This window comes from Sporothrix schenckii, assembly GCF_000961545.1.
Source record: "Sporothrix schenckii 1099-18 chromosome Unknown Cont49, whole genome shotgun sequence".
Classification (NCBI taxonomy): domain Eukaryota; kingdom Fungi; phylum Ascomycota; class Sordariomycetes; order Ophiostomatales; family Ophiostomataceae; genus Sporothrix; species Sporothrix schenckii.
This window is the reverse complement of record NW_015971150.1, coordinates 1,790,104-2,655,878: the sequence shown is the minus strand read 5'-3', so window position 1 is coordinate 2,655,878 and position 865,775 is coordinate 1,790,104. Positions and strand designations below refer to the sequence as shown.

The 865,775-nt window shown below is 54.5% G+C and overlaps 266 protein-coding genes and 1 non-coding gene across 267 annotated transcripts; 134 read left to right on the top strand and 133 right to left on the bottom strand.

The window, feature by feature from the left end:
- Window positions 1–12,205: 12,205 nt before the first annotated feature.
- SPSK_04997 (uncharacterized protein) lies at window positions 12,206–14,574 on the top strand (the record flags this gene model as incomplete). The annotated part of the gene is made up of 2 exons (XM_016731754.1): window positions 12,206–13,824; window positions 13,902–14,574. 2 exons carry the CDS (start codon window positions 12,206–12,208, stop codon window positions 14,572–14,574), a joined length of 2,292 nt encoding a protein of 763 aa, XP_016583369.1.
- A 1,389-nt stretch (window positions 14,575–15,963) lies between these two features.
- On the top strand, window positions 15,964–16,629 carry SPSK_05576 (uncharacterized protein; the record flags this gene model as incomplete). The annotated part of the gene is made up of 1 exon (XM_016732319.1): window positions 15,964–16,629. The coding sequence occupies one exon, from the start codon at window positions 15,964–15,966 to the stop codon at window positions 16,627–16,629; it is 666 nt and encodes a 221-aa protein (XP_016583368.1).
- Window positions 16,630–17,949: 1,320 nt separating this feature from the next.
- On the top strand, window positions 17,950–19,494 carry SPSK_05225 (uncharacterized protein; the record flags this gene model as incomplete). The annotated part of the gene is made up of 2 exons (XM_016731975.1): window positions 17,950–18,316; window positions 18,389–19,494. 2 exons carry the CDS (start codon window positions 17,950–17,952, stop codon window positions 19,492–19,494), a joined length of 1,473 nt encoding a protein of 490 aa, XP_016583367.1.
- Window positions 19,495–19,910: 416 nt separating this feature from the next.
- On the bottom strand, window positions 19,911–20,153 carry SPSK_05756 (uncharacterized protein; the record flags this gene model as incomplete). The annotated part of the gene is made up of 1 exon (XM_016732492.1): window positions 19,911–20,153. One exon carries the CDS (start codon window positions 20,151–20,153, stop codon window positions 19,911–19,913), a length of 243 nt encoding a protein of 80 aa, XP_016583366.1.
- A 271-nt stretch (window positions 20,154–20,424) lies between these two features.
- SPSK_10674 (uncharacterized protein) lies at window positions 20,425–20,685 on the top strand (the record flags this gene model as incomplete). Its single annotated transcript, XM_016736996.1, has 1 exon — window positions 20,425–20,685. One exon carries the CDS (start codon window positions 20,425–20,427, stop codon window positions 20,683–20,685), a length of 261 nt encoding a protein of 86 aa, XP_016583365.1.
- A 4,567-nt stretch (window positions 20,686–25,252) lies between these two features.
- Window positions 25,253–27,042, top strand: SPSK_05136 (MFS sugar transporter; the record flags this gene model as incomplete). The annotated part of the gene is made up of 3 exons (XM_016731886.1): window positions 25,253–25,448; window positions 25,532–26,683; window positions 26,783–27,042. The coding sequence occupies 3 exons, from the start codon at window positions 25,253–25,255 to the stop codon at window positions 27,040–27,042; spliced, it is 1,608 nt and encodes a 535-aa protein (XP_016583364.1).
- Window positions 27,043–28,838: 1,796 nt separating this feature from the next.
- SPSK_05355 (uncharacterized protein) lies at window positions 28,839–30,042 on the top strand (the record flags this gene model as incomplete). The annotated part of the gene is made up of 2 exons (XM_016732104.1): window positions 28,839–28,918; window positions 28,998–30,042. The coding sequence occupies 2 exons, from the start codon at window positions 28,839–28,841 to the stop codon at window positions 30,040–30,042; spliced, it is 1,125 nt and encodes a 374-aa protein (XP_016583363.1).
- A 746-nt stretch (window positions 30,043–30,788) lies between these two features.
- Window positions 30,789–34,931, bottom strand: SPSK_04828 (phosphoribosylformylglycinamidine synthase; the record flags this gene model as incomplete). Its single annotated transcript, XM_016731591.1, has 1 exon — window positions 30,789–34,931. One exon carries the CDS (start codon window positions 34,929–34,931, stop codon window positions 30,789–30,791), a length of 4,143 nt encoding a protein of 1,380 aa, XP_016583362.1.
- A 763-nt stretch (window positions 34,932–35,694) lies between these two features.
- SPSK_05333 (mitogen-activated protein kinase organizer 1) lies at window positions 35,695–36,953 on the top strand (the record flags this gene model as incomplete). The annotated part of the gene is made up of 2 exons (XM_016732082.1): window positions 35,695–35,740; window positions 35,794–36,953. 2 exons carry the CDS (start codon window positions 35,695–35,697, stop codon window positions 36,951–36,953), a joined length of 1,206 nt encoding a protein of 401 aa, XP_016583361.1.
- A 385-nt stretch (window positions 36,954–37,338) lies between these two features.
- On the bottom strand, window positions 37,339–38,600 carry SPSK_05332 (mannosyltransferase; the record flags this gene model as incomplete). The annotated part of the gene is made up of 2 exons (XM_016732081.1): window positions 37,339–38,375; window positions 38,456–38,600. The coding sequence occupies 2 exons, from the start codon at window positions 38,598–38,600 to the stop codon at window positions 37,339–37,341; spliced, it is 1,182 nt and encodes a 393-aa protein (XP_016583360.1).
- Window positions 38,601–39,629: 1,029 nt separating this feature from the next.
- Window positions 39,630–42,710, top strand: SPSK_04907 (gamma-tubulin complex component; the record flags this gene model as incomplete). The annotated part of the gene is made up of 1 exon (XM_016731667.1): window positions 39,630–42,710. One exon carries the CDS (start codon window positions 39,630–39,632, stop codon window positions 42,708–42,710), a length of 3,081 nt encoding a protein of 1,026 aa, XP_016583359.1.
- Window positions 42,711–46,985: 4,275 nt separating this feature from the next.
- Window positions 46,986–47,558, top strand: SPSK_05602 (uncharacterized protein; the record flags this gene model as incomplete). The annotated part of the gene is made up of 1 exon (XM_016732345.1): window positions 46,986–47,558. One exon carries the CDS (start codon window positions 46,986–46,988, stop codon window positions 47,556–47,558), a length of 573 nt encoding a protein of 190 aa, XP_016583358.1.
- A 334-nt stretch (window positions 47,559–47,892) lies between these two features.
- SPSK_10970 (mRNA splicing protein Yju2) lies at window positions 47,893–48,930 on the bottom strand (the record flags this gene model as incomplete). Its single annotated transcript, XM_016737191.1, has 1 exon — window positions 47,893–48,930. The coding sequence occupies one exon, from the start codon at window positions 48,928–48,930 to the stop codon at window positions 47,893–47,895; it is 1,038 nt and encodes a 345-aa protein (XP_016583357.1).
- Window positions 48,931–49,459: 529 nt separating this feature from the next.
- SPSK_05053 (methylenetetrahydrofolate reductase (NADPH)) lies at window positions 49,460–51,580 on the bottom strand (the record flags this gene model as incomplete). The annotated part of the gene is made up of 1 exon (XM_016731806.1): window positions 49,460–51,580. The coding sequence occupies one exon, from the start codon at window positions 51,578–51,580 to the stop codon at window positions 49,460–49,462; it is 2,121 nt and encodes a 706-aa protein (XP_016583356.1).
- Window positions 51,581–53,853: 2,273 nt separating this feature from the next.
- On the top strand, window positions 53,854–55,285 carry SPSK_05268 (translation initiation factor 4E; the record flags this gene model as incomplete). Its single annotated transcript, XM_016732018.1, has 3 exons — window positions 53,854–53,882; window positions 53,958–54,842; window positions 54,931–55,285. 3 exons carry the CDS (start codon window positions 53,854–53,856, stop codon window positions 55,283–55,285), a joined length of 1,269 nt encoding a protein of 422 aa, XP_016583355.1.
- A 491-nt stretch (window positions 55,286–55,776) lies between these two features.
- SPSK_05017 (snRNP assembly protein) lies at window positions 55,777–58,047 on the bottom strand (the record flags this gene model as incomplete). The annotated part of the gene is made up of 1 exon (XM_016731771.1): window positions 55,777–58,047. The coding sequence occupies one exon, from the start codon at window positions 58,045–58,047 to the stop codon at window positions 55,777–55,779; it is 2,271 nt and encodes a 756-aa protein (XP_016583354.1).
- Window positions 58,048–58,993: 946 nt separating this feature from the next.
- On the bottom strand, window positions 58,994–62,019 carry SPSK_04912 (uncharacterized protein; the record flags this gene model as incomplete). The annotated part of the gene is made up of 2 exons (XM_016731672.1): window positions 58,994–61,784; window positions 61,847–62,019. 2 exons carry the CDS (start codon window positions 62,017–62,019, stop codon window positions 58,994–58,996), a joined length of 2,964 nt encoding a protein of 987 aa, XP_016583353.1.
- Window positions 62,020–66,103: 4,084 nt separating this feature from the next.
- On the top strand, window positions 66,104–67,750 carry SPSK_05186 (tRNA A64-2'-O-ribosylphosphate transferase; the record flags this gene model as incomplete). Its single annotated transcript, XM_016731936.1, has 1 exon — window positions 66,104–67,750. One exon carries the CDS (start codon window positions 66,104–66,106, stop codon window positions 67,748–67,750), a length of 1,647 nt encoding a protein of 548 aa, XP_016583352.1.
- A 257-nt stretch (window positions 67,751–68,007) lies between these two features.
- Window positions 68,008–68,742, bottom strand: SPSK_05554 (phosphoglycolate phosphatase; the record flags this gene model as incomplete). Its single annotated transcript, XM_016732297.1, has 1 exon — window positions 68,008–68,742. One exon carries the CDS (start codon window positions 68,740–68,742, stop codon window positions 68,008–68,010), a length of 735 nt encoding a protein of 244 aa, XP_016583351.1.
- Window positions 68,743–70,394: 1,652 nt separating this feature from the next.
- On the top strand, window positions 70,395–72,767 carry SPSK_04995 (uncharacterized protein; the record flags this gene model as incomplete). The annotated part of the gene is made up of 1 exon (XM_016731752.1): window positions 70,395–72,767. One exon carries the CDS (start codon window positions 70,395–70,397, stop codon window positions 72,765–72,767), a length of 2,373 nt encoding a protein of 790 aa, XP_016583350.1.
- A 525-nt stretch (window positions 72,768–73,292) lies between these two features.
- SPSK_04887 (ring finger ubiquitin ligase) lies at window positions 73,293–76,544 on the bottom strand (the record flags this gene model as incomplete). Its single annotated transcript, XM_016731647.1, has 1 exon — window positions 73,293–76,544. The coding sequence occupies one exon, from the start codon at window positions 76,542–76,544 to the stop codon at window positions 73,293–73,295; it is 3,252 nt and encodes a 1,083-aa protein (XP_016583349.1).
- A 1,017-nt stretch (window positions 76,545–77,561) lies between these two features.
- SPSK_05460 (oxidoreductase, short chain dehydrogenase/reductase family) lies at window positions 77,562–78,509 on the bottom strand (the record flags this gene model as incomplete). The annotated part of the gene is made up of 2 exons (XM_016732206.1): window positions 77,562–78,433; window positions 78,488–78,509. The coding sequence occupies 2 exons, from the start codon at window positions 78,507–78,509 to the stop codon at window positions 77,562–77,564; spliced, it is 894 nt and encodes a 297-aa protein (XP_016583348.1).
- An 831-nt stretch (window positions 78,510–79,340) lies between these two features.
- SPSK_10974 (uncharacterized protein) lies at window positions 79,341–79,766 on the top strand (the record flags this gene model as incomplete). Its single annotated transcript, XM_016737195.1, has 3 exons — window positions 79,341–79,376; window positions 79,503–79,605; window positions 79,696–79,766. 3 exons carry the CDS (start codon window positions 79,341–79,343, stop codon window positions 79,764–79,766), a joined length of 210 nt encoding a protein of 69 aa, XP_016583347.1.
- A 227-nt stretch (window positions 79,767–79,993) lies between these two features.
- On the bottom strand, window positions 79,994–81,419 carry SPSK_05269 (protein disulfide-isomerase A6; the record flags this gene model as incomplete). The annotated part of the gene is made up of 2 exons (XM_016732019.1): window positions 79,994–81,181; window positions 81,348–81,419. The coding sequence occupies 2 exons, from the start codon at window positions 81,417–81,419 to the stop codon at window positions 79,994–79,996; spliced, it is 1,260 nt and encodes a 419-aa protein (XP_016583346.1).
- Window positions 81,420–81,837: 418 nt separating this feature from the next.
- SPSK_05705 (uncharacterized protein) lies at window positions 81,838–82,171 on the top strand (the record flags this gene model as incomplete). Its single annotated transcript, XM_016732445.1, has 2 exons — window positions 81,838–82,098; window positions 82,124–82,171. 2 exons carry the CDS (start codon window positions 81,838–81,840, stop codon window positions 82,169–82,171), a joined length of 309 nt encoding a protein of 102 aa, XP_016583345.1.
- A 1,053-nt stretch (window positions 82,172–83,224) lies between these two features.
- On the bottom strand, window positions 83,225–84,568 carry SPSK_05297 (elongation factor Tu; the record flags this gene model as incomplete). Its single annotated transcript, XM_016732047.1, has 1 exon — window positions 83,225–84,568. One exon carries the CDS (start codon window positions 84,566–84,568, stop codon window positions 83,225–83,227), a length of 1,344 nt encoding a protein of 447 aa, XP_016583344.1.
- A 758-nt stretch (window positions 84,569–85,326) lies between these two features.
- Window positions 85,327–87,504, bottom strand: SPSK_05033 (uncharacterized protein; the record flags this gene model as incomplete). Its single annotated transcript, XM_016731786.1, has 1 exon — window positions 85,327–87,504. One exon carries the CDS (start codon window positions 87,502–87,504, stop codon window positions 85,327–85,329), a length of 2,178 nt encoding a protein of 725 aa, XP_016583343.1.
- Window positions 87,505–88,030: 526 nt separating this feature from the next.
- SPSK_05597 (uncharacterized protein) lies at window positions 88,031–88,611 on the top strand (the record flags this gene model as incomplete). Its single annotated transcript, XM_016732340.1, has 2 exons — window positions 88,031–88,150; window positions 88,213–88,611. The coding sequence occupies 2 exons, from the start codon at window positions 88,031–88,033 to the stop codon at window positions 88,609–88,611; spliced, it is 519 nt and encodes a 172-aa protein (XP_016583342.1).
- A 1,151-nt stretch (window positions 88,612–89,762) lies between these two features.
- Window positions 89,763–90,338, top strand: SPSK_05599 (uncharacterized protein; the record flags this gene model as incomplete). The annotated part of the gene is made up of 2 exons (XM_016732342.1): window positions 89,763–90,010; window positions 90,044–90,338. The coding sequence occupies 2 exons, from the start codon at window positions 89,763–89,765 to the stop codon at window positions 90,336–90,338; spliced, it is 543 nt and encodes a 180-aa protein (XP_016583341.1).
- A 554-nt stretch (window positions 90,339–90,892) lies between these two features.
- SPSK_05512 (phosphoglycerate mutase family protein) lies at window positions 90,893–91,723 on the bottom strand (the record flags this gene model as incomplete). The annotated part of the gene is made up of 1 exon (XM_016732257.1): window positions 90,893–91,723. The coding sequence occupies one exon, from the start codon at window positions 91,721–91,723 to the stop codon at window positions 90,893–90,895; it is 831 nt and encodes a 276-aa protein (XP_016583340.1).
- Window positions 91,724–92,575: 852 nt separating this feature from the next.
- SPSK_05560 (uncharacterized protein) lies at window positions 92,576–93,295 on the bottom strand (the record flags this gene model as incomplete). The annotated part of the gene is made up of 1 exon (XM_016732303.1): window positions 92,576–93,295. One exon carries the CDS (start codon window positions 93,293–93,295, stop codon window positions 92,576–92,578), a length of 720 nt encoding a protein of 239 aa, XP_016583339.1.
- Window positions 93,296–93,618: 323 nt separating this feature from the next.
- SPSK_05216 (extracellular rhamnogalacturonase) lies at window positions 93,619–95,187 on the bottom strand (the record flags this gene model as incomplete). Its single annotated transcript, XM_016731966.1, has 3 exons — window positions 93,619–94,247; window positions 94,325–94,360; window positions 94,422–95,187. The coding sequence occupies 3 exons, from the start codon at window positions 95,185–95,187 to the stop codon at window positions 93,619–93,621; spliced, it is 1,431 nt and encodes a 476-aa protein (XP_016583338.1).
- A 758-nt stretch (window positions 95,188–95,945) lies between these two features.
- On the bottom strand, window positions 95,946–98,683 carry SPSK_04942 (hepatocyte growth factor-regulated tyrosine kinase substrate; the record flags this gene model as incomplete). Its single annotated transcript, XM_016731701.1, has 3 exons — window positions 95,946–98,270; window positions 98,358–98,490; window positions 98,610–98,683. The coding sequence occupies 3 exons, from the start codon at window positions 98,681–98,683 to the stop codon at window positions 95,946–95,948; spliced, it is 2,532 nt and encodes an 843-aa protein (XP_016583337.1).
- A 1,384-nt stretch (window positions 98,684–100,067) lies between these two features.
- Window positions 100,068–103,786, top strand: SPSK_04845 (ubiquitin carboxyl-terminal hydrolase 8; the record flags this gene model as incomplete). Its single annotated transcript, XM_016731607.1, has 2 exons — window positions 100,068–102,749; window positions 102,836–103,786. 2 exons carry the CDS (start codon window positions 100,068–100,070, stop codon window positions 103,784–103,786), a joined length of 3,633 nt encoding a protein of 1,210 aa, XP_016583336.1.
- A 535-nt stretch (window positions 103,787–104,321) lies between these two features.
- Window positions 104,322–106,475, bottom strand: SPSK_05043 (long-chain acyl-CoA synthetase; the record flags this gene model as incomplete). Its single annotated transcript, XM_016731796.1, has 1 exon — window positions 104,322–106,475. The coding sequence occupies one exon, from the start codon at window positions 106,473–106,475 to the stop codon at window positions 104,322–104,324; it is 2,154 nt and encodes a 717-aa protein (XP_016583335.1).
- A 2,101-nt stretch (window positions 106,476–108,576) lies between these two features.
- On the top strand, window positions 108,577–110,937 carry SPSK_04999 (uncharacterized protein; the record flags this gene model as incomplete). The annotated part of the gene is made up of 5 exons (XM_016731756.1): window positions 108,577–108,597; window positions 108,660–108,897; window positions 108,958–110,135; window positions 110,196–110,324; window positions 110,407–110,937. The coding sequence occupies 5 exons, from the start codon at window positions 108,577–108,579 to the stop codon at window positions 110,935–110,937; spliced, it is 2,097 nt and encodes a 698-aa protein (XP_016583334.1).
- Window positions 110,938–111,673: 736 nt separating this feature from the next.
- On the top strand, window positions 111,674–114,271 carry SPSK_04961 (uncharacterized protein; the record flags this gene model as incomplete). The annotated part of the gene is made up of 2 exons (XM_016731719.1): window positions 111,674–112,721; window positions 113,067–114,271. 2 exons carry the CDS (start codon window positions 111,674–111,676, stop codon window positions 114,269–114,271), a joined length of 2,253 nt encoding a protein of 750 aa, XP_016583333.1.
- Window positions 114,272–117,534: 3,263 nt separating this feature from the next.
- SPSK_05516 (uncharacterized protein) lies at window positions 117,535–118,359 on the top strand (the record flags this gene model as incomplete). Its single annotated transcript, XM_016732261.1, has 1 exon — window positions 117,535–118,359. The coding sequence occupies one exon, from the start codon at window positions 117,535–117,537 to the stop codon at window positions 118,357–118,359; it is 825 nt and encodes a 274-aa protein (XP_016583332.1).
- A 333-nt stretch (window positions 118,360–118,692) lies between these two features.
- SPSK_05050 (glycerol:H+ symporter (Gup1)) lies at window positions 118,693–120,825 on the bottom strand (the record flags this gene model as incomplete). The annotated part of the gene is made up of 3 exons (XM_016731803.1): window positions 118,693–119,661; window positions 119,755–120,446; window positions 120,540–120,825. 3 exons carry the CDS (start codon window positions 120,823–120,825, stop codon window positions 118,693–118,695), a joined length of 1,947 nt encoding a protein of 648 aa, XP_016583331.1.
- Window positions 120,826–121,723: 898 nt separating this feature from the next.
- On the bottom strand, window positions 121,724–121,817 carry SPSK_11299. The gene has a single exon. It is a non-coding gene; the product is annotated as a tRNA-Ile (tRNA).
- A 189-nt stretch (window positions 121,818–122,006) lies between these two features.
- SPSK_05075 (F-box protein 9) lies at window positions 122,007–124,066 on the bottom strand (the record flags this gene model as incomplete). Its single annotated transcript, XM_016731828.1, has 2 exons — window positions 122,007–123,383; window positions 123,449–124,066. 2 exons carry the CDS (start codon window positions 124,064–124,066, stop codon window positions 122,007–122,009), a joined length of 1,995 nt encoding a protein of 664 aa, XP_016583330.1.
- Window positions 124,067–124,798: 732 nt separating this feature from the next.
- Window positions 124,799–126,358, bottom strand: SPSK_05221 (U4/U6 small nuclear ribonucleoprotein PRP3; the record flags this gene model as incomplete). The annotated part of the gene is made up of 1 exon (XM_016731971.1): window positions 124,799–126,358. One exon carries the CDS (start codon window positions 126,356–126,358, stop codon window positions 124,799–124,801), a length of 1,560 nt encoding a protein of 519 aa, XP_016583329.1.
- A 1,286-nt stretch (window positions 126,359–127,644) lies between these two features.
- SPSK_05248 (solute carrier family 25, member 39/40) lies at window positions 127,645–129,139 on the top strand (the record flags this gene model as incomplete). Its single annotated transcript, XM_016731998.1, has 2 exons — window positions 127,645–127,867; window positions 127,971–129,139. 2 exons carry the CDS (start codon window positions 127,645–127,647, stop codon window positions 129,137–129,139), a joined length of 1,392 nt encoding a protein of 463 aa, XP_016583328.1.
- A 1,513-nt stretch (window positions 129,140–130,652) lies between these two features.
- SPSK_05302 (uracil-DNA glucosyllase) lies at window positions 130,653–131,986 on the top strand (the record flags this gene model as incomplete). Its single annotated transcript, XM_016732052.1, has 2 exons — window positions 130,653–131,107; window positions 131,191–131,986. 2 exons carry the CDS (start codon window positions 130,653–130,655, stop codon window positions 131,984–131,986), a joined length of 1,251 nt encoding a protein of 416 aa, XP_016583327.1.
- A 2,278-nt stretch (window positions 131,987–134,264) lies between these two features.
- Window positions 134,265–136,237, bottom strand: SPSK_05092 (amidase; the record flags this gene model as incomplete). The annotated part of the gene is made up of 6 exons (XM_016731844.1): window positions 134,265–134,386; window positions 134,448–134,538; window positions 134,614–135,474; window positions 135,533–135,685; window positions 135,750–135,872; window positions 135,938–136,237. 6 exons carry the CDS (start codon window positions 136,235–136,237, stop codon window positions 134,265–134,267), a joined length of 1,650 nt encoding a protein of 549 aa, XP_016583326.1.
- Window positions 136,238–136,917: 680 nt separating this feature from the next.
- Window positions 136,918–137,217, top strand: SPSK_10668 (uncharacterized protein; the record flags this gene model as incomplete). Its single annotated transcript, XM_016736990.1, has 1 exon — window positions 136,918–137,217. The coding sequence occupies one exon, from the start codon at window positions 136,918–136,920 to the stop codon at window positions 137,215–137,217; it is 300 nt and encodes a 99-aa protein (XP_016583325.1).
- Window positions 137,218–137,935: 718 nt separating this feature from the next.
- SPSK_04853 (morphogenesis protein (Msb1)) lies at window positions 137,936–141,537 on the top strand (the record flags this gene model as incomplete). Its single annotated transcript, XM_016731615.1, has 4 exons — window positions 137,936–138,134; window positions 138,261–138,500; window positions 138,578–141,361; window positions 141,428–141,537. The coding sequence occupies 4 exons, from the start codon at window positions 137,936–137,938 to the stop codon at window positions 141,535–141,537; spliced, it is 3,333 nt and encodes a 1,110-aa protein (XP_016583324.1).
- A 972-nt stretch (window positions 141,538–142,509) lies between these two features.
- Window positions 142,510–144,604, bottom strand: SPSK_05062 (solute carrier family 30 (zinc transporter), member 1; the record flags this gene model as incomplete). Its single annotated transcript, XM_016731815.1, has 3 exons — window positions 142,510–144,228; window positions 144,299–144,382; window positions 144,476–144,604. 3 exons carry the CDS (start codon window positions 144,602–144,604, stop codon window positions 142,510–142,512), a joined length of 1,932 nt encoding a protein of 643 aa, XP_016583323.1.
- Window positions 144,605–152,294: 7,690 nt separating this feature from the next.
- Window positions 152,295–155,299, top strand: SPSK_04915 (beta-glucosidase; the record flags this gene model as incomplete). Its single annotated transcript, XM_016731675.1, has 4 exons — window positions 152,295–152,552; window positions 152,603–153,273; window positions 153,369–154,686; window positions 154,754–155,299. 4 exons carry the CDS (start codon window positions 152,295–152,297, stop codon window positions 155,297–155,299), a joined length of 2,793 nt encoding a protein of 930 aa, XP_016583322.1.
- A 959-nt stretch (window positions 155,300–156,258) lies between these two features.
- SPSK_04947 (frost protein, cell division control protein 1) lies at window positions 156,259–158,952 on the top strand (the record flags this gene model as incomplete). The annotated part of the gene is made up of 1 exon (XM_016731706.1): window positions 156,259–158,952. The coding sequence occupies one exon, from the start codon at window positions 156,259–156,261 to the stop codon at window positions 158,950–158,952; it is 2,694 nt and encodes an 897-aa protein (XP_016583321.1).
- Window positions 158,953–159,901: 949 nt separating this feature from the next.
- On the bottom strand, window positions 159,902–161,710 carry SPSK_05130 (uncharacterized protein; the record flags this gene model as incomplete). Its single annotated transcript, XM_016731880.1, has 1 exon — window positions 159,902–161,710. The coding sequence occupies one exon, from the start codon at window positions 161,708–161,710 to the stop codon at window positions 159,902–159,904; it is 1,809 nt and encodes a 602-aa protein (XP_016583320.1).
- Window positions 161,711–164,145: 2,435 nt separating this feature from the next.
- On the top strand, window positions 164,146–164,973 carry SPSK_05513 (uncharacterized protein; the record flags this gene model as incomplete). Its single annotated transcript, XM_016732258.1, has 1 exon — window positions 164,146–164,973. The coding sequence occupies one exon, from the start codon at window positions 164,146–164,148 to the stop codon at window positions 164,971–164,973; it is 828 nt and encodes a 275-aa protein (XP_016583319.1).
- A 2,076-nt stretch (window positions 164,974–167,049) lies between these two features.
- On the bottom strand, window positions 167,050–167,583 carry SPSK_05615 (prenylated Rab acceptor 1; the record flags this gene model as incomplete). Its single annotated transcript, XM_016732357.1, has 1 exon — window positions 167,050–167,583. One exon carries the CDS (start codon window positions 167,581–167,583, stop codon window positions 167,050–167,052), a length of 534 nt encoding a protein of 177 aa, XP_016583318.1.
- Window positions 167,584–169,350: 1,767 nt separating this feature from the next.
- On the top strand, window positions 169,351–170,908 carry SPSK_05223 (uncharacterized protein; the record flags this gene model as incomplete). The annotated part of the gene is made up of 3 exons (XM_016731973.1): window positions 169,351–169,423; window positions 169,489–170,441; window positions 170,519–170,908. The coding sequence occupies 3 exons, from the start codon at window positions 169,351–169,353 to the stop codon at window positions 170,906–170,908; spliced, it is 1,416 nt and encodes a 471-aa protein (XP_016583317.1).
- A 534-nt stretch (window positions 170,909–171,442) lies between these two features.
- SPSK_05402 (uncharacterized protein) lies at window positions 171,443–172,507 on the bottom strand (the record flags this gene model as incomplete). The annotated part of the gene is made up of 1 exon (XM_016732150.1): window positions 171,443–172,507. The coding sequence occupies one exon, from the start codon at window positions 172,505–172,507 to the stop codon at window positions 171,443–171,445; it is 1,065 nt and encodes a 354-aa protein (XP_016583316.1).
- Window positions 172,508–174,750: 2,243 nt separating this feature from the next.
- SPSK_05463 (uncharacterized protein) lies at window positions 174,751–175,685 on the top strand (the record flags this gene model as incomplete). Its single annotated transcript, XM_016732209.1, has 3 exons — window positions 174,751–174,781; window positions 174,872–174,932; window positions 175,016–175,685. 3 exons carry the CDS (start codon window positions 174,751–174,753, stop codon window positions 175,683–175,685), a joined length of 762 nt encoding a protein of 253 aa, XP_016583315.1.
- A 731-nt stretch (window positions 175,686–176,416) lies between these two features.
- SPSK_05376 (thioredoxin) lies at window positions 176,417–177,554 on the top strand (the record flags this gene model as incomplete). Its single annotated transcript, XM_016732124.1, has 3 exons — window positions 176,417–176,495; window positions 176,570–177,141; window positions 177,222–177,554. 3 exons carry the CDS (start codon window positions 176,417–176,419, stop codon window positions 177,552–177,554), a joined length of 984 nt encoding a protein of 327 aa, XP_016583314.1.
- Window positions 177,555–186,006: 8,452 nt separating this feature from the next.
- SPSK_05161 (uncharacterized protein) lies at window positions 186,007–187,719 on the top strand (the record flags this gene model as incomplete). Its single annotated transcript, XM_016731911.1, has 1 exon — window positions 186,007–187,719. The coding sequence occupies one exon, from the start codon at window positions 186,007–186,009 to the stop codon at window positions 187,717–187,719; it is 1,713 nt and encodes a 570-aa protein (XP_016583313.1).
- A 2,080-nt stretch (window positions 187,720–189,799) lies between these two features.
- On the top strand, window positions 189,800–190,253 carry SPSK_10973 (uncharacterized protein; the record flags this gene model as incomplete). Its single annotated transcript, XM_016737194.1, has 2 exons — window positions 189,800–189,809; window positions 189,898–190,253. 2 exons carry the CDS (start codon window positions 189,800–189,802, stop codon window positions 190,251–190,253), a joined length of 366 nt encoding a protein of 121 aa, XP_016583312.1.
- A 920-nt stretch (window positions 190,254–191,173) lies between these two features.
- SPSK_05209 (uncharacterized protein) lies at window positions 191,174–192,754 on the top strand (the record flags this gene model as incomplete). The annotated part of the gene is made up of 1 exon (XM_016731959.1): window positions 191,174–192,754. The coding sequence occupies one exon, from the start codon at window positions 191,174–191,176 to the stop codon at window positions 192,752–192,754; it is 1,581 nt and encodes a 526-aa protein (XP_016583311.1).
- Window positions 192,755–193,630: 876 nt separating this feature from the next.
- Window positions 193,631–194,609, top strand: SPSK_05438 (uncharacterized protein; the record flags this gene model as incomplete). The annotated part of the gene is made up of 3 exons (XM_016732184.1): window positions 193,631–193,644; window positions 193,702–193,847; window positions 193,936–194,609. 3 exons carry the CDS (start codon window positions 193,631–193,633, stop codon window positions 194,607–194,609), a joined length of 834 nt encoding a protein of 277 aa, XP_016583310.1.
- Window positions 194,610–202,650: 8,041 nt separating this feature from the next.
- Window positions 202,651–208,722, top strand: SPSK_04792 (RalA-binding protein 1; the record flags this gene model as incomplete). The annotated part of the gene is made up of 3 exons (XM_016731557.1): window positions 202,651–203,153; window positions 203,727–204,023; window positions 204,288–208,722. The coding sequence occupies 3 exons, from the start codon at window positions 202,651–202,653 to the stop codon at window positions 208,720–208,722; spliced, it is 5,235 nt and encodes a 1,744-aa protein (XP_016583309.1).
- Window positions 208,723–210,647: 1,925 nt separating this feature from the next.
- SPSK_04837 (c6 zinc finger domain containing protein) lies at window positions 210,648–214,419 on the top strand (the record flags this gene model as incomplete). Its single annotated transcript, XM_016731599.1, has 2 exons — window positions 210,648–212,952; window positions 213,029–214,419. 2 exons carry the CDS (start codon window positions 210,648–210,650, stop codon window positions 214,417–214,419), a joined length of 3,696 nt encoding a protein of 1,231 aa, XP_016583308.1.
- Window positions 214,420–215,614: 1,195 nt separating this feature from the next.
- On the bottom strand, window positions 215,615–216,796 carry SPSK_05362 (uncharacterized protein; the record flags this gene model as incomplete). The annotated part of the gene is made up of 1 exon (XM_016732111.1): window positions 215,615–216,796. The coding sequence occupies one exon, from the start codon at window positions 216,794–216,796 to the stop codon at window positions 215,615–215,617; it is 1,182 nt and encodes a 393-aa protein (XP_016583307.1).
- A 4,488-nt stretch (window positions 216,797–221,284) lies between these two features.
- Window positions 221,285–223,224, bottom strand: SPSK_05100 (concentrative nucleoside transporter, CNT family; the record flags this gene model as incomplete). Its single annotated transcript, XM_016731851.1, has 2 exons — window positions 221,285–222,743; window positions 222,791–223,224. 2 exons carry the CDS (start codon window positions 223,222–223,224, stop codon window positions 221,285–221,287), a joined length of 1,893 nt encoding a protein of 630 aa, XP_016583306.1.
- Window positions 223,225–224,863: 1,639 nt separating this feature from the next.
- On the top strand, window positions 224,864–226,480 carry SPSK_05195 (uncharacterized protein; the record flags this gene model as incomplete). The annotated part of the gene is made up of 2 exons (XM_016731945.1): window positions 224,864–225,249; window positions 225,313–226,480. The coding sequence occupies 2 exons, from the start codon at window positions 224,864–224,866 to the stop codon at window positions 226,478–226,480; spliced, it is 1,554 nt and encodes a 517-aa protein (XP_016583305.1).
- Window positions 226,481–226,682: 202 nt separating this feature from the next.
- Window positions 226,683–227,898, bottom strand: SPSK_05348 (Pin2-interacting protein X1; the record flags this gene model as incomplete). Its single annotated transcript, XM_016732097.1, has 2 exons — window positions 226,683–226,703; window positions 226,771–227,898. 2 exons carry the CDS (start codon window positions 227,896–227,898, stop codon window positions 226,683–226,685), a joined length of 1,149 nt encoding a protein of 382 aa, XP_016583304.1.
- A 724-nt stretch (window positions 227,899–228,622) lies between these two features.
- SPSK_05594 (uncharacterized protein) lies at window positions 228,623–229,212 on the top strand (the record flags this gene model as incomplete). The annotated part of the gene is made up of 3 exons (XM_016732337.1): window positions 228,623–228,769; window positions 228,828–228,940; window positions 228,996–229,212. 3 exons carry the CDS (start codon window positions 228,623–228,625, stop codon window positions 229,210–229,212), a joined length of 477 nt encoding a protein of 158 aa, XP_016583303.1.
- Window positions 229,213–229,578: 366 nt separating this feature from the next.
- On the bottom strand, window positions 229,579–229,975 carry SPSK_05675 (cytochrome c oxidase assembly protein subunit 17; the record flags this gene model as incomplete). The annotated part of the gene is made up of 3 exons (XM_016732416.1): window positions 229,579–229,719; window positions 229,807–229,865; window positions 229,945–229,975. 3 exons carry the CDS (start codon window positions 229,973–229,975, stop codon window positions 229,579–229,581), a joined length of 231 nt encoding a protein of 76 aa, XP_016583302.1.
- A 374-nt stretch (window positions 229,976–230,349) lies between these two features.
- SPSK_04884 (telomere length regulation protein) lies at window positions 230,350–233,619 on the bottom strand (the record flags this gene model as incomplete). The annotated part of the gene is made up of 3 exons (XM_016731644.1): window positions 230,350–232,163; window positions 232,228–232,662; window positions 232,731–233,619. The coding sequence occupies 3 exons, from the start codon at window positions 233,617–233,619 to the stop codon at window positions 230,350–230,352; spliced, it is 3,138 nt and encodes a 1,045-aa protein (XP_016583301.1).
- A 333-nt stretch (window positions 233,620–233,952) lies between these two features.
- On the top strand, window positions 233,953–235,377 carry SPSK_05272 (ubiquitin-activating enzyme E1 C; the record flags this gene model as incomplete). Its single annotated transcript, XM_016732022.1, has 2 exons — window positions 233,953–233,990; window positions 234,111–235,377. The coding sequence occupies 2 exons, from the start codon at window positions 233,953–233,955 to the stop codon at window positions 235,375–235,377; spliced, it is 1,305 nt and encodes a 434-aa protein (XP_016583300.1).
- A 337-nt stretch (window positions 235,378–235,714) lies between these two features.
- Window positions 235,715–236,918, bottom strand: SPSK_05354 (DNA-directed RNA polymerases I and III subunit RPAC1; the record flags this gene model as incomplete). Its single annotated transcript, XM_016732103.1, has 2 exons — window positions 235,715–236,797; window positions 236,871–236,918. 2 exons carry the CDS (start codon window positions 236,916–236,918, stop codon window positions 235,715–235,717), a joined length of 1,131 nt encoding a protein of 376 aa, XP_016583299.1.
- Window positions 236,919–237,537: 619 nt separating this feature from the next.
- SPSK_05185 (NADH dehydrogenase (ubiquinone) Fe-S protein 2) lies at window positions 237,538–239,190 on the top strand (the record flags this gene model as incomplete). Its single annotated transcript, XM_016731935.1, has 3 exons — window positions 237,538–238,251; window positions 238,355–239,096; window positions 239,174–239,190. The coding sequence occupies 3 exons, from the start codon at window positions 237,538–237,540 to the stop codon at window positions 239,188–239,190; spliced, it is 1,473 nt and encodes a 490-aa protein (XP_016583298.1).
- Window positions 239,191–239,727: 537 nt separating this feature from the next.
- On the bottom strand, window positions 239,728–241,053 carry SPSK_05305 (uncharacterized protein; the record flags this gene model as incomplete). Its single annotated transcript, XM_016732054.1, has 1 exon — window positions 239,728–241,053. The coding sequence occupies one exon, from the start codon at window positions 241,051–241,053 to the stop codon at window positions 239,728–239,730; it is 1,326 nt and encodes a 441-aa protein (XP_016583297.1).
- Window positions 241,054–242,705: 1,652 nt separating this feature from the next.
- On the top strand, window positions 242,706–243,803 carry SPSK_05387 (transcription elongation factor S-II; the record flags this gene model as incomplete). The annotated part of the gene is made up of 3 exons (XM_016732135.1): window positions 242,706–242,852; window positions 242,938–243,717; window positions 243,795–243,803. 3 exons carry the CDS (start codon window positions 242,706–242,708, stop codon window positions 243,801–243,803), a joined length of 936 nt encoding a protein of 311 aa, XP_016583296.1.
- A 527-nt stretch (window positions 243,804–244,330) lies between these two features.
- On the bottom strand, window positions 244,331–245,953 carry SPSK_05191 (cysteine synthase A; the record flags this gene model as incomplete). Its single annotated transcript, XM_016731941.1, has 1 exon — window positions 244,331–245,953. The coding sequence occupies one exon, from the start codon at window positions 245,951–245,953 to the stop codon at window positions 244,331–244,333; it is 1,623 nt and encodes a 540-aa protein (XP_016583295.1).
- A 426-nt stretch (window positions 245,954–246,379) lies between these two features.
- On the top strand, window positions 246,380–248,111 carry SPSK_05157 (uncharacterized protein; the record flags this gene model as incomplete). Its single annotated transcript, XM_016731907.1, has 2 exons — window positions 246,380–246,752; window positions 246,814–248,111. The coding sequence occupies 2 exons, from the start codon at window positions 246,380–246,382 to the stop codon at window positions 248,109–248,111; spliced, it is 1,671 nt and encodes a 556-aa protein (XP_016583294.1).
- Window positions 248,112–248,353: 242 nt separating this feature from the next.
- On the bottom strand, window positions 248,354–251,449 carry SPSK_04905 (alanyl-tRNA synthetase; the record flags this gene model as incomplete). Its single annotated transcript, XM_016731665.1, has 4 exons — window positions 248,354–248,539; window positions 248,614–251,082; window positions 251,153–251,298; window positions 251,368–251,449. The coding sequence occupies 4 exons, from the start codon at window positions 251,447–251,449 to the stop codon at window positions 248,354–248,356; spliced, it is 2,883 nt and encodes a 960-aa protein (XP_016583293.1).
- Window positions 251,450–252,921: 1,472 nt separating this feature from the next.
- SPSK_10971 (uncharacterized protein) lies at window positions 252,922–253,698 on the top strand (the record flags this gene model as incomplete). The annotated part of the gene is made up of 1 exon (XM_016737192.1): window positions 252,922–253,698. One exon carries the CDS (start codon window positions 252,922–252,924, stop codon window positions 253,696–253,698), a length of 777 nt encoding a protein of 258 aa, XP_016583292.1.
- An 860-nt stretch (window positions 253,699–254,558) lies between these two features.
- On the bottom strand, window positions 254,559–260,683 carry SPSK_04791 (uncharacterized protein; the record flags this gene model as incomplete). Its single annotated transcript, XM_016731556.1, has 2 exons — window positions 254,559–256,967; window positions 257,033–260,683. The coding sequence occupies 2 exons, from the start codon at window positions 260,681–260,683 to the stop codon at window positions 254,559–254,561; spliced, it is 6,060 nt and encodes a 2,019-aa protein (XP_016583291.1).
- A 2,783-nt stretch (window positions 260,684–263,466) lies between these two features.
- SPSK_05413 (uncharacterized protein) lies at window positions 263,467–264,510 on the bottom strand (the record flags this gene model as incomplete). Its single annotated transcript, XM_016732161.1, has 1 exon — window positions 263,467–264,510. One exon carries the CDS (start codon window positions 264,508–264,510, stop codon window positions 263,467–263,469), a length of 1,044 nt encoding a protein of 347 aa, XP_016583290.1.
- Window positions 264,511–269,176: 4,666 nt separating this feature from the next.
- SPSK_05770 (uncharacterized protein) lies at window positions 269,177–269,395 on the top strand (the record flags this gene model as incomplete). Its single annotated transcript, XM_016732505.1, has 1 exon — window positions 269,177–269,395. The coding sequence occupies one exon, from the start codon at window positions 269,177–269,179 to the stop codon at window positions 269,393–269,395; it is 219 nt and encodes a 72-aa protein (XP_016583289.1).
- Window positions 269,396–277,054: 7,659 nt separating this feature from the next.
- On the top strand, window positions 277,055–278,812 carry SPSK_05147 (uncharacterized protein; the record flags this gene model as incomplete). Its single annotated transcript, XM_016731897.1, has 1 exon — window positions 277,055–278,812. One exon carries the CDS (start codon window positions 277,055–277,057, stop codon window positions 278,810–278,812), a length of 1,758 nt encoding a protein of 585 aa, XP_016583288.1.
- Window positions 278,813–281,719: 2,907 nt separating this feature from the next.
- SPSK_05313 (uncharacterized protein) lies at window positions 281,720–283,024 on the top strand (the record flags this gene model as incomplete). Its single annotated transcript, XM_016732062.1, has 1 exon — window positions 281,720–283,024. The coding sequence occupies one exon, from the start codon at window positions 281,720–281,722 to the stop codon at window positions 283,022–283,024; it is 1,305 nt and encodes a 434-aa protein (XP_016583287.1).
- A 1,167-nt stretch (window positions 283,025–284,191) lies between these two features.
- SPSK_05459 (glutathione S-transferase) lies at window positions 284,192–285,140 on the top strand (the record flags this gene model as incomplete). The annotated part of the gene is made up of 4 exons (XM_016732205.1): window positions 284,192–284,512; window positions 284,578–284,635; window positions 284,697–284,864; window positions 284,917–285,140. 4 exons carry the CDS (start codon window positions 284,192–284,194, stop codon window positions 285,138–285,140), a joined length of 771 nt encoding a protein of 256 aa, XP_016583286.1.
- Window positions 285,141–285,800: 660 nt separating this feature from the next.
- On the top strand, window positions 285,801–288,399 carry SPSK_04959 (splicing factor 1; the record flags this gene model as incomplete). Its single annotated transcript, XM_016731717.1, has 4 exons — window positions 285,801–286,488; window positions 286,862–286,966; window positions 287,062–287,594; window positions 287,701–288,399. 4 exons carry the CDS (start codon window positions 285,801–285,803, stop codon window positions 288,397–288,399), a joined length of 2,025 nt encoding a protein of 674 aa, XP_016583285.1.
- Window positions 288,400–289,446: 1,047 nt separating this feature from the next.
- SPSK_04900 (Peptidase family M28 family) lies at window positions 289,447–292,592 on the top strand (the record flags this gene model as incomplete). Its single annotated transcript, XM_016731660.1, has 2 exons — window positions 289,447–290,912; window positions 290,972–292,592. The coding sequence occupies 2 exons, from the start codon at window positions 289,447–289,449 to the stop codon at window positions 292,590–292,592; spliced, it is 3,087 nt and encodes a 1,028-aa protein (XP_016583284.1).
- A 1,159-nt stretch (window positions 292,593–293,751) lies between these two features.
- SPSK_05038 (uncharacterized protein) lies at window positions 293,752–295,920 on the top strand (the record flags this gene model as incomplete). The annotated part of the gene is made up of 2 exons (XM_016731791.1): window positions 293,752–294,692; window positions 294,780–295,920. 2 exons carry the CDS (start codon window positions 293,752–293,754, stop codon window positions 295,918–295,920), a joined length of 2,082 nt encoding a protein of 693 aa, XP_016583283.1.
- Window positions 295,921–296,744: 824 nt separating this feature from the next.
- On the bottom strand, window positions 296,745–301,444 carry SPSK_04810 (uncharacterized protein; the record flags this gene model as incomplete). The annotated part of the gene is made up of 3 exons (XM_016731573.1): window positions 296,745–298,100; window positions 298,182–301,178; window positions 301,250–301,444. The coding sequence occupies 3 exons, from the start codon at window positions 301,442–301,444 to the stop codon at window positions 296,745–296,747; spliced, it is 4,548 nt and encodes a 1,515-aa protein (XP_016583282.1).
- Window positions 301,445–305,752: 4,308 nt separating this feature from the next.
- On the top strand, window positions 305,753–306,460 carry SPSK_05561 (splicing factor U2AF 35 kDa subunit; the record flags this gene model as incomplete). The annotated part of the gene is made up of 2 exons (XM_016732304.1): window positions 305,753–305,797; window positions 305,876–306,460. The coding sequence occupies 2 exons, from the start codon at window positions 305,753–305,755 to the stop codon at window positions 306,458–306,460; spliced, it is 630 nt and encodes a 209-aa protein (XP_016583281.1).
- Window positions 306,461–306,973: 513 nt separating this feature from the next.
- SPSK_05390 (uncharacterized protein) lies at window positions 306,974–308,062 on the bottom strand (the record flags this gene model as incomplete). Its single annotated transcript, XM_016732138.1, has 1 exon — window positions 306,974–308,062. One exon carries the CDS (start codon window positions 308,060–308,062, stop codon window positions 306,974–306,976), a length of 1,089 nt encoding a protein of 362 aa, XP_016583280.1.
- A 93-nt stretch (window positions 308,063–308,155) lies between these two features.
- SPSK_05411 (uncharacterized protein) lies at window positions 308,156–309,206 on the bottom strand (the record flags this gene model as incomplete). The annotated part of the gene is made up of 5 exons (XM_016732159.1): window positions 308,156–308,432; window positions 308,514–308,651; window positions 308,693–308,798; window positions 308,883–308,966; window positions 309,158–309,206. 5 exons carry the CDS (start codon window positions 309,204–309,206, stop codon window positions 308,156–308,158), a joined length of 654 nt encoding a protein of 217 aa, XP_016583279.1.
- Window positions 309,207–313,913: 4,707 nt separating this feature from the next.
- Window positions 313,914–317,567, top strand: SPSK_04851 (uncharacterized protein; the record flags this gene model as incomplete). The annotated part of the gene is made up of 1 exon (XM_016731613.1): window positions 313,914–317,567. One exon carries the CDS (start codon window positions 313,914–313,916, stop codon window positions 317,565–317,567), a length of 3,654 nt encoding a protein of 1,217 aa, XP_016583278.1.
- A 1,496-nt stretch (window positions 317,568–319,063) lies between these two features.
- Window positions 319,064–319,996, bottom strand: SPSK_05465 (tyrosine 3-monooxygenase/tryptophan 5-monooxygenase activation protein; the record flags this gene model as incomplete). Its single annotated transcript, XM_016732211.1, has 2 exons — window positions 319,064–319,517; window positions 319,614–319,996. The coding sequence occupies 2 exons, from the start codon at window positions 319,994–319,996 to the stop codon at window positions 319,064–319,066; spliced, it is 837 nt and encodes a 278-aa protein (XP_016583277.1).
- A 3,094-nt stretch (window positions 319,997–323,090) lies between these two features.
- SPSK_05311 (triacylglycerol lipase) lies at window positions 323,091–324,404 on the bottom strand (the record flags this gene model as incomplete). The annotated part of the gene is made up of 1 exon (XM_016732060.1): window positions 323,091–324,404. The coding sequence occupies one exon, from the start codon at window positions 324,402–324,404 to the stop codon at window positions 323,091–323,093; it is 1,314 nt and encodes a 437-aa protein (XP_016583276.1).
- Window positions 324,405–325,677: 1,273 nt separating this feature from the next.
- On the bottom strand, window positions 325,678–327,516 carry SPSK_05120 (uncharacterized protein; the record flags this gene model as incomplete). Its single annotated transcript, XM_016731870.1, has 2 exons — window positions 325,678–327,194; window positions 327,354–327,516. The coding sequence occupies 2 exons, from the start codon at window positions 327,514–327,516 to the stop codon at window positions 325,678–325,680; spliced, it is 1,680 nt and encodes a 559-aa protein (XP_016583275.1).
- A 315-nt stretch (window positions 327,517–327,831) lies between these two features.
- On the bottom strand, window positions 327,832–328,122 carry SPSK_05731 (uncharacterized protein; the record flags this gene model as incomplete). Its single annotated transcript, XM_016732469.1, has 2 exons — window positions 327,832–327,855; window positions 327,883–328,122. 2 exons carry the CDS (start codon window positions 328,120–328,122, stop codon window positions 327,832–327,834), a joined length of 264 nt encoding a protein of 87 aa, XP_016583274.1.
- A 5,268-nt stretch (window positions 328,123–333,390) lies between these two features.
- Window positions 333,391–334,284, bottom strand: SPSK_05483 (uncharacterized protein; the record flags this gene model as incomplete). Its single annotated transcript, XM_016732228.1, has 1 exon — window positions 333,391–334,284. The coding sequence occupies one exon, from the start codon at window positions 334,282–334,284 to the stop codon at window positions 333,391–333,393; it is 894 nt and encodes a 297-aa protein (XP_016583273.1).
- A 1,007-nt stretch (window positions 334,285–335,291) lies between these two features.
- Window positions 335,292–338,852, top strand: SPSK_04857 (uncharacterized protein; the record flags this gene model as incomplete). Its single annotated transcript, XM_016731619.1, has 1 exon — window positions 335,292–338,852. One exon carries the CDS (start codon window positions 335,292–335,294, stop codon window positions 338,850–338,852), a length of 3,561 nt encoding a protein of 1,186 aa, XP_016583272.1.
- A 1,394-nt stretch (window positions 338,853–340,246) lies between these two features.
- SPSK_05316 (protein phosphatase type 1 complex subunit hex2) lies at window positions 340,247–341,545 on the bottom strand (the record flags this gene model as incomplete). Its single annotated transcript, XM_016732065.1, has 1 exon — window positions 340,247–341,545. The coding sequence occupies one exon, from the start codon at window positions 341,543–341,545 to the stop codon at window positions 340,247–340,249; it is 1,299 nt and encodes a 432-aa protein (XP_016583271.1).
- Window positions 341,546–341,560: 15 nt separating this feature from the next.
- SPSK_05507 (uncharacterized protein) lies at window positions 341,561–342,406 on the bottom strand (the record flags this gene model as incomplete). Its single annotated transcript, XM_016732252.1, has 1 exon — window positions 341,561–342,406. One exon carries the CDS (start codon window positions 342,404–342,406, stop codon window positions 341,561–341,563), a length of 846 nt encoding a protein of 281 aa, XP_016583270.1.
- Window positions 342,407–342,938: 532 nt separating this feature from the next.
- SPSK_05640 (uncharacterized protein) lies at window positions 342,939–343,409 on the top strand (the record flags this gene model as incomplete). Its single annotated transcript, XM_016732382.1, has 1 exon — window positions 342,939–343,409. One exon carries the CDS (start codon window positions 342,939–342,941, stop codon window positions 343,407–343,409), a length of 471 nt encoding a protein of 156 aa, XP_016583269.1.
- A 9,411-nt stretch (window positions 343,410–352,820) lies between these two features.
- Window positions 352,821–354,500, bottom strand: SPSK_05175 (tRNA (guanine-N(1)-)-methyltransferase; the record flags this gene model as incomplete). The annotated part of the gene is made up of 1 exon (XM_016731925.1): window positions 352,821–354,500. The coding sequence occupies one exon, from the start codon at window positions 354,498–354,500 to the stop codon at window positions 352,821–352,823; it is 1,680 nt and encodes a 559-aa protein (XP_016583268.1).
- A 569-nt stretch (window positions 354,501–355,069) lies between these two features.
- SPSK_05260 (di-cis-decaprenylcistransferase) lies at window positions 355,070–356,527 on the bottom strand (the record flags this gene model as incomplete). The annotated part of the gene is made up of 3 exons (XM_016732010.1): window positions 355,070–355,566; window positions 355,631–356,111; window positions 356,432–356,527. 3 exons carry the CDS (start codon window positions 356,525–356,527, stop codon window positions 355,070–355,072), a joined length of 1,074 nt encoding a protein of 357 aa, XP_016583267.1.
- An 811-nt stretch (window positions 356,528–357,338) lies between these two features.
- Window positions 357,339–360,092, top strand: SPSK_04940 (exocyst subunit SEC10; the record flags this gene model as incomplete). The annotated part of the gene is made up of 2 exons (XM_016731699.1): window positions 357,339–357,540; window positions 357,643–360,092. The coding sequence occupies 2 exons, from the start codon at window positions 357,339–357,341 to the stop codon at window positions 360,090–360,092; spliced, it is 2,652 nt and encodes an 883-aa protein (XP_016583266.1).
- A 1,912-nt stretch (window positions 360,093–362,004) lies between these two features.
- On the top strand, window positions 362,005–365,091 carry SPSK_04906 (Ca2+ transporting ATPase, sarcoplasmic/endoplasmic reticulum; the record flags this gene model as incomplete). Its single annotated transcript, XM_016731666.1, has 2 exons — window positions 362,005–362,122; window positions 362,204–365,091. The coding sequence occupies 2 exons, from the start codon at window positions 362,005–362,007 to the stop codon at window positions 365,089–365,091; spliced, it is 3,006 nt and encodes a 1,001-aa protein (XP_016583265.1).
- Window positions 365,092–365,743: 652 nt separating this feature from the next.
- SPSK_05598 (20S proteasome subunit beta 3) lies at window positions 365,744–366,322 on the bottom strand (the record flags this gene model as incomplete). Its single annotated transcript, XM_016732341.1, has 1 exon — window positions 365,744–366,322. The coding sequence occupies one exon, from the start codon at window positions 366,320–366,322 to the stop codon at window positions 365,744–365,746; it is 579 nt and encodes a 192-aa protein (XP_016583264.1).
- Window positions 366,323–367,467: 1,145 nt separating this feature from the next.
- On the top strand, window positions 367,468–369,057 carry SPSK_05205 (tether containing UBX domain for GLUT4; the record flags this gene model as incomplete). Its single annotated transcript, XM_016731955.1, has 1 exon — window positions 367,468–369,057. The coding sequence occupies one exon, from the start codon at window positions 367,468–367,470 to the stop codon at window positions 369,055–369,057; it is 1,590 nt and encodes a 529-aa protein (XP_016583263.1).
- A 667-nt stretch (window positions 369,058–369,724) lies between these two features.
- SPSK_05546 (uncharacterized protein) lies at window positions 369,725–370,474 on the bottom strand (the record flags this gene model as incomplete). The annotated part of the gene is made up of 4 exons (XM_016732289.1): window positions 369,725–369,799; window positions 369,871–370,053; window positions 370,224–370,385; window positions 370,418–370,474. The coding sequence occupies 4 exons, from the start codon at window positions 370,472–370,474 to the stop codon at window positions 369,725–369,727; spliced, it is 477 nt and encodes a 158-aa protein (XP_016583262.1).
- Window positions 370,475–370,934: 460 nt separating this feature from the next.
- SPSK_05703 (uncharacterized protein) lies at window positions 370,935–371,270 on the top strand (the record flags this gene model as incomplete). Its single annotated transcript, XM_016732443.1, has 1 exon — window positions 370,935–371,270. One exon carries the CDS (start codon window positions 370,935–370,937, stop codon window positions 371,268–371,270), a length of 336 nt encoding a protein of 111 aa, XP_016583261.1.
- A 1,325-nt stretch (window positions 371,271–372,595) lies between these two features.
- Window positions 372,596–373,350, top strand: SPSK_05543 (uncharacterized protein; the record flags this gene model as incomplete). The annotated part of the gene is made up of 2 exons (XM_016732286.1): window positions 372,596–373,083; window positions 373,182–373,350. The coding sequence occupies 2 exons, from the start codon at window positions 372,596–372,598 to the stop codon at window positions 373,348–373,350; spliced, it is 657 nt and encodes a 218-aa protein (XP_016583260.1).
- A 582-nt stretch (window positions 373,351–373,932) lies between these two features.
- SPSK_04841 (chitin synthase) lies at window positions 373,933–377,678 on the bottom strand (the record flags this gene model as incomplete). The annotated part of the gene is made up of 2 exons (XM_016731603.1): window positions 373,933–374,399; window positions 374,471–377,678. The coding sequence occupies 2 exons, from the start codon at window positions 377,676–377,678 to the stop codon at window positions 373,933–373,935; spliced, it is 3,675 nt and encodes a 1,224-aa protein (XP_016583259.1).
- Window positions 377,679–379,644: 1,966 nt separating this feature from the next.
- SPSK_05662 (uncharacterized protein) lies at window positions 379,645–380,061 on the top strand (the record flags this gene model as incomplete). Its single annotated transcript, XM_016732403.1, has 1 exon — window positions 379,645–380,061. The coding sequence occupies one exon, from the start codon at window positions 379,645–379,647 to the stop codon at window positions 380,059–380,061; it is 417 nt and encodes a 138-aa protein (XP_016583258.1).
- Window positions 380,062–380,740: 679 nt separating this feature from the next.
- On the top strand, window positions 380,741–381,283 carry SPSK_05613 (uncharacterized protein; the record flags this gene model as incomplete). The annotated part of the gene is made up of 3 exons (XM_016732355.1): window positions 380,741–380,948; window positions 380,977–381,023; window positions 381,083–381,283. 3 exons carry the CDS (start codon window positions 380,741–380,743, stop codon window positions 381,281–381,283), a joined length of 456 nt encoding a protein of 151 aa, XP_016583257.1.
- Window positions 381,284–383,686: 2,403 nt separating this feature from the next.
- Window positions 383,687–383,905, top strand: SPSK_05769 (uncharacterized protein; the record flags this gene model as incomplete). The annotated part of the gene is made up of 1 exon (XM_016732504.1): window positions 383,687–383,905. The coding sequence occupies one exon, from the start codon at window positions 383,687–383,689 to the stop codon at window positions 383,903–383,905; it is 219 nt and encodes a 72-aa protein (XP_016583256.1).
- Window positions 383,906–385,883: 1,978 nt separating this feature from the next.
- Window positions 385,884–386,216, top strand: SPSK_05707 (uncharacterized protein; the record flags this gene model as incomplete). Its single annotated transcript, XM_016732447.1, has 1 exon — window positions 385,884–386,216. The coding sequence occupies one exon, from the start codon at window positions 385,884–385,886 to the stop codon at window positions 386,214–386,216; it is 333 nt and encodes a 110-aa protein (XP_016583255.1).
- Window positions 386,217–388,731: 2,515 nt separating this feature from the next.
- Window positions 388,732–391,187, top strand: SPSK_04982 (uncharacterized protein; the record flags this gene model as incomplete). Its single annotated transcript, XM_016731739.1, has 2 exons — window positions 388,732–390,880; window positions 390,934–391,187. 2 exons carry the CDS (start codon window positions 388,732–388,734, stop codon window positions 391,185–391,187), a joined length of 2,403 nt encoding a protein of 800 aa, XP_016583254.1.
- A 3,487-nt stretch (window positions 391,188–394,674) lies between these two features.
- SPSK_05726 (uncharacterized protein) lies at window positions 394,675–394,974 on the top strand (the record flags this gene model as incomplete). The annotated part of the gene is made up of 1 exon (XM_016732464.1): window positions 394,675–394,974. The coding sequence occupies one exon, from the start codon at window positions 394,675–394,677 to the stop codon at window positions 394,972–394,974; it is 300 nt and encodes a 99-aa protein (XP_016583253.1).
- Window positions 394,975–395,028: 54 nt separating this feature from the next.
- Window positions 395,029–397,653, top strand: SPSK_04955 (uncharacterized protein; the record flags this gene model as incomplete). The annotated part of the gene is made up of 2 exons (XM_016731713.1): window positions 395,029–396,360; window positions 396,436–397,653. 2 exons carry the CDS (start codon window positions 395,029–395,031, stop codon window positions 397,651–397,653), a joined length of 2,550 nt encoding a protein of 849 aa, XP_016583252.1.
- A 702-nt stretch (window positions 397,654–398,355) lies between these two features.
- Window positions 398,356–401,780, bottom strand: SPSK_04866 (serine/threonineeeee-protein kinase; the record flags this gene model as incomplete). The annotated part of the gene is made up of 2 exons (XM_016731628.1): window positions 398,356–401,382; window positions 401,457–401,780. The coding sequence occupies 2 exons, from the start codon at window positions 401,778–401,780 to the stop codon at window positions 398,356–398,358; spliced, it is 3,351 nt and encodes a 1,116-aa protein (XP_016583251.1).
- Window positions 401,781–402,789: 1,009 nt separating this feature from the next.
- SPSK_10626 (opa3 domain containing protein) lies at window positions 402,790–403,625 on the top strand (the record flags this gene model as incomplete). Its single annotated transcript, XM_016736963.1, has 2 exons — window positions 402,790–402,855; window positions 402,960–403,625. The coding sequence occupies 2 exons, from the start codon at window positions 402,790–402,792 to the stop codon at window positions 403,623–403,625; spliced, it is 732 nt and encodes a 243-aa protein (XP_016583250.1).
- Window positions 403,626–404,046: 421 nt separating this feature from the next.
- On the top strand, window positions 404,047–405,072 carry SPSK_10625 (uncharacterized protein; the record flags this gene model as incomplete). The annotated part of the gene is made up of 3 exons (XM_016736962.1): window positions 404,047–404,116; window positions 404,252–404,648; window positions 404,730–405,072. 3 exons carry the CDS (start codon window positions 404,047–404,049, stop codon window positions 405,070–405,072), a joined length of 810 nt encoding a protein of 269 aa, XP_016583249.1.
- A 3,349-nt stretch (window positions 405,073–408,421) lies between these two features.
- Window positions 408,422–408,798, top strand: SPSK_05686 (uncharacterized protein; the record flags this gene model as incomplete). The annotated part of the gene is made up of 2 exons (XM_016732427.1): window positions 408,422–408,438; window positions 408,495–408,798. 2 exons carry the CDS (start codon window positions 408,422–408,424, stop codon window positions 408,796–408,798), a joined length of 321 nt encoding a protein of 106 aa, XP_016583248.1.
- Window positions 408,799–411,905: 3,107 nt separating this feature from the next.
- Window positions 411,906–412,416, top strand: SPSK_05623 (PRO41 protein; the record flags this gene model as incomplete). The annotated part of the gene is made up of 2 exons (XM_016732365.1): window positions 411,906–411,963; window positions 412,040–412,416. The coding sequence occupies 2 exons, from the start codon at window positions 411,906–411,908 to the stop codon at window positions 412,414–412,416; spliced, it is 435 nt and encodes a 144-aa protein (XP_016583247.1).
- Window positions 412,417–413,858: 1,442 nt separating this feature from the next.
- Window positions 413,859–414,268, bottom strand: SPSK_05667 (RNA-binding protein; the record flags this gene model as incomplete). The annotated part of the gene is made up of 2 exons (XM_016732408.1): window positions 413,859–413,915; window positions 413,990–414,268. The coding sequence occupies 2 exons, from the start codon at window positions 414,266–414,268 to the stop codon at window positions 413,859–413,861; spliced, it is 336 nt and encodes a 111-aa protein (XP_016583246.1).
- A 1,155-nt stretch (window positions 414,269–415,423) lies between these two features.
- Window positions 415,424–416,362, bottom strand: SPSK_05461 (uncharacterized protein; the record flags this gene model as incomplete). The annotated part of the gene is made up of 1 exon (XM_016732207.1): window positions 415,424–416,362. The coding sequence occupies one exon, from the start codon at window positions 416,360–416,362 to the stop codon at window positions 415,424–415,426; it is 939 nt and encodes a 312-aa protein (XP_016583245.1).
- A 685-nt stretch (window positions 416,363–417,047) lies between these two features.
- Window positions 417,048–418,873, bottom strand: SPSK_05126 (uncharacterized protein; the record flags this gene model as incomplete). The annotated part of the gene is made up of 4 exons (XM_016731876.1): window positions 417,048–417,284; window positions 417,361–417,558; window positions 417,615–417,941; window positions 418,007–418,873. 4 exons carry the CDS (start codon window positions 418,871–418,873, stop codon window positions 417,048–417,050), a joined length of 1,629 nt encoding a protein of 542 aa, XP_016583244.1.
- Window positions 418,874–419,670: 797 nt separating this feature from the next.
- SPSK_05415 (26S proteasome non-ATPase regulatory subunit 9) lies at window positions 419,671–420,712 on the top strand (the record flags this gene model as incomplete). The annotated part of the gene is made up of 3 exons (XM_016732163.1): window positions 419,671–420,064; window positions 420,146–420,492; window positions 420,584–420,712. The coding sequence occupies 3 exons, from the start codon at window positions 419,671–419,673 to the stop codon at window positions 420,710–420,712; spliced, it is 870 nt and encodes a 289-aa protein (XP_016583243.1).
- A 930-nt stretch (window positions 420,713–421,642) lies between these two features.
- SPSK_05396 (GTP-binding protein nuclear protein Ran) lies at window positions 421,643–422,717 on the top strand (the record flags this gene model as incomplete). The annotated part of the gene is made up of 6 exons (XM_016732144.1): window positions 421,643–421,720; window positions 421,797–421,835; window positions 421,891–421,983; window positions 422,074–422,227; window positions 422,309–422,514; window positions 422,583–422,717. 6 exons carry the CDS (start codon window positions 421,643–421,645, stop codon window positions 422,715–422,717), a joined length of 705 nt encoding a protein of 234 aa, XP_016583242.1.
- Window positions 422,718–424,021: 1,304 nt separating this feature from the next.
- On the top strand, window positions 424,022–426,434 carry SPSK_04989 (carboxypeptidase D; the record flags this gene model as incomplete). Its single annotated transcript, XM_016731746.1, has 9 exons — window positions 424,022–424,415; window positions 424,472–424,765; window positions 424,851–424,978; window positions 425,055–425,109; window positions 425,193–425,286; window positions 425,328–425,446; window positions 425,523–425,823; window positions 425,954–425,989; window positions 426,062–426,434. 9 exons carry the CDS (start codon window positions 424,022–424,024, stop codon window positions 426,432–426,434), a joined length of 1,794 nt encoding a protein of 597 aa, XP_016583241.1.
- A 1,617-nt stretch (window positions 426,435–428,051) lies between these two features.
- SPSK_05011 (homeobox transcription factor) lies at window positions 428,052–430,345 on the top strand (the record flags this gene model as incomplete). The annotated part of the gene is made up of 3 exons (XM_016731766.1): window positions 428,052–428,251; window positions 428,420–428,531; window positions 428,633–430,345. 3 exons carry the CDS (start codon window positions 428,052–428,054, stop codon window positions 430,343–430,345), a joined length of 2,025 nt encoding a protein of 674 aa, XP_016583240.1.
- Window positions 430,346–431,615: 1,270 nt separating this feature from the next.
- On the bottom strand, window positions 431,616–433,647 carry SPSK_05080 (uncharacterized protein; the record flags this gene model as incomplete). Its single annotated transcript, XM_016731832.1, has 2 exons — window positions 431,616–432,103; window positions 432,186–433,647. 2 exons carry the CDS (start codon window positions 433,645–433,647, stop codon window positions 431,616–431,618), a joined length of 1,950 nt encoding a protein of 649 aa, XP_016583239.1.
- Window positions 433,648–438,090: 4,443 nt separating this feature from the next.
- SPSK_05418 (exosome complex component RRP46) lies at window positions 438,091–439,127 on the bottom strand (the record flags this gene model as incomplete). Its single annotated transcript, XM_016732166.1, has 3 exons — window positions 438,091–438,540; window positions 438,628–438,785; window positions 438,938–439,127. 3 exons carry the CDS (start codon window positions 439,125–439,127, stop codon window positions 438,091–438,093), a joined length of 798 nt encoding a protein of 265 aa, XP_016583238.1.
- A 634-nt stretch (window positions 439,128–439,761) lies between these two features.
- Window positions 439,762–441,357, top strand: SPSK_05201 (peptidylprolyl isomerase; the record flags this gene model as incomplete). The annotated part of the gene is made up of 1 exon (XM_016731951.1): window positions 439,762–441,357. One exon carries the CDS (start codon window positions 439,762–439,764, stop codon window positions 441,355–441,357), a length of 1,596 nt encoding a protein of 531 aa, XP_016583237.1.
- Window positions 441,358–441,970: 613 nt separating this feature from the next.
- SPSK_05327 (uncharacterized protein) lies at window positions 441,971–443,242 on the bottom strand (the record flags this gene model as incomplete). Its single annotated transcript, XM_016732076.1, has 1 exon — window positions 441,971–443,242. The coding sequence occupies one exon, from the start codon at window positions 443,240–443,242 to the stop codon at window positions 441,971–441,973; it is 1,272 nt and encodes a 423-aa protein (XP_016583236.1).
- Window positions 443,243–446,151: 2,909 nt separating this feature from the next.
- Window positions 446,152–446,397, bottom strand: SPSK_05753 (uncharacterized protein; the record flags this gene model as incomplete). Its single annotated transcript, XM_016732489.1, has 1 exon — window positions 446,152–446,397. The coding sequence occupies one exon, from the start codon at window positions 446,395–446,397 to the stop codon at window positions 446,152–446,154; it is 246 nt and encodes an 81-aa protein (XP_016583235.1).
- A 1,591-nt stretch (window positions 446,398–447,988) lies between these two features.
- On the top strand, window positions 447,989–449,068 carry SPSK_05393 ([acyl-carrier-protein] S-malonyltransferase; the record flags this gene model as incomplete). The annotated part of the gene is made up of 1 exon (XM_016732141.1): window positions 447,989–449,068. One exon carries the CDS (start codon window positions 447,989–447,991, stop codon window positions 449,066–449,068), a length of 1,080 nt encoding a protein of 359 aa, XP_016583234.1.
- A 599-nt stretch (window positions 449,069–449,667) lies between these two features.
- On the top strand, window positions 449,668–450,990 carry SPSK_05307 (nitric oxide synthase-interacting protein; the record flags this gene model as incomplete). The annotated part of the gene is made up of 2 exons (XM_016732056.1): window positions 449,668–449,677; window positions 449,759–450,990. The coding sequence occupies 2 exons, from the start codon at window positions 449,668–449,670 to the stop codon at window positions 450,988–450,990; spliced, it is 1,242 nt and encodes a 413-aa protein (XP_016583233.1).
- Window positions 450,991–451,189: 199 nt separating this feature from the next.
- SPSK_05275 (uncharacterized protein) lies at window positions 451,190–452,608 on the bottom strand (the record flags this gene model as incomplete). The annotated part of the gene is made up of 1 exon (XM_016732025.1): window positions 451,190–452,608. The coding sequence occupies one exon, from the start codon at window positions 452,606–452,608 to the stop codon at window positions 451,190–451,192; it is 1,419 nt and encodes a 472-aa protein (XP_016583232.1).
- Window positions 452,609–453,419: 811 nt separating this feature from the next.
- SPSK_05169 (SAGA-associated factor 73) lies at window positions 453,420–455,113 on the bottom strand (the record flags this gene model as incomplete). The annotated part of the gene is made up of 3 exons (XM_016731919.1): window positions 453,420–453,943; window positions 454,018–454,752; window positions 454,840–455,113. 3 exons carry the CDS (start codon window positions 455,111–455,113, stop codon window positions 453,420–453,422), a joined length of 1,533 nt encoding a protein of 510 aa, XP_016583231.1.
- A 670-nt stretch (window positions 455,114–455,783) lies between these two features.
- On the bottom strand, window positions 455,784–456,400 carry SPSK_05588 (DNA-directed RNA polymerase II subunit RPB11; the record flags this gene model as incomplete). Its single annotated transcript, XM_016732331.1, has 4 exons — window positions 455,784–455,983; window positions 456,040–456,150; window positions 456,225–456,283; window positions 456,366–456,400. The coding sequence occupies 4 exons, from the start codon at window positions 456,398–456,400 to the stop codon at window positions 455,784–455,786; spliced, it is 405 nt and encodes a 134-aa protein (XP_016583230.1).
- A 1,428-nt stretch (window positions 456,401–457,828) lies between these two features.
- On the bottom strand, window positions 457,829–460,312 carry SPSK_04976 (solute carrier family 36 (proton-coupled amino acid transporter); the record flags this gene model as incomplete). The annotated part of the gene is made up of 1 exon (XM_016731734.1): window positions 457,829–460,312. One exon carries the CDS (start codon window positions 460,310–460,312, stop codon window positions 457,829–457,831), a length of 2,484 nt encoding a protein of 827 aa, XP_016583229.1.
- A 1,878-nt stretch (window positions 460,313–462,190) lies between these two features.
- On the top strand, window positions 462,191–466,308 carry SPSK_04829 (solute carrier family 12 (potassium/chloride transporters), member 9; the record flags this gene model as incomplete). Its single annotated transcript, XM_016731592.1, has 4 exons — window positions 462,191–462,344; window positions 462,406–464,442; window positions 464,498–465,463; window positions 465,533–466,308. 4 exons carry the CDS (start codon window positions 462,191–462,193, stop codon window positions 466,306–466,308), a joined length of 3,933 nt encoding a protein of 1,310 aa, XP_016583228.1.
- A 475-nt stretch (window positions 466,309–466,783) lies between these two features.
- Window positions 466,784–469,177, top strand: SPSK_04993 (uncharacterized protein; the record flags this gene model as incomplete). The annotated part of the gene is made up of 3 exons (XM_016731750.1): window positions 466,784–467,122; window positions 467,284–467,426; window positions 467,536–469,177. 3 exons carry the CDS (start codon window positions 466,784–466,786, stop codon window positions 469,175–469,177), a joined length of 2,124 nt encoding a protein of 707 aa, XP_016583227.1.
- A 218-nt stretch (window positions 469,178–469,395) lies between these two features.
- On the bottom strand, window positions 469,396–470,625 carry SPSK_05344 (uncharacterized protein; the record flags this gene model as incomplete). The annotated part of the gene is made up of 1 exon (XM_016732093.1): window positions 469,396–470,625. The coding sequence occupies one exon, from the start codon at window positions 470,623–470,625 to the stop codon at window positions 469,396–469,398; it is 1,230 nt and encodes a 409-aa protein (XP_016583226.1).
- Window positions 470,626–471,498: 873 nt separating this feature from the next.
- On the bottom strand, window positions 471,499–472,524 carry SPSK_05421 (uncharacterized protein; the record flags this gene model as incomplete). The annotated part of the gene is made up of 1 exon (XM_016732169.1): window positions 471,499–472,524. The coding sequence occupies one exon, from the start codon at window positions 472,522–472,524 to the stop codon at window positions 471,499–471,501; it is 1,026 nt and encodes a 341-aa protein (XP_016583225.1).
- A 2,448-nt stretch (window positions 472,525–474,972) lies between these two features.
- Window positions 474,973–475,546, top strand: SPSK_05601 (protein FAM32A; the record flags this gene model as incomplete). Its single annotated transcript, XM_016732344.1, has 2 exons — window positions 474,973–475,314; window positions 475,397–475,546. 2 exons carry the CDS (start codon window positions 474,973–474,975, stop codon window positions 475,544–475,546), a joined length of 492 nt encoding a protein of 163 aa, XP_016583224.1.
- A 1,824-nt stretch (window positions 475,547–477,370) lies between these two features.
- On the bottom strand, window positions 477,371–478,279 carry SPSK_05473 (uncharacterized protein; the record flags this gene model as incomplete). The annotated part of the gene is made up of 1 exon (XM_016732219.1): window positions 477,371–478,279. The coding sequence occupies one exon, from the start codon at window positions 478,277–478,279 to the stop codon at window positions 477,371–477,373; it is 909 nt and encodes a 302-aa protein (XP_016583223.1).
- A 4,236-nt stretch (window positions 478,280–482,515) lies between these two features.
- SPSK_04855 (phosphatidate cytidylyltransferase) lies at window positions 482,516–486,088 on the top strand (the record flags this gene model as incomplete). Its single annotated transcript, XM_016731617.1, has 1 exon — window positions 482,516–486,088. The coding sequence occupies one exon, from the start codon at window positions 482,516–482,518 to the stop codon at window positions 486,086–486,088; it is 3,573 nt and encodes a 1,190-aa protein (XP_016583222.1).
- Window positions 486,089–486,366: 278 nt separating this feature from the next.
- On the bottom strand, window positions 486,367–488,853 carry SPSK_04975 (origin recognition complex subunit 2; the record flags this gene model as incomplete). The annotated part of the gene is made up of 2 exons (XM_016731733.1): window positions 486,367–486,481; window positions 486,548–488,853. 2 exons carry the CDS (start codon window positions 488,851–488,853, stop codon window positions 486,367–486,369), a joined length of 2,421 nt encoding a protein of 806 aa, XP_016583221.1.
- Window positions 488,854–489,292: 439 nt separating this feature from the next.
- SPSK_05508 (phosphatidylglycerophosphatase) lies at window positions 489,293–490,135 on the top strand (the record flags this gene model as incomplete). Its single annotated transcript, XM_016732253.1, has 3 exons — window positions 489,293–489,535; window positions 489,607–489,945; window positions 490,052–490,135. 3 exons carry the CDS (start codon window positions 489,293–489,295, stop codon window positions 490,133–490,135), a joined length of 666 nt encoding a protein of 221 aa, XP_016583220.1.
- An 853-nt stretch (window positions 490,136–490,988) lies between these two features.
- On the top strand, window positions 490,989–492,411 carry SPSK_05273 (uncharacterized protein; the record flags this gene model as incomplete). Its single annotated transcript, XM_016732023.1, has 3 exons — window positions 490,989–491,175; window positions 491,247–491,330; window positions 491,468–492,411. 3 exons carry the CDS (start codon window positions 490,989–490,991, stop codon window positions 492,409–492,411), a joined length of 1,215 nt encoding a protein of 404 aa, XP_016583219.1.
- A 697-nt stretch (window positions 492,412–493,108) lies between these two features.
- Window positions 493,109–493,993, top strand: SPSK_05490 (copper homeostasis protein; the record flags this gene model as incomplete). The annotated part of the gene is made up of 1 exon (XM_016732235.1): window positions 493,109–493,993. The coding sequence occupies one exon, from the start codon at window positions 493,109–493,111 to the stop codon at window positions 493,991–493,993; it is 885 nt and encodes a 294-aa protein (XP_016583218.1).
- A 227-nt stretch (window positions 493,994–494,220) lies between these two features.
- Window positions 494,221–494,781, bottom strand: SPSK_05606 (uncharacterized protein; the record flags this gene model as incomplete). The annotated part of the gene is made up of 1 exon (XM_016732349.1): window positions 494,221–494,781. One exon carries the CDS (start codon window positions 494,779–494,781, stop codon window positions 494,221–494,223), a length of 561 nt encoding a protein of 186 aa, XP_016583217.1.
- A 1,830-nt stretch (window positions 494,782–496,611) lies between these two features.
- On the bottom strand, window positions 496,612–497,568 carry SPSK_05451 (uncharacterized protein; the record flags this gene model as incomplete). Its single annotated transcript, XM_016732197.1, has 1 exon — window positions 496,612–497,568. The coding sequence occupies one exon, from the start codon at window positions 497,566–497,568 to the stop codon at window positions 496,612–496,614; it is 957 nt and encodes a 318-aa protein (XP_016583216.1).
- A 2,820-nt stretch (window positions 497,569–500,388) lies between these two features.
- On the bottom strand, window positions 500,389–500,877 carry SPSK_05636 (uncharacterized protein; the record flags this gene model as incomplete). The annotated part of the gene is made up of 2 exons (XM_016732378.1): window positions 500,389–500,775; window positions 500,818–500,877. The coding sequence occupies 2 exons, from the start codon at window positions 500,875–500,877 to the stop codon at window positions 500,389–500,391; spliced, it is 447 nt and encodes a 148-aa protein (XP_016583215.1).
- Window positions 500,878–501,466: 589 nt separating this feature from the next.
- On the bottom strand, window positions 501,467–501,745 carry SPSK_05736 (uncharacterized protein; the record flags this gene model as incomplete). The annotated part of the gene is made up of 1 exon (XM_016732474.1): window positions 501,467–501,745. One exon carries the CDS (start codon window positions 501,743–501,745, stop codon window positions 501,467–501,469), a length of 279 nt encoding a protein of 92 aa, XP_016583214.1.
- A 564-nt stretch (window positions 501,746–502,309) lies between these two features.
- SPSK_05680 (uncharacterized protein) lies at window positions 502,310–502,699 on the bottom strand (the record flags this gene model as incomplete). The annotated part of the gene is made up of 1 exon (XM_016732421.1): window positions 502,310–502,699. One exon carries the CDS (start codon window positions 502,697–502,699, stop codon window positions 502,310–502,312), a length of 390 nt encoding a protein of 129 aa, XP_016583213.1.
- A 1,412-nt stretch (window positions 502,700–504,111) lies between these two features.
- On the bottom strand, window positions 504,112–504,378 carry SPSK_05742 (uncharacterized protein; the record flags this gene model as incomplete). Its single annotated transcript, XM_016732479.1, has 1 exon — window positions 504,112–504,378. One exon carries the CDS (start codon window positions 504,376–504,378, stop codon window positions 504,112–504,114), a length of 267 nt encoding a protein of 88 aa, XP_016583212.1.
- Window positions 504,379–505,157: 779 nt separating this feature from the next.
- Window positions 505,158–508,112, top strand: SPSK_04920 (uncharacterized protein; the record flags this gene model as incomplete). The annotated part of the gene is made up of 1 exon (XM_016731680.1): window positions 505,158–508,112. One exon carries the CDS (start codon window positions 505,158–505,160, stop codon window positions 508,110–508,112), a length of 2,955 nt encoding a protein of 984 aa, XP_016583211.1.
- An 8,252-nt stretch (window positions 508,113–516,364) lies between these two features.
- Window positions 516,365–519,667, top strand: SPSK_04878 (uncharacterized protein; the record flags this gene model as incomplete). The annotated part of the gene is made up of 1 exon (XM_016731639.1): window positions 516,365–519,667. The coding sequence occupies one exon, from the start codon at window positions 516,365–516,367 to the stop codon at window positions 519,665–519,667; it is 3,303 nt and encodes a 1,100-aa protein (XP_016583210.1).
- A 1,056-nt stretch (window positions 519,668–520,723) lies between these two features.
- On the bottom strand, window positions 520,724–523,168 carry SPSK_04985 (uncharacterized protein; the record flags this gene model as incomplete). Its single annotated transcript, XM_016731742.1, has 1 exon — window positions 520,724–523,168. One exon carries the CDS (start codon window positions 523,166–523,168, stop codon window positions 520,724–520,726), a length of 2,445 nt encoding a protein of 814 aa, XP_016583209.1.
- A 463-nt stretch (window positions 523,169–523,631) lies between these two features.
- SPSK_05614 (uncharacterized protein) lies at window positions 523,632–524,165 on the top strand (the record flags this gene model as incomplete). Its single annotated transcript, XM_016732356.1, has 1 exon — window positions 523,632–524,165. The coding sequence occupies one exon, from the start codon at window positions 523,632–523,634 to the stop codon at window positions 524,163–524,165; it is 534 nt and encodes a 177-aa protein (XP_016583208.1).
- A 4,235-nt stretch (window positions 524,166–528,400) lies between these two features.
- On the bottom strand, window positions 528,401–531,670 carry SPSK_04883 (uncharacterized protein; the record flags this gene model as incomplete). Its single annotated transcript, XM_016731643.1, has 1 exon — window positions 528,401–531,670. The coding sequence occupies one exon, from the start codon at window positions 531,668–531,670 to the stop codon at window positions 528,401–528,403; it is 3,270 nt and encodes a 1,089-aa protein (XP_016583207.1).
- A 2,124-nt stretch (window positions 531,671–533,794) lies between these two features.
- On the bottom strand, window positions 533,795–535,333 carry SPSK_05229 (uncharacterized protein; the record flags this gene model as incomplete). The annotated part of the gene is made up of 2 exons (XM_016731979.1): window positions 533,795–535,204; window positions 535,310–535,333. 2 exons carry the CDS (start codon window positions 535,331–535,333, stop codon window positions 533,795–533,797), a joined length of 1,434 nt encoding a protein of 477 aa, XP_016583206.1.
- Window positions 535,334–537,394: 2,061 nt separating this feature from the next.
- SPSK_05049 (uncharacterized protein) lies at window positions 537,395–539,527 on the bottom strand (the record flags this gene model as incomplete). Its single annotated transcript, XM_016731802.1, has 1 exon — window positions 537,395–539,527. The coding sequence occupies one exon, from the start codon at window positions 539,525–539,527 to the stop codon at window positions 537,395–537,397; it is 2,133 nt and encodes a 710-aa protein (XP_016583205.1).
- A 674-nt stretch (window positions 539,528–540,201) lies between these two features.
- SPSK_05653 (small subunit ribosomal protein S13) lies at window positions 540,202–540,642 on the top strand (the record flags this gene model as incomplete). The annotated part of the gene is made up of 1 exon (XM_016732395.1): window positions 540,202–540,642. The coding sequence occupies one exon, from the start codon at window positions 540,202–540,204 to the stop codon at window positions 540,640–540,642; it is 441 nt and encodes a 146-aa protein (XP_016583204.1).
- Window positions 540,643–540,927: 285 nt separating this feature from the next.
- SPSK_05235 (membrane dipeptidase) lies at window positions 540,928–542,453 on the bottom strand (the record flags this gene model as incomplete). Its single annotated transcript, XM_016731985.1, has 2 exons — window positions 540,928–541,675; window positions 541,744–542,453. 2 exons carry the CDS (start codon window positions 542,451–542,453, stop codon window positions 540,928–540,930), a joined length of 1,458 nt encoding a protein of 485 aa, XP_016583203.1.
- A 1,608-nt stretch (window positions 542,454–544,061) lies between these two features.
- Window positions 544,062–546,974, top strand: SPSK_04923 (GTPase-activating protein RGD2; the record flags this gene model as incomplete). The annotated part of the gene is made up of 3 exons (XM_016731683.1): window positions 544,062–544,107; window positions 544,175–545,833; window positions 545,920–546,974. 3 exons carry the CDS (start codon window positions 544,062–544,064, stop codon window positions 546,972–546,974), a joined length of 2,760 nt encoding a protein of 919 aa, XP_016583202.1.
- Window positions 546,975–549,722: 2,748 nt separating this feature from the next.
- SPSK_05699 (uncharacterized protein) lies at window positions 549,723–550,076 on the top strand (the record flags this gene model as incomplete). The annotated part of the gene is made up of 1 exon (XM_016732439.1): window positions 549,723–550,076. One exon carries the CDS (start codon window positions 549,723–549,725, stop codon window positions 550,074–550,076), a length of 354 nt encoding a protein of 117 aa, XP_016583201.1.
- A 1,031-nt stretch (window positions 550,077–551,107) lies between these two features.
- On the top strand, window positions 551,108–551,794 carry SPSK_05569 (pali-domain-containing protein; the record flags this gene model as incomplete). Its single annotated transcript, XM_016732312.1, has 1 exon — window positions 551,108–551,794. One exon carries the CDS (start codon window positions 551,108–551,110, stop codon window positions 551,792–551,794), a length of 687 nt encoding a protein of 228 aa, XP_016583200.1.
- A 1,488-nt stretch (window positions 551,795–553,282) lies between these two features.
- On the top strand, window positions 553,283–554,674 carry SPSK_05279 (sulfate transporter; the record flags this gene model as incomplete). The annotated part of the gene is made up of 1 exon (XM_016732029.1): window positions 553,283–554,674. The coding sequence occupies one exon, from the start codon at window positions 553,283–553,285 to the stop codon at window positions 554,672–554,674; it is 1,392 nt and encodes a 463-aa protein (XP_016583199.1).
- Window positions 554,675–555,677: 1,003 nt separating this feature from the next.
- On the top strand, window positions 555,678–561,237 carry SPSK_04797 (uncharacterized protein; the record flags this gene model as incomplete). The annotated part of the gene is made up of 2 exons (XM_016731562.1): window positions 555,678–555,871; window positions 555,906–561,237. 2 exons carry the CDS (start codon window positions 555,678–555,680, stop codon window positions 561,235–561,237), a joined length of 5,526 nt encoding a protein of 1,841 aa, XP_016583198.1.
- Window positions 561,238–562,472: 1,235 nt separating this feature from the next.
- Window positions 562,473–562,795, bottom strand: SPSK_05713 (uncharacterized protein; the record flags this gene model as incomplete). Its single annotated transcript, XM_016732453.1, has 2 exons — window positions 562,473–562,630; window positions 562,699–562,795. 2 exons carry the CDS (start codon window positions 562,793–562,795, stop codon window positions 562,473–562,475), a joined length of 255 nt encoding a protein of 84 aa, XP_016583197.1.
- A 1,548-nt stretch (window positions 562,796–564,343) lies between these two features.
- Window positions 564,344–564,562, bottom strand: SPSK_05768 (uncharacterized protein; the record flags this gene model as incomplete). Its single annotated transcript, XM_016732503.1, has 1 exon — window positions 564,344–564,562. One exon carries the CDS (start codon window positions 564,560–564,562, stop codon window positions 564,344–564,346), a length of 219 nt encoding a protein of 72 aa, XP_016583196.1.
- A 2,864-nt stretch (window positions 564,563–567,426) lies between these two features.
- On the bottom strand, window positions 567,427–567,819 carry SPSK_05679 (uncharacterized protein; the record flags this gene model as incomplete). Its single annotated transcript, XM_016732420.1, has 1 exon — window positions 567,427–567,819. One exon carries the CDS (start codon window positions 567,817–567,819, stop codon window positions 567,427–567,429), a length of 393 nt encoding a protein of 130 aa, XP_016583195.1.
- Window positions 567,820–568,893: 1,074 nt separating this feature from the next.
- On the top strand, window positions 568,894–572,076 carry SPSK_04893 (uncharacterized protein; the record flags this gene model as incomplete). Its single annotated transcript, XM_016731653.1, has 1 exon — window positions 568,894–572,076. One exon carries the CDS (start codon window positions 568,894–568,896, stop codon window positions 572,074–572,076), a length of 3,183 nt encoding a protein of 1,060 aa, XP_016583194.1.
- A 944-nt stretch (window positions 572,077–573,020) lies between these two features.
- Window positions 573,021–573,768, bottom strand: SPSK_05547 (palmitoyltransferase YKT6; the record flags this gene model as incomplete). Its single annotated transcript, XM_016732290.1, has 3 exons — window positions 573,021–573,357; window positions 573,429–573,673; window positions 573,748–573,768. The coding sequence occupies 3 exons, from the start codon at window positions 573,766–573,768 to the stop codon at window positions 573,021–573,023; spliced, it is 603 nt and encodes a 200-aa protein (XP_016583193.1).
- Window positions 573,769–575,053: 1,285 nt separating this feature from the next.
- On the bottom strand, window positions 575,054–575,755 carry SPSK_05564 (INO80 complex subunit C; the record flags this gene model as incomplete). The annotated part of the gene is made up of 1 exon (XM_016732307.1): window positions 575,054–575,755. One exon carries the CDS (start codon window positions 575,753–575,755, stop codon window positions 575,054–575,056), a length of 702 nt encoding a protein of 233 aa, XP_016583192.1.
- Window positions 575,756–576,036: 281 nt separating this feature from the next.
- Window positions 576,037–578,324, top strand: SPSK_05013 (mitochondrial outer membrane protein (Sam35); the record flags this gene model as incomplete). Its single annotated transcript, XM_016731768.1, has 7 exons — window positions 576,037–576,039; window positions 576,115–576,231; window positions 576,275–576,319; window positions 576,406–576,490; window positions 576,649–576,712; window positions 576,988–577,345; window positions 577,425–578,324. 7 exons carry the CDS (start codon window positions 576,037–576,039, stop codon window positions 578,322–578,324), a joined length of 1,572 nt encoding a protein of 523 aa, XP_016583191.1.
- Window positions 578,325–578,971: 647 nt separating this feature from the next.
- Window positions 578,972–580,234, bottom strand: SPSK_05331 (uncharacterized protein; the record flags this gene model as incomplete). Its single annotated transcript, XM_016732080.1, has 3 exons — window positions 578,972–579,123; window positions 579,216–579,918; window positions 579,980–580,234. 3 exons carry the CDS (start codon window positions 580,232–580,234, stop codon window positions 578,972–578,974), a joined length of 1,110 nt encoding a protein of 369 aa, XP_016583190.1.
- Window positions 580,235–580,358: 124 nt separating this feature from the next.
- On the bottom strand, window positions 580,359–582,491 carry SPSK_05048 (uncharacterized protein; the record flags this gene model as incomplete). Its single annotated transcript, XM_016731801.1, has 3 exons — window positions 580,359–580,487; window positions 580,917–581,110; window positions 581,159–582,491. 3 exons carry the CDS (start codon window positions 582,489–582,491, stop codon window positions 580,359–580,361), a joined length of 1,656 nt encoding a protein of 551 aa, XP_016583189.1.
- Window positions 582,492–584,792: 2,301 nt separating this feature from the next.
- SPSK_05407 (uncharacterized protein) lies at window positions 584,793–585,848 on the bottom strand (the record flags this gene model as incomplete). The annotated part of the gene is made up of 2 exons (XM_016732155.1): window positions 584,793–585,270; window positions 585,322–585,848. 2 exons carry the CDS (start codon window positions 585,846–585,848, stop codon window positions 584,793–584,795), a joined length of 1,005 nt encoding a protein of 334 aa, XP_016583188.1.
- A 3,818-nt stretch (window positions 585,849–589,666) lies between these two features.
- Window positions 589,667–592,412, top strand: SPSK_10615 (uncharacterized protein; the record flags this gene model as incomplete). Its single annotated transcript, XM_016736955.1, has 3 exons — window positions 589,667–591,516; window positions 591,582–592,253; window positions 592,373–592,412. The coding sequence occupies 3 exons, from the start codon at window positions 589,667–589,669 to the stop codon at window positions 592,410–592,412; spliced, it is 2,562 nt and encodes an 853-aa protein (XP_016583187.1).
- Window positions 592,413–592,973: 561 nt separating this feature from the next.
- On the top strand, window positions 592,974–594,170 carry SPSK_05357 (NADH:flavin oxidoreductase/NADH oxidase family protein; the record flags this gene model as incomplete). Its single annotated transcript, XM_016732106.1, has 1 exon — window positions 592,974–594,170. The coding sequence occupies one exon, from the start codon at window positions 592,974–592,976 to the stop codon at window positions 594,168–594,170; it is 1,197 nt and encodes a 398-aa protein (XP_016583186.1).
- Window positions 594,171–594,412: 242 nt separating this feature from the next.
- On the top strand, window positions 594,413–595,300 carry SPSK_05486 (3-oxoadipate enol-lactonase; the record flags this gene model as incomplete). Its single annotated transcript, XM_016732231.1, has 1 exon — window positions 594,413–595,300. One exon carries the CDS (start codon window positions 594,413–594,415, stop codon window positions 595,298–595,300), a length of 888 nt encoding a protein of 295 aa, XP_016583185.1.
- Window positions 595,301–595,734: 434 nt separating this feature from the next.
- SPSK_05148 (cyclohexanone monooxygenase) lies at window positions 595,735–597,489 on the top strand (the record flags this gene model as incomplete). The annotated part of the gene is made up of 1 exon (XM_016731898.1): window positions 595,735–597,489. One exon carries the CDS (start codon window positions 595,735–595,737, stop codon window positions 597,487–597,489), a length of 1,755 nt encoding a protein of 584 aa, XP_016583184.1.
- A 121-nt stretch (window positions 597,490–597,610) lies between these two features.
- On the bottom strand, window positions 597,611–598,969 carry SPSK_05293 (salicylate hydroxylase; the record flags this gene model as incomplete). Its single annotated transcript, XM_016732043.1, has 1 exon — window positions 597,611–598,969. One exon carries the CDS (start codon window positions 598,967–598,969, stop codon window positions 597,611–597,613), a length of 1,359 nt encoding a protein of 452 aa, XP_016583183.1.
- A 324-nt stretch (window positions 598,970–599,293) lies between these two features.
- SPSK_05047 (uncharacterized protein) lies at window positions 599,294–601,434 on the bottom strand (the record flags this gene model as incomplete). Its single annotated transcript, XM_016731800.1, has 2 exons — window positions 599,294–600,302; window positions 600,416–601,434. 2 exons carry the CDS (start codon window positions 601,432–601,434, stop codon window positions 599,294–599,296), a joined length of 2,028 nt encoding a protein of 675 aa, XP_016583182.1.
- Window positions 601,435–601,734: 300 nt separating this feature from the next.
- On the bottom strand, window positions 601,735–602,700 carry SPSK_05445 (oxidoreductase, short chain dehydrogenase; the record flags this gene model as incomplete). The annotated part of the gene is made up of 1 exon (XM_016732191.1): window positions 601,735–602,700. One exon carries the CDS (start codon window positions 602,698–602,700, stop codon window positions 601,735–601,737), a length of 966 nt encoding a protein of 321 aa, XP_016583181.1.
- A 940-nt stretch (window positions 602,701–603,640) lies between these two features.
- On the top strand, window positions 603,641–605,323 carry SPSK_05174 (cycloheximide resistance protein; the record flags this gene model as incomplete). The annotated part of the gene is made up of 1 exon (XM_016731924.1): window positions 603,641–605,323. One exon carries the CDS (start codon window positions 603,641–603,643, stop codon window positions 605,321–605,323), a length of 1,683 nt encoding a protein of 560 aa, XP_016583180.1.
- A 331-nt stretch (window positions 605,324–605,654) lies between these two features.
- SPSK_10672 (uncharacterized protein) lies at window positions 605,655–605,948 on the top strand (the record flags this gene model as incomplete). Its single annotated transcript, XM_016736994.1, has 1 exon — window positions 605,655–605,948. The coding sequence occupies one exon, from the start codon at window positions 605,655–605,657 to the stop codon at window positions 605,946–605,948; it is 294 nt and encodes a 97-aa protein (XP_016583179.1).
- Window positions 605,949–606,548: 600 nt separating this feature from the next.
- On the top strand, window positions 606,549–608,078 carry SPSK_05234 (indoleamine 2,3-dioxygenase; the record flags this gene model as incomplete). Its single annotated transcript, XM_016731984.1, has 1 exon — window positions 606,549–608,078. One exon carries the CDS (start codon window positions 606,549–606,551, stop codon window positions 608,076–608,078), a length of 1,530 nt encoding a protein of 509 aa, XP_016583178.1.
- A 766-nt stretch (window positions 608,079–608,844) lies between these two features.
- SPSK_10657 (uncharacterized protein) lies at window positions 608,845–609,292 on the top strand (the record flags this gene model as incomplete). The annotated part of the gene is made up of 2 exons (XM_016736980.1): window positions 608,845–608,934; window positions 608,990–609,292. 2 exons carry the CDS (start codon window positions 608,845–608,847, stop codon window positions 609,290–609,292), a joined length of 393 nt encoding a protein of 130 aa, XP_016583177.1.
- Window positions 609,293–609,904: 612 nt separating this feature from the next.
- SPSK_05114 (uncharacterized protein) lies at window positions 609,905–611,770 on the top strand (the record flags this gene model as incomplete). The annotated part of the gene is made up of 1 exon (XM_016731865.1): window positions 609,905–611,770. One exon carries the CDS (start codon window positions 609,905–609,907, stop codon window positions 611,768–611,770), a length of 1,866 nt encoding a protein of 621 aa, XP_016583176.1.
- A 512-nt stretch (window positions 611,771–612,282) lies between these two features.
- SPSK_05442 (cell division control protein 14) lies at window positions 612,283–613,250 on the bottom strand (the record flags this gene model as incomplete). Its single annotated transcript, XM_016732188.1, has 2 exons — window positions 612,283–612,759; window positions 612,840–613,250. The coding sequence occupies 2 exons, from the start codon at window positions 613,248–613,250 to the stop codon at window positions 612,283–612,285; spliced, it is 888 nt and encodes a 295-aa protein (XP_016583175.1).
- Window positions 613,251–615,226: 1,976 nt separating this feature from the next.
- On the top strand, window positions 615,227–616,741 carry SPSK_05240 (geranylgeranyl diphosphate synthase, type III; the record flags this gene model as incomplete). Its single annotated transcript, XM_016731990.1, has 1 exon — window positions 615,227–616,741. The coding sequence occupies one exon, from the start codon at window positions 615,227–615,229 to the stop codon at window positions 616,739–616,741; it is 1,515 nt and encodes a 504-aa protein (XP_016583174.1).
- A 295-nt stretch (window positions 616,742–617,036) lies between these two features.
- SPSK_05107 (integral peroxisomal membrane peroxin) lies at window positions 617,037–618,969 on the bottom strand (the record flags this gene model as incomplete). The annotated part of the gene is made up of 2 exons (XM_016731858.1): window positions 617,037–618,599; window positions 618,667–618,969. The coding sequence occupies 2 exons, from the start codon at window positions 618,967–618,969 to the stop codon at window positions 617,037–617,039; spliced, it is 1,866 nt and encodes a 621-aa protein (XP_016583173.1).
- A 3,884-nt stretch (window positions 618,970–622,853) lies between these two features.
- SPSK_04801 (dual-specificity tyrosine-(Y)-phosphorylation regulated kinase) lies at window positions 622,854–628,050 on the top strand (the record flags this gene model as incomplete). Its single annotated transcript, XM_016731566.1, has 2 exons — window positions 622,854–626,771; window positions 626,833–628,050. The coding sequence occupies 2 exons, from the start codon at window positions 622,854–622,856 to the stop codon at window positions 628,048–628,050; spliced, it is 5,136 nt and encodes a 1,711-aa protein (XP_016583172.1).
- Window positions 628,051–632,399: 4,349 nt separating this feature from the next.
- On the bottom strand, window positions 632,400–632,684 carry SPSK_05735 (uncharacterized protein; the record flags this gene model as incomplete). The annotated part of the gene is made up of 1 exon (XM_016732473.1): window positions 632,400–632,684. The coding sequence occupies one exon, from the start codon at window positions 632,682–632,684 to the stop codon at window positions 632,400–632,402; it is 285 nt and encodes a 94-aa protein (XP_016583171.1).
- A 2,888-nt stretch (window positions 632,685–635,572) lies between these two features.
- Window positions 635,573–635,809, bottom strand: SPSK_05761 (uncharacterized protein; the record flags this gene model as incomplete). Its single annotated transcript, XM_016732496.1, has 1 exon — window positions 635,573–635,809. One exon carries the CDS (start codon window positions 635,807–635,809, stop codon window positions 635,573–635,575), a length of 237 nt encoding a protein of 78 aa, XP_016583170.1.
- A 2,036-nt stretch (window positions 635,810–637,845) lies between these two features.
- Window positions 637,846–638,088, top strand: SPSK_10676 (uncharacterized protein; the record flags this gene model as incomplete). Its single annotated transcript, XM_016736998.1, has 1 exon — window positions 637,846–638,088. The coding sequence occupies one exon, from the start codon at window positions 637,846–637,848 to the stop codon at window positions 638,086–638,088; it is 243 nt and encodes an 80-aa protein (XP_016583169.1).
- A 3,713-nt stretch (window positions 638,089–641,801) lies between these two features.
- SPSK_04827 (5-oxoprolinase (ATP-hydrolyzing)) lies at window positions 641,802–645,980 on the bottom strand (the record flags this gene model as incomplete). The annotated part of the gene is made up of 1 exon (XM_016731590.1): window positions 641,802–645,980. One exon carries the CDS (start codon window positions 645,978–645,980, stop codon window positions 641,802–641,804), a length of 4,179 nt encoding a protein of 1,392 aa, XP_016583168.1.
- A 1,388-nt stretch (window positions 645,981–647,368) lies between these two features.
- Window positions 647,369–649,258, top strand: SPSK_05110 (adenosine deaminase; the record flags this gene model as incomplete). Its single annotated transcript, XM_016731861.1, has 2 exons — window positions 647,369–647,498; window positions 647,586–649,258. The coding sequence occupies 2 exons, from the start codon at window positions 647,369–647,371 to the stop codon at window positions 649,256–649,258; spliced, it is 1,803 nt and encodes a 600-aa protein (XP_016583167.1).
- A 419-nt stretch (window positions 649,259–649,677) lies between these two features.
- On the bottom strand, window positions 649,678–650,241 carry SPSK_05604 (mismatched base pair and cruciform DNA recognition protein; the record flags this gene model as incomplete). Its single annotated transcript, XM_016732347.1, has 1 exon — window positions 649,678–650,241. One exon carries the CDS (start codon window positions 650,239–650,241, stop codon window positions 649,678–649,680), a length of 564 nt encoding a protein of 187 aa, XP_016583166.1.
- Window positions 650,242–651,484: 1,243 nt separating this feature from the next.
- Window positions 651,485–653,380, bottom strand: SPSK_05109 (cysteine desulfurase; the record flags this gene model as incomplete). The annotated part of the gene is made up of 2 exons (XM_016731860.1): window positions 651,485–651,907; window positions 652,214–653,380. The coding sequence occupies 2 exons, from the start codon at window positions 653,378–653,380 to the stop codon at window positions 651,485–651,487; spliced, it is 1,590 nt and encodes a 529-aa protein (XP_016583165.1).
- Window positions 653,381–655,117: 1,737 nt separating this feature from the next.
- Window positions 655,118–656,611, top strand: SPSK_05249 (Amphiphysin-like protein; the record flags this gene model as incomplete). The annotated part of the gene is made up of 3 exons (XM_016731999.1): window positions 655,118–655,153; window positions 655,213–656,521; window positions 656,586–656,611. The coding sequence occupies 3 exons, from the start codon at window positions 655,118–655,120 to the stop codon at window positions 656,609–656,611; spliced, it is 1,371 nt and encodes a 456-aa protein (XP_016583164.1).
- A 1,766-nt stretch (window positions 656,612–658,377) lies between these two features.
- On the bottom strand, window positions 658,378–660,972 carry SPSK_04962 (uncharacterized protein; the record flags this gene model as incomplete). Its single annotated transcript, XM_016731720.1, has 1 exon — window positions 658,378–660,972. One exon carries the CDS (start codon window positions 660,970–660,972, stop codon window positions 658,378–658,380), a length of 2,595 nt encoding a protein of 864 aa, XP_016583163.1.
- A 2,774-nt stretch (window positions 660,973–663,746) lies between these two features.
- SPSK_05074 (vanillate O-demethylase oxidoreductase) lies at window positions 663,747–665,806 on the top strand (the record flags this gene model as incomplete). The annotated part of the gene is made up of 2 exons (XM_016731827.1): window positions 663,747–664,021; window positions 664,117–665,806. The coding sequence occupies 2 exons, from the start codon at window positions 663,747–663,749 to the stop codon at window positions 665,804–665,806; spliced, it is 1,965 nt and encodes a 654-aa protein (XP_016583162.1).
- Window positions 665,807–666,229: 423 nt separating this feature from the next.
- SPSK_05182 (MFS transporter) lies at window positions 666,230–667,891 on the bottom strand (the record flags this gene model as incomplete). The annotated part of the gene is made up of 1 exon (XM_016731932.1): window positions 666,230–667,891. One exon carries the CDS (start codon window positions 667,889–667,891, stop codon window positions 666,230–666,232), a length of 1,662 nt encoding a protein of 553 aa, XP_016583161.1.
- A 1,280-nt stretch (window positions 667,892–669,171) lies between these two features.
- On the top strand, window positions 669,172–670,245 carry SPSK_05397 (ribosomal rRNA-processing protein 7; the record flags this gene model as incomplete). Its single annotated transcript, XM_016732145.1, has 1 exon — window positions 669,172–670,245. One exon carries the CDS (start codon window positions 669,172–669,174, stop codon window positions 670,243–670,245), a length of 1,074 nt encoding a protein of 357 aa, XP_016583160.1.
- Window positions 670,246–671,583: 1,338 nt separating this feature from the next.
- Window positions 671,584–674,830, top strand: SPSK_04888 (uncharacterized protein; the record flags this gene model as incomplete). The annotated part of the gene is made up of 2 exons (XM_016731648.1): window positions 671,584–671,826; window positions 671,882–674,830. The coding sequence occupies 2 exons, from the start codon at window positions 671,584–671,586 to the stop codon at window positions 674,828–674,830; spliced, it is 3,192 nt and encodes a 1,063-aa protein (XP_016583159.1).
- A 286-nt stretch (window positions 674,831–675,116) lies between these two features.
- SPSK_04941 (uncharacterized protein) lies at window positions 675,117–677,855 on the bottom strand (the record flags this gene model as incomplete). The annotated part of the gene is made up of 1 exon (XM_016731700.1): window positions 675,117–677,855. The coding sequence occupies one exon, from the start codon at window positions 677,853–677,855 to the stop codon at window positions 675,117–675,119; it is 2,739 nt and encodes a 912-aa protein (XP_016583158.1).
- Window positions 677,856–678,728: 873 nt separating this feature from the next.
- Window positions 678,729–679,364, top strand: SPSK_05583 (uncharacterized protein; the record flags this gene model as incomplete). The annotated part of the gene is made up of 1 exon (XM_016732326.1): window positions 678,729–679,364. One exon carries the CDS (start codon window positions 678,729–678,731, stop codon window positions 679,362–679,364), a length of 636 nt encoding a protein of 211 aa, XP_016583157.1.
- Window positions 679,365–680,390: 1,026 nt separating this feature from the next.
- Window positions 680,391–683,861, bottom strand: SPSK_04863 (uncharacterized protein; the record flags this gene model as incomplete). The annotated part of the gene is made up of 3 exons (XM_016731625.1): window positions 680,391–683,068; window positions 683,195–683,506; window positions 683,582–683,861. 3 exons carry the CDS (start codon window positions 683,859–683,861, stop codon window positions 680,391–680,393), a joined length of 3,270 nt encoding a protein of 1,089 aa, XP_016583156.1.
- Window positions 683,862–683,873: 12 nt separating this feature from the next.
- Window positions 683,874–684,734, bottom strand: SPSK_05502 (uncharacterized protein; the record flags this gene model as incomplete). Its single annotated transcript, XM_016732247.1, has 2 exons — window positions 683,874–684,083; window positions 684,129–684,734. 2 exons carry the CDS (start codon window positions 684,732–684,734, stop codon window positions 683,874–683,876), a joined length of 816 nt encoding a protein of 271 aa, XP_016583155.1.
- A 925-nt stretch (window positions 684,735–685,659) lies between these two features.
- SPSK_05724 (uncharacterized protein) lies at window positions 685,660–685,962 on the bottom strand (the record flags this gene model as incomplete). The annotated part of the gene is made up of 1 exon (XM_016732462.1): window positions 685,660–685,962. One exon carries the CDS (start codon window positions 685,960–685,962, stop codon window positions 685,660–685,662), a length of 303 nt encoding a protein of 100 aa, XP_016583154.1.
- A 771-nt stretch (window positions 685,963–686,733) lies between these two features.
- Window positions 686,734–691,495, bottom strand: SPSK_04808 (kinetochore protein Spc7/SPC105; the record flags this gene model as incomplete). Its single annotated transcript, XM_016731571.1, has 2 exons — window positions 686,734–691,179; window positions 691,256–691,495. 2 exons carry the CDS (start codon window positions 691,493–691,495, stop codon window positions 686,734–686,736), a joined length of 4,686 nt encoding a protein of 1,561 aa, XP_016583153.1.
- Window positions 691,496–692,401: 906 nt separating this feature from the next.
- SPSK_05254 (uncharacterized protein) lies at window positions 692,402–693,880 on the bottom strand (the record flags this gene model as incomplete). The annotated part of the gene is made up of 3 exons (XM_016732004.1): window positions 692,402–693,579; window positions 693,619–693,769; window positions 693,866–693,880. The coding sequence occupies 3 exons, from the start codon at window positions 693,878–693,880 to the stop codon at window positions 692,402–692,404; spliced, it is 1,344 nt and encodes a 447-aa protein (XP_016583152.1).
- Window positions 693,881–696,693: 2,813 nt separating this feature from the next.
- On the top strand, window positions 696,694–697,796 carry SPSK_10643 (mannosylphosphorylation protein; the record flags this gene model as incomplete). Its single annotated transcript, XM_016736969.1, has 4 exons — window positions 696,694–696,905; window positions 696,959–697,178; window positions 697,237–697,670; window positions 697,733–697,796. The coding sequence occupies 4 exons, from the start codon at window positions 696,694–696,696 to the stop codon at window positions 697,794–697,796; spliced, it is 930 nt and encodes a 309-aa protein (XP_016583151.1).
- Window positions 697,797–698,422: 626 nt separating this feature from the next.
- SPSK_04934 (uncharacterized protein) lies at window positions 698,423–701,204 on the top strand (the record flags this gene model as incomplete). The annotated part of the gene is made up of 2 exons (XM_016731694.1): window positions 698,423–698,543; window positions 698,599–701,204. The coding sequence occupies 2 exons, from the start codon at window positions 698,423–698,425 to the stop codon at window positions 701,202–701,204; spliced, it is 2,727 nt and encodes a 908-aa protein (XP_016583150.1).
- Window positions 701,205–701,538: 334 nt separating this feature from the next.
- On the bottom strand, window positions 701,539–702,625 carry SPSK_05392 (uncharacterized protein; the record flags this gene model as incomplete). The annotated part of the gene is made up of 2 exons (XM_016732140.1): window positions 701,539–702,033; window positions 702,092–702,625. The coding sequence occupies 2 exons, from the start codon at window positions 702,623–702,625 to the stop codon at window positions 701,539–701,541; spliced, it is 1,029 nt and encodes a 342-aa protein (XP_016583149.1).
- Window positions 702,626–703,511: 886 nt separating this feature from the next.
- SPSK_05416 (40S ribosomal protein s11) lies at window positions 703,512–704,550 on the bottom strand (the record flags this gene model as incomplete). The annotated part of the gene is made up of 4 exons (XM_016732164.1): window positions 703,512–703,819; window positions 703,871–704,212; window positions 704,272–704,332; window positions 704,434–704,550. The coding sequence occupies 4 exons, from the start codon at window positions 704,548–704,550 to the stop codon at window positions 703,512–703,514; spliced, it is 828 nt and encodes a 275-aa protein (XP_016583148.1).
- Window positions 704,551–705,143: 593 nt separating this feature from the next.
- On the bottom strand, window positions 705,144–707,114 carry SPSK_05094 (glucosyll hydrolase; the record flags this gene model as incomplete). Its single annotated transcript, XM_016731846.1, has 1 exon — window positions 705,144–707,114. One exon carries the CDS (start codon window positions 707,112–707,114, stop codon window positions 705,144–705,146), a length of 1,971 nt encoding a protein of 656 aa, XP_016583147.1.
- Window positions 707,115–708,593: 1,479 nt separating this feature from the next.
- SPSK_05299 (uncharacterized protein) lies at window positions 708,594–709,934 on the bottom strand (the record flags this gene model as incomplete). The annotated part of the gene is made up of 3 exons (XM_016732049.1): window positions 708,594–708,653; window positions 708,710–709,431; window positions 709,511–709,934. The coding sequence occupies 3 exons, from the start codon at window positions 709,932–709,934 to the stop codon at window positions 708,594–708,596; spliced, it is 1,206 nt and encodes a 401-aa protein (XP_016583146.1).
- A 365-nt stretch (window positions 709,935–710,299) lies between these two features.
- On the bottom strand, window positions 710,300–711,328 carry SPSK_05419 (short-chain dehydrogenase/reductase; the record flags this gene model as incomplete). Its single annotated transcript, XM_016732167.1, has 1 exon — window positions 710,300–711,328. One exon carries the CDS (start codon window positions 711,326–711,328, stop codon window positions 710,300–710,302), a length of 1,029 nt encoding a protein of 342 aa, XP_016583145.1.
- A 1,473-nt stretch (window positions 711,329–712,801) lies between these two features.
- SPSK_05456 (adenylate kinase) lies at window positions 712,802–713,754 on the bottom strand (the record flags this gene model as incomplete). Its single annotated transcript, XM_016732202.1, has 2 exons — window positions 712,802–713,511; window positions 713,598–713,754. The coding sequence occupies 2 exons, from the start codon at window positions 713,752–713,754 to the stop codon at window positions 712,802–712,804; spliced, it is 867 nt and encodes a 288-aa protein (XP_016583144.1).
- Window positions 713,755–714,433: 679 nt separating this feature from the next.
- Window positions 714,434–715,420, top strand: SPSK_05435 (uncharacterized protein; the record flags this gene model as incomplete). Its single annotated transcript, XM_016732182.1, has 1 exon — window positions 714,434–715,420. One exon carries the CDS (start codon window positions 714,434–714,436, stop codon window positions 715,418–715,420), a length of 987 nt encoding a protein of 328 aa, XP_016583143.1.
- A 263-nt stretch (window positions 715,421–715,683) lies between these two features.
- Window positions 715,684–717,683, bottom strand: SPSK_05087 (RNA-binding protein Musashi; the record flags this gene model as incomplete). Its single annotated transcript, XM_016731839.1, has 4 exons — window positions 715,684–716,961; window positions 717,045–717,208; window positions 717,280–717,320; window positions 717,499–717,683. The coding sequence occupies 4 exons, from the start codon at window positions 717,681–717,683 to the stop codon at window positions 715,684–715,686; spliced, it is 1,668 nt and encodes a 555-aa protein (XP_016583142.1).
- Window positions 717,684–718,377: 694 nt separating this feature from the next.
- SPSK_05774 (uncharacterized protein) lies at window positions 718,378–718,590 on the top strand (the record flags this gene model as incomplete). Its single annotated transcript, XM_016732509.1, has 1 exon — window positions 718,378–718,590. The coding sequence occupies one exon, from the start codon at window positions 718,378–718,380 to the stop codon at window positions 718,588–718,590; it is 213 nt and encodes a 70-aa protein (XP_016583141.1).
- Window positions 718,591–718,627: 37 nt separating this feature from the next.
- SPSK_05501 (uncharacterized protein) lies at window positions 718,628–719,488 on the bottom strand (the record flags this gene model as incomplete). Its single annotated transcript, XM_016732246.1, has 3 exons — window positions 718,628–718,763; window positions 718,932–719,330; window positions 719,445–719,488. The coding sequence occupies 3 exons, from the start codon at window positions 719,486–719,488 to the stop codon at window positions 718,628–718,630; spliced, it is 579 nt and encodes a 192-aa protein (XP_016583140.1).
- Window positions 719,489–719,945: 457 nt separating this feature from the next.
- Window positions 719,946–720,254, top strand: SPSK_05719 (uncharacterized protein; the record flags this gene model as incomplete). Its single annotated transcript, XM_016732457.1, has 1 exon — window positions 719,946–720,254. The coding sequence occupies one exon, from the start codon at window positions 719,946–719,948 to the stop codon at window positions 720,252–720,254; it is 309 nt and encodes a 102-aa protein (XP_016583139.1).
- A 117-nt stretch (window positions 720,255–720,371) lies between these two features.
- Window positions 720,372–722,812, top strand: SPSK_04986 (GTPase-activating protein GYP1; the record flags this gene model as incomplete). Its single annotated transcript, XM_016731743.1, has 5 exons — window positions 720,372–720,416; window positions 720,465–720,553; window positions 720,670–720,843; window positions 720,892–722,440; window positions 722,555–722,812. The coding sequence occupies 5 exons, from the start codon at window positions 720,372–720,374 to the stop codon at window positions 722,810–722,812; spliced, it is 2,115 nt and encodes a 704-aa protein (XP_016583138.1).
- Window positions 722,813–730,679: 7,867 nt separating this feature from the next.
- On the top strand, window positions 730,680–731,093 carry SPSK_10659 (uncharacterized protein; the record flags this gene model as incomplete). The annotated part of the gene is made up of 1 exon (XM_016736982.1): window positions 730,680–731,093. One exon carries the CDS (start codon window positions 730,680–730,682, stop codon window positions 731,091–731,093), a length of 414 nt encoding a protein of 137 aa, XP_016583137.1.
- Window positions 731,094–735,729: 4,636 nt separating this feature from the next.
- On the top strand, window positions 735,730–736,635 carry SPSK_05475 (uncharacterized protein; the record flags this gene model as incomplete). Its single annotated transcript, XM_016732220.1, has 1 exon — window positions 735,730–736,635. One exon carries the CDS (start codon window positions 735,730–735,732, stop codon window positions 736,633–736,635), a length of 906 nt encoding a protein of 301 aa, XP_016583136.1.
- A 1,045-nt stretch (window positions 736,636–737,680) lies between these two features.
- Window positions 737,681–740,227, top strand: SPSK_04965 (uncharacterized protein; the record flags this gene model as incomplete). Its single annotated transcript, XM_016731723.1, has 1 exon — window positions 737,681–740,227. One exon carries the CDS (start codon window positions 737,681–737,683, stop codon window positions 740,225–740,227), a length of 2,547 nt encoding a protein of 848 aa, XP_016583135.1.
- Window positions 740,228–742,995: 2,768 nt separating this feature from the next.
- SPSK_05072 (cytochrome p450 monooxygenase) lies at window positions 742,996–745,063 on the top strand (the record flags this gene model as incomplete). The annotated part of the gene is made up of 2 exons (XM_016731825.1): window positions 742,996–743,119; window positions 743,208–745,063. The coding sequence occupies 2 exons, from the start codon at window positions 742,996–742,998 to the stop codon at window positions 745,061–745,063; spliced, it is 1,980 nt and encodes a 659-aa protein (XP_016583134.1).
- Window positions 745,064–745,708: 645 nt separating this feature from the next.
- On the bottom strand, window positions 745,709–746,110 carry SPSK_05673 (uncharacterized protein; the record flags this gene model as incomplete). Its single annotated transcript, XM_016732414.1, has 1 exon — window positions 745,709–746,110. The coding sequence occupies one exon, from the start codon at window positions 746,108–746,110 to the stop codon at window positions 745,709–745,711; it is 402 nt and encodes a 133-aa protein (XP_016583133.1).
- Window positions 746,111–746,636: 526 nt separating this feature from the next.
- Window positions 746,637–748,006, top strand: SPSK_05289 (uncharacterized protein; the record flags this gene model as incomplete). The annotated part of the gene is made up of 2 exons (XM_016732039.1): window positions 746,637–746,707; window positions 747,061–748,006. 2 exons carry the CDS (start codon window positions 746,637–746,639, stop codon window positions 748,004–748,006), a joined length of 1,017 nt encoding a protein of 338 aa, XP_016583132.1.
- A 1,296-nt stretch (window positions 748,007–749,302) lies between these two features.
- On the top strand, window positions 749,303–750,394 carry SPSK_05389 (urease accessory protein; the record flags this gene model as incomplete). Its single annotated transcript, XM_016732137.1, has 1 exon — window positions 749,303–750,394. The coding sequence occupies one exon, from the start codon at window positions 749,303–749,305 to the stop codon at window positions 750,392–750,394; it is 1,092 nt and encodes a 363-aa protein (XP_016583131.1).
- Window positions 750,395–750,882: 488 nt separating this feature from the next.
- SPSK_05283 (GTP-binding protein 1) lies at window positions 750,883–752,263 on the top strand (the record flags this gene model as incomplete). Its single annotated transcript, XM_016732033.1, has 4 exons — window positions 750,883–750,911; window positions 751,003–751,031; window positions 751,118–751,157; window positions 751,246–752,263. 4 exons carry the CDS (start codon window positions 750,883–750,885, stop codon window positions 752,261–752,263), a joined length of 1,116 nt encoding a protein of 371 aa, XP_016583130.1.
- A 507-nt stretch (window positions 752,264–752,770) lies between these two features.
- On the bottom strand, window positions 752,771–753,170 carry SPSK_05674 (uncharacterized protein; the record flags this gene model as incomplete). The annotated part of the gene is made up of 2 exons (XM_016732415.1): window positions 752,771–752,951; window positions 753,013–753,170. The coding sequence occupies 2 exons, from the start codon at window positions 753,168–753,170 to the stop codon at window positions 752,771–752,773; spliced, it is 339 nt and encodes a 112-aa protein (XP_016583129.1).
- A 1,043-nt stretch (window positions 753,171–754,213) lies between these two features.
- On the bottom strand, window positions 754,214–755,757 carry SPSK_05227 (acyl-CoA dehydrogenase; the record flags this gene model as incomplete). The annotated part of the gene is made up of 2 exons (XM_016731977.1): window positions 754,214–755,482; window positions 755,566–755,757. The coding sequence occupies 2 exons, from the start codon at window positions 755,755–755,757 to the stop codon at window positions 754,214–754,216; spliced, it is 1,461 nt and encodes a 486-aa protein (XP_016583128.1).
- A 1,129-nt stretch (window positions 755,758–756,886) lies between these two features.
- Window positions 756,887–757,822, top strand: SPSK_05462 (uncharacterized protein; the record flags this gene model as incomplete). Its single annotated transcript, XM_016732208.1, has 2 exons — window positions 756,887–757,028; window positions 757,116–757,822. 2 exons carry the CDS (start codon window positions 756,887–756,889, stop codon window positions 757,820–757,822), a joined length of 849 nt encoding a protein of 282 aa, XP_016583127.1.
- Window positions 757,823–759,230: 1,408 nt separating this feature from the next.
- On the bottom strand, window positions 759,231–764,579 carry SPSK_04799 (uncharacterized protein; the record flags this gene model as incomplete). The annotated part of the gene is made up of 1 exon (XM_016731564.1): window positions 759,231–764,579. One exon carries the CDS (start codon window positions 764,577–764,579, stop codon window positions 759,231–759,233), a length of 5,349 nt encoding a protein of 1,782 aa, XP_016583126.1.
- Window positions 764,580–768,142: 3,563 nt separating this feature from the next.
- Window positions 768,143–768,403, bottom strand: SPSK_05746 (uncharacterized protein; the record flags this gene model as incomplete). Its single annotated transcript, XM_016732483.1, has 1 exon — window positions 768,143–768,403. The coding sequence occupies one exon, from the start codon at window positions 768,401–768,403 to the stop codon at window positions 768,143–768,145; it is 261 nt and encodes an 86-aa protein (XP_016583125.1).
- Window positions 768,404–773,409: 5,006 nt separating this feature from the next.
- SPSK_05154 (phosphoesterase) lies at window positions 773,410–775,144 on the top strand (the record flags this gene model as incomplete). Its single annotated transcript, XM_016731904.1, has 2 exons — window positions 773,410–773,424; window positions 773,507–775,144. The coding sequence occupies 2 exons, from the start codon at window positions 773,410–773,412 to the stop codon at window positions 775,142–775,144; spliced, it is 1,653 nt and encodes a 550-aa protein (XP_016583124.1).
- A 3,194-nt stretch (window positions 775,145–778,338) lies between these two features.
- On the top strand, window positions 778,339–780,014 carry SPSK_05176 (endosomal SPRY domain protein; the record flags this gene model as incomplete). The annotated part of the gene is made up of 3 exons (XM_016731926.1): window positions 778,339–778,603; window positions 778,692–778,988; window positions 779,074–780,014. 3 exons carry the CDS (start codon window positions 778,339–778,341, stop codon window positions 780,012–780,014), a joined length of 1,503 nt encoding a protein of 500 aa, XP_016583123.1.
- Window positions 780,015–781,656: 1,642 nt separating this feature from the next.
- Window positions 781,657–784,676, bottom strand: SPSK_04913 (importin beta-2 subunit; the record flags this gene model as incomplete). Its single annotated transcript, XM_016731673.1, has 3 exons — window positions 781,657–781,758; window positions 781,832–784,486; window positions 784,575–784,676. The coding sequence occupies 3 exons, from the start codon at window positions 784,674–784,676 to the stop codon at window positions 781,657–781,659; spliced, it is 2,859 nt and encodes a 952-aa protein (XP_016583122.1).
- A 2,156-nt stretch (window positions 784,677–786,832) lies between these two features.
- Window positions 786,833–787,332, bottom strand: SPSK_05631 (uncharacterized protein; the record flags this gene model as incomplete). The annotated part of the gene is made up of 2 exons (XM_016732373.1): window positions 786,833–787,075; window positions 787,141–787,332. The coding sequence occupies 2 exons, from the start codon at window positions 787,330–787,332 to the stop codon at window positions 786,833–786,835; spliced, it is 435 nt and encodes a 144-aa protein (XP_016583121.1).
- Window positions 787,333–788,071: 739 nt separating this feature from the next.
- Window positions 788,072–789,550, top strand: SPSK_05253 (methyltransferase family; the record flags this gene model as incomplete). The annotated part of the gene is made up of 2 exons (XM_016732003.1): window positions 788,072–788,184; window positions 788,251–789,550. The coding sequence occupies 2 exons, from the start codon at window positions 788,072–788,074 to the stop codon at window positions 789,548–789,550; spliced, it is 1,413 nt and encodes a 470-aa protein (XP_016583120.1).
- A 281-nt stretch (window positions 789,551–789,831) lies between these two features.
- On the bottom strand, window positions 789,832–790,795 carry SPSK_05447 (uncharacterized protein; the record flags this gene model as incomplete). Its single annotated transcript, XM_016732193.1, has 2 exons — window positions 789,832–790,594; window positions 790,686–790,795. The coding sequence occupies 2 exons, from the start codon at window positions 790,793–790,795 to the stop codon at window positions 789,832–789,834; spliced, it is 873 nt and encodes a 290-aa protein (XP_016583119.1).
- Window positions 790,796–791,519: 724 nt separating this feature from the next.
- Window positions 791,520–793,661, bottom strand: SPSK_05046 (uncharacterized protein; the record flags this gene model as incomplete). Its single annotated transcript, XM_016731799.1, has 2 exons — window positions 791,520–793,310; window positions 793,404–793,661. 2 exons carry the CDS (start codon window positions 793,659–793,661, stop codon window positions 791,520–791,522), a joined length of 2,049 nt encoding a protein of 682 aa, XP_016583118.1.
- Window positions 793,662–794,922: 1,261 nt separating this feature from the next.
- SPSK_05095 (phosphatidylserine decarboxylase) lies at window positions 794,923–796,891 on the top strand (the record flags this gene model as incomplete). The annotated part of the gene is made up of 3 exons (XM_016731847.1): window positions 794,923–795,383; window positions 795,496–795,627; window positions 795,730–796,891. 3 exons carry the CDS (start codon window positions 794,923–794,925, stop codon window positions 796,889–796,891), a joined length of 1,755 nt encoding a protein of 584 aa, XP_016583117.1.
- Window positions 796,892–797,750: 859 nt separating this feature from the next.
- Window positions 797,751–798,374, bottom strand: SPSK_05585 (uncharacterized protein; the record flags this gene model as incomplete). The annotated part of the gene is made up of 1 exon (XM_016732328.1): window positions 797,751–798,374. One exon carries the CDS (start codon window positions 798,372–798,374, stop codon window positions 797,751–797,753), a length of 624 nt encoding a protein of 207 aa, XP_016583116.1.
- A 2,262-nt stretch (window positions 798,375–800,636) lies between these two features.
- Window positions 800,637–802,757, bottom strand: SPSK_05052 (uncharacterized protein; the record flags this gene model as incomplete). Its single annotated transcript, XM_016731805.1, has 1 exon — window positions 800,637–802,757. The coding sequence occupies one exon, from the start codon at window positions 802,755–802,757 to the stop codon at window positions 800,637–800,639; it is 2,121 nt and encodes a 706-aa protein (XP_016583115.1).
- A 3,467-nt stretch (window positions 802,758–806,224) lies between these two features.
- On the top strand, window positions 806,225–808,195 carry SPSK_05093 (uncharacterized protein; the record flags this gene model as incomplete). Its single annotated transcript, XM_016731845.1, has 2 exons — window positions 806,225–807,427; window positions 807,500–808,195. The coding sequence occupies 2 exons, from the start codon at window positions 806,225–806,227 to the stop codon at window positions 808,193–808,195; spliced, it is 1,899 nt and encodes a 632-aa protein (XP_016583114.1).
- A 2,954-nt stretch (window positions 808,196–811,149) lies between these two features.
- On the bottom strand, window positions 811,150–813,660 carry SPSK_04971 (c6 zinc finger domain containing protein; the record flags this gene model as incomplete). The annotated part of the gene is made up of 6 exons (XM_016731729.1): window positions 811,150–811,402; window positions 811,573–812,651; window positions 812,728–812,764; window positions 812,835–813,062; window positions 813,160–813,459; window positions 813,551–813,660. The coding sequence occupies 6 exons, from the start codon at window positions 813,658–813,660 to the stop codon at window positions 811,150–811,152; spliced, it is 2,007 nt and encodes a 668-aa protein (XP_016583113.1).
- An 18,303-nt stretch (window positions 813,661–831,963) lies between these two features.
- Window positions 831,964–833,815, bottom strand: SPSK_05117 (cytochrome P450; the record flags this gene model as incomplete). The annotated part of the gene is made up of 3 exons (XM_016731868.1): window positions 831,964–832,448; window positions 832,538–833,426; window positions 833,504–833,815. The coding sequence occupies 3 exons, from the start codon at window positions 833,813–833,815 to the stop codon at window positions 831,964–831,966; spliced, it is 1,686 nt and encodes a 561-aa protein (XP_016583112.1).
- A 3,032-nt stretch (window positions 833,816–836,847) lies between these two features.
- On the bottom strand, window positions 836,848–838,710 carry SPSK_05115 (uncharacterized protein; the record flags this gene model as incomplete). The annotated part of the gene is made up of 1 exon (XM_016731866.1): window positions 836,848–838,710. One exon carries the CDS (start codon window positions 838,708–838,710, stop codon window positions 836,848–836,850), a length of 1,863 nt encoding a protein of 620 aa, XP_016583111.1.
- Window positions 838,711–840,667: 1,957 nt separating this feature from the next.
- Window positions 840,668–842,748, top strand: SPSK_05068 (uncharacterized protein; the record flags this gene model as incomplete). Its single annotated transcript, XM_016731821.1, has 6 exons — window positions 840,668–841,469; window positions 841,546–841,650; window positions 841,884–841,952; window positions 842,014–842,142; window positions 842,198–842,238; window positions 842,308–842,748. 6 exons carry the CDS (start codon window positions 840,668–840,670, stop codon window positions 842,746–842,748), a joined length of 1,587 nt encoding a protein of 528 aa, XP_016583110.1.
- Window positions 842,749–843,797: 1,049 nt separating this feature from the next.
- Window positions 843,798–844,523, bottom strand: SPSK_05559 (large subunit ribosomal protein L17e; the record flags this gene model as incomplete). Its single annotated transcript, XM_016732302.1, has 3 exons — window positions 843,798–843,953; window positions 844,033–844,434; window positions 844,506–844,523. 3 exons carry the CDS (start codon window positions 844,521–844,523, stop codon window positions 843,798–843,800), a joined length of 576 nt encoding a protein of 191 aa, XP_016583109.1.
- Window positions 844,524–845,726: 1,203 nt separating this feature from the next.
- SPSK_05361 (rRNA 2'-O-methyltransferase fibrillarin) lies at window positions 845,727–846,908 on the top strand (the record flags this gene model as incomplete). Its single annotated transcript, XM_016732110.1, has 3 exons — window positions 845,727–845,990; window positions 846,089–846,344; window positions 846,439–846,908. 3 exons carry the CDS (start codon window positions 845,727–845,729, stop codon window positions 846,906–846,908), a joined length of 990 nt encoding a protein of 329 aa, XP_016583108.1.
- Window positions 846,909–848,040: 1,132 nt separating this feature from the next.
- On the bottom strand, window positions 848,041–849,117 carry SPSK_05394 (uncharacterized protein; the record flags this gene model as incomplete). Its single annotated transcript, XM_016732142.1, has 1 exon — window positions 848,041–849,117. One exon carries the CDS (start codon window positions 849,115–849,117, stop codon window positions 848,041–848,043), a length of 1,077 nt encoding a protein of 358 aa, XP_016583107.1.
- A 746-nt stretch (window positions 849,118–849,863) lies between these two features.
- On the bottom strand, window positions 849,864–851,210 carry SPSK_05296 (C2H2 finger domain protein; the record flags this gene model as incomplete). The annotated part of the gene is made up of 1 exon (XM_016732046.1): window positions 849,864–851,210. The coding sequence occupies one exon, from the start codon at window positions 851,208–851,210 to the stop codon at window positions 849,864–849,866; it is 1,347 nt and encodes a 448-aa protein (XP_016583106.1).
- A 268-nt stretch (window positions 851,211–851,478) lies between these two features.
- Window positions 851,479–851,991, bottom strand: SPSK_05621 (uncharacterized protein; the record flags this gene model as incomplete). The annotated part of the gene is made up of 1 exon (XM_016732363.1): window positions 851,479–851,991. One exon carries the CDS (start codon window positions 851,989–851,991, stop codon window positions 851,479–851,481), a length of 513 nt encoding a protein of 170 aa, XP_016583105.1.
- Window positions 851,992–853,308: 1,317 nt separating this feature from the next.
- Window positions 853,309–853,734, bottom strand: SPSK_05658 (uncharacterized protein; the record flags this gene model as incomplete). The annotated part of the gene is made up of 1 exon (XM_016732400.1): window positions 853,309–853,734. One exon carries the CDS (start codon window positions 853,732–853,734, stop codon window positions 853,309–853,311), a length of 426 nt encoding a protein of 141 aa, XP_016583104.1.
- Window positions 853,735–865,775: the final 12,041 nt, after the last annotated feature.

The window sequence follows — 865,775 nt, the reverse complement described above, 5'->3', positions numbered from 1 at the left end:
AAAAGGAAGCCCACAGGTTTACATTTTTTTTTCTTGGGAGACAGAGAGAGACCCACGACTCATATTCGGCTTGAACACACTTCCACAACATTCAACACCTGCCTGTTTTGCTCCTGTTCGGCGACGTTTGTACGCTGTTCCTGGTCCACAGTGCGGACAGGACCCGGCACGACTTACGTCGAACACACACTCAGCCACCGCCAACGCCAGGTCCAACGCCAACGAGCTAAGGAAGATACGGCAGTCGCCTGTGCGCAAAATCAACATTGTCCGGCCACCTAGGATGTCGTCGCCATGTTCAGCTGGTGGCCTAGGTCGTGCCATTGTCGTTCTTGGACGTCAATATGCAAGTTCGTACTAAGTCCGTTGTATGGCGTTATTTTTGTGCGAGTGTCGCTTGTCCGAGCACGCTTTGTCTTGCCACTGGACAGGCTGCCAATTAAGCTCCGAACGGTCACACGACATACCCGCACGGAATAGCAACGGGGTGTATGTATGCCATGCGTTACTTGTACTACCAAGTCTATGAACACAAACTGTTCCGGGGACAATAAAAGACCTCGATGCGAAGAAAACGTATGAAACAGATCAACGGCTCTGCCTGCATAAAAAGGATCGCATCCCCGTCGGTACATAGAGCTTTGCTTTTGCATGTGTTGTGTTCGAGGAATTGCGAGTTTACGTATCTGTATGGCGCACATGTTGAGGGCAAATCAACAAATCAGCAAATTGGCATTGAGCAGGAGGCTGCACAAAATAGGGGAGCTGCTATCGACAAGGGATGTTGGACGCCGATGGCACACAAGGCCAAATAACATCCGAGACAATTACCTGCCAAACGTCGTTGTGCTTGTCTCTTCGTACTTTGGCGTTTCGTTTTTTGTCCACAAGAGCATACTCGTGCGAGATAATGCACTCTCCATAGTACAGCATAAATGTATATGTGTACGACATAATGCAAAGTATATTTCAACCACACCTTACTCCATCGAAGCACAATTTCTACAAAGTATGCGCGTGCTTATTGTGTGTCGATGTGTACGAGTTCCTGAGATACTATTCTCATTGTTATCTTTATTCTGATTTGTACGTCTATTATTCTCTTGTATCGAAAACAAATGAAATATACGTTGCAAGTACAATCTCGTTCCAACCGTATCTGACATTTTTCCTGACCTTCCTCTTTCATCATCGACAAAGTCTCACCATCGTCATGTTCTGTTCCTTTTTTTTCTTCTTTCTCTCTCTCTCTCTCTCTCTCTTCTACTGCTGGTCCAATGTATCCGAAACTGACAAACAATAGAGATTGACAAACATGGAGGGTTGCAAGGGTGCAGGTCGACAAGGGGGACAAAGAACAAGGCAAAACGGAAAAACGAAGAAAAAGAGGAGCTGTTCGATTTGTTGTGAGAGGGGAAAGAAACTCGAGAATGACGGACTGTTTCCCACCCTGGCGTGGACATGGGCCCCCCTGGGTGGAATTTCTGAATTTCTGATTTTCCCTGATGGGTCGCACCGATGTTTGTGACCTGTCTCATTTTTGACCATTATTTTTTTTTCTTCTCATTTCTGTCTGGTTACATCCCCTCCCTCTCCAACACCGGCTGTAACGGCCTCGACATGGGCGCCACGAGCCTGTTGGCGCCATTTTCGGGGTCGTCGTTGCTAGTGTCTTGCTCCGTGCACTCTGGCTCTGGTGCTTGCGGGCGTGCTCCCGTCATCCATATTCGTCCTTTGTGTATGCTTCCCTTCCTAAAACTTTTCAGTCAAGTGCTGTTGGTTCAATGCGGTAATATCTATCCCGTAATCGGATTGACAAAGCTGTTTTTCTTCTGGACCTTTTGTCGTTCTGCCATCTTGTCAACTTTTTATGGCTCTTCCTTCTTCTCGACGACCATCGCGGTTGCGTTTTTGTTTTGCGGTCCATATTTGGCCTCATGTTGTGTGCGCTCTAAATAACGCGAAGGTGAACATTGGGTGTCAAGGCAGGCTCAGCCTCCCGTCTCTTCATGCTTTTGTATTCGTTCCCCCAGACACGTCCTGGGCACGGTCGTTGTCGGTACAAAAATTGCTCTAGCGTGGGCCCAAATCGTTCTCTGTAGGTTACCTTTTGCAGGCTGGGACTGACTAGCGCGTGCTATTGGCGCCAGAATGTCTTAGTTGCGTGTTTGGTCCATGGCCCTTTTCATCCTTTAGTCCTTTTCTCTATTTCTGCCACCTTCTCTTTGCATGTTGGCGTCCGGGCATCAGCTCGGGCCCGTTCGAGTGCCGGTGGCTGAAGGCTGGTCCTTTTCAAGTGCCTAGCGTGGAACGTCTTCAGGCCAACGGTGGGCATACGTATGTTGTACGAAGTAGATAAATGTAGATCTCTTGGGTGTCGTCTTCGTCGCTTGTCCTCTTCATGCGAGAATGGTTGCTGGCTTCCGGAATGGTTGATGCCCTTCCCTTGTCCTGCCGTGCTCCATCCCCGATATCCATTCACCGAAGCTTTGGCAACTCTTGCAATTCTCGACGTGCCGTGCAGCACACGCCGCACGGCATAAGCAAAGGACGTGGGACAGGCTCGGGAGTTGCACAGGATATGCCGTCTGTGGTGGCCGGCGCGAGGGAACGTTGAAACGGGAACAGGAGGGAGGAAATATGACAGGTTTGGCTTCATGGGCTGGGTTGTTTCCAAGACCCGGTCAAATTCCTCGGGAAATTGTCAGCAAAAAAGGAAAATGGAAGAAAATGAACCAAGAAAAGAAACGCAAGGAATTGAATCAAATCAATATAGTCAACCTTGCTCGGTAGTACAGCGACTGCTGTTTTTTTGCTTGTGATGAGCTGCCAGCAAGAAAGGTTCCGTACAATGTTCCGTGCTGAGTGCGGCGGTTCCGTATGAGGTATTACTTCGTCCAGACGGGCATCCTCGTCAGTCTCTGTGGAATTTTCTGAGGGGAAGGATTCGATGCTAGACTTTTACTGGGTTAAACAGGTTAAATGGAGCCTCTCGGCCAACCGAAACAAGCAAGGACAAGTGAGCTGAAAGCAAGATGCAGAAATTCAACGGGGTGGGTGTCTGGAGGCATTATTGTTCAAGTGGAGTTGCCTAAACAAACCCGCAAACCTACCTGCAAGCATGCCTGCAAGCTTAGCCGTATCTTATCTGAAGAATTTAAAGGCCACTTTGGCCAAGGCTGTTCGAACACGGCACACACTCGTGTAGCTGCAGAGCCAAGGAAGATATTGTAAGATAGAGGTTGACCACGGTCGGTCGAGGAAAGGGAAACAAGGTAACTGGAAAATTAAGAAACGTCCCGCATGTACGAAGTACGTCGTAACATGTCGTACGTCGTCCTACCTGAGCTTCCTCTTTTCTTCCCCAACTTTTCCCTCTACAACTTCTCACACCCTACCCTTGAAAGGACAGGGGTCAAGAGACACCGGGGCCGGCCAAGAGGGCCGTCCGACGTATTTTTGGGCAAACCTCATGCACGAAACCATTTTCGGGAAGCAACAAGGGGATTGCGCGCCGGTGAGTGACCTCGACGAGCAGCAATGTAGCAGGCGGAGGCAAAGTGGCATAGTTGCATATTTTGGGGGCCGATGGGCTGACTACCAGTGAGAATAGAAACGCTTGGCTCAGAAAGAGGATAAATGAGCTTCTCGTACGTCGTATGCTGTATCTTATGTTGTTCGTCGTACGGAGGTACCTTACCTTGTGAACGTCGTATTTTGCTTTTCTGTATTCATTCATAGCGGATTGTCTCCTGCATGGTCCGTTACCCCTTGTGTTTGGAATCCCGGTCCAAAGCAGCCGGTAATTTCAGATCCTTGCTGTGCAGTTGTGTCCTGAGGGAAGAGGCGCACGATGCTGTCTGAGGCCCGCTAAAATGGCCATTGCTCACCCTTTCTCCCCTCTCCTTATCTGGTCGTCTCTCCCGATGCACAGAGCCCGAACCACATGTTGTTGATATCGGGGCCATACGTTTTCGGGGGCGGAGCATGGACCAGGCCTGGAATTGTCTTGGGGAAGGGGTTCTGCGACGCTGTGAGTCCTCGTTTTGTGTCGTGCAACTGCAGCAACGCACACATCCGTCTGAACGGAGAGCAACACCCGGCGAACAGCGAATTGTGGGCAGCGTGACGTGTGTTGCGTGTGCAACGCTGTGGCGTATTTTCCCCGGTGTGTGACAAGATTGAAACCCAGACAAGAGAGCAGGATCGGTGGGCAGTGCCTCGACGGGCAACTACCGTCCTCAGCACTCACAATTGTTGTTGACGTGCATGTCGACCGAGACCAAACCAAATTGAGGGCGGGAGGCAAAGTCGTTGGTTTGACCGAAACTGACAGCGCCCCCTGCCAGCTGATTGCAGTGACTGACAGCCTCGACCAGAGGAAAGCACAAAGAGTCCAGTCCGGAGTACTGCAGAAAGGCACTGTACTCAGTAAAAAGCAATAGACAAAAAAAAGAGGAGCCGGTCGGATGTCGGTGCTATGTCACCTGTTAGGCCTGCAAAAAAGCGCCTAGCCGCTTGCCCATCCGAAGAAGCGCCATAGACAGTGCCATGCCATGACCAGACCAATCCCAGCTGGGTAAATGTCCGGTGCCTCCCCCTCTTGAACACGAGGCAGACGAAAGGAGGAGAAGAGAAGCCGCGCAGAAGCGCCGGCAGAGAGCAACGTATTGGGCGATGGGGCCCGGCGAAACCGATAATGGGTGGGTGGGCGGGTGAGATGGATGGAGGGGAAAGGATACGCCAGCCAGCCTGCCAGCCTGCCAGCCTGTCAGCCGTTCGCTCTACCATGATCACCCTCTTGCCTGCCGATCCCTTACATGCATCGTGCTTGCCTCGAGACATCTTCAGTTGGTTGTTGGTGCCCCGGCAGACGTAAGGGCGACTGCGACTGCGACTGCGGTGTGCGGATAACAGACGGAGTACCTTCCTGTTGGTGCCATGTTGGCGAAGAGGAGACCATTCAAAGCGTTAAAGAAGGAAAGACAACAATCATTAAAAAGCAAGGAAAGAACGTCCCGTTAGCCCATGCACCGTAAAACGCGTGGGATTGCCAGACGGGAAGGTGCGTACGCAGAGCCGAAGAAGAGTATCATGGAAGGAGCCTGTGTGCAGGCGCAGCTTCCTTCTTTCCGCTAGCTTGCTTCTCCCAGCTCACTCCTACCATAAAGAAGCGAATCGTAGCTTGGACTCGCCACAGACCCGCATATGGGGCGGTTCCCTAACGGGTAAGGGCGGCCACTGTAACTTTACCTGTTGCCTCACAAACCTCACCAGCATCGCGGCGGATCGTCGGGCAGCAGCTGCTGGACAGGCCTTTTGCTCCTGCCTCGTTGGAAAAGGATGACATAAAGACACAAAAAATGTCCCCACCGTCTATCAATTGCCCGCTGTCCCTTTCAGCATCATCTCACATCTGCTCACATCCTCTCTCATCTCCTCTGCAAGATGGCACCCAACTGCAGCAGTCACAAAGTATTCCGTTCATCGCAAAGCTCGCCTCATCGCCTAACCAACTTTAGCACGGGATGAGCACGGCCTACTTCCCACACAGTCGCGAACTGGCAACCCGCCCTGTCCAAGCCATCCATCCACCCTCCTTTTTGACAATCCTTTCTCATCTCTCTGGTCTCTTCCCAGGGGCTTGGGATCGAAACTAGCGAAGTACATGCCGAGTCCGTTCCTTATTAGCCGCTGTTATTTGCTGGGGCTCCCGCGACCACTGACGCGAAATCCTTCCCTCCATGCAAGAGACACACGGCGCCCCTATCCTGCACCCCGAGCCACCCCTCCCTATTCTTTCGTTGCTGCATACTTTCCCTCTCTCGTTTTTGTCGTCCGAGCCAATCCTGGACCCTGCCCAAGCGCTATTCTTGTCCTGGCCTGGTGGCCCTGCAGGTATCACAAACCGGCGAATGATATCTCGAAAGCAGCCGTGGACACGGTGGTATTGATCAAGCCGACCCCATCATCGCTGCTGTCCCATTGTCTTTTATGCCATTTTGTGCTCCAACATGCCTTCGTCTCGATGTTTTGCCGACACGCTTTTTCTTCTCGCGACGCTCGTCCTATTGTCCCCACGAACTCCTCAGCACTCCGCCGACTCCACCCCTCCTGGTCTGTCTTTTTATTCTTATTTATTTAAACCAACCGACGACGGCTTGTTGGCAGACACATGGAGAAAGAGGAACAGTACGACAAGTAAGTGCATAGTACGCAAGTGCGGCATATTACGTTGTTCAACTTTAAAGTCACAAAAGTAACCAAATGTGATAGCATGAGGCAACGGGTGTGACCATCAAAGTGCAACTATTATGCGACCAAGACGAAATATTCCTGGGTATTATTAGAACTACAAGTCCCGCGCTCTCCAAACGCACACACATACGAAGTACAACATACATACAAACCCCATCACTGTTCAGGACGTAGAACTGTGCTACGTTACCGCCGCAGTGCAGATCACTTTTGGCCGTTTCGCCAGTGTCTTGCGAGCAACCAACAGCCTCGAGCTAGGTCGGGGTACTCGTACGGGCAGGGGCATATTGCCTGTCAGCAAGAGACAAAAAGAAAAAAAAAGGTGGGAACAGTCGAGAAAAACAAAAGAAAAGCCGATCTGAAGGCAAGATCTGTCTTGGAGAAACTGACCAAGCGCACCACGCTTGCAATCAACACGGCCGCAGCTACACCTTCCAAAATTCCGCTTATTGCTGAATCACAGCCATAATAGCGTACGACGCACTTTCTACTGTCGATGCCGCACGGTTAGCCATAGAGTGTTTGTTGGCTTTTCCGGGATACAAAACTGATAACGACCCATGAGGCTGTTGTTCAGGCACGGCGCATTGTTGGCACATTGAACACTGCCACCCCCGGGCGGTTCTTTTCAACCAGAGGCTAGAGTAGTACTACGAGTCAATGCCGTGCAAGGTCGGTTGCCGATATGCCGCGAATCAACAACAGAAACCCAAAATAAAACAACCATCGGACATGAAAGGACAACAAAAAGCTCCGATCTAGGTCAAAACAGGGAGCAAAAATGGGGCAAAAGGATCACATTTTTTGACCTAGAGCGTGGCCTGGCTGTTGAGAATCATCCATCAGCAGCCGGTTTGGCTTGGCTAAAACGTCTTTCTGCTAGAGTGGTCCTTGATCTCCTTGATCCACATCGCCATACCATTTCATCCAATCTTTAGTTCTGCTTTGCATTGCCGGCTGACAGCGGAAGGCGGTGGGAGTGGGCAGACGAAAATCTACAAGGATCTGAAAAGAGGAGGAGTGAAATATGGGGTATTAGCTTCTGGTTTGGCGACAAAGAGAGAAACCAGCGAGAGCTTGCGGACAAAAAGCTCAAACACTCTGACACTTTACAACGAAAGGCTTAATACTCGGACACCACCTTACGAGTGCTACGTTATATACAGTTCGGCACTGTGTTTGTACGGAGCAATATTGCGGGACAGGCGAGAACCGCAAGGTATCCCCCTTGGGCGGCAGGTCTGCGGCTAACTGAGAGTGATGGCCAGCAAGGTCCAATGTACGTTCTGTGCTGCGGTCCTTGTCCCTGTGTTCTGTATTTGATCCTCATCGTTTGACCAACAATTGACGACGTGTGGTCTGCCCCTGAAATTCTCTTGTTTCCGTCCGGTGTCTGTCGGTTTACAGAAGATGCACAGACACGGCAACAAACAGAACAAGAAAGGGAGCAGCAAAATCGGCGCAATGGCAGGATTGGGCAAAAACGAGGCAAGACAGTGGACACAACATCGAAAACACGAATCTTCGACTTTTTACCTTTCAATTGAGACATCTATTCTTGTCCGGTTGGCCTTTAGCACGTCGCGTATGCTCATACTATCTATCTACGACGTTCGATATACTCCCGCCCGGTACACACATGTCAACGTTATGCCGTGGGCGGGCTGCGTATCCGTCCAGTGTACGAAGTATATCCACGCCTCTAGCACAGGAACCGTTCCGCACCCCTGTTTCCGGCTAACCAAAGAAGGAAATTGCAAGGGTCAAAAGATGCAGGACACAAAGAGCACAGTCAAGACACAAGTCTACAAAAGGCGACTACAGGGTGTTTAGAGTCTTATCTCAAAGCCAGAGCGGTAAAAGCATGCCAGAAAAAAAGAGAAGAAAAAAAGCCAGAACGCACTTACACAGGAGAACAAGGTGCACGGGTGTCTTTGTCCAAGTCGCCTGTCGGGCCCGGAGCCTCGCGTATGGTGCGGCACGGATATCGAATGGGGAGACACGAGGAAGAGGCGCAAGCGCGGGCAACCAGAAGATGCGAATCAGAGACAACCACACAGAAAAACAAGAAAAGAAAAGAAAAGAAAACGAGGACGCTCAGGAAGCAACGGACAACGCAACAAGGTAATTGAAGAGCAAGGAACGTTGCCCTGCTTGCATATCCGCTTGCTCACTTGTCCGCCTCTGACCACGCATTGGTTGGCAAGCCGCCCGACAACCTTTTGTGTTAGCTGTTGATCCTCTGATCCAACAATCTCTCGCGCGGCCGGCTTCTGAACCACGGTTCGCGGACGTGCCACCAAGGCGCCGCGGTGGTGTGCCATACCAAATTCTTAAAGATGGACAATGGGTTTTTCGTCAAAAGACTAGTGAGATACCTTTGGGTGCAAGTAACAGAGCACTATCGCCAAGTCAAGGTCATGCATTGCTACAGAGTACGTCGTCCTTCACATACTGTTGCCACCATCTCACCCCCAAGACCCCCGCTGTCATGGGCTTCTGCCCATTGCAGTTGCTCGACCACCCCGGGAATCACGGCCAGGCTGAGCCGCCACTCGCTGTAGACTCTTTTGACAGTACAAATTCTCGCAAGCTTGAATGTCAAGGCACTTTGTTCACTTTAGCACAACGACGCTAATCTCACTCGGTGCTGGCCTCTCGCTTCGTCCCATCCGTCACGACCAATGGCGAAGTTGCGGCACTCCTCATTTCTTGGCAACGCTGGCAGAAGACAAACAGACTTGCTGGCACGCCTGAGGGCATGACGACACCAACAAGACGCAGCACAAAACGACGTGTTAAACGCTTTCTTGCCTGGCATTACTCTGTCCTGGCTGGTCGAGATACAAGATGCAGATGGGCAATGGGGGCTGTTTATCCTCAACTATTTTGCCTTATTTCGTCGGTGTGCCCGTCTGCGTTCGCCTTGCTTCCTTTTTCTTTAAGTCTCTCCCTAGCATTAGGAATGTACAACCTGCGTTATGGCATACTTGCACAGGTACCATGTGCAGAATGCTGTCGCTTGCCTGACCCTTTCCGACCCATTTGGCCTCATTGGGATGCCAATACGTTTCGGTGAACGTCAGCGCCATGCAACTTGCTCGACTGGTTCAGCCTGCCTTTTCCGCTCTAGCCCACACCCCCTTCCCAGATCCCTCATTTTGTCTTTTCACCCCCCCCCCCCCCCACTAACTTATTTTCCCACGAGGCCGTCTTTTACTCTTCAGCACGATTACACCCCTTGCTTTCCTCATATTTTGTTGCTTGTTTTCCATTCTTTCCCTACCAATGGCTTGTGTACTAAAAGCTAAGAGAGCACCCTTCCAAGGGATAGAAAACGGCATGGGTCTGGTGTTTGTGGATGGCCCTTGTGTTGTTACGAAGGCACAGAAGAGACAAATATTGTGAAGCAGGAAACGAAAATGCATTTAACCTGCCTGGCAGGCACCAAAGAAACCAGAGAGCATGTCCCTAGCAAAGTCCCTCGCCTCCGGATCTGCAAAGCACCTTGGCTGGCTCATTTTCAAGATCACTGAACGCACTTGACGTCCACCGACTGACGGATTTTGTCACAAAAATGTCAAAAAAGCAAAATGCAGTCATAAAGCAGGAGAAAAGCGAGGGCTTTGACGACGCGGCCGTTGCAAAATCTCCTGGCTGCATATGGTCTTTCTCTCTGTCTCTGAGAAGCATGCTTCCTCGAGGCCTTGTCACATTTCCAACACATACCTTCCCATGTTGCCGTTGGTCTCATCCCGTCACTCCCCTGCTCCATTGTTCATTTCTCATCTCATAAACCCACCACCACGACGCGACAACACCACTATCAACACCCTTGCCCGTTGTACTGTCCACGAGCATGAACCGTATCTGTTCACAATCAACTTTTTTCCTTTCATCCTCTGTGCACCTTGTGGCTCCCCGCCGCCCAAGACTGCACTGGTTCCTTCAACGATGCTCGGTCTAACGGAACCCACACTTACAATCACTAGCTGTTATTCAAGTGGTTACAGAAACGCCTGGTGTACGGTGATCTTAGATGCTGCTTGCCTTGGGGCAACGCCGCCGTGTGCTCCCGTTCTCCATACGACGTCCGATGCTCCGTATGAGCGCCGTGAGGTCTCTATTCGATGTTATTTTTATGTCCTGATCCTCATTTTGACTCGCACGTAGCTCATTTTACCTCTGTCGCAGCAAGGCGCAGACAGGTAACTGTAGCTGTATAACTTAAAGAGGCTCAATCTTCTACAGAAATCCTTTCTGCAAGTGCACATACATTAATCCAAAATAAACACAGCTTGCTCTCTTTCAACTCGAACTCAAACTAGAGTCCCAAGCTCAAATGACGCTCCAAACATCCACACCCCACCCCCTTCTTCATACACACCCCTCAGCTTTTTGCTCTCACCCAGTCCAACTACACCAACAAGCGCCCCTTGCCTGTGTTGTGCATTTCACTCTCTGGGTTGCAAGATTGTCTTTTCGGCGCATATGGCACAGCATACTTGGGCGGCACGACACTTCTACTCCACGTCTACGACACAGCCGACGACGCACAAAATAAAGTACCTCGAGCATCGAGCCGTATAACAAGCAACAGACAAATATTGTCTCCTTTAGCAACCAATCGATCGACACTCTGGCCGTCCGGTTCACGAACACCACACTTTTGCGACAAGACCATCGACAATCAACGACTCTTGTTGCTTTGGTCCTTGTCTTTTCGTGCCCTTGACATTATCCGGTGAACCTCACGACGCTTCTTTCTGGGCCGGAACGTCCTACCATTGTTGTTTTTGCTGTGCACCTCGACCTACTCTTCTTGTTCTTGTGTCAGATCAAGCACCTCATCTCGCAGACAGACCTGGGCGCACCGATACGAGTTGGTCTTTGCCAGTTGATTTCGTATTCATTCTCCATTTCCTTCTCTGCTGCTCCCTTCAGTTTTGCCGTTTCCTCTGCAGCCGTTTCTGATCCCGTCTTTCTCGCGGTGTCCACGGCCAGCTCTGCCTTGCGTTGGTCCGCGCGGATGAGTGCAAAACTGACGGCTTTTAGCTGTGGTTGATCATTCCACAGAAGCGAGAACCAGCGGGACGAAAGAAACGAAAACAGGACAGCCGGAAAGGAGAAGAATAGCAAAAAGTAAAAAGAATTAAAGGGAAAAAGCAAGCAGGCGAGACAGTAGCCACGACGTTCTGCAGCAGACAACAAGAGACATCCAAGAAGGTGGCGGGCAAAGCCCCTTTGAAGGATCAGAATATCCACCACATCGAACAACAAACACCACTAGTCTCACGTCTAACAGAAAGAAGACGAAGAAAAGAAGGAAACCCGGCATCTCTTTCCTTCGATTCCTGCAAGGAGAACAGAAAAGCAACAGCCACTGAGCAAATTCCTTGAGAGAAGAGCAAAAGACTAAACGACCTAAAAGGCCAGGACTGCGCCGCTCAACCTCCTTCTTTACCCGGCCGGATATCCCCCCCTTAGCGAAGGCCAACATCCACCTCCACCCATCTGCTTCCCACGCCCAGCCTGCACTTTCCCCATTGTTTTCTTTTACTTTTATTTATTGTATTTCTTTTTCGGGCTGGTGCCTTTTTTGTCGCCTCTTCTTATTAGTCCTTTGTCGTCTACACTGCCATCTTTTATCCTCCCTTTGACTTGTTCTCTTCCTCTCTTTTTTTCTATCCTCACATTTCCTTTTGCTATTTGCTTTCCTTTCATTTTCTACTCTCCCCTTTCCTCCCCGTGTCGTGTATCTTCTTTCCTTTTCTCTTTCTCTCTCACCCTCACTCTTTCCATTCTCGACGACAACCAGGTGTTCTACTGGTGATGTTGTAAAGGGGACGGACATCAACGATCGCCAGTCCTTTCTTCAATAACAACACCGCAAGGGGGACATGTTCCGGGCCTATTCGGAGCCTGTTCGCCATCACCAACGTTTCCAATGGGGTTTCTTTCGTACGCCGAACCGCACAACCGCCAGTCGCTTCCGCACACGCCGCCCGATCTTGTGAGCTTTGGTTGTTCCCCCTCGCCAAACGACACATCATCTCGTGGGCCGCCGCCCAAGGACCTCGCCTGGCCACACCCTAAGCCGCCCATCTCTCCGCCTATGTCCAGCCATGATCAGCCGCTGCCTCCGCCATCCGCGCGACGGTCACGCTCACCACCCCGGACGGCGTCTCCCAGTAGCATAGGCGGCGCTATGTCCATGTCCGCCACCGCAGCAGCGAGCTTGGCACGAGCATCTATTTCCGCCATTACGGACGCAGGAGCTGGGGCAAGAGCAGCCCCGACAACAATATCGACGACACCTTCGACAACAGGGCCGGCAGAGGACAATGCTGCACACAACCTCAACAACAACACTGCAGCCGAGACAAACACGGCCACGACGACATCATCAACAGCCGCGACGACTGCTACGACGACAACGATAACAACAACAACAACAACAACCGGCCTGTCCAGTAGCCCACGGCATGGGCTACCACAACTACCAGGAGCCGCACCGCCACAAGTCTCGAGCGGACCGCTCCCAGAGAGACTACCTTCGCTGACTAGCATCTTCGGTCCTCCGCCAACATCTGCTCAAAGTGGTGGTGGCCCGCTATCCGCCGGATCGACAAGCTCGTACAGTCAGCGTTCGTACATGACGTATGACCAGCATGGTAGGCCAACATCTCCTGGATTCCCCGCGGCGCAGGCTGCCTACTTGCCTCCACCACAGTCGGCAACATCGCAGCAAGGATCGCACGAGCCGTACCCTTCAGGCAACTACCAACATCAGCACTACCAACGCCGTGATCAGCGCTCCCCTCGCGCTGATGAACGGCAACCCGTTAGCCAACTGTACCAGCCGCCTTCGCCGCGCTCTCACGAGCATGAGCAGCAACCGCAGCAGCAGCAGCAGCAGCAGCATTCTCACCAGTGGCCCGACGCACGCTCTAACTACGTCGCCGTAGGCAAGTGGTCTTTGCAGGACGGGCAGCAGCCGTCCTCGCCAAGTTTCTATTACCGCCAGCAGCAACAGGCGCCAGCAGCACCCCCTGCACAGTCATACTCCAGCCACAGGACAGCGCCTCTGCCTCCGCCACCACCCACTCAGCAACAGCAGCGTAGCCCGGTGAGAGGGCCAGCTCATGATGCCGATAGACGGCCTTCGCCTGGATCGGGCAACAGCCTCCCGTCAACGCCTGCCAGTGGCGCATTCCCGGATGCTGGCGCTGGTGCTGGTGCTGGTGCGGGTGGCGTACCAAAGGAAGGCCTGGGCATGGGCCCCAAGATCTGGACCGGCGTGGATTTCTTGCCGCAATTCATGCACGCTTCGGAAGTGCCGGGTGAAGGCTTGTGCTACTTTTACGACGACGGCACGCATTGCAAGGCTGTCATTGATGGCGAGGCTGTCAATCCCTACTGGGGCGTGACGAAGGCGGGCAAACCGCGCAAGCGTCTAGCTATTGCATGTATAACGTGCCGCGAGAAGAAGATCAAGTGTGACCCAGAGTACCCGCGTTGTGTCCAGTGCGAGAAATTTGGCCGCGTCTGCCGCTTCAAGAATGCGTATGTGCACCCTTACCGGTACATTACCGGGAAATTACCGAATGTTAAGTTTGCTTGACGTCGTTCTAACTGTTTAGTCCCCGCGGTGGAAACAACAACTCGCCCGGTACGGCGTCGACCGAGCCGGACAATCACCGCAAGTTCGGCTCTGTGACCGCCATTCGCCCGCCGCCTGAGTCGCCATCATCTTCTGCTCTCAACGCAAACAACAAGCGCATGCGCTCCGACTACGACCACTACAAGGCATCTGGACGCGGCCGCTCACCACCGTTTAGCAACCGCTCGCCGACACTGTCCAGCTCATCATCGTCCGCCGATCCTTTGCGCCACAGCTCGACTAGTAGTGTTCTGCCGCCGCCTCACGTATGGGGCAGTGGTCAGCAGCCACAATCGTCGCCTCTACCGCCGCCGCCACCGCCATCGTACCCGCGTTCGACGCCGCAGCAACCGTACTCGCCCCATTCGCAATTCGCGCAACACGATCAGCTTTCTCCCCGCTCGCAGTACCCTCCGCACTCGCAGCTACTTTCGTCAGCGCACGACCATCACCGCAGTCACCCATATCCGGACCACCACTACTCGCACCACACGCACGACTCTTACGCCCAGCCGCGGTCACAGTCTGGTTCACCTTCACAGTCTGACCTGCCTCGGATGCTTCTTCCACCGCCTCGTTCCGCGCCCGATCTACCGCGTATCCACGACGATGTTCTGCGGCGGTCATGGCAGTCTGACCGCGGCCGTGTCTAACCACCATGCCCACGACAACGGCTACATCCCAGGCACCTTTTCTTTCGAATCTGTCCTATTTTCCCCAGGTTCATTGTTTTCTTGTCTCTGTTTGAATTATGTTTGCATTATAATGTCATCTTAAGATGAGGCTTCTCTGTATTAGTATACTCTGTTCTTCTTCTTTTTCATTTTTTGTTTTTGCATCTTTTCTGTTGTTATTTTGGAGGCACATCTCGGATGTCTGCTTGGATTTCTTTGCCATTTTTGCATATCTGCTTGGCGTTGGATGGCTGGCCACTTACATGTTTGTTACTGTCTACTTTCCGGCTTACTGGTTCTACCATTTTGTTCTTTCACCACTTGGGATTGCTTGACGAGACAGGATCTTTCTTGGTGGTATCCTGTTTGTCACTCTTTCCGTTCTGGTTTTGGCACTATTTTCTTGCTTATGTACTATCTTTCTCTGACCATGAGAAGGGAGAGCCAACGGCTCGACACCATATATACACCAGACAGCGTTACCTGGTATTTCTTTCTACGTTTCGTTTCGTTGTCCAAAATCCACTGCATCACCAACTGCTCCGTGTAAGTCGCGGAAGGTGGTTATGTCAGCTATTTGTCAAAAAGAGCCAATGGTAGCTCGATGTGTCCACATGCCGAGTTTGGCCCACTTTTCGATCAAGTCCGATTTTGCCAGATTCCCCCAGCTGGGGCGCGCTAATTGGCAAATACGTATCCTGAAATCCCAAATCAAGCTTTTCTGACCTTTTTAACTTTTGATGAATTGCTTCTTTTTTTTTTTTTGGCCCAGCGTCTCGTTTTCCGTTGCGTTCATCTGGATTCTTTTGCACTCGCTACAATTTCCGCACGGATCTCAGATCTTGTTATAAGCTGACGGCAACAAATTCGGAGTACGTCGTACGTCAGCTCCTTCCGTCGCCCTTTCCCATCCTTCCGCGCCGTCCCGGCGTCTCCGGCTCCCGCGGTGACACTTGGCAAGCGCGACCGCGACCGCGACCTCGACCCGAATCGAATCTCGACCACATTCCTTTCTTCTCGCGCGTTTTTTATTTCTTCTCAACCGTGCATAGCGCTGCACAGTCCCAGCAACACCCGACCTCGACCGCTTCTCACCTTTCTGACCCCTCTCGACCCCTCCCGTTCCCTTTGCCTCCCACCCCTCGATGGGCTTCTTCACAACGTTGGCCGGCTATGCCGCGCCACTGTTCCTGGTACTGTCGCCAATCTTCTCGTACGGCGACCAGGCGTTATCGATGAGCCGCAAGCGGTCGAGTGCAGGATTCTCGCTGGACATCCCACTGATTATGCTGGTGGCGTCGCTCCTGCGCATTTTTTTACTACCCGGGCGCACACTTTGACAAGGCGCTGCTGGTGCAGTCGATCTTAATGGTGGCGGTGCAGCTCGTGCTCCTCAAGATTGCGCTCGACAACCGGCCGCCGCCGTCGGGCAAGACGGGCGAGGCGCCGTTTGCGGGCCTGGACGGCCGGACGCGGTCGGTTTCGTTTTCGATGACGTCGGCCTCGAACTCGCCGACCGGCGGTGGCGGCCTCTTTGCCAACCGGCCGTACAACTTTTGGCAGTGGCGGTCGCCCAAGCCGTACTGGCAGTTCTTGCTGTACATGTTCTTGACGCTGCTCGCCTTGCAGGTGCTGCTGAGTCCCTTCCCGGACGTCTACGGCGCGTACTCGGTGCTGATCGGCTACGTTGGGCTGTCGGTGGAGGCGACGCTGCCGCTGCCGCAGATCCGGGCAAACATGCGCGCGCGGTCGTGCCGCGGGTTCCGGGTGTCGGTGCTGGCCAGCTGGCTGGCCGGTGACGCGATGAAAATGTTTTGGTTTTTCACGTCCACAACGGAGATTCCGTGGGCGTTCAAGCTGTGTGGTCTGTTCCAGGCGGTGTGCGACTCGATCCTGGGCATACAGTACTTTGTGTATGGCGACGGGACGAGTAGTGCACGTGACACGGACAGCGGCGGACCGGGCATCATGCTCAAGGAAAAGGAGGCGGCGTTCCGGTCGGCAGCGGCATCGATCCTGCCGAACGCGCGGTAACGGTTTTGGTAGGCGTGGGTGGTTGGAGATTGTTGAAATAAAAGGGACGGAGTGAATGAGGCTCATGAGGCTAAGAAATGGCTTCGGATCTATGCATATTGGAACTGATCCATTCCAAGTAAGAAAGGCAACGAGACCGGTTGTCTCAAGCATAATATTGTGCACATGGGTGCATGCATTCACGGTGTATTCACATTTACATTTATCGGTGGACTTTATTTTCTTGTAATTCGGGCCTTGGGAGCCACGACGAGGCGGCGGGGCCCCGGCCTGCCATTCTATTCATATAAATATGACATGCGACTTGTTCCTGTGTTTGGAGGCATCGAAGACCACTGGGCCTGTGCTGCAATTTGCCGTGAAAACTAAGATAAAAGTGATGCTCTGTGAAGAATTGCTTTTGGGCTGCTTGGCTCCACCGCTGGCTCCTTCCGTTGGCCTGTCCGAGACGGTGCAGCTCAAGCGTCGCTGTGGTTTAGCGGCGCGGGCCGTCATTTAGTGGGCGCATACTACTTTACGGCGGAAGGTAGTGAGGAGGGCAGGTTCAATGGGCAGTAGAGACGACGAGGCGAGGTTGTCGCAAAATTACGTTGCCCTTCTGTCGTTTACAAGTCACCCCTGACGTGATGATAAGGAGCAACATGGAAGGGAGCGAGGAGTTGTGTAACACGGAGTGAGCAACGAGAGCCAACGAAGTCGACGCGAAGCTTTGGCCACCATGTCGCGCCCAGAAAACGCGCGCGGGCGCGTTATAAAGTGTTAGATTGGTACTTAATAATACTAGTGCATTTGGTGCATCTGAAAGTACCCGCTAGCAGCTAGGCATGCATCGTCGCCAACACGCCGAGATGGCCCAGGTCTCCCAGCCACCGCATTTTTTCGACTCTTCTCGCTTTTCGCAGATGGGCCATCCCAGCAGCCCAGGACGTGGAGTGGCGCATTTGCTTCTTGTCTCTCTCTCGTTGCTTCGGTATTTGGTACCTTGCGCACGTCGTACCTCTCTCCTCTCACCTATGCCATTTTCAGTCGACTTTTGTCATTCGTTTTCCGTGTTGTTCTGTTTTCTTCTCATTGCTCTTCAGTCTTGTGATACTTCTCTTTTGCACGACCGTCGAGGCCGAGGGCCTCTGTGTGCCTGAAAAACGACCGGTACAATATACGCAACAGCTGACGGCATATCGAAGGGACATACACAATACATTCACTCGCCGAGGCCGTTTGCTTCTTGCAACGTCGCAACACCGCAGCATCTCACCATCGCCACATTGCATCAACAGCAAATTTAGTCTTTCCTTTACTTCCAACACACGCACCACAGCCATGCCGTCTGTGTTTCGCACGTACGAGGCACAGAGCCGTCTCCTGGCTGCCGTCATTGCGAGCCTTCCGACGGTTAAGCTCGACTATTCTGGTAGGTCCTTATACCACGTCTTGCCACGCATAGTTCATTCTTTTCTTATTTCGTCTCGTTTTTGTGTTGGCCTCTTCCCTCTGGCACTGTCGACTGCGTGGGCTGACTCGACTCGGCCACCAGCCATTGCCCTGCACTATGGCTCCGATGCAACCAGGTCCAGCGTTGAACACCGCTTCCGGCCCATCAAGCAGCAGGCGTCTCTGCTTCGCCAGGCCGTAGCGAGCAAGGAGGACGCCAAGGAGCTGGCCAGCATCTTTCTCCTGGGTGACAAGGGTATGCCCTGGGCTGCGAGAATGATGAGACGAGACAGGCACACTAAACGTTGTTCGTGACATACATTTCCAGTCCTCTTTGCTAATGGTTTAGAAATTGCAAAATACTATGGTGAATCCACTCGTCTGGGCATCGAGTTCCAGTTTCGGGCCATCAAGAAAGAGGCCAAGGCGATGCGTGACGGCACGTACAAAGAGCAGGCCAGCCCCTTGCCTGGCCGCAAAACCGCCGCCGCCGGCACAAGCATAGGCGCTGGTGCTGCAACACCAACCCGCAAGCGCAAGACACCCGCCACCCCGGCCACTCCTGTCACTCCGGCCAACGCTGGGGCTTCCACGAACACTGTGGACGCCAACGCAGGCGCTGGCTCTGGGCCTCCGGCTAAGCGTGCACGCTGTGTCGCCGAGGCCGTCTTTTCTAATGGCGAGGACGGCGATGGCTGCAGCACGCTGGCCAGCGAGGAGGTCGATTACGAACTGCTCGACCTGACACCTGCCTCGACGCCGTCGCACCGGATGGCCATGCCATCCAACACACCCTCACTCACCCTGGCGGTGTCGTCAGTTGGCCCAATTACGCCAACCACGACTGCGTCGACGTCTGGTGCTGCCACAACGACAGCGTTCCTGCCGGACAGCACGCCGGCCCTGAGTGCAGGGGTCTCGCCGCCCGACCAGGCATCGCCTGATCACCGCGACGTGGTCTTCCACACGGCCGTCCAGCACCAGCAGCAGCCCGTCTTCTACCCTCACTACGGCAATGGCGGCAGTGTTGGCAACAGCTTTACCATTGACGACAGCAACGCCAACGATAATCACCAAGGTCACATGAACGACGACGACGATGACGATGTTTTCATCATCGATACGCCGAGCCGGGCGCCCAAAGTGCCCAAAATGGAGCCGTCTGCGCCGCCATCCACGGCCACGCTGCACCACAATGTTGCAGACCATGGCTGGGAGAATAGCAGCCACACGCTGAGCCAGACTCAAGTTACTCAGACCTACAGCCAGCCCCAGCCTCAAAGCCAGAGCCAGAGCCAGGGCCAGTTCTCGTTCGACGCGAGCGGCTCGGCATCGTGGGCACCACTGGACTTATTCCCGGCCGGTGCAAACGACGTAGCCTCTATGTCTTTTGGCGAGTCAGGGTCCTTATTTGATACTGATGGCACCATATGAAGAGGATTTCCCCGCCGATGCTGTTTCATTTTCTTTTAGTTTTTAAAATTTCCACATTCTTCTCCCCATATTTCTCCCTTTTCCATTCTTCCTCTGTCCTTCACATTATATTTTATTTCACCTTTTCGCCTTCTTTGCTTTCTGCTGGTTTGTTTCTTTCCTTGTCGTGTATAGGTACAAAAAAAATACCCCAGTTCCTTGTCCTTCACAGCTTTCTGTTCACGTTCCATGTTCACTTCCATGTATATCTGAGGCCCGGTGAGGCACTGTTTGTACTGCTTTATATTTTTCATCCAACTTTGTTGTTGTCATTTTCGTTCCTATTCTGTACTTAGAGAATCACAACCACTTTGAGTTGTAATCATATAGAAGTGTGCTTACCGTTTATTGAAACATATTGCCGTCTATTACCATACTCACAACGTACACTCATGTCGGTGGTATCCGGTGACTTCCCGAAACCCAGGACCATAGCCCGGGCCGGGCCCATCCGGAGATGATGTAAAGGCGGCCAGGGGTGTTGTCGTGACATACGCGCTGACTACCCTGGTGTCCTCAACGGTCTTATACTGACCCTCGCTAACCGGCATGTGACGCTGCTTATCCGTGCCTTCGTCACGACGACACTCGAAAGACAGACGCAAGAGGTGCAGATGCATTTTGCCAGCAATCGATTCAGCTGGACATGGGCCCGGCGTGGCCAATTCGTCTCGATCAAGTCACTTGCCTTACGGGCCCTCCTCTTCGTCCTTCTGCCCGCCGCCGGTCTCGTCCTGGCGGAGCGGTGAACGCACGGTAGCGCGATCGGTGGTGTGTCCGTATCAACTGCGCCATCCTCACCGTTATGGCCCTCTCCATCGATTCCCCCCCCCCCCCCCCCCCGAACGCTGCCGCCATGCTCATCGACTTCGTCGAGCCCTGCCTTTGACGATGGCTGCAACGAGCTCCTTCGCAGCCCACTCGCCGACCTGGCCGTGCGTGCCCCCCCGAGCCACCCTCATCAACACCACCGGCCTGCTCGAAAACATCAGTACCGTTGACGCGGGTCCGTTTCTAGCTGCTGGATTTTGTACCGGCCTACGCCTTGGTGGCCTCAGGACTGGTGTCTGCCCTTTCTCGTCGCTCACGCTGTTCAGCACAACCATATCGGTGCTGGTGGCGGTGCGACCACCAAGAGGGTCGGTCGAGTGATGCCAGCTGCAGAAAGTGGTATTGGGATGTTTAGACGACGGTAATCACCTGACTTGAATGCAAAGAGAAATAAACACCCTTGCAACCATAGCACTTAATGAACGTCACGGGAATAAAAAGGGAGTGGGACAGTCGCACCTGCCTCTTGTTAGCGCTTCAATTGCTTACCGTATTAGGAAGTAACAAACAACACACGCTCGTCGCTCCTTCCAGCTTACATATCACTTTGTTTGTCATCACCTTTTCTTCATCGCCGTTTCGTTCTTACCTCTGTCCCATTTGTTTTCCTTCCTATAAACTCACTCTGCCTCCATCGCTTCTGTCGCCGACCGATGCCCCGTCGCCACCTCACAACTCCCGACAATGCCACACAATATTCGACAGCAATGCAGCGACATGCCGACTGAAAGCCAGGCTGCAGGTCGGTGTCGGTCGCAAACAAATCACCAACAGACACATCGAACAAGATGTCTGTAGAATGTGCCATCGGCAATGGTAAGATCAGAAAGGGCAGAGGAACAAAAGACCATCGAGATGGCACATTTAATATATTTGCCTTGTTTACTTGTTTCGTTTCTCATCTCCTGCGCCTCTTGCCTACCATGTTGTATCATCCCCCCTTTTCCGAGTCTAACATTTCCCTTTGTTCCAACAGATCAGCGACTAACACGGTAACATATAGAGAGATAACTTTCGTAATTTGCCACCTCTTGATTATGGCAAAATCGAACCGGGCGAACGAAATGCAACGGAGATGGCATTCACGGTCGACCGACGGCTACCTTGTACACTGTAACATGCATCTGCCCCAGCACTCAAGAATCGCACTCATCAACCGAGAAACAACCGAGAAACAACCGCAATGGTACATTAGGGCAATTCAAGAACAAGAAGAGAAGCTCTATTCCACCTCGTCCTTGCTCCAAAGGCAGAAGAAGCAAAAACGACGGTTGTCTGGATGGTGGATGCTGTTTGGCGGGCACAGTCTCTATTGGTCGCGTGTGTCGTCCGTTTGCCCGACTGTGCCTTTAAACTGTCCTCGAGGCAGGTTGTCCACCGTCTCCTCCCGCTGTTTGCATCTTGGCTCATCCTACCAAGGAGCCAAGCTGCGTTTGAGAGAATGCCACAAAGCTTGTCTGTGAGCCTCTCTGACCAGGTACTTCGTTCTTATGTCCCTTTTCGTCTCAGCCTGCCAACTGACACGGCATATTTTCTCCTGTACTGCAAAGTATTGATTTCTCCATTGACTGACTCGCTTTAAATTCGTCTGTACAGTACTTGGGACTCAACTATTCGTCGAGGGTTGTGTGCCAGGCCCAAGTCATGTTGTTGGCCAATATGCAACCACAACTGACTGATATCCTGCCCACAGACCTCTCATGATGAGAGGACCACCTTTTTGTCAAGGTCGACTCGGCACAATCGCTACCGAAGTTGCAGTGTGGGATGACTGGAGCGCACACGAGATACTACCTTAACTATCTCCCCTTCTTCATCTCGGCAGATTCTGGCGACGTGTCCGACGCTTGAGTCTGATCTTCACGAGAAAGGCCGATAGACCAACTGAAACAAAAACCAAGGCAGACAACGGACTAACACAAAAATCTGAAAGAATTGTCAAATTGAACTCTGGAGAACATCGATGCAATCGTTCTTTCTTCAGCACACTGGAGGAGAAAAACAGGCCAACGGAAAGGGATTCCGGCACGCTACCCTGTGTCGTCATCCAGGATGAACTAAGGATCAGTTTGGCCGACGGAATTTCACCGCGTGAAGCGCAATGTGAGGAATCCAGCAATGGATGGGCTAATGCGACCAAAGAGGGCACGACAGGTAAGACACACACTTACGACCTGCGGCATATCCTGACTCGAACACCTCAATGTGTGACAGAAACATGCTCCCACGCCAGCACAACGCAAGATTGGTAGGGTCGCAGCCGCCAAGAACCGGCCTGTGTTTAGCAAAATGACTGCCCGTAGCATTCAATACCCGTTGACGGAAAAAGTAACAAATCGGGCAAGAAGGGCCGCAAAATCCAAGAGGAGCTGGCTGGGGTAGGGGAAACAGGCACGAGCTCACCCTTCTAGGTAAAGTGGGAGCGCCTGACTGCTTATGCTCCCCCACAAAAAAATAACCTTGTTTTACTCCGTTCTTTGGAATGCTAAGCAAGGCAATTCGTTCGGCATTCGATGTACCCCATACGCTACGAACAATTGGAACACAATATTTTACGAAAAGAGGCATTTCAATACAAAGTTTTGTTTTGCAAAACCAGTTCCCATTTCAATTTCGGGGCCACCTGGTAAAGGAAACAAAGTCTCCCGACGACAAACAGCCGATCAGACAAACGGGAAGGACATGGAGGAAGAAGAAGAAGAAGATGGAAGAGGAAGAAGAGTACCAAAAAAAACGACTCTAGAACGGTCCCGACTCGATCGCCCAAGCAGCATAACGACTAGTGGCCACACTAGGACAAGCTTAAAAGACTGTCAGAACCAGCCAACAGACTCGTCATCTAACCAGATATACGACTTGCTGCCACGACGGTGGGTCAGTTCTCATCCAAAATTAGACCCTCGTTCTGACCTCGCTTGCCTGTCTGATTGGGTCTTGGCATACCGTCTTCGACAGGGTCTTACTTGCAACAAGTATCACCCTCACCACACACCCTCCTTAAGATGGTTCAGAGGTTCGTCCCTTTGCCTGACGCTATTACGATGTATGTTGCGTTTTTTGCCTTTTGCCGCAAGCGTGGGGAAGATTTACGCCTAGAATGAGGAGAAGAACAAAGGAAGGGAGGAAGAAAAAGATGCAAATGTCGACGAAGCGAACAGGGGTTTGAGGAATGGACACCTGCACTCTCAAATGCCAAGAGGTGAAAATCGGATACCAAGTGGGTGTCTTCATCTTGAGCCACGCGTCGTTGGTGATCTTGCTATGCGGGGAAGAGGAAACGAAGAAACAGAGAGGGACACTTGTTTGGCAGCAAGCGCTCAACCAAAATGGAGGCAATGTGTCTCGGTGACAAATTAGCAAGGTAATGAAGGGTAGTAGAAGAAGCAGCAGAAGAATATCGACGACGGCCACGTGTGGATTGCCACCACAGAAACAACTCCCACGGCTTGGTATGATAGCCTGCTACATGCGAACGGGAAGGTGACATAAGTCACCTACCACCGCCCTTGTCGATCCGGCTAAAGTCGACATGGGGAGAAAAAAAAGAAGAAGAAAAAAGATTAAAAATCACCAAAGGTAGAAAGAGGGGGGAGTGGTGATACGAAAAGGGGGGAATCAACAGAACCAATTGTCCAAGGCGCAGTTACACTCGGGGTGTGTACGGGCACGAGAAAGCAAGCAGCACCGGCGTGAATTGCCTGGCGTGGTCTGCAATGATCACCGAATATGAGATGGAGCCCACACAACAAACAAGAAACAAAAGTCAAAGAGCACGAATGAGAGAGAGAGACAAGATGGACGAAAGGGACTTTTCTCTCTGACGCGCTCCTTCTCTTTCCTCGGTTTTCTTCCTCCAGCCAAACAGATCAGCCCCTGTTCCATGGGTTTGTGGACGTCCGGAGACGACATCCAGCCGTGCCGCTTCTTGCCCCCACCGCATCATTCCCCATTGACCCATTCGCTCCCATCCTTCGCCCACCGTCTCTGGAGAAGAGCGGGCCGAATGGCCTTCACTATGGCCAATATAGATGCAATGGATACAAATTGCGGCTGGTGGCGACAGGCCAGAGATCCAGCGGAGGGCAAAGGCAGGCATCAAAGGCACAAAGGGACAAGGGAAGCCGAATGCCCATACCATTTGAGCCGCTATTTCGTCCCGGTTTACGCCTTGGCAGTTCCTTCTGCCTCATTTGGTGTATCACGCCCTCTCTCTTGCACATTTTATCCCTCTCCTTGCCTCGCTTCAAGGACAGCTGTCCGCTCCTATTCGATGCTCGGGCATACCCACCTGCTCGGGTCGATGCAGTTGTCAACGAGCTGGTTGACTCTCAACTGTGACCGTCTGAGGGTATCTTGGCACTGTTGCTCGCCAGGCACGAAGGATGAAGAAAATAGCCGAGAGAAGAAAGGGGATTGGAAGGCTTCTCGTCTTCCAGGCGGAGTTCTCCATCTCGTTCAGATTGTAGAACCTGTGTGCACGCTCTGCCTATATCTGTATTCAGGACTCTCCATATGCCATATATACGACGAGGCGAAAGCACAGAGGTGTGTCTGGGCCTGATCGTTTGCCATATTTTACTTTATTTCTCAGTTCAACTCGTATATCCTGGGTCTTGTTAATATATCTATTAACATCTGGTTGCCCAGTCCCTTTCCCCTTTCTCTTTTCCCTCTTCCCCTCTTCTTCTTTTTTATTCCTACCTCTCCCTTCTTTCCATTTGCTGAGTTTTCTTCCTTTTTGTCCTGTATCTCTTCCACACGCCTCACCAACCCGCATATCACAGGTTGGCGACACCGTCTGGTCCAGCGTGAGAACAGTTTGCTCATAACCCACAACTCAGAATCCACAACCAGGCATCTCGGCGTATTCCGAGACAACACCGCAGCCATGGTCGGCGCAAACAATGGGGAGATCAACGACCTCCATCGTATGGCGATGGAGGATCCCGTTTCGTGGTACCGAAAGCCGAACCTACGCACCTTGTACCTCTTGCTTTTCCCCTGTGTCATCGGTATCGAGATGACGTCCGGATTCGACTCGCAGATCATCAACGCCGTGCAGCTGGTGCCAGCATGGACCGCGTGTAAGTTCCTATTGATACTCAGAGAGGTGCAGGAGAATGCGGGGATCTGCAGGGAAGATCACGACTGACCCAGTTACATCCAGACTTCCATGATCCCAAAGGTGGCTACCAGGGTATCATGGCGTCGTCCCTCTCTCTGGGCGCCTGTGTCGGACTTCCGTTTATCCCCTATGTCAACGACGGCTTCGGACGTCGCTGGTGCATCATGTTTGGCTCCCTCCTGATGATCATCGGCTCGCTCATCCAGGGCTTTGCCATCAACGGCGTCATGTACATCTTGGCACGGTGCATTATCGGCTTTGGCCTGCCTTTTGCCATTGTCGCCGGCTCGTGTCTCATTGGCGAGCTGGGCTATCCCAAGGAGCGGCCCATCCTGACTGCCCTGTTCAACGCCTGCTACTTCATCGGCGCCATCATTGCGGCTGGCATTACGTTCGGCACCCAGCAGATCACGTCAAACTGGTCGTGGCGCATTCCTTCGCTCCTGCAGATGGCCCCGTCGGTGCTCCAAGTCGCGTTTGTGCTGTTCCTGCCAGAGAGCCCCCGTTGGCTGATTAGCCGCGACAAGCACGAAGAGGCCTTGGCGGTGCTCGTCAAGTACCACGGCGAGGGCAACCCGAACTCGGAGTTTGTGATTGCGGAAATGGCCGAGATCAAGACCACCCTCGCCATTGAGCTCGAGCATGCGCGCATGTCGTGGATGGACATGGTGCGCACGCGTGGCGCCCTTCGCCGTGTCGTCATTGGCAGCCTTCTGGGCCTGTTCACACAGCTCTCTGGCAATGTCGTTATCTCGTACTACCTCGGCGACGTCCTGACGATGCTTGGTTTCACCGACGCCGACTTCAAGGCAAAGTATAACCTGGGCAACCAGTGCTGGAGTTTGCTCTGCGGTGTCGGTGCTTCCCTCCTCATCATGCGCTTCCGCCGCCGCACCATGTACCTGACGGGCATCCTGTCCATCTTGGCCGTGTACATTGGCTGGACCGTGTGCTCGGCGATTTTCTCCGAAGCGAAAGCCAGAGGCCAGCACACGTCGTCGTCGGACATTGCAGCGAAGATGTCCCTCTTCTGGATTTACGCCTACAGTCCGGCGTACAACACGTGCTTCAACGCGCTGACGTACACATATCTGGTCGAGATCTTCCCCTATGCGCAGCGCGCCCGCGGTATTGCCATCTTCCAGTTCTTCGGCAAGGCCGCACAGTTCTTTGGCACCAACGTCAACCCAATTGGTAAGTATTGTCACACGATCCCGACAGGATCCGATCGGTCTCTGTTTCTTGGTTGTTTCTTTTTGGTTATTTTTCCGTCCTCACACTAACATGTGACAGGTCTGGGCAAAATCGGCTGGAAGTACTTGCTGGTCTACTCCTGCTGGATTGTCGTCGAGGCCGGCCTCATCTACTGGCTGTGGCCCGAGACGTCTGGTCGCACTCTGGAAGAACTTGCCTTCCTCTTCGAGGATGAACAGCAAGCCGAGCAGATTCGCAAGCAGGAGCTGGAGCAGAAGCAGCTGTCGGCCGGCCAGAATCTGGACTACTCCACGGCTCACAGTGACGAGAAGCGCCAGGCACAGGTCGAGCATGTGTAACCAAGTGCATGGCATGGAACCTCACCTAGAGGTCTCACACTAGTTGGAGATGGCTCACAAGGTTGCATTTCCTCTATTTCCCTGTCTCTGTTTGTCCTTGTTCGCTGTTGTGCGATTGTGAGTGACAAAATTATCCTGTCGCAGTGAGAGGACTGGAGGCAGACGTTCCAAAAGCGACAGAAAGAAACGAGACCAGGAGGTCAAACTGGGAAGCTGGGAAAGTGAAGAACCCCCCTCAAAAAATCGAAATGGGTCACAAGAAACACGAAAGCACTGAAAGACGAGATTCGGCCTCCATCGCCTCGTCCTATACCTGTTGTCCTAATCCGTTCGCTTATTTGCATATTTAAATTATGTTTACCTCCATTGGGGGCGTCAATCTACCCTTTCTTTGATATCAATTGTTTTCCGTATTATGATACTATGTTTTCTTTCCCTTAAAGCAAGAGGTCATGAATGCAGTCAACAAGAGGGTGTAAGTGCCGGTCGCCTCTAACCGGAAAATCGTTATGCATCTATCAGCTAGCAAGTCTCCGCTTTTGAACACACGACACAAGGACAATGACGTCGACCAAATGGTTCATCGCAAACACCTCGGTTTTCCCCTTGTCATCTCGCTGTTTATGTCGAATGACATGCAACCGTTGACATCTTTATGTACTGTAAAGTGATTGTAAAGTGAGGCTCGATCCAATCAGCCCGGCATACCTGCGAATTGATCTTGAGATACAATCTAAACCAGAGTATGCACATATCCGAACCGTGTCATAGGCATAAACGCGTCGAAGCTTCTCGCACCTACTATGACGGACCCACTAAAAGTGAAGACCCCGCCGCCAAAAGTGCACTCTGTCTGTGCCCGGAGTGGCTGCTTGGCCTCCCCGCCATTGCCCTCCTTGGCCGCCCATTGGCGCTATTTCCATCTACAGCGGGATGCGTTGAGCACCGCAACAGCCCCATCACTCCTGCCCATTTTGCTTCTTGCTTCTTTCTCCGTTCTTGCCCTGTCTGGGGCCTCCTGCCGTTTCTACATATTCTTTGTTCCTGCTCTTTTTCTTGTATTTATTTGCCTTCTACAGTAGAATCCTATCACCTCCTACTTCTTCCCTTTGCATCCCCCTCAAAACAGAATCACAGCCTCACGACACTCACAGAACGGCCTCCGTCCAGCTTCGGAAGCCCGCTCACCATCAGAGCTTCCCCATCAGCGATCTTCGAGGCGCTTCTAGTAGTGTTCGCTGTTCTTCGGCAGAGTCGCACCACTTTTGTATACATAGCAGCCCTCCCTTCTCTGCCTTTAGCTTCCGTCTCTTCTCTTCTTCCTTTACCTCTTTTCCGCTCTCTTTCCACATTGCACGTCAAAACAATCCACGACTTCCAACGTCGAGTTAATCCACTCGACCCTCTCCTCTCCGACGAGGCCTTCTCCAAATAGCAAAACGAGGTCTCTACAGGGAGTTTCCTCTCAACGAACTCCCAAGAACAACAGGCTTGCGACCAATTGCGAGCCACCGTTCCTGTTCCTTTCCTCCCCTCCTCATTGATTTTGCCCAGTTTTGCCACAACATACTCGCGACGTCTAGTCGGTTGCTTTTCACTGGGCACAAGCCGTGACACATTGGCCGCCATTCAGCACCCGGTCGCATTCTCCGGTCGCATTCTCACTACTCCTCGTCACCGCCCTTACAACCTGGCTGACGGTCGACCTTGATTTGCCTCCCTCTTTCTTTCTCTCATCATTTTCTTTTTGTCTCAACCTCCAACTTTAAACGACCCATATACCGTTTTTAGCCACAATGGTCAAGGAAACGAAGCTCTATGACCAGCTGGCCATCAAGCCAGATGCGTCACAAGATGAAATCAAAAAGGCCTATCGGTAAGCGCGCCACACGATGACTAACACCCGATACAATAGCACAAATTTTATTTCAACAATCGTACTAACATTCAACTAGAAAAATGGCCTTGAAATGGCATCCGGACAAGAACAAAAACAACGCCACCGCCTCGGAAAAGTTTAAAGAGTGTTCGCAAGCCTACGAGATTCTGTCCGACCCAGAGAAGCGGAAAACCTACGATACCTACGGTCTCGAATTCATCCTTCGCGGCGGCGTGCCATACGAAGGCGATGCGGACGCGGGCGGTGCCTTTGGTGGCGGCGGCATGCCCGGTGGCTTCTCCGGTATGAACTTTGGCGGCATGCCGGGCGGCGGTGGCGGCACACGCACATTCAACTTCTCCACGGGTGGCGGCCCAGGCGGTGGGTTCAAGTTCAACGCCCCCGACAGCACGTTTGCCGACTTCTTGCGCACAACTGGCGCAGAGGGTCTCGAGGACCTGCTCGGCGGAGGCCTTGGCGGAGGCAGTTTCGGCGGCGGCATGCCTCGCTCATCACGGTCGGGCGGCGGGTCCTTTGGCGGTGGAGGTGGCGATCCGTTTGGTCGCAGCGCACGGCACCACACGCCCGAAGTCAGCACCGTCGAACGGCCGCTGCCGGTGACACTCGAGGAAATGTTCAACGGCACAACCAAGCGTATGAAGATCAAGCGCAAGATGTACGACGAGAGCGGCAAGCGCACAACGACGGATACGGTCCTCGAGGTGCCTATCAAGGCCGGTCTCAAGAAGGGCAGCAAGATCCGCTTCAAGGGCGTGGGCGACCAGGAAGAGGGCGGTCAGCAAGACCTCGTCTTTATTGTGGAGGAGAAGAAGCACCCCATCTTCACACGCGACGGCGACGACATCGTGGCCCATGTTGACCTCAACCTCAAGGAGGCCCTGACGGGCTGGAAGCGCACAGTGTCGACGATTGACGGCAAGCAAATCAACCTCGACAAGTCGGGCCCCACACAACCCGGCTCAAACGACACATACCCGTCACTGGGCATGCCGATATCCAAGGAGCCAGGCCAGCGCGGCAAGTTTATCGTCAAGTACAACGTCAAGTTCCCAACGACCCTGACACCGGCCCAGAAGCAGAAGTTAAGAGAGATCCTGTAAGGGGGATTTTTTCTTCATCTCATTTCTCCTCGAAATTACCCTATTTCTTGGGAGCTATCGCCGGTGTCCTTTTAACATTTGTTGATATATTTATTATTTGGGAGGCGGTATTGCACATGCACGATGAGGAAGCTTTTTTTGGATGAAGAGAAACACAGCATGATGAGTTGATTGTGTTGGTTACGATGTTTATGATGGGCGGGGGAGCATGGATGATGTTGATTTCAGTGGGGATTAGAAAGCTTCGCCTTTGCTTCCTATTTCTTCACGATCTGCTTTGTTGTTTTGCTATTTTTCTTTTGCATGCGTTACATCGGGAGACTGGCGTTTGGGGACGTTCTGACAAAGAACATTTGTTTTATTCGGATCTGGGGTATGAGAAACGATAGTTTTGGAGTGCTTGTTTGAGAGCCTTTTCAATGGTTTAATTGTTGTCGCAATAAAGACACGATACTTTTATGCAATATTTAGAACTATTCTGTGCTGCAGCCAATGCGAATTTATATAATTTTATAGGGGTTTATGGTAGTAGCATCAGATCATCTTACGAATAAAATCATATGAATTGAAACTTTGATTTTATGAAATGTATTATGGAATAATAAAAACGCAAAACCGGAAAATGAAAAGCTATCAATGTACCCAACCAAAGCAAACACCGTAGATCAAAGGCCCAAATGAATATTAAAGTAACACAGCAAAGCAAAGTGAAGCCAAGCCCACGTAAACAGTATTCCCCGGCTTCTTCAGCCAACCCACTTGCGTGCACTCCGGAACAGGCGCACCCACGGGCCAAAGTTGCCCCATTCCTCGACCGAACCAGCGGGCAGGTAGCTGCCAACGCCGGCCACAATCGTACGCTCCGGGTGCGGCATCATGGCCAGCACACGGCCGTCCAAGCTGCGCACACCGGCCACACCACCAGGGCTGCCATTGGGATTGTACGGATACGCCTCGGTGACGTTCAGGCGGTTGTCGACGTAGCGGATGGGCGCGAGGCCACGCTTCTCAATGGCCTCTTGAGCGTGCGGCGACGAAAACAGGGCACGGCCCTCACCGTGCGACACAACGACCGGCAGCGACGAGCCGGCCATGCCGTGCAGGAAGACGGACGGGAGCACACCGTCGGTGCGCGACTCGTCCTCGGCAATGGTGACCATGGACACGCGGGCCTCGAACTGCTCGCTGGCGTTCTCGACAAACGTCGGCCAGTGGTCCGTTCCCGGGATCAGCTCCTGCAGACGCGACAGCATCTGGCAGCCGTTGCAGACACCCAGCGTGAAGGTGTCGGGCCGCTGGAAGAAGGCCTCGAACTCGCGGCGCGCGTTCTCCTTGTGCATCAGCACCGACGCGGCCCAGCCCATGCCCGCTGCGGGGACGTCACCGTACGAGAAGCCACCGCAGGCGGCCAGGCCCACAAAGTCGGCCAGCGAGCGGCCTTCGAGGATGTCGGTCATGTGCACGTCGACGGCGTCGAAGCCGGCGGCGCGGAACGCAAAAGCCATCTCGGCGTAGCCGTTGACGCCCTGCTCGCGGAGGATGGCGACGCGCGGCGTCTTGCCCAGCAGGCGCGAGATGGGCGCCGTCAGGGGCGACAGCGTGTCGGCCGGCTTGTAGGTCAGGCGGTACGAGATGCCCGGGTCGGTGTCGTCGGAAAGCGTGGCGAACTCGGCGTCGGCGCACGCCTGGTTGTCGCGCAGGCGCTGCATGGCGTGGGACGTCTTGGACCACCACTGCTGCAGCTCGCTGCGGTCCAGCTGGACCAGCGTGTCGTTGCCGTAGCGAACTGTCAGCGACTGGCGGGAGCGTGTCTTGACGACGCCAAACTTGCGGATCAGGCCGGCGGGCGGCCCGCAGGTCGAGAAGCCGGACTTGAACAGCATCTCGTCGCCCTTGCGGATCTGGAAGACAGCGCCCAGCTCCTCGTTGAACAGCGCCGGAATAACGTCCTCGAGCTTGCCCGAGCGGGCAATGTCGTCGAGCATCACGTCGACGCCGCAGCGGCCTGCAAACATCATCTCCACCAGCGTCGTTAGTAGACCACCGTCGGACCGGTCGTGGTATGCCAGCACAACGCCGCTCTCGTGCAGCTGGCGCAGGGCGTCAAAGTAGTCGGCAATGATGTTGTCGTTCTTGGTGAGATCGTCGCGCAGATCCGGCGCCTCGTGGCCGACGCGGCCCAGCGACTGCGCCAGAGCCGAGCCACCGAGCGCCTGGTGGCCGCGAGCCAGGTCGACGTACATGAGCACAGTGTCGCCGACCTCCTCCGGGCGGCGCAGCTGCGGCGTCCAGGTCTTGGTGATGTCACTGACCACAGAGAAGGCGGAGATGACGACGGACACAGGCGCCGTGACCGTCTTGACCTCGTCGTTGCCGTCCGTCCACGACGTCTTCATGGACGTCGAGTCCTTGCCGACGGGGATCTCGAGGCCCAGGCGCGGGCACAGCTCCTCGCCGATGGCGTGAACGGCCTCGTACAGGGCCGCGCCCTCGCCAGGGTGGTTGACGGCCGCCATCCAGTTGGCCGAGAGCTTCACGCGCTGGAGGCCGTCGCGCAGGTCGGCAGCGCCCAAGTTCATCAGACTCTCCACGACGGCCATCCGGGCCGACGCGGCGGGCGAGATGAGCGCCAGCGTCGGCTTTTCGCCCATGGCCATGGCCTCGCCCGAGCGGACGCGGCCGTCGACGTTGAAGCCACCAGCAGTCACAGCAACGTCCGCCACGGGCGTCTGCCATGGGCCGACCATCTGATCGCGAGCCACCAAGCCGCCGACAGTGCGGTCGCCGATCGTAATCAGAAACGACTTGGAGCCCACAGACGGCACCAGCAGCACTCGACGTATCGTCTCGGCGAGCAGCGCGCGGTCGTCCATGCCCTTGGCGTAGCCCTCCCGGATGCTCGCGAGAGGGTCGAAGACGGCGAGCGTCGGCTTGCGAGAGGCCACGACGCGCTCCAGACGGCGGTTCTTGGGGAAGAGGGTGGCCATGGGCAGGTCGATGGGGTTGGGGGCCGTGGTGTCGTCGCGGTCCGTGACGATCAGCTTGCTCTGGCCGTTGGAGTCCCTGGCGACAACGGTGCCGACGTCGGAGAAGCCGCAGCGCTCGCGGCTGCAGATGCTCATGAAGCGGTTGTAGCCCTCGGGGTTGACCAGCAGCACGTAGCGCTCCTGGGCCTCGTTGCACCAAATCTGCAGCGGGCTCATACTGTTGTCGGCGCTCTCGACCTGGCGCAGCTCAAACTTGCCGCCGAAGCCGGCGTCGTTGACCAGCTCGGGCAGGGCGTTGGACAGACCGCCGGCGCCAACGTCGTGGATCATGGCAATGGGATTCTCGTCGCCAAGCGCCACGCACGTGTTGATGACCATCTGCGCGCGGCGCTCAATCTCAGGGTTGCCGCGCTGCACGCTGTCAAAGTCGAGCGCCGCCGACGCCGCGCTGCCTGCATTGGCATTGCTCGACGCGGCGCCGCCGCCCAAGCCGATCAGCATGGCAGGGCCGCCCAGCACAATAACGTGCGCGCCATTCTGCACGTCGCGCGGGTTCTTGAGCGCGTGGCCGGGGCGCACGGTGCCCAGGCCACCGGCAATCAGGATGGGCTTGTGGAAGCCGCGGTACGCGTTCTTGACCGTCTCCTCGCCGTCGTTGGACAGCAGCGTGCGGAACACACCGGCCAGACACGGGCGGCCGAATTCGTTGTTGTAGCGAGCCGAGCCAATGGGCGCGTCCAGCATAATGTCGAGACTGCTGGTGTAGTGGCCTGGCTTGCCAATGTCGACGTCCCAGGGGGTGGGCAGCTCCGGGATGGACAGGTCTGAGACCCAGAAGCCGCACAGGCCGGCCTTGGGCGTGGAGCCGCGGCCCACGGCACCCTCATCACGGATCTCGCCGCCGGCACCGGTGGCCGCGCCCTGGAAGGCCGAAATGGCCGTCGGGTGGTTGTGGGTCTCGACCTTGGCCAGGAAGCACGACGGCTGCTCCTCCTTGGTCAGACGCCAGACGCGCGTCGAGTAGTCGGGGGCCCAGAACTGGGCGGGCTCGGCGTGAAAGACGGCGGCGTTGTCGCTGTAGGCGGAGACGGTGAACTGGCTGTTGCGCTCGTGGGTGTTGCGGATCATCTGGAAGAGTGACTTGGGCTTCTCGATGCCGTCAATGGTCCAGCGGGCGTTGAACTGCTTGTGGCGGCAGTGCTCGGAGTTGACCTGGGCGAAGCTGAAGAGCTCGACGTCGTTGGGGCTGCGGCCGAGCGCCTTGAACTCAGCCACGAGGTATGCCATCTCGTCCTCGTCCAGCGCGAGGCCCTTGGCCTCGTTGTACGCCCGCAGCACATTCACGGGATCCGTGCCGGGTTGGCCGAAGATATCAATCGTCTCCAGGGGGCGGCGGGCCTCCTGAGCAAACATGCGGGCCAGGTCCGGCTCGCTGCCGGCCGTCAGGGCCTCGGTCATGCGGTCGTGGATCAAGTCGCGGAAGGGCAGGTCGTCCGCCGAGCCCGCGTACGCCTCGGCAAACTCAATGGTCACGGCGCGGCTGCGCTCCATGCGCTCGACCTGGGCACCCATGCCGCACACAGCCGCAATGCTCGTCGCCTTGGAGCTCCAGGGCGAGATGTTGCGGGGGGCAATGGCATAGGTCTGGCGCAGACCGGGCGCGGCCGCCTCGGTGGCCGCACCGGCCGAGTCCGGGGTCTTGGGCAGCGGCAGCAGCTGTTCCAGACGGTCAATCACGTCGTTGGGGGCAGTGCCCGGCTTGAGGTTGACGTGGTACGTCCAGTGGCCGCTGATGGACGCGATCTGAAGCGAACCCGCGGCGTTGATGCGTTCCGTCAGCTTCTTCGCCTCCGACGGCGTGTAGCACGATTCTCCCGTCAGGGAGAAGAACACGGAGGCCATGGCGAGCGGCGGAAAGCGTCCGGGAGGGCGGGTGTGATCGTTGGTAGGACGTGGTGGTGCGGTGTTCAAGAGGTCAATGTGGCATTGTTGATGTGTTGTGTTTTTCGTCGAAACACTTTTTTTCCCTCTTTCCTAGTCTCGGGGCGAGAGACCAAGAGGAAGGAAAGAGGACCAGCCAGAGCAGTCGAAAACGGCAAGGGCGTGTAAGTGACTCGCTCCTGCCCCGCCGTAAATTTTTCTTCTTTTTATCACCCCGCTAGTCTCCGATATCGATATGCAGGAAAGCGAGAACATCAGCGACACAGGTGTAGTGATGCCACGTAAGTTCAAATGGTATGGTATTTCGTTTATTTTATTATTATCCTCACATTTCGAGACCCTTCACTCTCCCTTTACCTAGCTTGATTATTATTAAATGGATGTGTTCGCTTTGTGTCTCTTGACGTCTAGTAACTCGCGACCATTGATAATCGGTTATGCATTTATCCAGCTGCACTAGCTTCTCCAGCACTAGTTCCAGTGGAGTCTTAAAGGTTATAGTTATTGTCGACGTCAACACGCTCGGCCAATCTTCACTGCGCTTTTGTTCCTTGTCCACAGCCTTTTACTCAACTTTTCTTGCTGGCTGTTGTATACGTGCGGAAGACAGAATGATCTTGCGGTAGCACTTTATCCCGCTCAAGACGAGCCCCTCTTGTTGACTCGCCGTTGTTTCCTCGTTTCCCTGCACTCGTTTTTCGTTCACGCTCTCATCTCCTTCGCCATGTCCTTTCCGGACAAGCCTGTTGCCCAGCTTCTTGGCTCAAATGGTAAGTTTCCATGCTCTCGGGTGCACTGTTCATCGCCATTTGCTAACAAACAGGTCCTGTCCATGCTGTGACCTACTCGGCCGGCAGCGGCACGTACATCCTGACCGGCTCGTCTGATCGGTCGATTCGGCTCTACAACCCGCAGCCGACGACAGGCACGGCTGGCACACCGTCGCTGGTCAAGACCAAAGACGGTGGCTTCGTGACGAGTTTGTCAGCCGGCGCAGCGCCTCGTGCCACCCCCGTCCCCGAAGGCCGTCTAATTCAGACCTATGCCGAGCACGGCTACGAAGTGCTGTCGCTGGCCTGCGCTGCCGACAATGCGCGGTTCGTCTCGTCCGGTGGCGACCGGACGGTGTTTCTGTGGGATGTCACGACAGCCCAGACGCTGCGGCGGTTTGGCGGCGGAACGGGCGGCGGGCGCGTCAACTGCGTGTGCTTTGCGGGCGAGGGCGACAGTCTGGTCGTGAGCGGCGGCTTCGATACTGTGGTGCGCGTGTGGGACACACGCAGCGGCGGCAGCGGGCCCAATGTGAAGCCGATCCAGGCGTTATCGGAAGCGCGTGACGCGATCTCGGCGCTGGTTGTGCGTGGCGCCGAGATTGTGGCGGCCAGCGTCGACGGTCGCGTGCGGACGTACGATGTGCGGACAGGGCGGCAGACGATCGACGTGATCAGCGGCAGTGCGGGAGTCACGAGCCTGAGCCTGACGCGCGACGGGCGGTCGTTGCTGGTGGGCGCACTGGACAGCCGGCTGCGGCTGCTGGACCGCGAGAACGGCACCTGTCTGCGGACGTATTCATCCGGCGGCGAGGACAAGGAGTCGGCGACGGCAAAAGACGCTGGCCTTGTCTGGCGCAACGAGGAGTTGCGAGTGCAGTCGTTGATTGGCGGACGCGAGCGATTTGTGGTGGCCGGCGACGAGATGGGCCGCCCTCCCGGTGAAGCGGCTGCCCTCACGCCGTCTAAGAATACGACGCCGGACGGTCGCGTGTGGGCATGGGATCTCTTGACGGGCCGCGTGGCCGCGACGGTGACGGTGCCGTGGGGCCCACCGGGCGCCGCGACCAGTGGCCGGTCCATTGGTCGTGACGGCCGCGAGAAGGAGCGGCGCAACGTGACGAGCTGTCTGGCATGGCAAGACGGTGGATGGGGCGACCAGTTTTGCGTGGGCGGCACATCGGGCGTCGTAACGGTGTTTGGACCGCGGTGAGGTAGGCTCTTTGTCCTTTGCACGCTATGCCATGTGATGTCCTTTCATGTCGTATTTGTTTAGTGTAGTCTATAGATATCTGTCTCTTGCGTGTCCTTGGGATATATGTTGCAAGTTGAAGAGGTATTTTGTACAGCAAGAGAAAATTTACACAGAAAATAAACACGGCGGTCAACAAAATGACAAAAGAGTCATAGAAGAACAAAAGAAGACGGAGAAAAAAAGACAAAACGACAAAAAGAATCAAAGAAACAAAAGCAAACACAGAAAGCAACCCATTCGCCTTTTGTTGTACTCGTTGTGCACAATGCATTATGTTGCCGATTAACCTGAAAGACAGAAAGAGGAAATGTAACACAGCACATCATAATGGCCCATGGTGGTCTTAGCCCATACCAACATACTTGAACCAGTTGGGCCGGCAGTCCTCGCGATTGAGCCAGGCCTCGCCGTCGGTCAGGCGGCCGGTGACGCAGCCCTTGCACTTGGGCGAGTTGGGGCAGTTGAAGAAGGGGATGTGCTGGTAGCCAATGTCGCGGAACCAGTGGATGCGGCTCTTGTCCTCAAACAGGCCGAGGGCAATGCTGTGGACGGGAGCGTCGCCCCAGCGCTCGTAGAAGAAGCCGCCGGCGCGGTCGAGGTGGTTGAAGTAGTCCTCGTAGGCCTTGCTGCGCCAGAGGCTCAGGTCGGCAATCTCAAAGTTGGTCCAGAAGTGGCACGTCGAGTAGCCGTTGGCCTTGTTGTAATGGTCTGGGCGGCGCACGCGGTCGGTCAGCCAGTCCATGGCGTTGTTGGGATGGACATGCTCCGGGTGCTCGGCCAGGAACTTGATGGTCTCGGGCCAGAGGGTGGGGATGGACTGCGGCGCGTCGTACAGCGTAATGGTGAAGCCGTAGGTCTTGTTGTTGTCCTGCATGTAGCGGAAGACGTCGTAGTCGACGTCGCAGAAGAAGTGGACCTTGGGCTCGACGCGCCAGTAGAACTGCATGTGCTCGAGGGCCGGGTGGCGATAGAACATGCCGCTGTTCCAGCGGCACATCTGGTGGTACGACAGCTTGTCGGCGTACTGGATGTCGTTCTCCTTGAGGATCTTGACCGACTCCTGGAACAGGTCCTCGTTGATCCAGCCGGGTTTGGCCCAGTGCTCGTCGGGGATGACCTCGTAGTGGCACTCGGCCTTGGTGGCCGCGCTGGTGCGCCGCTTGAACTCGTCCGTGAAGGGCACGTCGTTGAAGAACGTCCAGGGGTAGTTGAACTTGTGGTTCCACGTCCGCTCGAGGTCGCCCATGGCCTGCAGCATGCCGTTGAGCTCTTCGTTGCGCACGAGCGCCAGCAGCGTCGCGTTGATGCGCTCGGTGCCCTCGGGGCCCGGCAGGTAGCCCTTGGACGTGCGTCGTAATATGCCCTCGGGTTCATGTGTGGCTGCAAGGAAGAGAGGAGGGTTAGACAAAAACGAAAGGTGGTGCGGGCATACTAGTAGGGTCCGGAGAAAGACAACGTACGATCTAAATTTGGGTCGCGCTCGTTGGAGTCGAGCTTGAAGACAGACGGCTTGCTGGGCGATGAGCCCGCAAAGTGCATAACAAGCAGGCAAATGCCAAACACAACGGCTACAATGAGCGCGCGTACCGGCCGTGCGATTGTCATCGTGGCGGTTGTGTGGGCGAGGAAGAAGGAAGAGAGTTCCAACGGGCGGTCGAGTTTGGTCGAGTCGAGTCAAACCCTCAGCCGGTCATCGAAGGGAGATGCCGGCCGGGATGAGCAAATCAAAACGTCGCTGGCGTATGGGATGATGCCAATGGTGGACGCCGTCGCCAAGGTCGTCGTCTCGTCTTATGTCGACCGTCTTCGTTTGTCTCTTCGACTCGTCACGTTATATTGTCGCTGTGATCTTCGACGTCGATGAGGACACCACTACCGTCGCGGGCGCGAACAATGGCACTGCAAGAACAGAAAGGGGGATAGGGCTGGAAGTGCGTACAGCAAAGGTCTGCTTTATCGTTGGTGCGGCCGATATCGTCGATGCAATGTGTCGTCGTTTTGGTGATGATCTCTTCGTTTATTGTTCTTTATTTGCATGGCAATCTCGGCAGGGGCGATGCTTTGCTCCGTTCTTCCCGTCAATTCGCCGAGTCGTATTGTCGTACGAACAGACAGAGCGTGGCGGGTGATGTTGGTTGCGAGAATAGGGACAGACAGAGTCGTCGTCCGTCAAACGTAGCTGTTTGCCTTTTTCGATTGCCTCGTGCTTTTCTTTTGCGCCGTTGTGGTAAGCTGGCCTTAGTTGCACTGGAAAACTGTGCTAACGTGCGAAATCTGCTGGGCCTTAGGGCCCCTATAGCGCCTATTCCACGCCCTAGACCGTCCTGCAGCGGCGTTGCTGACTGAAATAGGGGCGGATTGATGTCATTTAAACGCGTGGCAACTGTTGTGGCTGGAGCAAATACAGTGCCGGTACAGTTTTTGTACGCAGATTATGCACTGTATATTTATACGCGACGCGTAAAGCTGTTTTAGCGATTTCCACGTGCGAGGAAGGTGCAATGGAGGGCGAGTCAAGATAATTATATTGGAAAGAACGGGAGGGAAATTGGAAAACAAAAAAGTAAACAAAGCACAAAAGGCTCCAGCATAAAGACCTTCCTTTCCCAAGGACCGCGCCTCTCGCCGGCCGCCATGGCCTTCCTCGCGACACTGTCGGCGCAGACTGAGGAGCTGGTCGCAGCGGTGACGGCAGTGACGGCAACAACTGACTCGTCGACATTTGCAGCGCTGTGTGATGCAACACTGCGCGCATTGCGAAATCACAACAATCTTCGCACGAACCAGTTTGAGGTCGAGAGCCAGTTGGACGGTCTGGCCGAGCGGTTCGCCGTGGCCGGCCGCGATGCGCTGGCCGGTGCTCTGCGGGAACGGCGGACTGCGCTCACCAAACACGATCCCGCCGGGCAGCCATTGACGACGAAATGGACACCCGAAGTTTTGCACTTTTTATTGGAGCTATCGGATCGGCCGGCAACCCGAACAGGCCTCCTAGACGACCTGGATGCATTGATAGCGTCGCGGCATATGCCGGAACCGCCGCCGTTACGATGGGAGGACATCATGCGGGAGGACGGCTGGGTAAGCGAGGCAGACGTTGAGGAGGATGACTACGACGACGATGACGACTATGTCGACCGTTACGGCTACGACGACGATGAATCCGGCCACGACGACGACACCACCATGTCCAGCGTCGAGGCCGACGGCCACGGCCAAGCACGGACGTATCGTGACCTCATTGCAACAGACGGACACACACGGGGCGAACTGGCAACATTACTGACGTCCATCCGCGAGAGTCAATCTTGGCGAACAGCGCGTCCACCAAATGCTGCGCCCGGCGAGGACGCGCCAAATAACAGAGTCCTCGTGTCGGAGCTGCAGATTGTGCGGGACACTCTCTTCATGCTGCAGGGGCTGGACACTACTTTGTTTGGCCGCGACTGCGTGCTTGTCGACAGATACCGTCTCTCGGATGTGTCTGTGTCCATGCACACGTCGCTACTGGATTCTGTCGCGGACTGCGGCCGACGTCTTCTGCCACTACGGAAGCGTGCAGGGCTCGAACACTCACAAGGCCTGCAAAGGAACGACGCCGCGCCCTCCACTCCTTTGCTCCAAGTGTTCCAGGAAGCCATCCAACGGCGGCTCCACGCATTCGACCAGGAGGTGACCTCCGTTCAGGCTCGGTTTGTGACCATGCCGTCCGACGGCTGTATGGTTAGTCTCGTGGGCGTGCTCAACGAGCTGCAGCCATCGCTCAAAAACCTGTTTGCATTGTCGGGCGTGGTGGAGAAACTCGACGTAGCAGAACGCGGCAACGCCTATGCGTTCCGCTACCTCGAACTCCTGTTTGACGCCACGGCCATTGCACAGTACGAGGGCAGTGCTGATTTGTACGAATTTCTGGGCACGATCTTCTTCGACTGCTTCCAAGTGTACCTACGACCGATCCGGTCATGGATGGAGGAGGGCGTACTGGACCGGCTCGACAAGGCGTTTTTCGTATCCGGCGGCGGGCCGATAGATGCTTCCGTGCCACTGCACCAGATCTGGAACGGCCAGTACAAGCTGCTCCGTACGACGAGCGGTGTACTGCATGCACCGCGGTTCTTGCAGCCAGCAGCTTCCAAGATTTTCACCACGGGCAAAAGCATCGTCGTGCTGCGGCACCTGGGCAAAGACCCGCGGCGGGCCAGTACTGGTATCGACCATCGCCACACCACAGACACTGAACCGCGGCTGGATTTCGGTACTGTGTGTCCACCAGACGCGGCCATGGCGCCGTTTGCGCAGCTGTTTGGCGACGCATTTGACCACTGGATCCAGAGCAAGCACCACGCGGCCTCGGCCACCCTACAAGCGACGCTCGTGGGCGCATGTGGCCTGGGCGCTGCATTGGAGTCGTTACACCGCGTGTTCCTCATGGCCGACGGTGCGGCAGCTGACGCGTTTGCGTCGCGTGTCTTCCACAGCCTCGACACGCGCAACCCACGCTGGCTCGATCGGTACACAATGACAGAGATGATACGCGAGGCGTATGGTGAAAGCGGTGCGCTCTCTGTGGCCCTCGAAAAACAAGGACTGCACCCCGACAGTGACGACCCATTGGTGGCGCGGCGCTCCGTACGTGACGGCCTGGCTCGCATCCGGCCGACCTACCGATTAGCGTGGCCAGTACAGATTGTGATCCCAGCTGCGAGCCTTGCCGGCTACCAGTCGGTGTTTACCTTATTGCTGCAGATCCGGCGCGCCAGCGCCCTGCTGAGTCGGCACCGGTTGCTGGACGACGGTCAGGGTGAGCAGGGCGACGAGGACGATAATAACAACGGCAACGGAGGTGGCGGCCGTGGCCATGCCCTTCCGTCCGGCGACCGTGCACTCTACTTTTCATTACGCGTACGGCTGTTGTGGTTCTGTAATACGTTGCAGTCGTACCTGACGACGCTTGTTATTGCACCGCGTGTTGAGCAGTTGCGACAGCATCTACTTGGCCAGAACGGCGCGACCACGTTGGATGTGGACGACATGATTGCGGTGCATGCGCAATTTGTGCGGTCACTCGTGGATGAGGCGTTGCTGGGCGGTAAGCTGGAACCGCTGCATGCAGGCGTGCTGGATCTGCTGGACCTGGTGCTGCGGCTTGAGGATGCGCATCGAGCGAATGGAGCACGAGTGGCACGGGCGCTGCAGGAGACGTGGCGTCTGTCTGTGTTGTCGGCGTCGGTGTCGGCGACGCCCACATCACGGCAGTATCAGACACCGACGAAGCGGGGCGGTTGGACAGGTCCATCGCCTAGAACTGGAGCCGACTCGGTCCGCCGAACGCTGTTCTTGGCGTCGCCGCGGAGGCCGAGACGCCGAGACGTTCTGGGTGACGATAACGTCGACGGTGATGTCGATGACGACGACGACGATTATGATGACGACGGCTATGACGACGAGGCTGAGGGGCAGAACAACGATAATGACGAAAACGACGACAGTTACGAGACCAAAAACGCTACAAAGACCAACACGCAAGAAATGGACTACAGCAGCTCCCTTAGGGCCATTCGCTCTGACCTTGACAACACGTTGCGGTTTGTGACCAGCGGGTTACGCGGTGTGGCGCGGGCCAGCCGTGACGCAACAGCGGCGGCCAAGTGGGACATGCTGGCGGAAATGCTTGGCGACGACGGCAGCGGTCGATCCGAGCGCAGCCGTTGGTGAGAATCACGCCAGGTGACGTCCTCTGACGTTTTATGATACGGGACAGGTGGCTCTGGTGTTGAGTGTATGATGTCAAGGCGACAGCTTAGGTTCGGGAAAAGGTACTACGGAGGAAGATGTACAAGAAAATGCCGTCTAGCGCTGTCTTTTTTGGTGTTTTGATTCTTGTAGGTGCTCCTCATATGCACCGTTCTGGGAATGACACTGTTTTCCTAGGATCGCGAGGGGTGTGTAGCCTATGATGCACCGTTTATTGTGAGACATTGCACTGTTCACATGCATACAAAAAGGTTTGTACAACGAGGCACTGTGAGCAACTGTCCGATCGTCCCAGATCAAGAGTGTGCAACGATGGCGTCACGTGTGGCGACAAAAAGCTGGAGCCAGGAGGGAAGTGACGACAATGGGGAAAGAGCCAGCAGCTGCAACAGACAACACGGCAGAGGCAGGACGACCTCCAACTAGGCTGGTGTCTTCTTCCACTCGTTTCGGTGCATATTCGGGTATGTAATATGGGCGCAGGCTCATCTCCATGTGCACTGCTGGCCATGATCGTCAATGGACATGAAAGCTATATGGTGCTGTTCTTTTCATCAGAATCTTTGAATAGATTCCCGCCATTACGAACGTCCTTCGCTTCCAGCAGCTATCTACCAGCTACGCAACCTCCCCCTGGACAAAAAAAAGCGCACTCACAAGGCTATTTAGTGGAGTTCCCTACACTGTTAAGAGTGTTACAGTGAGGATTCCTTGCTCTGTTAAAGTGCTAAAACGGTTTGTGAGTGCGCTTTATTTTGTCATGCTGGAGGCAACAAACAATCTTTAAAAAGTGATCGACATAAAATTGACGTCGTTTGTCTGATCTAGACGTATGTCGTTGCACGAGTGGCCCCACTCAACCTTCTCGCCAGTCTCACGTTTTCTTGACCTCATTTTCGGATGCTGGCGAGCCGGCTTTCGTCCATTTCCTATTATGGCGATGAAGTGACCCAAAAGGGAATGCTCATGCAGGTATGTGCAGCATGGAACCAAGACGGCCAGGACCAACCCAGAATGAACCCTGTTTGTTCTTTGGTTTAGGTTTTTGTCCTACCTGGACACTTCTTTGACGGCGGCGCCATGCCTCCGTGCTCCGGGGTTATATGCAACCCCTCAGCCCCTCCACTACTTTTGATGTTCTGGGCCTGATCGGCGAGGTAACTACGGGCAATCTCGTGCGTGACCGTGTGTACCTATATGTGTACCCTGTACCGTTGCAGCACTGGCAGTGCCGCCAACTGCGACTGTACTCGGTATTATGGTTGTTACTGTCGGGGTACAAAATGTACTGGAAGCCATGCAGATGCCAACATTTTCCAACTTTTAGAGCATTCAGTCGGTGCTCCCTAGCAGGTTTAACGAACGTTGCACGAGTTGCATCGGCGAGTTGCATCAATTGACGCAGACTCCAGAGCAGAATGTAGCGGAGCCAAGTATCGTAGCAAGACTGAAGAAATCATTTATGAAGCAATCGAAAATACAGGCGAACAAAATGGCATTGACGTGATGAGCCGTCGCGACAAATCGCTCCTTCCCTCCATTGAGCCGTGGTATCTTGAGAAGCTATCTAGAGAAACTATGTCATCACTTGCGTTTGTCCTCTTTCCCTGCATGCCTTCCCCATGCCATCCCTATTACTTCTTAATGTTCGCCTGAACTTACCACGTCTTTCGTCTTTCATCGGAGCGTTTGGCTTTCTATTTACCTTGTTGACGTCGGTAGTGCGCTAGTGCCTTGGTAGAAGTGGGTCCGGCCAATGACATCATACCGCGCCGCCACCCGCAGCCGCCCGTTCACGCCGCCCGTTCGCCGCCAAGTACAATACACGACACGAAGAAAGAGCGGCCAAGTTACATATCAGTCTTTGAAAGCGAGGTACTCTCGTGGTTTAGTTGTAGGTTTTCCCCTGCTATTCAGGTGTTTTTACTTGGAGATCAAGTGCATTTAATGGCTTCACCGCACGTCCAGCGTTTTCCTACTATATTCGCGACGGTGGATGGCAGCATCTTATTTATTGATAACCATTTGAGACATGGCCAAAAAAATCTTCTCGTTCTTCTACTAACTTTCCTTAATAGAGTCTCCGTCTGTATGGTCTTAGCCCATGTCACTTTTGTCGGAATGTCCTAGTGTAGGGTGAACAAGGACAAGGAGATATGGACGCGCTCAGCGTACTGGACAGGCAGACAGGAAGACAAACTACCTGAGCAGGGGGGCCGAGCAGGCATGAACAAAGAAATGGGTGGGACGATCTGCAGGGTCTTTCTACATTCAACGGTAGCACGCATGCAAGTAGAAAGTGCCCAAAAGTGTCTTGGAAAGGTTGTTGTGGAGGGTGCCAGACCAGGACGGCGTTTTTACCATGCCGAATTGAGCTCTATCCCCTAAGACATAACCAGTGCCGACCCATTACGTCTGTGACCAGGCCCATGCTTGATTTAGTTCTTGTTTTGCGTCTGGGTCTGGTCTGGATTTGTCTGTCGTGGGGTTCTGATTATTCCTATTCTTTACTTGAAAGTTTCCGTTTTATTTTTTAGACCACCCTCTGTATATCTTCACCCATCTCCGTCTCCCCGGTTTTTGGATGGTCGACATCACAATCTCTAGGCAGAGAACCAAGTGCAGCTTGGGCTTGTTTAACATCTGAGGGGCTTCATGCAACGACTCGCGGCAAGCAATAGTGGATGGTCTCGAATGAATGTACTTTACAGTGTTTGTTCTTCGAACACACCTCAGCATGCCCCAACTCTTGTCGTCCAGCTGGTCAGCGACGAAAGTGCGCTCTCATATGCTCCACAGTTCGATGACAGTGCCATCATCGGACAGGCAGGGAAAGAGGTTGACAAATACGACAGAATACAGCAGGAGAGACCAATGGATACGGAATATGCAAGGTGGGCACAAGAAAGATAGAAAACTCGCAGAGAAAAACGTACAAGAACTGAAAGGATCCCCTGTCTGCTCCCACCCATGGCATTACACCACTTCCGGTAACTGTCGATCTGCACCTAGCCAGGCTGTTCCTGCAAACGGTACCTGCAATGTAGTGGCCTTGTAATTACGGCGCATTTGCAGGTGCAGGTGCGTTATTTTGTATTTTATTTGTATGTATATGTATACTTTTTCACAAGCACCATCGGTCTCTCCCTGGCGTCAACAGGCGAACCATGCAAAAGTAAGGACAAAATTGCCCAAACTTGGTCTTGAGTAGCAGAGTAATACATAGCTCTCCGGACATTCGTTCTCCTTTCTACGCCTAGTCTCTGGCCACATTGCGTAGAGACCAAACAAAAGTTCTCTGCCCCTTAGCCTCGGTACCCATCCACTCTGATATCATAGCATGGAATTGGCCACGGTGCTTTCTTGCTTGTTCGCCCCTGATGCCATACGGTCTCTGCCGTCATTTTTGTTGTCTTAGTTTCTTTGTCTCTGTCTATTTGCTACTGTTTGTTGATGTTATAAACCCAGATCTCGTCCCAACTTCTCCCTTGCATGCTTTACTTTACTTTACCATCAACCCTTCGAATCATCAACTACCGTCATTATCCAAGGATATTCCTGCACACTTTAGCTCCTCGCTTATTGCAACCTCGACTTGACTCCTGGCCTGCATGTAAACTTCCCTGATTTGGAGCCTTGTTTCTTATGCATTTCCTTTGAGTGCTTCACTTGTCTACGTCTTTTCTTACTTTTCTTTGCTTACTTTTTTATTCGTCTTGATCCCATTCTCCCCTATCGCTCCCACTAGCTCCTGCACAGCAAACAGGGACAGCTCCAAAACCCACACACCATCCCCATTTTATTTCCCCGTCGCCTTTGTTGCTGGTTTATCTCACCCATGTCGCCTAGACCAGCAACGTCAACGCAAACACTGGAGGACCCTTCTCGCATAGCCCAGGCAAAAGACAAAAAAGCCTCGTGCCACTGCCATCTCGCCCGCTTCGCCTTGCCGCAGGCTTCTTTTACCTTGTTGACTATAATATAACGTTTGTGTATAAGACCGGCCCGGCCGCCCGTTTGTTTCTCCCCATTCACATACTTCACTTACACCAAGTTTCTTTTCGTATTTACACTCTTCTCATATTTCCACTTCTCTTTGGTCTAATCCCTCTCATCCCCTCATTCTCTCTTATTGGCTGCCTTCTTTGTCAACCCCCAGCCTACTCCTGTTAAATCATCTTCCAGCGCTACAACAACCAAAACTATCATCACATACACATACTATACACATCCAACATGGACTCACACGGATCCATTGCCGCCATCGACATGGCTGCTGACCAGCCCAGCCGTCGCCAGGTTGCTGTCGACGTCCACCCCACCGACATCAGCACCGCCGAGCCTAACATCCGCGACCCGCAGCAGGACCAGCGTCAGCACGTTGCCGGCGGTCAGCCGTTGCCGCCCGATTCAGCACCAATGGCTCCCACCGACGAGGGGGCCAGTGCATCAACCACCCGTAGTGCTCGTACCTCAAGTTTGTCGAATCTGTCTGACTATGCACGCTCCATGCTGCTGCACACCAAGCAGCAGATGGATGCCACCTCCGGCTCGCCGCCTCCGGCACATCTACATGTTGCAGGTCCTGCCGGTGATGGCCCTCGGTACCGGAGCGGCAGCTTGACCATGTCCGAACGCAGCCAGGGCCACGACCGCGCCAGCAGCACCAACAACTCGAGTAGCTACAGCCTCAGTGCCAGCCAGAGCACAAGTCCTGGCCGCAGCCAGCACCACCACAACAACAGCCCGCACCACCATGCTCACCGGACAGCGTTGGCCAACAGCACGGCTTTGCCCAACGGTGTATAGTCTGCCTGGATGGGCGCTTGTATGGGCACAATCCGTCCGCTATCTTTCCTCTAGCTGGCGTGTCTTATTTTTATTGGCGTTGGATAATGGCGTTCGTTAGGGAGGCATATACTCTTTCTCGTTGTCACATACGACACATCGACAAAGCACATGGTATCGGTTCTGTTTAATGCATTTTTGGTTAAAGGCACAGGAGTTCTAGGCACGTACACAAGGGAATATCACATGTTGCATCTTTGAAAAATATCAAGTGAAATGAGTTTCAAATTGTGGGTATATGATAATGCTCCAAAGTATACTCCTATCTAACGTCCAAAAAAAAGTGTAACCCTATCTAAACCATGATTCGTGACGCCATAAATGCCATATCTTGAGCCAGTCCCAACACGCGCCGCTCACACCAGTGACGGCTTCTTCTTGATACCCAGAAGCGATGCGTGGTCCTTCTTTTTCTTAATCTGCCGCTTGAAGCTCGGCACCACCGCGACCTCCTCTGCAGCCACAACAGGCGGTGTTGCTGGCTTTGGTGTTGCACTGCTGCTGCTGCTGCTGCTGCCGCGTCGAGTGTCGTGGTCTTTGGTTTTGTCGACGACGTCTTGCTGACCCATGCCGGCTGGGTGTCAGAGTCATCGCTGTCGTCGTTCTTCTCCATCTCCTCTTCCTCGTTCTCCGCCTCAACGCCCTCTGCCGCGGCAGCAAACGCCGCTCGTGCTGCCGCCGCGTCTTCCAGGTCCTGCTGCCGCTGTCGCTCCTCCTCGTCTGCCGGCCGCGCCTGCAGCGCCACCGTCTCCAAGTGATCGCGGTGGTCGGCCCGCGCAATCCGAGCGTTTCGTGTTCGGATCTCGTCCAGGGCGTCCGCAACCTCCATCTCTCGCTTCGCCTCCAGTGTCTTGGCCTCCAGCTCCTCCATGCGGTTTTGCTCCGCCGCCGCCTCGCCGTTGGCCTCGGCCTCCTCGGCCTCGAGGCGGTCCAGGCGCTGCTCGTCCGTCTCTTCTTGCTCTTCTTGGGTCGCGTGCCGCCACGCCTCCACGTTGCGCTTGGCACCCGACACCAGCGAGTAGTCTTGGTTCTTGGGGTCCGTCTTGAAGATGATTTCACCGCTGCACCGCGTGCACCGAATGTAGAACCGGTAGATCTGGATTCCCAGGTACTTTTCGTCCAGCGGCGTTTCTTTCCGCGCGTTGAACTTGCGCCCCTTGTAGATGTACTCGCCGCACCGTGTGCATCGCATGCTCATCGGCGCCATCAGCCGCACCACCTGCACGGCCGGCCCAGACTGCTGGCCCTTTTTCGGCTTCTTGACACGCCGTGCGAGCGCGCTCGGGTCAAAGTCCGGCGGGTAGTACTTGGAGAGGACCTTGCGTTCCGACATGGTGGATGGTCCGCTGCTGGAGGTATATGTAATTTGACGGTCGGTCGGTGTCTGGGTTCAAAGCGTTCGACCAGAGGGGAGTTTGCGGGGTCGCGGGCTGCGGCGTTGGTGTGTCGACAGCGTTGGGGTTTATGTCGAGTTGAATGATGGAAAAGGATGAGGTTAAACTTTGGCGACCGGAAGCCTAGCATATCGCCACCAACGAGATCACGTGCTCATCTAATGGTTTTGAATTACAGTTTAGTTAGCCGAATAAAAAGCTAACCTTCACCAAAAATGGTAATAAATACCATGACAAAAGAAAAGAAAACATTGCAGGTGGTCCAAGGCCATGCCCCTCGTATCTTCTTGTTTTCTGTAACCAGTGTACCTTTCCAATGCCCGTTTCTTCCAATTTCTCGCCCACATCCCATGGAAACACCACAATGCAAATGGGCAAAATGAACACATAAAAAAAACTAAAGAAACAAAGTCATGAAAGATGACCGTAATGCTAATCGTCTACAGCGGCCTTCCGCTCTCTCTTTCCTCATGCAGACACTAGGTTCCACAGCGCGTCTTTTTCGATGTAGTTGTGGTGGATGATGTTGACCAGCCAGTAGTCGTTGCGCGTCTTCTCCAGCAAAATGTCTGTCGGCGAGCCCTTGGGGTACAGCGCCGCCCACTCCTTCCAGATCCCAAACGCCTCCTCGCTCCAGGCCCGGAAGCTGACCTCTTCCACAATTGTCGGCGTGACAATCTCCTTGCCCGGAAAGACGCCCCATGTCACGGCGTTCGTGCTGGCCTCCTCGGCGGCTTCCGCGCCGCTGCGGCTGTCTGTCACGCGCCCGCTCGCGTCCGATGAGACAAAGTCACCCGCCGCGTTGATTGCATAGAAGCAGACCTTGTCGCGTACCTCCGGGTCGGTGAGTCGGGTGCAAAGCGCTGTCCAATCGGCCGACGGAAGGAAGAACTCAACAAAGGCTTTTTGGAACACAAAGCCGTGCGTGGGGCCCCAGCCAAACGTCGCGTCCGTCGAAGGGATGCCGTTCACGGCCGGCTGCGATGCCACCGTCCACCATCCCTTGGCATTGAGCTGCACCAGCTGGTCGCGGATCGTCGCCGTTTCGGCGTTGAACTCCTCCTCGCTCCAGGGAATGGCGGCAAGCTCACCACCTAGGTAGCGGATGAAGATGGTGTTGATGTCCTCGGTCGTCGTCGGCCGGCCCCACAGCTTGAGCGCCTGGTTCACCGTCATGTGCAGGCTGACACCGTAGCCGTCAATCTCACCGTACGCCGGCGACCGCGCATCACCCCAGCGGCCGTTGGGGAAGTCATCCCATGTGGCCTCGCGGCCCAGCACGCCCTCACCCTCGGAGATGGCCAGCGTGTTGGACCGCGTGTTCACCGGCTCGGCCGGCACGCTGGCCTCGAGTGCCGTAGCTTCGTAGTCGGGATGTGACGCCGCGCGCCCGGATACTATCACACGGTTGCGCGGGTCGGACCCAATCGACGATTGGCGCCGCGCCGGATGGCCGTCCAGAGGCGGATGAACAGCGCCGCCAGTGCCCGTGCCCGTGCTGCCGTTAATGCGAATAGATGGCACGCCCAGCGAGCCACTCGTCGCCACGTCGTCCACAACGGCAACCTCCCCCGCTATGGCCTCCTCGTCCTCGTCCGGCGTGCCGGGCGGGATCAAATGCGTCCGCTCAAGGATAAACGACACGGCCTTTTCCAGATTCAGCGTGTAAAAGTGGAAGCCCTTGGGCCGGTCGGCGCGTGTCCGGTCCTTGATCTCCTTCACCTGTTCGACGAGTTCGCTGATAATGTCCACGCCCACGCTCTTGACCTTCTCGTCGTCCTTCTTGACCGCGTCGAGCCGCGCCATCAGCTCGTCGGGTATGCGTGCGTGGCTGAGCTTGGTCGTCCGCTTGATCATCTGGTAGTTTTGGATCGGCATCAAGCCAGGGATCAAGGGGATGTCCTTGAACGCGCCGCTCGGGTGCGCGAGCAGCACCGACTCAAAGTGTGCATACGCCGCGTGGTCAAAGAAAAGCTGCGTCATCACAAAGTCGGCACCAGCCTGCACCTTCTCCACCAGGTACGGCAGGTCGTGCTCGAGGCTCTGGCCCAGCGGATGACTCTCCTCGGCGTGGCCCTCGGGGTACGCCGCCACGCCAATGCAAAAGTAGTCGCCGTGCTGTTTCCGGATGTACCGCACCAGGTCGACGGCCCACGAAAACTCGAGCTCTCCGGAGGGCCCAGGTGCAATCCCGGCCGCCGCCGCATCCTTGTCGGTTTCGTCGCTGTACTCGGTCGGTCGTGGCGGGTCACCCCGCAGCGCCAGGATATTGCGGATGCCGAGAGCCTTGGCGTCTTCCAGTGCCTTGTCAATCAGCTCACGGCTCATGTTCGTGCACGTCAGGTGCAAGCACGTCGTCAGGCCGAGCTCGCGCTGGCAAATCTCGGCCAGCTCCAGTGACTTTTGCGCCGTCGAGCCGCCCGCACCCCACGTCACGTTGACGAACAGCGGGCGCAGCGCCCGCGCCATTCGGTCCAGCCGGCCCCGCAGGTTGGCAAAGCCCATAGACGTCTTGGGCGGGAAGAATTCGAGCGAGAAGTAGTACGACTCGGGCGACAATGCCGCGATCTTGTCTGTTATCTTGTCCATTGCGATAGGGTATCGCCGGTCGTCTCGACCGCCGGAGGGGATCGCGACGTGCGAAAGCGGTTGAGAGGCGAACAGTTACCGAGGCGAGCCGAAATAGCAGCAATTGGTTCGAAAGGTGCGTGATGTACGTTTGTCGGGAAAGGGAGAGCACCGTTGGAGCTGTGTCCGAAGTTCTGTTCACAGAAGTCGAAATCGGAACGAACCAAGCGGTCATATTCTCCAACAGATGGCACCTGCCCCGCAAAGGCTTACAGAAGAAAGCACTTGTCAGTTCCTGCCAGCACAGGACACAAGACTACACTGTCGCCCCACTGTGGCATTTGACTATGTTCCTTCCTTTATAGCGTGCGATAGCTCAGATGTAGGACCGGTGGCAATAGAACAACTTGGCGGGAAAGTGCGAACGAAAGACGAGTTGTCGGTGGCCTGCGGCGACACAGTATAGAAAGGACGACCCAATCGGGGTAGAAAAAGCAATAGAGAGGAAAGAAGGGCCTAGCTACTGCCGTTGCACAGAAACAGCGCAGCGCCTGCCGTGTTGTGCTCAGAAACAGTACGTATGGTATCACAAGGAAAGCGCTCAACGCCTGCCCTGTCACTCACAGGCGGTTAATCTGTTAGCCACACAAAGTATTAGAGCTAAGCTCTGGTAGAAATCTTTTGCACCGTGGTCGTGCCTTCCTGGCTCTAAAAAACTTCAAAGGCGCCAAAGGTGGAGAATGTCCGTATGAAGAGCCGTTGCAAAGTGGTGAGGCAAGCGCGCACAGTGCCGTCACAGGCAAAGTGCCCTGGCAAAACAATCACAGGGGAAAGTGCAGAAAGCTTCTCGATTTCCGTAGAAGGAGCTATGGACATAGAGTGGCACCAGCTATTGCCCTTGATAGGCAATTGCATTCTACAACGAGTCACTTCACGGCCACGTAATATCGGGCGCCATACCGCTGTCCTTTCTAAGAGCAAGAAGAAGCTGGATACTGCAAAGAGTAAAAGCGTGGAACTCCCTTTTCATTCCAATGAGAGCCGGGATGAATCATGCCGGCCCCAAGGAGCACAGTATGGAAATATGGAGACCGTCGTGGTTGCCAGCCCAAGGTTCTCAGGCACCACCAACGCTGGGCGCTCCTCCTTCTCTGCCACCCAATTCGCCGCCTTTCTCTTTCGCCAATCAATGCGTAGCTGCCTTTTTGGTGCCGTTTTATTGTTCTTGGGCCGTTTTAGCTCCAACCTGTTCATTCGCTCCTTCCAACCTCCACTCACCTTCACATTTTCAACCTCCACCTTTTTCCCTTTTTCCTCTAAGCCCGCCTTTCTTCACCTAATTTTTCTTCGTTCTTTCCTGATCTCCAATCTGCGCCTTCCGTCCATTTGCATTCCTGTGTCCAGTTTTCCCCCATTCTCTTTCCACCTTCTGTACTATCACCTGTTCTTTTTTTTGCCTCAACTCAACAACGGTCCGCCTTTTCGAAACGCCTCCACGACACACATACAGACACGTACAACAACTCGCATTCGCAACACCGCCCATCGAGCTCGTCGTTTTTTCTACGTCCGCCACCCCTGCCGCCACAAATTTGCACGCGCACGCATTGCTTCCCCGCGAACCGCCGCACTGGTAAACAAGTGCAAAACAACCTGATCACACGACTCGCACTTCAAGAGAAAGAAACGAACAAAGTTACTACGGTGGCCCGAGAAGGACGAGATCGGAAAATAGGACGCAACCAGGTCAGAGCCTGTCTCATTGAGCGACAGGTTGCCGCCGCCTACCGGTGCTCTGTCGCCGCCCTCCTCACGACCGTCTTCAACACATAGCCTCGACTGCAGCCTCTCTTTTCACCTCTCGATCGCAGAGCACACATCCGCCCTCGACGTTCTTGATCGCCCCGACCATCTCCTCTCATAGCGCTCGTTGCCTTTCTGCACATATGCCCTTTTTATGCACGCTGCACCTGCATTGACCTCTTTGACTTTGTTTTGAAACCTGGTCTCCGCTTCTTGCCAACATTGCCATTGCTACTTCTATTACTCTTTTGTTCGTTTTTAATTCCTTCGTTCTCTTCTACTGCTGCGCTCTTCGCCTACGGTCGTCGAAACTCGTCACACACATCCGTCATCGTGTTACCTTTGCCAACAAACACCGAACCGCTTCCACTGCTTTGACTGCGAATCTGTTACTCCTTTTGCCGTCCGATTTTTTGGGCACCGTTCCCTCGTCCCGCCCCGTGTACATTATCTCTCCCTCTTTAATCATTGCCCCCAAAACATCAGGCCCAATGGATAGTCTCTACGGCCGTCGTACCAAGTGAGTTGACCGTCTGTATCAAGTTTTCGTCATTTCCGACTTGCTTGCTAACCACGTATGTTCTTTCCGTCCCAGCTCCAACAAGCTCTCTCTCTCCACAAACACGAGCCCTTCCATCGGCAGCTTTGGCGACGCGCCTGCTGCCTCTCCTTCGACCACACGCAACACGACCCTCCCTCGACGATTCGGCGGTGACAGCTCGTCGCATGGAGGCAAGGCCAATCCCTTCAATACGGCCACCACGCCGGGTGGCAGCCGCATCATGAGCCCCGGCGGTCCTGCATCCAGTGCCTTTGGCCTGGGGTCGGGCGCATTCTCCAGTTTCGGCTCCTCGGCCAAGACGCCCAAATCACCAGGGAACCCCTTTGATGTGGGCTTCAAATCCGCAACGTCCGGCACGTCTGCACCTGCCGCAGCAGGCGAGAAATCGTCTGCTGCCACGCCGCGGCCGGCGGCTGTTGGCGGCGCAGCTGCTCCAGGAGCGGCGGGAGCTGCGGCAGCGGACGCGGCGCCACCAGCGGACAAGAACCAGCGGTACTTGCTACGCAACGAATGGGTGTTTTGGTTCCGACCGCCGATTAGCAAAGCCAATGGCTACATTGAGTACGAGAAGACCCTCCACCCGGTGGCCACCGTCAGCTCGGTGGAAGACTTTTTTGCTGTATACACGCACCTGAAGCGTCCGTCCACACTACCGTTGGTGGCGGACTACCACTTCTTCCGCAACGGCATCAGGCCGATTTGGGAAGACGCCGAGAACCGCAAGGGCGGCAAGTGGATTGTGCGGCTGAAGAAGGGCGTGGCGGATCGATACTGGGAGGATCTTTTGTTTGCCATTATCGGCGACCAGTTTGGAGATGCGTCGGACGAGGTGTGCGGTGCCGTTCTCAGTGTGCGCAACGGCGAGGACATTTTGAGTGTCTGGACGCGCACCGACGGCAGCCGCGTGTTGAAGATTCGGTACGTTTTGAGCCTCTCCGTCTCCCTCTCTCTCTCTCTCTCTAGCATGTCTGGTGTATCCACCCCGTATCCTAACAATCTGCTCTAGTGAAACCATGCGGAGAGCCCTCGGATTCCCGCTGGAGACGAAGATGGACTGGAAGAGCCACGATTCATCAATCCAGCAACGGTCGGCCATTGAAGAATCACGACGCGACAAGTCGAACCAACACCACAACAGCGGCGGCACCAACAACCAGCATCACAACACCCACCACAACAACCACCATCATAACAACCATCACAACCATAACCACAACAACTACAACCAGCATCAGCACCAACATCAAAACCACCAGTCCGACCGGCGCTCAGGAAAGCTTCCGTACTCTGCGCGCGCTTCAGCGACAACATCTGGCGGCGGCGGTGATGACCAGCAATTACACGCGCACGGCACGCCGTAGGAGGGTGATCACACGGCCGCAAGCGAATTTTTCCTGCAGAGGATGCTGCACCCACGCAAGTTTTTGTCCATGGCGCTTTATTGATGCTTTGGGGGGGGATTTATTTACCCTTGTTCAGTCTTGGATTTTTTTGGTGTGTGTGAGAATAGGCTAGGAAAGGAGGCGGATGGAGTCTATTAGGTGGCAGAACATATCAAAGGAGAGCAAAATTCAGAAAAGGAAATAAGCCTTTGTGTATATTACTACGACGACTGCTATTTTTACTCCCATTACCATCTTTGTTGACTGTTTTCTGGCCTTTTTTTTCTACCAGCAACCCGGCATTTCATGGCTTCCATTGACGTTGGCTTCGTTTCCCCATTTTCACCCATTTTGTTCAATATATATATTGATATTTTGTAAAGATTGCCATTTATCTTTCACGCCTATCTAGCCAGGCCGGAAAATGCTATTGTACATACTACATTGTCCATTCTCTTTTCCATTGCCTACTACGCTTTTGCTTTGCCCGCGCCATTTGTCGATGCCGTAGACGGCTTTGCCTTTGCCTTGCCTTTGCCAGCAGCAGCTACGCCGTTGCCGACACTACCTAGCTTCCGTCGCCGCTCCCAGATCTGAATGTACGACTCGGCCAGGTACAGCAGCTCGCCGGCAACCGGCTCGACAAACAGGTCCTGAGCGACGACCCACTTGTCTTCTCCATTGTCTGTGGGTGTGGCGGCAGTGCCGTTGCTGTTGGTGGCATTCACCGCCGTCGTGGCGCCCGATCGGTCGCGCAGCTGAACCTTCCATGTGCGTCGCTCCTCGGCCGAGTCGACAGCAACGTCATCGCCCCGCACACGCTCGGCCTCGTGTACGACATTGGCCACGAGGTCGTACAGATACGCATCGTCGTCCTCGCCGCCAGCAGCGCCCTCAACATATGGTCTCATGTCCAGGCCACGCGGGTCAAAAGTGACAATGGTCGGGTTGCGCTCTGTGATAAATTTGTTGACGGAGAAACGTTTCATGTGCAGGATGAGGTAAGGCGGGAGGGGACCCTGGAGCTGGAAGCGGCGCCGCACATCGGACTGGTCGATGCGGGTAGATTGAGCGGACTGGCCATCGTATTTGCCCAGTAGCGTGGTGAGTGCCACTTGTGGAATGATGTTGCGCTCTTGCTCGTCCTGGAACAGCGGTGCCGGGGGTAGGTCGAGGGTCAGCAGCAGGAAGCGGTTGATATCCACAGTCGGTCCTGGTGGGCCGGCAGGGGCGGAGGACACAGTGGTCGTCGATGGTGGTTGTGATGGTGCTGATGGTGGTGCTGGTGGTGGTAGGCCCTGGTCTTGCGGCTGCTGGCCAGAAAAGAGAGGCGGTGGGGGGAGTGAGCTGGGTGGTGGAGGAAGAGCGGAATGATGTCCTGTAGCCGGCACACCAGGCGGTGCCATTGGTGGTGGCGGCATGGACAATATGCCCGAACCTGAGGAGACACCCGGCGGCGGCGGTTGTCCAAACTGCCCCTGACCAGGTGCGCTCGTACCTGGCGGAGGCGGCTGATGGTGCAACGGGTGGGAGGCCAAGCCAGGCGGTGGTGGCGGCGCCATGGAGCCAGGCCTGACAGGAAGAGGTGCGTCGATCATCATGGCATCTGCAGATGGTACTGGAAGTTGCTGGAAGCCATCGGTCTCTGCATGTTTCGCCGCCGCCGCCGCCGCTGCCGCCGCCGCTGCTGCTGCTGCTGACGCACCGACGGCCTCGAGCTTCTCCGACTCGACACGCACCTTGCCCTGGAACACGCGCTGGACAATAGAAGAGCCGGGCCGCGTGCGGCTGCCGCCGAGGCCCAGATGCAAGTGGTTGAGGAACCAGGTGAGGAAATCAACGGGATCGGCCTGGGCGGTCAGAGTGAAGCGCCGGTTGGAACGCAGGGCCACCTCTTGCAGCAGCTCGTGAGGCGATACGTGGGCTTTGAACGCGCGCGGGTTCCATATCTTGCGTACGAGCAGACCAAAGCGCTTGACGAGCTCGGCGTTGGTGTGGCTCGCCGTGGTCGCAGGGAGCTCGTCGAGCAACAGGAAATTGCGCAGCGGAGGCACGTGGGCCAGTGCCTGGACAACAACGTTGAGGTAGTCGTTCTCTTTGATGTTGTTCATGCCTACAAAGCCCGGGGTATACGGCTTGCCTGCAAGCGTGTAGCAAATCTTGCTGCCCGCCGACCGCCGGTCAAGCTGGGCCACGTCGCTGCGCGTGTACCGAGGGTCGGCCACAAATTTGATGTCGTCGAGCGAGCGGCTCAGCACCTCGTAGCCCTCAGGCAAAACGTAGACGCGCTGGGTCTGCATATTGATGAAGACGTGGTGACCGTCGTCGAGCGCGTGGAAGTAGGCGTGCGACTTGGGCCCACGGCCCTGGTAGTAGCGGCCACACACGAGGCAGGCGTAGACGTTGATGTGTGACAGAGACACAGAGCACAGCTTCTCAAAGTCAAAGTCGAGCACGTGCCGGTCGATCGAGTCGAGGTAGAGATCGTCGTATCCGGCCGTTGGTGCCGCCTGGCGTAGCGGTCCGGCTACGCTCGTGTCATCCTCCTCGTCCGAGTCGTCTTCTTCTGTCCTTCCCTCTGTCCGTGTGCCGTCTTCGCTTGCGTCTTCTCCGGTCTGTTCGCCGCGCGCTATGCCTCTGTTGAGCCGCTCGTCGCGGCCGTCGTTCCTCTGCTTCTTGGGTGCCGGCGACGTCACACCCTCCATCGCGTCGAGGTCTTCGGCCGCGCGCCGTTTCGCCATACTGTAACGGGGCGCTAAAAGGGAGTGCGGGGACTGGCGAGAAATGTCGTGATGTTGCGTGGCGAAGCGCAAAGAATCACAATCGCGGTGCGTCTCTGTCAAAGGGTGAGGCTGCAGGCGTTGGCGTCAGAATTCGCGCACCGACTATTCAAGGTTGGCGAGACTCGAGCCCGGGACGTGTGGTGTCGTGATCGAAAAAAGACAGTGCCCAAAATTGATTGCCGTTGTCGAAATAGTGGAATGCTGGAAGTTGACGTCGGACTGTTTTGCCTTGCTCAAAGCTTTTGGTTTGAAGTTGCCTGCTGCTGTGTCGTTCCTGCTTTTTTCCCTTCCTCGCTAGCGCCGCGCGCCTCGCGCCTGCCAGTTGCTCTATGCCCGCATACAAAGTCAGAAAGTGCTATCAAACGGCCCCACCTTTGTTGGTGCAGCCACAGCTTTGGGTAGCTTCCTCCACTGCACTTGCGAGATTTGACTTGTTTTCCAGGCAAGAGTAGAAAGTCGTTGAATGTGTGTCAGATTTGTCAAATAAAAAAGACATAAAATAAAACGGAAGTAGAGGTCAATTGTTTAAGTGTGGATTTTATAACGTACGCTATTTACGACGAGTCCAAAAGGGATTTTTTGCGAGAATTTTTTTTTTGAAATTAAATAAAAATTAATTTAAGAGAAAAAGACGTAACACTTATACAATGATGTAGCTACATAGCGACCTAAAACAATAATGAGAAAATGAGAGTGTAAACTGACAAATCTTCATTCTGTACACTGCCGTCTGGCAATCTTGTAAATTGCTTTCCCAAAATTGACATCCTGTGGGTATATAAAATCCAAATTGGCACAACCGTACGCCGCTCACGAAAAACCCAAAGCAAAACGTGTCCACTCCAAAAAATTAAAGGAAACGAAAACACGATGGAAGCTGTCGTCTTATTTTCGCCGAGAATCATCACCACTTGAACTCGGTCTGGCGGGTCTTGGTGTCTAACACGCCGGCTGCAAGACCGCGCGTCCCGCACGTGAGCGTTGCCGTGCGCTCGCGCAGGTCAAACTCGCAGGTTTTCACAAGAATGCGCTTCTCGGCTGGGATAGGGTGTTGGGTCTGCATATAGTACGGTATGTTGGGGTCGAGTGGCGCCGTGATGTGGGAAAACGCCGACGTGGGAAGGGGCGGTGACAATTGCTGCGGCGTTGCGAGCGGCGTTGACAGGGGCAGAGACGTCAAGTCTTGTGGTGAGGTGATTGGAATCGAACTACTCATGCCGCTCTTCGTGTGCAAGACGGACGCCTGGCTCGCTCGGCGCATATCCCAGCGCGCATTGCCGCCGGGTCCGAGTGGCACGCTACCAAACTCTACTGAACTGCTCCTGGACGTCGATGTTTGTTGCGAATTCTGTGACTGTAGAGGCGGCGGCTGTGGTAGAAAAGAGGCCGGCGACATCGGGCTGCCGCGACCGGTACTGCCGCTTCGCATGGCACTGCTTGTATCTGGGCCGAGTCCTGGGCCTGGACCCGGATCCATACCAAATCCGAGATCTAAACCCATACCGATTTCCACGCCCATACCCAGATGGGCATCATGGTGGTTGTAGTGCTGCAGGGCCTCGTAGAACTCAGCTTCTTCGCCTTCTTCCTCAATATTTACTACCCACATGGCAATGCGGGCCGCCAGCTCGCTGTCCCACATGCCCTCGCGGCGCGCGCTGCTGCGCAGCAACTGAATGGCCTGGCGGCGCAGCACCCGGTCGCGCGACTTAGTGGCGACAACGTACAGAGGCGGCACAATGCCCAGATCAGCGCTGAAGCTGGCCTTGATATGGCTGGTGTGGAAATGGAATCCGTGGCAGGTGTCGTAGTTGCCACTACTACCGGGACCCGCGGAGTTCGGGTCTTGGGGGTGGGTGGTGTGGTAGTGGTGGACACACCGCGTCGGGTCAGGACAGCGGTTCGAGGCGGCGCGGCGCTCCTCGTCGCCGACGACTTCGCTTGCCAGATCGACAATTTTCTGGAACTGCTGCTGGTAGGCATCAAACATCATCTCGGAGTCGCTAAAGGTCATCACGTAGAGGATCACGCCCATGACCTGGAACATCTTGAGGACCGCGATGGCGGCCTTTTCCTGGCTGCTGACACCTGGGTGGGAGCGGCTGATAAGCAGAGGCTCAAAGGCATTGGACCAGGATTCCATGTACATCATGAAGAGTGCGCCGTGGCTCTTCATCGACGCTGGAAGCAAGTTGGGTGGCCCCTTGGCGTACTGCAGCATCATTTCCATGTAGCGAAAGATGTGCTCCAGCAACATGTCCCATGACTGCCGCGCCTCGCGAAGGGACGTAAATTGGTCCGGAATGGCTTTTTGGTGTGTGGACGTCGGTAGAGCGGCTTCGGCTGTATTTGCGTTGGATGGCGCGGTTGGGGAGCCAGTCGAAGGCGGCGAGTGTGCCGTGTCCGACAACGCGGAGGCGCCCGCCACCGAGGGTTCCGTGTTGCCGGGTGTCACGGGTGAAGGTGTCATGGTATTGCCGCTGGTGTTGTCGCTTGTGTTTCTCAGGGTATTGCTGGTGGTACTGCCAGGGGACAAGAGTTGGACAACATACGGCTGGGGGAAGTGGAAAGCCATGTCATATGACTTGGCCTGGATGGCGAGGCGGGTAAACATTTGAGTCAGCTCGTTCTCGACAGGCTCCGAGGCGGTGTTCGACGCGGTTCCAACGTCAGTGAGTGAGGTGCGGCGCTCGACACGCAGGCGGTGGAGTAGGCCGAGACCGGTCTGGATCTGGATGATGGCATGCCTATGGTGGCCAATGAACGAGTCGAAGCAAGCCAGCAGGACGCTGGCCATGAGGCGGGTGCGCTGGGCGCGCTCGTCGTCGTTGTCAATAATCCGCAGCTCGTGACAGGCGTCCGAGTACTGTCTGAGGGCGACTTGCCAGTGGACGCGGGCATTGTCGTTTCGATCGACGTCGGTATCCGCGGGCGACGTGGGCGGAGATTCCGTGGTGGCCTCGAGAGTTTTATAGAGAGCTCCGAGGGCGACAACGGCATGGCGAATGGCTGCCTCGGAGTAACACTCAACCAGCACGAGACGGGACCAAAAGACGTCGTCAAAAAAGCCCGACAGCTCGCTGGCGGTCTGCATGCGAAAGAGTTGAAAGTAGAGACCTTCCTGCTGCGTGAAGGGGAGGTTGATGGATGGGTGGTATATGATGGTGTACCCGGAGGCTGCGGCGATAGCAGCGATGGGGATATCAGGCGGCGCATTGCGGCGCTGTTGCAACTTCTGGGCCCGACGCAGCGTGATTTGCCGCGTACGGGATGCCGCCTGCGCTTGCTTGGGTAGGGCAGCAGAAGAAGGCTGCGATTGCGATGGTGACGGCGCTTGCGACTCCGACTGCAACTGAGCGTCGGCGACAAGCCGCGGCTGTACCATTTGTAGAGGCTGAGACGGCTGTTGCTGCGTTTGGTGATATGCTTGCACGTACGTCGGTTCCGTTGGGAAGCGGCTCTGCGACAACGGATAGGGTTTGGGGGCAGCGCCAGCGACAGCGGGGACCACTGGTGCTACCGGCGCCACGGCCACCGGAGGAGCGGCGGCCAACAGAGTCGGGCGAGGTGCAATGAGAACCTCCTCAAAAGGCCGCGAGCCGCGGGGCGGCGGCGGGTAGCCGGCGCATACTTTTTTGGAGCGCACGCACTGTGTGCATGCAGGCCGCTTCTCGTCGCATTTGATTCTTCGTGCTCTGTCAAAGTTAGAGACCTGTGAGCACACGCACGGGCACGCGCATAGCGAGGATAAACGTACTTGCAGTTGCTGCAGCCAGTCTTGACTTTCGGGCGGCTTGAGCGTACCCGCTTTGTTGTGTCGGCGGGCGTGTTTTGGTTAGAAGGGCCGTTGGAAGGACCGGCTGTTGCGGAGGAAGGGGAGACGGGGGAGGTGGAGGAGGCGGAGGAGTCGTTGGACGGGATCGGTGTCATAGCTGTCCGGGACCACCCGGTGGTGGTGCAACAGCGGGTGTGGACGGGACGTGGATGTGTGACAGAATCGGCGGGACGGCCATGGGATGACGTGCAGCATGTGCGCCCAACTTTGAGTGGCGAACCAAAGGGGTGGACAAGAGAAGAAGTCTGGACAGGGACTCTGTCCCTTGTCCCTTCGCGATCGACTCTAGATACAGGCCGCGCGTTGATCTCCTGCCGACTCCGGTCCTTTCGAGAACGTGTTGCCGGTGGTCGCGTCCGGTGGTTGCGCACAGGGTAGTGAACTGAATGTTGAATCAGATGTTGTTGCAGGGGGAGAAAAGATGAGGAGGTCTGAGGAGGTGTGAGCAAGAAAGTGTACAGTGACTCGGGGGTGCATCAGGAAGGTGCGGTGGATTGTTCTTTCCGACGAGAATTAACAATCTGACGATTTTTGTGGCGAAACAACCCGATACAGAAGGAGTGCGAAAGTCGAGAACGAGAGCCGCAAGAGGCTACAGAGGGAAAGAGACAACGAGGCGTAGTATGCGACGTTAGCAGTTAAACTTACAAGTTCTCTCGCTAGAGTAAAAGGAAACTAGTCGCAATCGCGAACGGATTGTGGGGAACGGCGTGCGTCAATGAATAGCTGCATCGTTCCCTTCTAGCAGTTTTGCTCGTGCCTGATTTTCCCGTCTCTGTTGTATTCTCGTCTCTCCCACCGTTCTGCACTGTTTCTCTGAGAGGCAATGGCCCCGATTGTTGGAGCTGCCAAAGTGGAGATGATGGAGATTTTTGCATGGAAGGTGGGATTGAGGGCGTCCGTCGAACAGTTTCCGTGTCTGCGTCCTCGTTTATTCGATTCGATGAGGGGAAGGATCGAAGGCCAAGCCTGTACTTCTGTGAGGGCAGGCAGCGGAAGAAGGAATGGCAATCCGAAAGGAAGTGGGAAGGAAAGTGTGAAATCTTATGCCCCGTACCAACTTGCTTTCGTTTGACGCGCTTACGGCCTGCTTACCCTTGTCATTCTTTTTTCCAATTTTTACCCCTTTTCTTTTCTTCTTTTCCCACTGTCTCTTGAAATTAGGGAGTCATCTCCTTCTTTACCAGCGGCCTTTTAAGAGACTTCACGGAGCAAGCAGATTGGACAGACGGACATGCAGGTGAAGACGCAACCCAACGTACTCTTCGTGTGAAGTAAATGTAGTGCTAGGATAAGATTGAAGGGTGAGCGTGCAGGGACCGTGCAAGACGCTGTGAGATGGAGTGGATGGTTACGGACGAATGATTTGTGCCTGGTTGTGGAGGTGAGGGCGTGAGACGGCGAAGTGGCCGAACGAGACGGAAGTGTAGAAGGGCCGTAAAGGCAGAGCGTGGGGGGTAAGCGAGGAAGGAAGCGAAGAAAGACACGGTGAAACTGACGAAGCTGCTTCCATGTAGCTAGAGTGGGGAGATATCAGAGCTGCCAACAGTGTCTCAAGGAGGTTAACGTGTCTGGCCTCTCTTTCGAAAGCTTAAGACCGGTGAATTGCTGCAAGACGGAGATTGCGACAGACGCAACGCTGGGTAAGGGTAAGGGGGGCGCTGCTCGTGATGCTGTTTCGACTGCTGTCTTGGGTGGTGTTCTGCTTCTTGTTGTTAGATTACTTTCATCGCTTCTCTCCTTTTCGTCTCTGCGGCCTTCGGCCTGCCCTTGCAGACGTGTCTCGCTTTGTCGCTGTGTGGGAAAGGCTAGTTTCATTTTATTTTGTCTTTCTCTCTTTCCTTCTTGTACTTAGGGAAGACTAATAGGACAAGTCCGTCGAACAACAAGGCCAAGGTGAGGCACCAGGACTGATGAGTTGTCACTGCCAACAGGCGACGAAAAGCGCCCCAAAGACGTTCCAATCGGAGAAGCAGCCCAGGGAGAAAGCAGTGCGAGAAAGCATCGGTGCTCCTATATAAAAAGGAAAACTTACTTTAGGAGATCCTAGGCGGGTGGCACCATGACCGGTACGGCTGCTTTGAGACGAGAGTAGAGGAGGCGAACAGGGGGCAAAGAACGTTCTTGGAACAGCTGCGAAATGAACTCCAATGAGCCGAAGGAGCAGAGGAAAGGATAAGTAGAAATAGAAACAACATTAGAAACAAAAACAAAGACAAGCAGAAATGCGCCCAGAGACGACGCACACGAGGGACACCGTAATATTGATGTACGAAAGGACAGGGGAGAAAGAGAAGGCGTGAAATGTAGGACACAAAGACGAAAGAGACAGACAGCGTTGTGCGAGTTGACAGGATTCGACAGGAGCCGAGATGTGTCTTTTTATAATCCTGTTGTGCTGTCCTGTCTTAGTCCACTCCTTTCTCTTCGCATACGATTCGGCATACGATCGCACAAGACTGCAAGTGAGGGGAGTTGGTTGCTTGGTTGCTTGGTTGGGTCTGGTCTTGTCTTCGGAAACCCACCGTGGGATACGTGCCACTGTTGTGGGCACACAGCTCATTGTGCCACACGCGAGCGACCGTTGCAGCAAGCTAAGTCGTTGTGGTGATGAGGAGATGTACGTCCGACTGCGCCCGCATCTAGTGGGCGCACCAGCACGACTTCATGTCACGTTGCACAAAGAGCGGCAGTGTCCTTTCGCAGCGCAGATCTCTAGGACAGGAAAATCGAGGCACAGGACGATCCAGTCTTTGCCTCTGTTTTTCTTATTCTCCTCTTTTTCTGTCCTGCAGTGTTTATTTAGGTGTGCGTTGGTGGAACAAAACCGTCGAGGGACGACAGGACCCGTCTTGCATGCTCCTTTATTTTCGCGTGTGCTGGCTTGTTTTCAGGGTTCGTTTTCAGTTTCGCAAGGGTGCTTCGATTTGGCTGCAGCAGACGATGGCTGTGCCACCCACTTCATCGTTTGCACTTGTGCATTTCTGCTCTGTGATGGAAGAGGAGGAGAGGTAGTCGTCTGGTTCGTCAATCGTTCAAGGGTGACGGAACAGTGGACCCTCCCACCATTTCAGCCCTACGGCAGGAATAAAACTGGGTAACAAAACTGGAACCCTTGCCGATTGACCACAATTGCTCCTCGTTTGAACTCTTGCAGTCCGATGCGCTATTGTTGATCGAAGTATTGGGTCGTGCGTAAAGGAAGACCAGAGCGAGCATCGTGAGAGAAGGGCAATGAAGAATTGTAGGGTTAAAGAGAGTGCAAAGAGCTGGCAGGCATCATGACGCCGGGCAGGAGCAATCGACCCCAATCGGCAGTATCAACCGAAGTTTACAACTGCAGTCGCATCTTGGCGTGCCGATAATATGCAAAGTGAGGGTCTGCCATTGGCCAGCCCTACGAGGAAGCAGCGACCAGAAGCAGGAATGGAAAACGGAAGGAGCCCGTCTTTCCACTTGCCTGTTCTGACGAATAGGAGAAGCACAGGAAACCCTCTTGCCGGAGACCTTGCGAGTGGGTAACGAGACATCGTCACCTCACAGACGAGAGGGACAAGCATCAACTGAGTACGACGTCGTATGGCACACCGCAACATCCAGCACGGCACTGAAGCATGAGCTTCAGTCTTCGATGTCCAGGACACCCAGCACCGCCATGAACTGTGCAGCACACGCTCCAACTAGTTCTATGCCTCTGCCAGTTTTCCCTAGCTGTCGACCACCACAATTTATGACTGCCCACATCCTCCGGGCCGCCGTGTGAAATCAAGAGAGCTCGATACTATGTCCGCGATGTCCCAGTGTATACGGCGGTTCTGTCTACTCCTTTGCACCAATGTCGATCACATGCAAAGAAACGTAAGCATGGCCAGTCCAGAGTCTGGCGCGCCAGCTGGAATCTTCATTGCAGCGGAATCCCGAGGTGGCTATGCTGGAAACGATTTGAATGCATGCAGACTTGTGGTGGCGATGATACGATGACAGAGTAAAAGGTAAGCTAGAACCGTATTCGACGGAGCAGAAATTGTTCTGTTGACAAACAGAGGTCGTTCTCAAAGAACAACCGAAACGCTGAGTGCCGTGGAGTTGACAATTAAGCACGACATTCGGCCAGGCCCTACCACTATTAACAGCTTTAGTGGACCGCACATGCTGTAGAGTACCCGCAAAGGCACTAAAATGAACTGTGGCGGGGATGGACATCACGACAGTGGCAGTTTCACACGCGAGAAAGAAAATTTGTTCACTTCATTCCACTTCACCTTGAGCTCCTTACCGCCCGCCGGATCGCTGTGCCCTTCCCCACGCCGCAGCGACGGACCTCGCATGACCATGCCCGATGATGCGACGGCAGGCTTGATTTTTGCCTCGGACCAGGCCAACCACAATTTTGCACGCGTTCTCGGCGACCTCCGCCGGTCTCACCTGTCCATCACCCACCGCTTGCACTCCATCTGCCGCGATGCCGCCTTTGTGGCGGATGTGGCTGCGCGCTACCCTGATTTTTCCGTGGTCGCCAACGAGCGCTGCGGCAGCTGGTATATTCCGGTGTTTTCCAAGGCCGGCTCGGCCTACTTCAAGTCCACGGATGGCCACACAGGCCAGTGGAAGTTTAGCACGCGCCGCCTCAACTTGCACATACTGCCACTGCTTTGCAGAGACTCCCCCGAGAAAGGCGGCGGCTGCATACTAGTCGATTCCACCCGCCGGGGAAAACGCATGCCCGATGCGCTAAGCAAGACGGTTCCGCTGTGGTGCTGTGTGCTGAATCGAGCGCTCTTCCCTGCACATGTGCCAGAGGGCCGGAACGAGGCAGAACAGACGGACGCTCAAGCTCTCTACACACCACCTGGTGTCGTCTCGGCCTCCGAGCACAGCCAGATGCTCGCACGCGTGCCCGCATTTGTCGATGCTCTGGGTGGACTCGGTGTGTTCCGACTCGGGGAGGAGACGGACGCGGACCCCATTGCGTGGCGCCGGCAGAATCTGCCCAACGACAAACCCCTGCGCCCTGTTTGGGTGACGCCCGACATGCCGTGGCCTAATGTCGACCACCTGCGCGACCGCTTTAATGTAGTCCTGTGCTGCACCTCGTCACGCGTTCCACCAACTGGCGAGGACGTTGAAGATGGAGTGGACGCTGACTACATACAAGGCGCTGCTGACGATACCGAGAATTGGGCGCATGGCTTGACTCCGGAACTGTTCTGGGCGAATTGCGAGAAGCTCCTCGACACACCCGAGGCTGATCTGCCGGAAATGATCGCAGCGATTGTCAAGGCCGGCAGCGAAAGCGCAGTCTCCCAGGGTGGCGCAACGTTTTCTGCGACTGTCATCACACCGCACCTCTCCGTCGGGCAGTGGACGGGTCCATCTCCACCAACAGCACCGGAAGAGTCCTCGGGAGTCTGTCAAATTGCCTTTGTTCGCCAGACGACCGAGCCTGTGACGTGGGTGCGGTCACCCACCAGTCTTGAGGTCGGACTTGGCAAGCAAGATAAGATTGCTGGGCGGACGCTGCGGCATGCGCTCTCCCAAATCTGCGAGTTTGTCGCAGACTTCTTGATGAAGGACAACGGGTGCTCATCCATAAAGAGCGTGCGCATACTGTGCCCGACTGGACGGGACATCTCTGTAGGCACGGCCTTGGCCCTTCTCTGTTACTGTTTCGACGAGTCGGGCAAAACACGGACAGCTACTTCGCATGCTACCATTGTCAACAAAGACGTCATTCGCGTGCGGCTGGCCCGCATCATGACAGCCATGCCTCACGCGAATCCCAGCCGGACCACCCTGCAGAGCGTCAACAGCTTCCTGATAGACTGATCTGAAGGGGCTGGGGTACGCTGGCACCACTCGAACGAGATTAAAGAACATCGCGAAATACCATTCGCTTCCAAGTAGCAATGACAACGATATGATGCCCGACTTTCTATACTCTGAGAACAAGAAAAGCAATGCTCTAGACGTTATAGTCTTTCTGTATCGATTGTATATAGGATCGCCTCCTTCGTCTAGCTCGTCTCGTACGCCGCCGATATGCCATCTGCCTGCCCTTGCTCGCGTATGATTTCGTCCAGCCTCTACAGTTTGGAAATCTCCTCCAGCTTCGCCGGGAACTCGTCCCAGCTCTGCATAATCACCTGCGCACCCGCGTCGCGCAGAACCTTCTCCATCTCCGCCCGCTTGTCCACCGCGTAGGGGCCCACGTAGCCAATCGTCGGAATCTTTGCCCGCGTCGCGCTCAGCGTGCCGCTGCGGCTGTCTTCGACGGCCACGGCCTCGCTGGCCGTCTTGCCCAGCTCCTTGAGTGCATGCAGGTAGATGGCCGGATCCGGCTTGCTCGTCGGTGTCGGCAGGCTCGTTGCCGCCGAGTACACGTGGTCGGGCGCAAAGAAGCGGTCAAATTTCACAACCTCGAGACTCGCCTTGACGCGCCGCAGCGCCGACGACGAGACAACCGCCAGCAGCTGTTTGTTCTCCGCCTTGAGCGCCTCCAGCTGCGCCTCCACGCCGACGCACGGCTTCAGAGCCTGGCGCAGCTTGGCAATCACAACCTCCTCTTCGCGCAGCACATACGAGTTGGTCTCGTCAGCCGTCAGCGGGAATCCGTAGCGCGACTGCAGCGACGTGAGCATGCCGCGGAAGTTTTGGCCGACAAACTCGGTGATGAGCGTCGGGCCCGTAAAGTTGGGCAATGGCGACACGCCCTTTGCCTCGCAGATCTCGTTGAGCAAGTCGGCGCAGCCCTCGAACGCAAGCTCCTCGGAGAGGACGAGCGTGTTGTCGCAGTCGAACAGGATAGTGTTGATAGCCATTGCGGCGGTGGTGGGGGACGAGACAGGTGTGGAGAGTGTGAAATAGAGACGACAAGGTTGTCTGGTTGTGAATGAAGGAAAAAGCGGAAAAGTGGAAAAGTGGGAAAGTGGATGTAGAGTAGAGACGGTTTGTAGATCGTTGTTGAAAAGGAAAGTTGAACAAAGGAACTGCAACAGATGGGAACGCGAGAGATTTAAACTCAGAAACGGCCGCCGGTGGCTCCTTCTCAATAAGGGACATTGAGGGAAACGGAAACCGCAAACCACTGTTAAAAAGTGGAGATCCGTCGAAACCAAATCAAGGGGAAAGAGAAGAACGAGGCACAAAACGAATATTACTTGCAGGCTCTCTGCATCAAAAGTGGGAATGGCCTCGCCCGCGTTCTTTTCTTGTTTCAATTCACAAGCCGTCCATTGTACTACACGACGTCTGCATTCTGCTACAATTCTCGCTTCTTTTCATCTTGAAGTCTTCATCCTGTTCATCGTTGTCGCCTCAGGCTGCATTGTTTGCTCTTTCCCTGTTTTTGGTTTTGACCCTCTCCTTGAGTGTGCTCTGGCTCATTCTTCCACGCCGTTCGTTGTTTCCTTGCCCGAACCGTTTCTTGGCTAGGATAGCCCGTGTGAAGTCTCTGACGTGCATTGCATGCCGTCGTATTTCCCTCTGTTCCTTCCGCCACCACGCCACAACTTGTTCCTTCTTAATTGGCCATTGGCATCCTGCATGCTCTTCTTTCCTCTTTCAACCCCTTTCCCATCCGGTCCTTCTATTTTCGGCCGGAAAGTGATGAAGAAAGGGAAGTCAGCTCTGTTGTCTCTTTCTGTTTCGCGACAAGCTTCAACCCCACCAGTGTCGTCATAGGGTGGGGCCTCCTCCGATGTAGCTACAGCTTAGCTTACTTCAAGCGCACGACCTTCCCCTTTGCCCGAAAATTCGCAAACACGTGATAGTTCACGTTGAACGTTGAGGCAGAAGCAAGGGGAATGGGACGAGAACACAACAAGCTGCCTTCTATATGACTTTCGTCACCTGTTTTCTTCCTCTTCCAAACCCTTTTTCTGCATCTTCCAAACAATATCCCGCGTACTTGACACTATGTCTTGCTTCGATGCACCGGTTATCGCTGCGACCGGTTCGACAGCCATGTCTCCACACGGCCACCGACGCGGCCAGTGTCGCAACGTCAACAAAAACGAATCGAATCAATTGAAGCCAATTGGTTGACTGCTGGACCGTTTCAAACCTATTTCGACGAAGAATGGCTCCAAAACGTGTACGCCATGTGGCGTCTGTGGCATTTGGGGGCTCGCCTCGTTGACAATAATACATCGATAACTTGTCAGGCAGATCAGGGGGACCCAAAAAAAGTTAAATTACGAGTTTTGTCCCTGGTCCAAATTTCGCTTTGGCTGTACCTGCTCGAGCCGTGCGCAAGCAACCAACGTAAAGTCTGATCAAAACGTTTGTTTTGTTTTGTTTTGTTTTTGTACATTTACTTTTCACGGATACCTAACGTCTTTTGACGTCCATTTTACCAATTTGGCCACCACGCATAACTTCATATATGGCCCGAATGCCACCGACATACTCCACGCAAATGCCCTGACGGGCCGCACGGCCAATTTTCTGCTCTCATACCCTACCCTAGACGATGCCTTCTGTCCATGACGAGGGGGCTGAATGGCGCGCCCAAGGCCGTTATGCCCTATCGGACTACCTTTACATCCGACCCTACGATGTCAATAATCTCGAGGAGTTTTTGGACGGCCTCGAAAGGCGATATGATGTCGTTCGGGCATTAGCAGGCGAGCAGAACGACACCGTTCGGATATGGCACTGCTTGAACATGCTGGAGGACGCAGATCCGCACTGGGAGAACCGGCTGCATGCTTTCAGGTCCAAGCGTATGCCCAAAACGAAGAAGAAGAAGAAGAAGCTTGAGAAAATCGAGTGGGAGTTGATCCAAAATTGGGATGATTTTGTGCGGCTGATGATATACAGGGGCGGCAAGATGCAGTTTCGGCCGCCTGCTGACGACGAGGAAGTAGGACTGAATGCGACAGCAAGGACGGAGCATTCGGGGAATAACTCGGCTGTGAATCCAACACCCGTTGACAAGCAACCTCTCGACAAGCAAGTTGTCGAAAAGCAACTACCTCTCAGGTTAGCTGCAGAAGCGGCAAAACCACTTGTTGCGGAAAATAACACGGCCGAAACGGCCGATGCGCTCGGCAACTATCGCAACCCCATGTCCAAAGCATCTGCAGAGGCCAAAGGCACAACAACCAAGGATAAACCAGACTTGATCGAAGCATCAAAACTCGACAGCCAACAGACAGTTGGCGACACTGCGAAGCAAGGCCGTTCTGTCGGAAAAGAAGACACACTTAGGACCAGCGTCACACAGCCCTATGAGACGACCGCCACGAGCTACAAACTTGAAGGAGACGACGAAGACTACGACGACTGCGGTGACCACGATGGGCCAGACAGCGGCTATGCTGACGACGTGAACTACGAAGATGTTGATGTCGACGAGCCCGGCGACAGAAATGAGGAGGACATTGTACTCATCAACGGTGAGATCCGGTACCAGATCCCAGGTTATGCATTACGCAAAAAGCCACGACACACTCTCATTTCCGCGCCTCGCTTTGTCATAAAGAGTTTCTTCCGCTCAAAGTTCCCCGGCTGTCCTCGGTGTCCCGAGTGCCGTTGTCAGCACCCTACCAAACACTATATGCTCTGCTCGTTCTGCGACTTTTGCCACGTGGGAGGCGACGCGGAATGTTACCATCAGCACCCCGAGCTGCGTGGCACACGGCCTGCCAAGGACAAGTACCGGCAGGCCTCGTCACCAGTGTCCGACACCGAGCCCCAGAATGAGCCATTTTCGGAGTCTGATGTGGACACCGTCAAAGGCGTCAATGACAGCTATAAACAAATCCGTTCGGCGGACAGCATGGAAGATTTGGCCTGCAGTCTGGATGCCTATGTCATTATTGAGAAGGACACAGTTCATCAAGACAGTGCCAACAAACAGTTTGTGTTCACAGACGGAGCTGCAACCTCGACAAGTGGGAAGCCGTCTGCCACTGCCAAAGTCAACTATACTGTCGACCTGCCTGTCCGAACGAAAACAAACGAGGGACACAACATTGCACTGGGCATAGCCAAGCCACCAGCAACGAAGCAAGCTGGCCAGGCAGTACAGAGCCAAGATGCGACAAACGATATTTCCCAGCGGACAAAGAGACTGGAAACAGCATCGACATCGGTGCCGGAGTCAGCTTTTCTGCCGACACCAGTGTCCGCCATGACGGCCCCAGTCGCAGTTGAGCAAGCGCCTGCGCCAGCGTTGCCCGCGCCTAAGACAGCTGCCCCCACAACGAGTAATGGCGATGAAGGCGGGGCCCGTCTCAATCCAGAGAACCTGTCACGGGTACCTCACGACCAAACACACCGTCGGTGGGCCTCTATGTCGTCCTTGACTACGTCGTCTTCCGGGACCTCGTTGGTTGCTTTCCGGCGCCACCGAACCGACCAAGCCAAGAAGAAGGCTGCTGTAAGCAAGGCTGCTGCAAAGGAGGCAGCAGCCGCAAAAGCCATTGTGGCAAATCTCGTAACAAAGACAGCCGCTGTAAATAAGGCCGTCGCTGAGAACCGTATAGCCACAGACACATTGCTGTTTGACTCGGACGCTTGGAGGACGAATGGAGGACTGCCAGTGCAAGATAACACTGCACGGCTTGCCCTGCTCGTGCCTGAACAACGGAAACAAGAGGCAGAATTTGCAGCACGAATCGCCGAGAGACAGTTACGAAACGCGCAACACAAGGCGACTGACGAAGCGCAGCGTCTGGCCCGAGAAGAACAGCGCATCATCAACAAAAAAACCAAGGCCGCTCAAAAGCGAGAGCGGCAGCGGGAGCAGAGGCGAGAGAGACAGGAGGAAAAACAGAGGGAACAGAAAATGATTGGAAATGGAACAACAGGAGCAGGAACAGGAACAGAGCGATCTTAGAGAAGCAGAAGAGGCTGATGGGAAAAAAGATTGATAAGTGTACTCGAAAGGGCCATGGACCTCATGCGCCCCGAAGACGGCGACAAGGAGAAGGTAGAAGAAAGGTCACGAATGACGGATATTGGTGTCCAGTCACTTACCGGGAATGGAGGCCTGGATAGCTTCGAGGGTTCGACGTCATTTTCTCGCTATGCACTTAAGACTTCTCCAAAGAGGACGCGATACCATAGAAGCGGCCATTGTATAACAGGACAAGCGACAAAATATGTACAATACAATATAGAATACACAGAGTTATGCATTGCTTTTTGAGCTGTTGGCGCTCGTTGGCAAACCCAATCAGTATGTAGAGAAGCAATGGAGGAGGACAAGGTAGAGAGCCACGTTGAGCCAAATGCATTATATCGCAAACCTCGGAACGCCGACAATAAGCATAATAATCCAGCCACCTATGCGTCGCAAAACAAAATATAAAGCAAAACAACAAAACATCAAAATAAAACCGGCAAATCAGACGCCGGAGGACTACAGCGGCGGCAGTTCTTCACGGCAGATGGGACACTGCAGGCGGAAGCGCAGCCAGCCCTCGAGGCACTTGGTATGGAAGATGTGGCGGCAGGGCGTGACCATATACTGGCGACGAGCCAATACGCCCGAGACGCTGCTCGCCACAGACGACACACCAGCTTCATCGGCGCCTGCGCGCACGACGGGCACATCCAAGGCCTCGCAGCAGATGGCGCAGTCCATGGTCCAGATGTTGGTGTTGGCAGCGATGCTGTTGCTGGCCAACGTGGAGGGCGTTGGATTCGAAGGTCGCCGCTTGGCCGCGCCAGCAGGCCCCTCGTCGGGGCTGGTTGCGGGTGCCTCGGCCGTCGACACGAGGCCGATAGGCAAGCCGCCAGCCTCGACGTTGTCCTCGCGCAGCACGGGGTGATATTCCCAGGCCTCGGGGACCCAGCTACTGGGAATGCCGAAACGCGGGCCGAGCTCGTGCTGGGCAGCCAGGATCCACAGCTGGACCCAGACCCAGGCGACGAGCGCGGTAAACGCGCGCCAGTCGGTCTGGGCGAACAGAATGTTGTCGGTTCGCAGGTAAAAGTAGGCAATGGGCAGCAGGCGCAGGAGAGACTGTCCGAGGATGAAGCGCCAGGCAAAGGCGCGGCGACTGTTGCGCTCGATGTTGCGGGCAATCTGAGGCAGCCACATCGACAGGTAGATGAAGCACAATATGTTGGCATAGGTGGCACGCAGCGAGGCCCACCAGGTCGACGCGGCGAGACTGAGGAACATGATGACGATGCCGATCATGAGCATGCGGCCGGCCATGTTTGAGAAGGGCGCCGAAGGCGGTAAGATGGGCGTGGTTGCCGTCGTGGCAGGAGCATCTCCTGTTGCTGCTGTAGCGCCGCCAGGACCTGGAGCCGTCGCGGGTGCCGGTAAGAGAGGAGTCGCAGCAGCGCGGGCGTTGTCGGCAATCTCGGCGTCTATGTCTTGGTCAGACGGCACGATAATCGGCGGCGATGATGCCCTTGCTGTCACTGGTGGAGCAGGTCGAGCAGGTGGCGCCGGTGTTGCTGCAGGTGGTGTTGCTGCGGTTGCTCCAAGTCCCGTCGCGGTGTTAGCCGTGTTTGTGGAGGCCGCCGCGCGGATTCTGGCAATGTTGGCATAGTGCTCGCGCAGTCGCTCGCGGATCTCCATCTGTCGCTGCTGGATTTGCTGCAGCTCTTGGCGGTCACGTCGTCTGCGCTCGGGCTCCTGGGCCGTGTAAATTTCGGACAAAAAGTAGCCGCCAATGGTCATGGACGTAAAGGAGGAAAAGGTGACGACGAGCGACGGCAAGAAGCTCGCAGACGCCGTTAGGGCCCAGGTCGCAGCAGCGCCAAAGACGAGACCGTCGGCGAGCACCATGGCGGCCATCGTCGTAAAGCTAATGCGGCCCAGCGTGGACGGCGTGTATGTTTCGCGAACCTGACCCAAGAACAGCTTGACCTGGCCAAAAAGTACGGCAGAAAACGCGAGCATCAACAAGCGGGCGTCGTAAACAATGGCCTCAGACTTCTTGCCGCGCAGGTGCACCAGAGGCTGTTTCTCCTGTCCAAAAAGACCACCTGCTTGGCCTTCGGTGCCAGCACCGGCGGCATAATGCGGCGGACCCTTGGTCTCGATAAAGTAGGCACAGTCGGGCGAGTAGAGCACGGCAGACATTTGCATGTCCGGGACGCCGCGACGGCCAAAGATGGGCGCGCCAGTCGGGAACCGAATCTCGTGCTCGATGCCCATCATGAGGCGCGTCATGTCCTCCTGGCTGTAGCCAAACTCGTCAGGAACGCTGCGAGTCTCAAGAGTCTCAAGAGCCTCGCGCGTCTCAAACGTCTGGACCGGCATGCTGGCGTTGCCAGAGACATCTCTCGTGCCCAGCGGTCCCTTGTGACTGTGCTTCGTCGGCAGAAACTGTGTCGCGTCCAGCGGGTGAATCTGCACGTACATGACGTATTCGCAGCGCGGTAGCGGTGTCAAGCCCTCGGGCGCGCCGTCGACGTTGGACGACCACAGCGGCGCTGACAAGGCCGGGTCGGGCGGGCCAAAGATGCGCGTGGATTCGCGCTTTGCAAGTGCCGCGTCGAGTGTGCGGTTGAGGAGTCGTTTGCTGGAATCGAAAAATGGGCGGCCGGGCGCCAGGTGTGGCAGTCCAAAAATGCCGGCAAACTTCTCGCTGGTCGTCGTCAGCAGCAGGGCGCCCTGCCGCGGCCAGTGCACGCCGTAGAGGCGCATGTCGTACGAACTGCCAGTGCCCTCAATGTCCTCGAGCGTGACCGTGGCCGTGGTCGTGCGCACAAGGCCGCCAGTGGGCGGCTCGTCGGCGAAGCGGTCGGTTTCGTCCGCATATTCAGCCTCGTCGTCCTGGTCCGTGACGCGCAACACCATGCGTCCGTTGAAGCCCGTGATATTGCGACCCCACTCCATAGCTTGCAAGGGAAAGGGCCGTGGTCGAAGAGGGTGCTGGTCGTGCTGGTCGGGCTGGTTGGGTTTGGCATCTGCCTTGGTGTCTGCGTTTGCGTCTGCGTTTGATGACGCAGGCTGTGCTCCATTGCCTTCCACGGCACTCCGTCGGCCTAACAAGCCGCCCGCAGCAGCAAGGGCCATTGCAGTCACGTTCTTGCCGCCTGTCACGGCGTCTGTATTGTTTGCGGGGGGTGCGCCGACCGAAGTCCGAGGCCCGCTGCCAAAGAAACCAGTGCCGCGCCCGGCCACATCGTTGGCCGCGCCCAAGTCATAGGCCTGCGCCGTGATCGCCGACAGGTTGTAGCTCGACATGTGCCGCTCGACAGACCCCGGCCGGCGCACCCACTCGCCGGCCACGAAGCTGGTGGCGTTCTGCCAGGTAAGCATAGTCTCGCCGCGGTCCCATAGACTGACGCCATTCACCATGGGATAGGCGTTGCGGCTCCATTCGAGGCAGCGCGCGCGGAAGCGGTCCAGATCGTCCCACGCGAGGTTGTCTTCGCGACGAAAGCCTGTCAAGTTGAGCCAGCCGGCCATGTCCTCCGTAGTCCCGTTGGCTTTCGTATCGGGTGGAGGAGACGTTGTGTTCGGCGCAAAGTCGCCCCACTGTGTCGGCTGGATTGCCTCAAAGGCGGCGCGCTGGCGGCCGACACGGGCCATGATCAGCGACGGCGCCGACAGGATGCCGGCCGTGGCGTCGTTGCTAGTGTTGATCCACAAGATCATCATCACGAGGAGGATGAACCTCGCGTTATCCTGCGGTTGAGGCATGGCCGCGGGTGTGAGGAGGGAGGGAGGAAAAGGAGAATCGACTCCGGTCGTGTGGGACCCGACTACCGAGGGCGGAGGTTGGAGGGCATCATTTGGGAGGAGGCGGGGTGGAGGGAGGGCGTGAGGCGGTCGAGAATGTTGAATGTGGTGATGTCGTCACGCGATTAGATGCCAATGTCGAGATGATCGTCAGGCGGGGTGTCGATGCGAGGAACGATGCTGCCTATGTACATGCGATGGCTGGATGTCGATTTCTCATTTGTATTACGTCTGTGTTCGTAGTAGACGACGGACGTCGTGATGCAGCGTCGTCGAATGTGGAGTGGTGATGTCGAATGATGACAAAAAGGAGGTACTTTTGGTCAAGCTGTCTGTTGGTGGCTTTGGCAGGAGTGTCTCGTGATCCGGCGCGGACGGGAAGGCGCAGAAGGTCGGTCCACTTTGGAGCATTAATTATATGGGGTATTACGTTGTATTAGCGATTTAGCGCTGTCTTAACAGTTGGCGTTCCGTTGGAAAGTCGAGAAGGTGCTACCCTCCATGCTTGCCGCAATTTACAGTCTGAATTCTGCTAGAGTCGCTATGACCGCCATGAATGGAAGGAGCCGGACCTCTGCTTGTTCTTGTCATGAAACCAAAGCTTCTCAATCTAAACTCTTCAGCAATACAGTGAATTGCCCCTTCTCCTAACCAAACGTCACACGGCAACGACAAAGTCTCAGTGGCTGTTGCAAAAATGTATTTTCATAGTCCGTCAAGTCCAGCATCGACACAGCGACCTTGGTATTGACCACAGAGTCGTCGGCAGCGATCAAAACGTTACGGATGTACATCATTTGCGTAAGGCGTGCAGAGCATTGTTTGAATGTCGACGGGTCTTGCTCGCGGAGAGACCATGTATCTGTCCCATCACTCCCGCCGATCGATAGAGGATTTGTACAAGGTTGTACAAACAAAACACACAAAATCGAATGAATTTATAACTTGAATAGACATAGAGAAAGCTGCTTTCCGCCCTTACACAACCATGCGCACTTTGAGCTTGTCGCCCTTGACGATTTCGTCTTCCTTACTCAGCAGCTCTTCGACGTCCCACGTTGCCGACAGGTACCGCGCCGCCAGCCACAACCGCCGCTTCTCGGTCAGGTACACAATCACGTCCGCCGCTAACTTTGGCGTCTCGGTCAGGTAAGACTGCCGTTCCAGGGGCAGCCGCCGGCCCATGTCGGTCAACACGCCGCCCGGGTGGATGGCAAACGTCAGAATGCCCTCGGGTGTGTTCAGGCCGTGGTCGACATCCAGAAACTCGGTGAACCGCTGCAGCGCCAGCTTGCTCGTTTGGTACGCGGAGCCGCCCGGGGAGAGTAGGTGGGCGGCAATGCTGCTGACGTTGACAATCGTGCCGCCGCCGTCTTTGGGCGACGTGATTTGCGACAAAAAGGCCCGCGTCACCAAGTACGGCCCGCGCACATTGACGTTGAAGGTCTTCCACCACTCGGCCGGGTCGCTGTCGCCAATCTTGGCGCGCTTCTCGAGGAAGCCGGCGTTGTTGACGAGCACGTCGATGCGCGGAAACGTCTTAGCCACCGTGGCGGCAGCCGCAGCGACACTGTCCTCGTCTGTGACGTCCAGCGTCACGGCCACAACCTGCGGCGGCGCTTTTCCAGCGGCCTTCGCTGCGGCCGCAAGAGGCTCTAGCAGGTCTTCAAGGCCCGAGCGCGCACCGATGCAAATGCCGGCGGCACCAGCGCTGGCAAACGACAGAGCCGTCTCGCGGCCGATGCCCTTGGAGGCACCCGTGATAAACACATAGCGGCCGGAGAAGTCCCGCTTGCTCGGGTCGACCGTCGGATAGGTGTCCTTGTGACGCTCGTTGACAAAGTGGGAGCCTGTCTTGTCAGAAGGCGTTCGACGCACGCTGTTGGCAGAGAGATTTGACTTACCTGTATGGGGTTCGTGGCTCATTTTGGTCGGCTTTCAGTCGGCGTTTTTGAAGCAGTAGAGAGTCAGTTGGTGATGAGCAACGCGAGGCAAAGAGAAACAGCGGGCGAGCAGTGCACGGCGACACATGTGAATGCAGTCAAATGACAAAAGCCGAAAGACAGTCGGATACTCAAGATACAAGAACAGAACGTAAAATAAAAATCCGTGACAGCTTTGTCGTGTCTCAAGTCAAGGAAAAGCCCCGCTATATCCGATGGTGCAATCCATATGCTGCTGCATGTGCGTTATTAAGCGTTGCTGGCAGAGGCCGGTCAGTGCGAGCACTGTACCCGGACCGGAGTCTTTGCCCACACCCATCTCCGGGTGGCGGGCAGATTATGCGTATCGCGGGATAAGGATGTTCCAATAGACTCTTTGGATGCAGGCAAGGTAGCCACGACGGCAAGACCAATTGCTACTTGCACGGCAGGAAGGGGCTTGCAAATCGGCGTGATGTTTTACAAGGAAGGAGCGAGGCATGCAAGGACGACCCGTATGGTCGATTTGGAAGGTGGAAGACCGTCTTGGTGGCCTAGCCGTTCGGCGGAATACAGAGGGCATGACCATACGACGTCAACCACGAATACGGAAAGTAGCTGTTGGTGGGCCAGTGGGGCTTCCCAGCTTTTCTTACCTAAGCAGTCAATTACAGGGATTACAGGGGGCTGCCGTTACAGGGAAGCGACCAAATGCTTCAACCGCATCAAATCATCACGGTGCCACACCGCAGACGTGACAACTTGAGCCGCTGCCTGTTCTACTCTGTTTACGTACTGATATACGGGGCATTCGTGCTAAACAAGAGCCTTCATCATGTCCTCCAACAACAACGACTCAAGCCAGACGACAGTAAGTTGACAATACACTTTAAAGCACTGAATGTCCCCATGCTGGCTTCAGGCTTCCTCCTTGCTAGACGGATCTCGCTGATGCTCTTCGTTGTCTCCCTTCTTGGTCAACTAACAAGCCACTCAGTCGTCCGACGATGCCCGTGCCGACCTGACGGCGCAGCTTGATGATCTCCTCAACTCGGTGTCTAACAAGTTTGCCGGCGTTTCGAGCGAGATTTTTGCTAAGAGTACGTGTGGCGGTTTTTGTTTTGATTTTGTTCTTACATTTTATAACGATATTCTACCTCCTCATAACGTCAAATATCTAACACATGCAGTGGACGAAATGTCGCGTCGGTTGGACAACCTAGAGGCAGCTCTGAAGAACAAGGAGGACGGATCGAAATAATAGCGAAAACCAATGGCCGACTTGATCACAGGAAGGATAAAAAACACACATATCACCAATAACCGGACGTAGCATACAATTCAAATACATAACGATACTTTCAATTTATTCGAGCCCATTATTGACAGCTTTATTTTGTCCCCCCTAGTTAGACATTTCCTTTCACAACGTAGTTGCCGTTCAATGTACCTTTCTAGGAGATAAGTGCAAAGGAGAGGAGAGGCCGTTTACAGCTCGTCCTTGGCGGCGTCGTCGGCGTTCTTCTCCGCCGTCGGCTTCTCAGTGAACTTGCGCAGGATGTTGGACTTGCTTGTCAGCTCGTCAATCTTGGTCGGTGCCAGGCCGCCCTTGCCCAGGATGCTCTCCAGGCGTGCCAGCTCCTTGGCCACAAAGCCGTCGTTGGCGCTCAGCTTATCAAAGACGCGCACGTAGTACTCGGCAAACTTGCCGCCCACCTGGCCCTGCAGCGCATTGGCCGCCTTCTTGACGTCCTTGGCCGCCTCTGTCAGCGTCGCGCGGCCCGCCGCAAACTTGGCCACCAGCTCGTCCAGTGCCTCGATCGTGCCCGCGGCAGCGTCCAGGCCGCCGCCGACCGTCCGGTGCGTGCCAGCCTTCTCGTTGATGAACTTGACAAAGTCAGCCTCGCTGCGTCCGCCGGCGTACAACTCGGGCTCCTTGCTGCCGCGCGGGAAGAACTTGATGGTCGGGTACGAGGAGACGCCCTGGTCCTTGGCGACCTGCTTGCTATTCTCGGCCTCGGCGTCCACCTTGGCAATCACGACACTGCTCTCGGCCGCAAAGTCGGTCGCCAGCTTCTCCCACGTGGGCGCCAGCGACTTGCAATGGCCGCACCACGGCGCCGTGAACGCCACGAGCACGTTTTGCTCGGCGCCAATGGTTTTGCCAAAAGTCGACTCCGTCAGCATCACAACGTCGCTGGGGGCCGCCGCCTTCTTGCGGGGCTTGATGCCCGTCTTGTCCGAGATAAAAGACGTCAGGCTGTCGAGGTCGCGGCCGCCCTGGTAGTCGACAGGATCGCTGCCGGTGCCGTCAAAGAACTTGAGCGTGGGGAAGCCCTGCACACCGAACCGCTTGCCCAGCGACTTCTCGGCATCGGCATCAACCTTGGCAATCTGGACCTTATCGCTGAAGGAATATGCCTGAGCGAGGTCCTCGTAGACGGGGGCCAGGTTCTTGCAGTGGCCGCACCACGGCGCAAAGAACTCGACGAGCGTGGGCTTGCCAGAGTTGATCACCACCTTGTCAAAGTTGGACGGGATGAGGTCCAGCACGGCCGAGCCCGCGGCTGCGAGACTGGCCAGGCCCAAGAGGGCGAAAAGGGACAGACGCATGGTGTGGAAGGTGATGTTCTTGATAGGTTGATGGAACTGTTTGTCGATAAGAGGTGTCTGAGCCTGTAGCTGCAGTGTTAGAAGGTTGTGGGACAGGTGGACGAGATGGAAAACACAGCAGCAATGAATCGCATTTGCACAAAACTGTACAGATACGAGCTCACAAAGTACGTACCAAAAACAAAAAACCTAGAAATACTGGGTGAACATGAAAGTGGCCGGCACTCACAGGATGGCCGTTGGCTTTGAAATCAGAGCTCGACCGAAGAAGATGCCACTTTGCAGCTTCCCGCACTGCCATAAGGCGGCCTATAATAGTCAGGGGAGGCTGTTGCTCAGCGCCTAGGTGTTGGCAGGGGGCCAGATAAATATGGGTCCTTGTTATCGATAACCAACCTTTCTTTCCCCCTTCACGTGAAGGTTACCCACCAGCCACAATGCGCCACATCTCCGGACTCGTCTTGGACCCACAATAACTGTGGCAGACGCACAAATCCACAGCAGAGCTGCGAAATTCGAAAAAATTGCCTACGCCTGCGGGAAAAAAAAATCCCACCTGAGCCCCAGAGGGAAGGTTCGCTAGTGTAGCACTTATCCGCCATTTTCGCTTTCCCTTTCCTCTCGCCTATTTTTCGTTCCCCTTCCACCCTCACCACAACCACGCAACTTTCGCTCCCCGAGAAAAGCAAACCGTCCTTTTCGACCTCAAAACCGCAATCATGTCTCACGAGTCTGTTTGGAACTCCCGCCCGCGGTCGTACGGCAAGGGCGCCCGCCAGTGGTACGCAACCCCGATTCGAAAAGAAGAGATGGAGATCGACGTCGATGTGGACGAGAAACACGGAGAGGAAGAGATGGAAGAGATGAAAGACACTGTATCGGCGAACAAACGACATGGTAGAGGGGTGATGAAGGAACAGAAAACAAATGCTAACATTCTGCAGCCGCGTCTGCGCTCACCGCGCTGGTCTGATCCGCAAGTACGGCCTCGACATCTGCCGTCAGTGCTTCCGTGAGAAGGCCAACGACATTGGCTTCGTCAAGCACCGTTAAGCGATTTCCCCCTCCTGGGACCGGAACTCAACAGCCAAAAAATCACGATCCATTAAATTACTACAAAAAATAACGATACGGCCGTCCCTTTTCTATCTTTGTCGCCACAGGAACTTGAACCAACACAAAACGAACCTCTTTTGGAACGGAATGGAACGACGAACGTGAACCGACGAGAGGAGGAGGACGTGCTGCATGAATGAGGAGGAGGGGAACAAAATCCACTGTACGACAAGCGAGGTGTCGACGAAGACCGCGACCTCACCCACCCGACCGGATTCTCTCGGCATTTGCAGCACAACAGTACTGTACCTACCGCCAACTGAATGAGGGCCAGTATCGTGGACCAGGGGATGAAATGAGATGTATATGGGCCAAGAACAGAGGCCAAAAGAAGAGGAGGGAACGTTTTCTTTTGTGCCTTTTATTTCAGCCAAACGGGAGCATGACGGGCGGGAAAATAAAGGGGGCACACTCTTGGGATAGTTTCGCTGTCCTGTTCCCCCGAACTGTTTTGTTATTTGCTTTTTTTTCTACAGAATAAATGGAAATAATTCTGGCAACGAAGTGGCGCAATTCTGTGTGAAGCAGACACGTACACCCGACTTACACGTAACTGTTTGTCGCCATATGACGAACTTGGAACTTAAACCTTTATTTTCTAATGTACACAGTGTAGCCAGCTACCAAGGGGAAATCTTGCCGAGAGGAGATGTAGGAGATTGTTTGTCAACGATAGATACATGACGCCATGTCCGAGTCAAGAGTAAACTCGGCTCTGGCCGGTGAGGACGGGCTTGAAGTTCGCATGGCAAAGAAAATATGAAGCAGAGTAAAGCCAAAAAGAATAATAAAAAGAAAAACATGCCTTGGGTAGTCGAATCTTTGTCTTTTTATAGGTTGCCTTTCCGTTTCTTATACCTCCAGCCAGAACCGGTAGTCCGTCTCCCTGGATCTTTTGTCCAAGCTGTATATCATATCAACATTTTGTATTTTTCTTCCCTAGTATTTTGTTTCGTTAAATTCTTGTCCAAGTCACCCACACACTGTCATCTATTTGAGAATGCGGGTGACAATGCCCGTGGCCACGGTGCGGCCACCCTCACGCACGTTGATGCGCTGGCCGTTGTCGACCGCGAGGGGGTGCTGCAGGGTCACGACCATCTCGACGTTGTCGCCGGGCATGACCATCTTGGAGTGCTTGTCCTCGGTGCCTTCTGGGAAGGTCAGCGAGCAGGCCTCGTCGGCCGTGCGCAGGAAGATCTGCGGGCGGTAGTTCTCGCGGAAACCAGTGTGACGGCCACCCTCCTCCTTGCTCAGGACGTAGAGCGACACCAAGAACTGCGTATGGGGGGTGATAGAGCCGGGCTTGCAGATGACCATACCGCGGCGGACATCCTCGCGACGCACACCACGCAGCAGCAGACCCGAGTTGTCGCCGGCACGCGCCTCGTCGCACGACTTGTTGAACGTCTCAATGTCGGTGACCTTGGTCTTGATGATCTCCATGCCCTTGCCAACGAGCTCAACCTCCGAGTCCTTCTTAAGCGTACCACGCTCGACACGGCCCGACGACACGGTACCGCGGCCCGAGATGGAGAACACGTCCTCAACAGACATCAGGAAGGGCTTGTCCAGGTCGCGCTGGGGGGTAGGGATCCAAGAGTCGACAGCGGCCATCAGCTCGTCAATCTTCTGTTCGCCAATGTCGGGGCGCTTGCCGTCGAGGGCACAAAGGGCCGAGCCCATGATGACGGGGGTTTCGTCGCCCTCGAAGCCGTACGTGGTCAACAGTTCGCGCATCTCCATCTCGACAAGCTCCAGCATCTCGGGATCCTCAATGACGTCGATCTTGTTGACGAAGACGACAATCTTCTGCACACCGACCTGGCGGGCCAGCAGCAGATGCTCACGGGTCTGGGGCATCTGGCCGTCCGACGCAGCCACGACGATAATGGCACCGTCCATGTTGGCGGCGCCGGTGATCATGTTCTTGATGTAATCGGCGTGACCCGGGCAGTCGACGTGAGAGTAGTGGCGGTTTTCGGTAGAGTACTCAATGTGGGCAGTCGAAATGGTAATACCACGCTTGCGCTCCTCGGGGGCCTTGTCGATGGAGCCATAATCGAGGAAGTTGGCCATGCCTCGGTCGGCCTGGCGCTTCGTGATGGCAGCGGACAGCGTCGTCTTGCCGTGGTCGACGTGGCCAATCGTGCCAATGTTCACGTGGGGCTTGGTGCGCTCGTACACAGCGTAGCTGCGGCAGAAGCTCAGGACCGGCGACGGCTTGGCGACGCTACGCTGCAGAGCGGCCAACGGGCTCGTGCTGGGCGACCGCAGGACGACGCGGGCCGACCGCACGAACGGCGCCAGCGTCCGGAAGATGGTCGCGACCATTGTGAAGGATGTGCAAAAAGAAAACGAAAAAATAGACAGAGAGAAGAGATGACGGTGCCCTAAAATAAAAAGGCCGCGTTGGTAGAGAAGAGGGAGAGGGGAAAAGAGGAGGGAGGAGGGAAGAGGAAGGAGAAAAGAGAGGCCCAAAATAGTTTGATTTTCTCGCAGCCGCAAATTTTCGACAGCGATGGCAAGCACTCGGGCTACAGTACCACTGGGCAAGAACAAAAATTTTGGAGCTTCCAAGTGCCTCACATCCATTGGGAAGGTGCGGCCTGGGGGTAATGTGAGTCATGTGCACGTGATGTATTTTACGTTGGAGGTGTTCGAGGTGGGGAAGCTTGAGTGTTTCGTAGCAAACGATTGGCCAATTCTTCCACTATTGACATTCAGCAGTTCTGTGTAAGTGAGCCCACTGCCGTGTCAAATCAGGGCACTTACAGGGCACACAGGGCAATTGAGCTTACGCTGTTCAGCGCTTTACGCGGAATAAAGTCGTACACCATGGAGTATATCATCAACACGGCCATGATGTTAATTCGAGCCGGCTGCAAGCTCATGCAATCCGTGTAACTATTTTTGGAATAAGAAATATGAAATATGCCAAGGTAGATGGTAAATAGACATGAGGAAATAAGACGGAGAGTAAATGGTTGGGTGTAAGGACAATTCGCTTATGTTAATGATCAAGAGATCAAAGAGCATCAAGAAACCATATGAAGACATGAAAGATAGAAAGAGAGACGCTCAGGGCACGCTTAAGACCGCCAACGCTGTGACTCAACATCGCTGTTCCACGCATTGCTGCCACCAGTGCTGTTGCCATAGCTTGGCCGTCTGGGGGGCGCAACACCGCCGCCCACGCCGACACCGGCACCCCGCCGACTCGACGCTGTCGTGGGACGCTCATTGAAGTACGAGCTGTACGAACTCTCTTCGGAAATCTGGCGGCCGTGGCCGTAGCCGAAGTTGCTGCTGGGGCCATTCTGAGCAACGGGCGTGCCTTGGCCCATCTGCGGCATGGGCGCCGTCATGTTGCGCTGAGGCGGACCGCCACCGTACGTCCGTGGTGACACCGGGTATGGGTTGGTGGCGCTGCGCAGGGGCGAGCTAAGGCCAGGACCAGCAGGACCTCCACCAGGCGCCGTTGGGCCAGGGCCGTAGGAGCGAGCAGACGGTGCAGGGCTGACGCGGCCCATGTTACCACCCTCGTCGGGACGGTAAGCAACATAGCGAGGACCTCCGTTGCCCGACAGCGAGTTGTTTCGGCCGGCGTTGACATTGTTGTAGCCGAAATCTTGCGAACCCGACTGGCTATTGCTGCGACTATTGGCATATGGAAGATCCGTGGACGGCATGTCGTTGATACTGCTGCTGCTGTTGTTGTGGTTGTAGCCATAACCTGCGGGCGACCGGGCAGGGGGTGGCATCTGAGGCATCGAACCCTGGCCAGGATACATACCCTGGTTGTTGGAGATGGACGAGAAGCTGCCGTTGCGGCTGTTGCTGCGCATGTTGCCGTACGGCATGGAGCCGCCCGTGTTAGTCCGATTGAGCTGACCCGGACCCGGGCCCGGGCCCTGACCATATGGCATTGGAGGACGTCCGCTGGGTAGACCACTAGGTAGACCGTCTCCTAGTTCCGGTAGTGACGGCGTAGGTGAAGACGAGCGGCCCGGTTCGGCGGCGTAGCCAAGCAAAGGCGCGCGGGTCGAAAATTTTGTGCCATTGGTTGGCGTAGATGCAGCCATGGTGGACATGGAGGCCATCGTGTCGGCGCGCGAAGGTGGCATCTTGGGCCGTGGCTTCTGGTCTAGGGCATTGAGCTCAAAGGTGCTGCTGTTGGTGGGAGCTTTGCCGCCAAACCCACCGGTGGCGGTACCGGGCCGGGAAGTGTACGGCGGCAGCGTAGCCATACTCGCCATCGTCTCGCTGCGCTGCAGCTGTGGCATCATCGGCAACTTGTTGTCGTCGCCAACGTTGGGAATGGTGGCGGTCAGCTCGGTGGGTGGCTGCACGCCGTTCTTGATGGCGGCCTTGAGCTCGGCTTTCTTGCGGCGACGCTCCTCCTCGGCAAGGGCCGTATTGACCTTTTTGGCAACAATCTTCATGAGCCGCTTGTTAATCTTGCGCGAGCAGTAGCCCGACAGGCCGCCATCGGAGCGCGGGATGTAGCTCCAGAGGAAAAAGACGAAAAAGAGGAATGCGAGCAGCAGCGACAGGAAGGAAAAGACCCAAATGATCAGCGTGAAGAGCATGCCAGACAGGATGACGGCCTCGCGGTAGTCGCCCTCGGCCAGTGTGCGGATCTTGTCGAAGAAGTCGAGGATGGTGTTGCCCACATTGTCGCCCGACGCAGATAGTTGCGCGTTGTACACAGAAAGCAGAGTCAAGGCATTGACGACTTGGCGCGGGCCCGAGCACAGCAGCACACGGATCCAGCTCTGGAAGCTGAAGTAGGTGAAGAGCGCAATGTACTCGGCGCCCTTTTTGCTCTTGGTGAGCTCGGCGAACACTAGGAAACGCTTCCAACCTTGGCCCTTGCCCCAGCGCACACTCTCCAGGCGCACAGCCAGGCTGTCGAGGTAGCACTCGGCGACACTGCCGCGGCGCATGATGCGCATGGCACGGATGTGCTCGTACGCGAGATTGACGACGGACAGAATGATACAAATCGAAAATATCCACTTAGAGGCCGTGAAGGAGATGAGCTGCGTGGGTGTGATCTCGGACGACCAACGGTCGAAGACGAGCAGGTTGACGGCGGTAAACGTATCGACGGCGTACACAGCGATGGATAGGCCGAGCGAGAAGTAGAGATAGGCGTAGGCGAGGGGCGTGAAGCAGGAGGACGACTTGAAGTCGTTGAGGCCGATGTAGTCCCATTTCTGCTCGGGCCGGACATCGGCCTTGTTTCCGTGGCTTAAGAAGCCCATTGCGTGGCGATGTGAAGGAAACGAGAGGATGAGCTAAAGAGACTCGACGTATGGCGAGGTAGGGGACAAGACGTAGCTGCTATATCGCGAGCATGCCGGGTGATCGGTGTCGATGCGGTATGTAATGGTATATAGAGAGCGTATATATCCCCTGATGTAATAAAGACTGGCAGAGTTGGACTCGTCTCAACTCAGTTGAACATACGAAGCCAAGGTGGGTATCCAAAAAGAGGGAATATCGAAAGAGAACGGACGGAGAAGAAACACAGTTTCTGTCGCAAAAAAAAAAAGGTTGATAAATGTCGACTGTCGAAGCCAAAGTCGATATCGATGTCGATGTGAGAAAACAAGAGAAACTCGGACCGGCCGTCAAACAATTACACTCAAAAAGGAGTGAAACAACAAAACAACACAAAAATCGAAATCAGAGCGGAGGTAGCGAAAGGAGGGTGTCTCCTCGTCTTTGCAAAGACTCAGGACAAAGACGTCGTTGACACAACGAAGCAATGTGAAGGTCGAAGCGACGATGCGTGGAGAAAAGAAAGTGAGGAAAGTGAGTGAGAGGGAAGTGGTTGAAAGAAGAGAGGAGTGGGCACAGGGCGAAAGAGCGTGCACACACAGTGAGAGAGAGGAGAAAGTGGTCCTGGTCAGGGCCGAGGTGGCCAGGGGGTTTAGACGCAGAAACGCCAAGACTTGAGCCAGGTGTAGGGCGATACCAGACCCCCGTCAGTGTCAGAGGATGCGGAGGGGGGTACAGAAGTACAAAAAGCAAATGATGAAGACGAAGGAAAGGCAAACGACCAGCGTTCACAATCCGTGGTCCAGGGCAAGTTGCAGTCCGAAAGACAGGCGATCAACAGTGGACCTCTGGGTCGGTCTGAAGCTGGAAGCCCGGTCACTGAGCCAAATGCAGCATGCAAAACGAAAATGCGTAATGCAAGCGGGGACTCAATGCAGACGCGGACGCAAAATATGAGACGGACCAAGGAACGTGGGAACGGCCATGCAAAGGGAAGAATACAGCTAGTGTGTAGAGGAGAGAGGGTCGTCCGTTTTGTTGATAATAATGGACAGTTTTGCGGACTGTTGGACGAGGATGTGCAGTAGATCACGGTGGCGGGCGTGTGATCGACAGAAGGGAGGAAGGGAGGAATTACGTCGCCGACAGTACTGCGAATTGAGAGCCAGGGAGAGGAACGGGACGCGAGACTGCCGCTGAGGCAAAGCGAGTTTTCGGAATCGAGGGTGACTGTGAGTGTGCGCAAAGTAATAATAAATAAGAATAGAGTGCAGAGGACGAGCCTTAAGAACGCTTTATGACTGTCGACGATGCTTGTTTTCTTTAAGTCGTCCCAGACAATTGTTGACAAGCGCCGGATCGACAGGAGAAAAGAAGTTCAGAGAAACAAAGATAGCTCCGAACGAGAGACAGGGCAGGCACAAGAAAGTGAATGGCTCTCCGTGCTCGGATTTGAAGACAGCCGGCCATAGATGAAAATTCAAAGACGAGTTGGAGGCCGATATGGTAACAATGGGCGTTTACCGTCGACTCCGGACGAAAGCGGCCACGCTCAGAGAGGCCACAGCGGTATTTGGTTGGATGTGAGACGTTGAGAGGACGGAGACAAAAAGGGAATGCCCGGAGGGAAGACGTGAGCCGCAAGAGACGCCGGAAATGACCAGCGACAGATGAACAATGGCGCAACACAACCGGGACGACACACGCTGACAGGATCGCAGACAAAGAGCCAGAGGAGACAAGCAAAAGAGACAGGATGAGGTATTCTGTACAGGACCCAACAGATTGCCTGTTGTCCTCTCCATGGTGGGTTTGGAGCAGGGATTAACAGGGGTATAAAGAGGGCGGGACGCATGCAGGAACGGATCAAGATACATAATACGTCGTGTACTCCGTATGTCGTACAACACACGGATGTATGAAGTACACAAGCAACTGATAGACACAAGGAGATGAAGAACAGGCCACAGACGGATCACTGGCATTCAAGAGACGTCTCGTTCTACAGCACGGAGTAAAGACACAGAGCACATAACGAGACCTCAAAGCAAGAAAATCTGTCAAACCAATTCGCAAAACTCGATGCAAGCAACTCAAGGATCGGGGCCAAGCTCAGGACCCGCGAACCATTGACCACGGTCCCGACGGCGCCAATTGTCCTGCGATGGCGGCGAAGAGAACGAGAGAAGTACCTCCGTAGACGTGGAAGAGGGCCTTGCGGCCTCAGACAACTGCCAAGATGGGCAAGTGGGTTGTGCGAATTGTGCGTGGGCGGGATGGACAAACGAAGAAACGAGTTGAAGAACAGGAAGAAAGAAAGGAGAAACGGATAAAAGAGGCCGGCGTCTCAATTCCTGCGGCCTGCAGCGAAGCGCAGGTGTCAGGGGTGGAATGGAAGAAAAGAGGAGAAGAAGAGAGGGTTCGTGAAGAAGGCCGTTTGTTGTTGTCTGCAAAAGAGAGGAGGGACGTGACGCTAGTCCTGTTTTGGTAATCTGCGACTGGTTGAAACATCCAATGCAGGTTGCTGATTGGCCAGCGCCTGGTCCCTGAGAAGAAGGAAGGAGGGACCGGGGAGTGGGCCCTGGCGGGAGATTTGGCAGCCGCTCTATTTATTGGAGTGAGAGGAAAAGGGGGGCCACACCGCGACCAGGGACGAAACAGTGTGGGTGAGCACTGGCAGGCCAGTCAGGGCCGGAGAACGGCAAAGAGCGACCTTCGGCAACGGGAGACTCGACTGAAGACCATACGACACAAGCAAACCTGCAAAATCTTGGAGAAGCCAGAGCAAGGCCCGGCGTCGCGCCTGCCGTCTTGAAACACACGAAGGAAAACTAAAAAAGGAAAGATGGAGGGGACAACACAGACCAATGAGGAAGTCGTGGTAAGTGATAGGAATATTGAATAAAACGAAACGAACGTCAAGAGAAAGCATTCGATCGGCTACACGGACATACCAGCCGTACGAAGTAAATAAATGCAAACGTCGCCCTGGCAGAAGCCAGACCCAAAATAGACAGCCAATACCACTCTCAGTTACAGGCCAAACTGCATTAGTCGACGACGACGGAGCACGGCAAATTTGTCGTATTTTGTGATATTGAGCTCCAGGAAAATAACATGGGCAATGGCACGGCGAAGCAGGTGAACTCTGAAAGACCAAAGCAAGGCTCGGAAACGTTTTATTTATTTTCTACTTGTTCTATTGTCGCCGAACGCCATATGTCAAAGGGCCGTCTCTGTTCTATTGTACAAATCTCCCCATTTGACGACGTCGCTGTGGACTCCCAGCCGATCCTCAAAGAACGTCGTATCGCAAGTCCTTCAAGCACCTCGAGTTGGTGTCGGCGCTTGTACCCTAGTCCCCCGCGTCTATGCAGCCACGTCCACCTCCTGCGGTTCACTCAACGCCGTCTCGTAGTCCCGAATGTCCTCGGGGCGCGGCTTCGGCCAGTGGGCCTGCTCCGACGCCAGGAACCCGTGGTACACGGCCGCCAGTTCAATCTGTTCCTGTGTCGTTAGGCCTGCCTCCGAGCCCGCCCGCCGCTTGACGCTCTCGGCCGTCTCCTTGAGCGACACGTTGTCGTCCTCCTCACTCACAAACTCGTACGACCGCCACTCTGTGTTCTTCCAGGCCGTGCCCCGGCCCGGGTCCACGCCCTCGTAGTCCTCTGTGAGAAAATGCAGGAACCCGCCATGCGTCACCACCACGACGCGGTCGTCGGCGCCCAGGTCCTTGGTCAGGTCCCGCAGAATCCGCCGTGCCGACTTGGCCCGCGCCGCCAGCACCGGCAGCGCAAACGCATACGGGCTGCCGGGACCCTTGTTCGTCCAGCCAACGTGCAGCCGCGACAGGTCGACCCTGTCAGCAGAGAACAGGTCGGTCTGCTTCTCAAGCACCGCGCGCGGTGAGCCGACGTCCGAGGGCATGGCCGACACCTCCTGGAGCTCGGGCACCGCCAGCACACGGACGCCACGCTGCGACACGGGCGCAAACGACAGCAGCGTCGTCTGCAGCGTGCGGCGCAGTGGCGAAGACACCAGCAAACGCACCTTGGCGTGGTTGTCGGCGCCGTAGACCTGCTGCAGCGTGGCACACTGCTCCTCGCCGAGCGACGTCAGCAGCGGGTCGGGCATCTTCAGGTTGTCCGAGCACAGGTTGTGGTAGCCCTGCGCATGGCGCACAAAGTCAATGACAACCATGGTGGGAGTTTGAGGTAACGGCGGGTGAAGTCTGGTGACGTGTGGGGTAGTGTAGAATTTTTCCGGGGGACGCTGAGGTGGATGTCACGGTGACGCGGAGGCTTCGTCACGAAAATTGTCGTGGTTGCGGTTTGGGAGGTATTGCGTCGCAGTTAGGAGGAAATTCGAGATCGTGGGACAGAAGACCAAACCGGAAGGAAGGAAGGAAATAAGAAAATAACAAGAATGGAAACAGTGAGAGCCAATGCGGGCGAGCATTCGCCTTTCGGGTAGGAAAGACCGACACCTCCGAACGACGGCCGTAAAACACCGCTCAGGCTGGTCAGGAAGGTGCGAATGTATGCGCGAAAGGCACAGCCGCCTAATTGCCTCCGGACACGGCGTCGTTACGGTCACCCACGTGCAAAAGTGAGTCAATTGCAGCTTGCCAATTGGCAGCAGAATGGCAAACAACACGTAAAAGCATACTATTTTCGGCCGGTCGGGGCCTAGAGACTAACGGAAAATTCCACCGTTCAGGAACGGGCAGCGCAGCCAAAATTAATACTGTAAGTCGTAGTTGCCCTTTTGGGTCAGTCCGCCGTCTCTCGCCATCCACTTGCACTTTCACTTGTGTCACCTGCGAAACACATCTGCACCTTCTTCAAAGAATGATGTCCATCGTTATGTCGGCAGGTACGCCCTGGGACTCTGTTGTTCGCCGCCCCTATTTCAAAATCGTCTTCAAGCCTTCAAACATGTACTCCAAAATGCCCTCACCCGACAACGGCGCGACACCGCATTCCATGCTTCGATATCGGCTGCACCACCTGAAACAGTGTCCGGTTGCTTCCGACCTGTCGGCCATCCCAGTCACTTGCCGCGCGCAATACTTTCCGCCGGCTGTCGAAGCAAATACTCAGCGAGCTTTCGCTGCAGACGTGCGTTTCGTTTGTTGGTCTGGGTGGTCGAACGCCTCGTGGCTACACCGCTTCGACGACTCGTGACAGGCCGCGGCACCCGGGCCGTGCTGATAGTGTCCGGAAGCACGCCGATGCATGCGGTTCCTGTGTCGGCACGGTGGCGAGGTGCGATCGATGTTCTCGCGGCCGGTGCCCGATGAAGAGACAACGCGTCGTCCTCGCCCGGCCGCACTCGCCTTCTTTGATACACACAAGTGTTGACGCCGCCGTCGAGACCCCCTACCAGCGTCTGGGGTGGGGGCTTGACGTACCCAAATTTCACGCGCCGTGCCCGGTCCAGCAGCACCATCTTGTGGCCTGTGGGCAGATCCGGCGCGTTTGGGTCATTGGCGTGGATGCGGCGCACATTGTCAAGCAGCCGGGTGATGTCGCGGTTTTCGTTGGCGAGGTACCGTCCGTCATCGCGAAAGCGGTCGCCAATGTCGTCGTCTTCGTCCTCATCGTCGGCACCGTCCCGCGAGATACCGCCTCTCTCGGTCCAGCGTTCGAGAAACCGGCGAGTCGCTCTCTCTTCGGCAGCGGCCGCCCGCGTCGCAGCCGTGACCTGTGGCACATACGTGTAGTCCAGCTGGTCGTCGAGAACGACATCAAACGACGGCTCTTTTCCCATTTTATGCGAGGGCGATAGTTGGTGAGTTGCTTCAAATGGTGGAATTCAAAATATAACGAATATGTGCGATACTTATGTCGTTGACTGTCTTGTTTTTGATTTCAACAAAATATCTGGGTCAATCACAAACGTAAAAAAATGCGTTTACATCCAATTTATTCTTATAATTTACAATAAAAAACTACTGCATTCGGTATTGAAGAGCTAACAAAAAAGAGGTCGTGTTCGTTGATGCACCAAGAGTGCCCAATCCGGATGTTCTTTGTCTAGAGGACAACCAACGGAATATTGACAAAAACAAGACCAACCAACCACAAAATGCATCACTGCCGGTCTTTTGCTGCTGCTGCAGATGCAGCAGCACCGCCCGTCAACTTGCTGTAAGGCGTCTCACCAGGAAAAAAGCTGGTCGGCACCGCCGGAATCGGAATACTACTAGACAAGCCCAGAGTCGTGAGATCGGCTGCCATGGTCGGCGCATTCCAGCCCGACGGTGCCGATGCCACCGTCATGGTCGTCACAGCGTAGCCAGCCAGCGATCCCCCACCTGCAGCTGCACCTCCTTTCAGGCATGCGCCCTCGCCATATGCATTTGCGCATTTGTACAATTCGCGCGATCCTGTCTCCGTCCACACCGCAAAATCGCTCACCCGGATTCCAAAGCAAGGCTTTGCGTCCGGACACACAATATTGACAGGCGCACGCCGATTTCCGTCACTGCACGAACCGTGCCAGCCAGTGAAGTTGAGGTCGCGGAAGAGAACGCCGTCGCCCGCTGCCTTCTTGAGCTGCGACCAGTTGGCATCGATGTCGAGCGTATAGGCGTTGTGACGCCCGACAAAATTGCTAAACGAACAGTCGCGCACGGTGCCGCCGCCGCCGTGGGACTTGATCATGAACATCTGATTGCAGTTGGCTGAGTAGACTTTGTCAAAGCGAATGTCATGAATGTCTACGTTTCGAGTTACATGTTAATCATCATCATCTACCCGACTGGGATATGACACTGAGTGATGCGGATAGTCTTACCGATAGCGCTTCCGCCGAGACTCCCCATGGCACATCCTGGACATTGTCAGCTACCACAGAAAAGAAGTATCGATCAGCACATCACCGTCAGGCTCACCGCCTGACCAGTTGCAGTATATGTTCTCAATGAGCATGTGCTGTGACGGGTCCTTGATTGTCACACACTCGTCACGGTTCGACACCTCGATGTCGTGCAGCCACACGTTGGAACCGGACACGTCGATGCCGTCTAGTCCGCCTTTGCTACCGCCCCGAATGATCATGTTGTATATCTCTCCGTTGGTCACCGTGTCCATAAACAGGTGGAACAGCGGCGAGTCCACGAGCGCAATATCGTGGACCGAAAAGTCCTGCATGTGCGCCAGGCGCAGGATCCGGCAGCCGTTCTTGTTGTCCTTGTGGTACTCGAAACCGTTGCCTTGGATGGCACCCTGTGACGTGCTGCTATAAATCTCGACATCCTTGCCCTTCTCGATGTAGATCATGTTGCCGCCGGCGGTGCCCGTTCGGTAGATAATGCCGTCCAGCTGCAGTGCCCAGCCCTGGCCACCACTGAGGCTCACCCACGTCGACATGCCATACTCACCGGGCGGTACATAGATTGTGCCGCCTGTTTTGCAAGCAGCAAATGCCGCGACGAGTGCGGGACCAATGTCGGACGACTTGCTAGCAGTGGCGCCGTGGTCGAGAACGCTGCAAACTTTGGCTGCGCGCTTGGCGGCTGTTGATGTCGTCGGTCCAACACGGCCCAGCAACTGCGCGTGGACGGAATGGGGCGCAACGAAGAGGTTGAGTGCAACAAGAAGTGTGAAGGTAAAGGCCAACCTGGCCAGTGGCCAGTGAGGCAAGCTGTACCGCAGCATCTCTGCAAATGCGATTCGAGAACAGGTGTCAAATTCGAGATCGGTCTGCAGGCTTCAAAACGAAGGCAACATCTCAGGATTGACTACCACGACTGCCACATAAAATGTAGATGTCAGAAAGGATCGAGCCGAATAGTGCGAGTCAGTCGTACAACAAGTCGATTCGGGGCCGTCGCCTACAGTCACCCATGGTCCAAGCCGTGCCTTCCATAGCTGTGGGTCTTGAAGATGCGGAGAGGCCTTGCTAATTAAATCTTTATGTCTACTTTATCGCAATGGAGATCCCTATGGCTTGGGTGCGGGATATAAACGTCACTCTTATATCCACGGAAGGGGAATTTATATTTGCAGTGACTTTTCCCGGTGGAAACGACACCCGGGACGAGGGCTGACTCCAAGGTGGGCCGAGAAGGGACCCAAAAAGGTATTTTCGAGCAATATTTCAACGTATTGAGATAACCCTCGTGAACTTAAATATTGAGCAATAAAAACGTATTGTATTGGGACTGGGGTATGTATAAAGAAGTTGGATGAGCTCAAAAGAGAGAGAGGGCGAGAGAGAGAGAGAGACAGAGCGAAACGCACATCAAAGAGACTGGAAACGACTACCATTACAAGCAGAAATCGCATAAAAGCAAGACAGATACAAGAATAGTGTAGAAAACGTAACAACAAGAGAGAGGCAGAGAGGCAAAAGCCCCAATAAAGCAGGCATCAACTAGCCCTAGCACACGTCGCACTCTACCACGCCACTCCCCTCATAGTTCAATCAGAGCCTCCTCAACCACAGGCTGCTGTGGCACATGCTGCGGTGCCGACGGAAAGCTCTCCTGCGTACCAAAGTTGTTGTAGCCATTGTTGGGCACCTGCGGCCAGGAGGCTTGGGGGGGTTGCTGTTGAAGAGGTTGCGGCGGGCCAGAGGTAAACTGCTGCGGCACCTGCTGGTGCTGCGACGCTGGGTGAGACCAGTATGGTGCGGTCGGTGCCTGGTGCTGCTGCTGCTGCTGCTGTTGCTGAGGTGACTGTTGCTGCCGAGGTGGCTGTTGCTGTTGAGTGGGGGCCTGCTGCTGCTGGACTGGAACCGAAGCAGTCGTGGCCGGTGTTTGAGGGACGGAGGCCAGGTACGCGGACGGCTGTCGCAAAGTCGGGTAGGGCGATGTTGCGGCAGGATCGGACGGTACGCTGGCCGGGCCGGTTTGCTGCGGCTGTATGGGCTGTGTGGGCTGGGAAGGCTGGGAAGGCTGGGAAGGCTGGGAAGGCTGGGCCTGTTGCTGCTGAGGGGGCACCTGGCCAGGTGTGGCGTTGGCGTTGCTAAAGTAGTACGAGGCGTTCGGGTCGGCAGAGGGGGTCGAGGCAAGCGGATCAGGTGGTGCACTCGGTACGCCGGGAGCCGATGGGTCGTTGCTGAGATACCCTTGTGGTGCCTGGGGCTGCTGTTGCGATGGTTGCTGCTGGGGTTGGGGGTACCCCTGGGGCACTTGGCCGGGCGCGACTGAGTTCCGCCAGCTGTCGGATCTCTGCGGTTGGCCAGGGTATGGGTTGGCAGCAGATGGCCCCGAGATCGACCCGTGCTTGTCATACCCGCTATACTGCGGTTGGAGGGCCTGCGGGCCGCCATAGCCACCGGGCTGAGCCATCTGTCGTGCATAGTCGGGTATCGCAGCGGCTTCACCAGTGTAAAAGTTTTCGGCAGGACCGCCAGCACGCATCGGTGGTGCCGAGGACTGGAGCGACGGGTAGGGCATAGATGGTGGTTGTTGCTGCTGCTGCCGAGGGCCGGGAATATTGTAGCCGCCGAGGCTGTGCTGGTTATAGGCCTTGGAGAGGCGCTCCTCGAGCATGCGGTCGTAGTAGCGGACGACGGTTGACAGCTTCGCGTGTAGGTCCAGGAGGGTGTCGTGCTTGCTCATTGTCTCGCCGTACGTCCGTGCGAGCTTGGGTCGCAGCGTGCCGATGCTATCGTAGAGCTCCTGGATCTGGGGTTCGCGAAGAATGGTGCCAGGCGGTTGCGTCTGCAGGCGGTCGACGAGCGTGGAGAACAGGTTGATGTTTTCGGCTTCGACGGGCGTGAGCTCATAGTCGTTCTTCGGCAGCACAAAGGGCGCGGATGTCGACACGCTGCCGTTGCTGCCGCTCTCGGTCTGTTGGCGGAAGGCCGCCGCATGCTTTTTCTTCTGCTCCTCCATGTCAGCGAGGGACGCCGCGATCGCGGCCTTCAAGTCCTCGTCTTCCTCCTCCGCAGAGCCACCAGAGGTTGTCTGTTGGTGCGCGTTTGTCGTGGACGTAGACACGGTGGCCGTCGTTGCTTTTGGCACGGCTCCGTATGCCGAAGAGGTAGACTTGCTATTGGACGTCTTCGAAGCGCTGTTGTAGTTGCTGCTGCTGGGAGCCGCCGCCTGGCTGTTAAATGTCCGCGAGTGGCTCTGGACCTCTTCCAGGCTCATGGCCAGGGCCCGCTTCAGGTCCTCGTCAAAGCTGTCCTCAACCCGTGCGTCGCGCGGCTGCATCGCCGACTGTGTCTTAGGCGGCGGGTGCGACGAAAAGCCAACGGACGTGTTGCCTGCACCGCCGCCGCCGCCACCGCTGCCACCAGGGCCCGTCTTGTCCGTCAGCTTGGCGTAGCAGCCATCGTCGACACGCACGGGTTGCAGGATGCCGAGGTGGGGGAGTGGCAGCGACTTGGTCGAGCACTGCTGGTCGAAACAGTTGCCGCAGTTGCGGCAGTGGTGCTTGCGGTTCGTGAAGGTGAAGGCGGTGCGGCATCGCATGCAGACGTCCGAGTCGACCCACTCGGGCGGTGCGCTGCTATCAATCATGCTGCTGGCCACAGTCGTGCGCGGCGGAAACTGGAAGCCCTCGCGCTGCAGTTTTCTGTAGACCTCACCGATGTAGCCGAGTTCGTGGCGGCCCTCGGTGGCCGACGCCCAGGACTGGATGAGCTCGAGGATCTTGTTGCGGACCTCTTGGTTGATAGCGGCGGGCCCGGCTGCGTTGAGCAGCGATGTCAGGTTGTCCATGAACTCGCGGGAAGCGATCTCGGTGAGGAAGTGCGTGCCGCCATTCTTCACGCAGGTGTCTGTGAGCTGCGAGGCAGGAGGGTTTTGCGTTAGTCTGCGAATAAACGGGAGAAGAGGATACAAGTCATGGCAGGGCGAGATGTCCGGTCATACATTCAGACAGCTGAGCTGTGTGTTCGGGTTCTTGTTGTCGATACGCTTCTTCAACGAGCGCATAGCCTCCTTGGGCTGCACTGTCTTGGACCGGATGATGTCGGAGATCTCGAGATTGAGGGCAATGTCCTCGCTGTGGAAGGTTGCGGTCAGTGCTTGGGAATTCAATGGCAGTGCCGGGATTGCAGAGCCATACTATGGAATGCAAGAATCAACAATAAAAAACGGGGGACGCGTGTGGAAATGGCGTACAGGCTGCTGCTGGTCGCCTTCTCGATCTGCTCATCCAGGGCTGTGTTGGCCCCGGAAGACCACCAGGACATCATGGTGACGCCGGGAACAAAGAATGCCGCGCGTCAGGGGACAGCAGCACTGATCGGTGCACAGGGGATGTGCGTCGGAGAGGATGGAGGTCGAGAGAAAGTGAAGCTATTCGCAGATCCAGGTGACTGGCGTATCTTACGTGCGACAGACAACTTGTTTGGTGAGACGTGCACGAAATGCGAGCCGAGGACGCAGCGTATGTTGTCGATGGAGAGAAAGCTAGCAACCGCTCGCTCGATGGACAAAACAATGGGATGGTGTCGGGAGGCGAAGGATGCAAAAGGTTCGAGTGAGGTTCGGAGTGTTGGTGATGGCAGATTCCAAATTGGCAGTTGCTGGTTGCTTGCCACCTTCCTCCGCCATGCTGCAGCGTGCCTTCCTCAGCTCTGGAGTCTGCCTGCGGAGTGGATGCTGAGTACTTGGCCTCCCGTAGCGCCTGCCGTTGCCAGCACCGTAAGCTGAGCTCTGTGATTGGCTCGAGCTTGGTTGGGCCCTCGAATCTCGCTGCCTGGGCCTTAGCAGAGGGGGCGTTTGACCCGCTAGAATGACGACGCCGTGGCGTTCCTGGCGGCCGGACCTTTATGTCGAATTACTTGTTTCGTGGTGGCGGGCGCTGTAATGGTAGAGTGCCCTGTGACAGGGCCCGCATCAGTGCACGCCAGTAACGCTTAGGTGCATCCACAGGCCGTTCGATTTGAGAATATGGCCCAAAGCGAGTGGCGTGGCGCACCGTTCCTTCCTTCCCAAACGGCCCTCCAAACTGCCCCCGCCTTCTATTTCTGGGGTGGCACCAGGGCGCATTAGCACGCCCGATGGCCGTGGCTCGTTCCTTCTTTCAGATGGAATCTCTGTCAAAACTGCATCTGTCGTCAGCAGCGCTTCACTACTCATAAACACCGGCAAAACAGCCTCTTTCTTTGACGCCTCGCAATCGATCGTCCACCTCCCAATCGAACATCTGACACTGCCCACTCCTCGCGTCGATGTGCTTCAAGATCGCAGCAGTCTATACGGGATACTTTACGCAGACTCATCCTCCGTACTTGCACAACCCGCTGCGTCACACCATCACAGGCCAACTTTGCCGAGGCATGCGAGCCGCCTAACCTGACCCTTCCATCCGTCGACTCGTTGACTTCCTTGCCATTGGGTTGCTTTGGACACGAAATGTACCTGTCGTGAGACGGCCCTGGCATCCCCCCCACGCCTCCAACCGCGCATACTCCACCGCATCAGTCCCCGGCAGTGAAACGAGGGAGGGCCCCGGATCACGGCACTCACCACCTCGTCTGTCTCGACGACGGTGGTGCAGCGACGAATCACCATCACCGATACCGACACGAGCCACACGCATTACTGGCCCTGAAAACCTCTGCCCCGGCCGCCATGACGGACAGCTACAGGCCTGGCCCGGCGGCTGCGAATGGCACCGGCGCCAATGGGCCGTCGACGGGAAAGGTCCACAATTACATGCACTTTGACGACATCAAGCATGCCACGCTGGGCGTCGACTCACTGACGCCCGTCGAGACGGTGCTGGGATACGCCGAGTCATGTATTAAGCAGGCCGACTTCATGAAGGACTTTGGCCGTCTGGACCTGGCCCTCAAGGAGTACATATTGGCCAGCATCGCCCTTCTCGAAGTGCTACCGAGCAACAGCGCGTGGATGTCTGTCATGACCGACCAAAAGGGCGCTCGCACGCGCTACAATGCACTCATGGCCCGCATCAGTGCCAGCAGTGCCACATACGAGGAGATCAAGGCCAAGGTGAAGGAGGACAATGTGCGGTCGGGTGTCCAGCCAAAGTCTGCAGCTAAAGCAGCATCCCAGACGCGGCAGAATGAGCAGGTCAACGGACATGGCCGTGTCACCAACGGGCACCGCGCGACTGGCTCGCTCGGACTACTCAATGGCGACGGGCCGGTGCCGCCACGGCCGAGCGGACCTCCCCCGGCAGTGCCGGTAACGGCGACCAAGACGAAACCCGCGGTCCACCCGAAACCGCAAGCTCTCCACGGCAACGTAATCAACAAGTCGGCCCCGGCGGCTGCTGCGAGTGCCAATGGACGCGGCAAGACGGCCCAAGAATTGGCCGAGCGGTTTGCCAATCTGCGGACGGCCAGCTCCCCGACCAAAGAGCCCGTGCAAGATCCCCGGATACGCACACAGCCGATCAACCATCCGAGCTTTCACCATCTCCAGATCATGCAGAAGCAGCAATCTCCGACCCCGTCTCCCTCGCAAAGCCAGTCCTCGCTCCCAACACTACCTCAGTCCCAGTCCCTACCCCACCTACAGACGCAGATGCAGACACAGACGCAGACTCCGACCCCGACCCAGAACCAACAAAATATCTACAACCAGTTCCAGAACTTCCAGCTCCCCTTGAAAGGCTTTGAGCCCATACCTTCGACCATGAGCCGATCCAACAATCCGGCCTTGGTGCACGCACTGCCCGACCTGCCGAAGCTCCCAGAAGCCATCTACAGCCCGGCCCGTGGCAGCGTGTCCAGCCAGCCGACCCCAATGCCCACCACGACTCCGAGAGGAACGACCACGCCCCGTAACGGCCTGTACAGCAGGTCGAACTCCTTATCCTCGTTCTCAGGAACAGGCCCGGGTGCGACGGGTGTGGGTACGGGCAAAGCAGGTGCATCGACCGCAGAGGACTACTTCTCGTCTCCCTACACCCACTCGCGCCAGTCCTCACGGCCAAGCCTCGACTCTGTGCCGCCGAGACGTCCCCGTATTGCCATCCCCGACGGCGACACGATCGACGCGGAGGACCTGCTCAAACTGATCCAGGCTGGTGCTAAGGACGTCCAGCTGCTTCTTGTCGACATTCGCAGCCGCGAAGAATTTGATGAGGGCCACATCATGTCGCAGGCCACAATATGCGTCGAATCTGACGTGCTGCAGCGCGAGGACATCTCCGCCAGCCAGATCGCCGACAGCATGGTACTGGCCCCTGTGTCAGAGAAGCGGCAATTCGACCGGCGCAGCGACGCCGATCTAATCGTCTTCTACGACAACGACTCGGAGGCCATCGTCCGCAATGGCAAGCCGTCGTCGGAAGTCGACCGCGCCGTCTCGGGGTTCTTCGACGCTCTGGCCTACTACGACTACCAATCCGACAGCGACAGCAGCGTCCAACCGAAACTACTCAAGGGCGGCATCGAGGCCTGGATCTCACTACTGGGGCCGAACTCGCTGCAGACGTCTTCGACCTCAGCGGAGACAGCTGGTGTAGTTAGCCGTGCAGCCGCACTCCGGGCGGCGAGGGCAGCCCAGCGGCCCAGACAGAATACGTTCACGCGGCCGCAGTCCAAGTACATGGCCAAGCCGATCCAAGACGCGGATGAGGCCAAGCGCTGGGAGGAGAGTCTGAAGAGCATGGACAAGTCGGCAGGTCTTGTTCGGACCACCGATGACTTTCTGCGGCGGTTCCCTCCGGTGTCGGCCATCCAGGAGTCGATGACAACGCCGCCAGCCACAACACAAGATGACAGCGAGATCGGCTTCCACACACCCACCGCCACCGACAAGGCGTTTACCATCACGCCGCTGCAAGACCGCCCATCGTCGCGTGCCACCGTCGGATCCAATCTCGAGTACAAGGGTGCCCCGGTCCAGTCGTCCCCGGCGGCTGCAGCCGCGGCAGCTGCAACGCTCTACTCTACCCTCCCTGCGCCACCGACGCGCCCACCACCCACAGTACCCCGGCAGACACATAACGATGTGGCAGAAGCGGACGATGAGGACCACTACATGCGCACAAAACTGGCCAAGGCTGGTGTGACGGGGGGCGGCCGCATCCGGCGGCAAAAGGTCGGCCTCTACAACCCGGGCAACTGGTGCTATGGAAACAGCTCGTTCCAGTCCATGTTTGCGTCGGGGCCCTTTGCCGAGGAGCTCACAACGAGCGAGTGGCTGAGCAACTGGAAGGTGCCTATGAAGGCCGATGAGAAGATTAGCCACCCGCAGTTGCTGGCCAAGATCCTCGCCAACTCGTTCCACTGGATGCAGTACGGCAAGTTTGAGGCCATGAAAGCCAAGACACTGATGGTATGTGCCTCCTTGTGCTTTTGCTATCCGTCGTGCGGCGCATATTTCGCAGTTGGCCCCCTTTTCAACATTTACTGATCATATAGGATTACTGTTACCACATACACTCGCGCGATTTCGACGGCAGCATCAAGACCGACCGAAGCATGATCTTCGGCGGGCCCTACCAGCAGGACGCACAAGAGTTCATCTCGTTCCTGCTCGAGAACCTGCACGACGAAACGAACCGGCTGCGTGACCACACAGGCGAGGTGCAGCAGCCTCCCCTCGGCCCGCGCAGTACGGCGTTGGGCAACGCGCTGCTGTACTGGAACGAGTACCGCAAGTACAACGACAGCCTGGTCGACAAGTACTGGCGCGGTGTCGAGGTCACCGACCGCCGCTGCCGCGCCTGTGGCCACCCGTCGCTGACGTACGAGCATTTTGACGCCATCCACCTGCCCATCCCACCCAATGCCGCGTCCACCGCCACCACCATGGCCGACCTGCTGGCCCAGTACTGTAGCGCCGATTTGTTGGACGAGTACAAGTGCGACCAGTGCCGGCGCATCGACACGACCGAGAAGCGCGTACGTCTTGTGCGCCTCCCCGACATCCTGTGCGTCTCCTTCCGCCGCTTCCAGGGCAACGAGCACTACGGCTTCCGCAAGAACAACACGGCCGTGGTCTTCCCCATCAACGGCCTCGACATGACGCCGTACACCATGCAGGGGATCACGGCGCCCGAAGACCAGGCGGCCGACGGCATTTTCGTGGACGGCCCCAGCCGCACCGAGCAGCAGTTCTGCGCGCCCTTTATCTACGACTGCTACGCCGTCATCGTGCACAGCGGTACTCTCAAGTCAGGCCACTACCGCTCGTTCATCAAGGACGAGGGCGCGGCCGACGCAAACCAGTGGCACCACTTTGACGATGCGCGCATCGAGCCCGTCATTATCGGCAGCAACGACAGCCGCGACATGGCACGGCGCCTCTACCGGGACAACCAGAGCGGTGGCGCAAGCGCCTACATGGTGTTCTACAAGAGGAGGGTATAGTCGAGCATTATGATGCGTGGTGGAGTTTTCACTGTCGACCTTTGCCTGTTTTCCTATTTCTCTTCTTTTTTTGCCTTCTTCTGTTCTACCTTGTTCACATATATGTTGCATCCCTCACGATACCATGAGCGAAATGAAGCGAGTGTCTTTGCTTTTAAAACAGACGATTTATCTTGGGATTTCATACCTTGTTTCTGCCTACTATTGGCGCATTTTGTCTCCCGTGCGTCTTGACTTGGGTCTTTGTCGCCCTTGAATTTGTACTTGTAAAACTATCATTGTAGAGCCGAGTGGTCATCTGTCAACGACCACGCAGCTCGTCTCTAAAGCCACCTTACAAAACGCTGAAAACTCATTGGCAAAACACGAACCATGGACATTATTTGACCGAAATGATCGGCGAGTTGATCGCGCAAAGAAAACTTCAAAGAAAAAGGAAAGAGGAAGAAAATTGACGCAAGGCTCATAATAATCATAATACAATCTCCAATTAAAATCCAGCAGCAAGCCTATGCCGACATTCTTATTTGCCCTCCTACTTGCCAGCAAAGGCCTTGCTGATCTCGTCCTTGTACGTCTCCGTGATCTTGCGCCGGTTCACCTTTTGCGTGGCGGTGACCAAGCCGCTGGCAGGTGTCCACTCTTCGTCGACCAGTGCGACGCCCTGCACCGTCTCTATCGGCGACAGACCGGCCGCCTTGCCCACGCCCAGCAGCTCCTTAAGCACCAGGTCGCGCACCTTGGGGTTGTGGTGCAGCGCCATCGCGTTCCCGCCCCCACCGATCGTAATGCCGTTTTTCTTGGCCAGCGCCTCGAGGCCTTTCTCATTCACGCAAATAACGGCCACAGGCCGCGAGTGCTCTGAATCGCCGTAGATCATAACGTTCTGCACGGCCGTCGCGCCGCGGTAGATGGCTTCGAGCTTCTCAAGCGCAATGTACTCGCCGCCCTGCATCTTGATCAGATTCTTGAGGCGGTCGACAATGCGCAGATGACCGTGGCGGTCGAAAGCACCAATGTCGCCCGTGCGGAACCAGCCGTCCGCCGTGATGGCCTTGGCCGTCTCCGCCGGGTTGTTGTAGTACTCGGACGCCACGGCCTTGCCGCGAATCCACACCTCACCGTGCGGGTCCTCGCCGCTGTCCGGGGTGGGGTTGGCGTTGTAGCCCAGCTCAGGCTGACCCACGAGTTTGACCTCGATGGCGGACGGGACGTTACCACCAGTGGGGGTCTCGGTCCATTGCAGCGGCGAGCCTAGAGCGCCGTTGCCACAGGTCTCCGTGAGGCCGTAACCGTCCATCATGGGGGCGACAACCAGCGATAGGAATAGTCTGGTATCACTGGAGATGCCGCTTGCACCATTGACAACGAACCGCAGGTTGCCACCAGTAGATGTGCGCACGCGTCCAAAGACGACGTTGTCAATTTTTTCGACAACGGATGCAACGGGTCCAAAGAGCAGACCGCGCTGCATAAGAACCTTCTTTAAGGTCAGATGGCCCCAGAACAAGGACTTGGCAACTATGCTCGCGTTATCGACGCCCGCGGCTACGCCCTTGCGAACCGTCTCCCATACCTGTGGCACGCCCACCAAGATCGTGGGGCGGAAGGCCCGCAGGTCACCTACGCAACCCGTCTTCATGGATGTGTCTGTAAGCGTGAGTGCAGAGCCGTAGCCCAGCGTGCCGCCGATAAAGAAGACAAGGTTCTCCAACACCAGCTCGAAGATATGCGCCAGCGGTAGGTACGCTAGCACACGATCCCGATGAGAAACAAATTCTTCGACGACCGAGTAGAGGCCAGAAACGGCCGCCACAAGACCAGCATGGGTCACAGGCACACCCTTGGGAAGGCCTGTACTGCCCGACGTGTACATGATGCAAAATGTATCATCGGGCGATGGGACATCTGGAGCCAAGGCGGGCTTGCCGTCCGCATCGGTGCCGAGTTCGATAAGATCGTCAAAGCTCAAAACGCGCACCTTGGGATGCTTCCGACGAAAGTTATCGATCTGGTCGGGGTGCACAGGCCGGTGGCTGAGATTGTTGTAGATAACGTAGCGGACAGTCTCGGAAGCCGCTTCGATGGGGCCAGAAGCCGTGTCGAGAAGATGGGGGTCAACGAACATTGCGACAGCACCCGTCTGAGTCAGCGAGTGCTGCACGCCCGACTCTCCCAGCGAGTCATACGCAGTCACGATGGCCAACGACTGCGAAGCACAACCGTGCGCTAGCGTCATCCATTGGAGACTGGTGGAGGCGAAGATATGCAGCTTGTCCTGACGATCGAGGCCAAGACGGCGCAGGCCACTACCTGCTTTTAGGAGCTGCTGGAAGTAATCACCGTAGGTCTGGTAAGAGTAGTCGGAGAGCTCAAAAAACGACCACTCCTTGTCGACTTGGCGCACCTCGCCATCGACAACCTTGGGAACCTTCTTGACCTCCTTGTGGATATGGATGAAACTGCGGCTGCCAACTGCGGGCTCATTTGTGTACTTGTTGACCGAGCGGCGGATGAGAGAGAAGACGTTGTCGACGTCGGGAGCTGGGCGTTCAACCAGGCCGTCACGGGCCTTGGGATGACGGCGGGGGATTGTCTCGCCAGGGACTGGCTGCGCACCCGGCACATCGATGGAGTATGGTGGTTTCTGAACCACATAGAGGGGAGAAATTCCCGTGGTGTATGACATCGTGAAAGAGTAGGGCCTGCGTGCCAGACTTTGCTTGAGGAGGGAGGGATGTGTTCGAAGGAAGAGCACGCAACAGTGGAAGTTAACTGAGCGAGGATCGGCTGAAGAGCGTTTAAAGCTCCGAGCTTCACTGGGGCCAACGGCTTGCGATGTCAAAAAGAGAACGTATAGAAAGGAATGGTTCTTTCCAGGAGGAGGGACGTTAACAAGTTTCGATGCCGTGAGCAAAAGCACACTGGGCTCTGGCGTAGGTCGGGTTGCGTATATATGGTAAACGGCCTGCGAACGCAAGAGGTCTGTCTCGGTCCGGCTTGGCGATCGGCTGCGCTGGAGACTGTGGAGCTGAGGACACAGGGGTTGGTGCCGTGAGACTGTGTCAGCTAATTTTAGTGATTGCGCAGATGGTAAGATATGTCACTTGTTGGGGCATGTCTGTTGGGGATGGCACTACGTCAGCGCAAGTAAGGAGGAAAATATGTATTCTAGACACCAGAGGCCCGAGGGCCCGTTCCATTAGCTTTCTACACAGAGGAAATCAAGCAGCCATTATGCCATTCTTTTCGTACCTGAAGTGACGTCTCATTACACTCCTACGACCACTTCTTCATTCGTCGTTCTATTGATGTTTGTTTGTTTGATTTCTCCACCAGGACTCTTCACAGAGAAAGCAAAAGCCGCTGGACAACGTCTCTCAGCGGCCGTTTTCAGGGGGCAACTCTGCGGGTTTTCTTCCGCACGACGGTAGACCACAAATCTTACTCTTCGGCCAATTTTCCCCGTTACTGTCTCTGAGACGCGGCACTTTATATAAAGCACAATTGGGTATTGTCGTACACTGGGCCGTTACCAACTCCGCTCAAGAAAGTTGGCAACGAGGTGGCACTGATACTGTTGGCTTGCGTACTTGGATTCAAAAACCTAGGATAATTGATGCCGTGCCTCGGCTTGTGATGGCGTTGATTGATTCTCTTGTTCTGTTGTTAGTAGCTGAGTACAGAATACAGAGCACTATTTTACTCGAGGACAAATCAGAAACTCATATGGCAAGTGACCAACGATGGTGGCAACGACGAAGGCCAAGGCCCCGAAAGACCCATTGACGTCAAGCATGGTATTCGTACATTACCTCTTGCTCGTAGGCGAGGCCGAGCAGAGCTTTTTGGCCTCCAATTTTGGTTCTCCTTTGCTCGGTCTCGATTGGAGGTAATGCCGAGGCTCGCTTTTGCCGTTTTCAAATGGGCAGTCTGCAAACTTCAAGTTTTGTGTTCCACTAACGGACGCAAATCTTGGGGCTCCGAGGCTCCATTCTTGGGGCGCCTTGTTTTCCTGAGGCTTTGATTGCGGAGTATCATTCGGCGCAAGCCTAGCAGCTGAATGCGGGGTGGACGGAACAGAGGACAGAGAAGTACGGAGTAGGATGGTTCGATCAAGGACGGAGATGGACGAGAAGAGGAAGAAAGGAGTCAAATGTGATACAACGAATTGGATGCCATGAGAAAAGGGGGAGTAAACAAAGAAAGGGCATACATAAGAAACAGGAAGGGGCAGTGAAAGGGTAGACAGGAAGGAGCCATGCAACGTTTTAGCATCGAGGAAAGCACGACCGCGCGACTTGTAGTCAAAGTGCGCATTTGACACTCCAGCTGAAATCAGCAAGAGCAACTCGTTGTCCAAATATACTTCGTAGACGGCAAGCATGTGGAGCGTGCCTATGTAGGCCAGCTAGGGACTCGAGGACCTCGCGTGTAAGTTGGGGCCCGCAAAATATCCATATACTAAAAATATGTCCACAGTGGGTTTGCTTTTACGTTTCCTGCATCCTAACCGGGTCTAAGCATAACATGCAAGCAAATCAAGGGCATCTGGCGGTAAACAGCGCGTGTTCCTGGCCTGTTGTGCCTTGCTCAGCCCTATTTCGATGTCACTTGCATGGACACCGTGGATCGCGGGCTTTCTGCATCGGATCTTGCACTGAAAAAGCACCATTCATGTCCACGACACACGGCGTCACTGTTTTCTTCCATATGATGGACAGCAAGCCTTGGTCTCACGGATGTACGGAGAATAAATCACGTGATATTCGGGTCCACTGCGCAGTCCAATGAGGAGCCAGGGCAAGAAGGTGCGTCCCAACAACAAGATGATGGCAGATGATTTCCCTATTTGGAAATTTGTATGACAAAGCGGTTACATCGGCCGCCGACCACCGGCTGGGCTCCTCCTGATTCTTACGCGACCTCACTCCGTGCAACTATCTTCTCACGCGCGAGGTTGGGTGTCGTTTTGTCCTACGATTTCATTCCTCATTTCATTCAACTCTCATTGACAATGGCGTCGGAAATGGATTCAGACACGGTCCTTGCTACCAACATGGCGCCCAGCCTGTATTTCTGCCCGGTTTGTGGTAAACCATCCACGCAAGGTATGTATAGCCAAAGCCGGCGTGACCTTTGTCCAGTCCCAACATGCTGACGGTTTCCAGAATCCTCGTTTACCCGCCATGTGCAGTACTGCCGGCGACGGGCCGCCACCAAGCGGACAACACGGCCGCGGGCGTGCCGGCACTGCAGGGCGACCAAGAGCAAATGCGACACGCAGTGGCCTTGCAGCCGGTGTACAAGCAAGCACAAAGAGTGCGTCTACGACAAGCCGTGGCATGTGGCAGATGCTGCGAGCGATTCAACCGCTGCGAAGGCCTCTAAGCCGACTCGAGCGGCAGAGTGCGATGCCCAGCAAACCTCAAGCGGTGCCGGTGTTGGGACCTTGGTGACGTCCGGTTCCAGCTCCAGTTCCGATACGGCTGCTGGCTCAAACTCCAACAGCCCGGCCGCCAGCGACGACATGACCCTCAATAGACCGTCAGGCAGACCGTCTTCCGGACAAGAAGCGGGGAAGGACGGTCAATCAGCGACCGAAGTGACGGTCGCCATGTCCTCTGCAGTTTCAGCAGCTCTTCCCGTGACACTGTCCGTTGCAGAAGCAGCCACGGAAAGGCTGACCTCGCCGAGTCTTGGTACCGGCAATGGAAACATGCCTAGTTTTCTGCTTCCTCAGGCTATGAACATGTTTGGGCTCAACGGCTTCGGCAACTTTGGAACCGACGGCGCTGCGTCCTCATCGTTGGGCTTTCCTATGGTGCAACCGTCGTCTGTGTCCGGGGTGAATATGCCTTCGCCTTTGTCGCTGCACTTGCCGTATGCACCGCCCCCGAACCCCATCTTGGAAGTATCGGAGCGATCCTCGCCGTCGCCCATATCTGCAGATCTTCGCCGCCTCATCGTCTCCATGGTTCGCACGTTCCCGCACATGATGACACGACCCGGAAACATGCCGCCGTTCATCCATCGCGTCGGGTGCGGTTTGCACTACGATAATGTGGAAGTGGAGAAACCCTTCTCGTCTGAAGTGACAGATGGAATGTCGTCATCTTCATCGTCATCGTCAGCTTTGCTTTCTTCTTCTGTATATGGCCGGAGTGGTGTCCTCGACGCTCCTGACGGCACCGTATCAACGTCCTCACCCCAAATGGCGCTGTTTACTCCACTCCCGATCATGGCCGCATGTGTCGGTATTTCTCATGCTTTTGTTACAAGAAGCGCCCATTCCGACGAGTTTTTATGGCGATCTATCGACAAAGAGCACCAAAACATTGTGAATAGAGTAAGTGTCCGTTTCCGAACTCCTTTAGTCGCTGCGGTATCTAATATCTTTTTTTGTTAGTTGCGATCACTGTCGTTCGGCGAGATATTTGTTTCGATCCAGGCGCTGGCCATTTACACCATGATGCGCTTAATTGTCTATGGCCGCGAATACTTTTGCTCCGATATGTCTCTCTTGGACACAATGGGTGTAAGTATCCATTTTTGTTTTCATTGCCCTCGTTCCTGCCACAACGAGATAGGGTTTCTAACATACATGCTCTCGAACCCAGAAACTCTCGGACCGCTTTCATGAGCTTTGGCATGGGCCGTTCACCCCCACTCACTACGAGGACAGCGACCTGATCCGCACTGAGAGGCCCAAGTGGGAAAACTGGATCTTTGATGAGACGCGCCGACGCATCGTCACCTTGTGTTGGCTTATGTCCCTCGCGGTCAACTCGCGGTCCCACACCTATAAGCTTTCACAACCAGAGAAGTTCCCCTTACCCAGCAGCCGTCGCCTCTGGGAGGCAGACAGCCAATCGGCATGGGAACGCGAATACGACAACCACCGGTTTGAGAAGCACATCCTTTTCCAGAGTGCCATGCACAGCAACCCAATCAGCAACGGGCCCAGGTTCAAGCTGACTACTGTTGGTGATCTCAGCCGGGCCATCGACCGAGCGGTCGCCGACGAGGGAAGTTTTGGCTTACCGAGCAACAAAGCACTCTACGAGGACGATCTCCTGGCTTACTGGCACGCGGGCGTGGACAGCCTGGGTATGATGGTGACCGCAGCTGCAGCAGAACACGCCTTTTAGCCTTAGTGTGCCATCAGCAATGCGACCATTGTACCTTTCTGACAAATCTTGTTTCGACTGATCATCGTTCTCGGGCAAGCGCCGGCCAACTTGGCCGGCTGCCACTGTTCTCCCTGGATTCGGGGGTAATTATGGGGCTTCCTGGTGGAGAAACTTCAATTACACTGAAGCGGACTTTAAAGCATCCAATCACGACGACGCCCGCTATTAACTCCAACTTGAATGGGTTCTCGGGCTTAATACCACACCAACCTTGATCTTTGTCATCGACACTCGTCCCTCTGCTGCTGGAAAGAATAAGGCTGCCAACGACTACGACTACGGTAGCCTCAACTTCTCCAACGAAACCACAGTGACATGTGTTCGGCCAAATTAGCCCCTCTTTCTCTTTCGGGCCCTCGAAGCTTCCAAAAAAAAGAAAAGAAAAGAAAGAGAGACAGAGAGAGAGAGTGAAGGCAATTGCGCCAGAGCCCATGACTAGGATGTGGTTGGTCAATTGGCTGTTCACCAACGGCTCGGAGTGAGTCGTTAATGGAAATCCGGAATCCGGATATGCAGAGTTGGGGATGTCGACACGAGAGTCAATGGCCGTATTTAAAGTCGCTGAATGGCTTTCAGGATTTTGAGTCTGGAGATCTCTCCATGTTCACCAGCATTCTCAATCATTTTCTCAACCCCGGTTTGACACTTTACACCTACTATCCACAACCACCGCAAATCACACTCTATTCCCACAATGGCGGATCAAACAAACAACGCCGTCATTCTGCCGGCTATCGGAAAGGATTTCGAGCTCACAACGCGTCCCGTGCCTGTGCCGGGCCCTGATGATGTCCTCGTTCGCACCAACTTCGCGGCCGTCAATTCAGTTGACCGCATTCGCCAGTTGTATGGTTTCCAGGTGCCGACCACTCCCAAGGTTATCGGCAACGACACCACGGGAACGGTTGTGAGCGTTGGCGCCAACGCGGTCAGCACATACAAGGTCGGCGACCGTGTCATTGCCGCCGCCGACGGGGTCGCCACCGGCGACGACGACCACGAGTCCTACCAGAATTTTGTTGCGGTGCCCACGCTTACCACGGCGAAGCTGCCCGAGAACCTGACGCTTTTGCAGGGATCAACGGTTGCCACGATTGCACTGACGGCGAGCCATATTCTCTTTGACGGCCTCAAGTTTTCCATCCCGGGCGCCAAGGAGCAGACGAAGCCCCTTCCGGCAGCTGGGTCGAAGCCCATCCTGGTTGTCTGGGGCGGCGCCTCGAGCGTTGGTTCGCTGACGGTCCAGCTGGCCCATAAGCAGGGCTTCGCTGTCTTCGCAGTTGCCAGCCCGCGCCACCACGAGAGGCTGCAGAAGTTTGGCGCCGAGGTCACCGTCGATTACAGCGACCCGGAAGCGACGGTCGAGAAGCTTCTGGCAGCCGCGGGCCAGCGCACGATTTCATACGCCGCCGATACCGCCACCGATCCGTCAAAGACCCTCCCGCATCTCGAGAACCTCCTGCTGAAGTCAGCTGCCGCGACGTCCTCGACCGCAGTGCCCGAACTTGCTTACGTCAACTTTGCACCCGAGCACAAGTGGAAGGAAGGCATCACCTCCGGTTTCGTCAACATTGTCACCGCCTGGTCCGACCGCAAGGACATTTCGGAGTGGCTGTTTGTCTCGGGCAACCTGACGAGCTGGCTGGCTGACGGAACCATTGTGCCGCCGACCGCCCGCGTTATTCCTGGTGGCCTGGGCGGTCTGAAGGCCGCGCTGACCGAATCCCAGGGCGGACTCAGCGGTGAGAGACTGGTTTTGGAGGTTGCACAATAGAATGCCGGTTTGACCTGTGTTTCTTTACGCATGCTTTGATAGATAGTTTGTTATAAATTCTACAGTTGTTTTACCCATCTGTGCGTTTTAGTTGTACGCCTTGACACCTCCATTCGCCTGCGATTTGATCTTGATCTCTGTAGTATGCGGCGGTTACATCGTATTCGTATATCTCTGGTAGTGCTAAATTTGAAATATAATACAACTCATAAAGGAAGAACAAAATTGTCGTTACATTGTTACGGACCTTACAGGAAATCCTTTCCTCCATTATGTACACCCTGAGAATGTGAATTGTTCCACACGCATCTAGAAGTAGCTCGCTTACGCGTGGCCGACAAGGCCCGTCTGGGGAGCGTTGTCGGGGTTGGTGTTGGTGCCGCCGAAACCCAGCAGAGTGTTCCACGTCTCGGCAGTGGTGACATCGCGTTTGCCGGTGGCGACCACCTGGGCCAGGGCGGAAGCCGCAGCGTCCTTGGCGGCCTGGTTGGCACCGCAAACGTTGGTCAGCTGGTCGTGGATGCGGTTCATGATGATCTGGGGGTTCAGGGCCTCCTGCTGGCCAGCGTTGACAAGCGGGTCGATGGCCTGGAAAGTACTTTCGCTCGTCGAGCGGCCATTCAGGCCAGCCTCGAACTTCATGGTTGGCACACAGAGACCAAAATCAAGGCCCGCCACAGTGGACGCGACGAAGCCGTCAAACGTGCCCTTCACGGGGTCGGAGACCGCACCGAAGCCAGTGGAGGGACTGGTGCCAGAGGTCTTAGCGCCGGCGGAGGCCACAACGGTCGTGGCAGCGGCGGCATCAGTAGCAGCGGCAGTGGCAGCGCCAGCAGTCACGGTAATGAACGTAGTGGCAACACCGCCGCAGTTTTTGGCCGACGAGGCAACAGCCGCAACAGCAGAAGCGGACGAGCTGCCGGCAACATTGGCAGCACTGCCGGAGACCGAGGTGCCAAGGCTAGAGGCGTCCGCCTTGGTGCCATCAGCAGAAACGGCTGTGAAGTTGGAAAAGCCCCGGGCGACCATGACCTGGGCAACACTGAGACCGGTAGCGTCAAAGGGCGTGGACTTGGACTTTGCGGCGTTGGCGTTCTCCAAGTTGGAGCCGCCAACAGCAGGGTCGATCAGGGGAATGACACCACGCAGCTCAGGGCTGACGGGGAGTGTCGGGTCAGAGCAGATGGAGGGAACGCTAACGACGAAGGGGTTGAAGTTCTGCTCAGCGGCAACAAGGCCACGGGCAGCAACCACAGCGGCATCGCTGGTGCCGAGCTCAGACAGGATGAGATCAGCCTGGGTCAGCTTGCCGCAGGGGTTGGCGGCGGCCAGCAGGAACTGGATGGAGGAACCGGCCAAAGTGGCGGCCTGGCCGGGTTGGCCAAGATCAGTGAGTGCGCCGATGGCAGCAATAGCTCCGTTGCCCTCTTCCTGGCCGAAGCGGGCCTGGACAGCCGAAGCAAAGATCAGAGCCGGCACGAAGCGAGACATCATTTTGAAGCTGGGTGTTGTTTATGAGGTTGGAAAGGGCTAACGGATAATGGTATACAAAACAAATGATAATGCGTTCTTTTCTCAAAAGCCAAAGTAAAAGTTTGTTTGCAAAGGCAGTAACAGAAAGAGTCAAAATCAAAAATGTTCTCAGAACAGGTAGTGAAAGTGGTGTGTAGATGGCCGTTTATAGCAAGGAGCGTATATGAATCAGAAAAAACGAATGGGCGAGTTCACAGAACTGCAACGAAAGAATGGAGAGAGAGAAGAAGAAAAAAAAAACGAAGGTAGCAAGAGCCAGAAGTCAAACCCGAAGTGAATGTCGGTTGGTGAGGAAATCAGACGAAAAGAAGGGCATGTTGAGGGCGAGGCAAGCCTGCATTATATATCGTCGAGGGGTGGAGTGGCAGCATCGTGAGAACCAGAGTGAACAGCTCACAAAATGGGACGAAAGGCCCAGGGGCAGGGCCGTCCTCGCCATCATGCCTCGAGGCAGAGTCAGTGGAGACAGCAAGCAGTGCATATGGAATGCCAGGGGCCATGCCCAGGGGCATCGTGTCACATGGGCTGTCGCGCTCTCGCCAGCCGCCAGCCAAGCGAGATGCACCCTTCTTTTTCCACCATCAGACTTGCAAGAAGTCGAGACGAGACCGCAAAGACATGCACTACTCAGGCTTGGCATCGTGCTCCGTAGGGCGAGGCCAGACCACCCAAGGATCTCGTTGATGGAGACACTGTGACGAGCCTCCATGACGACAGAGACAGTATTGATGGCTGATGGGACCAGGCGTCTGGCAGGGGCCGCAAACACCGTCGTCGTGTCTCGTGGGTGCGGCTCTTGGGGCAAGGGGTGGTCCGGCCATTGCCGCCAAGGCGGACCCTGGTTTCTGGGACGCGCTGGCCTCTCTCTCTATCAAAACCCCATGTCGTCCTGCAGCGCGCCACGATCGCAGCAGATGTCAAGCATGCATAAATCGCAGGGACCCGGGGGTGGGGGTCCAGAGACAGAGGATTGTCTGGGTGATAAGCGATGTCAACGTGAGGGAAAAGGAGCTGCGAGAGGGAGAGCAACCAAGCCTCTTAGGATTTCCAAGATCTTCTCTTATGATTTTCAGCAGTGGAGACTAACGGACAGACAGGTCCAAAGGACAATGAGCATGGGTTGAAAGTAAACAAAAACGAGCCACGGCATAAATGATGGGTGCACCGCCTCTGATGCGTCCATGGAGAGGACGGGGGAGAGTTGGGATAGAGTCAGGTGAAGCCAGGTGAAGTTGGGGGAAAATGTGTTCTGTTGATGTGCGAAATACGGAGCAAAAGGGCGGAAAAGTTGAGTGCGAGATGACAAAGGGGGCGGAAGTGCAGATGCTGGGAAGGCACTATCCACTATCCATCGTAGATGGGTGGGTTATAGACGGAAACTACGACCGGACGCCCGTCCACTGACAGGGAAGGTGCGAGGTGAGGTCACGAAAAGGAAGGAAGCAGATTCGGTGGGAGGCGCCTTCCGCACTGGAGGACACGGGGCAAGTGTGTTGAACCCGGCTCGAGTTTCTGGGATATCAGATTTCTGGGAATATGTGGCTTTTCTGCGCATTCTTAAGAGCATATTAGTACGGGTCCGACTTTAAGGTTCCATGCAGGCGTGTGTGGATGTGTTTGGCGTTTTTGAAACCTGGACTAAACACACAACGACGGAAGGGAAGGGGCCACTGGGCGTCCTACGCATTTCCTGCATTGCAACGACTTTACAACTCATTTATTGTATTTTTAGTTTTGTTTTCTTATTTCTATCTTTCTCGCTCTCGGTGGCCTGTTTGATTCTGTTTAGCGCTTTCGTCTCATCTTTTGTTAGCGGCGTCGAATTACGCGCTTTCTACTGCCAGGACTGAACTAGCCCTGGCCATTATGAAACTGTGACATGAAATCGTCTCAAAACTGCCTGGACATTTATGAAGGTCGTTCTTTTGATCCAATGATGGCATCCTCGGCAGGGCCATGAGCGAGCCTGGCCATTTTCCGCCATCACCATAACCATGCGTCACCACCACAAATGGACGTCCTCCCGATCGTTGAGCACACGCCTATTCAAACGCCAGAACCGGGTCGACCAACGGAGTGCCAGAGCCATGCCAGTCAATAATGGATGATGGGGTCCCGGTCATTGGTTCGCTTTGGCCCAAGACGCGGAGGTCTCCACACAAGACGATGAAGACGATCAAACTGCTGAAACCAAGAACTAGCAAACCAGGCTGCCACATAACGCCGCTCTCGCCGCCACTCTGCATGCGGTCCAAATGACAAAAAGACCAAATGAAAACAACGCCTCTCGCTTTATGACATGATACGGATGACTGCATACCTGTCAGAAGATCGGTTTGGAACAACCGACCGTCCTCGCTCAAGAGGCATGCGTGAACCAGCCAGTATAAATATAAGTTCTATCCAAATATTATCTCTAAAAAAATAAGAGCTCTTATTCCCATTGAACGTTCCCTCGCTTCGTATTAAGGATGACGAGCATTGCATGACGTGTAATCCGTGCACTATCTCATGGTGCACTCATGGCAGGAGGGCGGTGCGTGCCGAGACACATTGCCGAATCAGGAAGGAAGTCCTCTCGCAGAGTTGCGATAACGAATATGCAACAAAAGGTGCCAAATTGTGTGTCGTCATGGGGGAAACGACGCCTCGTATATGAAATGGCAATGGCTAGCTTCTTGTGTGTGCTTTTCCGAGTCAGACCATCCTGGCTGGTACTCGACTGATGCCGTTGCTTATATCAGTTCAAGCGGCCACCAACTGACTTGCAATTTGATAGCGATACAAACCAATGGTGATGACATAAGTAACCTTGTGGTTCGTCCTCGTGTCGATTTTTTATACTTTGACGTATGTCGATCATTATTACTCCTGCTCGACGCACCTTTTTTCCGTTGCACAACACGTTGCTCGATCGGCCTTCGTATTCTCAAAATACGACGTTCGACCGGGGCATTAAAAACGCACAGAACACTAACAACACGACGCGCGACACGGGACACTGTTTGCCTGGTTTTCATTTTCTACTGTTCGCCGGTCCCTGGTCGTGCCCTCCACACTTTTGTCTTTCTTGCTGTCGAGTTCCATCGAGCTATTGTTTGTCGCTCCTTCCTCGACAATTTCGTCAATGAATCACCGCGACTGCCTGTTTTGGCAAAAGGCGCCTGTCTCTGTCTCTCCTCTCAGCCTCTCGCACATCCCTCTCCCATCCTCTCGTATCAACTTTATCTCGACCTCACGCAGAAAACATGTTGCGCAATCCGTTTGCATCGACCGATGAGCCCTGGGACCCCTCTCATCGCTTCGTGACCTCGTGGCTGCTCCCGCCGGCCGTTCTCGCCGTCCTGCGCGGCCTCTTCAGCCTTTACATTTTCGTCACCCTTCTCTTCGTCATCGCCTGGGAGTGTCGCCATGTCGGCCTCGGCGGTTGCGCGGCAGCCGGCGACGAGTTTTCGTACTTTACCGTGCTCACCTTCTGGGGCCTGGCGTTTTACTTTGCCGTCGCCGCCGTCCACACAGCAACCTATGCGCGCAGCGGCTCGGCGCTGCTCGACCGGTTTCCTCGTGCGCTTCAACAGGCCCACGGCCTGTTCTACTCGACCATTGCCGTATTCCCGTTTATCGTGACGGCCGTCTACTGGGGCAAGCTGTACGCGGGTGCCGGGTTCCCGCTGCCGTTTGACGCCTGGCGCAATGTGTCGCAGCACGCCATGAACTCGGGGTTTGCGCTCTTTGAAGTGGTGTTTGCACGTACGGCGCCGCAGCCATGGCTCCACGTGGTCGGCCTGATCGCTCTGCTGGCGCTGTACCTGGCGTTGGCCTACATTACGCGGGCCACCAAAGGCTTCTATGTATACAGCTTCCTGGACCCGGCGCAGAAGGGTGGTTCGGGTCTCATCGCAGCGTATGTGTTTGGCATCGCTATTGGGTGCCTTGTGGTGTTTGCCGTGGTCCAGGGTGCTCTGTGGGTGCGGCGGTGGGCGACGGAGACGAAGCTAGGCATGACGGGCAAGTTTGCTCGTAACGACCGGCAGGCCGTTGACATGGAGATGGCGCGGCCGAACAAGACCTAAGCGGCTTGGAGAGTCGTATTAGTGGACATTTTGCATGTGCAATTTCTTCATTGTTTTACAGTTGCACTTGGAGTGTGCTCTGCATCTGTGTTATCTCATTGGCGCGATTATACCCTGAGACGAGAATGAGAAGCGAAAAGCGGTGTGTTTCCGTTAATGTCTAATTTTTTTTCCCGCAAAATATCAAACTACATATGATAAAAACAAACCGAATGCTCCCAATAACGTATGCTTTAATTTACCATAGCTGACGAAGAAAACAGAACCGATAAATGAGAAAAGCCATCGTCATACAAAGGTGGCAACCACGTGCATTCCCTTCGCACCTCCGCACTAACACTTTAGCAAAATGCCGCGGCGCATCTCAGACTGGCGGATCTCAAACATGACCTGCACGCCGACAAAGAGAGCGCTGCATGCCGTGATCAGGAAAAGAAAGCCCGACCAATCGTGGACGATACCGTGCACGATGCTCTGCAGGCCGTCGAGGCCGACGGCAAAGCCGACGAGGTTGGCGCTCATCATCATGAGAATGTTGACGACGGCGCCGGCGCAGCAGAGCATGCGGTAGGCCGTGGGGCGGGCGGCCCAGCGGCGGCGGGGAAAGAGGAACGAGGCCAGGACTTCGGGAACAAAGAAAAGCACGACCAGCCAGCCCCAGATGAGCAGACGCAGCTGGATGTCGTGCCAGAGGGCGACAAACGTGAAGACGAGCATGTAGGTGAGCAGGGAGCGCGCGGCACCGAGCCACGACTTGAAGTTGGAGCCGCCCAGCGGGATCCAGATGTAGCGAACAAGCCAGCGGTTGTAGGAGCGGTGCCAGGCGCGCCAGAAGGACAGGGTGCTGTAGTTGTTGCTGACGCAGCGCAGCATGTTCTCCGGGGGGTCGACGCCGTCGAGTAGGGCCCAGAGGCGGAAGAGGCGCCAGGGAAGCAGCAGCTTGAGCCAGATGAGGTGCAGGTTGAAAAAGGACAGCAGGGACAGCTGGGCCGGGGTGTACGAGCCCCAGTGGGGGCCGGACTGGGAGATGGCGCCGACGTAGTCGTAGTGCAAAACCAGCTCCATGGCGAGCAGGCACAGGACGAAGCGCACGCCGTAGCGCAGGGTGCGGCGGCCCTCGATCGTGGCCGGGCGGTAGCGGGCCTGGTGGATAAAGTCGTTGAAGGAGACGATGGGGCCGGTCAGGTAGAGCGGGGCGTAGATAGCGTAGGCGACGTAGTTCCGGAAGGAGTAGTCCTGCGGGGGCGCGGAGATGGTAACGCGATCCCGCTCCGAGAGGTTGGCGGGATCGAGCTGCTTCTTCTGGGGATGTTAGCGAATGTACATAAAGTCAAAGGCATGGTACCAGGGTAAATGACAAAAAGGCATGGCATAAAGGCCGGCAACAAAACGTACCTCCAGCGGGCTTGAGCCGCGGCCGCCGTGGCTCCAGTAGTAGTCGAGGTTGAAGCTGATCAGACGCAGCACGGTGATGTTGAACAGGATCTCCCAGCGCGGCATGATGCCACAAAAACCGTCGAGCCAGGAGCCCCACTGCACGAGGGCGGTGGCCGTCTCGTGGCCCTCGACGGTCGCGCGGAAGATGGGCTCCCACGAGCCGTCGCTCACGAGTGAGGCCACATTTACGAGGTGGTAGCCGCCCGCCAGCTCGTTGGCAAAAAGCGTGCCAATGTTAAAGACCCAGGTGGCCACGGGGACGTACTGACGCGGCAAGGCGGTGGCGAGGTTGTAGTTGATGCAGAGGATCAGCAGGACCTTGGCGGCGGAGATGCCGTGCAGGGCGACGAGGAAGACAAAGGCAAAGACGTAGTCGAAGGAGAGACGCTGCTCCTTGCGGGCATTGGCCTGGTCGGGGGTGAGTGCGCGAGAAGGAGACGATGTCGAGGAGGAGGAGGAGGAGGCAGTCGAGGTGGGATAGACGGCGTTCCATGCTTTGCGCAGGAGGGGATGGAAGAGGAGAAGAAGGGCCATGTACGGCAGGTTGGAGCGGAATGTGTGGTACTGGGCATCGGACGTGTCAATTTTGCGTCCCGGGATCCAGCCAGGCGCCAGTTTGCTCTCGAATTGAGGATAACGCGGATCAGAAGCTAGATGGGAGAGAAAGTTAGAAGTCGGCGATTACAGAGTCGCCGGTCACAGAACAGCGCCTGTCTTGGGAGCCCGCGGGGCGGAGCACATACGCCGCGATACGTCGTAGGCCACCCAGAACATGTAGGGCACGACGGTCAGGAAGATGAAGTAGTAGACAAAGAACTCGGGCGAGCGCCATTTCGACGGCTCGGCGCGCTTGGCGATGTCGGCGGCCGCGTCGCGGCGACTGTCAGTGTGGTCGAGCGTGCCATTGCTACGGCCGGCGGCGTTGGACGACGGTGTGTCCGGCTTGTAGGGTACCGTCGACGGCGTGGTGAAGCGGGTGTCGAGAGTGTCGACGTCGTAGATGCTGCGGAGGAACGAAAAGAGCGACATGCTGGGCGAAGTCTCACGAGAGGGCGTCGGGACGCCAAGGGCAGGAAAGGGCAAAACGACTGGGCAGAAGCGAGAGGATCAGACCATGGCGAGTCTGTGGTGCAGAGAGTCGAGGTGAGAGCGCTGTCGGCGTGGTGTGGGCAAATTGAGACGAAAGGCAAAAGTGAAGCCTTGGGAAGACGTCACGCGTCACTTGAAGAAGCCACGAGATACGATGCTCATAAACTGCGGCACGCTAACGACGTAAAGTGGAAAGAGCGCCCCGCCAATCAGCAAGGACAGCTTGAAATGGCAGGGCCTGTTTCCCCTGAAACCGAGTGGGGCAGAGCACATGCCGCGCTTGGACTGGACACCTGAGCGCCCCCTATGAGCGCGGCTAGTGCTATCGCCACAGGCATTCCAGCGCCCTGCCGCGGTGTCACTGTACTGTGCACCGCCTCGTCGCAATCTAGACGCAGAAGCTTATCTAGCCAAATGGTCTTGTAGCCTAACACTGTTGGGCTCTGCAGAGGTGCCGTTGCTGCCTGTAAGTCTGCAATTGCCTGTTCGGGCTAGCGTGTCACTACTGTTCAGCGGGACGGGCCAGCAAGAAAAAAGGACGGTGGTGACAATAGATATTAGATACGAATTTATATTCACTACGGCGTAATATCAAAGGGAAATAGTACGGCCTTTCCAGGTATAGGGTGGTTAGTCGTGGATAGGACAGGACTCGAACCGCTGTACTTCTGTGGACGATGCTGTTGTTCCTCCTACCTGATTTCGTCGATTTGAAACTAAAAGTCAAGGAAGAAAAAATCCAAACAAACAAACAAAAGTAAAGCAGCAGCCGGTTGGTCGACCAAACCTTGACAAAAAAGACCGGGAAGACCGTCCGATTCAAAGAACCGGATTGATATGGTCCCGGAGGGGCTCGAACCCTCGACTTTCGCATGGTATTCTCGGATGAGAGGATATTAGTACGATGCGCTAACCAACTGCACCACGGAACCAGTCAGGACGATTAGATGGCTGCTCCGCCGAGAAGTCGACGATATATGGGGCTGACCCTTTGTGAGTAGCGATGGTGGCCGATCCCCTTGTCGACCAAATATCAACATAAAGTAAATTCATAACACATGTCTATTGTTCTTGTAGATGCATATGATGGCTGCGGTATCTCCTACCATCAGATCCAACGCCTACTCTCCAACGCCGTAGCTGCGCACGCGGCTGAAGAAAAACGGACGGTAGTTTTTGAGTCCGAACTCGCCCCAGTCGTCCGTCAACCGGTCATAGCTGTAGAACCCGCGCCAGTTGAGCTTGTTGTTGCGCGTGCCCTTGCCCGCCGACCGGAACGCCAACTCCATCCGGTAGTAGTACTTGCCCACGCCTTCCGTCTCCACCACCACGTCGCTCTCCGCATCCGAGGCCGCCGCCAGCGACGAAAAAGGGGAAACGAGCGTGCTCTCGGTAGCGTCTGCTGAAACGCCGTTCTTCTTTGGCACCCGTGCATCGCCTTCCACTACCTCATCACGGCTGCGCAGCTCGTCCTCCGAGCTGCCGGCACCGCCCTCCCCGTCCTCCTCATCGGCAATTCCCGACATCCGCCAGCGCCCTCTCAGCGCGTTTTGCATCACAATCGACGGCAGGTGCGCCATGGCCCCGCCCTGGTGCAGCGTCAAAAGGTCTTTGGTCAGGTGGTGGATCACATCCGGCGGCTCCGACGTCGTCAAAAGGCTGATCACCGTGCCGTCGCGGAAGAACCGGAGGTACCGGAAGTACGTCACAATGTGCACCGGGTTGCCCCATACCACCAGGCTCGCCGTCGGCTGGCCAGGCCGGATGTAGTTGACTGTGCTGATGTAGCAACCGTTGAACCGGATGCGCGGCCGCAGTCGGAACATGCGCTGCCACGACGGATATGCCGGAGGGATCGAGGTGACCTGCGCGCCGTCCGTACCGGGCACCTTGATGCCCTTCCGCAGCTTCATAGTCGTTGCCAGGCTGCTGGCCTGTCGCTGCCGCCGCCGCTCGTCTTGGGCGGCCTCGGCAGACACCACCATGCCATCGCCGACAGCAAACTCGTCGTCTTTGTTGTCGTCCTCAAGCGGGCCCCATGCGATTGTCCGTTCCCACGCGCGGTACATATCGGCAAAGCCAAACTCGGGGCCCACGCACACGCGCCGCCAGATGCGGTCCTCTGTCGCCACGAGGAACGCCAACTTGCGGCAGACTTGTGCCAGCCGCACAAAATCGCCGACATCGTCCAGGGCTACATCCCGTAGGATGTGCACTAGCAACTCGTCAGGAAGCTCTGCCAAGGGGCACGGTGGCGCGGGCATTCCCTCGATTGGCGGTGGTGCGCCTTCGATGGTAAGCCCGGCAAACGAGGAGATGAGTTCCTTGAGGGTTGGTGGTGGTTCCTGGCGGACAGGTTTCGCCGGGGCCGTGGAAGCTGCACCGCCGCCAGCACCTTCTGGCTGCTTTCCGTCTCGTGACGAAGACGACCCCGCGGCCGCCGGGGGCGGCGCGGGGTAGTGCTTTTTCTTGTATGCCTTGTCCACATTGCTGTCCATCTGCATCAATAGGAGGTATGTTAGCACGGCATATTCGATGTGAAGAGGTCGGGGATCTGACATACGCGGAAAGCTGTACGGTAGTGCCGCAGGCTGTCGCCGAGACTGCCCAGAGCTTCCTTTTCGACCGCTCTTTCGTAGTGCTCCAGTGCCGACTCGGGCTCTTTCTTGGCCTTTGGTTTCTGTTCCTGGTGGGCTGAAGGCGAAACCAGTTTGTGAACCGAGCTGCTGCCTTCATCCAAAGCCGGTGCGGCTGCCGACGACACACTCGCACCTTGTACTGTCCGGGGCTCGTGGGTCACATCGTCGAATGCTCGCGGCGGTGCATATTCGTCGTCGGTTTCCTGCGCGATCGGCTTTTTTCCGGATGATAGTAGCTTTAGTGGTGTCTGCGGTCCACCCGCGCTGCTCCCACGCCGCCGCGGCCCGGCTGGCCGCTGCGGAGCCTGGGGCGGCCGGTGGTGGTGTGGTGCTGTTGCTGGAGACTCAGAATCTGGTGCTGTGGCCGTCTTCGTCACCGCCTTGTTTTTCAACGAGGTAGACGCCGCACTGCTGCTCCCAGTGGCTGCAGCTCCGGATGGAGCGACTTTGGCCTCGACCTCGGCTCTCCATTGTTGCCGGAACGACTCGAGTTCGGAACTGATGTCACCGGAGCCGTCGCCGGAGGGCGGTGGCTGTGACATGCTGGTCGTGGAGATGGGGCAAGGAAAGAAAGTGGCCGAAAAGAGGAAAACAGGAGCTCTGGGGTTCTGGAGATAAAGATGACAAATGCCGGGGAAGGCGCAATCGAGTGCTTAACTGCCCTGTATTTGTAGCAGTAAACACACGGTAGCACTTTCCTCGAACTACACTCCAAAGTCAGCTCTTGCTCTCTGCGTCAGTGACAGGGACGTTCCGTGCCAAAAAATGCGTTCTCAGTCGAGGCAATATCATGGAGCCGTGACAGAGGATTAGGCAGGGCGAGAACAGCGTATTCCACTGCTGTCATGCAGTCATGCAGTCAGACATGCAGTCAGAAGGCGAGCTTACCCGGCGTGTGACTGTTCGCGGCGGCCAATGGACGGTGATTGGTGGGGCACATCACCTAGCGCGATCGCTTGGTGCACTTGCAAGGCTGGAAGCCTCGCACGCCCTGGTGCGCCGGAAGGCGCAATCCACCACCCATTTTCACCATCTCGTGTTTTGATCCTTATTTTGTACAATAAACAGATTTGCTTCTACTTGGGCAGAGAGACACGCTATGGCACATTTTTCTATTAAACGCGATGTACCTGTTAAATGCTTAGTTATTTGATATCATGTTTACTTGCCACAACGCAGAGACCCGACAACGCTATGCTTGAAAAATATATGCGATGCAAAAATACAACAGTGAACCTTTGTGTGTAGACAGACACAGTCCTTTTCGTCCCTCGCTAAGAGCCTGCCCGTGCCTGTGTCCAGAAGCTCTCCAGCTTCGTCCGCGCCAGAAAGTCAAAGGCCTCCCGGTCTGTGTCGCAGATCTTGCTGGACCATTTGTGAAACACGCGGCCCTTGGTCTCGCCGTCGAACAGCAACAGAATCTGGTTGTTTGGCAACGACTCGCTCTCGCTGGCCAGCCACTCGCGCGACGGTCCCTTGCTCTGGCCCGGCACATTCGGGATGCGACCCACGGCCGACGGCGTTGGTGTCGGGATCGTTGTGGGGATGTTCTGCGTCCAGTCGATGCGATTCATCATCAGCTTGCGGTACTTGTTGATGCTGTACTCGCCGCCCTCAACCACAACCAGGCTCGCCTTGGGATGCATCACGCACACGCCCGTCAGCGCCAGCTGCTCGGCGTTCTTCCAGATCTTGTACCGGTGCTGCCCGTTGGCCAGCGTCGTGATGCGGAAGATGAGCATGTGGATGCCCTTGGCCGCGTCCTTTTCCTGGTTCGCTGCTAGCTTCTCGTGCCGCTGCTCTTTCGTAAGCCGCCGTGACTCGTTGGCCTCCATGTGCTTGTCAAAACGCCCCGCAATCTCGCGATTGACACGCGCCTCCACCGCTGTCGGGTCCTGCACGGCCTCCTCGCCCAGCACGCGCATTAGGTTGGATCGCTTGACTTTGGGCGGCGGCGCCGGCATGAGACCCAGCCGGATCTTGGCCTGGTTCTCTTTAAGCTCCGCCATGCGCCGCTGCCGTCGCAGCTTCTTCTGTTCCTGCTTCGTCAGGTACATGGGCTTGGCTTCTGGAACCAGCTTGTCCTGTGGCGGCTCAATCGGGATCGGGTGCGACACGAGGTCTGTGATGATGCTCTCCTCGCCCTCGTCGCCCGGTGTCTCGCCCGCCACCTTGGGCTTTGTCACCACCAGGCAGTCGGGCATGTCGAGGTCGTCGTATGTCTTGCCCTCGGCAAAGTAGGCCTGGTCGATCCACTCAATGTCTGGTGGCGCCTCGACCACAAAGTTCTTGTCGCTGGGGATCTCGTCCATGCCGGCCTTGCGCGCCTGCTCCGCAATCCGCCGTTTCATCGCCTCGAGTGCCGCCTGCCGCCGCAGCGCATTGCCCTGCTGGATGTACTTTCCCTGTTCGTTGAACAGGAGCTGCCGTGAGTGACGTGCGCGTGCAGCCGGTGCCGGTGCAGCCGCAGCTGCTTCGACGATTGCGTCGCCTTCGGCTGTGGCCACGGTCGCTGGGCCCGCGTCGAGATAGGGGTTAGGGCGGGTCTTGCGGTTGTCGCGCTTGCCGCCGCGACCAAATGGTTTGGAGGTCGACGAGGAGGAGAAAGTTGCGTTGAGGTTCTCGAGCGCCGGATGGAGCGGCACATTGAGACCGCCCGACGGCGGCAAACCGCTTGTTCGTCCGCCGGAATCATCGTTGCCAAATGTGCTACCGCTTCCCTCGTTTCGTCGTGTGCTGCTACTTCCGCTTGCGCCATCTTCCGTCTTGGGCCCCGAAACGGCCGCCGCCACGCGTGCCTTCAGGGCGGCCAGCCGCTCTGCTGCCGAGGACATTGTGCCGTTTGTCGAGTCGGTCGCGAGCTCACGTCAGTTGCGTTGGCAACACGACGGCAACTGGTATCGCCGGCTGTAACCTGGCGGGGCTGGCGTTGGCTTGAACACGTATCCGAGACGCTAGAAAGGACGTACTTTGTCGTGCGGTATCCAAGGCTCGCTGACTGGGCTATGAATCGTTGTGCGTCGAGGTGTTGTTGATTTCGGGTGAGGTTGAATTCTTGGCCGCCTAGCTTTTCGCATCTTCCCCATAATTTTCGCCAAGCCTGTCCTGGACACCCGTGGCTAGAATGCTCCAGAGCTGCACGTGACCGCGTGTCAGTATGTGTCGGAGCAACCTAATGTCACCGACGCCGATAGCGGCCATTTTCGTATATGTGATGCTGGCTACCAAACCCACTTGAACAATTGTAAGAAAGAAGCTTTGCTTGCCAGTGACTTGCTGGACATCAACGCCAATAATGTTGTCCGCTCCTTTGGCCGGCACATGATACTTGTCGCTATTGAAGAGGGTCGCTCCTTCCTCAAGCACATCGTCTTTGCTTCTTATGCTCTTGGTGCTTTAATTGTCCCTGCTCCTGCCATGTTTGACATGCAGCACAACGTAATTACTGTGTACGGCATTGGTGCTGGCTTTATGGAGTCCAGTTGCACACTCGCTGGTATCGACTTGTATTATCCGGCCTGCGGGATGTCCAGCGCTTGAGTTCCTGAATGTCTGTTCTGTTTTTTTTTTCTTCTTTAATTAGTAGTTCTTTCGATCGGTGCTGGCAAAGTGTGAATAGTGAATCGCTCTTGCCGTTGGGGGCGTACCAAAGATTGATAAGTGGTTGATTTTCAGTGCGTCATTGTTGGCGCCAATAGCTCCTGCCATTGGAAAACGACGGGCACTTGTGGAAAGCAGCGGCTGAAGTAGCTCGGCTAGATCTAGCCCAATGAAATTTTCGCCCCCCGAACTAAACCGTTGACCGCATTCGCAGGACATGGACATACGAAAAAAAAGTGCAGTCATACATTTTATCTCCGCAGCCGTTTCCGTTCTTCTACCACAGGTCTCCTTTGTACTCTGATTCATACAACACACGTCACGACGAACAACGAAGTCAATTGCTTCTTTAGAATCGATTTGAACGGCATTTAAATGGAAACGTGCGGAAAAAGGGACTGACTCATTGTTTCTGCAGAGGGCTCCTTGCGAGTCGCTCACTTCTTGCCAGCCTCCTCCTCATCCACCTGAACCGCTTCGATCCTCAATCGCCACATTTGGCGATACTCTCTCCCTCACAATGAGGCACACGATGCCGCACGACGCCGACGTGCAGGACCACGACAGATTACCCTTGCAGCAGCAGGCCGAGGGCCCAGAGACACTGCCGTACACGCCACCGGTCATGGCCGAGATGAAGGCTCGTGCGGCCGACCCGGTTGACCCGGTTGACCCGCCGGAGATCACAGTGCTGCAGAGGATGCTGTCTGCAACGACTGGTAGTTTGTTGACAGCGCTGTTGGGTGAGTGCACATTGTCTTCTGAATGTGTTTTTCACTATTTTGTCCATTGCATCCTGCACGGCCTGGATCTCGACTTTTATACTGACCATGTGCCAACTTGTAGTCACCCCCCTCGATGTCGTCCGTGTCCGCCTACAGTCCCAAAACGTGTCCCGCCCCCGCGTCGACTTTGCAAAGCTGCCCGCCAACTTCCAGAAGATCGTGGCCTCATCGCCAACCGCTGTTCGTCCTACGGACCTCGGCGTGACTGCCTGTTGCCGTGAGGTGTTTTTCGTGAATGCCAACTCCGAGGTGTGTCTCGCCGGCCCAAAGGCCGCACAAGCCGAGACGGCGGCCGCGGCCGCAGTACCGGACTGTGCTGTTGAGCAGCACCAGAAGAAGACGATTAACTCGACCGTGGACGGCCTCCGCAAGATTGCTCGCAATGAGGGCATTTCCACGCTGTGGCGTGGCCTGTCTCCCACGCTGCTCATGTCCATTCCAGCCAACGTCATCTATTTCACCGGCTACGAGTGGCTGCGTTTCAACCCCGAGAGCCCAATTCACCGCGCTACGCCCGACCAGTACGCCCCGCTTGTGGCGGGCGCATTTGCTCGAGTTCTGGCCGCCACTGCCGTGGGCCCCATCGAACTATTCCGCACGCGGCTGCAAGCGGCGCAGGGCCAGTCGGCTGCCGGCCCCCTGCGGGACACGTTCCAAGGCTTGCGGCGCATGGTGCAGACGCACGGCATCCACTCGCTCTGGCGTGGTCTGACCCTGACTCTTTGGCGTGACGCGCCCTTTTCGGCCATGTACTGGTGGGGCTACGAGACGGTGCGTAGCCAGCTGACCGAGGCACGCGAGCGGCGCCGTGGCCGCGACCTGCTGGACCTGGACGGGTCGCGGCGGGTCCGCGAGCGCCGGCGGTCGCAGAGCCGCGAGAACCACCGAGCCACGTTCTTCGACAGCTTTGCAGCGGGCTCCCTGTCCGGCGCGGCGGCGTCCATTGCAACGATGCCATTTGATGTGGGCAAGACCCGCACGCAGGTGTACCGGGAAGCGGCCCAGGCGGGCGTGCCCACCGCCGCCGTGGCGGAAGAGCAGACAATGGGCCGGCTGCTGTGGCACATCTTCCGCACCGAGGGTGTTGCCGGCCTGTTCAAAGGCTGGATCCCCCGCACGCTCAAGGTGGCCCCAGCTTGTGCGATCATGATCAGCAGCTACGAGGTGGGCAAGAAGGTGTTTCGCGGCATGAATGAACGTGCACGAGAGCGAAAGATGAACGGAGCGTGACGTTCCGTTCCTTTTCTCTTTTGCAGTTTTTATCACGATGCTTGTATCAACAACATGGGCGGCTGATTTGTTTTCGACTATTGCATTGTTCTGTTTGGCGTTTTATTGGTCAGCATGGCGGTCTCTAGATTCTCTACGATTTCACACTTCCCTCTGTTACGTGATGTGTTTGCTTTACATCTCTTCATTATTGTTCTGGCTCGTTTGGGGAACGCAACTCAAAAAAAGGAACCCATGTACTTTACTCCCGTCCCAAGACGTAGCAATACAAAACTGTTGGACAGACTGCCCTTGTCAACAGATGCTTGACTGCGCTCAACCCCCTCAAAGCCCACAAATCCTGTTGGCTTATGGCTGCCTCAGTCCTGTTTGTCTGACTCTGACTCTTTTGCGGACAGCAAACGATCTTGACCGAAAGTCGCCAAGAGACTTGTCAGGATCGCATCGGACGCCTTGAGCCAATGCACAGCTTTGCAAATCTCGTTCTCTGTACGGCGTAGTCTTTCTACTTTGTATGCCTCTCAAGGCAGCAGTCAGGCTGTTGTCGAATGGACAGAACACTCGCATGCTGCGATGCCACCAAAATACCAACTGAGCCCGTTTCTCCGCACACTAGCACCAGAGCGAACAAGCTGGAGGATCAGACGGACCCACTGCTAGGCTCATCCGTTGTCATGAACGCCTTCATTGGCTCGCAGGGGAGACGAGAGCCTGGAAGTAACCGTCTGGGCAGAGCAAAAACGCGAAAATTCACGGCCCTCCACGTCTGACCCGCGTCGCACTTTAACTCAGCTACGCGCTATTGCATTTTGGACGGTGAACATACCACACAATACGAATTACGGAGTACCCGCGACCTCTCGCTCCTGCCTCCGTTCAACGCCCCTGCATGCACTTTCCCATTGCAGCCGAATCCACCACAGCCCCTGCCCCCATTGTCCGCTGAATGGTGGTGGCAGGTGCTAGCCTCTCCAGGTGCTTTCCACAACGAACCGCCTTTAATCTTAACCAGAGAAGCACGTCGTATTATTTCGTACTCCCGTACGCTCTTTCTTTGTAGAAACGGTTGGCGAACAGGAAGGCAAGACCCAGCATCTTTCACAGACATTGGGTCGTTGCGTTCCTTCCCCAAACCCTTGTAATATACTCCCACCGGACGACATATTGGAACGCCCAATTCTTTTTTCCCTTCTCCAGCTCACTTTTCCATAGCAACCCCTGTTCTTCTGTTTGAGCAGAACGAGAGAGATACAACCCCAGCAAGCAGAACCAGTGTCCCCTTTCCTCGAAAACGGCTACGACTTCAACGGGCTTTTGCTTTCAAAGGCCATATCATTGCCTCTTTTACCGCGTCTTTACAAGTCACTTCAACACGGCGCGATTTGGTCAACTGTCTGCACGGTCGACCGGCCTCGCCAACGATCTTCTCCACGCGCACCGGCGAGCCGCTGTCCATCGTCGTCTGTGGTTGCCTTTCATCCACCAGCGGCCCTCATCCAGCCTTCTTGCAAACATGGCTTCTCTCAAACGCAAAGCAGGTGCTGACCTGGCTACCTCGGCCGATCCCAAGAAGGCCAAGCAGCAGCCGGGACAGCAGAGCTCGCTCATGTCCTTCTTTGGGGCCCCCAAGGGAGCGCCATCGGCGGCAGCATCCACGCGTAACGCAAGCACAAACGGAAACGGCGTAAGCGGCAAGGTGAGCGGCGCTGCGAAGCCAGGCCTGGCGCCGGCCACACCAGAGTTCTTTCACTCACAGCCCAAGTTCGACAAGGCCAAGTGGGTGGCCAAGCTCACCAAGGAGGAGCAGCAGCTACTTAAACTGGAGATCGACACCCTCGGCGAGAGCTGGCTTGCCGTCCTCAAGGACGACCTTGTCACGGCGTCGTTTCTGGAACTGAAGCGCTTCTTGAGCCGCGACCACGCGGCCGGCTGCAAGATCTTCCCACCACCCCAGGACGTCTATTCTTGGTAGGCTCTGCCATACTCTCACGTCCCTTTTTTGCGTGCACCCCCACCCCTCCACCCTGCTGACCTTGCCTGTACTTGTTCAGGTCTCGATACACATCCTTCAGCGACGTCAAGGTGGTCATTCTTGGCCAGGACCCGTACCACAATGATGGACAGGCGCACGGCCTCGCCTTTTCGGTGAAGCCGCCCATCAAGCCGCCCCCATCGCTCAAGAACATCTACTGTGCGCTTAAAAGGGACTATCCCAACGCGTTCCAGCCGCCGCCGCCGCAGCAGGGTGGCCTGTTGACGCCGTGGGCCGAGCGCGGCGTGCTCCTGCTCAACACGTGCCTGACGGTGCGCGCCCACGAGGCCAACTCGCACTCGTTGCACGGCTGGGAGCGCTTTACGCAGCGGATCATTGACCTGGTGGCCCAGCGGCGCCCGCGCGGTGTCGTATTTTTGGCCTGGGGCTCGCCGGCGGCCAAACGCGTGGCCAAGATCGACGAGACGCGCCACTTGGTGCTGCGCAGCGCGCACCCGAGCCCATTGAGCGCCCACCGCGGCTTTTTCAACTGTGGCCACTTCCGTGCGGCCAACGCGTGGCTGATGAAGCGGTACGGCGCCGAGGGTGAGATCGACTGGAGCTTGTTGCCGGGCACGACGACGATCGAGGGTCTGCCGGAGAAAACGGTGGCGGCCCCAGTAGGGGACGTAAAGGTAGAAGAGAAGGCGAACGAGGCGGGGGTAAAGCAGGAAGAGAAGGCGACGACTGGGGAGACAAAGCACGCAGGGACGGCGGCCGACTCGGCCGAGAAGACAGCTGACACTGAGGGCGCTGCAGCCGTGGACGCCGACGACGAGAAGGTGAACGTCAAGGTCGAGGCAAAGGATGCCTAGGCGGTGTCAACAGCAGCCGATGCCGAGCCGGGAACGACCAGCACGGTCTACGGTGTCTCCGAAGCGATCCTCAGACGCTTCAGGACGACAGACGAGCCCTTCTTATATGATTGAAGACATTCATTCATTCTCATAATTTTGTGCATCCTGTGCACCCTTTCGCCGTTTCCCTTTCTCTACGTTTTATATGTCACATCATATCTGATCACTACTGATCTGCCGCTGCCCTTTTCTGTCTTCATACGGCCCTCATATTAAGTAACGTGTCTGCGTTTTCGCAATGTTGCAGCGTTCTATGCGCGCTCTTTTATTTCTATTTGTCTATTGTGTCTATTGTGTCTAGTTTATCTACTTCCTTTATCACGTTGCAGAATGCAATCCCGTCCAAAGACAAAGGCTGTCCGATGATGTCGTCGTCGCGTATGTTGGCCAGCGAATTATTGGTGTCAAGCCCCATTCACCGTGCACTGCATCGTGTCGTCTGTGCTTTGCGTGGATCGTCGCTCTACCCACGCTTCGTCATATACGCAGGTACTCCGCCATGTACCATATTCCGTGTTGTCGGAGTACACAGTCCCTTATCATGGCCAAGTTCTGCGAAGTATTCCGGACGCAAAGTAGTACACCGTGTGACATGGTCCATGAAAACCGTCACACAAACTGGACTGTGCTTTTGGCGGACGAAAAGGCTGCCTGTATGGACCAAGGTTGGCAATGAACTGGAACCAGCGCACGCCCCCGTCCATCTTTCTCTGCATTGCCTGGTTTTTTTACAGGGCGTAACCCTTTGTCTGTTTTTGTGGTTTTTGCTCATCTGTCCCGCAAGTCAAATCGTCCTGCATAAGCAGCGAATCAGCCGGCGCAAAAGGTGTTTCGGAATCCTCGCGGCGCGGGATGTTCTTTTTTCTTTGCTCTTATTATCGTGCTTTTTCTGGACATCCGTTTTGTTTTCAATTACAGAGGCACAAGCGAAAAGCCACATCAAGTCGGAGCCTTTTCAAGCCTCTTTGCGCATATTGACATCCTAATCGTTTTCACCCCACGTCTCGGGTAATACGACATGTACATTATCGTTTTTGCTCTTGCACGGGCCTGAGGTTAGTCGGGCATCAATCTACTTTGGTATTAATTTGTTTCTTCGACCCAGAGGCCCGGGATCCATGCATATTAACATCATCAGAATCCTTCGGACAGCACATCGCCGACCCTTTCTGCGCATCAGTCGGGGGACTGTCTGCAAAGCATACCGTGTACTAATCGGGCCTTGCCGGCACAATTCTGTGGCTCACATCGTATTATCGGGTACAAAAAAGACATGCGGCCATCAAGTCCTCGAGAGCAATATTTTCCGTCGGTGTAAATATGTGCGACACTCCAAACAAGGGATCATGATCGGAACGAAGCCATAATGAATGAAGAGAAAATGCAGCATGTAGAAGATGGCTCGCCTCTTACGTTCGTACTGCATAATAAAAATGGCATCCTATCGATTGTCACTGTGGCTTGCCCAATAAGCGAGGGATGCACGAGCGCGACATCGTCGACTGCCAGCTCATAGTTTTGCTGCGTTGGCACGGAGCTAGCTCGGGCTAGACTTACCCGTGCCCGGGCTATGCCATGCTGGCAAATCATCCCCCTGTCGCCCATCCAGGAGAAACGTAGCTACCCTTTCTCCTTCCATCCCGTCCCGGTAGTGGTGTAAACATGTTGGCCGCGGCGAGAAGCCAGGTCGGAAGCAAACCAGGGCGCGCAAAAGGAAGCAGAAAACGACGAAAAGGACAAAGGAAAGGAGGAGCTGGAAACACGGTGAGCCGGCTCAGCTGCACTGCTCGGCAGCTGGCAAGGCTAGTGATGCATGCTCGTACAAGCTGCGTCTGCCAACAGCTTCGGATATGCGGCGTGGGCTGAAGCAGACACAAAGGTAGGGGTTTTGTGAGACAAATACGGCACTCGATAATTTCTTGTCAATCCATTGGTCTTCGTACAACGCTGGTGTTGTTTTGGTGCCTCTGCCATGGCTGACTCTGGCCTCGCCCATGGGACAACCACAGTGCCTGTGACCATTCAAGACATCCACAACTACATTGACTTGCAGCCTATTCTGCGCCTCCTCCGGCAGCTGCACGAAAGCGTGATCCACCCTAAGCCGGCAATTAGCCAAACTATTGCCTTGTGAGTTTTGCAAGTTGATTGTGCTTGAGAATTCGGCACTCTGTAGGTCTACAGGACAACGACCTCTTGAGCGTTGGTTGATGAATATAGCTCTTTATGAGCCGGCTCATTGCCTTTTGTGGAGGATCGAATCGATAATCTTCGACGCAGCCAAGCATTTCTCATCGTGGAAGCGAGGAGCGATAATTTGCACAGCGCAGGGCATCCCGTCGAGGGCCTCTGGGTCGTCTATAAGGAGAAGAACGGTTAACGGCTGTAAGCGCGCGAGGTTGGTGTCGGCCATACATACACGCTGGGCCCCTGGCTGGGGCTTCAAATGCTACTGGGCTCGGGTCGAGGATTTTGGAAACTTGCGAGAATGGAATGACGGCAGCGGGATACTACGTAGCGAGTCGGCAACGGTTAGGAGCGCCATCGGTCACGATATGTGCCAGGACAGGAAATTTTTGACATACATCAAGAAGATTCCACATGACCGTGTATGGGAAGAGGCCATATGTATCATGCGGCACGGCCGTGTTCTGCGCTGAGGGGGCCAGGACAATATCTAGTTCCAGGTCTGACAAAAGCCGGCGCCACGAATTACCGTACTGAACCCGTTTCAAATCTAGGGCGGCGAGATCCTGGATCGAATAAGGGGGCTTGTCGGTTGGCGGATTATCCAGACCCAGGACTTTCAGCGAGTTTATTGCAGGTTCGCCGCTTTCGTTCACATAACGAATTGACGTCTGGCTGGTATCGAGGGACAAGTACTCGAGAGACAGGTCGAGGCCTGTCCCTGCCGCTGTAGAAGGGTCCTGTGAGAGCGGAACGATTGTGTGTCCGGCACTTTGGAGGAGGTCAGCAGCGTCGCGGATGGCACGTCGGACGGGCGGGTGCAGCGGCCATTTCGGGTCTTCAGCCAAGACGCCAATTCTCAAAGGCAGAGATGTGACGTCAGTGGTCTGCCACGGCACCGCATGTGTGGTCGAGTCGTATCTCCAGGGCTCGGCGTCAAGCACAGCTGTAAGGAACAGCTCTGTGTCCTCAAGCGACGTGGTTAACGGTCCAGCCGTAGCTAGGATTCCTGGGTGGCCCGGGAGGCCGTGCCATGTGACGCCCCCATAAGGCACCCGGCCGGACGTTGGCCGGAAGCCGTAGATGCCACAGCATAATGCGGGGATGCGAATCGAGCCGGCAATGTCCGTAGCTACTCCGATCAGGGAACCTCGCAACGCAACAAGCGCTCCTTCACCGCCAGACGAGCCACCAGCCGTAAGCGACGTACGATGGGGGTTTAGAGTACGTCCGAAGATATTGTTATCGGAATCAGCGACCTGAACACGTGTGAGTATTAAGACCAAATCATGGGTACGAAATGAGACAATCAGTTACCATCATCGTCTGCGGGATGTTGGTCTTAACGTAGAGGACGGCCCCAAGCTTGAGGAGCATATCCACGACAACCGAGTTTTCCGCCGCCGGCTCACGATCAAGGAAAGACACGTAGCCAATAGTGCTCTGCACACCCTTGATGTTGTAGCTATCCTGGTGGGATGAGAAAGAGGGGGTTAGTTAACGGCTCGTCTACCGACGTAGAGCGCCACCATACCTTAATGCTGATGGGAAGGCCATGAAGAGGTCCTATCACCTTCCCTTCCTTGCGAAGGTACTCGTCTAGGAACCGCGCTCTCTCTATTGCTTGGTCGAAGAATGTCTCGGTGAGACACGACGTCTGTACATGCTTCGTAAGAACTGTGTCATCGGACATGTTATGCTATTATGATGATGTCTTCTCACCAGTTGTTGGGCAATAGCAGCCCGTTTCGAGAACGCCAGAGTAACATCCTCCGCAGAAACGAAACCAGAAGCAAGTTTGTCCACGAGCGCCTTGGCGGAATAGCTCTCGGTGAGGTCGATCTCACGCGAGGATAAGATGCCGCTTTGGCGGATCGCATCAGACGCGAAGAGGTCAGTCGGCTCATGTTCGGAAGCGTTGATCTTCTCGAGGAAGCTCGTCGACAACCGCCATTCCGGGGGAATCTTGTCTCTCGCAGCTTGCTGTTTTGCAGCTGCCCGTTCCTGCCACGAGCGAGCCATTTTCGAAGAGACACCGAGTTACGAGGTTACAGACATGACAACTCATCGTGAATGTAGGCGATGTAGTTCTAAGTGGTTATATACAGCAGACTTAGATCCGTGATCCTCGGTTATGGACCTCCGTACGTGCGTGCTTATTATTTGTAAGTTCCCTATTTGTAAGTTTCCCATTTGTAATGCAGTCATAGGCTGGGCGAGGTAAGATCGTGAATGTCTCCGCCAAGCTCTGGATTCTCTTTGAGAAAACCAATGTCAGAAAATAGTACAAACGAGGGTCAGAGGGAGCAGCCAACAAGGCACAAAAACGTGGACTCAGGGTCATGGGCGAACCTTTGCTTCTCCCATTCAATTCACCGCCGTTTCTCGTCGCTCCCCGCTCTGAGCTTCGTTCTTAACGTCTACGCGGCTATCCGACGACGTTTCGCGCCGGCTCTGTTTTCTTGTTGTATCCCGCAAGCCTGGCCTATTTTCCGTGGCCCGTTATCCAATTGTGATCGGCTTTCGTCTGTCGTCGCATTTTGCCAATCGACTCTTAGTGCGCATTCTCTCTGTGTGGCAATCGGTGGAGGGTAGAGAAACTGAAACGGGCCAAGTGAGTACCGACAGACCAGCCCGTTGGAGCTAGCAATGGACTGCAAAGCTGCCAATTGATATGGCGTCGCGCGGTGGGAGCTTTATCGATGGCGTTCCGTAAGATGGACGACCGACGTCAAATGCTACGAAACGAGGCTGTCCATGCGGCACTCCAAATCAGACCATCGCGCTCTCGAGCCGCGAGCACTTTCCTGCTTGCAAGAGCTTTCCTGCTGTCAGGCACAGTTTGGGTGCGCCTTCCTCCAGTGCTGGTCGCACCTGCCAAGGCCGGAACCAAACCCAACACAGCAAGTTCTTTACTGGAAATCACTACATCGTATGGTTTGGGGCAGGATGGACCCCAACGACGCCCACTTGCGCACTCATTTGCGCTCAAACACATCTGATTTGCACCTTCCGTTACTGCGTGCACACCCCTGCCCCTTTAATTTTTCCTCCTTTGGACAACTGGCTGGTGGTGGGTATTATTCCCTCCATTTGCTCTTTCCCTCTTTTGCTGTGTTCCTCTTTTTACCCCCATGTCTCGCCCACCCAATGCAAGGCCCGAGAAAGGTCGACCCTTGCCCATCACCCCTTCCCCATTTGGCGCTCCCCCTGAACGAAAACACGCAGCTAGTAAGGTAGAGTGGCAGCACAAGAAAAAGGGAAAGAGCGAGTCGACAAACGTAAAACGAGCCTCGCTCTTTCCCATCGTCTCTTATCCCGTCGCTCCTACCCTGTCCGTTACGCTTCTAATGTCCCGTCCCTTCCTTTTTTGCCTATCCCACCCCTTTTTTCTCCTCTCTTCGTTTTGAGCCTGCATTTCTGCCTCACTTCACCACTCTTTCTTCCCTCTTCCACCTTTATTGTTTGCTATTGAGCTTCACGCGTCTGTCGGTCCACCCCTTATGTCGACCAAGTATTGCTGCTACTTTGGCTTTTCAATTCTCTCCCACTTGTGAAACCCGATATAGCCGTCGTTGTGACGCTGCCTTCGCCGCTTCCCACTGTTCAGCCCTACCTTTGACCTCTTCCGTTTGCGACGTTCCGACTTACTTCGCATTGACCCGGGGGTAACGACAAACACTAAACGGGCACGGCGACAAGCACCGCAGGCACGGAAAGATGCCCAGCATATTTTCGCGCCTCAAGGGCAAGGACGGCCCCACCAAAGTCAAGTCCAAGAAGAACGGCGCCGGCCAGGAGTCCGCCAGCCAGGTGCCGGCTAAGCCCCGTTGGGAGGATGCCTACACCCGGAAGACTGTCGAGCCCGAGGAGATACATGAGCTAGTCCGGCTCTGTGTGGACGAGTTGAAGGCCAGAGGTTCGTTTGCCCTTGCTTCTAACCAACCTACAGCGCCTGCTTGGGTGTAATTGTTCTTTGTCTATGCGAATTACATGATTTGGTGTTTACTCTAATGCTGACACCCATCCGTTTGCCTCACTCTAGCACTCGACATCCCATTCCTTCTGCTACCTTTCCGGCCCACATCCGACCCAAGTGCTGTGCGCACCTTCATACGCCACTTTTTCGACCAACAGGCGCCTCTCTCGGGCGAGTTGCTGCTCCAGGAGCTGCGCATGACCGAACCAATGGTCATTTCTGGTGTTGTTAAGTGGTGCTGGAGCCGTCTGCAGGGCGGTATTGTTGGCTGGGATGCCTACGAGCTTTTCAAAATCGGCGAGCAAGGTACGCTGTCCCAAAAGACCCTGCAACTCTTACGACCCCTTTGCCCCGCTACTGACACTGAGGCTTTCGCTCTATAGATTCTCACGGAGCGCATAGCTCTTTCACAACATTTATACCCCTGAGCGTGGACAATCATGCTCGTTCTAGCATTATTTTCAGCTTTTTCGACCTCATGTCGGCCATTGCCGCGCATGGCAAAGTCAATGGTTTCGGTGGTCGCAAGCTCTCGCGCATGGCATCGTGGTGGGCATTTGAGAACAATGACACAGGCAATGGGTTCGAGGGCGGGTACAAGGAATGGCTAAAGGCTGCAGATGCCACCAGTCACCTTTTCTTTGCATACCTGCGGTCGCTGTCGCCACAGCAGGGCGTCGGCAGCTTTGCCATTCTCCCCATGTCCCTCCAGAAGCTTCTGCAGGAAACCGAGTACCCTCCCCAACGGCCGAGTTTGCTCCAGTCGTCCACGAACAAGGTCATCATGATTGTCGACACAGTGTCTCCCACGCCTTTCGCACTTCTCCGCCGTGGTAACCATTTCCAGTACCGCGAAGAGGATCGCGCGCTGCGTGAATTCTCCAACTATGATGACCCCGTCCAGGCCTTGACAGACGAGTGCCGCAGAGTTCTTAAGGCTGTCTCGGCGGCCAACCAAACGCAGGCCGTCTCGAGTTCCAAGCACTCCACTTCGCTGCGCGATGCGTCCTGGTCGCGCTTCGAGGACATTGGCTTTGGTAGCGTTTTGGAAGAGGAGGACGACGAGGACGAAAGCGCGAAAGACCTTGTGAGCCGGCGCAACCGTGGTCTGCGGACCACACCCGCCTCGGGAGGAGACGGACTCGCGCGACCGACGACTCCGTCTTGGGCTGATTTCCTCTCGTCCGGCTTTGTTGATGACGGCCCGAACAGCCCGACAAATATGCTTCTTCCTCCGGACAAAGTTCTCCCCCCCATCGACGCACAAATTCGCCAGAAAAGTTCCCAGTCGCACCGCCCTCGCCTGGAGACGGAGCGTACCCTCGAGCCCGGTGAGCTTGCCAGCATCAGCCGCTTCGATCTGGACGACTCCTTCTGGTGGGTATGGATGACAAGTTTGGCGCCTGAAGAGACGCCAGAGCGGAAGTCGACGTTTGGACGATGTGCTGTCATTGAGACCCGCATTCGCTCGGGCCGTTGGCTGGTAATGGAGGAGATCGTGAAGGGAGCGGCTGCTGAACCCGACCCGGGCGCATACATTGCTGAGAAAAAGGGCTTTTTCAGCTGGACACGCCGGAACAAGGGCATCTCTCGCAGCAAGTCTACTGGCAAGCAGGCGCTTGACCGGGGCCAAAACGGCCTCCTTGCGCCTGGCAACACTCTTGGTGTTAGCAAAACCAGCGTTGCTCCTGACCAACAGGCCAAGATCCAGGCGGCGGCACAGAGACTGCACGAGCGCCAAAGAAGGGAAGAGAGAGAGCAGGCTGGGTCTGCTCTGACAAAGCGCGGGCGTGTCGAAAATTCTTCAACTGAAAAGACGACCAGTGTTCTGACAATCCAACCCGTTATCGCCTCTGAAGCCTCTTCCGCCATGAAGTGGGCTAGCAAGTACGACAAGGAGGCAATCCGGGATGCGTACCTGTCCAATGCCAATGCTGGCCGAGGCACCCCGGCATCCATGTCTACACCGGCCGTGCACCTCAATGGTATTCAATCTTCGACGAATGGCCACGAAAAGTCCAACGCCGCTACCGAAGGTACACGGAAGCCCCTTGCATCTCCAGCGGCCGCATCCCAGCCGACTGCAGCGCCAGCTCCGGAACAGGCACCGGTGGTGGCTGCTGCTTCGCCGAAACCATCGGCGAGCCTCACTATCCTGCCAGCACCGGCCCGCAACGAAGACTCTCTGGATCTATCAGAGAAGGCAGTCAGAGTGGCCGACTCTCCTACAAGCATCCACCCTGCTGAGCGCCAGGAGGAGTCTGGCCGCACGTCGCCCCCGGTCCCTCCCAAGGACAACCAGGATAGCCTGGACGCTACGCGCCCTGCCGTTGTCCCCCCTGCGCCTGCGGTTCAATCTAGCCCTGAAAGCAAGAAGACGGGAAAGAAGCTCCACAAGGACGGCAAGGAAGAGAAGACGTCGCTACCTCCTTCTTCTGGCGGTCTGCGGAAGCTCTTCGGCCGCAAGAATCGTCAATCCAAGTTGCCCGATAACGCCGCGGCTGGTGTGAACGCCTTGCTTGCTGCTGATGCTAACAAGGGAGCAGCTCCCAAGGCTGCGCCGGCGCCAGCGGCTCCTGTCCAGAAACCGGCGTCGATCGCGTCCACTGCTCTCCCGGCCGCTGCCCCGGCCGCTGCCCCGGCCGCTCCTGCTGCACCGGAGGCTGCTGTCACCCCCGCGGTTGCCGCTGCTCCAGCAGTTTCTCCTGCCCCGGTTACAGCACCTGCCCCTCCTGTTCAGAATGAGCAGCCGGTGGATCCCCCGAGAACCCCGACAGTTCCCGAGCCGGTCTACGCGCCATCTAATGATTCGCTCTCGCGCGTCGGTACCGCTGAAGCCCAGGACGCCGCTAAAGAGTTCTCTCGGTTCGACCAGGGTCCATTGACAGACCAGCCGGCCTTTGTCCCAGACGACTCTGACAATGATGCTGACGAGGCCGTTCCTCCGCCTATCGCCCGCCAACGGTCACCCGTGTCGCCTGAGCCTGTTACCCCCGTCCCCACCAAGGAAGCGTCGCCGCCTCCCGCGGTCCCCGCCATTGACCGTTGGGCGCAGATCCGGAAGAATGCTGCTGACCGCGCTGCCCAGCGCCAGGTAGAGGAGGTGCCACGGAAAGAATACACCAGCAAGCCTTCTGATGCCGATGGCGACACCAGTGGTGAAGAGAGTAAGTTGACAACAGCAGTATACTTTTAAAAGTGATTGGAGTTTGCATGCTAACATTGCCTCCTAGCTATTGAATCGCGTGTTGCTCGTATCAAGGCTCGCGTGGCTGAGCTGACTGGCAACATGGAGGGCGTTTCGCCTCCTGGCGCCCGCGCTCCACCTCCCATCCGTCGCTAATCTTACCTCAGACCTAGCATCTGAAAACGATGGAGCTTGCATTCTTACATATCCAACCAAGTTGGAATTCTTGCATCCTATCTAGCGTGCGAGCGAATCCTTTTTGGCTCTGATTCGAACTTTTTTGAATTTTCTTTTTGAAGAAAATCGTACGCCCGCCTCGTTCTTTGGGCGTTCGATTTCATTTATATCATGCAAATCTTCTGGCTTTTTTATGTTTTCCATTTGTTTGATGCTTTTATTATTGATTTAACATTTGATTTCTTTCTTTTGGACAATTTGTTGTCGAATTTTGAGGTTCTCGGAACCTCCCTCTGGCATTTCTTGTTTCTCTTTAATTTTCTTGAGAACCCACCCTACAGATTTATACCCCCCCAAAAATGATACCACTAGAGGGAGGTTCCGGCGTCTTTCTCTTTTGTTTGTTTTGTGTCTTTTATCAATCACACAAAAACAGCTTGATGAAGTCAGAAGTGAGCGAGTTGTTTTTCCAGTTTACTTTAAAAGAGTTAATTTAAATCCATTATATGCTATCGTCACACATGCACATATCTGTCACGCTCTCTTCTAGATTATGTACACGAGCCAGACGGCGCCGAGAGCCCAAAGACAAACCTCGGATCGCAAGCTACTAAATACCCAAAAGTCACGAAAAACGTAAAGCAGAAATTAAAAACTGAATAGGTGCCATCTCTATGAGATCGGCCTGCACCATCAGATAAAAACAGAAGCGCCGTACCTATTCAAACGCCGAGTACATAATGTAGGTTGGATTACCAATGAGACAAAAGAAAGACGTGCCATGGTGTGGGGATTCAAGTGCGTGTAGCGCAGTGGCTGCACAGTATGATTGATGTGATTTTACAAAGGAAAGGGAAAAAAAGACAAAAAAAAGAAAATGTATTAAGCAACAAGAAGCAGGACAAAAGAATAAACGTGTGCGGTACCGGCAGGCGAGGGTATATATATGGATTAGTGAGTGTGGGCGTGACCACCGTGCTCGCTGTTCGCACTGCTGCCAGGTGGTGAGCCCGTCCGGGAACCGGTGCGTGACGCGACCGAACAGCAGCCCTGTGCTTCACAATCGTCGACGCAGTCTAGCAAGCAGCTGGGGCCACCGGCGGCAACATCGCTGCCGGCCGCCTTGGCCGTGGACGTGGTTGCGGTGGCAGGCGTCGTGAAGGTCGTCGCGTGCGCGGGCGCTGACGTGGGTAGGCGGTCGCCAAAAACAGCGTGGTCGCCAGCGTGGTCGCCGCCGAGGCCGACTCGGAACTCGGGCTGGATGGTGGCGCTGTGGATGCCATAGCCGTGCAGACACTTACGCACACGACGGGCTAGGCCCATGTAGCGCTCACCGCCGTTGTCGGTGATGGGGAAGGCGACCTCAATGTGCAGCGAGGCGACAATCTGGGTATCGGACAGCTGCCAGACGTGGATGTGGTGGCAGCTGAGAATGTCGTCAAGGTCCTGGATATCTTCGCGAATGTCGTTGACGTTGATGTGGTCGGGCGTGGCTTGCAGGAGAATCTTGGACGTGGCCTTGGTCAGGGGGATGGCGGACTTGAGGATGATGAGCGTGATGAAGAGCGAAACGACAGGGTCCGCGTACATGCGGTAGGTCCAAGTGGTCTTCCAGATGATGAGAGCGGTGACAATAACGCCAATGTTGCCCAGAGCGTCGCCGATAACGTGGAGCACCATGGCGTTCATGCCCATGTCGCCGTGACTGTGGCCGCCGGCCTTGCTCGGGTCGCGCGGCTCGTTATGGTGGTGGCCACCGTGCGAATCGCGGCGACGACCGTGGTGGTAAGGATGAGCGTGGTTGTCGTTGTGGCCGTGGGCGCCGTCTTGATCGTGGCTGTGGGCCAGATCGTGATTTTCGTCTTGGCCGTCGCCCGGCACAGCAGCACCGCCGTACTTGCCAGAACCAGCTGAGCTCTTCTTGCTGAAGAAGCTGTTGCTCTCGTCTCCTCCAATAAGAGGCGTGCGCTCCGTGGCCTTGGTGCCCCTGGAGCCCTTGGAGGAGCTGCTCGTGTTGGCGGGGGTGTTGTCTCCGACTGTTGTGGTGTCGTCCGAGTAGATTTCGTCGTCGTCGACGTTGCGGGACCGGCTCGCAGCAATGATTTCGCGGATGTCGTTGCGGAAGCTGGCGGGGTGGATGCTGATGTCGTTGATGGTGGTCTTGATGCGGCGGCCACTGTTGGCGCGGCCGCGCACGCCACCGGTGCCTCGCGAACGAGCCGAGCCGCGGCTGTCGGAGCGTTCATGAGCGTGGTGGAGGGCGGAGAAGGCGATGCGGCGCGTGTCGGGGCTCAGGGGCGATGTCTCCGCATTGGCCTCTTCATCCTCGTCGGGGCAGCTGTCGACATCATCATCGACAGCAGCAACGCCGTCCTCCTGGCCCTGCTCGTCGTGCACGTGGTTGTGTTCGCTGTGGCCATGACCGTGCTCGTGATCGTGGCCAGCCTCCAGGTCGCCGCCAGGGCCGTGCGAGTGGCCGTGGCCGCCCAGCACCCAGAAGCCAACGAGGTTGGAGACGAGGCCGAAGCAGCCGACAATAAGCACGATCTCGGGGCTGCTGATGTCGGGAGGGTCGAAGAAGCGTTGGATGGCCTCGAGGACAATGGTGACGCACAGGCCGATGAGGAAAGTCGCGTTGAAGAAGGCACCGAGAATCTCAGCGCGAAGCCACTGCAGGGCGTGTCAGGGCGGGCCAAACAAGTCGTGGCGGAAGGCGGCACGGAGGAGGAACAGAACTTACGCCATAGGAGTAGCGGTCGTTTGACTCTTTCCGGGCGAGAGTAACGGCCCAGAGACCGACTGCGAGGGAGATGATGTCGTTGAGCTGCATCCAGATTAGCATGCGACCATAGCGAAAACGGGATCTAAGCACGTAACCGCCATTCCGAAAACTCCACGGGAGACAGCAAGTGCATACCATGTGGAAGGCGTCTGCAATCAGAGCCAAACTGGAGACGTAGTACCCGACGCCGAGCTCGATGACGAGAAAGACGGTGTCGAGCGCCATCATGACGCCGATGCGCGTCGTCTTCGACCAGCCTTTCATTTTGGCAGTGGGTGGCAACAAAGCCAGCACAAAAGGACGGGCGTGCAACACGAAGCAGACAAGAAAAGTCGCACGGCAACGGGGGCGCAGGCGACGAGATGGCGACGATGCGCCGGCTGCACAGGATGGCGATTGCGAGCGAGGTTGCGTCTCGACTGGCGTTTTGGTTGAGATGACGTTGTTTTCCTCGCCAAAAGAAAAAATAAAATAAAAATAAAAAATAAAAAACCGGGTAATTCTGGTTGGGTGGTCTGAGCCTCTAGCAGGGTGATCCGGGCACGCGGCGGCGTGAAATCACGACGGCACACTGGATGAGGAGATTCGTCTGGCAATCATGAGGAAACGCGAGATAGCAGCGTCGGTTGTCGAAAGGAACGTTGGCGACGTTCACAAGAGTTGTAGGAAACTCGAGTGAAGGATGCAAGATGTTATGGAAGGCAAGAGGCAAAAAGTCTAATCACGTCAACGGCGCCAACAAAAGTGGAGGAAGGGAGGAATGAGGTAACTCGGGAATGGACATTGGGGGCAGGAACGACCTGTTGACTAGAGGACGCACCTGCTGTTCAGAATGCGCCCATTCAAACACAGAAGGTGCGCACGTCACCAAAAAAGGACCAAACGCGAAAATCAGGTCAACATAATCGATGGGATTTTGTCCTGTGAAAAAAGGAAAATATAATATAAAACCTTCTCAAAAATGAAGACAAGAGCTCATTCGAGGTACATTTTTCACGAAATGTCCATTGTGGCCTTTGACTTTGACCTCCGCAATTGAAAGTATGCTCGGCAGGAAGTAGCTACCGGCCGCACCAAACCGCTTTTTCCTTTTGTTGTAAAGGGGCCAAGGAGACCTTTAGGGGCGAATAGTGGGGGCCAACGGCGACTAGAACGCCCCGCAAGGCACCTGATGGGCAAAAATAGTCGTAATATGCTGCTAGGCCGGCGTGGCAACTTTTGCTACCTTCCATTTTGGCGCGGAGCCGAGCGCCTTCCAGAAATTAGTTGCCACTTTGTCGCAAGTCAACGGAGATATGCTTTTGGGATAAATTGGCAGGAGCATGCTTGCTCTTACCCTTATCTATAAAACAATCAATGGCTATCAAACGCCCTGAAGAGGGCAGGAGCAATATAAAGATTTTGCGGCGAGGAACTGCTCGTTTCCTTTTGTGAATACGACATCTTCTTTCTCTTCTCCTCCTACTCTGTCTGTTTTTCAACATGCGTCGCGCATACAAAGCTGTGTACTCCGTTCGTTCTCTTGGCCAGCCAATACGCGTCCCTGAAGGTTCTGCCAGGCACCATTGAAGAGCAAACCTTGGTCGGCGGGAGTTGCAAACGGGAAATACCGAAATTAAAAGAGGAGATGGATCCCAAGAAACGTCTAAACACGATTCTCTTGTGAGGGCGAGACATGAGAACCTTCTTTCAGGTACGACGTACCGACTTATACACTGTGGCGGTCGACTTCAAAAGCCGTGGGAAAGTCCCTTTGGACAACGACCGCCGCAACTGGGAAGAAGAGGACAAAGAAACGAACACAGATCCTGACGAACGAAGGACGGCGGTGAATTGATTCGCTCTTGTGTTTGTCTGCGAGTTTTTTCTGGTGCGTGAATCCACTCGGTCGAGCGATATCAGATTTCCATTGGCCTTGCAACCGGCCTTCGTACCTACCTACATGTCCACAAAGCATGGCTTAAGAGTACATATTGTAACGCGTCTTGCATAAGGCGGTCGTTGGGTTGAGCTCGACTATCCCCACTTAAGGGCTGCGTATCGTGACGCAATACCACTCCTCCGGAATCTACCCGAACCGGCACGGACGACACGGACGACACGGAGAATGCCTAGGAATGCCAGATATGAACAGGAGACTTGACTTGAAATGTGACCGTCCGATATTTGAGACGACGCCGAAATGTATCCTTTCTTTTTCTGTTTCCCCCTTAATGTAGGGGACAATGTATATGCCACTGCATATAAGTATAGGCAGGTCCTGTCTTTTTTATTATTATCGGATGTCGGGACATATATTAGGTATCACGACATGTACGACGTGTGAGGTCACGATTTCCACGTCGCTCTCTTGCAGTGGCTTTTAATACAAAGTACAAAGAAGCAGTTCCCTCTCGCTCGCTCTGGTGAACATACACAACCAAGTGGCTGAGACGCGCAAGGTTCCACGTGGTAAGCAGTTTCGGATCTGGTGATACCGTCAGCATCTCTCTCTTGTGTACGACTGGTCGATAAACTACACAGGCCGACAGCAACTGCCGTCGACCTGCCGTCGGTGTGTCTTGCCTTATGCATGAGCATCTCTTACGTGCTTTTGCATCACCTCCAGGATTAAGTCACCGTCCCATAGCACAACGAGGGGAAGCACAGGAAGCGAGATAAAAGGGAGTTACATTTGCTTCTGCCCGCCCTCGATGCCAGATTATATTGCTCTCCAACAGCCGGCCGTCTTTGGCGTCTCAAATTAAACATTAATTTATCACTCGCCAAATGCACTGTGATATTGGCTTCCCATGGACGTTGCGCACGTGGGGCCTGCTTTATGTTAAATGAATATCCCTGTCTGTTAGTGTCTCAGAGCATGGAAAGAGGTCATATATGACCTGCACCTACGTCTAGTAGCTGACAAAGGTGTCGTCCAACTCGATCCCTGGCCGTATTCTCTGACCGCTCTTCATCAGCGTTTTCTGCACCATCCTTTTGTTCTTATATATGACGTGCAGCAAGTGCCCAGAACACAAGGCCATGTTGGACGGTTCAACGTGAGACGCAACACATTCACGCGCCGCTTGGCCGGGAAACTGTGTAAAAGAAAAGATTAAAGTAGACGCCCCGTCGTCTCCAACGTCTGCATTGCACGCAACTTGCTCTCCCGGGAACGGTTGATAATGACGGGACCGAAATGCTCATGCATGCTTCCCAGGTTGGACACATGCCTACCGGGCACGCCTGTCTTGTGGCAGCCTGCCTTTGGTGCCAGGTGAGTGTGTGTCGTAAACCGGTGTCCCAAGCCTTATGAAGAGCATAGTACTTGCCCTACATGACGTGATGTTTGTAGAGCCAAGTGTATGGTGCTTGGTTGCTTTTAATCAGATTTCTGGGCTCGATCTGATTGTGAATGGCGCGAGTAGCGAGCGACGGCATAAAAGAATCCATTCTTAGTCACAACAGGTCACAATGCCCATCGATCGAGATCTCTCTGACGTTCAGTCTTTTTGGTCGACACATCATTTGAAAGAAAGGGCGAACCAAGAGATCTTATATACGATCTAAGGGCAGCCTTGTCTCACAGCGACTGGCACGACGTTGACCGGCACGGCACAAGACCTCATGACCGCGGGCTCCACAACATACTTTTGGTGGGAGCCGGACCGGCTTTCAGAACGAAAGCGGTCTTTGTGCGTCTACGTATAAATGACACTGCTGAGTCTAGGCAAACCACATGAGACGTTCGGAAGTCCGCCCCGCCGGCACTGCTGGCGTCTTAGTCCGGGCGAGCGCCATCGAACGGGGCGTGACCTCCACCACATCTACCTGCTTGACCAGTTGCTTACCAGCCAATTCTGGGCTCTCGGCTCTGACAGCCCTGTACTCGAGCTCCGCCAACTAAACCAGCTTGGGCCGGATAGCAGGACCGGCGATCGACCTTCAGTGTTGCACTCTAACATGGGCGTGTGCCTCGTGCACGTTTTCGTGAGACGTTGCCTACCCCTAGCCTAGCATCCGCCGACGGGCAAACCCGGCAGAGTCCCGGCCAGACAAGGACAAGGTAGATGTCGAGGCTTTTTTATTGTTTCCATGTGATCGAATATGACTTGACAAGATGCGAGGAGGTTGTCGTCGGACATATAATGAGGTGAAATGAGGACCGCTGCGCCGCCGAAACCTGTATCGTATCGTCCTGCATGTACCGTGGCTCGCTAGGGAATGTCGGTATTGCTGCAAAAGCACGATTTCTCGGAGACTTTATATTATACATGATGGTTGTCCACGACCAAAAGGAGGGGGGGCGAAACCTTTTCAAGGAGTGTCTTCGTAGTCGGAATAGGAAAGCATGTTGTTTGTTGACGCTCGAATGGTTCCTTCTGTAGCAAGTGAAGGTGCCTTCCTATTTGTAAAATGTATTATTGTCTATTTTGGCTTTGGGAAGGAGCGAACTGTAGACGCCAGAGTAGGAGGAGGTGCAGAGGGCTCTATCCTCGTATGGGCACAAGTCTACAAGTCACTGCATCGCACCCTCAATTCTCCTCAAAACATCTTTGTTTTTCATTATCCAAACTGCAATTTGAGATGTGTTTGTCATGTCTGGCTGGATATGGCGTCTCTCCTTGTCAAAAAACCACCTGGGGTAAGTCCTCCTCGTACAATTCCCATCCTGTTTATTTGCACCACGTCGCGCTACTGTTGGCTCTCATGAAGTATCAAGATAAACCGAACGACACTCGTGGCGCTGGAACTTGCACCTCCAGCTGCATGAGATAGAACGATGGCTCGTGTGCTACTTTACACTTTTGAATTTGAGCAGGATGTGAGAAGCGAGATACGAGATTGAGTGGAACTAAGCTGCGAATACATCCAAATGATCTTACAGAATTCACACATGCATATCTGCAGATTCTCTCGACACGCCTTTCCCACGAGGCTGACCGGCGAAGATCGATTATCGCGTTTCATCGGCGCCAGAGTGGCGAAAAGAACACATGGAAACCCTGCTGCAGCTCCTATCTAGCTGGGTCAGCAACTGTTTATGCGAGAAACAAAGAGCCGGTTTGCCTTGAATCGATGTCTGTGCCAGATGCGGTAAGGCCGGCCCTGGAAGATGACGGAGCAGTATTTTTGGTTGCAGCATTCCGATGTATATCACTGCTATTCTCTGTGGCCTCAAATATCGATTAAAACGACAGCGGAATACTCGGATACAGGCGAGGCAGTGAGGCTAACGGTTTGCAGCGTGCAGCGACACGACATGAGACTCTAAAAGTTAACTGCGAATGGTGCAGCAAAAGGGCAACGAGCGCGCAGCCACTCCACTTCTGTTTGTCCAGACCAAACGTCAGGCTCGCTTCATTCAACGCCTGAGCCTTGCCACCACTGCTGGGCCACCCGAAGACGTGGGGACGAATCCGCCCTGCTTTGTTGTGCTTTCTTCATGTGCTTTGCGCCTTCAATCTAAACTGGCAAAGAATTGGCTCGGGGCTATTACAGCCAGCCGAGCCAATAACCCGTTGGCGGGCCGCGTTTGTTGCAGGGATCCCGGCCCGTCAAACCGTCTGAATACGCTCCAAGAAACAAGACTCGGACACTTTAGCACGCATTTCCCACGTTTTCACTAGTATTTCGATCGGGCTGACGACAAAATATTATGGAGAACGGTTTCGTTTCCCTTTCTGGTGACACTTGCCCCGGGTTTCTCTCGAAGTAAGTATTACGGAGTAATTAGCAGGATCCCCAAGCGACCCCATTACTATGGGTGACGTGAACTCCAAATTTAATGCGAAGAGCCTCCGCTTTTCTTTGGCAAAAACGGAGACTGTCTTCACCAGGTGTTCCACGGAAGCTGTTTGAGCAATTGACGCCCCCACAGCCTCATGGGCACCCTCGTTCGTTTGTCAGTCTAGCGTCCTACGGGATCCGAGCCTGAGAAGGCAGTATGTAACTCGTTAACAATTCGGGGATTTCGAATTTTTTCATCTCCTCAAGGTGGCCAGCTGAAGCGGTTGGGAGAGCGCCGGTGGTCGGCACGGGCTGTGCAGTTGTGCGTATCACTGCATCTGCCGGCTGGTCTTCACCGTCTTTGCATCTCTCACGCGGCTCATGAATAGGTGTTTCCAAGAAACAGAGACGGCTTTTCCGTGTCTCATGCAGATATTATCAGTCCACATTCCTGGCTATACGTCGATTCACTCGTGAAAGCGAGAGCTGCAGGATTCATGTTTTATCTAGCTCTACAATTGAAAGTTGAACTTGCATAGTCCCAGTTCTCCACGCTCATGCACGCGGAAGCCAAACCGTGCTCCGACCAAACCGACTTATTCTCACTCTCGCTTCCCCAATCTCTTGGGCTCAGAAACAACCCCACTGTTGACCCTGGCGCTTTCCCACGTTTGTGGAGTATTTGCTTCTATTTCCGACGTACGAATTCGATTTTGATCAACTTTTCATGGCAGATCCGCTCGCGACGGACGGGCCACACTATGCCCGCGAAGGATTGAACCCTGTCCTCGCCTAATACTGTGGTGGGCTTCCAACCTTTGTCTCGCCGTGTGTTCACATAACATATGAGTACGAAAGCAACACTAAGACGACAGTGGCGTACGACGTCCGTCGTTCAACTAGACTGTAAGTCATAAGTTTGCTCGACAACTTTGACTACGTTCTCTTCCCCCCACCACCCGAGCTAAATTGCCTTGTTCTTAGCTTACATTTTTGCTGATATGCCAGCCCGTCATGAGCAATGCCAAAAGGTTTTGACGCTCAAACGGTCCGTCCCTACCGGCTGGGCTCGCCTGGACAGTGTCAAGCGCACACAGGTACCCAGGTGCCGTTTCTGCCCAGGAAAAGTGCTTACTGGAAACTGGAAAAGAGAAACAATCCCTGACAGCAGTTGACAGCGTAGCACTGGATCCAGGAAAGAGCCTTGAGGCCTCTATGTCGTGCTCAGCTGCTTGCCGGTAAGTACACTGGTTAGTACATGGTAAGAAATGCCACTGTTCTTCACCACCCCTTTTGCCAGTGTATTATTTATAACGACATTGTCTTCAATTTGACTAGGTTTGTTTTTGTACCACTTGAAGTCCACGTTTAGGATCTTGTTTATTCCTGCTTGATTTATTGCTCGAGTCTATTTATTTCTATTTCTACTTCATTCGCGTCCGTTTCAGCTTATTCCATGACACCACCCTTGGACCTGACCTTTCCTAGAAACATACACAGTATTCTGCCAGGGCGGCGCCTTGATCCGGACTTACACACGCCGTCTGTCTTAGCATCGATATCCGGAAAAGACCCAACTCTGCGGACTACATTGCTTGTTTTCTTGTGTGCCTCGCCTGGCCCATTTTGCAGCATTTAGTCGCACAAAGACCGGCGGATCAGTGTCCCACTTCCCCTTTCTCCCTGTTGCAAACGGGTAAATGTCGGCCGGTACAGGTTCCAGAAACGTTGTGATTTCTCCGTCGATATTTTAAGACATTCGGCTTGGAAACAAAGTTATAAGAGACGGCCGACACCTTTTATTTTATCTACTTTATTTTCTTGACGGACCAAGAACCAACAAGCAAGGTTGGCAAGAAACAATCAATAACACTTCGTGTGCTCATCCTGCAGCCATCCCGATCCGGTCCCAACCCGAGTCTTCACTACACCACACGCCATCCTACTGTTGGCGACTCGTCCTGCGGCTCAGGCGTGCCGTGTCTTGTGTCTTGCACTTGTCTTGTCTCGCCATAGCTCGTCGTCTTAGAGGATACCTTATAAGAAACAGGCCGTCTCTTACCTTCGACTCTGCGGCCTTTCCCGTTTTAGTACTCGATATATTTCTGTCTCTATTTTTCAAACTTGAATTTCAAACTACCTCGTGCTCGGCGAAGTTTTCAAGATTGGTTAATACACCTTGTCCGTTCAGCAATTTGTCGAATTTGTCAAGGTCTTCCGCCACATTACACACTCCTACATCATGCCTGCCATGCAGCCACCTATCGCTGGGGAGATCGATTCCGAGAGCATCATCGAGTCCATCACTTCGCCCATGACCAGTGGCGGTCCCAGTATTACGCCAGATACAGAGATCTCGCCGCCAAATAGTCCCTTCACGCCCAGCGGGCACCTGAACAATGCTCGTCAAACAGCCCGGAAGAAGCTGGAAACCCTGACGTTGGACGAGAAGGCATGCAACCCCCAACAAAATATTTTTGATTTTATTTTCCATTATTTTGTTCCAAAAGCCTAAACAAAACATTCAGTAGCTAACATGTATTCCTACAGGTATCTCTTCTCACTGCTGCTGACTTTTGGCGTACAAAGTCGATCCCAGCCAAGGGAATCCCCTCTGCCAAGACCACGGATGGCCCGAACGGCGCCCGTGGCGGCATTTTCGTCGGCGGGACCAAGGCTGCTCTGTTCCCATGCGGCATTTCACTGGCAGCAACGTGGAACAAGGACATTTTGTACAGAGTTGGCCAGCACCTGGGTGACGAGACAAAGGCTAGATCCGCCAACATCTTGCTGGCGCCGACCGTGTGTCTGCATCGTCACCCCCTCGGTGGCCGAAATTTCGAATCGTTCTCCGAGGATCCGTTGTTGACGGGAAAGCTGGCTTCCCAGTACATTCGCGGCCTGCAGCAAAGAGGAGTGGCCGCTGCCATCAAGCGTAGGTTGCACTCGAACGAACCGGTCGTGAGTATTTTAACTTACACTGCTAACTTTGTGCAAACAGACTTTGTCGCCAATGAGCAGGAAACGGAGCGCAACAATGTCAATTCTGTGGTGTCGGAGCGTGCTCTGCGTGAGCTCTACCTTCGTCCCTTTGAGATTGCGGTTCGCGAGGCCTCACCTTGGGCTGTCATGTCTTCATACAACTTAATTAATGGTGCTCATGCTGATATGAACCGTCACACTTTGGGTGATATTCTTCGCGGCGAATGGGGATTTGACGGGTAAGGCTCCCCTACTTTTATGCGGATTACTTTGTCTCCGTTTCTGTCTCCGTTTCTGTCTCTATTTTCTGTTTCCATTTTCTGACAACGTCTAGGACGGTAATCTCCGATTGGGATGGCGTGAACTCCACTGCCGAGTCCATCAAGGCCGGCTGCGACATCGAGTTCCCGTTCTCAATCAAGTGGCGTTTTCAAAAGGTGCTTAAGGCGATTGAGGACGGCAGTCTCACTGTTGCCGACGTAGACCGGGCCGCCGAAAATGCACTTACTCTTATCACCCGCGTCAAGGGCGACGATATGTCGGAGGAAGCCCCCGAACGGGAAGATGATCGCGCAGAGACGCGCGAGCTAATTCGCGAAGCCGGTGTGCAGGGCCTTACACTGCTCAAGAACGAGACGTCGATTTTGCCCATTGATCAGCGTACCACCAAGCTGGCCGTCATCGGGCCCAACGCCAACCGAGCCATCGCTGGTGGTGGCGGCAGCGCCAGCCTCAACCCCTACTACACGACCATCCCGCTCGAGAGCATCCGCCGTGCCGTGAAGGAGGCTGGGGGCCAAAACGAGGTGGCATATGCTGTCGGGTGTCACACGAACAAGTGGCTGCCGGTAGCCTCGCCGTTCTGCAGCAACCGCGATGGATCGCAGGGCGTCACCATCGACTGGTTCAGCGGCGACAAATTCGAAGGCAGCCCCGTGGTGACTGAAAAGCGCAAAAATACCGACCTGTTCCTTTGGGATTCGGCGCCCGTGTCCCGTGTCGGCCCACATTGGTCGGCCATTGCGACGACGTATCTGACGCCGATATCGACGGGCAAACACACCATTAGCTTCATGAGTGTCGGACCCGGTCGACTCTACGTGGACGGAAAGGAAGTGATGGACCTGTGGGACTGGACCGAGGAGGGCGAGGCCATGTTCGACGGTTCGATCGACTACCTTGTCGATGTGGACATGCAGGCTGGCCAGGCTGTGGAGCTGAAGGTCCGGATGACCAACGAGCTGCGGCCGATCAGCAAACAGAAGAAAACCGGCGCCACGCACAAATACGGCGGCTGCCGCATCGGCTTCAAGGAGCAGGACCAGGTTGACTACGTACAAGAAGCCGTGGACGCGGCCCGTGCCGCCGATGTTGCTGTCGTCATTGTTGGCATTGATGCCGAGTGGGAGTCGGAAGGTTATGACCGGCAGACGATGGACCTCCCCGTCGACCGCAACCAAGACCGGCTCATTGAGGCTGTGCTCGCCGCCAACCCCAATACCGTTGTAGTCAACCAGTCCGGCTCGCCGGTGGCGATGCCGTGGGCTGACAAGGTCCCGACAATCTTGCAGGCCTGGTACCAAGGACAGGAAGCCAGCAATGCGCTGGCAGATGTTCTCTTTGGCAAGAAGAATCCCAGCGGAAAGCTGCCGGTACGTTTTGGCTGGACGAGTGCAGGCCCGCATTGTCTCGAAACTCTTTGCTAACAACACCACACAGTGCACATTCCCGCGGAAGCTGGAAGACGCCCCGGCGTACCACAACTGGCCCGGTGAGAACCTCGAGGTCATCTACGGCGAGGGCCTGTACATTGGCTACCGCCACTACGAGCGTGCCAAGATCGCACCGCTCTTCCCTTTTGGCCACGGCCTGTCATACACCCAGTTCGAGTACGGCCGTCCGTCGATCAACAAGAAGGTGCTGTCTCCCGAGTCCGGCAGCACGGTCGAGATCACCCTCGCCATCAGCAACATTGGCGACGTCGAGGGTGCTGAGACTGTCCAGGTGTACGTGCACGACGAGAAGTCGCGCCTCGCGCGGCCTGAGAAGGAGCTCGTGGCTTTTGAGAAGGTGTCCCTGGAGCCCGGCGAGACCCAACACATTACCCTGTCTCTGGACAAGCACGCCGTGGGCTACTACGACACGGCGATCGGTCAGTGGATTGCCGAGGAGGGCCGTTTCAACGTGCTCATCGGCGCGTCGTCGGCGGACATCCGGCGCAGCATCTCGTTTTCTGTGGAGGAGTCGTTCACGTGGGTGTTCTAGGCTGAGGCTGCCTGGTCCTAAGATACGATCTCCCTGTTTATCGGCCTTTTTGGCCTTTATTCTGCATCTGTATGTCTTTTACTTCTTTACTTTTTTTTTCTTTTTCTCCGGATGTCTTCTCCCTACTTTCCGACAAAGCATTAGTTAGACGCGACCGAGTCGCAGTATTTTTGTTACAGTTTTTGTGACCAATTTTGAATTCGTCCATTCTATTAAGTTGATTACCATCTGTTTCCCTGGTTATATCCATTATGTGCGTTGACGTGAAATGTTCGTGGTAAGGTGGCTTGAATCTTGTAAGAGTATTGGTCCCACGCGGCATCCACAAGCCGCCCCTTTATGCATGTCGTTAGCAGTTGCCCGATCTGGGGCAGAGCAATCTGCGGTGCATTTAGGCTTGCTTCCAGCCACATGTCTAGGCCCTGAGGCCCTGTTTTCGAGGGGGTGGCGCCTCCTGCCAGAGTGCGCTAGTCCCTACTCGGCCAGTACGACCGCAGTTGGTTGGCACCTTCCCAGTCTTCGTGTTCTTCTGCTTTTCAAGCCGTCAAAAAACAGCAACTGCGACGTGCATAAGCTCCCTGGCTCTTCCCCTATTGGAACAAGCTACGTAGTCCGTTAGCGTCTTTCCAACGGAAACCCACGACTCGACCAAACGGCGTGGCAATACATTCGTACGAACCTCCACAAACAGGAACACAAACGGACATCTCGTTTGAGCATCCCCAAAAAGCGTCAACGAAACAAAGGGGCTTGTATCGCGCAGCAACAACTCCTCCACCTGGCGACCCTCACCGTCTCTCCGACAGTTTTCCTCCCTCCCTCGCCGTTCTCCATCGAAAGGGAGAAAATCGACCTCGCTCACAAGCTCTCTTGTCCCCAATTCTTCCTCGCGTCAGACGAACTGGGAATCAACCACGACAAATCAGGCACAGGCAAGAAGGTGATGGCTGCCGCATGCCATGGCGACGCCTTATAGCAACGGCTACATGCCATCATCCGGGCCGAGACGCGGGCCCGGGAACCGCCACTCTGACTTCGACCCCAACGCCTCCGATGACGACCTCGGCGCCCTCGTCCTCAACGTCCTACGGTTGCTCTGGAACTACAGCATCCGCCGCATTTTCGGTGCCGCTGTCAGCATAGGCAGCGTGCTGCTTACAGGCACGCGCGCCAGCACTCTCTTGCGGGACAGCCGGCGACGGCGACCACGCCCACAACCGCTCGCCATCATAGCAGCGGAGACGTTACTCCGGCTGGTGCGGCACAGCTTGGCGCCGCAGCGCATCTTCAGCGTGCCGCACTTTCTCGTTGCCTTTTGGGTGCTTGTGCTGCTCTGGGGCGAGCGTGGCAACTTCCACGCCAAGGTGATGCATTGCCATTGGGACCACTGGGAGAAGTGGCCCGCCGGCGCCGAGCCGCATCACATGGTCTTCGTCGCCGATCCCCAGCTCATCGACGCCCACACCTACCCGGGCCGCCCATGGCCGCTGAGCTCACTGACGGTGATGCTTACGGACAACTACATGCGGCGGTCGTATCGCGAGCTGCAGGAGCAGCTGCAGCCCGACACCGTGTTCTTTTTGGGCGACCTTTTCGACGGAGGCCGCGAGTGGCGGCCGGCGCACGGCAGCTTCCAAGACCCGTCCTGGACCAGCCGGCCGGACCGCGAGAAGGGCTACGCTAAAACGTGGCGCAAAAAGTACGACGAGGACTACTGGCTGAAGGAGTATGCCCGTTTCGGCGACATATTCCTGGATCCGTGGACGCTGGGGGGCACCGACCCGGGTCCGGGCCAGCGCGGCCGTCGCGTGATCGCCAGCTTACCGGGCAACCACGACCTCGGCTTTGGGTCGGAGGTGCAGCTCTCTGTGCGGAACCGTTTTCAGAGCTACTTTGGCGAGGGCAACCGCGTCGATGTCATTGGCAACCACACCTTTGTATCAGTCGACACCGTCTCGCTCAGTGCCGACACGTCGGACCGCGCAGGCGAGAGCGACGTGCAGTCCATCTACAAGCCGATTGAGGAGTTCTTGAGCAACGTGGCTTGGGAGAAGACGCGGGCTGTGTCCCGTGAGCTGCGGTTCCAGCGCGGCACCGGCGAGGAGGTGTCGTACCCGCATCGCGTCGAGGACCTGAACGCGGCCGAGTTCGACACGGCCGCTCTCGCCAAGGCGCAGGGTGCAGGCGACGCGCTGCAGGCCGACCTGCCGACGGTTTTGCTCACACATGTGCCGCTCTACCGGCCGCCCGGCACACCGTGCGGCCCGCATCGTGAGCACTGGCCCGTTACCAAGCCGCCCGCCGACGACCCGAACACGCCTGTGTTCCCGGATCACCGCAACGCCATACCGGTGTCGCGTGGATACCAGTACCAAAATGTGCTGAGCGAGAGCGACTCTTTCAAACTCATCAAGTCCATTGGCAATGTCAAACACGCTTTTTCTGGCGACGACCACGACTACTGCGAGGTTGTGCACGACGATGTGCAGGAGAAAGTAAAGGAGATCACGGTCAAGTCTTTCAGCATGGCCATGGGCGTGCCGACGCCCGGCTTTCTCATGCTTAGTCTGTACAACCCGATCGATGCCAAGGGCAACCCACTGGCTACGGTCGGCGCGCCACCAGGCGAGGTTGCGCCGCCCACGATGCAGACCCATCTGTGCCTGCTGCCCAACCAATTGAGCACTTTTGCGCGCTACGGCGGCATGGCTGTCGTATCCATCGTGCTGCTCGCCATCTACGCCGTGCTGATCCAGGTCCTCCACCTGCCCGTGTTTGCCTTTGACCCGCTGGCGCAGGATGCGAATTCAACCTCGTCCAACATGCCGTCGTCGGTGCTGCCAATGTTTAGCAAGGCCAAGGTCGAGGACGACGAGTACGGCCGCAGCCGTGGTGGTGGCGCCGGCGCCGCGGCTGCGGCTGGCGGCAGTGGTTACGGGGCCGATGCCGTGAGCACCAACAGCCAAAAGGGCGCCAGTGACTCATCCAGCTTCGTCTCGTTCCGCGCCGTGCCGGCCACCTACTCGCGGGGACGCAGCTACTCGAACCAGTACCCGAACCAGCAACAAGGCCAGCCCGCTAGTCATGGCCGCCACCAAAAGGGCCGGCGCAACGGCCACGCCGCCAAGACGTCCTCGCCCGCCAACAACTACGATATGCGCGGCGGACCCAAGATCCAGATCGCCCGTGACACCGACGACTCCTCGTCCGACGACTCTGCGTACAACAACGATCTGCTAACTGACGACTACATGGTCGACGTGAACCTCGGCGGCGGCAGCAGCCGTTGGCAGCCGGCCGCCCGTCGCGGCGTGTTTGGCCTGAGCATGGCCGCCGTCTCGGGCGTCCGACGGTTTGTCGTGGGCACGCTGGGCCTGCGAAGTGGTGGTGGCTTGGGCGGTGGTCGGCGACGGCGCGGCGGTGGGGGTGTCGGTGGCAGTCTGAGCAGTCTCCTGGGACTCGGTGGCGGCGTCCTCGGGCGCAGCGGCAGTGGTGCCAGCAGCAGTTCGGCCGCGGCCGCACGGCGACGCCGCAGTGGCCGCTCATCCCAGCAGCGGCTTTTGCAGCTCGCTGGCTGGGAGTTTTATGCCATGGCCTTCCGAGTCGCCTGGATGGTACTTGCTTACTGGGCCTGGCTTAACCACAAGGGGTAGACAGAGGGCGTGTCTTCCTCCTTGCTGTACATTTTTGGTATTATATATATTTTGGCATTGACGACAAAAGCACGGCGCCGATGCTTTCTCGACCGCGTACCGAGAAAGCATGACATGCCACTGGCCCATGAGATACACAGCGGCAAGCATGACCCTAGACGCTGCATTGGACACACAAAATAGTGTATATCTGTAATGTCCCGGGAACGGGTTTTGTTTTTGCATTTTTTTTTGCTTGTGGCACTATCAAACCACTTTTTCTCTCGTCCAAACGTATCTTTTTTTGCTACTCAAAATAATATACAGGGTCTAAGGATTACCTATTTCTCGACGATGCCACTTTTTATCTGTTGTTTATTGCATCGCGTTGCCTTAGGATTCCCGCAGTCGCTCATTTTGCTCCGTACGTCTCCGTTTTATTTCTAATTTATTTACTCGTATAGGTATCTGCAAGTCTGTCTTACCCGGCATGCTTTCGATAATACTCCGATGATGGACACGCTGTTTCCCACATCTCCACCAAGCTTCAGTATTCGCATCCGGACGTCATTTCATGATCAGTGCCAATGATGAGCGGCGGACGTTTCGTCGCCTAGGTCCAGTCGAGGCAACCCGCTCTAGGCCCATTGACCACGATGTTCCGTGTTAATGGTATGCTGCGCTTCACATGACTGCGTCTATTGTAGCGCCCTTGGGGTGGTTCCTGTTTTTCCATGGTGGGTTTGTCATGTTAGATCGTAAAGCGAAGTTGGCGGTTTCTCTTTTCTTTTTTTCCTTTTCTTTTCTTTCTTCTTTGTTTTTTCAAACAATAATGATAAAAAGGGGCCTGGGTATAGAATATAAAACAATTCAAAGGCTGAAATCGACATAAATTACATAACAACAAACATGGCGTATGTGAGCGTGACGAATGAGCAACGATTCTGACCAAACACAACGAGGACACAGCCTACACTTGCTGACCGTCCAAAATGCCATGAAAAATGGCATAGTTGGTCGTCTTTGGTTGCGTGCCCAGGTCCATCTGCCCGCTCTGGGAGAGCTGGCCGTCGTATACGGCAAAGACAATGTCCTGCCACCAGTGACCAGCGTCGGTAAATTCCGGTTCCCGCAGAACCTCGAGCCAGAATTGTGCGACCTCCTCGGGCGGGTTGGCGTAGACGCCGCAGCCAAGAGCGCCGAGAACGAGCTGGCGGTGCCTGGCTTGGGCTGCAGCGCGCAAGATCAGACGCATCTTGAGCTTGGTGAGGAAGCGGTCGGTTTCGTAGGCAAAGAGAGTCTTCTCACCACCCGGCTCCTGGCGGGGCGGTGGTCTCGGTGGCGAAGAGCGTGTCTCGGGGCGTGTCGACGCCTGTGTGACGGTTCCCGCCGCGTTTGCATAAGAAACAATTTCGTCGCCCCTGGGGCTTGAGTGTTCACCGTCCGATCTATCGAGGTCCGCAGATTGTGAACGCAGCTGTTGCGCCTGTGACTGAGATGACGCCTTTGGTGATGAGGGTTGTGATGCGTACTCTGATAGTGGGCCGGTGGGTACAGAGGCGCCCTGGGACGGCGACCACGATATTGTAGAATCGCCAGAAATAGATGATGGGGGGCTTGATGCCGGTACCACTGCAAGAGATGGGCTAGGACCTGAGCTCTGCGTGGTCCAGGCCGACCAGTCGTCTGTGCCTTGGGAGCCACCACTTCCGCCGTCTCCAGGACGGCTGCCGTCGGCAGGGACATTGCGCAGTGCTGGTTGTTTCAGTGCGGCCACGGAGACAACACTCATGATGGGGAGTTCTCTTGGCCGCGTTTCCGGCACCATCACTTTGTGTCCTGATGCCCGGTCACCGCGCATGATGAGCACGTACGGGCTGTATAGAATGTCTTCACGTCCCAGCGGGTACAGACCACGATCGAGGCTGAGAGATAGTGAACTGCGGTAGCACAGAGCCTCCTCCTGTGCCAGCGCGCCGTTGCGCCAGCCACCGCCAGGCGAGTGGTGGCTGGCAAAGTTGACAACCAGCGGTGGGCGCAGGGGCGTTGGCGTTGCTGTTACGAGTTTGTCGGACAGGAGTTGGGCGTGTGTAAACCGCTGCAGACCGAGCGCAGCGTTGATCGTATCGCTGTTCAGCACGCGAATGGTGGCTGGCCGGGCAAGCCGCGGGCACAAGCTTGGGTTCAGAGGGTGCAGCGACCACGGGTCATACTTGACCACGGCGGAAGCTCTAGCGGAGGTTCCCAGAGCCTCGAGGATGGTGGGCAAGATGCGAAGCGTCTCCTTGGCATCTTCGCGAAGTTTCTCGCGCTGGCCGGGTGGATAGGTTGCCCGAGGCACAGTGTTATGAGAGCGTCGCCCGTCCCGGTCTGGGCCACGGCCATCATGCCTGCCACGCCTGTTGTGCCTGTGGCTGTCACGACTGCGGCCGCCGTCTCGGAAGCCCCGATGGCCCTGGTCTCGGTTGCCACTGTTTCCCCTACTGCCACGATAGTCCATGGTAAGCTGTGATGCCGTGGGTGTGGAAGCCGTGGCTGGTCTTAAGGGTGACGCTAGGCCTGAAGCTCGGTTGGAAGGTTCGACACTGACCCGTTGCGTGACAGGTCGGAAAAAGTGCGTTATGTTTTCGCTACGACCGCCACGGCGGATCTCTTGCCGAGAGTCGTATTGGAGATATCGAGCTGGTGGTGACTGTGAGCGTCTTGAGCGCTGTGTACTGCGTCTGCCGTCGTCTTGGCTGTCTCCTCCGTGCGTGTGTTCTGGCGTGGATGAATACATGGTGAAAGAAAGAAGGAGGGTATATGTGCCTCTACAGGGATAAAGCTGTACAATAAATACAAAACAAAGAATGCGACAAGGCAGGACAAGAATATGCGCAGCCTTCGTCGATCTCCACAGCCTTTGTTTTTTCGACCGTTGCTAGCTGGCCGGGTTTTGTCAGTGCCCGCTACTTGATAACGGTCGTGTTTCCGGTCGACTCCTTTGCCGTATGAGTCTACCCACGTTTCTCCAGTCGTTCAGTTGGCTGGGACATGAGCGCTCGAGAGAATACGGGGTAGCTGTAGACCGAGCGCCGGCGATGAGTATGTGCGGCGACCTCGAGGCCGTGTCCGACTGGATTCGCCTTGTGCGTCCTCGTCGGCCAGAGCGTGGGTTGCTGTACGTGCGGACGTCATATGAGGCTGAGACACCGTTGTCTTGTGTAGGTCAAATTCACAATCATCGTGTGAGGACAGGTTGTAATGTTTACCAAAGCATTAGGGCCACGATCGCTCCTGCTGAAATTACTGTGTTGGTCACTCGGGGAGGAAGTCGCGATAGTGCACTTTCCTGTCCGTTAGGCTGCCTGGCCCGTCTAGGCGTGGCCAAGGCGTAAAAGGCAGGAGATGTACAGTACAAATACAGTGTTAGTACTGTAAAGAGACTTTCTTTCAAGGAACTGCGATGAAATATCACAACTTCCAAACTACCAAGACACATCCTGTCGTACTTCCTGTTGCGACATATTCGCAGGGCAGTCGGCGTACGTGTTGTCCATAATTTATTACTGTTGCTTTATAAGGTAAAACACAAATCGAATCATAACGTAAATCGTTATTCAGAAAGATCTGTCGGAGAGAACGAAGCATAGGGAAACCTAATGGAGAGCATCCTGATATGCCACGAAACTTGGATCCATAATTTTCACAGGAAAACAAATAGAGATAAAGAAACTAGTCGATACCAGAGAGCACCGGCAAAACTGGCAGAATACAATGCCAATCGAGGCCATGTCTGGTACTGGTGATGTTTGGGGACGTGAGGTCGATTGGGGCTGGGCGAGAGGGCGACACACGACGTTGTAAAGCACGACGGGAAGCGCAGCCTCTAGCCCTCGAAAGAGACTGTCGTGTACGTCGTATATCGCACCCTGAGACATAATTCTTCCACGTGCCATCACCATATATTTCCAGCAGTGGTGGCTTCGTCTGCTCGAACTCTCCTAGTGTCAGAAAAGTATTTTGCGGGTGTAAGAGCATGACTCTTTTCCGTCACAATTTGTGATGAGGATAGACTGTTGTCGCTTTTGAAGGTGTCTTGGGAGGTTCGTTGTGAATTTATGCCGCCATGCCATTCACGTCCGTGTTCTTGTCAGCTTCGTTACATAGCCTGAGACTCTTTACGCCGGACGTTCACTGAGTCAAACCATAACAACACATGAGTACATAGAGCGCAGGTCGTTTACATCATGCTGTACTCTATATTGTCGCCAGTTTTCTTCCATACATCGTGGTCCTCTCATTGACACATTTGTCGTCCTTTGCACGTGATGAAATTTGCTGTTGGACTGTGTAAGTGCGGCTCATCCCTAACAGCGCTAATCCCAAAATGGCGTATGCTGTAATGACGCCCAGGACCATGCCCCAATTTGTCCTGCATTTTCGTTGGCGTTTTCCTCGCACGGTAAAAGCCGAACGGTTACTTAAAACAGGGGTCCGTTCCTGCGCCAGTGCCTGGGAACACGACTGGAGCTCCCCGCCGCCAGCTTTTCGTTCCCCAGCCCTCCCATTAACGAGCTTACAGCAGACTAAAGAGGGATCGCGCAGCACAACAGCCGCCGCGCTGAAGAGGGCATCCAATGTAAACAAAGGGAACGGAAGGTGCAATGCAAGACAAACCAAACAGACAACAAGATGGTGTTCGTAAACTTTGTCAAAAAGAAGGAAGGACCGAAACTCTACCAGACAGTATTGCACACTTCCTTTGTCAGGAGGCGGTGAGCGGCAGGAGCGAACATTGCGACCCCTGCCGCAAATATATATATAAAAAAACGTTAAAAAAAGAGGCTGGGCTACTCTTCCCAGGGTCTTCTCTTACTCCTGCTCCTATTTGCCCCTCTTCCCAACCAATCAGTTCCTAAAAGACATGCCGTTCCCCGACTCCTTTCTCTCTCTTTTTCTTTGCCGTGAACTTCTCATTACTATCGTCCTATTTTTGTGTTCAATTTTTCTCGTTCTTTCGACTCTCGTCGTTTCCATTCTGTCCACCGCGTCAACGCCTTCTCCGCGACAGTCTCCGAGCGTCCTTCTTTTTGCGGTGCACCTGCATTCCAGTTACGAGGCTGCGATCCTTCATGAGGACGGGTTTGGCCTAAAAGCGACAGCCGCATTCCTCCGCCTCGTCTTCGCTTCCTCGTCTCTCCCCACACAACACCTTCTTCGCCCACCGCCAGCATGGGCTTCTTCGACGTGGAGGGTGGCTCGACCATTACGGGCGTCTCCCGTAAGAGCTCGCGCCATTCCTCCTCCAAGCACCACAGCAGCGGCCACCATGAACGGGAGCGCGAGCGCGAGCGCGGCTACGAGAGAAAGCGCAGCCGCAGCCGCAGCGGCACCCGGTCCGTCAACATCTCCGCGCGCAGCTTCTTTGGTCTCGATGACGGCAAGAAGCACCACGGCAGCAGCAGCCATCACCACCAAAGCGGCAACCGGTCGACCGGCAGCTTCTTCAGCCTGCCCAATGTCAGCAGCCGCTCCATCTTTGGCTCCTTTGGCCGCAACGGCCTCGGCGGCTCCTCGTCGTCCTACTATCGCCGCTCGCCGCGGTCCAACTTCATGCAGCGCGCCTACAAGAAGCTCAAGCGCCTCCTCCGCGACCTCATCTACTACGCCAAGAAGCACCCGATGCGCGTCTTTATGCTTGCCATCATGCCCCTCATTACCGGCGGCGCTCTGACGGCACTGCTCGCCCGCTTCGGCCTGCGCATGCCGCAGTCGCTCGAGCGCATGCTCGGCGTCGGAGCGCGCGCCATGTCCGGCGACTCGGCGGGCCTGGTCGGCGAGGCCATGCGCATGGCGGCCGTGGCTGGCACCGGGACCGCTGGGGCCAGGGCCATGGCCACGAGCCTCGAGCGTGGCCGGCACGGCAACATGCAGTGGGAGCGCCGGAGCGTGGAGCGGGATTACTTTGGTGGTGGTGGCAGCCTCGGCGGCCGCAGCCATAGCGACAGTGGCAGCGGCTGGGGTGGCAGTCTGGCAGGCATCGCGAAAATGTTCTCATAGGCAAGTTGATGCCGAGGAAGAGGTTTGGTTTTGTTACGCTTTCTTGGGTCACATACTATTTCATTTGGGTTCTCGGGCATTTTTCTCTATTTTCTCTTTCTTTGATATTTTCTCATATCCGACTATGTTTCGTGTCGTGAAAGGCATAGCATTTACGTCACTTCTGTTTCTCATTTCGTTTCTCTTCGTCTTCGTCTTCTTCCATTTTGCCGATCAAGATTTGGATTTCTTGTGTCGTTGCCGTTATTAAAATAGCACATCTTTGCAAAGGTTTAAATTACACATACAAATTACCAAACAAAAAGTAATTCCTATTAAGCCTACCAAAGTTCTGCTCTTGCTCCAATTCCTGGTCAACTATTTTTGAACCGGTTCACCCAAAAAATACAAAGCCCAGTGTTCTTGTCTTTGACCCGTTTTGACACCATTTTCCAGTTCTAATCTTGGGGTATGAGGAAAGTAGGGGTAAGTGGGGATATAAACGTGAACGATAAAATAAACAATGAAACACACATGGCAGGTCAAGAGACATATGCGTGGCACGACAAGTGTGAAAAGCAGGCGGGATTAAAGATATTCATAAGAAGACAGCATATGAAGAAGTGAAGAAGAAGAAGCAAAGAAGCGAAGGGGACGAACAAAGAATTCGTGGTCGAGGGAGACAGAAAGAGCGGTGTACCTATTTCCTCTTTCGCTGACGGCTTGTGTGTAAGCTGGGCGCACTGCTGCTGCTAGGTCCAGTCGACTTGCGTCTAGGATTGGCAGACGACGAGCTGCGGGAAGGCTTCTTGGACTTGGACGACCGCGACCGGTCCGGTCGCGGCTCTGGGTCAGGCTCGGCTTCTGGTTCAGACTCGGAGTCGACTTCGACAACAATCTCGCTGTGTCTCCGGGATTGGCTGGATTCGCCACTTTGCTTAGCGCGAGATCGTGTGTTGTGAACCGGAGGACGGCGGCCGTTGTCCGTCTCCTCTTCGTCCTCGTCACTCGCCGTGCTGTCGTCGTCGTCCTCCTCCTCCTCGCTTGACTCGGTATCGTGCCTCGCCGGCCCCTTGCGGCTCCTGGCTGCAGCAGGGCCTGCCGTTGATCCACGAGGGTATGCTCCTCGCTCAGCCACGGCCGCAGCGCCAGCAGTATACGTAGGCGCTCGCGGACCCGCAGTCATGTATTGAAAGGGATCAACGTGATTCGCAGTTGTGGCCGGGTCCGATACGTGGCGGGCCGAAGATGGTCCACGCAGGTACGAATAGGTAAATGGCGAGTCGCTGCGGTTGTGGTCTGCTCCGCTCCTGCTGTTGCTGCCGAGTACTGGCTGTGAGCTGGAAGAAGGCAGAGCCCGAGACGATGCGCTTGGCGGCGGGAAATAGCCGATTGGAGGGTAGCCTTGGCGATCCTCCAACTGGAACGAGCCAGGCACCCGCTGCGGTGAGGTGTTGTCGTCCCCCGAATTTCCGGGTGTCGGTAGCTTGGTGAGGCTGCGCGACATGGATTCCAGGTGCTCGATTGGCACCGCCACTCTGTCTGTGCGTTCTTTTCGTCGTTGACGGCGCGCCAGCGCCCGTGCTTCTCTCTCTCTGTGTCGACCAAGGGCAGCAAGCTCGACCCTGCTCAGTTTGACTTGCGCTTTGTCTTTAGCCTGCGCACGCCGTATCCGAGACAGGGCCGAATCCAAAACTGCTCTCTCTTCCTCCCCTGGTTCGCTCACGCCGTCCTCCGAGTCATCACCCGACGACGAATCGGTAGCCGAATCCTGGTCGTCGGAGTCCTCGTCGTCAGCACTCGAACGAATATATCTCCTGCGAGGCTGCAACGCGCCGGCCTCGCCTCCTAAATCCCGGGCCGTCCCACCCCAAGACGAGCTCGAAGCACCATAACGGCGCAAATACTCCGCATCTGCACCACTCCCCCCACTACCGCTGCTCTCCAATTCTTCGACAACCCGACTGCCTCCACCGCCGACAGCCAAGTTCCACGCATCTTGCCCCCTGACCCTGCCTGACCGGGCGCCTCGTTGCTTGCCACTGGTTGATGATCTTCCCCAGGAGGGGCTGTGTTTGGGAGCACGTGGCCGACCATCTAGACCACCTCCCCAGAAAAAGCCTCATCGATGGGCTTGTCCATCATCGACGCGTGGCCAATGATGACAACACCGCTGGCACCGACGAGCCAGGCGATGGTAGTAAAGGGCGACGAGATGAGACCGACAGGGATGGCAATGATGTAGAGACCGGTGTACAGCTGCGAGGTGGTGGCGCGCATGGTGCCAATCTCGAGATCGCGGCCGTCGAGCTTGCCAATGAGGAACATGCCGGCGGCAACAAAGATAATGTCGAACAGCAGCCACCAGTTGGTGAGCAAGGTGTAGATGCAGAGCATGACAAAAACGACAGCGTAGTTGCTGGAGAAGTAGCCTAGGTTGTAGTTGACGCGGGACTGCATGTCGGCAAAGTTCTGAGGCTTCGACAGGCGCTTGACATCGAAGAATTCAGAGAGCGGACGCAGGTTCGAGAAGCGCGTGGCCAGCGACGTCGACCGCACGCTGTTGAAGCGGTCTCCAAGCTGGAGCCGCGACGTCAGCATTTCGATCGGGATCTGGATGCGGGAGGCCATTGTGGCGGCTGAGTGACAAAAAGGAGAACAAGAAAAGGAAAAAATAAGACAGAAGGACGAGGAGAAAAGTGGAAGAGGCTGATCGAAGGGTTTTTATTCGGGCCTCGTCGGAAGTAGCGGTGACGATGCGGATGCAGGTTCGGACGCAGGTGCAAGTGCAGATGCAAGCGTGCTTTCGTTCGCTGGGCGAGTGGATGGGGATGGTCGATTTTCGGCAAAGGGGAGCAAAAGGGAGCAAAAAGAGGGAGACCCGCGGATATTGAAGACGCTGATTATCGGAAAGGAAGAGTGAGGCGAATGAGTGACCACAGTGGGAAACGAGGGCGATAAGAAATCAAAGGACAGGAATGGATCGAAAAGGGCAAAAACGAGAACGCGCAAAGATGAATATTGGCAGATTGATTGAAGTGATCAGGCAAAAAAGTCGGAATCAAAGAAGGGGGTGGAAAAAATGAAGCCAGGGGGCGGAACTGGGAGTCGAGCGAAAATAGTTTGCAGCGTGGGGCTTAATAAATGGGGCGAACGTGCCAGGGGAGAAATAGGAGCGTGTAATTCAAACGAAGTAGGCTCGGCAGGGAAACAGCGCGTGTGTGCTGGTGTCGGCGTGTGGCAAGTGCAAACGACAGATTGAGATTGGGTTGGGCAGCACCTTCCAAGCCTTGGTAATGAACAGTGGAGGAACTGGATGTACGTGACGCGCTGGCGAAGAAACTTTGGAAAGTGCGAGCGATCCTCAATGTGCTATGGAGTGAGCGTGTGAGTACATTCGTAATGTAAACCTTTAATACTTTCAGAAGCCAGAGGTTGTGCCTTCCGCGTTCCTAGCAGTCTGCAGCATATGAAAGGAGAAAGGCGCTAAAAGCCAAATTGGCAGAACGACACGTAGCTTCTTGCCCTTAAACAGCCGTGTTCGTCATAGGCATCACAGGGCTGGGCTTAGGCACCGATCATTAAGCCTGGTAACGCTGAGCCGAGTAGGTATTCAAACTCCACCAACATTGATTTAAATAAGCACTACGTGGGATGCAAGGGCCCTGTCTTTGACGGCGTCTTTGAAAGAATATATTTTATCGTGGAGATGCGGAACCAAATCACTTCCTGGCAATGGCAACAGGCACCAGTTGGGAAAGAGCATCCTGCAAGACAACTTTATAACAGGCATGGCAAGTGCGGAAGTGTTACTATAACGAACCGGCGGCCGCAGAGGCTAGTCGTTGTAGCCCATTTATCTTACTTCTGCGTCCCAGTTCGACTGGCGCTTTTGACATCTTGATATTCATTTTTGTTGCAATTCTCTTGCCTGGCCCTGTTTTCATGCTCTGGTGAAGCTGAGGACTGAGGACTGAGGACTGTGGACTGAAACATCGAAGAGGAAGGCTCTAGTTTCAGGGGCCTGCCTTCCTGCTGAACGACTGCCGGCTAGCGCTTTTTGCGAAAGCACGACCCATTGGTCTGTGACAATGTCACGCAAATAGGCCGTCCTGCAGGAAAGCTCCCCTACTGCAAGGTGAATCGTTCTGGCCACAGACCCCAGTGAATATTCCCCGTAGCCTCCAACACGTCTGCAGCCAAAAAGAGAGCCTTATCACCCAATAAAAAAATTGCTGTTTCGGACACGACACCTTTACGTTCTGCAAACCTGGTCCATCTGCAGTACGACTTGGTTCTCCTGCGGACGCTGGTCTTCTTCGTTTGCTTTCTGTTTAGCTTGCTTCCTTCGCCTTCAATTGCCTCCAATTGCCATCTCGTCCACCAAGCAATGCAACAATGAGATTCTCGACTTTGACCGTCGGCCTGTTGGCCGCCCTTGCGCCCATGGCAGCCGCCTGGACCAAGGAGGGTGCGTCTTGGCCTGTCTGCTTTTCTTTGTGTGTCCGCCTTTTGCTAACCGCCGGGACACCACAGACCGCGAGATCTTCCGTGTGCGCGACGAGCTCGCCGCCGCTCTTGGCCCCGAAATCACCTTCTACGACTTTGTTGGCGTCCCGCCCTCGGCCTCTCTCGACGACATCAACAAGGCGTACCGCAAGAAGACCCGCCAGCTTCACCCGGACAAGGTGAAGCAGCAGCTCGCAGCCGACCGTGCCAAGGCCGCCAAGAAGGAGGGCAGCGGCAAGACGAAGCCCGGCGTCAATGTCGCCAAGGGTCCTTCGCCTGGCGAGGTCCGCGCGGCTGTCAAGCGCGCCTCGGAAATGCAGGCTCGTCTCAGCATCGTGACCAACGTCCTGCGCGGACCCGAGCGCGACCGCTACGACCACTTCCTCGCCAACGGCTTCCCCGTCTGGAAGGGAACCGAGTATTACTACAACCGCTACCGCCCGGGCTTCGGCACCGTCTTGTTCGGCCTCTTTGTCTTTGTCGGCGGAGGCGCGCACTACATTGCCTTGTACATGAGCTGGAAGCGCCAGCGCGAGTTTGTCGATCGCTACATTCGCTACGCGCGCCAAGCGGCCTGGGGCAACCAGTTTGGCGGCGTCGACCTCGGCGGCGACATTGGTGCGGATCCGTCCATGGGCGGCGGCGCTGCGGTCGACACGGGCGCCGCCGACGATGAGCCCCAGCCGAACGTGGCCATGAACCGCAAGCAGCGCCGCATGCAGGAGCGCGACGCCAAGCGCGACGCCACCCGCGAGGGTGCTGGTAGCCGCCGTGCTGCGCGTCGCGGCCTTGGTACCAACACCAGCGGAGCTGGCAGCAGCGGGACGGCTACCCCCACGGCGCAACCTGGTGCCGGCCCGACTGGCGCCAAGAAGCGTGTGGTGGCCGAGAACGGCAAGATTTTGGTTGTCGACTCGCTCGGTGATGTCTATCTCGAGCAGGTCGACGAGGAGGGCAAAGTGGAGGAGCTCCTTCTTGACGTATGTCCCCGCGTGCCACCCCTGGCCTGTTGTGACTTTGTGAACCTTGGAAACTACCTACTAACTGTCGTCTTTAGATCAACGAGGTGGCTCGCCCCACGTTCAAGGACACGGCCGTCTACCGGCTGCCTGTCTGGCTCTTCGGCCTGACTGCGGGTCGTCTGCTGGGCGGCAAGACCGGCGCTGACGAGGCGAACATTGAAGAGGAACAGGTCGACCGCGAAGACACCCCGCTGCCGCGGAAGCAGGCCAAGGCCACGCGCAAGGCGAAGCCAGCAAGACCAGCCCCGGCCGCAGCCGCCGTTAGCGATGTCGACGACAGCGAGTCTTCCCCGGGCAAGGCCACGCCCAGCACCGACTCACAGGAGGACTTTGAGCTGCTGGAGGCATCCACTGGCTCGCTCAAGGCCACAGGCAGCAGTCACAATAAGGTCAAGGCAAACAAACGCAAGGGCAAGAAGAAATGAGTGGTCATGAAGGAGGGGGGCACACTTGGGCAGGGATGCATTTGCTTTGGGTGTCGGTAGTTTAGTTTTTTTTTTAAACTCATCCTGGCAAAAAAAGAGCTTTCTTAGGATATAGATTTGGAGTATACGGATTCACAAAAAAAATGAATAGCACAGGGGTGCTCTTGTTTCAAGCGAACGAGCAGCCGGGAGCATCGATACGGTAAAGCAAATATTCTTTTCTGACATAATTAAGAGCCTTGTCAAACCCGAAGACAAATAAAGCGAAAACGTTGCGAATTCGAACAACAGCAGCAATGAGGGGCATGCAAGATGTGAGACGTGCTGTGATATATGCATGTACCGTTATTCGTGACCGTTGAGAATCCAACCTGGATATGATGAGTAAGATATAAATAGCAAGGACGAGCGTCGTTGAGATGTGCCAAAGAGAGAAGATGGGACGAAGTATCTCGCATGAAAATGCAGAATGCGCAAAAAAAAAAAAAAAAAGGTAGAATGCAGAGACGGGGAGAAACAATTCCATAGTTCCATCTACATGTCCATCTCACAGCCGTCGCGCATGGCCATCAGCGCGCCGTATTGGTGTTCCATCTCCATGGCTGCCTGGTGCGGCTGGGGCCAGGAGGCCCGGCTAGGTGCTGGCATGGACGGCGCTGGCTGTGTTGACGACGTCAGACGGTTGGCGTAGACTGGGTCGGTGGCATGGGAGAATCTCAAATGCACTCCGGCATACCCATTCGGGTTGGCGTTGTCGGGCACATGCTCGGTGCGCGGGATGCTGGCGGCATCGTCACCACCACGGCCTGAGAAGCCGGTCGCCGGTGCCGGCGGTGGCGAGTTGGACGCCATGTATTCGCGGCGTGCCAGCTGTTCGTACCCAGACGCCATGTACGGTTCCATGTAGGACTGGGGCGTTTCCTGCAGCCACCGACCGTCGGCCGACTGGTGCGTCGATTTGTTCGCTGCCGGGACTGCCGCTTCGCTGGGCCGAAAGGACTGCTCGTGCTGCTGAAAAAACTGCTGGCTCTGCTGGCTCTGCTGGCTCTGCTGGCTCTGCTGGCTCCGCTGGCTCTGCTGGCTCTGCTGCACCCGCAAGGTGGAAGATGTAATCTCCTTTTCCATCTCAGCCTCCATAGTATCCCAGGCAGCCCCTACAGCGACGGCGTTGTAATCGGCGGCAGTCCGAGTCGGTGGGCAGATGCGCCACAGCTGGAGCAGGTAGTCACGGCGGTCCGGAGCGGACATTTGGAAAAGGGCAAACTGAACAGGCGTGAGCGCAGTCGGGTCGATGCCGTTCTGCACCAGGATCTGCTCGACCGTTTGGCGCTGCTGCTGCTGCTGCTGATGCTCTTCTTGCATTTGTACATCTTGCTGTCGGGCCTGCTCAACCGCAGGCTGTAGCTTGATGGTGTGGGCGGAATGGTGGTAGTGCTGGGAGATGGAGTAGACAATCTTGGACTGCTCGACGGGGGCGGGCACGGGGACCTCTGGAGTCGGCACAGCGATCGGAATCGAGCTGAGAGTCAGGTTCCGGGCCAAAAGCGCCGCGAGGTCGTCCTGCGCCTGCATGGTCGCCGTCGTTGAGTGTGTGGCCATCATAACTGTTGGACCTGACTGTTGGTCCTGCACATATACGTTAGAGAAATGATTCTCCAAAGTCATACCGAGCCCTCTCCACTGCTGTGTATATACCGGTAGACTTTGTCAGGCTGTGGGGACAACTCGGTATCCTTTTGTCCGTCCTGGTGTGATAAATTTGAACAGTGTTAGAGAGGAGGGATACGCGAGCGCAGTCAGTAGGTCCAGTCAATGGATGCTGGTCTTGGGATTTCTTGAAGGATTGTGGTCCTTGGAGAAACTGGTTTCTGCTTGGGAAAATGGATGCTTTATATTCTCTCGCTATGCTATATGAACGAGTTCCTGGCGAACTCGATGTTGACGATACGTTTTGAGGAAGGGTGGAAACAGAGCCAGCCAGACACGGCTGCAAGAGATGCAATAGACTAGGAAAGAGACAAAGGAGGGAGCGAGAAGGGAACATACAAGAAACATAAAACAAGCAATGAAAGACACAAGGCGGCTTTCTTGAATATAAAGGGGAAGGGGAAAAAAAAGCTGGGGCAGAATGATGGACAGGCCGTGAATGACGGAGGCAAAATGGGGTTTTAAAAGCAACAGTGAGAGGTAGGGTCCCGTGCAGAAACCGACGAGTGGGGTGAGCAGGATAGGCCACACGAGGTCGAAAATAGGGCCGGACTCGGACAAGGGGGAAAGGAGGAGGGGGAATGTCTGAGTTGGCAAGTGCATCTACTTTTTTTTGTTGAGGAAAGAGGTCTCTGTGGTGAACTGGAGGGACGTCCAAGGAAGGCAGGATAGCATGAGCGGAAGAAGAGCCTGTGGTAATTGCCTTGTTTACACTTGTTTGACATGCAACGGACGACGTGGGAAGGCAACCAACAAACATATCGCAAAATGAAAGAGGAAGGTGTTCCTGGTCGAAATGCACAAAGGTGCAGAACTTTTTCCGAAAACAGTAGTTTACACGACCAGAAAGGAAAGAACAGATACAGAGGGTACGCAGAGCGGGGCAGTGACGAGGATCGAACTTTCCGGGTCGTGGGCCGAGTACGAAGAAGGCAGCGCCACAAAGGAGATTTGGGTAATTTCGGGAGGTAAGACCGTCTACCAAGTGCAGTCCTTTCTCCTTTCTGATGAGATTCCCTTGGCTCTCGCCCTTTTGCTGTTTCCTTTATCTCGACTGCCTTTTGTCTTTATCCTCTCGTTCTTTCCATCCTTGAGTCCTTCTTTTTGCGACGGCCTGGACGCTTGTAGAAGGAGCACACTGACCTCAAAGTCACGCACATCCCCCCCCCCCCCACCTCCCTTCCCTCCCGAATTGGGCTCCAACGGCCAGCAGCTTCTGCAGGAAGAAGCACATTGTCACACAGATCTGACTGCCAGCACATGTTTTTGGGCACCGTTCGTCTGGGTCCCGCCATGCATCCACTCGCCAGCCCACTCTTAGCCGTTCTTGCCCGTTTCAGCCAGTTCAGCCCACAGCGTCTCTAAGTTGTCACGGCACATTTCACGGCCGTGCAGTTTTACAATTATGCGACCTCCGGTATTCGGGCAGCGTTGGGCATGCCGGCATAACCAAAATGTGACTTGTCTATCCAGATGTATCTTGGTGAAAGTCTTTATCTGTGTTGGAGACAGCCCGAGAACGTGAGGTCTCGAGGCTGCAGCAAGCCGCCAGACTGAGAGTGATAACTGTATGTGGAGGTGAACTGTGCAGATTATTTAATGTCGCGTGAAAAGCGTTTTTGTTCTTCCACTCTACATCGGTGTGGCTAGCCTCGCTCGGAGTTGCATGCACGTAAACCCCAGATCACGCATATTGAGATGTGGTTTTCCGATGTTAGATTTAGCGATTCAAATTCATTGGCGGGGCATTCGTTCCTTCCCAGACAAAACAGACAGGGCCAGATCGCTTGGGAACGGCCCTTAGGTGTGCTAAGCCGTGCGCCACACGCTAACAAGAGCAACCGCGGCACTCTTACCAGTACAACATATGTTGAATGACGTTGTTGCAGAGTGGCAAAACGTCACAAGGCAACGGCAGCCATGGAGGCCGCTCCCTTGTCTTGTTCCTGCCTTTTCTGGACCTAGCCTTGATTGGACTCTACCTCATCGCATTTCGACATAGATGTTCCTAACATTTTCTCTCCTTTTACCTTCTCTTTCATTCACATCTTCGCAAAACTATCGTCGCGCGCTCTCCCTGACCACGCTGCCGCGACTGATTTTGGTGCCGCATTCGACATTCTGCCCCCACCAACATGGCCAACGACGCACCGCCCCCGAACTACTGTACGACTCTCCATCAAACGGTCTTGCAACAGCTCACGTGTTGGTCATTTTGTATTATCAGGCTTTACTAACCGCCTCCCCGTTTTACAGATGCCATCCTCGAAATTCCCGAGACTGCTACCGCCCAGCAGGTCCGTGATGCCTACAAACGGTACGTCCCCTTCGGCACATCCAACTAGCTTCCGATTGATCCCTTGCACAACACTGACTGGTCTCTCGTGTCTTTTGTCACAGTGCTGCCCTGAAAAACCATCCCGATCGTGTGCCCCAGGACAGCCCCGAGCGCACGACGCGCACGCGCAAGTTCCAGCTCGTCAACGATGCCTACTACACACTGTCCGACACCAACCGCCGGCGCGAATACGATGCGCAGCGGCGTCTCTTCAACCGGCGTGGTTACAGCTTCCCCGACGAGGCGGACGAGGATGGTGAAGATAGCGAAGACTACCCGTCGACGGGGGCGGGGGCGGGCTCCCACGCCGGAACGGGCGCCGCTTCGTGGGCATGGAACTTCTTTTCCAATGCAGCGAGCGGCGGTGGAAGCAGCCACGGCCACGGCCAAGCCAATACGGAGGAGGCACGCCAGCAGGCCGAAGATGCGCAGTTTGCCGACGTCTTTGAAGAGATGCTGCGCGAGGAGGGCATGGCCGAGCCAGGGTCTGGCCGGCCCACGGGCAAGTTCTGGGGCTTGCTGGGCGGCCTGAGTGGCGGCGCGCTGGGCTTCATTGTGGCCAACGTGCCGGGCATGGTTGCCGGCGCGGTTGCAGGCAACCGCCTGGGAGCAATCCGCGATACCAAAGGCAAGAGTGTCTACGCTGTGTACCAGGAGCTGCCCGCTGACGACCGGTCACGTCTGCTTGGCCAGCTGGCGGTGCGTGTGTTTAGCCATGCCGTCGGCGTCTAGATACTCTTGGGAGGCGATGGGCAGCCGGATACTGGAACAATTGGGGCGGATCATGTTTTTGTTTGGTGCAGCTACCGATACCTCGTGTGATTTGCTGTTTGGTTTTTTTTTCTTCTTTTTCCTTCTTGTCTTTTCGTGTTTGAGGCGATGTCTGGAGGCTTCATTTACACGCCAGTCTTTCCATTATGTAGAATAGTATGTAGTCCTTGGATTACAATGCACGAAAGTACAAAACCCGACTTATAAAACAAACCCAAGCAAGGAAAACTCGACGTCATGGTTACTTGCGACAATGCACACTTGTTTCCCAGTCCCTATATCCGCACGTGACTCCAAGTCAAAAGAAACGGTAAGGTGTAGTGGTTGAATGTGTCTTGCAGCAGCACATCGCCAAAGGCGGTGGAGCACTGCGGGGCCGCTCAGCGGTGCTCGCGGCCCTAGTCCAGCCTGCCATCGCTATTCGTAATACTAATTGACCCAGCTGGTGGCGTCACAAGGAAGAGCTGTGCTCGCCTTCCCTTGCTTTCTTCCGATTTCACAAAGCTCTTTTGCAACAGCAACGTTCGTTTTCAATTACGACGACACGACGACACGACAGGACGACGGCACGACCTTACGAGTGGTTTGAGATCAGCCGACGACGAAAAAGACAAAAAAGACAACACAACCGCAGCGGGCGAGAAACAGAAAATATTCTCTTGTTGAGCAGCAGCAAAGCAGACATAGAAACGATGTCGAAAGTCACCCACATCTCGTCGGCGGCGCAGTTCGCCGGCCTGCTCAAGTCGTCCAAAGTGGTCATTGCCGACTGTACGTGATCGGAACGTCGTTATCCAAAGTGCGAACTGTTCTGCTAACATTGGCTTCCTTGCCTTCCATCCCAGTCTTTGCCACGTGGTGCGGCCCCTGCGTGACGATCGCGCCCGTTTACGAGAAGATTGCTGCACAGCTCGGCCGGGAGAACGCCGTGACATTTGTCAAGATCGACACCGACGTGCAAAAAGACATTGCCGCCAAGTACCGCATCACTGCCATGCCGACCTTCCTACTGTTCCGCGACGGAAACGAGATTGAGCGCGTGCAGGGCGCCGACCCCCGGAAGCTCGAGTCACTGGTCAACAAGCTGGTCAGAGAGGCCGGCAGCGCAGGAGGCGCGTCGAGCAATGGCAGCGGAGGCGAGGGCTCGAGCGGTGACGCCGGCGGCTGGTGGAGCGGCGCCAGTGTGCCCCGCGGCTATGCCGACATCACGAACCACGTCGAGGTGCAGCGGACGGAGCTGCTCAACGTGGACGACGCCGCGGCGGGCAACGTGCGCGTGCTGTTTGGCGGGGGCAAACCAAGCGGGAAGAGCGAGGCGTTGTCGGCAAGCAGCGCAGATTGGGTCGAGAGCGACACGGACGAGCAGTTGATGCTGTTCATCCCGCTGCAGTCAAATGCCAAGTTGCACACTCTGCAGGTGAGTTATCCTTTAGGCCCGCTGTTGTCTTGTGTGTGTGTGTGTGTGTGTGTGTGTGTGCATCTATTAACCAGGCGTAGATTACCTCGCACCCAACGGACGACGCGGCACGGCCGGAGCTGCTCAAGCTGTATAGCAACAGCCCGCACAACCTGGGTTTCGACGAGGCGGAAGACACACTGGCAACGCAGGAGGTCACGATCAAGCCGACGGACTGGAACGAGCAGGGCACCGCCTCGATCCCACTCAAGTTTGTCAAGTTCCAGAACATTACCAGCCTGGTCGTGTTTGTGGTGTCGGCCCAGGACGGCGCAGAGAAGGTGCGGCTGGACCGGGTGCGACTGATTGGTGAGGCCGGCGAGAAGCGGGAGATGGGCAAGCTGGAGAAGATTGGTGACGAGCAGGGCGAGTAGACAAAGTCGTGCACGAACATGGCAAAACCCCTGTCTTTTTCTCACCGTCTTTTCTCTCCTTTTTTACGAGCAAAGAAGCGCGTTCGCGAACCGCAAAGGCTATTTTGACTTCGCTTTCTAGAACCTGTTACGGCATATGGAGCACAGGTCATGCATATGAGAGACCAACATGGAATACCAAGAAAAGACACGATAGACTCAAAAATGAGAAGCCAAGCACCCCCGGCATGAACCGGCCATAACAATACGTCGACCCTCGGGGCGTTAATTAAGAAGAGTTAAGAGTTTTCTACTTTCAGCGCACTCGTATTACTCACTATGCTCCCTATCTTCTCTCCGTCGTATCGTCTGCGCTGCTTCGCCTCTCGTTTTGACCCTTTTCGGCTTCATTTGCCTTATTGCGAGTTCGTCTGTTTGTGTGTGGGCGTTCATTTGGTTTCCGGGATGGGAGGCACTCTGCTAGGCGAGATGCACAGGAGAAACGCCGTGAAACGACTGTGGGCAATGAGGTCATGGTACGGAGTAAGAGACAAAGCAATATAGAAATATATATCCACCTTCCACTCTCTTGCCTATTCGCCCCCATAGCGCATGGATCTGCCAAAACGGGTAGGTGCTGGCGGGTCAGTAAGAGAGTTAAAGTGCTTTGCGGCGGCGAAGCCAGGACGAAGCAAAGACGTGGAAACGGGAAGAATAGGAGAGGCCAGGCAAAATAGCCGCCATATAGCCAAGACAAGAGCAGAGAACAAGCCGACAGTAGGTTCGAAACGGATCTGAGGGCGGAGTCGTCTGTGCGGACTTCGTAAAGTCCTGAAAGTATTCATTTCTGGGTTCTTGGTAAAGATAAAAATAAACATCAGGATGCAGCAAATACATAAACAAATGACCAAATAAAAAGATAGATGGCCTTTCTACACTGGATATTTCATGTGATTTGTTTTCTTTTCATCCATAGTTCATTTTCATATTCGGTCAGCTGGTTTCCACAAACCACTCCTAACAAATGAACAAAAATGAAACACCCACGACAAATTGAGGCAACAAGCAACAGCCAACAGGCAACAATAACAAGTCGGTGATCCTTTCCTGGTCAACCACGGCCAATTTTCGGATGTAGTGCCTCATCAGCAATGTCTATAATGTCTATGGAATCTATGCTTTGCCTCCTTATTACTCTTTTGTTGCTTTCCCGGTAGAAGAGGGTATGTTTCGCCAACGGGTAAAATATGTCAAAAGAAACACGAAGAAACAGGAAGGGGATCATTTGCGTGAAGTCTGGTTTGATCGTTTTTCGTGTTTATGTATCTAGCGTTTGACTTTTCCAACACCTCGCCGGGACCCGGCTTGCCAGGATACAACGGCGGCTGAAAACGACACCAGATGACGATCGCAGATTACCTCGCACTATGCATGCAGACTGGAAACAAGCAAACAAACAAAAAAAAAAGACAAGAAAGGAACGCGTTCATCATTGTCCAACAGCCTTCCCCTTGCGGTTGCGGCACAGGTCACAATTCAGCGAGGCATAACCACAATGTGACCGGCAGAAACAAAATTTACTGGGATCACAAGCTGAGACGACAAAGCATTGAGAAAGCAACCATCCTTCTTTGGAAAGTCACGTCCGCGTCGCAGCCGCGGCGCACCCTCTTCTGTGCACCATGCAAGGGCAGGGTCACGCTGGACATCGATACATCGATCGGCATACTCTGGGTAGGACCTTCGATCCAAGTTCCAGAAAAAAACCCAAGGCACTTAGGGACAGAAGTTCACTAGGCTCGAGGCTCGAGGCTCGAAGCTCGATGCTGGATGAACGCAACGCAGCGATGGTCACCTGGCATTTCTGGAATACAATGACACTTGACAGCCAACAGCCAAACCCCTTGTCACGTCACGTCACGACATCACGACCCATGTATTGTCAAAAAAGAAAGAAAAAATACACTTGTAATGTTGTGGTCTCTGAGCGGCACAGATTCCCAAGGCAACATCATCTAATCCCCCGACCTCCCCACAGCTCTTGCACAAAGCCGTCTTCCTTAGTTGGTTGTTTTTGTTCGTCCCCCCACTGTCGCCTGCCCGGTAGCTTATAGAAAGCCGAGCAACACAGTCCAGTGGGAGAGTCGATGTGCAATTCCGTTCTTCTGTGGCACGACTGACGCTGCGAATGGCGACCCGAAGGGCAAGCCTCACCTTCCGAAGAAAGTAATGCTAAACCCAAGTCCCAGGCCTCCTCAATTGAAAATGATCTCGAGCAACACGGAGATGTAAAATTTTGGTCGTACCGCCGCACGAAGAAGAAAAAAGAAGAGAAGAAGGGAAGAAAACAAGCAAAGAAGGATGAGAAAAATTTCGGCGCTGAAATAGAAGCTTATTTGTGGGGCGTACGTAGCCGTGGGGGCTGTGATTGGCCGTATGTTTATGGATTCGAAAAGACTTGAAGACGGGCTTTCCAAGCACTGCACGTGAGAGTCGCTTCATTGTCACGTGCAACTGGATCCAACTCTTCCGTTCCAAATTTACACTCTCCGCTGTCAAACATGACGACCTTTTCATCAACGGATACAAACGCAGATCAAGCAGGCCGATCCAGTCCCTGAATCCTGGGAACGAGTGTCACACGAGAGAAGAACGGGAAGGGAAGGTAAAGGTTAATATGATTTGCACAGGTTCTTTTCCCGGAAGCGACTTCGGCTATCGGCCCTCTCTTGTCTCGAAATTGTCCCTTTCATTTTCTGTGTCGTATCACATCATATTCACATCTCTCCCTCCCACGCATGGACGTTTGGATTCCTTGTGTCTAATTATAAATACACTTATCCACCATTTTTGCGCATGTGAGTGGCTTTCGGTAGAGGCTCCCAGCACGGGAGCAGAAGTCGTTCCCAATCAAACACGTCGCAGTGCCGATGATGCTATGAGGCTGAGACAGGGTGCCTTTCGCAATTTGGACTGTAAAGCGTTGGCTGGCTTTGAGGGATGCTGCTCTCTAACAATGACGTCGTCTCGGCCGTCTTCTTCTGCTGTTAATTCTTCTCTTCCTTTTTCTTCTTTCCTGGTACAGCTAGCAACTCGGCCACTCGGATCCAGAGCCTGCATCCGATTCGCAGCAATATATCGAACAGGTGGCGGCTTGCAATGCATTGAGCATTGACTCACCGTTTGCACATCCCTCCCATCAATGTTTTAGTCGGTGATGCTGGCTCGCCTAGAGTTTGATCGATGTGCCGCTGTAGAAGTGACGGTGCCCTGGATCAACTCGGACGTGGACGCGTATGCAAATCGAAACGACGAGCCACCGGGGGGGGGGGGGGGAGGGACATTACAGAGGAAATGAAAGTAAGACGACGTCAGTCACGAGGGTTAATTGGGAGCAGTGAGATATACGAAGAAGGCGAAGAAAACCAACAAAACTCAATCGATCTCATTTCCCAAGAAGACAATCTAATGGTTTAGAGAAACAACGCGACTTCAAATTTCTAACAATAGAACGACACAGAAATTACAATAATAAGGTGGGGGAAAAGGAAAAGGAAAAGAAAACGTAAAGAAAATATACGACCAGCCAAGACGACAAAACGACGGTCTTCGGGTCAAGGTGGTTTGAGCGGTCAAGGGGTCAATGGGATCCGGCCGCCGACATAATGAGATTGAGAGCGACGCCAGCGACAATGGTGACAAGGGCGAATAAAAGTGGTTGCGGCATAGTCGGCCGTTCTGCAACCAGGATGAAGCACCTTGGGTGAGAAATAAGAAGGTAAAGAAGAAACAAAACCTAGAAACTCTACCGAATGGAAACGACCGAATAATATCAAAGTAGAAAGTAGTAAAAAAAGACCACGCAAGCGTTTTAATCAATATAGTGGAGATCGTGGAGGCTGTAGCAAACCAGCAACCAGGGAAGAGGGACGAAAAAAGAGGCCGAAGGATGTTGAACGATGGTTACGGAGTACGCCTTACTTAGCTGAGAAACCAGTCTACGACGTAAAGGGCGTGCTGTGTATTATTGTTTTGTTGCCAAGTGAGGGGGGGTGAGGCAGAGAGTCGGATTTTAATCTATTTAACCTGCAAGCCAACCGTGGATTTGTCTTTTGTTGCTTCCAATTTTTATTTAAAATAGGATGGGAAACCTGCGCGGGCAGTAGCCACAGCATAAAGTCCCTACGTACGCAGTACGACTACCCAATATATGTCGTATGTATCCATCCATCGTTTTGTGGTTTTGCACGGGTCATATGTAATAACAGAGGAATACTAAGAGTTGTTAGCACGGAACGGTGTATGCATCTCACAACCCATGACACGACACAGGACCGGGTGCTGGTGATGGCTGTGGTGGTGGTGAAGACGGTGTAAATGGCCCGGCGGGTGGCTGTGGGCTCGAAGGCAATACACTCGTACCAGCTGGTCCCAACCGTCGACCAACCGCCGACCAGTCCTCCCGTGGCATAATACGGACGTGCTATTTTTTGCCGTCCTCTGCTCTTTTCTTCTTGTTTTGGCCTCTGTCTGGCGGGGATTTGTTTTAGGGTCCTCGACAAATACGGTGACAAGTCCGTTGTAACCCGCCTCGTCACCTCCCTTGTCTCGTTAGTTTTCCTATGCCGTCTGGTCCCCGGTCCCGTCCAGGGTGACCCTGGGGCTGGTACTCGGTTGGGCAGGATGGGACGCAGACGAGACAGAAGGTTGTGCGCGGCAGTGGCGGAGGGACAGAGGCAGTCGGATTCGTTTGGGACTTACCCGGGACGTATCGAGAAGTAGTGATGAAGAGTAGCTGTAAGGACGTAAGGAGTATGCACTCTCATTAACCCGCGACAGGACTCACCATCGACGTCACGAATCGCATTGCAGAAACGCCTTGTCAGCTCGTCGGTGCTCAGGATTTTGCAATGCGCTTTCTTTCTTAGAGCACAGCCCACGCATTGCGTCGTTTTCGCTACAGTGAATGTAGCCATGTTGCCGTCTTGTCATCTTGTCATCTTTTCAACTCGTCATCTCGTCCTGTTATTTACTCGAGTCCAATTCCGTAGAGTGCCCTCCCCCCCCCCCCCCCCCCCGGTACGCATAGGCACCTCCTGAATGTGCTCAGTCATTGCTCTTAATGAGGGCACGGACAACGCAATCGTTTCTTGTACGGAACGCTACCAAAGAAACAGAGAGGGAGGGAACAGGGAAGAAGTCAAGAAGAAGAAAAAAAATTGAAAACCAGCAAGACAGAACACGACAACATAGACCACCCAAACCCTTGCATGCGCCCCTCATCTACACAAAGTGACTTAAAACCACCAGACGTTACAGCGCACGTCCAATGTCCTCTAGTCCTTCATCTATTCTGCACATTCGAGCCAGACGACAAGCCTGGACTCGATCTTATTCGCTCTGTTGCCTTCCTCATCAGAGCATCATCCTACTTGTCTCTGCATCTTTCCATCGCTCAGTCGGTGCCCGTGTTTCGTAAATCGGTCTCGTCCAAGGGAGACAAACAAAACATTTCCGTTTCGTTGCTCTTGGTTGTCTTCCCATTGGCATATGCTCCCGTTCAGATTGGCGTCCTCAGCTGTCCCGTTCTCACTCACACTTTTGTCACCACCAACATATCACTGTCTCAAAATTGCATTTCGTCTCTTCGTCTAGATCCCCTCCCATTGTCTTTAGTGTACTCCTTAGTCTGGCTTACATTGCATGTATTCGCACATGTTGCATATTCGTCGTGTTGAAACCCGGGATGCTTCCAACACCATACAAACGGCGGTCTAACATGTCTAGCCTCGTTTAACCTGGCAGCACCCTGCTGTTGGCAATGGTTCCTCCCTTGTTTCCCTCCCGTTTCCTGTTGCGGGAACTCTTGCCTCATCCATCACCTGTCTCATGTCCCTATTTATTCTGTCTTTCCCGTGCATCGCCAACCTTCTCACCCTCCTAAAGACAACTCGCGGCTCCCATCGTCGCTCCCCTGCGCCATTCCTTTTCCGCTGTTGCACCGTTCCACCCAACCCGCAGTCCGCGATTCGCCATCCGCCATCGGCCGCTCTCCTTCTGCGCGCCCCCGTCCTTGCCTCGATCGCCCATCTTGTGTTGCGTAGGTTTGTAACAAACTCAAAATAAAGAACGCGGTACTCCGTATGCCAGGACACAAAAATGCATAACAAAATAAATATGCGTCGTATTTACGTCGTACTTTCAATGGTAAAAATGCAAACGCACTCCAGCCTCTGTCCCCTTGGTTCTTTTCACCCACGACGCAGTTCATACCCTGTGCCTCTCCGTCTTGGAGCGTCACTGTCCTTCACACATCACGTAAGATACGCATTCTGATCCAGACTCTTCCTGGCACTGCTCCGTACAAACCATGAAATCTTTCAGCTACTGCCTACTTTGATTACACCTTCGCTCCATTCACTCTCTGTCTGCGCCGGCCCCATCTCCACACACACCATCACCTATTTGATCTCTGGACCAACTGTGACTGTGCTTTTGCGCAAGACTATGCCAGGACGGCCGACGCACAGCAGAATGCGACGATCTGCTACAAAGTTCAAGGCTAGTGCTGCTTTCGACATGGCATCTCGCACGGGATGCACTAACATCTGACTACTGCATTGCGCAGCCGCGCCTTCCATGTCCAGACAAAACGGGCCAAAATGGACCAAAAAAGAAGCCCAACATAGCTTGCTTGACAAACAATACGACCACCACGGGCCTAAAACGATGACGGTGTATTCCTTAGCGGAAACGACGTCGCTCAACATTCATCTTGTGACTCCCGTGTTTTCTGCTCTTGTCTGGCTAGCATGCCGTCTATTGGCATGTTACTCGTTCCTTCCCTTTTCCGTCCGACTTCCTTCCGAAGCAGCCAGCGTGTTAGTCGCCGTTTCCCCTTTCGTTCTTTCCATCGTCTCGCTTGGCGCCTTCCAATCCTCTCACAGACGTCCCTTCCATCCTCTGTTGTCCCCATCTTTCCTTCTCTACTAGTTTTACCTGCTGCTCCCTCTTCCACAAAAAAACAAATATCTCCATTTCCCAATAGCCTCCCATTTCAAACTTTCCATCTCAAACCAAACACCACCCTCGCACCACCTCTCGCCTATCCGCCCGGCGCCTCGCCTCACCGCCTGGCTCCCCTTACACAATTGACACAAACAAGCGCAATAGACAACGCGGCGCTGCATCTTCCAGTCCAGCCCAGCTCAGCCCAGCCCAGCCAGGAAAATAAAGCACTGATCTCCTACATCACTCCTGCAGACCCAACCAAAAACGACTCATATCAATACCAGTCGGATCGTTGCAGAACGAACGTCTTTCTCTTATTACCCAGTTGATCCATCCAGTCAACCCTGTCGGCCACCAATCTCAAAACAGCAATCCATAAGGAATTAACCATCTGGCTGCCCACCAACCCATTTAAACTGTTAAATTTTAACCTGTTCACCCGTCAGCCTGTCAACCTCCCATTTCGGTTTCTTGGTTAGCACTGCGGTCTTCCTCTCTGAAAGTAACAAAAGGGGGGGGCAGACAAGCAAACAAACGAAACCCGCGATCGACGACGCGGCCCCTTTTTATTTTCTTCTCCCTTGGGTCTTGCAATACGCCGGTTAGCCTTCCTGCAATGCACATCAGTGATTTACAAACACTTGGCCGAATGCAAACTGCATAGGACACCTGCAGCTATAACCGCATCCACAACCATAAAGCAGCGGTAGCTGGAGCCATATCAAAGCCGCAGCCGCAAGTATCCACGCTCTGTGAGGTTGGTCCGGGTATTTTCGAGCCGCAACCTCTGCAAATAAGAGAAACAGAAACAACAAAATATCAATATAGCACAAAAATCCACTGGGGACGATCTACGGGCCAGATTTCCCAGCCCAACACCTTACCACTCACCACCCTCCATCCACCATCTGCCATCCATTCCCCAGCGCAGAGTACGACCCGGCTTTGCCCACCACCCACCTCCCCAGCACTTTACGGCCACAGCCGCGCCTCCTAGGGCATCCTTAAAAATAGGATCCCTTCATACAGTAATAATACGCCGTCACACGTTTGCACCCTCTCCCAAGTCACTCCCCACGTAACATACTCGCTCACTCTCACACGCCCTCCCGAAAAAGGAAAGAGGCAGACACGACCCTCCCAAGGGCACGCGGCCTGGGTTCAGGATATAATATCTCGACCTTGTGTCCGTCCCATTTGCTCATTTTATATCTCCTTCTCGTTTCCCTCCTTTCTCTCTCTCCCCTTCCTTTTCTTTTATTTTTTCTCTCCTCCCTCTCTCTTCCTTTCCTTCTTCATCATGTTACTTCAACAATACCAACAGCACACCCAACAATATCTTCAACAAACTCAGCCTTCTTCCTTCTCACCCTTCTCGCCATTTTCTCCCACAGATCTGCCGTCCAAGTCTCGTTCTTCCTTGCCGTCCTCTTCTTTGCGTCGTCCCTTATCAACCGCCACCATGTCTCAGGAATTTCACAGCTTCTTATTGCTGCCCCCAGAAATACGCACCATGGTCTGGGAGTATGCTTTGCCCGAACCCCGTGTCTACGAGGTCATGGATGTGCCTCATGCCAAACAAAAAATGAACGCGGCCGACGGCCTCATGTTTGCAAACGTCCACCATGAGCCGCCACCTCCGCTCGCCGCCGTTTGCCGTGAGTCGCGCGGCTTTGTCCTCCACCACTACCGGCCACTGACTCTCGGCCGCACCACAAAATATGTTGACCTATCTCGGGACTTGCTGCTGCTCGAGCCTTACCTACTGCTCAAGCGCTTACACCGCACTCTGCACTTTATGAGCCGCATCCCTCTCATCCGAGACCACCTAGCCGGATTGGCCCTCGGCACAAGTTACGGCGTCTACACAGGCATCTGCCATCCAGTCCTCAGTTGGAAGGTCTCCAAAAGCAACATGGGCAAGTTATTGACGGGCCTTGCCAAATTTCCAAAGCTCAAGGCGCTGCTATTTGTCGTCCACCAGGAGTTCCAGTTTGAATTTGACTACTGTTGTGCACCGGCCCCAGGCCTGCCAGCCTCAAGACCAACGCCTCCACCCCAACCTTTTTCGTCTCACCTGCCCCCTCCTCCGCATGCACTACCGGGACCGGGCATCTACTCGTCACATTCTCTTCCCACAGGCCTGGAGGGCACCCATCAAGCACCACTACAGCAGAACGCATCACCGCACTCGTCCCCAAGCTCTCGCTCCTCTATCTCGCCATCACCATTACCCTCTCCCATGGTGGCGCATCTCCACTACCCACCAGTCGTCTCAGGATCCTTCCAGCAGCTACCGCCGCCGACACAACCACCACCGATGCAACTTCCCCTGCCACCCGTTCCACCAATGCGCTCGGTACCAGCACCACAGTCAGCTCCGTCTCGGCCACTTCACACGCCTTCCACCACTCAAATAAACGACTCGCCATCTTCTCCTCCACTCATTCACCAGGCGCAGGCCATTCCAGCTCCTCAGCCGGCTGCACCCCAGGCACTCCGTCCTCAAGTTGTCCATCAGGCATACCGCTTCAAGTTCGATATTGAAGGCAACATCAACCGCCATCCGCGCCGGCCGCACCTCAACCAGCTGCTTTTCTACCCGCTCGAAGACAAGAGTGAGGTGGACGAAAAGGACGACTGGGAGGCGCTCCTCAACGCCAAGAGCAGCAACAACCCTGGCGATCTCGATGAAGAGGATCCCTATGGCGAGTTTTTCGATCCCTGGCCGAGCAATGAGGACTGGCGTCGCTTCCGTCAACGCTTCCGCCGACAGGTTGTCGCTACGCTCCAGGCCGGCCTGGCGACGGGCGACGGTCAGAATGCATTCTGTGTCGACGCTGATATCAACGAGGCCGCTTCGTCATCTGGTCGGGCCGTCTGCGGAGCTAGTGTCCACCGCAGCAGTGGCAACGGTCTTTCCTCGCCGTCGGACAAGAAGTACCAGCAGTACTTACATCAAACACAGAAAAAGTGTGACGGTGACGACTACGATGATGGCTACTCTGGGCCGCACAACTACAACAGCCTCTACAGCCTACACGGCAGCAGCAACTATGCCGGTGTACAGAAAAAAGGCGGCCCCAACGGCCACCGTCGACGCTACTCGCTCAAGCATAAGCTACCTGCCATCAAAGGTGCCAGTCTCCTTTGGCGCTACACGCGAGGAGAGTGAAGAGCCGGTCTTTTTTCTTTTCTGTTTTCTTTCGTTTGCCGACTTTAGCGTATTTGTGCTGTTTACTGTTCTTTCTGTATTGCCCGGCGTTTTGATATACATACAGCCTTTTGATATCTCACGAACGTATGAACCATAAACGATACCAGACTCATTATATCTACTTTTTTGCGACTTTTTGATTTTGAGGCATTATTAGATAGGCGACAACTTTATTTGTTTTATATCTCCTCTACTTTTATATATCGTATCACCGCTCTCACTTTTGTCTACTACTTGAGGTCGTTTTAAAGATGGCCTGCCAGCGGCGGTCAGCGGCGCGATGCAACTAGAAGTGGTTTGCAAAGTAAACAAACCGCAATTGCATACCCCGTATATGCCTCTCATCGTATTAAATACGGCTAATTTCAGTATTCCAGCATATGACACGATGCACACCCCCTGGGCGTCTGAGTGCGTCTTCTTGCCAAAGACAAAAACCAGGTCCACTGAATTTAACCGGCGAGCGCATAAAAGTCCAGCCACCTCCGCTTACCGCCAACCGCCAAAGATTGGCGCCGTCTCGATCTACTTCAACCTCTTCGGTGTCTTCAACGTCTATTCAACCTCTTTTGTTCAGCCTCGTTTGACAGCCCCGTGGCCAATACGCACTTCTCTCTATGTCATGATATTCAGATCGGGAGGCAGTCAGCGCACAAAGAAAGCTCAGGATTTAACTACTCCACTTTTGATATTATGCACACAATGATGCAAGGACCGGGAGATATTGCTTGCGGTTCAAGCATAACCAAGTGGCTTACGTGCTCTTTCTTTGCGCGGCCGGAAACAGCGGACTTTGTTTGCTCCACTCAGCAACCGTGGATGGCAGGCAGTTTCGTTCTTCTGCGACGTCCGTATAGAAGACATGCAACTACCGAGATGGTCAAAGGGGCGTGCATCCTTTAGCTTTTGCTTGTCCGGCAAGCAGCAGCGCGGTCAGAGTCTAACTATTTTGTACCCACCTCTGGTCGCCCTCGACATGCCCTTCGCCGCTTTTACCAAGCCCCCCGGCCATCCGCGAAAGGTCCTATGATGTGGCAATGGTGAGCGAATGCGCGAAGAGAGGAGGGGGTGGGTGCAAGTGTTCGAGGAGCGACCTTCCATACGCCGGCGAAACCGCACCAGGCTTATCAAGACGAGGGGTCAGGGAGGGATTGTTCCGGCATTCTGTCGTGTCCAAGTGGCAGCCGCTCCGTCACCAAGGAAGCGCAAGCCCTTGCTCCCTAGCTCATTTTTGTTCCCGTCTCTCACGCTATTCGTTCTCATGTCCTCATGTCCCCCATTTGCTGCCCGTTCCCACCGGACTAATGAACCAACTGTCGAAAGCGAGCGTTACATCAGGGGACCGGGGCAGCGAGACGCCTGCGGGATGTGGGAGCGCCAATACAACGACAAGTCAGCGACAGTAACCATTGGCGGGACGGGATGCGTACGAGGTGGATGGCACGCCGCGCCAGGAGAGCGGCACATGGGCGTTCTCAACTCGGACACCAAGGACCCTTTTTTTTAGTCGTGGAGCCGGGGTTGCAGAATTTTAACTTGCTGGACATACATCGAGCTAGATGCAGGATTTAATTAAACGGCGAAGTCCTCGAGCCTGCCCTTTCGCATCTCTTATTCAATCCATGGTATAGGACTGTTCCCTTACAGAGGACTGCTCTGCCCGAGGCAGTTCATTTGTCCGATTTGTCTTACGTCATGTGCGCATTTGACGTTTCAAAATTTGGCACTCAGTCATTGCACCATAATCGAAGACCAGAGAGTTAAGTAAACTTTTTGTGTATATCATTACTCGATTATACATGTGTGGCAAAGCCCGTCTTGTAAAGGCTACAGTGTTTGGCATATCTCTTGGTATTAGTTGGTGTTGAGCAACTCAAAGGTGATTTGAATTAAGCAACCTTTTTTTTAAACCCCAAATAAAACCAAAAAAGCACACTAATTAATTAATTATTTTCCGGCGCACCGTCTTCCCCGTCACATACCACACCTCCTACCGGCCGCCGGCACTCCCACCTCCACCTCCACCTAAGGAGGCGGAATGGGCCACCGTACGCCAACGGTGGAGGGCCCGATGGCAACAAGCCATAGATAAAAGTAACGCCGGTATCACAGCCAACCAAACACCATGCTGGACAGCCTCGGCCGTCCGGCGCAGACACTTCGGCCTCACCAAAGCCGAAAGTAGCTTACTAACGCAGATCCGCTCCGGCCACATCGGCCTCAAGGCATACCTCTTCCGGAAGGAAACAGTGGACTCCCCGGAGTGCCACTGCGGCGGGGGAGAAGAGACCGCGGCCCATGTACTCCTAGACTGCACCGACGTGCCACCACGACCCCCTGACTGGCCCAGCACTATTAACGAATTACAACAAACGCTACACACCGGCCGGACGGCCAGACCACTCCTCCGGTGGCTCCTTCGGAGCGAGAGGCTGCCGGAATACCGCCTCGCCCGGGAGCTCGAGCAGTCACCTGCCCCGGGCTTACCGTAGTCATTCCCCTCTTTCTTGCTATATCTCCTTTGTTTTGATTTGTTAGATTTTATCTTTTGTTTCGATTCTAATTTTCGATCTGGATTTGCTTTGTTTTATTTACTTTCCTTATTTGCAACACCTACGTCAAGGCTGCTGCGCGTTACCGCTACATAGACATATTTGTGTATAGCACTGTGGTAGTTTTTTCCCCATGAGGGTTCTGCCTAGCCAGACGCCAATAGCCAGGATTGGCTGAGAAAGGCGGATAATAATAATAATAATAATTAACTATTTTGTTGAATTTCACCCTGACCATAAATAAAATAAAAATAAAAGACAGACTGCATGACTAACCCCCAAACTTTCATAAAACAAACAGTTCATTATTTACACACTCTGGAGACTTGCAGCCCATCTCGCAGAAGAAACCCAATGCGGTCCATATTGTTGCCAGTATATGCATCCAAAAAGCTTCATTACCTGTAAATCAGCAAACTGTGAGACCCTGACCAACATACCCCTGAGACTACGAGCCCAAACATAAAAATATGGGATTTATTTCCCAGCGCTGAGAATCGGCCGTATTTCTCTCTTCTATTTCGTACGGAATGAAGTTTTCAGAAGACAGTTTCGTGATCGAGGTGAGATTTATTAGTTGGCCAATCAGAGGCCAAGGATCCAACGAAATCAGTCCCCACAAATCCTCCTTCCTTTCGCATCAGCAATCATCAGCTGTGCCTGCCATTTCTGAATCCTTGCCGGCACCCTCCGTTTTATATATTTTTATATCGCGCACTTTCCTGGGTTTGGTTTGTTTCCTTTTTGAACCTCTGGCAGAACAAATAGAGGCGACGACATATCTGCGAGAGACGTGATAGAGCGGATTGGAGCGACTCAAAGTGCACTCGCGACGCACATCACACCGCACACAAAACCCGATGTCGCGCACCTCGTCGGCCGTGAAGGCGGTGGCAGCGGCCGAAACGACTCCCCTGCTGCAAGACGCGGCAGGACAAGGAGACGGAAATGGACTTGTCGGAGGAAACATAGACGCCGGCGTGGCGACGGCGGCCATGATCGTGCCCGCGTCCGCCGACGAGGACCGGCCAATGGCCACGACGCAGGTGGCGCTGCTCTGCTTTGCGCGGCTGCTCGAGCCGATTGCGTTCTTCTCCGTGTTCCCGTACATCAACCAGATGGTGCAGGACAACGGCGGCGTGGCATCGTCCGACGTGGGCTTCTACAGCGGGCTGATTGAGTCGCTCTTTTCGCTGACGCAGGCGCTGGTGATGATGGGCTGGGGCCGGGCGGCCGACCGCGTGGGCCGCAAGCCCGTGCTGGTGCTTTCGCTGGTCGGCATGGCGAGCGCGACGGCACTGTTTGGCACGGCGCGCACGCTGGTGCAGATGGTTGCGTTCCGCTGCCTGGCGGGCGTGTTTGCGGGCACAATTGTGACGATCCGGACGATGCTGGCCGAGCTGAGCACGCCCAAGACACAGGCGCGGGTGTTCAGCTGGTTTGCGTTCAGCGGCAACCTGGGCTTGTTTGTGGGCCCGCTGATGGGTGGCGCGCTGGCGACGCCGCTGGGCCGGCCCAACCCAGACGACCCGACCGACAACGTCCCCTTCTTGGTCGCCTACCCGTATGCGCTGCCCGGATTTGTCGTGGCTGGTCTCGGGTACCTGGCAGCGCTTCTGTGCGCGCTGTTTGTCGAGGAAACGCTGGTGGTGAAAAAGAAGAAGACGTCGTCGACGCCGACGACGACGACGACGACGACAACGACAGTCACAGCATCGATTGCCAATGACGACGAGCCCGCGGCGCCGCCGCCGTCCATTGGCGATCTGTTCCGGGCACCCGGTGTCAAGATGGTGCTCTTGATCTACGCGCAACTTATGCTGCTCGCGTTCTCGTACACGGCGCTCGTACCTGTGTTTTGGTTTACGCCCGTCGACCTCGGCGGCTTCGGCTTCACGCCCGTGCAAATCTCCGCCATGATGGGCCTTGTAGGCGCTAGCCAGTCCCTGTGGCTGCTTGCGTTCCCGCCGCTGCACCGCCGCATCGGCACCAACGCGGTGATTCGCGCGTGCGCCATTGCCTACCCGTGCTTTATGAGCGGGGTTCCTTTTATGAGCCTGATCTTGCGCGTCTGGAACGCGCGCACCTTGTTTTGGATCGTCGTGCCTCCCACGCTGGCGATTGGCAGCGGCGTCAGCCTGAGCTTCACGGCCATCCAGCTAGCTGTCAATGACACGGCCCCCTCGCCGCAGTTGCTGGGCACACTCAACGCACTGGCCCTGACGGGTGTGAGCATGATCCGCGCCTTCACGCCTGCGCTCTTCACGGCCTTGTATGCCATCAGCGTGCGCAATCAGCTGTTGTGGGGCTATGGCATCTGGGTATTGATGGTCCTTATATCGTTGGGTTTTACCCTGTCAGCGCAGTATCTGCCCGACTACGATGAGCTGAAGAAGGCGCGGACCGAGGCCGAGGCAGAGCCCAACGAGGCCAGAGAGTAATGGGTGGGCAGCAACACGGCCGGAACCGCCAGTTCTCAGTTCCCACCATCGAGCTAGGACAGCAGGCCAGGCCGACGATGGGTGTGACAGACGGTGTGATACACGGTGAGGAAGCGGGGGTAGTGACAGTACAAGGTCAACATTTCTGGAAGGGAGTCTAGGCCGAACCCCAAGACACATGTTGTGCATGTGGAGTGCATCTGGCTGCATCTGACCGTCCCTGGCGAACATGGCTGTATCAGCACATAGTCTTTGGTTATCATCTTGGACACAGGTGGCCAAAATCCTTCAAAGTGGAGGACGTTGGGCTCGGATGTGCACAGTTGGACAGGGTCTAGACTTCGTCTACGCGTTTATCCATTTTTTTTGCATCGGCGTTTTCGGCTGTATTAGAAACTTCTTTACTTATGTCCCCTTCTCCACCCCTTGATCTGTTGGAATATTTTCATTAGACTTTGATCTGCTTTAAATACCTCTATACCTATGTTACCTCTATGTATTCTTGAGCTCGTCGTGGACTCCCATTGGGCATCCATTTCGGAGTCCAGAATCCGAAGAATGAGCGCTGTGTGCATTTGCCAACTTTCTCAACAGATCCAATGACGTCATCCCACCACTTCCCGCTCTGTCGTTTTCTCTCTTTTCATTTCGCTCTTCCCTCTCCTTTCGGTCCTCTGTCCAGTTCGTCTATTTCTGTCTTTTGTACCACCGATGATGACGATTATTTGCAGGTTATCGGACATGCCTTAGTCTTGGCCCAGGCAAAATCAAACCCTACGTCCCACGCCCGCCCGAACTCCAGACCTGAAGCCGTGCACTACATGCATTGTTGAAGACCACGCGTGGCCAAGCCCCCAGTCGTCTCTCCGTGCGACGATGCTCCTCCACCCGTCCATATAAGTCCACGACGCCTTCCGTCCTCCTCTTCCGGTCCATATATTCTTCAGAGACTCTGCACGAACACAAACGAACACAAACGAACCCATTGCGGCTGCTGGGCTTGTCTCACGAACCATCCAGTCTGTCGTGGACATACTGCAGAACTTCCAGTCTCCAGTCCCCCCTTTCTCCACTGTCAAGAACAGCATCACAAGTGAGTGATCCTTGTCGTCTAGCCCCATTCCCTCTGCAACCGTCCATTGCCACATTGTAGATCTTCCAGTGTTGACCGCAACTCGCAGTGCCTCGTCACCGTCACGGCAAAAAGTACCTCTATCTGGAGCCGCCCATCCACGGTTCCAAGACTGTCCGCACTCGCGTCACCACCATCGTACCGCCGCCTCGGGAGCCAGCACCACCCCCGCCGCCGCCGCCTTCACTGCAGCTGCCCCCGATCATCATCCAAGCACCGCCACCACCTCCACCTGTCCTTCTCCCCCCACCGCCATCGCCATCGCCGCCACCGCCGCCGGTGGTGGAGCCCGACGAAGAAGAGGACGACACCATTGACGTTATTGCGGTCGACGTCGAGCCGGAAGAGGTGAAACCCAAGAAGAAGAAGAAGAAGCCTAAGAAGGATATTGAGCGCGAGACCGTCTATGTGGAGCGTGAGCGTATTGTGCCTGTCCATGTCCCCGTGCCCATGCCCATGACTGTCCAGATGCGTCGTCGCAAGCCGTCTCCACCGCCTGCGTCGCCTGCTCCTCCACCACCACCACCGCCACCGCCACCAGCACGGACGCCTGAGTACGAAACTTTTCGGTACGTTGACGCGCCGCGGCGGATGATGCCCTCACCGCCACCGCTACCGCCTCCGTCGCCGCCACGCACCGAACAATGGGAGACGCACGACCGGATTGTTATCCGCGAGCGTGAGCGTGAGGGGCGTCGGCCCCGAGATTACTACCGGTATTAGGCGTGAAGGGGTATGAAGGCGTGATGATGAATTGTGGTGAATCGTGGTGAATGAATCTATGATATAATTAGCGTTGTTTCTCTTTTGTCTTGTCATCTCATGAACCTTTTTCTTCTTGTCTGCTTGTCTTCTTTTATTCTTCCCATTATGTTTTTTTCGATTTCTCGTCTTTCCTAATGTTAGGGCTTGGTGTTTGTATAATTTTGGGTTTCGTCATCAGTAAAGGTCTGCGTGAAGACTACCAAAACAGTGAGTCAAAATACAGCAGAATAAAATCAAAAGAAGAATCTATACTCTCAACATACCGACTGCTGTGCAATGCGTCTCGAATGGCTCGAATAGGAAATAACAAAACAGCGCTCGTTGGTATGACGCGTAATATCACTTTTAACGTGATGTCTTGGGCGCTTCCGCTTGTAGACTGACTGAGCCATCGTGTATGCGGAGACACTGTGCGTACAATGCGGCCTGCGGACCTGAAACAATGGAATCAATACGTTGTGCTCGTGACCGCCTCGATGGGGGCCAGGAAGTGGCAGCAGGGATCTGTGAGCGGCAAAAGAAAGACGCCCGAAGGTCTGTCAGGCCAGGGTGACTGGAACCGGGGTGCATTGGCTCTCGTGACTCCTTCCGGTTGTAAGGTGTGGACTCTCTATCTTTTTTTCTTTTAGACGTGCGTTTTCTTTCTCTCGTTTCTTCTTCTTTACCCGCCTGAAGCGATCTCATGGCTTGGCCCTTGTTGCACCCAAAAATAAAAACACTGGAAACAATCGAAAGAGGCTTTTCCCACGACGAGAACGAGAGGCCTCTCCGTCCTGAAACCGATTCGAGACTTTTTCGATGTCGGACAGCCACAATGACAGCCGCTTCCCACCGCTAATTATTATACTTCCTCTGATCGTTTTTTTTTCTTTTTTTTTTTTTGGTATCCGCTTTCGCCGTGTATTCAGTTAAAGCTCGGCTATGCTTGGTGCCGTCGATATTGATTTGGCTTCTTAAAGATCTTGTGTGCCTCACCGGCGACCAGACTGGCCAAAAGACGTCTCAAGTGACCACACTTTCTTGCACAACATTCCATTGTTTCAGCAAGTGGGCTCTGGCCTAAATTTTGATCGTGGCATGCCACCCTTCTTTGGTAAATGTCCATATCGGGAAATGTTTCGTTCGCAAACATGGACTAGATTTGGTGTTTCCAGCGCTGGGAGTATCCATCCTTGCTCGCTCTTCCTTTGTCTGCATCCTGTTCTGCGGCATTTGTCGATTCTCTCCTCATGAGCACATCCTCTCACCCCCGACACTTGCATGTTTGTTGTGCATATTGCTGGGGATGTGGCGTCTGGAGAGCGTCTTCGAGCAGGGGCACTTTGCAGGGAAGGGCAACGAAGAAAACAATAAAGAAAAAACAAGAAATGGGATCGAAGAGCAAACGGTCAGGTAACGATGAACATGTCTAATCGGAGAACAAAGTATAAGCAAAAGAAAACGTCAACACCTTGTTGAGTTGTGTATGCAAGCACCATTCTGTCCCCAGACATATTTGTGAGTAGTCTTGATATCGTTGTAAAAGACGGGCTCATCGATTTATCGACCTCTCCTGGTGCTATTTGCGGAAGATCCAGCCTTCGATGTGTTGACGAAACCAACTCCTGCGAGCCACTGCGCAACTGTGATGGACGTGATGAACTGCTGGTTATTTTTTGCATCTATTTTTATGATAGTAACACGTGCTCTGAACATGCAGACTGCGAGGCCATGCGGGTTCTATTTCGAGGTCTTTTGTTCTTGGCCTTGGTCTTGCCGTGTGTAGTTCATTATCCGGTGCATCAGTCGGAATGGCAGTCCTTATAGATCGACTTTAATTTGCATCCCCCTTCTAATCATGTTGTTTGTTCGATCCTGTCTGTTGTCGGCTGTCTGTTTGTGCTGGAGGCTCCTGGACGTTCCGTAGTCGTCAGCGCCGATCGTGCCCCTTCATTTTGGATATATCCACGATGTATCTTGAGACTCCTATCCCATATCATCATTTTCATATGTGATATATGGGCACTAATTCTGCGTATATTGCAGCCGGACCCGTCTCATATTGTCCATTTGCGCAAACGACCCCCACACACTGCTTTCTGTGTAGTTTGTAGTAAGTAATTCCTTTGCGTACCGAACTTTGTACTTTGTACGACGTCTTCATGCTGTGGCAACTTTTGTCCGCTTACCAGAACTGGGGCACAGTCTTCTCGCTTCGCCTCAAATAGAGTGCAGGATATGAGCTTCTGATCTGCAAAAGCCAAGACCAAGGCGAAATAGAAATCGCCATCTGCCAATATCGATGCCGGTCGACTCCCTGGGGCGCAGGTGGTCCGGAGAACATCGTACTCGCATGTTAACAAGCTCGCCCCTGACAAGCCACTCGACACGACACGTCGAGCAATTGTTTGTTTTGCGGCTTGCAACAGGGTAGCCTTCCATGTGCACGCAAAAGGCAAAGTCAGCAAATGTGAAAGCCGTAATACGGGATAAAGAGCATTGGCCTTCCCGACCCCTCTTGCTTTTATCCCGTTTTGGAAACTCGCATTGTCATCCCCGTGTTTCACATCTCTTGACAGCAAGGCGCCGCAAAACAAAAAGATGAGACGAAAAAAAAAAAAAGGTGGTATTGTTACCCGAGTGTCTCCTAGTACGACGATAGAAAGCACAGTGGGACAGAATCTGGAAATTGAAAAAAGGGGATGAAATAAACAAACCATGATGGGGAAAAGGTGTGCCTCTTTGCCAACACTAATGTCGGGGGCCGACACGTTTTCCAAGCAGAAGCGGTCATACCTCGCCTCGCTTTGACCAGGTTGTCTGCTGTGCCATCGTCGCAAAAGCAAAAGAACGGAGCTCGGAATGGTGCAGCAGTCGAGGCAAATCCCCCCTTTCAGTGGTACAGAATTTAAGCTTCTTCTAGGATTCGAGAGCTCGGTTCTCTCTTTGCGCATGTGTCTGTCTCTCCCGCCTTTGGTGCGGAACCAATTGACACATCTTTGCGAAGAAGCAATGCCTGAGATTTATTTGACGCCGTCGGGTCCTGACTGGTTCCTCAGTCTGTGTGAAGCGGTGCATGCATACTTCGCCCAGCCTGCTAGGCAAGCCCCCAGTGCATATTTTAGAGCGCAATGGTAAGATGCTCATTGTATTGTCGTCGATACTTTGCGAGTTTGAGGCTAGAGCCGTCGTTCTTCCCCAGACAGACCGTGTTTTCTTTCATGTCATGCAGTCTTCGCCTGCTGGCCCTTTCAAAGTGGAGGTCTCCGGCCAGTAGTCGTCGTGTGTGCTGGCTCCAATGCGTGGGATTGTTTTCGACGTAGCCTGGCCAAGAGTTAAATTACGTGCAGCAAGACCCGCCCTTGTCTGCTGGATATCACGACTGTGGCCCAGGCTTCGTCTCTGTTTGGCTGCCCTTGGCCGGAACATGCTAGCAGCGTTGACGGTGCTGGCACCACTAGGGGGCACAAGTGGTCAGAGGTGTGCCACGATACTCAAATGGGACCGTTGTTGCGGGTTGTGTGGCACACCATCCTGTAATTCGCCGGAGGTATTTATTCTCGCACGGCTCCCAAAACTAATTGCCATCCCCAATTCATGTGGCCAGCGGGTCATGCTGGCTTTGGCCTGGGCCTGGGCCTCACTAAACATCCCCTTTTCTCGATCGATTAAGGTTGGAGCTGTCACACCGCTTCCCAGAACTAACGACGCCAAACAATATGTCAGGGGACAGTGGATGATTGGCCAGCACAGCTTTCACCTCTAGAACCGCCTTCGCCCGCATTTGCCTAAGGCGGGCGTGTACTTGTATTCCGTACTCAGCACGCCGTATATGAAAGCAAAAAGTCAAAAATGGGCGCGGCGATGGAGTCTCGATTGATGGATAGAGAATCCACGAGCCGAGATGGTCTTCCACGTTTGAGATGAAGTTCCCGAATCAGCCCGGAAGGGCTGGCTGGTGAGCCAGGATTGCCCGGCGGGTAGGTGTTGCCCCTGAATCTTTCGATGCGGCCATCTGCTTCCTCAGGCCCACGTATATTTGGGGATGCTCAAACGAATCGGCGCTGTCGCGTGCGGAAAACGCCGTGAGGTGTGCCGTTTCCCGCCTCCGCTTCCTCTCTTCTCATTCGGTTTTTCTGACCCTTCTCCTCGGTTGCTTTCATGTATCACTTCGTATGGAGTCCCTAACGATGCCCTGCAGGAGTCTGTCGTACTTGTAAATGAGGAGCCTGCAGCATTGTCCTAGCTTGTGCCCTTTGCAGATCGAAATTGGGTCTGTGGCGATTGCGAAATCGCTCCAGATGCTTCACATGATCGAATGCAAGCCCGTGAACTCAGAGTGTGTTCTTTGGCAACGGAACGGCAGGGATCCGCCAGGGGTGGAGGGGACAGGGGCTGGCGCTGGAGAAGAGCAGGGGTTGGATAGTGGACGTGCTGGCATGCCAGATGATTGGATAAAATCCCTGGGCTAAATCGAGTCGTGCTCAATGGAGTATTGGACTATGTCCTATTGCCGCTTCGAGTCGTTCTTGGTTCACGTTTATGTCTCTTTCCCCGTCAACCGTTGACGTTTCCTCAATACGAATAAAGCAGCAATCAAGGACTGGGGCTAATGCCACTTACAACGTAAGGGACGTAAGAATCTTTGCATATCCTCACTTCTCACTTGGGCAGATGGAGTACGCTGGTGATTAGCTTGTTGCGTAACTTCCGTCAGAGCTGTCCGAATGCCGCTTGTCGCCGCCCTGTTTCCTTTTCCAGCAAGCTTGTCTTAGGCTGGTATGGAGTGACCAGGACACTGTACGTGCAAGGAGAAATGGAGGGAGAGAACCTTTGACCCGTAGTCAAGTCGCTTAACAAGAATTGGCGAGATGGAACGGGGGAGCGCCTCAGAAGGCAAAGAACGGCGGCAGACGACGTCAGGGGTTGGCTGGAAAAGCTGGCAGTGCGATCCGCGCCACTGTATTTGCGTTTTTGTCAGCCTGCGAGATCGCGATGGACACAAAAGGATCACACACATGAAAGATCGATTCCAGGCTCCCTGAGGCCCAGTTAAAATCAGGACCGCCAGTGCAAGCACGGCATGTGGACTTAAGAGCCTATGTCGGTCGACCTGGTTTGTCGACTTGTACAGTTGTACCAGCGCAAAGCTGTTGGATACGAGCGTTTGCGCCAGTCGGTTTAGCGGTGCGCTTGTCAAACTATAGTATGAACATCTGGAGGCTGGTGGAAGAATAAGCTTCTTTGGGGAGGTTGGGTCCGCTGTCTGTTGTTTTTCTTACTTGATGTTCGCTGCCAAGGAATCGAAATTGCGGTGCATCGACTTTCGTTTTTGGAGCACTCGCCTATGTGTCTTTCGTACATGTAAACTTGTGAAAAACAGGAAGCGACGCTTCACATCTTGCGGTGTCCCTGAACATCATACATTCCTGCGATGGCAGCTGCATCCCCCGCCTATATGGACCGTGCGAATTTGCTGCCCGCTGAACTTGGGTTGCCGTTGGCCGTTCTGTGTTCTTCTACTTTTGAGGTCGGCTCTTATTGACACGTGCTGTTTCAGAGGGGTAGCGAAATGAGTGTGCTGTTAAAGGGGGCACTCTCCACAGCTCTACCGACAAGCGGACTGCAATAGACGTTATCTGCGGAGCGTTTCTAGTCCTGAGCAGGGGCTCTGTTGCTTGTCCCAGGCCGACGTCGTAGTCCTAATCACCGTGTGCTTCAACCAGGGTGACTGGATGTGAGAAGCCAGCCAGCCACAATGGGAAATCGCTGCCAAAGGGTTCCTCCATTTTGAAACCTGGCGCTCGCTTCTCATTCCAGTAGCAGGCTCCACCAGAGCCACTGTCAGTGCCTATCCATAATACAGGCCCTGACTTTTGATGAACCAAGCTCCTGTGCATCCGTATGTCGTAGTGGAGGTCGCAGACCTGGCAGTGCAACATCGAGGTGAACTTTTGTTTTGCTCGGACGAGTGCAACACAGGCGGTGTTCGTACTCCATCTCAGACTCTGTACGAAGTACAAGTAATAGAATAGGTAGAGACGATCCGCGACTGGGACAATGTCTTGCTCCCAAGATAACGTGAGAGTCTCAGATCACGACCGGTTGCTAGCAATGGTCGACTGGCCAAGTCTGCAGAATAGGCCAGCTCTCCGGCTTATTTCGAGGCTCTTCCAGAGCTTGTTGTAAGATAACTCACCTTTTGAAAAGCACCATCCCCGTGTCACCGTCTCTGGCAGCCAGTTCAGGGGTCATGTTTTCCTGCTGCAAGTACGTCGTAAATACGTCTTTTTGAGTCGTGCTGTGTTGCAGTATGATTTATGGTGGTGTCCAAATCCCGAAGAGGAAAGGTAAATAGGGGCAAACTGCCCGGGTCCTCTTCTCAAATCGGGCGAACCCTGTTGCGCACGGCACTGGACTCCGTAAGAAGCCTAGTCCACCCGCCTGCGACGTCAGGAGGGTCGTACTTGCGGGTCCTCAGAGTGATACAGGCCACACGCAGGTGTAAGATATCTCACGCGCTGTCTGGGGTATTCGACCGTTGTCGATATGGCAGTATTAATACGGCTGGCAGCGCGTTTTGCGAGTTTTGGGGGCCAGCACCACACTAACAACAGTGCCGTTCTGTCGAAACATTCATGGCAGTTGGTATTTGAGGTGTCTATGGTGTCGTATGGGTGGCGGCGAGCCGTGAGATACGTGTCGGGGAGTGCTGCTCCAAAATACATGTCGACTTGAACAGATCCCCCCCCCCCCCTTTGACTACACGCGAGCTTGTTTATGTATCTCGGTTGCTCTTACTGGTTATTGCTTAGAATGCACTGTTCAAGACAGGGAGCGACGCCAGCGTATACCAGTTCCTGCCATGTTTGTCGTATCTTCCAAAGTCCACCAGCACATTCAGCTGTGAGCTAAAAGGAAGTCGCTGCCAAACCGTTTCCCGTTCAGGTAATCGCGACTAGGCCCGGCCGTACTTTGCATGACGGTGTCTCTGCTTGGGGGCGCGCCAGTGCTCGTAATTTCCTTTTTTTTTTGTTCTGGCTTGTCAGCAGGTTGGAAGGTGGGTATCTGTTACTCTCTCCAGTCTTTGCTCCGGTGTCCACCTTCCCAACCTTGCCACTTGGGCCGAACACTCCCTCCTCTGGGATACTTCGAAATACGTGTATTTTGACGTCTGCCTTTTCAGCCTCCTGATGCCTCAAATCTCTTCTCTGCCACATCACGACCAGCCCTAATTACCACGCAGCGGCCACACTCTGGTGTCGTCCATATACCAACGCACGACACTCCCCCGTACTACCGCCTGGTCATCGATTCTTTTGCTTGGCTGGCGCGAAGTGGCCAATAGCCAATACCCCAGCCGAGCCAATCCGGCAGTCTGTAAGCCGGCGGTTCCACGTCCTTTGACCAATTTTGGGAGGCGATTTTTCTTAACCTGATCTGGCCTGCCTTGTTGTCTGTCCAGCCAATTTGTCAATTGCTCCGACTCAAAAACTTTATGTTCTTGTCACTTGACCCGCTTGCACGGCCTTACCGTTCACAAGAATCCTCACGCCGCATCCCCCCCCCGTCAATTATTGCAGTAATACGAATTATCTTCGCTGCTACCGCCTGCCGTCCCGCTGCAACTGAGTATATGCGACGTCAATCAGGGTTATCCAGGCATCTCGAAACCTCCTGTGAGGCTGCCCTGTGGTTCGCCGAGCTCAGACCCTCGCTGGGTCCACGATTGTCGCCCACTGCCTTGGCTTTGTTTCTTGTCTCGCACAGTGGCTACCCTGTTGCTCCTCACATCCCGTCCTCCTCTTGTCCTTCGTCCTCTTTCTCTCTCGTCGTTTCGCCCATTGGCTGTCACTCGACGTCTCCCGCTCGCTTCCATCCCAACCCGACCTTTCCCTCCCACTCCTCCCACACCTCCCGCCGCGTGGTGACGACACCCCTTCCAGCCTCCAGTCTCTGACTGGGTTGTTCTCCTGCATCGTCTCAGGCCGCCTCTCTGCCCGCGTGCGCTTTGCAAACCATGTCGCAGTTTCCACTCGACAATGGCCCTGGGCCGATAGGTTCTGCAGACTACTACAAGCACCAGTACGAGTATCAACAACGGCAGCCACAGCAGCCGTCACTCCAACAGCAGAAGCAACACCAATATCAGCGCCAGCATCAACAGCCGTCGCACATATTGCCTACCCTCCAGTCTCCAATCCAGCGACAGGATCGTTCATACTATCCGCAACATCAACATCAACAGCACTACGGCAGCCTGCCCGCCTCACCCTCCTCACCGACGCTCTCTTCCTCCTCGTCGTTCCCTGTCTCTGCGTCCCCTTCTCCGTCGCCCTCTTTTACATCCTCGCCCACGTCCTACTCGCGACCTTCCTCGGATAACAACAACACCAGCAGCAGCTACACCAACAGCTCACCTGGCTCGAGTAGAGCGCAGACACAACGTCCCTCCTCTTCCGGTGCCGGGCGTTCAGCTCTCCTTCAGACGAGCGTCAACGCCAACTCGTCTATCTCGTCACGGTAAGTTGGTTCACACATTCTGGTTTCCCGCCCCTGCCCTTTCTCCTCCCTTCACTCTGCCCCCCTTTTTCTCCTCCTGTCGCCGGCACAACCCTGTCCGTGTCTGCGTATTATGTGACTGGTTTGCTATTTCGGTTCTGCTTTACCTTTGCTTCTGCGACAGGCCTGTGCTCTCTGTTGTTTCTGTGGATGGCACAAATCTTCCGCTCGCGTGCCCTTGATACCTCTCCGCCTCTTCTGCCCGCGTGCCTCAACCACTCGAAGGACTCTTTAGGCACTGCTTGATGCTTGCTACTTTGTGATTGGGAATTGTTCTCGAAGGAAGATAAGTCTGGCGGCCCATATGCTTCTCTGTGCGGAAGGCTGTACAACCCCAAGCGCAACGTCTCACAGAGAAACCATTGGAGAGCCCTGGCACTGTTTCCACCACCCCCTGCCCATTTCTCTACGTTTCTGGCCAGGCCATCCTGCCGCGGCCGCCCCCATCTGCCACACTGTAGCACCACTGGACAACTCAATTGCTAATTAATCATCCATCTCCTCTTTCTTGTTCCTCTTTTCCATCGAATACAGGTCTCAAAGAAAACCAGCTCCAAGCCCGCTCCATACGAGCACTGCTATATCGCCCCCGATCACGTCGACGCCGTCGGGCTTCAGCTTTCCTTTCCCCGATTCACAGCAGCCGAACGGCAACCCGCGAGACACCACCACTACCAGCTCACAAGAGCCCCTCGACATTCCTCAGATCGTGACTACCGGCCCAGAATCGCCTCAACTTCAACGTGATCAGAGTTTGGGTGCCGAGAAGACGTATTTCAACAGCGACTCCTCAGGAGCGTCTACGCCCGTGGAAGAGATATCAAATCCCATGTTCGTACAGTGCACATTCGAGTTGCTCCCCTTCGTTCTTTCCCTCTACATCTCTTCATTTTTACCTTGCGAAAATAAACCATATGCATTTGCTCCTTAACTTGGACCAATGAGACGAACTGCCATATAGATGTTGTGCTCACGTTGGGCAATCAGTCTGCCAGTCTCTCGTCGTCTCTGTGCTGCTCTTTTGGTCTTTGTTTTGTTCTTATAATTACAAGCGTTTTCTTCTTCGTTTCCAATTTCTAACAGCCATACTTCTAGACCTGCGGTTTCTCCCCGTTTCCCGAATGACAATCGAAGCGTTTCCGACTCCGCTGTGACCCCCAAGCCTCTCGCAGGCGGAACAATCTCATCACGGGCAGTCATGGCAGGCCCTTCCACAGCGACCCGTGCCGAGGCACATGGAGCTCCCCGAAACGCTTCAATCGACTCCGGCGTGTCAGCCTTATCGACTGGTTCGTCCGCAAGGAAAAACTCAACCGACAGCGTCACGACACACGACATTCCTTCCATCATCAAGGCTGCTGGCAGCGCAGAGGCTGTGATTGAGCACCTACTTAAAGAGAAGCAAGCCCAGTCTCAGCAGAATGCACAGCTATGGCGTCTGGTCGATAAACAGCGGGCTATGATTCTTGGCCTCAACAAGGATCTGGAGCGAGCACTCAAGGACAAGGAAAAGTACCGAAAGAAAGTCAAAGAGATTTTGCCAGATCATGGCCGCCCGCCAGTTCTCTCTGCCCCGGAAAACTCTTCATCTAAGCAGCCGCAGCAGCAGCAGCAGAACAACAGGCAGGATGGTAGCGCACCGACTGCAACCCTCCCCGCGTTGAGTGCCGGGGCAATCAATAGAGTAACCTCGGAAGATGTCCCCTCATCGCCCGTGAGCGTCAAGGACTCGCCGCTGCAATCTCCTCTGCACTCGCCCGTGGACATGGCCTTGGCTCCCTACCCAATAACACCACCAGCTGACCAGCCATCCGTCGCGGCTGCGTCTGTTGTCGGTGACATTTTGGACCCCGTTGAGTCGATGCCCCGGCCGCAAGATCATGCATTGGACAATTACGACCACGATGCTGAGGAGCGGGCAGCCGATAATGCCCGTCACACGGCCAATGCTGCCAACGACATTCCCATCAACCTCTCTATTCCGCCATCGCGTAGCCTACCTAGCAAACCGCCACAAGTTCCACCTCCTCAAATTCCTGCTGCCTCGTCCGACGAAGGCGTCTCGCAGTTCCCACCGCCGCCGGCGCCACCACCGCGCAAGCCTCCACCGGCTCCATTAATGCTACGGGACCCCCGCCCGAACCCGACCATTCCCATCGACGACGAGGTCCTCGAGTCGGACTCTGACTACGACTCGCTGCTGGAAGTGACCGAGACGTCCGAGAAGGAGAAGAGAGGTCGGCGGAGAACTAGAGAGGAAGATGATCGTGAGCGGGAGATTCTTGCAATTCAAGAGGCTGAGATGCGGAGTTTGTCCAAGAAGAGCAAAAAGAGCAACAGCGCTCACAACACACCCAAGTCGGCTGGTCAACCGACTGCTGCCCCTGATACTGTACCGCCAAGCTTGATGCTCTCCCAGGCCGCCCTCCAGCAGCCAAACTCTCTGGATGGCATGTTGAGCGATGATGGCGACATCACCAACAATATCGTCACTGTGCAGCGAAGCTTAGCAGCTCCTTTGCTCAGCCCCGGTTTGCCGTCGAGCCCCCGGCCTATGGCGGGCAACGCCATACCCCGCTCGCCAATGCATTCCCCTCCTCTTTCGCCGAGAATGGTTGGTAATTTTGGTACGGCTGCTGGCGCAGCTCCGTTATCGCCCCGTCCTCCTCGTCAGCCGATCCCTCTGCCGCCGAACACTCCACTTCAGACGCCCTCCCCTGCGCCCGGAGAACCTTTGACGCTTTCGTCCCCGAAACCTCTCAATATCATTAAGAAGTCGAGTGACACTGCATCTTCAGGAGCACCGTCGAGCCCGTCAGTCAAGTCGGTCAATAGCCATGAGGGCCCGACAGAGCGTACTCGTATCTTCAAGGGTTTTGTGACGGAGCAATTCCCCGATTTGCTGCTCCCGCCAAACGCTCTGCCTTCGATCGATATCAAGGTGGCCTCGTCCCGTATGAAGCCGTCTCGGGCTAGCCTGATTTCGCTCACACAGCTGGAGGAAGACCCGGTCTTCACCTTGGCCGTCTTCTCTCGCGCAGACGGTGGAGAGCTATGGCGTGTTGAAAAGGACTCTGCTTCCCTTGCAAAGCTGGACCAACGCCTAAAGCAGTGCCCAGCTTTCACAGCTAGAACACCGGACCGCTCTCTCTTCAGTGGCCATGCGCCAGCTAAGCTCGACGCCCGTCGTCAAGCGCTGGACAACTACCTGGACGAGCTTCTCAACACTCAGCTGGACAACAGCACGGCAATGGATCTTTGCCGCTACTTGTCAACCAATACGCTACCTCCCAACGCAGATGAGACAGGCTCGACATCGGCTGAGGTCCGGAAGGAGGCACAAGCTAACAAGGCCAAGATCAAATTTGGTGATCGGCCGATCAAGACCGGCTATCTGACGAAGCGGGGCAAGAACTTTGGCGGCTGGAAGGCGCGTTTCTTTGTCCTTGACGGCCCGCATCTGAAGTACTACGAGACACCCGGTGGCGCCCACTTGGGTACCATCAAGCTGCAGAACGCACAGATTGGAAAGCAATCCCAACACGGCGACACCTCATCACCTGCTCGTGGCGGTGTGAGCAGTAATGCTTCCGACGAACTCGACAACCAGTACCGCCATGCCTTTTTGATCCTGGAACCCAAGAAGAAGGACCCTACAGCTCTCACGAAGCACGTTCTTTGCGCCGAAAGTGACCACGAGCGTGATATATGGGTGGACTCTCTTCTTCGTTGGATCGACTATCGCGATGACGGCGATGAGGACGATGCACCGTCTGTCTCAGGCGTCCCTGGTACTCTTGACCCGGACCGGCCACAATCCTCCAACGACTCAAGCCGGCCGAATGGCTCATCCGCGACGAAGAAAAAGCTTACCCAGAACAAGAAGCAGCTGCAAAAGCAGCAGCAAGCGTCGGCTCAGCAGTCACAACCACAGCAATCCTTTGGAAAAGATGGTCTTATCGGTGTCAGTTACGACGCGACGCAAGCGGGCGAGATTCCCCACGGCGTGCCCGGCGGTCGGCAGCGGCGCAATTCGCAAGACTCGGACGCTCCTCAGACCATGTCGTCCCAGTCTCCGTACGCAATCTCTGCACCTCGGGACCCCCAGGTCATTTCGGACTCATCTGCTTGGGTTGGCCGCTCGATGCTCGGCATGGGCCTGGTGCCACCGACTGTGGACGAGAAGAAAGCGAGAAAGCGGAGTTTCTTCGGGTTTGGAGCGAAGAACCGGACATCTACTGACGGACCATCTGACTCTCTCTTCGGCGACAGCAACTCTGGCGGTCCTGCAGGTTCTGGTAGCGGTGGCGGCAACAGCCCCCACCGCCAGGTCTTCGGTGCTCCGTTGGCGGAGGCTGTTCGCTACAATTCACCTGTCGATGTCAATGTGCCCCTTCCTGCTGTTGTGTACCGCTGCATTCAGTACTTGGAGGCTCGCAATGCAGTGTACGAGGAGGGTATCTTCCGTCTCAGCGGATCGAACGTGCTGATCAAGCAGCTTCGCGAACGGTTCAACAATGAAAGCGACGTTGACTTGCTCAACGACAAGACCTACCACGACATCCACGCTGTTGCTTCGCTGCTGAAGATGTATCTACGTGAACTGCCGACGACCATCTTGACGCGGGACCTGCACATGCAGTTCTTGTCTGTGACAGAAATGCCCAACCATGAAGAGAAGCTTTCGGCTCTGGCCGAGCTTGCCAAGCATTTGCCACAGCCCAATGCCACGCTTCTCAAGTATCTCATTGCTTTCTTGATCCGGATCATCAACAACTCGGACCGCAACAAGATGACGGTGCGCAATGTGGGCATTGTCTTCTCCCCGACGCTGAACATCCCCGCGCCCGTCTTTGCTTTACTACTGCAGAACTACGAGGCTGTTTTCGGCATCGAACCCGAGGAATACGAGTTGCCATCGCCTGTATCGGATGAGCCCCACGACCGGCGCCCGTCTCTGTCATCAATGTCAACTGGGGCAACGATTGACCCGCTCCCCCAGCGACCGTCGACCTCTCATGCCGGTGAATCTCCCCATCGACAGCGTCTGCTGGATGCCATTAAAAACGGCGGCAACGGCGGCCGGAACACGCAAACGCCGCCTCCAGTCTTGATGAGCTCCGCTGGATCACAGGTGCAGTTGCGGTCGACGCCCACGCCACCGCCGATGCAGCCACCTCCGAGTTTTCCGCTTCCAAAACCGGCCCAACAGCAGCAGCAGCGCATGACAACCTACGAGCCCCAGTACCTGTCTCAGCAACAGGGCAACTCTCAAGTGTCTCTTAGGCCGGCGTACGAAAGTGGCTTTGTGGTACCGGCTGGGTATGACCCGATGCAAGTTCCGGCGCCCAACCCAGTTCGCAACAATCCTGGTTACGACCGTCCGCTGTATGAAGGGAGTAACAATGGTGGACTAGCTGCGTATGAGCGGAACACCCGGCGTGAGAGTGCGATCCTTCCCAGCAGTCCGGCGATAAACCTCAACCAGCAGCAGGGTACCAGACGCCCTGGGCCAGGCAACCGGTATTAGAGATACTGGCCTTCGGCATTGCGACCCAGCTACACGACCCCTCGCTTTTGACAAGCCAAACCTGATACTTCATTGTGTTGCACAAATGCCAGCCATTTGCACCTACCGAGCCTACTCCACCCCACCAATGCAATGATACCAAGCGTGGGTATGGGAGTGTGTGCATGTGTGCATGAATCGCCGGGCCTGCCCTAACTGTTTTGCTGCCGGGATACCCCTGGGCGGCCCGGCGCATGTTTGCTTTTTCTGTTTTTTATTTTTTATTCTCTCTTTTTTGTCGTGTTGCATTTTACGTTCTCATTTTTGTGTTTCTTCTATTTCTTTTGGGGCTCTATACCGGATTGATTTTGTACTCCTACGCCATTCAGTTGCGGAAAAGAGTCACGTTTTTGCAACTCGTATCAAAGTGTATATTATCTAATATGACGAGTGGGCGAGAGAGTTCGGCATGGCGCGGCCAGGTGGACGGGCAGCATCACCCATCTTTTTCAGCATGGCGTTAAACGGAACGACCGAGTTCACATTTGGGTGGCAGAAGATGTGTTTGCGATTTCTTTATCTCTTTGTTTTGTATTTCGAAGTCGCCCATACAGATTGGACACGATGAGGTGGCATGGCGCCTTTGAAGCAGATGCATATAACCAACAAAAGATGATTGACAGATGATTGACCCGAATTTGAGAAGAAACTCAAGTATCCTAGAATCGATGGCCGTGAGTGAGGATAATGGAGCACCCTAGGGCGTGAAAGCGAGAGCCATTAGAGTATTCTGTACTCTGTGCCCTTATGGATGGAGCGTCGTACATTACGAATACTCTGCCCGTCGTACCTCGTGGTCAAAGAGTGGCACTTTCCATAAGTCGTATTAATGACTGTTTCTCACATGACCTTGTTCTCCGTTGGAGGCATTCCAGGGAAAGCGCGCTTGGCCTTATCCGTTTTCATTCTTGCCGGCTCTTGCCTACGGATGTAGCTGCCATGCTGGAAAGTTCCGTTCAGGCCTAACAGGCAGACACTGCCCTGTTCCACTTGCAAAAAATAACCAATCACGATCACATGGCAAGACTGTTCGCTGTAAACCTGACTCTTAGTGGACTTGCACATTGCCCGAAAAGTCAGCTAGTCCTCTTCTGGGCCTAGGTCCTTCCTGGACTTCTCTTCTGGGTCCGCCCTTTCCATTCGTAAGATACTTGTACATTTTGGCCCAGCGCCGCCGGCCAATTTGGCATTCCTGGTCGCTCTTTCTCCGTCCTATGTTCCTCGCGCAAAAAAAGGTCCTTCCCTCTGTAATACACACAACAGGGGACAATTTGGAAAGTGCGCCCAGCGTTACCTTCCGTAGTCCTCCACGCTGACCCATCTCTCCACCCGCATAATACATCGGCACTTCGGACGCTGTCACCTCCGCCAAAACACCATCGCAAGTCGAGGGAGATTATGCTACACGATTCCAACCCACTTTGAACCTCACACAAACGTTACTGACACCACACCTTTATGATGACCTACCTCTGAACCCGACGACATTACGCAGCAAGGCACGTGTGACAGCATCCCTTGACGACACATTTTGTTTTGCGCATGCGCGTCTGCCCGCGGCTGGGAACCCCTTAATTCGACCCAATTTGAGCTTAATTTGTGTGTCGGGGCGACTTGCGTACATACCGTCCTCGCTGCTCAGGCTGCCACGAGGCGACCAGTTCACTGGGCCTCTTTCCGATCTTCGCGTTGCTTGGTAGTGGGCAGCCGTTGCTCGTCCAGGGCGGTCCTCGCTTTACCCATTTTTGCCGACGAACACCTCGTCTGTTTTCGACATCTTGCTTTTGATTAACGAACTTCCCGCGGCGACAGGACTCGTCGTATTCGACTAGCTCTCTCGACTCTCTTCCGCATCTTCCCTCCCCCCCTCCTGCTTTTGATCCCGTATGGTGGGTGGCGCCGCCTCCGCCCTGGGCAGTCTCCGGCCACAGGCGCCGGGTGCATCAACAACCTCGCCAACAACAGGCAACAACAACAGCCAAGCCAGCCCCTCCTCAACCTCCACCTCAATCCTCCCTCCTTTGTCTTCGATGGATTCATCGGCAGCGGCAGCGGCGCCAAGCACGGCGTCACGACTGCAGCAACCCTCGTATCCGAATCCGGCCGAGGGCTACTCTCCCGCGACAACCGATTCACCAAGCCTGTCGCCCTCCGATGAGGACGGAGAGGATGGTGATGGCGAAGGCGACGGCGACGAAGATGCCGATGCGCAGGCAGAAGGGGACCGCAATGCCAACGGCAGCGGTGGTACACAGGCTGCCAGAGGGACCTCGCACTTGCCCGCCGTCTCCCGCCCTGGTAATGCACAGCAGAGCCAAAGCCATGCTGCTGGTACTAGTGCCGGCGGTGCTGGCGGCGGCAATGCAGCCGATGCCAAGAAACCCCGTGCCTGTGAAGCTTGCCGCGGCCTCAAGGTCCGCTGCGATATGGACCCGAACGCTCCGCCCGAGACACCGTGTCGCCGGTGCGCGAAGGCGGGTCGCCAATGCATTGTAACGCAACCGACACGTCGACGACAAAAGAAGACAGACAGCCGTGTTGCAGAGCTGGAGAAGAAGATTGACGCGTTGACCGCCAGTCTGCAGATGACAAGGCAGACAGGTCCTGGACCGGCCGGGACCGGCACCTCTGGATCTGGCCGTGACGATGGCGGCAACAGCGGCAACGGCCGGATGTCGATCAGCACCAGCGGTGGCAACGGCATCCTGCGCGAATGGCCACCGCACCTGGACCCTCCACAACTACCGCCAGTCGGCCCACGAAGCACGTCGACGACATCGATCGGAGGTGTCAGCGGCCGCGACCTGCCACCTATACATGGGCTGTCAGGGCCAGCACCACCCCACAGCCCCTATTCGACGAGCACAGTGGGACGGAGTCCGTTCTCCAACGGACCACCTCCCATGGTGATGGCCGGGCAGAAGCGCAAGTTCTCCGAGATCCGCGAGGCGACTGGTGTTGTTGGTGCCGGCGGCAATGGCCCGGGTTCGCGGGGCGGCTCGGGCTCTCGAGCAGGATCAACCGCCAGCGATGAGTCGCCGTCGATGCGCGAGAATCCCTACCAGAGCTACCACACCCACCACAGCCTCGGCCACAACCCGCCGCACGGCCACGCATCCCAGCATGCGCCGCCATCCCAACGGCATAACGTGCAGGAACCTCGACACCCGCCGCCACAGCCACAGACCTCGCCAGCATATGGCATGGCACGCAGCCCGGCTGGTGGCGTGGGCGGCACATCCCGGTTTGGCACCGAGTACGCGGACATCATCGACCGCGGCCTGCTGACGATGGAAAAGGCGGTGGAGCTGTTCCAGCGGTATACCGATCAGATGGCACGTCATATGCCAGCCGTTGTATTTCCGCCCGGCACGACCGCCGCCGACATTCGCAAAACAAAGCCCGTCCTGTTCCTATCCATCATGGCCGCGTCGACAACCGAGATGTCGGACATCCAGCGCGCCATTGTCAAGGAGCTGATGCAGATCTTTGCCGAGAAGGTTTTCGTCGTGGGCGAGAAGAGCCTGGAACTCGTACAGGCGCTGCAGGTGGCCGTCATCTGGTACTGGCCCCCTGAACACTTTGAAGAGCTCAAGTTCTACCAGCTGGTCCACACTGCCGCCGTCATGGCCATCGAAATTGGCCTCGGCAAGCGGCGACCGGGAAACGGGCCAGGCAGTGCTGGTGGCGGGCGTGGCGCGGGGGGCGGCGTCGTGGGTGGCGGCCCTGGCTCGGGGTTCGCCAGCGCGAGCATACTTCGCAACGGCTTTCGTTCCGCGCCAGGTCCACGTATTGGCCCTCCTTTTGGTGGCTGGCGCGACCACCCGTTCAAAAAGTACCCGCTGCCCGACCCGTGCAGCATCGAAGGCCGGCGGACGTGGCTGGCGTGCTACTTTATGACATCCAACACGGCCATGGCTCTGCACCGACCAAACCTGGTCCGCTGGACCTCGTTTATGACCGAGTGCGTCGAAGTGCTCGAGTCGTCGCCCGACGCCGCCCCGTCGGACAAGTACCTGTGCCACCTCGTCTGGACACACCGCATGGCCGAAGAGGTAGGACAGCAGTTTTCCATGGACGACCCGGCCACCGTGATCAATATTGCGGATCCACGAACACAGTACGCCTTGCGTGGCTTTGAGCGCGAGCTGGAGCGGTACAAATCGACCATCCCGCGCAACCTGCTACAACGTACGTCGAGCGAATTCACTGCGCTCATATTCTTTGTGGTCTGTCTGTAATGCCCACTGCTAACGTTTGACTCTAGCCTCCCTGCGACTGAGTTTTGAGGTGCTGAGCCTCTACATGCATGAAATTGCACTTCAGACCGAGAACGGCAACGACGACTTCAAGACGCCGTACACGGCCGAGTCGACGAAAGAGGCGCTCATTGGCGATGCAACGCTGACGCCTGCGCACATCCGTGCGCTGACGGCATGTCTCCTTGCTATTGACGGCATCTTTGACGCTTTTCTTGGCATGGACATCCAGTCCCTGCGGTGCATCCCCATCTTCAATTTTGTGCGCGTGGCCTACGCCACCGTCGTCATGATCAAGCTCTATCTCTTTGCATCCTCCCCCAACTCGGAGCTCGGCAAGGTGATCAACAAGGAGCACATGAAGGTCGAGCAGCACCTCAATGCTTTGCTTGACAAGTTCCGCGCGACAGCCGCCGGCAACCGGTCGCGGCCAGCGGGCAAGTTTATGATTGTTCTGGCTATGATCCGGTCGTGGTTCCTCAAGCAGCAGGCCCACAATCCCTTTGAGGCTCGTGAAGGCGGCGCCGGCCAGCAGGAGAACGGCGAGTCCTCGAGCAGCCAAGGCGCAGCGGACCAGGAGCAGTCTCAACCGCCACCGCAGCCGCAGCAAGACCATGTTGCTTCACCCGCTGCGGCCGGGACGCCAGGCGGTTCTGCGTCGCAATCCTATATGCCCTCGTCGGCGTTCTTGTCGACCATTAATAATAACACGAACAGCAGCACGGGTACCTCCAATGGAAACCACCTTCGAGCAGCCTCCACATCATCGGCAACAGCCACGCCTTCCCCGTCAGTGACGTCGGGCACCACCCCCAATGCGAACAACATCGGTATCAACAATAACAATAACAGCAGCCAGGTCCAGCAACAACCGCAGCCGCAACCGCAGACCCAGCACCAGATGCAGGCCCCATCGGGCATGTACTCTTCGGCGAACACGCCACTCCAGCTACTTTCCGAGATTGCCGCCAACGACTACGCCGCCAATGCAGCGACAACAGCAGCTGCGTCAGGCATGTCGCAGCAGCAACAGCAAGGTGCTGGCCCCGCTGCCGCCGTCAACACCATCCCGCCCTGGCCGCCATTCTATAGCAGTCTCAGCAATGGCGCCCACAACGGCAACGCTGCTACCACCGGCGCCGGTACTGGCAACAGCGGCCAGACGTCCGATCCACAGCAGCAGCAACAACAAGTGTCCTCACTCATGCCGCCACCGCCGTCCACGGCCGACTACATGGCCCAGTACCCGGACCTCAATCTGGGTGACAACTTCGAGTACGCCGTGGACCTGACGCTCGTGGGCCTGTCCGACGGCGCCGACAACATGAACTTGAGTGATGGCCTCAACTACATTCTGGCCGACCCGTGGTTTGGTGGCGGCGAAGCCTTTCAATTTTAGTCCCGGATAAGCCGAATGTTGGCTTCTGCATACGCCCTTTTTATGACGCTATTTGCTGGGTTTTTGATTTTATTTGTTTTGACACAATACCCTGGTGTTTATTGTATTATTGGCTTATTTACGACATTAGCGGACTGCTTGGGTCGATATCTAATGACAGGCTTCACAACTCTACATCGAACGGTCCAGTGACATCATGTTGTCACAGTTTTATACGTTGTAGAAAATACTGTGCCAAAAGGTCAACAAAGCTATTAATAGGGACAAGCCTCACTTGGTCCATTTGTTATCATACAATGAGCCTTCGGTGCATAAACCCTAGTCTTCCATCCTGTACATGGTTCCAATTTGGTGCCGCTGCCGTCCATTCCATCTCTTGAAACAAGGGAAATCAAATGACATAAAAGGCAAGAAAAAAAATGCAAAACCGAGCACCTCGTTTTCCGTCTGCTATTTTTGGCATTTTCTTTCCAGCTCGAACGCCACAGCGGGGGACAACCCAGGAAAACGATACATAACAATTTGCGTCAAAGTTGAATACACGGCGGAGAAGTCGTGCCCCAGAAAAATAGAATGAAAGTTTGAAACAAGCCAAAAAAAGAAATAAAAAGTCAACAAGAAGGCACCTCGAGACATTCCGCGATAAGAAACAATGAAGAAAACGACACATGGTTTCCTGCCAGGGCTACTTTGCCCAGGACCAAATATAAGAGTTCATTTAAAATGAGACAGGTTGCAGAAGTGAAAAGCAGAGAAACAACGAAAAAAAAAAAAAAAAATAAACGCCGTGCAACGAAATAAAAATCATCCTATGTGGTCCACACATTTCTCATCGTTTCGTTTGATGCGTTGCATCCCATGTCCTCGTCGCCGCGCCAGCTACACAACTCTTGAATGTTCCTTGAGGAGCGTGTAAGCTTGACTAAACGCCTGGTGAGTTATAAACGCCCAAAAAATCCGTTCTCGCATAACTTGAAATTTGGGTTGAGCCCGAAAATTCGACAGGAAAAAATGAAACAAAGTCGAAAATAATAGGAGTAAAAACTCAGGCGCCATATAAGTCATATATCCCGCGCTGCCGCTCAGTCGGCGTTGGATTTCTCGTTCGGTTGTGATGCAGTTAGTCGTAACAATAAAAACAAAAACAGGTAAAAAGAGTCGTGAAAGAGAGGGATAGAGATCGCTGCTCCCTTGTCTAATCCATATAGAAGTCACCCTTGAGGATTCTCTCTTGGAAGTGATCTGGCTTCGGCCGAGCCTGGCGGGGTTGCTGCGGAGCAGGACGCTGTGCGGGTGCCGGCGTGGGTATGTCCGATACAGACTTGGCACGGTCGTGGCGCAGGCCGACACCGCCGCCGCTGCCGACACCTCCGCTGATACCACCCGGAAGACCAGAGCTGCCACCTGGGCCATAGCTCGACATAGAGCCAAAGCCGCTTCCGCGCGGCGGGGAATTGCCCATTCCCGAGGCAAAGGAGAACGAGGGCCGGGCGCCGGACGCCACACTGCTCTCGGCACGAGACCTAAGCTGCTCAGGCCAGTTGTATCCTTGGTCTGCACGAGCAGCGGGAAAAAACATTTTGTCAGAAGCAGTTCTAGGACTGAGTACTGGTGCATGGGAACTTGCTTGGCTCGCCGCCGTATAGGAAAAAGAAGCCCCTCGGGATGCATTCCGTTGTGTTGGTATCGTAATGGGAGGACGGGGTGAGACATAAGAAGAGGACAATGAAGGGGAGCGAGGTGAGGAAGAACCAGGCGAGAGCGAACCAGAGGCAGAGGATTGCTGCTGCTGCTGCTGCTGCTGTGATTGCCTCCCTCCACCAGATGCAGCAGTAGTAGCGGTGCTGGAAAAGTTGGAGCGCAGCCTACCGTTAGAGGAGGCGCCGCCCGGACTGGTACCACCGGGGCCACGGAGGTTACGCATGGCCTGGGCACCAAAACTCATGCGGCGTGCAAAGGGTGAATTGGGCGAGTTGCGCGACCCGCTACCCGGAGGCGCGTCGTCGTCTTCAATGGCGTTCTCGTCAAAGGCCGTGTCCGATGTCGACGAGTTGGTGGACATGCTTGCCCGGCGCGCAGCAAACGATGACGCACCAATCCCGCCGTTGGGGCCCGCACTGACGCTACCGCTGCCTGCTGTAGCGCCGGATAGGCCAAGGGCGGCCGTTGTGGACACAGAGAGGCGCCGCCGCCGTGTCTGGTCAAGGGCAGCCGAGGCAACGGGGCCTGGGAAGGCAGGGGTGCCATTGTTGGCGCTCGAGGTCGAGTTGCTGCGAAAGATGCTGGAGAGGGCCGCCGAGGTGACGGAGCTACGTCGGTTACGAGACGTGTTGTCGGTCGAGTTTGGTGGGTAGTTGGTGTCGTTATTTGAGGCCATTGTGAAAGGAAAAGCAGGGCAGAAAGAGGCCCCCGATATAAACAGCGCCAAGGGAAAACCGGGACTATAGGAAACGAAAGATCGAGATGGAGATGTGTCGGAAACTGAGGGCCGAAATGTCGTAGATGGTTGAGCAACAGGGGTGCTGTGACGGGTTCGAGAGCAAACAAAAACGAAGAGGGCGTGGCTCGTGAGCTATCTCGGTCGGAGTGGTGCAAAAAAAGTAGTTCGAGGCGGAAGCTGGCTATGCACGGGAATGATGTATGATGCTGCTTGGGTTTCGAAACTCTTGAGACGGTGGCCTGCAGAACGAGTCTGCAGCCGGATCGAAATGGGAGATTTCTTTGCCCAGGCTGCGAGACAGAGACACCGGAAGCTGAGGGTTGAATGGCCTGAAAGTGGTATGTGTTCTTATCTGTGTTTTGTGACAGGAAGAGAGTAGAAGCGATCAGGGTGTGACAGAAATGAGGCAAGGGATGGCAGAGGGCGGCGACAAAGGAGGATATATAATAGGCCAGGTTCCTGGGTCAGGCCAGCGAAACAGCCAGCACAGGGTGTCAGAAAGTAAACGGATTTGGAAGACAGGGAGGACAAGGAAGCGGGGAGTGAAAGGAGAGCTGGTTCTCTCTTCGTCTTGCCACTGCGTTTGCAATGACAGGGCCAGAAGGCCAAAGAGAAGAGGGCAGAGAGGGGACGCGAGGAGGTGAGCTGGTGAGGTCGTTTCTGGGACTAATTTAGTGTTGCCGATCCAAGGGAAAGGCCCTTGTAATGAAATGCTGTTCATTCGTATGTACGCTGAGCTGGTCTATTCTGTGGGGTGCTAGCGCTGCATAAGATCAGGCAATTGGAGTCCAAGTCCACAAGGATAATTTGGGGGCCGGTGCTATCGGAGAGACGGTACGGAGTACAGTGTGACACTATGCGCAGCGTTTGTGTTTTGAGGAGATGAATGTGTTTCTGGTGATATGAAGCAATTGTACGGTTGATTTGAGGGCAGTGACGTCGTTTTTTGTCAGATGCGGTGGCGAAACAGGGGCCTCAGGGGAAAGAGCTGGTAGCCTGGGGATCAGGTCAGGCCAAGAATGCAACTACGTGCTATTGCAAAACGGTCAACAGCCGCAGAGCCGGTACAGGAAAGAACGAAGGGTCTTTGAAGGCAAGCGATAAAAGGAAAGAGCGAGGTCGATGTCCACAAAGAAGACTCGCCATCGGGCCATCTGAGGAAGGAAACGGCGACCCGTAGTACGAATCCCGTATCTTACTAGTATCTCTACGGCGGGGAATCGCCTGCTGTATCACGCCGACTGTGCTACTTGCGGATGTTGGATGCGGCCGTGGGACAGCTGCGGACTCCAGACAGGGTGCGAAGGTCGCCACCTGGCAAAAGGACTCGGGATACATTCACAACCCTGTGTCGGTGGTGATTTTGGGGGACAATCCCCAGCAAACTCTGGCGCTAGCTAAAATACTCGCTCGAGATTCCACTGGCATCGACGATGGTGGAAGGAGCGAATGAACGTGGCTCTCCAGCATATGGCCTCCCCTTTCCCTAGAACTCAGTAGCACCATTTGTATTAGTGTCAGACACCAGTGCATCGCAGGAAACAAATGAAAGAAACCAACAGGACGAGAAAAAGAAAGGACAGACTTGACAAGAGCCAGTAGGAGAAGAGACCGGTACATCCTGGTCAAGCATGCTCGAAGCTTCACTGGGGGGCTATTGCGGGTGCTGCTCCTTCCAGGGCAAGGCCACAGAGGGAGGTGCGCGGCGCTGATGGTGGGTGGGGGTTGCTGTTCCGTGTCGGGGACGGGGGCCATTTCCACAAGGTTCAAAGGGGAAAGCGCGGCGCGAAAGCCAAAGAGGAGGCAAGTAGGCAAGAGGCAAGCTCGCAAGGTCTTGACTGGGTGGAAGAACCGCGAGAAAGACACAAGGACAAAACTTCGCCACATTGGTTCTTTCCCCATTTTGTCGCTGTCTCGACAGGAAACGGCGCTAGCATGGGCTTGCCGACGTCACCGGCGACAGGGTTGCAGAATTGCACATGCCCAGCAAGCCCAGTAAGTCTCCACCTCGACGCGATCAACCAGTTAGGCGGTTTGCGGGGTAAATATTGCTGATTGACATGGGCCTGGCCTGGCCAGGCCTGCCTGGTTCAACCAGCGGCAGAGCGGGAGGTTTCTTTTATCGTGGGCCTTGGTTTGCATGTAGAGCTTGGCTGCACCTTCCCTGTCTCACTACGCATATTCCAACTCTGTTTTTCATTGTTTTGCATCAGTCGTGTTCGCTCTTTCCCTGTGAACGACATGATTGCGATGTAGCCGTCGGGGTTTTTGTACAGGGTAGGAGCGTTGTACTCTCCTAGATGCTCCTGCCTTTGATCTCAGCACGCTCATCAGCATCCGACGAGGTCAAACCATGAAATGCCGTTTCAAAATGTATCGCTACCCTGGTCGGACCTCGCTCTCGCCATCCCCTCCGTCTGCATCGTCAACGCACCATAGGAAATGCGCACTGGAGAGTCCTCGATTTGCTCCGTACCCAACAGCGGGTTTCGACGCAACGTTTTCGCTTCATTTGGTCCTTCGTCCTCGGCTCCTTTCATTTCCTTTGATGTCGCTTTGATGCCCCTTTTCACGCGTGCCCTCTTCCTCTTCTCCTCTTTTCACCCTCCATTACAAGCACACCGCGTGCCGTTAACTCTGTGGTACTTCATTGATGTCCTCATTGCCATTGGCTGGCCATCTCTTGCCATCTCGTCAATATACACCCAACCATCCAGAAGAGTGCTGAAGCATGCGACTGGCCTGCAGTTGTAATGCAACTCGAATGCAGCTTAAATGCAGCTTCCCTGCACTTGCTGCATGCTGACCGCGCACTCATTGTTTCGACTAGACAGAAACACCGTTGTGAGCTGTGGCAGCCACGAAGATACGACCAGATGGCCTGTTCCATGACCAGAGCATGCAATGCGACGCGGATAATCCTCATTGCGTGCCCGCTGCCCGCTAAGGACGGAGATTGGCGAGATAAGAAGTGCCTTTTATCCCCAGCCTTTCTCAGATCCCAAAGGGAGCGGATCTTGGCCCAAAAGCCTATATATTGCTCAACCGCTTTTGTTGTCAATACCTTCCTGCCATATACACTAGAGACGCGAATTAACATGCACAGATGGTGTATTGGCGATGGAGGGGGGATACAAGCAACGCAGAAGCGACACATCTGGGGAAGTCTACTTTGAAGATGGGTTGTTGACAACTCATTCTTGCAGTATCCCCTCTCCCTCAATAGTCTTTTCCCCTCCCCACGTAACCCAGTGTGTGAGGGTAGGAAACGGTATCTTTATCTAGTCATCGTCTTACTTGAGCAACGAGAGACGGACTGAGCTCGAGACTTAGTTGACTTTCAACTTCCTGGCCACCTTCCCCAGACACTTAAGAAAACTAGCGCCAACACCCATCGCAACATGTGTCTTTGAACCTGTTCGGACTAGATGGTCGATAAATTATGTGCCGTGCGCCGAGCTTTCTTGCCCAGGGATAAGACCAGGGTACAAAGAGGAGAAAGTGAGTAAATACGAAGCAAAGTGCCTGCTCCCCCGCAGTTTCGAAAGTTTGCGCTGCCGGCTTTGGATGGTCCCGTTTTGTGACCCCCAACAGCATTCCCCCAAAAAAGTATCCAAAAGAAATACCAGCTTGAACGCCGTCGTCCACTGGCACCACCAAAGACGGCATGTGGCCAGGGCGCTGACTTGGGGCATCGCAGAAGAAAGTCCGACTTTTCATGGGCTTTAACGGCCGGAATTCGCCTCCACGTCCGCACGTCGAAGGCCTAGCTCCAGGGACTTACCCCAGATTGCCCAGATCCACTCAGTTTAAGCCCACTCTTCGGTCCTTGTGGATCACGAGTACATCGTTTTATGTTTAGTCCAAGAGTCGTTATACTCTAAAACTTATCGACACCGGGGTGGGCACGCCATGGTGTCATTGCCATGGCGGGCCATTAGAAGGCCAAGATCTTCATCGCAGAGATAAACTCAAGTGATGGATGAGGTAGAAGCTCACGGTTTCTACGTTCTCCGTATGCCTTTGTGATCGACCAGTCGGTTTTCTAATCTGCGGGCAAGCATGACAAGCCACGACTTGAAGGGGCATCATAGATAACCCAACCTTGTTCCCACAGCAGCAATTCTTCATATCTGCGCTATCAAGAGAGTGCCTTATCCAACGAGATTCGTATCAAAGCCGTTAATCAGAAGACAGCCCATGGTTCTGATCGACATTGCGCAATGGCCAATCGTATGGTCTTTTTAACTTTCGTTTTGGCCAGTATCTGCTCCCGCACAAGGTCTACTGTCTGGATTGTTTGCTCATATGACTACTCAACAAAGAATGATAACCTTCGGTTTAGAGAAGACCGAAAGATAACGCTTGTCTCGCGATTTTATATATGTTCTTTATCCCTCATCTCACATATCGAAGCTCCGGTTATCACACACCCCTGCCATCCATGAGCATGCCCGCAATGTTGGCACTGGTCAGGGTGGCGACGATGCCCGTGATAAGCGCAGATAGGGCTACACGTGCCACATCGCCAGATCGACTCGGCGCAAGCTGCGTCAAGGCACCAATCTGGATGCCCACAGCGCTGAAGTTGCCAAAGCCACACAGCGCATACATGGCGATGATGCGCGACCGCAACGACAGCGTGCTGTACTGCGGGTCCGACGTCAGGTCGCCGTAGGCGACAAACTCGTTGGCCACAATCTTGATGCCCAGCAACTCGGCGACTTTGCGCAGGTCGCTGCCGCCATCATTGTTGCGGTCAACACCGAGCAGGAATGCCACAGGATACAGCACATAGCCCAAGATGAGCTGGATGCTCAGCTGTGGAACGTTGACGTAGCTTCCCCACCAGCCGAGCAGACCATCGGCAAGACCGATCAGTGCCATAATGCAGAGCACACTGGCAACGATCATGCCCGCGATTTTGAGTCCCAGCCAAGAGCCACGGCCGACAGCATGCAGTGAATTGTAGGTCCGCTCTTCCTCGACAACCTGCTCCCCTGCATAAGAGCCCTCCCGTTGACGGAACTCTGGGTGTCCTTCCTCCATATTGACCTGTACTTGTTCGTCGTGGGCCTCATTTCGCGACGGTGCCTGTCCCCGTGTGACAGGCTCTTCCGTCTCCGGATAGCGTAGCTTTGACAGTGCAATCGATGCAGGGATGCTCATGACGCAGGACGACACAATTGCCACAGGACTGATGCCCATCTGCATGTAGGCTGACATGACGCTGCCGGCAATTGTGGCGAATCCAGAGGTCATGATCTGGTGGAGCTCGGCGTCCGTCAGGCGCGGCATAAATTGGCGGATCAGGACGGCAGACTCGCCTTGGCCGATAAATGGCGAAGCGGCTGCCACGACAGCCTCTACTCCCGAGATGCCAAGCAGGTAGGTAAATACCGTGGCAAAATGACCGACCAGCCAACCAATCCAGCCCCAGTACTGCAGGAGCTGTACAAAGGCCACGAAGAAGATGACTGCGGGCGCGACGGCGACCAAGAAGCAGCCCGCCGACAAGACCGACTTGCTTGTCAAGAAGACGGTACCTTCTGCCGAGTATCCCAGCAGCTTCTTGGCCATCTCTCCAATAAAGTCAAAGACATCGTACCCGGCCTTTGTCTTTAAAACCAGTAGACCAAGGATAAACTGCGCTGCTACGCCACCAAATACGGCGAGGTAGTTGATCTCTCCACGGTTCCGCGATGTGACATAGAATGCACCGAGGAACACAATCATTCCCAATAAGCTAATGGTCCTGTCAGCACGCGTATTGTTGTCCGATGCGGCTGGCACATAGGTGCCGAGAATAACAATGGCCCCCGTTGCAATGGCAAGTGGGACGTTCGGGTATTGTGTGAGAATTGCCGGATGCGTTCCGGCTCGGCTTTGTGTACAACAGATTGGCATGCGGATAACTTTGATCCCATATACTGGAACATCGCTGACACGCGTCGACCTGTCCCATGATACAAGGCAACTATTCGTGAGACGATTGCAAGCCACACCAAGAATGGGACCACCCATCCGAGATCGTGGCGGTGGAGAATCAGGCCAGCAATCCACCAGCCGGTCATGACAAGGACAACAGTGACAAGTACGAAAACCCGGATGACCTCGGGGCTGCAGTAAACTCGCCATGACCAGCGTTTGTTCTCGTCTTCCGTCGGTGGGTCGGCCGCCGACGGCAGCATCGCGGCCTCGCATGTGGTATTGACTCCCACCTCTCGAAACTGCTTCGCTTCGCTTGCAGTCGATGGCACTCCAGTAGCACTGCAGTCTTGAGATCGGGCTCGTGTTTCTATGACCGATGTGTCCTTCGCATATCTGTTTTCTGAATCGTCCGACGATGCCGTGTTTGAGCCCATTTCGGGGCATGCCGTGACTTTGTCCATTGATTGTTCGAGGGTGGATATATTGGATGGACGGCGAACTTGAGATTTTTCTGGTTATCTTGTAACGTTGATGTCGATATTGCCGTGGATGCCGAGGAGGAAGAGCAACAGTGCCCGATGGATGAAAATAAAGACTGTGAAGACGAGAAGCCTGCGAAAACTGCATACCAGAACACCGTTATGTGCGTTATCGTACAAGACACTGCCACTTAAGACACAGAAAATAGCATCCAGCAGAAAGCAGCACGTCCACATCTTTTACCGCTTTTTGAAGGCTCATTTCTGTGTGCGAATGGCTGTAGGCCAATAGTAATGTGTAACCGGGCCTGTGGATGGTTGCTGGCCGCTCGTCTCGCTCATCGATACGTGTACATTGATACTTGGGATGAGTATACTGTGTGGCCTATTTTAGGCGTTGTTGATGGGCTATCTACTAGTTTTCGCTAGTCGTACGAGGTATTTCGAGTACGTACGTTGTTCCCTCGCCGTCGTCACGCGTATCGTGTCTTAGGTAATTACCCGATTTGGCAGTTTCCTGTACAACCTCACGACCAGGGCAGCCGCTGACTAACCAGGTCGCAGTCGGCATCAAGAAAGAAGAGAAAAACAGCCCTTAGTTACTGCCTCTTTTATTCGCCCGGTCGCTATCGTCGCCACTATAAGAGGGCTTGGTGTCGTACACAGAGGCCCAGAGCGTGGTAATTGATGACCGCATGTGCGACGCCTTGTCCAACAAGTAAAAACCTAACTGTCCTATTGAATTTTCCAATTGCCTGTACTGTCTTATCTAGACGTAATAAAAAGGGCGCTGTGATGGCCCCATTCATATTGTGTCTTGTATCGGTCACTCCTGGAAGGTGAGGCAAGCACGTGGGTCATGACAATAATAGGCAGGAGCAAATATACCTCGTTACACCATCGCAGTTTCCCTTGGTAGCAAGTAAATTTTAACAATTGTAAAAGGAAGGAGCTCTGTATGCCTGGTGAGGCAACTGCGATACAGAGAAGGCTGTTGCGACTGCAGACGTCACATTGTGTCATCTCTAGATTCGGCCGAGTACATCAATCTTCACAATGGCACAAGAGTGCCATCTATAGATGCCAGCTATTTTGATGATACTATACATGTCATTTCAGGTCAGTGTACTTCAACATGCCGCTGTTGTTGACTGACGTTGACTGACGTCGCTGTTTGATACGTGAATACACATATACGTGGGTTGCCACATCCTCCAGCCAGTAAAACGAAACAAACAGCCACTACAATCACCGTCTCTCAACAACTGTGAATATGTCGACTACTCGGATAAGAATGCATGCCTCTCAGAGCAACACGCCCTGTGGGTGAGCTGCAACAACAAACGGGGTCGGTCATCCATCCATCCACTGCCTCCGTTTTTACTGCAGGTCTGGTTGTGAAAGGAGAGTCAGAGGAAAGTGAAATCAGAGAACACTGGACCGAAAAAGCCAACAAGTGAACTACCAGACACATTCAGACACGAAAAATAGATGGCCCGCTTTGCCCTTCACTTCAAGCCTTTACAAACGCACGATGCACAAAAGTGGCAGCTACAAGTCGGCATAGCGACGACGGCTCTCACCGATATGGGAAATGCAGGAAATTACAAGCAGAGGCTCGAGAAAAGGACCTTCCGGTCGCAACTTTTGGAACTCACGAGGACGAGGCCGAAAATCCAACACTTGGCGGGAGGCACAAGGCGATGGTGATGCTGTAACGAGTGTCACGAGCGACCCGATCAAGGTTGACAAGGCCAACGATGAATGGACACCGAACCCGAATATTTCTCCATTGCGGCAACCTCAGCCAGTCCAACAACAACCTGACGCGCAAGCTGTGGATTCAGAGTTTGAGTCAACTGAAGGAGTGCTCGCCAATAACGATCAAAGTCGAAAGCGGTCCGCTGACGACGAAAGGACACAAGCAGGCACTCAACTCGCGTACCATGAAATGCGACGCAACGAAAAGTTGAATCACCGGTAAGTACAATTTCGTCTCGCGGTCACCCCTGGGAAAGTCGCGCGGACTGATAAAACGTCAAGACGTCATTACACAACCGAGGGCTGGAACGTCAAGATTGTCTGCAACTCAGTCGAGTGGTACCTCCACAAATATATCCTGCGAAAGTGCCATTACTTCTCAGCTTTTCTTCCCGTTTCGGAGCTGGACGACGGCTCGGTGAGCGTGATAGAGCTGCACAATCATTGTGCGGGCCAGCTAGCCAACGTTCTTCGATTCATGTACTTTTTTGAATACCCCGGCGCCGAATACGATCCCCGCCAACCACTCTATGCGGATAGTCTCCTTACCAACACGGCCATGTACGTGGCTGGTGCGTCAGTCGGTCACCGGGGAATGATGCAGTACGCCAAAAAGCACATTATAAAGTGGTCCAATGCGGTTCTTCCGGGCTCAACGTCGATGGACGAGTCAGATGGAGATAACCGCATGTCCGCTTCCATACCCAGCCGGTCGGAGTCGCCTTTGGGATTGGCTGTTCGAAGCTCAGGCCAGATGGACTACGCCATCCTACGCCTGGCTGACCCGCTACTCCGCTCGCTGACAATTGTCTACGAGCAGCCTCTGACAGTCCGCGCAGGCCACCTGTATAACCTCCGCTTAGTCCTCGTTCGCTTTGTTGCGGCTGCTTTGTCGTTTCTCGCCATTAACGAAGCGTTCCGGGCGCACTTTCGAAACGAATGGGAGCGGCCACTGTCCCTGCCACCATCAGACGATCGGCCCCAGGGAAGGACGGTCATCGACGACATCGTTGCGGATTATGCCATGTTTTCTGATCTAGGCCGGATCGGTTGGCAGAAAGTCACCCTAGGAGGTGGTGTGACTGCCCACGTGAAGAAACGATGGCAGCCTTCTCTGCCTCGAACGTTTGCCCTCCTCAAGAGGCTATCTAGGAATGAGAGATCGTGGACGAACAATGGCCTAGGCTCCTACAAGGATAACGTTGATGACGATGACGACGATAACGATGGCGACGATAGCAACGACGACAGTAAGCCGGAAGAGCAGACCGTTATGCCTGAAACGGATACAAAAGCAGAGTCTGGATCCGAACTGTGGTGCGAGTCCGAGGCCCTTCAAAAAGGCCAGGAAAAGTACTTGGAGGCGAGTGTGCTAGACCACGAAAAAACCATGCAAGAGCTCTTACAGGGGCTCGACAGTCTTCTGGCAAGTGAAATGTTCACATCATGAGGTGAGGTAGAGGAGGTCCATCTAGTGTTTGATCCAATGCCATGTCAGTGATATGCCGGCAATACATGCGCCATTGGCAGGTGCTAAAACTTTGCAATATACCGTCCAAAAATTAAACCAAAAGAAGCCATGCTAAATTGCCAGAGAAAAATGAAAGAAAAGATATGCCAGTAAACGCCGTTTTCCTATCGCTTGTATCCGTTTATGCTTTTATCATAAAAATCTAGAGACACGTTAGTTTCCTGTCCTCGGATCCCTGTCCATAGAGCATGGTGTAATGGTTTGCTTACCTGCTTCAGTGCTTGGGGGTCTGCCACGGCTGCCCGCTTCTGGTTGATGTACCGCCTCCGTGCAAGGTTACGGCTAGACACCGTAAATGTTGATGGCACACCGCCAGCCGTTTTCTCCGACTCAGACGGCGTGGCAGTGTCGGTGTCCATCTCCTCGCCCGTCTCCGTCGTAGCCGGGGTTGAATCACCACACTCCTCGCCGCGCCTCCCCTTCTTTTCCTTCTTCTCCTTCGTATCACTCTTATCCTTCTTTACCTTCTTCTCTTTCTTCTCCTTTTTCTCCTTTTTCGCCTTCTTTTCTTTCTTCTCCTTCTTGGTCTTCTTCGTCTTCGCGGCTTTCTCGTCCTCATCGACGTCATCCTTGCTCCGCCTCCGTTTCTTGTCCTTCCGGTCACTGTCGTCTGCCTTAAGTGTCTGATCGCTTCTGTCGGCCTCATCAGAATTGCTGGTCACTTTCCATTTTCGTGACTTTTCCTTCTTCTCCTCTTTGCGCCCCGTCTTTGCCTTTCTCCGCGCCTCCTTGGAATCATCGGTATCAGCCTCGGATTCGGACGAGGAAGGAGTTGCTTCGGACGTGGCAGCGGCCTCTTCTGTCGCAGCTGCTGGCTCTTTTTTGTTTTCGGATGTTTCGTCGTCACCGATCAAAAAGCCGCCGCGCACGAACCGCATCGGGCCAAACCGGCGCTCAATGTAGAGCGTCATCTTGACGTTCTCGCGCGCCTGGCGCTGCTGTTCAATCGCAGCCTCTGATTTTCCGTTGAGTCGCCCCAGGAGGTCTTTGAAGATGTCGAGACCCGTACATTCGTTGGCCGTGTTCGCACCAGGGCCGGATGCGCCGATGCCCAAGTTGTCTTCACGCAGAATGGCCCGGATGTGCGATGAGCTGGCAGCAGTGTACGACATGGTATGCGCGGCATCCTTCTGGCCGAGGTATTGGCCCGGCTCCCATCCATGCGAACGCAGGATCTTATGGCCATAGTTTTGGGTGTTGCGAGCCCATTTCGTGTTGTTCGGATCGTCGCCAATCTTGCGTTTGCTGCAAAGATAAGAGAAAATGTCAGTCATGTTGGGGCAAAGATTAATCAATAGTACCCATACAACCCACTTCTTTACTCCTGCGAGCCCCATGGTGACTGTGCGGATCAGAGAGCGAGGTCCCTGGTTGTCCCGGTCGGTGTTGATAAGTATGTTGACAGAGGCCGAGTACAAAGAGGGTCGAGAAATTCGAACAAAGCCGCCCTATTGAACTTTTTTTTGCCTGAGATAATTTTAAGTGGGGCCTTATCAGAACTTTAGAACGCTTATAAGTCGCAACCTCAGACCGGTTCCATAGACGTGACTTATCACGTGATAATCATAATAAATGCTTGAACGTTGGTACATATTTCGTGATGTATTCCATTCAGGAATCATTCATGCGATGGTGCTTAGGAACTGTGCCGTCAAATATGGCAGCGTCTAAATGGTTGGTGCTGATGATTGACATAGAACGGAATTCATCATGTTTGGCTTATACTGAGGCGAAGGCAACCGAATTTAAGTAACTGATTCACAATTGCATAGAACCAAAACAAAATCATTGTGACTTACAAAATAGGAAGGTCAGATAAGAATTGCTTGGAAATGCGATGGGTGTTGTAGATGTAAGGAAGTCGCGAGCGGCAGAGCCGGGTCGCTCCTTCCATTGCCAACAACTATGAAGATATTTGGCATCCATCTAGGGAAGGGGCCTCATGGTCCCCTGAGCGGCTCCTGAAACTCTCGTTTTTCTTCGTTTCTCTTCTCCTTCTTTCTAATAACTCAAAACTGATTGTTCAACATTACGCACATTTCGAATATCAAAAACACCACGATGCCTCCCAAAAAATTGAGCACATCGCGCCGCCAACCCAGCGTTGACCTGACCGGCTTGAGCTCAGACCCGGGCGTCGATAGTGATGCCGACGTCGATTTCGACCCTGTTCTAGCTGCTACAGAGCTGAAGAAAGTCATTGACGAGGTAGACTCTGACCTTCCAAGGAGAGGCGGAGAGAGTATCAAATACTGAAGTAGTACAGCACAAGAAACATCGGTTTGCGGCCCGCAAGAAGATTGAGAAAAAGTACCAGACCAAGGTGGCCGAGATTGTCAAGAGAACAGAGGCACGCATGGCCGAGCGTGACATGGCTAAGTAGGTCGACCAACAGCAATTTTGTCTCGGTGTTGAAGCCTTGCTAACAGTGCAGAGCACGCACCCGGCAGGAACAAATGGGCCGGCTGGTGGCTGCCATGGAAGCCCGCGATGTCAAGCAGCGCACCGTGGCCGACAAGGTGGGCCGGTTCTACAACAGCTGCATGAACCTGACGAGCGTGTTACAGATGGTGTATAGCGGACTGGCCGAGGACGCGCAGAAGGCAGTCCTTGACGACGGGACCATGGAGATTGATACGATTCAAGATTGAGAGTCGAGGTCGAGAGCTGGCCTGGATCACAAGACAGCATGTTCAACATAGACATCGGCAATAACACTCGGCGTGGCTGAGAAGAGGCAACTGAACTGGGAGGATCCGAGAGAAACTGGGAAGAACTGACGGTAATCAAAGGTGTATAAAATCGTGGGGAATCTGTTATTCGTCCTGGTGAATCTAAAACGTGGGCCGTGACCTTTTTCTAACCATTATGATGCCTTTCATTGAACATTATATCGTACAATTAGGCTGACCGCCGCGTTCGTGCGCTGCAGGTACACCGCCTCTCTGTTTCACTCCGTTTCTTTTTCTTCATATCATTTTGTCTCTGCTTTCGTTTCTCTTGTCCATTCTGCCCGTTTATACCTTGAAGCCAAAGCCAGCCATGCAGGTACGGTATTGGTCGATGGTGGATTTGCAGTCGACGGATGGGTTCGCGGCGTTGGAGAAGAGCATGCACTCGTCGCGCTTGGACTTTTCCTGCGTGCAAACGCAGCAGGGCTGGTGACTGTTAGTGGGCCAATTCGATCTGGTCGGGGACGGACTTCGAGGGCCAACTGGATTTCGCAAATTGGAATTGGTACGAACCTTGGGCTTCGAGGCAGCTTCGCTGGTCGCAATGGAGGGTGCCGGGCACGACTCGGCCGCTGGTGAGGAGAGCAGATGTTAGCAAGGGTTGCGAGTCGTGATCTTTGCCATGACGTAGGAGCCGGATGGGTCTCGTACCAACTGATGATTTCTGCTGTGAAGACGACATTGTGTGTGGTACGGGGAGATTTGAGAGGTGTAGGATAAGGCCGAAAGACTGCGAGAAGGGACGGTATACGAAGTCGTCGTTTGACAAGAAAAAAACTTCGTGGGACTTGTCGGAGAGGAAATAAACATGAGCAGGTTTTTTTGGAGTTTGGTTGCTTTGCATTTGTCAGTCCAGAATTGCGACAGCCTTCTGGTGGAGCGATGCATTTCCGGCGTCAGCCGAAGGGGGTCACGTGCGGCACAGGCGATCGTGGCGACGCCCAGCACGCCTGAAGCATAGCGCATTGTAGAGCGTTGCCACCTGAAAATAGGCCGCTGGATAACTGCCCTGTTTTCATGGTCCTATTTACTTTTTCCCACGCATCATTTTCTTATTCAGCCAATCATCTCGCCCAGGAGCAGATTCTTGTAGCTCTCCATGCCCTCGGTCAGTTTGATGTAAGCGCCGGCGGCCAGCATTTGTATCTCGCTCTCTTGACTGCTACCACTGGAATCAGTGCCTCCGCTGCCGCTACTGCGGATATCGTCCAGTACTTGCAGCGCCCAGTCCCGGGTTTGGACAACCTCGCGCGGCAGATCGCGACATAGTTCGCGGACGCGGTGTTCGTTGACGTCAAGCAGCGCCATGAGGGCAAAGAGCACAGCATGCGTCACAAGCACGTCACCGGCGCAGTGGGCCTGCACACTACTGCTGAGCAGAAGGCGCCACAGCTCGGCTGTCATGTCGGGCAGGGCGAGCAAACCAGGACCAGCGGCATGCAGGATTACAGCGAGTGTCTTGAGGTAGAGCGAGAGCAGCGAAGGGTCAAAGAGGACGCGGCGCATACGCGCCGAAGACGACGTCTGGAGCGCGAGCTGGAACCGAGCAGCGAGTGGGAAGAAGAATGCGGACGAGAGGAGCGGTCCAGACGTGTTGACGGCGGCTGCTGGTTGTGCGGCCGTGCGTTTTCCTTTTGCTGTGTTCACAGCCTTTTTATCGCCGGCGCTCTTCGACAAGCGTGACTTGAACGAGGTCAGCTTGAGAGCGTCTGGGCCTGTCGCCTCGTCTGCCGCCTGAGCAGCGATGGGACGGAGGAATGTGGCTGTGAGCGAGTCTGTAATGGAGTCGAGAACGCCCGGGCCGAGCGCCTTGAGAGACGAGGCGCTGCCCGGCCCAAAGCCTGGTTGGGACGCTTCTGGGGCCACGTAGAGGCGCTCCATGCGGTTGGGCAGCTGCTTCGAGGGAAACGCGGCGGCCGATGCGTATTCCGAGATGTCAAAGCCGGCCAGTTCGCGGGCTCCCAGACCCATCGCCGTCAAGACGGATGCCCGCTGAGCGAGAGAGTAGTCGCCATCGAAGAAAGTGTGGGCGTACCACGGCCCGACGAGCTGGGGCTGGGCCACAACGAGGGCCACCATGCCCTGCAGTCGTAGCTGGTCAAAATCGGCCATCTCGAAGGCGTCCTGGAGGCCGACGAGAATCGAGGCGAGGTCTTGAGCATGCTGCTGCACCTCTGTGCCGAATGTGGCTTTGCGACGGATGAGGACAGGTGCAGTGGCCAGAGCCAGTTTCTGCTTGTCGTAGTTCTCAATGTCACGAAAGTAAGAAATCAGGTCGCGGATGTACACGGGCGCCTTGGGCTTGTCGCGGCGGATCATGGTCGGGTCGTCGTCCGAGTCTTCGGCATCCGAGTCTGGTTTGCCGTAGGCAACAATATCGTCCTCCACAGCGCCTGTTACGCCATCATCGTTGTCCGGATTGACCTCCTCAATGACAAAGCCTGATTGTCTTGGTTGGACTGGCGGCCGGCGGACCGGCTTCGCAGCTGCTTTGGACGGCTTCAGTTTATCTGTTTTGGCTGCTTTGGTTGTCTTTGTCGCGGCTGACGTGCCCTTTGTTTCTGGTGTTTGTTTCCTCAGTGACTCAAGCGAGCCCATCGTGTCAGAGACCTGCACAAGGCCCTTGTACCATATGGCCTCGTCCGATTTTGTCTCGTCCATGTGGAAGTCGAGTTTCTTGTTATTGTCGTCAATGAGCCCGGACAGTGCCTCGCCGACTACCATGCCTAGAAACTTGGCCCGGTTGTGTGACGCACCCAAACGATTCGACACCGTCTGGAGATACGTTCGAGATCGTAGCAGAGAAGTGAGCGCTCGTTGTGATCCCCGGCTAACGTACCCAGCGCAAAGAAGTATCACTTGTGCCTTGGCTGTATTTGTCAGTGTTTGTTCCTTCATTTCCATTTTTTTACTTCAATAATACCATGTGCTCACCTTCTTGCTGTATTATCGGGGCATGCTTGATAAACAATTGGTCGCCGAACTCGGCTATCGACTTCTGCAAAATCTCGGTCAGGCTCTTCGGTGTTTCAGCAACCACAACAACGACTGCCCGCCGAATGCCGATACCGTTGATCAGTCCCACGGCGGCATTTGTCAAGAGCCACGAAATGAGCTGCTCTCGGAGAGTGGTGCTGCTATCGGCCACATTTTTTATGAGACTGGCTACGGCAGCCACAGTTGCTGTGTCAACAACCGTAGAGTCTGGAGAAGGTGAAAGGTAGGTCTCCGCCGCATATTTCAGTACACCAAACAGTATCTTCTTTTGTTCGTGAGCTGGAAGATGCTGCAGAATATGGCTCAAAGTACTGTTGTCCAACCCAGCATTGATCAGGATGAGATCAGAGACGAGAGATGAGACCACAGTGTCTGATTATGTCAGTAGTGCTCCAATCAACGCAACAAAGGTAATTAAATAACAAGATATTAAAACGTACCAGGATATCCAAGCCGAAGAGCTTTCGCAAGAAGAGAACCTTGCACTTTCTTGTGCTCTGGGTCCGCGTCTTTTGCGGCCCACCACATAATGCCCTTTGCCAGCCACAAACCGTATTCTCTACCATTGGCGACCCAGGTCGCAGGGAGCTTCTCGGCACTGAACTCGGAACGAACAACCATCTCAGATTCGGCCGCAAGCGAGACAATCCGCCCACCGCCAATGATACTTAAGTACTCTTGTGCGAGCGGCCGCTGTTTGGCATCATCATCGGATGCGGCCGTGCTGACGGTCCAGACCTGGCAAACGACCTCGTCGCCGGCCAAGAGCTCAGACAGCAAATCGACCAGGATCCGGAGCTGCCATGCCGGGTTTCCTGGCTGATCGTTTGTGGCAGTGGCAACGCTGCCTGCTGCCGTCGTTGTCTTCGTTTTTACTTCTGCTAAGAGAGCACGGAGTCTCGCGACCAAAGCACTTAGGCCGGTCACGCTCCGGAGGCACGCGAGCAACGACGCAAAAGCAGATTGCCCGTTCTGATCCTTGACACCCTCGTCTCGGAGGAGCGGCCAGTAGTTGGGCACAATGGCCGTCACCAGCACCTGGACCAGCTGCGCGGACAACGGCGTAGGCTGGCGGACGTCGACTTCGGACTTGCCAGAGAGAAGGTACTGCAGGACTGATACAAGTGAATCGTAGTCGGGTTCGTTCCGCAAAATATCCAGCGCCTCGTCAGCCGATTCGGCCGCAAAGTGCAGTCTTTTTGGCGTTGACGTCGGAGCTGTCGTTGGCGACAAAGATGTCGTCGTCTTTCTCACCTCTTGAAGCAACGGCTCGTCGTGTGCAGCCGCCTTGTTGTAGGATGTGCTGACGGGCGAGAGTAGTGCAGCCATGTTTAGCCCACGTGTGCACCAAGACACTGACGATTCGGCTTGTCAACGGAGCGGCATGTGTTTGTTGCTTGGTTTGTCGCATGAAGTGAAGGGCGGCGGTGCGCAGATTGGATGAAGCCTTGCTCCACTGGGCACTAACTTGGCTGTGACCGCTGACGTTATAGCGGAGCGAATGCGCTGTAAAGCTTATCGATAAGCTCCTGGCGCTGTTGCAATCGCCTAAAGCTCAGGTAATACAGGCAGCTGTCGAACGCCCCGCGATTTGTAACAGGACGACAGCCTCATCTCGACGACAGACAACACCGGGAAAGGGCCGCGTTTTGTTCTTTCGACATGGCTGACACTGTGGTAGAAACACGTTCTGAGCGATGGTATGTCCCGGTCGGCTTTGCGAACAGATGCGCCAACCGTCCCAACCGTCCTAACCGCCACGGCTTCCTCCGGCACTTGCTCGCCTGACCAGTCTTTGATGCTGACGAATGCTGCTGCAGGAAATACCTGGACCGGGTCCGGGCAACCGCCGGGCCGTTCACGCCCGTGGAGGCCGGATACGAGGCGGAGAATGTAATCCCGAGTGTCGATAGAATGAAGATCCTGGTAATCGGCGCCGGCGGCCTGGGCTGCGAGATCCTCAAAGACCTGGCCCTGTCGGGGTTCAAGGACATTCACGTCATCGACATGGACACCATCGACATCTCGAACCTCAACCGACAGTTCTTGTTCCGCAAGTCCGATGTTGGCAAATACAAGGCCGAGGTAGCGGCCCAGTTTGTCATGCGGCGTGTGCGCGGCGTCACCATCACGCCGCACAACAAGCGCATCCAGGACTTTGACGAAGACTTTTACATGCAGTTCCAGATCGTCGTGTGCGGCCTGGACAGCATCGAGGCGCGGCGCTGGATCAACGCGACGCTCGTCAGCATGGCCGAGTCGGACGAGACAAACGACGGCATCAAGCCGCTGATCGACGGCGGCACCGAAGGCTTCAAGGGCCAGGCCCGTGTCATCATCCCGTCAATCACGTCTTGCATCGAGTGCCAGCTCGACATGCATGCACCCCGTGCTGCTGTGCCGCTGTGTACGATTGCCAGCATTCCGCGGCAGCCCGAACACTGCATCGAATGGGCCCACGTCATCGCCTGGGACAAGGAGAAGCCGTTCCCGGCGCTCGACAAGGACGACCCGGAGCACATTTCGTGGCTGTACCAGAAGGCGCTGATCCGCGCCAGCGAGTTTAACATTGCAGGCGTCACGTACGCGCTGACGCAGGGCGTCGTCAAGAACATCATCCCGGCCATTGCGTCGACCAACGCCGTCATCGCCGCCAGCTGCTGCAACGAGGTCCTCAAATTCGCCACAAGCGTCGTGCCCCCATTCGGTGATGAGGCCAACTACATGATGTACTCGGGCAACGAGAGCATCTACACGTACACATTCAAGCACGAGCGCAAAGAGGACTGCCCCGTGTGCTCCGAGGACCAGAAGGCGCGGCCGTTGCCGACGGATCTCAACATGACGCTCGGCGAGTTCCTCGACTCATTTAGCGACCGCCCCGAGGCGCAGTTGAAGAAGCCGTCGATTCGCGCCGAGGGCAAGACTCTCTACATGCGCAGTCCGCCGAGTTTGGAGCAGCAGACGCGGCCCAACCTCGACAAGACCCTCACAGATCTAAAACTAGAGCACGGCTTTGAAGTGGTCATCACAGACCCTGCGTTCCCGAGCCTGGTTTTTAGTTTTATTTTGACGTCCAAGGCGTGAATTAAGGTGAGACGGCAGTCCAATGATGCACGAACGAAGAGTAAATGATACTACACACAGTACATAGCAAACTACAGTCTTTCAGTAAAAAGAAAGAGGGACCTTTTGTTTCATCAAACTTTGACTCCATTTCGATATTTGATATGCCAAACGCCGTGTTTCCACCCCGTGGGTACTTAAATACAACCCGTCTATGTATGATGCAGCAAACAAATGACACCAGAGAAAGAAGCCCGAACGAATTCCATGGACAGAATAACGACAAAAATGACACAAAAAGAAACATGCCGTAAATGCTATGCAAAGCCGCTCCACAATACACACCTTGGGCCGCCTCTCAGCGGATCATGTTCTTGACCTGCTTCTCCAGCTTCTGGCACTTGGCCTTTAGCATCTTGACCGACTCCAGGAACAGCTCGTCGCTGTCCCACTGGCCCGTGCTCTCCACCGAGTAGATAAAGTGGTCCTTGCGCCGACCCAGTTTCACCTTGCCCTGGAACTCGGGGTGCCGTAGGCACTCGCGGCTGACCGTGTCGCGCATTGGGTCGACGACAGTCGCGCGCGTCTCGCCCACGTGCTCCGCGTATGCCTTGTCCTGCTCGGCCATCTTCTTTGTGACCTTTTCAAGGCCAATCACGCCCTCGGGGAAGCACTTTGCGAATTTGATGGCGTCGGCGCCGACAATGGGCTGCGTGATGTTGATGATGGGCAGCAGGCGGTACGACGCCGTGCACACGGGCGAGAACTTGGCGTGGTCGCCGCCGACACCCTTGTGCATGTGCATCTCAATGTCAATGACCTGGCCGGGCCGCAGCTTCGCCACCAGAATGTCCGGGTTGACGGGCACAATGGCGTCGTCGCCGGAAAAGTACTCAGGCTGCCGGCCCTCCGGCACAAACACAATGTCCTTGGCGTAGACGTGCGCGTGGTGGTAGAGCTTCGTGGGGTCGGTCTCGCCGGGCGCGGCGGCAGCGTTGCGCGTGCACTCGACACGCAGGTCCAGCTTGAGTGTGTTGTAGTCAAACGACGTCGGGAACTCGCTCGGGTCGGCGTCGGCCGCCGGGCGCTTCCAGAACTTGATAAAGTTGCGCAGGCCGTCCTTGCCGCCACGGAACGGGATCAGGCCCAGGCGGTGTGCGAGCACCTCGTCCTGGATCACAGAGGTGTTGTTATCGATGAATGCCGTCTCGATGGCGACCGTCGGGATCTCGGCGATCATGATGCGGCGGAAGGCGTTGGCGACGCTGGCGTCGATGCCGACGATCGAGAATGCCGCATCGCACGGCTCGTTCTTGTGGAATACGACCTTCAGACTGTCGCGGAACTCGTCGACGTCCCACGCTAGGTCCTCACCGGGGTAGTTGCCGGGGAACTCGGTGGCCGAGACATTTGTGACCGTCTCGAGGTTGACTCCAATCGTCTGCACGAGGTCGATGTTAGTGGGCAAGAAAAAAAATGCAAATAAAAATACCTTCCTGCAAGGAGCTACTCACCCTCCGTCGGTCGACCTCTTCTTGACTAGGTTTCGTTAGCGGTGCCATTGTGTTTGCATGGCGATGCGGTTGTGGTGGTGTCGTCGAGGAGAGAAGGCTGTCGCGCCAAAATGCAGGCAAAACTTTTTTTCTTTATCGCCCCAAGCAAAGGGCCTTATCGCTCGCCTGCTCTCGCCGGGAAGGAACTCTTGGTGGGGTACGCCAGGTCAGTCTGACCCACTAAATGAACGATTGGCCAATGAAACCTACCAATGTAATTGAAGCTCTGTGACTCGCTCGAAGCGGAAGATAAGCGGGTCCGAACGGATGGCCAGTTGTTCCGGTCGTAGTTTCTTCCTTCCCTGGGTGAAGAGCTCCGGTCTGGACGGCGCGAGACATTTTGAAGCACTGAACGGCACATACGGCTGTCTCTTCCCTCTCCCCGACCGATCTCCGCAATCCTACACCGGCTCCGAAAGTGCAATTCGCATCGGGGACGCGAATTGTCAACCCCGTCAATCTTTTCCGGGACGCGTGCGCTGCGTTCGCCCGTCGACAGCTGTCGATCCAATCTCCCCTCCTCAAACAACTTGACTCGTTTTTCCGGGCTTGCGATCCTTCGCCAACTTGTCGCCTATCAGCAGCGATATAACCCGTCTGTTCGACCTAGGCAGGGGCCATCACAGCCATGTCGAGCCTCTACCGGCTAGCCGGCCGTGGCACCGCTAAGCGGCTGTGCCTGCGCCCAATCACTTCCACGTCCCCTAAAGTCCAGGCTGCCGCCGCTCTGGCACGACGGACACCAGCTCTCCGGGCTGCGTTTTCGACCGCCACGCAACGCCGGTATGCGTCGCCGTACGAGGGCCAGGGCACGCGCATTGTGCCCGTCGGCGAAGACTTCCAGGTGCCGAGCCCCGAGGATCTGTTGGGGCGCCAGGTGCCGAGTGAGGAGTACAGTAAGGCGCCTGTGACGGACAACACGGTCGAGGGCCGCAAGATGCGACACTACACAGTCAACTTTGGTCCGCAGCATCCGGCTGCTCACGGTGTGCTGCGGCTTATTTTGGAGATCAACGGCGAGGAGATTATCCGCGCGGACCCGCACATTGGCCTGTTGCACCGTGGCACGGAGAAGTTGTGCGAGTACAAGACGTACCTGCAGGCGTTGCCGTACTTTGACCGGCTCGACTACGTGTCCATGATGACGAACGAGCAGTGCTTCTCGCTGGCCGTGGAGAAGCTGCTGAACATTGAGATCCCGCAGCGGGCCAAGTTCATCCGCACGTTGTTTGGCGAGATTACGCGCGTGCTGAACCACCTGATGTCTGTTCTGTCGCACGCCATGGACGTCGGTGCCCTAACACCCTTCCTGTGGGGTTTCGAGGAGCGCGAAAAGCTGATGGTACGCCCGCTTTTTATTTCTTTTTTTCTTTCTTTTTTAGTTTTCGTTGGGTTGAGGGTCGATGGGGCCGAGACTGAAAGCTGACGACGCTGACGGCATATAGGAATTTTACGAGCGTGTTTCTGGTGCGCGTATGCACGCCGCCTATGTCCGCCCTGGCGGTGTCCACCAGGACATCCCGATCGGCCTACTCGACGACATTTACCAGTGGGCGACGCAGTTTGGCGATCGCATTGACGAGACGGAGGAGATGCTGACGGACAACCGCATCTGGATCAACCGTCTGCAGGGCGTTGGCGTTGTGTCCGCCGAGGAGGCGCTGAACCTGTCGTTCACGGGTGTCATGTTGCGCGGCTCGGGTGTCCCCTTTGACGTGCGCAAAAACCAGCCGTACGACGCGTACGACCAGGTCGAGTTTGATGTTCCTGTGGGCATCAACGGCGACTGCTACGACCGGTACCTGTGCCGCATGGAGGAGTTCCGCCAGTCGCTGCGCATCATCCACCAGTGCCTGAACAAGATGCCCGCGGGTCCCGTGCGCGTCGAGGACTACAAGGTGTCGCCGCCGCCGCGTGCGGCCATGAAGGAGAACATGGAGGCGCTGATCCACCATTTCCTGCTGTACACCAAGGGCTATGCGGTGCCGCCCGGTGACACCTACAGCGCAATCGAGGCGCCCAAGGGCGAGATGGCTGTGTACGTGGTCAGCGACGGCAGCGAGCGGCCGTACCGGGTGCACATCCGTGCGCCTGGCTTTGCCCATCTCGCGGGCTTCGACCATGTGTCCCGTGGCCATCTGCTGGCCGATGCTGTGGCCGTGATTGGCACGATGGATTTGGTGTTTGGTAAGTCTTGCCAGGTTTTCCGTTGACCTGCGTCTCTTATTTTCTAGCTCCCCCTACTAATACGTGTTCTCTTCAAGGTGAGGTCGATCGGTAATATAAGAAATGAATCGCTTGGAGAGCGTTGGACCAGCGCGCAGTGGAGGAATCGTGTGTATATATGCGAAGCAATTATCATCATTTACTTTTTTTCATTTTTTTATGTTTCATTTTGTTTTTACTTTTTCACTTTTACTACTTTTTTATCATGCTCTTTTCTGGAGACGGGCAAGACGAGCGACAACACGGCTCACACAATTGCTTGTTCCCGGTTATGAAGAAGTCCACAACAACAGCAGAAACAATACAAAACAAAATAAAGCCCCCAATTCATATTCTCTTGAGCTAATCATAAATCATTTTCGTCTAGGTCGTTTGTCATCAACATAAAAAAAATCATCGCTTAAATCCCGGAAACAACATCAAACCAACCCAACCAAACGTCTTTACCAGGGTTTTCAAGCCCCTTGGGGAAACATTCTGCAACAACAGCACCCCCAGGTCTGCAGCGTTTGCCAACCCATCAATATTCTAACCGGGTCATAGCATGTCATCTTCGCCCTCCTAATTTCCCCGCCCCAACTTCGTTCTTGTTTCAAGAGCGTCTCCAACACGGCGGTCGATTGCGCCACGGGATTGCGTGGGAGACGCCTTCCGGGCCTGCTCCAATTGGGAAACCGACAAGTGGAACTCTCATGCGGGCTTGCTGCTCGTGGTGCTCTTTCATATTGGCCATCGTCCGGGCCCGGGGCCGTCCGCTTGACTGTCTGGACTGGTTCTGGACGTGGTCGGCTCCCCAGCTAAATCCTTCATTCCTGTGCCCTTCGAACAGGGTCAACTCCCCACCAGTCTCGTCGAGAACACAATCGAGCATCACCGCCTGGTCGCTGCTACCGGGGGCGTATGGAGACGGCTGGGACAAGAAAGGCCCCATAAGCCGGAGGTACTCGGGCACCTCGGCAAAGACAGCGCCTCCGTAGCGCACGCTCTTGCTGGGGAGTGGTGTAATTGGTGTGTGGGCTACGACAAACCCGTCCTCCTGCACGACGTGGTCTTGGCTACCCTGGGCGTCGTACAGTGCATCTTGCAATGCGCCCGCAGCGGTGACAAGGCCCTTGGAGGCATTGGCCTGCTGACCGTCTCCGGCCAAGAAGTACGAAAAGTCGTCGTGCGAGCTGCTGCGTGTGAGTTGCCGCGCCGGGGTCGTGAATTCTTCGCTGTCGCTGCTGGAAGATATCACCGACATTGAGACTGCTCGACGGAGAGATCGTGACGCTCCAGTGTCGTTCTCGGCTTGGGTCTCGCCTGTCCAGACCTCGGGCCGTTCGATCCCATCACATTTGGCCTCCTTATAGGCTCGAAAGTCGATGCGACACTGACAGAGACCGGTATCATGGCGCGCGCGGTGGTCAGTGACCCACTCGGCCGCGTACAAGCTGGAGAGACGGACGGACACCGTCGTGCGCCCAGCGGGATCTGTGGCCTCGCAAAGTAACGGCGGCAACTGTATCTCGGTGGTTTCCGGGATATCGGGCGTTTCGGAGGTTCTGTCGGCGCCATCGCCCGCCCAGACATCTGTTCTGCCATGAGAGTCGCCGGCATGGTAGCTAGTGACTGTGTGCTCGTTGCCACCACCGTCACAGCTGCCAATCACGCGGGGCCGGATCAGGTACGGGAAGACCGTCTCGCAGCCACAGACGCCGCGCTCGTGCATGAACCGATGTTCATACTCTTCAATTTGTGTCGCGCGGCTGTGGACAATCTTCTGGCAGGCGGAGCACATCTCGCCAGCAAAGAAAGTCTTGTCACCACGGCGTGAGCAGGCCGGGAACGTGTGGCTTGCCGTGGTCAGTGGGCACGGCCGCAGGACAGGCAATGACGTGTGCCCGCACGTGTAGCCAACAAACTCAATGAAGCACATGGTTTCGCGAAGTGTTTACCCTGTTTTGTTTCGGATTGTGTTCCAGCGGATATGGTCTCTAGAGCAGTCGTTCCCCTGAGTCTGGTCTCGGTTGCTCGTCGGCGCTCTTGGGCGGCAGGGGAAGACTACTGGATTTTAACTTTCGGTTGTCAAAAACTGATAAATACAAAACAAAACGGAGGCGAAACAAGTGACATACATCAGTCTTCGCACAGAAAGCAATGGTATAGTGACTTTGGTCGCTAGAGACGCAGACTCAACGCGTGGTTGGCTGCTGGGTGACTAGTAGGCGGCAGGGGTTTGAAAGATGGACGGTTGGCTCAGGCGGCGGCTCGCACGCTCGGATGTTGAATGCCGCTCGATGAGAGCAAGTGAGCTCATCGTATAGAAGAGCAAGGTATGTAGCTCAAGAAAGAAGAAAAGACGAAGAGCTAAAATGGAGGCGACAGACGATACGAGCAAATTTGTGTCGTTAAATAGGCAGACCATCCAAAAATATTCGACCTGCAGTCATAGCGGGACTCGGACGACTTGCAGAGGGTGCATTCTGAGAGCATACTGACAAGAGAGGCCAAATTTTGAGAGTACCGATTGAAGAGATAAAGCCAGCTTTTAAAAACTATTAAAAGTTGAGGATTTATTTTATTTTTGGCTCTTCTAATGCTACATATACAACGTAAGGCCTTCTCCAAATAGTTGGAAGTCGATGCAGCTCGTGGAGAGGCAAAATAACACGAGCGAACACGACTCGTCCAGAACTCAAAGGGACACAATTCGCGATTTTGATCATCGCCTCTTGTCACATACAAATTTTCCAGGCTTAATACCTCCATATCTGAACCCCATGTTCTTTCTTTCTATACAGTTGATTTCCTATCGTCAAGTGGTCGTTCGTGGATGCGCAGCCTTGCGGCTCTGGCACAAGGCTGAGAGTGGGTCCAAAATGAGGTGCACGTGATGGACTGCTTTAAATGGCTTATATAATACAGCAAGGGCCTCGGACCCACAATACCCATTGGCTGGGCGCGACTTCGATTCTAGAAGCCGCTGTCTTAACTCCCCTCGCCTCTCCAGACTACTTGTACGTGCACCTCTTTTTTCACTACTACGAACCACGACCGAATAGACAATTCGGGTTCGTGTGCGGCACTTTGGTCCCGGGTTCTATTTCCTGTGTTCTTGAACGTTTTCCGCCAGCGCATATCTTGGCACGTGGCCACCGGCACGAGCTCCAATTTTTTGTGTCTTTTGTCTTTTTATTTTCTTTGTTGTTCCTTTTGACGACCACGTTCCTCCGGCCTCGCTGCGTTTAGACGTTCCCTACCCTGCGTCGATCTCCCGTTGCCACGCCCTTGTTTCGCGTGGTACTGTCCGGCCTCCGCCTTCTTCTCATAGCATTGTGCGACCGTCGACCTACACTGGTCGCTCTTCACCTCTCCTTGAGCGTCCTCCGTCCTTGGCTTTTCCCTCGTCCTCTACGCCACAGACCTCTGTTATCGCCACCCGCCTGCTCAGCAGCCTCTTCCATATCACGCCCAGCCAGCGGTCAGCCTTGCGACGATCTATCCTTCCGTCTTTATATTCTTTCGAAATTTCTCGAAAACGCCTCAACCTCAGCCTCAACCCAACTCTCTTCGCAGTACATCCCCAATATGTCCGACAAGTCGATTGAGCGCGAGCTCACCACGCGCATCAAAGCGCTTAACAAGGCCGTGACTTCAAACGAGCCGGTGCCGGGTATCCTAGCCATCATGGAGACGCTGAAGAAGGGCGCCGCGCCTTCCGAGGAGGTGCTGCGGGTACGTGTGGATTTGGAGATTGCGCTCCCTGGTTTTGTCTATTGCGTTCGTCCTGAAACTAACGGGCACTCTCCCTCCATTCTAGTCGACAAAAGCCGGTCATATCGTCGGAAAGCTGCGGACGCACGCCAACGCCGAGGTCAAGTCGATGGCCGCTGAAATCGTGAGCAAATGGCGCAAGGCCGTCGAGGCCAGCAAGAAGAAGGGCGGCACCGGAACCGGCAGCACTGCCGGCAGTACAACAGCGAGCAAGACCGCCTCGCCCTCGGCCAGCACGCCCCAGAGCAAGACAGCGTCGCCTGCGCCTGCCACGTCCGGCCGCTACAAGGGCGACCCGGAGAAGCGCAAGTTCGACGTGGACGGCGTCGACGTCAACCGCACCGGCATCCAGAGCCGCGACAACTGTATTGGCCTCATGTACAACGGCCTGGCCTACCGCTCGGTCGAGGCCACCGACGTCATCCTGGTCAAGGCCATCGAGGTCGAAAAGGCCGCCTTTGTCGCCTACAAGGGCGAGACCACCGAGTACCGCGCCAAGCTGCGGTCGCTCTTCCAGAACCTCAAGAACCGGTCGAACCCCGCGCTGGCACGGCGAGTCGTGTCCGGCGAGATTTCTCCCGACGTATTTGTGGTGATGACGTCGGACGAGCTCAAGTCTGCGCACCTCAAGCAGCTGGAGTCGGACCTGGCGAAGGAGAACATGAAGAAGGCGCAGGTGCCGATGACAGAGAAGTCCATCAGCGACGCGTTGACGTGCAGCAAGTGCAAGCAAAAGAAGGTCAGCTACACGCAGGCCCAGACGCGGAGTGCTGATGAACCTATGACGACGTTTTGCGAGTGTATGGTGTGCGGACACCGGTGGAAGGTAGGCAACAACGGCTGCGGTCCTTATTATCATCGCTATAAGTCACGTTATGGAGTTCATACTAACATTGACCATAGTTCTCGTGAGCACATTGAATGCTGTGCTTTTATGTCGGCGTGTACTGATTTATATGTTTTTAATTGTTGGGGCGGCAATGGGTGTAACGGGCCTGGTTTTCGGCTTCTGTTTCTGTTTCTCCTTTTTTCCCCTTTTTTTTGGAATTGCCTCCTTCTTTTCATCATTTTCTCAATCACTTATCTTTCCTTATGTCTGTCTATCCACTGTCTAATGTTTAAATGCATTACCAGCCGTTGACATATCTTCCGGGTAGAAAGAATACAGGAGACCGAAAAGCGCATATGGTAGATATTAAGAGATAAAAGTTGTGAAGTTTGGCAAGACAGCGGCGGTGATGGTAGCACTTTTTGAAGGGGTGTTTTTCTCTCTTTTCCGGTTCATATATCTAACCCATTTTATTCCCACTGGGCCTATGTAGACATGTATCAAGAAATCGCCAGTATAATGTCGTCATGTCTCTTTGCCTTTTTCTCATTTCCATTGTATCGTACATAGAGTCATTCTTCGCACATTAACTCACAATTCACCCCCTGACCTATTCGCTCTTCCGAGATGGTAACCCTAACAGACCCAGCAGGTCATCACCATGTAAGTCTGGCTGCACGGTGCCTGTTTTGTCGTTGGCCTCGTCCCGTGCGCTCATCTCACCCACTTTTTTGTAAAACTTGCTCAGATGGCGGAGGCCGGTGTCGCACAGCACCGTCACAACACGGCTGCCGGGCGGAAGCGTGAGAGCTACAGCCACGGCCGCGACGCAATTGACCGCGGTTGAGCTGCCTGCAAAAATGCCGTCATGTTCGACGAGCCAACGTGCCATCAGACAGGCCTGTGTGTCTGTCACCGACACCGCGTCGTCAATCAGGTGCAGACCGGCATCCAGCGTGGCCGTCATGCGGTTCATGCCGATGCCCTCGACAATGGTGTCCACTTGCGATCGCCGGCGTGTCCCCTCCTTTTCGGTCGCCGCGTATAGCACGCCGTTGCGGACAAGGTTGGCGAGACCGGACCCTTGGGGGTCGGCAGCAACGATGCGGATGCCTTCGCGCAGACCGGCATCCTCTTTGAGGTACCGTGCAACGCCTGTCAGCGTACCGGCTGTACCAGCACCACAGACAAAAGCAGCCAGTGGGGAATGGACGTGTAAGGATTGGTTATGGTGCGGCCCGTGATTCGGATTTTGCTGAAGCTGGCGGACGTGGAGCTGGTGTTCCCGCGTACCAGAATAGGCGGCCACTTGACGAAGGATCTCTGGACCTGTGGCCCGACGGTGGGACTCGGCATTCGCAGGTGTCTCAAACTGGTCCGAAAAGAAGCCCTTGCTACCGTCGTCGTGCTGGCGTTCGTGCTCGTCTGCCAGTCGCCGCGCCCGGTTGACAAAGTGGCCCGGGTCGACAATGGGCGCAACCGGCACACGCTCCACCACGGCGCCCATCTCGGTCAGCAGCTGCGACTTCTCGAGGCCCATGTCGTCGGGCATGCAGATATGCGCGCGGTAGCCCAGTGCGCGGGCCAGAGTCGCAATCGAGATGCCCGTGCTGCCGGATGTGCCCTCGTAGATTGTGTCGCCACGGTATGGGACCAGCAGTCCACGCGCCTCAGCTGCCCGGATGACACCGAGAGCCACGCGGTCTTTCGGGCTGCCTCCCGGGTTGAACATCTCGCCCTTGGCCAGGATCTCGCATCCTGTCACCTCGGACAAACTGCGAATGCGGATCAACGGCGTGTTGCCGATGCAGCCAGCAATGCCGTCGGCCACGGGCGGTGTGCCCTGGTGCAGCTCACTGGACGCAGCTAGAAGAGACCAGTCGTCGGCCTCATCGTCAGAGGAGACGGGATGCGACTCGTGGTCCTCGAGAACAACACCGGCCTCGGTGGTGCTACTTTGCCGTCTCTTGGACCGCCTGCGGCTGCCGGTCGTCAGGGTCGACGATGCGGTGTCCGATCGGCGCAGCCAGCCTCCACTGTCACTCTTTCTGCTCATGCCACGCCGCAGAGCTGCTGCCCGCCGCTGGCTCCTCTTCTCCGCGAGGCTGTCTTGAAACCGGTGCTCCAGATCGGGGTACAGGTCTTTGAAGCCCAGCGTAACGAGAATGCCCGCTGCAAACGCCACCGTGAGAGCGGCCGCGCCGTAGGCCCTCGGGTGGTCTTGCAGAGACATTCTGTGCCGGACACTGTACCAATCGAGTGGCGCTGTTTGTTATTTTGTCTTTTTGGGTATGTCGTGTGCTGTTTGATGTTCATCAGTGTAGAATTGCCCTTTTTATGGCACTCGTTTTCGCCTGTCCATGACGACATATGGTCGCTACTTCCCCTCCCAAAAACAGTGACAGCCTTCTGTACTTCTGGCTTCGGCTAGCCTGAGTCGTGCCTGCCACAAGCTCGGCCAGGCCCGCCGAAACTGGCAGGAAGCTCGAGCCAACCAGCAGTTGCGCTTTCCAGAACCAGAATCCACAGCGGAAGACGACCAAAAAACGAAAGAGAGAAAATCGCCAATCCGCATCTGAATCCGCCTCTGATATTTCCCCTGTTACAGAAGCAAATGTAAACAGCAATTGGGCTCTCCACGTCTGTCTACCGACCGCCCATGGACTCTCCACTCGTCTCGCGCCTGTTCCGACAGCTGTTCCGCCATCCAGCGTGTCTGCCACGGCGCAATTTTGCCAGTCTCGCATCGTCTCTCCAGGCGGCGAGATCTTCCCAAGCTTCACGACCTGCTTCACGGCCAAGATCTCACGCCCCAAAGCATGACCATGGCCAGATTCGGGGCTACGCAGCTGCACCACGCAGCGGCCGGATCAGCCGCTCCAACGAGAGTGACTGGCAGCAGCGCACGGACATGTACCCGGAAGACATGTCCGCCGAGTACGCCGAGTACCCGATGGTGACGGCACAAGAGCTGCGGCAACGTCGAGAACGCCCAAGGCGTGTCAAGATGTTGATGCGCGACTTTATCGAGGGTGCGTGCGTCCGGTTCATTTGAGACTTGGGAAGGCCATCCACCGGCTAACGTTCGTCTAGACAGTCTTTACAACCCACACTACGGCTACTTCTCCAAACAAGTCGTTATCTTCTCGCCCGGCCAGGAGCCCTTCCCTTTCCGCGAAATGCGCGATGAGCCTGCCTTCCATGACGTCCTGGGCCAGCGATACACCGACTTTGAGGACAGGCTGGACGCCGAGGCCGTAGCACAGGGTGGCGAGCCGTCCGATACGCGCCAGCTATGGTACACGCCAACCGAGCTGTTCCGGCCGTACTACGGCGAGGCCGTTGCGCGCTATCTCGTCGCCAACTACATGCTAACGAGCTTCCCGTACCACGACCTGATTATCTACGAGATGGGTGCCGGCCGCGGCACGCTGATGCTCAACATCCTCGACTACCTGCGCGCGAATGAGCCGGCCGTCTACGAGCGCACACGCTACAAGATCATTGAGATCTCGTCCAACCTGGCCGCGCTGCAGAAGCGGCAGCTGTATATTGGCAGCGGCGGTAGCGGCAGCAGCCAGCAGAAAAGCAGCAGTGCCACCGCAGCCGCAGCCGCAGCCGGCGGCTCCTCCGAGGCGGCGTCGGCGGCTGCCGCGCGGGGCCACGCTGGCCGCGTCGAGATCATCAACCAGTCCATCTTTGACTGGACTGCCCGCGAGCCGTCGCCGTGCTTCTTCCTGGCCTTTGAGGTGTTTGACAACTTTGCGCACGACTGCCTGCGCTACAACATCACGACCGAGCAACCGCTGCAGGGCGTCGTGCTGCTCGCGGCCAATGGCGACATGTACGAGTTTTACGAACCGCAGCTCGACCCAGAGGTGGCGCGGTTCCTGCGTGTGCGCAACGCCGCCACCGAGGGCCGCTTCCCGCTGCCGTACTCGTCGAGCCGCCTGCTGCGCTCGCTGAAGCACAACTTCATGCCCTTTGCGCCCAATCTGAGTCCGCCCGAGTACGTGCCGACGAGGCTGCTGGCCTTTTTCGATGTGCTCGAAAAGTACTTCCCTGCACACCGCCTGGTGACGAGCGATTTCCACTCGCTACCGGACACGATTGCTGGGCTCAACGCACCCATCGTGCAGACGCGCTTCCAGCGGCGGCCCGTGCCCGTGTCGACGCCGCTTGTGCACCAGGGCTACTTTGACATCATGTTCCCCACCGACTTCCGCGTCGTCGAGGCCATATACCGCGCCATCACTGGCAAGCTGTCAAGTGTCCAGTCGCACGAGCAGTTTATGCGTCACTGGGCACAGATCGAGAACACCACGACGCGCAGTGGCGAGAACCCTCTGCTCAGCTGGTACGCAAACGCCAGTGTGCTATCAACGGTGTGAAGGACACAAAACGAACATATATAATGCAGCCATGAAACTTGAATATATTCCATATATTCGGTACATGAGAAGTTAACTGCATATCCTCTCCCAATTGCAACCTATGTCCCACGATCCAAAAAAAAAGTCAAAAACAATATGACAGATGAAAACAAAATGAAAAGGCGATATGATAGAAGAGGGCAGATCCTTATTCGCTAAGAAAATAGAAACGATTTTTATTTGATTTCCATTTCCACCACTCACAACTTCAGTTCCTTCAGCTTCTCCGACAGCCACTCCTCCGCGCGCGAAACTGCGTTGTTGAGATTCTCGGGCTTCGTCCCTGAACCCTGGCGTGCAGGCTCCTTGCCGCCAGCCTTGCCGCCAATAACGTCGCTGACAGCAGTCGACCACTGCTCGGCGGTGACACCCTTGGATGCGAGGTCCTACTTCTTGTTAGTAAAGAAACACAGTCAACTAAATATAGGGGTGACAGGAGCCGCGTGGTGATAAAACATACCGTGCCAACATAGACACCATGAACGACACCGTCATCCGGGCTGCCGCCAAAGACGTACACGGACCGCTCCTTGTCCTTGTTACGGAAGTGGTTCATGACCTCCGAAATGGCCTTGGCATTGGCCGAGATGGGCAGGTGGCCGACGTACCACTTGGCGTCCTTGTTCTCCGGTTTCGCAAAGTGGTCCGTGACCGTCGTGACGGCCGTCTTGAGCTCCACCTTCTGGCGCTTCTTCTGCTCGTCAACCACAGACTTCTGCACCTTGGCGAACCGCGTGCGCAGCTCGTCCTTGGTCAAGGCCGAGATTGCCAGCTGGTTCAGCTCCAGGGCGAACGTCTTGACGCCTGCCTCCTTCTCAGAGCCAAACGGCAGCGCCTCGAGTGCGTCCAGACGCTCTCCAATCTGCACGGCCTCGCGCTGGGCCTGGTGTGCAGCGTCACCCGTGTAGGCCACGATGCGCCGGATGCCCTTGGCAATGCCGCTCTCTTCAACAATGATTAAGTCCTTGATCTGACCCGTCTGCTCGACGTGCGTGCCACCGCAGAACTCGACGCTGTACTTGCGCCACTCGGGGTTCTTGGGCGTCTTCAGCATCTCATCAATGTCCTTGCCGACCGACACAACGCGCACAGGGTCGGGGTAGGTCTCGCCAAAGACGGCGCGCAGACCCTCAATCTCGCGCGCGCTGGCCAGGTCCACATCCTTGTAGTAGACCTTGAGGTTGCTGCGGATGTCGTCGTTCGACATGTCCTCGATCTTCTTGATCTCGGCGAGCGACACGGCGGCCTTGTGCGAGAAATCGAAGCGCAACTTGTCCTGGTCGACGAGCGAGCCCTTCTGGTTGATCTCGTCGCCGAGGACTTCACGCAGCGCATGGTTCAGCACGTGCGTGCCGGTGTGGTTGTTGCGGATGGGTTGCCGCCGCAGCTCGTCGAACTCGCAGATGACGCTGTCACCCGCACTCAGCGCGCCGTACTCGACGTAGCCGTTGTGCACAATGTAGCCACCAAATTCCTGCACATCCAACACCTTGAACTCAGCAACGTCGTCAATCACAATACGGCCGGTATCGGCAACCTGGCCACCAGACTCAGCGTAGAAGTTGGTCTTGTCGAGCAGGATACCAATGGGCGTGTTGAGAGGGATGTCCTTGGTACTCTTGGCGAAACCCGTGCCCGTGTAGATGAGTTGAATCTTGCTGACAAGGTCGCCGCGGAGGTACTTAGCATCGGAGTTGGGGCGCTCCAGGTGATGCTCGCTCTCTAGCTCGGCAATCTGGTGCACATTGAGCTTGGCAAAAGTCTGGACGGCCTCCTTGACCGACTTGCTAGCCTCGCGGGCCTTTTCCCGCGCCACGTCGACCTCCTCCTTGTTGATGGTCAGGCCGCGCTCTTCAGCCATCAGCTGTGTCAGATCCTCGGGGAAACCAAAGGTGTCATACAGGCGCCAGACGTCGGCGCCAGACAGCGCGCCGCCGCCGTTCTTAACCGCGACAGAGGCGTACTTCTCAAACTGGCGCTCGCCGCGGTCCAGCGTCCGCGAAAATGCTTCTTCCTCTTCGTCCAGGATCTCCTTGATGTCCTCCTGCTTCTTGATGATCTCCGGGAACTGGTGGCCCATCTGCTCAACAAGCGCAGGCAGGATCTTGGAGAAGAAGGAGCCGATCTCGGCGTTGAAATACTTGCGGGCGTAGCGAGAGCCTCGCCGAAGCACACGGCGCACGACATAGCCACGGCCCTCATTGTTGGGCACGGCGCCGTCAGCCATGGAGAAGGTCAGTAGACGGATGTGGTCGGCGACGACACGGTACGCGGTATCAATGCCGTCAACGTCGTCCTTGCCGTACTTGTCAGTGTACGGCCGGGCACCCGTGACCTCCTGGATGCGGTCGAAAAGCGGGGTGAAGATATCCGTGGCGTAATTGGAGCTCTTGTTCTGCAGAGCCGAGACGAGACGCTCGTAGCCCATGCCGGTATCGACGTGCTTTGCCGGCAGCGGCTTCAGTGACTTGTCGGACTGGCGATCAAATTGGATAAACACGTTGTTCCAGATCTCGACGACGAGCGGGTCGTCCATGTTGACGAGATCGGCGGCGTTACGGCCGCCAACCTTGTCGTAGTGGACTTCACTGCAAGGGCCGCACGGGCCCTGGTCGCCCATCTCCCAGAAGTTGTCCTTCATGTTGCCGGGCAGGATGTGGTCGTCAGGAACACCAACAGACTTCCAAAGATCTCTGGCCTCCAAATCGGGCTCGAGGCCCATGTCCGGGTTGCCCTCGAAGTAGGTGACATAGAGGCGGCTGGGGTCGAGGCCGAAGACCTTTGTGAGCAGGTCCCAGGACATCTCGATGGCGTCCTTCTTGAAGTAGTCGCCGAAAGACCAGTTTCCCAGCATCTCGAAGAAGGTGTGGTGGTAGCTATCCTTGCCGACGTCATCGAGATCGTTGTGCTTGCCGCCTGCGCGGATGCACTGGTTGAGAATAGTTTAGTCATAGTTCGAGGGGCGACACGAAGCGACGAGAATAAGATATTCCACTCACCTTCTGGCTGTCCACAGCACGCTTCAGTCCCGCAAGAGGGTCCGTCTTGGCCACTGTGCCGAGGAAGATGGGCTTGAACTGGTTCATGCCGGCATTGGTGAAAAGAAGGGTTGGGTCATTGTGGGGCACGACAGACGACGAAGGGACTGTCAAGGAGTCAGGTCAGCAAATACGTCCAGAGAACGCATATCATGTGGTCCACAGCCACCACGCACCAATTGTGTGTCCGCGCTTCTCGAAATACTCCAGAAACGTCTGGCGGACCTTGGTGCCCGTCCACTTCTGCGTCTCGGCCATGGCTGCGGCGGGGGCGGACGAGAGAAAGCGTCTGGGGCGCGCGGCGGGGCGAGAGGCAGTTGAGAGGGTCGCAAACAGCGTTCCGGGACGGAGACGCAAAGAAAACGTGGTGGCGGTTGTCGGGAAGTGTTCGTGGGAGTGGTGGTCTGGGGTAGAGATTTGCAAAGAGGTGTCGTGGTAGAGCGCAAAGGTTTTTGGTTTGGTTTTAAGTCCTGCCGGTTTTGTAGTTTTCGTAGTCTTGAAAAAAAAAAACAAAGAAATCGCAAGTGCACTTCTGGTGTGTGGTTGCTAGTCGCCGATTGGGAAGGAGTGGTGGCACTTGTACCTTCTCGAGCTTCTCCACCAGCGTTCTGGCCATTGGAGACGGAAGGAACATTCTCGATAGCAGGTCGCGGGGCAAAATGGCCTGAGGGGCAACTACCGTCGCAGAACGGTTGTGCAGGATGAGTCAACGCCAATACCGAACAAGGGCGCACCTGCCGCACTGCCAGCCATGCCAGGAGCCCTGGAAAGCATTGCCCTGTGCCCCATACAAAAGGAAAGCGCGACCACCATGTCCGTCGCTTGCCGTCAGACAACCAATTCGACCAAATGAGTAACCGCGACCGTCGCATCTCAGGCCAAGAAGATAAGAAGCTGCAACACAACGAATGCAGCCTTCAATCCAAACATCTTCAAAACACCAGCACCTGTGACTCATCCACAGCAATCGCCCACACGACCGTGCAGCGACCCGTTCCGACGCCTGCTTGAAACACCTACCTCATCCCTCAGCCACGCGACCTCCAGTTCCAGCCGTCTCGTCTCTTCTCCACACCAACCCGGATGCCCTCCTAGGACATTTGCTTGCCTGCTATCCGATTGTACGCCGAGAAACTAGGTCCAGTGGCGCTTATTGGCAGTACACGTTGTTCGAGATACGCGCTCGGCCTGCAGGCGGTTCTAGAGCTCAGATAAACAAGCGGCTCAAGTGGCCCGATAGATAAAATCAGAGCTGCGAGGCACCAAGGGAGCAAGCTGAGACAGTTACGGACGGGGACTTCAAAGGCCGCTGGAGGTCGGCAACATAGACGCAAATACGGCGCGGGGGAAGGGCGACAGGACCCGATTTGTGCAATGAGGAGGAGCGGGTGAAAAGGACGAGACCGGAGGAACGACGACGCACCCAATTGACTGGTCTGGCAGCTGCGAGCTGTCCCCGCGATACTGATACTATCCAGCACTTCAGCAGCCCCTGCCGGCTTCGCTATCAAAGGAACGATGATGCTGCATCCGAACAGCAACGGCACCCGTCGCAATAATACCACCAATGGGTCGGCTCCGGTCGACGCCGGCTTAGCCCGGCACGGTAAACGGAAGGCTGTGGAAACACCAGAGAGTAACGAGCGACTGTCCAAGCGGCTGAGTCTCCTTAACTTGGGTGAGTAGTCTTGCAATACTTTGTGGATCGAAGCCGCAACTGCTCGGAACCGATGCTGACGGAACCAGAAGCCTCGGGCCCGAAGCTATACGTTCCCGTTGAGAGCTCGCGGGAAACACCTGCCGTTCAGCCACCACCCGTGGCGGCCCCTCAAGATGCGCCCAATGTGCCGCCATCAATCCCGGAAGAGGTGGCCCTGACCAATGCCTCTATGTCTCCAGTACACAGTGCACCGCCATCTCCTCCGTTATCACAGTCATCTAGCGCCAGACAACGGTCACAACGATCTTCTGTCCGAAGCTTCAACGGTGTTGGCGCAGACGACGACATGCGGGTTGATGACACAAAGTACAAGGTCTACATCTATAATATTGACGACGAGTTGGCCGACGATGAGCGCTCGGCGTCGGATACGGATACGGCAGCCGGTGAGGACGATGTAGACGGTGACGGCAAACTCGTGCTCCTCCCCGATATTGACAAGCATCTTCGCTTGGCAGCACGGACGGCCGCGTTGTCCGGCAGCTCCACCAAGGGCAAGCTGGCCATCCCACGTCCCATTCTGCCCAACAAAGATGGCGAATTAGCCGGTATGCAGCTTGTTTTGTATAACGATCCAAGCTCGCTGTCTGTGCCGCGGGAGAGCGACAGCGTACGCAAAGCCATCCTAGACGCACGCGCACGAATTCGCGAGCGGCAGCAGGAGGACAAGGCGGAGCAGGAGCTGGCACTGCAACCCGAGACGGACGCCTCCATGGCGAGCACACCTGCAGACACGCCGCGGCCGTTCGAAGCTGACGGCGACTCGGACGCCATGGACATTGACTAGAGAGCAGCCACGACTGTTGTGTGTTCTTTCACAATCTCGGAGCCCATATTTTGCATCTTCACACTTTTTTCCAGCGTCTGCAAGCGGTTTTTTTGTTGTTATACCCGGGTTTTATTTTTCTTTTACTTTCTTACTACACCTATCTTGCCAACGTCAAGAGACGACGACAGCTGCTTCACAAGCAGACATTCTACATGGACATGTTCAGTGTGATCATAGATTCAATGTAAATGTGACTTTTATTTTATAAGTCGTGACTTATGCTACAGGTCAGCATAATGCATCAGACTGGTTATCTAGCGTTTAAGTTACCCCCCTTCCCCATCTATCTGTATATCACTGCTCAATCTCGTCGTAGCCGCTCGAGCTATCAAGTTTCCTTCGTAACGACCATGTCGTTTGTTTGTTGGCGACGGCCTTTGTTAGCGGCCGATCGTGCATCTTCAATCATTATGTCGCTGGCGTCCAGATCACGACAGACTTGGTCCATAACATTGTTTATTGTAAACTCAAAAAGATCTATACGCCTTTGAAAACTATAAATAACGACACCACAACCTGGGTATTGGATATTGTCCTTTCCGTTCGCCTATCCGATAGGAAAACTAAAAAAAAGAGAAAGCAAGAAGATATTAAAGTTGTTTTTCGAAACAAGACCAAAAAAAAAAGAAAGGAAAAGTCAACAAATACCAAATAACAAGAAACGATAATAAAACATCACCAACGTTATCATAATGTTCTATCCAGGACACCTGTAAAAGTTGGAATCAAAAGGATAAAAAGGAGACATAAGAAAACAAAGGAATAAGAACAGAAGAATACGAAAAAATAACAACAAATGATCATATGCATAGAAAACACTACGCAATTTCGACCTCTGAAGCGACAAGTCCAAAAACCCAGCTGGCCACGGCGGCGCTGGAGAACTGGAAGCACCACTTGCGGACACGCCCACTGACGGCGCCCGTAGATGGCACAGAGCCCACGCGGTTCTGCTCGTCGCGGATCTCCTCCCACACATTGAGGACGATGCCTCTTGCAGCCAGTCTCGAGAAACACGCGCTGCCGACGACAACGTCGACCACCACTAGCGGCTTCTCGTTTGCCTTTTTGGGAATCGACACGACCAATACACGCTTCTCGAGGCCGTGGTAAATGGTCAGCTCTTGACGCATGCCGGGAGGCGGTCTTGCAATTGTCAAGAAACAGTTTCCGCGGTCTTCCCATTTGTTTGCAGATGTCTGCAAGTGGCAACGCATCTTGATGTTTGATGACCCAAGCGCTTGGATACCACGGCTGCTGCTCTCTGCAAGGCTGACAGACGGCGACCGAGGGGCCGTGAACGAGAAGCCTCCACCGCCAGCGGAAGAGGATCCAGATGAGGTGTAGAAGCTGGCTCCGCCACTACCAGCCCGGCTTTGCCGGTCTACTGAAGAGCCGTTGATATTGAAGGCCGTGTTGCCACCGCCTGTCAGTCTCCGCAAGAAGCTGGTCGCCGAGACACTGGACGAGCTACCCTGAGACTGCGACGGTGCTCGTGTCGATGCGCGGTAGCTGTTCTTGCGGCCAAACCAGCTCCGGCGACGGTGGCTGCTCGTATCGTCGCCTGCGTCGCCCGTCGGCTGGGGCTGGCCAAAGGAGCGGAAACGCGCTTCCTCTTCGAGGGCCTTGAACTTGGCGTTGTTCATCCGGGATTCATGCACTGCTGCATAAAGTTTGCCAAGTTCGGCAGGTGACTGTGTTCGGAATCGGAAAATGTTTGCGTCCAGGTGGCAGTACTTTGCAAATGACCGAACAGGGGACCGAATCTCTAGATCTACGACTGTGCTTTGTCTGATCATGACGAGGGGAGTAAGATCCAGGGCGATGAGCGGCCGTGGTGCTCCAGCCTCCAGCTCCAGTGTGGTTTGACTGTTGAACCCGGGGCTATGCTTGGTGCTTGTCATATGTGTCCCGGGTACGTAGGCCTCGATCAGGCCGGGCGAAATAACAATGGCGCTGAAAGGCTCGCCAAGATCCTTCCACTGGCCCTTTCTGTTGGACCAGTAGGAAATAGAGGCCATAAGTTGCAGATTGGACTCGGACGGGTACGATGCTTGGAGTCCAGGAAGGCCAGCTTGCGAGGCAGAATTGGAGGGTGTGATACTACTCTCCGAAACAACCGACTCTGCGGCGCTGAGGTCCGGTTGCTTAATGCTGATGCCAGGAAGTGTGTCGGGCACATCGTCCTCCTCAAGTTCGTCCGATGACGAGTCAGACTCAGAGCCAGAGCTGTCAGATGTCGAATCGCTCCCTGACGAAATGTCGGATGGGTGGTATTCGTGCTTCAGGGGCGATGATGTGCGACGGCGGACTCGTGCTACCGGGGGATTGAGATCGACGGGAGGTTCGATGATCGGGGTCGCTTTTGTAACCGGCTCACGGTGAGCAGGCGGGGGAGGAGCGCCATCATCACGGATAGACGGCGCACTTGCTGAAGACTTTAGCTGTAATGGATCCGGGTGCATGTCCTCACGCAGTGGGTGGCTCGATGAGCCGCTGCGAGCAGGATACCCCGGGGCAGACGGTCGTCGTTTGTGGTACCGAGTAGGCGTCGTCGGAGATCTTAGGCTGTCGACTTGCGCCTCATCCTCGAGGACGCCCTTGAACTTGCGTTCGCCGACAGGTACATCTGCTTCCTCGGGGTTTCGGGGAGTCAGGGACAAGCGGTTTGAAGCTGGCGGTGGTATTGGGCTCGTTCCCAGTATGTCCAGCCAGTCGGCAGCTGTCTCGTCGAGCTCAGCGACGACGGTAATGAGCTCGTACCACTCACGCCCCTTGTAGGTATCACGAATCATCACCGTGAGCGAAAGATTATCCTGGCCCTTACATGCTGAGATTTGCGACCGGGGAATCGGAGGGAAGAGGAGCCAAGACTGGTCGCCACCACCAGTCTCCCGGATCAGGACATCGCCCTGATCCGTCGCATCACTGATCTTGTCACGGAAAATAAGTTCGACTTGGCAGTCAAGTCTCTGGCCATTGGAGTGCGAGAGGCTCAAGTCAAACCAATCCTTGGCGCTCACTTGCCGTGTTTGGTCGATGTTGACATTGTCTAGGACGGCAAGGGTGCGGAGGTCGCGCACCCGTGTCGTATCGGTACTGCTTGCATCTTCGTCCACTTTGCGAGCAATTTCTTCCCGGTTGCGTCGTCTTGCCTTTTCAAGAAGGTTTTCGAGCTTGTAGACAATATCGCCAGCCACGCCTCTGCCGAGGATAATGTTGACGCCCTGGACAGACATGTTAGCGAAACGAGAATAAAAGAAAAACTCGAGACGTGTTTGTTGGAAGTTACCTTTGCAAATTTTAACATCCATTTAATTCGCACAAGAGGGCGTCTCAGCAAATATGCGACGTCCACCCTCTCGCCATTTTCGTCGAGGACATCGCCCTCCTCGTTGCGCTCCATGCCGTTGACCATCGAGTCTTCTTCGACCGACTTGCCAGCCGCTGGTGCTAGGTTGACAATGACGCCCTGGAAACCCAGTCGCCAGACATCGAGGTAGTTGTCGTAGATTGGATAGACTTTCTCAAGCCAGTCCACCATGCGGGGCGCATCAGTGACGGGAACGAACTGATGCAGCAGACTTAATTTCTCAAGCATTACGCCCATGTTGACGACGGCTCTCGACATAATGTCGGCCTTATGATTGGAGAGGTCGACACGGAAAACGTCTGCGGCCCTGCCGTCGCCCTTTTCGTCGACGAACTGGGTCAACAGAACGGGGATGACTCCACTGGCAAGCGTCTTGAGTTCTCGTCGGTAAATGTTCTCGTCTTCTTGGAACTCCAAAAGTAGGTCGTCTAGGTTCGCGTTGTCGAGCTTGCTTGTTTTTCTGTGTAGGCTGCGAGCGAGGCGTATGCTTCTTGTACGTGCCGGCAGCTGGGAGTCTTCTGGCAGTGACAAGACGGACACAAGGTCGGAGTGCTTGGTTAGGCGCCGTTTGAGGCCCGTGGACGACTTTTGGCTCTTTTGTCGCGAAAGATCCCCTGAACCCTTCGTAAGGATGGTATCTTGCGTCACAGTAGACTCAGAGATTGTGGACATTGTGTCGGATGGCTGTGTGCTATACGACTCGACCGAGACAATCGTTGACAACTCATGATCACCGCTTGTTGGCGGGGGCCGACGCCTGGGAAGGCCCGATGAAGGCGTGGCAGAGCTGACAAAGCTGCTGCTTCCATCACTGCTCTCAGTGATTCCAGAATCAACAGCCGATTCTGTGAAAGCAGTCAGCGTGCCGCTCTTGGATGATGCACCAGATGAGCGACGGCGTGGTTTACACTCGTCAATGGTGTCTTCATAGCTATCCTCAGATTCCGTTCCCAAGTACCGGTTGCGGTCTCGTACGGTCTCGTAGCTGGGGATTGGCGTTGTTGGCTTGTATACCACACCAGACTCGCCTCGGAAAGCGTCGCGGAGAAGTTCTCTGAAAGGTTTCTTGGCGCTTCCCGACTTCAGAGGAGACGGTGCACTTCTAGTAGCTCCGCTCCGCTTGAGACCGCTCACAGGCTCCGTTTTCGATTTCGGGGTTTCTGGAACTGGTTCCGGCGTCGTTGCGGGAGAGGAGCGGGTTTTAACAGGCGTCGTTTTTGTCGCAGTTGTCACAGTGTCCGTGGTAGTAAGCTCCGTCTCGGACTGAATCGTGGACTTGAACTCCGAGTCCTTCTGGCTGCTCACTCTGCGGGTTTCATTTGGTGACTGTGTGGGGGACCGTCCGATGTCGCGTTTCCGAGTCTCTGAGGTCGACCTTCTCTGTACATCCTTCTTCCACTGCGTCTCGGTCGACTGGCGGGCCTGCGCTGATGAGACCTTACGTGCCGGAGTCGGCTCAACAAAAGGATCAACTGTGCCGTGCAGCCAGTTTTCGATGCTCGGAGGCTGGTTCACCACAGGTTTGGGTGGGTCAACTTTGTCGTGGAGAATCTTTTTGCCCTCGCTGACAACCTTCTTCAGGACACTGGGAACGCCTTTGAAGCTCTCTTTCCGCACAGTTCGGGGCCTTCCCCTGCCGCCTCCTCCGCGAATAGGTAAATCAAGTTCGCTAAAGGCGGAGTATCCCACGGGAATGTCAGCTAGGGATTTTGGTGGTACGGTGGACGGTCCGTAGGAGTCAGCAATTGAGTTGCTGTCATCGTCATTGTCAGACCAGGATCCCACTGAGCCTTCGTGGAAAGACCCATTCCTTGTCATCGTTTCGTCACCTCGAGTCTCAGTCGGACTTGGACTGCGCCTCCGCCGCAATGGCTCTTTCACCTTTAGCCTTGGGCGAGGTCTTGGAACGGGCTTCTTTGTCGGGGTACGGAGGACCGACTCTGACTCCTCGGTGATGGAGTCAACCGGAATTAGGGACGATTCTTCAAATTGTGTGCTCTCTGTCGGTGCACTATGCGTAGTGGATGTACCAAGAGATTCGGTCCTGGGACGTTCTTGCGAGGATGCTGAAACAGGCGCGTTCTTTTTTGTTGCCGAGACTCTGCGCTTGTTGAAGTTCTCTTTTGCGTCGCCGTTTGGATTCGTAGCCCTGCTGGGATGGACCCGGATACCGTCGTTGGGTATAGTTTTCTTTTTGCGGGGGGTGACCTGTTCTTCTTCCTCAGAGAGAATCACCTCGATGATGTCCTCAGTCGGCTCATTGGGTAGCATTGGCCTGATGCGGATGCCGTCATCGTCTTGCGTCTTCTTCCATCGAGTGGTATTGTCTTTCACTGCACGTTGTTGTTCCCGAGCCCGGCTGTCTTCTGCAGATCTCGTGGAGCGGATAGGGCGAACGCGGATCCCGTCGTCAGGCGCACTACGCCAGCTCGTCGGTCCCGGTCCTTTGGTCACATCGCTCTCGTCGTCTTCGCCGACGGGACTTTCTTTGCGGTAGTCGCGGCGTGGCGATTTCGGGGGACTGTGCGGCTCGACTCTATTTGCCCAGTCTTTGATCTTGTTTTTGACGGACGGATTTTGTGCTGTCCGCTGAAGAAAATCTTTCGGGATTGGCATCGAAGATCCAATTCCAGCGGCAGCTCCTGCTTTTGTTTTAGGGCTTCGGGTCTTTGGCGAGGTTCGGGTTCTCCGCTTCATCCAGTGTTCGTCACTAACAATCCTCTTCTTCGGCGGACTACCTTCCCCAGCATTGATCACCCCGTTTAGACCCTTCCTTCCTTTCGGAGTCTTCACCGTGTGGAACTTGGGTCCAGGATCTTCAAAAACGTCATAGCCAGGATCACTTTCGTTGCCGCCTTCTGATTTGCCAGACCGGTCATTGAGACCGGCCTTGCCTTTTTTTCTCAACCCGCTGCTGGGACCGTTATCTTCGCCGTCGGTTTTGGGATACTCCTTCTTAGCCGCCGGTTGTTTGGGGGCTCGTAGTTTCTGGCGGGCGCGTATGCGAATGCGGTCTTCTTCCGTGACGCTTTGGTCGTCAGTACCGGCTGCGACATCCGTGGGCTCACTTGGTTCGGCTTCGGGGTTGCCTCTGGCCATGGCAGCAGCGTTTGCTTTCTGCCAGTTCTTGACGCGGTCCCGGACACCGCCAGGTTGCTGCAGTCTCATAACAGATGACTGGCGCATAGCTGTGCGCATTTCTGCCTTGACTGCGGCGACATCGTTCATCTTCTTACGTTGCGCTTGGACACGAGCTTGGGACGGGCGGCCGAGAAAGAAGTCAGTAAGGAGAGTAGGCTGGACTTTTTGGGACTGTGAGAGGCGGCGTGGCCGGTTGGTACCGCCGGCCACGGCACCAAGTCCTGCGGCAGCAGCGGCAGGCGCACTCCTAGGAGTCTGACCAGCAGAGGCATTTCGATTTTTGGGAGTGGTAGGCGCGTCATTGCCAGGTGTCTGTTTCTGTTTCTGTGGCGTGGCAGCCCGGTATGTCGATGTGGAAGGATTTGAGGAAGGCGACGAGGAGGACGAAGCGTCGTCGTCGCCGCCGGCGACTTGACTAGCAGAAGGCATGGTCTACTAGCTGTGGAGGAATGCTGGACTAGAAAGCGAAAAAGAGACCGGGGAATATTGACAAAATGGTTAGTTGCATTCCTTAGTTGGTTACGCGAAGATTCATGACAGCCCTCCTCGTTCTGGGCATGAGGCTTTCTTTCTCGACCACTGGAATGGACGCGCACATGGGGTACACAAAGAGGGCGGAGAGATGGAACGCGGAAGAGAAAACAAGGGTGATGAGCGACGGCAGATCAGCGAGGCCGTTAAAGGGCAGCGATCCAGATCGATCCGAACCATGAGTTCGCGCAACGTCTTTGCTCGTGCTCTTGTTATACTGTCCTCGTGCCTCTGCTTCCTTCTCCGTGACCGATTTGCACCGCTTTCCGACTAGGCCTGAACAATACAACAGACGGAGGAAACGAGGAGAAAGGAGGGAACAAGAGGCAATGGGAGCTGTGGGAGGACAGCTGGTAACACATACCGAAGTGCTGCAGGGCATACTTGTTCTACTGTTGTGATCCAGAGTACATCGATAGCAAAAGAGCTACACAACAGAACGGGCCAAATTGGTCAGAGCTGAGCCCGGGACTCTGAGCACATGGTAGCCAGTGACGTCGAGAAGTTGTAGTCTCCGAGAAACAGCCGCGAGAACGAATCTGTAGAAACCCGTGTGGAGGTGTGGTGGAAAGAAGGTATTTGAAGATGGCTGAGGCCAGAGTCGAGTTCGCAGGGACAGAAATGCGGATGGAGGAAGATGGGTAAATAATCGGCAGAGTGGGAGTCGAGCGAGAAGGAAACCGAAGATGATTGTCTGTGAGAGGTCGTCGAGGTCGATAACAGAGGTCGTATATCGTGTGCGGAAGTTTTTTATTCTTAAAAAAATGAAGGTTTGCTGACGCAGATGGCAGGGAAGGGACGATGGGATGACAATGACGAAAGAGGTCACAGATTTGAAGAGAAGCTTCAATCCGGAAAGGCAGGCGTGTTGGAATCCTGTCAAATGTGGCGGCAAGAGCGACCGGCTAGCCTTACAGGGTAGCTTGTGCCCTCATTCACTTCGTGATTGCTCGGTTGTCGTATTTCTGTCTCTATTTGGCAACAGGGACAAAAACAAAACAAAAACTACAAGAGACAAACAATGGAGTGGTGACTCGACAAGATACGGCCATTCTGGTAGGGGGCCCTCAGTCCTCGACAAGGTGAGTTTGCGCTGCGGCCAAGGGTTGGTCCGGACCAATGACGTGCCGAGGAGCAGCCAGGAGTAAACATTGAGCGCTGGTGGCGTTTCCGGCATGGGCTGGCCCCTCCTACAACAGAAGGTACGATGGAGCAGGTTTGTCGATGGCGCTAACGCAGCAGCTGCGACTCTGGAAATCGACCAAAGTACGGAATAAAACCAGAATATCAAACAGGCAGGAGCAAGATCCTATTCATTTAGCAAAACAGTAATAATACGTCGTCATTATCCTGTAGCCGTAATATGGCCTGTCTTGCAAGAGTCAGCTGTTGATCTTCAAGGCGCATTGGTATGTTCCACTCGGCTTTTGCGAAAGTCCTCTGCTGCAGCATAATAAATACGAGGTTGCCATACATGCTTTTCGGCGAGGGATACAACATACGTGCCCACTCTTTCGAGAGAGCTTTGGGTTTAGCTTCCTGAGCCTCTCCCAAAGCCCGATCCTTTTACGACGCGCGCCACTACAGGAAGGCAAGGGGGTGGGTCCAGCCGATATTACAACATGCAGGTGAGGAAAGATCGAAAGGGCCCCGCAGCTCGAGTGCGGCTGCCCAGCAACGGACAATTTTGACAGGCCTGAAACAGACCACTGTTGGATGACAGGATGGTCGTTTGCGCTGATGAACATGTCCCGTAAAGTCGGAATCAAGTCCTGTCGAGGTCTGTCGTTGGCTGAAATCAGGCCAAGCCTTCTTGCAAAATTTCTGCGCTTCCGCTTCAGCTGTTCATAGGCTACCCGCATCATCGGCCTTATGCATTCCTTTTCTCACTCGTGGACAGTATCATCGCAAGATCGCAAGGCCACTCACCGTGTCAAGCGATGCTCCTTGGCTTTTTTGGAGCGGTATGGTCAGGCGCTTCAAGTGCCATGGAACAAATATATTAAGACGCCTTGGCCCTTGGCGAGCGACTGGCATGGCAAACGCGACAAAGTTAACTGTCCAAACGGATAAGTCGGGAGTTGCCCTGTTTTCGACCCGCCCAGACACTGTCCGCAGCTCCCACATGATTTCCCGGTATTTGACGGGTGCCAATCTGTCCCCTGTCACTACCACATTGGGCACAAATATGTAGTCCCATAGTTATCCGCGTAATTGTGGATGCGCACAAAGCGATCGTCGATGGCCTGTTGTATCGGGAGTAAAAGATCTAGGTTTCGTCATGGCAAACCCGAGGATATCACGCTTTTTTATATATAGAAATACAGATTGGAGATGAAGTGTGCTAATATTTATTGTCTGCGCAAAGGGCTTAAACGTACGATGGTACTACCCAAATGAACCATGATGAAATGCAAGTTGTGACGCAGTCCAGGGAACAGAAACCCAAAAGCTTAAAGACAAGGAACTGGAGCCGAGACAGCGAGGAAGAAAAATGAAGCCAAAACAGCAGCAAAATAAAACACGGTACCCTAGCCAGAGGAACCTCCAACACCGCCGGATGCAGATACAAGACAATTATGCCACAAGCTAAATGCGTGTAGAGCTTGGGTAACGAAAATAAAAGACAAAAAAAAAAGCACGACGGTAGATAAAGGACAAGCATCTGGTGTGAAAGGAATTTAAGCTCCTTGTGCAACCTCCTCGCCGGGTAGCACGAAACGAACCCGCTTCTTCAAGGGCGGCTTTGCAGCCTCTACGTGTAGATGTCTTTCAGAGGTGTGGTGGTCGTGATGAGGACGCCCTGGGTGGCCATGTGAGGCGGCGACACCAGACGACAGCTCCTCTGCCGTCTCTTCCTCAATGGAAAACACGTCTGGGCTCGGCACGCGCCAGGACCGCGGCGACCTGCGCCGAACAATCGTGGCACCAGCGACAGAGAGGTGTGTTTGAGAGTTGTTGAGGCGGTGGTGTGTGTATAGGTCGTGGATGTCCGGTAGCGACCGGGGTTCGCCCGGTGACGATGATAGAGGTGGAGGCGACAGGGCGTGGCTCGAGGAGCGAGAAGACGTGCGGTCAATGGTCGGCGAGGACGATGGGCTGCGATGGGCTGAGTAGTCTCCGTCACCAAAGTGGATATAATTCTCCCCGTCTTCGTAGACGACGGCGGTGTCCATGTTATCAAACATTAAGGGATCAGCTCCAGTAAGGTTGTTGTTGCCGGGTTGGCGGCCGGGTTGGCGAGCTGTCGCCGAGTGAGGAGGTGTGGGCGGCCGCATGACTGTGTGGGAAGTGCGCCCTCCGCTGCCAAGGGTCCCGCTCAGGGACGACGGGCTGACGCTGCGGATAATGGGCTGCGGGTACGTGTCATCCTCGATGCCGGCATCAAACTCGAAGTCCATGCTGGTGCCGAAATAGAAACCGGTATCGTCATCGTGCTCGTTGTCATGAAAAATGGAAGACGAATCTGAGTCGTCTACAAAGTAGCTTTCGCCGTCATCGTCGACGGAGAGCAGAGGTGTTGGGGTGAGAAAGTACACAAGCGGGTTGTCGTCGGTGAGCTGCATGTTATCGTTGTGGAGGTCGCCTCCGGTCTCCTCCTTAACCGTGGCGGCGTCGTCCCCTCTGCGGTCGCCGGTCGTCGCGGCTGGCTGTAAATGTATCTGCGCAGGCGGCCACGACTCGCGCCATCCGTACGCGGCTGACGAGTGTGACGACGCAGGCATGTTTGTGATTATGACCAGGGTGTACTTGGATTTCTTTCGTTCTGTTTTTTGTGCAAGTTTGGCCTCTTTATCGGCCCTGGCCGACGAAGTTATGATGCCGGTACACTTATGTCTCTTACGACTCAGCGAGGCCGTGCACCATGGTGTGTATGGGAGGCAAGAGAACGGATAGGCAGGCAATGAGTTTGCACCGAACTAGACAGGCGGCCAAAAAAGACAAAGAAGACAAGGACGATAAAGAAGACAAAGAAGACAAGAAATAGAAGCAGGGAAGGAATAAAAGTGCGAGAAATTTGGCCGTCTATATGAAGCGAGTGATTGGTATATCATGCGGGAGCGACAGTAAGGAGGGGGGTAAGAAAGATGAAAGAGGAAGGAAACAATGTTTCGCCACAGCCTCGTATTGCCCGTCTCACGCAATATTGAAGAACCAAAGAGTTAGGAGGCTGTCTGTCGCTTGACGTTGTTTTGTCGGTTTTCAGATTTCAAATTTGTAAATTCTGCTTTGTGCATCGCTCCTTGGTTGTCCCTTTGTCTGTCCTTTTTTCAGATGAAGTTGTAGAAGGCTGTAACAAGAAACGGTCCAGTAAGCGTCGACGAGTGATATTGAAGGAGGTTGCGAGGCATATGCAGTGTAACCGAATTAAAAGGGAAGGACATCCGTCAACAGACGAGCTTTTGGCTGAAAATGCGGAGGCCTCGTATATTTATATGTTTGCAGGTCCTGCCTCTGACATAAGAGGAGAGGAGTGACAGATGGCCGAAGAAAACAGAAGATGAAGGAAGAAGGTAGAAAGAGGACGAGAGAAGAGAAATAGGATGAAGTGTAAGTGCATGAAATGGGTAAATTGGACTAAAAGTAGGACGAGAAGATGTCGTGAATGACACAAAGAGAAGGGCCAGTAGAAAACAAACGACATCTAGGATCAGAACACGGAGAACCAAATACAAGAGAGGAGAAGATAAAAGGCAGGCGAAAAATGGAAGTGGCAATGACCAGCCAGATCAGCAAAGCCATGAAAAGCCCGGTGGGGGACTCTTGTGTGGCCCAGTGCACACCATCACGATGATGCAAAGCGAGCGAGGAGGGGCAGGCGGCGGAGTGAGAGACAGAGCGGGCAAAGGGGCACACCTGCCCACCCTCATCTCGCTGCCTGTCCTAGATAGAGAGGAGAGGCGTGAAGAGGTGGGCGCTGGATGGGCATCGGGAGCCTCATTATGGGCGAGGAAGCAAACGAAGCCGGCACTATCAAGAGAGCCCAATGTGACAGTCGTAACCCCGACCAGTCAGAGTGGTCACCGGCCATCGCAGAAAATGCAGATTAGAGTGGGAGTGTCTCACTTTTTTCCTTGCTGGAGAAGACCAGCCCATGCGCGACCAGCGTGCTGTCATTCGATCTGTCGTCCTCAGCTTGCTCCAGCTGGTCTAACACACCATCTAGGACTCTGTGGAAAATGGAATCTTGAGGATCCCTACGACTATTGGTGGCCCAAGATTCTTCGGAGTAAGATTCAAGTAGGATGAGTAGATCGAGGGAGGCATCTCGTAAAAGGCACCAAACAGCATGTGTGCCTGCGGTAGCGGCGCAGTCATTTAGCGCGCGAAACTTCGGGAGTCGCAAGGCCAAATGATAATTGTTCGATTGCTCTAAAAGAGGAGAGTGTGTATCAAGACACCGAAAACTCGAAATGTTCAAAAAGCCTCCCAAATGGCCAGAGAAGGTCGGTAAGAAGGCTACACATGCCAGATGGAAGGCGCCATGATGACGGTGTCGTGCCTGACGACCGCGCCTTCCCTCCTCCATCGCCTTGCACGGACGTCTCTTTATCGTGATTTTAGAGGGCCTTTTAGCGCACTAGGTTCAGTACGAGCAGCCTCTTAGCGTGACCTTAGACCCGAGCGAGCCGCTGGAAGCACCCGTGACCACTACTGTCCGCTCCGATTAGTGTCCACTAGGGCCTAAAACAGCTAGAAACCGCCTGTAAATAGCACGAAGACAACGACGACGAGGCTGTGACCGTAGTAGCCGACTTAGCCTGTGTTTCTTACAGCGCTTTGAGTGATCTAATTTCACCCTGGTATTCTTGCCGACCTACACCTTTTCCTACGCGGCTTACGCCACAGCAAAACTCGTAAGCTGAGACACAGCACGACACCACCTTGGCACAGCGGCCACACCCCTTTTCCAGGAAACATTGAGAATGCATTTCCCCTTTAAGCTTCATCGGCGTTGGAGTTACACTTTATTCCACCTTAATTATTGGCCATCTGACTGTTGTTGACGTTCTCTGCATCGTTGATTGTCTTGCTTCTGAGACACAGGATTTTTCCCTGAGACCCAGAAACTGGATTCTGCTCTCGTAACCGTCTTTGTTTAACATCTTCTAGGCCGTTGTATTTTGCGAAGCTGAGTTTTATAGCACGTTCGGTTGTCTTCATCCTCCCCCTTTTTGTTAACTCGTGTTCACGTCTGCTCTCAAGCAGTCCAGGGGTCTCCCACATTTCCACTTCGATCGTGCCAAGAGCCCTTAATGGAACACTGATGGCGTGGCGAGCCTGGCGCGCGCCCGGCAACTTGAGTCAGTCGACTCACATGGTGGCCATCTCAGGCAATGTGCATGTGCCGGTTTCGAACGAGAATACTCCGTCAGCCGACTCCGACGACTCACAGAGATGTGCCTTGCATGATGCCATCATTACCAAAGGAGCCGGTTTCTGTATTACTATTATTATTATTATTATTAATAGTTTTTCGAATGCCGAAAATGCGGGAAGTAGCAAGAATCTGGTGTGTCTGCCATGATCATAGTCAAGGGAACTTACTGGTCGCCTCGTTCGGCTATCGCGGAACAGGAATTTTGTGAACGATATGCATCATATATTTGGAAAAGACCAGGCGCGAACTGCAGTCTGAGAGTGGAGGTGTAACGAGACTGGTCGGCCAAATAGGCTGCCGCTTTGAACCAATCCTGTAAACTTGCTCGTTCCCGAGCCAGCCTCGCAAGGCAACCACTCTTAGCAAGTCTCTTGACAGCAGTTTTATGCGCGGCCCAAGGCAACATGAATTTAGCATTTTGCATCAAGTACAAAGAATATTAGTAATAAGAGTTTAAATAGAGAATTGAAGAAGGGCGAGACGGCACGGTATGGAAGCGGTAACAAGCTATTGTCTCTTGTTCAACTATCTTGCGGTGAGACAATGGTTGAGAACGTCTGACAAAGATAAAGTAAATGGGGAAGGGGGCAGGATATAACATAAAGGATACTGTAAAACCGTCACATTTATATATGGCTATCGACAGTCTGCTTGAAGTCGTCGTTCCAGTATAATGGGAGAGAGAAAAGTATTGTCGACACAAGAGATGATATACCTCGTGGGTGCAGTATTGTCGATTGTCTGGTAATCCTGGGCTCATTGAGTAATGGCTAAGTTATGGAAAGTAGACGGCCAAGTCGACATTGACGGCCGTTTACCTGTGCATCATAGGATATACACATCGCGACTTCTGTTTCGGGATTGTGACTGCCCATAATTTGAAGAAAGAGCAACTATTGCTCATGCCTAGCTGGGTCGAGGACCAAAGAGGGACAAAACTGAAGGGTGATGGCCCCTTCCTCATTGAAACCCATTACCCATCGCTTGACCATCAAGTGCTTTCTTTCCTTCACCTTTCCGAGGACATCCAAACTTAGAACAAATGAGCTCTTTCGCATACCTCATAAATACCTTGCATCAAGTTCATGTCACGGTCACTTTAACTACAAAGCAACTTTTACTCCTCTTCTCCGTATACATCCGACTCAAGCAGTCGTGTCCTCTCTGTCTCGTTTCAGGTCTTTGCAGCAGATCTTAATTCAAATCCACTCATACCGACGACGGCCACATTCGTCTCTATTCATCGTGCCTCAAGGTATCCCGATGACGTCGAGCCCTCGTGAATTGAACGCTGCAACCGCGTCATCGCCCAGATACTTGGCCACGAGGGAACATGGCACGGCCTTTTTGTTTACAGGATATTCTGGAACCACAACTACAAGACATCTTTTTGGTATCTTGGCCTAATGGATACCTGCCATACATGGAGCGGCATGGGGATGGAACGTGATCGCGCCATCCAAAGAGGAGGTTATTCGCCTATCCTCTTCTGTTCGGACGTGTGTGCTCCAACGGTCTTATTGATATAACTTTCCTTTGCCGCAAGACACCTCGTTGCACTCAACCAATTTCTGGGACATGAAATCGCGACGTTTGGCCTGTTCCGGCGTGCCCATGAGCCCACCTACATCGCCGTAGTGAATACATACCTAACGGTGCCTTGCTGCTCTTGGTGTTTATTATCGTGCTGCTGCCCTTCTTTCTTGCCGCCGCCGTTCTGGACGACCGCGGCCACCTGCCGCGTGGCCGCCTCCCAACAAGACACATCACACTCCTCAAACTTGTTCTGACCGAGGGGTTGGACCCCTTGCCTGGAAGTGCCCGACCGGGAAACTACCTACGGTGTAGGTAAGGCCATCCAACTATTCCGAACATACATCGCCGACATTGCACACATGAGAGAGGCCTTTGCTCTGGGACACCGCTGATTTGTTCCTATCTGCCTAACAGGCAGCCTCGACTCCGACCACGACCGCAGTGCCTACACAGCGCTTACCGCGCCCGGGACCATGACGGATTTAGGCACCGACCTGAAGCCAGAATACATGTACGAGAACCCCAACGTTACCTGCATGTCCTTTTGCTATAGTCCACTCCGGCCTGTGTCCACAAACAATGGCATGACCAACCTGGCCGCCAAGGCCAAACGCATGGATATTTTGGCAACAGGTCTCGCTCGGCCTGTGGTCTGCCGACGATCCGTCGGTGTCGTCGTCTTCGCCTCCTGACCCTTTTATACACTTCCGGCAACTTGTGTAGACTTGCCTTTTGCTGAGAGAGTAGGTTAGCGACAACTGTTGACGTACAGAGCTAGCCGGTACAGGTTTCTCTACCTGGGGTCTTCCTTTGTTGCCTTCTGACATGCCTCCTTATCCATCTAAACAGAGGACCTAGCCTGGTGTGACGAATATTGGATCAAGAATGTGAAAGAAAAGCAAAGCCAACAAAGTTTGTTTAGTGCGGTCGACAAGCTGATCTGTTGGCTGAGTTGTCCCAGCACGTGAGAACCTGCAGAGCGCCAATGGCGACAGACACTGTCGGAAAGGGGCGTCCATCATGTTCTCCGTCTTACTTGCAGCCGATCAAGAGTGCAGACACCCGATCTGGCCTGGCCTGTCCTGGCCTTCCATTTTGTCACGAGCATGGCCAAGAGTGGACGGAGACTGGAGACGGAAACTCGAAGACGCGAAACAGATCCGTATTCGCAGTGGAAGCAAGCATAGAATTGCCAGATTATCCGACGAGCTAGAATATTATTGGATAACAGTAGGGGGCAAAGGGAAAGGAAAACGAATGTGGGAGGAGAGAGGGTGGAAGGAGAAAGTTAGAAAAGGCGGTGAGCACCACGCTGCTCGAAGACGCGCAGCCTCCTCGGCGGGCAGGAAAAAGAAAAAGCAATCTATTCTGTACTCACTTTCGTGCACTAGCGCCGGTCCTTGAGTGGTGCCGGTGTCGTGATTGTAAAGCAAGAAAGATGTTGTGTTGGGCGATGTGGTGGAAGCCGAATGGCCCTGTTCTGGTCTTTGTACGTTGCGCTCGGTCTTCCATCCACATGGTCGACGAGTTTTGTGTAGATCGCCAGTCAATATTGCTCGATTCATCCTGGTGTGTTATCGCAGCTCTGAGGCCGGTTTTGCCGTCGTGCCTGGATTTTTTTATCTTTCCTTTCTTTGTAGTTTTTTGCGTGCTTCTGCATAAAAGTTCAGTCGTAGGAGACAAGCTACCCCAAACCTCAAGGGACGCACATGGCCCCATTCTGACGTCTTTGCTCTGCTTTCTTGGCATGGAAGAAGTACGAAGTGAAGAGAATCGCCACGCAATGCATTTTAACTGGCGTTCTGTTTCGTATGATCGTCATTCCTTTTGTTATCTTCGTGTGCGTCGTTTTTCGTCGATAACGTCGTCCGACTGTACTTGTATAGGTATTTTCTTTAGATTCGTGCATATGACTGCGTTCAAATGATTTGTGCCTTGGAACAACTCGCAAACCTCATTTGCATCTTGTAGCCTTTTTTACTGTGTTGCTCTGTTTTGACTTTGCGTCGTCGAACAGAATAGCCAGAAGATTTAGTCCCCGATGTTACCCTCTCGCCGACCTTCTCGTTTGTCACGTTTGAACCTTAGTTGCCACCCTCCGTCTCAGCATCGGCGAGGCGAGATCGACCGTCTAGCTGGCCTCCGCAGCTATCCCGGTCACTTTTGCCCCGTTGCCAACTCTGTCGTACTACTTACTATTATTTTGTAGTATACGTTTTGACACAGCCCAGTGAGAATGGAGTTTTCTTTTACACTTGTTTGTTCACATCTCAAACTCGTTGTCTGTGTATATGTTTGTCCCTATGCATGTCTTAAAATCTTGTGATACTTCGCCTCAAGTTCCTGATTGTTCCCGACGAGCATATCTGTCCGCTATGTTTTGTTCTGCTTTTTTTGTTGTTGCTAAGGGTCCCCTTGTCCTGCCTTTCCATTTACAAGGACGCCGTTGACGTATACGTTGTCACAGTTAGAGGTCATCGGGCACGATAGCCGGAGAACGGTGATGCGACGTCAAAGTTTATATGACTCAGACAGGATGGCCGGGGACAAAACTGGGGGGAACAAAAGACGTGCAGAGACAAATGGTGGCTCATGTTGCCCAATATGAGAGCGACAAGAGGCTGTTTCTTGGAAATATGACCTGATGTTTGGGCGGATCGGCGATGTTGTTTCGCGTTTGTTTACATTCGTCTCTTGCTTTCGCCACTTCCGACTTTTCTTGCTTCTTTTCTTAAATATGGGTGACGAAAACCGCTACGACGCACAATTGTCTCCCCCTCACCCTCCATCTACACATATGATGCAGCCGGCAATTTACTGCCTTATGCTTTTTATGCAGGCCATGCTTTGCCCCAGCCTCGCGAATGGGTATGCATCCGGCTACTGTACATGTACACAAGAATCCTTCCATACCACCTTACGCCCACCTTTTTGTGCTGACGCCGTCGAGGCCGTCCAATTCTGAGTGTGATGGTTGGCGAATGAGCGATGCATTAAGGAAAACAGTCATTTGCAGCAAGCAGTTTCCAATCGCAACGCGTTGTTTTGCTTGCGTGTTTGGGGTTGTTAGGTTTTGGTGTGTTTACTGTTATTGTTTTGCCCTGCAACTCTGTGTGGCTGGTTCTGCGTCTTTTTATTTCGGTTGTCTTCTATTCTTGTCTTTTTATATACATATAGTTTTATTCCCTAGTGCATCTTTCCATGCATTGTGGCGACTGAGCTGCAGATTCGATGCAGAACATAGCTCATGAACAGAGCATGTGCAAAGGCCTTTTCTAGGTCTCATGGCACCTGTCGAGCCATAGATCACGCCGGATGCGTCTGGGGGAGCACAAACGCGATGGACATTGACATGAGAATGACACAACAGCGAAGCGAAGGTTTTCTTGTGAGAAAACGAGGATATTGTGCGACACTTCGTGGATTGGCGGATAACCGGGTGGTCGGGCAAAGATGATGAGGTTAAGTCGGTTGACCACCGCCCGGCCGGTGGCGGACCCGTGTTGTTGATAACAAGTTGAGACAACGGTAACTTACCACCGTTGCCGAACTCGTAGGCAGCACGGAAACAGATTTTCGTTATTAAATCGCCGTGAGACGCAAAAGCAGACGACCGAAAATGGACGACAAGGCGACAGGCGACACCGAAAAGAAAACACGATGGAGGGTATATCAGCACGTCATAAGATGCCCATTTAGATTTGTGCCGCGGGACAGGACCAATGAGGAAAACGCAGGCCAGTCGAAACACGGGAAACGGCGAAACGATGGTAACTCTGAGCGGGACAAACGAGGAGCCAAGTCGATGCTTACTTTAGCTTGGGAAACCTTGTGTCGTCTCTCGTCTCTCTCGTTGTCCCGATCCTTACCACCCTGCGTTCATTGCCTCAACGCACAACTGACTAGCCTTTTGTGCTTGTTGCGTGGTGTCGGACTACGAGAACGGGCCACACGTTCACTCTCCCATCCGCCTGTTTCACAGAAATGGATGGAACAGACCACAGGATCACAGGATACAGGGCAAATAAGAGGCGTGTTGTTTGAATGGATACAGCACACCTGCCGGTAGGGCATGTGCGTCTGTCACTGTACGATGCGTCCTTTGCGTAATGCGGTTGATGGTAATGAGATAGCGTCAGAGTATAGTACACGAAATCTTGTCGATCCCGCATGATACTACTGTATTTGTTGTCGTTGTCATGCTTGTTCGTTGAGGGATGCGAACAGTTCGACGTGTGCTGGAAAAGAACCATCGCTGCCTGGCGGATCGTTGGCGCGATTAGAGTTCCTTTGACATCTGTAGCCGAGATGTATCTGCGCAGACGGAGGTCGAGCGTCCCGTGATATGCTGGACGATATCGCCTTGCGTCTAGTTGTCTGAAACGGACCCTTCGTCGTGCCATCTGGGGTCGGTTGGCCCTTCATCCAAGAAGGAAAAGGCGCACAGACAACCGACAGACGAGTGGCGCGGCGACGACCTGCAGCTGGGCTGCACTGGCCAGTCCCAAAATCACAACGCACCTGGTAACTAACTGGGCAAGGTCGAAAGAGGCGCAAACGAGCAATACGGCCACTGGGCGACCGCCTTCCCAACAGAATGACCGATTGGAATCTTGTCACCCTTTCCGAGGACTTTGTGCATGCAATCCGTGCCTTCCATATTCGTGACTGCCTGCTCCGTTGCCCCACCCCCCACATTCGGCGTTGAGGCCGGTCCCGTGAGCCGGCCGCTGTTGCCTATCCACCACAAGGCAAAGTCATCCGGCCCGGCATTGGTGTGAATGGATCCCTTTGCACTACATATTCAGCTTTCAACGTCCAACTTGGCGAAGTATCTCCCGACATCTGTGCACCCACAGGTGCTTTGGGCGTTATGGGCATTCTGCATTATGTCTCCTTCAGCATTGGTAATACAGGATGATTAACAGCGTATGTGGAAGACTGTGTCAGCGCGTCGTCGATTGTGTAGGATGTCCGTGCATGAACTTTTGTTTGCAGTCGCTCACTTGCTACGACTTTGATGCAGGACAACAAACGAGGGCACGATTGCTAAAGAAAATCAGCAGATAGCCTCAACAGCCAGTCAACGTGTCGAGAAAACAAACGGCTAACCCTATTGGGCGGGAAAAAAAAGAAACAGAGAGAATCCAAGAACCTGCCGCCAACGACACAGTGGATCTCTTTTTGGCCCTCGTCGCTTTTATGACGATGTTGAGCCTCCAGTCCCACTTTTTCGTTTCTCCAGATGCTTCCAGTTGCTCGCACAGCACAGCCCAACCTCCGCCAGTTCGCCCTGCTTGTATCGCTGGCTCTGTGTGACTTTGAGGCTCGTTTGGCGGACGCTTGAGTGCCAGAGTGCTTGCAGGGACTGCATCTGGCGGAGCACAGTGCAGCAGGGGGTGCTGAGCGTGCAGCAAAAGCGCGCAGCGCCGCATGCACCATGCAGTCGCCTTGCCCTGCCTCACTGCCTCATTCCATTCTAACTCGTCCTGGCCGCCGTGCTGAGGCAGTGTCTTGCGAGTGGTCGGCCTCTCGTAGCATTTTCTGTTGTTTCTTTTTCGTTGTCTAGTCGATGCCAATTGGTAGTACCGTGTTGTCATGATCCACTACGTCCAACAGCCCTGGAAAACGGACCTCGATCTGCCTGGTGGCTGCTGGCTCTTCTGACCTAATGCCCAATGCTGTACAAAACGGGCGACGGAGTATCGAGTATCCGGTAGACCCATCTTGCCCGTTTTTGAGATCGTACATCGTATGGAATCGGTCGTCCGTCTTCTGGGTCCCCTCTCACTCCGTTCACCCACTTGCTCGCCCGTATCTCGAGATACCCTTAAAACCCGGTTGACCTCGCGCCAGCCGCATTCCAAGGCCAAGTACCGTTCTGCTACCACCTTCTGCACTTGTCGGTAGTCCCTTGCAGCCGGACGGCATGTGCAAACTGCAGAAGCAATTCCGTACACAACATGGAGGCAGCAGGATGTGCATTTGTTTTTGGTCAGCATTAGGCCGGAGGTCTTTTTACTTGGCATCGCGTGTTGTTATCGAGCACGGATGCAAATAAAAACATGAAATCACCACCACTTCCCAAGTGGTGTGCACTTGCGCAGTAGCGTCCAGTTGGAGCTCCTTTCTGCCTGTTCCGAGTCCAACCAAGCACGCCTCGTAGTAAATATTGAGCTCACTCCGTACATCGTGTGCCGCTAAAAAGGTTAGCGCAGCAACGTCCCGTGTCTCGCGCCGGCACAGTCTCCTCCTCTTGCGTCGACAGTCACCACCGTGCCAACGCTCCCCCTCATTCGCCGCTCCTGTCTCTCCTCCCCACACACGCCCCTGCCCAGTCCATCCAGCTTTGGGTTGTGCTCTTACACAGTAATTACGATGTATGTACATCCGCAGACAGCCCAAATGCCAACACCCCAGGACACGCCAGGACGGGACGTCTTCGCCACCACGGCCGTTGCCATTCGCTCGCTCCCGCGTCTTGCCCTCAGACGTGGCCCTGTCTGTCCCTCTCCGTTCTTGTCGATACCACTGATAACAAGCCAGAACGGAGGGGCAGAAACGGCTTGGCGTCGTTCGTACAGCGGTTCAGCACCTTCCGGTTTAATTGAAATTGTGAGGGTCGGTCGGCCCTGCCATATAGCTCTCCTCTGTGTGTAATTACGAGAACGGAAGGAACGATCACAACCACACATGCAATTGACACCCCTGTCGTCCTGTTTGTGCCTTCTCGTCCTCTGGCTGTGTCTCCACCCATTTGCGCCTTACTTCTGGAATTGCAGTGTTTCGCTGCGAAGAAGACAGCGACATAATCACAAGAAGCCAGCGACATAATCACAAGAAGACAGCGGCATAATCACACCTCATTTCCCCAGCATATGTCCTCACGCTCTTCCTGCAGTTAGACAGGCTGACCCGTAATTCATACAAACACAAGTCCGTTGGTTTTAGACGAAGCCATACCGTCATCCTCGTCCATTCCATCGTCTTTACAAGCAATTCGGCCTATTCATATCTGGCAAATGGACCATGTGTCTAGCACTCTACGGCATACAGCCACTCTTTCCGAGTCTCAAGGTCTCGTAACTGCATATCCTCGCCGTCTCATAGCCTCATGTTCCCACAAAACTACACAACACCACGTCTCCTGCCGCTCTCCGTTTATAAAGTGGGTCCCCTGTTTCTTGCACACCCCCTCCTTCCTGGTCGGCCGTCCCCCCCTCGCACCCCTTCCGAAAAGGCGACAATGGAAAGAAGGGAGAGTAGCGTAAAGACAAACCTCATATTCTTCATGAGACAGCAAACACAAACAGAAACGGCAACCACCACCGCGGCCATAGAAACGCCATCTCGTCCCTGTGGCTGCCACAGTAATTTGTGACTCTACATAAACAAATTGACATTCCCAGAACGCATCCGACCACTGTCTTTCTTTCTTGTTTCCTGCACTCTGCACTCTCTTGCGTCGGTTTTTTTTTTTCTCGTTCTCTTCATTTCTGACTCATGTGTGGCTGTTCGTTTGCCAGAATCCGTCAACCTACCACCGTCGTCCACATATTCGCTGCTGGGTCGTCACGAGGAAGAAGGACGAGGTCCGAACGAATAACGGACCTCGAACGAAACGGCTACAGCGAATAGGCCCCTGCTCGCCCACAAGTGCCCTGGCTTTCCAGGAAACCCCATACTCCATCCTGCCCATACCCAAACAAAAATCCATAAAACCACCCGATCCCCACTCAACTTTTTTGGCTCGTCTCTTCCCGACTGGCGAAACCCTGCAAACATCACCCTACCATCCAAGCTGCCCAAGGCATCCGGGAGAGAACTGGTTCTTCTTCTTGGCTGTTCCTCTCCTGCCCTCGACGAACAAGATCGAGACCCTCTCACGACTGCCTATTGAGCACTACGTCCGATCCACGCGCCCCTGCTTCACTCGCTGCCTGTGAAGCTGCCGACGTCCGCGCCCAACACACTCCATCTATCTAATCAACGGTCACACAATCTCAAGCGGGGATAGACACCTACGACTGGGAGACGAAAAGCGACCATCGCTGCCTCACGGGCTGCACGCGCGCCCCGATACTTCCTTTCTCCTCGTGTCCTCTTTCCTTCATTCTTTATCCTTTTTTTCTTCCTTGCCCTCGTTTCTCTCTTTTCCCTTTTCATCTCCTCCAACGCCCTCGGTTTTTCTCGTGTCGTTCTTTGCACTGTTCCCCTGCCCATCTTCATCGCGCCTTACCACTCTCCGTTGTCTCTGCTCCACGCTGCCCACTCGCCCACTCTTGCTCTCGACGACTCAACTTTTCACAAAACGCTCAGTGCTCTTTTGATACCAGTGTAGCACCTCCACGATGTCTGTCAAGAGTTCAAAATCGTCAAAGGTGGCCTACATGCAAGAGGAGGACGACCTGGGAAATGTCCGTGGAGATGTCACATACGCCGCATCAGCTGCGCCCAGTCCCTCCAAAGAACGCATGAACATCAGCAGAAAAAAGTCCCGCCGCGATGTATCCCCATCGGCCGCCAACCACTTCACGGACTCCGACTCGACTGCCCATCCGAGGCGTCGCGAGTCAAGATCTAGCAAGTCCTCAAGACCACGCGGCGACAGAGACAGGTCCGTCCCGCCCGAGAAACAAGCCCTCACCCGCCCGGCAACGCGGCATTCGAAGAGCACCCCGGTCATCGAGACCGCATCTCAACGCCGCCGATCGCGCGACAACCCAGAAGCAGTGTACTATGGGGCCGATCCTGCCTCCATCGCATCCGCCCAGGCTCGCCCGCGGTCAAAGACGGCTGCGCCGCGGCCTAATTCCGCCTACCACGCGTCCTCTCGCCCTCCTCTCTCGAACTCGCGATACCACTCGCTGCATCCGTCACAACCGCCACACCCGTCCGGCATGCCGCCCCCATCCGGTTTCATGCCCCCGCCGCCACCACCGCAGCAGTGGCAGCCACATCCGCTGCCCCCGCACGGCTACGGCATGATGCCACCACCCCAACCACCTATGCACCCGCCTGGGCCGCCTGGGCCAGCGTTCCACCACGAGCCTTTCCCGCCTCCGGCACCTCCTAGCAATGGCGGCATGCGGGGACTTCAACAGCGCTTCGTTCACGGTCGCCCACAGACTTCAATGGGACACCGCCCGCCGCCGACTGTCGAGTATGGCAATCCAGACGGATTCGAGCCAGAATCCGACTTGAGCCACGATATGCGTCGCCTTTCCATGAGCCACGGCCTAGGTATGGAGGATGAACGCTCACGACCTCCGTCGATGCGTCCCATGTCTGCTCGGCCAATGCTGTCCTCGCCCTTTGCACCTCCCATGCTTCCTCCTTCCGGACCCGTCTCGATCCGAGGACAACCTTTCCAACCTTTGATTGATGAGCCATTTGAACCCCTCGAACCCCTTGAAGGCTCGCACCTTGAATATGGCATGATGCATATCCCGCGGACTCGCCGCGAAAGCATCGATCCTTACCAGATGGATCCGCGACATTATGTAACCGAGGTAGCGGGCACAATGGGCAGTCGTCGGAACTCATACTACGGGGAGCAGCCCATTTCGTCTGGCAATGCGTTGGATGAGAAGCTTCGGTTTGCCAGCTCATACCAGGATAAAACGACCGGTATGGCGACGGCAGGCATGCGCCTCACAGAAGAAATGCTGTACGAAGCTAGCCGGCGCGGCGGTCCCAAGAGCCGGTCAACCCGCAGCTCTGGCAGCCGCGACGAAAGCGACTGGCGGCAGTCCGCCACGACGAGAACAACGCGGTCCAGCAACGAAGAAGACCTGACCATCCGGGTCAGGGGCAATGCTGTCTTCAAGTATGGCGAAACAGAAATGCATTGCCAGGACGGCACCGAGATCAACATCCGTGGCCCACCACAAGGCAGACGGATCGGTAGCAGCGACAAGGCCAGCTATGCAGAAAGAGATGACCGCAGAGGGCGCCATGACTACCCTGCTCTGCGCAGCCGTGCGGCCTCCCAGTCTAGGTCCGTCTATGCACCGACATCTGCACCATATGAGTACAACTACGACGGGGCCCTGGACTACACAGGTGCTCCCTTTGATCCACTTCCAGCACCCGGGTCCTGGATATGATATAAAGGAATGAAAACGTCCACTATAAAGTACGACCAAAAGAAAATGACGAAAGATCCAAAGTTTGAGGCAGCCTCGCTAAACGCAAGATGACGTTCTTCTTCTTTTTCTTTTTTCTTTTTCTTTTCCTTTTTCTTCTTTTAATTATTCGAAACGACGATACGATATGTTTTGATTTTTTTTTCTATTTTTTTTATTTGACCTGCGGCCCGCGTTTCTCCTTTTTCTTTTCGTTTTCCTTATAGGCATACTTGCAAAATGCCTTTTATTAGCGAAAGCAAGCGAGCGAGCGTTTCCATGTTTTGATGCTTTATTCTCTTTGCCCTTTCTTTCACGTCTCTTGCACAGTTGCCAATGGAGTTGTCGTCCTGGGGACGCAACGTGATGTCTTTTTCGGTTACGATTTACGAATTTTTTCAGCTAATCTTGTCACAATTTGCCCACCCTTTTTTACGATGGGCCCTGGCCACCCCCAGATTTATCAAATTGTCTTTTGTCTTCAAGCTTGTGTCATTACTATACATACGTGCTCTACCGACTGACGTCGACCGGCCCGTTTGTTTCCACGGCGGCATTCGTACTGGATTAAAAGTTTTGGATACCCTCTTTGTCATGAAGGCCATATATTACCCCAACACAGTTTGTTTTTAAACACAGATTATTTGAACGGAAATGGGAATATATCATTTACTTTCATGGACTCTCTTAACGAACAATACAATGCCTACTTTCCTTCTTAGACCTTGTGTTTTTTTTTTAGCAATCCCGACTTTGCCGGGCTTTCAAGCCAGAGTCATTTAACATGCCGACAGCGCATAATGACATGCCTAAAGTATGATTCGCAACCACCACCAACAAAAAACAGACGTCCCTTTCCCACCATCGACGCGATCCCTTCTCGAACTATGGAACAATGGAACAGAACTCTAAATCAACCTGTTCGGATTGACTAGGCCGGCCTTGGGGGTGAATAGGGGAGTCCGCATCATTCCACACGGCATTGACGACGAACTGTCTTCGACGGCGATCCCCCCTCCTTCTACGGTTATACTAGAGGCCACATATATGTATATTCATGGTAGATTTGCGCTCCGCCAACAGGGCCTATCCCTCTTAGTATTGTTTTCTCCGGCCGGCACATTTGCCCGTCTGGACACCCCAACATGTCCGGCCAACTGTAAATATGAGCGATGATGGACTGCTGGCTCCGCACTGCTTTCTACTTTGGACCATACGTTCCAATTTCACGTCGCCGGGGACGTTTCTTCGCCCTTCGAACACGCCAACGGCACCATATGCTAAATATAGGGGCTTCGTGTGGTCCTTTGCATAAAAAAGGAGTGTCGAAGCAGGTCCGTACGGTCTTTCTTCCCATACCTGCACTTCTACAGCTTCGTCCTAGCGCTTGGTGAAGCATGCATTGTCCCTGAGCCTGTCCAATTGGCACCGATGCAGCTGGACAAGGAAGCTCGCCTTCTTATCCCCCTTACTTCGGCAATGGACGTTGGTCGTGAGACGCATTGCATGGACGTTTCCCAGTTGGTCTTGCGTTGATCATGTTAATGCCACGCCCCTTTGACTCCTGTTCGTGAGGAGACAAAACGGAGCAATCGAGTGGCTTGCCCATAGTCAGTGGGCAATCAAAGTCCAGAACGGAGCGATCATGAGCGACACGTTTCTGTTTCCCGCTATGCAAGGCACATGGTACATGCCCATGAGGAATGCTGGGACATTGTGCGATCAAGGTGCTGTAGCATCAGCATGAGTAGAAACACGCCAGCAACCAGGCCAGCGGCAGGAAGCAACCTTGCTACGAGGCAGACATGGCGTTAGCAACGTCCTATTGGTGTTCTGTCCCATTGTTTGAGTATCCTCAATCTCTGCACAAAGGTTATGGAGGAATCGCAGCGTCTCCGCAGTTGATACGGAGGTGAAACGTCGTCTGGGTGACAGCGATACGGAGATAGGGGCCACAATGTGGGTGTCGGCGCTTAGTAGCAGGCGGCTGTCGTTCAATGACTTTTGGTCGTTTTTGGTCTGATTGGATTGTAATCTTTACAACCCAACCTGCATGCATTCAAGAATCACTGGAAAAAGAGAGACTGGCAACGGACGCTCCTTGACCTTGCACTCGTGCTCTGCCTGTGGCTGAGATATGTGTGGCGGACGAAAAGTGGGTCACGTGTGTAAGACGTGTGGTTGCTGGGATACCGTCTATTTACATCCCAAGATTCACCAATTCGTGAGGCACACTCTGCATATGTTGATGGGTGTCTTTTACCAGGTATGCCGCGTTAAATGTTGCGATAACATCTATATGAAGTAAAACGTTGCACATTAATTAACATTCTTTTTGTTCGCAGTGTCGTTTTTATTTTTATTTTTTTGTGAATTCTTTGCTCACGAACGTGGCGTCGCCATATTTTCTCGTTTTGGAAAGCATCGCGTCATTGGCGCCAGCCACTTTAAATGGGACAGCCCCTCGCACCTGCCCCAGCACTGCCCAACCTCGCCTTCCGGTTTCTAGGGGAACCAAACAAAGATAGGCCTATCGCCCAATTCTCTTCCCCCTCCCATTATCTCTTTGCATTCAGCGCAGATCTTGATCCTCTCTCCATTCCACAAAGTTGACATTCAATTCGAAGTTGTGTCGCGACAGCCTCCATCTATCAATCGACTATATATCCCAACTCATTACCAGTGAACAGAACCCTGACAACGGTTTGTTCTCTGCTTGTGGCTACGGCCGGTTGTCTCGCATCGCCCCTCTCGGCTGGCATCCAATCTGCTTCACAATCCTTCACAATCCAGCGCAAATCGAGGCCTCAGTCTCCGCACCTTTTGGCCGGCTGCCTTACCGGTCCATTCCAGCCAGCAACCAAAGAAACGAACAAAAATACCCGCCCAATGGCGCCCACCGTTTTCCGCGACCTAGTGTCGAGGCTCTCGACGTCGCGGAATGCGGTGAGCCCGACAAAGGTGTTTGACCACGGCCCGCTGGCGGCTCGGGCGATTCTCTTGGCTCGTGATGCAGCGACTACGACACCCGACCCACACGTGGGCGTAACTGCGCCGCAATCGATCAACAACAATGCTATCTTTGCGCTCTTTGGCATTCTAGGGGCCGCCATCTGCGTGGCCATGATTTGGTTCTTCTTCTGGGCTAAGAACGGCGGCTTCCACTTTAACAACAACGACTGGGAGGACTACAAGACGACAGTGCTGCGCCGTCGGGGGCCCAACGGAACGATCCTGTCAAACGCCACACCCAGCACCGACCTGGGCGGCGGCAGCATCTACAAGGATGTCGACGACAACTCGACTGAAGATGCTTCCACGGTGATCACCGGCGTGACGGGCATGACAGAGTCGACTGCGATGTCCGGTATCACGGCCGGCGTCAGTGACATTATGGGCCGCGAGAAGCGCCGCAAGAAGAAGGAGCAGCGTGACCGCGAAAAAGAACGGCGCCGCGAGGAAAAACACAACGAGAAGCTCCGCAAGAAGAACGACGGCAAGTCGCGGTCCAGCCGCAAGGTCAACGAGGACGGTGTGGTCGACGAGATGGCCGAGGCCAACGCCCAGGCCCACCTGCGCGACTACCGTCACGAGAAGGTTGCCCGCGTGGGCGGCATCAACAAGGCCAGCGACAGCTCGCAGTGGGACGGCTCCAACCCGAGTGCGTCGTCGGCCGCGACCGAGAGCACGGTGACGTCGGAGCTCATTTCGAACCGCGAACACACACCGACCAACACGCCAACCAAGAAGGGCATCCGCAAGGTGTACAGCACAGCTGACCGCAATGCTGCCCGTGAGCAGGAGCGTGTCCGCGCGGAGGGCCGGCGTCTACAAGAGCGGGGCCAGCGCGCCTCTCACTCGTACGCGGCGTCTGCCGCAGCGAGCAGCAACCGTCGCGACTTTAGCTGGCAGCACGGCGAGGATGCCAGCACACCGCTGCGCCAGATTGACGAGGGCGAGGGCACACAGGCCGGCGGCGACGGCCGGTCGCAAGTTCCCGGTGCGTGGACGGATGCTGGCCAGTCGGAGAGCGATCTTGGCACCAAATCGTACCGCCACGTCATTCCCGGCCTGTCGGCACCCAGCGCGTACTCGGGCAGCTCGAGCGTTGTTTCCGAGACGCAGGACTTTGCCTATGTCGAGGAGAAGAGAAAGCGTCGCCAAGAGCGCAACGGGGGCTACCGCCGCGGTTGAGTGGTGCTCGCTTTCGCCCGTCTGCCCTTGATTTGTCATGGCCTCGACCAATCCTATACTCTTTGATCTGAACTCTGCGTTTGTCCCTCAGTTTCTCCCCGGCTTAGCAATCCTGGCGTTGAATGTTTTATTACTTGTGTCCTTTTTTACCATTGCGTTTGAGTTACCTTGTGTTTTGAATCAGCCGGAGGGTATGAACGGCCACCGACAATGGGCGTCAACATTATGTGCTACATCTATGAAGCCAGCATTTTTGTTCTTTTTTATGCTTGTTTTGTGTCGCTACTTTCACCCCATCTTCCTAGTATGTAGACCACACAGATAGTTCACGAAATACGACCGGTTACAAGTAGCCGAAGCACACGATAAACCTGATGCAGAGCCAAGCGCATTGGATTTCCAGTGCGCTGTGCCGCCGTGTTTATAGCGCTGTTTTAGCGCTATGAGATTCCACATCATATGCCGAAAACGGCGCTGCCGTAAAGTCCGCCTAGTGTGGCACGTTGTGCGGAGTATTTTCGGACGCTTTGTCATGCAGGCCCTCCAAGCAAGTCAACGATTGATGTCTCGTTGGTGCCATGGTGATGTATCCCGACACATAATTGCGCTCTGTCTCAAGTGGGAATGCAGGCATAAACGGCCGAGAGCAGCTACTTGTATATATCTGCGGGGAAACTGCCATGAACCAGCTCGGCCAGACCCTGATTAGCCAGCTCACAAGGTGTCTGTGCAAATCCGTACGATATACGGGGTTTTACAACAGTCCGATGTCTAAGTCATCTTGAGCACACAGCACCTGGGCGGCCTACTAATGGGTTCGGGCTTAGTGTTGCACATAGCAAGCTTGTACCAGGTTCGTCGGCAAGAACCCCGCCGGTACAACATACACCTGCAGTGATTTCTAAGCTATGGGAGCTGAACTGATGCCCGCTTCAAAGAACGAGGAGATGCCGTCAACAGCAAAAAAGAAGCTCATTGCGAGGTATTTATAGGACGGCGGTCAATATCAAGGAAACAAGAATAGTCGTGCATCCTCCAATGACAGACAGACTGAGCCACATAGCATCGCACCTTGCATCGCAACAAGCACAAGCATCACAATCAAAATCAAAATCGCCAGCTCCCCAACTGCAGAAGCCAAAGATCAGAGCTGCAACACGCAACGCAATGGCCACTCCCACCGACATCCACCTCTACACGTCTCAGACGCCCAATGGCATCAAGATCTCGCTTCTTCTTGAGGAATTGGGCCTGCAATACAAGGTCACCGCGATCGAACTCACCAAGAACGTGCAGAAGGAGCCTTGGTACGTCGAGATCAACCCCAACGGCCGCATTCCGGCGCTCACGGACACGCATACCGATGGCAAGCCCATCCGCTTGTTTGAGAGCGGCTCCATCCTGCTGTACTTGACGGATCGCTACGACACGGAGCACAAGTTGTCGTACCCCTTCGGCACGCGCGAGTACTACGAAGTCAACAACTGGGTATGCTCTGTCTCCGTACACACCTGGTTCAGCTTGCACGCCTCGCCGTCGCTAACAAGTTGTAGCTCTTCTTCCAGATGGCCGGAGTGGGTCCGATGCAGGGCCAGTCCAACCACTTTTTGCGTGGGTCGCTCGCTACGTTCACCACAAACTTCGCGTCGCTGGATTGCTAACAGAAGCACAGGCTACGCTCCCGAGAGAATCGAATACGGTGTCAAGCGGTACGGCAACGAGACCGGCCGCCTCTACCACGTTCTCGACGACCATCTAGCCAAGTCCACGTCCGGCTTCCTTGTCGGCGACCGTCTAACCATTGCCGACATTGCTACCTGGCCTTGGATTGCCTCGCATCGTAGGTTTCCGTCTTGGCCGTATTGTTTGAGCTGCCAACAAAACACTCACAGACAACATAGGCTGGGCTGGCCAGACCCTCGACGACACTCCCCACCTCAAGGCTTGGTTCGACAAGATCCTCGCCCGTCCCGGTGTCGAAAAGGGCCGCCACATCCCGTCGCGCCACACGGCCCTCGACAATCTCTCGGTGGCCGACATCGAGAAGCGCGCCGCGTCGGCTCGCGCCTGGGTGCAGCAGGGCATGGCCGACGATGCAAAGAAACTGAAGAAATAGAGAAAAACAAAACGGTAAGGTAAGGCGGCAGGTCAGCCTTGCACTAAGGGCGGAACATGGTCAGATTGTCGACGACCTATGTTGTATTGTAGCACTGCATTCGAGCCGACTCCTACGGATAATATATGCAGTAAGCAGTGGCAAGCATGGATGTCAGCACTGTAAATACAGTGGGGGGCTGCCAAGAGATTGATGTATGGTACAGAGTACTCCGTACTTGGATATGTATTCGGACTGTCCTCATGTTTCAAAGAGATGAAAGCTACGAGTAATAAATCTGACGAATAAATAAATAAAAAAGAGAGACATAACATACTTTCTGCACTGTCCTAGCAAAGTACTGTTAAGTTTTTAATCCTCATTCTGGCTGAGTCTCGGTCGAAGTCGATGAGACCCAAATGCTTTCCAAGAGGTGCCTAGAGCTCCACAGTGCTATGGCGTTCCACGTGACAGCGGGATCTTGTCCAATCAGCATTCGCTATATCAAGCGGCGGCAAATGAACTTTTGCCCCTTCTTCGCAAGAACCTTTTGTCGATGCTTTGGAAGCCTTGACCTTCCAACTCAGTGCACAACTGACGCTCTATCGTCAGTATTGCCCCAAACCATCGACACAACCCTTACCGGCATCATAGCCTATTTGCAGCGACAACTCCGCCAAGATGTCTTGGAGAAACCAGGGCATCACCGGCTCGAACAACATTCCACTCGGGAAAGTGCGTCGCTTTGGAGGCGACTCTGAGCCCAGCAGCAACGGCGGCGGCGGCGACTACGATCGCGGCGACCGTCATGACCGCAGCGACTATCGTAGTGACCGGGGCGGCCGTGATGACCGCGACCGCAATGGTGGAGGCTACGACCGGGATCGCGATCTGAAGCGCGGTCGTAGCCCAGAGCCCCGTGGACCGCCGGCAACCGATGGCGGCCTTGATGGCGGCGTCCGTCGCCGCAAGAAGCGCAACCGGTGGGGCGACGCGTCTGACAACAAGGCGGCTGGTCTCATGGGTCTGCCCACGGCCATCCTGGCCAACATGACCAGCGAACAGCTTGAGGCGTACACGTTGCACTTGCGCATCGAGGAGATCACGCAGAAGCTCAAGATCGACGACGTCGTCCCAGCCGATGGCGACCGCTCGCCATCGCCCGCACCCCAGTACGACAACCACGGCCGGCGTATCAACACGCGGGAGTACCGCTACAGAAAAAAGCTGGAGGAGGAGCGCCACAAGCTGGTTGAGAAGGCCATTAAGACCTTCCCCAACTACCATCCGCCCCAGGACTATCGCCGGCCGACCAAGACCCAGGAGAAGGTCTACGTGCCCGTCAACGACTACCCTGAAATTAACTTTAGTATGATTGCTAACCCTTCTAACGCTTCTAACTGCTTTCCCCTGCTCCCCTCCCCCCGTCAGCCTCCCCGTTCCTTCCATTCCTGTTCCTCCTCTCTTCCTTGCCATGGAGCCGGATCTTTTCTCTCTGGGTGGCACTACCAGGCTCAACGACGCGTGCACGGTGTCTTTTGTGTCTTGGCCTCGTTGTGCAGGCCGTCCTCTTGAAGCCATCATGGGAACTGAACCTAACTTGAAAATATTCGGCGACTGCTTCCACTCCTTTCTTCCCCTTCTCTAACCTAGTCTAACCCTTGAAATCTGTCGACGCGATACAACCCGCGTTGGAGCCTATTAATTTGATACTAACACTTAGCTTTCTTCTCCTACTCAAGTTGGTTTACTTATTGGTCCTAGAGGCAACACCTTGAAGAAAATGGAGACAGAATCTGGCGCCAAGATTGCCATTCGCGGCAAGGGTTCCGTCAAAGAAGGCAAAGGTACGTAGTTTCCACCCTCTTATACTACGCCTCGCTTTTTTTCTTTGTTTTCTTTTTTGCCGCTTTTCTTTTGAACCACACTAACCAATTCACAGGCCGCTCTGATGCCGCACACTCCAGCAACCAGGAAGAAGATCTTCATTGTCTGATCATGGCAGACACTGAGGAGAAGGTGGAAAAGGCCAAGCGCCTGATCCATAATGTGATCGAAACTGTATGCGCCCACTGCGAACGCCTCAAGCAGCTGATCCAGCAGCTGTTCCCCCATGAGACTCCCCAAGCTAACAGGTTTCTTCTCCAACAGGCCGCTTCCATCCCCGAAGGGCAGAATGAGCTCAAGCGCAACCAGCTGCGTGAGCTGGCTGCCCTTAACGGTACCCTCCGCGACGACGAGAATCAGGCCTGCCAGAACTGCGGTCAGATCGGCCACCGCAAGTACGACTGCCCAGAAAAGCAGAACTACACTGCCAACATCATCTGCCGTGTCTGTGGCAACGCAGGCCACATGGCTCGCGACTGTCCTGACAGACAAAGAGGCGCCAACTGGCGCAACGATGGACCCGTGCGGCCCTCGGCTGGTCGTCTGGGTCCCTCGGGCAGTGGCGATGCGGTGGACCGCGAGTACGAGGTAAGCTACGCCGCAACCACGATTCCATCATTCTCTGTCTCTCCTGTCTTTCTTTTTCTTTTTCTTTTTTTACGTTTCTGTCTTAAAACAATACTAACTCCCCTAGCAACTCATGCAAGAACTCGGTGGTGGTGGTTCTGGCCCGCCGCTGCGCATCGAAGCTGGTCCGGGTGGTCCCTCTGGCCCCGGTGGTGGCAATAGCGAGCCCAAGCCGTGGCAACGTGGCCCGACAGGAGGACCTGCGCCCTGGCGGCGTGCTAACAACGACCGTGATAACGACGGTCCTCCCAGAGATGCTCCAGGTGGTCCCTCGGGCGGTCCCGCACCCTGGGCGCGTGATCGTAACTATCGCAACAACGACAACTACAACGGTGGTGGAGGTGGTTACGACAATGGTGGTGGTGACTTCTACAACGCTGGCAGCGGCGCCCATGATGGCTACAATGGGCAAAATGGGACAGCCGCACCCCCAGCCCCGCCGGGCATGGCCCCATGGCACCAAGCACCTGGAGCGCAGGCAATTCCGCCTCCGCCGTCGTACCATGGCGCTCCGGGCTACGGAGCGCCGCCAGGCATGGGCGGAGCGCCTCCCGGTCTTCACCCGCCCCCGCCCCCGCCCCCTCCTGGTGCCGGTGCCGGTGCTGGTCTGGGTGCACCCCCGGGCATGGACTCTGGTCTCAGCGCTCTGATTCAGCAGTACTCTGGTGCGGTGCAACCTCCACCGCCGCCGCCGCCTCCGGGTGATGCGCCTCCCCCTCCGCCGCCAAGCGACCAGCCGCCTCCACCCCCACCTCCGGGAGCGTAAAATTCACATTGCTTAACCATGACAGCCGACAGGAGTGAGTGACGAGGATACACGATTTTCGACAACCGCAATCGCAGGCGTGGGAAAGTAATGCGGAACTGACGAAGACGCCGCTTCTTTTGCTGTTGTTCTTTCACCCGACGACCAGACAACCGCACACGACCGACAGTTGGTGTCGGTGTTGCTTTGCTAACTGACTTTGTTCCACAATCTGTGGTGTATTTTATTGTACCTTTTGCCGCTTATGAGCTTCGAAGAAGACCGTTTTGGTGTCTTCAACCTAACTGTAACGCAGCCTTAAGTATGGATGTACTAACATACTAACTTATTGCGAGCCTTTCTTCACCGATGAGAGTAGATACATAATAACGAGGAGAAAAAAAAATTGCTGCCTGTCTTGCAAAAGTCAATGAAGTGAAAGCAGTAATAAATTTAACAAAGTGCTCCCAGAAGCGGCATAATTTATTGCCATTTGTTCATGTGCCTTCCCAGCCTGACGTTCACCATATTGAGAGAGTGGCTGTTATCAGGGAAGTCGCCATTAGAGCGGGGCCCCGTGGTTAACTTAGCGCACCCAAAAAGGAAGGAAGCTTGGGGGAAGAAGTGGGAAGGTGCTGTCTCCTGCCCAGCGTCGCGTATGGTGTCATTGGTTGGCCCGCTGCCGGCCAAGCTTCAGCGGAGACGCTGAAGCTGGTGGTTTGCTCCTGCCTTCAATTGGTGCGGGCGCGCGGCTGACGTACTTGGATGTTTGTATCATTGCAGCCTTCTGCCTCTAAAGCTTCCTCCCTTGCTTCCCCTCTTTCACCCCATGTCGTCGGTATTCCCCAACCACCCATTCCCTTCATTCGACTTTGCATTTCAGAGCATTAGGCGAGGATCGCTTGTTTGCATTGTCGTTTCTGGTGTCATCTTCTCGGTCGCTCGAAGAAAACGCCTCGGCACGGATGACAGTACCATTTTGAAAGGCGGCACTACCCTGCCTCGTCTTCTCTCTTTTCTCCCTCCCCGTCTGTCTTTTCCTTTCTTTTCGGCTTCTCCTCGCTAGACATGACGGTCCTAAATCCTTTTGCCTTCCGGCCGCTCCAGGTCACCTTCTGGGCGGTTGTAGTCTACCTTGCGACGGTCATCCCCATCATCCACATCCATGAAACCGTGCCCAGCCCGCCGGCAGAGTCAGCCCTAACGCGTGGCATCAGCATCGTCGAAGCATGGGCCGACCTTGCCAATCTGACGCAGTACATGCACCCGGCAAATAGCCACGCTAACGATGACGTGAGGGTCTTTTTGCTGCAGCGCATCTATCAGGTCCTGGACCGCAATGGTGTCTCCTATAAGACGCAGGCCGACCGTTCGGACGGCACGTCCTCCGTACTTACACCGCCCAGGAATGCCCCTGAAAGCATTGCAGACACGGCTGTGGTCGTCTTCGACGATCTGCTGACCAATGTGTCGTTCACCACGAGGTACTCCGAGGGGCGCCGCTCTGGCCTGTACTTCGAAGGCACCAACATCTACGTCTACATTCGCGGCACACGGGACGAGGCCGGCGACTGGTGGCGGGCACCCGCTGATTCGCCGCAGGCCAAGGCTATGCAAAAGCAGATCGTGTTGGTCAACGCGCACTTTGACTCCGTATCCTCGAGCTTCGGCGCCACGGACGATGGCGTCGGTGTCGTCTCATGTCTGCAGATCGTCCGCTACTTCAGCACGCCGGGCAACCAGCCGGAGCGGGGCATCGTTGTCCTGCTGAACAACGCCGAGGAAGAGTTTTTGCTGGGTGCCACTGCTTTTGCGAACAGCCCGCTGGTCCCTTTCATCGGCACCTTTGTGAATCTTGAGGGAGCTGGTGCCGGTGGACGTGCGGTGCTGTTCCGCGCCACGGACCTTGAAGTCGTCAAGGCATACCGCGAGGCACCGCACCCGCACGGCACGGTGATTGCCAGTGATGGCTTCAAACAGAACTGGATCCAAAGCGAGACGGACTATCGCGTGTGGGTGAACGCGCTGGGCTACCGCGGGCTTGACATCGCCTTTATGAAGCCACGCCTGCGGTACCACACGCAGCAGGACGACCGCAGGCACACGTCCACGGCCAGCGTCTGGCACATGCTGTCCGGCGCCCTCGCCTCGACCAAGACCTTGACCGGCTCGGCGGGCGATGCCGTGGAGGATGGCGAGACCGACGCCGTATGGTTCGACTTGTTTGGCGACAGCCTGGTTCTGCTCGCGCTCCGCAGCCTCTTTGCGTGGTCGCTGACCATCCTCATCGTTTCGCCGCTCCTCGTGGCCCTTATCCTATTTCTGCTGCACAAGTTCGACAAGGACTACCTCTTCCGCGCCTCCGTCGAGCAACCCGAAAGCGCCGATGCCGACAGCAAGGTCGACATTGGCGGCTGGAAGGGCTTTTTTCGATTCCCGGCGGCGCTGGCTGTGGCTGGCTCGGCTGTTTATGGAACGGCTCTCCTTGTTTGCAAGGTCCAGCCGTTTGCCATTTACAGCAATCTTTACACCATGTAAGTTCGTTTATTGCCCCCTTTCTTTGCACCGCACACTGACATGTGGGTCGGCGTAGTGTCACGCTTATGGTGACGGTATTCGTCTTCGTCTTTTGGGTCGTTATGCGCGTCGCCGACTTTGTCCGGCCATCCGCATTTCACCGGACACATGCTCTTTTCTGGCTCTTCGGCATTTTCTGGGTGCTACTCGTGGTCGCCGCTGTCGGCGAAGACCGCGGACACATTGCCTCTGGCTATGTCATCGTCTACCTGGCGACGAGCGTGTTTGCGTCTCTTTTGATCTCTCTCTTAGAGCTCTTTGCCCTAAAGACCAAGAGCGCCTACATTGAGGAGCTGGATAGCAGAATGAGCGCCCTAGCCAATGGCGACGAAGGCGACGCTCTGATCTTGCCGACCCCTGGCGAGGGCGTTTTCAACAATGAGAGCGCCATTGAGAATGAGCCAAACGATGCTGGCGAGGCCACGAGCGGCGGCCTTGACGACGAAGTGCCGACCGAAACAAGTCCCCTGATCGGTGGCAACATTCGCAATAACCGGCCCACCACGTTTGCCACGGGCTACCGGCGGTCCTTGTCTGCCCTTCTGGATGAACGCAGGCGGGAAGAGGCGGCGGCCGAAGTTCCGAGCAGCGGCCTATGGGCGGTCCAGTCGCAACCGTTTGGAGTCGAGCAGGGCTGGTCCAAGTACTTGCCCACCTGGACGTGGTTCCTTCAGTTTCTTATTCTTGGCCCATTCAACATTATCGTTGCGGCCCAGCTGCTGCTCCTCCTCGGTTCCGCCGTACAGCAGACGGGCACAGACGGCTCAGACGTACTGATGCCATATCTTCTCGTTGGCGCACTCTCGGTTCTGGCTCTGCTTCCCTTGACCCCCTTTGTCCACCGGGTGTCGAGGCACATTCCACTCTTTTTTGCCGTCGCGTTCATCGGCACGCTCATCTATAGTATTGCCGTATTTCCTTTTTCTGCTACGAATCCCTTCAAGTTCAGCCTCCGGCAGGATTTCTCAGTGGACCATGGCAACTCGTCTGTCACGCTGACCGGCTATGAGGGCTACATTCACGACATCATCAACAACCTTCCTGCCACCGCAGGTCGTCCGTTGGCATGCACTGCCCCCGGTGGTGGGAAAACTGGGCTGCTCGACTGCACCTTTGACGGCACCGGTCTGGAGCCGCGCGTCGACGGTGACACTACATCGCCCTTCTCGGGCAGTTACGAAGGCCTTATCTCTGTGAACGTGACACGGGTGCCTGGCAAGTTGGCCGCTTCGTTCGACATTACAGCCGTCAACACCAAGGTGTGCGGCTTGCGCTTCGACCGACCAGTCAAGGCTGTCTCTGTGCGCGGGAGCAGCAGTGGCCTGGATACGCGCTTCGGCTTTGATAAAGAGCCCGCCCCGCTGGACGGCAACTGGGAGATTGGCGACTTTACGCTCTGGCGTCGGGACTGGAAGACGCCATGGACGGTCGACGTGGAATGGGCCGGCGACGGCAATGCCGACGCCAACACGGCCGGCAGCCTGACAGGCCACGTCATCTGTCGCTGGGTCGATGCCAACACGCCGGGAACTGCACCGGCTGCGGACGAGGCGTGGAAGTACGCGCCGACGTGGTCGATTATGGCCATTCGGCAGAGTCCTGGCCTCATTCAGGGCAGCAAGGCATTTGCAGTGTAAAGTGTGGATGCATGCAAAAATGGACCTCACGCTGTTCCCGTTTTCATATAGTTTTCTCTTGGCGTGCCATTTCTCTTATCTTCGGTACTCTGTATTTGTATTTGACGAGCTGGCAAGTGCTTTCAACTCTTGGGTCATATTTATAATTCCATTTTGTTGGTTCGTATGCTTTTATCAAGCTTAACATATTCCTTCTCACAAGCCGTTCATTTGTTCCCTGCAAGACCCATCTGAAATAGCGGCCGTCCGCTCCGGGTGCGCTAAATTAAGAACCTTGGGACAAGGCCCTGTCCATTAGGAGCTGCTGCTGGTTACATGTCTGGCCACCAGTATAAGCACCATGCAAGTTGCGCTGATGTAATTCTTCGTATCAACGTTGTAAGATACGTCGTACTGTAAACATGTAATGGTCATTGTCGAATATCCCATGGCCACTCATCATTGGACATGCAGAGCGGAAGACTGTCAGCAAATTGCACTTGATACTGGACGAGGTGCGAATTACTGCTAGGATGTAGCCAAAAGTCCTATAAAGCAATACAAAATTATTAGTCATGAATAAGCGAGGTCGTGTGCCCGGTGCCTCTTTCCTCCATAGCGCCGTTTAGTGCAGGCGGTTCGCTGCCTCTTTTTTTGGCAACAAGGCAGACTAGATTGCTCTTGCTTTTTGCCTTATCGCCCCCTCCACTCCACTCCACTTTCCCGCCCTCGCCTTGTTCCACTGGGAAGGCGCTACCCTCACAACTGCCCACAATCTAATCAGGTGCTCGCTGAAACCGCTATTGTTGTGCATCGCATCCCGCCACCACAACCACAGCCGAACGTTGCCTTTGTCAAGCATCTCATCTTGGACATCACTCTTGTGTTGTCTGCGTAGACTTTGGTATCAAGAAAGACCAGAACGACAAACGACCGATCTAGCTTATCCCGCCCCCCGCCCTGATATTGTACAACGACTACCGGTCTCCATCGCCCTCGACATTCTCCGCCATTCTCCTCTACTAGATTATCGCTTTATCTTCCAGTCTCCCCTGGAATCCATCATCGAACACTTTGGCGTGCCATCCCACCGAACGTCGATTCTCGACTCCCTCCTGCCAGCTCCCACACCGCGCAGACACTGCAGAGAACCAGTCTACTCTGGGACACATGTTTCAAGATGGCGTCCCGTCACGGTGACGACGATGGGACGGCGAGTACGAGCCCGAACACGACGATCGACCGCATCGACAAAACCTCAAGTGACTTCAGCGGCGGCGGCAGCAGTATATCTGCAGCTGGCAGACCGTCTGCCTTGGAGGAGGAGTTCCATGTTGCTGTAGAGGCAGCAAATGGTCCCGCAGCTACAAGAGCCGAACCGGCCACGAACTCATCGAGCACAGCGCCTTCCCGTGCAGCCTTTGAGCATCCTGGTCGTCCCGCCTCGCCTGTTGCGTCTGCTGCCCCGGCAGCTTCGGCTGTTCCTTTTTCCCCCGTGCCTTCTGCTGCTCCTGCCGCCTCGATGACTTCTACCCTACCGGCTGGTCCTGGTCGCACTGCCCAACCCAAGGCACCTGCCGCTCCTGCCACAGGTACGCCAGCGGCAGCCGCACCCTCCGATCCAACTGTGTCCTCCAGTATCCCGATAAGACAGTCGACCAGGGAAGCCTACAGGCCACCGTCGCCACCGCTCCCTCCCGTTCCTTTCGAGTGGCAGAGTCCGGCGGAGCGGCGGCGCAATCAAGAGCCCGCTCCGCTGCCGCCTTTTCCTCCTGAATGGACCTACGCTGCTTCACGCTCTAATGCAGCACGCTCGCAACAACGACAACCATTGGCGCCCAGCCAGACACGATCAAGGTCATCTACATCTACTGCGAGTAGTTCGGCTGCGCGTCGGACATCGACCGCTGGTGCTGAGAGCGACGAGCCACCAATTCCTCCTGCTCCTGCTCCTGCTCCTGCTGCACCGCCTTCACTGCAGCCGACACCACAAGAACAGCGACAGCAGCGCCAACAGCGGCAGGACATCACTCTGCCTAGGTGGCAGCCTGACGCTGAGGTCACTTACTGCCCCATTTGCTTCCAGCACTTCAACATCTTTGTCCGAAAACACCACTGCAGGTACGTACATACCGATTTGTCACATGTATGCCTGGCCGCATTCACCGTGCCCGCTGTCTTGTCATAATGCTAATAAACCGTTCACAGAAAATGCGGAAGGGTTGTTTGCAACAGTTGCTCCCCGCACCGCATTACCATTCCCTACCAGTACATTGTCTTGCCTCCTGGAGCGCAGCCCTATCCAAGACAAGATGCTAACCAGTGGGCCAACCCGACGGATGATGTGAGATATCTTGGTGGCGGTGAACGTGTCCGCCTTTGCAATCCGTGTGTGCCGGATCCCAACACTACACCGCCAGCAGCCCATACTTCTTCTCTCGCTGCCACTGGTGGCTCGTCCAGCCGGTATCATTCACGGTCGTACAGTAGCGTCCAGAGCAGCTCTACACAGCAACGTACTGTGTCAGGTAGTGCGACGGGTGGCAATGAATATACGCCTCCTCCTCCTCCCTATGGTTTGTCCGTTCCAGACGCAAGATCTTCACTGTCTCCTCAACTCGCTCAGGGATATCGTACAACGCACGGCACAAATTCGACTGCTGGCAACGCTCTTGCGTCCGCTTCTTCGGGCGCCTCCTCATCCTCGGCTCAAAATCGGTACCGTCACAACCGGCTTAGCTTGCCTCCGTTGACTGCCGTCATGGCCTCCGCTCAGGAGCAACAGCTGCAGCTGCAGTTGCAATTGCATCAAAATCAACAGCAACAGCTACAGCACCAGCACCATTCACATCATCGTCATAGCCAAGGCCACAGACACAGGCCCCCGCCAACACCACAAATTGCCGAGGAAGACGAGTGCCCAGTGTGCCACAACGAGCTGCCTAAGCGTTCGCTGCCCAACTTTGAAACCCTGCGTGAGGCCCACATCACCGAGTGCCTTGAAACGCAAAGTCGGTACATGGGAGGCAGCTCCAGCAGGTCGCCGACGAACGGGGTCACCGACGCGTCAACAACTTCCACCTCACTACCCGCAAACACTGCAGAGGCTTCTTCGTCGACAGCGTCACCACCCCCGCCGCGGATGACGGGCATGTTTCCCTACCGCGCGACGGAAAAGGACTGCGTTGATGCAGCTGAGTGCACCATCTGTCTCGAGGACCTGGAAGTGGGCGTGCCAATGGCCCGGCTCGAATGCTTCTGCCGCTTTCATGAGCGGTGCATCCGCGCCTGGTTTAAGAATCATCCAGGACGGTGCCCTGTTCACCAACACGACAACTTTGGATACTGATCTCGGCCATCCCGACGTCCTCACTTTTTTTTTCATTCTCTTTTTTTAAAAGAAAATGTGCTGTTTTACACTATTGGTCCCTTGAATATACGCAGCCTTCCTAAGCGTTTTTCATACTCTCTAGCGCTCACCAAACTTTTCTTTTATTTTCGTCTGTCGTTGCACTTGTACGTAGCTTCTCGTTTCTGTTATCTCGCACCATACCCTATTTTGTTATTTTTTTTCAGCTTGTTTTTTGCAAGTTTTTGTCTCCAACTCTCAGTACTATTTTATTCCAGCTGTAACGCGGTTCTCATTAGACATTCTCATCTGGCTTTATACAGCTGCGTATTATAGTGTAATCGGGAGGTTACTCAAAACTAAATCTTATGTTTTCTCGTGCTGGGAACCACTGCTTTGCTTTTGATATTATGTCTTTAGCTAGTCCACCCTTCGCGGTGTTGTTCAATTCAAGAACACTATTTCGTATACGTAAACTCTTTTTGTGGCGATCTATGGAGATTCATTGCAATAAAGTAAATCACGGTCAAAGTCCTCTTTTACTGTAAGCCATAAAACGGGCCTCTCAAATTGCAAATAGAACCAAATTCGTATTAAAAACAGCGAAGCATATAAACTATAAAACTAGAACCCCAAAAAGGTGGAAAGAAGATAAAGGGAAATCGTTGCAATAAAATAAAAAACAACCGCAAAAGATATATTGGCAAAACCATCAGACCACTGAAATTGCAATTTTTTTCTCTTGTCCATTTATTTCGTCCAAATTACACCATTCCTAAAGCCAAAACCCAATTTACGGCATATTTGGGAATCGAAACTACCAACTACGCCGGAGTACCCTCGCGGCTAGAAGGAGGGCGAGCCTCGCGCTTGCTCAAGAAGCTGCGGCGGAACGACTTGGGGCTGTCCGTGGTGCCATTGGATTCGTGCGGTGTGAAGGTGCTCTTAACAACAACCGAGCCGTCGCCAACACTAATCTCTTTCTCAGCGTTTGAGCCGGACTCGTCCACGACGTACAGAGACTCGCCCAGGACGTCGTCGCTGCCGAAGCGGTGCTGCTCGCGGACCTGGACCTGGAACTGCGCATCGGCTGTGCACGTGGTTTTAAATGACTCATCGAACTTGGCCACGCCGCTTTGCGGTTTGTGATGCTTGGTCTTGCCAATCGTCTTGGATTTGGAGCCAATCTGGTTGAGGATGACGTACACGTCCGAGGACGGTGGGTAGCCCGACGCAGAGACGATCGTGAATACAGCCGTGCCAGCACCCGGCGAGCCGGGTGCCACACTGTAGATGGACGCAGCCCCGCTTGCAGTGCGGTTGTGGCCCAGGCTTCTCGACGCAGCCAGAGCTGGGCCTGGAGGTACGTCCAGAGCCGGTTCGTCATGCTGGCTGACAACCGCCGGATCGGTGAGACCCGAGGCACGCTTGACCATGGTGTTGGGGACCGCAGAGTCGCCGTTCGTTGTGATGGCAGTGCCGGGGGCGGCCGTGTCAGCAGCGGCAATTTGAGCAGCAACTACCTCCTCGTCTTTCTTGCCCCCGCGGAAACCGCGACGCAGGAAGGAAGCACCCTTGCCGACACCGTGGCCCACCACACCGACAACAGCCGCGCCACCCTTAATGGGAGCACCAGCCACGCCAGTAACGATTCTTGTCGGGGCGGTAAATGTGGACGTGCCCTGTCTTTGGCGGGTAACGTAATCAGGGCGGAACAAAAGGCGTATGCGAGCCGTTCCAGACTTGCCATCGAGTGGCAACCGCATCTCTGAAGCTTTAAAGGGCTCTAGCTGGTCGAGCTGGATTGGCGAACCGCCCAGGAAGTCCGGCTTGTCCGCAAAGTCGTAGTCGTACACTTTGAGGTTGAATGCAGCACCGATTCTGGATGGTACAGGAATCTCGAAGAACTCGTTCCATGTCGGGTTGAGGGTCTTTTTCTGCACCTTGGTTTTGAACACTTCGTCTCCGTTGAGCTCGAACTTGCAGTACGGGTCACTCTTGCCGTTCGAGTCCGCTGCGGGAAGATTCTCCGCATCAAGAACGTCAACGCGAAGGTTGCCCATGTTGTTGATGCTCTCTCTGGGGTCCAGCTCCATCTGCACGGGAATGTACTTGAGACTAATACGAACAGAGCTGACTCTGCCTTCCTCGTCCTTCAGCTTCAGTGTAGTGGGGTTGTTCTATGAAGTGTTAGTAAACGAAAACAGCGCTGCAAAGTAGCCTTTCTCCCGTGAAGATGAGGCAGGTATAAGTTAACTTACCAAGCACTGCTTTAGCGTATCGAGTGTATTGCCAGTAAGGCGGGCGAAAGGACGATCCTTCTCATCCTCCTTCTTCTCGCCGCCACGGTCACGAATCTTGATGGTGAGGCGGGAGAAGTCAAGCTCGCGAATGAAGCAGTCGCCCATCTCATCGAACGTAAAGGACCGGGAGCGCGCGCTGGACGAGACATAGGAAGGAAAGGCCATATCATCGACGAAAATCTCGAGCTGGGTATCGGGACGCGGCAGCTCGGCCTCCATCAACTTGAAGATGATGAGACCGGACTCGTACTTGAGGAGTTCTTCTGGGGTCAGGTGAACCTTGGGCGGGCCCTTAGGCTCGTCCGCCTTGGTGGACAGAACGTCGCTGCCCGGCTTGGATGTGGTTGGACTTCCTGGAGCCGCTGCAGGGACAGTCTGGCTTGCCTGGGTCTTGGACGCCGTGGGCGAAGTGGGAGGGGATGGGATGGTGGCCGACGTGGGTGACGTTGGGACGGAGCCGCTGACGGATGCTTCCTTTCCGTTCTGCGCCTTGGCCGCCTCCTTCTCCTTCTCACGCTCCTCCTCTTCGGGATCGGCGACATTCAAGCAGGGGAAGAACGAAATAGTGTAGGACAGAACACCCTTGGCCATACCTTTGCCGTGTAGCTTGAGGCCTTCCTCACGCTGAGTCTTCTTGTCGTTGACCAGGTAAGCACCGTCTTCATCCTGGGCAATGAAGTCACCGGCGAAAATATCCAACAGACCCAAGCTGCGGTCGCGGCCCATGGTCTCGGCGTCCATGACCTCGAGCTGAAGGCGCTCACGGGTGCTGTGGACAGGAACGTACAGAACCTCGTCCCACTCGGGGTTGAGGTTGTTTTTGAAAGTGACAGTGCGGGCTTTCTCAATACCAGACAGCAGGACACGGGCGTAGGGGTCGGACTTGCCGACAGTCTCGAAGTTGCGAAGAGCAGTCGCCTTGATAAAGTGGACGCGCATGACACCAATAGGGGTTTGGTAGCCGCCTGTGCCGGCAATGACACCAGACAGAGCGACAGGCTTCCACTGGGCTTGCATCTTGACGCGACCGGTCTTGGCGCCAGCAAGGTTGTACCAGTCCTGGCCCTTTTCCATGAGGTCGAGCATATCGTCAAGCTTGATCTGATAGTTGCCAATCAGCTGGTCGCCGGCGATGTCGCGCTCGTCCTTGACAACGACACCGAGCTTGGCCTTGGCGCGGTCCGTGATGAGGATTTCCTTGGAGCCGTTGTCCCAGATGGGGTTGTTTGTCCGCTTGAGCTTCTTGGTAGTGTGAATTTCCTTGCCGTTGAGCAGAAGGACCGAATAGGGGTTAAGCATGCCGACAAGACTCTTAGTGCCGTCCAGATCCTTGGCCTGCTCGACCGTGAAACGCAGAATACCAGTGTTCGAAGGCGGGGCAGGCTCAACTGTGCCATCGGGCAGCTTGTCATCAGTTAGAACGGGGAAGAAGCGGATGTCGCATGACACTTGACCGTGGGCTTTGCCATCGGCGATGACCTCGAGAGTCTCGTTCTCAGCCTCGTTGACCTCTTCGAGGTTCTCGAGCTGGAACGAGGCGACACCCAGCTCCTTGTCCTTGCGGTAGTCATTGAAATCGTTGACAATGAGGTCGAGCGAATCGTTGAAAGAGGTGACAATGATATAGTGAGTTTCGTTCCAGCGCGGCGTGTTCGTGTCGCGAATAATCTTGGTCTGGGCCAGGGGTGAGCGGCGGTTAAGGGTGATGACCGCATAGGGGTCGATGGTGCCAGAAAACTTGTCGGGGTTCTTGAGGCCCTGGGCACCGTGCAGCGTAACAGCAACGACGCCAATGGCCTGGTCGACGGGGGAACCAGACAACATCTTGGCGACTTCGATGGGGAAGACGTTGGGGGCGTACATCATAGGGGCCAGGTTGCCGTGAATCTGCTCAAGAATGAACGATTCAAGACCAGGAATGAAGTTGATATCGAAACCGAAAGTCTCGCCACCGAGCGGCTTACAAACGTAGTCAATGGTCGGCTTCTCCAGGAAGCACATCTCAATCTTTTCGACGTGAGGGAAGGGGATCTGCAGCTTGATCTTCAGACGCATGAGACCAGAGAAGGCCATGTCCTCGACAATAACGTCCAGACCCTTGCTTATCATGGCCTTGCCGACACGGATCTCAAGCACGACCTTGGGGTTGATCTTGTTCTTGACCTGCTGGGTGGTCATGTCGGCAATGTCGTTGGGAGAGAAGCTGAACTTCCAGTCCATCATGACAATGTCATCCTCAGCCTTGGGGTAGGTCTTGACGTGCTCCATGCGGGGCGGCTTGGAGCCGAGTGTAAAGGTACGGAGTTTGAGGCTGTCCAAGAAAGCTGGGGTGGCTGAGCTAAGCACCTGGTCGACGGAGTTGATGATGGTCTGGGCCAGAACGGGCTGGTAGATGGGCCAGAACTTGAACAGGAACGAGTTCATCCACTCAAGTGATTCAGAATCGGTTTCGAGGCGCTTCATTGAGAGCTCGCGGTTGAGATCGTCACGGAAGTTGCGGCGCACACGGCGTATAGAGGTGCGGTAGTAAGTGCCACACGTGGCAATAATAATAAAGACCCAGCCAAGGCCGCCACCGAGGACGGCAATGAACCAGGAAGTCAGGCAAGCAAAGATGATGATACCCGTGTTGTGGTACCAGTCACCGTACAAATTGGCCGGCAGCCGGCCTTCGAGCCACGTGGAATGCTCGAGCAGACTCGGGGCATCGCGAATGGACTCCACGGGCCAGCCGAAGCGGGGTGCCCAGCCCGTGGTTTCCGGGCCCATTTCGGTCTCACCAGGAGCGGCTGCGCCGTTGCCCGCTGCCTTTTCATCGCCTGCAGGCGGCGCGGTAATTGCGCCGGCTTTGGTGGGAGACGGGAGATCGTATTGAGCCGCGGATCCGTCATCAATGTCAGTTGCGATTGCGACGCCCTTGACGCGCTTGGGATTGTGGAAGTTGTCGGGAATGGCCTAGTAATCTGATGTGAGAACAACGCATGGGTAATGGGGGGGGGGGTACGGAGCGTAGGAGCAACACATACAGCCCGGGCTTGCGCCTTCTTCTCCTCGGGGCTGGCATCGGGATTGAAAGTGAAGGCGGGGATGCCGGCCTTCTTGCTCTCCTGGACCATCTTTGCCTGCGCATCTTGAGAGCTCACGGCGCTGTTTGGGTCGCGAGCAGCCTCAATCACAGCGCTCTGCTTGGCCTCCGGCGCACTGGGTTGGGTGGTCGCCATGTTGGCCGTTGCCGCGCTGGTCGTCCTCTGGACTTGGGAAAGCAGTTTCGTCGTTCAGTGCCGTCGGTTTGGGCGGGCGGGAGCTATGTCGTTCGCAGTCGCAAAGACAGAATCCACGACAGAGCTCTGACTTGGGTTCCGTTGCCTGATCTGCGACGATGCCGTGGTAGCAATGGGAGTGGATACGGTAGTGAGAGTCGACTCAGGCTTGTTGTTGTCGACCCGTGAAACACAGTTAAATGGCTCGAAGCAGCTTTGGTCGACACTTTCGAGGAAAGACGCCTGGATGACAAAATGGAAAGCTCCCAAAACGTAGGGAGAGCTATGCGCGGGCCGGATCACTTAAAGAAGTCTTGGCAAAGGGGGCAGGGATTCCAAACGAGAAGTTTACCAACCGGGTGTGGGACAGCTGGCGGGAGGGGAAGCCAGGCGAAAAAAGAACAGCTGGCCGGAGGGGAACAAAAAGGAGAACAAAAAACAGACAGAAGAAAACAAAAAGGAAGGGAAATTTCAACGGAGAAGAAAGGGAAAAGAAGAAAAGAAAAGCAAGTAAATGCAGTTCGGGCGAGACAGGGCAGGGCTTGGTAGATAAGACAGACAGGCACTCAGCGCCAAGAGAAAAAGGAACGACAGAACACTACTGGGAGACCAAACATAGCTGCGTACACACACAGTAATGAAGAGAGGAGGGAGAAGCAGACGAGGCAACACAGGTGAACGAACGCAGAGGAGGCGGGGCGGGGAATTGGAAATGGAAAATGGATTGGTTTTAGTCGCGACGTACAACAGTAGTGCAGGTCGAGCTAGCCAGCTAGCTTAGCAGAGCTGGTTCCCAGCTAGGGGCTGATCTGAAGGCGTGGGTGGGTCTGCTCCAGTACGATGTGTGATGGGATAGATGCGACTAGGCTGGCTGAGCTGTGAGAGAATTCCGGTGGCTGAAGAGTGAGGAGACAATTGACGACGGAAAAGTCGAGGAGGTGACTGAGAACGACAGATGCAAATAGGAAAATCGGGCGGGGATAAAAGGGGGATGCCACAAAGGAAGTACGGAAGCAGGGAAAGAGCTACACTACACAGTGGGAAGGCGCAATTGGCAAAAAAAGAAGGAAAGATCGAAACAAGGAAGGAGGTGTGTGAGTAAGAGTATGAGACAACCCAAGACGACACGAAAGGCACTTCCATACCGTGAGCCTGCCGGCGGGCATTGAACGAGGAAACAACGGCAAAAGAACAAAAATGTACAAAAATCAATTGATATGAATTCAGACGAACACGACAAGGTGCATTGTGTGGTCTGCAGATGGCCTCATGGCCCACTGGTGGCCGAGTTGGCCTCCGCAGAGCAAGGAATCAATCGCCTCTTGGTCGGATTGCGACGTACGACCTACGTCAGAAGTGGGTGAAAAGGGAAATAACCGAAACGAACCCACTGACAGGAGGCACGGCTGGGTCCACCGAAAAGAAGGAAGGGATGACGGGACTCTGGTGACAAGCCAGCCCATCCAATTGGGGGAGCCGGAAGCAGTCCCAGCCACTTGCGGAAACTACGACGAACGAGTTGATCCAAGTTGCGCAGAAGTAAGAAGGCCGCCGAGGTAGCTAAATGGGGAGAGAAGCAGTACATATTGCAGAATGCCAGAATTCGGGCGCTTCTGCGATGCATCTTATCCTAGTGCGGCGGACCAGGGTCGCAATATCGCATTTGTCCAAGAACGAACAGAAACTAGTTTTCTACGGCGGCTCGACGGCTGGGCCGCACACGATCGCTCTCGCACGCGAAGTGGCACTGCCTCCCACGGGCTTGGATACGTCGCAAAGTAAAAGAGCGATCCCAGAGCAAGTGTAAGATACCCATACAGCCGGACCACCTAGCCTGACGCGGCCAGCGAAGTAGGCTTTAGCGCTCATTGTGGATTGCAAGTCGTCCAAGCTGGGCCAAGCAGCAGTCTAGCTCGTCGTCGTGCGGCAAAAGGAGCTGGGCACGAACCCTGTCAGGCTGTGGCTAGATGGTGTTTTTGCAGGGGTGGCAGGGATTGTATGCCCAGTACAGCTGAACGAAGAAAGAGCAGGGAAATGTAGAGAAAAAGCAGACCGGTCATAAAAACAGAAAACGTGTTTATCAGACGAGAATATTGGCTTTGGTAACAAGCAACAAGGGTCGTTGATGGCGACGTCGAGACGCTTACGTCTCGCAAGGTAGTAAGAGACAGTTTTACGATATGTACGATGTGCACGGCCGAGGATGAAGCAATCTGACTTGTGTGGGAGCGGGAGTCGACCCCATTATCACATCTCGATCTAGCGTAGCATTATGAAAATGTACTTCGTAGTTGGTCACCACAAGTGCCCCGTTCACGACCGATATCCTCTCTGGGTGCAGATCACGGGGCGACCAGGTGCATGGCAAGATGAATTTGTCTTGTCGCGTCGACACTGACCCCGATCTCAGGATATATGTGCGACATTTTCGCGACATGTATTGATAACAGAAATGGGACGCCTCGTGCTGTTTTTGCGACGGGGCCGATGGGGGGGGAGCTGGAACCAAACACAACATTTCGCAAAAGTTGCGACAGTCGAAATGGTAGGACAAATTAGCACTTTTCGGCATCGCTCTTCCTTGCCTAGCTTGGTACACATGACGAGTTGCGTGTTGCACTGAGAAAATGGAGAATTTACACGCGATGGAATGCGCTATCTCCAAGACGACAAAGCGGACGCCGCGTGAAATAAAGCAAAGTATCAAAAGTCGTGGTGTAGGGCGTACTTCTTGTCGATGGTGCATATCCGGATGGCCAAGAGGCCAAGTGCTTTGACAGGTCCCTTAAGTCCCATATTCTCCGAACACGTTGATGGCGAGAAATGGTCCTCGTTGAGCACCGAAGTGTGCTCTTGAAAAGCGCTTGACATTCAATTTGTGACGGCTTTCCCGGCGTGCAAAAGACTCGGATTGGTGGGCAGGTTCCGCTTGCATGGCGTGTGTATGTCTCTGGATGGGCCGTTCCCGCATGAGCTGAAAAGGTACCACGAACCCGGCCCAAGAAAGCGGAGTTGGGTGGTTGGGGTGGATTAGCATATCGCGCACTATTACAACGTGCTGAGGAGTATGCGCAGAACCAGCAAGGACCAGGACGGTCTGGCGGTGGCGATGGCGTCGACGACGGCGTTGGACGGCCGAGGAGAAAAGGGTCTCGTTAATTTTGGGACGAATTGGAGCTTTGCTACTCAAGGTAATTACCGATCCCCCAACCACTCTCATTCAGATCGCCGCACCGGAGGATCATGGCAAAACCACCGTCTCGGTGCCTAACATCTTTGGGTCGAAATAAACCAGGGCCAGGGCGTACGTGCAAAGAGGAGTTGGCGAAGAAAGGAAAGAGAAAAGGCAATGCTAGTACTTCTAGCTGAAGTACGTTTTGCCTTTGCTTGTTCCCTGTTCGTTTGTCGACAAAAATGTGACGTGATGGGAGCGTTGAGAATAAAAACGAGTCGCCAAACTGCCAGCCACTCTATCCCAGCGCAGCCTGTATCGTCTTCACATGTACGCTACTGCATTGACAACATTCTTCCCATGCGAAGCCCATTTGTCACGTGCCAATAGTGTTCGGTAATTACAAGAGTGACACGCAAGCGTTTTCAATACCGATTGCTGTAGAATGGATGATACGACATGCACAAAAAGCAAGCCTGTCACTCGCCTTGATGTGAATACACATAGAGCGCTTCTCTACTCTGAGCCAGTGGTTGTTTGAATCGCACATGGACGTCATTTTGACAGGGGTAGTCGCAAGGAAACAGTCGAAAGATACATCGGTGACAGGGGTTTCATTGGAGCTTGAGGCTTGGGACGATTCCGCTTTTTGCAGCACAATAATGCCAAGATTGTCGTGTCTTTGTGGTATCTGGTGTTTTGTCGTGAGGCAAATGGCACCAAAGGTTAATGCTGCCAGTCACTGTCGTTGTCTTCCGATATAACAAGCTTTACAACTTGTTAACTTGGATGTTCAGTTTGTTTACAACTATTTTGCCCTTATTGAGCTGTAAACGTTGAGCACAGAATACCTTGTGAACATATTAAGTTAAAAACATGTGATATATCACGTGAATTAGCGGTGGCGACTGTGTCGTAGTCTGTGGCGTTCTTCAGCCTTCTTAACTTTAGTCATCATTTTCGTCGTTTTCATGGTATAGCCTCCTTCAACGCGCAGAAGCACTTCTCAACCTCACGACACATAAAACGCATAGGTCCCCGCCCCCATCATACCCAACTCCCCGCACAAAACTCCACCGAGAACATCACAGACTACAATGGCGAACTTTTTGGCTTCCATTTTCGGCACAGAACAGGACAAGGTAAGCTCCGTTCCCTCATCGCATGACTCTCCTCGCTTCTTTTTTTGCTTCTCTTGCTAACCATGTCTCCCTGAATAGGTCAATTGCTCCTTCTACTACAAGATCGGTGCCTGCCGCCACGGCGACCGGTGCTCTCGCAAACATGTCAAGCCCTCGTACAGCCAGACGATCCTTATGCCCAACCTCTACCAGAACCCAGCCTACGACCCGCAGGCGCGCATGAACGCCTCGCAGCTACAGAACCACTTTGATGCCTTTTACGAGGACATTTGGTGCGAGTTGTGCAAGTACGGCGAGCTCGAGGAGCTCGTCGTCTGCGACAACAACAACGACCACCTCATCGGCAACGTCTACGCGCGCTTTAAGTACGAGGAGAGCGCTGCCACCGCATGCGATGCGCTCAACAGCCGCTGGTACGCCGCACGACCCATCTACTGCGAACTGTCACCCGTCACCGACTTCCGCGAGGCTTGCTGTCGACTCAATTCCGGCGAGGGCTGCGCGCGAGGCGGGTTCTGTAACTTTATTCACCGCAAAAACCCAAGCGAGGAGCTGGACCGGGATCTGTCGCTGTCGACCAAGAAGTGGCTGAAGGAGCGCGGGCGCGATGAGCGCAGTGTGACCCGGTCGCCATCGCCAGAGCCAACACGTCGGCGTTACTAGAAAGTCTGTTTGGGTATAGGCTTTGGACGTGCGTTTTGCCTTTTCTACATCGGTCATGGACAGATATTTGTCTTCATTGGCGTTTCGGTTCAAAAATACTAGGAGCCTGTTTTTCATAGTGTACAGATTTAATATTTTGCCAACGTACTTCAAAGCAATAGACACTGCTATTTGAGTACCAAAAGTTTATGTCTGGCGGGATCCGTGATGAGATTTAACTTTCGAGATTGGCCGCGCTACATTACTACAATGTGTGAACATGCAGCATGGTGGTCTCAACGAAAAGTGAAAAGCAGTAGTGGCGAAAATTACCAGAAAGCATTAATCATTAGTAAAAAGGAAAAGAAAGCAAAGAAAATAAGAACGGGAGAATATTTAGGACGATTCTTCTAGTTATTCCCGTTTCCATCCTTTCCCAACCTACCCAGAGGAGGACGTTTCCGTATCATGTATGTTTGCACCGCTGCTAATGTTTCTAAATATAAACTCCCTTCTCATGGACTAAACCTTCGTCTAGTTTTCGGCATCATGGAATATGTCTTGCGACCCGCTCGTGTCAGAACGCTTAATTGTAGGTAGGCGCTTGTCCAGGTCTTTGTTGAAGTCCATGAGCGGGCCTGCGGGCGCCGGCTTGCCCGTCGAAGACAGCAAGTCTGAGATCTTGTCGGCACCATCGCTGGCCAGTGGCGCCGCAGAAGGCTTGGAAGATTCGCCATCACCGACATCAATCAGGTCGCCGCTCTTTACTGCAAGGGCTGAGGCAGCACCGGCAGCACCGGCAGCACCAGCAGCACCAGCGGCACCAGCAGCACCGGAAGCACCAGCAGCGGCGGTATTACTGGCGGTCGCGCCAGGAGACTTTTCGAGAGACTTGTGAGCAGGGATGATGGGAATTTTGCTTTCGCGCTTCGACGTCTGGCCGGGAAGCACGGGGTATATGGCAAGGATTTGGTCCGCCTGGGCTTGCGGCGTTTCGCCGTCACTGCAAATAGTTAGCTGCCAGTTCGGCGATATTGAAAGACAAATGTGCACATGCGAACGAACGGGGTCACTATACATTTGCGCATTGATGATCCATTCCAGATCTTCCTCGCCTTCCTCGGAGCCACCGGGGCCGCCGTTGACCCGCCGGAAGAGGCGCGGGGTCCACTCCACGCCGTCTTGGGTCCGAGCAGCAGCCTCCTCACGCTGCATATCCTCGACTTTGGTTTTCTCATCTGTTGCGAGCTCGTGGTTGCGCTCTTTCACGGCACAGGCCGTCCGTTGCCACAGCCGCTGCGACTCTCTGGCCTCTTGTTCTTCGATGGGACGGACCGAGGGCGGTGAAGGCTTGGACTTCAGCGCGTTGAAAAACATGTCTTTGTGGCCAGTCTTGACGTTCTTAATCGTCATCTCCTCGCTCCAGAGCCCGGAAAGCTCGTACAGGACTTCGCCGGTGTTTTCGTTCTTGACCGTGCCACCAATAGCATTGTACGTGCCGCCAACCCAACCTTTGGTCTTAAACTCAATGTCGGCGGTCAGGCCGAGGTCTGGGCAGCGGACGAAGCTGTGATCGCCAAGCTCGTACTTCATCTTGCCGAAAAGAATGCCCCGGGCATACATGTTGGGCTGTGTCAGGATGCTGCAGGTGGAAGGTCAGTTACCATCCATAGAAAAAATAAAGACCAAAAAAGCGTACTGCAGACTGTAGACATACTATCTCTCCGGCTTGCCATCCTTGCCGCGGTTCAGAAGGCTCAAGATCGCGGTACCCTCCATCAGACTGGCGGCCGAGTTACCCAGGAAGCGACTGCGCGGTTTGAGCGTGCCATCGACGCGAATGTTGTATTCCGGGACCATGTAGAAGTAGCTCGACTTAGGAGGGTGGTGAGAGGTCTGCTCAGAGATATAATAGGCGCGCGTGTTGTCGGGGAAGTCCCAGTAGCAAGAGAAGATTTCACCCAAAATAGGGTTGAGAGGCTTCTTTACGCCTCTGCCAACAAAAACACGTTGAATTAGTTTTGAAGAACATGGCAATGCAAACGCATATACGGATAGATGGGGCATTACGTACGGAGGACGGATGTGCCAGCCACTCAGGTAGAACTTGACGACGGATACGAAGCGCTCGGTTGGGTCCTCAATATTGGGGATGGGTAGGAGCATCTCAGGGTGGCACATGAAGCTGGACACAACGTCAGCGGGACTCTTTCTGTCTCTCACATGGCACGATATGAAGCTCTCTCAACATACTTTGTTATCCTTTCCAGCATGCTGCGTGGCTCCAGAATGAAGGTTGGGAGGACGACTCGGCTCAAGTCGGCGCCAGGACGCAGCTGGGAGATAATGTGCATGAGGACTAGGTGTGAGGTTTAGCTGAGTCCAAGGAAAGACAGTATGGGTGCTAAGGGCGACCTGGGTATTGTCGTAGAACGTCTCTTACCGTTGCCCTGATCGGGCTCGACAACGAGGGTATCATCGTCGCCTTGTCCGTTGTTTTCGTCAGACGACCTGTTGGAGTGGGCACCTAAACGAGGAGGAAAAAACGACAGAGCTTCTGTTAGCTACCTGAACTTTGATGATGATGGCCACGAGTTCCGGAGACTCCGGAGCCTCCGAGTCGGCGTCCACCAAGCTTCCATGAGCGGGGATAAACACTTGTTCCGTCTGTTGCCCAGAGGCAAGAAGCACAAACTTGGAATGGAGCTTGATACATACTTGCGCTTGACGTCGCCCTGCGGCGAGAGCCAGATACCAAATTGAGCATTTTGGAGAGATCTGGAGCACTCTATCTAAAGCACCCTTTCCAACGGTGGGCTTTTGACGACGCAGTCGAGAGCTGTTGACAGTAAAGAGCGTGCTCTACACTAAGGCGGGAGTGAGGCGGAGGAGAGCGAAATTGGGAGAAACGAGCCGATGATGATACTCGAATTGGAGGATGAAGGCGACGCAAATGGAGAGAGGCGAAGATGAATTGCTGAAAGAAGTCTGCAAAGGAGCAAAAGATACAAAGCAAACCAAAGACGCAGAAGGACGGAATAGAGAAGCGGTAGAAGCGTTAGGAGCGTTGGGAGTGCCAAGGCAGAAGGGAAACAGAGCATCTAGTCAGCAAAGAACGCTGGGGTAGTGGGAAAAGGCGATGACGGAGGAATGTGAATCGCAAAAGATCCACGCTCCACGCTGCATAGACCAGCTATGACGGACGGAACGCACAGCCCAAGCACGTTTTTTTCTTCTTTCGTCTCTCCCGCAGTTGCCTGGCGGGGCCCCTCACGGTGGTTCTTTCCCACTCTGCGGTGTTACGGAGACCGTTAGACTACCGATTGCCTTACGTTTGCCGCGATTCCCACGTCCTGGGAGCCTTACCTCTGACTCGTTGGGAAGCAGCGACTTGCTAGCTATGGTCGCGGTGGGCGAATGAGCGAACCCGAGACAGGGTGGGACAGGAGGGGAAGGAACGAAGGGAGTGCTTCTTGCTCTCAGCTGCGGGGCAATGAATGACGTTGCGGATGGTCAAAGTCTTGGTCGGTCAAAGTCTTCGTCTTTGGTCGCTAACAGACCTCCAGGATCGGAGAATCACAGCGACCGTGCACCGCACGCCAATAAGCGCCGCCAGATGAACGAGCTCCAGGCCTCGCTACAAGTTCCCGTCCAAGGTCCAGGCCGGCGCGGTTTCAGGCGCATTTCGGCTAGGCCAAGAGCACGTTGAAAGAGATAGGAGCTTACTGAGTTGTCTGGTCGTAGTTGCCAAAACGGTGCCTAATAATATTTGAGAAAGGTTTCTTGGCCTTTATCTCCAAAGTTACGACCTCTCTGTGGCAGAGGGGTAAGAGCAACTGACGACAATGTATTGCTGACGAGGAGGCCGCTGTTTGTGGTGTATCTGATAGAAACGTGCAGCAATAGGTACAGTAATAAGACCAGTTAAGTCGTGCCGACAGTCCCAAATCCGGCCATTGTGACAGGATATGGTCCTTCTGCGCTGCGCCACACGACTTGTTGGGGTCGGTATCCAGAAGCTACAGGGTGAGGCAGCATGCAGCAGCAGCCTCACGCAGAGCTGGTCTGAAGCACGTTTTATTTTACTTTTGGAGTACGATACACATTTCGATCCACTCAGAGTATCTCACCTCCCTCTTGGGATTCTCTTATTCCTTGGCAACCCTGACACGGCCGTCTGGGATGTCTGCCACTGACGACGACACGCGGAAATCACCTTTTTTGCCAGTGAAGACAATAAGGAACTTGCCAGGGGGTGGCGAGGGCGGCCTCTTACTTGCAGATCCAACACCACAGCCTTGCTAGAATTCTTGACGATTTACATCTGCTAAAATGCTACACTTGAAGTCGGTAGTGTGACCAAGTCAGGATGTCGAAGGCGAGCAACAATGAGCTCAATTGTCTCATAGAACATGGTACACGACACACGACACGCAAGACATAGGATGTGCAGCTTCTTGAGCCTGGCTGACAAGAATCAATCGCTTTGGGACAGCCGCCGCATGTCTGTAATAGGTGCGGTCTGTAGAAAGAAGCAGGGTAACAAAATGTGGATGCCTGGCACTATGCCAGATAAAGAATCTGCCCTCTGTCGTTCTCGCGCAGGGCCTGTGGGAAGAAGGTCAGCTACGTCGCATGGGAAACTGACAGAATATGCATCATTTGGGGAGGTATCTTATCAGCTGATGGATCACATCGGGCATTCTACGCGAAACATGGCGATGTTCTGGGACACAGGCAATTACACACAACAATTAAGGAACTTTGTAATACATTATCCAATTACATGGCCATACACTGGATTCATTAGAAACTGCAAGTCGAAGACTGGGAACCTTACAGAGACTTGTGTATGTGCGGGAACAAAACTGAACCACCGAGCCACTGTTGCTTTCCATCGAGTCAAGAGTCAGGCACAGCTTCGTACATCAAGGTGGATCGTCCCGTCTTTCGCCTCCCAGCCTTCCTTATGATCTGTGCGACGAAACAGCGGGGATACAAAGGGTCCCCTCCCAGACGCGGCTGTCAGTCCTTGCAGCGCCCCGTTTCTCCTTTACGTCTCTTCTTTATCATCTTCGTCTGTCGGCTTTTTATGCTACACCCGTCGAGCCGTCACCTTTCCTCCACCATGCTTTGTTTCCTGGCTAGCAGCCTCGTTTCACTACATGCTGTTCAAGAGGGCATCTTTGCAGGACCAAAACCGGTTGGAAACGACCTGGCGACAGGCACTGAGCAACGCTAGCGGGCGGCTAAATCGAGAGACAAGGACGAGCCTGGACTCCTTCTGGCTGGGATTGTGAACTAGCTGACTGGGTTCTCTCAAAATAACGTCCACTGCCCAATATTTACATCCAAGGGATATAACGACCTGCACGACTAAACAGGGCACAAACAGGGCACAAACAGGGCAGTCACTGCCCAACTGGAACGTAAATGAGAATGCGAGCGGTACATTGCGAGGCCACCTGCGAGGTACGACATTGTAACTGCGACAATCATCCATATCGGATATCTGTCGTAGTTCCAAATATTGATATACAGCCAGATAAGACGGCAACCACAACCTCCAACTACAAAGTGTCTTTGCAAAGGGGGCTCTTTGACATAGGCCCAAACGGCACTGCTTCACCTTTCGGCGTGTTCCCCCTAATGTCGCTCCACGAATCCCCAAGTCCGTTTGCTTGCCACTAGCAACCCCAGCTTCGTTGTTGCGGCTCGCCGTCTTGGCATGTCCACAGCTTTCGTGTTCGACCCTGAATCCGTCTCTTGTTGCTCCCCTTTTCGCTATCGAATGGCGCTTGCGGTATCTGTGTTGTCAGTGGAGAGGACATTTCGTTTGTTGTCGTATTTATCACCTCGCTAACTGTCACCTTTGGACGGGAGGTATCTAAACGGCTTCCGGTTCGGTGACCTGGGTAGATTAACGTGCTGGATGGGGCTCGTTGAATTGAACAAGAAACCAGATATGGCCATCTGGAGGGCTCGGACGTCGTACGGAGTGAACTCCTTGCATCCTATTTTAAAAGGTATGACAGGCCTTTTCTCTGTTCCCTAGGGACGGACTTCCGTACATCGTTCTTGCTTCCCTTTCCTGGCACCGCCCAAAGTGGCAACATTCCTCTATAATGATATGTCGCTCCTGCTAGGTATTCCGCTTTTCTGTTGCATCGTAGCTTCCGCACCAGTCCTCTAGGGCATGGCTATTTTAATCTTCAGCCCGTATGAGTGCACATGGTCGCGTCCTTCCCCCTCATCTCTTCCTGCATTCGGATGTCCTTTTGGCGAAAAAAAAAATCCTTCCTTGGGCATTCCACATCCACATTTGGATCTCACGACATGCTTTCCATGCTTTTATGTGCTGGCCTCACCAGTCGGAGGCCAGATAGATAACGGTCGGTATCTTGCAGCGTAAGTTACTTTGTCGCTGCCCTCAAACGGCTCCATAAAACGTCTGGAAGAGCGACAGGACGACAGGCCTGCGACATATCTTATCCTCATTAGAGGGAAATAATAGTGGAGAGCGGAGTAAAGGAGGGGTGACCTGTTCCTGCCTCCCACCCCACCCTCGTTCCTTGTAAGCATCGCCCATCGCAGTTTCCCTCTTTTGGCTGTCTTGTCCTGAAACAAACCAGGAGGGCAACAGGAGCAGGGAAAGGACAGCCCAGGAGGGCGATCGAGTGACAGAAAGAGCAAGTACGACGTACACAGTGGGACCACACGAGAAAGAGCCACCCGATCAAAACATATTCACAGGTCTACTGCCCACAACACAGTTAACCCAACTCACACCACTCCATACTCCTCAGCAACGCACGACTAGACATTGAACCGCAATCTCGACGAACCCTTACCGCCTCCCCACCCGACTTGGTCGGGCACCTTTCTTTGTCTTCGTTCACCGTATCTCCCGCCCTCCCCCGCACACACTCCCGCGCCGAGAGCACGCGGACCTTTGCTCAATCCAGCATCTTTCTCGGAATTGGCCCAGAAAGACGACGGTGGCAGCCAGCAGATTCTGGACGACGACAACAATCCCGCAGGACCCTCGCATTGTCGGCACTGCCCTTGTCGACCGTGGCCGGACTCGAGCACCGTCTCACGACCTCTGCCCCAACGACCCTGGGCAGTGACTTCTTGTTGCTGCTGTGGCTCTCGGCACAGGCCTCCGCAATCTTGTGAAGTTACTCGGCGTCTATGCTCGAGAGAATAAGAAGCAGAGGACATTGGCTCTTCTTTTTTTCCCTTGCACGGCCTCGTCCTTGACCGGGTTGACCGCTCTAGCGCACCTCCGGCCGCCTTTCCTTCTTCCTCTCTTGACGGCCATTCTCATGCAAGCTCAGAAAGTCAACATCTAAATGACAAAGGCGGGGTTCTTTTGCAGTCACAACTACAAACCCCCTTACCCTTACAATCTCGATAACGCCCGCCAGATTTTCCTTCTTTCCCTTCTTTCCCCGTTCGGCAGCAACCTGCTATGGACCGAGACCATGGCCACGCCGCGGCGCATGGTATAGACGACCCGCGGTCACGCAAGGGCCGCCTAATGGGCAAGCTCTTTGGCGGCCGCGACCGCAAAACGTCCAACGAGCTGCGTGATAGTGGCGGCGACGACGAGATCAATGCCTTTCTGCACGGGCCGTCCAGCGCGGCTCCGAGCGCATCCTCTCCGCGCTCATCTACCACAACGAGGCCTTCATTTGACGGCTTCCAAGTGGCACATTCGGCGCCGCCCCAGCTGACCAAATTAGACACACGAGCCATATCGCGCTATCCTAATGCCGTCCCCGTTACAGGTGCATCTCACAGCCCGATATCTTCCAGCCACTACACATCGAAGCAGAGACGCCCCGGCGTTAAGGGCCTGGCGGTTCGGTTTGTCGATACCTACCCGGAGATTATTGGCGAGGGTGGTGATGAGTCCGACATACCACCATCGGAAATTGGCAGGTGGCGACGGACAAATAGTGTCCGGCAAGCGCGTCCGCAAGTCGCTCCGTTGCCGAATTCCGACACCTCTGTACCAATGTCTGTCGCATCTTCTCGTTCCCTGCCTTTGCGATCACCTCTACCGCCAATCCCACCCCAAAATGCACCTCCACAACAACAGCAACGACCTTTTGACAGCGACAACTTCGTACCATCTCCCATTCGTAGGACCCAGACTGGCTACTCTTCAATCTCTGAGCCGTCGCCGCGGGAGGACCACCGAAGCGTTTCACCGGAACGAAAACCGCAGGCCGTGCCGGAAAAGTTACCCGCCAGGCAATTAGCAGTTGATCCGTTCCTTGGTGATCCGTCATTAGGCCGGGATGAGAAACGCCGGTCGTTTATCGAGATTCACCAAGCAGAAATGCGTGAGGCTGAGGGTCGAGCTCTGCTCCAAAATTCACGAGATGGCGTCAGCCCGCCGTCAAGCCCCGAAGTCGATCAAAAGAAGCCGGTATCGCCCATCAGGTACTCGCCCACAAAGATGACACCACCGCCCTCTTTGCCGCCTCCGCGGAACCCCCGACAAGGCATTACGCAGCCGGCTCTCGCGCCCCAAAACACAGAGGCTTCCCCTATTCTACCACCACCCTCAACGGCGTCCACCCCCGACGGCAGTTCCTTCGCCTCTCGCGCCAGGCAAGCTGCGCAGGAGTACAGTCCCCCGTCGATGGCCTCTCCAACTTCTGTCGTGCATCGGGCTTATGGTTCCTTCCGCCAAAATGCCAACAGCCGACTATCGAACAGGGAGCACGACGACGACTCTGCATCGGTCTACTCTGCGACGTCTGGTGGCTCTACAACCTCGCCTCGACCACCAATGGCCGATCTTCACGACGTCGTTCAGGCTGCTGGAGATGACGCTATTAATACGTTTATTGCCCGGTCTCGCCACTTGTTCGAGTTGTTCCGCTTGCAATCTGAGACAATACACCCTCTTTCATCCAGTTCCGCTGAGGACCTGGCCCGCGCCGCCTTGTGGTGGTTTATCATTGGCAGAATGGGTCTCGAGAATGCGTTTCGGGAGCGGTCAGCCCAAGGTCCCGGTGCCGACTCGCCAGTATCGCCGGCCAACGAAGCTGCTATGCAGCAGGCCTTCGCTGACTTGGCCAAGTCATACTGGCTAGCTGGCGAGATTTTGCTCGATGTGCCTTCGCCTGCTGGTGGTGAGCCTGAACAGGTCCGTACGACTCTGCTGTACAACCTGCGCAAGCTTGCCGTTTCCATGAAACGCAACAATATTTTGCCGCCTGAGGACGCCTTCCTTCCAGCAATCATCGATAAGACAATCTGGGCGACATACCCCCCTGTCAGTTCCGATATTATCGCTCTCTTGCAGGGCAACTGGACGTCCAGTCTGGCTGCGTCGCCCGTCTCTGGTCCTCGGATGGCAATGCTCGAGTCACTGCCCATTGCGGACACCGCTGATGACTTCATTTTCAGCCGGATGTGGGCAGACGTGTATCTGATGGAGAAAGACCGAGAGTCGTCGCCGCACCCGTCGAGCAAATTTCATTTTCCTTGTATGCTGAGCGTGGCTCGCCCTCAGAGTTCTGCAATGCTGGAGATTGTGGTCTCCAGCCAAAATGAGAATGTACAGTTACGTGTTCAAGGTCGAAAAAATCCAGGGCCTAACTGGGAAGACGTGCGTTGGCGGTCCGATCTTTATTCGCTTGAGGTCCGGCTACCGCGCGGCTTCATTCTTGCCATCCAACTGTCCAAGCAGGACTATGGTCTTTTGTGGAGCATGTATGATTTTGGCTCCAAGATCCATAGTCAGCTCTACCCACGCAGTGGCGAGAACCCAATCTTCCGCTCAACGCTCAAGGCGTTCCAGTACTTTGAATCCGCTGCGCCAACCGGCAGTTTCCCCAAGGAGGCTGTACCTGACTGTGATGTGGCTCTGTTCTCAAAGACGCTACAAGAGAACGCGGCAACGGGGCGGCGCTACTACCACCGAGGATTCCGCGTTGCTGTCGTGTCTGGTACGCGCACCCGGACGTTGTACGGCGTATCTCATTCCTATCTTCCGGACGTGCCAGTGCAGTTTAGCTTCTTACGTGGCGACCAGGGCGACCCGGCGTTGCTGCTACGCTTCGAAAATAACCGCACAAAGGGCAGCATGGTCCTTACCTTCGGCCATACTGACGAGCGCGCCGAGTTTCATAGCCTCTTGACTGGTACAGCCTTGCAGCCCGATGAACAAGTTACCGCCGATGTTCCTTTCTCATCACTAGACATGCGCGTTGCATCAAAGGGTGGTGCGGGTGCCGGCGCCAGTAGCAACAAGGCTCTCGCAGCTTTCAAACAGCTGGCGTTCAAGCGCCTGCGGGTAATCAACGTCGATGACGGTCTCGATGGAACGAAACCACCAACCGTCCTTGCCGAGCACCTGCGGATGGTTTTTGAATTTGGCGACTGCACCGTGGTCGACCGCATTAATGCAGCCCCAGGCGAACTCAAGATCCGCCTCGATGTACAGGACAACACATCTCTGGTCCTCGTGCGCCAGGCGCAGCAGGACTTTACCGTAGCGGTGTCAGACGTGCAGGTGCCGAGGGAAATTGGCCGCGGCCTGGCCGATGGCCTGCGCGTCGCCAAGTCCTATCCGACGTGCCGAGCGTTGCGTTTCTCGACGCTCACGGACCTGCACGTTGTCCAACAAGCCATCACGGGCTACAAGGTTCTGTTTGATGGTGTGGCCACGACATTTGGCATTGCACGGCGCCGCATGGTTGTACCCATCCACAAAAAGTGGGAAGCAGGACACACGCGTATTCAAGTGGTCGCGAACCCAGACACCAAGGTCGTCCAGCTTCTAGCGTTCTTCCAGGACTTCCACTACGGCCACTGCATGAGTTTTGTTCTGAAGGGAACCGACGTGTTCGAGGCCTTCGGCCGGGGCAGCAAGGCTGGAATAAAGTTTGACGACGCCAAGTTCCCGCTTCCGCGCGTTCCAATCGGCGACTCGAGCAATGGAGGCGGCGGTTCGGACAGCGGAGCTAGCGGTGGCGGTGGCGGCAATGCTGATGACCGAGTCATGAGCCACAGTGAGACTGCGTTTGTGTGTCTCGACATGCCCGACCTACCTGGCGAGCACGACGACATCTCCATCTTGTTCGACAAGGAAACAGGTCAGTAATACTGTTCTCTCCTCTTCCCTCGTTGTCTTAGGTTTCTTAAGAAATCTGCTTGTCATGGTGCTAACTTTTGTCTTTAGAGCGCGATCGGTTTGCTGCATGTTTGCCCGCGCCAGTGCGAGGCTCGCGCCTAGCCAAGATGTTTTAAGGATGTGCAAAACGTACAAGACATAGCAGAAGTTAAAAAATCCGACCGTCGAAATTCGAACGGCGCAACCATATTTATTACACGACACAGTATAGCGGCTTATCCAAGTAGCGTTGTCAAGACGAAGCATTGCATTACATCGGAAGCGGACGTTTCCGTTTTGTCCCTCATTATTATCTTCGCCTTGTTATTTTCTATTGTGCAGTTTGGTTGTTTGGTCTTTTTTGGAAGCACAAAGTTTGTTTGCATTTGTCCGGCATAGATACCCGGCGAGTCAAGTGAAAGAAGCATGGCTTGAGTCAGGAGAGAGCTTTGATGTGGTCATATGACGTTGGATGGAAGCAGATACGCTGGGGGCGACGAGATGCAGAGCTGCAAACCCGCCCATTGCATATTTTGAACGTCTTGCCGCACGTATAAAGTCAGATACAATGATAGTAAATTAGGTTGAACCAAAACGACAAGTCGACATAGGTAGCAATCGTCCACGTCTGTCTCTCTGCGTATCAAGGAAAAAGAGGCAGCCCCGTCTTACAAACGATTTACGTAACATAGACACATGCACACCAAGCAAGATCAAGACGAGCAAAGTGAGAGATGGGAAATATAAGGTTTAGAATGGGGCAAGCTTTAAGGAAAGGATATATCTCGGAAAGACGATAGTGTAGCAAAAGAAATCATCGGGACCAGGAGAAGAAGAGCGATTGTCGTGGGCGCCGCATCTCAGTTGTCGTTGGGTGAGCTGCTCCTGGAAGAACCCGGATTTGCCCCGTTGTGTCCCGGAAACCGGGAGATTGATAAGAAAAGAAGAAAGGAGGAAACAACACAAAAAAAACATGACCACACTCCTCTCCCGCAGGTACTGGCGAACGGTGTCAACTGGAACATTGACACACCCAACGTTTTCCCCTACATTCCTCGCCTCTTCTGCATTGCGTCCCTCCCCTTTTTCGTCCACAAGCAAGAAGCTGGCGGCAAAGGCAGGTATTGCCGAAATGTAGGAGAGCTACTCTCTGGTGTACAGAGACCATATGGCGGGGTAAAAAACAATAAAATAAACCATATTGGTAAACAAAGACGCGCGCGAGAAAGGACAAGACAGAAGCGAAGAAACCACACAGAAACAAGAACAAGGGGAGGTGTAAGAAAGAGAGAACAAAGGACAAGCTGAAACAAGCCCAACTGGCAGGCATTCGGCAGAGTACCAATCACGAACGCAGTCCCTTCCTAATCGAGATCCGGCCCAGCCGTCTTCGTTGTAGCGCTTGTCTTGTGTTCAAGAATTCTTTCTTTTATTCAGATACGGGATTAGGATTTTAAAGCAGGTCGAGAGGGGGGCGAAAGTATGCTTTACGAAGCAGCCTCCGGCTCGGGCTCGGCAGCCTTGGGTTCAGACTCCTCCGTCTCGGCAGCGGGAGCCTTCTCCTCCTCCTTAGCGGCTTCGGCAGGAGTGGTCTCGGCGTCGACGGCATCCGACGACGTCCACAGGGTCAGGTTGTCGCGCAGGAGCTGCATGATCAGGGTGCTATCTCTGTATGACTCCTCCGAGAGCGAGTCGAGCTCGGCAATGGCGTCATCGAAGGCCTGCTTGGCCAGGTGGCACGCACGGTCGGGCGAGTTCAGAATCTCGTAGTAGAACACCGAGAAGTTCAGGGCCAGGCCGAGGCGGATGGGGTGCGTCGGGGTCAGCTCGGTCTGGGCAACGTCGGTAGCGCTCTTGTATGCCTCGTGGGCAGCCGTCGCGGCACCGCGGCGCTTGTCGCCAGAGGCGAACTCTGCCAGGTAGCGGTGGTAGTCACCCTTCCTGCCCAGCAGTTAGTAAGAGGGCGGTCGGTCACTCCCAGGGGTATGGGGTATCGCAAAAAAAAAATAATTTTTAAAGGCAGATTCTGCGACGCACATCTTGTGGTAGAAAACCTTGGATTCGCCACTGGCAGCGTTGGGGATCAGGCTCTCGTCGAGAACATCCAGGACATCCTGGCAGACCTTCTCCAGCTCGGCCTCGATCTTGTCACGGTACTCGCGGATGGTGCCAACGTGCTTCTCGGAGCCCTTAGATTCCTCCTTCTGTTCGATGGACGAGATGATGCGCCAGCTGGCACGGCGGGTGCCGACAACGTTCTTGTAAGCCACGCTGAGAAGGTTACGCTCATCGACAGTCAGCTCACCGCCCAGCTTGGCAACCTCCTTCATGTAGGTAACCATCTCATCGTAACGCTCAGCCTGCTCGCATAGGCGAGCCAGGAAGGTCTTGCTGTAAAAAAAAAAGCGTAAAGTCAGCATCTGTGTCTTGAGCACGATCAGGCGCAGAATCTCCCGTCCTCTCCGTTCACTTCTCGCCCTGTCCCCTTGCTTCCCCTCCCTAAGGCGCACGGCGGTGCACAGTGGCAGCCATGGGAGGGGCTGAGGCCGGAAATGTTTCGTTCTCGATATTCCAGTACGGAGTAACAAACAAACGAATGTGTGATTAGAAGGCAGGGGTGTAGGAACATACTTGTCGCGCTAGTAAAGAGAGATAATAATGTTAGCAGACAGCTTTTCAAACGCGGGCGGCTGCCGGACCAAGGCCAGACCACAGCCAACTAAGCACCGACGCTGGAGATGGGAGACATCGGCATGGCGAGCCTGAACCTCTACGGCATCACCTTCGACGCGGAGATGTCTGCCAAAAAAGATAACAATCGTTGCCTAGGCGGAGCCTAGGCGGACGCGTGGGGGGGATTTGGCAGGCGATGTGGCCAGTCATAAAAACGGTTTACATGAGGCCGTGCCGGTGCAAGACAGGCCGATCGATGCAAGACAAGGCCGGGGAGGGCCCGGGGGTCGAAAGGGGGGGAATAGGGAGAGGGAGCATGCCCTTACCTCGCTTGCCATTGTTTCGTCTTATCTGGAACAGAGGAGTCTGCTGGGGGAAAAGGGCGTTGTTGGATACGGCGAGGACAGTTGTGTCGAAGTGAAAAGGGGAGTATACGGATGCAAGTCGGCGGCGGCAGAAGAAAAGATGTTGTGGTGGGGGAGATCGAAGTGGACGGAGTTGGGTACGTTGTGATGAGGATTGTGTTGTGTGAGATGAAGTCCTTTTTGGGGGAGGGGGGTTGTTGTACAGCAAATGGTGTGTATTTTTCGTTGTCAATTTAATATTATTATTTTCTACTTTCTACCAACTTGCGAGGGGGAAGGAGACGTGTGCATGGGGCGGTTCCTGCTGCGCTGGCGGAGAAACTGCAGGAGCGACGCAAAGAAAGGAAAGGAGGGGGGAGATGAGATAGGGAGAGCCAGTGCAAAAGGGAGGGGCGAGCGAAGACTGGTCGAGCGAAGACTGGCCAACGAGCGAAGAGGGAAGGTTCGAGGTACGGGAGATGGTCAGCCAGCAGGGAAGTCGCGGCCTCCTGGTGGAAATGCCGCTAATAGGCTTCCTTCCGCGGTGCGACCTGTGTCCTGGCAGAGAGGCCGTGTGCGAGCAGTGTCGAGCACAAAAGTACCTGGACTGGGTCCTGGCTAGGCTCTGAGGACCAACGAGAGACAGTGGGCACACTCAGGAGAAGGAGGAAGATGGGCCTGAGCGCCTTTGGTTGTTTTAGGCTTAGCACATATTACGACGTATTTGGGACAGGAAGGACGAGACTGCGGGAAGGAACGAAAATTGAGAGCGAGAGGCCAACCAGGACAAGTGGGGTCACCAAACGGTGAGGAAGCAGCAAAGTAGGGCAAGAGCCGGGCGCATCTATGCCGTCCAGAACACACAAGTCCATAGCCGTTACCGCATTTGCCTGTCACGCTCGGAAACGTTGTGCAAGAGGCAGTGTCTGTGAAAGCGGGCGGGGCAGTTGACAGCTGTGCGGGAAAGAGCGTTGGAGACGAAACGAAAACAACGGAGAGGTGGGAAACAAGGCAGCGCCAAGCAACAGAACAGACGTGAAACAGTTGAAACAAATGCAAACAGTCAGAGGCGCAAGTCTCGCCCGCGTGCTTTTCCATATCAAACGCACGACACGTCAACAATGTCAACCTCTTAACAATGAAGGCGGTTGACTGAAGCGTTGTTCCTGCCCTATTCTCCCAGACTTGTACTGGATCGCACCTGCCTGTGTCGACTCGTGATGGTGGCTCATTGCGCCAAACACGCGACCTCGGCCAGGGTGCGCCCCAGCCTTGTTCCCTTATCCAAAAGACTTTCTTTGGCGAACATCGCAGTTCTGTCTTGTTTGCCAGCTCCTGATTCGCATCGCATTTTCGGCAGCTGTTGTCTGTGGTGAGATACGTCGGCGAGATACGTTTTCGCTGGTGATACGCCAGTCCATGCTTGTTAAAACTGACGAACTTGCAAAGAGCGTTGCGTCTATTCTGCAGACTTTCCAACAACTTTGCAACAACCAACGATACTACAATACAGCACAGCCACCTTTACCAGAAAGCAGGGCCCAGGCTGAAGGCAGATGCGGCGACGGCGTGTCTCTCAACGCACAACACACCCGCTTTGGGCCGGCTTTCTCCTTTTCAGGCTCAGATGTGGGTATGATGGGGCTTGTCACGAGGGCATGTCATCACCGCCAGCTTGGCCGCTGGCCACTTATAGCCAATTCCTTTTATTTTCGTCTCATTTTTCCTTTTCTTTTCTTTTTCGTCACACTCCCACCCCATAATGTACGGTTCACAGCGGCAGCCTGCATGCCACGTTTCTCTCAGGCCATTCAGACCATGCAGATTGGTTCAAAGCGTGTTGATACAATGTTGACGGCAAAAGCGGGAAATGATGTGTTTGCTTGGCTACCACAGAACAGGAGCCTACCATCCAATCAGTCAAAACTCACCAAACGAACCAAAAAAGTGGCTGTCATTCGCTCATAAAGAACAAACGCAACGCTGTAAACAGGTGACAAGGCAGAACCAAACACAAACGCTACGGCGGGGCGCGAAGTAAACAAAGAAAGAAAACATCCAGTACCACCATGACCAACCATGAAAAGGATGTCAATCTTGTTTTGCTTGGGCTGGTTCCCGTGTTGTCCTGCCTTCAGGCCAGCGGCGCTGACGTTGTCTTCGTCCTGCACGGGTGGATTCTGACATCAAAGAAACGGAAGCGCGCTCTACGTCATTCACCTACCACGTCAATGTTCGAACTTATCAACAAACGTAATCGTGACACATGTTTGGCTATCCTACATACTTTTGGTCCTTGCAATTTCAGCTACCTTGGTGTATGAGGGACAAAAAAAACAGTAAGCAGTAGAGCACTAGATATACGGCGCAGAAAGGAAAGACTCGAAACCGATGACGCTGGGAATACATGCTTGGTATGAAGAGACGCCTTCAAATAGACTCAAAGTAAACACAAACGAACTGGAAATCACGTGTGCCGAACCAAACATTCATTTGTTCACAGCGCGTCGTTGGTATAGTTGTACCGCTCGCGGCCCCAGTCCGCGGGATCGCCGCCAGGAAGACATAGACCCAGGCGCCAGAAGTAATCGCGGTGTGCAAAGAAGAGCTCCCATAGCTTCAGATTGGGCGGGATAATACCTTTGCGCGTCGAAGGGGATGTCTCTTCGCCAGAGCCGTCATGCTCGCCGTCCACGTCACTGCATGCCGGGTCACTCCGGCCCCGGCACTGTATGACGTCCTCTGGTGTTGGTGACAAGCTCACCTTTGCGATAAAAATCTCGCCTGCATGAGAACGATAGCCCCAGTCGGACAACGGCAGTAGCGGGACGGGGTCATTCTTGTGCGTGACACGGCGGTACGCGTCCGCCACAGTCGGTTCTTTCGGTTCTTTTGTCGCCGTGTTCGAGCGCAGGTTAAACACGCCTTCAAGGAACTTCGCGAACCCGAGGTTGCCTACGCGCGGCTCGCCAAAGGTCGTGACCTGAACATCCTCCCAGCCAAGGACAGCCTTCATCTCCAGCGCCGCAAGAGCGGCTACGGCGCCTCCCAGAGAGTGGCCAATGAGATGGACACGGTAGGGAGCAGCTGGGGCAGCGAGCGGCGACGACGAGTTCATCGACTGGCGCCGGGCTTCGGCGACAATCGGCAGAATGAGACTGCGCGCGCTCTCCCAGGAGCCCAGGAAACCCATGTGGACGGTGCAGTTCGTGCACTTGGCTCGCCTGGCAACATCGGCGTCTTCGTCTTCGCCCTCGCCTGGCTCGTAGGGGACGTATTTCTGCGGGATCGTGCTCAGGTCGGCAACAGTGTTGGCGATACTGTAGGTGCCGCGGAACGCCACAATGATCTCGCGGGCGCTGTCATCGACGGCAATGTAACCGCAACTGTCGCGCATCAGGACGCCCGTGTTCCATGTCGCGACGAGCCGGAGCTCCGGAAAGTCTGCGCATCGTGAAGCGCAAGAGAACGGCTGCGAAATGCCCGAGCCTGTCATGCCCACACAATACGTGACATCGACCATCCGTGCGTAGCGCTCCAGTGACAAGAAGACGGGCACTGGCACTGCCAGCGCCGACGCAGGTGCCGACGGAGGGGCAGGTGGTCGCTCAGGCCCGGCTGCCGTGGCCGCCTCCTCTGGGACAACAGCAGTCGGTCGTGCCTCTGTCACTCCGCGAAAGTCACCACTGCGGCCACCACTGCCAGAGCGGTCAATGTCGTCATGGTCGCCAAGGACAGATTGGCCTGACTCTTCTCTTGCGAGTAGCGACGCGATATGGAGGGCGAAACCGCAAACCAGTGCGGCCCTCATGGCAGGCGACGATGTGTTGTCGCGCCCAGTTTGGTGGAGAAAGCGAATGACGTTGGCGTTAATCGGGCCCGCCCTGCTGCTATCGCTGCATTGCAGGTAGTTTTGCCCCAAAATTGTACCTCAATGTGAAGTCGACTTTTTGCTTTGAACCCGCCTTTTCCAGATTGACACGTCGTATGCGCCAGTAATGTGTTGGGGTCGGTTGCTCTTGGGAGAAGCAGTCCGGCGTAATTGATCGTTTTCGTGGCGCGAGGGGCAAGAGCGATGGTGGGCAAACGAGGCAGAATGGAAGCGAGGGAAGGTTCAAGATACTTCAGTAATGTTCCAAAACGCTCTTGTCTTTTCCCTCGAAGAATCGGCGATCGCGCCTGCCTTATTTCCAGCCCTGAGAATCAATTTTTGGTAAGGTGATATAATGGTCGCATGACCTACCAAAAACGGTCCCTGCTTTCATTACGCCGCTTTTACGCGGAGAACTTCTGCAGGTACGACGGACTCAGCCTTGGTGTGTTTTTGTGCGCGGCCTCCGATTGGTGGGATCAACCAATCAATGTTAGTCATTAGGATGTTGCACTTGACAGCGAATCGACTTACACAAAGTGTTGACCTTCAGACGACATCTTTCTACAAATTCTGATAATTAACGGTCAACAAAGCTACATGTACTTTCACTACGAGGATTGGTATTGCAATACCTTGATATAACATCACAAGCAAGCACTATTGACGTACGACCCGTACTAGAATAAAAGAGGACGTCTCATTCAGCCAAATGCAGCTTCGTTCATAGATAATTAGACAAGAAGGAAGTAGAAAATTAACATGTTCATATAGAATTCAACAAAAGAAAAGAATGAAACGCTAATGCGTCTGTTGGCTAGAAAGGATTCGGGCTGGCTTGGGGCCCATAAATAAGATTAAACGGCGGAAGAGAGAGAGAGATAAATTTCGCTGTGTTTTGTCGTAGTTTACAATCGTTTCATATGCACGCAAAGTTGGAAAAGAGCACGTGGCGCACAATGCACAAAAAACGTGTGGACGTCCCATGAAAGGGGAAGGCAGAGGGACGGGATATGATTTTGAGATTGTACAGAAGACCAAGAGAAAATAAATGTTCATTCATATACAGGAAGAAAAGTCGCTCTGTAGGAGGGGCGAAGATAAAAGGGGTAAGGTGGACAAGGGGACAGGCCGCAGGCCGTGGCGGTGGAAAGGGAAGCGCTGTTTATAAACAAATGGGCAAGTAGTCAAAAGGCTCGACTAAATGGGTTGTTTAGAAAAGCTGACCGCAACCCCAGTGCTGCTCGCAACCGCACGAGCCATTGTCCTTCCAGTCATCGTTGGAGTACGAGAAGAAGACAACCTGGCTGCCAAGAGCCGCCTTCAGCGAAGAAATGGCGCTGGCCTGGTCAGACTCAGAGCAAGTGGCAACACCGTTGGCAACGCACTGCGAGGGCCAGCCAGTCTCCATGACGTAACCGGGGAGACCGCAGATGTTCTTAACAATCTCGAGCTGACCAGCGACGAAGGCACCGGCCTGAGAGGGGACGGTCTCAGCGTTGAAGTAGGCGTGAGAGTTGCAGGCAACCACGTCGACGACGCTGCAGAGAACGCCAGAGAAGTTGGTGTCTTGCCAGGTGTTGACGGTATCGGTGGTGGTGACGGGGACGCTGCAACCAGCCTCGACGATGATCTCCTTGACCTCAACGATCAGCTCCTTCAGCTGCTCGGGAGTGCAGAAGCCCTGGTTGCCGGCCTCGTTACCAACGACGACAAGCTCGACAAGTTCCCACTTGCCCCAGGCCTTGATGGCAGCGATCTGGGAAGCGACATCAGGGTTGCCGTTGTCGCAGCCAACCTCGGAGATGAAGACACCAATGATGAGCTTCAGGCCGGTCGCATCGCATGCAGCACCGACGTTGGGGAGGGTGTCGCAGTCGGTGGAGTAAACACGGATGGTGGTGAAGCCCTTGGCCTTGATCTCCTGGAGGTCACTCATGACCTGCGAAGACGACTTGCAGCTGCCGCTGCTGGTGTACGGGGTGTAAGTGATGGCCCACTGGTCGCCAGAGCCACCGAGACCGCTGTGCGTGGTGGGCGGCTTCGCGACCGCAGAGGTCGTGGACTTCGGCGGCGCAGGAGCGGCCGAAGTGGTCTTCACAGGGGCAGGAGCAGGAGCAGGGGTCGTAGTGGGAGCAGGAGCAGTGGTAGGGATGCTGAAGGGGCAGTAGACAACGACGTCAGTCTCGGTAACAGTCGTGACAACGGCCGGGCGAGTGTAGGTGCCAGGGCAGAAGGTGGTGACGACAGGAATGACCACAACGGTCTCGGTGGCGCAGACAGTGGTGACGGGACCGATGGTGTAGGTACCAGCCGAGGGGCAGACGTAGGTGGTCTCCTGGATGATGCTGGTCACAATGCCGTTGGGGAGCGTAGAGGTCGTAGCGACCGGGCAGACAACGGTGGTCTCCGTCTCGACAACAGTCGTCACACCACCGAGGGTGTGGGTGCCGGCGGGGACCGAGGTCGTCTCGGCGCCGCAAACGGTAGTAGTCTCGGTAACCACGACGGTGGTGGCCGGGAAGGTGTAGGTGCCAGGAGTCGGGCACGTCTGGACGACGATGGTTGGGACGGTGCAGGGCGTCTCGGTCGTCACGGTGGTCTCGAGGTGGACGGTCGTCGTGGGCTTCGTGACTGTCGTCTCGGGTTTGGTGACGGTCGTCGTGACGGCATGCGTCTTGGTGACTTTCGTGGTCGTGGTATCACTGCACGCGGGCGTCGGGTGCCAGGCTGTTGACTACAGTCAGTATCCATCCATCCCGTGACGACTTACACGGTTGAGATATATTCATAAAATATCAAAGCCGATGAACGTCCTCTATGTGTCTCTCAACGCCAAGACTTTTTCAAGATTGGGCCTGTGGATTTCGGGAGCTGCGCAAAACGTACTCATCTCGCCGTAGATCGTGCTGACGATGGTCGTGCAGACCTCGCCCTCGGCGTGACCGCGCTTCTGGAACAGGTCGTGGGCGGCCGCGTGGCGGTGGTGAACCCGGTTGGCGCTGACGCCGCCGGCGAGGGCAGCAGCTGCTGCCAGAATTGAAACCTTCATGTTGAATTATGCAAAAGAAGTGAAATTACCGAAACGGTCGTTTGGCGTGTATGTATTGATCGTGAGAAATGGATGCAAAAAAAAAGAGCGCCCGCTGAAAGAGTGAAGCGGTTTGTTGAGCAGAAAACAAGTATAACGAGTGACAGAAAGCAAAGGGGGCTTTCGAAGACTTGACTACCACATCCGGTCGATGATAGGAGAGGAGGAGGGAGGAAGGGTGAGGGAGAAGAAAAAAGAAAGGGAAGGAGGAAAGAAGAAAAGGGAAAAGAGGAGAAAAGGGAAAAGAGGAGAAAAGGGAGGGAAGGCAGAAGAGATTCAGAGGGTGGGCGGGCGCCAATACTATTAAACCATTTTAGAACAACTCACCCACACCTCTTGACCCTCTCTCACCCACGATGAGTGCATCTTATTATGGGGCGGTCGAGGACCAGGGTGGAGAGGAGAGAGGATAGGGAATGCAGAGGCCGTGAGAGGCATGTCTGGTTGCGCGGAGAGTGCGACCTCGCGATGATCCCACGCAATGGCCGAGTGGACGACGAAGTAAGTACCGGAGTGTCTGGACGCATCCAGAAGCCTTTCCCTTGACAGGAAGTAAATCTTAGACATGAGGAGGAATGGGGGATGGCAGCGCCATCGAGGCCATCGGGAGCCCATGAGAGCCAGCCAGGTAAGGACGTGGTCAGGATCTAAGAAAAAGGAAAAACTAAACAAACCCCCAGCACAACATCCACACACCACACGCTGACGCAGAGGATGAGAGGTCGCTGAAAGCCCACAACACCCACAATGTTCCACCGAAAACAGTTGTGCCAGCCAAGGACTCGGCGCGGTCGTGCTGGACGTGATTGCAATGGATTGTCCAATGTCGGCCCTCACGGCCTGTGGGTTCCTGGATTCTTGTTTTCTTTTATTTTCTGGCTGCATGGCGCACGTTCTTGTGGGGCGGCCCTTGCTCGCGTTGGCAGCTCAAGCTGCGCACTAACGGTGACATGGTGGTGTGGACAAGGGGATGGACCCCGGTGGCGTTTGACCGACATTGGGAAAAGCTACTTCTGCGCAGGCAGCCAGTTGGGCGGCAAGTTGAGTACTGTTTGCGTTGTGCAGGTTCGTGTGGTGGGTGCACGGTTTGTACGGAGGCTGTCGGCATTCGAGAAAAATATACATGAATGAAGCCAAAAGACCGCCCGTGACCGTCTACTGGCGATGCTCATTTCCCACGGCGCACGCTCTTGCCACTGGCGCTGCCGACCACCCGGCACAGGAAGGTGCGACGATGCTTTGCCAGAGCAGAAGTCGCAGGCGCGAATGCTCTTGCTAACACAAGTCAAGCACTTGCTTTTACGCCTCAACTGGAAGACCTGGAAAGAGCATCCCAGTGCGTCCCGTGGCTGTGTCCGAGCAAAGAAACTACACGCGGGTCTGCCAAGATAGGAGGTGGTGGGGCGTGTGGCCCTGCAAAGCCCAAAATGGATACAGAAGGAGCTGCGAGGCACAGTGCGTTCGGTCATTTGAACTCTTGCCCTTTCTGCTGACGAGACCGATCTTGGGCCATAGGCAACCCCGTACCTTCCCGTATAAGCGCTTTCGATTTAAAGGGGGACGTGGCCGCTGCCCGCCAGACGCACCTGCCGATTCATGAATCTCTTCGAAGTAATTCGTAATGCATGTCACGTCTGTCAACTCAACGCCGCCTATTTTGCACTATCGACAGCGTCGGGAGCTTGCTTCTGGTTCCTGGTGGCTCTCGGTCGCCCGTCAGTGGCCACGACTGGGAAATTAGCTAAGCGACATTAGCTCCGCGCTACCTGCCCATCTCTCCCACCCTTGATGCAGATGTGCAGGCAGGACCCCGGTCACTGGTGGGCTGCTCATCTTAATTTCGCAGAAGTCAGCCAAATCCTGGGTGGTTACCCCTGGAAAACTGGGTCCCCGTCTTTCCCGTCCTTTCCTCGTTCGGCTTCTGCTGGAACTTACTTTCCTTTTGTGACTCGACCAAACCACTTCGCAAACCACCATAAACTGAAAACAATCACGGAACAACAAACAAAAGTCGAGAAACGTACAAAGCCACAAGCAAATGTTAGTACTTCTGTACCTGGAGTGCCGGTAAGGAAGCCTTGGAACACAAAAGCTGGAGCTCGCACAAGTATCCTCTACAACCTACGTGGTCAGGCTCCTCATCCACTTTCGAGTCATACGGTCTGTGTATCCAGCCGTCATGGCGCTCCCCGCAGAGCGTGGCGGTTCCTTTGGTGGATCTCTCTGTGCATGTGCACATATAGCTTGCTTGAAAGGGCCTGCCGTCCGCCAACGACGAAGCGCACACCCTTTGTCAATACAGCCGGAGCAACTGCTATTTCTTTCATATATTTTTTTGTGCTGTTGTTAATCTCCCCTGTTGGCGAATCAAACCTTGCGAAATGGACGCAGTCCCGATCGATGCCTTCCTTTAAATGGGACGCCGAGACTGGAAACCAGCGCCGTCAGTTGAGAGCATCTGGAGCGTTGCGACAAGCGGGAACCAAGATGTAAAAAATGAGCCAAGCAACCACGATAACGAAAGAATGCCGAGAGATGTACGGAGTAAAGCGTCATCCTTCAGGAAGCTTGCGGGTAGGGTTCCGTGATCACTCTGCTCCTCTTTCGGTCCAGACACAGTCTGTGAAACATGCAGTATCCCTTACATTGGACATACGGGGTACATAGCCGTGAGGCAAGTCGCGTTTGTGGTGGACAGATGCGGATCAGACTCCGTAACTATGGCCGTTACGATGGGAGGAAGGGTGAGAGGACCAGAGTGTGAGTAGAAAGGAAAGAGAATTCATGGAAAATTGAGTGCAAGCGAGAAAAGGATGGGGCGCATATCAAAACAAAACGGGTACCAAAGAAAGGGCCTGCAGAGCAATACAACATGGTTGAACCGTCGATCCGGCCTCGAACAATCGATCTTCGGAGAGAAATGATCAACAAAACACAGCAAACAAAACAATGGCAACGACGACCGGAACGTAGTGATCGTACACATACAGGTTACTACACAGTACATAAGGCTCATGTCCGTCCACATACACATTCGTATCTTACGACTGCTACGAATGGCGGCCATTGACTGAACGTACAGGACTGCAATGCCGAGCCAGTTTGTTGTGATGAAGAACGCGTTGCGATCGCCCCCAGGCTTGGCTGCGGAATGTGTCTCCAGGGCTTTTCCATCACTCAGCGTGTCATGACTCTGCGACGTATGTGCACTAACATAGTTGCCTTGCGCTGGGAATCCAGGACTATGCTTACCTTAAAGCAGCCCCAATGTGCTGCGGAATGGTTTGTTTACTTCTCCGGAATGCACCTCCGTACGTCGACCAAGCGCCGTTCTTTGCATCTCTCCATCTTCCTCACTCTCTCTCGGCCCCTGATCTTTAATAACCCGTTAAATAGAGTGCCATAGCAGGCAGGAGTCGGGGTCTTGTGTCCACTAGCTTGAATAGACCTAAAATAAGGCACGTCCGTTCTCATTAATATCCCAAATGTAACTTATCTTATTGCGAATTAATAGGGGGCTCTGGGGGGCTGCGGGATCGTGAAATTGTCGAAGAAACGTCTGCCGAATAGGACCACCTGAAACACCGGTGCCATTTTTATTTATTCTTTTTTTGCTGTATTTTTTCATTTTTGGAAAGCACAAAAAGTCTTTCTCTCCACAGCATTCCTCCACTTTGAGCGCGTGGCTCGCGAGCTGTGTTTGCATAAAATGCGCCGCGGAAACCTCCTGCAGTGTTTTTTGCGGGTCCTAGACGGGCACCAGCCAGAAGGCTAACGCACCGAAGCTGTCATCCCAGGGAAGAACGCAAAAGTCGCGTTTTTGCTGAAGGGAGGAAGCGCAGGGGACGCTAATGTCGCGTGCTCTTGCGTCTGGTAACTATCCACAAACAAAAATTCTCCTTCCCGTCGGAAGGCACGCGAATAAATCGTACAAGAGTGTTGCAATGTTCGACTTTTCCTTGTCAGGTTTGTCACTGAGTCGAAATAGCTCTCCCTGCGTTCCTTTTCCTTTTCTGTGTCTACACATATGTGTGCCATATGCCAATGATTCCTGCTTGATGGAGCCTGACGACCTCGTATTGGCTGCCAATTTCACTTACGCACAAATCAGAAAGGGATGCAAAGCAAATCTCGTAATGACTACGGAGTAATTACGACGTATGGGGTTCTCATCCAGCATTCGCCGACACTCTTTTTGGAGGAGGACCGTATTAGCAGAGCCCTTCCCGTTGTTCCTCGACTTTCCTGCGGAACTGTCCACTCGAGATGCACCTTTTCATTCTTCGGCCAACCCCTTTTTCCGTCTTTGGTCCACGTCCAGCGTCGCAGCGAATCAGTCCATGTAAACACGGGCCTCCGCCTTTTGTCCCCTGTCGTCCACACCGTATTTTTACGGTGTCCAAGGGCACCTGTTGCGGCAATATGTTTGTAATAGAGACCGTGACATAGCATGACTCGGTCGCCACGCGGAAAGGAGCTGGTGCAACTCTGATCTAAAGCGACGATGCTTCGGCGGTTGCAACATGGCTGGGAATGCGGCGGCCTGACTTGACTGGCTGGCTCTTTCGAGAGCAAATTCCGGAAAAGCTCGTTACAGGTGGCACTGCTGTATGGAATTGCTGTTTTCCGCCTCTTATTTTCGAAATCTCTGTCGCTTAATTTTCCCAAGCCCACCTTCCCCGGTCCAGGGGATAGGATCGCGAACGAGGTTGCTCCTCTTTTTCAATGTCGATCGAATCCGAAAGAGAACAGCGCCGACATGAAATTAATGCTCTCGTAGCGTTGGTGGGAACGCGCAAATTACGGGGCTCTCGACTTTTTGCAAAAAAGGTGCGTCCACTGCTCGATATTGGAGTGAAAGGGTCAGAAGACGAACCCTTGCATATCTATCCAGATCTACTCAGTAGCCCAGCTGTTATGCCCATCGCTTTGGCAATCTCGAGCCTTGTCATCACTTTTGCTTGCAGCCTGCTTGGATCGTCCCATCTCCTATCCACACTCGTTCTGGACAGTCGGACGATCTGTTCTGGGTCCTTGGCAATTTCCGCACGTTGGAAAAAGCCAAGACATGTAGAAAGAGCAAAGAGGAAAAAATGGTAAAGCTGGCTGAAGGGTATTGCATCTGGCGACGGAACGATGATGTGGAATAAATTCAAGCATGAAATCCAAGGGTATTTATACGTTGTTTGATTTTTTGGGATCAAAAATACATGACGCATTGTAAAGGTCCTGGTAGACCACTGTGAGCAAAGCTCTTGTCGGACACGACCGAACAAAATGAGACAGAAATGTTTTATGTCTTGTTGTAGATGAGTAAATATAACATATGAAACCCACTCCAAAAATCACTTGAAAATCACAAAACAAACAAAAGCATGCCAAAACATAACAAAACACGCTCGAAGATATAAAAGATAAAACATAAGATTATAAAATAGAATGCACAAGTAAATAATATATAGAAACATAGAAAGGTGTGTCGACGCCGCAAAACCAAACACGAATACACCACAACCCAACAAAATTAATAGAAGTATGTCCAAAAAGGTATTAAAAATCCACACAGGCAATGCGATTACTAGATAAAATAAAATAAAAACTCCAAAAAATGGTAGCTAGAATGGCAAAAAGAAAATGGTATCGTCGTGCAAAGAAAGGCCCAGAACGAGGTGGTATAATGCCGAGGAACATAAGCAACAAAGCGAAAAGAAGTGGCTATACGAAAGCAAGGAAAGGGGGATTAGAAAACAAGTGGAAAGGGCAAAAGCACCAATTCGGTGCATGCTATGCCGTGACTGGAAACTGGTATATGACCACGCAACGTCTCCCATCCGTTCACGGGCCCATCGCCGATGCGAGAATCGAAGGTAGCGAAAAGCCACCCCCAGACGCAGAAGACGACATAGACGAGTAAGACGTGGCCGAGGACGCAAGCGACGATGACGACGTTGACGACGAGACATCGTGACTGTCACTGCTTCGCCCGTCCCTGCCGCTGACACTGCCGCTGACACTGCCGTCACCACGACTGTTGGTCGAGGAGTATGGAGACGGAATGCCTAGAGGCGCGACCGTTGGAAGCATACGACCCGAAGTAGTCGGCAATGGTAGAGTCGGCGAAGCAGGCGTAGCAGATCCACGATGGCCACCGATGGCAGAGTTGGGACTTCCCGGGACTGGCTGAGTCCACGACGAGTAGTAGGGAGCCTGTTGGTGGTACCCTGGCTCCCATTTCACAGTATGGTGGCCATGGTGGAGAGAGTCCTGCTGTTGATGCTGCTGTTGCTGTTGCTGTTGCTGCCCGTAGTGATGAAGAGACGGCATATGGTCGTCCGAGCGGCGCGCTGCGTTGGTTGCATCAGCCGCCACGTCGTCCACCACCGGCGGGGGCGCCGGCGCCGACAAATGGGCCAATCCCAATGCGCTGGCATCTCCTTGCTCACCGTGTCCATTGTGTCCGTCGACGATCGCCTGATCTTCTGCGCCCTGCGCAACGCCTACTGGTGTCTCGCCAGCCATGCCCGACGCCGCTGCGGCAGATGCCGCACCCGGCCGTCGACGTGGGGGCCGTCCAGACCGTGTCTTGGGTGTCTTTTCGCGGATGGCCAGCTTGACCTGGTTGAGACTGAAGCCGGTGATCTGGCAGATACGTGCCTTGGGCAGTCCGGCATCGAAGAAGAGCGTTCGCGCCCGCAGGCGATCCGCCTCCGTCAGGTGCTTCGTGCCCATGGTGGAAGGGCCGGCCGACACGGACGGCACGAACAAAACAAGGAGGGAAGGTGGGAGAGGTCGAAAGAGTTCGTCAGGGCAAGCGCGTGGCAGGTCGCGTTGTGGAATGGTCCACCGCTGCCGATGGCAGGTATAGGGAAGGTGCAATCGGGAGAGCGACACAAAATGGCCGGCGAGACGCCAGGCCCCTGGGCGGACACGGAAGGTGAGAACGAGGAATGCCTGCCCTCAAGAAGAGAGCGTGCTGCTGTAACACGAAATGGCGATCGCAACTCGCACCTGCCTGACGTTCCTGGGCTGGTCGAGTCGCAATATTCGTGCTGTGTCGTGCCTTCCTCTCTCACTCTCTCTTCAACAAAAGGTCTTGCCATGTGAATGCAGCGAGACGCGACAGCGCGTCCCCCTACTGTTTTCAAAAGTTCGCTTCACGCTATTAATTACAAGCCTCGCATAATACTGGGCCTGGCCCAAAGCTAGGCCCCAGCGCCACCAGTTGTTCTTGCCTTATTCAGGGCGCCATGAAAGGCAAGTTTCTTGTGGGGAAGGGCCCTGCCTGGCATCACAGCAGCTCTAGCCTTGCCCGGCAGGACCAATCAACTCTTGTAACCACAAATGGTTTAGGGGGCGAGCTACCAACATCATTCAGCCTTTTGCAGAAATTTCGAGCCTTCGAGCTTCGAACGACGTATGGGTTTTACAGCAGAGCGGGCTGGCAACATACGAGGTTTTTGACATTGCATGCCCATTCGCACCTCGCCGTGTCCCAGAATGAAGCCCTATGCCGGAAGAGGCACATTGCGTGTGTTTGCCTGCCAAAACTGTGTTGCTCGGGCGGCATCGTCAACACAAGCGTCAATATCGCGATCATGGTCTAGCCACGAGCGGCAATGTGCAACGAGGGTATGACAGAGCTTCTGTCCGTGAAATTATTTCCGGGTCATATTCTAACGCTTTAACAGGACTTTTCCTCAGCACGCTGTCTCCGTTCCCGCGTGGACGAAAACGAAATGGTCGCCTCCAAGAAATCCTCAGATGCCACGAGGATGGCGTGGATGGCCCAGACGTCTGACTCTGAAGTGACGCGGGGGACCCGTGGCGTGCCGTCGATTCGCGAGCAGCTCCGAGACTTTGTTGCCTTAGAGCTGGCAACTGCCCGGCCGATACCGCGTGATGCAGCCCGTTTGGGTACCACGGAAAACTCGCTGACTCGTGTCGAGAGCCACACTCTAGCTGAGATCAAGACTGGCGAGACGAGCCTCGATGTCACAGACGACACCGACCAGGTTCTTCCCTGGGGAAGTGTTGGAGGGGACCCAGACGACGCACCGTCGCTGCTTGCACGCCCGTATGGTGTCGTAGCGCCTCGCGCCGGCGACTTGATCGAGATCCGCACGGACTCATGGCGAGTGCAGCTGCTGGCTGTATGTCTAGGCAACTTCCGCGGCGTCGACCACTTTTACACAAATACGGGAAAGTGGTTTGTGAGCTCGGGCGTGCGCAGTTTGTTTGCTGTAACACGATTCGCAACCCCAGACGACCTGGCACCTCTCATTGCAGCGCTGCCGTCGGAGGCCCTGCAAGAGACGACGACTGATTCCAGCGGCGCGGGGGGGAAGGACGCTGCGGCTCTTGACTCGAAACTCAATATGTTGCAAGACCTTAAGCTGGGACCCTCTCGCGAAGCAGGTGCTGGATTGCTCAAGAAGATGGCCGATTTCGCAGAGCAGGCTACCGGCATCCACATGGCTCATGCCGGTGTACTTGACAACGCCTTTGACGTCCTTCAACTGTCAGAACAGGACTCTGGTAAATCCTCTGGAAAAGTTTCTGGAAACACGTCAGACTCGGCTCCACAGCATCGCAAGACATACATGACACTCGACCAGCTTGCGTCAGTCTTGCTGCGGCGCCAGGGTTACAAACACCTAGGTCCCCGTGGACAGCACAACAACCACCGGCACCATTTTCCCATTCGAAATTTGAGGGGCCGTGGCAGCGGCGCTGAGGGTATGGATGAATTTACGGCGCCCGCCATGTACGCTGTCTACCGTTCAATTGTCTCCAATGACCTTGCCTTCCGCCCGTTGACAACCACCCTCGGAAACGCCAGCGAGACAGACGATGCCTTGTCGCCGGGCGCCGTTGATACTGGTGAGAAGCGGCACAGCCACAGTCGTTCTTGCTTGTTTGCAATTGCGCCTCGCGAGGACATTGATATCATCCATGGTGTGGATCGAATCGTTCGCAGTTTCTACGAAGACCCCGACCGTGTCAGCTCAGGTGGTCAGCTCAGCGATAAGGCCTTGGCCAAGAAAACGCTAGGCAGTTTCATTCTAAAAGCACGCAGAAGCATTGACCGGAGCCGGAAGACCCGCGACTGGTCGCCTTATGGCATGCTTGGCACCGCAGAGCGAAATCCGAAACATAATGTTCACTCCAACTTTGAGCAGTGGAGTCCTTCAGACGTTGCGATTCTTCAATTTATGCACCTTTGGGCGAGCTCGCAGCGGTTCTCGCCGTCGTCGCGGCTGCATGGCACCGGGTCGGCCATCCTCCGCGCCCTTGATCGGTATACTGAGTGCCAATTCCTTGTTATGTCCACCGGATGGACGTTCCTTCAAGAAGTCGGCTGGGTAACTCCGTGGGACCTCCCTGCTCGCTATAAACTGGGTCTGCCGGATATCCCGCCTCTCCGTACAGGCGGACTAGAACGGTCACTGGAGCAGCTGCCATCGCCGTCCGTCGACTTCTCAGCCACTGATTCTGCTTCTACCGCATCCCCTTTGTCTGAAGACATATTCGAGGGTAAACGCCGGGACTGGGGTGATCTGACTGCTTTTTGTATTGATGCCCCAGAGGCTGCCGATATTGACGACGGTGTTGCGCTTGAGCGCATCGCAAATTGCCCGGATGAGTTCTGGATCCATGCACATGTTGCCGACCCGGGCTCGCGCATTCGCCCGGGCAGTGCTCTCGCCGAGCAGGCCGCACGGATGCCCCAGACAGCCTACTTGCCAGGCCACCATGAGTGCATGTTCCCTGACGACGTTGTGCGCAAGCAGTTTTCTCTGGGCCCTGGCCAGCCCTGTCTGACGTTCAGTGCGAGGGTCAATCGGCAAGGCGATGTGCTAACGTCTAAGATCACACCTGGTCGTCTCGGCCGCGTCATTTTTATTGCGCCGAGCCAAGTTTCTTCCGTTGTCGCCAATGCCGAACAGCGAGCCATCCGTGACAATAACATTGATGCCCTGGCTGAGCCTTCGGCACTTGAGCTGCCGTGGACAACAACCTCCTTTTCAGTTGGCACGCCTTCAGCCACAACCAAAGTTGATCCCTCTTCCCCTGCCGCACGCACGATGACCACAGCAGACAAACTCACGCCAGACCAGAAAGAGGATCTCGAAACGCTTTCGACACTAGCAACCGCACTCCGTGCCGTGCGCCTCGCCCATGGCGCCATGCCGCTGTACTGGCCACGTCCTTCTGTTGACGTGTCACTGGACAACACCAACGTGGTCGTTGTAGATGCTGCCGCACAATCCGGCCCGCCAAAGGCTGCGGATATGATCTCTTCGACAAGCAGCAAACACAGCATACCCGCATCCTTACTGCAAACCTCCGGCGACCCGTATATTCGCATCTGGTACGAAGGTGCCGATGCGGTCTCTGCCGCAGCAGCCGCGTCTTCTGCTGCCGGCAGCCGTCTCGTGGAGAGCATTATGCGCTTGGCGGGTGAGGTGGCCGCCAACTGGTGCCACGAACGCAACATTGCAGTACCCTTCCGTGGCCAACCCGACGCGGTGCGCCACCTCGACCGACTGCGGGAGCTGACGCGGGACGAAATATACCCTGCCCTAGTCTCCGGCAAGCGGCCCGAGGATGCCTCGCTGCGCGAACTTCGGCGGCTGCTGGGAGCCGACGACATGACGGCTGTGCCCGTGCCTCATGTCACTATGGGTGTGGCGCGGTACACCAAGGCGACAAGCCCGCTGCGCCGGTATTCCGACCTTTTAGTTCATTGGCAAGTTGAAGGCGCGCTCTTGGCCGAGATGAAGGACAGCGAGAGCAACGCCACGCCATTGAAGGCCTCGCCTCCAGCAGGGCCGCCCTTTACAAGGACGGAGATGGAACAGGATATCTTGCCGCTACTTCGAGTGCGTGAACGCGCCCTTCGGTCGCTTGATAACCAAGCTGGGCGTGACCAGTGGATCCTGCAAGCAATGGTGAGGGCGTGGCTCGGCGAAGAGGCCCGCATAACCAGCCGAGCCGATAAGGACAGCGAGGCGACCGAGACAACTACATCGACACCTTTTGCAAATCTCCACTTGACCGTCTCGCGCATCGACAGGCGCCGTGGTCTTGTCTCGGGCCGGCTTGACTGGTTCGAGCAGACTGCGGTGATGGATGTGCTCAGCCTCAACGCCACTGGCCCAGATAGGGACAACGACGGTATGCAGCGGTTGACCCTCGAAGACATCCAGCCTGGCCAGGTGTACCCTGTGGCTTTGTCCCACGTCGATGTCCACGGAAACATGGTACTCGTTCGCCGGTTGGGAGATGCTTTATAGAGGTCGGCGTCTGGGATATGACATGGTTCCATGTTGTCGTTTCTCAAATTAGTATCTTGTGTATAACTATGAAAAGAGAACCACTTTATCTCTTTTTTTTTTTTTGCATAGAAAGGCTTTTGGATTTGTATGTCACGAATTAGATTTAGATACCACCCCACAAAGACGTCTAAATTTGAATGATGATGATTATTGCGTGGAATATATTGTATCCAAGAATAGTTTCGCATTGTAATCTATACAAGTGTTTTTATTCCATAAAAATAGTAAAATGTATATTTTTAATATCATAAAAATCAACGCCAAAAAGATGGTGGAACAAATGCCATTTATGTTATAACGTTCCCTTGCGATTACGTAAACGCATTTCCGTAACCTTTTTTGTTTTTCCCGGTTTGCAGCTCGCGCCTGTCCGATCCAAATATGTCCCTTAATCCCGTGGCCCCTGAATTCCCGCGAAAGCCCTGACAATAAAACAGAATAAGTGCGGAACGTGAAAGCAATGTGATGAATGATTGCATCCCTCACCAGCCGCGATGAAGACAAAAATCAAAATACGCATGCCTTTTGAGACAAGATGAACCGCAAACCGAAATACCGACACAACCGCACCCACAATATGTTGTGTTACCGACAAGTTGTTTGTGGCGACGACAAACGACAAGTTAACGCGGAAAAAAAAATCATGATATGCCCTCTCCCTCCCCAAGTATTCGGTGTGCTGTTTTGTGTCGACCCTTTCGACAAAAAAAAATTTCAGGTTTTTTTTTCAACTGCGAAAGTTGGCAACTCCCAGGAAGGCAAAGTACAGAATAAATTAGCAAAACGCAAAACAATAAATGAAACTGAACGCCGGTTGAAAATGCCATTTCGCCATAGAAAAGATGTAATCGATCGTCGAACAGCTTCGAGATCATGACGTGAAAGGGAAACCAAGAAATTTCCCGTGGTTTGCGAAGTAGGTCGTGAGATGGTGAGTTGGGGAGGCAAGGTATTAAAGCTGGCGTGCGGCCGTAATGCGAGATGATGATCTGGGGTATATTTAGGTTGGTATGAATCGGCGCCAATATGGTGTGCCGATTTGATGGCGTGTTGTCCTCCGCCGGCTCTCCGATTTTTAAAATGTGTGCTGCCTCGTTGCTATACTATTGTACAAACAAAGAGACAAAACCAACAAGGATACGATCCGTGCGCGAATTCCCAAAGAAGGCAAAATAGCGATGCCATCACTGAGGGCGATGATGACGTTGGAGAGATGACAAGGTCCTAGAGCTTCCTCCTATTCATCAAAGCAAACAAACAGATCAGCAAAGCCCAAAGGCGACAAATTAAAAGGACACCGCCCTAGAGTACCCCGAGAAAGCCCGCCGCGGGGTAAATATGCGACAAGCTGTTCATGGTCTCCAGCCGACGTTCCAAATAACGTGGATAATGTCGCGGGCTGTGTTGACCGTATCAATGACTCGACCAACCAGCCCACCATTACCGCCTTCTGCTGGCTCACCTTCGTCGTAGGGCATGAACATGCCCGAGGATGTTCTACGCATCCCGGTAGGTTCTGCGGAAAGGCTGCTGGTCGAAGTTGTTCGCTTAAGCCCACCGCCGCCACTACTGCTGCTGCTGCTGCTGCCAATGTTGTCAAACATGGATGAAGCGTGCAAGGCACTGTCGATTGAATTGCCGCCGAGTCTCGAGGTCGATCCTGACAACTTTAGGCCGCCAGCACGCAGGATTGGGCCGCTCATGGCCATACCGAAATTGTCGTCATCGCTGTTGCTATCATTGTCGTCATCGTCATCGTCGTCATCCTTGGGTTGTTGGACAACGTGTCCGTCACTATCTTCGTCGTCTTCGTCATCGTCATCATCCGCACCAAAAAAAAGTTTGCCGGATGCTTTTGACGGACGCAGCGTTTCCTGGGACGAAGAGGGTGACAGAACAGGGCTGCGATAACTGTGTTTCATCGCGGACCCGGTCGATCCGGCACCCGGTAGATCTTCCGTGTCCTCGCGATACTTGAGCGTGGTCGACGGGAGCATGGCGATGGTTTTGCTCTCATTGTGGTGGTTCATGTAGCTGTGGCGCCGACGTGGCTGCATACGGTGCTTTGATGTTGTGCGCTTCATCATGATGGCGCCGTCATCCGAGTCGCTGTCGTAATTGGGACGAGCAATAAAGCTATCGGCATCATCGTCTTCTCCCTTGGCTTCAACGGCTATGCACTGCTCGACTTGCTCGTTGAAATGGATGTGTCTTCGTTCTGAGGTCGGCGAGACAATTCCCGAGGAAGAGGTAGACGGCAGCATGCTAGGCGGGCCCGTGCTATACTGGCGAGAAGAAAAGGGAAAAGTGACGTAGTCCGTTGTAGCACGCTCGAGTCGCGGGCGAGACATCCTCCGTGCACCCGAGTCCTTCTGCTGAGCCTGGACGGCTGCTGCAGCTTGCTTGATCAAAGACGAGGCAGACAGCGATCGCTGAAGCATGATCTCTGACATACTCCTCTTCTTCAGGATGGGCTTCTTGTTGTTCGCCAGGAACGAGTTTGACTTGGTCAGTTCGACACTATCTGCTACTTGACCAGGAGGCACGGCAGCGTGGCCTGTTTGTAATGGGCCATACAGCCACGTCACATCACAGTCCTTGAGCCTTGGTTGTGTTAGAACGAAACAAATGCGCAGATATGATCCGTTCATGGTCAGGGGTTAAGCTTACCAGTTGAGCGTTTCAGGAGAAACGGTCTTCAGCTTGTTCTTGGACTTTATCCATGTTCTCCATGAAGCGTTCTCTAGCCGTGCCGAGTTGCTGTAGTCGCCTCTGCGCGAGACGATATACTTCCACGACTCCCAAATGTCTTCCTCCTTCCAGTTATGTGAAAGGTAGTCGACATGGCGAGACGGCATCGCGCGAACGGCCGTGTCGTCCCCGGCCACATGCTCAAACAGATCGAACTGGTCGGACGAGTTCGTTCTTGACGGGCCTGTGGACGAGACGGTTGTGTTGTCGTTCGGCGATGCGGCATACACCTCGCCAATACCGCTGGGACTTGGTGAATCAAAATCTTTGGTCGGGTTGAAGTAGCTCACTCCATCGTAATGTGGATAGTCGATGGCCACGTCGGCATCTGTGCCGTCGTCAGTTCCGTTTGGTGATGAGCCGTAGCCCGGGCGGCCAAGGCGTTGTGGCAAGCGCATAGCTGGCACGAGGAGCTTGGATGGTGATGACGAAGCGATAGCAGCATCGCCAGTAGGAGAGGCGCGGGGAGACGACGTGCTCGAGGAATTTGACGAATCGGAGAAAACGGGTATCTGTTGATATGGTTCGGGCGAGGATTGGCGTGCCTGTGATTGAGACTGTGGGGGTTGTGATATGTGCTGTGTTTGTTGAGACTGCTGCTGCTGCTGGCGTTGCTGCTGCTGGTAGACGTCGCTGATCCTGGAGGCGGACGCCGACTGTCGAAACCCAGTCTGTTTTGTAGAGAACTTGGGCTGTGAGTGTGAGCGCCGCATCCCAGGCGCAAAGTGAGCGGCCTCGTCAGATGTGATGACGACGGCCATAGCGAAAACAAGAGGTTGATCGAAAAGGCAAGCAGGTTCGTCTCGTTGATCGCAATATCTTATCCCTCTCCCGTCAAATCCTCAACTCCGACGAGTTGTCAACTTCCGGATCTCTGTCATAGGCAGCGTAGTTAAGGAGAAATAGGTCTTGTAAATGGGCAAAGTTAGAGACTGCCGCTTTCGACAGGAAGGGCGATTGTAGGCGACACGAAAACGAGAGGAGAGCAGGCCGAAGCGGTCGGGTGTTTGACTGGTTCGTTGCACCCAGAGAAGAGGAGGCCGATAACCGAGAGCACCAGACGAGGCAGCGGATTGAGTGAGTTTGAGAGACAAAAACCAAGAACGATTTTTGCCACAAAAAAAATCACGATTGCAGAACGACGTTGGGTTGTTGTGCTTGCGTGTCTTTCCTCAGAAAGCTAGAATGAATCGTTTCCCGGGGTCAGATGTAATATTAGATGATTATAGTAGTAGTAGTATGTCGTGGTAGTAGAGATATATGTTGTTGTAGGCGCGATAAAAGCGAGTGAAGATGGAGGTCGAGAGCAAGCGAGCGAATACAAGGCTGCAAAAAGAAGGAGGAAGGCTGTTCTGTTATATTGAGTCAGATTTAAAGGCGTGCCAGGACAGGCGAAGGTCGATATCGAAGATATGGCAAGATAACGACGCAGAGCGGGACGAAGAAGAAGGGGAAAGCGAGATGTGGGAGTTGGAGAGCAAGATGCAAGAACGGGAGCCAGAAGGGAAACGAAGAGAGAGCTGGTCCTCTGTCTACTCGAAAAAGAGGTATGCAAATGCAGTGTGCATGGCGTGGGAGAGAAAAAAGGAGCCGGAGGGTAGCTGCATGAGAAAGCGAAGAACTGAAAAGGCGGTGGCCTTTGCTATCGTCGCTGTGCCGAAAGTCTCGCGCTTCAGTCTTGTTGTGGCAGAGAGAGCAAGGAGGGCACAGGAAGAGAGTGTGAGTTCGAGAAGAACGGATGAATGTACCGGCTCATCGGACTGAGGTGTGAGTGGTGAAGGAGGGTGTGTGGGAAAAAGGATGGTAGCAAGGGCGTGCGGGAGGACGCAGGCTTGGGTGTGATTCCTGAGTGCTAGGAGCGAGAATGGTATGTGGGAGGGATTGCCAATCGTGACTGTCGCTCTCTGCAGCCAGGAATGAGAATGGGCTAGGGTGTCTGGGTAAGGGAAGGGGGTGCACATACAAGACAGTATTAATGAGGCGGCGTTTTGTCGTGGGTATGTCGAGAGAGCGAGAGAAGAAAGCAACAAGCGAAAAAAGGCGAAAGCGTGAAGTCAATAAAGGCGAATGGAAAAATGAGAAACGAAAAGAAATAAAAGGTTAATAAAGAAAAAAGGTTCGAAAAGCCCACAACTCCACTTCCGGCCAGACCACCACACCCTGCAGGCTGTTGCGTGCAAGGAGTCTCTGTTTTTACACCAAGAGTCGTAGCAAGTGTTCTGGCCCAGCTAATATAGTCGGGGAGGCGAGCACGCGGCCGCGTGGGTTGTGTAGGGTGAAGTATTCCGTTACGATGGATCAAAGGAGGCAATTTAGGGACAAAGACCGTCGGTCTAGGTCGGTGACAAGGGTGTATCAATTCCGTCCTCGGTCTGCCACTGCCGAGAGAACTGCGTAAAGGGGAGAGGCCATCCAGTCGTGCCAGTGTCGAGAAACATGCGGAAAAGACAAGAATTGCGATGACGTTTTCGAAAGCAAGTCGAGATCGATCATCGAGGTGGCTCGACAAATGTACAGCGCTTCGTCCAAGTCTTCCCCCAAGACAAGAAAAGACGAACGGAAAAGAACGAAACGCCGAGAAGCGCAACCGATTGGGAAATACACAACAATAGGCGGGCTGCATAGGTTGCAAGGGGGATGCACGGCAGTGAAGGGGGGGGGCAGATGGGGAGAAAGGATGTGTGGAGATGCTGTCTGGGAGGAGGTGGGGAGGCGAAATGGGTGGAAAATAGCGAAAAGAAGCGAACGAGAAGGAAGGAAGGAAGCATGGAGAAAAAAATCAACAATGTCTTACAGGGTGTTTTCTTGGGGGAAACGCAAGGAACGAAGGGGGTTTCTGTACGGGTGGTACGCTGTTCGTAAAAAAAGAGGGGAAATGGAAGGAAGGAGGGCCTGGGCGCTGGACCTGCGAATGGCGACCACGAGTAGCCTACTCCATTCAAATATGCAGGTGACCACTGTCTGGGTGCGGCAGGAGCATGCAGGCAAGGTCAGATAATAGTACCTTTTTGTCTTTGCACCTTCCCTCTTCCACCCCCTGCTCCAGTGGCCGCAGGGGCTACGCTGATTGGCTGACGATTTAACGATGAGATGCACAAGGTGAATGTCGATTTGCTGGCTCGAAAGAGCCAACGGCAAACGACTAAATAAACACAGGAGATGGGAGAAGAAATTCTAGTACGTGCAACGTGTAAATGGACACCATGGAGACTGGCCATACTACGCTCCGTGAGGGTGTTATTGTTATGGCCCATTGTATTGTGCTCTGGAGGCCTTTCTTGCAATGGCCTTTCAGACTGTGAGAGAGGGGAAGGCGCAATCGATGCCCCTTACTGCGCAAGGAAAGCACGACAATCAGTAAATACAGAGAATAAATACGGCAGGAGGAGGTGAAAGGGGCGGGAGGCGAAAATGAGGGGGAAGCAGCGACAATCCAGTGAACGGCAGGAGGCATTGTTAAAAAGCCATTAAAAAGGCAACTTTTGAAGTCTTTGTCGAGACACATGACCTGAACATACGGAGAAAAACTGCAACGACAATGGAGCACGGACCAGGCGTAAGCGTTGTTTGGGACGGGGCCTCAGGTCGTTTATGCCGAGCGCGGCGAAAATCAGTGAACGGCTGCCAAAGCGCCGTTTCCAGCGGCAGTTGCCTTGTTCCAGCGCTACAAATATCCAGTAAGTGAAACTCAGGTCAGTCGCACACCCGATGCTGACGCCTTTGACATCTGCAAATAGTCGAAAAAGGAGCAAAACATACAAAGTAGAAAGAGAAGGGGGCATAGGCATGGCGAAAATGGGAAAGGCCATCAAGAAGAAAATTTCGTTGGGGGAGTGGAGGGGAGGCAAACTGGCGGGCATTAGCGCATCTCGCTTTTTCCTCTCCATGCATCAAAGCGAAAAAGAAGCGACCTGGACGACCTGCATCGCTTGCGAGGGCAGTGGCTGCCCTGTCAATTCCTCTTGCCCAAGCCTGTTGCATACACAGTATCCCACATTGGGTCTTGGCCCCAAGGACCTGCTCCCTCTCACGGTGGTCTGAGGAGGAAGTCAAGAGCTGGCCTCTCTTTCGTAATACGATGTACTTTGCGCGCCGTCACTGCCGAGGCCCCGTGAGTTGGCTCGGCGGTGGCGACGAGGTCTGTATCGAGCTTATGACTCTGCTTCAATTTTGTGTGTATTCAGAATATAGATATGAAACCAGTCGATTGTGGGATGCGGAGAACCTTTCCTTGTTTTCATACGCGGAGCGACTCGTTCGGAGTACGATGTACATGTAGAGGTGGGCTTTGGATCATCATCAAATCGAGAATGGCAGCAATGTGAACCAGTTGCATGGATGCTAAGCTGCTACCGGGCTAGTGCACTTCCGGGGAGCCGATTCCACCAGACCGCCTGTAGGTGCCTTGACAAACTAACGAATAAGAGACGAGGAACCAGCAACTCCGCAAAAGTCAATGGGAAAGAACGGAGAATGACAAAAACAAAGTGGGCAAGCGCATTGGAATCTACAAGTTTGGAGAGGTTGGTTGTAATGGCCTGGAACGAAAACCGGTAGGAACTACAAAAGGCGCACTTCCGGCATACTCGGCAGTACACGCAACAAGACAACCGTGGTAATTGAGCGAGACGAGAGACGAGAGACGAAGGCATAATAATCAATACGGCTTTTTTGTCCTGATGCCCCCCTTTACATTCACTGTCACACTTGGGTTGACTGCATTTGGCCTGGCCATTTGAAGTAGCTTAGACAGTGAATCACATTCACACCGGGCGGACCAACAAAGTGCCTAGCCAGGGCCAATGAGCCTGGGAAGAACGACTGGCACGCGAGATACCAATGCCCAGCTAAGATTACAATCCTGCCAACCACTGAACACAGCGCGTTCTTGTGCCTGGGTGGCGAGGGAAGGGAGACAATATAAAGTAAAGAGAGGTGACAGAAAAGGGCAAGGAACATATGAACATAGTGATATAGTATTCGCGCTCACGGGGTAGAGGCAAGCACAAGTCTGAGCCATGTCTTGGTATTACTGGTATCACTTTTGTAAGTCAGCTGTGGGTCTCACGATACGAGTATGGAGAAATGTACAACACAACATACAGGGTATGACGTACAACGTACTTGAATCAGACTGCCTCCAGAGTATTTCGAATCCATGTAGTACTTATCGTGGCCGGTAATTACCCCATAATACCCCATACTTCCTGGGTTATACCTGCCGTATCCTGATTTGCATGACAGCATGGTTGCTTTGAGACAAAACAGTAGACAGTTGCGGACAGCTAGGACGGTGTGCGCTGAGAGTGCCGCAAATGGGAATAGAAAAGAAACAAACCCAATATGTCGCCACACATGCCATACCTGACGAATGGACGCTCAAAGCCCTCCAACGAGTGACCGACCACCCACCGGGGGCTGGTCCAAATGCTTCCGCCACGACAGATTGCAGCCAACGGCAGATGTGAGACATGCCGAATGGGCCGATTTGCATTCCAGAGGGCAAAGACACATATGCAGACGGCAAATTACTCCTTACTACAACCGAAACGCCTCGTAACAATACCACAAAGCACCAAAGATGTCCTCGAGCTTCAAGATGTGAGTAGTTGACGAAGAGGGCGATAATGCCAGGACGCTTTCTGCGCGCAAGACATTGCCAGGGAGGGAATAGATCAGGATGCTATGGAGATTACAAAGGGGAGATGCTCAAGGGAGGGAAGGCCGGGATTCTGGGAGATCGGCCACCGTCACAGGGCTGGGGTGCTCTGCGGCTTTGTCACTGTGAAACCCGTCTCGCAGCAATTCTTTGCTTTGTTCCTTGTTCATGTCCTTTCACGAAATATGAAGACAGGCGCGAACGCGATAGGGCGAGCGATGGATCAGCGAGATCTCCCGGAAATGGCACATACCATCAATGGCCATCGACAAAATCCCCAGGTCTCGCGACGGCCATTAGAGCAATGATGACGATGTGATGTGCACTCGGGGACAAAATGTCTTCGTTGTATATCATGAGATCGACAAGCGAGGGACACAAATTCGTTCGCGGCTGGTAACACGAAAGGAAACTCGCTCAGACAGCTCTCGCCTCGGGGGCTCGAAAAGAGCTTGGACAAAGGCATCGAAATCTAAACGATCTACTGCCACAAGCAGTGGTCAAGTGATGTGCAGAGCCTGCGAGCCCGGGCGCCATTGGAGGTTCTTACGAATCGTATCGTCTTACAGATTGCTTTGTTCTGTACTAGACACACCAAGCTCCCACAGTCGTATGCTTGCCCGCTGTTTTGTGATTCAGTTTCCATTTTCCAGGCTCCTCTAGGGTTCCATTGCTGCTGTCTAGGGACCTGGCCCAATCAAATGTCGATCCTGCCCAAAGCCTATTTTGTCGTGCTGGAGAATACGCACTTGCAGAAACAATACCCACCTTGCAGTGAGAACTGGGGTCATAAACATGTACCTGCAAGACCCATCTTCAAAATATTCCGCCGTACGACGTACAGCATACCCACATACAACATACATACGACGTATGATATATATTGTCCAGACATGGTCCTCGGGTTTAGTGCGCAGGCCCAACAGTGAGGAAAAAGTGACAGGTCAGAAGACGCGATTTTGCTTCCCACCCTTCTTCGTTCGACATCGAGCTTGTCGAGTCTGTGCCGCGTAGTGTTGACATCCATTTGCTCCAGCAACGTCGTCACCTAACTGTTTTGCGGACGGTGCTTTCCGCGCAAAGATGGAGTATTTCTAGCCCAACGATTGTTGATAGGAAAATAAAGAACTACCACCCTGGTGCACCCTTCAGTGTGTGAACGGCTGGCCATGTGGACAGCTCCGGCCGGCCCAAATTACTTTGTAGATTGCCTGCCGACACGGCTATCGAAACAATTGCGGCACATAATGAACAAAATTCCGTTGCAGCTGGTCATTTAATAAAAGACGTAAACCGATGCACTTGCAACGTGCTCGCACTTCTCATATTCACTCTTCCTTCACTTCCCTGCCCTTAATTACTGAGCTGTACGAAGGCCCATCACACGGTTGTTGTAACCCCCACTGTCATTTTTTATATCTCGTCATCTGCCCTGGACGGTCCCAAGCCAACTGCAAGCTCCTCCCATTCTGCCCCTCCTCCCCTCTTTCCCGCCTCTGCTCCCCACCCTCCTTCCAATTCGTACCGTCCACCCTCCTTGACTTTGGCTGTTCACCGTCTTTTAAGCTCGTAAGAGAAGGAGAGGGAGGGTGTAGCGGAATGAGGAGAGAAGGACGTATTAGTGGGGGGGGAAGGGGGGGCTTGCCAGCTGGCACTGCTCGGTTCTGGTCACAGGATAGTCTTCAAGCACCCTAACCTTGTTTTTCTTTTTACACCTCGTCGAGCATTGATCTTTATTCGCTGTCTTCATTTCCCCGTGTCATACCTCGTCCTTTTTTACTTTGACTTTTTACAGCAGCATGATCTCTAGATGTCAACAAAATGCCTCGTCGGTTGGCCTTTTTTCTGACCTTCGCCCTCTTCTCCTTCCGAAAATGACCTAGGAGAGCAGCGCCGGTCGTGGCGTTTACAGGCAGGAGTGTTACCTGCTGTGGTGGGGCAGTTTCTTAAGACTATGAGCCTTGGTACTCGTGGGGGTTTGACACTCGCCATGCAAGCACAACAAAAACATCCCTCAGATTGTTGTGTTCCTCGGTGTGTGCGCCTAAGGAGCTCATCGTACCGCAGTTTGTCAGTCCAGTGACTTTGTCTGCACATACTGAGTAGTATTACAACCTCGCAGACGCAATATCAGGAAGTGGGCTGGTGGGGTTGCAATTGCCTATCGCGGCCATTGCTGATCTCCGCTGCCGGCGATGCCCGGCGGCAAGGTAGGAGCGTTCGATGGACATGGCCTGGCATGGCCCCCACAACTTTTCTCAAAGATCTTGTTCTATGCGATGGATTGAGTCGAGGGCACTCGCTGTTCGCCTGCTTACATACGGAGGACAGTCTCATGTATAAACCCCTTGAGAGTTTTGATACGATTGCGGAGTCGTCACAATGTAATTATGACAAGATGCGAGAGATAAGGCCAAAAAAAAAGCTATCAACGCTCGTACTTTATGACTTCAATGCTAGAAAATACATGTGTAGAATAAATTTCTGCTCCCAAAGGTCTTCATCGTCAAAATCGGCCGTCCTGCCGTCCGTGATAGACGTGACAAGACGGGTAAACGAGGCAGAGGAGGCCGAAGAAGTCGTGGAACACGTAAGAGGAATACCTTGCTGCTCTTGTACGATGTACATTCGCATCGTCGCCCTGTTATAAGGCAGGTCCGGCAACGACGCGTACATCATAAACAATGGCCGGCGCCCCTGCTTCGCTTTCCTTGATTAAATGCGGATTTTGCTGCGGCGACACCCCTGGCTGGATTAGGACGGGCAGAGCGCGACGAGGAGAATAAACAAATGGAAAATCGAGACACCGTCCATATCCAGAACCAGGATGTTCGGTCGAAACCTGCACATCGAACAGGGATTCGGAGGCTGGAAGCCGTTCTAGCAAGGGCCTAGACAAGACAGGACTGCGGACGAGGCTCCGTTTTATCTTCGTCTTGTTCCTGTCTCTTTCTCTTGATCTCCCTATGATGCTTGTTCTCTTTTCTCATGAAGACCTCGCTCTTTCCCGGTTGATATTCTCTAGAGCGGTACTCTCAAAGTCTGGATGCGTCTGCAGAAAATGCCCAAGATACCGCCGCCACACTAACAGCGCCTGCATGTATTTCCCCTCTCTCACCCCGGGCAATTGCTCGCCTTTTTTCGCAGGTATTGTGACGGACGTACCACATCCAGGCCGAGTCTTTTTGCTTGTGTGCATATGCGCGGTGGTGTGCGATTGCATGCTGTAACATGCGTCTTGTGTGCTTTTGTTGTCTTTGTGTGCCTGGATGCGTTCACCCTTCCTCCTTCCTGGGGTTCCCTCGATGCCCCCACGCGCTCACACGGCGCCTTCCCTCTCTGTCGCCCAATGGTTGCAGCGCATGGCGCCTTCCCACGTCTTCACTCCTTCTCGTTCTCGGCTATGTCTGCCTTTTGCTCTCGCCCTCTGTGCCGTACTTGCCATTGCTCACCGGCCTCTGTGTCGTTCGCCAGAGCTCTTCGCCGCCCCCTCCATCCCGGCAGCTAATAGAGCCACGCCCCATACAGAATACAAATTTACACACTCCGTACGATGCAACCACCAGTTCCCTGTCTTCCCCTCGCCGGTGAAGCGACGGAGATTCGTGCATGTCGCGGATAATATCCCCCGGGAGGAGCGATAACGATATCATCTCACACAATCGCACTATCACTCTTATCGGACAACGACTGATTCGACGTACATCCTACATATGCATGGCGACGCATGGGAAAACCCATAACATTGCTCTCTCAAGAGCATCGTGTTGTGACGACACCCGTGTTGACTTGCCTTGGGCGACAAGTATCTTCGACAAGTATCTTCGACGAGCCCGTCGCCGAATCTGCTGAGAGGTAACAAACCATCAAGCACAATTTCGGCTCTCTGTCAGCTGCTCGTCTGCGAAGCCGACAACCTCGTGGAGGACAACCATGTAAGTCATATTGACAACGTGCATGTCAGTCGAAGAGTCGTCCCGTTTGACCGAGATGTGAGGGTGCGGTATGCGCTGGCATTGCTTTGTTGTTTCCCTTTTCTGGCTTTTCCTTTTTGTCCTTTTTTTATTCGTGGCGAATATCAGATGTTTTCACAACGGCAGCTTGTGATGCGGAGAACGGATATGCACATGAAATTGGTTGCATGTGCACCCGAATTCCATTCGCAGTGAACACACATGCAGCACAAGAAACGGTTGAACCGATGTACAGCCGATAGATTCCGTCACGAAAAAAGGGAAACCAACACTCCGGCGCGTCTAAAATAGCAACATCTGTGACCGTTGGTCGGCCGTCACTCGAGCTATCAGAGCTCCGGCTACCAACAGCTCGCCCTAGCATCTACGACGGAGCACTATCTTGCTTCTGCCCCCTTCTTTCCCTTTCGACACTTTTTCTTTGATACGTAACCTGTCCTAGTGAACAAGAGCTTGTGCGGATCTGCCGTTCTTTTTCTGGTCGCTATTCGTGGTCCTTACTTTGTTTGTCCCTTTGCTCTGTCGCCCGTGTTGTGCTGGTACGTGACACTTTCGTAACTCATATAAACAAGTCTGTAAACACTATGCAGAAAAGTACAACAGCGTACGTTTCCAGAGTCCGGCTTTGACTCATCCCTTGATCGACATAGCTACACTGGACACTTATCATTGCATTTCACCACGTCCGAACAGTCACTGCTAAATATGAGATTCCTTCGTTACTGGTTTGGGTTAGCCAGCCATCCAAGCTGGGTCATTATTTTAATGGATCTAGCACTCAGACAATGCAAGTGCGTGGTGGCAGACATGTTCAGTTGTGTTTAAGTTGCATCTAGTCCTTGTCGCTTCGGGATATATGATGACTGATATTTTATTGAATTATTGTCTTTTTATTTAATCGCTCAAAGCTTGGTGCGTTTGTGTTGGATTAATGTTGTATAAATACATTGTATGCCTGTGTCGAATAAAACGTTTCTGGTATATTCGCGAGAACTATAAATTTTCGACGTTGCGAACCTGTCTCACAAGTAACGGCCTACCACAAGTTCCTGTCGAACTCCGCACTCCGCCATGTAAACTCGCCTGCAGATCGGGTTGTCACACTGCGACCCCGTCACAATTAAAATCCTGCAGGGAACGTGTGTGAATGAGTGTGAATGAGAGGAGAAGGCCTCGAAGCACTAATTGGCATGGAGCTCTGGGGGTGTAGAGCTTTGGTCGTTTTGTCAAACAAGCGGCTATTTCACCGAACCTGTAGCTGTCCGAGCTGTTGTGGCATCGACAATATGTCGACGACAGTTAGCAAAAAGCCCGTGCAAACTACGTAATTTGGCGTGCCAGAGGAAGCTCAATGAGCCACTCAATGAGCCAATGGCATGTATCACAAAGTCAAACTTACGGCGGAGTATCAGGCTGTCGGCTGAAAGATCCATTGCTTCTGTCGTGCTCCGTACTTCCGATGGAGATCACGAAAATGAACGCCATATAACAAATCCTTAGCATGACAGCGTCCATCGCATCGTCCGGCTTCCTCCGCACCGTCTATTCTGCTTCTGCCGCCGTCTCTGTCCTCGGCGCGAATGCCACGGATGCCGGAAGCCGGAAGCTGGCACAAAACATGGACTTATGAGGTGCCACGGCCCGCACATTGTGCACATAGACCAGGTTCCTTGGGTCGCCCGCCAGCGGGTCATCGTTCTCCATGTCCTTGTACTGCGAGCAGAGCGTCATTGGCACACCGAGCTCTGCCGACACGCGGGCACACACGTCGCCAAAGGGAATGCTCTGATCGTCGTCCTTGGGTGCAAAGCAGTGCGTGTGCACAATGGGTAGTTTGGGATAGACTTTGCCTGCTGGCGCCTCGCCACCCGCGGCCGGGGAAAAGAGGTCCTCGTGGCCAGCATACAGTCCCCGGAAACGAGGCAAGAACGTAACGGCCGAGGCTGGAAGGTTCATGACGAAGTGTGAGATGGTCGGAGGGACAGGAATGTGTTTTCGGGGTGGCGACGGCTGTTTCCTCGCCCTGGGACCGCCTGTTGCAGCCGCAGCATCTTCCTTTGCGGCCTGCGCTGATGTCGGCGCCTGTGCTGGTGCCGGCTTACTGCCTTGCTTCCTCGGGGCCACTGTGTCCGGGACGTCAAGGGCACCCTCATTTGCCTCGGACGACTCACGCACCAGGTCTGCCGACCGGTGGATGAACACCAAACCGTCTTCGTTGAACGGCCGCACGTACGACCCCACCTTGTTGCGCTGGATGGCATTTCCGAGCGCCTCGTAGCTGTCGGGGTTCATATCGTTGGCCCAGACAAAGACACCGCGCTTACCTGCGGGCACCGCAAACGGCCCGATGCCTGCCATCAGGTCCACCACGACCTCACCGGGCTTGAACAGGTACAGCAGTCGCGTGTGCTCCGGCTCCAGCTTGCTGTTCCAGTACACCTTGCTGTAGTCGAAGCGGAACGTGCATGCGTTCTCGCGCACCTCCACATCCATGTCGTCGGGCCCGGCCAGCACCTCGTAGGGGAACGTGCGGAAGACCGACTCTGTGCCGACAAGGTCGATCTTGTTGATAACCGTGCGCAGCTGCGGGTTCTTGTCGAGAAGAACCTCTGCCACAATGTGCTTGTAAGGCTTAAAGCGGTCTCGCAGGTTGAGGTGCGCCACATGACCGGCGGTGTTGAATCCCGTCGGGATGTCGTCGTGAAACTCTTCAGGCAGCACCGACACAAGCACCTCGCGTGACGTCCAGTGGTCGTAGTGTAGCGTCAGTTGATAAGGAATCACGCCAAGCTCGCTCTTCTCAACACCCTGCTTGAGCACGTCGCTCCACGTGTCGGGGGACGACGGCACGATGCCCGGTCGCAGCAGCAAGCACTTCCGCTTGGGGACTGGCTTGGCCGGAGCGGCGGCGTCGGTGGCTTGTTCTGCCGGTGCCTCCGGGACATCAGCCACAGACGCTACGCGCTCGACGCGTAGCAGCTCCTTGCTCGAGTTCAGCGCCTTCTGGTACTTGGAGATGAGGCGGTTGTCGTGTACTTGTGCCGCCGCAATATCAAATGTGCGTGAGAACAGCGCCTTGTTCAGGGTTGCGGACGCCGTCAGCGCCGCTGTCCGCAGGATAGGAGGTCGAAAGATGCTCATCTCTGATCCAGAGCTGGAGTTGTTGCCCACGCCAGCGTCGTCGCTGCTGCTCGGCCGCGGACGCTTCTGGCCGGCTATCATGTGGAGGAGTGATCACCGGCGGACGGAAAAATTGAAGTGGAATGGGCGACCGGTCTCCAAAAAAGCTGCTCTTGGACGATGCAGCACGGGGAGAAAGCAGTAAAAATAAAACAAAAAACAAACAAAAATAAGGCGATAAAATAACGAAATTGCGTCGCTGCCAAATATAAACACAAAGAATTACATGCGCTGTTGCTGACAAGCTGAAGTTTTGAAACTTAAAAGATGAGAGGTGAAAAGTGTGGCGTTACGTCATGAAAATTTCTAAATAAGTGTGGCGCACTAACAATTTACGTGAAGCCCAGTAGCCCGTTGATCCCGTCTCGACTCTCTTTAATTCTCACGCCGATAACACATGATAACACACGCTCTTGGTTCGCTGCAGTAGTTTGCAATGCCATGGGAGGGAAATATAAATAAGACAAATATGGTCGCAATATTAAGGTCGCAATAAAATAGGCCAACGCGGGCGATCAGAGCTGATAAAAGTTGGTGGAGCACTTGCACGTTTTGATCTTCATGGCTTGCGGCAGGTCGGTTTAAGAACGGCCTCAAAACGGTCGTGTTGCTCACCGCCCAACACGGAACTCAGCGCCAGCGTAGCGGTAAAGGCCCGACAGGAACACCTGGTAGCCTACGCTCTGGTTGTCTGGCAGGTGGAAGATCTCGGTCAGGCGGATTTGCCAGGGCGGGTAACCTGAGAGCTCAATATGGGGGCCAAAGAGAAGCAGGAGATCGGGCTCAGCCATGACGCTCTCAGTCAGCTCGGCATCAATCAGGTCGATACTGATGTCGGACGGAGAGATCTTGGATCGCTGGGCCATCTCAGAAAGCGTCCTGGTCAGGTCCACAAGCGAGTCGCGGCCGTCCTCCTCGGACAGCAGTATGACGGTAATGTGTCCGTCGTTTGTCTCTCCATTCTCGCGTGCGTGCGGGGACACCGTCGATTCGATAGAGGGAAGATGCGGCGCCTGTAGCGTCACGGCGGGGTGCACCCGGCCAAAGTAGGTTGTCAAACGGTGCGAGACGGCGCGGTGCGTGTCGGCCAAGTAGCTCTTGAGAATTCCTGTACAATTGTTATTATATTACGCTGCTGCGTCGCCAGGTTTCTCCGGGACATCAAATCTCACCTGTCCGCTCGTAGACGGAGAGCATGGGGATGCCGGCTGAGGCGCACCAGGCTGCGATATCGGATACCTCGTTCACGAGACGCTCCAATTCGGCAAGGCCGTGGCCATTATCCTCGAGCTGCAAGACAACACTCAAGTGCTTGGGAAGTCGCCGCAAGTCCCGCACATCGCGGGCAATGATTTCGGGCGTACGGTGGTGGTATTTGAGGACAGAGTAGATACGGTCGCGGACGCCATGGTAGCCAACCCGGAAGCGGCGGTAAACGGAGAAAATGGCATGGATAATGATGTACACGAGGACGTAGAGCTGGTGGGCGACGAAGCTGCGGACGCTAAAGCGTTCCCGTGTCGTGTCACGGAGGTGGAACTTGTTGGCGCTGGAGTGGCCGGAGTGGCCGGCGTGGCCGGCGTCGCTGTGGCTGCCCGCTTTTTCGGTCTCGGTTCGTGCAGCATTTGATTTGGGTGGTGATGGGAGGTAGGGCTGCAAGACAGAGCTGTGTTAGTCTTGTGTTCTCGATTGTCGTCGCTGACGGAGATGTTTGATGAAGTGACTGGTAGCACCGCGCACGGTCCGGCTGACGAGGACGGCTGGTAAGGCAGACATCAAGTAGAGAAGCCGCCAATCGTCGATTCAAGCAACAGACAAAACGAAAGGCGGAGTCAAGAAAACGGCACGAAGATGCCATCTTGTTCACCTCGTCATTTGTCTGTCTCTAGAACTCGTCTTCTAGACCGGACGTTGGTCGACCATTTGCCAGTGCCTGGGACGTCTTTTGATGAACGGAACGAGAATAAACTTACCTTGACAATCTCGAGCCGCTCCTCGGGTGTCAGTAGTTTGTGGCCAGACCGCGCATCTTTGCGGTAGAGCAGCGTGTCTCGCGATGAGAACGACATTATGTGTGTGAAGGGAGGAATTGCCTGCGGATGCCGGCGGGAAGAGAAAGGTGGGAAAATAGGAAGAAGTATCAAATGGATCGAAGTTGGAAAGAGCACCCGTAGGCAGAGATATAAACAAGTGAAGGAGCGATCACGTTGACCGCGCGACAGGGCAAGTGTCCATCATCTAGTTGTATGTCGTAGTTTCCTGGATTGTAGCTGGTAGCTTTCGCGAAAGGGAAGGTCCAACAGGCCAGGTTTTCGTATTGCCTCGCACCTTCGTAAGATTCGCGCACTTTGGCTTGGTTCAAGCATGTGGTTTGGGGGGGGCCTAGGCTGGGGCGTCCCTTCCCTGTTGCTAACTCGGCGGTCCAATCACAACGCTGTCTTTCCCCCAACAGCGCCCCTCGAGGACACCCACAACTAAGCCACAGTGACTACGACTTATTGCTCCAGCGGTGTTACGACTGCAGCCACGCGCCACGCTAACATCCAGCGCCATCCAGCGGGCAAGCTGTCGATCCGCGATGTTGCTCCCTTCCAAGATGGCCACCAGAGCCGCCCCAACTCAACACCTTTCCTCCACCGTCACTCTGTAGCACCGACGGCACAATCGACATAGGACAAACGATATTGACGACCACAGCATCCAACGCACCACCACATCTGCCGCTTGGATCGGATAGCTGGGCGATGCGAGGCTGCGGCCCATCAGCAACCTCCATTCCCCTCAATTTTGGCCGCCTCCTTTCACCGTTAAACGCAGTATAACAGGCCTTACTCATATTCCCGCCCTCCTCCCGTCGACGCTGTCTGCAACGGAGATACAATGGAGCGTGTTTCGTCGGCCGCTTCAAGGGCCCTCTTTCCCAAAGGGCCCAGCTTCACCCTCGACGACTTCTCTAGTAAGGACTTTATTGTCCGCGATTTTGTCGACACGTTGGCCGAGACGGCCGTACCGTCCAATCGCCGGTCTGGGGCGGCGGCACAGCAGGCATTCGACCCGAAACCGTTGATCCGGACGTTTGAGAGTAAGTTGCGCTACAATGTGCCATCGCAAGCATGCGCTGGGATTGCTGCTGGGTGAAGGTGGGAGTCGCGAGCTAACAGTCTGCCTCTTTCGCTGCTACTAGATGCACTCTCCCAACTCGGTTCCCTGTCCGAAGAGCTCCAGGAAAAAGAGTCAGACATTTTGTCGCAGGTGCGCCGCGCAGAGATCCAACACGACCAGACCCTCGACACCCTCGGCAGCAAGCTCGACCAGTCCATGGCGCAGTTTGAGGCGCTGGACCTGAGCCTGAACAACCCTGGAGAAGCAGAAAATGGGTCGACCGAGCGGGGTAGCCGACAGGGGCCGGACACGGGCGGTGGCAACATTGCCGTGCAGATTGGCGAGAAGCTCGAGGAGCTGGACCGCAAGCGGAGGCGCGCGCTGGACGCCACCTTCCTCGTGCAGTGCTGGACAGAGCTGAGCGAGACGGGGCAGTTGACACCGCTCGAAGATATCCAGCGGCAGGGTGGTGCTGAGAACAAAGTGCGCTGTGCCGTGATTTCAAGGCAGCTGATGCGCATCAGCCAGCGGCTGGACCCGGCATCGTGGGCCGAGACGAAAGGCGGGCGTGGGGCCAACGGCACAAACGGAGTCAATGGCACAAACGGAACGAGCAGTTTGACAAACGGCAGTGGAACGAACGGTGCGGGCAGCGGCAGCGGCGGTGGCCAAACACACAATACACGCGAGGCTCTCGAAAAATTCTCGGAGACATTGGAGCAAGATCTGTTGAAGCAGTTCAACAACAGCTACCGGCGGCAGAACTTTGACGATATGCTAGAGTGCGCCAAGGTGCTGCACGACTTCAACGGCGGCACTAGCGTCATCGCCGCGTTTGTCAACCAGCACCAGTTCTTCATTGACAGGGACCAGCTCCTGACGGACGAGGTCACGACCGACGGCGAGACATGGAACCAGTTGGCCGACCCTGACGCCGACCCACCAGGTGTTGAGCCGAGTCTGCAGTCTTTGATTGACGAAGTCCGCATCATCATGCAGGAGGAGTCGTTTATCATCAAGCGGGCCTTCCCCTACTACGAGACGGTTCTGATCAAGTTCATCCAACGTGTCTTCCAGCAGTCCATCCAGCAGCGCCTGGAAATGGTGCTCGAGAAAGCGAGCACCGTCTCTATGCTTGCTTATCTCCGGTCCCTGCACGCGTCGCGGAGCTACATCGGCGCGCTTGTGGAAGACCTCAAGACCCACGGCCTGACCGAGCACCCAGAGCCCTGCTCCAGCCAGATTGCGCAGACTCTGGACCAGCAGGTCGAGGAGCTGTTTGTCCCGTACTTGGTGGGCAGCTCCTACATTGAAAAGGAGCGGAGGAGCTTGGAGGAGATGTACAACTCGCTGCTCTTCAAGTTTACGCTGTATCACTCGCGGCGACCCAAGGCTACGCGCGCGGGCTTCATGGGCAAGATTGCCCAGCAGGGCACGCAGCTGCTGGCCTCGGCCAAGGACGCCTATATGGAGCGACTGGAGTCGTCCGACCTGACGCCCACCCAGAAGGCCATGATGCTGCGCGTCGCTGGCATCCAGGACACGGACAAGAAGAACGAAATTGAGGTCTCCGACGACGACGGCGTGCTCAGCACAGCCAGCGCCAAGCGCATGATGAAATGGCTGGCCGAGAGCGTGCGCCGGACGTTGGAGCTGGGCAGCGCCGCTGAGACGCCCAAGGACGTCAACGTGCTGCTGGGCCTGCTGATGATGGCCATGGGCCGCGTGTACGTGGAGACGGCACTCGACGCTGCGCTGGACGTGGCGACGTCGCAGGAAAACGTCAAGACGGAGCCCGACCTGAGTTATCTGCCGTCGGTGCGGCCTGCCGTGACAATTACGAGCATCATGGCGCGCTTCATCCAGACGGTGCTTATCCGGCTGGCCGACTCGAACCCAACAGTGCGTCGCAACATGGAGGCGCAGACGCGCGTGGGCATCGACTCCATCGAGAAGAAGACCAACAGCATTCTCAAGACGACGGTGGACGTGGTCGTCAACTCGGTGTCCAAGACGCTGGCCACACAAAAGCGGACCGACTTTCGGCCGCGCGATAACGATTTGGAGAGCCTTGTGGACACGCTGCAGACGCCGACATGCCTCGCCATCTGCACATTCCTCGACAAGGTGGCCTCGCTGGCGACGCAGTCCATCGATGGGCGCAACCTCGACATGTTTAGCAGTGAGCTGGCCATGGCGCTGTTCCGGCTCCTATTTGAGCACTTTAAGAAGTTTGCCGTCAACGCCACGGGCGGCCTGATGGTCACCAAGGACATTGCCAAGTACGTGTCGACTTTGAAAGCCTGGCCGCTCAGCCGCGATGGTGAGGCCACGATCGAGGTCCTCACCGAGGTGGGCTACCTGTTTATCATTGGCCCCGAGGCTCTGCGCGAGCGCTCGCGCAACCTGACCACGGCGGCGGGCACGGGCGTCAGCGGCAAGAAGCTGCAGAAGGCCGACTTCAAGGCATTCGTGCAACGCCGCGAAGACGCCAGCAGCGTGGGTGTACAGAGCGTGCTGGCCGGGCTGTGAGCAGAGAGGCTCGGATCTGACTCACATCCGACGATGAGCACTACGTTTCGGCCAATGGTTGCTTGTTGAAAGCATGTAGGATCGATGCGGACAGTCGGACAAACTGTCGTCAGATGATAGTACAAGACATATGCTTGCGGGTGCCCGGTCTGGTTTCGGCCGCATTATTTTGAGACGATGGATATAAGCCGGCTGGCATAAGACAGAAATGATACCAAGTTCAAGAACATTACCAGTACGCTCGGTTCAAGCACTTTGCTGCGTTAGTTGTCTCGTATCACATTGCGCACCATACCAAAGATGCGTTCCACCAAAGAGGAAGCTGATTTATTTCACGACACTGTTTCCGCTGTAGTTTTAATATTTGTTTTTTACCTATTTCTGTCTTCTATTTTTCTTGCTTCTCACCATCCACTGTTCATTCGTTTTGTCCGAGCAGTTTGTCAGCCGTTGTTCGTCGGTCATCTGTATAATAGACACCGTGGTCTCAGTGGCGACCATCTTGTCCGAGCTTTGTCCGGCAGTGTTGTTTCTTCGCCATGTGACCTCTTGATTTGAGGCTCAATTCAGCGCGGATCAAACAGGTGCACGATTATTGATTGCTGGTTAGAGGCCTGACAGGCGACGTGGCCCACTATAAAGAGTACTTTGTAGCCCTAGTTGGGCCTGGCCAGCCATACTGACCGGGAGGCTCCTGCCTAGTGACGCTTGTTGGGTTGTGTAATGGTGGCTGCAAGTGGGGCATGAGAGACGTGTTGGAGGCTCTTCCTTCCCTGTTGTTCTCTAAATCTTTTAAGTTACCGACAGCAAGTGCTTGCAGGCAAATTCCTTCGTATGCAGGCCAGGCAAGAACGGCAGGCAACGGGCCTTGTTTGGGTGGCAGAATACTCAGCAGGCGGAAAGTACGGAAGAGTGCCGAGCATCTAACGGAAACATGGGCAGCCCGATACGGAGGAAGGAGCTAGTGAGAAGTAGGCTTTGGATTGGTTGGTGGACGGACAGTGACCGGCCGTGGCGTTGCAACAGGGTCGTACCTGCCTCGCCTGGTAGTTTAAACGTGCTTGCTGTTTGAAACTAGGGACGCTAGCCAGCTGGGTGCCTGGCAATGGCAAAAATGCACGGCGGCGCCTTCCCTTTTCTACAGGCGCCGTATTTGTAGTATCTCTCTAAAAAGCGCCTATCCGCTCGGCCTAAAAGACACGTCGCTTGTTCAGGGGAATTCTGGGCGATGTTGGAACCTCACTTTTTGACTACAATAAATGGACAAACTCCCGCACCACACCCATTGCCGCCGCCGAACACGTTTCCTCCGCGGACAGGAGCCATTGGAATAGGAAGTTTTCTCTAGCCGTGATTTTCCACCAGTGCCTTAGCCTGGCTTATTCCAGCCTCTCACTTTCTGTCTTTCCGACTACCTTTTCCCTTTCTTTTTCTGTCTTTTTTCTTCTTTTTCTTTTTGTTTCTCTGCTGCTGCTCTGCTGCCTTCGTCATCGTCCGCCGCGATCCTTTTGCTGCCCTGGTCTGTTCCTTGCATCATCCAGTGCTCGACAGGCCTGCGTTCACGCAATTGGTCCCTGGACCGCTATCAAACGGACGCCTCGTTCTGACGGACATTTACCATTCCAGCGGAGACTGCAAGCACGTCTTTGCCGACCCTGCAAGCCAGCCTTGTCTCCCACTTCTTACTCCTTTTGTCCCTCCCTTGCATCCTCCACGCCGTGTCCGATCTTTTTTTGCCCCCTCTCTACAGTCTCCAGTCGGGGCGTAGCTACATTAGAGCTGCTGGCACAGTCTTCGACCTTGTCAGATTCTGCATAGCACCTGGCATATCTCCAAAGTTTTCGAGACTCCCATCGACTTCAGTGCTGACTCACATTGCGTTGTTGAGGTCCTGGACCTGACCCTCTTCGCCATGGAGAACGCCTTTATCTTGTCGACTGAGCAGGTCCTCGCCAAGCTTGGCGTTGACGGCGCTCTCGGACTGACGGACGCCCAGGTCCGCGAGAAGCGGGCCAAGCACGGCAGTAATTGTACGTATATATTGGACCGGGAGAGCCAGGATTGTTTCTAAGATGTTGTTTTGCGGAGTAAGATGCTAACCTCGCCCATAGCCATCGCCGAGGAGCCGCCTACTCCGCTATGGGAGCTCATTCTCGAGCAGTTCAAGGACCAGTTGGTCATTATCCTGCTGGGCTCAGCCGTCGTGTCGTTTGTGCTCGCCTTGTTTGAGGACGAGGGTGGCTGGAGTGCCTTTGTGGACCCAGCCGTCATCCTCACCATCTTGATTCTGAATGCCGTCGTCGGTGTCTCGCAGGAGAGCAGCGCCGAGAAGGCCATTGCAGCGCTCCAGGAGTACTCGGCCAACGAGGCCAACGTCATCCGCAACAACGGCACCGTTGCCCGCATCAAGGCCGACGAACTGGTTCCCGGCGATATCGTCTCCGTCTCTGTTGGCAGCCGCATCCCTGCCGACTGCCGTCTGGTCCATGTCGAGAGCAACAGCTTCGCTGTCGACCAGGCCATCCTGACCGGCGAGAGCGAAAGTGTCAACAAGGACAGCGCCGCTATCGTCAAGGACGACAAGGCCGTCAAGCAGGATCAGGTCAACATGCTCTTTTCTGGCACCACCGTGGTCACGGGCCGCGCGACCGCCGTTGTCGTTCTGACCGGTTCCAACACTGCCATTGGCGATATTCACGAGAGCATAACCGCTCAGATCTCCGAGCCGACCCCGCTCAAGCAGAAGCTCAACGATTTTGGCGACTCTCTTGCCAAGGTCATCACCGTCATCTGCATTCTCGTCTGGCTTATCAACATCCCCAACTTTGGCGATCCGAGCCACGGCAACTGGACCAAGGGTGCTATCTACTACCTTAAGATTGCCGTGTCGCTTGGCGTCGCGGCTATTCCCGAGGGCCTGGCTGTTGTCATCACCACTTGCCTGGCTCTGGGCACGCGCAAGATGGCCGCCAAGAACGCCGTTGTCCGCAGCCTGCCGTCTGTCGAGACTCTCGGCAGCTGCAGCGTTATCTGCTCTGACAAGACGGGCACCCTGACCACCAACCAGATGAGCGTGAACAAGATTGTCTACATCCGCGAGGACGGCAAGGATCTGGAGGAGCTGACCGTCGAGGGGACCACCTTCACGCCTCGTGGCAACATCAAAACCTCCCGTGGCAAGGCCGTGGCCAACTTGTCCGAGTCCTCGTCCACCGTCCGCCAGTTGGCTGAGGTCGCTGCGCTTTGCAACGATGCCCGCCTTGCCTACGACTCGCTCTCAAACACCTTCACTAACATCGGCGAGCCCACCGAGGGTGCACTGCGGGTCTTGGCTGAGAAGATCGGTCCCGTTGCCCCCGCCAACGCCAAGCCCCGCGACCTTGTTCACCACGCCAGCGCCTACTATGAGGAGAAACTGCCTCGCCTTGCCACCTACGAGTTCTCCCGCGACCGCAAGAGCATGTCTGTCCTTGTCCAGGACGGCGATGCCGAGAAGCTTTTGGTCAAGGGCGCCCCCGAGTCGATCATTGAGCGGTGCTCGCACACTTTGGTGGGCGCCGACGGCAAGAAGGTGCCGCTGACCCGCGACCTGGTTGATCTGCTGCTGCGTGAGGTTGTCGACTACGGCAACGATGGTCTTCGTGTCATTGCTCTGGCCACTGTCGATGATGTTTCCGGCCACGCGCTCACTCACTCGGCGACGACGACCTCGGAATACGCTCAGCTTGAGCAGAAGATGACGCTCGTCGGTCTCGTTGGCATGCTCGACCCGCCCCGTCCGGAGGTCCCCGAGTCCATCCGTCTCTGCAAAGAAGCTGGCATCCGCGTTATTGTGATCACGGGCGACAACCGCAACACCGCCGAGAGCATCTGTCGCCAGATCGGCGTCTTTGGCGCCGACGAGGATGTGACGGGCAAGAGCTACACAGGCCGCGAGTTTGACAACCTGAGCCCGAGCGAGCAGCTTGAGGCCGCCAAGACCGCTTCGTTGTTCTCCCGTGTCGAGCCCACGCACAAGTCCCGCCTAGTCGACCTGCTCCAGCAGCTCGGCGAGGTCGTGGCGATGACTGGAGATGGTGTCAACGATGCCCCTGCGCTGAAGAAGGCCGACATTGGTGTCGCCATGGGTTCTGGCACGGATGTGTCGAAGCTGGCCGCCGACATGGTCTTGGCCGACAACAACTTTGCCACCATTGAGTCTGCTATTGAAGAAGGCCGGTCCATCTACAACAACACGCAGCAGTTCATCCGTTACCTGATCTCCTCCAATATTGGTGAGGTCGTGTCCATCTTCCTGACGGCTGCCCTGGGCATGCCCGAGGCTCTGATCCCAGTGCAGCTGCTGTGGGTCAACTTGGTCACCGACGGTCTCCCGGCCACGGCGCTCTCTTTCAACCCGCCTGACCATGACATTATGCGCCGCCCGCCCCGCAAGCGGGACGAAGCCCTGATCAGTGGCTGGCTCTTCTTCCGGTACCTCGTCATTGGCACGTACGTCGGCCTGGCCACCGTCGCCGGCTATGCATGGTGGTTTATGTACAATGCTGAGGGCCCTCAGATTAGCTTCTGGCAGCTGTCGCACTTCCACCGCTGTTCAGCCGACTTCTCTGATATTGGCTGCGCCATGTTCGCCGACGACCGCGCCAAAGCCGCGTCGACCGTGTCGTTGTCAATTCTGGTCGTTATTGAGATGTTCAACGCCATCAACGCGCTGTCGTCGAGTGAGTCACTCCTGACGCTGCCGCTGTGGAAGAACATGATCCTGGTCTACGCTATCTCGCTGTCGATGGCGCTGCACTTTGCCCTGCTGTACATTCCGTTCCTGCAGACGCTCTTCTCGATCCTGCCGCTCAACTGGAACGAGTGGAAGGCGGTTCTGGTCCTCAGTGCGCCGGTGGTGCTCATCGACGAGGTGCTCAAGTTCTTGGAGCGCCTTTTCTTTGTCGATGCTCCGTCCACGGAGGTCACCAAGGTCACCACGGCGAAGAAGCAGAACTAATGGGGAGCAGGTATCTACGCATCTTGCCTCACGTCTCTCAAAGAAAATTGGCGAGGATGCGCATTCTTAAAAGAAGGCAAAATTGCCTGGCCTATGGTGCAGAGAACACGGGATTCATCAAGCTCGGATGAATATCGACCTGTGATAGACATATAGACATCATTTCGAAAATGGGGACGAAAATGAAGAAACACCAAATAACCTAAATACCACTTGCATCTCAGGTTATTTGGTATACATTCGGAGGAACTTGTATTTCACAATGTGGAACTATTTCCAGCGTTGGGGGTGGCTCATAGATAGGAACAAGCCGCGGCCAAAATATTTTAAAAAAAAAAAAATTGTTAAGAGACTCCGTTCACATTTAAGTTAGCCAGGCGAAGCCATGGTCGTACTCTCCACTTGCAACGACCTTGGCGAACTCACATCGCTTTTTCTTTTATCGTAGATTACATGTTTTATTGCAATGCACCGCACGGATGGATGGACGACATATTTTGGACCATCCATTAAAAGACGAATGGTATCTTACACTGAGGACCCTCCAAGAGTGCAGATACTGAAAGATACGAGGAACTCGTATTTACCTCGCTCTTTGATCTATCTGTCTTACACACTCCGTTGCCCTCATTTCTCGTCACCCCTTTCCCCTCTAGTCTTGCCGTCCCTTGAGCAACCGCTTGGTCACCTTGTCCTTCTCGATAATGTACACGTGCGCGCCCCAGCCGGACAGCGCATCGCGGTCCACGGCGTTGAGCAGCGCCTGGGAGATGGTCTCAAACAGGTCCTCCGGCCCCAAGTTGGGCTCCCACAGGCTCTCGCATGTGCCAAACAGCTGCTCACTCGCCGTACCCGACACGATAAAGTCCTTGGCAAAATCAATGCAGCCGATGCTGTCGAAGCCGCAGATAAACGGCTGGCCCGTCTTGGGCTCAAGGCCGGCAACGACGGGGCTGACAAAGTAGGGGCCGAAGCGTTTCTCGTACAGCGACGAAGAGACGAGGTTGGCAAACGTCTTGGGCGCAATGTGGCGCTCTTCGCGCAGGCGGTACAGGTTGACTTTGTAGCGGAAGAGGTCGGAGACGGTGCTGACATCGGTGGCGAGGCCCGTCAGGCCCAGGAAGACGTGGTCGCCGTACTGGAAGATCTTGGGGAAGTTGTTGGAGACGGTGAGAGCCTGCATGCCTAGGCGGAGATCGCAGGCGATTGCGACACAGTCCTTGCCAACCATGGCGACACACGCGCCGCCGTCTGTGGGGAGAGGACTACGTTAGCATCTGTGAATCCGCGCGGTTTGGTGTAGACAGCGTTATGCAACGTGTCTAGGACAATACGTCATCGTTCAGCGACGTTGGAAAATGCGTACTTATTGAGAAGGGAGAAGACTATAGAAGAAAGGCACGGTTAGCTTCATATTTGTAGACAGGCCCAGTCGGCCACGCATGCTGGAATGTAGTCTCCCAAAACTCTTACCATATTGTCGGAGAGAAGGACGAATCGACAGAAGCAGCCGGCTCCTGCGTTTCGAGAAAAATGGAGGAGAGAGGAGACGCCGAGCGAAGACGATGTAGCTTAAAGGGCGGCTTCCGGAGGGGAGGTTGGCGGATCTACTTCTTGCAAAGATGCAATGCGACGAATGCGTAGAAATATGGGCGAGATTTGCAGGTGTCCGTGGTGATGCAGTCGTTCGACGAGATGCCAATGTGGGCTGGATGAGGTGTGGTCGTGATGGTCGTGATGGGATTGGAGAGTTTGGAGTTTCACGAAACAGCACAGCCAAAACGAAGGCAATCATGTAGCTGGCGCGGCTGGAAAACGTGACCTAGATTGGTTGGTGGAGTTGCTGGCCAGCCTGGGCCTGGAACTGCCCGCCCCGTTGTGGTTGGTCCGCGCGTATTTGCCTGCCTGCTGTGCCAGTGGCGGCGTGGCGCGTGGCGCGTGGAGGCAGGCACCACCCCTAAGCTTATTAGTAAACTACTTACGGCAGGAGAGCTCTTTCCTGCACTTAGTGAGATGGCCCCTCCAATTGCCTACGTTCCGCTTTCTGTGCAGTTCCCTAGTCTTCTGCAATACTTACATCACAAGTCGGATATTTGCCCTTTTCCACCACAATATACCTGTTGGAAGAGTTGACAGGTATCTTGAACTTATAAACGATTTGGCCATGCCTATGCCCACATCCAGGAAGCTGTTTTAGCTAGCCAGCTCCTTTTTCTTTGACAGGTTCCCCGCTATCGCCAGTACTTCACAACTGGGGCCTACGCAAACGATATATCTCCGACTTTTTTGTTTTCTTATTTTTTGATCTTTTGGGCTTTACGTTTCGGCCGCACTCCTACCCCCTTGAAAAGGATCTTTCTACGATCGCAGTCGACCATGGCGACCTCGTTCATCGTCATATCGACCGACTTGCGCCGCGCCAATGTCAAGGCCCCGGCCGGCGGGTACATGATGGACGTGCTCGAGGAAGCTTGCACAAAGCTCAAGCTCAATGCCGAGAACTACTTGTTAAAGCATAATAACAAGCCGATCAACCTGACAGACCCTGTCCGCGCGGTCGGCCTTACTCAGGGCGCCAAGCTCGAGCTGGTGGTCAAGTCCAAGACGCCAACGGCCGTTACCGTCGCTCTCCGCCTGCCGCCGTCGGAAGCGGCCCTCGGCTTCCCCTACAACCGTGTGTCAGCCAAGGTGCGAAGCGACACGCCGCTGTGGAAGCTTCTACGGCACCTGGAGGAGGCTGATGGTGCGAAGCAAAAGGGGCTGAACATCACAGCACGGGGCGTGCCGCGGACAAGTCACACGGGGTCCGCGACAACGGGGTCGACGACGGCGGCGGTGGTGGGCAGCGGCTCGGGGCAGCTCTACTGGGAGACGCCGGTGCTCAAGTTTTGCGGCCGTGTGCTGTCCTCACTTGCCGACTTCCGCAAGACGCTGTCACAGGTTGGCATCGACACGGGCAGCCAGTTGATTGTGCTCGAGTTCCGAACCTCGGATATGACGCTGCAAGAGGCCATGGAGGCGGTGCAAACCCAACTGGAGAAGACAGACGTAGACGTCGCTACCGGCCAGGCGGCTGTGGTTGCGCCTGTTCCCGCACAAGCTCTGGCCGCACCAGAACTGGCGCCGACTAGTAGTGCTACAGAAAAAGCAGCACCAGCGGAGAGTTCACCAGAAACCGAGGCGCCGGAGGCACCGCCAGCTCCAGGGCCAGCGCCGGCAGCTGCAGAGCCCATGGACGTGGACAGCGCCTCTCAGCTAGCGTCGCATCTGCAACCGGTCCAGGTCTGGTCACCACCCAAGGCCACGGCTGGCATGCCTGCGGCAGCGTCACTGCGCTGGGCCAAAGAGCCCGAGTCGGTCTTTGCACCGTCCATAGCACAAATGAAGGCGCATCAGAAGCAGCTTGAAGAGGCCGGGCGGAACAAGCGGCTCAAGTCGGACGAGGAGCTCGAGGAGGAGGCGCGTGAGCGTGAGGCCAAAGCGGCGGCCGTGGACCGTATTGACGTCCGCATCCGTTTCCCGGACGGCCACACAGTCATGTGGTCGTTTGCCAACGGTGCGACGGGCGCCACCCTTCACGCTGCCGTCCGTGGTGTGCTTCACCCGGCCATCAAAGACGATGCGTTTCTGCTGTCACCGCCCATGTCACGAGACGTGATTCTCGACCGCTCCGGCAGCGCCAAAGACGACCTGGTCCGCGGTTATGGCATGCGGGGCGGTATTGTGGTCAATTTCCGGCGCGGAGCGGATGTTCCCGCACCGCCAGCCGGCCAACCGTATGTACGGCCGGAAGTGGCGGCGCTGGCACGGGACATTGTGATCCCGCCTACGGCAACCGACGAGGACGAGAACGAGGACGAGGAAGCCAAGCCGTCATCGTCAAAGACAGGCGGCGACAGTAAGCGGCCCGACAAGAACGAGGCCATCAACAAGATGTCCAAGTTCCTGCGGCTAGCAAAGAAGTAGGGCGGCCGCCGGAGAGACAATCACCTTTTCATAATACACTTAGCATGATGTTGTGTCTTTATAAATGGGCACCAGTTTTACATCTGTATTACCCCCAATACAAAGACATTTGCAATTCACTAAGGGAATGTACTGTTGTATGAATTTTCTTATTTTTTGTAGATTTGATTTTGTGTTGACGCCAACCGAAATGCCGACCCAAGAGCAAGAATAAAAAAGTAATAAAAGGACTCAAAAGAAGAGGTTGGCGGGGTTGTGTGACAGACTGCGAGGACGCTGAAAAGCTAAAACAAGAAGGCTGTGGAAGCAATGTAGAAGGAGAAGAAAAACGAGAAAACCGCAAACTCTCCCTCTATCGTCCACCCGGTTTGGATTGTCGATGTTGTTTGATTCTGCGGTCCCTTTTGTCTCGTTTCCCCGGATCCTTCCTCAGCCACCGCTTTGGGGAGCGTCGTGTGTGGTGCTTTTCGACTCCTAAAATCCTCGTTTCCCATTTGCCCCGTTGAGCAAGCCGAGTGTTAGGTGGTCCTCGGGTATTGCGTTTCGCCTTGTGTTTTCATGTTGTCACTGCTCCCTCTCCAGATGCCTCCTCTCTCTCCTCAGCCTTATCACCCAGGAACATGGAAATCATCAACCCGCGCAAATTCGTTTATCTTTGGGTTTCCGTTTAATGTCTGCGCGACTCGGCGATCACCCGGGTGAGCTCGTCCACCTTTCTCTTGGCACGGCCGAAGGTACCGAGCTGGTTGCATGTTAGTCTGTAGTTGACACAATAGTCGAGGGTATATTTTTTTGGGCCTGTCGACTACTCACCCGCTTCTTTGCCAGCTTGCGTGCGCGCTTGTCCTTGCTGTTGCGCAGCAGCTCAATAACACGGCGCTCGTAGGGAGCGAGGCCAGCAACCTCCTTGACGATGTCGCGGACGAAAGCGGTGCGCTTGCTCAGGTGGCCCTTGGTGCGGGACACACGGGGCTTGACAACGCGGGGGGTGGTTTTCTAAGCGGGAGGTTAGCCTCTGTGTTTCTCGGAGTCTTGTATCGTGGTTCCCGTGGGATGTTCCAGGTCTGATGGTCGCCAGACAGACGGTCGATAGATGACGTTCAACGGTCAATGGTCGACGGAAAATGCAGATCGTGTCCAGTGCATGCACAATGCTTCAGCTTGACTCGCAGGAGGATATCCGGTGCGAATACAAAACATGGCAGCTGGTATCCCTCAACGCGCTTCAATAAATTCTCAACGCGCCCATCACGTCCCTGCATTGTCCATCGCCCATTGTCGTCGTTGTCGCTGTCGTCCTGTCGTCCGACGCCATTGACGGCCTCTGTCTTCCTTTGGGATAATCGGGGATCAAACATACGTGGCCCTTGTTGATGCCGACGGCCAGGCCGGTTCTGGGGGCGGCTTCCTTTGCCATTGTGATCGTGTCTTCGGGGGTTGGTCGAGACGATTGTGGTTGTCGTTTCGTCGGTTGTCGATGGGGGAAGAGAGAAAGGGCCAAAACGAGAGCGAAAAGCAATATGCAGCTTTTTTCCTCGCCCAGCGTGTGGGAAAAAAAAACTAGTGGATTTTTGGATGCGTGGATCCTCTATTTGTTCGGAAAAACTTATGGTGCACCGCTTGGGCTTTGGCCGGAAAAATATGTCCAGGATTTCGGAATATTTGTACGTCACGTGCACTTTTGTCTTGAGCAAATTCGAGAAGCCCTCGATATTTTGGGGTGCACGTGCTGCTGTGGCAGGTAGTGTGGCGGCTAGTATGGCGGTGCAATAGGCTTAGTCATGGTCCGTTGTACTTCGGTAGTCAAATATGTGTTATGAACTCTAAAAGAACACTGTACTATCGGCACTGTGCATGGACGAGGTCTGCATTTCGACATGTCACCGTCCACAACGGCTGCCAATACGACCATGGACCCTGGCACATCGCTTCTGAGCCCCGGAACCGTGCATGCATATGACTGCCTCGATGTTTGTTTGTTTCTGATGTATGACATACTTATTACTCCGTATTTTGTCTCTGTCGAGACTGTGTTCATGGCATCCTGGATGATTTGGGGCTCGACGTCGTGCCATTCTGGCAAAGACGACCCAAAACAAGCGGGGAAGGGCGAGCATCACCGGAGACATATGGATACCTCCCGAGCCCCCAACAGGTGCAACGCTCCCCTGAGGATCTTTGGGGATCTCATTCGCGCGAGGAGGGTGCCGTAGGACAGGCTTTCCCTTATGCACGTCTTCAACACGAGTTGTTGTTAGTTGCCAAGTCGTTTTGCAGCCGTTGGTCGCGCGCGCGCCGTGCCACGAGAGACCAACAGGGCCGTTTCCTCTCGCTTCTTAACCGGTCGTATGGCAAAATGCAGAGTAATATAGCCTCTGTGCCTTTTATTAGCTATCGCCGCTGTTGTTTTCATGTGATTAATTCGCCCCATATCGCATACCTTCCGAGAATGGATACGACGTAATCACAGTGCGCTGCACTCTGTCCAAAGGCGGTGCGATGGCAGTGCTGAAAGCGGGAAACATGAAACAAACAATAACCAGAAAAAAGTGCTAGACAACTGGGTTAACGGCGGGGCTTGAGCCACTCTTTTTGTCCAGGTTGGATGTTTACAGTGAGAGCCCCGTGCTTTATGGCAATTCCAAGGCTGGGGCCAGTAGCGATCGGCCGGTGGTCACAATCTTGCGTGCCAGTGCGAGGGAGAGGAAGTATTTTAGGCAAGCGCGGGTCCCTTTCGAGGGACGGATTTGCCCTTTGGCGATGTATTGCTCCGGGAAAGGTATTTTGGACTTTGGTGAAGCCGGATCCAGTGACTCTTTCCGTCTTCTGCGCTATGTTTCTGTTGTATTACCGGACGCCCGTCTCTTGTACGCTGTACGGAGTACACAGTATGTGCGTCGCCCATGTGTTGTGCAATTGTCGGCCGAGCCGCAGTTTGTTGGCAGTGCGATAGGATGAGTGGACCAAGGAACGGACCCAAGACATACACAAACGGCGCCGTTAACCACTGGTCAGGGGCAACAAAGCTCTTGGCGCAAGGGGTCCTGAGCGCCAGCGGCTGTTGTAAGTAGAACAGAAATACTTGATTGGGAAAGACCGCGTTCCTTGGGCAAGCGAGGCAAGGCAGGTACAAACGGACAACACAAGTTGACAAAGGGAAGGAGAGAAAATCGCCGTCGTTGCTGAACTACATCCTTGTTTTTCTCTCTACTTTGCCCAGTAATTTTCCCTTCCAATTGATCTGTTTCTTTGCACGTCGTACGCCCCTTTTGTTTTGTTCTTAAGGTCCTGCTTTGCTTTCTCTATTCGTTCGTATCTTCCTATCCACACTCTTCCCAATCATTTTGTTCCATCTTCCTTCTTTAATCTCCAATCTATGTTTGTTATTTTCTCTCTCATCTCAGTCTAGCCTGGTTCCAGACTGTTTTAAAGCATCTAGCAATTTATCTTGGCACAGCTGGCCTGCCTTTTATCGCTCTCTTCAATTCTTCAACCAGTGCAACACCAATTTGGAACACCATCACCAACCTCCTCAGCCATGCAGCTTCTCGCCCATCTCCCTCTCCTCTCTCTGCTGGCCACAGCTGCCAACGGCCTGCAACTTCTCCAGTACGACATCCCCGACGAGCTGCTGGCCCTCTTTGGAGCGGGCAACCCAGATCCGGTGGCATCTGCCTCTGTGGCCGCACCGACCGGCACTGGCTCGGCGTTTTCCTCTTCGCCTCATTCTTCTGCTCCGTCCTCGTCCTCGTCATCCTCGACTTGCTACTACCCAGCCACCTTTACCCTCAACAACCTTACGACCTGGTCGCCGGCGGCCAACACGTCCCAGTCCTACGTGGCTTTCCTCTACATCGACAGCGGAACCAAAATCACGACGCCCTGCTCCTACAATGCCTCGTCGCAGTCGCTGACCGCCGGCACCAGCCTGACCCCACGATATGCCTGCGACGACCGCACCGTTTCGTTCATCTGGCAAAAGGGCAAGATCACCGCCATCGAGGCAACATGTCCCGGCCAGACTGCGTAAGCATAGCTATTCTGTCTCCAGTTTTTTTTCTTTATTTTATTTTTATTTCTTTTCTTAATATGCGAAGCCACGGCCAGTTTTCTAACAAAAGCAGAACAAAGTTCGAGGCGTCTGGGTCCCTCGTACCCCGCGGCCTCCAGTGCTCCAAGACGAATAGCACCGACGACACAGGCCTGAGCCAGGGCGCCGGCACCATCTGCGTTGCGTCGGCCTCGCTGTCGGGCAACTTTACGAGCCAGGAGCCGAGCCCGTTGCAGAACTAGAGTCGACCATCGAAAATGGGTGCTCACGGATTTCATACATGGATAAAAAAAGATAGAATTAGATGCCAAGCAGGTCGCAGCAGTCAAGACTGTCGGCAAGTGCCAGCATAAACAACCATAGAGAAATACAGCCTGGTCGCAACGACCAGATCGTGTCGAACACAACAGAAACACAGTGAAGCAGTGCCATTTGAACAAGTAAAAGACGTGTCGTCCATGTATTAACCCTGCGCAAACACCCAGTTTTCTGCAAACCCCTAAACTATGAAATGTATATGTAAAGTGTGTTGTGTGTCATTAAATAAAATAGTGTGAGAGAGATCTAGAAAAAAAAAAAAAAAGACAAAGAGAAATAAAAGCAGATGCCCAATGGTTTACCAACAACAGAGAAAACCCACCGTAAAGAGAGAGAGTGTGAGAGACAGGAAGCAGAACCTAGGAAAAAGAAACAGACTACGCATGCAAACAAATGTAGTGAGAAAATCCGGCAATATGAGATGTACAAGAAATCAAAAGAGCCACGACCAGTAATGGGGCCAAAATCAGAAAGAAAAGAACCAGCACCAAGAGGTGCGATAGAACTTATGCGTCCGAGTAGTACTCGTCAAATTGCTGGTGGCCCGGCGGCGGCATCGACCACGTACCGCTCGGCACACCAGCACCGACAAGGTTTTCGCGCGAGCTCCAGTACTGGCTGCGTGTCCGCCGGTCGCGCTCGAATTCGGCCCACCGCTTCATGGTGATCTTGCTGCTGTCGAACTCGCCCTCGTACTCAATACCGGCCTTTTTCGTCTTGTCACCAGCCGTCTTGCGCGTTTCACCCCACGAGAAGTCGTCAAACTTCCAGAAAGCATACGTCGGTAGGACAAAATTCCATATCGGGAGCGAAATCAGGTAGATCAACATCCACAGAACGTACGACCACCGGTGCGCGGTGACCACAATAAGAACAGCGGGCAAACCCAGAATAAGACCCAAAAGGACAAGCGGGATGATTTGTGGCGGGCGATGAACGATGGAAATGATAACTTGGTTCGTTAGTGACAGATCTGTACATGAAAGGCGGGAAGGACTGGACTGCAGGAAACCAAGAAAACTAAACGAAATAGGTTGTACTTACTGACGTAGAAGGTAAAGGCAATAGCGGCAGGGAGGACAAGAGTTCCGATCAGCTCAACGCCGATGAAAAACTGCATGCTGAAGCAGAAGGTACCGCACAGGTCTCTGACCAACACTAGCTCCATCAGGTTGTGGATAGTCGAGTTGATCCACCGACGACGCTGCGACAGAAGCACCATGAACGACTCAGGAACCGTGGTCTTGCACACGGCCTGGGGCACGAATACCTGCTTCCGCTTGGGGAAGGTCCGCAGCATCAGCGTCGTGAGGTAGCGATCTTCGCCAAGGAGCAGAAGGTTCTTCTTGTGCAGCGTGTCAACGACGTTCTCCGAGTAGTGCTCGACAACGTCGGGATTGGCGAGAATCGGCACCCAGTAGTTCTGAGCACCCTTGGGAGCCTTGATGCGGTACATGCTGAAACAACCAGGCAAACAGGTGACACCACCAAAAACGGACTCGAAGGACTTGGACAGATGATGCGAGATGAAATACTCAAACACCTGGATGGCGGACACCCAGCTGGCACGCTTGTTGGCGATCTTGGTCTCACCACACAGGCCCATGATATCGGGATCCTTGACCATGGCTGAGACCATGTGCGTGAGACTGTCGGGGAAGACCTTGGTGTCGGCGTCGACCATCAATACGACCTCGTAGAAATCGGGAGAGATGCCCGTCACCTTCCATAAACCGTTGAACATTTCGTACTCGAGCTCCGTCATACGCTCGTCGAACATAACCTTTTGAAGGAACGACATCAGGATGATCTGACTGTCGCGCTTACCACGGTTGCCGGGCTTGGACTTGGACTCCTCGTCCGGCGTGCCGCACTTGACAACGACCATCATCGGCACACGCTGCTGCTTGTCGAGAGGGATGCTGGATTTGGCGCCGTAATCGTAGAAACCAGCATAGATTTTGGCCATGTTGTGACGCTTGGAACCACTGGCAACAGCAACATACGAGAACGCCTCAACCTCATCCCTGGGAATGGTCAAGTCCTTCATCATGTTCAGAACAATATCCGGAGTCGAGTACGATTCGCCCTTGCCCTTGATCAAACCATCGCAGACAACAAGAAGAACCTTGTGGCTGTTGGGGTAGTCCGTCATAGCAACCGAGTCGAGAGTCGTGCGAATACCAAGCTCACCCTCCGAGTAGGCGGTGACGAGGCAAATCGTGTGTGCAAGAGGGAAACCGAACGGCATCCAGTCCGACGGCGGCTGCGGTACAACGGCCTCATGAATAAAGCCCGCGGGACCGGGGCCGTCTGTTGGACTTACGTTGTTGTTGTAAGACCCTGCACGAAGGAAGCTGCTGCGGCTGTCGTTGCCCTGGCGGTAGAGGGAGTTGGGGTGAAGTAGCTGGGCACCCGAGCTCTGGCTGGCCATCGTCGTTGGTGCCATGCGGATACGGGAGTTGCGGTCGCCGGCCGACACAGCAGAAAAGCGAGACGTAGTCGGCAGGAAGCTGCTGCGCTTGCTATTGCGGTCAGAGCTAGCGCCAGCTACACTACTTCCAACATCACCCGGCATCCGGATGGGAGCGCGGTAGATGTCGTCGCTCCAATCTTCAATTTGCTTGTTGCGCTTGCGCTGGTCGGATGACTGCGACGTCTTGGACGCCGCGTAGGCCTTGCTGAGGAACCACTGGAAAAAGATGGCCAAAACAAAACGAGACACGACAACAGACAGAATGAGAACCAGGGACACATACAGAACAACCTTGGAGGCAATGCAACCAACGGTGTCTGTGTCCACGGTACCGACCTTGATGATGTCCTCGAAGCACTCGGCGTAGGCCTTGTCACCAGAGGACTGGAACATGCGGGTCACATCACGGCCACGAATGGCCTGGTTCGCCGACGTGGTGGTGTCACGGAGCTCCTTGAAGCGGTTCGGGATAGTAACCTGTGTCTCGTTGAACCAGTACAGAAGGTTGAGATCCAGAACGTTGCCCGAGTAAACAATCAGGTTGCGCGAACTGTTCTTGATATCCTCCCAGGTAAAGTAGACAGAGGCGGTACTGTGCAGCTGAGTATAAAAGGTGTTGCGGGCGTTGAATGTGGTGTGGCAAGCGTAGCCTAGGTAGTAGGGGATGGTGAGGTTGACAGCGCTTGAACCGTCCTGGTTGTACGTCGTGCAGGGAAAGTACCACGCCAGGTTGTTGTTCGAGTCCGTGGGGACATCAGAATTGGGCGCCCTCGTGATGACGTCCTTGCACTTGCCGTTGACATTCTGGAACAGGAAACTGCCGTCTTGGCCGCTATGCTTTTCGGGCAAATCAAAGAGAACGTTGGTACCACGGGGGATGCCTTCAGCGGGGGGATGCTGCGAGGTACTCAAGTCGTATGCCGTACCGTGGAAGATCATGTACCCGCCAGATACCTCGTTGACGCGCAGACGGATGCCAGGAGTTCCGCAAACAGCCTGGTTAAAGCCGAAGGTGATAAAGCCAACAAACGCCATAATCATGAGGATGATGCTGATAAGGCCCATCTTTTCACGCCACGCACGCTGCTGCTCTTTGGCAGTCTTCTTGCAGCAGCTTCTTAAGAAGACATCAGGGCACCAGAAAGTCACAATTGCACAGTACACGTTCCACAAACTCGGTGGGCGAATTGTCTCGGCTTTCTTGTTGCGGGTACCGTCTTTCCGAATCTTTGTCGACTTGCCGCGGCCGGAAGCGCGCCGCCGCTCGCGGTTCTTTTCGACCTCGTCGCTGTTCGTGCGACTCCGGCCAATCGGCCGAGGCGTCTGCGAGGTGTCGGAAACGGCATCGCCGATGCGTGAGCCGGATACATCGGTGGCGCCCTCTAAGTCTTCCAAAATAGGGTCGTTGCCCGTCGATGAGGGTATAGTGTTCATGTTGGCGGCATGTTTGCGGTAGTGGTAGTTGGGGTGGTCTTTGCCTATCCGGTTCCGCTCGGGGCGAATCAGGCTTCGTTTCCGTTGAAAGGGCTGGGCGTCTCTGGCTGCGGCCTCGACGTGCTCCGGGGCGTTTGTAAGAGGTAGATTGTCTGCTGTTCCATTAGGACCCCTGACCGTTTCGGTAAAAGAGGTTATTGATGCCCCACGTTGATGTTGCCCGTCGACGGGATAATAGCCACCAGTCTCGACATCTGTCGGGCGACGTCGCTGGGGTGACTCGCGGTACGAATTCCGCGAGTCAAACGCCGGACCGCCGCCAGGTCGGTCGGGGAGAGACATGGCCCTGTGATAAGAGTGAGGTCAGCGACGAGCTTCCGATAGTGAACGAAGACGTATTATGTGAATGGCAGTTGTCGCAAGAAATCAGAAACTGAAGCCATACGACCATGGTCACGAGACGAGGTAAGAAAGGTAGTACGAGAAGGGGGGGAGGGGGCTATTCACCCTTTCGGAGCTGCGATTTGCTATCGAGATCTGAGTGAGTCGAGGAGGGAGAGGGAGGACGAAGGGACGGGCGAGGCGTTTGCGTTTGAGGAGTGACAAAACAATGTAGAAAACGAATGAGACAAGAAAGACAAGAACGAAAGTGAAGACGATGTGAACGGGTCCAGTAAACGAGAGAAACGAGAGAAAAGGGGCCCTCTCTCACGCTGGCTCGAACCAAACACAGCGACAACAAGAAACCGTATTCCAAAAAGGTAACGCAAGTAGGTAGAAAAAAAGAGAAAGCGAAGCAAAACGAATGTATGGGAAACGAGGTAGATCAGGCGAAAGAGTGGTGGGAACAAATAGACATTGGAGGGAACATGGGAGGAAAAAAGGAGAGCCCAAGAAAAGAGGAGCGAGCGCACAACAAATCCGTAACTTCGGGCGGAGGGGGGAGGCAAAAACGAAAAGGGACTGTCTTACTGCAGTAATTGCTATTGGGCTGCGGGCGTGGAGAGCAACCAGACTGGCAGTAGGCGGTATTATTTGTGGATAATGCCCCTGGTCAACCTTACTTCTCCGCTCAGTGAGCGCACACGCGTGTGTGCGTGTTTCTCAGGAGACCACGGACAAGCGCCAAGCCGATTCGCTGCTGCAAAAAGCAAACCCCAATTGCGCAGTGGAGCGTCTAATGGGCAGCAACACGAGTAGCGAAGGAGGATAGATTTCAGCGCAAATCGATAAAGCGGGCGCGTCTGTAGCCTGTCTTTTTCTCAAGATTTCGAATTTTGAGTTCTGGTTTTCGAAGCCGTCGATGCGTGGGCGCAAGAGCTTGCCAGAGAACACGGTGATCCAAAGTATTGTTGAATCGTCGAGAAGGGGCGGGGAAGCAGGTCGACAATCGAAAAGTCCCGCTACTGCAGTGTCGTCGCGCCGGCGACCAGCAGCAGAGCTTCAAAACACACCAGCTAAAGCACCACCTCGCGTGAAGTGGTGGTCAAGGAGAGAAGGCAGCAGGCTGTGGGTGAGCGAATGTGAGTTGGGGAAAATGCAACCCGGACGTGGACAGCGAATGGTCAGCTGCCTGGTTTATCGAACAACACAGCCTGGCGATCAGAACGGCTTTTTTTGGGCAGGTCGAGAGCACCTGATAGTGTTTATGTCCTGGTCGTCGGCTAGTCTGGCCTTCCTTGATCCTTTCTTTCTCCTAGGTGTTTGGATATCGCTGCAACTGTGATGTCTCTGAGCACGGCCGTTTCGAGAACCGCCACCAAGCAAACAAGAAACAGGGTCAGGGCCGGCTGTTTGTGTTCCTTGTGGGCTTACGTTGCGGACGGGCTGGGGCTAAAAGCGATGACAGAGAGATGCTTGGTCGTGGAAGGATGAAAGTAAGTCGGCCATGCCAACAACAAGCAGCAAATTTCGATAAGGGGATACGGGGCTGCTAAAGAACAGACGTCGGGTGTTTTGAATGTTTTCTGGGAAGGTCAACACATGTTCTGAAGCGGACAACCCAGAGGATCCGCGGCGAGGCACGGCAAGAGATTGAATGTGAGGCGTATGGAGTAGAGGCGACGGTGTGTGAGGTGCTCGAGCAAGCGGGCGACTCAGAGGGCGAGACTCGAGGGATCGATCAGGTTCAGACGGAAGGAAATCCTGTCCGAAAAGAAAAATAGAAGACAACGAAATTTGAAAAAACAATGCTCAAAACGACAGTAGCGAGTGTTGGGGAGCCGGAAACGAGAGGAATACACTAGACACAACGTGAAGCTGGGGGTGGAACGAGCGATGCACTGTGGCCGACACAGCGTGTGCCAAGATGAGTGGTCGATACAGCGTGGAAGACACAGACTACGAGGAAGCAAAAAAGGAGCAGAAAACGAGTCAATGTGATACGAAAGGCAAGATGCATACGAGGATAGCTACGGAGTATGGCGTGCGGTCTGGACTGGCCAGCAGAGGCAAGCACGACCGGGGGCAAAACGACCCAGGTAAGAACGATGGGCATGAACAATATGCTTTGCGCTCTGCTCCTGAGGATCTTGTCCCTTCCTTCCAAGCTGATTTGGGGGTCCTCTACAACAAAAGAAGTGGGTGGGTCTATAGAATGAGCCACCTAAAAAGATACCGCCTGGGGCCGCTGGAATGTGTTGCCTTTAAAGTGGCCCACCTATTTGAGAACACGGAAGGTGCCCCCTTTGTCGGGCGCTTTCTTTGCCGGACAATAATCTCGTAATGTAGCAGCATCCAGCACTAGCGCGCCCCTGGCGTTCCGTATTGTTGTGCGATTTTGGCTCATCAAGCCTTTTGTTCCTTTGCTAACTTTCATTGTTTGTTGTGTGTATTTATGTGTATTTGCGTGTCTGTGTTGGGGCGTCACCCGTGCTACTGTTTACCGTTATTCTTTCCCCTGAGCCTAAGGAACGCTGCAATGATGGCCTGCAGATCCCAAGTCGAGCCTTCCTCGCACAAACAAACTCGAACCGTGCCTTCCTGGCTCGAGTTCACACTGTGACTCGATCTAGACTAGTGTGTATCGGGCTGGTTCCTGCTTTTTCAATGTCTGCGCACTGGAGCGGGTTCCGTATTCCTAAATGTATTTATGGGCATTTTCCTCAGGCATAAGACAACCCTTCGATACAAGGTCGTGCTGTTGCTACTCTGCTTTACGAAGAAGTGCCCCGGCAACCGAAAAAGGATAGTCGGTTATTATTTTTGTCGGCCAACCAGAGCCACTGCTTCGTCACTAGTGCCCCACTCCAGCCGCAGTTAAAAGCCGTTGAAACAGTATATATATGAATCCGTACTGTATGTGTCTTGGCATGGCGCACGGAAACCTCGTTTAATATTTGGACTGCAGGGCGAAACGAAATCAACAAATGTTGTGCCCCTTTTCCCCTCAAGACGACAGCAAAATGAGAAATGACATCAGTGCTGTCAAGTTCGATGCTACTGGGAGTGACGGTCCACAAAACGTCGACCAGACCTCGGTCAACTCTCCCGTCACCTCAAGCTTTCTTGGTCTCTCGATGGCTCTCATAGGTGCCGTTTACCTCATCTTGCTCCTCTGCCTCGTGTTGTTGACGCATTCATTACAGGAGTGCGAGATTGCGACACAGCCGCGTACGTTTGCCTCGTGTCTGCGGATCAGTCTGGCCAATGGACCAACGCCCCGTAAAGAAAATTGCTTCGTACAAGGTACGTGCATGCAGCAGGATGTTGATTTCGCGGCGGAAGGTAGGTTGTTTCTTGTCTAGTGTTTTGCTCCGGTCTTCCGCTTTTATTACAGCCAGAGGGTTCTCCCCTGGAATCTGGGTCGCAATGCCGTGCTGGCCGATGAGCCTCACAGTCTAAATGCTGGTATCGTTCTCTGTCTGCGTCGTATTGCTTACGCCGTGCAGCATGCCTTCAGCTTGCCTGCATTTCTCAGTTATTACAGCTATGGTCGTATGCCTTGACCACACACAAGCCTCGCCAATAGACCCAGGCCGTGCTTGAGAGCATTGGTATATAATCGACGTTTTCTTAAGAACATCAAGAACGGTTCAAAAACCAAGGCCTTAAATCGACAAATATATCTGTATGTCCCCCACAACTCTGACAACGGTCCTGTACAACCTGATATGCAAAGGATTCCTGGCCACAATGGTGACGTTACAGAAGCACGGGCAGCAATATAAAGCACTATGTGGTTTGTGGGAGAAACAGGCCTTGGGCCAATCGCAGTTTTGCAAGCGCCCACTATAGCCATATATATCAAGACAGCAAAGCTTGAATCAGTGACATGCTATGTACCCAGCACGACCCATCAACTGCCACCTTTCTCTGGGCCGTTCCCCATCGCGGGCCGCCAAGCTCTATGCTCCGTCCTTGCTCCATGTATTCTTTCTGCGACATACGGAATACAACTTGCATGTATTGCGCTACAGGTATCTTAGGTTCCTGATGTGCCCCTCCAGCCGCCATTGGAGAATGGGCATCAGTGGTCCCTGACGGGGCAGCCAGGCCTTGTGTCGCGGGGGTCATCCCCGTTATTGACAGTGTGGACGCTGCGAACATGATGTATGATGCAAAGGCATAGATGCGAAAAGATGCATGTGCATGTTCCAGTCCCAAATATGAACAGGGTAGAAACACACGCGGAGGGAGCCGCTTCAATATGGGCCACCGCAGGACCGGTTTCAGTATCAAATAAGGCTATATTCAACTTGTGTAATTACAACATACTCCTTGGTCCTATTTCGGTATATCTTTTGCTTTGGGGACACTTGTCCCGTTTTCTATGACGACAGAATGTGTCTTGAAAGAGCTCCGTCTAGCTCCTACTTTGCAAACCTGTCATACGTATTGCGACGGCAACGACTGCTGAATTTTGTGTCGTGGTCATGCCAGCGGTCAGTTCTGCGCGACGCGCTTCAAGACACCCGTGTCATCACATAACGATTGGAAACTCTCACGTCAAAGGCCCGGTTATTACGAAGAAGTAAAATATTTCTCTTTCTTTCTTAATCGGAAATTTTACGCAGAAAAACGGCCACGGAGCACTCCGTACAACGGGAAGGCCGCCACTTCCGTATTCAAGAGTGGTCTTCAGCCTTTGCCCACTATTTCCCGTCTCCTGCTTTGTTGCAAGCGCGAAAATCACGACTGTGGTTATCCTTTGGTTACATAAAAATAGTTTAAACAAATACGAACCAACTTGACACGAGGACCCTGTGGCAATTCTGACCTTCTATCCCGTAAACTGCAGATTTTCTCCATGTTTTTTCTCATATGGTCGTGTTGCATCGGATCATCAACTTGTTCCTATCCGCGAGATTGAATACTTTCTCTTCCCAAATCACGAGCGGGACCTGTCAAATACGAAAATAGTCAAGTCCAACGGGCGTCAAAACCCTTTGCCCGGGTCCAGCAGCAGTCGCCATCCAGCTCCAGTTGTCTAAGAGGTATTGCCCTTCTGCTCATCTCTCTGGTGCCCTTCTGGCGGCCTTGATCTATGAGATTCGGATCTACCGAGCAGCCCCTCCTGTGACCAACATACGTCACCAGGCACTGGTTAAGCCAAATGTAAGGCTATGGGTGCACAAGAGTTTTATCCAGTTCTAAGAAAAGTGTTTATGGCAAAAGCCCCTAAAACGCGGCCGCTATACCCCCTGACCGCGTCACTGACATGTCAAGCTGTAAGATTACCGTGGGAAGACACAACGCGAAGTATTACAAAGTACGCCGTATATTGCTGAACGGTTCGAGAAACAAAGGGGCAAAATGCAAGTGCCTGCACCCCTGGACGCGTAAATTCCATGCAAGGACCTTTCAGTAATGATCTGTACGCGGATCGAGCTGAAACCGGTCGTCTTTGCCTGACAAAGTTCGCCCTAATTTCTTCGGCAGCTCTCCACAGTCGTTTTTGTTGTCCGCGGCCGGTTCTTTCGACTCGTAGTTTTGGCTCTGCATACCAGCGGTGACCTGTCCCGGTTCCCATGTTCTCATGTGCGATTCAGACATTCAAGATCAGTTAAAATCTTGAGGCTTGCGGCTCAAAACGACAAACTAGCGATTTTCGCGTATTGCATCTGGCGCTGCACAGACCTGTCGCTTGAAAAACGAGACACGACGACGACGACGACGACGACGACGACGACGACGACGACTACTCCTCGTAATTTAGCGAAAGCGTGGTCTTTGTAGCGCTGCATGTGGATAGAGTAGGAAAGAAAAAGTCTTGAACAAAACCAGCATAACAAGAAAAAGAACAGTCAAATCGATGTTTCCTGTTAAACAGCGCTACCGCCGTCATGTTAGCTTGGGGCTGCGGACAACTGAATACGAAGAATTCTGGAGAGGCTAACCAAATTTAGCGAATGAGAGAAACAAACTCGAACAAGGCGAAACAAGAGCACGAATACCAGGTGGATCGGAGAGGCGCCGACGGCTCCGAAGGCGAAACGAGCGTGAAAAAGAGACAGGAGAGAAAGGGCGCAATACTCTTCACCATGACAATTAGACCCAAGCAAGCCAAGCCCAAGCCCAAGGCCCCTGAAATGAATCGTGTTGGCAAAGAATTCCCAACTTACTGTTGAATACCGAAATTGTCGCGAAATAGGATATGATACCAGCACCGATAGATGACGTCTACTGTTGTGTTTTTTTGTCGGACGCGGAATGCCAAGGAGAAAAAAACCCTGGAATTGCATCTGATAGATATGTGCATAGTGTGTTTACTCCGCATTACCTCGTACATAGAGTCCTGGGCTGGCAGAAATGGGATGTCGATGATATTGGCATGGATAAACAAGGCTGTAAAATAGGGCAGCCGTTGGAAAGGGAACCGGTCTCCATTGCAGCCAAGATCTACTGGGGCAGGAATAGACGGTCGGCAGCCGCTTTCGGGAAGTTGCATTAATTGGAGTGACGGGCGTCATCAATGTAAAAAGAAAAAGAAAAAGGAAAAGAAACAAAAAATCGGGTGTAATTGCTGTTACAGCGACAACACTGCAGAATTTCTCTGTCGTCTTTTGTGATTTGAACGGTCGGCGTCAGAATGAGTCGCGTTAACATACCTGATTTGGTAAACTATGCGCGACGCTGCCGAAACCTCCAGCCTTTGAAGTAGTGGGCGTTTTGCTCTTCTTTTCGTCACTACGACATGTTTTTCTCTTTTCTTATCGCGCAAGTTATTCTTTCTCCCTTTACCGTCTCAGTCCCTTTCACCGTCTCAGCTTCCTCCCCTACTTCTTCTGTTCTTTTGTTTCTAGGCTAGCCTGGACAGGCAAACTTCGTTGACTGAGGTTTAAGCGATGGGGCTGACTTAACAGGGCTGTACGAAGTAGGATAGAAAACAGTCAACAGGGGACCAGTGGACCCTATGAAAGCGGAGACGCCAGCATTCCGTAAGTTTCAGACCAGAAAACACGACGGTCAGTCATCGGTTAGGTGATCCATTGCGAATGAATTCACCGCCCCTTGTAACCGTTCTTTCAGAGCCTTGTGAGGATATTGAGTGTCTCACATCCAACGTTGCTATCTGAAAGCAACCATATCTCAGGTACAGAGTACGAAATAGAGTTCGATAAAGAGCACAAGACGAGAACTGAACTTCTCGGGGACTAACAAAAGCCTGCGACTAAAGAAATAAAGGTTAACAAAAAGGCATGGGGAAAACCAAGAACGGGGTCATTTATTGGCCCATAACTGGGCAAACGCAGGAAGCTGCTACCAACCAAATTTTAATATACGGAGTAGAACCCATTTTAATTTTCTTTCAACGCGGCCTCATGGTGCCGGCCGCGTTCAAACTAAAGTGCAAGGGTTAAAGGCGTCACCACAGTGCTGTGCTTTTCTGCGAAGTCGGCTTTAACCGTGCAAACGACGTCACATTGTCTTGTGTTGCGTGAGATGCCATCCTCAGAAACAGCGGTTGTACGTGCGACAACAGCATGTCTTGCCCGGCTGAGCGGTTTTCAGAATCAGAAACCTCGGAGGGAAGCCGTAAACTGGCGCATGGAGAAACATCAAAGTAGACGATGTGGACTAGATTGCTAGCAGCAGGCTGAAGAGCCTCAATAGTTTTCCAACCCGTTCTGGTTGCCAAGACTATCTGAAAATCCAATTTTAAAATGGCGACAAGGATGCCGGAGAGGCCTATGGAAAGGGAATGATACTAAGTCAATCAGCCACACATCTGCTGAACCAGCCAGTCCCCGTTCTCGCTCATCGTGGGCTCCGTAAGACGCAATCGGCGGTAGCGCGCGCTGAACGAAAAAGCGCAAGATGGATTGGTCTATTTTCACCTTCTACGGAGTAATTACCTTGCCCTACACCGGGCTCCAGGTCAGGCCCCTGAGTGCGGATGCGGACACTTCCCTTGACATTGGAGCATGCAGCCCTTTGTCTGTAGTGGCACTTCACAAGAAGTGCCAAGCCGGACGAGGCAGATATTTCACAGGCACCAGCACTTCGAGTTTGTGAGGTCGGATCCAGTCCAATAGGCAAGCGCGAAATGGCGGCCTGCCTGCCGTTTTTGTCGAGGAAAATAAAAGCTGTCCAAGAAAGGCAGGCATGCAGCCCGATTTGAGCAAGAACGAGGGCGAAACAAACGCAAGACAACAACTGACGAAAAGTGACAAGCACGTTCTGAGAACTACAGAATACCTCGGAAAAGTCTCCGAACGGCCTCTTGTTTCTGCTTTGCCAGATGTCAGCGTAAGGGTTGCACTTGCGCGCAATTTCTCGTATTTCGCCAGTCCAGTAGCTTGCCGCCCGACTGGGCTTTCCTTGTACCTGCAGCGAATGTTAGCTCGTGGTATGGGTCACAACGTTCGTCTCGCACCTGCCTGGAAAACATTCCAACTCCAAAGAGCGAATGCGCGCAACAAAGGAAAGAACGACTGAGTCGTAAACAGACTCACAAATATGTCATACTTGTGTCAACCGCCCGCCAACGTCGCCAACCCCTGTCAAACGGCTCGGTGAGGTCTCATTCTCGCCATTTTGACGTGGCGCCCTGCCCCTGATGCCTGGCACTGTTTTACGACGTGCGGTAACAAAGTCAAAGTAATCCTCCATGCAGGGAGGGTCCAGTGGGCTCAGTGGATTCCAGGCACTGCAGTGCAGGTGCTTATGCAATGTGTCGCTCCTTCCCTCGCAACAGTTCGCGCAGTGAATGATGCGATTCCTTCCGGCTCTGGCGCTCTCCTACTTTCGTCTCAAAAGGGGGGGCGGTGCATCTTAGTCGGGACGTCGTATTTCCTGTTTGTCCACCTTGTTGATGTTTTTGTTGTTTTTTTTGCCTCCCATGCCAATGACCACGACCTGCCGTCCAACCCGCCATCAGCTATTTTCGGCTACAAGATCTCCCATAACGTATGCCGTGAGTAACAATCCAGTCCCAGAGACACCGAACTTGTGCCTGCCGCCCGTCTCAATTTATCTCTTTTCGTTACTTGTCACCTTTGCTTCCCTTGCGGGCTACTCTCTGCCCTCCTTGTTTGTCCCACCTGGCTGTTTGTCTTGTTTGCTTTTCAGTTCATTCTATCTACGGGCTGCCGTGCAATCAGCCTGGCGTGTTTGCTCAGCATTGCGACGTCCTGTTTTCCTGTTCCCAATTGATTGGCTCCGTACAGTATTACAGTATACAGCTCCACCTTCTCCGCTCGCTTGATCCCTCGTCGTTCTTCCGAACAGTCTGTCCCATTTTGGTGTTGCATATCACATCCCCCCCAACTCCTTCTTCAACATTGGTGTTGCATAGTTCAGCGAATGCGACTCGCCGTCGTCATACCGTCTGGTGATTCCCACAAAGTACGCACTACTTGTCTTGTCCGTGAACCGGCGTTGCGACACTGGATTTAGCCTTCTCAGCGTTACCCAGTTGTGTTTTCCTGTGACGATGCCGAGCTACCTAGCGGCACAGTTCATTCAGCCTCTCTGTTTCTCTGCCGCCTTAGCTTGAATCCCACCCCTTGTTCATTCCGCCCACCATTACGGAGTATCTGATCTGTCAGGTCCCTCTACCAAAACGCCAGAGTGCTGCTGTGCAAGGGCATCTTGCATGTCTTGCCTGTAGCCAACCACCACCCCTCCCCATCCCTCTGCGCCCCTTTCCTTTCCCGGGCCCGTTCTGTCGTGCCAGTGCCAGTCGCCACAACAGCATTCCCGCGTATCGACATATTCTTTGCAGCCTCGTATTCCTCTTCTCACAGCCTGCTTTTCGAACTCACGTCTCACCCAGGAAACTTGGCGACTGGTATGGCCCGGTCAACGACAGAGTCCAAAGTCTACAGCTTCACTTGTGCCCATACGCGACTTTTGCACAGCTTGGCCCTGCATATAGGATCCATGATACATTATACAGGCCACGTCCACACAGACACAAAAACACTTGCGAGTTAGGATACATCGATCCTTTCCGCATCTTCCGACACGCGAGGCCCTGACAAGATTACCAGTTTACGACGTCCCCTAACTGCCTCTACGATCGCCCAAATTGGTGCCTCTCTAAATAGTTCCTTAACCTGTCTGGGCTCCCTTGGTTAGGCCCCATCAGGGAGGCTCCACGACCCTTACGAAGTAGTCCGGCTGCCAGGGCCAATTAACCCAGTCCACACTTGTTCTCCACGCCCCTTTTTAGCACACGAAAAAGGAAAGGAAAATAAGAGCAAAAAGCAAGACAATTCAGTTCAGGCAGCGCCAAAAGAAACAGGGACGGACGGAAGACTAAAGAAGGGTTCCATGTTTTAAGTGGACAGCCACACAGGAAACCTCACATGTCCAAGACTTCCCCTCAAGCTCTCCTGAACAGCCTAGAGCTGGAACACCCATGGGAAAAAGCCTAGCCTCCCATTAACTCTTGTCACACATCCTCGTTTTTTTTTTCCTTCTCGCGCCATTCCCTCATTCACCTTTTCTCTTTTGTCTTTCCCCTCAACCCCCCCTGGTCTTTTGATTTACCGTTCCTGGGTCTTGACTCTTTGGTCAACTGAAATCCAATCCAGGCCTTCTTTTTGGGGCTTTTGCTGTTTCTGTTCTGCTTCTTCTCTGTTTCCCTTCTTGGTCGTTCGTTTGCTTCTCCGGTTTCTTCGTCTCCTTGCTTGTCAGCTAGCTTCGACGCGCACCGTTGTTGTTGCCGCTGACTCGCGCTCCGCTCGTTTCTGGTCTCTTGCTCGCACAGTCAGCTTCACATATCTTCTGTATGAAGACGTCCTATATCAAACAATTCGGAAACTGCCAATCGTTCTGGACCAACACAGCACCAGGAAGATAGAATAAGAAGAACGAGACATCGAGAAACGAAATTGTCCTTTGCCCTGTTTCCCATCCTCACGTTGACTCTCGTTTTCTCAACGCCTTCTTCGCCTCTCATTCTCCTCTCACTTCCTCTCCCATCTTCTCTCTCACGGTTCTCACGATGGCAGCCGTCACAACATCGGCGCCCCATGCCGCCTCGCCGCCGTCAAGCCCACTGGGCCGCAAACCCCTCCCGCTACAGACCTTGTCCCCCGAGTCCAGCAGCTGGGCCGAGGAGCCGAAAACGCTCCCAGCCATTCACACGCTCACCGCAGACTCGCCGATCATGCGCCAGTCGCCTATCTCGCCGGTACGGGTCAGCTTCCAGCCTGAGAACTGGGCTCAGGCAACGGATGTCAGCATCGAGTCCACTCCTGCCTACTCGTTCGGCCCTGCTACAGCCACAGACCGCTCCCTGCCCAAGAGCCCCGACGCGCCAACACCACCACCGCATACGCCCCTCTCCCAGGACCGCGTGGAGTACGCTGACTCGCCGGAGCCCAGCTACCACGATACGTACCAGAGCGTAAACCAACCCCAGCTAGACGGCCGTGCACTGCCAATATTAAGTGTACGATCGGCTGCCGACAACGGCCAGGCGCCGAGACTGGACTTTGGCCTGCCTGATCCAACAAGACTTGGCGGCACGGCCACGCCGGATACGGACGCAGACAGCGGCCTCGCTGGCCCCGGCGGTGACAACCGCCACAGCCGCGATACCAACATAACCGCCAGCTCAAGCCAGCAGCAAATATCGACCGAGTCCTCGGCTGCGACGAGCACAAGCTCAATCTCCGGCCCGAACGAGCAGCTCAATTCCGGCGACCTCTCCCCGGAGAGTTCACTCGAGGACGGCATTCCTGGCAGTCAGTCCGTCCCCCAGCTTCAGTATCACCACCAGACGTACCTGCCACACTCTGCCAGCATGGCCGCTATTGCGCAGCAGGAACAGCACGCTGACTTGCGGTCCTCCTCCAACCCCGACCTGGTCGGCAACCCTGCCGCCATCAACCGCCACCTCACGCCCACATCGCACACGTTCCGCCGCAGCTCGCTGCCCCGTCCTCAGTCGGCCTATTCCGTTTACTCGGACATGAGCCCGCGCGGGCGGTCCCCTGGTCTCCTTGGCGGCAACTCCAACATGCGCGCGCCGTCGGCCCAGTCCCGCAAGTCACCTGATACCCGCCCGTCCTCCTACGCCGACATGCTCAACGTACCCTACCCACAACCCGCACCGGCGCCCATTGCGCTCGACAACAACCAATTGCGCAATAATGTTGGTTCCAACGCGTCCCTTCTAAGCACTCAGAAGACGCTTGAAATGTACCGTCAAAATGTGAAGAAGACAACCGACATGTCAATCCAGTACTCGTTTGCTGTGTTCCTGATTTCAACAGCGCAAGAGCAGGGTCTGAGCTACGACGAATCGACGAAGCGGAAGAACAGCCCTAAAATTGTGCGGGATCTGGAAAGCCCGTACGTCGAGACTGCAGGCGCCACACCCCTGGAGCTTGTGCGTGAGGCTCGCAGTATCCTGCAGCGCCTGTCCAACAACGGATATCCATTTGCGCAGTACTACCTAGCCGATGGCTACGCATCGGGTCTTTTCAGTAAGGGTAAAGAAGATTATAATGCAGCGTTCCCCCTCTTCGTTCTTGCCGCGAAGCATGGCCACGCTGAATCTGCCTACCGCACTGCTCTCTGTTACGAATTTGGCTGGGGCTGTCGCAAAGACCCTGCCAAGGCAGTCCAGTTCCTCCGCACCGCCGCCGCAAAACGCCACCCCGGTGCCATGACTCGCCTTGGAAAGGCATGCCTTTCGGGCGACCTTGGCGAGAAGCGCTACCGCGAAGGACTCAAATGGCTGAAGCTCGCCACTGAGTCAGCCGATGCCATTTACAATGGCGCGCCGTACCAGCTGGGCTGCCTGTACGAAACCGGTTACGGCGATGACATCTTCCAGGACGAGAGCTATGCCGCTGAGTTGTTTACGCAAGCTGCCGAGTTGGGTCACCCCGACGCCAACTACCGTATGGGCGACGCTTACGAGCACGGCCACCTCAACTGCCCTCGCGATCCGGCCCTGAGTGTTCATTTTTACACCGGCGCTGCTGAGCGTGGCCACCCCGGTGCGATGATGGGCCTGTGCGCGTGGTACATGGTCGGCGCAGAACCACTTCTGGAGAAGGACGAGGAGGAGGCCTACGAGTGGGCTCGTCGCTCTGCCGAGCTTGGTACGTTTCTTCTCAACCCTCCCCCCTCACCTCCCGGTCCTCCGTGCTTTCATCTCTTGTATGGATAATTAAACTAACTTTGTCATCAGGTTATGTCAAGGCACAGTACGCTGTTGGCTACTTCACCGAGATGGGCATTGGCTGCCGGAAGGACATTCTGGAAGCCAACGTCTGGTATGTCAAGGCTGCCGACGCTGGTGACGAGCGTGCCACGCAGCGCCTTGCTGCCATTCGTTCGGCCATCAGCGGTGGCGGTGTGCCAATGGAAGTCGGCCCTCCCCGGAACGCCAAGATGAAGAAAAGCGGTTCCAAGGACAAGGACGACAACTGCACCGTCATGTAATGGCACAGCAGCAACCCTGCTTCCCCCTGAACCAAGCTTATCCAATCGTTGTGGCTACATTCGGGGTGCTGTCTTCATTTCTGCTGGTTACTTCTTTATAACCGCATCATGCTTGGTCATCATGCTGCGTCGAATTCGACCATACATTTGGATACTACCCAAATTTTAATACTTTCATTTGATTGCTTTGCTTTTCTTTTACTTTCTCTTTTGGAAATCAAAACAGCCCCGGCCAATGCGTCTTTGGGTGGGCTCGGAGTGGCGAGGGTTTCAATAGACGCGCAAAACGCAAATACATACTGCAACACACTTTTACATACTCAACACCAACTTCACGAATGCCGACGGAGGTCTTTTATGTCTGTGGGGTGGTGGGTTTTTACACAGGCTTTTATTTTTGGGAAGATATTGATTCGGCAATCGATACCACTCATTTCGCGACATGCATATACGTTCCTATTTTCGGCCTACTTTCCTCTTCCATACGATTTGAGTTTCATTCCATCATCACTGTGCGCTTTTAATTTACGCTCTGTCGCTCATTCATCTTTTGCTCCCGTACCTCTTCTACGTCATGTCTGGCGCATCACAGCCGTCACGACCACGCTTTCGCCGCACACGGTCGCCCGAGAAGCAATTCTTTGTCTTTGATGAGACAGAAAAGTTACTCCTTTTGTCTTTCCTTTATGGTCGGGTTTTCGTTGCTTCTCCGTTTTCTTTTTTTTTTTTTCTTTTTTGGCCATCCTCGTGCCCGGTATCGTTCTTGTGCACTCCTTTGTTTACGCTTTTTTGTTTGCCTTTTTTGAAATGTGCTTTCGTTCTCTTCTTTCAGTTACATCTTTTTGCTGCAACACTTCGGAAGAGGAATGGCTCGGTCGACGCTTGGAAACGTCTTAATTGTGGTTGATCGTATACCTGTATATACATGAGCGGTCGTCTTGTTTTATACTTAATTCCACCTATGATGTAGAGACTTCCTATAAAATCTATAATGTTTTGTTTCCAACGGAGTATAAATCATTGATATTTGTCTGCATTATTAGCTATCCTTTCGGATCGTGTCTTGCCTTTCGACCACGACCGATGTGATGATATAAAAGTATCTTCCCTCCAGAGTTTCGTTTGCTGCTCGTCCATGCCCAATACAACCCTGTTTCCTCATCGTATTCTTTATGGTCGGTAACGTGCATCTACATGTCTCTATATGCTCCTTGTGCGACCGTTCGCTCTCGAACAAAGAAATATAGCACCCCTTCGTAATGTGTGTATCTATGCATCATTTCATTAACTTCTTCCATCCAACCGCGACCGCGGTCCACACAACTCTGTGGTCTAGGTGGGGTCCCCGAGAAACTACTGCATATTTGATGCAGGTCGACAATACGAGACGTTGTTTGGTGCTTGTGTGGTGTTGCCACAGGGTAATCAGTTGGCCTATTTGTGGTGTCTAGTTTTTGTCTTCTTTCCCGTTGAAGATTGGTTTTGGAGCTGTGAGCGACTAGTAATGGCGATGTCAAGAATAATAAAAGAACACGAGCGCCCTTTTTATTTGATATAGAAAATTTCCTTCAAGGCTCCCTTTTTCAAAAGAAAATGAAAACGAGAAAAAGAACGAATAGAACAGACCAAAAAACATAAAGTGGTAATTAAAATATCAAAATGGATAAAATATCACGTCAGCAATGAAGCTGAAAACCATCAACGTATATTTGTTTAAGACAATTATTACAAACCACACCTCACACGGCCGTTCCGACTCAAAGAACACTTTGCTTGCTGGACCAACTGTAACATGCAAACCTGTTTGTCTTCCCACTCTCCTCTCATTATTGGCAAGGTCCCACAGCGTTATGCTGTGTGACACCAACCGCAGAAATAAAAAAAGGGAGCCCAAGAGTTAAAACGGTCGGAAAAACAAAAGCAGGACGTGAATAAAAATCTGGAAGTTGTCTGGAAAGGGGCAAGAAGTTACTGGAAGTCTCACCTCAGGAACAAACGGGGAGGCCATTCTGATCTTTGATCGAGTGATTATAATGAACGGTCAAGAATTAGGTCGGAGCAGGGTCTGGGCAACTACATACTCCTTGCTACCCGACCGAGCTGACGGCGATGGATTGTAGTCGACTATGAAGTACTCGCCATAAAAGATGGCGATACGCCTCCAGCACGCTGGATATGAGCGGCGCGCCCAAAGTGGCAGGTATTTTGCCCTCTTCCTGCTTGTCATTTTCTTGGCTCCCATGTCGCACTTGCCGCACCCACTGTATGTTCTTTCCTTTTAAATCTCAGACACTCTCCTTCCCCTTTTAGATATCCTGGGGTTTCCTAGCTGCGGTCCCCTCACGTTCTTTCCCTCGTTACTGTTGTAGCAGACCAGCCTTGTTAGGTTGGCTACTAGAAGGAACATTCTCCAAGTCTTGTATATTGCGTGAAAATAGAGTACAGCGTGCTGTTACACGCCGTAGATAACAATGCCATTGACTATGGCGAGGAATAAATTGAGTCTTTCGTTTGCATGCGGTCTCTGAAGGGACTCGTCAATAAGCCCTCTTCCCTTACTGACATGTCACATTTCTCGGACAGCGTACATTTCGTCGGTGCTCGGTCGTTCTTGCGTTTCGTTTGCAAAGCTGGCGCACCTGCACGACTTCCGAAGAAACAGAAACAGCTCGAACCCAGACTCTCTTCCCTCCAAGGAAGCAGCGACCGCCGCTACGACAATGCGAAACTACTCTCTTGAAGATTGGTCGGAAGGTACGACGTACATATGGAAGGCTTGAAAGCCAGCCACCGATTTCAGAAGGCACACTGTCATCCACAGTTGCCGCTACTGCGCGATGCCCGATACGTTCTGTCGCCCCACAATTGTTCGTTGTTCGATTTCTCTGTCCCTTTCGACTGCGTTGGTGCGGTTCTTCGCACTCGTTCACTTTCTTAATCCATTGCGGAAACGTGGTCTGCTCCCACTTGGTCTCTAACGAGTACTTTTCAGCTTAAAAGTACTGAGATCGAGAATACAGAGCTTGCTGTGAAATCGTACTCCATGCTCGGTCCACTACATCTGTTGCACCCATCGCTCCTGCCGTGACCTTGGACATTTAGCGTAGCCCCGCCAGCGCTCGACACCGCCTGCCCCTTTCCACTGTTCAAAGTCCCGTCCAAGCCCCATTTTCTCATTAAGCGCCGGTCATTACTGCGCTCTTAACGGCAACCCCATGCACGCCCGCAGTTTCCCTATGGTTTTAGCTCGCCCGTTCATCCAGTCACTCGACTCGATCGGTTCCGCCCATTGTCCTTGTCGGTCCTGCCTCACCCCACCTGTACCAACAATCATCAGCCCATTACTTCTACTTTACGCAAGGCATCTTACCTACTCTTACTTGTAGCTCCTCTACATATTTTCTGATCTTCCAACGTCTTCTAACCGGCATTCAAGTCTGTTCCCTATCTCGTTCGTAGGAGGCAAAAAGGCTATGTGGACCCATATATGTCCGAGAGCAGCACTACGTTGACGGTCTTAAACTCCCGCAAGCGAAACTTTATCTTGATACGGACGAACCAAGGCCTTCCGACGGTTGGCTTCGTTCTCTCCTCCTCGTCTCTTTTGCCACTTCTCTCGTCCACATCCATCTCAACATTTTCTTCCATTGTCCGCATCATCCTTAGAAACTATTCCGACTGCCAGACTCGCTCGTTCGCCCTCAACGCCTCGCCGCCGGATCGCATCGGGGCTTGCCCTCTTTTGGCCTCCTCGCCGGCGTCGGCCGTCGCATCGGACGTGCCGTAATCATGTTCTAGCTGATACCAGTGACCCTTACTGTGTTCATTTCAACCATACACCATGCCCGGGGCCGACGACGAGAGAGGTCCCGAAAGCCTGCAGACGGCCGACGACATGGCATCGCCACCGACCCCTTCAGCTGAAGCGGTACCAACCGGCGAGCCGTTGCTGAACGAATTCGAACAGATGACAGTGGAGAATGGTGGTATTGCCGAGGGCAGTGCCGCTGCGGGAGTCGCTGCTGGAGACGCTACCGGTGATCCTGATGCTGGCCTTGTCCATACCGTACCCGATGAGGGCCAAGAAGGAAGCACAACTACGATTCCGCTGAACACCATTGAAGTTGCCTTCATCAATTCCCTCGCTGCGCTTCCGATGATAGATTGGTCTCACGTCCCGCCTATACCATATATCCTGGACCCTGTCGTGTCATCAACAACTGGGAGTGCTCTCCAACCGTGGTCACCCTTCAGTGTTAACTATGGGCCAACATCCCCATCTGCGGACCTCTCTTTTGCGACGCCTGCAACCCAGCAGCAGCATCACCCAGAATACCAACAGACCCTGGGCGATATGGCTGACGCAGCTGCAGACCAACCTAGCACGCAGCCAGCCTTGGTCCCAGGCACAGTCCCTCCGCCGCCTGGAATGATGCAGGACTTTCACTTTGCAAACGACTCGTTCTCGAGCTTTTTTTTCGCACCATATACGCCAGAAGAACCGCCACACTACGAAAACACCCACACCGGCCCGGAGGCTCCTCCTCTTCCGTTACCGATCCCGAGCTATTACAACGTTACTGTCCCATATGGGAATGGTTATGCTGTGCATCATGCCGTCCACAACCCTGCTCCTTCTACTTCGCCGAACCCCCCTCCCACCTCCAACGATGACGATGTTATCCCCGCTCCGAACGCCGAGCCCGCAACCGAGTTCAATCTGGAACAAAATGCTTTATCTGGGCCCCCCGTCCCAGCTGCTGCGGGCCACGGTGCGTTTACTGATGCCAACTTTGGCGTGGAGCTCCCTGTAGGCATGACGCTACCGGTCACCTTTACAACCACTGCCGGGCTGCCGATGAATAATGAGCTGAGTCCTACGAACCCAGACTTGAAACGCTTTTTGGTGAACTGGCAGGCATGTACACGCGTGAATGTCCGGGGTATACAAACGTCTCGCGGCCCGGTGCCCACGGTCGTACCCAGCCCCACTGGCACGGAGCACCTGTTCCATACTGAGGTCCACGAAGTCAGGGCGTCCGATCTTAAAGGAGACCACTGTGACTACCAGGGCATTAAATGGGCCGCAATGGGCATCACACGCAACGAGGCTCGTGCGTTCCGGCAACGAAGGTACCTCAACTACTGCGCCAACAATCAAGATGCATGGATAGTGAGTTGTCGAGAATCACCTCCCGTCCCTAACACCGGTAATGTTCATTTACTAACTTCCTCTCCTTGCTACCAGCCTGACACAACAGAGGTCATGCCGCAGAATACGGAGACGTATTTTCGATTCTGTAAAATGAAAATGAGAAAAGCGCCCTACTTGGCACACTTCCAGCTCCGCAACCTACTGGCCGCACCGTCAAAGTCGCGTGTCTTTTATGCCGACCGTCGGAGCATTGTGCGCCAGTACAATTTTGCGACGAATAAAACCGCAATTGCCCTCCGATACCCGTCGGATACATACATTCAGATTTCCACAATTGCCGCCGAACAGGGTGTCCTTGTGTCTGGCGGGTTCAACGGTGAATACTGCACGAAGAACATCGACTCCGAATACGCTGGCGAGTCGAATTCTGGTGCAGGAGGATCCGGCACCTTTTCCAACTTGGGCAGTGGGATATCCAACCATATTCAGATACACAGCGCGCGCCGGTCGGGTGGACCTGTGGCGGCCTTGTCGTCCAACGACTCGCACCTGCGTGTGATGGATCTTGCGACGCAGTCCATTCTCTCCGACGACTTTTTCTCCTTCCCCGTCAACTGCACCGCAGTCTCTCCCGATCGGCGCATGCGTGTCGTGGTGGGGGACAGCAATGATGCTTACATTGTGGCTGCAGAGCAACAGCGTCATATGAAGGACGCGAACGGCACATCGAAGCCTGATGTTCTCCAGAAGCTGGAAGGCCACGCTGACTTTGGCTTTGCGTGTGCCTGGGCTGACGATGGATATACCATCGCCACCGGCAACCAAGACCGCGCCATCAAAATTTGGGACGCCCGTAAGACGTCGACGGCCTCGGGTGTCTGGACACCCATTGGCACGTTGCGCACCACTATGGCCGGCGTGCGCAGTCTCCACTTTTCGCCCGCCGGCTCGGGCAAGCGCGTGTTGGTGGCCGCCGAAGAGGCCGACATTCTGCACATTATTGACGCGCAGACGTTTGACAAACGCCAGGCATTTGACGTTTTTGGCGAGCTGGCCGGCCTGAGCTTCTCTGAGAATGGTCAGGACCTGTTTACGCTCTGCACTGATCCCACCCGTGGCGGTATCCTGCACTTTCAGCGGGACGGCGTCCTCTCCGCTGCCTCCACCTTTGATGAAACGCCCATCGCGATCCTGCCGGGGATCAGTGATTTTGACTGGCCCGATAGGCGTGGGCGGCCCTACCAGCAACGAAGCCGTGGCATACGGCGCCGTTTGCGGGCCGCTGCGGTGTCGTCGATGAACCAGTTTTAGGTCGGCGGTAAGCCGTCTTGCCACATGATTGCTCTTTTCTTAACGATTTTTTTTTGTATCTTTATTGAGTTTATTGCATCGTTTTGCTTTTGTACTCTTTGTCCTGCTCAAGTTATCGATTTTCATCTAGTTGCCGGGTTGATTTCTTTTTCACATGATGAACATTTTACGTGGCGACGTTTGGGCTCTTGCGACAAAAATACCCTCCTTTCATTTTCTTTCCGGGTTCTTGCTCTCTGTCAATACCATCCCTTTTCTACTTATGAAACCCATATTAATTCAATATCACAATATCACACTTTTCGAACACGGCGATTCTCAGTGACCAAAAATCATGTGTCTTGAAGAATCGTTGCTTTGATCTCGATTGGCGATTAAGATGGCGATTGGCAAAACGGGAAAAGCTGACAAAACCCAAAAGGACTGCAAATTAAAACGCCTGAACGACTCTAGACGCACAAGCAACTTGACAACTGAAATAACACGTCACGCAATTTGCGTAATCAACCCAAGGTTCTCATGGTCGCGCTGAACACAAAAAGCAAGTCAACACCAAAGAAGCTAATCAAGGGCGCGCAGAATACAAGTCATGACTGCGAGGGCATCAGAAATCCAAAATCCAGAAATAGACACAAAAAAAACACCTCAACGAGCCCCTCTTTCTTCATAGACCCCCCTATTCACATATCCAATATCTATCCATTACCGCTTCTCCTCCAAATCAGGCCCAATTTCGTTGGGCCGGCGGGGATCAACCATGGCGGACAAGCGGACGTCGCCTTGCCGCGCACCAATGGTTACCCATACATGCTTGGCGGCCGGAATTGCAGTCGGCGTTGTTGTGCCAGGAACCTGCTTCAGGGTCTCACGGGTGCCCGTCCACCGCAGACGGCGCGCACGGCTCATGTCGCTGTTGCCCATGCCGCCATTGTTGACCCACTCGCGCACCACGCTGCGAACAAACTCAACCTTGCGGCGGAAATCGTTCGCCGCAGGGATGCCCTGAATTTCGGGGCGGATCACGGGTCGGCGACGACTGCTCGATGTGGCAGCGCCTCCAGACAGAGAAGCCGCTGAGCTGGAACCGGAGCTGCCAACGCCAAAGTTGAGCAGTGTCTGCAGCGGGTACGAGAGCACGCTGCGCTCGTCGAGGGCGACCTCCTCCAGGAGTCCCGTGGCTGCCATACGCTGAGCTGCCTCTGCAGGGAGGTGCCAGAAGTGGCACCACACGCCTGCGGCATCTAGCACGACCTTGGTGTGGTCGGGGAAGTTGAATTGCAGATGACCGTCGCAAAAGACCCAACAGCCAACATCGCCGAATCGCTGGTAAAAGGTGACAACGTCGCTAGGGACGATAGAATTGTCGACAGCTGCTGTTGCTGCTGTTTTTCGGGCGTGGTCGTTGGCCCGCTCATCAATGCCTCCGTCCAGTTCGCGGCCGTATGCCAGCATATAGTTGGCAAACTTTTTCCAAAGAACGATGCACTCACGTTTGCGGTGATCGTACACATCTTTGCCAGCAGACAGCTTGCCAGCAACGCCAGTGTGCGGATTGACTGCGACACGGAAACGCTGCGGGTCAACACGGACACGCTCAAGCCCTTGCTCGCCGTTGTTTTCGTAAAAGTAGATGCCCTCGTTTCCGGACGATGCCATGGGCACAATCTGGTAACGGTCGGCGTAGCTAGGATCTTCGCGGCGCAGTATGTGGCGCTCTGCTCCGTGTATCAAAAGGCACGCTGGCGGCAGGTTGCCAGAGTCCTTGTTGCCTTCGATTGCCGTGTTGGAGGACTCGACCGGGATCGAGCGCAGGATGCAGCCGATGCTGCCGTCGTTCAAGATATAACCGAGACCAAACTTGTTCGTGTAGTCAACCCACTTCACCACAATTTGCGGTGGTGTTGCATGGGCCTTGTCGCGGGTTGGTGAAATGAATGCCATAGTGCGCGCGTTCAGCGCACGATCCAGCTCAGTTTGTAGCTTGCGCAGGCGCAGAAGGACGGTATCCGGCTCGCTGTTCGGAATGCGCTCATGGATCTCTTTGGGGTTAAACAACGATAGTCTCTCAACACCAGGAGCCAGCTCTTCCCTGCTGGTGGTTTTGGTCGCGCTCAGTGCTGCACCGGCTCCGATGGTAGGTGCTGACTCGGCAGTCGCCATCGCAGCACTGCGGGCAGAAGCCCTCTTTTCTATCGCGGACATTGTTGCGGATGGCTTGCTTCCTGGCAAGAGAGTGCGGGAGCGGCCAGTAGTTGTCGTCGTAGTGGATGTTGACTTTGTAGCGGCAGCTCTCTGCTCGCGGGCTTGGAGAGACAGTCCGTTTCCGAGAGGGATATCTCGCCGTCCAGACGGTCGCCGGACGAGGCCAGGCACAGGTGTTTCAGAAACTGTGGCGGCAGAAGTGGAGGTAGGGAGTGTTGCGGTCGTCGCAGTCGATGTGATGGTGGTTGTTGCAGAAGCAATTTGTGCTGTCTCAGCAAGGCCGCTGCTTCGTGTGGGACGACCCTGTGCCCGCTGCTGAGCGGCGAAACTCTGCGGCGGCTCTCGAAGTAGGCTTGCCGGCGCCATCGAGAGAGTTGCTGTTGCTGAGCGCTTTGCTGAAGCTTCCATTGCGTTTGCGACGACTGTAGCAGTTTGCGTAGACCATTCGGCCAAAGGAGGTTGAGCCGGAACGGAGAGGGATGGTGTTGAGGAAGACGTGGTTGGTTGGAGTTGCTGTTTTTGATGTGTGCCGTACCGGCTGTTGGTATTTGCGCTTGTACTGCTGCCACCCTGGAAGAGCTGGTTCTCCTGAAGCCAGCTCTCAAACGGTCGGTACACAATATCATCAGAGAGCGGGATGGCTGGAGTCAAGCCAGCCTGCTCCTCAGCGGCCATCTCGCGCCAAACTGGCTTTGAGACAATCTTGGCCGGGTTCCACGGTCCCACGTTGCATGTATCACACATCTCCTTGAGAGTCTCGAGGCTCTGGGCCTGGATGCGGCGGCTGACGGGGTGCTGGTAGAAGACGTCGTGCTCGGGGGGCAGTTCCCGTAGACGGACGGTCATGTCTGCGGGTGTGGGCATATAGCCCGTCACAAAGAAGGGGTGCTCAACAATGGCATCGGGATCGGGGCGCATGTGTGCTTCCTGCAGCATAGAGGCCACGACATGCTTGGCCTCCTCGCTGATGAAGCGGCCGTCGGCTGTCGGCCACTCGTAATCACGCTCCTTTGCACGACGGTAAATTTCGTCTGTTGTCGACGACTGAAATGGCGGCTTTGATGTGAGCATGGCAAACATGATGATGCCCAAGCTCCAGATGTCGACCATATGGTCGTGGCCTTTCTTTCCCTTTTCCAGGATCTCGGGCGCAATGTAGTTGGGCGTGCCGCAGAGTGTTGTACGCCGGATGGTCTGCATATCGCGGCCGGTAACTAACAGAGCAGCGAGGCCAAAATCGCCAATCTTGGCGTTCATGTTCTTGTCAAGGAAGATGTTGCCCATCTTCAGGTCGCGGTGGATGATACCCTTGGCGTGCATGTACTTGATAGCGCCGGCGATCTGGACGGCGTAGAACCGCACCTCTGGCTCGGTGACGCCTTTGCGGCGCTTGACCATATCCATGAGCGAGCCATTGGGACACAGCTCGAGCACGAGGTACGTAGAGCTCTCGAAGGAGAAGGCGCGGAAGAACTGGACAATATTCACCTGGCGCATCTTGGAGTGGATCTGAAGCTCGGTTTGGAACTGGGGGGGTGGGGGATTGTGGTCAGAATTCAGTGATACTTATTTTCTCATAGCATTGGAGGTCATTTTCTCACCTTCTGCTCCATCTTGGTCGGCATTTTGCTCTTGACGATCTTGAGCGCATACAGCTTCTTCGTGCCGGCTAAGACGCCCGAGTAACATACAGCGAAGCCGCCCTTGCCTAGCAGCTTGCCCACCTGGTAAACGGCTCCATCCTTGCGGTCGGCGCTTGGCGGCTCAGTAACATTTGGTGGTGGCGGCGGCGGGTGCTCCTTGTCCTTGTTGGCCTTGAGCTGCGCAGCTGCCTTTGTCTTGAGGTCGGCAACGTTGGTGCGAGGACGCCTGGCGTTAGCATCCCTAGGCGACAGCGCCTCCATATCGATGCCCTTTCCAACCATGTTGCTTGCTGGATCCCGTCGTGGCAATGCGGTCGTGACTTGTCATCCGTTGCTGGCTGGCTGTTTGTCGGTTTTTGTAGGTTCGCTAAGCCGTGAGAGCTCGTGGTCCGCCGATAAACAGATTGGATAATTTGTAACGATGAATCTGTTGATTTGTTTACATTGGACAGTTAGCGAATATGCCAGCAAGAAGGGGGAGCGAGCCAATTCTTGTGAGGTGTAGTAAAAAGACAACAGAAGCTAGAAAGTCTGTAGACCGAGGATGGCTCGATACGAGGCGTGAAAAGGATGTAGGCAGCAAATAAAAAGAAATATAAAAAGAGGGAAAAGAAAACAAACAAAAGCAACGACTCACCGAATAGCACGACTTATCTGATGAACAACGGCGCTCAAAAAGCCAAAAAGCAAAGCGACACGGAAAAAAGAACAAACCTGGGTATCGTGAAAATGAAGGGTGCCGCGTTGCATGCCGTCGGAAGTCGAGGTGTGGCCGTGGTGGACAACGAAAGAAACAATGCCGTGAAAGACGCGCAAAAGTGAACCAAAGCTGTCGTCGACGGGGCCGTTGGTTGCTGAGCAACACGCTAGTCGCCTGTATTGGCAGGTGAGGTGGTTGAGCAGGGCGTGCACGGTGATTGGCCAGTGGGCTCAACATGCTTACCTAACGCTAGTGACCCACCTATTCCTCCAGGCTGACGTTCAGCGATGCGTGTGTGGATGTCGCATCCTAATGTTGCCGACAACAAACGGGTGCAGACTTGCACGAAACAACTGTTCTGTGTGTTCTGGTGCTTTGATCGAGTGCGTATTCGTGTGAATACAGCTGCTCGGGGCTGGTGCTGATGGTCAATCGCCAACGTTGAGCAGGGCAACTTTTTTTTTGCTTCACAACTCCTGCAATGGTCCCTACGAAACGATAAACGACATCCGCTTTCCCCTTTCCCTCGAACCTCATTCTCCAACGGATGCGCCCGTGGTAAACTGCTTCGCGACTTGAATTTCCGGAAATATGGTCGCTCTTCCCCTCTTCAAGCTCGGTGCCCTGTTCGTGCGACACATTTCCAAGTATGGCGCGGTACGTGACAGAATGCTGCAGTCTTGGTGTGGCTAGTGTTGTGGACAGGAATGCCGGATTGCAGTCACTCAATTTCTTGTGCTAACCCGCTGCACCATTGACAGAACCGCATCAAGGTGCGCGCCCACGAGCACGAGGGCTTCCGCCGCTTTGCTGCGCGGTACGGCCAGCATATCCACCAGCTGAACATGCGCATGTCTGTGGCTCTGCTGCGGAACAGCAAATCCGACAAGGTTTCCAAGGAAAAGGCTGAGGCGGCCGAGGCACCAACTGCCAAGACCAAGGACCAGACAGAGAAGGAGAGCCGCGAGAAGGCCAAGGACGACGCTGACCGTGCCAAGTACGGCACGACCGCAAAAGAGTCTCACCCGGCGACGATGGTTGTGAACCCAGGCGCAAGTGTGTGGCGGCGCAAGTTCCGGCCGTTGCCTGAAAGCAAAGCCGTCGACCTGTTTGCTGACGTGGTTGGTGACGGTTTCATCCTGGTGATTGCCAGTGCACTCGTAATCTTCGAGTTCTACCGGTCGTCCGCGAAGCCTGACGCCAATGCTGAGCGCATCCGAGAGCTGACAGACCAGGTGGAGGCCCTGCGGTCAGCCGAAGAAGAATATGCTCGCAACGAACGGATACGTGAGAGTCGTATTCTCGCAATGGAGGCGGCCTTACGGGGTTTCCGTGACCCGAAGACAAAACAGCCGCTACTGCCGCCGGCTCCCACAGAAGAAGATTCGAAATCACAAGCGAGGGAAGCAACGGTGACTGCCTTATGATAGAAGCGTTAAGATAGGAGTGTAGAGTTTGCTTAACGGGACGTATCAAACAAGCACAGGGAGGGGGGAAGGCAGTGCGTCTTGTAGAGAGCAGCCTGTGGAATAATGTCTGGGGCAGGTGCGTCCGGGCAATCGCCGATGGGCGCAATGGAGTAGGAGCGACCCCGAATTGCATTTTTTGGGAAGCCGCAACTATTAACCGCTTCATACGGAAGGGACGAACCACACGGAAAGAAAGAGAAAGGAGCAGGGAGACAAATGTTCAACACCTACTTCTGATGATCACATCGCCACATCACCACTTCGCCGCCTGCAACCGTCACCACGGCTTTACGTTGTACACATACACCCTCCTGTTCATAGATCTCATTTGTATATAGACCAGGCCGCTTTGAGCCACGAAAGAGAGACACCACTCCGCATGCACGACTCTTTTGCCACGCCGTCGGCACCCTTCTGGCGGCCGGCGTTGCCACAATCTCGCCGCGCTAGTGTGACCACGACGGCAACCGCTCGTCCAGCTCAGCATAGAAATAGCTTCCCGGCAGCATCTAGCTCATCGACTCTACCTACATTATCTCGTCAGCCGAGTCTAGTTCAAACACTAGAAATACGACCTGCTACAGGTCCTCCGCCATCGACACTGTCGCCTAGCCGTCCGCGGACCAAAATTACCGAGATGATCTTTTGTACCTCGATCCGGGAGCGCCCCGAGTGGGCATCGGTCGTTCCTATATTCCAAGCCGTGCCAGCTGAGCCTCGATGGGAGACAGCGCGACTGAGCTCGCATGATCTTGCTGTGCGCGTAGCGTCGGAGGGGATTGGTGCTGGCGCTCACGGCTCCAGCGATACCATCCGATTCCTCCTTGTCGCTCCAGGCGATGTAGGCCAACTGGAATCAGCCAAAAAACTCCAACGGCTTGCGCAACGGAAGAACGGCCCTGACAGTGTTGTTATTTTTCTCCTCTCGCGGGGCGATGGTGAGGGACACAACATGATGGCCTACAAACAGTTGCAACTCGAGTAAGGAAGCAATGATCCTGTTATAGGGGGCATGTGGGAATGCTGACAATGTGCTCTCTAACCCTCTTTTACTCTCCTTAGCCTCCGGGACATGGACCTGTCCATCTTGCCATTGACTGCTGTTGCAGCTTTACCAGCAACAGTGGCCGCATTTTGTAGTCAGCTCACGATACCGTCGCGGTTCGATCAAGACAATCACAACAATACCTTGCAAAACTTGGTGCGCATGTACTTTGGAGGTCCGTTGCCATTGTCGATCGAAGGCGCAAAGAGGCTGATTGCTGCAACGGCAGCGTCTGCAAAACGACCCGAAACTACTTTGCAGGACGTGATCCGCTTCTGCTCTGACTTTAGAGGCCGAAGCCCGCATCAACTTGCAGATATATTGGGGTCGGAGGATGCCTCCCGCTTGGCCGACTTTTAGGAAGCCGGAATGAATGGCGGGCCTGACCCGTGGATTCTGTTGTTCGCAAAAGGAACATGCTCCAGCCCGTGCGCCCTGTCGGATGCTGCTTTAATTCTGCTCTTTCTCGCCTTCTCTGGCTCGAAGCATTCAAGTTCTGCTCCCGCTCGATCGGTTGGCAATCAGCCAGTCTACAGTTCGGGATCGTTGTGTTCCCACAGAAAAGACAGGGCGTCCTGCACGTTGAGCGATCTCCATGTGCTCTCCTCGGGTCGTCCCTCGTGAGGACCTTGCCGGGAGCTATTGTCATGCTTTCCACTGTTCACTTTGCCGTGTTCTATTTTGTTCTTTCGCGTTTGCAACGCTTCCCTGTTGTATTTATTATTGTGCGGGCTGTACGACATACTCAGTTTCAAAAGGGGGCAAACGAAGGCCAATTGTCTGGTCTATGGAGGCGCCGACATTGCGCAGACATGGAGTTTGTGGCTGCCTCCCACAGCAAAACGGCGCGTATAAGCGCCCGTCAAAACATTACGATTACGGGCTACATGAAGGTCTTTGCACTCTTGCAGTACTTGGTACAATTGTAATACTTCATTGTCTCTCATAGTAAAAAAATGTCCACCAAGCTGTGTCCCTTCTTGTACGGAAATCACTCTTCTAATTTGCCGCGATGCAGCGTTGCTTTCATCAAAATTCATACAATCAAATGACACAGCAGTCCTCAATTGGTTTGGCCTTTGTGGCCTTCCAACTAGGACCTCATTCCAAGAGAGTCCCAGACTCCGTCAACGACCGTGAATTCACTCAGACTGCCGATAAGCTGATATACATGGGCAACCACACATCACTTCCCCGCTAGCTCGCCGGACAGTTGCAATCACAGTCACAATCACAATCACGGTCGCAGTCCTCAGAATGGTTGAAGGGCAGCTGATGGGTTCAAGTACGAGCTACGAAAGACAAATCCGAACTAAGAAGCTTCGGTTATCTGTGCACAGAAAGCTGTTGCCGTTTTGAGCATTCTCGTAAAGAGCCAGTTGGGTGGCAAGAAATGTAAATGCCGAGACATGAAAAATGCGTACGGCAAGTATGCAGCATGGCCCAGCCTCTTTCTTTTTACTCTATTGCTCTTTTAGAGCCTTCGGGTGGGTCTGAGGGGGTTCTTTTGGACCAGATATACAGAATACAAGGATCGCGTACGCTTTGTGGAGAATAAAGGCCAAAAAAGAGCAATGGACAGGTGACGAATATGAAATTGGCGGCCAAGACGGGTGTGACTGAAGGGATTTTCAGAGACATGCAATAGCAGCCTGGCCTCGTGACTGTTTTTCTTCAGATTTCAGTAGTTCAACTCTACTTGAGAAGCGAAGCGGTGAGGAGTTGGTGATTCCTTCAGCCATGCTGTCAGTTTCTGTGCCAAACACCACTTTTACGTGCCTGTTCAACGCACCTCAGGTTCATGCATCCGTAGTTGAAAGAAAATTGGGTACAAAAAATGACTGGCAGGTTGGGGGCCAAAAGTTACCAGTAGGCAAGAAAAGCAACCAACGCGGCAGGAAATTGAGCGCTGTCTCTACGAGAACAATATGCAGTCCCATGTCCTTCCGTGCCGCGAGCTGCATTTCGCCGTAGCCTTATTTTCAATTTATCAGAGGCAATGGCGGTTGGGGGCGAAAAGACGCTTGTAATATGGTGTGTTTGTTGGAGACGGAAAAGGAACCAAAAGCGGGATCTGCACAGAGTGAACAATGGCACGATGCAAGACCAATCTGTTTGTGCCGATTCACTCCTAGAACCAAGAAAGTAGCACTTGTGCGAGGCAAGACACGACGTTGAATGCCGTAGTGTGGTAATTTCGAACTCCTTCCCGGACTTTCTTCTACCTCGTCTGCTGTCTCCAGGCTTCAATCCTAAAGTGGAACCATCCCCGGACGATGTCAGCAAGGTGACAGCTCAGTTCTATTTCTGGAGTCAATAGTCTCATGTAATGTGATTTGATTGAACTGGTGATGGTGATGCACAACGCGGCCTATGAACCCGCAACAAGACTTGGCCACCTTTGGCGGTCATTGGGGGTAATTTCGTTGACCAGGGGAGGTGAAAATGAGAGTAAAGAAGCCAATAAAATCAACACAATGTCAGACACTGCCGGTGATGGCGGTTGAGGTCGAAAGAAGGATCTGGCTTTGAGAGGCTGAGAGGTTGAGGTCAAAGCCAACAGAGGTGAAATGGCGGCGCGGAGAGGACGGGAGGACCCAGCGCTAACCAATGAGCAACTCGTTGCAACCGCCCAGGCTAAGCCGCGAACGGTGCTAGCGCTGTGCAATGCGGCAAGCTAGTCTTTTCGGATTGAAGAATAGCTTGCAAAGTGGGGCCACTTCAGCGTGGTCGCCATGATGTTGACGTAAGACGCTGGTGTAAGTCAACGACAACATCGCAACCAACGAGCTCTTCCATAATTGTTGAGTAATATGTCCACCAAAAACAAAAAGTACCTGATATTTGTAAGTGGACAAGGAGGCTATCTGGTGAGGGTTGGCGGGGGCGTCGCACGGAATCCAGCACTAGACGGGGAATGAGTGGATTGCTGGGGGCAGGATACGATCACCAAAACCTTTCTGTTCACGCTGTATTACATCAACGGTCTATTCTACCTATTCGTTTACCGTGAGGCTGTGGCGTTCTCAGAGACGGGCAGATCGTGGGTGCACGGAGATGGCGCCCAGTGAAGGGCAACAGTACGACAGTTTTGCACTTGTTAAAAGCAGGGCTTTTGATTCTTGATTCGTCTTTTGGAACGTAAAGAGACCATTAGAGCGCATAGGATATGTGAAAACATTAAGGGTAAAAGAAAAGCGGTGTGGTGCGCAACCCTTATATTGGTGATGAGTACGGTGTACATTGGTCAAGAGCTAAAGATGGTGCAGATGCAGCTAACCGGTAATACCAAGAGAGGAAATGTGGCAGGAAACAGACACCGTGACGTGTGGCATCGCCCTTCTTTCCTCAGACTACAGCACACGGGTCACGAGGCCACGAGCTGTGTATACCTATTTCGTAGGACGGAATGTACGAGGCTCGTCGCAAGATTGGAAAATGCGGATAAAGTCATATTCTTACAAAGCGGCATACTGCTTGTCAACCTTCAAGAAACGCAAATCTCGCTGCAGCGAAGTCTGATGATGAGCCGAGCCAATCCGGTTCCTTCAATGCAACTCAACCAGATTATCTTTAACCCATTTCAGCGTGCCATTTGAGATCGTTTAGCCGCAAACAACATTACCTGTAGCAAACGGTGGATGTGACCAAGTGTGGTGCATTTTCAGCGCTAGCGACATGTGCCGAGCTACTAACAGACAGCGGTGCCATGGCCCTGAAATCCACGTGATAGTAGCCAATTAGCCTCGACTGGTTCTTCATAGGCTCCTGTTGACTAACAGCGCTCTGGTCGCCCCGACTGCGCCCGTCAGCACTCTGACTCCTGGCGAGACAGGGGCCACCCTGGGCGCCATTGGCGCCAAAGACGGGGGTGTCCACGCTTCAAACCCATTTTGCTTCAGGGTTTTTGGCGATGCGCCACTGCCGGAGGGTCTGTCGGAGGGTCTGTCAGATCATCGTCTCAGCGTGTTTGAGGGCAACGGTACGAGAGAGATCTTTGACAGTTGCGATGCTGATGAGTCGCCTGTCGTCCTGTCTTTCACATTTGAAGTCGATGGCGTGGCTCGAACTGTCGATTTTAAGTGAATAAGATGATACATCGTAAATACGCACATGATTAACAGCCACAATCGCTCTATTCCGGACTGTATTGTATTATATCATACGTCCAATCTGCGGTATTACAGACGCTATGATAGGAGTCGTGCTGACAGAAAAGAACGAGTGCTCCGCAAGGAGGTCCTACGGGAGTACGGCGTATGCAGAAGTCGCCGGGTGCAACGTAATAATACCTAGCAAATGAACTATACATATCGTCCCCATAAAGGGGTCATGCTGGGGCTGTCTGTTCATTGCACTGACAGAGATTTGGCAAGAGAGCGCAGCAAAACGACCGCATCACGATATGCCCATGGAGCACGGTTCCAGAGACAATGGGACAGGCATGCTCACAGCCCCGGTTCAGAGGTATCGAACTTACAGCTGGGCCGAGAGCATAATACGTAAGTTGGTCAGGTTGTCATGCCAGGTAGGTTCTCCCAAAGTCTTCGATACGAACTGACACTGCTTGAGTTAAGCTGCTTCTATTATGGGAACAAGTCCCAGAGATGGGTGTGATTCGCGAGGGAAGGCAGCTCGAAAGGAAACAGGGGTTGGTTGGGGCTCCCTGGGAAAGAGGCCCCAAAAAGACATGCAGAAAATGGAGACTGCACACTCTTGACACTCTGAACGTCACGACCCACCAACACCGGCCGCCCTGATTGGCCAGCACCCACACCTCTAACCGCCCAGAAACGGCCGGGGGTGGAAGGTGCAGGACAGGGGTGTGACTGCCCTCCCCATTTTTTTTGTTGATATCCTCAACCTCTCTCATTCTTCCTGTCAATTCTCCCTCCAGCAATCCAATCACACGCTTGGGACACCACCTACGCTGGCTTGTCGTCACTTTCCTGCGAGGGCGTTTGCGAGGGGCAGGCAATACAGTCCACTTTCACACTCGCCCAGAGGCCTTTCGACCACACAATGGCCGGTCTCCTGGGTCTCAAAGACGGCCGTTGAGGCGCGGCGGGTGAGTGGGCATCATGAGCAGCACAATTGCCCTGCCAATGCCCAATGGCCTGGCCATACGATATGCAGGCATTGTTCCTGCTCGATTGCATGCGGGATGGAGCCGCTGCGATGCGTCGTCACTCACACGCGGGCCATCCGCCAGCCTGCAGCCGAGAAGACGAGGCCAGGAAATCGACGAGGGAACGCTGCCGTCGTTGCCAGCCGCCTTGATATAGAATGAATGAACAAAAGAACAAAGGAGACAAAGAAAGCACCAATATATGCAGCCCCATGCGGGTGGCACTACCGCCGCTTTGATTACCTGCCCACGAACAGCAAGACACAATGAAGTTGCAGACCAGAAACTACATATGGACCGGCCCTCGCTCGCTTTTGGCCCCCTCCCCCCGTCCTCTTCCCTTGTCGACTATCAAACTCGAAAGTGTTTCCAAAATAGCCAAGCTGCCATTAATTGTTCCCTCAGCTAAAATTCCATTCCCGTTTCTTTCGGCTTTGAAGCCTTTCAGTCCCTCCTTTACCACATCGTCTCTTTTTTCAGTCTCGCACACACACATCTATCTCCTCTCCCCTCCCAATTCTCAGACGCATGTCCCTTTCCGTGCTTCGCCTCCTTAAAATCCAACCCCGTCCGCCCGCAATCCGGTCCTGTGTCTGATCTTCAAACTCCATTGTTCATGCAACACGCCTCCGTCCGTGGTCGTGGATCATCGTCGACTTTCTCGCCCATCATCTACCTACAGCCTTACCCATTTGGCTTTACCTTGTTTATTTTCCCTGACTTCCGTTGATTTTGTCGACACCATTGAAACCCTTTCTCCCGTGTCCCTTCCCTTTTCGTTCACTTTTGCATTTTGGCCCTGCCTAGCTCCGACCGGGATTGCAAACTTTGCCATAACTGATGCAAGTTTCCCATCTCAAACATCGATCTCGACGACACTTTCCCATCCGGGCCCTCACAATTCCACCATCTTGAGGCGTTTTGTTCTAGCCTCCGTGCCCATCCCCCCCCGTCTCCATTCCCATCGTATTTTCATACTGTCGTCGCTTGGCTCAAGCCCCTTTTACGCGTTTCTGCTGCCACCCCCAGTCAAACCATTCTTCGGGGTTATCGACAAAGCCTCTGTCCTGAGCTCACCCCTTGGCCCACGGAGATACACCTTGGCTTGGTCGTTCTCCCTTTCTGCCCTTTTGCACTAGAAACAGCAGCTGCCTTATGCCGCTCGGATGCCCGCTGTTGTCATAGATCAGAAGATCCGAACGTGGGTTGCAATAGAACGACACTGTCACAGAAACAACAGGCCCCATCAGCAAAAAACATCAGCACTACTTTCATACAAGGCGGAAAATACAGCAACCACCACATCCACCTTCAGACCCCCATAGTCCCACTAGCCTTTTCTACATCTCTCTTTTCAAGACCCATATTAGCATCAACCCACAAACATCCGACACGGGCCCCCGTTGGAAACAAGACCGTCTGATACACGAGACACCCGGCCTCGGGTACTGCCCTTGGGGCACGTATTCGCTCTCCAGAGCAGCCCATACAGCACGCCCACACCCACCAAGGCCACCACCCCCAATATAGTCCTGGCTTTGGGTGGTGGACCTACAGAACAGAAACCGAAGAAAACTCTCTCGACATCCGGCTCCAGCCTCTTCAATACCCACCCTTCTCATCTTTTACTTCTTCCTGCTTTCCTTTTTCGTTCGATTCTTGCCTCCCGTTTGTTTTCTTTCTTCTTCTCCAGCGCTGTGCACTCGCTTTGTCGATAGCCTTCTTTCATATCGACACTGGTTGTTGTTTTCTTATTCGCTTCTTCTCGACTTGTACTTTCAACGTCTCGTTTACAACACACTTTTTACCATCCTCGCGGGTCCGGATACCTGCCTGTTTTTACATCACCTTCGCTTCTATCTCGACGGATACTTCGTTTTGTCAAAAAAAAACATCTATTTCGTTTTCTTTTAGAGAGTGTCGTTGGGAAAGAGACAGACCGACCGACAAAAACGATCGTTGATCGTGGCAACCGCAAAATAAAAAGAGAAAACGATTCACATCGACAGCAATACACCACTCACACCAACCTCACACCAACTTCACGTCACCCTAATCCGTCATCATGGGTCGTCTTATCAAGAACCACTGGGCACGGCTCATTGTGCTGACTGCTGCTACCTGTACGTTCAAGCTAACCCAGATAAAATGATGTATTCGTACGGCCAGAATTGTTCTCGTCATACTAACAAATCACAGACCAAGTGGCTGCAGCGGTCGAGGGCTTCTTCTGGCCCAAGATCTTCTGGGACTTCTTGACCCGCAACCTCGACCCCATCGTCAAACCCGTTCCGATATTGCAGATTATCAATCTGCTTTTGGGTCTCTTCATGCTCGCTTGGGAGTGGCCCCTCGGCGCCCTTGCCGGCACAGCCATCCATCGCAGCCTCGAGTCCCGCCTCGCCGTCATCCCGCTAGCATCTCTAGCCGCCGTTCTGCTGTACCAAGGCACCAACTCCGCGATCTACTACGTCGTCGGCATGGCCGTCTACTTTTGGGCTTACAGCGAAGGCGAAATCATCTGCGCCAAGCCATGGTCCCTTCCCCAGCGTGGCAGCCGCACCGGCCGCGTGTAGACGATCCGCCTCCGACAACGCCGAATACTGGACAGTATCTACGCCGTGCCAGTCTCCTCTCTCCGGACAAACCACTCCTGTCGAAATTTAATTCACTCAAATCCTGGAGGATGACTGGCATCGAGGAGTCTCGAGATACACGACGGGCACTTTACAAGACACGAATGGTTGTCTTCTTTTCTCTACCACATTCTCCCGACCTGAGCAACGAACGATTTCTGATGGCTTTTAACGCCCAGCTTCTTTTCTTTATACTCTCATCTTATAAATCTATCTTCTTTTATTATCGTTTCTTCTATGTTCTTTCCCTCCCTGTCTCTCTACTACTACCAGTGTGTGGGGATCTGTGCACAAGTGCGACTGAGAAGGAAAGACGCGGCGAGAAGAAGACAGAGGACGAAGTGGAATTCCAGGCATCTTTGCGTGGGAATTCAGTTGACCTACGCAATTAAGCCACAAGCCTTTGTATATTTCATTAACAAGAAAAAAGAAAACACAAAATGAAAAATCCAAACAGGAAATAAACTCAAAATATTATTAGAAACATTTACGATATGACCTAATGAATTTTTTTTTTAAAAAAAAAAAAAAAACGTCCCGTCTATTGTGATAGTTTCCAGTTGTACTAGTAATGGCTGAAACAGTCTCGTGTTTGATGAGGATATCGATAAATGGACTACATATTCCATCAAAGCTCTCTCGGCTGTGTTTGTTCCTCCGTATAGAGTGAGGCTGGAAACCGAAACACCGCCTCAAGAAGGAAAAAGAAGTCGAGATATTCTACAATAAAACAATAGCCATTCTCGAAAACAGTACTACACCAAACGCGTGGTTTTAACATGCAGCAGCTCCATAAACAAATTGTCAGCCCCGCCTAGCCTATGCCCCGTTTTATGCTCGCAATTAAAGTTTGCCGAAAGCACCGTTGCGCGCCCATCCCAAAAAAAAGAACAAAAAAAAAACGAAGACGCACACTGTGCACTGTTAACCATCCATTAAATTGAATTTTCTTTCTTTTTTATCGATTTTTATTTGTATTGAAATTTTAGATGCTTTGCCCCGGTTTATGCATGCCTTACGTTGCTACACAGCAAACATTAAAAAAACAGAGCGAGAGGAAAAAGGAAAGCAAAGGTACTGGACCAATGAATGCTCGGTCGCTTCCGTCATACACTGGTGGCCCACACTTTTTTCTTTCCCTCCATATGATTCATATCTTTCCCCTCGTTCTTTCAGCTCAGCCAGATTCCCCCTCTTCAAATGACCTAGAATCCCCTACTTGAAAGCATTGGAGAGGGCGCGGCCGAGCCAAGCGAAGTGGGGAGCACGCGACCGCGCGATCGTTAGAACTCACGGGAGAACGAGAGGCTTGTAATGGGAGGCAGCCTTTCCCGCCTACTAGCTAGTTATCTCGTACTCTCGGCCTCTTTTTCTAACTGCACTTAGTGAGCGACACGGGGACCCTGGGTCTCGTTCCGGATGCCCAAACGCTCAGGTGCCTGTTTGTAGTTAGCAAAGGATCAAAAGGAAAACTGCAAGGAGCACACACGTCGAAATAAGAGATAAAACTAACCTCGCTCTCCTGTAGAGTACCCTTTTCGAGAATGATCTTGATGACCTCGTCCTCATTGTGTGTGCCGAACTCGTTGTCCAGTGTGCTATGGGGTGCTGCGTTCACGGGGCCCTGCACGCCGTGCCGCTGGGTCGTGAAGACAGTAAATGTAGAGACAAAGTGGGTGAGAGGCACAGACGAGTCCTTCTTCCACTTCTCGTAGTCCGCCTGGTCGTCCACGAAAACGAGGAAGTCCTCGTACTCGCCCTTGTAGTGAATCTTGGTCTGCACGCGAGCCATAGTTGTGGAAGTGTGGTGAGGGGATGCTGAAAAATCAGGTCGAAGTTGTTTTAAGATAGAAGTGTTCTATGTATCGTCGTTGGTCTTTCGTCGATGAATTGATGGAAGAATTGAGTTTGTGAGAAATAGCAAGAGGGAAACAGGCAGCCACGGAGAAAAAGGGGCATCCCTCCTCTTTTATCTGCGAGCTAATTGTCACCGAATACCCAAAAACAGAAAGCTGTCCTTGGCGTCACCCTCCCTCTTGCCGTTTTGGTCGCTCTTTCCTCTTCGTTTGTTCCTGACCAGCTTTGATTACACGACAACAGACAATACGTCATAGGTGCAAGGCCAAACTAGGTTCCATTCGGAATAGTGGGGCCATGTCAAGCTGAGGAGCGGTTGCTCCGGTACCTCATTAGCACACCAAAGTTCCACCAACTTTTCAGGTACCTCTTGCAATGCCGTCAATGGAGCTGCTTATTACGAAGTTTCCAGTGACCTTTGTGTCTCTTGATCAGAATGTCCGGAAAGGCAGCACCACCTTTCTAGTGAACTAGAATATGCCTTTTGAGAGAGGACTGAGTGTTTTAAGGGTAGCTGTACCTTATTGCAGCGCCCCACCCAGATAGCTGTGCGCTGTTAGGCCCACTAAAGCACGTTCTTCCCGTTTCTGGAGCTCTCCCACAGTACGTCATTGTGGGCTACGTTATGGGGCGGGCGGCTTCGCTCGACAACCAAGGAGGAAGGAGCTGCACAATGTGTCGTTGACCTGCATCTCAAGACAAGCGACAATGTCCACGAGACATGAACGGGCCAAACCCAGGCACAACTAGGACCAAAACGTCGTCATTCGTTTTAGAAATGATTCTAGAACTAAGTTTTGTCCCGAGCACTGCTAGTATCCCGTGCTAAAGACACCACTGAAGTCAACCGGGACATATTGCTGGGACAGTTACAAACTGAAAAGTGATCAAAGAAAATAGCATTGAAAGTGCTCCCATGTCCTTGTGAGAATAACGAGGTAACAATACCAAACACAGAGTGCTCTGTACCAAAACGAACACGGCTCGGGTTGGCCTTGTTTCGCACGCGGCCAAAGAACCTGCAAGACTGTGTTGCCGTTACAGAACACCGCGGTTACCTAACCCTGCAACGTCTCTTTGCATATAATATTCAATGGTGTGTCTCCTTGGTAGACCGGCGGAAACTCCTTCGATGAAGTAACGGCCTTCCTAGCCAGTGTCGTGCTTGCTTTATCGAGTGCGCCCGTGGTGGCTGCAGTGTCAAAGGCGGCATCATTTGGACCGTGGAGCTGGACAGCGAAATGTCCGCCGTTGACTGAGAGCCGTGAGGGGAGAGGTCTGGCATGGATGGAGACATAGTAGCCGCACGGTGAGCAGGGTTGTCTGTTTCTCCCGTACTGTCCGACCTGCGTGGCCCCATCTCTTCAATGAATCGAGTGGCCGAAGATCGAGGAATGTTCGCGGCAACAGCTGTTGATCCAGTGTGGTTGCTTCTTTTTTGGAGAGAGTATTTCATTCGCTCGGTTATTCCTTCCAAAAAATATGATCGCTCGCATTGCCTGTCAAACGACGCGGAAATATCGCTGGACGTGCGCTCATGGACCGCAACATTGATTTGGTCAATCTTTCTGGATTCAGTCGAAGCCTTGTAGACCAAGCCTTGTCCCCCAACCGAGCCACCCTCTGGTTGCTGTAGCAGATCCACCTGTCGAAGGATGTCATGTTCGACGCCCGCCGCCTTGTGGGATGAGGCATGAGATGTCGGTCGTTTGCTAAACGTACCGGTGAGGCTTGCGACACTGAGTTTCCGCATAATCGAAGATGCCGACGGGCGCCTGTGGTGTCCACCTTTAGGACGTGCTGCAAGGCCTGTGCAGAAAAGTATATCCCGTGTCCAGACGTCCGAGATCAACGATTCAAGGTGAGCTCGATCGCCTCGAGGCGGTGTGAGGACGGGTATGCGAGAGCCAACTTGAACGAAGTTGGATCGGCTGCCAGCCGTAGATTGGGACATGCCTCTGAGTGGTTCCTTTCCGGAGCACATGTTGTTCAAAACAACGTGACATGTCAGTGCCTTTGGCAGCGGCATTGTTGTTGTTCGTCTCCTTATGGTCCTGCCTGGATTTGGACGTTAGTATACACGAATAGCGGCGGGCATAGGATATAGAAAACACACCTTGACGTTTATAAACTGTTCCAAGCGATAATATTTTCATATTTATGAACTCAAATGAAGCATCCTCAGGTACGGGGAGGCTCTCGTTGGTAGAACTCCGGGCCAGTCTCCGTCTCCATTCTCGTTCTTCCGTTTGGGAACCGGCCGTCAACAGGATCTCGTGTGAATGACAATTGCATTCAAATGCAAACTTCCAAGAAAATGGTGCCGATCGACACTGCAACCCTATCGACGTTTTAGTCAAGCGTCTCCATTACGTACGTCAGTATGCCCGAGATTCATAGTTTACACTCACCGCGTCCATTGTTCGCTTCCTCCAAACTTGAGTTGGACAATGGGAAGCAGGCTTGAAGCGTGTAAGTTTTGTCTGGATTATCCGCTACAGCCAAACAAAGCCAATTGCGGTATAATATGACCAACATGTATTTACCCTCGACCGATAATTCGGTCTGCCAGCACACGTGGAGGATTCCACAGAGTTCGATGCGGCCGAAAGCACGAACCCAGCTTTTGCACGCAGCGCTAGTAGCCTATCGTAACAGACGACAGGTCAGAAACTGCTTCATAAGAGCCAAAACGCATATATGTAAACTGTAGATCATATGCCATTGCTCACCTTGGAAGGAAATCGAAGGCGCTCTTCGAGCAGCCATGTTTTCTGGAGGTTGGACTTGATGAGCGGATCGTCGGTTGCCTCGTTCATGGCCCTCGCCGTATTTTCGAGCCCATCAAGCGCTTTCTCAATTTCAGAATGAGAATGCGGACAGTCGTAGACGGGAGTGGCCTTTAACAGTTCCTTGAACAAGAGAGGATAACGACAGGCTCGTTGTATCGGCTGTACTCAAGTGAGGTTCGTCAATATTGGTACGATTCACTTCAGTACATTGCTAGCTCCATTGCATCACACACACCTTGGCAAGTAGGTCGTTAATCGACAAGGATTTCTTCGAACCAGCTGGGCCCCTTGCATAACTTAAAAAAGATGCCAGCGTTTCGAGACCTCTTTGATGCTTGTCCCAGTCCGGGTTCGAGCGGTGCATCTTCTTGAGGTCATCAATCACCATTCCATATTTTACACCGTACTCTTCGTATATATAGGAGCGGAATTTCTATTTCGATGTTAGTTTTCACGAAAATGACGACTCCAAGCCTGGAACTTCTTGACATGACTTGCGATTTTTATGAAAATGTTGGCCACGGCAGCGGCCGTATGGGGATCGGCTGCCAAGCCCGAGTATCCGTAGAGCGGTAGGTCTTCCGTCCTAACTTCAGGAACAACGTCGAGACTGCGTCCTCTATGCATTCTTATGGCTTGCGAGCTGTATAAAAAGCCCACTGGCGGTACACCGGCATATTCTGAGTTGGGAACGACCTTGTAGAGGTCCCCCAGGATTTGGTCATGGAGTTCGACAATGCTCGTTAGAGTATTGTGCATGGATGCACGGAATCCGGGGTCTATCGAAGCACAAGGTGCAAAAATTGACAGGTACGCCTGCAATTGTCAGTGGCCTAGGGCATTGCCTAGTGGCTGGAAGCAGTTTCTGGAGGACGGCTTACCTTCATCAGGAATTTAATGTCCCCGATGTAGCCTTCCTCGGTCTCGATCAGCTCTTCAAGGATACGGCGACGGTGTCTGGATCGCTCAAGCGTTGCCAACTCGGCCTGTGTCTGTGGTCGATCGTCCTCGGAGAGCCTTGCAGAATAGGATGCACGGCTGCTTCGGTCCGTCTTAGACAGTCTTTTGGAAGATCTCGCTCGCTGTTTCCGTGATGAGGGCGCAAGGCTCGTACTAGCACCACTGATGCTTGCATCACGGATGGCCGAGACGTAGGCGAGGGACGAAATAGAGGACGAGTTCCGGCGGGATACAGAGCTGCCAGTTGCCCTGTTTGAATTGTCGGAACGTGCCTGGTCACTCGTATCTATCCGGCGAAGGTGTCGTTGTGCGGTGCCACGCCGGTTCAGTGCCTTGACCCATTTGTAAAAGGGTTTTTGTTGTTTACTGCCTGGTACCAGCAGTTGCTCTACAGGCGAAAGACTACCCGTACCGCTGGCCACGCTTGCTTCTGGCTCGTCATCTTGACCTCCACGTGTGATCCTTTGAGCCGTTGTGTCATTTGCTGGGCCATGACTGGAATACTTGGGATCTGTCGGTACGCGCTCCAGCCCACACATTGGCTCTGCCACGACGAGTCTGGTGAACACGGTCGTGAGAGAGTCGGGCCCACTGTCCGCTATGTCTGTGGTAACAACGTTTCTTTCCACCTTCTCTCCGTATATAGCAACGGGTGAGGTCGAGGTATGTATTCGTGTAGAGTCACAACTCGGTGAAGATAAGGGGCTGCCACAAACGAAGCTATCAAGGACCTCATCGGTCTCCATGTTCTGGTCATCGGCGAGCGCTGCGAAAGTAGACGCCGGCATCTTGTCGTATAGTGGCAAGGAATGGAGAGAGGGTCCTGGAATCGAATTACAAGGGACTGTTTTTAGACCTGTAATGATAATATAAGGCAGACGGATGTAGAAAGATAAGGGAAACACGGAGATATGCCATAAGAAACAGAGTCATACTAATGGGAAAAACGCAACCAGACGGGAAAATTATTGTGAACGTCAACAATTTGTTGATGGCATGCGCAAGGGCTAGGAACAGTTTTTCTTCGTCTCACAAGGCAGGTGCACACATACTTGGCCATCCCACCTTCCCCCCTTCCCCCCTTCATAGGTGAACGTGGGAGGAAGGAGCATTTGAGGAAAGAGGTATCGTCTGAAAGCGGCAAGAATGACAGAGGAGATGCATATTGCGATAGCATCCTCGGTAGTATTACCCCTTGAAATCAAAGTTGTGCGGCCTCAGAAGTAAACTAAAGGTTGCTCTACGTTCGTTGTTTATCACAAAACGTATTACAACGATCTTAATTAATTGTCGTTCAACAAATTAATTTCTCATATAAGGTACAGGAACAGCTCGTCACGGCCAGGGAAAGATCTAGATCTGAGGGACGTTTGCCATGACAGCTGACAGGTGACTTACACGCAACCGCTAAAACTAACAGCTTACGACATACGATTTACAGCAACTGGCTTTAGGTGGCCCTACCGTACCTGTCCAGGCCTACCATCGCCCCGCTTGAATTACCGCGCGTCATTCTGCCTAGTGTCACAGCGGTTTTCTAATGATGGAGGAAGGCCCCGCTGTGAATTGACCTCCAATTTCTCTGATGCTCTTCGCATCATCCGTGCTTCTCCGCCTACGAAACAAAAGCGATGCTCAATCTCCCGCAACTGGGCATGGTATTATGGGATTACCATTGAGAATGAACAACATTCACGCGCCCACCGTGCCCTCGGGCCCGACGACGGCCCGCCAGACGAATGGCGACGCCAAGAACCTCTCGTTCACTGAGCTTCAACGGAAGAAAGAGAACATGGAAGCGGAGCTGACGGCCCTTGGCAGCGTTCTGGATTCTGTTGGTAGCCGACTTGCGTGTCGATCGTGTGGACTGGAGCGTGATGTACTAACCGTCTGTCTTTCCATCCAGCACAATGTTGACATGAACACGCCGCTTCTGACGCCTGACGGGTATCCTCGAGCCGACATTGACGTGGCGCAAAGTACGAACGCGACCTACTTCTACCCTACATTTCCTAGCGAGACGCGAGAAGCTGAATGCTGACGTGGGTATGTGTGGACAGTACGGACAACGCGGTCGCGCATCGTTCACCTGCGGAACGACTACAAGGACTTGATGGGCGTCATAGAAAAGTTCTTGCACGAGCACTTTGCCAGTCTCGATGCAGACGCCACAGGGGCACAAGATAGAGCAGACAACGCAGGCGCACCTGCTGCCCAAATTCTCCCCGACTCGGTCCCAGAGGCGCTCGAGCCTCCATTTGCAAAAGTCAACAGCGTTGTCCATGGCAGCCCTGCCGCCGACGCCGGGCTGCAGGCGGGCGACCAAATCCGCTCGTTTGGCTACGTCAACCACGCCAACCACGACGGCCTGAAGAAGGTCGGCGAGTGTGTGGCCGGAAACGAAGGCGTATGTTGTTTCTCCCTTTGTTCTGTTCTTCTGTTCTTCTATTCTGCCATGTCTACACTCTGGTCCATCACAGTTGCTAACTAATGACCAGCAACGCATTCTCGTCAAGGTCGCAAGGAGCACCGGCTCGGGTCGCTTACAGGAGATCCGCCTGAACCTAACGCCGCGTCGAAATTGGGGTGGACGAGGGCTTCTGGGGTGCCACATCTTGCCGATATAGTACCGGAATCTGTTCGGGCCCAATTGCGAGCTGTTGATACCCAGGTTAGCAGATGTGAGCTATGTGTTATTGTACTAGTGGGACGAGGATATTGGGTCACAAACTCGTGTTTAAGGATGACGTGTGACTCGCAACATACCATGGCAAAATACACAGTAGAGCTGTTGTTGCCAGTGCTGGCAAGGCAGTGTTACGCGCTGCAATCGACCCAAGCTCTTTTTTTATTTAATTTTTATTTAATTGACAACAAAACTCTGGTCCACTTTTGTAAACGCTCCACTGTGTCCCGCCTTCCTCCTCCTGTGACGCCACGCCTGCCATTGCCAACCTCTTTCTGCCTGCCCCTCATGCAATTCTGCTGACAAAACCAACACGTGACCGTTGCTGGCGATTCCTTCCCCGCCGAAGCCCAACCTGGTTTGCACTAGTCCGAAGCTGCCCGCCAAACTGGCTGGCGCCTGCTGCAGCAACAACAGGGCAAATAAAAAACATCATTAAAAAGATTTCTTTTCGCCTGCGCATGCCACCTCCCTCTCCATTCTCCCTCCTTTTTCCCTCCCCTCTCTCTCCACGATATCATCACCACAACCCACCCACCACCTAAGTACAGCATCGCAAAGGTAAGCCCGCTCCTAATGCCTTTCTGACACCAGGTGTTCTTTCGTCCGAGTCTGGCCTTTTATTTTTCACGCCCTTTCCTTGCGCCCGCCTTCGGCCGACGTATCTCTCCCCGCCTTTTTGTTTTCATTTTTGAGGGTCTTCGAAAGGGCCAAAAGACAGCGAAGAACCAGCGACGGCGACGACGACCTTCTCTTCTTTGTCCGAAACGACGATCACTAACAATCGATATTCAGACGGTGTTTTTCTCGGGTTTCTTTTGTATCCGCATTTTCTTCTGCATTTCGCATCTTCACCCTTCCACACACAACCATGGCTGAGGCCGCCGCCCCCGCGAGCAATGTGCCGACCTTCAAGCTGGTGCTGGTCGGCGATGGTGGTACCGGCAAGGTAATATGATTTCTACCCACGAATCGACGGCAGGCGGGCGGCCTTGAGGTGTTTGCTACGACCTTATCCTGGACAGGTTCAGCCTCGCAGCTCGCAGCTCGCAGCCGTGCCGCCGGTGCGACCCTCATTCGATGACGACAATGACTTGCTAACGGTGCCTTGCATCATAGACCACCTTCGTCAAGCGCCATCTGACTGGCGAGTTCGAGAAGAAGTACATTGCCACCCTTGGTGTCGATGTTCACCCTCTGGGTTTCACCACAGTAAGTTCGACGCGGTTGCCCCCCGTCCCACAGGCAAAGGCTACTTGCACGCGCCATATAACAAGGCATGAAGCTAACTCTGTAACCTAGAACTTCGGTCCCATCCAGTTCGATGTCTGGGATACCGCCGGTCAGGAGAAGTTCGGTGGTCTCCGTGACGGTTACTACATCAACGGCCAGTGCGGTATCATCATGTTCGACGTGACGTCGCGCATTACCTACAAGAACGTTCCCAACTGGCACCGTACGTGGACACCCCTCGTCAATCACACCCTTGCTTCCGATGTTGTTGTAAACAAACTCTCAAGCTAATCCACCCATCCAGGCGATCTCGTCCGTGTCTGTGAGAACATCCCCATCGTCCTCTGCGGCAACAAGGTCGACGTCAAGGAGCGCAAGGTCAAGGCCAAGACCATCACGTTCCACCGCAAGAAGAACCTGCAGTACTACGACATCTCGGCCAAGTCGAACTACAACTTCGAGAAGCCCTTCCTGTGGCTCGGCCGCAAGCTGGTCGGCAACTCGGGTCTGGTACGTTATGCGCCCCTTGGCACCTCCCAAACCTTGAAAGCTCTTTCGAATACTAACAACCCGGCTAGGAATTCGTCGCTGCCCCCGCTCTGGCCCCTCCCACCGCCCAGGTCGACGAGAGTCTGCTCGAGCAGTACCGGAAGGAGATGGATGCTGCTGCCAGCATGCCGCTGCCCAACGACGAGGACGACGACGACTTTTAAACGACTCGGCTCGGTTTCGTTTTGTTAGTCGGTGGTAGTCTGTTCAATTATTTTTTGCATGCCACACAGGGAGGTGGTGAGCACGAGCGTCCGTCCGTTGCCGCTACCTCCGCAGATTTGGACAACCCGTTCGGTGCGTCGCGGCAACGTGCACTGGACGCGACTCGACGATACGCTATGATGATTGCGCGGGGAATTTTGCTTCTTACAGTTCGCAACGACCAAAGAAAGGATAGATAGACCCAAAAAGGAATGAATAGTGCAAGAGTCGGGACCACATAAAAAACCCACCACATGAGATGAGCCGATGTGACTTGTGATCTTGAAGGAAAGGAAAACGGTTCAGGTGACAGAGCATTATTCCAAAGAGGTACCAAAGCTCCAACGCAAGCTGCAGGGCCCTCTCTTTCTGCTTTCAGCCTGGTTAGACCAATGCAGTGCAAATGGATATGGTAATCATTTACTCACTATTTACTTTTACTGGAAATATACTATAAGCCACTCAGAAACGACAACGTAGATATATGCTCCTACAAGCAAAGACCTTCTATTCTCCCGTACGGCGATTGGTCCATCAAGCTGTGCGGTTCTCTATCCTCTTCGTCGGTACCAAGAAGGCGGTGAGAATGTTCCTCTTTATATGCATTCGTCTTGCTTAGCCGATTTTTGGGCCTCTTCCCCTTCTTGGTGGGGCAGTGTTTTGCTGCTGTTTTCACCGTCCTAGTGGAGGGGAAGCTTCGCTCAGTTTCCCAGCATTCCGAATTGTCCCACACCGTATATACTCTCAATTAACACTGTATGTACTGTGTGCACGACATCTGGTCAACCGTCGTGTCATCGCGATGTCATCGAGTTTACTCAAAACCATATAGCAAATGCCAGGCGTTGAAAGCGTGATCATAAATGATCACTATATTTTCTGAGAACTGACGCACGTAACAAAAAGGCGCACTATAAATCGCATGGCATTGTGCACAGCTACAATATATTAATTTCTGTCTGCCACCGTGTCCCTGACGCGACAATCGTGACAGTGGTAGGCCGGTTTCTTGTGACTTGTGTCTGGTATTTGAGGCTCCGTGTGACTTCTTTGCGAGTTGTGTGTGTTTTACCGGCTTGGTTTTGATTTAATTTTGATTTATTTATCTATTTTTGTTATTATACGTGTTCTTTTATAAAAAAAAATTGTTTCTTCATTCCTTATTGAATTTACTACGAAATGCAGGCCGTCTGTATGTCCACATACCTGTGAATATTGTACGACAACATGAAAATATCAAGAAAGAAGGATGAGATACCAAAACATGGTCATGTTCTGCACAACCCTCATACTAACACTTTGTACCACGGGATTGATAAAAGGTGCTTTCACCAGTTATGTCTCGATCGTATCGCAAGGCGTCCACGATGTCGCTTCAAATGACTCCTTTTCCAAGTTGACCCTCTCGGAGACCACCTCGGTTCGATACCGAAAGCCCGGTTTGATATGTGAGACCACCGCAGGTGTCCAAGAGTTTGTTGGTTTTGTTGATCTGAACGACAATTCCGGCAACAATGCGACTGCGAGCTACTTCTTCTGGTTTTCCGAGGCTAGACACAGCGCTTTCACGGCACCTCTCACCATTTGGCTGAACGGCGGACCGGGCTCAGATTCCCTCCTGGGTCTCTTTGGTGGTATGGCCCTGACTGGTGTTCCGAGTTCGATCATACAGCAGCTGTGTCACCGGAGACTAACACACTATCAACCTTGCTAGAGATCGGGCCTTGCAAGGTAACGGAAGAACTGAATACGACGTTCAACCCGCACTCGTGGTCTGAGGTATCCAACGTTCTGTTTTTGTCCCAGCCAGTTGGTGTGGGATTCTCATATCAGTCGCAGAATGGCAGACGCAGCTCCGGATGGGTCACAGAAACGACAGAAAAAGCCGCAGTCCAGGCCTGGGATGTACTACAAGCGTTCATGCATGCGCTACCTACAATGGATCCGGTCATCACGACAAAGACGGTCCATCTCTGGACGGAGAGCTATGGTGGCCATTATGGACCTAGTATGTCTTTCTTTTCTTCTCTTTTCTTTTCTTTTCTTTTTGTTTGCCTTTGTCATGTTTTGAGATTCGTTAATAAAACGGACAGGTTTCTTTCGGTACTTCCACGGTATGAACGAAGCAATAAAATCTGGATCGATGACTGGCATTCCTCTCAACCTTGGAGTTTTGGGCATTAGCAGCGGCATTATTGACGCCCTTGCTCAATTTCCCAAGGTGCGTCGTGGATGTCTCCACCGAACGCCTCAAGTCTTATAGCTTATCCGGAAGATGACGACCAACCCCATTCCAGTTCCCAGAGTTTGCAGTAAATAACACTTACAACATCTCACTTGTTCCTGGTGAAGGTGCGTACGCAGGGAAGTGATGGGATGTCATATTCTCACACTCGAGAGGAGGCCCGAAATTCTACATATTGACAGCATCTCAGTCTCACGCTTCATGGACTTTGCCTGCCACATGCCCAATGGATGTATCAATCAGATACAGCAATGTCGCGAGGAGTACCAACGTGACAAACAAAAGTTAGTCTCTCACAGCTTGAGCTTTTTACTCTGCATTTTAGAGCCTTGCGGACTCCCATTACAGCGGATGGCGCCATACGGTACAACAAGATGAGTGCATTCTTTACTAACCGAACAAGCCCCAGGACCATTGCTCGCTGTGCTGAAGCAACATATATGTGTAAGTGGACCACGTGCCTTTCACAAATCTAGCATTTCAAAGGCCGGCTGTTAAATGAGGTGTCCATTCATTCCAGGCCGGGACAATGTAGAGGGCCCGTACTATTTTTACGGAAGCCGAAACATGTACGATATTCGCCGGCCGGCACAGGACCCGATTGTCTCTCAGTCGTTTGTGGACTTTGTCAACCTCCAGACGACCAGGGCAGCCTTGGGTGTAGACAGCATACCGGAGCTCGCGGCGGCCGCGCCAGCCTCGTTTGCCTATGCCCCGCAAAGCGAGACGGTGTACAACGCATTTGCACGCGCGGGAGATTACGTCTTCCCCAGTTTCTTGGACGACCTCGACTATCTGCTTGAGAACGGCATTCGCGTGCTGTAAGATTGCCATACCAGTGCTGTAGATGGACGTGGACATGGTAACGACGGAGCATCTCCAAAAGCCACACGTTGTTTGCCCTGTATGTAGACCTTTTGCTAACACTGACCCACTTTGCCCGCAATGTAGCTTGGTGCATGGCGATGCTGACTACATTGGCAATTGGTAAGTGTCATGGCTCGTGCGAAAAGAAACATGACCTACGTGCTCTTGTTGCTCATTTTGTTGCTGTTGTAGGTTTGGCGGCGAGGCGGTCTCCCTGGCCCTCACGTATACACAGTCGTTTCTTTTCCAGGCTACGCCGTACACGCCGCTTAGTTTTGACGACCCTGACAGCCCCGATTATGGAAGTGGAAACAGAAAGGGGACGGTCCAGGGCAAGGTGCGGGAGTATGGAAACTTGAGTTTTGCCGTCGTATACGACGCTGGCCACTTTCTGCCGGTGGACAAACCTGCCCTTGCCCTCGAACTGTTTCGACGCGCCGTGACCAACATGGATCTGCCGACGGGACGCGATCCGACGAATACTACGGCTGTTCCTTTTGTACCAGACTCGCCGCTGCCAGTAGTGGACGCCAAAACGACACTGCCGTCATCACCGCACATGTAATCTCAGCCGACCGGAATCTGGGACGCGGCGAGGATGTTGAATGGGCAGAACCCCGCGTACGTGCTATTAATACCCTGCATGTGACAGGAGCTGGCAGTCGATCCGGATGGTCGGTGAGTGGGTGAGGTGGGCGCTGCAGTGAGACGAGACAACAAGAAATGCACTTTAAGATGAGTGCTCAGGCCAAGGCCGTATGGGTTTGCGTCTGGTATTTTGTACTCCGTCCTTTGACTGGGTGGCGCGTTGATGTACTTTGTAGCGTTGCAAAGGGAATGGCCCGGTCAGTTCTGCAGACCTTGGAACAGTAAAATAAGGGAGGGTCCGTGTATGTGTGAGGTTGGCATTTTGCAGGACGGAATATGTCGCATATGAACGGAGACAGTGCCGAAGTAGGACGGACAGAGGCAAGAACTAGACAAAAGGGAGCCTCTGTGGACAAGAGAGGGAAGGGGTGCAATGCAGGAAGGCGCTCCTGGACCCGCCAGCAGCACAACGACGCGACCCGAAGGTGCAAGTCAAGAGCGCAGGCCGGCAGGTCTAATTTACAGAAGTTGCACGAGCAATTGCCAAATTGACAGGACAAGCAAGTGAAATAGCATGGCATTGAAGCAGTCGCGACTGACAACGCTTGCGCGCTTCTGCGGTGAGGAAGAGGGGCGTCTCATTAAGATGGGACTGGGGGTTGGAAACAAACGCGCTCCGAGACTGCCCTTTTGGTCTTGAAAATCGAGAATCGGCAGGAGCAGGCCCTTTGCAATTAGAGTCGTCTGGTCAACCAAACAAGCGGGTCTGTTTGCTTAATTGCCTATTCGGGGCACAAGAGCTTCCAGCGCGTCTTTTGATTGGCTGACGCGAATGACAAGGTAAAAGGCACGAGCACCAGTGGGGCTACCCGCTGGGTCACGTAAAATGCTGCTGCAGGGCAATCTTGCTCTTTAGCTGCACCAAGGAAGAGCAGGCACGAAAGCACCTTCCCACGCGCGCCGTGGCGACGACCACTGTGCAACAACCGAAAGCTCGTGTATTTTACTTTTGGAGATGCGAAGGATACGGATAAAGCTCACTGACACGGAGAACGAACAAGTACACCGTACGCGTGCCATAATGCAATCGAAAGACGAGGGCCATGTGCAATGGGAATGTGCTTCACAAAAGTAAAGTGCAAAAGCTACATAGGGAAAGTGAGGGGCGTATTTGCAACAGCCATGGGTTTATTAATATGCACGAGAAATGGGGAACCTCTAATTGGACCCTCCGCAGCATTGCTTTGCTGGGGCCACTGGCCTTTGGCCAGAATCCACTGCTACAACACGCTTCGCGGTTCTCGTGTCTCTTGTATATTGTATCTTTGTGGGCGTCTTAGAGCGCTTTGTCGTGTCTTGCCTGGTCCGCTTTCGCGATCGCGCTTGCCTTACCTCTGAGCCGTTGCTGCTCTTTCTTTTTTTTACCCTTCCTTCCTCCTCTTGCTTTTGCTTCTCTTTCCTCTTCCTCGTTTCTTCGTTCCTTCCTCTCGAGCCTCTGTCCTAGAGCAACGCGTTTAGGACGCTTCCGCCGTTTACTTCCCCTCCGCCTCTCTCGCCTTCGTCCTCGTCTCGTCTCCTCACATCACCGCCCGCCATGGCGTCCGAACTGCCTGCCACCTCCTCGGCCGCGGTCGCCCGCGCCGACGGTGACGCGTCAAACGAGCCGCTTACCTCGTCACCACGGAGCAGTGACAGTAGCAACATCGACAAGGCCGACGACTCCCTCACCCTTTTATCCGACGCTGGTGACCAGAGCATGCTACGGCATCCCAAGGGCAAGCGGAAACGGACTGCGTAAGTATAGAGTGGGACGCGTTCTCAGGATGCTTCTCCTTCTCTCTTTACTACGTTTTATATGCCTTGATTCTTAATCCACTGTTTTCCAAGACACACACGCACACACGTATAGAGAGAGACTGTATGTAGAATGACGCGGCTAACACTCATCTCCCCTGCTTCCAGGGCCAAGGACAAGTCTATCCTCGAGGCTGCCTACCTTGCAAATCCAAAGCCAGACAAGACGGCGCGTCTGGACATTGTCAGCCGGGTGTCGTTGAATGAGAAGGAGGTTCAGGTATGTATAGATTTCTGACGACTTGACAATGTCAAACCGTCAAGTCGACGCGAATTCGACGCGACCCTCGCCATGCATTAACCACTATATTGTCTCATTAGATTTGGTTCCAGAACCGGAGGCAGAATGACCGTCGCAAGTCTCGTCCGCTTTCTCCTCAGGAAATCGCCGCCCTCCGGTACGGTGGCATGCACGCCCTTTCCTCCGACCCGACCACCCCGTTCGGCCACGCCTCTCTCTCCCAGCACTCGTCTTTTTCTTCGGATGGCCACGGCACGTCTTCACCCCCGCACTTCCAACAGTTTACGTCCGCCTCCATGTCCGCCCCTATGCCATCGACGACGCCCACCTCCTCTCCCGAAATTGGCCCGTGGATACCCGAGGCGCTTGCCCAGCGCCAGCAACAAGAATCTGCCGCGTCCGAAAGCGGAGCACCGGCGGCTGCTCAGATACCATCCGGTCCTCGCTCTTTCTCAAGCTCGATGAACTCTCTTGGTTATCTGGCCAATCGTTGGAACATGCACAGCTCCTTCTCTACGTCGTCGTCCTCCTTGAGTGGAGGGAACGGACCTTCACCAAACGGCGGCCACCCCCGGGACGAGTCCGTGAGACTCGAGCCCTTTGTCCGGCCTACATCATCAACCCAGGTCCTGCCACCTCCACCACAACAGCAGCATCTCCTTACGCAGCAAGCCCGGCAGCGTCCATTTCGTCTCTCTCTTTCCCTTGAAGGCAAGGCTGAAGTTATCGCAGGCCAGTCGCCATCTCCTCCCCGGCGTTTGCCTCCGCCGAACCCCACTGTTGATATCGACCGGCGAACGGGTAGCAGCAGCAGCAACGGCGGTGACAGCCCGCTCACAGCTCTACCCGCCATTCGCCGGTTTGGCCTTAGCCGCAGCCACTCGGCTCTGCCTAGCCTGGGCCTTACGCTCCCGCCTATCTCTAGCCTGACGAACTCGCTAGCAAGTGGATCGGCTCCTCCCCCTATGCCCCAGGCCCCCCACCCGCCACGCCTGCTACGGGGTCGCTCGCGTGATGTGCACGCATGGGAGTCTGTTTGTGACTCGGATACACGCGTTGACGACGAGCTCAGTGCTCACGCAGAGCAGGAGGCGAGCGGTTCAGCTATTGCCGCGATCAGCCTGCTGCGCTCAACATCGTCGGTTAGCAGCTCGTCCATGACGTTGTCCTCTGTGCTCCAGCCCAACGGCCACAAGCGGAACGTATCGTCTCGCTCAGGCATTCCGAAACCGGGCATGAAGCGTGCTAAGCTTGGCCGTGCCCTGAGCAGCGTTGCACGGATGCAGAACGTTTCCAATACTCGGGAGGAGAGCGGTAAAGACAAGATGTGGGTCGATGACGAGAAGAAGAAGAAGCTTAAGCTGTCCACGCTGCTATCTGGAAACGACTCCGACAAGGAGAACTGGAGCCCGGATGAAGAAGGCCGTCCGAGTCTCGGCCAGCCGTCTGCCAATAGCCTTGCAGGCAACGGGCGTCGGCCACTGCCATCGTCTAGGAACGGACGGCAGCAGCGGGCCGTATTGGGAGGCGATGGTAGCAAGGGCAGCAAACACGCCCAACTTGCCACTCGGATGACGGGGGGCAAGGTTACGGAATTTGACGCTGCTGACATTTACGAGGACGCGTCTGGGCGGTCACCGCCGAAGCGCGCCCAGTTGTCCCGGGCAGCCACTCTCTCTGCTCCAGATGACGTCGAGCGTTTTATGCGCGGTGCACAGGTTAGCCCGAGCAAGAAGGGCGACATGGACTGCATTGCTGGTCTGCTTTCACTCTCGCAGGGTAACTGGCGCTGAATTGGCGCGTTCAGCTGCCTTCGAAAGATGTCCGCGCAAATGGAATCCGGCCTTCAACAAACAATGACGCTATTTTGTTGCGACCACGTCTCGAGCAAATGGCTGGGTCCAGCGACCGAATCGCACCAATTATCGCAATAATCCTACACCGGAACACCGTGGATAAAACTCTCTAGAGGTTAGGGGCACTTGTTACTTATTCGATGCCAGCACAGGCACTGGCACACATCCGCACACAAGCAACACTAAAAAGCGACCATGTACATGGAAAAAACAAAATCTATTATCTACTGAGGATGGCGGGTTAGTTCTTCTATTCTGTAACACCAACATGAGGCTTGAATTTTGCGTCAGTGGTGTCGCAGTTACTGTTGGATATGATTTACTGCGTCTCTTCTTCTTTTTCTCCCCTTACTGACGACTGTCTGTGCTCCTGAATTTCCTTTGTCTTTGTTTGCTCTATTGCCTCTTTCCCACCGCATCACTGCTTTGTTTCCGTCTTTTGTTCTTTCTATTTGTTGGAGCCGGTACTTGTTTTCCGTTTTTACGTGACCAAAGGACCTGATCTGACACCCGATTTCTCTCACTTTGTCAAGAAAACACAACGATATGAACGGTAGGCCGGAGCTTAATGTTTTATTCTTACTACTTTCTCCTCGATTCGCAAACGAGCGCGCGAGGAGCCTTTTGGCGCTTGGGGCTTCTGTCTTTGTATGATATACGTCGTACGTCGTACAAATGGGCTGTTCTTGGATATTGTATGTTTCCTTTGTCTCAAAACATATGAAAATATGAAACACATAAATCATTCATTCGTTCTCATAATTTGGCGAAGTCAAACTGTGTGATCTTCAATCATTTGAGCTCTATATAAAAAGGTGTTCGAACGAGTCTCGAGCGCTAAATACAGAAACAAAATGTTCCCAGCAGGCTATGTACAATAAGAGAGAAAGAGAGAAATGCAATGAAACAAAATGTTCCCAGCAGGCTATGTACAATAAGAGAGAAAGAGAGAAATGCAATGAAACGATGCCATGGGCAACGTCTTTTGGCAATGTTTGGTCGTGTCAATCATGTACAGCGGAAAGTAGCAATAATAAAAAATAGGACGTGAAAAGCAGGCGCGACATAGAAGCAAGGAGGCTAAAGAGCTCGAGTCGCAGGACACTATCGCAGCGACGTGTCTGGGTATTAAGCAAACACATGCAACGGTCTATGTAATGACGCTTACAATACTTGCTCGGATTTGGATAGAGAAATGAGGAGTCTCTCACATGCCGAGAAGACTCATCTGCCGCCGCAGCGGGCTGGCAGCGACACTGCCTTCCTCGCTGGCATAGTAGCCGGAGTCGGTATCAATGTCCCAGTCAACTTCATCTTTAGACGCCAGGTCGCTGACGCTCTCCCCCAGGCTGGCATCAAAGCCCTTCTGCGTGGCGGCACGCGTATTCCAGCGCAAGGTGCGCGAAACCGAGTTAAACCACTCAGTATCGGTGCGGGTGACAGTAGGAAACGGGTACTGCGACGCAGTGATGGTGACACAGTCACCTTGTTTCAACTCAACGCGGCCCTTGCCATCAAAGGCACAGTAAGCAGTGGCGCGGCTGTTGCGTGGGATGGACACACGCAGGAGCATAGTGTCTGAAAGCACCATGGGACGGAAAGACAGTGTATGAGGGCAGATCGGAGTAAGCAGGATCGCTGGGATGTCCGGATGCACAAGTGATCCGCCAGCAGACAGAGAATAAGCAGTGGAACCTGAAAGTGTGTGTTAGAAGCACGAAGAGGCGATGGGAAGAGAAAACCTTTCTACAGTATAGGAAACTTCGTTGCGACTTACCTGTCGGGGTGGAGAAGATGCAGCCGTCGGCCTGGACGACAGTCAGGAGCTCGTCGTCACCGTAGAGTTCCAGGTTGGAAACATAAGGTGACGGGCCACGGTCGATGACAAGCTCGTTGAGAACCTCGAACTGTTCACCCTCCTCTGGCTGCGCACCAGGGGTAGTGCCGTCGCGGTAGACGGTGCAAGTGAAACGCATGCGCAGGTTCACGCGCATGCCTTCGTTGCCCATTATGCGGTCTAGGTGGTAGCGGAAACGCTCAAATTCAAACGTCGTGAGGAAACCGAGACTTCCCAGACTGAAAGACAGCACAGGAGGCACAATGCGCTGGAACAGCCACGACGTGAAGAGCACGGTACCGTCGCCGCCGAGTGTGACGACGAGATCAAACTTCTCAGGTTGGCTCCAGCACAGATCTGGGGTCCAGTACCGCAGCATGGACTCGAAGCGGGGATCGGCGGCCACAAGGCTGGTAGCACCAAAGCGCTTCGAGTTGCGGAGCTTGGCATCGACATAAACGTTGACACCAACGTCCGAACCATACCGAGGCGTAGACAGCAGCCACTGCGTGAGCTCTCTCGTCAAGATAACGAGCTGGTTGTCGCGTGCCTTGGTGACAATCATGATATTTCGCACAGCGCGCTTGATGGGCCGGCGCTGCAGCTGCTTGGAAACCTCACGCACTCCTGTGGCAGTCTGTACCAGCCGCGAGTGAGACATGTACTCGTCGTTCTTGATCTCTTCCAGAACCTTCTCAATGTCGACGGCGTCGTCGAAGCGTTCGTGGTAGTAGCAAGGCGACTTCAGACCGGAAAAGGCCGCGGCTGCAGCAGACGTCGTAGGGGTAGCATTACTGCGCAGGGCGAGGTCGTTGAGAGCATCGCAAAGCTGCTGTGACGACGACTCCTTACCGGTGGCAGGCTGGAATTGCGCAGTCGCAGGCGGCTGCAGAGATGCCGGCAGCTGGGCATCCATATCTCCACCGGTAGCCGGCTGGCTGTCCGAGGCAACCTCGACAACCGGCAGCGAGGTTTGCATGGTGGCGTTCAGCACACAGCCGAGCGAGAGAGCTTCAGGCTTGTGGCTTCGTGCGACAGAAGCAAGAGCTTTGATGATCGTTTGGCGGGGAACCGAATCGAGAGTGCCGTGGTGGGCACGGGCAGACTGTGGTCTGCACAAGGCGGCTGGCTCACCTAGGCGATCCACATACTGCTGGAGCGCCTGTTGGGTCTGTTCGTCCTTTGCTTCTGAATGTGACGTGCCCTGAAGATCGGTGAGGGGCGATGAACTGTCGCCGGTGAGAAGGGCAGACTGCGATATGGTGTTGTAGGAAGTCCTGGGACGTTGTTCGGTGAGGTTGTCGGTGCGATCAGTTGAAAACGGCTCCAGTCCTTTAAGAGGCGTCGTGTGCGCCAAGGCAGGGTGGATCGCAGTTGACGGCGAGGAAACTCGGCTAGCCATTATGATTTCCCCCTTGGTTTTGCTAGTATTTTGGCTCTGTTTATACTTTTTCCGCTGGGTAATAAAAGGCGGAGTTAGGTGAATGGTATTGCCGTTGGCCTAAACCCTGACCTTGCTTGGGAGCTCGGAAGGCTTCTAGCGGTCTGCTACCGAGAAAATCCTGGTACAGATTTGGAAGTGCTGGAGGGTGTCACACTACTTGGGACAGGACACTGGTGGGGAAGCCGGCTGGTAGGTCTGCCTCCGGAAGGGCTGGAATAGAATCGCGGAGAATCTGGAGGTGTTAGCGCGGGTATATTCCTCCATCAATGTGCACCACCTTTGCATTGCAAAGAAGGATCACCTGGCGCTAGTGGGCTAATCCACGTTACGGGCATCAATCAACTTACAAACACAGTGTTCCACGGTGAAAGGAGGTCGAGGATATCGCCCGGCCGAACTTTCCTTCCAGCTTCTGTCGTACACGCAGAAGATTGAGTTGCTTTTCCGACGCGAGGATAGGCCAATTCCGATAAGTCCGTCGGTTGAGACACTAAGAGCACAACTAAGTCAGAACCCTGTGCAGCTCCAGACTTATCTCGCTTTTCCTTGAATCCTATTATCAGGATGCTGGTCTTGGTTGGCCCTGCAATATGTAGTGGGCGTATGTTTTTGGTCTCAGCTTGCACTTACAGACTCAAAGTGTGAGATTGAAGATGGCGAGTGCACAGCACTGATTGGCCACACAGTAAGAGTGCAAGGACTGGGGGGGGATTGTTCCAGAGGACCGTGTGCCGTCTGGGCTAATTAGTTTTGCTGCACGCTGAGTCGTGTGATGGCCGAACAACAAGATGAACCAGTGCCAAATGCTGCACGTGGGATGGAATGCGGCCGGGCACGATATCAATAGTTGGCTGAAAGTAGCACAAGGGGAACAAAAACAAGGCTAAAAGAGCAAATGTGACGCTTTTCGGTATCGCTAGAAGGGGACATGCAATGTGATTGACGAAATAATCGTGCTGAAAGTCGAAGGTGACTGGTGGACAGTTCTGAAAGGGGTGGTAAAGAAAGACGTGCTTTATGCGGGTGCTACACGCACTGTGACGAGTTCGAAAATAGAGACAGTGAAGGGAACAAATTCCAAGTTAAAGAAAGTCCTGAGAAAGTAAGCTTGTGAAGAAGCAAAAACGGCGAGTGAATAATGGTCTAAATAAGAAATATGAGTGAAAAGTAGAAACTTGAATGCCAGAAGTCTAGAGAAGGGAAATACAACAGAATAAAATAAACAACAATCGGAACTCCAGAGCTCGTTGTTGCGGCGCAAAGTAAAATGGAAAGGGATGAAAAGGTGTTGGGCCGACTGAGAGGAGGTCAGGAGAGAGAAAGAAAGAGCCGAGGTGAGGTTCACGACAGCAATGGGTTGGACGAGCCGTGGGTAGTTAAATACGCAACTGGCACGACAGCTTTGGCCAATGTGCGATCGTATCTGTGCCTGTGTTTTGTGGTATGTGGTCAGTCCCTTTGCATCCTCTGCGCGAGATCACCGTCGTAGCTCTGTATGTGGCATAGAAGATCTGTCGCGAGAAGCTCAGGGGGGTGGAGGAAGAGAAGCAACAGACCCAAGTCATAAAGGGGTGGATTTGTCCGGGGCTGCAGCCCCACTGCAGTGCCCCCCGGCCGTATCTTGATGCCTTTGGTGATCCATCCTCAAGACGCCTTGCGGGTTTGTTTGATAGCTATTTGTTGCTTCCTGGCAACGCCAAGCCCTTTCGATGGCCCTCTGTGGCCAGGCCCCTTTTCGTCCTGTTTTATCGGTGCCTCTGCCACCGTCAATGTGTGCTGATAGAATTAAAAATAGAAGGTCTGTTGTCAGTGGGATGCAAGCATTCCGACATCCCAGATGCGCAATGTCTTCGTGAAGAGAGGCTCTTGGATCGCCACAATGGTGGTGCATGCCAGCCAGTAGCGAGCAGAGGCAACTCTATTCGCAAGCCTCCTCCGCATGGCATCTCGTTCTGGTTGTTTTGCCATTCTTCAGGGCTGTCTGTGATTTTTTCTTTCTTTCCTTTCTCTTCTCCAGCTGTCCCTGGATGATCGGTCTCTTTGGACGTGATTTTCCTTGGAGGTGTTGCTCTGCATGAGGGTAGCCTTCCCGACGGGCATCTGACAGAGTGCTCGCTCTCTCAGTGACCATTCTTTCAAAGGGCCGGTACGCCGCGCTGGTGATCCTGGCGAGACGGGGATGAACTGCAGGGATCTGTTCAGATCAATGTGTGTTTTGGTTTGGATGGAAGGGGATGAAAGTCGTCGACGGGACTGGACAGACGCGGCAAGAGTAACAGGGGAAGGTAGTCAGTGGCAAGGCTGCCCCTTCCCGCTGTGTCTCAAGCTCTGTGAAGCCAGGGCTTGAATGGCTCTTGCCTTCTAGGGTCGGATACAACATTGTTTCTACGACGTATCGTACGTTTTGCTTCCTCCGCAGGTACATGCAAATCTGCAGGCCGCTTGTTCCTTCCATAAAGTTTACAAAATAGCCACGTACGGCTGTTCCAGGCAGGAGCATTGTGAGAAGTGATAGCGAGAAGCGTCTCCCTGTTGGTGTAGTTTGTAGACCTCGCTCGTTCTTTCCATCCACGACACTTCTTCAAACCCGCTCCTGCCTTGCCATGGTAAAATAATTGACGGTAAATAACACTCGTATTTCCTCACACTTTCCACCTATCCCCTGTCGTTAGGCTTGTCGCTCACAGATAGATGCTCGCCGTTTGCTGGGCAGGTTGTTTTCCACTTCAGTTTGACCCGTGTGGATCACACTCAGCTGCCCACCGGTCTCTAGCGCGAATCAATCACTACGCTGTGGGGATGCCGGTTGCAGCAACGAACACTCTCAAGCAAGGGAAAACGTGGGAGCCGTCAGGCCCTTACCCACCGTGCCGTTGGGACCGCCGCCCGCTGTTCTCTGACAGTTGTTGGCGCCTTCCCTTCGGCTGCACCTTCGAGATCCGTTCTTTCCATTTTGCCTCTTCACCGGAGATCGACCGAAAAGGACCAGTTTCCCTAACCTCAAAACGTCTGTCGGCGGCTCTTTCTTATTCAAACCCACGTGTTTTGGCATGGCGCTGCAATAGGACAGAAGCGGCAAGACCGTCCCAAACCAGTGCCAAGACCCAGCATTCTGTTTCTGGCACAAAGGGGCAAGAAGCTGTAATATGTGGTGATGCTATTTCCGATTGAAGAGGCAAACGGAGAAGCACTTGTAACGACTTGTATGGCCATGTACGTTGCACGCCTGGCTACGGAGAATTATTGTTTTGAAAACTGTTTTCGCTTCCCATTCTACCTGTACCCTCAGGCCCAAAGAGCCAGTCCAATCCATTGAAAGCGGAGCCTTCCTGTCTCATCGAGGAGGGCCTCTCTATCCTGGACTGACGCTGAAATGGACCCAGGAGATGAAACGAGGGCATTTTTTTGCTACTAAAACACCCCCAACACCCCCCCAGCACCCCTAAAATATCCACGAGAAAGGCATATCCCAAACACAACCGTGCCAGTTAGACCCACCTGCCGGCTCGTTTGAGAAAAGGCCGGGGGAACGTAAAAGTTTGTTATGTTTTACGAATGAGTTTGAGAAGGAAAAGAACAAAAAAAGAGATAAACAAGTACAACAAAAGAGAAGGCTGGAAATCGAAGAGACGGGCGCGATCTGGGCGCCTGGCGGAGAACGGACCTGGCTCAACTTGGATGTTGGAGCTCGTATGGGATCCAAACAGTGTAGCATTGCGTCGAGCCCTATCACTGGTGACATGATCTGTCTTGTCATTTGTTGACCGAGCAGTGACTCTGATCGCTAGAGTCAGCGGTAGCACCAAATATAGCATAGGAGCTGTATTTTGGGATGTGTAGGACGGAGTAATGTGACGAATGTTACTGATTAAACAAGATGCGACCGATGTTGTATTGTTGTCACATCTAGCCGCTGGATGTCGAGGGTCACACGAAGAGGAGGTGGCGGCGACTGCTCGTCGCTGGTCGTATTCTTGGCTCGTCCTGGGCTCAGTGACAAGCCTTGTTCCGCGTCTCTTCTCTTACCGTGAACCTGTTATGTCCTTTTTGGTTTCACCGCTTGTTTCCCTCGACTTTTTTGATTTTGCTGCTTTTTTTTTTTGTTTTGTTTTCTCCCCTGCCTTCCCCTGGTCTTGATCAAACAAGTCGATAGAGAGCCGGATCCATGCCGCAGAGCTGCAGCGTTTTGCTTTCGAATTCGCGGCCTGGCGTGCCTGAGATGTGCTTCGTGAGGACGGTTCGCGACCCTCGCATCGTCTGTTGTGCCTTGTGAATCGTGCACATCCCTACAACTGCAGCCTAAAAAGAGGAAGAGACGGCACAAGCGGCGAGCTATGCCCCAGAAAGTGACTGGAACGAACATGTTGCAAGTGACATGTGATGAGAAGGAAGGACAAAAAATCATTCTCTCGGTGCCGTTTTCCACTTGAGAGCATCTTCCAATTTCCCTTGGACCGCTGAGCGGAGGAAACCACGCAAGTCGGTGTCGTTGCTGATGTCGTTGCTGTCCAGCGCCATGCCGTCGCCAGACGTATCGACAGCCTCTTGGCTCTGACAGCACATATTCTTTGCTACGGCGAGTGCCTCGTCCCACTCGCCCATGGTGAACTCACCTTCGCTTTCGGCGAGCAGGAGCTTGTCGTCCTGAGCCGAGAAGGCGAAGACATGCGTCGACCGAGCGGTCGAAGCGTCCCGTGGGGAGAAGCTGGTCACAATCTTCGTCTGGGTGCTACTTTTCGTTTCCGGAAGAATGGCCAGTGACGCCGCCGTCGCCGTGGTCCGCATCGGAATACTTGCTGAGAGCAGGGCCAGGATGGCGCTCTGCAGCAGCGCTGGAAGAACGCCGATATTCTGAGCGGTATTAGCAAGTAAACTAGAGAAGGAGTCCCCCCCCACCCAAAAACAAAAATAAAATAAACATCAAGGATAGTAACGCACCAGGCCGGGCATGTTCAACCGTGTGTTGACATAGTCGTTCTCAGGCGTCGCCTGCACTTGCAAGACGACTTGAATGAGGCAGCGTGGGAAGTCGTGCACAAGAATGATCTCTTGCAGTGTCTTTTTCAATACAGACTCGAGGTGCCGCTCACTAGGACCTATATAGGTGCAAAAGCAACAAGATGTCAGCAGAGTGGACTCGAGAATTAATTCATATGTTCCACGAACAATACGGGGTGGGGAGGTGACATGGGCTATGAAGAGAGAGCATCATGATGAGCCCCGTCCCCGGCAACTGGCAAGGACATACCTCCTACACCAGCAGCTGGTCGTACGACAACATCGACAGTAGCTTCATCGGGGTCCTCGTCCCGTCTCTGGGCCTCAATGGGTCCGTTTGCGGACGCAGAAACGGTGTAGCCGGCGTACGAGTAAGTTGCTGAGCCATCTGCGCGAGGTAGCGGTGACAGCACGGCCACCGGTTCTGCGACGGCAGTCATTGTGCGTTTGTGAAATCGGGCGAAAATGACAGTTACGTGGCTGGCGGTTGTGCTGTGGCGGTTGGATGCAACGTACTGGGAGATATTGGCGGTTGTTGAGCTTTGGAGTGTTGACGAGGCTCTGAAAAAATCTTTTAGAAAAATTTACGGCAGGTGCCGCACTTACGCTCCAGAGCCTTGCTCTTTCCCAATCCGAGAAGATAAGATATGTTGCCTGCGCTAGCTGGGTCGCACCTACCCCGCAAGCCGGAGCTTTGGGACGCCAGTAGGCTCCTCTACCTCAGCGAGCTCCACAAGTGCTTGGAGGGAAGCGGTAGCCTAAAGGATAAAACGCCACTGTGGGAGGTGCAACTTTCGCCTCTGGAAATAGGGAAGGAGCGTGTGCCTCCCAAAATACGTCAGACCTCCAACCCTGTCGTATTCATCATCTTCCTATTTCTCTAACCACAAACGACAAAAAGAAGCGTTATATCGAACAACATTGGACAGTTTTCTTTTACGTCCTGCGTCTGCCCGACTTTATCGAAGGATCAGGATCCGGCTGTGCCAGCTCGTTTTGTGTCCCAAGACTAACTTTCATTCAACACAACCTCGAAACCGGTTCGTTATTGCAAGACTGCATCCTCTGCCATCAATGGCTGCCTCAAGCATTCCACCGGCCACCGCGCAGGCGCCGTCTTCGTCCGGTACTATAAATGCCAGTAGTATTCCTAACCTGCGCGACCGCATCCCAAAGCTGCAGCCCCGTCGCCGCGCCGCAGCACCCGCCAACCCGACACCGGCACCCGCGACGCCAACTCTACTCCCACCGACGGCTACGCCGGAGAAGTTGGGCGACTTCCAATTTGCCATCCCACGCCGTCGCATCTTGAGCCAGAACGACCACGAGATTTTCCTGGAGTCAGCAACTTGTACCCTCCTGCAGGCGTGGGTGTTTGGCCTGGCGGAGTCGGTGGTGGACACGCCCGCGGGCGTATTTGCAGACGCTCTGGCTGCTGCGGCGGCAGCACGACAAACTCGGACGGAACTACCCGAAGACATCCCTGGCCAGTGGCGGCCGGGTCAGCAGCAGCAACGGACGTACCAGAAGAACCTGCCACAGCGGCCGTTGTCGCCGGTCGTCTTGGCGCTGCTGTCTATTTTGGACGAGGCTGAAGCGCTCGTGTATGCCAACCCGCCCGACGATGCCGGTGGCTCACGGTTCGGAAACAAGCGATTCCGCGGCTTCGTGGATCAGGTGCGGCAGCGGGCAGTGCAGTGGCACAAGGAGGAGTTGGGAATGAAGGAGAAGGAGACGGCGAAAGACGAGGGCGGGCGCGAGGGTGAGAGCGAGGGCGTGTCGGCGATTGCGGAAGCGGCGGCGTACCTGGCCCAGTCCTTTGGTAACCGCGCGCGCATCGACTACGGCTCCGGCCACGAGCTTCACTTTGTCGTGTGGCTGCTGTGTCTTTACCAACTGGGCCTCGTGAGCCGTGACGACATGCCGGCGCTTGTGCTGTGTGTGTTTGCGCGCTACCTCGACGTGATGCGCCTCGTGCAAACTACCTACTACCTGGAGCCTGCGGGCTCGCACGGTGTGTGGGGGCTGGATGATTACCAGTTTTTACCGTTCCTCTTTGGCGCCGCACAGCTGCTGCATCACCGCTACATCACGCCTCGGGCGGTACACCAGCCACTGACGCTGGAGCAGTTTGGTGACGACTACCTGTATCTCGGCCAGGTGCGATTTGTCAATAGCATCAAGGCGGCCTCGACGACGAATGTCGTGCAGGTGGGCGAAGGCGAGAAACTGACGGCTGGTGGTGGCGGCAGCGGTGACAACAGCTTGCGCTGGCATAGTCCCATGCTGGACGACATCTCGGCGACCAAGACATGGGAGAAGGTCGAGGGTGGCATGCGGCGCATGTTTGTGGCCGAGGTGCTACGCAAGCTACCCGTGATGCAGCACTTTTTGTTTGGTTCGCTGGTACCGGCCGCACCGGGCATGACGCTGCCGCGTGAGGGGAAGGAGGCCGGCGAGGCGGGTGCCGACGTGGACGACGAGGACGAGGACGCGATTGTAGACGGCAACGATACTGTCGACGTCTTTCAGGAGGGCGGCGTGCGCCATATTCACAACCCCAGCGGATGGGGCGACTGCTGCGGTATCCGCGTGCCGAGCAGTCTTGGTGCTGCTGGCGAGATGCGCAAGAATGGCCGCGAAGCCTTGCGGAGAATTCCCTTTGACTAAAACAACGCGCCACCCTTAGAAGGCAGCGCTGAAGTTTGGTTGCGCACGAAAGAGTGAGCCTACAGGCAAAATAGAAAATGGTCACGGTATATACGTTTACGGTGTTTAAAATTGCAAATAGAAAAGAGGAGCTTTCATTGAACGCTAGATAATTTGAACCTCCCGTCCAGCGTAGTGTCCCGGAATCCCAACCAGTTTGCAGAGTAAAGATGACATAAAACATAAAACAACAAGCAGTCGCAAGTGGTAGTGCAAAGGATATAATCAAAGAAAAAAAAAATCACCCGGCCTTATTCCGATACGTGACGTTCTGTGTTTAGGCTCGGGTATGCGCCAGCTGTCGTAACCTTTCAAGAGAGATGAGATAAAGAAGTGCAATAAAAAACAGTCATTGGATGATGAGATGCAACGTAAAGATAAAAGACAATTGGCTGATGAAAAGAACAATGCAATAGGCCACGAGGGTATCAGAGCAAGACCTTCCAGAGGAATGCTGTCGGTGGATCGTAAAATGCAGGACGGATGGGTTAAGATAATCCACCAAGACAAGAACGAGCTTAAATCAGGAACATTGAAGAGCAGAGAAATTCAGCCTAAGCTTAGTCCTCCGTTCTCAGTCTTCCCAGATCGTCTCTAAATCGAGGTCGCCTCGCCGTTCGGCACCGCACACACTCCAGCGCTTACGCTTGTCCCGTGAGCCAAAAGCCAGAGTCCGACCTCGCGTCGGGACGTCAAGGCTGCCACGACCGCCCTTGCTGTCTCCGTCAACGGCGTCGGCTGCCGCTTTTAGCTGAGCCATGCGCTCGGCTTCGAGAGCAGCCTCTTCGGCGTCGGGTGAATCGGGGATCGTCTCCAAGCTGGAAATGCTCGGACTGCGTGATCGCGTGGACGTCGGCGTGGAGGGCACGGAAGACGAAGAGAGACCGCCGAGGCTGCCGTAGGACGGAGCTGACAGCAGCGTGTCGGACGGCCGATAGAGAGGGGAGGATGCAGCAGGCGATGGGGGTGTCCAGGACACAGAGGCTACAAGAACGGGTGCGTCGGATGTTGCCGTAGGCGTTAATGAGCTGGTACTCGTCGTGGAAGCAGATGAGGCGGTCGAGGCGGTCGAGGTTGTTGAGGTAGTCGATGTGATTGACGAAGATGACGTGGTGGTAGAAAGAGAGGGCGCTGACACGGTTTGCGGTGCTGGCGCCAGGGGAGAGGGTGAGCTGCCACTTGACGATGAAAGCCGCCGATACGGTGAGGATGGCCGGCGGGTGCGGGCGAGCGGCTGGCTCGTGATGCTCGTGTTGAGTGTGCCGTCGGAGGGGATGGTTGGTAAGGTATGAATGCCGAGGTTGGGAGAGCTATTACGCTCGTGCAGATTTGGCTGGTCTGCATCGTGTATTACCGAGACGCGTGTTGGTGATGACGGGAAGACGTCTTCGATAAGGCTCTTCTTTGGCGTTCTCGTGGTTAAGGTGGGTGGCCGATGCCCGAGTGTTGGGCTGGATATCCGCGGAACGGTAATCAGCTGCAGGTGGCCAGCGCCGTTCACGCCGGGCATAGATCGTGTCCGCCCCATGGCAGGTGGATAGAGGCTGCCCACGCTCGCGGTCGATCGCGACCGCACGTGCGAGCCGGAGAGGGGTGAGGCCGTGCGAGGGCGGTAAGGAAGGGTATTCGGTGCTGGCACCCACGGGGGCGAGCTGGGAGAAGGCGACTCAGTAGAGCGGCGCTGGTTGTGAGAATTTCGTGGGTTGATCTCGGGATCGGTCGCCATCCGCGGTGTTAACGGTGTCGGCGAGGCAAATATGAAGGATGACGAGCTCTGGAGGCGCTGCGTGGGCAGCGGCGAGGAGCGAAACGCCTCCATCCGTTCAGTCTCGGGCACAGGCTCCATCTTCGCGGAGGATACGCAGGGACGCGCAGGTTCACTTTCCGAGGAGGAAGTGCGGCGGCAGTTCACCTAATAGTTGGAGGCATATGTTGTGGCAAAATAATACAAGGCCGTGAGAAGAAAATGGTGCCCGGTGAAGAGAAAATCGAGATAAGAAAACTGGCGAAGGAGACCGGTTGGGGGCGAGGCACTCCAGCGACACAGCAACGATGTATGATGGGCCAGGAGGTAAACGGCACGGGTGTGGGTTTCGTTGGCTGGTTCGTTTGCCAGGGCTTTTGCAAAACAGACACAGGAGAGGCGTCAAGTGGTTGAATGGTGGCCAAATGCAATCGTCCCTTGTTTCTTCTCTTCCTTCTTCCCCTTTCGTCTGCTGGTGGCGGCGCTGGAAGGGTAGAGATTGCGAGCGTATTTACCCGCAGACCGTTCTAGACGTGCGGAAGAGACACAGACAGACAGGCTGACAAGCTGACAAGCTGACAGGCGAGGGCCAGATGCTTCCCGCGTAGAGGCTGTAAAGATAACCCAGCAGAGCGCTGCCGTGGAACGCAGACGGGTGGTAAGCGAGGAGGTGGCCCGAAGAACGAGAAAGGCAGAGAGACAAACTGGCTCGAGAAGCTCCCGCTGCAGGTCGCCTTGCCTCTGTCTATTCCGTTTTGCCCCTTTTGACTCGTTTACGCGGTCACATCTCACGACGATGGTTGGATCAGGACGCGGCACGTCGTGGCGGCTTGCCGTCTATTCGTTCGGTGGAAAAGAAGTGTCGATTTGGGAAGAAAAGGCTGCTGGCGGCAGGTGGGCTGTTGAATGCTGTATCGCTTGGTCGCTCTCGACCTGCCTGACGTTGAGAAGCGCAGGGGATGAAAGCAAGGGGTACAGTTGTCGGAGGAGGGCGGGCGTGACAGGCCTGGCGAGACGAAGAGGGAATAGAGCGCGGTTTAAGAGAGGGCGAAAAGAAGACGAAGCGGCGATGGGAGAGAGGATGTGGATGAAAAGGAGAAAGAAGTCAAGAATGTGCCGCATCAGAAGAATGAGGAAGGTGCATTCAAGCGTCGACTCCTTGTACTTTACAATTTAGGTGTAAGTAGTCTGAGCCTCACTAGCGCAAGATCAGGGTGCATGTACTTCGTAGGGGTGAAAAGCGGGGGTGGACAGGGTAATATACAGGGAAGATGGTATGGGGTGCACACTGACTTTCACATTCTGTTATGCTCGAGGAAGGTGCATTCTTGGGGCGAGTCTACAGTGTCCCCCAAAGGGCGTTTATTGGCAATCAAATGTGACCGGCCCAGACTGGGGAGAAGACAGAAGAGTACTCTGTGTGGCGCCCTTTACAACACAGCAGGAGCGACGGGCGGATGGGAGCAAGAAACAAAGGGTGTCTGTAATTTCGTTGTAGAAAAAGGACGGAGAGGGAAGGCGCGACGGACTAGCGGGCGAGCCAATGGGGTTCTGGCCAAGCTAAACTAAAATACCAAAGTCCGTCTGTTTGGACCAATTAGGCAACCCGCTTTGGCTCCTGACTCCTCTCTACCGACTGTGCTACAGGACCAATACTGGCCCAGATCTTCATAGGAAACAAAAGCTGGCGTCTAGATCCCCTGCTAAATTGGGCACTTCCCATGCGGTCGCTGGCTCATTTGGCTTAGCCCACCGAAAGGAGAGGAAATGGAAACAGCGGAAGGATTGCTACACTCTCACTCCCGGATATCTGACTGAGACATGTTGGTGCCTTTGTTGGGCAATAGCAGTAGCAACACTTGGCCCACTGTTGCCGCCGCTCCTGTGGCCACTATCACACTCGTTTTACCGCCATCGATAGCACTAGTACACGCCGTTCTATGGAAACCATGTGGTTGACATGCGCTTTGCCACTTTCGATCCAAGAACTTGGAAACAACAACTACTCACTCTTCCATAGACAAAGGATAAAAAAGAAAAGGATAAAGGGGCGACACCGACAAAGACACCCTGACTTGCGTGTCAGTCATTTGGGGCACGGAGCACAGAGCACGGAGACCGCAAGCTCAATCCAGAACGTGTGTTGTTACAACAGCTCGCTATAGAGAGCTTCACACTTGGAGATCCGACGTGTTTCTTCCCGCCGACCCCTTTTTCCCCAAATTGTTTTGTGTTTCTTTGCTTGCCAGTTGCCTTTTTTTCACCCTGGTTGCGTATTTCTGGAAATATTAACAGTACCATCGACGTGTTGTCCTTGTTGCTATATTGCCCAACGTCGTGACGATATATTATATCGGCCGGGCCGGACGCGCGCGTTAGCGAGCGCTGGTTGCACTACGGAGTAATCACTTTGATTGTAATGTGTATTTCGCGTTGCCTGTTGCTTACCGCTGCCCGATTTCCGGCTGTATAGGTTGGCATTGGCGTAAGCATATGGGATACGGGTTGGCAAATAAATGCGCGGAACCAGAAAGCGAGGCCTTTTTTAGAAACCAAAACAAACCGCAAGGGTCCGACAGACGGGACACAAGAGACGCACTGGCTGAACTACGGAGAAAAATAGCAAAGAACGGGGCACGGAGTAGGGCTGGATGCACGTCGTATCAGCTGCAGCGTGTGTGTCGTTGGAAACAGAAGGAGAAGAGGTCACGGACGTATTGTTACTCCGGATACTTTCCAAATTGCGCGCGACAATACGTCGTACCCCCGTCAGCTATGTGACAGTTCTGGGCCGGAGAGCTGCTGAAGTTAAGGAAGGCTCTGTAACGAAATGCAGAGTGCACAGTTTTGCAATGTTGCATGTGTTGTATAACTCGTATTACATTGCAGGTTGGACCCTTCAGCTGGTTACAGATAGCTTAATCGACCAATAACAAATACACGACTCTTGATAGCACAATTTATATTACTTTATGCCAGCACAAAACATCGACGGCCCACCATATCCTAATCTATGGCCAGACGTTGCGGAACTTCTCCTCGAACTGCTTCAGTAACATTTCAAAATCCAAGAGAACCGCCTGCAGCCATCCCTCGGCCGGCTCAGCAGACACTACTGGTACAGACGCACACGATGCAGGTGTGCGTTCGTCTGCTTCCTCATCGTCACTTTCGCTGTCTTCCCACGAGTCGACAACCTCAGCTCTTGTGAAGTCGCATGTGGCCCCCGTTTCTCTCATACCTCGGTTAGAGGACATCTTGTTGATGCGGCTGGGCGGTGGATGCTCCATTGGATGCATTGGTGTCGTCGGTTGCAAGCGCTATTTAGCGAGTTTGGGTTGGCTTTTTGCCATATCATGTTGACGGTATGTATGCCGTTGGTTTTGTGGCTCTCTATCTTTGCGATGTGTTTGGTACCGCATTTGTTGAGGGAGAAATCAAATTATCATATCGAAACAAACGCGTCAACTCAACATCGCAAACGGAAAGATGCAGGAGGTTCCTTCTCTTTACAAGTTAAGAGTTGAAGCACGGTCACGTGGATCTAAGGATACTTCCCTTCCGGAGGGCTCTAGCCGACAGCGGCGTCTTGCCGAGAGTGAAGCACTTGCAAAGTCACAGAATAACACTGGGCGATCGGTCGGATCGGTTGGTTGCCGACGACGCTTGCCGGCGTGGTCTTGACAGTGGTCGCGTAACGCGATCGGAGCGCCAGGTCAGGTACCGCTCTTCGGGATGGCAATGCGCTAATTTCACCAATTGTTCGTGCATCTGTTGGTGGTGCTCCTAGGAGGTGGTCTTGCCTCACAGGTGTAGACTCAGTCAAGTCAACGGTGGTTCTTGCCGAAATCCGATACCTTCGTAAATGGGCAGGAACGACGCGCAAATTCAGCCGCAAAAGCCTGAGCTACGACTGGCTGCAGGGCCGCCTCAGGCCCCCTACTTCCCCGTGTAACGTACGAAGTACGAATTCCCCAATAATACCCCATCGAGCCCATTTAGTGGAGGAAGGTGCCAAGGAAGACTCTTGGCCCCACGACAAGCGATCCTGCAACTCTCTCCAGGCGAACACTACTCCGTCAGAACGACGCCCTGACGTGATTCCGACGGAAAATACTAGAGATCATGCTCGCAAACGCATAGCGCGAGCGCCTAACTGACCACTCGGGCTTTCGTTTGCCGGAATTAGTCTGTGTTTTGTTCAAGATTCGCCAGCCAAAACTGCAGGACCCAAACCGCCGGCGTCATTTCCACGAGCTGTGGGCATTTTGGCTTGTGAAGACTCTCCAACTACCTCCTTCGACTGCACACAGCTCTTTCGACAACATACCACACGTCGCCGTTGTCAACCTTCTCCTCCAACAGACCGACTGTCGCTGATGCGTGCACCCGACACCCCTCGCACCTCGTCACCGGCTGGCGCAAAGCCATGAGACGACTTCCGCGGGGCGTGGCCCTTCCCGTCCCACTCCGCCTTTCTTCTTCCTTTCCATTGTCCTCCTCTTTCTCCTTGCTCTCCACTTCGTCATTCGCTTCTTCTCTCTCGGGCTTTCTCCTCAACGCCCCTCGGACGGGGCTTCGTACCGCTCCCTTCTCGACGTCTTACCCTCGACGCCCACGCACATCTTGTCCAGCCAGTGGACAACGGGGACGCCTTTGGTTTGCGTCGTCAGGTCCGGCGTTGCGCCATGATGCGCTGCATCAACACCGGTGGTCGTCTTCGACGCCAAAGGTCCGGCCAAAAACAGCAATCTTCTTTCCTGGTAGGCCACTGAGCAATGTTCTTGACAACGTGGGAGTACGATGATAACTAACGACCCACCAGGCCAAGGCGTACAGAAAGTCGGCATGCTCGGGCCATGGCTTGAGGCCTTTCCCATTACCGCGCGCGACATAATGCAAGAGATCGACCACTACATGAAATACAAGCTGTCGGATGTTATCCAGGAGGGGCCGGGCAAGGTGCTGACGGCGACGCCCAACGCGCAGCCGGCCATCATGGCGACATCGATTCTGATTCTGCGGATTCTGGAGCGTGAGTTTGACTTTCGGGTGGCCGAGCGCATCGACGTCACGCTGGGCCACTCGCTCGGCGAGTTTGCGGCGCTGGTCGCGGGTGGCTACCTGCAGTTTGAGGACAGCCTGTACCTCGTGCGGAAACGCGCCGAGGCCATGGCGAGCGCCACGCAGCGTGCGCGCGACGAGCACGGCGGCGACTACGGCATGGTGGCGGTAGTGACGGAGCCCGAGTACATGGAGCCGCTGGTGGCGGCCGTGTACAAGTTTCTGGGGTACAGCGCGACGGGCGAGCGGCTGACAGCAGCTGCGACAGCGACAGCAACACCGCCGCCGAGCGAACAGGTGCTTATTGCCAACATCAACAGCAAGAACCAGATCGTGCTGAGCGGCAACATTGAGCGCATCAGCGAGCTGATGGCGCAGGTACGGCTGTTCCTAGGCCACGACCCGCGTGCGGTGCGGCTCAACAGCGACAGCCCCTTCCACAGCCCCATTATGCGTCCGGCCGTGGCCGAGATCCGACGGCTTTTGGCGGGCCACAGCCGCGTCGCGGGTCGCGAGGGCGAGGACATTGTGTCCTTCCCGGGCACCATCCCGTGCATCAGCAATGTGACGGCACGGCCGTTTGGCAGCCGGGACGACCTCAAAGAGCTGCTGGCGCGGCAGTGCGAAGAGACGGTGCGCTGGTGGGACAGCATCCGCTACCTGGACCAGGAGGAGGGTGTGCGGCGGTGGATCGGTATCGGGCCTGGCAAGGTCGGGCGCAACCTCGTGGGCAAAGAGGTGGGCATGCGCGGCAAGGACCTGGTCAAGGGGGGCGGCGTGTGGGCGATCACGGACCCGACAGAGATTGAGGAGGTCCTACGGGGCCTAGAAGAGACTGAGTCGTTTGTGGACGACGACTATTAAGGCGACAGAGGAAGATGGGGATGAGGATTACTGGATGAGGATACTTTTCGCAGACAACAGACTGAAGATTCGGTCAAGTCGGCAAGTGTCTGTTTTTCTGCTCTTTTTGACGAGTTTACTGTCTTGGACGCAGGCGTGCACTGTTTCATGTATACCTAGGAGGACAGGATAGACACACGAGTGACGTTATTGCGTCTTGCTTCACGAGTTCTATGTTTAATTTAACGTTTAAGTCACAGTTAATGATACAGCAGTCGGGAGTGTTTCTTGTTAGCTCCTAAAATGTCCCTTGCCTACCATATAGTGGGCATTTACAGCGCTGTCTTTAGCGACTTGGCCAGGCTGCACGCTGTTTTTTGCTCAGCCTTGCGCTTATCTTATCAGCTTCAATTGCCTGTAATCCAGTTGGTGCACAAGCAATCCTGCCGTTTCATCGTTTCCTCTCGGCATATCTCCAGGGACACCACACCCTCCTCCACCTCCAGAACGTCCCGTGCCGAGCCATTTGTTTCGTTTCTTTCGTTTGTTTCTTCGTTTCACGTTCTATTTGTCTTGGCCTTCTTGCTCTCGAAACCTCCACGGCTGACTAAATCGCCGTCATGTCGCATAGTAAGTTGCCGTTTCTTGTTTTCTTTCACTCATTCTTTCGACACTTTGTTCTTCGTCCGCGCAAGCGCTCACACGATACAGGCAAACGAAACACCAGTCGCGCCGTCTTCACCTCCTATGAGCGCTCACTCGCCAAGGCTGCCTGGACCGTCTCGTCGGCCCGCCTCACACGCGACTCTTTCCTACCTTTCGCCTCATGCTCGCTGTGCCTCGAACTCGCCCAAGACCCCGTCGCCTGCCCAGCAGGCGACATTTTCTGCCGAGAATGCGCCTTGAACAACATCTTGTCGCAAAAGAAGGAGATGCGCCGCCTGGAAAAGGCGCGCGAGCAGGAGGAAAGGGATCGCGCCGAGCGTCAAGCACGCGATTACGCCGAGGACCAGGCGCGGGCGGTCAGGGAGTTTGAGCTCGTGCAGGCCGGACTGGAGGCCAAGGTTGGACGGAAGGCAGGCGGGTATGCAAACGGCGCCCATGACAGAGAGACACCGGCTGCAACGTCGACATCAACGCCCACGCAGACACAACGACGTCTGCTCGAGGCCGGCCCTTCCATTGACGCTGCTGGTAGCAACGGCAACGGCGACGGCGACGACGGCGACAAAATACAGCTGACCAAGAAGCGCAAGTTCGCATTGGACGAGGACGAGCTGCAGCGCATTGCCGAGGAGGACCGGTCCAAAGCACGGCGCGCCATTGAGGCCGAGCGCGCAGCCGCGCACGACGCCCAGGCCCTTCCGTCTTTTTGGACGCCCTCTGAGACGCCGTCGATCAGCAAACACAAGGACGGCTCGACAGACGCGAAGACGAAGGGTGCCGATGGCAAGGGTGGTGCCGGAGCAGACGGCACGCCTCTGTGCCCAGCCGGCCACGACCACCATAGCTACTCGCTCCACACGCTCGTGTCTGTGCAGTTTGAGCGCGACGCCAACGGCAAGCGCATCTGCCCGGCCTGCAACAAGATGCTCACCAACGCGTCCAAAGCCGTGCTGGCCAAGCCATGCGGCCACGTGCTGTGCCGCAGCTGCGTGCACAAATTTGTGAAGCCGCCGGGAGCGAACGGGCAGTCTGCTTTGTTTGACCCGCACGCGCCGCCAGGAACGACGGGCAGGGTGCGGTGCTACGTGTGCGAGACGGACCTGGACGACGCGCCGGACGAGAAGGACAAGAAGAGTAAGAAGGACAAAAAGGATAAAAAAGAGAAGAAGAAGGACCGTGTCAAGCCGGGCCTTGTGGACCTTCGCAGCGAGGGGACTGGCTTTTCGGCCGGTGGCGCCAGCGAAGTCAAGAAAAATGGCGTTGCCTTTCAGTGTTAATGGGTGCTGGAAGGTGAACACAATAAATGGAGAGCATACAAGAACCGGCGTTTATATAGAAGGGGGCATATCACGTGGGGACAGTAAAGACTTCAATTTATGGGCTACAGTATCAAACAACAAGCGAGAGTGCGCGTGAATGATCGAGTCTATCTGTTTCTCCATCTGTTTCTCCACCTATTTCTCCATCATCCATTGTCTACTTCTTCACCACGCGAGGGATTTTCGAGATCATGTTAAAGATAACAGTACCAGCACCGTCGTCGTCATGTTCAATACCCGTGCCACTTTCAGTCGGTGGCGTTCTCGACTCTGCACCGCTTGCCGATTGAAACGGAGCTCCCCGAGTCCGAGGAATGGTCGTCTCGGTACGCTGAGTGGCATCATAGCGAACCAATGCACTGTCTTTGGGAGAAGTACGATGAGAGCCGCCTTGTCGTGGGTGCTGGTTCGCTACCCAGGACTCATGGCTAGATGCAATGGCTTTTGGGGATGCTGACGAATTGGGATGGGGCAGTAGGCGGGCAGTATCGTGGCTTGCGTTGCTCTGTGCCACATCGCTGCTTACTGTTGTTGACTCGAGCCACGTCTCGACAGCCTTGGTGGCCTTTTCCGGCTCGTTACGAAAGTGGTTGACTGTGGCCGCCGGAACTTGTAGTGATGACCGACGCGCTTCGGTTGCGTCTGAGAAAACCACTTTCGTTGTGTGCGAGATGGACGCCCTCCTCTTTCGAAGGGCATTGGTGGCCGAGCACACCAGCTGCAAGACAAGGCCGTATAGGGCTCGTTGGATCGCCATGGTGATGCCGTGGCTAAGAGCTGCGGACGCCACGTTCCGTAACCATCCGTCGTAGAGCACCCGGGGACCGCCCGGGTGGCGGAACGTCTTCCACAGCAGGGCTAGGATCTTGTCATTGCCATCGTCATCGGGTTCTGTTGGAGGCAGTCGCCGGCTTTTTGCCTCTGCTATAAAAGATGCTGCGTACAACGGGTATGTGATGGCCGTAGAAATGGCCTTGCTAGCAGCCGCAAGTAGGAAGGTGATCAAGGCGGCTCTGGGGCCATTCGTGTACTGTTGTCTCGAAGGCTGTCGCCTCCCTTGTCTCTGGGCGACCAGCCGTGCCAGGAGCTCGTGAATACAGAAAGTCAAGCCAGGATCAAGTGCCAGGACAAGGTCGTCTTCGAGGGCCGCGAGTGACCATCGGTGCTGTCGTGCGTCATGTTTTGGTGGTATTCCTGCGCCAGTTCCCCCGTTTTGTGGGCGAGACTCGGTTCCAACCGTATTTTCATGTTGTAGCTCAACATCGTCCCTTGGACCAAGTAACCGCGTACACACCGCCGCTGTTGCACCGACAAAGAAGGCCAGCGTTTCTGCATTTCGACCCGATGCTGGCGTCACGCCGTCAAGGCTGTGTCGGCCAACAAGCCGTAGTCCAGTCGTCGCCACGACATAATAGGCAAGGAAGAAAACGAAGCCGTTGCCTGCTGCTGTGGTCAGATTTGTCGATTTGGAGCCAACAACAGTTTCCAGCGACACGGCCCGGTCAGTGACAAGTGCCGCTACAGAAGTGGCTAGAGAGCCCGATAAGGCAAACGTCACCGGCTCCGACAGAGGCATACTGCTCGTGTTGTGTCTATGATGGTTTCAGTAAAACAACGAAAGACATGACGCAGAGGTTGGTGCGCGTCAATCACCTTGGAGGCTTGCCGACCGCTTATTATATGATTTCTCTTTGAGGCAGACACTAGCTTCGACTTGTTTCTGCCCTTTAATTTCTGGCAGTCGTTCCGCTGTTCACCGTCGCCCCAGTTGTTCGCCTCAATAATATGTTCTCGCCACTTGTTCACTGTCCTCACCGCATACTCGATATATTTGTTGGGTGCATTGGGCTACTCGCTGAAGAAACGGGGGTTGCAGTATGCATGAGTGGTCGACGTGGTTGGGTGCTGATGTCGGCTGCTGCGTTGGCACCTGCGTCGTGCATAATAACGTAAACAACGTGGTGGGTGCGTCGCATCTTGCATTCTGCCTGCATGCTCCTGCTCGTTGCCCAACCGGAACACGCCCAATGCGGGTCGCGCGACCAGGGAAAACAAAAAGACAAAATTTCGAGATTGGGATACACCAAACGTATCAACCGTCGTGACATCAACGGAGAGGAAGACAACAAGAAAGTCCAAAAGAATAAATATAAATATAAACACTTGGTATTCGCCTCGTAATCATGTCCAAATAAAGTAACAAAAAACCACCGAATTTTATCACGACTCCCGTCCGAAACGCCGGTTGCGCCATCACCAGATGCCGAGTAGAAATAATGGAGAGGGGGAAAAAATGGCAGCCGAAGAAGAAAAGGGTATGAACAAAAGAAGCAACCGTCTCAGTGGCACTAGATATCAGGCTTTTCCTCCTGTATGGCGCGTTTATGCTAAGCACGGCCAGCCACAGGAACTGGCCTCTGCGTCGTCGACGGACTGCTATGGTTGCGCATGCCTACAGGTGGTGACGATGACGACGGCGTTGCCGGCACGGGTATTGGCGTCGTCGATGTGACTGTGGGTGGCGGCACCGGTGTCGTGGATGTTGCGCGGCCTACAGAAGCTGGCACTGCTGGCGGCATCATGGTCGTCAGCATGTCAAGATCGGGCTCGCCCATAGCATCCTCGCTGTCAGCAAGACTTGGGTGGTCGTCGGGTAGTTTCTGTGCTCCGTAGCCGCGCACGCCAAAGATGTTGACACGCCCGCCATTGGTCGCCGTGTTAAGCTGTTCAAACAACCGTGCCAGCTGATACTGGCGTTTAATGGGTGCAAACGCGTGCTGCGGCACCACCGGCCGTGGTCGCCAGTTCGCCATGGCGTTCATCACCGTCGCCGCCTCTTCGTCCGAATCGATGTTGCCACCATTCGGATCCTCCTCTTCCTCCGCCGGCGCGCTGGCATCGATGGCAGCCTCTGTGAGAGGTGGGTCAGTAAATAAGCGCATTCCATCAAAAACGAATTCTCGGGAACATCCACCTGCAACTTACTCTGCTGCTTTGCCTGGTTCTTCTTCTGGTACGCCGCTAAGAGCATGTCGTACGGCAACGACCGTCCCGGAACAGCACGCTTGGCTCCCATTGAGTGACTCTTGCATGTCAAAGAACGGGCACAAGGCTGACCGTTAGGCAGAATGACACCGCACTGTCGCTCCACATCGACGGGGCCCTTGGGCTTTGCTGTCTTGGGCTTGGCCTCCTCCTTCTTCTTCTTCTTCGGCGCTACCTTTTCAATCTCGGCTTCGGCCTTGCGCTTCTTGTTCGCTGCTGCGCCGGCTTTGGAGTCACCCGCCGCGTCGCCCTTCTTGGCAGCCGCCGTAGACTTCTTGCCCTTGCCGCTCGGCGTCCCGGTCCCCGGCCCCTTCTTGTCGTTCCCGTCGTCGCTGTCACTCGAGTCGTCGTCCTTGTCACGGCCCTCTAGCTTGCGTTGCGCTTCCTCTTCGTCCCGCTGCTGCTGCTCGCGCGCCCGGTCGCGGGCCTCCTTCGCTTCCTTCTTCCGCTGTGCCTTCTCTTTCTTAACTTTCAGGCACGCCGCAATATGCTGCTTTGCGGCGGTGGCGAGTACGCTCTTCTTGCAGTGCTTACACATTTGCAGGTTGAGCGCGTCTTCGAGTGGGCGGCCGGTGGCAAACGTTTCGCGTGCTGTCTCGTCGAGCTGGTTGACCACTGGGCTTGGTGAAGGCGCCGGGATGGCGGAGTTGGCATTCTTGCCCTTCTTCTTCTCTTCTGTTCGAGGACAAATGTTAACAACGGCATTGCAACAAACTTTTGCAAAACAACTGCAATACTTCTGTCGCCGTAGATGCAACTTACGATCCACAAACGTTCCCTCCTTCCAGTTGCCTGGCTGCTTATGCTTCGGCGGGGGCTTCTTCAGTTTGATGGTGCCGCTCGGCTTGGACGCAGTGCCACCTTCTTTGCTGTCCTTGCTGTCCTTATCCTTGCTGTCTTTGTCCTTCTTTGATGCCACCTTAATCGTAGCCTCCTCGTCGTTCTTCACCTTGGGTGTCCCGGACGCGCCGGCCTTTTTGCCAGCTGGCGTCGCCGGCGCCGGAGACGACGACGTGCCCTTGCGAGCGTCAGACATGATGAAGGAGGCGAGGTGTGTTTGGTCGGTGTGATGTGGGTTAGGTAGGTGTGCTTCGCGATTCGTCGTTGGCCCCCACCCGTCTGGCGAAATATGTAGCCAAGGAGGCACGCACTAGTGTCGATGATTGTCGATACAGTTCGATATAAATACAAAGTCGCGTCTAGAGCGACGCAGATGTTAATGGTTCGACAGACACAGCCGCAGAAACGGGTCCGGCGCGATGATTCGATGTTTGTCGTCGGCGCACGAGGTTGATAAACGACAGCCTGATTGCCGGTGGAGTGGTATGAAGGAGGAGGAGTTGAAGTGTGGATCTTTATCTGCAGATGCATATTGGATTTGAGGCTACCTTATCGGTCAAAAATCACGTGATATATATGCTATGACTAATCCACATTGACGTCGCTACTAGCTTAAAAAGCATACAAAGGGCACTGCCGCATGCATCAATGTCGAATTGACCATCAATTCCTCAAAACGCCTACTCCGAGTGACATGATATGTGCAGCGTTCAAACCGGAACATACCGGCTTTTGTACTTTTCTTTTCCCCTGCCGCAACCGTCCGGAACGCCCAGAAAACAAAACGCAGAAAAACAAGCGTGTAATAAAAGAAATAAAAACGATCAAGACACGCAGAGCAAGACAGTATCAGGCGGGGTCTGCTCTCACAAGCCTCCATTCGCACCCTGTTGCTGTTCGCCGACCGTGGCCATACGCCGCAGCTCGTACTCGCGGGTGAACTCGCGACTCAGGTGGCCGAGCGATGCTACCAGCTGTTTGCACACCTCGACAATCGCCTCTTTGGGCGTAATGGTGCCGTCTGTCTGGACGCGGAGCAAGACCTCTGCCACATTAGGGTGTGCGACTGACTGTGTTAGCAGGAGTCGCTCGGAACGTGCAAAAGAGAGCAGGTAGACGTACTCTTATAACCAGCCATGAGGACCTTGGGATGCATCTTCAGATGCTCCGCAAGAAGGTTGCCCAGCGTGTGATCCTCTTTCTTCATCAAAAAGTCCGAGGTGTTTGCCATGCCTGCGTACTGCCGTTAGAGCCTGGCCATGGACGATCTCGAATCGACGTCGGCATAGAAATGGGCCGAAACCTACCGGCAAATGGCGTCTCGGAAATCTTCTTCTCGCCATCGGCGAGGATGAACAGCTCGAATCTGTAGAGTTTGTTAGAGGCAATCGATCCAAATTACAAGTGTTATAAAGCGCAACTCTCTGCGTCGTCTTGTTGTGCATAACCTCTCAGGGACGTTGTTGTGGAAAATGCGAGTCATGCTTGAGCGCGTGCTTCTGGATGGACGTTTCGTAATAGGACGCAAAAAGTGGTAGGGCCGAGGACAGAAGCGAAGTGCACGGAGCGGGTGACGGGAAAGAGCAAACAACAGGAACAACAGAAGCAGACGTCGTATTGCATGTTGTGTTCCGTGAGGAAGGAGCGATGGACAGCTCTTTCCTTGTCATGCGCAGCAAAAAAATCCAGCATCAGATCCCAAGAGGCACACCTGCCATCTTTTTATGTATGTTTGCTCTTTCCATGGACAATTCCAATCCTTTGCTTCCCTGGCTCCTGGTAGACGATCGAGAAAGGAAAGTACCATCGAAGCACTGCTTGCCGACTGTTGCCTCACTTGAAGCGCATCTCCATCCAAGCGCGCGCTGAGGTACATCCCGGTCTACCAACACAACGACGTCTCGCGATCTGCGTAGTGTGAAGCTCGGCAGTGATGTGCAGCAGCAGCTGACTATCGTCCACGTACCTGTCGGGAGCGTTCATAGCGTCAACAACGATCGAGCCGTGGGAAAATTCGGGGCCACCGAGGTAGCTCGGTACGGAGGAGTGTAGAGAGGGATGGCGAAGCTGCGCAGCGAGATGCGACAGATTGCGACGGGCGTGAGAGAGGATGAGCCGATGGCGGTGTAGAACAGGCGAACGACGACGAGGTTGTGAGTGGAAGTGGAAGAGGGAGGTCGAGGATTTGGGAGCGCCAGGCCAGAAAGCGGCGCGAGGCTTCGTGAAAATTGGGGAAGGTGGTGGCGGCCAGCCAGTTATCATTCGCCCCAATTTCCATCTACCACCCACCACCGTGCTAGTACTACAGACAAACTACAAGCTGCGAATACACAGCACACTCGCAAGGCTAGCCAATCAGAGCTCTCTTCACACGACAACCACCGTCACACCTGATTACACAACTGAGCGGCATTGCTGCAACGATTGCTAGAGGCTTCACTGCGTATGGAATTACAAAATACCAGGCTATGAAATACAGATACAGTGCTGATTTGTGACTGATGATAAGCAACAGTCAGTAAATGTGGTGGCTGCGACGGACAATGTCCATCCAAAAGACAGAAATCGCATTAAGACAGCGAACTAGAAAGATAGTGGCCTTCGATCTATAGTATAATAGCCAACTGATCATGACGGGCCAGCACAGAGATGGTCGTCCTGAAGTTGCATCGCCTCAAATGCCTGCCAAAGAGAAATGAGAGGCACAAGAAAGAAAGGCAAGTGCGAGAAACATGCAGAGAAGATAAAAATAGATGGAAACAGAGACGCAAGGAAATGATGACGCATGGTGGGGTAAATGCGATATGTCAACAGTGACAAGAAATGAAAACCACGAGGCAAGGGGCTCGCCTTGTAACCAAGCACGAATAGCAGCTTCTTTCAACTCCAACACGCGAAGCTCATCAAGACGTTACTTTTTATCGCAGTAGCCGGGGATGGCAGGCTCGGTTGACGAGTTGGCCCAGCTCAGAATAGTCAAGCTAGTCGTGTAGGCCATGGCGATGAAGCCGAAGAAGCAGAGGACAAGGTCGCTGATCTTCCACAGCCGGCTGCGCGCCACGCTCTTGTAGTGCAGCAGGGGAGGATAGATGTACACCAGCGGGATGCAGGCAAAGTTGCCGACGAGGGCAACGAACTTGTCGAGGTTGTCAGCACCACCCCAGGCAATGGCCGCACAGCCCGCCACAACAAAGAAGCGGAAGACGTTCTTCTGCCACTTGATGTACGGGTTGTACTTGCCGCTGCGTGTGAACAGGCCGTTCTCCGTGATGCGAATGGCCGGGAAGATTTGCAGCGGCGTAGACAGCAGGATAGCCAGCGAATACAGGAACTGCACGCTGTTGACCATTTTGCTGCCCTGTGGCAGGTTCAGGAGCACCACAGTCTCCGTCTTGGAGCCGTACGCGGCGTACGACACGGCGCCCATCGTGACGAACACCGTCGTAATGATAATCATGACGGCGAGCATGACCTTGGGGAACTTTTCCGGGTGGCGCATCGACTCCTGAACGGGGATGATGAGGCCGATGCCCTCAAAGGTAAAGATTGCCGTGCCGATAAAGAGGGTCCAGCTGTCTTGGTTGAACATGGTAATGTCCGCCACGCCAAACTTGTCGAGAGTCAGGACATCGTAGTAGAACAGGTACGCGAGACCAATGACGATGAAGGCGTCAGCCACAAGCGCCGTGAAGGCCAACTTGTTGATGTCGCGCAGCAGCGAGAACGGCAGGAAGATGACCATCTGCATCAGAATCAGGTACTTGGTCGGGATCAGCGTCTTGCACTCGGTGACGGCGAGGATGACGGCTTGCAGGTTCTCCGAGGTGAAGACAATGTATGCAGCCACAAAGCCAACCTGGCTGATGACAATCGACGTCAAAATCATGAACCGCAACCATTTGCCATAAAGAATACCGCCAATGTCACCAAAGGAGCCCACGATCTTGAGCCGCGTCGTCACCAGCAGCACGAAGCAGTAGTAGCTCAGGGCCGCCACAAACAGCAACACCAGGTTGCTAAAGAGCATGCCACCGTTGAGGTACGCCCGCGGCAAGAACAGCACGCCCGTGCCCACAAACGACTTGAGCAGGACAGCAGCCGCGCTCATGGGGCTCGCCTTGCCGCTGCCGCCCCGGGACTTCCGCCGCCGTTTCCGCCGCGAGGGCGTCAGAAGCGCACTGTCTTCCATCGGCTCGCGCTCATCGTCCGAGCTGCCGCTGCCCTCACTGCTGCAGTACTCGCCGTCGGCGACATCCTGGCCAGACACGTCGTCGCCGGACGAGAAATACTCGCCAGGGTTGAGCACCTCGTCATCCTCTTCGAGCTCCTCGCCGGCAAAGTGGCCGTAGATGGACAAGAACTCGAGGAAGCTGGAGGTGAACAGTTGCGGCTGCTGCTGTGGCGGGCCCTGGTGGTGGGGGTGGGGGTGGTGGTGGTGAGCGTGGCGATGGCCGCCGTTCTCCTCGTCGTCGTAGGTGCCGTACCCCTCCTCGGCTGTGCGGCGGAGGTAGTTTCTGCGGAACCCGCCAGGAACTTTGATCGTGTTGATGTCGAGCACCTCGCTCTCGGGCTCCGGTCGCGGCATTATGAAACTCTTGCTGCGCTGTATCTTGTTCGTGGCCTCTTCCGTCCACTTGTAGATCGGCCTTGTGATGTCGCCGCCCTGCAGCCGCAGACTAGAGAACTCGTCGTCGTCAATGCCAGACGCGCCCACCGCACCCACCGAGTCAGTGTCGCCGCCACCCCCAGATGCGCCGTCGACGGCGCCGTTCTTCTGCGCAGTTTGCTTTCCCTTGGCATCGGCCGCACTCTCAGAGATGCTGGACGCGTCGGTGCGCTGCACCAAGTGTCTCCGCACAATCTCCGGGTCTTCGTAGGCGCCGCTCGTGCTTGCATACCGTTGTCTTGAGTCGAAGGAGCCAAAGTTTGTGGGTGTCAGACCGGTGCCGCCGACAGAGGGCGTGCTGCTAAAGTTGGTCGGCGCCGCAGCAGTCGAAATAGCAGCCGCTGAGGAAGGCGACGCAGGCCGCACAGCAGGGGTACCAAACCGCGGAGGAGACGTGCCAATAGAGTTTGAGAGTGCCATAGCCAGAGCAGACACGCCCGGTCCGGCTGAGTACGACGCACCGGAAGCACTTCCGCCAGCGAGGGGAGTCATGTTGCCTGAGGGTGACCAACGTCCCGAGCCCCCACGGCCACCGACGCCGGCCGCCGATGCAGGCGACGTGCCAAGATTTTGTACGGGATTTGCGAGACGGGCAGTCGTATCAGCTCGAGGTACAGAGGTGCCAAGGGACCGCGCGCGAAAGGAGCCGATCGGCGAGGACGCAGGGAGGGCCGCATTTGCACGGGGAGACGGTTGCGGAGCCGGCGAGCTCCGCCCTTTGTCACTCATGGCCGTGATAGTTGGCGGTAGTGAGAGAGGGGAGAAGGGTCGAGATAGAGACGTTTGAGGCTATCGTCGCATATCGGGGCGTCTGAGTCGAAGGAAACGGCGTCGGTTAGCGCTGAGGGGTACAGGCGACGACCGTCTGTTCCTATCGCGAGAACTGCAGCTGTTCTGCAGGAGGCCCTTCCGTGGCCAATGGCAGAGCCGACAGCAGATATGACAGCCGAGCTGTCAGCAAAGGCGTGCGTCGAGAGAGCGCCAGGCGAAAGCGGAAACGTTAAGAAGACGTAAAAATGAGATAGAAGCAATAAAAAAGGAAATCGAAGTGGCAAATGCCTAAAAGCAGCGGGCGAATAGTGGATGCAAATGCCTAACAACTGACAAAAGAGTCGACGCCGTGGGCGGGATGAGACAATGGGGAGGTGATGTGCGTTATTTGAAGACGCAATATTAATTGGAGAGGGGAGACAGCAGGATCGGAGGAGGTTGTTGATTGCTGCAGTATGACACGGGAAACGAGCCAGGCGACTGCCCGAAACAAGCGCCGGTGGTTGGTCGATTCACGCAGTGCCTGTGGCTCGTGATACCAAGCTCCGTCCTTATCTCGTCCTGCCACAGGTGGCACCTGCCCCGTAAAGTCTTGGTCTGTCAAGCTATCCGCAGGTGACTGTCAGGCGACCGGACCAGTAGCACGACGAAAATAGACTACTGAGGCCCTGGTCGGTCGTGCCTGCCCGCGCCGCCAGCGACCTCCACAGCCTAGCGGATCACTTTCCTGCTTACTAACTGAGTCATACAGCGAAAGAGGGCTTGTAAAACGCTGCTGTCCAAGCCGTATTAGTTCGCCAGTGTCCCCTTTTTCTCCCCATGTACGGAGTAAATCGTACAACTCTATAGCATTTAATTGCACAGCGTAGGACAAACGGAGAGGACAAGGATTTCGCTGCAGGAAACGGTCGGGGAAGCAGGAAACGGCTCCGACCTTTGATCCTTCCGTCGAGGGTTATCGTGCTACCGCTGAGACAATATGACGCAGTTGCCATTCTTGTCAAAATGCTCGCGCGCGAACCATTGCACCTGCCAATCTGCAATGAGCGTGCCTGCAGTCACCCATACTAGACGCGGAAGGTACGAGAGACGAAGGCTTGTAAACAGAACCATGGAAAGAGCTCTTTAGAGCTGAAAGGCCTCTGTCTCCATTTCAAAATACACATCCTTCGTTACCTCATTCACGTTGTTCTCAAGCAAGACATTCCATTGGTAAACAACACCCTGCCTTGAACCCGCCAAGCCGCGCTCCCCCAAGCGCCCTGGCACAGGGCGACCAGCTCCACCTTGCCAAACCAACGCAGCTATGACCATGCTGTCGCGAGATGTCAGGCCAAAATGGCCTCGGATTGAGCCTCGTATCAAAGGTTGAAAGGTAGCTTTTTCTCGGTCGTTTTAAAGCTCTCAAATTGAACTCGCTCTCGCGCTAACCTGGGTCCCGTCATACATGTGCAGTATCGAGCCTCCGAGTGTAGCTGCAAAAACCTTGGAAATCGCAAGGACCACGGGCATTGTCGATCCCTGGTCCGGTTAAGTTTCCATCTATGCAGACCCAGATCTTGCTTGCATTCTCCCCGCAGCGTCGACAACATCTCGGCTTCTCATAGCTGCCACGAATTTTCTGGGATATCCCGGGATTGATGATTACTTTTTCAAACCTTCCGTGGCCTTATTCTCACAACTTCTCAAGTATACCATCGTCAGCAACCTCGACTTCGAAACGTACTAGAAATCAAGCCACTAGTATTCGCGTCGGCAAACGCGCATGGCACCCTTCGGCATCTCTCTTGGCGTCTGGTGAGCCTTCGGCGAGCGCATATACCTCCTCTACCTGTCATGGAACGAGTCGAGCGCGAGCACGGTGCCAAGAAGCACAAGCTGGGCGTCGTTTCCGGCGTCTATGTGCCTGTCTGCCTCAGCATCTTGAGCATTCTCATGTTCCTGCGTTTTGGCAGCATCCTTGGACAGATTGGCCTCTTGGGCATGCTCGGTAAGCAAAGTCCTATCCACCTGTTTTGTTATTCTTTACATAGGCCTAACCATCTACTCAGGTCTCTTCGTCGTGTCATATCTCGTCGATTTCGTGACGGCACTGTCCCTCTCGGCTGTCGCTTCAAACGGCGAGGTTAAGGGCGGTGGCACGTATTATCTCATCTCTCGGTCCTTGGGACCCGAGTTCGGCGGCTCCATCGGCCTCTTGTTCTACCTCTCCCAAGTGCTCAATACCGCACTCAACGTCGTCGGTCTCATCGACTGCATCGACCTCAGTTTCGACTCGCTTGTACTACACGGCTACTGGTGGGGCTACTTTTCTCAGACCGTCGTTTTGGTCATCTGCACATCGCTATGCTTCGCCGGCAGCGCTCTCTTTGCTAAGGCAAGCAATGGCCTTCTTGTTGTCCTTGCCATCGCAACCCTGAGCATTCCCCTGTCTGTGCTCGTTCGGACGCCCTTTACAGACCCAGTGAGCGGCGTTGAGTTCACCGGCATGCGGCTGGCCACGCTCCGGTCCAACCTCTTCCCCCATTCTGGAGAGGACTTTGCCTTCCGTGGTCTCCACACATTTCGGGACCTGTTTGGCATCCTGTTCCCTGCCACGTCTGGCATCTTTGCCGGTGCATCGATGTCGGGTGATCTCCGGAATCCGAGCAAGTCCATCCCGGCCGGCACCCTCTGGGCCATGGCCTCTACACTTTCCTTGTATCTCGTCGTGATTATGTCACTAGCCTCCAGCACAACGCACATGTCGCTCTTAACGCAGCCGAACATCATCAAGGAAACCAGCCTGTGGGCACCTATCATTTTGGCTGGCGAATGCGCCGTGACATTCTTCTCTGCCTTAATGGGCCTTATCGGAGCGTCCAAGCTGATGCAGGCTCTTGGTAGAGACAAGCTGCTGCCCGGTCTATCTGTGTTTGCGTGGGGCACGGAAAAACACGACGAACCTCTTCTTGCTCTCCTCATGACGTACGCAATTGCCCAGCTGGCGCTCTTTGCCAACCTCAACCAAATCGCCACCTTCATCTCCATGGGCTACATGGTGACATTTTTTGTCATGAACCTGGCTTGCTTCTTGCTCAAGATTGGGTCCGCACCCAATTTTCGGCCGGCTTTCAAGTTCTTCAGTTGGCAAACGGCCCTGCTTGGCAGTGTTATGTCGGCCGCTGCCATGTTCTTTATTGACGAAACCTATGCTACCTCGTCTGTCATTTTGCTTGTCATGCTTTTCTTGTTGATCCACTATCTCTGCCCGCCAAAACGCTGGGGTGATGTCTCGCAAAATCTGATCTATCACCAGGTCCGCAAATACTTGCTCCGTTTGAAGCCCGAACACATCAAATTCTGGCGGCCTCAAATCATTCTATTGACCAACGACCCCCGTCGACAAACTCGCCTTATCCAATTTTGCAACTCGATGAAGAAGGGCGGCCTCTATATCCTAGGCCACGTCATCGTCACGGATGACTTCACGACAGGCGTCCTAGAAGCCAAGCTACAACAGACCTTGTGGTCGCAGTACATTACCGAATATTCTCGCATCAAGGCCTTCGTTCAGCTGACCATGTCGCCGTCGATCACATGGGGCGCACGAAATCTCATCTTGGCAAGTGGCCTGGGTGGCATGCGCCCGAATATTGCTGTTTTGGGGTTCTACAACATGGACGAACTCCGCTCGACAAATCCTGTCCTAAGGATTCCAGAACTGCCATTTTCAGATGCCGCAGCCATTCCGGCAGGACGAGCCGCAGGAACGGCAACAGATCTGCCGTTGAAGGCCAGCAATACAGCGGTCATCCGGCCACGACGGCGCCGTGGTGATACTACATCTAGGATTCTGGAAGGCGTCTTGCCAACAGATGTGATCAAGACGGAAGGCATGATGAAGGCCACCGAATATCTCACCATTCTAGAAGATCTGGCCTTGCGGCACCGCATCAATGTCGCTGTTGCCAAGGGATTCCACAGCCTGGAGACGCCGCGGACAGATGGGACTAACACGAAGAAGTACATCGACCTGTGGCCCATTCAAATGTCAGCGGAGCTCGAAGCCGATGGCAAGAGCGTCCTAACAACAAACTTTGATACATGTAAGTGTCCATCCAGCAAAATGCCATGGGCCACTATCTAACACTATTCTGCCAGACACATTAATTCTCCAGCTCGGGTATATCCTCCACACTGTCCCGGCCTGGAAGCGAGTGTACAGTCTACGCGTCATGGTATTTGTTGAGTACGAAAATGAAGTCGAGGAAGAACGTGGAAGAGTAGAAGCGCTGCTTGAAAAGCTACGCATCACTGCCGAGGTACATGTATTTTGGCTGGCAAGCGGTGATCTGACCACCTACGAAGCCATTGTCCAAGGCGACGCCGACCCATCCATTGAAAAAATTGTGGATGATGTATTGGGGGACTCTTTGTGGTGGTCAAAGCTACAAGAAATCCGCGGAAAAGGTACACCGCGGCGAAACAGCGGGAATGATGACAGCTCTTCAGTCGCAAATTGGAAAGACGACGTACGCAGGCGACGTCCAAGCATCGCGCACATCGAAGAGCTGCAAAAGCACCAGACTGTGTCAGCCCTGGCTCGCTTTGGCGTGAGCTTGGGCATCCGCACACAGAACTTGGCCGGGCAGCAGCCTGCTTATCCACACTATAATCGCGACGACAACGGTGACGAATATAGCAGTGCGATCAGTGACACCAGCTCCACGTCCGATGAAGAAGATTTTAACGCCACCGACTTCAACGATGTTGAGAGTGCGGCTACCGAAGGCGACATGGACGATGTGGACGACGAAACAGATGCCATTCGTCGTCCGCTTCTGGCGGCACCTAATCGCAGAAAAAGCCACGGCGATGCATTCGCCCAGAGACCAACATTGCGCCGCAAAAAGACAGACGAGTCAAAGCGTGCAAAGCAGTCAACGTTTACATCGACGGACCCTTCCTCACTTACGCCTGCTTTCATGCCATCGCTCAACACCGCTTCCGATGGCACCTACGGCACCATGTCAACCCCAGCGCTATCTTCACTCAGTAGCCAGTCTGGCGAAGACAAGTCTCGACAGCAACAAGACACCTCCTCGTTGGCGGTATATGGCAAACCACGTAAGTCCAAACAGTGTCCTAGTATTACGGGACGAATGTCTACTAATTTGCCGCCCCTTGCACCTGCAGCGCCAACATCGTCGTCTATACGCTTCTCGAGCAATATTGTGCCAGAAACTCGAATTACGAATCCCGAAGACTCGGGTCGCACAATCATGTTTGCTGAGATATCGGAGTCGAATCGGCCAGAACGTCCGCCGTTTTCGCGGACAAATTCGCGACAAAGCCGTGTTAGTCTCGCAGAATCCGCGACGAAGAAACGTTCCAAGGCAGCGACACCACGACCATCCGTCTCGTTTGCTGAGCCAGAAAGAGATTTGTCCGCACAACAAGAGCAGCGACCGCATCGTCCTCTCCTCTCACGACATTCGTCAACGCCAGTCGTGCAGCGTGCATCCTTCACCGAGGACGACTTAGGAGAAGAAAATGGCGGCGACGACGTTCGCATCGGCATCACGGACCTGTTGGCCGACTACAAGTCCCGGCAGCGTGTTGATAGTACCGCCAGCGGTAAAAGTAGCGGTAGCAATGACAGCACCGACGACAGGAGTGGAACTGGCTCAAGCTATTCTACTCAGGACTTGGCCCTGTCGTTCAACGACCTACCATGCCGAGCACAGCACCTAATCTTGAACGAGTTGATGCGACAGCACAGCGGCGAAAGCGGCGATCTGTCAGGCGGTGCTGCAGTCTTATTCACAACGTTGCCGATTCCAGACGAAGGCACCCATCGTGACGAGAGTGCCAGCGTGCAGTATTTATCAGATGTCGAGCTGCTCTGCCAGGGGCTGCCTCCAGTGCTCATGATTCTGAGCAACAACATGACGGTCACGGTCAGCCTCTAGCCCTTCGATTTGCTGAATGCGACCGGAGGCACTATTTCTGGATTCGAGGATAGCCGCAACGGGTTGGCTTCGCAGGCGCCCTCTTTATTTCTTTGACCTATTCGTTTTCACAGACAAAGCGGCCTGTACTGCTGTTGAAAGAACCACCAACCGCAGCAACCACCATACGACAAAGAGCATTCGGGGGTGTTCAACACGAACCTTTGTCCACCAGCCTGCATCGCCATTGGGCGTCTTCGAAAGTAACAAAACCCGCACCACGCCGCCGTCAAACGCTGGTTGAGGGGAAATAAGAAGAAAGATAGATCGTCTTGTTCAATCATGAACAGCATGGATATTTGCAGTTCATACCTTTTTCGATGAACAAATTATGACTGTTGTGCCTTATGATCTGTATTTCGCATCGCCATACCCCTTGCCCTTTTAAAAGTGACGACTTTCTTCTCTAATTTGTTTTGTTTTCTACACTTCACAAATGAAAACCCCACTTAAACACCAAAGTGCACCCGTTGCAGCAAGAACAGCTGATAGCAGCAACTCCCGCAAACACTGTCACAGCCACAACCACAGTCACAACAGCACCATCGGGCACTTCTTCCAGGGCCTCACACATCGACTACGAAACGACACACCAAATCGCGCCCAGCAACAAACGACAGCCAGGAACAGTTTCCATATCGTGCACCTCCCTGACCGTCCAGTCGTTCCTATCCTGCCATCCGACGCCCCATCTGAAGACGAGTGCCGTGTCCTATTACAGGAACTCCAGGCAGGCGACGGCTTCTTCAGCCAAAGAGCGATATCCCACCAAGAGGTGAGTCCATAAAGGGAGAAAGCTAGAATGATGAAAGGCCGAGTACGTGAGCAGGCGGAGCAGGTCGCGCATACACAAACAGTTGTGAAAACCCAAGAGAAAGGACCCTCTCCGCGCAAGCATGCTCCAGCCTCGTCATCTTGTTTTTCTTCACCTTCCAGGCGCCAAACTTCCCATTCGGTGATCCCCCCAGCACCTTTGACAGGCAGTCGCACTTCTCCACGCAAAATAGCGCCCACTTCTCAAGCAAGATTCACGGCCGCTACATCATCTTCTCGTACCTACTCCTCTTCCGCGGCACCAGGTCCAGCCACTTCAGCTAACACAGCGCGTCACCACCAGACAAGAGTTTCACTCCCAAGTGATCTTCCGCAACCAACATGGTCAACAACTAATGTTGCATCGAGGCCCAGTACTCGCAGCAATACCAGCACCGTGAGGAGCAGAACAAGTGGCACAAGTGGCACCAATAGCAGCACTGCCAGCGGTGGCGACAGCGGTGATGACAGCCGCATTCAGAGGGAGCCAAGCAATAACAGCAGCCGGTCTACGCAACCCCGGAGAACGTCGGGGCGACCGCCAACACCCATCCACGTTAATACGGCGAGATTCTATACAAATCGGCCCCTCCCGCACATTCCCCAGTCGCCAGTCCACCCGCCGTCACCAAGCCAACAATCGCCTCACCAGCCGCCATCACGCCAACAGACACCGCGCCAGATTCGTCCTCCGCCTCCCCTCTCTGCGAGGCCGCTTCTCCAGCGTCGCCCAATCTTGCCACCCCATGAGCTGGTTTCGTTCGCCGAGCGTGTTGCCCGCGATCAAACTGGCCAAAGCATTAACCTTCCCCAGCCCGTCAGAGTCGGAGTTTCCAACAACGTGCACGTACTTCCACCTCGCCAAATCCTAATAGACAGCCAGACATATGATGAGACGCATCCTTCCAGGAATGGAAACTACCAAGGACAAACGGGGCCGTTGACAGGCGCAGATAATAACATGACGGGACAAATCCGAGGTAATACGGAGCCACGATGGCAAGAACGAAAGCCGAGCTCCCCGCCGCGCCCACCGCTGCCACCACCACTCTATCCGTCTGCACCGTCCCCGTCACAGCGACCGTTGTCACTGCCTCAGCAATCCCAGCACAAGAGAAAAAACAGTCTACCACGGCATCCCGAGCTCTGGGTGCCCCGAATCTCTTCGCCACTGCGGCAAGCACAGCTCTCGAGCCCGTATCAGGCGCACAATCTGGAACCGCAAAATCTCCCGAGCCCACGGCCAAATTCAGCAGACGTCTCTCCACTAACACCACCTCCCCAGTCCCCGGCGCGTGACAAAGCTTTGAGTCGAGAGAAAAAACCGCTTTTCGCGATGCCCGATACCGGACCTCAGCCGTCCATATACGGCACACAGGATCCTGCCATTGTCGAGGCCCTCCAGGTCGCCGAGGAGGAAAAAGGCGAACCCCTCCTCGAGTGGGAGAGTGAAACAATCAAGGCAAGTAGAGGGAGCAGAACGAGGCCTCCCAAGGTCCATTGTCGCTCTGTATTTTGCCGCTGGGAGAAAGACCCCTGTGCTAACCGTGCGGCGTCCGAGTCGTCTTCGACGGCTCTCGCCTTTTTGCTCAAGTCCATGACCGGTATGCCATCCAAGGAGCAGAAGAAGATGTGCATCGTGTCCATTGGCTCTGTTAGTCAAAAACGCCTTCAGCCGTCCAAAGCAGTTGCCGCTGTGACCACTGTGCCTGTAGTCCTGGCCGTCGACTACGAGGCCCGGGCCCAACAGGCGCTTTTGTACGAGAATGATGGCAGCAGCAACGACGGCAGCAGCTGTAGCGACTACACGACCATATGGCCAGAAAGCTCGTACTATTTCAGCAGCAACCCGGGGACAGTCATTGAGAAGCGGCACCGCAACCAGCCGACACCCACAAACCGAAGCAGCAGAAGCAGAAGCAACAGAAACAGCGCGGAAAGCAACGCACTCAAAAGAGAATCACACGCCTCGAAAACAACCGAAACGTGCCAGGTGCACTTTTCTCCACCGTTGTAATTTAGAATTAGTTTATGGTCGCTCTGTTTTCTTCACGTGTTCTCTATATCCCCCCACAACTTATTGTTTATAAAATGCAACGCCTATATTATTCCCAGTGTAATCTTTATAATATCAAATGAGACCGTATGTCTCGTATGGTACTTTACCAAAACGCCTTCTAGTGTATCATGTATGTAATTCGTGAACTAACCCCACCTGTCCCAGCTTCTTCTCCCTCATGCAATCTTTGTAACCGCCAACGCATCCGTCGCTGCGCCTGCGTCGCCGGCCAGGGCCACAAAGTCGCCCGTCTGCAACTTTTTGGTCCATTTAGTGCTCTCATATCGGGCCAAAATCATCGTCATGCGCAGGGGCGCGTGCTCGCTCAATGCGTGCTCGTCTATACCCGGTGCCACGGGCGTAATTGTCCAACGGCCAAAGGCCCAGTTGAGAATGTAGCGTGCTGTTCCCGTCTTCCCTGTCGAGGCAGACGTTTCTGCTGTTTCTTCTGTCGATGGGTTCACATTGATACTGTCGTCCGAGTTCGCAAGCTGCGACGCCGATACAGCATCGACGGAGAGCACGGCCTTGATGCGGTATACCTCGTCCTTGGAAGCCGACGACAGCAGCTTCGACAGCTTGGCGACGTCCACAGACGCGTTTTCGCTGTCCCCCTTGAGCGTTACAGAGAGCACCTCGACCTCGGACTGGTGGTCGTCCTTGTGCTCGTGGTCGTGGTTGTGGCTGTGGTCGTGGCCGTCTGCAGAGCCATTGGCATGGCCATTGCTGTCGCCGTTCAGCTTGGGCGTTCCATCGCCTAGTGCTTTGGCCAGCAGTCCGCCATCCACGCCAAAGACCAGCCCCGCGTCCACCCAGCCGCGCCGGCTCTTGACCCACGCCACGTCGTCTGTGTGCAGATCGCCGAGCCGGTCCAGGCACACATCAAAGCGCTGCTCGTTGCACGCCTCCCACTTGTTGAACACAATCAGATCCGTGTACCGCGCCTGCAGCTTGGCCGTGTAGCTCGTGTCCTCGTAGCCCGCCCAGTTCTCAACATCAATCACGCTGACGACGCCGTCGAGCGCAAAACGGCCGCCCGTCGCCCGCGCCAGGCGGTTGACTTCGAGCGCCAGCGTCGCGGGAAAGGCAGACCCAGACGTCTCGACGACAATGCGCGACGGGATTCCTGCACCGTCGCCCTTGTCTGCCGTCAGCTCCTCCAGCGCGTCGCCCAGCTGGCCAACGAGGTTGCAGCAGATGCAGCCATTCAGCAGCTCGCGGACACCGGCGACTGCGCTCGACGCGGCAATCTGGGAGTCGACAGCGAGGTCGCCAAACTCATTCTTGAGCAGAGCCAGGCGGTAGTTGGGGTTGGCGGCGCGCAGCTGAGGGATCAAGTTGAGAATGAGTGTCGTCTTGCCGGACCCGAGGAAGCCCGTGACGATCGTGATGGGAATCGGTGCCATTTTAGTTGGTGAGATGAGAAGGTTCGCAGAGTTTTATTCGTTACTGTCCTCATAGAGCATGATATTGTCGAACAAACCAAAATGGGGAAAAAAAGGAAAGAACATGCAATTTACAATCCCAGGAAAGCAGTTATGATGTGTATCGCAACGGATTGTCCAAATGGTGGGATGTTGAGATATTTTGTGAAACCCGCTCTCACCGCCTTCTAGTTTAGGTAACTGTACCTGACTACAGCGGATTCTGCCGCTCCCGCCGCCCAAGTGTTGGCTTTTGTCAGACATCCAGACGGCCAGCATAACAAAATACGACAAACTACGGCAAGAAGTATCTCATACTAGGCATATTTAAGAAGAAACGGCAAAGGATCATTTCGTCGAGTGCGAGTACACTTAAGTTGGGTCTTACCGTTCATACTGTGCTTAGACGGCCATATCAGAAATGACGTCATAACTGTGAAACGCTCTTTCCTTTGGCGGATTTAAAGTTCAGTGTCAAGTCCCTGAAAATTGGTGACTATTAAGGCAGGAGCAAGCAAATCATGACAATATTCATTCCACAAGCGACAAAAGCGCGTCAAAGAAAACGTGTTTTAATTGAAGAAACGAAATATTGATGAGACCCATTGGGTTCGGTTCAATCCAATAAGTCCAAGACAATGCCTCCGTAAAAAAGATGGCTCACCAGGGCGATGAGCAAAGAAGCGACCTGAGGAAAGGGTACAAAAGGTCGTGAAGCGAGTGAAAGAAAAGAAAAGGCCCAAAAGTAGAAAAACGACAAATCAAATTCCCTTAAGACAAAAGAAATCAAGTAACAGCAACTCCTTATGAATCCATTATGAATGACAAAGTCGGCGAAGAATCCCAAGAAGATATTTACAGAAGGAAGGGGCCGACCAGCAGGAAGGCAGCGCCCGCCAGGGTCAGGGAGTTCTTGAGCGTGGCCGAGCCAGCCGTCACGACCGCGGTAGCATGAGCCGAAGCGCTGGCCGAAGCGCGCCCACCCGAACCAGTGTTGGTGCCGTTGTGCCAGGTGCTGGAGCACTTGCCGTTGATGCAGACGGTGGTGCCGGAGTTGCCGTTGGAGTTGGCGTTAGCATTGGCCGACGATGACGACGAGCCGCCGTTGCCACCTTTGCCGCCAGCGTTCGCGTTCGCATTGGCGTTGGCGTTGGCAGAGGCGCTGCTCGACGAGCCGCCATGGCCGCCCTTGCCGCCAGCATTGGCATTGGCATTGGCGTTGGCCGAGGCGCTGCTCGACGAGCTGCCATTGCCGCCAGCGTTTGCGTTGGCATTGGCGTTGGCGTTGGCAGAAGCGCTGCTCGACGAGCCGCCATTGCCGCCAGCGTTCGCGTTGGCATTGGCGTTGGCCGACGCACTGGCCGAAGAGCCACCGTTGCCGCCAGCATTCGCGTTGGCATTGGCCTCAGCGTGGGCATCGGCAGAAGCAGAGCCACCGCTACCGCCCGCGTTGGCGTTGGCATTGGCATTGGCGTTGGCCGAGGCGGACGAGCCGCCGTTGCCGCCCGCGTTGGCGTTGGCAGTGGCGTGGGCTTCGGCCGCGGCCGTGGCGGTCACACCGTTGCCGCAGATGGAGACGCTGCCGGTCTGCTTGCTGGTCTCCACGGGGCAGGTGATGGTCACGGGAGTCTCATTGCAGATAACAACGGTCTCGACAAAGTTGGGAGGGGTGGTGGGCTTGGTCCAGCTACCCGAATCGCCGCAGACGACCTCAATGATGGTGTAGGTGGCATCCCAACTAGTGGTGGCATCAGCAGCCTTGGCACAATGAGTGTAGGTGGTGGTAAAGGTCTCCGTGGTAGTGGCAGTGGTGGTGGTGGTGGTGGTGGACGGGTAGATGGTACCGTTGTGCACGGCAGCGCTGGACGAAAGAGCAGACATTTTGAATGTGGTTGTGGGGGTTTGTGTTTGAAAAAAGAATGTGAAGATAAGCAAAAGTAGAAAAGATTAAAAGAGTGGCCTGAGCTATAGAGCTGCAAATAAACGAGTGACTGAAAGGAGTGTCGAAGAAGATAATTGTCGAAGCTTTGTTGGATGATGAGAAGAACGAAAGCTGGACGAACAACAGGCGAGAGAAGCGGCCTTCATATAGTCGTTCAGAAGGACGGGCATCGCGAGATCGTGCCTCGACTAAAACAAGCAACATGCGAGGGAAACGCCGGCGAAAGGGAGGCACGTTGCTGCAGAATCGCGTGCCTGGAGCACTGTTCATTAGGCAGAGAGCAAGAAGTGCGGAGATGCGTCCGTCGTATGATTTTTTGGCATTGGTCCAGGGCGTGAAGAATGGGCGGGAAATTCAGTCACATTCTTAGCTGCATCAGACGATGCCTCTGTCGAATCTACGGGTTGCATCGGGGCCAATCGCATGTGCCACAGCAGAAGCATTCTTGGGCGACCGCTAAGGCCTGCAGAGGCATCCGGCGATGCATAGCAGCGCTGGCCTCGCTGCCATGCGATTGTGGTGTCAGAATAATTAAGAAGAATTAAGACCATGAAAAAGAAATGAATACGAGACTTGGCCGCCTGTTCTTAGATCGTGCACCCACATAAGGACGATCTGAAAAGGACAAAAGACACAAGGCGCGAAACAGAACACTGGTTCAGACGAATGACAAAGTAAAAGCACAGAGGACTATGGAAACACGCGCCGCCGCTAATGGAAAGTGGTGAAATCCTGCATGTTTGTGCCCATTGGTACAGCTGAAGAGTGGCAATGTTGACGATGTTGACGACGTTGACGATGTGGAGTATAGTCACAGGCCAGCTTGACAGGTTCGCTTCCAGACCAAGAAGCAACAACATGTCCAAATAGCTTGCGTACTTTGCAGCGTGCGAACGACGATCTAATCAGCGTCCTCGGAAAGTCTACTTAGCTGGTCATGAGTAGTCTCCTTATGCTTACCTTGACAGCAAGGGAGACCACGATGCACGGTGTGCTGACAACAACACGCAAGTTGGCCAGGAACGTGGCCGGGAGCTGGTCCCGCACCAAAGTGTTAAAAAGGCCTACTAAAGCCATACGCAAAAAAGAGATGAAGCGAGGACGCCAGGGAGATCACACCACCGCGGCTGACCGGTATGCGGCTCGCAAATGAAAAGCAAAAGTACAAAAGCAAACGGGATAGAATGCAGACGGGGCAAATAAGCAAAGCAAAAACGAGACGAGGAAAGGGAGACGCGACTTTGCTTTTCAGGGTCGCTGCATTCTGTGTCAGCCGGGCAAACGAGCAAATGACATCGCAGTCAGGCATAGTACTTCCACCTTCTGTTTGGCCGCCTGGTCGTCTTCGACATGCCGCTCAAGGCGCGCTTATATTTATCGCTGGAATTTAATCCGACTTAAGCCCGTCATGTTGCACTCGTATTATTCAAAGTCCGGCCACGGAATGCATCGCAAATTGGCTGTGAACATGCGGGATACGGGTACGCAAACACGAAGCGTGCAGAACGAGGACATAATCTGTACGTCCTACGTTGTCCCGGTCGTGAGAAGAATAGCCAAGGCGCTCAGCGTATGGTACGATATGCAAAACTGGCGATGCATGACTGGTTCTGAGATGTATCCGAAATTTCGACATTTGCGTGCTCATGGCCCGAGGGCGAGACGACAAACTTCCTATCGTGGACTTCAATCTGCAGAGGGATCCCTTCGGAGAAGGAATACAAATCTAGCAACGCATCACCGTGGGTTTGGAATTTCGAGATGATGGTCGTGGCGCCTCTGGGTATACTTTTTGATCTGAGGGAGAAAAAAAGAAGAGAAGAAAGCGAGAAAGATTTTCGGCGGCAGGAATGCAATGAAATAGTGGTTCTGGCAGGAGTGGGGCTCTGCTGCAAAGGCGGTGGAGGAAGGTGCGTGCAAACAAAGATTCAGCCGCGTTTTGGTGGACACGTGACTCTTATCCACGGCCACAACTGCCAATCGATAAGAGCAAGGCGCCACTGGCGTCCAACATCCAACGTCCAACGTTCTTTCCTCTTCGTCGTATTTCTCCAGCCCATCGCCCCAGCTGCATCCAGACTCGGCAGGACCTCTCACCTCCATTCCTCTGGGCTTGGGGTATGCGTCTTGCGTTTCTCGCGCCTGTCTACACACAAAACAACCGGCGCGCGTCTCTCGAAAACACAGCACTCTTTCGCGTCGGAACCGTGTTCTCTGGTCCCCGGGACCAAGGAGCCGTCGTTCCGCGCTCCCCGTCACAAGACACAAACAGTGTCCCACATAGGTCCCTGCAGGAATTAGGTTCAAGAACCGTTTAAGTTTTGTGGGGAGAGGCTTCCCAGCCATACCAACATACACACACACGTTTACGTCCATAAACACTGGCCATGCCGTCTGGCGAGTACGCGTCTGCGAGCGGCGGCGCATTGCGGCTGAAAGGCGCCAAGGTGGAGAAGCACAGAAGCAAGAAGCACAAGAAAAAAAGAAGCAGCCGGGACAAGGACACGGAGGGCAGCCGGGCACGCCATGCTGAGGACGAGCTGGAGCAGGTGGTCTCTGGCGGTGAGGACCGGGACAGGAAGAAGCAGAAGAGCAAAACGAAGGACAAGGAAGGCAAGGACGGCAGTGACAACGAAGACTACGACGATGACTATGACGACCTGAAAAACGACCCGTATGCGCGCATGACGCCTGCAGAGCGCCAGTTCGCCGAAGCACAAGACAAAAAGGTAAGCCAGTCGCCCGTGCGCATGCGGGGCTAGTGTTTGGTAAACGAAGTTGCGATCGTCTCTTTCCTCTGCTAACCATTAGATCCGTGATTTGATGCACGCATCGCCCGAGGAGGCACGCGCCGCACGCCCTGAGCTATTCAAGTCCCACAAGGAGCGGCTCGCGGATCTCAACAATTACCTATCACGCCTTAGCGAACACAACGACATGCCCAAGATTGGCCCGGGGTAGAGGGAAAGAAGATCTCAGGTTGTAGAGCCAAACGATTGGCGCAGTGGAAGGACGGGAACAAAGGTCTGTTGGAATTTGACAAGAGAAAACAGATGGGAGATCATAACAGAACGGTGATGCTGGTAAAACTATTTGCTTTTAGGCGTCCATTGGTTTGTTGATATAATTTCTTATTTTGGCGTACATGGTATACCGCGGTTTCGAAGGTGAGGCGTCCTGCTTTTTGGCTTTTTTGAAAATATACATTTAATTTATAGCAATTAAAGGTTTTGGCTTTTTGGTCTTTTTATAACTGGGGTGATTGGTTCAATTTCTTTTGATTTTTGGCATTTTACCTATTCCGGGGCTTTTCATACATATATTTTTATATGACTTGCATTTTTGTTCGCTCCGTTTCTATGTCTTTATTTTTTTTTTAAAAAAAGAAGTTATCATTTCAGGATTTAAAACGATCCTTCATGCTGCCGTTTTATTTATCCACTCCGGGTTTACAAGAAACAATTTATTAACTCTAAACTCTAAATCTTTCTTTTGTGGGCACATCCTTTCGTCTAATTGTAAACATATAACAAGGCCATGGACAGTAAACATTGTACCATATCAGTGTCGGTACATAATTCGATATCAATGTTTTTACTCGTCTAGTTGCAATGAACGCCGCCGTATGTTGTGTTCCCAGAGACATTCGCCTCTCAGATCTCCGTAGGAAAAGATCTACAGTAACAAGCTCCGAGGCCAGGCACCGCCATCCCTTTCTTCGTTGGACAACCAAAATATCCAATCCGACCCCGAAGCAAGGAGCATAGTCTCGCGCGTTGTGCCATTGCGTGTTTTTCTGTACTCTTTATTTCGGAACTGTCGACGAAAGATTAGAGCAATGCTAAAATGCATACCGTTAAGTAGCAGCTTCCTCACCCACGAGTCTTAGACTTTGTTGCTGCGTGCCAGAGGGGATTCTTCAGACATTGTGGAGGAGAGTATTTAATTTTAACACACTGCACAAAATCATGATTGTCCGCCGTGCCAGAGGTACTCTTCGTCCGATTGTATTCTACAATTCAGGTGCAAGCTTCGAAGGTCGCTGTACAGCTTGACTGTCAGGCATGTGTGGCACATTTTCGTCCACGAATCAGCTTCTAGTCTCCACGGCCCGTGGTTGGTTGGATTTTGAGCGCGCTGGGTACTTTTCAAGAACGCGTCGAGTATCTTTTGAACTGGTTATTAAACTGTAGTATTCTATTCTCCGTGTTTTGTATGTCCTGCGACCTATGTAGTACTCGTGAATCCAGAGACCTAAAGAGGCTATTCTCGATAGGAATAAAAAAGCAAACTCAAGTCCAATCAAACAATGATAAACGCCCCGTCCATGCAAAGGAATGTGGTAATGTGGTGTAAAACAGGCTCAAAGAAAGTAAACAGTTTGGGCTGACGGCAATGATGCAAAAGGAGTGACAAGGAGGGGGAATCAAAAGAGAGAGACAGAGAGCAGTAGCAAATGATGTAAGGAAACGACAAATTAGAAAAAATGAAATAGAAAATTTGAGAGCGGGAGGATCGTGATTTAAAAGGCCATAAAGGGCAGCGAGCAGAATTGAGCACATTGCATCTGACGCGCCGGAGGAAAGGATAACAGAAGGGAGCAGAAACGCAATACCCAAATCGCCCAGTGAACAAAAATTCAGGATGGCCACAGGTAAGAGCAATGACAGGCCGCTGTTTGTGGGGTAGGAATCGAGGTCTGCCAGTTCTGCACCGTGTCATTGCCTGCAGGTGCTGATTTGATCTCTTGTCATTTCATCCCCAACGCCTGTTCGTCTGCGATGCTTAGATTAGCATGGCACCGACAATGACACCGGCGACGGCCTCGGCGAAGCGGGCTTTGTTTCCGGCTCCCATGGGCACGGCGGCACCCGTTTGCAGGGTGCCCGAGTTCGTGGGAGAGCCGGCAGAGTTGGTGGGTCCGGCACCGACAACGGACGTGGCTGTCACGACGGTGGGCGTGCCGTTGACGGTCGACGTAAAGACGTTTGTGACCCTCCTGCCGGAGGTGGTCGTATCCGACGAGCTGGACTTGGACGTGGTGTGTGAGGACGTCGACGAGGCCGATGTGGGTGAGTTCTTGGACGTCGACGACGGCAGTGACGTCGTACTGTCGCTCTTAGTCGGGGTCGAGGAGGGCGTGGAGGAGATAGGTGCGGTGCTGGACGTCGAGCTGTTCAGGTCGCGCCGGGCCAGCTGGACAATGGATGTTGCCAAGGCGGCGTTCTGACGGTGGACGGCCTCGAGGGCGTGCTTTTCCGAGGGGTAGACGCCATGCTTGTAGGTGTTCGGCAGATACTCGTGCAGCAGGTCGTGTAGGGCCTCGGGAGAGACGGCCTCGAGCAGGCGAGAGAAGCTGCTGCCGGTAGGAGCGGCGCCGTCGGCGACAACAACCGCGGCGCCGTTCCGGTGGGCACCGCCAACGCTGTGGGCACCGCTGTGCTTGCTGCAGGGGCGGGCGTGACGAATGGTGCCGATGGCGAGGGAGCCGAGGCCGAAGACGGCGATGCAACAGGCCAGGACGAAGGCGAGGGTCACGGTGACGTGGACGACCTTCTTGGCCTTGGCCACACGGCGTCTGCAGGCATGCGAACATTTGGACTTTCGGCTGTCGGCGGTGACGGTGGTCGTCGTCGTCTCGGCGGCGTGGGCAAGCAGACGCTTCTCGTCCTCTGCTGTGGGATAGGAAGCCATTGTGGATGTGGTGATGTCGAAGTAGTGTGGTGAGGTGAATGAAAAAAGAGTTGAAAAAAGGAAGAACGGAAGAGAAAATACAACAGTATAGAATATGTGGTCGAGAGCCCAGGGAAATGGGAGTCAGCCTCGTTTTGTTGACCTAAAAAAAGCAGGCAACACAGATGTGTGTGTGGGGGTCGTTGACACACGGAGTACAAGTTCCAGAGGCACCAAGTACGGAGCCACTACAACGCAGTGTCACTGTCGTCGGGACAAAGAGTAGTTGCTGTCTCGATTCTCCGACTTGTGTACGGATGGAAAAGCAAGTGGCTGGCACAACGAATTTCTCGTATTTGGCTCTGAGGCAGACAAGGAGCGTCGGGAAGGGGCGTATGCCAGGTAACAAAGAAGAAACGAAGGATGCCAGGGGTCTAACGTAAACAGTGAAAGAATTCGACAGAAAAAAGGAAGCCAACGCGAGAGGATTGAGAAGAATCGAGGCAAAAATAGAAGCAAGACAAAAGAACGCAGAAGAGAACCAGAACGAGGTTTTTGCTGGGATCGCGGAATATGGCATACGAAGGGGAGATTGGGAAGGAGGTCGGGACATGAGTACGGTGGCCTTGCCGTTTTGGCCGGGCCAGCCGAAAAGGGAGAGAGCGATTGGCGAGGGAGCTGCCAAAAGGTACAAGTCAGGGGCAGGCCCAATGCCAGCCAAATGGAGACACCCACGCGAAAAAAACACAAACTGAAGAGGGAAGGCGCCACCGAAACAAAAGTCGGCCATTTTTTTTTTTTGGAAAAGGCCAGACGGCGAACCAAAGAGCACTCTCCACTTAGCGCCGTGGCAGTCTTCAACCAACACTTTCTCAGCTCTCCTTGCAAGTCTTGACTGGTGGTCATCCTGGACGTGGCCCAGGCGCTGCCTAGGGGCGATAGTCTCGATCCTTCTTCCCTGGGTCGCGGCTTCCCAACGCGAACGGTAGGGCCAAACGAACAAGGCAGGAGGGTACAGGGCGTGTCTGTCCCTGTTCTACGAAGTACGTTGGGCGGTGCTTTTTTGCTAGCGACGCATGCTAGCGGGAAGCTGCAACCAGGAGGGAAGGCAAAGCTAGGGAAGGAGCCTCGTAAGATAGTGCAAGAAACGACGCTTCACACGACTTCGACGTATGACCTCGTGGAGTATTTCGTACTATGTAAGATATCGTCTTACCGCACATAAAGTGTGGTTGTTTGTGACAATAAGGAGGTTGAAACACATAGGATACCTTGGCAGGATACGAGCTGTCCGAATACGGCGACAACTTACGAAGTACGACACAGTGAGGACAAGAATGCGTGGCAGGAGCATGGGCGACGGGTTGGTTGCATGTTTTGCGAGTGCTCTTCGTTCTCCCGCCTGCTTCCTCTCGTGTTGGTGGCCTCGTATCGGACGAGGCAAACCAGGACGAAAGGCAGGTTTTCGTGCCTTTGGGGCCTTTTTCGGCAGCAACGCCAAGGCCAATGTGGCCGGGCTGCGTCAGCCGTTCGGTGTTGGAACCCAGCCAGCCAGCCAAGCCAGGCGGACCCAGAAGACAGGCCCAGAACGGGGCATGCAGGACCCCCACCGCATATGCAGGTAAGTCGACGCCCGGGCATTTCTTGACAAAAGGACCTCTCAAGGTTGATGACGTGTTTGGCTTTGTGAGCTTCGTTGACATGTCAAAACAAAAGAGCGAGTTGACCGCCTCTTTTCGCTCTTCACGCGATACCATCCAGGACAGCTGCTGTCTATGCGTTTTGCTCTCTGCATTTCTGTTTTGGTACCTCGTCCCCCCTTACTTTTTGATGTATGCGGCCTGGCTCACGATGTGCGGACAAACGGAGAGGCGTCATGACATTTGCCATTGCCGGATTTGCAGTTAGCCCCAGCTGGAGGACGAACGCAATGGTCTGTCGAAAGATGCAAAAGCCTGCTTTTCCCATAACCTAGGCTTACCAGACCACAACCGCTGCTGAAACGAGCAGCGTGTTTTGCTGGCCGACGTTTGTCGGCATTCCGTCCTGAACCAACGGCAGTCGAAATCTGTGGAAATGGTGGTGAATATTGATACTGTTTGGTGACGGGACACGATGCAGCGTCCATACCGCTCTGTACATTTGAGCATTGGAGATGGTGAGATGCGGATCTGGGAAGTTTGTTCGGCTCCTGGCTGTGCAGGGCGAGTTAAGTGCAGCGTAAGTGCGAAAGTTCCATTGCAAGGGGTGTTTATTTTTGGAATACCGGGCTAAGTGCTATGGTGTAAATCGTACAGAATAGATCGCCGAGATCGCCGCTTTTCAATGGAGCATGAACCGAGATACGTTGTCAATAACACATTTATCTGTTTTTTTATGTTCGGCAACTTTGCTTTATGAAAAAAAAGAAAGAAAGAAAAGAAAAGAAATATGCAAAGAAAAAATGATTTGATTTGATTTCTTTTTTTCTTTTTTCTTCCTTTTTCTCATCCTTTTTTCTTTTTCAATTTTCTTTTTGTGCGTTTTTCTTTGAAAAAAAAAGTAAAATAAAATAAAAAATAAAAATAAAAAATAGAAGAGACGAGTAATCTCTTTTATTATTATTATTATTATTCGCCTTTCTCAGCCAATCCTGGCTATTGGCGTCTAGCTAGGCAGAACCCTCATGGGGAAAAAACTACCACAGTACTACGTGTGAACACTTTCCGTGTGTCGGGTGTGTGCAGCGGCCCTCTATAGGTGCCGTTATATGGTAGCATAATTAAACAAAATAAACAATTCAAGAGAAAGAGAGAGAGAGGAGGGAGAGGGAGGGAGGTGGGGTGGTTAGTCCGGTGCCGATGTTTACTCAAGCTCCCGGGCTAGCCGGTACTCCGGTAGTCTGTCGCTCCGGATAAGCCACCGGAGGAGGGGTCTAGCCATTAGTCCGGAGTGTAGCCGCCGGTGTAGCTCGTCGGTGGTGCGAGGCCAATCGGGTGGCCGGGGCGGGGTGTCGGTGCAGTCTAAGAGGACGTGGGTCGCGGTCTCTTCTCCGGCACCGCATTGGCACTCCGGTGTATCCACCGCCTTCCTCTTAAAGAGGTAGGCCCGAAGGCCGATGTGGCCGGAGCGAATTTGTGTTAGTAGGCTACTTTCAGCTTTAGTGAGGCCGTGGTGCCGGCGCCGGATGGCTGAGGCTGTCCAACACGGCGTTTGATTAGCGGCGGTGCGGGTGTGGCCCGAGTTGTAGCTCGTTGCCACCGGTCCTTCCACCGGCGGCGCACGGTGGCCCACTCCACCTCCTCCGGAGTAATCTCTTTTACACCATAGAACAATGGTTAAAACGAGTGTACATATAGATTTGTCTGACCATGTTCATCCATCTGCTGCAGACTAAAAGATATCAACTTCTTCCAATAATACTTTGTGTCATCAACCCAATAAAGCCGCAGGACAACTGCTTCACCAGCCACAACTTGGCTACCTATCAACGGCTCTTCGGCAAGGATTTACTTTCCTATCGGATATTTAATGCTTCATTCGACGTATATTGTCGTCTAGTCCAGATACATGTGCCAAGCCACAACGGCGTTAGAGACGAGTCTGTGTTGAGCAACAAGTAAGCTTTGAGATTCACAGAGGTGAGATGCATCACCTGATATTATCGGCGTGCAATCTTGAAAGTCGGCCGCTCTTTATATCCCTTGACAGGGAGAGCATCAAACAACACCGTGTCGTCAAAATGAGGAAATCGTATTATTAGGTGTCAGATGCACACCAATAGCGCTGTTAACCGCGCTAAAGTCGCGGAGCTCCCATTCTAGCCGCGTCGCTAGCCAAGCCCAATAATGTCGATAAATGTGGCCAAATCACAAGCCAAGCGCACTTTCCCTACAGTGCGACCATTCTTCCGCGCCTGCCATTGTGGGCCACCAACAACTTACGACGAAAGACACAATTGTGGACATCACCAGCTTCGAGCCTCTCTTTCATGTGATTTGTCCTCCACCAAGCCGCATCGCACGATATCAATGACGGGCCGACTAGCTCACCTGTGCCACCTCTGTCACATTTAGCATCTCACCCTCTTGGTGCGTATCCGATCTTTTCGACAGCCTGACCTCGAGCCATGTAACTGCGCACGACCTCTCGTCATCTGGATTTTGCCGTCCCAACGGCCCGACCGTCTTCGGCCTCCTTCGGCTCGAAAACATCGACACATCGATCAACACACCGCAGCTGTCCCTGGAAGACGCCGCGACTGCGACAAAAGACATCATGACGGCCACCGACGGCAGCGACGATGCGTCGGACAGCTCCGTATCGAACGGGTTCGGCGGCATGGGCGGCGATGGCGGCGGAAACGAGACGATGGAAATCACAGCCTCGATGGCATCAACAATGTCGAAAGCACCGACGGGCGAGCCACCAATACGAGATCCAGACGATGACGACGGCCCCCCAATACCACATGATGTGAGCGGACTGCGGCTGCTGTCCCGCTCGCCGCACCCCTACCACCACCGCAACAGCGACCTCCTCCACCCAGCCGACCGCATCGAAGCGCATGCGCACGCAACTGAAATAAACAACACACACGACACGCCCGACACACTTCACACAGCTGGTGCAGCTGACACATCGCACCCGGCCCATGCTGCTGGGTTCCAGGCCGTGGTTGGGGCCATCCCGTCCCCTTCATCCGCACTGTCGCTGGCGTCGTTTGCGTCCGGGTTTGGCTTCTTCAAAGACTCGTCGCCCGCTAGCGACAGCGGCACCGAGGCCGACGACGAGCACTTTCTCAAAGGCCTGCCCGCGCCGCGATCGAAGCCACACAAGGGCCTGCGCGGAATGAACGAGGTGCTGTCGGGCATTTCGACGCCGCTACTGCCCGTGCCGCTACATAGTTTCGGTAGTGGTGGTGGTGGTGGTAATGTTGGCAGTGCCCACGAAAGCGAGCAGCATCGTCGTTCACGAAGTGGGAGGAAAAGGACAGGGAGGCTGGAGCAACGCGACAACGGCAGCGGCGTGGACACGGATGGCGGCGATAGTGTGGCCGGCAGCGTCTACAGCTTTGTGGGGGACGACGCGCAGGACAAACAACTTGATAGAGCTGCCACACCTGGCCGCGACGTCAACGCTCACGGCGAAGGACGGCGTCCACAGGGCCACACGCCCATATCCCCGCAAACGCTCTTCCAGAAGCTGAAGCGCGATGCCGTCGCTGCATCTGCCGCTCTCGACAGTCGCGACAAGGATCGTCGTCAGGGCAGGGGCAGCGCCGAACGCAGCCGCCGCCGCCGCGAGATCGTCCGCCGGTCCACCGAACTGCTGCTGCTCGTCTCGTTGGCCGCCCTGCTCTTCTCGAACCCGGACGTGCGTCCCTTGCTCCTGCACTGGCGCTACGAGCTGCAGGCCGTGACGGCTGTCATCGGCGGCCTGCTCTTGCTCTACCCATTGCGTCTCATCCTCTGGGTGCGCCACTACGAAACGCGTGGCAGAGGTGACAATGCCGAGGAGCAACCCCCGAGCAACCCTCTTCGCCAGCTCATCGCCATCCCGGCCTCTTTCGACCCGGCCCCTCTCTTCTACCCGCTGACCATTCCCGTTTTCGTCTCCTTTTTGCTCGCCACGCCGACTTTGCACGCGGCTCCCCTCCTCAACCTCGTCTTGAGCATCTGCACGCTGCCCAGGCCTCTACTTCCCTTCTCGCTGTCCACGGAGCTCTGCAGCCCGGTCCACTGGACCCTCTCTATCGTCCCTCTTACGGTTGCTGAGGCTCTGCCCTCGTCCTTCAAGGGACGCGGTTTGCATTCCACCATTCAAACGCCCGTCGCGCCACTCTCGCCCGACCTGGCCACCCTCATCTACCCGTTGCACCAGACCTTGTGCTGGCTGCTGCACGACTTGACGACGACCAGCCTGCTACCCGCCGAGCTACAGCTGCTGTCCGTCGCCCTCATCAACCTGCTCTTCCTGGCTACCTCGCCCCAGGCCGTCATTCTGCAGGCTCTCCTCTGGGCCGGCGGTGTTAGCATCCTCGTACTCGGCGGTGGCGTTGTCCGTCGCGGCATTCTCCTTGCCCGCATCCCTCGCTGGCGCTTTCGAAGGGACGATCCCAGCGCCCAAAAAACCGACAGCCTTTGGTGGCTGCTGTCGCCTGCCGCTGTCGTGAGCCGTGTCTGGGCCGAGCTCAAGTCGCTGCGGCGCGCGCGACTCGAGTTGATGTATGGTCCAGGCCCGGGCGGCTCGGACTTCCGAGGCAACAGCTTCGGCGACTCGGACGACTCAACCGACAATGGCAACCACTCGCCGCCGCGGGATGGCGGTGTCGTGGACGGAGCCGCATGGAAGACTATGCCGCACAAGATGCCCAAGATGCCCAAGATGCACAACGCGCCAAAGACTGTGAAGCGTTCTGCGACCGTGGTGGCTGCCAGATCGACCACCGCTCCTCTCGATGCGACCGCCGAAGGTGCCAACGCTGGCGGAAGACCCCGCCGACACTCCACTACGCAAACCGTCACACATACTCCCTCTGGCCGCCGCAAGCGCGCCACCTCGCCCACCATCCGTGCCTTCTTCTCCCTCACGCACGAACAGGCCGTCCGTCGCAAGTGGCTCTATGCCGCCTTCCTCTACGCCTGCATCGCCTTTGTCATCCTGGCCGGCATCCGTCCCTATGTCGCGGCATTTGCGCTGCACGGCCGCGACCCCTTTGGCTGGGCGCTGGGCTACCTGTTTGGCGACATCGACTGGTTCCGTCTCGAAGTCGTCAAGACCAACCTAGAGGGCTGGGTGTGTTTGCCGCCGCGCACGGTGTCGTCCATGTCCTCGGCCCCCTGTCCCTCGTGTGCCGCCGGCTGGGTCGAGCACATCCGCCAGGCCTGGCTCGGCGCCGCCACCACCCGTCTTCTGCTCGCGGCCTACTGGTGCATCGTCATCGTCTTTGGCCTTGCCGTTGTCTTCACCTTGTCGCCCGTCTACGAGGTCGACACCCGCCGCAAGGTTTTTCACTTTATGATGGTCGCCATGCTCTTACCCGCCACCTTTGTCGACCCGGCCTACGCCGCCCTCGCCCTCTCTCTCGTCCTGGCTGTGTTTTTGCTGCTCGACCTCGTGCGCGCCAGCCAACTGCCGCCCCTGTCGCGGCCCATTGCGACCTTCTTGACGCCCTACGTCGACGGCCGCGACCTGCGCGGCCCAGTCGTCATTTCCCACATCTTTCTACTCATTGGCTGTGCCATCCCGCTGTGGCTGTCCATGGCTTCGTTGCCGCGGATGCCGACGACTCCAGACACGCCCGGACCATCGGAAACATTTGGCATACCCAGCGACGGCTGGAACGTCCCCACGCGTGATGTCAGCATGGTTTCCGGCATCATCTGTGTCGGTCTGGGCGACGCCGCCGCGTCCCTGATTGGCCGTCGCTGGGGCCGCCGCAAGTGGCTCTGGGGCGGCGGCAAGAGTCTCGAGGGCAGCGCCGCGTTTGCCCTGGCGGTCTTTGCGGGCCTGATGCTGGCGAGTTTGTGGCTGCGCGTGGGCGGATGGGCAGCAACGGGGGAGGCCCTTGCGCCTGTGAGCGTGAGTGCAGCAAGCGTGGGAACGGAGGCGACAGGTGCAAGTGCAGCGAGCACAAAAAGCCTCGTCCACACTCTCAGGGCCGCGCTCCCTCCCTCCCTCCAGCGCGTCGTGTCGTGGATCGGGTGCAAGGCTGCACAGTCGGTCGCGCCCCGCGCCGCCGTGTGTGCCTCCGTGGCCAGCTTGACCGAGGCCGTGCTGACGGGTGGCAACGACAATGTTGTCGTGCCCGTCATCTTATGGACATGTGTCAAGAGTTTTGGCTTATAATGTGGTGTACGCAAGCCCTTTCTATACGCGTCTATGTGCAACGATACCCTTTCAGCATGTTTTTAAAAGTAAACAGATATACAATATCCATAGATATGTAGTAATTTGCAACAGTAATGTCCTGCGTCTTTTCACTCATTTGTTATGCTCTATTCTATGGCGACTGATATGAGAGTAAATTGAAACCGCATTGATGAACGCCGATGTTTGCTATGAACTCCAGTATCATGAATGTTGTCCCCGGTGAAACAAGTCGGCAGGTATGCCCTTGCCCCGTCTCACGAGGCAAGGTCTTCCAAAAGCGCCTCTAGCTCGTCGCGCCGGAATGGTAGGCTTAGCATTTCTGTACCAAATGCATCTTTTCGGCTCAACACCATTTGATGGTCGTGGAATCTAACGAGGAGAGAGTTAGTACAACCGAAAAAAAATAAAAGAGTGCAAAAATGGCAGAAAACGTACTCCTTCAGCAGCGTCCGGAAGGCCATCTCGGAACTACAGATGAATTCTTCGACCGCCTTGTTGTACAGCATGCGGTACTCAAGCGCTACCGACTCGCCGGCTCCGTCGTCGTGGTCACCTCCGTCGTTGTCACCGTATTCGTCGTCCTCGTCGTCATAGCCGAAGCCGCCGGCGCCACCACCACCGCCCCTTTGCCCCTCGTCGGCCGCCAGCACCTCGCCCACCAGCAGCTGGAACAGCGTCCGCGCATTCTCCGGTAGACTCCGTAACACAAACGCTGCGCCGTCCTTGCCGCCCACGCGCCGCACGCGCCGCCCTAGCAACGCGTGCACCTCGTCCACCGTGTCGAGCCCTGCCAGCGGCCGGAACGTCGTCGCGTCGTGGAACACAAAGTTCTGCTGGCTGCGCGCGGCGCCGTCCCACAGCAGCGGGAACCCGGGCGTGTCGGCTGCGCATAGCAGGCTGATGCTGCGGTGGGCGGCCAGCCGCGCGAGCGTTGCCTGGGCAGCCGGGCGGCGGAGGCTGGGGCTGTCGATGCCGCTGATGATGAGGGTGGCCCGGAAGGCGCTCTCGGCCTTGCCAGCCTTATCCAGGAGAGACATTACAATGCGCTCCGCGGCAGCGAGCCCGGAGGGCAACTTTGGTGCTGCTGTATGTGCGGCGTCTTTCCCATTTGTGGACGCCACGCCGGCGGCGGCCGCGGCCACGACAAGCATAATGTCCCGCAGCGTGGAGGCGGCGGCGGACGCGGTCATACCCATGCTACCTCCTGTGGTCGAGGGCGCAGCGGCCGCCGCCCCGGCTGTGCTTGTGTTCACCATGACAATCTTGTGGGCGTCGTGGTCGCGGATGCCCTTGTGCAGCGCTGTCGCAAATGCGCGCAGTACGCGCTGCTTCGAGCCGTACCCGTACAAACACACACTAAACCCTTGCGAGAGCTCAAACGCCCACTGTGCAAACGACTGCGAATGCAGCTCTTCGAGGTAGCCGATTTGCTTTTCGTGGCGGTTGACAATGTTGTCCGCGCCGCCGTCGCGCAGCCGAAAATACTCGTCGTATGTCAGAAGACGCAGCGCAGCCAGTGTGTTGTTGGACGTCTTGATGCCGGCACCGGCGCGGTTCTGGAAGAAGTAGTGCTCGTGGGCCGGCAGGTCGCGCGGTGGCGTGGTGTCTCGTGCTGCAGCCGTAGAGGTGGACGGACCGGTATCCGTTTTGCGCGGCCGTCCACGACCCCGCTTGGCAGGTTGTCCATTAGCACCTGGAACAGCAGGAGCCGCCTTTGCGGGGGTTGCAGCGCCTTTGGCCTTTGGTGGTCTGCCGCGTTTTCTCGGTGTTGGGGCGTCAAGGGCTGCCTCGTGGGCTTCGAGAACGGCAGGGGGGTCCTGTCCTAGCTCGAAAGCAGCCGGTTCTGCGGCAGCCTCTGGATCCTCGTCGTCTTCACCGTCTTCGTCGTCTGCATCAAGGATGGCGTCGTTTAGAGCTGCTTCGTCCTCGTCATCGTCGTCAGCTCCAGCCACCATGCGGTCAATAAGCGCACGTGTGCTCTTCTTTCGTGCCGACCGGTCTGCCAGTGTTCGCCGCGTGTTTGGAGTCTGGGCAACACTGCCACGAGCCGCCTTGGTTGGCGTCGATTTGGTGGGCGTCGCAAATGCATCGCCTGTACGGCGCCGTTTGCTCGTGGGAGTTTGCTCGACAGAGCGGCCGGGCGAATCGAATCGGTCGGCAAAGCGGGCCTTGGGTGGCCGTCCACGCTTCCTTGGCGTCTCGACGGGTCCTGCCACGCGCGGCTCATCGTCTATGGCAGAGTCTAATGCTGTCTCTGCAGCCACAGACAGAGAATGCGCGGGGCCATCGTCCGAGTCCTTCTCTTCGCCGTCATCTCCGTGGCCATTCGCGTGCATGCCGTCTTCCCCTCGGTCGTCGATTTCTTCGTCCAAGTTTGTTGTGACGGGAGGCTCGGCCGATGTGGCTTTCCGCTTCCGACTCGATCGACTGCCATTGGGCTTGTGGGCAGTTGCCACGGATAGGTAACGTTCGTCGGTCTTGCGCGAGTTTTCAAAGACGTCGCGTCCATCATCGCCCGGCGCATCGTATACGCCGACACTGGCGGTGCCGTTCGTTCTCCGAGCTGCAGGCGTAGATCGTTTCCTCGTCGGCGTGGTCAGCTGCTCGGCGATGCTGTTGTCGCTGGGCGGCGACACCTGTCGTCGATCGAGACGAGTGGCCGATGGGGGGGAGGTCTGCACAGTGGTTGCCTCAGCCACGCCGCCGCGGTTACTATTCCGTGGTGTGGTCGTGCGCGCCATTGGTGCGGATGAATGACGACAGCCTGCGTAGAAAGAGGCGTTTATTGCATGCTGTGCTGTGTTATGAGAAGAAAGAAGTTTGAGAAGAAAGGTCGAACGCAAAAGAGCACGGAGTAAACCAATGCGATAATGCCAGTCGCAACTTCCACAAAGCGCGTCCGAGTCGCGATTCGTTGGCTCTCTTGCCCCTTCCCATTAAAATGGTTACTGGACCCACTTTACCTGACGCTCCGCTCCTTCCAACCAAATGTCAATGCGCCAACAGCTCTTTCCAGCTTCAGCGCACTAAGAGCTCTTAGAACGGCAGGTGCAAAAGAACAACGCAGATTCGAGCCACCTCGGTTAATGTTGAAGTTGTTGATATCGACTCTGTAGAGCTTTCCAGACATACGCCGTACGCCTGGATAAAAGCAGAAGATAACTACCGACGCTCCTCAAAATGAATCTCAACTTGTCGGCCTCCGTCAACGTCTTCCGTCTGCTGGCGAGGCCGGCGCTGTGCTTGCCTCATGGCGTTGTGGCGACATTCAACGACATTCCCATTCCGCTCGACAGTGCGTTTGTAGCTCGGACGGGCGGCCGCAAACCCGAGATCAAGGCCGTCGTGCTCGACAAGGACGACTGCTTTGCCTTTCCCGAGAGCAGCGAGGTGTATCCGGCATATGAGGTGAGGCTGGGCGGGGTATATCGGGAGAACAAAAGCGAAGAGAGGACAACGTCATAACTGACTCATGGCTCGGGCCTTTCTGCCAGCAACACTTTAAGAAACTGCGCGAGGCGTACCCCGGCCGGAAGCTTCTCATCGTGTCTAACACGGCGGGCGCACTGAGCCACGACAAGGACCGCAGTCTGCTGGCGACCGTTGAGGCGAGCACAGGCGTCGCGGTGCTGCCCCATGCGACCAAGAAGCCCGGCTGTGGCGACGAGATCATGGCCTACTTTCGTGCGCACCCAGAAACAGGCGTGACAGCACCCAACCAGATTGCCGTCGTCGGCGACCGGCTGACAACGGATATGATGCTGGCCAACACAATGGGCGGCTGGGGGTTGTGGGTGCGTGAGGGTGTCGTGGCGCCTGGGAAGAAGAGCGTGGTAAGTAAAAACCAAGGTGGGATGAAATGTAAAGACGTAAGAGGGGCAGGAGGGTATGCTTTGGTGTTGTCGTTGTCTTGTCATTGTGTTGTCACTAACAACGTAGTTTGCTCGCTTGGAACGACGACTCGCCAACTCACTGACAGCACGCGGCTACGAAGCACCACTGCCATCAAGTCCGTTTGAATAATGCTGACTATGTGGCTGCTGCACATTGAGCTTTCCACTATTGAAAAATCATGGACGAAAGTCGATTGAAGAGGCTCTCCGAAGATGCTCTCGTCTTGGCTGATTTCAACGCCACTTGCTCTCACTTTGCTCTCACTTTCACGTCAAGAAGCTAGACAGCCCACATAGTCGGGGCATCGACTTGGCTTCGGACGGAAGAATATGTGGTCATGAGGACGTGGCAGGATGATAAAGTTGGCCAAGAATCGTCCTTTTGCGAGAATATGCAACCAAATTTCCTCGCTCTTGGTCGTTCCCTCCGTTTTGAAGCTCACTTTGCTGCTTCCTAGATTGCCATAAATATCCTCTCAAATATCGTGACAGCTCCTTTTCTCAACATCATCTTCGCCGGCCTTTGTCCTCTCCACGTCTTTCGTCGCTTTCTTTTCATTATCACAACGCCACGTTTCAACATACTTAACAATCGTCCAACAGCTCACGACTCGAAGCTTGTCATACCTCGATCACCGACCGCCCTTCGTCATCCAGGCGTCTTGGTGCGCGATGTTGAGTACTTTCTTTTGACCTTCTTCTTTTCTCTTTCGCCATCTATGTACTCTCCTTTTTTGGTAAACTGGTGTATTTATTATTGTACCATCCTCGCTTCTCTTCCGCCCTCATTCTTTGTGCCTTTGTCTGCATACCTGTCTCTCCACTTCCTTCTGTCTGTGCATTTGACTGGCACTTCTGTTCTAAATTTGTCAAGCATTTTTACACGCACTCCTGCGGGTTTGCCAACGTACTTCCTGGGCACTTCTTAGCTTTCTTTTCTTTTCCACTTCACAGTTACGACAACACGACACTCATCCGCCGCCATGGGAGGTAAGGTCTGGTCTGAGGAGGAAGAACGAGTGTTCTGGACCGAGATCATTCCATCCTCTAAGAAGCGGCAGCTCTATTCTCGCCCCAGTCGCGAGCCTCACGGCTGGGAGTCTCTTCGGAAGGTGATGCAGGACAGAATGGGGAGCCTGGCGCGGCGCACCTATACGGCCCTCATGCTGTGTAAGATGTCCTCTTTCTCCATCGCTCACGACATTTCTTTTTGCTTTTCAGGCTTACTAACGATTCTTAAGACGAGCATTTCTTCCAAAACTGTGTTCTCGAGCGGTTCTCGCCCAATGCTGCTCGCTTTGTGCGGTCCTACATTGCAGACGAACGTATGCGTCTTCCATCTGCCGCCTTCTATATAACCCTGCTATCCTTCTTCTTTTGCCTCATTATCGAAGACAGCTTCGATTTGCCTCTCAATCTGATCTCAATCTGGCGGAGGCCCATGACTAATCGTTTCCTCTAGGCCTCACCACTGGTCACGCGCCGATTCAACGCAGCCGAACTGCCCAAAACTCTGTGCGGAGTGGTAGTCTGGTCGGCGACTCAGTTCTTCTTCCGTCGAACCGCGCGCGTTTTGCTGAGCTCCGCCTTGCAGGCAGTGCTGACACAGCAACGCAACCATTCAGACAGCACCGCAGCGCATACTACGATACGGGCTCGACTCACCAGAGGACGGCCCTGTCTGGGCTGGGCGACACGGCAACGAAGACTGCCAATGCCGGTACCAATGACGGAGCAGACGCGGCAGGTGCTGCAGGCATCGGTGGATTTGGCATCGGCTTGGCTGCTGCGCCGAGTGATACTTCCGCCGCACTGACGCTCCCCGCGCTCGCTTCACTCAGACTCCCCAGCCACTTCGCGCAAGATCCAGTCGTATTTTCGATGCCGCCCTTGTCGGCGATCATGTCTCTTCCGCTCCTTCAGCCGCCAGCTTTCTCTAACATGCCGCCTCCGATTCATTCAACGGAGCCTCTTCGGCTGACTCGTGTGCCTCTCCCCGACAACATCCAGGAGATGCAACGGCAAGTTGGCCCGAAGCCTTTGGCGGCTCAGAGCTACGTTGACGATTTGTTATTTGCTCAGCAGCTGAAAGACCAGCGCCAAGACCGACAGCTGGACCAGGGCCGGCAAGAGTTGAGTCTCGAGCCAAGTGTGACACGATCCGCGACGGCGGACGTTGGTACGGTGGGTGGCGGTTTGTCGTCGGTCCGTGACCTGCTGCTGCCCGCGTCGGCGCCGATGCAGGTGGCAACGTCTTCAGAACCAAGGTCCACTTCCCCCACGGTCACCCCATCCGCCACGGATGAACAGCTGCCCGCTGCAAAAGACTGGCAGTCTGCCATCGACGAAATTAAGGAAGACGAAGAGGCAGACAGCATGTTTGTCAGCCAATGGCCCCAAGAGTAGGACATGGAAACCCCCCCACAAATTTTTTTCTACGGCTGTCCCCGATCTCTTTGCACACTTATTGTTTTGTCCTTTCGTTATTATTTTTAATGGTGAGGTTTCTACCTTTTTGCAAACACCTCGGCAGTGAATCATGGCCGGCGTCTTTGAGAAGCATGGAGTTCTGATACTGCGTTTCACTTTTGGGATAATTGTTTTGAGCATTGGTGTACGGTGATTTGGCTTGGGAGCAGTGATAGGATGCATTGGCAAGGAAAGAACTCTAACTTCACGGCGCCTTGAAGGATTGAACGATTTCGAGATCTGTTTGGTTTTTGGTCTTGTGTTGCGTTGACTTAAGTCCTTTTGTCGACCATCTCCCTAACTCCTTGTCTTTTGCGATGCCTTGCCAAATGAAATTATTTCTTATCTTTCTTGTGCTTGCAGTGTTGAGTGTCAGTGTTGATGGACTACCGTTATGCTACCAAGTGTCGTTGAGCAAACTGGAGCAAGAGGTTCTGGGAGTGGCCCTGATGTCATACATAAATTGGACACGAGAATCATTGCACTTTTATATTAGTCGCGGTTGCAGGCCCCACATTTTACATCACATTGAACGACATTGACTACTGCACAACTCACTCATCAACCGTCAATCTTCAACTCACTTTTCAGTTTTCGACCTTGCTACAGAACAAAACAAATCGCAAGCCAGGACATGCCCGCCGTATTTGAGATCCCCGTCTTCTCGGCGGCAGCGGCCAAAGTCGCCGTCGACCACGGCGCCACGCGCCTCGAAGTCAACCGCACAGGCTCCTATGCTGCTGGCGGACTCACACCGACACGTGCTGAAGTTGAGGTCGTGTCGTCGGCTCTTGGCCCCACGTCAACCGTCCCGTTGCGCATCATGATCCGGCCGCGGGGACCGCCATCGTCGGATTTGGGCGAGCCCGACTTCTTGTATACCGACGACGAGTTTCGCGAGATGCGCAGCGACCTCGAAGCCTTTATAGCTAGTGGTTTGCTACGAGCAACGCGCGGCGACGGCTTTGTCTTTGGCATTCTTGCGAGAGACGAGGGCAACGAGAGCCATGTCCGCATTGACGCCGACCGCAATCGCCAGCTCGTGCAGGCCGCCGAGCCGTATGCGTGCGTCTTCCATCGGGCGTTCGACCTGGTTCTGGGCAGCGATGCGACAAACCACACGGCCGAAGAAGGGTTGGCTGCCCTGCGCGACTGTGGCTTTGCGGGCGTGCTGACAGCCGGCGGGCCTGGCCGGGGCGGCGCTGTCGACCATGCAGACACATTGCAGGCACTGGTCGCTGCCGAGCGGGACGTGGCCGGCGCAGCCCAGGCGCGGCCACATGCGAGCATTGAGATTGTCGTGGGCGGTGGTGTACGCAGCCAGAATGTGAGCACGCTGGAAAAGGCCATTTTGGGTACGAAGAAGGAGGAGGGCCGCCACACCAGCGTGGTGTCGTTCCACTCGTCGTGTCTGGAAGACGCGGCAGCAGCGACGGCCAAGGGCGCCGAGGCCGAGACGGTAAGCGGCGAGGAGGTCCACCGGATACATACGGCGCTGGTATCTGTGGAGGGATTGTAGAAGTTTCATTATTGATGGGATGAATTCAATATAGACGTGTACCTAATTACATTATGGTGGTCATTCTAGGCCGTAATAGCATAAAGGGACCACTTAGCTGTGGTCACTGTATTCGTTGCCCATTATCGTTGTTCTAAAGCTATAACCGTAAAACCACGTGGGAACGCCCAAATCGCATAGCTGCGATAAACTCTAAGTCTACCGTCTCGGTCTTCCTTTTCTTCTCCTTAACGCTGAGGCTCAGGGCAAGGCCACCGGCGATTCGCGTCCTCTTCGTCTTCGTAGTCTCCCTCGGTCCCCTCGTCGTCCTGGTCTTCCTCCTTGTCGCCCTCTTTATCATTGTCTTCAACCGCACTCATGGGATTGGGATCCATAAAGTCGTGGATGTTAAAGGCGGTCGTGACTCTGCTGAGCTGACTAAAGTCATAGTCACCATAACCATAGTAGCTGAGGTCGTGTTCTGTTTGTGTCTGGTCGTCTTGCTCTGTCTCGACGTCCTTTGACGTAGCCTCTTCGGCCTGCTTTGTTAGGCTGTCGCCTGTGTCTTTTGGTAGAGAGTTGTCGGTACTTTGCCAGCTGCTAGAAGCAGCTGCAATGCTTAGAGGGAATGCATCCTCTTCGTCGCTGTCCTCCTCCTCGTCGCTGTAGTCGTAGCGGTCAAAGAAGCGTATGTCGCCGCCGTCGTACCACTCCCCCAACTCGTCGTCGAAGCGATAGTGCATGTCACTTCCCGTGTACACGCGGAGGTAAGGCTTGATGGTCATTGTAGTGGACCTTGCAGAAGTCATTGTTGAGGTCATATTCATAGGTGAGGTGCCGTTTCTCTTTTGGGAGTCCGTTTTGGGGCACATTAAATGTGTAAGTTTGAGTCGAGGTGAGTTTGCGAGTAAGTGCGATGTTTTGGTTGCCTTTATTTGTTCGTAGATAAGGAGAATATGGATGACAAAAAGGCATATGATTTAAGGTGTTTGTTAGATGATGCGGGCTGTGAGGTGATGGATCGCACGTGTCGTACAGGTGAGATTTCGTACTATCCGTGTAAGACAAGAGAGTCAACAGATTGAATTTCTTGCGTATTTACTTCCCTCGCAGGATACGAAACGGTGGACGTCAACATATATACAAAAACGAAGGTCCCAGAACCCAGCGAAGCACATGCCCGTTTAACCCTTTTTGCCGACGCAGGCAGTGACGAGGCAATTAGGACGAATGTATGGTGATGCCTACGGTCGAGGAGTCTGGAGACAGCGAAATTCAGCAGCAAACGTACAGAGTCACGGGGCCATGCCGCAGTAATCGGGCTTAGACACCTAGTCATCCAGATGGCCGGGGCGTTTGGTGGGGAGAAGCAACGTCATGGGGTCGCCGGGGGACCGAAAGAGCGCAAGGCAATGGCGAACCAAGCATTTGGGACCAAATGAGATATGCTGAAACGCTTGCCGGCAGGCGAAAACCAGATAAACGGCGAGGGCTCCCACAACGTTCACTCGCCTATTCGCTGGAATTCAAGGCACTGAGCGTTTTGGCGGGCTTTGAGCGCTGAAATGGGGGCGCTCTTTTCCTGATTCTTCATGCTGTTTGCTTGTTCAGCAGGTTCAATGTGGCTGGTCGACTGAACATTTGGGCGGGAAGTCCGACGCCGAGGTTGCTCCAAAGCTTGAAACGGACTACCCGTACGAAGGTTCTCGTAAGGGACGTGTGCCTCTGTAATCATGCAGAGAATGCCCTGGAAGGGTTTTTCGCAGGCCCTAAAAACAGGAAGAGACGGAAGGAGACGTGGGAAGCGGACGAGGATGAAGAGACAGGGGGTGCGATTGGTTGACAGATGGTGGACATGGTAGACCTTTGCCTGGGTCTGGGATTGACTAGATGAGCTAGTAAAAATAGAACATGCGTTTCTTTCGGGCGTCAAAGCCCACTGCGAAGGCAATAACGTCAACAACGACGACGACGTGCATATAGGCAACCGAATTTTCAGTGGAATGGCATTTGAGTGGCTGAACGGTCGCCACGAAAAAACAGGCAAAGACAAGAAGTGGAAAATCGCTCGAATGCGAAAATGGACAAGATTGTCAACAAAAAAGCCTGAAACGGATTGCGATGAAAGTTGAGAAATTGCTTGTCTCCTTGCGAATTGCTCGTGAAAGGTGTCTTGAACTATCGTGGCTCGTGTAGATTTCAGCCGACTTGGGCCACTTGTGGCCGCTTGCCTTCGAGGCCTCCCTCAGCCTCGTCTCCTCGTCTCGCAACTCCTGCAGCTGCCGCGCTCGGAGGTATCGGCGTTGGCAACAAAGGCCAATGTCGTGATTTCTGGCAGGGCCTATTGCAGTCGCGGCTCCGGGTTCCACCGGATTTCCTTTGATCTAGGAATATCATCCGTGGTCTGTCCTCCCGCGCTTTTCCACCAGAGAGCTGCGCGACGCTTTTCAAAGCGATCCGTACAGGCTGACGGGAAAGCGTGGATAAGCACCGCCGGGTTGCTGGGGCGGTGTCGGCTTTTCCTGCCACTGGAAACGGGGCACAGAAGGTATCTTGCACCAGGGGCGTGATACAACCGGGAATCAACGCATAGATGCATGTTGTAGCTGGTATTCATCCCCATACGCCTACCTCCTTGTTCACTGGTTCGGGCGCTTGGTTGCCTCTGGCTTGCCGCTGCCGTTGCCGGCTCTCCCAGAAAGACTTGACAAGATTGACTTGCTCGCATGCGCCCGGCGTGCTCGTCGTTCCTGAATGCGGGCAGCAGCTATCGACGACGATGGCGATGGCGACGAAGACGACGACGACGCCAACTCTGAGTCGTACCCGGCCGCCGGCTGCCGCGTCCGCCAGTCGCACAGCGCTGCGGACGACGCGCTCTCAGGTACGACGGCTCGCAGCGCATTGTACACGAACGTGTCGCGGTAGTTGTCGGTGTTGGCTGATACAATGGTCGCCATGCCTGAAGGACCCTCGTCACGGTCCCGAGGCCACGGTCCGCGGAGCGGGTTACTGCGGACGACTGTGCGGTGGTGGTAGTCGATGCTGGGGAAGACGCTGACCACGAACGAGCGCTGATGGATGGGGGAGGACGATGTCGACGAAGTCGACCAGTTTGGAGAGGACGAAGACGACGACGAGGACGACAAGGGCGGCGAGCCGGACCTGGCGGTCGCCGTCGACATGGACGTCGTCTCAATCGGCTGCACCAACTGCGCCACCCGCGGATGGCCCCACGGCTGTGCAGCCTGCAGCGTCTCGGCCAGCAGCTCGTACTGCAGCGGACTCCGCTGGATCAGCGCTGCCGCCATGGCCGTGCTCGACGCAATGCACACAAACGAGCTGTTGTCGGCCAGCTTCTTGAACAGCTCGGCCTTGCCATACCGCTCGAGCACGCCCAGCACGGACCGGCGCTCGGAAAGAGACGCGGGCGGTGGACGGACATTGATGAAAAGAGAACGCTGCGCGAGGTCCGAGGAGGACGACGATGAGCTTGAAGAGCTGGAAGAGCTAGAAGAGCGTGAATGAGTCTTGACCATGATCGGCCTACTCTTGATGCGACCGGCAAGAGCTTCCAGGCATCTGTACGGCCGCATGTTGACGATGACAATTGGTAAGGTTTTGTTGTGTTTGTTTGTTTCTCTCGTCTTGGTTGACGTGCTCGATCGTCGCTTCCTTTTCGAATCGCCACATTCACAATGCACATTTTTAAGGCACCTTCTCCAAGTCGCGCGTAGTCACGTGTGATCGACGAGCACTGTGGCACTTGCCTGATGGAACCACCATATGCACTGACACCGCACTACCATTTAGCGGGCCATCCCGTCTTTCATCCCATTTGCCTCCGGGTTTTATGACGACTTATCGACGGGAGCACTCTCACATCGACAGTCGTGCTTTTCGGGATCTCATACAGACGCGGGGGGCATCATCAAGTTAGTTCTGATGACGAAATAAAAGGAGAATGAAAGGCATAGAAGGCACGGGGATCTGTTTCATCACAGCCTCAGCAGCGCCGGGTCCGGAAACTTTCAGTTGCCTGCGGTCCATTGCCCGACCATGAAATACGATGGCTGGCTTAGTATTACGCAACAAAACAGTGTAACTCAGGAGAGGCTTGCAGCAGACGACAACAAGCGGTATCAAGCAGCAACAACCTTGGCATATATTAAATTACCCAGCCTTTGAAACAGCCGCTCTGGCTTTTCCCTTGTGCTTTTCATCTCTTCCGCGACTTGCCTGTCTGTGTCTCTGCTTTGTCTGTATTTCGGCCCCTTTTCGAGCATGGTTCATCCCGGCTTGTAGCCGAAACAGCTTAATGGCTCTGGTGTTGGGTCTTATGATGGTTGTGATATACACGGGGAAGTATACAGACATATATTGGTTTTCTGAAGCGTTCTGCTGTCCAACACGTACTCAACTTCGAAAGGTAAAAGGGACGGGCATGCTATCCCTTGCGGATACGGCCGCAACGGTCAAAACCAATGGACAGAGCCAACTTTGACTGCATTCTTCCCCTGGAGAAAGAGTGAGAGTATCTTTGGGCGAAGTATTGGAAATATTGTGATCTATCACATTTTGCCACTTTTCGCACTAACAAAAAAACCGTTGAGGCTTTGCCGGCGCCATTGCAGTACTGAGACACTTTAATACCTGTGTTGCTCCAAAGGGAAACAGCGTACGAGATGAACACTGACAACAAGGCAATGCCGTCCATCGGCAAGACCTAGAAGGTCTCAAACCAATCGTTCGAGCAAAGTAGACAAACACAAGGATGGCTACTTGGCAGTAGTTACTGACAAACTGACAAACTAGCAGGGCAGCAAGTGCCAAAGGACGTGCCAACATCAATGGCCGGACAATCAACATGAAAGTGAACAAAGAAATAATCAAAATGAAATGCTACAATTCATGGGTCGCCTGAATGTTGCATGATGACAATGCGCGTATCCAGGTGGTGATGACGTTGAGATCGATCATGGATGTCTTTTGTAAAATGTGATCAACAGAAAGGAGGGAGGAGACACGGCAACAAGGAAAACTGAAAGGGCAATTGTGTGTGAGAAGACGTGAAGTGTGCATGAGAGAAATGATCTGTCTGACATCTGGTCTGTTTGCTTTTTCCATCTTCATTTTGCCAAGGTAAATTTTCCGCTCTTGCCAACCGAAACCTTTTCTTTTTTCCAGCGCATTCCCTTGCAGAAGTCCTTAGACATGGTGCTAAGCGAACCTGCAATGTTCCCGTCGATCACTGGTATTTACTACAGAGAAGAGTGGCAGTACCGACTGACGATCAGCGGAGATTCCTTTTCTTTTCTCCTTTTGTCTCTCCTGCTCAGCTTTGTTTCTGCATTTACTTCAATTCCAGTCACAAGTCGTCCTCGACCATTGCCGTGGTAATGATCTCAAGACAAATGCAAAAAAAGGGCGCATGGAACAACGCCCACCGCTATTTAGTTGTGAACCGTAGTGTTATGTCCCAGTCGTTGGAAACTGTAGACCATGAGCACAGTTCTATTGTCCAATCCCGAGCTCTGGCTATGACATAGAAATTGGAGAAATAGTGACAGTAAAGGAGTGCGGCGTCAAGGGAGATATATCCCATAACGCCATAATGGACATGAGGTCCATTGCGGAAGTCAAAGGGCCAGCAAAGCACATCGTACGGTATGACCATACATGGCCACCGCGGGACATTGTTCGGTAGAGACAGGTTGTGCAGAACAGCGGCGAATTTGTTTTAGGGTTTATTTTTGTGCAACAAATGGCGCTTCTACCTCAAAAATAGACTGACCGTCTACAATGATCATGAGATCTAGTGTGGCGTGCATGTCTAAACTCAGGCCTTGTGATTTGTTCCATTTTCTTGTCGACAGGGGAGTCGCCGTCCTCGGAGCTAAGTCCGTGTCAGTTGGTTCTCGGGGTCCATCCTCGCTGCTCATTGTTTTGTTGTGCATAAGTACAAACGGATACGGGGAAAGGCGGAATGGGGAGAAGGGAAAGCGGCCATTCGCCGGGCCCAGAAACGAAACAACCCCGTGACATGGTATGAAAAAAGAGAAAATGATAACAAAATGTGGATTGTTGCTGTCAGTAAAGGAGCCACAAAGTAGGAATCGTACAAGGAGCCCTCTGGAAAAGTAAACATGATGGAATGGACCGGACAGGTGATGTAGAATCTATTCCAGTTGCGCTGTTCTCCGGCAGGGTGCATCAAAACACCACAGCCTCCATCGTTGGTCGGTCCCGAGATTTGTTGATCTCAATTGGAGTACCCAGTAAGTTAAAGCCCACTCTCAAACCTTCACCGGGGTATGGGCTCTGTGGTCCCTGCCCAGCGGCTGCTGCCCCGAACCAGACATTCTATGCTGCCATACTACATCGTCGTAATATGTCGCACATGTTTCGGTCGTCACTCAGGTTACTTTCGCCGCCTCATGTTTGCTTCCATTCTTTTCTTTTTTTTCCTCGCTTACATCTTTCTTACCACGGCGACCACTCAAGTCACTCCTCTGCACCGCACCAATATGTCTTTGAACAGACACAAGAGTCGGCCAGAGATTGGGCTTGCCACCCATACCCCACGCCTTGGCTTCCATGTTATCATCCCCATTGGTCGCACCAGCTGTAACCGAACCAAGCCCACCAGAAATAAGGACTTTTGTCGACCAGGGTGGTCTGTCACCTCGCCGATGGTTGTGTTGGAATGCCCGCAGGGCTTGACCTGGTCCCAAAAGCGTGGTTCTCCCGGGGAACTGCCTCTGATCCCCTTTCCCGTCCCCTGCAATCCCGTCGACTCTATTCTGTATTTGTCTGATTTATGGGTTGTTACGAGCATCCCATACGGTCGTAGTCTGTTCTGCTTGCTTCATTCGTAGGGGAGTGTCCGGTAACACGACAGACATTCTTCTCGCCCATCCACGATTATTGACCGCCACATGTCTGGAGAGGCACTTATCTGTACACCACTCCCTCGCATTTGCTTTATTCTTTTATATTTTCGTTGCTCATCTCTTTTCTTTTCGTATATTGTCTCAAGACGTCGGCTATGACGATCGCTGCACGCACATAAACCCGTCCAATGAGCAGCTGCGTCCGACCCGCGCTATAGCCACTGTTTGCCTAGAGAATCTCACTATCAATCCTCCCATCTCGTCGTCCTACAATCGTGCCTACCTGTCAGCCACCTTGTACCCCTCACGATTGGCTAAATAGTAAGATACAGAGTAGCGGCGGGTTTCCTTGATTGGAAGCCACCCGGCCGCCCCTTCAATGCCGTCGGAGGAGCAGCAAAGACGAAACCAAAATGCGACACTTGGTCTCGTTAGAAGTGAGGATATTTAAGTTTTCTCGGTATCGCACCCGAGTGTACGACACTTCACTTTGGTTGGCCTTTGGTTGACCTTTGGTAAACCTGGAAATGAACGACAATGTAAGATAACACCATGGGTCTGATCTTTGTTCCTTCTCTCACGGTTTTCTTTCTTGGAGAGGTTAAAGCGCCACAAGAAGATGAAAGGCAGTCTCCCTCCCACTTCCATGCGCCGCCTTCCCCCCCTCTCCACCCACACCATCCCTATTTCGTGACCTCGCTTGGAGCGCATGCCCATTCTGGATTGCATCTGTGTTCCAACCAAACTGTACCCAGCGGGTTCCCTCACGACGATTGGCTAGCAATGGTGCTTCCGGACGCCACAATTTTGGTTCTCCGCTCCCTTTGCTACTCGACGCCCTGCTGTCCTTCGTTGCCCCAAGGGAGGCTGTACGAAACATGTTGGGTTTAAGTTTGCAGCGGGTCGCGGGTACATCCTCCGTTGCAGAAGTGTGTGCTCTTTTCCGGTAACGAGTACTTGCGCGGCTTAAACCTTTGAGCAGATGTGCCAGGACCGATGATAGAACAAAAAAAAAGTCAAAATAATCCCGCCATTGCACGGTCGCTGTCAAATCCTGGCGATCACCTGGCCTTGCATGCACCCAAACCATACGTCGACCTTGGCCAGGTTTTCAAGATTCTACGAATGTACACGACGAGAGCTTTTGGCCCGGATAAGGAGTGTTTTCGCGGCCCCCTATCTGGCAGCCCGTTTAAAGTGCTGAGCATGCTGTCACACAGAGATAAATAAGGTCTGATGCAACCAATAAACACTTCCGGAGTCCATGCGTTTGCGGTCTATTGTGCCGTGTTACAGTACATTGTTCCGCCTCTACGTCTCTTCTGTCGGTTGAGCATGCAGGCCGCCGTGGCTCGAGTATCGTGGAAAACTACCGAAACCCCGAAATCCAGACTCCAAACAACAATCCTTCAGATCCTGATCCGTAATTACCATGTCATACTCATCAGCACACTTGCCCGTCTTCAGCGCTCAGATGACCTGTGACGCGCTGCGATTCGCCGTTTTTACTGCTCCGCTCCGGCATCGAGATACGAATTACACACACAAAAATCCCACCACCATGGCACCAGGACGAACTGCTGTTGTCCCAAACGTCTGCGCCCCACTGTCCACGAATTGAGTCGTTGGGCTTATTGGTACGGACTTTGGTGTTATTGGTGATTGGGCGGCAGCTCATTTCTCTTTTGTCTCGCAATGCTTCTCGTGCGTGTCTCTCGTGCTTTACGCCTTGCCTGTCGTACTCGCATCTTTTGGGGTCAGGCTCCTCCCTTCGTGCTTGCCACCTGCCACCTGCCACCTGCCCCTTTACTGGGTTTCGTGGAACGATCGCCATCGTTCCTTCTTTGTTGCGAAACTAGCAACAAGAGCGATGAAAAGAACAGGAAGGAGCAATTGCCTGTATTGTGCAGCAGCGTCCGAAGCGCTCTGCACATGTATGCTGCAGTCGTAGACGACTACGATTGACCTCTGCATCTGCCCACATTCCTGCCTTCAAGGTGCATCTTCAGCGTGTCGCTCGCGTCGCTCTTGCCTCATCTGGCTCGTAGCAGCTGTGCCCCGTGCATGCCAAACACAGCCGTTGAGCCTCTTTCCCGTTTCTCCCTTTCTGTGTTTCCAGTCGCCCCTTTCTGCCCTCCCCTCTCTCTCTCTCTCCAGCAATTCATCCCTTTTGCATTCCTCGCATCGCCATCGACATCGTCCCACCCCCCATGCATCTTCATACCGCCAATCTTTCCTCACTCCTCGCCTCCGCGTCCCATCATCGACTTCCCGATCTTTGTGTTTCAGTCACACCGAGCTCAGCCTATCTATCACAATCCCTATTGCCGGGTCTGTCCGACCGCCTTTTTGTTATCCTCTCATTCCGCCCTTTTTTGTTTCTTCTCTTCTCTACGCCCCCTCCCTCAACTGGTACGCTGAAGCATTTACGCATCCAACAGGCTTTGTATTCACAGGCTGTCCCTTTGACCTCTTGTCTGTATTGTCATTGTCGTCGGCAATTGGCAAGCAAACTGTACACTGTAAGTTTCAATATGAAATAGCGACAACGGTACCCAGGTTCGCATTTCACATCTCACAGCCAATTCTCAGTCTCCCATGTTGCTACCCACCGCTTCCCCTGTCTCCCTGCAGCCTTCCAATTTCCCCCATTTTTGGGGGTCCCTTCCGGGTCCCCTCCTGGTCGACCGACCCGGCGTCAAGCCTTTACCCGTCGTAGCCATCCTAGCCCCGAAACGCTTTCGCCAGCTCCACCGTAGAGGACATGTGCATATCCAGACGATGTGTATTACCATGTCACTGAATCGTTAACATTGTGAACAACAATGATGGAGCCGCCCAAATACGGAGTGCTTCTGGTCTATGCACTGCCCACAACCAGAATGTTTTCCAGGTTTATCTCTTCGACAGTGAATACAACATAAAAAATAGAAAGAAACGTCTTGTCCCATCACCTTTTCAAGAGCCACGCCTCCGTCGTCCATGGGGGCTAGCTCTGGCCTCTTCCGCTTCCTGGGGGGTGTCATTGTCCCTCCACTTTCCACCCATCTCCACCGAGACCCAGATATCCACACACCCGTCCACACACGCCCCCTTGTCTTTCTCAAGCTCGCGGCCTGGCCTTTCACCCTTTTTTGTCTACTCATGCCCTGTCTCTCCTTTTTGACCAGTGAGTAGCGTCTTCTAACCAGGTGTTTGTCAAGTATTATCCCATCGAGTCCCAGCACTGCTGCGGCCCCACACAGACTACGAACCTTGTCCTTTGGGCCTCCAAAAGAATCGCGGAGACTCGCTGTAAGCCTCGAATCCCAAGCGAGAACGGCTGGGCCTGAAAGGATCGTCCTCCCGACGACGGCGGGATACTACCACGACCAAACCACGGAGTAGCCAAGAAAAGAGGGGACCACCGACAGAAACACGGCCAGGCGTTTCTTCTCCAGTGAACGAACCTTCTTTCTTTACCTTGTTGGTTCCATCGTGCTGTCTCCGTCTCTTTTCCTTCGCAATCTGCATCGTGCGTTTGTCAACACTGCCGACTTTACGACGTTCTTGGCCTCGACTCCCATCTTTCAACTGTCGACACTGAACCAGACGGCTACGCCTCAGACGCCAACGCTTTCACTCAGGCCTCTCGTCGTCTCTCTTGAGGTCTTCCGCTCGTCCACTCTTTCACTGCCACCAACCGCATTCTGCTTTCCGTGTTCTTGATCGTCCTTCTCACCACATTTGTCGTCTCCTCCTGCCAATCGATCGTTATTTCGCACGATCCACCTTGCCGTGTAACACTCGCCTTTTATCCCGCCTCTTTGTCTTTTTCTCTCTCACTCTCTCACTCTCTGTCGTCTCCTTCTCTGACGCCCACCTCCTCATTTCCTCTTCTGGCTTCCCCAAGTGGCACAATCGTATAATCCTGTGTACGCCGTCCTGCGTCTCCTGGCGCCTGGCACTGGGCCTCTCCTTTGTGTTCCCTGTATCCCGTACACCTTGCGCCTTCGCCCTCGTCTTAGACAACTTTCTGTTTCATTCGCTCTCTCCCCGTCTTCGGTCTTGCGTTCCATCGTCTTCGTCGTCTCGTTTTCTTTCACTCGTCCGGTCCATGGTGTCTCGTCTTGTGAGCATCAGCATTGCTCTGGCATCACAATCGTGAACTGTTCGGCCAATCACCAAACTCGCCGAATGGGCCAGTAGCGACAACATGGCCAAGTAGTATCGAATACCCAACGGGCTGCCCGAAATTGACGACACTGTTGTCGTGAGGCCGTGGGCCCCGTCATCCCCATCCACATTAAGGGATGTTCGGACAACCACGCGGCTCAGGCCAGCCGCCGCCGCTGCCGCCTGATGATGGCGATGGCCGCGGCGGCGACCTCGACAACAGGAATATTCACCGCAGTATACCAATAAACAACGACCCAGGAACCGTCACCGGCTCCGAAGCCGTCGACACCGACGATGCGTCGTCAATGCCGTCGTCTTTTGCTTTACTCTCAGCATTGCGGCAACGCAACTTGCGCACATGGCCGCGCCAACGGCGACGTGACTCCAAATCGCCTCGTCCACCATCAAAAACGCAACCACAAGGACAGTCACAACAACAGGAACCCATCTCATCATCAGCTTCAACTTCAACTCTACAACAGCATACGCCAGACTCATCACAGTCTAGGGCTGCACAGCACATCCAATCGCCACTCGTGTCCTTGCTTGCCATGCCGCCAGCAGGCTCCGCCTTCTTGCACCACAGATCCCAGGCTACGAAGCAGCCGAAACAGTCACACCAACGGCGACGAATGCCGTACCCACTCAATGCCAACGCGCAGGAACGCTCGCCCTCACATTCGCCGCCGTTGCTGTTCTCGCCGTCCGCATCGGCTCCGTCTGTTGCGGAAACGCCAAGGGAAGTCGAACAGCTCGCCGGCGACTTCAGCCGCCACCATCTCGAGCATACGAAGACAGCCAGACCCTGTAGCACTAGCGGCAGTATCAAGACTAGTGTCAGTGGAAGCGGACGCGGAAGTGGTATTGGCAGCGGAGGCAGTGAAGGCAGCGAGCTTTGTAGTGGCCCCGGAAATCGATATGAAAGCCGATATGGAGACGCCCTGGCTAATTTCAGCCCTGGCATGGCCGAGTTCCGTCTACGCCGTGGTGGCAACGAGCCCGTCATAGATCTCGAAGTCGACATGGACCAGGATAATCGAAATGACGATGGTGACTGTGTGATTCGGCCGCCGTCACCATCGCCCTTAGAGTCAGCCTCCCAGCGCGGTCCCTCGTCGTATGCGCCTAGTGTGGATATCGATGCCGCTCCCGTTGTTCCGCCCGGCTTGCAGCGCATGCGGATGCGCCAGACCGCTTTGGCCGATGCCAGCGTGCGTCATCTCAACCTCGACCTGAAGCCGTTTCCTCGGCAGACCGACCCCGAGACCGACGTATCACAAGAGCCGGAACCAGAGACGGTACCTCCCGCAGAAGCGGCACCACCAACAGCAACATTAGCAGCAGCGCAGGCGGAGCAAACAGCACCGGCACTGGTACCAGCTGGTACTGGAGCGGCAGCTTTGGCGGCAGCATCGTCGATTGAGTTGGGAGACGACAACTTGGCACCGCTTCCCCTCGAATCCATGGCTATGCTAGCACCATATCCGCAACACTCGTTCCACCCTCACCCACAGCCCTACGCACGCTCCTACTACTCACAATCACTGTCCTACTCCCACTCTCTGCCACAATCGCGCCCTCACTCCCGTCAACCCTCCATATCCGCATCAACACAAAGCGATATCCCGCCCCAGCACTCCCTTCCCTTGTCACGCGAAGCTCTCACTATGCCGCACTTGGCTCCCCTGCACAACGATGTTCCGTCGTCCGGCTACGATATGAAGGGCTGGTTGAGTTCCAGCAGCATGGTCGAGGCTTCTACGTCGCTTATCACGGGTACCATTGACAACCACAGCGAAACGATTGCAATTGATATGGTTGCACATAAGACCGAGGCCGACTCTTCCGTTGTTCGTAGCCCACATGCTATGGATACACGTGTTGAAGATGCCACTTCCAACAATGACCAGCGCAGCGACTACCCATCTACTGAAGCATCATCAGCAAGAGAAACAACCCGAACCAGCGAGCGCCTACAGCCGAGAAAACAGTTCTACACTGCCTACCTCCAGCCACACCAACTTTCCTTTTTACATAGCAGTGACGGGCCGAACCCGCCCATGGATACGTTAGAGGCCGACATGGATAAACCCAATACGGAGAGCATTACTGACCGCGTATCCACAATTCCGGAAGAAGCTGAGGGCGTGCAAACACCTGTATCCGGATCTGCGTCGGGCTCGGCCACTCTCTCGCACGCAACTAATCAAGACAGCGCGAAGACCACCACCCCGAGCGGCCAGTACATGCTCCCCTCGCAACGTGTGCGGCTGATCCAAATGGCCATGGCCCGTGAGGCCGAGCGGGTTCGGTCGGAAAATTCTGCCGATGGTAGCTCGACAAATGGCTCGAATGTCATAGTACCGACCGACGACCGGATGGATGTCGAGATGGCAGACCCAATCGCCATCGAAGCGCAGGCTCCGTCTCTCGGCCTTTCCTCCAACATCAACAGTTCGCTCATTGGATCACTGCCACCACTATGGGACCCGGATCAACCCGAGTCCCTCCACAAGTACATAGGACCCTTCCGTTACCGCCTGTCGTCCGAAGTGGCCATGCGCTGTACGAATCTCGTGCACAACAAGCCGCGTATGCGTCGGCGGCGACCGCCTGGCGATGGCAGCGTGGCCACCAATGACAGCAGCAGCAGCCTTCGGGGTGGCAGCCACAAAGACGGCAGCGGTTTGCAAAGCGATCAGCGCAGTGAACGGCGTAGGGAACGCCATCGGGAACGAGCTCGCAAACGCGAAGAGGGAGCAAACCGTGATCCAAACCGAGAACGAGAACAGGATGCGAACCAACCCCGTGAAAGCCGAGAGAGGAGAAGCAGGACAAGTCAAACCCGCGAGCACGCTCGTCTGGCCACAGCCCACTCCGAAGCTCAGAAGCAGTCTGTCCCACTAGAGAAGCCCTCACCACCGCCCGAACCCTTGGTACCGCCGGTCCCGGACCCAGCTCTCATGCAGATCGAGCAGCCTCAACTGCAACAGCCTGAACAACTGCAACAACCGACGCAGCAGTACCTGCTTCCTGTTTGGGCACCGTCCGCTCCCGAGTCTATTGATGTGCCCACCGACATGTCTTGATTTGGCCTTGTCTTCACTTGCATCTTGCTTCAACTTATTATTTTTGACTTTTTGACGACGTTATCTTCTGGCGTTTTCAACCTTTTTTGTGACGACCGTTTCGGATATCCTACTTCGGATACAAAACAACAGCATTTCGTTTCTGTTTTGTTGATTTACATTTGTTGTCAATTTATGCACTTTTGCAGGAAAACTCGGTTTGATTTTCATGCAGTTTTGAGATTCTTCTAGAAAGGTGTTCACCATAGTGCTCATTTGGTGCTGTTGACCAGGCGTTTCTTTGCGTTATCCGCTCTGCTCTTTTTACTTCAGCTTACATTCTCCGCGTGGGACGATACCCTTATCTCTTTCTCTTTCCCGTTGCACCATCGCATCTATTCTTCCTTTTGTTCATTGCCCTTTGGACCTTCTTTTGTTGTCTCATTCTGAGTCGCTTCGGTCGTTTGTTTTCTTGGATACCTGGGTTTCTTGGAAGGAAGGAAACAGGATACAAAAGGCTCATTGTCACTCACCCTCTGGTCTTGAAAATCAGGGGAATTGGTTTGATCGTGGCTTGGGTTGATGGCTCAGTCATAAATGCCCACTCTAAAACATCTCAATAATATTCAAGATTCAGAATACCATTAAACCAGCCTCCACGCGGTGCCTTTGCCAATTGGCTCTCAACATACTGACTAGCAGTTAGGAGAAAGAGAGAGCACTACGAACTGACGAGTGCTGACAATGCCTCTGGGAGGACGTGAGGAAGTGGTGTTCTACGGCGACGGCTAATTCATTGCCCATCGTACATAACCCGACCGTGCCCTCGCCCACACCCACGGCATCCTGGATGAGGCTACATATTTTCACAGACCGTACCTCGACTGGGACCGGCAGCCTCAACGTCATCCCCCCAACGACCAGCGAAGTCATGATCTAAGCTGACTAGAGCAACGAAAATGTTCTGTGCCGTCCGAAAACCAGCGGCAAGCGGCCTTGATGTATGGAGCGCGCCCATAATGACACTCGGAGGAGTCCGAATACCATTGTACATATTGACACTGCATTTTGGAGGGCTCTCCGTTCGGAGGACGGTTCAGGAAGGTAGGTGTATGGCGCACTCACGTCTCCAATCTTTCTCTCGATCCGGATTACCGCCGTGCGCTGCTGCGCTATACGTCGCATCATACGGAATACATGGACCTCCCTCCCTCCTCTTGAACAACCCCATCTCATTCTCCCGGCTTCCTGATACGGACGAGCACGATACGCAACCGACCGGGCACGCTGGCGATAGGCTGCTGCATACCTACTTCAGGGCACCGGATATCCATCCAGTCAACTTGGCAAGTGCTCAGTGTGGCTGCTGGTCAGTACTGAAAAGGCTGGGTTCAGGACAGGGGAAAGGCATGCAAGGGGCCTCGACACCCTGCAGAAGCAGTGGACAACAGACAGGCCCGGGCATCGGCAGATGGGATGGCACACTTTCTATTCTCGTCTTTCAAGTCCATTTTGACAGGCGTACGTTTTTACTGTGACAGGCACTTTTGACAGGTTCCCACACCTCACGTCAATTGACACTCCTCCGCCTCCTTCTCTATCTCTCAGTGTGTGTGTCTGTTCGTTGTATTGCTTCAACAGTTTTCTCGCTTGTGTCTCCTCTTCCGTACAAACAGACAGTCGATTGCCCCTCCCTTCCTTCTCGCTTCGCAGTTGTGCAGCACATAAACGATGTCCTATTGGTCTGGGTACTTGTTCTGACTATTCTGGTCAGTCGCGACTGTTGTTCGCCTGGTCATGATGGCCTACAGATTTTGTAAAGCCGGGTTTAATCCTTGTCGGGCTTAGTGTGGTATGAAGCCATGTGTTAGAACCGGGTTTACAGGGAGAGAGAGGAGGGAGGAGAGCGAGAAAATACAAAGTACTTGTCTACAAGCCAAGTAGCAGTGAGACAGGCGTTAGTGTAGACTATATCTCAAAAAGTCTCCTTGGCCATTGTCTCGTTTGTTGTGTTTAAAGGAAAGGACGACAAACCAGGTACAAGGAACAGGATGGTATATGCGGGACGACGTGTGCAATAATAGTCAGTTCGTGCATACGTGCCGCGACCACGAAGAGCAAAAGAATGGGACGTGGGAGAGAAAGAAGGAATCGAAGGCTCGGAGAAGGCGAAAGGAAGGAATTGGAAGGTGGCCGTGGTACAGGGGTGGTTGGCTGTCAACAAAGAAAAAAGGAGGAAGGGGATGCAGGAGAAGAAAGAGAACAAAAGAGGAGGAGTGGGAGGAAGCGATGCGGACAAAGAGAGCTATGCGATGTTGTGGGGAATAACGGTGTGTGCAAAGTAGCGCCGAAGCAGACGGCCAAAAATAACAAGCGATCCAAAAACGACGCAAATAATGATCTCCACCCCTACGCAGAGCCCCCTCGTGGCTCCTGGTCGACTGCAGCAAACAAAGAAAACATCATACGGTATACAGCAGTGAGAAGTTAGTAAATAGAAAAGAGGGGGGGTGGCATAGTCAAGAAGATCTGAATGTCAAAGTAGGTCGGAGCAGTAGTTCTCGTGGGACCACAGCCTCCCTTTCTACTTGTGGCTGCAAGCTCAAGTCGTTCCAGAAACGCCGTAGAAGTGATTTTCGTCAGGGGAGTGGAAAAAGAGAGGCGGTCGTGGTGAAGGAGGTTTTGTCGATGTCAGGGTGACGCAGTAGAAGTAAGAAATCCAAAAAAAAAAAAAAAAAAAAAAAAAAACCGAAACTCAACATGAAATGGCGGTCGTCTTGTTCTTGCGGTATGCTTAACAGTAATGCAGACGTCTCCCCTATCCTGCCAATCGTGCCGGCCGGCCATTGGCTTCCGTAGTCATATTTCTCTTCCTTTTTTTTCTTTTTCCCCTTAATTTCTCATCATCTTCTTGCCACAAAACAAATACTGGCGGTGACGGCCTCGATAGCAAGGAGCAATATTCCTCCGCCCTGCTTCTGCCTACCTGCCTGCTTCTAGATTCTTGCATCTTGCATCCTCTTACGTCGTACATCTTTACGCATCTGTGTGCAACGTACAGCCCTGTCCTGTCCTTTCCATTCTTTGTTCCTGCGAGTCACTTCTCCGGCCTCGTCGTTTTTCATAGGGCAGACGGACATCGGATAATGCACAAGTTTGCAACTTGGACAAAATAGGCAACTCTGCCAACCTCAATCTCCCCAGCCACCTGGTTACCTTCGTATGGATAACAACAGTCAACAGACGTTTTTGTCTCTTTGTCTTTTGTGCGACGTACGGCCTAGAGATTTCCAACAGGAAAGGAATCTGCGTCTGCATCTGCATCCTTCATCTACACGGCACGAATGCGAAGCAAATCATTGCAAACACGGGCCCCCCTTCGGTCATTGCTCTCTCTATCTCGCCCTCTGAAAAAAGTTCAAAAATACAGTCCCTGTGCGTCAGGTATCCGCCCCGAGGAGTCGGGCAGTTCGGTCGCGAACCTATTGTCTTCGTACCCGGGGTCTCGGTAGATATGTTTACTGCAAGGAGTGAACGACACTGAAAGGGGAAACGGAGAAGAGTGAGAAAAAAGAAGGCAAAACGAGGAGGAAACAGAAGGAACAAGAACGTCAGAGACGAGTGCAAAGGATAATAATGAAAACAAAAAAAAAAAAAAGGCCGGCGAATATAGAAACATGAAGAGAAAGAGGAGACAGAGGGCACAAAAAGAAATGAAAGGAAACAATCAGAAATACCAGCGGATAGGACGGGAGGGAAGGAGAAAAGAAAGGCCACATGGCTCAAGCGGCGGCCAAACATCAGCGATCAATCATAGCTTTAGCCTCAAATCTACATCGTTTACGCTTTCCAAATTCGTTGTCAGGCATCGAAAGATCCCATGTACTTCACGCCGTCCATGCCACACAAGAGCCAGCCCTGTTTGGCAAGGCGACAGTCACTAGGAACATGATCGAATATCATTTGCCACGACATATGTCAAACGGTCTGCCAACAACAAACAAAAACAGCCCGTCCACGCTATCAAAAGCCTCAACGACTGTCGAGATACAGGTTGTTGGCTGATCGTCTGTTGGGCCCAGCAGCACAAGGTCGTCTGATCATCCATTCAGGCCTTTTTATCATTCTTTTTTCCTTCTTTCCCCCCGTCTCTGTCTTTTGCGTTTTGTCTTTTTTGACTTTAAACTATCCATCTTAGTCTCACTTGTTGCATTGAAGCAGGCCGGACAAGGATAGTGTTGAGCTGCCGTCAGTTGGTGTACTAAGGATCACATCTCCGGATCTTGGCCCGTTTGGGTTTGGCGGCCACAATAAGTAGGTTGGCGTTCAACCAAAAGCAAAAGAAGACAGGCCGGAATACGACAGCATGAGAAAAAATACTGCGTATGACAGAATTACGACATGTAGCGCACAAAAAAGCATTATGCACACAAGCTCAAAATGGGGTTAGTGCCGTCTGTTGGTTCTGACAGTTGCACTCTGGTCGAATCTGGCGCATAATAGACATCATGGTAGGCACCTTTTTGGCATATCCTGGGCGTAGTTGGGGGTGGCGGATGGCAGTTTGGCTTCTGACAAGATTGTTGAGTGGATGTGGGACAGAGGATATGACAGGGTGCACTATCCGAAAGAGCGGAGAGCATAATAGGTGTCGGCTGGTAAGATCAAAAAAAAAAAAAAAAAATACTCGACGTACACAATAGCTTCAGGCCACGTTTTGAGCTAGTCATCCATTTGCCTTACCCCCAGTTTTTATTCTCTTTCGCCTTTACATGACGGTACGGCAGATTATCTTACCTTTACCTGCCTAAGACGGGGAACGGTGAACAGGGCCTGGAGGCTCTTTGAGGCGCGCTTAAGCGGCAAACGGCATCAAATAAGTCTAAAGACAAATTCGACGCCAAATCCAAAACCAAAAGCGCATCAATCGACGGTCTGGCGATCCAAGGGCTCACTTAGCTCTAGCCACACGGCCGTCGTTCATCATCCGCTACGAGCAAAGGGAGGTGGTCAACTCCGGCGCCAACACCAATCATGAGCCAAAACACGACGAGTGAGCAAGAATAAGTCAACCGTTGAGGCAAGTAGGAGATGGCGGAAATCTGCCAATAGTATCGGAGGAAAATATAAAATAAAATAACAAAAAAGAGGGCGGTCCATTGCCCAATGTGGATGCATTGAGAGGGTGGGCATGTCGGTCTGCTTTCCTTCTCTTCAGCAAGCGACTTGTCCATCACATCTCTCTCTTTACATTTTTCTCATCTGCCGCTTCGTGAAGATGGGAATAATCGTCCCTCGAGAAATACATCTCTTGCATCTTCTCAACATCATCTTTCGTATTCGTGCATATGTCTCACTATCGCCCCCAGTACAACCCGACGTCGTATTTTGTCTACCAGCAGTTCAGCTGTATAGGGAGAAGACTGGGGACATATGCCTTATTTTGTGCCATGTAAATGAGGACGCGGTATTACTGTGTTTCGTACAGTCTTAATCTTGTATATTCGGTTCCAGGAGACTTTCTTTTTCCCTTTTTCAAGGCACCCGTTTTTACTTGGAGTTATTCACCGCCTCTCTGTGGTGGACTCGACATTTGCACCAGCATACTGTATTATTTATGGCAGGAGAGGACACTCTAGTTTCCGTTGTCTTTCCCCTCTTACCTTCTTCCTCGACCTTCGTTTACTTCGCCGGCTCATCTGGTTTCCTTGGCCTCTTATTCGTCGACTTTCCTCTAGTAAGGCCGCTTTTTCTTTTCTATCGTCCAGCGCCTTGCACTCTGGTCGATTCAGCCCCCTGTTCTTTTCAGCCTCTTGTATGCTCAAATTCCGGTAATATTGCACCCCTCCCCTCCCCCATGTCCGGCTTTGTCTGCCAAGCCACAATCCGGAGCTGTCAAAGACAACTTGGTCAAAGGCAAAGAGCAAGCCAGAAGGCTGAAAACATACTTTGTACTTTGTATCTGTCCGTTGTTCTGTCTTTCTTTTCGTTTCTGTTATTCTGTTCTCTTTGACTGGAGTTGTTTTACCGTTCTGTCCTCTTTGTTCTCTTTCTTTTTATTTCTTTCGTTCTTTTTTTGGCATATCCTCTCACCGCAAATAGGTCTCAATTGTTTCCTTTTCAACAGAAACAGGACACACCACTTGTACACTCGCCTGGACACATTTCTTGCACTCGCCTACCAATACCAACTGGCATGCTGGACTTGTTGACACGAAAGTCCATAAGTACGAGGCAATCACACTATGTAGATGAGGAATGGCCGCCCCACTCTCCCTGACCATTCAGCCAATCGTATTACAGGGATCAGTTCATGACCCATCTTTCTCTAGAGCCAACAACACAACAAAACTCACACCGTTCTTTTGCAGCGCCCATACGGCATGGCCAAAATACAGTGCTGCTTTTTCTTTGCCCTGGTGTCGTGCTTCTGGTTGAGTATGTGTCGATACTATTTCGATTGTCGCTTCGCAAGATTTACGGCCTTCTCCATCGGGTTAAGCTGTAGTGTTGCAAAGTCAAGGCACACTTTGGCCAACGTTTTGCAAAATCAACTCGCACTAGCAAGTGCAGAACTAGTCTTCAAACATTGATGTAATAAGATGTGCGGCTGTTTGCTGAAAGAGGCTTGTCGACTGAAACCTCGGGTGATTTCGCCGGTCGTTTTGGCCTGCTCTGGCCCCATTTCCAGCAAGATTGGTGCACGTCAGAAATGTAAACGATTGCCTTGACGACGCCGTTTCGCCGTAGAGTTCCTTGTGGCCGACTGCCCTCTTCCATACCGCTACTATCAGTGCGTGTTCTGTCGTGTAATTACCTACTCGACAGTTGAAGAACCAAAAAAGTCTCCTGCCTCGTCCTGTTGCCGTGCCAGTGATGCTGCAGTCCATTGTGATATTTTGTTGACAGCGCTGGTGAGCAGACAGACTGAGTCGGACACTTGGAAAGCATGCTCTGACTCTGATATACTTTGTTGCTGATTTGCTTCTCTCGCCTTGATACTTTTCTGCCTCACAAAACTCTCCTTCTCACCGACGTGATCGTCTATTATGGATGTTCTTCGTCTTCGTCTCCGTCGCGATTGTTAGAGCCTTTCAAGCATCAATTGACTTCTACTGCATTTTCCAGCCAGCATTGACACACAATCTTTTCAGTCTTCAGCTCCTCTGCACTTTCATCTTAATTTTTATTTTTATTTTTTAAACTTATATTTCTTTACTCCTTGAAACGCCATCGCTCCTTCCCATACAACATTATTTCCGTTTCAAGTCGAGCTGACCAGTTTCCCACGACTACAATCCCCAAGTCACCACCTTCCTTGTCGTACACAAAGGAGTCAAAACGAGAAACAAGAAACAAGAAGCAAGGGTGGCAGGAACGACCAAGCATCGACGCCAACGGTCATAAACGGACATCACGGGGGAAAGCACAATCGAACGGTGCTCTTCAAAACGGGAAAGTGCCCGCCGATTCGACCGAAGAGGAAAGACCAGCTCGACGTGTTCTCCCTCTCCTTCTGCCTTTTGCACATCGTCTAGAACGTCGCTCCTTCCTATTCACAACAGCCCAACAAGGCAGTCACACCAGGCAATAACGGTGCTTTACTTTTTCGGGACAATCCAACTCTCGCGGCCTCACAACAAACCAAACAAAAAGGCAACCGAAAAACAAACCCAGGCCACAACACTCCGCAAGTCACGCCGTGCACGTTATACCTCGACCTCTGGAGATCGTCAACGGCCTCCCCACCGAAGCCAAGTCGAGCATCACCACCTGCTTCGGCCTCTTACAGTTTACCCTTTCCCTGATCGTCTATCCCTGCGCAGGGACAGACTAGTCTACGTCCACACCCACACACTCCAGACAAGACGTGCCCCGTCTGCGTTAGACTGATTTGTCTGTCAAAGTAGGCGATAAAGACAGGCTGAGGAAAGGACTGAAAGAAATTCTGAAAGAAAGAAAAATCGTCAGTAAACAAGACCACGCGAGTCGAGAAAGAACGCGGCTGCCAAAAAAAGACCGTCCGGGGATCGCCGTTGCAGAAGCAAACAAAGAAACCCGTCTGCATCGTCCACATCGCCTGCATCGTCTGCTGTACTGCGGCTACTGCGCCTTGCGACTGCAACTACTGCAGGTCCGTGAGCCTGATTGGCCGAAACGGGAAGCGTACGGCCAGTTTACGTCGTATTCCTGGGCTTCTTTTTTCTTTCTTTTCTTTTTATCTCTTTTTTCTTTTCTTTTTTGAAAGAGAGAGAGATCCCCATCTCGTGACAATGGACGCCCAGGGCCACGCCATGGACGGCGAGTATGACCGGCTCCAGCAGCTCCAGCAGCAGCTCCAGCAGATGAGCCAGGAGGAGATTGACGAGATGAATGCTGTTCTGATCCAGTATCAGATGGTCCCGGCCACTGGTGAGGGAGGTTTTGAAGGCGACAATATGTTCGGAGACGACCAGCAGCAGGCACAGCAGCAGCATACACAGTACCTGCAGACCATTTACCTCCAGCAGCTGCAGGAGCACAACGAGCAGATGCGCCAGATCCAAGAGTCGGTCACTTGCAGCCAAGAGCAGCTGGTCCATGTCCCTCAGGCACATCCTCAGGCACATCCCCAGGCACATGCCCAGTCACACTCCCTCGTGCACCTGCAGCAGCCCTTTCCCCACGACGCACCCCCCCTTGGCGCCACGCCCCAGCAGTTGCACTATGATCTCCAGCAGCAGCCTCCTCAACAAAGAACACCCGCAGTCACCTGGCCCCAAGGCCATGCCGGCGTTTCTGATGCCTCTCTCCCGATCGGGAATGTGCCCGCTAACCAAGGACAGACGGCCAGGGGTCGCAGCCACGCCAGGATGGCCTCTACCTCGACTACTAGTGCCGCATCTGCTCGGCCTCCCTCACAACCTGCGACGGTTGAGTCAGTAGCAGCAACAGCCGCGCCAGCGACAGCTCCGGCGCCAGGAAATGCGCCAACCTCCAACAGCAACACCACAGACGACGACCAGCTCCTCCGTCTCCAAGATCTCTCGATCATGCATCGCCCAGACGAGGACATTGCGGCCACCGCCTCGTCCATATCGTCCATGACCAGTTCTGTTAGCACTGCGACCATAACAGGCCAAACAACCTCTGCCTCGCCGTCTCGTTCTGAGGCTCCCCAACTTCTTTATTTACCCTCTAACCCCCCGCCCTCATCGCCGTCCCGTCCTGCTCCTTCTTCCCATTCTTCCCATTCTTCCCATGCTCATCCCAAGCCTCATTCTCCTTCTCATTCTCACAATCTTCAACAGTCTGCTCATCCCCCTCTTCCTCCTCATCCTCTTCACTCTGCCCAAGTTGCTCGCACATCGCCGAGACACCCCCAGCAGCCTCTGCCCAACTCCCAGCCTCTCCACCCTCATCCCAACCACCGAGCATCTGCCTCCTGCTCGTCCCTGTCTGGAGACAACATCCCTCTGCCTCCCCCCAGCCAGCCTGCACTCTCCCCTAGGAAGCAACGCACGGCCTCGTCCTCACCCAAGAAGACGGGCCGCTTTGAGAGCATCTACGCAACGCTCCGCAACAAGGCGTCAAACATGCGTCGCTCACGCACCGCATTTATGCATGAGGCCGTGCCACCTACTGTTGCGCCCATGGCCACCCTCAACGACGCCGGCATGCCGGAGCTGAACAAGAGCCACCACGCTCACTACCGCAGCCACCGCTCGGACAACCCGGAGTTTGACTTTGACATGTCGGCCGCACACGCCGCCGCCTTGGGCAGCTACCCGCCCACACCACCACATACCGGCACGGCATCGTCTCTGTCCTCCACATCGTCGACGTTCTCTACGTCTGCGTGCTCTTCTGTCGCCTCGTCCGTCGCTGACGGCCCCCAGTTCCACCGTCTGGTGGCTGCACAGTTTCCACAGCACTCTTTGCACCATCACCACCAACTGGTGCACCATCACCAGAACGTCAGCGAAGAGGACCTGCACCCGGCCGAGATGGCCACGTTTGTGAACGGCCTGGTCGACGACCCGTTTGCGGATACCAACGCTTTCTTTGGTGGAGGTGGTGCCCCAGGGCCCCAGCCGCACCCGCAGCATGCCATGCTTACTCTGCGCCCGCACGTCAAGACGGAATATCCGCCACAACAGCAGCAGAAGCAGCCGCACCCGCACCTGCAGCCGCCGCCCCCCAGTGGCGTGAGCAGCGCCTGCTGGCCCTCTGTGACGCCGTCAGCGCCCATCGGCAGGACTTCACCACAGCACAACCAAGACGAGGACAACGACATCACGCCTGTCACGAGTGCCATTAAAATTTCTGGACAAAGCACGGGACACGGCCAGTTGGTCTCGCCGAGCGCGTACCTGGCAGACGCCACGGCCCACATGTCCGGCTCCAACATTATTGCGTCGGCCAGTGCCACAGCTGCCATGGCTGCCATGGCAGCAACCGTGGAGGACGACCCCTCTGCTACGGCAATGGACACCGATGAAGACTGGTGGCAGCAGTCCATCGTTGAGTCCGCCGTCGGTGACCCGCTGGAGCAGGCCAGTCAGGCCAGCGACGCCGACACCCTCTACACCACAAACGTCCACACTGGCTTCCCGCCCGGGTACATGGCTACCAACGCGCAGGCGTTTGATGTCAATGGCAACCTCTGCTACGGCATGCCCGACCTGGCCACCAACGGTCTCATGATCCACATGCCGCCTGCGGCCGGCACCACCACACCTGGCAGCCAGCAGAACCAATACTACTTCCCGGGCGTCACCGGCGCACCACAGGGTACAGGCTACCCCCCGCCTCCGCCGGTTCCTGCTACTGAGTACGAGCACCGTCATGACCACCGCGCTACAGCCAACGGTGGCAGCCGTCGGCCCAAGCCGCGCGCCCCTTCGGCCGGTGCCCGTTACCATGGCAGCCGTGGCGACGGACTGCACTCTCCACGCAAGCGGTCCAGTGTCAACAACCTGCCCAAGGTCAGCAGCGGCGACGATGGCTCCGGCATGTCGGCCGCCGCCATGACCGGACCCAGCACGCCACGTGGCCATCAGCTGGGCCGCCGCTCACACTCCATGCAGGCACTGCCGCGGACATCACCCACTCCCGGCAGTGGCAGCTTCAGCGCCGTGCCCAGTGGTGCCACCACACCCTCTAGCCATGGCGCAATCCGCAAGCGCCGGTCGGCCAGCAACATGCGCCGCGTGTCCTCCACGCAGGGCATTACCAGCATGACGGCTGCGGCGGCCATTGCCACGGCAGTTGGTGCATCCACAGTCGAGCCCAAGACGCCCAGCCGTCGCCAGCGGTCTACCTCAGTCGAGGCCAACCGCCCACGGTCCGCTTCTTCCAATGGCGGCAGTTGCTTTGTCAACTTTACGCCCAACGACCACAGCCTGCTTATGAGCGGCGTCGCACCCAGCGGCTCGTCCAAGACCAAGGCCCGTCGCGAGCGCGAGCTGCAAGAAAAGACCCGCAAGTTCAGCGAGCGTCTTGTGCGTGCCGTGGCTGAGGCCGGTGGCACCGACGCCGCCATGCGCCAGCTCGAGGCCGAGGGTCTCAGCGATCTTAAGAGCATTGCTCTATAATTGTAGCCTCTCGTCACCCTATTTCCTTTGCTTTTTTTCTATCTTTCTTTCTTTTTTCTTCTTCTTCTCCATCTATCTCTTCTAGATCGTCTTGTGCCTCCTTGCCTTTTCTTTTCCTTGTGACTACATTTTCCTGACCACTTTTGTTTGTACTCTTGGCTCTCGTCTCTTGTACCATTTCTCTGTCTCCCCCTCTCTCTTCTTGTATCTCCTTGTATTATGTGTTTGCTCTTCCTTTTGCCTGTGTACTGTATTTCTTAATGACTTGAAAACGACTGCGAATTGGCTTTTCTTCATTATCAACCTTCTATGTTGCCTAACTTCTCTAATATTTATCTTGTTTCCTATGTGTAAGAACAAAGTAACAAGCCCTGAAGGCTATTTGTTTTCCCAACTTTCCCTTGAACATTCCACCCCCGAAAGTATGCAATGAATAAAAACTTCCAAACTACCTCACAACTTACGTGTGTATTTCCGAGGCGGACTACAAAAATGTGAAGGATAAGATGTACTTTAGAACAGTGATTGATTCAAGTAAGAAAATAGATAACTAGTGAAGCGTGATTTGTAGACTGAAAAAAAATTGACTGATAGTAAAGAAATGAGGAAAGACAAAAAAGAAAGCACCGCAGATGCGATAATGGACGAGGTCGGTTGTGTACAGAGGGAATAGAGTAAGCCGTCCCCGATATGCAAATGGGAGGAGGCTGGGGGGATGAAGCGTGGTGGTGACAAAAGAAATACTCGAACGCACTTCCGATACAGAAGACAAGAGAATAGAGAAACAAAAGAACTACCCTAGGCTTTGGTGTCGCCCTCCTTTCCTTAGACGCCTTTTTGACATGCTGTTTATAAAAAGAGATAAAAAAAAAGACCAAAAGACCAATAAAATTTCAACAAGCAAGTGACTGGTCTGCCAAATGCAGACAGGCGTTCTTGCCAAGCACACGCTACCCAACAAATGGCTGGATGGGCCAGTTCGTCCAAGCACAATATCAAACAACACATCTGTCACAATGCTTTGGAGCTCTGTTGGTGCCGCTGAAGCGTTCCCCTCTAGTGGTCGTAGCCTGCACCACGCTGCCATGGGCTGGCATTGTTCTGCTGGCGGAAGCCTGCCGGGCTGGCGTTGTTTTGTTGGCGGAAGCTGGCAGGGCTAGGGTTGTTCTGCTGGCGGAAACCGTTGCCACCGTTCGGTGGCCGGTAGCCGCCCGCCGACAGGTTGGAAGTGGAGTTGTTGTACGGGCTCGGCGAACGACCGTTGCCAGGAACGGGGCCGTAGCCACCGTATGCTTGAGGCGCACCGCCCGAGTTCTGCAACGACGCGTGGCTGCGGTTGTCGGCAGGGAACAGGGGCATGGACGGGTCCACGGGCGAGCGGGGCGGGTCGCGGTACAAGTTATTGTTGGGAGCCGCGACGCTATTGGCCGACGCCAGGTTGGGGTCGGTGCGGCGGCGCAGCGACTCCGACGAGATGGACTCGTTGTCATCGTCCAGGTCAAGGTTGGACTTGTAGCCAGCCTTGTCGCCACGGGCGGTAACAGCGAGGGCGTCCAGCTCAGTCGTCGTGTTGAGCTGCGTCTGCGACTTCATGAACGAGGCGCGGTCGTCGGCCATGAACTGGTACCGGGTATCGGGGTTCTTGCGGATGAAGACCAGAGTCGTCGTCACAATCAGCATAATCAGCAGCACCAGGGCGAAGACGGCGTTCATGATCCAGAGAACGACACCCACAATGCCAATGACGAGGCCAGGCATGCCGAAGACGTCGGTGAAGATCAGCAGGAAAATGGCGTTGACAAAGTTGAAGACGCAAATGGCAATGTTGTAGGCGTTGGTCTTCTTGTCCATCCAGGGGCGGAGGACCGTGGCGGCAATCAGAGCAAAGGCCTCAAGCAGGATAAAGGCAATCGCCTGCACAACGCCCTTGGACTGGGCGAAGGCGACAAACATGCCCTTGACCAGAGTGTACACCAGCATGGGGACAATGTAGTAATAGGCCGAGGCACGGAACTGGACGTAGAGGAAACCCCACTTGTTCAGGGCCTGGGGGTCCGAGAACAGGATGTAAGCCGGGTTGCGGTGCATCGCGACGGAGCGGCGGGCGATCCGGATGACCTTGGAAGCGGCCCAGCCAAGCGTGATGAGCATGCCGAAGAAGAAGAAGACGGCCAGAACAACAATGGCAGGCGAGTCGACCTGGGTAAACTCCCACAGGCAGAGAATGCACATCTGGGGGAAGCCAATCAGCGTGACGCGGAAGAGGATGCCCTTGAGGACGGTGAACCAGCCGTTGCGGAACTCAAGGAACGTGTCGCTCTTGATCCAGCGCTGCTTGGCGGCAAGCTCGCAGAAGCCCTTGAAAGCAGCAACGCCGAGAATGACAACGACGACGAAGATGCAGAAGAAGGTCAGGCCCGTCAGAACCAAGTTCGTCGACTCAATACCGGCGACGTACGCGACGCGCTGGATACCGTACACAACGTAGCTACCGGAGCTGTTAACCTCAAGAGTGGAGCGCTTCGCAACGGCGTTGGTCACAGCGCTGACACCGGTTGTCACATGGCGGACCAGGCTGCGCGGGGCCATGGCAATGTGGCGCGGCATGTACGAAATGGCGTTTGGAAGGTACTGCGAGGCGGCATCCGCGAGGCTGAGCGAGCGCTTCTCGACCTGGACGGAAACAGCCGTGAGCGAATTGAACAGCTGGGACGGCGTGCCGCCCGTGGCACGCTGGTACCAGGTGAAGATGGTCTGCATGAAGCCCACACGGATGATGCCCATACTCCACTGGAAGTCCTGCGTCCAGGACGAAGCAGCAGGCGGCAGCTTGACACCCGTCAGACCCAGCATGGCCTGGCCCTGGAAGTAGCTGAAGAGAGACAGAGCGTTCGCGGCGACGTGGGACGCAGCGTTTGAGTGACCCAGGCCCGAGACAACAGCCGAAGACGCCAGAGCCAGGCCGGCCACGATGGCGGTAGCCCACTTGACGCCGAGCAAGTTGACCGTCTTGCCGTTGGAGATGTCGGCCTCGACACAGGCCACGGTCTGGCCGGCCTGGTCGCCTGACGTCATGTTGATGTAGACCTTGACGGTGGCGTCGAGATCCGGGAAGCTGTAAGCGATGCCGGGAATAACGTCGCTGGCGTCGGAGCCGACTTGGATGTTGAACGTCATGGAAAGCTTGCCGGCGGTCATGGGGCAGAGACCGGCCAGGCCGGCGTCACAGGGGTTGACCGTGCGGCGGATGAGCTGCAGACCGTAGGCGATAATGTTCACGTCGAACAGGACATGGCCCTCGATAGAGGAGACGGCGACCATGTTGACGCTGGCGGAGTTGTTGTTGGGCGTGAAGACGACATCGAAGAGACTGGCCGTGAAACCGGAGTTGGCCTGGCAAGTGTTGAGCGAGTTGGACTTTAGCAATTGGTCGGCCGAAGCCGCGGTGATGCTGAGCGCGCCGACCAAGGCAAAGAGGAGTGACCTCGCGGAAGACCACATGATTGCGGTTAGAGAGGGACCGGGCGGTGGTGGTCCTCTGTTCGATTTGGTTGTGGTTGGCGAGTTAAGTCGATGGATAACGAATTTACGTCTGGGAAATCATGGGTCGCTATTGAACGAGTCGTCGACGAAATCGATGCTGACGATACAAAAACGAGAGAAAATGTGAAGAGTTACTTTCACAGACTAAGCGAGTGTCGAACGATGTGCAGGACGGTCGATGGCAAAGACGACGAACCCACGACGACAAGCGAGGGAGGAAATTGACTGTTTTCAGGGGGGCGCGACCGCAGGCGAGAGGAAGGGAGGCCGAAGGGAGAGCCGGTTGCTGGCGAGTCGAAAACAAAAGTGAGAGCGGCGATTGCACCACAGATAAAGAGCGAAGGAAACGCGGATGGGAGAGGGGACGAAATCAAAGTGGTGATGGACGGTTGGTGATGATGAAAACGAGAGGAAGTGGACAATGACGAGAGGAAAAGGAGGAAAGCGAGAGCATGGACCGCCTCCTTCTGTTTTTCCTTTGTGGTATGGTGGTGGTTGGTGTCTGTCGCTGGCAGTGGCAGGAGCAAAGGGGCGTCAGAACATTGGGCAAGAGGGAGTTACGAGGGAAAAGAACAAGGACATGACCGGGGGCAGGAGCGACAGAACAAACAGGGAAGGCGAGGACCACAAAAAGTGGGTGCCAGTTGTATCTTACGTAGCCAGCGAGAGGCCGTGGCTACTTCTGGATTGGGACGATTTGAGACCTGGACAGTCGCTGAAGCTCGTACTCGGGCGGAGCGAAGTGGTGACAGTGCAGGAGAGGCACCTGGCACCAAACCACACCCAAGCGCACATAAGTCTGGGACGAGCAGGTCAGGAGAGTGACAGGGGTGTGGGCGCATCCATGCATGGACAAATGAAAGTGCGGGATAGAGGGGGTGAAGGGTGTGCCAATAGCGATTGGACTGGTAACAGGGGCATTAATGGCCGTCCGACGCCTGTAGAGCGTGGATAGCGTGCTGCTGTAGCCTGTGAAGTATGCCGTATCTTACGAATACAGTAATGCACACTGAATGTCCCCTGGAGCCCCTACTGTTTATCGCTATTAATGGTGGTGCCCGACCGGCGTTCCACTCACACGGTGGCCACAGGTGCTGGGGTACATGCCGCTGCTACGTCTGGTGTTACGCTAAATATGTACCATAACACAGTGTGCATATTTGTGGGGTTCTTCTTACCCGCAATAATGTATTCACCACGATTATTATGGGAGAGAGTACATCTTCATGCCTCTACTCCAGTATAGACACTGTGTGTCACCTCGTATTGAAGAGAAATCAAATGCAGCGCCGAGCCAGCCGGTCAAGGGCGCCGCATGGAATCTTTTCAGTTCTCGTTGCAATGCATCTCGTTTGTTTTTTTGCATCGACTTATTCGGGCGCGTTTGTCGTTTGTCATAATTCGTACGCGGCTGCGCCGTGTGCATTTCGTCCCTATTTTCGGCTTTGGATGCTGTTTCTGGATTCGTATTGCGGTCGCTGACGAAGGACCGTCTCGTAGTCGTAGCCTTGGATGACAGGCCGTCGTTTTGCAAGGGTGTGTTGCCTGCCTCGATCTTTTGTTCTTTTGTCTCTTGTTCTCTTGGCTGCGCACTTCCTTGTTGTCTCGCCACACTGCGACACCTTCTGCGTCGTGCTTCTTTCAGGTCCCTCTTTCAGGTCCTTCCCGGGCTTTCACAGTGCACATCACTATCAAAACACGACGGCTGCTTGGTGACCTCGTTGACATCTTTCCCCCATTTTTTCTTGCGCTCTTTGTTTCTTAATTTAGATGCAATGTCGCGCGTTTTTTTTTTTCTTTTTGCCTCTAGGCCAGACCTAGACAACTAGACCTGCTGGTCCCAAGCACCTGTCCTTCACGTCGTCTTGGCGCCGGCTCTTCAACTACTGTACATCTACTCTTGTGCCCAGGAATTGATCTCTCACTCTTACTTGCCAATTGGGGCGTGCCCTGGCCCACTTTCAGAACACTTTCCACCCCTGAGCGCAGTGGGGAAGGAGCGTTCAGCAGTAGAGAAAAAATAGGAAGCGACAAAGGAGAGCGAGAAGTGAGTGCAAGGTGACGCGCACACCATTCGTATTCTCAGAGTGCAGGAGCGGCCTGGCACAGTGCTACATGCGTTGCAACACTGTCTTCTTGGGCGCAATTGATACGAGCTTACTCCGTATTAATTCTCGGGTCGCTTTGGGAAATGCACCTTCCCGGATTGTTCAGGGGAATGGAGGCCCAGAAAACAGGAGACAACGCCAAAATTCCACAATACCAAAATACGGGGAAGGCGCGTCGCAACGAACGAAATGAAGCTTCTCTCCCCATTCTGCACTGCCACCATCGGCTCGTGTTTGGGAGCTGTTTGGAACAAGACAAAGGGACATTGGAAAGGAGGCCCCAGCCGAACGGCCTGCAGCTCTCAGGCTGGCTGTTGCCCATAGTTCAGCCAGATTCAGCGTCGGCTATCTTGAAACACGACGAACAAGCCCATCCTGAGGCCCAAGAGCGCGATGTGGTCCTTGGAACAACGAAAGAGAGTATTACGGCGTACTGTTGTGACAACAGACACAGGGCTGTCCTGCAACGATACAGGTGATGCGGTGTTGCTGCAGAACGCGTGGTCAGCCGCCGGACAACCAGCCTTTCGGTCCAGTGAAGGTCTATTGGCTGGTGAGTCTTCCCACAACAAGATCAAAGCAGAGGTCAAGTGCTGGTGGGTGGGGACGGCCCTGTTCGCTTGTAGCCTGTCTCAAAACACCAATTGTCAGAGGCCAGCGACCATGCAGCATGTCACTTCGAAAGCACGAGGGCTACCAAGGCCAGGCCCGTAAAAGATTCATTTGGCCAGGAATCCGATACATGACTCCGTCTGCAAAGGTCGTGCCTGCGTCTGCGTACGACTGTGCGAGTTGCATGGTCGCGCGTGTTTGTTTGCTCCATCAGAACACAAATCGCAATCTTAGTTGCACAGCCACGCAGTTGTTACGAACGAAAGGGTGGAGGAACAGTGGGACAACTGGGCACAGGCTCTACTAACAGAGCCAAGGGCCAATCACAGTACGGGGCCTTCGCCGTCAACAAACGATTGTCTGCATAATGTTTGGGGAGTCGTAACAAAGACAGCACTTAAATGATCGACAACACAAAGAAGACAAACGTGGATTGAGACGAGAACGACAAACACCAAGCCTCTCGACCAAAATCCAAAGTGAAGGACGACGCCCGACGACGGACACAACACGGTACAAGGGCTCTTCGAAACGATGAATGAGGCTGTACACCCACGAAAGGACTGTGGTCGATGTCATCAGTCGGCACTGACTGGAATGCGATACTGGGGCGGCTGCTCGGCCAAGAAAGCAGAAGCCAGAAGAACGGGGGCTGACCCGTATTAATACGGCTTGACTTGATGCACGGCTCGAGACGCTGTATTGTTGTAAGCCATCCGAGATGCCAGTCAGGGTGGAAATACAGTTTGCCTTCCTACCCTTCAGATCGTCGATATCTGGATGTGCCAAATCGTGTCGACACTTTTTGGATGCCCGACGGGATGAACGGACGATCGAACTGATCGACAGCTTCACAAATAGAGACTTGGGGGCAGATAACACGAATTCTTGGCAATCTGCGACCCGAGCTGTGTTTTGGGCCGCCGGTCGATGTGATGCACTCGTTCTCATGGATGGCATCGCGCGGCCGGGTCCCGTTCTGCCCGATCCAGGTAAAGGGAACGAGAACGCACGCCGGACAAGGCAGCATGTGCTCTTGTTACAAAAATAAAATTAAAGTTGTCAGAGGACGAGGCAAAGAGATGGAAAACAAGGTTTAAACTCAGGGTCGCAGGGTCCAGACGATCGAGTCCGTTGGGAGCTCTTGGGAGCTCTTGGGAGACAAAACGTGGGAGACGGCCGAATCAGAAACAAACGAGGGGAGCGCGCAAGGGAGCCCCTTCGCGATCATCAAACATGACCATGAACACTCTCTAGAGAGAAGAGGGCTGCATAGGGGTTGGCTGGCGGCTGCATCTAGGCTCAGCCATCCATGCAGTGTGTGACCGTGGTCATGAGGAACAGACAAGAGAGGCATCTATGGTTCTGGTTGATCTGCGAGGCTTTTATGGTGTGAACGTCGAGAATCGTGACTTTCGCTCTGTGCGTACTCTTTTGTTTATAACCTGTCTTCTCACATCCATTTTCTTTTTCACTTTCAGTGAGCTACGACGTACTTCGTACTCTGTACTGCGGCACTCAACCTTGACAACGTAAGTCTTCCTTGCGCTGTGTCTATTCCAAACAGCAAAAAGGGGCCGCTCCCAGTTTTGAAACAGCGCGGAACAAGACACCTGGGGCGTGCCACTTTTTGCCGCCTTTACCCATTTTGCTACAATGCACACTGCGAGACGGAAAAGAAAGGCACGGTAGTGCGACGTACATAGTTGGGGGGGGCAATCTATTCGATAGTGAGGCGTGTGCAGAAAAGCCGGAAAGGAGATCGTGACAGCGAGGAGTTGGAAGAGGCCAAGCCGGGAAGGATCGACGACGGATTGCCTTGTGTTTACTACGTGTGCTTTATTTAATCTATTCTGCTGTGTGAGTATGGAGTATGCGCTGCAGTTCGCGGGCAGAGGCGAGCGGGCCAAGCAAAAGGGATGGATGCCGCAGGGCGGCATGTGCAATATGAACAAACTGGCGATGCCTTCTTTTCGTGGAGGAAAATCCTGCTTAATCAACAGCAATCTCGCAACCCAGAAATCCGGGACTGTTTGGCTTTTTGGTCGGTAGGACGTCATAGTCACGAGATGCGATGACATGGAAATGAACAGGGCATCAAAAAGAAAGAAATACAGAAAGTAAAATAAACCAAATAGTGTTAAAAATACGTGTATTGCTTTTTTATTTTTAATTCGTAATATTTCATATTCACGCGAACCTTGTCGTATCTACACATACAATAGTAAAACAAGGCACAAATAACATAAGTCACTGATCGCAAGTTAGAAATTCTTCAAAATCGATTGGAAAGCCTTTGACATATGTTACATGAGAAACAGATGCATTATATTCCATGTTAACAATCTGTTAACATGCTTCCGGATATCATTTCCACGCCTTTTCGCCAAGACAACATGTCATAGAAAAACACCAAAACGCCTGAATAGACTTGACAACATCACCACAACTCGAGCTCTGCCGCGCACATCTACAGCCACTCCTCGGGCTGATCGTTCCACGGCTTGTTGCTTCGCGAGTAGTCGTAGCCCAGCTTGTAGCTGCTCATCAGCTCCTCCTGGTCCACGCCACAGTGCGTCTTACCGTCACGGCCCTCGAACCATCCCAGGCCGTACTTGTGGCCCATTGCCTCGAGCTTGACCAGCATCTCGGCATTGCTGCTCTTGCTCGTGCCCACAAAGCTCCACAGCATCTTGCTCTGGTGGATGTACGCAAGCACCGACGCGATCGTGTTGGGCTGCCGAGGCAGGAATGGACGCCGCCGCCGGATAAACACCACTGTCGCCACGATGCTCATGTACGACAGGATAAATGTGACAAGGCCGAGCGTCAGCCAAAACGACAGCGCCGTCTCCTCGCCGCTGTCCGCATCGGTGTCCGCCGTTGGCGACGACGCGCCCGTTCCGATAAAGTCGTGGCCCTCGACTGTGGCTAGCGACGTCACCAATACTGTCAGAACCTCGGTCATGACCGTGCCGAAGCCCACAAAGAACACCAGGTAATGTCCGTTCTTGAGCGCCTGCAGCGCCACCCACAGGAAGGGCATCGCCGTGTAGTCGAGAGTCAGCGTCTTGGCCGGTGCGTGCCGGCGCCACAGGATGTAGTATGGTTCCATCATGCGCACCGATGTCTCCAGACCGCCCCAGCCGAGCTTGATCGCGACGGCCAGCGCGGTCAGCAGCCACGCCGCCTTGTCGGTCAGCACGTTGGCCGGCGTGAAGAGCACAATGGGAATCAGCGCCGCGAACAACAGAATGCCGGCAATGTAGGGGATGCAGCCCCGTGCGCGCAGCATCAGTGGGTGTGGGTTCTCTGACATGTGGCTGTCAAACTCCTTGTAGCGCTCGCGCTCGGCCAGCGAGACCGGGTTTTCGTCGTCGGGCGCCAGTGAGGAGTTGCGCAGCACGTACCGGTGGTCCTTGAGCTTGTTGTGGATCTCCTTGTGCGTGACAAGATCCATACCTTTGAAGTCGGTCATGATATGGCTGACAACGGCCATGGACGCAAGACCCGCAATGCCCTTGACGTCCGACAGGAGGCCCGAGCGCCGTCGCTGGAGCAGAAAGAACAGCACACAGCCCAGCGCGGCGATCACAAAGAGAACGACGGTCAGGAACCGGGACCACACGGCACCTATCACCACTTGCTTCTCGCCCTGGGGGTTCGCCAGCCGCGCGTCACGATTCGGGGTCAGCACGATGGTCGCGGCGCTGAGCGTCGGCACGAGGGACACGGCCAGCAGCGACGCAATGGAAGACACGGCCACCGCATAATGCTTGCAGTACAGGGCGCGGAAGGGCCGGAAGAAAGTAAAATATGTCACATAGTCCACGTTGATGGACTCGTCCGCCACGGCACCGTCCCCCTTGCTCATCTGATAGAACGCTTCGAGCCGCTTGACTTCAAAGTCGGTGATCTGCCAAAGAACGCCGAACGTAACGGCGACAATGGTCGGCGCAAACTTGACCGTGAAGTAGAGCCCGCCCGGAATTTCCTCAGGAGAGTGGAACTTGACCAGCGGCCGTGTCAACGACATGCGGTAGATGAGCTCCTGTGCAACGCCAAGCACAATCGACAGAAGAATCAAGGTCATGAGATAAGGCCATCGCATGGAAAAGGGTCGCCAGTTGGGCTGCGGGTAAAACACCTGCGTTCTCTGCGTCCCGTCGGTGGTGCCCATGCGTAATGGGATGGACGATTGCCGCCGATTCGCGCTGCTCATGCCGCCACCCGCAAGGGGATCGGGCCCCTCGGGGCCCGACATCACGCTCAAGTCGACCTTGGAGCCGACGTTGGCGATGTCGGAATCATCGTTGGCTGTATCGTCACTAAGGTTTCGACTATGTCCATTGTCTTGGTTGTTGGTCGTGGTATCGTCCTCCTCCTCCTCCTCCATAATGATTTCGACGATTTCACCCCTCCGGTTGGCCTCGCTCTGTGCAAGTGCCCGCACAGTGCCCTGTCGGGACAGCTGGCTGGTGCTGGTGGGCGAGCCGGCGGTGGGTGTGAGTGGCGTGGAGGCCGAGGCAGATGCCGTAGACGAGGACGCCCATCTTCTAGATAGCGTCCGACCTAGCGACGTTCCGCGGCCCGAGCCAAAGATTGACGTGGGGCTCTTTGCTGATGTGGTGTGGTGGTCAGAATGAGAGGCGTTGGCCAGCAGCTCTGACTCCTTAAGTTTCGCTCCTGGTTCAAAACCCGCTCCCAGGCCCATTGTCAGCGTTCCGCGAGCCTCCTGCTCGTGGAGACGCTTGATAAACGCCTCGTCCTGACCCGTTGTTGGGCCAAAGAAGCTAGACAGGTCTACGGGGACACTGCTGGACGCCATACCGCCTGCGCTCCGTTGGGGCGGCATACTGTCGTCGCCGTTCTCCATGTCGTGCTCGGCTAGGCGAGAGTATGGCTTGGACGAGGTCGGCGACATGCTCATAGGTGCCGCATTTTGAACCAAGCTGGTCATGTCGATGCTTTCCCTCGTGCCACCGTACGGCCCTTCTTCCATTATGGTACTGTGTGACGAATTGGCGCGGCGCATGCTCCGCTGCCGCCCGGAGAGCATGTTGCTGAGCCGACGGGTGATTGTGGCACCCGCAACTGTGGGTGCGGAGCTAGCACCGTATCCAGAGTTGTACGTTGAGTATGGAGCCGGTTCGGATGCAGCTGTGGACACTGTCCACGCACCGCCACCACCACCCTGTGTTGTTGGTGGAAGATGTCTATATTGAAGAACTGGTGGTACAGTGGAGGTCGGCGCCATGGGCACGGATGTTGACGGGGCCACAGCTGGCAATGTTGTCGGTGGACTATCTGTATATTGCAAAACCGGCGGTACGGTCGAGATCGGCGCAGATGGTACTGGAGTTAACGGAGCCACTGCTGGCAATGTTGTCGGAGGGAGGGTAGTTGGCGGAGCGGCTGGTATTGGTACTCTTGTGTAAGCGTTGAGGGATTCATCATAGACGAGCGAGTCGAGGGACACAAGCGACGCACGACCGCGGAGGGTCGGCTGTGGGTCGTATGGAGACGGCGCAGCCGCTTGCTGGGCGCCATAGTTGTCATAGTCGGTAATGTCCGAGAAGCTGGAGATGCGATGGCCAACTGTGTCTTGAGATCCCTGTGATCGGTTGAGAGGAGGCGCGTTGCTAGGCGTGGCAGACCCGGACGAGGGCACGGAGACGGAAGCGGAGGAAGGTGCTGGAGGACCGTGGCCCGGGGCCCACGTGGAGCCGTACGGATCCATGGTCTCTTATGCGCACATGGTATTAAGAAGGACGAGGAAGAGAGGAGGATGGTGAGGAACAAGGAAAATGTTGGAAGGTAGCAAACGAGGCAAACAGGCGCAAAGCCAAACAGAGGAGTGCAGGCACTGCCCTCGACTGGCTATGTTTATAGGTATCTCTTGTCGTGTTTGCTGCTTTACTGAGACAGGCGCAACGAATTAAGAAGAGTCGTCAAGACAGTCGGTGCAGACTGAACAGAGTGGTCAACAGCGTAAATACTGGCGGAGGATGTGCCTGAAACGAGTGGCTTGCTGCTTTTCCCATTCGCGTGATGTGGTTGGCGGGGATAGGATTTTCGGCTGGTCGAGATCCGCGGCAGTGGCATGCGATATCAAGAAAGGAAAAAAAGAAAGATAGACAGAAAGAAAAGAAGAGAAAGAAAAAGCGACGGCAGCGACAGACCGAGTATCGTGGAATGGGAGGAAGAAAATGCGGCTGGTGTGAGGACGAAAGATTAAGGTAAAATCTAAAAACAGCTCCAGCAAGACAAAGACAGCGATCGCCGGGTATCTTTAGACTGAAAAGGGTAGTCTAGCCGGCTCTAATGAGACCTTTGGTGAGGAAATGGAACTGGACCAGGGGTTAGGTGAGAGGGTATTCGTCGAGGAGGGGGGAATCCGTCAGCAGTGCTGACACCAGTGGTGATTGGAGGCGACGACCTCTAGTTCGTTTTGCCAGGCCACGCATGCAGGCCGTCTGTGGGCGCAACGGAGATGTATGGGATGCGATAATCGACTCGAAGGACACAATGGCGAGAATGAAAAGAGAGAGGAGAGGAGAGGAGAGGAGAGGAGAGGAGAGGAGAGGAGACGAAAAGACAGGAGGACAGTAATAGATGGAAACAGCAACAAGCGGAGGGAAGTTGCGGAAAGAGCTGGGGAAGGTAAGAACAAAGGCAGGAGCAGAAAGGGGGAAAGCGCGACAGGGCTGAAGCGCCCACCGGACGAGCGACCGTTTGACACTGGGAAAAGAAAAAGGGAAGTTGCTACGGCCATCCTGTTGGCAGATTGCTCCTTCCCTGGATTTGTATCAAGGCCTCGATCTCGCTATACAGGGCAACAGCAGCAACACCAAGTTGCATACCCTACAACTTATGGAAGGAAGGTACACCTTGCCATGCCTTTCGAATACGATGCAACAAGCGCCGTATTCGCTTTCACCTACACATACAAAATGGCCCCGATATAGGACGGTATTTGACGATTAGAACGATCGCTTCAACGCAGCCGCGACGTCGTAACAGAGGACGAAGCGGCTTTTTCGTGTGTGGTCCGACACGCGTCCAACAGCCAAAATTTATTGGCGGCCAGCGGGAGGCCTACGACAACGGCCGCCCTAAGACAAGCGCTAGCGCACCGCGTTCGTTTGACAGATGTAGGGAAGGGACGAGGGGCCTGCTGGCCAGGAACTGGGGCAGGCACTGGCCAACCACTGGCCCAGCCAGCGATCCGCGCAGTTGAGAAATCGACACGGGGCTTGGGAAGGGCTGGTGGGGCATCCCTATGCACCCTCGTGGTCGACTGGGACGACCCAATCGCCTGGCGACATGGCAGGACCTGGCCATTGCCTGCCGCACCTCCTTGCGCATTTGGTCGATTTCGTGAGCAATCGTGCTGCAATTGTTTTGCCGCAGGGAGAGGTGCCAAGTCTAAATTTAGGCGGGCTGTGCTCCTTCCTTCCCAAAGACCACACCAACGAAAGGAAGTAACGACGCACACTTTTTGATCGAATGCAAGACGCGCACCTTCTCTGCGAACTGGATGTCGTACATGCCTGAGCTGGTCGTAGAAGGAACCTGCAAATGGAAAGAACGGATGCCGAAAATACGATGCCTGCCGTGCGAACAACTTTTTGAACCAGATGTTTCTATTTTCTGTCATCGTCTGCTTTGCTTTCTGTTTTCTGGTTTCTTAATGGGCCAGGTTTGCCGCGTTCTGTTTTTCGTCTCTACGTTGCGCCACAACGTCGCTTGTTTTTACGAGGCTTTCGAACTGGTAGGGTACCACTGCATGGCCCCCATCGGACAACCCTCCATCATGCACGCTTGTCTTGTATTTTCGACAATCTTTTTTTGGGAAATGGTATCATTTTCTTTTGCATTTGATTCTGCTTGCCTTCCATCTGCTATCTGCTCTTGCTTTTTGTGTTCGCTCACCCAATTTTGATAGCTCCTCGACTCTCTTCTTCCCCATATGTACCTGAGGTGTCGTCACTCTCGGGTGGTAGCTGCAATATTTGCAGCGCATTCGGCGCGTGCTCGCTCGCCAGGATGACCGCGCCAGCCTTGGATGTGGACAGGTAGGACAGCTCGGGCAGCTCGGCCGGCGCGTTGCGTTTTTGCCCATCTCGGCAACCAACTTGCCAGCGACGCCCGAGACAATACCCGTGGCCTCAAAGGGCAGCGTAACGAGGTCGAGGAAGATGGGTGCGAGGTCGCCGGCGACGTCGCCGACCAGTGCACTGCCAAACAGCGGCAGCAGCGTCTTGTCGAGCAAGACCGACGGCGGGTCGGGTGCGGCCAGTGTGACGGACAAGAAGCGTGGGGGCAGGGCCAGGGCGGCCACCAAACAAGTGTAGAAGCGTGTGTCTACGGTGTCGACCCAGCTTTCCCGCTGCTGCGTGCCGCGACGCTGGGGCCCGTGGCCGCCGAGGTGGTGGCCGCCACCGCCGCTGCCACCACCGCCTCCTCCTGCACCTCCACCGCCGCTGCCACCGCCGCTGCTCGTGATGCCCTTGCCAGAGCAGTGCGCCAAGTTCAGGCCAGGGACAATGTACGGTACGACGTTCCGTTTTCGCAGCAGGTTGAATGTGCGGTGCTGCAGCTCGGCCGGGTTGGTGGGCAGCGGATCGAGGTCGATCTGGTGGAGCGACGGTAGGCTGGCGATGCTGCCGCTCATATTGTTTCCGCTGCTTCGGTTGCTGGGCCCGCCGCGCTGGTGACGCGTCTGGGATTGCGGGTGGGACAGCGAGCCCGGCGAGACAAACGACGACTCGAGCTCGGAGAATTCAAAGCCACGAGACAGTAGCGCCTGGAGGACACTCTGGCGGTCTTTGCTGGGCACAAGTATGAAGTCGGAGTAGTACGTGGTGATAAAGAAGAGGGGGATGCCGGCCAGGGCGAGTGGCGACGACAGGTCGACAACACGCGAGCCGGCGTCCATGCCTCCGCTCATGACACAAAGTGCTATGTAGACTTCCTTGGCAATGGACACGGTATTGAGCGCGTCCGCAGGCAGGTGCTCGGCGGCGGCCTGGAGTGCTGGCGCAAAGACGTGGGTCGCCCAGTAGGAGTGGCAGACGATGGAGCACTCGACGGGGGTGATACTGAGATTGAAGAAGGTGTGGGTGTACTCGGATGTGAGGCCCTCAGGCGGGTCGGGGTCATCCTCTGGCTTGGAGAGGCTGTGCGCCTGCGGCAAGAGCATCTGCAAGATGGGCTGGAAGAAGGCCGAATACAGGTCCAATGGAATGTGGATTAGGCTCAGCTCGCCATCCTATGGTTGTTAGCGAGTTGTAGTGTTGGTGCAAGGGACACTGTGAGGCAGTAAGGCACTGAGGCTGTGATGCCGCAGTGTCGTGGTGATGTTGATCGAACTCACCAGGAGCGAAACCTGGGCATTCATTCTGTGCCAGAGGTTTGCCCCGCCAGGCGGGGTGCGTTTTCGTGATGCTGAGAGACTGAAACGTGCGTTTAGTTGTTGTGGTTGCTAGTTGTTTGGTCGTATCACGGAGACGTTGTTTTAGGCGATGGTTCGGTGAAGCTTTTTTGAGTTGTGACCAGTCACTATAAGATGGCCACAAAAGAAGGCAAGACAAGAGTACAGCAGGGCCAGTGACAAAGCCGAAACGAAGAGAACAGCATCAGAAACAAACAAAGAGGAGCCGGTCCGGATGCGTGTCTTGGGAACCATATGCCGATAAAGAATGTAGTTCGTATTATGGCGATGCATTATCACAATGGTATAATGCTATCGCCAGTGGCCGACTAGTGGTGGAGCCTTGCGTGATCACTGGAACGACGTAAGAGAAAATCGATCAATCAGTAATAGCTTTCGATAGGCCCCAAATTGGCGGCGATAAAGGAGAACAACTGGGGGAAAAGGACAAGGAGAGAGCTCCAACAGCCGGACCAAGACTAAGATGACGTTCAGAAGGCGTTAAAGCAGTGTTGTGGCGGCCGTGGGGAAGCTAAAAAGAGGGAACTAAGAAGGAGTCCGAGATAGGAAATAGGAATGAACGAGAGTGGGACAACATGAGAAAAAACCGGCAAGGAATTGAAAAGCGAACCAAGGCTCCAGCTGCATACGCTGAGAGTTCGTTTTCAACGTCCCATGTCGATAAGGAAGCCGTCAAGACGACAAGGACGAGACGATATGTGGCACTGACACCATGGAGCGAGGAGCTAGTGACGAATATGCAGGATGTGCAGAATATGCAGAACATACAGAAAACGTGCAGCCGTTGTTGCGGAGGGGCGAAAAAAGAAGGTTAAACGAAGGGCAGAAAAAGAAACTAATGTCACATTCAATGAAATAAGGTAATGAGCTGTAGTAAATTGGCTGGCGCCGGCTTCTCAGGGGAAACACGCCGTAGGGGATGTGGAACCTTTTCTTTCTATTTCTTTTTTATAAAAAAAAACTTATCTTACCGCTTTTCGTTTTCTTTTTTCCTTTTATATTGCAGAGGGTCAACAGAAGGCCGCAGGATGTCACGTCAGACTGCGATCTTCGGTGGCCTGAAGACGAACTGAGGAGGTGAGAAAGTGGGAGACGGAGATAGATAAGAGATGGAACCTGAGTCAACAATGGGGGACTTGAGATTCCGTCAATAGCCGTGACATATCAGAGTTGTGTCGGGGTGGAAATTAAGTGGTTAAGTGCATTGCTTTCCATAGGCTGCTTGCCTTAGTTGACAACTCGGGAAGGAGTCAGAGAGTTGTGAACTCGAGATGGTCCGAGTTGCGGAAGGTGCGAGTGCAAGTATCAGCGAAAACGGAAGGAAGCTGCGATGGACCCACCATCCGGGGACAACTGTCAATTGCGTGTACGGAGAAGAGGACGAGCACGGCGAGCAGGGTGGACGATACGAAGAAGCAAAGGCAAGGTCAAAATGAGGTGATCACCGCAAAGATTTCTTTGGATAAAAAGGGGTGGGAGAGAGGGCAGAGGGAACGACGAGGGCCGCCATATTAAAGAACATCGGCTACTTGTGATCACAAGAGGGGAAGCAACAACAAAGCAAACCAACAAAGCAGAAACCGTGAAAAATGCCGAATGAAAACGAGGGGAATGTACCCCCACGCTCAGGAACGGGCTGCTCTTGTGGGGAGGAGCGATTGGGGTCAGACGGTCTCGCTGCCCAAGTGCATCTTGAGCGAGACGACAATAACGCCACGGACTATTAGATGATGACCAAAGCAGTCGCATCCTGGTGGTAATCCTGGTGGTGACCCACCATCGTGGAGTGAAACGACGGATTTGGGCGACAAGCGAACTGTGTTTTGCGGTCTAGAGCCGGTCGGACGATGAACTGACCGGGGAGAGACAAGTAATAAGCTAAAGGCCATTACGCAGCAAACATGTCAGAACCATAAGGCAACGAACAAAAATAGTGATAGACAGAAACCGAACCACAGCGACCATGCAATTATGTCTATAAACTATGTCCCATGTCCATCTGGTAGTCTACACAGGCTCGCACACAGGCCCGCCGTCGCCTCGGATGCCCACGACCACGAGGTTGCGCGGGCTCTGGTCGTACGAAAAGACACTCTCGACCCAGCAGTCGCGCACTAGCCCGCGTGCTTGCAACTCACGCAGGTACTGCCAGCGGTCGGCGACGATGGCTGACTCGACGACGCCGGCGCTGAAAGCCATGAGCGACCACACGGCGCTCAGTTCGCGCCGCCGCCGCGCATTGCCGCCGAAGCGCGCATTGTACTCCTCTAGATCGGCATCCGTCAACCCAGCCATCTTTTCGGCGACAGCTGCGTTGACCGCGGCGTTCTCGGCCGACGAGGCAGCGCCGTAGCCGTTCCCCTGAGCGGCCATCTTGGCCACGGCGCCGCGCACGTAAGCTGGGAGCGATGCGTAGCACGCCTTGCGCAGCGAGCCAACAATAACGGGCGTGACGGCGGTGTCACTCTCGTCGCCGGGAGCGCTGTCGCTCTTCGCCGTGTCTCCCAGCCGGACTCTCTGCAGCACACCCCGGTCCAGGAAAATGCGCTGCAGGATGGCGCGGTAAAAGTGGCGCGTGAAAAAGGCCTCACTCTCGGCTTCGGTCCAGTTGGCCGGCGCCTGGCACGCCATCATGCGTGCCGTGATATTGAACCGGATCCCTTCATCGGCGTCTGCTTCCGGTGTATATTTAGCAAACCGCTCGCTCATGGGGAAGCCTTCCGGGTCCCGCCGCTCCTCCTCGCGTACGACGCGACCGTTGACCGGCTGCAGTGTCGGACGCCGCTGCATGCCCGGCACCTTGTAGGTCGGTGGACCCAGTCGCTCCGTCAATAGGTTGTAGCAACAGCCAACAATAGCAACGGCTCTGACGGCCGGGTTGAGCTCCAGTGCACGCAGGCCGTAGTGCGACAGGTTGCCACACGAGTGAATGGAGACTGTGAGGAAACTAGACGGGCTGCTAAGGATGCTGTCTTTCTCGCTTTCTCCGTTTTCGTTTTCTTGCCGTAACGGTTGGACCTGGGCGAGAACGTGCGACAGGTCGCCGTTCTCCAGCCGGCCCTCGACATACTGGATGAGGTTGTCTGCCTCGTCTGCCATTTCCCTGTCCTTATCTTTTTGTGACTGTTTCTGGTTTTGATTTTGCTGGATCTGTGCGTACGCTTCCGCGGCAATCTCGTTCCTCGACCGCATGTCGGCCACGATCGTTGGCTTTGGCACTGTCGCCGCTGTCTGTTCTGATGGGCCCGTCGGGTCCACTTCACCACGGTCACTCCCTCCACCTTCGTCACCAACTTCACCCTCATTCTCGTCGTCGCCGTCCTTCTCGACCTTTTCACGCTCTAATTTTGCAACCCGGTTCCGCACTTTGTCCGTCTGCTTGGCCGCCGCGCCCTTTTGGCTCAGCAACTGCTGCTGGTACAGCTTCTTGTTGCGCATTGGCCGCACTGGTGCCGCCATCACGCCGGTCATCATGTCCAGACCCTTGGCACCGGCAATGTTGTGGCCCTTGCTCTCGACTGCAACAACGCCTCGACGAAGACGCCTGCTCTCACCGCCACTGGCCCTCGATTTGCTGGCCAATGCGCGCCCGAGATAGTTTTGTCCGCTGCCGACGTCCACTAGATGCGTAATGGGCGTAGTCGGCATGTCGCCTGACAGAGCGTCCGCCAAGCGATCCACATACTCGGAAAACTGCGTCACCTCGTGTATCTTCTTGACATTCATGCCCATGGTAATTTTGCGCGGCAGTTTCGCTGTCGTCGCCGCAGCCGCCGTGGCCGGCGGCAAGTTTCGCCGCAGACTGAACCGCCGCACGTCGTGGACGTAGTGGACGAGGCTGGGTGGCGGTGGGACGCGGCCACCGCTGGAAGACATAGCTGCAACAGACGCATCGACGTCGTCTCGCAGCAAAAAGTCGAGCAGCTCCATGGGCGTGCGATCCAGCAGAAATGGCTGCCAGTCGGCCGGAACTACCGAATAGAAAAGGCCCGGTTCTGTCGTGTAAAAGTCCATAATGTGCACGCCGCCGCACAGCACTTGAAATACGGGCGTTGACGCCACATAGTGTAGCAGTTGCTCGACGTAGTCGTCTGCCGATGCGAAGTCGTCCGCGTACGGCAGCGACCTTTCTGGTTTCATGGCGGCTGGGGCGCCCCTGAGCGTCTATGACAGTGTCTCTGAGATGCAGCTACGCAGTCTTGCGCTACGCCACCATTCTAGTAGTCAAACGAAAAACGCTTGGACTTGAAGATGATGATCTTGAGACCAAAGGGGGTGTAGATGTTGCGCCTTAAAAATCAAGGCGTCGTCCTGTGGGGTCGTAGTAGGGCATGAAAGAGAGAAGCAAAACAGATCAAAAGCATTCGTCAAAAGTAATAACAAACTGAATTGAAGCCCGGCACCGAAATTCAACCTGTCGTTGATGCAAGTCTGCCGTTCGTCTCGTCTTGTTGTCAATTTGATATCACAGCCTGGCTGTACTGAAAATTTAGGGCCATTTTGGCCGCTATTGGCTACTGGACGGCAGGAGCAAGGCTGGCTCACAGGCCGTTGCCTCCTGGCCAATCACAACCCCGCAATGGCCGCAAAATGCAAGTACCCACTTTTCCAGCTTCAATAAGCCAAATTTTCGAGATGCATTTCGACAAATACCTTTAGTCGAACCATCGCCATCGCTATTGACCTCGACCACGGGCCGTTCTCACGACGAACGACCCGATAACGACGATCCGACTTTTGTACGACTAAATCCACCCACAAAGACACTGCTGCTGGTCCCCTTCCGGCACCGCAGCAACCCTCCAACCGCCAAGATGGTGTTCATCCTCGGCGTCAACTTTCACGAGATGAAGCTCGTCCAGGTACGGACCTCCACTACCCTCGGCCGTCGTCGTAGTGCTCCGTCTCCCCCGTCCTTTATCCACTCGCTGACTCCTACCCAGAAAGCACTGCAGAGATTCTACGCTATCGGCCCGCAGACGTCGGCCCGCATCCTCGCCAAATTCTCCATCCACCCGCGTGCAAAGATCGGCTCCTTGCCGGCCAAGACCATCACGAGCCTCACAGCTGAACTGTCCAACATGACAATAGAAAACGACGCCCGCCGCATCGTCCAGGACAACATCAAGCGCCTGCGCGACATGGGCACCTACCGCGGTAAGCGGCACGCCATGAATCTGCCGACGCGCGGCCAGAAGACGCGGAACCAGATCATGACGGCTCGGAAGCTCAACAGGATCGAGCGGAACGGTTAAGGTTGCGCTAGGTGGGAGGTAGAGGCAAAGGGGAGGAAGGGAGAGTGCGGAAGAGCATTGTTACGACCGATGACCACACATGCGTTTTGCTTTTCGGTGCTATGAAACTTTGTATATACACATCTAAAGATGGGGTTGGACCCTGTACGATTACGGAAGAAATGGAATTGTATTTGTTCAAGAAGTCCAACGGCTGTGGCTCGACTGCTTGAGAGTTTGTGAGCTTGAAGGTGACAGCTCGACAGCTTGGCAGCCTAGTTGTGTCCTTTACGCATTGTCACATCTCTACGCAGTTGTGTCCTCTTTTAAACGTACTGGGTCGTCCTCGAGCGGGGGGACACCAGCCGCCTGCAGTTTCTCGGCCACTGCGTCCACCTCGCGCCAGACACGCAGAACGTTGCCGCCCGCCACCAACGCCGCTTCCTTGTCCGTTACGCCGCGCCGCAGCAGCTCTGCCACCAGCGCCGGGTACGCCGCCACGTCATCGAGGCCGCGCGGCGTCGACCCAATGCCGTCAAAGTCGCTGCCGAAGCCCACGTGCTCAAAGCCAATCAGACGGCCAATGTGCAAAATGTGCGTCGCCACGTGCTCGAGTGTCGAGTTGCCCGGGAAGAAGGACGGCACGCCGTTGGCCTCCTCGGGGCTGCCCGTCCAGTGGCACGACACAAAGTCGGGCGCAAAGTTGACCATGACCAAGCCGCGGCGCGCCTTGACCAGCTGCAGCACATGGTCCGGCACGTTGCGCGGGTGCGGGCATACGCTGTACGCGCTGCTGTGGCTGAAGATGATGGGCGCCTGCGAGCCGTGCCAGCCGGCCTCCTCGTCCGGCCGGCCACCGAGCACGTCCTCCATCGTGTCGACGCTCGTGTGCGACAGGTCCACAATCAGGCCGATGCGGTTCATCTCTAGCACCACCTTGCGGCCTAGCTCGCTCAGGCCGTCAAAGTACTTGGGTGCCTTGCGGAATGGGCTCTCCCAGAGCGCAGCGTCGGCATATATGTTGGGGCACTGTTTTCCGGGTGAGTGATCAGTCCTGGCAAAACTGGTAAATACGAAAGCAGAGGACCTGGGTCACTCACGTTGTGCGTCAGCGTCGCGTACCGCGCACCGAGGGCGTGGTACAGACGCAGGTTCGACACCGAGTTGCCGATCTGGTGCAGGCCCTCGACGCCCAGCGGCGAGATCAGCTGGCCCTTTTCAAACGCCGCCAGCGCCGTCGAGCTATTCACGTTGGGCGAGAACACGTCCGGGTACTGCTCCTTGAGCCGCGCCACGAGGTCGATCTGCAGCAGGGTGTCGCGCACACTGGCCACGTAGTTGGCGTCCGACAAGTCCGTGCCGTTCTTGGGGCATGGCGCGAACACGCTCCAGAACGCGCCGCCGTTCTTGCCCGCCCGCAGCCGGGGCAGATCCACATGCTGCGGCAGCCCGTCCTTCTCAAACCCGTTGCGAAACTCGTCGTTGTTGATGTGGTTGTTGAAGTACGCGCGAATCGCAATCGGGAAGTCGTTGTGTCCGTCAATCAGCGGCGTCGCCGCCAGGATCTTATCCACTCGCTCCTCCACCGTCAGGTTCGAACGGTGCCGGCCGCTGCGGCATGGCATCATGTGCCGGCCGTGGAGCATGTGCAGGCCCAACAGCAGCGTCAGGGCCACGAGGACGAACGCCCGCACGACAATGGCGGACGTTGACAGCTGCGCCCGCTTCACTCGCTGCAGAAGTGTTTGAGGGCGGTCTGCTTTGGCATCGGTGGTCAGCTCAAGTGGCTGGTAGGAATACCCTGCCTTTTCGTAAGCCTGGAAGTCGGCCATAGTTGCCGGGGTGAGATTCACGCTTGGAACTTGGAGTATGAGTGTGAAGCTGCAATGAAGCTGCAATGAAGCTGCAATGAGCTGGAATCGGTTTACAATCAGCTACCAAGCGATGATGTTGAAGTAAAGGAAAGAAGTAGATGCCGAGAGGGGCGGAAACGGCACACCACAGGGAAGGCGCTCTTGGTGACTGTCACTCTATGTCGCCATCTCTAGGAGGAACGTGCAATTTGTTGAGATAGCTGGATGAGGAAGCTGCTTGGTAAGTGGGTTGGAGCTTTCGCTATCGCTCACTTCGTACAAGGAAGGTACGCAAAACAGTGCGAATAAAAGACAGCGAGGACAGGACAGCCTAAATTCTGACGACAGCACTGTACCGCAGATGCCGGGTATTTGAGCACACTGAAGCGGCCTAAGCGTCCAAGAGCATTATCGACTATGTTTATCTGATGCGTCTGTTGAACTGGCAAGGAAACAAATCATGTCTCCTTACATCAAACACTGTATATTATAGTTTCTCGCACGGCTACCCCCAGAATTGCTGCGCCGTCATACAGTGCGAATATCGACCGATCGTCGTTTAGTTCCTGGCGCTTCAGTTTCATGGCTGCAGAAAGACATGTTAAGACTGATCCTTATGCATCTACGGAGTACTCGAATAATGGCCGCATTGCTGGGTCAACTGACTGAAGGCACAGAGCGTATGTTCATGTATAAGCTTCAGGGGTCTGCATCCTCGTAAGCCAATATAAAGTGGAGGGCGAGGCGTTTTCCTGCTCCTTCCAAGTCCACTCACTGACAAGAGGAAAACCGACATGCGCCGTTGGAGTCCGTTGGCTGCCCTTTGCCCTCCTTGAATTGTAGACCAATCAGCGGCCGCGTATGACTGCCACAACATACCGTGCGCCACAGCGCCCAGCACAGTACAGCGCTGTAGTGGAGCAGGAAGGAACGGCGCAAAGCTACCAGCCAGCAACGGCAGGGGCAAGAACCGTCCAAATTGGGGCCGTGTTCTTACCCCTTGCGGACGTCTGGTCACAGGCGTAAAGTGCAACAACCTCCTGCTGAAAGCTGACGGCAGGAACTAGGGCTGACCTGGTCTGCGCTGTGCCTTCCTATCCAGTCGTTGCCAGTTGTGTTGTTATTTTTCTGCAGCAGCTGCATCGTCTTCGTATTGCCTCCTTGTCCTTTGTGCTGCGTAACTATCACGATCCCGTTCGTTCGACAGCGGCCAGCTCTTCTTCATTCGCCCACTCTCTTTGTCATCAGCATCCTCGATTTTGTATTCGCTGCAGTCTTCCTGCGGCCTGGCCACGGCTCGACGAACTGTCTCGGCTATTTTGCGACATCGTCACTCTACGACCAAAAGCTTCAACGTCCAGCGACAGTCGACATTGACGCTGCCCACTCTGCTATACGACGGGGCAGAAGTCCGGTCCCATATTCCCTTCGCACCGCCTCCGCGGTAATCGCTTCTTAGTGCGCGCCCTTTTGCTTCTCGCATCGACTTGACGAGACCGTTGCAGTTCGACTCGAGTCTCGAACGTCGATTCCAGTCTCCGATACCCTTTGCTTCTTCCCCGCGTACCCAGCTCGACGTCGCCCGTCATGCCTGGATTCGCAGATTCGTTCTGGTCTTCGGACTATGCTGCAGGTAGGCGCTCGCCAGGAGGCCGGGCTCTAAACTTGGCGACTTCCGTGCATACCATGGTGAGACACAGCTAACAGCTTTTTCCTTTCGTTTCTGTTCTTAGGCCTGGGCATCCTGTTCAGCAAGCTCCAGCAGGGCGTCATCGAGAACAGGCAGCTGCTGATCGTGTCCCGGATGCGTGCCGAGGCCGAGGAGTTGTACGGCCAGAAGCTTGGTGAAATCCCATTGACCGTCGACAAGGTCCAAGGCGGCTTCTCGCGCGACGACGGCGCCAGCGTGCGCAAGGCCTACGAAGGCGTCCGCACGGAGATGGAGGACGCCGCACGCAACCACCGCAAGATTGCGCAGAACATACGCGACCTCGTCGTGAACCCCTTCTCGCGCTGGTGCGACGCCCACGAGGCACGCATTCAGGACAGCCAGGACGAGCTGCAGACACGCATCAAGACACATGACCGCCAGCTCGAGCAGGTCAAGAAGCTGCGCAACAACTACTTCAACAAGTCGCGGCTGCTCGAAGACCTCGAGGAAGAGAACAAGCTGGCCTTCCAAGACCCCGAGACGAGCCCCAAGAACAAGATCCCCGAGATTAAGGTCGACAAGGAGGAAGGGCCCGAGGAGGAAGAGGAGCCCTACGAGATCGGCGACGAGACCTACCAGCCCGACCAGGTCAAGAAGATCCTGGCGCACATGCTCAACAACATCAAGATGGGCGAGACCAAGGTGCCCATTCTCGGCACGTACCAGAACACTTCGGCCGGTTCCGACATTGTTGAGTACCTGCAGAAGAACATGAACACCAGCAGCGTCAGCTATGCCGAGCGTATTGGCCAGGATCTGGTCACGCACGGCTTCCTGCGGCTCGTCGGCAATGTCGGAAACACGTTCGCCAACAGCTCCAAGATGTCGTACCAGTGGCGACCCAAGGCCTTCCAGCTGAGCGGCGTGCCCGAGAAGAAGGCTGCGCTGGGCCGTACGTTCTCGCTGAACGCTGCCGGCAACGACCCAAATTCCATCGACTCGCCCGTCATCGGCACCGTCAACGAGTACCTCGAGAAGTGGAACATGCTGGGCACAGCCTTTCCCAACGAGACGCCCAGCGACCGCATGCGGCGCGAGGCGCGCGAGGCTGACGAGCGCTACAAGGCTGGTGTACGGCGGTTGGACGAGCTCCGCTGCGAGCTGGAGGAAGCCATCTTTGACCACCTGCGCTTTCTGGAGCGCTGCGAGCTCGATCGCCTCAAGGCTATCAAGACAGTGGTTCTCGATTTCTCGGGCACGATCAGCAACGTGATCCCCAGCCTACAGTCGACCGTCGACAAGCTCGTGCTGTACCAGGAGACGGTCCAGCCTCTCGGCGATCTGCGCTACCTGCTCGAGAACTACCGCACCGGCAGCTTTATTCCCAAGGTCGTCACATACGAAAACTACTACAACCGGGTGGACGAGGATACGTTTGGTGTGGACCTGGAGGCGCGTGCGCGCGCAGACAAGAAGCGTGTGCCCATTGTGGTCACGACACTGCTGACGTACCTCGACCACCACTACCCCGACCTCGAAGGCGACGAGGCGCGGCGCAACGTCTGGCTGATCGAGGTGCCGCTGCACCAGGTGCACAAGCTTCGTGCCAAGGTCAACCACGGCAAGACGTTCTCGCCTGAGATCCTCCAGGAGTTTGATATTCCGACCATTGCCAGCCTGCTCAAGCTCTATCTACGCGAACTTCCCGGTATGTGCCCGCCGCTTTATATATCTTTACATATCCATTTTACCAATCACCTCTTGTTACTAACAACTCGCCCTCTCGCTTTCCAGACTCCCTTGTTTCCTCCCACGTCTACGAGATCATCCGGACCATCTACCAGACGCCGGCCGGTGAGATGCCCGACGATGCACGCCGTGTGCCAGTGCTGCAACAAACGCTCTCGCAGCTGCGCTTGACGAACATTGCGACACTCGATGCGTGCATGAACCATTTTACGCGACTCATCGAGCTGACATCGGCGGACGAGACGTACGTGACTGCACTGGCAACGACCATTGCGCCTTGTGTGCTCCGGCCTCGGGTCGAGAGCTCGCTGACGATGGAGGAGCGCCACGCATACCGGCTGGTGCGCGACCTGTTTGCGCACAAGGACGCCATCTTCTCGGAGCTCAAGCGCCTGTCGGCGCTGACTCACTCGTCATCCATTAGCCGGCCGTCAGGTAACCTAGCTGCCGCTACCGCTCCTGGCGTTGGTGGTGGTCCGGGCAATGGTGGTGTGGGTAACCGGCCGCGCGCCATCAGCACAGACGAGAGCAACCGCAAGGCGCACATGGAGGAGCGCACGCGGGCGCTGCTCGAGAAGGCCAACGGTGGCCGCAGCCGTGCGACGTCACCGGCACCCAGCCCACGCGCCAGCACACACCGGCGGGAGCGCAGCATTGGCGGGCCCGAGACGCGCTTCCCCATCCAGACGAGCCCGACGGCGTCGGGTGAACGCCACCGGCAGAGCATCGGCCCCATCCTGGGTGTCAAGCGCTCGAGCCTCGAGGTGCCTGGTGACGGCATAGCAGCGGCAGGCATTGTTGACCCGTCAACCACGGGAGCCAATGGCGGTGCATCGGGCCTGGAGGCCTCGGCCTTGCCTGCGGATGGCACTTCGTCTGGTTCGCCTGCTGACAAGCGCAGCAACGTGAACCGGAGTAGTGTGCGGTTCGTCGGCGGCCGGCGAATCGTGCCTGTAGCAGCAGGCGGTTCAGCCGGTGCCACTGGCGCCTCCACAGCAGGTGCCGCAGCGCCAGCTTCCGAGTCAGGGAGTGTTGATGAGTCGGGCAGCCACCGGCACTCCCAGTATGCTGTGACGCTGGTGGACCGGCCGATGGACTAGGAAATGTTGAACACGATATGATGCCAGGCGCTTTGTAGGACTGATGAAAGCGGCAGACCATTACGTGGCAGTGCCAGCTTGCGCAGTCTTCACGTCTTTTCTGGACTTGGGTTATTTTTTGACTGATTTGTTTTCGTATTGTTTTTCATGTTTCCTTTTTACTTGCTTTGCGGGATTGACTTTCCGGTATGCCATTTTTGTTTCCCTCCATCTTGTGCTTCTTTTGTCTTTTGCACTTGCGCTTTTGTACTAGACAAGCCGCGTTTTGTTTATGGAAAGCAATGGTAATAAAAGCTGCTTTGTTACCTTATGATGATCGTTCTGGGCTGCATGAGCTGTGTCTGGAGTGCCCTGTCACAGCGATACATGTACAGTGTATTTCTCTGCATGTACACATCAATGCCGAAACAGGTCGCGTGGCTGACCAGCTGTCACTTTTTCCACTGTCTGTCAGGCCGACCGAAACCAATCCCAGAGCGCCACATGCTCACGGCTGAAAGATGGAGCGGTTGACCCCAGTGCGCCCATTGGTGTTGACCCGTGCTTTTCGGCTGCGAATATGGGTCAGCTCATTGGAGGCGGCGCGGCAGCGGTGAGCATGCATACTTTGAAAAGTGTCCTGCCGATGCCAAGGTGACGAGTCACGGGTAGTAAGATTACTTTTGGTGGAGCTCAGAAGTACATCATGTTGTTCGTTACCTTAACGGTCCTTTGTTACTTTATTGAAAGGCTGATCAAAGGTCGTGTTCCCGTGGGCGAGTTGGACTCTGGAGAGCCCAGACCTTACAGCATTTCCTTCGTCTAGGTGCAATTTAGCGCTCATCTGTCTCGGCACATCCTTTTTCTTCCTCTTTTCTGATTTTTCTCCTTTTGGTCTCATGTGGCACTGTCGATCAGGTATACCTGGAGCGAACCGTATTAGTGAAATTGCGGTTTTCTATCACGGGCTCCGTTTTGCGTTTTACGAAGGACGTTTTATGTTTTGAATACGGGCAGTGGATTTTCTGTTCTTTTTTTCTTCTTCCCCTTATCACCTGTCGCCTGGTATCTCGTTCCCTCCCGCTGTATCCTTCTCTATCCCCCGTTTTCCCGTTCTGTTTCACAAAGAATCATTTCCCGCATTCTGCCTGAGAGCTGTCAGTGCCCTTTGCGCGGCCTCTGAACCGATTTGTTGGCTCTGTGTACTTCATCCCAATACCGACTTTTGAATTTCTTGTTCGTATTTTAGGCGACTTTACCTATTTGGCTGTTCGGATACGCACAAAACCGAGCCACAGTCCATCTGAATCGTGTGTGCCAGTGGTACCCGCAGATGAATGGAGGAAGTACTCGGCTCATTTGCTTCTGCCCTCTCCATTTCGCTTCATTTCCTCTCTCTATTGTTCTTAAAGAGCCACAGAGACCAAGGCGTGCTTGGCGTGTTAGTCGGAAGGAACCAGACCCGCCCCAGACCAGGAAAACAAACCGAAAAGGGGGAGCACGGGGAGACGACGAAAACATCGATGGGCCTCTGATGGCCTCGATCTGAAGGGTCCCTTCGTCCCCTGTGATGTCCTGGCCCATTTCCCTAGCTCCAGTGGCGGTGGCCCATTTGGCCAGTCAAGGACTAGTGCAAATTCTCACCAGGTCCAGGCCTGATGCGACATGGGGAGCGTCCAAGGCGAGGACAACGCCAAAAGCACACTGACCTCATTACTCCGTACACAAGCACCCCCTGGTCCGAGCTGTGTCGCGAAAGATGTCACAACTTTCTTGCCTTGCCGTTTCTGTTCCTTTCTAAAAAATACTCTAAATCCAGCTGCAGAGATCCACCTACAACGGAGCAAGTCCCTTCAACTACGTCGCGAAAGGACAGCTCGAGCAGAACAGGGAAACGAACCAGAATGTTGTCCACAAACGATAGCGTTCTCCGGCGCCCCCTTTTGCCTTGATTTGTGTAGTATTGAAACCCTTCGACTGCATCGTGAAATAGAGACATGACGATGCAATGGATAAGTGAGCATGGTGCGTAGTACATTATGACGAAGTACGACGAAATCGAGCACTTCAACGTGTACTTTGAGCGCCTTTGAAGTTCGAAATTGTCCGCACGTTCGATGCACCTACTCTGTACTTTATAGAACGTCCTGTTCGCTCTTTCCTCACGCCGACTCCATTTCGCTTTTGACTGTCCGGACGTACTTTCCGGAGCAATTTGACCGTGACCATCCTTGCTACTTTTCGTTCAGGTCAATTGGGGCCCACTCGCTCTTTCCGTTTAAATGATTTCACTTTGTTTTTTTTGTTTCTGTCTCGTTGGGGTGTCATTGGCCCTTTTCGTTTTACAACCGCCCCACCCACCAGCCACTCACTGCCATATGATGACGTATTTTGCGCGGGCGGGCTGTGGCCAAGCTCATCAGGCACCCTCATTCCTTCCCAGGCGGAGGGTCCATCATCGCACTTGCCCTGACCTGGCGGGATGGCGCGCTAGACAAAAAGTTTGCTCGAACTTCTCCGACTGCATCGTTGAAGGAGAAAATAGAAACACGGGAGAAGTTGTACGTTTGTCTAAAGCGGAATAGCGAATGGGAACAGAACAAAGCCCCTGGAACAAGCCAACGAAATGAAAGCGCCCCCTAAAGAGTCCGAAATAGCAGCGACAGACCGGAAGGGTGCCTGATCTAACCTTCCGCTATCATCTTTAGCGACGGCGATCACGTTTAATAAAGACGACGACCGTCAAAGAAAGACCTACGAGTAGTCAAAATGATAGCGCTCGTTGTACGACGCTGCTCCTTGCCAGTTCAAACGGCAGCCTGGGCGGAAGACGGAAGCAAAATCGAATCGAGCAAAGCTGAAGCCAAAAAAAGAACACGAGAGGAAGGACACAACTGGTCGTCAGCCGAACGGCAGTTGTCAGCCCCCGCCTTTACCTTCTTTGGACTTTCTGTTCTGTGGCTCTTTGACAGCTTTGATTGGGCTCGTCTTACGACTCCCGTGTTGCTTTTTCCGGTGTGGCAGTGTGCAAGTGCAAAAAGTGTTGTCTGGAACCTGGAAGGACCTGAAAGGCAGAACAACCAGAGCTTGGAGGTCTCCCCAAGACAGCTCGACGATACCTGAGCAGTTTGCGCGTCGAGTGTGGCCGAGACACAGGGTGACCAAGGACACTAACAACCCGCATGAGCGGTAAGACGGCTCGTGGCTGGACGACGTATGTGTACGGTCTGGCCGTCGCCCAAGCCAGCCGAGCCAGCGAACCAAGCTTCCTCCAAACAAGCTCAGGGAGGCAGCCCTGCAGAGTGACGACGTTGGTAACTTAGGCGATTCCAAGGCAGGAACACAAAACGACAAACTGCTCACAAAGGCACGAGACTGCAGACGGACGCTGGAACGGCACTTGGCCTTGCATACAACTACGATGGACTTTTCCCAAGTCTACTACGTAGTGACGTCGTACCCCTGTCTCACCACCCCTGCTCGCCCTGCCCATGACGCCTCCACGAAGTACGCTTGGACAGAACAGCCATTTTGCAGCTCCACCCAAACAAAACCTAACCAACGCCACTGTAGTGGCATGTGTCGTGTTGACCCACCCCCTGTCCAGTCAGTGACGATGTTTGATTTTTAGAGTGCGTTCCGTCGCAATACGGAGTTCCCTCACACACCCACGAGAATGTCGTAATACGTCGTATGGCTCCATACAGCACATTTTGCAGACGTGACAAGGTACCTATGTACCTGTGACGATCTGTACCTTGTTTTTATTTCTTTGCCCTTTTTTTCGTCTCCAGTCTTCCTTGTCTTGTGTTGGCGTATTCCCTTTTTGGGACAAAGCCTGCGCCCTCCTTCGTCTTGCCGTTCGTTGCTCGACGACGTTGTTTGTGCCCAGTACTTGTCTGAAACTGTCTCCCCAGTCTCTGTCAAGGGTCGCCTCTCACACACTCCCAGACGTTTATATCTTGCCAGTCCCGCCACCTCTGATCCCACGTTTTATTTCTGTTTCTCATTCATTCCATTTTATCATTCACATTCCTCTGTTCTACATTGGTTCACTTCCTTTGGCCAGCCTTTGCGCCTCGTATCACTCTCTCTCTCTGTCACACACACTCTCTCTTTTCTGCCTGACCTACTGTCTTGCGATAATAAGCACAATGGCCCGCACTGGCTTCTTCCACCACATCGGCAGCTTCTTGCTGTTCGCCGCCACCATCCTGCTGCTGGTCACGACCATCTCGGCACCCGTCGTCGACAACATCTCCTTGCTCAAGGTCGACCTGGCCAACGGCACCAGCGAACACCAGTCCGCCATCACCTTTGGCACGTTCGGCTACTGCACCATCCACACCGCCGACGGCCACAATGTCTGCTCGCCCCGCAAGATTGGCTACAACCCTGCTGCGGTTATCCACGATGACGAGCACTTCTCCAACGCCTCGGAAGACTCCACCAAGGCCCTGACCCGCGTCATGGTCTTGCACCCCATTGCCACGGGCGTTGCCTTTATTGCGTTCCTGCTGGCTGTCGGCGCCGGTGTCATCGGCTCGTTCCTTGGCGCGCTCGTCTCACTCGTCGCGTTTCTAATCACCGTTATTGTCCTGATTACCGACTTTGTGCTCTTCCACATTGTCAAGAAGCACGTCAACGACGACCTCCGGGGCGCCTCGGCCAAGTACGGTGTCGGTCTCTGGCTGATCTTGGCCGCCGCCATCGCCCTGCTGATCGGCACCCTGGTTGTCTTCTTCACGTGCTGCAGCGCCCGTCTGCACCGCTCGCGCAACCACTCGAACAAGGTCGACCCGGCCTACGTTGCGCAGCCCCGCCGCCGCCGCTTCTTCTAAGCGCACGGCAGCAGCACCGCCTGCACCCAGCACAGTATAACTTTTTTAAACAAAAAACTCCAATGTTTGTGTTGAAGAGTGGGAGTGTTGACGACAGCTCCATAATGACCGGTGTATGACCAAAAAACGGCTGCTTCGGCAGGCTCACTCACGATCGTTTTGACGAAGTTACAACGCGATATCACTTGATTTTCACTGAAATTCCAAGACGCAATATCCACCATTTTGATTTTTTGCAAACCAATTTCCCCTTTTCGATCTATATGATATCCCATTCCTTTTTTTACTTGCAATTTCTGCAAAGAAACCAATCTGTACCATAATAAGATCAAAGACGTCAATAAACAACCAAATTAATAAATCAACGGTACTAGGATCAATTGCGTGTATGTGACTTGACGTGAGCTTGTGCCTTGACGTAAACACTCACGATGAGATTCTGCAAATCACCCAATATGAGTTTGAATTTTGATACTCTACTAAGGATATTTTTTGCACCTCAGTTGTGATATCATTATACAGTTCTAGCTATTGTTGGCGTGTCTGTTCATCTACGACATACACATGTAGACCTATTTCGACAGATACACGTGTTGATCCATTCTCACGGCTGTCAAGCCTCTGTGGAGTACTCTAGCCACAGCCATTTGCCCTACTTTGCTGCCAACAATGACGTCAGTGGACCGACTTAACGGCCCGTCTGCGATGTCTGCAACCACATCGAAAACGGACTACTCCGAAAACAGGACACAAATTTCAAGGCCTTTCGGTTATGTTGTATCCTTGTCTTCGGATCACGACGAGTTGACGTCAACAGCATTCAGAGTGGCCTACCTGTCGCTCGTGATGCCGATTTCCTGCATCCCTCTGCGGCATCAGGTGCTAGGGACGGAACCCGCTAAAACCACCCTGATCGTCGATGAATGCGCTGAAGAGTATCGCAAGAGAAAGCGATGTCCTCAACACTCCATAATAATAGGAATCACTGCCACTAGTCGTCTTGACTGTTTCCATCTTCGATGCACCTTCCTCAACGACGCCGCGATCCACGTGACTAAACTGGCATCTCAATTCTGTGGCAGCGGCAGACCATGGCAAGCTAATTACGGCGGATAGTCCGTCTTGCGGGTGGCTCCTTCCAGGCAGAGAGACCCTGACTCAGGCCCTGAGCGCCTTTAGAGAGTTAAGGCCCCCAACATCCACCACTGGACAAAGACACCAGCGGGAGCTAATTGATTGCTGAAAGTCGCTATCGGGCAACTGCGAGGCTACAAGCCTTCCCATCGGCGGCTGCCGTCAGCCCCTCAATTGTGCATCATCTGTCGTCGGCCGGTGTTTTGCCAAATCTGTCGACACGCATGCCTGACTTGCGGGTGGTCTTTATCATCTCAACTCCCGCAATCTGCATTCTGCGCCGACACCGACACCGACACTGACGTAGCTCTTACGGTCCACTCCACCACTTGTCAACCACATCGAATCACCACAATGACGGCGTGGCCCTGGCAGCACGTCGCCCGTAGTGGCCGCCATAGTTTGGCAACGCTCCGCCGCAGCCCGCTTGCCGAGATCTCGGGCGCCCTGGGCGACTTGGGCACGCTGCTGCCGCTGATGGCCGCGCTCGCCCTCCAGGGATCCGTGTCGCTGTCGTCAACCCTCGTCTTTTCGGGCCTGTTCAACATGGCCACGGGTCTCTGGTTCGGCATCCCGCTGCCCGTCCAGCCCATGAAGGCCATTGCCGCTGCCGCCATTGCCCAAAACGCCTCGCTGCGCGACACCGTAGCGGCCGGAGCGCTCGTGAGCGGTGTCGTGCTGGTGCTGGCCGTGACGGGCCTGCTGCGCCGTCTCGCCGAGGTCGTGCCGGTGCCGGTCGTCAAGGGCATCCAGGTGGGTGCGGGCTTGTCGCTGGCGCTGTCGGCGGGCGGGCCTTCTTTACTGGGTGGCTTGGGCTGGCTGGACCAACCGTCGGTGCTGGACAACCGGCTGTGGGCGTTGGCGGCGTTTGCCGGTCTGCTCTTGACGCAGCGAATGGCCCCAGTGGGATCCTCCTCCTCCTCCTCGTCGTCCGTCCGTCCGGCCTTTTTGCCGTTCGCCCTCGTTGTGTTTCTACTTGGCTTCGTCTTTGCGCTGCTCGACCACAGCCACCATGCCGGCCACGTGCTCCCCCATTTCGCCTTGTGGACGCCCCGCCTTGTTTTGCCGCATTGGCTGTCGAGCAATGCCTGGGCCATGGCTGTTGCGCAGTTGCCTCTTACGACGCTCAACTCGGTCGTTGCCGTGTCTGCCTTGGCCGATGAGCTGTTCTCATCGTCCGCTCTGCCCCTTCTATCGCTCTCGTCGTCGTCGCCCTTCACACCCGCTACCTCCGTCACGGCGTTCGGCTGCAGCGTCGGCGTAATGAACCTTGTCGGCTGCTGGTTTGGTGCCATGCCCGTCTGCCACGGCGCTGGCGGATTGGCTGCCCAGTACCGATTCGGTGCGCGGAGTGGTGCGAGCGTTATTTTGCTCGGCGCTGCCAAACTGCTGTTGGGCCTGTTTTGGGGCGAAACGTTGTTGGACCTCCTGCGTGCCTTTCCGCGCAGCTTCCTCGGTGTGCTCGTCCTGGCCGCCGGCTTGGAGCTGACAGCCGCGGGTGTGACCCTCAACAAAGGTGGCGATACATCGTACAGCGCCCAGCAGAAACGCGAGCGCTGGACTGTCATGCTTATGACGGCCGCCTGTCTGCTGGCGTTCAAGAATGACGCCGTCGGTTTCGTTGCCGGTCTGCTGTGCCACGGCGCCTACCGTTTGGCAGATGCGCTTGAGGCTCGGCGCAGCCGCCACAACCGTCTCCGTCGCCCAGGTCACCATGATGAATCAAGCACACTTTTGGCTTCATAGACGTTTGAAATATGGGCACGAGAACCAGCACCGGATGACCGAGATTAATGATGCTGAAAAGCGGCACGTAGATATTTATTAAATATATATATCATCATCCTTGTCTTTGGTCTTCTCTTGTACGGTGTATACTTGTACATATGGGATTTTGGTCTTCGCATTTCTTTCATACGCCCCCTTTTTCACGTCCCCTCCTTCTCTCCCAACTCTAGTCGTAGTTCTTGTCATAACAGACAACTCTCCTATGGTGCTCGTAAAGCGTATTGTTGACTGGTTGATGTGAGGAAGAAAGCAGTACAAAGTTCGATACTAGGGTAGGCTAGCTGGATAAGGCCAGTCTATATTTAATTCTTCCTGTGGTCCCAAAGTAGTCTACCTGCGTCATCATCGAGCTGGTCATGACTGGCCACGGTACCGATTAATCTGCACTTTGAGTTCCAATGACGTACTTAGTGGATGACGTATACCACCACTCGCAACATATCTGTTTCTAGAGTATGCTCACGAGATATCACCGGTCGCTATGAAATTATTGCAGTTACACTTCTGGGCGCACTCGCTGCATCTGCCTTAGTATTTGTTCTCCTTCCTGTAAAGGTTTTCTGTTCGGCTTCTTCGTCCCGCCATACGCAATGTTACAAAATTCAGTTTACTTTCTTCTTTCCCGACATTCGCTTGACACAGAAACATAAAAAACACGATTTTTACTTGGAAGTCCCAGAAACTAATACAGATTTTGCCAAGAATCTCTCCCGTACGTGCTTGTCGTGCAGACTATCAGTGGCTTGCGATTTCGTGAAATCGGTTCGAGGTCCTCGATTGGGCGGTCTCGAGATCGCTTAGACGCGATTCGCCCATGCCGACTCGGCCCCGCTTATTTACTGGCATGTGCCCGTGCACGCGCTGGATTGGCCCAAACTGACAAGACCCACTTTAATCATGCCCCGACTTCCTTCCGTTTTTTTTGCCAAATTTTTTTTGGACTTGGCAATATCAGCCAATCATGGCCCTCGATTACACACCGCCCAAAGACGAGCCGCTCCCCCACGACGGCATTTCAGAGCAATCCAACATCGCCAACTTTCAACTTCACTTCGCTTCTCGCACCCCTTGCGCCAACCCTCCCACTGTCCGTGTCTACGAATTCGAGTCCGTTGCCTTTCATATCGAAGGCTTACCCCACATCAGCGACGGGCCGTAGGACCCCAATCGCCCCATCCATAATTACTAGGGCCCACAGCAACAACATCCTCGGCGAAGGAGCTGCCATGTCCGCAGCGATGACTTCGCCCACTGACGCGGCCGCCGGCCCGGCCGCGGCCGACATCATCGACGGCATGTACATGTTTGGGTCGGTGCCGGGCCAGGAAGACGCCGCGGCCGGTCTGGCGGGCGCCGCCCAAACAAACAACGATGTGACGGCCTTGAATCAGCTTCAATCCCAAATTCAGTCGCAAAACAACGCCCATCAGACTTCAGGCGGCACTCCGTTTGTCGACCCGGCCGCGATGCGCCTCCCCGGCACCGACGACTACTTCCTTCATGCCGACGAAACCAAGCCGCCTCGCAAAACCACCCTGCGACGCCACAGCCACAACCACGTCCCCGACGACGAGGATACCGAACACATTCACTCCTTTGCCCGCCTTATCTTTGCCGACGCAGTCTTCCACATGACCACCAACAGCGTACTCATCGGCCGCGACCAGCTCGCCGTCGACGAGGCCCGCCGCTTAAAAGAGGCAGGACACAGCATGCGAACCCAGGGCGGCAGCGGCGGGATCGACGAGAACGGCAACGCCCAGGGCCTCGACAATGGCAATTTTGAGCCGCCTCGCGTGCCAAAGTACAGCCGCTCGTACGTCAGCGAGGAGGGCGGCTTCCTGGGTCCCTCGCGGTCCGCCGAGCGCAGACGCCGCAAGCGCAAGTCGTCGTCGCGTCCTGCCAGCTCGCACTCCAACGGCGGCGCGGGACCCTCAGTAGGGAGTGGCGGCAGCCGCAACAGCCAGGCCGATGCAGACGAGCCGATGCCGGACCAGGACCAAGACCAGGACCAAGACCAAGACCAGGACCAGGACCAGCAACAGCAGACGCCGTCAAAGCACGAACAGCACGCGGCTGCGCCCAAGGGCGAGGCCGAAGAGACCGATCTCGAGCTGGTGCCGCGAGCGCCGAACCCGATCTCAGACCGCGAGTACGTTGCACACACGCCCGGTTCCAAGCGCCTGACCGTCAACGACTTTATGCCATCTGCCGACACGGAGCCCTTTATCGGCATCCACTCGCCTGGCAACCTCGACGAGATGCTGCGCCGCACCAAGGGCATTTCTCGCCAGCACATGAAGATCTGCTTCAACGCCGACACGCACACGTTCGAGGCCATCCCTATCCACAAGAACGGCTTCTTCATCAACGACAAGCTCATTGCTGGCCATACCGCCACGCTGCGCAGCAATGACTGCGTCCAGATCAAGGACATTCACTTCCGCTTCGCCATCAGCTACGTCCCCGACGGCATGACCGGCGGCGAGCCCGAGTTCGTCAACGGGCCCCACGGCAAGAGTAAGAAGAGACGCAATGGGAGAGCACAGGCCACAGGCGGCAAGGAGATCAGCTTTGACTTTGAGAAAAATAACGGCTCCTCGCCTCACGCTCGTGACACCAGCGAGGAAGACGACGACGCCGACCTAGGTGCCGGCGAGCCGTCGGCGGTGGCACGGTTCTTCCCTCACGGTCAGGACCACGCCCCGGCCAAGGCTGCCTCCCGCGCCACCAACACAAAAAACACAAACCACACAAACACTACCACTTTCTCATCCTCCAATCCGCCATACACCGCGCCGTCTTCCAACGGCAACGCAAAACTAACCAACCTGGCTTCAGGGACCGCAACAGTGCCGAAAGCTCAGCAGTTGAGCCCCGAGCAGACGCGAGCGGACCTGGCGGCAGCGAACGCGGCGCATGCGACCAACGCTGCCCAGGCAAATGCGACCGACACCAACCCACCCAACGACGGCGTCGAGGCTGCTGCTGCGGCTGCCGAAATGGACGAGCAGCTCGCCGAGATCGCCGAGATCATGCAGACCTTCCGCGAGCAGAAGGACACCGGCCAGCCAAAGAAGCGCGGCCCCGGTCGTCCTCCAAAGAACGGCCTCTTCTCGATCCGCGAAATGAAGGACCGCATCGAGCACGGCGGCCTCTCTCCCGAGCAAGAAACGCTTCTTCAAAAGGCCATTCAGTCCATGCGGCACAAGCAAAAGAAGTCACGGAATCCTGCAGCAGGAGCGGCGTCCGGTTCTGGCTCGCAGGACAAAAAGGCCCAAGATGCGACCGCCCAAAAGGGATCTCAACAGGCGCAACTCAAGGCCCAGCAGCAGCAGCAGCAGCCGCCACCGCCAAATGCGCAGCAGCAAGCCCAGCAACAAGTCCACCAGCAACAGCAGCAACAACAGCAACAGCTGCAGATGCTGCAGCAACTACAACAGCAGCCTCTTCTCGCCGCGTCCACCGATGGCCAGCCAGCCCAGCAGCAACAGCGGCGACTCGACGAGAACGATGTCGAAATGCACGACCTCCACCTGGTTCAGGCGCACATGAACCAGCCGAGTATGGACTACGTGCACCCTATTCCCAACAACCCCAACGCCGACCCCATCGACCAGCAGACCGCCCATATGCTGCTCGAGGCCATTGGTGCTACCTCGACCGGCGAACTTGCCGACGCCGCCGCTCTGCACCAGCAGCTTGCCAACGTTGACATCAAGGGGAAGGGTGCTGCCACCAACAACGGCAATGCTGCCAATGGCGGGTTCGACAACACCGCCAACGCACACCAAGGACTTGACAACCTCGTCCCCGGTACACCCGACGGCAATGTTGATTCTCAAGGCTATCCCTTCAATGCGCAGTTCGGCACACCCGGCACGGCCACCGCCGGGACGCCGAGTGTGGCCGGGACGCCCGGCATGGACGGCCAGACTCCTGTCAAGCGCAAGGTCGGCCGCCCACGCAAGCACCCGCTGCCCGAAGGCGCCGAAAACCAGCCCGAGAAGCGAAGATACAAGCCGCGCAAGCCCAGGGTTGGCGAAGAAGGCCAGCTCATTGACGACGGCAATGGCGGCTTCATCGAGGTCGGCCCTGACGGCAATGTGGTCAGTGCCGGCGGTTTCGGTGGTGGAGGCATGGAAGACAACGGCGGCGAGGGGAGCAGTGCTGGTACTGGTGGTGCCGGCGGCGGGCCGTCCGGACAGAATCGGGGCCGCGTCGAGCGGTACAAGACACCGCCGCTGGAACTCAATGCGGACGACTACACGGCCGCCGAAAAGACCAAACCCAGCAAGAACTACAGCGTTCTTATCGACGAAGTGCTTACGGAAGCCGTGCCCCACGGCTTGTCGCTCAAGCAAATTTACAAGCGCATCCAAATGAAGTACAAGTACTTTTACTTTTGCGTTGAGACCAAGGGCTGGGAAAGCAGCGTCCGCCACAACCTTATCGGGAACGTCGCGTTTCGCAAAGACGAGGCCACCAGCACGTGGCACCGCGTGCTGGGCGTCGAGCTGGACGCCGGAAAGAAGCGTGCCAAGGGTGGCTCGCCCGAGAACCAAGTCGCCACGCCCTACCAGAATTACGCCGGCCAGTGGCAGCAACAACAGCAGCAGCAGCAACAGCAGCAGCAGGGCTATGTCCAAGGTTTCCCGCCCCAGCAGCAGTTCCAGCAGCAAGGCCAACAGTACGTCGGTCAGCCTCAACAGCAGCAGTTCACCCAGAACGCGATGGCTCCGCCTCAACAGCAGCAGCAGCAGCAGCATGCTACGGCAGGTTTTGCGCCCTTGCCTGCCGGCACTGCGCCAAACGGCGCCAATGCCAATGGCAACGGAGTTCCAGCAGCTCAAAGCCAACCTCAACCGCAACACATTTATGCTTCGGTGGAGGACCAAGGTCACGAGCAGCAACAGGCGCAACAACACCAGCCTCAGCAGCAGCAGCGCCCCAGCCAGCCTGCTGCGCCATTCCCCTTTGCCCAGGCCACGCCCCGCAGCCAACAGCAGCTCGTTGTCGCAGCTGGTGGTCCTGTGAACCAAGACCACACCGATCAGCAGATGCGCCCGATTTCGGCCCGGCCGCCACAGGCCACGACTCCGCAGACGCAACAGCATCAACAGCAAGCTCAGCATCTTCAGCAGGCCCCACAGGGACTGCAACGCATGCCACCGCCGCCGCAACAGCCACAGCAAGCCCAGCAACAGCTCCAACAGGCATCCGCGTCAGCTTCTGGCACTCCTGCTTCGGCGGCGGCTGCTCAGGCTGTCTCGACGGCGACACCCCGCAGTACACCAGCGCCGAGCGAGCTGCCGCCAGCCGTGTCCCAGGAACTCGTCAACCTTGTCCGCCTGTTCCGCGCGCAGGTCGTGACCCAGGCCAACACGCTCTCCGAGAACGTGGAGGGCATCGCCATGGCCGTCGCCAACCGCGGTCTGGGTCTGACCAAGACGATCAACGCCAACGCGCAGCTCGACGAGATTCTCTATGGCGTCTTTCTCAACGTCAAGGCCACGCTCGCTGTCAGTGCCCTGCCCGACCCGGACCTGATTGCGAAACTCGCCGCGTTCAACGACACCTTTTCGTCGCTGCTCAAGAGCAAGATGGGCGACATGGCCGAAGCGCTTGTGCTGTCGGCCATTGACCGCGTGCTCGACTTTACCGAAGCGTCGCTGATGCGGCCCAAGACCGAGGCTGAGCGCAGAGAGATAGAGGGCGCCGAGAAGTTGATTATGGAGGAGGCTCAGAAAGTTGTTGACGCGCACCGCCTGACGCTGGCGTCGTCCACGCCGGCTCCGGCTGCTGCTGGTCTGGCACGTACGACGCCGGCTCCCGCCCCAGTTGCTACTCCCGCTCCCACACGACAGCCCCATGCAGCGGCAGCTCCTGCACCACAGCAGCAAACGGTCCCGGCTGCTCCAGCTGCTCAACCGTCCCAGCCGGTTCCGGCCGCTCCCGCCGCTCCCGCCGCTCCCGCCGCTCCCGCCGCTCCCGCCGCTACAGTCGCTGCGGCCGCTACGGTCGCTCCGGCCGGCCCAGTTGTTCAAGGATCTCATGTCATTCAGGCAGTTCAAGCCTCCCCGGAAGTCCAGACCACGTCAGTTGCCACACCTTCTCTAGCTGCTCCCGCCACACTGGCAGTACCACCTACTCCTGCCGCTCGGGCAGTCCAAGCGCCTCCGGCTGTTCAACCGATCCAGGCCGCGCCGGTTGCCACCTCTCCAACAGCCACCACGCCTGCGCCAACTACCACACCTGCTCCTACTGTCAAGGTAGCCCCAGCAACTCCAGCATCCCCAGCAGCTCCAGCAGCTCCAGCAACTCCGGCTGCTCCCGCTGCTCCAGCCGCTCCGTCTGCTCCAGTTTCGACACCTGCTCCCGCTGCCCCGACCGTCCAGACCGCACCAGATGTTCCAGCTGCCGCGACTGCCCCGTCCAAGCCAACACCGACCCCATCCTCTCCTCCGGCGCAAGCTCCGGCTCCAGGCCCGGCACCTGTGCATCCCACTTCGTCTGCATAGATGTACCTGGTGGCAGGGGGGACCTATGTCCTGACAACGTTATGTCTTCATACCACGTCTTGACGATTGACGATTGTCTTGGTAACATTATGTCTAGATCATGTTTGTGTCCCAACGACATTGCTTTTCGAAAAGTTTTGACATTTCGGCGGCATCCCAACCTGGGCAGGGTCCCATTTTGACACGAATGCTTCTCTTCCCCCAACACTTGTCACCGGCGGACCCTTTTTTCCTTCTCTTGTGTCTTTTTCCATTGCCTTTCTTTAGTATTCTTTTTTCCTTTATGTTTTGTTTGTCCCATCCGTACAGCACCCGGTTACACAAAAATAGAATCGGATTTGGTTATGGAAATGGGTTGGGACGGGTCCAATAAATAGGAGCTCGACTCCTCCCTTCCAGAAGGTGTTTACGGCGTTTCTCCTTTCCACGACACCCACCGGTTTGGTTAATCGGGTTACTTTGTCATTTTTTCTTTTTTCTTGTTTCTTTTCTCCATTGACTTCCTATTTACTTCTTTTTTTTATTCCGGTTTGGGTGTATTTCGCAGCGAAGGGCGTTTCGGAGTTTTGTCTCTTAATATTGACGACGTCTATCTTCTCGCTTTCCTCACCCTCCTCTTTTCTCTCAACACGCTCATTTTTTGTCATCTCTTGTACAAGCAAAACAGTGGCTCTGGTGGGCCTCACGGCTTTGGGCTTTCGGGTTTTGTCACAAGGAGTTTTTCGTGTATCTGTGTATGAGATTTGCCTCATCGTTTATTTACCATGTCCCTTCAAGTGTGTTCACAGGAGTATTTCTTTCCTGAAAGCATTCACGATAATACAAAATACGCTGTCACGTTTTATGCTTTGCGACCGCTCGTTGTTAGTTGAGTCGTAGTTTTCCATTGTATACAATGCCCCTATATTACTTTACGTCTAAATGTCACCCAGACTCCTTCAAAGGCCGAAATCGCCTCGAGAGCGAGCTCCAAGACATCCAGCGTCGCTCAACATGGTATTTACAAGACTTGATTCGGCCCCCATTCCGATATGTACTGTCCGTAGCCTCCGCCCACTCTTGTCCCTTGCAGAGTGCCATGCCAACTGTCCTGGCTTCGGTTCGAGTCGCCATCCGCTTCCAAGCAACATCCTTCCGTCCTGGCTCGCTTCGTCGTGTTTTGGTCTGCCGTCGGTTCGGCTCGATGCTGTTGTTGCCGTCGATTTCGTTATCGTCTATCGTCTATTCGCCACACCTTACAGCTTCGACGCCTCGCCGACGGTGCCGACCTTGAGGCGGTCCGAGTACTTGTCAAGGACCTTTTGGCTGTGGTACTTCCAGAACGACTTGGTGGCGTCGCGGCCAGCCATGCGCTTCAGGATCTTGGCGCCGCCGGGGTGCTCATCAACGAAGCCTGGGATTCGGTTAGCAATCATTCGCTGCTCTGGCGGTGCATTGCTCCCAACGTAGAGCGAAACTCACCGGTAATATCGTAGACGCCATTGTCGACAATAATGTAGATGCCAGAATCATCGGTCTTGTGCTTAGCGACCTCTGCCGGGGTGAAGGACTTGGACATTGTTGCGGTGTGTGGGAGCGAGAGTGTTGCAGGAAGGATTGCGGCCGTTGGCTTGAAAAAGAGAATATGGGGCAAGAAAATGAAGCGTCGCGAAGGAGAAAGAGAATTGGTACGAAGTTAAAACGGGGTGTGAACTGGAAATCAACAGTAAGGACCGTCCCCGATCGTGCTTTCCTCAGCGAAACCAAGTTACCTCGGCTCGCTTACCATTAGGAAAGAGCGACTAACAAAATGGCCCCCAAATGCTGTGCCTTGCGCTCTTGCAGGAGCACCTGGTTCCTTTGTTAGGTGACTCGCCCCAATCAGACATGGCGCGCTACTGTCTACGACATAGATTCCGCGGGGGAAGAAATGGGCACGTTTGTGGTGCAAAGCAGCAAAGGCGGAGAAACTCGAAATTGGTCATACCAAGTCATTTAGCTGCACGCTGATGGGCTGGATTTGGGGTCGATGGAGCCTCTGGATGCTCCTGCCCTTGTCCCGCAAGCCCGCCTCGATTGCACCGACGAGACCGGACCAGGGACAGCCCAGGGCAGTTGCCGTCCCCAGCCAACTCCCCTCTCCCCCTGGCCCCTTCCCCATCTTTTTGTGCAATGACGTTTTCTATCTTTTGTGGTCTGGTGCCTGCCACGCATCGCCGCCACTGATTCACAATTAGCACGTGGACAACGTCGTGAGCCTCTCATTTTCGAAAGGTGGTCTATTCCCTGAACCGGCGTCTAGAGGCCTAATGGATTGCAACTAAAGAAGACGTCACCGCTCTGTAGTGATTCACTCCAATGTCTATTGTCGGTCACGCAAACTGACAAAAACCCATGACGATGCACAACAGTCGACTCGGTGAACGATTGTACATTACACAATATGAGTAAAATTGTCTTTCTTTGAGCCGCAAAAGAGAGAGAAGTCGTGGAAATATGAAGCTGAAGAGACTCTGTGATATAAAGGGAACAAAGAAGCAGATTCTATATTAAAACCCGTCTCGGGCTGCCTACGAAGACAGCCCAGCCTTCTATCTCGCCCGAAAGGAGGAATGAAATGGAAAGTGCTCGTTGGCAAATAGAAAGGTACAAAACAGGTTGACAAAGTCAGAAAGCAAAGGGCCGCCCTAACAATAAAATCCCAGATATTCCAGCGTAAAAAGTTCAAATCCAAATAGACGCCCAATAGATTCCGGCTTCCCAAAAAACATAGAAGCATCCCCCATGTATGTGAAGGGAGGGGGGGGAGAAAAGAAAGAATTAACGACACAAAATGTAGGTCGGGCAGAGAGGCGGTTCTGTCCAGTGTAAAGAGGAGTGTATCGATGACAGAAGCCGTTTCGGAGGGAGATGGACCGCCCGTTCGCAATCTTCAAGATCGAGCGGAGGAGACAAGCAGACCGCAAACGAGGAGGCGCTGATGACGACTTCGATGGTATTGTCAGTGTTGCAAGGCGCAACGTTTGTTTCGAGTGTGGTGTCGTGGCTGGAGAAGAATTTTGGCTTGATCTCCTTCGTTGCACCCGATTTCTCCGCCGACTCCCTGGGCTCAACTCAACTTCCGTTTCTACCCGGACAGGCCGACATTTTCAAAGTCGCGCATCATAACGGCGACCTGGGCGCGTTTTGCGGCTTCGGCGACGAGGGTGAAGTCTTTGAGGAAGGACTCGGTCGTCGATGCCTTAACCGTAATAGGTGGTGGAGGCACAATCTTGCCGCCTGCTGTTGCCGCCGATGTGGCAGACGACCGTCCGGCGACGGCCGCTACCTGTTGCGATGCGTTCATCGTTGTGGTGGGTGGACTTGAATGTGGTGGGAGAGAGAAATAGAAAGACTAGCGGAGACTGTTAGAAGTCGGCGTTGAAGCGAGAAACGAAGAAACAAATACGGTGTGCGCAGCCGAGGTTTATAAACAAAATGAACAAATGGAAATGGCAGAACGCAACAACAAATAAATGACAGATAACAGAGAACCACAAGGCCGAGACAAAGATGACAACACGGCAGTGCCTCGTTATTGCGCGGGAGATAAAGTAGAGAGAAGCCTCACTAGAATTGTGGCAGAAGAGACAATGCAAACAAAAACATAATAAATGCAGAAAAGGCCACACCAGTGGTTTAAGCGAATAGGGCCGGCTAAACTGAGCAAACGCAAGAAAAAGGCGACGTATAACGGGACACCAAATTGGGGGCCGATTGGAGAGGCCAGTAAATCGCGAGACTAGACAAAAGTACATGTGATATTCGCACAAAGCAGCACAAAATCAGCAACTTACGAGAAAGTGCCTTGTCTATTTCTGACTATCGGAACCGGAATAAGTGTCGAGATGTGGCTATTCGGAAGAAGAGTGCTACATCTGCAAGCGCTGACAGAAGATTGGAAGAGTTCGATAAAACGGCAACAAGCGAGGACGAGGCGAGACGGGTATCGAGGTTGAGCCGCGTGGAAGAATGAAAAGAGAGTAGATTTTGCGTTTGGATTTCCTTCTTCCTCGGAGGTTTCCTCGATATTAATGACTTGCTGAGACTGAAAATAACAGACGGCGTATGCGACTGTCAGAGCTCGGGCTGGACCGGTCAAGGTGTACTGCTGCGGGACGGCGATCTGGCCCGTGGTAAAGCGTCGAGATAATGCGCGATGAAGAGACAAGGGCCGGGCACAGGTGAGACGGGAAACGCAGGGGGTTGTGCCCGAGCGAGACTGTCCTTTACTGTCCTGACAAGCGACGAGAAGACGACCAGAGACAAGCGACGAAAACGTAGAGAAAGAGAAAATAAAAGTATTGTAATATCAAATTTGTGCGTGTGGATGGTCGGCACAATTGTGCGAGGGCACGAGGCTCGTGAACGTGGGGGCGTACTGGGGGTAATGGCGGGATCGGAATGCGAAAATGATGTAAAAGGAAACAAAAGAAGATTAAGAACAAGAATGGCAACAGCAAAGAGACGGAATTTCTCCAACACAAAATACTACTTCTGACGGCTTCCGCGTGAGATCAAAGAAACTGTAGCGAGAATGGAGAAATGGAGAAGAAGAGAAAGCCGAGACAAGCAAGTGTAAAGCCGGGCAAACCTCGGGAGACGAGAAGCGAACAGCGCAGAATCGACATGAGAGAGATAAAGAGAGACGGGGGTTTTATTGCGGAGTCAACTCTGGGCGGATCTGCATGTCGAGGTCGTTGAAAAGCCGTTGACGAAACCGAGAGAGCACATGGAACTGTTCCCGGACGAAAGCCGTGCGTGCGATTGGGTGATAACGAGGCAGAGACAGCACCAAAAAATATCAGAAAGACTTTCGAAGGCGGCCCAAAGGAGGAAAAAGGGTCCATGAAAGAGGCAATTGCCAATTGCGGAGAATTGCTCGTGGCTTGCGCTGCCACTAGTGCGCGATACCGAACCAGCGATGACGATGGACTCCACAGTGCGTACTATCGAGCGGAAGAGTTGAGCGAGGCACGTAAAACACCGACCTAATAACAGTGTTTATGACACAGTACTAATGTTTTCGCACGGTACATGACTGTGCGCGGGGAGACTCGGAAAAGGCGCTGCTAGTTTTGGGCGACTTACGACATACATATGACGGCTGGTGGATGCTCTCACAAAGGTCGAATGGCCGTCTAGATTTTGGATATGTGTAAGACATCGCTGCAGTCAGTGGCTAGTCGTTCCTGGCCGTGCACTCCCGTTGTGGACAGGGCGAGATTTGGGAGAGCGCATCATTGGGCGATGGAGATGGAGCGAAGATTTTGTGACGTGGGCTCGACGCAACGAAGATGAGACGATACTCTTGAATCAGCCGTAGCAAGTGTCGTAAGGCTTCCAGATTGTCGAAGCCGATCCATTCTAGACGTTATACCATACCGCTAGAGGCCGAATCGAGTGTAGCAAAGACAGTACCAAGAGGACAACAGACAGGGGGGATGGGGCCGAGAGGGTGGTCAACAAAATGAACAAGACGAACGAAATGATTGTCATTTGAACCAAGGACGGCATGCCGCGCATCCGTGCCGCCGTAATCTGACAAAGTTGAAGGCATATCAATCGTTGGAGGCCATACAAATAGTTGTTTACGCGAAAGGCTGGCTCACCCTTGTAAGACGCAAACAATGTCGAGTGTGAGCCAGCTTTTCGTGTAAACAACTATCTCAAGTTGGGGAATCTGGATTGGGCGTTGCCCCTTTTCCAAGATGCAGCTCTTTGGTAGAAGGACTGCTACATAAAAAGAAGTTACGGAAAAGGTCCATCGCAAGAAGGTACGATGCATACTTCGACGCACAGTTAGTTATGAGGTTGAGCATGAGGAAGGAGCGTGTAAGCGAAGTACAGTAGTCCTCATAAGGAAAGCACGATATAGGTGACTACCGAAACAGGAAGGAACAGCCACACCACGAACAAAATGCCAAAATTCAGTCAAACACAAATAGTCGCTCTGTCTGTCGGATTTCGGTATTTCCTTTCATGCATTCGCGACAGCCTTTTTCTTCACGTCGGCCGATAGCCTGGAAGCAGCGGAAGAGTGGTGCGGACTACGGAATCTGCATGCGATACGTCCGGTGCAGCCCATTTGAAAAGCGGCTGTGCGGTATGACTTCGCCAATGTGCAATTGCAGTTCCTTCCCATCGCCCCTTCCCTGTCTTTTCCTGTGATCATGGAACAATCTGAAACATACGCTTCCAATGCCAAGTGGCGTCCGCGGGCGTAGGGTCGCACCTTCTCTTGTCAACTCTCCCCTCCCCTTTCTCATCTTCCATCGCTCCTCCCGCCCATACCCCTGCGGATCCTCCGTGGCTGCCGTTTACGATTGGCTCGCAAAGACGGAGCACCCATCCCTCAAACCACGGTTCCCACAAGAAATCGCAAAATCGCATCTTGCCATCCTTCACCTCTTTGTACATTTCCTCTCCAAACGCCAACATGTCAACCATGCAGCCATGGTGCCAGACAGCACCTCCCCCAGCATTCACCCATACCCCAAACACCCATGACCCATGACGACGATCAACCCTTCTGAAAATAACCGTCCCATCCATCTCAAACATTGATAGCGAGAAGTCCAGTAGGGACTATTGAAGAGTTGTTTGTTTTCGCAGGAAAACAAGCCATTGCCTCGCTATTTTACGATGTGGTGCAAGGCGTCGTCAAACGACACCGCTGCGGACAGCTCGCTTGTCCGGCGTCCCCCGTACATCGTATCCGACCAGCCAACTGGATGAATGCGGTTCATCTTTTGTCGATGTCATCCCCCATCATTCCAGACCCTCTTTGACTATCTTTGGCCATCCTCGCCCATCTCCATGACCATCGTTTTTGCCACAGTCTCGGCAGTGCCTGACGATGGGCCCTGGATCTGTCACCATTCCCCCCTTCCCGGCTCTTTGCGAGTGTCCCATCACATGTCCGTGGATTGTCGCTTTTGCAGAGCACTCTCTGGTCTGGCTGCGTCCCGTCCAGGTCCAAAAGTGCGTTGGATGGAGCAGGGCGAGATGGCAAAATGGGAATGGAAGAGGCAAAAGATAAATAAGTCTCATGTGAAGGCATATAACCAACGGCCTTTGCCCTTTCTTCCTCGTTCGGTCTGAACGTTTAGGAGTCTTCTCTTTTTTTCTTTTTTTGTCATCTCTTCACCGAGAATTCACTCTTTCACCGTCTTTTATTGCTTCATCCGCTTCTGTTTCTTGCTGCTTTTGCTTGTTTGCGCCTCGTTCTACTCACTTTTCATGGTTTCTATCCCCTGTTCTAACAGCCAGCGCTCCGTAATACACACAGACCCTATTTTCTGCATCCATTTTTTGCTGTTGTTTTCATTCCCTCGTTCTCCATCTCGCTTCTTGCGAAGAAACAGCTGTCTCTCATTCAATTGTTGTACTTTCTCCCCTCCTGTTTTTGCGTTGTGAAACCAACGAAAGTGTACACCAAGGCCAAACCCCTGTGGCATACCCTGTCAAGCCAACACGAAAATCGCCAACGCTGCTGCACCTGGCCGCAGACGTCTGCGACATTCTAGCCTGCCATCGAACCCGCTCAACCCGCTTCAGGGCTCGTTGCAACATCGCTGCATCCACACTGCCAACACTCAAAAGGATCCCTGTCCTCCGCCCAGGACATTACGCAGGATGCTCTCCATCCTGAGTCGTTCCAGATCCCTCAGAGGGGGTGGCCACCACCAACATGGTGTCAGTAAGAATGGGAACGACAACACTACAGGCGCTTCTGTAAACGCCTCATCGGCGTCCACGAACCATGCGACAAGCCAGGGTAAGACGCACGGCCCAAACGCTCCGGTGTCTCTGCTCTCGACCATGGTGGTCCCCTCGAATGTGCCTGCCATTGTTATCCCCACGGCCAGTGCCAGAAACGACACGTCCGTTTCTGTTTCTGCTTCTGTTTCTACCTCTGCTTCGACGCCTCCCAATTCAACGTCCTCCTTTCCCTCGTCGTCTTCTTCCTCTCCCTCCTCGTCCAACACTGGCACCAGTTCGATTTCCAACTCCTCGTCCATCGAGCCCGGCTTTGTCTCCAGACCTACGCTGCAGACGTCGACCGTCTTGGGACTCGTTGAAGACAAGAACGAAAACAACGTAAATACTGCTGCCTTCAGAAGGAACGAAAAGCCAGTCCCAACTGACAAGGTATCGCCTGGCTCGAGACCGCCATCGCCTGGTATCGACGGCAAACGAGAATGCCCATACGTGAACCGCCCACTGCCGCTGCCTCCGCCTCCCAAAACGCCTTCTTCTTCGGCCAACACTGCTGCAGCTAATATGACTTCGCGACCAAACAAAACGGGCGGTGGCAATGCCCTGAACCGGCCTGGCCCTCCTGCCTTTTCAGGCTCACTCGCACCACCCAGCAGACCTGACTTCAACCGGCGCATATCGCGGGACGACATGTTCCTCGGATCCCAGTCAAAGAAGTCGGCAGCTGCCTTTGACAGGCGGATTTCCCGCGACGATCTCTATCTGGGGACGCGGCCTCCAGCAGCACGCAGCGGCGCCTTCCACATTCCCAACCGCCAACAGCCTTCCACAGTGGCCGAGCTCGGTGGCCTTGACCCGCCAGGTGCATGGCCGACTCGCCGTGCTTCGCCCGAGTCGCTGATGTCGGGTGAGATCCAGATCGGCATGGCTCTCGGAAGCCCGGTCAACGCTTCGCCAGCGGAACCTATTACGTCCTTCCGGCCCCCGCAGCGTGCACAGGCAGACCGCCTTCAAAGGACAGATCCGGCTACATATGCGTCGTGGCAGCCGAGAGAAATGGCGCAAACCTACGACAGCCTCGCTGCCGCCTCAGAGTCTTCTTCCACAGGCGGTAACGGTGATAATATTCCCATTCAACGCTCCAAGACGACGCGACGAAAGCTGTTTGGCATTTTTGGCAGCAAACGGCATCACGACCCGGTCAAGTCCACTCTGACTTCGACAGCTTCATCCCAGTCGCTCGAGGCCAGCGACGCATCGTCGCTTGTCATGACCTCGGCCGTTCCAACATCCACAAATGCCTTGCCGGCATCCATGGCAACAGAGCGGCCAGGTACTCGCAGCGGCAGCAAAAAGCACCAGCCAATTATTGTCCAGATCGTCCCTGAGCCTGCCACCATCACAAACATCCAAGCAAGCAACGGCTCCTCGCCTGGCCCCGCATCGTTTGGAGTACCGGCCGCCACAGCTACAGCAGCCCCAAGCAACAAGGACGGCCGCGGTAAGCGTCCTTTCTTACGGTCGAAGGCATCGGAGCCAGCTTTCCGGAAAGCCTCCGACGTCTCCAACCGGATGCCCATGGGTCTAGGGAACAACACGATGGCCAATCTCACTGCCGCAAGTGGATATCCTCCTGCCGGTGACAGCAAGTACCTGATGCCGCCACCAATGCTGGGTGCAAGCCCATACCTCGATGTGGAAATTCCCGAGGCCCGTTTGGAGCGGTACAGCGTCATGTTTGGCAACCTTCTTGGCAGTGGTCCGTCCTGGCAGCCTGCATCGTCGCTGCTTGCGCGGCGCCAGGCCACGCTCGACAAGCTCAAGAACATCAACGACCGCATCCGCCAGGAAGACTTTGAACGGGACTTTGCGGCGGCGGCCGCAGCCGACGCCACAATGGCCATCAACGGCTTGCCCAGCCCTGGCCTGCAGCGCCGGGCCACATCGCCGCACGTCACGCGGTCGCCTGCGTTTTCACTCTTTCCTGGTCGACCACACAACACTGACAACAACAACACCCCCGGACCGGCCTTGACCAATACGACTAACGTCAATAGCCCGCTGCTGTCGCCGCGACTTCGGTCCAACACTACCCCCGCGACCACGCGCTCACCCACACGAGCTGGTTTTCATTTCCAGCAGCCGCCGGGCGTGGCTGTGTCCACATCACAGAAGACAGCACAACCTTTGTCGGTATCGGCATCTCAGCGATACAACAAGAGTCCCCTCCGCAGCGATATCAATGGCCACAGTAACCCATCAAGCATGCTGAACCGCCGCGGACTACCGACCAAGACACAAGTTATGCCGACGTCTGTACCAGCGCCAGCACCTGCACCTGTATCGGTGGTCCACTTCGCCCCGACGGAGTCGAGGCTGATTCTGGATTCTCCCACAGAAATGGACTACCCTGTGGAGCAGACTTTGCAGCCGTTCAAACCGGTGATCGAGGAGCCGCGGTGGCAGATGATCTCACCGCCGTCATCGATAGGCTCAGTGTCCAGTAGCAGTGCGGGCAGTGCTGGCAGTGCAACGAGCAAGCTTTTGCGCAGCAGGACGTCGGGGTCACCGGCGTCGACGACGTCGCTGGAGCTCGATGTGGAAGAGCCGGACCCGACGCTCAAGTCGGCCGTGGAGATTTCCATTGCGCGACAGATTAGCGTGTCGCGGCAGCAGCGGCAGCTTCTGAGGCCACTCAAGACAAATAACCTGGCAGTGCCCGCAGCCCAGACCACGACAACCTCGACGACGCCGATGTCTTCATCCTCGTCGCCGTCACGGTCGGCCACGCTCCGTTTGGGACGCAACGAGCGGCTGCAGGAGACGAAAATGTCGACACCGACCCTGGTTGTTGCGCCGACGTCGCTCGATAATACAAATGTCAACAACTACAAGTACGTCGGCGAGAACGACAGCAACGGTAGCCGTGGTTGGGCGACGTCGTCGGCATCTTCTTCTCAGCAGCAGCAGCAGCAGCAGCAGCAGCAGCAGATGCGGTACCTGTCGCCTAGAAACAACGCCAGCGCGAACAGCAACATGCAGGCGTATCAGCTGGCGCAGAACCGCAAGAGCGAGCGCGTCATCCTCGAGGCAGTGTAGTCCTCCGTGCCATATCATTCGTTCATCTTGTGTTCCTTTCACTTCGTTCTTGTCCCTGGGAGCTGGTGCTATGCTCAGGGCAAGCCCTTTTCTTATTTTCTTTTTTCCTTCGTCTTGATCGACGAGATTTTTACCTTCTCCCGGCTGGGCAGAGTCCCCTTTTCATTTCTATTGTCTAGTACTTATTACTTTTCTTGGGCTGGCACTCTATTTTTATTTTTGTCTGGGACAGTCTTCTTTTCTTTGACACTTTTTATATTCGTCACTTGGACCACAAGTCTGGTACCGTATTTTCTGTTCCTTATTTTTCACTACTCTATGTGCGATACCAAGAGTTGGACCTCGACAAACAGGACACTCAATAAAAGGGAAATATAAATACAAATACAGAAATGCCCCTACTATGATAATTTGGCTAGTGAAACACCCAAGTCTCTCTAACACACTTTCGCCGACTTGTTTCACCATTCCTGTTTACCCTGTCGGCTGGAACTGGCGTCTTAAAGCATGACGAGGAGAGATGTCCAGGGTCCAGCCGATGCAAACGACTCGTGGTTTGAGAAAGCATGAAAATGATTGAAGAAAAAAAAACATAAAAGTTGCTTGTCCGAGACAAGGTTGCCAGCTAAACTCTATTGCTCCAAAAAGAGGCACACAATTAACGGTGAAGCGTTTACTTGATTTGTTCAAGTACCAAAATTATATTTTGTACTTCACAGTCAATGTCATATATCAAATTATTTAGAAACCGATATCAAGAGTTATAATGCGATGAAAATTAACTACAAATAAAAACAAAAGAAGAAAAAACGCCGTACCATATTATGATGGTATCCCAACAATGAAGGAAAACAAAACAGACATAATATAATAGACGACCCAAACAGACCAACCTCGCATTCATGTCATCGTCTAGCCCTGCCGTCTCGGCCCCCGGCACCCATTTACATCACCACACAGCACGAGTTCTGCTTCTTTGCTTGCGTGTAGAACATCTTGGACTGGGCGCTGAGGCCATCGGACTTGGCGACGAGGTCGTCAATCTTCTCGCCGCGCTGGAGGACGCTCTCAATGGTCTTGTGCAGGACGATCTTGGTCTCGTCGAGCTGCTGCTGGATCTTCATGATGCTGTCGGCCTGCTGGGGGTCCTGGTACTTGACAATGTACTCCTTGAGCTCGGGGAAGGAGACGGAGGGGCGCTCGCCGGTGGCCCAGGCAGAGCGCGGGCTGGCAGCGAGGAACTCGTCGACGACCTTGCCGAGCAGCTGATGGGCGACCAGGCTGACGGGGCGTTAATATAGAGTGCAGAAGCAACGAGAGGGAAGGGGGAAGGGGGAAGGGTGCAATCTCACGGAGGGTAGGCTTGGTCCGAAATGATGATGCCGCAGATGCCCTCGCTGCGGCCGTAGGCGTGGAAGGTGTAGGCCTGCTCCTCGACGTCCTGGCGCTGGCCAGGCTTTGTGCGCTCGGCGACGGTCTTGGAGAAGAGCGTCATGAACTCGCCGATGCTGGAGCGGGTGAAGCGGGAGTACTCGCTGAGGTCCTTTTCGGCGACGAGCTCAACCGACTTGTTCTGGCCGCCTTCATTGCGGATGATCTGTGGGTTGTCAGCGTCGCTGTTGGGTACAAAAGACGTGTGTTCCCCTCTGACTCTTGCCTGGCTAGACGTACACCAATGTAGTAGAGCTTCATGATGGCGACGGGTGGTAGACGTCGATTGTGGCGGTGAAGTAGGTTGTCGATGCAATGGCAAGGCGAAACGAAAAGGGGGCGAGGGGAGCGGGCAGTCGAGCGACAATGCCACCGGAGAGAGACACGGGTCGATCGAGACGACGGAGGCTGGAATACGTCGGTGGTTGTCGCAATGCGCAATGTTAGAGGTAGAAACGAAAATGCGAGTTGGACAGTTGGGTTGCGCAGAAAGGCAACTGGTGGCGGCTATGCTGAACGGCTGAGTCGTTTGGCGAGACGGGACCTCGCATGGGTTGAAACTCCGAGCAGGGGAAGGCGGGGTGGATGGTGGTTGCCCGCAGACTCTACGAATTACAGGTTGCTGCTTCCCGCCAGGAGTGCCTGGAGCCTTCCCTTTTGGCGCTGTCACATGCCCCTCGCCAGTGGCGGATTTGGTGGTGGGGACCAGTTATGCTTGTTCTGTTGGGGCAGGTGCGGAAAGGTAGGCCAGGCCAAGGCGGTGAATAGGTCCAGCAAGGAAGGCCCGCACGCCAGCTGTGCCTGTCCAGTAGGCTTCAGTACTGTAATGACGGCCTCCACCCATCCCACTCTTCCGTTGCTGTCAAAAATTTTGACCTCTCCTCTCTCCTTTTTCTCTCAACATCGACGATCGTGGAACCACAAGAGCAACAGCTGAACAACGCAACAAGAGCCGCCCTTACTTGCCGGAACGAACAGTTGGATTGCATGCAATGCATTTGCCTAGTCCGCGACGCATTTATTCCATGCGCGACTGAATACTGTCACGCGATGCGAGTCTGACGAAGGATGCCTAAGTAGGCGTTCAAGGGGCGGCTCAAGCTGAGTGCGGCTGTCTGTCCCTTTCTGGGGCTCTCTACCGATCTGTCCCACTGCCACGACGACCTGGCATCCTGCTATGGTAACCGATTACTATCTCCCTACGTTTTCGGTGGTTTGTCGACGAGCGAGCTTCGTGCTTGCTTGGATGGCAGAGATTAGACGTTCTTCTTGACCACGATTAAGCCGGAGAACCGCGCTCGCTCACGTCGCTGAGAGGCGACGGGTGCATAGCTGGGGCTCGATTTGTGAGGGTCATACATTGAATGTGCATATTGTGTATATTGTGCTATTGTGTATATTGTCGTCTTTTCTTGACGAGCTATAATGTACAAGATGGCCGTGTCCATCCGTAAATGCATCTGGAAACACATCCGCAACGCCTGCGTAACGCCCTCTGTCCCAAATAACCCTTCTTCCGAAAACCCAATTCCGTTTCCTCCTTCTCTTACTTCAGCACCGTGTGGGCACCGCGCGTCTCCAGGTACTGCTCGGCCACACCCTGCTGGAAGTTCCGGATCGCCGCAAACACCTCCATGTTGTGGTAGCGCAGCCGCGTCTTGGGGTCTGTGTACGGTGCCGACAGGCCCGTGATGTCGCAGTACCGCCGCTGCGGCGCCAGGCTCGGCGCGCTCTCGATGTTGGTGTAGGTCACGCTGGGTGCGGACGCGCCCACGGCGGACAGGGCCGCGGCGCCCGCCGAATGTCCAGTACCGGCGGCCCCCGGCAGCCGCAGGCTCTTTTCGAGCACCAGTTTTGACAGACTGCGGTTGGCCTGGGCCAGGTTGGGCGGCAGACCGGCCCCTCCATTGCTGCCTGTCGCCGGCCCGGCCGGCGTCGACGCGCCGCTCGTGGATAGGCCGTCGCCGTCGTCGTCCGCTTTCCCGGCCGCCGCCGCCGCCGCCGCCGCCGAGTTTCTCGACGCCCGGGGCGTGTTGGCACCGCTGTTGTTCTCCTGCGGCGTGGCCAGAGCTGAGGCTTCTCGCCGCGACGCGTCGCCTAGGATGGTCTTGACGTTCCTGTTGCGCCGCTGGTTCGGTTTCCACGACGGGTTGCGGAACGTCTTGTGGATAGAGTGGATGTCACGCTGCTCAATGAGCTCGACGTGCGCGGCCTGTGCGGCGATCTGTTCGGGTGTTTGGGTGGCCATTGTGAGAGTGTCGCTGTTGACGAGTTGTGGCTGTGGAAAGTCGAGATGCAAAGATGCACTGATCGCTGGCAAGAGCTCCCTGTAGAGCTCTAACTGGCATTTCTGGCAGGTATGGTCGGGCAGTCATATTCTGCCGAGGCACACCGCCTACTTGCTCTGGCACGCAGCGGCCCCATCAACGGCCATTTTACGATTCGTAGTGACGCGCATCGCCGCCGCGTGATGGCTTCTTGTTTACTTACTCAATCGTTCCTCAAACGCCGACCTCTCGATAAACCAAAATGGTATGACCAATATTACGGGACGCCCAGTATCAGATGGTTGATTTCTCCTGCGAAATACAGGCTAACCCTTAACAGGAGAGCCCGCACGAGCACCAGCAGAACTTGCTGCTGTCGCGCATCATCACGAATGTGGTATGCAGAGACAAGACGATGGGAGATGAGACGGATGGCGATTTCAATGGCTGGATATGGGTAGGGAACCACAACGGCGAAGACTAGCTAACGAAATATGCAGGAGAAGCTCAACGAGGCCGTCATGGTCATGAACAAGGCACTGCAGGTGTGTGCTCTCTAGACACGACGATGACGAGCGGCACGATGCCACGAGAGATGCCACGAGAGCACAGCTAACTTTGGCTCATCTAGGACATCAACATCCAGAACATGGATGTCGAGCTTGTTGCCCAGATGTTCAAGAACTACCGCTCCAACGTGCTTTTCCACTTGGAAGGTGAGTTTTGCATCCGTTCCGCAGGCAGATCTTCTAACCAAACATTGTTTCTAACTCCCAGGAAGCCACCGACAAACTGTCCGAGCCGTCATAAGAGCCAGAGACTCATTCTGCTTGTTGCTTCGACGGCCTCATCTCTCTTTTGCAATATTTCTCAGTCCTTTATGCCTGCGCTTTACGACCCATGATGCTCAGCACCGGCAGCTTTCCTTTCTGGACGATGTCTGTTTATAGGAATTACGTCCACTGCCATGAATATACAAACATACTTTGGTTCCATTAGAGCGTCCTGTCATAACGTGAATGTGTATAATTGGTGGCATCACCAGAAAAAATGCCGGCCTGCTGACCACCGCCTAGAAGTGCCCTAACGGTCACTGAAATAGCGCCTCTAATGGCTCAACGTCACTGAACACAACCCCACCTAAACGGCCAATTTATAGTGGAGTCGTCTTGCCCCAAAAAACTTTACGTCAACTACGACTTCATCGAAACAGCCTCTCTCTCAACCACCTCACAATGTCGCCCGCAACAGCGCCGCCACAACAGCCCGCCGGCACACCAAAGACACAGAAAACACAAAAGATGGCTTCCTCTTTGACTTCATCACCGCCCTCCCTCTTCCCGCCAATCCCCGCGCCCCTCCAACGCCTCTTCGATCTTGTGCCCCTCATCATATACCCAGCAAATGCTCTGCCCGGCGACGACGACCCTGGCCTCGACAGCCTCGACAACGACCTCGCAGGCGACTCAGACGGCAGCCTGAGCTTTCTTCCCACCCTCTACGTCTTTATCGAACCCGCCGACGCCGCGCGTGGCCGCGCCAGCTTCAACCCAACGTGTCTAAAGTGGCAGGTACGTTGAGTTTCTTCGCGATGAAAGACCGTGACGACAAAACCAAACAAAACAAAAGGATACTGACCTGTTACTCAAGACATTCCTGCGGTTTGCTGACATCCCTGTGCGTTTGGCCGCCTCGTCCAACCATGCCTCGCCCACCGGCGCCCTGCCATTCTTGCAGCCCAGCCGGCGGAGGACGCCGTCCCAACCGAAGTCAAAAGCAACGACGACACCACAGCCGCCACGGCCCATTCCGGCCCACGACTTCCCGGAATTTGTCAAGAAGAATGCCCAGGAGTCACAGTCATCGTCGTCATCGTCAACTGTGATCCCCTCGACCCTGCGTGACAACCCCAAGGCCGCCGCCTACCAAGCCCTGCTCGACACCAGCCTACGCCGCGCTTGGCTGCACGCCGTCTACCTCGACGAGACTGCGTCATCCACGCCATCCACACCAAAAAAAGCATCTGGACAGTCCATAGCTGCTCGCCTCTACGCCGATGCCGCCTCGACATCGCCGCTCATCCGCTGCGCCCTGGCCGGGCAGTTGCGCACCGCCGCGGCCGCCGAGGTTTGGGGCAGCAGCAGCGGTGCACAGGCCGTGACGGCGTCGGCGACGGCGCAGCTGTACCGCGATGCAGAGGCGGCACTGGCCGCACTGTCGACGCTGTTGACGGAGGAAGACGCAAACGAAGAGGCTGACGGCCGGTACTTCTTTGGCAGCCACGAGCCGACCCTGTTTGATGCGGCCGTGTTTTCGTACACGCACCTGTTGCTGGAGGACGACGATGACAACGACCAAAACGGACGGCGGCCCCGCTTCAGGTGGCACAATCGTGTGCTGCCCGATATGGTGCGTGCGCACCCGCGGCTGGTCGAGCACCGCGACCACATTGTGGCACGATACTGGCCGAAGCAGGATGCAGGTGAGTCGGAAACAGCAGCCGAAAAGACACCAGCCGCCGACACATCCGCGAGCTGGATCCAGGTCTAGCAGGTGGAAAGTCAGTGGAATATCAGTGGAAAGAGAGTGGCAGTGCGCTGCTTTTGTACAACACCTCCCCTCTTGTTATGATACCCATATAAATACACAAAAGGTTGCAGATGGACATGTTTGCAAAGTACATCGAAGTGGATTGTATTCTGTCTTCTACGGTTGGTCGTATTAAACGCCGCCAGGGCGGCTGGTAACAGGAGTGAAGTCGTGAACCAGCAGACGGCAACGTGGGGAAAAAGGAGCGAGACGGAAGATGGAAATGGACATGGAAACAAAACGCCTCATAACGCCTTGTTCTATAACAGTGGCGATAAGGAACAATGAAATGTAAAGTATGATTGATGCGCCCAGTGCAACACACGACGTGGAAACCGAGGGAAAAGAGAAGAGACAGTTGCAGAAGACAAACTATCAGATCCAATGAGTCCCGTACCTAGAGGCCTACAATAAAAATAAAACGCCTGAGAGTTGACCATGGAAGGGATAAGTACAAAATGAGACAAAACAGACACCTGGATATGAAAGAAGAGCTGGCGAACGAGGCACCGGAAAGAAGAAAAAATTGAGAGAATAAAACAGGGGACACAGGCAGCAAACACAAAGACATATGCTTTATGAACCGAGAGTGTCGACGACCGCGCCACTTATGGCGTATAGGGCTGTGGGATGCCGTCCAACACGCCCTGTATCGTCACAAACGAGCCCGGCCCGCCGTTCTGCCGCAGGTCTTCCAGGAGCACATTGGTTTGCGCGTGCAGGTTCTCCAGCGCCGACCGCGACGACTTTCCGGTGGATACTGTTGGCATAGTTAGTGTCGAATCAACCTCTACATTCAACGTGGTAAAGGCAGGGATCAGGGCAGATCAAGGCAAGCGGAACGGAACATACACAAAATGGCCGAGTTGAGTTCTTCGGCAACTGCCACCCGTCCTCGCTGGTCCAGCAAATGCGCGACTTCCGGCTGCTTGAGCGGGTTCGGATATGCCAATAGAGAGAATATCTCGTTCAGTGCGTTCTGAATCTTCGGCCGCATGTCGCTGTTAAACTCGATCTGCAGATACTGGCCGTATCTGACTGCGTTTTGCACCAGCGCCTGGCTCACCGGCTGGTCCGCTGGCTGGCTCTCCGCCGTACCGCTGTCCTCGACCATCATGACGTCGTCGACATCCATCTGCGGGTTGTGGCCATTGGCCTGTCTCGCAGCATCGCCGCCGGCCTGGCTTGGGTCGGCACCATTTGTGCTACCATTGGCATTGCGGGTCCCATGGCCACTGCCGACGATGTTCAGCTCGGCTTCTTTGCGGATCATTTCGATAAACTTGCGGCACTGCAGGTGGAAATGAACAGTCTCGTTTTGGCGCAGCACGGTCGGGTAGTCTGCGTTAGTCAACTCGAGCGCGCGGTCAATGTCGCCTTCGAGCACAGCGCGGCGGATGCGCTGCCTCTTGTTGGCATCCTCGTCGTCGGCAATGTTGTATCCCCGCACCGGGTGCTTCGAGTCAATGTTTAGGGCCTCCTTCTCGGCCTCAATTTCCTTCGCAAAGGCGCGGGCGGTGTCGACATAGCCGTCCTGTTGCAAAAATTGCAGGACCTACTTCGTGTTAACATGTGCCTGTTGTTTATGTCGACAAGACGTACGAGTGGAGACTTACCAGCTGCTGGACAAGGTCGGTCTCACTCGTAGCAGTTGCAAGATCATCGGTGCTTTCAAGTTCGTTAGCTTCCAAGCAATGGGCCCGACATGATGAGAAAAGGAGGGGAGGTACCTTGTTTTCAGAATCTGCTGATTGATGTCCTGTTTCTCTTTCTGTGATACAAGTCTCGTTAGTAACCGGTCGAGCCAACAATGATAACGTAGAAAGCAAGATGGCCAAAATTGGCACCAGACGCCAAACACAAACGCCCATAGTTAAAACATCGCTCACACTAGTAGGCGAGCTTGACTGATGAGGCACGAAACAACAAATCCAGTACGAAACGGGTTTCGAATGACGCTGGTGACTTGGGTGCTGACGAATTGGGTGCTGCCAGCTAAGCACTGGCGGCCTGGTCGCTCGCACCGTCGCGGCCACGGGCAGCTAGGATTCTGGTAGCCTGTGCAGACCGACAACAGTCTGAAACCGGAACCTCTGCTTCGAATTCATGGGCCACGGCGAAGGACTGTCCAACTTTGTACAAAGCGCTGCCCGCCAACCAAATCGACGCTACTATCTTGGCCCTCGGGGTCCATGTTAAATAGCAAGGCGGCGAGAGAGGCGACGACGAAATAGACGATACAAAAAACAATGACATAGGGTAGTGTTGGGATAAGGAATAAAATGTAGAGGGTAAAGCAGCAACCATATATGAAAGTAGGTAGGATGTGGTAAATCATCGGAGGTTCCGACATTCGGTCGATAATGGGATGCAGGAGGACGCAACCGAAAATAAATAATAGACACGGGAGAACAGTTTGTGAATTGCATGAGATGTCGTGAAAGCAGGAAAACGAAGACGAAGCAGAACAAAACGAAGACGAAGCAGAACAAAACAAAAGTGCGAGACGGTACAAAACACGCAAAAAGGGAAAAGAAGGAAATAGGGTCCTACCTTCATGACACCGTCGATGTCAAAAGTGAAAGGCACCTGCCCAAAATTGACGCGAATGTGCTCGCCCAGCTTCTTCATTCCAACGGAGGGAAAGAGCTTTAGGCTGGAGCTTTTGATGTCCTTGAACGCAACGCCTGGGAAGGAGCGGTTGGTTAGTTGGTGGTTGAGCAGAAGGAAGGAGCCGTGCGACAGAGCTAAAACAGACAAAGAAATAAAAGACAAACGAAACAAAAGGAGCATACCCAAATCTTCGCCGTTCTTGGTGAAGAAGGCGGTGCCCGTCCGAAAGTTGACGCCACAGCCCACAATATCACCTGGGCCAAACGAAGGGCCGTACTTCTTGCCGGAGCCATGGTCAGTGAAGACGTTGCCATCATCGCTGTGATAGCCCCACGAGCCGGGCTCCCAGCCAGGCGGACGCGACAGCTTTGCTGATGCTTCGGAGAAGCCGATGCCAATGGTCGACTCTTCCCGCTTCTTGGAGAGAATCGTCACCTCGTAGTAGTAGATGCCGCACTGTGGCGGCATGTAGTGGTCGGCGCGCACGGAGCCGGCCTCTTGAGCGTGCTGGTTGTGGTCGCTTGCGGACCGGGACCCGGCGAACTTGACGTCGAGGCCGTCCGACAACACGTCCAGCGACGACGCCTTGTCGTCCTTGTCCCAGCGTGACGGCAGGGGTGCCATGGGCTCCTCGTCGTCCGGCAGGCCGCCGCCGCTGCCGCCGCCACTGCTGCCGCCAATGCCAAGGCCGCTGCCGCTTCCGCCGCCCAGACCTTTCTCGACCACATCGAATGCCAGACCACGGTGCGACCCGGGGCCACCAATCTTGCCGTTGCCGAGGCCGCCGGGGCCGTTGTTGATGCTGATGCTGGTCAGGCTGGCATATGTGCTGAGGCCATCGAGTCCGCCACTGCCGCCGCCACCCAACAGCGAACCGCTATGCCGGCCGTGCAGCCCACCCAGGTTGCCTGCTCCCAGCATCATGCCACCACTGCTGGATGCGCCTGCACCTGGTTGGGCCGCTGCTGGCTGGCGTGCGTGGAGCTGCTGGCTCTCGCGTGCGGCCTGCACCTTGGCTTTGTACTGCTCCTCGAGGCGCTGGACATACACCGATTCGCGGAGGTAGGAAGGCGTGAAGAAGCCCGCGTTGTTGTTGGGAACGATCGTCGTGCCCGGGGCATCCGTGTAGGAGGGGCCTCGCAAGAAGGGCTCAAACGCCCGCGAGAACGAGGGCAGCTGGCCTCGCGCGCCGAGCAGACGTATTAGGGCACTGTCGGGAACGTTCGTGTTCAGGCCGGACCACATGGGATCCGCGTCGTCGTCGTTGCTGCCGGTCAGGTTGGCGCTGCTGCTGCTGTGGCTGCCATAAGGTGGCCGTATGCTCGTGTGGAAGTTCGCGCCATTGCTCTCGGAGCCGTCGGCATTGGTGGTGTTGAGTAGCTGTTGGAAGGTGGCGCCGGAGCGGCCGTAGCCACCGGGGCTACCTGCAGCCGAGGCGTAGGAGGGCCGTCGTGGCGAGAAGCCCGGCAGGCCGGTGGGCAAGCCCGAGTCGGGATAAGAGTATGGGTTTGACATTGTCGGATTGGGGGACGCAGACGTCAGACGGAATGTCGTTTGGGAGGGACGCGAGCTGCACAGGCACGGTGCAACAGGCGAGGACGAAAATACGACAGAAAAATAAGTAGAATCTAGTCTCAGGTGAGGTTCAGCCGGCAATCGGTCGCTTGGACTCGTGAGATGACGGTGTGTGTATGTATCAAAGGTCTGGTTGATGTCAAGTCAAGGTAGAATCGATAGATAGCGGCAAGAAGCCGAGCAGAAGACAATCATCAACTGGTGTATCAAATGATGGCCGACACAGGGACGCGGTGTCCCGAAAAAGCTAGGAAATGGACGCAGCGGTGGGAACTGAGAAAGGCTGGCCAGAGCGCTGGGTGACAGGGCGTCGGAGAGAAATGAGAGGAGATGATGCAGGGCGAAAGACGAGGCCCGAGACAGCAAATGCCGAGAGCAGCGGTGCGTCGGCTCGTGTGCTGTGCTGGCACCGGCTTGTCTGGGTCTAAGCGGTCGGTCGGTCGACCGGTCGTCTGATCACCTTACCCGTTTGTTCGTTGTCCGTTGTCGTCGTCTGCTCTGCACGTGTCGTTGACTCTTGGATGCTCTGTGGTGTTGAGATAGAAACCGTTGAGGTCTCCGCTCCGAGGATAGGCGTTGAGATAAGCAATGCAAGGGAACTGGCGTTGATGGGAGCTGCCAATCGTGTGTGCCGTAGTGAAGTCAGCGTTGGGCGCCGAAGATGGGAGGAGAGAGCGGCCTGTCGTGGAGGGATCGTCAGGCAGAACGGCGAGGAAAGCTTCAGGGGGGAAGTATTCGGAAACGAGAGGAGAGAGGTGCGGTTCTCTTTCGATGGCGGGTCGTGCTGCCGTTGTGCTTGGACACTGGCGATGGGAGAAGGAGGGATGGGCTAACAGAGAGCCGGTGGCGGGCGTGGTCGAGGTTGGCAAGGACGAATGGTGCGTAATAGAGTGCTAGTTCGCCATGGAGGTGTTCTTTGCAGTGGTCGTCTAAGCGCTGTAGCGAAAAGCAGCTAGCACGGGGCGACGAATCACGGGATGCTTTATAGGGCAGTTCGAAACACTCGAGACCAGAGCGAACGTGGCATACTCGACCAGCTTTTCAATTGTTGTCCGAAAATAAAAGAAGGGACGAGCATTTGCAGAAAAATGGCGTATTTTAGGAAAGCATCTTACTTCTTGCTTCTGCTCGAGGACTTATCAAGATACGAGCTGTGCCGTGACCGATCCGACACGCGAGATAGAGCAGTGCACATGACGGCAGAACGCTGGAAGGGACCGCCTGTAGAGTAATAAATGATGCGACCTAGGCCCTGGAGTGCAGCGTAGGCGAGACCTGCTGGTCGCTGACGGAATCGTTGAGGTGATTGCTTCGGTAGTGGGCTAATCGACAGTCGTTTAGCGGGTACTTTGCGAGCGAGGCTGTTTGCTGGTGGTTTTGCGGGGGTTGCCACAATTGAGCATGTACCTCCAGATCAATAAGTGCCAGCATCCACATCAGAGTGGGTCCATCCACCACTTGCAAGCAGCTGGACTTTTCGAGCTACACCAGTCCTGGGCTGGCCTTGCGGGAGTGGTCACTGGACCATCTGTTTGCAGGATGGGAGAACACGGCCACAGCATATTGCATCCGGGAGCGATCTAGACGAAAGAAAATACTGTGAAGGATGTGTGTACGGGCGAGTTAGGACCAACGGGAAATTCCTTTATATTGTTACAACTTAGGGCTGCTTGCATACGAGGTTTCGATGTTTCGAAGCTGAGGTGAGGGAGCATTTAAGAACACGGTGAACTATGGCACGTTGGAGGACACTGTGTGTGGTGAAGACAAAAACTTTTCATGACTGGGGGGTCGCTGCACATATGGTGTTTTCCATTCTTCTGTTCCAGGTGAACCCACCTCCAGCAAGCACTGAAAAGAAACGCAGGGCAAGCAGCTGCAGGCAAAACACAGTTGAAAATTGAAAGGCAAGGAGACAAAGCACTGGAAGATGATTTTGCTTCAAAATGACGGAACACAGGCGTGATAGCCGCCCTATACCCAACTCCCCATCCTGATAAATCCCTTTTGACCGAAGACGACATCGATAAGAACAAAAAAACGCACAAAATGATACGGGCCTGATAGACTATTGACCAACGCCAGAAAACAACCTGTAGAAGAAAAAAAAAGGACCGCAGCCATCACTATTGTACACGCCGTGAGAAAACAAATACAACCAGTAATTACCATAACAAAACCGCTAGAAGGACCGAAAGGAAAGAGGAGACATGAAAAGGAAAACAGTCGACGGGCGTCCTTCTATGCGGCTGCGGCAACGGGTGTTGCCGCCTCGGTGGCCGGCTCGACAGACGGACTCGGTACGGCGCTCGTGTTGGCCATGTCGACGTCGCTGGGCGGAGCCGTGGCATCGCCGTTGGTGACTCCATGCACATGGCCGTTGGTCTTGGCGTCCGCGTTCTGCTCCTTCTTGTCGCTGTTGCTGTCCTTGCCGTTCTCCTTGTTGCTGCCCGTGCCGTCGGCCGACGCCGTGGCGGAGGTCGACTCGTCGCCGCCGTCGGTGTCGGTGGCGGACGTCTTGGGCGGCGCACGCCAGCGGGGGATGCTCCAGTGCACGCCGGTAAAGCTCTTGAGCTGGAAGCTGCCCTTGGCCCATTTGCGGCAGGGCTTGCCCGTGCGGTCGAGGGCGCGCAGGCCGGCATTGATGGCGCCCATGCTGGCCTTGGGGCCGAGCTTGTGTGCGCCGGCAGCAGACGCGCGAATTTCAACGCCGTCCTCACTGGTCTGTTAGTGTCCATAACAAAACACACACACACACACACACACACACCAAAAGGGCTGAGGGGGAGTGACATACAGTTTGGCCTTCTTCTTGGGTCCTGGCTTGCTGCGGACGCGTGCAGCGGGCTGCGGTGTGTCGCCGTTGGTGCTAGCCGGTCCGGCGCTGGCAGTGCCATCGACACCGGCAGCGGCGGCCGTGCGCTTCAGGCTGCCCCTCTTTTTGCTGGCAGCATTGCTGTTGCTCTCCTCGTCGGCTGCAGCGGCCGCAGCTCCGTTGGGTGGTCCCATGGTCGAGGATGAGACGGGTGTATCGGCAGCAGCTCCAGTGGGGGTTGCAGGCGTCGACTCGGACGCGTTGTCGTCCTTGGCAGCAGCGTCAAGCTTGGAGTTTTCGGCGTTGTCGTCGTCCTTGGCGGGCAGAGGCGTCGAGGGAGCTGGTGTGTGTGTGTCTGAGACGGTGCTTTCGTGGCTGTCGGGGAACATAGCACGCAGCTTGTCGGGAGACACGGTCAAGGTGATGATGCCAGGGGCGTTCTTGTCCAACTTCTCTGACTTCCGGCGGTCTTTCGATGACATACTGTGATGGGCGTGTGGACCAAAGAAGAACCAAGATGCGTATGGGAGACAACAAAAGCAGTCGAAGGCGTAAGCCGACAAGGGAGGCTCGATTGTTTATTTGGATCGACGGTGCCCAAAAAAAGGACGATGGTTTGTAAAAGGTGTGTTCGAACCCTTTCGATGTCAACGCCGCCTGTAGACGAAATTCGCGTTGTATTGGGAGTTGGCTGGATTGCAGGAGACCAAAGCCGACCTCAAAGCACAAAAGAGACACGGTGTGGAAAAGACGTCCCGAAATCAAGTCACGAAAGGACGGTCGTGAAGACAGAAAAAAGGGCGTTGGCACAAGAGCCAAAGACGGCCCCAACGAGAATCCTCCTCGGCTTCTCGAGCGTCGTGCTGGCAGCCACTCAATCGATTAATCGGTGGGCTGGGCGGTGAAGATCGCGAGTTGGGCGCGACAGCGGACGTAGTCGGCGGCAGGGGCAATCATGGGCGTGGTGGTGAGAGCAGTGGAGCGGTGGAGGTGATGGGCGTCGATGGGCCTTGGTCACGATGGTGATGATGGTGATGGGATGACGACGATTGAGGCCAACAGGGAAAGGGGGAGCGAAAGGGATTTTATTGTGGCGTGCAAAGGCATCCTGGGGGAAATAGAGGGTTTGGGTTTTGGGGCCATTCTCGCAATGGGAGCGGCCGGAGCGTGGACAGCTAAAAAAGGAGGGCGCATTTTTGATGGGTTTTTTTCTCTCGCCTTGTTCGCGCCGCCAAAATGCTGAATGAAGTCTCCAGGCGAGCCCGGAACGAGAACTGTGTAAGTTACGTGTGGTTTGGCCCGTGGCAGCAAGTGTTTTAGTCTGGCGACTGGGGCCGGTGTTTTTGCATTTATTTTTGCTATTTTATTTAATTCGGCCGCCAAAGTACGCCAATAACACACCAGAAGGCTCAGAGCGTTGGCCTGAGGCAGGATTCTGCTCCATAAAAAAGGAGGCTGTAACCAATCAGATCCGTGTTTGTGATTCCAAATGCGGACTAGCGCAAGTGTATTGCCAGTCAGGGGCACACAGTGCCGAACATGTGCGAGGCACGGAGCGACTACGGAGTCAGTTTGGTGATGATGTGCTGCCTTCTGACCTTTGAAATCTGCTGTTTCGTCACCCGTTTTGTGGCTTTACCGCCTGGATTTTGCGTTTCTGGCTGCTTCTGTCGGGATTACGGAGCAGCACCTAGCAGCCAAGGAACAAAGTAAGAGACACGACACAGGACACACAGGACACCGACACAGCCTGCGACCATTCATTTTCCACTTAGTGGCGCAGACCACCATTCGTCTGTCCGTCTCGCCAACTCCCGACTGACGCCAGCCAGGACGCAGGAATGCAGCGATCAAGGAGCTGAGGTTGCGCACTCAGGTGTGATACCGTGAGACAGACGCATCCTACAGGACGCACACATTTCCGATCACAGTCGCTGCAATGGACAGTTGCACCTTCTAATCGTGACAAGAGCGGCCTGGGATGGCAACAGCGATAGGGAGTGAGGGGCCGACGAAAGCACGAACATGATTGATTTGTGCGCATCTTTGCAATGTTCGGAAAGAACTACTGGGTAAAATCGATCTTAGTCGCCCAAGTGTTCCCGGAGAAGAAGGAACGAGAGAATGAACGGAAGGGGCGAGAGACTGTTGGGCGATGTTCGTCCACACAGTGCCCATGAGCTGGCCAAACCTTTTGCTCGTCGCACTTCTTTCACCATTTCTACTTTGTCGCGATAACCGTGCAATTTGGTAGATCGGTTGGCGGACAGCCCTAAAATGGCTCCTGTCAATAATTTGATGGGAAAGAGTTGTGCTGCCTCAGAGTCACTGCCTCCCACCTGCCCAAAAATGCTCCAACTGCTCATTGCCTGTCCGCATTGCCCCATTCCGTGAGACAGCACCCACGCTTCTTGGAACGGAGGAAAGAGGCAACAATGAGGAAAGAGCCGAGCAGCGTCGTATGGTCCATGCGCCCACGGTCTAAGCTGGCGGGCGGCCATTACTATGCAAAGCACGGCATTTCTATCAGCACTGACACATCTGGCAACGGCCTTCTCAGTCACTTCACTTTTCGGTCATTCTGTATCTTCCAGCCATGAATCATTTGACAGTACGGGATAGGAAGACATGAGCAACTGACCAGGCCGTGGATTTTGCTGCCTCTTAAGTGATGCTGCCGCAGTACCGAACTGCGCCGCTGAACCAATTTGCATCTGCAAATTGCAAGCGACGTCGATAATACTCCAGGACAAACCCTCACGACAGCGTCTACAAGAGCACCTATGTCCGGGCCGTGCGGGACGGCAGTCGTCACCTCGGACGCTCCGACGGCCGTCCTCAGGGAGGCGTCACGTGCCATACAATTAGATTACATAATATCGCAGCCTTTGCAAACATACTCGACGCCGAAGATGTACACTTCCTCAACACCTTGGCCTCAGTATGTTGCTCGAAACTCCTACGGATTAGATTGTTGCTAAGAAAATGTGCACCGGGCGAGTGACTTCTAAGCGAATATACGGAGGTCTACGAAGAGTTACTACAATTTTGGGAAAGAATATCTCACGTGAAGTGCCTGGAGGCGTCGTTATCTCGGCCATGAATTTTTGGAAGGAAATCCAAGCTATATATCAGATTTGGAAAGGATTTCTGTGATGTAAACACATGATCGTTGTGGTGCAGCCGGGTGGCTGGCGACATTGTCTTGAACCCTCCTTAAAGAGACATTGTCATAATTCATAATATCAGCTTAATAAACGCAGCTTTTATATTCAAGACAACTCTGACCTGTTGACCGCTGCAGCCGCACTCTTGAAACGATCCATACGTGCGTCCAATATGTACCAAAGGTATTGAGACTCGTGTTTTCTGTCAAGAAAGCAACAAAAGAGAGACAGTGACGTAAGTCCTAAGATAAATTTTTGCATTGATTTAACTGAACTTCTAGAATGTCAATTCTACCAACTACATTTACAACGTCCGCCATACAATTCAAAAACGACATGAACCTTGCCGGTAGTATTCGTTCTGTCTACACAGAACGTCGCAAATATCCTGTGGAAACGGGGGTTGCCTGTTGGCTTGTGGGCGACATTAGCGCGCACGTCATTGTTGGATTGGTTGGTGAGACGTGCTCGACCGCTTCTGTTTTAACCCTTGGCGGCCCCCAAGTTTGTAGGTTATGACGGGCACCTGTTCCGCCGCTCACATCTTGTTTAGTGCATCGCCGACGACAACGCTCGGCGTCGTTTTACGCGGTTTCTGTATTGTTACGCCGGAATACCGATTTAATTTGTGGGAGCGTGTATCTGCCGACCATGACCAGAAATGCAGGAGGTAGGCTACAAAACGGGGTTATTATGTTCTTTGATTTTGTATCTTTTTTTATTGCAAGAACTAACATAACAGCCGGCCTGCCCATCACGACGTTCGACATCAACCACATCCAAGTCGACCCGACAACATTCAATAAAAAGCGGAAGCGGACAAACACAGCCTGCGTGCGGTGTCATGAGCGAAAAATCAAGTGTGATGCTGGTAGGTGGATGAAATCGTTTATTGTGATACCAGATCGACGACCGACTGCGAGCAAAAACTGACCGTCAGGATCACTGCCAGGTAATACGCCATGCAGGGTACGTTTTGATCCCGTTTTTTCCTGCCATTGTTGTTTGCATGCGATGGCATACTGACAAATACAGAATTGCCTCTCTGCCAGTGCGACGTGTGTGTAAGTTGGGACGACAAGACGACAAGGACCTACAGTTACCTCGCACAAATCCGATTCTGACCCAGCAGGATGCATATCGATGGTCGAACACGAGCTGGGCCGACCCAGGCAACCCCTGACGTTGTAAATATCGACAACACCCGCGGCGATAATGAAGATGATGACGGAGACGAGGATGATGGCGGCGACGGCGGCATTGGTGGAAGCAGCACGACCAACACAAGCAGCATATCCGAACCGACGCAGCCCATTTTCCATGCTGCAGACTCTGCGCTTGCTCTCCCATCGCCGTCTCGTTCACTTCCACCTCCGTCTGCCTCAGCATCAGCGCTTCTTCTCCCACGACTGCCCAGTCCTGCACCACGGGCGCCAGCGGATGTGTCTGTGCAGCGGTTCGAAGCATACGTAGAGGACAATCTTGGTTCGTACGCACCATCGTTTCGAGCGTCGAGGGGCGGGGACTATGACATGAATGTAAACGTGAACGCAAAAACAAATAACAACACGTCTGCCTCGGATGATGCGCTTGCAGCTGCCGTATTGTCGTCCTTCACGCCAAGTGCCACCACGCATGACAGCCACAACAACAGCGACCCTTTCCTCGGGGCAGGCACCAGCTCCGTGTCCAATGTGAATGCCAACGGCGGCGGTAGCAACTACAGCGTCGACAGTTCGGCATATGCAGACCGAAACTACCGTAGTGGGTACAACAACAACCAAAACACACCCGCATCATACACAGCCATTGGGACGGGACCGGCGATGAGCGCTGCAGGCGGCGACCGGATAGAGGTCGAAATGGGCACACGTGCCACACTCGACTGGGAGCGCGAAGTGACGGACCTGGATGCTGCCGACGTCGACTATCTGCGCGCCAAAGGCGCATTTGACCTGCCGCCAGTCGACCTGCAGGCTGACCTCATCGACGCCTTTTTCAGCGACGTACACCCGACGTCGCCCGTCGTCAACCGTTGGGCGTTTCTAGCCGATTTCCGAGCAGGCCGCCGCCAGAGCCGGCTGCTGCTATTTGCCATTTTCACAGCAGCCGCCCGCGTCTGCCGCAATCCGGCGCTGCTGGACGCGCGCGGCACCAACCACGCGAGCGCCTGGCGATTCTACCGCGCAACCAAGGCGCTGCTGGACACGGGGTACGAGCGCAGCCGGCTGGTGGTGGTTCAAGCCTTGCTGATGATTACCTGGTGGTGGGACAAGAAGGACGACGGCGGACGCAACATGCGCAGCTGCGCCGTGGACGCCATCAACACGGCCCAGAGCATCGGCATGCACCGATGGGACCAGTACCCGCGGCAGACGGATGCGTCGGTGTCGAAAGCCAACGCCGAGCTGGGCCTCTGGAAGCGCATCTGGTGGTCGTGTGTCAATCGCGACGTCGGGGTCGCTGTGGGCCATGGCCTGCCGTGCATGATCTCGCTCGACGACTCGGACGTGCACCCGCTGACGCCGCACGACTTCAACGAGGACCCGACGGGCGCCGCGGGCGGGCAGTGGGCGAGCTACAGCGAGGCCGAGGTGCTGTTCATGATTGAGCAGACGCGTGTTGCCGAGGCTATGAGGCATATCCACAACCAGTATTTTGTGCAGCAGAAACTGCAGCTGCGACTGACAGGGTCCATCGCCGCGAGGGAGGAGCAGCTGGGTGGCTCCTTCCCCGGACGTACAAATTATCACGACAGCAGCACCCACAACCAAGGAAGTCACACAGGTCACGGGACTACAGGATCACAGTCCACGTCAGCCCCTTTGTCTTCTGTTGCCGGCCTCCGTTCCGATAACTACAACGACGCCGGTCTGCGTCTATGCCGCGAATGGCTGGCCAACGTGCCTGCTGCTGTGCAGTACGATGTCGACGACGTGCAGGGCCACCGGTTCTGGCCAGCTTTTCTTCACATTCTTTACTAGTGAGTCTCCCTCTATTTTGATATCCTACAACCGTTTCTTTCTCGCTAACCACGCGTGTCTCAAGCTCCAATATTATGCTGCGCTTTCGCGAGGTGTCGGTGACGCACCCGCAGACGCCCCGCGCCGTTGCCGAGCACCAGTACGGCAAGGCCCGCGGCATCGCCGCCGCCACCATGGTCAGCAAGATCATCCGCAACATGCGCGCCTACGGCCACCTTTTGCGGTGCACCGGCCAGCTAACCAGCTCCTTGTTCAACTGTCTGCTGTTCTTCCTCATTGAAGGCCACCTGGCCGGCGCGTCCAACAACACCGCGGTGCGCGATGACGCCCGCCGCAAGTACACGCTGTGCCTCAACCAGCTCTACGAATTCAGCCAGCTGTGGATCAGCGCCTCGCTCGTGCACCGCCTGTTCGAGGCGCTGCAGGCCAGTCTACTCCAGCCAGTGACGGCGAAAGCAACAACAGCAACCACGAATACCGCGTTTGACTCCGGCCATGAGCTGTTCCCTGGCTTTCGCACCTCGAGCGACATTACGCAGTCCTATATGCGGCAGCTCGTCGAGACGGAGTTCTATCACGCCGACACACTGCCCAACACAGAGATGGTCGTTGGCAATGCGACTGTAGACAGCGCCTCGCTCAGCGCGTGGACCCTGCCTTCCCCGGAAGGTATATGGTCGGGGCTGGACCAGCCGCTGTTTGGTGGTCTGCCGGCGACGCTGGATGTGGATACATGGTGAGTGTGCCTCAAGCAAAGCCAGGACAGGAAAGAGACAGAGAGAGAGAAAAAAACGGAGAGAAAGACGTCGTTGGGGACGAAGATTGCGTGATGCAAGCTAACCATGAGTTAACTAGGCTCGATTTCTTCCAGTTTGGGGACGGCAAAACTATGTGAGATCGAAGGGACGTAGAGAAACAAATTCAAGAGGGAAAAGAGACAGCCACTCACAAAAAGACAAAAAAAAAAAAAAAAAAAATAAGAATACGACCCAAATTCAACAGAACCGAACCAGGGATTCGGCGATTCATGGGCGGAGAAAGAAAAGCGACAAGAGCCAAGAGGCCGCTAATACAACGAAACCATCGAGGGGTGGGCCTAGACGCTATTCCACTCTAAGCATCACCGATGCGACGTGCTTTTGGGGTCATTTGTTTTTCTATGCCCTTCTGTGCCTTGTCTTTTTTTTTGGCGGGGGAAGGGGGGAAATGATTGCTTTATTGGTTTCACGGGTGCCGTCTTGCGTCACTTTGGCCATGTCAAGACGAATGACGTAAAAAATAAATCGAAAGGCGAGACGGAAAAAGGCACGACGAACCTGAAAGTCACGGCATCGCTTTCGGCGTCAATACATCAACATACCACCACTTACACGGGCAGTTCGCTTTCTATCCGTTCGCACTGCGAATCAAAGCACTTCTTTCTCCCAACTCGACACCCTTCGTCACCGCACCCGCTATGCCCGACTCCGCGCTTTTCTCGCCCGTCCGCGTCGGCCGCCTCGACCTCGCCCACCGCGTGGTCATGGCACCTATGACGCGCCGGCGGGCCACCGTCGACTACGTGCCCACGCCGCTCATGGCAGATTACTATGCACAGCGTGCATCGGTACCCGGCACACTCCTCATTTCGGAGGCGACGTCAGTGTCGCCGCGCTCCGCGGCACTTCCCAACACGCCCGGTGTTTTCACACAAGAACAAATCGACGCCTGGAAGCCGGTCACAAAGGCCGTGCACGACCGCGGCTCGTTTGTGTACGTGCAGCTGTGGATGTGCGGTCGGGCAGCGCGCCCGGGCGCCGTCAAGCGTGGTGCACCAGTCTTGTCTGCCAGCGATGTGCCTGTCGGCCCCGACTCACCTGTGCCGCGACCCTTGACGGAAGTCGAGATCCAGACGTGCATCAACGACTACCGGCAGGCCGCCATCAACGCCATCGAGGCCGGCTTTGACGGCGTCGAGCTGCATGGTGCCAATGGCTATTTGTTAGACCAGTTCACGCAAGACGTGTCCAACAAACGCACGGACGACTGGGGCGGTAGCATCGAGAAGCGATCACGGTTTGCCGTGGCTGTGGCGACGGCCGTTGCAGACGCCATTGGCGCCGACCGCGTGGGCTACCGAGTCAGCCCCTGGAGCCGGCACCATGGCATGCGCATGGCGGATCCTGTTCCGCAGTTTACGGACCTGGTGTCGCGTCTCAAGCCGCTCAAGCTGGCGTATCTGCACGTCATTGAGGGTCGTGTACAGGCCAACGCTGACCTCCCGGCGCACCTTGTGGCCGAGCCGATCGACTTTGTGGCGGATATTTGGGGCACGACCTCGCCCGTCATTTTCGCGGGGGGATACAATGCGCAGACGGCGCGGGAGCGGGTGGACAGCGAGCAGGCACGGGTGGAGGAGGACGGAAAGGCACGACAGGCGCTGGTTGCGTTTGGCCGGACGTTTGTGTCCAACCCGGACCTGCCACGGCGAGTGCACGAGTGGCTGCCCGTGGTGCGGTACAATCGGGACCTGTTTTACGAGGTGGAGTCGCCTCATGGATACACAGACTACCCGCTGTGGGAAGAAAGTGGCGACGGTGAGAAAACAGCCGTACGGACAGGCAAAGATCACGAATGGCCAGCAGCAACGGTGGGTGTCTTGGTTATTAATTAAAAAGAGAGACCGAAATTAAAACAGAATAAATCAAGATTAAATAAACTGTTTTAATGAAGCTGCTTGCCATACGCGAATAAATGTCCCGGGAAGAATCTAAGGATGATAGCGCTCAGAAGACAAAATATGAAGACCGGAAAGGCGTGATTTCTCCACACTGCCACATATATTTCGCGGAGGCTTAGGGACCATACACGTCCCAACTACAACTCACAATAACCCATAACAAACCGCACACAGAAATGGCCTCCTTTCCACCCTCTTCTACGGGCTTTGCCGTGGTGTCCACGCAGCCTGATATTCGCCTTTTTTACTCGGTGACGCCGGCACTGCCTCTGGATGCATCCAAGCCCGTTATTGTGCTCGCCAACTCGCTGGCGGCGACCACGGCGCTCTGGGACACGTTTACGACCGAGTTTGCGCCGACACACACGATTGTCCGCTACGACGCGCGATTCCACGGACACTCACCGTTGTCGTCGACCAACGGGTTTGACTACGAAAAGGGCCACTCGGTGGACGACCTCGCCGACGATGTAATTGCCGTCCTGGACACGATCGGCGTGGCCTCGCCGCCTGTGTTTATCGGCCTCAGCATCGGCGGCGGCGTTGGTGTGTCGCTGGCTGCTCGTTACCCCGACCGCTTCTCGTCGTTTGTGGTTGTGGGCTCGCGGTCGCACGCAGCTCCTGGCGACGCGGCTCGGATGGCCGAACGAGCCGCCTATTACCGTTCGCACGGCGCTCGCGCACAGGCCGAGCAGAGCGTCGAGCGGTGGTTTGGAAACGAGTGGCCCAAGGCATCGCCCGAGAACGAGAAATCTGCCCGCCAGGTGGCCGATATCGTCGTGCAGACACCCGTCGAGGGCTTCGAGGCCAGTGCGGCGGCGCTCAACCGGATGGATCTACGGGGACAGGCGGCCACCATCGGCAGCCGCGGGGTTGGAAGAAGAGTGCTCTTTGTAGTCGGCGCCGACGACGGCAAACTGGTGGTGGACGAGAGCCGACAGCTAGCCGAGACGACGGGCAGTCGTCTTGAAGTGGTGGCCAACTGCGGGCACATTGTCAATGTGCAGCAGCCAGCACGGTTCCACGCGATTGTGCGGGCGTGGCTGGCGGACACAAAGGCGTAGACGAACGCGCGGATCGATAGGCGAAACGTCATTTGTGTTTTCTTTCCCATTTCCTGTGGAGTGCATTGTATTTGTGATCATGCTGTGTCGTTTCTGTCTGTATCGTTCGCTCCTTCCATTTCGCACACCTGCCACCCGTGGGCTGTGCCGGCATCCGTTCGGCGTTACCCGATTAGGCAATTCTGGTGTTAGTGCTGTAGCGGAGACCGTTGCGCACAAGTCGCGTGAATGGCGTCACCGCGCCAGCAGATCCAACGAGCAGGTAGCGCCGACAACGTGCCAGGCACGGCGATATCGCTGTGCGGAGACAAGGATGCAAAGTACGAGGGGCAGAGAAAAGGTATTGGTGAAATAGCTGCCTGCATTTATGCTTGCATTTTTCTGTTTCTTGGACAATCTGCAGTCCTTTTTTGCCTCCAACTTCAACCTTCATCATGACTCTGTCAAACGGCACCAACGGCACCAACGGACACGGTACCGGCACCCCCGGCTATGTCCTTCCTCCAGCGCCCGAGCCATCGCCGATTTCACCGGCCGTCTCGGCCCTCTTCCCCGACAACACGAGCCCGATTGTGAGCAGCACGTACGCACACGAGCCGCGGCCTGTGCGGGCGATTTTCATTGGTGCGGGCCTGTCGGGCGTGGCGTTTGCGTACAAGGCGCGCCTGGTGGAGCAGCTGTCGTACCGCATCTACGAGAAGAACACGGACGTGGGCGGTGTGTGGTTTGAGCACACGTACCCGGGGATCTCGTGCGACGTGCCGGCGCACGGGTACTCGTACACGTTCCGGCCGAACCCAGACTGGAGCCGGTTCTACGCGGGCGGCGACGAGATCAAGCAGTGGCTGCAGACACAGGCGCGGGACTATGAGCTGTACGAGAACGCCAAGTTCGAGCACGAGGTGCAGGGGGCCGTGTGGGACGACGCGCGTGGCGTGTGGACGGTGACGGTCAAGAACCTGGCCACGGGCGACGTGTTTGCGGACGAGGCAGAGGTGCTGTTCAACGGCAGCGGGTCGCTCAACAACTGGAAGTGGCCGGCCATTGACGGCCTGCACGACTTTGGCGGGGCGCTGGTGCACACGGCGCGGTGGGACCAGGGCCTCGATTTGGCCGGTAAACGAGTCGGCGTGGTCGGCTCGGGCGCCACGGGCATCCAGGTCGTCGCGGCCATCCACCCGCAGGTGCAGTCGCTTGTGTCGTTCAACCGCTCGCCGACGTGGATCGCACCCGACTTTGCGTGGCAGCTGGCGACGGAGGGCCGCGCGACGCGGTACTCGGAGGCGCAGCGCAAAGAGTGGCGCGAGAAGCCCGAGGTGCTTCGGGAGTACCGGCGCAGCATTGAGCACGCAATGAACGCGCGGTTCCCGTCGTTTTACAAGAGCTCAGAGGCGCAGAAGCAGGGCCAGGCGTTTGTGGGCGCGGCGATGCGCAAGAAGCTGGCGGGCCGCCCCGACCTCGTCGACAAGCTGGTGCCGCCGTTTGAGCTCGGCTGCCGCCGCGTGACGCCGGGCGACGGCTACCTCGAGGCGCTGGTGGCGCCCAACTCGACGGTCGTCACCGCCGGCATCCAGCGCGTGACCCAAAAGGGAGTGGTCGACAACGAGGGCACGCTCCACGAGGTGGACGTGCTGATCTGCGCGACCGGCTACGACACGACGTTCGTGCCGCGGATCCCCATTGTCGGCCTGGACGGCGTCAACCTGCAGGACAAGTGGCGGGCCGAGGGCGCGGCGGCGTATCTGTCGGTGGCGGTGCCCGGCTTCCCCAACTACTTCGTGGTGCTGGGCCCCAACTCGCCCATCAGCAACGGGTCGCTCGTGGGTGCCATGGAGGCGCAGCTGGACTACGCGCTAGCGTTTGTGCAGAAGAAGCTGCAGCGGCAGCGCGTGCACTCGTTTGTGGTGACGGAGGCGGCGGCGCGCGAGTTTGACGCGTGGAAGAACGACCTGATGCGCGGGCTGTCGTTTTCAGGCAACTGCACGAGCTGGTACAAGAGCGGGACGCGGGACGGGCCAGTGGTCGGGCCGTGGCCGGGCTCGGTCAACCACTTTATGGAGATTATCAAAGAGCCGCGCTTTGAGGACTTTACATTCAAGTTTGCGGGGCCGAACCGGTTCACGTACTTTGGCGACGGACGGTCGCCCAAGGAGGCCAAAGGCGAGCCTCTGGGCTGGTATATGAAGTAAGGTGGGGGTCCTTGAGGAGGTGCACTATTCATATATAGACCACATGGACAGAGTCTAACAGTCGTCATTCTATTGGTTATGAAATTGGTAATGAAACTACGAGTACACACCACCCAGCCGTCTACTGTTTCGCACCTCCCGCTTGTACCGCTGTATTGGTTGCCCCCTCTGCATCGTAGCCAAACAACCAGTCCCGACGCGCACCATGGCCCCAGTAAATAGGATTCGCGTCATTGTCCTGGACCATAGCCGCGTCTCGTTCCTGCTGCTGCCGTCCGTCCGGAAGATGGTAGGACGCCTGCAGCTGGCGGCCCCATCTCTGCAGGGCCGAAGCGCGCGGTTGGCGCACGCGCTCGTAGGTCGAAATGGCGTCGCGCAGCGTCGCGGGTGTCGCGCCTCGCAGCGCGGTGCGCAGGACGGCGGCGTCCTCGCAGGCCATGGCGGCGCCCGAGGCCATGTAGGGCAGCATGGGGTGGGCGGCGTCGCCGAGCAGGACGGCCTTGCCGGACGGGTGGGCCCAGTGGTCGACCATGTCGAGGTCGTAGAGGCGCCACTTCAGGAAGCCTTTGCCGGCGAGGGCGGCCAGCTTGCGCACCCGCGGCTCCCAGGCGGCAAAGCGCTCGACGAGCTCGGCGTTGTCGGCGATGACCAGCTTGGTCTCGTTCTCGGCGAGCTTCTGGTCGTGCATGGTGGCCTCGCTGACGCAGAAGACGACGTTGTAGATCTCGCCGCCGCGGACGGGGTAGCCAATAACGTGGGCGTCGGGCCCGCACCAGGACGAGACCCAGGGCTGCGACACGAGGTCGCGCATGGCGGGGTCCGACAGCATGTCCTGGCCCGGCACGAGCACGCGGTACGAGATGTCGCCCGTGTCGACGGGCGGCAGGGCGTGGCCCTGGAACGCCTCGCGAGCCTTGGACTGCACGCCATCAGCGACCACCAGGAGATCGCCCTGGACGGCGGTCCCGTCGCTCAGAATCGCAGCCGGCGCGTCCCAGTCGTAGCCGTCGACGCGGCGGCTGGCCTGCACGTCGACGCCCAGCTCGCGCGCTTTGGCCAGCAGGACCGCGTGGTAGTCGGCGCGGTGGACCATGAGGTAGCTGCCGCCAAAGTCCCACTCGGGGATGCCGTGCGGCATGTCGGCAATGACTCGGCCGTCGTCGTAGCGCAGGAAGCGGTTGCCGTTGGAGTACGTCTTCTTCATGTACGTGAGGTCGATGCCCCAGCGGTGCAGCAGCTTGAAACTGTTGGGTGGGATGCGCATGCCGGCGCCGACTTCGCCAAAGGACGACGCCTGGTCGAGGACGGTGACGAGGTGGCCGTCGAAGCGGAGGCCAATGGCTGCGAGGAGGCCGCCGATGCCAGCGCCGACGACGACGACGTGGAGCGGCGGCGAGTGTGACGTCGAAGGCGCAGGTGAGGCCGACGTGCCGTTTGTGGACGGCAGAACGCCGTGTGCTGGCAAGTCTTGGGCAGTCATGATGGCGTGGAGGTGGTCGATTGAATGAATGATGGAAGGGTATGACGACGACAGCAACTTCGAATCAACCAGCGTCAACGACTGCAGCCTCTATCAACAGAGGCACCGAAGCGTCCATTGGATGGCTCCTTGACCGGACTTTCTCTTTGATTTTACTTTAACTTTTTTTAATTTTTTTTTTATAATTTTTCTTTCTTCTTCCATTTTCTTTCTTTCCGTTCTGTCCCCTTCCCCATTCGTAGCGTCTTCCACTTACACCCTTGCCCTAACCTATTCGGTATCGCCGCGATAGCCCCAAAGCGATTGCGCCATCGCGACCAGCGTTCAACTCTCTAGCTCCTCTGGTCGGAAGCGGTTCTCCGTCAGATTGGCAGTCCGACTGTGGGCCGACCAAGCTTCTGTACTTGTGCTCCTCGGTGAACGGCCGACGAATGTCGTCGAGCCGTTTGATCCACCACCCCCGTCACCATGCCTTCGTTTCCTGTTGCAAACACCTTCCCGGTCGTGGCCACGCCGTGCCACGGCGACACGACGCCTGTCATCTCCCTGTTTAACCTGACGGGCAAAACAGCCGTCGTTACGGGCGGCAATGGGGGTATTGGCGGCGGCATGGCGCGCGGCCTGGCCGAGGCGGGCGCCGACATCATCATTTTCCAGGTGCCGGGCGAGATGTCCGATTTTGCGACAACACTCGCTGCCGAGGCAGGGCGTCGTGTCGATGTCTACGAGGTCGACCTGCTGCAGCCAGACATGATCACGGCCACCGTCGACAAGGTCCTCCACGCAGACCAGCGGTCCGTCGACATCCTCTGCAACTGCGCCGGCATCACTGGCGGCTTTGTGCCCGTCCTCGACGAGACCGACGCGCACCGCGAACAGGTCGTCCAGATCCACTTCCACGCCGTCTACAGCCTGTCCCAGAAATTCGGCGCCCATTTTGCCCAGCGCGGCCGCGGCGGCAAGATTATCAACATTGCCTCGCTGGCGGCCCATCGGGCCATGACGCGGTTCTCCGTCTATGGCCCCATCAAGGCGGCTGTTGCCCAGCTGACCAACTCGCTGGCGACCGAGCTCGCCGCATACCACGTCCAGGTCAACACGCTGACGCCCGGCTGGATCCACACGCCGCTGTCCCAGAAGACGGTCGACAACCCAGAGCGCAGTGCCCAGATCGTCGCCGAGATTCCGGCCGGGCGCTGGGGACGGCCCGCCGACTTTAAAGGCGTGGCCGTCTTTCTGGCGAGCGCCGCGAGCGACTACATTACCGGGGCAGAAATATTCGTGGATGGCGGGACGCACACAATGTGACGGTGCGAGCCACGAGAGGTCGATGCTGTCGACTGAACATGTAATACTTTTTTATTCGTTTATTCGTATATTACTGCTAGCATGTATATTGTATAAAAAACGGCTTTAAGTTTTATGCGCCTCTCGCCCGCCACCTACTCATTTGCAATCGACTTGACATCCTCCCACATCCTCTCGCGCCAGACCTGTGTCGACGCCAGCTTGGGGTGCGACATGAACGCGTGCGGAAGCCCAGGATACGTATAAAGCGTCGTCGGCACACCAGCGGCGCGTAGCTTCGCCTCAAATAGCAGCCCCTCGTCGCGCAGGGGATCGCGGCCGGCGACGTGGACGGCCACACGCTTCAGGCGCAGCGCCGCCAGCGTCGTGTCGTCCACCAACAGAGGCGACACGGCCGGGTGCGTCGGCGGCGTCGGCTGGTACATGGCCATGAAGCCGCGCAGACGGGCGGCGTTGATAAACGGCGCGTCCGCGTGGGCCACCAGCGACGGCTCTCCTTTGACCGAGTCGGCCGGGAAGTGATCCGGGTGCACCGTCGCCGGTGTCGTCAGCACCAGCCCGCGCGGCCGCACGACCGGCTGTGACTGGGACTGCGCCTCGGCCGCCGCCTTAAGAGCAACGGAAATGGCCAGCGTCGCGCCCGCACTGATTCCGCCGACCACAATCCGGCTGGTGTCGAGCTTCAGGCCGTCGCCGCCCGGTCCGCCCTGGCTGGCCACCCACTGAAAGACCGCCCAGGCATCGTCCGACGCCGACGGGAACACGTGCTCGGGCGTGTGTCGGTAGTTCACGTTGACGACAGCCACGCCCGTCTGCAGGGCCAGGTGCCGGCAGTTGGCGTCCTCTGTGTCGAGGCTGCCCAGGAAGTAGCCGCCGCCGTGGAAGAATATGTACACGGCAAGGCCGTCGTCACCAGCAGCCGCCGTCGGTCGGTAGAAGCGCACCGGAATGCTGTTCTCGCCCACGGTATGCTCCGTCACTGTCACTCCGTCTGCCGGCCGCCCCACCACTGCGTCAAACAGCTTGGCCGTGTTGGTGTTGGCGGCTGCCCGGATCTGCTGCGGCGTCGCTCCGGCCGGCGGCACCGGCGCCGACCACGTCTTGGCGTACTCTGTCCATTCCGCCGCTTCCTCGGAGAGGTACGAAATGTCGGACATGTCGTGGGTGTGGTGGTGTAATACAAACGGCATGTATGGTGTGACAGAGATGACGAGCGTCAAGAGATGCGAGACGAGCTATGAATAAAAAAAGACGCAACGATGGAGCTAGCAACAAAGTAAAAGCCAAATCCCAGGCGCCAACAGGCGACCGGAGATCTCTTTCGGCGGTACGCCCTGAGACCCTGGAGATATGTCTGTTATGGTGAGGCTGGCGGTCCCACTGTCCGTCTTATGCTAGTTTGGGCTTCGCCGATATCCACGACATACTATCCACAACGTACTATCCACCCACCTCCCCTACTCGTCCTGCTTCCCCAACCGGATGCCGTTGACTTTGCGCTTCTGGATCCAGTCCTCAAACTGCTGGCCCAACCAGACGTTGCGCGTCGTCTCGATTGCGCCTTCAATCTCTGCGTACTGCCCGCCCGCTGCGTAGATGGCCCGGCCGTGGTATGCCCGGTTGAGTCCCAAAAACAACAGAGCATTGGCAATGTCGGCCGGCTGGTTGATTGGCAGGTTCTCTCGCTGCCAGAGGTGCAGCACGTGCGCTGTAAACTGTGTCTGCACAAACGCCGGCGCCACCAGGTTGATGCGGATGGCGCCGTGCGTCTCGCCCTCCAGCTGGTCGCGCAGCGAGCGCACCAGCCCCAGCACGCCGTGCTTGGCTGTGTTGTAGATGGGGATACCCGGCGTGTCAAGGTACGACGCGGCCGATCCCGTGATCACGAGGCTGCCGCCACGGGTGTTGCGGGTGTTGCCGGGCGTACCCGTTCTTGCCGTGCCGGCCGCGCCTTCCGTTTCGGCCGCCTTGAGCTGCCGCCGAAACGTGCTAAGCGCCAGCTTTGTCGTCAGAATCACGCCGCGCAAATTCACGTCCAGCACCAATAGCCTGGGCTCTTGCAGCTGTCCCGTCGCTGCGTCCACCGCGTCGACAAACACGTCCTCCACCACCTCGTCGATGCCCGCATTGGCAAAGACCAGGTCCACGCGCCCGTATTGCGCGATGACGCCGTCAAAGATGCGCAGCTGGTCGGCCCAGACGGACACTGACCCTTCGTAGAAATGCACACCCGCGCCCAGCTCCGCGGCCAGCTTTGCGCCGTTGACGCGATCAACGTCCAGCACGTTGACAATGGCGCCCAGGCTGTGCAGTCGGCGCACGGTCGCCTCGCCGATGCCAGTCGCGCCGCCTGTGAGAATCACGACCTTGTCCTTGGCCTCCTGGAAAAGGGGCAGGTCCGCAGGGATTTCGAGAGATGCCATGGTAACGTGGGTCGAGCGTGCGTGTGTCAGTGCTCGGGTCTATTCGTTTACTGTATGCATTGACTCTAGCTTCTGTGTATGGATTATGATGGCCATCTTTTGGCTCGTGTAGCCTCTTCTTATTTGGACCCTCGCTCGATTGCCATTCACTTCGTCGCATCAACACATCCTGCGAAACGAGCCGATGGCAACATTGTGATGGACTCTTGGGTGATTTGTCCATTGCAACCCTTGTGCGACCGGCCGGACATTCGGAGAGTGACGACTTATGTCGAAATACAAAGTGCCTGGATGTTCAACAGGGTCCGGCGGGAATAACGAGGCCATGGGTGTGCCCTTCCGGTGTGGTGCAAGGTCGATGCGACGGCCATGTGGTGATGGATCCGGCGATGCTCAAAGCGGCTACACCGTCGCGCCGTCCCAGACGCGTGCCTCGGAAACGTCAACTAATCAATGATTGACAACCTAACTGAAAGAAAGAAACGACTCAACGGTCAAGCCAATCTAGCTTTTACCTATTATCTGCCACGCAGGTTCGTCCTCCGAGCGGCAGTTGGATATCCTCCCCATGCCGTCTTAACCGCAACCCTTCCGGTTCATAGGGCTTGGTCTGGGGCCAAAGCAAATAGAAGAATATTGCATGCCTCTTGCGTGATCACGACTCGATGTGCGTTTACACCAGTCTACCAAAGACTCCACGAGGTCTGTGGAAGATCCAATGCAGGCCTTGCTACGTCAACGCGGTGAACGCAATAGATAAAATGAAGTCGTTGGCAATTGGGACGACAAGGCTGGACGGGCATGCCGACCAGAGACAACATTCTCGTCTGCTAATTTACTCCTCTTGAGTCCTTGCCACAAGTCTCGTCACCGTGTTTGTACACGTCCTTTCCCTGTCGCATTTTCTTTTATATAGCCTTTTAATTGTCTCCTCCTCGCCATGGGTCTCTGGGTCCTCGAACCAAAGCAACAAAATGTCAAGGTGCCCGGCACCGTCCACGTCGAGCGCGACACGGACGTGCTGCGCGCCCTGACGGCGCATCTCAAGCACGGCAGCGGCCGTGAAGAAGGCATCGTGCTTGTGCCGCAGCCATCCGACTCCGTCAACGACCCGCTCAACTGGCCGCGCGCCAAGAAGATCTTCCACTCGTACTTTTTGTCGTTTGGCACCGGCCTGGCCTCCGGCACCTGCTACTTCCTCAACCCGTCGGCCACACTCATGGCCAAGCAGGTCGGCACCACTGTCACGCAAATGTCCCGCTCGCTGGCCGTGCTGATGCTGTGCATGGGCATCGCGAGCATCCTCACGACGCCCCTGGCACGCATCTACGGCAAGCGGCCCATCTTCTTGCTGCTGGGCCTCGTGTCCGTCCTGGGCTACGGCGTGCTGCTGGCACACCCCTACAACCTGCAATACCTCTACGCCGGCCGCGCGCTCTGGGGTGCCGGCGCCAGCGGCCTCGAGTACCTGGTGAGCTCCAGCGTCGGCGATTTGTTTTTTGTCCACCAGCGCGGCTTCCACCTCGCACTGTGGCACTTTGCCCTGGCCGGCGGCAACTCGCTGGGCCAGGTGATTGCGAGCCAGATCGTCGCCGGCCAAGGCTACGTATGGGCGTTCCGCTACGCCGTCATCTTCATGGCCGCCTATGTCTTGGCGCTCTTCTTCTTTGCGCCCGAGACGACCTATATGCGCGCTAAAAAGTACGACACGGACGTGCTGGAGCTGCTGTCGGACGAGGTCCGCGAAGGCAGCGCCGCCGCCAGCGCCAGCGTATCGGACCAGCACCTCCCATCCGGGGGCAACGTCGACGAAAAGACGGCCGCCGACTTCGACGCAGAGTCGGCCGGCGCAGCCGCGGAGATCGAAACCAAACGTGCCTACGCCCAGTCCCTCCGCATCTTCAGCGGCCGCTACAGCGACGAGAACTACCTCAGGGCCCTCATTGCGCCCTTTGCCACCTACATGCTGCCCGGCGTCGTCTGGGCCGCCTACTCCTACGGATGCGCCGTTGCCTTTTCGGCCTCGCTCTCCGTCTCGCTGTCGTCGATTTTCACCGTCGCCCCCTATCACTTCTCCACCCGCGCCGTCGGCCTCACCGTGCTCTCGCCCTTTGTCGCCAACATTGTCGGCAACTTCATCCCTGGACCCGTCGCCGACTGGCTCGTCACGTACATGTCGCGCAAAAACGGCGGCGTCTACGAGCCCGAGTTCCGCAACATCCTGTGCATCCCCGCCCTCGTCACGGGCCTCGCCGGCTATTGGGGCTTTGGGCTCGCCATCCACTACAAGATCCACTGGTTCGCGCCCGTCTTCTTCTTTGGCGTCGCCGCCTTCTCGGGCTCCATCTTGTCCCTTGTCTCCAACACGTACCTGCTCGACTGCCACCGCAAGCATGCGCAGGACGCCTATGCCGCCGTCACGCTCGTCAAGGCCGTCATGACGTTTGCCATTGCCTTTTTTATCAACACGTGGCTGGCCAAGTCGGGCCCTGTGCGCGTCTACTTTATTATTGGCACCATCCACGGCGTCGGCTGCATCTACGGCCTGGTGCTGTACGTCTTTGGCAAGCGTATGCGTCTGGCCGTGCATCAAAACGCGTTTATCCAGCGTCATCTGCGGTAGTGGCAAAGTGGTGTAAGAATACGTTCCATGGACCACCAAGTTATCTAAATAGATACGAAATATGCAAAATATAGATAATGTTGCGTTCTTACATATTGATTTTATTCGATTTTGTGCGCGTGGCGAACGAGGCATTCGTAGACACCGTTCAAAGGAATGGAAAAACGACAGCCGGGTTTCACCAGGCCATACAGGTTCTCGACATTGCCAACGGCCGGGACAAAGATACGAACACACTTTGCATTAGAATGCGCCGAAGCAGAGCGAGATTGCACCTTCCTAAACCGGTGTCGGCGTCGAGGCCGGGCAAGGCCGGCCTAGGGTCACGTGAATGTTTGTCCTGGTATCTCGACACGGCGTCTTGGTCTCGGCTACGAACGGGCCAACCAGAAAGGGGAAGGAGCGAACGGGATGTGGAGACGAGAGAAGGGGAATGGAAGTGGGAAGGAAGAAAGTCAAGGGGCAAGTGAGGAAGGAGCGGAGGAAAAGCACTGGACTGCATTTGCTCCACAGTGCAGGAAGGTGCGAGAGCGGAACAACACTTGTAATACCCAACGACGACGACATCGTCGACGAACACAAAAGTAAACAAGACGAAAAGGAGAACAGACAGGCGAATAAATAGTTTTGTGACGCACGAGAATGTTATATGCAGTTTGGACGTATTTTTGCAACAGCGACGCCGAGTAAAGTGAGTGTTTGCCGGATGCCCCTTTTTGGTTTTTGGCTGGTTCTCGTCGTTCGTGATTTCCGGTCCTTCAGAAATCCAGCGATTTCCATTCGAGCGGGGGACGAGTTTCTCTGTGTCATGGAAAGATAGGTAAAAACCAAATGGGCAAAAAGCGCAAAAAATTTGACTAAAAAAGTGGCGGTGGGCGGTCATCCTGACACCAACTTTCCAACTTGGACTGGTGGATGAGGCCGGAATATGAGCGTGCGAAGTGGCCGGAACCATTCCGGCCTCGATGCATATAATCGCAGCGCGCGCCGGCTTTGGACTCGGTCGCAACCACTTGGCCACGATTTTTTGGTAGTCTTTCCCAATCATTTCCATTCCATTTTCCGGTACTCTGCCATCCCCCGGTTCCCGTAGACGCTTCATTCTTTGAATTTTTTTTTTTTTAAAAAAAGTCCGCCTTCAATACCAAATATCACCATCAGTACCATCTTCACCACCAACTTACCTTTTTGCCACCATATACCTCCCCACACATCCTCTCTGACAATGGGCTCCATCATCGTTGACGACCCTACCATCGCCACCTCGTTCGAGGTGCTCGACGATGCCCATCCCCAGGACACGTCTATGCCGGCGTTCATGGTGTCCAAGACGCGTGGCTTCCTGCCGCGGGCCGAACCTGTCGTCGAGCTGCCGGCGGTGTTTGCGCCGCTCGAGGACCTCTTGACGCGTATGCCCGTCAAGCGCCTCGACGGCACGCCCGGTCTGCTGGCGGAGGGCAAGTTAGGCGATGCCATCCTCAAGGACAAGCTGCTGCCCGACCTGACAGACGCCATTGACGAGCCCAGCGTCAAGCACAACCTGCCGCTGCTCAACGCGCTGTACCGCGACTATGCGTTCCTGGCGTCGGCCTTTCTCCTGGAGCCCTGCCACCTCCGTTTCCTAAAGGGCGAGCCCTACGGCCTGGGCCGCGACGTGCTGCCGGCGTGCATTGCGCGGCCGATTGCACGGACGGCGCGGCTGTGCGGGTTTAAGCCGTTCATGGAGTACGCCGGCAGCTATGCGCTGTTCAACTACCGGCTGGAGGACCCCGCCAAGGGCCTGGCGTACGACAACCTGCGTCTGATCCGGGCCTTTGAGCACGGCCTGGACCCGACGTCGAGCGAGGCCGGCTTTGTGCTGGTGCACGTCGACATGGTGCGCAACTCGGGCCCGCTGGTGGCCGGCACGGTGGACTGCCTGGACGTGGTCGAGACACAGAAGAAGACCCAGGGCGGTCGCGAGGCGTTCAACCATGGCCTCGAGCGCATTGTCGCGGCGCTGACCCGCATCAACGGCGTCATGGAGACCATGTGGGCCAAGTCGCGGCCCGAGCAGTACACGAGCTTCCGCACATTCATCTTTGGCATCACCTCCCAGAGCATGTTCCCCGACGGCGTGGCGTACGAGGGCGTGGGCGCCGACGGGTTCGAGGCCGCCCGCCCCGATGCCGTCACGCGCCTGAGCTTCCGCGGCGAGTCCGGCGCCAACGACTCCATGGTGCCCCTGATGGACAGCTTCCTGCAGATCCCGATGCCCGACACGCCGCTGACGGCCATCCTCAAGGACTTCCGGCAGTACCGCCCCAGCAACCACCGCCAATTCCTGGCGTACGTGCGGCAGCGCTCGGGCGACCTCGGCGTCAAGGACTATGCGCTGAGCGGGGGCGGCGCCGTCAGCGGCGAGGACATGGACGCCGTCCAGAGCGTGCGTCTCTGGCTGCAGATCCTCAACCAGGTGCGCGACTTCCGCTGGCGCCACTGGTGCTTCGGCAAGGAGTACATCCTCAAGCGCACGTCGCACCCGACGGCGACGGGCGGCAGCCCCATTGTCACCTGGCTGCCGAACCAGCTGCAGGCCGTGCTGACGGAAATGCAGGCTATCTATGCAGCGGCCACGGGCACGACGGCGGGCGCGGTGCCGGCCACCAAGACGCGGCTGGGCGAGGATGTCGACGACATGATGGAGATGGTCATCCGCCAGAGCGCGACGCTGGCCAAGGAGGTGGCACGGTACTGCGACGAGCGCGGTGTATAAAGAGAGTGGTGAAGACGAGACGGGGGACCCCGAAAGGACGTTGGCAGTGCGGAGCTGATAGATGGGAAGGGCCGGTGGACGTGTACCCAAAAGAGGAAAGCACGCTGGCGGTCCTTGAATCCCGCTGTAGCCCCACTATTAACAACTGCCAGCACGCATACACAGTAAATCTTAGGTGTTTTCCCGCCTTTCAACAGGCACTTTGGCATTTCGACAACGAAAGTACATCTTACGACATATAGTTATTCCAACACAGAGTCTATCTACATATCTTTCATCTTCAGACTGTAAATTGACATTCGCTACCGTTTTAAAGCAATATTTACCTCCATTTCCTGCACTTTGTATGTCTTCGCAGCACGTCGCGCGCCGTCGCTCCTTCCTTCAGGTACTAGCGCTCGCTCCTGCCACTCTCTGTCCACGTATTTACTTTCATACACGGCAGGCGCATCCACTCTGTGATGTCGTCTCACCTCACGCTTTGCCTCCCTAATCTCTCGCACCTCACTCCTCTCACACGCATCCACGCATCTTACGGCAGACGCGCAGACGGTGACGAGAACGGGAAACGGGAACGAAAACGGATCGCGTCGACTCGTATACGATTGTGTGTCTGGTCCTTTTTCCTCCTCTGCAGCCTCACTTCCAAACCTTCTCCGTCAAATTTGGACGTTCTTCGCGGCGATGTAGTGATCAAGATGACCTGTGTCGTGTTGCTTTGGGTATCTTACACCCTCTCTCCATCCGATGCAACCTTATATTACTCATGGGCGGGCTGGGAAACGGGTTGCGACAGGCTCCCGCCACATCGCTCTCGCCCGAACGAATCCAAATCCACGGCATCCACACATTACGTGTATGTCTGACGGCCCATATGTCTCTCTTGGACTGTCAGCTGTCTTGCCTGTCAGATTTTCTTTCTGTTCGGAGCTTTGCTTGCATCTGGTCGGATCGGCTACATTTGGCAAGACAGGCTTGAATTGGAGGAAGAAAAGGAAGACGGAGGGAAAAAGAGCAAGCAAAAAGGGAACAAAGCACGACATGTGTCGAACAGAAATCACCTGCAGGACGCCCGATCGGCGAGATTCTGCATGTCCATGTTCCGTACTGCAGCATCCGCAGCGGCGGAGGAGACCCTGGACGAAAAGCGAAAAACGGCTAAAGGAAGCGCAACAACCCTGGTCGTTTTCTCATTTTCTGCACTTCTGATTTGATTTTCGATTTAATTTCGTTGGCAGAGCCTCCGCCCACCTGCGAAGTGTTGTCATTACAAACAGTTGTGCGCCGCATGCACGTTGTCGCATGCACATCTCTCGCGAATCGTATTTCGTGTCGGTCGGCGTGTTAGATCTGACTGCGCTGCTTTCTTCCATTTCTTTCTCCATCCTTTTCTGCTTTTTTTTAAAAAAAAAATCTTTCGTTTTGTTTTCTTCCAATCTCGACCCTTCCGCCACTTGATACTCGACATATCTTCCTTTGTCTCTTGTCTGTGCGAACGAGCTCTTGTCTGTTGGTCCTGGATCTTTAAATAACATTTGCACCTTTCCGGACGCAAGGAGCAAAGGCCGCATGTGCACAAAGAAAACAGAGCCACAAAGCCAAGAAATCTCAGAGTACCTCCGTACGACGAACAAGGGTCCTGGGCCCTGGCTGCATGCGACCTGACAGATGATGCGGTAAGGGGGCCTGTCTCTCGCCTCATTGCGCAGCGTTTCTTTTCCCTGCTCTGAGTTGTTTTATGTTTTTATGTTTGTTTGATTTTTTTTGTTCTCTTTCCCTGGTCGTTCCTCCTCTTCGTCCCCATACTCTCTATAGACACATCGACAATGCCCTTGCGACGATCCGCACCGACAACAGGCGCCCCGGCTTCGGCTTCCCGCTTTCTGTCCACGGCCTGGGCCGTTCTCTTCGTTCTCCTTGCCATCCTCCCCGCCTGTCGCGCCGCCTATGACGGCGATGTTGCGCTCAGCGGTGGCCGCGATGCCTTTTTGGCCGAACCCGGCTTTGCCGGCATGGGCTTGTCGCCGCGCTACTTTCTTGACGGCGTCGCGCCGACCGTCGAGCGCCGCGACAACGCCGGCTGCGCAGCCGGCTTCCACTCGTGCCTCGACATCAACTCGACGCTTTGCTGCGCAAACGACCGCTACTGCATCATCGATCCGACTACGCTCCAGGCCGCCTGCTGCTCCATCGGCCTGACCTGCGGCTCGCCTTGCAACGAAACTCAGTACGAGTGCAATGCCACCACGACCAAGACACTGACCCAGACCAAGACCGACCTTGTTGTGTCGGGAACGGCCACTCTGCCGCTCACCAATCCTGCGACGAACGTCGTCACCGGCGCCAACACCGTCATTACCAAGATCACCACGGTCATCACCACCACCTCCGTCTACTCCGCCTGCTGCGCCCGTCGCTGCCAGGGCACCAGCCAGTTCCAGTGCGCCAGCAGCTTTGGCGGCGGCTGTTGCAACTACGACCAGACCTGCGCCTCCAATAGCCAGTGCTTCTCGACGAGCCAGCCACCTTCCAGGACGCAAACGGGCGCCACCGCCACCGACACATCTGGCCTTGTGTCCGCCCTGCCCAGCGGCTGCACCACGAGCCAGATCGCTTGCCCCCAAAGCCTGGGTGGTGGCTGCTGCGCGCTCGGTCATACCTGCACCGTCGTGTCCAGCACCATCTTTTGCGCGTCCGCCACTGGCGCGACCACTTCGGGCCTGACGACAACCGACACCAGCAGCAAGAGCCTGTCGGCCGGCGCCAAGGCGGGCATTGCCGTGGGCGCCGTGATTGGTGCGGCCGCGCTCGCCGGTGCGGCCGCTTGGGCCTGCGTGCGTCACCGCAATGCCAAGCGCGGCAGCGTCCGCCGCGACTCGTCCCTGCCGCCCGCCTCCTTTGGCACCCACGATTATGACGACCTGCAGAGCCAGCCGCACAACGAACCGCAGATGCACCAGCCGCAGCTGCGCCAGCAGGGCATGATTGACGGCCTGGGCGGCATGTCGGCTGCTGCCAGCTCGCCCGCCACGCGGTCCTGGCGCCATCCTCTCGCCTTCCGGCGCAACACCGCCAGCACAGGCGTCGGCGGCAGCGCAGCTGCGTATAGCAACAGTGGCGACGGAGCAGCAGCAGATGGAACGGGCATGGGTACGCCGGCCATGCCCACGGGGTCCGAAGCGGATGCACGGCTCCCCGGATTGACCCAGGACTACTTTGGCCCCAATGCTGTTCCCGGCCCGTACACTGTGGCCCAGTCAGCCGTTGCGCCAGGCAACAATGGTGTTGTGGGTGGCGTGCCGATGCAACCGCAAGGCCCGCACGATATTGTGGCGCCTGTTGAGATTGATTCGCGGCAACGGGCCGTGGCCGAGATGGGCGCGGAGAACAATATCGGGCGGAACGACAATGGTGGCAATGGTGACAATGAAAAGGATGCTGCCGCTGTGCAAGCAGCGCCGTACGTTGCCGTCTCGCCACCACCACCAGCAGCAGCCGAGCCTACGTCGCACTATGAACTCTATGGCTCCGAGGTGCCGACACCGTACACCCAGCAGACTGTTTCGCCAAACGAGCGGCCAGGCGACAGCAGCGCAGTGACACCGATTGCCGAGGGAGGTGATCAGGGCGAGCTGGTCGTGTCACCAATGGAGAATGCCAACCAGCCAGGCGGTGGTCCGAGGTTAGAATGAGCTGTGTATGATAATCAGAGAAGATAATAATGATGTAACGGGACAAGGAAGGTCATGAACAAGAAGCGAATGTCAATCAAAAATGTCTATTATATTACATTGTGCGTGTGCGCGCGGCTTTTAGGGGACCATAAAGTGCAAATGCAACCATGACCCATGCTCAAATACGATCGAGGATGTAGGAAGAGAGAAAAACAGAATGAAGGCCAGACAACGATACGCTCAACAATGGTAATACAGTCCTGTGTCGATGGTGCAGGTTTTGTTGGGCGAAAAAGAAGCTGCGCCAGGAGCAGAAATCAAATACAATGCAAAAGGCAAAAAGAAAAAAAAGGCACTAAGGAAAATGGAAAATGAACAAAAAATCAAAAACAAAAACAGAAACAGAAACAGAAACAAAACAAAAACAAATGACTTCGCTAAACGCCGTGTCGAATGGTATCGAAAATAGAAAATCGGGTCGAGAAAGACAGTCGAAAAGCGGACTATGTGAAAGAGACCATCAACCTGCTTCAGCACACGACACCGCCAAAGGGCGTGTGAGCTGTCAGATCGCGCACCAGGTCGTCCACGTTGTGCAGGTGCCGCCCCAGCAGCGCCTGCTTGTCCTCGGTTGTCCGCATAAAGTCGGTCTCGTCATCGCCACGCCGTTTGCGGCCAGACGCTGCACTGTTCCCGCCGCCCCCAAAGGCCTTGGCCAGCTTGCTCGGGCTGCGCTGCAGCATCGCCGGCATCGAGTCCCGCGCGTCTGCCCGCGGAATGGACGGCGTCTCGGGCATGAGGTAAAAGTACAAGAACTCGACCAGTTTCAGCTTGACCTCGCGCGACGTCGACCGTGACTTGAAGATGGACGTAACCGTCAGCAGGCCATCAAGGGCCTCGAAGGCGCGGGTGTTCTGGGGCGTATCGATGAGCGCCACGACGAGGGTGAGCAGCGTGGCCGACTGGATGGCTGGGCAGTTGACAGGTTCGAGGAGGTCGAGGAGAAGCTTGGCTGTGTCAGATAACGGCCGAGACAAACGAGAGGAGCAAAGCAGGTACCGGCAAAAAAAGAAAAAGAAAAACTTACGTTCAAGTATTTCTCTCGTGCAAAGAGCACCTTGCTAGGCGGGTGCAGCAGAAGCACGCCCTGCGTCAGGTCGAGCGTGCTGAGGATCAACAGGTCGTTCTGCCCATCGCTGCCGCGAGACAACAGCCGGTCGAGCGTATCGAGCAGCCTCTGTGCAATGTTCCACTCAAAGCCCTCCTGCAGCTTGAAGAACTCAAAGAACGCCAGGTCATCATTGAGCTCTTCAAGCGTCTTATAGGAGCCCTTCTGTTGCTGGTGATCCTCGTCAAGGCCCGACTGCTGCTTCTTGGCTTTGGACGAAGACAGGCAAATGGGTGCCAGCAGGCCTTCGACCTGCTTGAGGCCTTTTTTTATTTTGGGACCATCATATGACGACAGGTTGTCGAATGCAAGTGAAAGGAGGGCCTCCATTGTGCCGTACGGATAGAGGAAATGAAGGAGGAGGAGGAGGAGGAGGAGGAGGTCAGAAAAGGTTCGTTAGAGGTAAGAGAGTAGTGTCGAGGGTCGATTGGAGAATGCGTGAAAGGAGGTATCGTGGAGAGTTTGAGAAAAGTTGGAGCTGAATTATCGACGAGAATGAAAGCAATGGTGACGGCAATCGTCAATGCGGGCGAATTGCCTTCAGTGAGAAGAAAAAGGTGGAATGAATTATAATACAGGAAACGAAAGAAAAGGCGTGCTCATGCAAAAGGCTGCAAGTGTATCACAAAGAAAAGGAGAAAATATGAGCTTTTCTGATGTTCATGGCTCAGATGAATGAATAGACAAGAAAAGGAAGCTGCACGCAATATGGCACCTGCCGTGTGTTTGGCTGTCTTTGACCACCGATAAATGGCCCAGCAACGGCAGGAGCTACCCACCAACCAAGAACGTCGCATTGGGCTGCATACAGCAGGTGGCCTTGGTGGCGCTAATCCCAATTGGTTGGTCTAGCACAACCGCCTCGCACCGTAGGATACAGCAGACTGGAGGGGCAACAGATAGGGCAGAACAGCGGAATGGGCGCTATATTAAAACAAAAAGATCACAATATCAACAAACGACGACACCACATCGCCATGAAGCCACTACCACAACGCATGATCAAGTAAATGAAGAGATCATACCGGGTTCGACCTGCAACGGATGTAGATGAATAGTGTTTTCATTTCCGTAGCGACGATTGAAATGTATTAAAGCTTCGGCTCTTTGTGTGAGCATGTGGAAACTTGAAACCAACTGGGCGACGATGCCCATGTTTGCTGCCAGAAGTAGGGTCTGAAGCGACGGCCAAGACGCGAGAGGCGAAAGGGATACAAGCGACACCCTCTCAATACCACTCAAAATAGACTGTCTCAGCGCACGCTCAAGACGGGTTTGCTTCTCCTTTCAGAAGATCGTCAAAGCGCGCGCACTTTGGGTCAAGGGGCCTGCATAAACTCAGCCCAAGCATGCAGGGGATGCTGTGGGAACCCGGCTTGTCAGAAAAGCCGATGGAAACAAAACCACACGTCCCGGACGCATCTTTTGTCGACTTGAATCTACAACACACTCCGTAAGTACATCTTTTACATTATCAAATTGCTCAGGTCAGATTATCGCCATCGCGGTGGGCCTTCGACCAGTCGCTACTTCCGTTACCACAAGACGCTTACGACGTCGACGTACATGCCTTCTTGCACTTACACATTGCACTCACCGGCACTCGCCCCCGCATCAGCTGTCACATGGAAAGAGACGCGCATTATTACGTCTAAAGCTCCTGCCCGCCGAACTGACTTCTATTTCGCCTTACATTGAAAGCCCCCGTCATCATCCACTCGACCAATTGAATTTAACCATAGCTTATTGTCAACATCATCGACGTTTCCTGCTGCGCATATTCGCCGTTGTACCACACCGTGTTTTCGGACTCCAGACATTGACAACACGCCACATTGGTTGGGCCTGCAAGACGTAGTAACACCGGCGCCCAAAATCCTTCTGCCTGGAACAAGGCCTACACTGCAATTGGCGGCGAAGCAAGAACAGTCTGGCAAGCGCCCGCTTCCGAAGGACCAAACAATTGATACACGACAATAAACGAGTCCTACAGCATAACGCTTCAAGGAATTATTAGCTGGTGCCTGCACTGCACCTTCCACGTTCCACAACGTTCCGTGCCTTCCCGCGGGATACGGAACAGTGGATCGTTCTTGCTCCTTTGGTCGCATGACATCAAAGGACAGCACACCAATAGACACCAACCTGCCTAGCTCCTGTTGGCTTCGCGCCTGCCTCGTTAGGTACAAAATTTCGTGAAATAGGAGCCTACTTCCTTCCCTTGCACGCCGTCCCACATCTCCGTCCCTCTCTTGCCACACATGTTTCCATCAGCCGGCCGGCGAAAAGAGAAAGAGCCAGCTACCATGCTGTCCGCACCAGTCGCTTCATCTTCCTCCGGCTCGACATCACCGGCCTTCCTCCAATCTCCCAACGCCATCCCACCACGACGCTCCTCCACCGGCCAGCAGCACCACCAGCACCAGCACTCTGCGTCATTGCCCCAACCTTCGTCCTCTGCGTCTGCATCTGCATCTGCCTCTGCCCCTACCTCTACCTCGACCTCCCACCAGCGCCATCACCATTCTTCGTCCTCCTCATCCACCGGCGCCGGCAAATCAGCCTCTGTGCTGCGGTCTGTCCCCGAGGCCGACTGGCTACACAACCCCGGTACCCGGCGTCCCCGAAAACCTTCCATCACAATGGCCTCCCTAAAGGCATCAGCTGCCGCCGCAGGCAACCCCATCCTAGGCACCGGCAGCACTGGCAGCACCGACAGGCCGACCCCGTCTACCTCCTCCGCCTCCGTCCTCGAACCGACAAAACACCAGCCTCTTGTGCCACCAACATCGAAGCCCTTCGCCGGCGCTGCTTCTGGCTCCTCCTCTTCCGTCGCCACCTCTGTGCTCACAGCCACGGCCCTGCAGCCAACACCCCCACCCGACCCGCGGCGGTACGCTTCCGAAGACTTCAATTTTAGCGCGCGACGCACCTGGACGGACGAGAAGGAGCGCATCGTGTGCGGGCCCTTTGATTACCTGAACAGCACGCGCGGCAAAGAGTTCCGCACGCAGCTCATAAACGCCTTCAACGGCTGGCTCGAGGTCCCCGCCGACTCTCTCGAGATTATCACGCGCATTGTCGGCATGCTGCACACGGCGTCGCTGCTGGTCGACGACGTCGAGGACTCGAGCAGCCTCCGACGCGGGCTGCCGGTGGCCCACAACATCTTTGGGGTGCCGCAGACAATCAACAGCGCCAACTACATCTACTTTGTGGCCCTCCAAGAGGTGCAAAAGCTGCGCAACCCCAAGGCGCTTGCCGTGTTTTCCGAGGAGCTGTGCAACCTGCACCGCGGGCAGGGCATGGACCTGTTTTGGCGCGACACGCTGACGTGTCCGACCGAGGACGACTACCTCGAGATGGTCGGCCACAAGACGGGCGGCCTGTTCCGGCTCGGCATCAAGCTGATGCAGGCCGAGTCGCGCTCGCTGGTGGACTGCGTGCCGCTCGTCAACCTGCTGGGCCTGCTGTTCCAGATCCAGGACGACTACCGCAACCTGATGGCGTCCGAGTACAGCCAGAACAAGGGAATGTGCGAGGACTTGACGGAGGGCAAGTTCAGCTTCCCCGTGATCCACAGCATCCGGGCCAACCCCTCGAACTTGCAGCTGCTCAACATTTTGAAGCAGCGGACGACCGACGAAGAGGTCAAGCGCTACGCCGTGGCGCACATGGAGAGCACTGGCTCGTTTGCGTACACCAAGGAGGTGCTGCAGGTGCTGACGGAGCGCGCGCGGACCCTGGCCGACGAGCTTGACGAAGGCAAGGGCCGCAGCCAGGCGGTGCACGTCATCCTCGACCACCTTGCGATCAACTAGATGCAGTGCGCCGGTTCGCCATTTACAGCATACGTCGCATTTCCTTTGTATTTACACGTTTCTATACCTCTTATACCAGGTTCATTCAGGGTAACCGGAATTTGTGGGGCATGGTTTGGGTTTCTTGTCTTTTGGTCGTGGATTTTCTGGCCTTTTCAAGTTCAGGATACCAACTGGTTTTGCTTGTTGCACTGTCTTGGCAGGTGGTAGGTTGCCATATATGCTATCAGGGATTTTAGCCATATGTTCGTAGTTGGGGTAGCAATAGACCAAGTTGACCAGTGTGTATCTCTATCTATGCAGTGACAGTAATCTTCTTCCTCTTGACCATACGTACCCACCGCCGGCGACGCCACTCTCCCCGCCGGCCCATACCCTCCTCGCCCTCTTCCCAGCTCGGGCCCAGCGGGCGCCGTTGCGGCCGGAACGTTGCCGTCGGCGGGTGCAAGCCTGTGCTATCGGCGTAGAAATCGCTGTCTCCGTATCCAGATCCTCCCGTCGACTCGGCAGCAGCTGCCAGCTGGTGCTGCTGTTGCTGCTGCTGCTCATGCTCGTTGTACATGTCGTACACCCAGCGCTCGCCCTCGGTCTCGACCTCGACACCCGTGATGATACGCTCCTCGACCCAGTCGCGGCTCCAGAGATCGAGCGCCCACTTCTTCTCGCTCCATTCCCATCCTTGCGGCGGCAGTACATCTTCAAAGAAACGCGCGCCTTGGGGCCGTCCGCCGCTGCCGCCCAAAAACGCAGCCGCAGGGGACGAGGCCTGCGCGTTGGCATTAAGGCGTGGCTGCGACAGAGGGTCGTATGGGCTCGGACCAAATACCCACGGCTCCCACTCAGCGGCATCGGTCGACCGCCGCTGCAGCTCAAAGATCTCAACCTCGCGCGTTTCAGGAGCTTCATCAAGAATGATGTCGGCAGCTACCCAGGCATTCCACAAGGAGGCGGCTGACGCAGGCTCAGTCTTTGGAACGGCCCCGCCAGTTGCACTGTCTTTCTTGCCATCCGTCGAGGCCTTGTCGCCGCGCGGTGCAGAGGCCGGTGGTGGCGATGTGCCCATGGACGTCTTCCACACACGCAAAAGGCGGGCCGCGGTCGGGTGGCCACTGCACACGACCACCCAGCCACCCACCAAAAACATCATGCGCCATGGCAGTAAATGGGCCGCGAGGGATAGCAGGATGGCCGTCACACAGAGGGCGACAAACAAGGCGGAAGAAAAGGCTTCGTCGGCAAAGTTGGTGGCCGGCACGACCGTCTGCACAATCTTGTCGTGCGCCACGCTAAAGTCCTCCATGCTGTTCTGCAGATCGCCCATATTATGGAAGAAATCGCGGCTCAGTTCTTTCACAGGCTTCACGGTGTGTGGCGGTGCCAGCGGTGGACCGCGTGCATAGTACTCGGAGGGAAGCGCCAGACTCGGCGTATTGGTCGTCGAGGTGCCCGGGTGCCGTGTGATGAAGCCTGGGATAAGAACGCCGAGCAAGAGAATAGCAGGCGGGACCAGCGTCAGGAGGTACGGATCGAGGCACACAAAGGTGTAGACGCCCAAGAACGACAATGTGTGCGAGGCACGGCGCCAGGCCAACAGGCGCTCCACCTTCTTCTGAAAACGAAAGACGACGCCGATGCGTGCGTTGAAACGGCGGAAGTTGGTGGACATGATTGCGACGCTGAAGCCGGGCCGTTGCTTCTTCACAGGCTTGTCGTCGTTGGGGTCGAGACTACCGACGCCGCCATGACCGCCCGTGTCTGCTGCGCCGTCACTGACGTTCGGCGGCGCACCAAACGACGGATCTGAATAGCCCAAATCTGCATCGTCGTTATTTGTGTGGCTATTGTCGATTGGGATCACCTGTTGAAAGAGTCTGGGGGCCAGCATTAGTACAAGGGAAAAGAAAGAAGAAACAGTTTGCACACACTTCCACATACTTGTCTAAGAGCTGATCCTGTATATTAGAGTTGGCTTTGCTCAGAAAGTCACGGAAGCCCCGCCGCTTCCGGTGTGTTGCTGGAGTAGGTGAAACCGGCGGCGAGGCGGTTTGCGACTGGTCGTCGGCGACTTCCCCAACGGCCTCGAGTTTCGAATGGGTCATGTGGCCGGACTTGTTGAAGTTACTCACCGCCGGGGACGGTGATGCTGGCACAGCAGCGGGTACAGGCGTCTCTTCTTCGGGCGGGTCGTCTTCGTGGCCGGTCAGAAACAAGTAGGCAATTTCGTCCATTGCCGAAGACCGCCGGCGGGGAACGCCGAGACGATGGTGGAAAGAAAGCCGGAAGTAAAATAAAGGTACAACGTAATTATGCAGTTCCTGCAGGTTGTATCGATCGGATGGCGCAAGTTCACAATACGTGTTGAAGCCGATGGGATCGAAAGGATGACGCTGACGTCAAGTTGTTCGTCGTTGGCGGTGCTTTAGTCACATGCCACGGTTTAGTGGCCGGAACCAGGCTGGGGGAAGGAGCGATGGGCTGAAAGAACTTGCGACGTCAGCGTACGGCAAGTGCTGTCGTAGCGGGATAAGCTCGGCACGTGCTTCTGTAGGCAACCTTTGTTTCGAGACTGGCAGAGCCTATGTTTTCCCTGCCACCATCAGAATGCTTAGTGGCGGGAAGAGCCCTGTGGAGTGGGTTGCGGGGAAGGAAAGTGCCAGGTAACAGCACACAATCTCTAATCTTCATAACAACGCACTTTAAAACATCTCACTCAACACCAAACCCCTTCTCATGTGAACATGTGTGTTACCACGCTTATTGGTATGATCATGGTTCATGCCACTCAATTTCAATACTCATATAAAGGCATTGAAAGCTACTTGCGATACAGCGTATGCCAATATTTGACTTTACTTTCATTTTGTTCGATACGAAAAACCTTTCAATTTCGACGAAAGATCTGCATCAAGACCGTGTCTAGAATCATCATCTACGGTCATTATTCAACAATGGCAAGCAGTCAACCCATGTATGGATTGCTGCAGGCCTCGCCTTGGTCAAGTAGGACATTCCCAAAGCCGACGTGGACGAAACCCCATGACTTAAAGTATGGAAACACGCGGTGACGCGGTAGAAGCCAACATGCATGTAAGACAAGCAGGCGGGAACGTCAGTAAAAGTGCGTTGGGTGACACATGTCATGGTTGTTACTGCGAATGAGACCCAGAAAAAGAAATTGGATTGTTTGAGCTGCAAATTTGCATCGTGACCTCGTTTGCCGTACGACAATTGCGACAATTACTTCTTTCCAGCCATAGTTATTTTCGCTTGGCAGCACGGTTGACAGGTGGCAAAGCCCGTTCCAGTGTTGTGAAAGTGGCGTCCTTTGGTTGCGACGCGACGCGTCAACCACTTTAACATTGGCGGTATTGACGACGCAGGCTCAACGTGTGCGACGACGTGGGATCGCGCAGGAAAAGAGTTGCTGTGTGTGGCAGGGGCCAGCCCGCCCGTCCCTCTCGCCCACATTTCCGAAAGAAAGTAGAGTCGCGAATACTGCCAGCCCGCCAATTTATTTAGATGAAAGAAACATGGGACGGGGAAGGATGAGCGAGGTGCATATCACGGACTACCGGGTCGTTATGAGCAGTCGGTGTTTCCTGAATTGTCGGCGTGGTTAATTTATCTGTCTCGTGGCCTGCATGCAAACGGCCGTGAGGCAGGCCAGATGCGATATCCTGGCAATCTCTCTATCTGCAGTATGTGATGAAAGCGATGGCCGGGACGAAAATGTGCAGGATAACTTGTTAAAAAAGAAACAATTGCCCTTCGTGTTTTTTGGAATGCAAATGAAGTCATTCTTGGCAGCATACAAATTTTATGTCTCTCACCTCACTGCATCAGCAACACCCAGTCTCGGTGCTCGTTCCCATTAAACAGAAATTCAGGGACGGGTTCCATCATCAAACATGGCCAATGTCAGCAGCCATGCCTGTCCAGCAGCATTGTCGACGCGTCTCAATTTTCTTTGCACTCTGTTGCTATATAACCAGTAATAGAAGTAACAGTCCGTCACGGAACCGCACAATCGCGGTACATACATAGCTGACCTTTATATCAACAAACTGAAATGGTCTGGCAAAACACTGGCAAGCCAGCCTGAGTTACCCCGTAAACAAAAACCGTTGGTGCCGTCTCTGACTGGCTGTTGCCGATCGCCAGATCAACTGCCCTCGCTCGTCCTCTCAGCTTCTCGGCTCCTGGCCCATCACATCAGCGCCCCGTTATTTGGGGTCTCTCTGTGGTGTGTCGTAATATTTTCCTTTTTTTCCGCCTTGGTGCGCTGGTTAATGTGCCCCTTTCTAACGCGTCGACACCTTGCGTTTAGCTTAGCTCGTCCCGGCAGACAGTTTGTTTCCTTTCCCCTGGATTCAGGGTTCATGCATCTCAAGCTAACTTAAGATACATGCCGCGACTGCTGTAAGTTTGTTTGGAACAATTACGACGTAATTGCTCTCTATAAGTCTGAACAATTGAACATTTCACAAGACTGGCCGATTCCCAAGGAGATCCGGACTGTCACAAAGTTGCCTGGCAAACCGTTTTGGCCTGCCACAGGGGCCAATTTCTCATGGTGGGCCTGGTGGCCTGGTCTCGCTTTTGGAAATAGATTGGAGGAATGGTACACGGTGCTCATGATACGATCAACTGTGGAATTGCATATTGCGACTTGCGAACAGGACAGGTTGGTCTTTGTCGGTGGCTGTTTCTTGCCTCTCCGAGAAGTACGACGTAACGACATCGTTGGTCTTTCCCACCTCTCGTTTTGTTGGTTGCTCCTTCCTCCACGAGGTGCCGTCGAGCTCCATTTCTCCTTTTTCGCCCAGCCTTCCAACCCCTTTTCCTTGCTGGTGGTAGGTCCCCACATCCCCTGAAGTGCCAGCGCGCTTCCCTGTTAGCTTCCACACATCAGGGCTGTTACCGTACGCTACCGTGGATTGCCCCGTAACGGCGCCCCACTAGCGCCCAGACGCCTTGCAGCTGTTGGATGCTGCTTGTGCTGTCACTAAATCGTACTTGTGCTGCTTTTTATGCAGGGTCGTGCCTGCTGCTTTCAGAACCTTTTAGGACGCTCCTTCCCACTGTTCCTGTGCCACTCTGTCGTCGCCAGAAACAGCAGGCACTACCTTACAATCCATCCACTTTCCCTCCCGCAGGCCAATCCCCTCCTGTCGCTCCTCCCATTCGGGCTCAACATCTTGCAGTCGCGCTTTCCTCAGAGACCTGACAGCCAGAGAATCCCAATTCCATCCCCCGTGCGGTGGGTGAAGTGCCCCATTCCTTCCCCGTCCTAGTCCCAAAGTGGCCAGGAAAGAGATCACGGCCAACCTGCTCCTGCATTTGTCCAGTCCTCGTTTTCGTCTTTTGTTCATCACACGCCTCCCACTCACCTCGAACCTCGCCTCTCGCCGCCCTCGGTCCTCTCTCACCACCCCCAACCGCCCAACTGCTCGCATCGTGTTGCCATCAACATTGTCTCTCGTTTCCTCTGTGCATTTGCCGTTTACGTGCTTTCTCGTTGTCCGGTCCCGCGACCCGCCGCTGCTCCACGCTAACAACGGCACCGCCTTTTTCGTTTCGAGTTTCGAATCGCCAAAATCGACGTCGACGTTCGTTTTCTCACAGCATCCCTTTCACCTCTTATACCCCCACTCCAGCTCTGTGTCTTCCTGCGTCGAACCTCGGGCGCTTTTCTCCGGCTTCTTCGACACTGCCTGCCTCTCTCGTCAGCCCCTTTCGATCGTGCGGAATGAGGTAGTTTGCTACATTCTCCAAGGTCTTGTTGGACCGAGTGACGGGCTCGCGATCCGCAACGCCTTTGTGCCTCATCTTTGAGGTCTCAGGTCGATAGAGTATTGCCCTGTTGTCCGCCTATCCACTGTGTGTCCTGACGACGCGCTCCAATCGCCTGTCCGCTCGTTTACAGACTCGGGGGACCTTTCGTCTTTTATTTTATCTTTTTTATTTTCTTTGCTTTATTTTTTTTCTGCTTTTTGTCCAGCAGCGTGCCCATTGCCAGCATTTGTCGCCTATCCATTGCAGCAGTCCATATTCCTTATACACAAGTGATTCAGCGACGTGGCATCGGCCTCTTGACCTGCCGCTCCCTCCTATGCAAAGGAGCCAACAGCCGCAGGCGGGCTCCCGACCACCAGCTGCATCCCGTTCTCTCTCCCAGTCGCCAACTCGGGGCGTACCCGCCGACAAGCCTAGTCCGATGCTGAGCGCCTCTGCCTCCAACAACCACTCGCTCTTCTCCTTTGGCCGGAGCAATGGCACCAGCGCTACCGCCGCAAGCAGTAGCAAGCATCCACAACCTCCACAGCATCTCCCACCGCCACTCCCGCCCCAGATCATCCACGCCGACGACGACTCAGACGACCCGGACGACCCCTATCTCGACACCGAAGGCGACTTGGCTGGCTTAAGCGCGAGCTACGACTTTTTGCCTTCGGTCAGCTTCGACGACCTCCAGAGCAGCCTCGAATCCGCCTCCACCGACTTCAAGCTCGCCCAGTTCCCCTCGCCCTCTGGCCACGGCAGCATCCTGGACGCCCAGAGCGCCGTTGACAAGATGGTAGAGCAACAGTCGGCCAGCGGCCCGCGCTCTGCGGCCAATGCGGCCGCGGTGGCTGCCGCAGCCACTGCATCAGGCACCGGATCGACTGCAAACAACGCAACAGGCAATACGACGGCAACAAACACCCGCGTCGCTGGCCCACAGTCTGCGTCCGCGTCGACAATGGCGAGCTCGTCGCGAATCTCAAAGTCAGGTTCCATTCTGCGCCGTCCTAGCATCACAACACGACAGACTATGAATTTGTCTGGCCCAACCTCGTCTGCCACGGCGCCCGATGCTGGAGTCATCCCTGCGTCGACGCGCCAACGTCGGCAGAGCCACTACCCGCCAGTGTCCAACAGCAACATCGGCAAGCCGCCGAGAAAGTCAATGGGCCCCGGCGTGTTGGACTCTGAATTCAGCTCAGGTCTGGGGCGCTCGGCTTCACGGCGGCGCCCTAGTTTGGCGTCAAACTCGGATCGACCCATCTCCGGCTCTGCGCGGTCTTCCATCGATGGCGGCAACCGGCTGGGGAGCAGCGGCGGTAGCGATGCTACGAGGAACCTCACTGGCTCACGCGCCTCGAAAACGCGCTCCTTCCAGCAGTCGTCCCGCGCATCCATATCTGCCGCACTTGATCCCACCAAGGCGTCGGGCTCGGGCTTCCAGCGGCCACCAAGGACCGTCAGCCACAGCAGCAGCACCGGTAACTTCAACGGCAGCGCATCGACCAGCAGTAACACCCTCAGTACCAAGTCTGCGACGTTTGGTCACTCGACCGCCTCGAAACGCATGTCCATGGCGCCAGTTCTGCACGCGTCGCACGCAACCGGCCTCGGTGCACGAACTGTCAGTCCGACTGACGCGCGTCGTATGAAGCGCATGTCGATAATGCCCCCAGCAACAAACTCCGCCATGTCAGCCGGCAACAGTATCAGCAGCAGCACCGGGACAGGAAACGCGAACGGCAACAACAACAACCGGGATGTTCCTCAGACATCAAACGTTCCTCTTCCCTCCTCGTCTTCTTCAGATCTCCGCGCTTCGTCGCGCTCGCCCTCAATGCTTCCGCGAAAGACATCCACTCCGTCTTCCTCGAGAACAACACCGGACCCTAACCGCAAATCTTACAGCTCCGGCTTTTCTATCGGCTCGTCCATGAGCTTCAACACCGTGCGCAGCTCGACCGGCTCGATCCAACCCCGCTTACCCCAGGGAGGTGCAGGTGCGTCGAGCATAAACAACACAGGATCTCGCCTGCCTGCTCCCAAGCCACCAATCTTGCACAACTCCACTCCCAACATTGATGACAACGAAGATGTGCCCCCGGTACCTGCCATTCCCAAAGTCTACGATTCACCCAAGGAGTCTCCGGCCGAGCTGTCCTTTTTCGAGAAGCGCAAGTCGAACTTGGCCTACGATGGTAGCAGCATACACAGCGCATCCACGGCAAGCATCTCGGGCACCCAGCCGCTGGGTCTCGACCCACCCGTCAAGATCCAGCGGAAGGCAAGCACAAAAGCTTCAAAGGACTATCACAAGGCGAACCACACTGTGACGGGCATAACGTCAATGACCGGTAACAAGAAGAACTTGCAGCCACTTCGCTTGCCTCCCATGAATCTGCAGCCGCTCAGCGTGCCCACCGCCGCCAAGATTGCAGCGCTACAAGAGCAGATTGCGGCCACACCGGACCGGAACCTTAGCCCTCCACCCTCGCGCATCATTGCAAAAACCCCGACCACGCCCATGACTGCCTCCAAGGGCTCGTTCTTCTCGCGGCAGCGCAATGAGGAGCGCGCCGAGCTCACTTTGGCCATGCGCAGCAGCTCATCTGTCCATCACCATCACCACCACCATCACCACAATACGCTGACAGAAAGCGGCAGTGGCGGCAGTGGCGGCAGCGGTGGCAGCGGCGGCGACGATGACGACACGAGCGCGTCTGACTTTTATGCGGCGGCAGAGCAGGCGACCAAGACGTCGTCTCTCCATAAACCCTCGATCTCGCCGTTCCTCTCATCGTCGGCACCAAAGGGCAATTCGATGGACCCGGCCCCATTCAACACGTCCAAGACACCCGGCGACGATAGTGACAGCGCCTACACAACGCCTTCCTCTTTCATGACCCCGATCCCGCCTCCAATCCCTGCATCAGCGTCCGCATCGACAATTCGGAAACCTTCGGGACCTCGCGCTCCTGCACCTACACCATCCCGGGCGTTCGCGCCGCTCGAATCCGTCAGCACCATCATCACGGGAGACGCGTCGTATCTAGAGCCCATGCCTACCTCCACATCCACTGGGGGCCAGGCTCCAAGATCGCCGCCACCGATCTCGAGCCCTGACGAGCCCCCTACGCCGTCGTCCATAGGCTCGTCTCTGCGTCGCAAGCTGAGCCTATCATGGAAGCGAAGCAACTCCAAGTCGAGCCTTAGTATCCAGGGTGGCTCCATCTCGGACAAGCCAGCAGATATACCTGCTTCCGACTACAAGCAAATGCCCGCATTGCAGCAGCAGCAAGACAACCAACGTCAGAACACCGGCCACCGTCGGCAGATCTCGATCAATGACAAGCACGATGGCATGCCACCGCCCCGCGTCCCCAAGTCGGCGACGATGAACCAGATGCCCTCGTCCAAAAAGAGCCAGAGTCCGACACTCGTGGCGCCCACTGCTGCCAAGACGCCGGGGACGTACTTGGATTCGAGACGCCGCAAGAGCTCTGCTTCGAGCCTTAACGCCATTCTAGCCCCTGACAAAAAACCTGAGCCCTCGTGGGCCAATGGTGACCGCCCTCACGCCAAGGACGCCTCTGCGTCTTCGACGGTGGCGGCTAGTTCCGAGGTTGGAACGGCTGGCTCCCATATGCACGCCGCACACTCTTCGCACACGTCTTCGGTCATGCAGAAGATCCTCAAGACGAAGCAGTCGACAACGTCCATTCGTCACCACCATGACATGTGGACTGCCGACCTCGACAGCGACGACCTTGTCGCCGAAGAAGAGATGCGGAAGCTGGGTGCCCGGCGCAAGGACACCGAGCTGGCGGCCCGCACACTCGACGCCCTGCGCAAGCGTGCCACACCCAAAGAGCGCGTCAGCCACCAGGAAGCTGCCCGCATTGCCATTCTCAACATCTATGAGCGCGGCGAGATTGTCGACTACCACGATATCTACTTTTGCGGTACACAAAACGCAGCCAAGGTGGCCGGCAACCCAGACTCGGACAAGATACCCAACTTTGGCTACGACGACGAACGTGGTGACTATGCTATCGTGGCCGGCGACCACCTCGCTTACCGCTACGAGATTATCGATCTTCTTGGCAAGGGCAGTTTTGGTCAGGTCGTGCGCTGCATCGATCACAAAACAGGCGTCCTTGTTGCCGTCAAGATCATCCGGAACAAGAAGCGTTTCCATCAGCAGGCTCTTGTCGAAGTCAACATCCTGCAAAAGCTTCGCGAATGGGTATGTGCAGCTTTTTTTTTTCTACTGTTGTAGTAATTTGCCTAGATTCTAACTGTAACAGGATCCGAAAAACAAGCATAGCATGGTCAATTTCACGCACAGCTTTTACTTCCGCGGCCACCTTTGCATTTCGACCGAGCTTCTGGACATGAACCTCTATGAGTTTATCAAAGCCAACTCGTTCCGCGGCTCTTCGCTCAAACTCGTCCGGCGCTTCACCAAGCAGATGCTCAGCTCACTCATGCTCCTCAAGCAGCACAAGGTCATCCATTGCGACTTGAAGCCTGAGAACGTCTTGCTACGGCACCCGCTGCACACGGAGCTCAAGGTCATTGATTTTGGCTCCAGCTGTTTTGAGAACGAAAGGGTCTACACCTACATTCAGTCCCGCTTCTACCGCTCGCCCGAGGTTATCTTGGGCATGACGTACGGCATGCCCATTGACATGTGGAGTTTGGGCTGCATCTTGGCTGAGCTGTTCACAGGGGTGCCCATATTCCCCGGTGAGAACGAGCAGGAACAACTGGCGTGCATCATGGAGGTGTTTGGCCCCCCCGAGAAGCACCTGATTGAAAAGAGCACGCGCAAGAAGCTCTTCTTCGACAGCATGGGCAAGCCGCGCCTAACAGTCTCGTCCAAGGGCCGTCGGCGCCGTCCATCGTCCAAAACTCTCCAACAGGTCATCAAGTGCGACGATGAGGCGTTCCTCGACTTCTTGAGCCGCTGCCTGCGGTGGGATCCGGACCGACGCCTCAAGCCCGAAGAGGCCATTCGCCACGAATTCATTACGGGCCAAAAGGCCGTCGCTCGCCCGCCCGTTCCCCGCCATAGCTTGAGCACGCGCGACGGTTCGCCCGTGCGCCGCCACCACACCATATCCGTTTCTGGCACGGGCGGGCCACGGCCCTTGCCCGAACCCCCTCACAGCACATCGGGGGGCAGCAATACCGTCAAGATTGGTGCTGCTCCGACGCTCCGTGCCGGTCGGGAGTCTCTGGGTGTCGGCGCCCACAAGCCCATCAATGCCCCGACCATTGCGTCAGCAAGACGGGCCTCCGCCGTATCGGCGTTGACGACGTCGGCGAGCATGAGCAAGCGGACGAGCGGAACGGCAGGGATGGGCGGTAGCAGCACAAGCGGTAGCACTGTGGGCGGCTTGACCAGCAACCTCCCACGGGCGGCTGGTCGTGTTGTTAGCGGCGGCTCCCTCGGGAGTAGCGTGTCAAAGCCGGACCTGGCTGCCGCCGGGGCTGCGGCCGCCATGACCCGGCGGGCATGAAACATAGACACATAGATTGGAGCCGGTGTTACGTTGGAGTGGGCAAGTGAGATTCTTATATGGGAGAACGGCGCATTCAATTTCTCTTTCCGTTTCTGGGTGTGAGTCCTATACCTGGGGCAGCGTACATACAGTGCATTGCGCCTGATATTTTGAGGGTAAGACAAAAAACAGGAAGAAACGACAAAACAGGGTCTACTCATTATTACATGTGGTCCGGACGTGGTTTCCTTGGAATGGAGTGGATGATGATTTCATAGACATACACAATGACCTTTCGTACACAATTCGCAGCGGAAGCTATAAGCCCGCCTAATCAGAGCCCCAATCGGGCAGATATTATCAGACGTCATGCCTATACACTACTTTACAATTCGATTCTATGATAATTAGTGACTCGCAGCGGTATGGAACAGACACAAAATTTTGATAAAGTCTACTAGAAAATATCTTTTAAAAGAATTTTTTTTTTGTTTAAAGCTTTGTTTCATTTTCATTGAAAGACAATACCCTACTACTTTGTCTGTGACCTGTGATTCATCACTCCAATTTGCAGTAGTTACTGTTCTTCTTCACTGCTCTGTATTCTACATGTTTCGTTACGACTTTCCCAAAAGGTTTCGTTCATAACAAAACACACATTTCCCACAAACGTAAATAAACCCGTTACACGACGTCCAATAAAGAACGAAGCTCGTGCCATCCAACGATTGACATGTGAAAGCCAAATCTGTGACACTGGCGCCGTCCTACTCTCGTTTCGTTTCGACTTTCCGTTCTGGAATGAGTAATGCAATACCTGGTCCGCAATATCCTGTGTCTTTTGGCTGACGATGCTTCATGGGATGCGGAACGAGAATTACGCAGGAACGCGAGGTCAGAGAACCGGAGGCCGCCTGTCAGCCGCGCCCCAGATATACATGGTATTGTTGCCAGTGTCTGAGTCTTATGCCGGTACGAGAATCGAAAGGGTGCATGTAAGGGGCAGAGACTGTCAGCCACAACTACGAAGCATGGCTCTCTGGCTGGTGATTTTTAACCAGGCACCTGGGCTACAAGGCCAGGACCCCGCTGTAATGCAGGCATACACACACATATCTGCAAGAGAGAGGGGACGAGGAGGAGCGATGCAGCAAATGGTCGACAACAAGACGCAATGGCGGCTCACGACTCGCTGGATTTTAAAATTACACGATGGATGTAGCGATACAGACGAGCCAGTGCACAAGAGAAGTTTGCCACTCGTCTTGGACCGCCCTCTTCCTTCTCCATATGCTCACCTCGTTCTGCTTCTTGACCTTGCAGTTTACGGTTTGGGTCTTCTTTTCTGCTGTCTTCATTCTCACCTGCAGATGCAAAACGGGCCTTTCCCCTTTTGGCAGCACCTGCATTTGTGGATGTTGGGGGGCTCGGGGGCCTTGTGGTCCCATCGGTCCTGCCCGCGAGTGAGCTCGTGGGCTCTGAGGCACTATGGAGTGGTGATACGGCGGGTGCGGTCCACTAAAAAAAGGCCATCCTTCGGCGTTCCTCGTTCGCAAGGCATTCTTGTAGGGTCCCCGTTCTTTCGTCTGTCCTGCATACAATTGCAGGTGGTTGCAGGCAAGGCTTTCTGGTCTAACTTTGGATCTTTGTTCTTTCGTCTTCCCCAATGGTTCCTCATCGAGCGTTGGGTCTGTGTATCTGCCGTGTTCGTAATTCGTAATTGCTTCCACTTCTGTTGCTTATGATTCTGTCAAGGGTCGACTTTCACATGTAAATCTTTAAAGAGCCATACACTCATAGTCAAGATCTTTGTCAGGCTTCCCAAGGTCAACCTTTGGGGTACTACACACCGTTCTCTTCAACTCCTTTTCATAGATTTACCAATATGCCTTTTTGACTTGCAACGCACCGACGACAGAACCCCATCATATCCGAGAGTACTTGCGTACTTGCTTTCCCAAGACGATGAAAGTCTGAACTCTGCGGCTAAAACAGAAAAGGTACCCGAAGCGTACCCTCGTATACGTGATACTCTTTTCGTCAGACCGCTCTCCATTGACTCCTGGGCTGGGAACGTGTATTCCACCTCGATAAGCAATGATTTGGCAGCGGCTGGTGGTTGTCAAGATACCGACCATCGGGCGTCTGTATTGAATAATTCGAGCCATACGGGGGTGGTAAAATCTGGTCCACCGTTTATCCGTTTTCTGATTCTTATACGCAGTTGAGAAGTGAACTTGTTTTCGAGCTTGGTTGTTAACCGGAAACATACCAGACTGGGCCACAACCAGAGGAGACGAGATGAGAGAGGAGTTCTTTTACCGGCAGTAACAGGAAAGTCGTATCGTCGAAGCGAGGTGGAGTGTTTTCATCCGAATTTCGACTATGAAGCCGCAAAAGCACATTGGTATGTTGGAGCTAACGGAAGTTGCGGAGGTTGCCCGAATTTGGCCTTGCCCGTTTTGTCGCAGTCGTTGAGAACAACCGCCATGTTGATCGTTCTCGTTCCTCCTAACGAACACGTTGCTCTCAAAACGAGGTCTAGGGATAGACCTCCTGCCTTCTCCACGATCAATTTGTTGCGTACGCTCATGTACCAAGCACTTCATTGGCGCGGCATCGACAGAATCGACAATCCATCCCTACCAGGTCTCCATCAGCCCCAATGAATGATGCAATGCCCCCCGTCGCTTCATGGGCCATCTGCCGGTGAGGCCGTAGCTTAGACCCTAAGCGAGGGTGCTTCCTTCCCACTTGGCTGGGAAGGGTTAGGCTTCCACAAGTTGCCTTGGGGAGGTATTGAACAGGTGGTTGGGAAAAAGCAAAGGTACAACCATTTTGTAGATGTACCAAAACGGGTTCGGACCCACAGGCCTCGCCGACGTCGAGGCGCAGCCCTGAGTTGGAGAAATAGGTGGTGGCCGGGGCCATGGTTGGTCGGATTTTGGATGGCATCCAATTCATGAGGCCTTTCCTGCCTTTGACCTGGTGAGTTTCTGTGTCCTCACGCACTTTCCCAACAAAATGGATCACAGGCAACACACCTCTCCAGGTTTTCGTTTAGGGCTGAAGGCAAGTGTGATTGGCTGTCTTCCGAAACAAACATTCCACAACCCACCCTTATTACAGACTCGTAACAGAACATAGCAAACAGTGGAAGGTTAGAGAAGATACAACGGGACACGATCCATGGTGCCGTCCGAGACATGCAGGACAAATACAAAACAGAACCGCATCGGTGGGGTGCAATGCTGCCAGGTACATCTGCGATTTGCACACACACTTCAAGGACCTACCTTCCGATGATGCGAACACACGGCAGTTGGTGATGTGGTTGGTCAGTTTTCGTGAAAGTGCCTCGTTCGCATCAAACATCGTGCTATGCAAGTCGGACGAGCGTCGTCTGGTGCTTGCACCTTGTCTTCATCGCTCATCACGGTAAAGGCACCTGAAAATAGGAACACTGTCGATTTTGCAAGAAAATAGACAGCAAATGGGGAAATGGCACGGCTACTCCGGAGCCTTGGTCATTTGGCCAAGGGACGAATGCAGGCATTGCTGCAGGCACAGATGCAGCACCCAGGCAGCAGTTTGTACACCAACCAATGACAAACCGACATTTGTGATCGTATTTAGAGCTCTTTGGGTCCCTTGAACCGTTTGGGACGACATGTCCGCGAAGCAGCAGTAGTGTCTGTTTCATGATAAACTTGTTGACAGGTGTGGGATGTTTGATATCAAAACGGAGAGCAGCTGATTGATCGCCAGCGTGGGGACGGGGCGTGGGGCTAGAGTCGACTTCCTGTTCTTTCCTGTAAGGGTTGCACTCTACCCGTAGAGGACGCCTTGTAGAGCGAGCAAGCATGGCGATGCTTGGACTCAAATGCAAAATATCGTCAAACATTGTAAATAAAAATAGAATGAGTAATCGAAAATCGAGTGCCTCGGCACGGTTGTTGTGTATCTCCTCATTTTTTGTGTGGTAATGCCTCCCGGACCATCATTGGTCGACAGCCTTTCACGGGAGCTGTGAGGCTGAGCACGGCTGGACTGTCGTCATTAAGGGAACATGGAATGTTGATTACCGCGATTGTGCCCTGGGTGGATCGCAGGTGTCTCGCACGTTCGTCGGTTGCAGCCAAGTCCCTTGGAAGACACCGAGCCTGGCTGTTGCGTTGTAGTCATCCACGTTCCCATCTGTCAACCATCGTCGTCTCCGTCTGACATGTATTTCTTGCATCGGCAGGATGGACACAGAAAGGCTGAGGGCGTGTCGAGGCAGAGCGCCTGTGCCTGTATTCTTTTTTTGGTTATTCGGCGATGGCCTATTTTGTCATACTTTGCAAGTACCTTGTCTGCCTTCTCCTTCACTTTGTCTTAATAAGACTCCATGTCTTGGGGGCTGACGCCTTGAGCTTTCCAGAAGGCCACCACTGAAGTGTGTCATTTGCACCTCTTGCAGGATCATGCGACACCAAATTCCTGTCCGCTTCGCCTTTGGTGCCTGGCGCAGACATTGCTCTTACCGTACCAGGAACGACTTGGACGCCGCAGCAAGTCACGAGCACAGCAGACTCATAGTGGCCAAGCTCTGTGAGTTTGTTTTGGAGGGGATTTATTTCGTAGTGGTGTGCCAATATTGGCATCTCCATGGTGTCGTCGCAGCGAGTGGATCATCTGAATTCCGTCCTGTTCATCCTCCCCTTGTTAAAAAGGGCCAAGAGAAAAGAAACGAGCAATACGAATTAGGGTGGCCGCGCTCTGCCCACCATCTTTAGGAGTTTCCGTCTGCCGTGGGCGGGACGACTAAGACATGGCGATCTTGGCCCAGGGCCATTTGTTGGGCTATCTGAGACATGCATCGGTCGCCTTATTGGGTGGAAAGCTTGGGGGAGCTGGAGTCGATGTGAGGATTGAAAGAGGGCAAAACTCGCTGTGACCATAAGCAAGCAACAAAACCACTCCAGCAAAATACCAGTGCTCGATTCTGGCACAGAAGGCACGAAGCTAGGGCGAGATAGAGCCGGGAAGGGACGATGAAAGGAATTCGAAGAGTGCCCGAATCAGAAGTCACTACCCAGACACAACGCCATGCAAAGCGGTTAAGAATAGAAACAAATGACGACATGAACGAAACAAATCCGGCAGAATGGGGGAAGGAGCATTGGTGGTCAACAGGGGCTCGGCATGGCCAGAACAGTGTGTCTGTAAAGGAGGAGGTTTGTAGGGCAATGGGAGGAAGCGGCGACCGTTGAAAGCCCGCTCGCTGCTCAACGGTGTGCGGAGCGCCTCTTGGTCCTTCCATCCTCTGTGGACGACGAGCCGCTTCATTCTTGATCCTTCTGAAATCGGTCTCTCCTTCCCTAATTTGAATGCAGTTTTGTGTACTTGTAGTGCACCCGTAGTCTTGTTCCTGCCAAAATGGTCCCGAAAGCTTTGGCCAGCCCGGAGTTTGCGCGCTATGGTCGGGGCGTTCCTTCCCCAAACACAGGAAGGTGTTCGCAGAGATCGTCTTGCTCTAAACAATGCTGGCACCTTCCCCGGTCACAGGCAAACGAATAAACAATTCTACGAGGAAGGAACAAATTGGGGAAGGACCTTGGGGAAAGGAGAGGGGGAAAGGGACATAAACACCAGCCTTTCCGATTGCCAATTTCATCTGCCCATATGTCCATTTCTTCCGCAACAGTCTCTTGGCTTCTCCCCTTGTGCCTGACCACCATCTACCACCATCCGCGCTCCCCTTTTCGCCACCAAGCTAAAAACGGCAGCCCTCAGCCTCAAGTCAGACAGGCTCCAGACTACCACGACCAGGCTATCCGCAGCGAATGGGCGGCCGGCTCTTACACTTGGCTTGGTATGGGCCTTCCGCCAGGCCCGTGGAACTAAGGCCCTCTTACTTCGTACTTCGTGCCGTCCCACTCAATACACGCCAGAAGCACGCGCTCTTGGCCTGCAATGATCGAGGATGCGCCGGCTTGTCGATACAGAGGTGTACGAGGATTGCTTGTTAGGGCTGACAACGAGGTCGCACGGAGACCACGGCTCCCGAAAGCCCAGTATCTAGCCAGGCCTGCTCCCCGTTCCTCCGCGATCGACCGTGGAATGGCAATGACAGGCATGGCCCACCCCCAGCCACAGCCCTAACGGACCTTTTCCAACCTCAGACCAAATTTGGCATCTACCTCCGTCATGTTCTCCTTCCTTACGAGCAACTCCTCTCGGTGCACACATTGCCGGGGGCGCAAGGAACAGATGGACGCGGCCAACGTTTAACGTTGGCGTCACCCGAAAGTAACTCGGACATGATGGGCCGCAGAGCTTTGTGTCTGTCTGGCCTCATCCCCAATGTCCACTTGACAATTTGCCACTCCAAGGGGGGGTGGGCGGGGGGCAGTTTACGTGAGGCACATCGCGATACGAGAGTGAGCAAGAGGGTTGGAAACCAAAGATGCAACCCACGGGGCACACGAACGTTAGATAACAGAAGCATCGGGGCAACCAGCTCGCAGCCCATATTTTTCGGGAATCAGGCCGGCGCTTACAGACGGAGGCCGTCTCGGTTTGCTTGCGATACGATGACCTCAACATTTCTGACTGTTTCTCAGCCTCAGCTGGTTCTTTGGGCCTGTCCCATACCAATTTTGTGTTAAGTTGCTGCATGGCGAATGTTGGGATGCGACCAGATGCTCGCATGAGACAACACCTGGAGAAAAAAGAAATCTAATGCGAAGTGCGTGGTGCTGTCCGCCACAGAGCTGGAGCAACCCAATGCTGCACCTAATACAGCCCAGTTTGGTAATATGCAAGCCACACAATAAGGCCCAGAGCGGGCCAGGCCTCCACCAATGTTGCGTTTTGCGGATATGTCACAAGCCGATACGGAGTGTGATGTTGACAAAACGTCCAACCAACCCACGATCCTGCTCAGGGAGACCACTTGTGTGAAGACGATCGAGCAAACAGCACAGTTTGCGATGTGAACAATAATGGGGTAAACGGGCATATGCGGGCCAGTTTCGTAACAAAGGTAAGAATCATCATACTAACTACCAAGCCACAGCCCAAGACGCACTAAAACCAAAAACAGTAACAAGACTCTGATGGCAGCACAAATATGTCCCAGTGTGGAAAAGGACGAAATAAAACAGTTCGCATTGCCATTACAGTGCATCGGAAGGGGAACGACCTGTTATTTTCGATTCCAGGCGGCGGTCCAGCAGCCCACGCTTTGCCGTTGTTCTGTGCTCTGTCTGACTTGCATATTCGAGCCAGGGTCACGGATCAGGCAGGGATTCTCACACGTTACTGGTTCCCACAAAGGCATGGCTGGGCAAACCAACCAAACCAGGCAACAACGAATATCACCAGAACAGTCGGTCGTTCGATGGCCTTGGTCAGATTCGCTTCCTATTGCATATGCCGATGCACCAAGAGCAATGACAGAGCCACAGAGCCACATAACCGAAATGGCAAACATCCCGAAGAGCAAACGCCCCGTAAGCACGCTGCGTCGCATTCACTCTCAGTGCCATACTCTCTAGGGGCCCAAGGACCCCATTTTAGGCAGTGGAGCAGCCCCGGCAGACAGTCGATCCGTGTCCTCGAAATAGCTGCTGCGGACTTGTTTACGAGCGATACCACAACCGTCAACGGCGCGGCCGACAGCTCTCCACCTTGTGCCTTGCGACCGGCATAGCCAAGTGGGCTTTGCACTTCCGCCTAGTTCCAGTTCTGCTAATAGGCGCTCTCGTGGCTTACAGGCATGCCGTGCCATGATGCTCTTTACTGTCCTTCCTTTCTGGCCGGGGCTGTCGCATTTGGGAGAAAGTGAGAATGAGGACGCAATGCCCTACAGCATCACAAGCCACTCCCTCCCACACACACTGCCCTACGACATAGGACAAACGACGCAGAATACAGGACTGAGGATACAGGACTGAGGATACAGGACTGAGGATACAGGACTGAGGATACGGGACTGAGGATGCAGGACTGAGGGTGCAAGACACAGTCCCTGTGTATCGCCCTGCTGCATGTTTGCATTCTGACGGGATCTTGCCGAAGGGTCAAGGCCGCAGAATCAGTGGCCAGCAGATTCTGACACAGATGCACCGGGTAGACGCACACGCACACGCACACGCACACGCACGCGCACGCGGATGCAAATGCAAATGCAAATGCAAATGCAGGCCATAGGGCAGAACTGTGGTCACACCAAGCCAGTGTCCATCCAGTGGTGTGAACCGCGATCCTACGGGCCCCAGGCCTGGCCGCACAACCTGACTTCATCGCAACTCCATTTCTCTTTTTGGCTCAGTTTTGCTCCCACGGTTTCGATTTTTCAGAAATCATCTTCGTCTTTTCCAGAAAGAACATGTTTTGTTACCCTTCTTTTTCTCTCCCACGGATTTCCCCTTAATTGTGATAATTTTTGTGTCATTTCTCGTCTGGCGCTTTCAATTACGGCAGGCTGCTCTGTACTTTGAGCCTCGTTAACCTATTCTCTCCTCTTGTCTTTGTTCTGACTCCCACGACTCACACCTGCCGCTAAACCCACGCACTTATGCACACTCCCACCCGCCGCATCCACACCTTCAATATTCCCATTCTCCATAAATCGTATATTTGGACAAACATAGTAATACTGGCACACACCTTCCTCCCACGCCCCTCCTCACCATCTCTCCCCCGACTGCGCCCTTGACGCCCAAGCAACAAACAACGAAGCCCAGGAAGCTCGCTCTGTCTCCTATGGCCAGTTTTGGACGTCTCCCTTCCTCTATGCGTATCGTTTTTCGTTCTCGTTTCCTGTCGTCTTGTCTTCCGGTGCCTGTCCCTGCGCCCACTTCTGTTCTTACACCTGCATGCTCTTAGTCCACTAGAGCTGCAGTAACTCCCACACCAAGTGCGCCTTAGTCACCGGGTGGATTGCCTGAACAAGTCGTCCCAATCTCTCAACTGTCGACATGGTCCCCATCCTCATGACGAGCCTTTCTCACCAGGCTACCAAGGAGTATAAGGCTACGAGACCATCCCTCACCTCCTCCCATGTTGTTCCGGCTATGAGTCTCTCCATGCTCCTTGCTCTTCACCATATTTCATTTGTCCTTTTGCGTTTTCACAAACAGTCATAGGATTGTTGCCTTCGTTTGTCTTTCTGTTTCTCCAATTTGATCCCTCTCTTATTTCTTTTATCCTATTGTTTGCCTTCTTGAGTCGACGTCCTGCCTTGCCGTGGTCCTTTCGTCTGCGTGTCCCACTGTCCTCCTGTCGTCTTGTCTTCTTGTGTTTCCATCGCTCCCTGTTCCCTCTTCCCTCAGTCTCCCTCCGGCCAGTGCCTCAGAACTGAGCCACCCTCGTTCGCCTATTTGGGAGTTTTGTTTCTATATTTTATTCTTCTTATTCTTTTTTTGTCTTTCGTCTATCAACTCCGGCCTATCACTTTACCCCTCCGGTATTTCCACACAAAGTTCTCACATACGGGCAGTGATCTCACCAGCCTGCTTGTTTGTTACATCACTTCTTTTCTTCTCCTTTTTTTCTATTATTTATTATCTCTTCAACGCAGCTTTGTATTTATATTCTTCCCTTTTCCCATTTATCTGATACCCCCTCCTCCTGTTTTCAGCATCTCATTATAAACGAGAAACATCAGAGCAGCAACCAATATTCAAAGAGCAATAGCAAGCCAAAGCCAACGCGCGAGCTCCATCCAGTCTGTCGTCCTGTTCCTTTATCACGACTTCGGCAATTCTTTCTCGCCAACCTAGGATACAAACAAAGTGCCATCAGTGCTTCAGCATCGCCAAAATGTGTTATCGTCTCGTGGAGCGCTTCTCGGTGTGCGGATGTGTCTATTACAAGCACGCCGTTGATCGTTGTGCTGCGTATAGTCAGTCCGGTCATAAAGTCCAGGAGCGGACAATCCCGGTGGGCTACACTTGCGTCGATCACTCTGAGCCACCACAGGGGGCATATAGCTCCGATGCCTACACATACTCGGACTCGGGTTACTACAGCAGCCAGTCGCACAAGAGCAGCAGGCGCCGGTGAAGTGTTCTGTCTTCGGTAATGGGGTGTCGTTCATCGACGATGTTGCCACCGTTTGAGATTTTTGAATTCTGGGCCTGGGTGCGGTATCTCTATTCCTTCCGGATGAGGCCATTTTCCAGTGTGCGTTCGCCGTCCCAGCTTTCCTATCTCTTTGTTGGCCACGATCGTCTCAAGTCAAGCTCCGCTCCGCCTTAGCCCAGCAGAACCTTTCCGGACCAGACGAAGGACATACAATTCTTCATCAGAACCGGCTTGCTTCTCTTGGCCCACGCTCCTCCCACTCCTCAATGTCACTCTTCTGTCCCCTCTCATTCTTTTTTCTTTCACCCCCAGCTCATCGTCGGCAACACAAAACGACGAACAACCGCTTGGCAGCACAGCTCGAACACCAACACAACCAACCGTTGCCGAAGACACGACGAAGACAGCCTTGAGAAGAGACGCCACACACTGCTCTTTTCAAGACGATATGAAAAAAGGGCCGACAACGTTTTTTGCATCTTGCAACACATGCAACACAGTTCCCTCTTTCTGGTCCTCTGACTTTTTGGACACTTCTTGGCAGCCCTCTTTCCCTCTTTATCGTCACCATTTGTGATTTCCCCCTTTTGCGCTTTCTTTTCGACCTTCTTCATTTTCTTTTTTCATCTTTTTGGGAGCATAGCATCGCATCGGCCAAGGACATTGTGGACCAGCGTGATTTTGGGACTTGCATAGGGACGTGGCAGGACGGCTATCTGCCTCTTGCCACGCCCCCCGGATTTTCTTAATTTTTTCCTTCTTCATTTATTGTGAGATGACCACCAGTGGTTTACATTGCGACCCAGTGTGGCTACATTCTCGATCTCTCTTCTCCCCCACTTGCCCAGCGGGTATTTCCCTTCTTTTCTCCTACTGAAGCGTTCAACCTCCCTATCACCGCTCGGGCTCGATTAGTCCATGCGCTGGGCAGGCGTGGTTTGTACCACTTTCTTATTCTTCTTTCTCTTTTTGTCTCTTCTTTTTCCTCTGTCCTTGTCTCTTCAGTGGCATTAGAGGAAAACGGTCTCATAGTGGGCGTTTTGTTTTGATTTTCTGGCAACTGGATATGGATTACGGGTCGAAAAGTATGGTACTTTTAGGATACCACGGGTTTTTCTTTTATCGGAGTTTCTGTTTTTCTATTTTCTTTCTCATAGGGTTCCTGGTTTGTGTTTCTTTTTGGCTTTCTTTTCCTTTTCACATTTTGATGGGCATATTGGGAGCGATTTTGGCCGGGTCTAGCCTTTCTATTTTCTGTTTTCTCTTGTTCTTGATTTGTTCCGCGTTTTGCATTTCTGGCTGATTGTATTCATAATGTGCTGCTCTGGAAGCAGTCTCTCGTTTTGCCTTTTGCATCTTTTATGGCTTGGACGGCCCCTTCCTCCTTCTTCTTGTTCGCCTTGTTTCATTCTTCTTTTTTCCTTAACGATATATGGATCACGGAACGACAGGTCTTTGGGACGGAAAGTAACGTGCTGGACGGCACAAAGCGAAGGGATCATCTTGGGAGAATCAGAGAGAAGTGGGAAAGCCGCTGGCCGACTCGCTCACTCCATCTTTGCATTTCTCACCCCACTCCCCTCATTTGTTCTGCAGGTCATTCTACTTTCCTGTTCCTGTTACGATGGCAGTGCCACCGTCTCTCATTTTATTTTAGTACGCCGGCTTACGCACATGGCCATGAGAAACGGGGATAACGGAAACGAAAATCAAAGCATCGACGCATCGAACGCAAACAACAAGGTCCGAGGTCGGAGGGGTCACCAATTTCGTCTCGCCTCTCACTCAAGTCTTTCTCACCACACGACAATTCTGGCAATTGGCTTTGGAAGGAAGCTTACCAACAAACCCCATCAATATAACTTTTAGTCTAGAACCAGATAAACCGTCCTGTCTCGTTCTGCTCCTCCCGTCTGCAGATTTTGTCGTCGTTTGGCTTTTCTGGTATTTGGTCTCTGGTTTTTCTTTTCTACACCTGTCTCACGGCCGGTCCGTGTATGTCAGGGAGATTAGAACCCCAGGAACCTTCAGAATATAGTCCCATACGGAAGACGCACTTCGGACGAAGGAGCTGAACAGTTGGACACTGAGCAATCAATGCCAAAAACATTTCAAACAAACTGTGTCGCTGCCAGCCGTGCTTTTCTGGACGTTCACATCAAGTATGACACTGTTCGTCTCACAGTCTGCTTCCTGCCTAATTTCTGACTCTCTAGATCATATGATCGTACAGCCTAGTTGACAAGCCTGGCCGTCCTCGGCTTGCGAAGAGTGCTGCCGTTTTTCGAGGCAACGCCGGGCAGTGCTGCAATCTGCCTTGGTGGACTCTTGCCGTATTTTGCGGTTCTTCCGTCTGACTTGCCATTTGGTTTATTCTTGGCCTCCTTGCTGCTCTCCGCCTCGGTTTGGACGGATCAAGGTGTGGGCGCCATTGTGTAGCAAAAACTCACGTTTAAGGCATGCATAAGGTATTAAAAATAACTGCAATGAGAACCGGCAACAGCGCGTCTGATTCAATCCCCACACAGCATTCGATATACATTATGCACCACGCCACAGTACCACGCCTCTTGTTTTCTCTTCTTATAACTGTCAAATGTGGGAAAAGCATTGCGGCTTAATGGTCTCCCGTGCCTTTTTTGACTTACAACGAGGATGCAACCAAGCAAGAGCTGGTGTCAGACCCCTCTCGGCTCATATTGTATGATTCAGTGGAGCGTTTGCCGTGCCTGTTTTCGCCTTGTGTTCCTCGGTGGTTCCTAGGTATCCGTATTACCCCGGTCATTTAATCCACGAGGCATTTTATGCGTTTCCGGGCAGAAAGGAAACAACGACGACAAATATAATAATAACGATACGTCCAAGTAAAATAGAACCACATGGCGCTGGACTGCCACTTAAGCGCGCCCAGCCGCACAGGCATGGCCGGATCTTAATTTATTTGCGTCTAACCTGTACTCGTCTCGTCTCGCTGTGCTGCATTGACATTTAGGGCTGGCTACGACCCTTGTCGTCAGTCCAGAATTGCCGTATCCAGTAGTAGAATATTCCACAACGTGCACACAAGTCTCATTCACCATCGTTGCCTGGCCACCGCAAGATCAGGCCATCAGACACAGCCAGCTAAGGTCAGACCAGGCTAGACAAACCAGACAAACCGCCTCTCCAGTGTACGTCTTTCTGTGTGTGTTCATGGTACCTCGGCAGGTGGCTCGTTCCGTTTCCTCAACTTTGACCACCTTGCACTCCCCCGGTCTGTGTGTGCATGGACCACTTGTTCGTTTTTGGACCCTTCGCTGACTGGTATCAGATTTGTTGGACGCGGGAGATGGTGTCAATTACTATTTCCCCGTCTGCTATCCCCCGCCATTTTTGTTTTTCAAGGGCCCGTCCCTCGTGGCTTGTAGCGATGTTGGGGCTTATTGCACTCGTGGCCGCTCACCCACCGCCGTTTCCATAAATAGATCACGTACTTTATGATACGGGTTTGGCGAGACTGGGCAGAAGCTGTTTACACAACAAATCTCACCTCCAGAGAAGCCGTTGACGGACCAGTGGGTCCATCATAGTTGCATCTACAAGGGGGTTTGTATGTTGACTGTATCAGATATCCAATGAAAACAAACTTCGCAGCAAATCTGGAAGAACATAACAAGAACGCAAGTACAGCGCAGAAGCGAGACTCCAGCCACCTACACCTGCAGCGCAGTGTCCTCACGAGCACCGTGCGTACCCTTGCGCCAGGCTCGCTGCGGATCCGCCGCCGACGACACCGCCTTGGCCTTGCCTGCCGGGCCCCAGCCGCCGCCGCCCGGCGTGCACACAATAATGCGGTCGCCCTTGTTCATGGGCGCGCTGTTCTTGGCGCCCATGTTGATCTGCCGCTCCTCCATCTCGCCGTCCGCGTCGCCGTCCGCGTCCTTGTCGGTGGCCTCGCCTGCCTCCAGCCGCTTCAGGGCCACCTCCCAGCTCGCCTTCTCGACCCGCCGCACCCACAAATTGAGGCCACACTGCCCCGGCTCGCCGCCCGCCAGCCCGTACGGCTGGTAGACGCGCCGTTCGCTCAGGATCGACACCTGCAGCGGTATGCGGAACTCAATGTCGCGCACCACGCCGTCGCCGCCGCGGTGCTGGCCGTTGCCGCCCGAGCCCGTGCGCAGCGAGAACTCCCGAAGCAGCACGGGGTACCGCCGCTCAAACACCTCCGAGTCCGTGATGCGCGTGTTGGTCATGTGCGTGTGCACGCCGCTCGTGCCGTCCCAGTCCGGACCTGCGCCGCTGCCGCCTGCAATCGTCTCGTAGTACCCGAAACCCTTGACGGTGTCGCTGCCCGCCACATTGCCGCCGAACCCAAACGTCAGGTTGTTGCAGTCGCCCTGGCTGGCAGCGCACGCCTCAAACGCCTTGAAGATGACGTCCGTCACGCGCTGGCTCGTCAGCACATTGCCGCCCACAACGGCCGCCCGGTCCGACGGCGACAGCAGCGACTTGGCCGGGATCTTGACGGTGACCGGGCGCAGGCAGCCCTGGTTGAGCGGGATGTCCTCGGAAATCAGGCACCGCAAGCAGTAGATAATGGCGCTGTACGTCACGGCCTCGGGCGCGTTGATGTTGCCGTAGACCTCGGGGCCCGTCCCTGCGAAATCAAACACAGCCTCGCCCTTGTCGGCGTCAATCGCCACGCGCAGCCGGATCGGGCTGCCGTCGTCCATGTAGTCCACCGCCGCCAGGTCGCGGCCCTCGAACCGCTTGCTCACCTGCTTGAGCAGCGTGCGCACGCACAGCGCCGCGTTGTCCTGGATCGCCCGCATGTACAGGTCCACCGTGTCCTCGCCGTACTCCTCAAACAGCGTCTCGATCAGCGATATGCCCTTTTGGTTCGCCGACACCTGCGCCTTCAAGTCGTTGATGTTGTCCGCAAGACACCGCGTGCCGCTGCAGCCTGGATACTGCGCCGGCTGCTTGTAGAACAGGTCCACCACCAAGTCCTCGTCGAACCGCCCGCCCGCCACAATCTTGGCGCTCTTGACCGCCGCCCCCTCCTGGTACAGCTCGCGCGAGTGCGGTGGCATGCTGCCGGCCGTGATGCCGCCAATGTCCGCGTGGTGCGCGCGCGATGCCGCGTAAAACAGAATGTTCTCGCCCTTGCGGTCAAACGCCGGCATAATGAGCGTCACGTCTGGCAGGTGCGTGCCGCCGTACGACGGGTGGTTGCTGATGATGACGTCGCCCTTTTCGAGCCGTCCGCGCCAGATCTCGGCCTGTCGCCGCACACACGTCGACAGACTGCCCAGGTGGACCGGCAGATGCGGCGCATTGGCCACGAGCGCACCGTCGGCGTCGAAGATGGCGCACGAAAAGTCCAGCCGCTCCTTGACGTTGGTGCTGACACTCGTCTTTTGCAGCGCGCGCCCCATCTGTTCCGCAATCGCCATGAACCGGTGACCGAACACGCTGAGGAGGATTGGGTCCACCGCCTGGTCTTTGGCGCCGTCGCCGGCGCTCGTGGCTTCCGTTTCCTTGTGGCCGCGCCTGTCGCGCTCAATGTCGATGATGACATGGGTCGCCAGCTTTGTCGCAGCCGTGCTGGGCGCCACCACAATCGTCTGCGTGCCGTCGGCCAGCACCGCCGGTCCTGTCACACGGTCGCCCACCGCGAGGTCCTCGAGCTTAAAGATGGGCGTGTCCACGCGCCCGCCGTCAAAGTACACCCGGGCACGGTCGTGGCGCTTTGCGCTGTCACTGGCCTGGACGTCGCCGATCGTCACAGATGCCAGCTGCTCGTCCACCGTCTTCTCGTCGTACCGGAAGCTGCGCCCAATGCCGCGCACACGCACGTCGTCCACGATGATGTCGCGGTCGTCGAGCGTGAATCCAAACTCGTAGCGGTGGTGCCGCACAAACGCCTGCCCGTACGCCCACCGATCACCGCCAAAGTGCTCCTTGGCCTCGTCCGCTGTCGGTTGCACAATCATCAGCGCCGACTCCGTGCCGCGGTACCGCATGTTGAGGTACTCTTCAAACACCATCTCGTCGTCCGAGAAGCCCTGTTCGCGGAGGGCGGCGCGCGACCGCTCGCGCAGCTTGTCCATTTTGTCGCGCAGCTCGCCCACGACGCCCTTGCTCTCGCCCTCCTGCCACACCTTGGATTCGGGCTGCTGCTGTTCGTCTACAACATCCGCCAGCGCCATGCCGTATGCCGACAACACCGACGAGTAGCGGTGCACCAGGATCTGGCGGATGCCCAGCGACTGCGCAATCGCCACCGCATGCTGTCCGCCCGCTCCGCCAAATGTTGCCAGGCGGTGCTTGGATGGGTCGTGGCCCTTGGCCTCGGTGATGGAGCGGATCGGCCGCGTCATGCTCTCGTTGGCCACTGTCAGGAACCCAAACGCCACCTCCTCGACGCTCATCGTCTTGCCCGTCGTGGCCTCGCGGTTGATCTGGTCCGTAAGCTTCTGGAGGGCCGCCTCGCTGGCGGCCACGTCCAGGCCCTCGTCCTCGTTCTTGCCAAAGATCTTGGGAAAGAACTCGGGCAGCAGGCGGCCCAGATAGAGATTGGCGTCAGTTACGGTGGCAGGACCACCCTTGCGATAGCATGCAGGGCCAGGGTGGGCGCCGGCCGACTCGGGGCCGACCACAAACAGGCCGTTGCGGAAGAAGAGCATCGACCCACCGCCGGCCGCCACTGTGTTGATGTCCAGCTGCGGCGACTGGATCGTCACGCCCGCTGTCGTTGTCTCAAAGGTGTGGTCATAGCGGCCCTCGCCGTAGCGGGAGACGTCCGTCGATGTGCCGCCCATGTCGAAGCCCAGCACGTTGATGCGTGTCTTGGGGTCGTACGACGTGATGGCATAGCCGACCACGCCGCCCGCCGGCCCAGACAAGATCGCCTTGAGCCCCGTGAACTTGTCCACGTCGACTAGCCCGCCGTCGCTCTGCATGAACTCGCAGCGCGCTCCACGGCCGGCACCACTGGCCTTGTCTGCGTCCGACTTGTCCTTGACGCTCTTGCTGCCCAGGCCGCCGGCGAAACCCTGCTGAAAGCCGGCAATGTATTTCCTGATCGCCGGCGTCAGGTACGCATCAGCACACACGGAGGTGGCCCGCGACACGAGCTTGATCATCGGCATCAACTCCGAGCTCAGAGAAATGTGTCCAAAGCCAATCTCGGCCGCCACACGGCCAACCAGCGCCTCGTGGTCTGGGAACGTGTATGCATGCATCAGGCAAACGGCGATGCTACGGATGCCGCTATCGTAGACGGCCTGCAGCTGCGTCCGAATGGCGGCCTCGTCCGGCCGCTGCAGAACGCGCACCGTCTCACCAGACACGCCCGACACAAGCTCCGTCTCGGGCAGGGACGCTTCCGGTGTACGGGCCTTCACGTGGGCCTCAGTCTGCCGCCGCTCCGGGTCCTCCGCATAGTCCTCGAGTGTCACCCGCTCGTCGATCTCGACCACTTGCTCGTACAGCACGTCGGGCTTGCGGATGGCCAGGTCGAAGATGCGCGGCCGTGACTGGTTGCCGATCGCCAGGCAGTCGCGGAAGCCGCGGGTCACCACCAGTGCAATGGGCTCGCCCTTGCGTTCGAGCAGCGCGTTGGTCGCCACCGTCGTGCCCATGCGGATCGAGTCGATTTGTGCCGTGTCGAGTGCCTCGCCGCGTGGAATGTCGCGCTTCAAAAAATGCGCCATGATGCGCCGGATACCCTCAAGCGGAGCGTCGGCATAGTTGGCCGGGTCCTCGGACAGCAGCTTGATGACAATGTGCTCGCCGTCACGACTACCGAAGCAATCGGTAAACGTGCCGCCGCGATCGATGGCGATGGAGATCTTGCCCTTGCGGGCGGATGCTGGCGTGGATGCCATTGTACGCTGAATGGAGAACAAAAGAAGAAGAAGAAAGAAGAAGAAGAAGAAGAAGAAGAAGAAGAAGAAGAAGAAGAAGAAGCAGCAATTAAGTGGCAATAGTGACAAAAGTGACAAAAGTGATCCAGAAATGAGATGTCGTAAACGCTTTGATGCTGCAGATGAAGATGCTAAAGTAGACTAGAGGCGATGAAAGTGGTGTTGATGCAACGATGCTCAACCTCGCTGATTCGGTGATAGCAGCTGCCCGTCTATATATCAATTCGCCGGGGGCATCGTAGACTCTTCTTCTTTTCCGTTGTGTATCCCAAATCACGATGTTTGGAAATTGGAAAATCGAAAAAGCTCAAAAGTCAATACATGACAGACGGAAAGGGAAGCCGGTGGTCAGCCCCGTGACACATTGGTTTGGCTTGGTCGTACCTTCCCTGCGTATTTGTGCGGGAAAGTACTTTCTGCGTGCTCTGCCGGCAGTCAGCGGATCCGTCGTGGCTTCCTTGATCGGACAGGCCTGCCGGAGCTCTTATCGCCGTATCGCCCCTCCATGCCTTCCTTATCGGATGAGGTCGATAGCGCCATTGCACAGCAAGAAGGTGCCAATGGTGCCTGCCTAAGTAACCCCTCGTGCCTTGTGATGTTGGAGCCTCTCAGGAATGCAAATGTATGCGAGTGGCTGCTTCCGCAATAGGCGTAAACATCATGTCCTCCATGCCTGCCTATTTTGAAACAAACCATTCAACGTCGTCCTCTTTGGTGACCTCTTCTAACTCTCAATTGCTACTTTCGCCAGCATCCTCCATCCAACGAACCTCTCCATTTTCGCATCGCCAGGAGCTTTACCCTGGAGTAATTTTGGACCGGTATTACAAATACTAGGCGAGCACTGTGCGTTCGCTGCTCTCCCCACGATATCTTACATAACGAATCCTTCGGGTACCAGCACTCAAACTGGACATAGAACCTGATCCTCTTCCGGTCCCGTCGAGTCTGCTTCTGCTCTGCTGCCGTCCTCGCCCTGCATTGCCTCTTTCTTCCGTTGTCGTTGCTTACTCTCGACTGAAGTCTCTGAATTATTGCCCGGATGCACCTAGTATGCACCCTTCGCACTCGGGCCCCCGCTTCTGACTCATGCTGACGGCGACCGTTAGGTTTCCACAGGCTGCAGCTGCACGTCTTGCACGGTAGTTTCCCGTGGTTTACAAGCAATTCGCCCGTTCTTACCGCTTACGGACGTCGGCTGTAGCCCTACAAGTCCTGCTTGACTCGTGCTACAAAAGTATAAGAGTTTGCAAGGGTGACACTCGACAAAAGAAAGATCACGACACCCAAGGAGCCAATGTCATAATATCTGCGGCATAACCTCACGCAATTCGACACTGCCTAGCACTATGGGAGGCTTCACCGACGAAGACTGGGCCAGCGTGTCCACGGAGCTGCCCACCACAGAAGATGCCGTCATCAAGCAATATCTCAAAGGCCGCGAGAGCCTGATCGCTGAGGAACATAAAAAGAGGAGCGGTATGTGCAGTTTCTCAGCTCGGCGTGCCTTGCCGTGTGCTCAAAGGCTCGAAGGCTAATCCATTCCCTACCAATCCCCCAATCCAGATTATGCTTTCCGCCAGGGACTCTCTCCCATTGCTCGGAAAGCATGTGCGATCGTCGACCGCATCCGCGCTGACGAACGCCGCCGCATCTGGACGCCGAAACTCGAGGAGAAGATTGCTACGGGCGAGGGAGGACCCGACGCTGGTCGCGATGACGGTGCCGGCATGACTATCTACCCCGGCCAAGTGTTCACACATGCCAAGGGCCTCATTGAGAAAACCGCGCTTTGGAAGATTGTTCGCAAACTGCCCAAGGGCTCCCTCCTGCACGCCCATTGTGACGCCATTGTCAACTTTGAGTTTGTTTTCAACGTGTTGCTCGAGACGCCGGGCCTGCACATTGTCGGCACATCAGGCCCGCTGGCCACGCCGGCCCAGCTCGCCGAGCGTGTCGTGACATTTCCCTACCGCAAAGTCGCACATCACATTGTGACCGAGGCCGAGAGCAAGGCTAGTGGCGGCTCCAAGAAGGCCAACCCGGCGCCCTGGGACCCGAGCTATGTGGCTGGCACGCCGGTGCTGCTGACCGAGGCGGCAGACGCGTTCCCTGATGGTGGGCGCAAGGGTTTTGTTGCCTGGCTGAAGACACGCTGTACCATCTCTCAGCTCGATGCCATCGAACAGCACCACGGCCTCGACCACATCTGGGACAAATTCCATAAATGTTTCCTGATGATGGGCGCCATGATCCACTATGAGCCCGTGTGGCGCGCGTTCCTGCGCCAACTGATGCGCCAAATGTTCGACGATGGCCTCAGCTGGGTTGAGGTGCGCATCAAGTGGCCCTGCGACTACCACCGTGAGGGCAGCGAGGAGCCCGAGCCGGACTACCTGCATCTGTTTGGCGTGGCCGAGGAAGAGGTGGAGAAATTCCGCAAGGAGACCAACAATGCCTTTTGGGGCCTGCGCTTTATTTGGACCGAGCTGCGCAGTTTTGGCGCCCGCGCCATTACCGAGAACATGGACTACTGCATCACCACCAAGCTGGCCTACCCGCAGATGATTGCCGGCTACGACGTTGTGGGCCAGGAGGATCTGGGCCGTCCACTCAAGGACCTGCTGCCCGAGTTGTTCTGGTTCCGCAAGCAGTGTGCCGAGGAGGGCGTCAACATTCCCTTCTTCTTCCACGCAGGCGAGTGCCTGGGCGACGGCGACGATACCGACAACAACGTCTTTGACGCCATTCTGCTGGGCACGCGCCGCATCGGCCACGGCTTCAGTCTGTATAAGCACCCGCTGCTCATCGATCTCGTCAAGGACAAACGTATCCTCATCGAGTCGTGTCCCATCAGTAACGAGATTCTGCGTTTGTGCGGCAGCATTCTGTCGCACCCATTGCCTGCCCTGTTGGCGCGCGGCGTGCCCTGCGGCCTCAACAACGACGACCCGGCCATCCTGGGCCAAGACTTGGAGGGTGTCTCGCACGACTTTTGGCAGGCCCTTCAGGGTTGGGAAAACCTGGGCCTTGCGGGTCTGGGCTCCCTCGCCGAGAATAGTGTGCGGTGGTCAGCCTTTGAGGACGAGACCAACGAGGAGTGGACGCAGCACATCCGCGAGGCGTCTCTGGGCAACAGCATCAAAGCGCAGCGTCTCAAGGAGTGGAGCGTGCAGTGGGAGAAGTTTTGTCTGTGGGTCGTGACCGAGTACGGCGAGCAGTATGGAGATGACGACTGATTTTCTCAGAGCGAGATGTAGTAGGCTATCTATAGATGGCGATGCTGTTCTTATTGGATCTTTTTTTTTTCTTTCTGTTATTGCTGTACTTTCACCAAGGCGTGTTCACTGGGATGGTTCAAGGGAAAGCGTAACGACATCGCATTCAACATGAGCGCATTCAACATGGAATGTTACGGAGTGAATACTGTTTACTGTTGGATTATCTTTGTTTTGTATATTTTTGCAAACTTTACTTTTTCACTTCTTCACCTTATCATTTCAAAGAGTTCTCGAAAAGGACGATTTTCAAATTTTCGCTATATATGTTCTCATAAACCGCTAGCATTGCTTATTTCCTTCACAAAGTGACATCGTCAAATGTACCAATATAACTAAAAGAAAAAAGGGAAATGACTCGTTCTCGTAAAATCGTTTGTTTACTCGCGGCTAGCACGCTCCGCCTCGGCCTGCTTCTGGATGTCGACCTCAGCGCCGCGCTGCTGCGTCTTGCCCACATCGTGCTGTCTCTGGTACTCGCGCTCGGCCTCGGGGTTGCCCGTGAGGTTTGCAACGCCGCCGCCGATGGTACCCTTGACGCGGTCTGCCGCGCCCGAGACAAAGTCGTTGACCTGGCCACGCGCCTCCTGCTCCTGGCCCGAGCGGTTCTGCTCGCGGCCGGCCGACTTGAGCGACTCGGAGCCGACAAGGCCGCCAATGGCCTCCTTGGCCGAGCCAATGGTCTGGTTCCAGCTGCCGGTGGTGCGGTCGGGGTCGTCGCGCGTTACAGCGCCGGCCGACGATGCGGTAAAGCCGGGGCCCTTGACGGTGGCGTGCGAGGCGTCGTACTCGGCCTTGGCACCCTCCTTCTTGGCGTCGCCGGCGTTCTCCTGGCCAGCACTGCCCGTCAGGTTGCCGATGGCGCTCTGGACGGTGCCGACGGCGGAGTCAATGTAAGACTGGACCGTCGAGGGGCCGTTGTTGTTGGTGTTGGAGGAAGACATTTTGGGTTGGTGGGGTGGGTTTGTTGTAAAAGGGTGAGGGTTTTGTTGGTTGTTTTTCTGAGTGTCTGAGTGTCTGAGTGAAGGTTTTGAATGTTGTTGTGTTCGAAGAGGAGAACTGACGATCCAAGAGGGGAGAAAGCAGGGACTTATATAGTTGACAGACGCGTCCGACTTGTCAGGGGCAAGCGCGACCCTTGCGTGAGCTTCGTTGGCGATGGCGACTGAAGAAAACGTGCAGGGACCCCTAACTAGACAATGACAGGTGTAGCTTTCTACCGGCTTTACTAGAGACAGTACTTTGATCTCGATGTTTGTCCAAAACAGGAAGTGGCTTTCGCAAGTGCAACGACAAGAGAAAGGTTAGCGCGAAGACGATGACGTCATATACTTTTCTATGGCCTTTTTACAGTGGCTTTGGAGGGAGCCCCGCAGCAGCCAGACCAGCTATGATGTCACTGTTAAAAGTGCACCGACAGCATCCACGGCGAAGCTCCAAATTAGGCAACTGTAAATGGTAGAGCCACATCCTATGAATTGAAACATGTGGGGATTTCGAAAGTAGATTGCTTCATGTCCTCCGTCACATTCGATTGGCTTCTTCGCAGTGGAGCGGGCATGTGGCTCGGAGATTGTCGCGATCATAGTGCGTGGTGCTGCCCCTGAAAATCAGCCGTTGACGCTAAACTGTCTAATTTACAGGGCATTCAGGGTCCGTTTTCATGGCACATTCAAAGTAGCCGAGTGGGCGCGACGAATTGTTAAGGCTCGTCAGACGATACGTCTCCTTGCCGCCTGGACTCTAGATACCATGTGAAAGCGCAGATTATTTTCAGCATTTGCCAAGCAAAGATGGAAGGGAATAAAATAATACATTAGACAGAGAGGAACGTTAGATATGTTCATTCTATCATCTCCCTGTCTGATGGGATGGTCGTTCCGCGAGGGAAAGTAGTGGGCAAAGAAGACAAAACCTTCATGAAGCATAACCGTAAGCATGAAAATGACCGGCCAAAAGGTCATAGAAGAGATTCCAGCCCAGAAACAAAAAGGTAGTAAAACGACAAAAAGAGGCCGCCGTAGACAGTCTTCAGCCATGTGGGTTTCATTTTCGTAGCCATTTTCGGCCAGACTTGACACGTAGACGCAACCCGTAAAGGCCCGGGACGAATCGTAAAGTACCGTAACGTAAATAAGAGTACGAACAAATGAACATCATGACCAGAGCGAAAGTTCGCAGTTCAGTTTAGTGGGCGGTCCACTGGATCGAGTCGAGGTCGATGCCGTCTTGCACCATCTCCCACAGCGGGCTGAGCTCGCGCAGGAAGCTGACACGCTCGCGCACCGCCTGTAGCACGTAGTCAATCTCCTGCTCTGTGGTGAAGCGGCCGATTCCAAAGCGGATACTCGAATGAGCGCTCTCGTCGCTGTTGCCGAGGGCGCGCAGGACGTAACTCGGCTCGAGGGACGCGGACGTGCAGGCACTGCCCGAGGACAAGGCAATGTCCTTGAGGGCCATCAGAAGAGACTCGCCCTCAACGTAGGCAAAGGAGACGTTGACGCAGCCCGGGTAGAAGTGGTCACGGTCGCCGTTCTGGGACGTGTGCTCCATGGCCAGGAGGCCGTTGAGCAGACGGTCGGAGAGATACTTGATACGCTTGGAATCGTACTGTTGCGTGTTAGTCAGATCGGCACACAACTTGGAAGCAATGCGAATAGAAGGCAGGGCAAGACAGAAACAGAGGAACAATAAAGCAAAAAACACAACGCAGCAAGCCCAAACAGGCTTTGGATCAGACGTAGCTCAAATTCTCAACATGGTTCTTCCTCAAAGAGGAACATTCAGAAAGCCATGCATGTTTAAAAGCAAATCATCATATCGTAGGGTAGGGGCAAGAGCCAACCAAAAAAAAAAAGAGCAAACAAAGCCGATATGAAATGGCCATTGACCCTGAGGACAAAAGATGGTACCTACCGAAAACTCTTCGTGTGCGATGCGGCACGCCTCGCCGAAGCCAACAACCAGCGGAGGGGCCAGTGTGCCGCTGCGCAGACCACGCTCCTGGCCGCCACCACTGATGATGGGGTCAAGACGCACGCGCGGACGACGGCGAACGTAGCAGGCGCCGATGCCCATGGGGCCGTAGATCTTGTGCGACGAAATCGACATGAGATCAATGTTCATAGCGTTGACGTCGAGGGGAATCTTGCCGACAGCCTGCGCGGCGTCGCTGTGGAAGAAGACCTTCTTCTTGCGGCAGAGGCGGCCAATCTCGGCCAGCGGCTGGATGACGCCAATCTCGTTGTTGACGGCCATGATGCTGACCAGGGCCGTCTCGGGGCGGATGGCAGCCTCAAGGGCCTCGAGGTCCACCAGGCCCGAGGCCAGCACGGGCAGGTAGGTGATCTCAAAGCCCTCGTCCTGCAGATGGCGACAGCTGTCGAGCACGCACTTGTGCTCGGTCTGGGTCGTGATGATGTGCTTCTTCTTGCCAGAGCGGCCAAAGAAGCGCGCCACGCCCTTGATGCTCATATTGTTGCTCTCGGTAGCACCGCTCGTGAAGATAATCTCCTTGGGGTCGGCACCAATGAGACGCGCGACATGCTCGCGGGCCTCGTCAACTGCCTTCTCACTCTCCCAGCCGTACGAGTGGGTGCGGGAGTGCGGGTTGCCGTAGATGCCGACGTAAAAGGGCATCATGGCGTCGAGGACGCGCGGGTCGACGGGGGTGGTGGCCTGCATGTCGAGGTAGATGGGCCGCTGGCCCTCCTCGAGGACAGTCGCCTGCTTGAGGACCTCGGCCATGGGGCTGACGAGGACGTCGGAACCGGCGCCGGATGTGGGCACGGGGACCTCACCGAGGGCGTTCTGGAAGTCCTTCTTGTTGAGGTGGATGGCGGTCTCGATCTTCTTGGTGGCCTCGGCGACCTGGGCATTGTCGCGCTTCGACTCGGACACATACGTCCTCCGTGCCTGTGCAGGCGTCTGCGACTGTGACACAGCCGTCGTCGCTGGCCGGGGCCGTCCGCTGTGCATTCTCCGCAGAGCCGACGACGATGCCGAAGCAGCCGGAGCCGACGGCCGCGCAGCAAGGCGCGCGGCCTGCCTTAATAATAAGGCTTGGGATGTGATGCAAGGCATGGTGATGGATGTGATGGCGATGGCGATGGAGATGGCACAGGACGTAGAAGAGAGAGAGAGGGAAGGATGAAATGAAGGGAAAGAAAAAAGAGGAAGAGGTCAACGGAGTCAAAGGATCGAAAATGGAGATAAGGAGGCAAGGGGAGACGGACGTATCAAAGGAAGGGCGTGAATTTGTCACGCCTCGGATGCAGTTTGCCTGCACGCGTTTCTTTGTTGCTCACCTACTTCGTCTGTCCTGGTGGGAGGAGGTGTTTTTCGCCTGCGAACGCCGATTTTCTCATTTTCCCATTTTTCCCCTTTCCAACGGGCAATTCAGCTGGGGAAGGGAAACTCGGTGATAACATCGGAGCAACTTTGCCACTGTCCGATTGGACGAATCAGGTCAACAGGTCCCATTGTGGGGTGCTTTTTCTGCCAGTGGGTCTGTTCTCGTTTTGTCAGGGCGGTCAGAAGCTCGCTCCTGCCCCGCTTCAGCTGTCTGTCAGTGTTCGTGGGCTGGAAAAGGCGAGGTCGTTCTGTAGACCAATTAGGCAAGGGGGAACCTGCGATTACTGAGTGTGCACCGTAAGGGCAGGCACGTTGGAGTGCACATCAATGGCAATGTATTGCAACTAAACAGTCAAAGAAAACAGTCAATCCATAGTGAGAGGAATGTGAAGAGCCATTCCCGTCTGAGCTGTTCCTTACAGAGTCGTCCAGGCACGCGCTGGTCCGACTGAGTATCGCAACGGTTCTCACGAATTCTCTCCTCTTATTTGGCTTGTGCATGTCGTGCGGCGTTGCAACGCCCTGTCGGCACTTGAATTACTTTATTCGCACAGTTGCTTTAACGCTTTGCATGCAGCTAACCGGGCGTCCTTTTGGTGCTCTGTCTTGTCGGCGCTTTTACCTTGACCAACCAGCCAACGGGCGTCTGACAATCGCGACTTCCCGAGTGCAATGAATTGCGCCTGTCGCACTCAATCGGTTTCCAAATGGCTCCTTGGCTCTTTCCCGTAAATCAAGCCATTCTTTCTCTGTTTACGACGCATTGTCGCCCTGCGCCTTCCCTGTCCGCGGAGTGCCCGTCGGTTACGTCCTGCCCACTGCCACGATCTACGCCACTCTTACCCACTCTGCCACTGAAAGCCAAAAGACCCACTCGTCAAGCGCCGCAAAGAGCAAAGCGCAGCCAAAGCTTTGCCCACCCAGTCCAGCGCTAATCGGTAAACCGCAGGAGCGACACAGCACTGAGAAAGCAATACACAACGTCATCAGGCCTTCTCCAGCATAAACCGTGGGGAAGGTGCAAAAGAGCGCCGGTTTTGGTGCCCATCCCCTCCTTCCCAGAAAGCCCCGAAAGGCCACCCAAAAACGCCCACCAGCCGCACCAAACCACACCAAAGGCCTTTTTGGCACTGAACCTGATTTCCTGGCCTTGGCCAACAGGCGCAATCTTCAAGGCAGCGGCGTTTCTTGGTATCGTGCCAACGTAACGCCTGGCTTCTGGCTTCTGGCTTCGAATCGACCTTTGTTCACTTCGTGACGCACTCTTCACCTCGCGTTCAGCGTTATCACTACATTTTTTTGCCCGTCCCAGCGTCTCCCGACGTCGCCGAGCGTTCCGATTGTCCTCCCTTTCAATAGCATCGACGGCGTCGACGACTTCGAAATATCCGCAGCATCTCTCGCGACTCTCTCTCACGACTCTCCCACGACTCTCCCACGACTTGCCCTCCCCCCCAGCTCGTCACAATGAGCTTCAAGGGTTTCTCCAAGGGCATTGCCCGGGTACGTTGACTCTCTGGGCCGCTGCTCACAAAGAGACACAAAGACAACTAACCGATCAGGCCCCTCAACAATTCCGGCAGAAATTCAACATGGGCGAGCAGACCAAGGACCCCATCTATTTGGATGCCGAGCGGCGGTTCGACGACCTCGAGGCCCAGACCAAGAAGCTGCACGAAGAGAGCAAACGCTACGCCGATGCCATCAACGGCATGCTCACCCACCAGATCGAGTTTTCGCAGGCCATTGCCGAGATCTACAAGCCCATCAGCGGCAGCGTGTCGGACCCGGACTCGTTTATTTCCGAGGGCAACGTCGAGGGCATCCGCGCGTGCGAGGAGTACGAGGCCGTGGTCAAGGACCTGCAGGAGACGCTCAAGCCGGAGCTGGAAATGATTGAGAGCCGCGTTGTGCAGCCGGCCGACGAGCTGCTGGTCGTCATCCAAGCAATCCGCAAGTGCGCCGTGAAGCGCGAGCACAAGAAGCTGGACTACGACCGGCACCGGGCGGCGCTCAAAAAGCTGCAGGACAAGAAGGAAAAGTCCCTGAAAGACGAAAAGGCACTGTACAAGGCGGAGGCGGACTTGGAGCAGTCGACCCAGGACTTTGACTACTTTAACGACTTGCTCAAGGACGAGCTGCCCAAGCTGTTCTCGCTCGAGCGCCAGTTCATCCAGCCACTCTTCCAGTCCTTTTACTACATGCAGCTCAACGTGTTCTACACGCTGCACGAGAAGATGCAGCAGGTGGACATTGGCTACTTCAACCTGACGCTCGACGTCCAGGAAGCCTTTGACATGAAGCGCGGCGACATCCAGGAGCGCACCGAAAAGCTGTCGATTGTCAAGTTCCGCACCACCGGCGGCCGGCGGCCGGGCCAGCCGCCCAAGTCCAAGTACGGCAACCGGTTGGCGATTGAGGGCCGCAAGGACCGGCCACTGGCCATCACGCAGGGCCCCAGCTCTGGCGAATACGACTCCGCATCGCCGCCCGGTTCGCCCGCCACCGGCAACACCGCCACCTACCCCTACCGCAGCCGCGCCAGCTCGTCCGCCGAGCACCCGCCGCCACCGTACTCGGCCGAGGTCGACAGCAGCAACAGCATGACCAAGTACGGCAGCCACGTCGGCAGCAGCGCCAGTGCCCTCGCCGCCGCCGCCAAGTCCAAGCCGCCGCCGCCAAAACCCAAGCCGCAGCGCCTGAGCGCCGTGCCCGCAGCCGAGACGGCCACAGCGCTGTACGACTATGCAGCGGCACAGGACGGCGACCTGAGTTTCTCGGCGGGCGACGTGATTGAGATTGTCACGCGGTCCGACAATGTCAACGAGTGGTGGACGGGCAAGCTGCAAGGCCGGCAAGGGCAGTTCCCAGGTATGTCTTCCATGATGTGTACGTATGTCCCTAGTGTTATGATTAGCAACTGACGTCTGTTCAGGAAACTATGTGCAGGTCGACGGTTAGAAGCCCCGAAAGCCTCGCTAGCCGGCTTCTGTTTATTTCTGGCCGTGTCTCATACTTTACATTTTCATTCGTCTGCGTTGCTTTGTTCTGCATTTATCATTTCCACGGTCATCGTAACGGATGGAGTACAATATGCCATATAGATAATACTCGTATACCAAAGGCTTTTGCATTTATTTGTCGTTCAGTCGTCCTACTGTTCTCTATGGTGTGATTTGCGGTGGTCTCTCGTCCCACTCCTTTGTCTTTTGCTTCACGAAGCATATCCGCGGACTTGGGGTGGTGATGGTCGAGGACAGAGGGAGAGACAAGCCATCACAGACGCACAATTACAAAAATATAATACCGCAACACTCTCCACAACCCCCATTCGTCTCCATGCCGACATCGGGCTAGATTACACGCCATTGGTGTTTCAACTCTGTCGATCGTGGGGGACAGAGCTCGAGGCCGAGAAGAAGACGCTGCCAGTATCAAAGCACCAGGCTCAGAACACGCTGCTGCCGAGATACTCGCCCCCATGCGGCATATACGCCATCTTTGTGCCCTGCATGATGAGGTGTCTTCCCCACGTACACTGCAGATGCTGACACTTGTTGGGGAGCCTCATGCAAGACGCTGTATTGGAATGCCGCTCGAAAGTCAACATGGGATCCAAAATCCACGGTACGCGGGGCGACGACGCATATCTGCACAATTCGGGAAGCCCAAACGGGTAATTCTACAGTGGTATTCATGGCAAAGATGTCCGTATTGCCATGGACCAACCAGTTTGCATAATCAAAAGAAAAGGGTTGCCTCCAGACTGGAGCCTGAAGAGGGGGCGTCGACACAAACGGGATGCACGGAAGCTCGACAAGGCTGAGACTCTCTGTCCAGTCGGCGTCATGGGACTGAAAGTGAAGTCTTTCTCATAGGTGGGGTTGATTTACGTATCAGTTCAAACTCGTCCGTGCGTCGAACGTAGCCTTTATTTTCGTTTCTTTCTGTGCTTTATATTGCATTTCAGCTCTATGTTTCCTACCTTTGCATAGGCCGTATGTCCTTAAAATTGTCCGGTGGATAGTTCTGTGCGGAGTTCGGAAGGAAGACGGTGTGTAAATAAATCCAAAGAAGGTTAGCATTCTGTCATTTTAGGCATACCATCTCAGTCTTTCAAACTTGCATCTTTTCTCTTTCAACGACAACAATCCTTACTGCAGCTCCTACGCCTTCTCTAGACATGATAGCATAGCGTGCCCACGGAAGCCAAGGGAGCATCCGTAATTCGTATCAGCGAGGGGGGCAATACGAGGGGTACGGCGGAAATAAAACACCAACATAAACAATTTCACTCCAACCGTCGTCCGATTCCGCCTCGATTTCAGTCCTACCTCTGTCTGCCTTTCAGCCTCACTTTTTTCAACAGAGGAAATGTCGAGCCAACCTGCTCGTCCGAGGGCCAAACAACAGTACACACGTTGTCCCATATTGCAGCCGGTCCTGTGTCATAAAAGAGGGGCCTCAGCTCTCCCCAACCCTCGCCTATCCGTTTTGTTCACTCCTTCACACCCTTTCGTATCGTCCCTTTTCCACTTCTCTGCATTGTTGAGAAAGACATGAGCTATGTCATGCACATTTCCGCACCTGCAGCATACATCTTGTGAAAGATGCCAAAAAGGAAGGGAACAAAAGAAAGGGTAGCAAAACATAATGATATTTTAAACGTCTCAGGGCATCTCTCCTTTCACCCTCTCCGTTCTCCATAACGTATGCAACTGTAAATGTCACAATGGCCCACTGTAGTTCCCTGTACGGCTTCGTTTGGGGTAAGAAAAATCAAAACCACGGCCGATGGCGTGGTACATAGGCTCGACGGACGTGACCCAGCTCCGTTGAGCCTCTTCCTCTTCGTCCACATCCATGGGTGACGAAGGACGAGAGGGACGAGGCGACAGCAGCACGGCATCCTTTCCCTTTCCCCTCTCATCGGCCACTGTTGTCGCCTGACTGTTGAAGTCCTGCGAATGGCCTGACTGGCTTTGCTCCACCTCTCCTGCACCGTGCTCCTGATCCTTACCCCGGTCGCACAGCTTGCGCTTTCTACTAACAAGACAAGCCGGCCGAGGCAGCCCCTCCTCCTCTGTTCCGCAGTCGTCCTTTGCATCCGTTTCTTCCTCTCCCCACCTGCCCAACCCCGGAAGACACAGTGTAGGGTCGAAACTGACGACAACAATGGCCTGCCGCGTGCCAACCTCTCCGCTGTCAGTGTTGGTAGTCGCGTAGACGAGCACCCGGTCGTCCCACGAGGTCGCTGTGATGGCGCCACAGTAACCGGGCGGGTTCAGGGTGTCGTTGAGCGCCTTTTCTTGTTTGGTGGGGTTGTTGTTGCTGTTGTTGCTGCTGTCGCTCTCGGCTTTACCATACGGCCGTGGCCAGGTCACCACGTCGCGGTCCACGTAGCGCTTCTTGATTTCCCGCATTGGGTACAGAAGGCTGTCCCCTCCTTCTTCGTTGTCGGTGTCATTCTTGTCGGTTTGCACACGCGTCCGCCGTGTGCCTGCGCGCAGGACCAGGCGGGGGCTGGCCAATGGGTCCGCCCAAGCAGGCGTGTTCTGGTAGTAGAGATCTAGAAACGTACGGCTTCCCGAGCTGTACACACGCGCACCACAGCGGCTGAGCGTCAAAGGCATCATGCGCGCGGCATCGTCGCCGGGGTGAACGTGCTCGGGGCGGCGGGCCAGTTGCGCTGCGGACCGTCGCTGTAATTTGGTCCCGTCTCTTGGATTTGGATGTTGATTTCGATTTTGATTTCGGGCCTGGCTCTTCCACACCAGCGGCTGCATGTAGTATGTCCGCCTGCTGCTGCTCGCGCCGCTGACACGCAGCCACTCCTTGCGCGACTCGACGGCCATAATCTGCCCCGTGGCTTCATTCTTCTCCAGACGCAGCGTCGTCCAACGGTCGTCCACGGGGCCCTCGTCGTTGCGCCGTCGCCACAATGATGACCGCGTCGGGGTTTCACGGCGCTGCGGGTCGCTGAGTAGGAAGCGCTCGCAGGTATAGTACGACGACGGCGCAAAAAGGCCTGTTGCGCGGCCCGACAGCGCGTTGGTGCTGCTGTTGCTGCTGTTGTTCTGTTCTCCATTCGCATCGGAACCAGTGCCCACATCACCATCTTCGTCGCCATCCTCCTCATCATCCTCATCTTCCTCGCCGTCGTATCGGTCGACATCGGTGTTGTCCTCGTCCAAGTACCGCTGCTGGTTGGCCAACGCGTAAAAGTAGCCGTCCAGTACCTCAAAGCACAGGCTGCTGCCCAGATCTGCCAGGCCAATCGAGTTGTCGACAAAGATGGCCTTGGTCGACCACGTGTCGTCCAAAATGCTGTAGTGCCGCAGCACCCAGCGCCGATGACCGCTGTGCGTCGGTGTTGACGCATTCGCTGCCATGCTGCTGCTTCCTTGGCCACCCAGTCCCTCGCCATCCGTGTCCTGCTCGGGAAGCCGTCGGCTCGTATACGTGCCAAAGACTAGGTACTCCTTGTTGTTGCGGACAAACAACCGATGATGCGGCAGCGCCAGACGGTGGCTGCGGCACCATCGCGTCACGGGGTTGAACAGCACCAGCCAGCTCTCCTGGTGACCCGTTCCCGGCACGCGGTGCACGTAGACGCACGACACAATACCGCTGGAATAGTGCAGCGGCCGAAAATGGAAGTTGCGCTTGCCATTGGACGCCGGCACGGCCTCGTTCAAGAGCCGCCGAACATGGACCGACATCTCTCTACGGACCGTCGATCCGCCGTGCAGCGGCAGAATCCGCAGCGTGCGGCCGACCATGTAGAGCAGCGTCTGGCCGGCATAGACAAATGGCGGTGTTGACGCTGGTCGGACATAGGGGTTGCGGGTATACCCGCCATTGCCGGGTGAAGTGGAGCCGTTCCCGGCGACACTCCCGCTGCGGCCGCCGTAAGTGGGGACGTCCGCTTCAGCGACCACGGCGGCCGCAAACGGCTGCAGATGGGCAATCGCCAGGTGCCGCTTGGCGACCGCTCTCAAGGCAGCGGCAAACTGCCATGCCGGACGCATGCGAACGCACTCGTCTGAAAAAGGCAAGTGTTTCTGTGATGTCAGAAGGTGCACAAGGCGAAGGAGAAAAGGAAGCGCAAAAAAAGAGTCAACAAGCGGACGGACTGACTGACTGACCTCCATGAGCATACGGCAGATGCTGTCGTCTCGCATAATGTCGCGGAAAAAGCGGCACGACCTGCTCAGCACGAATGCCTCTTCCACGTCGAGCAGCTGCACAATGTTCCAAATCAGCTCATTGGGCAAGCGAGTGATGGATGCCGCCGATGAGAAGCGAGTGGCCGAGCACATGGCGAAGCTCTTGAGGCCACTACAGGCAGAGCGGTCGACAGGGAAGTTGGGCAAACGGCAGCGGTGACGACTCTGTCCACGGATGGACACAGGGAAGTCGTAGTCAACATTTGAAAGGCCAAGGTGAATTTAGATTGGTGGAAATAAATATAGAATGTGGACGAGTGCTCATGGAATGAAGAGCAAAAGTAAATGAAGCGGCGGAAGAAGAGGAATGAGACGCATTTAAATACAAAGGTCAAAGGGATGAGAAGGGACAAAGCGCGCTACCGCGCATGGGGATGTTAGTGGATCGGCGGCTCTTTTCTTCTTTTGTTGGGCTTTTGTTGTTACTCCTTTTACGGTGTACTGCAGCTTGTACTTCGACAGTCGTATGCTTGTATTGACCTGCTTCCTTTGATTTTCTCTCGATAAGTTCTTAGCAGCATACATAATACCTTGCGTGGCTTCCCGCCGGAGGCCAGAGTATCAGAATTCGTTGCTTTGGCCGCCTGAATGTGGCGAGCTTGAGGCTCAAAAGTATGCTTCGATCATATCAGATATATTATTTTCCCCACTCACATTCAGGTCTGTTGCTCCTTTTCTTTATTTCCATGTTGGTCGCTTTGTTCGTTTCGATTGTCGGTCACTTTGGCACCCCTGTCGTTTTGTCCGTGAAGTGAGGCTCTGCGTTAAATACTACAAATATATTCCCCCGCTAAGGCCTATTATTATCACGGCTCAGCGAGGGGCAAACAGCCTTGATCCATGCCCGTCCAGGCATAACCATCTCTAAACAGTCCTGGACGGGCAAAAAGCGAAGTACGGAGGGAGCTTGGGCTCAGCGCTCCAGTCGACAGAAAATAATGAGGCTTAAAAATATGACTGCTGCCCTTTTTGTTTCTTAAGCGTATCGCATTCGGGCCTCTCCACTTATTTTGTCTTTCTTTCGGCTGCCTTTCGTGTACCTCCATTAGACACAAGCCCTTGTTCGGGCGTTGGGCAAACCCTATTTTCAAATATTAACTTTGTAAAGAAAAAAAAATCCCATAAAAAGAGGCACAAGACTCTTGGACTCCCATACTCTCCACAACTTTCGCTATTGGTCACTTATATCGTCACACCCTCTGCAATTGCAACCACCATCGAGACCCAAGACACACTGCATGTAGGACCAGGTGTTCCGGTGAGACTCCGCGCTGCACGACATGACTTATGACAAAAACAATAGCAAACACCGTATCACACAAGCTCCAAAAGCCGTTCACGAGCCATGTCGTCTACATGCGCCAAGTCGGCGTTGATGATTATTGCGTCTTGTTGAATGCGGCTCCGTACTACCTTTGGCCGCCCTGTTATAGCTTCTGGGGCCTCCTCTTGCCAGATCGTATTCCTCAGCTGGCCACTCTGTTGGCCTGTCACGCTACCATGTCCCGTTGCGCCTCACGTCGTCTCACAACATGTCACGGCGTGTCCCTTGGCCTGTCAGCTGCGTCAACTGCAATGTATTGGAAGCTATTAAGTAATCGGTCGGGCAACGGAGACAGAGTGTGTGGCCTATGGAGGTCAAAAGTCCCAGTAGGGAGAAAAGGGGGACAAGGTGAAAACGGCAAGGAGGCAGCCTTCCGGTTCAGCCTCATTGGCCACTTCGACTCGGACCGGTCAACCACCAAGCGACCTCATTACTCGGCAAACACGGTGATACAGGGGGTGCGGAGGGCGTGCTGTGCAGTGCGCGATCCGAGAAGGGGACGAAAAGAAAATTCGTAAATAAACAATAGACAAAAGAAAATGCCCCGAAAAAAAAGGCGACAGAGCCGCACAGGTCCGCAGAGTGCGGAATAGCAAGGACGTGCCTCGTGCACCACACGTGCAGGGAACGTCTGCATGGCAAGTATTACATCGTACCAGAAAATGCGAAATGATGGGTGACGACGTGATGAAGGGGAAGGGTGGGAAGAAGCCGCTCCATCGATCTGCACGGCGGCACAGAAGGAAAGGAAACGGTCCAGACCGGGAGCATTATTAGCACAAGGCTTCGCGGTGCCTCAACAAGCGAGACTGGCGAGTGACATAGAGCCGCATGTGGGAACCTCCAGCAGGATCCGAGGAGGCATTGGCCCATTCTATTGGCTCATGACCTGCGGGCCTGGTTTTGGAAGTTGACACCGCCATTCTCGTCGTTTGTGGTCCTTGCCAGGTCTTGTCAGCCTCATGTTTTGGCCCTTTATTCCTCGTGGAGATTGGTCTCTTCTCTTTTCGTTTGAATTTTCATGGTTTTCTATTCCCCCCGGTCAATCCTGTTTCTCTTTTCCTTGTTTCCTACCCTTGGCTTTTTTTGGCATAGATTGCTGATTCCATCTCTGTGTTGACTCAAGCCAAAATTCATAACCGGAGCGTTACATTTCCCATTCCGAATTGTCGATTCGAAGACAATTTGCACCGCTAGGAACCGCCCTTTGTTGATTGGGCTGATTAGCGGCAACTCGAACGTTGCCATTCGTATTCCTAAGCATTAGTCTCTTCTTCCTCTGTTGTATGCAATTGCCGTATCGAACAACAGTGGTATGTTTTCTTGTGTAAGCGGGGCAAAGCTAGCGCCCATTGGCCCGTACCTCCGACCTGAATCCAATGGGCGAAGAGTCACTGGCAACCAACTTACAAAACATCACACTCGTCACATCTTGTCCCACGCGACAGCAGCCAGAGCCGGTGCAGCCACGTTACAAATTGATCTGTTTTTTTGGGCCTCACTTGCAAAAAACGAAAGAAAAACATATAAAGAACCACAAATCATGGGTGAGACCACGCGCGCGCCGGAAAGCCCGCTCTCGGGCGGCACCCAGAGCGGCGTTTCGGCCGATCCTTCACAGGGCAACACATCGACCAAGCCAGCAGCCACCCCGTCAGCTCCTGTGCTCGACCTCTACGAGCCTATCACATCAGATGTGATTCTAGAAGTCCGCAGTGGCAAGATGAAGGCGCTCGAGGGCCTCAAGATCACGTCGGCCATTGACAAGGACCTGTGTCCGGGCCGCGTCAAGGTGGGTTTGACGGGCATTGTCGACGAGTGAGTGTGCACCCAAATCGAAGCACGTATTTTTTGTGCCCTTTCTAATCGTCGGCAGTGAACACGATTACACATTTCACGGCGGCATTGACAAGGCCGTTCACGGGTGTAAGTCGCTCCTTCCGCTTGACCCGCCGTGCCTTCCTCGCTCTCCGGACTGACCACCTAGACTGCGCTTCACACTACCCCACGTGGCAGCGGGAGTTCCCGGCGGCTGCCGCCCGCTTCCGCCCCGGTGGCTTTGGCGAGAACCTCGTCTTTGCGCGCCTCAACGAGCGCAACATCCACATAGGCGACGTGTTTGCCGTGGGGCCCAAGATCAACGGCAAGACGCACACGGGCCTCTCAAACGAGGATGTTCAGGGCGACTGCCTCTTGCTCCAAGTCAGCCTGCCGCGCCAGCCCTGTTTCAAGCTCAACCACCGCTTTGGCTTGCGCAACTTTGCGCCCAACACGTGGAAGACTAGCCGCACGGGGTGGTACTACCGCGTCCTGCGGCCCGGAACGGTGCAGGCGGGCGACGAGGTGCGGCTGGTGCGGCGGCCAAACCCGGCCTGGCCGCTGGAGCGCGTGCAAGAGTATCTGCATCGGTCGCCAAACGAGATGGCCATGGTGGAAGAGCTGGCGGCGATTGACGAGTTCGGCGCCGAGTGCAAGAACCAGTTCAAGAGCCGACTGGCCAAGCACGAGGCGCAGCAGCGCAAGAAGGCGCGGATGGCGGAGGGCGGCGACGGCAAACCGGACGACAAGTGGCTGCCGTTCCGCGTCGTCGAAAAGACAAAGCAAACACCCCGGATCATGTCGTTTGTGTTCGAGGCGGTCGACCCGCCCAAACCTGACGCCGACCCAAACGATGACGAGCTGGATCTCGGCTCGCATGTCAGGCTGCGGCTGGGCGGCGGCAGTGATGGTGGGGATCAGAAAGACGGGGGTCTTGTCCGCTCCTATTCCATCGTCAAGGGTAACAAGCGCCGTTTCGAGCTCGGCATTGCCTACGACGCGGCCACATCGCGCGGTGGATCCCGCTTCCTGCACGAGGCTGTCTCTGTCGGCAGCATTGTCCATGCCAGCGCCTTTGCCGCGGGTGTGCCCATCGTGTCCGCCGCCAGCCACCACGTTTATGTGGCGGGCGGCGTCGGCATCACGGCATTTTTGGCCCACCTTGAATCACTGACGGCCATCAACTACAGCTGCGTGCTGCACTATGCTGTGCGCAGCGCCGAGGAGGTTGCCTTTGCCGAGCGGCTCAAGGCACTCGGGCCGGACGTGGTGATTGTCTACGATGCGTCCAAAGGCCAGCGCATGGATATTGCCTCGATTGTGAGCAACCTGCAGTGGAACGCCCACATTAGCTTTTGTGGCCCGACGCGCATGATGGACGCGGCCCTCGAGGCGACACGTGCGTCCTCGCTGAGCGACAACGACGTGCACTTTGAAGCCTTTTCGGCCGACACGACGGGTGATCCCTTTGACGTTGTGGTGCGAAGGGCAGAAGACGCCTCCAACGGCGACAACGCAGACGGCGACACGGGCGACGCGCGGGCGGCCAAAACGCTGCGGGTTGACGAGGATGAAACGCTGCTGGAGGTGCTGCAGCGCGAGTTTGGTGTCGATGCAGTGGCGTCGTCGTGCGAGGTGGGCAACTGTGCGACATGCAAAGTCACAGTGTGCGCCGGACGCATCGACCACCGCGGCACAGCATTGACAAGCGAAGAAAAGGCTGCGGGCAACAGCATGTTGTCGTGTGTCAGCCGCGGCATTGGGCGCATCGAGATTGAGATTTGAGTAGTCTTACGCACACGACAATACGTTTGTTAGTATATTATATATTTTTGATTATATAAAGTGGTGTCTATGGTTTGTCGGGCGAATCAATGTAGATCCTGGAGGGAAGACGTAGTCTAAAGTTCTTGTCCAAATGAGGCGGGTGAGAGGGGTTACTCGAACGTTTAGTGTTGCATCCGCAGTCGTGTTCCAAACTGCACATGCACCCGCACCCGCACCCGCCTCGGCCTCGTCACGTCAGTCGACGTTACACCATATCTCACACCGGTGTAAAGTGTCGATGTCACAGCCATTTCCGTCGGACTGCATTACTGCCCAACGCGGTGGCAATTATCAACCATCGACCATTCGCACAGAAGCACACGACATCCGATGGCCGCAACCCGACGGTCCTGTTTCTAAGACGTCGTGTGTTGGAGGGTGCTACTTCGTGCCCGTCACGGCAGCCGCAGTCCCGCTGGAGTGATTTTCTGTGTCAATTTCAGCCCCAAATGTTTGGGCAGGTGCAGAGACAGGGCCACCCGTCGTCTTCTCAGACGTAGCAGGTGCATCCGCCAGCACGGCCCCAGCGTCCATGGCAGAGTTGTGCTTTGGCTTGGCCGGCGGACCGACACGAAACTCGCCCACGCCGAAAGCGACACTGAGAGCGCCCACACCACACCAGATGGATACTACCCAGGCCATCGTGGCCCAGCTATAGTCGGCGTGGATGTAGCCCGCTATCAAGCTGCCGCCGGCGCTGCCGAGCGCAAAGGCTGTGTTGAACAGGCCATAGCCGACGCCGTAGACGCCCTTGCTGCCCCAGACACCCGGGCTGCGCTCCTCTTCGGCCTCTATCGTAAAGCTGATCTCGGCCATGATCGGCACGTTGGAAAAGGTCAGAGCAACGCCCGTCAGCGACAGCAGCACGCCAAGAAGGACCTTTTGCTGGTAGGTGTTGTGGTCGACGAACCGCAGGCACACAAGCAGCGGGACGAGCGCGACGAAGCCGACGAGAGAGAGCCACTTGGCACCCCAGCGGTCGGCGAGCACACCGACGGGTGGCGACAGGACAAGCGGCGGGATAAAGAGCGCAAAGAAGATCAGGCCCGCAGCCGTCGATGACCAGTTGAACGTCTCCTGCACATACAGCGGCAGCACCGTATCGTACGCCGTCATGATGCCGGCGTCAATCAGAACGCCGAGCAGCGCAAAGATCAGGCGGCGCGAACGCAAAAGGATGCAGATACGCTGAAAGGTGCTCTTCTCGGGCGGCGTCGGGGGCAGCCCGGTGTCACTAACATGGCTGACAACGCGGCTGGCATGGGCAACGGCGGGCGTCGCGCCCGCAGCACCCCCAGCCGCCTCCTCGTCGGCGGTGGGCGGCCGCGGCAGATCGACAGGTGCGTCTGCGGTACATGCCTCCGCCTTGAGCCACCGGCACGCAATCTTCTTTTCGATCAGCAGCAACCGCAACAGAATGTCCAGCACAATCAGGCCAAACGCCACATAGTAGACGGCATAGTAGCCGGAGCCCGCGTAGACAGCGCCGCCAATTAGTGGCGCAAACAGCAGGCCGCCCGACAGCGAAATGGCTACATAGCCCATGGCGAGGCCGATGCGCCGGCCCATGGTATCGGCCAACAGCGCAAGACCCACGCTCCACACGACGGCGGCGCTGAAGCCCTGCAGGACACGGCCGGCAATGAAGACGCCAATGCTGCGGCCGACGCACAGCAAGACAGTCGAGGCGCCAAGCGCAATAAGGCCCAGCAGGAGCGGCCAGCGGCGCGACGAGGTGTGGTCAGCGTAGACGCCGGCAATGGGGCTGCCCACGAAGAGGGCAATGCCGTAGGTGGCGACAAGGATCGTGTTCCAGCGCTGCAGGTCGTCGTGCGGGATGCCGGCGCGCTCGGTCAGCGCATACGGCATGACGGGCACAATGAGCCCGTAGAGGAAGATGTCGGTGAAGATGGCAAAGCAGACACAGCCGACGATAAAGTAGGTCGACGAGCGATACTGGACACCCCAAGGCGGCTTGTCGGGCACAGAAGGCCCAGCCTCAGCCGGCCGCTGCCACGGCAGGCATCGGCGAAGCGGCGACATGTTGGTGTCGTCTGTCGCTCGAGGAGTAGGGAGCGGAGGATGTTGGTCAAAGGCTAGGGCAATTCAGCCATCAAGGCCGTTCAAGGTATGGACAAGCAGTTGAGGAGGGTGGGCAGCTGCATCTCGGACACTCGATAAAGGCAAAAGAGCGAACGAGAGAACTAATATAAGTGATCAAACAATGGGACACAAAACAGCGACGACGAGATGTGGAAAGGCTGAACGAGGTCAATTCAGCTTCACAATCGATTGGGGAGCGACCGGTTTTTCGCAGGCTGTTCGTATCATCAAAAATGGGCGTTGTGTGTGCTGCCGACCCCGGCTCAAAAGTTGAACAATGTGAAAAAAAGTGGGAAAACAAAGGGAAATGTCCCTTGGAGATTTCAAAGAAGTCTTCAAACGAAACAAATCCGCGGGCATAAGAACGGATCCGTAAGACAGGGACGGCGGCTGGGGTCCAAGGGGAAGAATGCGATGACAAAATGCCCCCGAGCTGAAAAATCAGCACCTCAAACCGTTTTGGCACTTAAGCTATGATGTCCGGCGTTGCATCCAGTCTTGGAGTTGCAGGCCGGCTGCAAGGAAGGTTTTACCGTTTTGGGCAAAATAGATCGACCACTGGCGGCCTGGATGCTACGGCGGTCGCCCAGTGCATCTCGGCTTTTGGCGGCTTGGCTCACCGGCTTACAATTCGACAGTGCCATCCGTTATTGTTCATTTTTGGCGAGGCTGCGCGTCGATGCTTCGTAGATTCTTTCCGAAGTCGGAAATCGAGCGGATTGCGGATTACAAAGAATACGCGTTGAAAACGCTGTTCAGTTTTGTGCGATACCATTGCGTGTTGATCCAAGTTATGCTGGATGTCGGTGTGGTGGGCCATGGCCAAGGCTGATGGAGCAAGAAAACTAAATGAAGTCAAAAACATCGACGTTCAAGATGTTTGAGAGGTTCGCGATGATGACAAACATTTCTCGGCAGCCGTAAGACGTTATGGTCGATCGCACCTCCCTCGTTGTGAAACCAAAACGTCGAAATTGCATGTCGCTCCTTCCTTCTGGGTACTGCGATGTCGGGGCTGCTAGGCACGTGCCACTGGCCAGCCAGCGATTCTTTCAGCCACTGTAACGGCCCCACTGAAAAGTTTATCTTATCGCCGAAAAAGTTAACCGTCCCAAAAAGTGCACCAAAATGCTTCAGTCGTCTGGACAGACTTTTGCTTCGCCGTCAGTTGACAGCCTTGCCGCGAATCTCCGACACACACACACACACACACACACACCATGGCATCAATACCAAAATCGTTTGGCGATTATGCCGTTCTGCCCGTCCAGCTACCCCAGCTGCCGTCGCTGGCCCACCTCCCGCCTGCCACCCACTTCCTCTACGTGCGCCGCAACGCGCCCAAGATTGCAACGGCCGATGACGAGCGCAGCCTGTTCGTGGCTAACGTGCCCGTGGACAGCACAGAAGAGCACTTCCGGGCGCTGTTTGCGTTGCTGGTAGGCCCAGGCCGCTTCGAGTCCATCTCGTTTGAGGAGGAGCGGAGGCGAGCTGCCAAGGCGAGACCCGACAACGACAGCGACGACGACGACGACAACTACGGTTCCGAGTCTGACTTTGACGATTTCGATGCTGTCCTGCCCCGCCAGGCAGCGAGCCTGGCCGATCTGCAATCGCGGAAACGGAAGCGGGAGGGCGGCCACGGCGGCAGAGGCGGCAGAGACGGCAACCCGGACGACAGCAGCAAGGTCGCAGCCAAGCAGCTGCGGCAGCAGGCCACTCTCCCGACAACGTGGCCACGCTCACTGCGCCGCAGTGGAAGCACGGCCGTGGCCCTCTTTGCGGATGCCAAGAGCGTGGACGTCGTGCTGAAGGCGGTCGCCAAAGCTCACAAAGGCTCGCAGTACCCTGAGTGGCCGCCCCTCGAGGGCTCGTCTCTCGGTGCACCCTGGCTGGCCGGCCACAACCGTCTGGCGTACCCGAACCGCGAGTCCCTGCGTGAGTCCGTGGACGCCTTCTTTGCGCTGTTCAATCAGCAGGAGGCTGCAGCCGCCGATCTGGCACGTCGCCTGCGCAATGTGCCCGATGAGGACGGTTTCGTGACAGTGACACGCGGCACGACGGGCGGCGGTGGCCGTGGCGCACCTGCTCGGCAGCAGGAAGCGGCGTCGGCGCGGGCCAAGCAGCTCGCCAAGCAAGAGCGGCAGCGCCAGGACATGACCAACTTCTACCGGTTCCAGCTGCGCGAGCGCAAGAAGGAAGAGCAGCTGGATCTGCAGCGCAAGTTCCAGGAGGACAGCAAGCGGGTGGCGGCCATGCGGGAAAAGCGCGGCAAGTTCAAGCCCGAGGCGTGAGGCGAGGGCAGCTGACATGACACAAGATTTTAACGTGGTATGTTCTTTTGTCACTTTCGTTCTTTGCCTATGGTCTTGTCTTCTTTTACCCGCACGCTGCATGATGACGCCGCGGGGCCAACGAAGCACGGGCTGCTCACGAAGACGAGCATCGCAAGATGCTCGAGTGTGCAGCCGGTGGCTGCCGAAAACATCCGCGTTAAACTACAATCTTCTCAACATCGTCTGAAGCAGTGTTGTACTCAGTGCCGGATATCTTTGTCTTGGTTTTGTTTACAGGCCCAAGTCCCATGCTAACAAGACGCCACCAGTGCTTGGAACGCACAGACAGCAATATCGCCGTCGCGGGGATATCGAGCTTCCCAAGACCCAGCAACCCAATTCACGGGACGCGAAGCTTAAGCGCTGTTTCGCCACGGACGGCTCGGCGTGAGAGCGGAGGCGACGTCTGTCTCCCGTGTGAGATGCGTCTGTCGGGGCGGTGGAGGTGGTTGTGTTGGCTGTAGTGGGAGGGGATCACTGGAACAACACGGCTGCGACAGCACCTATTGTCTTAGTGGTCGTTTAACCTGCATTAGGTTCGCTAGCTGCCGTGTCTCGGATGGCAATCGCGACCATAAGGGAGCCTTTATTTACTTCGTACAACTGGGCGAGAAATGATAGGCAGAGAAACCATTGACTCCAGCCGGTTCTGGTCCACAGCCCAAGCATACAATAACTCACGAAATAAGGAGCTTACAATGCATCTCTTTTGACCACAGAGCGAAAATGGGAGAGAAGAAATCCTACCGAGAATGTGGCGAAATGAATAACAAGAATAAATGCGACGTAAACAAATGCCATCACCAAAGCGATGACAGCGTGCCACGTGACGTGTCCGAAACGCTGGCACGCAGTGGGTCTTCCCGAGTTTCCACAGCAACACTAGCGCCGGCAGGAGCCAAAACGAAACAAAACACGCAGCTGCGGACGAACCGAGCATTGGCACCTGCCCTAGCTCGCTGTTTATGATGCAAGGGTGGAAGGACCGACACGGAACAACAACAGACGAATGACGGGAAGGTGCGCCCTGCAGAAAATAAGAAACTCCCTCGCTAAAAAAAAAAAAGAGAAAAGAAAAGAAAGAGGGGAAACGCATCCAGTCACGGCACGTTCTCTTCAACGCTCACCACACCACCACTTTCACCCACCACACATCGATTGCAGCTGCAAACTGCGAATCGTGCCTGCAGACTTTCGAAACCGTTTCGATACTTTTGGTGTTTCTGCTTTGATGCTTTCTTTCCTCTTGTTTTGATACCCCTCCAGCGACGACCCTCCCATGCATCCGAATTCGCCATGACAGACATTGAGAACCTAAGGACGGCCTCGCTGTACATCAACAACCAGCTGCTTTCACGCGGCTTGTTACGCGATGGCCAGACCATTGACTTTGCGGACCCGGCGGGACGAAACCGCAAGAGCAAGGAGAAGGCCGGTGGTGCGACAGACGGCAACACCGACGAAAAAGCCGGCGACAACACGGCTGACACCATGTCGCGCGTCATCAGCGTCGTCAACGACCTGATCCTGCGGCGAGACGTAGGTCTTGGCCCTTGCTTTCTTTTCATGTTGATCGTACTAACCATGCATACAGCGTGACGCCGAACACCGCGAATCCCTCTCCACAGCCCTCCGCACCGTCCGTGCCGAATCGCTCCGTCAAAGCAACGACCTCCAGCGCGCCATCGAGCGACACGCTGAAGCGCAGCGCCGCGCCGACTTGGGCGAGGCGGCCGAGGCGAGCCTGCGGGCCCAGCTGGTGGCGGCGGATGCGGCGAACCGGAAACTGCGCGAAGAGGCCGCACGGATGCGGCAGCAGGTGGCACAGACGCGCGCGTCATGCGCCAACGAGGTGCGCAAGCGCGACCGGCAGATTGACGGCCTGAAAAAGGCCGTGTCGGACGCCGGGCGTGCCCGCGGCGAGCGGCGGAGTCCTGCGATTACCACGATCACCATCTCGGGCGGCGACTCTTCTTCCTCGACAGTCCATCATCCGCAGCACACGCCTCGATCGGCCCTGGGCTCGCTCCAATCCACACCGACGGCCCGCAGCAGCGCGACGAACGCGGCTGCCGACGCGACCACCACCTCGGAATACGACCTGCGCAGCGAGACCAATGCCTTCCTGGCTGACCTGGCCCGCGGTCTCAGCGACGACAACGAGATGCTGCTGGACTTGGTGCGCCACACAAGCCGACGCCTCCAGGCCATGAGTGGTTACGTCCCGCCCGGGGAGGAGGACGCAAGGGGAGCCCCGGGTGAAGGTGCGACAGCCACGAGCATGGTGGACTGCGCCGCGCTGGCAGCAGAGATGGAGGCCGTGCTCGAGCACCTGCGAACGATCCTGACAAACCCGTCGTTTGTGCCGATCGAGGAGGTGGTCCAGCGCGAGTCGGAGATTGGCCGCCTGCGCGACGGCTGGGAGAAGATGGAGGGCCGGTGGAAGGAGGCGGTGCATCTGCTGGATGGCTGGCGGAAACGCATGGCTACGAGCGGGCGGTCAGTCAACATGGAAGAGATCAAGATGGGCCTGCGGCTTAGCCCGGTGCGCGTGCGTAACGTTGCCGAAACATCGCTTGGTCTCGACTTGCGCATGCCGCCCTTGCAGCTAGGGCTGAACGCCGTGGACGAAGAGGCGGAAGATGGCGAAGAGACAGGGGGCTACCAAGGCGGCGAAGACGGTCAAGGCGACGACGACGATGATAAGAATGTGGGTGTACGGAACTGGCCGCCATTGGGCCGCACGCCCAGCCCGGCTGAGACGCTACACTTGGTACCTGCCCCTGACTATGCCCCTGGTCATGAAGGTCTGAGCGACAGCGAGTCGGATACCAGCAGCACCTTTGCAGACGATGTCGACGACGACGAGGGCGATTTCGACGACGACGGGCCGAACGTGCAGATTATCGAGCAGTCCATCATGGTCCCATCGCTCGAGGACGTGTCGTCAGCACCGGTCGAGTTCTCGCGGTCAACGCCCTCACCAACGCCGCCGCCACCTGAGAAGCCAGTTCTGTCAAAGGTCACGGCAGCGGCCATCAAGGAGAAGGAGGCAGAAAGAAAGCCGGCTAAGCCAAAGGCCGCTCAGGCAAAGGGGAACCAGCCTGGCCTGCGGCCATCACACTCGGCCGGTAACCGTCAGGGTACAAAGGCGTCGTCCTCGTCGGATACTACGAAACAGACCGCGAAGGCGACAACAGGAGCAGCACCAAACACTACCACCACCACGACTGCAGCCGTAACCCGCGGCAGACAGCGACCAGGCGAGGTAGAAGACACGGCTAAAGAACGCAGACAAGTGCGTATTGCAGCAGCTCCAGCTACAGCTGCCGCGGCCGCTGCCGCGGTAGCAGAAAAGCCAACCGCCAGGCCTGCAGCTCCTCGGGTTGTAGCCTCCGCGACGACAACGATAACAGGTCTCAGCAGAGCCAACTCGGCGAGAGCAACCGGTGGCCGTCCCCTGCCGGCAAGACAGGCTGGCAAACCAGTAACGACGACAACGGCAGCAGCTTCTCAGCCAGTGTCTACGCTGGTGCAGGAGAAGCAGCGTCCGGCTTCGGCAGCTTCGCATGCTTCGGAGGCATCGGCCGCATCCACAGCCGCGTCGGAAGACAGCGTGGCACTTGTCCCCGCGACCGGCTCTGTCACAACGGCCGCAGCAGCCCCAACAACACGACCAGTGTCGTCTCTCGCGTCTCGCAAGCTGACAACAGCCGCGTCTGCTCCAACGGCGCCAACAACAGCTCGGCCACGACGGGACCGTGTGCAGAACAGGAATGCTAGCGATGAACAGACAGCTGCCGCGCCCACGACCACGGCCTCCTCCTCTTCCTCCTCCTCCGCGAATTCTTCGGGACAGATGCCGCCACCATCTGTGCCGTTAACGACCATTGCCACTGCGGCCAACCGCGCGCGCAGCCGGTCACCGATCAAAACGGCCGCTGCCGGTGCGTCCGGTGGCTCGGGTGGTGCGGGCACCACGGCAGGACCAGGGGCTGTTGTCAGTGTCACGTCCCGCCTACCGCTCCCAACAAGCGCAAATGCAAATGCACCACCCCCGGCCAGCCCGGCCCTCAACATGGCCACGATTGCGGCCAAGCTGGCGGCATCGGAACGCGAAGCGGACGCAGCGCGCGTTCGCGCCAAGCTCAAGGCGGCGCGCAGCGGTTTGGCCGGTGCCAAGGCCAAGGCCGTGCCGGCCGTCGAAGCTGCTCCGGCTGCCGCCTCGGCTGCGGCAGAGACAGAAGCCCATGATGTTGACCCGGTGAAGAAGACAGCTGCAGCAGATGAAGCGGCCGAGGCACCCCTGTCAACATCAGTAAACTCCATCAACGGCGAGCCGGCCCAACAGCCCCTCCGCAAGAAGCGCGACCCCAAAGACAAGGACCAGCGGCGAGCTAGCAAGGCGGCTTCGCGGCGGCGCAGCACTCTGAACCCGTGGGAGCTCAAGAGCCTGATGGCAGGCAGCGTCCAAGGTGCAGCACCGGCACCGGCGACAGCGACAGAGACCGCAGAGACGGTTGCTGTGGAGGCTTTATCGTGAGGTGAAGCCGGGAGGTAATTGTAATTACAAGTGTGCACAAACAGGGGAGGTTGAATGGCGTTGTGTGTGTTTTTGGTTTTGATCTTGCTTTTTATTTTGGATTATTGGTTTTCCCCTATTTTCTTCTCCCATGCCCCCTTTCATCGAGGGCGCTTCTGCATTTGACGATGACGGCTGTTTTATTCATGAATTTGATGAAGTTTTCTTGTCCACAAGTTCATTTCCACGTAGAACGTATCTAAAGCGTAATCTCTGCTGATCATGCTTTCATACTTTGTCGTCACTCTCATAAATCGTTGTCCCTGTCGGCAACCTCTTCCGTCCGGTCCGGCCATGGAAAGACGGGTGGCCGGTAGTCGAGATGCCCAGGTGGAATATGGAGGAGATGGCCGGCTATCAGTTTCGTGGCCCGCTGCTGCCAAGTCCCGTGCAACATCCCTTGATAAATGGTGCGCAGCTTGAGGTGCTGGCTCATGTCAATGTCTTTTTGGTTTTTGTCCTCGGCCTCAGCAGCTGTCCGCGCGTCGGCTGCGGCATATCGCAGCGCCTGCTCAACAAGCGCCACGACAAACCGCCCACCCTCGCCCCCGTCATTGGCCCTGGCCGCGTACCGCCAGGCGGGATACACGGAAATGGTCTCGACATTGCGGAACTGGCGGACCCAGTCGAGGAAGATGCGGTCGCGAATGAGGACATCCGATCCAGCAGACGTCGAGCTGCAGTTAAAGTCGTAAAGGCCGATCGTGCGAATACGCTCGGGGAAGGGGATCCGCAGGCAAGGCGGAAGATCTTGCATAAAATTAGAATCAATATCGCGGACATTGAGTTCGAGGTGGGCGAGGCAGCCAGCGACACCAAGACTAGGCTCAATGAGCTGGAACATATGCACAGGATTGACGACTGGACTGAGACACCGGAAGGACTCCAGGTGCTGCAGCGGACGGACGTCACCGCCCGTCATAATTGTTGTGAGGTTTGGGTCGTAGCGGTCACCAAACATTATGCGCTCAGCGAGAAACTCTTTGTCCGATATAATATCAAGGCACCGCAGACCTGGCGGCAGGGGAGGGAAAATAACAAAGCTGGCAATGCCCATTGACAGCAATGACGAGCCGTCAAGCTGGCATCGAGGTCCAATAACAAGGGTATGTAAATGCTGGAAGGCTTCCGTAAGCCGTCCAAGAAGCTTGTCCTCGGCGGCGGTTGGAATATTGCGGTGTACGTAAAAAGTAATGTCGTCCAGGTACAGCTGCTGGAGGCACGCCGACGCTTCACAGACACTGGTCGTAAATTCGAAGCCGAGTTTGTCGGCTCCCCATTCACTGGTGAGCAACTTGACGTGTCGCAGACGAGGTAATCTAAAAGCAAATGGGCCACCCACGAATACGCCGTTTAGCTCAATGCTCTCTAGGGACTGGCTGGCCCATGGGACAAGGCATCTCGCCACGGCCAGGTCTTTGCTGTACTTGACGGTGTGGAGTGTTAATTTGCGGCATCTGGACACGGTAGGAAGGGGAGGGAGAGGCGCGGGGCCGAGGCGAGCCTCGATAGCTATTTTCTCGTCTGTGACAGTCACAAGTGCTGTCGGCGCGATCGAATCAAAAGTCGAAACGAACTCGTCGTATGGCCACGTCCACAGCTCTAGGCTCTCCGTATCTTTAAAATGGTTGAGGGCCAGTGTGACAAACCGTGCCGTCCGCAATGGATCTCGAGAAGATGCAAAGTTAATGCTGAGGTGATCTGTTCTGAGGTCCGGCATCTGCCGCAGGAGGCTCTGCAGACCTTTCACGGGAGCCTCAGACCATCCATGGAAGCGAACCTGGGCGGGCCGAAGACGAACACGCTTCAGAACAAGCGCCCACCGCCTGGAAACACGGCGACATGCCAGGATGTCGGACAGCGACAGGTGCCGGAAAATGGCCTCGACGGTCTCGACGGGCAGGTCTGGGAGATAGTCATCGTGGCTGTACTGGCGGCAGCAGCGCGCGAGCACCTGGGCCAGGTCGCTGGCGGCGTCGCCGTAGGCGCGCACATTGTGCAGGCCGTGCGTGTAGAGGCAGCGCGCCGTGAAGCGGGCCTGCTTTCGCTCTCGCCTCACATCGTCTTTCAGGCGTCCATCCTTCTTTTTGGCAGCCGTCAGCGCCAGCACTGCCTTGGCCACATGCAGGTAACCTTCCGCGTGTTGGGGAGCCAGGTCCATGTACCACTGCCCGATGCGGCTGACGTCCTCGTGGCGCCCCAACTTGCTAGCCACAGCGGCCAGGCGGTCCAGCGCGGCCAAGTGGTCGGGCTCTGTGCAGTGCAGGCGCCCTGAACCACATGTGCACACCGGGTTTCTTGTAGCCAAGTTGTACACGGCCGCCAGGTCCAGTTCGGAGATGGGGAACGGCATATTTTCTCCTTCTGCGGGCGTGGGAGCGCCAAAACCCAGAGACATTGTTTGTGGCCGCCGCGTTTGGGCCATGGCGACAAAGTCCCGGCAAGAGCACTGGCCGACAGGGTCGATGGCGTCCAGCGGCACACCAGCGTCTTTAAACTGGCTTCGGAGCTGCGCATGGCAGACGCACGCAATGAGGGCCCGCGTCAGCAGGCTATACGCGTCATCGAGGCGGCCCTTGTCCTGCAGCGTGATGGCCTTGTCGAGTATCAATCGCGTCCTTGTTGGGCCTGACGACGATGTGTTCAGACTCGATATCGTGTCCTGAAACGAGAGCATCGTGGGTTTCTGCGTTCCGTCTAGTGACGCCGTTGCCTTGGTTCTCCCAGTGGCCTCCTCTGTTGTCGTCCTCGTCCTCGTCGTCATCTCTGTCGTCACCTTCGCTTTGGTCTCAGCCTTGGTCTCCGTGGCTAGACTGAAACCCCGTGGCCGCGGTCGCTTCGCGTCATTCGTAGAACCCGTACGGCTGCCGCTTCCACGGCCATCGTTGTCGCTCTCATTGCTGTCATTCCGAGCTTGAATCGACGGTGTCGACTTGCGCTTGGGCCTTGTCTTTGGCGCCAAGGCTGCCGCGAGAAACGCGTCCATGGCGTGATGGGCGTGTTGTTGTTCGCGACCATGCAAATATGGCAACGAATCTTTCTGTCGCGTGTCTTTGAGTGACGAAGGGGCCGCCTCGCTCCCAAATGCATGCACTGTCTGTTGTTGTATTCAGGTCTTTGTATTTCAGGTCACGGGAAGGCTACTGGTACGTGGATGTTGGGAAGGTGCAATTAAGGAGAACGCGCCCTGTGGTGGGTCATGGCGCTAAATGGGACACTATTAAGGAAGGCACTAACAGGCTGAAGAAGGATCGACCAACAACAAACCACATTTCAACTTCACGCCATATCTTGTCTACAAATGAGTGACAATACATTACATTTCGGCATCGTCTACATTGCCTCGATGACCACGTCTCTGGGTGACGTCCAAATAATGTCCGTGCATTTTTATTCTCTTATTCTTCATCCGCAACTCCCCCCTTATCCCGCTTCCTTCCTACCCAAGTCATCTCCGCCTCGTAGAGCCAGACGAAAAGATCAGAAAACGGTAAACTTAAATATATCGCCCAACCGTCCATCACCCACATTTCCCATGTTGCTCTTCGATCCGCCCCGTTGTAATTCAAAAAGAGTTAGTCAACGATGAATATCAATGTTTCATAGATCGTACAGAATGCTGACTTACAACAGCACCGATCGGTGCCTGCACTTCTTCCCAGATCGTTATTGCGCACAGAGACGCTATGAGACCTAGCCGAGTATTTGAGATGACCGTTGTTAGCATATGTCAATCGTGAAAACAAAAAGTGGCAAACAAAACGCTGCGAGGGGTGGGAAGACCTTGGAGTGGAAGACTGCAAGGCCGTCAACTTACTTTTTTAGGGAAAAACCGGCCCCAGGAGGTTCACCCCGCAGGATGCCTCCTGGGCCGGAAAACCCACCGCTTTTCTGTGGTGAGATGGTGATACTTGCGTTTGTCGTGACAGTGAACTGGTGTGTCCCTGCCCCTTCTGGTAGTGGTGGGTTTTTCTGGCGTGGTAGCCGCTGGGAAGCCAAGCACATCAGACGGCCTCAGTCCTGGTCTCGCCCGCTACTAGGATCACCTCTAGGCTGGGCTGAGAATCCAGACTGTGTGCTATCAGGAGGTACGAGGGAGCAAGCTCCCCCGGCTCCCAATGTGAGGGCCACTAGGGTCCGACGCCCTCGCCCTACCTCCAAGCCGGTCATATCCCAGGCAACAAGATTCATTCTGCACAAGGAGGTTTTCCAAAAAGAAACCCAGACAACAAAAGCAGCCGCCAAACGCCAAACGCCGAAAGCAAAACAAATGCAAACGCAGAAGTGCAAAACGCCAAACGCCAAACGCCAAAAGCAAAAAAGCAGCGCAAAACGCAAACGCAAGAAGTTGAAGACAGGAGGAGTTGGTGTGGCCGAGATGCATGCCCCAGACGGGTCAGAAGACCGGGAGGAGAAAGTCGAGATTGCCAACAACTCCAGAGAGAGGAGGGGGGCATGCCAAAGGCCGAGAGTTGCGCGCGCGCCCGAGAAGTGACCGGCCGAGAAAAGGGTGGGTGGGCGACTTTCGAAAGGCGCTTCAAATGCCGCTTGTGCGAGGGCGGAGTGTGAGAGTCCAAGCGCCCAGAAGTGGTAGGAGAGGTGACAATGAATGCACAAGGTAAATCGAGCGTGGGCGCGCGCGCAGAGGGAGCGGCGCAGAGACCAGAAGGGATGGTCCAGAAGGTGTAGAGGGGGCCGCTCCCAAAAGAGCTCAAGAAGCTGGCTGCTCCAAGTGAAAGGCAGGTCCAGCCAGGCCGAAATGCATGCCGGGGCCGGGTAAGAAAGACCGGATAGGCAAATGGCGAGCTGGCAAAGGCGAAGTGCCCAAGGCTCAGGAATGCTTTAAGATGGCAAAACCGAGATGCCACCGCCTGAGTGTGGTTGTGATGCGGCGTGCAAGTGGCGAAAAGAGCTAAAGTTGCTCACGCGCGCAGCGGTCCATCTGCCTCAGATGGGGTTTGGATGTGTCGTCGTCGAGGTCGAACTGCTCGGAGAATCGGTCGAGGAGCTGGGAGAATGTAGACAACGCAGGTTGGTCGATGAGGCAGAGGAGCTGGCCAAAGAGATGGCAGAGAAGTTGACCAAAGAAATGGCCGAACAACTGGCAGTCGAACTAGATGTAAAGCTGGTAGGGGAGGTCATCCAGATGAGTATTCTGGCGAAGACGGTCTGTCAGATAGGATCGAGCACACGCGAAGCGTGGAACGGGTGCTGGCACACGACAAAATGTCGCCGCTGCAACGATTCGACGACAACGGGGTTGGAAATAAGCCCGAGCTGAACAGAATCCGAAGACGCAAGTGGTAAAAGAAATACTCGAGACGTCGTCTACCGGGGTGCGCGGAGCGGTCCATCGATATGGACGGGGGGTGGGTTTCTATCGAAAAGAGGCACGGAAATCCGGCTGCATGCGAGTGCAATAGATGTTAGTCAAGGGCAGCACGATGGTTGAATAGCGAAAAGGGTACAAAACGCTGGTGCTTGCGAAGACTTACCGCTCAGTTCGGTCCACCGGGGCTGTTCATAACAGCAGGCCTTCGTCAACCAGCGCCGCCAACAGACTGCTCCGAAGAGCCTCTGGGTTGAAGCGACTGATCTCGGGCCATGCTGTCACGGCATCTAGCCAAGCTGTGGCGAGCTCTTTCAGAATGGAACCCGAAGAGTCCCAATCGGTGTCAAAAGACTCCCATTTGGGGTCGAGGATGAAAGCCATCTCGTCCCTTGCAGCACCGCTCCACTGTTCGGGTAAGCTCTCATCAACGCCATCTTCGAGTTCCAGCTGGAAAGAGCCGACGTCAACGACTTTGTCCAGCTTGCCCAGGTACTCCTGGACAGTGGGGTCGATGAGCATCAAGACCAAACGGTCGTCGCAAATCCGATTATGCTGGGCAAAGTTCGGAATCGCAGATGCCGCCGCTAGGGCCGCGTTTGCAATTTCCAAGGGAATGGGTGCAAACAGCGGCTGCTCCAAGTTGTCATCCTCGACCAGCGGCTCGTCGTTGCCATCGTTGGCAGATGATGCTGGGCTCTCGCTATTCGGAGCACCAGCCTTCCCATCGTGGGACGTCGGTGTCGGAGCAGGAACCGCCGAAACGGGCTTACTCGTCCCTCCGCTGGATCCCTCACCAGCAACCGGAGATGGCTTCAAAGGCCCTGCTGCGCGCCTCCATTTGGGGCAGGCCTTTTTGATGATCCGGCCAGCGATGGCACTGGACTTCTCAGGTTGGCTCACCTCGGCTTTGGCGGCTGGTGTGTCCTTGTCCTTCACCTTGCCCTTACCCTTGCTGTTCTGCTTGCGAGACGGACGCGCAGAGGAGTCAGCATCTACCTTTGCAGGTACTGCCTTGGGAACCTCCTTTGCTTGGTCGAGGCAACTCGCGGCGGTGGTCGGGGGCTGGCTTGCGCCAGACTGCGCCTCGTCACCGGCAGGAAGCGAGTTTGGGAGTGGCTCGGGTTTCGACTTGGACGTGGACGCGGGATAACGTCCCTCCACATTGTCGACGGCAGGCGATAGTCCACCTGTCACTGTGGGCAGCACCGCAGGAGCGGTGTCGATCAAGGGATCGATGGGGAATGAGGTCGTCCACATGGCCTCCAGGTACGGGTCGTGCAACATGGGGCCAGGCGATAGAGGTGTGACCACCTCTCCCGCGGCCGATGTCGACTCCCCGGCAACTGGAAGCCATGGGTCGTCCGCCGCACTTGGAAACGGAATCTGCTCGGTGGCTGCTGGGGCAGGAAACGGATTTGCCATATCCGCTGGCGCCTGAACCACTGGGACACCCGGTGCTGGGGCCAGACCACTGGCGTCTGCAACTTCAAAGTTAACAGTGCCATTCTCCTGGTGCCATTCTGCAAGCATCATGGCAAAAGGGTGGTCCGCCTCGAAAGGAAGAGGCGTCTGGGCAAGTTGCGGCTCAAAAAGCGGCAAGTTGACGTCAAAGGCGGGTGTCTCCTGCTCCCACGCGGGCTGGGGCGCTAGATCCGTCGCCATTTCTGGCTCTGGAAATGCGAGGTCCAACTGAGCCACCATATCGGCACCGAAAGAAGCGTCGATAAATGGGTCAGCAAGCAGAGCGCTCCAAGTTGCGGCATTGGCCTGCTCAAACTCGGTCCAGTTCCCATTGTTGATCTGCTCAACCAATGCGTCAAGATCGGCATCGGGAATATCAGGCAGCAACGGCAATTCCGGGGGCATCAATCCAACGTCAATGTCGCCCATGTCAAAGTCGAATTCGGCAGGGTTGCTGTTGACGAGGGCTTCTGCGCCAAAGAGGAACGGGGTCGGCTGGGACAATGGGATATCTGGCAACTCAACGGCCGGGGTGACCATCGGCAGGTTAAGTTGGTCAACTATCTCGTGTGGCTCTGGGTGGGACTCGATGTCCATGAACTCCGGCTGGCAGTCGCCAGCGTCAGGAGTGGCGATGACGTCGGGAGAAGGCGGGAGACACACGTTGGCGGGGGAGACAGAAGAAACCGAGGGGTTTGGCAAGCCAGTACTAATAGGATGCCCGGCAATGGCATCGGGGGCAGGCAGAGAGACAAGCGGCTCAGCATTCGAAGCTGTGTCGACCTTGGTAGGACGATAAACAGCGGCCGGGGTCTTGACGACCCTGCGGCTGTTCTTCGAGGCGAGCCGGCGATAGGACGATTCACGTTGCCGCAAACCGCCTTCAGGACGACCCGCGAGGAAACGCTTGGGCCACTTGCCATCTTCGTAGGGCTGCGGTGCCGCCCACTCGAAAAGATGATGGCACGGAGTCGCCGCCTTCGCCACAGGGTCAGGAACCGGAGTGGTGTCGGTTGGCTTCTCTGGTGGTGCCATGAGAGCTTTCCGGTCAACCCGAGCGCCGTGGGTCTGCTCTTTGACGGCCAGCTCAGACGATGACGACTGGGTCGACGACGAGGGAGAAGGCGGCAGGGGAGGAAGAGAGACAGGGAGCGCATCAAGCGACTCGAGGAGCGACGGGGGGAGCGGGAGTGGGGGCGGATGCACAAGGTCCAAGTCGGTATATTCCGAGCTTGGCACCTCCTCCATCTCGATCGGGTTCTCGATGGAGGTTGCCGGGGCTGCTTGGGCAGACGCCGTAGCGCCAGTCTTGCCGTCCTGGTCGCTTGCGCGATCTTCGCTGTCGGAGGGGACGCCAGCGCTGCCATCGAGGGCAACAGCAGGCTCCAAGACTGGGTTCGGTCGGTCTGCGGACAACTCGACAAGGCCGTTGTCGTTGCTGGAACTGGTTGTGGCGGGGCTAAACACCCGGTCAAGATGAAGATGGTGCTGCTACCACCAATCCTCAGCCGAGACGGGGATGCTTTCCTTACCAGAGGGCTCGGAACGGTCGTAGCCTTGCGAGGTCAATAGGCGATGCTTGGCAAACCCATTGGGGAGGTCCGTCGTGGCCGACTGTGTACGCTGCGCGCTCTCCAGGACCAAGTCGACAGAGGCTGCCGACGTCCGGCTGCGATACCGAACGTCAGTAGGATCTCTGTGCGGCGGGCGTGGATAAGATGAAGTCGAGGGGGGGAGCGGAGGGAGAAGCGGCGGCTTCACGGTCGGCCAGCGGGATGGGTGCGCAGCGGTGTAGATCAAGAACGTGTCAAAAGTCTTCACGTACCAAACATCCGTGTAATGCTCTTTCGTACGACGGTAATCGTCGTATGAGCGAGCGGCCCGGAGGTAGTGCTCGTACGTCTAGGTAATGCACCCACGGAGACCAATAGGTTGGCCTTCGTCTGCAGCGGTGAGAACCTGTCGAGACAATTGTTCGAGACGGTCCAACTCGGCACTCAGGTCGGACTCTTCTTGCACCAAATACGCCAAGTCGCGATGCGTCCGATCTAGGATCGTCTGCAAGGCAACAAAGGTAGCCGATGGGTCAAAGGTCACGAAGTCAAGCGGTTTGGGAATGGAAGGCCCAAGTTGCTGAGCGAGGAGACGCCGGAGTTGGAACGTGACGTTTTCGATAGCAAAAGGTTCACGCGCGAGCATACTGACAGGGAGTCAGTCAAACTCGGCGTAGCGAAGAAACTGTCTTGCGCCTGGGCGGAAGACATTGAACCAGATGGTATTGAGAACGGTCGCGACTCTGTCGGAAAGAGCGTTGACTCGAAAATCCGTCGAGACCATTACCTGTTGCTGCTGCTCGATCAAGTCGATCAGCGATTCGTTGGCGCGGCGCTGGACAGCGAGGATGGCCTCCTTCTTCTTGCGCTGCTAGCGAAGAATCGGGGGGACAACCAGGCAGAGTAAACAGACAGGCCCAGCCACAAGCCAGAAGGCGTAGGAGCTGGTGAGCTTGCACCCACCGTCCACAACCATTTCGGCGAGATGGGAGGCCATGTCATCACAGCGGGCAACAAAGGCGAAGAAGTGGCCGATGAAGCGGAAGAGGGCCAAGAACCAGTTGTCGGGACCGATGCAACTGTGCAACAGGTAGGCGAGAAAGTCTGCGATGGCCTCCATGTCTTCCTCCAGATGTTCGTAGAATTCGATAGCCACAAGACCATCGTCGATGGATTCCACGAACGGAGCAACGAGAGTGTCGAACGGATCCAGGAACGCATCCCGAACAAACGTCTCGAGGCCGCCAAGGAGGGGGGGCGACATTCCGGTAAGCACTCGGTACTCAAGACAAAGAGCACAGCAGGCGAGGCCGATGAGAATGTGCCGGCGCGAGAGGAAGACACGAAGCCAAAAGTTGACCGGGATGTAGACCAGAGCCGGGACAACAACGCAAGACCAGGGGGGCAGGAAGGCGTAGGCCATGAGGATGACCGACAGAGGATCCATCACGACCCGAAGGTCGGGAGAGAGCAGTCTGAGGGCCTGCCACATGGCGGCCATCATGGCAAGGACGATCATCTTGATGCCAGTGATTGTCGAAAAATCTGTAACAGGCCAAGATGGTTAGCAGTTGTGCCATGGAGAGATGAAGGCGGAAAGAAGCGAAGGACAAGCCGCATACCGTCTGGGATCAAGAGAGTCCGCTGTACAAGATGCGACGAGGTCGGCGAGCCGTCGGTGCGAGGCGATGGGCGAAGTGTTCGCTACGACCTTTTATTCTTGTCGGTAAAACCACGTCGGGGACGCTGGGAAAAGGCGCGCGAGACAATTTCGAGACCCACGGAGAACAGCCTGTCGAACGGGCTGCCAGAGGCGGAGCGGAAGCGGAAATAAGAAAGATGATGACAGCGGAAAGAAGAAAGAAGAAGGAGGGAAGAAGACCGTCGTCGATCGTTTAACGTCAAGAGACGAAGCTGCTAAGCTGATAAATGGGGAGGCCGTGACAGGCCAAATCTGGCTGCAAGAGAGGAAGAATTGTCCGGAGACAAGACGTCGAGTCGAGAAGACGCAGGAGATGGCGAGTGAGAGGGCAACAGCGGTCGGACGAGCGAGGCAAGGAACTGGTAGCAGTTGGAGACAGATGTCGGCAATAGTTGCGAGTTCGATGAAAGCGGGTGCGATGGCTTGGAAGAGAGAAGAAGAGGAGAGAAAATTTTAGGAGAGGGGCGGGGGGAAGAGCAGATATATGTATTCGAGCGAGAAAAAATTTTGCCTGTCATGGCAACTACGGCTGGCATAACAAGAGCGCGTTTTGGCAGGTTGCTCCTTCCTCTCTTGACGGAAGTTGCGGTGGTGAAGATGCGTCCCTTCCAAAACAGGCAATGTTGGCATCGCGAGATGTTGTTCAGAAAAGCGGGGCGTTGTGTAGTGAATGGAAGGCCAGCACAACGAGCACAATAGCACAACAATGGGTAGCTTACCTTGGCAGTGAAGTGTAAAGGCCTCACGGGACTTCTCTGGGCCAGACAGACCGTGGGCCTGCTTGCCGCTCCTCAACGTCTGCAAAAGGGCGGTCGCTGTTGCCAGTTGGCGACGAGGTTGGCTGCCGGTGCTGGAAGGACGGCGGCGAAGAAGGTGCGTTCCTGCCAGAGTGGAGGGCACCGGAGGCGGAAGGAGCAACGAAGTAGCTGGGCGTAGATCCTGTGGGTTGTGAAAGGACAGCAAAGCTGGTGCTGTATGCCGGCGCCGAGGCACTTGGCAGCACGAAGTTGCCAGGTTCCAAGAACAGGATGTCATTTGAGTGCATGCAAGAGTAGACATTGTTCGTATTAATAGACGGCAGTAGGAGGGCAGACAAGGATGTGACAGGATATTGAGCTACGGAGTGAAGACTGCGGTCTGCGAACAGAATGGATGAATGAAAGAGAATGGACGAAAGAGTGGATGAACGAAAGGGTGGATGGACAGAAATAGCGAATGAATGTAAAGAGTGGGTAGACGAATGAATGAATAAACGACAAGACTGAATAAAAAGAGTGGGTGGACGAGCGAAAGAATGAATGGATGAATGAGGCGAATATCAAAGAGATGAAGACATCGTGTGAATATGATACTATTCACATACGGAGATGCAACACAGTGAATGAAATGTGGCGTGATTGGTATGTAGCAGGAACATCGTCACAGGACAAAGCATGAAATTCACTACGCTTCGGCAAGCGGACTGGCAGAGCCAAGTGATTGAAATCTTGAGGAGCAAAATACGAAAAGTGAAGCCACATTGACTTCACATCGAGATGCAGTCGCAAGTAAAATGCAACTCGAGGAGGATTCACTACGTTTTTGTGCCAGCCCCGATGGTCGGGCAGAGGCTGTGAAGTCGCTGCTTGGCAGAATCATAATTACGAGTGGGCTGCATGGCCCGAAACAACGAAGACCAAAAAAGGCAATGCATCTTTGAAATATAAAGAATATAAAGCAGACGTGCAACGTGACGAAACCAACGCCGATATAATAATAAAACCGTACTCCCGTCCGTACCATGCCAGTCATCCATCCCTATCCCTATCCCGTCCAATCAGTCCCTTGCCACCAGTTTACGGCCGCGCACGAGCAGCTTCGCCTTGAGCTCCTCCATCATGTCCACCCAAAAGTAGCCGGCAGCCGGCTTGCCCTTGTTCATTTTGGCGGCGGCTGTGGCGGCCGCGCCCGAGGCAACACGCTTACCGATCCGCGCCGCCAGAAACTCGCCCATCTTGGCCGCATTGAATGGCTCACCATAGACCACACGGGCCTCGGACGAGACGGCGATGCGCAGTCCCCGCACCTTTTTCTCCCCGCTGCTGGAGTTGACACCGGAACCGGAACCGGAGCCCAAACTGCGCAGGTGCAGCGTCACCTCGACCTTGGTGCGCAGCGGTGCCAGCAGGATGCTGACGGCCACAGCAATGGACGTGTCGGACGTCTTGGTTGTTGTCGTGGGAAACGTCAGGTTCAGGTGGCGGATTTGATTGGCCGCCTGCTTGGCCGTGTCCCAGCTCGCACGGACCACCTTCAACAGCCTGCCGGGGTGTGTCTCCGCCTGCTTGAGCCCGCGGACGTGGTCGCGGATGCACTGCAAGAAAAACTCGGTCTCGGGCGTGCAGGGCTGCGGGTCGCGCGTACGTGTGTGTCCAATGTACCAGAGGTCGATTTGCGCGTTGCTCTGCACGCCGGGCCGGAACGCGGCAACGTCAAAGACGAGCTCAATCTCGCGGCGGTAGGCCATAGACAGCGTTGTGCCCTGCGCGCCCGTCACGGCCCAGCCGCTCTTCTTCTCGAGCGCGTCGACCTGCGTCTTGAGCGACGAGATCTCCTGGTGGCTCCAGCTGCGGCGCTCCTCTTGGATCCGCTTGGCCTCCTCGAGCTCCTTGAGATACTGCTCGCGCTCCGTCTTCATCGCCGCCACACGCGCCCTGCTCTCCTTCATCTCTGTCTCGAGACGCGCCGTCGCGCCCTTGTGCTCCTCGATGGTCTCGGCCAGGCGGCTCTTTTGGACGCGGGCTGCAATCAGGGCCTCCTGGTTGTCACCGCCGAGCTGTGCCGCAAAGGTCTCGAGCTGGACACGCTCCCGCTCCAGGGCCTCGTACTCGGCCAGCAGCGCAGGGTAGACGGCGTCGACCTTATCGCGTCGCTCTTTCAGCACATCCTTGTCCTTTTGCAGGTCGCGGAGCACCTTGAGCATGCCCTCCTGGAGGCCCTCGTGCAGTTTGGTGCGCCACTCGTACCACTGCTTCTTGCTCTGCAGTCGTGCAAAAATCTTGATGTTCTTGAACTGGTTGTCCATCTGTGCGCGCATCTCGGGTGTAGCGGTCGTATATTCGCGGAAGATGGGCGGGTTGTCTTCGTACGTCTCCGTTTCGATTTCGCGCATAATGGAGCGGCCCTCTTCAATGTAGTTTTTCAGTTCGCGGCACGCATGCTGGTACATTTCCAAGAGAGGCACCTTGCAGACTGTTGTCACGAGCGATTCGATCTCGGGATCCTTGGGCTTGCCGTCCTCGTCGGTCGAGAGACGGCTGTGGCTGTTGCCACTGTCTTTGTTCAAGGCACCCGGACCCTCGGTGGCCCGCCGCTTGGTCGTCTCCAGCTCCATGAAGTGAATGTTGGCAAGCTTGAGGAAGTCTTGCAAGTGAATGCGCTCAGCGTCATCCTCGTCCTCGTCCTCGGCCGCGGCTTCTCCGCCAGCGGCATCGTTATCGTCGTCAAAGTTGAGGTCCTTGGACGCGTTCTCGTATTTGGACGGCGTTGTGCTCTGCTGCTGGCCGTCAAAGGGCAGCGGGGTGGCCGAGGGACTTCTCCGCGAGCGAGACGACCGGCCAATCGTTTCCATCATGGAGGGCGGCTGCTGCAGCCGGACGTTTTTAACAGGGCTGGGCTCGCCCTTGAGCCGCTTGACGAAGTTCTGGCTCTCGAGGTCATCATCGTCGAGGTCATCTTCATCCAGCTCGTGGGGCCGCTTGCCCAGAAGCCCCTTGGCACTGCCCACATGCAGGCTCTTGCGGCCCTTTAATGGGTTCTTCTTGGGCGAGAGGTTCTGGATGAGGTCCTTGAGGTTCTGAGTGGCTTCACGGTCGTCCAGGGGGCCAGAGCCTGTCGCCTCATCGTCGGGGGGTGTGCCTTGGCGAGACAGTTCTTCGAACGAGACAGCAGGGCGGTCCTTCTGGGCGGAGCCCACCACAAATTCAGAGGCCGCATCGACAAGTGACGATCTCCGGCTGAAGATCTCGGTGATCTTGGGTGACGACGGCCCAGCACCAGCATAAGCAGTCTGCCGGCGACGTCCCTGGGGTGTCAAAACGACAGGCGGGCCCGTGGCGCCAGTCGACGGGTTCTGCGAGAAAAGCGATTTCGAAAAAGATGCGGTACTGGCCTTGGGCAGTGATTTAGGCGTCGTAGACTTTTCAGCCGAGGCGGCCTTTCTTTTGGGCGATTTGGAGCGGCTACCAATGAAGCGCACCGGTGAGGATCTCTGGGGCGTTGCCGGCTCGGCAGCCGTCTTGCTCGGCTTAGTGGCAGGCTCGGGCTCGGGCGCCTTCTTTGGAGACGAGGAGACAGGTCGTGCGGACTGCTGTCCCTCGGCTTCACTGCCACGAGCAGGTGTCCGGTGAATGCCCTTGCCTGAGAAAGCAGACAAGCCTGGGCTGGCCGTGGCATTAGCCTTGGTTGCCGACCGGGTGACAGATTTTGGTGGAGAGGATGATTTCCTGCGCGGCCGCGTAGGTGTTTGTGTGTTTTCCGCGTTCTCTGCGCCGTTGACGGGCGCGGGGAGCAATGCAGGAGCCAGGGATCGTCTTCTTGCAGGTGATACCGGCTTAAGGATGCCGCCTAGTGCAGTAGTGATTTCCATGCCCATTGTCATCGTAGCCTCGTCCATATTGGCCTCGTCGTCGTCGCTGTCCTCGTGCTTGTCTTCGTTCTCCTTCTGTTCCTGGGCTGCTGCGCCGTTACCTCCCGCAAAGATCTTACCAACGCCAAGTGTAATGTCCATGGGAGCATCGTCGTCGTCGTCGTTGGGGCCGCGGATGGTTTGCCGCCGGCTCAGACGACGCGTCTTATTGGCACCGAAAGAAGGCCGGCCAAGCACGCCGCCCAAAACCGCCGTGAGTTCCATGGACATGTCTTCAAGGCCGTCCTGATCGACCGATTCGGCATCGTTGTCTTGTGCTGGACGAATGGCGCCGATGCCCGTTGTGAGCTCCATCGGCTCTTTGCCGGCAAGATTGTCGTCTGGCATGATCATCGGACTGCTAGCAACAGACTCCACGTCGGCCGTTGGCTGAGGCAGAATAATGCCACCGTAGGCACGCGTCACGTCCATGGACATCTCGTCTTCTTGCCGGCCGCCCTGTGCGGGCTTGATAATACCGCCCATGGGCCGGGTCATGTCCATGTCCATATCCATGTCCATGTCCATCGACATGGCCGTGTCCTCGTCCCTCTCGCTCTGCGGCGACTGGACGGCGTGCTGGATAGGTGCGGCTGCGCTTGGGGCGGCGTTGTTTGCAGCCTTCTTACTCCCCCAGCCGATAAAGCCTTGGATGACTTCCTCATCCTCGTCGAGTGGCCGTTGGCGGCGTGTCTCATCGGCCTGTGCACCGGCGTGCTCGGTAGCCAGCCGTAAAGCCTCATCGACGTCAGTTGTCGACTCGATCGGCGACATGGACTCCTGCATAGAAATGGATGAAAGGATGGACATGACAGAGGCAGACGTCATCTCGTCGGCGTCCACAGTCACCATCGTGGCGCCGTCACCTTCGTCCGAATCGCCAGCTTCCGAATCCGAGTGGGAGGCCACATCGTCGTCTTCCATCTCGTCACCATCCTCGTCTTCCTCCACCTCGTCGCCGCCGTCCGAATCGTAGACAGTCGATGTGATCGTATTGTCGTCGCCGCCCGCCATCGCGCCCTGGAAACCCAAGGCCGGCGCGCCAGTCGAGCTGCGCCGGTTTTTGGCCTGGTGCATTTCTCTTTGGTTATCGGGAGGCGATTCCACGACTTCGGCATCCTCCACCTGCTCAGGTGGGGTTGACGGTGGGTCGGATGGCCCCTGCAGTTCGCGGTCCAGGTCGCGGTCAAATTGCGTCTCTGGCAAGCCAGGCGGTGCCGGCGAAGGGGCCGGTCTGTCGGTCGACGTGGTCGAGTCTTGGGGGTAGTCCATCTCATGGAAGGTGTGCAGAGTAGCCTCGGCGGCAAAGGAGACGCGGCGGTTGGCGAGCGACTTGCGCCGAGCCTCGCGGTGGTCCTTGACTTCCTTTTCTCGCGCGGCGCGTTCCCGCTCTTCGCGCTCCCGGGCGGCCGCCTGCTGTTCCTCTTCTGTGCGCAGAGCAACACGCGTTGTGCCGTTGTCGTCGCCGCCATTCCGGGCCGGCGAGCCCTTGCCCTTGGCCTTGGTCTTGGGCTTCAGTGGAGGGATGTCGGGGAGGATGGGCATGGTTGGCTTGAGGATCGACCGTGGTGGTGGCCGTGATGGGACAGCAAGGGACTGCACAGGTCACATGTCAGCAAAAAGGGCCCGAATGCGTATGAGAAGGGACCAAGATGAGCCGGGGGCAACTTACCACACGACGGTTCCCTGATGTGGATTTGAGCGCATCGAGGCCACCGGGCCCCATGCTCTTGCTGCGCAGCTTCTTTTTGCTTGCGGCCGCCGTCGAGGCGAGGCCACCTGGTGCACTGAACTCCTCCATGCTCGTGTTTTCCTTGTCGGTCGCGTTGGAGGGAGAGAAGCCAGTCGTCGATTTACGCGTTCGCCGCGTTGCTGGAAATGCAGCCTCTTGTGACGTTTGTGAAGATGCCATGGCGAACGTCACGGCGCAGTCGATGTACACGAAGTCCGCGCGAAAGGAGAGGGGAGAGCAAAGGTTGAAAAGAGGGCGAGACGCCTTCACAAATTGCAGACGCGACGGACGAATGTATTTGCACGGAATTCCACATCGAGGACCAGTGTATCATTCCAAAAGGTCGCGATCCTCGTGCAAGTGGGGTCCGTTTTGCGACCTGACCGTGTTTACGACGCGTGCACTTCTGATTGGCTAGCTGTACCAGGTGTCCACATTGTATCGATTGTTGGCACAGCAACAAGAGACCTGGCAGGTGGCGCCAGCTGCCGATTGAAGCGATTGTCAAAGTCGACAACAAAACTCGTTGCAAGTGAGACCGTACAAAGAACTTTGTTGTATTTTTACTTAGATACCTGATTGGGGACAATAGGATCTGTTTTCTTGAATTTATTTCGTATTTTTCTGATGCGTATTGGTTGAGTTGCAGTTTTACACTGGTTTTTCAAATAAAAAAGTAAATCAAGGATACGTTTTTCACACAGAATCTTCTAAATCAACAGCTTTGAACTAAACGACATGAAAATCACCAAATAATACACTAGTGAACAGAAAAGACAATTCATCATAAAAACACAGGTGACTGTGCTCCATGATACAGTAATAAGGTTGACCCGAGGAAGGAAAGCAAGCGTGAAATGCAGCCAATGTAAGGTGCGGCCGGATGGACAAAAGAAAGACACGCAGGTATGTTGTAGAATGTGACGAAGAGAAGAATAAGTCAGCCGAAAAGCCCTCCAAATTATATGGGTATGTTCTTTTTACGAGAAAAATTGTTTACAAAGTCCCTGTTCCTGCAGAACCCATCCAGAATCCCGGTAGCTGCTCCCCTCAAAACCTAGTTCAAACGACCAAAGAAACCTGTTCTTAATCGTCCCACTCGTCGTTCCGCACGCCACCGACGTTTGTTGCGCCGCGCTTCTTGTTCGCTGGCGGCGGTGCGCCGTCTTCGTCTTCATCGTCGTCATCGCCGTCGACCGCATCCGCGTACGCCCCGTGGCCGTTACGGTGGACCGTGTTGGCATTGCCATTGTCATCGTCGTCATCGCCGTCGACCGCATCCGCGTACGCCCCGTGGCCGTTACGGTGGACCGTGTTGGCATTGCCATTGTCATCGTCGTCGTCGTCGTCGTCGTCACCAAGTGCACGCGCCAGGTCATCGGGGTCGTGCATCTGCGCGTCGGGATCGACACTCGCGTCCAAGTTGTGGTGGCCGTCGAAGCGCTCGGCCTCAAAGAGACGCTCGTGCTCCAGGGTGGTGTCGTCGGCACTGACAGAGATGCCGCGGGCGCCCCACTTGTTGTTGGAGGCACCGCCAGCCCCGCCACGGCCGCCGCCCCGTGCGCCGCCCCGTGCGCCGCTGGCAGAGCGTCCCAGAGCAGGCGCGCTCTCCTCGTCGTCGAGGCCGTCATGGGCGCGGTCAATGTGCTTGCCAAAGATGCGGCGGAGCAGCCAGCCCTGGCGGATGTCGTCGGCGTCGACCACGCCGCCGTTGCGGAGCTTGACGCGCTGGCGGGTCCAGTAGACCCAGGCAAAGTCGAGGTACAGGATTGTCTGGATGATGCCAAAGATGACGGACAGGCCGTTGGGGGGGTCGTCCTCGGGATCGGCGGCGCGGGCGATCCAGTTGAGGATGTAAAAGCCGCGGTAGGAGCCGAGGGCGAGCAGGTAGAAGGAGTCGATGACGGTCGGGATGGAGGTCTGGCGCAGCAGCAGCAGCTGGGGCAGGACGGCGACGGACTCGAGGATCTCGGAGAAGGACCACAGCCAGTTGAAAAAGCCCCACGAGATCTTCTTGACAAAGATGAGCATGCCAAAGGGCGACAGCAGCAGGGCACTGACGACAATACCGGCGGCCATCTTCCAGGCCAGCTCGAGCTCGCGCGAGCGTGGGTAGACCCAGCGCATGATGACGATAATGTAGAAGGAGGTGGTGATGTAGAAGACCTTGAAGAACACGTTCCAAGGGATTGTCTCGCCTAAGATGTTAGCGTAGCGGGTGCAAAACACGACGGCGTAGAGGATCTGTGTGATGAGGGAGACGCCTGGAGGTAGTTAGCGAGGTCTGTGTCTGTCATGCATACGTAGACAGGAGCATCGTGTCCCGCCGTCAGCGTCATCGGGGCCATTATAGCCGCCGCCGCCGCCGCCGCCGCCGCAACGTACCTTCGGCGCTCCGGTTGCGGTGGATGGAGAAAAGGAGGATGCATTTCGATAGCAGGTGCAGGCAGTCGCCTGTTATCCGGAAGGGCTGTCGAGTAATTGTGTGTTAGTTGAGGAGCTGGCCAGGCGCCGATGGCGATGCCGTTATCGAGCAAGGAGAGAACTCACATTCCAAACGGCCATCGTTGCAGTGTTCTCATGTGCGTGTGGTGGTGTATCTCTATGCAGTAATGTACCGCATGTCGCCCAAGGCGGTTCTGGAGGGTATTGTGTAAGGGAGAGTCAGAGGAGGGACGTGGTCCGAGAATACGTTGAGGTAGCAGAGGCGCCGTTATTGCGATTGCCTGGTGGACAGGACTCGTCACTGTTGTCTTCCGCGCAGCTAAGCTTGCGCCCGTGTGTGTCTGGACGCTAAGTGGCCAGCTTCCATGTGCGGCGCTTCCTGTTTCGCACGCGCCCCACAGCAGCTAGCTCAGCCTTTCATCAGCCGACACACAGTGCAAAAATATACACACTGTAAGCCGCACAGTATCAGCAGGCACTCGTAACAACAGTATATTTACTGTCATACACCGTGCTGTGCGTTGGACTCCTCGAACAGGTGCCAAGACGACGATATGAAGACTAACCCTGGTGCTCAGTGAAAGTTCGTGTGCTGCTGCCGTGCCGTACTGCGGCTCGAGGAGCGTGGTAATATAAGACTACTATGGGGAGACCCGAAGGTCTGGGAGCTGGGCAGGATTAGGAGGTGTTGGCGCCATACGTTTTGTATGTCGTCCGTGAGAATTTATTACATTGGGCATCTCCAAGCGGCTTAAGAGAACAGGGGGGTGCTGTTCAATATCAAATGGAGGACAAAGAGTCGATAGCAAAAGCATTGTCTCTTGTCTGAAGAGCAATGCAGAGACGGCTGTTACATGTTACGTCATCTCGTCTGGCGAGAAACAAGACAAGAGCGTATTGACGTGGAGCACGACGGAATACATAGATTAGTAGACGAAAAAGGAAATAGAACACAAGACACAACATTTCGGACAATGTACGATTTCAGTTTCGGATTGTCCATTTGACAAAGGACGAAAATAGATTCTTGCCCAGCACGGAGTTGCGTCGATCCCGTGCCAGGACGAGCCCCAGACAGCTGTGCAAGTAAACAGCAAAACAGCAAGGGGCAGCAGACACAAGACATGAGACAGCCGTTGCAGAGGGGAGGGTACGATGAAGTGGGCAGAGGAGGAAGCGACGGCAAGCCAGCAGTCTTGACGCGAAGAATCGCCGTACGAAATGCAAAGGGAAAATATTGCGAAAATGTACGTCAATGCGGTTGGCCGTGTGTGGGAAACGAACAGGCAAAACAAGGAGATTTCAGGCGAGAAGTGGGCAGCGGCAGAAGGGATGATTCCCGGCGCACAGAGCCGTCAGACTAGCCATCCACAATACGAAACAAAAGCATCCAGTAAGTGTGCAAACGTCGAAGTCAAATGCAAGGGCTTTTGACAATACTGCAGAAGAACGGATGAACTGATGGAAACTGGCACAACACAACCAAGGGTCGAACCCTGCACGTCTTGACAACGGCAATCAGTGGCTACGATGACATGTGGCGGAAAGCTCAGCCTTTGACGAAAAGAATACAATGAACAGAAGAGGAGAAAGGATCAGAAAATGGGCATCAGATATCGGAGCTTGTTACATGTTAGACGGCGTTAGTGGCAGCCAGGCCTAGATCGCGCCAGGAACACAGGGCTGACAGGGACGCACACAACGAACAGCGGGAACTAGTGGTGAATCCACACCTGTCAAAGCGAAGAGAAGGCCACCTCTGTTCATCGATCTTGATCCACATGTAGAAGACGACGAAGATGGAAAGTGCCAAGCGATAAATAGTGACGGGTGTATGTACCTGTTCGATGCTTAGAGAGTCATTTCCTCCTGATGCCCTTGATCTCGAGCTTGGTGAAATAAGGGGATTCGCCTTTCTGGTCCATCGGCAGTGAGGGCTTTGATCGGCCACTTGCTTTTTCCCGTTAGTTTTGTTGATGACGCGGCGTGCAGGGTTCTGTCATCACGAGAACAAGGACCGAAGCAAACTGACATGGCGACTTATTTCGGGGCATCTCGTTGCGGCTACTATTTGCACGTTTCCATGCGAACACTGGTTCTACCATGGCGAGGTTAATCCTGTCTCTTCGCCTCGTGCAAGCTTCTGTGTTCCTCCCTCCCGAGAGGGTTCTTTCTACACGCGACAGTGTCAAGGATGCCCGTTCGCTCCAGCCGTCCAGTATCCCAGCACGCACTACGTAGACACCCACGCACTATCCGCGCACCACTGCAACGACTTGTGGCATTCCTAGTCTTGGGGCTCGTCATCACTCCGTTTGGATCCGCAAAGCTAGACGAGCACGCGAGGGGCACACACGCAGTCGCAGGAGGACAGGAATGAGCTGACATCAGGCATAGAAATTATCCCTTGTGGGCGGACAAGGTTGAGTCCCGATGTTTCATGGCAATATCACGTCTTGCCCGTTCGTTCTCGCCATGTCTCTTCTGTTGCGTCCCTTTCGCTGCTCCGTCTACTTTTGCTTTGATTTATTTGATTTAGCTTTATTCTGGCATCCCCATCTGCCCTGTTTTCTGGCTGCCAATTTACCGCTCTTCTGCTCCCGTGTTTCCTGATTGCACTTCTCGACTGCCCTTTTATATTTTGGACGTCGGGGTCACCGCTGGCTTTTTTCTTTCCTTTTTTCTCTACTTTCGGCAACGTCTCCCCCAGACGGACAAACGAGTTTTAAACTGTATTATTCAGGTTGCTTTCCACGTTTGTATTTTCTCGTCGTCTGTTCTGTCGTTCGTTCTTTCCTTCCTTTTTCCTTTGCCAAGAACCAGTCGTTCTTTCCATTCTTCATTGCCAAGACTTTATTGTTTCTTATCATTTCACGATATCCTCCATCAAAGGCATCACACGCAGAGCGCCGTCTTCCACCCTGTCTAGCACCATGCGTCTGAACTGCATGATCCACTGTGCCCTTGTCGGCACGACCCTGGCCGACGCCGACTTCAACTCTGTACGCCGGCGACTGCACAAAGACATGAGCGGACGAGGAGGCGATCCACCGGGAAAATATTTTCGTGAGTTGCCCGTTGACGACCCTTTCGAAGATATTGATAATGGGCTAATACGCTACCTTAGACGAATCTATGTGAGCAGGTGTGCGCCGACATAATGGGCGTCTCAGACCGTGACTAACTTCTCCTTCCCAGCTTCCACCCACACTACGACGGCCGGTATGTATTGTCTTTTGGTTTTTGGCTCGTCCCGTCGGCTAACCTCCCAAGCTTTGCCGACCGCGTCCTAGAATACAGCGAGCAGAAACGGGCACTCAAGAGCCTCATTCAGACATACCTGTCCACCTTTGCCGACATTGGTGTCGAGACCTGGCTCATGCATGGCTCGCTGCTCGGCTGGTGGTGGAATCGGCAGGTAAGCTCTCGCCCACTTTCCTTTCGACTTCCATCTGCTTTGCCCGCTAACGCCATAGATTATGCCGTGGGACTCGGACATTGACGTGCAGGTCCTCGAGCCCGGCATGTACTACCTCGCCGCCTACTACAACATGTCCGTCTTCCATTACAAAACGCCTCGGCTGCCCGACGGCCGCGACTACCTGCTCGAGGTCAACCCTCATTACACCAACCGCGACCGCTCAGACTGGCTCAATGTCATTGATGCGCGCTGGATCGACACGGAGACAGGGCTGTTTATTGACATTACGACGGCGCGCTACGACCCCAGCCATTCGGCCGGCGAGGGTGTGCTTACGTCCAAGGATGGCCACGAGTACCGCGACACATACCTCTACCCGTTGCGGGACACCATGTTTGAGGGCGCGCCTGCCAAGATCCCTTACCGTTTCCGGGAGATACTCGAGGCCGAGTACGGTGCCTCAGCGCTGGTCAACAAAGACTTTCACGAGTGAGTCCCGTCACGCACAAGCGTGTACATTCCTTGTTTCTTTTCTCCGACTAACATGATAGTCATGAGTTTGACGACGAAAAAATGGAATGGGTACCGAAGATGATGATGAACAAGAACAGCTAGCTGTCGTTGGCGGAGGAGATGCAGCTCGGCGCATGAGAAGAGGAAACGATGAAGCTTGATCTTTGTCTCTTTGTCACTTTTCATTTTCGGCGTTGGTTGTTTCAGTGTATGCGGCTTGGCGTTCTGGGCATTGGCTGTTCACACCTTGTATTTTCTTCGTTTTTGCGTCGCTTCTCCGGTACATTATTCTCGCGTATACCCAACACGCTTGCACCATAACTAGAGCGAGAGTATAAAAACCGATGTTTTTGGGCTATACTGCTTGATTAAACGAAAACAACGGTGTTAAGAGGTAGTATGGTGTAAGCGACGTTGTATACGAGGCTGAAGATGCCAAGACTTGATCTGACATTCAAGTCCCGAAGACCGCCCTAACGCCCTGGTGCTTCTGTGCGACGTATTATTGTTTGGCTCTGTAAGTAAGGAGCATTACAGCAAAGGCTCGGGCTGACAGGCTGCGACAGTAGTGCCCTGAAGGCGCTAAAAGTCTTGGCACCGCGTGCATGCCAAAACTGACAAACTGAGCTAGGCCATAGTCTGGTCAATCCCCGCGTCGCGCCTTCCTTCTGTGAACCGTTATTACGCGTCACACCGCACGTGCAGCTCCGGTTTGGTGTACACTCTCCATGCCCAACAGCTTCACCCTTTTTAGTCATATCGCGAGGATAACCCATTACGACAACCGATCCCACGCACACACCGAGAAACGCGGTGCATTGGCACCACGACTGACCCAGATGGCATCAAGTAGGTCCATCTCATTTGTGGCCTCTGTCGCCTCACCATGCGCTAACACCGCCAGGACGCGAAGAACGCATGCAGCAGCGCATGCGCGGCGCGCAACGACACCAGGTCCAGGATGCTTCGTTCGACCTGTTTATGTCCCTACCCGAGACGCACGACGCACCTGCCAACTCTCCGCAAGCAGAGGGCACCGACGAATCGCCTGCTGCAGCAGCAACGTCCGCAGCTCAGCCGACGGCTGCTGTGCGCGCAACACCCAACTCGTCTGCTAAGAGGAGACGACTCAGTGACGACGGACGTGCTACACCAGGGGGAGGAGGAGACGCAGACGGTTCCACAGCAACCAAGACTGCGTTGGCACCGCGCATCTCGACGGATTCCCAAGACCGGCCAGCGGAAGAGGAGATTAGTGAAAGCCCCGTGGATGCACCTGGGAGTGGACGGCGGCAGTCGGTTGCCGCTGTAGTGAGTGCTGCTGCCACGAGCAGGAGTGCGGCTTTGCAGCAGATTCTTTCCAATGCAGGCAGCAGTCGCAGCAGCCGATCGAGCCGATCGAGCGGAGCCCGCGCAGCGAACGCCAAGGACCGAGTTGTTGCGGCATCGTCTTCGTCCCCGACACCAACAGCAGTAGCAGCAGCAGCAGCAGACGTACGTGCCAACTCGTCACTGCCTGCGTCTTCCTCACCTCCTATGCGAAGGAGTCGCAGGGGTACGGGCGGTTTGGACGAGCTGTCGCCGGAGCTATCGACCGTGGTCGACGTACCATCAACTGGCGGCGTTGGGATTGATGCGGCCGCAATGGTGGCTGCAGAAACCACCAAGGCAGAGATTCAAGGAAAAAAAGCTGGCGTGACGACGCGAGGTGGCCGAGGTGGTAGCGGCGTGTTCTCGAAACTGGCCAAGTCCAAGCAAAGCGGTGCTAATAGTGCCGACGAGCTATCTTCGCCCACCCTGACCGTCGTTCTCGAGTCGCCTGACAACTCAGCGACTGGCGGCACGGTCGCGTCCTCCTCGCCGCTAGCCCAGAAGGCTACGGCTGGTTCTCGGGCCGCACGCGCCGCAGCACGCGCGGCGGGAGCGTCGCGTTTGTCTGGCGAGTCCCAGAACTCGGAATCAACAACACCGCAAGGACCCGCACGGAAAGGAAATGGAAAAGACAAAGAGAATGCGTCAGAAGAAGAGCCAGACGAGCTTTCGCCCGACCAGCAGCAGCAGCAGCAGCAGCAACAGCGGCCACCACCACTTTCGCCAGCCACGGGCCGGACTAGCAGCCGCATTCAGCGTGCGTCTGTCGTTCCCTCGTCCTCTCCCATTACGCGGCCAACAAAACGGATGCCGTTGCAGCCACCGACATCTTCACCGAGACAACCAGCAGTGTGGTCGCCACGGCGAACGCGCGGGCGGCCTCCTGCCAAGGCAAAAGCAAAGGAGTCCGTAGTTGCGGCGGTTGAAGCGGAGGCGGAGGAGGACGAAGACGAGCAGGCCGAAGAGATCGATGTGCTTGAGGCAGCAAATACTATTGGACGGAAACGACCACGGCGAGGTACTGTGCATGAGCCGTCGCCAGAGCTTGGTTTGGATCCGAAGCAGACTGAGCCTGGAGCAGAAGTGCCCGAAAGGGCCGCGGCACAGCCGGCAGCGAAGCGTAGGCGGCGCAAAAACCAGGAGCAAAGCACGGATACCCAGACGCAGCCACGGCCACCCAAGGCAACCAACGCCAAGGCATCCGTCAAACGGAAGCGACGGCGAGATGAAGCAGGCGAACACGACGGCGACGATATCCAGGGAGAGGAGGAGGGGGAGGATCTCGAAGGTGTTGGCAAGGCAGCCAGTCGAAGTGGCAAAGGAGAATCGGTGCCCATTACTGTGCAACGCTTTTCGCAACTGCGGCGAAAGAGCCGCGGTACCGGCGCGAACGGCAACGACGATGACGACGACGGCGACGGTGACGACAACGACGAGCTTGCTACGGGTGGCGTCGACCTGTCCTTTGCCAACCGCAGCGGTGTCAATGCAGTGGACGTGCTCGCCCAGATCTGCGAAGACCTGGTCGAGCAGAAGCTGCAGTCGCTGCACGAGAAGCACCAGCACCTGCGCCAGCAGCAGGTCGAGGCTGGGGACGACGGCCAACTGGCTGCGGCCCGCAAAGAAGCGATTGTGGCCCGCCGCGCCATCGAGTCCTTCCAGATGGAGCTGCGCGCGCGTCTGCTCGAGCAAGCCGTCGCCGTCGACGCGTTGCACGCCCTGCGCAAGCGTGTGCGTGCTGCTCAGAAGAGCAAGCTGGCTCTGCGCGAGGAGATCCTGCGCATCCGCGCCGAGCGCGACCAGGTCGCCCTGCGCATGGACGCCCTGCGCGCGCAGCACCAAGACCGCGTCGGCCAAGCCATGAAGACGGCCAACATCTCGTCCACGATGCACGACATGGACCTGGCAATCGAACAGGGCCGTGCTGCTCCTGAGCTGACTCCCGCCCAGCAAAAGGCGGCCGACTTGGCGAATCTGGAGCTGACTGTGCGGCGGATCGCCGAGCAGGTGTCGGGCGGCGGTGGTAGTTTGCATGGTGGCGGCACACTGCAGCAGCTGGTCGACTTCAACGACTTCTTGGAGCGCACGGCCGTCTTGCTCGAGGGCCGGAAGCTGAAGCCAAAGGCCCTTGCTGCCTAGGTTGGTTGGTAGTGTTGTACGATGGTGACCATTTGTGTACATATATGATCATGACGTGATGACTGGAAAACGGTTCGCATGCTTTTCATACTCTGTGCTTCTCTCCTAAATTGCCTCGTCAATGCGTGATCGTGATTCTTTAGTCTATGCCGTGAAAGGTGTGAGATGGCGTTGCACCAGCTTTGTCTCCAGATGTCCCAAAAGTGCCCCGGTTGATATCGTTTCCTCCTGTTTGCACTCTTTTTTATGCATGTTGTTGCTAATATACAAAAGTTGCTTGCTCGTAAAATCTTCTCTCGCCCTTATGACTCTGGTCTCTTTCTCTGCGTCGCTCCTAATGCCCAAACAGGCTGGACACACGGTCTTTGATTGTCGCCTTGCCTTCGGCCTTGCGTTGCTCCCGCGCTGCCGCCTGTGCTGCCCGCAGAACTGTCACGCGCTCCGACATTTCGGCATGCGCTGCCAGCTCTGCACGCATAGCCGCCTCTTCGGCGGGGCGCTCCGCCTCGGGCAGCTTGCTGAGCTTCTCACTCCATTGCTTGCGCAGGTCCTCGGGGATGCTGGGGTCGGACCCAATGGGTGGTAGTGATGCCACACCAGCCGTGACGGATGTCGTTGTAGCCCCCGCTTGTCTCGCGGCCTTGGGAAGTGTAATGTTGCTCGCAAAGTCCACCGCCGGTACTGGCCGGCCTTCCGCCTTGGCCTTTTCGACGGCCGCCTCCTGTTCGAGCATGCGGTGGAAGAGCGCGTCGGCGTGCACCTGGATGCGCTCGTCCATCTCGGGCGAGCGGTCGTAGGCGTTGAGGTAGCCCAAGGCTTTGAGCAGTCGCTGGCTTGTTAGCTCGTGAGCGGGCAGTCTACCGTATTCGTCTGTAGCATTGACATACCGACTGCATGTTGTAGCACCGCTCAAACTTCTTCATCTCGGCATTGCACATGGTCATGCGGCTGGTCAGCGGGCCGTGTTTGATGCACTCGTTCCACTCAATCTGCTCGAGCGCGCAGTTCTCCAGCGCGGCCCGGCCAATCTGTGCGCGTCGGTCCTTGTAGGCGTCCAGCACATCCATCAGGCGCTCGTGCTCGGACTTGGTGTCCGCCTCCACAGCAGCCAGTGGCCGGTACGTCTTCCACAGGTCGGCATAGCGGCCATCCTGATACAAGCTCTCGGAGGGAACGGTAGGCTGTGATGGGTCGGCGTCGGTCGGCTGTTGTGATGGGTTGTGTGCTCGTTGTCTCGCGTTTTGTTGTTGCTGTTGTAATTTCGGCTGCTTCTGCTGCTGCTGCTCCTGTTGCTGGTACTTGAGCGGCGACTCTTTCTGAAGGAAATCCCGCAGCTTCGGATCGAGCTTCGCCAACGGATCGGACGAGGAGCCGCCGGTGCTGGCACTTCCGCCGCCGAAGAGACCGTCGAACCAGCCCATGCCAAGGGTGTGTGTAGGTCAATTGGCAACGAGTAGGAAGAAAGGGCAGGCGAACGTGAGACGGAGGTCTGTGGTCGAAAATATGCAACCGCTGTCTCTTCTACGTCTGCTGGCGATTTTTTGGTAGTTGCTTTTCGAAGCCGCTATCGCGATTGGCAACTTCCTTCCCCCACTCTGTTGACTCGGCAAGTGCCAGCCAAAATTCCAACTTCAAGGTCACGTGGGCGCTTTTGCACACTGAATGAAAGAGTTGACTCGGCTCAAAGTACGGCGCAACGACAACACATCTGTGACGTTCGTTCACGTCAGGTCACCTTCGCATCACGTTGGCTCATCGCGTAGTTTATTACTTTTTTTTGCATTGGCTACCAGATCACTTTTTCCCTGGGCCGTTTTTGCCCGTTTTGTAACTAGTAAAAACAAAACACCAGAGCGAGGAGTACAGAAAAGATCCCAATCCTGCAAATCTCTCGCCCTTCCTCTGCCGTCATTGTTCCTCCAACCCCCTCGTTCATTCCGTCCGCGTGTCTCTTTGTGTGCCTTCTTCTATTTGCCGTCATTCCTTTTTGGTCTCAGCCACGGTCTGTCTCACGGACATGGTCCTACCCGAGTCGAGCTCGGGAAATAACGATATAAGAGAAGTGTAAAAGCTCCCAAGGCCAGGAAAGGTCGGTTGCTTGCCTGCTCTTGCTCGCCGTTGTATTCGATGTCACACAAAAAAAGTCGGTCGTGATTGTCAAGCTGCGTGGATTTTTTCGTTTGTCATGGGGCGTGTAAAAAAGAAGTTTTTTGGAAGGTTGATATAGGGCGATAGAGAGAAAAAAACAACAAAATGCCAAACACCATAGGTCCCCCCCGTTTTTGTTTTGTAAATATCACACATCCCTTAGAACTTGCTGAACGACTTGGCGGCCTTGCTCGTCCGGGGCAGGACGCGCAGGACGTTGAAGCGGACAGTCTTGGACAGGGGACGGCACTGGCCAACGGTGACCTGGTCACCCTCCTCAACACGGAAGGCCGGGGAGCAGTGGGCGGCGAGGTTCGTGTGGCGCTTCTCGTAACGGGCGTACTTGGGGATGTAGTGCAGGTACTCTCTCCGGATGATGATGGTGCGGTGCATCTTGGTGGAGACGACGGTGCCGGTCAGGATACGGCCGCGGATCGAGACGAGGCCGGTGAAGGGGCACTTCTTGTCTGTATGGAGGGGGTAGTGGTTAGCACCTGGTTGTCTGCTTCATGGTTGACCGCGAACGTTATTATCCAAGCGACAATCATGCCGAAATTCTCGTCGAGCACTCTGGCCGTCGTCGTTGCTGTGGGACGTATGTCTCGCGTCGTAAATGGCGTTCCTTGCAACGATTTCCGTTTTTTTGCACGGACTGGCGACAGTATCTTCATGTTCGTCCTTGCATTCAAAGTCGTATGACGGTCCAGTACAGTTTTCGTCACGGTCGCCGAGTAGTTTCAATGCCATGATTGCCGTCACCGATTTCCATGTTACATTTGCCAGATGTTCGCCAGCTCGTTTCCTTCTTCGCATCGCTATTTCCGTCGCTATTCGTTCGGCCGGCCAGAGTTGTCGTTTCGCTTCCTGAGGATGTTGTCGTCCTCTTCATTCATCTTCACCGTTCTTCGTCTCGACTTACCGATGTAGCTGCCCTCAATGGCAGTCTTGGGCGTCCGGAAACCCAGACCAACGTTCTTGTACTGCAGTTATCGACACCCAGGTCAGCAAGAGGTCCTCCTAAACAGCGACGGACACAAAAGTATGCAAAGGGTAATTCAAGAGGCAATCGTCTGCCACGTACCCATCTCCGGCCGTTCTTGCCCGGGCGGGCAGTCTTGACCTTGGTCTTGGAGTTCAGGAAAATGTGAGGCTGCTTCTGGAAAGCACGCTCCGACTGGACGGTAAGCTCGGTGGCCATCTTGACGACTGTTTGGGGGGGTTGTTGTCGGAGAACGAAAAAATTGTCGTGGATTGTCGATGGGTGTCGAGATTGTCGAGATTGGGGGGCACTGCAAAACAGAAGAGTAAAAAGCACGAAATCTCAGTAGCCTCTATTTTCTTCCAACCGGCGCTGCTTAATTTTTTCTGGGTTTTTCTCGTGTGATGGGCTTTGGGTGGAGTCGCTTTTTGTCAGAGAGACCCTCTTTTCGGGGGCGCGGAACGGAAAAACTTACTCGCAGGTGAAAAAAAATCGAAAGTTGTGGGAGGGCAAGTTCATTAGAAGTGGAGCGCTGTGTCAAGTACGCCAATGGTGTCCTGCAGGCGACCGCTAACAGTTGCACAGTGTGGCTAGTGTCAACTATGTACAAATACAAGTCCACAGGGAATGAGTGTTCGTGCTTCGTGAACAAAACGTATGGATGATCTCGGTAAGTATACCCGCTAATAAAAACGCCTGTCAGGTACAAAGCTTTCTGGTTCTGTGCCCAAATGCCACCGTACGAATGTACCACATGCATGAAATAACAAACAGCCAAATCCAAGGTCCAAAATCCAAAACTCAAGACAAACTTATAAGTCAATATGTGATGCACGCTGCGATATCTCCCAAAAACACCGGAGAACAGCAAAACCGCCGGCTTGTGTTTCCACGGTCCGACCGCGACCACGGGTATTGGGGTCCGTTGGATGGCTCGCCAGCGTGGACGGTGCATTCACGCTGATGTCGCGATCGTCCCCAGGAGCGTGCCCTGTACGCTTTTCGCTCTTTGCGCGCCCGCCCGTCAACGGCGCCTGGCCCCCGCCACGATACGGCGGCTCGTCCAGGATCGGTGCCGTCGGCAGTTCGCTGTCAACGGGAGTCGAGACCCAGAGCTCGTCATTTGGCACGCCATATGTGCGGTAGTCGACACCGGGACCGTCGGGGCTTGTGTCGCCTAAAGCCTCGAGTGACGTTGAGTTGATCTTGAGCAGCCCGGCCGTCCACCACATACCAAACTTGCCGTCGGCATCCTTCGTCGCCAGGGCCGCGTTGACGTTGTGCCGGATCCAGCCCAGGTAGACGGCGCAGGCCTTTGTGTGGTCGTTCAGCGTGCGCTCGTAGAGTTGGCGCGCGAGCGGCGATTGTTGTGTGCTGCCGTCCGGGTGCGTGCCGACGTACGCAGTGTCGAGGGGCGCACAGAACGCGGTCAGGTGGTGGAAGAAGATGCTCTTGAAAGTCTGGCTGTTCTGTGAGCAGTGGCCGCTGACGTCGCACTGGTCCTCCAGGACGCCCGCCCGGCCCAGGCCACGCCATGGCGACAGCTGGCCCGGCTCGAGGTCGGCAATGTTGTCAATGGGCCCATTGCGGACCAGGTCGTAGCCCGTGGCGTTGATGACGTTCTGGATCAGGACGTGGCCCTCCCACAGGTGCCGTTCGTCGCCCGTCACTCTCCAGATGCCGATGTGGCCAGTCAGCAATACACCCTGGTTGTAGGTATAGACCATATCGTTGCGCTGGTCGCAGCGGGTGTTGGGGTTGCTGATGTTCTTCCAGCCGCTGATGTGGAAGCCGTCTACGTAGAGACCCTGTTTGTTCGTCATGCCCGAGTGCGCAAGCCACTTGTAACCGTCAAGGGCAAACTTGAGATGCTTGGCCTCGTGTGGGCTGTTGCTTTGGCCGGTCGCGTTCGCACTGCTGGCGAGCGGGTCGGACGCCCGCGGGTCGTTGGCATTGAGAAACGGCGAATCATTAGCGTCGCCGGGGAAGTAGAGGTACATCGATACAGACGCCGCGATAAACAGCTCGTTGGTGATGGCGTTCTTGTACGGCTCGAGGCGAGGGTTCCAGGTCATGCCGCCCCCGCACAGCTTGTCATCCCACCCTTGCGAGGCGATGTCCCAGAAAATGCGGGCGCGGTGTGCAAAGGCGGGCGTCCATAGGTTGCCGTACCACGACTGGTTGCGCAGGCCGATTATGTCGGAGGCGGCGGTGTTGCTGTCCGCGGCTGTTTGATGGTAGAGCGAGGTGTGAAGGTCAATAAACTGCAGCGCCTCGAGCCAGCCGAGCACAACCCAGAGCATGTCGTCGTATGCCTCGTTACGGATAGCGAATGCGTCCTGGCCAAAGTAGTAGCTGAGGAGCTGAGAGAAGTATGTCGTTATCAGGTTCTCCTTCTCCTTGAGGCCGCTCTCAGCCGTCAAGCCCCGCGAGAGCGAGCTGAGGGCGCCTGCAACGTGGGTGCCAATGACGGCGGCCGTCCAGTCAATGGCCTTGGGCCACTGGCCCAGCCATGGCTCAAAGTAGTCGTCCTGCATCACTTGCAGGGCTTCCAGGAACTCATCGACGACGTCGAACTTGGCCAACTCTGCGGCGGGCCGGTGGACTTTTGTGAGAAGGTGCTGTGGTAGGAACGGGTTTGGAGAAGGCGATAACGAGGCGGAGTCTGAATCCGTATCGATTTCGATACCACCGCCGCTGTCAGCCCAAGGGCCGACAATAGCAGCAGTTGCAGTTGAGGCGGCCAGCGCCATACACGCAAGATGCGCGAGCCGCGTAATCATGGCGACGGTAGGTCCTCGGGCAGGCCTATGTAACGAGCGTCTTTGCAAAGCATCAAAGTCCCACGGAGAGGTGTCCAGGCCGTCGTTGTCCGCTTCGGTACATGGAGCGGTGGCCTGGCGCAATGGTAGAACAGGGCCTGAAGCGGGGCCGTCGTTGATTGTGACTGTAAACAGAATGTGCTCAACGTTGGCGATGCAGGTGGCCGCTCAGCGGAGAATGAGCGGTCGTTGGGATACGTTGATAGATGCCGTGCAGTGGAAAGATCGGGATGAAGCAGCGGGCAAATGCAGACGGCCGGCACGCCGTGTATGGCGCAGATATGTAGGATGCCGGCAAGGAAAGTAAAGAATGATAAATGAGGAATAATGCTAGCCAAGCGAAGGTGGACAAAGGGTAGCGCCAAGAGAATGGCTGTAATACGGGCAGGTCATCAGAGAGTCCAGAAAAAGAAAACTGGGGAACCGCCCCCTGTCCCTGGCGAGAGAAAACTGGAGATCAACGGCGACCACGGCCACACAGCACCTGCTGTAACAGGGCGATGCGACCCGAAAAGGCAGGCCTCGTGGGACTGTGCCTGGCAGGTGCGTCCGGGGATTCCTCGCTGTCTGGGAAGAGCAGGTACGTCGCTAATGAATAAGGCAAACCAACCAGACAATGCCCAAAATGAACGGAAAAGATATCTAAGAAACCAAATTAAGAAATGGGCAAGAAAACGACGATGGCCGCAGTGATGAAAGGGCCAGGCTACAGAAGACAGCCTTGGCGGGACTGGCCTGTCGTCTGGCTACTCCAGCCTGATTGGCGCATTCGCCACAGTCGCTCCTGCCATGCATTGCGTCGCTTCCAACCCGCCAATCCGCTCGTTTCTTCCTTGGTGCGCTTCAACACGACTTCCATACAGGGCAACAAGCCCACTAGCCATGCCGACTTCCCGCCAGTCGTTGCCCAACAGGTGCAGCAAGTGTGTTGCTAGCGGGTAGCTGCGGGGAAGCTGGGGTCACGCAGCAGGGTCCTTTGTCGAGCCAAACGGGGCCAGATGCAAGACAGGTCGCCAACTCGATCAAGTCTTTTTTGCCGACACAAGTCGACAGAACCAAAGCTTTACCGTTTTTAGACACTTCTGTTTTCGTGATGGCTGTATGGTCTGCACAGGGTCATCTGGGCATCGTGTGACCGGACTTTAAAGTGAAACATGCAGACACCAAAGGCGGCTGGCAAGCAAACTACGACTTGTGACGGAGACTTCATGAATGCAGACATGTCGCGGAGCGCGACGCAAAAGAAAAATGGTTAGGGGGGATGTCTCTGCTATCCGACTGTACGCGTGCCATTTGTGATCCCGGCCGACACCCTCTCTTCCAACACACCATCTTACCCATCGTCATGCGCACATGGCAAGGTGGCCGTTCAGACAGTTGATTTCGCAAGGCTTGCCGATTTTGCTTTGTCTGTTGCCTTTCACTTTCGATCGATATTGTTCAAGAAGCTGCTGCTGGTCTGGGAACGGTCCGAGCCAGATTCATGCGCTCATCTCGCCACTGCAGGGTCGTCAGCTACCAGGACACGATAGAGAGAGAAGCCATGAACGACTCACCTTGCCACAGGATATCGGCGCATACTTGGCTGGATGCGCCTCGTCCACGCACGTCGGCACAACGGCACACTCTGCGTCGTAGTTGAAGCCGAAGAAGAAGGGCATCGAGTATCTTGCGCCTGGTTTCCGGTTGTAGACGCGGTGTACCGTCGAGCGGAAGCGGTCGTTGGACAGCCGCTGCAAAAAGTCGGCAATGTTGACGACAAGCGTGCGCGGGTGTGGCGTGGCGCCGACCCATTCGTAGACAGGGTCGTCTTGCTTGTTGCTACCGTCGCCGTCTTTCGGGAGCAGCACCTCCAGGCCGCCGCTTTCGTCCTGCCACAGAAGCGTGAAGCACTGCATGTCCGTGTGTGAACCTATACCGACGTCAATGTCCTTTTTCGCATCGTCGCCCTGTGCCGTTGACTCCTGCGCCGCCTTCTCCCCCACCCCAGGATAGCAGATAAACAGCCCGTCGGAACCTGGGTACGTGGTAATATCGTCAAAGTATGTTTCGGGCAGCTCGAGCGCGAGCGCAAACAGCCGCACAAGGCCGCGCGACAGCTCCAGGCAGTTCTGCCACCAGGCGATGGTAGCCTCGTTGAAGCCCGACAGGTACTTTGTCTTCTGCTCCCAGGTCCAGGCACTGCCAGGCGACTGCGCGGGATCGCGCTCGGCCTGGGAGCCTTGGTGCATCGGGTCATACTCGGCCAGGTAGCGGAAGTTGAAGCCCTCCTTGAGGTCTGAATAGCGCGAACTGGCGTCAGTAGAACCACACATCATATATCAAATAATGCGGACAGTTCACACACACACACGCACCCTTCGTCTCAGACCGGTTGATAAAACTGCTGTAGATTGGCGAATAGCCATTTCCCCGCGGGTCGATGCGCGAATGCACTTTCATCTTGTCGTCCAACGGCTGCTGGAAGAAGCGCTTGGCCTGCGCGACCGCCTCGTCGGTCACGCTGTCGGGGATGCCAGAGTTGGCGACGTAAAAGAAGCCGGCACCCGTCGCGGCTTTGCGTATGGCAGCGGCGATGCGCTTTTTCGCCGCATCTGACGTGCCTTGCGTGTCGGGAAGCTGTGTGCTGCTGGAACTGTTCTTGTAGAACCACATGCCCTCGAGGTCGATGACGGGGATCTCGTCCGCGGTAGCCGGGCGCGTCGGTGCTTTTGACACGCGGCGGTACTCGTGCCCCGCAAGCGTGTTTAGCTGGACGCGTGTGTATTCGGGTGCCGCCATGTCGTCGATGATTGCGTCGTTGTCGTTTTGTACGTTGGCTCTTTGCGCGTATTATGGAGGGGCTGCAACGAGGCTGTGATCACCTAAGCCAATGCCGTGATCGGCTACTGCCTATTAAGAATTTAGACAGCTGCACGTAGACTTATGCATGTCATAAGCAAATCGACGACAACCAATCACCTTCATTTCTTTGACCTTCTTGGTGACAACAATCACTTTACATAATTGTTTATTATTTGCCAAGTAGACATTGTTATAAATTATGACTTAAACGACAGCGACTTCCAGTCTGAAGGGGGATACTTGTATTTCCTCAAGTTGTTCGGCGGGATTGGCGGTGTCAACATTAAAGACAGGCTAGGCCCTTAAAAGTCCTCTGGTAGACCAACCACTTGGAGGCTCTTCGTCCACAGCTTGCCCTCTTTGGCCGGGTCAAAAGCCCACGGTGCAAAGCCGTACGCAATGCCTTCATCACCCACAAAATCGTCGTCGACTGGCAACGCCGCGGCCAACGCGCAGTTCTCCAGGTAGACACCGCCCTTGCCCTCGAGTTCGCGTGCCACGGCGGCGAACACGCTCGTGGCCGCACCCTGTTCGGGGCTCCGCATGAAGGCTCGCAGCTCCGGCTTCTTGAGCGCCTCTTCTGTAAACTCTTCTGAATGGCGCTGCAGTGGCGTCCGGATGCCACCGGGCATAAGGCTGTAACCGTGGATGGCCTTTGTGGCTGAGCCGTACCTGCGGTCGATCTCGTTGGCCATGTAGATATTGGCCGTCTTGGACGCCGCGTAGCCGGCCATGGGCGTGTAGGCGCCCTCCTTCTCCAGCTGGAGGTCGTCCAGATCCGGCTTCGCCCAGCGGTGGCCCGAGCTAGCGACATTGACAACGCGGCTGGCAAAGTCGGGTGTGGAGCCGGCTTCGAGACGGTCGCACAGCAGGCAGAACAGGTAAAAGTGCGCCAGGTGGTTTGTGGCCATCTGCATTTCAAAGCCATCCTTGGTCTCGCGGCGTGTGGGCACCATCATGACGCCGGCATTGTTGATCAGGAGGCTGATGGCAGATTCGCGGCGGCGGATCTCGTCGGCGGCAGCCTTGACCGTGGAGAGGTCCGTGTGGTCCATGAACAGGACGTGCACACGGCCGCTGCTCAGAAGAGGTGCCAGAGCCTTCTTGGCCTTCTCGACGTCGCGGGCTGTGCAGTAGAGAGTGGCACCCGTGGCCAGCAGAGCCTCGGCGGTCGGGGGACCGATGCCCGAGGAGCAGCCCGTGATCACGGCGACCTTGCCAACGAAAGCGTTCTCGCGCTTCTCATCACGGATGATGTCGAGAGCGGTCGGACGGGCATCACCAGGACCCTTGAGGTCTGCCATGATATAGGAAGCAGCGTAGCGAGACATGCTTCGAAGTGTAGAAAGGGCGCAAAGTTAATGGAGATTGAGCGTTAGGTATAAGAAGGAAAGGGAATTTGACTGCCTGAGAGATGTACTATGAGTAACAAGAACGTGCAAGACGGCAACAGGATCCTGAGCGCTCTTTATACTTATATAGTCGAGCCATCTTCATCGAAGGCAGAGAGAAAAGCAGAAGAGGTGGGAAAAGCCATTGCCAAAGACTATGGGTGTTCCCCAGAAGAGCGGTAGTTCCTCGATGGAGCCGGACTTCGTGTTCGTATCGTTTGTACGCGTATACTTCAGATATGTCATTCGAAAAGACGCTGGCGATGCAGAACGTAGCCGGTTTGGCAAAGGCTTAACGGGCTGCAGTAAATGGCCCATAGAGTAACAGGTGACTACATGCTAGTGGAAGGTGCATTCAACACATGGATCCTCTCCATGGAAAGTATCTTCGTCTTGTCCCAGAGGCTCGCCCCTGCCCGACTCGTCGTTGTTGGCGCCAAGGCCGCCACCTTCCGAATTGGTTCCATTTGAAGGAGATTGTGCATGCTGTTCGGCAGGAGGTGTAAAGTGCTGACGATGCATAGCGCAAAGTCGTATGTCGTCTTTGATTACCGGAGTTTACAAAGAGTGTCGGCAGGTAGCCCGTGCGCCTTGCATTAGGCTTTGCACTGTCGGGAACGAATCAGCAGCCGCCTTGACAACAACGGCACACAAACCAACTGTCCCACCCATCTGCAGGCCTTCAGGGCGATCTGGACTTAATCGGTCTCAGGGCAGAATATGTCCGTGCAGCCTGGCAGTCTGGGGTTTGTTCTCATGTGACGACAAAGGACAAAGGAAGACGTCGTGTTCGTGCAGAGTACTTATTTTGTTTCTCCGGAGTTAAAAGCAGAATCTCAATTCTACGCGTCAGCAGAATTTTTTAGAGAGCAAAATAGCATTCCGGGATGTTTCGTAACCCATCCTCGTGCCTTGGCATTTTGATGCCATCATCTATCCGAGTTCAATAGTTCAGCTGCGGGTGCCTAGAAGAAATGTGTACATGAGAAGAAGAGTCCTTGTTTGCCACGAAGGCGAAGGTCAATGAGGAGAAGAGATGTTCGATAGGAAGTCATGTTGGTAGATGGCGTCGGTATACGCAAATAGAGTTACCATGGAACATAGGAGGTGAGACAGAAACTCATAAAACGATGTGGCTCGAGGAGCTGTCTCTTGTTGAAGACGAGTCCGAGCAGGTGCCGCCAAAGAACGCCATGAAAAGCACAGAAACCAACCAATGAAAATACAAGAGAAGAATAAAACAGGAAAACGAAATGTCGACAAAAGACCACAAACAAAAAGCCCGAGAAGATGATTAAGAAATGCAAACCCAAGATACGCGTAATAGATCATGTCCTTCCGTTCCGTCATTATGAGAGACTCTCTGTCCCTTTGGCAGTTGCCTTTTGTTGGCGTATGTTTTATAACGGATCACTAGCAGTCCTGAGACGTGCAGAACCGCCGCTCAAACTCGGCCACCAGCTTCGGCGTGATCTCGTCGCTGGTCATGCCCTCAACCTCCCACAGCACGCCCTGCCGCGCGTAGTGGTCCAGCAGCGGTGCGCTCGTTTCTTCAAACTTGTTGAAGCGCGCGCGGTAGACCGCCTCGCTGTCGTCGGCGCGGCGGACCAGCGGTTCGCCGGTGACATCGTCGCGGCCGGGGACCTTGGGCGCATTGAACGTCTCGTTGTAGACACGGCCGGACGGCTCATGGACCCAGCGGCCGCTGATGCGCGCCAGCATCACAGAAAAGGGCGTCTTAAGCGACACGACAAGGTTGATGGGCACAAAGGTGTCGAGCTGGGCCGCCTGGCTGGCCGTGCGGGGGAAGCCGTCGAGCAAGAAGGAAGCAGAGGGGTCGTCGGAGAGGCCAGTCGTCGAGGCAGAAGAGGAGGAGACTACAGTGCTTGTTGTCGGGCCCGGTGTGGACTGTTGTGAGAGGAACGCAGCGACGCCGGCCTCGGAGTCGGCTACCGTTTCGGGGTCGGCGCCACTGGACAGCCCTGCGGAGGCTAGGGTTATGACGGGTGGGCGGCCAATGTGAGTGAGCCAGCCGCGGCTGCTGAGCTCGTTGCGAATCAGGCGCAGGATGAGGTCGTCGGAGACGAGGCCACCCGCCTTCATGGTGCTCTCGACCTTGATGCCTGTGGGGGCGAAAAACGACATTTGTTAGCGGAGTCCGAGGTTCGGAGAGCAAGTCGCAACGCAAACAATACGGCAAAATACGTACCCAGAGGCGTCCGCGTCTTCACATTGTGTCGCAGCAGGTCGCCCGAGCTCAGATGCGCAAGCTGGGGGAAGCGACCCAAGAGGCGCTCGGACTGCGTGCCCTTGCCCACGCCTGGAGCACCAACGAGGATGACGCGCGCAGCCTTCTGGATTCGCATGTTATTGTGGCGAGTTGTTGAGAAAACGGGGATAAAACAAAACTAAAATGTAGCCGAAAAAAAAAACCGTCAAAATGATGAGAGATAAAAAAAGGAAGAGAAAGGACACGAACAATACGATTAAGGAATATGTGCTTTGTAAAATCGTAGGACTGGAAAGAGCACAGTAATATCGGACCGGCAGGAGATCCCCAACGAAAGTTGTCGAGGCAAGAGCGGGGGCCGAGAACACCCCATAAGCTGCAGGGGTGGGTCGTTTCCTTATTCGGCCCCTGCTAAACGGAGCATGGTTCACATGGGCGCACATGCCTCGCTCTTCCCAAGGCGCGCCTGCCTCCCTTTCCTTTGTCCGCTTAACCATGTGCTTTCGTGCGCTCCTCATCGTTCCTTCCCCCCATGCAGTTTAGCGCGCCCGCGTGCACCGCCAGATCTGTTTTCGCCCAGGGGAGCCAAGGCAACTGCTAAACTGCGGCAGGCGGCATCCGTCGGTCATTGCGGGGTGGTGGATCACGATTGGCCCGATAAGAGCTTCTCGTCAACAACGGCTTCATACGTTTCACTTGTTTTCGCATCACTCCGCACCCCTGTTCGCCGCCGTCCTGACTCTGATTACTATATTTCCCGGCTGCAATCTTGTCACGTCACAACCGACGCTCATTGCATGCACCAAACACCCACAATGGCTGTCGAGCCGGGCCTTTCTGCCGAGCAGGTGGCCGCCTTTGACCGTGACGGCTACCTTATCATCCCGGATGCGCTGCCGCCTGCGGCCGTCGCCGCCCTGCTGCAGGAGACGCACCGGCTGCTCGCTGAAGACTTCACGCTCGAGGGCCACCCGCTGACCAAGTTCCAGACGGGCGGCGACGACGGCCAGGAGCATGTTGGTGATGACTACTTTTTGGGGTCGGGCGACCAGGTGCGCTTCTTCCTCGAGGAGGACGCGTTTGATGCGACGACGGGCAAGCTGGCCAAGCCCAAAGAGCGCGCGGTCAACAAGATCGGCCACTACCTGCACGTCCTGAACCCAGTGTTTGCCAATGTGACATCCCCGAAAGACAAGGACACTGCCCCGGAATTTGCCGAGGCTCACCCCGTGGGACCGATCGCGCGGAGCCTCGGCTTTCGCGACCCGAGATGCCTCCAGAGCATGATTATCTGCAAGCAGCCCGAGATTGGCGGCGCTGTGCCGCCGCACCAGGACAGCACCTTTCTGTACACCGACCCGCCGAGCGCCGTGGGGTTTTGGTATGCGCTGGAGGACGCCACGGTGAGCAACGGCTGCCTGTCATTCTGGCCCGGCTCTCACAAAACGGCGCCTGTCCGCAAACGTCTGATGCGTCGGGACGATCGGACCGGCACCCACATCGTCGACAACCCAGGTCCACAGTTCCCAAAGGAGAGTGCCGCTCCAAGGGGCAGTCTAATCGCCCCCTCCGCCGAAGACGATGCGAGCAAATATGTACTGGGCGAGGTCAAGGCCGGCTCGTTGGTGCTGATCCACGGCAACCTGCTGCACAAGAGCGAGAAGAACACGAGCGACAAGGGCCGTATCATTTATACCTTCCACGTTATCGAAGGCCAAGGCACGACGTACGACGAGAAGAACTGGCTGCAGCCGCCGGCCGAGGGTTTTACAAAGCTATATATGCATGAGCTGCCTGGTTGATAAAAGAGACTAAGGTGTACACAATAATCCTACGTGACCACGACTCGTTTACAAAAAGCACCTGGAAGAGAAATGAAAAACGAAGAAAAAATCGTAAAAAAATTCAATAAAGAACCATATGACAACACAGACTAGGTAAACTATCAAGGAAAAGCTGTTGGTGGTACACAAGTAAATGCTCTGGAGAGCGGCCGCGTCCGCTGTCGGCTTTGCTTTTCCAAGTCCGTTCTTTTCATTCTGTTTACGTTGGGCCTTTCGCCCAACTACCGCGAGTAGGGGTGATAACCGCGGTTGCCACCGCCGCCGCCTCGGCCGCCGCCCCGATAGTTCGCACCAGGCCGTCCGGCGTTCTTCGGCCCGGTCGGCGCGTTAGCAGGCGGGGCATTATTGGGATCCATTGGCCCGTTGCGGTTGATGTCGTTGTTGTTACCGCGGAGGAAGCCGCCGCGGCCGCCTTGATGCTGGTTCATGTTGCCGTTGCCGCCGTTGTTGCCGCCACCATTGCTCCCGTCGTCAAAAGAGCCATCACCGCCGGCGCCGTTGCCCGCTCCCCACGGCGACTGGCCGCCGTTGCTGCCGCCGCCGCCGCCCGTGGCACTACCAGGACCGCCGCCACCCGGACCAACGCTGCCACCACGCTGGCCTTGTTCGTATTTGTTCTGTTCAAACATCTGCTGGTCCATGGCGTTGAAATTGCCGCGTCCACTGTTCGGCCCGTTGGGTCCTCCGGGCCCGCCACCAGGGCCACCCTGGAAGGGCTGTTGGCCCATCATCTGGGGCATCATGCCAGTGTTGCCAGGGCCGCCGGGACCCCCAGGGCCGCCGCCGTTGCGATTCATCATCTGTTGCATCTGCTGCATCTGCATCATCTGCATCATCTGAGGGTTCATACCAGGATTCATACCAGGGTTCATGCCACCCATACCGCCCATGCCGCCCATGTTGCCCATATTACCCATATTGCCCATGTTTCCCATGCTGCCCATGTTGCCCATGTTGGGCATATTCTGCATGTTGGGCATCCCGTTGCCGCCACCCATGCCGCGGTTCATGGCCATCTGCTGCTGCATGACGGCGAAATACTGCTGCATGCGTTGCCAGTACTGGGCCATGACCTGGGGCGTCATGCCGCCGGCCATGCCGCCGCCGCCGCCCATTTGGTTGTTGCCGCCTTGGTCGTCGTAGCCGCCCATCGGACCCTTGCGGAACTTGTTGCCGCCGGGGCCACCACGGCGGCTGTCGTCGTCTTCGCGAATGTTGCCGCGGGGCTGCGCCTTCTTGACCTCAATGGGCTTCCCGTGGATCTCGAGGTTCGTAGAGAGGCACGCCTCCACGCCCGCGTCGGATTCGAAGGTCACGAAGCCAAACCCACGCGGCCGGCCAGTGTCCTTGTCCATCATAAGCGTGGCATCGACGACGCGGCCAAACTGAGCAAAGTACTCCTTAAACTCTTGGTCCGTTGTCTCCTGCGAGACGCCACCGACAAATATTTTCGACGTCTTTTCCTGTTCGTCACGGGGAATGGCGCGCTTGGGATCGATCTGGACGGAACAGAGAAGAGAGCGACGTTAGTTCGGGCATCTTTGCTGCTGTTGTTTTTAACCCTTCCGCTTTCGGTACGTACAATTTTCCCGTCGAGGTAGTGCTCCTTGACCATGACAATGTTGACCGTCTTGGGGTCCTTGAACGTCAGGAAGCCGAAGCCGCGCGAGCGACCAGAAAGACCATCGCGCATAACAGTGCATTCGAGTACCTCGCCGAATTGAGAGAAGTAATCGCGGAGTGACTCTGTTTCCCTGTGTATTAGCCGACGCTGGCCTTGACCGATGGGACTGTGGCACGATGAGTGGCAGACTTACGGTCCGTTGTCTCCCAGTTCAGGCCGCCGATAAACATCTTTCTGTGTTGGAGTTAGCATCTGTCTTGTTTTCAGTTGTTGACACAAAGCTGGATTTGATAAAAGCAGGAAAACGAGCAAATACGAGAGAAACAAAGCCGATTGCCTTCGAACCAAAAACCATCCGAAATAAAAGCAAGGCTGCACTACAACCCGGGAATGAAGCAGCAAAGACACATACGCGAGCCGCCGACGGACTGCCGTCGAGTCATCCTCTGGCGTCCACGGCAGGGCACTTGCGGTCCAGTTGGCGTAGCCGGGGGACGGTGGTAAATGGGCGGTTTGTGCGGTGAAGACGTGAAGCAAATCATCTACCTCACAGAATTCAAACCTGTCGCTCCGCAAAAGCACAGGGTCGGACGCCATCGTGCTGAAAAGGAATGAGGTGTAGTCGGATGATGTTGATGCAGTTTTTCGTCGGACGAAGTACTGTGAGAGGAACTCGGGGAGTGGGAAAGTAATTGGGCATTTGGATTTGACAGCGTACGAAGAAAAGACAAGGAAACAAAAAACAGCAAAGGTTAGGAGTAGGCGGTAATGTTCGGGCGAAAAAAGGTGAGAACGACCTGAGGACAAAGTGATGGCAGGGTTGGGAGGCGCACTGGGCTGATAGGCAGAATACAAAGGAGGCCGATGCAAGAAACACAATGACAACAATAGACTCAAAAAACATAAAAGGCCAAGGTGACAAGATAGACGGTGATGCAAAAGCACTTCACACGGCAACACAGATTGTCTGCTCAGAGTTGCGGTGTGTTTGTTGTTGATGCTTCGGACACGCCTTGACATTTTTGGCCTCCTATTCTCTGACTCTTTTTCTTCTTTCTTCTTTTGTGAGTCTGGAACACTCTTTTTCTTTGACTGTTTTTCTTGAAGAGCTGTCTGACTGTCTGTTTGCTTCTGCGGATATGCTGTCTGCTGTCTGCTGTCTGCTGCCTGCTTGCTGTCTGTTTATTTGTCTGGGCTCTCTGGCAAGTCATGGCTACCGAAAAGCTAGGTACTTGTCTGAAGTGCTCCTGTCTGTCCAGCTCTTTGCATACAACAAACCAGCGTGGAACCAATGGCCGTCTCGTCTTTTGGCTACTCAGCACGGAAAACGACCTGTCTGGGCATTGTCATCCCCAGCTCCGCCATGGAGGCCAGTGGGCAGGCACCCAATCAGTCTATGGGCAGATATACAGCGGGTAGAGAGTATAAACACGTTCGTGACTTGGAGCTCATTGATATTGAAATGGCTCGGATTCGAAAGGACAACAAGGCTCGCCAGGCTTGACCTCGCTCTTTCGCTTCGGCCACAGCCGACCGCAGGATCAGAAACTGCCCCCGAGTGCTTCCCCGCCAAACACCTCCATACTTTCCTTTGCACCCCCATTGGCAAATCGAGGTTGTATTTCTCTTCCTTTTTTCTTGTCCAAATCACTGACCGAGACCAGCAGCTTCCCTCCTCTTCAAACCAGAGCCGCAAGGGAAAAATTGCATATTTGAAACTTATGGGGTTTAGGCAACAAATGAAGAACCAAAAATGCCACGCAAAAGATACACGAACGCAATCGACCATAAGACGAGGTGGCCCTTGCAACGCAACAATCATAATCGCAAAGGAAATATACGTACCCATCTTCTTTGGAGTTGGGACCAACCTTGTTCGCCAGCGGTCCTGGCCTTGGGCCGCCAGAAAATTGGCCACCGCCGCTTGGCTGTGGTGTCTCTTCTGAGTGCTGACCAGCCCCGAAACCGGACCCGGCACCAGTTCCTGCGCCGGCGTTTGTGCCGGGACCAGCGTTCTTATTGCTGCTGCTGCCGTTGCCAAGGTTGAAGTCCACTTCATCGTCGTCGTCGTCGTACTGCATAGCAGAGTCGTCGTAGTCGCCAACGCCCTGGTCGCCGGCGTCATCGCCGTAACTGTCATTGCTTGCCGGATCCTGTGCGGCAGCTGGTGCAACTACGGGCGGAGCGGTTTGTGCGGGCGCTGCGGCGGGCGCTCGGGATGCGGAGGGTTCGTCATCGTTGTACCTGTGGGTGAGACACGTCAGCAAACGCATTCAATTCGGCCGCCCTTCTTTGCCACTGAGATCAAGTCCAGAAGAGTTCGCGCTGCTCCCATCCACATAGCCGATGAACACTCACAAGTCGGCGAAGAGCTCGTCGTCAAAGTTCTCGGGCTCTGTCATGGTCGCGGCTGTGTTTCGGGGACGATGCGTCGCGAAGCTGTGCGCCGAGAGCTGTTCGTTTTCTCTATCCTACAACAAACAATTCGCGCAAATGCGAAAGAGGCGCAAGTCGTAAATACTGATACAGGGAGGCTGGTCGGAACGTTGGATTGGCGATGGGTGCAAAAGAGAAGTGAAGTTTGTAGGAAGCAGAAGAGCGGAGCGCTGCGGGTAGCTTCAACGAAAGAAAAGGGCAGGGCAGTTAGGTATCTTAATGGGTTCGGAGGGCGCCGCATCATCGCACCTTCCCCTCCTGAGCTCACTAATGTAGCATGCTGTAGTGAGGAAGGAACCAACAAGCCGGCGCACACGGGGGTATCTTTCTGCCTGAGGCGATGAGTCGTCCAAAATCATACCGTGCGCAAAATAAAACATACTGTATAATGCACGGCACGGGTCCACCGAGCACCCAGCTCACATGCGCAATCCCCCGCCTGTGAGCCACCTGGCCCCAAACCGGCTAGTGGGACTCAACAACAGCCAATTCACCTCGAACCATACTGGGCAAGCCGCCTGCGGAACGAACGACGAGACGAAAGCGGACATAGAGAGTGACGTCGATGTGCCTTTGAGCTCCCAAACGACTGAGAAACGGACAACAAGCGCTCGCACACTGCAGCAGGACTTGCAGACCGACCCGCTTCGCCATCGACAGAGCTCTAGACTCGTGGCCAAGGACTCGCCCCTCTCCTTTACCGTCTTGCCGACCTTTCGTGACCGCCGTTGACCGACCGTCTGATCCAGCTCGACCTTCCATTGCCTGGCCGTTTTGTCCACAATGAGCATATGAACCCGTCACGGCGACCGCCCCAGCAGCAGAGCCGTCCCCAGCGCTGACTCCGAGATGTTCTCTTCCTCGGGCGGCGGCAAGAAGCCGCCGAATCAGCAGGTGAGCTGCCTTGCCTGTTGACTGAAGGTCCTCAAGTCTATGTGACAGTGCTCCGTGCTGACAAGCTCCCAGCAGCAACAGGAGATGGTGCAAGTTGGTATGTTGACGTCGGGCCTTGTCGTATACAGCATTGCACCGTTTGTTTACTAACCTTCTGCTTTCGTTCTCTCGCGCAGACAGAGCCGAGTAAGTGCTTTTTGCGCCTGTCCTGTGCGTCCGCTGCTGTCATGCATACGTACTGACACATCTGCAGTTCCACATCACCCTTCTGGCGACCGCCGCCCCGCGAGACCGCGCCTAAGACGAGCTCTGATAGCGGCGGCCGGCGCGATCCCGGTATTGTCGTCGGAGCAGCTTACTCGCACGCCGACATTCTCAAGTTTGATTCTCTGTATGTCGCCGATGGACTTTGCGATTCGGACTCTGGGTACTGAGCTACTTCCAGGGTCCTTTATCACTGACACGGAGTTTGTAGAAACATATCAAGCTCGTCCTCTGGACGACCACGAACTCCACCCTCCTCCAGCAAGCAACATACCGCCCCTAACAGCCACAACACGCCACCATCAAAACACGGCGCGTCCAAGTCGAACCCGCGGAATTACAAGAACTTTCTGACGAACACCGACGACGATTGGAACGCTGATGAGTCGGAAGATGTATACGGCTACGACGAAGACGACGGCGACGACTTTGGTCTGCCGAGCCTGTCCAATATGAAGCGACGAACAAGGCGGTTGGCGGCCGCGGCAGGAGGCGGCGAGGCGGGTAATGGAGGTAACAGACGATCCACCACAGTACCGAGCCGTGGTCTTGGTGGCCGTGGCAGTATCAGTGGCAGTTTGGGTGGCAGTTTTGGAGGCGGAAGCGGCGGTCACGGCGACAGCCAGAGCGGCAGCCATAGCGCGTCCCTCGCGACACTGGACCACGACGACTTCGGCGATGACATGGCGTCACCCCTCGGCGGGTTGCAGACCCGGCGCTACTCAAACAGTGCCGACATCGCTGTCGAGCGTCCCGCGCCGTCCTACCCGGTTCCCAAGAAGAGCGAAGGCAAGATCCTGCGGCCGCAGTACAAGGACATTCTGCGCGACCCAGCCAACGCGTTACACCTGATTGACCACACTGCCATACCACCAAACGCGACCACTAAGGAGATTGAGGCGATCAACTCGCGAATACACCGAATCAACCGTTTCAAGAAGCTGCTGCAGGCGTCCACCATCCCACTAGCCGACCTACGGTCCCTGGCCTGGTCGGGCATCCCGCAGGAGGTACGGGCCATGACCTGGCAGCTGCTCCTGAGCTATCTTCCGACCAGTAGTGAACGCCGGGTGGCCACGCTGGAACGGAAACGGAAGGAATACTTGGATGGTGTGCGACAGGCGTTTGACCGAAGTGGTAATGGTGGTGGTGGTGGTGGTGGTAGTGGACTGTCCGGCAGTGCGGCCGGACAAAAAGCGTCGGCCAGCAACACGCCCTCAAGCAGCCGCGGCCGGGGACTGGACGAGGCCGTGTGGCACCAGATCAGCATTGACGTGCCGCGGACGAACCCGCACATTGAGCTTTACGGGTACGAGGCGACGCAGCGGTCACTGGAGCGCATTCTGTACGTGTGGGCGGTGCGGCACCCGGCGAGCGGCTACGTACAGGGCATCAACGATCTGGTGACGCCGTTCTGGCAGGTGTTTCTGGGCGTGTACATTGCCGACCCAGACATTGAAACGGGCATGGACCCTGGACAGCTGCCTCGGGCGGTGCTCGATGCGGTGGAGGCGGACTCGTTCTGGTGTCTGACCAAGTTGCTGGACGGCATCCAAGACCACTACATTGTGGCGCAGCCGGGGATCCAGCGACAGGTGGCTGCGCTGCGGGACCTGACATCGCGGATCGATGCGCCCCTGGCCCAGCACCTGGAGAAGGAGCACGTCGAGTTCATCCAGTTCAGTTTCCGGTGGATGAACTGCTTGCTGATGCGCGAGATCAGCGTCAAGAACACCATCCGCATGTGGGATACATATATGGTAAGTCGTCGTTCGCCCTCTCCTGTTCCTGGCCTTGTGTTTGTTTGTTTTCTTCTTTTCCTTTTCCTTTTGTTCTATATGAGGGCAGAAAATGTAGCTGACATATTATAACAGGCCGAGGAAAACGGCTTCTCCGAGTTCCATCTCTACGTCTGCGCCGCGTTTCTCGTCAAGTGGTCGAGCAAGCTGTGTGGCATGGACTTCCAGGAGATAATGATGTTCTTGCAGTCGCTGCCAACGCGCGACTGGACGGAAAAGGACATTGAGCTGCTGCTGAGCGAGGCCTACATCTGGCAGAGCCTGTTCAAAGGTTCGTCGGCGCATCTACGTGGGCCATCCAACCGCACCCCCTCCACCAGCGTGCAGTTGTGAGGGAGCTGCTGTGGTATGTCCATGTCTACTGTCATGTTTTTTTGCCTAGCATTTTTTGTGCAGCTTGCAACTTTTGCCTGCGAGTCTGTTTATTTCCTCGAACTTGCATTTTTCGGGCTACGAGTCCTGCGCTTGCCTTCTTTACGTTTTTCTTAATAGCAGGCCACATTGTTGCATACATACATGTACAGGCTGTCATTGGTGTGTGTCGTTTGTGTTTGCTTCTATAGACGCGTCAGGCTTTCACGGATTGACGTGGCTCTCGTGAAATGTGGGATGTGTGAGTTGAGTACATAGAAAAGTACGCCCTCCGCAGGCAAGAACATTGAATGGATCTGCCAACTTACAATGACCGACAAAGGGAACGATCAAAAATAGAGAACGTACACGATAACGTCACGGATATCAGAACGAGGACATGTTGGAGTTGAAAACAAGGAGAGTCATCCTCCGGGTGGCAGCGTGCCCAGTGATTGTTACGTGTAACCACTCGCTCTTCCTTTTCCTTGTCGCTGCAGCCTCAGATAGAATAGGCCACGACATCGAGAAACGACGAGAAGGAAACACGAGACATTCATACAAGAGACGGCTAACACAAAGCAAGATAAAAATGTCAAAAGTGAAAAGTAAAAAAGAGCACGAAGCAAACTACAAGTGGACCTTTGGAAGCCCACGCCCAACAGCGTTTCGCCATTATCATCAGATGACGTGATTCTGACGCGAGCAACGCCCGAATGGAGGGCGTGCACTATTCAAAACGCAAAACACAAATATGTGGCAACATAGGAGGCTTGAAAGCGGACGAAACGATGGCCTTAAGATCATGTCCTGTACATCTTCCAGATCCCTACCTTTTGGAAGCCTGGCAACGACACTGATAGTGTCCATGAGCGGGAAGGATGGACAAGCAAGTGGCAACTCGGTTCATAGTTTCCTTCTGTCTACTCTTCTGAGTCTAGAACACTTTTTGTTCGTCATTGGGCAACGGTTGCACGGTCGGGCAACGACGTTGGGTAAGAAGCCAAGGGACAAATATCGAGGACATCCAACTGATATCAACGACATTCGATGGTCCCACCATGCAAACATATACACAAAACAAAACGACAACGAAGGGCTACACAGGGCACCACACTTACCAGCGTCCAGCGTACAGGCGGACTACTTTATGAGCTTCTACTTTGTGTCTACGACATACTTGGTCCCCCGAGCAGCCAATGCTCTCATTGAACATTTAGACAGTGCCGTAGCTTGTAGAAGAACATCTGAATGACAATTTGATTAATGGTTGAGCAGCTGTGAAGATGCGTAGAGATGGAAGATGCCGTACCAAACACGTCGACTCGACGTCGACGTTAGACCTTGAACGTCGACACGATAGCTCGTGATGATCACAGTATTTACTAGAAAGACATGGCTACGATGTCATTTGTCTTCATTTGGATGTACCGGTACTTGCTCAGCCAGTCCTTTTCCTCATGTCTTCATTTAGATGAGACGCGTTTTTCCCCTGCAGACAGAATGTCTGGACAATGCAAAATGCTAAAGTACATCAGAATACCATGCAATGCAGTATGCAACGCGATATGCAGCTTCGTACTGCGCATGAACGGGACAAACGGCTGGTGCAGAATGCTTGCAACCAGGTCAATGGTCTCGTTTGCCCGAATGTATTTTGGTGTTTTGTCTTTGCGATGGCCGTTGTTCTTCGGCACCGAGTCTGTCAGCGCCCGACTCTTCTTTTACGGCATCCGAAACGCGCAACAGATACCTGACTCTTGTGAGGACTTTTCTTTTAGCGATATCATGCCATATTGTTGCCCTTTACGCGGCCTCTCCGGACCGTCTTCGTAATTTTGAACTCACACGTCGCTGACTCCAGCATACACATCTAGGCAACAACCAAACGAGGTAAAATAGTGTGCAAAATACGAGGAACTAATGTGATGAACTGAACACGAACGTGAAGCGTGGCACATAGATTCCCACGCAGATTGATGTACGCGTACGTCGTCTGCATCAGGTGCACTAGCAACATTCTTTAGGTCATGTTGTCAAAACGCCCTGACGCAGGGATATCGCAGGCAGTTGGTAGTACACAGGGCATCCCTACTAATAGGGTGAGCTGTCTGATGGTCGTTTGAACGCGGTGATGCTAAAATAAACGTGGCTTAGAGGCGAGAGATGGGCTTCTGACCTACACGGCCTCGACGAGCGACTCGACTGGCACGAAGGGACCTTTCTCACGGTGCGTCCAAAATAAGAATGAGATAGAAAGTAAGGGAATAGAAGGACAATACAAGGCATATTTGAAAAAATAAACAAAATGCAAGGGTGAGGCGACACGTTCCTGCCCATCCCGACAGAGATGGACGGATGTAGGAAGACATATTCCGTATGCTCCCTGGATGACAGGTCAGGCGCAGATAATATGTGAGACAAAACGGTTGCAATAACTGCCTTCTACAGTATGTCAAGGTCTTTTGCGTCCTTTAATTCCCTGAGATAATTCTTTGCCTGGCGCTCACCAACCGAAAGAAGCGTCCATTGTGTCGCCATCAGCATATGTCACATATTTGGCCCGAGCCTAGAATGCGCTCCTCCAGGAAAGAAAGGCGAGCGAGACGCGGCCGAGTGCCGGGGCCAGAACGAAAAGAACAAAAAGAACAAGAAAAATAAAATAAAGGCACACTTCGTGCTGAGCAGCATTGCTTTCTTTGCCCCCAACGCGAGAGCCCGGTGCACGATATATTCGGTCGTCGCCTCGTCACCGCCTCGTATTTATATGTCTCTTTTCTGGAGAGCCTTTTGGTGACTTTCCAAAACAGCCATCCATCAATACATCATACACTGGACGTTTCGTGGGACTTGTTAGTGCCCTAAACGGCAGTACAACTGCGGAGTAGCGCATTGACAACTCCGCGCCAACGGTGTCCACTTTGCCCCATTTTTTCGCCCTTTGCAGGCTCCATTGCGTGTCTGTGCCTCGTCATCCGGTTCCTTTGTATGTTGCTATTCTCGTCCCAACCCACCACCTTCAACGCCTGTTAGCCTCCTTTTTATCTGTCGTCTCAATTCGCGTGGACGAGCGATGAACAGGCAGCATTTGTTTGAAGTAGACCAAATGTAGAAAAAACGACGTGGTCAAAGGAGACTTCTTTTCTTTTTTTTTTTCTCATTTTCTTTTCTTTCTGGTTAATCCATGTCCTTATTGCTGTTGTTGTCCCAGGCCTTCCGTACTCATTCCGCTCGCATAGGACTATTTGTTTTTCTGGTCCCACTTCCGTATTTGCTCGACCAGTTGACTCGTCCCTGATTGTTCTTCAATCTTCTCACGTCTCATTGATCCTTGTCAGGCTTTCCTCGCTTCTCGTCTCATACATGTATTTTAATCTTTTTGAGCACTTTATCCTACCCTGTTGTTATTAGGTGAACGCGGGCTTGGGTCCCAAAAAGAAAACAGGACACCAGTCCCCGGTTGCAAACCTCTCGTCATCCTCGTAGGATCGTCCACAATGAGTTCGATAATCACTATGAAAAGAAAATAGAAAATCAAGTAACCGCGATCCGTACCCAAGGGACGGACCCCGACTGCAGGGTAAGGGCAGAAAAACAATCTTGAGAGTAATCAAGAGTAATCGGTAATTCGTGACTGCTGACGGCAACATTATCTAAGCCACCGGCTGCTGGGCGATTGGTTGTCCTTTGTTGAAAGGTGCTCCGTACACCCTCCTTCTATTTTTTCCTTTTCTTTTCGTTTTTCGTTCTTTTTCGAACGACTTTCCTTCTTTTCGTTTGTTGCACAAAGAGCCATGGCGTGGTGCATCAGCTGGTATTTCGTTAACAACGGCGGAGAAAGTTGCTTTTCTTTTTCCTGACAGGACAAGGCCCGCAGGTCAGACCAGACGTGGCCTGATCGGCTCTTGGTCCGACCCCTCGATGGTCTGTCTGCCCTGGTCATCCGAACACCTGTCTGATACCACTTCAGAGGTACTTTATTTTTGTAGTCTGAGAGACGGATCTGGCACGACGAGAAACAGGGGCGGCAGGCGGACTCCATCTTGGAAGTAGACTACCCATACTGTGCATTGCACTCTGTAGACTTCTCTATCCGAAACATTTGTCAAATCACAAAAGGCATTTGGAAGCTCAATTTAAAGTGACCAAATTGCGACTGGATGCATCGGTTGATGAATCGCCGGAAGAGACGGGGAAGGGGGTGATGGAAACAAGCGAAAAAAATTGGTGGGTATTCTTCAGACGGATCGGCGGCGAGTGGAGTCCCTTTGTGGAGAGGGCAAATGCATGTTGAAGATGCAAAGAAATCGACAGAGCGTGGGGATGAGGGTATATGAGTGAGATAGTATGGAATCCTCGGCTCGGGTGACCCAGGTGAATGTCTTTTGTGCAAATCGATAAACACAGCAAGTAATTATATGACACACCGATGTATGCATACTGTCACCCACAATGGCAGAAGCAGAGCAGCCTTTGTTACATATCCGTACCTAGGCAGACCGGGTGTGCTGCTCCTAGTGGGTGCAGCTTCCTCCATGGTCACCTTTCCGTGCAAGCCCTATTTTCGAATTCTGAGATATGGACGAAAATATGCAAGGATGGCGCTTGCACATGACCGAAACAGTAGGCCATGCCGTGTCACGTCCCGCCGGTCGAGGACGGAAAATAAGAAGATCACATCGACGGAGGTTGCGCCAAGTCTAGTGAGGCGGCCAAAGGGTGGACAGCCAGGATCGAGAAGGACTTGCTAGAGGGCTTTGGGTTGTGTGTGCATTTTGTCCGCGTCGTCTGGTCTTGGCATCATCCTGAGTCGGATCTTGCTAAAGAACGAGCTGGCTAACTGGCTAGCAAAACCAATGGTAACGCACGCAGCCAAGAGATGGTCCCAGGAAGCACGGGTTGCGTTGGGCTTTGCCAAATGGGATCGCTGGGTGGCACACACATATGCTTACCTTTTGGCCTCCGATCCTTTGCTCGTGGGGTGTTGCTTGCCAGCTATTTTTTTCTTAAGCCGAGCACCCAAGTCGGGACCGTAAAGTCGAAACAATGAGGGCTCTCTTGATACACTTAGCTTCTCTTTTCATCTGGGTTGGCGGGCTACTAGGCTCTGACTGGATGATTTATATACTTGTACTTGACCGCCTCATGCCACTTCTTTTGCACTTCCAACGACTGTTATGTATCCGGTCGAGGAAGTCTTTTAATGTGACTTACAAAGGATTCGCAAACAGGGCGAGGACAGAAATGGCGAGAGAAGCAACGACGAGTCCGGCCACACCTGGGAGACCTTTCCGTAGGCAAGGCGAAGCAAGGCAAAGCAAGAAAAATGGGCTAGCGGAGACTGCATATATATGTATGCGGTGTAACACTAGTTTACTTTCCTCTAGACGTTTGTTTGTCCTGTGGCAATCGGGACGGGATCGGTGGTCGAGGGCAGCACGGTAACATTGCGGGAAGGCGAGGAAAAAGGGAACAAAAGGACGATAGAGAGATGTACGGGGCTCCAGTTCCTCCGTACATCGGTATCGGGAGCTGATTTGCTTGTCCTTTCTCTTCCGGCGGAGTAAAACAGCTGTCTAGCAATCTTGACAGAGTCTTCTGCGACTTTCAACCATGTTGCATTCCTCTCCTTGTCCTCCCTCCCTGTGAAACAACAAGGACTCCTGACGCACGAGGAAATCGGGTCGGAGCAATTGTGTCGAAGGTCAAGCTTGACCTGGTGCGTTGGGATTGCGATTGGACCATTCACTTGGCGCCTGCGACGACAAACGTGGGTTTTTAATGTCAAACAGACCTGACAGTGACGGTGTTTGGAGTTTGTAGAGCGAAGGGAGAAAGATAAACATGCCGGGCTCCCCAGAGCGCACTAAAAAAGCTTATCTCGACGGTTGAGACACTGTTTTGGCTTGACACGTGCCCAGCGAGCTGAAGGGTAGGGGTTCTGAGACAAAAATGACAGAAAAGGGAAAGAGCGATATAAAGCTTCAAAACAAGGGGTGAAAAGGAAAATAAGGACATTCAACTGAGAAAAAGGGGAAACTACGAACGAAGGGAGGCAGTGAAACCACCGACCGGCTCCGGAAAAGCAAGGGAAGAGCGACAGGCACAACAGTTGTTGTACAGACGGAAGGACTGGTCGAGACTTTGCGGGAGGGGACGATTGAGGTCGCAACTGCCAAAAGTCATTTTATCGAGCAGATCGCACTTGCCCGCGAGGATCGGTGAATTGATAAAGGGGCAAAGGGACGGAGAAAAGTAGCAAAATATTGCCTGCATGTCTATCCACCTGTACGCTTCGAAGTGCATCTTGTTTCCTCTGTTCTTAAATATGTTTCCTGTGCTCCTTGTCTACGTCGGTAACGCAAGACACATCTCACCACTACCTGTGCTGAGACAATCGCACATGAACAATCCAGACCCAGACAAATTATACGTCAAAACGTTCCGAGGTTAAACAGGTCAGAAGCAGACTCAGAGCCAAAGCCAACATCACCTTAAACAGTGTTTCTTCTCCTACTTCTGCAGCTTGTTTCTCACCGCAAAGCGCCGCGTTGCGACCCGATTCTCGGAACGGGGTGTGTCTGCTCTCGGACCTCTCTTGTTTCTCATACCCAGTCTGCTGTTTTCTTTAATTTCCTGCGATTTACCCAAGGCGGCTCGCCTTGTCCCATGAACGCCATCTAAGAATCATCCAAGACACACAAGCAAGGAGCTCTTTGGTCTGCCAGATGCCAAACGCCATCTGCCACGGATGAACGCATGAATTTGGGGGCCCTGGTCAGGCCAAGCGGGCGATCTATTGCCGCAGACCTAAAGTCTGGATGGAAGCGTGTGCTGAAACGCTGTCGGGCGTCGCGGTATCGAGGTATTTGAGGTACGTGGGGACCCTCACAAGGACGTGCGGCACTGGCCCTGGCTTTCGTCCCCGAAAGGCCGCCGTTTGATATTTATCACCTTTCATGTCGGGGATGAAGGGCGAGGACTATTGCGCTAACATATATACACGGCTGCTCGACACATTACTGCACACATTTTGTTAGCTGCATTGTTCCTTTTGATGTGTGTCATGTCCATTTGCTTCTTTCACGCCTTCCACTGGTTCTATGCATCTCATCCACATATACGACGTTCTGCTTTACTCCGAATACTGTCTGCCGTCTGTTGTTTAGCTGTATTTGTTGTGCCGCGTGTTGAATCGCTTTCCCTTCAGCCCTCCATGCAGCCAATTTAATGATCGGTTCTGATACGCCCTTGCTAACAGAAACCCAGATGTTGGCGTCCATTCTCAGCCGCCCGTGACGTTTCCCGTATTAACCAACGCAATGCCCGCAAGACTCGTCTTTTTCAGGAATGGCGTCGGCATCCATCCCCTGCTAGGCTCACAATTCTTCCCCTCCCCCACCCTTGCCGCAGGCCCCTTGCCGTCTCGAGCATATCTGAAACAGCAGCAAAAACCTCTCAGCGACCAATCGCTATGTCTCCTCTTGCAATCCGCGAAGTGTCCATACATTTTGAGATGCTCTTGCTTTTTTTACGACATGGAGAAGGATGCAGTGGATTATCAGTCGCATGCGTGCAGGACACCTGCATAAGACGACAAACGACGCAATTGTGATCCTTCCAAGTCCGCCAGCCCAACGGGACGAAAAACGGGGCTTTGCGAGAGGCATCGTCTCTCAGTCAACCTCCCACCCTCCTTTACTTCGTATCATGCTCGGAAATGCTTGCTGTCTTTATGAGATGTTGCCAAAGAGTGCCGCCAGGACGTTGCAGCACACGCGGGCACAAATACACGAAGTCCGTGAGCTTGTGTACCAGGATATTCAACATAGAGTAGCAAGCTACGAAGATGCGCGCTGACAATGTGTACAAGACATCGCTTGCATACGGAATGTACGCGTATAGTGTGCGGGGCGCTCTTCTTCGACAGGCGTATGTACGCAACGCGGGCGTAACGCTCACGCCAGCCCCAGGTGTGCCTTTCAGACGCCCTGAAAATGGTCGAGATGTACCTCGCAAAGGGCCGAGAAAACACTTGAGGAACGATGACGAGAATAACAAAAGACGGTATCTACGAGGGGCAAAACACGCATCACACTGGGACGGAAGGCCCGATGACGATCAACACATAGCTGTGGGACAAGGTGTGGACGTTTATCGAGCTCTCGAGGTTCTTTCATCGGCGAAAATCCAGATACTTATGTATTTCTTATTCACTCCTCTGGGGAATGTACCACCATCTGCGAGTGGCAATGGCCATTGATGATGGCCTAGATGGTCTTGCTAAGTATGGGCGAGGTCCAGTTTTATTGTTGTTTTCGCCTCGTTCTCGTTGAGTCGCTGGTGTTGACGTTGCCCGACCTCAATTTTCTGCGTCGTCTCCATATTTTCCACACTCTCTACAATTCAGTGCAATGCACTTCGAGGTGGTTTTTTTGTTGTTGCTCGGCTTCTTCACGGACTATTGGTTCTTGGTATGTATCCAGGCAGCCAGGGCTGGGGATGCGAACCTCGGCAGCTTGGACAGGCGTTGATTCCACACTGTGTGCGAGAACAGCTTTCACGGAACTTCTCACAACAAATTTGTTGACTAGTTCCTCTCGCCTGCCAAGGTCAATCCGGTAATACCAACAGGACGCTTCCAGACCCTGGCAGGTTTTCCGAAGTGTCAAAAAGTGAGAAGAAAAAAAAACCACTGACTTCGAAATAACAACGGTAAAAGATAGCAACCTATGCCGTCTTCGATGCGGATAACAACCAACTCCGCCAAAACTACATTGGATTCGACGGATACGAGTCGACACCACTAAGGACAGGGACCACGCCAGTCAGCCAGTCAGCCAGTCAGCCAGGGCCCTGTTTTTTACGCCTCAGATCAATTTATTGGATGCTATTTATTTCTCTAGGCGAGCCAGCGTTGCCTGTTGCCACTATTTTTTTCTAGAACAGCTCGTTTTGTTCCACTTGATAGGAGCGCACTGTTGGATTACGAGAAAGTGCCTCTCAGCCCAACAAAAGAGGCACTTCCTCGCGGGTTTTTCGGAATTTGCGGCAGTCCACGCAACTGGTTCGCTTTTATTGTTTGTTGTTTTGCTTGTGCTTGCTGTGCCTCCTATTCTCTCCAATTTGTTTTCGGTTTTATTGTCAACCATGCGGCCGTAGACAACTGAACGACCAACGGAACAGTGCTTATCCAACCATACGAGAGACGGAAACAAAGAGACCACTAACACAGATCCAGGCCCTGTACTAATCAACCCAATACGCAACTTATGCAACAAGTGGTTACAACTTGGAACTCGCAGAAAAACCGGACCAGTAGTGGACAGTTCAAGCGGCCAGTGTGAGATCGCTGGACGCACTGGACGCGCACGCTCTGGTCACAATCGCACACGCTGGACCTTGTGGACGAACGTGTCTGTCGTCAGTTTCAAGCACCCCAACCCTGTCTCAGTTCGTCGATCCTAAACATGCTGCGCCTCGTCTTCTGTCGTCGTCACCAACACCACCATCAAAAATCAAAGCCACACGCAATGTAAATCTGTTTAGAACACACACATAGCCCTGACAGGTGACCTGGCCTCGCGAATGTATGCAACATTAACAGCGGTATTAGCATTTGACAGGGCAACATCCATCCTATTTCTCCCCATCTCTTCCTTCTGTCCATTCGGGATCCCCATAAGATACAGTGGACCTCCAGGCCCTCCAGGGCTCCCTTGCACGGTCAACCAGACACCAATGGAAACGTTAGTCTGTCATGTTGTCCCAGCTGCCGACCTGCATGTGTTTGGGTGTAAGTAGGGAGAAGTGGGGAGTAGAAAGCGAGTCAAGAGCAAGACAGGGGAAACCCCCTTGCTGGTTTGGCCTCGAAAGGTTTCTGGGGCTTTAGTCGACAAAATTCAGTATGTTACAACTTGTCTTGCATGGGCTCCCAGACTCTCTTGCATTATTTCCCTGTGGAGATCATGAGGGTTCAGACGGCTTTTCTTACGTCGCCTCCAAAGCGACTACGACACATCCAACAGAGGCGGCTAGCACTCTTGCGACATTCACAACTCTTACGGCTCTGAACGCCGAGAACCTAAACGAAATCTACAATCAGGAGTCATGTTGACATGATGGAACACATGTACTTCGTACACACACGCTCAGCGCACAACGCACAAACTCATGTACGCGGTCCCTGCTGGTCTGCTTGCTATCCCTTCTAGCGGAAGCTGCCACTGCCTACTGTTTCCCTCTCCTTCTCTCCTTCTTCTAGCGATTATTTATTCTACTTTTTTGAATTTATTTATTTTACAAGTGTACGTCCCACCCCTACCCACCTCTAACCTGGCGGGCCTGACGTTACCATCCCAGCTACAGCACAGTTTGGAACGACACGGCCTGACTAAAAAAAAGACGTTGCCCGACGAGACTGCATCATGCATCCGCACCCTTCCTGCCGAATCTTGCTCGACTGCACTAGATGGTAGACCTTTTGTTTGCTGGGTCCACTGTCCTCTCAGCCACCTCCTTTCCCCCCTTCAGCGCGCACCAGTGACAAGCAAGAAACCGAACAAGCTGCAACCTGTACGCCGTACCTGCACCCGGACCCGCACACACGCACACTGACCTGCACCTAGGGCTGCTAGATTTTTGACAATAAACAGAGGTGAAAGGGAAAAGGCTCCAGGTGTCGAGGGGGCACATACCCTTGTCTTGGGCTTGTCTCCGTTCCTGTCTCTTGTTTGTGTGTGTCCCTTGTCCAGCGATTGGTACCGATCTTACGACCCTCCCTTCGCTCTGTTACGTCGTCGTCCGTGTACGGGTTCCAGAGGGAGAAGGCGGAAGCTAAAGACGAAAGGGGTGCGGTTGCAGGAAGGAGAAGGAAGAACAAAATGCCACTGTCAATGTCGTCGCCGCAGCACCATTCCCTTGTCCTCTCGTTCCTACCTCTCGACCACTTTCCATCCACAGCCGGTTTTTTGTTTCTTCTACCTTTTGTGTCTCCCTTTTATCAGCGTGTCTTTTCTTCTTCCCCCCGTTTTTGCATCCCCATCTTCACATCACAATCCATTGTCAGAAGCCCTTGTATTTTTGTCTCTGGTCCGTTTTGCGGCCTGTGCGGGTCGCTGCCATTCCCTTTTTTGGACATCTTATGACAAGTAAAACCCTTCCTGCCTCTGCCTCGGGTTCCAGAAAGAACCCTTTTACACCATTGTTAACAATAAACACCCCCCCCCCTTCTCCCTCCTTGCCTGCACCACTTACTACCTTCCGTCTTTCACACGCCCCCCCTCCCCCCTCCGGCCCTACCCAACTACCCAACGTCCATGTACTTCTCCAGATGTACGTCCTGGACCAGGTGGGCTCTTCAACCTTTTTGTTTGAATATCCAGACATTCGAACAGGCACGGCCGTATCCTTTCTTGCGGAATTTCACCCCTTGTCTTCGACCTCAGCATCCTCGCTTCGACATATCCTTTCAGTATTCTCTCGCCTTCTTGGTATTACATTCTTTTTTCTGTATCCGTTCCTACCGTATGTCGCCCTCTGATTGAATCACGGTCGTCGTCTCGAAGAGAACTTGACTTTCAAATCGAACTCATCCTTCTTCGTCGGCCTCAACGTTAACATCTGAGCGAGCGTGGCATCCCAGCGTTGTCCGTGGGGCCGTCCGTGACATAGCCGAGCCTGGGAGAGCCTGGTCGAGAGAGTCGAGAACGAGGCGAGATCCCGGGCCTTCTCTTAACCCTCATAATTGATCCTTCTTTCGGTATCGCTCGCCGACTTCGTGTCTCCCTCCCACCTCGCCTGTCTTCTTTCGAACTCAAGTAGCGCGGGGGGCTTGGACTTTCTTGCTTCGTCGGCTTCGACAGCATCCGGCTCGAAGGGACATCTGTCTCCACCATCCATCGTCAGCACCCTCGTCCTCCTCGACCTTCATTGATTTTTCAGCCCTGCTCTTCCAACCTCTAAACCTAAACCACGTCGACGGCCACCTCGACCACCATTCGCGACCGCTGGGACAGCAAGAGACCCGTTCACCATATCCAGGATCATAGTTGTTTCGGCTGTTTCAATCGTCAAAAGGTCCGTCAGTGCATCTCTCAAACGTCGATCCCGGGAGCACTGTTGACCTTTGCTTTTCGTCCTTTCAACTTACTGTGGACAGTGCATCCCTCCTTCCCTCTCTCTCTCCTTGTCTCTACCCACCATTTTCTCTTCGTTTTGCGGTCTTGGCCCCTTTTCAACCACATTTTTTGTAATTTTTTGTTCTTTCTTTACTCTCTTTCTCTCTCTTGGCACTGCCACATTCTTATTTTCTGTCATCTTCCTTTTGTTTGACAACCCACCTGGGCCCGGATCAAACACAAAAGTCTGGGGATCTCCCATACTTTGACATCTGAACGATTTGCAGCAAGCAGCCTCCTGCCGTTGTTCATTTATCTGGGCTCGTCCCTTCATCTCTCTCTCTCACTACCGCCGTCTTTTTTTCCCTTTGTTTTCCCTCTTGTTGTTCCCGAGTCGGACGATACCAATCACGCATGTTCGCCTACTGCTATGAATCATCGGACTAAAGAGAAAAGACGATCTAGACCAAGATTCTTGTACAACGACAAAAGCAACAAGTAAAGAAGACGAATCGATCCGGATCGAACAGGTGCGGTGGCCAGCGTCTATGTTTCTATCAACTGTCGCCTTTGTATTCTCGCAACGTCTCGACGTATACATTGGGGTAACGTTTGAAGAAGTCCTACAACTTACATCTTCGACGTCTCGAGACAATCACAGTTCCTTTGACTGTTAATTGTCGGTCACAGCTTGTTTTGATAAGCGACTCTCGATCTGCATTAAACAACAAGTCAGGAAAACAAGACCATCTGCTACGGAAAATCGCTGAACCCGACAAGATGGATGTGACTGCGATGCTGAACACGGCCTCAACGGCCGCGGCTCTGGAACCGAATTTGGAAATGATTCACGAACGGAAAGACAGCAGCGACGACGACTTCACAGACTCGGCGCAGACACCATCGGCAACGACAGGAGACAGCACGGCCCCGTCGAGCGTGGTTGCAACCCCGCTGGAGAAGACACCGTCCCGCCGGTCAAGCGATTCACGGGCCCCGAACCGGAATCGGACACCGTGGGATGCCGGCGGCTATTCGCTGTCGATGGCGCTCGACAACACAAAGAAGCTTGTTCAGACATCACCAAACACACTGCATGTGCTGCCATCGTCAATGGCATCAACAACACTTCCCGAAAGCATCGACACTGCCTCAACAGCGGTGCCCGGTGGTAGCACATCGCCGCGGCACAAATTCTCCGACAGCCGGAGCAGCTTGTCGTCGGCGTACACCAACGCATCGTCCAACAACTCAGTCACCCACTCGCGCATCTCGTCGCTGTCGACTGTGTCCGAGAACCAGCCGCTGTCCAATTTGATTGCTGACTTTTCGCTCCTGGAGACGCGGATTTCCGAGCCCTGCATTGGCGGTATTCCGGCGAGCATAGTACCATGCCAGGGTCTCCAGTACCAACAGCACCAACACCAGCTCAAGCTGCAGCAGTATTCTCTTACAGCAACCCAGCTTCCGCCGTCGCATGAGCGTGCTGGTGGCGAGGCAGACCGGCTGAATTTCCAGCCAGAGTCACCAACGCCTGTCCGGTCACAGCATGACATGTCCATGGGCGGATCGCCTGGGCCCAGCCCACGGTCACCCGGCCGGGCCCAGTCACCATCTGACGCCATGCTCATCCAGCGGTCAGGACAACCCGAAGAGACCGACTATTTCCAAAGCCCTTCAAGGTAAGCAGCTTGGCGTTTTGCCAGAGTGGATGGCCGATTTCCCTTTCATTGTCGCATTATTGTCGCTTTATATGTGCACAAGTCTCCAATCAGGCGTATGCCACTGCATTTGTACTTATCATCACTCGGCATCGGCTGTGCAAATGGCCAGCTATTTTGCCACGGCGTCATTTGTTATTGTGACCGCTCAATAAGAAAGAGCGCATGGCGGGTTTGCGTTGTCAGGTAGTTCCTCAATGAGGCTCTTGTCACATTGTCCTCACCTCGCACCTTCCCAGTTTTTACCTCACGTCGCTTGCTCCTTCCCTCTGAGTTGGATCTGAGCAGCCTACGCAACAACTCGTCCCAAGTTGGAAACAACCCCTTTACTACGTAGCTGTCCCTTCGTTTGCATTGACTCACGTCGTTCCTTCCATTTCGGGCCATATTTGAACCCTTGTGAGCTCTGTCAAAATGTTCACAATAATTTTCTCATGGCAAGGACCCTCCTCCCACCTCTCCTCCCCTTTCTCCCCCTTCTTTTTCCTTTTCTTCCCATATTCGAGCAGCAAGTCCAGGCTTCTGTTCCTCTACAGCTCACTTCTTTCGTTCGACTTGGGAGGCAAGGTGTTTCTCTCCTATTTAAAGAAGAGAGTCTCCCGCGTACGTCCCATTTTCTCCTTTCGTTCCTGTGCCTTCCTCGAACTTCCTCCAAGTGAGAGAAATTTTCACATCCTCTCTCTCTCTGCCCAAATAGAAAAAGTGATGTGAGCCTGAAAAGACGGGCGATACCAAAGCGTCAAAGAATCCAAGACGTTCCAGGAGGTTCCAAGAGCTTCAAACTGACCAATCTCGACCATAGACTTCACATACCATCCTCGAGTCAACGCTCCCAGTCTCGAGGCGACTTCCTTCTGCCAGATATCTCACCGACACGTCGTCACAAACGGGCAGTCTCTGCTCCAGACTTCCCATCCATAGGCACATCTTCTTTCAATCCGCGCTTTCCAACCTTCGGCCCCATCCCGGAACCAACCCCGTCACCATCACAACATAGTGACGGGAATCTGATGGAACACGATTCCTCTTCAAGCTCGCCCACTGGGCCAGAACAGTCCCGGGTCACGCCCGACGGCCGTGCTTCCTCGTCAGAGTACCAGGGCCACTCCAGCGTAGGCAGTGGCAGGATGGCTGGCACCTTGTCATCAAGCCCCATGAACATGAGTCCACCGGGTTTGGCTGCGGCCGGTCACCATTCTCGCGTCTCAATCGGCTCAATCTCCGACCAAGGCCCGAACCAGCAGACCAACTCTGCCACTTCCGGAACCGAACTCCCAGTCGACTTTGAAACCGCTTCCAGATGCATGTATCGTGGTGACTGCCAAACTGGCTCGCAGCTGCGCAAGGCCATCTCGCACATCTTCGGCCGCAACAAGCTGTGCACACGGATGATTCCGACGGGCGTCTGGGTCCATTACTGCCGCAAGCATTACCAGCGAACCAGATATCGAAATGGCGGCGAGTATCCACAGCGCCAGATCGGCCTCGTTCAAGAGCAAATCCGCCGGGTGCAGGCCTGGAGCGATAGCAATGCCCAGCAAAGCCGCGGCCCTGTTCTCAAGGACTGGTCATTGTCGGTCCGCAAGCGGGAGCAAATGCGGCTGGACAGCAAGATGGCGGCCAGCGGCAAGAAGCGGCCGTTCCATGAGGATGGCATGGAGGACGAGGAAGATAATTTTGACGAAGACCGCGCTGAGATGAGCGGTACGGCTGTGCCTGAGTGGGTGGTTGCTCAGATTGGTGATGGCTTTTCTACGGCAGGTATCCTGGAGGTGGTCGAGCACCTCAAGTCCGATATCAACCAGGGCCGTCTGCAGCAGATCCCCGACATTGAGATCTTGCCCAACATTGTCACCGATAGCAACAGTGACGAGCCGGCCTCCAATAACACGGCCAAGAAGACCTACACCAAGCGGCGAACGGCTTCCTCGTCTGGTTTTGCTGCCGGTGGCCATCGCCGTTCTCAGTCTGTCAATACGTCCGCGCTCCGGTCCGACTCGATTCCCATGGCCCGCCGCAGCAGCCAGCCCAACAACCACGTGGCAGCCTCAGGCCGTTCGTTCGCTTCCGAGTACCACCACCTGCAGCCTCCTATGGAGAAACGCCAACGTATTGACGGTGAAGGTGTGCTGGGAATGAGCCACCAGCACCAGCATCAGCACCAGCACCAGCACCATCATAGCCTAGGTGGCATGTCGGATCGCTTTGAACACCCCATGGCAGCGCGTTCCAGTTTCAACAGCCGTGTGCAGCTCGCCCATCGCCCGGCTTTCACCGGCATCCGTGAGAGCCATGCTGAGAGTCATGCCGAGAGCCATATTGAGAGCCAAGCCAGCTACTATGACCATCAGCACCAGCGGTATGGCGACAATGCCGGCGACTTTTACGCGCATCAACGGCCCATTCCTGAGTTGACGACCTCACACGATGGCTATAAAACTGATCGCCGCTCTTCCCATGACTTTGAGGTGCGCCGTGAGCATGAGCGTCATCATAGCACACCTGGCGGGTCTGGCCAGGCCGATGCTGCATCTAGCGTTCTTCCCGCACCCAACCCTCAGCGGTTCGGCAGCATGCCCGTTGCACAACAGCTGGAGTCGCAGCAGTACATTTTGAACTCGACCTCGGCTGCCGCGCGTCGGCCTAATATGCACCAGCGGTCGCAGTCCGAGGCGGGCTTCATGCACCACTCATCGTCGCACTTTGAACGACCGACCTCGTCTGGTAGCAATGCGCTGCCGCCTCTCCAGTTCAACGCCCCATCGCGATTCGCTACCGATAGCCTCACTGGCACCAATAACAACGGCTGTCGCCACGCAGAAGAGGTGCCCAGGGCGACTGACTACCCACCCTATGCCACGCACCAGAGTCATGCAAGCTACGGCGGCCAGCAGGCCATCAACGCAAGTTCTCACCGTGTCAATTATGGCCACGCCCACAGCCACAGCATGAACCATGGTCCCGCTCATGGTCATCATCACCAACACGCCCACAGCTACAGTACAAACCAGCAAGAGCACAGCAGCAGTCAATACGTTTACAACTCGTCCAATCGGTATTTGGAGGATGGGCGCAACACCCAGCAGCAACAATACCAGCCAGCCCAACCCCAGCCACCTGCACATACCACTGCCCTTGCTTATGATCCCGCTGTGGCTCCCACTCGGCCTTTGGATAAGTTTGAGGGTGTGCGGTTGGCGCCTATTCAAGATCTTATTCAGTCGCTGAACCCGCCGGTTACAACTAAGGCGACGCTCGCCACGCAGCACACGCCCACTCCAGGCAGTGATGCCGTTCAGACTCCGATTCCGGCTCCTGGTGCCACCCCCAAGCCTGGTCCGGCAGAAGGCGCCGATCGTACCCTGCAGTCGAAGTCGTCTGACGCTGAATATCTTGGCCACCCGCGCCAAGAGACGTCATCAGCTGTGTCACTCACGCTGGCACTAACCAAGGAGACCACCAGCGTTGTAATGCCTGCTACATACACCCGCCCCATCAGCCCCGAGGCCCATTCAATCTCGCCGGTTCCGCAAGCACAGGCGCAGGGTACCTGCTAGTTGTCTGTCCTGTGTCATTCGTGATCTTAGCGGTGTTTTGTTTTGTTCTTTTTCTCGTTATCATCATGTTATTCTAGATGTACGGTCTATCTACCTGCGTTGCATCCTCTTCTTGATCCATACGTTGGTTTTCATATGTTTTACGTCATCTTTATATCTTGTCTATTTTTCCTACTTCTTCTTCAAAAAGTTGCGGTCGTTGCGTCTTGTCATTTTCTGAATTTTTATTGCAAGAAAGGAATGCCATCAAAGGATTTTTTACCCGAAAATGGAGCGGTATATTTTGCCTTTTCTTTTGTTCTTACAAAAGTCAGCCCTCTTATCCACACATCAAGAAAGGGTCGAGGTTCCAGACAAAATAGGAATGGGTGGACACCTTGGGCTGGACTCGGCTGGTTCATTACCATCTTTGTCTTTATCAATTTTTTTCTTTTCTTTTTTTTTTTTTTACAAAGACCGGACATTTCCTTTTTTATTTGCGTATGACTTTGATTTTGTTACCGCTAGTTTGGTTGACTGGATTAACCATACCACGAATTTCCTTATTCATCGCCTTTACCAAGTACTTCTTCATGAGCGAAGATGGGTTTTTTGACTTGGGCCCCGATACCACGAACGATGATTTTACTTTTTCCAAATATATGCTGTTTACTACGTTTTGGGTTTGTGATGTGAATTATTGTGTTTAGAACAGTCAGTTTTGATATGTCCTATCATGATCGACGTGTGCTGTGAATTTGTTGCCTGTACTCCGTAGTGTGACATGTATTAAGTCTCTTTCCTATGGAAGCATGCTTTAGTTTTTATGTGTCTACGAGCAGTGACATATGATATGCGCTATGACTTCCTGAGCCAAATTCTCTACTACGTACGATTTACGTGTCGTGTGTATGGTCGGTATGGCCGGCGTCTCCATCTTGCACGTTCTCTCTGTGTCCTCTTTGGTCCGTCTCCTTTCACGCTCTTTCGCGTCTTCCCGCCGCCTTACGTCCATCCTCGGACTGCGTTTATTTTTATTTATTTCCACACGTGTTCCATAACTTTTGAGTGAAAAAGGTGAAAGGGACAAGAGCTTTGAGATATGAAAGATACATCCGTCCTAAACAAGGGAAACTTCTGCATACAACATCTAATATTTCGTTATTTATTAAAACTTAACAACCTGTCAATATAAGCATAAAATATAACTACATATATTGTATATAATCGATACCTAGCAACTTGTCACTGTGAAAAAAGCTAAAGCCAACATGCTTTCTCAGCAAGCTGGCTTGTTGAGAACCGGAAACAGATATTCTATAGTGGTGGCATCTCACCCTACCAAACGGCACCGTTCCGTTAATGGGTTCAACAAACTGGGAAACAAATGTCAGACGCTCTGGTTCGTTCTTAAAAGCGTAAGAGATCAAAGGTAGTATGTTACGAGTCGTGGAGAAACTCGATGGAGGCTGTCTTCACTTACAAGTCTTGTTATACAAAGCGTGTTCCAGTGGTGCGTCGTTGAATTATGATACTTGAAATACAGAATAGAAGACGCGTTCAGGCTCAGGTTCAAGAGGGAACGCGTCCTAAAAGTCACCCGTCTCCGCGCTTGAGAGCCAAGCAATGTGAGAGCCAACCCAGCCCGAAAGTGTCAGTACCCTCAAGCTGTTAATACGACGTATTACGTCGTGCTTACAGTAAGTACGATCGGCCTCTGATGGTCCTCAGAAAGTTTCCATGGCACCTTTTTGTTGTTCTTGGCTTATGATCCCGGCCATTTTGGCCGTCTGGAGTATGCATCGGCCTCAAATGGCCCTCAGTACGCTTCCGTTGCACCGTTGTAGCGCCAGTTGGGGTTCTTGGGTTATGATTCCGGCCTTTTAGGTCGTCCGGCCGTACGGCATACCTTTCGGGTTCTCCATCGTCCAATGCAGCGGGCACGCACTGAACGCATCCTGTCCCTCACACTTTATTGTCACAGTGAGCCAAGTTTGCTTGTGAACACTCAATAGCAAATACAAAACTTTACAGCTTATCCATTAGCCCACATCATTTTGAATGTATAGATGGCAAGATTTGAACGTACAAGACATTAAAGCCATTCTGGCCTCGGCAGTCTGTGTTACATCTAAACGTCGCAATATTCCTGAAGCGCCCCGAAACGACTTGAACGATCGGGGGACTGTCTTGGATTTCCGCTCCTTGAGGGCGATCATCGGTATGGAGCAGCGGGCAGCTGCCCAGCAGCACGGCTCGGTGCGTGGCAAATGGAGTCGCTTTGGCCGCCCTTTAGGTTGCAATTGGGGAGACATGCAGGGGCCTTTGTCAAGTCTTGGCTCCAACATGCTGCATGATGCTTGACCCCCGTCATGGACAGGCCTAGTGGACTTACCCAGTAGCTTACGACATGCGAATGGGAGGTCTGCTGGCTGGTTTTGGCGCCGTTTGAACCGTTTCCAATGTCACCCACGGCGCTATTGCGTGGGTTTCATTTTCCTGTCAGGGTGCACGGTGGCTTTTTGCTTCCGTTCTTTGGAGGTTTCGTTATCTTTTATTATCCGAGCTGGCCCCTGTTCCAATTCGTCTAGAATGCAAACGCAATGTTTCTCAGACTTTTTCGTTCCCTTCTGTCTTCGCTTTCGCTCTGCGTGTCCCCTGATCTTGACGCCTTTTTGGTCGCGGACCAAACAGAGCAGTTGGTATTTGGATGATCAGATTCACGCGATTTCCTATTTTGAGTTGTTAGTCGACGTTAGAGACCTGGGATAGCCGGCAACAAAACTATCATGGCCTCCAAAGTCCTTCCGCTGGTTGGCGCCGCCGTTACCATTTTGGCCTTGTCGATCGTCAACGGTCTGCGATCCAATCTCCGCAAGGCCCGCAAGACGCGCATTCCATATATCATTGTGCGTAAGTATAATGTGATGTTGCACAACTCGATGACATACAGCGTTCGACTCCAAGACACTTGACCTCCGAGATTGACACCATCGCACAGCATGCTCGCCATACACCCCGATGTGGCGGCTTACCTTTCAGTTCTGGGTCTTCTTCATCAAGCTTTTGCCCAAAAGCATGTGGGAGGGATGGCTGTTCATCATGCTCCCCGACTGGGGTTACAGCACCGGCCAAGAGCACTTTGCTCGCATCGGGGACACCTTCTTGATCGTTGCCCCCTTCTACATGAATCTGTACACCCAGAGCCCCGCTGCCATCCACGAGATTGCCTCGCGCCGCGAACATTTCCCCAAGGCCACGAAAAATTACCGCATCCTCGAGATATTTGGCCGCAACGTCCTGACCACAGAGGGCGCCGTCTGGCGCTTCCACCGCAAGGCCACCAGCGCCTCCTTTAACGAGAAGAACGCCGCCCACACCTTTGCTGAGGCCATCCACCAGGCCCAGGGCCTCGTCGCCAAGTGGAACGACACCGCCCAGAGTGACTCGCCCACCATTATGACCATCGAAAAGGACACCATGACCTTGGCTCTCAACATTATCGGCTATGTCGGCTTCGGCCTCCGCTTCACCTGGCCGGGCCAGGCCCTGCCGGCCGACACCCACCCGCGCATGCGCAAGTACGGCAGCCAGGAGCCACCGTCGGGCCACACCATGACATTTGCCGCGTCAGTCGAAGGCGCCTTGCACAACATCATCATGCTGCTCTTGATGCCCGCGCCGCTGCTCAAGTTTCTGTCGCTGTTCTTGGCGAGGGCGCACACGGCCTTGCACTCGTATGCCAACTATGTGCAGTACATGAACGAATTTCTAGTCGACAAGGTGGCCAGCGCAAAGGAAGACGCCGAAAAGGGTATACGTGCCGGCGATATGGGTATGGACATTATGGGTCAGTTGGTGCGTGGTCGGTACAACGACGAGGTGGAGGACAAAACCACGAAAAAGGCGAAATCGGCGGACAATGCGTTGGCAGAGTCCACCCTCACCGACGACGAGATCATCGGCAACGCCTTCATTATGCTGGTCGCCGGCCACGAGACTACCGCCAACTCGTTACACTTTGCTCTGCTCGAGCTCGCCACCAACCCGGCCAGCCAGCGCGCCCTGCAGGCCGATGTGGACCGCTTGCTGGGCCGTGACTCCGACCCCAGCACCTGGGATTACGAAGCCAGCATCAACGGCATGCTGGCCTCCATGCTTGGCGCCGCCATGAACGAGACGCTTCGCCTTATGCCGCCCGTCATCAATCTGCCCAAATTGGTCACGCCCGCCGCCGACCAGCCACTCGCGCTCCCGGAGACCGGCCAAACACACATCCTGCCCGCCGGCTGCGACATTATTTTGAGCGCCGTCACCGTTCAGCGCCACCCCAAGTACTGGCCTGAATTGTCGCCCGCCGATCTCGACATGTTCCGGCCCGCGCGGTGGTTTGAAAAGGACGCCGAGGCGGTGGCCGTGAAGGCAAAGGACGCAAAGCTTGCCGATATTGTCGGCGCCGACACCGAGGACTATGGCGGGTTCAGTGGGCCTGACACAAGCGCGCAGCTGTTCCGCCCTGTGCGTGGAAGCTTTGTACCCTTCTCCGACGGCCCTCGCAGCTGCTTGGGCCGCCGCATCGCGCAGGTCGAGATGCTCGCGGCTCTGGCCGTGCTGTTTCAGCGCTACAGCATTGAGCTGGCCGTCGACGATTGGGCCGACGATAAACAAGTTGCCGCCATGGATGACGAGGCCCGTCAGGAGTTGTACAGCAAGGCCCAGACGCGGTGTCGGGCCACATTGCGGAGCGCCATATCAGTCTTGACCCTCAAGCTGCATGGCAAATCCGCTGTGCCTGTGCGGCTGGTGCCGCGGGGCCAAGAGCGGTTTGTGCATTGCGTGGATGCAAGAACGAGGTAGTGTGCGGGCGGCAGTCTGGGGGTGTCTTTGCGTGAGCCTAGTTAGCTGCAACGGTACCGCGTGTGCGTCTGCGTGCGGCGCATGCAGCGTATGAGCACGGCTGTCAAATAATAATCACGAAATTGCATGTCTAAAATGTGAATAACCCAATACATCTCAGAAAGAAGAAACGACAAAAACGTGGAAATGTGGAGGCCAGGCGAGCCAGACTCTTCTCTCTTGGAGATGCTCAGCATGTTTCCCACGTACCTGATTGCCGTGAAGAAGTTAAACACGATGAAGACTGATGCTCACGCGGATACAACACGCCGCGTGTTGAGCGGGACGCGACCTATGACACCTGATAGGCCAACTGGCGACGATCACAGCTCGTGGGAGAAGATGATAATTTCCTGGAAAAACCCCCTTTTTCTTCGTTCTCCCTCGCTCTTTCCTTCTTTCTATGGCATGTATGTCTGCACTAAACATGTATGAGGCAACTGCTATCGACACAACTGGAAACATTGGGAGGGGAAAAAAAAACAGAAGGCGCGATCCACTAGCAACAGGTGCCAGCGACCCGTATTGTTACATCTTAGAGGCGTAAATGGGTATTCGACTTGGAAAATAAAACGAAAAAGGCAACCACTGCCTAGTGAAGGCCAGCTACTTGGTATATTCCCAAATGAAGTTTGCAAAGTCGTTCCTGCTTGGTGTTGCGACAGTTGTCACCGTAGGAAGGCGCGAGTGACAGCCATGCATTGCTGAAGAAACGGGGAGCCTGAGGAACAAAGGCTTGTTGCACTTCCGCACTAATGGAGAGGTCGCCATCGTGCTTTCCCTCCGTTGACAAAATCCCATGACAATCAAGCCACAGGGCGCGTTTTCGTCATCACTCTTTCCCTCTTCCATCCCATCTTTCATCAATCGGTCTTGCCGTTTCTGTACGACTGAAAGCTTCCATACGAGTTCGTTCATCTCTTCCAACAACAGGTACGTGCATTGGTCGGTATCCCACACGGTTCCCACCTTCCTTCCCTCTGGACCCTCTTGTTCGTCGCATTTCATCATCGCACTCAAAAGAACCAAGCTCCGCCGACCGTTGCTTCCTGCCCACTCTTATTTCCTTCCCGCACACCAGATCGCGTCCCAAGGAGAATATTCCCGTCCGCACTTTCCCTGGTTCTCCTCCCTTTACGGAACCAAAGTGGGCCCCGTTCGTTGATTGACTTGCTGATTTGCGCGCCCGCATTTCTTCGCTCTTTCCCTTTTGTATTACCACCCAGCCACTCGCCTTCCCCCAACCTCTCGTTGGCTAACACGCGACGCTGCCAGAAAAAAAACATAAACAAACCAACCCACCCGCGCCCGCCCCCAGTACCTGCCGCCCCCCCGTCTTGTTATCCTGTCGCACACGCACAGCAACACAATATCTCCATAACTCCAAATTCACCACATATCGCGCCTTTGCCACACAAACCGCATCGCCACCTGCAATCCGCAAAAATACAGACGACAAAGTCAAACGTCAAAGTCTTGCGAATCAGATTCCTCTCACCGCCCACTCATATCCAACCCCAATATTTTATTCACAATGACGTCCTGGTTGCGCGCGCAAAAGAAGTCCGACCTCGTCGACATCGCCGAGACGGTTGGGCTGAAAAAGTGAGTTCCATTTTATTTCTGTTGCTACTGTTGCGCGACGATTCCCGCGGCATCGATTTGTTTACTTTGGCGTCGTTTTGGGCCGCGCCGCGCGTTGGCTTCGCTCTTGCGATCGCGAACTCTCGCTTTAATTTGCGTCGCATGCGAATTGTCGCAATGCGGAAAAGAGGAGACGGAGACATAAAACAAAGAATCTCAGAAACAAACAGAATACAGCGGAGGAAAGCAACGCGCCGAGCGCGTCTCGTTCGCTGTGCGCCCAATGCTCTAGATGTCTGATACCCAGCATCCGTCTCCAAGAAATAACCATGACTGACCTGGCTCTCTGTCTTTTCTTTCTTTCCCGTTCGCAGTGTCTCAAGCTTGAAGAAGAGTGACCTGGAGTCCGCCCTGGACGAGTACCTCACCGAGAACGCGTCGCACCTCTCGTCGGACCCCAGACTTGCTCCCTACTTCAACATCCGCTCCAAGACCATCGGCTCGCCCGTGAAGCGCGAATCATCCGAAGTCAAGGTGACCAAGCGTCGCCAGCCCAAGTCTGCGCAGGACGAGTCTACGTCGGCTGCCGCTGAGGATGACGACTCCATCCGTGGCCGCTCCACCGCTCTGATCCGCACCCCCGGCCGTGCCCTGTCGCTGGCTGCCAGCCGTATCGCGCTGCCCGCCTCGCCCGCGGATGTTGCGCAGGCCGTTGACCGCAGCGCGCTCGCCGTGCGTGAGCGCATCGTCTCGATTTACGCCGACTCGGGTATCACCGAGGTGACCCAGGCCACGCGCGAGTCGCTGTCGACTGTCTACGCCATTGCCCTGCTCGTGTCCGCCTTTGAGTGGTTCCACCTGCGCGCCGAGGTCCTGCCCGTGCGCTACGCTTTCTCCATCCCCGCCATCCGCTTCCTCGGCACCAGCGCGTACCCGGTCTCGCTGCCCGACGTGTTTTTGCTGCTGACGGCGTCCTTCTGGTCGCCCGTGATCCTGTTCTTCCTCATCTCAATTGCCATCCCGTCGTTTGTCGGCTACTTGTTCAACCTGTCGGCCGCCAGCGGCAGCCACCACACCGGACGCGGCCGCTCCCGGCCGTTTTCGAACTCCGAGTACGCCGTGGACCCGCTGACGTTCAGCGTGGCCAAGGCCCTTCTGGTCTACGTGATCCAGGCCCAGGGCGTCGACGTCTGCGGCTGGATCGACCAGCTGGCAGTAGCCCGCATCAACTCGGCCCTGTACGGTGGCTGGCAGGGCGCCATTGCCGGTGCGGCCGTCACTGGCCTCGCCAGCCTGTACGACGCTGTTCTGCGGAAATAGAGGAAATCAGGAGAGATTGCAGATGCACTCTGTGCAACCTCTCATGACAAAATACGACTACCAGGCCACCTTTTAACAGGGGGCCGCGAAACAGTTTTGGGTTGTTGCCATCTCTGTGATTTGCTGGGCTCGTGCACATGAGTTCTTCTGGTTTTCTTTTTGGCTTCCTTGCCAGCTCTTTTTTTCCGCCTTCCGCCTTCCGCTTGTCGCTCTTCGCTTCTTCGCTTTCTTCCGATTTTGTGGGAATGATAATAATGGCAAACTCTAATGGCGTATGAGGCGTTTTGCGGCGTTGCGGCCCCGCGGCTCGCACTGTTCGCCCGATACCTCTTGCCTCCCCCACGCTGTCGTCCTCTCTTCTCACCGGCGGTCCCTGCTGTCCACTGGCCGACGGTAATGGGTTTCGTGTACATTTTTCTTTCGAGACGACGTATCTCGAAACACGGAGAGAGCCTCTCAGGTCTTCTGTGGCTAGGGGTCACTCGTGGCTTTGTCGTTCTTCTTTTGGTTTTTCTTGTTTATATTTGGTTGGGTTTGCTGTTTTGTTCTTCGTTTTTCTCATTTTTCTTTCACGGTGTTCACGCCCCAATTCTGTGTGGCTTACATGTTTGTGTGCTGCGTGGCAGGACCTGCTGGGTTGACTCCGGGCTCTTTTGTGGGCTGTTCTGCTGCACGACGCGACGATTGTTATTTGTTTCTGTGATACCGCGCGCTCGAAATAATTCTTGGTTTTTCTATGGGACGAGAAGGCAGGAGATATGAAACATGGTTGCTGTGCTGCCCATTTGTTTGGATTTCCGGGCACATGAGGGAAAAGGGGATATGTCTGGGACAGGATGAGATGGGTCATTTGGACAATGAACTTGGGGTAGATGCCTCTGTTTCGGAGGAACATGCTTGTTTATATTTTTTTCTGGCTTTCTGATTTTATCCACTTGTTCTTCGCTTTCTCTATTTTGGAATGGTTGTGTTCCTGACGTTTTGAACAACTCGAAAGCGACGTTGGTGCGACTTAAGCTTTACCACCCACCTAATGGGACCAGCACTAATACGACAAAAGGCGGGCGGGAGAGCGGCACACAAGCGAAAGCCGTCGCTGACACATTTTAGTCGACCTTATCAAGCCCGCCCAACGCCGGTTTTATTTTAACTTGGCCTTGCTCTTCCTCGTCCAACGTACTTTTGCGCCCGCTCTCAGCCTCGAGCAAGGACTTAATTGCTTCCATTGGAAAAATATCGAAAGCACTGCCAGCAAGACATCACCGAATTTGGTTTCTCAGCCAAACTCCCGACGCAATGGACGACCCTCTAGCGAGATTGGAGGGCCTCGCAGCCATAGACCACGAGATTGCCGATCTCGAGGCCCGTCTGCGCGATGCAAAACTGCGCCGGCAGCAACAGCACGGGACATCCATACGACATTCGGATAGCTCTGCATCGCGGCACCAACAGCAGCAGCGTCACTTTCTCTTTTTACTCTCCGACTCAGCGCTACCGCTTGGTTCGTTTGCCTTTAGCAGTGGACTCGAGTCGTTTCTCGCACACGACAAGGCGGCCGCAGCGGCATCGGCTGCCACCTCTCTCGCGGCTGCAGCCAATGCCATACCAAAGGGCATAAAGAGCGGCCCGGAGGCCTTTGCCGCTTTCCTGCCATTGTCCGTCTCATCCTACGCCTACGCCACTTTGCCGTTTGTCCTGGCTGCGCATGACGCTGCATCTACGGTGACGAGCGCTGCCGCAGTCGCAGCCGCAGCTGCTTCGTCCAATTTCTCAGAGACTTTCCCATCGACGGTCGAAGCTTTCACCTCTGCACTCACCCTTCTCGACGACACATATGACGCCACCATCATCTGCACCGTCGGCCGTCGCGCCTCGGTAGCCCAAGGCCGTGCACTGCTATCTGTCTGGGAACGTGCTTTTTCACCGACTCTCTCACCGTCACCAGCACCGCCTTTACCGTCCTCACCGTCCTCACAGACCTCACAGGCCGCACAGTCCGAACCAGCCATCGACCCCTTGCGGCCGTTTGCGCTTCTCGTCAAGCGCTCCTCCAACCCACGGCCCGGTACCCTATCCGAGGCATCTGCCCACATGCCTCCGCTCTTTGGTGCCGTTGCCGCGCTGGCCGGCCTCGACCGCCGACAGGCCGCCGACGTATTTATCCTGTCGCATGTCAAGGCACTTTTATCGGCCGCGGTGCGCGCCAACCTGGTGGGACCGTACCAGGCGCAGCGACTGCTAGCGTCGGCGCATGTGCAGCAACTTGTTGTGCGGTCGGTCGAAGGCGCATGGGATGTGCCTGTGGAAGAGGCCGGACAGACGATGCCGGTGGTAGACCTGTGGATGGGCCGCCACGAGATGCTGTACTCGCGCATCTTCAACAGCTAAAGGCTAACGTCGGAGGCGAAACGGGTCGCATGTTTTATGGGCAATTTGTGATTTTGTATAATAATTAGCTGCCCTCTGTAACAGTCTAACGAGCATGAGTTAATATGATCACTACTTTGTATTCATATTCTGTCCTAGAAATGCGCGCGGCCCTGGCGTGTAGTGCATTTTAGCGGCTTCCACACCAGGCTGTGTTCTTTTCTCACGCAGTGGGCGGCGCCTGCCAGGAAAAACCAATCTACTTCGACAGAGGCCCCACCACCCCGCAAAAAGTTTATGAACTTCATTCGCAGCCAACTGGCCATTGAAACCTCCGAAACGGACGACAATTCAACAAGGGACGAGTATTTTCACCTCGCATCTGACGACGACCTCCCACACGATCAACCGAACCTCTCTTCACACGCGACTTGACTTCCAGACCACCCCGACCAGACTACCCCACCTCTACATTGCGCGCAGCGAGCGGCTGCACCCCCGCCGCCAAGATGGTAAACATCACCGAGAAGATCAAGGAGTACGTCATGAACAGTCCCGTTTCTGCAGCGTACCTTACCTGCTTGGGTGTATCAACGGGCAAACTGTCCATATACTGACTGCGGCGCTAGGATTGAGGATGAGATGCGGAGGACGCAGAGTAAGGACCGCACCAGGATCGGCAGAGCGAGGGCGATGGATAGCCACAAGAGGACACGCGACTGATGCGACTTTTCCCACCTACAGAGAACAAAGCCACAGAATATCATCTCGGTCTATTAAAAGGGTAGGTTTCGAAGACGTCCAGAGGAGCAACTGTTGGAACATGAAAGCAAGCAGGTGGGCCAGGACCAGGAACGCTGACACGCCGGCAGAAAGCTCGCCCGTCTTCGTGCGCAGCTGTTGGAGCCCGGCCCAGGCTCAGGAGGTGGACCGGGTGCGGGTTTCGACGTCAGCAAAAGCGGCGACGCGCGTATAGCATTGGTCGGCTTCCCATCGGTGGGCAAGTCGACGTTCCTGTCCAAGGTCACCAAGACGCGGTCCGAGGTGGCGGCGTACGCATTCACAACACTGACGGCCATCCCGGGCGTGCTCGAGTACGGCGGTGCCGAGATCCAGCTGCTTGATCTGCCGGGAATCATTGAGGGTGCTGCCGAGGGCAAGGGCCGTGGCCGGCAGGTGATCTCGGCCGCCAAGACAAGCGACTTGATCCTGATGGTGCTGGACGCGACCAAGAAGCAGGAGCAGCGCGCGCTGCTCGAGGCAGAGCTCGAGGCTGTCGGCATCCGGCTCAACTGCGAGCCGCCCAACATTTACCTCAAGCCCAAAAAGGCCGGTGGCGTCAAGATTACGTTCCAGTCACCGCCCAAGAACCTGGACGAGAAGATGGTGTTCAACATCTTGCGCGACTACAAGATGCTCAACGCCGAGGTGCTGATTCGCGACGAGAACGCAACGGTCGACGACTTTATCGACGTGATTATGAAGGACCACCGCAAGTACATCCGGTGTCTGTACGTCTACAACAAGATTGACAGCGTTTCGCTCGAGTTCCTGGACCAGTTGGCCCGCGAGCCGTACACGGCGGTGATGAGCTGTGAGCTGGATCTGGGTATCCAGGCGGTGGTGGAGCGGTGCTGGCAGGAGCTGCGGCTGATCCGCATCTACACGAAGCGCAAGGGCGTGGACCCCAACTTTTCCGAGGCGCTGATTGTGCGGTCCAACAGCACAATCGAAGACGTGTGCGACCGCATCCACCGAACGCTCAAAGATACCTTCAAGTACGCCCTGGTGTGGGGAGCGAGCGCGCGCCATGTGCCGCAGCGGGTCGGCCTGGGCCACCTAGTGTCGGACGAGGACGTGGTGTACATTGTGAGTGGCTGGAAGGCATAAACGGCGTGGTCGAGCAGTAGACAGGCTGTACATAATGGTAGGAACGTTTTGAAATATCCATGTTTCGTGTCACTTGTGCTTGCTAGGTGTTTGCATAAATCATTCTGGTGTTTTTTGTGTGCGTAAAACGACGGAGAAGCATGACAATGACAAAGGAAAAGGTATGAAGAAAGTAAGTTGACAGTCCCAAACGGCCAAAAAGGTAAACAAAATAAAACGGTAAAGGAAACTCCACGGCCGATAGCACAACGCCAAAATGCCCAGTCCAAAAAAAAAAAGGCAGAGAAGCCAAAACGCAGAAAGCCAAAAACAACGAAGCTGGGCCCACATCTCGTCGCTCTCGGCCTCTCGGCCCGAAAATCAATAGCATGTCAAGAGACATAAGACAGCCTGGCCACGGCGAGACTGCCTAGTATGTGGTAATAATAGGCGTGTAGTTGAAAACAAATGCAGACACAGTGGGCCGGCGACTAAGGTCCAAGGCAAGCTGGAACATCGAGCATCTGTCTACTCGGAGTCAAACGGCGAGCTGCTCGAGCCGCTGCCGCCCTCCATCATCTTACGCGCAGAGGCTTGGGCGAACAGGGACTTGGGCTTGGCCTTGACAGCCTGCTTCGTGCGCAGGGCCTTGAGCTTTGCCGTGCAGGGGCTCATGATGTTGTCGGACGGCGAAACGTACTGCTTGGGGCTTTGAAACATAGGGTTAGTACTGGGACGAGAACGTGAGGCTGGAAACGACAAAGACGCACCCCTCGGCTTGCATCTTGGACTGCAGAACCTGGCGGTGGTACTCCATGCTCCTGATGTCCTTGCCGCCGTCCGTGTTGCCGGCATTGGCTGTGATGGCAGCGTTCACGTCCTTGTCGCCGAGGGCAGACTTGACTGCCGGTGCCGGTGCAAAGTCCATTGCGACTGTGAGAGAGCTGCGACTGTAGCAGGAGGGACAGGCGAATTCGAGAGAGGTCGACGGAAGGGAGAGATAATGCGCAGTGCGTGCGAGTGTGAACGACTGAATGTTGGATGTGTCGTGACAAAAAATATGGGGGAAGCCGATTTTAAGTCTGACGGGAACGAAAAAAGTGTACGGGATTTGGAAACAAAAATGATGAAATAGTAGAAAACCGACAAAACGAAACAGAAAATGAAAAGGACAGTCGGCGGGGCTTCTTTCCCTAGGCAGGCGTGCATTTCTTCATGCAAGGCCTTGCTCCTTTTTCACCGATCTGTTTCGGGCGCTGCACGGGGCAGGAACGTGGATCGGGGAAGGAAGGCGCCACCTGGCCAGCAAAGCCACCAAATTGTTAGGCGTCGCTGGGCTATGGCGGTGCAACTTTTGGTATCTTACCGCCTGACGACGAAAAGCATGAGTAAAATATGAGTCGTCGGATAAACAGAGAAGGTGCGGGTTGGCGTGGCAACGCCTGGCAGGTGGCATCGGCTGGTATGGATGTGGGGACCCACCTACCACCGCCATGTTGTTGCGCACAGCTACAGGTCCCAAAAGGGAAGGACCACTAAGCACCAATGCTTTCTCGCAACGGCCGTGTTCTGCGACTTGTTGATTTTGTACTGCGACATTTATGGGCCTGGCCAAACGGACCGCGAGGACGGCATGGATTATGGTCCTGTCATCTTGTTGCCACCGACCGTCGCTGGCACATATTCTCCGGGACGAAGAAGGAAGACGGGGCGTGCTGGACATCACCACAGGAACGCGACGGCGACATTTGACACGTCAGGGCTACGTGTATCGTGATCTAAAGCGTACGGTGATTGTAATACGTCGAATGGTTCAATCGATAGGGTACAATATTATGCAATTTTATTGATGTTGTCATGCGATCGCCTATACCAATCGTAGACCACAGCTCGGCCATTCTATTTTGTACAATCTGACACGAAACTATAGAGAGTATCGTGCGCTTGTTCACCACCCATCTCCTGCACCGTTTACAGACGCGAGCTGGTCCGGTGCTGGATGCGCGTGCCGGGTTCGACCTTGGTCAGGCCGCGCTGCTTGAGCATCTCGGCGGCCTTGGCTTGCTGCCACGCAATCTGCTGCGCGACGGCCTCGCCGCGCTTGTTCTCGTTGCGGCCCATCTGCGCCAGGTGCACCTCGTCGGGGCCGTCCGCCAGCCGCAGCGTGCGGATGTTGGCCCACATGCCCGCCAGCGGCGTGTCCTGGCTGACACCAGCACCGCCAAAGGCCTGCACGGCGCGGTCAATGACTGTCAGCGCCATGTTGGGCACCATGACCTTGGCCTCGGCAATCTGTGACAGCGCCGCCTTGGGGCCCTGCTCGTCCATGGTAATCGCGGCGTTGAGCACCAGCATACGCGACGCATCAATCTCGATGCGTGACCGCGCCACCCACTCCAGAATCACGCCGTGCTCGCGCAGCCGCTTGCCAAAGGGCGTCTTCTGCGGGTCGTTGATGCGCATGAGCATCCAGTCGAGCGCACGCTCCGCGGCGCCGATTGTGCGCATCGCGTGGTGGATGCGGCCGGGGCCCAGACGGCCCTGGATGATCTCGAAGCCGCGTCCCTCGCCGAGCACCACATTGCTGACGGGCACGCGGACGTTGTTGAACGTCAGGTGGCCGTGGCCGTGCGGCGCATCGTCAAAGCCGTAGACATTGAGCATGCGGTGGACGGTAATGCCGGGGGTGTTGGCGGGCACCAGGACGACCGACTGCTGGCGGTAGGGGTCCTTGTTGGCGCCGTCCGTCTTGCCCATGACAATGTAGATGGCGCAGCGCGGGTCGCCGGCGCCGCTCGACCACCACTTCTGGCCGTTGAGCACGTACTCGTTGCCCTCGCGGCGGATCTCCATCTTGATGTTGCGCGCATCCGACGAGGCCACCTGGGGCTCCGTCATGAGGAAGGCCGACCGGATCTTGCCCTCCATCAGCGGTCGCAGCCACTGCTCCTTCTGGGCGTCGTTGCCGTAGCGGGCCAACACCTCCATGTTGCCGGTGTCGGGGGCGGCGCAGTTGCACGCCTCGGAGGCGGTGCGCGAGCGGCCCATCCATTCTGCCATCAGGCCATACTCGAGGTTGGAGAAGCCGGGGCTCTCCTTGTAGTGGGCCTTGGGCAGGAACAGGTTCCACAGGCCAAGCTTCTGTGCCTTCTTCTTGAGCTCCTCGATAATCTGCGGGTGGCCCTCCCAGCGGGCGTCACCGAAGCCGACCTGTGCATCAAAGACAGCATCCGCGCTGTGCTGTTAGCATGCGTCCTCGTATCTCAGCATGTCTCGGTCTCTGTGTTTCTCCGTCGCTCTGGTACCGGGGGCCAAGGGCTTACGGAATGCATTCCTCCTGTACAAACTTGGCAATAGTGTCCAGCGCTTGCTTCGCCTTGTCGGAGACGCGGTTGGCAGCCTAACAGGAGAGCCAAAGTGTTAGCATCGTGGTTTCGAAATTCGAGTTCCGAAGCCTCGGCAATCGGCGTTCGGAGGGCTGCGGTACTCACAATGGTCGGAATTTTCGCGGACATGTTGAAGGATGTGTGGTGCAAGACAAGGGACAGAAGATGTGAATGGGATGATTGGGAGGAACAAACAGACAGAACAGGCCAGGGAGGGAGGACGGAACAAAAAGAAAGAGGAAGAGGGCGAGAATAAGAACAGTTAAAGAAGGACGAAGGGAGGTCAGGTCAGACGTCAGTTCCAGACAGGAACCGCGGCCTTCGTCCAAGCCAAGCAAGAGGAGCAAGAGCCCCTGCACAATTGCACTAAATCCCCGCTTCGGCCCACTGAGTTGCAGTGTCACTTTTGGAGCATCGCCAGATCTCTTAGCGTTGACTAGTGAGAATGAGCACAGTTGGCTGTCGCTGCCGAGGTCCAGCCCGGAGAGAGGTGTGGGGTTTTGGCACCTTTGGGGTCGAGTGTTGTATTGGACGCCCGCGATGACACCGTGTAAAGGGTACCAAATAGGAACGCCTAAACTCACCGTACACTTTAACACCCAATTTCTCTCGCGCCCAACCAAACTGACACTTCACTTGACCATAAAGCATCAATCAAGGACAAACTCAAAACGAAGGAATTAGCTAAATAGGAACCAATAGACTCTAATTCTTCCCAGTACGCCGTCTGATCATGCTTAACTATGGTATTTCGTCGCCGTTTTACGATTCAAGTAGAACGTTTAGAAAAAAGACGGGAGCTCCAATGTTCAATTGGCGGCTATTTGCACTGCTATGGCGCAAATTGTGGCTTGAATCTATGTCGTCAGCCACAAATTAACCGCCAGCCTTCGTCACGGGACCTGGTTCCTGGGTTGGATGACAAGGCCAGACCTGGCCTGGCCTAGGCTCCATTCATGCTAATGGCTGAATGGAGCAGCACACACATCCGTGCTTTCCCAGCAAGGCGTCGCGTCTTTCAATGTACCTGTGCCCCTTGCGAAAAGCTCCTTGCCAAAAACGCACTTTCGTCACGACCTTTTGCGTGCCAACAATCGCAAACAGTCCTCCCTTTCTTTGCCGTCCGTCTACTGCTGCACAGGCACCTTTGTTGACACGCCCGTTTGCGACTTTCGGCGACTTTGTGCGCCCAAATAAACCCGCCCTTTCGCGCATCAGGATCGCATCACCTCTCCGCCACACATCGACCACCGACGACATGACAGACTACGCCTCCCTTAAGGTCGACGAGCTGAAGAAGCTGCTGTCCGACCGCGGCCTGCCACTGAGCGGCAAGAAGGCCGACCTTGTCTCGCGTCTGCAGGAGAACGACGCCGCCGCCAGCAAGCCCGAGGCGAAAAGTACGTTGCAACGGGAAGACAGACATGGCGCGACAGGACGGCAGACTCAACTCCCAAAGCGACATAATACTGACATAGTCTCAACAGGCAACGAGGACGAGATTGACTGGGACGACGAGAAGCCCGCGGAGCCCGCACCGGCAGCCGCCCCCCCAGCTGCCGCCGCCGCCAAAGACGCTCCCGCCGCAGCGGCACCTGCACCTGCGCCGGCGGCCGCTCCCGCTGCTGCTGCTACTACCGAAGAGACCGCCGCTGCCGCCGAAGAGCCGGTTACCGCGCCGGTTGCTTCGACCATTGACATTGACGAGGAGCTGCGCCGTCGCGAGGCACGCGCCAAGCGCTTCGGTATCACCCCTGCCGCCGCCGACGAGACCAAGGCGGGCGAGGACGAGGACGAGGACGCCAAAAAGGCGGCGGCACGTGCTGCACGGTTTGGCATCGACCCGGCCGCCGCTGCCAAAAACAAGGAGGTCGAAGATGCCAGAAAGACGATCCTGTCGAGCCTGGACACGGCGCTGCCTGACCGACCTCTGAAGCGCGGTCGTGGCGGCGGCGACGGCGACCGGAGAGACAAGAAACGGTCGACGCCCGACCGGCGCCACGGCGGCAACCGCAACGATAACCGCAACAACAATAATAACAACAACAACAACCGCAATCGCAACATCGACCGGAGACACAACAACAGCAACGCCGGTGGCGGCAACCAGCGGGGCCAGAAGGGTCTCAACTTCCTTTCGGATCCGGCGGAGAAGAAGAAGGCTGAGGAGCGCGCAAAGCGGTTCGGCTTATAGTTGTCTTCTTGCCTTCCCCATTGGTCTTATTTCACCTCATATGTCTCTCTTCTCTCAACTTTCTCTCCAAGTGTCTTGTCTTTTTATCTACGTCTATTGTAGTTTTGGATCTGCGATGTCTGCTTATTTATTTTATTTCATTGTTTCCATTGGTCATTTGCAAGAAACAGCGGTTATTGTGCCAGTCGGTGGAAGCTAAAGTAAAAAAGTCTGGTATTTTTCCAAGCACAGCAGAAAAAGCTATTTCTCTTTAAAACGCGGTATTATTGTACCCGGAAGGCGACATGCCTCTTGTGGTTGGAGATGCAGCTGGGAAATGTGGTTTACTAATAAAAGAATGTAAATTGGATGTTTTTTACAGCGGCATGTAGACTTTTCTGCACGCTTTTGATGGCGAAAGGAACACAAGTAACCTCACCTCTATGGAAACATATTGCCGTTTGAATAGAGCATGATGTCGGAGCTGAGACTTATGTCGGTTGGTATTCGTCGCCAATTTGATTTCCATTTCTAAACCCTACTTTGTATGATAACTGCGATTTTTTTTTAAAAAAAANTAAGCTTTTATCCATCGAAATATTCGTATATTTATTTATATTTTTAACAAAACAAATCACAAGGAGTTGGACGAAAGAAGTATGAAAAAGGCACTATTGATTCAAAGCATGATCTTCATTTCCTATAAATAAATACGTCACGCAGAGGGTATCTCTAAATAAGTCTCGCTAGACGGATCGTTCAAGGATAGGTCACGAAACAACTGTAAAAAAAAGAGAAAAACGGGATAAGAGTCAAAAGTACAACCCAAGACTGGTTCTCGCCCACTGTGTTGCCTTCATCGCAAGAGAAAAGGAAAGGCACCGCCACAATGGTCCAGCATTGATTCAGAAAGCACACGACACAAAAAATCAAGGAACCGCAAATCAGACACGCTTGCTCGCAAACAATGAGGAAAAGCACATGAAAAACAAACAAACAAAGGCCAGAGGAGAGACAAGTGTGATGGGAAAAAAGGGCATTAAAGTTAGGTAGGGGCTGGCTTTATTGCTGCGCATCCCAATATATCCAAATATGCGAGAAAAGAATCCGAATATGTGAAAAACAGAGACCCTCTGAACCTCGTTGCGAGGCCCTGTGAAGCCAGAGAGGGGTTGCAAGCTGCCGTTCTGTATCAACCGGAAGCATTGCTTTATTTCTTTGATGAGCTGTTTCTTCTGAATAGTAAAAAAGTTATGCAGTCTGGAAATTCGAAGAGGAAATGACAAAGTATGCCAGAGGCTTGCGCCTAATGTGTTTTTTAACTGTTGTAAATGCCGTCCGTTGTTGTCGTGGAACATTGAGATGATAATATGAGAAACACAAAATGATATAAAAGAAAATCAATCATTGCAGTCGACTGGATGGCTTATTAGATGCTCGCCATACGCTTCATGTCGGGTACGCGGGCATAGCACACCATGAGCTTGAGGTTAGTCCCCCACCCCTCACACTCGGCTAACAGCGCGCGGTCCATCCACATGTCGCTGCTGCCCGTTGTGTTTGGCGCTGAACGTTGTGAAGCTTCAAGAGCAGCATCGCCATAGCACCGGCTGTGCCACCAACGGCCCACCCGCGCGACCGTGTTCGTGATGTTCTCGTCGGCAACGGGGCTTTCGTCATTGATCATCTCGGCAAGGCTGCGCTGGTCCTTCGGAGGCTTGGCCGTCGCACCGACCGGCGCATGCTTTGCATCGCCATCAGCCACTAGGTCGCTCTTTGGCCGTTGAATGGCGCTGGCGACAGGGATCCCGACGCGACAGGACTTGATGTCCGTAAAGCCCCGCTTGCCGAGAAGACGCACAATGGCGTCCGCAGCGGAGCCCAGATGCATATCTGGCGTGTGGCTGTGAACCTGCTCCTTGAGCCGGCGAATAGCACGTCGTGTGCGAGGCCCCATGTTGTTGAGATCAACATCCAAAATCGATAGCTCCAGGTAGCCGCCGGGCTTCAAGACGCGGCGAGCCTCGTTGACAATATTCTTGTAATAACTTTCAGGGCCGGCGGCCGGGAAGCGGAAAACAACGGTAGTGAAGAGCTCTGAGCCAAAAGGCAGCTTGTCCGCGTGGGACGTGTACTGGATCTGGTGGTGATTGGGCGGACTCAGGGGGAAGGCAGTGGCACCGGCTTTCTGGTCAACAGGCAGAGGCGCGCGCGGCGACAGGTTGAAAAACGTCGCTGCAGGGTACGTCTCGGCGGCATAAAACGACCAATCGTCGTTTCCGAGTCCGTCAATGACAAGCACAGAGTGGCCATTGGGGGGACTGGCAACTTTGACCATATCGTCGCGGGCAGGACTGAAAAGCACGTGGCCAAATGTGAGCCATTTGCTGACCGTCATAGAACCTACTCGGAGGTTGACTTGAGAAATGGGTGAGTTGTCTTCGGAAACTTGACTGTAGACGCTGCTGTCCGAGACCCGTGTTTTGTTCTTGGAGCTCCTTTGAGAGGAGGCGCTGCTTCGCTGCGACGAGGCACCAGCTGGCTGTTTTTTTGCTGCAATGCCACTATTGTTCCGGTGTCCATACCCAGAAACAAAGTCGGTGACCGAGAAAGGCGTTGGGGGAGGCTGGGAAACAGTTGAGTCTCTTAGACTATCGGCCGATTGGTCCAAGAGCCTGGTCGGGCTGTTGACAGAGTAGATGCTTGAAGCAACTGGTGGTCGGCTTGATTTGGCAGTAGCAGTAGCAGTAGCATCGCCAGTGCTTCGCTTGGGGCGGAGGTTGGCAGCGATAGTAGGTGACTCGAGTGGAGCGACCATTCGTTGATCAAGTCGCTTGGCCTTTCCCACGACGGCACCCGGCGCAGCTAGAAACTCTTTCATGGGCGACACTTCCAGATAGAAGGGCATGCCCTGAGAAGAGGTTGCAGACTGGGGTACCTTGCCTGCCTCCTCTCCAAGAAGATCATTGTATTCGTCCCAAATCTCGTCTTCGGCGAGCGGTGCGCCCGGATCCGGAACGACAGCTGTGGCATCAGCAAAGCTGAGAAGACCGGAGCTGCTTGTGCAAGACGTGGTTTGAGAATCCTTTCGGGCAGAGAGGCTAAAAAACTCGTTTCCTGGATCGATGGGCTCTGCATCTGGGGATAGATTTCGTGAATGGCGGAAACGGAGAGTCGCGGGGTCTGCGGAGCTTCCCGTCGCAGTCGATCCATCTTGTAAGAGATCGGGTGTACTTGATTTGGGTGGGGAAGGACCCTTGGCGATGGAGTTTGTATCCAACCTTTTCAGCAGCGGGGCCAGCGATGAGGGATCTTGCATGCTTACGCGATTAAAGGGCCGTGAGAAGCTTTTTGGCGACGTTTGCTCGGGCCGAATGCTCACTACCTTAGGAATGCGTCCAACTTGTGGAAGTCTACTTGGCCGGCCCTGGTATTGCGCAGGCGGTGGGGATATCGTGGCATTCTCACCCGCGTCTTGAGGCGTTGCTTCAAGAGGCACTTCTCGGACGACAGGGCCAGTAGGTGTTCGAGAAAGCTGCAATCTTGTGTGAGACTTCACGGGAGACTGGTCGTTATCTGACCGGTGTTGCTGGCGTTGTTGCTGCTGCTCTTGTGCTGATACTGCAGGCTCGGCAGGATGTTGTTGCTGTTCTTGCTGATGTTGCGACCTATGCGAAAGTGCAGGTGACGGAGGGGGTGGTGCCCGGGCACGCGTAGGCTGGAGCCGCGGCAGCTGCCCGGGCGGTCCGCCAGTTCCAAAGACTGTCTGCTCAATGGATGGACGTCTGTCTCGGCTGCCGAACTGAGCGGACATAGTAGGGTTACCGAGAGCTCGCGCTTCGCGAAGAATGTCTTCGACATCCATATCGTAATCTTCCTGTTCGGACGAGTCGATCATGGCGTAGAACGCAACTGGTTTCTTCTTTTCAGCCGGTACAGTAGCGGCCTCCACGGTAACAGCCAAGGTTGAGGTTGACTGAAGAGCCTTTTTGGAAGTCGCTGGCTGGCTCTGAGAGCGGCCGAACAGGTTCCATTTGCGCGGCGATCTTGCCCGCTTTGTGAGTTTTTTGGTCACTGTCGGCGGCTTCTCGTTGGGACCTGAGGAGCCCTTGCGGCCGCGGCCAGTGCTGGCACCAGTATTGGGCCCGGCCTCCAATATAGAGTCGTCGGTCATGATGGACATGTCCGCGCTGGTCATGGACGATGGAACGAGGCCGTTTTGTTGGTTTACAACAATGGGCCGTGGCACACGGACCTGTGCACGGTCAGGCGATCGTAGGCGTTGAACGGAACGACGAAAGGCAAGAGTCGATTTCATCACGGCTTCAGAGTCGCTGCTATCAGAAGGTCGACGACCGCCGTGAGAGTTGTTGTGGAAGCCGAAAGGGGAAGGGGACATTTGGCGCGATCCACGAGGTATGGCCGAAGGCCAGAGAGACAGACGATCTTCGCGTGACGAGACCGAGTCGGCCCGCGAGTCGGTGCTTGGACGACGATACCCAGTAGGAAGAGGAGCGGGAGCGGTGCCTGAACCCACGCTATTTGCGCTTGTGTTGCTGGTGGTCTGAGACAGCTCGGAGCCAATGTTGTGGTTCTCAATGATCTCGCCCCCGGCAATCACAACTGGACTGAGTCGGTCGCGGAGGAAGGGGTCCTGAAACTGGGGACTGGTCGCAAGACTTTCCTGAGACGACCCGGTGCCACGGAGAAAGGTACTGACACTGCTGCTTCTGCGGCGGCCGGATCCCAGTCTACCATAACCCTCGTGCCCCGTGCCAGCTGCAGGACCCTTTCGCGTGGTTCCGCCCTCGTTCTTGTCAGAAGCAGCAGCGGATGCACTACTCTCAACCGGCGGGGCCGTCTTGGTTCGGCGCCCAAACAGTGGAAACCTTGTACGGAACGTCGAGACGTTTGGGCTAGGAGTGCGGGTCAGCCTGGCACCAGGCTCTTTAGTAGTATGACCCGGCACGTCTGCTTGCGCTTGTACTCGACCCTGACGTGAATCTGCCCGTGACGACTGTGAAGACATGGTAGGGCCAGGGGAGGCTGAAACAGCTCTGGTTAACTCGACTGCCTGAGATTGTGAGGACCCGGCAGGATGGAGAGTGGCAGGTGACCGGACCGTGGTATCTTGAGGTCGGACAGGTTGGTGTGAATGTGAGGATGATCCTGGTCGTTGTTGGTGCTGGTCGTACAAAAATCGCTGTTGGTGAGCGACATTTGCAGATGCTGGAGGCGGTGCCGAGGCCGGTAGATGGACGTCGCCGACAGGATCGGGCGAAGGAGCGTAGTCCAGGTTGCTCTGAATGACAGGCACGGAGAAGTCAAGTTGCGACAGGTCGGGCGTACCATCTCGGCTAGGGCGAGCTGGTGGCGTTTGTTGTTGGCGAGTCGACTGTGCAGGCGATGCGACTGTTCGATGCCGTTGATTAGGGGCCTCTATTGCGGATGAACCACGCACGTCGCTTTTAGTGGCCGTTTTCTGTGGTGTCAGAGGTTGGGCTGCGCGTGCAGACCCTCTTGTTTGGTCTACCTGCGTCGGTGAGCGTCGAGTTTGCTGCGTGCGCTGTGTGCGTTGCTTCATAGGCGAGCTCCTTTCCTTCTCGTCATCAGACTGTTTGAATTTCTGTGATGATTTCCGCGGCGGCGGACTTGGTGGTACCGGTGACATTCTCTTCTTTTTGGCTTTCACTTTTTTGTCGCCTCCACGTACTGTGCCATTCGATGATGAAGAGGACGAATTAAGAGACTCCCGAATGGCAGCAAGAGTCTGAGTGGGAGTAGTAGATGCATTCGTCCCGTTTCCATTCGGTACTTCCTTGCTAAAACTTCCTGTCCACCCCCGAGCTGGTTGCCGCGACCGTGGCGCAGTTGGCATGCGCACCGAAGACATCAAACCCGGGGAATGAGATGAGATCGACGTGGGCGTTGTGTCGCGGCTGTAGGGGCCCGGCCCTGGCGACTCGGAAAAGCGCGTCGAAGGGCTTCCGCTCATACCGCTTGTTAAACTGCTCGTACCCGAGAAGTAGGCTGTTGGTGGCGGAGGAAACCCTTCTGTGGCCAGCCGGAACAAGATGTCGGGGTGTTTTGAGCCATACTTATCAGACGTGGACGGCGAAATGTCAACATCACGGTAACGATCCAGCTCCGGGTAAATGGTGACTGAGTGGGCGCTGGTCACCTCTCCTTTCTGGGCCACACGGATCTCAGCTGGGCTTTCTGTCAAGCCACGGTCCAGGTCAAGCGGTGTCTGTGACCATGCTGTCGAAGACGAGGAGCTCGTGCCTGTTGAGTCGTTGCGTGAGCGAGCGCTGGACAAATTTATAGAAGGTGTCTGTGCCGAGCTACTAGGTGCATTCCGCTGGGACTGTGGCTCCGAGGTTGACGACTGTACAGCGTTTGGGATAGACCTGCTCGAGCTCGGGGTAACCATCGATGTGCCCCATGACTGGGACTGGTGTGTCAACGGTGGGCGCGACTGACTCTTTTGTCGTGGGTTCGAGGGCCGTCGTGGTGCTGAAGCGGCTGCTGGTGGTCCGGCATTCGTTTGAGGAGTTCTGCTGGCGAGGTTCGGACGGGCGGTGGGCAGTGATGATAAATACGGAATCGTAGACGATCCGGTTGATGCGAGTCTGCGGGAGTTGCCTTGGTCATGGTGTAGTGATGGGCGAGTCCGGGAGGCGTCCTGCGGAGCGAGGCCGTTCTCTGTTCCCCGCGGTAATCTTGTCCGGTCACTTTGTCCCTGAGGGGTTCTCAAACCAGGTCTGAGGGACGCCATGGTCTAGTAAATATTCACAAGCAAACCCCATCAGTGTCGATGCGGCAAAGCCAGGTAATATTCTGTCTCTCTCTGTCCCCAGCTATCATACCACAAGCATGGTATGAGGGTTGGTACATGGGCTATTAACAGACCGAAAGGCGTGGGAGTCAGCACGCGATACCAATAATCAAAATGATGGTTAGGATGGAGGCACGAACCTTTGCCAGTAGAGCAGCGGTGCACAGGATGCCACTCTTGCCCCCATAAAAAGTCGACGCTGTCCGGCAAGCGTGATATAAGATGAAATGGTGGGAGAACAGGCGGGTGAAATATGGTGAAAGAAAAGGGATATTAAACAATAGATTGGGTTTGAATATAAGAGGCTCCAGCCTTGGAAGGAAACAGAGTTGAAAAAAGAGAAAGGAAAATAAATGCCGACGATACGACTAGGCCGAGAAATTGTCCATGAAGTAGCGATGAGAGACAAGAAGCGGAATAGAAGTATGTACTGAGATAGGAGAAAAGTGTGACGAAATGAGACAAAAAGAAGAAGAAAAACAATGGCAGGGTTAAAAAAGTGACAGGCCAGAATTTAGCAACAGTATTCCAGGGGAAATGAACCGGGGCAGCACTAGAGGTGACAGAAATATCTGGGTAGGGGATGTGACGGAGGAAATGGAAATAGGTGACGGAGTGATGGTGGGTAGTTAAGTGGTGTGGGAGGGTGTATTGAGCCGATCTAGTGAGTCTGCGTCGATGAAGAACCGTTAGCTATTGTCTCCTGAACAAGGCTCAATGTGGCGTAGAGTTGAAATAAAAAGCAAAATGGAACAGAAACTCGGCCGGCGTTGGCGTGTGAAAGGAGCTGCTTCGAAAACTTACTAGGTGAGATCGGTGCCATCCGAGCATCTTGAACGGGCAAAACACAGATGGACGAGGACAATGAGGTCGGTATCTAAAATTCACGAGTCAAGAAACGGGATATAAAAGTAAGAGAGACAAGAGACAGCAAGACAAAGTAGGTCGCGGGAGCTTGAAGAGGCGGACAGCTCAACAGTATATACATATATATCTTTCTTTGAGTTCGGAGCGTCTTCAAAGTGTCTTTTATTCATATCCAGTCAACAGGGGTACATCGACCAAGAGACGCATTGTGAGGTGGAGGGGGCAAAGGCAGTTGAACACTGGATATGGAGGGGGCGTGAAATCAGTAAGAGGGTGTCGACTCGAAAGGAATAGGCAAAGGAGCAGGATGAAGGGAAAGACTGGCATATAAAAAGAGGAAAGAAATAAATAAAAAAGAAAACCAACCCAGCAGTAAAGAGCAACAGAAGAGGCAGTCAAAATGATGGACAAGGACCAGATGGGAATCTCAAACGGGGTGGCACCTCAAGCATGTGTGTGCCTCCCACCATTTTGGCTTGGATGCTTTGTTGTGTTTTCTCTTTTCTTCGTTTGGCCACACCCCTCCACGCGGAGGCGAATGCAGATAGACAGGGTGCAGGTACCTGGGAGCACTCAGAACTGGACCGCCAGCCATGGCGATCCCGCCGTCATACGGAGGTAAGTTGCAGAAAAAACCTGCAGTGTGGCGGCTCCCTCTTTGGGCTCTAATTTTCCTCTTTGGAGGCTGATTTCTTTTCTTTTCAACATTTTTTTTGCTGCACGCCCTGCTTGTCCACGGCAAGGCTTTCGACCGGCTTGCTACAACCCGTCACCAGCCAAAGCTGTCATGTGCATAATCTCTGCAGTTGATCGGTGGGCCGGAAAGAATGCAGAATTCGACCCGGAGTAACGAGGAACTTTGAGGAATCGAAATAGCGTAGCCTTCTTTGCCCGTCCATGTTTTGGACGGGGCCAGTGACTGAAGGACTGACGGGTATCTAAAGCAGGGGTGCATGCTAGATGGAGTGGTGGAGAGTGTGCGGCAGAAAAAACCAAGAGCAGAAAGGCGTAGAGGCGGAGACGAGTAAGAAGGATGTCGAGTGGTGGAAACGAAACCATTTGGGGAGGAGATGGTGAGGGAGCCTTGGTGCAGCAGCTCTTGCTAGGTGGATACAGAGCCTTGGTTGCTCTTTCCATGTAAATGGTCATCGCGCCCACTTTTGCCTCCTCGTCCAGTGAGTCTGCGGGCAGCACTTAATCATTCAACCTTTTACTTTTTGTAGAAAACCTATCATATTTTCGTTTTCCTCCTAGGGAGCCGCTGTGCTTGCTGCCCCCTCTTTTCCGCAGTGGACAAAAGCTGCGCCCTGGCTTTTGCATACGACGACGTCCTATGGGAGGCGAAATACTGGATACGCGATTGCCATTGGCCACAGTGAGCTGCTCAACCGCCCAATCGCACCTGCCCGGTCTGGGGTTGATCGGGACGTCTGGTTTAGAGCAGGAGCAGCAGCAGGATGTGAAAGCTAGGAAAACGGGCAAGCGCGAGCAGCAGACCCCAGAACGCGCGTGAGGGGCGTGAACGACACCTATATTTCGCAGCGACTTTGATGGCCCGCAGGACTCTCGTTCTCCTTAGTAGGTGCATCGCGAATGCATATTAATAGGAGCGATTCAGGGATGGAGGTTTTGCTTCTCCATTTTCTGCGAGTAACTGTCAGAAGCGGTGTTGCCTTTTGTAGAAAGGAGTCAGTGGCTGGCAGTTCCTTCCCCCGTCATTGAGCCAAGAACCCCCGCCAGGAAGGAGCACCGTAATGAGGGATGAAAGCACAGAATCTAGAGATATACAATTACGGGTGCTCGCAACGGAGGAAGGAGCCAACACAGATCTGGCTGGTCTGCGCGGTGCGCGTGCGTTCAGTATTGAAGCGGCGGGTAGGCGCGGGCGGTCTGACCAGATGTTGATCGTGAGTTCAAAGTGGTGACCCAGGTACCCCACTTTACAGAGGGAAGAGGGTCGCGAGAGGGGCCGCTAAGTACGCGAGGACACAAGCGTGCCAGGTCAAAAAGTCATCGGTCAAGCGCGCTAACCCGGCAATGCCAGGCTAAGAAGCGCCTGAAACCCTAAAGCTAGTGGGCCTGAGGAAGAACAAGACCTCGACAGATGTCTCGTTGGCGAGTTGCGTGCCAACGCAGCACTTCTTCAGCTTGCTCCAGGCGCTGCTATCCGCTGATGTTTTGTGATTGTATGCTTATTGGAACACAAAGTGAGATGATTGACGTTTTGACGGAACTGCAGCGAACACCTGGGTGTGATATTATTTTGTGTGTCTCCGGAACGGTGCACGCAACGCTGCATGTCTCACTTCACAAAAGCCGAGGGCTGCTTGGCCACGAGGTTGGGCAAGAGGGTGTCTTCCAAGTATGAAGGAGACTCACTGACACTCATTTCTGTGGATGGCACCTGAGTTCAAGGCTCCTCTCTCGTCGTCTTTGTCGCCATGTTCGTCTTCACTTCATGGCGATCTAGTCTACTTTATCCACTGATTTGCATGGCTAGCCGCTAGCTGTCGACTCAACAGACTAACCAAAGCGACTATGGCCAAAGGAAAGGCCCGCGGGAGCCGGGGCGGTGACTAGTGACCAACGGCCTGTTTCTGTTTGTGGTCAGTTTGCGTGTTCTCCGTATGTATGTCTCAACGTCTGTCAGTAAATATTTTCTTCTTTCTTTCGCTCCTGCCATCGATTTTGTGTGCGGCCACGCTCGGGGAAGACACGCGGTCGTCGTTTCCTTTCGTCGCCGGCCCCCCTGTTCCTACCAGTTGCCCCTCCAAGACGAGCACCAGAAAGAACCCATGCTCCTTCTCTTGTGATTCGTCCATGAGAGCCACATGGGGCCGAACGGGATGGAGGGAATCACCAGTCTCTTCTCGCTCCTTCACAGCAGGATTTTTCATTGGCTGTGTTGTTGCCAAAAATCTCTTATTTTGAACCAATCACGGGAGTGACCCCACTTGGTGTGAATCCGGCTTTCGAGATGCCTCTCTGCATTCTCCATATTCTCTCTCTTCTCCTCACCCTGGCATGTGCCTACTGGAAACCCCCTCTCATCACCACACCCTCACAGGTTCAAAAGTTTATTTCTAACCTTGGATGTAACGTGAAAGGCAGCATCGGGTCACACGAACGGCTCGATATTCGGAAGGTCTCAGTCGTACACCCTCCTCTGCGGTCCCTAAACGGGACGAAAAGACGATTACTCGATTCCGTCTCGCAGAGTTACGTCTCCTAGACTTTGCGAGCTACAACAGTGGGTTGCGCAAACCCCGGGGTTGCCTTTACATTTACAACAGGGGTTTGCACAAACAAAATTTGCACAAGGATATTCGGATATCTCGATACAGAAGCATAGAGGCCGAGACGGAAATATAGAAAGATGAGACGCTCTCCGGGTTGCACATGCGGAGCGGTGAGCGTTTATCGAGGCGGTCTACGAAAAGCAGAAAGTTAAGTTGAGTCAGGTGCGCAACGACGAAAAAAATGAATCCAGAGCTGCGTGCGCAACATGTTGGGCTCGTCAACAAGCTCTTTGACATGCTCATCTTTGAACTTTGCACCACCGACGTCATATTTCAGCGTCACAGATATTTTAACGGAGTAGTCGCAACAGTCTGCCTTGCAAAGCCAGCTGAGAGGAAGGCTGATAGAAGACGCAAAAATAGCAGATGCATGCCTGTCCTGATGCGTTGGCAACTGCAAGACGATCATCTGCCTTTGCAAGAGCGATGGCAATTTGTCGTCAGATGACAGCGGCCCTGATATGCGACCCGACACGCTGGGAAGCGAGACTCCTGACCAAAAGACGGCAGGAGGATGAATCCTACTTTTCGCAACCTAGGTCCAACCAAAGCCTGTTACAGTTATTTTTGCAAGCTGCAGGAGGCTGCCTCCGGCCAGCACACAGGCCACCATGCCTGGCTCTCCCCAGCATGCAAACCAGCATTATGCATGCACAGATATGCAGCCTGAACAGAGATTGCTCCCAGATTTTTTGCATGCAGGGCGCATTTTGCTTTGTGCATAGTCTGGGAACCAAACGGATAGCCCGAAAGTTTCTGGTTGTGTTACTGCCTGTTTTGCGATCGTTTATATATAGCACAAATCTCAAGGTTTGGCTTGCAGTTTGTGTTTTTGCCCTGCATACTGCTGCCCAGGATGCGTGGTTGGGATGCGCGTCTGCCCGGTAGGCGTCTCTTTCCCCCTTCCTACGACTTGACTAGATGCACTTCGCCACGGGCATTGAAGTGAGGCTGCTAAATGAGGCAAAGACAATTGCACTGTTACGTGTTAGCAAAGAGGCGAAAGATAAGGCGCGGGAAACCGACTGGCAGAAGTGAGAGTCATCTCGCCCTCTCCGAGATCGATGCAGGCGTTTCTGGTATTGTTGGTAATAAGCCACCAACATGGTCAGAGGTCAGAGTTTACAACTCGTTTGGATATGCGTTTATCTTTCATTCTTTCCTTGCTTGTTGCTTTTCAACCCGGTCTCTTTCCCCTCCTGGTTAACGACACCCCTGCATTGTCAGGATAAACGACCTGCCATTGTCTGTTCTTCCTCAGTCCCCATATTTGACTGACAGGGGTCTGTCTTCTGCGATTGGGTAGCCGTTGCAACCACCAACGATCGTTTTCTGGGTTCTTCAGACTTCGGTGGAGGTGATTTTCTCCACGAGAGATGGCGTCCAGACAAATAGGCGAGTGTCGTTCCGATAGCGTGATCGACAAAGGCTCTGGCCTTTGGTTCTGCCTTTGATATTACGCCGCATTGTATGTTGTACTATAGCTGGCTATCAGAACGGATTTTCCAATACTGGAGAGGACACGCACTCAGCCATTCACACATCTCCAACGTCGGTTGCCCGGCCGTCTTTGCACTATTCGTCACCTTTTCTGCCGTGTCTCCTTGATGTTTATTCAGTGGTGGAGACAAGCAAAGAAAGAACAAGCATCGTGCCATACATGCCCCGTCTAAAACGGTGCCGTATGGGGCACGTCGGTGGCAACAAAATTAAGAAAACGACGATGCTCGAAAACTGCAGCTTATGCCACCCACTTTCAAACCACCTTTTGAGGACAACCACTCGCCTTGCGTCTTTGCTCTTTGGGGGCCACCAAACGGCTGTTTTGTCTACACGTGCTCCTCTTTCGGTCTCGTCGGTTTTTCATTTGTCCAGTCATGAAGCAATGTTGACAACAACCAATTTTTGTCGTCCAATATCAGCATGACATTGGCAACGATGGCCCGTGTCTTGTGACTATATTGGAACGACGTCTAAAAGCTCACACTTCACACCCCTTTCCCTGTCTCTCGGGATCCGAGTTTGCGGATTGGTGCGAGACATGCAGAATCCTTTTCCATCCATTTCCAATCTGCTTCCAATCCTGTTCCTGTCTATTTTCTCAGCTCAGCCCAGCTCTTAAACGGCCGCAATCCACGGTGTATGGTACTGCGTTTTTCCCGTATCATGAGCTATTTCTTATCAATAGATTGTAGCTCACCAAATTGGTTGAGAAACTGACTGATTTACGCCAAGAACTTGCGGCATCTTGTTTGCGGCTTCCTCTATCCGGCCACAGGCGGGGATTCACAACATTTTTGGTCCATTAAGCGCTCCAGCCTTCCTGATGGCCCCTTTTCAGACGCAGTGACCTTGTCCTATCTCGGAAACTGTCGCACATGGCGCTGCTCGTTCGCTCCCCTCGGCTTGACGATGCTAGTCCAATTCTCCAAAACGATTCGCTCTTTTGCTTTTCCGCCTTCATCCACCCCCCTTTTTTCTTCTCGCTTGGTCTCTCACAGTCTCTCATCCCTCGTCGTGGCGTACGCAAAGATCAAAAGGCGCCTCCCGGTAGGGCTACGCCAAGCGCCCTTGGAGGTCATTGATCGCTTTTAGTCGTCGTTCTGTATTGTTCTCCGTCGTTAGTTTTGTTTCCCCTTAAGCCAAGCAGAAAGAGGCTGGCTGGATATGGCTTGGCTTCAAGACAGGTGGCTAACTACGACATGTCTTTATCATTTTTTCCGTCCCCGTACTTTTTTCCCTTCCTTTCTAGCCAAACCAGCGTTTCGACTGTCCGCTTTTTCTCAACCAAAAGAATGGAAGCATCACATTCCCAGCATCTCATATGTTCCGCTGGCTATTTCATGACCATCCTCTCATGATCACGGGCGACCAGGAACCGTACTTGTCCAAAAGCTGGACCTCTGCCGCCGATTCGCTCCATTGGGTTATCTTCAGCCGGCCATGCTAATGACAATGTGGAAACAATCTGGAAGTCCAATGCTGGACTTTAGGGCATGGATATCACCTCCATTCTACGCGAGTGAATACTCGATACAAGCTGATTTCTAGTCAAACTGTCCAATGGAAGAGCGCACAGGCATTTGGGATGCTCTATTCGCACGCTGTTTATTGACATGTGAGCTTCTTATAGATGAGAGAAATGTAAGAATATAACATGACAAGCCTGCTTCTGGGAAATTATTTCGATGGTATTATTATTAAGCGTTCAGTTCAATACAAAGACATAAAACTTCAAACTGGTTGGTTTTTGACCACAGACTAGCTGAACTGATAGAAAAACAGGAGGATCCAGACGAAACAGGATTACCATGAGAAAGAAGCTGCATCTTTAGCCCATTCATTTTAAACAAAGCGTCCGTTTCCAGTTATGTACATATCGTCGATACATGGACAGTCGATTTAAGACCCAAACGGGCCGCGACGTTACTAAATACAACCGTCCTTACTGCGAAACGTAAGCTTTCCCTGCGCGTCCATTGCTTCTTGAACATTACATATAAGCTCTTACTTGATAAAATAAGCTGACTGATTGAATTTCTCAGTCTATTTTCGATCGCTCTACACAGTTGAATAACTAAAACATTGTGTTACTTTACATAAGATCAACACAATATCTGCAACATAAAGACGGCTTGTACAATCACTTATTTATTCATCTCATTCTTTCATTCAATTTCTTTTTCTTCTCTTTTCTTTTCTTTTCTTCCTTTCGTTTCTTTTTTTTTTTCTTTTTTAAAAAAAGCATTTTCATAAACTTCACGTTAGACTCTCAAACCAGGTGTCGTCAAAAGTTTCTTGTAATTGCATTTTCGTCAGTTTGGCAGTCATGCGTCGGCACTAATACACCTGTGGCTTAGCGGGCCTTTCCCCAGAGCTCTGGACCCTGGGGCACCTGGAAAAACCTTCTTTGCTCTGAAGTTGCTGCTTCGCCAGGGATTATGCTCTGAATGGGATTTGTTATAGAGCCGTCTGTTGAGGATGTCATGTTACTTATCATTCTTGGTCTTTGGATGTGATAAAATTTCTTAGCATTTTACATTTCTCCTCGTATCGAAATGACTATGTAGGTGAACCTGTTGGCCACTGCTGTTCTCAGTAATCGATGACTGGGACCAGATCTAGATCTGTCTTCGGGAACTCTACCCTAATTAACAGAATCAGCGTGTCGATCAGGCCTTGAGCCCGCTGAACGCGGCTAGCACGTGCCCACACCACCGACTTGGCATCCCCTGTCTCCTTTTCACGACGCCACCCCAGTTCATCACTGCGACTTCGACCCCATCCATCGACGACACATCGAAACAACGACACCTTGCCAGTTGGACTGAAGGGACAACCCGTGAACGACGTGCAAAGGGCCCAGCACACGTTCCATCTACCACGCACGCCCCCCATGGGAAGATGATGACGGCGTCCCGACTTTCGTCAGCGTCCTCTGCAATCGTTTTTTACTTGCATCACGAACAAACAACGTCGACCTCTAACGAATCGACGACACGATCTCACGTCTGAGCACCCTCCACATACTCGTTTCGTCCGACTCTTTGACTTTTCCATCGATCCAAAACCATAAAAGGCAGACGCGCCGCCCGCCAGCAACGATGGCACGACGGATTGTACGATCGCTCTGCTTTCTCTTTTTTGTGTGTTCTCTGCTCTCGCAAAACCAGCTACTAACTCAACATTCCCCCGCCACAGGTCCGTACGGCTCTGCAGGTGACTGCAGTTGGCATTTTCACGTTTATCCTCCTCTTCTTCGTCGACCGCAACTACCGCGTGCTGCCCAGCGCCATCCACGAGTACATGCCTCAGCACCACCACGGCCTCGTTGTCACCGACATCCGCATCACACGATGCTCTTCCCTCAATGTCTTTTCATCCTGCAAGCTCGACTCCGACCAGTGGCACCGCATTGAAAAGGACCTGTATCTCGGCAAGAGCATGTCGCACGCCTACGTCCACGTCAAGCGGAAGAAGGAGGCCGACCTGGAGCCAAACGACAAGGTGGTCTTGGACGTGGCCGTGGGTCGCCTCGACCCAGGTGCCAGCGTCAAGGGCCAGGAGGAGGAGCGCTGGGACTCGCGCGGATCCGGCCTGTGGATCAAACGCACCGAGAAGAAGCATGTGGGCGACACCAACAACGCTGTGACGGCGATTGACGTGCTCTTCGGCGACGATGCCGTCGAGGCGCGCGACGGCTGGGCCATCAAGGGCACGCCCCTGTTGCTGGATGGTGGCTCTAGCGTCCCGGCGGCGCACATGACGGTACGCAAAGGCGGCGTGCACGATGCGACCAAACCGCAGCCGCGCATCCACGACAACGGCAAGTTCAAGATTGTGCAGCTGGCCGATCTGCACCTGAGCACGGACGTGGGCCACTGCCGCGACGCCGTGCCCAACACGTACAACGGCGGCAAGTGCGAGGCAGACCCGCGCACGCTGGACTTTGTGGCGCGGATCCTCGAGGACGAGCGGCCCGATCTTGTCGTGCTGAGCGGCGACCAGGTCAACGGCGAGACGGCGCCCGACGCGCAGTCAGCCATTTTCAAGTACGCCAGCCTTCTGATCAAGCACAAGATCCCCTACGTCTCCATCTTCGGTAACCACGACGACGAAGGCTCGCTACCGCGCACGAGCCAGATGTCGCTGATCGAGACGCTGCCCTACTCGCTTTCCAAGGCCGGGCCCGACACCGTGGACGGCGTCGGCAACTACGTTGTCGAAGTGCTGGCCCGCGGCAGCTCGTCGCACTCTGCCCTCACCCTCTACCTCCTCGACACCCACGCGTACTCGCCCGACGAGCGCAAGTACCACGGCTACGACTGGATCAAGCAGAGCCAGATCGACTGGTTCAAGAACACCGCCCAGGGCCTGAAAAAGAGCCACGCCGAATACACGCATGTCCACATGAACGTGGCCTTTATCCACATCCCGCTGCCCGAGTACCGCGACGCCACCCTCTACTTCAAGGGCGACTGGAAGGAGCCGCCCACCGCCCCTGTCTTCAACTCCAACTTCCGCGACGCCCTTGTCGAGGAAGGCGTTGTCATGGTCAGCTGCGGCCACGACCACGTCAACGAGTACTGTGCGCTGTCGACCGACGACAAGACCAACCTGCCCCGCCTGTGGATGTGCTATGGCGGCGGCGCCGGGTTTGGCGGCTACGGCGGCTACGGCGAGTTCAACCGCAAGATCCGCGTCTTTGATTTTGACATGAACGAGGGCCGCATCACCACATGGAAGCGCGCCGAGCACGGCGAGGACATTGACAAGAAGCTGGACGAGCAGATTATTGTCGATGCCGGTAAAGCGGCACCGCCGCCAGAGAATTTGTGAGATTACAACCGCGGCAAATACTGTTGTAATTTGTTTTCTTCTTTCTCGGTTGGCCGTCTTTGGTTATTTGCATTATCTGGCGTTTCCTACCGTGGGCTATTTTCTTTCTTTTTTGAGATATGGATTTTGTTTTCGTCGTCTTTCTACCCTTTTCCGTTTAAAATATGTCCACTGTCTCCAATGTTTATTCCCCATTTTCTTACTACGTCTAGGGCTTTGTCGTTTCTTTCTTAATGAACGGATTTGGGCGTCTCAAAAACATGTCGTTTTCTTTTTGTTGGTGTTAATGTTTTTTATGTAAAAATAGCATCAGCCAGGATATGAGCATGAGCCACATCCTTGTGAGAAACACCCTTGTTCAAAAAAAGTGCAGCAGGACTAACAGAGACAAAATTGGCATGATAGAGCCTTGCGCCTCTTTCTTCCCAGTATTCATTCTCTTCACAGCCACGTGAAGCAAAAATGGCATTGGAAAACTAGTCCGCTTTCACGATCGTCACCACAGACTTGTTTTGAGAAATCCAAGAATACGTCATGAAATGGAAACGGGCCAGAGTCTGGTAGAAGCTACTATCCCTCATTCATTTCACTTCCCAATAGTGGGAGATTGACTGTAAGTTGACGACCTGCGATGAGGAGCAATGAAGATCGAGATGGAAGAAATGCATCCCTTCGTTTGACCAATATACGAATCCACCCTGCCAAGAAAGGGTGCCGCAAAAACAATTCGAACAACCCGGCAGTCGGAACAATGGAAGCCGCACAAAATCCAAACAAACAAAGGGTCGTGCTACGATATGGACGCCCGGTGACCCCCGTGCCCGTTCTACAGTTCACGGCGCTCTTCAGCTTTCAAGGTTTAATGTAGCTGGGGCCTACCAAGACGCACTCTACTCGCCTACGAAATAGTGTTTAACGAATTATGTTAAGACGACACGGACAGCAGTCCTCTGGTTTTCACGGCGTCATCCGTTCTTTGTATTTTGAGTGTATTTGCTCCATGACACAAAGCGGAATCGATCGCTTGGTTACCGAATGGTCAGAGGTCAGAGCGGTCAGGAGTCTCAAGAGGTCGCATTATACGCCGTAATACCCCGTGCTCCGTATTTTACTAGTCGCATTATACCTAGTGCCGTCCCTGTATTCATCCTTCAGAGTCCGCATGCCCCCAATTGCAGTGTTCAGAACACAGACTCTCACGGCTGAAACGGCCTGCGCGTCTCTTGAAACTTGGGACCACGCAACGCAAACCGGCCCCTATTATGCGAGAGGCGTGTGAGATGCGGCCGAGAGAGCACTGGCAGTGGCAAAGCAGAGCGTAAACGGATCGAATATCGTTGCTTGAACGTATTCTCCGTCGCAGTAGACAACGGCGTTCAATTCGAGACAATGCTATGTTGACGTGGTGGAAATGGCTGTCGCAGTCTCTTGGGCGATCACTGCAGCATGCTTTTACAGGCGTCGCCGCTTTAGTCATGCTCTGCTCCAGTGGCATGAACGCCGTTTCCAGTACTGGCCCGCCAAGGCCCTAACATCTGCAAAAGCGAAAAGTGGGGCCTTCTCGCTTTGAGTCTGGCACTGCCTACTCTGAAGGTAAGTGCGGTTTGCGCCCCCGGCAGACTGAGCCGGGGCGAGTCCAGCATTACGCAGCACACTGCATCTGAAAGGGAAAGTGCGGCCAGAACGGCCTGACCACTTCCACCGTCTGCCAACCAGAGCCTGCCACCCACCTGACCCAAGCACTGGGACCCGCCCACCTGTTCCGTCTGACCCTCCCTGCTCGCTTTTGGTGTAGCTCCTTCCGTCACTCAGTCGTCGCCGCCCGTCGTCCTTGTTTTTGGCGTGCGTCGCCGCTTCCTCGACCTGTCGCCTGTGTGCCCGCCCACGTACCTTCCTCCATCTTCCTCCATGGTTGTCGTCGCTTCACCATCACTTTGTCTCCTCTTGCGTCGTCTGGACTTTCCGCCCGCACACTACAACGTTATACCAGCACTAGTTTGCTGCACTGCGACCAACGTTCTTTCCTTCTCCGCCCACAGCAAAGTCATCACCTGTTTTTGCTTTGGGTTCGCTCGCTCTTTCTGTTTCGGTTCCCCAGGTGGCCCTTCCATTCCTGCGTCATCCATGCCTTGATCGTCGTTTCCTTCCCACTCCAACTCCTCTTTTGGCTTTGGGGGCTTTCCTAATATCTCGACAATTGTTTTCACCTCAATTTCTCCCCTTTTTGTTTTATTTTGTTCCTTATTCGTCCTTCTGCTGCCATTTTGCTCGTGCTCTCTGCAGTGTCCCTTGCATCGTTCCTGATTGACTCTACGCCTTGTCAGCCCTGCTTTACTTCGTTCGGTGCTTGCATCCACTTGTCTTGCTTATCTCTCACGCGAGTCGTCTCTCCTTTTGCTTCTCACTTTTGGCTCCTCAAGCTCAGTTCCTTTTCCTTCTTCCTGTCCGTCCTCTGTCCTCGTCCTGTCGACTGCGTCGCCCTCTTTATCTCAAACTTTCGTCTCGACTCGCCCCTCGATAGCCCTGCCTTTCCCACTCGAACCGCCACACAAGGGACTTTACGCAATTAAAACGCTGCTGCCTCAACCTGCTCAGCTCGTCCCTAGTTCCATACTAGCAGAGTACGTCACTTCAGTCATCCGCAGCGCAACAGCCCGATTCCAAATTTGCGCTGAACTACATTTCGTGTGGGCGTCTTTGAACTTTATTTCTTTTTCTTTTCGCCATTTTTTGTAGTCTGATTTCTTTTGACGACGAGTTCTTGATTCTCCGACACTGCATCACGTCAAAAAGTCGACTCTACATTTCGCCTCCCTTCTTTGTTTGTCCCGCAAGGTCCGGCGGCCGAAACGCTACGAATTTTAAATTCAACCTTCGGCCGGCCGCATCGACGACCTCCCTCCTCCATCCTTTCTTCATCTCCGTTTCCTCCCATCGATAAGCCATCGGACCCTGCGACAGTTCTGTATTGTCGAATATTGCAGACCGCCATCTTTTGACGCCACGCCTCCTCTCTCCACCGTCCCCCTCCTTCTCAAACCGTTTTCGCCACTGTCACGCATGTTTCGTTCTCGGACCAACACAACGTCAACGAAGTCGTGAAAGCATACAAGTGCCATTTCGCTTCCCAGACACATCGAGTTCCATCGACAAAGGACGCACAAACATACCACAACAAGCCACGAGCCGCCAAAATGCCACACCTACGGGCAGAAGACCCGGACAGCGCCCTCAGCGGCGTGGTCATTGGAATACTGTCTTCCTTTGGCTCCTTCTTCATTATCCTCCTTATCTTCCTGTTCGTCTACTTTCTCCGATACACAACACCCGGTCGCATCTTCCTCGACCGGATCGGTCGGCCCGGTGAATATGACGACGAACAGGCCTTCATACGAGAGGAAACTGAAGCACTCGAGACGATGGACGACATGCAGCGGACAGAATACCTGCGCGCCAAAGGTACGCACTCACACGCAACACCTGCCAGCAGGTAGAACACGCCCTGTTAGAACCCGAAAAGCATTGCTAACAATCTATTTCTATCTAGCGTTTGTCGCGGCGAACCCTCCAGAATCCGTCCAGACCGACATTTCTCTCTCCCAGTATCTCGCCATCCAAGAAAAAGGCGTGGCCGCCTGGGAGTTTGAACCGGAATTGGAGATCGCCAACTGCTTCGTCGAGGCGCGGACCGAGATTGAGTTCTTTGACTCCGAATGCACCGTCATGAGCAACCTGCCCGTGCCAAAACAGAACGAGGTGTACTATTGGGAGGCCAAGATCTACGACAAGCCCGATAACACACTACTCAGTATCGGCATGGCGACAAAGCCGTACCCTCTCTTCCGTCTGCCAGGCAAGTTCTTGGCACTGCCGTTGCCAATATCCACGGAGAAGACCACCAACTGCTAACACTCTGTTTACTTGTGTAGGATTCCATAAGTTCTCCGCAGCATACCTGTCATCCGGCACACGCCGCTACAATCAGCCATTCAATGCGACACCATACGGACTGCCGTTTGTGCAAGGCGATGTCATCGGTGTTGGCTATCGTCCACGAACGGGCTCGATCTTCTTCACACGCAACGGAAAGCGACTGGAGGATATTACCCACGGCCTCAAGTCCCAGAACTTCTTCCCGGCCGTGGGCGCCAACGGCCCTGCCATTGTCCACGTCAACTTTGGCCAGGCCGGTTTTGTGTTCATCGAGGCCAACGTCAAGAAGTGGGGCCTTGCCCCGATGACCGGCTCCCTTGCACCGCCGCCACCATATGGCTCTGAGCAGGGCAGCATTCTTCTGGAGACTGGCAGCAAAGACGGATTCACGAGCGCAGCTGCTCCGCAACGGGGCCACGGCTACAGCCAGTCTGTCCAGACGTACTCAACCAACCGCAACAATGCTTTCGACCCAGGACATGGCCGCTCTCGGTCTGGCAACTTCCGCATGCTGCCGCCAACTAGCCCGGGCCCCGCGCGAAGCCCGACTGATATTTCACTTGCCCAACTCGTACCGACAGATAATGCCGGAGAAGGTAGCAGTAGTGCAGCAGCAGCGAACGGCGAGAGCAGGATTGGCCTTGGTCTGCAAGATCAAGACTTGACGCCACCACCTCAGTACTCGAGTCCACCACTATCCGACAGTGGCAGCCGTCGCAACAGTACAGACAGCGAAGACACGCCCCTGATTCGCGTTGGCCGGAGCCGTGGAGCATCGGCCGCCACACCCGTTCGCAGCAACAATCCTGCTCGCCGGATGCCTCGCCATTCGATTGGCGGACCGCCCATTCCGAGCTATAACGATGCCTTGCGGCAAGGCGCCGGTCAGCAAGGCGCCAGTCCAGATCGCAGCAACAGTGCCCTATCCGGGAGGTAACGCGGGAACGCGACCTGCATAAAATACGGTGCAGCAGGCTTCGCGCTTTTCCTTTTTGCTGGCACTGGTGGCCGAAATCTCGATACCATGAACGATGTGGCGACACAGTCATGACGGCAGTAGGTTAGGACCTAAGGGCGGGACGATATCTAGCGTTCGCTGCTATTGCGATCGCAAAACGACCCACTGTCTTGCGCACGAATCTACGACACGATACCATATATACATTTTTTTGTCCGCTCTCTTGGAACAAACCTTGCATAAATAAGGTTTGGACGACGGAGGTCTTCAACTCGAGTAGACGGAGTCAGTACTCGAGTTGGTGCTCGACAGCAAACACACAAATGCTCAACACGCACACTGCACACACGAACTATGCACATATATACCTACGATATATTCACGGTACCGCACAAAAGCTTGACTTTTGGTTCTTGTTCGGGTACCAGGCACGAGAACGGAAAAAGTCCCGGCTGGTTAGAGCGGCAATTTGATTTAAAGTCTTTCGTATCCGATTCATTTTCTGGCCGATGGGGGCGCTTTTTGGCCGGCTCTATTTCATCGTTTGCATTCTTTTTCTTTCCCTTTTTTTTTTATCATCCCACACGTACACTTGGGATATTCGAGCGTGGCGTCTGCAGGCGTTGACTTTGTGGTTTTTGTTGTCCTCTTTTTTTGTTCTGTTGTGCTTATTATTTATATCCTCTCATAGCAATGCCCTATCTCTGCTAACTTGTTTCAAATCAACCTAACCAACAATACCATATTGATGCAGTGATGTATGCCTATAGAAAATACTGTGCTACATTATAATGTTTTGTGTCTATCTAGCATTTAGGTGTTGCTATCTATATAATATGCTTCCTATCGTTTCAATGTGACATGTGGAGAAAAAGGCGATCGCCTCCTGTGCCTTACGTTCCCTCCTCTTCAATGACTATATCTCTGTCATAGACGCCTGCTCATCAATAGTCAGTAGTAAATTCCCGGTACTCATTTGCTCCTGCCTTGTTACTGTCCAGCTCTTTTGCTTTTGTATCTCCTCCTGTTTTGTGATCTGTGCTTATCTTGATACTTCATGGTGATGTTTGTTTTCCTTCTCGTAACACTTTCCGTTGTTTCTCTCATTTCTCACCATCCCCAAGATCGACTCACTAAAACCTTGCTGAGCTGTCCCGTAGTAATCAGTCACCGATCGCTTTCTTGCTTTGCACCTGGCATTTTCCTCCCCAAGATCGTGAGCTTGCTTTCATAATTTTTTCCTCGTTGCGGGTCATTATTCTTGTTCTTTGCATTCTCCAAAAATATCCACTTTCCTTCTCCATGAGAAAAGACAACAGAACCAAAAACACAATGAACTGAAAGAAAAAAAGACTAGAAAACAAAGGCTATCCAAGCAAAAACAAAGAAAAATAAAAACACGCACTATCTACTGCAGGTTAAATGAAATGCAAAACAATAGACAAAAAAAGACGACGGTATATGAGCCGTCGTTTAGCTGACTGTGAAAGACATGGAGTAAAAGGGGAAATGGAGATGATGGCTTTCGTATCGTGTTGAAGATATACAATCGCGAAACGCACTCGCATGGTAAGAAAGTAATAAAGGCACCTTACAACCCAGTGTGTGTTTGTCGGCGGTATCAGATGCGGTACTGGGTTTTCAACGCAGTTTGCTCCTCAGTCGTCAGCTGGGCCAGGAACGTGTCGAGCTGTGGGATCATCTGCCGGTAGACCAAGATGATCTAAAAGCAAAGGTTAGCTCAAACAAATGCACAGTCGACATAGTCAGTAGCAAAAATGAGAACAGGGACCCACATTTTGGAAGGCTGCGTGCAGCTCTTGCTTGATGGGGCTGCGGAGGTTGATGTCCTCGTACGTTGCAATAGTTTTAAAGTAGTGCAGCAGAACCTTTTCCATCGCCTGCGGGTGTTGTGCAACCACAAGAGTGAAACCACGCAGGGCGGTGGCTTTCTCTTCGGTCGGGTCGATGTCGTCCATGGAGATTAGGAACTCGTCCGCAAAGGTGTGCAAGTGGGGAGCCAGAGCCTCGGCACTGGCCAGTCCAAGGCGGCCAAGCGCAATGGCGGCGTTCTCGTTGACACCGCGAGGCACGCGCGGGTTGGTGATGATCTCGACACAACTCTTCAGCAGTTCCTCTGTGTATGGCGCCATACCCTTGCCATGACGAATAGCAATCTCTCCGACGCTCCAGCATGCATTGTTAATGACACTGAAGCCCGCGTCGATCTCTTCGTCCAAAATGCTGTCCATGTCAAGCTGCTTGAGCAGAATGGGCAGAATCGTGTTCAGGCACGGCTGCAGCTGAGGGAAGACAAATTTGGCGCAGTCGCCCAGCACGGCATAGGCCGATTGGCGCACCTCGTCAGTGGGATCCTCCAGGCAGAAGCTGAGCAGCTCGAAAAAGGCCGGCTGAGTGTCAGTCACGAGCATCGAGGCCTTCTCTTCTGTGAGGGCCTGGATGATGGCGCTGATCAGGTCTAGACTCGTGACAAGGAAATCCTTGTCAGGGCTGTCGAGATGTGCGTTGCTGGCTGCCGCCAGGGACTGTTCCAGGTTCTGGTGGATGATGTTGACACATCGGCGGAAGACAGGCTGCGCGTAGGGAGCAAACACTATACCAAGAGACATCGCCACATAAGAGAAGCACTCGAGGAGTGGGAAGAGCTCACGCGACTGGTCGGGTACACTGTCGTAGCGCTTAAACAGAGCCGGGATCAGCTCACCCGACAGCTCAGGAAGGGCCAGAACAGGGCCAATGGCTTCCGCCAGGGTCTGGACACAATCGTACAGAATGTACATGTTGCGGTCCTTGTACTTCTCAAAGCACTTGATATATTGCTTGATGATGGGACCAGCGTACGGCTCGAGTTTCTTGCCGGCCTTTTCCTCGAGCGTCGCCATGGCCGACGCAGCAGCCTCCTGCACCTTCTTGTTCTTGTCGAGCATCTTCGTCAGGAAACCCTCCATCATTGGCACAAAATAGCTGGCAGTCTGGGCAGGTTCGGTCAGCTCGATGGCCCACTGCGAGTACCGGGCTAGAGTCCAGCAGGTGATCTGGCGCACAAGGGGCTCCGGGTCGTCCAGGAGCGTGACCAGGTACGGGACGAGGTTTGGCAGGTGCGGGGTGACGGCCGTGATACAGCCCTCCGCCACGGCACCGAGCGACAAGACGGCGGACTCGCGCTGTGGCCAGTCGGGGTGCTTCAAGTTGACGGTCAGGTACGGCATGATGCACTCAAACATGGCGTCGCCAAAATCACGGGCCAGCACATCCAGCGCAGCTGCCGAGCCCTTGCGAACGTTCCAGGTCGAGTCGCCACCGTCGTCAAAGAGGCCATCGTCAGCGTCCAGGCCCGCCTCGTCCTCAATTTCGCCGTCCTCGAGATCGTCCTCGTCCATGCCACCGAGCGTTTCGTAGTCGTTGTTGCCCTGATTGGCCGAGTCGCCGGAAGGGTTTGCGGATCCGTTGGCGTTCCGGTTTGATTTCCGTGTGGCAAAGCGGGGCTTGATGTCCTCATCCTGGTCATCTTCCTCGTCGTCATCAGAGGCGCTGCCGTACAGAGCAATGTCCTCGCCGCTGTACACCATGCCCTCGAGCAGAGAGGGCACGATCTTAGTGACATAAGGTCCGATGCTCTTCCAAAAGTCCTCGTGCTCGCCGGCAGAGAGCCAGAACTCCACAGCCTGGCAGGCCAGGTCCTCGTCGTCCTCATTTTGCTGCTGCGCAATGATGTAGTCAACCAGACCCGCCACATGGGGAGTCAATTTGTCGGCGCGCGACTCGACCAGGAGAACAAATGAACGGCAGACTTCGCGGCGCACATCGTTGTTGGCATCCGGGGCCAGGAGGAACAGCCGGTTGAGGAGGGCGTCGATGTTGGCGAGCATAGCCTGTGACTTGCGGGGGATGAACTCGCCGAGAGCCGTCAATGCCTGGGCGCGCACGCGGGGCAGGGGGCTGGACGTGGCCTCAATGAGCTTCGGCAGGAGAACGTTGAGCGGCCGCTGACCGTTGACCTCGCGGTCGAGGAGCTTGGCATTGTCCTCGCAGATCTTGTACATGGCGGACATGGCCGCCTCTTGGGTGGCAGAGGTAGTGTGGCCGTCGGTGTTCCCAATCATGTTGAGGAGCTCGTTCAGCAGCTCAGGCCAGGCGTACACTCCGCCGCGGCGAATGATCTCGGTCGCAATGTTGCCGGCATAGTTGCGAACGGGGTGGTTCTCGTCGCGGAGGCCCAGAAGCACCCCAGCTTTGATGAGAGCAACTGTGGCATCAGGGGTCTGCTTATATGCGTTCTTGACGGTGTTCTTGATCATGATGCCGGCAGCCATGCGGACAATGCCGTAATCGCTCGCGGTGAGGCTGACACCGGCCGGGGGGGCAGGGTTCGAGAAGATAAACGCCAGGTAGTTGTTGAAGTCGGGCGATGCCTTGGCTTGACCGAGCATCTGGAAAGATTGTTAGCATGCTGTCCATTCTCTGCGGTCTGGCTACAATTGCAACTGTTCCTGCAACTGCAGACAAGGCTGTACTCACAATCTCGGCCTGCTTCTGGGCAGCCTTGTCAAAGCCATTGTGCGAGTCCTTCAGACACCCAATAAGAGTCTGCAAAGACTCGGGTGCCGGTTGCCACGCCATGTTGACGGGGGTAGGGATCGCGGCGGAAGAGAAAGACAACAAAAGGCGCCGGCGGCCAGGGTTCGCCGTGTCAAGACTGCAAGAGACGCGGTGAGAGGACGCGAGGTTGGAGTTGGGACACTGGTTCGCCGCCTGTTGTTTCGTGGTCTACTCCGCTGCAGCAATGCGACAATGGAAATGCACGAATACAAAGCAGCGATGTGCAATCCAACCAGCCCGGCTGGTGAAAGCACGAAAGTCAAGTATAGCCGACGGGGGACAGACTGCCAGAGAGACGGATCTAGCTGTGGTGAGGCGCGGTCAAGACCGGAATGGAAGAAAGAAGAGGGATGCGGAATAGAAGTAGAGGGGCCGTTTCGAAGCTGCACAGAAGTTGACCTGGTGATACTAGTCGGCAGGCAGGGTTTGGCACAAAAACGGGAAGGGACCATCGAAACGTTTTGCACAGCAGTAGCGTTGCGCCAGTGAGATATACATTATGACTGGTAGTCCATTGCAGAGGCAGGAGCAACCCAAAGAGAGCTGCCTCGCTGCTGCCAAAGTTTGACGTGCTAGGCGACAACCAGGCTAAAGCGGGGTGGCGGCTGGGCACAGGCACTGGCGCAAGGCAAAACCGTGTTGACACCAAAAAAGCCAGGATTGGCAGGTGGTGGTGGGATGAGACGGCCAATTGCCCCTCTTTGCTTCACTGTTCCTGCTCCACTAAAACTACAAACAGTTTGCCATAAATTTGATAAAAATAATTCATTAATTCATTGACTTCATCCTGGTGACCTGGACAGGACAAACGTCCAAGCTCCACTAGCGTTCAAAATGTCATCCATTTACACATTTTGTTTGCACGACTGTACGACAGAAACGTTGGGCCACGGGAAGCCGCTGCTCCCGTCGACGTCTGAAGGCGCTGCAAGTTGACACGGGTGGGCAAGACACCTGGTGGAACCAGTGGATGTCATATTTATAGTATATATTTGTTTTCTCGACGGCGTACAAGAATGGCAAAGTTCAAACGACAAACGTGCATCCAGGCATCATGTAGCGGTAGGTGAGCAAAGTGGACAATACAATAGCGATAGTGCCCGACTGATAGACCGACATTGAGATGGCGTCACCGGATGAGTATCAAGATTTCCGGTACCATTTTCTCAGAATGCTACTTGCTTTCAGGTATACTTGTTGGGGACGATTTTGTTTAAGTCTCGTGATCCAGCGGCAGGAAGGAATAGGCAGGATAGGTCGATGAAATAGCGGCGGTGACGGAGTATATGAAAGGTCGGCTGGTCGAGTTTCTGCCTCGTTGGCTTGGTAGAGAGGATAGCGGAAGACGCAGTGGCGGAAACGTGCAGAACGCGCTGTACGAGGCGTCGTTTCTGGCGTCCAACGATCGCTAGCTGGCCTCATGTGCCCTCCGTAAAGCAAACCGTTACTGACAGCCTTGTTGGTGTTGGAGCCCATGCCAGATTCTGGACACGCCCGTTGTCCGACAAAAGACAAACAAGTTCCCTGGGTTTGCGCCCGATCCTACCATTTCAGTTGCCGTTTGCAGGCTGGACTCTCTCCGCCGAGTAACAGCAAGTCCTGATCTTCCATATTCTCCCCTTCCTCTTTTTTCTACTCATTCAGGGTGTCTTCGAAATTATGGTCCTCTGCATAGTCCCTTGTTTGCTCTTGTCCTGGCGTCGTTTTCGTGAAACTTCGTGTTCCCACAGCCAGGGAATCAGCAGCACCACGTTTGCCGTGGCCTATATCGGGTGGCCGCCAGCGACATGGGCCGTTTGCAGTATTACACCGCTTTTTGTTTCTCTTCGCCGCTGTTCTCTTTTGTTACTCTCCGTTTGTTCTGTGACACCCGTGCCTTGACATCGCTAAGCCGGCTCTGGCCAATGAGATGGTGGCTGGCAAAAAAGCTACCTTCGTGTAAAGATATTGGTGCGGTTGCTCGTCCGTTTGCCGTCTATCTGCAGGACATCATTATGTATCGATTTGTCGTTTTGTCTGTTTGTCTGCATCTTGGTTTGTATGTCCAACCAACGGACAGCGACACTATGTGCGAGTGAGACATCTGTTGGACCACGAGGGCGGACAAGACTCGACGTATACGTTTGTATTCAACGCGCCGTTTGCATTGTCTGGGCGACTGTGGCCCCCCACCATCCCTATACTCCATTCTGGAGAGGTTTGGGAAGTAGAGGCAAAAGCGTTGCAGTGACGGCTTGGAACGCCTCGAGCACCTCCTCAACGGTGCCCCCTAGGCCCATACGGTCCAAACTCAACGAGCTCGACACGTACACAGGCTGCTGGGTGCGCTTGACGACAAGCCGGGCAAGGCGGGCAGCGAATTCGAGCGAGTTCTCCTCGACATAGATGTTTGTGCACAGCGGCTCACTCAGTTTGAAGCGCTTTTGGTTGTTAGCAGATCTCCTGGTACTGGTACTTGTCAGAACCGCACAAGGGGCAGACGTACATCCGGCACAGCATAGACAAATGAGCCCATTGGGGCCAGGGTCTCGCCGTCCTCGGTGCCAGCCGTTGTGACGAAGAGCATAAGACATTTATCGCGGGTCGTCAGACGGACGTGAATCTGCGTGTCCACGGCGCGCGGAAGCGGCGTGCTGAACGTCACAGTCTCGCTGGTGTTGTCAAGATCGGTAGCCATTGTGAGGTGAGTGCGTGCCAGCAGCCAGGTCTAAGTAGGCGGTATGTATATAGTAGAACCCAGTCTATATGAGCTTCAGGTTTGTGTATGCTTCGGGGCTTGAAGTTGCGGCCAGGTCAATAGAAAGAGCAATGGCTGACGTTAGTCAGTAAAGGTAAGACCGGAGTGCAAGAAACGGAAGGTACCGCCCAACTGTTTGAAAAACACAACCCCGCCAAGTGCAGCGATTCGCGGCGGTGGAAAGCACCCCCTGACAGTAGCCGAAAGAGCGCCAAATAGAGCAAAACCAGCAGGTGCAACTAGTAAGGATAGCTCGAGCTAGGAAGGTGTGGGTATGTGGAGACTCGAAACGAGAGCAAAGAACTGGCAGGGACGATGAACAGCACCACCAAAATGGAAAAAAGCTAGTAATCAGAGACGAGGAATTAGAAAAGTGACACGGTAGACTGATTTTAAATCAGCCATGTAATCGACCAGCAAGCCGTCTCAGGAACGATTTTGTCTGCGCTCAACTTTGCTCATCCCATCTTTATCTGGGTCTTATCTTTCTGCTGCCCGCCCCACCATATTGCCATTGAAACTGAGACACTCAACCATTCCCACAGCTTTGGCTAACCCAATATCAGAAGAGAACAGCTAGACGACCTCTCTCAGGAGAGATCAAACAAAAATAAGGAGACTGTGAGGCACTCGACAAGAACCAGCATCCTACACGGCGGTCCTTTCAACAGTATCAGTTATGGCGGAGACGCAGCCACCATCAGGTGGCGATAACCGGTGGGAGGTGTCTGACGACGCAATTCAAGATCCCGAGGAAATTAGAGTGCTCTTTTGCGCCCTAGACTCGTTTCTGTATGTTTGTTTCGGTGCCTGGGGAAGCAAACCACGGAGCCAAGAATCCATACTGACCTCGCACAGACAATACGCAAAGGTATCGCACTTCAACTGTACGCATCTCCGAAGGCAGTCGTTCTATGCACTGTCCCAGGACGACTGGAAATTGCTTGCGGCAAAGCCTTTCTCGTATCTCGAAACACTGGATCGTGTTGACGAGGCCATTGAGAGCAACGCGGAGCTGGCCCGCGAGATTGTGCGGTTTGGCTTGGAGTCGTTCCGTGTTGGGGGCAGCGATGATGCTCACGCGCACAACGAAGAAGCAGCACCAGTAGCACCCGGCGCAGAACCGAAGCTGCCGGCACACTGGTCCGGCGTTGCCAAGCACCAAGATGTCGACAAGGCGCGGAGCACCCTGCGGCAGTTTTTACGGGACTGGACAGCCGCCGGTGCGGACGAGCGGGAAAAGAGTTACGGACCTGTTATGCGGGCGCTGGCTGCCGAGCGGATACGGCGAGAGGAAGTGGCCGCAACGGCTGCGGAAGCTGCGGCGACGGCCAACGATGGACAAGGACACAACGCCACCGGCGGGGACAGCGACGACGAAGACGACTGGTACTACCGCGGCCGCCTCAAAGTACTGGTCCCCGGCGCGGGGCTGGGCCGCCTGGTATTTGACCTGTGCCTCGCCGGCTACGAGGCCGAGGGCAACGAGATCTCATATCACCAACTGCTGGCGTCGTCGTACATTCTCAACTTTACGCGCAAGGCCGGCCAGCACACAATCTACCCATGGGTGCACTCCTTCTCCAACCACCGTGTGCGCGAGAACCACCTGCGCTCGTACGCCGTGCCGGACGTTCACCCAGGCCAAGCGATTGTAGATGCGTCGATGCAGCAAATGCAGCAGCCGCTACAGCCCGGCCAGCACGGGATCGGCACGATGAGCATGTGCGCTGCCGATTTTTTGTGTCTGTACAGCGACGCCGAGCATGCTGAGGTGTACGACGCCGTGGCGTGTGTGTTCTTCCTCGACACGGCGCCAAACCTGATCCGGTACATCAAGACGATCCGGCACTGTCTCAAGCCTGGTGGACTGCTGATCAACATTGGACCGCTGCTATGGCACTTTGAGAACAACCCGCCAGGCAACCACGGCCGGGATGACGACGGTGATGGTGAACACGACGCGACGACCTCGACAGGTATTGCGGACCCGGGCAGCTTTGAGCTGAGCGACGACGAGGTGCGGGCGCTGGTTGAGAAGCTGGGGTTCACGGTTGTCACGCATGAGACGGGTGTCGAGACACCCTACATCCACGACGACCAGTCGCTGCTCCAGACGGTCTACAAGTCGAGTCATTGGGTGGCACGCAAGAACTAGGAAAGCGTGGAAAGTAGGAGGGGAAGCCAGTATGCATTGTTTATCAGACCATATGCCATACACCATACACCGAATAAAACATAGAGCAGGGGGCGACATACTCATCTCATGCGGTTTGGGATTACATACCAAAAACGTCACAGCATAAATACCGTTATTTTGCCCTTGCATCAGTGTGTCACATGCAGAGTAATATCCTAATGTGAACATAACCAATTCTTATATATGGTTGCGTGCCTTGCATCTCGACCTATCCACAAACACCTCCCAGACGCTGGCGTTTAGATCTTCGCCTTGTTAATGCCGCCCATCTGGCCCGTCTGCCACATGGCGCCTCCGTCAATCGTCAGCGTTGCACCGTTGACGTGCGAGCCTGCCCGCGACGTCAGGTACACCACGGCGGCGGCAAAGTCCTCCGGCTTGCCGAGCCGCTGCATCGGATTGCTCTTGGCCACGCCGTCCGCACCGCCGTCTGCCATCGCCAACAGGCCCTGCGACATCTTGGTGGGGAAGAAGCCGGGCGCAATCGAGTTGACGGTAATGTGGCGCGGGCCCAGGTCGACGGCCAGGTTGCGGGCCAGGTGGATGACGGCGGCCTTGCTGGCGCTGTAGCCAAAGGTGGCCTGCTTGCCGATCGTGCCAATGCCCTGGCCGGCGACACTGCCCGTCACGAGTACGCGACTGGGGTCCTCGAGCGTGCCGCGGCGCAGCAGCGAGGGGCCGAACTCGCGAATGGTGTTGAAGACGGCGCGCACATTGAGGTCGAGCACCTTGGCAATGGCGGCATCCGGGTGGGTGTCGAAGGGCTCGCCCCAGGTGGCGCCGGCGTTGGCCAGGAGAATGTCAATGCCCTCGGGGCTGTCCTGCTTGACAAAGTCCACAAACTTGCGCAGGCCCTCGGGGTTGGTAACATCGGCGGGCGCCGAGATGGCCTTGGCGCCGGGGGCCAGACCGGGGAGCTTGTTGAGGGCGGCGGCCGCATCGTCACAGACCTTCTTCTTGCGGGAGTTGATGTACACCTTGGAGGCACCGGCTTGGAGGATGCTTGTTGAAGAATAAAGTCAGCAGGGACGTTCAAAACGGCTGTGAACGGGAGAAAAAAAACAGTAAAATAAAAAAGGGGGAGAAGACGTACGCCGAAGCTGCGCTCAGGCCGAGGCCACGAGAGCCGCCGGTGATGACAGCGATCTTGCCCTTGAGCGAGAAGATCGACGAGAAGTCATGGAGGTTGAGATCGTAGTCCATGGCTGGCGATGTGGCGAGAAAGGCGATGAAAGATGCGAAGGTGATAGGACAAGGAGGATGTCGTAAATTCGATTTGAGTACGTGAGAATACTCTGCTCTGTAAGGAATGTACACTTTACGTGTCGAGATGCGTGACACTCGCAGCTTTAAAGGAAGTAGCCATGACGATTGTGTCTTAGCCTGTTTGGGCAGTTGCCGAGGCTCGGTCTTGGCACCTTTGGAGTTTCCACGCTACAGCTGCGAAGGCCCCGGGCTCGCCGCCCCCAAAGCTGCCTGTAGCTCCGAACCACTCCACTAAAAGACGACGGACAGAATGCGCTCTCCAGCTAGGCCTAGGGAACCGCATTCGAATTCCGGCGGCATTGGAGCGCTAGTAAAGCACCACTTCCGAGGGAGCAATGTCAAATGCGGAGTCGTCGAAAAAGTATGTTGTAAGAATCAATGGCGCAACGATTCTATGCTTCTACGCATTTGCTGCTTTGTTTTCAAATCATGATTGCTTTGTTTACTTCTGCGTCTGTTTTGTAGATGCTCATTTCAATGTTTGCTCCACACTGCTGCTTTGCTTGGCTGAAATCGCAATTCTATGTAGCCAGACACAAGAACCTTCAAAACGATCAGTCGATAGGCCACTGCCCCTATCCGAGGCCCAATGGCACAGCTCTCTTAGCACGTAGATATCCCCATTTCCCACCTCGCTGTCTCTTGGATTCTAGCAGCATTGCTATTGCACACCGGCCACCGCATCCCGCTCAACCTGCTGCTGCTGCTCAATCTGCCACTGCGCATCGACGGCTGCAGTTTCGTCCTCCAAGCTGGGCTCCACCTCCTGGGCACCTTGGCCAGTCTCTGCATTCTCGTCGCTGGTGTTCTTCACTCCCTCTTCTACTGCTGTAGCCGCCGCCGCCGCCGCAGCTTCTGCTTGAGCTTGTGCTTCTGCTGCCGCTGCAATCGCTGCCTCCGCTGCTTCTTGGGCACGGCGGCGCTCCTCTCTCTCGCGCTCCTCCGCAAGAGCCACGTGCCGCTCGGCGATGCCAGGAGCCAGGCTGGCAAGGAACATTACTCCAATGCGCTCCAGCCGCTGTGCAAAATCCCGCAGACGCTGGCCGTTGTTAATCTGGCGCTGTGCTACCAGCCGCGCCGCCACCTCGGCAGGGTCGGGGTCGCGTCCACCGGCACGGCCAATAGGGGGAGGTGCGGGCGGAACGTCGCCAGCACGGTCGACAGCAGCATTCGCCTCACCAGTAGGGACCGCGGCGTTTTGAGCGTCGGCCTCATTCTGTGCACCAGCCTGGCCATTTGTGTTTTGAGGGTTGACAAGACCGTCGAGGTGGGCACGGATGGGCGTCCAGATCTGGTCAGCAAGGCCGTCAAGCACACCCGTGTTGTAGATGAAGACGGCCGTTGCAATAAGGATCACCATGATCCAGCGGGTCCAGCTGGCATCGGGGTTTGTGAACCACCATACAAACAACACCAGGCGAGTAAGCAGCCAAACATGGGGCCACATGGCTGCCAGGAAACCAGCTCCAGGGTTGTTTGGTTGTAGGCCCAGTCCTTGGTGGTGGTTTGCGTCTAGATTCGGCATCTGCTGCTGCTGCTGCTGCTGTTGTTGTTGTTGGCCAGCCTCAACTGTTGGGTCCAGCTGGCCTGCCTGACCCTGTGTTGCTCTCTGCTGGGCGGCAGCTTGCTCTTCATTCATCTGGTCGCTTTGCAATTGGAGCTGGCGCAAGTGCTGTAGAACCGCCACGCTCTGCATATTTTGTCGCATCAGGGATTCGTAGCTCTGTCTCTGCTGCTGAATTTGTCGGTTTTGCTGTTGGATAAGTTCCGCCAGCAAATTTTGGTTTTCTCGGCGTATAGTATCCACATCCGCATATACTATGCTCTGTCGGGGCGCGTCCCGAACACCACTGACAACAACTGCACGCGGACCAGTTGGCGACTCCAACACATAGACGTTGGGCCGGGCAGTGTTTTGCACATATCCTTGAGTTGCCCCGGTGGTATAGGCCTGCGCCTGTGTTCCCTGCTGTCTGGTGGTCTCCGCCATATGCAGCCCCTCTTGTCGCCGTGGATAGCGCTGGGTGAGCTCTTGGTGTCTTTGCTGCAGACGCAAAACCTGCTGCATTTGCCACTCCTCCATTTGTCCGCCTCTCGATTGGAGTTCTTGCTGCACGTCGCGAACGAGACGCACACCCCCTAACTGGCCCGAGGTCTGCTGTGTCTGTTGGGCCTGACCGAATTGTGGCCCGTGGTGTACTGTGGGATATTGCCCGGGATGTTGGTCGATTCGCTGGTGCGTTGCGGCGAAAGCAGTGGGTACATGAGACCCCTGTGGTCGATGGTTTTGGTAAGCAGATAGCGGAGGCAGAGTCGGGGGTGCACCGGGAACGGTTCTCGGAGCAAAAGGATTGGCCATCCTAACGTTTGGAATGGGCGCAGGGTTCACGTTCGCGCTGGCGCCGTTGTCCCGCAAAACAAGATGGAGGACTTGCAGTCTGGTCTCTTGGATCTAAAAAATCGAAGCAAACGAAGAGGAGTCAGAAAAGAACAGAAAGCAGGGCAGGACTGGGTCGGTAAGAAACAGGCAAGACAGGCAACGAACCGTGGAGATACCAAACACATCCGCGAGCGTCTTTTCATCCATATCCAGTAGCCGGCCACGGTAAATAACCCGCATACCTGCGGGCGACCGGTTGCGAAAGGTCAACTCGTTCCCAATCAAGATCTTGATCTGGCCAACGGTGGTCGACACGGGCAAATTAGAGAGGTCTGGGAAATCAGTGAGATCCTGCGCGGGCGAGATCAGGCGGACGGAGACCGTCAGGTCTCCGTAGCCTGCGGGAGGGCCTGGGTCTTCCATAACGGGACCTGGTGCCAGCGGTATCTACTGGCGGCGTCGTCACGGTCAAAAGGTGGCGGTCGGTAGTCGGTTGTCGGTGGTATTGTGAGAATGTGTCGCCTGTTTCGACAGGTCTTGAACAAGGGGATGGAAATACTGTGGAGAGATATGAAAGTGAGCGGTTTATTAGGCAAGAGGAGAGGGAAGCGACAAAACAGAGTGAAAATGGAAAGTGCGACGGACAACGACGAAAAGTGGCGTACAGCAGAGAGGGAAGGTGCAGAAGTGTGTGTCGTACTTGCTGCGCGTACGAATGTACTTTCGAACTCAATATTATGAATGCACGACGAATGACTGAAGCACTTCAGCTGCCCCGAACTGTCCACCTGGCGTGTTCCGTGCAGCCGTTGGAAGGCTAGCTGATAATTAATGTGGGTCATCAATCGTAAAGTACTAGTACACAGGATCGCTACAACATGATTGCAGTTTGCAGAGTATCTGGTACTTCGACCGGGATCTTCCATGGATGGCCCGCGGGCGTTTGGCATGAGTTCCCAACAGCAGGTCGACATGCTTCAAGACCCTCAATTTAGCGTACGTTTACCCCTGCCAGTACCTGTAACCTTAGTTCTTTCCAAGCGTATTCCCTACAACCCTATTCGAACTGTATTCTCATTTTCAGTATCACGTGAGGAGCTGGCACGCGACAAGTAGCAGCTGCCTTTCCAGCGCGTACAATGTCTTGCAAATTCTCGACGGCAGCTGCAGCTGTTGCGAAAATAGTATGTACATGCGTGCTAAGTGGATCGGGCTCTCATTTGTTCTTCACTCGTGATATAAATCAAGTTTTGTTGATTCCTGTACAGGCCGCAGAAATTGCATGTGGAACAGCGTCCTCCCGCAAATTCCACGTCCAGACTGTGTCGATAGCCAAAATTTCCACCACGAACCAGCGCATGCCCTTCCCTAGCGTCCAGTCGCGCCTTCCCTGACCGCCCTTCCCACCCCTTTTAGGTGGGATACAGCAGAAAGGCAGGCAGAGGCACTGTTTCTGCCACATGCCAGCGTCCTGCCCGCCATCATCACCTCAACAGAAAACAGCTCATTTTATGCACAGTGGCTGTAGCTACCCGAAATTGGCATCGCTTCCACGCACACCCCCCCCTCCCTTGCTCGTCCTCTCCGTCTCTCGTTTCTCTCTCTCTCTTCCAAACCAGTCGACTTCATGGCGACTCGGTTCTTTCATGGTTCGCCTACCTGATTGACTCACCAAATCGAACAAATGTTGTTCCTTTTGATCCTCGTTGGCTTCGTCGTGCTAATCGTCTTTTTGTTTGCCCCCCATCCAGCAGGCAGAATGGCGTCCGCCCCGTCTCGACTCGGCCTGTCCAGGGGCAGTTTCTCCAAGGGCATTACCACCGGCCGTTTCTCTGTCTCGCTCTCCGAACGCCAGATCCTCTTCAACCCACCTCGCCGCCTCGTCATCAACACGTCTCCATTCCGCTTCTACTCCCAAAAGGCCTTCCGTCGGCCTCGCTTCTCGGCCCGCCTCCGTCATGCCTTGAAAAACTCCAAAATCCAATGGTACCGCATCCCGGTCGGGCTCGGCATTGGCTTCCTGGGCCTCGTCCAATTCAACAAAGTCCGCAACCGCCAGGCCGCACAGGAGGACGGGGAGCACGGAGCAGTTGAAAACGCCACAAAGCCCAAGAAACGACCGCGGATCCGGCCCGATGGCCCTTGGTATGGAACAACAACCGTTTCTTTTTTTGCTATAATTATATATGGAAGACCAAGGCGGTGAGCCTGTGAAATGCCGAAACTGCTTTGCTAACACCCATCGCCACGTCTTCAGGCAGGTCCAGGTCATGTCCACGTTGCCTCTCAAGGCGCTCTCTCGGTTATGGGGACGCTTTAATGAGCTCACCCTTCCATACTACATGCGCGTACCAGGTATTAAACTCTACAGCTACATTTTCGGAGTGAAGTACGTACCGACCACACAACCGTATCCTTTCTGTGCCAGTTCGTTTTTCTCCCGATATTAGTTAAAACTGTAGCTCACATCTTCTGTTTTGTGGAACAACAGCTTGAGTGAGGTCGAGGAACCGGACCTTCACAAATTCCCCAACCTCGCCGCGTTCTTCTATCGGACCCTCAAGCCCGGTGTGCGGCCAATCGACCCGAACCACAGCGCCTTGACGTCGCCCTCTGATGGCCGCATTCTACAGTTCGGCAAAATCGAAGGCGGCGACATTGAGCAAGTCAAGGGCATGACCTACACCCTCGACGCCCTGCTCGGCAAGCACACACCCGCGCCAAGCATTGTCAACGGCCAGCTGTCGTCGTCGGCCTCCTCCACCTCTTCGTCGACAGCCAACCTGCGCGCCGCTGTGACCCCGACGGCCGCCAACAAGGGCCAGGCCAACGTGGCACTGACCAGCGACGAAAGTCTGGTCCGCGCCGACGAGGAGTTTGCCCAGGTCAATGGTATTTCGTACACGTTGCCCGGCCTGCTTTCCGGCCCTGACGTCACCGACCGCCCCGAGGCAGAACTGGAGGACCAGTCGGTGCTGCCGTCGGCCAAGTCCATCTCAGAGGTGCAGGCCGACCTGGACCTGCCCTGGTACACGCAGCTGATGTCCAAGGACAAGAAGTCGGCGTTGTACTACGCAGTCATCTACCTGGCGCCGGGCGACTACCACCGGTTCCACTCGCCGACGAACTGGGTGGTCGAGCGCCGCCGCCACTTTGCTGGTGAGCTGTACAGCGTGTCCCCGTACCTGCAGCGTACGTTGCCCGGTCTGTTCACGCTCAACGAGCGTGTTGTTCTGCTCGGCCGTTGGCGCTGGGGCTTCTTCAGTTACATCCCGGTCGGCGCGACCAATGTGGGCTCCATCAAGGTCAACTTTGACCGCGAGCTGCGGACCAACAGCTTGACGACGGATACGGCAGCCGACCGCGCGGCCGAGGAGGCGGCCGCACGGGGCGAGGCGTACTCGGGCTTTGCGGAGGCCACGTACGCTGCGGCCAGCCCGGTCCTGCACGGCCACGCGCTGCGCCGGGGCGAGGAGATGGGCGGCTTCCAGCTGGGCAGCACGGTCGTTCTTGTGTTCGAGGCTCCGAAGCCGGATGCCGCAGCCGCAGAGGGCGGCGAGGCCAGCGACAAGAGCACGCCCGGCTGGCACTGGGCTGTCGAGAAGGGCCAGAAGATCAAGATGGGCCAGGCCCTCGGGTTTGTGAACGAGTAACAAGCCAGACACCAGAAGAAAGAAGAAAGAGAAAGTACGATGCAGTGAGTGGGAGAGGGGAAGCAAAGCATATGAACCAGCCATAACAAGCATATAAAAATTACTAATCTGCATGGGAGTACATATTGGGGGAAGAAATAACACGGTTACATTTCAACACCAGCGAGACGTTCAACACCACAACGGAGTACATATTTTGTTTTAATTTGTTTTGTTTCATATTATTCGCATAGCTTAATGATGATTCCTCTTCTTGACTTTCCATCCTTTACAATGTCCTTTTACATGCATATTCGTGCAGCTTGAGTTGGAGGGTGCGGCAGATACGACTAGTGCTTACGACGTACCGCTGTTAAGAGGGCGATCCGTCCCGGGGCTGCTTACTACATGCAGCTGGACGAACACATGGGCCTGTCAGACGATCGTGTAAGTCGTAGACAGCTTGCCGACATCGACAAATGAGCGATGCGAGGCATCAATAACACAAGGCTAAGGCGCAAGACTGCTAGGCAAGGCTAGATCGATACCTATGCGATTCATTTCCCATTAATATTAGCTCGTTGTAGGTCCAGCTGACCTAATAGCATTTTCATTTGTTGCAATTTTTGGATTGTATTTGAATGAAATCAATTCGATATCTATTGCTGTATATAAAAAAGGGAGCAGGCAATAAGAAACCAGCTTCCGTCGTGGTGCCGGCTTGTTCCCAGCTCGCCAGTCGGTGTATCTCGCCGTGAATGCTACCATAAGTAAAGGCGAAACGAAAGATCTAAAGACGCTGCATCTGTACCACTTCGATTGTAATTTTTTTTTTTTCGTTCAGGTTTTTATTAAATTTGCAGGCGTTGTGGACGCACGCTCACGCGCCGTAGACCCTGTACCGCTCCTCGAGAGGAAGGTAGTCCTTGGGGCCGGCCTCGCCGGCGCGGCCGCCAAAGACAAGTTGAGCGTTGAGCTTCCAGGTGGCCGGGATCTTCCAGGTCTCGGCGACCTTCTCGTCCACGATGGGGTTGTAGTGCTGTAGGTTGGCGCCCAGGCCCTCGGACTCGAGCGCGGTCCAGAGGGCAAACTGCAGCATGCCGACGGACTGCGCGGCCCAGACCGGGAAGCGGTCGGCGTAGAGAGCAAACTTGGACTGGAAGGTCTCGACGACGCTGCTGTCCTCAAAGAAGAGGATGCTGCCGGAGCCAGCCTTGAACATGGCCATGCGCTTCTCGGTGGCCTCCCAGTTGTCAGCGGGGACAATGGCCTTGAGGGTGTCAGAGACGATGGCCCAGAACTTGTCGTGCTCGTCACCAAAGAGGACGACAACGCGGTTGGACTGGGAGTTGAAGCTGCTGGGGGTCTGGCGCAGAGCCTCCTGAATGATCTCCTGGATGCGGTCCTTGGAGATTGGCAGGTCCTTGGAGAGGGCGTAGTAGCTGCGACGGCCCTTCATAAGCTCGAGCAGAGTGTCGGCATTGGGCTTGGAGACGGATGCCATTGTGCGAGACGTTGGCGGTGAGAGGCAGAATGCAGGAAAAGAGGTGGGGGGTCGAGATGAGAGAGCCTTGGGGCTGGTCGAGAGGAGAGAAGACGATGAGGAGGAAGAAGCTGTAGAGAAGGAAGCCAATGCAACTTTGGAAATACGTTGTCTGAGAATAGCAGGTTTCGAAGAAAGCGAAACGAACCGGGAGAAACAGGCGGTATTCATGGAAATATATATCTCTTTTTTTGAGAGAATATGGGAAGGGAGGGGTAGACGGAAGGAGATTGGGAAGACGGGCGGGCGTATTTGTGTAGCTTGACTGACAAGAGGCGGAAATACAATGGGGGCAGGAACGAAGCCAGAAGGGTCGAGAAACGGGGAGGATGGACAGTGGCGGGACAATGGTAAACAGGGGCAGGTACACGCTTAAGCGGCTCTTTCCTTGGGACTAAAGGGCTTTGTCTAAGAGGCATATTCTACGGTCAAGGTTTTTATATACGGAAGGAACCACTGCTGCAACAGGAAGGCACCAAGGGGCAAGTGCGTGCCCGGACGTAAAGCGGTGGAAGGTGCGAGCAGGCTGAACGACGGACCGGTGAGGCTTGGCCTGGCTTAGATAACATCACCAATACAGAGGAAGGGTTGCAGAAAACGGGTGGAGAAAATAGAAATTTTACGAAATCGCGAATAGCGACGACACCGAGAGTCGGCCCCAACCCGCCATCGATAGGTTCGCAAGGCCGATGGAGGTATGGTGGAGCCGTGTACATCGTAGCTCTGGTGAGGGCAATCGCCCCCTAAAAATCTTACTTAATTCTTCGTCATGCTGTACGCCTCTTTGCTATGTGGATGAAGCGCGGGATAGGTTCGAATTGGCGTTTTGGCGGCACAGAATACGGAGACCGGCCGGATGAATTTGTGTTCGTGCTGCTGGGTTTTTCGTTCCTCCGGCAAAGCCTCAACTTACAACCGGAAATACGGGTAGTGTAGGCGATTCCGTGAACGTTGCGCATCTTGAAAGAAGGTCACGTGCACTTTCGGTGAGGTTAAATGGTTCCGCAAAGATTGATAGAAAAGCAAATATTGTTCTAAGTCCATTAAGCGCAATATTGGGCCGCGATCGTTGGCATGTTTCTACAAAAAGCCAGCATCGCAGTCAGCCTTGCAAAACGTGAGATGTACGACGTAGTTGGAGTTCGTCAAAGGTTGAGTCTTACGGTCGCACAAAGGCCAGGGACGTCAGCACTCTTTCGGCAATCGGGACAATCAGGGCCCCAAATTTGCAAACCGTATTTCCGATGGACGATCCAGATGCCGTAGGCAAAAAAGAGGATTTTAGCTCCGTTTAGTTAAGAAAAGTTTTGTCCGAAACGGGCGAAGAAATTTGCAAAACTTAACACTGAAGGACCAAACGACGTACGACGTAAATAATCACGAGGTGTAGAATAACGGATGCAAATGTGAACATAGTAGCCATCGTGCCGTCACCCTTATTGCTGTGTAGCTTTTATCGAAACCCATGTTTTTGGCAATGCTCTGTCTTTCTCTTTCAAGGACCGAGAAAAGCAACCGGCACGCACGTAAGCTTGCTGATTGCGTGCTTTGACGCACAGAACCCATTAGAAACCCCTTTCGTAAACACCTTGTTCAAGATTGCGTTTTATAACCAACTAGCAGTGCAGCCTGTCACAGACGTGTTCGGTTCGACCTTGTCCTCGGCAAGCAATACGTTCTGCCTCACAACTGATAAGGGCAAGCAATTCATACTCGGAATAATGCATCCTAAAGTCACTAAAGCATGCCACGGTTCAGAGTGCGATAGGTATGATTGTTTTCGTAGACTTTTTGAATTTTTTCTCTCATTAATTCCAAACGCCTGCCAATTGTGTCCTTGGCTTGTATGTTATCTTTCGTTGCTTTTGGGTGGTGTGACCCAAGTCTAGTATGATAGTATAGAAGTAGACGTAAAAAATACGAGGAGAAAAAACGGCGAAGGAAAGTAAAACGTGAAGACGTAAGAAATAAAATCATAACATGCTTCTCCTCTTAGCGAGGGAACAAAATGACCACCAAAGTAACCCACAACAATGATGGAATATGACAAAAAAGGCCCAGGTAGAAACCCATATAACAAAGACGTGCAAGCCAGGCGGCTCAACAAAATGTACAAGAAATGGAAGACCCAAAATATAAACAGGAGAAGTAGAAAGGTGCGGATAAGAAATGAGGAGCGGGACGTGGGAAGAAAAGAAGGGGGACCAATGGCGGTGGTTATGTCTACCAGGTCTCGGCAGTGTATTGTCCAGCCTCTTTCTTGAGCTCCCAGAACTTGCCGGCCTCTTCACGGCCGAGGTTGCCCTTCTCCATGGCAACGTCAATGAGTGCTTCATGAACACCCTCACCCATGCCGCGGGTGCTGCCACACACAAAGACGCGGCCGTCGACGGAGTTGATGACGTGCCAGACAAGGTCGGCCTGCTGGCGCACCTCTTCTTGGACGTAACGGCCGGTGCCGCGGCGGCTCTCGACGACGCGCTTGACCTCATCCTCGTGCACACCCCACTCGCCACTGTACAGCTCGTCGACTAGTGAGTCTCGAATGCCCTGCAGCACCCAGACCTTGTTGGCACAGTTGGCCGTCTTGAGGCGGCGCTGCACGAAGCCGCGGAAAGGCGCAATGCCGACGCCAGCGCCAATCAACAGCATGGGGCCATCGGGCACGAACTGCTTGGCAAGCGGGTTGGCCATGAGACCTTTGAACATGGGGATGTAAAGGTCTGGCTCCTCGCCGCGCTGGCGCGCCTCGAGGAACCTCATGGCCTGGCGCTCAAAGAAGCCGGAGCCAATGCCAGTGCGCGTGCCAGCGAGCCAATCACTCGACTCATGAACGGTGACGGCAATTTCTATGACGCGGCGTGTGCGGTCGCCATCCTTGGCGAGGGACTCGTGCGGGTCGTTGGAAAGGGAATAGAAGCGCGGCATCTGTGGCTGCAGAATGGACAGCAGCTTGTCCAATGGCGGCTTGGCACTGGGGAAGGCGTACAGCATCTGCTGCAGAGACACGTGCGGGCCGGTACGGAAGTCGCAGAAGACGCCCTGACCCTCGGCCGAGCAGAGGAACAGGAGCACCTTCTTCTCGTTCTCGTCCGAGGCGTACTCAGCAAGTAGGCGCAGGAGTCCCTTGGTTGGCGGGTAGGACTGAACGTCAGAGCACCAGGTCAACAGGTCGCGGCGTGTGGTGACCAGCTCACGAGCTTTGTCGTCCCCCCAGACCGTTGGCCAGCGCCCCTTGGTGGTGCGCAGCAGGGCAGGCTTGTCGCGAAGGAAGCGGGGAACCATCAGCAGATCCAAAATCTCGTCCACCAACTTGGTGTCGTTGGGTACAGAAACACCAATGGCGCCACCGACCCGGAACTCCGTATCGCTCTCGACGGGGTAATCGGTAACGTCAAGGTCGAAGTGGTACGTCCGCTTCTCTGCGCCAGGGCGGGTCAGCTCGCGGGCGTTATGAATGCGTGCCGGGTATACGTGGTATGGAGGGTGAGGCTGGACGAAGAAGGGAGGCTGAATGGTCGTGTCAAGGTCAAGCATCTCCTCGACCTCGGGCTCGATAGCCAGCTTCTGCATGCCGTCGAGAACCTCGACCGGCTGCTGCTCGGCCTCAGGGACGAGCTCGGTAGCCTTGTCCTTACGAAGTTCACCCTTATCCTCGCCAACGGAGATGGCCGAGTCTGTAGGAACAAGACGCGGGGGGTCGATAGTTGCTGTCGGCTTTGCCTGCGTCTCAGTAGCAGGAGACTCCAACTTCTCCTGTTCTGGTGCTAGCCCGGCTGCTGCTGGAAGGGGCGTTTCGACAGAAGTCTCAGAGGGAGCAGCAACAGGTGTTGGTGTGGACTGTGCAGAGAGCGGCAGAATGTATGCGGTCTGTTCGGGGATGTCGGCGACAGAAGTGAGAGATGTGGGGATGTCACCAATTTTCAGCTGCAGAGAGCGGAAAGCGTCGTTGTCGGGAAGCGGGACAGTCTCATACTCGACGCCTTCGGCCTTGGCACCAGTCTTGAGACAGCAACCGCCACCACAGCACCGATTGATCAACTGGGTACTGGACTCGCCGGTAATCCGCTGGATGTCGGCAGCGTTCTGGGCAATGAGGCGTGTCGAAGCGCGCCGGCGGCGTGGGTTCGCTATAGAAGTCTCGTCTTCGGACGAGGACTGTTGTGGGTCATCGTACTCGTCACGGTCGTCACCAGACTCAGAGTAGGTCAGAGAGGGAGTAATGGAGGGAGCGCGTAGTGGGCCGGGTAGGTGCTTGTTGGCAGCGGCGGCGGTCGCGGCGGCAGCCGCCACGGCAGCAGCGGCTTCCTCGGCAAAAATGTTGCTGAGGCGAGAGTGGGCCATATTTGCGGTCATGGCTATACGGCCACGGACGGACAAGTAGATTCCTGGACGAAGGAGACAGAGGAGACAAGCCAGGCGAGAAAGGCGGTTGGGAGAAGAGGACCCCGCGAAGGCGACGTCGACGTAGAAACGCTGGGGCCGCGAAAGGAGGTCGAGAGTGGAGGACAGAGCCGGGAGATCAGGAGGAAACGAATGGAATGCCGTCTTACAAACAAGGACGCATGGCGAGGACGAGGTTGGACGGAGGCTCTGGAGGAGAAGAGGTTTAATAGGGGAGGGAAAGACGCAGCGAATGCGCGAGCAAGCCAGCGTTGCGCGAGCGAGCGGAAGCGGGTGGGTATGGTTGAATGAGGTATTGATTAGGAAGCCTGACAAAAAGGACACCGCTGTGGAGAGGCTTCTGCTTTCGTGTCAATCTGCAGGACGAGTTCAATTGGATATGGAAATGAGGTTCGAAAGGAAGGGAAACGATAGTAGAACACGAGAGAAAAGAACGAGGAAGGGGGGAGAGAAGGAGGCCACTAAATTAAAATGGCGTTGAAAGTTTTGGATTGGAAGCAGCGACCGACAGAACACGGCGCAGAAATTACATGTTTCTTACTGAAGACTGACCGATATGGAAAGAAGACAGGAGTGGCTAGGAGAAATTTGGGAAGGCTTCTTGGCTTCTCCTTCCGATTCTGGCCGTGGGCCATGGTCAGGCCATACCTGGGGAAGGAGCAATAGGACAACGGTTGCAGGAGTCCAGGCAGTGCGGGGCACGGTGTAGTACCTGCTGATTATCCCCATCAAAGTAGTGACTTAACGACACTAAAAATTGTGTTCTCAATAGCAAAAGGGCCGCTCCCACCGGGGTGGAAGATACCCAACTGCCTTTGCCAACTACGATGTATACCGAACTGTTTCTCCTCTACCTAGCGCATGCTCTTTGTCCCCTCCTTCCCGCACCATTTGCTCCTCGGTTCGGGTGGATTTTGAGGCTTTTACGTGGACGACGCTAAAATGTTAGGGGCGAGCCAGATAGTTGGCAGTGGAGAATGGAGACCCTTTTGTGCGCGCAGTCGCATCTGATAGCTTTTGTACATGGCATTTTCCCCCATCTGATTACGCTGATTGTCACGGCGCCAGCGTACCTCTTTAATTTTCATGTGGATCAATCGTTGTCAGATGCCCCAAAAAACCGATGATCCATAGATCGAAAGCACACGAGTACGAGGGGAACCAGAGTCGATAAAATGTGCTGTTTAATTTCCAGTACCAGTGAAGGTTCAGGTCCCGGCTCATGTCGTGCCATATCGGCAGACTCAAGAGTCGTTGTTGCCTCCCTGAATCGAACATCGGAAACAGGTTCGCCGGGGCATAAAAGGAGACGTAAAGGGCAAGCAGTATTTACGAATATACTCCGCAGATAACATTAGTGGGGATGCATCGCCGGGAAGACAGAGCGGACTCCTGGAAAAGGCACCGCAAGCATAAAACGTCGGCAGAAAGTTGGAAAGGGTTGGAGGGTTCGTGAAATATTGCCACCAAAGTGGCGTCCTCCGCCCACGGTGCCGGGTCGCTGGACAATAAGAGCGAAAGTCACACTCAGCATCTGTCATGCCAGCCCACTTCGCCCTCTCGCCCACCTCTCGTCTCTTTCTTTGAGATTTGTCTGTGTTCTTGCTCTTTTTATTCCGAGGTCTTTGAATTGTCCTCCTTCTTATCCCTTATCACGCTAGCATATACCTATCAACGTCGCATTTGCTGCGTGAGCGACAGTGTTTGGTCCAAACAGCGAATTGCAATATCCAATGTTGAAATGACGGCAGATGGCTAGTCTTGGACGCACCGATGCTCATCGTCTCGCAAAATGCCTTTCTAAGGTAACGTGTTTGCTATCGCGGCGACATACGCGAGTTTGACTCTCGCCCGCTCCGACCTCGGCAATGAATGAGGAACGGGAAGGAGTAGTGGGCAGACGAGGAAACAGGCCTGGCCAAGGGACTGCGAGGACTCTTGGACATCAGCCAGTGCGGGGTGCAGAGTTTGCCGGACAGTACGCACGGAGTACAAAGCTAGCGTCTGCGTGTCTCACATTCCAGTGATTGATTATCAGATGAGATTAGATTTTTCGCAGCTCTGCGTCCTTCCGTTCCTCCGCGGCCCACGGCATGGGCCTGCTCATTTAACATAAGAGACGTCGTCGTTTGAGACACCTGTTCATTTGCTTTCTTTCTTTCCTTTTTGTACTCGGTGTGCGTTACGAGTGCAGTGAAGTGGCCCTCCGTAACAGAGCGTCTGACTCCGTAGCTGCTTCGACTGTTAGGTAAATGTGATAAATCTTGTTGCAATGCCCAACTACACTCCACCCTCTCTTCCGTGAGAGCGCCCCGTTCAAAAACCCCTTGATCCAAAGCCCAACAAGCTCTATCTGGGTCCTGGCTGAAGCGGACCAGACAAGTCGCTCGGCGAGTATCACAACAGACGTTCTATCCGTCTCGAATGGAGGCAGACCGGCTCATAACATTGACGAGAGGCAGTCGTAATTATTCGTACACTGCTCGCCTTGAGCCATTGCGTCTCATCGCTGTCATTTGCTCTGGCCTATTCGGCTCCCCTCCCACTTTTTTTCGTTTTTCGTTTTCGTTTTTCGTTTTTCGTTTTTCCGGTCTTTGGCAAGAGCGCGAGGATACGGCTTGGCTGCTCTTGGCATTCTTTCTCAGATCCTTGTCTGAGGATCAGATAAGATTCACCTCAAAAAGACACCCACTGCAATTTAAATCTGGTTGGATCGGGGTTTGAGCCTATCATCTCACCGGTCGCACACCGAGTAAAACCTGAAGACCTTGCTGTCCTTTGTATCGTCCGTTTTATTGTCTTATTGTTGTGGTCCAAGGCGTTGCATAACGCTAGCACAGTGGTCGTTTATACGGGAATATATTCAAGTTTTAGATTTTTTCGTCCTTTCATGAGCTTGGACTGTGTTATGAAATATGTCACTTTTGGTGATATAATGCAGCGGGCATGGCATCCGGGGAAAAGGTTCTTCTCATACACACATGCCATCGTTCTTTCCTCCTCATCATCAAACACCCCTTCCGTTTTCCCATTTTTGACGTGTATTTACAACGTCTCATATTGGAAGGAAAGAGGGATGATGAACGAATGCACCTTCCGATAGTTACGGGTGACCTCTTTCCTCTGAAATATGTGATAGCTTTTCTTCTGTTTACTTCTGCTTGTCTGTCACCATGTGGCGCCTATGTAAGATTTTCGTCATTCACATCCACTTCCACACCATTGCACCGTTCTCTCCTTTTCCGCGACGAACACATCATTGACGCGGATCAAGTACTTTTATTATTTCTAATTCGACCGGGTGCAACTGCAACGCTTCTATTGTTTTACATCCCCCACTTATCAAAGTATTTTTCTCAGAAACCACTCCGACCGTGGCTGACAAGAGTGACGACTATCCAAACAACATGGGGTGTCCAAACCGCACCTGCGTGGAATACCCTTCACAATCATGCTCCGAGGCCTCACGGTTTGGCATAAAACGAGCTCAGCGATATTTGCGCCACCACACAGTGGCATGGAAAGTGAGGGATACGAAAAAGAAAGCCGCAGCCAAAGAGGAGGAGGATTGGAACGTCGCCGTGTGCGGCACACCACGTCGACCTCGGGGAGTGGCCATGTCTTCCTGGCGCCGAGGCACCTATGTGCTACATCGGAATTGCTTACCACTAGCGCTTCAAGAGTCAAGCAGTTCCGGCTCCAAGCCCTTGAGTCCGACCTCAACCGACCGCCAGCCAGAAATAGCACCATCACACAAGCCTCACATACGACCTGGTAAAGGCAGACCGGAACCCAAGAGTCATATACCTAGGTCACAGCACTTAATTATCGAACATGACAGCCCGGCAGTGTGCATTTCTAGTCAGTGGAACACAGAACCGTCTTGTTTTGACCAGGCTCAGACGCAGTCTCCGTCAGAGCCGTTTCCAGAACAGCACTCTCTAGAACAGGCCGTGCAAGGGTACCAAGGAAAAATGAAAGGGAAAGCGTCACATGGACAGCCGTTGCAAGACCTGTTGGTTGACAATCGGCCTGGCATTGTCACCCAAGGCAATAAGTCGCAGGAGTCTGAGCAAAGCGTTAACTCGCAGTCATCAGTTGACGACGCCTCTGGTAGCCACGACTCACAGTCACCGGAGGGCAACGGCTTATCTGAAGGCCCCGGTTCTTATATACAGACCGACAGCACATATAGCATTCCTCTCACAAACGATCATGTTCCGAGAACATGGATCCAGAGGGTCGGCGAGACTTCACAACTGGATGCACCGGGCGATATGCGCGGGGGCAGTAACCAGAAAGCCTCCGAAGATGACACAGGTCAGGTCGGCGGACTCGCATCAGCACTCTCGCGGACGGCGAGCAGGATGCACGTCACCCGCACAAGGTCCATGACAAACCTACTGTTTTCGAAAAGTTCCAGCATATTGCCAGTCCGCCGAACCATCAACGGCCGCATGCCGGTTGATACCTTAGGGAAAACACCGGACACGGACGGCAGTGCCGTTTTCGCCCCACCGCCGTCTATTTCAGCTTTGTGGGATCTTAGCGAGGAAAGAAATTCGAGGGATCTTGGCACCATTGACGCCATCCTAGCCAGACACAATATGGTACGTGATTGATACCATTGCAGAGTTGTGAACTACGCAAGGTACTGCAAACACACCGGCTAACATGTACAGCATCCATCTTTATCTGCCTACTCTGTCGACTCCTTGTCCTCCAACCGGACAACTTGTTCATCTGGTACAAAACTGTGGACAGAGCCCTCGTCGACCGAAACTGGCCCTGAATTGGACGAGGATTCTAAAGACCTCGACCATGACACGTCGTCCGACAGTGACACCCACGAGACGCTCGTAGTTCCATCGTCTAACAACACCTCTGGGCCTGAAGTTCCTCAAAAGAGCGAAACGGAACATCTTACCGAAGACCAAACGTGCGAAGCTGAAGCACCGGAAAGTGTGCCTGCAAATGATTCGCCCTGTCTGGATCAGCAGCCAATCCAGCGGAAAATGCTGGCGGAAACCAACAAGGCCGTGGAGACACAGCAGGAGCCGTTTCAACTCTCTGAAGAAGGCAAGAAGTTCTCAAAAGAGCTGGAGTTGCGCTTTGCGCTGTCAGGGTGCGTCGAGATTCCCAGCGGGACGATACCGCGGCCTTCGCCAGCCTCGAGCTTGACGACTTCGCTTAAAAAGTCTATTGCACTGGATTTGCTTTGTTACGCCTCGTACGGCAAAGAGCAGGCGATGGCACCACGTCACCGAAGCATTCGGGAGGCCTTTCAAAATGTTGTTGCGGGGTCCCGCTCATTGAGATGGCTCCGGAGCAGAGGAAGAGGGAGGAGGTTCTCGCGGAAGCCCATTCCCGACTTTTAGTCTCAGGGGCGGATGCAAGGTATTTTATTGTTTTATATTTTGACTTTATGGCGTTTTAGCTAACCGAGTCCCATACTTGGCTGCCACCACCATATGGGACGCTGTAAACAAACGCAATGGAGGATGGTAATAGTACAGAACAAAAGTTACCAGCAACCCAGAATAACTTACACATCAGGATTAGAATACAGCAAGAGACACCGTTCACAAACAAGCATTTGGTCATTATCATGGCTACTGTGATTCTGTGCTACCCTGACCAGCCACGATGATTGACCTGCGGAGTTCTGCAATCCCATCCACGAGTAGCATGTGTCTGCAGAGGATTGCTTTTAGTCCCAGAGTACTCCAGTCACCGTTGCCCTTCTGAGGCTCTAGGGGAAACGAGCTCAGTGCGCCATGCGTAGGTATTTACGTCAGACATATATATGTACCCATCGCTTCGATACCTTCCACTGTGGGCATTTTATGCGCATTTTTCGATGGCACGAAACGGTCTACAAGCGCCGTTTCATTGTATCTGCTTCTAAACACGGTAAGACTAGGCAGGTAGCATCTTTTCAGAAATTTAATTTTACTTCGTTTTGAAATACGAGGTTTTGAACCTTTCTCCTGGCGCTTTCTTTCATTACTTTGTCCTTTCCTAGCCTCTAGGGCCCTCTGTACTCAATAATGAAGTACACAAGCGACATGAAAGTATTTTTTCGGGCATTCTTTCGACTGTGCCGAATTCAAAGCTTACGATGCCACGCCCTCGATGATGATGGTTGTGTGCATGTACGTTTTCCTCGGCACTGAGAGCTACTGATCTGCCTACTGTCCACACGCACACTTGGCCGTCAGAGCATGCTAGGCCCCTCTCTGAATACAGTCTACTTCTTCTTGTGTACTTTCGGTTGGTATGTCACTGCTGGTTCCATCATGACAAATATGGGCAGGGATCAACCATCCGACGTACGTCCTATGTCGGTTCCATATTTCTCGCAATCTCCTTGAATAACCGTTCTCATCACTATCCATTCGACGCGAACCGACATCTCACACGCCCCCTCCATCATGCACTTCCTTCTTGTCCTCCTTTCCCAAGTCGAAATAGTCTATGCACGGTTTTTTTGGACCATGGCTCCCTTCCTGTCGTCTGCTCAACGTCCGCCTGCACGTGGAAAGGGGCGGGCCCCATTGATTTTTCTACCCAGTCTGTTTCCTTTTGAATCTTTGCCATTGAAAACAAGCTGGATGGCAAGCCAGGGAACCTGATAACTTGTAGCGGTGAGCTGAAGTGAACCATGCCGTTGCCGTATATGTTAACGCTTACGCCTCGCCCTCCCATTCGTGGCTGGGCTATACGAGGGTTTTATTTTTTCAGTCTTTTCCTGGCGGGGCATCCCATACGATTCCTATTTCCACCTCTGTAATCGACCGTTTGCCCTTCCAGTGGTATTCTGCATTGCAGACATACAGAAATACTTGCACCTTCTATTGTGGGTGTCCTTTGTTGCGATACCTTCCCTCCTCGAGCCAGCCCCTATTCGCATTCTCAGACCATCACCAACTGGCTCCTTAAGTTTTTCATTTGCTCCTCCACTCATGCAACACCGCCCCCCCCCCCCATGTAGTTGTTTCTCAAATACTAAATTTGTGCAGGCGTGCATTTCTTTGAATAACATCCCATTCGACATATCAGCGTTGCTGTTGGCAGCGGTTGTGATGTGTGCCTCAATGAAACAAGATAGGGCACGGAATGGGAGGAAAGAAGCACCATGGTGAGCAGCGCCATTATTTTTCTCTTTTGCTCTTGCGCTTCCTTTCTACTTACAGGAGACTACCTGGTAGGGCACAAAAATCTAAGACACATTAGACAAGTATTTCTCCTTGCATGTTTGGCGGTAGACTGGTGGACTTTGAACCAAGTAATACAGGGGACAACAGCACAAGCACATCTAACTGAGGCTGCCACAAATACCGTTGTGTACAGATCCCAAGTCAAGGATTTATCGCTCAGAGTATGTCAAACGCCATAGAGGGGCCTACTGAACAGTTTGTCGACTTGTTCTCACCGCCCACGAGCTCAGCGTAGGAAAAGAAACAAAATGAATACGTAAAGTAATATCATTGCGTGTATTATAATTATCCTTCCCTTCCGTCTGGCACATACAATGGCGTATTTTCTTTCCAGTCGAAGCCGGACAGAACGCAGATCCAGTCATAAAATTCCAAAAGTGCAAAGAGGTGGCGAGCAAACAAAAATATTGATGGGCAACAGGACCACTAAAATTCCAAGCAAGAAAATTCCAAAAAGAACAAGAAACGCCAACGCGATGCAGTACAACAAAAGTATATAATATATATATACACATCCAAAACGCTAATTAATTTTGTTCCCTGGCAAATGGACAAAACAGGCCAGACAAAAAGAGACAGTGCGATGCAAAACAAGAAACAAAACAAGCATAAAAAACAAAACAAGCTCGCAACACATTTTAAAAATAGCAAATTCGCTATGCAAGCGGGTATCGTAATTCATCTCCATATGACGATGCAAGGAGCGTGCGTAATGCCGAAAATTATCGTCATTGGTCTGAAAACGTTTAAATGAGTGTTGGCTTTTGTGTAATCCGTCCCGAATATCCGTAAGATAAGGAGTGTCTAATGGTGGGTATCATTCGATGAAGATGAAGGAGCGTGTATCGTTATTATGATAGTAATAAAGGAGTGTCGTGAGATCCGGTAGGTGCTGGACGGCGCTGCCAGTCGAGTCCGTCTAGTTATATATTATTGAATAAATGAGTGCTGGAACCGTTCATTACGGTGTTGAACGCAGAGAAATGTCGAAAACAGAAAAAGCAAGTAAAGGCAGAAATGCAAATGTAATCAAAGAATGAAACGAAAAAAAAAGAGGCAACCCAGCCAAGCTCGGCTTATCTGGGGGTGCAGGGGAGGAGGAGGGCGACGCTTCAGACGGCTTCTTCTTTGACTTCCTTTCCTTTGCCCTTGCCACTGTCTGCGATTGAAGGGGGGGCAGACGATGTGGACAGGTTGTGCCGATGATGGTGAAAGCGAGGCTGGGCCATAGTCATCGTGGGAAGAGCCGTAGAAGAAGAAGGCACCGAAGACATGAGGCGCAGAGAAGAAGGCACTTCGGGCGGGGCCGGGTACGTAGAGTAGGGACGCGCAAACTGCGCGGGTCGCGAGGCCAATGATGGGATCCTGAGACGAGAGCAAAAAGAGAACGAGTCAACCAATTTTGCTCTTTGGAGTTTGATGTTTGTGTGCTTCGTCTGTTTCCCCGGCGGGGGGAAGGCCGGGGTGTTGGAACGCTCCAGTACACTCACGAACAAATGTACTAGATCCAGACAGTTTGGAGTGGAGAGACGAACCCGACACCAAGGTTGTTTGGTCCTCCCATCATCTGGGTGTGATCAATGCCGCCAGTCGCGCTGCGGCTGCTGTTTGAAGCGTAAGTCATGTCGTACGAGCTGTAGTCATCGTTGTCGCTGTAGGCCACGGAAGAGCGGTCACCAAAGTCGCCAAAAGTGCTGGATGCCGGGCTGTAGCCGCCATAGGAGGGGCTGGGGATGTTGAGGTATTGCGGATGGGCGTAGGGCGATGACAGTTGGAGCGGGTTGATGACTGAGCTCGGGCCTGGATCCGCTGACATCATGGACAGGTCGTCCGCGCTGTAGCTGAACGAAGGGTTTCCAACGATATTCTCGCTACCATAAGGCATGCGGTACTCCACGGGGCCGGCGGTGGTCGCCGGAATGGTCAGAGAGCCGTTAGCCGCTGACGTGACAGCAGCGTCGTGCAGGTAGAAGTTAGGCGGGTTGAACTGTGGGAACGACGGAGTTCTGGTCGGGTTGACCCAGCCCATGCGAGACCGGAACTCACTTACGACGTCAATAGAGAACTCCATGAGCGTCAGAGGAGTCTGGACGTCGCCCTTGTAGGCACTGTTGACATTGATGGAGAAAAGGCGGCGAGCAATCTCTTCGACGGGACCAATGGATAAGCTGCCAAAGTACGCAGCGCCAATCTCGGGGAAGAGCCGCTCCATGACCAGGGCAACTGTGTACAGGTGGGCAACGCTGACGAGGCTGCTGGGCGAGGTACCGGCATTTTGGAAGAAGCGCACGGGGGTCCAGAACAGCCAGTCACGCAGCGGTCGAAGGCGAGCAAACTGCTGAGCGACGGGAGTGTTGCTCTCCTTGCGAGCGCCCTTGAGAAAGGTGATCAACTGCGAGATGGCCTGGAAGTCCTCCTTGTTGTGCTTGAGGAAGGTCTCAACCTTTTGAAGCTGCTGGATGGTGCGCGTGAAGACCTCGAGGTCCTCCTTGCGAGGCTGGCTGGGCTTGTGGTCGGGAACAGGCGACGCAGGGGCCGTCGGAAACGTACTGCTTTCAGCGATAAAGTCTCCGAACTGGGATTCATGTTTCCAGAGGTCCATGGCCTCGATGACCTGGAAAGAGGGATAGGGGTCAGTTTGTCTGTTTTCGTTTTCGCACCACACAATGCACGTGTGTTACACAACTTACCGAGCGGGTGCCCTGCATCAGTTGGGTCCAGCTCCGCCTAGAAAGATGAAGGTCAGTCGCCTGTGTTACGAGCATAGACGAGAGAGGAAGAAAATGCTTTCACGTACCAGTCGGTGGCTTGCCAGGATAGAACCAGCGACGCCGCAAGGATGGCATCTGAAGTCTCGCGAGAAAAGGTGCTGATGGCCTCCTGGAGACCCTTGAGGGCAATGCCACGGTGCTCGTCGGCCATGATGCCAACAATGGGACACTCGTTGAGGTAGGTGATGTGGCTGGCCGAGAAGGCGAGCAGGGCATGCATGACATAGGCGTTGGTCGTACCAATGCTGATGATTCTATATTAAAAGTCGTGTTAGTGGGGGTCATGTCCCTATTCACGTCCCTGGTCGCGGGATGAGCCAACCAATGAATCCAAAGGAGCAGCACACGTACGTCGGAATCTGACGAGTCCAGATGCTGAAGCCATCGGCATCGATGCTCCTCAGCTGGTGGCAGATGGAAGCGACATGGTAGATAAGGCGCAGGCTCTCGATGGAGAGAAATTGCGGGTTTGGCTGCGGGTAGATGTTGAGTGCCGGGAAGGGGAATATGCCAGTCTGCTGCCAACGTGCAATATCGGCCTCGATCTCAGGCGTCCACATCAACTCGGGACGGTCAGGAGAAACCGACCGGTCCTCGCTAACAGGGATGTCGTTGTACGGGCACCGAATCTTATGCTTGGTGCAGTTGCGGCTAAGAAATAAGGTGTCAGTATGTCAACGTCGTCTACCCCAAACAAACAAATCAAGACGACGCTCGGTACAGTTTACGTGTTTAGACTTACCATTGAGGGAACGTCTCATCGCATCGGATATGACGACGTTTGCAAGTCTCACAGCCCTTGCGGGACTTGGTGTGACTGCGGCGAGGGGGACCACCACCAGGGCCAGCCATTGTTCACAACTTTGAAAGTTTAAAGTGAAAAATAAAAATAAAACTGGAAGCGTATGAAGTGAAATCAAGCGAGTGACGAGCTGTGGGAGTAAAGGATGTAATGTTAGTGACAGCTGAGGTTGTGGTTGTGCTGCGAACAAACAAAAACACATGGGAAGATCAACTTACTTAAAATGATTAAGAACGGTTGAAGACCTTCGTGTCAACAAGAAGTGAAGTGGTAGCGAGCGTGGGGTGAAATAAAGAGAAAGAAAGAAAGGAGGAAGAGACTGCAAAATAGCAGAAAGGATGAGGTGTGGTTGGAAATATGAGTGATGTGAGCGAGGGTGTATGTGTTTATAAAGCGAGTGTGGGAGGCTAGCAGATGGAGCCGTCTTTAATATATTTCAACTTAGAGACAGATGTAGGATAGTAACGGTGACTTGCAGGCACAGTGCGGGACGTTTGAAGGGGCTTGGGACAGAGGCATATGGCTGCGAGCTAGGGGCAAAAACCGAGTAGCAAGACCAGCAGGAAAAAGACCCGCTATCTGAATGGTATGTCCGGAGACTCCGCGGGAAACGTTCCCTCTGGCTTTCGAGACTTCGACGGAGTAACGAAGACGGGCTGCAGGTAAGCCAGGACCCTATTTGCCGGCCGTTCGTTTTGGGGAGAAAACAAAAGTGTGTTCCTGGCGTCTGATGTTGCAAGGCTCGATGGCGGAAGACACAGGGCTGACTGTGTGTCACTCTCCGGTTAAGGAAAGCGAATGAACAAGCAAGCCGGAGAGGATGTAGGGTGTGCGGTCTTGTCGTTTTGCAGCTGCAGGATGCGGCGGAAAACGGGAGAGAAAAAACGGAGAGAGTCGACTGCAGGTCGCGGCAGTCGGGTGAAATGGATGCAGTAACAACACACACAAACAAAAACAAGCTTGACAAAAGAGCCAAGAATGAAATGTCGTCTGATACGGCAGGCTCACAAAGCAACACACAAATGTTTGCTTAGCACGAGATTTGACAGAAGAAGCGAGAGCGAGAGACAATGCAGGAGGGTCTCTATTTTTCGTACGATACAGATACGGATGCTGAGCGTTCTGGAGAGAGAGATTTCGAGATTTTTGAGATACTTGAGATAGCGACTGACGGATATGCTGATATGACTAAACGTCTGCCAGCAAGGAGAGGTGGCGGGTGGTGATAAAAAACAAAAACAAAGCGAATGACTGGAGCCTCGAGGGCTTCCTTTGGGGGTTGCTAAAAGCGAGTGTGGTTGGGAGCAAAGAGAATTTTGCGAAAGCGAATGTGCCGAGATAATCTAATGGTGATGGATCCAAAAGAGAAAAGGGAGGGAAGCCAAAGGAATGAGGGAGAGGGGAAGTCAGTGAAGTTAAATACCACAGGGGCTGGGCGGTGCAAAAGTCCACGAGAAGGGAAAGAGCGTTTGAGGGCGCTGTGTGTGTGTGTGTGTGTGGTGTGGACGTCTCGTGTGTCTAAAGAAAGGCAGGAGGGTCTGGCGGATACGGCGTGCCGTTGTTAGAGCGTCAGGCGAGGAAAGGGCCCTTGGGGAGAAAGAGCATGGGTGGTGGGCAGGGGGGGCGTGTGGGAAGGAAGGAGCAGAGGAGAGGAGTGGCGGCAGAGGGAAGGCTGCGAGAGCTGTAGTTGAGCACTGTTATGGGCAGGTGAGGCAAAGGACTGGGAAGGCATCGCAGCCACTACAAAAACGATCCAACCATAGCCTAGGTTTAGGTCGAGTGTTTTGGGCAAGAGGGAAGGCTACAAGGTTGTACCTGTGGCAAGAACGGAGGGGAGTCGCGGCAAGCTTGAGGGAAACAGAAAGAGAGTCCAAGAAAAGACAAATTTAGAAGGAGGACAGGCCCAGCACAGGAAGGAAGTTACGACTCAGGCTGCCGTAAAACAGAGCGTGTGAGTGCGAGCTGGAGTAAGAAAACCGACGAGTGGAAAAAAAAAAAAGGCACAAAAGTACCGAGCAACAGCAACAGAACGAGACACCAAACAAACCAAAATACAAATGCTAGCTAGGATTGCGGCAACTGCAACCACCAGACAGGGACCGCACAGCTTTTTGGTTACCGTATTAGGCAAGGTGGGCTGTGAAGGAAAGGATGGGGGTGTGGTTTCTCAACTGTGGGTTTTGGGACGCTGGAAATGCGAAAGCGAATGGACTTGTTGCAAGAGAGCACGGCAGGGGGGAGGGGTGGGGGAAGAGCTTGGGTTCCCTGTGCGGTTTTGGTGCAGCAGGTGGGGTGGAGTGGACAGCGGAATCGAGGCAAGAGTGACCAAGCGTCATCGGCTGGGCACCTCAGAGAGCATGCTCCGACGATGCTATTTTGATCTTTCAACGGCTGCAGCAGGGCAACGAATAATGAACTTCGTACTGCGTACGGTGGTTATGAAACCACCCAAGGAGCCGGGCCACGACACGGTCCATAAGATGGCCGCGCTATGATTGTTCGCGTGTTGCTGTCGGAACACACTTTGAACGGACACGGAAAACGGTCCAGCGTTGTTGTTTGAAGTTACGAGGAGGGCGATGCAATACGTATAGCATATAATAAAGCAAACCTGAAGCATTAAGACACTGTAAATGTATGCCGTATACGACGTTTTTGTTAACAAAACAAATATTAAAAACAAATATTAAAAAATAAAACAACAAACTCGTAGCAAGCGTCAATATCACCACATTGCGGTGAGTGTCTTGGGAGTGCGATGGAGCGTCCGATGGGCCATCAGCGAACGCGCGAGGCTATTCCGCATGGGGGGGTCAGTTGGACGCGGCGTGGGGATGGGCGCGCGAAAAGAATGTGCATGGGATAAAAATAGAGACTCAGATAAGATGCAAATGCCGTTTGGTGTCTTGGAACGTTGGCGCCGTTGGGGGCAGTCTGCCCTGTGAGCCGATCTGGAGGGCGTCCTGAGCAGGTGATTCGTGGGCAGTCTCTCGGCGTTGTATATGCAAGAGGCAGCAGGTCGGAAAGTACGGAGTACGTGGTAAGCAAACTGCGTGTGAAATGTGTGTGAAGGAGTGTCACCATTTTTTGAAAAGCACGCTACTCCGCAAGCACTGCGCTACGTCATAGCGTTAGGGTGTCGGGGAAAGAACGGTCTACATCGATGGGCGCTGTCATACGATACTGTATTTTGCTCTCTCTGAGTACATTGCTGTGGGGATATGCATGCGCGTGACAGAAGGTTTTGAGGTGTTGTAGCAAGTGCGGTGGAGCATGTGCTAGGTGGAGTGATGCAGACCATGGTCTGAGGGTTTTTTTCTGCAGTTTTCAGCACATGTACAAATGCGTCGTAGCTTCCTGTTGACTTTCACATAATCATTCACAGGGAAGGTGCGAATGGAGGGCCCGAGTGGATCAACCAGGCCGAGCAGCGAACGGAAAGAGCTATCCACCATGCATGCCAGATCACGACTAGACCTGCCCGACAGCCCGAAGCGAATGTCGTTTGTCCGTGCCCTCGAAAAGCACGACAATGACCTATTCTGCGGGTCTTGTCTACCAGCCTTCACCTTTTTACAGCATTATCTTTTCGCAGCCACGACATCTCGATGGTCCGTCAGGCGGACGTTCGTTTTCCTTGGCTGGCCCGAACTACGCGGTGGTGCGGCAACCCACACAAACAAGTCGACAAGCATCACGCGAATGAGCAAGCGGAAAAGCTGTTCAAAAAGTCGGCAGAATGCACTACCGGCTTTGAAACGGCTGTGGCAGAGAAGCCTGGAACTGCTGGGGGCTTGTTGTACTGGGCTTTTCGAATTCCCTGCGACGTGAGGCCCGAATCCGTCACTCTGATGAGCCTGACTCCTGAATCACGGTGAAGTCATCGGCCTGACATGAGGCACTGCCCTACGTCCAATCCTTGGCGCCTGTCTACAAGTACAAGTAATTACTCCGTACCTCTCGGTGTAGTTCTTGGAGGCCCTTGGCGGCAAATGTGAGCATAAAGACTGGGGGCCATGGGGAATAAGGTTTGCTATGAGTGGGAACAAACAAAAAAAACAAAGGAAAGACCCTGACTACGTTGGTAAGCAACAAAACAACAAAAAACGGGGCAACGAAGACGTGAGAAAACGAAGATCGCCCACGTCAAATGGGCCTTGCGGTCTCCCACGACATCTATTTGTTGCGAATCACGCCGAGGAAGACGAAAATAGATGCCGGCGATCCACGACGTTCGAGTCAATCGACATTTTGGCCCGGTGTCCAATAGGGTGAAGTACCCCGAACCATCCTTTTTCCGCCTCGCGACATATGTATTGCGTCGTCCGTAGTGTCTGCCTGTGATTTCGACTTTGTGACTTGGGATGAGGAACGACACAATCGGATTAGGGATGGCCCGCCGCCCGTTGCCGGCCGCTCGCAGGAGCGAAATACGGAGAAAAAAAATGTCGCTGACGTCGTCATAGGGCAGAGTTACAGAAGACATGAGAGGTACGCAGCAAAAAGAAAACAATGTCAGTTCAAGCGAAGATGTGTTTGGGACGTTGCTGTTTATGGACGTGACCCCAGCATGTCAGCCAATCACATGAGACCAGTGACATTCTGGAAAGGCACGTCGAAGAAAATCCCATGCGGTTGGTGTTCGAATTTGGGATGGGGCCAACGCGTGCAACTGGGGCAGTGCACTTTTTTTAGGTTTCCATGTCTTGGCACCAGTTTTTGTTTGAAAGGGCCCTTGCAAAAGAAAAGGCAGCGGGGGCGAGCGAACAGGGGGGCCCAGTGCCCGGCAACAACGGCCAACTGGCACAGCAGCCGGACCACTGACAAAAAGGAAAGACAAAAGTGGGGGGGTTTGAGCTGGATAGACTGAAAGGGGAGCTCGAGAGAGTTCATCGATATTCTAACCCGTAAATGAGAAAATGCCATACCCAGCTCGTTGATAGCGTTTGGTTTTCAGCAAATTCAGCACTGGGTTCCAGGGTCCAGCGGCCGTCCTCTGCCAATATGCCGTTGTTTACCTGAGTCTTTGTCAAACGAACGGCCGTTCTCTACTGCAAACGGCAAACATACGAGGCGTACCATTAAGCGAGTCAAAGCTGGAGACCGCAATACGTCGTAGAGTGGGTTGGGAGAAGATGTTACGTAGCACGACGCCGAGTCAATGGACCACAGTTCACCATGGCTGTGCCTGGCAGGTTGGCCCAGCGTGCTCAGCCGTCTCGCGCCGCACGAATCACGTACATGGCCGTGCATCATGCACCGCATATCATGCATTGACCGCTGAACGACAGGAGGTCCCCGGCAGAGAGGCGTGTGCGGCGTACAAAGACACACATACGGCTGGACGCCGCATCGGAGAATAAGAATAGGATATGTTACCGCGGCGAGTACGACAGGCAATATATGTCTGTCCAGGTTACATGACCCCCGGTATGAAGATAACGAAGGCGGCAAAAAATAAACAGCGGCGCAGGCCAAAATGGCTCTTGACAAACGGGGTGCAAAGAAGCGAAACGGGCCCGCAGGCTCGCAACTAAGGACTCTCGATATATTGGGTACTGTGGTATTATTACTAGGCGCAGCAAGCGGTTGAAAGGGGGAGGTAAGCGGCTGGTTTACGATGGCCAAAAAATTGAATCCCCTCACAATGTGCATCGAGTACCGGCGGTAGGGGACGCAGACAAATCATCAAATCATCAAATCATCCTCGTGGTCATCTCAGAAGGCTGACAGACCAATCGTGTCACCGAAAGACAAAGCAACCAGGCAATTAAGACAAACAGAAACGGAACCCACACTCTGCTGTGCCATTTCCGCGTCCCAAGTCCCGCCCATACGGATCAGCCATCCCAAACAGAAATGGCGGTGATGCCAAAAATAGCCTTGCTGTGCTCACCTTCCCTCGGCTGTGAGGCTACCTCTTCATTCTGCTATTTTTCTTTCCCATCTCCCCGTACGACGTGCAATGCCCAGCTTGTGCCATTGTGCTCCGTATTACCGCTTCGCAGGGATGATCCGCTTTTGGGAACAGGAGGAGCGGAACGCTGGACAGCAAAGAATAAAAGCAACAAAGTACGATTTACGTCGTAATACGTCGGATGCAGCCTCAGGCGCAGATATAGCGTGGCGCATCTTGCGCTTAAAAGAGCGTCATGATCTGCAGCCAGAGCCCTTGCGTGTTCCACCAGATCCCTTTGCTAGATTACTAAATAGCGTATGACCTCCGTAAGGGCACACACATTTTTCGCTAGAAAATGCACTTGACTTTTTTCTCGTCTTGGTTTGCATATTTGTCGGAAACTCTGGAAATATTTTCACAAAATCAAGTGCCCTAGTTAGCGGACTTAGATGCCGACGACTGCAAGGCAACCGTCTCGCATTTCCAGCCTTCAGTCGTCTGACAATGCGGTCAGCTTCCTCCGGAACAGGAAAGCAGTTATGACACCGCAGCTGCAACACCGCCCAGTGTTGAGCAAGGGCCAGGAGAGCCAATCAGAGGGTCCCTGCAAGGTTACAGTCATCCAATGGATCTTTAACTCAATCATGCCGGTGACATCAAACATCGTGTTCTTATTAGTCTTTTGGTGATCTTGCAGTATCCGAGATTGAACAGTTGTGGAAAAAGTCTATAAAAATAAGAAATACAAAAAAAAAAAAAATAGACAAAGACAAGGGGGCTGGGTTGAAGGGCTGGTTCATATGCTGATTTGTCCGTCTCGTCGACCGTTTACAAGTCGAAAAAGAATCCCGAAAAGTGGAGGCGACTTGTCAACGTAAGATACACAATGTAGCAGACAGAGCTCTTTCTCCGCCTCCTTCTTTTCTTTCCCTCGCTTCCTCGGTACCTGAGCACATTTTGGTGTGACAGATTCCCCATCGTGGGTCAGATAGTCAGTTGAGGTATTCCGTCGTGCGGAGTAATTACGACGTAGATTTCAAAGACGATATCGACGACACGGCAGGGATTAATGCCTCTCTGGCATCGTAGATATTACTGCCTGCCAGAAGAGGCTCCTGAAGGATGCAAAGAAATACACCCCTAGAAACGCGGGTCTGCTCGTGGATGAAACAGCAGTTTCTCGTATCCCAATTTGGCTCCCAGCCACCCTGCCCAGCCCGCTAGCTCGGGCCTGCCCTAAAGAATTAAGCAAACATCGATTCCTTTGGTTAACTTACGGAGAGAAATGGGCAGGAGTAATAAAAGAGGGGACGTGCTCGTCTACGAAGTACAGGGCTCCCTCCCACCCTGAACGTCGAAGACCGAATGAGGGGTCAACATCTCAAGACGGCGAGAGAGATAATGACCGTAGACAAGAGGAAGAGGCATTGCATTAAAGACCATCAATTCACACTAACACCGTCACGCTGCCCCAGCTTTCTGCGTTGCACCGTCGCGCCAGTCCATCGTCCTCTTGGCGCGGAATCTTTCCCGTTCTTTTCAAAGTCGTCGTCTTTTGTCGATTCCCGTCAAGGCCCTCGTCAATAACCCCTCTCGCCACATATTCCCGCAAGTAATGTTCGTAACCTCTGCCAGATCCCAAGGCAGCCGGTCCCGGTGGACTCGGATAAGGAAAAGGACAACTCGTAGCCTTCGGTGGACCGCTCTGTCTCTTGGCCCGAGAACGGACAGAGTATTGCCTCCATCGTATTCCACAAGATCAAAGCAGCTAAGCCTTGAAAAGCTTGAAAGCTTGAAAGCTTATTTTATTATTTTCCAACTTGCTCGGTACGAATTGTTCACATTTGTCTCTGGGTATTTCTTTTCCGTCCATTCATGTTCCTTCACATGCTTCGCGGTATTTATTTTTCTTTTTTTTTTTCGCTTTTTTTCTTTTTCTTCCCTGCCAATCCATGCAACCGTGACAAAAGCAAGGCTACCGCATTGTACCTTGTTCTTTGTTCTTTTTCCTCTCTCCCAAGCCCCGCCAATGCATACGCCGTATATCTCAAGGCTCCGTCCAGCCGACCTTCCTCGGCGCCATTTCCATGATTATGTTGCTTTTGGCCGTTGCATTTTGTTCCTCCCATTGCACTCGTCGTCCCTTTTATCCCCTCAATTCTCTTCCTCTGCATATCTGCATTCCTCCTCCTGCGGCTTTAGGGGCCGGGATCGCCTAATTGAGTGGCCGTCGCTCGATGTCCAGGGTAGGAAGAAAGAAGCGAGTCTGACAGGGGAAGGGGAGTGAGAATGGTCACGGGGTGTAAGCCGGCAAAGTGAGATACAAAGATGTTGTGCTTTGGAATGCCACATCGAGAGGTATCTTTCCTTCAACACCCGAAAGGTTGCGGCTCCGTAGGGTGGGGATGGCTAAGTGGGACAGGGACCGGTAGCGTCTTTAGTCGTGTCAGTTGGAGCACAGAGCGCAAAGTTACCATCATGTATGCTCCTTGGGGCAGAAAGAAGATGCGAAGTAAAGAAGGCTGGTAGGCAAGGGCATCGTTATTTTTATTTTATTTTTCATGTTCTTTAATCACCTGCCAACTTGGCAATTGTGAGGATCGGTAACGGCCCCTTTCAAACAAAATTCCTGGCCTCTTTCTTCCTATCCGCCGAGCCCATCTTTTCCTGTGTTCTAGCTAGTGAGGAAACTATCATTTGCCCTCGTTGCCCTGTTTGACTTTTATCCCGGTTCTCTTTCAGCGTCGTTCCAAGTCCAGCAGACGTTCAGACATCCCCAGCAAACGACATGGTCCATGTAATTTCGCCGTTTGTTGATTGACTGGCCGTCAGCCACTGCCTTTCAACCACAAAATCAAGTCCACCTACGCCCGCCAGCTAAACAGAATACACGCATCACCATATTTATCACATCAAGCCCAGTGTTTATACATCATCGTCGATGCCATCTGATCTTGGCTGTCTCGGCCCTTTGCCTCATTTCTCTGCTCGTTTGGTAATGCCGTGGGGAACGACGGTGATTTTCTTGGAATTTAGCGCCTCGGCCTAAGAAGGTTCCGGTGCGGGCTGAACAATACTCAGTATGATCGGAACACGGAACGAGGACCGAACGTGAATCAGGTGCAGTTCTCTGTCTGGTTCGCCGTAGAGTCTCTCACGCTGATTGTCCCCTCCACCTTCCCCGAGAGGAGAAAATATCCCTGAAGGTGGCCATCCTTCTTAGTTTGCCTGCCGCTCGGCTGGCTTCCTTAAGTCAAACAGTCAACACAGCACAAAAAACGTTTACGGCAGAAGCATTAAACATATGTACCCGAACGTAACTCTGTAGAAGGAGAACATAGTAGAACCCCTTGGCTTGTGATAAGGACGACTCAAGAATGTGTTGAGGCCAAGCCCAGGTCCAAAATGGCGAACATGGCAGGTGCGCTACGATGTGAGGTGTCAAAAGGCAGGAGCGGCTGTGATGCTCACGAGAAGAGAGGTGAGCGATCGCTCTGAAAGCCCCCAGTTCGCTCCTTCCTTTGCCCGAGGCCAAACACGCCGAAACAACGCATGAACCCAAAAGCAGACTAGCGAAGCGGAGAGAAAAAGGCACCCTCCGCCGAAACGTTCCACGAGCTAGGCTGTAACAAGGCTAGCCTGTTTCTATTTTGGACGATAAACTTTTTCCATCCTGCCCTTTGCAACGGTATTACCATGCCTGCACGGACACACTTTCTGATGAGAAACACGCCCTCCCACTCCGCTCCTTCCTCCCGAGCCTCCCACGCACAAAATGCAAAACTTAGCAACATGGCGAAAAAAAAAATTCGGTCTGGGAATAGCCAAGACTTTTTGCCAAGTCGCCAAGGAACAGACTTGCAGTATGCCAAGTGGCGTCCCTCCCTCCATTCACACACGTTAACTTTGCAGCGACTGTCAATCGCAAAGGAGACCAAAAGCCAGCAGCGACCGACATCCAGCGTGGCGACAGCGACAGCCGCTAAAGGGCCCGATCATGGCTGACGTTCGCCCTGAAATCGCCCTGTGGTCGCCCTAAAACTGCCCAAGAACCGCTCCGAAATCGCCCCGAGACCGCCTTGAAGCCGCCCTGAAGCCACTGTAAAAAGAAGTCAACGGCGCCAACGGAAACGCCAACGCCTCCAGCTCTTCGTCTTCATTGCCACCTAGGCCTTTTGGCCTTTTGTCCCTTTTGTCCCTTTGGTTTTGTGGCTTGTGTCTTGTGTCTTGGCGTTGGCTCTTACTGTTATGCTGGGCTGGTCTCTTGGAGGTATGGAGTTACGGCCGCCTGTCTCCATCTGACCATCCGCCCAGCCCCGTCTTGGCAAAAAGATCATGCCCTTGCACCTCCGTTCTCGTCGCCCCGTTGGACGCATGCAGCGGACCGGATTATTGGCTCCTTCGACGGCTGAATGATTCCTTTGGTCGGCATTTATGTCAGCCTCGGCAGATTATGTCAACGAAGACAAGAAACGCCGAAAAGGGGGACAGGAGAAGAGGAAAGAAGGGGAGAAAAGGAGGCAATGTGTTTATCCTCTGTGGCCCATTGTAGTTTGATTGGATTCCGGGTCTCCCTCCTTACCATTTCCCAAGAAAGGAAAAGACCAGGTCGGATATGGAAGGGCAGCGCAAGACCAGAAGCAACAAGAGGCACGAAATTTGCCACGGACGAGCCAAGCCAAATGGGGCAACTGATTCCTGACAACAGTAAATTCGAAGCGTAACGATGACGATAACCGGAGCATGAGCGTCTCAAAAGCCAAAAAGTGTCCTGTTGCTGCAGCCCGAGTGGTCATGTGCTCTGCTTCTTCTTAACAGTGGCGCCAAACTCTTTCCATTGCCTTTTTTTCTCTCTCTTTTCTTTTCTTTCTTTTCTTTCTTCAGCCCCTTCTTGGTGGCAAGCGCTAGCACAGCCCATACTCTCATACGGCTCGCTCCTCTTAGCCCATACGACGCCTCGGAGTCGCCTATCGGCCTTATTATATTGAACGGTTTTAGACAATTACGGATCACTAACGGCACGACGAACTTATTCTTATTTCTTGGCTCTCCACAAACCTCCAGCAATGACGTTCTTTGGCCGATCCGTCTACGATGTGCAGTGGGACAACGGATCTTATCCCACTCTGATACAGCGTCCGGAGCAGGAGAACGTTGTTGTGTCCTTTGTGCGCTTCCTTGTCGCCGTTGCGTGTGCCGTATTTCGTACTTTATTCCCGTATAGCCCTTGCAAGTTTGCGTCCTGATTTGTGACTGGCTGTTGAGGCCGTTATGAGGTTGCTGATCATTCCTTGCTGATCTTCCGTTGGCCTCCTTTTTTCTATTGTTTCCTACTGACTTTTCGCCTCCCTGAGCTCCCTGTTGTTCCCTTTTCGGGCACTTGAGGCGCAAGACCCTGCAGTCTTCTTTGTTTTGTTTGTTACGTTCCATCCTGCTCTTGGCCGTTTTGGGGCTTGGAGAAAGTACCCCCCAAAATGGTGACCATCCCCTCCAAGTGATCCTGCGGTGATCCCTAAACTGGTCTTGAAACGGCCCTTTTTTGTGCGCCCGCCTGGTGATGTTCAATACTTCGCAAACTTTGGACAGCCCCCTGAACGACCCTTGCACGGTACAGGCCCACCTCCGGTTCCGCCTCCGTGTCTTGGGGCCCTCTTCTCCTTCCGATTCGCCATCTACTGCTGTCTCGTGCTTACGCGGTACCTTTGTTGTCCAACCCCGTAAGGCTGGTGTCCGAAATGGACCCGAAAGGGCGGCAGGCAGTTCACAGCAACGATGTCAACGAATGTAATCATATGCGCTGTACGATGCGTTTGTAGCGTGTGGCTCTGTTGGAGGCGACTTTCAACGGTTTTGCAGCGCTCTTGTCGACTTTCCTGTTCTTGAACGGCGCCAAACACACCCGCCAAGCGCAACAGTCGAGTGAATCCTCGTGTTTGCACATGATCTTTGTTGTCCGCAAATTGAGGGGCCATACATCGTCGTCATTGTCATAACTAACGACATAAGCTGTACATACATCTTGTGACGCCCAGACTTGCCAGTTATTCAGACCTAAAAAGCAGCCGGCCAATTGTTGTTCGGCCACTGAAGGATCCTAAAAATAAACAAATCTCTTTTAACGGTAGACAGCCAACGACAGGCGACAAATGCCGAAATTCTGGCGAACCGGAACTGGCGAAGCGGACGTCGAAATATCGAGAAAGTGCCAAAGGTCCAATCATGTCCCGACATGTAAGATGTGAAGTATCACCACAATTGTTGGCACCACGTTCGTGGGCTGGGAGTGGCAAACATAGCAAATCAAATGCATTTTCCATTTCCTTTTCTGGGCCTCAGTATCTGTCATCACTGCATCTTGCACTTGCGTTCGCCGCCCTACATATCTATTCGTTGGGACATCAACAACAAAAGCGACGACACGATCATGGCACTGCCGTGTTTTTGTTTGCATTTTACACTTTTTCCTCACTTGTGCGCCAGGTGAGAATTTCTTTATATAGCACAGCCTGCTGTCTTGTCTTTTGTCATATCGCTTCATTGGTCCTGTGAGGATCTCGCGACATCCGGCCAAACTCGGCCAGATGATTACCAGTGTCCCATCCACAATCAAAAGCTACGCCCGAAACAGACAGTGAACAACATCATCCGCAAGGATTTGTTTATTCCGTAGGGGATCGGATACGGAACCGGGGGAGTGCAGGTGGATCAGGGCTAACTGTCAGAAATATTCTGAAGACAGCAAAGTAAGACGGACAGAAGGAGGGTTTAGTGGTAAATCATAGCGCCCATTCGCCAAAAAGGTGCTAACTTCCGCTAAAGTTGTAAAGATGCCACACTTTCCCCTTTGTCCTGACATCACTTGGCATCAACGCACGATTCTTTCGAGCTTCCTAGGTAGAATCGGGAATGGTTAGTGTAGGATGGATTCGCGGACCTCGGGGGAACTGAGCTAAATGCTGTGCTAAAATCAAAACCTAATAGGACAGAACGGTGGCATCGATTTTGTGAGCAAAATATGAGTGTAAAAATCGCACAATATCGTCAATTTCAGACGAGAGAGCAAGGTACATTGTGGTTATCTCGTGTTTGGTAAAATAATAAATCTTAAGACATATATGAGAGGACGTGGAGCGAGGATTTGTATCGAAAAAAATGTGACCCAAGGAGATACCCAATAGTATAGAGTGAATCGGATCACAAAGCGAACCAAAAACGCGGGGAGTATGGACAAGTATTGTTACAGTAGAAGACAAAAAAAAGTTTGGTAGGCTCGTAGGTTGCCATGTGACGCAGTGCAACACTATGCAATGCTGGCGAAAAAATCTAGCAGGCAGTGACGTTGTACGGAGTGTTTGCCACAAAAGCTGCAACTGTGGACAGTCCATGATACATTGGTTTGCTGCTCCCGGTCTCATTTATTGTTTTTCTTTTCTCTCTTCCTAGCGGAGTTATGGGACGGACTGGCCGGCTCACTGCCACAAGGATGCTTTATATATGCAGGGCCTTGAGGGTCGGACTCTAAGATGTATCATCATCTGACCGGCTCTTGTTTTTTCTTATATGCCATTTCTTCGTAAGTACGGAGTGCCGTCGTCGTTGCGTTTCCCGCGACCAGGGGAGCGGCGGTGAGGACTGACCAAAAAGCGGAATGATGCATCATTACTGTCAAGGGGATGCGGCAGTCACCAACGGAGGATTACTTGTGCCGAGGTGCGCCACGCGGCGTTACTTTTAGGTTACTGGCCGTACCATATACCGAAAGCAAAAGAATAGAAAACATACCAGTAGAAAAATGTGAACCAAGAGGGGAGCAAAGAAAATTCGTTTAAAAACCCACGGTAACGTAAATGGCTATCCGTGTCACGAAAATAGTGCTCTTCAGATCGGACAATACAAAGCAAATGTCACATCCCGGTCAATTTCCCAAGCGAAACTGAAAACCAAGACATACCCCAAACTTGGAGGACAACAAGTGAGCAAGTGTTCATTGCGGAGGATGCAAAAGGTTCTTCCGATGCTTTTTTGGTTTGTTTCTTCGTTTCTTCTCTCAATCCTCTCTACCTAAGTCAACCATATTTTTTCGTCAATATTCTTGTAGTTTTGGATAAGATCACCAGCGGATCTTTTTTGAAGAACCAAAACCATGCAAAGAAGACTCCCGAATGGTATGCTAGGCGAATGAACTTGAATTTATTCGCCGGTCTTTTTGACAAAACATGCGATACAATATGGCGTCTTCGCGGCTTCACTTTTCCACCGCCTAGTACCTCCACATCCGTTGTTCGCTTCAGCAGGATTCCTTACAGTGTGCTGCTCCCGCCAATTCATGCGCGTCTTCCGCGCCTTCGTACCGAACTGTTTAGTATCTTTTATTTGGTATCTACGTCGTAAACAGTCAGTCCCATGGAAGCCCTCACCAGCCCTGCACGGAAACGACCGGCCTGGGCTATCATTATCGCGTGGTTGGGGTGCCACCGGCAAGACCTTCTCCGTCAAATACGTCCCGGTGGAAAGGAGAGCAACCGAACAAAACTTGGAAAGGCACGATGGGATAGGAGGAGGCCGGCGGCGCAAAAACAACACTGATGAGAAACTAAATTCGAAATGGACAAGCGCACTTTGCACCAACTACGTCGTATGGCACTCAAGTGCGAACGGGTATGAAAAGAAATCGCCAAAAATAGAATAGAGCCCTCCTCTTCCACCCATGTTCCATGCCTGATTGTCCACTAAAACCTTTTTAGAAAGAGGGGAAACGACGACAGTGAAGAAGGAATGTAAGGGGAAAATGCCATCTTCAATACAAGCTGGAGAGTGCAATTGAAATGACAACCTTCCCTTTGTTTAATAAAAGAAGAAAGATAGGTGAGATGAGCTGAAAAACATAAAATACCTTTGAAGATCGCCCGATGAGGATGATGAGCCTAGGAAGGAAGCAAAAACGGAAACCAGAAACAAGAAAATAACGAAGCTAGAAAATGACAGCTCAGTTGCTCACCGCAACATCTCAACATCTCAGCATCTCCCCTCTTTGTCATGCACGATGCATGCAGCCTGCCAGTCGGGCATGGTATCATGAATTCCTCCATGCCGAGATAGCACTAACACCGTATCAGATTTATCCGTCAGGCGAACAAGAAAAACCATATCACACTAGAATTGGAGTTGTCCACTCCACCTTGGCCGCTACGAAACGGTCGCCATAAGGCACGTCTTGTCCACTGTCTGGTCAACTGAGCTAGACTGGTCCCTCTGTTGTTTATCCGTTTGTGTCTCTTCAGTTTTTGTACTCCGTTCATTTTACTTTTTCTTTTTCTCCCCCCGCCCCTCAAACGTTAGGCCATGATAACTAACCCAAAGATTTGCTAAAGAAATGGCCACAAAGGATAATGTGTCACAAGAGGCGTTGGAGTTGGTGCTAGGCAGGTGTACTTTTGGTGCTTGGCCCTTTTAGCTTTCTGTCTAGAGATTCTTTTGTTTTGTTTCTTTTCTTTTCTTTTTTCCTCACTCCTCCATTTGCCTCTCTTGGCTGTCTTTTGGCTTGGCCGTTCTTCATCTTCATTGGTCAAGTGATTCCTCCTTGGCCTCGAAGTTTGTCTTTTTCTTTGAGAATTCGCCCAGGCGCCTAAAAACCTTTCGATTTCCCCATGGCGTGGTTTTCCACAAAAAAAGTTCGAGGCAAAACAAAACAAAATGGGGCTAAGTGCCAAAGTGACAAAGTAAAACCAAAGAAGAACCTTGCGGTTTTGGCTGCTTCGCCTTGTATTGGACGAGCCTGGCAAGCTTGTAAGCTAATTTTGTGTTCCCCTTCGCCTCTGACTTGTTCCAATTCCAAAGAAAAGCACCATACACGTCGTAGTGGCGACGGCTCCGCGCGGCTCCGCCAAGGCTGGCCGGTGGCACAGAAAGGCAACAAAAAAGTTAAAAAAGAGGAGAACGCTGGATCCAAAAAGAAAATCGAAAAAGAAGCAGAGCCAAATCAAACTAGGAAAGAGGGAAAGGGTACTGTGGACGAGAAAGAAGACGGAGAGAAGAAGGGAGAAGAACAAAAAAGAAAAAAAGAAAAAAAAAAGGCACTCTCGTAACCCCTCGGACGTGGAACATCCCGAGCATCAAACGAACGTCAAAGACGTCCTTTCGTCCATCGTCCCACACCCACAGCCTCAGCCCGTTCCCGCTTTGCCTTCTATCCATGCATCAACGGGTCTAAAATTGTGATGGACTTAGTATGGAGAACGTACCACGTAGTATTTCGCGGCATTATTGGTGCTTCGGTTGCAATATTGAAATACGCCGCCACAGGGACGCCGCCACAGGACGCAGTCACCGAACCCCAAAACGAAAATCGCAGCCAGTCAGCGTCGTCGAGTGACTGTGCTGTGGTCTGTCCTCTGTTCTCTGTACGACGGTTACTGAATCGAGCAGAGCGGCCCGTAGAACGGAATCGCCGCCTGGGACCCATGCCGGATAACAGCCAATCTGGGCGACAGGTGGCCAGTCCTTTTGTTGTTAATTTTTGAATGTATCATGCTTTTTCTTTTTCTGTTTTGGTTCTTGTTTTATGCGACGAACGAGTGGCTTGGCTGTGCATGTCGGTCTAGTTTCTAGAACCCAAATTTTCAGCCTTACCAAAGAGGTACGGCAGATCACTTGCCGTTGGACGTTTACTTTCAATTTTTACTCTTACATCAAGAATGACAGACTAAGGCGCGAGCTACAATACGTCAGGACACCAAACTGTTGCCGTTTTCTTTCGACTTTTGGAGCTGTGGCTGAGTCTAACCGGCGGCGGTTTAGCTACGAACCGTCAGTTTTTGCCACATTCAACTTTTGTAAATCTACCGGCGTGCCGACATCATGGGGAGAGATGTGTGGGACAATTTTTTCTATTTTGTCGTCTTCTTTTTCCCTGAATATCATTCACCGGTTTAGGAAGGCTATAAGGGTCAACGGATGGATCATCACGGCGGTTAACAGACATCGTTACATAGCCGAACTGCCAATGTGCCATTGCTGTTCTCGAGCGTTTCTTTGTCGCCTTTGTGGTGATTTTGCGTTGCAATTGCCTTTTCTCCTGAATATGAAATGGCGATGTTCAGCGGTCGGTCCTTTTCGATTCACTTATACCGTTTTAGGGAGCTGGCATGTACACGAGGCAAGGACAATTGAGGAGTCTGAGCAAGTTTTTCTCTCAAAAATCGAAAATGACTGGACAAGAACGTAGATAATTACAAGAAAACAGAATAAAACGGCCTCTGATTGGAGAGACACAGCAAATGACGCCCCTTGCATGCTGGCACACAGGCGCCAAACAACAGAATAAATCAACATATAAAAGCTTAATTGTCTGGCATCGTACGACACTGGTTTATTGCCATAGCCCTATCGCCACCCGCCGGCGTCAAAACGGCGATCGTTTGTGGGGTCTACAATACAGCCTTGCCAATTGCATGGCGCCAAAAGAACCAAACGGTGTTGAAAATAAGGAGAAGAAAAAAAGAAATGAGTCGCTGTCTTTCTTAGTGCTGTTGCTCGCTTGCGGAGAACAACGGCCGGGCTGCGGCTCTCGGATTTTTTTTTTTTTGGATTTTTTTTTAATTCATGTTATATTTTTTGCTCTCCTTTCTTTGACTCAAAGAAGCAGTGAAGCGCGAGGCGTGCGGCAAAACGTGTCATAGCCTTGTTTGCTAACCGAGTTGACAGCGATGTTTTTTTGCCTTCCTGAATAGGAAGCACCTTGGCGCTTCTCCCTGGGGAATGGCACGATGCAACCGGCACAGTGCCGACTCCATTCCCTGGCACTGTCGCAGCAAGTACCGCCGTGTCGTCTGTTGACATGGGAGGTTCCGCTGGTGCTAACACCCTGTTGGCTGCAGCAAGCAGTCCATCCTAATATGATGACAGGAGTCAGAGACGGGTAGAAGGGAATGCCGCAGAAGGAATGAAGACATGTGAGAAGGAGCCGGAGCCCAGAAGGATGCCAAGCTCAAAGGGCCACAGCAAAAGGGCTCCGTCCAAAGGACCAGCAGAAGGGCCATGCAGGTGCTGGTGACATTGCTTGTTACTTCAATTTCCAAGGACGCAAGCTGGCAGAATCAAGGGGAGACGATGCAACAACAATAATCAGAGTCCCGCGCCGAATGTCCTCGTCGCATCTTGCATCTCTCCGTCGAATTCTGGACTCGTTCAGAATACACTTTGTCGCTTACCGCGTCTACGCGCTCGTATTTCCTACACGCGCAACAAAACACGCCCTATGCGGTCGTTGTATGCAGTATTCTCTTTTTTTGCTGATTCCGTATCCGTATGCCCTAGTCCGGCACTTCAAAATATGTACAGTTATATTGGGTACCGGACGCCAGGCCCTTTTGCAACAAAAACAAAACAAAACAAACTACCCTCAGGCCATACAAAATCAAAGCAGACCAAACGAACCAGACCGTGACCCTTTGCTTCATAACAATGTGTTTTCACATGTGGTACTCGTACTGGTGCTGGTGCTGTCAACATCGCCGACTGTGTCGACTGTCCGCCGCCGGAAGAGCACCTCGCCGTCTGGGTTCGGCGTCTTGGACATCATAATCATCATGGGCTTGGGACGCTCCTCGCCGTTCTTCAGCTTCATGTCAAAGTTGATGAGGTAGTACGAGAGCATCATCTTGAGCTCGTTGCCGGCAAAGAAGCGGCCCGGACAAGCGTGCTTGCCGGCGCCAAAGTTCATGTTGGTGTCGCCCAGGGTGGTAAACTGCCAGCGGCGGCCGTCCTCTTCGGAGCGCTGCCGCAGGCGGAAGAAGCGCAGGGCGTCAAAGGTGTCGGGCTCCGGATAGTGGCGCTCGTCGCGCGAGTAGCCGACCTGGGGCGCGAGGATCTTGGTGCCGCTGGGCAAGCAGGTGCCGTCGGAGAGTGTAATGGGCTGCATGACCTTGCGAATGAAGCCGGCTGAGGTGAAACAAAAAAAAATGCATGGTTAGTGGAGAATCGTCTATGACGATACGAGTTGTAGGTACAAGGACGGGACAGGGACCTACTGATGTTTCCCGAGAATCGTTGCACTTCCTTGATGAAGCTGTCCATCTTCTTGAGGCGCACCATGCTGTCCTTGCGTGCCCATGCCTCGTCGCTGTGCAGCACAGTGAGTGCCTCTTCGCGCAGCTCCCGCTGCACGTCCGGGTAGGCGGCCAGGTCAAACATGCAGTCTGCCAGCAGGTTGTTGGTCGTGTGGATCGACGCCGCGCTCAGCACCAGCTGCAGCTCTGTCTGCGCCCGGAAGTCGCGCCGCTCCGCCGCGGGCAGCGTGTCCAGCAGCCACTGGATCAGGTCGTCGGGCTTCTCGTAGCCGGGGATGTCCATGTCGCGCAGCCGCTCCTCCATGATGGGCTGCAGCATGGCCTTGGCACGGGCAATGTCGTCGCGGATGCGGCGCAGGTCGGATACAAAGAACTGGCCGATCGGCCGCAGCCATGCCGGGATGAACTGCAGCTTCACGACAGCCATGAAGACGTGCATGGCAAAGTTGATGCTGGTGTCCATCCACTCTTCCTTGCGGTTGATGGACGTGCCGACGAAAGCGCGGCCGCTGAGGCGCGCAATGGCCCGGAGGCCGAACGGATGCACCTTGACCGGCGTCCAGTCGTTGCACTCGGGAAATTCGGTGGCCACGACGTACTCAATCTCCTTGCGCAGCTGCGGCACGAGCCGCGCCAGGTTCTGTGTCAGCTTCGTGCGCACGACGGCCGACAGCATGTCGCCATTGTGCCCGAGACTGAATTTGGTGTACTGGCTCAGCATCGCCTCGTTGACGGCTTCGGTGGCGCTGAGAATCTCTTCCGGGAGGCCTTTCAGTTCGGCGATAAACTTGGACGGAATGAGCACCTGCGTGCCTTCCGTGGCCTTGATTTGATAGACTTTGTCGTAGAACTGCAGGTGTTAGGAGGCAGGAGCGAGCGGTCACACTAGGAAAGTGAAAGGGGAAGCGGCGACCGTGTGACACATACTTTATTATAGCTGTCCCGAACAAGGTCTTCGGCGCTGAAGATCCATTTTGTTTTGGCTGCCTTGTAAAAGGGCAGGTTAAGTTTCGGCTTGCGGTGGCCGTGCACGAGGTAGACGGTGAGGAGGACGCATGCGAGGCCGATGTAGTAGCTCAGCCGGCTGGCAAACGGGTCCGACGATGCCGAGACGGACTTGGACACAGACGCCGCAGCCATGCGAGCTGCTGGCGCAATATCGAGCAGCGAGTCGGCCTTGTTGAAGATGTTGTATGTGCTGCGGAGGACGGCCGCTGCCGTGGAGGATGAGTTGGTCATATTGCGGTTGGCGGTGGGGGTAGAGGCGTGAAAGACGAGGATGGCGAGGAGGTTTGGATCGCGTGGATGCCGTCGATAGTCGGTTGATTTGACAAACCAGAAACCACTTTGATATGATGCAATATTATGGGGCTGAGATTAAGGAGAGTACGCCCTTTTCACGATGCAGGTCGAGGTGAAAAGCAGAGAGGTGGTTGGCGAAGCGAGACTGTGGCCATTGAATGACAGCAAAGGCATCCAATGAGGCAAGGGCGAGTTCAAAGAGGAAGACGATGCGATGTCGCGTGTCCTGTTACAGACAGGTGATCGATGTGAGGCTGTGCGGTATCATTGGACTGTGAGAAAGAAGCACGCCGTGACGATTAAGGATTGTGTGGACAGTAATAAGAAGAAAAGCAATAGACGACCAATGGCAACTAGATGAGTGGCGAGAAGGGAGTGTAGAATAAAGGAAGAGATGAGGTGGAAAGAATGCAAACGATTGAGGAGGTGAGAATAAAACAACTCGGGTCAACCGAACAAATCCAAACAAAACAAGCCAGGACTGTCCGAAGAGGAGAAGGGAATGGGTAGAAAGTAAGGAAAGAAGAGAGGTAGGCGGAAGTACGTCAACGGAGGAGAAAAGAAAAGAAGATGGAGAAGGAACGGATAGAAACAAAATAGGGGAAAAGGAAGAAAAAAAGAAGGTAGGAGAAGGGACACAAAGGGAAAAAGGCACGGAAGAGGCCCTTTGCGGCGAGGAATGATGGGCAGGAGGTATGAGATGGATGATAGGCTAGATGTGACCGAAAGCGTAAGGAGAAAAGGCGTTCCGTAGTCAAGAAACCGGAAAGGTGCAGAAACGGCCGTGTCCAGAGTCTGTACGGTAAAGAAGGGAATGTAACGATGTTAGTCACTGTAGAACGTGGACAAACTGAGAGAAAGGAGAACAGAGAATATGGAAAGCTAGTGACAGACAACAAGAAACAAGGTTTACTAGGCACCAGGCCGGACGTCGAGATGGCTCTTGTTTGGCATCGTCCTGCTTTTTTGTTCTATCCTGTCTGAAGCCACTGACGTGCGACGTACCTTTTTGACATAAACGCCAAGCAGGACAGGAGCCGCGGGAGTGTGTTTGGCAGCGGTCCGCGACGAGACTGCGACTCGGCAGTCGAACGGGCCTTTTGGGCCAGTCTGGATGGACCACTGGAGTACGGAGCGTCCACAGAGCTGGAAACCCGAAGCAGAATGCGATACACAATACGATACAAAGCCAGCAAGCCACCTATTACGCCTTTTACGTCCTGCTTTTCCCTGTTTTGGATCTGGCCAAAGCTTCCTTGCCGGGGGGGTCTTTTGGAGCATAAAAATTTAAGGTATGCCATCCAAACAAACAGCGAGCGCCAGAACTTTACACGACACGCAATACTTCTTGAAGCAAAAATACGGCGTACAAGTCACGAAACCCAGCTCTACACCAAAAATAAAATAAAATAAAATAAAAATAAAAATAAAAACCTCTCACCACAAGAGAAGCAAACTGGCCTGCTGCTGGCTCCGTACCCCGAGCCTCCTCGATCTGCGGCGGACCCGCTTTTGCGACGACCTCACGCAAGCCTGAAACATGAGCCACAACAACGACGAGAACATAAACCCTGCTCTACGGAGTAGTTTGTACCTGTTCTCTTTCCACGCCTTATTATTGTCCGCGTCTCTTCTGAAAGAATTGTTCTGTTCGTCGTCTGTAACCCCGTGTTTTCGTTGTTGTCGAGCTTTCAGCCTCTTGTGCTCCTTGTCCTGCTCCGTGGAAAACCAACCCGTTGCCGGCAGTGTGCGTTTCCGAGCAGCAAAACTGCTTGGCAAGAACTGACAACGTACTATGACAACGAAAAGCTGCCTGGGCCCTGAATTAGCACCCGCAAAGGAGAGAGCACAAGATATGCAGATTCTACAACACAAATGTTTGGCCAAGTCTCATCAAAGCGAAGGACCTTCTCTATCGCGAGCGGCTCGTCTTAGCCAAGAAACCAAAAGTACCTGTCTCCAGCAGTGCCCGTTCCCAGACAAGTTATAGAAGAAAAGAAGCCTGTGAAAACTGTTTGCAAGCTTTTCAACCCTGCCTTTGTCTCCTCCGTATTTGAACTCTTGTGCCGCGTTTCCGAATGGTCCACGTTGCCTGTCATTTCTCGTTGGCCAAATTAACCATCTTTTGAGCCTTGTACCTCTGATGCCCTTGATGCGTATTCAGAAAATACACGCCGTCCTATCAATCAAATCGTTGTCTGCTTTCTCATTCCCACATATAAGGTACAACAGAAGCTTGTTTTCCCACTCCTCTATCTACACCACAGAGGACGTATGCTGTGTCAATGTACTCCTCGGAACTCATGTCTGGGTTCCTGCAATAGCCGATTTTCTTTCTACATGCAGTTTAGCCATCTGCGTTGGACTCGGGCGGCGTGGTCGAGACGAGGCATGTTGTTGAGATTGCGTATACGCATCCTGCCTTTGGCCAGAGAAAGTTGCAGCCAAAGAAACATGAAAGCATAAAGCCAAGGCGGGCCTGTCCCAGAACAGTTCATCCACGTTTTATCAAAAAGAGCCATCATGTCAAACAACAGGCTGTCCAACCGAACAACAACTTGTGCAAAAAGCCTCGTATTTTGTTGTACTAAATGGCACGAGTCCCCCGCTAGAGGGCTCGGCCCGCTTTTAGAGCATCGCTCTCCGCTAGCCGCCATTCATGTCGGTGGACACTTGGAAAGAGCGAGATGGAGCAAGTACTGACGAAAAGCCACTGAAGGAACTGGACGTGTCAAATATAAATATTGTTACAGAACAACCCAACAAAGTACTATGGAAAGATAAAAGACGAATGCGCAAGAGCCAAAAGGATAAGTGTAAAAAGCATTTCCCACCAAAAACAACCTGCAAAACGTGCACCCAAAATGTACTCCTAAAATGTGGTAGCCAAAAAGGCTGGGTATAAACGGGGATACAGAAAATAAACTCGGCAATCTCTGCCACGGCCAATATGTGTAGCAGGCCGGATGTCATACGTGCATTTTAGCACCACCGGAACCCGACTCGCCGTGATTCTCGACAATGAACGAGGAGGATGTCGTCGAAGAACAAGACGACAGAGCCTCTGTGACGGGCCCACCAAAGTATGGTTCTGGAACATTCGTGCCATCATGAGCCCAAAAGTGCACCACGTCATTCTGCCATTGTCCAATGTTGATTACACGCAAGATGCCAGAGAACTCCGTGTAAAGAAGCACAGCGGCCATTGGCGACATGCGCAGGCTCTGTAACAGCCATCGGTTGACAAAATCGGCCTTGTTTCCAGACTCAAAGCGAGAAAGAGACGACAAGATGCCGTACTCTTTGACGTAGTCATCGAGAAGCAGTCGGCGTTTCGGGTCGTCCTCGGGCAGGGCGATAACTTTTCGAATAGCGTCTTTTGGGGCCAGTGGGTATTGCTTGATTGCAAGCAGTGGGTCTGTCACCAGCACCGGGAAGCTTGTTGTAACGGGTTTGACATTGGGATGAAGATCTCTCGTCGCGAAGCTTATGGCCATATCATCATCGCCGTCGTATTCGTAGCCGTCGTCGGAATCGACAGGCAATGACTTGGGAGGCAAATCAACGGGAAGAATGGCCTTGCGAACGCACGTTTCTCGTATACTGGCAACCTGCTGCTCGAGGAAGATAATTGCGCCTCGGCGTATCTTTTCCTGCTCGCCAAAGCGCTTCAAAAACTCCCGATCGCTATCGTCCAAATAGCCTGCAAACCTATCCTGAAATAGGTCAGACTTGACAGCTGCTCTTAGGTTCAATTCCAAGTTGTTCAAGTCGGTGTCCTGGTTCCTTCGGCTGCGATCCAACAACAACTGGTTTCCTACGCTCTCCAGAATATCGTCACGTTCACTGACAAGATCTTCGTATTTCTCTCTGGACGTTTTGAGAGCGCTAATCGTTCGGAGAAGGTGAGTGTAAAGGGGGTGCACGTCCCCCGGTCGTTCGCCGGAAATCCCAAGAAGACGTTCATCAGCTGGCACCATTGAATATACCGAGCGAGAGACAGGTGCGGTCTGAACTCGTGGGTCGCTTTCTCTGCCGCTGCTGTTCTGGAAAAGCGTGTGGTTCGACGCGGGTCGAAACGGGATATTCGCCAAAATGGACATCTCCTGTCCAGAAGCATCTGCGACAGACGGAATGCTTTGAAAGAACCGCGACTCTGAGAACTCGAGCTTCATCTGACGTAGGTTCAATTCCGTTTCCAACTTCTCGTACTGCGCCTCCACAGATGCGTACGTATCATGAAGGCTGCGGACCTTTTCAATGAGCAACGCCGATCGAACAGGAGGAAGTGCTTGCCCGGACAGCGAGTGTGAAAGAGCTAGGCGATGAAGGGCGTTGTCGGCCTTGGTTTTTTCGGATCGCAAGCTTTGGATCTGACTGCGAAGCTCCGACATCCTCTTGTGATACCGCCGCACCCCCTGCCTTTGATTGAATAGGTCAGCCCATAGGTTTGAGATGGCGGGGATGGTGTTGGCCTTCTGCGAAAAAGCGATATTAGTGCCCTTGAGCTCGCCATCGCTCATTTGGGGGTGGGCATAGATGTGGTCGTCGTCGTAACGGTAGCCAACGACTGGTAAGAACGCGGCCGGATCGGAGTCAGCTATCGGGCCACTGGAAAAAGCGGGGGATGCCCCAGACCACGTATGTACTGGCGGAAACACCCGCATATCCCGGCGAGCCTTCTGGCCTGGTGAAGAAACGCCAGAGAAGATGTTTGAGTCTTCACTGTCAGAGTAGGCAGCATCGGGAGGGTCGAAGGGCATGAAAGGATCGGGAGGTCGCTCAGCGGGTATATTGCCAAGAGGTAGGTCGGATGGTTTGTCGGAGGACATGGCGAAGGGTATGTGGGAAGGTTCATGGCGGGTTTCGTTTTGAAATTCCGCATAGGGAGTATTTGAAGTGGTGGCAACGGGAAGATGTAGATGTCGTGTGGCCAAGTAACCAACCGTTTGGTTATTTGGCATGTCGCAAGAGGTATCACGACGGTGAAGCGTCCCTTGTACGGCGTTGAGATCGCTCTTGAAGATCGGCTCGCGTTCGTGAAAAGTATATCTTGTGTTTAAGCTTTCAAGATTGTCGGGACTCGACGGCGTCTGTAGTGGTTGGCCTGCTTTTGCTGCCATAGCCTAGCCTTGCCGTCGCCGACCAGCGCCGACGCAATATCGGAAGGAACAAGGCTAGAGTGTATGATAGTGTGACAGTTGGATGGGAGCGGAAGTAGCTCTGGTAAGTAAGGCTGTGAGAATTGTGTCAGGACTCGCGACAGCGGAAAAGTACAAGACCTGCAGAAAGAGCCAGCAGTCATATGAAGTCCTGACGCAGCCATACCCACATGCACCTAGATAGGACACGCAATGCTGGGAGACGGCGCAAGATGCTCAAACCTCACTGACAAGGGCAAACGGAACGTAACAGGTCCAACTCCAAGGGGGGAAAGTAAAGTGCGGCTCTGCCCCCAAACCCCAATGGAACATCATGCCAGTTTGCTCAGGGCGGCAAGCCAATAGTGTTTGGTGTGGCAAAGCGCACAAAACAGGGCGACCACTCACAAGCCTCTCTGCTCGGTTAAAGTGATCAAGTGTTGCCTTGGACGAGCAAATCGGGCGGGATCAAGTCGAAAGCACAACAGCGGTGCGGGGGAAAGGCACTGAAAGTCTGGTGGTCGTGTCAAGAAATAAAGCCGCGTTTGCTGGATTCCGCTCCTTTTTCATTCGACAAAGTCGCAAGTAGCACCTCTCACATATTGACCGACGTCTGTTTTGGAGTTCAGAAGCTGCGTTTATTTGATATTTTGAAAATGGCGACCATCCATATTTTGTTGGGATCGAGAGGCGCTCTTTCCATTCCTAGGGATACTCTGCTCTTACGTTCGCGATAGCACCTTCCGCCAGGTACATGTTGCCCCTTCTTGTATTTTCTTGCCCTCATCAAAATGACTTCTCTTTGGAAGGAACAACCGGCACAATTCAGCCCGTGGGGGAGGAACGACTGACTGGGCAGGAACACTGACCTCCAAGCCGCATCCTCTTGCTGTGCTACTTCTCATAACCTGTCGTTGCCCACACACCACACACCACCTTCCCAAGCCAGCACATCAAGGAGGGCAGGCTGCCCGAGAGTAACAACAACTCTCTATCAAATCAACACAAATCCCTCACGACAATAGAGTTTACAGCCACAATATGCGGCATCCTAGGCCATAAAATTAAAATTGCTACCACACCAGGCAACCTCCGCCCTGTCGTTTTGCACATTGGTTCCTGTGATCCTCTCATTCTTGCACCTTGTTCAATCAACCACCCTCTCAGGCACTGACGCCATGCACAGCAGCCTATGCCACCCACATCACATGTCGATGCTCAAGCATCTGCACAGTCTCACAACTAGGCTGCCTGCCAAAGGGAGAGTACGTCCTGTACCTTACCACGTCTTCGTTACATTCCTCTCCCACTGACTGCGGCCAGGCCGCTTCGTCTTGTGCATTACAAGCGAGCACAAACGCCGTAGTTTTGCACATTTTCATGTCCTGATTCGTATAACAAGCGGTCTGACACTGCCCTCACAGCCTGAAAGCACAAAAGGTCGATGGCCACGAGGCTACGAACTCGTTATGGGTAGAGCTGCAACAGCACTGGAACACTCATATATGACCACTGCTGCTGTATTACCGTCACGCTGTCATTTGTCAACCATTTCTTGTATTTTTCCTGCCTGGTGATCTATGTTCCACTCTACATATTTTGTGATTCATTCCACTTTTATTTTCCCGTCATCTTTAGCTTTCCCAGTATGGAAGAAAGGAGTGAAACAGGCAGACTTGCTGCGACAGCGGCGGAGGGCGAAGGCCATACGCAGGTCGAGAATGTCCTTTCCACCGCCAATATTGCCATCCCACGAACCATCGACAGCAGTGCATTACCATTAGATGAAGAGGTCGACACACTTGCAGAGCTAGCTGGTGGTCTCCATATCACATCAGCCAAGTCGTCCACCGCTCCCAATCCAAGGCAGGAATATCGGGAGAAGAGAGACGAGTCCCACATAAAGGCCACCGACACGTTAAGCTCGCCTCCACTCGCTCTTGGATCTTACGAGCCAGAGGAAAAGCATGAGAGCTTTCAATCGTCTCGTTCCGTATTCGCCAAAGGTCCATACGATTTCCATTCAACACAGGAGCAGACTGAGGTCGATTGGTCGCCGGTGCTCACCCAAAACGCATACGGCCAGCTACAAAGCACGTCATATCATGCAAACAGCGGGCCCTGGCGGACTTGGAACACTCCAGGCCAGGCGGGCACCCGGGAACTGTTGCAAGCTCCTGTATATAACGCCTCTTCCGGCCAGGGGCTCAGCCACGGCCAAAATCAATTCTACTCGAGCCACCGAAATTCAGCTTCAGTCGACGCAAGCTGGATGCAGGGCCAGACTCGCCCTCAAGAACACTACAGAAGGTTTTCAAACGGCTCATATGGACACAGTAAATTTAATGGCACCTTTGGCGGGTACATAGCTCTCAGATCATCGGACACAGGAACTGCGCAGTATCAAAATCGACCGAACCACAGCATCTACAAAGGTCACCCTGCTTCAGGTACACCTATTATTTCTAGCAAAAACTTTAGGCAGTACTTTTTTTTAAATGGCGGCTAACTCACTACTTTCCGAAGATTTTAATCAACCCATCTCATCGTCGACACCCGTTGCATATGGCCAGGCAGCGACAGCCTACAGCAGATGGCAACAGGATTATTCATCAGGGGGAACTCCGCACGGTACGACAACGTGGTGGAACTATTCTTCTTATATGTTTGGTCGAATTATCCGCAAATCCTTTTTGAAAGCCTTACTGATGATGCTTTTAGTAGGATACCAACACGGTGTCGGAACCGGAATTTCAGATGGATATAATTTCCCCAAAAGCAACCTGATGGGCATGGCTTTCACTTTATACCCGCCGTGTCTCATTAACCCCATGATATCATACTGACATTAACTTTGTTCCTAGGTGCTGGCATCGACTCCAGAATCGACGATCTAGCCGAAGGGGAGCTTTCCACAAGGACATCGCAACCAAGTAATACAGTCTATCAAAACTAAGCCTTCGGCGATGTCGTATGCTAATATTCCATATCCAGGACTTGTATCTAATACGTACGCTTTGCCAAAGTCACCAACCGCACCGTTGCCAGGCGCCTGGACCTCATATCAATCCGGGCCTCCTGAGCACCGTCCTGGATTCACCTCCCAAGCAGGACGGAGTACATGTACGATCTCTATCTCTCATTCATAGAAAAGTAGAATACTGACCAGAATGCGCAGTGTATAATGTTCACCCTACAAGGGATTTCACGGAAGGACGGGTAAGTCATTATCTCCAGAGTGGCAGGAAATAATATGACTTGAGCCTTCTAACATATTCGTTTGTCTAGGTTTTCAAAATCGACTGGCCGGAGCCAATGGGTTCCAATGCCGGCAGCACCCTTACATCCGGTAGCGACAACAACGTTTTCCATAAAAAGCGGCGATTTGTCGTTACCTCCACCTTCCACGGACATAGTATTTGCCTGCCCATATTTACCTACGGCAATCGCGGTTGCAACAAAAATGTGAAGGCGCTCCAGCATGGCATCGTGTATAGCCAGGGCCTTGAGCCAAGATTGACACCCGGTGAGCCGGCCCTTGGCTACGATCCCATCATGATGATTCCAACCAGCTCGGAAAAGCTCAGCAGTGTGTCACGAATCAACTACGCCAAACCCCACAGCGTGGAGCACAATACCAAGGTGCATTTTATTGGCCACATTGACGAGAGCCATACCGGCTCGATCCTTCAAAACATGCTCCATGCCATGCAAAATCACAAACTTTGACATTTAAGCACATCGGCCTACTTGGAGGCCGGAAGCCCGGTTAGCTCTCTTAGTACATGTATTCGTCTGGAAAGTATTAATTTTGTACCTCTCGGTATACTCCCGTGTGTATATTTCTTTGCCTGGTGTTATCGACAGGAGTTGAACAGGGGAACAGGGTCCTCGTCTTGCATCGGATTTCATTGCTACGTTTAGATACCATTTGATTTGTTGATTTTTTTGATTTTAAAGGGGGGGGATCGTGATTTTCTCTTTAAAACCTAATTTGTATATCTTTTTCACTTCATTTTTATGGTCAATATCTTGTTCCAAAAAGGCAAGTGTTTGTCATTATTTCTGCTTATCTATTATCCTCCTGTTCATTAGAACACAAGGGTTGCCGAAAATGAGTAATTAGACCATAAACTCAACGATCAGTAGAATATACATGACGACCATTCTAAAATTCCGAACGGGATTTTTTCGTAGCACCACTACATACACAGATAGCAGGCATAACATATAGATGTGTGTATGTGGTAGTCATTGCAACAACGAATGTCTACATCACTATTCGAGTATGAGTACGGGAAACAAGTATTTCAGTTTTCTCAGTTTTTTTTCTTTATTGATTTTGGAAAATAGGGACAAAAAAACTCGCAAGCCCCAATATCCCATCCCACTCCGTACGTCCTGTGCCTCTTGGTTGCCGAAGTGTATCAAAGAAGAAGGACCATAGAAAAAGAGACACAAGCCTCTTTTATATTTTGAACAATGAAAATAAGACCACAGATGCCCGTCCTGTAACAACAGGGACAGAAGCACAGTATAGGGCCAGGAAGAGGAGGGAAGTGAAATGGGTTCCTTCCCCGCCGCTCTTCATCTACGCCCTCTTCGCTTCGTCCACTGCCGTACACAAGGTGTTTGGTTTTCGTTTTTGGTTGCTGGCTCTCGCTTGTCCTGACCTGTCCCAAATGCACGCCAATAACCCCTGAACCTTTTTCAACACCCGTCTCCTTTTTTTCACACAGAAAACGTTTCTTCTACCGTCTACCGCCCCGGTGAAGCATTTATGCCTCAGTCAGGGCGCGGCGGACGCGCTGGCCACGCTGTCTTGAGGACAGGTGGGCAACCGACGAGGCGGTGCTCTCGCCCTTGGCAACGGTCTCCTCAGCCTCGGTCAGGATCAGCTCGATGTGGCAGGGGTTCGACATGTACGGGTTGATCTGAGAATGGTTGTTAGCGGTGGGTTACAAAAAATGGCAGCCGCGTCACATAGCACCGGAAAAGGGACAGAGCACATACGCGACCGTGGGCGCGGTACGTCCGCCGCCGCTGCTTGGGGGCCTGGTTGACCTGGATGTGCTTGACGACCAGGTTGCTGGTGTCGAGACCCTTGGCGTCGGCGTTGGACTCGGCGTTCTTGAGCAGACCGAGCAAGAACTCGGCGGACTTCTTGGGCCAGCGGGCCTTGGAGACACCAAACTGCTTGCCCTGGGCGGTGCGGCCGGTGGAGCCGGCGTACCGGCGCATGGGGACAGCCTCGACCTTCTCCTTGACGTTCTCGAGGAAGGTAACAGCGCGCTGCAGCTTCCAGCCGTTGATGGCCTGGGCGGTCTCGCGGGTGTTCTTGAACGACACGCGCAGGTAGGCGCCGCGCGCGCGGGCCGACTTGGCGGGAGCAATCTCCGTGGCGGCGTAACGAACCTGTAGCGAGACGAAAGAAAACTCCAGTTAGTCTTGCCTCCATGTAAAGAGCAATTCCGCATATTTTGCACATTTGTTTTCCCTCCCATCATAGACCAAATCGCAACCGACTTAGTCTACTGTTGGGATTCAAGCCCGAAACCAGTGCTGCTGCTTGTCCGCCGTCTGCTCTGCGTCTTCTTGTGCTTGCCGTCGTCTCACGTCGGTGGTATGCTTCGTTGTCCGATACGACAATTCAACGATCCGACTTGGGTCACCATCTCGAGTCCTAGCATTCGGCCGTAACTAGTAAACGCAGTGTCATTCCTTCGCACGTCCTTTTCGCAAGCCGGTCCGGTATTCGGATTGAATCAGAAATCCGTCGAGCGTCAACTAGTCCGGGGTTGCGTTGTCGTCGGTAGCATCCTTTCTCGTTGGGCCAATGTCGCTTGTCGAGGCTCGAAAACGTTTCGTCGCGCGAGGTCGAAGAAGAGGCAGAAGCAGGAGGGCAGCCACAAGCAGGCAGTATCGGTCAAGTGCAAGAGTGCCGCATCATGCAAACGTATTCACGACCGACTTACCATCTTGTCTGTTGGGTGGTGAAGACGGTGGGTGGTGGTGTTGATTGTTGATGATGGGAAACGACGAAAATGGGAGAGCGAACTTCTCTGTGTGAAAATCGACACTGGCAATATTTTTTTCTGGCTGGGCCTTTGCGAGGGAAAGAAAGAGTGGGGCCGCACGCTTCGAAATTTTGCACTGGCGGCTCGGTTTAGTAGTCTCACGGGGCAGAGAGTAGAATGTCGAGTAGAATGTCGGCTAGGGTTGGGCTGCCCTACGTGGTGACTGGCAAAAGCAGGAGGAAGATGGGACTAGCTCAAAATCTTTGTCATCCAAATGGACCTGGTGCACGTGACTCATATCATGAATTAGTGGGTTGGTTCCAGATTCTCGGACGGGATAAGCAATATACATTATCCGTGATGGGCCTGTGGTGGCTGGTCGTGATTGGCTACGGCAGAAAAAGGCGGAAACTAAAAATTTTGTACCTTCATTGGATGGCGGACCTAGTAACTTTTTTTTCTTTGGTCTCTATTCTACCTTCGCCGCCTCGCTCTTTTCCCCCTAGCAAAAAGTTTTGCCTTTGACTTTTTTTGTCAATTTGACTTCACCTCTCGCAAGGCAAAAGCAAGGATTCCAATTCGAGCATTTTTCTTTTCCTCTCGTTCTTTTTCCGAGAGCCCTCACGTTTGCAGCGCTCAGCTTGCTGCTCTCTCCTCTCTCTTACTTCTCCCGGACCTCTCGAATACAAGATGGGCTTCGTTCCTCGCGGTGGTGCTCGCGGTGGTGGCCGTGGCGGCTTTGGCGGCGGCGACCGCGGCGGCCGCGGTGGCTTCGGTGGCGGTCGCGGCGGTGCTCGTGGTGGCTTCGGCGGTGCTGGCCGTGGCGGGCCGGGCGGCGCTGGCGGTCGCGGCGGTGGCCGTGGTGGTGCTCGTGGTGCTCCTCGTGGTCGTGGCGGCCGTGGCGGCGGTCGTGGTGGTGCCAGCGGTGCCAGCGGTGGCAAAAAGGTCGTTGTTGTAAGTTGAGATTCCAAGTCCAGCTCGAGCTCAGGATCGAGCTTTTTAAAGGTCGCAAAGGGGCGCATCGTTAACAAGCTGTTTTTTTTCCTGCTCAGGAGCCGCATCGGCACAAGGGTATCTTCGTCGCTCGCGGCGGCAAGGAGGATCTGCTGGCCACTGGCAACTTCGCACCTGGCATCTCGGTTTACGGCGAGAAGCGCATCACTGTCGAGAACACAGCCAAGAACGAGGACGGCACGCCAGCTGGCAAGGTCGAGTACCGCATCTGGAACCCTTTCCGTTCCAAGCTAGCTGCCGGTATTCTGGGTGGTGTCGACAATCTGTTCATCAAGCCCGGTTCCAAGGTCCTTTGTACGTCCCAGCTGCGCTGCGTGTGCACCGAGTATTGAATAGCTCCCTCAACGTCTCTTCTTTTTCGATTTACTAACACATGTACGTCGTCCAGACCTCGGTGCGGCCTCCGGCACGTCCGTCTCCCACGTTTCCGATCTGGTCGGCCCCACCGGCATGGTGTACGCCGTCGAGTTCAGCCACCGTTCCGGCCGTGATCTGATCAACATGGCGTCCAAGCGGCCCAACATCGTCCCCATTGTCCAGGACGCCCGCCACCCGCTCAAGTACCGCTTCCTCGTCCCCATGGTCGACGTCGTCTTCTCCGATGTCGCCCAGCCCGACCAGGCCCGTATCGTCGCCCTCAACTCCAGCATGTTCCTGCGGCAAGGTGGTGGCCTGCTGCTGAGTATCAAGGCCAACTGCATCGACTCGACGGCGGCGCCCGAGGCCGTTTTCGCCAGCGAGGTGCAGAAGCTCAAGGAGTCGCGCTTCTTCCCCAAGGAGCAGCTGACTCTGGAGCCGTACGAGCGTGACCATGCCCTCGTCGCGGCCGTGTACCTGCAGAAGGAGTTCGAGGGTTAAATCTGTGCAGCCCCCCCGTTCATTTGGTTGAATATGAGGTGTGGGTGGTTGCGACAATGAGGCTGTGGACGAGAGGAGAAGAGGAATCCGAGAACGACGGCCGAGGCCCATATGGCGCCCAAGGGCCGTCTGTATGGAAATATCTCGTCCGTTCTCTGTCCATTTGTCTCACGGTTTGCCTCCCTGCCAAAGCGCGCACTCACTCGGCGTATTGTTTCTGCTCGTTTACATGTTGGCTTATATCTGGATTTGGGTCTTTTTTGGATTTGCTTTAGTCACTTTTGCCGCCTGTTGTCATCCCTCTATGTTTTCGTCTTCTTTTTTCGTTATCGTTGCGCTTTGGCACCGTTTCATTGGCACCCACTACCTCGGCTTTTGCATGTCTTTGTTGTCCATTGCAGCAAAAAAGAGGCGCATTCGGCGTTCGTACGGCGTTGATGTTTCTCTTGTATGATATTAATTTTATGTGTTTTTATCTATCTCAATTCTATCGCCTATGCTATGTATGTGCGACTCTTTTCTCGAATCGTATGTGCTAAACTTGTTTCCGGTAGCTGGCTTTCTAAATTTCTTCGTCACATTCGACCTGTTTTTGGAAAAGAAGCATTTCATCCTGCACCCATGGCTGTCATGGTGTCTCTTTCAGCTGTGCACAACATGCTTCCCCTTTGCGATGCGACCTACGCGCTTGACCCCTTTCGTCGTCATTCGCTTGGCGGGGAACGGCGGCTCCAGGCGGCTGTTGGCCTTTTGTTTGTCTATTTCCTTACCCGTAATGCGACAAAGGCGGATCGAAATAAAACAAAGGAAATGCATTTTGTGCCCGTCTAAGGACTAAGCCGATGCATGTTCCAGAAACTCTGCAATTTCCCGAGTCTGGTCGTTTTTCAGCTGGCAAAGGTCGTGTGAGGTTGGTTCGTGACAGGAAGGGTCCACAGCATCTTTGTGCATATATATGCACTCGTCCTGCCCTGTCGACTTGGCTGGAGTTGTCACTGCTCGTGGATCAACGGCTGTACGATATGGTATTCATCATATGATGCTCGACGATTTCGACGAGAAGCGCAACAACTCGATGCCCCGAAGTTACGAACAGCCGCATGACAACGCCATGATGACGATGGCCCGGTTATCAACGCGGTGTTGTCAATTTCCGCCGCAACCGCCGTAAGATGGCCACAACCAGCCAGCGCTTGCGCTCTGTCGCGTCCTCGATGCCCCGGTCGACACTCCATGACCGCTCGCGGTCGTCGCAGTTCCGCTCCCAAATGGCCTCAATCTCCAGGTTGCGCGATGCCAGCTCCTCCTCATTGAAAAACGCGACCACCGAGGCCCGGCCTGTATGAAAACCACCGACGACCCAGCACCGAGCGTCGTCGTCTTGTTTGAGGAACCAATCGATGGACTTGCGCAGGTTGTCGTGCTCCCACGGCATCCACAGGCAGTCGCAGACAAATATACGGTCGAACGAGTGGTGGCCCGTCTTGGCAATGTCTGAGTCGAACTGGCCCCATTCGTGGCCGTCCACTGATACGACAGCCGTGGACGTGGGGTTCTTTGTTGGCAGTGTTGACGTTGTTGGCTCGGTTAATGATGCTGACGCTGCTGACGCTGTTGACACCGAGATTTGCAGAGGCACTCGCGTGACATTCCGCGCCAAGTTCGCCCGCAGGTTTTCGAGCACCACATCGGACGGGTAGTCGGTAACGACCACACGAGTTGCTCCGAGCAAGGCGGCCAAGATGGACGGCAGCGCGGTGCCCGCACCAAGCTCGACACACGAGCGTCCGGCCACGTCAAAGTTGGAGACTGGGTAATGCTCACAGACGACGGGGTCTTCAGCAATGGCCGTGGGCGGGCCCGATCCGGGCAGGCGAGCAATGGTTCTTTGTCGGCCGTACTTGGCTGCATCCTTGGCAACGTCCTGAGCGACGGCCAGCGTGCCCGCCTCGACCAACTTGGCCAGCAGCAGAGACGAGTTCCAGACAAAGTGGCTAAACAGGTTGCGGTCGGCCAGGTCGTCGGGGTCGGTCACGCACAAGTGCAGCGGCTCGGGCAAGTTGGGCGATGTGTAGAGGACGCCATGGTCGGCGTCGCCGTGCTGGTTGATGATGTCGCCTGGGAAGATGACGCTAAGGGCGGAGCACAGATAGTCCTCGGGTTCTTCACCAGGGGCTCCCGTAAGGCTCACGCGATCGACGAGCGACATTTGCTTTGGGGACGGAGGAGAGGGAAAGACACGCCGTTGCTTTTCTTGCGTTCTACTGCCTCCTCCGACCAGGCTGTTTAGTCCTGCTCGTGCAGAAACGAGAAAGCGCTATACAATTTTCTCGCAAGCGGTAGTCGCTACCATGATGGGGCTTGCTGATAGCCATGTCGCTCCTTCCGGTGGGGAATCGGGCGTCACGACGTTGTTTTTTCCACTTTCCGTCAGCGGGGAAAAAATAGGCACTGCTGTAAAGCGGTGCTCGGAATAATTCGCATGAAGACGTGCTCATGCACGCGCTCCGTTGTTTTTTTAGTCTTAACAACGTTGCACAGGAGACAGGCTTTTTTTAAAAGAAACTGCCATTTGATTCGAAAATTAAGCAAGGGTATCGGTATATCAAGCCGCCTTTTTCAAGTTATGTCCCGTGGAAGAGATGGGCGAAGAAGGGACACGGTTTGCTGTAAGGAAAAGCCAGTGAGGAGCGAAGAAAAGAAAAAGAACAGAATCGCGAGCTCCAGAAACAAACAAAAAATCAGGAAAACAGCTATTAGAACACTCCCGAAAAAAAAGGATTGTATAGTAGTAGAAACCCAGAAACCATTCGTAAATCCCAGCATCAAGTCATTAAGCCCAGTAATATATAAGTGCCTCAAGAGTGGGGTCATCTCTTGGGCGCAGAAATAAGAGAAATACGCGGAGAAGGTACAGAGGGGATGCTGAAAGGCTCAAAGGAAGAAAAGCACCCCTCAGATGCCGGCCTGCATCTGTTTGATCTGCTCGGCGGTCGGGTCGTCGGAGATCCAGGGACCCTTCTCCTCGTCAGTGGCCGTGAGGAAGCCCTCGGCACGCTTGAGGGTCTGGACATCCAGATCGGTCACGTACGCCTTGCCGTCCGACAGCTTGAGGCGCACCTCGTGCTCGGTCGACAGCATCATGTCGTCCTTGGCCAGGCGGCGGGGGCCCTCGAACACGGTCATGACACGCTTGCGCATGGTCATCTGGCCCTTGTCGAAACCCCAGGACGTCGGGTAGTTCTGCCGGCTACGGCGGGACCGTGGCTTGCCGGTGACAGGGACGCCGCCACGCGAGTGCGTGAGGCCGCGCGACTTTTGCACCCCGTTGGCAGGGCCCGTCTTGGTCTTCTTGGGCGAGCCAGACACGCCGCGGAACGAGCCGTCCTTGGGGCTCTCGTCGTCGCCAGCAGCGTCCTCCTCGTCCAAGTCATCCTCGTCCTCGTCGCCGCCGCGCGTCGAGTCGGCGGCCGCAGTCGAGAAGACCTGGTTCTTTTCCAGCGTTGCCTGCACCTCGCGGTCGTTCTCGACCTCGGCGAGACGTGAGGCGTTGACCGCCTCGGCCGGGTCTTCTTGCTGCACAATGCGCAGCACACAGTCGTCCAAGTGCTCGTAAAAGTCCTGCGCATTGGAGAAGGTCTGGGAGCACGTGCTGCACTTGCCAGTGGCGTCGGGCGCGTAGGTTGACAGCTTCTGGGGGTTGGCACTGCTGGAGCCGGCAGGTCGCTTGCGGCTGTTGGGCGGGTTCTGCTCCACGCCGTGCACCGAGGTCAAGTGCCGCTTGAAGACGTCGGCACGGTTGAACGACTTCTCGGCGGGCGAGCCGGAACCGGGGCAGAAGCCACAGACCATAGTGCCCTTGTAGTGGGTGAGGGTGTGGCGGTTCTTGTCGTACTTGCGGGCGAAGCCCTTGATGTTGTACTCGCAAGTCTGGATGGGGCACTTTTCCGGGCGTTCCGTCAGATGCGTGAGCATGTGTGCCTTGAGGTCCTTGAAGCGGCGGCCGCAGGTGGGATCCGGGCACTTCTCCTTGCTCTCGCTGTCAGACGAGGTGGGGTCAGCCGAAAATCCAGAAAAGGAGCTTCGGCTATCCTGGCTGCCACGGCTGGCCTGGCTGCGCTTGTCGTCCATGGGGGTGGGCGTGAGGTAGGGGCTGCTGAATTGAGGGTAGGCGCCGGTGCCCGTGGCGTAGGGCGAGATGGCGTCGGCTTTGAGCTCCGGCGAGCGTCTGGGCGAAGCTGCGTAGGCGGTCGGGTTGGGTTGCTGCATTTGCGGGTAGGCGTCGAGGGTCGGGATGCCCATTGTGCGGACTTGAGACTGAAGTATGGTTGGATCTGCTATAGAAAAAGAGCGCGGAGATAAAAGAGTTAGCTAGGATCCCCCGTAGTCTGACAAGGCATTTTTGGCCTGAAATTTTTTTTACTGCCGAAAACCTATCAACTGCGAAAAAAGAACAACGATTTGATGAGGCTTTTTCTCCTTTCTTTTCTTCGTCCTTTTCCTTTTCTTTTCCCTCATTATGTTTCATATTTTGGGGTGTGGTACAACTGTCGTCCGCATCGTACATAGGTTACGTACCAATAAACGACTTTGGCTGGGGGTACTCAAAGTGCGCAAACTCGTCCATGTGGCTGTTGGTGTAGCTGTACTCGCCAGGGCCAAAGAAGTCGCCTTGGCTCATAATGTTTGGGCTGACGCTGAGAACCTGTGGTGCCGGCCACTCGGGCACGCTTGTCGGGACGTCGTTGTGCGAACGGGGCGAGCCGACTGCGGACGAAGGCGCGGACGGGCCGGAGGCCGTCGACAGGCTGGATGAAGAGATGCGCATTTCGGAGTCCTCGTAGTACATTGTTGGTGACATGTGGTCACCGAACATGCTCGTGAAAGGCAGATCAGTGGTGTAGAGGATGTTGTTGCTGCCGTCGTCGAAGGGTCCGGATGCTGGCGTGAGGAGAGTCTGCTGCGATCTGGGAAAGAACCGGCTGGGTGACATATGCTGGTTGGTGTTCAGAGAAGATGAAGGAAAGACGCCCTGAAGAGGCTCGGGATAGAGCGTGTTATAGTCGTCGGGGCCGTTGCTCATATTGTCGACAGGGAAGGAGAGAAAGGGGGAAATAAGAGAAGTAGAGTTCAGAAATAAGAGGCGCAGACTCCTCCAAAATACCGTTGAGAGCAAGAGAGGGAGCTAGTGGTGGCAAGAATGCCAGAGAGGAGGAACAGAGTGCCAATAGGTGTGCTGGGAGTGTGAGACCTGTCGAGTTGAGATGCTGTGGGATGTCTCATAAAAGTAGAGCAGCGGCTGGAAACTGCTAGTGATTGTCAACGAGATGACCCTAAAGACGTGTTTGTTAGAGTGCGTCTCTCGAGATCAACATTGTCCTAGGCTAGAAGAAGAAGAAGAACGCGGGAACAGCGCCCGGCGTGCTCGGCGTGGTGTGGATTTTGCATTTCTTGAGAGATTGTAACTTACACAAAAGTTGTATTGCTTGTGTGAAGAGCCTTGGTGAAATGAAGTCGAATTAGGTAAATCCAGGAGGATTGGTCAATTAGATGTTGTTTGTAAAATATGTCAAGTGTGGTCGAAAGCTTTGGCAGAGACCGTGAAGGCGAGTCCGGGAAACGAGGGTGAGGAGCAACTTGTATGAAGAAGTGAGTGGAAGTCAACAAGACGCAGAGGCAGTCAGCAACAGCATATGTTCAAGAATTGGAATGAAGACGAGAACAAGTGGGAAGCGGCCGTCCGGTTTGGGATGTGGGAATATGGGGCAGTCGACGAGAGATATATACTCAGATGCTCCACGCTCTCTGTGTTTGCCTTTGATAGAACATAAAAAAAATGGCCGTCGCTGGTCCTGCACAAGACGCAGTCCCGCGAGGATCTCTGGTCTGTGTTGAATAGGGCAGAGACGAAAGAAGCCAAAGAAAGAGGCTTGGACATGGGTATCCGGTAGGCAGGGGGGGGGCGTGAAAGACTTGGAGATGCGGGTGTGTGGGGGTGTGCACAAAAGACAACCCAAGAAAATAAGACAACAGGAGAGTACACTGGTACCAAGACCAGTGACAAGGCGCCATGTACTCCGTACTGTCGTACCTTAGTTCTGTGTCCCCCCCTGTGGGCTCCCTGGTCGAGTCTGAACCCCAACGTGCACCCGTGTCGTTTACCTTTTTCTTTCATTCTTTCCAGGTTTTCCGAGTTTTCTGAATCAAAAGAGTGGATAGCAGGGCCTGCTTCCTTTTTCCTACGTCTTTCTTCCCCAGTGGGTATGCTTGGCGGGCTTTCTTTTCCTTCCTTCCCTTCCTCCCTTCCTTGTTACTGAAAGTGGGAGAGGCGTGTGAGATGCGACTGGCGTGCCAAACTCTCATTGCCAGTGCCGCCGGCATTTTGGCATCGTTGACGAGGCTAAATGACAGTATGCTGCGTCGAGGCCGTGCCCTGGCCAGGCCAGTTCTGGCCGGTCCTGTCCCACTCGGAGACCTGTTGGCGATGCAGTCTTGGGGTGGAAATGCGACCATTCCTAGTCTGGAGCAGAGAAGCGAAAAACACGGCAGCGGAAAGGACCCTACTAATGTGGCCCTGGGGCTGGCGGATCATAATGAGCTGCGTTAATAACGTTATTTTCGCGGGAAGAAACTGAGATACCGTAAGCCTCTTTGGAGGAACATTCCGCGCTGGCCAGCCAGGCCCCTTCTGAGAAGGCACTCTCAGGCTGCTGCCCACCGCCTGTGCAGGCTTTGTAAACAGCAAAACGTCGTAAGAGATGGAAAGCGAGAATGGGGTTACAGACTGGTCAGGGGGCGGCTGAAGTTGTGCTGGTGGTGTCAGCATCACTTTATTGTTTGTGTTGATTTTTACGGCTCTCATCTCTCATGGCAGTCGACCCAGGGCGCATTTCAGTGCCCCTTCCCAGTTTGGCTCTAACCACAGTATCTTGTGTCTCAGACGAAGGAGCAGGAAAGAACTATCACGGCTCGGAAATCGCAGCTACGGAAGGAGCTATTTGCAAGTAATTTTCCGTCGTTTTTATGTTTCGTTTCTAATTTCAGTCGGAATCCAGTGACAACAATAAGAAATGAAAATTGGCCAATAAAACGACTGGCCGCAGAGTGCACAGCTTGTGAAGTGAGAAGAGGATTTCGTACGAGATGCGAGAAGTACTCCGTGCTGTCTTGATCCGTTTGGGGGGCATTTGTGCCGTGTATTACTCCTTAATCAACCGAGGCCCCGGGCAGTTCCTAAGTTGCAGTCCAACTCTGAACTGGCAGGTATTGCCAGATTGGTGGTCGTCAGTCTCATGTGTGTCTGTATGCCTGTCTGTTCCTGTCTGTCTGTGTGTTAGTCGGCCGCTCGTAAATGGTACCAATGGGAGCCAGCGCCGGGGCGTGTAATGGAACGCAACAAGGTCGCGCCTTCCCCACGGAAGAAGGACGAAGAGCCGCCTGCTCTTTCCCCGTCGCAATATTGCCTGTTTCCTGCTGAGCCACTCCGCCCTCACACTTTGAGGTTGCACCACAGGTCAGTTTGGGTGTCTCTCAGCGCGCGCTTTCCGTCCGTCTTGCCGCACTTCTCACCTCGGTATTTTTTTCGGTGGTGCCTATGCACTGCAAAAGGTATTGACACCCCCAACTTCCGCGCTTATGCCTCTGAAGCGGAGTTGCAGTCGGCTCCCTCCTTTTTTCTCCCTTCTTTTCGATGCTCTGTCATTCGCCTCACGCCTATTTCGTAGTGGAAAGCAGTACATGTACTATTTTCGTGTCCATATCGCGCTAGCCCTGGCGTTTCTAGATTGGAAGCTCACGGCCAGAAACTGCCAGCAGGCGACGCAGAAAACGCCCAAATGGTCCCGCAATCACAAAAAAGGGAAAAAAGGGCAATCTACAGAATTGTTTGCCGGGTAACATTATGTTGCCCGCCTTAGGAGCTCAAAGGCCATAAGAGATGTGAAAGTGCATGCCTTCGGGGAAATTTGAAAAAAAAGAAGAAGAAGAAAAAGAAAAAGATAAAGAAAAAAAAAAAAAAAAGAAAAAGAAAGAAAGAAAGAAATCGGGAGGATCGACTCAAGGACATTACCGAAAACAACTTTTAAAATATGGTGGAGGCTCAATGGCCGCGGGGCTGTGACCCAAGAGGTGTGTGTGAACGCTGTTGTGTGCCACCGACACCTCTATTTTTAATACACATATGACGTACGACCTACGTCGTACCTTTTTGCTCGTGACAGTTGTGTCGATAGTTAGGGGTGAGTTGACAAGTCTAGTTCCGTACTAAGAAACCACATAGCAACGACAGCAGACAAGACCCGGGACGCTTGGTTCCCTCTCCCCAAACCCCCAAATAAAAACAGCCAATAATACTTGATGGTCGGCCACTGGTTCTCAACTCCACGAAGCACAGCCTTACAGGCTTCGTAGGTTTGGACTAATATCCGCCCTCCCTAAGAAGTTCAAAGGTATCACCTCGGCTCAACTTCGTACTTTTCATCTCCATATGATCTGTGGACAATGACCTCTCAGTGTCCAGGGGGTCTCTCGAGCTAGACCGCACCAGAATGTGAGGAGTCATCTCGTCTGCTCATCCCATCAACCCGACCGTCGACCATCGCTCACTTCCAGCCAAGAAATACGACCTGCTCGTATCACCGGCAACAGCACATATGGCGAGGAAACAGTCGGCAACACGGAGATGAAAAAGCAGGGCATCTCAATAACTCGAAAGAACATATTACAAAAGAAAAGAAAAGCAAAACAAACAGGGTTGCAAAGCAACCTCACGGATCATAAAAGTAATTTCGCGATACGGAAATTGTCGTTGGCCCCCGTCCCGTATCTCGTCTTCCCGTCCGTCTGGGTCGTGTCGATGCCGATACTTTTTGTTTGCTTTCGAGGTTGTTTTCCCACCCTGTGTCTGATTTTCTCATTTTCTGGTTACTGATTTTCGTGATCCCGCGATGTCACCTGGCCTTGTCGTTTTAGCCCTGTCCCAAGGCTCCAGTCGCCGACCTGCTGGGCCCGGCCGCTTGCCAATTTCTGTAGTTTCTTTTTTCTTTTGTCTTCTCATCACAGTCTGATTTTGAATTAGATCGTCTCCGAACCATGTTTTCATCTCGCATCAAATCCCACTGTCCCAATAACATTATCACATTATTTCCTTATGAGAACCGTTCCCCCCCTCTGCCCCGACCAAAACTGGGGGTTTACTTTCTCTGCCCTTGTCTCGGGATGTTCGTTTGCCGTGTCGATCGACTGCGTACATGTATCTCTATGTTCCGGGAAGACCAGACTCTTGGCCCCAGCTAGGTTCCCATTACATACATCCTTTGCTCCATCGATGGTACTGGCAGTAGTCATAGACGACAAAAGGATGAAGCATTTGTGTTTTCTTTCTATATCCATGAAAAAACCTCTCTAAGTTTCCAAAAGCAATGCTTGCCCATCACAACGACCCGATATCAGCATCTCAGTCTATTGTTTTTGTTACTGTTGTCGCTGTTGTTTTTTACAGGTGTTGTTTTTGTTGTTTGCAGAACATTTCAAGGCTGTGCGCAGCCCCGTCGGCTCTGTCCTTTTCCGCCCAGCCCTCCTCCACAAGTGATGTTACAGTGACAGTAAATCATCCTCGAAAATCATCCCCGAAAATCATCCCCTAAAACTCTTCTTTATTCCAAATACCTGTCCCAGTTCCGGTCATATTTTGATTTACAGGCATCGTTTACCCAATCTGCATTTAACAGAGTGCATCTCATAGAAACGGGATTATTCACTTTCCAACTTGATGCTCTCGGCGCCTGTCTCATTTGCATCGCTCGCACCTTTTCATCTTACCGTCGTATATTGAAAACAAACAGGCGTAAAAAAGCCCAGTGACAGTCTTGACGGGTTACCAGTGCACGAAACACAGCACGGTAGGGAAAGTACCGTGCATGTGGGAAAGTTAAGAGTACCGCAAGATAAGAAGGCTGTTCATTGCTTGCTTTTTTGAGTGTGAACGCGTTCCGTCATGCGAGATGAGGGTTCTGTACATCGTTGCCCGATAGAGAATGGGCTTCATAAATTCAATCTAAAGTCACAAAAAAAGTACAATGATTTCCACGCGAACAGGGGGACTCCGCCGGATACTATGGTAGCTTTCGCCTGATGATGCTCCCATGACGCATGGTAAGATCCGTCGATCCGCAAACTCCTCAACTTCCAGATAGTTTTTGTTTTAAAAAATCGCAACGAAGAAGGCCAGCGATTCCTTATTCCTTGTGATGGATACTTGTCTGATATTGTGCTCGGCCAGTTGGGCAAACATCTGGGTTACTGGGGAAGCCAGGCTTTGTGGCGCAAGAACATACCCAAATCAGTAACGTGGCACTTTCACAATTGAGGAGATATGGCATGAGGAGAAGAGAAGAGGGGAAGACGACAGCGACTTTGGGGATGAGTCGGCCAAACAACAACCCGTAATCCGACGGGAATCCGGAAAGGATGTAAATATGACAAGACGCAAGATGCTAGCCCCGTGGCTTTTTGTCCTTGCTTCTCTTGCCGCGGCCCAATGCTTGTGTTTTCCGTCAACCTTAGGAGCACTCCAGCATCTTTTCACAAATCTGTTTTTCTCATCCAACCAAAAAAGCAGGCATCTCCTCTGTTGCCGCCTACCCTGCACAACCTAGAAAACCCCTGTCGTTGTTTGATTACTTTCCGATGCCCACTAGTCTACGGGCCCAGATGCCCGGGATTTTCTGATGGGATGAAATCAAAAAGAAACAAAAAGGAGACTTGAAAAAAACTTGCTATCCCCTGTTCATTTTGTACTTACACGCGAAAGCACGCAGCTAGCAGGAGTAGTACGAAAGCTCGCATTCATCGGAAAGAGACGAGGCAGGTCGGTGCCCCATGCCAGAAACAAAGAGTGAGATTTGTGTAATTGTGTACGTCGTAATCGTAAAATAACATTCTGACATTGTCTTGTCCACATACAGAATACACAATGTCCATTCCCCTATCAGGCCTAGTTCTTTCATACCGAAAAGCTTTCCCTTCCCTTCCCCTGTTCTTTTTTTTTCCCTTGTCCAAAAACCAACGCCATCACTCAGGAACGACACCAAAAGTACTGAGGATTTTGCAAGGCCGAGACGGAGTGCTGTGATTGGCTCAAGAACGACGGCCGAAGCTCCGTTCCCTATTTTCTCTCCCGTCCCCCTGTCCCCTCTCCAGGGTCCTGGTCGTAATACCTTCTTTCCCTTTAGTTTGTCAATCACACGCCCCAACCGTTTCTAAGCATTTTTGCGCGGGGATGCTGGCCTCGGTCTTGCCGTTATGTTTGCCGTGTCCACGCACAGAGATACCGCTGTTATTTTAGGGACAAAAACAGGCCACAATCCAGTGGGACAAAAAGTGAGGACACACCACGCAATGTGCACACATGCCACGCTCCCCGATCTTCGTTAGTAGGCCTAAGCTGAGAATCTCGCGCTGTAACTTACTTGTGCGCCGAAATATACAGCACGCGAGCTTCGTCGAGAATGAAACCCTGTTTGCAAAAGGGCAGCATTCATTCTTACTGCGTGCCAAGCGCTGAGAATCAGGACAGACATCTTGACAAAATAAGGCCGTATGCAACGACAAAGGAGACGCAGTTAAGAGGATGTTGTCAGTCCGCAGATGGGTGCTAGCAAAGGGCGCACCAGCCTTTCGCCGCCCCTGCTGACTGGAATGAAAATTGACTGTGACCTCCGGGATTGGCTATCAGCACGCCGGACACGGCGAACTCAAGTCTGACGTGATGGTGTTCAGGCTTGTGCTTCTGAAACGATATTCTTTTAATCCACTCGTCTTACAAGCAGCCAACTCAAAGGCTCGGGGAGCACGACACGGTCGCTATTGCTGGCCAAGATTTCTGACACTGTACATATTTGTTGTCTTTTGTCTCACGTTATTGGTTTTTTCTAAAAAGTCGGCGGCGTGAAAATCTCGCCAAATCATGAGACAAATAGTCGAGCAGTGATATATGCAAGGATTTAGGTCTTGTCTGTCCACTCAGGTGTGCTTCAATATATCGAATTGGGAGTAAGCCGAGCCGTTGCTAGGAGGGCGCAATTCCTTGTTTTTTTTCTTCATAAGATACTTTAATAATTCGAGCTTGACAAGGTAAACGAAGGAGGAATGGCCCATCGTGGCCCATGCTTCTTTGCGCCATGTTGTCACTGACTGTGTCTCGTGCCTTGTTTGACCCGAGAATGTGGGAAAACCCTCGATCTTCTGTTTTATGCGATGGCTAAGTCGTATCGTATCATACAATGTTGCATCGCATTGTTTGCTTGCTTTTGTCTCGCTTCATTTTACTTCTCTCGGGTTTCTTCTTTTCTTCTTCCTGTCCCTCTCATTTCGCCCATGTCCGAGGTGCAGGTCGTACTGTGACTTAACGTGCATACGACAAGCTCCCAATGGAACGGTACGCAATGTCCATTGCGACGTGAACCACGACCAGAAAAAAAAATATAAATATAAAATATAAATATAAAAATAAAAATCCTTCCGTTATTCTTTGCTCGCCTCTATTTCCCATCCTTGACTAGGGCTGCATTGCGTTTCTTTCATCCTATGCCCGGGAACGGTGGTGGCAGGGCAGAACAACAGACGAGACAAAATGAATTTCCAGTGCTCCGGTTCGAGTGGCTTGCAGCTAAGCCATTTTGCTGCCTTATTCTGCCCTACGTCGATAATGCCTAGACGTTGTCTGCACCCTAATGAAGGCTGAGGCTTTTGTGACCTGGCAATGGACAAACTAAACTATATTCCGCACGAGCCTAGGAGATAGAGAGATAGACGAATAGCCGCGGGGACGCCAGTGGGCCCATTCAGTCCGGCAGTCATCGTCTTTTTGCCGGGAAAAATGCTCTTCACTCGATTTAAAAAATAATCTATCGATTTATTGGGGACATTTTGGGCATGATTTGCCGACCAGGTTGATAGACCCACTACGGTGTACGACATACTGAGAGGAGTTTTGTATCGAAGACAGGACTAACGAGACACAGGCGTCCCATTTGTCGGCCGTTGTTTGGCAAATCAGAAACACATGCCCCAACGTTCGCTATGCTATTTAAATATTGAAATGCATGCAGCCCAAGAAAACACATGATGTTGTTGACCCTTTTTATCTGTCGTTGTCTTCTTGGTTTGCACTTCTTACGTTCAACCTATCGTCTTGAAAAGCAGAAGTTGGTGAGCGTAAGCCACATATGCAGAAATACAAATAACACCTTTAACATTCTATTGACAGCGTGCAGAGAAGACGGCAGTGCATGCATAGAACACACCCTGCAGAGTGAGCAGTGTGCATGGAAAGGCGGCGTACTCCGTCGAATGGAGAAGTAAGAATCGCAGCGACATACTGCAAACTATTTCTGGGCTAGTGCCCCTACACTAATGTGATGGTCTGAAACGGTGGTCTTGTGAGCACGCCCAGTGAGAACGGCAGAGAATCTAGGAAAGGGCATTCTAGCGCCGGCCTGTGTCTTTTCTTTTGCTTCGTCTTTTTTGGCCAGAAACAATGCGGTGAAGGAGATGAGAGAATGAGAAACCAGGTTGCTTTTACAGACGAAAAGTTCTACTTGTGAGTTAGTGCATTTCTGCGCTTCGTTATGTTCTAAATATAAATGAGAGGTTCACAACATCTTAATTTTCATCTCGACTGTTCAACATGGTCGGATCGGGGCGCAGCAGATATGGTGCAGAGTCGTTGACATACTTAACGTGAGCTTCGCCGGCAGAAGGGGGGGATAATAAACAGGCGCGCGTCTGTTCCTTGATAAATAAAAAAGAAGAAGACAGGAGCATGCCAACAAGCCCAACTTCATCCGAAAACTCCACAACTTTCTACTTTGCGAGTTTTTGGTCTGCAGGAGAGTGTGGCTTGGGCCTTGGTAAGGTGCATGCTGCAAACCCAACTTAATGGAAATAGAGGAGTGGAAAAGAAGTGCCACATAGGGCTGAGCCAACTGTCCAATCGTAGTCGACAGCCATACACCACACAACGAAACCCGACGAAAATTTAATGGCAGTCTCCAAAGGACGCGGCCGCAGCGCCATGGGGCCAGTCCTCTTAAGGGTGGGAGGGTGTGGAAGTGTCGAGGAGGGAACCCGCTCACACATCACACAAATTAGTTAAGGGATGGTCCTTGGGGCTTCTAGGGGAGTTGCACCAGCGCTTTCGGAGACTTAGTGAAGTCACAGCACATTTTACAGCGGCCCCTTTGCCTGTCTTATATGTTTCTCCTCCCAGAGGAGTGGAGAACGATGGGGGCGTGTGCAGATTGACCACCAGACCAGAGTGAGGTACATGGCCTGTCGCTTAAGGTACTTGTTCTTATTGTCGCGGCCTTAACACCGGAACGTCAGCCAACGACATATGCAGCCACCGGCAAACCGAGACATGCAATCACCAGCACAGTCAACCAACCAGTTGACGATGCACTCATTGCATAAAAGACGTAATCAAACCTGCACGAAGTGGCAGGCGTGAAGAGTGGAATAAGGGAAGAGTAAAGCAGGATAAAAAAACAAGAGAACGTAGAAAAGAAGAAGAAGAAAAATAAATATAAAAAAATATAAAAAAAGAAATGCGAATTGAATTACTTTCTTGTCGTTTTCAATGTGAGATGGTTTCTTGTTACCCCTTTTCTTAAGCCGTCTTCCGAATTTGGCAATGATTGCGATGTCCTTTCTGTAAGAGAAGAAACTAACTAATTCGTTTCGACGGCGAAGGCGTGCCGCGGAAGAGTCCCTGCCAACCTACCTCCTTATTTTATTCAACGCGGAAACTCGTATGCGATGCAAAGTGAATCTAAGCTGGACCTCAGAACGAAAAAGACGCACGGGAGGCAAAGAGGAAGGGAGGACAAGACGAAAAGGGTTCCAGGACGAAAACCAATAAATGGTGGATGGGCGGAAAGGAGGAGGCGGGAAAAAAGGGGCCTGCAGAAAGACTTGATGTGTTGTTGAGGCAGACCATGCCAGCGTGAGGCAGAGTTCGGTGAAGAAGGGCGTGTAAATAGATGGTGGGCCAATCAGAGGCGCTTGGGGTGTCGTGGGCAGGTGGGATATTCAGTTCTGAGATATCAGTAAAAAGCACGACATACGCTCAGGGTTGTTTCTTCCAACTACAGCGCTGTAAGCGCTATGGTCAATTTTCGTGTTCAGTGTTCTTCCCCCGCGACTGTAGGGCCAGGTGCTTCTCTCCACATAAGTCCTCTTCTGGACTAGCGGTTTGTACGGCATCGCCGATGTGGTGGGGAGAACAGACATCGACCACCCACTGAGCTATCGAATCGTCCTCCACACTAGCACAACACACAAATCGGGGTCAACTGTCCAGACTCCTGGCTTGATGTGTGAGAAAGAAAGACAGAAGAAGAGAGAATAGCTTCAAAGTAAAAGCTTGAATAAACTATGGAGTATTAATAGGCATCTTTAAAGAACCGCAGCTTGTGTCATTCAAATATTTGACCGGCGACGGATAGTTCCATCCAGCGCTCCGTCCAGGTGTTTGTCCACGCAGTGCTCCACTCGAGCTCGTATGGGCCATCGTCCGTCCGTTGTGACCCTGGATGAGATGTGTTGGGCGATCATGACGTTGAATGGAGGACAATATAATTTGTGGGTCCGTCGGATATGCTCTTGCCCTTTCCCTCACTTGGACTGCGGAACGTGCCTGGTGCCATATTCCGCCTCTGGGTGTAAGATAAACAGGTGCTACCATAACAAGCCGAGGAAGGAGCCTCTTCCAAGGCTGCTTCTGGCAGTGAAATGTAAGAAGGAATCACGTGCAATAAATGACACAGGCCGTACCTGGGCTGGCGAATTATTGGCTTGAATCATCTGTTTTGGTGCGAATATATTGGAGAGAATCACTTCCATGGCTGTTGATTGTTGTCCATAATAAGCAACTCTTTCTTGTTGTTTCACATGCTTTTCTGTCTTCTCTTATTTTTTCTCTTTTACGCTCTCTTCTTATCAAAAAGCAACTTCATCCGGCGTTAAAAGAAAGAAGAAAAAAATAACTCTTAACTCAAAAGAAGCCACAAATCTTATTTGCTCCAGAAATGGGGCGCGCTATGGAGACGACCTAGCAAGTTCCAACATCAGCCAAACGGAGTGTTTCCTAGCATGCCCCTTGTCGACACAACCATGGCGTTTTTTACGGATGTTTAACAAGCCGTGGGTGGCCTTCGTCTGTCTTATCGCCAAATTGTGGAACTTTTGGCAAGTTTTGGCGAATACGAAGCAGCCCTTAGACTGATCTTTGCGATGTCAATGGAGAATTAGTCGAACGCGGGAAAGGTTTTTACGTGTACGATCAAGAAAGAATGGCGAATTCGAGCGTTGTCATATTTCAATGATAGGAACTTGAGACAATCCGGTATTTAAGATGAGAAATCATTCTCCACAGTTAGCCAGTAGGCACCAGACCATCTCTGCTTATTAAACATGGACTCCTGGTCCTGTGGGTATCATGATCACCAAACGGCCCAAGTCCTAGATATAAATCCTTTTCCTGAATTTAAAAGCAGGGGAAAGGGGGCAACCACAATAATTCTTCTCGTGGTTGAACCACCTGCCGTCTGTACCGATACTGGGAGAAAGTCGGAAATACATGGGATGGTAAAAGAGCTCATCGGATGCGGGACAAGCATATGCAGTAGCCAGGGCCAGGCATCGTCTATCATGTCTCCATCTTCACGTCTTTTCTCACGACAGCGCCTAGTGTGCCCCATCACATCCGTGCGTCTTTAACGAACTACGGAGAAGTCGTGGTGTCCATCGCGATCGTGCATGAACCAAGTTCTGATCCACGAGGCCCAGAGCAATGGGGTTGAGTGAACAAGGAAACATGGCTGGCTACGCCTAGTTTTGGAAGTGAGAGAAACATTTCCCGCTTCTCCTTTTTAGTAACATATGAGACGAAAATCCTAAATGAGCATCGCTGTGAGAACTACGTGGGGAGAAACTTGTTCGGGCTTGGACATCAACGAGAGATACGCGTCAGCACAGTGGACATCATATGTTATTTGGCCCTAAGCTAAGCTCTGTTCCTCCATAAACAATAAAGTCAAGCAAGGTCGAAGCGACAAAAACAAAGTACAGCGAGTCAGCTGAGAGGTGCACGTTCTCAACCGGCGAACGGGTTAAACGAGTTTATTACGTCGATTACGTTTGAAGAGAAGGGCCATACTCCATACTTCGTACACGAGAGACGCAAAGGTTGGATATTTTCTTGATACCAGATTTTGTGGGTCCTCAAGTTGGATACGTATCGAACAAGAAAACACGCAAGCCCAACGCCCGGGGACGGGAAGCGGTTACGATTGTTTTTAAATGAACGGCGAATAGCTTGCGAATACACAACCAAACTCACTACACCCGTGGGACACAGGTGTGCGCACAGTGCCATTCCTCGATTTCAAGCCAGAGGCCCGGGATATGGGGGCGGCCCCTTCCTCCTATCACAAATATTGCGGCTCTGTTCTCAGACCACCTATTTGTGTGATGTGCTCGTAAGCCCTGTCAAGCAATCTCATTTCATTTCAACACGAAGGGCAAGGGACAAGAAGGATGCAGTACCTGGTCAGAGCCCTTTTCGACAAATATATTGAGTTGTAATTCAGGAAGAAGACAATACGATGTCTTGACTGTGCAATGTATCAATTCGTCGTAGTAATATAGAATAAAGCACCCCGTGCACATTAGGAGATTGACGGCAGAATCTCTATCTGGGCAAAGAACCCCATTTTTGCCAACAAAAAAATACAATATTTACCTTGTCCTTCGGCCGACATTTTCATGATTCCCCGAAGAATCAGAATAACAAAAGCATGCACAAAGAAGGCAAGGGTGACACCGGCGCTCGGAGAGGCGACGGCACTGGCCGTCGCCCGTTGCCCATGGCCCGGTCCTTTTTTTAAAAAAAAAATACAAATAAAAAAAATAATGTCAATGGCAGTTACCTGCATTCTTGAGTGTCGGTTTGGTGTGTATTGCGGGCATTCTTTTCGAAATTTTGGATGATCGTTCCCAGAAAGGCAAATGCGCAGGACGGAAAGCAGCTGAGGTACCACGCTAGAAGCTGTCCCAATTAGGCAGTGATTTTTGAAGGCCAGAGCAGGTTGGGGATTGTGAAGGCCAACAAATTCGAGGGCGAGGCAAGCCAAAAGTACCAATCCAAGAAAGCCTGACCTTGGTGTATTCATGGATTACAACATTTGACAAAAGCATAAAAACATGGCAGACGAGCGAAAACGCGTCCGACATAAGTGAGTTCATATGAATGGGGCATGTGTCATGCCTGTATTTACGACATATGACATTTCGAATACAGAGTACAAACTCAGGCTGCTCTGTCTCTGGTCAGAATGTAAACCTGTGCCGTCTGCTGTCCTCTGTACTCCGCTTTACATCCTACTCTCACGGTCGTAGAAGACGAGACGCCTGTCCGGTCGTATCTCCATACAAGCATGAGATCCCAGTGCAACTGTATCCCACCATGCAATAATACCAGACGACCAATCCAACAACTCGTAAAACCGAGAAAGGGGAGGCGCAGTGGGCTTTTGGCCTGCCGCAAGGCGGGATTACAACACATGCACTTGACCAGAGGGTAAATGTGACGCTGCAACAGGGGAAAACGAAAATACCAACATTGAAAACGGCTCTGCAGACTCCGCCTTTCGCGACCGAGCTGTCGGGTTTGTCGTCCTCTAATGAGCGAATGAGAGGCACACATGCCCGGCTTGCGCAGCACGGGACTGTGGCAGGATCAGGGAGGCGATAAAGGCTATGGCTAGCGCAAAGGGTTGAGCCAAGCAGCCAAACATCATTTTGGCT